The sequence below is a fragment of the Ambystoma mexicanum genome, chromosome 5q, assembly GCF_040938575.1.
Source record: "Ambystoma mexicanum isolate Mex_15411 chromosome 5q, UKY_AmexF1_1, whole genome shotgun sequence".
NCBI classification, from domain to species: domain Eukaryota; kingdom Metazoa; phylum Chordata; class Amphibia; order Caudata; family Ambystomatidae; genus Ambystoma; species Ambystoma mexicanum.
In genome coordinates this window covers 852639906-853793338 of record NC_090933.1, presented here as the reverse complement: position 1 = coordinate 853793338, position 1153433 = coordinate 852639906, and the positions used below count along the sequence as shown (strand labels likewise).

The following is a 1153433-nucleotide window of genomic DNA, read 5'->3' as shown; positions in this document are numbered from 1 at the left end:
AGGAAAACTTTAGATTTAATGACCATCCTCCGCGAAGCCGACGATGACCCCCTTCTATTATCACTAGACACAGAGAAGGCATTTGACCGCGTTGAATGGCCTTTTTTAAGGGCGGTATTGAAGTGGGTGGGGTTGGGCGCAGCGTGGACGCAGGGAGCTGGTGCACTATATCATACAGCCCAAGCCAAGGTTTTCATCAATGACATTTCTTCAGCCCCCCTCGCCATCACACGAGGCACTAGGCAGGGCTGTCCGCTCTCCCCCCTGATTTATGCCCTGGTTGTTGAGCCCTTTTCCTAGGCACTGAGGTCGAGCCCTTTAATTCATGGTATGACACGTGGAAACAAAGAATACAAGTTAGCAATGTTTGCCAATGACATACTGTTATACCTCACCCGTCTGGCAGAATCCATCCCAGCTCTCTTTCATGAATTATTAAAATACGGGGCACTGTCCGGTTTTCGTGCAAACCTACAGAAAACAATAGAAGTCCTATTGAGAATAGATGGTAGCCTCTCCCAATCTTTAGACGCAAGCTGGGGCTTTCAGATACAGTCACAATCGGTGAGATACCTATGGTTAACAATCACTGTATCCCTGGTGGACCTTTTTGATGCAAATTATGTACCCTCATGGAAAGCCATCAGAGACGATATTAGTAGATGGTCCAAATGATCTCCGTCTTGGGCGGCGAGATTCACATCTATTAAGATGAACATCCTGCCTCGATTCCTTTTCCTTTTTCAATCTCTCCCGATTCTTGTGCCGGAATCCTTTCTTGCGGTACTTAAACGTACATTATTGGAATTCTTGGGGGCTGGTAAAAGGCCTAGAGTCCCCTATTCCACTCTCACTCTCGGAGGGGGGGGTATGGCATTTCGAGATCTAAGGGAATATTATAAGGCCTCCCAACTCTGCGTCCTGGCCGACCACCTGTGGGAAAACTCTGAGAAACAACGGGTAGCCATAGAAAACATTCTCTTTTCACCAGTTACATTGGGGGAATGGATGTGGGTTCCCCTGCCAGCCATGACACAAAGAATTCAAGAGCACCTGGTTTTGAAAGTATTGTGGTCATTATGGCGCCCCTCTTGATCCATGCAAGGTATCATTACTGGGCCTTCCCCGCTAAGCTGTGTTTGGTCCCCCCCATTTAGAACATTATTTGTGATGTCCACCGCTTTCAGAAGTGGTACGAGGCCGGGCTCGTGAGAGCGGGGTAAATGTGGAGGGAGGGGTTATACATCACCTTAGAGCACCTTCGGGACGGCTTGCAGGGGATTGATATTTCTCTCATGCAGTATCTTCAGTTGTGAAGTGCCTTAAAGGACCCCCGCTGGGGCGACTTCCTTTGGAAACCCCTCACGCCATTTGAACTAATCCTAAGCGTCCCCCAAACTACAAAAGGCCTCATAGCCCGCATGTACAAGGCCTTGATCACCAGAGGCCAGCTAACCCGCCCGTCGTCGGAGGCGAAATGGGAGGCGGAATTAGAACTGACAGATCAAACTGGGGCTTGGAAGGCTATATGTAGAGCAGTTTGGACAACGTCAATCTCTACAAATTATAAGATGCATAACGCGCGCATACTGGTCAGGTGGCATTACCCTCCGAAAAGGCTGTCCAAAATGTTCACAGGCACCCCTCCACACTGTTGGAGAGGTTGTGGTGAAATCAGCGATTATTGGCACCAGTGGTGGAGCTGCAGCAAAGTGAAAACTTACTGGAAAGAGGTTCTGGGGTGGAGCCAAGCAATAGATGGGATTCGCAGAGTGCTCACACCGGCCCTTATCTTGTTTGGGGTGAAATCCGATGAAGACGATTCCCATGTAACCCTCTCACACATGCCACAAAACCTTATTATTGGCAGCCCGGGTATGCCTAACTATTAAATGGAAATCTGCATCCCTTCCCTCCAAAAGAGTGGCTCACTAAAGCACACGCAATCTACGAGATGAAGAGCCTGACGGCTGCAGTTACGGAATCTCGCAAGAACAGACTCAATCTGGTTACCCTTGAAGGAGTTTTATGCAGCATATTGGGATCCCATAAGACTAACTGTGTGAAATCTTAACTAAGAATTGATCAACAAGCGCATAGTGGAGCCCTGTGTCTTATACATTCCCATGATACAGTGGGAAATTATGCAATGCAAAATGAGCTACATCTTGAACTAAATGCATTTTGTGACTTTGTTTGTTTACTATTTCTTCAGTGTAGAAAATGTTTTATTTTATCCAATGATTGTGGGAAAGGGAGGTGGGTGGGAAGGGGTAGGGGGAAAATAGAAGTTGCTGCGTTCTTTTTTGACTACTACATTTACATTCTTCTGCGTTATACTAATTTCTTACTGACCTTTACTGTGAATTCAACATGTAACATGTCAGACTGGTTTTAAAACCAATAAAGATCATTTAAAAAAAGTATAAAATGTAATAATATCTTATTTTCTTCAGCCGCAGCTAGATAACAGATGCCAGCGGACACCCTTTAGTAACCATGGCAACCCAAGGGCACCTTGCACTATTCATGCTATTCAAACTACAGTGTATGCTGACGGCAAAGATGTGAGTAGCCCCAAACAACGAGAGGTCTTATATGAATAAGAGCCAGCTCATTTGTGATTGAACATTGGAGGCAACAAGGGTCATTAATACCAGCGCCATAGAATTTGTAATTTATCATTTTTCCACTTTGGAACATCTTGAACGTTAATCACTAGAATTGTTGCTTGAGTTCCAAAAAAGAACAATCACAGCATATCATGCTCTGAGGCCTTGATCTACAAGGAACATGTGGTAAATGACCATACAGCCACAGATGAATACTACGGAGAGCACTTTCCGACATGACCACCCAGATGGTAGTACTGGCCCCAACTGCACCACACAAGCGCGGTTTGGCAAACTGGGTGTTAGTTTTTAAAAGTGAGGCTCGGGAATGCAGTATATACTGCGGAGAAGACGCACCTGGTTTCAAGGCCATTTCATAAGGAATACAGTGAATGGAGATGAGAAAGAGTTTGGGGGACACCATAGTCCAGATTTTTTAACTGGCTCTGGTTATATGGTTCCTGCCATTCTTGGAAAAATATACAGTGAATTAAAGAGCAATTAAAAGAAATTCACTGTTGTGAACAACCTTCTCTGTAACTGACAGAGTCCTTTCTTCTTTGATTGTGTACAGGTCCAGAAATCATACTACATCTAAAGGCTGCCCTACTGCTGGATTATAATTATGAAGCTATGCGGGGTAAACATATATGGGGCAAGTACTATAAAAACACCTCAGGAAACAAGGGCTATTGTTCTAACTCTACTCTTTGGTGTCACCTCCCCTCCTGTCTCCTTACAGATATCAGACTCTCATACGTCAAACAAAAATACTTAGGATACTATACCTGGCAATGACAGAATGCATGTATTACTAAACTAACAGTAGCACCGTAGGTCCTGAAGAAAGTGGCATCAATCTTGCTAGCCACTGAAACCGGTCGACCAGCCTCAAAAACAGGATGTCCAAATAATGACGGGTCAATCGGAATAGATATATATACAAATATCATGTACGCCCTTCTGTTTCACATTTATTCTTCTTAATTTTTGTGATTTGATCAAAACATACAGGAAGATTAAAAGTAATTGTGATTCCTGGTTTGAAAACTTTTTATCATTAATATGTTCCCATGTGTTACTTTTTTATTTATTTTTTATAGCTGAGCAATAGGGTCAGTCTCTTTTCTGTCCCCTCATCCTAGATAAGCGGCGCACCACCGGCATCTGGGGCAATAGTACACCTGGAGGGACAGTTTGTTTGGTTGGAGGGTCAGCTAGTGCTAATTTTTTGATGTGGTCTAAATAACTCAAGACCTGTAAAATTGTATACGTGAACATTTGTTGGGAACTTGTACTGGTTGCTTTTTTCCATCCCCAGTCCCTTCGGTCTATACTGTGCCACGTTTTCTAAAAAGAGGTGTTCTTGCTATCCGTGTTGAAATATGGCAGTATTGCCACTGTAAGAACACACACTCATGTTGGCTGAATTATAAATTGTAAATATTGCTGCTCAAATAAGACATGTTCATTCTGACTCCTCATTTGTACCAGCAAATCCACTGTAGGAATGTACATGTTGGCTGTGCCTAGTAATGCAAATACTCTAAAGGGTGATTTCATGCTTTTATGTTCTAATATATGCCAGTATTGCCAATGTAAAACACACTTATATAAATTATTATTTATTGTATTATTATTTTGTATTTGCATATGATTCTAGAAGAATCTTTACAATAAAATTTAATTTTATCACATTTCTTCTAAATTGACATTCATAAATTCAATAAACAAATGTTTATTAACACCAGTGTAAAAAAGATACGAATAGGCAATTTAAGTCTGCAATAGGCAGAGCAAGTACATATTCAATTCTAACTATAGTTATACATTAGTATCTTTAAAGTCTATTAAAAATAGATAATTCGTTTCTATGTTTAAAAATGATAACTTTCATATTTTGGTTATTGCACCTGCCCATTCTATGCATATACAGCAAGCACTATAAAACCAATTAAGATATATTCAATCTAAAACATCTTATAGTTAAGAAAACTGGAGGACTGTTGCATATTTCAATTACCATTATTTTCTCACGGACCACTCCAGTTAGAATACCACTTTGTCTATTAATAATCGCTAAAGATTTGGTGCCACAGCCATTAAAGGCCGATATGGAGGCTTTCCGGGTCTGATTGAGGCAATAAATCCAAAATATATCACTCTTGACGGAATCATAGTTCTGGACATATTAACCCAGAATAGTCATATAAATATTGGCCATAGATCCACAATCCGTAAATACATGTTTGGGGGGTCTCTATAACTCCCGGTATATTACACGTGCAGCACACTCTTATCTAAAGGGATTTTTAGCTGAGCTCCCACAAAGACCAAAAAGGTAGTTGCTTGATTCGCAGTCTCAGGATAAGGTTAGGTACTGCAGGGGAAGAACTTTGGCGAAGGTAGGGTTGTAAGTGCAAGTACCTGTGCACCACTCTTGCCACATGTACGTAGGCCTTTAGTGAAGATAGTTGAGTAATTCCTTGTCCAATCCCACTGGGCCAATTTGTTTCCAAAGAGAGCTCTTATAGTTTCATATTTGGTTCCCTATTCGAATGTGGGATGCCACCCTAGGTTCTCGTACAAATACTTAATTATATAAGGGTATTCATCTCCACCAATTCTCCACTTTTTCCCATGATCTGCTCCCACTTGTGACAGCAGCCTACATCTGGGATTTGAATTGGCCTTAAGATGCAGTTCACCCTGGAGTGTAAGCAGTTGTCCTCACAGAGATACCAGACCCAGTTCTAATCTTATGTATTCTACTAAGGTATTTTTTGCCAACCTCAGGGCTGGCTTCCAAAAGTAGCCCTCTAATCGAGCCATCTTAAATCTGTCATTATTATTGCCTCCAAACCGTACAGGACCATTGGGCAAAAACTTTGCTGGTATAATGTGAGAATACTCTCCAGTGAGTAGCCAGCAGTCAGACGAGCAAACTTCTCTATCATGTTTGCCAATCTATGACCCTTAGCTGTTTTGGCATCTATAATATGTTTATACGACAAACACTGACTCCTGTCGAGGCCCAAATAAGGATACTTACTCACATATTCAATAGTGTCCAAGCTCGTATAAATCTGGGGGAGATGTATCTTCTTTGCAGAGATCAGCATTATCTCAGTTTTTGACATGTTGACGGGTCAATTCGTTTTTTGTAGTGAATTCTACTAAGATGTAAAACATGTTCTTTATTACGCCTAATGTATGGTTAAATATGACCAAATCATCTGCGTAAATCAAACCCGGAATAGGCACTGCACCTATTTTTGGACAACAGCCTGCAGCCTGCGCTAGTGCAGTGGGCAAGTCACTCATGTAGAGATTATAAAACATGGGAGCCAAGACACGACCTTGTTTGACTCCCCAGTTCAGATACAACGTGGTTGAGGTCAGCCCTACATCATTCATTCTAACTCTTCCAGATGTGCCTTCCTGGAGCCTCCTCAAGACGTCCAGCAGCCAACTAGGACAGCCGAAGTCTGCCAGTTTAGACAATAGACTAGTATGGTTTACCCCGTCAAAAGCGGCATCAAAATCTATGAAGATAGCATACAGCACAGGGGGACCTAAAGTGGCTGCTGCTTTAATCAGCCTATCCAAGACTCAAGTTGTGTGTAGTCGAGCAGCCTGGGCAAAAACCTGTTTGTGTAAAATGAAGCAGCTCCCTTTCCTCTGCCTATGTCTGAAGATGCCCCAAAACCAGTGAAGAAAACACTGTGCCTGTTACATCCAGTAGGGACAGTAGCCTGTAATTCAAAGGCAACCGTATCTCCTCTGTCATATATCGGTAGGAGGATTGACTGTCATCAAGGTTCAAGAATGTGCAGCTCTGCACAAACTCTACTAAACAAAACTTGTAGAAATCGGGCCCACCCGTTTGAATTCTGTTTCAGGATTATACTGGCCAAGCCATTTGGGCTGTGTGCTCGAGAACACTTGCGGTTCTTAAGAATAGTCTTGATGGACTCTATGGAAAATTTCAATGGCCAATCGTGAGCACTGTGCACTTCCCTTGATTGAGTTTCATCATTCCCTGCTCTATCGCCCAAGCAGAGTAGCCAGTCTTTTTCCTATAAAGGATTTAAATATTGTCTCATTCTATCCCTTTTTGCACAGGATCTGCAATATAGAACTACTCTTTTTGCTTCGTAGGGCACCAATCATATCTTGTCAGTGGATATTTCTGGCTTAGCCATCCTCGGTTTCTGGCTTTTATTACTTTTACCTGGTATCTTATGTCACTCTGCGAGCTCCCTCCTGGCTGGACTTTTCTTAATTTACTTCTCATTGTCCGTTCCGCATCTAGTATTGCTATATCAAATTTATTTAGAGTGATTTTCAATTATGGCTGGATTTTCTCACTGGTCCCTTCCGGCTGTGGACGCCAAAACTTTCTATATCATTTCCATTAGCGGTGGCCAGCCATCCCCTATCTCGCACTATTGCATTATGGAAAAGTTGGTTTGCCCTAGTTAAGTGTTTTGCAGTCCAACAAATCCGATTACCGTATGATTAGCAAATGACCCGCTACAACACTTATAATCCTGGGTTTTCTTATGGCAAACCAGGGTCAATAACAAGATGGCATGATCACTAAATCTATTTGCCTCGATTTTTTGTTCACTTGTTTTCAGCATTGTTTTGATTTTTGAACACATGTAATAATTTTAGAATTACTCGCCCTATTACATGAACCAAAAGTGCTGGGACTCGAGAAGGCAATAATTCACACCCAGACCAACAGTTGGAATATAATTGGCTCTCAACAGGCCCTTTATTCACACAAATTATAAACACACACATAGCTATCAGAATAAATGCAATTGGTTATATATAAAGACACAAACAAATATAGTTACAAAGGGTCTACATCACTGTTAGTTCAGTTGTAGGATAAAACTTAATCTCAGCCACAACAAAACTACCCAGTCCCAAGGCAGGTAGGCAGAGAGATCACACGTATTAATGGGGTCTGGAGCGGAGCGTCCTCCCTCTCAGCGAGACTTCTCCCGGGGTTTCAATTCTCTGTCTCCTTATCAGGATACCTCTCTTCTTATGGGAGACAAATCCCCACCCCTTTTAGGTTGCAAACTGTCCAAGGGTGAAGGACAGACAGCAAGCATGGGAGGCAAAGAGTGCAAAAATCCAGACAGTAGTGGAAAACCCCAACTTGATCCCCCACGCGCTCTTTCCCAGAACCCCTTGTCAATGCACCTGCACATCTCTGACTCCCTTCTCGGCTCGGCCTTGAGCGAACAATACAACTATCCTTCATAGTGAGCTCCTCTGTTTCATTATATAATATTGCAATCATTGCAGAATTCATGTCTGCCTTCTAACTGAGCTCACCGAAACGTAGACTTTCATTGCGGTTCGGAAGTGAATGTCCAAAATGGCAGCGCTCCGGCGCCATGTTTTAGCTCATTATCACACACACATTACAAGCATGCAGGCGTTGTTGCAGAAGTAGTCGTCTAAGGCAGCTCTGCTCTTGTTCGAACACAAAGTGAACTTTCCTAGCACGTCGCCCTCAGTTCTCCCATTCATCATAGTTAGGTCCCATGTTCTAAAAAATTGGACCCATTGATTCCTCTTAGTATTACCCTCTTTTTGCATAATTTGGCAGGTTTTTGTTACATGGCTGTACGATGGACATTCTTTATATTTCCAACACCTGGCATTTAAATCACCCCCCCAAGTAAAATGATCTGCTCGTCCCCTTGTCCTAATCCTGCAGTCAGTAACTCACCCAGGGATTCCTGTAGGTCTTCCAAGTTGTTAATGTCCAGCGTGATATACATATTCACAGTCACCAGACTAGGTTCCTCCTCTATCTCATGGATGATTAACTCAACTCCCATAAATGAACTACCTATGAGATCAGCAAAACAAAGGGGGGATCTGGGAATCTACCAGCACAAACTCAGCCCAATGACCTGTTCTTCGGTGAATGACCCCTGGGAGAGACTCTACCAAGTCTTTAGCTCACTGTCCCTTTCACAGAGAAGAAATATCCCTGCATATCAGTCTTTGTCCTGCCCTGGGGCAGTCCAGCACCGAAATGCTAGGCAATTCTCCTCTGAACAAGAGTACCACAGCAACCCCATACACATTTTTCAGACGTGTTGGGCATCATCAGTGAGGTGAAGCTGTGTCTCTCTAAGAACAGTGAGCAAGGGGTCCACGTCTGGACCGCCCTGGTAACTTAGGGTGAAACCCTAAGGTAATTTATGCAAAACAAAGGGGGGTCTGGGAATCTCTCTACCAGCACGAACACATCCCAATGACCTGTTCTTGGGTGAATAACCCCTGGGAGAGACTCTACCAAGTCTTTAGCTCACTGTCCCTTTCACAGAGAAGAAATATCCCCACATATCAGTCTTTGTCCTGCCCAGGGGCAGTCCAGCACCGAAATGCTAGGCAATTCTCCTCTGAACAAGAGTACCACAGCAACCCCATACACATTTTTCAGACGTGTTGGGCATCATCAGTGAGGTGCAGCTGGGCCTCTCTAAGAACAGTGAGCAAGGGTCCACGTCTGGATTGCCCTGGTAACTTAGGGTAAGACCCAAAGTTAAGTTAAGCAAAAGAAAGGGGGGTCTGGGAATCTCTCTACCAGCAGTTGACCTTTACTTCCTCGATAATTTGTTGCATAATGCATCTAGTGCATCTTCGTCATTCTCTGCAAAGATAGTCAGAGTCCGTATTATGGTTTACGGAAGGGGCAGGTGGGGCAGAGACTGCCCGGGACATCTCAGTGCCATGCACCCTTTTGACCTGGGACATCTCAGTTTCTCTTACCCCACTCCAAATCCTATCCTCCCGGGGTGCCTCTTGTGTATTTATTGTGGCTTCTGGATATGAATCTAGGATCAAATCTGCGTTTTTGTCCGTGAGGGTTTTTAACTGCAGTTGGTCAGCTGCCATGTCAGAAAAAAGACTATGCAGATCTTCAATTCTGATTAACATTGTGGAGTTTTCTGCAGAATGCTTTCCACATCTGACTCCATACCATACCCTTGTGAGAGGCTCGAGGTACACTCTTCGAAATTGTCAACATCATCAGTTCGTGACCTGTTTACCAAATCAATCAGGTTCGGGCTGTTAGAGTAGTTACAGTAGGATTTTCAACCAGAAACAGGTTGGCCCATTCTGTGTAAAATTGTATATGTGAAAATACGTTGGGAACTTGTACTGGTTGCTTTTACCCATCCCGAGTCCATTCTGTGTATACTGTGCCACTTTCGGAACACACTAATTTTTTCAGTGTCTAAAAGGTTTTTTGTTATCTGTGTCAAAATATGCCAGTATTGCCATTGTAAGAACACACACTTATATTGGCTAAATTAAAAATTGCAAATATTGCTGCTCAAATAGGACATTTTCATTCTGACTCTTCTCATTTGTACCGGCAAACCCCACATTCCCTCTACCTTTATGGGATACTACAACTCCCATAATTCCCCTCCTTTCTTTACCGACCCAACTACTGACACTAGGAAGATTACCACTAGCGCTATGCGATGGGCCTGTCCCACTAATGAGGGTAGGCACGGTCAGGCACAGCCACGATACACACCTGAAACGCTGACAACTATTAGAGTATAAAAGGTGGAGCACAGAATGACGAGAGAGGCGACAGCAGGTATGAGAAGGAGCAGCTGAGCAACGGCTGTTGAACACCGGCCTGCAGAGAACGGAAAGCCGAGACACTGACATATTGCAGGCGAGGGCAAGAGGAAGAAAGGTGAGGGAGTCGTACCTCCAAGAAGCCACAGAGGTGTACAGCGGAAAGCCGAGAATCTTTAGGAATCTTTACTTTGATGTGCCTGAGGGTTACTCGTTTCCCCAAAGCAACAGGAGTGCCCGGGAAGGTCTGAGAAAGAAAGGGGAGAGACAGTGACCTCGGACACGATAGCAGAGAAGAGCGTGTTACAATCTATCACAGCTGGTGAGTTCTTGAATGTAGGGAGAGCCCAGTTTATGAAGACGCGAATGTTAACAATGTTGCAAGCAAGACACTGCGTCTGAGGCAAGTACAGAAAGATATGATTGTTGTGTTGAAAATACAAAGCAACAGAGTGGTCCTGTGGAGAAAGAAATATGCATTATCGAAAGTCTCTGTGAACTGTAATCTACCTCAGAAAAGGGAGTGAACAACTAACTGTGTTAAAAATTGATGTTTCAAGTCGGACATGGAAGCTGACAAGAAAACAAGCCGTGGTCCCAAAAGGGGCTTGTTGATGAATAAAGTGAATGTTTAAAGTATGAAGGAAGTGAGACTTCCAGAAAGTGCCAAGAGGGCATTTGTGAGACCAAGGTGCTAATGGAGCATGTGTGAATATAAGGAACTACAATTACCAAGTTGCATTGTGTCAAAGTCGTCATGCATAGCCCTGAGTAAATCTATGCAGTTTCAAAGGTCTTCAATGTGAAAGAAAACTGACAACCAAGAAGGTTGAGGCAGGGAATCCCACAACAAATTGGAAGGTGTTAGTCCCGAAAGGCCTGGACTTGGGTGAGGGAAACCTGAGGGGCCTAGGGTGAAAGATTCACCGGCAATATCTTTGTATCAGAATTGTGTTATATTAATGATGGTTAAAAGGGAAGTCTGAAAGAACTGTTATGTGAAACAGGCAAGGAAAGCCTGAAGAGAACTTTGATATGTTTTGAACTGATGTTAAGCCAGGCGGTGGAAGCCTAAAAGACTTATGTGAATTCTTTTAACTATGCCTACTACCCACCTTGAAAGAGCTCTTAAAGAACCCCATTGACTTAAACTTGGGGAAGAACGTTGAGAACCAACTCTGTCGTCATTCTGACTTTCTTTTGATGCACTAATTTCTCAACATTTTCCCACACTTTGTTATTGTAAAGCGTGAGGGCAAGTTTAGGTTTCCGACAGACTTTTTCCTTTGTTTGACCGACTGACATGGACTACGTTATTTTACTTTGAAGGTTGAGACCACTCCCATTATAGAATTGGGGCCAGCAAGGAAGTCTCCTACCTCCCCTCAAAACTTAATAAAGGTGTTGAAACTTTTTGTCTGTGTCTAACCTGTGATACCATGCCTGCCTCACAGCTAGATGTGACTATATTTCCACCGTTTCTAATGTTGTCCAATAGCTACCAACCATTTCCCAAAATATGATAGAATTGCTATCACTCATGGCAGTGCCTATTGGGCTCGACCCTTCCTCCTTCACCCATCCATCACGCTGGAATGGAACATTGTTCATGGCTAAATAGAGACAGCCTCTGCATGATGAGGCGGGCTGAACCCCCCCCAATCCATTATGGATGGGCCATTACTTTCCTCATGTAATTTTGCTTTCAGCGCAATGCAATGGAGTTTTGTTGAGAGTGGTTTTGTATGCTTTGAATTTTTACACTTGTTCCAGAGCTGAACATGGGAAGCTGTATATTATTTGCTAGCTCAAAAAACAGTTCCATGTATTAAAATCGCGGCAAAAATGGCTGTGGACACAAAATATTGCGGCAAAAAGGTGGTGGTTTTGCCGCCGCAATCCATGTAAAGGATGCGGGCGACACCCCTCCAAACCCCGGACCTATTAAACCATTTAAAGAGAGCAGGGGCACTCTGCAATCGCCGCTCACCTTAAATGGTGTAATGCGGTACACCTTTATTGGGTCAAACCACAGCATTTTTGCCGCGATTTATTGTACAGGTGACATTTTTGCCACCATTATATCACTGCATACCACAAAAACATTGTATACAGTGTAAAGAACAACCTGGATAAGCATATTCCATCTTTTAAAGTACAGCTAAGGAGCACAGATTTGGCAGAACCCCCTTCAACACTTGTTTTAGATGAAATACCTGAACAAGTGTTGAGACGCCAGTGTAGTCAAAGAAGGTCACTCCTGTACAGTCCAGTATTAAAGTACTCCTCCCTGTGCACTGGGGCTTTGAAGAGTCTGCTTCCTCTACTGCAGAAGTAAGTTTTGCAGAGCAATTTGCTTGTGAATCATCCAAATCACCTATGGGATAAGCAGAATGTCGATTGAAAATGATATAAAAAAATGCATGATGAGCATAAATATCCATTTCTGTTTTTTTGGTTTAGAAAGGTTTTGATTTGATGATGCAAATTGACAAACATTACACAGAGGTGAAGCTACTTTAACAAGTTAAGCAATAAAAAAGGTATGTAATTGTTTGTAATATGTCTTAAATATACCCTCCCTAATGATGTTTTTGGAGAATCTACTATCTGGTAAAATCACAACAACCAAACAATAGGACTAAATGATGTGCCACCATAATACCATCAACATGTTCCTTACACTGTGCCTTCAACAGTACATATCTCATCCTATGCTCATCCTATGCTGTTAGGCCTACGGCCTCTCACTCTCAGCCTCTCTAACCCTCTGCTTCCACTACCCTGCCTCCATCCCAACTGTTATGTCCACAAAGTCATTATTTTGTTTCATGTCGGCAAGACACCACACGTACTAGAATGGCACCTACCAAGCACAGGTTGTGACAGGCTTATGTCACAGTGGTTCACACATACCCTGCCTCTGCCTTCAGGCAGAAGTGCAAGCAAAGAGTTCTGCAATCAACAACTGCTGCCGCCTGTGTCTTGTATCCTCCTTAATACATCCATAACATATCAAGACAAGCCACACCAGTTAATGGACTAACTAACAGGGTCTGTGGTCACCTCAGGGCTGCATTTGCACAGCAACCACCTAGATCACCAGTACACCATGTCCGTCACCAAGCACACTATGACTCCCTCCAGCAACTGCCAACAATCAATATTTGCAACTGTTGTCTTCGATTAGCCAGTACTGGACCATGTGTCTCGGTCAACTGAAGAACCTTTTTCTGCCACACAGGGTTACACTGTCCATTTTATTGCACTTGAATGATAAGGCCATGCATTAGATGTTACCCTCACTCCCATATATCTGTGGTGACAATGATGTGACAATGGCAGCCCTCATCACGCAATTCCATCACCATGTAAATCCAGACTTTAAAGGTTCAACCTCTCTCAGGCTCGTCAGAAGCTCCACCAGGCACCTTGCTGCTGAGAAAATATTTCCACCAGTCAGTACAACCTCAGGCTACCAAACAGTGCTTCACCTATTTGTGTAGTTGTACAAACTCATGAACTTCACTGTATCCATTTGAATAATGCGACAAGAACAAAAGCTTTGTTTTGTATACAAAAAGGAATGGGTGACAGGGTATTGCAAATCCACTTCCAGAGAGCTCTCTCTCCTCAAAACTGGATGTGTGTGTCTTATAAACACACAACTCGTCACTCATGATGTACTAGAAATACTAGAAAAAGGTTTCATCCCCGACCCTCATTGGCTGCCACCTATCTACACAATAATTATTAAATATAGCCCTTTTTACAATTGGCCACATTGTCTTCTTTTCCATCTTCACTGCACATGGGTAACAATCTCATCCATCTTGAAATGCTACAAAGCAATTGGTTAGACTCAACTGGCACAACCCTATCTTTATTCCCAACCACGTGATGTGCCCCTGGTCGTCAACATGAACTCAGCAGATAACTTTGAGGATAGCCTGGTCCTTGCGAACAAAGCAACTCTTTTCTCATGCCAGACACGCAGGCACCATCATCATACTTTTCCACTGTATAGGCATCACCCTTGGCTCTCCTTGTTAAAAATCAGATTGTGTTGTTCTCTGATACCCCCTGTAGTGGTTCCTCCTCCCAGGAGGTGGGCCTGGTATCCCACTAATCAATCTAATTCATGAAGGATTTAAGGATCATATTCCTTCAGGTCTGGTAGCTCAAATAGAATGACCATCATTCTGGGGGCTCTAGTGTCCTAAATCTTAGTTTATGTTTTTGCAACCTGGGAACTCTGCCATGGCTCCCATGAGCATGGCTTTCATACTGGTCCACAGTCCTTCGACTTTTTGGCTGCATGCATTACTGTTCCAATGTTCAAAGAACTAACTATATAGATTTGTCTGTGGGTGAAAGTGCATGCTCCTTGGCACGCGTGGGTTTTGGAATGTGATAATCAAACAAGAGATGAGGCCTCGTTATTCTGTGTCTCCAACACGGCCTGTGAGGATTCAGGCCTACTCTTAAATGCGACATAAGTTCATGTCATGACTATGGCACACATGCAATATAGTCTATATAACATTACTGCAAAGCAAATGATTTGTTCCCCTGTACATAACTTCCCACTCCAAGCAATGACGTCCACCCATAAAGATTCCTCCTATCCCCTGCACCACCCTTTACCCATTCTCCATGTTTTAATATATTTATCACAATCTAAATCGTTTTGGGGGGTGCTAATCTGAAGGTGCATTATATCATTACCCCCTTTAGTTAATCCCCCATTACCATCCGCTTCATCCTTAGGAACCCATGCCCTACACACGACGCAAACTACTCCCATCCTGTGCAGACTTCTCTGGGGTGCACGTGAGGTATATGCAATCCCCATCACCTGCTAAATCCACCCAGTGCTCAGTGTAGTTTTCTGCATCTGGTGGGGTGTTGTTAATGTTCCTGGGGGGTAAATAGGTCATTCAACCCTAACCATGCGTGGTTTATTTGGGTCCTCAATTTAAGCCGGTCTGTCTTTTGTACCCGGGAGAGCCTTTCGTGCCACAATAGTAACCATCACTGGTAATAGTCTTGGCACAACATCAAAGCATCATCGGTCACGTGCAGAACAACATCAACAGGAACACCAGAACCAGTATTTTCACTAGTGTCCCAAGCCAGGTTGGTGCCCATGAAAACCTTGTATTGAACCAATTTTCCACCTGGACACCTGCTTCACTTTCCATGCCAGTCTTTAACTTGTGTAGGGCCACTATAATGTGTGTCAGGGATTTGTTCTCTGCATCATTTGGGGGTCGGCACATACAGCAAGAAAACCCTATCTACTTGCACGCCCCCCTTTCCATTGCCATCAAAAGATCCAGGCTGTCCTTGTTTTTGCGCTTCATCAAAATCGCCCTCAGCTCACTCTAAATAGCGTTTAGGCCTTGTTCAGTGTCATTCACCAACTGAATCACTTCCCACCAAACAATCTGCAACCATTTTGTGTTTTGCTGCAGCCTGGATCCTTGGTGTTATGATAGATGCAAAGAACACCTTGGTGTACAGCTGATATTTATCTGGAATTGCTTTGAGCAATTTGGACGAATCTTCCGACAGATAATTTGATCTCTTCTAACTTAACTTTACCACTTGCTTCTTCTCCCTTGTTTCTGGGGGTGGGATGGAGGCCGGGATAGAGTGTGGCTCGCCATGCCTGTAGGCTATTGTCAAGTGTGCTCCGGGCACCACCAGGATAATAGAATGCAATGTTGTTAACACACACGTGCCTCGCAAAGAAGACGGAAGATGCCGATTTGCTTGTTGGTTGCATACCCAGTACAGGTCCATCACTGCTGTTGTTCCTTTTGCAAGATCTGGAATGAACATTGCCTTATTGCGCTTAGTGTTAGTGCCTACGGGAACAGTCCCATGCCCTCAAAAGCAAAACTGATATTCATCCGCTTGTTAAAATTTTATTGGGGTTTCACGTGCCTCGATCCACATTAGTTTTGACATATATGCAGTACATGTCGTGAAATAGTTCTTATACGTTTCATTTAACTTCTTCACCAAACCCTGGCAACCCCCCGCTGCACAGCTCACCACTGCCTTCTCCCATCTGTTAGACATGAAAAACACTCCATCCAGTTTTAACATGGGCCGTAGCTTACATTTGGGGACACTGTAGTCTTTGGCACACTTCTCTCCATCTCGGTCCATTAGTACAACTGCTACCTTGTGCCCATGGAACAGTCTGTGAAACCGCCACAGCTCTAAATGCACAAAACACTGGGCCTCCAAGGGCAATATTTCTTGGGGTACTAAAATTGTGGGTGCCCCAGACACAGGGGGATAAGGGAGCAGACAAACTCCTGTTGTACCTGTTTCTCTACCGAGTTCATATAGCTATGCCACATGTTACTAAATTCTGGGTGGTGCACATCAGACATTTATAAAACACTAAACCTTTATATTGGTTATACTCATTTTCTTCATCTAAACACCTATTAACTTGCATCCTTACGTTCCAAATAACAGTATCCTGTATTCTCAGTTCTTTAGAGTTCACTACCGTGGTTACATATTCGTCACTTGGTGTGGTGACATCAAAAAATGTGTACAAAACTTGATCATTTTTACATCCCCTTGTACTATACCCCCACAACACCTTTATATGACCTAACCATATAACTTCACTAGACAAATATAAAAAGAAACCAAGAAAATATCCACACAAGAGAGGGATAAATACTATCCTACAAAACTTTAACCCGCATAACATTTGTCCCATTAAAACATTCTCAAAGTTACATCAGAAAACATCATCGAAAAGGTCACAAAACCAAGCTATCAATAAAACATTCAACCAATGAAATGTGTCTTTACCTAAAGAAAAATCCCCTCATTAAAACACTCAGATAAAATGTTTGTGGTTAGTGGCAATGTTTGCAGTGCTTTTGTAACATCAGACAAATGCACCCAGTACTGTAATTTCTTAAATTTGACCGCAAGCGGAGTAGCATACACCACGATATAGGGTCCATTGTTTCGAGGCTCGCTCCACCTGAGGACAACATTTTTCGCATATATTCTATCCCCAGGCAACAATTGCTATGGCGGTGAACTCGCAGATTCTGGTGCCGTGCTATTGTCACCTTCTTCCGTTCGACGTGGAGGAATCCGTTGAGAAAGGTATTTAATACACTTTGTTAACTGAGTCAAATACAAATGGAACTCATCCCCTAAAATTGACACTGCTCTATGAGCATCAGAGGCACAGTGCACCAGAGACAGCGGCGTGTGCATACATCTCATCACAATTTCTGTGGGGACAGGTGATGGTCTTCATAGGTCTTTGTCCTTAAACTGAACAGGCCCAGGGGAAGTCAGTGCACCCAGTCCTTCTTCAAGATGACACAGAGCTTAGACAACTTTGTTTTCAATAAACCATTCATCCTTTCCACAACGCTGTTGGCCTGGAGGTGATAAATGGAGCATTTAATTCCCAAAAGAGCTGCTATCTCCTTAAACAGTTCGTTAAAGAAGTGGGTGCCATTATCACTTTTAAGAATTTTGCACACTCCCCATTGGGGAACACTACTCTTGCCAAAACCTTGTTAGCCGATATGGCATCAGGATTTGCACATGGACCAGACCACCCTCAATCCAATAGGAGAAAGGACACGCTACAACTATAAAGTAACAGAAGGAATTGCATCTCTCATTAATATCTGCAAAGTCAATGCAGAGTTCACAGAATGGGCCAGTTGGACGTGGCAGTGTGCTCCTCAATGTTTTTAACATTTAACCAGTACTGTACATCTGGAAAACTACACAATTTGATGTGAACTTTGACAACAATTCCTGAATATTGGGCACATACCGAACTTCTTGTATGTCAGCAGCAATATGCTGTTGGGACAGATGGGTGGGGTAGTGGAGTTGATCGGAAGCCACTAAGGCCAAATCTCAGGGCATTACCAACTTTCCAGTACTGGTCTGTCTGTCTCCACAAAAAATCAGTTGGGGACTCTTCACATCCCCTTAATTGCCACAACAACTTCTGATTTGTGGCACCTGACCTTGTATCTCAATTATTTCAGTGACAGGAAGTGCAGTATATGGAACCTGCAACTGCATTTTTGCAACCGCTGGGTGCTCAGGAGTATCTGGTACTGGCAAATAAGTGGCTTGTTTGGCTGCCAAATCTGCTTCTTCGTTCTCAAGGGAGACAAAGTCTGCGCCACTTGTGTGGGTGCAACACCTAATCACTGCGGCAAGAGTGGGTTGCACCAGGGCATGAATCAACTGATGCAACAGGGATGTATGCTGTACTGGGGACCCATCTGATCTAGGAAATCCTCCTCTTATCCATTGCGACCACCCTGAATGAACAGTTGTAACATAGGCCGAGTCAGAATAAATTGTAAGTCGGCACCCCTGTGCTGCCTCAAGTACTTTAATAAGGGCAATCATTTCTGATGCCTGCGCTGAATAGTGACCAGGTAACCTCTGCTGCACAAAAACCTCATGCTCCCCGTCAACTAGCCACACTACTGCTGCCCCAGTATGTCACTGACCTATCTCCTGGTCAAAAATCGAGGACCGGTCAACGAAAAACATCTCCCTGTCATCTAAGGCATAGCCATGTGCCTTAGGAATGTCATCCTCAGGACCCTCACATGTAACACAATTTTGCACATCGTCATCCTCAGTAATGGGTTCAGTCAAAAAGGTTGCTGGGTTCACTGTCTTACAATGGACAATGTGAATAGATAGGCCTGAAAGGATCACTTTATATGCAGAAGCACTTTGTGTAGTTAATGTGAACTTGGACATCTCTAGTATTGCAAATACAGCGTGTTCGACGTGCAACATCTGGAACAGCCTTCCTTCCTCCCCTCCTTCCTCCAGAAGCTCACTGTCTCTAGAGCCCTGGTTCTCTCGAAGCTGGACTACTGTAACAGCCTCTATCTAAATCTGCCCGCCTCTACTCTTCGCCCTTTGCAACTCATCCAGAACAGGACTGCGAGACTTGTCCTTGGCCTCAAGCCCACACTATCTCTCCAGGACTGAAATCACTACACTGGCTCCCAGTGACTGCGAGGATCAAGTTCAAAACCCTCTGCATTGTCCACAAGGCCGTCTGGGGCCTTGGGCCAAAATACCTTCAACTCTCTCTTCCTAAATATCTTCCTTCTCGAGCTCTTCGCTCATCCGCCTCCAAATCCCTCAGGGTCAGCCGCCTCTCCAAACAACGAGTTGGGGGCAGATCTCTCTCCACTGCAGGGGCATCCCTCTGGAACAGCCTTCCTGCCTCCCTGAAACTTGAGGAGAACCATCTCCGGTTCCGGAAGCACCTCAAAACCTTCCTCTTTGCCTCCGCTTTCTCTCCCCCTCTCTCCTGCTAATACTACTGAAACTGCACTGAATCTGCAACTGGGCCACTCGCCGTTCTCGGTCCTTGGCCCAGCCACTCTCCCCTGCACTGCCTCCCTGGCAACCCCTGCACTACGGGACTGTGTCTGTATACCTACAGCTCCCCTTCCCAGCATTTGTCTGCACTTACCTTGCACTTGCCACCAGATGGCCCTTGTTATTTATCCTGTATGCTGTATGCCAACAACCCTGTACTGCACTTTCCCCTCTCCCTTTTCCCCATGCACTTTACCCTTCCCCTCTACCCTTGCACTTGCACGATCTGAATGACACCTGGCCTAGTAGGATCGTTGTCTGTCTCCCCTTGATCCCCCCCTGCCTCGTTGCACCTTGAAACACTTGTGTATAGGCACGTTACAAATGCCATATCATATCATATCATATAATGAATACCCCATAACAATAGTAGCAGACTTCTCAATGGCAAAAACTGCAGCAGCCAGAGCTTGTTTGCAAGGAAACTGTCCTTGCATGACAGAATCCAACATGCCACTGTAATACGCTAGGGGTTTTTGACTCATAGTACTGTCTTGCATCAAAACTGGGGTCATCAGACCAAGAAAAGATAGAACTCTTTAGTATTGTCAGGAGTTGTCAATACAGCATACATGAGCAGTAGAAATGACATTTTATAGCTCATGAAAACTAATAACCATCTCATCAGTCCAAATAATAGTATTTTTCATCAATTGTGCTTCTTTAAGGGCCCTGGCAACGATTGAGTATAGGACGTGTAATCGAAGATCCATGTCCTGCAGTAATTACACAGACTGAAAAATGTCTGCATATCCTTAACCGTCACTGGCTGGGGGTGGCGCATACTGCTGCTGAGCTTTTTGGAGTCACTCTCTTACAGTTTATTGAAATCAATTGCCCAAAATACAGCACCTCCTGCTGGCAGTACAGCAATTTTGCTCTGCCCACTTTATATCCTTTGTCAGACAATAAGTGTAACAAGGCAATTAAATCCTTCATGCACTGTTGTTCAGTGGTGCTACACATCGACAAATCATCAACATATTGGATAATAATGCTGGGGACATCAATGCTCCTTAAATGTTCATGTAATCTCTCTTAAAGATACTTGGGGACTCACATTACCCTTGAGGCACCATAGTATTTTGGAATCGGCTCCCAGCAAATATGAACACTGTGAGATATTGTGAATCTGGATGTAAGAGTACTGAGAAAAATGCGTTCTTCAAATCCAGCACAGTAAATAGGTGTTGCCTCAACAGGTATATTACATAAAATGGTGGCGGGTTTACAACCACTGGAAACTCTGCCTGTAAAACATCATTAAGGGTACATAAATCCTGAATCATTCTCCAACTAGCCCCCTTCTATTCTTGCACTGGGTAAAGGGCTGGTTTACACGTTGAATTAGATGGTATTATGATACCCTGATAGAAAAGAGCCATTATGATGTCATAGGGGGCGTCCCCTATCAATAACATGGAACATGCCATATGTCGACTGCTATCAACACAATCCTATCAACGGAGAGTAGAACCTCTTATATATCAAATACGATGATCGTTCCTGCAACTACTTCCTGAGGTTGGGCAGGCCTGAACAAGAATTCAGAAGGTACTCAACAGTATTTATTAGCCATCTAGGGCACTGCACTGAGTAATATTGTGATACCGTAGAAAAACAAATCAGGGCCACTGGTATTCCTCTTACTGCAGACTCAATGCCCAGTGCAAGTAAAGTCAACATCACCCTCACAGCAGACATACCGGGTGTTGAGCATATCACACCCCTTTCAGTGAACGAGATGGTCTTGTTGAGCTTACTCAGAATGTCCCATCCCAACAAGTTGATTAGGGTCGCAATGGAGTACAACAAGGGAGCCCACACCCCTCTGCCCTCGACCTTAATAGGTCACTTCTTTGTAAAAGGAACTGATTGACTTGCCCCAGAGAAACCCTGCACATCCATGGCCTTGGCTGAAAAAGGGAATCCTTCCTCACAAATACATGATTTGGCATCCACCATGAAAATGAATGGTTTATTTCCCATCTCCACGCCCACCAAGGGTTCCTCTTCTGGGTCAGCAGTGACCGATAGGACTGGGCATGCTAAGGCTCTCTGTGGGCTGTCCTAATCTGGATACGTGTTTGTCCCTGGTAAAACAAATGGGTTCCCTCCAACCACTGTGGCCCCCTGATGTGTCACTGTGCCATTTGGCGCAGCGTTACCGTTTGGTATTTGAGGGGGCTCATGTTGTCCTTAATGCACTACATATGGCGGCATGTTGCTGGAACCTGGAGCTGGCAACTGTGGGAAAGATGGTGGGGAAGCGGGCACGGCGACGGGCAATGGTGCACTATAAGAGACTGCTGGGAGTAACGGTCCATACAACTGGGGGTATGGGGCCTGACCTCCATGGGGATGAGGATGTATCTTTTGCTGTGGAAATGCAAACCACTGCCTACTTCTAAATTCTCTTGAAAAATTATGCATTCATCCACACGTACAACACTGACCCGCTCCTCCTCCCCAAGGTCCCATTCCTCCGAACCCTCCTCATTCCGCTTGGGGTCCTGAAAACCCCCCTTCTACCCTGCAGAAATCTCCTTGATACTGGGGCTGATACCCACCTGCACAATCGTTTTCACCTCCCCACAGAGGTGCTGCTCGCACATCTGCCTGAACCGCCCTAACTTCTGCCAATCTTTGCATCTGCACAGTCGCCAAAGCTCCCCCAATGTTTCCTTTGAATTAGTTTAGCTTCTTCCGCTTGCGCTCGCTGCGTGACTTCTTTCTCCTTTTCTTTCAACCGTTTACAATGATGTTTCATAGACTAAACGTCAGCCCAACCTTTTGCCTTGATCTTCACTATTTATTTTATTTCTTTATTGTTTGCTTGCTAGGCACTTATACACAAAGTAAATATTGTTTCAAAGCGCCCACAGGGCAACAGGGAGGGGACAAGGGGATGTGAAACGATTTAAATACATATGAAATATTAAATACAGTGGGCACGGGGTGGACCTACTGTACCACGTGAGTGTTTAGAATGTGCAAGTGCAGACGGGAGGGTGAATGGGAGAGGTGCTGTGTTGTTCATGGGTGAGCAACAAGTGAAGTGCAATGCAATGTAAAGTAAGTGTGAGCCGCCAGGGTGGAGGGTGAGCCGAGGCAAGCGCAGAGGATAAACAGAAGCAAGGGGTGATTTGGTGTGGGAGATCAGGGTGCAGAGGATGCATAAGAGCCCTGAAAACCAAACAAATAACTGAGTTTATGAGAGGAGAGTGGGGGTGGGGGGTGAAGAGGACAGTCTTCAGGAGATTCCGGAATTCAAGAAAGTCCTGCTCAAGACAAGAGGGAGGGGGAGGCTGTTCCAAAGAAAGGAGCCGGCTGAGGAAAGCAATCAACCTCCTGCCCTCTGTTTAGTTAAATGCTTTACACACAAAGAGTTGGTGCCAGAGGAGCGCAGGGCTCAAGAGGGGGATTTAGTAAGACACTTGTCACGCACCTTCTGTACCTCCTTTTGAAGACCTCTTAACTACAAAATAGAAAATTGGATAAGCTCGATCCCAGGAATATCCAGTTTCTGCCCTCCACATCTCTTGTTTATGTAATTTATACTGGGCAGGATCCTCATCATATCACAATGCTCTTTGCATGATCGATTGGAGATCAGACGTATCCGGATATGTGTGCCGTAGTGCTGCCCACACTTGGGGCCTAATGTCATTAAAACGTGCTCCTTCATGACTATCATCACCCAAATTCACACCCGGGTATCCAGCTTTGGCCTATATTTTGTCAGCCTAATCTCCAAATATTGACACAAACAAGCTTTTCAAATCCCCTTCAGTCAAAGTGGTACCAGCTGTTTGCTTCTCAAAAGCGTATATCCACTTACCCCCGGTGAAAGACTGGAGTGCCTTTATGAGATTGTTTTTATCCATATGGGCCCAAGGTTTATACTGCGTTCTCCCTAGTCCCTTGTGTAATAATGGAAACTGTGCTCCTATCGTGTTCCCCGCTTTCTTTTTCCCCCCATTGCTGACCTCTTAGCCACTGCCATGCGCCTGTATCTATTTCGTAATCTAGGTCCCCACAAACTTTCTACTAGTTGGGAAATCACAGGTGGCTTCTCCTCCTCCTCGTCTACACAGTATCCCACTCTTCTTCACCCCTAATATAAGGTCATATTCATCATCCGACCATACCATAGTCCATACTTTCCCCTTGCCTTCTCCTTTCCTCTCCCCCCTTCTTTTTGTTCACATCCTTAATGGCTGTACTCTCTATCCAAAACAAAATATCCCCTGCTCTCCATTCATCTATTCCTACTGATGCACGCTGTCCCTCTCTCCTTTCTAGTTTTAATCATGCCAGTTCATCTTCCACCTTCTTTAATGCTTCTACCAGCTCCTTCTACGGTTTTCTATCCATTCCTTCTGATGCTTTACCCCTCACAGCGTCTGACACTGTGGGATTAGAGAGGTTGTGGTACTGGGCTGCTGTGGGTGGTGGGGGAGCTGTGGCAGGCAAAGGAGCATACATGCGGTCTGTATATCCTGATGCAGCACGTGTAAGATAACACCCTACCATGGGACATTGAACTCCCTCGGTGGGAGGCACAGTAGCACTTGAGGTGCAAATCACTCATACTCTTCAGGGTGTAGAGACGGAGCCATGTATCTCTACCAGAAGTTCCACCCCTATTCTGCCTATATGTTGGCAACCGGAAATTGCGACATGTGCAATACCAGTAAGAATACCAGTACTGTGCAAAGCCCTTGAAACAAGGTATCCATTGAGTGAGAAAGCCCTATATGCATCTACAAAGAAACGAACTTCTGAAGCAAGTTCCAGAAGAAGTGTGAAAATGAATGAAAAAAGAACTGGTGATGTCACAAAGTTGAGATGACGCACACAGAAGAGATCTAAATGAAGTAAGAACATAGACCTTATAGAACCTGATGGCAAAGTAATGAAGAATGTAACATTTCGCCTCTGAAATTAAGATTGCATGTGCAGAGAATCACTGAATGAAATGCAAAACCATTTTACAATTGTACAGACGCAGAACCGCAAATAGACAAAGTAATCATAAAGCTGGCTACGTAGTGAATAGATTGCGGCGATGCGCCAATGTATATACAATAGGAATATATAAAATCTGGATGTTTCACAAACACACTTTAGTAAACTTGAACCCCGTGAATGGAATAGTTGGAGATGTGGCGAGGCAAAATAATAGCTAACGGCGAAGGAAGATTTGAGAAAGGTTCGCCTGGCCCAGAGTCAAGAGTCAGGGCCGCCGAGAGCCTTGCCATGTACTCGAGAAGATACAAAAACCTAAAAAGTGAGCTCAGCTCCTGTTTGAGGTGTAATGAAAACCGTTGAGGGTGCCAAGATTTCTTCATTTCATGGTATTAAAATACAACTAAGAGCTCGAAAACGTGGTATCCAGTCACATGATCAAATGAGAATAAAGTTTGGGTCGAGCTATGCCGAGACCAGAAGATAAGACCATGCTTCACTCCCTTTTATTCCCAGGTGCAGTGAACCTCTGCAAGACCGAGTTCAAAGGTATTAATTGAATGGCAGACCGCAGGAGTGATGATGGATGTTGGGCTAACTGGGTGGGGAGGCATGACCAGGCCAAACCCCCCAGCACCTGGAGTCAAGTTGTTTTCTGCTAGCGTGTGGAATCTTCCAAAAGAGCTCAAGCTTGGCAACCAATTATAGAGGGCCACGTAGCAAAGAGCCCTATACTTTGATAAGCCACTAGTAGGTCATATATTTTCATGACACAGAAGCTGGCTTTCACTTAGGATGGGCCTAGTTGCCCACCTGACCTTAGAGATCCAATCACATCCCTGTATCCCACAGAAAGTATATGTAGATGTTCTCCGTTGACCAACCACAACCCCTTGTAGGTTTTCTTATTTTGCCACATATCCTGACGTCACTCATGACGAATATTTAGTATAAAGGCAATGTTTTTTCTGAATTATGTTGCGATAATTCTGTGCGACGTCCTTTGAACTCCCTGTTTTAATGACTTATTAAAACAGCTCTAACTTTTGCCAACTTCTTGAGTCGGTCTGATTCAGGGGTGGACTGGCAACCAAAAGAGGCCCTGGAAATAATGTTCAAAGTGGCCCCATATTACACATTTTCAGAAATCTCAACCCTTTTCCTATAGGAACATTTGGAAATACTACACAAAAGAGGCCCAAGGCTCAGAGGCCAACTGGGAAATCTCCAGAGTTCACTATAGGTCATTCCACCCGTGCTATTATGTCAGTGTTCTGAGACATATGGGTGTGTAGTGCTATATAAGAAATAGATGTTATTATCATCTTGGAAATAATGAAACAGGGGAGATGGAGTTATTGTATGTTACGATGCTTATACTGTCCAGATTAATCACTCGAGTAGTTTCAAAGTGCCAAATCCTTGTATGAGGTGTATTGCAACTCTGCTGGGAAGAGCCACACTAGTTGTTAAGTAAAATTGAGGGAATGTGGGACAGGAGTTTGCAGACGCAAAGCTATTTCCAGAAGCCTTTGCGATCTGTGCCGATCTTCAAATGAAGTGAAATGTTCCTCATTTATACATTGACCCATCAGGCTAAGCCCCTGCAAGGACTTAAGTGGGCCGGGGCTGTCTAAGGCTCAGCCTTGACATTGGCCAAAAACAAAGCTTGAGTCCGGGTCAACAAACGAGCTCTCTCTGTGCTGAAATTGAATGAAAAGATATGAGATAATACTGGTCTTTGCTGGTAGGTGTCACGATCACCCATGCTTAAAATCACAACATCAGTTTCAAACATTTCGAGTTAAAGTATTTGTTTTGTAGTACTCCACATTGTTAGATTTTTGCCATTTACTATAGGGAAGTCTTTTCAATAGAGTGAGTAGATAAAATAATTGAATTCAAAAGCAGGATGGGCGTCCTTCAGAAAACTACGGTATTGGGATCTTTATTGATGGGTCCTGCGATCTGCACTTATGGACAGTTCAGTAGTGCCACCTGCACCACCCTATTCTCTCATTAAGCTCCTCCACTCCCATCTTCCAGACCGCGCCCCACAAGGCTGCTCATACGGCAGAGGTTTGCGGCGTTCATGGCCACTCCACATTATATTACTTTACAGAGAAGGGGAACGTACACAAAGCTGGAACATGCCGCCCTATTTCAGTGACACACATGCATGCCACACCTCTTTGCAACATGTCATCTTTAAAGATCAGGGTTGGGATGGGACATAAAATTGTCTCGGGCACCAATGAAAAAGACGCCCACAGTTGCAAATGGTTATTCATTCCTTTTGTGACAGACTGTTTGAATAGCACCCGGGGGGGGGGGGCATTTTCTGATAACATGTGATGCAAATTGTGCATTTTTAAAGAAAATGTATTCAGCAACACTGGTAAAAACTATTAGCTGCATAGTGAAGTAACTCAAACTGGCCCACTTTGACCAAAAAAACTCCCACACCAACATTTTGAGTTTTTGGTTCGGTCATAGGTCAGTCTGAGACTGATAAAGGTTTGATCCCGAGACCGGCCTAAATGCGTGTGTAAAACTACACACATGCCTATACATGTGTACAGACATGTGTAGAAGCATATCTTAATGCAGGTACAGAACCATGCAAACAGAAACATGCATAGAAGCACATGAAGGCATTACACATGAAGATGTATGGAGCTGTACAATGGCACATTCCTAAATACATGTTCTAAAACATATGTATTCATACCCGAAACCATGCATGCACAAAAAACTATATCGGGGTGCATAGAAACATGTAGCAAGCATGCATCTATACAGGTGAAATCATATATGGGTAGAATCATGCACAAACACATTAATAGGAACAGGTAACATACAACACATCATCCATCACTGGATAGCTTGATGCTGCCTGACGCTAATCTGCTCCAAGAATGAAGTAATCTCCACATCCCTCCGTCTTTAATGCTAATGCCACTCTCCCATTTCCCGTCTTCCCGACCTACTCACTGCAACCTTGGCCCTTTAACACCCTGCGATTCACCCAAGATAAGGAAATGCCCCCCGCCCCACACCTCATTCACGATGTGGCCAAGGCCCCGGTCCCTGCCCTGGTGCTCAGCAGACTGGGCTACCGCTCAAGCCTGCACTGTGGTCTATCTGTCTCCTCATTCTCTTCCCTAAATGAATATCTCTCACCACAAGCGGCCTTCCCCGCTCACCACAATCTCTCTGCCCATCTTCGCCTGTGTCCCCTCCCGCGTCTGCTCTTTACCTCAGCAGATTGCGTCCCCAAGACATTAAAGCCAGCCCATCAGGGTAATTGTTTAAAATCAGAAATAATTTCCCACTGTCATCCAATGAAGGGTTTTTCCGACCCCTGCACTACCACTCACTAAATGACCACTGACAACCCCTCCGGAAAATGTCATGCGTGTGTTCAAAATGTAAACAAGCAAACTCTGTGCTTCTTCGGGCATTAGGACCTTGCGGTGCACCTCGTGGATGCCTGCTCCTTGGCAACTGGCCTAGGTCTAGGTCTCTTTTTACAACACCCTTCTTCAACTGGTGCTATGCACTTGCCGACATCCCCTCGCTATAGGAAAGGAACTACACTTCTAGACTGGAGAGACTTCGAGGTGTGTCATTTCTCTTATGAATAACTTCCCCAGTGTGTATTTAAAAAAACATACATTAAATATATGGATCCACACATGAATGTATGCATAGAAATATGCCTACATCGAGGAAAGGGGACACATTGGATGTATTCAGTCATGTTCAGAAATATGTGTTTGTTTATACATGTATGCTTAGTTATCAACGAGGAAATGCATACATACAAAACCTGCTCTTTCGTTTTTGAATGTCACACACATTGTCCAAACCCGAGATTGCTTGTCTACTGCCTCTATAGCGCTTTGCACACAGACATCTGTATGAATGAATGCTTAGTGGCTGGTGGAGGTCTCCTACGTAAGCCACAAGACCCTGTATCCCCCCACATACACGGCTACTGACCTCTTTGTAGTCAAATGACCAAGTGAAATGCTACCAGCGCCCTGTGCACGATTCTTGGGTGCCCCACCCCCTCATGCCCGTAGTGCCTGAGTCAGAGCCAGGCCCGGGAGGGGCAAGTACAGGTTGTAATTAAAGCAGGAAGAGGTGGAGGGAGGGGCGGCCGCGTCACTCCTTATCTTTCGGCCCAGGGAAGGGAAGGGAACGCTGTGGCTATTCCATCAGCCAGCGCGGTATGTCTAAATAAACATCATTAGGCTGCCTGCATGAAGTGACTTACTGCGGAGGTTCACTTCTTTCTACACATCATTCTTCTGTGGCGAGAAGGTGGGGGAGTTAAAGCCGCTTTGCTTTGAACCCCGTTGTTATGTCCTGCCATGCCAACCAGCGCTGGGGGCACCCAGCAGACACACTGGTTGTGTTCACGCAGAAGGATTGCAGGCAGGGACTGGATCGTGCAATGCGTGTGAACCTTGTTCCTCTAAGTTTGTATCCTTCCGCTCCTGCCAAAGAGGCCCTATGCCCAGAGGCCCACCGGGGGATGTCCCGGTGTCCCGGTGGGGCAGTCCAGCCCTGGTCTGATTATTGATGTTTGATTAAGATTTGCATCCCCATCCATCTCAGATACTGTTGACCCTCTCTCCGAGTTCAAGTGGTTCGATGGACCCATCTTCCAAATCTCCCATCATTTTCAAGGGTTTAAATACCTCCTTTCTATTTTTCAATTTCTTCTCTTTATTTTGCTGATAGAAATGTATACATGTGACTTAATATTTCTCTGTTATTTGTCCCCTGTTCCGGCCATGGCTTAAACATCCCACCTTTTGTCTCTACGAGCCATTCCTTATGATACTTGAGAATGTTGTCTTGATACAAAGGAAGGGCCTTGCACATATATTCCAACAGGGTTACCGGCTCCATCGTAGTCGCCCCTGTACCACTATTTTACAAGATTACAAACGCCCTCCCCAATACCCCTTTTATGCCACACTGCCTTTCACATTTCCCTCACACACAAATTCACACACGTACTCTCACTACCTTCCTAGTCCACAACACAATAGGCCCTCCCTCTGCAAATTACCAAATCACCAACAAAAAAGAATCACAATAAAATCTACTTTTCATTCCAACACCCCCTTTACATTGGGTGAGGAGATCCCAGGCCAACAGGGGCCTCATCCCAACTACCTCTCCTTCTCACACCCCTCCTTATACTGGTCAGGGAGATCCTAGGCCCACTATATACATATGGCCTCTATCCATATTCTTTTTCCTTTGTTACACAGCGCTGTCTTCTTCCCTAGTACCATAAGAAAGGGTCTCATTGCACCACGATCCTCTGTATAACCAACTGCGTAATATACATTTATAACATCATGTACATTTCTAACTTCTCATTTCAATCCTCTCACATCGCACATCCACATACAACTCTTCAACCCACACTCGAGTACTCACTCTCCCTTACTACACCTGACTTGCTTTTCTCTGAAGAAGGTGCACTTACGCCTGCATGCTCACCGGAAATCCTCCATCACGGGGTTCCGTTAATGACCTGCACAATCCAGGGACAGCACCATGCTCCATAGAACAGACAGGAATTCTGGTAACACGGCTCCTGTAAACCTCTCAAAAGGTGCGCACAAAGTGGACTGGCCACTGCAGGTGGGCACAACCCCTTTGGATGTGCCGCCAGTAATCCTCCGTCTTCGCCAGGGAACCTGGGATCATGTCAAGGCCACCAACAATGCAAGGCAACACTCCAACAACCAGACCAAGAAAAAACAACCTGTTCGGGAAAAAGGCTAGGTGCACCAATTTTCAAGAAGAACAAGAGCTTTATTTTGTATAGCAAAACGAATAGGCGACAGGGTATTGCAAATCCACTGCCACAGAGCTCTATTGCCTCAAAACAGCATATATATATATGTATATACACACACACACACAACTCGACACTCATGACGTACTCGATATGCAGGTTTCATCCCCCAACCTCATTAGCTGCGGCCCAATTACACGCTAATGATCTAATTATTACAAATAGCCATTTCCCCAATAGGCCACATTGTCTTCTCCTCCATCTTCACCACATGTGGGTAACAACCTCTTCCTTCTTGAAACGCTACAAAGCAGATAGTTAGACTCAACTGGTACCACCCTTTCTATACTCCCAACCACGTGATGTGCACCTTGTCATTAACATGAACTCGACAGGTAACTTCGAGGTCAGCCCGGACCTTGCAATCAAAGCAACTCCTTTTTCATCCCATACACACAGGAGCCCCCATCAATTTCCCGAATGTATGGTCATCACCCTTGGCTCTCCTAGATACAAATCACAGATCGTGTTGTTCTGTGCTCCCCCCCCGTAGTGGTTCCCCTCCCAAGAGTTGGGCCTGGTTTCCCACTAATCAATCCAATGCATGAAGGATTTAAGACTCATATTCCTGCACGCCTGGTTGTTCAAATAGAATGACCATCATTCTGGGGGCACTAGTGTTCTAAATTTTAATTCATGTTTTGGCAACCCGGGACCTCTGCCCTGGCTCCCATGAGTATGACCTTAATACTGGGCCACAGCCCTTCACCTATTTGGCTGTGCGCTTTCCTGCCCAATTGTTCAAAGACATAACCGAATAGGTTTGTATGTGGGTGTACGTGCGTGTTCCTTGCCATGCCTGGGAATTGGAATGTGATAATCAAACAAGAGATGAGTCCTCATCGGTCTGTGCCTCCAACATGGCCTACAAGGATTCAGGCCTACTCTTAAATGCAACTTAAGTTCATGTTATAACTATCATGCCCATGCAATGTATTCTATATAACACTATCGCAAAGCAAACAATGTGTTCCCCTCTATATAACTTCCCACTACCGCCAATTGCTTCCAGCCATAAAACTTCCCCATCCTCCCTGAACTACCCTTTGCGCATTCTCCATGTTTTAATATATTTTTTACAATCAAAATCGTTTGGGAGGGGTGGTAATCTGAACGTGCACCCCACCAATATCTAATATTCATTCTGAATGTTGGTTGAATTTGCCCACTAGCTAAGAATCAAGCAGGAGACCAAGGAATTGATTAAATAAAGAGTGAAAGCATATTCTAAATTGTGACCCGTTCCTGGACTAATTATTCAAATTATAAACCTGCAATATTGCTGCACCTTCAAATGAGTAAGTTCAGATTTAATCATTTTACTTTTGCTACTGTGGCAGGGAAATGGACTGGAGTAGTTTGTACCGACTGTTGCTGTCCATTCTGCCGAGACATGATCACATTTCTTTATTTTTGGGGGATTTCCCTAGATATCCTACTAAAATAGAAAATGATCTTACCATCGCTGAAAACTAGAAACTTTTATCAATGGTGCCCAGCTGGATTGCATCTTCTATTAACCACAGATCTGATCGCTTTCTGGGCATGGTGTTCTTTAGTTAGTAAAGCTTGGGCTATAAGAAAACAGTATTGATCTTTAAACCTTAGGGTTACAAGAATTACAGTTTGTTATACTGGCCTTCACCGTTCCTGTTGAATATATGTTATAATGTCCTGTGGGAGAGATGTGGCACTCTCTCACTGGTACATTTCCGGGTTATTCAAGCTAGGTATTGTATGGCTCTCAAATTTCAAATTTCATATATAGATTAGCCAATGGGGGAATGCCTTCGCCATTCCCCTGGGTTTGCAGCTCTGACAGAATGTCTCACAGTGCGGCGCACCGTAATCACGTTAGGTCCGTGCTGACATCCATGCATCCAGCACCACATGACTCTCAGTGTTGTGCTCCCACTCAAAATAGGAGCTCTGTGCTCAAAGCCATGCAGCCATGGCTGTCAGCGTGGCTCTCCACCTTGCCTGGGCCGCACCTGACGGACACAGCCTGGGCATAAATAATGACCTTCTTTGGGAGGGGGCGGAGGCCATCCTCTGAGCACAGCTCTCATCCTGCCAACAGCACCTCACAGACGCGGCCTGGACATGTAAAATCAACTGTTCCATTCCCCCACTACTTACCTTGTTAGGGTAGCGGGGCGGGTGACTGCCTCTCTGTTGCCAGAAACAGCACTTTATAATCACTAACTCCAATTGTATTTATTGATTTGCACTTGGATTTTGGTACTGACTGTAAGGGCCTGATTTATAAAAACTGTTTTCAATTGGACTTTCCCCATGTTAAAACATTTTTGAAAATCTGCCCTTTTGTGTTTTTTTATGGGGGATTTTATTGCAACCTACTACGTATACCTTTAGAAGTTTATGTACATTGTTTGTTATAAACTGAAATGTCATTAATCTCATTCTAATGATTGGCTCTTTCTGTGCAATCCACATTAGGCACTTCTTAATTTTCTGCTTTATGGTACTTCAATTTAAATATCTTTCATACATATTTATGCAAATGTTTTGCCATGTACTATTGCTTTTTTGGGACACTTAAAAAATAAAGCTTCTTTTATTTGATTTAATTTCATTTGACTGTGGAGAATCAATTCATCCCCACTTTTGGTGTCTGACAACTTTGGCTCCCTGGCCCAGCGTAGCTCCACCCGTCCAGGACGTCAACGATGCATAGGCTCACGTCTGTATAGGGGTTCCCTTTCCTTCATAGGAGTTTCCTCTGTTATACATGTCAGAGGGAAACACACAACCGAACAGAACAGTGTCCTCCATCTCTGGCTATGGTGTTCAGGCTGTGTTCAGCATTGCCTGAAGCTGAGAGGATGGAGTAGAAAGGAATAAGTGCAGTCATGCGATTTGCGCTCAGTCTACTATTACAAATAGAACATATGTTTAAAGTTATAGTCAGACAAAAGTAGTTTGTTCAACATAAATAGAATTCATTCCTTTTTATTGTGAATTCATACAGAAGCAAAATAACTCTCAAATTAGAAAAAGGAAGAGGTGAAAACTATTTAACATATAATTCTCCAATATGTCATATTTAAATATCACTCCAATGTGCATCATGTGTCAATTTTTAGCTCATCTTTCTCTAGAATGCCCAAAAAAGTACAACAATTGAAAAACGGGATAAACTGAAATAGGTTTAACACATCACTCTCCAATATGTCATATTTAACACATCATGTGTCATATTAAACACCAATATGCCTCATATATCATTTTTAACGCATCTTTCTCTAGTATGCCAACATAAGCCTAAAGGGGCGCGTGCATATGTTTCACCCGTTCCAGGCTTTCTCAAGAAAAATGTGACCCTTATTCTCAGGGTTAGAACAGAATGTTACTATCAAGGAGTTCCTTGTATTCATGTACATTCAACGTGTTTCACTTCTGTAATGAAACCCATTGAACAGTTTTTCTGGATTCTCAAAATGAGCCTAATAATACAATGTTTTGTACTTCATCTTTATGCTGATCCGATGGTTTGATGGAAGGTAATCAAAAAGGAAACAAATAGAAGACATTGCTTAGAATTCGGTATGTGATAAATGAACATTAGATCATAATCGTTTTGAATACCAGTGATATTATATCTTACCAAAGAGATTAGTCACTCAATTCTTTTTTAAAAAAAAAAAAAATTTTGAACTTGTAAAGCGCAAACTAATGCCCAAAAGGCGTCTATTCATAATGCGTTTGATTCTACTTCTGTTATTATTCTTTCCTTTCTTTCTTTTATAACTGATCCATTCCAGTCTCTGAGAAAAATAAGAAGTATATAATCTTGTACCTCTAGTTTGGAAATAATCATACAATCCAAGTGTGTACCTGTATATGGATGTCCTGGATTTCAACTGGAGCATAATTATCCACTAAAAAAGTAAAAAGAACCCTTAAAGGTAGTTTCTTAACTTCGTATCCATTCTTGTATCAATTATTTCATATATGCCATTACCCAACTGTTCTTGTATCACAAGGTATATTTCATAATTTCAATCTCTTTAGTACTTACTAACCTTTATATTTACTTTATTTCCAGCTGGCAGTGTTCTGCGTGTTCTTGCAAACGCCGCCATCTTGGACAACAGTTAAATGCATTATGCACGATGATGTCACGCGCACCCGCATGATATCATCGTTGATTGCCTCGAGCGTCATATAGCCGGGCATTGGATTGCCATGGATCAAAAAGAATTGATGTAAATGCCCAGCCATCACAGAGAGTACATGGACCTGGTCTATATTAACATATCAGATATTGTTCTCCTTCTAAGTAGTGTTTAAATAGTACACCTTAAATATTAATATACATTTCGTGATTCATATTAACTATCTTCATTGAGTGGGTATTTTTTATAATGAGTCCTGTTTCAATTAATCATTATAAGATCAGTCCAGTGCTTATATTGGGTAATGTATTAATCTGTGTGATATTTTTCAAGTTGACAGTGATTCCATTTGGTTGATATGAAAGGGTTGTTTCATAGCGTTAATGTTATGAGGATTTTAAAGAATTCCTCCTTTTTATGTAAAGTTGATCAATCTTGGCTAATGAACCTATTTTTCGGAATATTCTGAAAGTATTCGATGAGAAATGTGCTATTAGAAATATGGAACTGTTCAAAGTGATCAAATGGCTACGTTGCAAAGATGTTTTTAGTATTTGAAAGAAATCACAAATTGGATGATTATTGTGAATATTTGAACAATAATGTATTTGTCTGCTATTTACGTTCGAAAAAAGTAAGGAATGTAGGGCAGCATTGCTCTGAGGATGAGCAGACAGGGAGGCACGCCTCTGGGTAAGAGCAAGGAGGTAGGGGACTGTAGGGTTATAGTTAAAGCTCCTATGTGCACGATGGGCCTCGAGAAAGTGCAGGGGAGACCGTTCATGGTGGAGCATGGTACCCAGTGAGACTCTGGGGGTAGCCAGGCAACCAGTCAGTGCAGTGGACAGGAGGGTCAGCAGAGAAGAGAGAAAAAAGAGGGAAAAAGGACTGTCTTGAGCTGCTTTTGGAATTACATGTAGTCTGGCTCAAGTTTGAAAGGGGCAGGAGGCCATTCCAGAAGGAGGCACCTGCAGATGAGAGAGATTTACGCACACTCTCTGCCTGGAGAAGCGACTTACCATCAGAGAGTTGGAGGTGGCTGAGCAAAGGGCTCAAGAAGGAAGGTGTTATGGAAGAGACAGTTAGATGTAGTGTGGGCTCCAGCCCCAAAAAGCTTTGTCAACGAAAAAGAGCGTCTTGAAATTGATCCTTGCTGCTACCAGGAGCCAGTGGATGTATTTTAGGGCTGGAGAGATACAGTCCCTGGGCTTGAGACCAAGGACAAGTCTTGCAGTCCTGATCTGGATTAGTTGCAGAGAGTAGAGGAAGGCAGATTGAGAAAGAGGCTGTTGCAGTAGTACAGCCTGGAGAGAACCAGGGCTCTGGAGACCGTGAGCTTCTGGGGGAAATAGAGAAAAGGAAGAATACCTCTGGGGAGTTGCAGCTACTAGTGGGCCTCTTGGCAAGGTCTGTGATGTGAGGGGAGAAGGAGAGAGTGGAGTTGAAGACACCAAGGTTTTTTGGCTCACTAGACGGCAAAGAAAGAGGGTCTAAGGAGGGCTGCCAGAGTGAAAGAAGGAAAGCAGGAGCATGGGTCACAATGAGAAAGATCTGTTTTACTGGCATAAAGGCAGAAATTGTTGGAGGTGCACCAATCCGGAATAGCGTATAGACAGTCAGGGATGAGCGAGAGAGGAGAGGAGGCCAAGGGGGGCCTGAAAGAGAGCTGAGTGTCATCCGCATAACACTGGAAGTTAGAGGAGAAGGTAGAGATCAGGTGGGCCAAGTAGACATTGAAGAGCCAGGGTGAGAGGTTAGAGCCCCATGCAACACCACATGTGGAGAGAGAGGTGGCGGAGAGAAAGGACCCAAATTGGACCTGGTAGGGTCAGTCCAGGAGGAAGGAGGTCAACCACCCCAGGGCCTGGTCCATGATGCCCAGGTTCTCACGGAGTCGATTCATCAGGATGGCATGATTGACCGTGTCAAAAGCCGAGGTAAGGTCAAGAAGGATGAGGACAGAAGGAAGGGTTGAATCAACATTAGTGAGCACATCTTCACTGTGTTCAGGAGAGCAGTTTCCGTGCCTCTGGCTGCTCTGAAGCCAGACTAATGGTCATGGAGACAACCAACAGATTCAGTGTGGGGAGGAAGCTTGGAGAGGGCCAGCTTTTCTGGGAATTTGACCAGAAAAGGAGCGATACAGATTGGGTCATAGTTTGCTGGACAGGTAGGATCTGCACAAGGCTTTTTAGGGAGGGGGTGCACAAGGGAGTGATGAGAGGGGGAAAGTTCCAGGGGCAAAAGAGTGATTGCAGAAATCAGCCAAGGCTGGAGTAGGATGTCAATGTGGTCCTTGATGGTTCTGGAGGAGCAGGGGAGCACCTGTTTGGACGACACTCATCGATCGGACTTGTCTAGAAACAGTGTATGGTGTAGTCGGAGAGAAAGAGGAGAAAGGAGGAGGAGAGGGAAAGGAGGAGGAGAGGGAAAGGCAGCCAGCGAGGGGCTGGGAGAGTTAGAGATGGAGTAAGAGGAGTGAGAGACAGGAAGTCCAGAATTTTAGTGGTGAAGTGAGAAGCCAGTGCCGTACAGAAGGCCTGGGAGGGAGCTGGGGAGGTGGAAACTGCAGAAGGCATATTTTAAAAAGCTCAGCTGCTTTGTTAGAGGCTTCAGCGATGCAGGCTTGGATGTGGGACTCTTCCTGGACAGGACATAGAGCCTGTATTGCCTTTGGAATAGGCAGCAGGCCAATTTGTCAGAGGACAAGCCTGATGCCCTCCACTTCCTCCGAGCCACACTGCACTTGCATTTCAGGACGGTGAGGTCAGAGTCATACCATGTGATGCACTTGGAGGTAGGATTCAGGTGGATTCTCATGACAAGGGCAAGGACGTTCAGAGTGTTGGAGATAGAAAGATGCAGGTTAGAGAGGGCTCTGTCAGAGTGTCAGCCGCAGGCATAGGCGGAGCAGAGAAAGTAGAAGCAAAGGCATCCACTGACACGCTCTTCATGGGCCAAATGACCATGAAGGTAGGTGGCAATGCTTGGGTGTACCTCGCGTGGGGAACAGAGATTTCAGGTGAGAGGAGAGCAGAAGTGGTCAGTCCAGGAGAGAGGAGTGGTGAGAGGATTCGAGACGGGATGTCTGAGGAGATGAGAACATCCAAGGCGTGCCCGGCAGAGTTTGTCGGACCAGGCGGTAGAATGGAAAGAGTATTGCAGAGGTTGAGGAAGAGCCCAGAGGAGGGATTAGAAGCATTCAGGTGGATCTTGAGGTCTCAGAGGAGGAGAAGCTGAGAGGTAGAGGCAAGGAGAGAAGGAGAGGTCAGCCCACTCTGAGAGGACTAGGATACCTGTCCAGGTGGCATGTACATGGTGGCCACAGTTAGAGAGAGGCCAGGAAAGAAAGAGCCTGCAGACCAGCCATTCAAAGGAGAAGTAGGCCTGCGTAGGAATGACAGAAGCAGGGACCCACTCCGGAAAGATCAGAGCAATTCCACCTCCAGGATGGTTGGCTCTGGGTTCGGAGAGGATCTTGTAGCCATTAGGGAGGAGAGTATTAAAATTAATCAACCATGTCTCGGCGAGAGCTAGGACATCCAGGTTAAGTTCTTCAAGAAGGTGGCAGATGTCAGAGGAGTGTTTGACAGCAGAGCGAGAATTAAAAGTAACGATTTGGAGAAGGTTGCTACATTTGAAAGATTTCCGTGGTGTAGCCAGAGTGGAGAAGGGTGCCAGAGAGGCAGCAGAAAAAGGAGGTGGTGGAGGAGCCATAGAGGTGCTAGTAGGAGTACCAGGAGAAGTAAGTACTTTAATAAGATGGGAGAGACGCCTATCAAAAAGGAGGAGATTGGGCTGAGGGCTCTGGACCAAGACAGTGCCATTCAGATAGACATTGAAAGAATGATGGTCTTGGTAGAGTGGAAGGAAGGCAAGAGGGCTTCCCACCGAGTGCCACCATTAATGGGAGAGGAGAATAAAGGAGAGAGAGCAGAGACTATATGAGGGGTCCACAGCTCAGAAGAAGGAACGACAAAGAAGAGAGTATGCCTGGAAGAAGCAATGATTTAGGTATCAGCAATAGGGATGCCTGGGTTGGAGACTAGGCTATCCCTCTTGAACCTCCCCCTTCCAGACTTAGTAAGAGGGATAGGCTAGGAGACAGAGTAGCAGTTAGAGAAGAAGGGAGAGATTGAGAGCACCATAGAGGGTGCAAAGGGTGTGGAGAGGGAGGGCAGAGGAAGCAAATACAACAGACGAGCACCACAGGAAGCATGAGAGAAGTGGGGTCACAGAAGGAGGAACACAGGGGGCAGTAAGGCAATGCACTACAGGGGAATGGAGGCGCAGTAGAGGGGGAGTGGAGGGTGCAGGGGGACAACGCACTGCAAGACCCAGATTTGACTTTCCTAAAAAGAGGGAACAGGGCCTAGTTTCAACACAGACAGCTATGCAATACAATTTGACTGTACTAGAGAGATGCGAGTGATGACCAAGCAATACAGGTCACTAATGCTTATGAGTGGTGCAATAAGATCAATACATTTATTAGAGGGGTGGGTCATTTTAGTGGGGTATAGTGATTGATGCCCCCCTGACTGCACCACACCTACCTTGTCAGTCGAAGCAGGTTGACGGCTGCAAGTTTCTTGCTTCCCCGGCTGACATTGCCAGAAACCATCAGGAGATGCTTCTGTGGGAGCTGTCCTTTTCCTCAGGGTGCTTCGCAGCAAGGAGCTGTGACAGGAAGCGGGGCTGCCCTAAGCACCCAGGATAAATAAGACTAGGGAGCCAATGGTGGAAGTGGCTCAGTGAAAATAAACAACTAGGTCTTGGTTCAGACACAAAACAGACAACCAATGAGGTAACCAAGGCGGGACAAAGAGAGGGGGAAACAGCCAAGGAAGAAACACTATGGTGAGGAAAACAAGCGCACAGCACGAGGACAATACAGATTGCAAGACTCTAAACAAACAAGCATTATTCTTTAAAGTGTAGGCAGCCAAGCTGCTACCAGGCCTCACATCCGAGCCAACGGTGGAAGTGGCTCTGTGAAACGAACACTGGACTAGGTCCTTGTTTACACACAAAACAGACAACCAATGAGAGAACAGAGAAGGGACAAAGGGAGAGGGGAAACGGCCAGGGAAGAAACACCACGGGTGAGGAAAACAAGTGCCCAGCACAAGGACAATAAGGATTGCAACATGCAGAAAGTTGAGTAAGGAACTCATGGTGGCAAAAGTAAAGAGACAAGTGATCACAGTTCAAGGGTGTTTATTAAACTGTCTTGTCAAATAGTATGGGATAATGTTCTCAAGAAAAGAAAGACGTGTTCACCAAATGATAAGTCGGGATGATATGGCTGGGTCTCCCTTCCTCACATTTTTAGCATGGGACAAGGCAGGACCTTTGAGCACAGCACCCGCCTGGGCCTCACAAGCACAAGGTTACAGTTCCTTTCAACGATGCCAGGACCTTCCTGGGCCAAGTCTCTTTCCTGCAAAAGTCTCTTGCCCTAGAAGGCTTGCTGTACCCAAAACAATAAACAATCAAAAGTTCATTTGGCAATCTTTTCACATACTGCTATTTGGACCTTGGATCCCCCTCAGCTGGGTTCTGCTCCTTCGTGCAACTTTAGCCTCCCACAAAAGGGTTCACTATGGCCTTTCACTCAAAAATGTATCACTTAAAAGTTTCATGATGGTAGAACGATGGAAGAGATGGTCCTCCCAAGTCTTATTTTAAATGACGATATTGTCAATAAAAGCTCCACAGAAATCGGAATAGGGTTGCAGGTTCTTATCTATGAGGCGTTGGAAAGTGGCTGGTGTGCCGTGTAAGCCAAAACGGAGGACTTTGAACTGAAACAGTCCTAGTGGCATTGAAAAATGCAGTCTTTTCCTTATCTGGCCCATATACAGGTACTTGCCAATACCCCTTGTTTAAGTCTAGGGTGGATAGAAAGGTGGCTGCTCCGAGTTTGTCAATTAGGTCATCTATGCATGGCATAGGATAGGCATCGAAGTCTGAAATGGCATTAACCTGACGGAAATCTATGCAGAATCTCCAGGAATGGTCAGGTTTAGTGACCAACACGATACGAAAGGACCATTGACTTGAAGAAGGCTTGATAATATTGGCTTTCAACATTTTGTGGACTTCCTCAATCACTATCTGTTTATGGGTTTCTGGGAGTCTATACGGTTTTAAATGAACCACTTTTCCCTTGGGTGTTCTAATATAGTCTTATGTGCCTTTTACGCTTCCTGATTTTTCTGAGAATACATCGGGAAATTAGGTGACTACATCTTTTAGATCTTGCTGTTGGATAGATAGCTCTAGAAGAATCAACTCAAAGTTATCTATCTCTTCATGAAATAGGCAGGCTAGTACTTTGGCTTGGGTGGCTGACTGGTTCTCTTTCTACTCTTTCATGAGATTTACGTGATACAAATGGACCTTCTGTTTTCTGTCCGGTTGGCTACTTCATAAGTACTGGTTCCCGTTCATTCTAATATCTCATAAGGTCTGTTTTCTGAGGTGGGTAAGAGGACAAGTACTTTCTGTCATATGGAGGATGATCTTAAATTCACCTTCTTGTCGTAAGTGGATTTTTGTTGGCTCTGGGCCTTTTCCATAGGATTACAGACTAGATCTCAAACTAATTTCAAGTGTTCTCGCATTCCGGTGGCAGTTTGCGAGATAGGAATGGGCGCCTCCTCTCGTTCTTCCCAGGTTTCCCTGAGCATGATAGCCAGGACATCTCTAGCATCTCTACCATAGTGCAAACCTGTGGAGGCTTGAGGGGTTTTCCTTACTGCAGACAGTGCCCACGGGATCATTCAGTCCCAGTCTTTCCCGTCCTCATCTACACATTTTCATAGAATCAACTTCAGAGTTTAATTGAATCTTTCTACCAAGCCAGCAGTTTGGGAATGGTACACAGAAGTTCGAAAGGTTGTAATATGAATTAACTCTTTGACTTCTGTCAGGAGCCTACTCATAAAATTGAAACCCTGGTTGGTTAGTATTTCCTTGGGAAAGCTGACCTTGGAGAAATACGGTAGGAGGTGTTTAAGGATTTACTGTGTGGTATTTCACATTGGGAATGCTTCAGGATATCGGGTTGCATAGTTCACAATCACAAGGACATATCTGTTGCCTAGCTTCAATGTTTCTAGAGGTCCAATTATGTCCATCGCAATTCTTGAAAAAGGGACTTCTATGATTGGCAACAGTTTCAGAAGAGCAGGTAATACTACGTGTGTGCTGGTCTTTTGACCTATTTCGCACGTCTGTATAAAGGTCTTTATATCGGCATGAATACCTGGCCAGTAAAACTTTGCACTAATATGTGCCTGGGTTTTAGACTGTCCTAAATGCCCCCCGTGAGATGGGAATGCGCAATCTCCAGCACAACCTTTCGGTGGCTCTTGGGTATTACCAACTATGTTTATACTAAGCCTTCCATCGATGTTTCTCTTCTATAAATAACACTTGTTTTAAGAAGAAAAGGGGGCTTCTTTTGTCTAAACCTTCACTTGAAACTTTCCCAACTTGCAGGCCTAATCAGCTTGTGACCCAACATATTATTTTTTTTCGTACAAACTACTTCTAAGAACTTTAGCAAATATTTTACCATTTACTTCAAAAACTGCTCTTTCATATCCAAGACACTAGTCCATTGACTTTGTCCTAGGCCTATTGAACTGAATCGAGTCCTCTAGTGAACTAAAACTATTTTCACTGCCTAAGAAAGTATTTGTGATCTATTCTGCTAACTTGTGCCTTTTTGCTCCCATTGAAAGTAACTGAAATGCCATTTTGCTCCTATTTCAGGGGAGCCTAATTTGTTCTGAAACTCATTGGTTTGTTATTGAAGTGTGTGAGTATAATATTAAGTTGCCTCCTTCTAGTGAATGTTTTCTAAATGATTGAGTAATAAATTAATTTAGTGTTTTACCAAGAAACCTTGAGTGTAAGTGGCTACTTGAACCACTGCGATTGTAAGACCTCTGTGTAACCTCTTGTACTGCTCACATTCCCTCTTGAGATAAGACTGGTTGCTCAGCTCACTACCACAAAACTGTGTAGTACAGACTTATACCAAAGGTTGGTTTTTCTTACACCTCTAGTGCTAATTGTATGTGGTGGTCCCAGAGGGTACTGCATGCAATTCTGCCTATCACTGGTGGCAAGCAGTGAGGATAAAGTATAGTTGTTACATTAAGAGTGCTGCTCTTACTTTTGTTCAAATAACCTTCACAAGGCTAAGCACCACTAGAAAAGCAATTGTTTTATAAAGCCAAATATGGATAACTTCAAACAGGAAACCCTGATCATTCTAACAGTAGATCAACTGAAAGATATGTGTAAAGTCAGGTATCTCTCTGTTAAAGGCAAGAAAAATTAATTGATTGAGAAATTGTTGAATCATCAAAGACTGGGAGTTAGAGCTATACTCCACCCCCTCAGCAAATGTGGATAGTATTGATGAGGTCGATAATGATTCAGAGCGTAACTCTAATGTTATTGATGAGCTAGAAGAGTCAGAGGAGTCTCAGGATGTGAGCCCTACTGCACCTCTACCTGCTTTAGGCCCTCAAGCTATAGCCGCAGGGACCCTAACAGGACCAGTACTGAGTCCAGAATGTATCTCTCTTGAAAAAAATGAGACTTGAGTTAGAGTTCCAAGTGCTCCAAATGCAAACTGAAAGTAAACATCAAGAAATCAAATTCAGAGAAATGGAAATTGTAAAGAATGTAATGTGCCTCGCGGCGGTCGCGTGCGCTCTCGAGCTTGTATCGAATGAGAGTCGCGTGACCGCAGCGAGGAACGGCAGTTAGAGGAGATGAAAGGCGGCCTGAAGAAAGAGGGGCGACTGGCGAGCTCCGTGTTAGAATAAACAACTAAACGTTTATTCAGTGTGGCCTCCCTTCTTCAAGTGGCGACGAGGGGGCACACGGAGCTTGCCGAGGAGCCTAGCGACGTTCCTTTGAAGCGGAACGTGCTATTTATAGCTGGAAACAGGAGGAAGCCGGTGGAGAGGTGGGGGCCTGAAGAGCAGCTGTCTCCGCAGTGCCTCGGAGCGTGGCGCTGCAGGGGGACGTTCTCCCCACTCTCACGTGAACGGCCACACAAGGAAAGGCTGTTTGTCCTGGTGGGTGCTGCCCAATCCCCCTCTCATTGGACACGAAGGTGAGGAGCAGGGAGAGGGGGGTTTGGGGGCACAGCCAGGGAGGAGGTGCAAGGAAGGAAAATTCTGAGTAGATGAAAAACACCATAAGAGGGGTGTGTTCAGAACAGGACATTAAAGATACAGCAGAGGTGAAACCCAGTGGCTGGTAGTGTGCACAGGAAGACTTCCTCCCAGAGGACAGTAAAGTAACGGCATAGTCTTAATTATATGGTGTGTCGAAGTAAGACTGTAATATTGTGAACAGATACTATTCATATATAAGAATCGCCTAAAGGCTCTGTATAATCCTAAAGCAAATGGACTTGTTGAAAGAGTTAACAGGTACATAAAGGGGGGCCTGCAGATGGCCATGAATTCGAGGCAACCATGGAGGGAAGTATTAAGGATGCTGACATGGAATTATGTCACTACGCCTCATTCGGTGACGGGAGTATCCCCATTTGTTTCAATGAAGGGAAGGGAGCCTGGGACAAGGCTTTGTCCAGGATGGCTAGGAATGGCTAAAGTGGTTAATGTGGACCGAAATCAGATTATGAAACTTATTGCATTGAGTCAAGAAAGAAATAAGGAACTGTTTGATGACAGGATGAGAGTGAAGGAACGTGATTGGAAGGTGGGAGAAAAGGTGTATGTCAAAAATCCTAGACTAGTAAACAAGTGTGTGGAAAGTAGATTTCTGGGTCCTAAGAAAATATGTGCAGTAAAAAGTAATGTGGTAGTTCTGGAAGGTGGGGAAGTTTGGTCGAAAGGAAGATTGGCGAAGGCGGGTGATGAGAAAAGGAGTGAAGATGAGGAGGAGTTGAGGAAGGTGGAGAAGAATAACATTAAATTTAATGAAAAGGTGAGAGGAGAGGTGAAGGATGAGAACAGGGAAAAGACAGGTGGGAAGGTCAGAGAAGATGATAGTCAAAGGTCAAAAGTCGAAGAGGATTCTTTACATAGAGCCAGGTCTAAGCCGGTGTGGATGAGGGATTATGAGACTTGACATTATAGTGTTCAGGTCGTGTTTAAAGTATTTACAATGTAAATGTACACGGAGGATACTAGGTCAAGTGCAAGTTGTACAAGTCTGTCGATTTTCTGTTATATTCTGGTCAAACAAATTTTCTGATTAATTTTAACTATAGTTGTTAAGTTTTACATTACAGTTATAAGTATTACATGATGTATATTTGCTCTGTTTGAGGGGGAAGATGTGTAAAGTATGTAATGTGCCTCGCGGCGGTCGCGCGCGCTCTCGAGCTTGTATGGAATGAGAGTCGCGTGACCGCAGCGAGGAACGGCAGTTAGAGGAGATGAAAGGCGGCCTGAAGAAAGAGGGGCGACTGGCGAGCTCCGTGTTAGAATAAACAACTAAACGTTTATTCAGTGTGGCCTCCCTTCTTCAGAAATGCATCATGCTCTTGAAATGAAGAAATTGTCTTTTGAAAATGGCTCTATCCCAGAGTCTTCTAGGTCTTCCAGTCCTAAGAGGCCTTGCATGCCTGAAGAAGCTGTGAGTATGTACGAGGTGAGTCTTGACATTTCGGATTGGTTGGCTGCTTTTGAATATAACTATGGGAGTCAGGGTTTTACTGGGAATCAGCTGATTCCTTGGCTTTTGTCTAGGCTCCCACAGGTTGCAACCGATGATGTAAAGGATGCGGGGGAAATAGACAGGATGGAGCATGAAAATGTGAAGCTAGCTTTGATAGCTAGATTTGGGAAAACTCCTTCCCAGTACCTTAAGAGGTTTAGGACCCTCAAAAAGCATGATGGTACCCTTTGGGCGACCTGGGTGTGTGAATGTTTGAAGAACTTAGATGGTTAGGATAAAGGGTTACAGAGTTAACACTTTTGAAGGAATTAGAAATCTATTTTTGTTAGAATCAATTTCTGATGTCTGCTCTCCTGAGCTGAGACAACACTTGACCGACTAAGGAAACTGATCCAAAAAAGTTATCAAAGGCTGCTGACTTGTGGGGTGCCAACAGGGCTACTCACAAGGATTCTGGGGCAACTCAGAAAAAGGATGATGGGAAGCAGCAAAAGAAAGATGGCAAGGATAATTCTAAAACCTCAAATCCAAAGGAGGGCCCCAAACATAAAAAGGGTAGGCCACAAGGGAAACCGAATCAGGCTAGTGAAACCTCTGGTGCCAAACCAGAGGGAGGTCAGCAGAAACCCCCATTTGTCAAAACATTTGGAAAATGTTATGCTTGTGGGTCTACTTACCATGTGAAAGGGGATCCCAAATGTAAGGGTAAACCTTCAGGGGTCCACATTGTCTCCTTAGCCTTTTCCCCAGAGGGAGGAGTACAAATGGCAAGTGGAAACTTTCAATTACTGGCTGAAGACCCCATTGGAGTCTCTGCCAGTGTTTCTATAGTGTCCATGGGTCTATGGGGACAGCAGAATTCGAAGGTCTATAGTTTCATTCCAGATAACACAAAAGATTATAAGGACAGTGTACTTGTGAATGGTCAGGAGACCTCTGCCATTAGAGACACTGGGGCTAGCATTACAGTGGTGGATGAATCTTTTTTCAAACCTGAGGATGTTGCTAAGGCACCCAAAGGCCTCACTAAGCTTGCTGGAGGCCCTGTCCAAATGCTCCCTAGACTACCAGCTTTCATCCAGTGCAACAGCATGACTGTCAATATACCTGTTCGTGTACAAAGTGAGGTGCCTGGGAGAGTCGTGTTGGGGAATGACTTAAAAGCTCTTGGAGTTTTATCAAGCACCCTCAGGCCTCCCAGTAAAAGGAAACAGGAACAGACAAGGAAGGCCATAGAAAGTACCTTAACTGACTCTCTAGTGGATGTTACAGAGGATTAACACCCAGTCCACAGGAATCGCTCACTGGTGTTTCAAAGAAGAATGAGACAAAGGGGAAACCCAAACTCTCAAGGAAAAAGTCAGAAAGCATTCCTGTGCTACCAACAAGGAAATCCGAGAAAGGACTGTCCAAAGTCACACCTGCGACTGCTCCACCAGCTGAGGCTGAGTGTGAGGAACAACCAGGAAAGGTTGAATCAGCTGCTGGAAGAAGACCTTACCCCTGTTGGAGATCTGGATCCTAAAGACCATCCTGAGCTACAGTTTTTACTGGCAGAAGGTGGCTGGTCTAGGGCAGACTTCAGCAAAGTTCAAAGGGAGTGACCTACTCTTGAAGGTCTTCGCCAACAGGCAGCTTCCCAGCTGGACTAGCGAGAGCCAGGGAAGCATAGTTGTACTGGGAAGATGGCCTCTTCTACAGTGAACCGACTGTGTCTATCCAGGGGACTACAGAAGACTTGTAGTGCCTCTAGAGACAAGACACCAGTTCCTACAGTTAGCCCACACACAAGATTCCTTTGGCTGGTCACTTGAGCTTCAGGAAAACCAAGGAGAGGCTTTCTCTATATTTCTACTGCCTAAATTGGGGTCTGATGTAGATAAATTATGTAGGAGCTGTCACACTTGTCAGATCTCTGGCACGAGTGGAGCCAAGAATGTGACACCTTTAGTGCCTCTCCCAGTGGTGGGAGTCCCTTTTGAGAGGGTAGGAACGACATTATTGGTTCCTTAGTCCCTCCAACCTCTTCAGGAAATCGATTTATATTCGTTGTAGTAGTCCATGCTACTAGGAATTCTGAAGCTATACCTATGAGAACTGTTACAGCTCAGGCTGTTGCTAAGGCCCTACTTGGTATTTTTACCAGGGTAGGTTTTCCTAAGGAAGTCATCTCTGACAAGGGATCCAATTTTATGTCCCACTCTTGCATGTCATGAAGAAAAACTGTGAAGTGACTTACAAGTTCTCAATTGCCTACCCTCCCCAGACGAATAGGTTGGTAGAGATGTTTAACCGTGCTATGAAGAGCATGATAAGAGCTTTAGAGGAACCCCTTAGAAGAAAGTAGGTCCTTCTACTGCCAGGCCTTCTATTTGCTTATAGAGAAGTCCTTCAGGAGGGAGATGGATTTAGTCCCTTTGAGCTTCTCTATGGTCATCCAGGTAGAGGTCCATTGGCCCCAATTAAGGAGGGGTTGGCGAGTGCTCCTTCTCCCAAGCCAGTGAGAGTCACTGACTATGTGTTAGGTCTCTAGAGGAGAATGAGACACATGGTGACAGAAGCATCTGATAACTTAAAAGCAGGTCAGGCTCTGATGAAGCATTGGCATGACCAGAATGCCAACATGGTTGAGTTTACTGAAGACCAGCACGTTTTAGTTATGGTACCTACAAGGCAGAGGGCCTTACAGGACCCTTCAAGGTTGTGGAAAAAGATGGAAAGGTCAACTATCTGGTGTATTTAGGCACTCCTAAGGAGGGCCCCAGGGTCTTTCACACCAACCGTCTAAAAGCCATTGTCTCAAGACCAGAAGTGGGAGCTTTGCTTCTAGCTTCAGCTCAAGAGGAGGAAGAGAGTGAACATCTACCTGATCTCCTCAGGGGACAACCTTTAGATGAGAAAATAGAAGGAGTTAACCTCTCTTCTAATCTGACACTGGAACAAAAGGAGGATTTCACGTTTCTGTTAAATCAGTTTGCCTCCCTGTTTTCACTATCACCAGGCTTGACCCCTTGGGGCCAGCATGATATTCTCACTGGTGACTGTTTACCTGTTAAAAAGCAGAATTTCTGAATGGGATGGAGGACTTCTGCATGGCATACGTGGATGACATTTCAGTGTTCAGCCCTACTTGGAAAGAACATGTTGACTACTTAGGATATGTTTTGTAGGCTCTTGAGCAGGCCCATCTGACCATAAAGGCAAGTAAATGTCAAATTGGTCAGAGCAAAGTGGTCTACCTTGGACATGAGGTAGGAGGAAGTAAAATAAGGCCAATGCCTAGCAAAGTACAAGCTGTACAAGAATGGGCCACCCTCTACTACTCAAACCCAAGTGAGAGCCTTCTTAGGTCTCACTGGTTATTATAGGAACTTCATAGAGAACTATGGGTCCATAGCTTCTCCCTTGAATGTAGTTTCTGCACGAAAATTTCCTAAAAAGGTCAGGTGGAATGAGTAGTGCAAAAAGGCATTTGAAGGAATTAAGAAAGCCCTTTGTCAAGCTCCAGTCTTAAAGGATAGTTCCGGGACTTTTTTTTTATTGTCCCTACGGGTCGGCCATGTGTTTGTAAGCATAAATCGGTAGATCGTAGGAAACTTTCCTATGGACCTTACCCGACTTTTCGCCCATTATCGCACTCGAAATCAGCCTCCATTTTGTGATAATCCTATCATTCCGCCGCATCGACCTGGCTCACCTGCCTTTGCGGCACTAAATCAAATCCCCCGCCCCTGAGCCTGACATCAGCAGACGCGTACCGCCCATTTCAAGCACGTCTCGTGTCAACAATCGCTGCGCCTCAGCTATTGACGTGTTGCCATGGAAATGGCAGGACGCCTCTTTCCCCAATAAGTATAAACAGACCGTTTCACAACACACAGCAGCAGATTTTCGATTCCATTCCTCTCTCTGTGTTACTTTGAGTATTCTGTGACTCGTTTCAGTGCTCTGGTCAGCTACCTTCGCCGCTTGTAGCCCGTGTGAACACCTGTACCATCTCTGTAAATTATTTTACTATCTTTACCGCACAATGGCCACAATAATGCCGTATATGTACGAGCCCGAGTACACCGAGGAAGAACTACTGGAAAGTCAAGCACGCGAAAACGATGGGGATTCGGACGGCAGTTGGGAGGACCAGTCAACGGATGAAGAGCCTGGACCATGTCGCATGGACGGCGTCTCCACCTGGTGCACGTGCAATCGGTGCGAGCTAATGCCAACTGAGGAGGAGAACTGCTGCTGCCGTGAAAATTCCGGGTGCTTGGCCTACATTTCGGAAAGCGAGCAAAGTCTGCAGGAAGGCGAGCAAAGTCCGCAATGCATCACCGAGCTGCCAGATAATAATAAATAAGGATCTGATGGTGAGACTAATTTCATTTTTTATGTTTTTAGGTACATCATTCACTACTGTCTGTGTCACGAGTACCAGACACCGGCGGACGGCTTCTACAGCCGCCAGTTGCTTCTCCGCGTGAACAACGTTACCACCCTGACCATTTTATGGGACGATCGCCAAGTACAAGTATGCCCTTACGCGGTACTAACGGTTAGATGCAACATACCTACCGTTGTGGTGGCCTAGTGCCTCGTTGTTGGAACAGCCATGCGATTATCAGTGCGACAGAAGAGCTTATTTTTATCGTAAACCAACACCCTGTGTACTGCACACGAACATCGCTTCCCTCAAGACGAACTAATTTGGATCGAGAGCAAAGAAAAATGCAAATCGCTGAATATTCTCTAAACATTTGATGTCCAATAAACGTACTTTGCCAAATGTACAATCTTGCCGTTTGCTTTTAAACCACGGTTTCACATTCCGAATTGTGGTGCTGTATTGTGAGATGCTCTAAGACCCTGTGTACAGCAAAGGACCATCGCGTTCCTCAATACGAACTTTTTGGAACATGAGCAAATAAAAATGCAAATCGCTGAATATTCTCTAAACATTTGATGTCAAATAAATGTACTTTACCACATTTACAATCTTGCGGTTTGATTTCAAAGTACAGTTTCATATTCCGAATTGTGGTGCGCTGTATTGTGAGCTGATCTGTGTTGATTTCCGGGGTCTGTGTGGAGTCGCGTAGAAGACGCCTGGGCGCGTTTGCCTACGCAGCTCAGTCACGTCACGGATAGAGGCGGGGAATATGAATGTTTTGATAAAGTCTGTTTCAGGGGCGGGGGATTTGATTTAGTGCCGCAAAGGCAGGTGAGCCAGGTCGATGCGGCGGAATGATAGGATTATCACAAAATGGAGGCTGATTTCGAGTGCGATAATGGGCGAAAAGTCGGGTAAGGTCCATAGGAAAGTTTCCTACGATCTACCGATTTATGCTTACAAACACATGGCCGACCCGTAGGGACAATAAAAAAAAAGTCCCGGAACTATCCTTTAAGAGCTCCTGATTACACCCAAACCTTATTGTGCAAACAGATGCTTCCAATACAGGTATAGGTGCAGTTCTGAGTCAGCTGGATGAGAATTGTAGAGAGCACCCCATCTGCTTCATCAGCAGAAAGCTGAAGGAACCAGAAACAAGGTGGGCAACCATTGAAAGAGAATGTTTTGCTATCGTGTGGTCACTGAAGAACTTTAGGCCATAATTGTATGGATCTACTTTTGTGATTCAGACTGACCACCCAATCCTTGAGATGGTTAATGCAGATGAAGGGGGAAAATCCTAAATTGTTAAGATGTTCAATCAGCCTACAGGGGTTTGATTTTACCATTGAACACAGGTCAGGGTGTAATCACCAAAATGCTGATGGTCTCTCCAGAATTTTTGACCAACTGGAGTAAGGAGATTCATCCAGGGGTGGCTTAAATTCTCCTGTCCCTTAGTCTGGGGGAGACGAGTGTTAGGGAGATTTCTCAAAAATGTGTTAATTCCCTTCACCTTAGAGACCCCCAGCAACTTTTCTGGATTTTGAGGACTTGACTTTTTTACCTGGAAAGAGTGCAAGCCTTTTTTCCCACTCATGTATTTTGATGTATGTTTTACTCTTGTGTTCTTTGATTATGGAGTTTTAATATAACTCCATAGGCATCTTTTCATGTGTGTTACACAGCACCCTCACTACAGTGACACAGGGATTTCGTTTTTAGACTTCCCATAGGTTTAAATACCTTCTCTGGGATAAACTACTGTTTCCGTGCGAATGTAAAGTTAAATTGACTTTACTAGTCTTTTTACATTCCTAGACTCAGCACACACTATCTTCCTATAGAGTGCTGGAGGGGTTACCTAGTATCCCCTGTGTCTAGAAACTCATGTAGCAGTCAAATGCTACCCTTTTCTATCGAAATGGCTGGTGGCAGTGGCTTTACAACAAACTACCATGATTTTTCCCAACCGAGAACACCGGTAGCTTAAAATCATGTGAGCCATGTTTTTCAAGATAGCGCCTTAAGCCCCTTTATTTAAACAGGTAACGGTCTTCTTTTTTCACCATTTCTTTTTGGAAAGGTCCTTCTAGTGTTTGTCTCTGCGTGCCAAACCATGTTTGGTCCCTTTGTTTCTCTGCCTTTGGCGGGCTTCAGGACTGAAGAAAGCCTCTGGCGTCCGAGTATCTTGGGTGGCCAGGAAGAGAGGGCAGTGCCCGAATCTCCCTGAGCTTAGTCTCCTAGGAGGCCCAAATGCACTCTGGCGTGATTGGCCGGCAAGGACAGCCACCCTGCTGTGTGAGTGGCAGCTAGGCTGGAATGAATGGGAGAAAATTGTTTAAAAGGCGAGTCTCTTGGACTGGAAAGCAGAGTAGACCACTGGAACGAAAGAACCGAAGACAAGCTGGAAGAGGACGGCTGCTGCAACTCCTGGACCATTGGTTTGCCCGGTGAAGTCCTGCTGCTGGTCCGAATTGCCAAGATCATCTCGACAGAGAAACCCCTTCAAGGAAGACTTCTTCCTTTGAGTTGGTGGGACCAATCAACTCGTAAGCCACCTGGATACCATTCTCGAAGCTGGTTAGGATTAACCAGGGGAAAGGACACCAGCTTGTGTGTTTGAATTACAGCTACTCGAACTGAAGTGACTCCATTTTGTCTGCGTTTTCTGACGATTCTGTGCAGTGCAGGAGTCCCCCGATGTCCTCCCTCTTGTCCCCACGACTGATGCTCAGGAACAGTGAGATCTGCAGGAACTGCCAGGAACCAACATCTTCAGCTGCATCTTTTTGCTTCATACTAAGGTACTGTGCCAGCCCGATTGAGAGAACGCATCTCTTGCGTTGAAAGTTCGTGAAACTTTCCCAACTTGCAGGCCTAATCAGCTTGTCACCCAACATATGATTCTTTTTTATACAAACTACTTCTGAGAACTTTTCCAAAGACTTTACCGTTTACTTCAGCAACTGATCTTTCCTATCCAAGACACTAGTCCATTGACTTTGGCCTAGCCCTATTGAACTGAATCGAGTCCTCTAGTGAACTAAAACTATTTGCACTGCCTAAGAAAGTATTTGTGATCTATTCTGTTAACTTATGGCTTTTTACTCACATTGAAAGTAACTGAAATGCCATTTTTCTGGTATTTCAGGGAGCCTAATTTCTTCCGAAACTAATTGGTGTGTTATTGAAGTGTGTGAGTATAATATTAAGTTGCCCCCTTCTAGTAAATGTTTTCTAAATGATTGTGTAATAAATTAATTAATAAGTGTTTTACCAAGAAATCTTGAGTGTAAGTGTCTACTTGAACCACTGCGATTGTAAGACCTCTGTGTAATCTCTTGTACTGCTCACATTCCCTTTTGAGATAAGCCTGGGTGCTCAGCTCGCTACCACAAAACTGTGTAGTACAGACTTCTACCAAAGGTTGGTTTTGCTTACACCTGTAGTCCTAATTGTATGTGGTGGTCCCAGAGGGTACTGCATGCAATTCTGCCTAACAAGGGCTTCAGTCAGTGTCCTTCAAATGAGCACCCCTGCCATGCCTGACCCCTCTGCTTCTGCAACCTTGGGCCCAGCACTGGTTTTATGATCTGTTGTCTCTGACTCACTGGCTGTGCTGAACTGTTGGAGTTTCTTGTCTCGGGACTCGAGGACGGCACCATGGAAGCAAGCGCTTCTCCCCGATTTGGCTATCAGCGCAGGAGGGCCCCATGTGCCATTGACACCTGTAACACAACACACCAGCTGAACTTCCCAGTTTTATGATTTCCCTTTCTGAGGCTTTGTGGGTCTGAGCTGAAAAGGGCAAGGGCAATTCCCTATTCTTTGTCCCTCCAGGTCTCTCCATCTTTCTCCTCCGTTTGAACTGCCGGTCCGGAATAGCTGCTTCCTTGTGCGTTCGGCCTTGCTCAAAGTGTGCTTTCGTGCTCCGCCTATTATCCCTTTGGGGAAAGGAAAGGCCCGTCAGGTGTGCGTAGTTATTGTCAATTGCCTGACTCTGACTGACCCTTGTGTTGGGACATTTGAGGTAAATGGCTCAGGTGTTATTCCACTGTCTGTCACGGTGTAGGAAAGTGTTGGAAAGGGTGGGCGGGGGGGTAGAACATCTGAATATCCTACAGGGCAAGATGGGGAAAAGGTGTTATAGGGAATGGGGTACTGCTTCACACCCATCTGTGTCCCACTTACACTCCCTGAGGACCCCTCATCCAGGTGATCCTTGTGCACTGGTCCACCCCTAGCAACTGGATCCAATAGCGATGGCCGTGTCCTGGCCACCAGGATGACAGATCCCTGGGGACTAGCAGGCGAGACACCTTCAGGTTTCTCACGTACCCTTCCTCCATGCGATGTAGCCGCATTTGTTTCATAGGTGAACCAAGAAAGGAAGTCCATATTTCCCTGATATTTGCCTTTTCGGTGTTCCACAGTGAAACAATGGGGTTGTAGGTCTAGAAACCATTGCATGACCCGAGGGTTGGAATCTTTGTGTTGGCTAATCCATCCAGATCTATTGACTCCCAAGATATGACAAATTGATACATGGCCTGCTGGGTCAGGATTATCACGAGACACACAAATGAAAATCATATAGTTTGAAAACATCTTTAGTAAACACTGGTATGGTATCTACTACAATTGGACCCAGATCAACACTCCTATATCACAGAACACCCAATATTTGTATATACGAAAGCTCTTACGTTTAAAACTAAATTTAGTCCAAGCATTACGGACACAAAGAAAAGAATGTAACAAACTGACATTAACAGTGGTTCTCCCCTGAAGGGATTTTACAAATGTTCGTGATGTAGCATGTGTAAACATGCACTAAATGACATAAGAAGGTATCTGACTAAAATCAGCAAGGTAATTGACATTCAGGAATTCATGAATTGCAGAACATCTTTTGTGGTTTATATTATTGTATGTATGTGCAACAAACTGTACCTGAGAAGTACTATTTGAAAACTCAGGATGAGAGCGAGGGAACACCTAAACAGCCTAATCAACTCAGATTGGAGAACACTCTTAATGAACATTGGCATAACAAACAAACGGGAATGGAGCGTGAATCTGACATTCTTTGGAATTAAGCACATTGAAATGAACTCAAGATTGGGAGAGAGAGAAATCATTCTCCACCAGGAAGAAGCTAAAACAATTTGCAAATTAAGAACTATTTCTGAAGGACTGAATTGTGACCATGATATCTATTTTTTCCTCTGAGTCATTTACATATATATAAAGACAATAAGTGGGTAGGCAAAGGCCCGATGTGTGTGCTCTACACGTCTCAGAGCTTGCAATTGGGGAGTTGAGCTGCGCTGCTGTGGTCAACCGACTGTGTATGCCTACTAATGCATAGTAAAGATAAACATGTAAGTGGGTGATGACCCGGAAATCACGCTCCTCCTGAATATATGTTGCTAGCACTCAATTTAGACAAATCTTTATGGAGAGTAATCAAAAGTCCATATATTAATGACGTTTATTAACACCCTGTATCAGCCGACACGTGTTTCGACATAGGCGTTGTAATGAAGGCTGCTAATATCAAAACAATGATGATTAAAGTCCAGATTGATATATTCATATTGTAATAAAAATTAAGAATATACGATTTGTACAGAAATGCAGCGTGACATATTGCGAGTAATTAAACATGAAAAAAAGATGGGATTCACATACCAAATGTGTAGAAATCAGTGTGATTTGTTGCAGGAAAATGGCAAGAGAGAACAGAAGGACAATACGTCATGCAGTGTTCATGTGCGGACAGCACCTCAAAGTGACAACAGTATACACCACCCTAGTAGTATATGCACATTAACAGGCCGATTCATGGAATAATTAGCGCGGCGCAAGTGGCCAAAAAACGTGCGAATCGCAGTGGAATAGCGAAAATCGCAGTGCAAGTGCGAAAATCGCACGAAAAGCAGCGCACATCGATTCATGGAAGGACGTGCGCGAGAAAACCATCGGATGTGCGATAAAAAAGTTCCCGGCGCACGTTGGCGCACAGGCCATCTAACTGTGTGCGCCAGGTCACAGCGAAAATCGCATAGGCCACAGCGAAAATCGCACATAGCGCGGCGCACGCAACAAAAGTAGGCGGAACACGGGGCGTAACACTCGGAATGGGGAACAACTTGCCAAAATGTGGGCGTCACGGGGGAAGTACAGGGTATAAGTGCGCGGAACGCCCACACGCTCGCCTACAACACGCATTCATGGAATAGAATAGGGCAAAAAAGCGCACGCTCAAACCAGCGCACAGGCACAAACACGACCGCCACAAGAAAGCAGGCGGTAGCGTCTCTGCGCCTGTAAGAAATGTGCGCCAAAAGGTGCGCCAACAAATAGCACCTATAGACAGCCATGATGAATGTCCTATACTGTGGCCCTCCAGGACAAATGACGTGCAAAGGGGTACCCACAAACACGGACACCCGCTGACAAAAAATATGTGTGCGTGTATACCGGGGTGCGCGGGAAGTCTCACACGCGAATTGGCAGGGCATGTGAATTCCAGGGGTTTGCGGGAAGTTCCACACGCGATTTGTCAGGGTACGTGGATTGCAGGGGTGCACGGGAAGTTCCACACGTGATTTGTCAGGGTACGTGGATTGCAGGGGTGCGCGGGAAGTTCCACACGCGATTTGTCAGGGTACGTGGATTTCAGGGGTGCGCGGGAAGTTCCACACGCGATTTGGCCGTGTACGTGGATTTCAGGGGTGCGCAGGAAGTTCCACACGCGATTTGTCAGGGTACGTGGATTTCAGGGGTGCGCGGGAAGTTCCACACGTGATTTGGCCGTGTACGTGGATTTCAGGGGTGCGCGGGAAGTTCCACACGCGATTTCGCCGGGTACGTGGATTTCAGGGGTGCGCGGGAAGTTCCACACGCGATTTGTCAGTGTACGTGGATTTCAGGGGTGCGCGGGAAGTTCCACACGCGATTTGCCCGTGTACGTGGATTTCAGGGTTGTGCGGGAAGTTCCACACGCGATTTGGCCAGGTACGTGGATTTCAGGGGTGCGCGGGAAGTTCCACACACGATTTGTCAGGGTACATGGATTTCAGGGGTGCGGCAGGAAGTTCCACACGCGATTTGGCCGGGTACGTGGATTTCAGGGGTGCGCGGGAAGTTCCAGACGCGATTTGGCCGGGTACGTGGATTTCAGGGGTGCGCAGGAAGTACCACACGCGATTTGTCAGGGTACGTGGATTTCAGGGGTGCGCGGGAAGTTCCACACGCAATTTGGCTGGGCACGTGTATGACAGGGGTACGCGGGAAATTCTACATGCGATTTGGCTGTGTGCTCCCAGGTATTCCCTGTACACCCTCCACGGCCCCTGCAGGCAGCACACACCACAGGGGACTACCCTGCACACCTGCTCATGTCACCCAGCACCCCCACCCCCCAGAATCCAGGGGCACCCTCCACCAGGCCCCCACCCATGTCTCCCACCACCCCCACCCCCCAGCCACCAGGGGCAGCCTCCACCAGGCCCCCACTCATGTCTACCACCACCCCCACCCCCCAGCAGTGCAGGGGCACCCTCCACCAGGCCCCCACCCATGTCCACTATCACCCCCACCCCCCAGCAGTGCAGGGGCACCCTCCACCAGGCCCCCACTCATGTCTCCCACCACCCCCACCCCCCAACATCCAGGGGCACCCTCCACCAGGCCCCCACTCATGTCTCCCACCACCCCCACCCCCCAGCCACCAGGGGCAGCCTCCACCAGGCCCCCACTCATGTCTCCCACCACCCCCACCCCCCAGCCACCAGGGGCACCCTCCACCAGGCCCCCACCCATGTCTCCCACCACCCCCACCCCCCAGCCACCAGGGGCAGCCTCCACCAGGCCCCCACTCATGTCTCCCACCACCCCCACCCCCCAGCAGTGCAGGGGCACCCTCCACCAGGCCCCCACCCATGTCTCCCACCACCCCCACCCCCCAGCCACCAGGGGCAGCCTCCACCAGGCCCCTACCCCATGTCTCCCACCACCCCCACCCCCCAGCCACCAGGGGCACCCTCCACCAGGCCCCCACTCATGTCTCCCACCACCCCCACCCCCCAGCAGTGAAGGGGCACCCTCCACCAGGCCCCCACCCATGTCTCCCACCACCCCCACCCCCCAGCCACCAGGGGCAGCCTCCACCAGGGCCCCACCCATGTCTCCCACCACCCCCACCCCCCAGCAGTGCAGGGGCACCCTCCACCAGGCCCCCACCCATGTCCCCTATCACCCCCACCCCCCAGCCACCAGGGGCACCCTCCACCAGGCCCCCACTCATGTCTTCCACCACCCCCACCCCCCAGCCACCAGGGGCAGCCTACACCAGGCCCCCACTCATGTCTCCCACCACCCCCACCCCCCAGCCACCAGGGGCACCCTCCACCAGGCCCCCACCCATGTCTCCCACTACCCCCACCCCCCCAGCCACCAGGGGCACCCTCCACCAGGCCCCCCACTCATGTCTCCCACCACCCCCACCCCCCAGCCACCAGGGGCAGCCTCCACCAGGCCCCCACTCATGTCTCCCACCACCCCCACCCCCCAGCCACCAGGGGCAGCCTCCACCAGGCCCCCACTCATGTCTACCACCACCCCCACCCCCCAGCAGTGCAGGGGCACCCTCCACCAGGCCCCCACCCATGTCTCCCACCACCCCCACCCCCCAGCCATCAGGGGCACCCTCCACCAGGCCCCCACTCATGTCTCCCACCACCCTCACCCCCCAGCCACCAGGGGCAGCCTCCACCAGGCCCCCACTCATGTCTCCCACCACCCCCACCCCGCAGCCACCAGGGGCACCCTCCACCAGGCCCCCACTCATGTCTCCCACCACCCCCACCCCCCAGCCACCAGGGGCAGCCCCAGCCAGGCCCCCACCCATGTCTCCCACCACCCCCACCCCCCAGCAGTGCAGGGGCACCCTCCACCAGGCCCCCACCCATGTCTCCCACCACCCCCACCCCCCAGCCACCAGGGGCAGCCTCCACCAGGCCCCTACCCCATGTCTCCCACCACCCCCAACCCCCAGCCACCAGGGGCACCCTCCACCAGGCCCCCACTCATGTCTCCCACCACCCCTACCCCCCAGCAGTGCAGGGGCACCCTCCACCAGGCCCCCACCCATGTCTCCCACCACCCCCACCCCCCAGCCACCAGGGGCAGCCTCCACCAGGGCCCCACTCATGTCTCCCACCACCCCCACCCCCCAGCAGTGCAGGGGCACCCTCCACCAGGCCCCCACCCATGTCCCCTATCACCCCCACCCCCCAGCCACCAGGGGCACCCTCCACCAGGCCCCCACTCATGTCTCCCATCACCCCCACCCCCCAGCCACCAGGGGCAGCCTACACCAGGCCCCCACTCATGTCTCCCACCACCCCCACCCCCCAGCCACCAGGGGCACCCTCCACCAGGCCCCCACCCATGTCTCCCACTACCCCCACCCCCCCAGCCACCAGGGGCACCCTCCACCAGGCCCCCACTCATGTCTCCCACCACCCCCACCCCCCAGCCACCAGGGGCAGCCTCCACCAGGCCCCCACTCATGTCTCCCACCACCCCCACCCCCCAGCCACCAGGGGCAGCCTCCAACAGGCCCCCACTCATGCCTACCACCACCCTCACCCCCCAGCAGTGCAGGGGCACCCTCCACCAGGCCCCCACCCATGTCTCCCACCACCCCCACCCCCCAGCCACCAGGGGCACCCTCCACCAGGCCCCCACTCATGTCTCCCACCACCCCCACCCCCCAGCCACCAGGGGCAGCCCCAGCCAGGCCCCCACCCATGTCTCCCACCACCCCCACCCCCCAGCATCCAGGGGCACCCTCCACCAGGCCCCCACCCATGTCTCCCACCACCCCCACCCCCCAGCAGTGCAGGGGCACCCTCCACCAGGCCCCCACTCATGTCTCCCACCACCCCCACCCCCCCACCCACCAGGGGCAGCCTCCACCAGGCCCCCACCCATGTCTCCCAACACCCCCACCCCCTAGCCACCAGGGGCAGCCTCCACCAGGCCCCCACTCATGTCTACTGCCACCCCCACCCCCCAGCAGTGCAGGGGCACCCTCCACCAGGCCCCCACCCATGTCTCCCACCACCCCCACCCCCCAGCCATCAGGGGCACCCTCCACCAGGCCCCCACTCATGTCTCCCACCACCCCCACCCCCCAGCCACCAGGGGCAGCCTCCACCAGGCCCCCACTCATGTCTCCCACCACCCCCACCCCCCAGCCACCAGGGGCACCCTCCACCAGGCCCCCACTCATGTCTCCCACCACCCCCACCCCCCAGCCACCAGGGGCAGCCCCAGCCAGGCCCCAACCCATGTCTCCCACCACCCCCACCCCCCAGCAGTGCAGGGGCACCCTCCACCAGGCCCCCACTCATGTCTCCCACCACCCCCACCCCCCAGCCACCAGGGGCAGCCTCCACCAGGCCCCCACCCATGTCTCCCACCACCCCCACCCCCAGCCACCAGGGGCACCCTCCACCAGGCCCCCACCCATGTCCCCCTGCACCCAGGTCCTCACAATCACCAACCATGTGCGTAATGGTCAGCCTCCACAGCCAAAAGGCCCTACCAAGTAACCCATTCACCCACATGGAAATGGAAATTACATGTTAGACCCCCAACGTACATAAAGCAAATGAACCCATGTCTGTCACACACAATGGTTGCAAATGAATTGGAAAACACCCAACATGACATGCATGAAACCAATGAGATGATACCACACAGTGAAGTATGAAAACAAAATTGTATTAAAAAAATATGAATGCAAATGAAATGAAACAAACTACAATGCCAATGAAAAAAAGAAAAGGTGCATGTCCGTCCAAAAAAATTAAAAACACCAAATCCCAAAAAAATGTACTTCAAAGTCACATTAAAAATAAAATCAATCCGACAGAAAAAAATAAAATCCAAACACCATTGCTCCATGGAGAAGAAATAAAAAATTAAAAAATAAAACAATCCAATGAAGAACTATGTACAAAATATCCAAGGGTCCATGAGCCCAACTGAACAAAGGAAACCTACAAAAAACCCTAACAAAAATGCAACTATATACAAAAAGTGGAGCTGTGTCCGTCGACTCCAAATCATAAGAATAAACAAATGAAACCTAAAACTAAAGAACTATATACAAAGGCGGCGGGCAAGTCCAGCGGCTCACTCCGTAGTGTTCTGGGCCAGGGCATCATCAAACTCCTCGTCTATGTCCCGGAGGCGGTCCTGTTCCATGGCCCCGAGGGTCCGCAGGGACGACGCCATCTGCTCCTCCAACCCCCTGCGGATTGCCTCGAGGCACTCACCCCGCCTCAGGGCCCTCCGCATTGAGTTCTCCGCCCTGACCATCGTGAGACGCTCCTCTTCCGCCCGCCGCCGCTCCGCACCTATCTGCTGGCCCAACCGCAGCCACACGGAAGACACTTCCTGTCCTGGGTCCTCCTGCCCTCCGGCCGATGCCTGCCCCTCCGATGTTGATGGCCCCGAGCCATGATGCCTCCCACGTTGACTCTGCTGCTGCCTCCGACGCAACTGCCTCTGCCAGCACGACGGCATCCAGGCTGTTTGGAATCCACCGACGCCGTCGTGCACGTGCCCTGTCTGATGATGCGGCCACATCCTCCATCTGCTGGGGTACAGTTGCTGCGGTGTCCACCCCTGCTTGACCTCCGACTCCCGACTGTGGCAGGGATGGGATCCCCACCGAGCTGGCTGCATAGGTCAGGGCAGGTCCACAGGGGGCCCTGGTGGCATCTGGGCTGGAAGACGGCAAGGAGAACGACCGGCGTATAGCCTCCACAGAGGAGGAGAGGGCCGCCAGATTGGCCGACACATGCAGGAAACCCCCGAACATGTAAGATCCCAATTGGGCCACGTCGGCACGGTGCTCTTCGTGATGATGTGCGTGCTCCTCCCGGGAAGCACACACGTCATCACGAATTGCACCCGCGCGCATCGCAACCCCAATCAAGACCTTCTCCATACGGACACGGGTCCCCTCGTCCGCAGGTGGAGGGGAGTCAGGTGACATGGACATCCCCTCTACCTGCAGATGGGCCTGGGACGGGGCATCCCTGCTGGTGCATGGTGGTGCACTCACAGGGTCAGGGACAGCGACATGCACAGGCCCCTCCATGGTGACCTGTGCTGCCTCCTGCCCCTGGCCCTGGACTGCACCACTTGCACCAGCAGGGATGCCCCCACCAGGCCCCATGTGTGCCCCTGTGGCGGCCTCCTCCTCCTCTGTGGAAACCACCAACCTGGATGGCTCCTCACCGTCTTCCACCGTAGCAGGCCCCTGTGGGGGCTCACCCACCCCTTCCGCTGCAGCCGTGGGGGCATCCCCGCCGCCTTGCTCCACAGCGCCGTCTCCGCCCTCTTCTTCACTAGCCGCTGCGTAGAGGGAGACAAAGAACACAAGCATCAGGGTACTGTACAATGGTCCCCTAGACAGGAAGCAATAGCAGATGAGTACCAATGTCAAAGTACACTTCCATCATGTCCCTCCACAACACATGGGTCAGTCCAGGCAAAACACACACAGTAACAGGCATGGTGCATGCCATGGACATTTCCATACATGTCCAATGGACTCTTGAAACATACAATGATATGGAACTCACATGCATCATGGGTCATGCCTGTCACATGCACACACTTTACCTCAGTCACATCCATCTGGCCCCATACACCCCAAACACAGCGGATACAAGGGTAACTAGGCTGCATCAGTGAATCTGTGCATTGTCACACACACGTGTCATGCATCCATGGCATGCACAAGTCACAGACATGCAGGTCAGGCACACAGACATGGCTACTATATACGTACCTGTCATCAGCACCCATCCCTCACCCCCACCCATGTCCAGGAACAGAGACTGGCATGCTCTCATGTTTAAAATCTGCATAGGGCTCCCCATGTGGCATTTAAACACATGCAACAACCATGTGGTTCACACATCACTGGTCGCACATGCATTACCATAATGTCCCTGCACACATACATGCATACATGGCCTATGTCACACATACAGGCAAGTATCAGAGAACCAGCACACCGCAACATGCCCTGTCTCACACAGCAATGCTTGGACACTTACCGCTCAACTCCAGACGGGTCTCCCTCTCAAGGATCTGGGCGTGGAGCGCTGGGCGTACGCGTTCCAGGACCCTCATCTGGATGGAACTCATGCGGCCCTGGCCCCCCCCACGAGGCGCCGGTCCTTCACGAGGGTCCTGGACCTCAAGTCCTCCCAGCGCTTCTTGATCTTCTGGACGTCACGGGTTGCCACCCCCTCCGCGTTGATGGCAACCACACAGTCGGCCCAGATCCTCTCCCGTCCTTCCTTGCTGGCGCGGGACGATCCAAAGAGGGCATCATACTGCCCCAGGACATGCTCCACCAGGACACCAACTTCGGTGGCAGTGAAGCTGGTGCCCCTCTGCCCCTCTGGCCTGGGGTTGCCACTGGTGCCAGATGTGGAAGTGCCCGACATGGCAACCCCAGAGGCAGGTGTGGGTGGGCAACTGGGTCCTGGGGCTGGGCTGTGGAGCGATGTAATCCCAGTCGGGAGTCTTCAGTTCCAGCAGGGGTGGACACAGCAACTGGACCCCTGCAGATGGCTGATGTGCAGGCACCAAATGGCAGGGCACGGTGGCAGCAAGCAGGCAGCAGCAGATGGCACGTGGGAGGCTGCTCGGGGCACTGGGGGGGCAGTAATTCGGCCTTCTGGGCAGGAGCGTGGTCTTCCGTGTGTTTTCGCGTGGCCAGCTTGATACGGAGTGATTTGGCACGTGAAAATCCTGCACGTCAGCGTGAAATTCAAGGAAAGGCCCTTAGCGCGTAAGCGCGTCAGCACGCATACGCGATTCTATTGGACCAAAGGCCCTCAGCGCGTAAGCGCGTCTGTGACGTGACCCGCACGGGTGTTTCCCACACAGCACGTGATGACGGAGCACACGTGGAAAGACTGCACGTCAGAGTGTCATCGCGTGTAATTAGACAGCACGTCAGAGTGTCATCGCGTGTAATTGGACAGCACGTCAGAGTGTCATCGCGTGTAATTGGACAAAAGTGCGCGTACACGCGATTGGCCTATGTACGTGTATTTCAGGGGTGCGCGGGCACTTACACACGCAAGTACGTCAGCGCACCTGTATCGCGGGGTGCGCGGGAATTTCCACACGCTATTGGACTGGGTACTGGATTTCAGGGGTGCGCGGGTCACACGCTCGCCTACAACACGCGCAACGCATAAATTTGTGCGCTAACAAAATAACAAGCTCAGACCAAGGATGAACATACCGTTCCTAGCAGCAGTGGCCGTGGGCTACCAAAGGAGGAGGAGGAGGATAGTCAGGGCCAGAATATTCACACCCAGAACCAGCCTTTTCGGGATGCCTGATGACCAGGTGTATGGGAGGTACAGGTTTCCACCACACATAATACTGGACCTGGTGAGTGAGTGGGAGGATGACCTCACATCACCCACCCTGTGCTCCCAAGCACTCAGCCCCCTGGAGAAGGTCCTCAATGTACTGCACTTCTTAGCCACTGGATCATTTCAGCGGACAAGTGCCATAGTGGGTGGGGTATCACAGGCCACCCAGTCACGCTGCCTACACCAGGTCTTGAACATCATCACTGCACGCCCATCAGTCCGCAGGCACATATACCTGCCCAGAACACCTGCAGAAAGGCATGCTGCCGCCCTGGATTTTTACGGTGTGGCACGATTCCCCAAAGTGCTAGGTGCCATCGACTGCACCCATGTGGCTCTACGTCCCCCAGGGCATCAGAGCACATCTATACGAACCGCAAGCACTGGCATTCCATCAACGTGCAGGTAGTATGTAATGCCAAGGGAATCATCACCTCAGTATATGCCAACTATCCCGGGTCCACCCACGACAGCTTCATTTACCGAATGTCCACCCTAAGCCGGGACCTAGAAGCTGGGCGGCATGGCGATACATGGCTGCTTGGTGAGTATGAATGCCACTGCACATGCATGCATGTCAGATACTGAGCAAGGTCACAACCCCACCAATGATACCCATCACCACCTCCACAGGGGACAGTGCTTACCCTCTCAGCCCCCACATGATGACGCCAATTCGGAACCCCACCACGCCACCCGAGGTAAGATATAACACAGCCCACATTACAACCCGGGGCATAGTGGAGCGCACATTCGGAGTGCTAAAGTCACGCTTTCACTCCCTTGACCGTTCTGGCGGGCAGCTGTTATACGCTCCCCCAGTAGTGTGCAGGATCATAGTGGCAGCATGTGTCCTGCACAACGTTGCAACATGCCGGGGCCTGGCCGTGGACATGGTGGTGGCCCCACATCCCCAACCACATGCACAGCTGCTGCGCATGGGAGGGGAAAGGGCACGGGGGGAGGCAGCCCGTACACAGCTAGTGGCTAATTACTTCACATAGAAATCACACCCTGTGAAGTGCACACTGCCCTGGCACATTCCATCTGACAATCAATGATGACTCAACCTGACACTGATCCTGAATGTCTGGAGAATCAACCGTGAAAACCATATCAGCCTGAGATTGTTCACCTGGAAGTGTTACAATGTGTGCATCCCTACCCACAGAGACACCACCAATGCAGTTTTGTGAAGAAACACATTCAAGCAGCTAAAATGAATACCCACTTGCAGAATGCAACAAGAGGACAGTGCCATGTCAGCCAACACATCCCCAGCACCGCCACACGACACACCGTGCCATGTCATGCTATTTGCAGGCTAACAAAGTAATCCCCACAACATGTCACAATGTACAGTGTCCCTAATTGAAACTTGCAACACCTGAAATGCTCACAGTAATGCAGGACCAACAACAAACTTGAGCAGGTACTACCATTAACATGACATCACAAATGTAATAAATTAGTAGTCTCACCACCTGGAAATGCCTGCACTCCCACCACTTCCAACTGTACAGTGTTGGCGCCATGTAGAGTTGTAGGTGCACTGCTGCCAACATGGACCCCATCTCCAAACTAGAGGGCCTTGTGTAGACATGAGGAAGGGACCTGCAAATTGGGAGATAGACACAGATGATGAGTTACACATCAATGCAACATGCAGTGTACAACACAACAGCAATATGCACTAGGAATATATACACAGTATTGACTAGACTACCCACACATGTAGTGGGAGTCCAATGTCACCATGTACGTCAATGTCACTTGGGCACACCCTTGGCAAGCCCATGGAAACGGGAAGCAGGAGGGGTGTGTGTGACTCAAACCCAAGCATCTGAACCAAATACATGACAAGCATGCATGTGCCCAGCCACAATGCAGCGTATGCCCACAGGAACCACGGAAGGCAACAAATTGTCCCAAAAAAATTGGGAAAAATTAAAATAAAAATAAAAAAAAAAAAAAAAGAAAAAAAAAATGGCCATTGATGGGCCCGGGGGGGTTGGAAACAGGCATTAACACCATGGCACACAATGAGGGCTGAGAAGCAAGAGAACCAGTACTTGATTGACCCATGTCCCACATGACTAAAACCCTCCCATGCATGCACCCTCACTGCATATGAAGGGCAGGCAAATGGCACACACTGATGACACCAAGATGGAAGATGAACACATTTTCTGCATGCTGCCTGGCAGTGGCATCACACATTGGCCTGTGATTGCCAGGTGAAACACACATGCCGTCACACAGATGACATGTACCATTGCTATTGAGTGAAGATGGAGAGGAGGGCAGCACCTATTCATTCAGTCCAGTTCCCGCATGTAATAGCTTTTCTAATTCAAACAGGTCAGATTTTTCACCTGGAGCTGCCAGTCTAAAATGGTCCAATTGCACAGGGACATGTGTGAACAAATGATATCCAGGTAACAAAGTCACTCCACTTTACCATAGCCATGTCAGACATGTGACTAGAGGACTGAGAAATGCCTAGTAAAAGTGGTGGAATGCAAACAATCTGCCTGAATGAACAGAGAAAAATAAGCAACAATGTTGTGGCAAGGTGACACTTCAAGGGCAACTGGCGTGCTGTTGGGCTAGATGTCTACTGTTGGCAGAAGGGATACTGCTATGGCCAAATGCAGCTGCGCAGGATGTATTGCATGAAGCACATGGCTGACCCATACGACTCAGGCGCACACACTCTCACCTGGCACACAAACAGAAGCCCTCACACACACACCATGCACATGGATGACACACACATGCATGTGCACTCACCGGGCAATGCCTCGTAATCAGGCAGATCTCCCACGCCTTGGATCTGTTCCTCCGTGACGTAGTTCCCAGCGACTGACTCATGTGGAGTGAGTTCCATGTCTACTACTGGAGACCCACCTCCAGTCACTAGAGTTGCGGCATGACTTGAGGCCAGCTTATTCTTTGCCCTGCGCTTTAGGTCATTCCAGCGCTTATAGCAATCATTGGCTGTGCGCCTCACGATTCCAAGGGCACTTACGATGTCCGCAATGGTCTGCCAGTGTGCCTGGCGTTGTGCAGGTGTGGTCTTGGATCCTGCAACAATGACCATCTCGTTATCATGTCCGGACACATACTCGACAAGTGCATTCAGTTTGTCATCCGTGAAGCTGGGCTTCCTCGACGGGCCGGACTGTGTAGCCGTGTCTGGGGCATCAGCCTGTGCCGGACGAGCACTCTTCCTCTTCTGCTTGGAAGGTGGTGGTGATCCTGAGTGTCCTGCGCCGCTCTGGACACTAGGGGCAGGAGCCCTGGTGGACTCTGTATCAGGAGTGTGGGATTGCACACTCAGCATGGGAGTTGGTGCAGGCATTGGCTCAAGTGTAATGGTGTCAGGGGGAATGTCAGCAGGATGGACTAGGACCGACACTGTCCTGGCTGGGTGTGTGAGAGCTGGGGTGGATGGAGCCGCAGCTGCCCCTGCAGCCTCTCCGCCCTGCCTACTTGGGGCAGCAGATGACCTTGCTGCCCCAGATGCACGTGGCATGATGACATCAACGTGCACCAGCGCACGTGTCATAGGCCTGCTGACCTGGAAGTCAGCCATGGAGTCAGCCAGGTCTGGTGCCACAATGGGCTGGTCCAACAAGGGCTGAGCATGGATGGTGTCATCCACATCAGCCTCAACGGGAGGGGGGGGATTATGGGTGCCCTTGACTGGTCCTCCACACATGGGGGGACAGGCTCACCCTGCAAGTAACGACCACGTCCCCTACCGGATCCACCACGGCCACCATTTGTGGCTCTTCCACCTTTGCCACCCTTACGGAATCCTCGCCTCCCAGCCATGGCACTGATGTTAATGTGCGTATGGGAGTGGCTGTAAACTATTGTCCTGGGCAATTGGGGGTCAAAGGGGTTGGGTACCAGATGGTAATTGTACCCTAGTGCTCTAGCAAGGCTGAATGTAACCCCTGGGGAAAGATGACGGGTCACGCTACGCACAGGAGGCCCAAAAAAGGGAGATGACGTGCACGCAACCCCTCCTAGACCACGTGTGCAGAAAGAAAAACCTGCACTACGCTGTGGCACCCAGTAACACAAGAATGAACGTATGCGTGTCACACACAGCCTAGAATGACCTCTGAAGGGGTAGGCTACACAAGGGGCAAGTGCAGATGTTAGATACGTGCGTGACTCACCGTCTGCCAGGTAAAAGAGCGTGAAAAAGGAGCGCGTTTGGTTGGCAACACCCCCGCCAAAAGAAGATTTGTATGCTGTCTGAGGAGACAGGACAACAGTAGAAGGGAACACTGTTTGAGGGAACAGGCCCAGGTAAACCAGTAAAAGAGAAAAAAGAGAAAAGCTGTCAGAGGTAACAGGGAGTACGAACTTGAAACGCCGTGAAGTAAATCGCGTGTGAAACGACAAGAAGTACAGAATTCACCCACTCGCTCTCCACGAAAAGCACGTACAAGGAAATGGTGTTCTACACGTACCTTTTATGCAGGCCCACACGTCCAGCGTCACTTACGCGGCGTGTACGCGCTAGGGCCATTTCCACCAATTGCACGCTTTGTCACTTCTGCGTGTAGGGCCATTTCCACCAATTACACGCTTTGTCACTTCTACGTGTAGGGCCATTTTCACCAATTACACGCTTTGTCACTGCCGCGTGTACACGCTAGGCCCATTCCCACCAATTACATGCTTTGACACTCGGACGTGTCTTTCATTTTTTTCACATGCAACATTTTCCAACGTATGCCCAATTCAACGTGCACGTGACTTCATAGACGCGCATACGCTGGTGACGCGTTTACGCGCTAAGGGCCTTTCCTCGAATTACACGCAGACGTGTTGGATTTTCACGTGCCAAATCACTCCGTATCAAGCTGGCCACGCGTTCACACACGGAAGACCACGCTCCTGCCCAGAAGGCCAAATTACTGCCCCCCAGAGCCCTGAGCACGCTCCCACCTGCCATCTGCTGCTGCCTGACTGCCTGCTGTCCACGTGCCCTGCCATTTGCTGCCTGCATATCAGCCAGGGGTGCTGTTGCTGTGACCACCCCTGCTGGAACCGAAGACTCCCGACTGATTTTCCATTGCCCCACAGCCCAGCCCCAGGACCCAGTTGCCCACCCACTCCTGCCTCTGGGGTTGCCATGTCGGGCACTGCAACATCTGGCACCAGTGGAAACCCCCGGCCAAGGAGGCAGAGGGGCACCAGCTTCACTGCCACCGAAGTTGGTGTCCTGGTGGAGCATGTCCTGGGGCAGTATGATGCCCTCTTCGGAAGGTTGCGCGCCGACAAGGAAGGACGGACTCGGATCTGGATGGACATCGTGACTGCCATCAACGCGGAGGAGGTGGCAATCCGCGACTACGAACGTGTCAGGAAGCGCTGGGAGGACTTCAGGTCCAGGACCCTCAACAAGGCCCGGCGCCTCCTGAAGGCAGCGGATGCTAAGGGGCGCCAGGGCCACTTGTCGGAAGATCATATGAGGGTCCTGGAACGCATATCCCCAGCGCTCCACATCCAGGTCCTTGAGAAGCAGACCCGTCTGGAGTCGAGCGGTAAGTGTACATGCATACTGATTGTAAGCTGTGCGTGTGGTGGTGTGCCAGGAGTGTGCAGGTTGAACATGTATTTTTATGTGGCCAAGTAGGGGGGGGTGTACAGGGCCGTGAGGGTGACACATGCGAGGGGTCTCATGTGTGACACATGGATGGTGCTTGTGTGTGTGGGCTTGCATGGCACAGGATGTGGAGGAATGATTGTCAGGTGTGACATGGATGTCGATCAAAACACTGCGACAGTTGGCAGAGGTGTACACATGCATGCAAGTTTGGTGTTGTGTGTGCATGTGTAGTGTACTCCCTATGTTGCATGTGATGTGTGGATGACCTTTGGCTGCTCATGCTGTTGTATGTGAATGGATGGTGCTGGCCGTTGCATTATGGCTGTGGTATGGCTCATGTGTGCAAGTTGAAATGACATGTGTGTTGGGGATTGTGATGCCATGTCTGAGGTTTACCAATGCCACTCATGTATAACTGTCATGTGTGTATGAGTCCATTTTACAGTGCCCTGATGCCTGTGTTTTCTTTCTCCCTGTCTGCAGCGTCAACTGATGAAGAGGGCGGAGAAGGTGCTGTGGAGCACAGCGGCAGGGGTCGCACCACCAGCCGGAGATGCAAGGCCCGGATCCCCTCCCAGGTTGTGATCTCGTCGGGGAGTGAGGAGTCCGGTGCCGCGTCCCAAGCTGCAGCTGCCGAGGGGAGGTCCAAGAGGCGGAGGTTGGAGTTGGACTCCTCGGCAGCAGAAGGGGCAGCTGGGACCCCACAGGGCCCAATGGGGGAAGATGGCACGGAGTCATCCAGGTTGGTGGGGGGTTTGGTGGAGGAGGAGGCCGTGCAAGCGACAGTGGCGGGGTCTGGAGGTGTGAATTCCACTGGTGCTAGTGGTGCAGTGCAGGATCAGGGACAGGAGGCAGCACAGGCCGCCGCGGAGGTGCCTGTGTGCAATCCTGTCCCTGCTCCTGTCACTGCATCATCTTGCACCAGCGGGGATGCCTACCTCCAGACCCATACTCAGGGAGAGGATTGGCTTACGACACCTGGCCTTCCATTCCCTGCGGATGTGGCTAACCTGCACCAGGTTGTGCCTGTCCAGGGTGGGGTGGCGTTGCGTCAACGGGCCATGCAAGCTGACCTGCAGTCTTTTCATGATGAGTCTGCACGTCTTCTCGCATGGCTCGTTGACCGCGTTGACCCACTGGGACAGCTCACAAGGGCTGGATTCCTCCGTTTCCTGGACCTTGTTCCGACCCCCTTCTCCACAGAACCCCCTATGCCCCAGTCGTCCTCCATGCCATCTTCCCACCCATGTGTCACCTGGGTGCCCTGTGGAGCTGCCTCCGACCGTGCGGCCAGGCTGGTGGACAACAGATCCCTGCCACAGTCGGGAGTCGGACGTCCAGCAGGGGTGGCCACGTCAACGGCTGCACCCCAGCTGGAGGAGGATGTGCAGGCACCATCGGACAGGGCATATGGACAGCAGCAGCTGCAGCAGCATTAGGCTGTAGGTGGGAGCCACGATAGCTCGGGGCCTTCAACATCGGAGGGGCAGGCATCGGCCGGAGGGCAGGAGGACCCTGGATGGGAAGTGTCTTCCGTGTGGCAGCGGTTGGGCCACGCCATAGATGCGGAGCGGCGGCAGGCAGAAGAGGCGCGGCTCACGATGGTCAGGGCGGAGAACTCCATGCGGAGGGCCCTGAGGCGGGCCGAGTGCCTCGAGGCAATCCGCAGGGAGTTGGAGGTGAACATGTCGGCGTCCCTGCGGACCCTCGGGGCCATGGAACAGGACCACCTCCGGGACATAGACTAGGATTTCGATGATGCCCTGGCCCGGAACACCACTAAGTGAGCCGCTGGACTGGCCCACCGCCATTGTATATAGTTATTTAGTGATAGGTTTCCTTTGCAGTTTATTTTTCTTTGGAGTCGACGGACACTGCTCCACCTTTTGTATATAGTTCCATTTTAGATAGGTTTTTTGGTAGGTTTCATTTCTTCTCTTGGGATGATGGACCCTGAATACTTTGTACATAGTTGGACTTTGGATTTGGATATTTTTTTAACTATGAATATCTTTTGCCATGGAGCAATGGTTTTCTATTTCTTTTTTACCTTCATTTACTTTTCATGGACTTGAACTTTGGAAGATATTTTTTCGTATTGTCATTTATTGATTTCATTTTGAAAAGAGACAGCCTGCTTAATTTTTTTATTATTTTACTTGTGTATTTTGGTTGATTTTGATAGCCATTGCTGTTTTTAATACATTATTTTTATTTTTTCATTCTTCAATGTGTGGTTTCATCTCATTGTTTTCATGCATGTCATGATATGGGTTTTCAGGTTCCCTTGCAACCATTGTGTGTGTGTGAGACACATGTGTTGATTTACATTGTTTCCATTGGAGTAGTATCATGGGCACATGTAATACTTGGTTGTGTCTTTGGGCTGTGGTGGCTGGCCATGAGGCACATGCTTGAGGATTGTCAGGGCCTGTGGGCAGGGGGAAATGAGTGGGGGCCTGGTGGAGGGTGCCCCTGGTGGCGGGGGGGTGGGGGTGATAGGGGACATGAGTGGGGGCCTGGTGGAGGCTGCCCCTGCACTGCTGAGGGGTGGGGGTGGTGGGAGACATGAGTGGGGGCCTGGTGGAGGCTGCCCCTGCACTGCTGGGGGGTGGGGGTGGTGGGAGACATGGGTGGGGGCCTGGTGGAGGGTGCCCCTGGTGGCTGGGGGGTGGGGGTGGTGGGAGACATGGGTGGGGGCCTGGTGGAGGGTGCCCCTGGTGGCTGGGGGGTGGGGGTGGTGGTAGACATGAGTGGGGGCCTGGTGGAGGCTGCCCCTGCACTGCTGGGGGGTGGGGGTGGTGGGAGACATGAGTGGGGGCCTGGTGGAGGCTGCCCCTGCACTGCTAGGGGGTGGGAGTGGTGGGAGACATGGGTGGGGGCCTGGTGGAGGGTGCCCCTGGTGGCTGGGGGGTGGGGGTGGTGGTAGACATGAGTGGGGGCCTGGTGGAGGCTGCCCCTGGTGGCTGGGGGGTGGGGGTGGTGGGAGACATGGGTGGGGGCCTGGTGGAGGGTGCCCCTGGTGGCTGGGGGGTGGGGGTGGTGGTAGACATGAGTGGGGGCCTGGTGGAGGGTGCCCCTGGTGGCGGGGGGGTGGGGGTGATAGTGGACATGAGTGGGGGCCTGGTGGAGGCTGCCCCTGCACTGCTGGGGGGTGGGGGTGGTGGGAGACATGAGTGGGGGCCTGGTGGAGGCTGCCCCTGCACTGCTGGGGGGTGGGGGTGGTGGGAGACATGGGTGGGGGCCTGGTGGAGGGTGCCCCTGGTGGCTGGGGGGTGGGGGTGGTGGTAGACATGAGTGGGGGCCTGGTGGAGGCTGCCTCTGGTGGCTGGGGGGTGGGGGTGGTGGGAGACATGAGTGGGGGCCTGGTGGAGGCTGCCCCTGCACTGCTGGGGGGTGGGGGTGGTGGGAGACATGAGTGGGGGCCTGGTGGAGGCTGCCCCTGCACTGCTGGGGGGTGGGGGTGGTGGGAGACATGGGTGGGGGCCTGGTGGAGGGTGCCCCTGCACTGCTGGGGTGTGGGGGTGGTGGTAGACATGAGTGGGGGCCTGGTGGAGGCTGCCCCTGGATGCTGGGGGGTGGGGGGAGACATGAGTGGGGGCCTAGTGGAGGGTGCACCTGCACTGCTGGGGGGTGGGGGTGGTGGGAGACATGGGTGGGGGCCTGGTGGAGGCTGCCCCTGCACTTCTGGGGGGTGGGGTGGTGGGAGACATGAGTGGGGGCCTGGTGGAGGCTGCCCCTGCACTGCTGGGGGGTGGGGGTGGTGGGAGACATGGGTGGGGGCCTGGTGGAGGGTGCCCCTGCACTGCTGGGGGGTGGGGGTGGTGGTAGACATGAGTGGGGGCCTGGTGGAGGCTGCCCCTGGTGGCTGGGGGGTGGGGGTGGTGGGAGACATGAGTGGGGGCCTGGTGGGGGCTGCCCCTGCACTGCTGGGGGGTGGGGGTGGTGGAAGACATGAGTGGGGGCCTGGTGGAGGGTGCCCCTGGTGGCTGGGGCGTGGGGGTGGTTGGAGACATGAGTTGGGGCCTGGTGGAGGGTGCCCCTGGTGGCTGGGGGGTGGGGGTGGTGGGAGACATGAGTGGGGGCCTGGTGGAGGGTGCCCCTGGTGGCGGGGGGTGGGGGTGATAGGGGACATGAGTGGGGGCCTGGTGGAGGCTGCCCCTGCACTGCTGGGGGGTGGGGGTGGTGGGAGACATGGGTGGGGGCCTGGTGGAGGGTGCCCCTGGTGGCGGGGGGGTGGGGGTGGTGGGAGACATGGGTGGGGGCCTGGTGGAGGGTGCCCCTGGTGGCTGGGGGGTGGGGGTGGTGGGAGACATGGGTGGGGGCCTGGTGGAGGGTGCCCCTGGTGGCTGGGGGTGGTGGTGGTGGTAGACATGAGTGGGGGCCTGGTGGAGGCTGCCCCTGGTGGCGGGGGGTGGGGGTGATAGGGGACATGAGTGGGGGCCTGGTGGAGACTGCCCCTGCACTGCTGGGGGGTGGGGGTGGTGGGAGACATGGGTGGGGGCCTGGTGGAGGGTGCCCCTGGTGGCTGGGGGGTGGGGGTGGTGGGAGACATGGGTGGGGGCCTGGTGGAGGCTGCCCCTGCACTGCTGGAGGGTGGGGGTGGTGGGAGACATGGGTGGGGGACTGGTGGAGGGTGCCCCTTGTGGCTGGGGGGTGGGGGTGGTGGGAGACATGGGTGGGGGCCTGGTGGAGGGTGCCGCTGGTGGCTGGGGGTGGTGGGAGACATGAGTGGGGGCCTGGTGGAGGGTGCCCCTGGTGGCTGGGGGGTGGGGTGGTGGTAGACATGAGTGGGGGCCTGGTGGAGGCTGCCCCTGCACTTCTGGGGGGTGGGGGTGGTGGGAGACATGAGTGGGGGCCTGGTGGAGGGTGCCCCTGCACTGCTGGGGGGTGGGGTGGTGGTAGACATGTGTGGGGGCCTGGTGGAGGCTGCCCCTGGATGCTGGGGGGTGGGGGTGGTGGGAGACATGAGTGGGGGCCTGGTGGAGGGTGCCCCTGCACTGCTGGGGGGTTAGGGTGGTGGGAGACATGAGTGGGGGCCTGGTGGAGGGTGCCCCTGGTGGCTGGGGGGTGGGGGTGGTGGGAGACATGAGTGGGGGCCTGGTGGAGGGTGCCCCTGGTGGCGGGGGGGTGGGGGTGATAGGGGACATGAGTGGGGGCCTGGTGGAGGCTGCCCCTGCACTGCTGGGGGGTGGGGGTGGTGGGAGACATGGGTGGGGGCCTGGTGGAGGGTGCCCCTGGTGGCGGGGGGGTGGGGGTGGTTGGAGACATGGGTGGGGGCCTGGTGGAGAGTGCCCCTGGTTGCTGGGGGGTGGGGGCGGTGGGAGACATGAGTGGGGGCCTGGTGGAGGCTGCCCCTGCACTGCTGGGGGGTGGGTGTGGTGGGAGACATGGGTGGGGGCCTGGTGGAGGGTGCCCCTGGGGGGTGGGGGTGGTGGGAGACATGGGTGGGGGCCTGGTGGAGGGTACCCCTGGTGGCTGGGGGGTGGGGTGGTGGGAGACATGAGTGGGGGCCTGGTGGAGGGTGCCCCTGGTGGCTGGGGGGTGGGGGTGGTGGTAGACATGAGTGGGGGCCTGGTGGAGGCTGCCCCTGGTGGCAGGGGGGTGGGGGTGATAATGGACATGAGTGGGGGCCTGGTGTAGGCTGCCCCTGCACTGCTGGGGGGTGGGGGTGGTGGGAGAAATGGGTGGGGGCCTGGTGGAGGGTGCCCCTGGTGGCGGGGGGGTGGGGGTGGTGGGAGACATGGGTGGCGGCCTGGTGGGGGGTGCCCCTGGTGGCTGGGGGGTGGGGTGGTGGGAGACATGAGTGGGGGCCTGGTGGAGGGTGCCCCTGGTGGCTGGGGTGGTGGGAGACATGAGTGGGGGCCTGGTGGAGGGTGCCCCTGGTGGCTGGGGGGTGGGGGGGGTGGTAGACATGAGTGGGGGCCTGGTGGAGGCTGCCCCTGGTGGCAGGGGGGTGGGGGTGATAGGGGACATGAGTGGGGGCCTGGTGGAGGCTGTCCCTGCACTGCTGGGGGGTGGGGGTGGTGGGAGACATGGGTGGGGGCCTGGTGGAGGGTGCCCCTGGTGGCGGGGGGGTGGGGGTGGTGGGAGACATGGGTGGCGGCCTGGTGGAGGGTGCCCCTGGTGGCTGGGGGTTGGGTGGTGGGAGACATGAGTGGGGGCCTGGTGGAGGCTGCCCCTGCACTGCTGGGGGGTGGGGGTGGTGGGAGACATGGGTGGGGGCCTGGTGGAGGGTGCCCCTGGTGGCTGGGGGGTGGTGGGAGACATGGGTGGGGGCCTGGTGGAGGGTGCCCCTGGTGGCTGGGGAGTGGGGGTGGTGGGAGACATGAGTGGGGGCCTGGTGGAGGGTGCCCCTGGTGGCTGGGGGGTGGGGGTGGTGGTAGACATGAGTGGGGGCCTGGTGGAGGGTGCCCCTGCACTGCTGGGGGGTGGGGGTGGTGGGAGACATGGGTGGGGGCATGGTGGAGGGTGCCCCTGGTGGCTGGGGGGTGGGGGTGGTGGGAGACATGAGTGGGGGCCTGGTGGAGGGTGCCCCTGGTGGCTGGGGGGTGGGGGTGGTGGTAGACATGAGTGGGGGCCTGGTGGAGGCTGCCCCTGCACTGCTGGGGGGTGGGGGTGGTGGGAGACGCGAGTGGGGGCCTGGTGGAGGGTGCCCCTGGTGGCTGGGGGGTGGGGGTGGTGGGAGACATGAGTGGGGGCCTGGTGGAGGGTGCCCCTGGATGCTGGGGGGTGGGGGTGGTGGGAGACATGAGTGGGGGCCTGGTGGAGGGTGCCCCTGCACTGCTGGTGGGTGGGGGTGGTGGGAGACATGGGTGGGGGCCTGGTGGAAGCTGCCCCTGCACTGCTGGTGGGTGGGGGTGCAGGGGGACATGAGCAGGTGTGCAGGGTAGTCCCCTGTTTTGTGGGCTGCCTGCAGGGGCCGTGGAGGGTGTACAGGAAACACCTGTGAGGACCCACCCAGCCTAATCGCGTGTGTAACTTCCCACGCACCCCTGTAATACACGTACCAAGCCAAATCGCGTGTGATAATTCCCGCGCACCCCTGTAATACACGTACCTGGCCAAATTGCATGTGAGAATTCCCGCGCACCCCTGTAATACACGTACCCAGCCGAATCGCGTGTAAAACTTCCCGTGTACCCCTGTAATACACGTACCCAGCCAAATCGCGTGTGATAATTCCCGCGTACCCCTGTGATACACGTGCCCTGGCTAATCGCGTGTAACACTTCACGCGTACCCCTGTAATACACGTACCCTGGCCAATCGCGTGTAGAACTTCCCGCGTACCCCTGTAATACACGTACCCTGGCTAATCGCGTGTATAACTTCACACGTACCCCTGATATGCACGTTACCCCCTTTGCGTTCCTTGTTTGGCAGCCCTGTAAACTGGTCCAGGGTTAGCGCAGCCCTTTGCGATGATTTAGCGATTTTGATGGCTTTTCCTTGCGCGAGGGCGTTCTTGGGGGCGTTACTGGCACTGCTGCAGGGTCGCTGCGATACTCTGCGCCACGGCTGGTTTGGGAGCCTAAAATCCATGAATACGCTGTGCGCGGAAATCGGTTTTAGCGCACGTGCCTGGCGCAGACAATCGCACGCGGATACTCTGCGCCAGCCGCTTGAGACACTTTTCTGCGAAATTCTATGAATTACCCTGTTAGTGTTAGTGTTAACATTTTAGAATAGTGGTTGTCTCAGTGCTTAAATTCGAAATAATATAGTTGATAGCATATGTTAATTAAATACTAAAGCGCATGTCTTATAGGGATTCAAAATATTGAGGAGGATGGGTCTCACCTAGTTTCTTCTATATCTATGATAATAGTATCCAGTCATGAATTCCATTCAGGTGTGATTCCTAATGTAACAATGTCCATAACAGAAGTTTAATGCAATAAATTGCCTGCAAAGATAGTAAAGAATGCAAATGGATAATGACTATTGATGTATAAGTATTTATGGCATTCTTGATATCAGATAATCAAGTGCGTATATGCTCACCCTCTGGAGAGGCATTTGGTCCTGGCTCTTGAGTAGCAAATTCAGAGTCCATATGGTGGGTTTCCCAGTTGTAATCTGTATAATATTCTTACCATGTAAGTTAAAAACATCCAATTGAAAGATGAATAATTCGTAGTTACGCCGCTACAGTAAAGTTGATCCATCGAGGGAACACTTACCTAATATCGGGCTAAATCCCTGTTCGGCAAGGTATATGGGTATCAAAGATAGGACCTCTGTTCGTGGCGTTTTAAATACTGTATGTGGCAAAGCTGTGCAGCGCGCGATTGGGCGTAGCTGCGCATGTGTGAAAGTCTGAACACTGCTCTTGTGCGCATGCTCAGATATATTAAAATAGTGTTGTGGATGCGCATATGTGCTTGTAGTATAGAGACTAGTGTTTAATGTTTAGCACAGGCAGATAACTAACGATCTACATATTGGGTAGAGTAAGTCTGGTATATTGGACTCCTGGGCAAATTAATTTATTGGCAAAACAGTATGATTGTGAAACGAAATTCATGTACAGGTTCAGATCAAGGGCCGTTAAGCTACAGTCTGTGATAGATTGCCATATTTAACAATTGATCGTTTGAAAACCAATACAGAATCAGTTTGTGGATTCACTGAGTATGCTGCCCAAACAGAGAACTGCACAGTATATCTACATTGTGCTATAAATTGAAGGATTCATTGATCTTTAATGTCAAATTTCCAATACTGAATAAACCATCAATCATCAACCTCCAAGAAATATAAACCTTACTCCTTGAATCATCGAATATGTGAATTATGAATTACCAAATATACCCTCATCAGTATCTCTGTTTGACACGAGAAGAACAAGTTACTCTCTTACCTGGTAACGTTCTTTCGATGTGATGGTCCGACAACGTATTCCATATCTATGTCAGTAATCACCACAGCTGTGCTGCTTCAGAAATTTTTCGGCATCTGCGTCGATAAGCTGTCCTCGAGAGCGTCCGTCGAGATAACATCACCGGATGTTATAAGTAGGACGCACGACGCCAGTAGCCTCAGTTGTAGTTTTTTTCCCCAGAACGTGTGGCACCAAACCACTGCCAGTATGACCACAGAAAGCCTTGCGGAAACGTAAGCTGCAATCGCATAAGAAATTCTGTAGCGGGGCAGGTAGGGAGGGAGCGATATGGAATACGTCGTCGGACCATCCCATCGAAAGAACGTTACCAGGTAAGAGAGTAACTTGTTCTTCGAGGGGATTGGGTCCTCCGACGTATTTCATATCTATGACAGACTCCCAAAGCAGTACCAACGTATGGAGGAGGGAAACGTATTTAGAATTTAGAATATAGAAATTTAGAATGCCTAATCAAATTGCAGAGTAAAGGACCGCCTTGCCAAAGGCCAGATCCTGCCCATGGATAGAATCTAGGGAGTAGTGTCGTACAAAAGTATGGACCGAAGCCCATGTGGCTGCTTCACAGATGTTACGAATAGGAACACCCCTCTGCAGGGCAATAGAGGCAGCCATTCCCGTAGTAGAATGGGCCCGTAAACCTACCGGAGGGTCCTTACCCGCCAAGCGGTAACATTCAGAAATTGCCAAGATAATCCATCTAGACAAAGTCTGCTTAGTAACAGCTTGTCCCAAATGTCTTCCAGCGTAACCAATAAAGAGCTGATCGTCCACTCTGACCCGGGACATGCGAGAAATGTAGAAACTTAAAGCTCTCCTAGGATCCAACCTATGGAGCCTCTCCTCTTCCTTACCAGGATGTGGAGGAGGATAAAATGCCGGAAGAACAACCTTCTGGCTTAAATGAAATTCCGACACCACATTCGGAAGAAAGGAAGGACGAACTCTAAGGGCAACCCTGTCCTTATGAAACACAGTGAAGGGTGACTTAACTGAAAGTGCCTGCAACTCACTCACTCTGCTAGCGGAAGTGACTGCAACTAAAAACACAGTTTTAAGGGTTAACAGCCTCAAAGGACAAGAATGTAAAGGCTCAAACGGAGCACCCATAAGGAATTTCAGAACAAGGTTCAAATCCCAACACGGCACCTGGAAAGGTGACAGCGGAAACACATTAGTGAATCCTTTGAGAGACTGAGAAATTAAAGGAATTTTGAAATAGGAACACTCCTCAGACGAGCGCTTAAATATAGACAGCGCCGCCAGGTAACCTTTAACAGTACCCACTTGCAGGCTCCTGTGGGCCAACGAAAGCAAAAAAGACAGAACCACAGGAATGTCACATGAAAAAGGATCCACATTTTAACCCTGCACCAGTCGCAGAACTTTCTCCAACGGCAACGGTACAGGGACTTTGTTTCCAGCCATCTGGCCGAAAGCAACACCTCCATCACGTCTTCAGGGAGGTCCCAATCCTTATATCTCAACCTTTCAGAAGCCAAGCGTGAAGGTTGAGGGACCTGACCTCTGGATGGAGAACCTGACCCCCCCACCCGTGAGAGCAGGTTGTCTCGGTAGGGAAGACGACGTGGTGGGCAGATGGACAAGTCGAGAATGTCCGGATACCACGTCCTCCGAGCCCAAGCCAGAGCAATGAGGATCATCCGGGAACCGAACCTGCGTAAACCTCTGCAGCACTTGCGAGATGACGGGGACTGCAGGAAACGCATACAGCAGTGGGAAGGACCACTCCACCATGAACGCGTCTCCTAAGGCTCCTTTTGGGGGAAATTACCGCGAGCAGAATCTTTCGCACTTCTGGTTGACACTGGAGGTGAAGAGCTCTACCTGAGGGGTCCCCCAAAGGGCAAAGATCTCCAGGAGAATCTCCTGAGCCAGCTCCCACTCGTGAGAGATCTCGCTCTGCCTGCTCAGAGCGTCCTCCATCTCGTATTCGTCTCCGGCCAGATGAACTGCCGAGATCGAAACTTCCTGCTGGATGGCCCAGAACCAGATCTGCATCGCCTCCCTGCACAGAGGAAGTGACCCTGCCCCCCCTTTTTGTTGAGGTAGTGCATGGCCACTGTGTTGTCCGTCAGAAACAGGACATTCCTTCCTCGCAAAGTCAGCAGAAAAGCCTTCAGGGCAAGCCTCATGTCCCGCAGCTCCAACAGATTGATATGGAGTCTGGACTCCGACAGAGACCAACGACCACTGACTGTCAACTCGTTGGCATGAGCTCCCCATCCCGTGAGGGATGCGTCCGTCATGATCGTCACCTCCGGCCACGGTAGCCAAAACGGAGCCCCTTTCATCAGATTGCCTTCGACGGCCCACCACAGAAGGTCCTGGGCGACCGGGGGCGGCACCTGAAAGGGGTCTGACATCCTGCCGGAGGACTGCGACTACTGTATCTTGAGGGCCTACTGCAGAGATCTCATCCGCAACCTGGCCTCTGGCACCAGAAGAATGCAGGATGCCATGAGGCCAAGCAACCTCAAGAACTCGAACGCCGGGAGACTCTGGGCGTGCTGAAACTTGTGCACCATCTGCTGAATGTGAAGAGCCCTCACCTGGGGAGGAAAACACTGCCCCAGGGATGTGTCGAGCACTGCTCCGATGTACTAGAGCCGCTGGGTTGGCGCCAAATGGGAGTTCTTTAAGTTGAGGGAGAAGCCCAGCTTTTGAAGGGAGTGGCAGGTGACGGACAGATGATCCAGGACTTGCTCGAGAGAGCACGCCCTGATCAACCAATCGTCCAGGTAGGGGTAGATGTGAATCCCCCCTTTCCTGAGATACGCTGCCACCACCACCATGAGCTTGGTGAAGACCCTCGGGGCGGAGGTCAATCCGAACGGCAGGACCCAAAACTGAAAGTGCGAGTCGCCTACCGCGAACCTCAGGTACTTCTTGTGCTTTGGATGGATCGGCACATGAAAATAAGCGTCCTTGAGGTTGAGAGACACCAACCAGCCCTGAAGTTGAAGGGCCTGGATGACTTGATAAAGAGTAACCATCTTGAACTTGCCCTTCCTGAGGAGCTAGGTCAAACAGCGCAAGTCCATGATGGGTCTCAGTCCCCCGTCTTTCTTTGAAATCAAAAAATAAGGGGAATACCATCCTTGTTTCTCTCTGCTACAGGCACCAGTTCGGTGGTCCTTTCTCCAGCAGGGACTGAATTTCCTGCGCAAGGAGCGGATCCGGACTCTTCAAAGAGATTCCCTGGTGGATTGTCGTGAGGCCTCTGCCGGAAAGGAAGACAGTAGCCGTGGGCTATGATCTCCAGAACCCACACATCTGAAGTAATGGCACGCCACTCTACAAGATGCTGCGTCAGCCTTCCCCCAACCGGCGAACCATGGGACATGACCTCATGACTGAGCTTAAGCAGCTGCTGCAGTGCCCAAGGGCAAAGAGGCAACTGCCCGAGCGGCCTTGGGACCTCAAGTACCCTGTTTTCCACCTCTAGCACTCCTACGGTGGCCCCTTTGACTTGCAGCTCCTCTCGATTTACTAAAGGATGAGTAATATCGAAAGGAACCTCCCCTCCATTGCTGTCCCCTAGGATGAGAAGGCGGAGGTTGGCGAACTGCAGCGCTCAACGACTTCACTGCAGCTTTGGAGGTCTGCAACCTCTCACGGCTCTCGTCAGCCTTGCTGCCAAAATGATGTTCACCATCAAAGGGCATAGTGAGGAGCCGGGCCTGCACATCAGGAGCAAACCCCGACTTCCGCAACCACGCAAACCTGCGTATTACGGTGCTCGCCGCCATGGACCGGCTGACACAATCTGCAATGTCCAAACCCGACTGAACGGCCTCACACATGGCATCCTTGGCATCCTTGCCATCCTGTACAATAGCAAGAAAACCATCCCGTTCCTCCCCTTCGGGAATATGTGCAGCCTCCAAGGAAATACAGTTCCACAGAGTGTGCGTGAAACGAGACAAGGCACACACAGAGTTGGCTGACTGTAAAGCCATGCCCCCTGAAGAAAACACTTTCTTCGCCCAGCCATCAAAACGCTTGTCGTCCCTATCAGGAGGGATGTTAGGGTACAAAGCCTGCTTTGCTGGGGCCGTGGCCGCCTGCACCACCAAACTCTCCAGAGTGGGGTGCGTGGTCAAGTAGCAGGGGTCACTACTGGCTGGATGGTATTTTCGCAGCAAAGACTTGCTCACTGCCGGGAGACTCTCCGGAGCAGTCCAAGCTGCAGCCACCCTTCTTTGCAAAGCCATATGGAATGGCAGTACCGGGTCAGTTGGAGGACCTTGGTCGAGGATGTCCGTCAGGTCATCCTGCAGAAAATCCACAGGTGGCGCAGACCACCCCAATTATTCCGTGACCCCCGACATAAGGCGCCGGTATGAGGACTCAGCATGGGTGCCAGGCTCAGGCCGACAAATCTCCACCTCCGGAGAGATGTCCAGACCACTGGTGTCGTGCAGTGACTGACGCAGATCTTCAATCTGGCTGTGACCAGACAAAATCTCGTCAGGCACCTCCTCAGGCATCAAACCTTCCTCAGATCCCTCATCCCCCTCAGAAATAAAATCCAGAGGTCAGAAAGGGGGCACAGAAAAAGGGACAAAGACATTCTCAACCTTGGCCAGAGCCTTTCTGGGGGGTTTCCCCATGCCACGGGGTACCTCCGACAAACGAGGGCGTCGACGGAATCGGCGTCAAGCAAGGCACCGACAACTTCGACGGTGTCGACACAGGCCTCGAGGGTGGAGCCCCAAGCGTGTCCTTCGACAGCCTGGGCGCCGATGGCATCGGCTACTTCCTCGGAGGCAGAGCCTTGAGAGAGTCCCTCAATGACCTCAGCGCCTCAATGTCTTCCTCGAAATCTTCACAGGCTCACGCGGTTTCAAGGGCGTCGAGGACCGGGACCTGGAACGGGCATGTCTAGAGCGACCATCCTTGTCCGACCGGGACCTCGAAGGCAGTGGTTGCGACGACCGCTCGAGCCCGAAGGCGTACGAGTGGTGTCTCTAGCATGGTCACGGCCGGCGTCCTTCGATGGCACGGACGGACCGGAGCCCTGTGATTGAAAAATCACCATCATCTCCTTTCAGAAGGAATCCCATTCCTCAGGAGTGGAATGCTTGTTCGGACAAGCAACCCGCCAACGGGCGGAGTCCTCGGATGAGGACAGGGAAGGCGACCTGCGACGGCGCTTCCGTGAGTGGCTCGAAGAGGCAGAGGAATGGCGAGACCGACTCCTGGACCGAGACCCCCCGGACTCACGACGACGATGATGCGGAGAGTCGCCCCTCGAATCGTCCATCGAAAGTCCAGTGGATCGTGACTTCTGGGGCTTGCCCACCTTACCCACCGACAGCTTCTTCTTACGCTCCCGCAAGGCCTTCGATGTAAGCGACTTGCAATCGACACAGTCATCCGTATCGTGGTCCTCCCCGGGGCACCAGAGGCAAGCATTGTGCATGTCCGTCAACGACATCTTGGACCCGCACACCCGACACTTCTTAAAACCCAACCGCGGGGTAAAAGAAGCCGAAGACATCATCTTCAATACAAAAACGAACAGGTTTGAAGAGCCGAAAGAACAGAATTCAGTAAAACCAAGGCGCGCCAAGATCTCCGAAGCGAACACGTTCACAGAAAAAACGGAACTGAGGCTACGGGCGTCGTGCGTACTGCTTATAACATCCGGTGACGTCAGCTCGATGGACGCCCTCGAGGACAGTGTATTGACGTCATTGACGCAGGATGCAGACGCGGAAAAATTTCCGAAGCAGCACAGCTGTGGCGATTACTGTCATAGATATGGAATACGTCGCAGGACCCAATCCCCTCGAAGTATACGTACGTTTTGCTCATCATCACACATCAATAACATGAAGTTACATTTACCTCATCAACCCATTAATTCATGATGATCAAACTTGTTTGATCTTGATAATTGAAATTTAGCATTGCATAAATGTACCGCGATAATAGCCATTATCTTAAAGATTGGACTTACATGAAATAACATTCATAAAAACACATGCATCTCATGATCAGTGTTGAGACCTATATGCGTGCAGCGATAGAGACATATAGATTTGGCTTCCATTTGTCTGAGTTTGAGGGTGATGTCTCCCCCTCTTTTGCCCGGCTTGACTTTCTTCAGTCCAATAAAACAAATGCCATCCCTATTATCTATTTGATGTTTAGTTTGCCAATGAATGGCTAGGGGCAGTCTTGGATCCTGACTAGCCAAACTAGTCAAATGCTCACGTACCCTGAATCGCAGCTGTCTAATAGTGGACCCAATATAGATCTTGTCACACACACATTTTAGTGCATAGACTACATACGTACTTCTGCAGTTAATGAAATCTTTTATCTGTATGTTGTGTCCATTAATGTCAGTATGTTGGATGCCACTAATGTCTGCATATTTACACATTGAACAGGTTCCACATTTGTGGAAACCTGTTATAGGAGACAACCATGTTGTGCTAGCTCTTGATGTGATATTCTGAATCTGTAGAAACGAAGGACTGATTCTATCCCGAATAGTCACTGATCTGGTAAATATAAATTTCGGTTTGTCTGCCAAATAAGGTCTGATATCTTTGTCTAGACTAGTAGTAGGATATTCCAATGTCCAAGCAATAACTTATACAGATACTTTGAATCCCTCGAGTATTGAGTGATAACATCCACTGTTCGTTGAGTATTAGCTTTGTGTTTATTGGACTGCAGTGTTGTGGTTCTATCCATTGTGCGATATCTACTAAGGCTTCTCTTAATGCTATCCTGAGAGTAACCTCTTTGATTAAACCTGGTCGATAAGAGTTCACATTCTCGTTTGAAGTCCTCATCCCTGTTACAATTCCTGCAGGCCTTGTTAACTTGTAGAATGAAGAGTAGAGTTAGCCTCGGATGGTTTCCGAAAAGTCTTAGTGTTGATAACACCATCCTCTATGAATATTGTAAGGTCAAGAAAGTCTATGCTAAAACAGCTATGTTGTGCTGTAAATTTGATGCCATATGTGTTGTTGTCAACATGTGTAAGAAAATGGGATAGTTCTTGATTAGATCCTGACCAAATCATAAAGACATAATCTATAAATCTTCTCCACAGTACTATTTGAGATTTGTACTGAGTATTTAGAATGTGGTTCCCTTCCATCTGTGCCATGAAGAAGTTCGCCAGAGACGGGGCATACTTAGCCCCTATCGCTACACCTTTCACCCGAGAAAAGTATTGTTCATTAAATAAAAATACATTATTTTCTAATGTAGATTTTAGAAACATTTTGAGCATTGTTACATGAGTTCTATATGAAGCTGAATCATTCCGATATGTATAATCTAGGCACGCCACTGCTAAATCATGGTCTAATCTTGTATAAAGAGCATAGACATCCAAGGTGACCAGTAGATAATGAGACTGCCATGTGGTTTGTTCAAGTATTTGCAGCACATGTGTTGTGTCCCTAATGTATGAGGGCATCCTTGTTATGTAGTTTTTAAGTGCATTGTCTAAATATTTTGATAAAGCTTCGGTAGCCCAACCAATCCCACTCATAATGGGCCTTACATCTGGTAAATGATCAAAGGACTTGTGAATTTTAGGTAAAAAATAAATGGTGGGTTCCGTAATACTCAAAAACTGTTTTTTGTCATCTGTTAAATATCCTAATGAATGCCATTCATTGATCATGGTTATCATATTCTTAACAATTTCCTTAGTAGGATTTGCCTTTAGAAGTTGGTAACAATTGGGGGTCTCTAAGTGTTGGTAGGCCATCTGAAGGTAGTCATTGGTGTTAAGTATGACTATATTACCCCTTTATCGGCTTCTTTTATGATAATTGTTGATCTTTTGCTAGTTCAGTCAAAGATGCTCTATCTCCTTGAGTTAGATTCGAAAATGTTTTATGAGTCTGGAACTGTTGTCTATCCATGTATCTATGAATATTTGCTTTTACGGTTGATGAAAGGTTTCAATGACATTATCAGTTCCTAAGTTAGGAGTGAATCTAGATTTAGGTTTGAGTTCTTGGAGTTTTAACATTGTTTCCTCAACCGCTAAGTCTTTACTGATGACTGTATGGTCAATTGGAGTTTGCGAACTAAGTGACAGTAGTGTGTATGTGTCTTCAATATGTCGTATAGTATGCATGCTCAAAGGAATCTGAGGTAGTGTAGGTTTATAGGTTTGGACCTGTGTTGCAAAATATTTCTTGAGCTTTAACTTCCGTACGAATTCAAACAGATCTATCTGAAATTGAACAAAGTCTGTGTCGAGGTTGGTGCATAGGAAAGTCCCTTGTTAAGGACAGAGATCTCAGTGGGCGTGAGTGTTCTGTTTGATAAGTTCACAACTAAATTCGGGGCATTCTTCTCCCTTGTTGTTTGCATGCTACGGATCTGGTCAATATTCCTCTTCGTCTGTTTTCTTCTTCTGTATCGCCTTCTCCCCCCCCCCCCTGCTCCTTATGTGGGAGGTGTTGTAGTATTTGATAATGGATCGATCCAAAATCTGACTTGCTTGAAAGATTTTTGGGCACCCTTCTTGTACCTCTGACTGAATTTGCTACTCAAGAGCCAGGACCAAATGCCTCTCCAGAGGGTGAGCATATATGCACTTGATTATCTGATATCAAGAATGCCATAAATACTTATACATCAGTAGTCATTATCCATTTGCATTCTTTACTATCTTTGCAGGCAATTTATTGCATTAAACTTCTGTTATGGACATAATTACATTAGGAATCACACCTGAATGGAATTCACGACTGGATACTATTATCATAGATATAGAAGAAACTAGGTGAGACCCATCTCCCTCAATATTTTTAATCCCTATAAGACATGCGCTTTAGTATTTAATTAACATATGCTATCAACTATATTATTTCTAATTTAAGCACTGAGACAACCACTATTCTAAAATGTTAACACTAACACTAAATGTGCATATACTACTAGGGTGGTGTATACTGGTGTCACTTTGAGGTGCTGTCCGCACATGAACACTGCATGACTAGTCAGTTCATTCACAATCAATTTCAATAACGTATTGTCCTTCTGTTCTCTCTTGCCATTTTCCTGCAACAAATCACACTGATTTCCACAAATTTGGTATGTGAATCCCATCTTTTTTACATGTTTAATTACTCGCAATATGCTTTCATGCTGCATTTCTGTACAAATGGTATATTCTTAATTTTTATTACAATATGAATATATCGATCTGGACTTTAATCATAATTGTTTTGATATTATCAGCCTTGAGAACGACGCCTATGTCAAAACACGTGTCGGCTGATACAGAGTGTTAATAAACATCATTAATATATGGACTTTTGATTACTCTCCATAAAGATTTGTCTAAATTGAGTACTAGCAACATATATTCAGGAGGAGCGCGATTTGCGGGTCATCACCCACTTAAAAATCATTTACATATATTCTTTTCGATCTAGAGCAGTTCAATGCACGGCTACATGATGAACGTGGCAATCAATGATGATATGCGGGTGTGTGTGACGTTATCGCGCCTAACATGTTTAACTGTTTTCTAAGATGGCAGAGTTTGCAAAAGAACATGCGGAAGACCGCCATCTGGAAATAAAGGAAAAATAAAGGTTAGTAAGTACACAAGAGATAGAAATTATGAAATAAGCCTTGTGATGCAAAAACTGAGTTAGGTATTATCATATATGGAATAATTGATACAAGGATGGATACTAAGTCAAGAAACTATCTTTAAAAGTTGTTTTTAATTTTTTAGTGCATAATTATCCTCCAATTTAAATAACCTGAAATAGATGGAAAATTCATCCAAAGGAAATGTAAAGAGAACAGTGGCACACATTACAATTACAGGACATCCATGTATATAGGTACACAATTGGACTGAATGAATTATTTCCAAACTATTTAGTTTTTTCTAATTAGAAGGTACATTATATATTTCTTATTTTTCTCAGAGACTGGAATGGATCAGTTATACATGAAATAAAGGAAAGAATTATAATAGAAGTAGAATTACCTGCACAATAAGTGACAAGGCACTTTGGTAAGATATGATACCAATAGTATTCTGAACAATTATAATACAATGTTCATTTATCACATAAAGACTTCTAAGAAATGTCTTCTATTTTTTCCCCTTTTTGATTCCCTCCCATGAAACCATCAGATCAAGATAAAGATGTAGTCCAAAACACTGTATTATTAGGCTTATTTTGAGAAGCCAAAAAACTGTGCTAAGGGTTTGATTACAGAAGTGAAACACATTGAATGTACATGAATACAAGGAACTCATTGATAGTAACATTCTGTTCTACCCCTGAGAATAAGGGACAACCTTGCCTTGAGATAGGCCAGAAAGTGTGAAACGTATGCGCGTGCCCCATTAGGTTAATGTTGGCATACTAGAGAAAGGGCATGCTAGAGAAAGATGTGTGAAATTTGATATATGAGGCATACTGGTGTTTAATATGACATATGTTGTGTTAAATATGACATATTGGAGAATGATGTGTTAAACAGATAGTTTATCCTAATTTTCTATTTTTGTACTTTTTTGGACATACTAGAGAAAGATGAGCTAAGAATTGACACATGAGGCACACTGGAGTATGATGCATTAAATATGGGATATGATATTTATGTATGACATACTGGAGAATGATATGTTCAATAGTTTTCACACCTCTTCCTTTTTCTAATTTGAGTATGTTTTTGCCTCTATATGAATTCACAATAAAGAGGAATGTATTCTATTTATGTTGTACAAACTACTTTTGTTAGACTATAACTTTAAATATATGTTCTAATTGTAATAGAAGACTGAGTGCAAATCACCTGACTGCATCACAATAAAGAGGAATGTATTCCATTTCAAAACAATCGATTTTATTTGTATATGTTGAACAAACTACTTTTGTCTGACTATAACTTTAAATATATGTTCCAATTGCAATAGAAGACGGAGCGCAGTTCATGTTAGGAGGCTGCAGCTTTAATCTAACTTACTAGATCCAGTTGACTTGATTGACACACCACATCGAGAGGGACTGGCAATGTGTTCATTATTCACCCCCTTTTTTAGACGAGGATGGAAGTAGGACAGCTGGGTGTTGTAGTCAAAGAGTTTAAGGAAATGTCACAATTTGATGAAACCAAAGCGATGTCACAAAGAGGGTGTTGATTTGCTTTTAGTGTCGTGTTCAGGTGAGATCCAGCATTACCCGAAACCAAAGAGATAGAGCAACTGCCACACTTTGGTGGTTTCAAAACAGAAGTATTCAAAACAGAACGAACAACATTCTTTCCAGTTCCCATTTAGGCAATATGTTCGTTGAACAGCGTGAGTTAATACTTGCCTCGACCCCTAGGGAGGGTCTTGCTGAGCTCCCTAGCCTCAAAGGGGGTGGCTCCCCTTTGGGAAGAAGAGACGAATTGTCCAAATTCGTCACAATATCTAAAGCACAGACATTAATATAATGTACTACTAACAGTGCTTGAACATTGTACATCCTGGAATGATGTTGTCCAATACAGAAGTGCCCTGGCCTGGTTTTCATCCCATATAGAAATAGCCACATGGGCAATTGTTCAAAGTTTGCATTTTAAGTTTATGAAAACATAATTCCCAAGAAAAGCTGCTGTATCTGAAAATATTTAATCTAGAGGTAAATGGACAGGGTACACTGTTTCTACAAGGAAAGCGTCCTTACACTGAGCACCATCAATCACATCAAGGTTTTGATGGTCCTACCCTTTGGTTTACGCCCCTCAATGAAAGTAATAGTTGGTCCCTTAAATTCAAACATCTGTTTTACATCTGTGGCAACTTGTGAATTAATTTTGAAAGCTTAGAAAGCATAGTAACACATGTTAAATTAGTTTCCTCCCCAAACGTAAGCTTTTTTTTTTTTTAAGCATGGCATCCTTAGTGTCGTAACAGGCCCTTCTCAATGTTTTGGTGTAATGCACGTTCTGTATATCCTATCCTTGTAATAGTCTCTCTTGTAAGCCTGTAACCCAACTAAAGCTTGCTATTGTTAGGGAGAATTCTCCAGAATGGCTAATTTCCCTTAACTACTGAGTCCCTCTAGGATTTAATTTTTTCACCTGGTAAGGATGTGAGCCTTTTTTCACACTCTTACATGTGTTTTGCTATGTGTGTTTAACATTTTTGTGTTCATAGACTGTGGAGCTTCACCTACTCCATAGGCATCATCTTTAGACTGTGTGTTACACAGCACCTTTAGTGCAGTGACACAGGGTTGTCTTTTTCAGACTTCCCACTTTAAACTCCATTTTCTGGGACTGACTACCGTCTCCCAGAGCATGTAAAGTTGCCATTGACTTTATTAGTCTTTTTAAACTCATAGGCCCTCATTACGACCCTGGCGGAAAGTGACTGACCGGACCGCCACAGCGTAAATAGCGTTTCCGCCATTACACGAAGGAGCAAAGTGCGGCCCATTCCGACCCATCGGGCACGAGCACCACGGCATGGCGGAAGTGCAAAGTCCGCGATGGCGGAAATGACCCCAAAACGGCCCACACCGCCGCCGTACGGCGCCCTAGCTGCAATACCGCCACCCATCACAGCGGACACCGCAGTGTGCGCCTACCGGAAAGTACGGTGACCGGAAATATATGGAAACGGAAGTTAAAACATGGGCCCGGAACGGGAAACATCCCGCCGTACACCTATAAAACCACTAAAACCACACAACCACTAAAATCACTACCCTGAGACACACCCCAACCCGTCATCCACCCTAGCGAAACCAAGAAAAATGGGAAAAGTAGCGAAGAAAGCGTGCGACCGCAAGCGGCAGGTCCACTCCTCCCGTGAGGAACTCACCGTGCTAACAGAGACCCTCCAGGAGAATGCTGCCGTCGTCTTCTGCACGCAAATGACCAGGACGGCACTTGCAAACAAGAAGGCCATATGGGCTCTGGTGGCACAGCGGGTAAGTGCGGTGGGGACCGCACCCCGCACCCCACAGCAATGCCGTAAGCGATGGGACGACCTGCGGATACGCGTCCGCAGCGTACTCTCTGCCAACCGCAACATTGCCACAGCCACCGGGGGAGGTCCTGAATCACCCATCAAGTTGACCCCCTGGGAAGAAATCTGTGCCTCCACCATCGGAATGGAGAGCATAGAGGGAGTCGGAGGGATGGAGAAAGGAGTGCAGACATCCGAAGATTCAGGTAGGTGGCCCAAATAAAACAATGCCAAATCCACAAAGTCCATCCATGTGAAATACCATGCGTCCACATAGTGCAACAGAAACACATGTCCAGGAGAACGTCCACACACATCGGCCTGATAGCGCACGTTAAAACCCACAATAAATACATAAATAATTAAAAACCCCTAAAACACGCACTACACGTGCAGCAGGCACACCCTAACTGCAGGCTGCCAAACAACTGCACCCTCACTCCACACACAAATGAAAGCACCTCCAAGGCCCCGCCCCAAATCACCCTCAGGTACCACCCCAATGCATGTGATACAATGCCATTCCAATTCCCACAGACCCATCAATAACCCTCGCCCTCCTTTACTCCACCACAGGGTCCGAGCCAAACGACGAGCTTCAAGACACCCCTACCAGCACACCTGCAAAGAGGGCCAAGACCAACGGCCAAAGACCCTCCACCTCAGCTGCACGCATCAAGACACGGCAGCAGCACAAATCAGGTGGCAGCACAGAGGAGGGAACATCAACAGGCACCCCAGCAGCCAGCATGCCCACAACACCACCACCACAGGTCCCCCCAACGGATGCCACAGAAGGCACTGCCTCCGGTGGCAGCAGCACCATAGGTGACACCCCATTGATGGCAGCATGCTCCGACACAGAAGACGGGGATGTCGAAGTCAGATCCATCCATGACCTGTCCCAATCCCCCTGTCTGTCCCATCCCGTACAACATGAGGATACCACGCAGGGGCACCCACAAGACGACGACTGGCCATCCCCCACAAGCCCTGTGGCAAGGCAACATGAGGACAACAGCCCCTCTGTGACACCCCCGCAAATGGCCATGGCCCAGCAGAGGCAACAGTCCCTCGACCAGTTAATCGTGCAACAGCAGCAACTGGCCACGCTCCTCAAGGACCATGCCGATGAATGTGGGGGCACTAAGGCAGACATAGAAACATCAACTGAGACACTTAGGGCAGAAATGGAGAGAGGTACAGAGACACTAAGGGCACAAATGGAGAGAAGCACCGAGAGCCTGAGGGGGGAACTGCATGCGACGTCCAAGGACGTATGTGCCGAACTTGCCGCAGTGCGCCGTGTGCTCACTGAGCTCTCGCAAACCCTTAGGGACATGCATGGACGTGAGCAGGCAGAGACATCATCCGTTGCAAGTTCCGTCCAGGGCAGCCCCCAACGTAGATCTGGGAGGAACCTGCGCTCCACAGGCAGGGGTGCCCCTGATACCCGCAGAGGGGGCTTGCAATAGCGACTGCCCACTGACAATGAGCATCTTTGGACACTGGTGTTCGGGGGGGAGGTAGGAGGGTGGAGGGGGTGTGTTGGGCTCACTTGGGTGGCGGGTCGATAGGGTGTACAACATGATATCACATATGCCATAAAAAGTGCACGATCAACCAATGAGATGTGTGGACATTGATCTTTGTGTACTAGGCCATCATAGGCGTACAGTCCATATTGTGCATGTCCCAGACACACACAGTGCCACGAGTCCCGTGTCCATGTATCAGCCACCAGGCGTGAGTGCTAGAAGCATACATCAATGAGGTGCTGACGAATGTCACGGCCCTCCGGTGCCTCGCAGACTCCTTGAGGTGCTGCCACATCCCCACCCTCATCATGACCATCATCAGGTGCTTGCAGTTCTGCGTCAGGGGGCATGGGCACATTTCTACGTACGCACATGTTGTGGAGCATGACACATGCCATCACCATCTTTGCAACCTTCTCATGGCGGTACAGGAGTGCCCCGCCAGACCTGCTGAGGCAGCGGAAACGACCCTTCAGTAGGCCGAATGCCTGTTCAATGACTACACGGGTACGTGAGTGGGCATGGTTGTAGTCCTCCTCATGCTGGTCCCGTGGGTTCCGGACTGGTGTGAGGAGCCATCTCTTCAGTGGATATCCAGCATCACCTGTATGTGGACGAGAAACGTATGATGTGGAATGCCATTGCTACGTACGCACACCCCCCCCCCTTCCTGCCAGGTCATTGCCGAATCACATACCCCACATTATCATGCATGAAATGAGACTCACCGAGTAGCCAGGATCTGTTCCCTGCGTGTCGCTCCATGTAGCGTGGTATTGTAGAGTTCCTCAAGACCATAGAATCATGGGTTGATCCAGGGAATCGGGCACAACAATGTGTAATGATCCTGTTGGAGTCACACACCATTTGTACATTCAGAGAATGAAATTGTTTTCGGTTGCGGTACTGGGCCTCCATGGCATGTGGGACGACCAATTCCACATGGGTGCAGTCGATGGCACCAATGCAACCCGGTATGCCGGCAAGTGCATGGAATCCCACTTTTGTGTTGGTAATTTCCTGCTCCGAGCGTGGTAGGGAGATGTAGTCGTCTGCGTGCTGCAGGAGGGCATCGAGCACTTGCAATAGTGTCCGTGAGAACAGTGGCTGAGAAATGCCATGCAACTGTCCGACTGTGTGCTGGTAGGTGCCTGTGGCCAGGAAGTGGAGTACAGACACCACCTTCAGTAGGGGTGGGATGGCGGTTGGGCTATCTATCATGCTGACAAAGTCAGCCTGTGTCATGTCCACAATGGCGGCTATGGTGTCCCGGTCCAGACGGTAGAGGGTGTGGATCTGCTCATCAGTGAGGTTGAACGGATGTGCTCGGAGGCGTGGGATTGCGGGCTGCCTGCGTGGTGGTAGTGGCTGTGCTGGCGGCCCTTGCTGGCCCTGCCTTGGCCTCCTCCTCCTCCTGCGTCTCCTCCGTGCGGCCGGTTGTAGTTGGTGTTCGTCTTCTTCTTGGAGTTGGAGTACTTGCAGTGCTATCAGGTCCCCCAGGGCCAACATCGCGAGTCCTGCCGGTAGCATTTCGGTGTGGTTGTGGGAGGAGACTGGCTGTGCAATTTATGTGTTTTCAGGCTGAATGGCCTCCACCTGTGGTGATTCATTCCACCTGTGCAAACTGCTCTCCCCTTTGGCCGAGCACGTCCCGCGCACAACGCTGCAATTCGTGGAATGGCATCTTGCTATTGCAATCATGTATTTGTACCCGATGGCCGTGTAACATTGGTTGATATGTTCATTCTGCTGTGGTCCCATTGGTTCACATACTATCTGTGCAGTCGCGAACAGAGTTGTGAAGGGTCAGTGGAACGTAGTACTCGAGTAACGGTGGGCCCTCATTCATCACTGTACCGAGTTGCAACGACGGGCGGGGCGTCCCATTCGTGGGTGAAGGCAGTTGCCATTTTCACACACAGCCGCACTCGATGGATTAATTAGTGTATTCAAGCGGCCACAGATGCCTCTTCGACGTGATGTTGCAAATGAGGAATTCGAAGGGCGGCGCTTTCGGTTTTCAGCTAGCGGCGAGGAGATGCCCACAGGTCTGACTGCAAATATAACGTTCTATTGTTCAATGTCCTTGGGACAGGGGCCATGGCGAGAATGCAATGATTGATATGAATGGTTTGGGATGCGCAATAGCGACGTGGGCGATGAGGCCGGACGTTCCCAAATACATGTTACTTCACTACACTGGAATTACGGGCTGGGGCACTGTGGATTTTGCAGGCTGCATAACGCACAGACTCAATGGATATTTCTAATGTTATGTGAGTAAATATTGAGGCGTTTTAATCCCGGGATGAGGGAATGATGAATGGATGCATGGGCAGGTGATTTGATACAGAGTTTGCCATGTACAGGGCTTCTTGGGATCTATCCGCCTCCCCTACGCTATGTGATGCAGGGCTGCCATAGTGGGACCATCGTCTATCTGGCCTTGTTGAGCCCTCCCTGTCTCGACGCGCCCTCAGACACTTGTGTCCATGCACGTTACCAATCCCATCAGATGGATTCTGTTTTCACAGGCGCATGCACAGGTACACTCGTTTGTGATGGTGTTTACACCTCGATATAGATAGTTATGAGTCGCAAGTGGTTTTTGGGTGGTGATGGACCTTTGGAGTGGGCTAGCATGCATGTGGCTGTGGATTTAGTGTGATCATTGCAGTGAGTTGTTGGAATGTAGTACTGATGGCCATTCTGTTCTTTTTCTTTTCTTTTGGTTGACAGGTATCTCCTCCCCTTTTGCCACTGCCATCTGTATGCCACTCCTGCAGATGGGTTTTACTCCCGACACCTGCTGCTTCGTGTTAATCAGTGGAGCAGCATTACGATCTTATGGGACGATCGCCAATGGGCCACATGCCCTTACGCAGTACTGGTGGCTCGGAGCAACATTTCGGCCTTTCAGCTGGACTAGTGCCTCCCCATTGGGACGGCCCTGCGGTTCTGTGCGCTTCCATGTTGCCTTTTCGTACGTGAATGTGGCTCTGTGTACCATGAGGGAACAGGGCGTCACACAAGTAGTGGCTGGTCATTTCTTGCGGTTGCAGCCCACAATGGTGAAATGTGTTTTGGAGTTCATGGCCTGATGGCTGTATGGGCTTGGTGATTTTGATGTGCATTAAATTTCTATTCTGATTTGGCCCGTGTAGCGTTCTTCTTTGCAAGTGATGTGGCATATGCCTATTTGGGGGGCGATGTATTGTGAGGAGATCTGCACTGGGTTCCAGCTTCGGAGTTTAGTTGCGTGGTACTGTACTGGGCGCGTTTGCCTACGAAGCCCGTGAGGTCAGGGATGGGGGCTGTCAATATGACAGTTTGAATGTTGTCATGCTCAGGGGCGGGGGATTGGGTTTTGTGTAACAGATGCCGGTCAGCCAGGTGGACTGGTGGAATGATGTGATTTTCGGAATATTGCTGGTCACAGGTGCCTGTGTTTGCGTGCGTTTCTTGGTGGGGGACTGTGGTCATGTCCATTGGGATGGCTTCTGTATTCGTGCCATCTGTGCCCTGCAGCTCCCATTGGCCCCTGTTGTGTTTCTTTTGTTCGTTGGCATGCATGGGTGACTTGTACATTTCAATGGTTGCATTGTGACTTCATTGCACCTACGGGGAGTTGTACTTTGTGGGCAGGGAGCGGTGTACGGGCACTCAGTGGGGCCGTTTACGGTTGATTCGCGATGCCGTACTTCTCACCATGGCGGAATGGTGCATTCCGCCATGCTTGATGGCGTTAGGTACATGTCCGCTAGGGTCGGAATTGGCGTACCCTTGCGCCATGGTGGTGTTTACGGTTTGGCATGGCGCGCGCGCGCGTGCTTGGTGCAGTTAGCGTTGGCGTTCACTACGGTGTCGCTAATGGCATCGTACTTTGCGGTGACGGGTCATAGTCGCACCGAGCGCTATTCGATGGCGGTATTGCATTTCCGCCATCGTTTTCCGAATTCCGCCAGGGTCGTAATGAGGGCCATAGACCCAGTACAAACTATCTTACATAGAGTTCTGGAAAGGGTTAATAGTTATCCCTTTTTGTCTGTTTCTCATGGAACATTATTTTGTTCCCCTTTCTTTAAGATTTGGCTGTTGGCAGTGGTATCTACCCTGTTTTTCCTACCGTGGTCTATTTAAATAGCCTTGGTACTGTTTTAGGCTAAATTAGTAGCCTCGAAATTAAATCCGCTGGACCCCATTTACTTTTATTTGGTTCAGGCTGGGTTTATTCACCATTTCTTTTTGTAAAGGTCTTTCTCGTGGTTTACTGTGCACGCCAAACCAGGTTTGGTTCCTTTGTTTGCTGTCCTTTGGCGGGCTTCTGCACAGAAGCCCTCCTTAGGCGCCTGAATGTCTTAGGGGGACAGGATGTGAGGGAGGGGTTTGAGACTCCCTGCACAGGGTCTCCTTGGAGACCCATGTCGCACTCTGTATGATTGGCTGTGGTGACTGTCCCGCCAGGACAGCCACCCTGATGTGTGATTGACAGCCAGGCTGTGTGAATGGGGGAAAACTGCATAAAAAGTAGGTCTCTGGGGCTTGGAAGGCAGAGTCGCCACTGAATCGAGAGAACCGAAGAGAAGCTGAAAGAAGAGGACCACTACCACGACTGAACCTCCCGGTGAAGCCCTGCTGTGGGCCCGAATCTCCAAACTTCGACGACAGAGAAGATCTGCAAGGAATCTTCTTCCCTTGAGCTTGTGGGACCAACCAGTTCGCCAAACACCAAGCAAGGCCTCCCTCCCTCATTTTGGTCAAATTTTCTGTGCACAGCTGCAGTGAACCAGATAGCCAAGAGGACGGACCCTGTTTGGGTTTTAAGGAGCGCACCTTTTATTCGTTGCTTTGCTCTGCTGCTGGTTTCTTTCCTGGGCAGTGCAGGACCCTCCAGTCTTCCTACTTTGTGTCAGTCTGACAGTCGCTTCAGGAATCGTGAGCCTGCAGGACCTGCCAGGAACTTCTGCCTCAGCTACAGCCCTCTTCTTCCTTTAAGGTACTGTTCTAACCCAGTTGTTCGTTCTGTCTGAACGCGGTCAAAGTGTTTGAAATCTTTTGCCAATCCGAGAGCTTGTCCTTCTCTACTCTTTTAAGTAACTTTTCTTCCGACCAACTTCGTTCCGAACTCTTGGCAAAGACATAACCGCAACTACTCTGAACGGTGTGATCCTCTGCAAGGACTCTGAACCATTAACATTGGCCCAAGCCTATTGATTTAAATCCTCATTGTAGCAAGTCTTTTCTAGATTGCCCTGCCTACTTACTTGTTGGTGCTGCTTAATTTTGTATAACGTTGTCTTTCCCTCCCTTTTAAATTGCTGGAGTGCCATTTTGCTCACACTTCATTTTGAACTTAACTCGTCCAGAATTCATTAGGTGTTGTGTAGTATATTGAGAGTGTGATTTTTCTGCTGCTTCACTTAGTGAATTGTTTTACACCTGATGTGTAAATAAATGTATAGTCTTTTACTCAGAAACCTTGCACCAGTGTTTGTTTGAACCATAGTAATTGCTGTCCTTTGTGTAACTATTGATACTGCTCACTTTACTCTTGAGATAAGTCTGGCTGCTCAGCCATCGCTACCACTTTACTGTGTAGTACAGGCTTGTACCAAAGGTGAATTTGTACTGTCACTTGTAGTCTTGTGTGTGGTGTCCCCAAAGGGTACTGCATATGATTCTGCCTAACAGCTATTATTGTAAGTGTGGGTATAAAATGGATTTGTCCTGGCGCTAATTTAATGCAATTAGATGGGAAAGTGGCATTAAAAGAAACACCCATATACCACTGGAGTCAGTATTTTCATATGATGAAGGATTCTACTGTAACTATATGTGTCCCAACTAGTTAATGACTGAATAGTGGCCTTTTCTTGTACGAAAAAATACACTGTGCCATTTGAGATAGTAAGAAATATATTCATACGAATTCGAAGCACCCGTTCATTGTTATTCATAAATCAATTCATTGGCACAATACCATTGTACGAGTACATGCTGCTTATGGTCAACAACACTTTTAAATGGGCAACACGTGTTTCACTGAATATAAACTTCGGATTAGAAATGATAAAGTCGGCCATTCTTGCCATTAGGTTAGATTTCATATTTAGGTTTTGTTAGCAAAGAGAGTGAGTTAGTGTATCGAGATTAATGGCAAAGAGGTGTTGGCTGTTCAAAAGTTTATATTGAGGACTGTGTGCCGATAATGATATTGTTCCAAAATGAAATAATGGGCCTCATCACGACTTGGGCGGTAAATGTGGCGGATTATCCGCCGGACCTAAATAGCGCTAACGCCAAGGCACCCGGCGGATAATCCGCCAGATCACGACTAATCGTGCACGCGCCCCGGCCCAAGGCATTAGCGAGATTAGCACGAACCCTTAAATCCGGCGCACCGTGCGATACCGCCACGTCGCGCTAATAGCACGTGCTCTGAGCCCGCGCTTATAGCGCGCGGGAAACGCGTCACCGCCGGAAAGGGAAATGAAGCGGCGGCCATTTTGGAAATCACAATCCGTCGGATATCTCAGGCACTGGAAGCCATCCACTTGATTCGAAGGCAGCAAATGAGTCTGGAGCGCACCAGGGGCAAGTCTGCCATGGACAGGGTCAGAAAACCCAAGTTTAGCGACCAAGAACTTGAGGTCCTTGTGGATGAGGCACTGACTCACCATCACGAGCTGCTGCAGCAGCGTAAAACAAGCGCACTGCGCAGAGGCCAAATCTGGAAAAGTGTTGCACAAAGGGTCAGTGCAGTTGGCCGCGTGCCCCGGGATGGGGAAGACTGCCGCAAGCGGCTGAATGACCTGCGGGTTCGAGGGAGAGGCATCCTGTCCCAGCACAGAAGTGCAAGCAGGGCCACAGGAGGAGGCCCACCAGAAACTGATGGGCCTCATTGATGTCGGGACCATTGAGGGCATCGGTGGAGCGGAGGCAGGGACTGGCATTGATCCAACGGCAGGTGAGTCCCAACCCCGAATACATGCATCTGAATGAGAGTGAAGACATGTGTCTGAGGCACTGCATATACCCGTAAGTGAGGGCCACATCCCTAGGACGTCAGTGCTGCCTAGACGACCCTGTATGTGCAGTGCATAAATGACAGGGGCAGGGGATAGACTCCCATAGCCATAGGACAGCTACGTAGAGTGGTACTGTGCATCAACACAACCACAAAAGCCTGAGCGCAGTCCACCCCAACCACGCTTTCCCATGAAGTGTCCCTCCATGCACATCCACAACAAGGACCACATGTTGACTGAACAGAATGCAAGTTGAATGCGTCATTGTCACTGTGTTCATTCACAGTTGTTGGCATGACCTGCATCACACAAATGTATGTAGCATTGTACTCAAACCACCCCCTATGTATCCCACAGGCACACGTCGATCCCAAGAGGCCGTTGATGATGACGATGAGGCCACACCGGCAATGTGCCCACGACACCGTGCCTCCACCAGCACCACCCCCCCCCAAGAGGCCGCACCCACAGGAGAGAACACCGGGGAACACCCACCTCACCCCGACTCAGCCCCACCAGACAGCAGCGGCAGCCACATGGCCGCAGGGAGGCTACCGGCAGCTCACCGGAAGCCAACATCCAGAGCCCTGACGCCGAGGGAGAGAGGCCGGAATCGCAGCCCGATGTGGGAGTAACACCTCCACGTGGGCATCATGCCTCCGCAGTACACACCCACAGCAGCAGTGATGGGGAAGGGGCGTCAACACCCCATGGAAGTCCAAGCACAGGCAGACAGCAGGCAGGGAGTCGGCATGTGGCTGTGCGTCGCTGCAGCACACCCCAGCCCGATGTGGACACCCCGTCGTATGGGATCCCAGAGGGCCATCGTTCAGAGCCAGGAAGCCCAGTCCAGTCTGGTGGCATGCCACCATGCAGCCCCCCCCCCCCGACAGCGCCCAATTCACGGTCCACCACCTGACGCGCCAGGAGAGGGCCTTGTCACTGGGGCAGCAGTCATGGGCCGGCAGGACATAATAGAAGCTAAACAGGCCCGGGTGGAAGCAATGGCCAAAGTCCAGAGCCGGCACATTAAGGCCGTGAGCAATTCAATTAGGCATGGTTGCAAGTACATTGCCCGGGACAATGCACGCACACGCCATGTCATGCAACAATGCACTGCTGCCCTGACAGGCTTTGGCCAAAGGGTACGTGAATTCACGGAGGCTGTGTCTGCACTAGCAGAACAACAACGCGAGGCAAATGCCCTCATGCGCCAGCACATGATGGCCAGCGCTTCCGTGCCCTCAACTTCAACCACACCAACAGAGGGTTCACTGGATCCATCTCCAAGGCGCCGGTCCTTGCGCCACCTGAGGGCACACACACCGGAGGGTCCTGGGAGAGGGAAGCCCCGCGCCCATCATAGCGGTGCATGGCATCATTGGTGTGGGCCTGATCAGGCAACAGCACAGTTGGGGGTTGTTCACTAGGGCTAGGGGGGATTGTTGGGTGCTCACTGGGGGGAGGGGGGATTGTTGGATGCTCACTGGGGGGAGGGGTGATTGTTGGGTGTTCACTGGGGGGAGGGGGGATTGTTGGATGCTCACTGGGGGAGGGGTGATTGTTGGGTGCTCACTGGGGGGAGGGGGGATTGTTGGATGCTCACTGGGGGGAGGGGGGATTGTTGGATGCTCACTGGGGGGAGGGGTGATTGTTGGGTGTTCACTGGTGGTAGGGGGGGTTGTTGGATGCTCACTGGGGGGAGGGGTGATTGTTGGGTGCTCACTGGGGGAGGGGGGATTGTTGGATGCTCACTGGGGGAGGGGTGATTGTTGGGTGCTCACTGGGGGGAGGGGGGATTGTTGGATGCTCACTGGGGGGAGTGGTGATTGTTGGGTGTTCACTGGGGGGAGGGGGATTGTTGGATGCTCACTGGGGGGTGGGGTGATTGTTGGGTGTTCACTGGGGGAGGAGGGATTGTTTGAGGGAAAATAAATCATGTTACAAAAATCACAATGCATGGACAGTAGTGATTGTTACAAATGCAATTTAATGTAGAAGTCACCATTTACCTATTACCCATTTCGAAAAGAATCCATCAATCAATCCCTGTCTGGCCAACCTCCCTTCCCTCAGGGCCACCCTTTGTGCATGTGCTACACCTTCTGGCACTTCATCGCCCTCACTACCATCCTCAGGTGGCTGCACATGAGCATCAGGGGGCAGTGGCACATTTCTGCGACAACAGATGTTGTGCAGCATGGCACATGTCAGTAAGATTTCACAACTTCTTCTGGTGCATGCATCATAGCACCTCCCGTGCGGTCGAAGCACCGGGAGCGTGCCTTCAAAAGTCCAAATGCCCTCTCGACGCAGATCCGTGTACGGGCATGGCCAAGGTTGTATGCCCGCTCCGCAGCCGTGTGTGGGTGACGCACAGGGGTAATGAGCCACGTGTACTGGGGATATCCAGATTCATCTGTAGGGGAGAGAAAGCCGGTATGGGGACAAGGTAAGTCCAGTGGGTGTACAGAGCCCTGTCATCAGTGTGATTTTGCAATATTTGTCATTTGGACTATGACATTGTGGAGTGCGCTGTCCTATGGGCATGATTGAATCAATGGGGTACTCTCCACTTGGTACGGCTATGTTTCGATATGTAACAGTACTCATTCACATGTCGCAGGATGAGGGGGCCCTTCCATCTACTTCTGCTTGACAGAAGTGGCTGCCTCATGTGTCATTGCTAATCCATTGGCCTACAGTTGCATTTGCTGCTTTTCACTATTCTGTACTATTCTCCATGCATTCCCATGGCCATTTTGGGGACAGCGTTTGTGGGATGTGCATTGTCATCACTCGGCCTACTTATGTGTGGAGCATTTGTGAATGTGCCAGCTGATGGTTTGGTATTTCATTGCTGTCGGATGGCCAGGCTGGGATATCTGTACTGTGTCAGTGTTGGGAGCCATGGTGCTACTCACACAGGATGCCTTGTTGTGGTGGGGCTTCCATATGTCACTGTGCCACCACATGTCTTACATCCTGCATGGGTGTCTTCTGCTGTGTTGGACATGTCCAAGGTTCATCGTGCAAGCTGCTTGGATGTGTATGCTGCTGTGATGCTGCTGACCATTGGAAATGATGGATTCTGTGACAGGCACCAACAGTTGTGGAATGACATGCTTTGTGGTATACATTTGTACTCACCCAGTAGCCATGTGTTTTGGCCTCGGTGCCTTTCCATGTACGCTGGCAGGGTACTGTTGCGTAGGACCATGGAGTCGTGGGTGGATAACTGGGTAGCGGGCACAGCAGTGGCTGAAGGTGAGGTCAAGGCCACATGTCATCTGCACATTGAGGGAATGGTACTGTCTCCGGTTTCTGTAGGCAGCCTCATGTGCCTGGGGTGGTACAAGTGCCACATGTGTGCCGTCCAGGGCTGCTATTACATTCAGGACTTGGCCAATGGCATAGAATTGACCCTTTAGCTGGTGCACCTGTGCCTGTGTGGCTGGCAATGCAATGTTTTCGTTCACATGATTCAACAGTGCATCAAGCACCTGTGCCAGCATGGCACTGAATGTGGACTGGGCCATTCCATGCATCATGGCAACGGTATGTTGGTAGCTGCCAGTCCTAAGTAAGAGAAGCACAGACACGAGCTTCACTAGGAGAGGTACTGCTGTGCTGATGGCTATGCGGCTACATATGTCACCCTGGATTGTGTCCAGCAACTGGGTGATGGTTGCCCTGTCCAGCCGATATTCTGTCACCAACTGACCATCAGTTAGGGCCCATGGTGTTGGCCTGACCCTGGGGATGGCTGGCCGCCTTGCTGGTGCTGCTCTCCTCCTCCTTCTCCTCATCCCCACTGCCCCCTGCACGCCCAGGGCCCTGGCCTGGTTAACTGGCCTCTGTAGCTCCAGGCGCAGCAGGTAGAAGTCGACATCAAGGCTCCCAGCTCCAAATGACAGCATGGTGTTGGGGAGGGGGTGTTGTGCATGGGTGGGTCCTTTGTAGGCCTCTAGATTGCATTGCTTACACCTGGGCCCACATTGCTGTCTCCTCCCTGCTCCTGCTGGTGTAATGGGGTTGGGGAGGGGGTGTTGTGCATGGGTGGGTCCTTTGTAGGCCTCTAGATTGCATTGCTTACACCTGGGCCCACATTGCTGTCTCCTCCCTGCTCCTGCTGGTGTAATGGGGTTGGGGAGGGGGTGTTGTGCATGGGTGGGTCCTCCCTGCTCCTGCTGGTGTAATGGGGTTAGGGAGGGGGTGTTGTGCATGGGTGGGTCCTTTGTAGGCCTCTAGGTTGCATTGTTTACACCTGGGCCCTCATTGCTGTCTCCTCCCTGCTCCTGCTGGTGTAATGGGGTTGGGGAGGGGGTGTTGTGCATGGGTGGGTCCTTTGTAGGCCTCTAGATTGCATTGTTTACACCTGGGCCCTCATTGCTGTCTCCTCCCTGCTCCTGCTGGTGTAATGGGGTTGGGGAGGGGGTGTTGTGCATGGGTGGGTCCTTTGTAGGCCTCTAGGTTGCATTGTTTACACCTGGGCCCTAATTTCTGTCTCCTCCCTGCTCCTGCTGGTGTAATGGGGTTGGGGAGGGGGTGTTGTGCATGGGTGGGTCCTTTGTAGGCCTCTAGATTGCATTGCTTACACCTGGGCCCTCATTGCTGTCTCCTCCCTGCTCCTGCTGGTGTAATGGGGTTGGGGAGGGGGTGTTGTGCATGGGTGGGTCCTTTGTAGGCCTCTAGATTGCATTGCTTACACCTGGGCCCACATTGCTGTCTCCTCCCTGCTCCTGCTGGTGTAATGGGGTTGGGGAGGGGGTGTTGTGCATGGGTGGGTCCTTTGTAGGCCTCTAGATTGCATTGCTTACACCTGGGCCCTCATTTCTGTCTCCTCCCTGCTCCTGCTGGTGTAATGGTGTTAGGGAGGGGGTGTTGTGCATGGGTGGGTGCTTTGTAGGCCTCTAGATTGCATTGCTTACACCTGGGCCCTCATTTCTGTCTCCTCCCTGCTCCTGCTGGTGTAATGTGTTGGGGAGGGGGTGTTGTGCATGGGTGGGTGCTTTGTAGGCCTCTAGATTGCATTGCTTACACCTGGGCCCTCATTTCTGTCTCCTCCCTGCTCCTGCTGGTGTAATGGGGTTGGGGAGGGGGTGTTGTGCATGGGTGGGTCCTTTGTAGGCCTCTAGATTGCATTGCTTACACCTGGGCCCGCATTGCTGTCTCCTCCCTGCTCCTGCTGGTGTAATGGGGTTGGGGAGGGGGTGTTGTGCATGGGTGGGTGCTTTGTAGGCCTCTGGATTGCATTGCTTACACGTGGGCCCTCATTGCTGTGGCCTGTGTACTGTTACCTCCAGCTTTTTGCTGGAGGTATTTTCGGTGGATTTTCCGCTGCTTTTATGGCGCTCCTGATCGATGATGTTTTAGCGCTAAAGGTTCCTGGCGCTCTTGTGGCCGGCGCTTGTACAGCCGGCTGTCCTTGCACCGGCTGTTATTGCACCGGCGGTATTTGGAGTCGTGATCCGACGGACCCTTAAAATCGGCGCTATGAGCGATACCGCCGATTTTAAGGGTTACCGCCCAGGTCGTGATGAGGCCCAATGTCTTAATATCTTATTTGCTCAAATTGCTTCTAAAAAAGTTTGTTTCTTTGAGCCTTGGTTGGGTCCCCTGCATACTATTGAAACATGTGTAGGGTGTAGTGTGATAGTCGAGCGTTAAACAAGGTGTAATCGCCGTCTGTCTGCACATTTACACTAGTTTTGCAAAGAAGGCAATGTGGCCTGCAAATCACTCTTTGCAAGCGGCGTTTACTAATGGATTCCACCTGCTCATTAGCAGGCGCGAGTGCAAAGGTTTTAATCCTTCATGAAAATCTCATGGATGCAGGCAACCTAGTGCTCCTAGAAGCTGCAGGAGGAAAGCAATGCATGGCTGCAATCTCTGTTGTGTGCCCCTCCTACGCATTAGAAAGGCACGCAACGTGTGAAGAGGCGCAAAATGAAAGCATAAAAGCATTATGCCTTTCTTTCATTTTGCTCCCTCTGTGGAGGTCATTTTTATTTAAAAAAATGCAGATTGCATGCAGGAGATACCCAACATTAGCACCTGTATGCGGCTGCATCGTCTGCATGCAATCGCCTTTACATTTCACTACATTCAGATTTGTGAGAAATAAAACGCTGCTGGCAAATTACACTATTCAGGAGGCTTTCAGAATGGATGCCAATGGAAACTGCCTGCTATTTACCAAGGTTTAAACGTGGCGTGTATTCCTTTGGAATCTTTTCGTTTCATGCCTGCATGAAAATGTCATGACGGATAAGAAAAGCAAGGTGGAGATGCAAATTACGCCTGGGAGGAGCACGGAAATGGGGCTGATATGATATGATAGATTATTTATAACACCCAGAGGTTTCTAAGCACAGAACCGGGATCGATCCTAGGATCGAACCTGTGTTGCTCCATGTCATCTTGCTTCCAAATGCGAGCACTTTGCCCATGAGCTACCCTCCCGAGAAGAGCGTGAAATGGAGGCGTAAACGTATTATACCTCACTGTTACATCTCGATTTAATGACGAAAAGGACTGCCTCTGCCTTTCCAAAGCACTAATTTATCTTCTATATATTTATCACTAAATTCAATTAAGACAGACAGACATGCTATAAAAACACGTGAAATCACAGGAGATACTTTAATTCCCTGTTCCATGCCCGAAAATGTGGCCAAGCCACTATTCAGTGTGAAGCTGCTTGGACGCAATTTGAAATCTGAGACTTTATAGATTATGAAATGATATCGAGATTTCAGCCCTGGCTATGTAAAATAACAAGCAAGGTGGACAGAAGCCCACATATATGGGCACCCGTCTCGAAATAGCCCAATTTAGGAGCTCTAGCTTAGCACATACGAGAAGCCGAGATTGATGTGAATCGTATTATTAATATTTGTTATAAGATGAAAGCTAAGCAACACGGACAATGCCAGTGACGTAGCTGTACAATACAGAATTTTAGTCTCACGTTGCCTTGAGGATAAGAGTTTAAGGGGGTAATTCATGCATTATTTGCGCCGAAAAAAAACGGGATTTGTCCGCCATTCGGCCCACAAATCCCTGTTTAACAAATGGGGATTTGCGGGCAGAATGGCGCACAAATCCGGTCTTTTTCGGCGCAAATAATCAATGAATTACCCCCTAAGTATCTACCATGTCTGCTAGCCACAGTCTCTATTATTAATAATTACACCACCCATCCTTAGTTCAGAGCTTTGTTCTAGCCGTTCTTGCCAACCTGCAACACTGCACCTACCGGTGTGAGCAGGAGCACTGCATCACACACTGAATGTCCCAATGTACACAGCTACAGTATTGATAGTCGCTATTCTATATGGTGTTCACGGACCCAGAGGTTGCCACCAGATAATGATTCTCACTTCCCTAGAGAGTACAAACTGTGATCCGTTGGCTTTGTGAGCTGGCGATGTGTGCGCTTATATACGCTTTGTGAAACCTGCCTCCATAAGGACTGTTATAGGCCTTAAATGCAATGACATCATTGGTTCACTTTATTATGTACATAAGTCTCCAGTGAAATGGAATGCAGAGGATCTTTTTAGGAACACGGGTACTATTGCTAAAAAAGAGGCTTGCTGATCAGTGGGAAATTAAAATCTGTAAGGGAAGTAGAGAGAAAAGGAAGTGCTTGAAGAGTCCAGTACTAATCATGCTAGTTTCTGCATCCCAGGCCAGGTGAAAGGGTGCATCATTTCGACTGGACCGCATCAGGCAGTGGTAGGCCTCCCATAACATGCTTTAGATGTGACTTTTTGATGACTGGCCCAGCATATGGACAGAGAGTTTCCACCTTCCCGCTCCTAAAGGTTTAGTTGTCCATGATATGATATAATATGATAGGATATTTATAAGGCGCTCAATATCCAGAGGTTCTAAGCGCGGACCCGGGGATCGAACCTGAGCAATCCACCAGAGACACCGACACAGAGAGGGATGCAGAACGCATTTGGTGTTATGTAAATTAGATGGGAAGATTAGGCAGAAGACTCTTCCCACTATTCAGGCGTATTTAGTATCATGTATTACTGGTGCCAGACGTAGCTGGTCTATCAGTCCTCCAAAGGTATATTTGTATCGCCCTGAGTTAAGAAATCGTCACATAGATACACTAGATCTACTTTGTAACAATTATTTTGCATATGCATATGATGTATTGGATCTGTGTTCATTTTCATCTAATTGTATGGTCTTTGCATGCGTGTGCATTTCTTTACCTTTGATGTACTTAAGGGATGTGTCGAAGAAAGTTGTATGCTGACATTAGTTCTACTGCCACTGAAGGCTTTCTTATGTGCTTGCAATATTAGGTAGGAAGAAACATTGTGCATGCGGAGGTACAAGGTGCCCAGGATGACAGAAACCCAGTCATACAGGGAAGCTGGCCCAGAACCTTGGTGTAATGGACGCAACACGTTTGAGACAGCCACATCTGGATATCCCTAAAAAGAAAAATGCATTTTCGTGAAACACATAACATTTTTCTTTGAGCATAGAAACAGATGGAAGGATCATGTCATGCAGTACGTGCTCACCTATCATTTCTGGATGCTATGCAGCAGGGATGTCGTCTGGGTGGCACTCGTTCGTTCTTTTCAGTGCTGCCAACACAGCACATCAAGAACAGGTCTTAATACACTACCAATGTAACTCCACTCAATTCATCCGCCTGGAAGTTTGAAAGGTAGTGTCAGTATAGCAATTCCAAATTGCTAATTGTGGAATTAACGGGACCAGATTCACGTGGCACAACCCTCCTTGGCGCTCTACTATAGTCTATGTCTTTGTGTCTTCAGAGTTGCAAGCCAGGGGTGGTTCTTTGGAGGTACGGCGAACCCAGTTAATTGACCACTCAATGCTAGTTTATGAGTTTCCCGCCCTCTGGCCGTCCTCTGTATGCTGTGAGGAGATGACAATATCGGTAAACCCAAACGACCACAGTGTACGCTGGCAACATAGTTTTGCTCACAAATGTAATGGGATACTGGAGATGAGACTCCAGGAGAATTTCACCTGACTATGTAATCCTGATACCTTTGGACATCAAAATTAATGGCTAAGGGCGCCTGTTCGGGTGTCCATCTATGTCCATTTCTTTGACAGGGCAGTCATGTTAAGGAAAAAGGAGGTAAGGCGGTACATCAGGAGTCTAAACAAAAACAGTCATTAATTTCCCACTGACCGTCGAACCCTGAGAACAAAATTAAAAAATTGGCAGCGAGGTCAAACGTGTTTTAGGTTGATTAACAATGCATAAAAAATGCTAGGATGCATGTCGGGAGGTAATATGAATAATTTCTGGCGATTGATCAATTCAAACGGGATTGACCCGTACTTACAGGTTCAACTCTTAGCGAGATCAATCTGGGTCGATCATTTGGAAACATTATGCAGGTCAGAGCACAAAGTGCCTGGAAGTAGATTATACGTCATCCTGGGCAGGTGTGCTCGTCTTGGAGACGGACACTTTGCAAACGCTTCTTCGATTTAGTAAGAGCTCGAATGAGCCTGGCCCTGGCGGTCTATCGACAATGACCCTAAAATCCAACCCGATATTGTGGGCAAAAATGATGTCAGCTTTGTTGGCGAACATGCTTTCTGAAAGACATATCACCCAATCTTGGAAACTTGCAACCATTGTGGTGATTTTTAAAGGAGAGGATAGATTCTCACCTTTAAATTTCAGGCCGATAACACTACTAGACGCTAGCTGCAAGATCTTTTAGAAGCTGGTTTTGCAGGAGCTGCTAAACTGGGACAGACTGGCAGTCAAATTGGACCTATTCCAATCTGGGTTTAAGAAGGGAGTGAGGACAGGCCTAAACAGTTTTCTGGTGAGCCTTTTAGATGTCCAGGTGTGGGATCAAAAGCCCTGTTCTTGGCCTTTCTAGATGTAAGCAAGGCCTTTGATTGTGTAAATGGGGACCTATTGTGGTCAAAACCTTCAAAGCACGGCTGCCAAGTGCTTTAATAGATATCCTTGTGTCACTTCACAGTGATACAAAGAACAGGTCTTTGGTATGTTAAATATCTATTTAGAAAAACTAGACCTTAACTAAATATCATAAAATCAAAGGTGTTGGTTCTAAATGAAACAAAAACTAAATGGAGATCCTTTAAATGGACGATCCACGGCCAGTCCCTGGAAGTGGTGAAGGAGTTTAAATATTTGGGGTTTACAGTGAGGTCAAAAAAGTTCAAAGTGGAAACTTACTGGAAACTCAGATCCTCATTTGTGGTGGCAGCCTCACAGCTGCGACTGTTCGATAACAAGTTCTGTCATTTCCCAACCCTGCCTATATTAAAACCTTATCGGCAAAACATTCTCCAAAACTTGTCTTTGGTGTCAAAAACTTGGGAATTAATATAGACTGGTCATCCTTGGAGGCCCTTCTATGGAGAAGGGTTCTTCACCTTCCCAACTCACTCCCTATGGCAGCTGTAAGGCACAAACTGGAACTGGTACCCCTTGGTGCATTAGTCGATTGGAAAGTGCTGCAAAGATATATCTTGATTCTTGCCCCTCTGCACGCACCAATGTTTACAAAATTGGGACACAAAGTAAATAAATCTAACTGTAAACCGTTAGTGATATGGAAGAATAACTGCGAGGAAATGTTGGGGAGGATCGAATCCTCGGCAGAGGAGTTTGTAAGTAACCCAAATAAAGTGAAACTTAAGTTACATACTCGAATGGTTAAAGAACAGACCAGCACTGATGAATTATTGTTGTTTTAATGAGCATTTTGAACACAATATAAAACGTTTTAATACTCTATCTTCTTACTTGAAAGAGCAACCATCTAGGGATTTTTGAGCAAAGGCACAGAAGCTGAGATTTAATCTTTATTTAACAAGGGAGGTCCTGGGAATGCGAGAGGACCTGGAGCTTAGCTGAAGAGTCTGCCATTTCTGCCAATGGTTCCAGGAATCATTGAGACACGTATGTGTGGAGTGTCCTTTCCCTGATGTGTGGAGATGCATTCCCAATATTGGGATGATTGGGATGATTCCCGCAGAACACTTGTGTATTCGGATTTTAAATTTGAACAAAACAAGTTTATTAATAGGAATTTTTGAATTTTTAGAAAGAATCCTGCATCCTGATTTCTCCCAAATGGGAATAGGAATTGTATCATGTCTATAGTCTCTATACACTATTTTACGTATGCTATATATTATGTGTGTTTTTATCTATGATGTAATGTTTAAGTGATTACATGTTTTTGCATTGACAATTTGTGTGAAAGGTTTTAAATATTAACCAAAATGCATAATAAACAAATACAAATAAAATAATAAAATAAATAGCAATTCCAAGTTGCAGCCAGGAGGTTAAATACAGTGCCTGTTGTGAAGCTTGAACCACCAGTGGCATCCAGAAGTATGTTGAACTCTTCCTTTTATTACTTTCAGGGCATGATCAGGTGTCCTCAGCCCTGAAAGGAGGAATATTGGGAGTTAGTCTAGTTGCTGCATGTTGCTAGAAGTTATAAAGTGTGCATTGTTTTGCTGTCATCATGCCCCCGTGTTGTCTTGGCGTCTTCCTCACCACCTTTTAGTTGTGGCTATTAGGTGGTGCTACCTATAAGCTGAAACTATTGCATTAGAGTACAGCTAGGGATAGCTGACCTACGAGTAGGGATACAAAGCTTGTAGGTGTTGTTTGGTTATCATCCCACCCATTTACTGCCCACGGCCATGCAAATCCTTATGGCCATTCCAACCCACTTCTTGTCCCTCACCATCCAACATACATTCTCTTCGCATCTCTTGAACTAGCGTTATTAAGCCTTACCATCAAACATGCTCAAAGTGCCTGCCAGTTTTTTTTCAAAGCAGTTTTCAGAGAGTTAATGACTACATTAAAGCTGTAAACACATTACTGGTGTAATAAAAATGTCTTCATTAGGTCAGACTTCAGACACTCAATTTATAAGCGTTGTCTGTGTCCTTCACTGAAGGTCTGTTACAAAACAAGCATTGTTAAAGCCAACATTTTTGGCTTGTGTATAAATATTAGGCATTTGCCAGGGACTACTATTATATGCCCAGGGACTTGCACCATTTTGCAGCCGCCATTATCGATGGCCAGTTAATATTCCTATGGCAGTGCTAGCCTTTCCCATGCCTACACAAAAGCCAAATATTTTGCCATTGTGAATGCTTGTTTCTTAGGTTTGCATGCTGCCAGTAGGCAATATGTACAGTTATGCACAAGGATCTGCACCAAGGTCTGAGCAGCGTTCCATAAGGGCACCCTGTTTTTCCCTTTTTTCTTTTTTAATTTTGGCCGTTAGGTGGCACTGAATTTGCTACAAAACGATGGCCATTAAATTAAGAGCTTTAACATAAGAGCTTCAAAAAGGAGCTTTGAATGAGGGTCTGCAATGCTTTTCAATGTAGATGACATATGGGGATCGATTTGTGTTGTTTGGCCATGTGTCCCACCCATTTAACACCCATCTTGAAGTCAAATTTATCTGATTTTCCACCCATTCCTACCCATCTAAACCCAAAACCAACCCCCTTTTCTATTATTTACCTGTATTTGTATTGTGTGCTGAATTTGGCAGCCATTTTTACTTTCAAAATGGCAGCCACCATATGTTAATGTTGATAAAAAATGATTTCACTTGATTGATGCTTTAAAAATATATACTACAGCTTTTAAGTTATGTTACATATTGTAATGTATTTTGCATTAAAAATAACAAGTTATTGTTATAGTTACGTTACTGATTTTTGGGTGGTGCTCCAGTGTCTTGTGATGGCAGTATTATTTGATTGGGTCTCCAGTCTGTGCTTGATTCCTGAGGCAGCCATTTTCTTTCATCATTAGAAGGGAGAGAGGTAGGATCGGAGAAAGAACACGGTGGGTGACCAGCAACTGTACTGGAGCCACTCGAGGTTGTTTGGATAGGGGTCAAGATCGAGGATTTCATGAACTCGGGACAATTCTGAATCCCTTTGAGACTGTAGTTCAGACCCCAGTATTTCCAGTAATTGACAGGGGTGAGATGTCAGAGACACTTCCTTCCGTTTGCATACTGTTTTGACCCACAGCCAGAGAGATTATTCTGTCTGACTAGCACTCATTTTTAAAATTCCAGCATGTAAAACGGGTCAGTCCTTATTATACTGGTATGTTCGTAGACCCTTTTGTGCTTATTAAATGGTAACTCCTAATACTAGTATTCATGAGCAAAAAATCTCCCATATTCTCATAGTGATTTTAGATAAATGCCCTCATTTTTAAATTGGCTCATTGGTGCTTATGCTCAGCCCCTGCACTCACCCATTCCCGACTCCCTCTACCCCCACCTGCCCTACCCCCACTCTCTCTAGCTCCACACGCCCACCCATACTACCCCTACTCCCTCTACCTCCACCTGCTCACACTACTCCACTCTCTCATCTCCCACCTACCGACTCTACCCCAATCTCTCTACCCCAGCCACCCACCCTACACCTACTCACTCTACCCCCACACTGCCTATCACCAGTAAACCATCCGAACCCCATGCTAGCCACTGCCACCCACCTCCCCTGCCCCCACACCTGCACCCCTTATTACATCCTCCTTTGAAACGTTGCACTGACCTCCTTGCACCCTGGTACCTATAAATGCAAAATTTAAAGGCCAGCAGCAAACGCCCAATCTATTGCCTTTGCAAATGTTTGTTGAAGTCTCCTTCGAGTACCTTTGCTTGTTTAAACCATTAATGTGGTGTTCCACTACAGGGTGTTCTGCAAAGGTCCTTCTATGACACCAGGAGCTGGTACTGGATGGCAAAACCTGGCAGGGCCTACAACTCAGAGTACTTGTGGAAGCCTGTATTCTGGCAGGGCACAAAGACATGCCTTTTTCCATGTTGTGGCGCTTCCCACAGAGTTGTGAGCCAATCCGCGTGGAAGGCCGAAGAGAGCCAATAGAGCCCACGCCTCGCACACAGGCACTTTCAATAGATGCGGGAGAGGCTGGCATGCTAACAACGATGCAAGGCACAATTGTCCAATGTACAAAGCACCAAGGGAGGCAATAAGAGGAGGTGAGGTGGTTTGGCAAGACGACAGCCAATGGTTCTCCACGGGGGAAGGCATTTCTCCCCCTTATCTTGTTCTCGTCTTAAGAGACTGGGAGAGAGCCAAAGTAGGAAAGATATTTATCTGGAGTGCAGAAGGCAGCGGTTTCTCTGAGGTAAGAGTTTGGTGGGTCCCAAGGATGCACCTGCATAGCTTCCAGGTCACAGGAGGTTGTTTGGCCTCACTGGAGACTTCTCCTCGTCGCTAATGTGTTGGTGTGAGCTCACAATAAAAGGCAGGATTAAGAGAGGTTTTCTGATCAGCCACCAATCTAAGTGTCCCTCACAGAATGCGTTCTCCCCAGGTAGCTCCCAGGATTAAATCATTTGGTTCCAAACGTTGATATCGTAGATTTACACTCGCTGAAACACAATTAGTATATTGTCTGCCAAGTCATGCGCCACCTTAACAGGGTAGCTCTTGAACCAGGAGCAGTCCCTATCTGCACGGCAAAAAATACCTTTCGACCCACTGTGCCGCCCTCGCCCACATCTCCTCAATCCAGCATTCCCTGGTGTTTCTCCGGTAGCAACAAGCCCACAATGCCCGTGGATGCAGATCCCCCCCACCAAGCTCCATCACCCTGAAAACACTGACAAGCCCAAAATGGTGCTTCAACAAAGTGGACTCAAGTAATCTAAGACGCTATGTGAAACTTAATACATTAGCCCTGTACATTAGAAGGAAGGGGCGATTAGATATGGAGCTGTTTCAATTGAGATAAGTTAGCATCCAGAAACAAATGCAACATAAACAAGAATTGTGATATTTTGAAGACAAGAACGGAAGTGAGGCTAGTCAAGCTGGTTATGCTCCTGTAATTGAACATTTGAAGAACAATGAATATGAAAATTGCCTAGATTTGTATTTGAATAAGAACAAATTAAGTTTAATTTTATGTTTCAAATGATGGTCCCGGGTAGATTTACAAATGCTGTTGCATACTTTGTTAAATGTTAACAGTGCTTAAACCACCCCTGCTTGTCTAAAGAGATTAGACTTGAATTATTGACTTGACTAAGGGACGGTGCGGCATGTCAGCTAAACACTGTTACCAAGGTTTCTCTAGAGTTAATAAGGCGCACTAAATGATTGTTGTGGGTAGTACATGTTGTACAAGGCACGAAAGGAAGGAGTTCTTACTGAATACAAACAGATACTGCCCGTTCTTATTGTGGAATACAACACGGTTTCTCTGGCGACTATTGCATCTTGGGCAGCTGCAGGTGGCTTTTTCGGCCCCTGAAAGAGGACATGAATGAACTAGATAGGGTGAATCTAAATAGATTACTCAACAATTTCCGAATTGGTGTCAACGTCTGCGTCACCTTCCTATAGTTCAATGCTTTTTATCATATTAATGCATAATCATGTCTTTAACTGTTTGGATGGCCTGGTATTGTGATACATCAGTGAATCTGTGGTGCATGTAGAATGCAAGCATCCAGATGTTTTTACTCACCAGCACAATTGGACATTTAGGTAACCATTCATATATGTTTAAATTTTTCTGACCTCAAAGTCTTACTGCATTCTTCTCAACATCGTATATGGACACATATTTCATCGAAAGGGGTGTTGACAAAAAGCATAGAAGCATATCCTGTGTTGCTGTAGTCCCCCAACGGTTCGTTGCATGGCAGGCAGCCATTCCCCAAGATCACAGTATCATGAATTTGTTCAGGAAAGCAGGGGCAGACGTGTGAATACAAGGCATGTTTCACACATTACATATGTTAATGCTATACTGCACCCTCCTTTTCTGAGAAAAACGTCCTTGGCTTTGGTCATATACTTACAGTTGAGAACACCTACCACATTTAGGAAGCCAGCAATCACACAGCATTTGATTTTGACTTTATTACACATAGAGCTCCAGGTCCCAGGGGAATGGGATTCTGTATACTGCTCTGTATGATGGAGCATGGCATCAAGTGCCTGGATCAATTGACTGGGTCATGACATACCTCGAATGACCCAGTTGCGCAGAATGTCAGCACCGTTATCAACTTCAGCAGGGGGGATATGGCTGTACTGATCTCCTGCTTGGGCTAAAGGTCAGCTTGGATTTCCTATGAGATGGAGAGTATGGTTGACATATCAAGCCTATATGTGGATGCTATCTGCTGGTAAGTCAAACACTCAAATAATGGGGTGACTGTCTAGGCTGGTACACCCTTTGAGCCACCGTCTCCCATTGAGGCAGTTGCTCGATAACCTGCTGAGCTGACTAATGTGCTGGATTCTGCCTTTCCACTCTGGTGAGTAGTGTCGGAATATCCCATTGGGCGATCAAGTGCACTGTTGCTCCCTTCATGTTGTCCTGTTGTGATTTATGTGGCTGTTCAGTCCCTTTTACAGTGCCTCCACAATTATTTGCATCACGCCCAAGCAAGTCCTAGGAAGTCCTGCTTGGCCCGTGACTCCGTTCGTGCATCATCAGCTGTTTGCTGTGAAAACTTGCTGCCTTTATCTCATTGGGACTGACTTCATTCTCCACAAGGTGTTTAGAAGTGTGGCAAAGGGCAACACACATTAGCAGTAGTCCAAGTGTCTTATTGCATCCTTTTTGTTATTTTAGGCTCTGTACCCACGTCACACGGGGTGCGCCTATATAAACTGGAACGCGCGCGCGCACCCAAGCAAGTCCCAGGAAGTCCCTCTTGGCCCCTTTGCCGCGGTGACCTGGGAACTTGTTGTATATGCCAATTGCATACTCAGGGCTTCATGTGCCACTGGATAACACCCTATGTAAGTGAACCTCAACATTGAAAAAGTCGATCTATACACCAGTTGCGAAATTTAAGGGGGTGCTCTGTATAGGAACAAAGAGTCTAACTAGTGTTTATTGTGCAATTGAGCACATCTTCTGTGATCCCGCTCGGCTGCTTTGCCGTGGTGTCATGCTAACACAGTCAAATGATACAACCCGCTATTTCATTACTGCTTGTTCTGCTTTGTAGCCTCGCTCTTTTATTCTCTTACTCATTTGAATTCTGGTTGTTGGCTGTAAAAAGGAAAGAAATACAGTACATGCTAATGACCTTGAAGTCGAGCATGCCAAATTCAAGTTAATTATTTCTTCACGAAAAAACCCATGCTCAGAAACACTCCAATACTCCAACAAAAAGGAAGAACTGGAGTGTGCTTTTCTACCCCGGTGGCTCATAAGACCCACCCTTTAAGTAAGCGTCTAGTGAAACCGGTGGGAAACACCGACATTCGCTCCATCTGTATGGATTCACACGGAAGTGCTCAAAAGACAAATGATCCATTGGTGCCGAATATCACATCCCCCAATGTTGTAACACATGAAATTGGGCCAGCACCTATCTCCTTAGTCCCTGTCACTGCAGGCATGGTGTACAAGGTTGTACCTGATGTATCATTAATTGGGAACGCGGTGGAACAACTTGACTCGGAGATGAATGATATTGACAGATCACCTACTGATAGTGTAATACTTTGTAACGTTTTTACAGCCCCAGTACAAAATCATTCTTATCAAAATCACAAAAAATCCTCTGACCAAGCCATACTAGATATTGGGAACAATACTTCTTGTCAGTTTCCAAACACACTGACGCAAAATGTATCTGCTTCCCCTGATTTATTTACGGATAATAGTCACACAAATTCAGAACTAGCGGTAACTTATGCTGCTCCGACTCCTCAGAGTCAGAGAAATAACATAACTGAACCGGAAAAATCTAATGGCACCAGTTCAACAAATAAGTTACTGGAAATTACCCTGAACTCAATGAATTTGGCTATTCACTCCATGGCCAAACTTTTTGAAACGCTTGAGTCTAAGCTTTCCTCTCAAAAGTTGCAACTTGATAAAGTTCTACAATGGCAGAACTCGATCATGCAAACAACTGAGATCAAAAATAATCTTAGTCAAAATGCAGATAAAGTAATAATTAATACTATATCTATTGGAATACAAACATCTCCATATGTAAATCTGATGTCAGCCACAAATGGCGTATCAATAGTCACTCCAGCTTTACAATATTCCTTGCCTCCACATTATCCTAACATCATTCAGGACAAACCACCAATAGGTTCTCAATCAAGTTGTGAGATCCTCCCAGTGTATGCCAATAAAAGCATTCATATACCTACCAAAATTCCTGTTTATACAGTGTTCGAATCAAAACAGCTTCATAAAAATAAAATAGCTGTGCCCACAAAGAAAAAAAAAACATGATCACAACTAAGAACAATTGTACCTCGAAGACTAAACAATTCATCAAAACAATAACAAATTCACAAAAGGGTGCATTACTTGTGAAACCAGTCTAAAATGTGTCTAAATATATGCCAGGGAATCATGCATAAAGAATCAATCCGATAGAAGGTTAAAAGGCTAATGTTAGCATAATAGAACAACTAAATTTGTTGTAGGTGGGATTTAACCCTGGAACTACCGTGATACACTTCAACTAAAAACTAATTCCCGGAAATAAGGAAAGGGAGATTCGCATTACATTCAATAAGGGTAAGAAAACAAATTTACATGCTTTTCTGACAGCCAAAAATTGTTAGGTCCATGCCATCCCATACTTACTACTTTTTCGGATTGCACAAATTTAATTTTAAAAAACTAACATAGTCACTGTAATGGATTTATTTTTAACCATTTGAGGTAACTAAGAGGTGCTGCACCTTTAGGTGTTCATGCAATTTGAGAATGCTAAAAGGATATACTACACAGCCTAAGTCACTATTCTAACTACTAAATGTGTTACAAAATATGCTAAAATGCTATTTCATATGTTATATTTTGTGGTCTGAAACATCTTTGCAACAACTGAATCAATTCTATGCAATTGAATTATATAAAACCACTGATTATCAATGCCAGGAAATTGTATACCATGATCTGATGCAAATGTTCCAAACTAAAACTACAAAACTCAAACCAACTAGAAAGTCGAAAAAACCATGTATTTAACAAAGACATCCAAACAGCTAAAAAAATGTACCGATCAACAAAACGTCAGATCTTGAAAATGCCAATACAAGAGGTGCACTACTAACTAACCTCAAAACAAGACATTAGAACTGGTTAAGAAATCAAAAAGCACTTTTATACCAAAATGATGGCTCTACAATGCTCAGTACCATAGCTAGGGAAAAATACCGTCCAGATTAGGGCAATGATAAACCAGTCAACAACAGGTCATCAGACAGTATTACAATCAAATAATGTACCAGAACAAGTATGGGTTAAGCACTACCTAAAATTGTACTTAGCCCCACAAAATTCTAGTACAAAAACTGCAGCTGTGGTGAAAGACAGCTTCTCTCTCATCTTCGCCAAGGAAGACATTCTACTTCTTAAACAAGGCAAGTAGATCCAGGGCCCCTGGGCCCGACGGTCTGTCAAAACTCATGTTGAAGCAACACCCTGAAATCTGGACCAACATCTTCTGGAATATGTTCCATAACATCAACAAGTCCCAAATCATTCCTCAGTCATGGAAACATTCCATTATTGTTCCAATTTACAAGAAAGGCAATAGGACAGACCGAGCCAGTTAAAGGCCCATCACCCCATTGGATGCAGCAGGCAAAATGTTTAATCACATGGTTCTTAGGGATCTTAACATCTGAGCCACTAACTCACAGAAAAGAGATCCATTTCATACAGGATTTGTGTCTGGCTTAGGAACTTCACCAAACATAATCACTTTAAATATGATAAGATCTCATTGTGCCTCCTGGAATCAACCATTGTACCTGGCGTTTATTGATTTCCGGGTGGCCTTCGATTCTGTCTATTGTGAATTGCTGTATAACAAACTAGCACGGAATCAATGTCCATCTTCACTGCTTTCCATAATCAAACATTTGCACACAGATACAACGTTGCAAGTTAGACTAACAATAGAAGGCTTGCTCTCTGCTTCAATTTCTACAGGGCGAGGCCTCAAACAAGGCTGCGCTTTGGCCTCATTTTTGTTTAATCAGTTCATTCTAGATTTATGTGAATCATTCTCCACTATTATATCTGATGCACCAAGATTGGGGGTACAATCTGTAGCCTGGATGTTATATGCGGACAGACTTCGTCTTATTGTCAAAAACACCGAATGGGTTACAGAACTTACTAAATAAGTTGGCCGTATATTCAGAAACAATCTTATTATCAATTTGGAAAAAACTCAGGTACTCACATGTTGCACAAGCAATAAAATTGTTGGAAAGAAATTCAAATGGCATTTACAGAGCGTTGAGCTTATGAATGTACACGAATATAAATATTTAGGTACGATTACTTACAGTACATTGTCTGAATCTGCTTATATAACATCGCTAAATTGTAAAGTACAAACTTTGAAATACCAAGCATCCATACTAATGACTAAATATGGCAAATTCTCATATCATCATGTCATGACCTTTCATCTGGTGAAAGTAGTCCCCATTCTATGGTATGGTGCTGAAACTAAAACTGTGATGCAGTCAAAGACATGGGATCTATATGAATCGCAATTTTGGAAACCAGTGCTAAAACTACCTAACTGCACTCTGCTTCCTATAATCAGATTTGAGGTTGGGCTGTTTTCACTCTTTATCCAATTGGTCTGGAAAATGTGCAGTTTCTTTCGAAAATGTTTGCTGGGTCTTAAAAATAACACCATTTTAAGTACTGTTGCATATTATTTGGTCACCTCAAATTATTCTTTTCCATATAAGTGGAGAAATTGTGTTCTGGATACCTTATCTGACGCTTCCATAACCTTGGAAACACTATTGAAAAATCCAAATCGTGCTAAATTGAAACTGTACCAATATGATTGGATCTGTGACAGAATAAAATGTTCCACTTATAAAGATTTCAACACTCAATTGGTTGGTTTAAAACATTTCGAATTATGTCAGACTATTTGGTAAAGTTTCCTTCACCATACATAAGACAGCAATATTTGCGATTTAGACTTAATCTATTACAGACAACAGAAATTATGACTAGAAGAGGTTTAATATCGAATGATCTGAATCATTGTCGATTCTGTCATGATAATAAACATCGTGAAACACTGCAGCATCTTATTTTGAGTTGTCCAGCTTTAAACCTGATAAGACACTTATTTTAGCAAACTGTTAAGTTTTTATACCCTGATGAATGATGATGAAATTTGGTTCAGTATATTTTCAAGTAAGAGACTAGGAATGAGAGTTGCGACAGTACATATTTTGGATCACATTTTGTCAGTTGATAATGAGGAACCTAAATAGTATATTGAATCATGCCTTCACATGGAATGCTATGTGATAGAATGTTAGCGAGATGTGGTTTAATGGTTCCGACTTACAATGCAAATTACATTGTGCAGATGTACATTGAGCGCAAATTTCCATGACATGAATATCCTGGAATTCATTTTTAAATGATGTGTACAATTTTATTTAATTTGTAATTGTAAATAATTGAAATTATTATTTAGTTTATTAATTTTAATGATGTATTTGAAAGTTTTATTTAATCAGCCAACCAAATTTTAAAAAAATGATTTGCATCTGTTTTCCAGAAGTCAGCAGTAACTTGCCTACAACAGAGTCCATGTGCCTGGAGTTCTAATTGACAGACATCTCTTCTTCAAGGAGCACATAGCAGAGAAGACACAATCAACTTGGTGCCAACGTTTCCTCCTGTGGAAAATCAAGCCATTCATCTCACCAAACAGCTTCAGATCCGCCATCCAAGCCTTGATCTTCTCCAATGTGAATGGTGGCAATTCCTGGGGTGACCTTCCTGGCACCCCAGAGATGTGTCCTAAGTGCTGCTGCACGACCCATTAAAGAACTCCGCAAATCCAACCACATCACCCTGACACTCAATGAACTGCACTGATGCACCCTCAAACCCTGCTGCACCATCTGATCTGTATCTCTGGAGGCCTATGATCCACCAGAAGCAAGGACATAGGTAGACTTGAATTCTGCCTGTTCAGGAAGGAATGAACCAGAAGACAAATCTTTTCAGTCTACATCCCTAGACTCTAGACCCTCAACCTTCTCAGTACCACTCTCACACCCTCACAGCTGCATTTCAGGAAGGGGCTCAAGACAGTCTCTGAAGGCTTCATGAAGCAAGACACAGACAACAGATTCGAAGTTCAAAGAAACTTGCTTTATTTAACTTAAATGCCAGGATGGATGAAGGCCTAACTTGCGCTAGGCTAAGTGCAGTCTGAGTCAAAGAGTTCAACTTAAAAGTCTGTCCTTGTACAAAACCTATGCTTGCTCTCCCAACTAAAGCTAAACAATGTCTAGGGATGTCAGCAATAAAGGAAATAGTGTTCCAAACAAAGTTCTGAGCTTATTCCAGCTCCAGGTTTACTTTACAGCTCCTCAAAACTCTCAGGGTTCCCTTCCCCAAGTTCAAGACAGAACATTCACAGTTCACACAACAGTTCTCAAAGGATTGGGGTCCTCCCCAACCCTCTTACCAAGGGTGATTTATCAGGTTCACCAATGCACAATTGCTATAACAAAAGTTGTTCCACCTTTTCATTGACTTTCTCCTTCTGGATATTCAGTGTCTTGATTCCTCCTTTCACTTGCTTTTCATGCTTGGCACTCGGCCTAGGCGCAGTTGACAGACCACATGGTCCACCAATCACAGGACACGCAACAGACACCCGTCTTCATCAGCTTTTGCAACAATTGTCCACTGCTTTCCGTCGACAGTGAAAAGTACCAATTGTATTAGAATTGTCCTCTTCCAACACGTTAATGTGGTTAGCTTGATCACCATTCACTTGGTTATGCTGTGGAACTTCTCTGGCCCTTGCCAATACAGGTTTTCATTCAGCTTCTAGTTCCTTAACCATTTGGTTTGTGTCAATACTTGACTCTCTTCCGACACCCTTCTTGGGATTTTACTTACTTTGCCAACACTTGTATATCAATCAACTTGCTCTGTGGTATTCGCCGCTTGGACCATGTTGCTCTCGTTTCATTCAAAACATTCTTATAATGCTCCTGTTCCTCCGGTGCCTTTCCCACTTCCACGGCATGCGCTTATCTCTTGTAGCATTTGGGGAGAGTGCTGCTCGCTCTCTTCTCTGATTCGGGACGACCAGAGTTCTTTGTCGCTCCACAGCTCCTGCTTGTGCCCGACAGTGACTTCCCGACCTTCTCTGAGCCTGCCTCAGTGCCTCTGGTACTTGCCTGACACTGCTTCCCACACTCATGTGTCCCACTCCTGTATCCTCGGCTCGCCAGCTTCCAACTCCAGCTGGCTACACGTTGCAGCCTGCTTTACAACCTCCTCTTGGTGAAAAGCCCACATGTTTATATCTGTTAATAGTTCCTGATTTTACCCTGGCCAGAGGAAAAGGGGTAACAACGCCTGGGATTTTGGGTTAATTGCAGAATGGGAGAGGGGATCATTGCATCTCACCCAAGGATGTCCTCTCCCCAATTCCCAAGGACCCTCCACCCAGGTGATCCTCCCTCACTTCTCCACCACCAGGGTCAGGATCCAAAAGTGATGGCCTTTCCCTGGCCACCTGAGAAGAGGACCCATGGGGAGTAGATGAGAGGACGCCATCAAGTTTCTCACACCTCCTCAAGCAATGGCTACTCCCTAGCATATTTGCACCAGGCCCCACAATCTCCACCTAACCTGCGACTGGGTGATCTGCTCCTGGTTTCCTCCTCTTGTTGCTTGTAGATCTTTTGCTGGCAAAATGCCCACCATATCTCTGTTCCCCACTCTCTCTACCTCCACCCATCCTACCCCACTCTATCCCCACTCTCTCTACTCCTTAACCCCACTTTCTCTAACCCCCACCCACCCAAAGCCCTCTCTCTCTACCCCATCTCTCTCTACCCCTACCTGTCTGCCCTACCCCAATCTCTCTGCCATTACCCCACCTGACCACCTTCCCCCACTCTTCATCCCCACCCACCTAACCTTCCCCACACTCTACTACCCACCTTATCCCCTCTCTACCATGCCCCCGTCCCTGTACCCCCACCAGCCCATCCTACCCCCTCTCTCTGCCTCCACCCACCCTATTCCTCGCCCTACCCCCACTGCACAACCTACTACCTCTCGCTCTACCCCCACCCACCTACCCTACCCCCTCTCTCTACCCTCAAAGACCCTAACACCCTCCCTACCCCGCCCAACCTACCCTCTCTCTCTCTACCCCATCTACCTTTCCTACCCTGTACAACCCCACCCACCCTACCCCTCTATCTCCACCCAACCCTGTTATCTCTACCACATGTACCCCACCCTGTTATCTCTACCACACCCACCCTACCCCTTCTCTTTGTACACCATACACTGTAGCAATGCTCGCTCTACCCACCCTTCCTCTTTCTTGCTCTACCCCACCCAACCCCTTCTCGCTGTACCCCACCCACCCTACTGCTCACCCTTTCTTGCTCATGTTTCCACTTTCTCATCATCAATGGCACCTTCTTCCATGGCTTCTTCTCTTGCTCTATTCCCTTTCTCATTCTCTTGCACACCTGAATCCCTTTTCGCATTCTCCTTTCAATTTTTGAACTCTCGTCTTTGCACCCTGGTGCCGATAAATGCAAACAGCAGCAGTAAACGCCAACACTTCTGGCTTTGCCAATGCTTGTTTTGGATTGTTACAGTCAGAGTAACTGGATGTAGACCAAATAGGCAGAACTGGCTGTTCAACTCATTTCTCTGCACTCACAGCCATCAGAATGAGGTTGTTAAAAAAACATATGTCTCTGCAGTCACAGTCTTCAGAAATAACATAATGCTACTTACCTTATGATATAGTAGAGAGGAAGAGAAGTGAAAAACCGAACGTCTTATTGAGCACAGAGATGATGTCTTTATTGTAAAGTGGTGGAGGAGCCTAGTTTAAAAATAATTTTAAAATATGGGAAGAATCTGTTTTTTATTTTGAACTGCGAGTGTGCTGCCTTTCTCCGGGGTTAGCACTCTCCTCACTCAGAGGTCTGCATTCCCTGTCCTGTTTATCGAGAAGATAGCAAAGATAGCACGGAATCAGTTTGATCATTTCTATTTAGATACTCGGCGACAGAAATGGGTGTGAATACAGAGGAAAACAAAAGCGCACACACAGGATAGCGATATATCAAAAGGGCAATCTGAAATTGATGACATATTGGTACGTGTCTAATGGCACTGTTTATACAAAAGACAAGGCAGACAAGACACTCCTCACCGTCCACTAAAGGGGCTTACTGCAAGTTTACTGTTTCCACGGGCCTCGCGCACCAAGCAATGGGCTGCTTCAATGCTATACTCACCAATACACGCTTCGTTTGACACAGACCTGAGTAACGTGTTCTGTTCACACTGAAAGAAAAGTACCAAGATGTGTGCAGTTATATATATTTACCATCAGCAATCTGAAATAGTTTTCCTGTTGTGTAGAATGTATTTTGTATTGATTTGGATCTATAGAGGACTTTCACCAAAGCGATGTACATAAGATAAATGAACGGTCCAAATGTAGGCATAAATCAAACGATCCATTAAACAACAGCAAGAATAGAGCATCAATAGCTAGAAAGAGTACTTAATTAGGGTACAAACACATGAAGAGAAGGAGATGAGGGCATAAATAAATGCTCCGGAGCTAAAAGAGAAAACGAACGGAAAAGGGATAGTAAGGAGAAATGGGGATTGCGAGTAGAGGAAACCTGAGGGAGAGTAGGAAGAGGCGAGAAAAATGAAACAAAGTGGGTCAAAACCTGTAGACTATAAAGAGGAAATTAAAATGAAAGCAGGAGCCATAGGGGCCAAATGAGATAGGCAGGCGAGAATGTGATAGAAGAGCAGGGAGAAAGGGAAACGAAGACAGAAGGAACGAGAGTAAGATGAGAAGTGGGAAGGTCCAAGAGGAGGCAAGAGAAATAGTCAATTCGAGTGAAGATAAGAGATACAATGTGGAGTTTGGTGCCCTGGGATGATCGGAATTGGAGAGGTCGAAGGATAAAGCAAATGCAAGCAGTGCTTGAGACATGCAAAGAAAAGGAAAGCTCAGACTAAAACACACACCAAGGTTGCGAGCAGACGAAGAAAGGAAAGCTCAGACTAAAACACACACCAAGGTTGCGAGCAGACGAAGAAAAGGAAAGCTCAGACTTAAAACAAACACCAAGGTTGCGAGCAGACGAAGAAAGGAAAGCTCAGACTAAAAACACACACCAAGGTTGCGAGCAGACGAAGAAAGGAAAGCTCAGACTAAAACACACACCAAGGTTGCGAGCAGACGAAGAAAAGGAAAGCTCAGACTTAAAACAAACACCAAGGTTGCGAGCAGATGAAGAAATTAAAGCTCAGACTAAAAACACACACCAAGGTTGCGAGCAGACGAAGAAATTAAAGCTCAGACTAAAACACACACCAAGGTTGCGAGCAGACGAAGAAAGGAAAGCTCAGACTTAAAACAAACACCAAGGTTGCGAGCAGACGAAGAAAGGAAAGCTCAGACTAAAAACACACACCAAGGTTGCGAGCAGACGAAGAAAGGAAAGCTCAGACTAAAACACACACCAAGGTTGCGAGCAGACGAAGAAAAGGAAAGCTCAGACTTAAAACAAACACCAAGGTTGCGAGCAGACGAAGAAAGGAAAGCTCAGACTAAAACACACACCAAGGTTGCGAGCAGACGAAGAAAAGGAAAGCTCAGACTTAAAAGAAACACCAAGGTTGCGAGCAGACGAAGAAAGGAAAGCTCAGACTAAAAACACACACTAAGGTTGCGAGCAGACGAAGAAATTAAAGCTCAGACTAAAAACACACACCAAGGTTGCGAGCAGACGAAGAAAGGAAAGCTCAGACTAAAAACACACACCAAGGTTGCGAGCAGACGAAGAAAGGAAAGCTCAGACTAAAAACACACACCAAGGTTGCGAGCAGACGAAGAAAGGAAAGCTCAGACTAAAACACACACCAAGGTTGCGAGCAGACGAAGAAAGGAAAGCTCAGACTTAAAACAAACACCAAGGTTGCGAGCAGACGAAGAAAGGAAAGCTCAGACTAAAAACACACACCAAGGTTGCGAGCAGACGAAGAAAGGAAAGCTCAGACTAAAACACACACCAAGGTTGCGAGCAGACGAAGAAAAGGAAAGCTCAGACTTAAAACAAACACCAAGGTTGCGAGCAGACGAAGAAAGGAAAGCTCAGACTAAAACACACACCAAGGTTGCGAGCAGACGAAGAAAAGGAAAGCTCAGACTTAAAAGAAACACCAAGGTTGCGAGCAGACGAAGAAAGGAAAGCTCAGACTAAAAACACACACTAAGGTTGCGAGCAGACGAAGAAATTAAAGCTCAGACTAAAAACACACACCAAGGTTGCGAGCAGACGAAGAAAGGAAAGCTCAGACTAAAAACACACACCAAGGTTGCGAGCAGACGAAGAAAATGAGAGTCCAGAGGGAGCAAAGGAGAGCGTGGGTGCTGGGAGAGGGGTGGGTAGAGTGGTTGGACTACAGTCTTTGTGGGGAAAGTGAGAGGGCACCCAATAGTGGATGGCAGAAAGGCAGTCATAGTGGAGTGAAGAGAGTTAGTGAAGGAAGCAAAATAGAGAATGAAGTGAATGTCATTGGCATAAAAGTGACATGATATAATATGTTATTTGTAGTGTGCTTATCGAGCCTATCTTGCTCCTTGTCATCTTGCTTCCAATGCGAGCACGTTGCCCCTGAGCTATCCTCCCGAGACATGAAAAGGTATAGGTTGAGATGAAAGCAGAAAGAGGAATAGAGTAGAGAACAGAGCTCCAAACACCGAGCTTTGAGGGACACGTAAAGAAGGGGACGAGAAGACGGAGGTATCTGGCCTAAGAAACAGAATCATGTCAGTCGGAAAGTGAGGAGGGAGACCATTGGAGGACGGGGCTGGATAGTCTGAGTGAAGTAAATGAGGAAAGAAGGATAGAACGATCGCCCGTGTCAAAGGTTACAGATAGATCAAGGAGACCCACGATAGAGGGAAGTCTAGCATGATGGGCAGAAAGAAGAGTGTTCGACACATCCAGAAGGGCAGCCTCCGTCAAATGGGAGTGACAAAAACCAGACTGGGGGGGAATAAGAAGTGAAAGCAGATTCAAGAAAGAAGAGACTTGAGAATAAACAGATTAACAGACGACTGATAACACAGAAAAAACACAAACCCTATGGGGTGCAAAGGAGAGGCACAGTTTGCATTAGTTGAAGAATGAAAATTCCAATTAGTAAGCATGACAATTAACTTAATGAACAGTACATCTGTATGCAAATTTGTACAAATAATGTTACCTTGAAGCACACACTGATCTGCCTCTGCAGATCAAATTGTAAGTTGTTTTCCCACTACACAACTTAAATACTGACTGAGGGAGTGGATGTAGTAAATAATATTGAGGCATAGAGGGCTCCATCCCTAAGCAAGATTATGCAGCTTACTTTCACTGTACCACAACCCCATAGATTTCAGAGTAACCTGAATCAAGCAGCACTTCTACTCAATCCACTAGACTCCCAACATAACACAGAAGTAACCGGGCAGATACTGCTCTGTTCTTGCCAACACAGTTTCCATCATGATGCGAAAATCCCCTCTATTCCTCAGGGCAGCTACCCGAGTATGTTCCTCGGGACGATATTTCTAGATATTGCTTGGGACCCAAGTCATCACCAAGATCAGTCCCTGACCCCGCCCCGCCCCGCCCCATCCCCAGGAAACTTGGGTCGCGATAGGCTGTCCTTGGGCCAATTGCCTGCAAGGAAGCGGAGCCAGCAGACCCTGCCGGCTGGCCCTAGCAGCGAAGGCCCATAGCAAAGGCTGACACCTGTCTGTGCTTGTCCATGTTTGGAGACGTGCAGGTGGCTATTCTGCACAAGCTGAGTTTTCGTTCACATTCAGACGAGATGTGGATCGCTCCACTTCCAATAGCATGCAGACCCAACCTCAAGATAAGAAGAGTGCTATCACTTCTCACTCCATCCATTGTGTTCTTGGCCAGTCCATTCTACCACCCCCACACCAGCTTCCTACCTCCCATCAATGACTGCATACCCAGCGTGTACTGCGGTGAGCACAGCGATCACTCTCACTTAGGGTGCCCTGCCTGTGCTCCCGCTCTCCATGAGCTCGCTCCACAAAACATCTTTACTCCCACCCCTGAGCCACCCGCAAAGCCCAACACTCAATGCACCTCCATTACCAACCCGCAATGCACGGCAAGCCACATAACACGTCTCAAGTCTATACTTAAGTTACACAACACTACACAACCCATTCCTCTTCCCACCCCATTCCTGCCACCCTAGTTACAGCCATCCTCTGATCAGCACCAGCACCCCTACCAAGGGTCAATGCAAGACTGCAAGGACAAAATGCCCCAATCTCAACTCTCCCTCACACTCCTTTCCTACCTAGCCTCTACGCTTCCTCCAAATTAAGACCTGAATGCCTGCACCTCCACAACCCAAGCAACTTGTACTACAGCCAGCAAGCACCCCCATTCCCTTCCTCCCCCACTGATCACAGGCATTACCTCGCCCACGCAGCACCAACCTACGACATACCACCCAGAGCAACTTGCCAAATCGGTGCATAAACAACCCGCCATACATGGTGTTGAGCACTATTGCTGCAGATAAACCATTCAATCTGCACGCCAACACTCTCCTGCCATTGCCCCACCCAGAACTAAGCCGAGAAGTCTCTCATGGTGCTCTAAGCCCTGTCTTAGCGCCATAAGGAAAGCACAGCCCAGATCCAGAATATCAAACCAGAAATCTGCCCATGTCCTCTCAACGTATGCCACCTTGGGGATAGAATAAAACATTCACCTCGCAGCTCACACTCAGCAACCCTCTCCCACAGCAGGACTCTCCAATATTCACAATCTCATTGAAGAACACCACCTTGACTTCCTGGCAGTAACAGAAACCTGGCTACACAGTGAAGCAGGACTCTCTCTCTCTCTCTAGCCTCATCTCCCAACTATTCCATCCACAAAGCCGACAGAAAAGACGAAACAGGAGGCAGCGTCACCTTCATCACCAAACCTTCACTTGCCTTTATGGAGATATTCTTACCCCCTCAAACAGGCAACAAACTCCTCCTCTCCAAGCTACTGATCAACTCGCAAACTACCATCAACTTCCTCATTGTCTACTGCCAACCCAATCACTCAAACTGCCCAAATCTCGACATTCCCCTCCCCCTATTGCCCCTCATCAAACCAGCCACCAAATTCCTAGTACTAGGAGATTTTAACGTTGGCTACAATGACACTGCAGACTCTAAACCCAAAGACCTAATGAAAACACTCACCGAGCTAAACATCACCCAACTTCTCCACTCTCCTACCCACTCAAAAGGTTGCACTCTAGACTGCAGTCTTTCCTTGACTACCACGGTCTTCATCACCACCATAGTGCCTGTGCCCCGGTCTGGCCACTTAGTCATCAATGTCTGCCTCACCCACACCCAAACACCAGGAAAACCAGATGCCAGACACATGCCCACCCTCTCTCATAACACTGACAAACTCACTGAAGCCTGCCTATCCCCCACACTGGTGCACACCTCTCCAAGAACATGGCCACATGTGATGACCCACAAGCCCAGGCATCCATGATCCGCACAGCACTCTCACAGACATTTGACCAACTTGCCCCGCTCAAACCTAGAAACCCCAAACCAGGCAGAAAAGCCAACACTGGTTCACAGAAAATCTCACCTCCCTATGCCAGCTAATGCAGGCCTAAAAGCACTCCTAGAGAAAAGACCCCACACCACTCAACCTCGAGTCATTCAATGCAGCCAAAACCTTCAGAAACGCCCTTATCTCGGCAAAAGCCAACTCCTTCAAAACAAGGATCACCGAGGCCAGTTCCAGGTCCCGAGAGCTATTCTCCATACTAGAAAAACTGGAACACCCAGCCCACTCCCTCTCTTAACCATATTGACAAAACTTGGTGTTCCACCATTCAAGCAGCACTTGCAAATAAAATTGTCAAACTGCAAAACAAAATCTGTTCCCATCACACAGCCACTCCAGTTCCCCCTAACCTCGCAATCACCTCCTCCCCAGTTCCACTTCACAGCCATCTCCACGGAAGACATCACTACCACCACCACTCTGCTGACCTCATCCCCATCCCTGACCCATGCAGTATCCCTCAAGGCTCTTGCATTCCTCCTGCATTCTACAACACCTACACCAAAATCCTCTTGATCACCTTGATGGCCTGCGGATTCCATACACAAACTTTGCAGATGGCACACAAGTCCTTTTGCCGATCACAGCGAACTACGCCCAGGACATCAAAGTGACCAACCAGACATACAGTGTTATACAGAATTGGATGGCAGCCCACATCCTATGCCTTAATGATGAAAAGACTGAGCTACTGATTGGTGGCTCCCCTCACCGCCTAGGTTCCCTCGACTCTTCCTACTACTTCTTCACAATTGATGGAACCACCATCCAGGTAGCCAAGCACATCAAGACTGTGCGTCTACCTTGATGCAGAACTTAACATGTCCCACCACATATATGGGCTGGCCTCCTCCACAGACTACACGGCCAAGCTCATCTCCTTGAGCAGGAAATGTATCTCACCCTCGAACTGATTCACCCTTGCGCGGGCTATCATTGGTAGCAAGCTCGAGTACTGCAACGTGCTGTTTTTCAGCACTTTTTCAAAGAACTTGGCAGAGCTTCAACTCTTACAAAATAAGGCACTAAGAGCTGCCCTGGGCCTTAAATGCACCAACCACATCACAACAGTAAGAAGGGAAGTTCACTGGCTACCCATAAAAGCACAAATTGACTTTGAAACACTTGTCCTAGCACACCAATGTCTCCACCAGAACACCCCTCCTACTTTCTCCCCCGCCTTGTGAGTAAACCAGTGAGCCGATGCTTCCAGTACTCATCCAGACGCTCAGTACTCACCCCGAGAATCAATCACAAGTGAGCAGGAGGCACCCGCTTTGGGGTTACTCCCCTCACCCTCTGGAACACTCTCCCCATCCACATCAGAAAAGAACATTCACTCTCGACAGTCAAAAAACTGCTTTTTAACAAATATGTTTAACTCAACAGTGCACACCTTAAGATTTTTACTGCCATTTACTGGTCTTGACTGTTTATTCACACAACTCCCGTACAAGTGCCATGATACCTCCAGGTCTGGGCGCTATACAAATGAAAAAAAATAAAAATGTGCACCCCCACTTTGCTTGCAGGCTCTGAGCCTTTGCTTAGCTAGAAACTCAAGCTTACCACTTTACTTCTTGAGTCTTGCCCTTAGTGACAGAAACCCTACTTACTATAGGTCTGTTCCTAATCCCCCAGGCTGCTGAAAAAAGGTCTCCCGCGCTACATTGGAATTCCCCTGTTCTTCTGTTCGGTGGTTGGGTGCTTTGGAGACACTAGCCGGGCTTCTTCTGAACTTTTGGCATGTTCGTTCCTGTCTTTGTGCTGACACATCTGTATGCTACCTGTGACTCGTGTTGCATCAAGGATCTGTCAGTCTGCTATCCACCAACGGCAGTATCCCGGGGAAAGAGGGGTTAACAAAATGAAAACTAACTAAAGGTTTCATCCTCTGACCCAGTCAGTCAGACACTTCACTGAAGAGTCACAAGCACGGGATGACATTTCTCAACAGAAACAGTCACATGGGGGTCATTAGTTAAAAAGCATCTAAACGCAAGGGGAGTGTACACTCCATTTTCTTTACACCGCACTCATACTTTACATGTATCGCCTATAATAGAGTTGGCTGCTGGTGGGTAGCGATTATTTTAGGGAGAGTTTATGTTCTGAAATACATAACCTTGTTATTTCCGTTTGAGGCCTAGAAGGCTCAGTCTCTGAAAATATTTGAACAAAAAAGAGCACATTTGTATATATATATAGGCAATGTTTTAAATACTTTGAAACCACCCAGCTGATGTAGTACTGCTATACACTTGACACCCAATAAAGTGCGTACCGCACTCTTGAGCACGCTCTGCACTTTTCTCTGGGTGGTCTCTCATGAGCTTCTGGCTTGCAATGTTAAGATATGCCGAATAAGAATTGTGCATCTCCATTTCCACATCTGTTCTGAACACATGGCTTCATCCCCGTGGTCTGACCCATTACAGAAGGATGCCATGTGGACCAAGTGTCTGTACAGTTATCGGACACAATTAATTTTGCATGCACCATTCAGACGACTTAATCCAACCTTCCTAAGCATTTAACGTGTGCATGGTTAACACGCAAACCCCGCTCTCTCACCTGGGAACTTGCGCTTTTCCAAGAGATGAAAGAAAGAATCATTAAACATTCAGCCCCCAATCCCCCCCCCTCCGCTCCTCCCTCCCTCCTCCGGCACGCCACATTTTCTTGCACAGCATTCCTTGGGGCCCAGTGGGCGTTCGCATAGGCTCGTTATGGTAGGGTGCCACTACAGGCTACAAAGCCTAGGAATAAAGAGAACATATTAGGACCCTTACATATGCCAAGGTTTGCTTGAAAACACCCGCTGTCGATTACAGTGTTAATGCAAGAAATCACCCCAAAAAGCCAACCTGCTCACGTTGAACAAGGCAAAGAAAGGCAACTTGGCAAATAAATCTAGAGGGTAATTCCAGGTGGTTCAATCATTCTCAGACCTGCTACATGTGGAAGCTCCCACCAGTGGAAAAATTGTGCCACCAGCCATCACCTTTAAGGCGGGCCAACATTAGAGTTTAATTTTAATTGCATATCAGTTCTAGTGAGGTGGGTGATAACCCTGATGTAGTGTCAGCATGGTTTTATGCTGTGTTGGTGGATACTGTAATCACAACCTCAACTCTCTTTAACCAATACGTGCCTAGATGATGGATATGTCAATATTACTGGCCAAAGAACCTTCCATGCTGTCAGGTGCTACAATGAAACATATTGGAAAAGAGGTTCTAATGTATTTTGTGAGGGATTTATTCATATAGCGCTTTTCACCAAAGATCTGTTCATAGAACATTTAAATTAAATAAACACCCAACCAAAGTTGGTATTCATTTATCGACCGTGAAAGGATGTAAGGCTGAGTTGGCCTTGTTGGGATCCGAAAGTGCGGCCAGCAGATCACACAAAAATTGTAGCAGCAAGTGGTCAACCCACTGAGATATCTCATGGGTATGAAGAAGAAAACTTCAAACTGTTGTGCAAATTCAGAGAATAAGGTTACTCCAACACTGGCTGGTTCATGGAAAAGTGCACATTTGTCCGGCAAAGGCCTCTCGCCAGGAACAAGACTGCGCAAGCCTGCGCGCAGAATAAAAAATGCCTGCACTGCGTATTCATGGAAATTTCTGCGCAAAGTAACCGTATTCACAAGTCGCAGCCGGAACGTCCCCAGACAGCCACCCATGCAAAGCAAAAAACAGCCAGAACAGCTACCTTTGCATGCTGCACTGAAAGAACAAAGAAATATCGAGGCTGAGTACCACAAAGGAAATACACCAATCACAGGCTAAAAAGATTCACAGATCTTTTATTACTGTGCAGTTTACAAAGCAAAACAGATCGCTATCTGGCTCCCAACACCTCGCAATGTGTACCAGCCGACAAGGAGAGGTGAGAGAGTGCTGGACATCTAAACATTTGTGCTTTTATACAGTTCATGTAATATTGTCCAGCCTCTCTTCACGTTAATAATTTGTGGTCTAGAGTTTGTGCCTAGTTCACATACAGGTTATACAATATTACAATATTATGCAAAGGATTACATAGGTTTGCATTTCCATGAAGACAATAGCGATGTATGTTCTCGGATCCCGCGGTAAGCCCTATACTAAGTTCCTTTTCAATGCAGTTCAGCCAACGCATATGCTCGAGATTTGTTCTTCATTGTCCCAATGTTTATACAAGGATGAGTCTTGTGAGCGCAGACAACACTTGAAATGACAGGTCATATGAAGCACAAGGTCTCATTGCTTAGTTTAAACAGTTGGCTCTCGGACAGCCTAAACATTAACAGAACTCAAAGGTCGGAAGGCTTGGTTGCAAGTCGAAAACATAGTCCACCATTTTAGAAAGAAGAACACACGAGTAGAAGTCAAAATAGCGGATGAATCTTAAAATGGCGGTGAAGTTAGCCCAAAAATCGGAACTTGGCAATGCAGTTTTCCGTGCAGCGGGAATAGGCTTAGGTGTTGTGCGTTGAGAGTCGTGAAGATATAGGAGACCTCCGTCCCCAAGTGCCGCACAGGGAGAATCACTTATCACTCCCTGTGCAACCCTTGAGGCCACAGGTGGAGAAGATCCGAAGCCGGAACCGAAGTACTAGGAACCCCAAGGCAGCTGTGAAAGAAGGCAATGATTACAATCCAAACAGGCAGGGCACTACAAGTATTCAAACAGTGAACAATCAGAGTCTTACCGGGGACTTGATGAAAAAGGATGTTGAACCTGAAAGGGAGGATGGTTCCAGGACTCACGCAGGCAAGGGACCCACCTTCAGGGGTAGGACCAGGTGTCGTTCGCCGGTCTCCACCTGGAGAGGGTTGTATTGGAGCAAAGGGTCCCAATCAGTCAGATGACAACCACCACTTGGGAGGCGTGGCCCACCATGCAGCGAGGCGGTCTGGGAAATCCAAGACGAGTCCGTTGAGCAGAAGAAGGGTCCGAAACCAGGAAGAGCCGTCTGAATGAATGGAAGAACAAAGAGCAAGATCCAGAGGGAGTCCGTGAATTAGTCCGATGTCAGAAGCCGTGATGAACAGAGGAGCCAGAGTCGCCGCAGCCAAACGTGATCCACAAGAAGTCCAAAAACAAGAGCGAGGTTTCAAGGAAGCCGGGTAAGTAGCACGAGTGAGTCAGCCAGACAGGGTCTCCAAGGAAATCAGCTGTGAAGCGCGGAGTACAGGCACTGAACAGCTTAAATACCGTTTACTTCCTGGTCACGTGACAGTGAATGGAGCCACGTGACCGTGAACCCAGGGCACATGACCGTATAGACGAGTCACGTGACCGGGCCACAACGGTACGAGCGCGTGTGTTACCGCTCGAGCGGCTGCCTAATCTCCATGGCAACTGCCAATGGAGAAACGGCCGTAAGCGCGACTGAAAGGAGTATGGCGATTGTTTGGCCAGAGTGCGAGCCAGACTGGGTTGCCTGCGCGAGTCCCGGGAGACAGGTGAATGAGAGAGAGTGGTCCTGTGGCTGGGTGCCGGGAGATGGCCAGAGGTACGACCCGAAGACATGACAGAGCCCCCCCCAAAGGCCCACGACCCCGTGGGCACGAAGGATGCTCTCGATGAAACTGAGCACCCAGCCGGGGGGCCTGGACATCCGAGGCAGAGACCCAGGAACGCTCCTCCAGACCATAACCCAACCAATCGACCAGGTATTGTAGGCGACCCCTAAGGAAACGGGACCCCAGAATGTTCGAGACCTCGAAAACATCAGGCACCCCCAGGGAAACTGGGGCAGGAGAGGGGCGAAGACGTGTCGAGGAGGGACAGGGCTTGAGGAGGGAGGTGTGGAACACAGGATGAACCCGCCAAGAGGAAGGGAGAACCAGGCGATAGGCCACCGGGTTGATGACCCGGGAAACAACATAAGGACCCACGAAACGGGGCAACAGTTTGCGACAGCCCTTCAAGTGGAGATGTCGGGAGGACAACCAAACCCGGGAACCAACGGGATACAAAGGCGCCATGGTACGCCTAGCGTCCGAGGAGGCCTTCATGGAAGCCTGTGCCTCCTGCAGGTGAACGAGGACCTGGGCATAGAGGGTCGTCATATTCCGAATGCAGGCTGCTGCGGCAGGGTTCTCGGAGGGTGAAATGTCGGGGACAGGGAGGAATCGGGGATGCTGACCATACATGGCATAGAACGGAGAGAAACCAGTGGAAGAGTGTGTAGCGTTGTTATAGGCAAACTCAGCATAACGGATGCTCTGCAACCAGGTCGTTTGCTGCTGCAGCATCAAACAACGTAGATATTGTTCCATGGACTGATTAGTTCTTTCCGTCTGGCCATCGGTTTCTGGGTGGTAAGCGGAGGAGAACCGTGCATCGATACCTAGCAGAGCGGTCAAGGCACGCCAGAAACGGGAAGTGAACTGAGAGCCACGATCGGACACCAGGACAGATGGAAGGCCGTATAGGCAAAAAATGGAATCAAAGAAAAGCTTGGCCAAGACAGGGGCAGAAGGGATACCATGACAAGGGACGAAACGGGCCATCTTGGTGAAAACATCGACCACTACCCACACGGTGTCATACCCCTGGATCCTGGGTAAATCGGTCACGGAGTCCATGCTCAGGGTGTGCCAGGGCTTTGGTGGCATGGGTAAGGGGCGCAAAAGTCCCAACGGACGACCCCTACGATGTTTGCCCTGAGCACAAACTGAGCATGAGTCGACGTAACAGCCCACGTCCCGTCTCATGGAAGGCCACCAACACCAGCGTTTTAAGAGATCCAAGGTGCGGGCCTGGCCCGGGTGACCATTGATCGGGGCGTCATGCGACCACTCCAGGGCTAGGTTTCGGGTGTCAGTGGTAGGGAGAACTAGACGGTCCTGTACATACGGCAGACCGTCGTGAAAGGTGGGATCCCATTCTGACAAATGATCGGGGTGTTTTTTGACCCAAGAGCGAATCTCCTCTAGTAGAGGTAGGGGAGGTGTACAAGTGCAAATAACATGCCCCCGGGGTAAGAGTGTGTCAGGAAACACTGGTAACGAAACCCCCCCAGGGGAGCGAGACATAGCGTCGGCCTTACTATGCTCAGAGCCAGAGCAATGTTTAATCTGAAAGTCAAAAGCGGCGAAGAACAGATGCCATCTGACCTGTCTACTGTTTACGCATTTCAGGGCTGCCAGGTCTTGCAAGTTTCTGTGGTCGGTGTATACCGTGACCTTATGTTTGGCCCCCAACAGGTGATGACGCCAGGTCCGAAAGGCGTCCATTACCGCCAGTAGCTCTTTTTCGGTTACGGTATAGTGGGTTTCTGCAGGGTTGAACTTGCGTGAATGAAAGGCTACAGGATGAAGCCGTCCTGTAGTGGGACAGGCTTGTGACAGGATTGCCCCCAATGCGAAGGAAGAGGCGTCAGCCTCAACCACGTACGGCTGGTCAGGGTCGGGGTGCTGGAGCACAGGGGCAGTTGTGAAGGCGTTCTTCAATGCGTCGAAGGCCTGCTGGTGCATCTCCTTCCACTTGAACGGAACAAGAGGACTGGTAAGGGATGTGAGAGGCGACACAAGAGAAGAGAACCCAGAGATAAAACGCCGATAGAAATTAGCGAAACCCAAGAAGGACTGCAAGGATTTTAGGGTTTTTGGTGTTGGCCATTCGAGGACCGCTCGTACTTTGGTGTGATTCATGGCCAAACCACCAGGTGTAATGTTAAACCCCAAAAACTCCACGTTAGTTACATGGAACAAGCATTTTTCGGGTTTCACAAACAACGAGTGGTGTCGCAGCCGGGACAACACTTCTCGTACATGTTGAACATGTTCTTTCAGTGAGTGAGAAAAAATGAGTATATCATCAAGATACACCACCACAAACATGTCCAAGATGCCCGAGAATATGTCATTCATGAAATGCTGAAAGGTGGCCGGGGCGTTGCATAGACCGAAGGGCATGACTGTATACTCATAAAGGCCATACCGCGTACAGAAGGCTGTCTTCCACTCGTCTCCCTTTCGGATGCGGACGAGGTTATAGCCCCCCCGCAAATCCAACTTAGTATATATAGAGGCATGGATTAGCCGGTCTAGAAGAGGAGAGATGAGTGGTATTGGGTAACGGTTCTTAACAGTGACAGCATTGAGCCGACGATAATACACACAGGGACGAAGGTCGCCCTCTTTCTTGGGCACGAAGAATATGGGGCTAGCTGCAGAAGATTTAGACGGTCGTATGTGACCCAAGCGTAGTGCTTTATCGATGTACTCTTTAAGAGTCAGATCCTCCGACACGGATAAAGAATAGATGCGGCCCGAGGGTACCACCGCCCCGGGAACCAAGTCAATCGGGCAATCATATGGGCGGTGAGGAGGGAGTACTTCGGAGGAGCCCTGATCGAATAGCTTGCTGTAATCCCGATAAACCACAGGAATGTGATTGGTGACTAAACCCACTATGTGTGAGGCAGGGTGAATTTCGTCGCCCAGTATTGATAGTTGGGCAACCGCACCAAGAGCCACTGCTGGGGTGTCTGTCTCCCTGTCCACAGGTAAGCAGAAGTTCTGACAGAGCTCGGATTCTAAATGAATGTGTCCCGTTCCCCAATCGATATTCAGGTTGTGCTCTCGTAACCACGGTATACCTATAATGATGCCAAACTGGGGCATGGATATTAAATCGAAGTGGAGGGTTTCTTTATGGGTCGATTGGATGGTCAGGACGAGGGGAGCTGTCTGTTGCCTAATGGGACCAGAAACAAGCTCAGTCCCGTCGACTGCTTGAACCGGTTCGGGTCGATGTTTGTTGATCAATGGTAGGTTCAGTGTTTGGGCTAGGGTGATGTCGATACAGTTCCCGGAGGCCCCGGAATCAATAGTGATCTGTACGGGATGAATGATACCAGGGGCAGGCTGTATGGTGGCTTCTACTTGGATAGGCCTGATTCGACCAAACGATGGAGTGTGACTCGGGGAAGGGCAAGGAGAACTCGATCCTACCCCCGTATCTAGGATCGAGCCGGACGAAAATCCGGTTTCTTGGATTTGGGTTTCCGAGGACACTCCTTCACTAAATGCCCCCCTAACCCACAGTAAAAACAGGCGTTCTCAGTCCTTCTGCGCTCCCTCTCCCTTGAGGTGATGGGACTCCTAACACCCCCTATTTGCATAGGCTCGCTGGTGGGCTCAGGGTAAGACGATGAGACGGCAGAGCTGGCAGACTGGGAAAACCCGGCCTCAGCCCTGCGTTCAGAGCGCCGTGCGTCCACTTGGAGTGCCAAATCCACCAGAGCCGGGAACTGAACCGGTAGGGACGGTACCACAGCCAGAGCGTCTTTCATAGGGTTGCTTAGCCCTCTGTAGAATACAACCGATTTTTTGCTTTCGGGCCATGAGGTCTCAGCTGCCAGTTGATTGAATCGTGTAATGTACTCGATGAGGGAGCCCTTACCCTGGGACAAATCCAGCAATTCTAGATCATGGGATTGTGCTTTATATCTGGTGTCAAACACTCTGGACATTTCTGATATTAACTGGTCAAAATCGTAGAGGGCAGGATGATCGTTTTCTAACAGCGGGTTTGCCCAAGCAGCAGCCGTGCCGGCTAGGTGAGATAGAGTGAATGCCGCCTTGGTGGTGGGGTCAGGAAAAGCAAGGGGTCGACACAAAAAGTGCAATTTGCACTGGTTAAGGAAAGTCCTAAACTTCCTCGGGTCCCCATGGAACTTTTCTGGGGCAGCCAAAGGAAAGGGAGAGGGTAGGACCACCGGAACGGGAGCCGGGGGAGTCGGGAGTGGGTGTGCAAGGGGTACAGATGCCGGAGTGGCGTCAACCAGCTCCGGGTCTGCGGGTAAGGGATGCTGGGCACTCTGCAATAGGTCGAGACGCTGATGGACTGCTGCATTAGCAGCCACCATGTCGGCCCGTAGTACCGTAAGTGCTTGGATGACAGCGGCCAGGGGGTCTTCAGCGGCACCCTCCATATCTTACACGACTAGGCTTCACAGTCTGCTGTGCGTTGAGAGTCGTGAAGATATAGGAGACCTCCGTCCCCAAGTGCCGCACAGGGAGAATCACTTATCACTCCCTGTGCAACCCTTGAGGCCACAGGTGGAGAAGATCCGAAGCCGGAACCGAAGTACTAGGAACCCCAAGGCAGCTGTGAAAGAAGGCAATGATTACAATCCAAACAGGCAGGGCACTACAAGTATTCAAACAGTGAACAATCAGAGTCTTACCGGGGACTTGATGAAAAAGGACATTGAACCTGAAAGGGAGGATGGTTCCAGGACTCACGCAGGCAAGGGACCCACCTTCAGGGGTAGGACCAGGTGTCGTTCGCCGGTCTCCACCTGGAGAGGGTTGTATTGGAGCAAAGGGTCCCAATCAGTCAGATGACAACCACCACTTGGGAGGCGTGGCCCACCATGCAGCGAGGCGGTCTGGGAAATCCAAGAGGAGTCCGTTGAGCAGAAGAAGGGTCCGAAACCAGGAAGAGCCGTCCGAATGAATGGAAGAACAAAGAGCAAGATCCAGAGGGAGTCCGTGAATTAGTCCGATGTCAGAAGCCGTGATGAACAGAGGAGCCGGAGTCGCCGCAGCCAAACGTGATCCACAAGAAGTCCAAAAACAAGAGCGAGGTTTCAAGGAAGCCGGGTAAGTAGCACGAGTGAGTCAGCCAGACAGGGTCTCCAAGGAAATCAGCTGTGAAGCGCGGAGTACAGGCACTGAACAGCTTAAATACCGTTTACTTCCTGGTCACGTGACAGTGAATGGAGCCACATGACCGTGAACCCGGGGCACATGACCGTATAGACGAGTCACGTGACCGGGCCACAACGGTACGAGCGCGTGTGTTACCGCTCGAGCGGCTGCCTAATCTCCATGGCAACTGCCAATGGAGAAACGGCCGTAAGCGCGACTGAAAGGAGTATGGCGATTGTTTGGCCAGAGCGCGAGCCAGACTGGGTTGCCTGCGCGAGTCCCGGGAGACAGGTGAATGAGAGAGAGTGGTCCTGTGGCTGGGTGCCGGGACATGGCCAGAGGTACGACCCGAAGACATGACATTAGGCCAATATAAATACTAAGGAGGTACTATGTGATTACCGTTTAACACCACGGGTGTGAATGCATGCACCCTTCAAACATTGCATGGGGTCCGTGTAAGTGACCCTGCATCTCGTTGACCCTGCGTGGGGTCCCTCGTAGCTGTTACCGGCACCTCAACAACATGCATACATTGCATCGTAAATCGGGTGAAACTCAGGAAAATGTACGTGCAAACCGCTGTAAACTGTTCCTGCACCACACTACACTGCGTACGCGGGTGGTCGGTCATAATTTCGAAAAAAAGTCAAAAGACAAAAATGTCGAAAAAATAATATCGAAAAAAAAAGTCACATTCTTTTTTTTTATTATATATTTATTTTGGGGTCCGGGAATAAAAAAAAATGGGTAAAACAAAAAAAAAATTAAAAAGGGGGTTAGGGGAGAACCCCCCCATTTCGAATAAACGTAATTAAAAAAATGTGACTTTTTTTGATATTTTTTTCGAAAAAATGACTTTTTACATTTTTGTATATTCGAAAAAATGACCATAAAACGCGTACGCGCACTCATAAGTCTGATCAGGTGCCCGGCTGCTTACACGCACCCCTAGACCCAACATGGAAACCCACCTCCGTGCTGCGATTCCAATGCGCAAGTGTACATACGCCTGCCTTTGGGTGGTGGAGAGATGGAGGGATTTGCATGGGCATTTCCCAGCCGAGAGGTTGCACGCTAAGATCCATGAATACGTATCCTTCCACGCAATAGGGGGCATTCAATGTACTGCCTGCGGCCCATCCCTCTTAACACCCACTTTTTCCCTTATTCCTCCTCATTTTCTGATTTGTGCCCTCTACTCTGCCCTCTACACAGGCCTCTCCCACCCTCTGCATGGTGTCTCACGCAAGGCACTCGACAGCTCGCAGAGATGTGCCGAGCAGGGGCGGAGTCCCCGCAAGTTACGGAAAAAAAAAGCGCAGTTGATTCCATGAATTGACAAATGGGGTTTTGCATGCAAAATGGCATGCAAATACCCACATTTCCAAGCAACCAATTCCATGAATCAGCCTTTCAGTGTTTTGAGTTGCATATCAAAAGGCAGCTCCATTACGAATATGAAACCTATTAAACCCAGAAGCAAAATAACAACATCCAAGCTCGTGCTCGATACAGCATTTGGTCCGATGACGGGATTTTTAACAATAAGCAGATGTCTGCATACAGAAGTATCCACAAAAATATTTATATTTACAAAAACGGATATATGTACATGTTTAGTGTGTCTTGAAATAATATAATGAAATGTGATATCATACAATTATTTCCCATCATAAATGTGGCAAAGCCATACTAATTTAACAGTTAGGAAGAAACAACATTCACAGTGGATTTGGTAAAATGAGGTCAAACCAAATATCAGAGCAGCCTCTCTATCGGATAAAGAGCAGCCTCTCTATTGGATAAAGAAAACGTTGATTAATGCAAAACAGATATCAGGATGAAACACGGGAGGTTGACAGTTGCAAGTGGTTGGTTATTATTGATCATAACTAAAGTTTCAAGTAATTCAGTTTATACCGAAACCACCATATGTTGGAACCATTTATTTATTTATTCGGATTTGTAGCAGCCCTAGGGCATTGTGGCGCTTGTTACATGCATAGCTTAGTTACATATACATGAACATACATAAAGGTTACAGGCAAAGTGATATTATACATATTTACAGAGATGGTTCGAAGATAGTTACATTTTGCTGCGCAGGAGTGAAATCTTGAGTTTCCTACAAAATGCGGGTAGCGAGTTTTCTGCTCTGAGGTCTGTAGGTAGTGCGTTCCAGGATTTGGCAGAAACATATGGGAAACCTAAGCCACCGGCTTTAGCTCTATTGATACGTGGGTTGTGGAGTTGGTTAGTGTATTGTGTCCTGGTGGGATGTGTAGAGGAGGATTTGGAGATAGTCTCAGATAGTTAAGAAGGTGCAGAGAGGTGTGAAGGTGAGGATTTTGAATGTGATACGCTCTTTGACCAGGACCCAATGAGCTGATTATCTGGCCTAGGAGATATGCTCCCTTCTTGGGATGCTTAGGGCGGCACGGAGAATGTCACCCTAACCATGTCCAACACTTCAAGAAATGTATTAGATCCATTTTCTTGGTTAATTCTTTCCAGACATAATACATTAATAATGGTTAAGACGTATTTATTACACCAGAAGCTGCTTGGTAGCTGCAATAAAATAATGTCCTTTCTGGCAGATGCTTTTAAAGGCAGAAGTGGATATTCCACTCATTGTCAGAGGAAATTAGATCCATAACCGTATGATATCTGCAAATGACCAACTTCCTTTCAGACAACTGTTTCTGTAAGAAGAATTCACTTGTTTACGTCACCTTAATGTGACAAGAATAAAGTTATCATAGAGAATTGTCTGCTGGTCATCATACTAACATATTTATCCCTCCAGTAATTACAGACAAAAGTGCCTACCCCACATATATTTTCTTTACCATTAGCACCCTGGGAGGCGCCTGTCATGGAAATTCTACATGACATAGTGCAGTCACATAACATGCTCTAAAGTACATCAAAATCAAAACATGTCTCCCACCCCACTTTGAAATAATCACCCAGCTATGTCTGATCATTAGTTCGTCTCACAAGACTGATTGTAGAACACGCACACTCCGTGAGAGTGGTTTCCGATTGGGCCTCTTATGCACTCCTAAGGCTCAACTTTTCTTGCGCACACACACGATTGGCTGAGGACCTTGGTGCTTGGACAACTTACATTGGCCGCACTTGACATCTTTCCAGCATTGCAAAATTATTCCAAGTTTACATAGGTGTCCTTGGTTTTATGAAGACTGACACTCAACTCCCACAATGAGCTTGCGTTTCCTGAAAAGATAATACAGCCCTAACCTTGCACTCCTGCACTTTTACCCTTTGTCTATGTGCTTCTTGTATCTTGAGCCTGGCCTCTGTACATGTGCTGCCTATTCAAAAATACTCTTGATGCTCCAACAAACCACCTGGGATTTAAGAAACTGCCATTTCCCCACCCTTAATAGACACAAAGGCTAGAATCTGTGACAGCACGTGGCATGGTACGTGTTGGATTCGCCTCACGTCCCGCATGCGCAGTGACGTGAGGCACATGTTGAATAAAGGGCCCGCCCTGCCGGAAGGCAGGCAGTACTGGTCTCAAGCCCATCCAGGCATGTTGTGTCCTTTGTGAGCTCCTGCATCACCTGAGCTGGGACACCAATGCAGGCCCGGTTTGTTCCTCTCTCCCTGGCAGCACCAGCAGGGAGGAACATCACAGTAAGGTAGGTCACTGTTTTACAATCAACCCCAGGAAGCTTACTGGCTAACGCCAGCTGGACGCCTCCTTTATTGATACTGTAGTTGTGCACCACATGCCCATCAGCCCTAGAATGGTACAGAGCTATGTGACCATGGTTTACTGCAAAACCCTTCAATGATTCCTGAATCTTCTCTGACTTAAACTGCACCACGGTATCGAGGATAATTTCTCCAGTGAAAGTACTGCCTAACAAACACTTCATCAATGAGGTTTGTCTCCAATTACTTTGTTATCCCTCTGACTGTGTGAAACCTAATCCATTTGAAATGGTAATCAGTCAACAGAAAGATTAAGTGGGAATTCCAACCCAAGGAACTGAAAGGCTCAGATGAATCAGTGTTTTGCAACGTTCAGAACGAACTGCCACTGAAGACAGTGGCGCCTCTCCATTCACTTACACCTTGTCACTGAAAATAGACTTGAACCCTTCTCGAACTATCCTCTCAACTGCATTATTCATATTTTAACATACCTATCCATTAAAGCCATTTAACAGGCAAATAAATAATTTCTTTGCGCTCCAGACCAAGGGAAATCTGTTTTTCATCCATCACTTGAGGAGACCTATAACCCTGGAAATACAATATTGTCATTTCAAGTTTTTTTTTAAAATAAATTAGCCAAATTGTTTTCATAAAACATCCTGTACACATAATTCTCTAAGGATGTTTGTGCATCAGGAAATTCATTCTCTCTCTCTCTCTCTCTCTCTCTCTCTCTCTCTTCCTCCCCCCCCCCACGCCCCACCCCACTCCCCTTGAGGTTAGGTTTCCCCTTTCAGCCTCTGACCTCTTCTTTTGAGGACCAGAAAGGGTACCAAACCAAGGCCGCCTCCAGTCACCATTTTACTCTCATATTTGAATCCTAAAAGTTTATAACGCACCTATACACAAGTGTTTCAAGGCGCGAAAAGAATACATATGCTTTATGGTTACCTACACTGTAATGTTAGGGTGATTTTTGAAAATCGTTACCGCCAAGACTAGTGTGTATTATGTGCTTCGTGATTCTGGCATATAACCCCTTTAGCACGGACATATTTGGCAAATATACAAATTAATTAGTTGAATGATTGATCTAAAGAATATGAATTTAAGGATGGTTTTGTAAATATGTTATAAATGAATATAAAATCATATTGTAATTAGTATCGTCACACTGGACTTTTGCCAGACACTGAACACCAAATCACACTGTGGTGTGTATTGAATGGACCTATATGTATGTATTTATTTATCATTGAAGATAGGGGTGGTCCATTCATATATAATCCCCTATAGTATCTTGGCATGTTTGAACAGGGCGAGTGCTGAGAAAAGTTACAGCCAAGGTGAGTATGTATTATGTGCTTAGAGTTTCTGGCATATAACCCTTTTAGCACAGACATATTTGCCAAACATAATGTTTGTTTTTATTCTTACTTTCGCAAAATGCCCTTTAATTTTATGCAAAACAGCCAGGAACCCTCATTGGTGCTATTTCTTAACAGCTATATCCTCATTGGGCTGTTTCCAAAGAAGAGAATAGAAGTGTTCCGTACTGTCAAACTTGGAATGTTAGCCTTCCCATAGAGAGAGAGAGATAGAGACACATGCATAAGGAGAGGGAGAGCTAGCTCTTGATCCCGGAAAACAACTTCAGATCCCCGACCCAAGCCTTGGTACTCTCCCACTGGGATGGTGGTAATGCCCTTTTGGAAGGCCTTCTGGTGACTACCCTAGCAATCCTGAGATGTGTCCTGCATGCTGCAGCAAGACTCATTAAAGGACTCTGCAAATTTGATTGCATTACCCCGACGATCATCAAACTGTACTGGCTCCCACAGCAAGCCCTCATCTTCAAATGCTTTTGCATCATCTACAAGGCTGTCACCCTAAAGTCCCCCAAACAACCTCATTGAGAAACTCAGCATCTCCGGATGCCTGACATCCACCAGAAGTAAGGAAATGTGCTGACTTGAACTCTGAAAGTACATGAAGTAAAGAACCAGAAGACAGGCCTTCTCTGTCTACGCTCCAAGGCCTTGTAACCTTCTCCCCATCAACATCAGACTTGCCCCATCACTTCTACTGTTGAGGAAAGAGCTCAGGATCTTCCTCTTCAAGGAATGGCACCTCCCTAACACATTGGTCCACACACCATGCACTCCCCGCCCTATCTAATACTCTGATCAGATCCCCACTGATTTGACCCCCAGGCTAATGTCCTTGACCCACCATACCCCCAGCAGGGGCTGTGGTAGAAATAGTGGTCGAGAAAAGCATAGATCTGTCACTGTGCATCAGAGGGGTGAGTAGGCAACAACCCTCTGCAGTGGGTGGCTACCCTTACTCATCCACACAGGACAGATTTACTAATGTCACATATATTTTATCGATGGTCCACTGCTCGAACCTTCTATTAACCCTTTTCATATTAAAACATGCACCATATACAATGTCAATATAAAAAGTACTTCAAATAGATGCCCAGCACTTCAATATGTGCATTCTAATGGTTCTGACTTGATTCTCAATAATGAACATTCAAGGAATGTTCTTACACTCTCCTGTATGGTGTAATATGTTTTATTGTGATAAATACATAGTAAAGATACATTGCTACTAATATAGTAACTACACAAAACACACTTTATATGCAAAATGTTGTCAATTATTATGCAGCTATCATTGCCACTATGTCTTATTCAAGATCAATCATCACAGAGGCATAAAAGCCACTTCACAATCAACTACCTAACTCATTAGTTCTCACTAGGCAACCTCATGAAATGAACTTCTCTTCCAATACCTCTATATATTAAAGATGGGTAAAACATGCACTCATACTCACTACTATCCTCAGAGGATATAGAGAAGAGAACTGGAGGCTGGATGCCAGATGCCTGGAGAATAGTGGTCTGCACAATCAAAAATTATCAAAAAACATCAAATCCCATTGGAAAAACCACCTATCAAAATCACAATGGTCTCTTAACAAAAAGCAGCCAAAAATTGGTAAAAGGACTTAAAACGATTTAATATCAATTGGTATTGACCATTGTGCATTCAACATCAAATTAAGAATGAAATATGTCAATTGATGGTGGTCTGATCACCACAGATAGTATTTTCTCTCTATGCAGCTCAGTTAAAAATAAACGTTTTCAAAAATAGTAAGTCTGCTCAAAAAGCAAAATGCAGAGTCTTTCTGAGACTCAGAAGCCCAGAAATGTCAAAATCCAGCCATGAAAAAGGAGGACAATTCCCATTCCCTTCTGCATTGGGGGGAGTGGTTACAGTGTGCTACTGGGTGGTCCTTCTAGCCTCATCTACCTCTTCAGCTCTGTCTGCTCTGTGAACAGCCCATCTTCTTTTGAGAGCCCTCCCTGAAGCTAGTTCTTTTACAGTATCACAATGTTGTTTACTTTAAGCTGTCTCCTTGTTCCTAGCTGGTTGCTGAACAACCACTTACTGAAGGCCTTAGCCAGATGCCTTTTTTCGAGTGGTAATGACTGATCATCTAAGCAAGTGGCAGCTCATATCAAGATGTTGGTTTATCTCTAAAGCAAGGTCAATGGCGACTTGCCTAGACCTTTAGCTGACATTCTCCCCGTTTCCATTTTCCTTACCCAGAAGCATTGTCATATTAAAATATTGTTATTGTTTACGGGAACATTCAGTTTAATTTACCAAAACAAATGGGGCAAGCAACACTTCCCAGACTGGTGAAGTACTGTGTAGCAATATATTTACTATAATTTGCCTGTGTGTTCCAAAACATTAGGCAAGTCTGGTGCACAGCGCAGACATTCAAACTGAATGAGGACAATACAATTTGTTAATATTTGCACATCACCTGAATATATTTCAGTGCATTTCACCATGTGTTCACCCTAAAAGCTACACGGGTTGAGAATTTGCTCAACCATCACGCCCTAAACATGGCTAAAACTAAAATTACATATCACCAGTGTCTCCTTCCCTGGTTGCTTGTAGATTCCCATGCTGCCAATTGCCCACCTTTGTCCTCCCCACTCCATTTTTCTCTGCTTCCCTCACTGTGTTCTTCCTCCGATGATTGTAAAGCCCTCAGTTGCTTCCCAAAGCCAGGTCTGCACCCAATACATAACCTAATAATAATTATAATAATAATAATAATAATAATAATAATAAAAAGATAGAGGGAGGGAGTCAGAGAGAGACACAGATGGAGACACACAGTGGAAGAAAGGGAGACACAGAGAGGAAGACAGCGAAAGACAGGGAAATAAAGAGGGGGAGAGCTAGAGAGACAGAGTGATGGAGATACCAAAAGAACGTATCAGACTGCAGTGACAGAGTGAGAGAAAGAGAGAAAGAGAGAAAGAGAAAGAGAGAAAGAGCAAGACCAAAGCTCTCAAGACACCACCAACAGAGGATGAGGTAGAGAAAGAGTGAGAAACAGACTGCACCAACAGAGAGAGACAGTGAGGGTATCAGAGAGCAAACAGAGAATGACCACAGATGGAACACCTGACAACGTGACTCTCAGCCACACAGAGAGCAAGACAGACAGAGAGAACAAGAGGCACACAATGTAAGACAGAGAGACATAAAGAAAGCAAGTAACAGAAAGTTTTGTATACAGCTACCTGAAGAATTCTTCACAAAGGTATTGCAGAACACATTTGAATAGGCAGCTGTCACCAATAGACATTCCAGAGCCCCTAAGATTCCTTGTCCACCCATACTATTCAATAAACATTTGCTAAGTCTTGTCCATTATATTGTGTTTAGCTAAGCTTCAAACCGTTACTCACAGGATGGACATCTCAATTCAATGTTTAAGCATCTGACAGTGACACCCCTACCAAAATGAAATCCCAGATAACTCATTTTTCAAAAATTTCTTTTTAGCCAAGTTACCAGAGAAGGATTTACATTCTCAAATACAATCCTTCATAGTACAGCACCTCATTCTGTAATCCCCTCCGGTTCGAATTCTTCCTATTGTTGGGAAAAGTCATGATGACTATGTCAGTGCTAGATGATAAAAGGTATAGAACTGGATAGGGATGAGATGACTGCAATTGGTCTATTGGAAATGTCTTCATTACTTCACACAGTGTGCCAAAAGGGGTCACAAACATTGGGAGGAGGAACCAATCTACTTCCGTGCACAGAGCACACCATGTTGATGATGTCTGCATGCCGATGAGGGTGAGGGTGTATCTGAAAAGGCTGGTGGTGTAGCACATGATGGTTTGATGTAGTGGCTTGGCAGCGTATCAGTCCAGCAGATGCCTGCAGCTGAGGTGGGATCTTGCCAATGCAGGTGACCCACATTGATTGAAGGCACAATGCCATGGAGGCACAATCACTGAAGTAATAACGGTAGACATAGCCTGAAGCTAGCATGGTGAATACTCGGGGTTGAAATGACAGCCCTTGGAGTGAAGAACACATGAAAAAACCACAGTTACCCTTTCTGTGTTTCTTCATCCTGGTGCTCAGCTGGATTTTGTATCCTTCACTGCTCCAGTTTATTTTCAGCCTGTGTTATTGCCAATGGGCAATGAGTAGCCTTGAGGATGTATCATCTGCAGTATATTACTGTCCATACCACTACCTGACACTCCACACACTTTAGAAGGCTGCATGGGGAGCTATTCTAGGGTGGAGGGATCACTTTGAGACTCTTGAGAGTCCCTCACCCACACCATCAGTTTGGCCATCCACTCCTCCAATCTGTATTTTGATCTGCTTTTTGCTGTCCCACAGAAACTGGTGGTCTTACAGTCCAGATTTTCCATCCGGCTTTTCTTCCCCCACTCTCTTGTTTGTTTTGTTTTACTTCCTAGTACTCAGAGGGCTGGGCTGGACTTTTTAACTCTGCTGTTTCGGTCAAATTGATAGCCCAAACTGTGTTGCTGGATTCTACAGAACCTTCTGGATACAATCTGTTTTGTCACATCATGGCAAAATCTGTTTTTTACTATTCTCTGGCTTTGCATGTTACATTCTTATTCTCTCCATCTTTGTTCAAGCACCAAAAGAGCTCACTGAATAAGAAAAGAGTGCTCTATGAAACAATACACTGCACTACTATCCATTCAGACTGGAGAACATGGGGACTGATGGATCCATCTTAGCGTGGTGGGGTCCTTTCTGACTCAATGTTCTGAATCAGTTATTATGCTGCCATGTACATCCTCTTCAAGGCCCCTGACATGTGGGGCCTCAGATATCTGCACTGTCCTCTCTTCTTGTTGATATTTGTATGCTAGCAATAGGACAGATTATAGGCTCCTTTGGACACGGCTTTTACAACTATGCCAATGACCTGTAGATTATATTGAAATGGCAAGAACGAAAAACAGCCACTCATAACTATGAATAACAGAATGTCAGCTAAGATAAAATCCCACCAGAGGTTCTCATACATGTTGCACAGCCTCTTCTCATGATAAATCCTCAATGGTTTGGAGGTGAAGTGGAGGAATAACATGCAGCTAAGTGTGGGAGATCTTTTTCCAATATCCCTACAAACTTGGCAGTGTGGTAGAACTGTCATTAATTCCATTGCTGACACTTGTTTTTACTAAACTGCCAAATTTATAACAATGCGCTCAGTGCCAATATTCCTGAAAGGGTGAGTGCTGTGCACTAGATATTGCCACAAACAAATGCATGCTGAGTCACAAAAATGTTTGGCCAAAGCAGTGTTTTGTAGAACTGCCTCCTAACAGCCCCTCCTGGACATAATTAGTTTGGAGTTCAATCTAGCTGTTCCTTTACATCTTTCTCTTCACAATACAAAGTTTGTTCATCACTTCAGCCCAGACGCAAGGCATTGTTTCCATTTTATCTTCAGCGGTCCACACTTTCAAAATCCATTGTGAAATCGTCCACCTCCCCTCTTTCTAGGCTTCCTCTGAAATAGCTGGTAACCCAACTGTTAAGAAGGATTTCTGAACTCTGACCTGGAGGGGCAGAGGTTCAGAAGGCCAACCTAGTTTCTTGGAACAGGGTAACCTCTGGACAAGCCAGACCAATCAGGGTAGCTATGGCAGGTGGTAAAGACTAAGTCTCAAGAGTGGTGAGGGTGACTGAAAGACCTCAATGAGCACCCAAAGCAAGGACACTTACAAATTACTCAAGAGAGGTGGTATATTAAAAATATAGACACATTTATTACAAGGCCTTTTTAACATAGACCATAGCAAAGAATCTCAGTAACGCTAGATTAAACCAACACATCACAATCAATACAATATATATACAAGACCTGGGGCGTGGCTAACTTGACGTGCCAGGGGAGAGCTGCTCTGGAGATCCGACGATGATCCTTGCAACATGCATAAAAGATTGAACAGCCTCCACAAAATTGGAAGTATGGGAGCATGAATGTTGGCCCCTGCTGCAGCCACAGGATCTTAGGAATCGGACTACACAATATAGGTGAAATTAACAATGAAGAGTTCGGCGGCTTTGCTACAATGTGTCCAAGATGGCGGACAGCAAAGGAGATGCGGCTGCGGCATTGAAAACAGATGTGCGGACCTGGGCGCACGGCGGATGGACTAGCGTTGTTCCTGGTAGCCGTGAGGACCCTGGAGCCTGAAGTGGGGAGCTTGGTTTGCCGACGGGATGCAGAGCTGAAATGAAGAGCCGGAGGTGCCGGACGGAGACGGATTGAAGAGGACCGGCATCGGGAGGTTGCGCGGCCCCCCTCCTTCCGGACCGGCATCGGGAGGTTGCGCGGCCCCCCTCCTTCCACACGAGACCATTGAGTGAGCTGCCCGAGTGAAACGAGCTGCGAAGACGGGGAGCGGCAAGACGGGAGACGGAGAGAGCGTGAGGGCGGCCCGTGTGTACAGCGGTGGCCGGGCCCGTGAGAGTGTAGGACAGGGGCCCGGGGACTGGACCCTGAGCTTTCCGCCGTGTGGCAGAATTGCTGAATGGGGGCTTACACACTGACATGGACCCAGGAGGCTAACAAGATTGGAAGGGAGAACAGAGAGGCCCAATGAGAATTCCTCCCACGATGGGAGGAGGGGAATAATATAACATTATAAATAACAATTGAAACGAAAATAATCTCAAACACGGGACCAGAAGCACTTTCCACTTAATAATCAGTCGACACCAGACGAAGCGCCCAGTGTCCTACTGAACACTGTGTTGCTGCGGCGCATAAACACAGGGGCTGAGACAAGGTGAATGGTGGAGGCCCCCAGCCCTGCCTGTGACATTGCTCACATTTTAAAGAACGAGGCATAAAGCTGGGCTGGATGGCAGCTGGTAGGTGTGCTGCCTCAGTGACCAGGTATAGGGGGCACATAATATAAAGAGGCGACAAGTCTGATTGCCCCAAGGAGTTTGACATGGAGCCATAGTAAACAGCAGAACCGTCCAAAACGTGGAGGACATAACCCACTTGAAAACGTGGCACAACACACAAGGACCTATGCAGATTACGCCGAGAGGAACAGCCCAGACCTGGAGTGACACACCAGTGCCATGGCGTGTTTGAGGAACAGACTTGCAAATTCGTAGCCGAGGTGTGCCTGGACAAGTGACCAAACGCACAAGATGACGGGGAGAGTGGTCAAGAGTAAAAGCAAGCAGCTCACGATGGATGCGTTTGCCAAGATACAACAGTCGCCAGCGGCTTCAACTCATACTGGCACAAGCGTGCCCACTGAAAGTCCCCCGGGGGCCGAGAATCACCAAATACTAACAGCCATAACGGAGCTAAGAGACTCATGGGGGATTGCAATGGTGGATCTGCGGACCTCCCTAAAGGCGAAGATAGATGCAGTGGGAATAGAAGTCAATTTGCTGCGCCAGGACTTCAGGGCACTAGCTGACAGAACGAGCAGCTTGGAGAGCGCTGTCAAAACCATCACTGACACCCGCACTGCAAATGCAAAAGAGGTCCACATACTGAAACAGCAAGTGGCCAACTTGGAGAACCGTGTGGAGGAGGCCGAAGGGAGAGCGAGACGGAACAATATTTGCGTGGTCGGTTTGCCGGAGGGGAGGAAGGCCAGGACCCTACAGACTATGTAGAAAATATGATCCTACAGGAAATAGGGGCCAATAAACTGTCGCAAGGCTTCACGGTGAAGAGAGCGCACAGAGCCCTTATGAGAAAACCGAGGCCCGGAGCCCCCCCGTGCAATAATCGCAAAAATATTAAACTATAAAGACCGCGAGAAGATTTTGGAATATTTTCGTAAAGGTGGAACAATTGCCATAGCGGCGGCTACCATAACAGCATATCCAGACTACACAATGCTGGTCCAGAGGCAACGATTCAGCTACGTGGCGGTGAAAAGAAGGCTGCGGATGGCCAACATCAAATACATGCTACTGTACCCTGCTAGATTGAAAGTCTTGTATAAAAGTGGAATGTTCTTTTTTGACACCCTGGAGGAAGCGGCTGCATGGATGGATTTGCTGGGCTGCCCGGAACAAGAGGCTGGACGGGCCCAGAAGGAGCACGATAAGTGATTGGAGTGTTGTTCGCATATTGATGTCTGGCATTGCGGGGTACTCCATTGGAGATTTGTTTAAGGCATTGATAAACAGATGAGGATAGGTAGGGTCAACTGGACTAAGAGTACACTGATTTGTTGTTGTGTGGCGGACTGGGATATAGAATATTGAGCGCATGAGCAAAATGCATAGTATGCCATTGTCGATCCGCAACAAACGGAAGCGGCAGGACGCTGGCACCTTACCCCCCAAGAAATAATAGAAGCGGTGGAATAGCCATTAGGGCAACCTCACCCTGCTGAGCTTTGAGTATAGGCTATCGCCAGAAAGAGTTAGATTCGGGGGTGCCTGAGAACCAGGGATGGAGCTGGGCAACAGTTTGGGGGGGTGTAGTTGGGGAAGGGGAGAGAGGTGGGAGGGGGGAGTGATGTTGGGACCGGGAGTTGGGAGGGGGGGGGAATGGGGAGTTTGGGGTGTTTTTGGTTAATGGGAGTTTAAAATGGGAAACAAGCCTATAAAGATTGGATTGGAACTTAGAGTGAGACTGCACCTGTGGGAGGAGGAATGGAACTCGTATAGGCCATGGGAGACCTTCAAATAGTTACATGGAACGTGCAAGGGCTTAACAGTTATTTGAAGAGGAACAAAGTTATGTTGTACCTGCGCAGGCAAAAAATAGATATTGCATTGCTGCAGGAAACCCACCTCAGGCGGGAGAGAATGGACACGATTGCTGGGAAATGAAAGGGAGTGCTGGTGGGCTCATCATACTCTGCTTATGCGAGGGGAGTGCTTATTTGGGTGGCGCCACATGTCCCCTTTCAGCGATTACAGGTGATAGCTGAGACAGACGGGAGGATGGTTATACTGAGGGGACTGGTGGAAAATAGGGAAATAAGTATAGTCAATACGTACGCCCCGAACCAGAACACAGCGGCGTACATTAGAACATTGTGCACTAATCTGAGCGCATGTGTAGGAAGCGCAGTGATCTGGGGAGGGGACTTCAACTGCGTACTGAACCTGAGGGTAGATAGATCGGATGGGAAGATAGATAGACCGGCCCCTGCTGCCAAGGCGTTACAGACATTGCTGAATGACTTCGGTTTGGAGGATGCATGGAGAGTGAGACACCCCCAGGAAAGGCAATACTCACATTATTCTGCCCCACAGCAGTTATCCACGAGGTTGGATTATGTCTTTACTTCACCTGAAATGATAGCATAGATTATACGAATAAAGTACAAAGCTAGAGTCCTTTCGGACCACTCACCCCTGACTCTTGAATGGCAATACTGCCCCCCGAGAGCGAGGATCCCAACATGACACCTACGAGCGGAAGCATTGAGAGACCCCTTCTTTAGGGAGGACTTGAGGGAGGAGATTGTAAATTATTTTGAAATAAATACGGGGAGTGTAGACTCGGCGGGAACACTATGGGAGGCCTTTAAAGTTGTGATGAGAGAAGTAGCCATAGCAAAATCGAAAGGTCTACAAGGTGGGATTTTAGCCGAACTACAGGAGACGGAGGAGAAACTAGAAGAGGCCTTGAGGGGCGAAGATGATACAGCAGAGAAGGCAGAATTGACACTCCGGCTACAGAAAATATGTGCAGAATATTGGGACAGATTGTGTAACCTCAATTATAAAAAATATGTAGAGAGACAGCATGTGGGAGGTGATAAACCAGGGAGACTTCTGGCGTGGTTATATAAGAGCGAGACCCCCAGAGTTACAATCAGGACTATAGAGAGAGAAGATGGTAGCGTAGTAGACACCCAGGAGGAAGTTAATCAAGCATTTGTGGACTATTACAAGGTATTATAAGGGGACGATGGCGAGAGTAGTCGCGCTAAGATGGGAGAAATGCTGGAGGACATAGGGCTGCCCAAGATAAGTGAGGAGGAGAGAGAGGAACTAGATGCCCCGATTACCTTAGAAGAATTAGGGGAGGTGGTGAGGCAGTTGCCTACTAGCAAAGCCCCAGGGACAGACGGACTCCCAAGTGAGTTTTATAAAGTATACATGGAGGAGGTCCTTCCCCCACTGTTAGGAATGTTAAACGAAGCGTTTGAGACGGGAAGCTTACCTGAGTCACTAAGAGAGGCCGTCATAATACCGCTCCCCAAACCTAACAAGCCTGGGCACAGCTGCAGTTCCTATAGACCCTTGTTGATGCTAAATCAAGACTGCAAGATATTGACTGCTGTCTTAGCAAATAGACTGAAGAAGGTTATTGGCAAACTAATACACCCGGATCAAACAGGCTATGAATCAAATAGAAATATTGCCAATAACCATAGACTACTTCAAAGAATTATTGAGTGCGGCAGCGAAAGTGATGATGAAATGGCAATTGTGTCCTTGGACGCAATTAAGGCCTTTGACTCAGTTAAATGGCCATGGCTGCTTGCGGCCCTGGAGCACTATGGGTTAGGGCCTGGATATGTAAGGTGGGCAAAAATATTGTACAGCGAACCATTGGCTAGGGTCAAGACAGGATCTGTGATATCGGGAAAGTGGCAGCTTAGCAGGGGAACCAGGCAAGGATGTCCGTGGTCTCCAATGCTCTACATACTGGCCCTGGACCCTCTAGCAATATATTTGAGACAGCAATATGACATCATAGGCATTGAGGTGAAAGGGGAGTGACATCTGATCTCCCTATACGCGGATGACATGCTACTGTACTTGCGATACCCAGAAGAAAATCTCCAGTACATTCTAGTAGTCATGGAGAGATACGCTGCGTTGTCCAGTATAGCGGTGAACCCCCAGAAATCCAGCATGTTCCCATTATGAGGGTACATAGGGATCCTATCGGAGAGATTGCCTGTATTGCAAGTACCATGGGCGGTCAGCACGTTTCGGTACCTGGGGATAAATATATACCACACTGTGGAAGAGGAGCATAGGTGCAATACATACCAAACAGCACTGTGTAGGGCTGGACGGAGGCCCTTTAGTTAGCAACATCGTGTCATAGTGGGCTCCTTTTTGTCATACTGGACCATCTGTGACCGAAGGAGCGCTCCTGTGCTATGGCACCACTTTCGATGCCACCCATGTAAACAGCCACCGTGCGTTCACAATCCATCAAGTGGCACAGAAGTAGAGAATACTGAAGATTCACCTACACCAAGAAGTCTATTGGCTCCTGACAAGGGGTAAAATAGAAGATACCCTACAACTTTAGCTCCGTGGTCCAGAATAAAATATTTTGACCACAGATTTGGCTTTTCATATGGAAAAGAAAAAGAGGTGAAGATGTGCAGCTTCAAAAAAATTATCATTGTCCTGAAGATGGCCCAATAACAATTTCTTAGACCACCGTAGACAACGGCGGTACTAGTACAAAGGGCCGAAACATATGTCGACTTATAGAAAAACAAAATGTTTTTTCTGATGTCATGTATATTATTAACAACTAATATGCCAAAACAAAATTTAAATTGTCAAACCCTCAAGTCACAGTATGTATGAATAGTCATGAAAGGTATGAGTGATGTATGAAAAAGCCCACACAATTTTTATATAGAACAACATGTGGTTTTTAACCAATTATTAAAATGATTTATATCTTTATAAAGTAACAGTCTGTGGAAGAAACATTTTTTCCTTGCATAAACGTTTTTTTGCAAAAAGTATTCACTATATATTGATGTGATAGTACTTTAGCACCTATACCTGTGTTGTCGAAAGACCTAAGAGTGAGGGGTAGTCAATCTGTCGCGTTTCCTTGTCTCGCAATACAGAAGTAGCCATTAAAAAAATTGAGAAGTGCATGCGATTCTGGGCGAAGCTACCTTTAGCAATGATGGGACGGGGAGCAATGCTAAAGATGGTGGTTCTGCCAAGGCTTCTACACTACTTTGAGAATATACAGTACCTGATTCCTAGGAAATTCTTCACCGAACTGAATAGCATGTGTAGAGATTTTTTGTGGCATGGCATGCGAAATAGAGTGTGGTTATGAAAGCTACAAAACTTCCATGACAAAGGAGGGATAAAAATGCTCAATTATGAGGTGTATTACGTGGCAAGCCAGTTACAATATGTTGCCAAATGGCTCTCTGATGAGGAGACCTCGTAATTTAGGCTGTTTGGGTGCGATTGTGCACCATTTTATCTGAAAGAAATTAAGTGGGTACCCAGGGCGGAAATGATGGGGCGCCCTAAAATGATGCTACTAGGGTGGATAATGTGGCGTAGGGCATGCCAGATGATGGAGAATCCGTCCCCATGCTCTCCGCAGATACCATTGGTTGTATTAACAGGGACAGATGTGCAGCTACGAATGATACTTAGGAACCACTGGGAACCGGTTGGGGTGGCAACAATGGGTGACATTTGGCAGGAGGGCTCTAGTGTTACTTTTGAGGGGCTGCGGGAAGAAACTGGGTTGCATGAGGGCCAGTATATTACATATTATAGAATGGTACAGAGAATTAAAAGAATATGGCCAGAAACTCTGCTAGAGGAGGAATCAGATGCCACCATAGAAATGATATACGACATAGCTGAAGGGGGCCATGAGATCTCCAGAATATATGAAATGCTGATGTTTAAAGTGTGGAAGGAGGTCACGCAGTTCAGACTAGATTGGGAAATGGAAGACGGAGCCTCGATGGAGGACGGGATGTGGGAGCGGGCGCATGGGTATCATAAGAAGGTATCTAGAAATGCGAGACTGAAACAGATTCAACTGTATATAGCATAGGGCATATATGACACCTTGGTGGATATCTAGGTTTGAGAACGCAGGAAGGCAAGCATGCCCCAAGTGTGATGAGGAGAACGCGGGCATGGTGCATGTGTTCTGGTCCTGCCCGGTCATAGAACGCTTCTGGAGGGAAGTGAAAGGGAAACTGGACAAAAAGGGGGTCAAGATTGTAGTGGACACAGTGTGGGCTTGTCTGTTGGGGGGTTCCCAAGATCACAGAAACTCAAGCATGTGAGTAAACTGAAGGATCTGGCTTATGTGCTTGCAAAAAGGAGAATTGCCATGGGATGGAAGACATGCCACATGCCAAATGTTGAGGCGTGGTGGAGAGACTTACAAAAATGGGCGGAAGCGGAAACCATGGTATGGCAAGAAGCGAGCAGCACAGGGGGGGAGAAGGAGACCGAGTCCCTGATGAAATCATTGATAGCCGAGCTGTTTGGGTCAATAGGTGACCCGGCAGAACCTGTAGATGGGGAGACCGTACCACAGGATGCGGGAACAGAATGAGTAATGTAATAGGCTTGTAAAGGGGGGTGGGATAAGGGAAGCAGTGGCTAGCAGTTAAGAAAGTATAATGATACTGTTGAACAATGCACTGCTTGTTTGGTTTGTATTGTTTCGTTGTGTTTATAAATCAATAAAAACATTTAAAAAAAAAAAATATATATATATATATATATATATATATATACACACAAGACCAATGGGGTCTAAGGGGTTAAAAGCACGAAATATGTAGACCACCTAGATGGGGAGGAAAACAGGCAGTGCAAGTAATCTTTAGACCCAGTTCAACATCAAAAATACACCTAACTAAGAGGCAGTCCAAGCCCTACGAAGAGAGGAGCCTTATGCTCAATAGTACATGCACGCGCTTGTGCCAATGGACAAAATAGGGTCTCTTCAAGGGTCTCTAGCAGCTCAGCAAGGTGGATAAGGCAATGAAGAACAAGTTCCCACTATTCAAGGAGGGCCTCCACTTGAGGGAAGAGGCAGTTTGAGAGTGCGGGATGGAGTCGCTATTTCGCAATAGATGTGGAAAGGGAAGGGGCCCTCAAGGGCCACTTTGCGTGTAAAAGTGGGCTCCTGCGCTAGGGGCCACCAGTTGGGGTAAGGACTACTCACCGGTACCCGACGCAGGCAGACCCAAACTTCGCCTGTACAGTCAACTTCGCTGGCAGGTTCAAATGCGACAATCAGGACATCTCGACACCATGTAGTTCCTGAGATGCAGCGAGGATTCCCAAATGGGACAGTGGCGATTTCTCTGCTCCAGGTGGAGGAATTAGCCCAATTCCACTGCAGCAAGCTTCAGGGTCAAGGGGGTCACAAATGCAGCGAACCTGCACAGGTCATTGCCACAGCAGGGCAACACTGTAACTGCTTTTTCTCTGGTGCAGTTCTCACTTCAGATCTGGGAACGCCAAGTGTATGAAATTCGGTTTGATGGTGCTGTGGACACAGAGCTAGCAGTATACCAAGTTTCGGGGGCCTCCTCAAAACAGCGGCAGTAACAGAGCAAATGTCCCGTGTAAGCTGGTCAGCCAACTGGTTGGCTCAGGGACACTTCTGAAGAGGCTTACTTGCAGGGTTTGTTGAAGGTGCCGAGAATAGTTGATCCCACTATTCCAATGGGTCGAAGCGTCTTCGCAGACTTTCTAGGACGATCAGATGCAGAGGGGTCCCACGGGACGACAGCAGGCTCAGGGTGCCAAACCTTCCAGCGGGTCACCAGCGGTTCCTTGACTCGGCTTCTTGTTGCAGGATACTTGGCTCCTTATCCTTTGTTTGTGTGAACTCAGGAGATCGACATGGTAGTGGTGTTTTCAGCCTCCTCTTATCCAAAGTTCCCTTCACGCCAAAACGGAGAGGACCCAATGGGAGACCTGCTCACACTCACTCCATACATGGACCAATCACGGACCACAGTGGTGCCAGGCATTCAGGGCACTCCAGACTCTCTGGCACCCAGGATATGTATTGGGAACAGACATCCCAGACCACATCCTGGAGGTACACACACAAGGAATGCAGAAGCCTGCGAAAGCATTGGGTTTCGCGAGAAAGTGCATGACCAAATAAGGACTGACCCGGGTCGACTCGACCTGGGGAAGGTGAAGGGGCAAGATGGCCAAAGGACAGGACAAAGAACCTCGTGGCATGGCCATATTGGAGCCAGGGCACCTATTCGTGCAAAACACGGTAAGTGCGGTTAACATGGCAAGAAAGGGTTAAAAATATAAGAAAACAATAGCTGCCACCAGTCCTGTCCGTGACACATCTGCACAGTTCATAAAAAGTCCAGCTAGAGTTTCTAGGGCCTTTGGAATGACTAGAGACCCAAGTGTGCTGTAAGGTAAGTTACATTGCACACTTGTTACATGTTGCACAAAAGTTGCAACATGAGGAAAGGACTAAGGGAAACAAAGTCTCCCGGTACTGACTGTCTTAAGGGCATGTCAGTTTCCCCATAAAAAGTGAGCGAAAGCCCAGAGGAGTACAGCCGAGGGTTGTGCTGCTCTGGCAAAGTTTAGTTCAGGGTGTTTAAACAGCAGCAAAAAGTTTGGGGGTTGACACATGGAGGGAAAATTACATACAATTATGTGATCTTTCCTATCACCAACCAAGGACACAAAAACTTCAAAGCCTTCATCTTAATTGCCTGTTTCAGTTCCAATAACTGGTACCCTATGTAAACAGCTGCCTTATTGCCAGTGGTGACGGGTAATTATTTTAATTGGAGCCTTTAAACATTTGCCACGAATAAGCAGGATCAAACAAGCATAATGAGAGAGCCCAAACAAACCAAGGGGGAATTGGAAGGGATCTCATCCCAAGAAATATTTACAATAATGGGTTAAAATCGTGCATTTTACAGCACAGTTTCAGTGAAAAATTGGTCAAAAAGCCACACAGCCTACAATCAGTTTTGTAGAGTAAGACATGAACAAATACTATAGATGTCAAGGCACCAAAAGTGTAAAAGAGCATTTTCTGGAGCATTGTATAATACATTGTTATGATGCCTTTGCCCACAACATGTAACAGTATTCTGTTAATGGTAAAACAAGATCCTACTGACTTTGCTCATACATGTTCATACTGGCTGGACCAATATATGTTAGTATTGCCACATATGAACATACTCATGTTTGCTTTGTTCATATTGTCATTAATGATACTATGAGAAAGCATATCAATGCTGGTTCTGACAATATATGCAAGTATACCCACATAAGAACATAAGAAGCTTGTCCGTGTGCACACCTTTATGCCACTTGCACAGTGTGTGTGTGAAGAGCTGAGATCCGATAATGGGCCACATTTTGTCAATGTGCTATTTGAACAAATAGGGCTTTTATTAAGTATAAAGCACAAATTCTCTTCTGCGTATCACCCACAAGTAAATGAGATATGTGAGAGACTCAATTGCTTCCACAAAAAACAGATCGCCAAAATTCAATTGACTCTGAAAAAGGGATGGCTGTATTGTCTACCTCTGGCCTTATCTGACCTTCGGAATCAGCCAGGGTTAGACCACCACCGCACCCCGCACGAGCTAGTAACAGGGCATCGATTGAGAATGCCCCTTAGACCTCCATCTAGGATTAGGAGTTGACCCAGAGTGTAGCCAAATCTCCAAGTGTTGTGATTCACGATTATTTGACATGTATGACTACCAGTATTTCTTTCATTTCGGATCAAGTCAAGCATTTGGGGGGGAAGGTCTAGGAACATGGAAGAAGATAATTCAGCGACCAACCACCACCTAAGTTATATGTTGGGGACCTGATCCTGATCAAAAACTTCACCCAGAAGTGGTATGAGCCTCGCTTTAATGGCCCATTCTGTTTTGAGGTAGTGTCCTCTTCTGTTGTTAAGGTTCAGGGAAGACGAGCTTGGTTGCATCTGACCGATGTGAAGATTTATAAAGGTGAGACCCTCCCTCCCACCTTTGCTGATCCAGATGTAAGACAAGAAGAAGAATTTCAGTATGTGCAGACCCAATCGATGACTAAAAAGAAGGACGATAAAACAACGAGTTATTAACACATACTTTATTTGGACTGGAATTCAATAGACACTCTATGTAAGCAGATAGTGCAACGACTTGCAGAGAAGTCCAAGGGTTGAAATGAACTTTTAGAAATCTATTGAAGCAGTGAATAATGCACCAGAATTATGCCTAAACATCAGTTATTGATCAGAAATTGGAAGAGGGATCTATATACAGGTTCATTCCATGGAGAATATTTGTTTTAGGTAATAAAAATACATGATACCTGACGACAATGATGCTCATCGGCTTGTGGTTGCTGTCTTTCTTGTCACACTTCAATCTTACCCTGCTCTTGTCAGAAGAGACGTTAATATTCACACTTTTTTATTTACAGGATCCTAAAAACGATCCAGTGATAAGAAAACTCCTCATTGCTATAAATGAACAAATTGTACAGTAACAAATGTGAAAGAAACTCAATGATTGTATTAGAAATGATTAATGAAGAAAACGGTATGATTATACAGAACACGAGTTCAGTAAGCAGTAGGATGGCACAAAAAATGGTTGTCCAGATTTCAATGCATAATATATATTTGCATGATTGTTCCCATCTTTGTATTCCTTATTTTTCACAGTCTCTATTACCTTAATGTTTCTACTGAAGAAAGAGCTCCTATGATTCTCCCCACTATGAATATGAATGATGACAGTTTTCTTGATCTCTATAAGTATATTGGGAGACATAAAAGAGATGCAGAAGAAGATAATGAAGGGATAAATACTTATCTAGATAATTCAGCTCACCTGGGGAATAACATGTGGTACCAACACATGAAAAAGGTGGGGGGGAGAGCATCCGATGAGAGTTGCTATGTCTGCTCTCTGATGCCATGAATACAGTAAGGATTTTCATTTCGAAGGAGGTGTCAGCATATGACCACTCGAGGGCAGTTCCAAGGAGGTTGGGCAACCTTGCAATGGAGATCAAGATGGTCATTTTCATACCAGGATGACAGTATCAAGACCACACGAAGGAGCCTGGATGGAAAGACTAAGGGCTTGTATATCCTGCTGCAGGAAAGGATGACATGATCATTGAAGAAATGAAGAGAATTAATTGTCCTGATGTGACAGAAATCGCAGGATCACCTGGATGTTGGGAACAAACTCAACTGTTGATCTAGGGACGAGTGCATACCAAGAAGGGATGAGAAGAAGGAATGGTGTCCTCTGCAGCTCATCTGCTGAAGAGGGAATACGTACAAGAAATACAGCGAGTGAATGATGAACGCTTAAAGTCATGGGACAAGCACTCCAGTTGCTGACATGGGTAGAAGACTAATCAGGCCCATTAGTTGTAATCTCATTGGTTAATACGACACTATGTTTCTGAAGACATGGAAAGAACCACGTGGGATCTAACAAAGAATCCAAAGCTACAATTGACGTTCCTGGAATGAGAGAAGGGACTGCTGTCCTCATGGATCGATATTGGGCTTGTGATCTAGAGCCTATATGAAGTTGCCCAAGGATTGGGGCTAAGTGTTCCCTGGTGCGCATCCATGTTCCAGCATTAGGGATTCCTCAGAGTGATTTAAACATTGGTGAATTTCTAAAATTGGATGACCATTTAAGAAAAAGCAGATTGCTTTAACTCCTCAGACTGATGAAGAGAAAATGATTTCTCAGGCCATGTCAATAACAGCATATGATACCATGCTATGATAATGACAGCTATATTCATGCCTGGAATCCAAACAGTGGCAAACACCAAATGGTTGCAAATCACCAGATGGGAGCTTCTGCAGACAATCAATACTACCATAAAGGGATGCAACGCCATTAAAGAAGATCTAAGGGCCATACGACTGATGACCCTCCAGAATAGATATGTCCTTGATACGATTACAGCGATGGAAGGAGGAGTTTGTGCCAAATTCAGGCCATCATGTTGTACATTTACTCCTTCTCACATTGGCCAAAATCGGACAGTGACCGAGGCCATACCGATGTTGACAGACCTGCATACCAAGATGGAAGACGAGGCCGATGACATAAAAATGACAGTTGTTTTATCTCTTTGTTCTCATGGATTCCTCTGTGGTTGGCAAATCTATTCAAGGTTCTTGGATTAATACTGGTGCTAGTAATGTTTGGATTCTGTATAGTCAGGATGGTGATTGCCCAATACAAGAAAACTGCAAAGAAGGTGGTAATAAATTAGATCATGATTGATGTAAAAAATGAACCAAACACCAAGGAGCTGACTGATGACATCAGAAAATACATAGAGGCCAGCATTGTAGCACCTGAGGGAACAAAGTTTCTGTATCGAAAGTATCAAAAGAAGTACATGGGACGATGGGTCTATTGTACCCCGAATGGACAATGTAACTACATGAACTGGAGTGTAGATGAACGTGTCAAATCAGCAGTCACCCTGAGGGGGGTGATGAAGATATGGACACACAAGAAATACTTCAAGAGAAAATACCAGGATGTAGAAACAATTAAGGAGGTGGTCAAGGACTCGACTAGATGGGGGAATGTAGAGGAGCAGCTGCATGCCTCTGCAGGAAACCCTGCCCCCCTTTCTCCAATAGGTTGGAGACCTGAGACAGTGTCGAGTTGGACATCAGCAGTTGTGCCAATATTGCATGGTGTGTTTAAAAGAAGATACCCGTTGAGAAAACCCTACCAACTGTATCCCCGAAAAGATGACAACCTAAGGGAGGAACTCCCTGAAGGAATATGAGAAAGAACAGAAAAAAAGAGTTAGCGACGATGCAAAAAGTGTGCACAATGTCCCGAGACCCTGACTGAAGAGAATGTATAGACCGTAAAGAAACTAATGACGAAGTAAAGAATCGAGTGAACTCTCAAATGTAAAAGAAGATTACACATGCACGAAGTGCTGTAGAAAATCAACCGTTCAATATATGTATAGATGCAGAAACGCAAGGTAGACTAAGTCATCATAGAAGCTGGCTATTCATAGTGAATAGAACGCAGTCAAAGCCGCTATTATATAGAAGGTTGACATCGGTATCATGAATTTAGTAAGCTAGGACCCACGCAGCAGGAAGGGAAAGCTGTGTCGCAGCAAGAATAAGTAGAATCCTGGAGCTGCAAGACGAGGCTGTCTGGTCTGAAGTCAAGACTGAAGCAGCCAAGGTCAGCTACCTATTCTGGAAATTAGATAACGTGCGAAGGATGAATCATCCCCTGTTAAGGTGCAAAGAAAGATCACCAACAGTGCTAAGTTTAATTCATTTAAAGCATTTAAAAACCTGCAAAATGGACCAAATTGTGGTCTCCTATCACGTGAGCCAAGGATGAAAATAGAGTTCGAACTGGAGTCCCAGAACATGATAATGAGTGCTCTCACTCCCATGTATTCTAAAGACAAGGATACTTTGCAAGGTCAAGTTCAAATACAATCTTCATGGCAGAAACCATGGGCGATGAGAGATGCTGGGCTAATTGGGTGGGGAGGTAGTGTCATGCCCCATCTCCTTGCACCTGAGTCTGGGCTTACATGCTGCTAAGTGAACCCAATGTTCCCGACCTGGCACAAGCATGCCAACCAATTGTAGTAGTCCATATAACGACGGACCGCATAGTTTGAAAACCAATGAGAAACTTTGTCTAATGTGTCTGAAGATTACATGTTTTAGAGGTAGGCATGTGTTGTCCACCTGACAGTGGGCAGCCAATCTCAATCCTAGTCCCTATAGAAAAGTATACTTGGATGTTCCCCTTCGCCAATCCTGACCCTTGATAGGTTTTTCATTATTGCCACATATTTTTGATATAAAACCTATGATTTGTGTGAAGATCACTGAAAGAAACTGAGCGCACATCCTTTGATGTTTCTTGTAAACTCCCTGTTTTAGATCATTGTTAATAAAACAGTACTTTGCCATCTTCCTAAGCTGATTCAGTTATTTGGACTCAGAATTAATCTGTGTGATCCCATCCATTACATATGCACGTTCCTAAAGGGCTAAGCTCACCTCTGTCTGATTGGGTTATTCATTAGCCAAATTATTTCCACCTGGTCCCCTCCCCTTCAGTGGGCGACAGAGTTTCTCAAACCAATCAAACTTCAGGTATTTTTTCTTTCCTGCTATTTCCCACAAATGCCCCTCCCCCCATTAGACCAGGGTCATGTGGATGCTGCCATATTTGCTTCTGGTGTTCCTCTTCCTTTGCATGTGCTTTGGAGTTTGTACACTCAGTAAGAGGTAGTGTGGGGAAGGGTGTTATTCCCAGGGTCCTACCTGTTGCATCCTCAGTAGCCCAATCCCCACCAAAGATGGTCCAGTCCGAGCTGTCTTCTCCTGTATGTTGGTTATATCCCTACTGGGGATGTGAAGCGGTGGTGAGGCCGCCGTGGAGCACTTCATTGCTCTGTTTCCGAATGGGCTGTGAGTCATCACTGGGGATGCAGTGGCTTACACCAGCCTTGCGTCCCTGCTGAGGACGCAAGGCATCAGTGAGGCCATGGTGGAGCACTTCGATGCTCTATCTCGGCTGGTGCTGTCAGGCACGGGTGTGGAAGTTGCACCCCGCAAGTCGACCTGATCATCACAGTTAAGCACACGTGTGGTTTGGCTGAGGATAGATAGCATGCGAGTAAAACATTGCTTCATTGAACCACGTTTCGATTCTCCCGAATAAATGTAGTCTCTCTCTACTCATACCGGTGCATTGATTAGAAGGCCTGGTTCTCTTAAATTAGTATATTTTCTAATTTTCTCTTGAATTCACTTATAAATGCATTTCAATCTACTTTATTTTACACCTTCATTACATTTAACTGCATTTTTACTTGCACATGGCAAGTAATGTCATCTGCCCCCAGCGGATGTAAATTAACCAGACTGCCAGTCAGACAACCGAGACATGCAAGAGTCCTTCATCGGCAATCCCCATCTATCAACTAATAACAGTCACTATGGAACTCATATATAAATCAATTGCGACAATCCCTAAGCCTGCAGGACTTTAATGTAGCATACAAATGTGCAAGCGTTATAAATTAGTTTGTTTAAAGCGTGCACTAACCTATATGTATGTGTAGGAGCAGATATTTTTCCCTTGGTGTGTCAGGGCACATTATAAATTGTTGATGAGCAGTAACACTCATCCCAATGGCTGTTTAAGAGTGAAAATTGTAGCAAGTAAAATACAAATAGCACTTTCTGTTTTATGTAGATAGTTTACGTTACTAAGCATTTGTTAGAGGAATGTTGAAATCTATGGGAGGATAAAAATTTCTCTTTCTGGGATTTTGATCGGGATAAGGATCGTAGTCAAGACCGGGTGCCAGTGGACATGGCCTTTACTGGAAATAAGCCATCTGAAAAATGTATGCTTGGAAGAAATTGTGTCACTCAGTTTTAGTAAGGAGAGGCTGTTCACAGATGGTGCCTAAAGTGGGTTTCATGTCAGTTTTATCGCTCAATGCAAGCCCTTTGTGAAGCCAACTTAAAGTAAAGATTAAGCTACAGGCAGTAAAAGGTTCTGTCAGAGGTCAAAGCAGGATCAGAGCATTGTGATGGGTTTTCCTGCTTATCCCTTTCTCAGGCAAATGTCTAGAGCCATTTCCTCAGCTTTAACTATTGTTACAAGAGAATTCCATAATTTCAGATCAGATCAGTGGATGCTTGCAATGGGGAAGCAACACAAGTTCCTTTGGAGAATAAGGAAGGATTTGTGAGTACCCAACTGACAATGCAGTTTCTCTCAGTTGCATCGTATGACAGCCAGTATGTGATGCTGCAGGAGGTGACTGACAAATTCATGCTGTCCCCAGAGGGGCTGGAAACATTCTCAGTCCTGGACAATTTCAAACCTGTTTCCAATTTAACTTTCCTCGCTAAGGTACTTGAAAGACATACTACTAAGCAGTTACACATTTTCTTTAAATCCAATAGCCAACTTCCTTGAAATTTAATCTGGATTTTGTTCTCACTGTAATGCAGAGTTTGCAACTAGGCACATGAATAAAATAGCCTTATAGACCGAGGGAGAGGACATTATCACAGGCTAATGGCGTGCAATAATGGCCCCTTCCGAGGTGTATAAGGCTATTAGTACATGCTGCCAGTAGAAATAAAGTTTTTGGAGTTTAATGAGTGAAGTACACAAAATGTGTCAGTAAATTACAGGTTGTTTCATTTTGTAATATATTAATCACTAGGCTGCTACTATAAGGTAAGCTATTTAATTGTAAAACTTGGTTTAACTGGGACAGCATGAGTTAATCATTTTTGACTTGGTGGATGGGTTTGGATGATTCCCCCCAACCCCTGACTGGGAAACATTTGTTTCAAAATGAAAAAGTTATTAAGAAAGCAAGAAAAAGCAGTTTTCGGCCGACTCCCATTCGTTTCCCCACCAAAAAAGTCCACATTTTGTCAAGACGAAACGCAAAAGCCGCTGAGCGGAATTGGACCAAATAACTAACTTGGGCATGAATCATTGACTAAATTTCCAAGGACAGGTTTGGAGACATTCCGTCCAGTAGTCTTTAAAATATTTGATGGGAAGTGAGTACCCCCTTCTCCCAAAAATATAGCAATATCTCCCATGGAGCTTTGCAGCAGAGAGACTTTTCGGAAATTAAAAGTCACAATTTTTTCTCTGATGCAATCGATTACCTGGGTAATAACGGGGGAATACAAAAATTGAAAGGTATCAAAAAAAAGTTATTTGGGGGAGGAAAAAGGAGGAAATTGCATTAGGCTAGAGGTGGGAAAGAGGACATCATGTGAAATTGCTGGTTTGGGAATGGTTTGCAGAGCCAGTTACAGTTCTGGCCTTTTCGCATTATGGGGGTAATACCGGAGGAGTCCTGCAAGATTACCACTGCTACATCAGAAGATACGATCGGGAATGAAGAGTAATAGGGGTAACTGGCAGAGGGTTAGGGAAGGAAAAAGCAACTGAGAGGAGTGGGGGGCCATGGAAGGAGAAGGAGGGCACTTGGTCAGTGCATGTGAGGGCAGGGAAGAGTTTTTGATTTTTCAAACATTTTCGCATTATCGGAGTAATACCGTAGCAATACGAGCAATACCGTGGGCATGGGCGGTTTTTTATCATTCTCAGGGTAATATTGGGGTAATCTTTTTGCATTATCGGCAGAATACCGGGACAATACCACAGGAATTAGAAAAGAGTTTAAAAAAAAGACATTTTACACCAACAGTGATCACATCTACTAGGCACTGGGTATTGGGTCTCTGTGCCACACATGGCCGAAAGCCAGGGCTAGAGAGCCCCAAAGAAATGTATTGGTGCAAAATGTACAGTGGCCATTTCATGGCTACTGGGCCACAAAGAAGCCTTTTGGTGCAACATGTACAGTGGCCACAGCTAAAGCCTGAGGCCACTGGCCAAGGTCGAGGGCCATGTATAGAGGGCCCCCTTAAGAAACCTATCGGTGCATCAAGTGCAGTGGCCACAGCCGAAGGTCATGACTAGTAGGCCCCAAAGAAACCTATTGGTGCAACATACACACTGGCCATATTGAAGGCTATGGCTAGTAGCCCCCAAAGAAACTGATCAGTGCAAAATGCACAGTGGCCACGGCTGAAGGCCTTGTCCACTGGTCATGAATGTAGGCCATGGCTAGCGGGTCCCAAAGAAACCGATCAGTGCAACATGTACAGTAGCCACGGCTGAAACCCGAGCCCAGTAGCCATGGTCAAAAGACATGGCTAGTGGACCCCAGAGAAACTTATTTGTGCAACATGTACAGTGGCCACAGCCAAAGGCCATGGGGGCGACCAGATTTAACTCAACAAAACCCCTGAAATTCAGCAATCGCATTTCAAGCAAGTCCACTACCTGTGGCACAGTGTATGACCACAATGATGATATCACAGAGGACATCACTGATGACATCAATATGAATTCATACATGACATCACTGATGAGATGTAGTGGGCCCCAAAGAAAAGTCTTGGTGCATTATGTACAGTGGCCACGGCTGGAACCCCAGGCAACTATCCATGGCCGAAGGTCATGGCTAGTGGGGCTCAAAGATACCTATTGGTGCAACATGTACAGTGGCCAAGGCTGAAACCCGATGCCACTGGCCATGGCTAAAGGCCACGGCTAGTGGGCCCCAGAGAAACCTAGTGGTGCAACATGTACAGAGGCTATGGCCAAAGGCTGTGGAGACTGCCCATGGTTGAAGGCCGTGGCTAGTAGGCCCCAAAGGAACCTATTGGTGCAACAAGTAGATCGGCAACGTCTGAAGGCAGTGGATACTGACAATGTACATAGTTAAGGTAAGTCGGACTCCCATATGAAAACTGAATAAATGAATTGCTAATCATTTTTGACTTGTTCAACAGATTTGGTCATAATTCTGAAGATAACATGGTACGGCAAGGCCCCTGCAGATTGCAAATTGTGGGAATGATTTGTAAAAAAGAATAAAGTTATTAAGAAAACAAAACAAAAAGGTGCGGCCTAGTCCCCATTAATTGTCCCATTGACAAAATTGTCCCATAGACAAAAAGGTAAATTTTTGCTGAGCCGCACAGCTCAAACCACTGGACGTATTTTGGGCCACGTGCAAAACTACTTGGGCATGAAGTGTTGACTCACATCCTTTTTGTGGTTTGGGGTTATTCCGTCCAGTCGCTTCTTAAATATTAAATGGAGAAGTGGATGCCCCGTCTCCAAAATAGATAGCTATATCTCAGGTAAATTGCCAAGAAAACAGGTGTTAATAAATGAAACAGCCGCCATTGTCTTCGATGTGAGAGATAGCCAAGGCTACAGCCGAGGATGTCAGAAAATGATACACAGAAAAAAGCCATTTGCATGTCAAAAAACATGCAAATGCCATCAAGCTACAAGTTGGGGGAGACAAGAGGACACTAAGTGAAATTTGGCAGTTGGAGGGCTTAGGGACTGAGTTTGCAACACAAAGCTTTTCTGTAACCTCGACTATCGCCACGAATAGCCGACATCTCAAAGCAACCTGCGTCACAGAAATACTGTGTGTTGTGGGGGGAATGGGAGAGGGGAGGTGAGGAAACCAGCTGGAGAGTGGGGGCAGCTCGCACAGATGAGGGTGGCACTTGGTGGGGGCTTGGAGGGCAGGGAAGGGAAGCATTTAATTCCCAACATTTTTCCCCGATATCCGCAGGTATAAGGGCTACCGAATTATAACCTTTGCAGTTTCACTAAACATGGGATAGACCAGAGTCTCTCGAGTGAGCACCAATGTGGTGACGAATTCCTCTGCAGCTGGTCTCCCCTTTACTCTTAACAGTTCTTTGAACCTTTGCTGAACTTGCTACTGTGCGTCTTTCACTCAGCACAGTTCGGTTTTCATTGGTTCTCCCCTCGACTCATTGGCTGTGATGAACCGCTTGGCTGTTTGGAGTATCCGGAGTCACGGTACCACAGAGACCAGTCTCTCTCCCCAACTTGGTTATCAGCGGAGAAGGGTCTCACGTACTGTTGACATCTGCTGCAACACATGCTGGCTATTGTTTGCAGTCTTATGATTCCTTATGCGGAGGGTTCACGGGCCTTGGTCGGAAAGGGTAAAGTTGCGCTCCCTTGTCACCCCCTCGGTGTGCGCAGTCTTTCTCCTCCTCTTGATGTGCTGTGCCGAGTTAGCGCTCACGTCGTGCAGTCTGCCTTGCTCGTAGTGTGCTTTCGTGCTCCACCTTTTATCCCTGTGGGGAAGGGAAAGGGCTGTCGGGTGTGTGTGATTCTGGTCAATTGCCAGACTTTGCTGACCCTTGTTTTGGGACACGTCAGGTTAACGGCTCAGGTGTAAATCTGTTGTCTTCCGTGTTGTGCAAAAGTGTTTCTGTCCGAAAAGGGGGCGGGGGCGTGTTTTCGAATACCCTATGTGGTAGGATGGGGAAAACCACCACAAAGTCTGTGGACATCAAAATTGACCGCAGACTCTGCAGCATTTTCAAACCCCTTTTTCACCTATAAAAACAGCTCCCATTACCTCCATTCCCCTTCCCTACTATTTCTACACCCTCTTTCAGCCATCAAATAACGCCAAATATATTTTCCAAGCTGTACATTCACAGCCCTGTCCGTGAACTACCGCGGTGTCCACAGACAGCTACGACACCTGCCCGACCTTTTCCACCTCCAGAAATTGCCCCATTCAATATTTTTCCTACCCCCCCACTCTTCCCAGCCCCTCTTTCCACCACCAAATAACCCAAAATGTGTTTTCCAGACTTTTTCCCCCAACGCGCTGTCTGCAAATGCCGGCGGCTGTCCGTGGATTCAACATGGCGGGCATTTCAGAAAATCTGACACACCTCATGCTTTTCACCATCCAATTAGTGGGTGCGTCCAATGTCTGCGGACCTCACGCCACCCTGTGGACCAATCGGAGGCCCGTCCGTGGACCAAACAGGGAAGTAACTCCGCGAACCGAACCTAGATAACACTAATTTCTTTTGACCTACTTTTTGGCCTTTTAAACAGAAACTACTGGACGGATTTACACCACATTTACAAAAGCATGCTTTTGGGCTGAAGCCGCCGCTTCTGCCGCAAATTTGGTGAAAATCCATCCAGCGGTTTTGCCTGTTGGAATGTTCAACATTTTTTTTCCATTGCATCTGCGGGAAAAACCCCACATTTTGGGCCCCTCATATAACTTTGCAGCCCCTGCATGAAACCTCACCAAACTTTGCAGGATCAATCAAACAGGGCCATACACTTATTTTGCAAAGTTTTGGGAGGATTCGTCATGGGGCTCAAAGTTATAAGCCACCCAAAAAGTACTCTTCTTATGGGTTGAGCAACTTAACCATAACTACACGGTCGCTTCGGCTGGCCCTGTAATATATATAATTCACTGAACAAACTCGGATGTTACGGTTAAGTTGCACTAACAAAAACCCATGAAATTTAATGAGAAAACATTGTTAAAGAGACGTTATGGTTACAAGTAAAACCAAAAAACCCTTGAAATTTACCAGTTATGGTAAGGTAAGCAACCATAACTCGCGCCAACTCTGTGCACTGCTAAGACTAACACCCAGGACATCAAAGAGAACATCACAAATGTCAGTGATGACATCATCTGGACCACTTCTTTTTGTTCACTCACATATCTAGGCCACGTGGATTTGTTGAATGATAGAGACCATTTTAAAAATCAAACAGTGTTAAATATGTAGACATTAACCTTGTTGTATGTTGTTAAGGCACTTTCCTAAGCATTTGGCCTCAGTTCATGGTGCACATACATGGGAAAATAACCAGCCCTCAAACACACAATTCATGTGTGTACTTGATTATAAAGTCTAATGTCACCATAGTTTTTGGTGGTGTCGTTTCTTTCCTCCTTACTGAAGTTTCCCTGTATGTGCCTCAGATTTGTATACATTGTGGGTCTTCATATGTATTGTTTATAGTAACACAAGTATGCAGCAAGTCTTGAATTATTAGCTGTTGGCTATTTATTCCATGTTCAACATTACTCAAAGATCTCTTAAGGTAACATTCATTATTTTACTATCCCAAATTGCCAGATTAAAAATATTGTACTTCTATAGTGCATGCTGCAACCATTGCCGATGTGTCTGTATAATTATATTACTGTACTAACAACAACGCTCCAATATCATGTTTTGTTCAGATGAGTAAATTCTTTAAGTCACTAAGTAGCTCATGATAGGTCTCCCGATCACCCCTGAGATTTTGTTACTAACATTATAAACACAACCCCTTTCAGAGACCTTTTATCAAAATTAATTTCATATTTGATGTCATCATGATGTCATCAATGACATTTGGGATATCATCTTTGATGGCCTGGGTGTTAGTCTTAGCATTGCACAGAGGTGGTGCGAGTTAGTGTTGCTTAGCTTACTATAACTGGGGAATTTCCAGGGTTTTTCAGTTTTACTTGTAACCATAACGTCTCTTTAACAATGTTTTTCAGTGAATTTCATGGGTTTTTGTTAGTGCAATTTAGCCATAACGTCCCTTTAACAAAGGTTTTTTAGTGAATTTCCTAGGTTTCTATTAGTGCAACTTAACCATAACGTCCCTTTAACACCGTTTTTTCTGTGGATTTCATAGGTTTTTGTGAGTGAAAATGTTTCATGATGTTACATCATTGTATAGAAGTTCTTAATAATTCCTCTTTTAACGTATATATAAGAAGTGTAAACCAAATTTAACAAACATTTTTTTCAACGCATACCGATGTGTGTCGTTATCAGCAGTGCATTCTGGAGATGCAAGTGATGGTTCAATTGTCCTGGACATGAGGCTCGACAATGACCCCAGCCCCACCAAACCAACCCTGGTATCCACTGCACCTACCCTACATCCTAGTTCGGTGTTCACTATACCCTCATAATATGACCAATGGCCATTGCGCGTGACTTGCAGCCGTGGGCAGTTTCCACAATCGATGGGGCATGGGCTTCAGTTCTTCCGCATTCCCCAATAGTCAAATCAGAGTACACATTTGTCCTTGTCAGGCCCACTGCCCAGGCAGCAAAGTTATAGCACTATATTTTGTACTTACTTTTTGACACTTTCAAAAAAGTAAAAAAGGACAGATTTGCAAAAGCATGATTTCAGAACCTTGCATATGCTCCTAGTGCAAGTTTGGTGCAATCCCGTCCAGCATTTCAGGCTGCAGCCGCAAGCAGAAATGTATTACCCATTCAAACCTAGGGCATCGGCCATGCTGTATGCCAAAATAATCAAATCAGAGTACACATTTGTCCTTGCTCAGGGTCAGGCCCATTGCCCAGACACCAAAATCACAATTTTTTGTACTTACATTTTGACCCTTTAGAAAAAATTAAACAGGCCAGTTTTGCAAAACCATGCTTTGAGGCCCCCCTTGCTTATGATCCTCATGAATGTTTGATGCAATCCTGTCCAGCACTTCGGGCTGTAGCCACGAGCAGAATTTGATTTCCCATTCAAACCTATATCGATTTCGAAAAACTTTACCACATAGCAGGTCCCTGGTGGCCATGCCCACTTTAACCTCATTGCCGGTCCCTTGGGGTCATGGCCAGTAGCCAGATTGTCGGGGTCATGGCCTTTGGCCTTTGGCCATGACCCGGACAATCTGGCTACTGCCCATGTCAACAGGCTATACCTCAGTCACCAAAGGTATATCACTATTTTTTGTACCTACATTATGACACTTTTCAAAAAATAAAACATGGTCACATTTGCAAAACAATGCTTTCAGGTCCTTGCCAATGCTCCTTGCACGAGTTTGCTGCAAATCGGTCCATGTACGTACATAAAATAGTCATATAACTTAGCCCGCACTTGACAAAATCCATTCAGACTTTGCACATACATTCAAGTTTCCGTCTTTCTGCAAACCTGTGTGCACACTCGTCAAATGGCAAAAAAGTTAGAAGACATCTAAAAAAGTTTGAGACCCCCACTCTAATGTTGACCCCTCTTGACAACATCCCACCAAACTCTGCAAATCCATTCAATTCTGGCTCTAAAATCGTTTTGCAAACTTGTGTGCAGATTCGTCAAATGGCACCAAATTTATAAGCCTTTCAAATATTTTGGAACCCCCCTCTACTTTTGCTCTCTCTTGGCATAACCGCACTACACATTGCAGAACTATTCAGGGTCAGGTCTAGAACGATATTGCAGACTTTTATGCAGTTTAATTCAGTGGTGCCAAAGTTATAAGCCATCCAAAAACTGCTTTTCATCGACCCTGTATTTCAAAAATAGGCATTTATGCCATCAACATCAGAACATCAGAGGACTGTACCCGAACATCAGGACTGTTCGCTGACTTTGAGGATGAAGAAATACCAGTGTTTTGGCTTATTATGGCAATATCCCATCCTCCTCACCTCTCACCTCCCCAGAGATGGTTTCATTAGTTTGACAAGTGCAATGTTATGTTTTTCAAAATGTTTTTACCGCAATGTTTGCAGACAATGGGCGCTGTCCACGAATCAAACATGGCTAGGCATTTCCCAAAAATATGACGCACTGCATGCTTTTCACCATCCAATCAGTGGGCGTGTCCGATGTCCACGGACATCATGCAGCCCTCTGGACCAATCAGAGGCCCAGAGGGAAGTGAGTCCGCAGACCGAACCCAGATATCACTAATTTGATTTTACCTACTTTCTGGGCATTTAAAAAAAACCTACTGCATGGATTTACACCAAAATTACAAAAGCACGCTTTCGGGACCAAGCCGCGGTCCTGGCGCCAATTTGGTGAAAATCCATCCAGCAGTTTGGGCTTTAGGCATGAGCACAAATGTTTTTCTATTGTGTCTATGCGAGAAAACACACATTTTGGGACCCCCCTCCCCGATAACTGTGCCCCCCTGCACAAAACCTCACCAATCTTTGCAGAATCAATCTGACGGGGCCATATACTTTTATTAACAAAGTTTTGTGGGGATTTGTGCAGGGGGGGGCAAAGTTATAAGCCACCCAAAAGGTGCTACTCCTATTGGTTGAGCAACATAACTATAACAGGGCCGCTACCGTAGGTCCTGTAATATGCCCCAATATGGTTTAAAGATCTTCTATGTTCCCAGTGTTCCCTGAGAGACAATTGCTGAATTGCATTCTGGAATTTGTAGTCTGACAGGCAAGATGGGGGGAATAATGCCACAATTATACACTTTTTGCCTAACATAGGTCTATAAGGATTTATATATTTGAATGACACTATTGTATGTGTACTTTTTTAAAGTTATCTTTATAAATCAGAGTATTGTTGAAATTCAGACAGAGGTGAGGACTGGAAATGATGAGAGGGCAAATAAGTCATGGCTATTTGCCCAGGATGTGGCAAGAGAGTTTGCAATCCTGGACACTGGTGCAGTTATTTTCCCCTGATTGTGGCTGCTTTTCAGGGCACAAGTAAAGGACAGTATAACTTCTTTTTCAGAGGGGGGACGCAACCCATTGGTTTTTTTGAGGTTGGCAAGTAGTGGCTACCAGGATTTTACTCAGGTTTTTATGTTCCCAGCGTGGACGCTTAGCCACAAGACCACAAGCACAAGTCTCGTATTGGGATTTTGTTTTCCACCAGGGAATATTTCACTACATATTGCTGGGTTTAAAAGGTGAGCACCTTTTATACTTTGGCAGCATATTTATTGGAACATTTCCTCTCTAAAGATATTTTTCTGGTGTCCATTACTTTCTTTAAAGTCCAATGCTATTTTGTCTTGCACACTTTCTTTTAAGGGGAAGGTCTATTTCTATTTCTATGTATTTATAGAGTGCCAAAGCCCTGAGGCATCCAGGCGCTACACAAAAAAAACAGAACAGACAAAAACAGCAGATTACATTAGCAAATGGGGAGGGCACTATCTAGGCAAACAGTTTGATCTTCAAGAGCTTCCTGAAGATAAAATGATTTGTCTCCTTCCTTAATGACTCTGGGATCTGAACCAATTGAGGTGCTGAGGTCAATTGAACTACATTTGTATATTTCTATTTAAATTATATGTTCACTTACTGCGAGTATATTCATGGGTGCCGGCTTTTGATTTTCGCTAAGGGGGCAAAGTGCCTGGGCATTTGTTATTCCTACAGCCGGTAATTTTTTTCCCTTTTCTGTGCTGCTTAAATGCAGTTAGTTGGGGTTGTGCCATGTCAACTGGTCACCAGGAGACCCACCATAAAACAAGGGGCTTGTAGCACACTGCTTAACTAAAGTTTGTGATCCTTGACAAATAATTTAATGTCACTGTGCATTGCCTAAAATAATTGTGAGTTCTCAAAGCATGCATACATAACAATACCACTGTCAAAACAGGCCTGTGATTGATGAACTTCATTGAGCAATGGATTAAAAGTGTTTTAAAATATAGAGTATGCACGGCCAAAGGTAGTGGCCAAAGGCCATGGCCAGTGACATGGCCAAAAACTATGGTATAACAAAACCTTGGACATTCAAGGAAGTTTCTTTTAGTAGCAGTGAGGTTAAGGTGAGTGTCCAGGGGTTGTATCCCACCATACAGGACAAGATTAAAGGGAGTAGGAGAGTTAATGGCAAAGGAGGACACACTGAGGCCCACAGCAGGGGCAGAAGCAGGGCACCGCAGCCTAATGGCGAGAAACATAGTCCTGCATAGAGACAGCATTGGCTGTCCAAAGTCAGGGTCTGCAAATTGAAGGACCATTCATAAACCATAAAACAAAACTGTGTCTTTGTGCCGGCGATCTACTCTGGCCGCTGGTGAGTGAAGAGCTGATGGCACCAGTGATGTCATCACTGTAGTCATAGGCTGCGCAACAGGTGGCATGGAGTTAAGGTGGCTTTAGCTGAATTTCAGGGGTTAAGTTCTCACCTTAACATCCCTGCAACTAAAGATTTTTCCTTGAAAAAAAAAAAATATATATATTTATTCACTGAAAAAACTTTGTGAAAGGGACGTTATGGTTAAGTTGCACTAATAAAAACCTAAGAAATTTAGTGAAAAAGCGTTATGGTTAACAAGTAAAACCGAAAAACCAGTTGGTAAGCTAAGCGACCATAACTTGTGCCACCACTGTGCACTGCTAAGACTAACACCTAGGAAATCAAAGATGACATCACAAATGTCATTGATGATATTACTGATATTTCATAGGTTTTTAATAGTGTAACTTAACCATAACGTCCTTTTTACAAAGTTTTTTAACTGAATTTCATAGGTTTTTACCAGTGCACCCTAATTTGCTACAGCTTAATATCATACTAACCCCCAATATAGCAGCATTTTCGGCCAATCTAGGAAGTTTCAAGTGAAAACTGCCATTCCCCACCTTTGAGCAACATTATTAACACTATCAACTTTCTACACATTTTTACACTGTTCTTTCATCCCGATGTTCACGAATGTCTGACATCATCACGGACTTCCCGAGCAGCGTCACGTGAGCGAACGCGCATGCACGGCATACTGGAGTGTTCGCGAATGGGCCCGTGCTTTGTGGACTTCTCGCAATTTCATTTTCACTCGATCTACGAAGTTTCAAGCTGAAAGTTCACCCTTCCACAGCTCCTAGACCCATTCTTACTCATTTTCCATCTGCAATTCAGGAGAGAGCACCTGCTTGGAAGAGTATTAGAACACCTGCTATTTAACTTAAAAAATGGCATCCACCCTGGAGCCACCACCACCAACACTACCACCACCACCACCATCCCCATCTGGAGGGCCTGGACAAGAGAAAAGGCCAATGATCCATAAGAGGATCAAGAGGACCAGGAAGATGAGAGAGAGGAAATGCCTACCCTTCAGCACCCTTAGAGAATCATGGGTGTGGAATTCTTTATGACCATGTGAGGGGTACCAAAGGCTTGTGCTGCCCATGTTGAATGCATTGAGGGTGGAATCATACACAGTCGAGGACAACGCAGGCAGTACTCTTTTGGTACCACATACATGTGCCGCCACACCCGCTCATACCCCCCAGGTGCTCTAAAAAAGGATATCCATTCCTCACAAAGTGGTAGGCTGTCTTCCTCTACCTCATCTTCCTCAACCGCTACTGCCACCACACACGCTACTCCTGTGGGGCAGAAGATTCCACCAGCTACCTTGCAAGCCATAAAAGATGCTGTTGAGTCATACCTTTCCAAGACAACAGTACTCTGTATATACTGCAAGACACCACTCTGCTGGGGGGAGCAGATTCAAAGTACTTTTAGTAATCAAAGAGCATGCAAAACACTGCTCCCTACCTTAGATTTAAAGCACACCCAACATCTTACCCTGTCCACCTACCCCTCTGTATCTGTGGTTGGTGCCCCTTCCCTCATTTTCCTCCCGTACCTTACTTCCTGGCTTCTCCTGGAACAAGTAAATACACAATCAAAAACACCAAGAAAGAAAGGCTCCTTTTGGAGCCACGTTTCACAATTAAAAATAGAACAAAAAAAATGTATCATATATTCCATCTCCTTTACAAATTTCAATAAAGTAGTTAGACTCAATAAGATTCGCCGGCATTTCCATTAACATTTTGTACTCTGCTAATAGAAGTAATGGACAATTGTATACTAGAGAAAAAGAAAAAAAGACAGAAACAATTTTCTGTCACAAATACTTTTTCTCTCGCATACAATAGGAAACACAATCCATTGACCTTCATAACCATCCGTGGTCTCTGCAGTCCCCTTTCCAAGCCAGACATCATTAAAAGACCCGGATGGCACGTGCACACCATTGCACAGGATAGCTCTTCTCTTCTACCCTTTTTACATTTATGTTTCTAACACTCCCTCATTGCCTTCTTTCAGTCACACATTCATCCACAATCACTTTCAAGAACTCTACATGTAACCCTATCAACATATTAAACTTTCATGCACCAACTGCAAATTAACAATGTTCTAGAAATCATTTCCATCTGTATTTCCCTTATTCATACAAACCAATTGTGCACAGTTCTGCTATAAATGCACATATGCATTGTGCAGTGACAGAAGTGCATGATGGAGGGGGGAGTAGGGATTGGCAAGTGCTGATGGGAGCCTGGGAGTCAAGTGCCAAGTAATGCCAAAGTGTCAGGCCACTGGCTAAGTGCTGGGGCAGACGACTCCCAAGGGTGGGGTGCACAGCCACTAGGCGGTAAGCCCGCAAGGACAGTGCTGAAGGGGGCGGGTGTATTGGATGTCAACGAGGTATACAACGTGAAACCTGTGAAGTTCATGAGGGACCAGGCCACCAGTCTCAGTCGCCGTGGTATAAGTTATCAGGGAAGGGACAGAGGGAAAGAGGAAAAGAAGAGGAGAATTTTGAGAAATTCCTGGAATTTAACGAAGTCCAGCTCAAGTCTGAGAGGAGCAGGGAGGCTGTTCCAAAGAGGCACCAGCCGAATAAAGTGATCAGTTTACAACTCTCTGTTTGGAGAAGAGTTTCACAAGCAGAGAATTGGAGTTAGAGGAGTGAGGGCTATAGCAGGGGAGAATTTAGGGAGAGAAAGTTGATAATAGCGTAATCACAGACCCCAAAAATCTTGATGATAAAGAGGGTCTTCAATTTCATCCTTGTGGCTACCAGGAGCCATTGTAGAGATTTTAGGGATCCAGAGATTCGATCCCTGGGCTGGAGGCCAAAGATAAATCTTGCATCCCTATTCTGGATTAGCTAAAGGGGACATGGGGAGCAAAGGGGGAGGTTGATAAAGAGACTGTTGAAGTAGTCCAGCCTAGACAGGACCAGGGCTCTACAGATGTTGAGCTTCTGAGGAAAGGTAAAATGTCTGTAAGAAGGTAAAGCTAAAAGTGGGTCTTCTTGAAAAGGTCCAATTGTAAGGAGTGAATCAAAGCAGTCAAAGATAACCCCAAGGTTTTTGGCCTCACAAGATTGTTAGGCTAGAGGAGTCAAGGAGGGCGGCCAGAGGGTTGGAGGGAAACAGGGCACAGGTGTCCCAATAAGAAATATCTCCATCTTACTGGCATTGAGACAAAGATTGTTGGATGCACACAATCCCTGCATGGCGGTCAGACAATCAGGGATAAAACACAGGGAGCACAGAGTAGTACAGGGAAGTTTCAAGGACAGCTGTGGGTCATTGGCATAACACTGGAAATGAGCAGAGAAAGAGGGGATCAAATGAGCCAGAGGAACAAGACAGATATTGAAGAGCCATGGAAATAGAATATAACCCTGGGGGATGCTGCAGCTTCTACCACCACACAGTCTACTGCTGTGGGGCAGAGGATCCCACAAGCTGCCTCGCATGCCATACAGAATGCTGTTAATCCTTAACCTTCAAAAAGTCACAATATTCTGTTTGTACTGTGACACCACCCTGCATGGGGGAGCAGTTTCAGAGTGCTTTCGAGGTTGCGGTCAAGGAGCACGAGAAACAATGTCACCTACCTTAGATTTAAGGTACGCCCAAAATCTCCCCCTGTCCACCTGCTCTTCCATATCTGTGGTTGGTGCCCCTTCGCTCCCCCACCTTACCTCCTCGCCTCTCCTACAAAAAAAAACTCCCCAAAAAAAAAAATCCAGAAAGACAAAAAAAAGGTTCCTTTAGGACCCACTTTTCGCAGTTAAAAAATAGAACTCAAAATTAAAATCGCATGACCTTTTTCAGTCTGCATATTCTGCGGACAGCACAAAATTCCGTGGGCATCTGGAAAATTCCAGCCATGGGGTGGGGGATTAAAATCAATTATCTTGTTTTTTGTGCAGAAATGGTGGCTCTTAAAATAACCTTTTTTTAATTTTTTGGGGGTTTTATATACTGCACAAATGTTCTACTGGACATAATTATTTTTTCTAACTTTCAGTTAAACGACTTCAAATTTTTTTTCAGTTTTTGTTTTTCATTTACTACAACTACTAAAAAATATAGTTCCCAACATATTTCATGAGTTCACAAAACATTTTTCAGTGCATTTTGGATATTCAAAAGAAAAATATCATTTCCGACATCAGTCAAATGCATTGCATCTCCTCGAAAAAGATTTCCACCATCCAACTTGATATTTGCGTTGTCAAAAAATGCCATTCCTAAACCAAATAAAAAAGCACATACACCTTTATTGACATGCTGTCTAGCTTCTTCCATTTCAGAACAAAACAAGTTTGGATGTTTCCATATTTGGCTTTCATGGATTTCAGAAAAAATAATCTGAGCAGCTGGAAACAATTCCATTAGGCTTTTCAACATGCCAAAATGCAAAGTTCCTGCAGTCACATAGCTCAAACTGCTGGCTCCACAATACGCAAAAATAATATCTGGATGTCTAAAGTGAGCCATACTCTCACAGAATGGTAATGAAGTTGCCCACTTTAATCAACAATCTGCATACCACAAAATGTCCACTTCTTCCAATCCAATAGTAGCAGAAATGCCAAGAAATTCAGTATAAACCTTCATTGAATGGATGAATCCAAGAAACTCCCACCATCCACGCACTCTGCTTCTTCATAGCCATAGCCATCTTTATTACACATAACAACGAAAACACTTGCTATCCTGTAACTCCTGTACACTTCAACTACTCCTCCATAACCAAAAACCTGATTGGCTAGTCCCCCAATGTCCTCTTTCCATGCCAGTCATCCTTAAAAGACCTGGATGACATGTGCAGGTCCGCGGACTACCGCAGGTTCCGCGGACACCGTAGCGTCTGCACATCTTTATTTCACCTATAAAAACAGCTCGATAGCAACTTTATTCCACCGCCCCAACCTTTCCAGGCCCTCATTCAACCACCAAATAACCTGAAATCTGTTTTCCAAATTTTTTTCTCAATGCACTGTCAGCAGCCATGTCCGTGGACTCGACAATACCTGCAAACCTTTTTTTCACCTATAAAAACAGCTCCATATCCTCATTATTCCACCCCCTGCCCCAACCTTGCCAGGCCCTCTTTCGGCCACCAAATAACCGAAAATCTGTTTTCCATACTTTTTCCTCACCGCTTTCTGCAGACACCGGCGTCTGTCCGTGGATCAAATATGATGGCCGTTCCAAAAAATGTTGCTCAGCTCATTCTTTTGAACATCCAATAACCAGGTGCGTATGATGTCCACGGACATCATGTCGGACTTTGATTGGTCCAGAGGCGTCCACGGACCACGAATCAGGAAATGAGTCTGTGGACCGGACCTAGTAATCACACATTTTTTGTACCTAATTCTTTGCCATTTTTTTAAAAAAACTACTGGATGGATTTACACTAAATTTACAAAAGCACGCTTTCAGGACCAAGCGCCGCTCCTGGTGTACATTTGGTGAAAATATGTCTAGCAGTTTGGGCTGTAGGTACAAGGACATTTTATTTTCCTTTGCGTCTATGAGGATTTCCAAAAATGTTGGGACCCCCTCTATAACTTTGCACTCCCTTGATGAAACCAAACATCACAAAATAATTTTGAGGGGTCCATATGCCGCCCAAAAAGTGTTCTATGAGTTGATCAACTTAACCATAACTACAGGGCCGCTACTGTCTCCCTGAAGATTCCAAGAGGCATGAAAGAGCGCTTGGAGGAGAACACCACCTAGACTGTGGAAGGTACATTCAGCTGGGAACCAGAGTGCACTCCCAGAACGCCCCCTCCCCAGTGTGAGAAAATATTTGGGAGCTCCAGATTCCATAGGGTTTCCAGAGGGGCAGCACCGGGGTGACACATGCCCCACTGTGGAGGGCCACACTGCTAGTTTTCCACCTTACCCCCACTGGGGGCTTACACTCTGTAATTTGGGGAGAGTTGGTTCCTGGCTACCTGCATTCACTACAGTGACCGGACTCCCCTTAGGCTGCACTTGGTACTAACCAGCAACACCTGTATTTACTGCCTCCCTGAAGATTGCAAGAGGCATGAAAGCGTGCTTAAAGGAGACAACCACCTGGACTGTGGAAGGTACATTCAGCTGGGAACCAGAGTGCACTCCCAGAACACACCCGCCTCAACCCAGTGTGCGAAAATATTTGGGAGCTCTGGATTCCCGAGGGGTTCCAGAGGGCCAGCACCGGGGTGACTCATGCCCCACTCTGGAGAGCCACACTGCTGGTTTTCCACTGACCCCACCCCCCCACTGTGGGATTACACTGTGTAATTTGAGGGAGAGTTGGTTCCTGTCTACTTGCATTAATTCTCTACAGTGACCAGAATCCCCTGAGGCCACGCCTGGTACTAACCAGCAACATCTGTATAGACTGCCTCCCTGAAGATTGCAAAAGGAATGAAAGCACGCTTGCAGGAGAACACCACCTGGACTGTGGAAGGTACTTTCAGCTGGGAATCGCAGTGCGTCCCCTGACCCTTCGCCCCCCCACCCTCACAGTGTGAGAAAATATTAATATATTTGGGTGCACCGGATTCCAGAGGGGCAACACCGGGGTAACACATGCCCCATTCTGGAGATCCACACTGCTGGTTTTCCACCCTCCCCTCCACTGTGGGCTTAAACTGTGTAATTGGTGGAAGAGTTGGTTCCTGGCTACCTGCATTCACTACAGTGACCAGAATCTCCTGAGGCCACACTTGGTACTAACCAGCAACACCTGTACAGACTGCCTCCCTGAAGATTGCAAGAGCCATGAAAGCACGCTTGGAGGAGAACACCACCTGGACTGTGGAATGCAAAACCAGTTCACAAATGTACAGATGCAGTAACACAAGTAGACAAAGTAATCATAAGGCTGGCTATTTAGTGAATAGATTGCAGGCATTGCCGCCAATGTATATATATTGGAATGTATAGAATCTGGATGTTACACAACACATTTTAGCAACTTTGGACTCTGTGCATGGAGGGGCTGAAAGTGTGGCGCAGCAGAATAATACAGCTGAAGGCGAAGGAAGATTTGAGAAGGCTTGCCTGGCCCAGTGTGAAGAGTCAGGGCTGCCAAGAGCCTGGTTATCTACTCGAGAAGATACAGTGAATGTGAGAAGCGAGTTGGGATCCTGTTTGAGGTGTAACGGAAAACACTAGAAGTGCCAAGGTTTCTTCATTTGATAGTATTAAATACAACGAAGGAGCTCAAAAACGTGGTCTCTAGTCACATGGTCAGATGAAAATAGACTTTGGGGTGAGCTACACTGAGACCAGAAGATAAGGCCATGCCTTCACTCCCCCTTTTATTCTCTGGCACAGTGAGCCTTCGCAAGGCCGAGTTCAAACACATTAATTGAATGGCAGACCACAGGAGTGATGATGAATGTTGGGCTAATTGGGTTGGGAGGCATGACCAGGCCAACCACCCAGCACCTGGGGTACCAGCTTGCATGCTGCTAGCGAGTGGAATACTCCAGAAGGGTACAAGCATGCAAACCAATTGTAGAGGGCAACGTAGTAAGGAGCCCTATAGTTTGAGAAGCCAATAGAACATTGTGTATTAGTCTGACACAAAGATGACTGGTACTTGGGGTGGGCTTAGTTGTCCACCTGACCTTAGAGACCCAGTCACGATCCTCACCCCTACAGAAAGTATACTTAGATGTTCCCTTTAAACCAATCACATGCCCTAATATGTTTTCTTAGTTTGCCACGTAGTATAATGTCACTTATGATGAATATTTAGTATAAAGTTGTGTTTTTCATGTAAATTGTTGAGAGACTTGAGCGAACATCCGTTGATGTCTGTTGTACTCCCTGTTTTAGATATTTGTTCATAAAACAGCTGTGATTTTTGCCAAACTTCCTGAGTCGGTCTGATTAGTGATGTATGAGTAAGGTCTGCATCCCCATCCATCTCAGATACTGTTACCTCGTCTTAAAGGTCCTTAGTGGGTTCAACAGGGAGTCTCCAAAGACTGCAGCTTGTATATAGCCATAAAAACTCAAGGTCAAGTATCGAAATGCCATCAAAGACTTGCCCCAATTTCCAAATGCCTGCTCTCTGCCATGAAACCCTGGAAAGAGTGTGATTATTGATCTGCAATGCTGGCTTTTTCCACAAAGAGGACTCCAAGCTTGGCAGGTATCGCACACTGCAACCCTCACAGCTTTTCTTCCACTCTTTCAAGGCGTGCTTAACCAACTGCGGGGTATGACCAATAGCCAGTGTCTTGCTCATATAAAGAAAACAATCCAGAGGGGTAGGGCTGACAGGAAAGCAACCCTCATAGTTATGTGGTTTGGGAACAAAGGTGCACATTTTAATGTAGCCCATACGCAGAGCTTACTTGGCTGTCACTGCAGCTGTCAAGAGGGCATCTGTGAGCTCTGAACATGCTCCATACCACTGGAGAGCAAGCAGTTCATTTCAGGATACTGATTCAACAGAGCATAGGTGTACATTATACTTTTGGCATGGAGTTTTCAGAAAGGGGGGCCTGATCCGTAGAACACCCTTTCTAAAAATAAAATTAACCACATCATTTTATTATTCATCAACAATGTTAAAAGCCATGGCTTCTACACTCTTGTCAATTACCAGTCATTAATACCATACAGCAACATATGACATTCTAGTCCAGTGAAAGTGGGCCATTTCCTTTCTCTGCAGAACAAAGCGTGGACCAGATCATAGACACGTGGGATCATCATTTTCGCCATGGATCTTTAATGCTTACATGTAGTCCTTGCCATCCACCCTAGGCAACTGTTCAGATTAATTCCAGCTTCAGGATGATGACAACCAAATGATCATCAAAGTTAATTTCAAACCCACTTGCTCCCTTTCCGTCTTCAATGCTTTATTTATGGTCCTTCAATGTATCAGATCATTAACCGTGCTTCAACAAGAATAATATGGAGATAGTTAATATAGTCTCCTGCCACCTATCAGTCGCACCTTTCCAATGGCCATCCACGTTGGGAGTCCCACCTATCCTGTTTGGCAAGCTTAGAGCCTCAGAATAGTATTTGGGACACACTTATTTATCCAATATCACAGCATATTTAAATGGAGTGCTCACTTAAAGCTCCAATTACTGAAACTACATTAAGTTTTAGGAGCAACATTATCCAAGCACTGAGCATTAACAAAATAGGCTATTGCAAGATTCCCTAAACAGGCCTAAAAGAAAATCTCATCAGGCAATTGCAACGTGTTATAAAGAAAGCATCTACAATTATATTTGTCTTAAATCACCCCAGCTCAGTATTAATATTGGGGGTCCCCAAAGGACGAGAGACCTTTACCTGCAGATACTCATCATGGTAAAAAAAATATAAGTTTTGCCAGCCACATGAAACCAGGAAGGAAAATGATATCCATGCAACGAATCCCACCGCCCCCACCCAGCATGGGCCAGTCTACCGCTGGAACTCTAACAAGATTACCATATAATCGTCCGTATGTGCTTAGTGTCATATAGTATCAAAATTGTGTTCGTAGGGCATGGAAAGCAGTGATTTGGCCACTGCAAAAGTCATATTCATAATAATTTCACCTTCTGCCCTATTCGGTGTTCCCTTCCCGCTGGCCCCTCTAAACAAATGTGTAAGCATTTACCACACTGTAAATTAAAACAAAACAAAAATATTAAAAGAAATACAAATCTAAATCTCACTAAAGTGGAGTTGCACCTTTTAGCAGACAGTTCATACATTGCATCTGAGAAATACATTAGTGGAGTCTAAACTGTCAAGTCCAGTTTCTTCCTCCACTTGAATTCCCTTTTTGCAGACTGTGCCCCAATGTTGGTCCTTCCTTTTCAGGGATCGATATTGCGTCTGATACAAAGATTGGCAGCCTACTACTAGTTATGCTCCACGCTCTCTTGTGATAAAGATATATACCATCTGAATTGGCTTCCTAATCATATGCAAACTGCGAATTTAAACTTACACAATAGAGAGATTTCTCTGGAATGTCAGACAAGTATGTAACTTTGCTGAGGGAGACTTTTGTAGACAAATATAAAAAACAAAGAACATGACAAATGAAGATTTGCCTGAAAGAGGAAACCTAAAATACAAAGAGCGAATAACAAGATCCCTGTAGGGTGCATACATGTAAGCACACCCCAAAATTGGCCTTACAAGTGATGCATGTATGTAGATTCATCTTCTTTCTTCACAGTGGTGCAGCCCAGGAGCCCCGTGCCATATGCTGCTCCCCCCGCCCGCCAGAAGCAAAAGAAAATAAGAAGTGTGAATCAAAACACAAGTAGAGAGCGTCAGTAGGGCAGGAGGGTCTGCTCGCCATCACTCGTCTTGGATCTATGTTTCCCCTCAGGTTGATTTCACCGAAACTCGGATCACTCAGCCCACTGCCGGCCCCAGGTCTGGCAGCGGCCTGTGCTAGATTTGTGCGCCACCCACTCCCCACCCTGCCCACCACATGTGCAGAACATCAGGGGGCTCACTTCTGTTGTTGGGCTGATACCAACTCAGCCGAACAATAGAACGGAGCCCCCTGCTGTTCTTGTTAAGTGCGCCTTGTCGCCAGGTCAGTGTCATGTAAATTATGATATATGGCATTTATAACGCGCCGATACACAAGTGTTACAAGAGCGTCTATTGCAGAATCACAACGTAATTCAAAAATAGCCACTGTTTACATAACACTAAGCTGGAGGCAAAGCGCCCTTTATTGCGAGGGCGCCCTTGTGCAGCTGCACCCTCTGAGCGCACCTTGAGCTGGCGCCGACTCAGCCCGGTTTTGGCCTCTCAGTGCCCCCTTCCGTAGCCTCTCCCAATGCAGGGGACACCACTGCCACCCCCTTTCTCTCCCTGCCCCCCACCACAGATGTGGTGTTCTGTGGCGGACACCCCCGCAACAGTCCCATGTGATAATAACAAATCCAAAAATAACTAAAACCTTTTTAACTAACAACGATTTATTTTTGTTTTTCAATTTGCGGGGTCCCCTCCCCAAGCCCCCATTTCCCTTGCGTCATTACCCCACCGCAACCGCCTGGACACCTTTTTAGTTTGCTTTCTCCGCCCCCATATATACCTTTACCCAAAATACCAATATGGTATCATTATTAAAAATTCGTTAAAAAAAAAGTGATTAGTTATTCTGAATTCGTTAATATCACTGTATACACCCGCACCCTGTGGACTGTCGACCTGCCCACCCGTTCGCAAACATGAAAACATTCACACACATGTACACTCACAGGCATAGACATACCCCTCCCTCTCCCCAGACCCCCTTAACATCGCCATCCCCAGCCTCATCAGCGCCACTTCCTGGATGCGTTGCATACACATGCTTCCTTCCCCAACAGGCTGCCGTTCAGGAAAGCAGACTGTTGGGGATTTCTTTTTCGATGAAAGTGAGCAGACCGCTTGTCTTTATGTGCCCCCAAGAAGCACCGGATTGCTCACTATAAGCGACGCAGTTTACGGCACTCACACAGACTGCGGGAGTGCCATGTTGTACCTGCTGTGGCCTGGCATTTCACCGGCTTCCTCCTACTATGGCCTCAGCCTCTCCACTCTCTCTCCACACATGTTCCGGGACACTCCTGGCTTCAGGGCCGGTCTTACAACAGATTACACCCCAGGCGGGAAGCATCGTTGGCCCCCCTCTTCCCCCGACCTGTGATCTCATGCATGTGCCATGGGCTGAGCAGCAGGAGTGGGGACTATGAGTTAACAAAATTGTCAATGCTGGCATCTACTGAATTTCATCAACCTCAGAAAACAGCAATAAGAGGGTCAAACCCGAACAGGCCTGGTTATGTTAGTCTGCTTTTGCTCTTCATTTTAATGACCAGTTTGCTGCTGCGACTCAGGTCAGAGAATCGACAATTTCAGATCTACACTAATGTCTTTCGTATGACCTCAAACGTTTAGCCACTCTTAAAAGGTGATGAACTGGTCTTGAACAGTGTTACTCAAACCTCCAAGAACAAGCACCAGCAACATACCCACCGATAGCTGTACAAGCCCGTCTATCTCAGCATTAAAATACATGCATTTATGCACTATGTATTGCATCAAATATTTCACGGGAAGTTAAATATATTTAGGAGGGACACACGTAAACAATATCACTACTCCATGTGAGTGGTAAAGTCTACTTTAAACATATGCAGAGAGTTAACATGCATGTACAATTTAACATAGCTCCCAATGTTAATGTTGGAGAGGTGGCGTTCTAAAATTATGACATTACAATGTGGACTTTACATTGAAACACACTGCAGTGCATTACCGCGCCAGAGAAATGGCAGTTCGAGTATTGGGGTTTGTTTCGCTCATGCTTGTGAACTCTCAAAATTCTTAAATTTTTCCTTCGTGATCACTCATTTTAGCTCCCGACAGCACCATGAAACTGTAAAATCGCAAAGAAAAATGATGTCTACCATCCAACATAAAAACAAAAACAAACAAATTCTTAAAGGGTGGAATATGACCTTCTCTTGGGACTCGTTAAGTTTACTTTTTGAAAATTACTAGTCGCGTGCTGCTTGAATAGCAGCGGCCCTTGCACATTGTGCAGTGTATAGACACATTTCATTTCAAGGGACTTGGAGTACTGCGGGTAACAGGGGAAGCATCTCCAGTGTACCCCAATCGTAATGCGCTTTGCCCTCCACCCTCACCCCCAAGCCTTGCAACCCTGCACTTTTTCACATTCTCCATTATGGTAAAGAACATTGTCCCGAGCTTGGGAGAGAAATGGACTATGCAGAAGGAACTGCCTCCCCACGGTGTGTTCAGATGCTGGTGTATCAAATGCAGAAATGGGTGGGATCAAGAGCCCCACACTCTGAAACATCTTTTGCGCACTCATTGGTCACAAGACAGAAAGTTGATTCCCCAAAACTTGAACCATTCTTTAGAGACCTGGCTTTGATTAATGTGGCGTTAGCTAGTCATGTCCATTTCCCAGCATTTGTGTTAAAGGAGATCGGAAGCTGCACCGTTCAGGGTATTTTAAAGGCCATGAATTGATGCTACAGCATGTCAACCCCAATGGAACAAAGGAAGTGAAGCATGCATCCAACAAGTCTGGGTATTTGCATTATACGGAAGACGGGCCAACCGTCCACGGAGACGGTTTCTATTCTAGTTGCTGAGTCGCTTTCCCAAGCTAGATGCTGTGCAGACTTCGCTCAGCTTTTGGTCCAGCGCCTGCATCCTTCCTTCACACCATCATTCACAAGGCACGTTTCGTGTAGGTGTTTGTTTATCTTGTTAGACTAGCATGATTGCTATTCCAAACAAAAGAAGCGCAACGACAAAGAAGAGTATAAGACAAGTCTGAGCGAACAGTGAAATGTATGAAACTCTTGCACTAAAATAAAGTCAGCAGTGCATGCCCAGGAAAGAGGGAACGACGAACAATATGCTCGGGAGCGGGAACTTGGGGGGCGTAGTAACCCCCAAACCGGCCCAAGCGTGCTACCGGCCCCCAGGGCCTCACCCTCGAAGTGATTTTGGCCTGGCCAACAGACCAACCAATCCAACCCCGCTGGAACGTGCAACTGTCTAAGATCTGCTAACGGTGACACTATGCCCAGGTCTTCCGAGAACCGGCCTTTTGATCTCCTGAGGAGAGTCCACCACCAGTGCTCGCTTCCTTTTTCATGACTACTTGAGTCTTGACAAAAGTGTCTAGCTTCGTGGCCTCCAGAGGCTGTTCTTGGATGGCCCAGTCATCTCCGCAATACCATTTTAAAATAAATAAAACGCCTATGCAGCAATAGGCCTCACCTGCGAGGACGGGAGCAGGAGGAAAGAAGTGTGCTTGCCTCGGCAGGCTGTAGTTACTGCCGGGTTTCCTGAAACAAGTCCAATCAGCGAGGTCAGAATGCAGCAACTGTTTGTATTTGCTGATTCTGCTGCTGCTTGGCAGCTTGTGATGGAAACAACTTCAGGATTTAGTGACCCACTCGCTCCTCTTTTCTGTAATGGCCGGGGCAGACAACACCAGCCAGCCCCAATCGATCCCCACTTCAGTGTCAGTGCACGCCCATAGCCTGGAGGCGGGCACACCGCACGTGCGCCCATGGGCCTGGCTGGCGCCAGCAGCGCCGGCACCACCCGGGGCTGGGGGAAGGTAATGAAGCAACAAATGTTGCTAATTTATTTGCCAATTGCCCTGCCCTGCCTGAGGGCCGAGGCCAGGCCTGTTTCTTGGCCCGGACGAGGCGGGCAACTGCCCGGGCGCAATAGCCCCGGGGGACGCAATTGCCTTGGTCCCTGCAGCCTCTGAAGGGGATGGAATTTCCTAGTTTGTTGGGCGGCACATTGACGTGGGGAAAGTTCTGCAGGTCAGGTGCTGGCGCTGCCCCTTCCGACTGTAATGTCACGTACTACAAAAGTTCTACGTGACATTACAGAAGTCACAGGCTCCCTCTGACCACTTTTGCGCCACTTGGGGTGGGGGAATAAGCACACCAATAAAAACACTTTAGGTCCCCCTGCAGCTAAAACCAGCCCCTCCCATCCCAATGCAGGCAGGAAACTGCTAATGGTGGCCCATTAGTCACTAAATGGTTTCGCGCTGGCATTGGGATGGGAGGGGAGGTGCAGTGGGCTGTGGGGAGTGTGCGTGCCTTGCAGGGATGCACCGTGCGCCTTGACACGGTACAAACGGAGACCCGTTTGGGCCCATGGTGCGTCCCTGCAAGCCCAGAAAATGGCCAAAATAATAATTTACAGCAGTGCTATTCTTTCATGCCGCTTCTTTTCCAAACTATATATCAATTACACTTTAAACCACTTCCATGGCACTGGTGATGAGTTACATCACTATGCGGACATAGTTTTGACCAGTGTTGCTGAGTAAATATTCTTTAAGCTACGAACCGGTTTATTTATTTATTTATGCAATGTTTATCGGGTACATGGAGACGGATAATTTATTTATTTATGCAATGTGTGTCGGATACCTGTATCAGACACACATTGCATATATAAATAAATAAATAATCAGGTACCCGACAAACATTGCTTGAATAAATAAATAATCCTGGTCCACGTTTCCTTACAACAGTCAAGACTTTACTGTATCAAAGCATAACCCATGATTCCCATTCAAAGAATGTTAAAGTTTTTTTTTATGTTCAGGTGTCTCCTTGCCATTTCCCTTTTGTCTTAGGTTGCCTCCAAACCCCCTTCAGCATCTTGTGTTCTTTGTTGGTTGTATATACTGCATCCTGTGCCATATTCATGGTCTCTTGGTTGGTGTGCCCAGTCCTCATTATCTGCAGCCTAAGTGGGACTGGGGCATAAAATTGTCTTGGGCAACAGTGAAAAGGTGGCCCACCGTTGCAAATGGCAATTCATTCCTTGCGTGACGGACTGTTTGACTTTGGGTAGGAGTTCCTTAACGGTGTAGTTTGGGAATGGCGCGCAGGGTGCAGTGGGAGAGGTGCGCGGGGTGCGGCGGGAGTGGAGCGCGGGGTGCAGTGGGTGTGGCGCATGGGATGAGGTGCGGGGGGGCGCATTCCTACAGTTTCGCCCTGGGCACCAAATGGACTAGAAACTGCAGAGGTCACAGCCTGCAGCAGTGCCAGTGGTAGAATGCACGTGTAACGCGTTTGTTTCCTAACATTATAAAAATGAACAGGCACATTAATTTTTATAATGTTAGGAAACTAACATGTTACACGTGTATTCTAGCACTGTGGACTGCTGGTGCAGTGCCTTCAAGAGGCTGACTGACGTCAGGCAGCCGCCTGGGCTGCCTGACGCAAAGGCCGGCACTGCCTGGCTTGCACTACCCAGGACATGGTATGACCTTCCTGGCTCTCTTCCCATATTCCTCTTCACCTGGGTCTTTCCTGGCATAGGTAGCCCAATGATTGTCTAACACTGCTCTAGTCCACTGCCGATCCGGATGCCCAGGCACCGGGCTGCCCTTGGCATAGTTGGCCATGGCAAATTTCAGCCTTCCTTTCCTCAGTCTGCTTAAGGGGCCCTCCTCAACTAATTGGGGTCTGGATACCCATAAACGACTCAGTTGCTCTTTCTGCTTCTGGTAGGCCACTCCCTGGACCAGGCAGGGCTGCCATATCTCAATCTACCACCAGGAGTCACCATCAGAGCATATGGAGCTCTATGCAGCATCAGCCATGCTGCTAAAAAATGGAAAAACAAGAAAGCATTTCTAACCGAAACATTATAGAAACTGTGCACGTTATGACTGTGTGCAGTGTATTTTCAGCTAGGTCTGGGTTTTGTAAATATGTACTTTTATAGGGATGGTTAGGGAAGGCTTATAGAGTTTACTTTTCTGGATCTGTACTCCCCTGTGCTATTTAGAGTTGTTGCTAGAGAACAAAAAGTGAGCAGAACTGGTGTACTTTAAAGAGCTGACTTGCCCTGTTGCATGCTTGATGATAAAATACTAAATAACAGGATATCAGAACTAACAGTGGTCAGCGTCTTATTGAGTCTGAATTAAGGTGCAAATATTGTATTCACCTTCCTTTCCCCTCACTCTCTGGCCGGCCTCCCTTGGCCCTCCTCCTATCCCCACTTGCGAGGCCAAAAAACCTTGGTGTCACCTTTGATTCCACACTCTCCTTCTCCACCCACATCGCTGATGTATCAAAAAAGTCAAACCTCCAACTGCACCTCCTCAGAGGTATTCTTCCTTTCCTCTCATTCCCCCAGAAGCTCACTGTCTCCCAAGCTCTGGTTCTCTCCAAGTTGGACTATTGCAACAGCCTCTTTCTTAATCTACCTGCCTCTACCCTCCGCCCTTTACAACTTATCCAGAACAGGACTGCAAGACTTGTCCTTGGCCTCAAGCCCTGGGTTCGTATCTCTCCAGCTCTGAAATCTCTCCATTGGCTCCCAGTGGATGCAAGGATTAAATTCAAAACCCTCTGCATTGTCCACAAGGGTTCTGGGGCCTGGGTCAAACATACCTTCAGCTATCCCTCCTCAAATACCTCCCATCTCGAGCACTCCGCTCCTCTACCTCTAACTCCCTTAGGGTCAGTCGTTTCTCTAAGAAACGAGCTGGTGGTAGATCTCTGTCTTCGGCTGGGGCCTCCCTCTGGAACAGCCTCCCTGCCACTCTAAAACTTGAGGAGAACCATCTCCGGTTCCGGAAGCACATCAAAACCTTCCTCTTTGCTTCTGCCTTCTCCTCCCCTCCCCCCTGTTGATTCTACTCTCCCTCGGCACCATGCACTTGGCCACCCTCTGTCCTCTAGGCCCAGGTACCTGCTCATCTTGCCACCCTCACGCACTGCCTCCGGGCCACCCCTTGCACTGGGGTCTGTATCTGTACCCATACAGCCCCCCGTTTTCTTCCTGCACTTTCAGACCTACCCGGCCTGCTGCCATAAACCCAGATCTTGCCACTTGCTGGCTGCACTCCCATTGTTGTTGCCTTTTTATTTATTATTTTATTATTATTTTTGTTTTTTCCTTTCTCGCTCCGCACTCTCCTTTTGTTCCCCCTTCCTTGCACTTCTCCCCCTCCCCCTCTACCCTGCACTTGCACGTTCTCGATGTCACTGGACCTAGTAAGATCGTTGTTTTTGTTCTCTGCGTATGAGCGCGATAGAAATAAAATATCAATATCAATTCACATTGTTCTACTAAAAAAAAAAACTCACCTTACCCTGCCAGCCGCTACCCTGTCTTCCTGCGCCTATCATGCCTCAGCACAACCCCAGGACGACCCGAGAAGACAGAACCACCGAGATCCAGGTGAGGTGAGGGGTGGGCAAGGGGGAGTTGCCTTGTTATCAGTGAAAGATGGTTTACCGTTTACCTTGCCAGCCTGTGCTCGTCTCTACCTCGGTGCGTTCAGACTATCCCCAGCTTGACGGATAGCTTCTTCTTTTTAGAATGTTACAGGAGTGATTTCTATCCATTCTTGATGGTGGCCTCCTCTGCTGTCACACTGCATTTGTTCTATGGAGCTCATTTTGCTCCGTGGCATAACATAAGGCTGTTACGCATTTCATTTACGTTATGCCCCGTTTCCATTCATTTGGCTGGCGGAGAGGAGAGGCGGATGGTAATTTATGATTCCGCCTCCCCCTTCCTCTATGCCAGACAAACACTCAAACATTTGCGCCCCCGTGTGTTTTCATGCTGGTGCAAATGCTGTGGATTCCTATGGAATCCGCCTGCTTTTTATACCAGCCCAAAGCAGGCGGGTCCCACAGGAATCCCTTGTAAAGGATGCCGGCCATGCCTACATGGCTGGAAGGGTTTACACCATTTGCCCATCAGAGTGCAAAACAGTGGTGTGCACGCCACCATTTTACACTCCCCTTTTGCACTCCAGCATGCAAATGGGGAAAATTACACATCAGGGGCCCATAAACAGAAAGTGTAAACGTAGCAGGTCCCCACCATGTAATTGCATGGATCTCGAAAAAGAGTCCCTATGTGTTCTCCCATTTATTTGTGAGACATAAGTAGTATTATTCCAGTCGGACATCCTGGGAGGGACATCATGATAAATTAATGGAAAGCGTTCTATCAAAAGAAGAGGAAGATATCAACGGAGACCATCTTAAGTGCTCCTGAATGTGGCAGAAGTGAGGCACTTGAAGGTGAGGTGAATTGCCCAGGAACACATGATTTTCACAATAATTAGTAGTTTATTTAGAATTACTAAAGTTTTCTTAGAGCTTTGTTTGATTAGTTACAAACTAGTAAATAGTTGGTATGCATTAGTTGGGTAGTGATTACATTAATGCATGAATGCATTATTAGTGCCCCCAAATAGATTTATTCAAGAATGTGCAGTATTTGTTAAAAGTACACAATGACCCATGTTATTAATGCAGCAACACATTTAGTGAGAGGTTTGTCTTTGTACATGGAACATTCGCACCGGGAAGCGCCATGAGCCAATCAGGAGCTGGAACAGGAATGCGAGAATATACCTTCTCCACACACTGTGCCAGCCACCCAAGGCCATTCCCTGGATGACTTCACAGGAAAGAGATAATGTGGCGGTACAGAGTAAACAGAAGACTGTAAGAGGAGCCAATGGCAACAATAGAGCTATTCAGCCAGTATCGACCTTCTTGCGTATTTTAATTGATGAGGAAAGCGCTGAAAGAAAAGGCATTCGTATCTTGACCTTGCATTACATGTCTCTCTCTTGCTAGAAGCTGGGACGTAACAAAGCTTTCGTTTTTAATCCCAGCGGGACATTCTGCCCCATTATATCACAGACCGACGCTGGGAGGTGAAAGGAAGTCGTGCTTTATGTATCACCAGTTGGGGTGCACCTAATAGTAGATTTCTCATTCGGCCGAATGCCAAATTGTTGGCTAGGTATTCTGCTGAAGCACCCATGTTCATAAATAAATCTGCACACATAAAAAAAAACATTTATCATTAAAAACACACATATGTACCCCCTTGCTTTCAATTCTCTTCTTCTTTTCTAGACAATATTTTAGTTTAAAGCATAGTAAGACCCCATTAGCAGAAACAGATATGAAGCGGCATACACCAGGAGAAGCATACAGCAGTAACTGATCTGATGCATGTCTATCACCTTCTCTGTGGGACTCCGGGCTCATGCTTTCCACTGATACTACTCGGGAACCAGTCCTTCAGAGTATGGCAGGTCTGGGCAGGGAGAAAATGCAGCCTAGGGTTAATATTGTAACGCACGATTCTAGTCCACTGAGATCATCAGAAGAACTGGAGACATCCCTACAGACATTCCTGCGTGTGGTGCAGGGGGCACTGCACGTGGGGCACCCTTTTAAGAAAAGGTATCCAGCTAGGTTTCTAGGTCATCCATTATGGAAGGCGGTGATCCCTTGGAGATGGGTATAGGCGATCCATACAACCTGTACTTCAGTTCTAGGAGACATCACACGCCGGACGACAACATAACGTTATTGCAAGTACACAGATGTCAATCACAAAACAGTGCGTGAAAGCTAGAAGACTGTGACAACAAGTCAGAGGAGACACGCAAACCTAAGGAGAAATAAGAAACTTTGATGAATGATGTTCCGAGATACCGGACCTAACCCCCACCATCACACACAGGGAAGAAAACGAGTCGACCAGGGGCGGGACAGCCTCCTACTCGGCTAAACAGGTGGCTGTGGTGATGTTGAGGCCCGTGTGTAATTTAGCGTGGGAGAAAGGACATTTTCGCAGTGAGAAGGCTACTTGGCAAAAGAAATTCAAGATACACGATGTAGAAAATGGAGCAGTTGTTTTGCCAGAATTGGGAATTGCAGCCGCAGACCCACGGCAATATATGAATATACTGATGCCAGATACAAGAAATGCTTTTCCAATATGGCATACCACCAGGGCTGATGAGACCACCCGGCCCTCCTATATTGCCGCCACACATAGGACATTGGAGCACACCCAATATTTCTGCAGTAAAGAACGAAGAGATCATTTCAAAAATGCAGAAAGGGGGAGACAACATGTCAAAGAATTGATCAGAAGCAGTCAATTATGTTGTTTCTTATTTACATGAAAGTTAGCAAACAATCAATAAATGTGCAGCTCCACATCTAAGAAAGTTTGAGGGAAGCGTTATATCCTAATGACGACATTGCGGCAGGCGTGAATACGAGCACACTATTGCAAAGAACAGAATCTAACAATGATGTGCGCTGGCGTTCGAGCAAGTAAGCATCGGTAGCTGTGACGAGGCAGAGTGTTGATATTAAATCATGGGATGAATTCATGAGTGACGCCTATCAGTTGCCTTCTGCATTCATGGCAAGGCCTGCCAACTCATTGGGCGAGATAGGACATATATATTTCGCGTGGATGAAAGATTGTATTGTTCTGGAAAATCACAGAAAGGTGTCAAGGAACATAATCATGACAAGATATCCTGACAGTGTGGCACAGGCAGGCTCCTGGGCATTGCTTATGAAGTAAGTGGATAACTTAGTGAACAGGCAGTACAGGCGCTCCATGTGAGGTGATGTCACGACAATAGCAAAGTAGAGTCCGCGCAAGGGGCAAGCTAAAGGGAAAGAGAGCACTAACAGTATTTTCAAGAGGAATTGGGGTCCCGGGAATAGAGGGGAGGGATGCAGGACAGTCCTAGAATGTTTGGGTAACCGGGAAGACTTTATGAAGAGTTCTTGATGCCATTAAACAGAGATACAGGCGGGGAGAAAAGGGAAGGAAGCAGCCAAATAGCAGAGCCCATCTAACCAGGAAGCGATTACTCCATGCACGGCAGTCGCCACCGCACAAAAACAATGTCAGCCCTATAAATAACAGCAGCAGAAAGTAAAGGGGAAAATGGTGAAGGAGTCCAACTGGTTCAAGACCTGGAAATGGGCAGGCACCCCACAGCAACACAATTGGCCGACAGCAGGTTACCAGTCATTGCAATCATAAAGGTACTGAAAGGGGGGGGGGGACAGCTCTTTGGCAATTGCTACAAAATAATAATAATAATAATCTTTATTGTGTTTTAATCCAAAATTTGAACTTTACACAAGATATAAAATATAACAAATATAGCAACATATATTACATAACCAATTCATTGAATGAGCAGATCTCACAACACTGTCACATGCAATAACACCAAACACCAACAAAAACGCAAATAGAATAAGAATTTCAAAACGACATAATAAAATACTAAAACAGAGTCACACAGCATTAGCATTAATTCGGCAGTAAACCCCTGACATGTGTCCACACTCTAAACAGAGTGAGCTGAGAAGATACGGTATCTGAATTAAGACAGTAGTCCAAAAATGGATCTCCAAGGATAGCCTCATAACAATGTACCAATTTTCCCAGCCTACTCATATATAAATGGTCCAAGTTTAAGGCAAGAAGTTTGTTTGTTTGTTTGTTTGTTTATTTATTTGTAGCACGCGCCAGACCCGGAGGTAACCGGGCACGTGTTCAAGAATACTTTAAGCTTACAGGTTACAGTTACATACAGTTACAGATTCCAAGTAATTACATGGTGCATTGACAGCAAAAGGATGACGATATATAAGGTTATATACACAGGTATTTGTACACAGAGGTGTATACACAGTATACATTGAGAGTTAAAGGAGCATGTCGGTGTACGTTCAGTTGCAGGTTGACAGGTGGGTCAGGCGTGAGTAGTCCTAGTGTCGGTCAGTTATAGGTCATTTTCTCTGAGCCATTTAATACAGTTGAGTCTGAAGTGTGGATAGGATTGGTCAGACCTTAAGGAAGATGGGAGGGAGTTCCACAGCTGGGCCGCTTTGACAGGGAAGCTGTTGCCTCCAGCTGTGCTCAATTTAAATGGGGGTACAACTAGCTGGTTGGTATATGCTTCTCGGGTGGGTCTGTTAGAGGTTCGTCTTTTGATTCTTTCTGTTAGGTATTTGGGGGCTAGGTCATTGATACTTTTGAATGTTAGTGATACTGTATTAAGTTTAATTTTGTCTGCTGTAGAGAGACAGATTATCTTCTGATGTCTGATATATGCTCTCTTCTTGGGATTCCTAGTGCGGCTCTAAGGACGTTGTTCTGCAAGGTTTGGATTTTTTGCAGTGTGTGTTTATCGGACCCTATGTATAGTGCATTGCAATAGTCCAATTTGGATAATACCAGAGCTCTTGATAGGATGAGGCAGCTGGTAGTGGACAAGTATGGTGTAGCTGCTCTGATCAACTTACAGGTGTATGCAGTGCTAGAGGCCATCGCACTCATCTGCTTTGTTAGGTAGAGGCAAGAGTCGAGGTAAAAACCTAATGTTTTTACCTCTTTTGCTACTTTGATGGTGTTGCCATCTATAACAAATGATGAGTAGTCATTGTTCAGTCTTTTGATATTTTATGCGTTCCCCAGTATGATGAGTTCCGTTTTTGTCATTCAGGCATAGACCATGACGGGCCATCCATGCCTGGATGATGAGGTATATCTTGTTCACCAAGGCCAAATCCTGTTCGTAATCCTCCGAAAGTGGGATGAGAATCTAAGTGTCGTCTGCATAGTTTGTGTAGGTGACACCCAGAAGGTCCAGATCATCAAACAGGGGCTTCGTGAAGAGATTATACATGGTCGGAGAGACACAGGATCTCTGGGGAACGCCACATGTGATGGGTAGTGATTCAGATGCTGCAGAGGTAGAGAAAACACTCATGGTTCTGCCACTTAAGAACGACTTGATCCAAGCAATGGCATGTGTGGAGAAGTGGGCCGCAGATTCCAGGTGGGAGCAGAGCACATCATGGTGCACCAGGTCAAATGCCGCTGAGAGATCCAATAGGAGGAGTAGGGCAGTTTTTCCACGATCTCTCAGCTCATCGACTTGGGTTTTCAGATCGATAAGTGAAGTTTCGGAACCATGTTGAGGCCTGAAGCCTGATTGTCTGATACCTAATAGTTGATGCAGCTCTAGGTATTTTTGGATCTGTAGATAAGCCACTCTGTCTAATATTTTTAGCAGGAATGGTACCGTAGTGATTGGTCTGTAGTTGGTTGGGATGGAGGGGTCCAGGGTTTGCTTTTTAAGAAGGGGAGGACCCATGATTGTTTAAGGTTGTCTGGTATTGTGCCTGATGCAAACGAGGCATTGATAAGTTTGGAAATAAATGGGGATAGGTCTCTGGCCGCGTCTTTTATCAGTTGTGCTTGGCATATGTCACCTCGACAGTTGGTTGGTTTGAGCGAAAGTATTATTTTTTCAATCTCTGAAATGGTTACTTTGTTGAAGCTGAATTCATGTTCTGGTTTGGTAGAGGTAGGTGGTTTACCATTTTGATAGGTTGAAAGAGGAATATTTTGTTTCTTATTCTCAATTTTGGTTTGGAGTGTGGTGATTTTGTCGTTTAGAGCTATTTGGATGTTAGAGCACCACGTTTTATTTTTCTCACAGTTGTCAGGAATAGGGATGGGGTTTTCCAGTTCCTTTGGTATAATGAATAGCTCTTTGGTTCCGGATTTAGCCTGTAGTATTCTGTTGTTAAAATTCTCTTTATTTGCTCTCCTTATTTCATTTTTGTAACTCTTGGAGGCATTGCTGAGAGCCGCTTTATTTGTCTCAGATGGAGTTAGTCGCCAGGCGGATTCACATTTACGTTTTTCAATCCTTAGGGATTTGAGGAGAGGGGTGAACCAGGTGTTTAGGTGTGCTCTGGGCTTACTTTTTCTCATTTTCAAAGGGGCGATAGTGTCCAGGGCTTTGGCCATGGTTGAGTTGAATTCGTTCACTAGAGCGGATGGATTTAGCGAATCAGGTAAGGAATTTAGAGTTGGGAGGATAAGTGGTAGCAGTTTTTCCGTAGTTATGTTTTTTTTATTTCTGGTTGGTAAGGGGGGGGCAAATATAGTTTCCTTAGGTTGGTCGGTGTTTTCGTTTATGAGGAAGGTTAGGTGAGGAAGATCTGTCCAGATTTGTGGGCAGACATCAGTAATTGTTACATTACAGTTGTGGTTGGCTACCCAGTCGAGTGTTCAACCTTTTTCGTGGGTAGGTTGTGATATTCTTTGGATAAATCCAAGTTCTGTAATGACATTGGCGATATTGATCACTTGCAAGTCTTTGTGGTCATTAAAGCCTAAGTTCATGTCTCCCAGAAGGATGGCTTGCGATGAGTTTTTTAGATTATTTGAGAGGATCATAGAGATGTCCTCCTCAAAGGTTCCAATGGGGCCAGGTGGCCTGTAGATGAGGTGTATGTTGATAGACTGAGAGGATGATGTTAAGAGTTTAGCAGTTAAGGATTCACAGGATTTAGTATTTGAAGGCGTTTCTATTTTTATGGTGAGACTATTTTTAGCGATGATGGCTAAGCCATCTCCTCGAGAGTTGGTTCTATCTTCTCTGAGAATGTTGTAATTAGGGGGCAGGGCAAGCATCAGAGCAGGTCCTGCTGCTTGGTGCAGCCAGGTTTCTGTTATGGCTAGGAGGTCATAATCACCTATTTGGATGAGATCGGCGATTTCGGTGGCATGTGCTATTAATGACCTGGCATTAATAAGGGCACCCTTCAGGGGTGTGTTTGGTTTAGGTGTTGCGGGAGTGACGCAACTTTTCTTTTTGGTAGGTTTATTGCTTGACGTCCGGTGATTGTTGATGGGACTGTTAATGTGGGAGTCTCTTTTGGTGGGGGAGGTGTTTACTTGGGGGGCATTACGTTGGATGTCTCTTCTATTACTAGGTTTGGTGACTAGTCTGGCTAGAGGTTCATAGATTTGAGTACATGTCTGGAGGTCTACAAAGAATCAGATCCCCCACAGATACTACAGGACCTATCCTTTAATGCCAAGCCCTGGTGGGGGCCCGTAATGGCAAGGACCTGTAATTGGTTGTTACGCAACCTTAACAAAAATTCCCTTACGTCCGGATCTGGACACAGGAGTAGATAAAGTTGTGTCCTCCTGTACCTGTGCACTACATGAGACACTGCCTCGTACTCTTTCAATTTTGCTAAGTGGGAATCATTTTCACACCAATCCCATCGATTTAGCTTAGATACAAATGATTTTTTCAAGTGGGCATAAGGTCGCATTCTCTTTGAGGCGTGGATCCAACCAATCTCCAGAAAAATGGATTAATTCAGATGTTTAAAGTTACCCCCACGCATGACCTTTTCTGAGACGTAATTATTTCCCATTACGGCAAGCAATTTTCACTCAGGTGAGGTACAAGATTTCAACTAAAAAACATCCCGAGCACGCAGGGCCATTCCCCTTAAAGAGGTTAAACCTAATTCAAGCCTCAGATATTGCACAGAACAGGCCGGGCCCAGGCCTAATACTGCCCGCCAATACTGGCCCTCTAAAATGTTGAGCCAATTCAGGTCCTGCATGGCCAGAGCTTCCAGACAGTAAAGCATGGCTGGCACAAAACACTGTTGGCACAACCTAATGCCGGCCATACTGTACCCTGAGTTCCCCTTAGCAAATTTGCAGGCCTGTAGCTTGCCTCTTTTTTGTGCAATTATCCGATCGTAATTGGATGATATGTCAAATTCCAGGCCCAAATAGGAATAAGAATCAGCAAATTCTATCATGCCCAGGCTGGTTTCAATTTCAGATCATCTTGCTCCCTTTCTGGTAATCAACATTGTCTTGGTCTTCCCTAGATTGATGGTAAATCCCAGCAGGGACGCATACTGTGAAAGTACCTCTAGCATGCTCTTGATGCCTGACAGAGTTATATCGAACAGTATCAGGTCATCTGCATACAGCATGCCAGTAATGGGAGAGTACCCTAGCTTAGGTGGGCAGTTAGACTTTAACCCCATGCATCGGAGAAGATATGAGATATAAAGATAATATAACATGGGAGCCGCCACGCATCCCTGCTTAACTCCCATGTTGATACTTATGGATTCCGTCACTGTGCCTTCATTATTGAGTCTAAAGGTACTGAAGGGGTGGGGGGTGGTGGACAGCTCTTTGGCAATTGCTACAAAATAACGAAGTAGACACATTGGAACCTCATAACCAGTTTAGTGGCGGTAATTCCATTATTGCCACTTTTTTGGGCGGTAACAGAATTGCCTCTGCTTTTCCTCCACTGCCGAATTATACATTTGGAGGTAAAGTGGAAGATGTACCTCCACCAAAACTGGAATGTTTAATCCAAGGATGCGAAGTCAATCAGTGTTTTGCTGGTATCCCTACATATTATCCCCACCAAAAATATTGCCATACATATGGTCATCTGTCTCACCATAGGTGATATTTTTTTGGGGGGGGATCATTTGTGGGAGCGGGGGTGTCCCCTGCAGATTTAAAAAGAATGCAGGGGTGTCCCCCGCAGGGTCCATGGCTCAATATCGCCACAAAAATATGGCAATATTTTTGTATCGCAATATATATGTGGGGATATTAACACATGGAACTGTTTTGCTAGACACAGAAAATGCTATTACTATGACTCAGACAGAGTACACAACCACAACGTGTTTATAAACACATCTGTGGGCAAAGAACGACTACAGGGTGCGGGCGTCAAAGTTTCATCGGTTCCAGAAAATGCTTTACATTCAACTGAAAGGTAGGTCAGAATGCAGACAATATGAGCTTGCAGTAAAAGGTAGGAGTGATTTGATGGCCATTGATATGATCAAAGAATAGGACGTGTTTGACATGACTGAGGTGGTGTTGTGGAAGAGAACAGGATATGTCCCACCAAAAGACAAAATAGGTACAACTCGGTGGTGTGCTGTGGTGAACGTTGAAAGTAGTCACAAAGAGACAAAACTAATAGTGAAAGAGTAATTGACCAAAGAGAAATTGGCATTTGAAAGGATAGGCACAGCAGCATCCTTGCACATTGGGAAGAAGCCAGCCAACCACTTTGCCTTATACCACACCAGAGTATTTGGCTGCTTCATTTCTTGTTGAATAAGGGGATTTTGGAACAAGCAACACCCACCGTAGAACTGAATGCAACAGTTTGGCCCACTACAAGATGGAAGTGTCTGAGAGGACAGACAGACAGAGAAAGAACCCTGGTGGAGACAGACAGTGGACCTAAGGTTTTGACAGAAGCCCTAAGGTCCAGAATCTAGACCGCTGAGCTGATAGAGAATATAACTCTAGTACGTGGTGTAGCATACACAGCATTTGCAACGGGTTTCTTTCAGGGCCACCGGTTCAGAATGTGAGAGTTACACCGTCTTTCATTCTGATGTTTCCTGGGTTTCCCCCCATATTTGAGCACATTGACACATTTTGAAAAATAGCACCAGTGAGTATGAGTACAGCATGTGGATGAAATATTTATTTTTATTGGACACATCAGTGAGCATGCTATGAATTTCAGAGAAGTGTTGAAGGCAAGCTGTGTTGCTAATGAACAGCACGGGGAAAGACATAGCCAGGGGCAGCCACGTAATGGGACAGGCTGCAGACTAGTGGAAAATGTCCATTGCCAGACAAAGCAGAAAGTGTCCAAAGTGTGTTATGGTTGCTGTGGTTTCAGGATTATTTACTCCATCACAGGAAGTGTTTCCCACCACTCTGTATGACCTCCTGCGTTGAAAGGCATGGCAGTGGAAACCAGACGACACCCAGGCAGTACATTTAAAAGAGGAGCTGGGTCCGGTACCTGCCATCGATAAGCCCCACAATTACAGGCCCTTTCATTTGTACCCCCAGAGTCAACTGAGCATAGTGTGAGAGTGATATTGTCACAAATCCATAGTAAGAACATGTTGCTGTTACATTAGCATCACAAATGCTGAAAATGACTGAACAGATGTTTTCACGCTGTGCATGTGGTGGGCAATACAGTATTTGGCAAACAGGTGATTGTTCGCCATGAAGCACTTGAGCACAAGAAATATATATACATATATATATATATATGTTGTTACGGAGAATTCTCCAGAATGGCTCACTTCCCTTACCTACCTTGTCCCTCAGCTGCTTTGCTGGATTTCTGGGATTTATTTTTTCACCTGAGAAGAGTGTGAGCCTTTTTTCCCACTCTTACATGTGTTTTTGGCTATGTGTTGTACATTTTTATGTGTTCATGGACTGTGGAGCCTCACCTACTCCATAGGCATCATCTTTTTACTGTGTGTCACACAACACCTTTAGTGCAGTGACACAGGGTTGTCTTTTTCAGACTTTCCACTCTAAACTCCATTTTCTGGGGCTGACTACTGTCCCCCAGAACATGTAAAGTTGCCATTGACTTTATTAGTCTTTTTGAAATTCAGAGACCCAGTACAAACTATCTTACATAGAGTACTGGAAAGGGTTAATAGTTATCCCTTTTTCTCTGTCTCTCATGGAACATTATTTCATTCCTCTTTCTTTAAGATTTGGCTGGTGGCAGTGGTATCTATCATTTTTTCAGGTATGGAAATAGACCTGGTACTGTTTTAGGCTAAGTTAGAAGCCTCGAACTTTAAACCCGCTGGACCCCTTTTATTTTATTTCGGTTCTGGCTGGGTTTATTCACCATTTCCTTTTGTAAAGGTCTTTCTCGTGTTTTTCTCTGCGCGCCAAACCAGGTTTGGTTCCTTTGTTCACCGTCCTTTGGCGGGCTTCTGCACTGAAGCCTCCTTAGGCGCCTGAATGTCTGAGGGGTACAGGATGTGAGGGAGAGGTTTGAGACTCCCTGCACAGGGTCTCCTTGGAGCCCCATGTGGCACTCTGTATGATTGGCTGTGGTGACTGTCCCGCCAGGCTGTGTGAATGGGGGAAAACTGGTCTCTGGGACTTGGAAGGCAGAATCACCACTGGATCGAGAGAACCGAAGAGAAGCTGAAGGTAGAGGACCACTACCACGACTGAACCTCCCGGTGAAGTCCTGCTGCAGGTCCGAATCTCCAAACTTCGACGACAGGGAAGATCTGTAAGGAATCTTCTCCTATTGAGCTGGTGGGACCAGCCAGTTTGCCAAACTCCAAGCCAGGCCTCCCTCCTCTGGTCGAATTTGCTGTGCACAGATATAGTGAACCGGATAGCCAGGAGGGCCGGACCCTGATTGAGTTTTAAGGAGCACACCTTTTATTCGTCGCTTTGCTCGGCTGCTGGTTTCTTCCCTGGGCAGTGCTGGACCCTCCAGTCTTCCTCCTTTGTGTCAGTCGGACTGTCGCTTCAGGAACCGTGAGCCTGCAGGATTTGCCAGGAACGTCTGCCTCAGCTATAGCATTCTTCTGCTCTAAAGGTACTGTGCTAACCCGGTAGTTCATTCCGTCCGACCGCGGGGAAAGTGTTTGAAATCTTTCGCCAATCCGAAGGCTTGTCCTTCTCTATTCTTTAAAGTAACTTTTCTTCCGACCAACTTCGTTTCGAACTCTGCAGACACTCTGGTCCATTGACTTTGGCTCAGGCCTCTTGATTTGATTTCCTCACCATAGTAGCCTTTTCTAGATTGCCCTGCCTATTTACTTGTTGGTGCTGCTTAATTGTGAATAACCTTATCTTTCCCTCCCTTTTAAATTACTGGCGTGCCATTTTGCTCACACTTCATTTTGAGCTCAACTTGTCGAGAATGTATTGGGTGGTGTGTAGTATATTAAGAGTGTGATTTTTCTACTGCTTTACTTTAGTGAATTGTTTTACAAATGATGTGTAAATAAAAGTATATTCTTTTACTTAGAAACCTTGAGTCAGTGTTCGCTTGAACCATAATAAATTGCTGTCCTTTGTGTAATTTCTGATACTGCTCACTTTACTCTTGAGATAAGTCTGGCTGCTCAGCCATCACTACCACTTTACTGTGTAGTACAGGCATGTACCAAAGGTGAATTTGTACTGTTACTTGTAGTCTTAATTGTGTGTGGTGTTCCCAAAGGGTACTGCATAAGATTCGGCCTAACACTGGTGTACAGCAGTGAGGATCAAGTATAGTGATTACACTTAGAGTGCTGCTCTTACCTCGGATCAACTAATCACAAGGCTAAACATCACTAAAAAGCTATTTTAATCATGTCTGATATGAAAAGCTACAGTCAGGAGACCCTCCTTTGTTACACTGGGTATTATCTGAAAAATCTGTGTAGAGATAGGAATCTCTCTGTTAAAGGCAAAACGTCAGAATTAATTGAAAGGTTGTTAGAGAAAAAGTCTGGAGAGTGGGTCTGAAATACCTAACCCTCCAGCAAATGTGGAAAATGATGAGGATATGTCTGGTATTGATGAGTTAGATGAGGCAGATGTGTCTCACAATGTAGGCCTCAGTGCTCCTCTGTCTGCTCAGCAACCTCATTTGTCCACTGAGACCCCACCAGGTCCTATTCTCAGTCCTGAATTCATTGTTCTTGAAAAGACGAGACTTGAATTGGAATTTAAACGTATAAATGCTCAAACTGAACAAAAACATCAAGAACTTAAGCTCAGAGAAATAGAGTTCAATCATGCCTTAGAAATGAAAAAGTTGTCTTTGGAAAATGCTTCCCCCCCAGAGTCTTCTAGGTCTTCCAGTCCTAAGAGACCCCATATGCCTAAAGAAATTGTTGGTAAGTAGGAGGATAAGCTTGATATTTTGGATTGGTTGGCAATGTTTGAATATAGCCACGGGATTGAAGACATTACAGGGAATCAGTTGCTCCCTTGGCTGTTCTCTAGGCTACCCACTGTTGCGCCTGATGTTGTGATGGAGTTGGGGAGGTGGATAGGACGGATTATGAGTGTGTGAAGCTAGCTTTAATTGCTAGATTTGGAAAGACCCATTCCCAGTACCTTAAGAGGTTTACGACCCTCGAAAAGCATGATGGTAACCCTTGGGCTTCCTGGGTATGTGAATGTTTCAAAAACTTAGATGATTGGGTTAAGGGTTACAGAGTAGACACTTATGAAGGTATGAGAATCTTGTTATGTTGGAGTCAATTTATGATGCCTGCTCTCCTGAGCTCAGAGAGCACTTGGCTGATTCTAGGAGATCGATCCTAAGAAGTTAGCTAAGGCTGCTGACTTGTGGGTTGCCAACAGGGCTACTCACAAGGATTCTGGGGCAACTCAGAAGAAGGATGAGGGAAAGCAGCCAAAGAAAGATAACAAGGAGAATTTGAATACCTCCAATCCAAAAGAGGGCCCTAAAAAGCAACATAAGGGTAAACCACAAGGGAAACCGAATCAGGCTAGTGTACCATCTGGACCCAAACCAGATGGAGGTCAGAACAAGCCTCCATTCATCAAAAGATTTGGGAAATGTTATGTTTGTGGGTCAACTGACCATGTGAAAGGGAATCCCAGATGTAAGGGTAAACCTTCAGGGGTCCACACTGTCTCCTAGCCTTCTCCCCAGAAGAAAAGGTACCTATGGCAAATGGAAACTTTCACCTACTGGCTGATGAACCCATGGGAGTCTCAGCTACTGTTTCTTTAGTGTCCCTGGGTTTGTGGGAACAACAGAATTTAGATGTCTATAATTCCATCACAGATAATACTGAAGAGTATTATAAAGATAGTGTTCTTGTGCATTGCCAGGAGACGCCTGCCATCAGAGACACTGGAGCCAGCATAACTGTGGTTGATGAAACATTGTTCAAGGTGGAGGATGTTGCTAAGGCACCCACACACCTAACCAAGTTAGCTGGAGGCCCTGTGCAAATGCTTCCCCAGTTACCAGCTCTCATCCAGTGTAATGATATTACTGTCAAAATACCTGTTAGTGTGCAGAGTGAAGGGCCTGGGAGAGTCCTGTTGGGTAATGACCTGAAAACTCTTGGAGTTGTGTCTAGCACCCCCAGGCCTCCCAGTAAAAGGAAACAAGAGCTCACTAGGCCTGCAAGGGAGAGGACCTTGAGAGGCTCACCAGGGGAAGAGATAGAGGAAACTATCACCCCCAGTCCACATGAGTTGCTCACTGCTATTTCTGGAAAGAAAGAGACAATGGGGAAACCCAAGACCTCCATGAAAAAGACAGATAGCACCCCTGTGCTACAAACAAGGACATCCCCAAGATTGTCCAAAGTCACACCTGTGACTCCTCCACCTGCTGAGGCTGAGTGTTAGGTACAACCCTGTGTGGTTGACCCAGTCTCTGAAGAGTCAGATCTGGAAGAAGACACTGTTTTAGTTGAAGGTTTGGACCCTGTTGACCATTCTGAGCTGCAGTCTTTACTGGCAGAAGGTGGACCCAACAGGGCAGACTTCAGCAGAGGACAAAGAGTGTCCTACTCTCGAAGGTCTTCGACAACAGGCAGCTTCTTAGCTTGATGGGCAAGAAGCTGGGACGCATGGGTTGCACTGGGAAGATGGCCTCTTCTACAGTGAACCGACTGAGTCTATCCCTGGGGACTGTAAAAGACTTGTAGCGCCCCTAGAAAACAGACTCCAGTTCCTACAGTTGGCCCATGAGCTACCTTTGGCTGGTCATTTGAGTTTCAAAAAGACCAAGGAAAGGCTCTCCTTATACTTCTACTGGCCTAAAATGGGTTCAGAAGTTGACAAATTCTGTAGATGTCACACTTGCCAAACCTCTGGCAAGAGTGGAGCCAGGAATGTGGCACCCTTGGTGCCTCTCCCAGAGGTGGGAGTTCCTTTTGAGAGGGTTGGCATCGACATTGTTGGTCCCCTTGACCCTCCCACATCTTCAGGAAACAGGTTTATCCTGGTTGTAGTAGACCATGCTACTAGGTATCCTGAAGCAATACCTATGAGGACTGTTACGGCTAAGGCTGTGGCTAATGCTCTACTTGGTAGGGTTTCCTAAGGAAGTGATATTTGACAGGGGATCCAATTTTATGTCCCACTACATGCAAGCCATGTGGAAAAATTGTGGTGTCACTTACAAGTTCACTACAGCCTAACATCCACAGACAAATGGACTGGTAGAGAGGTTTAATCGTACTATGGAGAGCATGATATGTGCTTTACAGGAACCCCTTGAAAGAAAGTGGGACCTTCTACTGCCATGCCTTCTCTTTGCTTATAGAGAAGTCCCTCAGGAGGGAGTTGGTTACAGTCCCTTTGAACTTCTCTATGGCCAACCAGTCAGAGGTCCATTGGCCCTGATCAAGGAGGGGATGTAGAGTGCTCCTTCCCCCAAGCCAGTCAGAGTGACTGACTATTTGATAGGTCTCCGGAGGAGAATGTCACACAAGATGGCAGAAGCTAGTGATAATTTAAAAGCAGGTCAGGCCCTGGTCAAACATTGGCATGACCAGAAGGCCAGCATGGTTGAGTTTACTCAAAACCAGCTTGTACTAGTTATAGTGCCAACAAGGCAGAGGGCCTTGCAGGACAAATGGTTAGGAACCTTCAAGGTTGTGGGCAAACTTGGAGAGGTGAACTATCTGGTGGACTTAGGCAGACCTAAGGAGGCTCCCAGAGTCTTTCACACCAACCGTTTGAAGGCATATGTCTCGAGACAAGAAGTGGGAGATTTGGTTCTAGCTTCAGCTCAAGAGCAGGAGGAGAGTGAACCTCTACCTGACCTCCTCAGAGGCCATAGATGAAAACATAGAAGGAGTTAATCTCTCTTCTAATCTGACATCTGAACAGGAGGAGTGCAAGTTTCTGTTAAACCAGTTTGCCTCCCCGTTTTCACTTTCACCAGGCTTGACCCCTTGGGGCCAGCATGATATCCTAACTGGTGAATGTTTACCTGTGAAAAGCAGAGGTTACAGAATGTCAGAACATGTGAGATCCCGCATAAAGGAAGAGGTCAACAAGATGCTTGATCTGGGTGTTATAGAGCCATTTACAAGCCCATGGTCTAGTCCAGTTGTTCCAGTACCAAAGGCAGGATCCAAGGAGCTGAGATTCTGTGTGGACTATAAAGCTCTAAAAGCAGTCACTAAGACTGATGCCCATCCTTTACCAAGGACAGATGAACTGGTGGACAAACTTGGTGCAGCCAAGTACCTCAGTACATTTGATCGGACGTCAGGCTATTGGCAAATAGCCCTGACAGACCATGCCAAGGAGAAAACTGCATTTTCAACCCCAGCAGGCCTCTAGCAGTTTAAGGCTATGCCTTTTGGATTAAATAATGCATCTGCAACATTCCAAAGGATGGTCAATCAAGTTCTGAATGGGATGGAGGACTTCTGCATGGCATACCTGGATGACATTGCAGTGTTCAGCCCCACTTGGAAAGAACATGTTGATCACTCTTGAGCAGGCCCATCTGACCATAAAGGCAAGTAAATGTCAAATTGGTGAGAGCAAAGTGGTCTACCTTGGTCATGAGGTAGGAGGAGTTGAAATCAGGCCATTGCCTAGCAAAGTATAAGCTGTACAAAACTGGGCCACCCCTACTACTCAAACCCAAGTGAGAGCCTTCCTGGGAATTTCATTGAGAACTATGGGACCATAGCTTCTCCTTTGAATGTAGTGTCCTCTCCCAAAATCCCCTAAAAAGGTTATATGGAACGAGGAGAGCACTCAAGCCTTTGAAAACCTGAAGAAAGCCCTTTGTCACGCTCCAGTCCTAAGAGCTCCTGATTATCACCAACCCTTCATTGTGCAGACAGATGCATCCAATAAAGGTATAGGTGCAGTCCTTAGTCAACTGGACGAGAAAGGTAGCGAGCACCCATTGGCTTCATCAGTAGGAAACTGAAGGGACCAGAAGCAAGGTGGGCAACCATAGAGCGTGAATGCTTTGCCATTGTGTGGTCTCTGAAGAAGTTTAGACCATACTTGTATGTATCTACTTTTGTGATTCAGACAGACCACCAACCCTTGAGATGGTTAATGCAAATGAAAGGGGAAAACTCAAAACTACTAAGATGGTCAATCTGCCTGCAAGGGTTTGATTTCACCATTGAGCACAGGTCAGGATGTCACCATCAAAATGCTGATGGTCTCTCTAGGATGTTTATAACCTACTAGAGTGAACAAATTCATCCAGGAGTGGATTAAATCCTCGTGTCCCTTAGTCTGGGGGGGGGTGTTAGGGGGAATTCTCCAGAATGGCTAATTTCCCTTACCTACTGAGTCCCTCAGCAGCTTTGCTGGATTTCTGGGATTTATTTTTTCACCTGGTAAGAGTGTGAGCCTTTTTTTCCCACTCTTACATGTGTTTTTGGCTATGTGTTGTACATTTTAATGTGTTCATGGACTGTGGAGCCTCACCTACTGCAGTGACACAGGTGGTCTTTTTCAGACTTCCCCCTCTAAACTCAATTTTCTGGGGCTGACTACTGTCCCCCAGAACATGTAAAGTTGCCATTGACTTTATTAGTCTTTTTAAAATTCACAGACCCAGTACAAACTATTTTACATAGAGTTCTGGAAAGGGTTACTAGTTATCCCTTTTTGTCTGTCTCTCATGTAACATTATTTTGTTCCCCTTTCTTTAAGATTTGGCTGGTGGCAGTGTTATCTATCATTTTTTCCCCTACCGCGGACTATGAAAATAGCCCTGGTACTGTTTTAAGCTAGTAGCCTCTAACTTTAAACCCGCTGGACCCCTTTTATATTATTTCGGTTCCAGCTGGGTTTATTCGCCATTTCTTTTTGTAAAGGTCTTTCTCCTGTTTTACTCTGCAGGCCAAACCAGGTTTGGTTCCTTTGTTCACCGTCCTTTGGCGGGCTTCTGCAAAGAAGTCCTCCTTAGGCGCCTGAATGTCTAAGGGGGACAGGATGTGAGGGAGGGGTTTGAGACTCCCTGCACAGGGTCTCCTTGGAGACCCATGTCGCACTCTGTATGATTGGCTGTGGTGACTGCCCCGCCAGGACAGCCACTGTGCTGCGTGATTGACAGCCAGGCTGTGTTAACGGGGGAAAACTGCATAAAAAGCAGGTCTCTGGGACTTGGAAGGCAGAATCGCCACTGGATTGAGAAAACCGAAGAGAAGCTGAAGGCGGAGGACCACTACCACGACTGAACCTCCCGGTGAACCCTGCTGCGGGACAGAATCTCCAAATTTCGACAGGGAACATCTACAAGGCATCTTCTCCCCTTGAACTGGTGGGACCAACCAGTTCGCCAAACTCCAAGCCAGGCCTCCTCCTTCTGGTCGAATCTGCTGTGCACAGCTACCGTGAACCGGATAGCCAGGAGGACTGGACCCTGCTTGGGTTTTAAGGAGCGCACCTTTTATTCGTCGCTTTGCTCCGCTTCTGGTTTCTTCCCTGGGCAGTGCTGGACCCTCCAGTCTTCCTCCTTCGCGTCAGTCCAACAGTCACTTCAGGAACCGTGAGCCTGCAGGATCTGCCAGGAACATCTGCCTCAGCTACAGCATTCTTCTGCTCTAAAGGTACTGTGCTAACCCGGTTGTTCGTTCCATCCGATCACAGTGAAAGTGTTTGAAATCTTTCGCCAATCCGAGGGCTTGTCCTTCTCTATTCTTTAAAGTAACTTTTCTTCCGATCAATTTCGTTTCGAACTCTTGGCAAAGATTTAACCACGAACTACTCTGAATTGTGTGATCCTCTGCAAAGACTCTGGTCCATTGACTTTGGCTCAGGCCTCTTAATTTGATTTCCTCACCATAGTAGCCTTTTCTAGACTGCCCTGCCTACTTACTTGTTGGTGCTGCTTAATTGTGAATAAGCCTGTCTTTCCCTCCCTTTTAAACTACTGGAGTGCCATTTTGCTCACACTTCATTTTGAGGTTCCCTTGTCCAGAATCTATTGGGTGGTGTGTAGTATTTAAGAGTGTGATTTTTCTACTGCTTTACTTTAGTGAATTGTTTTACAAATGATGTGCAAATAGGTGTATATTCTTTAACTCAGAAACCTTGAGTCAGTGCTGCTGCGGTTTATATAGCCGGGCATTAATATGGAAGGCTGGAGCACATTAGGTGAATCCTGATTATGGACACACCTGTCTGCCATCTTGGGAGTCAGGCAAGCCCTAACAGAAGGGACATCTTGGAAGGGGTTTCAAGATGGTCCAAGTGTCTACTTTCCTGGATGGTGTATATGCCAGCAGTGCACCAGTGTGGTCTAGCTGTCCCTTAAGCCTGGCTTGTTCCTGGTTTGGATCCTCTTATATGCCTTCACCATTGGGAACCCCATGATCATGACACCTAGCTCCTGCTCCCTCACTGCCGTCATACTGGAACAGCAGGAGAAGGGCTATATCTGGGACACCATGTATTGTTCCCTATACCGCATCATGTGAATGAGAGACATTATGCACTCAAACAGCCATACAGAATTCACCCTCACACTGAAAGTGTGGAAGGATGCCACATGCAAGGATGTCAGCACGCACCTATGGACATCATGGAATGTTAAAGAGAAACCTGGCGAAAGCAGAATGATGTCATAAAGGGGATATATAAACCTATGCTGAAATTATATGAAAATGCTTAAGAAGTAACAATTTGACTGAAGCACGAAGAGAAATATGTACCTACGGCTAAAGTAATTATGAATACAAAGAAGATGAAGTAACTGGAGTCAGTGCAATGTTCGATTTTGGGTCGAAGTCGAAGAAGCTGGTGGCTCGAGGTGCTTGGTCAAGACACAGCAGTTCGAAGTCTTTTCACAGCAGGAAGCTTCTTGGTCAAGCTGAGAAAACAGTGTGCTCAGCTGGCAAGGTGCTGCAGCAAACTGGTATGAGGAGGAGCAACAGGGTTCGAAGTTCGAATGAGTGGCAAAGGAAGCACCTGCCGGTTCTATTGGTTTAAATGTGGCAAACAAAGCTCGAATGTAATTTGATCGGTTTGAAGCAATGGAAAACAGAATGTGTAGCTGTTCTGGCTCTCAAGATGCTGTGAGTCCCGATCCAGGGTCTCAGGGACAAGAGGAGTCCTTGTTCTTGTTCTCAAAAAAACTCGGGGAGGCTGGCAAACACCTGCAGGAGTCCTTCACCACCAGTGATGTGCTGAGTACCAGTGTAGCTGGAAGAGAGACAGGTCTTGCTGCAGCCGCAGTTCACCCCTAATGTGCCCTGAAAGTGGGTAGGGAGCAGTGCTTTCCTCTGCCATGGAGCATTCCTCACCTCAATGGTTGAGGGCTTTGGAAAAGTCAACTCTCCAAAAGAGGTCCATATAAGGAATTCTTCTTGCAGTCCTGGAATTAATCAAAGAAGGGATGGGGGACCCTCTATTGTATAGGCAAAAGTCTCACTGGGATTGAAGGAAAGCAAGCCAGTAATTAAAGAATCTGTTATAACGCGCTTAATACCAGAGACCAGTCTCCAAGCGCAGGATCGGGATTAAAAACTGTGTTAACATCCGACGTGATAGAATACCAGCATCTCTTGTCGCAATTTTCTGAACACAAATAAGGGTTAAAACAACGCAGGATGAAACACAAATACAAGTTTGACATCCAGGTGTTGCAACACAAACGAATGATGCGCAGAGAGATACAAGAACTATCACGTGAAAATAAAGGTCTCTATTATATAGGCAGGAAACACGCCTTGCAAAAATATAGAAACTGGAGGAAAACTCATAACGCAAACTTGCTTCAAAACGATTCAGAGGAGATGCTGTTGAAACTTAAGAACAAAAACTCCTCTGAATTTTGGAGCCTCATAAACAATCTGGCCGCACCACAGGATGCGATTCAAGCATCCCCAATAGCTGAAGAAACATGAGTAAAACATTATACAGAAATGTTTACTAACCCAAAAGCGGAAGTTGAGAAAAATCCTGAAAACTTGATGTCGTGGGAGCTGAAGTTCGAAAATCTAACATCTTGAGCTCGATTAAAAACTCCAGTGCCTCGAGAGTCCCAGGCCAAGATGGCCTCACAAACTATACGCTAAAATTAAATCCTGACGCATGGTCGAATTTTTGCATAACCTTGTTCGAAAGAATAATAAGTAAATGTGAAACTCTGAAATCATGGAAAAATGCTATTATTGTACCCATTTTTAAAAAAGGCGACAGATTCAACCCAAGGATCTATCGTCCAATTGCCCTGCTTGAGGTGCTTGGAAAGATCTATGCACGCCAATTGCAACAAATGTTGTTGACGTGGTCAACTGAAAACAACCACATTGACTCTCGGCAAGCAGTCTTTGTAAAAGGCGTTGGATGTGGCCTAAATACACTTTGGCTGAATCGATTAAAAATGGAATCAATCAGAATTAACGCTCTAACTTATGTGGCATAAATCGACTTTTCACATGCCTTTGACAGTGTTGACCGCCAAAACCTATGGGACAAGCTAGAAGCATGGAAGTGTCCACCTAGTCTACTTGCTGCAATAAAAGAACTGCACTCTAATACGACCATTCAAGTTAGACTAGATCAGGGCAGCACCTTGTCTGCACTGATCAAGACCTACAAAGGTGTAAAACAGGGTTGCCCCTTGGTCGCAATCATCTTCAATCTCTTCATTTCGGACATTGGAGACACACTAAATGCGACAGCAGCCTTTCTACCTAAAATCCATGGATCTCACCTAGGCAGGCTTATATATGCAGATGACTTAATACTCTTAGACGTCACGCCCATTGGACTTCAGTGAAGGCTGAACGCCCTTGAAACGTACGTCAACAAAAATGGGCTTGTCATTAATAAGCAAAAATGTGAAGTCCTGATTTTAAGAAACCTGTCAAATCATAAAAGAGGAACCAAACAACATGTCTGGCACCTGGAAAAAACAACTCTCGAAATCACGCCCTACATTAAGTATTTAGGATCTCTAATAAGCTCTAACAAACAATGGTCCATCGGTGGAGGCTACAAAAAGGAAATGTCAACAGCTAGCCTGCCAAGCTGCCATTATAAACAAAAAATACGGCAAATTTTCTACAAAGCCCATGATTGACTTCTATCGACAAAAGCCTTTTTTCGGCATTAATCTATGGTGCAGTAAACATGTCTGGCAGTCCGCATGATTTATGGAATACATTGGAGAACAACTTCTGGACCAGAGCTTTGCATCTTCCTAAGGGCTGTCCTACCAGCAATACAAGATATGAATTGGGCCTGATATCAATGCAAGCTAGGGTGTGTTGGAATGCACTAACCCTTTATAGGAAGGCTTTACTTCCCAAACTTGCACCACAATTCAAAATCTTACAAAAACCAGCCTCCGACCAAACGCACACGGTTCTTTCTAAATGGAGTAATTTATGCATCGAAGTACTGGCTGCTAACAACATAAAAATCACAACTCTGTTAGAAAATCCAGACAAAGCTAAATTAAAGTTATGGAGAACGGACTGGCATTAAAACTTGCGCAGACCGAGCAAGTTCTCGCCTTATGAAGGATGCGCCTCCAGAAGCAAGAGAGTATGACAAACTATAGTCTTATCTGGCTCAATCACCAGATCAAATTCCATACTGTCTTTCCTACAATTCCGACTAAATCTCTACCTGACCAAAGACCGCATAGGAACCTGGAAGCGGAATGAAAACTTTAACTTAACTTGACGCTTCTGTGAATATCCAACAGAAACCCTTAAACATCTGATCTTATTTTGTCCAAAGTTTCGATCGCTAGAGACTGAATTGTTTGGACCGTTCATCGAGGAGCGGCAAACTTACTTCGCAAATGATTGGTGGAAAACCATGTTTGAAGGATCAGAACGAAAAGTCATGTTTGGACTAGTGCTGTTCTTGAAAGACCTAAAATTCTGTTTCCTTAGTTGAGTTACGAGAAAGCACGGAATGATCGCAAACTTATCAAGGGATGGTGTGGGATCTTATGATGTGTTGTAAACAGGAGCAAATATTTTAAAGGTTTTTCGAAACCAAATTAAATAAAAATAAAATAAAATAAAAAATAAAACAAAAACTGTGTTGTTCAGAGTTGTCTTTCTTCCAAGACAAACGCATTGCCCTTGAGCTATTGTCCTGGCTGCTTCTTGTTCCATACCAAAATTGCTTTGTGTTAAAGTAAGTGTAGGGGACAGGAGAGGTGTAGAGAAAAAAAAGATTGTGGAAGCTTTCCCCAACTATGTTGAGCTCCCCCCGACTAGACTAGCCCTGCCCCCTTCTCGAGCCCATAGCACCAGTGGCCCTTTATTAAGCAACACTCTGGCTTTGAGGAAGGGCCTTTTGTTTAGGGTGTGCCATCAGAAGCATGCACCCCACGTTGCTCCTGCTGAGAGCTTCCCGAGATGGAGAGAGGTGTTAAAGGATCAAAGAGGGGCAACTTCCTCTAGCTTTTGTCCTACTAGTTTTAGCAGAGAGAGCCAGTCTAGGGAGAATACACACAAGCTGTCCACTCCATCCTAGTCTCACAGTGTTGCCATGTGCATGATACAGATCAGTTGCAGCTTTTCTGTGAACTACCAGCCACCATATCCCAAACTCAAGTATGGTTTATGATTAAAGATTAAACTGCCACCTGGATGATAGTTCATCATACATATGGGGCTTTCGATCAGAGGTACAGATTTTAAATTCAGCCTTTGTACTGCAGTGACTTGGCTTTCAAAGCAAACAGGCATTTCACCTATGACCTCTGAACCTGCTCTGTGCCACTGAAGGACAGGTGCTGCAGATCAAGATGCTGATGTAGCAGGGCACAGGTTTACAGTGCACTTTTAGCAAGGATTCTGGTGAAAGAGGGTATGATTAGAAGATGACCCTTTCTGAGATGGATTACCCACATCAAATCTAGCGATTCACTACCCTTGCCAAAAGAGACTCCTTTTAGCAACATCAGAAAGATGAAAGTTAGTCCCATAGGAATTCTAACCTTTATCCTGTGGTTATAGATCTCTGAAGCAGGTTCATTATGTCCCCCAGCTGTTTAATTTGGTTCAATGCTTTGGCCTGCAGCCTGAATACAGTTCTCCACTGCAAGCATGTTGCTCCCTGAGCAACTATACTGTGCTTGCAACTTGCAGGAATCCTTGCACCAGATACCTCCCTTTATGATCTTACTGTGATTGTGGCTGGTGGACCTGAAACCTGCAGATTACTTACATAGTTCTTCAGCAAGTTAATTAGACCATTAATGAACACAACATATAGTCCTCCAGCTCAATGGTTGACAGTTGCAAAGTATCTGCTAGAACAGAGGACACACTATTAGGTTGTCTCCCTTCGGCCATGCCCACAAAATCATCAGCATACAGGCTTTGTCACAAGAAAGCAGAGCACGTACAGACAAAAGGGGGACATGGTACTGAAGAGGCAAGGGTAACACTGGTGAACATATTGGGCCAGTGTGACAAGAGAAGGCAGGGCATATGCAGAAGGGATGGGCCTGCAATTGTCAGGTCAAGGCAGGCTGGGAACCAGGGAGAGCTTGCATTTAACAAGAAGGTAGGAAATGACCAGGAAACAGAATGGAGCCCATGTGAATAAAACACATATGTCTTTTCGTAGCTCACAAGCTGAATTTTTGACACTCATCCCATAAATCATACCAACTTGTGCAAAAGTGTAACTATTAGGGCACAGATAAGTCGACCTCACTTTGCTCTAAAAAGGCAGCGCCCCGTGCTCGCCCCTCACCCTCTTTTGTAGTATAAATAGCTGTTGATGGTTAAGGTGGTTCCTTCTTGGCTCCAGGAGAACCACTGTGGGAACAGATCAAGCTTGTGAATATGACACCCCCTAAAGATAAATACTGCTCCTGCCATGGTATCATTAATTAGTTCTGGCACAAAGCTTTCCCAAGAGCCCACAGGGCAGTACCCACTAAGGGGCAACAGAAACTGCAAATTCGAAATTGCAGTGCTACTGATCCACCCTTCCGATCCCCTTGTGCCAACCCCCAGTCTTTGTCGGCACGCTTCTCTACAATCTTTCTGCAGCACCCCATTAGGCCCGAGGTTTGGCGCCCCCAGCTTCATGGGACACTTTGAGGAATCCGCATTCCACCTTTTTAACTTTCATGCTTATCATTTCACAGAGAAAATACAGTCTTCTGAAACTGAAGTTATAGAATGGCTGAAAATCCAAGCGAGGGGTGGTGGGATTCCAGTTTCACCTACGTCTGTGTGCACTGTGTGTGAAGTGGTTGGGGCTTGTGGGAGACACTTGGGAAGACCTCTGAGAGAAACAACCAGGGATTCTGACCTCTGCCCTTAACACGTGGCAAAATCCTGACAAAGACCATCCTATTTGCTGATGGGCTTTGCCCTGAGAGGACAAGCCTAATTGGACACTGTGCATAGCACCTGTGTAATCTAAAGTGAGGTTTCAGATGGCACTCAACCTACGTACTGAGGAAGTTGGGCGAGGTGCCTCGAGGAGCTGTTTACCTGAACCAAATGTTCTTGCATCCCCCGACCCTTAGCACCTGGCATATGGTAAAAAGGTAAGTCTGCAACTGCCTCTATCCCACATCTGCCAATTCCCATATCCTTGTGGCACATAGTGTAAAATGTATCTATTTGAGTGGGACTAGTGGTATGGTCATTGAGAGCATTCCAGGTTTTAAGGCATTGTATAGGAGTTTCTAGGACTTCTATAACATTGTGATGACATGCATTACTTTTTGTATGACCAGTTATGCCATCTCATGTTCTGCTATGTGTGGTTTCAGCTTTGCCTGCCCATCAAGGTCTGCGGTTGCACCCTGAACTAACTCGCTCAAATTCTATATTCCACCAGAAAAGACATATACCAAGTCAGCTACCCACAAATGGAAATTGAACACCCTTCACAACAGACATCAAACATTAGAACACACCACCTCTACAACCCAACTTACATACCCAACCCCAAGTCAATGCATCCTGGCAGCATGGGCACAGGAGTATCTCCTTTGTACACAAATGCCTTGTATGCTCTTGACGTGGAACACCCAGACATTGTTCCGGGGACTTCTGGTCTGCATGTATCAACACAACAGCAAAGCAGGCTTGCATTTTCTCCTCTCTCCTCACCAACCTCGCCCACCCCATTCTCTTTCAGAACCGCCAGGGTGCCTAGAGAATATGCAAATGGCAGCTCAGTGCAGCATAAATCCCAATAACATAACATATACCTGCTATATAACAGTCCATAACAAAAGATATAACATCTCATCAGTGTAAATCTCACCTTATTGGTATCTTCGCGCAGTCGAATGCTTGCAGAATCCCCCAAGTTTATGCTCATCAAGTCTGCATGAAACTTCTTTACATTTAGGAAACAAATTGGCATTCCTACTGATACAATTTTCACCATTTTAGGAAGGTCCTTTAAAAAGAAATATACACAATTTTAAAATGTTTAATTCCTTTAACACATGAGATAGCTCATTTCTTTTATTAAAATAAGCAGGCAATTAGACTGTTGACTTTTATAAAGGATAACAGAGGAAGAAAATAAATGTAGAGCCACAAATAATTGCGGCAACATACATTTGTTTATTTGTTTGTTTCTTTATTTGTATTGCGCACCAGACCTAAGGGTATCAGGGCACAGGGTACAGGAATATTTTTAGTTTATGGTTTCAAGTTGCAAGGTTACACAGTTATAATACAAATACACAGTTATGATACAATAGAAGTTCAGATACAGCAGTAAGTAAACTTAGTCGGAAGGCATTACATGAATAAGATAGGTTCAATATGCTGTATGCCTAGTGGATTCTATTTACATTGCAAAGGAATGGCAGTATTAGGATGGTGACTGAAGTGCATTTATTGGTCGTTTTCTTTGAACCATTTGATGATGGTATGTCTAAAGTTCAAGTACGTTTGGTTTGCCCTCAAAGCAGGGGGCAGGGAGTTCCAAAGCTGTGCGGGTTTGACTGGGAAGCTGCGTCCTGCCGCTTTTTTTTCAGTGTGAACCTTGGTACAATCAGGCAGTTTGTATTAGCAGTCCTGGTAGGCCGGTTGGAGGATTTTCTATTAAATCTCTCTATGAGATAACGAGGTGCAGAGTTATTTAGGCACTTGTGAGTAAGTGAGGCAGTTTTTAGCTGGATGTTGTCGCTGGTGGAGAGCCAATTGTTCTCCCTTCTTACTTCAGAGATGTGCTCTTTCCTGGCTATGCCCAGTGCTGCTATGAGAGCGTTATTTTGAAGAGTCTGGATTTTTCTGACGATATACCTATTGGCTTATAGGTATAGAGCGTTGCAATAGTCCAATTTGGACAGGATTAGAGCTCTGGCCAGAGCAGTACAACAGTGTATGGATATAAATGGTTTGCCGGGTCTGATCAGCTGGCATGGGTAAGCTGAAGCAGAAGCAATGGAGTTAACCTGTTAGGCAGAATCATATGCATTACCCTTTGGGAACACCACACACAATTAAGACTACAAGTGTAAGTATAAATTCACCTTTGGTACAAGCCTGTACTACACAGTAAAGTGGTAGCGATGGCTGAGCAGCCAGACTTATCTCAAGAGTAAAGTGAGCAGTATCACAAGTTACACAAAGGACAGCAATTACTATGGTTCAAACAAACACTGACTCAAGGTTTCTGAGTAAAAGAATATACATTTATTTACACATTCATTTGTAAAACAGTTCACTAAATAAAGCATCAGAGAAATCACACTCTTAATATACTACATGTTAGGGAGAATTCTCATAAATGGCTGATTTCCCTAACCTAATGAGCCCCTCAGCAGCTTTGCTGGATTTCTAGGATACATTTTTTCACCTGGTAAGAGTGAGCGCCTTTTTTTCCGACTCTTACATGTGTTTTGCTATGTGTATTTATACTTTGTGTGTTCTTGGGCACTGGAGCCTCACCTACTCAAGGTGCACCACCTTTTGTGTGTGTTAAACAGCACCTTCAGTGCAGTGACACAGGGTTGTCTTTGAGACTTCCCACTGACTCAATTTCTCTGGGGCTGACTACTGTCCCCCAGAAACAGATAAAGTTGCCATTACCTTTATATAGTCACTTTAAACCACAGACCCAGTACACCCCATCTTACATGGAGTATTGGAAAGGGTTGACTCTTATCCCTTTTTGTCTGTGCCTCTTGGAGCCTTGTTTCGCTCCCTTAACATTAAGACTAACTTTTCTACCGTGATTATATTACCTAAACATGGTACTGTTTTAGGCTATTATATTAGCCTCGAACATAAACCCGCTTGTCCAAATGCATTTTATTTTGTTTCCGGCTGGTTTTATTCGCCATTTCTTTTTGTTAAAGTGTTTCTTGTGTTTTTCTCTGCGCTCCAAACCAGGGATGACTCCTGTGTTCGCTGTTTTTTCGTGGGCTTCTGCATAGAAGCCCTCCTTAAAGCACCTGATAGTCTAGGTAGGCAGGAGGTGAGGGAGGGATCTTCGGACCCCTGCCATGGGTTCCCTTGGTAACCCAAGTCGCACTCTTGACTGATTGGCTAAGGGGACTGGCCTTGTCAGGCCAGCCACCCTGCTGTGTGATTGACAGCCAGGCTGCATGAATGGGGGAAAACTGCATAAAAAGCAGGTCTCTGGGACTGGAAGAGCAGAGTCGCCATAGGAACGAAAGAACCAATGAGGAACTGGAAGAAGAGGACCCCTACCACGACTGAACCGCCTGGTGAAGCCCTGCTGCAGGTCCGAATCACCAGAATCTGACGACAGAGAAGATCCTCCAGGAAACTTCTTCCCTTGAGATGGTGGACCCAACCAGTTCGCCCAAACTACAAGCCATGACCCCTCCTCTGGTCGAATTCGCTGTACAGAGCTACAGTGGGCCTGATAGCCAGGAAGATTGGACCCTGCTTGGGTTTTAAGGAACGCACCTTTTATTCGTTGTTTTGCTCTGCTGCTGGCTTTTCCCTGGGTGGTGCAGGACCCTCCAGTCTTCCTACTTTGTGTCAGTCCGACAGTCACCTCAGGAACCGTGAGCCTGCAGGAACCACCAGGAACGTCCGCCTCAGCTACAGCTCCCTCTCCGTTTTAAGGTACTGTGCAAATCCGGTTGTCCGTTTCGGTCAGCCGCGGTGAAAGTGTTTGAAATCTTTCTCCAATCCGAGGGCTTGTCCTTCTCTTCTCTTTGAACTAACATTTCTACGAACCAACCTCGTCTGGAATCTGTGCCACAAACTTTACCGTGAACTACCCTGAACTGTGTGGTCTTGAGCAAAAGACTTTGACCCATTGACTCTTGCCCTAAGCCTTTTCTATCTGATCGCCTCATTGTAGTTTCTCTTGCTCAATTTCCCTGATAACTTACCTGTTGGTTTTGCCAAATTTCTAATAACATTGTCTTTCCCCCCCTTTTAAATTGCTGGAGTGCCATTTTGCTCCCACTTCATTTTGTGAGCTTAACATATCTGGAATTTAAGGGAAGTGGTGTGATTGTGATTTGTAACTTGCTTAGAACAGTGAAATGTTATACAACTGTTGAGTAAATAAATATATATTCTTTTAATTAGAAACCTTGAGTCAGTGTTTGCCTGAATCATAGTAATTGCTGTCCTTTGTGTAACTATTTGTACTGCTCACTTACTCTTGAGATAAGTCTGGCTGCTCCGCTACTGCTACCACTACCACTATAACTGTGTAGTACAGGCTTGTACCAACGGTGAAATTGTACTGTCACTTGTAGTCTTAATTGTGTGTAGTGTTCCCAAAGGGTACTGCATAAAATTCTGCCTAACACTACACAACCCCCCAATCAATTCTGGACAAATTAGGTTCAAAATGAAGTGCGAGCACAATGGCACTCCAGCAATTAAAAAGGGAGGGAAAGACAAGGTTATTCAAAATTAAGCAGCACCAACAAGTAAGTAGGCAGGGCAATCTCAGGGCAATCTAGAAAAGGCTTGCTACAATGAATATTTAAATCAACAGGCCTGGGCCAATGTTAATGGTTCAGAGTCTTTGCAGAGGATCACACAGTTCAGAGTAGTTTGCAGTTAGGTCTTTGCCAAGAGTTCGAAAGGAAGTTGGTCGAAGGAAAGGTTACTTAAAAAAGTAGAGAAGGACAAGCCCTCGGATTGACAAGATTTCAAACACTTTCACCGCAGTCAAACAGAACGAACAACTGGGTTTGAACTGTATCTTAGAAGAAGAAGAATGCTGTAGCAGAGGCAGAAGTTCCTGGCAGATCCTGCAGGCTCATGGTTCCTGAAGCGACTGTCGGACTGACACAAAGGAGGAAGACTGGAGGGTCCTGCACTGCCCAGGGAAGAAATCAGCAGCAGAGCAAAGGAACAAATAAAAGGTGCTCTCCTTTAAACCCAAACATGGTCCGGGCCTCCTAGCTATCCGGTTCACTGTAGCTGTTCACAGCAAATTCGACCAGGGGAGGGAGGCCTTGCTTGGTGTTTGGTGAACTGGTTGGTCCCACCAGCTCAAGGGAAGAAGATTCTTTGCAGATCTTCTCTGTCGTCGAAGTTTGGAGATTCGGACCCACAGCAGGGCATCACCGGGAGGTTCACTCGTGGTAGTGGTCCTCTTCTTTCAGCTTCTCTTCGGTTCTCTGGATCCAGTGGCGACTCTGCCTTCCAAGTCCCAGAGACCTGCTTTTTATGCAGTTTTCCCCCATTCACAAAGCCTGGCAGTCAATCACACAGCAGGGTGGCTGTCTTGGCAGGACAGTCACCTAGCCAATCAAACAAGAGTGCAACTTGGGTTTCCAAGGGAACCCTGTGCAAGGGTCCTAAAACCCCTGCCTCACACCTTGTCTACCCAGACTCTCAGGCGCCTAAGGAGGGCTTCTGTACAGAAGCCCGCCAAAGGACTGTGAACAAAGGAACCAAACCTGGTTTGGTGCAGAGTAAAACATGAAGAAATGGTGAATAAACCCAGCCGGAACCAAATAATAGTAAATGGGGTCTAGCGGATTAAAGTTCGAGGCTACTAACATAGCCTAAACAAGTACCAAGGCTATTTTCATAGACCGCAGTAGGAAACATATGGTAGATACCACTGCCACCAGCCAAATCTTAAAGAAAGGGGAATGAAATAATGTTCCATGAGAAACAGACAAAAAGGGATAACTATTAACCCTTTCCAGTACTCTATGAAAGATAGATTGTACTGGGTCTGTGAATTTTAAAAAGACTAATAAAGTCAATGGCAACTTTACATGCTATGGGAGACAGTAGTCAGTCCCAGAAAATTGAGTTTAAAGTGGGACGTCTGAAAAAGACAACCCTGTGTCACTGCACTAACGGTGCTGTGTGACGCACAGTAAAAAGATTATGCATATGGAGTAGGTTAAGCTCCACAGTCTATGAACACAAAAATGTTAAACACACAGCAAAACACATGTAAGAGTGGGAAAAAAGGCTCACACTCTTACCAGGAGAAAAAAATCCTAGAAATCTAGCAAAACTGCTGAGGGACTCCGTAGGTAAGGGAAATTAGCCATTCTGGAGAATTTTCCCTAACACAGGTTTGGCAAATGTTAGGGTGGAGTCTATGTAAAATCCTAATGATTTTACCTCTTTGGCGACCTTGATAGTGTTGCCATCAATATTAAAGGAGGTATATTTGTGGCCAAGTTTGTTGATATTGGATGTGGTTCCCAATAGGATGAGTTCAGTTTTGTCATCATTCAGGCATAGACCATGGAATGCCATCCATGCCTGGATGATGAGGTACATTTTATTTACCAAGGCCAAATCCTTATCATAAGCCCCAGTAATTGGTATGAGAATCTGGGTATCATCTGCATAGTTAGTGTAGGTGATACCGAGATAATCCAGATCATCGAAAAGGGGCTTGGTGAATAGGTTATACATTGTGGCTGAAACATATGCACCCTGTGGGACTCCACAGGTGATCGGAATAGGGTCTGCTGCAGCTGATGGTGAGAAGACTCTCATAGTCCTTTGCTCAAGAAGGATTGGATCCAGACTATGGCTTGCTGGGAGAAGTGCGCTGCTGAGTCAAGGTGATCACATAAAACCTTACGATCCACCAGGTCGAACGCTGACGAGAGATCGAGGAGAAGCAGTAAGGCTAATTTCCCTTTATCTCTCAGCTCGTCGACCTGGGCCTTGAGGTCAATCAGTGCAGTCCCAGTGCTATGTTGGGGCCTGAATCCTGATTGTCGGGCTCCTAGTAGTTGGTTATTCTCCAGGTAATCCTGTACTTGGAGGTATGCCACCATATCTAAAATATTTAGTAGGAATTGCACTGTTGTGGGCCTATAGTTGGTGGGCATAGTAGGATCTAAATACTGTTTTTTTAAGGAGTGGGAGTGCCCAGGACTCCTATAGATGACTTGGGATGATGCTGGTAGTGAATGAAGCGTTGATTAACTTCGAGATGAAGGGCACCAAGTCTCTACTGCATCTTTAATGACTTGTGCTGGGCATATATCTCCCTGGCAGTTAGACGGTTTGAGAGAGGATGATTTTTCAACCTCTAAAATTGAGACGTTAGTGGAGCTAAAGCGTTGTGCTGGTTTAGATGGTGGTGAAGAGGTGCTAACCTGTGAGGTCCTGATAGGTATGTTAAGTTTATTATTGGCGATTTTTTCCTGAATAATGGACATTTTGATGGTAAGGGCCTTCTGAATGTCGGAACACCATGTTTTGTCCTTTACACAGTTATCAGGCACAGGCATTGGGGCTTCAAGTTCTTTTAGGATGGTGAAAAGTTCCTTTGTACTAGATTTGGCTTGCAGGATCCGGTTATTGTATGTTTCCTGCTTGGTACGGAGTATTTCATTTTTGTTCGTAGTTGAAATGTTAATGAGGTTCACTTTATTTGCATCCGAAAGTGTCTGCCTTCAGATGCCTTCACAGTTTCTTTTTTCCTTTCTTAGGGTTTTGAGGTGTGGGGTGAACCAAGAGTTCAGATGTGCTCTAGATTTACTTTTTCACATTTTTAGAGGGGCAATCCTGTCTAAGGCATCGGTCATAGTTTTATTGTATTCGTTAACTAGGGTGGTGGGATCAGAGGAATCTGGTAGAGAATTGAGTGCTGGTAGTGTTAGGGGGGTAGGAGTTTGGTTTGGTTTTCATGCTGTGGAAACTAAGCTAACTTTATGAATATCACTGTTATCCACTATTAAACAGCAGTCCAATCCAGGAGAGTTGTATAACCAATACAAATGCTTGGTTGGTTGTGGCTAAGTCATCTGCAAAAACCGTTTACTACATGCTGTATCCGCCTACGATGAAGTCACAGCAGTATAATATGGAAATCATATTGCAATGTAATGATGTCACAGCACTGGAATAAATCAGTTTCTGCAACTCCTGAGTCTAACTAGCCCTGCGGGACGCAGAGAAGGTCTGGCACCTTGCCAGACTGAATCAGCGTGGCTCAGTGACAGGGGGGAAGTCGCAAGACTAGTTTCACAGAGGCGCAGCCCCTATGCTTCAAGTCACCCATGCTGGTCTTGGCATTAACCCTTTAAAAGAATGGCACATGCGACCCTGGGAAACAGACAAGCTCTTGACCCCATACTTTGCGAGAGCCAGACTAGGAGGGAGGAGGTGGGAAATAAGGAGAGGAGACATAATCAAGATCTAGTTTGAGGGCAATGCCTAAATACATGAGCTATTTCTTAAAAAATGTTTGCCTTTATATATTAGGTGTTTTGGGTGTCACTGTGCCTTGCCTTTAGGTATGAAAAGTCATGTTGACATGATATACATAGTCAACATTAAGCAATGGTAAGCACAGAAAAGGATCAAACCAGAAGAGCAGGGGTCCCTGTCTCCCAAACTCGAGAGACATACAACAATGCACACTGAAAGATGAGTCTGGAACAGTAGTTCTAAATAAGCAATTTAATAATGAATACAAAAATGATATTAATCAAATGATCGTAATCTAATCAGGAGTACAAAAAGGACAATGAACATGAATTAATACAGTCATCAGAATATAATTCACACTAACATACCACACTCACATTTCACAACTCCAGACCATTCATAAACTTACCACAACATCAAGCAATACATTTAAAACACAAAATGTGTGTTGCGAAATCCACACATAATTGACATAACACACACTACAAAGTTATAAATATAAACACAAAGTAGCCAATAAGGGAGATGGTTATTGAACTCTTGTTAACATCTTCAGGCTACTTGAAGCACACTAAGCGGTTTCGACGTAAGTATACATTTAAACACGTCTTCATCAGAGGTACAGTAACTCAAATAAATGGCGGCCATATAACTCCAAGAGGCCTAAATAGAAAATCCTTGTGGGGACTGGCAACAGACTGCCGCAAGTATGGAAAAAGAACCTCAAACGTAGCCTACCGGTATAATTGGAAAAATAATGAAGAAAATAATATGTCTCTATATTCATAACAGTAACAAATAAATAATTCATCACACATATACTGGAACTTTAAAAGGAAATATTATAAGAAGAGTGGAACACACACGTGCAATCCTTTAATAACAAGCTTATCTAAATAATACTCCTCCCTTTTTCAACACGAGTATATTAGGAAAAACCACAAAGAGAATTTCGCCCAAACAAGGGCAGACAGACCATATGGGAATAGTTTCTTACCTGTAACTCCATTTCTCCAGCATTGGTATCTTTCATGGATTCACATGCTTAGAATATTCCCCGTCGTCAGGCTGGGAATCCCCGGTACATTATATAGACCCTTTCCCGTAGGAAAACTTTTTCGACGCTATGCGTCCTATCCACCTCGTTTTGTATCATGCGTGCCCGCGCCGTCAGGACGCCATGATATAAATACAGGACCCGCCCCCGCGCTCCCTCAGATTTCGGCCCCCAAAGTAGTGGGGGAACCGGTTTGCATGCTCAGGGGAGGCAGGCGGGCGCATGTGAATCCATGAAAGATACCAATGCTGGAGAAATGGAGTTACAGGTAAGAAACTATTCCCTTCTCCAGCATTGGATCTTTCATGGATTCACATGCTTAGAATAGATTACATAGCATTACCATCCCGAAAAGAGGAGGCGTGCATGCAAACTCACATACTTTCCTCACAATGCCCGTTCCCTATGGTCGTGTACCCATCAGCAATAGTTAACAGAGAGAACGAACAATATTCAATCATAATTGCAACAAGATCTAACCCCTCAACCGGGGAGTACCTTATTGGAATAGGTGTCGAAGCACCGCCTGTCCCATCCGAGTATCTTCAGCATGTTGTTGTGGCAGGCAGTAATGGCGGGTAAAAGTGTGTGTAGCCGCCCAGGTAGCCGCCATGCAGATGTCCCCCAGAGGGACTCCAGACCACCGCGCCGTCGACGATGCCGCCGCTCTAGTTGAATGAGCTCTTGGGCGTCGCAGAAGAGGCTTCCCAGCCTTGGAATGGCAGTACGAAATGGTAGACGATACCCATCTTGACAGTCCTTGCTTTGAAATAGCTTTGCCTTTAGCACCCAAACCATAGGCCACTAACAATTGTCTCGTTTTCCTGAAAGGTTGCGTGCGATGCAGATAAAACTTGAGAGCCCTTTTCACGTCTAATGTGTGTAACGTGCGCTCCGCTCCCGAGCATGGCTCTGGAAAAAACGTAGGTAAGACAATAGAGGAATGTTTATGGAACACTGAAGGAGCTTTCGGTATGAACTGTGGGTTAGTGGCAAGGACCACCTTGTTCTTGAAAAATCTTAAGTATGGTGGGTCTACCATTAGAGCTTGGATTTCCGAAATACGTCGGGCTGAAGTGATGGCCACCAGGAAGGCCAATTTCCACGACAAAAACTTTAGAGACGATGACGACATTGGTTAAAAAGGAGGTTTCATAAGAGACGCTAACACCAGATTGAGGCTCCACACCGGAGGAAATCTCTTCTCGGGAGGGAAACTCCTAAACAGACCCTTAAGGAAGTGCTTAATCAGGCGGTCGCTGAATAATGGCGCGGAATGTCGTTAACGTGTAAACCTGGAGATGGCGGCCAGGTGTACTTTTATCGACGACACTGATAAGCCCTTTTGAGCTAAGAACAGCAAGTATGGAAGGAGCTGTTCCGGCGTAATCGACTGCGGAACCAAACCTGGGTGATCCCCACACCACTGACAGAAACTCCTCCATTTGTACGAGTATGAAGTGTTTGTGGAAGGTGCTCTTGCCGCTTGCAGAATACGACGACACTCCTCCGGAATCGTTAGCTGACCAAATTCGGCGAAGTCAGGAGCCAGGCCGTCAACTTGAGGCTGTCCGGGTCGTGATGCCAAACAGTACCCTCCTGTCGAGACAGAAGGTTGGGGATCTTCCTGAACCTCATTGGCTCCGCCGCCGCCATGTGCAGCAGGTCTGAAAACCACACCTGTCTGGCCCAATACGGGGCCACCAGAATCACCCGACACGGGTACTTGAGGATCCATTGCAACGTCCTCCGGATAAGAGGAAATGGAGGAAATGCGTACAGAAATTTGTTCGTCCATGGGAAGGAGAACGCATCCCCCAGTGAGCCCTGCTGAGGCCATCTGCTTGCATACTGCGGGCATTTCCTGTTGTCCTTCGTCGCGAACAGATCGATGGAAGGATGTCCCCACTTCTTGAATACATGTTGTAGTTGCTGGTCGTTCAGCACCCATTCGTGAACCTCGTTCATTTCCCTGCTGAGGGCATCGGCCTCCACATTTCTCACGCCTGGCAGGTGGAACGCCAAGATTAGCATGTTGTGTTGCAGGGCCCAACGCCAGATTTTCTGTGCCTCCATCGACAGGGACCTGGAACGTGTTCCTCCTTGTTTCCGTAGGTAAAACATTGTAGTCGTGTTGTCCGTCATGACACGCACCACGGAGTCTCTCAATTGAGGAAGAAAAGATTTAAGAGCCCACCGCACTGCTCTCAGTTCTAGCAGGTTGATATGCAGGGAGGACTCTTGTAACGACCACCGGCCTTGTACCTGTAACGTGTCCAGATGAGCTCCCCATCCGCTCAGCGATGCATCCGTCACCACCGTCTTCTGGAACTCCGGTTCCACCAGAGGCATTCCTTTCGTTAGATGAGTAGAAGCTCTCCACCAACAGAGTGCTTGTACCAGTTGTTCGTCGATGACCAGTCTGTCGGACCAGCGACCTTGGCTCTGCGCCCAACGGTCCGCTAGAAATTCCTGGCAAGGCCTCATAAACAGACGGCAGTTGTTTATCAACGGAATGCAGGATGACATGGTCCCTAGCAGGGACATGTATTTGCGCACCGACACCCTGATACCGCATCTCCATTCCGACGCCTTGCTTTGTAGCTTTTGTATCCTTTCGCTGGATGGTCTTACAAGGCTTGTGTGCGTATGAAACTCCGCTCCTAGAAAGACCAAGGTCCTCGAAGGCTCTACGGAGGACTTGCTGAAGTTTATCGCGAAGCCCAGTTCCTGTAAGAGGGACATCGTGGCCCCCAGACTGTTTCGTGTTTGTTCCATGGACAAACCTCTGACCAGCCAGTCGTCTAGATAGGGATAGACATGGTGACCGTCCTTCCTTAAATGGGCCGCTATAGGGGCCAAACACTTGGTGAACGTCCTGGGGGAGGACTTGAGGCCGAACGGGAGGACCATGAACTGAAAATGCTTTCGCCCGACGACGAACCTTAAATAACTCCTGTGTCGTGGACATATTGGGATATGAAAATATGCGTCCTGAAGGTCTAGCGACGACAGATAATCCATGGGTTGCACTGACCTGATAACCTCCTGGAGCTTTAGCATTTTGAATTTTGAGCTCTTTAGCCATTTGTTGAGTACCCTCAGGTCGAGAATGGGCCTCCATTTTCCAATTGGCTTCTTGACCACGAAGATCCGGGAATAAACCTGAAGGAGCGAAAAGAGCGAAAACTTCTACCTGTCTGGAGGGCGCCGAGAGACCTAGCGGTATCCGTGTCTTCTTTCATCCCCTTCAAGGCTTCATCTACCTTGTCTCCAAACAGATGTTCTCCTTCGCATGGCATGTCTAGGACTTTGTACTGGACTTCAGGTCTGAAAGTAGTACATTTGAGCCCCGCTTGTCGACGCAGTACTACGCCATGATTGATTTGTTTGAAACCAGCCTCTGCTAGGTCCACCGCAATATTAATTGCGTGGTTCGAGGCCTCCTCACCATCTCGTACTAGCAACATGGCTGCTTTTCGATGTTCTTCCGGCAAATGTTCTAGGATAGGGGCTATTTTATGCTACATCTCCCTATCGTATCGTGATACAATCGCCAAGGAGTTGGCTGCTCTTACCGTCGTGGCGCCGACTGAGAGCACCTTTTTCCCCAAAGGCGTCCTGCCTCCTGGCCTCGCTTTCTGGTGGGGTTGAACATTTTTGCTGTACTCTGGCCTTCCTAGCCGCTGCCGCCGATACCACAGAGTCTGACAGAGGCTGTGATGTTAGACATTTTGGAGTGGACTCCGGAGCTTTAAACTTTTTCTCAGTACGCCCCTTAATAGCCGGTTCCGAGAACGGATGACGCATCGTCTTGAGGCCTTCTTGCCACACGTGGTCCAGGATTGGGATGGCAAATACCGATTTCCTCCTTTGACCCATGTGATCAAAAAGAAAACAGTCTTTCTTTTGCTCCTCAGGAATTAAGCCGAACTTGGAACACGCTTTTCCCATCATTGCATGGAAGGCTCCCACATCATCCGGAGGAGATGGTTGTGCCTGGCTCCTCGTAGACTCTACCTCTACATCCGAATTCCATGTTGGGTCTCTCAACGGCGACAGGGAAATGTCCGACCCTGAGTCACCTCGTATAGAATCGGACTCCGATAGCTCACCCTCCTCCTGCGCTCGAGGACGATCCTTCACCGCCTGGGAGGCCGACGGGCTTCTGGTCGTCGAACGAGCTGCTTGAGCTTGCTCGTCGACGGAAGGTGCAGAAAATATCAACGATGAAGTGCCAGGTTGAGGGATCTGCGTATCCAGACGCTGCAGGAGCTTCTGAAGTGTATTAAGCACATCCAGAGACAACACCGTCTGGGGGGTCAGCAACGTCGAGGATAGAGGGGCCACACCCCCACTCGCACTCATCGTCGACGTATTGGAAGGCCGTAAGCCCAAGTCCGACGGCTGCATAACCATGCCACATTCTCCGTCCGCCGACGACACCGACAAGGCCGTGTCTGGCTGCAGTAGGACCTCAGGGGGGGCCGGGTCACAGACCTCTGGCTGCCAGGCCATAGATTGAGTCACCGTCGACGAAGGAATCCCCAACGCTGCTGCCTGAATAGTAATAGGCATCGTCAGCGACACCGGGGTCGACGAGCAAGTAGCCGGCACCGAGCCTTTAGACTTCGTAGCTGATTTCGTTGCCGACTTCCCTGCTGAAGAGTCTCGACTCACGGAAGACCTAGGACGGTCCCCTGAGGAGGATTTTGATGCCGCTTGCCTCTCCGTCTTAGAGGATGAGGAGGCCTTTTTGTGTGATGAGGAAGACCCAGCATGCTTCTCCGTAGGCTTGTCCGCAGGGCGTTTTTCGACATGCCGTACCTTCTTCGAGGGAGGTTCCGACTTGCTCCTGGAGGCCATGGAGCCAACTTCTGATGCCGGATAGGCACCCGCTCCGTCGTTAAGCCAGTCGACCAACCTTCTTTTTCGGTCTTTAAGGGTTTTTTGGGAGAAACCCTGGCATATCTCACATGTATCCGCCATGTGGTGCGGGTGGAGACAGTAGATACAATCCATGTGAGCATCACCTTCATAGACTTTTTTGAGTCCACATGTCGCACAAGGACGAAATAAAGCTTTTCCGGACATATTATTTCCAGAATATAACGTCGCCGAAGCGAAATACAACTTAATTATGACTAGCAGTAACCACGAGGATCCCACTACTTTGAAAGACGGTTGAAATCTGAGGGAGCGCGGGGGCGGGTCCTGTATTTATATCATGGCGTCCTGACGGCGCGGGCACGCATGATACAAAACGAGGTGGATAGGACGCATAGCGTCGAAAAAGTTTTCCTACGGGAAAGGGTCTATATAATGTACCGGGGATTCCCAGCCCGACGACGGGGAATATTCTAAGCATGTGAATCCATGAAAGATCCAATGCTGGAGAAGATATACATACAAAGAATTAAATATACATTTCATCAAAGGAAGGCCATTAAGGTCAAATCTATGTTGCATTTTTTAAGAGTAAGTCCTTTAATAATTGTCCCAAATTGTCCTTAATGGCGATTTCCAACCACTTCTGTGTTGATTGGAAAGGAGGGTGGACTCAGAGGGTGAGGAGAGAGGCAGAATATAGTGATCATGGAACAGTAGAAAGAAAAGGAAAGAAGAAGTGGGTTTTCAGACCTCTTCTGAAGTTTGTATAGAGGGGTTGGATTTTGATGTAAGAGGAAGAGTATTCCTTATCACACGGAGATCGTTATTCACCTCCTCTCAGCCAATCTAAATGTTCCGAGTGCAGTCAATAACTACTTATATTGACTGCATTTTAAACATTGCCTTCAAAAGCAAACAGGGAAACAAGACAATTTCTATGTGAGAGCAGCTTTTTCTTGTTGCTCTAGCATCCGATTTAAGAAAACAAAGACCAATGTAAACGATTGGAAAATGCTTTCACTTTCTTCTATACAACCGTTTACTTTTAAATGACTCCTAGTGCATACTCATGATAAACCGCCACCATTGTAAATAAGTTTGCAATTTAAATGCTTAATTTATGACCAACACCTTATTTAAATACCAGAAAATAAAAACATTTAATTGACTAATTTAGCTTGTTTCTTAACTTTACTCACTATTGAAATAACGTTTTCACTTCACCATAAAAACGTCAACACCTGTATTGCTATTACCTTTATTTGCCTTATAGCCTTATAGACGTCAGGAGAAGTCATTATCAGTGTGGAATTGCTATATGGCAAGGGTGCGAAGCCCTGGCTTTTTTTTTTTATTAGTACACAAAATGATGCTGTGATTCCTTTTCCAAAGGGCTTATCTGCTAATCAGATCTTCCTTTGTCGCAACTTCATGCCAAAAGCACAGTGCACTTGTGCCCTGCTGCATCAGTAGTCTGATCCGCAGCACCCGCTATGCTCATGGCACAGGGCAGATTCAAAGGTCACAAGATGCCCACTCGACTGCTGCAGGTGCAGCAAAATCACTGCAGCACAGGGGCAACATTTAAGAGATGCCCCCGTAACCAAATTTTGACGATCATGAGATCACTATGATGATGGCAGAGTAATCATTAAGAATAAGCTATACCTCAGTTCAGGCATAGTGCATGGCGATACTTATGATCATAGCCGACAAATACCAATTGATATTGCACATGTGTCATTCCCTTTGAGTCAGCTCTGCTGTGGAAGGGGTGTGTATTTGGGTCAGACAGGCCGATACTGCCACACAACAGGACCGAAACCTAGAGAACCCAGCCTCACTTTGATTCTCTTTGGGCGGGTCCAGTAACCCCCTCCGACAGAGACAGACACACACAGGCATCTGTCGTGGGCCCAGGTATCAAAGGAGCACTCCCTTTCAGAGGTGTAGCCTCAAACCAGGGTGATGCATATCCAAAGGTCTTTGTTGTCAGTAGGAGGGAAGTCTCTGGGAGTGGGAGAGGCAGGAGTGCACTGTACACTGGAAGAAACCTTCCACCATCTTGTTTCTCACTGTGCATCTTTTCCTTTCCTGCATCCTCCACTTCTTCTGGAGCAAGGCACTTTGGGTGCAAGTGCAATATGGCAAAGTCCACTCCAGCCAGGAGCAGGGATTGGTCGCATAAGGAAGGATAGCTTTAGACCAATAATATGAGGACTTGTGCCCTTAGAAGTAGTCTCACACCCCTTTGGCAGAATTGTCTCAGTTCCTCATGGATTCTTTAAGATCGAAGAGACCTTCTGAACATTCTCACTTGGACTTAACCAAGTCCAAGGTATAATTTGGAAGCACAATCTTAGGTTGGCGAACTCCCTCCCAGAGGTGAAGGAGTCATCAAAGACAGAAGGAAGTTATGTACCCTAACCACTCCCATGGAACATCAGGGGTGACCGGTGCTGTGAACCAGGACCAAACATTCTCCAACGGATCTTCTGTGCCAGAAGAGCAGAGCATTAACTGGAGTATTCTGTCCTTCGCAAAGTTCCCTGTTCTCTCGCACCGAACCGGTCGCTCTGTTTTGTCTGCATCTGAACAATAGGGAACCGCTGGTGCTAGTGTCTGCATTCCTCCAACCAGCCAAATTATTGCACTGCATCTAAACCAGCTCGACACTGCATTGTGTCCCAGTGAAGCACGTCACCTGCTAGGTCCGAAGGATCTGCTCAGCACAGAAACCTAAACCGAATCTCTGGAAGGTCACTCACTGACTCTAACCGGAAGTTACGACCACAGCTCGGGCCAGCTAGCCCGAGAACTGCTGCATCATTGATTGCACCTCGCTGCACCCTCAATCACCACTTGCACGACCGTCCTTCGGCCACTCGAACTACTGGAGCGTCACTCGCCAACCTCTCCCAGCAGCAAAATACTGACTTGGTCTGGCCAACTGTGAAGTATTTGTGGGACTGCCCCAACATGCATCAATGAACCACTGCGTTCGACTTCATAGAGTACCTGCATTCGACTCTACTTGTCGCCTGCTTACTGCAAGGGCCTCCACAATCCCACCGGCCCGACTGAGCCTGACCATCTCGCATCAATGTTTGAACCCGGGTCTGATACATCAGCCCACCATGAACTGAATCCGGGCACTGCGACACTGAACTTCCCCCACATTCCATCTGGATCCTAGCAACTGTTTAGGTCACGATCGCTCCTGCCATCAACCCAATAACCTTTTTATGGTAGTAGCTCACCTACCACCCCTGTAACTACACTCAGAGTGCGACTTTCTCCAGTCTATCGCATCTTCTGTGTCCTTTCCTTTGGGGTGGGTTTTCGTATAGCAATCCCTTTTCGTTCTATAAATGTTAATAAAGGAGTATCCTGAATCATAGTCGCTTTCCCACAATAAACTTATGGCACAAATTAAGTAAACAGGACTGTATTTCCAATATCATCCAAAGACATATTGTTTAGAAAATTGTGGGTTATTAGTGTGGTGTGCGTATTTTGAACATTCAATTCTTACAAAAACACAGAATTTGTTGAAACATTAATTTGTGGAAATATAGGGCTTTTCCCTTTAACAATATAAACTTGCAAAAGAAAAAAGAAAAAATCATAACACTATGCCAACTGGATGGCCATCAGTTTCGCCCCCCTGGATTTGTCAAGGCAATTCTAATGATGTTCCGTGTATCCTTTATAAGTATCCTTAAAACAGGTGGATTCTTGTTGTATTCTTACTCAATATTATTAAGTGTCCACAACGCCTTCTCACTAATGATAAGTTGGGTACCGTGGACAGGCCTCAATTATAATTATGATTGTTCTTTTATAACACGCTTAGTACAGGAAATTGTTTTTTAAGCGCAGGATCGGGATTCAAACCTGTGTTGCTCTGCATTGTCTTGCTTGATTGGAAATGTATTAAGTGAACATTAATAATGTCCAGTGGTGTAGCCCATCTGGCAGTAGAATAATCTGCAGTTAGGCAAAAGCTGCTTATGCTAGTATCTCATCGGTCATTGGTATTCTTATATACTGCAGGTTCAGTTTCCGGGTTACTTGCAGAAATTCGTGCCATAAGTTTAATTATATGGCAAAATAACCATATGAAATAAGTTGATTGTGAATAATTTCACTCTGTCTAAACCAGGGTAAGTTTTTACACACCCTGGTGATATTCAGCCCACAGGTACAATTGCTTTCCTGTCGGGCTTCTGTTCTTTCATTAATTGTTTATTTGCATAATATCCTATTTCATTTCTCTGACGAAATTATAATGTACACATGATGAATGTTATGCTTTATGTTTCATTTTTTGCTATGTCTTTTAAACCTGTGTAAAAAGCATTCTGAAATTCTTTTTAAAAAATATATTTTTTGTATAATAAATTTATTTTCATGTACTCCTAGGATTTTCCTTTGGTTTTGTTGTTCCTGTGACTTTCTTTGAAAGCACACACCTTATAATATGGAGATTTAACCGAAATTATTGACAGAATTTAGGACTGTCATCGGCGTGGGTTCCTTTCTTAGGTTCTTTGTTTTGAATGTTTATACTGCCCCTGCCACGCATGCACACTGGGGCACACCTATTGTTTGTATTTCTAAGTTTATTGTGGGCAAGCGCGTGTATTCAGGGATACTCCTTTATTAACATTTATTGAAAAAGGTTTTAGGTTGTGGGTCCAGATCCCTGCACAGCATTTCCCAAAGCCCAAATAACCATATTAGCGGTGCAGTCTTTATAGCTCTGACAACACTTTTCATTCTATTTGCAGATGGTGTGTTTTGTTAAAAGTGTTTATATTTTTCTAGAACCTTGATTGGACATTCCCTTTATTTTGGACTGTGATACTGTGTTTTTGGTTCACTATTGGGTCAGCTTCATATCCCTCTTAAGAATATCGTACTCCCTCGGTCATTGTTACCACAAAAGGCGAAGGAGGTATATCTCTTGATTGTCCCGGTGTTATCTTTATGATTGTGTTGTGTTTTGGTCTATAGAAGTGTAAGGGCTGACTGGGCCATTTTACCCCTACCTATCCCTGTACTTCTGTGAGGCAGAATCCAATTTGTCAAGTTATTACTTGGGATAATGATCATTCCTCCACTTTTAACTTGGTGGTAGGTCATTATCTAGTGATAATGACTCCTCCCTCGGTCTATAAAGCTATTGGGCCTCATTACGAGTTGGGCGTTAAGTGGCAATATTGGCTGTAACACCGTTACCACCAACTTTACCACTACGCAAAATTAGGACTACCAGGAAATTTGGCGGTAACACTGCATGCAGATTTACCACAGGCGGAATCACCCACAGCAGTAACTCCGACAAGAATTTGCAGAATAAGAGCCAGAGCTAATTTTGTGTGTGGAATTACCTCCAAAAAATGAAAACCCATTACCGCCAAATTATAAGTTGAAAAACTGGAATTAGCTCCAAAAATATGAGGTAAAAATACAATACAATCACAATTGCCACAACCAAAAAGGTGGATGTAAATGTAAACAGGTGCCACAAATCAAGGCCCAGGTGCACCAGATCCACTCAGGTGGAGTATAAAAGGCCCACACCCACCCTTAACACACATCCAAGCAAAATGCAGCCAGAGGCAGACAGATTATGGGCTCCACAACCTGCTACTCTACGTTGAGCTAGAGCAGCATGCCGGATGACAGCAGGGAATGAGACAGGTGTAACCAAGGAGTAGGAGATGCCTGCAGCAGAGGGCACCAAGCCCGCGTGACCGACCATCCCCATGGACTCTGATGGAGAGGCAACTAGTCACCTCACACAGACTGGACCGTCCAACCATTGCAGACCTGCTTACCCTGACACATGCACAACTACAGAGTGCCATTACCAACAGAACAGCAACCCCCCCCCCCAACTCCCTGCTGAAGCTTGTGTCCATCCTACATTTCTGTGGCACAGGTGCCTTCCAGCACACAGTAGGGGCACTGCATGGCATGTCTCAGCCCACATTTTCTAAGGTGCTGGACCAAGTCCTGGATGCCCTAACTATGCACGCACCCCAGCACATCTCCATGCCCATCACACAGGGACTGTTGCATGCAGAAAAGGCAAGGTTCTACCGCATCGCAAATTTGCCCAACACAATAGCGGCATTGGACTGCACCCATGTGGCGTTGGCACCACCCCATGCAAATGAACAGGCATATAGCAACTGCAAACAATATCACTCCATGAACGTCCAGATGGCCTGTGATGCCGACCTCATCATCAATCACTGTTGTGCCCGATATCCTGATGCGACACATGATGCACTTATTCTACGCAACAGCACCATGCCTGCGTACATGGAGAGGCACAGAGGACAGCACACCTGGCTCGTGGGTAAGTAGCACTCAGACCTGACTGGCAAAATCACCCACATGCACATGGGGCACATCAGTAGCAGTGAAGTGAATGAACCACAAGTACCATGATGCAACTACAATAACACCCAGAATAGGCCAGGCACCCGGACTGACCCACATCAGGACACAGACCTGACACATGTGATAAATCATGGTATCCAGCCATGCTAGGCAGCACCACACAATCAAGTCAATTTACAACCCATATAGGCACATCCATGTACCCCACATGGCATAGTGCCACACCATAGCTGACCAGTCCATTGCCAATGTCACAACATTGACAGACTACACATGACTGGCGACTCCCACAATGCATATGACTGCAAGGTAGCCATGTCAACCCTGCCCGAACAACCCCTATGCACACAAGGTGCCCTGTGCTCATCCACCGAGACATGCACATAGGAGTATTCGCTTGTACCACGATCAACACACTGCCATGTTTCACACAGTTCATTCCTGTCTTGCAGGGGATGCTGGATACCCGCAATTGCCATGTCTAATGACCCCGATGTGAAACTCTGGCACACCACAGGAGATGATCTATAATGATGCACAGAGGAGAGCACAATCTTGCATTGAGAGGACATTTGGCCTTCTAAAATCCCGGTTCAGGTGCTTACATCACACAGGTGGTGCACTGATGTACAGCCCCGAAAAAGTAGGGAAGGTCATAGTGGTCTGCGCCATGCTGCACAACATGTGCATAAACAGGAATGTGGTGATGCCCGCAGATGAGGACAATGACCCCTCTAGATCTGATGAGGCTGGAGGAGTGGACTGGGCACCCCAGGCCCTACGTGGGGAGGCAAGGGATGGACATATGGTCCGCCATGAGCGGATACAACATTATTTTTGACTCCAAAGACATGACACCTATACATGCAATGAAACCATCTGTCTGAATTGCATTAAATTGAGACTACCAACATGAAGAAGATTCAAGTGTGTTTAATACTGGCAATAAGGCAACAATATCCCTACTACAACCACCACCCCCCACCTCTCATCCCCTCAAGCAACAACAACCACTATCCCCCACCCCCAACCACCACCCCCACCTCAACCCCAACAACAACCACCGCCCCACCTGAACTACCAACAACTACCACTCGCGCTTATCCCCCTTGACTGCTGGCCTGTCAGCATTTGCGGCACACCGTTGTGAGCACCTGGGTGGGGTGCTCTGCGTTTTGACCCCTCAGTAGGGATAGCAGACTTTGAGCTCCCCTACATGCTCCCCCATAGATGTTCTGGGCTCAGATGAATTGCTCTGGTCATGGTCTCATGTGATGATGTGTGTGTTCATCCAGCTCCCAGAGCCTCTGGCTGGTGAGACACAAGCTTGGATTACAGGTGTCTGTGCTCCTGCATAGGCACAATTGAACGCGCCAACCACTCTGTGGACCCCTGGATGCAGTCATGCATGGACTCGGCATTCCCCACGTGTTCCTGAGCTATGTTGCACATTTCCATCTGGTCCAGACAATCCCATATGGCCTGGAGTGTGTGGGCAGGCACTGACGGTGTGTTAGCATTTCAATATGTTCTTCATGCTGTCCATGACACTGAGCATCCCTGCCCTGATCATCTGGTGAGTCCTCCAGAGGGCACGGCGGACATCATGCTGGGACGGTGGTGTGTGAAGTGGTGAGAGGCTGCGCAGGGCGGAGGACTCCGGGGAGAAATTGCAGGCAGGGGAATGTAGGTAGCTGGATGCAGGGGAGGCACACTCATACTGATCTACATCTGTGCCTGCTTGGGCCTGCTCTGATAGCTGACTTTCATCCTAACCCTGACCCACCTCTGCATCGGCAGTCTGGCCTGCCGTGGCACTGTCCTGGGCTCTTCTTGGTGGCACAGAATGCACACCTGGGGTCTGTGTTTGCCCTGTGGCCTTGTCTGTCCGGATGGCAGGAATGTCTGTCGGTGGCCTGGTGGACTGGTGCCTCTTCTTGGGAGGCACACTCCCACTTCCTGAGCTGCCTTGGCCTGGCTGCTTGCTGCCAGTGGTTGTTGCTGATGTCCTGGATGGTCCAGCCTCAGGGGACATTTCCTGGGTTCCTGTTGGGACAAATTGACATGTGCGTTACTACATTGTTGCAGATGTGCTTTGGAAAACAACATTCACTGTCATTTGTACATTGTCATCACTGTGTTGTGGCTCCTGGGGGGTTGGCATCATCTGCAGGCCACTGTGTACATGGCATAAATTGCATATGGACGGTAAGGTGTGGATTGGTCTGCTAGATTTGGAGGTGCAACAAAGGGATTAATTGGGCCATGGGCTTTCCTGTGCAGTGGTGCATATGGACTCTTGGTGGCAGCTATCTGGTGGTGCATTCAGGTGGGTGGAGTGCATTTGATTGTGTATGGGTCATGTGGGCATGTTGTCGGATGTGTACTCCTCAATGTGCCTATACATGTGGCATGGTGGCAGACGGTCATGTGGCTGTGACACAACTATCAACTGTTGTGCATCCATGGGCAGTGACAAGATCCATGCTTGCATGGTGGCTATGTTGACAATGCATGGGTCTCATGTGAGGGGGTGTGGGTCCGGTGGTCTATGGTTGCTGTCAATGGGGCCTAGGGCCTCACATGGGTGGTGATTGCTTTCTGCCTGGATGGTTGTGCAGTCATTGTTGCCGGTGTGACTGTGGTTCGGCTTGGCTGCCGGCTCCTAGCTCTGTCATGTCCACACCCTCCATCCCGACCATGTGCAGCATGTCACTGACCATCTCCTCCCACGGTGTCAGTAGCAGGGGTTCTACTGTGCCACCTCTAGTGGCAGCGGTTTCCCGGCACTGATTGGCGATGAGGTTCCTGACCCTGGACTTGAGGTCATTCCACCTCTTCTTCATGTCCTCTACGTTATGTTGGACGTACAAAATGTGTCAACTTATATAAGTGTATTGGAAAGAAGTACAACCCAGTAAGTCACTCCTACTAACCTCACCACATTGATGCGTTTTCAACCTTACTGTGTTTAAACAAGTTGAATACATAAGAACTACTGTTAGATCTCGATTCATGTGTTTTTATATTTGGTGTTTTTGTTATACTATGAATACATTCTTGTTTTACCAGATTCTGACTATTACCTGTCGTACAATGACAGAATAATCAATACGTCTATTAAACTGTTGTTCACTACTTGCCTCTGGGTCGAGAGTGGAGTATTCAAAAGAGGAAGGGCCTTGCTTATTTTCAAAGTAGAGGCAAAGATACAGGTTTAGAGGAATCCATTTCTAAGGTCGTGGATGGGTATGCGATCCTCAGATATAGGGATTTGATTATGGATGAAATTATGAGACAGGATGAACATGTTACTGAGGGATGTTGTGTGGTAACAAGATAGGTTTATTCAAGCGGTTAATTTTGTGTCTGATGGATTTCTGTGTATTAAGTATTGTTATTTTGGATAAATCAAATAAAAAGTGATATCGATCATCCCACAAAATAAATATACCTCTTCTGATGCAGACCCTTTCACTGAAACTTCAGCCGTAGCATCACTATACCAGTTTGCAAAGAATTTGTTTGCAAGAGAAAGGATACGTCCAATCCAAATGATCAAATCTTTTTCTGATTAGTGCCAACTATAGCTATTCATTTGGGATTATTTTTGTGAAGGTGAATAATTATTTATTTATTTTTTTAATTTACTTGGTTTAATCAATTACATGATTTTTACAGAAAGAAAAAAAAAGTAGTCGTAAAGAACATATGAGTCAAACAGCGACATCAAAAGAAATCAGGAGAAAACAAAGAGAAAGAAAAAAGAGAGAGAAAATATGTCCGAAGCCCAAATCACTGCTTATCAAGTTCAGGACTGACGTTAAGAATCTGTTTCAGGGTTTGGGCTGTAGCAATTGTCCAGGCCGTCTTTTCACCACTGATTAATCTATCCCACCAAATTGCTTCCTCCTGAGTGTAGGATGCCGTCAGGTGGGGGCGGACATATTTTTCGCTAATTGACTGGGTTCCCGGGCAGTTCAGTAAAAGATGCCAAAGGGTTTCGGGCTCTTCTTCATTTTTACTAAAACGACATCTATTTGAGCTGGATTGGCCTCTGATCACCCTGATTTCGTTTGTATCCAAAAGGTTGAGACGAGCCCTCAGAAAGATGTTTCTTACTGACTTGTTAGGGAATTTTGCTAGGTAGTTCGGAATTGTGTTCAGTTTGGTCTGTTGAGATGGAAGATGGTTGGTGGACTTAAACTGAGCCGCTCCATCAAGAGTTTTTATCCAGTCTAACTCTTCCAGTTTCCTTTTTATTTTTGTTGGGTTCTGTGTAAGCTCCTCTTCTGATTGCGAGATTTCGTTCAGCTTGTTTTTACACGATGTTTCCCAGGATTTCAGTGCTGGACATTTCACACCTTCGATTTCCTCCCTAATTATGTCCAGAATGATAGGTCGATTTGGGAGTCGGGTTTTCCTATAAAGCATCATGCTGTGGATTTCGATGGTCGCTGCCAGCGAGAGGAGGCGTAGTTCTCTTTGAATCAGCAGCATAGATGTACCCTTCGGAAGGCCTAAGACGGTGCGCCAAAAGAGCCCCTCCAACCGAATCCAAAGTTTCTCTGGGATTTGTAGCATGGCCTCCGCCGCATATGACAGTGAGGGCACCACCTTTGCTCGATAGAATCTTAGCATTGGGGCCAATGAGAATCGGCCATATTTTTTCTCTACCGCTCGTGCTTGTGCAGATAAGTTCCGAACCTTGTTCAGGAGAGCTTCCTGTGCTGCTTTGTTGTTTTTTGTACAGTCAAGCATCACACCAAGATATTTGAAACAGTGAACCTTTACCAGTGCTGTTCCGTTTAGGAACCAACTCAAGCGTTCTTTGGTCCTTTTTGACTTTTCCAGTACCAAGATCTTGGTTTTCGCTACATTAATTTGTAGGTCGTTGTCAGAATGTTGAACCTCACCACCCTTCTCCTCACCTGTGGCTTCCTCTTGTTTATCCTTGGAGTGCTTGGAAGGCCTTCGGGGACTCCTGGTGTCTTCCTTTGCGGGCTTGTCTCTGGACTTCCTGTCGTGCAAGTAGGGCCTGGCTCCCTCAGAGGCCACCTCGACAGGGAGTGGGACCTGTCTCAGGGGGCCCCGAGGAGCCAAGGTCCGCAACAGGGAAAAGACTGATGAACAGTAAAAAACCCTGTGTAGTCTTCCGGAGATCGTGACGAATATTATGCTCTCCAATGGTGGATGTGGCTGTTCGTGATCCGGAGTGAACCAGGAAACTGTGGATCAGGTAAGACTGATCGTCCTCCAATATGGATACGGCTTGAGGAAAGGAGGCAGGATCCGATCCGTGGGATAATAGGCAGGACGTAAGGTAAGCAGATAATGAGAGGAGCTTCGTGAGAAAAGAGAAGAGGGGTAACCCCGGAACGGGGAAACATTCCGAACCCAGAAGAAATGGTACGGATAGGAAGAAAGCTGAAAAGTCCCCACTTACCAGATACGGCAAGATCCACGAAATGCACAGGGAGGAACGCGTAGGAACGCGAGAATGGCGGCTAGCCGCTAGTGTGAATGACAAGACGCCGAGCGAAGAAAAGTTAAAGAAAGTGAAACGGACGAGCGCCGTGAAAGGGAAAGGGGTTGAAAGTAAAGCCAGCAAGCGCAAGGGTACGCGGGCGAGGGAGAGAACTGCAGAAGGCACAGGAGGTGGATAAACAGAGTTAGTCGAGCGCTGGTATCACGAAGGAATAACACAGATACAACGCGCCGAGAGGGGGGCGTGGCTTGCTTAAATAATGAAGGCGGCCATGTTGGATGAGGGCTGGCCCGCTAGCAGAAGGTTCTCCGCGGCGTAATCTTCCACTTCTGCCATGCTTCCATGGGTGGATCCTGACAGTATAACCCTTCTCTCTCCGAAAACCCCCTGGTTTTCCCGGATATCTCAAGTGGAATTCTCTCAGTAATCTTGGGGCATGCAGATGGTGCCTGGGTTCCCAGCTTCTTTCTTCAGGGGAGAAACCCCTCCAATGGACGAGATACTGTAGACTGCCCTGGCGATATCGGGAATCCACCAGGTATTCCACATTATACTCCTGTGGTTCTACCGTGGTCGGAATCTTGGTCTTCCGGAGCTTCCGTGAGAAGGGATCCTCCTTATACTCTTTTAGTAGTGAGGTGTGAAAAACTGGGTGAACCCTCTGGAGGTGCTTAGGCAGGTGAATTTCGTAGGCCACTGGGTTTATTTGTCTTAGGATAGGGTAAGGACCCAGATATCGTGGTGCAAACTTGCCGGTGTGTATCCATTTGGGTAAATATCTCGTGGATAACCAGACCCTTTGTCCGGGCTTCCATTCGGGATTGGGTCTTCTACTCCTGTCGGCCCACTTCTTTTGTGAATGTTGGCTGTCCTCTAATGCTTCTCTCGCCAACTTATGTACCTTCTTTAGTTCCGATAACCGGTCATCTATGGCGGGGGATTTAGTGGGTTGTATTCCGGACCAAGGCATCTGCTGAGGATGGTACCCATAAGTGCAATAGATGGACTCATTCTTGTGGAGGTGTGGTAGTTGTTGTTGTAGGCGAATTCAGCCTGTGCGAGATAGGAAGACCAGCTCTCTTGTCTGTTGCTGCAAAAACATCTTAAGTACTGCTCAAGACCGGCATTGAGTCTCTCTGTCTGACCGTTGCTTTGGGGGTGAAAGCCGGACGACAGTGCTCGATGTATTCCCAACTGTTGACACAACGAAGTCCAGAACCTGGAGGTAAATTGGGTACCTCTGTCAGAAACTATAGTTCGAGGCAGTCCATGCAAGCGTACTATATCCCCGAGGAAGACAGAAGCCGTCTTTGGAGCGGACGGAAGTTCCTCCAATGCAGAGGAATCGGCCAGTTTACTATGTGAATCAATGTTTACCTTGATTGCGGTCATTCCCTCTGACTTCGGTAGGTCAACAATGAAATCTGTGGACACGTGTTCCCAAGGCTGGGTGGGTAGGATGGGTTGTTGTAATTTACCTAATGGTTTGCCTGTTTGGTGTTTGTTGGTGGCACAAATCGGACAGGCTGAAACATATCTCTTAACATCCTTGTGGAGTTCTGGCCACCAGAATCTTCGGCTTATGAGGTCCTGTGTCTTCTTGATACCGGGGTGTCCAGCGAGGGGGCATCATGACACCAGGAGAGGATCTGTTCCTGAAGTCCTTTAGACGGGAGAAACAACCCAGTACCATGGTAGTACAAACCATCATTGGCCAGATTGACTGTGGGTGGTACGGTAGATAGCAAACCGTATTGGGTGGTGAGTTCTTGTAAAAAGAGTGAGACACCTGCCATGATCTTAAGGTTGGGAAACAAGAGATTGTGATCTGGATTATGTTTGACTTCTACTCCTTGACATCTGGAGAGAGCATCTGCCATCCTGTTCTCTGATCCTGGTATATAAGAGATGTGAAATTCATATTGAGAGAAGAAGCATGCCCATCTGGCATGTCGGGCGTTGGTACACTCCATCTGTTGTAACACTCTAAGGTTGCGGTGATCCGTTCGTACCTGAAATGGGTGTGCTGCTCCTTGTAACAAGTGTCTCCACTCTTGACATGCCAATTTGATGGCTAGTAGTTCTCTTTCAAGAACGGAGTAATTCCGCTCGCTTTTGGTCAGGGTTTTGGAATAATACGCCACGGGATGTGTGAGACCGTCTTCTGCTTCTTGCAAAAGAATGGCTCCCACTGCTCCCCCTGAGGCATCCGTTTCCATAAGGAATGGCTTAGCTTGATCCGGCTGTACCAATATGGGAGCGGAAGTAAACAGTTCCTTGAGCTGTAAGAAGGCTCTTCTTTGTTCCGGACCAAAGGAGTACTGAACCCCCTTCTTAAGGAGACCTGTGATGGGTAACATCAAGTTAGAGAAGTTGGGGATGAACTGGCGATAGAAGTTAGCCAGCCCGAGGAAAGACTGGACCTCTAACACTTCTTGGCTCCTTCCAGTCCAGAATAGCCTTTATCTTTCCTGGTTCCATCTTGATCCCTTCCTTCGAGAGGACATAACCTAGATAAGAGACTGAGGTCACTTCGAATTGGCATTTCTCTGGTTTTACCAGGAGATGATTTGCTCGGAGTCGATGTAATACTCTTTTGACTTGTTCACAATGGTCCCGTAGCTCTTGAGAATAGATCAATATGTCGTCTAGGTAAACGACCACTGAAACAAACAGCATGGCTGAGAAGATTTTGTCAATGAACCTTTGAAAGACAGCAGGAGCGTTTACCAGGCCGAAGGGCATAACCCTGTATTCGTACAAGCCGAAGGGGGTCCGAAATGCAGTCTTCCACTCTCACCCCTCCTCACCCTGAGGAGATGGTAGGCCCCTCTAAGGTCCAGTTTAGTGAAATAAGAAGCCCCTCTGACGGCTTCTAGGATGTCCCTTATGAGTGGCATGAGGTAGCGATCGCGGACAGTAATCTGATTTAGTGCTCTGTAGTCTATACAAGGACGTAGCTCGGTGGTGTCCTTTTTTGGAATGAAAAACAGAGAAGCCCTCCCTGAAGACCTTGATTCCTGTATAAGACCATTCTGCAGGTTGTCATCCAGATATCTTCTCAAGGCCTGTCTTTCAGAAAGGGACAGAGGAAACATCCTGCCAAATGGAACAGTGGACTCTGGGGTCAGTTCTATGGCGCAATCCTCTGGTCGATGAGGAGGCAGGAGACCTCGGCATATTCTTGGTACTGACGGGGACCCGACGAGACCACCTTGAGGGGGGGGGGTTCCTTTGTCCTTGTCTTCTTTGACTTGATGGGTCGATCTGCAATGTTGTTCACAGTAGGGAGAATCAAAACGCACGCAGTTGGTAGACCAGTTTATCTGCGGATTGTGTCTTCTAAGCCAGGGTATCCCTATAACCAAGGGAAAGTGGGCTGCTCTTATGAGGTCGAATACCAGTAGTTCCTGATGTTCTCCCAGATCCAAACGTACGGGCAACGTTTCAGATAGGATCGGGCCTGAGGACAGGGGGGTACCATCGACTCCTTTAACCGGAATGGGCCTTTCCTTTCGCCTAAAAGGGATCTGTTGCTCTCGAGCCCATCCTTCATCCATAAAATTCCCTGCGGCACCGCAATCCAGCATGGCAAACACTTCTACACATGAGGTTCCAGTCGTCCAAAGTTTGACTCTAAACGCCATCAAGCTGTTATCTTTTTTTAGTTCTGTTGGTCTGGTAAGGTTGCAAGGACTGTGTCTTGTTCCGCCGAGACCTCCCTTGCAAAGGACAGAGGGTGGAAGTTTTCCTTCCTTCTTGGAGGAACTTCAGGGCAGTCTCTGAGGAGGTGTTTTGAAGAGCCGCAATACATGCAGAGACCCGAATCCCTGCGTCTTTTGCGTTCCGCAGGCGTGAGAGGGCCTCGGGCTGCCCCAATCTGCATGGGTTCCTCTTGGGTGGAATGTTCCCTGGTAGGGTGAGGAGTCAGGCTGGATGAGGGATGACTGGGACGAGGTCTTCTCCTTTCCTGGCGACGCTCGTTGAGACGGTATTCTAACTGTAAAGTGAGAGACATGAGATCCTGAAATGACGAAGGTCGAGCAACCCTGGCTAATTCGTCCTTCAATTCATCCTGAAGTCCCCTCCGGAATATCGTCTGTTTCACAGATTCCGGCCAGTCGGTCTTTGCCGCTAGTCTTAGGAAGCGAGATATATAGGTCTGTACATCTGTGTTTCCCTGTTTGACGTCTAGTATTGCTTCAAAAAAGGTGTACAGAACTTCAGGTCGATCGAATCTGCTCTTGAAAAGGTCCACAAATAAGTCATAATTAGCCAGTGCTGGATCGTTTCTTGTCACCAATGGGGTGGCCCAGGCCAAGGCATTCCCTGTGAGATTGGCTATGAGGAACCCCACCTTGGCTCTGGCAGTTTCGAAGGCGTGAGGGCGAAAGGCGAAATATACGTGGCAGGCGTCTAAATACTCCTTTAGTCCGCCCGGGTAGCCATCATATTTTCCAAAGGATAGAGGCATGGGTGGTAGGTCTCCTTGGTCGTCCCTGTGTAGGACCACTTGCTGGCGCAAAGCTGCGTTTTCGGTCTTCAAGGATTGCACTTCTAGGGTTAGTCCCTGTAATGCTGCAACCAGCTCTTGATACTGCTCAAGGGAAGCCATGTGTCTGTCTGGGCGTTGTATTCTGTCAGAATGTTGAACCTCACCACCCTTCTCCTCACCTGTGGCTTCCTCTTGTTTATCCTTGGAGTGCTTGGAAGGCCTTCGGGGACTCCTGGTGTCTTCCTTTGCGGGCTTGTCTCTGGACTTCCTGTCGTGCAAGTAGGGCCTGGCTCCCTCGGAGGCCACCTCGACAGGGAGTGGGACCTGTCTCGGGGGGCCCCGAGGAGCCAAGGTCCCGCAACAGGGAAAAGACTGATGAACAGTAAAAAACCCTGTGTAGTCTTCCGGAGATCGTGATGAATATTATGCTCTCCAATGGTGGATGTGGCTGTTCGTGATCCGGAGTGAACCAGGAAACCGTGGATCAGGTAAGACTGATCGTCTTCCAATATGGATACGGCTTGAGGAAAGGAGGCAGGATCCGATCCGTGGGATAATAGGCAGGACGTAAGGTAAGCAGATAATGAGAGGAGCTTTGTGAGAAAAGAGAAGAGGGGTAAACCCCGGAACGGGGAAACGTTCCGAACCCAGAAGAAATGGTACGGATAGGAAGAAAGCTGAAAAGTCCCCACTTACCAGATACGGCAAGATCCACGAAATGCACAGGGAGGAACGCGTAGGAACGCGAGAATGGCGGCTAGCCGCTAGTGTGAATGACAAGACGCCGAGCGAAGAAAAGTTAAAGAAAGTGAAACGGACGAGCGCCGTGAAAGGGAAAGGGGTTGAAAGTAAAGCCAGCAAGCGCAAGGGTACGCGGGCGAGGGAGAGAACTGCAGAAGGTACAGGAGGTGGATAAACAGAGTTAGTCGAGCGCTGGTATCACGAAGGAATAACACAGATACAACGCGCCGAGAGGGGGGGCGTGGCTTGCTTAAATAATGAAGGCGGCCATGTTGGATGAGGGCTGGCCCGCTAGCAGAAGGTTCTCCGCGGCGTAATCTTCCACTTCTGCCATAGCTTCCATGGGTGGATCCTGACAGTCGTTGAACTGTATAAATTCTGCCAAGTTGTCAAGTTGGCGTTGGAGGCCGATAGGGGTAAGATCCATCAGGAACATATCGTCGGCATACAGCAGACGAGTAGTTTTTCTGGAGCCCATAGTTGGTGGAAAGGAGCGAATTGAAAATTTGGTGGCCTGAAAGTCGCCCATGTAGGCTATAAAAAGAGCGGGCGCTAAAGGGCAGCCCTGCTTCACCCCTCTGCTTGATGGAATTTCCTTTGATAGCAGGCCCTCTTGGTTTAGCCTGACTCTTATCCTGGTGTTCTCATGCAGCGCCCGGATTGGTTGTAAAATTTCTTGTGGGCAGTTCCACTCGCAAAGTTTCCTCCATAGAATTGTTCTATTGACCTGGTCGAACGCTTGTGCCAGGTCAATGAAAGCCAGAAAAACGCGAGGTGCCCCCTCAGTGATTTTATTTTTTAATGCGCTCAGAAACAGAATATTTGCTGAGGTCCCGATGTTTTTAGTGAATCCAGTTTGGAAGGGATCCGCACACTCAGCATTTTGTGTCCAGCGCTGGAATTGCTTTAGGAGGAGGGCCCCAAACACTTTTCCAATTACATCGAGAAGCGCTAAGGGGCGATAGTTCGAAGGGTCCTCTTTGCTGCCTTTCTTGAATATGGGGACCACTATAGAGGTGGTCCAGGACGATGGGATGGATTTTGAGTTCGCGCATCGCTTGAAAATCGCACTAATCAGCTCTGACCACTCCTCCAGGTGGGCCTTTAGATCGATGTTTGTGACTCCATCCGGTACCGGGGCTCTTGAAGATTTAAGCCTACGAATGACCTCTACTATGTCGTCTTTGTTACTTAGATCGATCCATGATGTCTTTGTGAGGTCAGCTTCAGTTTCAGTCAGAGCTGATGGGGACTTAAAAAGATCTTTAAAGAAATTCACCCAGGACTCTTCTCCAATGTTATTTGCCACACTTTTTACCATTGGTGTTGTAGCGGGTCTGAGCAGGGACCAGAATTCACGGGAGTATTGAAGACTCATTTTCTGCAACATCAGTTCGGCGTCCTGCTGATAGAGCGTATGACGATGGTGCGAGACCCAGGATTTGTAATCAGATTGTACTTTGCGCAGCTGGTCGAGGGTTTCTTGCGAGGGATTGTCTTTAGCGTGGCGCTTCAGTTTCCTTAGGGCCCGTCGTTTTTCTACCAGGGTCTTGCAGTATGTGTGGCTTCGAGTACCTGACATTGGTTTTGACCCTGTGGCTTGTGATGTAAATGGGACCAAAAGAGGCTGATAATCGGGGACTATCGCCGCAGCATTAGCTGATCGTGATTCAAGTTTGCTTAGATATTGTGATGTGATGATCGCTAATGACTTTACCGAAAGTTTCAGACGGTTTCTTTGCTGATTACACTCAATTTGGCACAACATGGAAGGTTTTTCGGTGTGAAGAGATTTCCACTTCAAGGATAGCAGATTATGATCACTCGCACTTGTGGCGATTACCTCAAAAGAGACAGCTTGCTCAGCCAGAGGCTTGGTAACAAAGATGTGGTCAATATCCACAGAAGATCCTCCTCTCAACCAGGAAGACAGTTGGTTTGGTCTTGGGAAAAGGTTGCCTGCATTCACGAAGGCTCTAGATGACATTAAGTTTTTCCACTTTTTGCCTCTAGCTTCCCTGTTACGCGCAAATGTTTGCTGGGCGCCTGTCGTTTCCCGTGGGCAGCAGGTAGCATTTAAATCACTGCATATTATTACATTTGCCGCTGACTGGTCCACCAGCATTGTATCAATGGCTTTTTCGACCATGAAGAGAAAGGTTTTATCGTCAATGGTTGGTGGGTTCCAATAAACGTTTATGACACCCAGCAACGATGTCCGATGTCTTTTTTTCGGATCTGTGTGCTGCTTCCATTGGAGTAGTGTTCCAAGCAGATGCGTAGATGACAATACAATTTTCAGGAGGTGTAGACGGCTACCTGAGAGGATCGCGGTTAAAAGTCCGGACGAGGGGCGGCCAAGAGCCCCTTTTTGGGCAGGGGCAAAAGCTATGGTATATCCATCCATAGTGGGTTTATCCATCATCCATGATTCCTGGATGCAAAGGACGTCAAATTGGCCCAGGTTTGTGTCGCCTTCTTTGATCAAATGGAGAAAACCGCTGGTATTCCAGGATCCTAAGGCCAGCTTTTCATTCCGCTTAGGTCTTGCAGTTTCAGCGTCCAGTAGAAGGTGGGCGCATTGCTATTGTTTCCTGCTAATTGTTAAAGCCTTCGGAATCCAGGACCAAAGATGAGCAAGCGGTGCCTGCTTTGTTTTTAAGGGAGAAGATGTGCCGCTCTGGTTCGGAACTTGCAGAATCGTGCGTTCGATGTCTAACGGGCCTTTAGGGAACCGGCCAATACCTAACGGGTCTTTGTAAACTTGGTTATTTCCTGTCTTTCTTGATGTCTCGTCTTGCAAAGATTTAGAAGTGGAAGAGCTCTGGTATTCTCTTTGACTCTGCACTCCCGGGGCGTGTGACCTAGATTCGTCGCTTAGGTTGTCTTTTTGGGGGTGGTCCTTTGTTTTTCGTAAAGAGTGCTCTTGTATGTCATGCTCCTGGTAGACTGGACCTTTGGGCTCTTCTGTGAAAGTAAATTCATAGCACTTGTTTTTGGTTGAATGTAGGGCTCTAGTGTCCAGTTTAAGAAGATCAAACCCCAATTTTAGGAAGTGTTCTTCAGCGTCCGAGATCATGAGTTTTGCTGAAGTAGAAAGAATGTATAGATATGCAGTTGCTTGCTTTCCTTCATGGAACGGTTCAACCAACGCAATGTCTTCAGTTTTCAGACGCCTCAAGGACGGGATGCATTTGAAAAGATTTAATACATAACCGCGGTTTAGAATGATGTATTTCTTATTGTTAGGAAGTTGTTCTAATTTAAAAGTGCGAGTCTTCGTAGATCTGGAGGGCGATTTCCGGTAGCTTGCTTTTTTGTTGCGTTTTTGGCCCTGCAGGTTATCTTTTCCTGGGTGGGGTTCTGCAGGATCTTGAAGTTGAGTTTTTACTTTTCTATTTGAAAGATCTTTGTTTACTTTCCCCCTGCTGATTTTTGCAGATGGCCGTACGGGGGACAGAGACCGCATTTTGACTTTCTCAGAATTATTTTGTTTAGAGACTGGTGACGCGATGTATTCAGTATTTGGTTGGTCCCTAGTTCGTTTTTGGATACATGAGACACTTCTTTCATCTGGGCCCCAGGTGGAATTTATGGTCAATTTCTTGCAGCGATCTTCAAGAGTTAGAAATTTGGGGTCGATTTCTGCAATAGGGTTAATTGGAAGAGCTGTTATTACCGTTTCGGATACTGAATAGACACTTACGTTCATTAGATCCGCGTCGAAGTCCACGGCAGCTTCTTTGTCAATAGGAGCAGAGCAGGGGATAGTGGTCGCGCCAATGGGCTTGATCTTAAGTTTCGCCTCGGTTGTCACGTTGTTTTCCTTAATGGGTATGGTCCCTGCTTGAACTTGTGTCGGGAGCCATATACAGGGCCCCCCCTCACTGTTGGAGGTGGCCGTTGCTTGGAGCGCCGGTTGCGAGCTTGATTTCGAGTTGTTTGATTTCCGCGCAGCTGGGTTAAAGAAATCTTTATTTGAGGCTGGGGGGATCCTGTCTAAGGAAACCGTTTTGGTTTGGTCATTCGAATCAGACTGAATCGTAATCGCCTCTTTGTTTATGGAACCGTTTGTACTCTTGCCCACAGGTATGCTTTTCTTTTTTGTCGGTGTGGCTATTTTTGCCTGATCTGCTCTTTGCTCCAAGTTGATCTCGTTTTTGCTGGTAGTCCAGACCAAAGGAGTCTGGGAGCTAGTTTAAGCAGTTTCAGGTGGGCTGTTAAATGTGGAAGTGTCACCAGTGATGTACGAGGAGTAAGAAGGTTTTCTGACTGGGTCGGTACTTCCTCCAAGTTTTTTTTCTGTTCTGTTGTGCAGGGCATTTATATACCCCTCAAGAAAGATCAGCCTGCTGTTCATTGAAGATGCAATTGATGTATGATCTTTTAGGGTGTCGTTTATGGATTCATATAATTTACAGAACGGAGCAAGAGCAATCGTTACTGTAGACATGATAGACATCAGGTCCGGCTTTTTCTCCGGAGGATCTTTGAGAGTATTTGCCGGTAGTTCACTTAGCCGTTGGCTCCTCCGCAGACTGTTCTGAGTGAGAGGTCCCCTGGGTTGATCTAACGGAATAGGGGGTCTAAAACCTGCAGTCTCGTCGACCTGGACTGGCAAATGAGCCCCTGTAGGGCAGTGCACACTGGGAGCTGGAGCAAGAGATGAATCTTCGGTGTCTGGCTCTGTGCCTGCATTTAAGGCCCGCTCATCGACCCCACACCCATTTGGCAGGTGGACCCCAGTGGGGCAATGATCACTTTGAACTGGGGCAAGAGATAGAACTTCGCTATCTGGTTCTGTGCCTGTATTTACGGCCTGCTCGTCTCCCCCACGCCCATTCTCCAGGTGTATTAGGGGCACGGTCCCAGTTTCCAAGTGAGGGGTAGCAGTGTTCGCGCTAGTTATTTCAGAAGATTGCGGCAAGACAGTTTGATTGACGACGGCGATGGAAGGAGAGGGGGCAAAAGAGAGGACTGTCTTTGGGCCCAGAGTCTTTTCTCCTGCAGTGTTCAATAGTAGAGCTGTGGGGGTCACCGGACCTCTCTTCACTATTGGCCACAGGGTTGGGTTTGATAAAAACTGCTGAAAGTGGTCAGGTGGTCTTTGAGATCCAAAGTGCCACCTGACGACTGGTGAGGGAGAAGTCCAGGGCGTGGTGCCCCCCTCCTGGTCCATTGCTGGAACCTCGGCTGCACGTTGTTGATTCAGCGTTCCTATTTGAGGAGCAGCCTGTTCGAGGACAGCTTTCAGAATTTCTGCATCTGAGAGTTCTTCTGGTGTTGTGTCTTTCCGTTTGCGGAATATGGCGAAGAAGTTTTTTACAGGCGAGCTAGCTGCTGTGATTTTTGTTGCACCCTTTGAGGGAGCCGTTGGAACTTGTCGGTCGATTTGGCGTTTTTAAGCTTAGGGTGTGCAACACTTTTTTTCCAGATTTTTGGCGGAGATGGACACAACGCTTTCTTCGAGCAGGAGCTGTCTTTATTTTTAGCAGACGCTGGTTAGAGGAGCTGTAATTTATTTTTAGTGGTCGAAGATTTGGTGACCCACTTTGAAGGCTCTTTGGGCTGGTTTGGCAAGATGATGTTTCTGTAGGCATAACCGAATCTTCGGTGAAGCTTTGCTGAGCTTCCCAACGCTCATGGAACGCCCCTGCCCCAGATAAGGATGGGCGGGGGTGTAGCTGGATGTAGACTTCAGATCGGTTTGGGGTGGGCAAGGGCGACACGTTTGCCAGGGCAACCTTGGCCCCCTTCCCCCCCCAATGAGACGGACTGCCGTGTAGTTCCCTCGTCTATAGCGATAAGGGCTACAGAAGCGCTGGCGGTGGGGTAAAGGGAGCGGGGCACTTCATCAAACAGCACCCGATCCTCCTCCCCTCCCCACCCCATGCATTTCTCCCTGGAACCGCTCCTTATCTGGATCCTCCGGTAGGGCCTCTCCTCCGAGACGCACTCCCGGTTTCTCGACAGGCTGCAGAGTAGTTTTCTTGGGAAGGCAGGGAGTCGGGGGTGAAAGCCTTTTGTCTGTTTTGGCCCACCTTTTGCCCTCTTCCATTTCTGCTAAGGGCTCTTGAGCCATGTGTCTGTCCATGTCCGTGAGTTTTTTAGAGCTTCTTAACTGCATGCCTTCCTCCGTAGGCGGGCCTGTAAGGGGCCTTCCTCCGACTGTGAGGGGTTCGACTCTCCCCCTCGGGCTTCCATCATCTCGGCCCGGCTCGCAGCACCGCAGACTGCCGCAGACTGCAATTTACACCGCAATTCGCACCGCGGTCCGCTCCGCGGTCAGTAAGGTACTTCAAATGTTCAAGTGGGTCCTCCCACAAACAGAAAGTAGTAGCCAGTGAAGGCAGACTCGAAGAGGACTGCCGCAGACTGCAATTTACACCGCAATTCGCACCGCGGTCCGCTCCGCGGTCAGTAAGGTACTTCAAATGTTCAAGTGGGTCCTCCCACAAACAGAAAGTAGTAGCCAGTGAAGGCCGGTGAAGGCAGACTCGAAGAGGACTGCCGCAGACTGCAATTTACACTGCAATATTATTTAATTCGCAATAATATTAATTAGCGCCCTAAGATTTCCTTAGCTGTTGATATTGTTATATGAACCCAATTTAATTCCTAACTTTGTTTTTGTGATTTACTTGGCTTGACTTGCCAATATTTCTACTGATTGATAATTATAGAAGATTTTCAAAACATTTTACTCACACATATAGTAATGAAACATCTTTTACTTCGATGGAAATTAAGTTTAGTTTTTGTGACTTGAATATTTAAGAGCAATATTCATAAATTCAAAATAATGTGAATTAAAAAAATAAGCATAATTAAAACGTAGATGCTCTGATCTTTTCAATTTTCAAAGGAAAACACTTAACATGGTCAAATTGTGTATCATATCAAGGTCTGAATGAAATGCACCGAAAATTACTGCATACTCTACCCTATTTGATAGTTATTACCTCAAAGGATTTCACTATGGTTGAACTGCCTGATTGTGTATGGGATAACAACTGGGCTTCTGTACTCTTTTAAAACCAGAACGTGGTTGATTTTATTATGCCTTGTGCCTCTAATTTCCTGTCTGCGCATGAGATATCAGTTTGAATAGGGAAAGATCCACAGTGCGCAGGACAATTATAGAAAACAGGAAGCTCATGTAGGAAGAGAAAGTGTAAAGGCATTGGATCCGGATGTGATGGGCGGGAGTTCTGACCCTAGGGTTCCACAGAGAGGGGACTGGGTTTGGGTACCTCAAAACATGTGTAGTGTGGAAAAACAATGGAAAAGGGTCAATTCCTGTTATAGGCATCACTCCCTCTTTAGTTTGAACACTAGAGATCACTCCCATGTTTTTTTTTTTTTATAACCCATTGTCAAGACTTCATGTAGAGGGTGCTAGAGAGAACATTATAGCAGTGCAATTTCAGAAGCGCAAGCAAAATCAGACAAACTGCACTCTACTGATCATCTACAATGCACCAGGGGTAAGAGTATGTTGATTACTATGAACGCACTTGATCAGTTGATAACTAAGTGATGGTGCGTTACCCACTAGGAAGGGTTATGGCAGTTGATGATTTTAATGCTAAATTGTAACAAAGCACAGCAGGAATTGGACACCAAATGGTTGAACTTCATGTCAACAATGGGTATGCAATTCCTGGCACCAGCGACTCAGGAACATGCTAGTAAACCATATACCTGGGCTAACAGGAAGAGATGAAACTGACTTTGTGAGTCTAGATAGAAATCACAGCTCTACTCAATTTATTCTAAGAAACATGCTACAAAGTGACCATAAAATGCTTGTAATTCGTCTTCCAAGTGTAAATGGAACTGAGAGGGTATGGAATCAAGGTGACATCATGGTAAACGATCGAAGAAATCAAATTAGTTGGGGGACAAGAATGTTGCGGCGCTATCAAGTCCTCATGGTTCCAATGGCCGCACCTTCCTGCTGACCATACGCCCCCACTTACCCGGCTGCAGCATGTTGGTAAGAATGGGCACCTCTGGAGGAGAGCAGGCCAAGACAGCCGCCCGAGGTCATTACGACCGCTGTTTCATTGGCAGTTGCCATGGCGCTGCACAACGCTTCGTCGGAGCTGCTGACTCGGCTGGCTTCCACGTCGCGTGATCGGGAAAGGACTATCACACGCGACTCACGCTGAACACGTGACACTGAAACGGCAAGAAAGACTTGTCACGTGATGCTTGCCACCTGATACATCGCTGTGTTTAAAACCAGCGAGGGTACGCTGATACGGCGCTTCACAGATGCTTCATTTCGAGGACTGTCTGGCGTTTCATGGAACTCACCCTTGGCTCTTTTGACTACAGAAAGCTCACAGACGTTTCTTCTTTGGATCACGGACTAACTTGAACTGATATCCTGGATTATCGACCTCTGCCTGCCTACTGGCCTTTGTTCTGGACTTCCCTTGGACTTGGTTCTACTTCCTGGATTTTGACTTTGGATTGCTCCTCGGACTGCTTACGGATCACTCCATACTGAAAACTTGCTCCCGGCACCCCAATCCTTCAGGTGCTTACTGGTACTTACAGTGTTCCATCCAGAGTGCTACAGGACCCTTACGCCTCTTGCTGCCGCTGGATAACTTCTTGTCCCTGCCCTTTTTGACCCTTATTGGGGTTTTGGTTGTCACCCGTCTTCCACCTAGGTAAGCCTGGTTACTTCTTCTCTCTTGATACTAAAGTAAACACTGCATTGTCATTTCCTGATTCTTAATCAGTGGTCAGGGGAGTCTCCGGCTTTCCTGGTTCCTGTTCTTTGACACTCAACACCTGTGGCCTCAAGGATTGCACGGGGAGTTGTTTACTATCTCCTTGTGTGGTACTTTTTGGACGGAGGTTCTTATAATCTTCACGACCATCAATTAAGAACATAAACCCAGTTGGCAAAGCTGAATTGGAGAGTTATTAAAGAGCTGTATTCCAATTAAATCCAATGAAATGTGAATAATTTTGCTAACGCAAAATTTTCATGGGAACAAAGTTGTTTACTGAAGGGAAAGTTGAGAATGCTATTAAGATGTTGAAAGTTTCAAGGGCCCCTGGACCAGATGGCCTGGCCAATGAAGTGTTGAAGGACAACTTTTAACTTTAGGAACCCAATCCTAGCAACATCATTTAGAAAGATTGGGAAGGTAGGTAAAAATCTGTGTTAATCCCAGTCCATAAAATGGGTGATCGGGGCATTACTACCAACTATAGGTTACTAGCAGATGCCCCGGTAAAATAATTTTGCACCCTTCTATTGGATAGATTAAAACTTTGGGAAGAGCAGTCCAGATTATTGTTTTTGCAGCAACAGGGCTTCCGTAAGAGGATGGGTGCTCACCAAAATATCTGGGCTTTGAATTGCCTAATCCGGCCAACATTGGCTGAAAGACAGAAATGTATATATAGCCTATGTTGATTTCCCCAAAGCCTTTGACAATGTCAACAGGGGCAGACTTTGGTCTAAATTAAAAAGTTGGGGGATAGAAGATGATCTCTTGTACTTAATTAAGCTTTTCTTTACAGAGACATCAGTGGCAGTGAGATTAAGATAGGAGGGTTACATAACTGATTTTATTGAGACACAAAACGGCCTAAATCAAGGCTGTGTCCTTGCGCCGCCATTATTTTATCTTTATGTAGCTGACTTGGGGACTCATGACTGTCTTTTCGTGAAAATAGGGAATAGGCAGATCGGCTGGTTAATGAACGCTGATGATAATATACTGCTCAATAGGACACCAATTGGACTACAAGGCACTTTGACAGAATTGTATTCCTACTCTGAAAGTAATGGACTTGAGGTGAATAAAGAAATGACAGAGTATTGATATAGGTTGAAAGAGAATGACCAGAACTTTTGTTGGAAAATGGGCAGCAAACCCATAGAAAAAGTAGGAGCGTGTGTATACATGGGCAGACTTCTTACCCCAACTTGCTCCACTCAACCAATTAGAGATTATGTCATGAACAAAGCTCTTTGTAAGTTTGGGATTATTAGAAAACGTACAGTGCCTAGAGGTAGATCCTCTATAGAGGGTCTAATTCAGGTTTACTGCTCTAGCATTTTCCCTAGCATTATATATGCATTAGAGATGCACAGAGACAAAGAATTAAAATGACTTAAGATTTTAGAAGGATATATTTGGCAACGTGTAGTGGGTCTCCCCCAAGGCACGCCGGTTGAGGCCATATGTATGGAATTTGGCCTAGTATCACTGAAATCAACATTAAATATTAGGATAAGTATGCTGATGCTTAACATGTTTAATGACTCTGGAGGACTGTATTTAAGAACAAGATCACCAATAAAGCCCCATGTTGGGTGTTGCATCTCTTTGAGCCCCCTTCCGGCTTATGACTCTTGTCCCGCTTTGGGACTATCCATTTTTTACCCGGCCTCTTGGTCAATTGCTTTTAACCCTCTTTGGGGTTGTTCTGTTCCCACCCCATTTTGGGGTCATTTGGGTCTCACACCGTCTTGGGGTTAACTAGTTCTAACCCGTCCTTTGAATTGTCTGGCTCTCACCCCACTTTGGGTTTATCTGGTCCTCCACCTGCCTTGGCGTTCTCTGGTTCTCACCCTGCCTCTGGGTCTGTATCGATCTTGCTTCCCAGCTTCCCTGAGAACCTTCTCTTTTTAGGCAGTGCACTGTCTTCCTCCTTTAGTGTTCCTCTTCTTTGTTGGAGCAGATGCTTCCATCCCACTGGTTCCCAGCAGGGTTTTGGTGGCGGTCCACGTTTCACTGAGGTTCAGCAGTTCCAGCAGCCTCCACTGAACCTGCTGCACCAAAATTCTTTCTCCCCTGCTTCACGCTACACCGCGGATCCCAGCACCACGTCAGGTACCGGCTCTTCGCTCCAGGTCACACCTCTGAGAAGCAGCGTCGTCCCATGTGGCTCCATGGAAGGATGGGTTCTCCTTCCTCCATGTAGCGGGAGGTGGGGCAGCTTATGTCCCGGTCAGTTTGAGGACAGTGTCTGAACATGGTCAGAAACCATATCAATCTTTGGTAACACTGACTGTAGAGTACCACAAGGAGCGTCCCTAACCCCACTGCTCTTCAATATTTACCAAACTCCATTAATCAAGCTCACCAAAAGACAAAGCCTTACCTGCTACCACTATGCAACTGACACATAAATCGTCTATAAAATCAAAGACCAACATGAAGAGAACACAACGCTGGAAATCGACGAATGGATGAACACAAACAGCCTCAAACTCAACTCAGGCAAGACAGGAATTATAATTATCTCCAAAAAACCAAGAAAATAACCAGTATATACCATGGCACAGAGAACTAGGAACAGCACCTGCACCAACGAAAATAGTCAAATGGACAACGTGCTTACACTAGAACCACAAGTAAACGCAATAATCAAGAAATGCTTCTTCCTCCTATACACAATAAAAAAGAATCCTACCATTCCTCTCCTTCACCCATAAAACACTGACCATCATCGCACTCATATCCAGAATAGATGATGCCAACAGCCTTTACCTCAGACTGCTGGAACACCTGCTGAAGAAACTGCAATGTATCCAAAATGCAGCGGCAAGACTTCAAACTATCAAGAAGGGACCATATCAACCCAGCGCTAAAGATGTTACACTGGCTACCAATCAAACAGTGAATTACATTCAAAACAATGTGCATTACGCACAGACCAATTCGCAAAGGGGCAGAATTCCTACAAAAGATAATAATCATCTACCTACTGACAAGAACTCTAAGATCAAGCAATGACGCCCACCTGGAACCAAAACCATACACAAGAAATAAACCGGAGGATCATCATTCTCCCACTTGGCAGCCAAAACATGGAAAGAAATACGTAATACAAAGGATCACTTGAGATTCAGAAAATCACTTAAAACCTGGCTCTTCAGCTCACAACCGGATGAGAACGAGTAGAAACACTAAGACACCACTGAAAATTAAACGGGCCGCAATGAACGCGCATGGAAGGTAGAAGCCGGGGAGGGAGGGAGGGAACCCAGGAAATAGCCACTCCCAAACCATCATCCAACTCTAGGTTTCATCAAAGGATAGGCACCCTAGCTGCAGACGAGGGAGCACTAACCAATAAACAGAACCCAGTGAGACTGGGAGCACCTACAAACCAGAGTGAGGGAATCCACCCTAGAAATTCTGATAGGAGATGGCAGGCAACCTCCCTAGCGACCTATGAGTGATCCTAGTACCATACACTACTTGACCCGAGGGGAGGCCTTCACCGCCTTCCTACCATCAGACCACCAAACAAATACAGAGAGACGAGACCACTGGTGTGGTACGCGGCAAGGGACTCGGTGAGTGTTGAATGTCCAAAAGCAAAAAGGTAAGAAAAGAACAAGTTACTTACCTTATCTGGTAGCGTTCTTTCGATGGGATGTTCCTCCGACATATTCCACATCTGTGACAGGTAATTACCACAGCTGTGCTGCTTCGGAAAATTTTCGGATGAGGGCGTCCTGCATCGATGACATCGATCTGTTGTCCCTCGAGGGCCTCCGTCGAGGGTCGACGTCACCGGATGTTATATATAGGACGCACGGTGCCCGTAGCCTCAGTTGTAGTTTTTTCCCAGAACGTGTGGCACCAATCTCCTGCTAGTTATGACTGCAGAAAGCCTTGTGGAAACGTAAGCTGCAATTGCATAAGAAATTCTGCAGAGGGGCAGGCTAGGAGGGATCGATGTGGAATACGTTGGAGGAACATCCCATCTAAAGAACGTTACCAGATAAGGTAAGTAACTTGTTCTTCGAGGGGATTGTGTCCTCCGACGTATTCCACATCTATGACAGACTCCCAAAGCAGTACCAATGTATGGAGGTGGGGAAAAGAATGTATAATTTTAGAATTTTAGAATGCCCAATCAAATGTCTGAATAGAGGACTGCCTTACCAAAGGCCAAATCCTGCCCATGGATGGAGTCCAAGGAATAGTGTTTCACAAAAGTATGGACAGAGGCCCATGTGGCTGCTTTGCAAATATTGCGAATAGGAATGCCCCACTGTAGAGCAGTGGAGGCAGCCACACCCCTAGTAGAGCGAGCCCGTAAGCCTACTGGAGGGTCCTTTCCCGCCAAATGTTAACACTCAGAGATCATCAAAATGATCCATCTGGACAAGGTCTGCTTGGAAACAGTCTGACCCAAGCGCCTTCCAGCATAACCAACAAAGAGCTGATCGTCCACTCTGACCCGGGACATTCTGAGAGATAGAAACTCAAAGCTCTCCTAGGATCCAACCTATGGAGCCTCTCTTCTTCCTTACCAGGATGTGGAGGAGGATAAAACACTGGAAGAATCACCTTCTGGCTCAAATGGAATTCCGACACAACCTTCGGAAGAAAAGAAGGCCGTACCCGCAGGACAACCCTGTACTTATGGAAAACAGTAAAGGATGGCTTGGCGGAAAGTGCCTGCAACTCACTCACTCCGCGTGCGGAAGGAACCGCAACTAAAAATACAGTTTTAAAGGACAACAGTCGCAACGGAGAAGAGTATAAGGGCTCAAACGGAGCTCCCATTAGGAACTTTAAAACCAAATTCAAATACCAGCCCGGCACCTGGAAAGGCGACGGTGGAAATAAATTAGTTAGCCCTTTTAGAAACTGAGAAATCAAAGGAAGCTTAAAATAAGAACATTCCTCAGACGAGCATTTAAAAATGGACAGCGCCACCAGGTAACCCTTAATGGTACCCACTTGCAGGCCACTGTGGGCCAAAGAAAGCAAAAAAGACAAAACCAAACGAATGGAGCATTGGAAAGGATCCACATTCTGTACCCTGCACCAGTCACAGAACTTTCTCCAACGGCAACGGTAAAGGGATTTCGTTGCGGGCCTTCTGGCCGAAAGCAACACCTCCATCACGTCTTCAGGGACGTCCCAATCCTTATAGCTCAACCTTTCAGATACCAAGCATGAAGGCTGAGAGACTTGACCTCTGGATGGAGAGCCCGACCCTACTCCCATGAGAGCAGATCGTCTCGATAGGGAAGACGGCGTGGAGGGAAGATGGACATGTCTAGAAGGTCTGGGTATCACGCTCTCCTGGCCGATGCCTGAGCAATGATGATCATTCGGGAACCAACCCTCCGTAACCTCCGTAACACTTGCGGAATGACGGGGACGGGAGGAAACGCGTACAGCAGTGGGAAGGACCACTCCACTACGAACGCGGCCCCTAAGGCTCCTCTTGGAGGACATTCCTGCGAGCAGAATCTCTCGCACTTCCAGTTGACACTGGTGGCTTAGAGATCCACTTGTGGGGTTCCCCAAGGATCGAAGATCTCCAAAAGAACTTCCTGAGCCAGCTCCCACTCGTGAGAGACTGTGCTCTGCCTGCTCAGAGCATCCGCCGCCACGTTTTCATCTCCGGCCAGATGAACTGCTGAGATCGAAATTTCCTGCTGGATGGCCCAGAACCAGAGCTGCATCACCTCCGTGCACAACAGGAGTGACCCTGCCCCCCCTTTTTTGTTGAGGTAGTGCATGGCCACTGTATTGTCCGTTATAATCAGGACATTCTTCCCCCACACAGACGGCAGAAAAGCCTTCAGGGCTAGCCTGACAGCCCTCAGCTCTAACAAATTGATGTGGAGTCTGGACTCCGACGGAGACCAACGACCGCTGGCCGTCAACTCGTTGGCATGAGCTCCCCAACCCGTAAGGGATGCGTCCGTCACGATCGTCACCTCCGGCCATGGTTGCCAATATGGAGCTCCCTTCATCAGATTGCCTTCGAAGGCCCACCACAGAAGATCCTGTGCGACCGAGGGCGGAATCTGAACAGGATCCGACATCCTGCCAGAGAACTGCAACCACTGCATCTTGAGAGCCACTGCAGAGATCTCATCCGCAGCCTGGCCTCTGGCACCAGGAAAATGCAGGATGCCATGAGGCCGAGCAACCTCAAGAACTCAAACACCGGGAGACTCTGGGCACGTTGAAACTTGTCCACCATCTGCAGAATGTGATGAGCCCTCACCTGGGGAGGCGAACACTGCCCCAGAGATGTGTCGAGCACTGCTCTGATGTATTGGAGCCGCTGGGTAGGTGTCAAATGTGACTTCTTTAAATTGAGGGAGAAGCCCAGCTTGTGAAGGGAGTGGCAGGTGACAGACAGATGGTCCAGGGCTTGCTCGGGAGAGCGCACCCTTATCACCCAATCATCCAGGTAGGGGTAGACGTGAATCCCCCCTTTCCTGAGATATGCTGCCACCACCATCATCAGCTTGGTGAAGATCCTCGGGGCAGAGGTCAATCCAAACGGCAGGACCTGAAACTAAAAATGTGAGTCGCCAACCGCGAACCTCAGGTACTTCCTGTGCTTAGGATGAATCGGCATCTGAAAGTAAGCATCCTTGAGGTCGAGAGACATCAACCAATCCTGAAGTTGAAGGCCCTGGACGACTTGAGAAAGAGTTACCATCTTGAACTTGTCCTTCCTGAGGAGCTTGTTCAACCAACGATAGTCCATGATGGGTCTCAATCCCCGTCTTTTTTCGGAATCAAAAAATGAGGGGAATACTATCCCTTGTTCCTCTCCGCTACAGACACGACTTCAATGGCGCCTTTCTCCAGCAGGGATAGGATTTCCTGCGCAAGGAGCGTATCCGGATGCTTCAAAAAAGAGCTTCCCCGGTGGATTGTCGTAAGACAGTAGCCATGGGCTATGATCTCCAGAACCCACACATCTGAAGTAATGGCACGCCATTCTCCAAGACACTGCGCAAGTCTGCCCCAACCGGCGAACCATGGGACATGGCCTCATGACTCAGCGGATGCGGCTGCGGCAGTACCTGAGGGCAAAGAGGCAACTGCCCGAGCGGCTTTGGCACCTCGAGTACCTTGCTTTCCACCTCTGGTACTCTTACGGTGTCCCCTTTGACTGGCAGCTCCTGTCGATCTACCAAAGGTAGAGTAGTACCGAAAGGAACCTCCCCTCTATTGCTGTCCCCTAGGACGAAAAGGCAGAGGTTATCATACTGCAGCACTCAAAGACTTTGCTGCAGCTTTGGAGCTCTGTAACCTCTCAAGGCTCTTGTCAGCCTTGCTGCCAAACAGATGAACTCCATCAAAGGGCATGTTCAGAAGCCAGGATTGCACATCAGGAGCAAACCCCAACTTCCGCAACCACACAAACCTGCGTATCACGGTGTTCACAGCCATGGACCGGCTGACAAAGTCTGCCGTGTCCAAACCCGACTGGACGGATTTGTACATGGCATCCTTGCTGTCTTGCACGAGGGCTAGAAAACCATCCCGTTCTTCCCCCTCGGGAATATGCTCAGCCGCCAAAGATGCACAGTTCCACAGAGTGTGAGTGAATCTCGACCAAGGCACAAGTGGAGTTGGCCGACTTCAACGCCATACCCCCAGATGAAAATACCTTCTTCGCCCAACCATCAATGCGCTTATTGTCCCTATCAGGAGGGATGGTAGGGTATGCAGCCTGCTTCGAAGGGGCCGTAGCCGCCTGCACCACCAAACTCTCCAGAGTAGGGTGTGTTACTAAGTAGCAAGGGTCACTACTGGCTGGGTGGTATTTTTTCAGAAGCAATTTATTCGCTGGCTGGAGACTCTCCAGAGCCGTCCAAGCCTCCTTTGCAAAGCCATGTGAAACGGCACCACCGGGTCAGTGGGTGGACCATGGTCCAGGATGTCCGTCAGATCATCCTGATCAAAATCAACAGATGGAGCAGACCACCCCAAGTATTCAGTCACCCTTGACATGAGACGCCTATAGGAGGATTCGGCATGCGTCCCAGGCTGAGGCCTGCCAAACTCCACCTCTGAAATATATGCCAAAGGTTGGAACAAATCCAATCTGGGAGGAGGAACAGAATAGGGCTCAAAAAAAGGCCTCACCGACTTACTGAGAGCCTTCCTCAGAGGTTCCACAGCCCTCCAGGGCACCTCCGGCAAATCCTCCACAAACGGTATCGAGGGCGCCGATGGCGCCGACAACTTCTTCGAGGGCGGAGCCCCAAGAGTGTCCCACGGCGGACACGGCGCTGATGGCGTCGATGACTTTTTCATGGGCGGAGCCCCGAGAGCGTCCCTCCACAGACACAGCACTGATGGCGTTGACGACTTCCTTGAAGGCTTCACAGGTTCCGATGGTCCCGATGACGTTGAGGACCGGGACCTGGATCTGGCACAGCTAAAGCGATCTCTTTTGTCCGAGCGGGACCTCGACGGCTCCCGATGATCGCGCCGACCGCCCGAGCCCGAAGGCGTGCGAGTGGTGGACAGAGCCCATTCCCTGCCGGCTCCTTTCGAAGGCGTGGCTGGAACTGTGGCTTGCGATTCGAAAATCACCATCATCTGCTGGCGGAATGCATACCATTCAGCCGGCGACGAAGACTTGGTGGGATAAGTCAACCGTCTGGCGGAGTCCTCCGACGAGGACGGGGAAGGCGACCGGTAACAGCGCTTCCTAGAGTGCCTCGAAGAGGCAGAGGAATGGTGGGAACCACTCTGAGACCCCCTGGATTTTCACTGACGCAGAGAGTCGCCCCTCGAGTCATCGGTCGAAAGCCCAGCGGACTTCGATTTATGGGGCTTAGACACCCTACCTACCTTTAATTTCTTCTTACGTTGCCGCAAGGCCTTAGACGTCAGGGACTGGCAATCATCGCAGTCGTCGGTGGCATGGCTTTCGCCGAGGCACCAGAGGAAGATGTCGTGCAGGTCCATGATAGAGATCTTTGAACCGCAGTCTGACTTCGGGTCATAAAAGAAGACGAAGACATCGCTATCGAAGAGAAGAATCTAGAGCGCTGAGATTCCAAAGCAAACACGTTTGCAGAAAAAACAGAACTGAGGCTACGGGCGCTGTGCATCCTATATATAACATCCGGTGATGTCCACCCTCGACGGAGGCCCTCGAGGGACAACGGATCGACGCAGGACGCCCTCTGCCAAAAATGTTCCGAAGCAGCACAGCTGTGGCAACTACCTGTCATAGATTTGGAATACGTCGGAGGACACAATCCCCTCGAACAAGCCATACTAACCCAACTGCTAAACCTCAACTCTCCTCTCTGCATACTCCCCGCAAACACTAAACAAACACAACCACGTCATTGCACAACAATCCACACCCACTTCACTACAACAACAAAACAAACCACACATAGTCTAGCACAACAGCACATGGGACTACCAATCCATAAAATGCACCCATGCTGAGCAAACGGTACTAACCGAACTGAAGCTGCCAAAAGTACATCATAATCTTCTCACTCTACCCTTGTCCCACTATGCCCCACTAACACACTCCACCCTCTTACCTTTCAAAGCCGACAGAGCACCAGGGGACCACTCTGGTGGTGATAGCGCACATTATACATATCCTTTAACATTAACATATGAATTGGTAACTCAGGACATATTACAATACCCATTTAACCAATGTATTCCGGGATTGCCTGTCCTCTTATTGGGAGGGGTCACCCCCAGTGGGATCACACATGCTCTTTTCACTAGGGGCATTAGCCTTAGTGGGCTCACCGCCCTAGTCCCAAAAGTGGTGTCTCTCTCTCAAGGAGAGGGGTTGAATTTCCTGGATGTGTCACAAATTGTATACTCTGGTCTTTTCAAATTTCAAAGGAAAGCACTTCTAGTCAGTAGTGGGATCCCAATAACCCAGAGCCAGTGTCAGCCCACATCCTGTACGATGGGAAGGATCAGGATGAGGTGATGCTGTCACACCTTAGTGCAGATCGGATTGAAGCTGGTGCTCCCAGAGGGCACCTATGGAAGAATAGCCCTGAATTCGGGGTAAGTCCAGAAATATTTCCTGGGTGTTGGAGCGGGAGTAATTGACCGTGGCTATCATGGCAAAGTCTAGATAATCCTATTGAATCATGAGAACCATCCTGTTACATTAAAACAAGGCCAATCCATTGCTCAGTTGATTTGTGAGTGTATACTTTTACCAGAGATAGATGAGGTTGACAACTTAGACCCCACAAAGCTAGCAGGAGCCAAATTTGGAGAACATACAGACCCACAGGAGAACACCCTGAGGCTTAATGATCTGGAGGATCTGTTGTCAGTGGGATTAGCGGTGGCCCAAAGAACTAATATTTTGTTGGAGCAAACTCTGAAGAAACTTGTGTCAGAGGAAGAGAATCGTAACCTAAGGACTACTCACTTTATTCAAAAGAGCACACTCTTATACAGATTCAGCGTGAATCCAAAAGGGGTGGCGTTAGTATCATCAGCTCATGGTATCTCAACCGTTCTGAAAAGCTGTCCTGTAACTGGGGCACTCTAATATCACTGCTGCAAATTTAGGACTAGAGACGACCCAGAAGACTATCCTCAGACGGATCTATTGGCCATGGGTATACGCTGAGACCAAACAGTTTTGTGCCTTCTGCCCAACATGTCAAAAAACCTCTCTCGACAACGTTCCAAAGACCCCGCTTCAATCTCTTCCTATTCTCAAGGTACCGTTTTCTCACATTGGGATGGATATAATTGGACCATTACAACCATCCAAATCCGGACACTGCTACATCTTGGTAATAGTGGAATATACCACCAGGTGTCCAGAGGCTTTCCCAATGTGGATAATACAACTAAAGCTATGCTGAAAATCACAATCCTATTTTTCACACAAGTTGGCTGCCCATCCAAAATTCGAACTGCTCAAGGGACCAGTTTTATGCCCAAACGAATGACTGAGATTAAAGAAATTATGAAGATAAAAATTCTCAGAACATCCGTGTGGCACCCTCAAATAGATGGTCTCATCCAACAGTTTAAGCAATCTTTAAAACACATTCTTCTGAACTTGGTAGACAAGGATGGATGAAATTAGGATGACTTAAATTCTTGAGCCCAGTTTGCGGTGATGAAGACCACCCAGTTCTCTACAGGGTTCACTGCCCAGACTGCCAAGGAGAGGAGGAGTGAGGTGGCACCACACCTGAGAGATACACCGCAGGCGAGCTGCGAGCTGGCACAGCGTCCTGGAAAGGAGCACAGCGTTCATGGTTTATATTGCTGTGGCGTTGATGTTTCTGTGTTGTATTTCTGTTTGTGAAGTGTTCAAGTTTTTTTATTCTGTTATGTTTGTTGATGGATTTTATTGTCCTAATAAACAATTTTGATTGAGAAGTAGTTCTGATAGTTCTGAGAACTATTGTATGTATTGTTGGCTCTCCACTTGTCCTGGTGATGGGATTGGTTATCCTGGAATCTAGGAGTAGGGTAATTTTCATGGTACTTAGGAGGTGGTGATTGGCTTCTCTCTGTGGGAAAACCCTGACATGGATTTCTCTGAGAACCCAATTCGGGATTCCAAGCATTTCTCTCTTACGGGGGAACATATTTCTAGCCCAGGATAGGACTTGAGCCTCAATACCATGGACTAATTAAAGTCTCTGATTTTGTGCGATCAGTATTTTGCATGTCATGTGGAGGACTAGTCAAATGGCTTTGAAGAGAGGATCTTCTGTGTCAATTACGATCCTTAATAGCAGAGGAATAGGTATCCCGCCACCCCCGTATCTAAGTCTGCCTGAGGAGTACTCTCCACTTCAGCTACCTTAATGCAGGCTGGGGCAGTCATTTGTTAGGGGTTCTTTTGTTTGTTTTTGAGAGTTGTTGGGTTCTGTACTTCATAGATCCTCATAACATGTTGTGGCGAACAAGAAGAAGGAGTTGGACTCAAGGAGGACATTTCAAGAGTGTTCATCAAACTGAAAAGGAAAATGCCTAACTATCCCTACTGCTAAGAGAAATTTCTCTACCTACAAAAACAAAGTTAAGAGTGCTTGTCGATTGTCAAAATAAAAAGTAGCCCTCAGTTCAAAAACCTAATTGCTATCTGGCCCTAGCCCTGTTGAAAAACAACATAAATTAATGTTCAGAGGAGAATTGCCTAGCAATTTGGTCCTGGACTTGCCCATGGCAGGACAAAACAGATATGTTTTGGATATTTCTCCTCTGTGAAAGATCGTGAGTTAATGAATTTGAGTAAGGCTCTCGTAACCGGCAATAATGTCCGGCAGAGGGACTGCCAGGACCCCTCTTGTTTATTTCAGTCTTGATATAAATCCAAAGTCTAATTTCCTTTTAACGTAGGGAAGTTTACTTCTTTACATTTTCCACCAGTTTGGTTGATGCCCTCTTAGCTTTTGCTTTGCTTGTTCGCTTGTTCGCTCCTACTCAGATAATGTACAATGTCACTAGTTTCAATGGGGTTCTCCTGACCCCTCTGATGCTCCAGTTTGGGTGATCTCTTTGGCTGTGGCCAATGTTCAGGACTCAGGTTTCTAGGGCTCCCATAACCCATTGTTGCATCCTGCTCTCTTCCTTCCACTCACCTCACCCTGCTCTGGGCAACCCTGGTACCTCTGTTACAGTCAGGTCTACTCCAGCGGGATAGCGTTTCAGCGTGGTGATTTTCATTCATTCTCATCTCTGGCTTCTCTGGGATGTCAACCCGTGCTCTAACTACTCTGTAAATCTCGGCAGTCTCCTTCCTCTTACTCAGAGCAGATGATTTGTTCCTCCATGTGACCCTGGTATCACTGTCATTCTGTGGACCCCAAACCCACCAAGCTACAGCGTGGTCATGCCACCAGGAGAGACAGTCCTTGCGCCCCCCTCTGGTTCATGACTGGTTTGCCACTCTCTGTGCCAGCCTTTCAGCATCCTTCTCCTTGCTCCCTCTCTTCCTCCATGCTACTGCTGGCCCCGCGGTGCAACGCGGCTCCACCCCTCCAGGACATTCTCACATCAGAAGCTTGCATCTGTGTAGGATTTTTTCTTAGTCATTCAAGATTCCGGTCTCTTCATTTACGCCACTGTATTTGAAAGGGCATGTCGTTACTCTTTGACTGTTGTATTCAAGGGGAATACAGCTTTACCTAAAGCCAAAGAGGTAGAAGGAATGTCATTATTTGTCACGTTCAAAACAGAAGTTCATCAGTATTTTCAATTCCCATACATGCAGACAGTGTAATCTTGATAGGGAGTTCCTTATAGGAATGGGAGCCCTTGTCCCCTAGAGGGCAGTCACTCCAAGTGAGGTCCTGCTTTCCCAGACCCCTAGGGAGGGTATATTCTAGGGCACTCCCCGCCCTAGCCTCAAAGGGTGTGGTTCCCCTGTGAGGAAAAGGGACGAATAGCCCAGATTCATCACATACATTAGCCATCCCAGGAGCGCGGTGAGTGTGTGCGCCTGAAAGCGCCTGTTTGTGTATAATTTTGCCCATTTTGTTTGTGAGCCCGTGCCCAGGAGCAGGCCCTTGCGTCCCTTCGCTTCCCTCCCGCACCCTCTTCCTGATTCGTCAGCCCCCCCGCCTCCCGACCCACCAACCCACCCTCCCTCCCTCCCATTGGTCCATCCACTGTGACCGTTGAGTCTACCGACTCGCGTGGGCTCATCCGGCTCCATTAGTCATCCCAGGAGCGCAGTGAGTGTGTGCGCCTGAAAGCACCTATTTGTGTATAATTTTGCACATTTTGTTTGTGGGCCTTTGCCCAGGAGCAGGCCTTTGTGTCCCTTCCCTCCCCGCACCCTCTTCCTGATTCCTCAGCCCGCCCGCCTCCTGTCCTCCACTCCTCCCACACGCTCTCCCAACCAGTCTTAACTGGCCCTCCCAGGGCAGCCCTCTGCCAGGCAGCCTCCCTCGGCTAAGGATCCTGAGGCAAATGACAGCTGCTGATCGTATCTGCAGGTATCCGCAGGAGAGCAGGAAGCCAGCACCCACCAAAAAAGTAAGTGTAGTAAGGGTAGGGACTGAAGCAATTACTTCACGCCATACTATCCTACCATTCAACCCTACAAGCCCTGCTGTTATAAACTCTTGCATCTAAACTGTACTCCCAACAACTTTGAGTGCACCTGATTTGTTCCATTGAGTTGAATCTCACTTCTAGATAGTCTACACAAACCTCCCAAGTTTAGAAAGTGTGCCTGATAGCAAAACTGTGGTTTAGTTGAATATAGAAAGTGTTGAATATAGAAAGTGTGCCTAATAGCATAACGGTGGTTTAGTTGAATATAGAAAGTGTGCCTAATAGCAAAACTGTGGTCTAGTTGAACATAGAAAGTGTTGAATATAGAAAGTGTGCCTGATAGCAAAACTGTGGTTTAGTTGAATATAGAAAGTGTACCTAATAGCAAAACTGTGGTTTAGTAGAATATAGAACGTGTAGAATATAGAAAGTGTGCCTAGTAGCATAACTGTGGTTTAACTGAATATAGAAAGTGTGCCTAATAGCATAACAGTGGTTTAACTGAATATAGAAAGTGTGCCTAATAGCATAACTGTGGTTTAGTTGAATATAGAAAGTGTTGAATATAACTGTAAATAATATCTTCCTGTGATCATGCTGAACCTAGAAGGTGTCCCTAACTGTGGTATAACTGAACTTTGAAAGTGTGAAATAATCATCCTATGGTATTGTTGAACTTGGAAAATGTGAATAATCTCATCCTATGGTATAGTTGATCTTAGAAGGTGTGAATAATACCATCCTGTAGCACACTTAAACTCAGAAAGTTGTCCCTAACAGTGACATAGGCAAACTTAGAAAGTGTGAATAATCACATCCTGTGGTATAGTTGAACTTAGAATGTGTCCCTAACGGCGGTATAACTGAATTTAGAAAGTGTGAATAATCACATCCTGTGGTATAGCTGAACTTAGAATGTGTCCCTAACTGTGGTATAACTGAACCTGAACTTTAGAAACTGTGACTAATACCATCCTGTGGTATAGTTGAACTTGAAACTGTGAACAAAAGCATCCAACGCCAACCACAGCATAGTGCTATCCTAGCCACGCCATGAGTCTACCCGGCCCACCATGGTCCGTGGAAAGAGCCACACTCGTGCCCGCCTCCCTTCCCCGCCCCACTTCCCTTTCCCCCTCCCCAAACCATCCCGCCCTCCACCACATCCCCTGCCCACTCCCAATCGAACTCCCAAGACAGAAGAACAAACCCATCCCAAACCAGCCAGCGCCCCACCACATTCTCAGCCCACTCACTGTCCACCGCGCCCCCAAGCCATCCCCTATCCAAACACCAAGCCAGAGTAGTCTGATGGCGAGCCGACCATCCTAAGACCCTTGCTCCACCCATCCCCTCCATGCACCAGCCCACCATCACCATGCCTGCACCCCCCCCAACAAACAGCCTGCCCTGCCACCAAGGTACCCCCAGCCACGTCACCACCCCCTCCCGCTTCCCCTCATCAACTCCCCAAAACATCCTCCCCCAACCCCACTCCTTCCCCTCACTAAAAACTGCACGTCTCGCCCTGGCAAGAACAGTAGCCGCATCCCTTTCAACCTCTGACGCCCCCTACCCTCTCTCACACTCCAACTGCAACAAAACCCCTGAAAAGGAAACACACCTGGTCTCCCTCAATCTCTCATTACTCCTCGCCACTCCTGTCTCGAACCACCAACCCAATGAGCCACTCTCTGGTTGACTGCCTAGACGCGATTAACCTCCGTACCCACATAAACAGGACAACTCATTGTAAAGGACACACCCGTGATGCCATCTTCAGCTCCCACAACCAGATACATCTAAACCCCCTACCCCTGTCATCTGGTCCAATCACTTAATTGACCCTTTCAGCATTCGCCCACTCCCGAACCAGAACCTCCAAATCTGCGCAAATGCTGGAAGAAACTAAAAATCCTTCCCGACCTTGCTGACGCGCTCCTCCATTCTCCCCCCCTACCTCCGCACGCAATGTATCAACACCTCACTAATCCCACCAACGCCCACTTGCCACTCATCCACTCGCCATGGCCCGTTTCCAAGATGGTTTACACCAGAACTAAAGACTTAAAAACAAATGTATAAATCCCTCGAACGCAAATGGCGGAAAGATAAAGCCACCCTGAGCAGATCCACCTTAGCCCAGCACCACTGCCACTTCAAAGCCGAAATCCGGAAAGCAAAAAAAAGCCCACTACAACTCTCGAATCCTCAACTGTAGAAACCCCAGCAAAGAACTCCACAAAATCATCTCTGATTTCACCAAGCCATCATGTACCACCGCCCAATCACTCTGCGACTCACTCTCTCGCCACTTCTACACCACTGCTCTCGAAAGAACAAACTCCCTAATCAACAAACTGGCCCTCCTGCACCAACAACACATTCCACCTACCCCACCTGCCAACCCTCTGCCTGCAACTACAACCTACCCAACTTTCGACTCGTTCACACCAATATCAACTGACCAATTTACCAAACTTCTATCAGCCCGGAAACCATCCGGCTCCCCGCTAGACCCCTGGCCAGCCTCAACCCTCAAAGAAATATTTGCATCCACCTGCACAGGAGAATATGCAAGAACCTCATAAACGAGTCCCTCTCCTGGGGAATTTTTCCCCGACGCGTTCAAAACTGCTCACGTGAAACCCCTCCTAAAGCAAATGTGCCTCGACCCCAAAAACTACCGCCCCATCTCAAACACCAGGTTCCAAGCTAAACTTATTGATCGAACCGCTTACTCCCAACTAAACACTTTTGTCGAAGCCAACAATCTCCTAGACCCCGCTCAATCAGGGTTCAGACCCCGACACGGAACCAAAACCACCCTGACATCAATCTGGGATGACCTTAAAAACACTGCAGATTCTGCGGGATGCGCTGCACTAATCCTTCTTGACCTATCCGCCGCCCTTGACACAATCAACCACTCAATCCTCCTCGACCGCCTCCACTCCTTAGGAATCCATGGAAACGCTCTCAAGTCGATATCATCCTTCCTTAACAATTGGAAACAAATAACCCTCCTCTCCTCTTTTGTCTCCACTGCCTGACCAGTCAATACCAGAGTTCCACAAGGATCGTGCACATCAGCCCTCCTGTTCAACCTCTACATGTCCACCCTCCCCCGAATAATCCACTCGCACAATATCCTGTGCTACAACTACGCAGACGACACCCAACTAATCCTAAAACTCTAACTCAAAACCCAACTGCCAGCCCGACCTCACTGCCCGCCTACTTGACATTGATCACTGGAGGACTACAAACCACCTCCTGTTAAAACCCACCAAAACTGAAATCATGGTGTGTGGCAACACCGAAATTCTTCCTCACCCTCTACCCTGGCCATCATCCATGGGCAATCCCCCGACAACCTCTACCTCAGTAAAAAAAACCTTGGATCCACACTCGACTCTGGCCTAACCCTATTGCACCAAGACAACAATGTCTCGAAGTCCTGCCACTACCACCTCAAAATTCTTAGGCGCATTTTTCCATACCTCTCCTTTCCCAACAGACTTGCGGCGGTCCAATCAATTGTAATGTCAAGACTGGACTATGCTAACTCCCTCTACCTCGGAATCCAAGCACACCACATGACTAAACTACAAAGAGCACAAAATGCTGCAGCCAAAGTACTACTAGCACTTGGCCCAAGAGACCACACCGCCCCAGCTCTCAAAACTCTCCACTGGCTCCTGGTTGGATGAAGGGTAACCTTCAAAACCTTATGCATCTTGCACCGAGCAATGCACAAAACCAGACCTCAATACCTTCAAGACAAGCTAAAACCCTACCATCCATCGCACACTCTAAGATCTAGCTCTGCCCGCCTCCTGGTGATACCAAACACCAACTCAGTCAAGTTAGGTGGATCATCATTCTCAGCCTATGCCCCCACACTTCCGACTTACCGAAAACCTCATGCCTTTCCACAAATTACTGAAAACGTGGCTCTTCCCTTAAAATCGACTCTTAGCACAAACAGAACAAACAACCACAACAAACAGAAACCAAGGTTGTTGAATCAAAAATAACAATCCAGCAAAGAGACCGATCGAACAAACAGAAAACCAAATCGGCCACTGTAATTAAAACTGAGAAAGTAGAACGGATGAAGTGGATGAATCGAACGAGGTGGATGAATTGGATGAAATGGATGAAATGGATGAAACGGATGAAGTGGACAAAACGGATGAAGTGGACGGAACAGAGGAAGTGGACGGAACAGAGGAAGTGGACGGAACAGAGGAAGTGGACGGAACAGAGGGAGTGGACGGAACAGAGGAAGTGGATGGAACAGAGGAAGTGGATGGAACAGAGGAAGTGGATGGGACGGAGGAAGTGGATGGGACGGAGGAAGTGGATGGGACGGAGGAAGTGGATGGGACGGAGGAAGTGGATGGAACGGATGAACAGATGAAGTGGATGATTGGATGAAGTGGAGGATGGAATGGATGGAACGAATGAAGCAGATTGAATGATTGAAGCAGACGGAATGGATGAAGCCGATGGAATGGATGAGGTGTATGGAACGGATGAAGTGGATGGAACAGTGCAAGTGAACGGAACGGAGGAAGTGGACGGAACGGAGGAACGGAAGGAGTGGATGGAACGGACAGAGTGGATGGAACGGACAGAGTGGATGGAATGAATGAAGCGGATGGAATGAATGAAGCTGATGGAATGAATGAAGCTGATGGAATGAATGAAGCTGATGGAATGAATGAAGCTGATGGAATGAATGAAGCTGATGGAACGGATGAAGCGGATGGAACGGATGAGATGGATAGGATGGACGGAGTGGATGGAACGAACGGAGTGGATGGAACGAACGGAGTGGATGGAACGAACGGAATGGATGGAACAAATGAAGCGGATTGAATGATTGAAGCAGACGGAAAGGAGGAAGCAGATGGAATGGATGAGGTGGACGGAACGGATGAGGTGGACGGAAGGGATGAGGTGGACGGAAGGGATGAGGTGGACGGAAGGGATGAAGTGATATGATATATGATATATGATATGGCATTTGTAACGCGCCTATACACAAGTGTTTCAATGCGCGGATGGAAGGGATGAAGTACACAGAACAGATGGAGTGGATGGAACGGAGGGAGTGGATGGGAACGGAAGGAGCGGATGGGAACAGAAGGAGCACCTGGGAACGGAAGGAGCAGACGGGAACGGAAGGAGCGGATGGGAACGGAAGGAGCAGACGGGAACGGAAGGAGCAGACGGGAACGGAAGGAGTGGATGGGAACGGAAGGAGTGGATGGGAACGGAAGGAGTGGATGGAACACATGGAACTGAAGAGTGGATGGAACGCATGGAACGGATGGAGTGGATGGAACGGATGGAGTGGATGGAACGGATGGAGTGGATGGAACGGATGGAGTGGATGGAACGGATATGATGAACGAGTAGAAAAAACGAATGAAAAGGATGAATAGTTTACAGAATGGAACAGATGGATTGCATCAAGTGGATGGAACAGATGCAGCAGATGAAAGGGACACAGTAGACTGAACTGAAGGAGTGGATGAAACAAATGGAATGGATGGAATGGATGGAATAAGGAGAGTGGATGGAACAGGCAGAGTGGATGGAACAGGCACAGTGGATGGAACAGGCAGAGTGGATGGAACGGATGGAGTGGACGGAACGGATGGAGTGGATGAACAGATCGAGTGGATGGAACTGATAACCACCATATTACACTACCAAGCTTACTCTCTCCTATACACCAACACGCAACTAGAACACTGCGATACTATAACACATTCGGTATAGCTGTCCTCATACTAACACCTGCCACCTACTCCTCATCATCCTAATTAAACATCAGCTAAGCACACCGCTAGTTTAAGCGTCTCCCCAGGCCTAATGCAGCCACAAATCAGTCTGGGCGTCATCCCTCCAGAATGAACACATATACCTGACCTGCCAACCGCTACACCTACCGCTAAGAAGCAGCTATCATGCAACTACCACACTGGCTGCACACACGCACCTTATGACTCTTTCTCGCTCTACTGACTTGAACTATGGTACCCGAGGGCGTTCAACCTACCAGCGCTTTGAGATCATACCAATGATGCATAAGGCGCTATATAAATGCCAAGTAACATAACATAACATACCCTTCCCGTTAGGTGAGTGGTTCCCTCTTCAATGGTAAGAGGGGAGCAACTTAAGAAGTCCACATTTCCTTGTTGTTTCACTTTGCAACGTTCTACAGAGAAACAAAAAGATTGAAGGTCTAAAAACCATCTCATGACCCGGTCATTATAATCTTTCCAAAGACTCATATAGGTTAGTGGTGGTGGCCAAGGCTTCTTATTCCACTATTGCATATGCCTGTTCTCAAGGGAACAATTTTCAGCTTGCATACAATATGGGGTGTTCCATCTTCTCATATTCTTGGGACAATACTGCTCCCAACCCGACCTCAGAGGCATCGGTCTAAAGGATAAATTCTCTGTTACAGTCTGGCATTTTATCTTAAATAAGTCTATCGGGTGGTATTTTATGCCAGAACTCGGTTTTTAAAATGGCGTCTGTGTTCGTCTCTGTGACTCCTAAACCAAAGGTTGAGCCCTTTGTTCCACTTTTGGCGGGCCTCTACACAGAGGCCCTCCAAAGTGGTGCCATTCTGTCTGGGTACCACAGGGGGTGTGGGAGTGGGTTTAGGCACCCTGGACTGAGTTGCCTTGCCAACTCCAGTCGCACTCTGGTGTGATTGGCCCAAGTGATGAGCCACCCCGCTCACCACTTAGCGTGTTTTGATTGACAGCTAGGCTGAATGAATGGGGGTTTTCTGCATAAAAGCAGGGCTTTTGGGACTGGATCTTCAGAAGTCGCCACAGGACCTAAGAATCCGACGAGGGTAAAGCTGAGCCGACCTGCAACAACGACACCTCCGGTGGAGCCCTGCTGAACCGACTCACCACTTCCCGACGACAGAGAAGATCTCCCCACCGGAGAGTCTCTTCCCCTGACTGGCGGGAACAACCAGTCCCCTTTGCTTTTTCTTTGCTCCAGGACGCAGTGGTCGCATTGCCCGTGCAGAGCACCCCGGCAACCGGATAGCCACTACCCCTGTTCCGCGACCAAAAGGTGGTGCCTTGTGATACAGCACTCCGCGGCTGGTCTCTTCCCTGGTGGTGCAACGATATTCAACTTTCCTTCGACGACGAGATCATCTCTTCTCTTGGCAAAGACCCGACGTGCATCCACCACCAGGAACAACTGCCCCCGCCGGAGCTGTCTCTCCACAAGCAAGGTACTGTGGCTTCCCTTTCTGCCGGAAAGAGTGAGGTGTCTTAATCCTTGCCTCTCCATTGGGTCGCCTCCAAGCTTTCTTAACTTTCTGTTCTGAACTGGTCCAACCTTTCCATAACAATTTGCGATAAAGACTCGAAGCGCATTTCCACTGAGACACTTTTTGGGACATATCGCCTTGCCTCTCTCTGAGTGGGCCTGGCTTCTGAACTTTGTGATCTGCAGTAGACCCTGCCTTACTTGCCTTGCATTTGTTCGTAAAAGTGTTGGTGCCGAGTGATTTCATAACCTGCCTTTTCTCTCCCGTCCTAACGAATACTAGAGTGCCATCTAGGTTAAAGCATTCACCTCTGTCTGCAAATAAGTGGTGCCGTTGAACCTAGACTTGTCGAACTATTGTTAGGGGGATTGATCTTTCTCTTATAGTAATTGTGATTGAAGTTGTTTGCCGTATTAGTGCCAGAGTGTTTTCCATAGATGTGTTATAAATAAATACCTTTATATCTTTACACCGAAGCCTTGTTCCATGTTTGCTTGTTCTACTGTGTGGATTGCCCTATTTTGTATACTCCGCATACTGCCTAACTCGTCTTGAGAGAAGTCTGACTGCTCAGCCACAGCTACCAAGTGAATCTGTGTGGTACAGACTGCTACCAAGTGGGTTTACTGCCAAACACCTGTAGTCCTAAATCTTTTGCAGTGGTCCCAGAGGGAACTGCACAGGTTTCCGCCTAACACTGGTGGCAGCGGTGGGATTTGTATCGAGTATACAGTTTAGAGTGCTTTTCGACACTTTAGGATAACTAACCACAAAGCTTAGCACTAAAAAGCAACTTTCAAAACATGTCTACTATGGAAGTTTACAGTCAAGAATCCTTGTCAGGTGAAAATACTGAGAGTTTATGAGCCCTCTGTAGACAAGAGAACCTTTCTGTAAAAGGCAAGAAAGTAGAACTGATAGCGAGATTGCTGGCGAACCAAAGTCTGGGTACTGGTTCAGAGAAACCAACTTCTCCAGCAAATGTAGATAACAGTAATGGTGTTAATCTAAATCAAAGTGATGATAGTGATGAAGAGGCTGAAGAGGAAGGAGAGGCTAACGAAACTGTCTCCCCTGCTCCTCTACCTGCCTTACCAGCTGTACCTACGGGGCCCATACCAGGTCCCACATGTAACCCTGCTTATTTTGAACTTGAAAAAATGAAGCTCGAATTAGAATACGAACGGTTCTTGGCTCAATCTGAAAGAAACCAAGAGCTCGAGTTCAGACGGATGAATGCCCAGGCTGAGCAGAAGCAAGCTGAGTTAAGGCTCAGAGAAATAGAACTAAATCACGAGTTAGAGATGAAAAAGTTGTCTGTGGAAAATGCTTCTCTCTCCTCTGGTTCCTCTAGAAGCTCCAGTCCCAAAAGACCCCGGATGCCGAAGGAATTAGTGGGTATGTATGAACCGAGATTGGATATGTTGGATTGGTTAAAGCTGTTTGAGTACAATCATGGGCTCCAGGACATCACCGGGAATGATTTACTTCCCTGGTTGTTCTCTAGGGTCCCCCCTGTTGCGACTGATGTGGTAATGGAGTTGGGGGAGGCGGATAAGACGGATTACGAAAGTGTGAAACTAGCTTTGATAGCTAGATTCGGGAAGACCCCTTCCCAGTATCTTAAGAGGTTTAGAACCAATACCAAAAGATGGGAGGGGCTGCCACTCATGTGGCATACAGGTAAACTGGAGACTGCCCAGCATGTCCTTGCACAGTGTAAAGAACATGGCTCACTTTACACAAAGGTATTTGGCCCATATGTCTACGAAGTAAACAGCATCAAGAGCAAGTCCTTCTGGCAATATTGCTTGAATAATGGACATACAGCCATGCACATAGCCCTAGTCAATGTTTGGAGCTAATTCCTCAAGCGGGGAAAAGTTGGGAGAATGATGAAAACAAAGAGTATGTACCTCTACTCTCAATATTCTGGATTAGAAGGCAGTTACCTCATTGATCTGCTTACATATCGAATAAACTGACAATGACCCAGGCTTAGCCAACAATGCATATTGGAAAGTTGAATTAGGCGAATTTGGACCTCGATACATATACGTGTCATACTGATTTACATTCGTGATTTCTGTTGCTCGTCTGTCTGTTTGTATGTTTGTTCAAATTGTAAAAGGTAGATATTAACAAGAACAATTTTAGACATTTTAGGAATTGAATGTGTTATCTGTACCTGTGGATGGCTTTAACATTATGTGCATTCTTACTCATCTATGTAATGTATGGTGTTTTTATATTATGATAAAGCTCTTTGAGCTGTAAACAAGACAATAAAAAAATAACATATTTGGCTCTACCACTGTGGAGGAACAACAAATAAAACCAGAGCACTATGCTTCTGGCTTAGGCTTTGTCCGTCCCTGGTTTTAGTAACATCTCTCAGAGTATTATCCTCAGTTCCAAATAAATTGTTCAATGTCAGTTCAACAAAGAAGACTCTTCAACTCCCCTTGAACTTCATTAGAAAAAAGTTGCAAGTCTTGATGCAATTCAAAAGTCTTATATCCTTTTTACGGAGTGATATTTCCTTATTCCCTTTTCCATCAGTTTGGTTGTTTGCCTCTTGGCTCCTACTTTGCTTGTTTGAACCCTCTAGGTTTGCTTCTACTCGGATAATGTACATTGTCACTTGTTTTAACAGGGTTCTCCTGACCCTTCTGATTCTCTAGTTTTGGTGATCTCTTTGGCCGTGGCCAATGTTCTGGACTTGGGTTTCTACAGCTCCAGTAACCTGTTCTGGCTTCCTCATCTCTTCCTTTCACTCGCCTCCCCCTGCCCTGGGCAACTCTGGTACCTCTGTTACAGTTGGTTCTGCTCCAGTGGGATTGCGTCTCAGCGTGGTGAATTTCATTAGTTCTCCTCTCTGGCTTCTCTGTTATTTCAGAGCGTGTTCACTGGACTCTGCACGTCTTGGCGGTCTCCTTCCTCGTCTTCAGAGCAGAGGATTTGTTCCTCCATGTGACCCTGGTTTTGGCATCATTCTGTGGGCCCCAGACCCACCATGGCTGCAGCATGCTCACGCTAGAAGCAGAGACGGTCCTTCTGTCCCAGGCTCGGTCATGCTGGCTTGCCACTGTCGGTACCAGCCTTCCGGCATCCTTTCTTGCTCCCTCTCTTCATCCTCACTACTGCTGGCTCCACGAGGTCTTCCCCTCCAGGACATTCTCATGTCAGAAGCCAAAGAGTTTGAAGCAATGTCATTATTTGTTTGATTCAAAACAGTAGTAACATCAGTTTTTGCTATTCCCATCTTTCCCAGACTCCTAGAGAGGGTCTTGCTTAGCGGGCTCAACTCCCTAGCCTCAAAGGGGTGGCTTCCCCCTGGGGAGAAGGGACGAATAGCCCAGATTTGTCACACTGTGTAATGATGTACTCCGGACTTATTGAAGAATCAGAAATCACAGACTGAGTCACTATGTATTTTGGTGGGGCATGGAAGAATGTTGTTTAAAAATCTTGTCTTTTGGTAATGACACATTGAAAATTCAGAGTAATTGTGTGCTGGAGCTCTTGAGCAAACTCTATAGGAGATTGATCCTCAGCTCACATTAAATTACAATCTGTTTTGCAGGCTTCTTGCAGATTTTTAAAAATGATTTTGATCTTCCAGCCCAGCAAAGAAACTTAAAAACTCAGAGGAGAACATCCATTTGATGAATTCTATGTTGTTTTGATCATTGTTTAATCCACATAATGCCATCATCTGTTTGTACAATTCTAAATGTTCCCAAACAGAATATTTTGCATTTCTATGATAAACAGTCATAATGATTTGTATAACCTTAATCTATTTGATTGGGTCTTTCACAAACTGATTGTGGTTTTCTTTTTCTGTGTCTTTTTACCCAAGTCCAACTTCCCTCATAATCAGGGGGCACTACTGAAATCCCCCTACTATTTGTATATTTCCCCCCTTGTCACTTTGACAGTAAAGAGGTTTCCCATGTGCATGGTACAGGGGATGCGATCCTCTCTACTTTCTCATTCCCATTAGTCTTCTGGGTTATGGGACTCAAATATTTTCTTAGGGGCTGGATAGTAAGTTACACCCTCATATTGGCACTCAGAAACCGTGTTTACCAATCTACTTGAAGGTTCTGAGGTATCCCTGTAGCCCCTGGCATAGTTAGGGGGTTTTATAATGCCCTTTCTAGGTTGCTAAAAGGCTTCTCTGTTAGATCATATGTTTGTTCCCTGAACTCATGTTCATGCCTTTATTCACGAACACTGTGTGTGCCATCACTTCCTCTCTGGTTCCCTCCTGACACACTAAGTGAGACATCCCCCTCTCACTGGAACCTCTATATATTCCTCTGTATCTGCGTGAACATCAGATCTTCCTGTGTATATAGGTGTGTTTGGGGAGAGGCTATGGTGTGTCTGGCACCACCGATATCCAGACTATGACTAAGTGCTCCAAAACAACCAGCATGACTCTGGAAAATTCTGGCCAATGGTGAAGTAGTCTCAGGAATTGGGAGGATGTCTCTTCTTCCATGAAATGTATCTGCAAGTTTTAGACTGAGTCTGAACTCAATTGAATAGCTTTGATTTCTTGTCTTAACCTAGCATCATGATCTATTACAATCATCACCTGCTGTTTACTTCATTCTGTTTCCTAGATTCATTCAGATTAACATGGCTTGTGTCAAATGTTCTAATTTTGAAAGCCAACTTGCCTTATATTTTGTTGCTCTTTCTGCAAAGAGTCTGTTCCGTTCTGATATATATATATATATATATATGTATATATATATATATATATTTCAGATGCTTTATGTCATGCCACTTACCTGGAGACCGGGATTCTCTGCACCAGTTTTCCCCTCCTCCTCTTGGTGGATCTACCCGCGCTTTCGCGCATGGGGATCCGCCATGGGGAGAGCATCGGGGGTTCGTGCGGTGCTCCTCTGCGCATGCGCGGCAAACCACAGTCATGGTTCCGCGCATGCGCCATGGATTGAGCCCTCGCTACTGCAAGGGATTGCGTTCCAAGAACTTGCGCTTTGGGTCCGCCAGTGCCTGGAAACGAGACGGCTTGCGTCTCAAGCCTCTCGGGTGCTGGCGACCCATAAAAGGGAGCAGTGATCAGGAGCAAGTCGCGTCTCAACGCGGTTTGCTCCGGATCGTGTTGCCCGCTCGCTCGGCTTCCGAGCTGTTCCTGTTTTGTTCCTGTCAGTTGCCCTGGTCCCTGGTTGCTCCTGCCTAGTCTTGCTCTCCCTCTCTTGGGGGTCCTCCGGGGCTCCTGCTTTTCCTGACCTTGCCTTGCTTAAGGGGTTCCCTTTCCAGATCCTGGGCTTCTGTCTGGGTTCCCATTCCTGTCTGGTGGTTCTTTTCCTGTTACCAGGGTGCCCCCATTTCTGGGGCAGTTCCCTTCCTCCTGCCTGAGCCTTACTTCCAGCTCTAGTCCCGGACTCTTTTGGACTATCAGTTGTTGCCTCTGTCTGGCTTGTCCTTCATCAGCTACCAATAGCCTGCAAGATCCTTTTATTCCTGTGGACAGTTTTGAGTCAGCCTCAGTCTTCTCCTCGTCGATCTCCTCTGGTCTGCACTGGATCTTCAGTCGATCTCTGCATCAGCTTCATCACTTCTGGGACTGGCTCTTCTGGATACCACCCTTTGGCAAGATTCATCAGACTAAAGGACTTTTGAACTTCCGCCTCTCCTGTGAGTGCTTGCACTGTCCTGACGTCATGCAATTCAGGAGAGAGCATCCCGTGACGTTGGGAGTCGGTCCATCTTCCACCCAGTACCTATCTTGGGTGGTGGAGAGGCCGGTACCTTGCGTCACACGCTCATCTGGTAACAGTTGTCAGTCTGGCTGCCACGTCAAGATCAGCAACCAAGCAAACAGTTACGCAACACTCTCGTGATACTCACCTTAACACTTTATGTCTCATTTGCACTAATCATTAGCTTGTTGCATGAGCAATTCTGCTGAGCGCCTTTAGATATTATCTGTAAAGTGGTACAACTCATGTAAAGTTTCATTCACTCTAATCTACATCATCTGAAGATAAAAGAGATGTGCCTAAAGTTCACAATCTGCGTTTCTGGTCTCTAGTTGTCAAGGTTAGGTATTGTGAGGGGTCAGAAATGAGAGCGGGACATGTTTTCAAACAAATACATTTATTAAAATAAAAATGGGTTGGGAACTGCCCTATTTTAACGAGGAATTTCTCTACCTTGAAATCAAAATGAAGGATCAGTCTGTGTCAGGAATTCAGTAACTGAAAAGCTGTCCTGGTGTCAAAAATGTCCTATCCTGACTCACACACTAAAACAAAATAACAAAGGGTGCAAGGAAAATGTCTTTGACTTAATGTTAGCAAAAGTGTTCAAAACCAAAAGTATAATAATGACTCCATTGAAAATGTTCTCCAAGGTAAAGACCCCTGGATCCAGATGGTGATTCCATTGCCTTGGATTTTTAAATAGGATGGCAAAAATGGGCCTCATTACGAGGTCGGAGGTAACCTGCTGGTGTGACTGGCTGGTTGCCACTGACCCCGCAACAGTGGATCCGCGGCCTTGCTTCCTGGTGCCACTGGGACATTACAAGTCCCCGCGGAGCAGGAAGTCAGGCGGCAGATGTTGCAAGTCCCCATTCCCATGGAGTCCATTCGGACTCCATGGGAATAGGGATTCGGAAGAAAAGGCACCGTTGCTGATGGTGCTGGTGCTGCCAAGGCAACTGTGCCTGTCGGGGCTGCTGCGCCTGGCAGGGCCAAACCGGGCAGGTAGACTCATAGTGTGGCAGTCCGGAAACAAGGGTTCCAGTAAGCTTACTGGCACCCTTGTTTCCAGACTGCCACACTTGTAATGAGGCCCAATGTCTCTTTAATTAATTGTTCCTTTGTGTCTTCACTGGACTCACAAAGTTCTTGTTAAGCAATACGTTCTGTAACAGTCTTTCTGTAGGATTTCTTTAAGTCTGCATATTGCCTGGTATACTCCCCAGCCAGGAATCCTTATACAATTTCAGCTGCCTGGTGTTCTTGCCTGCTAGGACTTCTTATGCGTTTCGCCGTTCTTTGATTATACCACAATGCATATACTGCGAGGTGCTTCGTACATTTGCCTATGGTAACATTTGCTGAACGTAATCACCCACATTGGTATCTCATGCATCTGTACGCAATTGGGGTTTGTCTTTGTACTTTCCCCATTCAAACATACTTCAGGTATTTTCTGCATCAGCAATTTTCAAACACTTGTTGATGCGCTTGTCGGAACACCCCAGGGTCCCTAGCTGCTTTGGGCAGACTCCCGGTCTGTTCCAGCGTCTCAGACTCTGCTCACACCTCTGCACTGTGGCTCATTCACCCGCTTTCATCTTTGGAGTGTGCAGATGTTCTTCCAGCATCCTGGGCGGCTCAGCTGTAACACTCAGGCTTTCCTTTTTGGTCCGGACTGAAGATTGCTGTCTCCATGAGCGGCCTGACATCTAGGAGCTTCTACGTAGCTCCCAGCATCTCCACGGCCCTTCTTTCTTGTATGCGGATTCTCTCCTTTTCTGGCACCCTTCTCCGTTCCACTCAGCCTGTCTGTGTGCGTCACGTTCATGAGCCTCAGCCTAGGGTTTAACGTCCTTTCCTGCACTGCTCGATTCGCGTTTGCCATTTTTAAATGTCCCACACACTGAAGATTTGGAAACACAACTAGCCTGCATGTTGTTCTTCTGGCTCCTGTCACTTTGCACAAACTCCCTGGGTATGGCTCTCACAACCAGGACTAATATCTGGCAGAGACACTCCCAGGACCCCCTTGTTTTTAGCATATTTAAGTAACTTTGGGTCTCACCCTAAGTTACTAGGGGAATCCAGACGTGGACCCCTCGCTCACTATTCGCTCAGTATTCTTAGAGGCGCACAGGGTTGCTGTTGGTACTTTAGTGAGCTAAAGAATCTGGGTAAGGCTCTCGCAACCAGGACTAATGTCTGGCAGAGAGACTCCCAGGACCCCCCCTTTTTTTGCATATTATAAATTAGACCACATCAAAATCTCTAGAGTAAGTTTATGTGCATCTTTCTTGGCCTCAATGTTTGGATATTTGAAGTGTCTGTGGTTTCCTCCATAGTAACTGTCTGTACTTCCATCAGTGTGAGCTACATAAAGGATGACATGGTAATCAACAGATTTAACAAAGAAGCTATTTTTAAAGGATGCTATGTACGTTTTTTAAAATTCTCCCACTGCACTGAACTATTACAGTATTCCAAAGTAGTCTAAAGTGAAAAATGTATTAACTACAGCACATTGTGTAGGGAAAGCAAATTGTGTAATATACCATTGATGGAAATATTCCCCAAAAACTCAAAACCCTTCATCATGTTACCTTTTCAAAAACTATTTCAATCGATTGAGCGATTGTTTAAAAGACATATGTATACAGAGTAATGTTCTACCTATCAACATACATACAAACTTCATCTTCCACTACTCGCCGGAGCCTACATGTGCTGATAAAAGTGGAACTGCATTCGGAATTAATTTTTGAAAGAGTCTGGGACAACGCTTTTTGGTGTACTTTGATGGTTCGTACATATCGTCAGAGAAGTGCATGCTGCAGATGTGATATCGATTGCCCCTTAAGTCTTCCAATTCATCCTTGGCTCTGCTTTCAATCTCGAACACTGGAAAGCTGCAATTCAAAAGCCACATTCTTATTAAATCAAAATCCTTTGGCAATACATGCAGAAATGTGACAGGAGATTTGACATGGCTGACATTAGGACTTCCAAAAACGATGCATGAAGGCATTGTTGGATTACCAGTAAGTTTGTTGAAAAAATATAAATAAATGTGACAAGTAATAAAGTATCACTGCGAGTAAAGCAACCAACACATACCTTTGTTTATAAATGTTTTTTTAAATAAAAAAAGAGCCCTGTAGCCTAGTCTAATCAACACAGTGATCAAATTAGTCAGAACTCATTGTTCTACCGTAAGCTGAAATGTATTACTAGCTTTTTGATTCCTGCTCTGGGCTGTGATCTACAATTTGCACCACGTGGTACTGCCTCCATTTCAGGCCGGCAAGGGCCTTAGCATGATGGCCAACCTGCACGGCAGCCGAAACAGCTGACTTGGGTATTCCATGCCATGGATGAGGCTCACCCGATTGGCTGGCCTGTGCATTTTTATCTGCAGACCCCAGGGCCCCACTATAAATAATATGCGCGTTTTCCCCTTTGTGATACCTGCTCTGGGCTGCGATATTCAACTTGCACCATGCGGTGCTGCCGCAGTTTAGAGCCGACGAGGGCCTTTGCATCATGGCTGCCCCTCATGGAAGCTGAAACAGCTGACTTGCGCATTCCATACCCTGGATGAGGCTCGCCCGTGTATTTTCATCTGCAGACCCAGGAGCTGGCAGGCAACTGTCGGCCCCCTCAAAGGGCCATCTGAAAGGGCCTTGCCCTCCCCTGTCTTGCCCTGTCCGGGCATGGCCAGGCTGAGGGTGCCACTTCCAGCATCCAAACTCTTGATGGAACAATCACGTTGACTATCGCAATGCCTTGAGACCCGTTGTTGTCAATTCCCCTCAAACCCACGGCTACACATACGCTTGTTTGCCCGACCCTCGTACTGGTTATGACCTGATCTTTATGCTGCACTGCACCTAACTTCCACCTCTCCACCAATGTGCCCTGCAGCTGCCTCCCTGCTAACTGACTACCAAAACTGCTGCCGATGTCCAAGATAGCATTCATAGGACACCCACCCGTGCCACCACAGAATATGTTATGTGCACCATGCCTTTAAGTGCTCACTCTCTGCCTTTTGGTGTGCTGCTGGCCAATTGCTAGCCTTGGACTACTCTACCCTTCCCACTGTAATTCACCACTACATGCATTGTTTTTATTACTGTGCTTCCAGCCATACAACTATTATCTTTCTGCTGCATTTTAGTACCTGCCTGAAAAACGATTTTAGCTGTGCTTTTTAATCAGTGCATCCAACATCTTATGCTGCATTTTGGTGGTGCTTTAATTTAGGTGTGCTTTTACATCTGTGCATCCTCCATGTCTGTGCTGCATTTTAGTGCTTTGTGGTAAAATCTGATTTAGGTGTGCTTTTTCATCTGTGCATCCACCCGTCTCCCTCGGCTGTCAGGTTGCTTGGTACCTTTGCTTGGGCATTGTGCAGCCCCTCCACTGTCCCTGTTCTCCACTTCAATAGCACGTTACAGCTCTCCGATCTACTCAGTTACTCCATCACCTATCCCCCCCCTCTCTCATGAAGTCTAGAAGAAATAAGTTTTAAATAGATACCTACTGCTGACACCTATGTCAGTGCTACCTCCAGACAGCCTATCACTGATAGCCTTTACTCTCTCCCCTATCCAGACCTATGGACCTCCCACCTGATCTCTACCCTCTCTCCTTGTTCCTCTTCAGCCATTAATGATGGCACTAGATGGGAAGTACTCTTGGCACATTTCTCATCCTCTAAGTGCATCATTAATGTCTATCACAATTGCACTGGCATGTGCCATGGTCCTCAACCCAATATTTTTCTATTTGACTGGGGCCTGCCAGCCCTCTTCAACTTCCTATCTTCCCCTGCTACTCTGCCTTCCTTCTCTCTGCAACTCCTTTTCCACCTCTGACGGGTGACACACCTCCCTGTACCCCTCCTCGGAAAACCTTTAAAGGGGGTGACCGGCTAAACTTAGCCTCTTAGAAAACTCAATCTGCTGTCAAACATTCTTCCGACATCAGCCTCCTTCATGAAGACTTTGATCTGGATGTCCTCGCTCTCACTGAGACATGGTTCAATGCCAGCTTGGTCACTGCTTTTGACTCCCTTCTCCAAGCCTCGGCCCAACCGACAGGTGGTGGAGTATTCCTGATCTTCCCCGAGTGGTTCCCTACCTCTCTCATACCCAACCCAGCCCTACTCCTCTTTTGAAAGTCTTGTCTGCATGCTTGGTGTCTCTCTGACTCTCTCTCTCACCCTTGCCACTATCTACAGGCCCCCTGGCCCTGTGTCTGTCTTCATTTCTGAATGGGCTGAATTCACCTCCTCTCTTCTGGCCTCCACTTCTAAACTCCTCCTCCTTGGAGACTACAACATCCACCTTGACTCCACTGTTCCTGCCTCCTCACTCCTCCATGATCTCTGTACCTCTCCCTCCCTCACTATTCTCCCCTCCAGCCCAACCCACTCTGCTGGACACACTCTTGATGCCTTCATCTCCTCCGATTTGTCGTTCTCCAGCCCTTTCGCTACCCCTCTCTCCTGGTCTGACCACTCTCTCCTCTATTCTTATCTGGGACCTCTCAGCCATCTGGCCGAGCCTCCACCAGCACCGCCATCTACCTTCGCGGCCATCCAACCGATGAAACGAGTGTCAGCTGCTGTTTGCCTACACCTTCATCCCTCCTCCTAACCCTTCTCTTGACTCTCCCACTGACTCTGTCCTTGCCACTCTTCATCTTGCTATCACTAACACTCTTGACATTCTTGCCCCCGTCATGAGGATTCACCTGAAACCTGCCTCCAAGCATAACAGCTGATACAACTCTGATCTAGCCGCTCTGAAATGCAAGTGCAGAGTTGCTGAACGGAAGCAGCAGACCTTGGGCTCATCCTCTGGCAAATTGGCCTGTCGCCTACTCCAAAGGCAATACCATCTCTCTATCTGCTCGAAGAAGAGGGCCCATATCCAGGCCCGTATCCCTGGAGCATCAAACAACACTGAACTCTTTAAAATCTCCAAGGAACTAGCATCTGCATTCTCCACCTCGCCTCTTCCTTCACAGGCCCTCTGTACTGCAATGCCACCCATTTCACCTCCAAAACTCAGGATATTCTGACCTCTCTTTCTTCTCCTTCCTCTACTCGCCCACCTTTCCCCCCTGCCTCCCTTGGCCTCTTTTCCACCTGCCTGCCTTCCCACTCCCTCCTCCTCCTCACCTATCACAACAGATGAGCTATCTAGAGTAGTCTGCTCTATGAAGATCTCATCCAAATGGCCATCTCCTTGTTCTTCCAGAACCATTAAGGACAACATCGCCTCCCTTGCTCTGGCTCTTGCTGACTTCTGTAACCATTCCTTGGCATCTGGTTCTTTCCCTTCTTTTCTGAAGCACTCCCTTGTCACCCCCTCCTAAAAAAGCCTTCAGCCGACCCATCGCGTCCTGCCAGCTACCTCCCTATCTCAACTACACCCTTCCTTGGGAAACTCCTGGAGAAGTTGGTCTTCCCCCAACTGACCCGACACACTGTGCTCGTTGGCTGTCTGCACGAGCATCCAGAGGCACAGAAACTGCTCTCCTGAACACCGCAAAGAACTGCTCGAAAATCCTGACTAACTCTCATGCTGTTCTCATTCTCCTTGACCTTGCTTCCGCTTTTGACACCGTCAACTATTCTATCCTCATAAAGCGGCTCCAGGATACACTTGGTATCTCACACCCGGCACTGGATTGGTTATCTCCTTCCTCACTGACCACCCAGGTGCTCCTTGGCTCCTTCACCTCCACCACCACTCTCTCTACATGTGGTGTTCCCCAGGGCTCTATACTCTCGCCTTGGCTTTTCAACTTCTACCTTGCACGTCTTGCTCATCTGATCTCTGCCATGTCTCCTTATTTCCTGTGTTACGCAGATGACACACAACTCTTCTTCAAGCTCCCCTCTTCCTCTTCCCTCCTCTATTATCCCTCACTGCCGGTCTGCTTTTCAGTCTTGGGTGAACCTCCAATGATCTCCGTCTTAATGTCAGTAAGACCAAGATCCTTCCTGTCGGTACACCTGCTCCCCGTTTTTCTCCTTTATTCTGGCCACCCTCTATGGGCTCACCTCCTTTCCTTCCCCTGAGGCCAGAAACCTTGGGGTCATCTTCAACTCCTCCCTCTTCTTCACTCACATCTTGGACCTTGCGAAGAAGGCCCACTTTCAAGTTCACCTCCTTAGAGGCATTCTCCCTCTCTACACCTCCCCCAGAAGCTCAATGTCTATAGAGCTCTGGTTCTCTCGAGGCTGGATTACTGTAACAGCCTCTTCCTCAACCTGCCTCTTTCTTCAATCCGTTCTCTTAAACTAATACAGAATAGGGCTACAAGAATTATCCTTGGCCTCAAACCCAGGGACGGTATCTCCCCAGCTCCAAAATCTCTTTATTGGCTCCCGGTTGCCGCAAGAGTAAAATTCCAGACCCTTTGCATCATCCACAAGGATGTCTGGGGCTTGGGACTATGCTACCTGCAGCTCTCTCTTACTAAATACTCTCCTTGCAGATCCCTTCGAGCTTCTGGCTCCAACTCTCTGCTTATCAAATGTCTCCAAGCAGAGAGCTGGGGGCAGATCTCTTCTCAGCTGGCTCCCTCCTATGGAGCAGTTTTCCTCTCCCTCTCAGTCTTGTACCGGACCACCTCAAGTTCTGCAACAACTCAAGACCTTTCTTTTATGCTCCTCCTTCTCTCTGCCCCTCCCATGGTAACCATCTGCTCTGTCACTGAGATTGGTGGCCTGGTCCCTCAAGAGTCTAATAGGGTCCTGCCCTTCTCCCAATCACTCCAGCACCCCCCCTTGCACTCCCCTCTGGGCCCACACTCGCCTGTCGGGTGGTTTGCCTCTGCCCTGCACTTAACTGATGGGCGGTAGACTTCCCTCTCCATGTGAGACATCTCCGCCCATGCACTTGCCTCTTGCCCCCCAACAGGCACCTCTGGAACTTCCTCCCCTTCTGGACCCTAATCGCACTTACCCCCACCAAACCCCCTTTTCCCCTTTTATCTTTTCACTGCACTTACACGCTCTGACTGTCACAAGGGCCTAGTAGGACAGCTGTTTGTTTCTATTTATTCATTGTCATTTACAATGTTCATTTGCTCCCTTGTTTGCTTCCATTGTGCCTTGTGACACTTTGAAACACTATCTTACTGTATAAGCTCCTTATGAATAACCAATAAAATAAATAAAAACAGACTTGGAGCCACCTAAATAATACATGCATTTAAAACATGGACTACGAAACATTACCTTTGGATACAATACTATGTAATGTTATGTGCTAAATCCAGAAATAAAAATGCATACAATGGTTGATAATGGTGAAGTCTTTGAGATAAATTAAAATGAGAATACAGTGTTTGTTTGTTTGTTTGTTTATTTATTTGTATAGCGCACCTTACCCAGGGGCAACAGGGCGCAGGCAAAAGATAATTCGAGGCTTACAATGTTGCAGAAATATACACTTTGAGGTAGTCATAAAAATAATCAGAATTACAGGAATAAAAAATACACAAATCTTCATATATACAGAGTCAATATCTATGCAGGGGTAAATATACAGATATGTACAGGGCTGTTAGAGGCGGGTAAACCTAAAGGAATATTCAGGATTACAGAGTTAATAAGGAATAAGAGGTATACAAGTCTTCAAACATTAAAAGTCAATATCTATACAGGAGGTAAGTGTACAGAAGTGTGCGGGGCTGTTAGAGGCGAAGGCAGAGATACGAACAAGAGTGTCGCTATCTATACATAGGTGTAGGAAAGTGCAGCTAGATACAAGGGTTATTGGAGTTAAGGTGACTGATGAGGTGTCTTCTAAAGTGCGAGTATGGTTGGTCAGCTCTTAGGTTGTGAGGCAGAGAGTTCCAGAGCGTGGCAGCTTTCACCGGGAAGCTGTTCCCACCAATGGTGGAGAGTTTGAATCTGGGGATTATCAGACGGTTGGAATTGATAGTTCTTGTTAGTCGGATGGAGGACTTTCTCTTTACCTTGTCCATCAGGTAACTGGGGGCGGCATTGTTGAGGGCTTTATGGGTTAGGGAGGCCAACTTTAGTTTGATTTTGTTGTCTGTAGAGAGCCATTTCTGTTGGCGTCTAGTGGTTGAGATATGATCTCTCTTATTAATGCCGAGGGCAGCTCTCAAGGCATTGTTTTGTAGGATTTGGAGCCTGTGGATAATGGCTTTGTTGGCACCGCTATAGAGGGCATTACAATAATCAAGCCTAGATAGTATGAGTGCTCTTGCCAGGATCAGGCAGCTGTCATTGGATAGGAAAGGTCTACCTGCCCTTATTAATTTGCAAGTGTACGCAGTGGTAGATGCTAGTGAGTTAACCTGTTTAGTGAATGACATAGTGGCATCCAGATAAAAGCCAAGGGTTTTTACTTCCCTGGATACTCTGATGAGATTACCATCTATGTTGAAATCAGCATATTCAAGGCCTAGTTTATTGATATTGGCAGGGGTACCTAAGATGATGAGCTCTGTCTTGTCATCGTTCAAGCATAGACCATGAGATGCCATCCATGCCTGAATGATGAGATATACCCTATTCACCAACTCACTGTCCTTACTGTGATCCCCTGAAAGTGGGAGGAGAATCTGAGTGTCATCAGCATAATTAGTGTAGGTGACACCCAGATGGTCCAGATCGTCGAACAGGGGTTTGGTGAAGATGTTATATAGGGTGGGGGAGACGCAGGAGCCCTGCGGGACTCCGCAAGTGATAGGAGAGGGGTCTGCTGCTGCTGAAGGGGAGAAGACTCTCATAGGTCTCTCACTCAGAAAGGATTCAATCCATTTGATAGCTTCTGGGGAGAAATGAGCAGCTGAGTCAAGGTGTCTGCAGAGGACCTTGTGGTCGACGAGGTCGAAAGCCGCGGAGAGGTCAAGTAAGAGGAGGAGTGCTGTCTTGCCCTTATCCCTCAGGTCATCAATTTGGGTTTTCAGATCGATGAGGGCTGTTTCCGTGCCGTGTAGTGGGCGGAAACCTGATTGTCTGGCGCCTAGTAGCTTATGTAGTTCTAGGTATTTTTGAATCTGGACATAGGCAACTTTGTCCAAGATTTTCAGTAGGAAGGGTACAGTTGTGATGGGTCGGTAGTTGGTGGGGATGAGGGGATCGAGCGTCTGTTTTTTGAGGAGGGGGAGTACCCAAGATTGTTTTAAGTTGGAGGGGATACTGCCTGAGGAGAAGGAGGCGTTTATAAGTTTGGAGATAAAGGGTGACAGGTCTCTGGCTGCGTCCTTTATTATGTGTGCAGGGCAGATATCGCCTTTACAGTTTGATGGTTTAAGAGAGAGGATGATTTTCTCAACCTCAAGGGTGGTGGTTTTAGAGAAGGTGAATGAGTTAGTGTGTATACTTGGTGAGACTTTGGGCGGAGAAGTGGGAGGGTTAGAGAGGTTTAGGGAATCTTTTTTTTGATGAATTTTATTTTGTAAGGTGTTTATTTTATTTGCTAGTGCTTGTTGGATGTCTGTGCACCAGGTCTGGTTCTTGGTACAGGTGTCGGGTGTGGCTATGGGTGACTCAAGTTCCTTTAGTATGGAGAAGAGCTCCTTCATACTTGAGTTGGAGTTGGCAATGCGGATGTTATAGGAATTCCGTTTAGCTAAGCAAATTTCAGCTTTGTATTGACGAGAAATCGTGTCCAGGATGGCTTTCTTTTCACTGGAGGGGCATAATTTCCAATCAGCTTCACATTTGCGCTTTTTTAGACGGAGGACTTTGAGTTCGGGTGTGTACCATTTGTTTAAATGGGTTTTAGGCTTACTGGAGCGAAGTTTGAGTGGGGCAATTTTATCCATGGTAGTTAACATGATTTTATTATATTCGTGAACTAGTGTGTTGGGGTCTAGATTGTCTGGCAATGCGTTTAGGGTTGGAAGGATAGCTGGGATGATTTTTTCTATTGAGATATTTTTCTTATTTCTAGTGAGGCAGGGTGGTGCCAGTGACACAGTTGTGGTAGGTGATCTAGAGGTCAATAGGTTAAATGAGACCAGCGAATGGTCGGTCCAAGGAAGTGGTGTGGTGGCGGAGATGACCGCTGAGCAATTGGCATCAGCAACCCAGTCTAGGGTTCTACCCTTCAGATGGGTGGGTAGGTTAACTTTTTGTGAGAGTCCGAGTGATGAGATCGTATTGGCTATGGTAGAGGCATGTATGTCTGCTGGGTCGTTGAACCCTAGATTAAGGTCCCCTAGTAGCAGTAGTTGTGAAGTGGTTTTCGCATTGTTAGAAATTAAGTTATGTAGATCTTCCTCGAAGGTTCCAAGTGGACCTGGTGGTCTGTAGATCAGGTGGATAGTGAGGGATTGGGTATTGTTTATGGGGAGTTTGGCGGTGAGGGATTCACACGATTGCAGGGTTTGGGTCGGGGCTAGTCTGAGAGCTAAACTTACTTTCGATATGATGGCGATGCCACCGCCCCGGTTACCTACCCGGTCCTGCCTAGATATAGTGTAGCCGTCTGGGATGGCTAGCATTAGAGATGGGCCTGCTGCATTGTGGAGCCACGTTTCAGTTAGAGCAATAAAGTCTAATTTGTCTTTGATAATTAGGTCTGCAATATCAAGGGCATGTGCAACCAGTGATCTGGTATTGAGGAGAGCTCCTTTGTAAGAATGTACATCCGTTTTTGCCGAGAAGTTTGTATGAATGATAGGTTTGGACTTGGTTGTGGGGATAGTGGTGCCTTTGGTTGCGCATTTGGAATCAGACAGGAATCTTCGGCTCATGAAGTTTAGAGAGTCTGGCGCGAAGTTTGTTGTTTCTTTGGGTGGTAGTGCAAGGGTGGGAGGCAAAAGTTGTAGGACCTGACTTGCAATGATATCTTAGGTAGGAAGGGTCAGGATAGTACCTAGTTGTGTAGGTGAGACTAGTACCTGGCTGGGGAGGGGGGGCTCCTGAGTCGGTATCCTGGATGGGAATGTCTAGGGATGCGGGCGTGGCCATTGCACAGAAGATGAGTAATATAGTTAGCATTTTCTGCAGTACTGCGCTGGCGTTATGTGAGCAGAGTGGGAGTAGCAAAGTGGGTGTTATCTGAAAAAGGTGGCTTTGTAGACGGAATATGCGCGGGAATAGTGGTAGGTGGTAGGCAGTAAATATGCAAAGGGGCAACACCTAACTTCAAATAGCACAATTTGGCAAAAATGCAGTGGGGTAACACCTAGCTTCAAATAGCACAATTTGGCAAAAATGCAGTGGGGTAACACCTAGCTTCAAATAGCACAATTTGGCAAAAATGCAGTGGGGTAACACCTAACTTCAAATAGCCCAATTTGGCAAAAATGCAGTGGGGTAACACCTAGCTTCAAATAGCACAATTTGGCAAAAATGCAGTGGGGTAACACCTAGCTTCAAATAGCACAATTTGGCAAAAATGCAGTGGGGTAACACCTAACTTCAAATAGCACAATTTGGCAAAAATGCATTAGGGTAACACCTAACTTCAAATAGCACAATTTGGCAAAAATGCAGTGGGGTAACACCTAGCTTCAAATAGCACAATTTGGCAAAAATGCAGTGGGGTAACACCTAGCTTCAAATAGCACAATTTGGCAAAAATGCAGTGGGGTAACACCTAACTTCAAATAGCCCAATTTGGCAAAAATGCAGTGGGGTAACACCTAGCTTCAAATAGCACAATTTGGCAAAAATGCAGTGGGGTAACACCTAGCTTCAAATAGCACAATTTGGCAAAAATGCAGTGGGGTAACACCTAACTTCAAATAGCACAATTTGGCAAAAATGCATTAGGGTAACACCTAACTTCAAATAGCACAATTTGGCAAAAATGCAGTGGGGTAACACCTAGCTTCAAATAGCACAATTTGGCAAAAATGCAGTGGGGTAACACCTAGCTTCAAATAGCACAATTTGGCAAAAATGCAGTGGGGTAACACCTAACTTCAAATAGCACAATTTGGCAAAAATGCATTAGGGTAACACCTAACTTCAAATAGCACAATTTGGCAAAAATACATTGGGGTAACACCTAACTTCAAATAGCACAATTTGGCAAAAATACATTGGGGTAACACCTAACTTCAAATAGCACAATTTGGCAAAAATACATTGGGGTAACACCTAACTTCAAATAGCACAATTTGGCAAAAATGCAGTGGGGTAACACCTTGCAGTCCTGTGGTACACATGGGTTATGCACTTTGGTTACTATTTCCTGGGGTGTCACGGACGCACATAGTGCTGGAGACAGTAGGTAACTGGGAGTAGTGCAGTGTTGTTGGCCGAAAGTTCCCTGGTATAAGATGGGCATAGGGTATGGCAGAGGGTAGAGTCGGGCATAGGCAGGCACAGAAACAGGTGGCAGGTGGTAACGCTGGCTTACCTGGAGCGGTGAGGGCAGAGTTCCTGGCCCCTGGCTCCTATGGCTCCGAACAGGCTCTCAACAGGCCTTTGTATGGCCGCCGGCACATCCGCCTGCCGGCGGATGTAGTGAGCTGGATAAGCGAGGCTTAGCCTCGTTGTGGCGCCGCGATGCGCCCGGCATGCGGGGGTCAGGCAGGAAGTAGGACAGGGCCAGGCAGGCCTTCGTTGCAGCTTACCAGCTGTTACGGGTTCCAGCGATGGGGAAAGGGCTCCTGCCCTCTTCCCTTGGATGGGACGACGAAGTGGGGCCAGACAGGCTCTCAACAGGCCTTTGTATGGCCTTCGTAGGGCCGCCGGCACATCCGCCTGCCGGCGGATGTAGTGAGCTGGATAAGCGAAGCTTAGCCTCGTTGTGGCGCCGCGATGCGCCCGGCATGCGGGGGTCAGGCAGGAAGTAGGACAGGGCCAGGCAGGCCTTCGTTGCAGCTTACCAGCTGTTACGGGTTCCAGCGATGGGGAAAGGGCTCCTGCCCTCTTCCCTTGGATGGGACGACGAAGTGGGGCCAGACAGGCTCTCAACAGGCCTTTGTATGGCCTTCGTAGGGCCGCCGGCACATCCGCCTGCCGGCGGATGTAGTGAGCTGGATAAGCGAAGCTTAGCCTCGTTGTGGCGCCGCGATGCGCCCGGCATGCGGGGGTCAGGCAGGAAGTAGGACAGGGCCAGGCAGGCCTTCGTTGCAGCTTACCAGCTGTTACGGGTTCCAGCGATGGGGAAAGGGCTCCTTAAATACATTAAATATAAAGCAATAGAAAGTTGTTGAGTAGCGATCGATGAAACTACAAAAACAAATAGTTGACCAACCCTTACTTGGCCGAATAGATGAGCCGATTCAGCAAGTCAGGTAACAAGTGGATAGATGACGGTGTCCATTGTAGATTACAGAGATGTTTTCCTGGTAACTATCAAGGTGTTTACAAAGGCTTACAAAAAAGGGTGTGTATGTGAATGTCTGACATGTTCCTTCACACCCACCCAGCATCAATGCCAATGTTTGACATTCTCATTCCCATCCACCCAGGCCCCTCTTGAGCAAACGCTCATGGGTGCGGACTGCCATTGATACCAGAGGGGGGATGGATGTGGATGAGGCGAGCACAATAGACCCGGAAACAATGTTCAAGGGACACATACATATGCACGGACAGGATCGTCAAAGGGGAGTCTGCTGACACCAGGTCTGCGGTGACCATGTAGACATTGGTGCACCGTGCGAAAGATCCCTTTGAGGTGTTAGACACCTTCAGCGTTCCCATCCACCCAACCCCCTTGTTAGAGCACGGCTACATGTGTTAACTGCAATTGATACCAAAGGGGGATGGATGCGGATGAGGCAAGCGCAATATCCCACTAAACTTGCTAAAGCACACAAATCTTTCATGAACCTCTTAGATGGTTGGACGTGTTGTTCACTTACTGAAAAATTCTAACAACTATTCATATTTACTCTTTTTATTTAGTATTTAATTTGGTAATGTTGTAGGCACAAACAAACTTCAAATTGTACTGATGCGGCTGAGGCACTGTCTGTGAAAATCCTTTGTATTGTCCATTGTCACTTGGGAATTTCACATGAATTGCTCGAAAGACACAGGCAGGTAGCACTTGTCGAAAGCGGAATCCCAGTCTTCCATGAATCCACCATGTAAACGCACAATATGCTACAAGCCTGTACCACCTGTGCAAGAGAAACAGAAATAGTGTATTTGATTCAACCCGATAATTGTTTTTATTTTGCTTGCACTACCTTATAAATTCAAAGGCATTGTATGCTTTAAAAAGTATCTTTTCTATCAAAGTACTTGTGATTTGAAGTAGTGATCAATTACAAATGTAAACGCCCATTCAAGCAAGAACAGTGTTGGACATATGGAAAAAAAGTGAAAGAAACATAATTGTTCGGACATTAAATCTAGTGACCAATGCTTTGGTTTGCGATTAGTACAATACATGCATTACACTTACAGAATAAATCGGTCTTCAGTGATCGATCAAAGTTAAAATGATGTGGGAGAACAACATAAGATGTTAGTAGTCTCGGTTGTCAGACATACAACATATATAGAGTAAACTCGTCACTTGGATTACTAGGGTGAACTGTAGCTCGAAGTTTGTGCATAAGGACAATCATCATTCACAAAACACAGATCTTGTAAGGCAGGCTGCTCTGAAGTCATGCAGTTCGGTAAAGCATAGCGGTGGTGTCTCTTCTGAGTTTTCTCAACAAAAGCAGTTCACCACCACAGTTGGCATAACCTCACAACGATGGCAGGTACACCAGGGGGAAACGTCTTCCATGCGACTGGGTTCAGGCTCTTGTAATTGTTCGTCACGACTTTCATCCGACTTTTATCGGATTCCCCATTGTTTCGGCTTCTTTCTCTTTCAATCTTTCGATCTCTTTCAATCATTTCCTCTTCTGAATATTCGGGCTCGTACTGGGAGGGCTCAATTGTTGCCATAGTTCCTGAAATACAAAATCAACAGTGAGAAAATAATTTAATGTTTTGTTTATATACAGTAACGAACTGAGGATTTACCCAAAAATTCAAAGTTAAAGACAAACAATAGAGGAAACAGCCATGTTACAAAAATCCATAGCGCGAAGAAAACAGTAACAGGCACAAACTTTGAAAAAATGTGCCATGTAAAAGTAGAATTGTATTATGGTTTGGTAAAGACATATGCACATAATATAAGAAATAAAAAGCAACTACTGAGTTAATTCATTTTAGGTAGTGTAAGGCTAAAGTCTAAACAGGCTAAAAAGGCTCAAAATGAAATACACTGACACAAAGGAAAAAGAAACTTCAATGCTGTGTGATTGAACAAGGTTTGTTTACACTTGTCGAGGAGACATGTCAATAGATTGCGTACAGAGTACGTTGAAATGAGAGGTCATCTTCAGGGGACGGTCATCTGAATTACTGGCTAGTGCACTTGAACATAGGGCGATGGATCAGCAGGAGATTGCAGCTCCTTACCCGTTGTTGTCACATCTGTAAATGTGAGAAAAACGAAGGTAAGGTGCATAGGACATTCTTTTAAGATTATCGCAATATGCTCAAAAATACATGCCTGATCGATCAGGACAATGCAATTTCTGAGCAAACTTCCCCTTTAAACTGATAAAGAGCCAACACCAGCAGCACCCGGGCTGGAAAAGTGAGTCACATCAAGAGACAATGTGAACAAGAAAAGGGTCAAGCAAGAACCACTTTAACCATCACCAGAAAGAGCCTGAGTTATGCTAATATATGGCACACTGGGCTCATTGAGGGCCAGGACCTGGGTGTGGTCCACATATGCATCAGTCGTATTAATTTGAGGGCCATCATGTCCTCTGCTGAGTATGAGTGGACATCTTCTGAAGGTGGCAGTGGAAGGCTCTCTCTTGCCCAAAAGTGTTGAATAAAAGGTTTTGGACAGTGCTCCTAAATATTCGTTTAATGTGATGACATTCATTAAGATGAATGAAAGTTTCAGAAAGGATGTAGGGTTTATTCTTTTGTAGCATAACAAAAGGGCTAAACTAATGTAGCGAATGTGCCAGGGAAGGCTAGTTGTTTCCTTTGCCAGCCTCCTCCATGCTTGTGCGCAACAACCGTAATTCATGTATGCAGAAACTAGGACTGGGCCTGTGGCTCCAATTGCATGCCTCGTGTCTACACAGGGATCAAACACCCTTCAGGAGCCTGTGGTGGAACCTATAGGGACTTTCATGTCTTTGTCAGTCAACGTTGACCCAGTTGAGAAAGGTATATAAAACAGACTATTTCAGAGAAAAGTCTGAGTAGCAGAGACTTAACCAGATTTAGGATTGACTGACAGCCAATGGTAGAGTACTATTCAAAAACCAATGATTGGTGGTAACTAGTCCTGTGATGGCACGTAAAGGAATTCCAAGCATCTTAGACTGATAGAAAGCTGAAGAAGAATTCTATACCCCATTCTATAAACCTCACTTGATTGAAGAAGGCGGAAGAAGAGAATTTGGTAATACTCGGCGGGGGGGCAAGCAGATTATATAAAAGGTGCCTCAATAACAGAAAATTCTATACTACCTATTGTTAATTCCAGTTGTATGCCAACACATCCGGACAGCCACAGGTTGCCAACCACGGCTCTAGAAAGCCTTGTGACCTGTACTCATGTTGAAGTACATAATTGACATCAACATTTTTATCACAGAGTGCATCACCATCCTCAAGACAGGGTTGGATATTTCTTTTAAACAAAACTGCAAACTGATTGCATGCTGATTTTCAGAATATTGCATGTGGTATTTCAGTAAAGCTACATCCATTACTGGTGTACTGGTACTGTTATAATGAGATGGGTTCCAATAATTACTGCGTATGGTAACAGCAATTGCTGCACACAACTATTCTGGGGGAAAGTATGCCTGACATCTAATGAGAATCTAGTGCTAGGTCACTCATAAGCATAGCTTTGATGAGAAATAGTCCCCGACTTTTCCAATGTTCACTGAACGTGTCTGTTGTAATTTTCTGTAAACAACTTACCATGCCTATTTCTAACCTCTTTGTTTCATAGGATGTTGATAAATTGCATGCTCTATTTACATATTCATTATGTTTAAGAGAAATTGTTGTCTGCGCATCTGCCTGTTTCTGTCTATGGGTGGGAAGGCTTGTCAATGATACACATCTCAAGACCAAGGAACTCAAACCCATCAATATAACATATACCCCCTGTCTCAATGAGGGTGATGACCCCTACAGAAACTCACCTGCAAGGCCTATTATTGAGACTCTAAATTATCAAATTTAGGTCACCCAATCTGTGATCCCTACTTGAATATACAGAAGTAGTAGGGATGATTGCAAATGCTTCTCACGTTGCGTTGGTCGTTAGACAATCACATCGCAAGTGCATACCTAACTACAAAGTATGATCTGTATCAGATTTAGAAAAAGGAATTGCATATTTTGACAGTTAAACAGCTCACTGCTAAGATCTGGGTGTGATCTGCAGTTTTCAGGTCCAGCAAAACCATTTCAACCGTTCATCATAACAAGGTTCATAAAATAATGACTAGTAAATTCACTTGGGTAATGATGTATGTATAGCAACGGTGAAAGCGCTATATAAATGGCAGATTATTATTATTATTTTACCAATTTCTTATTTTATCCCCTGATTGAGTTATATCCTACCCTATAGGTGTCCTATTAAAGAAAAAGATGGAATTGAGTGTGTGAAATGTCAATTCAGACAATTACAATGTGACATCAATCGAGTAAAGAAGAAAGGTCTTACACAAACCGTATTTTCAGCATCTTTGCAGTCCTTCTCTTCTAAGGTTTTCAAATTCACTGTCTTGGCTCTGTGAAACAGGAAAATGGGAATGAACATTTCTTAATATAATTCGATACAAATCAGATTTGTATTTAGTCATTTCTGTATATATGTATTGATGTTTTGTTTGTACTTGGTGCCAGCAATCACCTCAATACTCAACAATATCTGAAAAAATATGTTTGCAACAGTTATTTTGCATCAGCCAACATAAAGGTTTTGCCTATGCATCAAAATGTTCTAGGCCCAGGAAGTAAGTAAGGGAGTCAGCAGGCGAGTTTTACATTGTTTGACATTACTGCACATATGTTTTCTAAAAATCCACGGTTCAGAAGTCAATTTAAAAGCACTGTGTCCCACTCTTTACATCTGAATCCTCGTTTCCAGTGAGAGGTGTGCTGAGAAAGGGGACACGAGGGCAATTGCCCCCAGTCTGGCTAGGCTATTGCTCCATGGGCCAGAGCTGTAAAATGTAAAAATAAATTACTGAGAGACTAAATCCTTCAGAACCCAGCCTACCGCAAAGGAACCGAGTGCTGCAAAGCCGCTTGGCTTATGTGTAGATAGAGAGCGATGCTCTTGTCTTGATGTCATCAATGTTGAAGATGCGTTGAGATGGCCCCCAATGTAGTAAATATGCATTAAAATTATAATCTTTGTCTGTACAGTTATGTGTGCTGTCACATGTTTTTGTCTCAGGATACAAATGATTAAAAGGTTTCCATCTGTAGCTACATCAGTGCTTTAAAAGCCAGATTTATTGAACATTGTACTACTTTAGCCCTTGTCTAACAATGTTGCAGAAAGCATGTTGTTAGTTTTAAAATTGAAGACTGAATAGAAGATATAGCCTCCCCTGCCCTCTAAATTGGAAACTGTGGAACCAGGAAGACAGGGCTTGAATTCCCACCTTCCACACATCATACATTATGTGATTGTGAGCAAATCACTTTTCATCATTGTGCCTTATTTCCGCTACCTATCTGTAGTTAACAATATATTAAAATATAACGCATACCAGATGGGAGGCAAGATGCCAAGTATGGGTCTTTTGTTGTGTGGGTGGGCATCATGACATAGACACAGACCACTGAATAGAATCTTGCAATACAAATCTTTATTAACCAAAAAGAGAGTTGGGAAAAGGCCCAACTTGCCCTATACTAACGTGGGAGTTCCCCATCTAAATAAAACTAATGATAATCTGTGTCAGGAAGTCCAAAATAAATGGCTGTCTGTGTTCAAAACCTATACTTGCCCTTACATCTAATTGCATACAATGTGTAGGGATGTCAGCATTAAATGAGAAGTGTACAACTAAAGGTTCAGAGCTTCGCCCAGCTCTTAGATGGAAAAGGGATTTTGCTTCCCCAAGATTTACTTTCAATGTTCTAAAATAACACAATTCCTAAGGCTACTCAATGTTCCAAAATAACACCATTCCATGTGATATTTGCAAGGTCTTCACGTTTGGTTATCTTCCACCAACTTCGGAGCTTCAGTTCATCTATCTCAGTTCACACTAGTTTTCCATCATTCAATCATCATGGGGCTTTCTTTAGGTGGGTGTATTCAGTCTAGGCGCAGTTGTCGGACCACCCGGTCCACCCATTACACGTCAAGCAAGCAACACATCATGGATCTGTTTCATAGATATATTGCCACAGTTCTAGCTTACTCAATAGTGTTTCAAGCGTTTTTGAAGCTTTATTACTCCTTATGTTGTCACCATTCACTTGTTTAGTAACTTTTGCTGGAAGACCAACATAAGCTTGCCAGTACCCTCTCCTGCTAGGAAAAGTATTCTTTGTTTAAGGTTTCTTAATCAAGCACCTGGCACCTTTTTGCCAGTTTTCTCTTGCATACAATATTGTCACTGTTATAATTCTTTGATCCCATTATACTTGACTCGTGGCAATGCTCTTTCTTCAATTCTTAAAAATGCTGGCTTATTTACACAATTATTCTATGGCTCTTGGCATATTCGCTATGATTTTCATCATATACATTGCCCTTTTCATATTCATTTCTTCACATTCAATTCAGGTATTCAAAATCAAATATCTCTTGGATTATGCTGCCCATCCACCGTATCTAGGGCCCCCCTTTCATTCAGGCAGCCTCAATGGCCTTCTTACAGTCTGCTTTCCACTTTCTGCGGCTGTCTGGTGAACCGCCTTCACTTGCGGTGTGCTCACCCTGGTTCCCTTGGCACACAGAGTCTTCCATGGCTTCCTCGCTACTTGTCAGTCAGCGGTCCTGCACCTGTGAGTGTTTGGGAGACTCTGATGCTCCCGGTACCTTTGCTCCATGCTGCACTGCTTTCCCAGCTCCGTCTCAGACTGCAAACAAGACCCAGCTGCACCGGCTCATGATCTCTATACCTCCCAGCATCTTGGGAAGGTACCTTGTCGCCCCCACGACTTCTGCCATGGAACTCTCTGCGCTTTTCTCTGTGCTTCCTTCCGTGCCTCTCTCCGGATCTCTCCCTGTGCTTCTCAGCTGAGCCGGATTTAAAGTTCCCGGCTCCATGATTACGAGTCAAACAACTAGATCGCTGGTGTTTCTTCGACCAGTCTGTCCTCAGTGTTAATGGTGGCCTCCTCGTCTCAGTAACTAAGTGGTGTTCGTATGAGTTGGAATTCAAAAAGAGAGGACGTATGGCTCTAATGTGTCTCTTCCTCGTCCCAGTACCTGACTGGGATTTACTGTGGAATGATTTCTGCAAATCATAGGGAAAGGACTTAAAATAACCTATAAGAACCTGGGGGATATTGGGTTCATTAGAGAAGGGAAATGGGGTTGGAGGTACCACGTCTCACCTAAGGGTGCCTCATCCCCACTCCCCAAGTCTCCTGCACCCAGGTGATCCTCCCTCACATATCCAGCCCCAGGGTCAGGATCCAAGAACGATGGCCTTTCACTGGCCACCTGGGAGAAGAATATATTGGGGAAAGAAGTGAGAATGCCCTCAGATTCCTCACAGCAGACAAGATGTAGGTATGGGTTTTGTGTTGTGGGCTGGCGAGGCCGAAAGACAGGTATGGGTCTTTCGCCCTGTCAGTTTATGTTTGTCTCTGAGAGAGAAGCCAGACCCTCTGGTTCAACAAAGGCTCGGCTCTACAAATGTATTTTCTAGCTTCCCACTGATTTTCATTGGTCTAAAACTAACGATGGAATGGATGGAAGGAGAAGTAGCCTGCTGCTACATTGCAAACTGGTACATGAGGTAACCTGGGCTCAAATCCCAGCTTTCCCATTTCAAAAATTAGATTATCCTGGTGAAATCATATTACTATGTTATATAGTAATCTCTGCTATATATACTTAAGAAAGTGGGGAGAGGTTAGTATTGAGTTTACTTGTTCAGGGAGTTGTGGCCTCTGCATTGCATGCTTGGGCCACTGCACCAGAGGCGTTGCTAGGGGGGGGGGCTGAGGGAGCTATCGCTGGGGTCTTTTGGTTATAGCCCTGGATAGAAGCTAAGGCGCTTCAACCAAAAGGCTAGCCAGCCCTGAGTCCCAACAGTCCAGACATTAGCATTGCCCCAGATCTTTTCAAGGGCTAGCAACACCGCTGTACTGCACTATCGGCAAGACAATTATACTCGTCCTCCAATCCAAATGTTGCCAGTCCTCCCCGGCTTTCACTCGATTTGCCCCTTGGTTTGATGAACGTAATCTTTGTGCATTTAAGGTTACCGGATGTACATGTAAATCAAAACTCTTCCTAAATTTACCTCATCAAATGGAGCAATGGCAGAGGCTGGGGTAGGCAGAGGAAATCGTGCAGTGCATTTGCTAGGAAGTGCTGCTGCATAACATCTGTGGGGAAGTATCAGGCAGTATCAGACACCCAGAAAGACAAGCTTCACAAATATGCTTGTAACAGGATGCTGGCGAAAAGTGGAGCGCTAACAGACATCGTCAATGTAGTAAGTCAGAATATTGCAATGGTTCGACAATAGTAAGGCCCCCATTTGCTCATGGCTAAATGGAGCGTATAGTTATGATGCTATGTGGTTCGGGGGTTATTATTCAAGCTAAAGCAAAGTCAGTCTGTTCCCCCATAGTACACTATTCCCTGCTATGTCATAGGAGGTATATTATGTTTTTACAGATCCTTAGAAACATCATCAGCTGAAGAAAAAGTCCTGCCCATCTTTCTTAGTATGCCAAAAGTTGTGTGGTTAACTTCGCACAAAAGTTGATGAAATTTGCCACGCTACCAGGCTTTTTTTCCTCAAACATTTGCACCTGAGCAAATCAGGGATGACAATTTTCAGCTTCTCCCTTAAACCCGATATTCAAATCCAAAATCTCGAGCGAATCTGAACATGCCTCATGCCTGGAGCACATCTGAACAGCCCTTAAGCAAGTATTTGTGAATCACATGCATACTTACATCTCAAAGAAGCTCCAGGTAGCTCCAGTTTTATTTTGAGAATTGGGGATAAGGCAGGAAGTGCAAATAGGAAATGCCCACGGACATCTCCTATTTTCCTCAAATGCAGGTTTTTAAGAATCGGCCCATAAAAGCCAACCTTGTGCTGAAACTGAGGATCTCCTCTAACGAAAGAACAATATGGAGCATTAAGGATTCAATCCATGCTTGTGTCTGGAAAACAATCTTGCTCCTTAATCTACTCAAATCCCTGGGTTTATGCGTCAATTAGGCCTTTTAATAAATTGCGAGCTGGCTCTTAAATCCAGAATGTTTAAAGCAGACCGTTAGCATGCCTCAGCTGAATAAATCATCCCTGTACTGCTAGAGCACAGAGACCAAACGCATCGTGTAAAAGCAAAATATGCAACCTGTCCATGATGTTAACAACTGCCTGGACTCCTACCCAATAACTTCCAGGACAGAGACAGGTTAACCGAGTTAGCACTGCTGAGGGTGAATTCAGGCCGATGAATTATGCAAGCAAAATTGAGGATCTCATCCCTTCAGACAACACTATTGACAGCTGCTTGCTCTTCTGGCACGCAGAAATGTACTACTGGCCACCCTGTGTCAATGAGAGGGTGTCCCCTCCGAGATATAACTTTGCTCCATGCAGATCCCCCCCTGTTTATTGGTGAGTTAAACCCTTTTAAAAACATGCTCCCATGATGCACTTTGCACTCAAGTGACAGTATGCAGATTGTGCTGGGTTCTTACCTGGTCAGGCGAACCACAGTGACTGCCACGTTGAAAACGATTCCAAAAAGTAGACCGATGTTTGCAGCAAAGCATATTGTGACCAAGTAAGTACAAATCCATATGACCTTTAGAACAAATATAAGAAATATAAGTGGTTTTATTTCACAAACGGCTTCCTACCCTGCATTCTCAAGGCACTCCTTACCCCTCATGGAATCCATTCCTTGTAAAATGCCCGCCAACAGCCATGGTGTCTGGACCTTCCTTAGCAAATCAATCATACAACACGTGGGCAACAATTCACTACAACATGGGACACTTATGGATATGGCTGCATGTAGAATGTGACTAAATGCTTGTGCAATTATTAACTGGCTTCGATAATGCCACCATGGCTCACCAAGAAACATACCCTCCCAAATCCTCTACATCCCGGTTATATTTTTTCCAACACCCCTTTCTACCTCCCCCTATTTTATTGAGTGTTACTCCAAAGTGGAATGTTTCGTTGTGGCACATTATAAAACACTGAAAAAAGTAACACATTCCATAATTTGAAAGGGCATTCTCATTTTATAATATGCACTGATTTATCACTCAGCAATTGGATACAAGGAAGCAGAAGCATAATACATTAAATATATAGTTCATATGGCCAGTGTGATTATAGAGTGGCATATTATGAACATATTTGCATGATAATAATAAATACGCATTATCTACCAACAGCCATATATCGTAATTTTCAAACAATTTAGAATCCTCAAGTTAAGTCAATAATTTATTATCACTTATTAGTACCTGGCAGGGCGTGGCTTGGTCCTCCCAGCCAATAGGGAGGCTCATAGCAGGGGCATTACCATATGGTAATCCTGCCGCTCCTAGATTACTTGAGGCTACAGGCTGCCAACTCCTACCAGATGCGCCATGTAAGTGCTCCCCAACACTACCGCCCACCTTTCCCACAGATTTCTCTTCCACCTGCTCAATTTACCTCCTCCTTTTCAAATCCTGTGCCGGGAACAGTAATGTTCCTGGCGTGTCCCGCTCCCGAGCTGCGACACGTTGTCCCTTCTCGTCCGATCCAGGGCAGCCATCTTTTTTGTCATCTTCTTTTTTTAAGTTGCGAAATGCACAACTGATAAAAGACACTGAACCTCAATATAAGTCGGCAGTCCGGAAAAAACATGCTGGCATTAACGTATACAGGCACTTTTACTGGAACAGCGAATTGCGTGTGAGGCAGACCACAAGCGCTGGACACCCTGGCACTGGTAAAATCGTATCCACAAATAAAGGTGCTGGTGAATCCGGCTCTGCTAAGTACCCGACGACCTGCTAACCTGTGCCGGTATTAACGGCACAATGTTAATGTTAAAGGATATTTATACCGTGCATGATCACCAGCGGCTCTGGTGTTAGTCCGTTGTCTTTCGCGGTGTGAGAAAGTGTTTGTGTAGGAAAAGGGTGGGGGGAGGTAGAGTTTTTAAATATTCTATGGGCTAGGATGGGGAAAAGGTTTCACAAGGAAGGGGGTACCGTGTCTCACCCGCCGGTGTCTGTCTTCCACTCCCGAAGACCCCCCATCCAGGTGATACTCCTGGACTGGTCAACCCTCAGGCTGGATCCAATAGCAATGGCCGTGTCATGGCAACATGGATGACAGGTCTCAGGGGACTAGTAGGTGAGACACCTCAGGTCTCTCACAGGGCATACATTTGCTTCAAACGTGGTGAAGGGAGACCCCAGCTATAACATCCTGACTTATCCTTTTGAGAAACACTTCTTTCTTTGTTAGTGAACATTATCCCACACTAATTTGTATTTAGGAGGTAAGGACTGGCAATAGGTTTTTCTTAATATAGGCCCTTTTTATTTGACTGGGCTCCACTATGACTGTATTATTATGATATGATGGTTGTAGCTTGCTCCCTTTTTAGATTTAGGATTAGATTCAGCGTTTATCTCACCCATTCTTACAGTTTAATAAACACCCTTGAACTGTGATCACTTGTGTCTGTCTTGCTTTGATACCATGCCTTCCTTACAGCCCTGAGAAGGCCACACAGACACTGGACCCACCTACACACACCGAGACAAGACAGGCATGTGGCCACCATAATGGGACACAACACACCGAGCAGCAGTGAATGGGCAAACCATGCAACCCGAACCGGACAGCCACACCCTGGGCCACAGGTACCACAATGCAAAAGTGCACAACCCACAGAATGCATTGCATGCAAGGGGGTTCGGCATGGTTGCCTAGGTGTGTACGTATGTGTACTGCGGCTCCAAGGGCCATCACAGAGGTGCAGATATGACATGCAACAACACACTCAAGCACCAATGTCACTGGCCACAGTATCAGAAGCACACATCAAACTGATTCACAAGTCAATTAAAATCCTGCAAGACATACTGTGCGTCAGCATGGACTGTCAGGCCCCAAACACCCATTGTGCGTGCAGATGAAAGAGAGTAAGGAACAGGCCCACGTCACACCAACAAGAATCAGACACACAGGGTTCACACCATGTCATTCAGTGCATCACACTGCCATACATGACATGTCGGCCAGATGAACTGCCACAGAGGGACCCCTCAGTAGCAGTGGACATGGCATGTGTACCCGACCAGTATTGTGAGCCCACACCCATGGCTGCTACGATTTTTGGGTGCACAAGATTAGTCATGCCCGTAGCCCCCTCCCCCATGTATAGTACACTCCACATGCACAGGCCTGAATAAGAATAGATGTAGTAGGCTGACATGTCATGTAACTCTGAATATTGTGCAACTGTTGTAATGATGCACCCATCTACAGTACCCAATGACATGCTCCCATGTCTGTTTCCCCCTTGCAGGTGATTCCAGATATCTGCAGCTCCCATGTTTGACTCCTCTGAGGAATTCCCAGATGCCACAAAAGGTGGCATACAATGCCCACATCCAGTCCAGGGTGGCAATTGAGAATACATTTGGCCTGTGGAAGGCACACTTTCAGGTCTACATTGGATGGGGGTATGCATCCGGCGTAACATAACCCTGCCCCCAGATGTGGACATGCCCCCCCTGAAGATGACACACTGCCTGCGGGTGGCACACATGAAGATACTGCACAAGCAGAGGCCAGGTTGGGGCAACTCTCTTGCCAGGAGCTCATTGAGAACAACATCTGATGTTGACAACCACTATCTCTATCCATGCCACCTTCAGTAGTAATTGTACACAATAAAGAAATGCACACAATGACGAATGTCCAATTAATGCTGCAAGTGATAAGTATTTATATAACTGTAAATCATAATGTACATGGATTTAACATCCCATCCATCCCCAATCACTCACCCCAAGAACACCCTCCCCAATCACCCACCCCAGCACAACATAACTACACCATAAATGTGTCCATTCTTCCCTTTCATGCACACTTAGACTTTGGGTCCTGTTCCTGCAACCTTGCAGTGAGGTAGCACAGTGAACAGTGCCTTGGTGTGCTTTCCAAAGAGCCCTCAGTGGGTGTATTTGAGGTGGAGGGCTCCAAATCCCTGCACACGTATGTACTGCAGGGTCAACTGCATGGCCTGCGAAAGTGCCTCTGCTGCTTGCTCTGGCTTGCAGTTAGTTTGCCCTGTGCAGGTGTGGGGCTGTTTTTGTTGCTGTGTGTGAGGGTCCTGCCTCATTACTGTCCATGGAGAGGGTACCTGTTGGGGAATTGAGATAGACTGTTAACAATTGCAACACGTCATTGGTCATGCATTCAACCCATCCCATGATGTGTGTGCGTGTGTGTCCCAGTGTTGTTGGTATCATGTGTCTCACATGGGTGGTATTGCTCAGATGGGTGACCATGCAGGGGTGGGGGCCATGTTTGGTATGTACAATGTGCATTGTTTATGGGTACCACTGCCATTGACAGGGGTGCGCTCCCCGACATGGCATGCATCTGACCACTTGCCATGCCCATTGCTCTACCCTATGCTGGTGGATGCATGCAATGGAGGGGTGGGGTAGGCGTTCATGCAGTTGCACTTACTGACGTCTCCATGGAACCCTGCTCCAGCCGCAGCGCCTCTGATACCCTCGATTCCCTCCATGTGGAGGATGCTGCTGAGTCGCTCCTCCCATGGCATGTGAGTGTAAGGGTGATAGTATGTTTGTTTGAAGCATGTTGTGATTAAGGGAACACTTGAGTTAGTTAGATACCTAAAACAAAGGGGGGTCTGGGAGTCTCTCTACCAGCACGAACACAGCCCAATGACCGGTTCTTGGGTGAATAACCCCTGGGAGAGACTCTACCAAGTCTTTAGCTCACTGTCCCTTTCACGGAGAAGAAATGTCCCTGCATATCAGCCTTTGTCCTGCTCAGGGGCAGTCCAGTGCCGAATATGCTAGGCAATTCTCCTCTGAACAAGAGTACCAACAGTAACGCCATACACGTGTTTCAGCCTTGTTGGGCATCATCAGTGAGGTGAAACTGTGCCTCTCTAAGAACAGTGAGCAAGGGGTCCACGTCTGGATCGGCCTGTTAATTTAGGGTGAGACCCAAAGTTAATTTATTCAAAACAAAGGGGGGGTCTAGTTAGATACCTGTTGGCTTTTCTAAATACATTAGAGGTTAGAAGATATGTTGTCGTATAAGAATTGAGATGGTCACATTTGAAGTGTTTTGGAATGAAGGGTATTTTTAAGTAGTTAGATACCGGTTGGCGTATTCGAACAATTGTGCTATAGTTTAGTGACTAAATTTGGGTTGAAGGAACATAAAGTAGGCATTTGTTAAATTTGCTGGTAACATGTTTTGGAGTAATGGAGGTATCATTACCTTTAAACCAACCACTTCTTTTATGCAAAGTAGTGCCCTGAAGTGGTTGTGGCACCAGTGTGGTAAACTGTACCTATTGTTGTGAAGGTTTTCTTTCCAAGAGATACTTGGCTGTGTGTGAAGCCTGTAAGCGTACAGTTATTTTTGGTACCATCTGCATTGTACCTTAGAAGCAGTAGTATGACATATTGACTATGTGAGTTTATTTGTATGGTGAAACGATTGTCTGAATTGCAAATAGGGCATAATGTGCCACGATTTGCATTCTGAAGAAGCTGGTGAAATGGAATGGATTCAGAATTTGGTATGGATACATATAGAAATCGTTCATTAGGGATGTGGTCTTGAGAAACATGGTTGCAGAGAGTGCATGTATGTTTCCACGTGTCTCAAATCTGGATGATTTTTGGGTTCCAGTACTTGTAGCAGTACATTAGGAATTCTTGTGGCTCTTCCTGTGTGTTTATGGTAAATGTCACCATTCCTCCACAGATGTCGAATTCTTGCCTTATATCTGAGACACTAAGTGTTGTCAGGATTATTTGTGGCATTTCTATGAAGGATGAGCATTTGCCAACACAAATGGTCCGAGCCATTTAAGTAAATGTTGTGAACAATTGGTGGCAATTGAAAAAGAAGAATCACTGTTACATTAGATTAACAATTTACTCCAGTTGTGTTTCTGAATTTAAATAGATCTTTCTGGAGAAGAGACATTTGTGTCTTTCTTTTCTGATGGACGTGCAGTTGACTTTGTACTAGACAGTTTTGTGGTTGTATTGTTTGGTGCAAAAGAAGTTGGTCATTGTTTATTTAGCGGTATTGTTGGGAGATCGGTTATAGATTCCGTTTGCATTACTTGTCTTTTTAAAGGTTTCTTTTTTTGAGGTACAGTGTACATATCTATATGGGAGGTGTATAGTGTCCAAAGCCTGTTGTATTCCAGGATACAAGGAATGTCAGCATTGACTTTGTTTGCATCAAAGGTAACTAGGAATAGACCATTCAGTGTACACAGATGTGAAAGTGCTATGTAACTCATACCTTCTTTAAAGAATGTGCTGCCAATGTCAATCAATGCTTGATCTAGGGTTAGACCTTGTGATTTGTGAATAGTGACAGCATATGCAGGAAATCAAGAAAACTGCTCTCTGCATACGTACATGTCTGAGAAGAAGGAAACATGCTATTGGCCGGCCAATTTATTTTTACTTCTGCAAGTTTGTCGAAGTGGATGTTGACAAACTGAATGTTGTTGTCATGTGGATATGTTTGGAAGCCAACAACTGTACCAATTGCTCCATTGAATAATCCTTCTACGTCAATGTTATGTTTTAGAATTACTCTGCAGTTTAGACACAAAGTCAATATTTTCTGCAATCCAGCTTTGTTGGAGATGCATTTTTCTAAGAAATTTAGTTGTGCTGTTGGTTGTTGACATATTGGAAGTATCATACCATGCACTTCTAGTTTGTCTGTGGACCTGATATGCAGTATGGCTTTCATTTCTTTTTTCAACATTGTCTCGTTGTATTGACTACAGGTTGCAAGGTTTGGCATTAAGGACATGCATTTTAGATTTTGTTGATTTCATTGCTCCATGGATTTTGCATCTTTAGTAAGCAGACCAGTGTTATAATGCTTTTTAAAATGTTAGCATAGGTGAGGTCTCCAGACTGACGCATATTTTGAGTTAGTTCACTGTAGTGAAAATGTTGCCAGAGATTTACATTTCCAATGCTGCCAAGGGTATTGCCGCATTGTTTGCGTCCTAATGTTTTGAAAATAGGTTTCACTGGTGTTAACTGTAGGAGGTCTCCAATAACAATAACATGTTTTCCTCCAAACAGTTCTTTGTAGTTGGTTTTTAGGACTTCTTGCATTCTGAGATGAATTAAAGCTAGCATGAGGTTGGGAACCATGCTTACTTCATCTATAAGGAGCACTTTCATTTGTTTCTGTGTACTGCAGTAGCAGCTTCTGCTGATAATTTGTAGTATTCAAATTTGTTTCGGTGTTCTACGGGGAGGAGCTAAACCTGTGGGGGCGGTCACTACAGTCGAAAGGTTGTTTGCAAAGTTTTGTAGAAATATTTGTAGAAATGTGCTGATTATTTTAATTAAGAATGTTTTTACCAGAACCAGCTTCACCACTTACATACAGGAGCAGAGGTTTATATTTTTTACAGCTACAGGTTTTAGTTTCATGTTGAAAATCATGTTCGATTTCTTGAGTGACTTCTAGATAAACTGTGAGTTCATCATTTAGCTGTGATTCGAGCACTGACAAGTCTTCTTCAGATTGTTTACATTGATGCATGGTATTTTCTACCCGAGTCACAGCTATTTCTGCTTTATTTAGAATTAGTGGTTCTCCAAATGGTTTTTGGCTTCCTGTAAGGGAATGTTGACTGCCCTCAGGAGTGTCTTTGTCCAGTTGAGCTTCAGTTTCTTCCTCTTGTTGCTCACTGTCCAACATTTGTTTGTGATGTTTGAAATTGTCATTTTTTATACTGCTTTCGTTTGCTTTGAATGCAGCTTCAAATGAGTCAGTCACCGAATAATTCTTTTTCTTTTCTCCAAGGTTTAAAAAGTTGGAGTAAGGCCATGTAATACAGTTCTCGATGTTGTGGAGATTGAAATGATAACTTTATATGATTAATTATGCTGTGCTTGGTGAGTTCCACTAGGCTTCCTTCACAAGTTGAGACTCAATATTTGCCAGTTGTCTCATTTGGTGTGACATTGTTTTTGTAGGTGTAGGTTTGGGAAATGTCATACAGTGTTACGCTCACCTGGCTCCCACAGGGGCGTCGGTCGGACCTGGACAGCAGCGGTCTCCACCGACGTGATGCGTAGTGCAGCGATGACTGACTGGATCTGCCCTCCTAATCTTGTCTGCTCAACCCGTAGAAATATTCTACTTATATTCTTGAAAGATGAGCTCTCCATCCTGCGTGGCTTTGCAGGGGCGCGTCGATTCCAGTTACTTCACTGGTTTGAAGGCTCGGGAGAGTTCCGGAGAGTATTGACTCTGAGGTTCCTGGTGAGGACCAGTAAGTATTAAGTTCATAGAGTTCAATATATCTGATGTTCACTCTTGTTCCCCCCTTCCTTTCTTGTCTTGCAGCTGGATCATGAAAATATGCTCTTGTGGCAGCTGGTGGCGCTCAGGTAAGAGTCTGTATTACCTGGCGCTGTCCGGTAAATATTGCACGAGGGAAACGTGTTGTTTTGTCTCTCTTTACAGATGCAGCATGTGAAAATATGGAGAGTCACAAAAGGATGCCTCCGGTGGTAAATCAGGTAAGTCTATGGTGGTAAGAATTATATTTGTTGGTTCCCTCGGCTCACCTTGTGGTTTTCTTTTGTCTCCTAGGTGCCGAAGTTCGGCGAAGAAATGATGGAGGCAGCGCCGACGCAAAGGATGCTGTGAAGACTGCGGAGTATGGCGCGTGCAGAAATGATGTTCTTTACAGGTCCGGAGACAAGATGTATCCAGAATCAGGTGTCGAATAGAAATAAGTTTGTTTTCTAATCTTGTCCCTTTCTTTCCTCTTTGTTTTAGGAGCTCCGGATTCGAGGCGGGCGTGGCAGAAGACTGGATACAGGCTGCAGGCACGGTGAGTGTTACGCTGCTGGATGCAGAATAACATGTAGCGTGTGTTGCTGGTCGGGCGTGGTTTAAATAGCCTCAAAAAGTAGTCCCAGGTAAGAAGTCCCTAGAACCACACCCGAGTAAAAAAAATAGTCCATGTAGAAAAATAGTCCCTTTCAGGCTTCATGTTGTCATTTGCAGCATGGTCTGCCTGAGGTAAGTAATGACTATGAGCCTGGCGCCTTAGGCGCCAGGACCGATTCCTACTATGAGCCTGGAGCCCAAGGCGCCAGGACTGAACCCAGATAGCCCCTAGCCAGAGCTGCTGGGGTTTTACTAAATGTCTAGATGCCTGCTCCCGGGGCTGATGGGCTTGGTCCGGATGCCTGGGGATAGGCATCATGACATACAGACACATGTTTTTCAAAGCAGTACTCCTGTTTGGGTAGTATGTGTCAATTACATTGTTTTTTAAAAAAAATGTCCTGGCTGCTGAGATCATTTGTGGCTATGGTTTCTATCTCTTGTAAGCATTTTAATACTCTTTCAGGATGAAACTGGTCCAAGGCTCAGCCAAACAATGGGCCTCATTACGAGTCTGGCGGTAACCGTACCAGAAAAACCGGCATGCTATCGCCAGACCCGTATTACCATTCCGCCTCCGTGATTCCCAGAATCACGGGCATTACGACCCCGGTGACCCGTGAATTCCGGAGGCAGAATTCTGTAAGTCCCCATTCCCATGGAGTCCGTCTATGATGGAGCCGGTGTTTCCATTTGCGCCTGCAGGCGGGTGGCGTTATTTGTCAGGTCAGACTTGGCGGGAGTGACACCTCCCGCCTGCAGGACTCTGAATCAGCCGGTCCGGAAGGAACGGTGGCAGCATTTTTACTGCCACCGTTCTTTCCGGAACGGCAGGGTCGTAATGAGGCCCAATGTGTTTAGATTTGCCATCTAAGGCTGTACCTGTTAAAATGTCTGCAGCTTGGTAACCCCCTGCATTCTCTCAGAAAGAGCATTTTTATACCGAAGCTCTACAACTTTTGTGATAGTGTTTTGTCAGATATGTCATGTCATCCCAGAGATCGTTTAGCTCTGTTTTCTCAGCTTTGGTGAGATAGGCTGTGACATATCTTGCAACTGCTGTGGAATTGTCTGCAATGCATTGTATGTCTATGTTTGCATTCCACAAGAGGGCAATAGTTGCATTGTAATCATTGTTGTACTTGGATGTTTCGTTCCTTTTAATATTGTGTGTATTTTTAGGGGATTTGCCTAACCGAAGACATCAAGCTATTTACTTGTCTTTTTTTGCAAACTGGTCTAGGGAAGCCAAAGCAACATTTGGTATAGTATTTGCCTTTGTTTTTACATTACATCAGCAGTATTTGCCACAGGTATGTTTTTGGAAGCGTAAGAGTTGTGTATGTAGGTATCTGTGGTTACTGAAGGGATGTTGCAGGTAATATATTTTTCAATACAATGTAAAGCAATGGCGTCACTATCATGGCCAAATTTAGGAGCATCTTTTATCCACAAAAGCATGTGGCTGTGTGGTGCATGGCAATGAAGCAATGGTGAAAGTACCTCCATACACTGACATGGTCAACAGAACAGAGTTTTCCTGGTGTTTCTATATCTATTTTGTCTTTATTTTGGTTTGCCTTAAGAAGTCATGCAAGTCATCCCATACGTACTCTGCAAAACTTAAAGTAACAAACATATGGGTGCACCTAGGTTCCATAGCACACAGCGTGACGTTGGAACCAGTATTCTTTTGTACCACGCATGTCTGCCAAGAGATTTTGTCGCGCCTTGAAACACTTGTGTATAGGCGCGTTATAAATGCCATATCATATCATACTTGACTGTAAAACTTAATCTTTGTGCTTTATTATTTGAAACAGTTGGGTAGCAGACATGTTTAAGAAGTTAGAGCCTGTGTTTAATGTGTGTGCAACTCCATAACAGTCTTAAATGTTGGCTGCAGTAACAGGATCTACATGTTAAAATTGGGCAGTTGCTCGTGAGTCTTGAATTATTTTGGTGGTTTCTCTTACGGTTTCCTCTATGTTTATCTCTTTGTAGTATTCATTGTTTTCTTTTAGCTACTGTAGGGCTTGTCTCACTTTGTTTAAGTCAACTAGTCATTGCCAAATTGTTTTGCCTTTAGTTGGCACACCATTAACTAGTACAATCAAATGTACTCTACAGTTTGTACATTTTCTTTTAAATCTAATGGCAAATATGCTTCTTTGCCACAGATGCCCTTTAGTAACTCGGATGGAGGTAATTAGGCCGATTTCAGCTCAAGGCGTAGTATAGCTTGAAATGCGTGCACGGTTTGCATTATAATGCTCTCGTACAAGTTAAATTGTTGGAGAGCTTTCGGAAGTGGGAAACTTTCTAAGTTATTAGTGATAGCACGTGATGGCATTTGGTTATTGTCAAGCTTTGTGTTGCAGTACGTGCAAACTGTTGAGGGGTTAGTTATTTTGTATTTAGTTTCTGCCGTTACATATAAAGCTAATTGGAACCATTGGGATTCTTCATTGTCTTCTATTTTGTAGGGTATATCTCCTATTTTTGTGCTCTTTTTATAAAACGCTCTGCGACAACAGACACATATTTGGTCTGGTATTGGTCTGGTATTCAGCAGTTGCGTTTCAAAAATTAGCAATTTTTTTTTAATGTCTTTTTTAGGATGTTTGTGTTTATGAGGCTTTCAGTTCCAAAGTATTTAGGTTGGATGTGCTCTATTTCTTGAAACACTTCTTTGGCTGTTGCATGTAGGAGAATGTTATTTCAATTTTGCAGTTCTAGAGAAGGACTTTTTGCATAGTATAGTCAATGCACAAGATTCCGTACAGTAGAATGGTTTATTGCCAACATTTTGTTGTGGTGGCAAGTGCTTTTGCAATCAGTTCCTAAAATGCAGGATAATGCATGTCCTCGCAGACCAGTATGGCTGCGCGCTGGACAGGTGTCCATGGTTTGTACATTTTTCATTCTATTTTTGTCTTTTAGTTTCACAGTGATCGAGGGATTGTGGTAACGATTTAAAGGATTGTTGGCATACATTACACATTGACCTGCATGTCCATTTATACACTGGACGGTTTGATTGGGTGAAAGGAGAATTTGGTTCAAAGTTTGTTGGGGACTTTTTTTCAATAGGGGTTTCTTTTGCCATAATGGTGTCTTCCACCATTTCATAACCTCAAACATTATTGTCTGTGGCAATAGTTTTCTGTTGTTCTTGTTTATAAGCTTCATCATTGAAATATGGTTCTGGGATGCTTGTGTGAATCCATTCACCAACACAGAAGTTTGAAAAGGTCTGTATATTGACACTGCACATGTTTGAAGTTCTTTTTGTAATTTATTGATTAATTTAGTCAGTGGTTTCATTCTCTTTAAAATCAATATAAACAATGTTCTCTTTAGTAGAAAAGCACTGTCATTTAATCTCCTGCAATAGTTGTTAAGGGTAGATCGTGACTTTTCAGCTGCTTATATAAGATTGAGAAGAATTCTACAGTGGAACATTTTCTGTAACATAATTTTTTGGATTGCTTTACCATGACTACGTTAACACTGGTTGATACAGTGTTATGTTTGTTAGTAGGTCTACTTTTCTTTGTACATATTTTTTTACTTTTATTTTTTGCAATAGGGGCCTTGCCTTTTTTATTTGTGGCTGGTTTTGTTTTGTTGAGTGAGATTACTAGCTCTTTTGTTTTAATGTTTCCTATAAATTGTTTTAGAGGTGGATGATTATATGGTGTAGAATTATTCTTATCTGCTCTATTTTTTCTTTCTTTTCTACAGAGTTGCGTTTTAGTAGGCATTTTGTTGTGTCTCTTGGGAAAAGAGAAAGTTTGGGTTGGAAAGTTTTGCAATGTATTTGCATGTATGATGCCTGGGTTTATGGATGTTGTTTGGTAGGCGATGGTCCTATCGCACCCCCCTCACTGCAGCCGGGGTAAATAAACTATGTGCAAGCCGAGGGGGGAGACATCTCCACCCCCACGGTACATACCCACACAATATAACAAAGAATTACATGAATAACATAGCCTATGTCCCTGCAATGAGACACCAATTTGAATCAGACCAAACGCCATCTTTTACTAGGTCCGAGGTAAAGTCACAGCTCTCCCATCCTCAGCATCTCACACAGAGGGACCAAGCCATCACCACCCCAGGCCAGCTCCGCACAAGCCTTGTTCTCACGGAAGTCCAGCTGTTTTAATGTTGCAAATGTTTAGTATCTTCCCCGAATAATGTGCTCTCCGAAGGACGTGAGACGTAGACAGGTCCCAGCACCAGTGCCAATCCATCTCCACTGAACTGTCTGTGCCTTCTCAACCCACACCCCACCAGGCCAGGGACCACCAGCTCTAACACCCCCTACACCTCTTGTGTTGATACACATCTGAACCCCTCGCCTTGACCACTCCAGAACACCCACCCCAGATCTAATCCTGTGCAGCAGTATATTCTCCCCTAAGCAACACATGTCTGTTTGTATCATGGGGCACCAGGGAAAGTAGACGGTAGATCAATCCCCCAAGAGAGGTAGCTGGGAGCGGGATCTGCAGTATCAAAGAAGCCCTAAATGTGGAGGTAGGCATGGCAATATATTATTCCCTTTTTCTCCAAGTACCCCCATCCATGCAATGATCAGGAGTCCCTATTATTCTTGCATTATCAGTTTGTTGTTTAGCTTAGATAGTTAGTAATGTGTCGCCTGTTTGCCCTGACTTTCAAGCCCAGCTGACCCACGTGCACCAAGATTGACTGGGAAGCCACAGCCAATGATGCCCTGGCATCCCCTATGAAGCCGGGCTTAGTATATGTCTCCAGCCAATCAACCCTGTACGACCTGAACCCTATGTATTACATCACTGATGATGCTTAGTACCTTTTTAAGGTGCTGCCCCTGTACTTTTTGGCAGAGCGCTCTCGGGCAGCAGAGTTCTTTGCTGGCATTTTTTATATGATACAAACTTTGTTATCCTCGCAACCTATCTCATGGTCGCATTCCCTGATGGGGTGTATTGCTGTTTGATTGTGAGGTGGTATATTAGGTGTTGTTGGGAAGGTTGTGAGAGTAAGTCTGCAGAGGTGTGATGGTGTTGTGTTAGTGAGTAAGGGAGTGGTATTGTGATGGAATCTGTAGGGACACTGTGCTGTTTTGAGGAACAGAGTGGGTGTTGTAAGGGTGGTGTTTAGTTGGGAATAGTAAGAGTGTGAATGGTGTAATATAATGGCTTAGAGTGAAGGAAATGTTGGTTTGAAAAGAGTAGTCTGGGGTAATATATAGTGGAACTGTGCTGCTGTAATTACATACATATACCTTGTACACTAATGTACTTACTTTGTTGGATGTGAAGGGTATTCTTTTTTCAGTTCTTGTCTTCGGCAATCTGCTTCTTTCCAGTAATTGTAAAAGAAAGTTAGTGGGGAAATGTGGTAATGTTGAAGTACTTTTAGTAAGCAAGGTTGTTATTTATGAAGTAAGAAGGAGTGGTGGGGAAAAACAGTAAATACAATTGGTGGATGGTAAAAATATGTTAGCTTTTACGAGCATTTTCATGAATATTAAGAAATGCATATGTGCATTTATAGAAGCTCTCTAACCTTTTGTAAAAGATATGAAAAGTTGATTGAAAAGATATGTAGTACACTTTTAAATGGCAATTGATGTGTGGAAGTTTAATATGTTAGGAATATATCCAACATGCCAACATGATGCATTCTAATCTGTAGTTGTTTATTTAGTCCTAGGTTTTTTGTTTGCGTTCTGCGACTTGTAGTTCTACTTTTCCCATTATAATAGTTGTGGTAAAAGTTCCAGATTGTAGAGAAAAAATGACGGCATAAGCAGCTGATGATTGGAAAGGGTTATGTTACGAAGTATACATGCAATGTCAATATATTAAACTGGCAAACATCGAGTGCCTATTAAAAATGGTGTACAAATCTGTTGTATCTGCTTTTCCTTTCTTTTATGAAAAAGTGACAGAGTCCTGCTGTAAATGCAGATACGCATTTTTTTACTTTCTTCAAAATGCTTCCCCAAACATATTTGGAAAAACACAGCATTTTACATATTTATTTGATATACATGTAAGTTTTTAATCTTGAAGTTCTAGGACTTGTAGTTTGAGTATTATAATGAGCAAAGTAAAATTGGAAGTGACAGAATGCAAAGGAAAAAATAAAGACTAAATAAGCACCTATAGATTGGAATTGGTGGTGTTGGGATGTATGCATGTGCTGCCAAAATATTGAACTGGCAGACACTGAGTGCCACTTAAAAATGGTCTACCGATCTATTTTATCTGCTTTTTCTTTCTTTTATGAAAAAGTGACACCGTGCTGCTGTACATGCACATACACATTTTCTAACTTTCATCACAATGCTTGTAAAAAGAAACATTTTGAAATGCAGCACATTCTAATTGTTTGCTGCTTCATGGGAACATGTGTTGAATGCTGCAATGCATGGCATTTGCTAGAGTGGGTAAAAAGAGAATATGCTTATTGAGAAGCTGATTACAGGGTAGGTAGCAGGAACACTCATATATATATATATATATATATATATATATTTGTGAAGATTTGAAGACTTTTTTTAATACATATAATCATACCTGTACTATGTATTGTTAGATGCAGATCTTGTGGAATCTGGAAATAGAAATCTTGAACTGTTGCACAGTAGTTTGATGCTGGCAGGGTTAGGAGCCAAGGTTTTGGATGTGCTAGGTGGATGGATGTGTGACTCTTTGAAAGCAGCCAATGAGGGAGTGTTGAAAACATGGAAGTGGAAAGGGTAAAAGGGCTGGCCCTGTGCTACGGGGCCCACAGACCCCACGGTAGACCGCCGGTGGCAGATGCCACATCCGGGTCTTTTGTGGATGCCTGGCTTGGAAAGGGGACTGTGGGGATTAACCAATCAGGTCTGCTGGGTGTGGTGTACAGGAAGGGAGGGTAGTAAGAGGTTTGTTTTCAGGAGTTGGGAGAGCTCTGAAAAATGGCTGTGGCTGTCTGTTAGAGCAGCCAGACTGTGTGGATTTTGGGGGACTCTTCAAATCAGTCACTGAAGGTGTATGCTGAAAATCATGGCATCTTTATAAGTATTGAATAGGCAGAAGTGGAAGTTTTTTGTGGCATGCAGTTTTTGGCTTGAACTGGGCAAGTTTGTTTTCAATCTGTGAGAGTATGGCTCACTTTAAATGTCCAGACATTTTAATTGTGCATTGTGGAGGGGACAGTTTGGGATTTGTGACTCCAGTGTATTTGGAGGTTGCCCTGAAGGATTTCTTTAAAAGCCTAATCGAACCGTTACCTGCTGCCAAGATAATTTTTTCGGAAATAAATCAGAGCCAAATATGAGGATGTCCAAAAAACCTTTGCAGTCCACAAATTCTCAGTCCACAAAAGGAAGAATGAAGGCAGCTAGTCAATAAAGCTGTATCTGCTTTTTTAACATGCTACAGGTCATCTTTTGAAAATGACAATATAAGTTCTCACGGTGTGATTTCTTTTTGTCAAGATGGAGTTCATTTCACAGATGTCGGAAATGCAATTTTCCTTTACTAGGTTAGGAATGCATTGAAAATGTTCCTGTAAGAAAAGTGTAAGGGAAGATTTACAGTACTAATGTACATAAAAACAAAAACAAGAAAAAAAAGGTTATTTTCAGAGCCACCACTAAAGATTAAATAACTTAAATTGTGTTCAATTCCCCCCACCACCACTTTGCATGGCTATGATGTCCGTAGACACCACGGTAATCCGCAGACTGCACCTGCCACATAACGGGTCTTTTAAGGATGTCTGGCATGAAAAGGGGACTGCAGAGGCCACGGACAGTTGTGTCCACGGAGATCGGGGGATCAGCCAATCAGGTTTCCAGGGTGGGGTGTACAGGAAGAGAGAGTAGCAGGAGTTTTGTTAGTAGAAGTTGAGAGGATTGAAAATGGCCATGGCAATGTTGTCCAGCAGGCAGAGTGTTTGGATTTTGGGGGACATTTGGTTTTTATTGGTTGAAGGTCTATGCTGGGCATTGTGGAATAGCCAAAAATCTTGGATTCCCTGAATTGGAAGTGTTTTGGTATGGAGTGCGAGACAAGAAGTGGGTGGACTTGCTCCCATTTTGTGTAAATATGAATATGAAAACATTCAGACATTATTATTGTTCATTGTGAAGGGAACAGTTTGGGGAACGTGACTGGAATTTCATTGCATTTTGCAATGAAGGAGGCATTGGGAAATTTGAAGGAAATGTTCCCTAATTTGAAAATATTTTTTTCACGCATTGCCCAGAGACAGATGTGGATGTGTTCGAGGTCATTTGGTCCACAAATTGAAAAAGCCAGGTGCAACATCGACAAACCTGTGCATACTTTTGTGCGAGATGTTGGCACAACATCGTTTCATAATGAGAACATTAAATTTGATAGTACAAATATTTTTCAGAGAAATGGAGTCCATCTAACTGATGTGGGTAATCAGATTTTGCTGAAAAACATTCAAAATGCTTTGAAACAGTTTTTCTTAAAGTGAGAAGAAATTATTAAATTCAGTAAAATGTTTTATTAGTTTGTAAAACCAAAAATTAAAAAAAATATAGAAACTAAAAACACAATAAAAAAGTTCTTTTATGAGCCACCATTTCTGAATGTGAAACAACTAAGATGATTTAAATTCTTTCACCCTATGCCTGGAATTTTCCAGATATCTGCAGACTACCAGTCTGTCTGCGGACTATGCAGGCTGCACAGGAGCCTGTGACCTTTTTCTCACTTCTATTGTTTAACTGTGAAAGGTGGCTCCTAAAGGAACCTTTTTTGTGTTTTTTCAATTTAGTATATTTTGGGGCTTTTTTTCAGGAGAGGCAAGGTAGGATATGGAAGGGGCACCAACCACAGGGACGAAGGGCCTGGTAGAGAGAAAAAGATGTTGGGTGGGCATTAATCAAGTAGGTAGCAGTGTTTCTCATGCTCCTTGTTAGGGAGAATTCTCCAGAATAGCTAATATCCCTTACCTACTGAGTCCCTCAGCAGCTTTGCTGGATTTCTAGGATTTATTTTTTTCACCTGGTAAGAGTGTGATCCTTTTTTCCCACTCTTACATGTGTTTTGCTGTGTGCGTTTTAACATTCTTGTGTTCATAGACTGTGGAGCCTCACCTACTCCATAGGCATTATCTTTTTACTGTGTGTTACACAGCACCTTCAGTGCAGTGATACAGGATTGTCTTTTAGACTTCCCAACTCAGACTCGATTTTCTGGGACTGACTATACCGTCTCTCAGAACATGTAAAGTTGCCATTGATCTTATTAGTCTCTTTAAAACCACAGACCCAGTGCAAACTATCTTACATAGAGTACTGGAAAGGGTTGATTATTATCCCTTTTTGTCTGTTTCTCTTGAAGCATTGTTTCGCTCTCTTTTCATCAAGACTTGGCTGGTGGCAGTGGTTACTACCCTATTTTTTAAATAACCTTGCTATTGTTTTAGGCTATCTTGGTAGCCTCGAACTTAAACCCGCTGGACCATATACGTTTTTATATGGTTCCGGCTGGGTTTATACGCCATTTCTTTTTGGAAATGTCTTTCTCATGTTTTACTCCGCGCGTCAAACCAGGTTTGGTTCCTTTGTTCACCGTCTTTTCGTGGGCTTCTCTGCAGAAACCCTCCTTAGGCACCTGAAAGTCTGGGTAGGCAGGATGGGAGGGAGGGGTTTTAGGACTCCTGCCATGGGTTCCCTTGGTAACCCAAGTCGCACTCCTGTTTGAATGGCTAGGTGACTGTCCCACCAGGACAGCCACCCTGCGGTGTGATTGACAGCCAGGCTTTGTGAATGGGGGAAAAGTGCATAAAAAGCAGGTCTCTGGGATTGGAAAGGATGATTCGCCACTGGAACAAAAGAACCGACGAGGAGATGACAGAAGAGGACCCCTACAACGACTGAACCGCCCGGTGAAGCCCTGCTGCATGTCCGAATCTTCAGACTCCAACGACAGAGCAGATCTACCAGAAATCTTCTTCCCCTGAGCTGGCGGGACCAACCAGTTTTCCCAAACTGAAAGCCAGGACTCCCTCCTCTGGTCGAATTTGCTGTACAGAGCTACAGTGAACCAGATAGCCAGGAAGGTCGGACCCAGCTTGGGTTTTAAGGAGCGCACCTTTTATTTGTTGCTTTGCTCTGCTGCTGGTTTCTTCCCTGGGCAGTGCAGGACCCTCCAGTCTTCCTACTTCATGTCAGTCCAACAGTCACTTCAGGAACCTTGAGCCTACAGGACCTGCCAGGAACGTCCGCCTCAGCTACAGCTTCTTCTCCATTTAAAGGTACTGTGCAAATGCGGTTGTTTGTTTCGTCCAGCCGCGGTGAAGGTGTGTGAAACCTTTTGCCAATTCGATGGCTTGTCCTTCTCTACTCTTTAAACTAACTTTTCTGCCAACCAACTTTGTCCGAACTCTTGGCAAAGACTTAATTGCGAACTACCCTGAACTGTGTGATCTTGAGCAAAAGACTTTTGTCCTATTGACTTTGGCCCTAAGCCTTTTTGATTTGATTCCATCATTGTAGTTCCTCTTTCTAGATTGCCCTGCTTACTTACCCGTTGGTGCTGCTCAATTTGTATCTAACTTTGTCTTTCCCTCGTTTTTAAATTGTTGGAGTGCCATTTTGCTCACACTTCATTTTTTAGCTTAACTTGTCCAGAATCTATTGGGTGTGGTGTATTAAGAGTGTGATTTTTCAACTGCTTTACTTTAGTGAGGTGTTATACAACTGATGTGTAAATAAATGTATATTCTTTTACTCAGAAACCTTGAGTCAGTGTTTGTTTGAATCATAGTAATTGCTGTCCTTTGTGTAACTATTGATACTGCTCACTTGCTCTTGAGATAAGTCTGGCTGCTCAGCCATCGCTACTACTTTACTGTGTAGTACAGGCTTGTACCAAAGGTGAATTTGTACTGTCACTTGTAGTCTTAATTGTGTGTGATGTTCCCAATGGGTACTGCATATAATTCTGCGTAACATGCCTTGACCAAAGCCTCGAAAGCACTCATAAACTGCTCCCCCTACAGATCAGCGTTTCACAGTACAAACATAGCGCTGTGACCCTCAAAAGGTAAGGGTCAACAGCATTCTGTATGGCCTGTGAAGCTGTCATTGGGATCCTCTGCCCCAAAGTAGTATCCTTTGTGGTAACAGGAGCATATGAAGATGACGGGGTGGAGGAAGTCAACCTACTCTTACCCGAGAAAGGTATCACCTTTCTCAGAGCAGTGGGGTGGGTCAATTTGGTGTGGCCCCTCATGGAAGTAGTCCTGTAGGAATACAAGCCAAGTTTCCCATAACGGAGTACAACTTTGCACTCAGTGGATAGAACCTTGCTTGCGTGAGCCTTTGGGATATTTCCAACAACGTGAAAAATTGCCACACCCAGGACTCACTCTGAGTACTGGTGACATGGACTTTCTCCACCTCATGCTCTTGTTCCTCTTGATCCTCATCTTCTGTATAACCACGCATGTTCCCCTTTCGAGACCCTGCAGATGATGGTGGTGGTGGTGGTGGTGGTGGTGGGGAGGGGGGGGTTTTGGTAAGCAGAGATGGCCCTAATAGATCCTGTTGCAGCAGGTTTTCAAAAATCGGCAGGGCAGGTGTTTCCCAAATGCTCTCTCCTGGACAGCCAGATTGAGAATGAGGCAAACTAATGGGTGGGTCCCTCCAGAAGAACCGTGGCTACAAAAACAATTGTCCACAGCCACGGATACCCCTATCACACTGCATCGGTGGGCCAGCAACCCTACTTATCAAGTACGTTGCCACCCCTTATTGATTCTGTATACATGGACTTTTGACTGGGAGGTTCTCTTCTGGTTAGAAGGATGCTTCCACTCCTTACATAGTGTGCTTTTGTGACGATTTGCCAATGCAAACTATATCCTTGATATATTTCCCATCACCTTCCCTCAAATCACAGAATTTAGGGAAAAATTGTTGGATCAGTGCTACCATCATTTTGAGATGCGGGATTGCAAATTAACACTACTCAGGTGTCTCGATACCGGTGCTAGCTGGATCCAGTTGGCTGTAGCCCAGTTTATTCATCTAGCACAGGTTAACAAGAGAATATTTCTGATGAAGTGAGTGTTGAAATTGCATATTTATTCTTTTAATATTCTGTTTAATGAAATTGGTTATGTTGTGCTGTGTTTCATGTAATTTAATCTATGTTCTGTTTTTCAAAGGCATTGTTTTGCACAGCAGAAAATTGAATCGAATAGTCGTAAGGCAGGGTATGTGGACACTGACTTCAAAAGGTACGGCATCAAACAAAAGAACCTGTTACGTGTTTGCTGCTGGGTTGGATCATATACTCATCCATACAGTAAATAAACCAGAGAATAAGATAGTTCCCCTTTAACATTAGACAACCAACTCAAGATGAACCAATTCTTTTGGGGTTGATGTAGCCACCATGAAAATATTTGATAAAAACTGGGCCTTATTTAATTCAAATGTTGTAACAGGTTCATACACCCTTACTTCCATGATAAAGTATCCTTGAAATGCAATGTCTTCATAAGCATAGGCAAGCTGTTGGTTTCATTTTTAAATCCTTACATGTTTATGTAGCAACGTCACTAACTTTGTTTATGAACCCGTCTTAATAATCAAAAAGACAAAAAGGAAATTGCATGTGTTGTAATAAGTCAAAAAGTGTATTTGGTGTATCAGGCATGATATAGGAGAAACCAACTGCTGCGTTGATATTGCTTAGAAATATTTGTATTGAAAAGTGAACTAATGTATTATAAATACACTCAAGAATACGAGCATAGAAGTTCCTTTAAATTGTTAGGCAATACAAACAGCATTGTAGAAAAAAGGGTATACACATATATTATTGGAGTATGCAATGGCGAATTTAAATGTAAATATTTGGGGAATGCTGGTTAATGTTTCCTTTATGCAGAATGAATTGGACCTTGGGCCCCATTAAAGCCTTTAACAGGAAGGGACTTTGCTTATGTGCTGATACCCAGGGGCAACCTGTGGGAATAGAGCTGTTTTTCCAGGGCACTGACAATATGCTAAAGAAACAATTTTAAAAAAGCAAATCGGACAGCATGGATATCTCCTGCTCTTCCTAGCTTTGTTGAGAGACTCTTTCTGCCTTATTTGCACATAGAGTGTCCAGACGTCCCGGTTTTGCCAAATCTGTTCTTGAAGATAATCTGTTCGAGGAGTATTTCTTTTAAAACATGGTCCCCATTTTGGGGCGAGGGTCAGTGAGTGACGGTTGAGAATGCAAGATTTCCTGCGGACGATTCTGGAATGTCAGCGACCTAGCAGCAGCATAAGCCAGCTGCTCCTGCTCCCTCCCCAGCCTGTGGATACCCAACCATGAAATGAGCACTGGGAATAAGAAGAGGACTGAAGTTCCTGAAAACCCTATTCCAAAAAAATCAAAGCCAGGCGGAGAGATGGAAGAGACACCCAGTAGCAGTGATATTTATACTCTTTTGTTAAAGGTTTCCCTGAACGTCAGGCCTGTACAACCCACTGGGACACCAGGAGTTTCCCCGATAGGCCTCGGCCACATGGGGCCTCTTTTCTAAGGGGGAAGGACACATAGATGAGATGAATGCCTGCGTAGCTGCCAGTTCATTTTTGTGTGCTTTAGTCTGGCCCTGCAAGGCTTCTGAAGAGCAAAGGCCTCATGCGTGCACTCCCTCCACCTCGGCACAGCTCGTGCGCAGAAGACTCCCTCACCAACAGACAGTTAGCCATCAGTCACCTCCTCAGCAGGTCACCATGAACAGCGGCGCCTGCCTGGCTCTACTTGCGCTGTTCACCGCAGCCACAGATCCCTCCCAAGGTAAGAACGGAAGACTACAGGGAAACTTTGTCCAATCCAAGCGGTACCACGGTCTTTAGAACGAATAGCACCGTACGTTGGGATGTTCCCACCCATAGCCCCGTTTGCAGCAGCCCCTAATAAAATCTTAAACACTTGTCGTTGTCAATGTGCAAAGACTGAACCAGGCAGCAGCCAAAGAAAAAACGTTAGCGCAGGCTGTGATTCCAAATTTGAATACTTTCAGTTGCTTATTGTCTGTACGATGTCACGTGCTATATAAATATGTTGCAAGTGTGGAAAAACAGTAACCACTAGAGTGATGCTGGTTGGAGAGTGCCTGTATTTTTCCCTAAAAATAATGTGTAAAGTGTTTGTAACTTGTGCTGCACTTTACTCTGTTTTGCACTGTAGTAACTTTGCAGATAATACGGCTTTACTTTAAATCAGGGAGCAGATAGAAACATGCACAATCATTTTGGCATTACGTTTTTGTAGTGCTACATTCTGTACCCTCCCGATTCCGGCTTCTAGGTGCTGGTACAACCGGTATAATTATCAAATGTAATTGTACAATGATTTTGGAGCCCACAATGCTATGAAACTTGTTAAATAAAGATTTATCAGCCTGACTGGTAAATAATTGACTTTTTTTAAACTGTTTGGGATTGGTTAACTAAACAACTTCTCTGTCTCCAGTGATACATATGCACCAGAGCAATTTCATACATGAATATGTTCCGTCGTGCCCTGTCCTGGACAACCTATTTGAGTTTTGGATTTTGAAGAAGTGCAGTGCAATATTAAATCATCGTTGTGCATTGCCCATACATAATGTCCTCAAGCAGTAGAATGCTGCCCTGGTGCAGAGGTGTCAACAGTAGGAACAATGCCTTAATTACTGATACAAGCTCTGAGATGCATAAGCACAACACAAGGGGATCACTGGAGACCCACCAGCCTCCGCTGAGCTCACCCACTCCTACTGCGCTAATTGCTTTCTAAGATCACCCTAACCGCTCATGAATGGAATATTTTTAATATCTTAATAATTATATAGTAAATGATTGCCTAAATGGAGCCACGTTACTGGACCTACCAAGGGGATTTTTCATAACCTAAAAAATAGACCTAGACATTTCATTTTGTGTGGCAACGTATTTTATTTTCAATTTTCTCATAGAAAAAGGGTTGGGTATGCTGAAACTTGGACAATTATTTCCAGGGCCTTTTTTGGTGGCCAGATGTGGTGTCGTCACTGAACCCATGTCACGTGGGAAGGACCATGGGGCGAGGGGAAGGTGAGGAGCAAGGAGGACGGGAAAGGCGCCAGTTCCTGGCAGAGACTCGATGAATAAAGAAGTGTAGCACCCCAGCTCCTGTCAGTCTCTCATTGTGTGAATGCTGAGTGACTGAGAGCCCAGCGTGAGGCGGTCCACTTGAGGGACAGCACATTGGCGATGAAGTGGATCTAAAACCCCCACCAAGCCTGCCACCTTGGAGGCTCTTGCGCTCGTGGCACGCCGCCTCGCGCCACTGGGGACGCAGGCTGCCTGCCGCGCAAGAAACCCAGGAGGAGGTGGGTTCCGAGCGCGAAGGCTGCCCACCAGCTGGACACCCCTGCGGGAGCCCCAGTCGGGACCGCACGTGCACAACCATCCGTGGGTGGAGCAGCAGCTCCCCACGTAGAGAAATCCGGGCGGTCGAGAGCAAGGAATCTCCCGCCGACGGCAAAGACGCGAGACCGGCCAGGACTGCGCATGCACCAACATCCGCAGGTGGAGCAGCAGCTCCCCGCTCACACTGATCCTGGCAGTCGAGGAGCACAGGCCTCCAGCCAACAGCAAAGAGTGCAAAAATCCACTGTGAAGAGTGGTGGAGGCATGGCCCTCCCGCTCCAACGCTAACAAGAAATAACAGGGTAAGAGAACACGCGCTCACTCTCACCCCACCAAGTCACAATTGAGCCCACACTCGGCCCGCTATGAGGCAGAACCGCAGCGCTAAGGGCACACAGGCCCACCAGCACATGGCACATCGCCCCCACCTGGCACCTGGGCCCTACCTTACACGGGAGAAGGGAGAAACCCTCCTGCAAAAATACAGCCACAAACAACAGGGCCAAAAGAAAGGCGGGAAAAGCCCAACATCAAGGCCCACCTAGCAGACCACCAAGGGACCCTCAGTACAAAACAACGGCTGAAGGGAAGAGATAAGATGACATCCCATGAGCATTTCAGAAGAGGAGTCACTGACAGTTCCAGTGACCCCTGCTAGACCATCACACAGAAGAATGACGGACAGCCTTCTGTTCCAATTACCATCCAATTTCGACCTCACTGACACCAGCACACTTGGGTCACAATGGCAAAGGTGGCTGAGGGACTTTGAGGTGTGCCTAAAAGCAGCTGGACCATTAGAAGATGACTTCTGAAAACAGCTGCTGCAACAACCGTGCAACTTGGAGGAAATACTACGCCTGGCTCCCTCGGACACTGCACTTGCAGCACAAGTGGAGGGCCTCGATGACATAAAAATCACGCATGGGAAACATGAAAGCATTAACAAGCTAAAAGGCGCAGCAAGAAACAACGGCGACCCCTTTTGCTACAGGTGTGGGCACGAATATCCACATGAGGGGCTATGCCCTGCCATGGTCGAAACATGCTCTGTATGCGGTGGAGAAAATCACTACAAAGCCGTATGTCTGATTTTCTGCAGAAAAATGAAAGGTGCATGGAAAAACGGAAAGTTCACACTGGAACAGGAGCAAAGCCAGTCGACCCAACACTGAGCGACACACCAACCCCATGACCTGGCTGGCCACAGACACTATGACGAACAATCCGAAAGAAGGCAAGTCAGAAGAGAATGGAGAGAAAGCAAGACCACACCATCCAAGCCAAGAAGGAGACCCAGGCGATATGTCAGGTGCCTTGTAGAACAATCACCATCTGACAGTGCATCAAGTGAGTCTTTGGAAAAAAATGCCCGCAGACATTAGAAACACCAAGAGGTACCGAGGAAAAAGGGTTACCTGTATGCGCTAGGAAACAACACAGCGAAAGGACACAGCCCCATACTCAGGATACAAATTAACCAAACAGCAGCCGAATTCTTAATAGACACGCGGGCAACCGTGAATGTAATCAGCGAAGAAGTATACAAACGCATACCAAACGCCCCTCGCCTACAACCAGCAAGAGCCCTCATCTTCCCCTATGGCTCAAAGGCACCTCTGGCCTGCAAAATAATTCTTCATGGCGTCATGCCGCTAAAAAGACCACGCGAAAAACATCCCCAAGCACGTTCTAGAAGCCGCCACTGACAGTGGATGCATCCTAAGCTATCAAGCAGCCATAGAAATGGGGCTGATCCACCTACTGTATCGACTCATGGTACACAAATATCTGGACCCTACTGCAAGCATTGAGCAGGTTTTTCCCTCACTGTTCAAAGGCCTAGGCAAACTGAAAAAGAAAAAAAAATTGAGCTACACATCAACACCAACGTTCCACCAGTAGGCCAACACTATAGGCGAATCCCCATCAACATTAAAAAACAAGTCGAAAACAAGCTGACCAAATTATTGGAGGCAGGCAGAGATGGAGCCAGCCGAAGGTCCCACGCCATGGGTCTCCCCCATAGTACCAGTGCCCAAAAGAGACTTGCCCGACATCCGAATATGTGTGGGCATGAGAAGACCAAATGAAGCCATCCTGAGGGAACGCCATCAAGCCCCCGGAATTACCGGCAGGGTACATCTCCTAAATGAAGCGACAGTCTTCTCTAAACTGGACCTAAACAAAGGTTATCACCAGTTAGAACTCAGCAAGAGGTCCCGATACATAACAACCTTTGTCACACACCTCGGGCTGTTTCCATACAAGCGATTAACCTTTGAGGTATCATCAGCGGCAGAAATCGTTCAGGCAGAGATCCATAACGTCATCAAACACGTGCCCAACTGCCTGAACTACAGCAACGACATCCTGGTTTCGGCCAAATGCAAGAACAACATGACAACACCCTGATGAGAGTATGCATGGCCTTGGAGGAAGCCCAACTCACCCTGAACAAGTAGAAGTGTGAATTTCGGAAAAGGACACTTCGGTTCTTTGGACACATTCTCGGAGAAGGGCATGACACCAGACCCAGAGAAGGTTAGCACACTCAGTGAAACTGAGACAACCACCACCACCTCAGACCTCAGATCCTTCTTAGGACTTGCAAGCTACCGCCCGAGATATATCAGCAAACCCTTCAGGGCCCTCACCAAACTCAACACCGAATTTGTCTGGTCACCTCAGTGTCAGGAAGCTTTTCAGATCATCAAGGACTGCATCTCGGATGCCAAGAACATGGCTTATTTCGATCCAAGAAAAACCACGGAACTCATTGTAGACGCTAGTCCGGTAGGCCTTGGAGCTATTCTCACGCAACTGGATGACAAAGAAGGACATGAAAAACACATTGTGTCATATGCCAGCCGAAGTCTCTCCAAGACCCAACAAGCATATTCTCAGGCCGAGAAGGAAGGATTGGCAGTGGTCTGGGCCTGCGAACACTTTCACCTATTTCTCTACGGGAAACAAGTATTTGTAGTCACGGATCACCAAGCATTATTCTTCATATATGGCAACCCACAAGCCAAGATGCCTCCCAGAATAGCAAGGTGGGCACTTCGCCTCCTGGACTACCAGTTCACCATAACACACAAACTGGGAAAAGAGCAAAACCTCACAGATTTTCTCTTACGCCACCCACGAGAGGAATGTGGACCAGAACTGTCCCTAGCAGACCAATACATAAGATATGTCATCCAGAGTAACACGCCCCAGGGTCTCGACATGGATCAGATAACTCGTGAATCCAACACCGACAAAGGAGTACAAATCATACTGAGATGCCTGGAAACGGGGCGATGGAAACAAGCAAAGCAACTCAAGGAGACCGTAAGCGAAGACACGAGACAAGACATCACGTGCTTCCTAGCAGTAAAAGAGGAACTTGCAAAGTCGGAAGGGGGTCTTCTGCTAAAAGGCACCAAACTCGTAATACCACGAAACCTGTGGCGAAAAGTCCTGGAGCTGGCCCATGAAGGACACAGGGGCATAGTGTGATCAAAAAGAATGTTAAGAATAAAAAAACTGTGGTTCCCACAGCTAGATACCCTAGTGGAAGAACTACTCAAGAACCGCCCCACATGTGCAGTCATAAAACCACACACCGCACCTGAACCACTGTGCATGACAGCACTTCCTGAAGGAACATGGGAGGAAATAGCAGTCGACCACTTTGGGCCCATGGAAAGGGGAGAGTACATATTAGTGGAAGCTGATGAGTACTCAAGATACCCTGACTTACAAATAGTACTGTCGACGTCAGCGCATCATACCATACCAGCACTGGATAGGATATTCACCTCATACAGAGTTCCCAAGGTGGTAAAATCCGACAACGGGCCCCCCATTCACCAGGCAGGACTTCAAAACATTTGCTGAGTACATGGGATTCCGCCATAGAAAAATAACACCTTTGTGGCCACAGGCACAGTAGAAACATTTATGAGCAATGTTAAGCACACAACACAAATCGCACGACTCACAGGAGAGCCCGTTGAGAAACTCCTATGCCAGCTCATGCGAGACTACCGAAACACACCACATAGCACCACTGGGAAAACACCTTCAGAGGTAATGTTCGGACGAACAATTAGAACACGGAAGCCGCACGTTGCGGCTGATGAAGACCAGTATGAAAGCGACACTCTGAAATGAGAAGGAAAGACACGCTCATGAAAGGAGGCATGGAAAAGGTAACTGACACCACCGGAAGGGCCAAAGAAAACGACCTGTCACCGGGGGACATAGTGGTAGTCCGGCAACCACAAAATCACAAGAACATGGCTCCATTCAATGAAGAACCTCTCAATCATCGTCAAGAAAAAGGGATCACTCATCACCGCAGAAGGAGACTGAAGATCCACAACGAGAAACTCTTCCCACTTCAGGCGGATGCCCGGAGTCACACCCACTGCTGACATGAGCCCCATTGATATCCACCACAACTGGGACGCCCCATACGACGGGGACAGGGAAGACTCTGAAAATGATATGTCGCAAGAGATTGCCCCAAGCCAATCCGCAAGGATGGATATCCGACCCCAGAGAGCCCGAAAGAAACCTCACCGCCTCATTGAGGAAATTAACTGAAGGCAGGACTCAGTGTTTAGTAACGGGAGGGTGTGGTGTCGTCACTGCACCCATGTCACGTGGGAAGGACCAGGGGGCGAGGGGAAGGGGAGGAGCAAGGAGGACGGGAAAGGCGCCAGTTCCTGGCAGAGACTCAATGAATAAAGAAGTGTAGCACCCCAGCTCCTGTCAGTCTCTCATTGTGTGAATGCTGAGTGACTGAGAGCCCAGCGTGAGGCGGTCCACTTGAGGGACAGCACACCAGTCCACCCCATGTGATTTTAAAACTGTTTTACCACTTGATTATGCCATATATCTGGTGCGTGTAACACCTGCGCTAGTCACCAAATGGTTTGGGGGCATTGGTTCATAACATGCAACAGTGACCTGGCCTATAGGGAACTCTGGAGTTGTAGGCCTCTGCACCCTGGGCCTCTTTTGTGTTGTATTTCCACATTTCCTCATAGGAAAAGGGTTGGGATTTCTGAAGTTGTGCAATATGGGCCACTTTGAAAATTATTTCCTGGGCCTCTTTTGGTTGCCAGTCCACCCCTGCAGAACGTTGAAGAAATGAAAGGATTCCTGAATGAATTGACCTCCAATGTGAACCATTTAGAAATCAGAGTTACTAAAGCTGAATCTGGCAATTTAGCCTACACCTCAGAAGTGGCAGGGAGCTACAGGGCATACAAGGATTTAAGGGTGGAGATTTCAGATCTAAAGAAAAGGAACATATTCCTGGAGGTTGAAAGCAGAAACTTGAATCTACGTTTGCTGGAAATTATGGAGGACCCTGAGCTGGACAAAAACATGGATACACGTGTCCTGGGGGCCTTGACAGAGATGCTGGGAAAGGAAATATTGGATCCTTGTGACTTGGATTACTCTTATAGGGCTAGGAAAATTATTAAGGACAAACAAAGGCAGATCATTTTGACCAAGGTTAATATCAAGGAGATGATCTTGAAAGGTGCAAGGGAGAAAGGAACACGTATTCTCGATGGAAGACCCCTGGCCATCGTCCCAAACTATCCCAAAGAGATAAGCTTTTAAGACTGCCAAGTCCTTATCATTGGAGAAAAATGTCAAGTCCATGCTGCTTAAACCTGCAATTCTAAAGTTGTATCTGGATGGTGAATGGAAATGAACAGAAGACCCTGCAGAGGCTGAACACTGACTTAAAGATGCTGGGAACCCCAGGATTGACAGGAATTAGCTGGGTGTATTAATATTAGGATGCGTTTAATATTTTTGGTTAGGTGAATTCAATCACATGTATATAGCATGCATATCAACACTTATTTGGATGTATTTCTTGTCATTTTTTTAAATTTAAAAATCACCCATGTTTTAAGGTTATGATCATTTGAAAGCTTAACGGCTGTTATAACGACTTAGTAACGTCTTAGCCAGCTCAACATTGAAGTAGAAACGTGTTAAACGATTGCTCTGTTAGGTGCGTTCCTCTAATGAGGAAATGTAGAAGGAATGCTGTAGTGCAACATAATATGGAGCGGTGCATGTTTCCCGGATTATGGTGGTCTGAGGTATGGTGCTGTGGGGCTGGGGCCTGGTCGATGGTGTGCGTTCAAGTGTGGGGCCCAGACTGTTCTGTGGGCTTCAAAAAGAGGATGATGTGTGCCTGTACTGCGCCGGTGGCTGATCGGTGCCTGCTCTGTGCTGTGACCCAATTGGCTTGTGGTGCGGCGCAGGGATTTGTCGGCGCCTGGTGTCGGGCGGGTGTGTGCAGGTCAATGGTTTGGGGGGGGGGGACAAGCTCTGTCCGCGATGCTACTGCCAGTCTAATAGCAGTTGAAATATGTTTGTGCATGGGGCTTTGCTGCAGCTAGCTTGACTTGTTGCCTCTGATGGTTTCGAAGGCTCACTAGAGTATGTCCTAAATCCGATAAAGTTGAAGCTATTAAACATGTCTGAAGTAGATATCTTAGTGTTGTATTATGATGATAATATGTTGCGGAGTTCGTTGAATGTCTGCCTGTACGGCATTCAGGCATGATTCTGCTACATCGATTGTCAAACGCAGTTTCAAAAAGACAGTAGTTTGCTGCAGGAGGTACTGGAATGGAGGATACCAACTTGAGGGGCTGACTTGATTTGCGTTAAAGTCACCATCATGAAGTTCCGATTGTTTTTTTTTATGAGTCTAACTGTGTGATTTGATTGCCGGTGAAAACGACTACTATGAATAATGAGGTCCCGCGAAATGTCAAGATTTGCATTTGTGTAATGACATTAGGTACTTGTACCGGTTTGCAGACAGTTTAATGTAGTGTGCTGTTTCAAAAGTTTGGACAATTTGGGCTGGTTTCTTTTCTGATGTGGTTGGCATGTGCAGAAATGGACGGCCTCTTTGAGCTTGGGGTCTGTGTTTTAACAGTCATGTGGCAAGGCAGTGGGCTCGAGGGCAAGCCTGAGAAATTGGTGGAATTAACCTAATCACCTACAGGCAGCACTTGAACACTGGTGAAGAGGTCTCGCAAATAGCTCCAAATAGCAGCATAATGCATAATTAGAACTAGTTGAGAACGTATATTGCATCCATCCGACTGGCTGGATCCCAATATGAGTTGGTACACTTATTCTGCAAGAATGTTCTGGATTAGCTGTAAGAACAGATCGGGGTATCAAGGCAGTTGATGGCTGGTGGCAGATTCAGTCAATCCCATGGGTATCTTTGTTTCTTTAGCATAGATTGCTATCCTAGTAGTTTTGCCTACAACCTCAGAATGTAAGTTACTTGCAGAAATGGTGCATTGTCGCATACTGTCAGTTCAGACAATATGCGATATTAAATATTAAAATAAATGATCTCACTTTGCGGTAAAGGAATCATTTGACTTTCTGGTCTGCTTATTGTTACACTACCACAGCTGTAATCGACAGCAAAGGTACAGTGTAATGCTCCAGGAATTGGGGATTATGAAAAGTCAGAGCTGATTTGGGCTTAATTGCACCCGGTTGACATGGAAGAAATGCAAGTGGCTCTGTGGTATGAAGCACCTTCAAACTGATCCTTGGCTAGGCTTCTATTTCATAGAATAATGTTATGGGTTGGAGCCTTAGTGGTGCGGGTTGCATGCTGGGGGCAGATTTTGTATCTAGTGGTAGCCGTTATACGCCATACAGTTGGGGAAGTACACGAAGGTGCATCCTAAGAGTGATGTGGGGAAGGATATTTGACACACTCATATGGGCCTGATTCACAGAATGTTTTCCTATGGCATTGCGCCATTATAAAACACAAACAGATTTAGTTCCCAGGTAGAAGACACCATTGCTGTGTCTTCAACCCTGGATCAAGACAGGGTGTATGTAGGAACATATACTACAATATATAATAATTTAGACCATATATCGCTGTATAAGGAATAAGCTTGAAGTACTTTAGGGTTATGGGGATAGGGTAGCGAGAATTGAGAATTCGTTATGGTGTGGCACAATTTACGCGTGGAGTAATTGAAGTTCTTGCCAGGATCGATTTAGTAAATAGGAATGCACCAGTTGCTTAATGTAGTAATTTCAGTAGGACGAACAGCATATAGTGTATTTAGGGAATGGGACTAGAATAGTACATTGACACTAGATATTGTGTTAAATGAAATGGTGTTTGTAGTAGTTGATGTGACAAGGGACTAGAATAGGATGTGTACATTTTGGTTCTAAGGGGTTATATATCTTCTGGGGAACAATAGTATGGAGTTCTATACTCTCGGCACTTAATGGGGTGTTAGGTGTGTTGAACAACAATTTAGGAATACATGCAGGGGGACGGAGTTCTCGCTACAAATACGGAGGGGAGTTACAAGTGGATTGCAACTGACAAAACCAGGCGCATTTATGTTTTGTTGTGTTTAATATTTGTTTGTCTTTTGGTTTGTATGTTTTGAAGTCCCTGCACATTGTGGATTTTGAATAGGTCAAAAATGACGCAGTATTGCAAAAGTAACTTGAAAATAGCTTCCTGGAATGTTAATTGTGCAAATTGTGAAAAAACAAGCGGAAAAGAATGCTGAACAGGTAAAAGGAATTGGGTGCAGATATTGCCCTATTACAAGAAACTCACCTGCTGGATTCGGGAGAGAAACTGAAACAGGGTTGGGTGGGTAGTGTTTTTTGTTCTGCATTTACATCCAGCTCAAGAGGAGTTTGCACTCATATAAGGAAAAACTTGCCAGTCTTGGTGGTAGATTGTAAAAAGGACAATGAAGGCAGAATTTTGGGCCCAGGTCCCCTCCCCCACCAGCTGCACTCCTGCACTGCCTCCCGGGCATCCCCTGCACCAGGGGGCTGTTTCTGTATCCCTACAGTGCCCACCAGCTCTTGACAGTTGATGTCTGCACTTACTCATGCACTTGCCACTAGTTGGCTGCACTTTTACCTATTGATTTTATTTATTCCCCCTCCCCTTTTCCCCCGCACAAGGGGGGAAAGGTTTCCCCCCTTCCCCTGCACTTGCGCAATCTCAATGTAACCTGGCCTAGTAAGATGGTTCTCTTTGTCTTCCCTCTGTTCCCCCTCCCTTGCCTCGTCGTGCCTTGAAACACTTATGTATAGGGGCGTTATAAACACCATATCATATCATAATTGTATGTGTCATATTGAAAGTACAAAATGTTTTGTATTGTATTTGCAATGTTTATGCACCAAACAAAGGGGATGACCAGTTGTATGTCTGTCTCACACAGTTTATACAAAATATGAGGCCAGATAACATTGTGGTGGCAGGAGATTTTAATATTACCCTTGATCCAATGTTAGATAAAAGTGTAAACTTTGTAAATATGGGAAGTATGATGAAACAAAGGGCTATGTTGGATTTTATGAAAGAATGTAATGTGCAGGATGTTTGGAGAATTTAACACCCCACGGCCGGACAATATACCTTCCATTCTGGTTGTCACAAAATGTTCTCTAGAATTGATATGATCCTGACTTCTGGGTTATGCAACCAGAGTTGCAGAAATGGAGGTATAAACACTATTTTGATTTCTGATCATGCCCCAGTATGGCTTGAAATGTCATTAACATTCCCACTTCCAAAGACAAATGCATGGAAAATGAATATCACACTACTTGAGCTTTATGAAATAGTGGACAAGATTGTGAAAGAAGAAAGGTTTTTGTGGAGAGGAATTGGACGAATGAAGTAGGACTAGAATAAGTTGGGGAAGCTTTCAAATGCTACATGAGACACATGTTAATTGGTCTCTCAAGTAAAAAGAAGTGAGCTAGATAACAGGAAGTGAAAAAATTGAGAGAGGAGATTGAAGACATTGAGAGACAGGCTATGAATAAATACTCTGTAGAATTACACTTCACTCTTGAAATCCCCCAAAAGGTAATTACAGAAAAGGCTGATGTGCTATTGTTCAAAACACGAAGCAATATTATGAGGAGAAAAGTGTGATTGTTTGCTTGCACACCGTCTCAAGTTGATGAAAAGTGAAAAATCAATAAATGCAATTCAAAGTTTGTCGGGAGCTATAACATTTCAGCCGGCTCAAATCAACACGGAATTTAAAGAATATTATACAAACTTATACACCTCCAAGGTACAGAAAAACCCTTAAGTCATGTAAGCATTTATAAAGAGCTGCAAACTTTAAAAAATGAAAGTAGATGAAAAATTAAAGTTTAGCAGGATTTGAACATAGAAGAACTTAGGAATGCAGCCTGCAACCTCAACTCAGGAAAGAGTCCGAGACCAGATGGATTACCTGCAGAGTTATATAAAATCATGCCAGATGAAGTATTTACTCTGATGTTAGCCATGTTGCAGTCCTCTCAGCGGAAAGGTGTTCTTCCACCAACTACTCAGCACACCAACAATTCTTTATTTTTAACATAAGGAAAACCTTCAGCGAAATTGAGCAGCTACAGCCCGATAAGTCTGATCAATACAGATAAGAAAGTCCTTGCAAAGACAGTAGCAACAAGATTGAAAAATATTTTGCCAGAGATAATTGGTCACGAGCAAGCTGGCTTTGTTAAAGGTAGACATGCTTCTGAAAACATGTGCAAACTGATCCTAACCTTATGTGAAAGTATAAAGTTAGAAACATAAGTTACGGTTCTGTCGCTGGACACTGAAAAGGCGTTTGACCGCACTGAATGGGATTACCTCAAAGCCACTTTATGCGGTGTCGGCTTGGGAGAAAATATACTTGGATGGGTTAAGCTACTATACTCAAAACCTATGGCAAGTATAAATACAAATGGATTCACATCAGAACGTTTTGAACTGGGCAAATGAACAAGACGGGGATGCCCGCTCTCGCAGCTGTTTTCCCTAGCAATGGAGCTTTTGGCAGTGAAGATTAGAGAAGATCCAATGATTCAAGGGGTTCAATTTGGAGAGGCCATACCGTTGTGGTTGTATGCAGAAGATATGATACTAGTGCTACAAGCAATAGACACTTCAGTTCAGGTGACTATGGATCAAATCAAGAATTTCAATGAGTACTCAGGATATAAGATAAATTGGACGAAATCGGAAGCAATGCCGGCTGCAAAGGCTTGTACGAACAAATGGCTAAATAATTATGGCTTCAAATTGTGTGCAGAGAAAATGCGTTACCTAGGGATATGGCTGACAAAGGAAGTGGATCGTACGATGGAAGTTAATTTGCATTTCGTCACAGAACATATGAAATCCGATCTACGTAGTTGGAATGAACTGAAATTGAGCTTGTGGGGGAGAGGGAACACTATTAAGATGACTTCTGCATCCCGTATTAATTATATTCTGAGTATGATTCCAATGGTGGCAAAAAAGAAGAAAATGTGGAGAAAAGAGAGTTTGATACAGTCATTCTTATGCGAGGGGAAGCAACCAAGGTTGAAGGTGTGGACATTACAGACCTCTACAGAAAATGGTGGATTGGCTGTACCAGATTTTGTAAATTATCACTGAGCCTTTGGGGCAAGACATTCCATTCATTGAGAATCCTACAGATATTTGGAGACCAGCAGAAACTAGCAGGTGTTCGCCGATGGCCCAGAGGGCTATACGGATTTCGGAAGATTCAACGGGTTGCAAATCATATTCGCCTCTGAAATTCTTGTGAGAATGCTGGAAATGTCTGTTGAAGATAAGCAAGAAAGAAGACACCTTCTCAAATAATTCTTCACTGTAAATCGGAAGGAAACACATTGTTTTGGATAAATTGGTTCTTGAGTGGGATTCAATGGCTGGGAGACCTTTTCGAGGGAAACAAATGGGTTTCTTTTAGCAGACTGACTATCGAATAGGGGCTAAAAGATTGCACTTTCATTGAATATCGATGTTTAAAGAGATCTATTTGGCACAGACTCCCAGAAGACGGTAAAGATTGGTTGCAAGAATTCAAGATCAGAGGACATATTGCATCAAAAGTCTATAAGTTATTGGCGCAAAGTAAAGTTGCTAATGAGAACTTATTAGTCAAATGGTCAGAAGTGTTGGATACTGAAATGAGTGTGAGCAGATGGAATAACATCTGTAGGAATGTGAGTTTAACTTCATTAAACCTGGGAGAAAGAAAGACAAATCAAGAGATTGAACAGAGTGTATTGGACACCACATAAACTATATGATAGGGGCCTATTGGATTCTGAGGCATGCTGGAGGTGCAAACAAAGAGTGGGGTCATTTGAGCATATGATATGGGAGTGTGACAATTTGAGGGTTTTCCGGGGGGAGGGGTGGCATCGACAATTAATAAAGTATGATTGATGTGGAATATGACTTGGCAAGTTGTGTTCTGGGATAGGAGGAGTTGATTGCAGACTTTTCTTTTCCGCAAAGATGTTGGTTCGTCAGAGCTTCACTTCAGCAAGGAAAATAATTCTAGCAAACTGGAAGAGTGTTCAATCGCCTTTGGTTTCTACTTGGCTTTTGGATTTACAGCAAATATCTAAGTTAGAAATGGTGATCCTGTTTAGAAATAAAAAAAGGAATCTGTTTGAACACATTTGGGAGAGATTCTTGGAGCTGTAAGGCTTGAATTAATTCTGGGCAGCAAGTTGACTATTGTTTGTAACACAATGTGTGGAAGGTGTTTATATGTTATAAGTTAATGTTATGATTTATAATTGTATTGTTGAAAAGTTTAATTAAAAAAAAGATTTCCTGCTGACAGGAAGCTTCCAGGTCCTCGGTAAGATCACTGAACTCACTAGAGACCCCTCTGGATTTTCTGGGGAGGAGAATCCAGCAGAGGGCAAGGAAGAAATGATAGGAAAGGTATCTCAGATACATGCTCAGAGCCCTTTCGAGGAAGGGCTGTTGCCCCTCAAGGAATGGAACAAATTAGCAGAACCTGATGGTGGCAAGATCTGTTGGGCAGATCTGTGGCAAGATCTGTCGTGCATGTTTGCACTTTAAAGTATATTCTCAGGTCATGTTTTCTGTGGAAGAGGATGCAGGTAGTTGCTTTCACAATTGTATATTGCACATTCTTAAAGTAAATGGTATTGTGTGTGCGGGGGGAACACTATTGTATTTAACTTGTCCTGATTTGTCTTTTTTGGGTGGAAAGATCTCATATTTCAGAACTCAAACACAAAACCCTTACGGTTCAACAGTGGTAGGACATCAGCAGATTGGGGTGTCAGCTCCTTGCCATACATTGAAATCTGATTCTCTTTACAGGTACCGGATTTGGAAGATGAGCTTGACTCGGTATCCCTACAGGGACACAAGAAGAACTGACTCCATGGCATCACAGGCAACATACCCTGCCATAGTCAATGCCGCCTGTTATCTGTGGCACTGCAAACCAGAGGAGAGACATCCAGCACATACATCTCAATTCTGGCGTATGAGAACATACACTTGGGTATAGGGCATCGATATACATGTTATTGTTCAGGCAGGCATCCTTTGACACTAATTTAAACAGTGTGAGAGAAGCACCCTCTCTGTGACAGAGATGCTCTTGCCATGAAGCAGTATTGGTGGCTGGGTATTTGCATTTCCTCACAAGGGGAAACATTTAGAAAATAAAATGAAAAGATATTCAGTCATTGTTCGAATTACATTTGATTCAACATTCTTTTTTAGTAACTATTTTTGCAATATTTTGCCTTTCAAACTGAATCTTGAAGATATGCTGCATGCATTAAAAATATAATCCAGTGATTCTTTTATGTTGATGAATGCCGACGTGTCTATGGTTGCTTGAAAATAGTAGTCCTACCTCTATGTTGTTTTCCTCTCTGGTTTTGGATTTTTAAAATCCGATCCCCCAACCTGGTGAGGGGAGGAGCTGGGTGTACGTTTCTTGTTAACATTATTTTATGATTTGCGAGACGAAGTTAAATCAGCTGTCATAAAGGTCCCAGCTATCAAACAGCTGACACAGACGCATTTAGAAGATTTTAAACTTTTGTACACAACCAAATTCCTCTGACACACGATGCTGTTTTCTATGGTTAACACAATTCATTCAAAATCCCAGGCTCAGCATTGTCCCAAAAATCAGCTAAAACCAATAGGAGTTCAAGGGTCAGAGGGCTATTTGCCCTTTCACCTCAGTGTTCACCCAGACCCCCAAGGAACAACTCTGTGGGAAAAAAGAAGTCCCACTGACATTGACAAGATCACTCACAACTCACAAGACCGACACAACCACAATGTCCTAATCGCTGCACCCAGAAGTGGCCTCCGTTTGGTGAGTGGTGCAATACTTACCTAAACAAATACATGAATAACAAAGTTTAGATGACTGGGCAGAGCATCAACCACATTCCCATCTCGACTTCCCACCCTGCCTTAATCACCCATCAACATTGCATCCTTTATCTTTTGGAGATATTCCCGACTTACAAGAGTTTGCATGCAATAAGCGGATAGTGTTAAATGTACTCACGCAATCTGCTTTATCAGTGTTCCAATATTTCTTTAAGTCGCAAAACTGCATGAGCATCCCTTTGAGTGACACCACAACAACGCTGGCTAGAACACACTGAGAGGGAACACAATATACGAGTTACGACATTCAAGCGCATACCTTAAATGATCATTTCATACTGTCACAGTTTGGGGTGACTAGATGTCACCGTACAGAAAGATGGCTTTTTAGCAGACATGAACAATGTTGTGGTTTGCTTAAAGGGTTGTCCACCCATGTGGGAGCGGAACTTGTTGTTGAAAAACAGCACTTTAAAAAATCAGAGAAACCCCACTCCAGTAAATGCGAGTTATCAGGCATGCTTGAGGTAATCAGTGGTGCAGGATAAAAGTCCAGATAACAAAACTTTGTGCACATCTGCTGGACTCAGCTCTGTTTACTGCCACTCTGCCACCTGGGATGCTCTCACATATTGACTTTCAAACTTTTTTGCCAGCATTTTATCAACGTGAATACCACATTAAAGGTCACAACAGGTGCTGGCTAATAGAGTGTTGCATGTAATGAATGATGGATATCAAAGTGTAATCTTTATAGGGGTCTTGGGAATCCAAATCCTGCAATGCTTTGCTTACATACAGCCATATTAAATTGAATGCTGGAGGAATGCAATTAAGTCGTGTGGATGTGAGCTATGCAGTGTATCATATGTGAATGTCCAGGGATACTGCATGAGTGGTTACTTTAACTTAACAAAAATATGCAAAATAATGTACCCTCAAAGGTACATTAAAAGGATATTGTAAGACACTGAGGAGTGATGTGCCATGTCAGTCATGAGAACGCAGGGTGACAGCCACCCAATACAAAAATGATTTGTAAGGTTATTGATGGAGAATTAATTAATCATTTGGTATGATACCAAAATGACAATAGACATTTTTAAATAGCCAGTAGGTGCCTTAAACACTTTAAGAACATTTTGCAGTGTTTAGAAGGACTGTATGCACCAGGATATTTCGTTGGAGTGTAGGATGGTAATGTCCACGGCTGCTGATGAGCTTTGCATTGTCAGTTAGTGTTTACCTGTACTATATATGGCTACTTCTTGTTTTTTTGTTATCAGGGGACCTGTTTCAAGCGGGGAAGATGTACGTCACAAAACACACATGAGGAAACAGGTTACCCCTCCCTTTTACACCGAGAGGATTTCAAAATAAAATACTTTGCCAGCATGGGAAGAATTTAGGTTTTTATTCATTTACCCCTGTATCGTGGATCTGTGCACATCGCGAACGGAGACGCCACGCAGGAGACTTAGCACCTACCGGCAGCATCAGCACTCGTGTTTGTTCAATTTACGTCGAGATGTTAATCAAATTTGTAAATGAATGTTCCATGTATTGTATTGTTATATGAGTGTTATGAAACGAGAATAAGTTCAAATATATTTTTTATACAAATACTGCTCTATTACAAGTGCTGCTGATTTGTGAAAACCTCAGCCTGGCTAAAGTATAACTTGAAATCCTCTCAGTGTGAAAGGGAGGGGTAACCGGTTTCCTCATGTGTATTTAGTTAGTGTTTACCGACATCACCACTACAGAGCTATAATATATTCAGCCAGTTTTGATTTCACACCTATAGCTTCATCAAGTGATCTTACAGTTGTGATGTCACATTGAGAGGAATATAAAGGTGCTTTGCTCTTTTAATTACTGTCTATTCCACAGGCCATGCAGAGGAGGCACCCTCAGTGGGATCACTGTGCCCTTTGGCCATGCCCTAGCCTCTGTTGCTATGCCCTTGGACAGCCACCCCCCAAATTTGCATGAGAGGTTTGTCTGGTGGTTGGTGTGCTCAGCCGGTTTTCTTGCATAAAAGGTGAGGGTCCTGGAGCTGAACGTCAGAGTCGACCACTGGACTGAAGATCCAAAGAGGAATTCAAAGGTGGACGTCCCAGCAACTTCCAAGTTTAGTGACCGCCGTAGACCCGACTCCTAATTCCGAGCAAGAGGGAAGATCTTTCGAAGATGGCTTCCTCCCATGGACTGGTGGGCCTAACCAGTCTGAAGGCCACCTTAATTTTGCACCATCCCACGAAGAACTGTAACCTTCCCAGGCTGCAAACTCCCAATATCCTGAAACCTGAGCCATTTTGCGATGCAACGTAGCGTGAAGCGTGGATCTGGCTGAAACCTCGTGGGCATCCTTCCGGCCAGCAGGCAAACTTCTTCACTCTTTGAAGTCCCCTCAGCTGAGTCGTGGAGTGAGAACCAAAGAAAACTCTCCCAGACAACATCAGTCACCGAACAAAAGCCAGTGAAGGGCTCCAATGGACCAGTGCTGCAAAGATCCACTGCTGGGCATCCCACCGCTCAAGTGTATCCATCTGTTCCTTCCAGAGTTCCTTCTTCAGCCATCCAGACCCAGAAATCTGAACCGGGGACAATTGGCAACTCACCTTGGGGACCACCCTGCTGCATTAAGTTCTTCATTGAAAAGGTGCTATACCGAGCCTAGGTCAATTCCCCCCTGACGGGTCTGGCCCATTCCCTTCATTTGGGAACTCTCTGGGCAGTCTCTGGTTTCTTTGGGAGTTGGAGTGAAGCTTCTCTGCTCCTGCCATGCCAAGTGTTCACATTCTCGCGGCTCTGTAGCTACAGCATCTCTCTCTCGTCTTTGGCTGCCCATGTCTCTGTTCCTGGTCGGTTTTCTCTGCTCTGGCTTCCCACGTCTCTGCTACGGATCAGGTTCGCTTCACTTAGACCCCTCAGGTACTTGTGGCAGTCTGCATCCCGGTCTTCAGTCTCCGGGTTCCTCGGAGACCAGCATCTCCTTCCCTGCTCCTCGAGGGCTTCTTCGACCCTGGAATGATTCCTTATTCCCTTTTTACCATCAGCTTTTTCTTTTGGCAGCTGTACTGCGTGTGTTGGCTCTGCAGTGGACTTTCACCTCCTTGCTTCATCCTCCTCATCACGGTGCTATTTGGTATCAGGTTTGGGAGAGCTTCTCTCTTCCTCCTAGCAGTCCTTTTAAGTGTCTACTCTACTAAACCATAACAAATAGGTGTGTGGGGGGCCAGAGGGACTTCACTGGTGGTTAAGGAAGGTGGGGACACCAAAGGGGAGGATGAATACTGCTTTTTCCCAGGGCCATTGTCACCAATCCCGTGAGGGTTTTCTTCTCCCTCGAGATCCACCCCCTGAGTACCACCTCCAAAGGGGACTATTGGGTAGCAGCCTCAGCTCCCTGGCCTCATGGAAAGGGGCCTCCCACATGAAAGATGTGACAATATCCTGGGATTCGTCACATTACTTACCTTACTTTTACAACCTTAATGTATATAAAAGAAATCACTATTTTTATTTATTTATATATTTCAACTTTTTCTAACGAACCACATTTCCGCAGGTCTCAGGGTGCATATAACTGCTAGTGTGTCAGTGTTTCCTAAAACTAAGTGTATGCTCCAAGTACTGTGTGCCTCTTAGACTAAGCCTGGCTGCTAATCCATTGCAAAATATAGGAATCACAGACTTCCTCCTACTCCCGCATTTTCATGACTCCAGGTAGTCAGGGTCAAGCAAGTGACCAAGAGTTATCAATTATTTTCTCTCTTACAGACCAAGATGCACATTTTTATGATTATTACAGGGAACCATATTTTATTTTTGTGTATCAAGGTTCCTGTGTTTCCAAAATTCATTTCCTTTTTCAGATAAAAAAACATATAACATGATGCAGATGACAAATTCACATTTGACAGAAAATAGTTTTCACACATTTTTTCTGGGCAAGTATATTTTATGACATCAATGATGTGCCATAGAGTTCTAAGTACTCTAATGTCCATAATTCTAGAAGTTCATGTAGTCAAATGGACGTCTTACGCAGAGTAGCATATATGGGGGTTTGAAGAAAAGCAAATAATCAAATACAGAATTGTTTATCAAATCAAAAACCGGCCCAACTTGTTCTTGTACAAACATCTGTATAAACATCCATTACAAACTAAAAACTCAATAGAGGTGACAGGAAGTGAGCACCTCTCAAAGATAAAAGTGTAGTAGGTGAAAAGTTCGTTCTAAAAAAAATGCAATAATATCAGTCTAGATGTTTGTACAAGAACAAGCTAGGCTGGTTTTTGATTTTATAAACAATTCTGTATGTGACTGTTCTCTTTTCTTCAAACTCCCATATATGCTACTCTGCGTAAGAAGTCCAATTAACAACATGAATTTCTAGAAAAATACCTATCTTTTGGATACTATTTCTAGGTGAATAAAATTAATACTACACTTCTGCTTGGATTTAATAAACTAGGATTGACTATGTCCTAATATTTGCTATATTTATCAATATTTTTATAGATGAGGTTTTCTGATGCTTGAACGGTCAATACCCGAAACACGTTGAGCTACACAATTTTGGTTCCAATTGAACGTTGGATTCTCTTTCATTGTGTTTAATACATTGAATTGCTTACTTGATATTGTGGTCTTGTCATACGCATTGTTTTATAATTCTTTTTGGAGCACCTTTAACTACTTGCTCCAAATAATCTCATAATTGTTGACTGTTCTTCAGTAAATTGGTGTGGAGGGGACACAAGTGTTTTAGTAATTTTATCTTTTTACTTCATGATTAAGACAGTACAAGGATGTGACTAAAGGTGCATTCGAATTTGTCCAGTTGTTCAGGATGTCATTCTCAGGGAGTAGAACGACCTTTCCTAGACTCCTGTCTGTTATGAACCCCCCGGCAGTGCCTGGCGGATCTACACTTGTTGGAGGCATACACGTCACATTTCAAGATCATTGCATACGCTATCAGGATCACCTCTGTCTATTCCAACATGTCTCAATGCTTGGTGGTCATAGCAGAGCGGATACAATCCTGTTTACCATTGAGTCTTCTGCATTCCCCTACCTGCGTCTGACTGGTTAGTGCCAAGGGCCCATCTGTGCTTTTCCCCTATCCTCCTTTCCTGCCTCCTTGTGCTTCTTGCTCTTCTCCATGCAGCTCTTTATGGTTCTTCAGCAACAGCTTCCAACTACACCCCAAGTTTCCTAGGAACCAAAGAAATAGCAGCCTTCCGCCATACCATCTGCTCCCGTGGAGATTTTTATAGTTTCTCTGTGTCCCTCCAGTGTTTTGTCCTTCCTGAATTCAGGATATAAGATGTGTTCTATCAACACTCTAGGCAGTCTGGCTTCCAGGAGGGATCGATCATTCCTCAGGCAAACAGAACAGTGACAACAATCCTCAGTAAGACCTGTCACCGACACTCTCTCAGCTTTACTCTCTGGTAGGATCGGAGGGCACATTTTCAGATTCAACCGAATCTGTAACTCTGTTCTTTACAGCCTTCCATGGTGTCAGGGGCAGAGCAGTCAAATATCAAGTTGGCATGAAAGTTGATTTAGCTGTTAAGAGGGGCTTTGGAGAACTACACCAATCTTGGATGGAAACAGACTATGCTGGCTGTGTTTCACAGTCACTCTTTATGAGCATCCAGTCTCCCCATCAGATGTACATATATCAGCTATGCAAAATCAAGCAGTATTTCCATTGGATCTGGCAACCATTGGTGTCAGAGCTTATAACATGGCTGATATTATTTCCAGCTTGGCTAACTATCATCGCCGCATAAGGGACTGATTCACACATTGCAAGCACAAATGCTAAGATCGAGACCAACATTTTCCAGTCATCTGTGAAGAAAATATGGTTTCATTCATCTTCTCAAAAGAGTAATGACAACTATTGGCCAAGCCTGGTGAAGAGGTAAAAAGTTATTCCTTTCAGAAGCTGCAGGGAAACAAATCAAAGTTCTGATTATTGTGCCTTTGGGGCGCTAGATTTTCATATCACCTCCAGTTCAAACACATATGGGAGATTTACATTTCAGATAATAGCCTTTCATCAGGGAAGGTTATCAGCTAGAATCCGCCAACTTCCTTTCTATCAAAGAGTTGACTGTGACAAAATCCAGGATCAGTGAAGAAGCAATGCAACAAAAGATTCAGACTTTCTTAGAAAAACAATGTAATTTCCTAGGTTCCATGTTCCAGGAAAGGAGTAGGAATTTACTCAATTTTCATGAGTCACAAGGCTTCAGGGATATTTGGTTCTGGATCTCAAAGCGTGGCACCACTTCATCTGTTTGACCCCTTCAAATATAGCGACCTTACAAAGAGCTATCCCTTGGATCTGAACAAATGGCAGTTTATTGGCATTCATTTTTGCAGTCCCTTCCTTTACCTCCAGATCATCATCCTTCCCAGAAGATCCTATGATTTGTGATTGGGATTCACCACTAACAGTACATAGCCCCATAGTTTTGCTTCAGATCAGCTTCTTCAACAAGATTTTGGCCACTGAGATTGGTCTTTGAAATTTTAAATTGTTTATATCTGGATGATTGCCTTGTGGTTACTACTTCCCATGCTCAACTAGAGGCAAGCCTGTGAAGTCATGCGCTCACTTATCTGGTCTTCATTGAACATGTTCCTGCACAGTTCTGGCTCAGCTTTCCCTTTCTTCTGGACCCATCTCATCCAGTTAAGGCTATGGCTTGAGATACAGAGGATCATGTTATGCTCAGTTTTTGTTCTCCCCTGCGTCTGGCTTCATCCCCTATTCATTCCAGCAAGGCACCTACAACTTCTCCAACCCAGAGATCAAGGACTTCAATGGTCCAATTCCTGTGATGGAAGGTGTCAAGAAGTGCTTGTACTGGTAGTGAGGTCACATCCACACAACCATAAGAAGATAATACCATACACTTTTGCTCCTCAGAAGATCATTATAACAGATGTCAGTCCACAAAGTGGGGAGCACCACTGGACTCAGGAAAGTCAAATGTTATTGGACACAAGCACTCTTCTTCATTCTTCCAAGTGGATGGAGGTCAGGGCAATTAAGAACACTCCACAGGAATTTGTTCTCATCGTTCAGAAATAAAAGGTTCTTATCTGGACAAACAACATCATCAAGCAAGTGCGATTCCAGACGTTGAGTTTTATGGCAGGGAGGTTCTTTATGCCTCATTTAAAGTAGGTGGACAATGTCAAAGATATCATCCATTAACCCTTTAGGAAATATGACAAATGTTTGACCTTCAGCATCTAGTCCCAATTGTATCCAGGGACAATGCCCTCCTCAGGGATTAATGCTCTCTGCCCTGCAGATGCAATGGTATGGGGCATAGCGACTTTGGAGAGTCCATGGCTAAAATATCCACTCTATGCTGTTCTTCCTTTTGCCCTGATCTCCAAGTTGTTAGCAGGGGCCCATGCAAAGGGTCATTTAATTATACGCGCTGCCCCGGAGGGGGATTCCTCCTCTTCTCAATCTCTCGTTAGCCATTCTTTATAAATGTAAAGGATCCCTTTGTCTGAGTCTTCCTTTGGGAGGAAGGGCTTCTTCCCAATCCTTCCTCCACTAGTGCTCTATAGATTGAACAGAGATGTCTATAAAATCAGTTCCTCTAGATGAAAGGAGCAGTCTCCTTATAGCACTCCCATAGGTTCTTCACAATGTCATCATACTCTACAAACAGGAAATATTTGATCACAACCTTTGCAGTGTTCTGTTCCTAATCTACTGCCGCTCCTACAGGAATATTTTTTTTTTAGATTTGCTAATTTTCCTGATCCACAGCAACTTGGATGCTGTCAAGGCTTTTATGGGAATATGAATGTCTCTTTGTGCCCTCTTCTTTATTTTCAAATTTTTAAAAGAGTTTCTTGCTAGACCTCCTGCTACGGGAATGATTTCTTTCTGGGGTATTACCACTACCTTGAATAATGTGTTTTTGCTTCCCCTTGAGCCTTTTCGATACACCACGCATTAAACATGTGTCATTCAAGATTCTCTTTACGGTAGCTATAAATCAACAAGCATTAGCAAAGCGAACAGTTTGGGCTTTTGTGTAGGCATGGGAAAGGCAATTGCCATGGACTGCCACAGTGGAATTAACGGGCCATTGATGGGCCATTTATGGCAGCAGGTGCAAGCTAGTGTGAGTACCTGTGCCTCTAATAGCAGTGAATGGCAAATGCCTAATATTTATACAGAAGCCTAAACTGTTAACTGTTCTAATGCTTGTCTTTAACAGGACTTCAGTGAAGGATGCCAATAAGGCCTGGAAATCAAGTGGCTGACGGCGGACATGGTTAAGAAATATTTATTACACCAGTAGTGCTTTTACTACTTAAGTAATTAAATCTCAGAATACTGCTTTGAAAAATAAACACTGGTAGGCAGTCCCAGTGAAAGGTTTGATGGTAAGGCTTGAATAAAGTGAGCTCAAAGAGTTCCCATGAGGTGTTTTGGGTAGTGAGACATATGTACAGGGTGGGAAGGGCTGCTTGGCCTTAGGGAGTCAATTGGTGGGCAAATAACCAAATGACACCTACAAGCTTTGTGTCCCTCCTCATATGCCATGCCTCCCTATCTGCACTCTAATGCAATCGTTTTGGATTTGGGTGGCTCTCCCAGAGCCACCCAATAGCCCAAACTAAAAAAGGGTAATAGGTGAACTACGGTGACTCTTGTGCAAAAAAAAGATTTTTTCTAATTTGGAAGATGGAAGTTTTCATCCTCCATCTCAATTTCTCCATTACAGCAGATGGTTTTTGAGATTTTCAGCATTTTGAGCAGGTGATTCTTTTAGCCCTTTGTCCCTCTCCTTCTCAGGGCGAGTCCTACTTGAAAAGGGCTTTTTTTCGCTTTGTAAATCTTAAAGGTTTTTTGTCATCTTTGAGGTCGGATAGTAGACTTAGATTAGAAAGCTTCCCTGCATTACCCTTAGTTGTTTGCTGAGAGTTACTATGAGGCCACCCTATTCCTTAACTCTGCACCCTCCAGATCAATCAGATCAGTGGATCCAGGGCAAGTCTACCCTTGGTATCTGTAAGCAAATGAACTACTGATTTGATATGTTCTGAATAAATTCCACATATGTTACAGTCTGTGTTTTCTTCTGTTTTCAATGTCCCTCATTTTTTATATCCCTCTAAGAATGAGGACTGGATAAGGTGAAGGCACATAGGGTAATGCCTAAATTACTTCCAGATCATCAAGATTACTCCTAATTCTTCTGCCCCTAATCTCTGTTTTACCCCTAGTTCTTCTCCCCTTGATTCCTTTCTTTACATCCCACCTGCCCTCGCTGAAAATTCAGGGATTTAGGAGGGTGAATGAATCTTGCAAAAACAAGAAGTGAGAAGGGAGTGGGCCTTCTTTATCTTGTAGGACGATGGTGGGGAAAGAGTATTCTCCCATCGGAGTTCTGAGATTTAAAAAAAAAGAATTGGTCATTGTGACATTCTGTCATTTGAGGTGAGATTGGGGTTACAGTGATTACCAGTAAGTAACTTAGCTATCTATGGACATAGGTGGAAACATGTGAGGTGTTGCCTGTACATGTTATGAATAAGTGAGCATCTCACACACCAACCTTCTCAACCCTTTCTAAGGGTAACGCAAAGCAGAGCCATTACTGGGCCTTCTCTGCATTGCAGTATATGGCACACTACTGTAGCTAATCTATTTCTAGCCCTCAAACACTGATGACAATTGTTGTTTTTTGTGTTCCTCGGGTGATAATGCATATTTTCAGAAATAATTCATGCAAGCAAGCAGACATGCAAAGGAGTCCCTCATTTCAATGGTGAAATATATGCAAATCAACTCACCTTGCCAAAGCATTAGTGTAAGCCCCAAGTACTGCATGTTACAAAAATAATTTGGCAAATAGCTGCATCCCTTTTGTAAATAGGAAGAAGTGTGAAAACATTTGTAAACTCCCTGTATGCTACCAATGCATTTTGCATAATGTGGACCAAACTGTTAAAATTTCTCTATTTTGAAGAGAAATATTTTCATATATTTTCATTTTATTAAAGGTAGATTTTAACTGCGCTGTAATAGTCCCTGGTCTTGTTTATTATTTCTTTTTGATCATTTCTGAAGTTGCACGTTGTGCAGGTCAAAAGTAATCATAATTTGGTGATTAACATAGCGCTTCATGACAGATTCCTGCCACTGTCATATTCAGTGTCTCTATTATTAGCCACACGTGGCACTCAATTAATGGACTTGTGGGAGAGGGGGTCCACACAGCACAGTCGTGTTGCTAACGTGAGCACATTTCGCTATCTGCAGTAGTTTGCAGAGCAAGAAAACCCAGCTCCCAACTTATTGACTAGCACAAAGATTATGTTCACAAAATGTTGCATGTTTTTAACTAGACATGGAATCCTGTACTAGCCTTCCTTTATTCACTTCAGAATACTGTAGCAACATCAGCTAGTAAATGCATCACCATTGGCAGCCAGTAGAGCAAGGGCGCGACCACGTAGATCACAAGCAGCATCACAGCACAGGATATGAGGCAGGCCATCTGAAAAAGAAGACAATGCCTAAATTACCAAGTGATAAATAACCCAAGGGTAACAAAAAGTGTACTGTGTAGACACCTACTTAACAGTTTAGTTGAAATTGTGTCCTTAACACCTACTCCCACACTCGCTCCACTCCTCACTTACCTGAGAATGGGCTACCTGCGCCCCCGTTTCCTCGCTGGGTTGTTTGTAAATCATTTGTTGTATTGGATGCGGCCATTCATCTAGTAAACTGCGCAGACGCATAGAATGTTTTTCATTTATTTTTTCCCTCCAATACTGTTGCACATTTAAGGGCAGTTAACCTACTTATTGGTTGCAGCAGATAATATTGCTAGTTTGGTTGACTATTTTTCATTTAGCTGTATATTTTTTCCTCCGACCCTACTGCACATGACTTAATACAGGTAGTGTGACTAAATGACGTCTGCCCCACACGAGTACAAGGATGAGTAGTAGCTAAACGGCCTACTCAGCCCTCAAACTTTTTCCAATACAAGAGTGATCCCAATCAAAGGTAAAACAGTCACAGCTAACCGCCTTCACCTTTTGGGGGTAACATGGTCCGAGGGAAGGCTATACGCTCAGAAGGGGTGTGATTGTGATCCAGTAGCAACCCAAACAGAAAAGTACAACATTCTAAAATAAAACAATGTTTAATCAAGTTTATATATTGCCACCCTATAGTTAAGGTGAGTCGGGCTCCCATAGGAAACATGAAAAAATGAATTGCCAGTAACTTTTCACTCGTGCAACTATTTGGTCGCAATTGTGAAGAGAAGTAGGTATGCCCAGGTCCCTCCAGACTGCAAATTGTGTGAATGATTTGTTTGTGTGAATGATTTGTTATAAAATTTTTAAAAAGTTATTAAGAAATCAAAATAAAAACCAAAGTTGCAGCCTCGTCCCCATTCATTTTCACATTGACAGAAAATGTCCATTTTTGCCAGACTGCACAGCCCAAACCGCTGGACGGATTTGGACCAATTGTGAAACATCCTGGGCACGAAGCATTTACTCATGGCCCTTTTGGGGTTTGGGATTATTCCGTCCAGTAGTTTTCATAATATTTGATGGGAAATTGGGTGCCCCCTTCTCCAAATAGATAGCTATATCTAGGGTAAATTGGCAAGAAACCGGGTGTTTATAAATGACACAGTCGGCATCTTTTAATTTCCTTGAGAGACAGCAGCGGCTATGCATGTGAATACCTGAAAATGCAAAAGTAGAAGAATGGCTTTTGGAGGTAAAAAACAGGGAAATGCGTGCCGGGTAGAGAGGTGGGGGGAGGTAAAGGACACATTTGAAATGTGGGAATTGGTGTGGGGCTAGGGACCGTGTTTGCAACACAAAGCTTCTCTGTAACCTCGGCTATCGCGAATAGCCGACATTTCAGAGCAAACTATCACAGAAAGAGCAAATGCTGTCGAGGGAAATGGCGAGGGCAGGGGAGATGAGGAGGCTATCAGGGGAGTGAGGGCAGCAAGCACACATGAGAGGGGCACTTCGGTAGGGCTCTGGCGGGCAAAGGAACATTTTATTTAATCATTTTTTCTGATATCCGCTTCTATAATGACTACAAATAACCAAGGGTATCGGTAGTTCATTAAAATGGTACCTGCGGCAATAGAAAACATTTTTATAGCTACAGTGACATCGGGAGTGGAAATCAGCCAAGGCCAGTGGCCGGTATTGTATTAAAGTGACAAGGCAGTGATTTAAAAAATACAGTGGGAATGGCCAGAGGCCATGGCAACTGAACAGTGAGTGATTTAAAAAATAAAGTGGGCACAGCAGGAGGCCGTGCCCCCTGCCCATGTCCAAAGGCCAGGGCTAGTAGTCTGGTAGTGTTGCAAAATAAGCAGTGGACACGGTCGAAGGCCATGACCAGGAGTGCGGGAAAAATCTATTGAATAACAAAACCCTTGAATTTCCAAGAAAAAACTTTAGTTAATGATCAGTTAATGTAAGAAATGTATCGCAACAAAACACCTGAAATTCAATGCATTGGGGAACTCGGGACCGGCTTAACGCATTATCGTTGCAAAGCCCAAGAGGGCATCCTTGTTAGAAGAGACGGGATACACAATGCCATATACAATAGCATTGTGGGGGATATAGTAATACAGGGGAGATCAAGGGTAACGTGCAAGTGTTTTAAAATATAGAGTGGGTCATGGCTAGTAGTCTGTTAGTGATATAAAAAATACAGTTGGCAAGGCCAAAGGCCGTGACCACTGGCCAGGGCTGAAGGCCATGTTTAGTGGTCTAGTGGCATTCTAAAATTTACAATGGGCCCGGCCAAAGGTCATGGCAAGTGTTCTAAAATGGACAGCGAGCACAGCCATAAAGTGTGAATATCACGGCATCAGCAGAATGTATAGTAACAATGTTGGAAATGATCACCGAAAACTCCTACTTCAAGCATGGAAAGTCATTCTATCAACAAATAAGTAGAACTGTGATGGGGGCAATGATGGCCCCAGCCTATGCAAATGCCTTTATGCTTAAATTTGAGGAGGACCACATCTGCAACCATCCAGTCTGGCATAAGTACATGAAGCACTGGGGAAGATATATCGACGAAATGTTTCTAATTTGGAAGGATACACTAGAAACTTTAAGTTCATTTTTGGCAATTGTATTGACACACAAATACAATTTGCTTCTGAAATTGGGAACCCAGCTTTACATTATCTGGACATGCAAATTAAAACTTAAGCACCACATTTTGAGACCAATGTATATCATAAACCAACAGATCGCACCAACCTTTTGCACCGGATGAGTTTCCACCCACCATCAACCATCAAAAGCTTACCGTACAGCCAACTGTTACGAGTCAAACATATCATCAACACCACGGACAATTGGGAAACTGAATCAGAGGCAATGTTGGATAAATTCAAAAACAGAGGTTATAAGGACACAGAACTGGCTGAAGCGCGATCCAAAGTTAGCATACACTAACACACTTGTTGGTACCTAAAAAGAAGGAGAGCACGTCCGTAACCAAATACAGCATACAAACAACCAGACTTAAAAAAACTATCCTGAAACACTGGCCGATATTGTCATGTGACATTAAATTTAAGAACCAGTATACTAGGCCTCCGATTTTTACATTCAAAAGGAGCCACAACCTCAAAGATTTATTGGTGAAAACAATCTGAAAGCATGAAGAAAAAACCAAGCAAACATCCGGGAACATTTCCCTGTCTTTCATACAACAATTGCAATAATGTTACCAAAGGAAACATCATTACTCATTCCAAGACAGGCGAGAAAATACTTCTGAAAGATCATGCAACATGTGATACCCAAAATTGTATTGATGCCATCAAATGTCCATGCGGACTCACATATGTAGGGCAAACGAGCCACAAAGTTAAACTGAGGTGGAATGAGCACAAATCTAATATCAGAACTAATAATCAGCACTCTCCAGTAGCCAGACATTTTCAAGAACACAAGCATCAAGTATCACAGATCCGTTTTCAGATACTAGACGTCATCAACAGCAAAGATTTGAATAGGAGCATCTCGAAAAAACTCGAACAGAGAGAAACCTTTTGGATTCATTAACTTGAATCTGTATCCCCGTCTGAGTTAAACGAAGAACTAGACTTACACTGTTTTTATAGCATGCTCTAAGTGCAATCTAAGGTGGACATTTATATTTGTGAAAAATGCCAATTATGATGCTGTATACCAGATGCTGTGTTTATGGTGTATACTAGATGTCTGTTCAAGCAATTTAGGAAGTAGTCACTGTTAAGCTGTTTTCTATCCAACACCATTAAGATTGGCTTCTTGAGTAGATATTTGTAGAAAGTACATAGCAAGTGATCTTTTTACTGTTTTTTTCCGAAAAATGCATTTTACATCAAAGGTATTGTTTTATTATTGTTTTGAAGTTGATTGCTCAAACATTGAATGAGAATGAGAGGACTTGTCATCAATCAGCACATGTGAAGTGAAGTACGTGAAGTGCTAGCCAAACAACCGTGATATAATTTGGTGTTTGATTGATTCTTTTATGGGACTGAAGAAGTAATTGCACATAGATTCTATTGGAACAGGTATGCAAGTTGCCCACAAATTGTTGAAATGCAGATGAGTTGGATTTTTTTGGGGATAATGAATGTATACCGGGAGTCACAATAATATTATGTTTGTTGATATATTTTAGAGCATGTCATGAAGATGGATAGAATGTCCGAAATGCATCGGCTTGAGCCTATGCAACAATAAAGAATAAAAGATATTATTTGCACAAAGAACTTTGGACTAACGTTTTTTTTAACCTTTAATGGTTGAATTAAATATAACTTTGAAAAAAGAAAAAACACATTTAATGTAGCAGTAGTATTCACTACACAGATGGCATCTCTGAAGCTCAGTGGGAGTCCCACTGAGCACATTTTGCATAGCCATAAAGTGCGCACAAATATAGGCCATGTGAACAGGCCATGGCCAAAGGCGATGGCTAGTGGTCTCGGAGTGAATGAAAAAATAAAGTGCACAATGGCCATGACCGAAAGCTATGGCTATCTGGCCAATGTTCTAAAATATACAGTGTCCACAGTCATGGCTAATGGTCTGGTAGTGTTCTAAAATATACAGTTAGGCACTTCCGAAGACCATGAGCAGTGGGACAGAAAAAAAGTATCGTATAACAACGCCTTGGAAATTCAAGGAAAACAACTTTAGTTGCAGGGATGTTAAGGTGAGAACTTAACACAAAAAAACATGAAATTCAGCTAAAGCGCAGCCTATGACCACAATGATGACATCACAGATGACATCCCCGATGCCATCACTGGTGACATCAGCTCTCCACTCACCAGTGGAGAGAGTAGAACCCTGCACACAGATACAGATTTCTTCCTTTTTATGGATGGTCCTTCAATCACAGACCCAGACATAGGCTGTCTCTATGATGGATACTATGCTTCTCGCCATGATGCCGCTGTGGCGTGCTTCTGTCCCTACTTTGGGACTCAGTTTGTCCTCTACTGCCATTTAACTCTCCTACTCCCTTTAATCCTACCCTGGTTGGTGCTATACGACTCCTGTAGGCAGTGGGTCTCGTCTAGCTCTCACTCCTTCATACTTATAATTCAGATATTACCTAACTAATAAAAATGAAAGCTTCACAAATAGTAATATAATGTATGTTTAACAGGGGGCACGAATGTAAGGTGGCTTTATCTGAATATCTGTACCTTGAATTTAAAAGGATTTTTTACAATGTGTTGCTCACTTTAAAGTCCCTGCAACTACAGTTTTTTCCTTGAATTTCAAGGGTTTTCTTATTCCATACATAATTGGCATATATATATATATGCACATATGAATTTTTTCCCCACCGGTTTTATAGCCGTGGTTACAAAGGATGTATGCGCGGCTAAATGCAGCAACGACTGAGGTGGTTTTACTTGCGGCTTCCACAGAAGATAACGGCAGCTATAATGAAATACATATGGATATGATGAAATACATAAGGATATGTTTTAACACACACTGTATTGAAAGGATCAAAAGTCATTTGATCCATATATACAGTATGTGTTTTTATTATATATTTTTAAAACTGAAAAGTTTTTCCCTAAACAAGAACCATTTTGGTAGATAAGATAAGGAAAAAAGAGATAGGAACTGGGAAAACACTAGGATTCATACATATTCATACATATAACAAAAGGCATTTATAGTTAGTACAAAGCACAAGACAAAGGACCAAATTATAGGAAAAAAAAGGTTAAAAAGGAATAGATAAATCAAGGTACTACTTTTATAAGTTCCTGAAGGCTTACAAAGAAGTTCACCCACCGAGAGACATTAAGCAATGACAGAAAACAGGAATGAGGTGCTTGGGAGAGGGATATAACCACGGCTATGCAATATAGCAAACCAGAATGGGTTTTCCATACGGGCAGGTACGCCCAACCACAATGACGTATTCTCGCCTAAATTATTGACCAATCGCCAAAATCAACGAGAAGATTCACCTGCATTTAGCCATAGCCACGTCGAGGAAAGGCCCAATCAATTTGAAAGCTGAATTGATGCAGCTACTCGGCTTCGTGCCTGTTTGTAACAGGTAATCAGATCATGTAACAGTTTTGCTTTTCCACTATATCTTGAAGATGTTAATTATTCTAATGTTATCCAAGTAGACAGTTTAAAGTACAATTAGTACCCGACAAGGGATAATCAGATTGTTACAAACAACCTGATTGGCCCTCACCGGGTCCTTAGCATACAGACAAGGCACCGGTCACCACTACGTCCATTGGTGTTCATTCTGTGAGTGGCTTCCACAGAAAGAGAGAAGGGGCTACATATACTCCCTTCTCCCTTTCCAGGGCGGCTAGTTTCTTTGCTTTTTTTCTTCTATCTTTTTAATGGCCGCAGTGGAAAGGGAGAAGAGACTATATGTAGTCCCTTCTCACGTTCCATGGCAGCCATCTTCTTTGTTTAGTTTTTCTTTACTGTTTTAATGGCCGCTATCGAAAGGGTGAATGCACTTCATATCCCATTCCGTGGCACACATCTTCTTTCAGTTGTAAAAATGCTTGAGTCTATTGCAACCGAATAAAGAGACTATTAGTAGCGCGGGATGAAGTGGATGAAGAATTCCGGCAGATGCATTGCATCAGAAAGAAAAGATCCTGGGAAGGCCTCTCACTTACGCGAGTGGTACTGCTGGAGATAGCACATCTGTAGGCACTTCATGAAAAGCCTCCTCTCTGAACCGCTCTAGCTTTTCTGATGACTCTTCAAATGGAGTGCTCCAGTGCTGCAGTTGTTTCGAGACTCTACACCTCATTACGGAGTTGCTGGTAAAACCCACCATTAGGTGGCAAGTTACCAACAACCCAGTAACACCGTTTCCACCGCCTGACTTCCCAGTGCCCCATGGATATTATGAGAGGCAGCAGGAATGGTAAATCCCATTCCCGTGGAGTGCCATAGGACTATACGGAAATGGAGTCAATGAAGCACTGGCAACATTTCTAACGCTGCCGGTGCTTCCGTGAAAACACTGCTAGTAGGGGCCTAAATTCCTGGCAGATCAGGCCGCCCGGAGTTCCCTGCCCCTACCCGCAAACTCTTAGTGAGACCCTCGAGCTGTTGCTGGCAGCACTTTTAATGGGTGGAGGTTGATTCTGCACAATCACTGCTCAGAGCTCTAGTGACTAGGTAAGACCACATATAAGCCAAAAAAGGCTGCAGTCAACTATGAGACAAACCATCCAGAAAGCATAAGTTGCTACTTTGAGACATAGTTCACAGTATCTATCCCTCATGTAGAATACATTAAAGTGCTCCCAAAGCATGGAAATGATCAGAAATACAGGCGAGCATGGAAGAGAAAAAAGGTGAAGAAAGAAAGCGTGAAGGGCAAATAATGGTCAAACACCTCTGAGTACGCCAAAGAAGGAGAAAGGTGGCAAGATAAAAGCCATGAGGTTGAGGATGAAAGAAAGCACATGCCAGAAAATATCCTCACCCAGCTCGGTCAAGGAAAACGACAGCTTGCAGCAGCAGTCCAGTGAAGAGGATGCAAAAACGCTGTTGAATAAAATCAGAAGGAAAATGGAGACAACTTTGACCCAGACACTCTCATTAATCCCTGGTCATCAGAATAGGAGCCACCAATGAAAGAATTAGCGTACCTGTTGAGAAGGTTAAGAACACCACTAGCGAAAAAAGCCAGAAACAAACTACAGAATGAGTGTCCCAGACCACATCTGCCAAAAGGAATTGCAGAAACCCCTGAAATAGACAAAAGAATGCTCAGCTACATGGGCAAGTATACTAAACACATCAAGAAATGGCTTTATGCTGCTTGGAAATCATACCAAGATAAATTACTGGATGTGTTGGGACCAATTACAAATATACTCCATCTGGCTGATAAAGTAAAAGAGAAAAGAGGGAGCATAGACCCTACGCTTGTAATGAAATGGGCCCCAAAAGCAATATACCTACTGCCTATCTATCAGCCACCTGGTCAAAACACACCCCTACTCTCTGAGTGGGCGGACCTCTACCCCTCCCTCCTGGCCTCAACCACTCAACTCCTACTTCTTGGAGAGCTCAACATCCATCTGGATATTCCCTGCTCCTCCTCTTGACTCTTTAGTGACCTCTGCGTTCGTGCTCTCTTTCTATTCTCCCCTCTGGCCCACCTCACTCTGCAGGGCACACGCTTGATGTTTTGTTCTCCTCTGAACTCTCCCTCTAGATACCCCTGACGACTCCTCTGTCCTGGAGTGACCACTCCCTCCCATCTCTCCCTCTCTACCCCTCAGGCCAAGCCAACTCCAATGCTGCCACCTACCTTCTCGGTCATCCAGCCTATGAAGCGTGTGTCAGTTGAGGCTTTCGATACCACTTTCTCTCCCCGACACAGCCCTTTCTATGCTCTACTCTTCTATCTCTGATACACTAATGTTCTTTCCCCTGTCATGAGGATCCGCTTGAATCCCAATGCCATGTGCAACTCCTGGTACGATTCTGACCTAGCAACCCTTAAATGCAAGAATAGGGCTGCTGAGAGGAAATGGCATGCTTCCTGTGCATCCTCTGACAAACTGACCTCCCGCCTGCTCCAAAGGAAATATCGACTCCTCATCCAAACTAAAAAGAGAGCCAACATCCAAGCCTGCATCTCTGAAGCATCTAACAACTCAGCCAAACTTTTTAAAAGCTGCAAGGAGCTGGCCAACCCTGCTGCAGTCATAACCTCTCCTGTCACCTCCCAGGCCCTCTGCAATGCCCTTTCCTCCCACTTCATCTTTAAAACCCAGGACATCCTGTCCACCCTCTCGTCCTCTCCACCTCTTCCCCCTTCTGTCTCTGAAAACTCTGACCCTCCTTCGTCCACCACCCTCCCTCTTTCTCTTCATTTCCTCTGTTCTCCCCGACGGGTTTCTAGACAAGTCCAATTTATTAAAGTCTCGTCAAAACAGGTTCTTGCCTGTTCGTTTAAAACCATCAAGGACCACATTAACACAAGTGTTCCTGATATGGCTGACTTCTGCAACCACTAATTTGCCTTCAGAGCCTTCCCCTCCCCTCTGAAGCACTCCTTGTGCAGTGCACCCTCTTCTGTAGAAACCTACAGCCGACCCCTCATACCCGGCTAACTATTGCCTGATCTCCATCTCTCCTTTTCTGGGCAAACTTCTTGAAATGCTGGCCATCTCCCAGCGTAATCTCCACTCGGACTCTGTTGGTTATCTCCATGACCGTCAGTCTGGCTTCAGAGCTGCCAGAAGCACAGCAACTGTTCTCCTGAACTTCTGTGAAGACCTGCTCTCCAACCTTGACTCTAACATCACTTAGGTTCTTATCCTACTTGATCTCTCTTCTGCCTTTGACACGGTCAACCATGCCACCCTGCACAATCATCTACATGACAACCTGGGTATCACTGGTCAGGCCCTGGCTTGGCTGACCTCTTTCTTCTCTGATTGACCTTCCCAGGTCCAACTTGGGTCCTTCCTTTCCTGTGTCTCACTTTCTACCTGCAGTGTTCCCCAGGGTTCTATCCTCTCTCCCAGGCTTTTCAACCAATACCTCGCACTTCTTGCCCACAGCATTGTCGCTCTCTGCTCTAACTTTCAATGATATGCGGATGACACTCAGCTCGTTTAGGCTTCCCTCTGCCACATCTTCTCATTCTCTCATCTCTGACCATCTTTCTGCTATCCATGCGTGGTGTGCCGCTAATGAGCTCTGCCTAAATGCCAGTAAGACGGAGATTCTCCTCATCGGCACACCTGCACCCTCCTTTCCTGTCACTTGATGGCCGGCCTCCCTTGGCCCTCCTCCGTTGCCCACCTGTCAAGTTAAGAACCTCAGGGTCATCTTCGACTCCACACTCTGCTTTTCTCCTCACATCTCTGACTTCTCTAAAAAGTCAAACTACTAACTGCACCTCCTGAGAGGTATTCTTCCTTTCCTCTCCTTCCCCCAGAAGCTTACTATCTCTAGAGCTCTAATTCTTTCCAGGCTGGACTACTGCTACAGCCTCTTTCTAAATCTGCCTGTTTCTACTCTCCTCCCCCTGCAACTCATCCAGAACAGGACTGCGAGACTTATCCTTGGCCTCAAGCCCGGGATTGTATCTCTCCAGCCCTGAAATCTCTCCATTGGCTCCCAGTGGCTACAAGGATTACATTCAAGACCCTTTTCTTCGTTATGCACAAGGCTTTCTGGGGCCTGGGTCCAAAATACCTCCAACTCTCCCTCCGTAAATACCTTCCCACTCAAGCTCTTCGCTCCTTCAACTCCCTCAGGGCTAGTCTCTTCTCCAAGCAACGAGTTGCTGATAGATCTCTTTCCTCGGCCAGAGCTGCCCTCTGGAACAGTCTCCCTGCCACTCTGAAACTTGAGGAGAACCATCTCTGGTTCCGGAAGAACCTCAAGACCTTTCTCTTTGATTCTGCCTTCACTCTTCCCCTCCCCTGCTGATCTGTCTGCTTCGGCACCTTTCTCTTTGCTTCTGCCTTCGCTCTTCCTCTCCCCTGCTCATCTGTCTGCTTCAGCAACGCACACCTGGATTACCCTCTGATTTCGGGCCCAGGTCCATGCCCACCCAGCCTCACACCCACACCCACACATGCCTCCTGGCACCCCTTGCACTTGGGTCTGTATCTGTAACCCTACAGTCCCCTTAACAGCACTTAACAGACACCCCTTGTCTGTGCCTTAATTCTGTACTTGCTAGCCTGCTGGCTGCACTACCATTTCATTGTTGTTGTTATCCCTTGCTCAGCCCTTTCTATTTCTCTGCTCTCCCTTGCACTTTCTGCCTTCCCACTCCCCTGCACTTGCGCATTTCTCAATGTCACTGGGCCTAGTAAGACTGTTGTTTTTGTCCTCCCGTGTTCCCCTCCCTTGCCTCATTGCGCTCTGAAACACTTGTGTACGAACGCGATACAAAAATAATATATCATAATACCAACAGTACAATCACAACGGAAAGGACAAGAGCCATCATAGTATAAATTAATCCTATTTTAAGTGAGCTAGCAACAACGAAGGCAGCAGCAGTCAAGGGCAAATTATCTGCCCCAATCGTTCATCAAAGAAAACCCTAACAAAAAAGTGTTCATATTTATTCATTCTTTCAAACTTTGTCTGTCCCCTATTTAAGAACACCAGTTTTGTGAAAAATAAACATTTGTTACTTGTTCTGTTTTGTTTGATTTGATAGAAATTGCTATCTTAAAGATCTTTGACTAAATATCCCGCTGACATATTTAAACATATGAATAAAATGAACACCAGGGATGTGTCTAAATTGCATTGGACATTGTCACTTTCTTGGGGAATTTGCGAACCACTTGCTCAAACCCGACAGGATACCTGCTCAGCACAGAGATGTAAAAGCAATGAAAGAAAATTATAAAGATGTGCATGGGTATGCTAACTATTCACCTTAACTCCATGGAAGAATCAGTGTTCCCAGAAAATCTTCACCGACAGCTGCCAGTATTTCTGTGTAAAGTAGCATTGGAGTAAGGACATTAAACAAGTTATGTGGGTTTCCAATTGTAAGGTATTGCAGATGGAAGCTTCCAATAAACCATTGCAAACTTTTACACCCTCTAATTTGATTAAGCACCTCATCCAGTTCCATTACGACAATATAGAGGAACCCTATACAAAGGCTAGTATACATCAAAATGTACAAACCCATGGCCTATAATCTGTGCACAGGTATCTACTGTAAAAGGATGAAAGAAAGCAGATGGCAGAAAATATCCTCAACCGCTCAGTCGAGGAAAACGACAGCTGACAAGAGCAGTCCAGTGAAGAGGAAGCAAAAAATCTGGCATCTTCCAGTAAAGATAAAGACAAAAGAGCTCTCAAGAACAGAAAGACCGAATTAAATCAGAAGGAAAATTGACCCAGACACTCATTCATCCCTGGTCATCAGAATGGAAGCCGCCAACAAAAATAGCTATTGTTTGTTAACTCAACATCAAGCATAGGCAAGTCTTGTACAATCAATCACACTGCCTTTGTATACATCATTGTGCTCCAATAGAAACGCCAATGCGTTTTTCAAATTTCCAATATCTGTAAGCTGTTGCCAAATGTTCTAATCTTTTTTGGCAACACCATTTACTACAACATACAAAGAATCTGCAATGTCACACTTCACTTCTAGAGTGTTCACATATTCTTCCAAATTGGGAGGTAAATTCACAACTTTCAGGGTAATTCATAGAATTTCGCAGAAAAGTGTCGCAAGCGGCTGGCGCAGAGTGTCCGCGTGCGATTGTCTGCGCCAGGCACGTGCGCTAAAACCGATTTCTGCGCACAGCGTATTCATGGATTTTAGGCTCCCAAACCAGCCGTGGCGCAGAGTATCGCAGCGACCCTGCAGCAGCGCCAGTAACGCCCCCAAGAACGCCCTCGCGCAAGGAAAAGCCATCAAAATCGCTAAATCATCGCAAAGGGCTGCGCTAACCCTGGACCAGTATACAGGGCTGCCAAACAAGGAACGCAAAGCGGGTAACGTGCATATCAGGGGTACGCGTGAAGTTTTACACGCGATTAGCCAGGGTACGTGTATTTCAGGGCTGTGCGGGAAGTTCCACACGCGAATAGCCTGGGCGCGTGTATTTCAGGGGTGCGCGGGAAGTTCCACACGCGAATAGCCTGGGCGCGTGTATTTCAGGGGTGCGCGGGAAGTTCCACACGCGAATAGCCGGGGCGCGTGTATTTCAGGGGTGCGCGGGAAGTTTTACATGCGATTTCAGCAGGGTACGTGTATTCCAGGGGTGCGCGGGAAGTTCCACACGCGAATAGCCTGGGCGCGTGTATTTCAGGGGTGCGCGGGAACTTTTACACGCGATTTCAGCAGGGTACGTGTATTTCAGGGGTGCGCGGGAAGTTCCACACGCGATTAGGCTGGGTGGGTCCTCACAGGTGTTCCCTGTACACCCTCGACGGCCCCTGCAGGCAGCCCACAAAACAGGGGACTACCCTGCACACCTGCTCATGTCCCCCTGCACCCCCACCCCCCAGCAGTGCAGGGGCAGCCTCCACCAGGCCCCCACCCATGTCTCCCACCACCCCCACCCCCCAGCAGTGCAGGGGCACCCTCCACCAGGCCCCCACTCATGTCTCCCACCACCCCCACCCCCCAGCATCCAGGGGCACCCTCCACCAGGCCCCCACTCATGTCTCCCACCACCCCCACCCCCCAGCAGTGCAGGGATACCCTCCACCAGGCCCCCACTCATGTCTCCCACCACCCCCACCCCCCAGCATCCAGGGGCACCCTCCACCAGGCCCCCACTCATGTCTCCCACCACCCCCACCCCCCAGCAGTGCAGGGGTACCCTCCACCAGGCCCCCACTCATGTCTCCCACCACCCCACCCCCCAGCATCCAGGGGCACTCTCCACCAGGCCCCCACCCATGTCTCCCACCACCCCCACCCCCCAGCAGTGCAGGGGCAGCCCCCACCAGGCCCCCACTCATGTCTCCCACCACCCTCACCCCCCCCAGCCACCAGGGTCACCCTCCACCAGGCCCCCACCCATGTCTTCCACCACCCCCACCCCCCAGTCACCAGGGGCACCCTCCACCAGGCCCCCACTCATGTCTCCCACCACCCCCACCCCCCAGCAGTGCAAGGGCAGCCCCCACCAGGCCCCCACTCATGTCTCCCACCACCCTCACCCCCCAGCCATCAGGGTCACCCTCCACCAGGCCCCCACCCATGTCTCCCACCACCCCCACCCCCCAGTCACCAGGGGCACCCTCCACCAGGCCCCCACTCATGTCTCCCAGCGTGCTACGTGTATTTTCGGGGTGCGCGGGAAGTTCCACACGCGAATAGCCTGGGCGCGTGTATTTCAGGGGTGCGCGGGAAGTTTTACACGCGATTTCAGCAGGGTACGTGTATTTTAGGGGTGCGCGGGAAGTTCCACACGCGAATAGCCTGGGCGCGTGTATTTCAGGGGTGCGCGGGAAGTTCCACACGCGAATAGCCTGGGCGCGTGTATTTCAGGGGTGCGCGGGAAGTTTTACACGCGATTTCAGCAGGGTACGTGTATTTCAGGGGTGCGCGGGAAGTTTTACACGCGATTTCAGCAGGGTACGTGTATTTCAGGGGTGCGCGGGAACTTTTACACGCGATTTCAGCAGGGTACGTGTATTTCAGGGGTGCGCGGGAAGTTTTACACGCGATTTCAGCAGGGTACGTGTATTTCAGGGGTGCGCGGGAAGTTCCACACGCGATTAGGCTGGGTGGGTCCTCACAGGTGTTCCCTGTACACCCTCGACGGCCCCTGCAGGCAGCCCACAAAACAGGGGACTACCCTGCACACCTGCTCATGTCCCCCTGCACCCCCACCCCCCAGCAGTGCAGGGGCAGCCTCCACCAGGCCCCCACCCATGTCTCCCACCACCCTCACCCCCCCCAGCCACCAGGGTCACCCTCCACCAGGCCCCCACCTATGTCTCCCACCACCCCCACCCCCCAGTCACCAGGGGCACCCTCCACCAGGCCCCCACTCATGTCTCCCAGCGTGCTACGTGTATTTTAGGGGTGCGCGGGAAGTTCCACACGCGAATAGCCTGGGCGCGTGTATTTCAGGGGTGCGCGGGAAGTTCCACATGCGAATAGCCTGGGCGCGTGTATTTCAGGGGTGCGCGGGAAGTTTTACACGCGATTTCAGCAGGGTACGTGTATTTCAGGGGTGCGCGGGAAGTTTTACACGCGATTTCAGCAGGGTACGTGTATTTTAGGGGTGCACGGGAAGTTCCACACGCGAATAGCCTGGGCGCGTGTATTTCAGGGGTGCGCGGGAAGTTTTACACACGATTTCAGCAGGGTATGTGTATTTCAGGGGTGCGCGGGAAGTTTTACTCGCGATTTCAGCAGGGTACGTGTATTTCAGGGGTGCGCGGGAAGTTCCACACGCGAATAGCCTGGGCGCGTGTATTTCAGGGGTGCGCGGGAAGTTTTACACGCGATTTCAGCAGGGTACGTGTATTTCAGGGGTGCGCGGGAAGTTTTTCACGCGATCGGGCCTGGGGGAGCGGGGTACCACTCACCGTCTGCCTTGCGTGTAGAAGAACGCGTGGCCAACACCCGCTGTGAAGTAATAGCGTGTGAACCCCAACGGATGGAAAACACACGCACCGCACGAAAAGCACGTACAGAACATAAAGGCACGCGGGATCACCAAGCCCTGCCAGGGCAACGCCCGTGCGCAAAACGTCACAGGCGCGCTTACGCTGTAAGGGCCTTTGGTCCAATGAAATCGCGTACGCGTGCTGACGCGCTCACGCGCTAAGGGCCTTTCCTCGATTTTCACGCTGACGTGCAGGATTTTCACGTGCCAAATCACTCCGTATCAAGCTGGCCACGCAAAAACACACGGAAGACCACGCTCCTGCCCAGAAGGCCGAATTACTGCCCCCCAGTGCCCCGAGCAGCCTCCCACGTGCCATCTGCTGCTGCCTGCCTGCCTGCTGCCACCGTGCCCTGCCATTTGGTGCCTGCACATCAGCCATCTGCAGGTGTCCAGTTGCTGTGTCCACCCCTGCTGGAACAGAAGACTCCCGACTCGGATAACATCGCTCCACAGCCCAGCCCCAGGACCCAGTTGCCCACCCACTCCTGCCCCTGGGGTTGCCATGTCGGGCACATCAACATCTGGCACCAGTGGCAACCCCCAGCCAGAGGGGCAGAGGGGCACCAGCTTCACTGCCACCGAAGTCGGCCTGTTTGCCTCTAACACCTTACACTAATGATTTTTTAAACACTTTTGACCGATTCATGGAATAATTAGCGCTGCGCAAGTGGGCAAAAACGTGCGAATCGCAGTGGAATAGCGAAAATCGCAGTGCAAGTGCGAAAATCGCACCAAAAGCAGCGCACATCGATTCATGGAAGGCCATGCGCGAGAAAACCAGCGGATGTGCGATAAAAAAGTGCGCGGCGCACGTTGGCGCACAGGCCATCTAACAGCGTGCGCCAGGTCACAGCGAAAATCGCACAGGCCACAGCGAAATTCACACATAGCGCGGCGCACGCAACAAAAGTAGGCGGAACACGGGCATAACACTCGGAATGGGGAACAACTTGCCAAAACGTGGGCGTCATGGGGGAAGTACAGGGCACAAGTGCGCGGAACGCCCACACGCTCGCCTACAACACGTATTCATGGAATAGAATAGGGCAAAAAAGCGCACGCTCAAACCAGCGCACAGGCACAAACACGACCGCCACAAGAAAGCAGGCAGTAGCGTCTCTGCGGCTGTAAGAAATGCGCGCCAAAAGGTGCGCCAACAAATAGCACCTATATACTGCCATGATGAATGTCCTATACTGTGGCCCTCCAGGACAAATGACGTGCAAAGGGGTACCCACAAACACGGACACCCGCTGACAAAAAAAACGTGTGCGTGTATACCGGGGTGCGCGGGAAGTCTCACACGCGATTTGGCCGGGTACGTGGATTTCAGGGGTGCGCGGGAAGTAACACACGCGATTTCAGCAAGGTATGTGTATTTCAGGGGTGCGCGGGAAGTTCCACACGCGATTTCAGCAAGGTATGTGTATTTCAGGGGTGCGCGGGAAGTTCCACACGCGATTTCAGCAGGGTACGTGTATTTCAGGGGTGCGCTGGAAGTTCCACACACGATTGGCCCAGTGCGAGCAGGGTACGTGTATTTCAGGGGTGCGCGGGAAGTTCCACACGCGATTTCAGCAAGGTATGTGTATTTCAGGGGTGCGCGGGAAGTACCACACGCGATTTCAGCAGGGTACGTGTATTTCAGGGGTGCGCGGGAACTTCCACACACGATTTCAGCAAGGTATGTGTATTTCAGGGGTGCGCGGGAAGTTCCACACGCGATTTCAGCAGGGTACGTGTATTTCAGGGGTGCGCGGGAAGTTCCACACAAGATTGGCCCAGTGCGAGCAGGGTACGTGTATTTCAGGGGTGCGCGGGAACTTCCACACGCGATTTCAGCAAGGTATGTGTATTTCAGGGGTGCACGGGAAGTTCCACACGCGATTTCAGCAGGGTACGTGTATTTCAGGGGTGCGCGGGAAGTTCCACACACGATTGGCCCAGTGCGAGCAGGGTACGTGTATTTCAGGGGTGCGCGGGAACTTCCACACGCGATTTCAGCAAGGTATGTGTATTTAAGGGGTGCGCGGGAAGTACCACACGCGATTTCAGCAGGGTACGTGTATTTCAGGGGTGCGCGGGAAGTTCCACACACGATTGGCCCAGTGCGAGCAGGGTACGTGTATTTCAGGGGTGCGCGGGAACTTCCACACGCGATTTCAGCAAGGTATGTGTATTTCAGGGGTGCGCGGGAAGTTCCACACGCGATTTCAGCAGGGTACGTGTATTTCAGGGGTGCGCGGGAAGTTCCACACACGATTGGCCCAGTGCGAGCAAGGTACGTGTATTTCAGGGGTGCGCGGGAACTTCCACACGCGATTTCAGCAAGGTATGTGTTTTTCAGGGGTGCGCGGGAAGTTCCACACGTGATTTCAGCAGGGTACGTGTATTTCAGGGGTGCGCGGGAACTTCCACACACGATTGGCCCAGTGCGAGCAGGGTACGTGTATTTCAGGGGTGCGCGGAAACTTCCACACGCGATTTCAGCAAGGTATGTGTATTTCAGGGGTGCGCGGGAAGTTCCACACGCGATTTCAGCAGGGTACGTGTATTTCAGGGGTGCTCGGGAAGTTCCACACACGATTGGCCCAGTGCGAGCAGGGTACGTGTATTTCAGGGGTGCGCGGGAAGTTACACACGCGATTTCAGCAGGGTATGTGTATTTCAGGGGTTCTGGGGAGTACCACACGTGAATTGGCCGTGTGGGCCCTCCCAGGTGTACGCTCCACAACCTCCACGGACCCTGCAGCCAGCCCACACGACGGGGGACTACCCTGCACCCATGCTCATGTCCCGCAGGCAGCCCATCCACCATGGGCATGCCCCCCAGCCAACCCACATGTCACCCTGCACTACTGATCAACAATGCATGTCTCCCACCACCCCCACCCCACAGCATCCAGGGTCACCCTCCACCAGGCCCCCACTCATGTCCCCCTGCACCCCCACCCCCCAGCAGTGCAGGGGCAGCCTCCACCAGGCCCCCACTCATGTCCCCCTGCACCCCCACTCCCCAGCATCCAGGGTCACCCTCCACCAGGCCCCCACTCATGTCTCCCACCACCCCCACCCCCCTGCCACCATGGGCATCCTCCACCAGGCCCCCACTAATGTCTCCCACCACCCCCACCCCCCCAGCCACCAGGGGCAGCCTCCACCAGGCCCCCATTCATGTCTCCCACAACCCCCACCCCCCAGCCGCGATGGGCATCCTCCACCAGGCCCCCACTCATGTCCCCCTGCATCCCCACCCCCCAGCATCCAGGGTCACCCTCCACCAGGCCCCCACTCATGTCTCCCACCACCCCCACCCCCCAGCCACCAGGGGCAGCCTCCACCAGGCCCCCACTCATGTCCCCCTGCACCCCCACCCCCCAGCATCCAGGGTCACCCTCCACCAGGCCCCCACTCATGTCTCCCACCACCCCCACCCCCCAGCCACCATGGGCATCCTCCACCAGGCCCCCACTCATGTCTCCCACCACCCCCACCCCCCAGCCACCAGGGGCAGCCTCCACCAGGCCCCCACTCATGTCCCCCTGCACCACCACCCCCCAGCATCCAGGGTCACCGTCCACCAGGCCCCCACTCATGTCCCCCTGCACCCCCACCCCCCAGCAGTGCAGGGGCAGCCTCCACCAGGCCCCCACTCATGTCCCCCTGCACCCCCAGCATCCAGGGTCACCCTCCACCAGGCCCCCACTCATGTCTCCCACCACCCCCACCCCCCTGCCACCATGGGCATCCTCCACCAGGCCCCCACTCATGTCTCCCACCACCCCCACCCCCAGCCACCAGGGGCAGCCTCCACCAGGCCCCCACTCATGTCCCCCTGCACCACCACCCCCCAGCATCCAGGGTCACCCTCCACCAGGCCCCCACTCATGTCCCCCTGCACCACCACCCCCCAGCATCCAGGGTCACCCTCCACCAGGCCCCCACTCATGTCCCCCTGCACCACCACCCCCCAGCATCCAGGGTCATCCTCCACCAGGCCCCCACTCATGTCTCCCACCACCCCCACCCCCTGCCACCATGGGCATCCTCCACCAGGCCCCCACTCATGTCTCCCACCACCCCCACCCCCCAGCCACCAGGGGCAGCCTCCACCAGGCCCCCACTCATGTCCCCCTGCACCACCACCCCCCAGCATCCAGGGTCACCCTCCACCAGGCCCCCACTCATGTCCCCCTGCACCACCACCCCCCAGCATCCAGGGTCACCCTCCACCAGGCCCCCACTCATGTCTCCCACCAACCCCACCCTCCTGCCACCATGGGCATCCTTCACCAGGCCCCCACTCATGTCCCCCTGCACCCCCACCCCCCAGCAGTGCAGGGGCAGCCTCCACCAGGTGCTCACAATCCCCAATCATGTGCGTAATGGACAGCCTCCACAGCCAAAAAGCCCTACCAAGTAACCCATTCACCCACATGGAAATGGAAATCACATGTTACACCCCCAATGTTCATGAAGCTAATGAACCCATGTCCGTCACACACAATGGTTGCAATTGAATGGGAAAACACACAACATGACATGCATGAAACCAATGAGATGATACCACACAGTGAAGTATGCAAACAAAATTGTATTGAAAAAAATAAAGAATGCTAAAGAAAGAAAACAAACTACAATGTGAATGAGAAAAAAAAACATGCATGTCCGTATAAAAAACTACCAAGGGTCCATGAGCCCAACTGAACAAAGGAAACCTACTAAAAAACCTACCTAAAAATCAACTATATACAAAAAGTGGAGCAGTGTCCGTCGACTCCAAATCATAATAAGAAAGAAAGGAAACCTAAAACTAAAGAACTATATACAAAGGTGGCGGGCAAGTCCAGCGGCTCACTCCGTGGTGTCCCAGGCCAGGGCATCATCGAACTCCTGTTCGATGTCCCGGAGGCGGTCCAGTTCCATGGCCCCGAGGGTCCGCAGGGACGACGCTGTGTCCTCCTCCAACCCCCTGCGGATTGCCTCGAGGCACTCGGCCCGCCTCAGGGCCCTCCGCATGGAGTTCTCCGCCCTGACCATTGTGAGCCGCGCCTCTTCCGCCCGCCGCTGCTCCGCACCTATGGCGTGGCCCAACCGCTGCCACACGGAAGACACTCTCTGTCCTGGGTCCCCCTGCCCTCCGGCCAATGCCTGCCCCTCCGATGTCGAAAGCCCCGAGCCTTCATGTCTCCCACCATGTTGCTGCTGCTGCTGCTGCTCTGCCTCTGCCCGTGCACTGCCTCCTGCTGCCTGCACATCCTCCGCCGGCTGGGGTGCACTTGTTGATGTGGCCACCCCTGCTGGACCTCCGACTCCCGACTGTGGCAGGGATGCCTACTCCACCAGCCTGGCCGCACCGTCAGAGGCAGCTCCACAGGGCACCCAGGTGACTGATGGGTGGAAAGATGGCACAGAGGACGACTGGCGCGTAGGGGGTCCAGTTGAGGAGGGGGTCGGAGCAAGCCCCATCAGACGGAGGAATCCGGCCTGGGTGACCTGTCCCAGCAGGCTGACGTGGTCAATGAGCCATTCGAGATGACTTGCAGTCTCTCCATGAAAAGACTGCAGGTCACCTCGCATGGCCCGTTGACGCAACGCCACACCAGCCAGGACAGGCTCAACCCGGACCTGGATGGCCACGTCCGCAGGCAGAGGAAGGCCAGTTGACGTCAGCTCATCCCCTGCCTGAAAACGGGTCTGGACGTAGGCATCCCTGCTGGTGCAAGATGATGCAGGGACAGGATCGGGGACAGGATTGCACACAGGCACCTCCGCGGCCGTCTGTGCTGCCTCCTGTCCCTGGTCCTGCACTGCACCACTAGCACCAGTGGGATCCCCACCTCCAGACCCCGTCTCTGGTGCTTGCGCGGCCCCCTCCTCCACCAAACCCCCCACCAACCTGCATGACTCCGTGCCATCTTCCCCTGTTGGGCCCTGTGGGGTCCCAGCTGCCCCTTCTGCTGCCGAGGAGTCCAACTGCAACCTCCGCCTCTTGGACCTCCTCCCGGCAGCTGCGGCCTGGGACGCGGCACCGGACTCCTCACTCCCCGACGAGATGATAACACGGGAGGGGAGCCGGGCCTTGCGTCTCCGGCTGGCGGTCGGATCCCCGCCGCTGTGCTCCACAGCACCTTCTCTGCCCTCTTCATCAGTTGACGCTGCAGACAGGGAGAAACAAAACACAGGCATCAGGGCACTGTACAATGGACACATACACGCATGACAGTTGCACATGAGTGGCATTGGCAAACCTCAGACATGTCATCACAATCCCCAACACACATGTCATTGCAACTGGCACACATGAGCCATACCAGAGCCATATCGCAACTGCCACCACCATCCCTACACATACAACAGCATCAGCAGCCAAAGGGGAGCCAGACATCACATGCAACACAGGAAGTGCACCACACATGTACACACACCACCACACTTGCATGCATGTCTACACCTCTGCCAAGTGTCGCACTGTTCAGACGGGCATCCATGTCACATCTGCCAATCAGGCTTCCACATACCGCTGTCACATGCATCCATGTTGCATCACTGTTGCACCCTTGACAAATACACACACATGCACCTGTACACAGTGCTCATACATGCAGCCGAAAACAACATACATGCCTGACATCACGGACATGTCTACTTACATACACATTCATCCAAACATGTGTGCACGCACAACTGCATTTGCCATGCAAGCCCACACACACAAGCACCATCCATGTCTCACACATTACAGCCCTCGCATGTGTCAGCCCCACGGCCCTGTACACCCCCACCCATACTCGACCCCATACAAACAGATGTGCAACCGGCACAATGGCGAATGATCACCACACGCACTGCTCACAATCAGGATGCATGTACACTCACCGCTCGACTCCAGACGGGTCTGCTTCTCTAGGACCTGGACGTGGAGCGCTGGGGATATGCGTTCCAGGACCCCCATCTGTTCTTCCGACAAGTGGCCCCGGCGCCCCTTGGCATCCGCTGCCTTCAAGAGGCGCCGGGCCTTGTTCAGGGTCCTGGACCTGAAGTCCTCCCAGCGCTTCCTGACATGTTGTAAGTCCCGGACTGCCACCCCCTCCGCGTTGATGGCAGTCACGATGTCAGTCCAGATCTGAGTCCGTCCTTCCTTGTCGGCGCGGGAACTTCCAAAGAGGGCATCATACTGCCCCAGGACTTGCTCCACCAGGACACCAACTTCGGTGGCACTGAAGCTGGTGCCCCTCTGCCTCTCTGGCCGGGGGTTGTCAGTGGTCACAGATGGTGTATGCCCCGACATGACAACCCCAGAGGCAGGAGTGGGTGGGCAACTGGGTCCTGGGGCTGGGCTGTGGAGCGATGGAATTCCAGTCGGGAGTCTTCGGTTCCAGCAGGGGTGGTCACAGCAACAGCACCCCTGGCTGATGTGCAGGCAGCAAATGGCAGTGCACGTGGGCAGCAGGCAGTCAGGCAGCAGCAGATGGCAGGTGGGAGCGTGCTCGGGGCTCTGGGGGGGAGTAGTTCGGCCTTCTGGGCAGGAGCGTGGTCTTCCGTGTGCTTACGCGTGGCCAGCTTGGTACGGAGTGATTTGGCACGTGAAAATCCTGCATGTCAGCGTGAAAACCGAGGAAAGGCCCTTAGCGCGTAAGCGTGTCAGCACGCATACGCGAATCTATTGGACCAAAGGCCCTCAGCGCGTAAGCGCGTCTGTGACGTGACCCGCACGGGTGTTTCCCACACAGCACGTGATGACAGAGCACACGTGGAAAGACTGCACGTCAGAGTCTCATCGCGTGTAATTGGACAGCACGTCAGAGTCTCATCGCGTGTAATTGGACAAAAGTGCGCGTACACGCGATGGGCCTATGTACGTGTATATCAGGTGTGCGCGGACACTTACACACGCAAGTACGTCAGCGCACCTGTATCCCGGTGTGCGCAGCAATTTCCACACGCTATTGGACTGGGCACTGGATTTCAGGGGTGCGCGGGTCACACGCTCGCCTACAACACGCGCAACGCATTAATTTGCGCGCTAACAAAATAACTAGCTCAGACCCAGGATGAACATACCATTCCTAGCAGCAGTGGGCGTGGCCTACCAAAGGAGGAGGAGGAGGATAGTCAGGGCCAGAATATTCACACCCAGAACCAGCCTTTTCGGGATGCCTGATGACCAAGTGCATGGGAGGTACAGGTTTCCACCACACATCATACTGGACCTGGTGAGTGAGTGGGAGGACGACCTCACATCACCCACCCTGTGCTCCCAAGCACTCAGCCCCCTGGAGAAGGTCCTCAATGTACTGCACTTCTTAGCCACTGGATCATTTCAGCGGACAAGTGCCATTGTGGGTGGTGTATCACAGGCCACCCAGTCACGCTGCCTACACCAGGTCTTGAACATCATCACTGCACGCCCATCAGTCCGCAGGCACATATACCTGCCCAGAACCCCTGCAGAAAGGCATGCTGCCGCCCTGGATTTTTACGCTGTGGCACGATTCCCCAAAGTGCTAGGTGCCAGCGACTGCACCCATGTGGCTCTACGTCCCCCCAGGGCATCTGAGCACATCTATAGGAACCGCAAGCACTGGCATTCCATCAACGTGCAGGTAGTATGTAATGACAAGGGAATCATCACCTCAGTATATGCCAACTATCCTGGGTCAACCCACGACAGCTTAATTTACCGAATGTCCACCCTAAGCCGGGACCTAGAAGCTGGCCGGCATGGCGATACATGGCTACTTGGTGAGTATGAATGCCACTGCACATGCATGCATGTCAGATACTGAGCAAGGTCACAACCCCACCAATGATACCAATCACCACCTCCACAGGGGACAGTGCCTACCCTCTCAGCCCCCACATGACGACGCCAATTCGGAACCCCACCACGCCACCCCAGGTAAGATATAACGCAGCCCACATTACAACCCGGGGCATAGTGGAGCGCACATTCGGAGTGCTGAAGTCACGCTTTCGCTCCCTTGACCGTTCTGGCGGGCAGCTGTTGTACGCTCCCCCAGTAGTGTGCAGGATCATAGTGGCAGCATGTGTCCTGCACAACGTTGCAACACGCCGGGGCCTGGCCGTGGACATGGTGGTGCCCCCCCATCCCCAACCACATGCACAGCCGCTGCGCATGGGAGGTGAAAGGGCACGGGGGGAGGCAGCCCGTACACAGCTAGTGGCTAATTACTTCACATAGAAATCACACCCCTGTGGAGTGCACACTGCCCTGGCACATTCCATCTGACAATCAATGATGACTCAACCTGACACTGATCCTGAATGTCTGGAGAAAGAACCGTGAAAACCATATCAGCCTGAGATTGTTCACCTGGAAGTGTCACAATGTGTGCATCCCTACCCACACTGACACCACCAATGCAGTTTTGTGAAGTTACACATTCAAGCAGCTAAAATGAATACCCACTTGCAAAATGCAACAAGAGGACAGTGCCATGTCAGCCAACCCAACCCCAGCACCGCCACACGACACACCGTGCCATGTCATGCTATTCGCAGGTAAACAAAGTAATCCCCACAACATGATACTAGTGTCACAATGTACAGTGTCCCTATTAGAAACTTGCAACACCTGAAATGCTCACAGTAATGCCGGACCAACAACAAACTTGAGCACGTACTACCATTAACATGACATCACTAATGTTTAATATTAGTAGTCTCACCACCTGGAAATGCCTGCACTCCCACCACTACCAACTGTGCAGTGTTGGCGCCTGTAGAGTTGTAGGTGCACTGCTGCCAACATGGACCACATCTCCAGACTAGAGGTCCTTGTGTAGACATGAGGAAGGGACCTGCAAATTGGGAGGTAGACACAGAAGATGAGTTACACATCAATGCAACATGCAGTGTACAACACAACAGCAATATGCACTAGGAATGTATACACAGTATTGACTACAGACTGCCCACACAGCTCATGGGAGTCCAACGTCACTGTGTAATTCACTGTCACTTGGGCACACCCTTTGCAAGCCCATGGAAACGGGAAGCAGGAGGGGTGTGTGTGACTCAAACCCAAGCATCTGAACCAAATACATTACAAGCCTGCATGTGCCCAGCCACAATGCAGCGTATGCCCACAGGAACCACGGAAGCCAACAAATCGTCCCAAAAAAATTGGGAATAAAAGAAATAAAAATAAAAACAAAAATAAAAAAAAATTAAAATTAAAAATGGCCATTGAAGGGCCCGGGGGGGTTGGGGAGGCCACCCAGGAGGTCCGAGGACAGGATGCACACCAGAACCCACCTGCGTGGATCCTGGGAAAAAAAAACACCTCCATGGGCTCATGCCCCACACGGCTACCCTATTGTGGGAGTATCACTGCTGTCGCTATTATCACCCTGTGCAGCTGCATCGGGAGGTGGTTGCACTATGGGAGGCAGCCCACGCAAGGCCCTAGTCTGCTCCTCCATGGCTGCAAGCATGCGGGTGTGGTAGGTCTGGTTCTGGAGGATTGAGTGTGCGGAGGTCCCCATGCAACAACTCATGGGATGCCCGGACCTCCGCCCTCGTTGCCTGCATCTCAGCTGAGAGCGTACGGGTGAGACGCTCTAGCTGATGTTCTGTCCTTTGGTGTGTAGAAGCCTCAAGCTCAACAAGAGTCGTCCTGAGGTGAAGGAGCTCCTGCCTCAGGGCTTCCCTGTGGCCCTGGGACTCAATGGAGATGGCCTCCTGCAGAGTCGCCAGTGCCGCCCGCCTGTCCCTGTTGGACCCCAACATGTCCTCCCTGTGTGACTGGCAGATGGTGTCGGTTGCCTGCTCTAGTCGCTCCATCAGCCTTTCAGGGGGGACAATGGAAGTGGCCACCCTATCCATGGCCGGAGCCATCATCTCGGATGATGCTGCCTGTTGGGTTGCCATACCGTAAATGGATTGCTCCCATGCAGTATTGCCAGGTGGTGTACGGCCACCACGTCGGCGGGCACCACACCTGTCTGGGGCAAGGCGAACTGCGCCTTGCTGTGCCGGCACTGCCTGAGGCTGCAGGACTGCATTCCCCCTCTGATCTGCTGGCCCAGGAACAGGATCAGATGTCACGGAGTGTGACCCTGCATCCGTAACCACCAAAGGCGTAGCTGCCAACACTGACATCCCCATTGAGGGTTCTGACCCTGGTGCAGGTGGGTGAGACAGAACAGAATCCCTCCCTGGAACACTCACCTGCGACGGCACGTAGGTCTCATCCGAATCAACACCTGAGTACAGCTCGGGGGAGGTGCAGCCAGAGACACCCCTTGAGAGCAGGACCTGCAGCACTTGTGGGTTCTCACCCACCACCACACCACGTCCCTCACTGGTGGTTGGTCGGCCCTCGGGCCCCTTCTGGGTCTGCACCATCTCCACAACCCCAGCAGTATCAGGTGCATCTTCCCCTGCAAAGACATAAAAACAAAGAAATGGAAACAGGCATTAGCACCATAGCACACAATGAGGGCTGAGAAGCAAGAGAACCAGTACTTGTTTGACACATGTCCCACATGACTAAAACCCTCCCATGCATGCACCCTCACTGCGTATGAAGGGCAGGCAAATGGCACACACTGATGACACCAAGATTGAAGATGAACACATTTTCTGCATGCTGCCTGGCAGTGGCATCACACATTGGCCTGTGATTGGCAGGTGAAACACACATGCCATCACACAGATGGCATGTACCATTGCTATTGAGTGAAGATGGAGAGGAGGGCAGCACCTATTCATTCTGTCCAGTTCCCGCATGTAATAGCTTTTCTAATTCAAACAGGTCAGATTCTTCACCTGGAGCTGCCAGTCCGAAATGGTGCAATTGCACAGGGACATGTTTGAACAAATGATATCCAGGTAACAAAGTCACTCCACTTTACCATAGCCATGTCAGACATGTGACTAGAGGACTGCGACATGCCTAGTAAAAGTGGTGGAATGGAAAATATCTGACTAAATGAACAGTGGAAAATTTTGCAACAATGTTGTGGCAAGGTGACACTTCAAGGGCAACTGGCGTGCAGTTGGGCTAGATGTCTACTGTTGGCAGAAGGGATACAGCTATGGCCAAATGCAGCTGCGCAGGATGTATTGCATGAAGCACATGGCTGACCCATACGACTCAGGCGCACACACTCTCACCTGGCACGCAAACAGAAGCCCTCACACACACCATGCACATGGATGACACACACATGCATGTGCACTCACCGGACAATGCCTCGTAATCAGCCAAATCTCCCACGCCTTGGATCTGTTCCTCCGTGACGTAGGTCCCAGCGACTGACTCATGTGGAGTGAGTTCCATGTCTACTACTGGAGACCCACCTCCAGTCACTAGAGTTGCGGCATGACTTGAGGCCAGCTTACTCTTTGCCCTGTGCTTTAGGTCATTCCAGCGCTTATAGCAATCATTGGCGGGGCGTGGCCAGCACGCATGCTGTAAAGACAGGTTCCCGTGGAGCTCCGTCCGAGATCCTGTTGAAAAGACCTATAAATGCTTAAATAGCCCTGCTACACTCGATCTAACTGCATAATCCAGCAGGGGAACCAACCCCCATCACTCGACCAGACTCCTGATCCAAGTCGCAAAGGAGAACTCGAAAAACGCGGAGCCTAAAGTCGAGCCCCAGGGGAAAGCAAGATGGCGCCGCCCGCCGCGAGATGAGACTGACGCGGCAGCCGACTCGAGGCCCCGTGGAGCCCACAGCAACAACCGACAGACTGGACCAGCTGAGCCGCGGCCCATCTCAGCGCCAAAGGCCGAAAGAGCAGAACGCTGCGAGCCGCGGACCCTAAAAGGCGAGAGCGGACACGACTATCCGGGGCTCGCCACGCGGGGAGACCTTCGGCCCCGCAAGCAGCGTACACCTGCGTATTATTGCACACCGTTGGGGGCGCTGGGCCTGCAACCCGAAGTATCACCCGAGCTCCAACCCAGGAGCACGTAGCGGAGGCCGAGAGTGAGCACTGAGCCACCCGGATACACCCCCCGGCGAAAGCGACGGTGTGCAGACCTTCGGATTTGGGCCCACGGTGAGACACTGGGCCGCGCTGCAATCCGCGGAATCCGAAGACCATCAACGGAACGGTACCTGCGGAGCTGGCACGATTCAACGCGACCACATCTGAGGGACACAGAGCGAGAGGGGAGAGACCCCCTAACACACGGTAGGCCACCCAGCCGAGGCAGGACAACACAAGGGGCCCGCACCGCGCACATTGGGGGTGCTAGCCACAGACGGGCCGCGGAGCATCGCTCGAAGACCCCAACAAGTAACACCGAGACCGTGGTATTAACCGAAGGAGATATCCCAGCACCACATAACCTGCGAGTCGAGAGCAGGAACGGGAGGGACCCAGGGAAGGGGATGTCACCCCCCAAGAGCAAACCGAAACTGGTCACAATGGACTCATTTACGACGGCTAGACCCCAGAGACAAACCCAACAGGACCAGGAACCTGCAGGGGAACCCCCACAGAAGGAAGAAGACCTCAAACACGCACAGGTACTCCAGGCAATATCAGCCCTTCGCACATCGGTGGAGGGGAAGATAGAAGAGGTGAAATCGGACATACAGCTCATGCGTCAAGATGCACGGAATCTCACGGAAAGGGTCAAGACGGCGGAAAGCACACTAAAAGACACGGTGGAGGACACCCAAGAACTGCAGTCGAAAGTACTGGAGCTTGAGCAGAGGGCGATGAGGCTGGAGGCACGGTCAGAGGAAGCAGAGGGCCGAGCCCGCCGAAATAATGTTCGCATATTAGGGGTTCCTGAAGACATGGAAGGCCCGGACCCGACCGACTTCGTCGAGACGCTACTACTGCAGGAGATAGGCCCAGGGAAGCTCACCCAAGGGTTCTCAGTGGAAAGAGCCCACAGATCACTCCAAAAGCGCCCACCGCCAGGCTCGCACCCACGACCAATCATAGCTAAAATCCTGAATTTTCGAGACCGTGAAACCATACTACGATACTCAAGAGAAGGAGGAGAAATCAAACGAAACGGCTCAACGATAGTCATTTATCCAGACTACACGCCCACTGTGCAACGAGCAAGGAACTCTTTTATCCCAATAAAGGCGCAATTACGAAAACACAATTTAAAGTATATGCTGCTCTATCCGTCACGCCTCAAGGTCCTCTACAAAGGAAGAGCAACATTCCTGGAGACACCTGCTGCAGCAAGCCTATGGCTGGAACATAACAACCTGGCCGACGGCAAGGAAGATCCAGCGAAATCGGACAAGGGATAACATCACACCCACCAACACAATAAGCAAGGGGAGACCCCCCCGCACAGAGCCAACAAAGCAGTCACTGAGACCCCAGAGACATATCATTAAGCAGATAGCTGAACCGGACGGAAACTCGAAGGACCACACGAACACTGAAAAACGACCCACCCCTACGGAAACTGTGTGGGTAACCCACCTACACACACCCTGATCTGGAAGGCCAGGAACGGCCTCGAAGGCTCGGGACCCCCCGAGCGTTGCAAGTTGGAAGCAACTGCTGGGGACAGTTCAAAGTTACATGGTTTGCTGTTTCCATTCAGAAGAATGGAAGTTACTATTTTTGGTAAGTCTCCGAGATCGATCAGAAGGGGTAGAGGAGCAGGATGGAGGGAAAAGGAAAATCACCTCTTGTCACACACAGGGGAGGGGCCACCTACGCCTGCATTTAGCACGCGAATACCGGGGAAAAGGGAATTGAACGGACACAATGCCCACTCCAAACCACCATGACTACAACAGCAGTTAAAATAATGACTTGGAATGTGCGAGGTTTGGGGACATACATTCGCAGAAACAGAATTAAGACTTACCTGAATAGAAAAGGGGTGAAGATAGCACTACTACAGGAAACTCACTGCACGGCAGACTCACTAACCAAACTTCAAACCCACTGGGGGGGGCAGGGTTTTGGCACTACATACTCCAAATACGCCAGGGGAGTATATACTTGGATACACCCACAGCTCCCTTTCCGCCTGGGAAAATCAGTAGTTGACCCAGAGGGTAGATTTGTTATATTATGGGGACATATAGAGCAGACAGAAATATGCATAATCAACTCTTACTTCCCCAATAGCAATATACCGGCTCACCTGAACTCACTATACCCCAAAATTGTGCAACACAGAGATAGCTTACTCCTGTGGGGAGGCGACCTCAACTGTGTATGCGACCCGACAATTGACAGATCCATCCCCCACCCGAAGGGCCCATCGGCAGCGACAACGCCACTGACTACAATGATAGAGAGACTGGACCTAGCAGATGTGTGGCGTGAAATGCACCCAATGCAGAGAGGCTACTCATACTATTCATCCCCCCACAAAATATACACGAGAATAGATCACATCCTCATAGGTAGAGAACACCTGCCACAGATGGAAGGAACGCAGTATTTGGGAAGAACCATATCTGATCACTCCCCACTAATGGTGACATGGAACCACAGTGGCCCCAGGCCCCCAATCCCCATGTGGAAAATGCCAACAGAAGCACTCAAAGACCCAGGCTTCAGGGAGGAGCTACAAGAATCCATAGATAACTACATAGACAAAAATGTGGGAAGTGTGGAACACAGCAGCACGATATGGGATGCCCTGAAAACAGTAATAAGGGGAGAAATTATTGCTAAGGCCGGGGGAATGAGGAGACAGCTCAGGAAAGAACTAGACCAGCTGGAAAAAGAGATAGAAAGACTAGAGGCAGCCCAGGCAGGCAACCAGAACAGGGAAACGGAACTTCGAAAACTCAGGGGAGAAAATGATTCGGCGTGGAATAGGCTGGAGAAGCTCGACCACGTGACAAAAACAAATAGGGCACACATAGAGGCGGACAGACCGGGAAGGCTGCTGGCCTGGTTATGCAGAAGAGAGCACCCTAGACACTCCACCACGGCATTACAAGACGAGGAAGGGAACACACATCATACACAACAGGGCATAAATGACACCTTCAAACAATACTACACGAAACTCTACTCGCATGCAGAACAGGTCCCTCCAGAACAGATCTCAGACACACTTGAAGAGATAGGACTCCATAGGATACCACCCGAGCAGGCCCAAATGCTAGATGCTGAAATCACACTTGACGACATAACAGAATCTATCCGGTCTCTGGCAACGTGCAAAACACCCGGCACTGACGGCCTGCCCCCAGAATTCTATAAAGCATATGAACCCTCCCTCACACCCCTACTACACGAGGTATTCCAGGAAGCCTATGAAAGGGGAGAGCTGCCCGAAAACATGAGGGAAACATTGGTGGTTCCGGTCCTTAAACCGGACAAACCTGCGGACCTGTGTGATTCTTACCGCCCACTAGCAATGCTAAATTACGACGCGAAAATACTAACATCAATACTGGCAAAGAGGCTATCCAGAATCATAGAGGACATAATACACATCGATCAATGTGGCTTCATACCGGGCAGGAACACATCAATGAACCTGCGTAGACTACAACACATTATGACCCAAACCAATGAGGACAGAAGCCCATATGCACTGATGTCCTTAGACGCCATAAAGGCGTTCGACTCCATCTACTGGGAGTGGCTGGTGGCGGTACTTAGAGAATTTGGATTCGGGCCCAGGTTCATCAGATGGGTACAGATATTGTACACCGGACCAAGGGCTAGAGTGAAATCTGGGAAACACATATCAGAAGCATGGGACATACAGAGAGGGACCAGGCAGGGCTGCCCCCTATCCCCAATGCTATACATACTTGGGCTAGAACCTATAGCGATCTATTTTCGGAAACAGTTTTTCGATACCGGCATAAGACTGGGGGGGGTAGATCACATCATTTCACTCTATGCGGACGATGTCCTCATATATGTTAGAGACCCACACCTCAACGTACCAGTTATGCTGGAGGTCTTGGACAACTACTCCAAGGTGTCCGGGATCCAATTCAGCAAGTCTAAATCCTGTCTGTTCCCCCTGGCGGCCTTGCAACATGTTGAGATAGAGACACTCCCAAAGGTAGGGATAAAATGGCAAACCACCAAATTCAGATATCTAGGGATCCAGATACTGCACACCCCCACGCTGATGCACGAACATAACACGATGATGACGCTACGGGCCCTACGCAAATCCACAATCTTCTGGTCGCGGCTCCCCCTGTCAATGATGGGAAGGGCCTCCATAGTTAAGATGGTTGTCCTACCGCGCTTCCTGTATGGGTTCCAAAATATACAATGCTATATTAAAAAACCCTTCTTCAGACTGCTGGAGACACTGATAAAGGAATTCCTATGGGGAAAGCACAGACATAAAATAGCACTGTCAACATTAACCCTGCCATACACAAGGGGTGGCATTCAGCTCCCTAACTTAGAAAAATACTACCTAGCAGCACAGCTAAGCTTCACGACCAAATGGTTATCAGACGAACCGACTGAGGAAAACTCCCTACTACAGGCCATGAGCCTGCCACACCGCCTGAAAGAATTGGTTTGGATACCACCGAAACTGATGGGAGAAACACCGCACATAGTCAACTTGGGGAGGGAGATCTGGCGCAGGGCGAGGACACTCACCAATACACAGAGGGCCTACTCACCGGAGATCCCACTGCTCGCAGACTTATATACAGTAGCCACAGACCTGAAACAAATCAGATTATGGGAAAGAGAAGGGGTCTACACCTGGGGAGACCTATACGAAGAAGGCACATTCAAGGACTTCGACACGCTGCGAGATAGAGAGGGCATACAATCGGGTCAGTTTCTCTGGTACCAGAGGACCCGTGCCACTGCGCGAAGCAAAGGGGAGACATGGCCCGAAGAACCGGACACAGACCCACTACTAACACTGCTATATAACCTGGGGGAGGGTAGTAGACCAATATCCCAAATATACAGGCAACTGAACGACACACCTAATCCCCGAAGCGCGGACATGAAAAGGAAATGGGAAGTGGATATAGGCAGGGAGATGACAGAGGAGGAGTGGAACCGGGCGCTCACGTTCCCCAAGGAGGTGTCGAGAAATCACAGGTTTAGGCAAATACAGATGAACACGCTATACCGAACCTACCTAACACCGCAGCGGATAGCCAAATTTAACAAACAGGCACAATCGAACTGCACTTGGTGCAACAAGGAGGAAGCAGACCTAATACACATGATGTGGGAATGCACCAAAACAAAGACACTCTGGGGAAAGGTGAAACAAGCATGCGAGAAAGCAGGCATGACCAAGTATAAATGGACGCCAGAGGAGTGCTTACTGGGAACCTACCCTAGACTGGCCAAGATAAAACACTTAACCAGACTTATGGACATAACATGCATTTTAACCAAACGGTCCATAGCCATGTCCTGGAAAAAAACAGCCGGACCACAATACAAAGCATGGCATGGAGAAATGATAAGATGGCTCCCGGCTGAGACCAAGGCCTGGGAAGAAAGTGTGGCCAGATCAACTGAAGAGTCCAGCGGAGCCTTGGAAGCATGGAAGGAACTCATTGGACAAATGCTTCTCCCGTCGGATGACAAGCCCCCCTGAAACAGCGGCTAGCACGGATATGCCTGAGAGATATAAAGGATGGCTAGAGGAGAGCCACCAAGAGACACCACAGACCTCTGGGAAGCTTCCCCCTCACACCCTGTTAACAATATGAATGCTTCCCCACAACACCCCTACCCCTCAGTGAAGTGATGAGCCACACAAGAGGACACCATAAGGAGACGGTTGTTATCGTTAGTTAAAGTTGAAATTAAATCAAATATATCTTGGTTTGCATGAGAATAAGGCACAATATGGAAATATGTAAAAGATTTTATTAAAAATGCCAATAAACAAATTTTTAAATAAATAGCAATCATTGGCTGTGCGCCTCACGATTGCAAGGGCACTTACGATGTCCGCAACGGTCTGCCAGTGTGCCTGGCGTTGTGCAGGTGTGGTCTTGGATCCTGCAACAATGACCATCTCGTTGTCATGTGTGGACACATACTCAACAAGTGCATTCAGTTCGTCATCCGTGAAGCTGGGCTTCCTGGACGGGCCGGACTGTGTAGCCGTGTCTGGGGCATCACCCTGTGCCGGACGAGCACTCTTCCTCTTCCGCTTGGAAGGTGGTGGTGATCCTGAGTGTCCTGCGCCGCTCTGGACACTAGGGGCAGGAGCCCTGGTGGACTCTGTATCAGGAGTGTGGGATTGCACACTCAGCATGGGAGTTGGTGCAGGCATTGGTTCTAGTGTGATGGTGTCAGGGGGAATATCAGCAGCATGGACTAGGACCGACACTGTCCGGGCTGGGTGTGTGAGGGCTGGGGTGGATGGAGCCGCAGCTGCCCCTGCAGCCTCTCCGCCCTGCCTACTTGGTGCAGCAGATGACCTTGCTGCCCCAGATGCACGTGGCATGGTGACATCAACGTGCACCAGCGCACGTGTCATAGGCCTGCTGACCTGGAAGTCAGCCATGGAGTCAGCCAGGTCTGGTGCCACAATGGGCTGGTCCAACAAGGGCTGAGCATGGATGGTGTCAGCCACATCAGCCTCAACGGGAGGGGGGGGATTATGGGTGCCCTTGACTGGTCCTCCACACATGGGGGGACAGGCTCACCCTGCAAGTAACGACCACGTCCCCTACCGGATCCACCACGGCCACCACTTATGGCTCTTCCACCTTTGCCACCCTTACGGAATCCTCGCCTCCCAGCCATGGCACTGATGTTAATGTGCGTATGGGAGTGGCAGTAAAATATTGTCCTGTGCAATTGGGGGTCAAAGGGGTTGGGTACCAGATGTTAATTGTACCCTAGTGCTCTTGCAAGGCTGATTGTAACCCCTGGGGAAAGATGACGGGTCACGCTACGCACAGGAGCCCCAAAAAAGGGAGATGACGTGCACGCAACCCCTCCTAGACCACGTGTGCAGAAAGAAAACCCTGCACCACGCTGTGGCACCCAGTAACACAAGAATGAACGTATGCGTGTCACACGCAGCCTAGAATGACCTCTGAAGGGGTAGGTAGGCTACACACGGGGCAAGCACAGATGTTAGATACGTGCGTGACTCACCGTCTGCCAGGTAAAAGAGCGTGAAAAAGGAGCTCGTTTGGTTGGCAACACCCCCGCCAAAAGAAGATTTGTACACTGTCTGAGGAGACAGGACAACAGTAGAAGGGAACACTGTTTGAGGGAACAGGCCCAGGTAAACCAGTAAAAGAGAAAAAAGAGAAAAATCTGTCAGAGGTAACAGGGAATACGAACTTGAAACGCCGTGAAGTAAATCACGTGTGAACCGACAAGAAGTACAGAATTCACCCACTCGCTCTCCACGAAAAGCACGTACAAGGAAATGGTGTTCTACGCGTACCTTTTATACAGGCCCACACGTCCAGCGTCACTTACGCGGCGTCTACGCGCTAGGGCCATTTCCACCAATTACACGCTTTCTCACTTATGCGTGTAGGGCCATTTCCACCAATTACACGCTTTGTGACTTATGCGTGTACGGCCATTTCCACCAATTACACGCTTTGTCACTTCTGCGTGTACGGCCATTTCCACCAATCACACGCGATGACACTCTGATGTGCAGTCTTTCCACGTGTGCTCTGTCATCACGTGCTGTGTGGGAAACACCCGTGCGGGTCACGTCACAGACGCGCTTACGCGCTGAGGGCCTTTGGTCCAATAGAATAGCGTATGCGTGCTGACGCGCTTACGCGCTAAGGGCCTTTCCTCGGTTTTCACGCTGACGTGCAGGATTTTCACGTGCCAAATCACTCCGTACCAAGCTGGCCACGCGTAAGCACACGGAAGACCACGCTCCTGCCCAGAAGGCCGAACTACTGCCCCCCAGAGCCCCGAGCACGCTCCCACCTGCCATCTGCTGCTGCCTGACTGCCTGCTGCCCACGTGCACTGCCATTTGCTGCCTGCACATCAGCCAGGGGTGCTGTTGCTGTGACCACCCCTGCTGGAACCGAAGACTCCCGACTGGAATTCCATCGCTCCACAGCCCAGCCCCAGGACCCAGTTGCCCACCCACTCCTGCCTCTGGGGTTGTCATGTCGGGGCAAACACCATCTGTGACCACTGACAACCCCCGGCCAGAGAGGCAGAGGGGCACCAGCTTCAGTGCCACCGAAGTTGGTGTCCTGGTGGAGCAAGTCCTGGGGCAGTATGATGCCCTCTTTGGAAGTTCCCGCGCCGACAAGGAAGGACGGACTCGGATCTGAACTGACATTGTGACTGCCATCAACGCGGAGGGGGTGGCAGTCCGGGACTTACAACTTGTCAGGAAGCGCTGGGAGGACTTCAGGTCCAGGACCCTGAACAAGGCCCGGCGCCTCTTGAAGGCAGCGGAGGCCAAGGCAGCGGAGGCCAAGGGGTCGGAAGAACAGATGGGGGTCCTGGAACGCATATCCCCAGCGCTCCACGTCCAGGTCCTAGAGAAGCAGACCCGTCTGGAGTCGAGCGGTGAGTGTACATGCATCCCGATTGTGAGCAGTGCGTGTGGTGATCATTCGCCATTGTGCCGGTTGCACATCTGTTTGTATGGGGTCGAGTATGGGTGGGGGTGTACAGGGCCGTGGGGCTGACACATGCGAGGGCTGTAATGTGTGAGACATGGATGGTGCTTGTGTGTGTGGGCTTGCATGGCAAATGCAGTTGTGCGTGCACACATGTTTGGATGAATGTGTATGTAAGTAGACATGTCCGTGATGTCAGGCATGTATGTTGTTTTCGGCTGCATGTATGAGCACTGTGTACAGGTGCATGTGTGTGTATTTGACAAGGGTGCAACAGTGATGCAACATGGATGCATGTGACAGCGGTATGTGGAAGCCTGATTGGCAGATGTGACATGGATGCCCGTCTGAACAGTGCGACACTTGGCAGAGGTGTAGACATGCATGCAAGTGTGGTGGTGTGTGTACATGTGTGGTGCACTTCCTGTGTTGCATGTGATGTCTGGCTCCCCTTTGGCTGCTGATGCTGTTGTATGTGTAGGGATGGTGGTGGCAGTTGCGATATGGCTGTGGTATGGCTCATGTGTGCCAGTTGCAATGACATGTGTGTTGGGGATTGTGATGACATGTCTGAGGTTTGCCAATGCCACTCATGTGCAACTGTCATGCGTGTATGTGTCCATTGTACAGTGCCCTGATGCCTGTGTTTTGTTTCTCCCTGTCTGCAGCGTCAACTGATGAAGAGGGCGGAGAAGGTGCTGTGGAGCACAGCGGCGGGGATCCGACCGCCAGCCGGAGACGCAAGGCCCGGCTCCCCTCCCGTGTTGTCATCTCATCGGGGAGTGAGGAGTCCGGTGCCGCGTCCCAGGCCGCAGCTGCCGGGGTGAGGTCCAAGAGGCGGAGGTTGCAGTTGGACTCCTCGGCAGCAGAAGGGGCAGCTGGGACCCCACAGGGCCCAACAGGGGAAGATGGCACGGAGTCATCCAGGTTGGTGGGGGGTTTGGTGGAGGAGGGGGCCGCGCAAGCACCAGAGACGGGGTCTGGAGGTGGGGATCCCACTGGTGCTAGTGGTGCAGTGCAGGACCAGGGACAGGAGGCAGCACAGGCGGCCGCGGAGGTGCCTGTGTGCAATCCTGTCCCCGATCCTGTCCCTGCATCATCTTGCACCAGCAGGGATGCCTACGTCCAGACCCGTTTTCAGGCAGGGGATGAGCTGACGTCAACTGGCCTTCCTCTGCCTGCGGACGTGGCCATCCAGGTCCAGGTTGAGCCTGTCCTGGCTGGTGTGGCGTTGCGTCAACGGGCCATGCGAGGTGACCTGCAGTCTTTTCATGGAGAGACTGCACGTCATCTCGAATGGCTCGTTGACCACGTCAGCCTGCTGGGACAGGTCACCCAGGCCGGATTCCGCTGTCTGATGGGGCTTGCTCCGACCCCCTCCTCAACTGGACCCCCTACGCGCCAGTCGTCCTCTGTGCCATCTTCCCACCCATCAGTCACCTGGGTGCCCTGTGGAGCTGCCTCTGACGGTGCGGCCAGGCTGGTGGAGGAGGCATCCCTGCCACAGTCGGGAGTCGGAGGTCCAGCAGGGGTGGCCACATCAACAAGTGCACCCCAGCCGGCGGAGGATGTGCAGGCAGCAGGAGGCAGTGCACGGGCAGAGGCAGAGCAGCAGCAGCAGCAGCAACATGGTGGGAGACATGAAGGCTCGGGGCTTTCGACATCGGAGGGGCAGGCATCAGCCAGAGGGCAGGGGGACCCAGGACAGAGAGTGTCTTCCGTGTGGCAGCGGTTGGGCCACGCCATAGGTGCGGAGCGGCGGCGGGCGGAAGAGGTGCGGCTCACAATGGTCAGGGCGGAGAACTCCATGCGGAGGGCCCTGAGGCGGGCCGAGTGCCTCGAGGCAATCCGCAGGGGGTTGGAGGAGGACACAGCATCGTCCCTGCGGACCCTCGGGGCCATGGAACTGGACCGCCTCCGGGACATCGAACAGGAGTTCGATGATGCCCTGGCCCGGGACACCACGGAGTGAGCCGCTGGACTTGCCCGCCGCCTTTGTATATAGTTCTTTAGTTTTAGGTTTCCTTTCTTTCTTATTATGATTTGGAGTCGACGGACACTGCTCCACTTTTTGTATATAGTTGATTTTTAGGTAGGTTTTTTAGTAGGTTTCCTTTGTTCAGTTGGGCTCATGGACCCTTGTTATTTTTGTACATAGTTCTTTATTGCATGGAGATTTTTTTACATTTGACTTTGGACAAAATTTTTTAGGATTTGGATTTCCAGTTTTGTGTTTTTATACGGACATGCAGCTTATTTTTTCTCATTCACATTGTAGTTTGTTTTCTTTCTTTAGCATTCTTTATTTTTTTCAATACACTTTTGTTTGCATACTTCACTGTGTGGTATCATCTCATTGGTTTCATGCATGTCATGTTGTGTGTTTTCCCATTCAATTGCAACAATTGTGTGTGACGGACATGGGTTCATTAGCTTCATAAACATTGGGGGTGTAACATGTGATTTCTATTTCCATGTGGGTGAATGGGTTACTTGGTAGGGCTTTTTGGCTGTGGAGGCTGACCATTACGCACATGATTGGGGATTGTGAGGACCTGGTGGGGGCTGCCCATGGTGGCAGGGGGGTGGGGGTGGTGGGAGACATGAGTGGGGGCCTGGTGGAGGCTGCCCCTGCACTGCCGGGGGGTGGGGGTGGTGGGAGACATGAGTGGGGGCCTGGTGGAGGCTGCCCCTGCACTGCCGGGGGGTGGGGGTGGTGGGAGACATGAGTGGGGGCCTGGTGGAGGGTGGCCCTGGATGCTGGGGGGTGGGGGTGCAGGGGGACATGAGTGGGGGCCTGGTGGAGGCTGCCCCTGCACTGCTGGGGGGTGGGGTGGTGGGAGACATGAGTGGGGGCCTGGTGGAGGCTGCCCCTGCACTGCCGGGGGTTGGGGGTGGTGGGAGACATGAGTGGGGGCCTGGTGGAGGCTGCCCCTGCACTGCCGGGGGGTGGGGGTGGTGGGAGACATGAGTGGGGGCCTGGTGGAGGGTGACCCTGGATGCTGGGGGGTGGGGGTGCAGGGGGACATGAGTGGGGGCCTGGTGGAGGCTGCCCCTGCACTGCCGGGGGGTGGGGGTGGTGGGAGACATGAGTGGGGGCCTGGTGGAGGCTGCCCCTGCACTGCCGGGGGGTGGGGGTGGTGGGAGACATGAGTGGGGGCCTGGTGGAGGGTGACCCTGCACTGCCGGGGGGTGGGGGTGGTGGGAGACATGAGTGGGGGCCTGGTGGGGGCTGCCCATGGTGGCAGGGGGTGGGGGTGCAGGGGGACATGAGTGGGGCCCTGGTGGAGGCTGCCCCTGCACTGCCGGGGGGTGGGGGTGGTGGGAGACATGAGTGGGGGCCTGGTGGAGGGTGACCCTGGATGCTGGGGGGTGGGGGTGCAGGGGGACATGAGTGGGGGCCTGGTGGAGGGTGACCCTGGATGCTGGGGGGTGGGGGTGCAGGGGGACATGAGTGGGGGCCTGGTGGAGGCTGCCCCTGCACTGCTGGGGGGTGGGGGTGGTGGGAGACATGAGTGGGGGCCTGGTGGAGGGTGACCCTGGATGCTGGGGGGTGGGGGTGCAGGGGGACATGAGTGGGGGCCTGGTGGAGGCTGCCCCTGCACTGCCGGGGGGTGGGGGTGGTGGGAGACATGAGTGGGGGCCTGGTGGAGGGTGACCCTGGATGCTGGGGGGTGGGGGTGCAGGGGGACATGAGTGGGGGCCTGGTGGAGGCTGCCCCTGCACTGCCGGGGGGAGGGGGTGGTGGGAGACATGAGTGGGGGCCTGGTGGGGGCTGCCCATGGTGGCAGGGGGGTGGGGGTGCAGGGGGACATGAGTGGGGGCCTGGTGGAGGGTGACCCTGGATGCTGGGGGGTGGGGGTGCAGGGGGACATGAGTGGGGGCCTAGTGGAGGCTGTCCCTGCACTGCTGGGGGGTGGGGGTGGTGGGAGACATGAGTGGGGGCCTGGTGGAGGCTGCCCCTGCACTGCCGGGGGGTGGGGGTGGTGGGAGACATGAGTTGGGACCTGGTGGAGGGTGACCCTGCACTGCCGGGGGGTGGGGGTGGTGGGAGACATGAGTGGGGGCCTGGTGGAGGGTGACCCTGGATGCTGGGGGGTGGGGGTGCAGGGGGACATGAGTGGGGGCCTGGTGGAGGCTGCCCCTGCACTGCTGGGGAGTGGGGGTGGTGGTTGACATGAGTGGGGGCCTGGTGGAGGGTGACCCTGGATGCTGGGGGGTGGTGGTGCAGGGGGACATGAGTGGGGGCCTGGTGGAGGGTGACCCTGGATGCTGGGGGGTGGTGGTGCAGGGGGACACGAGTGGGGGCCTGGTGGAGGCTGCCCCTGGTGGCTGGGGGGTGGGGGTGGTGGGAGACATGAGTGGGGGCCTGGTGGAGGCTGCCCCTGCACAGCCGGGGGGTGGGGGTGGTGGGAGACATGAGTGGGGGCCTGGTGGAGGGTGACCCTGGATGCTGGGGGGTGGGGGTGCAGGGGGACATGAGTGGGGGCCTGGTGGAGGCTGCCCCTGCACTGCTGGGGGGTGGGGGTGGTGGGAGACATGAGTGGGGTCCTGGTGGAGGCTGCCCCTGCACTGCCGGGGGGTGGGGGTGGTGGGAGACATGAGTGGGGGCCTGGTGGAGGGTGACCCTGCACTGCCGGTGGGTGGGGGTGGTGGGAGACATGAGTGGGGGCCTGGTGGAGGGTGACCCTGGAAGCTGGGGGGTGGGGGTGCAGGGGGACATGAGTGGGGGCCTGGTGGAGGCTGCCCCTGCGGGGATCCGACCGCCAGCCGGAGACGCAAGGCCCGGCTCCCCTCCCGTGTTGTCATCTCGTCGGGGAGTGAGGAGTCCGGTGCCGCGTCCCAGGCCGCAGCTGCCGGGGGGAGGTCCAAGAGGCGGAGGTTGCAGTTGGACTCCTCGGCAGCAGAAGGGGCAGCTGGGACCCCACAGGGCCCAACAGGGGAAGATGGCACGGAGTCATCCAGGTTGGTGGGGGGTTTGGTGGAGGAGGGGGCCGCGCAAGCACCAGAGACGGGGTCTGGAGGTGGGGATCCCACTGGTGCTAGTGGTGCAGTGCAGGACCAGGGACAGGAGGCAGCACAGGCGGCCGCGGAGGTGCCTGTGTGCAATCCTGTCCCCGATCCTGTCCCTGCATCATCTTGCACCAGCAGGGATGCCTACGTCCAGACCCGTTTTCAGGCAGGGGATGAGCTGACGTCAACTGGCCTTCCTCTGCCTGCGGACGTGGCCATCCAGGTCCAGGTTGAGCCTGTCCTGGCTGGTGTGGCGTTGCGTCAACGGGCCATGCGAGGTGACCTGCAGTCTTTTCATGGAGAGACTGCACGTCATCTTGAATGGCTCGTTGACCACGTCAGCCTGCTGGGACAGGTCACCCAGGCCGGATTCCGCTGTCTGATGGGGCTTGCTCCGACCCCCTCCTCAACTGGACCCCCTACGCGCCAGTCGTCCTCTGTGCCATCTTCCCACCCATCAGTCACCTGGGTGCCCTGTGGAGCTGCCTCTGACGGTGCGGCCAGGCTGGTGGAGGAGGCATCCCTGCCACAGTCGGGAGTCGGAGGTCCAGCAGGGGTGGCCACATCAACAAGTGCACCCCAGCCGGCGGAGGATGTGCAGGCAGCAGGAGGCAGTGCACGGGCAGAGGCAGAGCAGCAGCAGCAGCAACATGGTGGGAGACATGAAGGCTCGGGGCTTTCGACATCGGAGGGGCAGGCATCAGCCGGAGGGCAGGGGGACCCAGGACAGAGAGTGTCTTCCGTGTGGCAGCGGTTGGGCCACGCCATAGGTGCGGAGCGGCGGCGGGCGGAAGAGGCGCGGCTCACAATGGTCAGGGCGGAGAACTCCATGCGGAGGGCCCTGAGGCGGGCCGAGTGCCTCGAGGCAATCCGCAGGGGGTTGGAGGAGGACACAGCATCGTCCCTGCGGACCCTCGGGGCCATGGAACTGGACCGCCTCCGGGACATCGAACAGGAGTTCGATGATGCCCTGGCCCGGGACACCACGCAGTGAGCCGCTGGACTTGCCCGCCGCCTTTGTATATAGTTCTTTAGTTTTAGGTTTCCTTTCTTTCTTATTATGATTTGGAGTCGACGGACACTGCTCCACTTTTTGTATATAGTTGATTTTTAGGTAGGTTTTTTAGTAGGTTTCCTTTGTTCAGTTGGGCTCATGGACCCTTGTTATTTTTGTACATAGTTCTTTATTGCATGGAGATTTTTTTACATTTGACTTTGGACAAAATTTTTTAGGATTTGGATTTCCAGTTTTGTGTTTTTATACGGACATGCAGCTTATTTTTTCTCATTCACATTGTAGTTTGTTTTCTTTCTTTAGCATTCTTTATTTTTTTCAATACACTTTTGTTTGCATACTTCACTGTGTGGTATCATCTCATTGGTTTCATGCATGTCATGTTGTGTGTTTTCCCATTCAATTGCAACAATTGTGTGTGACGGACATGGGTTCATTAGCTTCATAAACATTGGGGGTGTAACATGTGATTTCTATTTCCATGTGGGTGAATGGGTTACTTGGTAGGGCTTTTTGGCTGTGGAGGCTGACCATTACGCACATGATTGGGGATTGTGAGGACCTGGTGGGGGCTGCCCATGGTGGCAGGGGGGTGGGGGTGGTGGGAGACATGAGTGGGGGCCTGGTAGAGGCTGCCCCTGCACTGCCGGGGGGTGGGGGTGGTGGGAGACATGAGTGGGGGCCTGGTGGAGGCTGCCCCTGCACTGCCGGGGGGTGGGGGTGGTGGGAGACATGAGTGGGGGCCTGGTGGAGGGTGGCCCTGGATGCTGGGGGGTGGGGGTGCAGGGGGACATGAGTGGGGGCCTGGTGGAGGCTGCCCCTGCACTGCTGGGGGGTGGGGGTGGTGGGAGACATGAGTGGGGGCCTGGTGGAGGCTGCCCCTGCACTGCCGGGGGGTGGGGGTGGTGGGAGACATGAGTGGGGGCCTGGTGGAGGGTGACCCTGGATGCTGGGGGGTGGGGGTGCAGGGGGACATGAGTGGGGGCCTGGTGGAGGCTGCCCCTGCACTGCCGGGGGTGGGGGTGGTGGGAGACATGAGTGGGGGCCTGGTGGAGGCTGCCCCTGCACTGCCGGGGGGTGGGGGTGGTGGGAGACATGAGTGGGGGCCTGGTGGAGGGTGACCCTGCACTGCCAGGGGGTGGGGGTGGTGGGAGACATGAGTGGGGGCCTGGTGGGGGCTGCCCATGGTGGCAGGGGGTGGGGGTGCAGGGGGACATGAGTGGGGCCCTGGTGGAGGCTGCCCCTGCACTGCCGGGGGGTGGGGGTGGTGGGAGACATGAGTGGGGGCCTGGTGGAGGGTGACCCTGGATGCTGGGGGGTGGGGGTGCAGGGGGACATGAGTGGGGGCCTGGTGGAGGGTGACCCTGGATGCTGGGGGGTGGGGGTGCAGGGGGACATGAGTGGGGGCCTGGTGGAGGCTGCCCCTGCACTGCTGGGGGGTGGGGGTGGTGGGAGACATGAGTGGGGGCCTGGTGGAGGGTGACCCTGGATGCTGGGGGGTGGGGGTGCAGGGGGACATGAGTGGGGGCCTGGTGGAGGCTGCCCCTGCACTGTCGGGGGGTGGGGGTGGTGGGAGACATGAGTGGGGGCCTGGTGGAGGGTGACCCTGGATGCTGGGGGGTGGGGGTGCAGGGGGACATGAGTGGGGGCCTGGTGGAGGCTGCCCCTGCACTGCCGGGGGGAGGGAGTGGTGGGAGACATGAGTGGGGGCCTGGTGGGGGCTGCCCATGGTGGCAGGGGGGTGGGGGTGCAGGGGGACATGAGTGGGGGCCTGGTGGAGGGTGACCCTGGATGCTGGGGGGTGGGGGTGCAGGGGGACATGAGTGGGGGCCTAGTGGAGGCTGTCCCTGCACTGCTGGGGGGTGGGGGTGGTGGGAGACATGAGTTGGGACCTGGTGGAGGGTGACCCTGCACTGCCGGGGGGTGGGGGTGGTGGGAGACATGAGTGGGGGCCTGGTGGAGGGTGACCCTGGATGCTGGGGGGTGGGGGTGCAGGGGGACATGAGTGGGGGCCTGGTGGAGGCTGCCCCTGCACTGCTGGGGAGTGGGGGTGGTGGTTGACATGAGTGGGGGCCTGGTGGAGGGTGACCCTGGATGCTGGGGGGTGGTGGTGCAGGGGGACATGAGTGGGGGCCTGGTGGAGGGTGACCCTGGATGCTGGGGGGTGGTGGTGCAGGGGGACACGAGTGGGGGCCTGGTGGAGGCTGCCCCTGGTGGCTGGGGGGTGGGGGTGGTGGGAGACATGAGTGGGGGCCTGGTGGAGGCTGCCCCTGCACAGCCGGGGGGTGGGGGTGGTGGGAGACATGAGTGGGGGCCTGGTGGAGGGTAACCCTGGATGCTGGGGGGTGGGGGTGCAGGGGGACATGAGTGGGGGCCTGGTGGAGGCTGCCCCTGCACTGCTGGGGGGTGGGGGTGGTGGGAGACATGAGTGGGGTCCTGGTGGAGGCTGCCCCTGCACTGCCGGGGGGTGGGGGTGGTGGGAGACATGAGTGGGGGCCTGGTGGAGGGTGACCCTGCACTGCCGGTGGGTGGGGGTGGTGGGAGACATGAGTGGGGGCCTGGTGGAGGGTGACCCTGGAAGCTGGGGGGTGGGGGTGCAGGGGGACATGAGTGGGGGCCTGGTGGAGGCTGCCCCTGCACTGCCGGGGGGTGGGGGTGGTGGGAGACATGAGTGGGGGCCTGGTGGAGGGTGACCCTGGATGCTGGGGGGTGGGGGTGCAGGGGGACATGAGTGGGGGCCTGGTGGAGGCTGCCCCTGCACTGCTGGGGGGTGGGGGTGGTGGGAGACATGCATTGTTGATCAGTAGTGCAAGGTGACATGTGGGTTGGCTGGGGGGCATGCCCATGGTGAATGGGCTGCCTGCGGGACATGGGCAGGGGTGCAGGGTAGTCCCCCGTGGTGTGGGCTGCCTGCAGGGGCCGTGGAGTTTGTGGAGCGTACACCTGGGAGGACCCACACGGCCAATTCACGTGTAGTACTCCCCAGGACCCCTGATATACACATTCCCTGCTGGTATCGCGTGTGCAACTTCCCGCGCACCCCTGAAATACATGTACCCTGCTCGCACTGGGCCAATCGCGTGTGTAACTTCCCGCGCACCCCTGAAATACACGTACCCTGCTCGCACTGGGACAATCGCGTGTGCAACTTCCCGCGCACCCCTGAAATACACGTACCCTGCTCGCACTGGGACTATCGCGTGTGGAAGTTCCCGCGCACCCCTGAAATACACGTACCCTGCTCGCACTGGCCCAATCGCGTGTGTAACTTCCCGCGCACCCCTGAAATACACGTACCCTGCTCGCACTGGCCCAATCGCGTGTGTAACTTCCCGCGCACCCCTGAAATACACATACCTTGCTGAAATCGCGTGTGGAACTTGCCGCGGACCCCTGAAATGCACGTACCCTGCTGAAATCGCGTATGCAACTTCCCGCGCACCCCTGAAATACACGTACCCTGCTCGCACTGGGACAATCGCGTGTGCAACTTCCCGCGCACCCCAGAAATACACGTACCCTGCTCGCACTGGCCCAATCGCGTGTGTAACTTCCCGCGCACCCCTGAAATACACGTACCCTGCTCGCACTGGCCCAATCGCGTGTGTAACTTCCCGCGCACCCCTGAAATACACGTACCCTGCTCGCACTGGGACAATCGCGTGTGGAACTTCCCGCGCACCCCTGAAATACACGTACCCTGCTCGCACTGGGACAATCGCGTGTGCAACTTCCCGCGCACCCCTGAAATACACATACCTTGCTGAAATTGCGGGTGGAACTTGCCGCGCACCCCTGAAATGCACGTACCCTGCTGAAATCGCGTATGCAACTTCCCGCGCACCCCTGAAATACACGTACCCTGCTCGCACTGGGACAATCGCGTGTGCAACTTCCCGCGCACCCCAGAAATACACGTACCCTGCTCGCACTGGGACTATCGCGTGTGGAACTTGCCGCGTACCCCTGAAATACACGTACCCTGCTGCAATCGCGTATGCAACTTCCCGCGCACCCCTGAAATACACGTTCCCCGCTTGGCGTTTGCTGTTTGGCAGCCCGGTGAACTGGTCCAGGGTTTGGATGGCTTTTCCTTGCGCGAGGGCGTTCTTGGAGGCGTTACTGGCGCTGCTGCAGGGTCGCTGCGATTCTCTGCGCCACGGCTGGTTTGGGAGCCTGAAATCCATGAATACGCTGTGCGCAGAAATCGGTTTTAGCGCACGTGCCTGGCGCAGACAATCGCACGCGGACACTCTGCGCCAGCCGCTTGCGACACTTTTCTGCGAAATTCTATGAATTACCCTGTTGGTGTTTTGCACTCATATAGTTTAACTAGAAGGTATCTCATTTTAGAAAGATGTGTAGCCAGCATCCGTATATGATGAAACGGACTGTTACATCCAGTTTTATCAACAGAAGCTCGAGAGTGACCCAGTTTTTTCACAAACTTCAGTCATTTATTCTCTGTAGCATCTTCATCTGTCTTTGAACATTATTATTTTTGTGCAAAACTTGCAAAAATCTCTTTCAGACTTTATAAGAAAACATATCAATATTGCACACAAAATTGCACGTCGATACTTCACTTGTCTTGTTAGGTTTTATTCTAGACTGACCTAAACTTTCAATTTCTGTATTATCAGACCTTAAAATATCTACTTTTTTTTTTAGAAATCACACCGTTTTGCACTTCATAGCTACACCCACTCATCAATAGCAAGAGGCACATACTTTCCTTGAATGTATTTTCCTCATTCAAAAAATCTTTCTCTATGAGAAGTGCGTTTCCATTCTCCACCAATCACGTCACAAAAGTTGCCACGTGTAACTACATGAACACTTTCTATATTTCGATGCAATGGTGTAGTCACCTTAAGTGTATTCAATAAAAAAATGAACAATTCGCTTTTGATATGAAAAGCTTCTTTAATTATTACTTCTACTATTTTCTTTTGCGAAAACCACTTTAGATTTTAGTTTCCCACTTCGCAAAAGATTTGTAAAAACTCGAGAGTGATACATGTACCTATATATTCAGCTAAAGCTACCTTTACTTCACATTCCCTATTGTGCAGCCTATGACCACAATGATGACATCACATATCACATCACTGATAATATCACTAATTACATTCTTGGAATTGCTCCCAGGTGAGTGGAAAGGTCCCGCGATTGACTAGAGGCCGTTGATTATTTTTAAAATGTTCTCCCTTGCTCCGACGTAACTTGTGTCCCTCTCTCTCCCTGACCCGCTTCCGCCTTGCCTGCAACCCTCCTCCCGCCTCCGTGCCTGCCCACCACCCCTGATTCGCTTGTCCTGTGCTCTTGGCTTAGGCCACATCACTGGCACCTCCCCGCCTCACCACTTCTTGGCATTGCTCCCAGGTGAGTGGAATGGCCAAAGCGATTGCCTAGAGCCTGTTGGTTATATTTTAAATGTTCCTCCCTCCCGACCCACCTCTGCCTTGCCTGCAACCCTCCTCCTGCCTCACTGCCCGCCCACCACCCCTGATTGGCTGTGCTCTTGGCTTAGGCCTCATCACCGGCCCTCGCTGCCTTGCCACTTCTTGGAATTGCTCCCAGGAGAGTGGAAAGGCCCCCAGGATTGCCTAGAACCCGTTGGTTATTTTTAAAATGTTCCCCCCTGCCCTCTACTCCCCAACCCGCTTCTGCCTTGCCTGCAACCCTCCTCCTGCCTCCCTGTCTGCCCACCACCCCTCATTGGCTTCTCCCCAGTCATAAATGACCTTCCCAAGGAAGCCCTCTGCCCGTGCGGCCCCTGCGGCTAAGGGCCCAAGACAAAGGGTGGCTCCCACTAAGGCGGCTCCATATTGTGTCTGCAAGTGGCAGCAGGGGAAGCCAGGGGCCAGCCGTCAACCAGCAGCGACTAAGTAAGGTAGGAGTGGCCCAGGATAGGAATAGAGCCTTCACTCTACCCTGAATACCCTGCCACATGGCAAACTCTCAGACTTAAATGTGTTTTTTCTCCAGTATTTAAATTACTTTGCGAAAGTAGTGCCGTTCTTTGGTTCATCTAGCAAACTTTTCTACCATTATCTGAGGACCTATCATCTTGTCCAATCGTCTACTATTGTCTCGTCTCCCTCTGTCTCATCTGCTTGCACCCCCACCCTGTATCCTTCCCTAGTGTTCTATCCACCCCCTACAACTCCTTTCCTCCTCTCTCCTCTCCCTACTTAGTCTATGGTGCTCTTTTTCTCGCCTATCTTTTCTAACTGCTTCTCTATCGACTATCCTGCTCTCCTCACTAAATCTGGTAGGAAGAATTTTAAAAAGGACATCCTGGTCTCCAATCCAGGCCTCCCTATCACTGACACCTATACCAGTACTTCCTCCAGGCAAACCCTCACCAACATCCTCTTTGTCGTTATCTCGCCAGACCTATGGACTTGGCTACCTTGCCCTCTCCTCCTTCCTGATCTGCCCAGCCTCTGGCTTCTTCTACACCTCCACAGGGTGTACCTCTGATTGTACCTCTCCCCGGAAGTGTTTCAATGACGGCAACCTTCTCCATATTTCCACTCTCAACTCTCGCTCAGCTGTCAAACAATCCTCTAACATCTGCCCCCTCCTTGAAAAACTTGACCTCGATGTCCTCGGTCTCACCGAGACATGGTTCACAGCCAGCTCTGTCATGAACTTTGACACTCTCCTCCCCGATGGCTACAAGATCCTCTCTGCGCCCAGGTCCAATCGTTCCGGGGGGAGTGTAGCCCTGATCTTTCCTGAGTGGATTCCTGCCTCCGTCATTCCTACGCAGGCATACTCCTCTTTTGAATGCCTCGTCTGCAGGCTTACTCGCTCTCCTAGCCATTCCCTTACTGTGGCTACCATCTAATGGCCACCTGGTCAAATCTCCTCCTTCCCCTCCGAGTGGGCGAACCTCTCCTCTTCCCTCCTGGTCTCGACCACTGAACTCCTCCTTCTTGGAGACTAACATCCACCTGGATGCTTCATGTCCTTCCTCTGGACTCTTTTGCGACCTCTGCGACTCTCTCTCTATCCTCCCCTCTGACCCAACTCACTCTGCAGGGCACACTCTGGATGTTCTGATCCCTACAGACCTTCCCCTTTCTATACCTCCCACCACTCCTCTCTCCTGGAGTGATCACTTTCTCCTTTCCTCCCAGCTCGCTCTCTCCACCCTGCAGGACAAACCAACTCCAGCACTGCCACCTACCTTCTCGGTTATCCGACCCGTGAAGCGTGTCAGTTGGGGCTTCACTGCCACTTTCTCTCCCCTCCCCCACCCCCTTTGGCTGACTCACACCCTGACACAACCCTTTCTATGCTCCACTCTGCTATATCTGATGTTCTTTCCCGTGTCATGAGGATCCGCTTGAAGCCCAAAGCTAAGTGCAATTCCTGGTATGACTCAGACCTCGTCACCCTTAAATGCAAGTGCAGGGTGGCTGAGAGGAAATGGCGTGCTAATTGTACATCCTCTGACAAACTGACGTGCCGCCTGCTCCAAGGGCAATACCGGTTCTGTCCGCACCAAGAAGAGAGCACTTATTCAAGCCTGCATCTCTGTGGCATCCAACAACTCAGCCAAACTCTTTAAAATCTGCACGGAGCTGGCCAATCCTGCTGCAGTCTCTAACTCGCCTGTCCCCTCCCAGGCCCTCTGCACGGCCCTGGCTTCTCATTTCATCTCTAAAACTCAGGACATCCTGTCCTCTCTCTCTTCCTCTCCTCCTCCAGCCTCTAGTCCTGTCTCTTCTGCTGGCCCTTCTGGGGCAACTTCTTCTCCCTCCTTCTCTGTCTTTCCCCTGTTCTCCCCAGACAAGGTTTCTAGACAAGTCCAATCTATTAACGTCTCGTCAAAACAGGTTCTCCCCTGTTCCTCTAAAACCATCAAGGACCACATTGACAGCCTGGCTCCTGCTTTGGCTATCTTCTGCAATCAATCCATCACTGGGGTCTTCCCTTCCCCCCTGAAGCACTCCCTTGCGCACCCTCTTCTTAAGAAACCTTCCACCGACCCCTCCTGCCCTGCTAACTACCGCTGCATCTCCATCACTCCTTTCCTGGGCAAACTCCTGGAAAAGTTGGCCATCTCCCAGCTTAATCTTCACACTGAATTGGTTGGTTCTCGCCATGACCATCAGTCTGGCTTCAGAGCTGCCAGAAGCACAGAATCTGCTCTCCTGAACATCCGTGAAGACCTGCTCTCCAACCTTGACTCCAACACCCGCTGTGTCTTCATTTTACTTGATCTCTCTTCTGCCTTTGCCACAGTCAACCATGCCATCCTGCTCAACCGTCTCCGGGATAACCTGGGTATCACTGATCAGGCCCTGGCTTGGCTGACCTCTTTCCTCTCAGATCAACCCTGCCAGGTCCATCTTGGGTCCTTCCTCTCCTCTATCTCTACCTGTGGTGTTCCCCAGGGGTCTAACCTCTCTCCCTGGCTGTTCAACCAATACCTGGCACTTCTTGCCCACTGCATTGCCGCTCTCTGCCCCAACTTTCAGTGCTATGCGGACGACACTCAGCTCATTTTCAGGCTCCCTTCCACCATCTCTTCGCCTTCTCTCATCTCTGACTGTCTGTCTGCTATCCAGGAGTGGTGTGCCGCCAACGATCTCTGCCTTAATGCCAGTAAGACAGATTCTCCTCATCGGTTCACCTGCTCCCTCCTTTCCTGTCGCTCTCTAGCCGGCCTCACTTGGCCCTCATCCTTCTCCCACCTGTGAGGCTAAAAACCTTGGGGTCATCTTTGACTCCACTCTCTCCTTCTCCCCCCACATCGTTGACGTCTCTAAGAAGTCACACTACCAGCTGCACCTCCTCAGAGGTAGTCTTCCTTTCCTCTCCGTCCCCAGAATCTCACTGTCTCCAGAGCTCTGGTTCTCTCTAGGCTGGACTACTGCAACAGCCTCTTTATAAATCTGCCTGCTTCTACTCTCCGCCCTCTGCAACTCCTCCAGAACAGGACTGCGAGACTTGTCCTTGGCCTCAAGCCCAGGGATCGTATCTCTCCAGGACTGAAATCTCTGCACTGGCTCCTAGTGGCTGCGAGGATTAAGTTCAAAACCGTCTGCACTGTCCACAAGGCCTTCTCTGGCCTGGGGCCTCATTACCTCAAACTCTCTCTTCCTAAATATCTTCCTTCTCAAGTTCTTCATTCATCCGCCTCCAACTCACTCAGGGTCAGCTTCTCCAAGCAACGAGTTGGTGGTAGATCACTTTCTTCGGCTGGGGCCTCCCTCTGGAACAGCTTCCCTGCCTCCCTGAAAATTTAGGAGAACCATCTCCGGTTCCGGAAGCAAATCAACACCTTCCTCTTTGCTTCTGCTTTCTCTCTTCCTCTCCCCTGCTGAACTCCTGACTGAAACTGCACTGGTCACCTGGCTAACCGCTGATCTCAGGCCCAGGTCCCCTCCCCAGTCAGCTGCACTCCTGCACTGCCTCCTGGGCAAGCCCCTGCACTTGGGGGCTGTTCTGTATCCCTACAGTCCTCCAGCTCTTGACACTTCATGTCTGCACTTACCCCTGCACTTGCCACTAGCTGGCCACACTTTTACCTACTGCTTTATTTATTTTACTGCTGTTCTATGTATTGCACTGTCCGCTCCCCCACCTCCCGCACTTTCCCTTTGCCCCTCCCCTGCACTTGCACTATCTCAATGTCACCTGGCCTAGTAAGATTGTTGTCTATGTCTTCCCTCTGTTCCCCCTCCCTTGCCTCATCGCACTTCGAAACACTTGTGAATAGGCACGTTATAAATGCCATATCATGTCATAACACTAACTAGCATTAAGGATGGCCTTCAGCCATTGTCAGTGTGCATGACCAAAAAGATTTTAACATGGACACTGCCATTCTTCACCCATGTGCACTGTATATTTTAAAACAATAACAGGTCACCAAACATACACTTTGGCCTTTACCAGTGGCTACAGATTTCAGTTGTGCCCACTGTATATTATATACACTAATCAGCCAGTAGCCATTGGCTTTAGCACAATACTGGCCAGTGGCCACAATCTTTGGCTGTGCCCACTTTATATTATATTATTAATGGGCCTTACTAGCCATGGCCTTTCACCATGAGCATAGTGGCCATATAACTATGAAAAGGGGGCCAATAGTGCCATGGTCTACTCTGTGTTGGTAGGGTGTATGCATATAGAGTTTCCTTCTGTTCGCACATGGACATATAGGCCACCCATTCCCGAGATACTGGGGTTCTAGATTTCCCCCATGATTTGGCAATTAGCGACCGGGCAACAACATGCCATGCCTGCGAGCCTTTTCTCAGCCTTCGAGCCCATACCCATCATGGCTAACATCCAGAGCTCTGGGGAGTACTGCCAGGAGGCACGGAGTATAATGAACATAACAGTTTCAATCGCAGACCAGAACGTCCGCACCTGGGGACAGGACCAAGCGAAATGTAGGAAGTCAACCATTACCGGAGTAGATATGGCACAGTTAGATGACCTGACCAGATGTATAGTTTCATGGGAGAGCAGTACACCTGGTGCAGGAATTTAAAGTGAATTAAGTGTAAGCGATTATTCAGGGATAGAGATTTCATTTGTGAGCAGATTTGTTTCCATTGATTGTCTGTTAGAGTTCTACCCAGCGCAGATTCCCATCTGAGATGGGGCGTGTTGTTACGAGGCATCTGCTGTGCCCTAATGCCCATATATAGGAAGGAACCTAGTGATTTAATAAATACTGTGGAGGGAAGATATTGTTATGTCACTGGGGCCCGTGGATATTCTGGCCACATGGTCCTGATCACCTCGTCTAGACTGAGTACATTCCATTCACCTCTTGTTTTCAAAATATCTCGGGTGATAAATGTACTATCGACAACCATGTCCCCCAGAGAATAAATCCCCGACTTTTTGAACTGTGTCTGAAAAATCTTTTAGTAGGTGAGTGGAATACATCTGATTTTATATATCGCAAATGTGGTGGAGTAGGGAAGATCTACCCCAATAATATTTGCCACTTTTTGCCATGCCCTACAAATGATTGCGGTCGTCTGGATTTCGGTCCGATGCCATGCAGGAGGTGCACGCCATAAAAAATCCTTCATATCATTGGAGGGCATAACCACTTTTTCTAGGGAAACATGCACGAGTTACACTGAGGGGGAACCCCCACCAAATGGAGTACTGCAATTGGGCGGACAGGAACTACAAGTACAAATCTTGGTATTCTAACTCCCCATCTCATAGGGCAGTGTCAGAACATCATGTCATCAGTTATGTACAATGTAATTAGTATTGTCACCAGTGATGACATGAGTTATGTGATTTGTAATGTCATAGGTGTTCTCATACAACGTGTAATTAGTGATGTCATCAGTGATGTGATCTCATCATTGAGGTCATAGGCTGCGCAACAGAGGGTGTGAAGTTACGAGGCTTTAACAAAATTTCAGGGGTCCTGTTGCGTTAAGTTCTAGCCTTAATGTCCCTGCAACTAAAGTGTTTTCCTTGAATTTCAAGGGTTTTATTCTTACATAATATTTTCCACACATGGCCACTGGCCGTGCTCACTGTATATTTGAGAACACTACCAGACCACTAACCATGGCCTTCAGCCATGTCCAGTGCGCACGGCCCTGTCCATTTTCGAACTCTAGCAGACCACTAGCCATGGCCTTCGTCAATGACCTGTGGGCATGGCCCCTCAATATTTTAAAACACTTGCAACCCATCACTCAAAGATGTTTATCAATCACAAACTAATTTTGACCTGTTTTGGTAGTGGTATTGTTACATAGAATTTGATAGTCAAATGTTACACATATATATTTATCCTATCAGAGGCGACATTTTGTTCTCGGTTATGTTATGCTGCACTGCATCGTACTTCATGTCTTCCTGGTAAGGTAAACATTTCTCTTGTGTTCCATCCTGGGACAGTCAAGGCCATGTTCATTAGATAACATTTTATTCAGAACATTGCATCTTCATGTTTTTACAGAAAAGCACAGTAATAAATTGGCTCATTTATATCACAAGAGCAGCAATGATGAACACGTGCAGTAAGCAGGCCTTTTCTCCTTTCGAATAAAACCGCAATTTATTTTTACACTAAAAGCAGAATTAACCATTTAGCTACTTGAGGATTGTGATGAATCATGGGATTCTGTCACTTATCCCCCTTTCCATGTGAGCCCGCTGCGCAATACCCTCCCCAAAGGTAGAGGCAAGCAGGACCTCACTGGGAGAGACTCCCCATCGGGGGGACAAGCGCTCCCATTCTGGGAAGGAACTCCCTAAACCCTATGGTTTCAACAATCCTTCAATTTCCCCTTTTGAAGAAAAGGATGAAGAATCAAAGTCTGCTATTTTCAATCAATTGCATTGATAACACCTACAATAGCAAACCCATGTGGTACTGGCATGAAGAAACACAATGGAGGAATACAGACTAGGAGCTCGATACAAAGAAAAGACTTTGACAGTCTGCCTGGGAAGTTCCCTGAACACGTCATCAAAATAGAAGACTGAGACACCAGAGTGTGAAGCCGGAAAGTTTGAATCAGCTGCTCGAGCTGTGCAGAGGAGAGACAGGACATGCAGCATCCAAGCATTGAGAGGCATGTAGCTGTGGAGCAAAATGCCTACCCCGAAGGAACCCAGGAGATGCGGGAAACCGAAGAGGACCGAAGGCATCCAGAGACTGAACCGGGTGGTAGCGTGACCGCTAACAAGAGGGCAGTGGACCAGGAGGTCCGGTCACAACACGGATACCCCTATGGTGAAACCACAAAGGACACCACAGCAGAGCGATTGGGGGCACCATTCATAGCAGTGAGTGAGAAGAGTTAAGCCAACTAGACAAGAGAAAGTCCCCCAACATTTGTGAACCCCATAGACAGTATTACTGAAAGATCCAGGTAACAGGGGAAGCAGACGGCTCGGGAGGAACACCTATAATCATAATTGGAATACTTTTACCTGTCTGAGTGAAGAGAAAATATTAAAAGTACTTGAAGGAAGTCGGAATCCTTACTAGAGCGTCCATACCCGTCCCACTGAAAATAAAGTATTAAGAATATGGGAAGGTATTGAGAATTATTACGGGAATGCTCATACTCATCCCAGTGAAAATAAAGATATAGAGAATCATTACTGGAACGCTCTTGCATGTCCCAATGAAGAGACAATACTGAAAGTAGCTGAAGAAAGTAAAAATGTTATTGGAACGCTCATGCTAATCCCAGTGGGAGTAAAGATATTGAGAATCATTACTGGAACACTCAAACTCGTCCCAGTGAAAATAAAGAGAATCATTGCTGGAACGCTCATACTCATTCCAGTGAAGAGACAATATTGAACGTATATGAAGAAAGTACAAATTATACTTGGAGCGGTCATACTCGTGCCAGTGGAACCGGAATAGGATGAATAACAAAAGAGACTGAGAATCAATACTCAAGCTCTCAAGTTAGTTTTAGTCAAGATAAAAGTTGGAAGATCAGTAAAGAGGAATTTAAAATAAGGAAAGGCCCAATCAAATGAAAGAGAAGCTTGAGACCTTGCGGAACATCATAAGGGAACTATATCATTTGATGAAAAGTATCACCAAAGACTCTTTCTGAAAAACGCCTTTTTAAACTGGAATTGGTGGAAGAACCACAATTCGGAGAAGGGATTCCTTCTACATTTGTGTTATTCTCAATAGTGCTAGGGCCAGAGTTGGTTAGATTTTGGTACAGCAGACAGCATTTTGATTTTGGACTCTCACGAACAATGGACAAGCACCATAGTTACCTTTGTTAGGTAAGGAATCCCTTACAGCTTAGGGAAAGTCTGGTATTTTATTACATTAAATACTGAAAACTCATGTGAGAGGAAAAACCAAAGTCCTTCTGACACACCACAGTAGACTCCAAAATATAAAATAGCAGTGCTTCAGTTTGGAACAGGATACTGTGAGGGTGTGGAAGGAGGAGACTTAAACACAGGACGTGTGCTTTTGGCCAAAGACTTATTTTGTACCAAAAGAAAGAAACCTATCTGACCCTTGCTCTAAGAGGGGACTCCCTGCCTGAAATAAAACTAATGAAATGTTAAAATCTCAGTAACAAAAAAGTCCACTGTCCTGTGTCAAAATCCTACTTCTAACCCTCACACTTACAACAAAAGTCAAATGGATTTGTCCATTAAGGGTCCAGAAGAATAACCCTCTTATTCGGGATGGTATGGTTTGCAAAGTAGGGAGAATCTCTCCCTTCTTCAGGCTTTTCTCAGGCTTCTCTTGACAGTTTTCTGTGGTTGAGGGGATGTCACCATTCCCCTGGCTTTCTCAGGCTTTTCTTGGAAAGTCAATATGGTTGGGGGGGAATATCTCCCTTCCCCAGGCATTTCTCAGGCTTTTCTTGATAGTTCACTGTGTGTGGAGGAATGTCTCCTTTCTCCAGGCCTTTCTCAGAATCCCTTTGAATGTTCATTGTGTTTGGGGGAATATCTCCCTTCCCCTGGCCTTTCTTGGGCTTCTCTTGGTAGTTCACTGGACAGCCCTGGTATACTCTCCTGCCAGGGGCTGTCTTTTCTTTCTAAATTTGGGTCCTAGATCCCTTCTTCTGTTTCTCATATATGGGTTCCGGACTGTCTTGTATTGGTTTATCTGTGGGTCCCAGACCCCTTTTTTCAGGCTTCTTACATTCGGGTCCCAGATCACTTCATATTGGTTTCTTCAATGCGGGTCCCATAACCCTTCGTATTGGCTTGTTAAATGTGGGTCCAAGACCCCTTCATATTGGGGTCACAAGTGTGGGTCTGGGACAGTAGTTTTTAAGTGTTCCATAGGTCACTGGGCAGCCCCTATACCTTCTCTCGGGGCTCCCGATCCCTCGCCTCCTTCTTGGGTCTCTGTTCATCTTCCTGTAGCTGTTGTCAGCTGTTACCTGTTCTCACGCTGGTTTCCGTGGCTCTGCCACTCTCCTGTGGGGTTCGTGCAGCACATACCTGCTCGCCAGCCTCATGCAGCGCTTTCTTGCACCTGGAGCCTCGGTTTTGCTCATTCTCAGCATGTCGCATTTTGACAAAGCAGGTAGGCACTCCGGAACTCTCCCTGTTATGTCCCAGTTAACAGCCATAGTCTCAGATCTCCCTGGTGCAGGCAAAGACTCCGCTCGCAGTGCCCTTGAGGAGGGACTGACCACACTGGTAGTTACTCTTCCATTTTTAAACTACTTCCAACTGGAAAACTAGACTGTTCAATCTTTCTGAGAGTTTGGTTAGGATTCTGTGCATCTTCTTCATCACAGTACTTTGAGATGATAGTTCAGTGGAGTCAACCCTACTCTTCCTCGTCCCAGTTGGACTTTCACTGCTGTAACAGAGATAAATAGAGGACCTAACAGGATCAGGGGAAAGCAAAGACGATGAGGAAAGAAATATGGGTGAATGTTGTGCTGCATTAGTTCCTGATGTCCTCCCACTTTCCCAGAGGGAGAATCCCTCCCCATGAGATCCACCCACTGAGTACCACCCCCAGGGGGACCATCGGTACTGGCCTCAGCTCCCTGGCTTCATGGAAAGGGTGTCCCCCCTCAAGGAGCAGGGGAGTCATCATGAGACTCCTCGCAATACCTAGGAATCATCATTCCACCCTTTGTTTGCATCTCACAAACAATCAATCTGCAATAATCCAATGAATTCTTCCCCAATCAGAGTCATTGGGCCTCATTATAAGTTTGCCGGTCCGGAAACAACAGTACCGGTAAGCTTGCTGGTACCGTTGTTTCCGGACAGGCACCAGCACCCAGACCTCGATGGATGCACCGGCACCATTCATGAATGGTGCCGGTGCATCCGGCCTCCCCATTCCCATTGAGTCCAATGGGACTCAAATGGGAATGGGGAGTGATATTTACCGGCACGGCTGCCGCCGGAATCACAAATTTACCGGCACGGCTACCGCCAGGGTCATAATAAGGTCCATTGAGTTCGAGATGGGCCTGTCCTTTTCGAACATATGAGATATACATGTTACACAAAACATTCTGGCCAGCATTACTACTACAAATAGTGCACAGAAAACCAAAACCCCCTGTATTACCCATTGGCCCCATCCAATGTCAAATATAGAGGTAACCCACCTTAGAATCCAGATCTACTGCCTAGCCCACTGAGATATTATGGAATAATGCTGCTCATTTCTGGATAAGGGACACATCAGTAATTATTTCTCCTGACTTTGAGCAAAACACACCATGTTGCATTGGTGAGTAACATACCCCTCATTTATATGCCAACAGATCATCTAAAGCATACTGTTCTGAAAGGTGTAGGCAGACACTCATTCTCTCCCTTCCTGATATGATAACAGAGCATGTGCTGTTGGATTATCAAATACCTCAAGACCTGCAGAACTGTTGACCAGAGCCTTTTCTAGCTCTATCACTCCCAACCAAGGAAAAGTGCCTTTGTTAATGCTTTGAACCCAGTACACCTTTCTACCAGTGAAATAGTTAACTTTTTCTGGGCGGCTAACAGAGCATGTATTCTGACAGGTGGGTGTAATGTTCCTATTGTGCTTGTACCTGTCATTGGAGGGCAACACCCCGCATTCCTCAACTTAGGGTACCATGCTCCCGACCCCGCATTGATAATAATTGCCCCTGATGGCATGCCTCTCATCGATGACAGCTGCCTAGTCATATTCCGGGCACAAACAGCAGCGGAGTTCATAACAACCCCAGAATCAGTGACCCAACAGGTGCTTCACAGGTGAATATATTTCTGCCTTGTGCACCGAAGTGTGTCTAAGTGTGCTGGGCTGTTTGGCTGTACTCGCTGCTCTCCGACAAGTAGTCGGCAAGGAGAAGATTGCATTTCGTCGCACCACGCTCGAGGAATTACTCTCACTAGTGAACCGGACTTGACTTCAGCCTCTGTGTGATCCCGCCGAAGGCCCCGCCTACGCCCCGTACGATTGGAGCACACCCGCTTCAAAACACACTGGTACGCGCACCGCGCGCGCACCGAAGTGTGTCTAAGTGTGCTGGGCTGTTTGGCTGTACTCGCTGCTCTCCGACAAGTAGTCGGCAAGGAGAAGATTGCATTTCGTCGCACCACGCTCGAGGAATTACTCTCACTAGTGAACCGGAGTTGACTTCAGCCTCTGTCTGATCCCGCCGAAGGCCCCGCCCACGCCCCGTACGATTGGAGCACACCCGCTTCAAAACACACTGGTACGCGCACCGAAGTGTGTCTAAGTGTGCTGGGCTGTTTGGCTGTTCGGCGGGTCGGCAGGGTGACAGGAAAAAGCCTGGAAGGTAATAAATTCTTGAAGGAAATACCTTCGAACTGGATTTGAGGTTCTCTTGAGTACTAAACTCAGTGAACCTTTTATTACAGATTGTACCTTCTGCTCTCGTTTGAATCTACGGTACTTTCTGCTGTAAAACTAACCTTGTGCTTGCATTTCAACCTGATACTATTACATTTATATTACCATATTATTTTTTCAAGTCTACTACTCATAAGCTCACAGTAGCTAACTAGAGGTGGTTAATTCAATAAATACCACTGCAGGCATCTGCCAGGACTTAAATAGCAAAATGGTGGTCAGTCTACGTAGCAGCAAGAGCCTAGCTGAAGGGAATTCTCATATAGGGATGAATGCCACAAATCCGGTATTATTACATGACTCTGACCTAGAATCCAATATAATTGCTCCTCACTTACCGCCATCAGATGCTGGTTTAAATGACAATAACAACATTCCATATAGCTTGCAATCAATGGCAATAGAACCTAATGATGACACTAACAAACATCTTCCTCTTTGCACACCTAATATAATAACTGCCGATGAAGATTCTATTAAAACTTCCACAAAGGCAAAAGCTTCGGCTGTAGTAATTCAAAAATACAAAGAAATAGAGTCACTTGGGAATGCGGCATTTGCAAAGCAAGATGATAAAACCTGTGTGGTACCGAAAATCATTTCTGATGTCTCCTTCCTGGCTCCTGCACTAATTGGTGAATGGGAGAAACGATGCAGAATTTCATTCACTCCGAATTCTCCGGTAGTATTCTTACCATCGGAAGTTGAACGGATTTGCTTGCATAATATTCAGGAGGGCCATTCTATGCACTCCTGCGCTAGTACTGAACCCTACCATCATGAACGAAAGCAGAGACCTTCTTGTAGTTCTCCTATACTCTGCAAAATATCTAATGGTCAAGGGTCTTTCCCAGCACCGACACAAATGATGAACGAAACATTCGATGAAGAAATGTGTTACGAGGTAGGGGCGTGTCCCACTCCAGACAAAAACACTCAATCCAAATCTCAAGGCCCAAACAATGAAGATGATCTAAGCAATTTTCCAGTGATCTCTTCCCTTTTAAATTTATTACATAAAGGCCATGATCTAACGCACATGCATATTAATTCACTAAAAGAAGTGGTGTTGGATTTAACCAACAAAGTATCCAAAATTGAGGGTATGTTGCTTTCCCAATCTGTAGCTCATTCAGAGAAACAAGCACTTGTTGACGCATGCCTATTGAAAGCTCTGTCAGCTAATGTTCAGACGTGTACAAATCAATCTACCCAAACTACTGCATCTACCCACATTGTGATATCAGAACATCGTACCTATGCGAGAGCTGTTGTGGATGGCCCCATGGAGGAAAACTCTCCTATGGAACGCCCTGTGTCATCTATTATACTAGACGAAGTCAAGCAAAACTCATGTAAATTGGAAGAGTTATCTCGTCTACTAACAAGACAGCACCTGGATTTAAAATTTGGGGGGGTGGAGGGGGGGACCTGAGGAGTTCGTTGATGTAACTAGTTCAATGCCTCTGCCACAAGAGATTGCACTCAATAGCCCGTCACCTTTAGTGAATGTAATTAACGAAGCTGAAGCAGAACAAATTAGAAGCGACTTTATTATCGCTGTGAATCTGGACAAATTAAGAGAAGAAGGAGGTGCTGCAAGCAGTGATCGTGAAGACAACGAATCTGAGGGAAACCAGATCTTTATGTCACGTAAAATGAAGCGTGCTCACGTTAGGGCAATAAAAAGAGAAAATAAACTGAAAAAAAAGTTAACTAATGATCAAATATCTGTGGTCACAAAAAAAATGAAACAGGATAACAGTAAAAATTCAAATAAAAATAAGAAAAGAATAAAAATTGCTGATGATGAGGTTGAGACGCTACCATCCAACTCTCTTTCAGGATCTGCAAATGAATCAAAAATTGACCTAACACAACTGAATGAAGAATCAAAGGTGGTCTTAAGTGTGGTTCCATCAGTTGGTTCCCCCCCCACAAACAAAAAAAAAGGGAGCCCTCATGAGGAAACCGACGGATAATATGGAGAAGGGTGACTCTGGACAGTTGTCTCAAGGACGCCTATCGACATTTTATCCTCTTATTGGAAAAAAAACCACAGTGTTAGGACAGATAAAGGATCTAAATCCTGATATTAACCCAGACGCAGTTCCTAAACAAAAAAAGGTATGTGACGCAAAGATAAAAACCAACTCCTCTAGGAATATGAACAACATTCAATCCTCTGAGGACTTTGAAAGTCACACTCCACCTCTAGAAAATCTGGTGGCTTCAATTGATTGTGAGGGGGATTCCATTACTGAGTTAAGGGAAGCTACAGAAGTCAGAGTATCTGTTGAGAGCAAATCTCCTTCCCGAGGTAGTGATGAAAAAGAGGAAACTAAATACGTCTTCAATAGAGATACAAGGTATTATTTGGGATGGTCCAGTGATCAGGCAATCAATGGCAAACAAAGGATAAACAGATCTTTTTTGTTTAACATATTTAAGGATAGTCCTCAATTGAGAACTCTCCACATGGACGACATTGAGTGGCTGAGACTGGCAAACCATAATAATCTGAGAATGATCTGTGCACCACACTCACCAATGATACTCAGGCTATTGTGGGATCATAGAGATGACTTTAACGCCCGTGGGTTGACGCTACACCTGTTTAGGACTATTGAAGAGGCTGAGGAATTCCTAAACGAGGTCTTAAAACCGGAGGCAGAAATGGGGGCCACTCACGCCACCTTATCAGCCGGTTCTGCACAAACTGTTGAATTAATTTCTAAAATATCAGAACTGGTGGGTGCCACTTCTAATATTCCTTGGCTTGCTCCTCTGATGACATCTATTCTTGAATTCTCTAATAAGCAAAGCAAACCATAGGCAAAAAACACTTCAGCATTAAATGCTCAGTGTCTCAAAATATTGTCTTGGAATTGTTGCGGGAAAAGGAATTTAGAAAATTGGGCCTCCAATTTTGTAATTATGGGATCTCCCGCGATAACACTTTTACAGGAAACTATGTGTGTTAATGAATTGAATATGGAGGGATTTTCCAATTACTGCTTACCAGCTATAAGAGGTGCAACAGGTCGGCCGTATGGGGGTATTGCTATACTTATAAATAATGCCATAAACCACAAGTCGAAGGTTATTTTTGCTAAACATGGAATGTTGGCAATTGAGTGTATCCTCATTGGTGTATCGACCTGTGCATTTTTAATTGTATGCCTGTACTACAATCCGACAAATGTCCCGATTGAGGCCGCATTCGATAATATGGATGAACTACTTGAGGAGGCAACGATCAGAAACTCGAATTACATGATTGTTATTGGGGGCGATTTTAATGCGGTTTGTGTACCCCCAATTTCTAAGCCAGCTGATAGGTGTAAGTCCTTATCAAGTACCTCAGTGACTCTGGGAAAGGGTTGGGTCTCCTATTTCAAACAATGGAACATTCAATTGTTGGAATATGAGAGCGGTGATCATAAGGGGACTTGGAAGAGGGGGTCTCAATCCTCCTACATTGACTATTTCTTCGTCTCCTCCAATTGTATGCCCTTGGTAAACAATGTCTCAATCCACACACAGACCCAGAGCGATCACTACCCGATAAGTACAAGTGTAAAATGTGATTTGGCATCCTTGAATAAAGATGTTGCTCTGGGATTGGTGACCCCTGAAAGAGCACAGACCTCTGTAGGATGGCATCCGAAAATGTGCAGAGAGCTATCGTTTCTGGTCCAGAGAGATGTAATTCGTGTGTCTAATACCGCAGATCTATTCATTAATGCACGCAGAAGAGAAGAATGGAATTCGATTATAATCAAAGATCGTATTGAACATCTTGCCCTAAAAGTGACAGCCCTAAACTTATTCGTCGAAAGTGGTTACAATTCTGGAATAGCAATGGCTAAGAGGGAAAAAAATCGCTGTCTGCGTGCTTTGAAGAAGAATCACGAAAAAAACATAGACTATTATGTTGCCAAAAACAAGATTAGGAACCACTACAGGCACAAACTAAAATCCATAAAATTCCAAATGAAGCTTGTCGCGAATCAACAAATGATGAAATATCTCATTACACATGATACCAGGGACATCTGGGCAGTATTAAATAACAAAAAGGGGGTGTCGCTGCATGATATGGCCTCACCAATTGCCTCGTCCACTTGGATTGAATACTTTGAACGCAAATATAGTCTGCCATTGAAATTCTCAACATATAATTCAGGAATTCTTGATTTTGATTGTAAAGAACATTTATTTTTTTCCCTGAATGAAATTGTTGATGCAATTAATCATCTTAACTATTCCAAGGCGGCTGGGCCGGATGGTTTGCCTGCCTGTATTTTAAAAGACGATCCATATTTTTGGGGCGCCATTCTTTATACAAAGTTTGCCTATATTCTTTCGACTAATTCTATCCCTAAATCATGGCTTAATGCCATAATTATTCCCTTGTACAAAAAGGGGAATCCCAAATTGCCTGAGAACTTCAGGCCAATTGCACTGATGGATGCTTCAGAAAAGGTTTTTTCCATACTTCTACTACAGCGTTTACAAAATTTCATAGAAACAAAGAGTATATTCTCAAAGTTCCAAACGGGGTTTCGAAAGTATATGGGGACCTCGTTAAATGCTCTCATTATATCACACATTTATGCACAAACCAAAATTCCAGATTACGGGGCTGTCTATATGGCAGCCTTGGACATAAGTAGTGCTTTCGACTCAGTAATAAGAGAAATATTATGGACTAAACTCATACAACTTGGTTTCCCAAAAAGAATGGTCCAACTAATTGCAATGTTGCATAATCACACAACATATCAAATAAGAATAAATAGAGACGGTGTCCTTACAGTACCTATTATGACCAAGACAGGAGTCAAACAAGGATGTAATATGGCCGCTACATTATTTAACTTATACATCTATGATATGGATATGATTTGGAATGGAAGTGGCATGTATCCCGTGAAACTAGGGGATTTGAAAATATCATGGTTATGTTTTGCAGACGATATTTTATTGTTTGACCGAACTCCAAGTGGATTACAACAAAAATTGGATAGATTCTCTAATTATGCTGCATCTCATAACCTAACACCAAACTGTCTGAAATCACAAATTGTCGTTTTTCGCAATTTTAGAAAAATCAAATCATATAACTGGCAACTAAATGGCAACATCATTGTATGTGAAAACGCAATTCGCTATCTTGGGTATCCCTTAAATGTTCAGTATAAATTTTGGCAATCATATCTAAAGACGAAGGTACGTCCGCTAATATCTATGATGAAGGTATTGTTAAGAACTATCTGTGAGTTTTCGCTGCTACCGTTGATTAATTTCTATATGTTGAAAGTTGAACCAATCCTTCTATATGGTTTGGATATGTGTCTTCTTGACGTGGGCGGCATACTAAATCAAATACAGGGAAATGTATGGAAAAGTGTGTTGGGGTTATCTAAATCAATCCCTAACTCTATTATCAGACATGAACTTGGTTTATCCTCTCTAGCTGCCAGATGGTCTTGGAGAAAACTATCACGATATGCAGATATTATGGCGCCTCATAGTAACTCCCTATATGTGGATCTAAATGGTTTATTTGCTTTGACAAAAATAAAATCTATCAGCATATTTGCTAATGAAATGAATCGCATCTTAGACGATTGCGACTGCACGTTTCAAGATCTAGTTATGCAGCTTCCTAAAGTCAAAAGGAATCTCTACGATCGTGACTGGTCAGCAACCTTGGATTGTAATAATTCATACAAATTGTATTTGGAATATGCTAGATGGCCACGTAAAAGAGTGTTGAGATCTCCTTATCTGGAGTTATGCCCATCAAGTAAGACTCGTCGAGCCTATCTAAGGTTCAAATTGAATCAATATCACACACTTGAGAGAATTCATCATTGGTGTAAATGTACAGGTGTATCCACTAATCAGCTTTGTCGCCTTTGCGATAGTGGGTTTATTGAAACCTTAAAACATCTAGTAGTTGACTGCACCTTCTTTGAACATGAGAGAAAAAACTATCTGGGGATATTTGCCCCAAAGGACACAGATATTTCGAAATCTTCGTTTTGGGATAGCTGTATGTATGGTGGGAGTATGGCACTTATTATTTCATTAGTGCGTTTGCTGAGTAAAATAGAAACTGTATTGGGAAGCTTAAATGACAATTTAAACAACTCTAGCTGAACATCTTTCTCCCAAAATGATGTATAAACAATCTTTCAGGTACGATTTTTTGGTAGTTTAAATTATGATGCTGGTAAACGAAAAGATTGAGCAAAGAAATGGGTGATGAATTCAATCTATAATCTAAGTTTTGTCGATTGTAATGGAGCAAAGTTTGTTTAAAGAAAAGGTTAAGGAACCCAATATTTTTTTTTTTTTTTTAACTCTGGTCGGTTGAAATTTTAATCATCATGTTTACAATTCACAAAGTTCATGTATTACATAATTTCTGTTTGTAGCGGTTTTCTTTTGTAAATCTCTATATATTTTTGGCCTGAAAATGTTTTCTTTTTCAAACGTACACAATAATTGTTTATAAAAGTTTTCTTTTGTAAAACTATATATAAAAATTCTTTTAAATAAAAAAAAAAAAAAAACTATTTCCAGGACAGGAGTTCAGTGTTTGTCCCTCATCTTTTCCTCCCAAAATTATATCCATCTTCTTCAGGCGTACTGAACATTACAATATGGGTACATTCCCACCCGAGTAGAGCTTTCCCTCAAACTAGTTATACAAAGAGGCCACTCCCTCTGGACTTGTTCGGAAAGGGATTGTAGAATGAGCATTTGTAAACCATGATACGGAATCTCAATGGTGTGGAAACTAAGGGCAAGCCTTGTGACATTAGATATGATATTATGTTTTATTCATATCGCGCCTATACACAGTACCATACTCGCTCTCCTCATACGAGCTACTTGTCCCAGTTATATCCATGTCTCTTTTTAAAGGGACATCTCATTTTCTTTGGTGTGGCTGTTTTGTTCCCACATTGACTGAAGCCAAACATAAGGATGACAGACTAGTCTTCATATCCGGTAGTCCCATATATTCAGGAAGGGTATTTGGTCTAGGGAATTTCTCCTCAGAATGGGAGTTCGTTCCCTAAGGGGGAGTCACTCCCATTGAGGTCCCACTTGCACAGATCACCAGGGAGGGTCTTGCAGAACGGGCTCAACTCCTTGCCTAGGCAGAAGGGACGAATACCCTTGATTCGCCATGGACACTATCAGGTGTGCCAACTCGCTCCCAGTCTGAAACTGAAAAGCCCAGCAAGGTATGGAATCTGGATTGTCTTGTCACAGGGTTCTTATATTTAAGATGAAATTTAATAAGGAAAGACATAACTCTAGGTCATAAAATGTGGCTCCTGCTTCCCTTAGCCAATGTATATGTGTATTACTCACATCTGTCAGTGAGGAACAGGCATTCAAATAATATCAAGAATTTAAATCCCCCTCAGTGAACCAGGATATAACTGGCTTTGACATTGTTTTGGCGTGGTTGGGAATAGGAGTACTGAAGGGCAGAACAGACTCTGAAAGTTAACGTAAATCAAAGTAGAGGTAAGGAGTTCTTATGATGTCCTGGTGTGGAGATGGCATAACATGTGGCAGAGGGTGTCTCTTTATGAGGTTCTATGAAATCTCCTTGCTTTTGTCGTCGGGCATAGCAAGGTAGTCGTTTGTCTGTCTCATTCTGCCCACCCCCCTTTGCCTCCTTATCCCTGTCAATAGCTCTTACTCTATCACTAATGTCTCCTGGCCTGTTTGATAGCAGCTTGTTTGTCTCTCCCTCCCCAATCCCTCATTTGTTTTCTCCTCCCTCTCCCCCTCGAGCACGATCAGAAATGTCATCAGGCCTAGTATGATAGTTGCTTGTTTTGTTCTTCTCTTTCTCCCTTTACTCCAAACCCGCCCTACCCCCGCTCTCCTCTTGTTGAATTCCGGCACTAACTCAATTTTAGTCAGACATAGTAATGTAGATGCTTGTCTGTCTCATTCTCCCTGCTCCACCCCGCCTCCCCTCCCATCATTGTCTATTGCACTTGCACTATCTGAAATGTCACCAGGCTGATTATAAAAGTTAATTTTCACATTCTGAATGTATCAAGGACTTGTACAAATGTTACAGTATTCTCCCATGTTCCCTCCCTGCCTTGAAGCGCTTTGAAACACATTGTGTATAGGCGCTATATAAATAAACAAGCAATCAATCAATTTGGAGGAATATCTACTTCCTGGAACATGATGTGTCTGCAAGGCAAAAGGGAGCTTGCAAAAAACCATCCAGGGGTGCATGTGCACTGTATAAATAAAAATAAATAGGAAACAGAGCATTGAGAAAAGGGTTGAGCAAATCACCCAAAGATGGGCACCGAAATAATCAGGTCCACTTGGCATTTGCATCCAGAGTCATCAGGAATCGCCAATCTAGAGTGTGCAAATCCACCTCTTGCAAGAGGCCACAACTTGTAGAGTGTCAACCAGAATACTGGGTTTGTGGTTGAATGACCGAGGTAGGAATGTTTGAGATAGAAAAGACCGGAGATTCTTTTTTCTAAATATCCTTCGGTCTTTTCTCCCCTGTACATTTCTGACTTGACCAAACCCCTGCCCACACCCCTACCTACACCCCTGCCACAACCCCACCCGCTACTTACCTTGCCTCCGACTCGCTGGTCCCTGCAACGCCTGTTCCCTTTCACTTCCGTAATCGGGAACCGGCACCGCAGGATCCTTTCCTTTTTTTTGGGACAGCTGCGGGTGTGTCGCCCGCAACCCCCGCTTACTACACTCGATAGTATAGTGAGCGGGGGTTACGGGAGACTCCCCTGCAACCCCCGCTCACAATATAGTGAGAAAGGGTGCGGTCAACACCCCTGCAACCCTCAGCACCGAATGCGTGATTTGGTTGAACTTTTCGGCCGCTCAGAATTTTCGAACGGCTGAAATTCGGCCAAATCACGCATTTGGACATATATTTTTGGTCGTTTTGGCCTAACCCGAATACTGTACTGTCCAGAATGCACTGGATCTTATTTTGTGGCACTAATAATACTAGTTAAGCAATACATCCATGCCTTTTGAAAATAAATTGGAAAAAAATAGTTTGTAACCTTTGTGGAAGTGGATCTCGAAATGCTGTTGTATGTATGTCATCCAATGAACCACTGGATTTTCATTTTAGGTCAATTCCCATAACAGTTTACTTCAAAAAAAGAAAGGTACAGCACTGGTGGGGAGTTATTAACCCAGCTCCCATGGTTGCTCCCTCTTTCAAGTTGAGTGTTCAAATGTCTATACGGCCAAGCACTGCTTATGAAATAAATTCAAGCATATGTAAGCATAAACAGAGTGTGGTATACTACCCTGTACTGGCTGCTAAACTGCAAGTGGCAGATGCTTGCCAACACCCCACAGCTCCCACCTGTCTTTTCCTACTCTTACTCATTCGCTATCTCCCTGTCCTAGGTTCTTAGCTCTGTCCCTCAAACACTGGACCATGTCTTTCTATTCAACGTTTCATAAAATATTTGCTCCCAAAGGGACGTCTCCAAATCCGCCTCTCTCCTCCTCTCCAAACCCGTGTCTCTTTTCCTGTATCTTCTCATTACAATGCCACAGGTTCAGATCTTTGGTCCACCTAGGCCGGTCCCAGTCAAGCCTTATGCTTGCCTCCTTCCGCTTCTCTCCTTTTCCGATCCATTTGACTACCTCCAATTCCCCAGTGGGCTTGTTATAAGAATTGGGGTGTCTTGTGTTGAAATCTGCAGTACCATGTTGTCATTGGTAGCACAAGGTTTGGTAAAATAACTGCTGCACTACGTGCATCCAGTGTGTATATCACCCAAGTGAGGGCCTTGGGAAGCACTTCTGATCTGTCTGCTCCAACTACCGAGTTCTTGTTTAGGCAGTATTAGAACTTATGATGGGCCTGCAAAGCAAGGATACAGACGTTTCACACAAGCGTTTGCCATCCTTCAGTATTGGAGACTGTATTGAATGTAAAGCTCCAGAAAGAGGCGGACAAGCCAGTGGAGGAGACTGAATGGTCTAAAATAATATGCAAGCTCATTGCATCAATGCTGAATTGCAATGAGCCATTCATACTTTTGCAAAGTCTGAGACCATAGGCCCATAATGATCCTGTCCCAGAGGAACCATCCATGCCGGAAGCTACGAGGTCCAAGGCAACACCCAAGACCTTGGGAGTTTCTGTAATAACTATTATAATTGGTTATTTATAACACGCTTAATACCCAAAGGTTTCTAAGCACGGACCCGGGGATCGATACAATTTATTTCCAAGGAGAGCGCATTGCCCCTGAGCTATCCTCCAAAGACAATATGGCCCTTGGTTGTAAATCAATGAAACCCTCTCTGAGTCTTGATAAGACTGCAGGTTGTTTGGTCTGCAATGTTTCAACTTCCAGAACCAAGTGATGGAATAAATCCAGGCTGACCAGAAGGACTCATTCTTTTACAGAGTGGGAGTAAACTGAATGCAGAACAATACACTTTTTTAAAAAGGTTACTAGGATGGAATTATTTGTTTTCAAGTTTACTAGGCATTTGTTCCAGTTCTTATGACCGCTTTTCGGGTCCGAGAACCGTGTTTCAAAGTTGGGCATGAAGCTCATTTCTAGGTCAAGGCTTAGCAAGTATTAGTAGGACTCACTGACATTTGTGATGTATGATCGAACACCTCCACATCGAGGTTGTTGCATGCACTTGAAAGGTTTTTCTCCTCGTAGCAATGCTAACAAAAATGTTGGTGCTGGAGAACGCTTTAGAATGGATGTGTTGCATGTTGTTGGCTTGTGGGCATTTGGTAAAGACCTTTCGCAATTAACGTGTGTTGTGTCAAGGTGCTCAGACTTCAGAAGTGAGGCGTATTTTACTTCATCTCTCCATTGGACCCACCTACATGATGTTATTATGACACCATTCCCGAGAGGCTTGCACATTGCTTTTTGGGCAGCCCTAACGTGATTCATTTGTGTATTTGTGCTTCTCCTTTTCCCCTGTGAAATAGTAAAATCAAGGAAGAACGTAATGCTTTCCTTTGTGTCTTCAATCCAATTTTGATTGTTCTTCATGTTACAATCAATCATCAAATCAACCCTTTGGCCACACTTTCATGGTTCCCCTTTTGTCTTAATGAAGGGCCTTTTGAGTTTTCTCGAGGGTTAGTTTTAAGCAGTCATGCATTGTTTTGACACTCAAAACTTCAACCTGTTACCCGGGGCTCAAGGGGTTAATGCTCATGAGCCCCCTCCGTTGTAAAGGCGGAGTTTAGAGTGGGCAAGGGAGTTATGGGGCACGTGCGCAGCCAGCGCCAGTTCCTGCTTGGTTGTAGAAGGATAAAGAAGTTCCTCCTATCTCTCCGTGTGTGCGTCCTTCATTGGGCCTAGATCCCTAGGCAACATTTGGCGACGAGGATTTCTCCCGCACACTGGAGTCCTCCTCCTGCAGCAGCCCGCTCGTGGTGGGCAACCCAGCGAACCTCCTCCTCCTGCTCCACCTCCGCTCAACACGGCACTCCGCCGGTTCCGCCTCGCCGGACCTCCTCCACTGAAGCTCCGCGGAAGCGATACCGCCCACGCCTCCGTCCTGTACCCTGCCTGTCGACACCTGGCCGTTGAAGAGGCCCGAATCGGCAAAAGCGGCGGACTCCCTTTGCCGGGCGCCGGGTGCACGTAGGCTCGGCCTAGGCCCGGCTACCTCGCCCCACGCGTCGCCTACGCACGTGCGGGCCTCGTCTCCCAGGCGCCATGAGCACCTCCAACCCTGGGTCCAGCCAGGGCTCTCCTCAACTGCCGCGGGCGGCGAAGTCGATTCAACTACGTCTGCCCCCGCCGTTCACCATGACTCCTCAAGCCACCAAAGGCCCCAGGTGGACCGACTGGATGGATGATTTTCGTCATTTCGTGAGAGGATCCGGCGACGGGGACTCCCCCAACATGAGAGACATTTTCCTCAACCTGGTAGGGGGGGAAATCAAAACGGTTGTCAAGGCCATTCCGGCCGCAGACCAAGATACATTTCCCAAGTTGATTGGTGCGTTGGACAGACTGCTGATTATTGAGGTCAACCGGGACTATGAAAGATATTTATTCAACCAGTGCACCCAACTCCCGCAAGAGACTGTCGACGAATTCATCACACGTCTACGAGTGAAAGGGGCGAACTGCCAATTTGATGCGTTCTCGCTAGAGGAAGCCATTCGACTGAGGGTAATCGAAGGGTGCCTCTCCCCCGCACTCAAGAAACAGCTACTCAAAAAACCGCTCACCATGCCCGAGGTCAGCGAACTTGCCCGCATTCACGAGAGAGTGGATGCGCAGGCCTCAGCCATGGGACACTCCAGCAACCCTAAAGCAGATACGGGGGAACTTGTGGCCGCCATACTGCCCCCCCGTCAAGGCGACAGGGGCCCTCAGCCATACAGGCCGCCGACACCCTCTTCGACGTCCACCCCGTGTCTACAAAGACAGTGCTACCGCTGCGGGATGTCCTTCCCCCATTCGGGGTCCTGCCCAGCCCTGTCCCAGCGATGCACCAACTGCGGGAGAGAAGGACACTTTCACTCCGTCTGCAGGGAGGGCGTACCTTTTCCGATGCGACCCCAGGCGGCCCCCAGAATGTTTTTCCGGCCGCAGCCCCTGCAGTACAGTCAGCCTAGACCATACCAACAGGGTTTCGGGCAGAGGCGCTACGTTCGAGCGATGGATGAATACCAAGCGGCAGGATATGCCCCACCGTACGATCAGGCCGATCAGCCTAGACACTTCACAGATGAATATGACAACCCTCCTGCAGATTACAGGCCTGAGACCCTCTACCAAGAAGACCAGGCGATGGCCTACTACGCACCGCAGGACCAATACGACCACGACGAGTTTGTGAACCTCATACTCGATAACAAAGAGGCCAGGGAGGCCCCGCAAATCCCGCTCAAGATGGGGAACTGCCAATTTCAATTTATGATTGACTCCGGGGCCACAGTGAACATCATGGGTGAACAAGACTATGATCGTATACCATGCCCACCACAGCTCAATCCGTCCCGTTCCAGAATTTTCCAGTGGGGAGCTGCCACCCCGTTACAGACGGTGGGCCAATTCACCCAATGCCTTCTCCTGAATGGGCGGCAAGTGGATGCGACCATTCACGTGATACGGTCTCTCGCCAGGAGTCGATGCCTCCTCAGCTACCACACGGCGTCGCTTCTGGGGCTGATCGAGATCCACGTGAATGTGGGAGACGTAATCACCGCCGCAGCGGCCTACCCCAGCCTGGGGAACGCTGTAGGATCGATAGCTTCTCATCAGACTCAATCGCTCGTCTCACAAGAAGACATTGTGGGTGCGTTCCCCAAGCTATGCGAGGGGCTAGGAAAGCTCCGGGGACCCCCCATCAGGCTCCACATCGACCCCGACGTACGGCCAGTGCCGCAACATCCCAGAAGGGTTGGTTTCCACCTCCAGGAGACTGTTTCGGAGGCACTCCAGCAACTGCTCCGCGACGGCATCATCGAACCGGCGACGGGGCCGACGCCGTGGGTGTCCCACCTCGTGGTAGTACCCAAGGAAGGGGGAAAGATCCGGTTGTGTGTGGACATGAGGGTGGCCAACACGGCGATTCAACGGGAGAGACACCCGGGACCATGTATCGAGGACATGATTGTGCTGCTGAACAGTGCCCAAATGTTCTCCAAACTGGACCTAAATCAGGGATACCATCAGGTGGAGCTCCACCCTGATTCCCGGCCCATAACCACGTTTGCGACCCACGATGGGCTTTTCAGATATCGGCCGCTGAGATTTTCCAGGAGGCAATACGCCAGATCATCCGACCTATAAAAGGGGCGCTTAACTACAGCGACGACATTCTCGTCTTTGGATCGTCCAAGGAAGCCCATGACAGGGCACTACACGACACTTGCGAAGCCCTTCAGAGAGCCGGCCTCACGCTTAACATCTTGAAGTGCCGGTTCAGTAAAACGAAACTCAAATTCTTTGGACACATCTTTTCCAAGGATGGCATGATGCCTGACCCCGAGAAGGTCGAGACGATCTCCAACCTCGGCGAGCCCCGGCAGGTGGCAGACGTCCGCTCGTTCCTCGGCATGGCAGGATACTGTGCGAGGTACATCCCCCACTACGCCTCCATCACAGACCCGCTGAGGAAACTGCTGCAGAAGGAGTCGTCGTTCGAATGGACACCGGCCTGCCAACAGGCCTTTGCGGACATCAAGCAAGCCCTTGCGGAGGCTCACCGTCTAGCATACTTCAACCCGCTGTGGCACACCGAGGTGGTAGTGGATGCCAGCCCTGTAGGCCTCGGTGCCATCCTGGCCCAGACCAGTGGTGCGGATGTTAACCCCAGACACGTGGTTGCATACGCGAGCCGAGCGCTGTCGACGCCTGAACTAGCCTACTCCCAGGCCGAGAAGGAGAGCTTGGCAGCGGTCTGGGCGTGTGAGCACTTCCACAACTTCATAATCGGCAAAAGGTTCACGCTGGTCACCGACCACCAGGCACTTCTATCACTGTTCGGGAACCCGCACACCAAGATGCCACCGAGGATTGAGAGGTGGGGCATCCGCCTCCAGGAATATGATTATGACATTGTACACCGCCCGGGGGGCGACCTCAACCCCGCAGACTACCTCTCCCGACACCACGTAGGGGCCCCGCTTGCACGGAAGGGCGACGTCGCGTATGTGCAGTACGTGGCAGCCCAGGCGCTGCCTCCGGCGCTGTCACTTGAAAGGGTAGCGGCCGCATCGGCAGCAGACCCAACGACAGCCCTGGCGATTAGCCTCACGACGGCCAGCAAGTGGAAAGATCACCACAGAGCCATCCTAGCTCACCCGGGGGTGAACAAACAAGAAATCGAACGGCTAGCCCGTGTACATGGTGAACTTGCGGTGAAGGACAATAATATCCTGCTCAGAGGATGCAGGATCGTCATCCCCGCCACACTCAGGAGCGAGGTGGTCAGCATAGCGCACGAAGGTCACAGAGGAGCCGAGAACACGAAGAAGCAGCTCAGGTGCCACGTGTGGTTCCCCCTCCTGGATGTGGCCGTTGATGAGTGGGTAAGGAACTGCCACGCCTGTCAGTGCACAGCCCCTGCAGAACGTCCGCCCCCACTCCAACATACTCAAATACCTGATCACCCATGGGAACGAGTAGCCATGGACTTCTACGGGCCGACTGAAGCGGGTGACTACATTTTACTCTTCATAGATGAGCACTCAAGGTTCCCGATTGCCAAGGTGGTCAATTCCACGGCGTTCACTCAAGTGGCGGCGACGATAGAAGAGGTCTTCAGTGAGTGGGGGATCCCCAAGTGGGTCAAGTCCGACAACGGACCACCATTCTGTGGACACGAGTTTGGAACACTGGCAGAGCACCTGGGGTTCAGGCACATGAAGATCACACCACGCCACCCCCAGGCAAATGGAATGGCGGAGCGCTTCATGGCGTCGATCAAGAAGACCCTACAGAGGGCACGGCTTGACGCAGTCGATACACACCAAGCGCTATGCCGCCTGTTAAGCGACTACAGGAACACTCCCCATGAGGTCACAAATAAGACGCCTGCCGAGCTCATGTTCCGATATGAGGTGCGAACCCGCATCCCGAGAAGTACGGCGCAGGCAGAGCCGGCCGACCATGATCTACTCCAGAGAGACGCGGCGGCAAAGGAAAATGCAAGGCTCCGTACCGATGCACGGAGAGGAGCGGTGCCGCCGGAGCTCCAGGTAGGAGATGAAGGTCTGGTGCAACAGCCGGTGAATAGAAAGACAGATTCGCGGTTTGCTCCAAGCCCCATGAGGATCGTTGCAGTGAAAGGTACAATGGTGACGGCTGAAGACCAGAATAGGACCGTCACCAGAAACTGTCAGCAGTTCAAGCAATATGCAAGAAGAGAAAACACAGAAGGACCTCAGAGGGCACTCTCACCAGAACCATGGAGGCAGAGGGATGATGAGTGGTTTCCCCCGGAAGGAGATCCCGGGGACATGGGCCAGAGTGGGGCGACTGAAGAGGAGCCAGATCTTGGGACTCGAGGTGAGAGGCCGAGACGACTCATAAAGAAGCCGATGAGACTTGTTGAAGAGTGCTGAGTTATTGTTTGGACACAGAGTGTCAAGTTGATGTTTGGACATATTGTCCGGGGGTAGTGTTACCCGGGGCTCAAGGGGTTAATGCTCATGAGCCCCCTCCGTTGTAAAGGCGGAGTTTAGAGTGGGCAAGGGAGTTATGGGGCACGTGCGCAGCCAGCGCCAGTTCCTGCTTGGTTGTAGAAGGATAAAGAAGTTCCTCCTATCTCTCCGTGTGTGCGTCCTTCATTGGGCCTAGATCCCTAGGCAACACAACCCAGTTCTTAGTTTAAACAGGATCGCCATTAAACTGATGTAGTCATTAATGGAGCCGAATAACATGTTATAGGCCCAATTTTCCACGTGAGTAACTTTCAAAGCAGGTGGTTGGTCTTCGTTGACAATACAAAAGTAGAGGAATTTAAAGTTGGGAAATTTTGCTCGAGCCTATTTTGTATAAATATATCCAAAATATCACAAATAATCAAAAATACACCCAATAACAGAAATCAAACGTTTGCGCACAGCTAACCTTCTATGCACACGAATGTGGCTTTACAATTGGTAGCTAAATCAATATTTTCAAAGACGTGACAGCATGACATTTTTCTTGAAATATTTTTCAGTACAGTATTTGCTGTATTCTTTGCTAACAATTAATTTCGCTGATATGAATTAGAAAGTTGTATTTTTGAAGGAATGTTTGCTGCAAAAATGACTTGCCGTCTCAAATGTCACAATTGTAGAAAGTACGTAAAATATGTGGAGAATTGTGCAATTTTATAAAATGGCTATGCCTAATTTCCCAAAAACTGACTGCAGAATTTAAATCATGCTCATCTATAGAAAAAAGAACACAATGGAATTAGAAAGCGTAGTAATTGAGAAGAGCAGCTCACATAAGCTACTGTTCACACAAGGTGAATTTGCTGAATTTGACATGCTTATACATTGACCCATTCGTCAAACTAGAAATCCCTGTTTTACACGCGAATAATTCCATGAATCTGGGTGGTGCCATCAAGAGTTTGGGGGTATTACCTCTGGTTATACTGCTAAACGTAATTATTGTTACTGTGGGTAGTATGCGTGCAGTAACATGAAGGGTCAACATGATTCTGAGTCATGTGGCTACTTTAGTTATTCCCCATTTTGGTGACCCATTGGACTCTGTGGGGAAATGCTGCATCAGTCCCTACGGTATTAGCGAATGTAGTTATTTTTTTATTCACAATTTTAAAGTGTTCACACAGCCCAGGGGCATCGAGGCGCTGTTACAAGAATATGACTTAGTTGCATATTTATAACGTTCTTAATACCCAGAGGTTTCTAAGGGCGGACCCAGGGATCAAACCTGTGTTGCAACGCGAACACGTTGCCGCTGAGCTATCCACCCGGGACATATATTGCATGCGATAATGCTTTTGTGTTGAGCAAGACAAAATCGGGTGTAAATGAAGATTTTCGGTAATGAAACCCATTTTTGAGTGTTAAAACATGAGTAATACTGCATGTTCGCCACATTTATAATCACCATCTTGATTATCTTCCACAGCTGCTTAATGGATATCATTAGAGTATCTGGAAGGGAATAGATCTGAAATCCAGATATTAACATATACAACTGTTACTCTACAACTTATTCACTAACATGTTTGTGTACCTAAAAAGCTTTTACATGCAGCCTAACAACTCAGGTGTTCTTCATGCAAAATTGTGCAAAAGTGGCCAATTTGTACAGATTTTACAGAGTGAGCATAGGAACATGTGGCAATAGTTAAAAAAAAATCTCTATTCCACAACAATGAAAGAAACAGAATGGTCCTATGAGTCCTGTGCACATTGTGCACATTACACAAATACAAGATCTGACAAAATGACTAGAGTCTGCGACGAATCTTGTCAATTCGACCCTTCTCCCAGAGGGGAGCCACCCCTTGTGAGGCCAGGGAGGTGATCCCCGATCTGCAAGACCATGCCTAGGGGTCTAAGCAAGTGGGACCTCAGTGGGAGTGACACCATCTGGGGGAGAAGGACTCCCAATCCGAGAAGGGCCACCCAAACCAGACTATAATGTCTGCCTATATGGGTATTGAAAAGACTATTATTAACATATCAAGTTATCATTCAAACGAACAATGTGTCAGAAGTAAGTTGGATGACTCATTTTGGTGTAAAATATCGGGAACCAGTGGGAAGACAAAAATATAAAGGAGACAATGGAAATTGGGGTTTAAATTTTGATAAAGAGGATATCCTGAATCTGATTATAAAATCCTCGGAGTCAAGATCTGCGGGTCCAAATGGTCTAACTAACCAAGTTCTTAAAGGAAATGGGATATTGTGGGCTGAAATCCTGTACACTTTGTATAGGAGAGTGATTGAAAATAGAATAATTCCATCTTCCTGGAAGACCGCGATTATAATTCCGATCTTCAAAAAGGGGGATCGTAGAAACCCTATAGGTTATAGACCAATCACGCTGCTTGACGTGGCGAGCAAGTTATTTACCAGTTTGATGCTAAGAGAACTCGAAATATGGGCGGGAAATAACATAATCCCCAAACAACAGACAGGGTTTAGAAGAGGTCATTCAACCTCCTTGAATGGTATAATACTTGCCTCATTAACAAATCAAAAAGATAAAAATAATGCAGTAAGACTTTATGGAGCGTTTATTGATTTGTCGAGTGCTTTCGACATGGTAAATCGAGACAAACTTTGGAGTAAATTGGAACAGAAAGGGGCACCGAAAACTTTAATTAATATACTAGTAAAACTGCATGAAGGAAATACAGCCAGGGTAAGACTAGATATCGCTGGACACCTGTCAGATTATATAAGTACAGATAGGGGGGTAAGACAAGGTTGCATGGTAGCTCCATTTCTTTTTAAGTTTTATCTGGGAGATTTTGGTGCTGCCTTAGAATCTTCATCATTGATAAGTCCAAAGGTGGGGTCATTAGCTGTAAGATGGCTCATGTATGCGGACGACATAGTCCTTTTTGATAGGACTCCTGTCGGTCTGCAAAGATTGTTGAGTGCACTTGACTCGTATATGAAAATAAACAACCTGGTGGTAAATCCTGAAAAATCAAAGGTCGTAATTTTTGAGAGAAAAGGCCTTAAAGAAGTTAAATACCGTTGGTCAATCGGCAGTAACCCGATACCGGTGGTAAAAGAAGTAATGTATCTGGGTGTTACTGTGTATGCGACCCCTACAGTTGGAATGTAGTACGGGGAAATTTTGGCCAAAGGGACACAATTAATAGCCCAGATGAAGAAGATTGCCAGCCTTTATGGTAAATTCTCTATTATGCCTGTTATAAAATTCTATGTTGCCAAAGTGATTCCTGTACTACTGTACGGAATTGAGACAAAACCTCTTTTGTGGTCAATAGACTGGCAAAAAAATAGAAGGTTACATCTGGAAACCGGTATTAGGCTTGCCTAAAGGACTGCATACGGCAACACTCAGATATGAGTTAGGCTTAAAATCTTTAAAGTATGCAGTCGATTGGAAACTTCTTTCCTTGTACAGATCCATTATTGAGCCAATGACCAACACACTATTTGAAAACCTTTTAGAAAATATGAATCTTGATTCCTCACTAACCCTGAGAGAACTTAGAAAGACGGCAGAAAATGTGTTGATTCACTGTGAATCAGATAAATTTACACTAATTTCAAATCCGTTGAAAGTTAAGAAATCCCTATCTTTGAGAGATTGGATCTCTACAGGGGATATGGTGAGATCATCTTCCATACCTGAAGGGTTTTTTAAGTATGGGAAAAAAACAGGGTCTCGTACCAAGGTATTTGATAAAGTTCCCACATTTAAAAGGAAGGCAAACTTTATGAGGGTACGGCTGAACTTGATTAAGACCGGCTCAGTATTAACCAAATGGGGTGTCACTGGAGGAACTCTGAGTCTATGTACGGAATGCTCGGATTTAAGTAAACAAACCTTAGAGTATCTGTTAAGATTTTGTAAAGGCACTTGGAAAATCTGGGTGGAACATTTAGGGAACTCAGTCGGGTCATTGGATCGACTTCCCTCTGATGCTTTTTGGGAAAGAATGATCGCGGGCTATGAAACCAAACTGGCTTTAAACATTTTAAGAGTTGTGCAATTGACAGGTTTTATATCAACAGAATATTGGTAACTGATTATTGAATTACAGAGTAAAATTGTTTTATAGATATTTTTGATTGATGTGAAATGAATTCCTTTTAATCATGTTAAATGTATAAGACTGTGATTAACTGGTTTTAAATGATAAATGAAGGAATATTATTTAAATTGATATAGTTTATAATGTGATGTTTATATGTATATATTCTTTCTTTATATTGAACTTAGAATGTGTAAAAAAAAACAAATGTGGTCATATCACAATAAATAAATTTTAAAAAAAAGTATTGAAAAGACTATTATTACTTCTGTTTTGAGACCATCAAACTGTGATGGTTGTTATATCATCTTGAGTCCAACTAATGCTGGATTCCCTTAAGCTCCACAGAGGAAGAACATCAACAAAACCCTCTTGTTTGTGACCTCCCTTTGGTTTCACTGAATAGTGATATTGCCTCAAACGCTGACTACAACACCCAGAGATTCTTCTTCCACCCTGTTGGCTTCAGGTAATCCTGGGGTTCATCTGAGTGCCATAGTTAAGGATATAGGCCATACACCATTTGTCCGTGATGACGTACTTGAGCACAGGAGGAACTGTGAATCAGGTGCAATCTCCGACACATGGAGATAGACTGATAACCATACAGAAGCAAGCCTCTGTGGAGAAGATGTCCTGGAGGGGGGGAGCCACGCTAGACCGCAGAGACGGCGGTGACATGAGAAGCAAGCCTAACACTAGCCGAATGCTTAAAGGCTGACATTACATCCAACCGAGAAGTGAGGGTCGCAGGCAAAGACGGATAAGCACCCGTTTCCTCTGGTGGCACAGCCACAAAGAGAGAGCCCAAATCCCAGAGCTCCATATCTGACAGACGTTCAATCCTACGAGACGCAGTATCATGGAATCGGACGCTCCAGCAAAGAGACTACCGCTGAGAGGAACAAGTACCATAAGCCAAAGCTGGGAGAGCTTACAAGGTTTCATAAACCTCAGAAACCCAAGAGGGCAACTGACCCGTGTGAATCAGAACAAGAGAACACTTTACATCAAGGCTAGAAGAGTCTACGAGGTTACGGGAACCTGAGAAACCCGAACAGGCAATCGCCCATGTGAATCTAATTGACAGAGACAAGAACTCTTTGCATAGTAGTTGGGAAGAACTGCAAGGTTTCGGGATCTTGAGAAACCCGAATTGGCAAGCGCCCTTGTGCATCTGACCGACAAAGACACAAACTCTTTACATACAAGTTGGGGAAGCAGATAAGGTTACGGGAGTCTGAGAAATCCGAAGGGGCAAGCGTCCTGTGTGAACAAAGTCAAGTTAAATACGAACATTTTGCATGCAAGCTGGGGAAACGGGCGAGGTTACAGGAATCTGAGTAACCTGAATGGGCAAATGCCCTATCTAATTTGATATCCGAGAGGAAACAAGTCTACCAGAGAGCCACAAGATGTCATGGAGTCCAAAAGCCACAGACCTGTTCTCAAGAGACTTGGAGTAAGAGGAAACATATTGAAGAACCTTTCTTTTGAACCATTCTCTAACAGACAGAGGTGAACTGTTGTCAAACTTAATAAACTATTGAAAGCACTCAAGTGTTGGGCCAGGCAAAGGTCTAACCCAGAGACTGTGTCCGGGTTTCCCCCTTTTGGTTGTTTTTCTAAAGTGGTAGGGTCAGTTAACAATTAGGATTCAGGCAGAAGAATTTTTATTTGGACTTTGGCAAACACCCTTTGTTTTAGTTTCGATAGGTGGGTAGCTTCCCTCATAGAGATAGGGAAAGTTAGGAATGTCTTTATTATTTGAATAAAACTATCTGAACACGCAATATTACATCAGACTCCTGGTTAGCCACATGCCCCCACAAGAGTACAAGGAGGAGAAATTCCTAAAGTGCCTACTCATCCCTTACAAAACAGTGATCCTAATCATAAAGATGAAACCGGCACAGTCAATAGAAATACCTCTTTCACCTTTTGTGGAAAGTGGGCAGAAAGCAGGCTACGCTCTTAAGAGGGGTATGAATGTGAGACATGAAGGATGTTTTCAAACCGGCATGGACCATTTCCTTTTCTTTTTATGAATCGGGGATCACCCAATTTAACAGAATTGATTCCTTACATACTCCCACTTCTTTCAGGACAAGAAACACACAGGGTTGCACAAAAGGTATATTTATTAACCAAATAGAAATAATGTAATCAATTTAAAGATAAGTTATACATCCATGAATGGCCAACAAAGAAAAATACTCTAAACACTATTCAACTCAGTTTTCAATGCTGCAGTCATAGAAATAGAGACTTTGTAACACACACATCACCACTTAAATGTTTTGTTTACACTGGGTATGCATGCATCATTGATTAAAAATACATGAGAGGCCAGGATAACATTTTCATTTGTTAAAAGAAACACATTAATTTAAATCTTGCCTGCCTATCCAGTTCTCTCTACTTCCCATTGATTGCAAATAAATACCACCCCTTTACTCAAACATGTCTGAAATTCAGCAGCATTTTTATAAAACTCAATTGCAACAAACTACTGCCCCTTCATGTATGCAAATGTCTTGCAGAAAGCAAAATGTAGGTTCAACATGTCTGTTGGCTAGATTCCCTCCAGTGATGTTTCCATTTAATTATCATGTAAAATTGTACCTTTCTCAACAGGCAACTTAAAAAGGGAAAAATAGGTAGCAAATAATCACGCTCGCCCTTTTATTTTGAGCAACTCAGCATTAATAACAGTATTCTACTTGATGGTATACCTACGAATTACTTCGATTTCATTATTCTTCTAGATATGCACACAGTGAGATGGTCATTTATCTCCCCAGGAATTCTCCCAAGCTAGATGTCTTTGCACAGAGAAAGAGTGAGGGGATCTCATTATAGAAGCGCCATGGAACCTAGTATATAAAATATATATATTTCTGAATATACACTTCTGAAATGTTCCCTAACTTCTCAGATTGCACAGTCAAAAAAAAAAAAAATATATATATATTTATATATATATATTTTTTTTTTTTAAATTTGTTTTGGCTACACAGTAACCTTTACAAAAATAGAAATTTCAAATAAAATTACATAAAATTTCAGCAGATCAAAGTATGATGTACATAGATCATAATTAAAAAAAAACAAAGAGGACATCATTACATGATATATATATATTGCCAATCCTCAGTACTGACAAATAACAGGGACCAAGATTTAATCTAATTCTCTTTTTAGTAGCACTCCCTTCAGGATTATTTCCCCTTTATATTATACCAATATATGAATTTCTTTTGTCTGTCTTACAAACAGGTGAGCACCTTCTTCTGGGCTGGTTCAATTCTCCCCCTCTAGGAACAGGTGGGCATTAGTCAGCAAGATGGGATCAGGTATCCCCCACAGCTGTCTCCCGCTCTAAAGAAGGCCAGGGACTTTAACTCCTACTAGGCCTCACTTATAGGGATCTGCCGATAATCCAAAATGGGTCTAAATGGAGGGCCATCTATTCCTTCTCCTTGTTGTTATCAATTCTTCTTTCCTGCCCCTTCCCCGTTAGTAAGTGAGTGAGTGATTCTGTCAATCTCACAGTGAGTGCATGTTGAATCTTTTATAGACCCAAAATAGCAAATAGCAATTGGTCAATGTATGTGATTGGACAGTATTCCAAAAGTGACATCCCAGAAGACATACCCCTCTGTGGTCACTGTGCATATTACTAAAGGGGTAGTCTGATAGGAGTAACATCTAAACCCATTTCCCTCCCAGTTGATGTGATGTCATGAAAGACAGTTCTTGCATTAACATTGCACCATTCTGAAACAGTAAATTCCACACAAATGACTACTTTACTAACTGGATCACCAGATTTCTCTCTCTAGCACAAATCAACATATTTATATACACATATTGTTTTATTATAAAGCATCAGACTTGTCACTGCGAGGCTAGGATATATGCAATTTGCATAATCAAAAATCACATTAGACAAACCGTTTTTGGTTCATCTAATAGGCATTTTCAAACTGAACATTTGAAAAGAAAAATTAACTTTCTACAGCATTCCCTGTAAAAATGTTGAGTGAAATAGTACATGCAAATGTACCATTTAAATACATTTTGTTTTCCACCTTTGATAGATTACATGCAGTGATTTATTGTTTAGCCCACTACAGAATGTCTGGTATTTTTGCTGTTGATCCAGAGCTGGAAGTATGCGACCCAGTGCTTGCCGGTTGATAAGGTCTTTTGAAGTTTGAAATGCTTGTGTTTTATGACTCTCATTCCTGCCCTTCTTGGACCAGTCCCGGGTCTTGCAGATTCTAGATAAACACTTTGTTTTTCTAGGTATTTTCTTTTTCAGGAGCGCCTGGGAGATTGTAATAGCAGATTGGAGAAAACAGATCCTTTTGTTTAGGTGAACCCCTATTCGTTATTTTAAGCGGTCAATCCCACTACCCAGATGCAGCCCATAAAAACGCCCCTTTACAATTAATTACAAATTCGGCCTTCCCGTGACCGTCACTATCTTTATTGCTGAGTTTCAGACAAATTCTACTTTTTGAGAGGTCAAGGCAGATCAGATCTGTTGTTGTATTGCTGGGGTCTGGTGAAATCAGAGTTCAGTCCATTTGAATTTGATCTCATTCACAATTGCCACTTTTAAATGTACATGCTCCTGTTCCCTTTGATTTTCCCTTGTCACTGCACATGGCAGTTTTTTCATTGTATTGGCTCTCACACTTCTATCAAAGGTCAACATGTTCAACCTTTGAAGGTTTCATAACCATGGCCCTCGATTTCTTTATGGGAAAATAAACATGAGCACTTGCTGTAAAGATTAGCCCACATCCATTTTTGCTGTCACTTTAAGTTGCTATGACTTTTTCTTCCTTGGATTGAAAAGTTCTCCCTTATGACCAAAGTTGCAGGATAATTTCTTGTACTTCAAATGTTTATTTTGGTACTTGTCAATATATTTTGATGCTGTGAGGGGACTTGAAAATATTGCACATGTGCTTTTCAAATGCTGTGTGCGGCTGCAGCTTAAATGCTTGCTTTTCAAATAGCACATTGATCTGCATCTGTTCTTTGAATTAGAGTTGCTTACAGACAGTAGCAACCCAAACAGCAATAGTATAATACCCCAAAATACAGGAATGTCCAATAAAGTTTCTAAACAATATATATCATCGCCACCCTACCCTCCAGGTTTATCACATAAATATTGCCTGCACACATATTATTTGTATCAGAGCCCATCGATACCATGACCATCTCCCAAGCCAATAGAGAAGCCACCAGAAGAGCACAAGCTTATACGTTATTTAATGAAACTCTCACTACGAACAAACCCAGTCACAATACAGCACTGAGCGCAGCAGACAATGATGACATTTCATTGCTAAAGGAACTTGAGAAACTCCAAAAGAAGGAAGTGAGCAAGTGGTGGGAAGAACACTCCCTACAGAATTACATAGATGTAGGGAGGATACCCCAGGGTTTACATATATTTACCATCCCGTCCTTTGAGGAACAAGACCCGGAAATGCTTAATGAATGGAGTGATGCAACCAATAGTTGTTCCAAAACCTTTTTGAAATTACTGGTAAAAAATGCTGGTGCCGATTGTGAGAAAATATTGTAAAAAATAGATGAAACAGAAGTAAAATTTAAATCTGTCTCTGAAAGTGAGGCAGGCAAGAAGCAAAGTAAACGTGGAGAAGAATTTAACAAGTTACGAAGAGAATATCAAATTAAGAAAACAAAGGACATTTTATACGTGACAAGGAAGATTACGAACAAGGACGTGTTTACACCTTTGCACGCAGGTTTGATCAATTGCGCCTAACGGCAATGAGCAAAACCATTGAAGCACCACAAGAAACAGAAAACCCACTTGGTGACACTTCATAAACTTCTGAGTCAGATGTGACTGGCAGCGAAAATGAAGAACCCAATGTCAGTCTGAATTTTTTAGACGGGATGCGGCTGCTGTGACAGGATGGAAGAGCCCAAAAACAAGGAAGAGGAGGAAATTCAGCATGGAGACGAGGAAGAGGAGTCAGAAAACTATGAGGAGGGGTTAGAGGGGCAGGAAAGACCACAACCAACACTCCAGTGAGATCACTGCGCTCTGGCAAATAGATACCCGTATTGATACCAGCACAAGCGCCATGAAGGTCATCAATCTATCGAAGCATGTTCTTACTGACAACCAACTGAAAGTTCTCCACTTGGGTCTCAATTTGTGTCCCAGTGCTCGATATGATTACATGCAAACACGCATTGATTTTGACCAATTCATACGCAAAATGAGGCTCCTCAAATTTTTTGCCACCAACATCTACGTCAAACCAGTTACACAGAAACCACAAAGACAAACGGACATCACTATTGGTGAACTTTACAGTCTTTCCACATTAGTGGGTTTGGAAGAAGGCCTGGATGACACTGCAAATGACCAGATCGATCTTCCTATCCTTAACATAAAGACAGATTGGACTCCCGAAAGCGGTCTCAAACAAAGTCCAGGTTCAACCGCATTGCCACCTGTGGCAGCAGCATTGCAGCCTTTCATACCCTGGTCATAGAAGATGTGAAACATATACGCACTAAAAAGGAGAAGAGCAGATGTGGAAATATGTTGGTGCTTAATAAAATTGCCCTCAAGGAATTGCATGAGCTATTAGACTGCATTATCAAGCTGTCTGATAAGGGTCGCAACATAGTTCTTATGAACGGGGATAACTATGCAAAGGAAGCATACAAACAACTCAACGATAAAAAAATGCTACAAAAGGGTAATGCAGAATCCTATTAAAAACCTGGAGATGAAGTATAAAGCATTTATTGCCGAATGGGAGATAAAGGGCATCTTAGAGGAAGACAGCTGCAGGTTTCTCTTCACCACCAATTCTGTGACACCGACCATATACTTTCTCCCCAAAGTGCACAAAAACATCTCCAAACCACCGGCCAGACCCATTGAGACTCTTTCAGGCTCTCTTCTCGAAAATATGCCCATGTTCATTGTTGAGGTACTTTTCCTTTCGTGTCATCACTTCCCTGCTATGCTAGGGATACCACTGACTTCCTCTCGCATATAGATGATTTACCTTGGGAAGATGACTACATGTTAGCAACCTTGGATAAAATGTCCTTATACACCTCAATAGAGCACAGTTTTGGTAAAAAGGCTTTCAGGTACTACCTCAATATACGGTCCTTGAATTACTTGCTACATACAGAAATTATACTTGACACGATCGATCTTTGTCTGAGTAACAACACATTCCTTTTCAACAACGAATATTAACGCCAGTTACAGGGCACTGCCATGGGCACTACGTTTGCACCGTCCTATGCAAACCTAACTATGGGCTTCTGGGAAAGATTTACTGTGTGGACTGAACAAAATGAGGTAATGACAGAAAAGGTGGTCATTTGGCTCACGTACATAGATGGCTTGTTCATCATTTGGAAGGGCAGTGTACATCAATGGTTGGAATTCGTGAAATTGTTGAATACCAATGAAAACAATCTCAGTTTCACAGAGACACACAGCCGTACCTTCATCACATATCTGGATGTCAATCTGAGAATAGTAGACCACAAACTGACAACGGAACTGCACAGGAAACCTACAGGGACCAATGCTCCCCTACACGCAATGTGCGGGCACCAGAAGAATTTGATTTGGAGTGTGCCCTATGGGGAATTCATTTGTCTCTGAAGAAATTGCTCAACGTTGGAAGTCTTTGATAAAGAGAGCAAATTTATTGCGCAGGGGTTCAGGTTACCTAAGAGAATTTTCGAACGTGCATACATAAAAGCTCGTACTCTTGAACAAATGAGTTTACTGACTATATCCACAAACGTGCAGAAACATACCTCTAATGGTAAAGTTATGTGATTGATATTAACTTTCAGTACAGCAGCATAATCAAACAAACAGATTTTGAAAAGACATTGGAAAATTCAGATGGCTGACAATGACCTATGTATCAGTCTGAATGCGCATCCTGACATTTGTTACAGAAGAAATCATTCTATGAAAGACACACTTGTCAACAGCTACATGCAACCAGACAAGAAGGATGATAGCAGGATGTGGCTTCAGGTTTCCAGGAAGGGGTTCACTAAATGCACCAGATGCAAGATGTGCAAATATGCCAGCAAGTGTGCTTCATTTAACCATCCGGTCCCAGGACATGAGATTGTATCAACAAATGGTATGTCGGAAGCACTAAATACGTATCCAACAACATGTAAAAGCCATTACCAACAACGATATCAGTTACCCCATGGCGATTTTTTTTGTTGAATACTATGGTATACTATGGTGGAAGTTGGATAGCTTTGGCATCCACAGAATAGTGATGGGGCAATGTGGTAGGGATACAGAATGTGCCCTAAGGCAACAGGAAACATGTTGCATTTTGGATTTTGAGAGCAAACAGCCTAAGGGACATAATATGGATAAAGTACTTTACACCTTTTTGTGCCAATGACTCTCCAATGTAATTTTCTTGGCCCTATGTGAATCTTCTACCTGGACATTTTTCCAAGTGGTCCTTTTGTACTTCAATTGCAATCTTCCCTTTGAATTCTCACTTGTTCTCTTTTCCCTACTTTCCTTGTGTTTTTTCTATATACCTTCTCTTTGATTGGATACAGTGAAATTTCCCTTTCATTGAATGGGTGTGTTTATGTTCGTAGTTGTGCTTTTGACATATTCTATTCCTGTTTTAATGTTGTGCCTTTACAGTCATTTGGTGGTGGGTGAATCTTTTCTTCGATATTTCTTTTGTCTTTTCACTTGGAGGTTTCATGATTTGTATTTCAGTTCTGGGCTTCAATGTTTTCCAGACAGCCGACATTTATGATTTTTTCTGTCCACTTTTCTGAAGGAGGAAATGTCATAAACGGCTGGTATAACTCTTGCACAGCTGATTTTCAATGTAGGATCGAGATATGAATCACTGTTAGTTGCACTGTTATCCGTAATCGATTGTTCGACTGCATTAGCACTTTATAGTAAGCACTTTATGTGGATTTGTACTGTAATATGCCCTTCTGTAATCCAGGGTTGAGCCGGATATATTTTCATGATAACCATGTATCTAACATCGGAATGCATTAGCACTTTAAATTTAGCACTTTATGTGAAATTGCACTGTAATGGATCTTTAATGACATATAGTTGGGTCATCAATGTCAACTATTCTTTATGAAACTAAGATGGATATACATTTGCACTGTGTCCTTAACAATTGATGGTTGGAGCACAACAATATGCATCTTTCCTCCATTATGTGAAAAGGTTCACTGTGCACTGTTTTCTAATCTATTAGAAGATGGTTTAGCAATACAGACTTGCATTGCATTTGCAATTTACTGTCCGGGTATCTATCAACAGTTGTCTAATACTCACTATGAGATTAAAGATCGATATGCATTTGCATCTTCCTTTTTTAATAATTGGAGGTAGATGGATCATACTCTGTTTTTAAGTCTCACACCATGAGGCCATGTTTACTATGCACTGCCTCAGCATTTTAACAATTTGCCATATGTTATAGGAGTGTAAAGGTAGATCACATGACACAATTATACTGTGATCAAGTGTGCTTTGCATTTTCATACTATTCAAAGCATGGGATGTCAGCAGTATTGAAGCACGCTGCGTATTGCAACACTACGAGATCATGCTTAACAAGCACTAACATTGTACCCATTGTATTTCTGAATACAGCTAGAAATCCATTCACAGTTACTAAAGATCACATGCTCTTCATCTCTTACATTCACTGCACCTTGGAGCAATTCATGTTCCATTATTGCAACATGTGCCCCACAGTGCTCCCATCATGCACCTATTACGCATGTATGCAACATACATTAAAACATGTGTGGGCTACAGCACTATAGCCCCTGTGAACAGTCGGGCATATGGCACACACTTATTTAAGGTGGCTTACATAAATCATTGGGCAAACACCACATGGACTACATATACCAGCATGGGACGGTAGATATATTGAGACCTTACACCTTTGTACGCTCGTTGACAGTGGAACTCTATGTCCAAAAGTTAATAGGCAGGTAATTGGTCCCTTCTTTGTGTTCTGGTTGTAGCTGTTGCTGACACTGTCTTCCTGTATACTCACTGATTGGATGCCTGGTCAATGTGTGTACAAGCTACAAGTAGTTGCAAAACGTTATGCTGCCTAATTTTCTGCACTTTGTGTTTTGGGAGTTTTTAATGGTGTTTTAATATGTGCATAATTCACGAATAAACTACGAACTTTATCACTGTTTTGGACTCGGATTCCTGGTCTCTACTTTTTTGGTGATGTGGATGAGTGCTCTTCTACTTTTGCTGGTCCACCAGCAGCATTTTTTGCATGAACAAGCAGTTGGCTTACTGCAAAATGCATTGTACTGCATTTTTTTCCCTGTCATGAAATAAACTAATTTTGGTCATCTTTGCAATGGACGAGTGTCTTTTTTGCAGACTTTGCATTTTCAGCGAGTTCTGCTGCTCTGGGAAGTGCAATCCCATTTGTGCTAAAGCACGTTTATCATATATATATATATCCATCCCCGTTCTCCGCACCGTGTACACGGTGCAGTCCTGAGCCGCACTCCTGGAGTTGTGTGCCAATGTATATTTTACATGGGATCTTCTTGCCTGTTCGTGGGTGGAAAATAACATTCCCTTTTACTACAGAGTTGCAATTGATGCAGTGTAAGCAGGGCAATGTGCCAGTACGGTGTGATGTCAATTTTTTGGAGGGTAATCTCGTCTGTACTAGTTCATCCCTGAGGTTCTTACTTCTCTGGAAAGCAAACACAGGTGGTTCGTTGAACAGATCTTGTACTCTCGTGTCATTTTTGAAAATACTCCAATGTTTTCTGATTGTCTTCTTGATTTTGTTGCTTTGGATGGAGAATTTCGACACGTTCACAGGAGATTTCAACTCTCTGACTGGTTTCTTTGACATGGATAGTAAAGTATCCCGATCTAGGCTGTTGACTCTTTGAACTGTCGAGTCCAATTCTTCTTGGTGGTAGCCTCGTTGAAGGAATTTTTCTTTCTTTCATTACTGGCACATTCCCCTGCTTACACTGCATCAATTGCAACTCTGTAGTAAAAGGGAATGTTATTTTCCACCCACGAACAGGCAAGAAGATTTTTCTTAAGACATTTGGCACCTGCGACAGCACCAACATCATTTATGGTATTAAATGCCCCTGAGGAAAATATTATGTGGGCCAATCCACCAGAGCTGCCAAGATACAGTGGAATGAACATCGGTCCTGCATCCGGAATTCCAACCCGAACTCAGCCGTGGCCCGTCATTGGGCCTCAAATAAACACAACCTTTCACAGATTAAGTTTCTGGTGTTGGAGGTCTTAACCAGAAAGAACCCTCATGAAGATCTAGGCTTGCGCCTAAACTGAAGGGAAACATTTTGGATCGATAAACTCTGTAGTCTGGTCCCAAATGGTTTGAATGAAGAGATTAATTACCACTGTTACATATGACTCTTGTTTGAAACATCACGACATCTGTATTCATCCCATTGACATGTAGATGCACTTCAAGCGTGAAGTTTGTTGTTGACTCTGTTCTGTGTTAATTGACCAACATGTTTTCCATATCTTGTAACATCTTGGATCCTGTGTTACCTCAATAACTACCTCACTGCAAGTCCCGGACACTGGTCTGGGACACAAGGTGCCGCCTGTAATGGGCGACACCGCCCGCGACGAGGTTGTATCGTACTTTCAACCATTGCTGATTTTATGTGATTCCATGCACTATCTTCCTTTCTGATGCAAATTAATGTACCAGCTAAAGTTTAAGTATCCCTCAATAGGAGTGCCACAAACGAGCCTCAGGTTAATTTACGTGTTTTTATTCACTTATTGTTTGCTGTCTTTTATGTAACTTGATATGCCAAGTGGTTTTCTTTCTGTTCACAACGAACCCCATTGTGGTCCCTTTAACACTCAGTGATTTCCTTAATTTTGGGCTAGATACATTTCTCACACAGAACATTATACTGGTATGCCCGTAAATTATATACTTCTCTTAACTGTGCAGGCCTACACCTGCCTTACACTCTGCTACGTGACCGTCGGCCGCCCAATGGCGCGTGTCGGTCATGTGCAGTATAAATTAGCCGTAGCCCTGGCAACCGCCTAACACGGCATTCTGAGATTCAGCCCGACAACTGCACGCAGGAGCTTTCTCCCGCTCCGTGTGCTCAGAGGTATGAGACACGATTGCAAGATTTGCAAACCACCATTTGAAATCCCGGTTCGTTACGCTGTCTCACTCACACTGAACCTTTCCCTTCATTAGATTCCATTTGTAAACACGATTGTGTTTAACAATATAGCAATAAGCCGGGGGGGCTAGCTTCCAACACTTAGCACCCAAAAACTGGAACGCTCTCCCCACAGCGCTCAGGAACGAAAACTCTTACCATGTCTTCCGCAGACTACTCAAAACCACGCTGTTTAACTAACTCCACCCCACCGTCCTAACTGTTTTTTCACAACTGTATATAAATAAGCACAACTGTATATAAACATGCATATATGTTCATCAATGTTTCTATATCCATACCATGTTTGCCTGTAACAAGTGAGAATGCTTTCAGCGCCACAATGCCCATGGGCAGATGTGCGCTATACAAATCCAAATAAATAAAATAAAATAAATAGCCGCTGCAACCACGGCTCATCGTTGCGACCCATGCTGCTGTGGGCATTGACAACGAACGTTCTCATCTATGCAACGCTATTAAGGTAACCACAGTTTCTTACACATCTGTCTGATTTTGTTATGTACCATACAATTTACTTATTATTTCTATCTATTTTTTCTCATTTAATCCTTCTGTAAACTCTACTGACGGGTATGTTGACATCGCTATTATTTTCACAAATATATGTAATTGTTATGTTGACATTGGTGCATTATGTTTATGTGCAATTGACTAGACTTGCCCTGAAGAAGGAATTATTTCCGAAATACATTGGCTTTAGTCTGTATTACATATGAGTTGCGGCAACTGCTCCCTCACTAAGAAGATATTAGTGACAGCTTTGTTTTTTCTTCGGATAAATTACTATTTGAAAACCAACAGACTTCCTCTTTATTTTTTATTTTTTATTTTTATTACATTTTTGAACTTTGAAAGAATACCAGCCCGTGTCTGGGCCCCATTGAGAGCAGCTGTGTGACCTGGTATTTTTACTCGGTCTCTAGCTTTTGTTGTATTTTTAAGTCAGGGTGTCTCCAGACTTGTCACAGCCAGCACCTTCTGAACTACAATTTGCATACTTCTACTTCCACATTGATTATAAGATTGGAAAAGACTCCTAATCAATTGGTGCCCACTCTCTTCTCCGTTTGACGTTTGCTCCATCACCTAAAGAAGTTGATTGAAGAAGTGATGCAGATTTTTCCCAATGCTAAGGTGGTTTTCTCAAGCATACCACCAAGAGGGGCATGGGAGCATGCAGTGCAATTTGTCCCCAGCCAGAGCTCGGAAGGTGTTTCAGTAACAGAGGCATGTGTCAATTATGTCCACTGCTGGGATGTTCTCTACCGACTCGGACATCATTAGTGAGTGAAACTCAGCCAGGAAGTTAGGAGGAGAAAAAGCAGAGGCAAAGAGAAGGTTTTTGATACACTTCCGGAACCGGCGATGGTTCTCGTCACGTTTCAGGGATGTAGGGAGGCTGTTGCAGAGGGAGGCCTAGCCGAAGAAAGATCAACCACCAACTGATTGCTTGCTGAAGCGAGTGACCCTGAGGGAGTTGGAGGCGGATAAGGGAAGAGCTCGAGCACAGAGATATTTAGGAATTGAGAATTGCAGGTATTGAGGCCCCAGGGCCCAGAAGGCCTTGTGCATAATGCAGACGTTGTTGACCTTATTCTTCGCAGCTACTGAGAGCAAATGCAGACATTTCAGTCCCAGAGAGATACGATCCCTGGGCTTGAGTCCAAGCCCAAGGCGCACAGTCTTCTTCTGGATGAGTTGCAGAGGGCAGAGAGTACAAGCAGGCAGATTTAGAACAAGGCTGTTGCAATAGTCTAGCTCAGAGCGATCCACAGCCGTAGAGACAGTGAGCTTTTCGGACGTTGCTTTAGGTTGGTAAAATACATTCAGTGCTTGTTTTGGTGGCATATTTTTACGATTTATGTAGGAGATGCGTGAGTGGGGAAACAAATTTGTAGTATTGTCGGAAGAAAGGAAGAAAGTTCCTATTTCGACATTACAATGGGTGATACAGGTAAATGGAAACATTGCAAGCATACACAATTGAAGTGCCACTTGATGATAGTGGATGGGAGATAAAAACAGTAACCTTTTTAGGAACATAATCGTAGCTCACTGGCAGATACCGTGCGCACAGGCATACTGCAGAAACAGTTTTCATACCTCCACTTTGTGGTGGGTGCTCATGTGGATGAATGTTGATGCACAAATCTTGCATTCTTTTACTGAAATTACTACTGGACATGCTTTCTAATGACACGACACTTGGAGGCTCAATGTGCAATGGTACATATGCAGTGTTGTACAGAAGTGATAGTGTTAGATGCGAACGTCTTGGATGCCATTGGTGGATGTGTGTGTGACTATTTAACAGTACCCAATGAGGTAGTGATGGACAAAAAATAGTGGAAAGTGAAGAAGAACAACTCCTGCTTTTCTGGGCGCAGCCCGTGCGGTACTTGGGAAAGCGCACGTGCCACATTCTGCGCTTCTCACCATGCTGGCCAATGGAAATGGGACTGTGGGGATTGTCCAATTAGGTGCTCACTGTGTGCGTCAGAGGAAAGGGCCGCAACATTTTTTTTCATTACTCTGTGTAGTGAGGGTGGCAGGCAGAGATTGAGAGATGCACTGTTTTGATAGTCGTTGATGCCTTTGTGGAAGATCTGTTCCAGTATGCCATCGAAAAAGGCTTTTTTGGCAATTTCGATTTGGAGGGAGTGGATGCTTTGTGGTCCTTTAGCGATGTTTGTAGTTTCAGCGGTCTGCTTGCAGAATGTCGACGAGTGGCCACTTTCGCAACTGTACATGGTGTGGTTGTGCACTATGGAGCGTTGCATTTGGGTCCCATGGCTTGCTCCCATGTGTATCGTCAACTGAAGAAGTTGATGAAAGCAGTGAAGCGCATTTTTCCCACTGCCAAGGAGCTTTTCTCATGTATAACACTGAGAATAGTATAAGACTATTCCAATGATTGTCGTCGCCAGCCAGAGGTTGGGAGGGATCTCATCAACAGAAGCATGTGTGACTTCTTGAGTACTGCTGGGATGTTCTCGTGTGAGAATGACAACATTGGTTCTCGATATATGCACCTTTTCAAAGCAAATGGCATTTCATTGTCGACCAGTGGCAATGATATTTTGTTTTACAATCTACAGGCTGCACGGAAGACCATATAGTAAGAATGTGATCTGACCTACAAAACACATAAATACTTATAAATACTGAAAAAAAAGGTGTTTCTATGGCAGCATCTTTTTAAAAAAACTAAAGAAAAAGGCTCTTTTCAGAGCTGCCACTACTAACAAAGTCCCCTAGCCTGGTTGAAATGTATTCCCCCACTCCCGTGCGCACACAGCACGAAAAGGCAGCAAACATTGCGATAGTTGCAGGGTTTCACGTGTCACATATGCACCTTTTGCAGATGGCGGCCAAAGAAATGGGCCTGTGGAGGCTACGGGATTGGTCAATAAAGTTTCTTGTTGTGGTTTGTACGCACAGACTGTGGTACACAGTGTATTTGTCGACAGAAATGCTGAGTGTGTGGTTATGGATGTGTGCTTCACGAACCACAGTGTACGGTATTTGGGGAGTACTAAATACATTCATTGAAAGTGAATGTAAAACACTGTGCAGTGGCTGATCGTTTTGGATTCTATCATGTGGATCTGTACTGCTATGGAGTACCTACAATGAAGTCACTGATTTTGGTTTGTCTGTGTGAGACTTTGGTGACGCACAATCAAGCCGACATTATTGTTCCTCATTGTGGAGGGAAAATTGCACAACATGTTACACACGTTTCAGTGCTGTTTGCAATGAAGGAGCCACTTGCCTAGGTCATGCGTCTGTTTCGGTCTCCTGCATAATTTTTTTATCGCATTACGCAGACACTGATGTGGCTGCGTTATTTTTCATTTGATACGCAAATGGAGAAAGCACGGTACATTGTGAAGAAGTCTATTTGTGTCTTTTTACAACACGTGCCAATGGCGTACTTCAAAATTGGGAATATGACGTTTCACAGCACAAAGAGTTTTTCCCACCAATAACGTTCATCTTACTATTCCTGCCATTCTGATTTCTGCACGCCCTATCCAAATTGCCTTGCTGCCCTTCTTGGAAGCACAGGAAGATTTTTTGTAGTAAGTGTTGCGCACTTCCCCTCTTCAAAATGCACTGCAACATGTAAAGAAACTTCTTTCCACAGTGAGCCCTCTCTACCCGATTCCACCAGAGTGTTTTCCACAGAGCCACGCCTCCCTTCATTTAGCGCACATTCTGTGGCGCGTATACGGTGCGTGGCACCCTGCATCCGTTCATTGGCAATTCCATTGTTCAACTCTGAAAGGAGCTTTCTTTATTTAACTTTTTCCCTTTTCCAGTTGATTTCGATTTATTTTGGTCTTATAACTCACGCCACAGAAAGAATGGAAGGCACGGGCCGGTAAGGAAGGGGCAGCACCTACAGGGATAACATAGGTGACGTGCAGAGAGAGGGAAATGTTGGGTGGCCCTGACCTAAATAGGTGCCAGTCATTGTCATGCTCCCGGATGAACCCTTCCCAAGCACTTCCAAGTAGCTTCCCTCTGTGGAGTAGTGTTTCGCAGTACATTCACAATACAGTGCCCTTTTCTGGGCAAGGATCTGTAGCGCAGCATATGGTCTGCAAGGATGTTTTAAAGCTCTGACGCCCTACAGGAGTGCCCCTGTTGGCCGCAGAAGATGTGGAAAATGCTTGCCATGAAATTACCCTACTGCATTGTTGGAAGGCCAGTACCCTACCCACTAGTTCCTTGTGCTTCCATTTCAGTTCTCGTCACATGCAGTATGGACACTTCATGGTATACCATTAGCTGTAGGACTAGCATTCACAGAGATTAATACATTCTGAAATACAAGAAAGCTTACAACAACGAGAAACGCAGCTTCATTACATGGAATAGGAAGATAATTATTCAGCGAGACCCATGCGGCTACAGTACTTTTCTAACCACCACTGACATTCTTTGCGCTCTGAAGAATCTGCTGTCTTTTTACTTCTTTTTACATGCACTAGTATGTGCGTGACCAAGCCGCACCAGCTTTGCCATTTTGCAGACTCACTACAAACTGTCACACCTGCAGTTAAAGGTTTTCTCCAACTATATGACCAGCAGGCGAACCCCCGACACTTTCCGTCACAGTGCTCAGTGCAGAGACAGTGTGTCTGTTTCATGGGTCATGGAAAGACAAGCAGCACATAAATCAAATTAATGTGACATTTAACACGCCCACTGTACACTAGAGGTTGCTGTTCTTTGTTTTCCAGTGGGCCTCATACAGCCAGGCGTGCTGCAGCCATAAATTGGTAGCTGGGCACAGCAACTCACGTAGTCGCCAGGACTCTGTGAAATGTGGTAGCCTACCGCATGAATCCACAGGACTGCCGACAGGGGCGGTTTTAACAGCATACAGAGGATGCCCAACTCATGCGCATAGCTGTACAACTGATACACGTGCGCTCCCACAACTGATTAAAAGTGCATTAGAAGATGCAGCCACATGGCCAGTACTGGACTCCTACGGATACCTGCAGTGCGATTGCACATAAGCCGGCCAGGTGCAATCTCCCTAGGAAACCTCCATATTGCTTACCTGCAGTCATCTCGGACAGTACTGTGCCACACAGATTCACCATGCAATGTTAACACAAAAAGAAAAAATCACTCACACGCTCACCAACACTTAACATGTGCACCTTTAATTTCTAAGATACGACAACACTATTAGGAAACGGATGGGGTAGCACAAATGGATACATACACAGGAGAATTTGTGTTTTCCACACGTTCGTCATGAGGGCAGCCAGGAATCAGTGACAAAATGTTGTTAACGGGACGTTATGGTTGAGTTGAGGTACCAAAAACCTATCACCTTTACAGAAACAACCATGCTAAAGCAACATTCCAGTTATAGTGCCCTACTAAAAACCTATGAAATTCACTAACAAAAAACATTGATAAAGGGACGTTATGGTTAAGTTGCGTTACTACAAAACTATACCCTTTACTGAAAAAACTATGCTAAAGGAAGGGTCTGGAACAGTGCCCTACTAAAAACCGATCAAATTCAGTGAAAAAATATTGGTAAAGGGATGTTATGCTTCAGTTGCCCTAAGAACAACCAAGCAACGTCAGAGCAAAAACTTTTGTTACAGGGACGCTACAGTTACTTTGCACTAACAACAACCTATCCATACTATGGTTACAAGTAAAACCGAAACCCCCCAGAAATTCACCAGTTATGGTAAGCTAAGCACCCATAACTCGCGCCACCACTGTGCAATGCTAAGATTAACACCCATGACATCAAAGATGACATCACAAATGTCATTGATGACACTGATGACATCACATGTGCATTTACCTTTCATAAAAAGCCTCCACAAGGGATTGTCAATATAATGTTGGCAGAAAACTTTCAGAGGTCTTCATGAGATACATAATTCATTACACAATGCATTGCTATAAACACCACTGCAGTACAGAGTTTTTTCCAGTATAGGAAACAACTCATGAAGAAACGTAGGCATTGTCTGCAGCATGCACCATAGAGGTGCAATATTCAAATGGTTGCCATGTTGGAGAGTAAAATGATGCATGCATTAGTGTCAGAGTTTTGCATACTGTATTAAGTAGCTAACAACAACTCACTACATATTTGTACTAGTACACACAAAACAAAGAGTCCACAACGTACACAAATGAGCCCATATACAGGGAAAGTAAAGTAGGCAAAAAGCAGCAGTATTACCAGAAAGTGTTCATAACCTATCTGGTTGTCTTCATGCATACAAATGCTTGCTGTGTTTGAGGCCTGCTTCTTCCCTTATTTATATGCATCATATGCTGTGACTGAACCCTTAGGAAAGTAACATAAGAACATATGAGACGGGTAAGGTCTACAAACATAGTACCTTTTGAATGTTTACTTCCCCGACTGTCAGTGAAGAGAACCACCTGCCCTGCATATGTTATTGAACAAAAAAAGAGGGAGCCAGACATGTCATGTCATCAGTGATGTCATCAATGACATTTGTGATGTCATGGGTGTTAGTCTTAGCAGTGCACAGTGGTGGCACGAGTTATGGTTGCTTAGCTTACCATAACTGGTGAATTTCTGGGGGTTTTCGGTTTTACTTGTAACCATAACGTCCCTTTAACAAAGTTTTAATTTTGCTCCCTCTTGACAGAATCCCAGCAAACTTTGCAAAAACATGCATAGCTTGATCTATTATCAGTTTACCAAATGAAGTGTAAATTCGACAAATGGCACCTCATTTATAAGCCTTTACATTATTTTGGGACCCCCTCTAATTTTGCCCCCTCTTCACAAATTCCCATCAAATTTCGGAAAAACATTCATGACAGAATCCCACCAAACGTTGCATACTCACTCGGAATCAGCTGAGAAATATACATGCAAAATGTCATGCAATTCTATTAAGTGGAGCCAAAGTTATAAGCCATTCAATAACTGCATTTCAGCAACCCTGTAATGCTGAGGTGTCCGCAAACTTTTCAGGACTGTTCGCGAACATCCGAACTGTTTGCAGACTTTCGCGGTAAAAAACACCCGTTTTTATGCTTCTTGCAGCCATATCCCATCCCATCCTCATCACCCCTCACCTCCCCAGATATTATTTGATAAATATGGCAAGGGCAAAGTTGTGTTTTTTAATATGTTTTTACCGCTATGTCCGCGGACACCAGCCGATGTCCGCGAATCCAAGATGGCGGGCGTTTCCAAAAATCTGACGCACTTCACACTCTTCACCATCCAATCAGTGAACACGTCGCATGTCCGCGGACATGACGCATGCCGTTTAACCAATCGGTGTCATGTCCGCGGAGCGAACAGGGAAGGGTGTCCGCGGAGCGTACATAGATATCACAAATTTCTGTGGCCTACTTTTTGGTCATTTTAAATAAACTACTGGACGGATTTTCACCAAATTTACAAAAGCACGCTTTCGGGACCAAGCCGCTGCTCCTGCTGCAAATTTGGTGAAAATCCATCCTGCGGTTTGTGCTGTAGGCGTGAGCAAAGTTTTTAGAAACTTAACCATAACTACCGTGGCCGTGTAATATATATCAATGAAACTCCAATATACAATAAAAACGGTACTCGGAAACACTAAAAAAACACACCTGTAATGAAGACAGAGAAAGGCAGAGCATGATGATGTAAGCACTCTGGAGAGTTAGCAGGGAGGAAAAAGCAATACATCAACATAATGTCCAAAGAGGATACGTTTCTTGGAGCAAAGGTGCAAAATGTGCTTAACCAGTCACTAGGGTCCCAACAAAGGGACCAGGAGGGGCAAGAGCTCTCAATGTACCGATTCAAACGCTTAGGCAGCTTGGTGATATTGAACCAGGCTTGGAGATGCGATGCTTGCGGTTCAAATGTTTGAATACGCTAAGTCGCATTGATCTCAGCGTGAGTTGGCATGGAGCCTGGTTCCCTGTGCTCTGTGAGGTTCAAAGTTGGCATGGTATGATGTGGTTCAAGTGGTCAAGGGGGAGCACATTCGAAACAATGAGTACTGCTGATTCAGGTTGGCAAATGATGCAATGGCTCCAGAGGTTCGAGTTTAGCTGTGATGTGAAGTCATGGTGGGTCAATGCTTTGGTCAGTGACAGGTGACAGGCTCTGTTGAGGCAATGCAGCATTGAAATGATGTGTAGATCTGAGCGGAGACTTGAAGTTCGAAGGCAAGTGCTACAGACAACACCAAGGGTCCTGCTGATTTGAAACCCGCAAACACTATTTGACTGTGGTTCGAGCAATGAAAAACAGGTGTTTTTATTGGGAGAACCCTTTCTTATAAAGATAACCAGCCACAGGGAATTGGTTGAAAGCAAACCTGCTTTATGGGGTCCAATCCTTGTTTAGATAAGTTGCCTGTGGCATTTTCTATCACACACTAAGTTCTTTGCTGTGTAGTAAGTGTAGGAGACAGGAAGGAAAAAGAAGCCCACAGAAAAACAAAAGGGAGGAATCCTTCCTTTCTTCCTTGTGTTCTGCTTAGCCTCACTGCTTAAACCCAACCCCTTCTTTTAAGCCTGCACTTCAAAAGGCATCTCTGGTGTGCAACTGCCTAGTGCTAGAGAGGCCTTTTTTTGTTAATTGCCTCTTTGAAGCAGGCACCCAGGATATCTACAGTTGTGATTTACTGATCTTGGCAGGAAGGAGTTACACATTCTCCCAGAGTGTTAACAGAGGCAGACATCCTGTCCTTTGCCCCACTCAATAGAATGCAGACAGTCGTATGCCTGAAACCCACATCGCCTCTCATAGTTGGTCTGAGCTCCCAGGGTTGGCACCGGTATGCTAAAAATCAGATGTAGCGTTAAGAATTATGTGAACTATCTGCCACCATACCAAAACATAGGTTTGGTTTATATTTCTAGATTATCCTGCCACCAGGTGATAGTTTAGCATAATTAGTATGATTTTGGAACAGAGGTGCAGATTTAAAAGCTGAAAATGGGGCAAATGTGACCTCTGAACCTGCCCTTTGCCAAAAGTGTTCAGGGGGACCAGGCAGCTGAGCATAGGTGTACACATTGATTTGGGCATGGAGCTTGATTAAAGCGGGGTCTGTTTAGCAGACCACCCTTCCTGAGATGGATTGCACACATCACTGTATACGTAATTAAAAATAAGCAGGGCTTTCTTACCCTTGTCAGATGGCGACCCTTCACATAGATTAGTGTCAGAGGAAGAATGCATTCTGTAATTAAGAGCAGCATTTCTACATTTCATTTTTTTCCAAGGGCTGAATGGGTCCCCTCACAGACATATTATGCCACAGTTTTGGTCCCAATTTAAATCTCAATCACACTAGACACAGCCTTCTAAAATGCTGATTATAACATCATGACTAGGTGGCTCCTTGTCACTCACTGAGGCGGGACGGAGGGGGGGGTCAATGCACCATCACTTGCATGTGATGGCCCTAGCATCAAACACACTGGCATCCGGAGGAGTGCACACCCTAGCCATTGCTTTAAAAACATAGTCATTTAGGTGGCTGCAGTTTGCAATAACTCAAGTGGACATGGGGTTGAGCTCCTACCTAGTCTGACCAGAAAAGATTGGAGACAAGGGTCCAGACCCGGAGAATGCCTCATCAACTGGGTAAAGCCTTCATCAAGTGGGTGAAACTCTCAATCAACTAGGCATCAGATTTTGATCCTCTCCACCAGTGTTATTTTGTTTTAATTTCTCAGAATCAGGAAACCTTTCTGATATTTGCAATTCCAATACAGATCGACAAACTTAAGCAAGAGATTGCAGAGATGGATAGTTTATAAAGCACTAAACAGAAAAACTTAACAAAAATGTATGATAATCTGAAAAATTATTAGGATGAAGTTAAATTAAGAAAATTCTGCAAATACTTTAGAGATGTTCGGGACTATCGAGATTATCGAGTGAATACTTTTCAAACTAAATATGATAATCAAAAAACGATGTCAAGAGAGAGTACACCAATTACCTTCACCAGTCAGCTTGGATATTGATACAGAGGGGGATACTATTCAGACATCTGGACCCCTTTCCTCTACAACTATACAAGGAGCAACTAGTCCGGGAAAAGGTTTTTTAGAAGGGATTCAGAGGTACAGGGAAGGGAATCAAATAATAGTTACCAGCTGGTTAAGGATGCACTTACTGGAATCATCCATATTTCAGGATTGACCTTGATATTGAAAGTACATAAATAGTTTATTTGAAATCTCAAACGCACTCATAGTTATTATTACTAGAATTCAAGGGGTTATCGCAGAGGTCTGGTTCACCTACGTTTATAATGGTTTACTGGACAGGTGTCCTCTATTCTGAAACATCCAGCGCTCAGAAATATCAGATGTCTCATCTTTGAATAACATGTCTTCATAGACCACACATGTTTCAATCTACTGTTTTACGTGCAGTACTCCCTTCACAGTGTTACCACCATGGATGATGGGTGACAAACTAGAACGTAACAGAAACTTACCATCAATGCACTATACACACACAAAGCATAGCAAAACTGTATAAAATGAAAATGCAAGGTTGTATTTTGCCTTCTCAGATTACAGTACCATTACAGCCCCACTACACACATCAGCACAAACGGTAAATATGGCTGCTTTTTTGCCCCCTCAAATTTTAATTGCTTGGTGCGATGTGTGAGGAACCCGAGGGCGTCCTCACTTCTTTTCCCATTTATCCTCCTCTCAGGTGGTTAGGGAAAGGCCATTACGTTTGGATACTGACCCTGGGGGGTGGATATGCGAGAGAGGATCACCTGGGTGGAGGGAATTTGGGGGGGTGGGAAGAGGACGTCCTTAGGTGAGACATGGTATTACCCAAATTCCTTTTCATAATGAACTCGCAATGCCACAAATCTACATAGGCTATTGTCAGTCCTTTCCCCATTCTTTCCCTAGAGCAACACATCCACATTGTAATAATGCACACACATATAGACCTCAACTGGGTACTGAGAAGAGGAGGAAGACAACAAGAGCAAGTCAGGACTACCGCTTCAGCAGTGAGCAGTCTAGTCCTTGTTGATCCAATCAGGATGGCTGGGCCTTTAAAAGGCAGAATCATTACAGAAATTGAGGCATAAGCAGCAGCTGGGAAAGCAACTCTGGATCAGCTGTGTGGCAGGTGGAGCACTTGAGACCCGTGCAAAGATGCAGAGTTTGTGCAGCAGGAAGAAAAGCTGAGGGACGCTGGAGGCCGGTAGAAAAACGAGAGAGGGAGAACGACGTGACCAAGCAAAACTGTTGTTAGAATCCTGATCTGCAGTTGGAGCATCAGCAGGGGAGCAAGGCTATGGAGAGCCGCTGGGAGAAGAAGCGAGGTACTGCACAGGAAGGCGAGAACCTGTGGCAGCAGAGGACCCCTCAAAGCCATATGCTCTGACTGGTGAGTGTGCAAGGGAGGGGTAACACCGGGCTGGCCTGCGAAAATGCAAACCAGGCAAAGAACACTGTTTTGAATAACAAAAAAAAGACTTTTCATGAGCAAACAAAATGAAAGGCATTACACGTACTTTTGAATACCGAACAAAAACCATTATAAGTACTTTTGAAGATCGAATGAAATGAAAGCCATTACAATTACCTTTGAATACTGAACAGAATGAAAACAAGTTTTGGGCCCTCTTGAATATTGAATGGAGTGAAAGAAAGTCACAAAGTGAAAGCCATTGAATATCGAATCAAATGAAATCCATTATAAGTATGTACTTTTGAATACCAAATAGAGTGAAAGCAAGTTTTGAGCACTTGTGAATATTGAGTGGATTGAAAGAAAGTTGATGAATTTGGCACATACCACGAATTGTATAATCAGAGACATAAGTATTGGCAATGTTAAGAGAATACCAAGAAGGGTATGATATGAGAGACCGAGCATTGGCAACAGCCAAAATGTTCAAGCAACTACATGTTATGAGGCAACTCATATTGGCAAGAGAAGGAGAATACAAGAAAGTGCAACAAATGCATGGTGGACAACCAAACAAAGGTACAGTGTCAGGAGCGTGGGACACATGTAAATAAATCAAACATCACCATTAAATTTACAGTGGCACGTTGTTAATGATAAGGAGCCAAGAAGGGCTATCCATTGCGTGGCCTGTAATGGGTGGACCGTGTGGTCCAACAACTGCGCCTAGACCAAGTGTCCCTCTGTATGGAAAAGCTAAAAGCATCCATAACGAAGGTTGTGTTTTACAACAGTCGCTTATGTGATTTTGAAGATTAGAAATTGAACTGAAAAAATTGAAGTGCCTATGTGAACAAGTGAAAAGCACCAATATGAAAGAGCTGGGCTCTGTCCCAAGGAACTGTGTTGTTTTTTAAAAGCTGGAAGATTTAAACTCTTGTGGAAGGCATCCCCGTTGTCCTGTGAACTGTTTTGAACTTGGGGAAGGGGAAGCTGATTATAGCCCAAAAGCTGGAAGAAGCTTTGAACTTTATTTTGAACCCTGCTCATTTTGAGGCTGTCATTCCTACACATTGTATACAGTTAGCTGTGAGGGGAAAGTATAGGGTTTGGACACAGACAGTGATTTGATTTGGACTTCCTGACACAGACTACCCTTAGTTTTCTTTAAGTAGAGAAACCTCACCTTAGCGTAGGGCAAGTTAGGCCTTACTCCATCTTGCCTTTTAAGTTAATAAAACTTCTGTGACCCAAACCTGAATCTGTTGTCTGCTTCTACTTTGTTAGTGGGATTATATCGCGCACCACTGCCATTTGCCTGGTTCCGGGCACTGGTGGGTGTTACCATAGAAGTCATGTCTGTCCCTTGGATTTTATTTGCATTTTGGGGCTTGTAGTTCTTCCATTTCCCTTTCTAAAATTAGGACTACACATACCAGAATTGCCAAGTACAATATATGCATTGTACATACACTTGTCATTTACACAGCACAAATTGTCATTAGGAACAACCCTCAAACTGAAAAGTGTGACTCATGCATGTCACAGTGTAAATAAGGTATAATGTTACTTTGAACCCCTAAGAAGATAATAGCAGAGTTTGAGCTGGGTCACAGTGTGCACGTCATTTTCCTTAATCAAGAAGTTGATACCAAACAGGCACCTAAATCTACAGCAAAACAGTAAAAGGAATGTTATTTTTCCAGACCCCACAAGTTTTTCTCAGAGAAATTGGGAGAACCGAATGTGCATTGACTTGCATAGAGAGGAATGATATTTTAAGAGGGAAAGCACACAGCTAGGAAAATGAAAACATTTTCATTCGAAAAACATCCAAGAATAGGGATGGTTGGCATGTCTGGGCACCCCCACCTCTTAAAGTACACATTGCAACACCCTACAGAATTCCTGCGTGATACAGTATACAGTAAAACACGTATTTGTCTGCAATGCATAATTCTCCTCTTTTGTCAGTGTGCTTTTGCATTGGTATGGTAGTAAATGGCAGGTCACATAAGTGAAAGCCAGAGAATGACATTCCATTTCAAGATTTCTGTAATGGAGTATCTAGCACCAAAAAGCTCCCTCAGCTTGACACTCATCTCTGGGCCAATGATGTTAAGCAATGCAGGCACAGCAGGTATAGTACAGCAGATGCAGTAGCTGTGAGGGGTCAGATGCGAGAAAGACCAATATATAGAGCTTTCTCACAAGTAGCCATTTTATTTAAACAATAAGGGTGAGACAAAAGCCTATCTTTCCCTAACCTACCATGGGTTTCCCTGCCTATCAAACTAAGGCTAAAGGAAAATGACCTAATATCCAGCGTTCTCTGTCCCTCACGCTCATACATGCAACAGAATCATACAGGGATTATCTGGATGTTCAAGCTTCATAAAATAACATTTAAAATCACACAGAGAAATTATAAACATAAATACTTGTAACCAGGTTTGAATTCCCTTCCCCTGGGTCAATTCACGATGTTTCAAACTAAAGTTCAAAATTAAGACAGTTTTCACTAGCCAAGTTCCGCTTGAAATATAGCACAAAGTTCTGTTTTCAAGTAGGACTTCTCACTCTTCAACTGCTGTTTGACAAATCAACAATACTTTGTTTTCATATATTACGTCAGTATTGAATGTAATTATTCTCTTCTCTGATGACCGATCATCTTTCATTGACTCACATGTTTTTTTCATAAGCAACACAGTTTTGTCATGATGAATCCACAATAGTTCATCAGTACACATCAATGGATATACCACTGTATTTCGACCACAACCTCCTACCACATTGTAGCACTTAAATGTCTTCTTTCTGGTTCCCTCACCTGCCAATTGAGAATTGCACCCAAATTGCCTAATTCATTAGTTTGATATTCAAAACGTTCCTTCTGAGCCATCTGTCTGTTTTGGGGTCCCTTCGGTTCACGTAACCAAGGCCAACTCACTGGTCTTTCTGTGCGTCTCTGCTGGACCCACTTACGGACATTACATATAGAGACATAAGAAAAAAATGCGAAAAGCTGCAAAAAGCCATTGATCACACTGATGCCTCCTGGATCCCATCTAATTTGAAAAAGCGCTAAATAACGAATAACTATAGGAATTGGCTACATAGATACAGAACTTCTCATGACAATGTACACTGGCAAGCCATGGTTTAAATTCTTTTGGCAGGGGTACAAAGGAAACTATGGGCACATTTTAGGGCGGTCGCCAGTAAAGATAACCAAGCTCTGACCTGCTGCATAGACAGTAAAACTTGGGTAAAACACCTTGAGGAACATTTTATTGGAGAATCTGTGATCTGATAACAAATTTCACAATACTACGGGATGATGTAATTGATATTATTAAGAAATTAAAAACATCTCGTGGCCCAGGCCTGGATGGTTTGTGCAACATCTTTATTAAGCAAAATGCTGACATCTGGGCCTATGTTCTACTCATTATATTTCATAATATTTTAGATATTGGCGTGATACCCAAGTCTTGGAATACCTCTATAACCATACCCATATTTACAAGCGGAAACAGAAATCTTCCAGAAAAAGATTGTTTGCTAGCACTTACTGATGTGCCTAGCAAAATGTTCTGCACTCTGGTCCTTTGGGAAATAAATCTGTGGATATCTCTGAATAACATTCTTAATAAAGCACAAACCGGTTTTCGTAAGGGCTATTCCACCACCAACAACATTTTTTTCATAATACTCTGATCGAGCAAGCAAACAGTACTTCCGAGATACCTCTCTACAATATTTTTGTGGACTTCTGGTCTGGATTGGATAGGGTGAATAGAAGTATGCTGTGGGCAAAACTTGAGCATATGGGCATGCCGGCTCATTTACTATACATTTGCATACTAATGGACAAACAAAACACCACTAGAGTAAGGCTAAATAATCTGGGCTTAATGTTCGATTCTATACCAGTTAAGATGGGAATCCAACAGGGCTGAGCCCTGGCACCCATGTTTTTTTACTTATTCGTGGCTGATTTTGGCGTCTTCATTGAAAAAATGAATGACTTCCCCAGGATTGGCTTGAATAAATTGGGATGGATCTGTTACGCAGATGATATTGTCATTTTTGACAATACCTATGTGGGGATCTGTAATAGTGCAAGGGCAGTGTGCTTGTATGCTGATAAAACGGCCTGAAAGTTATCAACAAAACACAATGCGTGGCCATTGGGAGCAGGCGCTGCAAAAAGATTTCTATTCCTTGTAGTATTGGTGATATTAAAAGAGTTAATTCATACAAGTACCTTGGCTATATGTGTCAGAAAAAAACAGGGACCAATGAGAATTTGCAACTAAATAACAGGACTAAGGTCCTTTCTCTCATGGGAGCGGTCCTGTCATTCTCCAAGGAACTGCAGGATATAGCCTTTGCGGGATACGTACTGTATATAGACAGAAATGAGCATCACCCTTTCTTTACGATCATGAGGCCTCTCTTAGTGATTGGACACCATGGGCTGATAAAATTGAAGGAGTGATCTGGAGGAGAATTTTGGGTTTGAGCAATTATACACATATGGAGACTATTAGGGCTGGAGGTGGGATTCATTTCTCTCTCTACTATTATTAATTTAAATAGAGCAAAGCTGTATTTTAAGATTATGTTCTCACCTCCCAATGCATTTCTGTCTATATTACGCACCCCGCTGATTTGTGGAACCTGCGCGGCTATGAATGAGTTCAAGTCTATGAATGAGGGCTTCTTTCAGAGGCTATGTTGGACACCAAATTGGGAACATGGGGAAGGTGCAATGATGAAATCTCTAACTGACTCTGCTGAGAAGCTTGATTGGGCTAATAGCCATGAGAAGGTTGCTAAAGTGAAATCCCTTCACACCTTCTCCAGGATGGCCTTTAACTACAAGGAACCCCAAGAATATTTGAAACTTCTTCCCTCTATGGTAAAAAGTCAGATCTTCCTGAATATCAGGTTAAATAGGCTCCATGTGCTTGAAATTAGAGGTGCTTAGGCAGGAATCCCTGCACATGAAGGAACTTGCAGAATCTGTTTTGACAGGCAGGAAGTGGAATCGGCTAGGCATGTCCTTACTAAATGCCCAGGGATGAGATCTATTTATGAAAGATATTACTATAAATTCGTGGAAGATCTAGAAGATATAGCTTGCGAATGTTTTGGCTACGATGTAAGTCCGGCCATAGCCGTAGTAAGATCATTGCCATAACACAGGTATGGAAATGTGCTGATAAGCTCTTGCGAAAGTTTGAAGATGATGTTAAATTGTTGGATGCACTCTCAAATCTGCTTCCGTATACACCAGATATGTTATATCTGATGACTTGTTTGCTCATTGTTTACCAATCTTCATATGTAGCATTTGGATTCCATTTTATTTCACTTTATTTGGATGTTGTTGCTTAAATATGTGTGTTGTCTAGTTCTTCCTTTTAGATTTGTTAATGCATTTGCTGGTTTTAATGAGATCGATAACATTATTTTCATTTGATGTGCTATTTATGTGTAAAAAAATGTTTTCAAACTGTATACACAATAAAAAATAAAAAAAACATATAGAGACTTGGTGAAGCATGTTGGTGCAAGGGGGTTTACTTTAGGTAAAGCAGTGTCACGAATTTAGCAGCAGTATCCAGTCCTAAAAAGCTATTTCATGTCAAAGGATCTTGCCAATGGGAAGTTTCAGCATTGGAAAGATCGATTCAGTGATCCAATGACTGAAGAATTCCCGCTTTTCTTTTCACAAGTACTGCCAATTTGTGAGCAGACCAATGCATTGCTACAGCGAGAAGAGCTTATGGTTCATCTACTTACAGCACTATGACCCTGATTCACAGAAGCGTTTTATAATGGCGTAATCCCATAGGAAAACGCTCTGTGAATCAGGCCCTATGTGTTCTTTGGTCAACAAGATTTTTTCTCGTTTTGTTTTGATTTCTGTAATTAAAGCAGCCAATTACCCAGTAAGCATTGCATATCAGGACCCAAATAAACTGCAAAATGATCACTTATTCATTGGGGCGTCAACAGGATCTTCTCTGTCATAACTGTTTGAAGGTGGTGATATCACGTAAAAACAAGATGTGGCTTTTTTTGCAGCTTGTCGGAAGTTCTAAGAAGCAGCAGCATCACATGCTTTGCAAACACTGCCGTTTAATGGGGCCCCCCTAAAGCACGCAAGGCTGGTTGATGTGACAAGGAGGGAAATGGTTTCCTACGAGTCTGTTGAATACTTTTTAGACAGACAACCACCTTTTTAAAGAATTCTGACAGATATCTCACTCACAATAAGTTTGTGGAGTATCAGCCTTTGGCTGATGATGAAATTCCCTGGGATTTGTCAAATAAAGACCATGATGACATTTAATACATTAAAGTGGTACTCCTGATTTTAGTTTTGCCTCATTCAAATGCTCAGGAAGAAAGGGTGTTCTCCACGATACGAAAGAACAAAACAATTTAGAAGCAGCTTAGATGGTCCAGAACACTATCGTCCATTATATGAGAAAATTACACACCAATGAAGCCTCACAACCTTGCCGCAGATTGAAGCCAAACAATGATTTGATAGGGCTAGCCATAAAGGCTACTCAAGCATACAACCTAAAGCATAAGAGCAAAGGTAGTTGACTTGCAAGCTGACCAAGGAATAATTTTTCAAATTGAGGCTTTAGTCTCCAGATTGACGTACTGTCTCTGTTCCACTATTTCAAGTTTAAACGTCATGTGAGCACAGTTGGTTTCTTGTGACAGTTGTACATTTATTTTTAAGCAGGAGTGCTTCTGGTGAAAAAAAGTAATAAACCACAGTTAGTTAATATTGGGATTTTTTTGCGCACACCTTCCTGTGATGTCACTTCCTCTAACCCGGACACTACCTCCAGTGGCCAACCCAGGCTCTCGCCCTCCAAGCAGTTGCGAAAGCTATGCCTTACTTACCCGTCAGCGCCGCCATCGCCGTCTGTCCAGCTTCCTGGGTATGCCGTAAGCGCATTTGTTGTTTCCCAACAGGCCACAGTTCAGTGAAAGTGGCTTGTCTGGGAATTATTTTGGCCAAAACTGGGTAGTACCGATATATACTGGAAGTGATCATTAGCCACGAACATTGTTACATTTTAAAATAAGGGAATTTTCAAAGTTAGTAGAATTAAATAATGTTCTTTTTGTTTTTTCTTAAATGCCCTTTTGCATTAGAAAAAACACACAGCACCCACCTCAAGTTAACTGTTCTTATTCCTCTGTTCGTGTTGCTGTCAGAGGGGGTCACCCTAGCACATGAGCACTGGACAATGTGACTGTCAGGCACATAGAAAAAGACAGAGATATCATATATATCATGATATACGAGATGTTTTCATAAATGATATGTATGAATTCATGATCTACATGTCCTATATATCATATCAAATGTATACATACAGCGCCTTGATGCCTCTGGTGATTTGATTGCGGTATACAAGTGAGATGATGATGATATACGAGATATTTCATATGAGGTATAAATATATATAAAATATGCATCATATATTTATGAATGGGCCCTATTATGTGACGTGCACATGACGTACTGTAAGTTTGTCATGGAAGAGAGTAGAGAGAAAAGAGCAACATTTACAGCAACAAGCAACATTACAGCACTCATTCATTCCTGTTTCTCGTGGATACTTTCCTTGAAGATAAAAGTCAGAACGTTCTTGGCCAAACCTTTTCGCCTTCGTATCATGTGATCAAGATATCAGTAGATGGAACCTTGACCGACTACATTTCTGAGCTTTCACCCATTACAGTACTGGGGTTTTGTAAGAGGCATTAATTAGATCCGTATATTCTACGGTGGCAATTACTAATCTTTACTTGATGGCGTGTAAACATTTTGCTATCACTGTTTTGCTCTATGACTGTACGACGCTCAATTGCTCCAGAGCTGCGTTCATGCTGAACATATAAGTAATATGAATACATATTATTATGATGTGTTTGCTGCGCTATGGCACTTGCTGCTATGAGTGACTGCCACCGGACCTTGAATTTGTCTTTCATTTTAGAAATGTACACATTTCCCATCACATACAAGCACAGAGATCTTTTGACTGGAGAGATCACAAGTTACCTGCGTCTTTGCTCCAGAGGCCTTCAGAACATTAGTTCGAGCCATGGCTGCTGCACTTGGGATGCAATGGAAGAAAGAAGGAATCACATTGCTAAGACCATGAGCCAGTAACTCCTGCGAAATTAAATAAGAGCACACGTTTTCCCCTTGTATATAACACCACACTTTGTATGCAAACAGTATATTTGAAAAATGCACATCGATTGCATTGAATTGAATGCAACAACCTGACCACACTGACATGACTTCGCGATCCTACATCAAAATAACACACGTAAATAAATACTCTCCCCAAATAATCATAGCTTTACATGTGCGCATTTAAATGCTCTCTTTACGCCTGTTACATTTTTGTAAATCACACAGTGATGAAGTTTACAACAACAGAAAATAAAGGCATTCGATGTGTGGAACAGGTGTAGAGGGTTGAGCAACGCGTGCCAGTGTCACTCCTGACCCATCGTTGAAACTGTGAAATGCACTCACAGCACCCATATCCGTGCTATCCGTTATTGTCTGGATCATGCAAAGGGCTGGCCAATGCATTGTTTTGCAATGCTGTCCAGCCCCTCCCCGAAATGCGCAGGTCTCCTTTGAGAAAGTGCCATAAGGTGGTCTGCACATTTCTAAAACTAGCGCAAATGACAAAAGAGCAACCAACTTTTTTCTTTTCGTTTTTGTAAATCTGGCCCTTTAAATAGTTCTGTGTCCAAATGCACCATTGATTTATGCAATTATGGAAGCTGTGAATGCCATGTTAATTTCTCTTTCCATTCATTAATGAGTGATATGCAGGGCAATCTTAATCACTTTTGGGGCCCTCAGCATGGACATCTTTGGGGCCCCCCTCCACCAAACCAAAGGAATTAAGGGATCAAGAATACCTGGTCACACTCACAACCTACAGGTTGGTATGCTGCTTTGCAGCATTCAAAATAAGCATGTTTACTCCCTTGAAGTCCCTGTACACTCTTCATTCATGCTCTAATCAGAATGATAAACAAGTAGCGTTTGAAGGTCAACATTAGAAGTCTACAAAGATGTTACTTCTGTTCTAGTATAGATACAGGATACTTTTTATCAATAGCTTCCAGGAAGGTATGCAGCCTGTATTATTAATGCAGGACTGTATTTAAAAAGGTACATATAATCCAGAATAGACACAAAACTCACATTAGCTGCCTCACAGAACGCAAAATGGCTCAAGCATGGCTAGAGGAGACCAATTGGAAGGAAGGAGAAAGCTACACATACCATAGCATGGATAGTGGATGCAGATTAGAAGCTACCAGGAAGGTATCTGTATGCAGACAGACTGATATAAGAAGTGGGATATGGTTTTCAAATTCGTGCTCTAATCGTGCCTCCGCCCCCACCCCAGCACTTGTGTGATCTCAATGTCACCGGCCTAGTAAGATCGTTGTCTCCGTCTTCCCTCTGTTCTACCCCCTTGCCTCGTCGCACCTTGAAACACTTGTGCATAGGCGCATTATAAATGCCTTATCATATCCTATCATATCATATCAAATAGATTTGCCATTAGAGATCAAGGGAACAAGTGCCTGTTGTGTGCAATATATCAATGCTCACTATTCTAGTGGAAGCAACACCATAGTGAAACCATGAATGAGGCTTTTATGAAGATCATACCCTGATATGGAAATCACTCTGAAGGACTGACAATTTTGAAAGGTTTAGGGACTGGCAATTTTGAAAGGTAAGGCAATACAAGATTAAATGAGATGCCAGGGATCCCACATTGGTTAAGGGGTGGATGTGTGCCAACTCTGTGATTTCTGCATTTGAACACTTTCTCTTCTAGTGAATTTAAACAATATCAATTTATAAAATTGACTTGGAAAGTACACAAATCACATTACCAAACATGACCATTTAAAAAACTAATATTATAGCAGCGTGTTATGCAAAATGGGAATGATTCTAGATTAATTCTCTACATCATCAAGGGAAGTATATAAGTACCAGCATACCAATCGATGTTATTTAACACATTTAATCTGGGTTTTTCTTTCGTATTTTAAAGCTTCAAATACTTCCAAAGCAATGGCTTGTGATATTGTCATTTATAAACGTGCATAAAAACCTTTGAGTTTTACAAAAAAAGCTAACCTTTCTTTGTGTCAAAGAGCAGACTTTAAAATATGCTTGCCCGAGGCCTGCAACATCTGGTCTGCTCTCTCGGTCTACCACCCCTTCCAGTCAAATGGCGTACATATGAAGAAAGATCAACTAATGGGCTAAACAATACCACTGCATGCACGAAGGCAAACCTCAGAGAAGACAGTAATGTAAGAGTTATTACATGATTTGGCCAGGATCACTGTGTCATCTGCTGACAAAGCCAGGATAGAAGCATGAACGCTTTTGCTCCACAGTCTTGAATTTGGATACTTATTCACCTCTTGGACTAACAGTTTTTGCATCATTGGAGGTGATTGCCTAGGTTTTACAACACCCGATCTGAACAAACCAATGTCTAGACCATCACCATACAGATGATATGTTAGTTTTTATAGAAACCCCTATCTGGTGCAGGCACATTGCTGATAATAGCACCTGTTTGACTGTAAAGCCAGGTTTATAAACTTCAAACATAGGAAAGGCTCAGCCAGGTTTGCTGGAATGTGCTCTTCTAATCTTGCATATGAACACACATCTCTGCAATGAGTGCTTAACACACTGAGCTAACTGCTAAACGATTGTGGCGATCAATCAATATGCATTTCAACTTTAGCTATTGCACATGATCAACATACTTCCCACAGGAAGGAAAGAATGCTACAGAGATGTGCTGGTAGGAACACACAGTGTATGTTTACCACAGGTAACACAGAAGGCATTAGATGATGAATTGATCAAGGCAGATTGTACTTGTCAAAACAGACAGGCAATGGGTTTAGAACCTCAGCAGCATGCCATAAGATATCATGGAATCTTATGTCTTTAGATCAGGCCACCTTGTGTGGGCCCCCACCAAGGGCAAGTGCCCCTTTTGCCCTCCCATTAAAACGTCTCTAGTGATATGCGTGTACCAAACATTGTGAACTGGGATACTAGCTTCCTAGATATATAATGAGCACCTTTTGCATCACTCTGTATATTATACGTGATTGTACAATTGCACACTTGTTCGATGTGAAACAGATATAATGCCTTTAGTCTCCCCTCAAATTTCGCAAAAGCAGTGCTGGCAAATCATTTGGATATGTTACAGGTGAACCCCCTTTACGTCTACCGAAGAGTGAGATTTGTATGCCTAGGGCTGTGTGGATGGGTTCATGGGTGGATGAAGTTGGGTGGCTGTGTGGACGTCGCAAAGCAATGCAAGCAAATCATTTAGAAATGTTATAGGTGAACGCCTTTTACTTCTACCGAAGAGTGAGATTGTGTATGCCTAGGGCTGTGTGGATGGGTTCATGGGTGGATGAAGTTGGGTGGCTGTGTGGATGTCGCAAAGCAATGCAAGCAAATCATTTAGATATGTTATAGGTGAAAGCCCTTTACTTCTACTGAAGAGTGAGATTGTGTATGCCTAGGGCTGTGTGGATGGGTTTATGGGTGGATGAAGTTGGGTGGCTGTGTGGATGGTTTAGTGGATTTATGGATGGATGCATTTTGGGCCTTGTGTGGGTGGGTTAGTTGATAAATTAATGTTCATGATAAGGGTGGGCAAGCCTTGGCAACATTAACTGAGAACCCATCTGCAAATATCTGTGGGCATCCCGGGAGGATAGCTCAGTGGCAACGTGCGCGCCTTGGAAACAAGACCACACGAAGCAACACTGGTTCGAATCCCAGGTCCTTGCTTAGAAACCTCTGGATATTGAGCACGTTATAAATACGCAACTAAGAGAAACTCGTTCCTGTAACAGCGCCTCGATGCCCGCGGACTGTATGAGCGCTTTAAAAATGCAAATAAAAAATTGCCCACAAGTGGATTTACTTGTGGGCAAAGCAAAGCCGACGCAAGGATTCGGCAAAGGCAGGAGTTCACTTGGGATTAGGGTACTAACATGACGAGTCGGGCAAGATTGTTATGCTCAAGTGGGTGTCAGAAGTTCGCTTGAGAATTTGGATGAGTGCTTCGGCAGAAAGCGAGTTTGAATTCCTCCAGTAAGGAATGATCTACTTCCCATCTCTGTGGTGGGTTGTGCATTTCTGCAGGAAGGTGAGGCAGGGCTGATTTAGGCGCTAAGAGGAGCTGGAGAGTTTTGGGGGGAGATTAGGCAACAATTTGTGTTCTTGGCGGGGGACGAGGATTGTGTGTATTGTGTGTGCACATTGTATGCTGTGTGAAACCTTAGTTATTTTTCAGCGAAACCTTATTTTTATTTAGAGAACCATGTTGTTTTGTGAAACCTGTTTGGACAACAGTTTCTTTTGGAAAACCATATTTCATTTATTTTGTTAAGGACAACTTGTGTTGGAGAGACCTTCTGTTTTTATTTTATTTGAGGAAACGGCCATGCTTTACACCCGAGTACAGCGATCTGGATTTGGAACGGGTTTCCTTCCTCAAACCTGGAAGGGGAGGCTGGGGGGGAGGGGAGACTCACAGTTATATGTAATCTTTGATGTGATGAGTCAGACAGGGTTACTGTTAGATACTTGAGAGTTCCAGAAAAGGAGACGAGTGTGGAAAAGGCCAGGGACCCAGGAGAACTCATGTGGTGAGAAGGAAGGAACCAGAATCTGATCTTTAATGACGTGTGCAGAAACACTGTCGAAAAGAGGAGGCTTTTCTTTTGAAGGCCAAGGATCATGTTGAGTGCCAGTTACACAATTTCACTGATCAGCTGAAGGCTGAAGGTTTTCTGGCAGGGCTGGACTAGAAGCCATTGGACGAACATACAACTATCAGGAGAACGAGAGAGGAGGAGGAACACATGGGGTAGCCTGATTGCCATGCATACAGTAAGGGTTTGTGATTTGATGTTTGCCTTTGCCTTATGCCTACCACCATTGATTTTTAAATTAATAAAGCACAAACCCATAGCCATCAGGGCGCTGGTTACAAGAGTACAATGAATCAAGGCTTCACAAAATATATTGTTCTAGTAAATGAGGGTGAGGAGAGTCTTAGGAATGGGATCCAGCAGATGGAGCATCCTGGGTGAACAGCAAAATCTTAAGGTGTTTCTGAAAAGCCCAATACAATTGTTCAGATCTAGGTTTGTGGGAAAGAGCCATCCAGTTCTTCGTAGCAATGACTGGGAAGCTCAGGCCCCTACTCTTTTGAGTCTGAATCTTGGGGTAACCAGTCTGTTGGTGTAGGCCGACCGTGTGGGCATTAGTGTTTTGGCTTTTAATTGTTTTTGGGACAAATACCTGGTTAGTGTTGGCTAGGCATTTGAGCATGATAGCCAGTGTTCTGAAAATGATCCGTTGATGAATGGGGAGAGCCAGTGCGCTTTTCTTCTGGCCATGGTATATGCTCCCACATGGGGATGTTTAGAGCGGCACTGAGCATTATTTTGGTCGATCTGCAATTTATATTATGGTTTCAAGCAGAGTTTCCTGAAAATAGGGCATTGCAGCAGGCCAGCCTAGACCCTATGAAGGCCTGAGCAATGGTGAGGCAGCCATCCGCCGACAGAAAGGGCCTGCAGGTGTAAATAAGTTTAGTAGTATATGCAGCTGAGGAAGCTGTGGTGTTGACCTGACTGTTAAGTGACAGGGTAGCGTCTAGGTAAACGCCCAGAGTTTTGACAGACCTTGAGACTGGTATTGTGATGCCATCAATGGTGAAGGATTTGTAATTCGGGTCAAGTTTGTTGAGAGTGGTTTGTGAGCCGGTCAGGAGGATATCTGTCTTTTCATCGTTAAGGCATAACAGGTTGGCGGCCATCCAGACTTGTATGGTTTTGTAGAGTGCAGTGCATTGTAGTCATTTGGAGTCAGTTGTGTAGTTGCCTGTGGGGGGCAAGAGAGTATCATGTGCATAATTTGTATATGATATGCCCGGCTCATCTAGGATATTGAATAGGGGTTTGGTGAAGATGTTATAAAGGGTGGCGTGCATTCGAGGAAGTGCTTTGGGCAAGTGCTGTTACGCTGGTCATACTCTGGATAAAACTTTGGAAAGCAACTTGGTTGTTTAAACTGTTATTATTGGATTATATTCAAAAGACACTTTGGCCACGCCCACACTTCCCATAATTCCTCAAATACATGTGCGCATTCGTGCGTGCGCATTCGAGGAAGTGCTCTTACGCTGGTCATACTCTGGATAAAACTTAGGAAAGCAACTTGGTATGGACTGGCTAAATTATATGCAGCAACTCTAATAGTCACTGCTGAGCAATCCTCTCTTCTGTTGGACCTCTCCTTAAACTGAATTGTATTTATTTTGTTTGTTTACAGGTTGTTTAAACTGTTATTGGATTATATTCAAAAGACACTTTGGCCACACCCACAATTCCTCAAACAATTTGCGCGCGCATTCAGGGAGTGCTTCGGGCAAGTGCTGTTATGCTGTTTCGTGGGTAAGCGACGAGTGTAGACCAGATTGCCGATTCTTTCGTTCTAAGCTGCTTGCATTTGCATTTGTTATTAGACACTTTTTAGCAAGACTTATTTGCCGTTCCATAGAGCTGCGGCTTATCCGTGCGGCGAGTCTTAATCGGATAGACTGCAGCGCCACGCTATGGCAACTACAACGGGCCCCTACACACTAAAGACCTTGATGCCGGCCCAGGCTCCACTCTTGTTGCTGCCAAATCCACCAAGGCTCACACCAGTCAGAACGCCAAATACTGTGAACATGGTTATGAGCAGAGCCAGTTCAACGTGCTTTCGCACTCAGTCGTATAGAGCCGACAACCGGAAATACTGAGTGACTGATTATAATGGACACCGTAGTCAGCATACTTCTGACATCAGCTCAGTAATTGTGGTCGATCTTACTCCCCAACTCATAACAGCCGGTGTCCATCCTGCAAATCAGACCATAACAGATTTGTCCTCGCCCCCTGACTAGATAATGGAAGCAGGCTACACTGAGCTCCCGCTTGAGGTTGCATCTGGAGGCGCTGAAGCCACTATAGTGCCTGATACTAGGCCTTCAACTTTAAACGCCCAAGATGAAAGATCCACTCCCACACTATTGCTAATGGGAGAGTCTGCCCCCCACACCTGCAAGGATGCAACACTCACTACACCCAAAGCACAACCTAATTCAGACCCACTAACAAACCAAATTTCACCTGCCTTTCTGTCCTCTCCCCGCAATTCCACTAGTGTTGCAACTGCACTTTCTCAGTACCCAATCCTATTCCCTCCCTCGACTCACAACTCCTCGGCTCTTTCCATTTCTTTTGCCAACCCCACTCCTAGGAGATTCCCTCAATCTGGACACCCGGAATACCCAACTGATAATGCATCTCTGTACTTAGCTCATACTCTTGCTGCTATGAACACCGCCTTAATGTCTATTACAAAGCTATACAAGATCCTAGACAGCAAGTTTAGCTCCCAATCGGTCATGCTGATGCAATTACTACAATGCGGTCAGCCTTTCAGTGGTGCAGAAAATATGTCAAATACTGCTCCCTTACGTCCAGAAAACTCTAACCCTTTACTGGCTGAACGGCAAGCACCGTCCTTGCACTCGATTGGCACAGACCCTATTGATCTTGATGCCTGCATACAGTTACAACTCACTGCTGCTTCTACGGAATCTGCTGCTGTCTCTGTAGAACCTGCACCGACCCTCTGGATGCTCCGATTCAGGCACATTCCAAGCCTGAGACATCTAGCAAACCTGCCTTTAACATATTTGCGGGAACAAAAAGACACTAGCCCCAAAAGTCAAGAACTCTGCAACGAAAACAAAGAACATGAAAAGTGTAAACTGTCTACCAGGTTCGGCGTCGGAGCACTTTATAAAAACTTTATTGCTCCCAAAAAGGGCTGTCCAAGTAGCTTCCGTGTCAGTTTTCATAAAATACGCCTCTATAGCGTTTTCGAAAAAGCATGTGACTAAGGCAAATGCCCACCAATTACTGAGCAGCGGAGACCCTTGACCAACTCTTGCAGGAAGTCGACAATCAAAGTAATTCTTAACACATGACACAAAACAATAAGCCGATTTTGTCACTGACCGAGCCTGTAAATTCAATACAAGTCGTTAACTGGCATCAAAACATGACGCCCACTCTGCAATGTCGCAGAAACTCAGTTCTTCAAGCAGCAATAACAAAGGAGTCAGTAATCTCGCTGCCCATCCATTCTCCACCGATCTTCCGTGCTAACACAATTGAGAAACCTGTCGGTACTCTCAACCAGCCGGAGAGAACAAATTGCCAAATCAGTAAAGTTATACATTCAAACAACTCAAGGCTCCCATCAACAATGGCAAACTCTGAATGTCTCTCAGGAGCAAGCTTCTAAATCACGGCTGTTGACTACTTCAGACACTCCAACCTTTACAAATCAGATCGGCCCTAAACCAGGCCCTATGGTGGTGAAGCACGATGTCAAACCTGGCAATTCCACCCACGATCCCCATTTGATAATAGAATGCAGGGGGAGTCCTCCCCCTACATACGACCTAAACAGGACATGCATACTTAACATTTTTTGTGCCGTTCCGGCTTTGCAGGATCTAACGACGCCAGATATCCGCCGTAGAGACAGATCTTTCGACAGCACGGATCTGCATACCATCTGCCATTGTCTCAAATGCCATGTGGCAGGCCAACTCGGCAATTCAAGAGTTAGGATTCCATGTGAAGCAAGAACACTCATTCCAAAAAACTACCCAACACAATATAGACAGAAATCAGCTCAACACGATTCAACAACCACAATCCAATATAGATCGAAATCAACTTGATAATGCTTATGCACTATTTCCTTCCTTCAAGATCACTTGTCCCCAAAAATGTCAACAAACGTTGCATTGCTTTCAGCCATCTCAGAATGTAACACGTTCAATTGTCTCACCTACCTCCACCAAGTAGCAATCCAGGATTCCAACAAACGCATTACACTGCCCTTGTGGAACACTCAAGGTTATAACAATTTTTGGGGACTCTCTGCCCAAGAACTTAACAAATACAACATTCTCCAGCATGGGGTCTGGCATGGATTCACATGCTCATGAATATTCCCCGTTGTCAGGCTGGGAATCCTCAGTAAAGAAAAAATCAGTATCAGTTTGGTTTCTGATCTGTCTTTCTTAGTAGTAACCAATCACTGATCTCTGGGTCATACTGCCCCCAGCCAATGACTGCCCTCTCCCTAAGCCCCGCCTCTGGCAGCCATCCTCAGATTTTTACCGCACGCTCAAGTGTTGGGAGTCCTCGTGTTTAGCTCTTGAGTTTTTTGCTGCGTTTTTATCCTTTTTTCAGGAGATTTTCTCATTTTTTCGGTTTAATCGAGCCTCAAGCTCCACCGTTTCTACTTCCGACAATGGGTATCCGTTTCGGAATTCTTCTACGCCCCTCAAGGGGGAGGTTTTCGTCGAGTTTACACTTCTTGGAGGATTCCCGAAGATCTGCGGCCTACCTCAACGGACATGGCCCAGGACAAGGGAAACTCGACGCCCGGATCCAAGCTGTTCAGGTGCTGCCCTGGATGTGGATTGCAGATGTTTTCAAGGAGGACGAGCACTCGCAATGTCTCTACTGCCTTCATGAGGACAAGACGCACGTGGAGAAGGACTGTGCGTTCTGCAAGAACCTTTCAGACGGACCAAACAAGAATGTCGTTCCCGCCTCGCCGCCTGGCTGGAGAAGGGCACAGCAGGTGAGAAGGCGAAGAAAAAGTCTGAGCGGGCTTGTAAGTCCTGTGAGGGCGCCCCGGCGATGGGGCCCAACAGAAGGCCAAGAACCGCGAGTCCGCAGGCACCGGGAGCGCCAAAAGGTCAGGCTCTTCGGCTGCCAGGCAGGGCGCTACTTCCCCGGCACGTTCAACCAAGAGCCAGCACTCTGGTTCAGGGAAGAGGAAGTCTGAGAACCCGGGTAAGCCGCTGGAGCGGACCCGGTCGATCTCGAAGGGGGAGCAAGGCGCTGACCCTCCCTCCAAGGCGAAGGCCCGGGACGCACCTAAGGTGGTGAGGGCTTTGATCCAGCCGGCAAAGGCCTCTATCGAAGTGGTCGCTGCAACCCTGGCGAAGCCGGCTGAGACTACGCCAGTGGAAACAGCCTCTGGGCCCAGAGTATCCCTGCCACCGCAGAGGGAATTCTCTTTCCAGCCCATTGTTAAGACCCCCGTGAAGCCCCAGGCAGAAAAAGAGGGGGGGGCGGTGGCCATTGCAGACTCGGAATCAGCCTCTGAGGAGGAGCTGGTGGAAACCGAGAAGGGCCTCAACGAGAGGTCCATAGGCCTCAACGAGAGGTTCGAGAGGGTTCGATCCCAGGGGGCGGTCCCTGCTGACGTGATTGAAGAGAGCGACAATGGTGACGAAGAGGGCCCAGTGGAGCGGCCATCCCATCCGTCGCAGCCATTACCCGAGCCCCAGGATAGCTCGGTGGCCATTTTGTTGGCAATCCAATCCTTACGTACCGAGATAAGGACGAGATTACCACGGACCCCGACGGAGGATCCAGAATCAGGCCCGTCGGGAAGCCCTCCGAACAAGCGGAGGAGAGTCCACCCCGCTCCGCCCTTCATGCCTGCGAGACCTGTGGACCCCTCATCCTCGCCAGACCCTACAGAGGATACGGTGACGGACACAGCGACGGGGACAGACGATGATGGCGGCGATGACACAGCGGACATCCCGTCAGCACAGCCCCCCCCCCACCCTCCTGGGGGCTTCCCCAGCTGACGAAAATGGCTTTTTCCACGCCATGATAACCAGGGCATCCGAGCTCTTCCAGCTATGCCCTGAAGAACAAAAAAAGGAAGGGTTTCTGTACCAACGACGAGAGGCCAAGAGGAAGACGGTCCTCGTGGTGCCTTTGCTCAACGACATCTGGAACGAGGGGCTTGCTGTCCTCAAGAACCCTTCCACGACACCCGCCAAGAGGGAAAGGTACGAGAAGAAGTACCGAGTCCCCGATGCCACCCCCTTGTGCCTCAGGACCCAGCCCATGCCGGACTCTGTCGTCTCGGCAACGGCTAAGAAGAAGGCAGCGGGTGCTGCGGCTTCATCTTCCACTTCCCCTTCGGACAGCGAGGGCAATAAGTGGCCAATGCCTTAGCGATCGTGGCCCGCTACGACAGGAAGCTCTGGTTCAAGATAGCTCCCCTGCTAGACTTCCTACCTGATGACAAGAGGGCGGAGGCCCTAGAAATTCTGCAGGAAGGCGAGGTGGTGTCGGATCACGCCATAACGGTGGCAACGGACATTGCCGATACCGGATTTCACCAACTGGGCAACGGAGTTTGCCTCAGACGACGAGGATGGCTCAAGGCAACAGACTTTCGCCAGGACGTCCAGACCAGAGTGTTGGACATGCTGTTTGACGGCAACAACCTTTTTGTTAGGGCGGTGGACGAGTCTCTACAGGCCATCAAGGCTGACTCAGAGACGGCCCGGGCCCTAGGGGTACTTCAACAGCGACTGACCTTTCGGAGCTCCGGAGGCAGACAGGGTGCCTCCAAAGGTTCCAGCGGTGGCTCCTCCACTTACCGCCAGGCAGCCCGCTCCTCTTCCCAGGAGGCCTACAGAGGTTGCGGCAAGCAAGGGGGATCCCGCCGTCGTCGCCAAGGAGGCCAAGGCGGCAAAGCCGCCTCCAAGCAAGACTGACACGGCCCTGTTGTCGGGCCCCCACCGAAGCACCCCAGTGGGAGGCCGGCTGACGAAGTTTGTCAGCGTGTGGGAGTCCATCTCCACCGACCGTTGGGTGTTGGACACCCTGGCCAACGGGCACTCGCTGGAATTCCAAAAGAAGTGCCCTTGCATTCCTCCCGTGGCCAGGAAGGAGAATCACATCCCTCAACAGCTGTTGGAGGTAAGGGCAATGCTCAAGAAAGGTGCCATCGAGCTCGTCCCCAGAAGGCTCCGGAGCCCCGGAGTGTACTCAAGGTACTCCCTCACCAGGAAAAAGACAGGCGGTTGGCGCCCCATCCTGGACCTGCGTCGCTTAAACAAGTACATCAAGGCACAGAAATTCAGGATGGTCACCCACGTGCTGGGACAGCTGGAGGAAGGCAACTTCCTATCATCGTTGGACCTGGAGGATGCTTACGTCCACATCCCCATTCTAAAAAGGCACAGGAAGTTCCTCAGGTTCGTGGTTCAGAGCCCTACCGTTCGGATTAAAGTCGGCTCCCAGGGTTTTCACCAAGTGCCTGGCACCAGTGGCGGCGCGGCTGGGCCTGCAGGGGATCCCCGTCTACCCCTACCTGGACGACTGGCTAATCTGGGCAAGGACAAGGAAACTCGCCGTCGAGCACACGGCGAGGACCGTCCGTTTGCTCACGGAGCTGGGGTTCGCCATAAACTACCCCAAATCCCACCTGGTTCCATCGCAAATAGCACTGTTTCTGGGAGCTAAGCTCAATACAGTGGGGCAATTGGCCTCCCCTTCAGAGGAGAGGACCAAGACCATCCTGGGCAAGGTCCGGCGCCTGCTAGCCACGGACGTGGCCAGGGTGAGGTCCATTAAGTCCCTCCTCGGGATGATGTCCTCATGCATCTATCTTTTACCCCTTTGCAGACTTCGGATGTGTCTGCTACAGGAGTTCCTTGTTACGCTCACCTGGACCCCACAGGGGTGTCGATCGGACCCGGACAGCTGCGGTCTCCTTCAATGTGATGCGTAGTGCAGAGATGACTGTCTGGACTGGCCCGCCTAGTCTTGTCTGCTGGACCCGAAGAAGTATTTTCCTGCAAGTGGAGACAGGGATTAACCACCTGTGGGTTTTAGTGATGGCCTCCCAACTGTTCTCGCTCTCCCCCACTAATCACCTCCAATATCCCCTTAGTAACCTCACCTTATGTTCGTAAAAGATTAGCTCTCCATCCTGCGTGTCTTGCAGGGGCGCGTAGATACCAGTTACTTCACTGGTCTGAAGGCGTTGGGAGAGTTCCGGTAAGTATTGACTCTGAAGTCCCTGGCGGGATTGGTAAGTATCAAGTTCAAAGAGTTCAATGTGCCCGATGTTCACTCTTGTCCCCTTCCTTCCTTAAGTTGCAACTGAGTTTGTGAGAAGAAGGTTTCATAGCAGCTGCTGGCGTTCAGGTAAGAGTCTGCGTTACCCAACGCTGTCCGGTAACTATTGCATGCGTTAACGTGTTGTTTTTCTCCCTCTTTACAGATGCGGCATATGAAAATGTGGAGAGTTATGGAATAATACCACCGGTGGTAAATCAGGTAACTCTATGGTGGTAAAAGGTTGTATTTGTTGATTCCCTTGGCTCACCTTGTTTTTTCTTGTGTCCCCTAGGTGCCGGATTACGGCGAAGAAATGATGGAGACAGTGCCGGATCGAAAGATGCTGTGAGAACTGGTGAGTATGGCGCTGTGCTGGAGCTGGCGAAGTGACACGTGCAGGACCGATATACTTTCCAGGTCCGGAGATGAAATTGTTCCGGAATTAGGTGAGGAATTTGAAATAAGTTTGTTTTCTAACCTTGTCCTTTTCCTCTTCTTTATTCTAGGAGCTCCGGTATTCGAGGCGGGCGTGGCAGAAGACTGGATGCTGGCTGCAGGCACGCGGGCGTGGCAGAAGACTGGATGCTGGCTGCAAGCACGGTGAGCGTCAGGCTGCCGGAAGCAGAATAACGCGAAGCATGTGTTGCTGTTAGGGTGTGGTTTAAATAGCCTCCAAAGTAGTTCCAGGTAAGAAGTTCCCTAGAGCCACGCCCGAGTAAAAAAATAGTCCCTGTAACAAAATAGACCCATCCAGGCCTCGTGTAGGCTTGGACTCTTTTGCAGCATCGTCTGCATCAGGTAAGTAAAGTATATGAGCCTGGCGCCTATGGCGCCAGGACTGATTTCTATGATGAGCCTGGTGCCTAAGGCACCAGGACTGAACCCAGACAGCCCCTAGCCAGGGCTGCTGAGGTTTAAACAAATGTCTGGATGCCTGCTCCCGGAGCTGAGGGCCTTGGTCCTGATGCCCGGGGGTAGGCATCATGACATTCCTCGACGCCCGCTGGCTTCAGGCAATGGGCTGCTTCGAGGACAGGATCCTTCTCGACGAGGAGTTCCGTCGGGCGATCCTATGGTGGGGCATCCGTGCTCACCTCACAACAGGCACGGACTTTCAAACCCCGGCGTTTCAGGAGACGGTGACGACGGACGCCTCTCTGGAGGGTTCGGGGGCCCACACCGGAGATCTCCACGCAAGAGGCCTCTGGCTCCCGGAGGAGAGGTCCCTCCACATCAACATTCTGGAGCTCTGAGCAGTATTCTGGGCTCTCAAGTCGTTCCTTCCGTCCCTCAAGGACAAGGTGGTGAGGATCTTCACCGATAACACCACCATGATGTTCTACATACGGAAACAAGGGGGCACCAGATCCCCAGCCCTATCCAAGGAGGCCCAGGATCTGTGGCACTGGGCCATCGCCCAGGGGATGTTTCTGGTTCCCTTTCACCTGGCAGGAATAAAAAACACCATCGCCGACTCACTCAGCAGGGAGCTGCGCTCGTGCCACGAGTGGGAACTGCGCCAGGATCTAGTGGATCAACTCTTCCAACGATGGGGCAAACCCCAGATCGACCTGTTTGCGACGGCGACAAACTCCAAGTGCCAGAGGTTCGCAAGCATTTTCCCACAGCCGAGGAGCATGGGCGATGCTTTCTCGTTCCCCTGGGACGGCCTGTTTCTGTACGCGTTCCCTCCGTTGCCATTGCTGCTCCGCCTCATCAACCAGCTCAAGCAGTCCAGGTGCAGGATGATCCTCGTCACACCGGCGTGGCCGAGGCAGATCTGGCTCCCGGACCTTCTGGACTTCTCAACGTCCCCACCAGTCAAGCTGCCGGTGGACGCGGATCTTCTCTCCAGAGAAGGAGGCGCCATTCTCCATCATGACCCACAGGCGCTGAACTTGCAGGCCTGGCTCCTGCAGCACTAGAGTTTGGAGGGTACGATCTACCGGCCGACAGCAGAGAGGTTCTTGCAAAGGCCAGGGCGTCCTCAACTCTCAAGTGTTACAGTCATAAATGGAAGAGGTTCTCTGTCTGGTGCCATGCACAGAAGATTAACCCTCTGCGGATTACGGCCCCTCAAGTACTGCCGTACCTACTGTTGCTGGCCAAAGCTGGACTGGCTCACTCCTCCATCAAAATACATCTGCCTGCCATCTCCCGATATACCAGGACTATGGGACGGGCGTCCTTGTGGTCTCATCGCCTGGTGAAGGAATTTAGGAAGGGACTATTCCGATCATTCCTGCCGGTGAAGGCGCCTGCCCCGGCGTGGGAGCTTAATGCAGTGCTGACCAGGCTCATGGGGGGCCCCATTCGAGCCTATGCATTCGGCGCCTTTGAAGTTCCTGTCATGGAAGACAGCGTTCCTTGTGGCCATCACCTCCGCACGACGAGTGGGAGAGATCCAGGCCCTATCTTGCAAGCCTCCATACTTGACTTTTCATGACACGAGGGTGGTGCTGAGGACGCACCCCTCCTTCATGCCCAAGGTGCCATCGGACTTCCACCCCAACGAGCCCTGGGTGTTGCCAGTTTTCTTCCCGTCGCCTTCGACGCCGGCCGAGAGGACTTTGCACTTGCTGCTTCTCCTCCTCTCTTCATCTCCGAGGCTGCTCTGGCATGCACAGCCCAGGGGGACCTTTTTTGAAGGGCCCACCTCTCTGGCCACGAGGCCGGACATCAGGGGCACAGCTGATCAGTCTGGTCTGGGCCGACCAACACACACAGCCCCGGCTGCTGTTCTGTGACCCAAGCAAAACCTGGCACTCTGCCTGGGCCCTGGATACTGCTGCCGAGTTGTCCCTTGCATCAGCAGCTCAGCCCCCTGGTTCAGTCTATGGGGAGGGGGGGATCCCCACGCACCACCTGGTGCCATTTTCTGGATTTAGGCCGTGGAGGACCACTTGAGGCAGTGGCCCTCCACAGGTTGTCTTTCTTTGTCTCTTTCTCTTCTCTCTCAACTTTCAACTGTCTTTTTTAAATGGCTCTTTTTTAAATCCCCTTTGGATTTGTTTCTCCTCTGCCCATTTTTGGGGTAAGGCGTTCCTTTCTTTTGTTTTCTTTTTCTTCATTTTCTTTATTTTATTTGTTCATCTATTACGCGCCAAAGCCAGAGGGCATCAGGGCGCACATTTACACATAAAACGACAGCAGTCACAAGACATCAGGAGGCGGGTACCAAGTCCTTTTCATATTTTGAAAGAGGGGCGAGTAACAAGTTTGGTTTTTGTTGATCTAAGAGATGGCAAGAATTCATACCACAAAGTGGTTGATCTCGGGTAGCTTGGGGATATCCCATAAAGGCACTTGTGTCGTAGAGTGGCCACTTTGAATTGACACCTAGCTGCGACAGGGAGCCAGTGTAGGCTCCGCTGGCAGGTGGAGATGTGGCACTTTCTCTGGACTTTGACAATGTGGACTAAATCATTCTGGATGGTTTGTAGAATACCTTTTTTATCAGCAGCCACCAAAGGCGCACTACAGTAATCTATTCTATATAGATATCCTCGCTTATCAACATTCATGTACAGGTCTCTGAAGGACCTGTGGCAGCATCTCCACTCTTATATAACTTCTTCAGTCTAGGTTGGACTGCATCCTGGAAAGTGGCCACCTTGTACGAGACGGCAGCTTCCCTGTCACTATAGGGAGCAGCAAAGACTAGGCACTGCTTCTCCCGGTCTACACCCCTCACTGGTATTAGCAAGCTTCTTTCATTTCCCCTAGGCGGTAGATGTGTTTGCACTGCTGGTTGTAGTTGGCTGGGTCAATGGGTGTGTTGTATTGTACTAGAGCTAATACATTGGAACCGTCACCAAAGGAAGATTCGGAAGAGATGGTATACGTGACAACATACTCTCAACAGTCACAAAATCAAGAAAATTATCAGAAGAAATTGGCAAATGTTGAAAATGGATCCTTTGTTAACACACTTGTTTGAGAAAGAACCAACCTTCGCATATAGAAAGAGTAGATCTATAAGAGACTTTGTTGTTCGAGCTGATTATCAAACACCGGTTATCGGCCCTAATGTGTTCAGGGGCACTTTACCCTGCAATAATTGTCAGCATTGCCATAATGTGATTAAGGGAGCAAGCATCAACCATCCTCATACAGGAAAAAAGATCCTCCTTAGACACACTAGTACATGTGATACAAGCAATGTAGTGTATGGAATTAAATGTCCATGTGGACTATTTTATGTGGGGCTGACATCAAGAAAAGCCAAATTGAGGTGGACTGAGCACAAATCTAACATCCGATTATGCTCAGTCCACTCACCAGTGGCACAACACTTTAAAGAATACAAACACTCAGTGGCTCAGATGAAAGTGGTGATTTTGGAGCAAGTCAGATGCTCTAAAAAAGGGGGTGACATACAAAAGTTACTAAGACAAAAAGAGGTGGATTGGATTGTGCGGCTAGACACACTTGAACCAAAGGGTATGAATAATGAGTTTGATTTGACTTGCTTTATCTTTTTTTTTTTAAAAACTTTTATTTTTGGTGGCAGAGGTTTGCAGTAAACACATACATCATGGCAACAGTAGTATGTAGCAAACATAAAAATGAAAAGGGAAAGGCAATTACTGGAGCAGTACAATAATCATAGTACATTAAACACAACAATGTCCATACATCCTTACAGAGGTGAAGAAGATACAAAGGATCATGGAGTGGGGGTAGGTCCTGGGGGGGCAGGGGACAAATCGGATCCGGGTGTACCTGCACTTAGGTTGTTGAGATACGTGTTGAACGCAGTCCATATATTTTGGGGACGGGACCGGGTCGGGAGCATGGTTAGGTATTCCTCCTCACAGTTTCGCGACCAGGCAAGCAATCGTAGCCATTTCTGATAGGCTGGCGGAGAGGAGCTCCTCCAATTCTGGAGTATGCATTTTTTAGCTACCATGCAGCTTATGTTCAGGAATTTAGCCGAACGTCTAGTGTCCAGTGTTCTCCAGATCCCAAACAGGACTGCTAAAGGATCGGGGTCAACCACAGCTTCAGTGATCGTGGTGAGCGTTTCTAAAACACTTTCCCAGAATTCAGACAATTTGTTGCAGGACCAGAACATGTGTAAGTGATCAGCTACTTCCTCCCCACATCGGGGACAGGGGTGTTGTGAGTTGTGGTTGAACCTCGAGGTTCTATACGGAGTATAGTATAGCCTATTTAGAAGCTTATATTGCATTGCGCGGTAGCGGAAATTGAGGGAAACCTTTTTAGTGTGTTGGCACATCTTCCCCCACATCTCGTCGGGTATTTCTAGGCCCAGTTCAGCAACCCACCCATCTCTTGCCCCAAGGGCTCGCACCGGGGTGGAATCCTGCGTAATCTTGTACAATGAGGAGATGACTCCCCGGGCACCGCCCGAGTTAGCAATGTATGCAATAGCAGGATTATCAGGGGGTTCATCCGGGAAGGATGGCCATCTGGAGCGAAATGCGGCCCGGAGACGGTAAAATTGAAGGGTCTCTAGTGCGGATCTGGTATGCCCTTGTTTCCAAGTTTGGGGGTCAATAAACCTGCCCTCGGGGTAGAAGTCTGAGAGCGCCCGGTATCCCAACGCCCCCCAATGTCGGGCCAGAGCAGCGTCATGCGTGGGCTCCAGACCAGGGAAAGACCACACTGGGAGCCACTTATAGTATGGGGAGGATTCTGGCGCTGGGTACAGTAGGCGCGCCCAGGCTTGAAGAGTTGTGGCAACAGGATCAATAGGAGAGTCGGGTGTATAATGTTGATGCAGTATAAGGGACATTATATTAGTGCCATTGGTTGCCATCCTTTCCAATTTAACATGCGGATGCGCCGGGGAGCCCGGGTACCAGTGAGTGGCGTGTTGGGCTTGGGCCGCAGTCCAATAATGTGAGAAGTCCGGAGCCGTGAGTCCCCCTTGTTCGTATGGTAACACCATGTCAGACCACTTCTTGCGGACCGCGCCAGAGTGCCATAGGAACTGTGCACATAGTGTATGTAGTTTGACGAAGTATTCACTCCCAGGCCATACAGGTATGTTGTTGAAGGTATAGAGTAATTTGGGAAGTAGTATCATTTTAATGAGGGACAGCCGCCCGGCCAGGGATAATGGGAGAGTGCGCCACCGCGAGAGTTTAGTATCAACTATTTGTGCCACCGCAAGGTAGTTGTCCGCAAGCAAGGCGGATTTGGTAAGGGATATCCTAGCGCCTAAATATCTGACACCGTGCGGGGACCATCGAAGAGGGAATTCGGTGGCAGGTTGTTGGGTAGACTTAGTGAGAGGGAAGATCTCGGATTTTGAATAGTTGATTGTGAACCCGGAGTGAGTGCCGATGCGCGTGATGTCACGAAGTATGGGGTCAAGGTGATTCGCGGGATCCCTGATGTATAATAGTACATCGTCCGCATATAGAGATATGATCTCGGGGTCGTCCTTCAGTCTAATTCCCTTGCGGGCGTGGTGTGCGCGAACATAGTCCGCCATTGGTTCTATTGCTAAGGCAAACAGGATCGGGGAGAAGGGGCAACCTTGACGAGTGCCCCTGCAAAGTGTAAAGAGGTCAGATGTCAGTGAATTGGCTCTTACGCGCGCCACTGGTGAGGTATATAGAAGTTTAATGTAGCTAATCATTTTTGGCCCAACACCCATTGTCTCCAATACCAACCAGATGTACTTCCAAGAGACCATATCAAAGGCCTTCTGAGCGTCAAGTGTGACCGCCACAGCCTGCGCCTCCTGATCAATCCGGGACATGACATTGAATAACCTTCTAATGTTGTGGGAGGTGGATCTTCCAGGGACAAAGCCTGCCTGGTCCTCATGAACTAAATATGTCATGATTGGCAGAAACCGATTCGCTATGATTTTAGCAAAGATTTTTGTGTCTAGATTCATGAGGGAAAGGGGTCTATAGGATCCGCACTCATCGTCAGGTTTACCAGGCTTAAGTAGGATCGTGATGAGAGCCTCGCGCATGGAGGGCGGGAGGATGGAGTCTCGGAGTGCTTCGTTCCATACCTCAAGCAATTTAGGGGCTAAAATGGCAATGTGCTCCTGGTAAAATTCAGTGGTAAGCCCATCAGGGCCCGGCGCCTTCCCCCTGGGCAGCTCCGAGATGGCCGTGACAATTTCGTCTAACGTTATTGGGGAATCTAGCTGGTCCCTCGTAGAGGGGGCAATTTCTGTGGTGGGGATCTGATCGAGGAGATTGCGCATATGTTGTTCCGTGTGCTCAGCAGGCTGGGTGTAGAGGGATTTATAGAACTCAGTGAATGTATTTAGGATTTGTTGGTCCGACCATAGTGTGTCGCCATGTTCGTTTTTTATAGACGCAATCTGGGTCCGGCCAGACTCTCCTCTCACTAGTGCTGCCAGTGTTTTCCCAGGTCTGTCTCCCTCACCGTATTTCCTGGCAGCCTGTGGGCGGCTAAAGTACTGGACCTCGTTGGTGGCGAGTGCATTGTACGATTTGAGTTCTTCACTGATTTGGGCGAGTATGGCGGGTTCCGCATCAGTGGAGCTCTGAAGCTCCAGTTGCTTTAGTTTGGATTCAGAGCGACCGAGGGCGGCCCTGATTGCCTTCAGCACCCCAGCCTCCCGGGAGATAGACATTCCCCTGATAAACACCTTGAAGGCGTCCCATCTGACCGCAGCGGAAGTGTCCTGAAGGGAATTGTGTTCAAAGAAGGAGTCGACGTCAGCTAATATTTCAGCCTTAAACACAATATCCTTGAGGGCCTCCGATTTAAAGCGCCAGGTGCTAAATGTCGGAGTGGGTATTCCCAACCCTATAGTTAGTGTGATTGGGGAGTGGTCTGAGAGCGTGCGGGGTAGGATCCGAGAGTCCTCAACCCTGCCCACGATCTCGCCTGACACTAGAAACAAGTCTATCCTGGATGAGCTATCATGGACAGATGAATAGAAAGTATACTCTCGCAGCTGGGGATGTAGCACTCTCCAAACATCGCAAATATTAAGTGCCTTGATGTGGCCAAGCAGTCTACGTGCAGCGCTGGACTGGGCACGGGCGGCAGTGCCAGTTCGGTCAAGGGCAGTGTCGAGGATAAGATTTAGGTCCCCCCCCATATAACCTGAACTCCAACATAGCCCAGCAGTATGGTAGCTACATTGTCAAAAAACTCGGGGGAGTCGACATTGGGACAGTAGGTGTTAACCAGTAAGTAGTCCCTATTCACCAACATACAGTGCAATATGACATATCGTCCCCCAGGGTCTACGTAGCTTTTGTGAAGGACAAACTTGATCGTTTTATGTACCATCGTGAGGACACCCCTGGATTGGGTAGAAAAGGAAGTGTAGTATCTCGCGGGGCCCCAGGATGGGGCCATCAGTTTTGTCAAATAGCCTTGAGAGTGCGTTTCTTGTAGGAACAGTATTTTACAGCCATGCCTATTAGCATAGGCCATCACCTTGCGGGACTTAGTGTGGTTGCTTAATCCCCGGACGTTCCAGGACATTATGCTAGTAGACATTTCAGCAGCATATAACTAAACCCATAGTGTATGTTTAATGAACGTCCCAGATCCAGCAGTAGTACAAGCTCCAATCAATACCGTTGAGAGTGAGGACGCGGACATTCAGTACGTGTGACGTGCAACCTCGTGTGCCAATTTTCAATAACACCCCATACCCTCCCACCTCCCTCACTACTAGACCAACAGTAGCAGTGTACCCATCAACCACCCTTAACTGTACCCGGCTAAGCCGACCCCAACATGGCTCAGCCTGTAAAACAGCCCAACTGGGGCTAACCCACAACAGAGGTGTGTTGAAGAGCAGTGCAATCGCAATGGGGTGCGCCATTGCCGTGCGCCAGCACGCATAGAACCAGTGGTTACGTTACAGAGCGAGCAGTGTCTGCGACAATTTAGTGCATTTCCCCGCATTTCTAGGCGGAGATCAGGGACCAAAGTATAAGGTTAGAATATGGTAGTATGAGCACAAATAAACGAAGATATGAGCAAAGTAATCAGTTCAACTTTGTGCCAGCAAGAAAACAGTGTGTGTACCAGGTAAAGAAATCAGCATTTGCATAGATAAAGCCATAAGGCAGGCAGTCAGGGGTGACGTAAGACAGGTGGGAGTTGGGCCCGAGCCCGGGCAGATTCCAACTGCGCACAGAGCCGGGGCGCATAGAGGACGTGGACCACGGAGTAGTAAAGCCCGGCCATTACCGAGCAGTAGGGATACTTAGAGGTGTGGGACAAGCCAGCGTAAACCCAGCAGACAAGGGCACCGTAGTTTTATACGGTATGAGCAGCGGGATCAATGAGGCAAGGCGCCTGGTGCAACCTAGCCGGTCGTCGAATGATTGGCAGTGCAGGGTAAACTGGCGTCATGTCATCATGCAAGCAGGAGCTTCACGATAGGATGGGAGCGGGGTGCTCACTCGGTGTCCATGTGGTCCTCGGCCGGGGCGTGCAGGGGGATATGCGCCTCTATAAACTTCACAGCCTCTGCGGGTACCGTGAAAAAATAAAGTTTATTGTTGAATGTGAACTTCAACCGTGCCGGAAACAATATGGCGTAAGGAATGTTCCTTTCCCTGAGCAATTGTTTGACCCCCAGAAACTGGCAGCGCTCCTGTTGCACACCAGTGGAGAAGTCCGGGAATATCCTGATTAACTGTGAATCCAGCCTGAGTTCACCCTTCTCTCGCGCCAGCCGAAGGATCAGGTCACGGTCTCTGAAGCTCAGAATTTTCGCGATGATAGGCCTCGGGAAGTCCCCGGGTTTGGGGCGTGGAGCGAGTGCTCTATGCGCTCTCTCGATGGTGAAGAAGGGTGATAGGACGGGATTGCCCAGTAGTTCCTTCAGGAGGTCCTCGGTTGCCAGTTCGAGTCGGCCCTTGAGTGCATTCTCGGGGACGCCAATAATGCGTATATTGTTTCTGCGGGACCTAGATTCGAGATCATCGCACTTAGCTTTGGCAGACTTCATGTCCCGGGCCAGTGTAGCCACTGTATCTTGCAATGTGGCAATGCTGTCTTCGGAAGCGCCTATTCTGGTCTCAGCTTCGGTGATTCTCGAGCCATGGTGGTCCAGTTTGGCTTTGAGAGATGCAACATTTGCGTTAATGTCGTCCAATTTCTCATGGAACGACGCAAAATTTCTGGCCATGGACTCCATCATTACAGTTAGCTCCGAGGTTGATGCCTCAGCAGGGACAGCCTTGTCCGTCTGACCATCGGGTGACTGGGCTACCTCAAGTCTCGGAGTCGACTTGGCGAATTTGTCCATTGCGCCAGACTTATTTACATTTCTGGATCTATTAGACATCTTGCGAAAGCAAAGAGAGTGTGCGGCGCAGGGAGACGATGTCAGGAATGGAACACGGATCCTTCAGGTGTGCGGGAGCCACCCACCGGTACCACGGGTAAGTTGCAGAAGGTGATGTAGGCAATCGATGCACGGAGAGTTGTTGCGAGGTCAAGCAGAACGCCACCAGCGCAGCTCCACTAGTATGAGTCGTTAGTAGTGATGGTGAACAGTGGGCAGACAGTGCGATCAGGTCAGGGAGGATAGAAGTGCAGCCAGCGCCAGCCCACTGCTTCAGCCGGCTCGGCGCAGTATGAGTGGGAGCGCACTGGACTTAACTGGTGTCAGAGGCTGTATGGGAGCAGGTATGTATTGCAGGGGGGGCGTCGAGGTCCCTCCGTGTGGTTGCCCCCCCGCCGACTCCTCACCTGATGTGCACCGCACAGGAAATCGCACCAGCGCGGACAGCCCCCAGGTAACGCGGCGCCCCTCCAGGGGCGCGGCACCACTGGATCTCAAAGGGTGCCCGCCGGGGGGGCGAGGAGCGGTCCGGTGCCGAGAAGCAGGAGGGCGGGCCCCGGGGACTCAGAGCGGGCGCCGCCGTAGTAGAGCTCCGGAAGCCTCCGGGAGCGCGAGTTCAGGCGGCCCCCAGCCTCCGACGTGGGCCACAGAGAGGCAGGAGAGCAGTACCGCGGATCAGCCGCAGCAAGATGTGAGCGGCCCGGGATGAGAGTCTCTGTCCGGAAAAGGAGCGGCTCCCGTCAGGCCACTGCGCGACCTCCCGGAAGCGGTCGGCCTCGGCAGAGCCGGCCGGGTTCAGGCCCAGAGCGAGTGAGATGGCCCGAGGCTCGGCTCCAGGGCGCGGATTCCAGCCGAAGTTACGGCCGCAGGTAGCCCAGAGCAGCAGGTATGCAGGGAGACAGGTTTCTCCGCTAAATGTATTGAATTGCCGCAGATGCGAGTGGATGAAGTGCGGTGGCGCACGGAGCTGTTAGACTAGGCAGCCATTTTGCCGGCTGCTCAACAGCGCCCCCTGACTTACTTTATCTGATGTGATTTTTTTTGTTGATTTTTTGTTGATTATTGTGAGTATAACTGCTTTTTTTATTCACTTTTGGAATTGCCCCATTTTGAGGCTTAAAGTATATATAGAACTGTGATAACTGAAATTGGAGTGTTGATCCACCTGTGAGGATATGTTCACGATAAAAATGTTAAATAAATAAGGGAAATGTAGTTAATTGTCTCTGTTTGCATGGCAAGCGCCCGTGGTAACTGAATGAATTTAGGCATTGAATAGATTGGAATACTCTGGTCGCGTTAATATTGGACTACAGTTAGCGCCAAATTTTTGTAGAGCAGGGATGGTTTTGGTTTATATTCATCATATATAGCTGCCCCTTTAGAGAATGGAATTTAGTATAGTTATTGAATAGACATTGGTATAGGGCTCACCTGCACTGGATTTTATATCCACTGGGGGGTTTTCTTTCTCATACACGCAATATGTACATGAGTGTATTATTTTTTGATTTTCCGACAAACAAGAATTCACAACTGTCTGGACAATCCGAAGGGAGCTAATTATGAATAGTCTAAGTTCCGAATTGTGTGACCCGTCACGGATAGGCCGTCACGTGATGACTTTGGTATCACGTGGGGCGACACCAAGGGACAGGCATCATATTCACTCGCAATCACGTGGTCGGGTTGATCACGCGACTGATTTAATATATTTAACTTCACGCATCGCGGGACGGAGGCTGTCATTGCAGCCAATGCGCCGTTCCCGCGTTGCGTTTGATACATATTTGTATTTACAAGCGTTGGTATTGTTGTAGGTCCCGTAAGAGAAGTACGTTGGGTCACGTGATCAGAATCATGATCACGTGACTCATTGATATCCTATTTAAAACCGCACCGCGGGACGGGAGGCTGTGGTTGCAGCCTTTACGCCGTCACCGCGTTGCGTTTGTGATGCCAGTTGAGTTGAGGGCAAGTAAGTTCAGGAAATGGGATTTTGGCTTTTTTTTTATTCTTTTTAGATTTATTTTGTATTTGTATTTTGTATTTGTATTTGTATTTATTTTATTTATATTGCGCAACCTGCCCAAAGGCATCAGGGCGCATGTTTAGAAGGGATTACAAAGTTTTACAGAAAGATCGATTACAAATTGCATAGTAAATAAGCATACATAGAGAGTAGTCACAATAAATACAACAGTGGACGGGGTTGTAGAGCATGCAATGGATGATTACCACATGGTGGTCAGCTCTTCGTCTTGCTCATAGAGCCATTGTTTTGTTCTGTGTTTGAAGGATTGGAGGGAAGGGACGTTCCTGAGGTCATTGGGTAGTGAATTCCAGAGCTTAGCGGCCAGTACCGGGAAGCTTGAGCCTCTGGCAGTCTGTAGTTTAAAGCAGGGAATAATTAGTGTATGTGCTTGCGCAGCTCTTAGTGGTCTGTGGGCTGTGTGTTGTGTAAAGCGCTCTGACAAGTACGCTGGTGCTGCGTTGTTCTGTGCTTTGTAACTTAAGATAAGAGTTTTGAAGGCAATACGCTGTGGGATAGAAAGCCATCGCAAGTTCCGTCTCGTGGAGGAGATGTGGGTGCGCCTAGGAATGTTGAGAGCAGCCCTAATGGCGTTATTCTGGGTTACCTGAAGTTTGTCGATGTTTCTTTGATTAGTTCCGAGGTACAGGGCATTACAGTAATCAATTTTGGATAAAATAAGGGTTCTGGCAAGGATCAGGCAGTTGTCCAGAGTTAGGAAAGGACGGCAGGCAGTGATTAGTTTGCACGTGTAAGCCGATGCTGAGGCTACTGAGTTAGTTTGTCTGGTGAGCGAGAGGGTGGAGTCTAGGTAGATTCCCAGTGTTTTAGTAACGTTGGAGACCTTAATAATGTTGCCATCAATGTTGAAAGCCTCATATTTGCTGCCAAGTTTTGCAAGTTTAGATTGGGAGCCTAAGATGAGTAGCTCAGTCTTCTCGTCGTTGAGGCAGAGACCGTGGTGGGCCATCCACGCCTGGATGACGGTGTAAACTGCATTGAGAGCTTTAACGTCAGTTACGTAGTCACCCGTTATAGGAATGAGTATCTGGGTGTCATCCGCATAATTTGTATAGGTGACACCCAGATGGTCAAGAATATCAAAGAGTGGTTTCGTAAAGATATTATAAAGCGTGGGTGATACGCATGAGCCTTGTGGGACACCGCAAGGAACATGTGCTGGGTCAGCGGCGGCATGAGATGAGAAGACTCTCATGGATCTGTTTGCAAGGAATGAACTGATCCAGGAGGTAGCTGCTTCAGAGAAATGGGCAGCCGTTATAAGGTGCTGGCAAAGGATTTGGTGATCTACCAGATCAAAAGCGGCTGATAAATCTAGGAGGAGTAGGATCGCTTGTTTGCCCTTGTCTTTCAGATCCTCAATTTGTGTTTTTAGGTCTATAAGAGCGGTCTCTGTGCCGTGTCTCGGCCGAAAACCGGATTGCCTAAGTCCTAGTAGGTTGTTCTTGTCAAGATAGCTTTGAATTTGGATGTATGCCGCCCGGTCCAAAATTTTTAGAAGGTATGGTACCGTGGTGATGGGCCTATAGTTGGTAGGAATGTTAGGGTCTAGGTTAGGTTTTTTGATTAGGGGGATTACCCAAGCATCCTTGAGGTTATCTGGTACTATGCCAGATTTAAAGGAGGAGTTGATAAGGGTGGTGATAAAGGGGGCAAGCTCAAGCGCTGCTTCTTGTACGATCGGAGCTGGGCAGGCATCGCCTTGACAATTAGATGGCTTTAACTTCTTGATGATAATTTCCACTTCCTTAATGGTTAGGGGAGAGAAACTGAAAGGTTTGAGGTGGTGATTGTGGGAGGAGAGATTGGCGGGAAGGGAATTACCTACTGAATCAAGGAGATAGTTTTTCTTTGTGTTGATTTTGGTTTGGAGAGTGGTGATTTTGTTGAGTAGAGCTTTTTGAATGTTGGCGCACCATTCGGTGTCCGGGGTGCAAGTGTCAAGGGGAGCAGCTGGGGACTCTAATTCCTTAAGAATTTTAAAGAGTTCCTTGGTATTGGAATGAGCCTGCATGATTCTATTATTGTAAACTTCTTTTTTTGCTGCTAGTATGGCTTCTTTATACGAGAGGGTGATGGTTAGAAGGTTGATTTTATTTGCTGGTGTGGGTGAATTTCTCCAGAGGGTCTCGGCTTTACGCTTGTCTTTCCTAAGTTCACGTAGGTGTGGGGTGAACCAGGAGTTGAGGTGGTTGCGTGGTTTTTCTTTGCGCTGTTTGAGAGGTGCAATGGTGTCCAGTGCTTTTAACATAGCACGATTGTAAGTGTCCACAAGGACGGTAGGGTCCGCACAAGTTGTGGAGACAGAGTTTAGAAGTGGGAGGATGAGTGGGAGTAGTTTCTCAGTTGTAATATCCTTCTTGTTGCGAGTAAGTGTGGGTGGCACAGTACAAGGTTTGTGCACAGGTGGGCAAGAATTGAGGGAGAATGTTATTTTGTGGTGGTCAGACCAAGCACATGGTAGCACAGAGGTTATGTTTAGTGCGCAATTCAAGTCTGAGACCCAGTCTAATGTGCGGCCTTTGATATGGGTGGGTACCTTGACATGCTGGGTTAGGCCAAAGTCGGATAGAACGTTGGCAAGGTCACAAGCTTTAGTGTCGTTTGTGTCCAGATATCCTAAGTTAAGGTCTCCAAGTAGGATAATTTGGGATTTAGGCTTGGTGCTAGAGGCTAGGATGGAAGAGATGTCTTCTATGAATGTGGACGTGGGACCAGGTGGCCGATAGATGAGGTACACAAGGGCGGTATGATTGGGTGAGATTGGGAGTTTAATTGTGAGTAGTTCAGCAGATGGCAGCTGGTGATTGTTAGCAACTCTTAGATTGAGAGAACTCTTAAATATAAATGCTAAACCACCTCCTTTGGATTGACTGTTGTCCCTATCGCATCTAATGATAGAGTAGTTATCTGGTATGGCAAGGGATAGGGCGGGGCCAGACGCTGCATGTAACCAGGTTTCTGTGATAGCCAGAAAGTCCAGGTTTTCAGTCACAATTAAGTCAGCGATGTCTAGCGCATGAGCAGGGACTGAGCGGGCGTTAATGAGCGCCCCTTTGAGATTAGCTGGGGGCTTGGGTATGTTGGCTGGTGGGGCCTCTGCCTCTGATGGGACATCTATGGTCTGGGTAGAATTAATGGGGTTGAACCTAATGACTGTGTTCCGGTGGTAGGACCAATGGTGACATCTGGTTGCAAGTCTTTGATTCCTGACTGTGGTGGGACAAGGTTTGCTCAGTTGGCTTAGGGATAGGACACTAGGTGAGCATAGTGGCGAGGGATCGTTGGTGTTGATGTTGTCTGCGTGATCACCGGTGGTACGGTTAGGTGTAGTGTAACCTAAGGTGGCACTAGCTTTAGTGCTACGGTCCGATGATGCACTGAGTGAGAAAGGGGGTAGGGAGGGTAGGAAGGAAGTGGGGCAGGGAATGGGGTGGTGTCTAGGGCAGGCAAGCTTTGCTAAACCATTATTGAATGGGACAAAGCCATTTCTGCTGCAGGGTGTGCAGTCGGGCATGATACAGAAAGGGAACATGATGAGAGCTAGCCAGGGTGGCATAGTTCAGATGGTGGTTCGGGAAGTAGCTGGCAAGTAGCTATGAGTCACAGTACAATCAATTTGACACAATTTTGACACAGACGTAGCGAATAGCAGATTGAGGTGGGTAAAAAGTTCATTATTATTGTTCTCTCTACAGAGTGATTGCAATATCTGGCCAGACCCTTGGAAGATTAATCAGTAAGTGGCACGGCAGTCAGAATTGACTATAGAGACCCTGGATATTTCCAAGGTCAGTGAAATTAGCTTAAAATTCATTTGTGGGATACTGGCGCTCGCTGTACCATAGAGGCAATATTGGTACAAATCTCTGATTTTTGTTAAATTTACTTTTAGCGTACAGAGAAATTGTTAAAAACAACAAATCAACACCTGAAGAAGGGGTGAAGATAACCCCGAAACGCGTAGTGGACAAACATCATGTGATTGTGATTGTGTGGGGAAACAAAACCCCTTTTGTTAAATTGAAACTTACCTTAGAAATTACAAATTCGGCAAATTTGCTGAACAAAAAAGCTTTTTTCTAACAAATATTGCTTGTGGTTAAGAATTTTCTGCTCTTGTTTGATGAAATATCTTTGTATTTGATGAAATCGTGAAATTCAGATGAGCAAGAATATTGTAGGAATGATGAATACAATTACCTACTAAAAGACATTTACGGAGTATGTGTTTTTTATGTTTTCTGAAAGTTTGATTGAAAAGAGGCTATATTTTCTGAATTGATTGGAACGTTTTAAAGAGATTCTTTCTCAATTAGAGTGACCAGGTATATGCCCCGTAGGTTTAGTGTGGCATAAAGTTGTATTAGTATTGTGTTGTATTATACCTCATACTTGGGGTTTACTTGGCTTCACTTGTCAGGTTTGCTGCTTTAAAAGGCACTGAGAAGTCGACGTCATCTTGAATTTCAGGTGTTGTCCGTTCGAGTCTCTGCAGCATTCCACTTCCTGTGTTCTTGGAGCATGCTGCTGCAGTATTTCAGTTCGATTGCACTTTCTGCCATCGTCTTGCCTTCGTTCTCGTTTCAATGGGTAAGGGGAAATTGGCAATTGTGATCCACAGACTTTACAGGACCGTGTCCTAAGATGGAGAGCTCGTTTTACTCTCTGGGTTTGGGTCAGTGAACCATTTCCAGTTTAAATTAGTCTATTTTGGATATGGAACATATCTGTACATTGTGACAAGGACATCCCTCTTCAGTTGTTACCATGGCATAGACAGGGTTGTTTAAACAGAAAATACACTGCTTTTTTAGCTGAGAACTTTGATAGGCTCTTTCCTTAGCACCCATTTCCCATCAGCACCCCTGTGCACAGTGTCCTAGAAGTGTGCTGTCTTCTATCTGCAACCTCCTCAATTTGGGAGGGCTTAAGCCCCTCAAGCCCCGTTCTGCCCCAGGCCAGGGGCTGGCACCGGCACTACATGTTGGTGAGTACTTTTTATTTTGTTACATGACCGCCCATATCTCAGGATCAAAACTCAATAGATTGCAGTGCTTGTTGTAGGGCCTTGCTATTTGTGTCCTTTGGTTTGGGATAGGATTAACAAACCTGATTGTGTAAACACAACGGTAATATTCACGTTTGGTGTTAATAAAGTATCCTGTCGAGCAGAGCAGCCCCTCAATGTGCCTTTTGTAAGGTAGCGTCATAACCTCTCTTTGAATGTCTAGTTAATGCCAGTTATGCATCACACGAAAATATTTATTGCTCTTTATGATCCAAGTTGCTGATCACCGTAAGGGGACTCAATTTAATCTCCATATGTCACTGGAGGACACTTCCTAGCCAACAATACTGTGGCCAGCTGTTTGGGCTCCTCCCAGCCATTCTGATTTGTCTCAGCACACAGTGGGGAAACCTAAGGGATTCACCCAAGCATGTGGTAATCCCTTGTTACTGGGCCTTTCGCTGCACGTACACACTCAAACTGGCAGCATCTCTGCTGTGTGCATATTGGCAAGGTAGAAACCTATAATGGAGGCCATGCTTGTTGCAACTGTGGTCTCCATTGCCATAGCTCTTCATCCACATCCACTACCAAACTGCATATGCTGCACCATATTTCTGTTGTTGCCGTAAACACTTGGACCATTGACCCAATTGTAGTTATAGGTTGCAAGCTAGTTTCTGGGGGCATCTCTTCATGTAATAGCATGCATGATTTTTTTCTGCACTATTGTGGTGCTCGAGTATGCTTCATATGCAGAATACATGGCTGTCAGAGATTCTAGGCACATCTTTTTTTTTCACAGATTTATACAGCATCTGCCAAATCTGGAACAAGGCTGTAAACATATTTTGGTCTAGTAATATGCATGTTGTCCTCAATAGCGCAGCATTTGATATAAGGTTCTTGGGCAATTAACCATGGGGTCCTTTCTTATCGAAATAAAACAAGTTCTGTCCTATGCTCACACCTCCATACAGCAGCACACTTCTCTCCAGAGGCCATCACATCGATCACCTCATTCCTCAACCGAAGAACTATGAGGGTCTTCTCCCCCACTGCTGCAGCAGACCCCATTCCTATCACTTGTGGTGTCCCACAGGGCTCCTGCGTCTCCCCAACACTGTACAACATATTTACCAAGCCCCTTTTCGATGATTTGGATCATCTCGGTGTCACCTACACTAACTATGCAGATGATACCCAGATCCTCCTTCCGCTTTTGAAAAGGATTTGGCCTTGCTAAATAGGGTGTACATTATCATTCAGGCATGTATGGCCACTCATGGACTATGCCTGAATGATGAGAAAACTGGAGCTCATCATCCTGGGTACTACGCCCAGTTTAAAGAAACTCAGCCCTGCCTACAACTACCTTTATGATAGATGGGAATAATATCAAAGTCGGTCAGGAGGTCAAAACACTGGGTCTCTACTTGGACTCCAACCTTTCCCTCAAAAGACAACTGAGTTCCCTGGCATCCTCAACTGCATACATGTGCAAATTAATCCGCTCAGCCAAACCATTTCTGTCAGACACTAGCTGCCTCACACTCGCTAGAGCCCTTATACTTTCTCACCTTGACTATTGCAAAGCCCTTTACCGGGGAACCTCCAAGGCTACCGCCAACAAGTTACAAACCCTCCAGAATAACGCCCTGAGAGCAGCCCTAGGCATCCCTAGAAGAGAGCACATTTCAGGACTTATCCAACAGAATAACTGGCTTTCCACTAGAGACAAAATCCTCCTAAAAACGGCATCTTTAACCCACAAATATCTCAACAATGCTGCACCAATCTATTTGATTAACAGGTTCCACAGACAAGCTTCCGCAAGTCCCCTTAGAACTTCATACAAAGACTGCCTCGCTGTCCCGAATTTCAAACTTCCACCATAGGAGGTAACAGTTTTCCGGTAAAGCAGCCAAATTGTGGAACTCCTTGCCTCCCAACTTGAGAGCAGATATGCCCTACTTGAAATTCCAATCCATGGTAGTTTCATGGCTAAAAACGAGGGACCACCAAGATAGCTAGGTGCCAAGGCTATCACTTCCTGCTACCCGCACAGTGTAACCTCGTGCGCCCACCTGTACTCGCGTTTATATTGTATATGTTGCTTGTTCTCCTTACTATGCTCTGTATATACTTCCATTGCCTACATGTATATTATATCTGTAACCAAGCTTCACATATTCTTGTAAATGCTGCACCTTGATACCCCTGAGTACATCTGCGCATTATAAATAATAAACAAACAAGTTAATAAGATTTTCTTTTTCTTTGCGCATCAACGTTTTTGTAGACATTGTCATACAAATAAGTTACAATTTTGGAAGTCGTTGCCACAGTGAATAGTTTGATATTAAACATGTTATGAGGTAGAGCACAGTGATGTGGGTAAGGGTGAGGTGGGTAAAGCCTGTCATCAGCTAGGATTTTGCCACATGGAGCAAATGGTGCACCTTGGCATCCAATCATGCACAGGCATCACATGCTCAGACACTCAACAAATGGTCAGAAACTCATTTGAACCAAAAATGCAAACAGGCAGCGATGCAGCAACAGCCAATACAACTATGTTGGGATCATAAGCCAAGTACTCTTGCAATATTCCATGCAGTGCCATCATTTGGCAGAGCAGTGTGGAGGTCAGAAAGACACAGATGCTTATTAGACATTTCTGAATAGGTGTTTAATAAAGAAAAAAGGCATAATACCTATCTCTCACTACTTGTATGGGTTTCCCTACCTAGCAAACGAACTAAGGTGATCGTCCGTGAATGTCAATAATCGGTCCTCTGTCTCAAACTAACCCTAACTGACCCTACCACTGTATTAACAACCAAGGACAGGAGAATGGCTCCTTTCTCCTTGGTTCCTGCTACTTGCATTGTAATTTTCAATAACTGATCTTCATAAAGTTCTTTGCAACTTCCTTGATTAGTTCACACAGTTCTTTCAACACTTAGTTCCTCTTTTGATTCCTCTCAACAAGTGGTGTCCTCTACTCTGTACTGCTATCTCTTCTCTTGCCAGAGTCTATTATTTCTTGGTTATTTTCTTCTTTAATTATATTTCCAAAGGTCATGCTTTCCTTTTCATGGGTAGGTTTATCCAAGCGTTCTGAGATTCTCTTTTGAATTTTCCTTCTCTCGTAGGTTCCTTCCCTCGGATAGTGATGCTTTCCTTGCTTTGCCTGGGACACAGGATTACTCTTATAATGATTATACTCCAATTATTCTACTCTCAATGTCTTTACTGAGACAAGTAAGTTGGGTTTCATAACAATTTTCCTTCTCTCCTCTTATTCTTAGTATTATACTTTCTTTATCTCAACTGTGACGCGTTTGAGTACTCTGATGACTCTTCTTTTACTCGTCTGATTCTCCAGGCTACTTCCTGGTTGTCTTGACTGTAACAAATGTGAATATTCTGATAAGAGTTCTCATTCACTTCACTCCTTCCCACTGGTATATTTTCATTATACCTAACGGGATGAGCATGTTCATATAATGATTTTCATTCACTTCTCTTCTCTCAATTGTATATTCTCATTATTTTGACTGGAATGAGTATTCATGTTCACAATGATTTTCATTCACTTTTCTTCTTCTCAATTGTATATTCTCATTAGATTGACTGGGACGTCTATGAATGTTAATATAATTACTTTCATTCACTTCTCTTCTTCTCAATGGTATATTCTAATTTTATTGACTCAGACGACTATGAATTTCCATATAATGATTTACTGACGCCTACCTGGGTCTCCTGCTTTCCCAGTTGCTGCTTATCTCAGGGATAACATCAGAGGGTTTCCGTTTCGTTCCAGTTTCTTTTCTCTTTCGCTCGTCTGCACTTCTGGTCTCTTGTTCTCTGTCTCTTCCTTCCTGATGGCTTTTCGGTATCTCTGGTACCGGTTTGTGACCTGGTCTCATCTGCGTAGTTGTATCAGAGTGCTTGCTAGGACCTCTGGTCCACCATTTGCTCTCTGTGGTCACGCCACTGCTTACTGCTCTGCTTTGTCTCCAGTAGATCAGATGCTGCACGTCTGCCTCCTCGACTCCAGCTGTACAGCTAGTTTGAAACTGCCGGGCTCTCCGGAGTTTCCAGTCCCCTCCCCTTGCAGAGGTGACATAGCCATGGGCCTTCCCTGGCTTACCTTCTTCTCTCTTGCTCTCTCGTGACCTCTTGAAGCCCTTCATCATCATCTTCGTCTCAGTAAAATAAAGTCTTCCCTTCAAAGAATAGTTACAATTTTGGTTTCAGAATAATACATATCGGTTGCTTCTTCGTATTAGTGCTCGAGGGGCATGGTTGAAGCGGTACATCTAGGAGACTCTTTAGGGAGTTCCTCAAAGTCCTTGTCCCCCTCCAGGGGCAGTCTTTCCAGGTGAGGTCCTGCTTGCCACTACTGCTGGGGAGGGTATTGCGGAGCGCGCTCACCTCCCTAGCCCCACAGGGGGGGGGCTCCTGATTGGAGAGAATCACAGGAATTCCTTCATCACAGCAGATTCCTAATATGGAAGGTCTTGCAGTAGAATGATTTACATACTCTCTTTGCATGTCATGTACCTGCTCAGGCATTCGTATAAAATACACTGATATTACCACTAGATGGCAGATGTCGCCACTATAGGCTGAAATGCAGTGCCCATGTGCCTGCTATGCTATGGCAAGACTGGTGGCGAGCATTATGCTTCAACCTACTTTATTACCACTCTTCAGCAGTTTCAACAATCTTATAACAAACAATTTTCCTCCCATAGTCTCTGTAGTCCTCTCAGCTCAGCTATGACCACATCCTGACCTTGAGCTCCTCCTCTTCTTTTACTGCTCATCAAGCAGATCAGTCACGTTTTGTTACCTCTCTGCATATTGAAAATAGAGTAGTCATGACAGGCTCCTTGGATCATTGCTTATGGAATGTTATGTAGGAAAGATTTATTGTCATCATTACTAGAGCGATCTAAAGATATAGAATATTATATTGCGTGTAACAGCGTAGTGCGCCTGACAGACGCTATCCTGATAGATAGTGTATATAGTTGGCGAGCCGAGCATTTCGAGCGCACATGCATTAAGGGAATACACGCTGCGGCGCTGGCACGAACAAGGTGATCAGCCCGTGGTGGAGTGGACCCCGTGCCGAATACCCGGCACCTCACGGGTCCCCAAATCACTGCAAAGCGGTCAGGCTCTCCTGAGAGAGCGAGGAACAGTTGCCGCGCTCCAGCCCCCACCTTTGTGGAGGCATGGCTGGAGCCTTAGGGCAGCGTCACAGCGCTCCGGTCCCCACCTTCGGGTAGGCGTGGCCAGAGCCATAAGCAAGACCAGAGAGCGCCATAGCGCTCCGGCCCCCACCTTCAGATAGGCACGGCCGGAGCGCACAACGCTCCAGCCCCGCAGAACTGCAGATTCATCGCGGATGAGGAAGCCGGCCCGGCGGTGATCGACTCCCTCGCGAAATATAGCAACGGCACGGGAACTCAAGTACTTGCACACCGCGAAGAGCGGTTCATGCTGAAACCCTCTACAGTAGGTCTCCAGAGACATTATAAGCCTGAGAGAGTCACGTGGCTCACTGCTCTCACAAAGCACGTAGCACGAGCATCATCAAGAAGGCAAGTTTGAACTTTAAGCCACCACAGGCACAAGAATCCATTACAAGTCTGGTGCAGCCACAAGCAAATAAAAAAAAAAATAAGCCTTAACAGAATTGATTGCTTAGTATTAGGAGCATCTAGTTAGCGAAGTGGGCGTGCAAAGACACCTGATTCAGGTATACAGGCACACGGCACACTCCTCATAATGTCAGAATTGGAATGGAGCGAAGAGGAGCAGCCATCAGACCTAGCTGCCAGCTTCAAAGAGGTGCTGGGGATCTCACTAATAGATGCAGTGGCTCAGGGGGTGTGCCCCCTACAAGAAAGGATGGAAAGACTGGAAGCTATGCTGAACCAGCCCAGAGACAGCACCACAAGTACTGAGCGCACGCCCACCGGACCATCTGGAACAGGGTCTAAGGGGAGTATTCAAGCCCGAAACTGGACAGCCTCTGATGACCCCCGTGGGCTTTACGGATGGGGCACAAGAAAAGGCCCCGGAGGTTGCCGACGCCTTCGCAAAGCTTAAAGTAGCATATTTGCAGCGTCTAGCAGTGCCAGGCCTCACGACCCCCTCTCCCGCAGAAGACAAAGAGGGAGAAGAATGCCCAGGCCTGGAAGAGGAGCCAACAGAGCGAGACCTCTCCCCACAAGAGGGTAACGAGTGTAACGCTCACCTGACTCCCACGGAGGCGCTGGCCTGGTTCGCGCTGCTGTGACTTCTTCTAAGGTGATGCGCAGGGTTTGGAAGACGGACTGGACCGGGACCCCAAATCTGGCTTGTCTGGCTCGCAGAAGTATCCTTCTGTAGGCGAAAATAGGGGATTAACTGTCTGCGGGGTAATACAATCAGCCTCCCACTTTCCCCTCTCACCCTCCTCGAAACCCTTCTGTGATTCCTCGTAGCGTCTCACCTTAGGGTCAGGAAGGACGAGCTCTCCATCCTGCTTCTGATGCAGGGGGGCGTTGGTATCCAGTTACTTCACTGGATTTTCGGATTGGTGAGAACCAAACTTGCTTGGCTTCTAGATAAGTTTTTTGATAAGAGGTTCCCCTTGTGTCCATGCATTAATGTACTAATGTTAGTGTCTTTTTCCCCATAGGGGCCAGGGTACGGAATGCCGGGGAACAGGCACCGACCCGAGATGAGAGGTTAAGTCCTTGTAGAAATCAGGTAAGTCTTTAATGAGCGTTTTTTGGTAATGTCTTTTCATTCGCTCATTAACGCTGATGTCTCTTTTTCCCCTTAGGGGCCGGGGTCCGGAAATGCCAGAATGCGGCGCGGACCCGAAATGAAGAGGGAATGAATCAACAGGTAAGTCTTAACACGGAGATTTAGCTTTCCTTATTCCCTTCTCTCTCTCACCTTCTGTTCTGGTCTTTTTCTCCCTAGGCACTGGGGCGTGACTGCGAATCCGGATGATCGCTGCTGAACATGGAGGCGCCCTGTAAAGGTGAGTGGAATGCGGCGCTGCAGCGATCGACGCGATGAGCTTTTAAATAAAAGTCTTCCTTTTCAGGATTGTCGGCGAGATGTCTCCGGGATGCGGATTTAGCAGGTAAGGACTTTTCCTTCTTCTGTTCTCTTCTTCTCTTCCTTTGCAGGTGATCCAGGATGCTGGCAGGCGTGGCAGAAGTCAGGATGCAGGAGCAGACACGGTGAGCGTCCAGCTGCTAGATGCAGAACAACGCGAAGCACGTGTGGCTGTTCAGGTGGGGTTTAAATAGCCTTCGAAGAAGTAACAGGTATGTATCCTTCCTCCAATCAGGTATGTATCCTTCCCTGACCACGCCCGGATGGTAAATTAGTCCCACAGGTAAAGTAGTTCCTTTCAGGCCTCAAGGAGGCCGGGATCCTGCAGCAGGGTCTGCATCAAGTAAGTGCACCCAAGCACTTCCATAATGAGCCTGGCGCCTATGACGCCAGGACTGATGTCTTATGAGCCTGGCGCCATAGGCGCCAGGACACTGTCCAAAGGGCCCCTATATGGGGTTGCTGGGTCCTTCCTTGGGGACTGAATGTCCGCTTTCAGGGACGCAGGGCTTGAACCGGCTCCCTGGGAGCGGGCATCATGACAGCACTCTCCCCCCCCCCCCAAGGCCCCTCCCAGTGGTTGTTCCCTCCGGGGGTTTTGGTTTGTCTGGGAAGAGTCGGTGGAATTTCCTGACTAATCGAGGTGCATGCACATGGTCGCTGGGTTCCCACGACCTCTCCTGAGGTCCGTACCCCTTCCAATCAATTAGGTAGAACAGTTTTGACCTAAATATGTTTGAGTCTAAAATGTTCTTCACTTCGAATTCGGGCTCCCCATCTATTAGAATAGGTTCTGGAGGTTTGAGTAGTCGGGTTCCGGGTACCACTGGTTTCAGAAGTGACACATGAAAAACAGGGTGAATTCGCATACTAGCTGGTAAATCAAGTTTAACAGCCGCTGGGTTAATTATTGCCGTAATAGAATAAGGTCCCAGATATTTTGGGTTAAAAGTTTGAGGCCCTTTGAGTGGTAAATGTCTGGTAGCTAACCACACTTGATCCCCAATCTGATACGGAGGTGCTTCACTCCGATGTAGATCAGCATTCTCCTTGTATTTTCTCTTGGCTTGTTGTAAATGCGTAGTTGCCTCTTTGAAGACTTGGGTAATTGTAGAATGCTGATGTTCTACTGCAGGCATTCCGAGGTTCTGAGGTGAGTCAAGGTTTGAGGTTCGAGGGTGATGCCCAAACAAAGTATAAAAAGGACTGTGGCCAGTTCCAGAGTGTACCGAATTATTATATGCGTATTCGGCTATCCAAAGAATGTCTTTCAAGTTGCTTTCAGATTGCTGTAACATACACCGTAAGTATGGTCAAGGGTCTGATTTGTCCTGTCGGTCTGACCATCGGTCCGAGGGTGGTGACTGGTCAATAATCTTACGTCGATCTGCGCCATTTGACAACATTTGCGCCGGAAGTGGGAAATTAATTGGCTTCCCCGGTCAGAGATTAGTATAGATGGGAATCCATGTAGCCGAACAATATTTTCGAGGAATTCTTTGGCTAGGACAGAAGCTGAAGGTAAACCTTTCAAAGGAATAAAGTGGGCCATTTTGGAAAACAAATCCACAATTACCAGAATATTATTGTACCCCGAACAAGGAGGCAGGTCCGTAATAAAATCCATTGATAGGGTGTGCCAGGGTCCTGGCGGTATGTCTAGAGGTTGAAGGAGACCGGCTGGTCTTTTCTTTTGACTTTTATTTTGGGCGCAAACACCACAGGACATCACAAAAGATTTAACATCTTTTCGCCAAGAGGGCCACCAAAATTGTCGTTTCACCTTTTCCTCTGTCTTGGCAATACCGGGGTGTCCCTCTATTAATGCATCATGATAACCGGAAATAACTAGTTTGTGTAATTCCTTATGTGGCAGGAATAAGCGTCCTTGGAAATATGGTAAACCATTATCTATGGTAAAGTCTGATCCCTTTTGTATCATATCCTGTAAGGTTGTAGGGTCCAGGAGTTGTTTCACTCTGGCTTGAATGTCTTCAAGCGTCTGTAACAAAGTCATGCCTAGAATCCTCTGTTCGGGAATTATTGGTACTGGTTCTGAGTTTGTATCAGATTCTCCCCTTCCAATTCGGGATAAGGTGTCTGCTTTGCCATTCTTGCAGCCAGGTCGATAGGTAATCACGAAATCAAATTCAGCGAAAAACAAAGCCCATCGGAGCTGCCGTGATGACTGAGCCTTGGCGGTTTTCAAATACTGTAAATTCCGGTGATCAGTGATCACTGTGATGGTATGTCGAGCGCCAAGCAGATAATGCCGCCAGGTTTTAAAAGCGGACTTAATGGCTAACAGTTCTTTGTCCGTGATTGCATAATTAACCTCGGGTGCTGAGAATTTTCTGGACCAAAATGATAGGGGATGCAGTTGGTTGGTTTCGGGATCTCTTTGGGACAGGACTGCTCCCGTGGCTAGGCTGGATACGTCAGTCTCGACGACATAAGGGCGATCTGGACGCGGGTGTTTTAATATAGGTGCGGAACTTGGCTTTTAAATCCTGAAAGGCCAGCTCGGCTTTTTCAGACCATTCAAAACGTTTATTTTTCCTCAAGAGTGCAGTAATGGGTTGTAGCACGCATGAAAATTCCGGGATAAACCTGCGATAGAAATTGGCAAAGCCGAGCATGCTTTGAACCACTTTTACAGAGCTAGGTGATGGCCATTTGAGGATGGCATCCACTTTTCTTGAGTCCATTCGGACTCCTTTGGGTGTCAGGATGAAACCTAGAAACTCGACTTCTGTGGTATGGAAAACACATTTCTCCAATTTAGCAGATAGTTTGTGTTGGCGCAGTTTTTCAAGTACTGCCCTGACGTGTTTTCTGTGATCAGATTCCGAAGAGGAGTACACCAGAATGTCATCGATATATACAACAACACAAACATCGATGAGTTCCCGAAGGACATCATTCATGAAGTATTGGAAGGCAGCCGGCGCGTTAGACAACCCGAAAGACATCACCTGGTACTCGAATAATCCGTATTTAGTACGGAAGGCAGTTTCCCATTCGTCACCTTCTTTAACTCATACCAGATGATAAGCCCCCCGGAGATCTAACTTGGTGTATATGCAAGCGTCCTTCACCTGGTCAAGGAGTTCAGGGATCAGAGGCAGAGGATAACGGTTTTTAACCGTTAATCGATACAAGTTCTAAAGTTGCCTTCTTTTTTGGGCACGAAGAACAAAGCCGAGGATGCCGGGGACTTTGACGGGCGAATAAAACCATTAGCTAGGTATTGATCCAAATATTGTCTCAAATGCAGATTTTCAGGTTCGGTAAGGGCAAAAATCATGCTACAAGGGGGTTGTGCACCGGGCACCAGATCGATTTGGCAATCGTACGATCTGTGAGGAGGTAACGTGTTGGCCTGTTCCTTTTGGAAGACGTCCTGAAAGTCTTGGTATTCCGGAGGTAGTTGCATGGAGGCAGAGCTTACAGATGCTAGATTAATCTTCAGGTTTTCTGGGTAGCAGGTGTGTGTGCAATCCGGGAAGGTTATTCTCTTAGCTCGCCAATCAATTCGAGGATTATGTGTCTCTGACCAAGGGATTCCAAGAATAACCTGAAACTGTGGAGCCTTGATTACATCAAACACAACACCCTCCCGATGGCCGTCGGGACCAATAAGAGTCACCTCAGTAGTGGAATGTGTTACCGATCCAGAGGCAATTTCAGTTCCATCGACTGTGGTGATGACATCTTTGCTGGTTTTAGGACGGAGAGGGAGGTTAATCCTAGAGACCAATTCACGATCCACATAGTTTCCAATAGCCCCACTATCGATGTATGCCTTTATTGCATGCAACCGCTTAGGCTGTTCTGGATCTACGAGAACCATTGGCACAATGAAATGCGAGGTCTGAGAGTTAGTTTTCAAGCTCGGCAAGCGGACCCCTACACTTGTCGGGCGGAGTTGTTTCCCGAAACAGACTCTTCATGGTTTTTATCAGCGGCTCCTACTGCCTTTCGGGGGGTTTTGCCGGGCAATCTCATAGAAAGTGTCCTGAATTCCCACAATAAAGACATAATTTTAACTGCCGCCTCCTTTCACGTTCCTTTTGAGTTAAGGGTCCTTTAACCCCTCCAATTTGCATAGGCTCAGAGACATCAACTCCCTTGGGATTAGCATGGGTCTTGACCAACACCCGGGTCTCAAACCTGGACCGATCTGCTTTTCTGTTTTGAAGTCTATGATCCAATTGGACCACTAAGTCTATATACTCTGTGCATTCTTGGGGCGGATTTACAACTTGGGCCAAGACATCTTTAAGTTCTCCGCGTAGGCCTCAATAAAACAACGTGACTCTTTTATCCTCTGGCCATCCCGTTTCCACAATTAGTCTATTAAAGGTTGCAATATAGGATAGGAGGTCCTGATTGCCCTGTCGCAGGGATAGAAGTTCGTCATCCAGAGCCTGCCCCTGAGAGTGTCGAGCAAATAACCTTTCCATGCTTGCTTGAAACCTTTGAAAATCATGGAGAATCGGGTATATGAGTAACCAGTGGAACTGACCAATCGGCAGCGCAGCCGCTGAGATATGACAATACAAAGGCTACCTTGGTCTGATCATTAGGGAAGGCCCCAGATCTGCATAGAAGTGCAAACGACACTGATTCATGAATACGGCGAATCGTTTGGGGTCCCCAGCAAAGCGTTCGGGTGTGGCCAGCGGCATGTTTCCAGGTAGATTAATCTGCACAGGGTTACTGGAAACCACAGGAGCGGGGTTCCCTCCGGAATCGGATAGAGGAGTTTGCCCAGCTTGACTGTGCAAAAGCTGTCTGGCCAGGTCATCAGTTCTTTCCTTTGATATTATTAATTCCCTCCTGAGGGCATTAGTCTCTTGACGAGCGGCATGTACTTCGGCCCGTAATTCCCCCAGTAATTGGGCCAACTGATCAGTCTCAGAACTTTCCATATCGCCTGGGTAGGAATTTGTAGGAAGGCTTTGCGTTCTGTAACGCTCACCTGACTCCCACGGAGGCGCTGGCCTGGTTTGCACTGCTGTGACCTCTTCTAAGGTGATGCGCAGGGTTCAGAAGACGGACTGGACCGGGCCCCCAAATCTGGCTTGTCTGGCTCGCAGAAGTATCCTTCTGTAGGCGAAAATAGGGGATTAACTGTCTGCGGGGTAATGCAATCAGCCTCCCACTTTCCCCTCTCACCCTCCTCGAAACCCTTCTGTGATTCCTCGTAGCGTCTCACCTTAGGGTCAGGAAAGACGAGCTCTCCATCCTGCTTCTGATGCAGGGGCGCGTTGGTATCCAGTTACTTCACTGGATTTTCAGATTGGTGAGAACCAAACTTGCTTGGCTTCTAGGTAAGTTTTTTGATAAGAGGTTCCCCTTGTGTCCATGCATTAATGTACTAATGCTAGTGTATTTTTCCCCATAGGGGCCGGGGTACGGAATGCCGGGGAACAGGCACCGACCCGAGATGAGAGGTGAAATCCTTGTAGAAATCAGGTAAGTCTTTAATGAGCGTTTTTTGGTAATGTCTTTTCATTCGCTCATTAACGCTAATGTCTCTTTTTCCCCTTAGGGGCCGGGGTCCGGAAATGCCAGGATGCGGCGCGGACCCGAAATGAAGAGGGAATGAATCAACAGGTAAGTCTTAACATGGAGATTTAGGTTTCCTTATTCCCTTCTCTCTCTCACCTTTTGTTCTGGTCTTTTTCTCCCTAGGCGCTGGGGCGTGACTGCGAATCCGGATGATCGCTGCTGAACATGGAGGCGCCCTGTAAAGGTGAGTGGAATGCGGCGCTGCAGCGATCGACGCGATGAGCTTTTAAATAAAAGTCTTCCTTTTCAGGATTGTCGGCGAGATGTCTCTGGGTTGCAGTTTTAGCAGGTAAGGACTTTTCCTTCTTCTGTTCTCTTCTTCTCTTCCTTTGCAGGTGATCCAGGATGCTGGCAGGCGTGGCAGAAGTCAGGATGCAGGAGCAGACACGGTGAGCGTCCAGCTGCTAGATGCAGAACAACGCGAAGCACGTGTGGCTGTTCGGGTGGGGTTTAAATAGCCTTGGAAGAAGTTCCAGGTATGTATCCTTCCTCCAATCAGGTATGTATCCTTCCCCGACCACGCCCGCATGGTAAATTAGTCCCACAGGTAAAGTAGTTCCTTTCAGGCCTCAAGGAGGCCGGGATCCTGCAGCATGGTCTGCATCAGGTAAGTGCACCCAAGCACTTCCATAATGAGCCTGGCACCTACGATGCCAGGACTGATGTCTTTTATGAGCCTGGCGCCATAGGCGCCAGGACACTGTCCAAAGGGCCCCTATATGGGGTTGCTGGGTCCTTCCTTGAGGACTGGATGTCCGCTTTTAGGGACACAGGGCTTGAACCGGCTCCCTGGGAGCAGGCATCATGACAGCGAGCTAGTCAACGAAGAACGGGCTAAGCCCAGCAGGGGTAAGAGAACCCGCAAGGAAAAACATCTCGAGGAGGATCAATAGGACATGTTTGACCCGGATAGCATCCGAAACCCAAGGTCCTCAGACTGGCAGCCATCACCCAGAGTAGCACGATACATGATGGTACGGCTGAGAAAAGCCTTAGACAAGGAAGTGCGACAACACCTTTGAGCAGAATGCCCTAGACCAGATCTGCCCAGAAAAGTGGCATAGACACCTGAATTAGACCCTAAAATGCTGATCTTTGTGTCCAAGACCAGCAAAGACCCACACAAGGGTATCAACAGATTGTGGAAAGGTTGCCAGGAGAAGTTACTGGATCTAGCTGGGCCCCTCGCTAAGATCATGGGCCTTGCTGAGAGAGCGAGGGATACGGGGGAGGAAGTTGATCTGGAGGCCCTAGCAGAGTGGGTGCAAAGGGCGGTCTGCCTACTGGGGAACGCCAACTGCGCAATCGCCTTAGAGAGGAGAAGAGGACTCCTGCTCAAGATAGACCCATAGCTGAGCCATCTTGCATCCTATGAAGCCGGAGAGGCGGCTCAAGGGCTACTTTTCGGAGACTCTTTTGGGAAAGAGATGGACTGCTTCGTCGGAACCTACACAACCTTGGAGAAAGCGCAGGCCTCCATCAGAAAAATATTCCCGAACAGAGTTTTTGCAGGGACCGGCCGTTTCAGGGGTCGCACGACCGGTCGGCAGCAAGGAGGGAGAAGGCCCCCAATCACAGACTGCAATACTGGGAGAACAGGCAGCAGGATGTTTTCTTCCTGGCCAGGGGCCGTACGCCCAGAGGACGCAGAGGCAGAGGTTTTCTGTCACAATCTGAGGTCCACGTGGATTAGAATACTTCCGTCCCCAAGCACCAGTCAGGTAGGAGCAAAAAGACTCACTGACCGATTATTGGGGCCACAGGTGGGAGAAACAGGAAACACCGGGTCCTGGATGGCTGAGAAGAAAACACCAGGTTAGCTTAAAGGCTACAAGGTATCCACAACAAGAATCAACAGAAAGATAGTAAAAGCACCTACCCTTGGGATGACAGATGAACGCTTTGCACCTAACTGTTCCCCCCTGAAGGTCTGGTGGGCTGGTTCAGAGGTAAGGAAGGGAACCTCAAAGTAGATGGGTACAAGGGGTCTGGATGTAATACACTGAACAAAGGCTTGAATCCAGACGGAAGATAATTGATTCAAAGGGATAAGGAGAAACAATCCTTGAGAATAGTTCCAAAGGTCTGTACAGTTCAGGTAGGAAGTTCACGGTAATCCAAGTCCAAGGGGCAATTCCAATAACAATCCAAAGAAGCAGTTCAAAAATTCCAGGCAGTACGAGCAGGCAGTCCTAAATTGATCCAAGCACCAAAACCAAGTAAAATCCAAAAGAGTAACAAGGTCCAAAAATCCAAAAAGGTAAAAAACAACGAAGCACAGAGCACAGGAATAGCTACACGCCATATACACAACTGAGAAGCAATGAATGAAAGGGCTAACCCCTTCTTATTGCGTTCTTCCGGGTCTGGTGACCAATTGCAGGCGACTTCCTGGTCATGTGACGGCTCCTTTCTGGTCACGTGACTGCTCCGGGTGACCTATTGCCTGCAACTTCCTGGTCACATGATCGCTTACGGGTCACGTGACCTTCCTCTGTGGGATGCAGCAGCCAGCATGGGACCACAACGCGGAACGGAACCCCCTCCAGGCCTGCAAGCACGAGGGCAAGCCCCAACACAAGCGCAGGAACCGGCGCCAGGGAAGCCCTGGAGTGCGACTTCCTCCCGGAAGCCGAGCGAAAGCGGCAGGAACACCCGCAACCCGCTCTGCCGCCTGCACGCCGTCCAGCCAGGTAAGTGTGGAGAGGGCATGACATTTTGGCTGAGGACAAGGATTTACACCAGGTAAGAGCTATTGCCTACCCTCCAGTGGGACAGAGGACCAGTATGTTCTGGGAAAACCAGTGCACGCTTTCCAGCAATGCCTGGATCTTACAAACCGAAAAAGGTCTGCAGATAGAATTTATACAACTGCCAATGCAAGCGCGCACCCCTCACCAACAGCGCTTAGCAGCCGCAGAACAGCAATGCCTAGACTACGAGATGTCCCAACTAACGCAGAAGAGAGCCATAGAGAGATGTGCAGAGACACCCAGCTTTATAAGCAACATGTTTCTGGTGCACAGAAAGGAAAAAGTCCGTCCTGTGATAAATTTGAAAGAATTGAACGGTTGGATTGTATACCATCACTTCAAAATGGAAGGAATTCACCAACTAAGAGATTGCCTGAGAGAGCGAGACTGGCTAACGAGACTGGATCTGAAAGATCCAGTATCTGACGATTCCAGTACAGAAGCAATACAGACCATTCCTAGCTTTTCGCTGGAACAAACAGCTCTGGCAATTCAGGGCAACGACCTTCGGTCTTGCATCAGCGCCCTGGGCTTTTACCAAGCTGATGAAACCAGTGGCAGCAGCGATAAGAGAGAAGGGAATCAGGCTGATTATATAGGTGGACGACCTACTGCTTCTAGCAAAGGACCGGGAAACGCTAGAATCTCAGACCAATTGGGTACAGGTCCTGCTACAGTCATTAGGATTCCTAGTGAACACAGCAAAGTCAGATCCCAAGCCTGCGCAGAGACTAGACTTTCTGGGGTTCATATTGGACACGAGGAAAGCTATGCTAGAACTGCCGGCGAGGAAGATATGAGATATCAAGAGAGAGATCAAGGCATGCTTAAGGCAGCAAGTGGTCTCACAGAGTGCTCGCAAGGACTGTAGGGCTGCTTGCAGCTTCCATTCAAGCCATATTTCCAGGCCCCTTACACTATCGAGCATTACAGAGATTCAAAATAAAACATTTGCAACAGGGTTTGAAGTATCATCAGCAGATCCCTCTAGATCCAGAGTTCATCACAGAACTGGAATGGTGGTTGCAGAATATGGATGCCTGGAATGGGCCTGCCATCTTCGGGGACCGACCAGATCTGATAATAGAATCGGATGCCAGTCGACTAGGATGGGGAGCGAGATGCCGAGAGTTACAGACAGGAGGCAAATGGAGCGAGGAAGAACTCCATCTGCACATAAACTGCCTCGGGTTGCTAGCAGGCTCCTTCGCAATCAAAGCATTCACGAAGGACAAAGTGAATTCATGCATCCTGTTGAAGATGGACAACATCTCAGCCGTGCGATACATAAATCACCTAGGAGGTACAAGATCCAAAATGATAGCCGAGTTAGCAAAGGATTTTTGGCATGCGTGTCTGCAAACAGGGACATCAGTGAATGCAGAGTACCTGCCCGGGTAACTGAACGTGATATCCGACTGGAACTCCCGCTACCTCACTGACTCCAGCAACTGGAAACTGGATCCAACAGTATTTCGTATGTTAGATTGGAGCTAGGGTCCAATTCACATGGATCTCTTTGCATCTCGCCTCAATGTGCAGACAGCCAATTACTTCAGTTGGAGATTAGACCCAGGTGCTCTAGGGACGGACACCTTCCTACAAGACTGGTCGAGCGACCTTCATTACGCGTTTCCCCCTTCTCGATGTTGAGCAGAGTACTAGCGAAATGTCAGAGGGAGAGGGCAGAGCTGATTTTGATAGCACCATTGTGGAAGTCACAAGTGTGGTTCCCAGCACTGATGGAACTGTCAATAGACCTACCGAGAGTCCTTCCCGACAAAGAAGGCCTGCTCACGGACCCAGCTGGGTTATATCATCCTCTGAGAGTGAGGGGGACACTCCTGCTCATCGCGTGTAGGATATCAGGAGACGCTGGGAACTGCCAGGCATTTCGATGCAAACTGCAGAACTCATCGCAGAATCCTGGGCTCCTTCCACTAGGAGGAGCAACGACACGGCTTGGGCCAAATGGACCAATTGGTGTAAAGGGTGAAGTCTTCATCCCATTTCAGTGCCTGTAGTGGATATACTCAACTTTCTCGCACAGCTCCTGCAAGACGGAAAGGCCTTCCGCACCATAGATGTGTACAGATCAGCGATTTCGGCCGGAAACTTACCGATTGAAGGGGCCCCTGCTGGTGAACACCCGGCAGTAGTAAGGCTCATTAGAGGAGCTAGATTTGCAGTGCCACCAGAGCCTAAGTACAATACCATATGGGACGTTACCACTGTGTTGCGGTTAATAGAGAGCTGGCCATTGAACAGATATTTATCCCTGAAGCAGCTTTCAGGAAAGCTAGTAATGCTGCTTTGTCTCATATCCTGGAAGAGTATCAGATATCAGAGCATTAGAGACTAATAGGAGGATCTTTGGGCCTGGCGGAGTAACTTTCTCCATAGTAAGGAGGACTAAGACAGGGACTTCTGCAGTCCACTACACGTACTTTCCGAATAATATTAAATGGAGTGTAGCAAACTGCATCAAGGAGTATGAGGCTAGGACAGCAGAGAACAGAGCAGTGAGTACCACTCAATTGCTAATAGCGCGTAGGAAACCCTTCCACGCAGTAAAGACAGCAACTTTTGCCAGATGGGTTAGATAAATAATGCAAGCAGCATTGATTGACACGACAAAGTATTGAGCTCACTCCGTAAGAGGAGCAATGGCCTCCAAAGTGTTTATGGCAAGAGCATCAGTAGCAGCAGATTGGGCAAAGGATCGCACATTTAGGGAATTCTATTTTAAGCCATCAGAAAATATAGCGGTCAAAGTATTGGGGAAGCTTTGAACAAGCATAATGCTCGCCTCCAGTCTTGCATATTATAAGGAGCAGAAGAATAGTTGAGTGCGGCTACAGGTTGCCAGGATGAGAACAAGCAGCCGAAGAAGGCATTCGGCAGACAGTTTGGATGGATGAAGATTTTGCACTGCTGGCGAGTCAAGGTTATGGTTTATAAGTGACAGTCACAGCACGTAAAAGAGAGGAGGAGCTCAGGGTCAGGATGTGGTCATAGCTGAGCCGAGAGGACTACAGAGACTATGGGAGTTGTAGTTTGAAGAGAAAAGTCACTTTGTTCATTGCAAATGTTGTTGTTTGTTATAAGTTTGTTGAAACTGCTGAAGAGTGGTAATAAAGGATGTTGAAGTATAATGCTCGCCTCCGAGTCTTTAATAGAATTAATACTCCCTGCACAGAAAGCAGGGGTAATATTTATTCCTGTCACAGACAGCTACGTTCAACTTAAGGGAGACTAAGCCTTCATATGCCCTGTTTTTCAGACTTTTTTCATTTAGTTAAATGATATGTCCAAGCACTCAGACCATATGCTAATTATTGCCATCAAATACACGAGTACTTGCTGCATTTTCCAGGCATCATTATTTAGCCAGGTAATTACGTTGTATGCCAGTTAGAGACATGAAATATGAGGTACTTGCATCCCATGCAAGGTTTTGCCATCCAAAAGCCAGGTAATTAAATCATAAGCAATAGTTTTACCCTCAAACAACCTTGTAAATTCATGTTTATGTCAGCTATTGACATCAAATCCCAGTTACTCACATCCTATGCCAGGTGTTTCTATCAAGTACTCAGATACTCATATGATATACAAGTTATTCTCATCAAATGTCAGGTGCTCATATCATACCGGTTACTGTCATCAAAGCCACATTATATTTCTGGTATTCGCATCAAATGTGATGTACTCACATTTATGAAATAAAAGGTTGTGCTGGTTAGTCACACTCGCCCCAACAAATAATTGCAAGTGCAATTGTTCTGTATTATTTTTTCTGTATTCTTGCTTTATTGCAGTCCACATTTAAGAAAAAACAGCCAACCAACTTTACGACGTTAAGTCTTCTTTCTCAACGCTGTATCGGTACAGTAAAATAAAGCATAATAAATGATAACAGTAAGCAAAATTGCAAATCAGAACAAAGCAAAACAAGGTTGCAAAACATATATGTACCAGAGTTAATTAATTAGGCATGTGAACCTAAGGAGAAAAAGGAGGTGAGGGGAATCCAGTCAGGGGTAGGCAGATAATCCCAAAAGTAAACATTCTTTTACATAATGTTCAAGTGATGTCTCGAAATCGAGACGTGAAGACGATTGTCTTGGATTAAGATCGCAGGTGACTGATTAATTGAATAGGAATTTACCTATATCTAAGGTGGGTCGAGAATGAAGCACCCAAAATACTCATGTGATGTGATAGCGGGACTAATCTTCTCATGGATGGTGAATTTGAATCATTCAGTCATGTGGTTGCCTCAATGTGTGCACGCCAGTGACTGTCAAACATGCAAGTGTATCGAAAAAAGGTTGCCAATTGCTTAGTGCTGCAAGTATGACGTTAGGCATAGGTTTGCCACTCACCATTGGTCAATAAATGGATGTCCCTATGAAGTAAAGCAAAGGATAAATTCCTGATGCGTTCTAACTTTTTTGGAAAAACATGATCTTTCTGGTCAATGGACTAAACAATATTTCAAAAGGCACCTACCCATGTGCCTCGGTGAGTTCTTTTAGTTTTCACGGCAGTCAGAATTGCCCCGACAGGCTCCCTGGTCCTCTATGTAACGGTACCAGACCCAAAAGAAAAAAATCTGCTCTGTGGACACACAACTACCATGTTACATGAGGGTCTCTAAAGCCTAAGTTATGAGCGAAAGTACCTAAACAAGAAAAACATTTATACATACTGTGCCACTCCCTGGGTTTAGGTTTCCTGTGCTGGGGTATTGTAGCTTTATATAGCGGTAAACCTATCAACTCTATGTACTATGCTGGCGAGAAATGTACGTACATTTTTCTTTACTTCTTCCTGTTTAGGGAATGAAATCGAGGCTACAGATGCCTCAAGTACAATGTCTCAAACTAAGTGATGCGAAACTGTTACAGATCAACAGGAGGTCCTTGGCCTAGCAACTTCTATCCCGTTCCAGGAATGTTTCAGGAAGTATGTGGCTTAGAGTTGATCACCCATCTGCTTGTATGACAGAGGGGATTATGGTGCTTGAGGCAGGAGATCACGTCATTGGCTGATCCTGACTTCATTTCTGCAGATATTGCGGTAGGGAAAGTCCCTAGTTTAAAGCCCAATTACACCAGTTCTTTGTCACAAGGCACCTGCTAGCGACTGCTCATTGAGGAAGGAAACGAAGTCTGCATCCAGAGAAAAGGAGGGGATAGTGCCCTGCCGCCTGCAAGGGTGACTGGGCGCGTTCTGTGGGGGAGCGAAGAGCCATTGATTTCCATTTTATAGGACAGTCTCTTGGGTGATGAGAAGTGCTTTCCTGGAAGCATTAAGCAACATGCTTCTGGCAGCAGTCCCACCAAGTGAATTATTAAGATAATTAAAGCATGCACATTTTTAAGCCCATGCTGTCTGTGGGTCTGTGGCAGATGTCACCACGTCATGGCCTGGGTATCCATCTTGCTAAATATCTCCCTAACCTGAACCATGGTCTGTTAAAATGTGTTTCATAGCACTGACCATAAACTGAGTCAGGCTTGCAGAGGTTGGTTAAAGGCCATGCTCCAACCTGTAGTCACCTGAAAAAAGGAGCGTCAGTATCTATTTATCGTTGTGCCTTATTTTCCATTGCCTACTTTTCAAAGTTGCATATAAAACTAAAAAGCATTTTGCAGTGTGCATAATTCATGTGTTGCACTGAGTTTTGAGGTCTTCCCGCTGAGAGAACTAATCCCCCTGATGGGGGCACACATAATCACACCCCGTGATTTCTCTGAAATACCTCAGGTGGTATAACATTCTGTTTTCTCTGCCTCGCTCATGTCCCACCCAAGTGCTGCACCATTTTGTGATCCCATGAGACATCCAGGGAATAATGGGTTTACAGACACATGTCTTCACATGAGAGGAGTATGGAATTCCTGCCAGAACTGGGGAACTGATATGGGCTAGCAGAGAAGAAACATTGTATCCCTGATCTCCCCCTTCGGCCAAATGCCTGCCAAGCCCTGCTGCCATAGGTTATATTGGCCTAAGAGTCAGGCAAGATAGGAATGTTCAGTGCCGGGTGCACCTCTTTACTGATATGGTGCATTTAAGAGAAGGTAGCTGACAGTAAAGTGAGGAGTGGGGAGATGCTTTCGGAGTCGACTTTGTAGGGGACTTATGTCATTTTCTTTCAATGTTCTGGTGTGATATGGAAAGTGGGAGAAATATAGAACCTTCTTTGAAAAGGGAAATGCCTTCGGTCTCTTTTGTCCATGAATAATGGAAAGAAAAGACACTACTCGCCATCCTGCATGGAAAACTAAGAGAAATATTCTATACAATGACCATGTTGGCATGCATTTGTCTGTGAGATACAGTGGAAGCACGCAAACAAAAGTATGGTTGATCTCATCTGGTGCCGAGCACCACCCAAACTAAAAATTGATCTTTGGATCCACCTATATCTTTTACCCTCACTATTACACGAATTGTGATTACTATTGACTGAACCAATCATGGTCACCACAAGTCAGTATTCTTTTTTTTTTGTGTATTTAATCATTTTAGATTTTTACAAATGAAGAAAACCTCCTTTGCTGACTAAAAGAAGGAAGTGTCATTTCCTGTGTACAAGTAGTTTTCACAAACAAGTGTTTGACGAAAGTTCACTTTGCTGAATTTGCAGAGTTTTCTCCAAAGCGATGGTTATTAGTTTGGTAGCCGCTATTAGCCATCTCGTTTTGGCACCCGTGATCAGGCGATTCCACCAGATGTTGTCGACAACGTATGAAGATTTGTACACAGGGCCAAGGAAGGCCTCTCTTTCATGGTCAATGGACGGACACGCCATCAAAAGATGCTTGATAGTTTCTGTGGCTTGCGGGTCTCTGCAAAGTCTACAAGATTTTTCTTTAGAAGCTGCCCAAATTGCTAGGACTTCCTGGGTAGGTAGGAGGTTTAAACGGGCTTTCAGCAGAGTTCTCATGAGGTGCTTATTAGGATATTTCTTGCAGTATTCCATCGGTTGCTTTAGTTTATTGTAGGCTGGTGTCATGATCTCTGCTTCCAAAAGGTCAGGGTTTTCCCAACTCCCTTGGAAGCAGATCCATAACCCAGGTTCTGAGTGCCAACCAGTCCCAAATGGGACCTTTTGGACCCAGTCCTGGCGCCAGTGGCACCAGGGTCATAAATATGCCCAGTCCCAGCGCTGGAAGCGCCGGGCTCATAATGCTTGGGTGGACTTACCTGCAGCTGACCATGCTGCTTACTTGCCTGCCAGTTGAGCCTCTGATCCTCTTCTGTTTGGAACTACTTTTCCTGTTGGGTGGGGCAGGAGCCACTCCCTAGATTCAGAACACTGGAACTCTTCTGGAAAGCAGGAACTCTTTTCTTATCTAGGCGTGGCTGTGGAAGGAGACACCTAAGCACTACAGGAGGCTATTTAAACCACACCCGATGGATGAATCTTGCTTTGCGTTATTCTGCATCCTCTGCAGCAGAACGCTCATCGTGTCTTCTGCATCTGATCCTGGGCCTAAGGAAAAAGGCTTACCATCCTGAATCCAGTCTTCAGCAACACCTATAAAGACAAGAAAGAACAAAGAACAGGTTAGCATTACGGTCTTCAGTGACAGCTCTTCACTTACCTGGTCCATCGGCTGTCACCAACGCCTCGTGGTGCATTCCGGCATCTGAAAGACAAAGGCTTACCTACTCTTCGTGCGCTCCGGAGGTCTTCACACTGCATTCCGGCATCTGAAAGACAAAAGCTTACCAACTCTTTGCACGCTCCGGAGGCCTTCGGCGCTGCATCCCGCATCTGAAAGACAAAACAAGGTGCGTTTAAAGACATTGGGGAACTTTAATACTTACGTGCCATTACTCCTTTCCACATCTAACCCAGTGGGTATTCCGGCACCCTGCAGCCGCTCCAAATTTGTACCTGCAAAATAAAAAGACAGTTAGAGCGCATCGTGAAGCAGGCAACAAGCGCTTACTTACGTGCTTCCAGGCGCTTCTATTCATCACACGGGCTCCATCTTCAACTCACTTCAGCCCGTCATCCGCCATTGCCGGAACCCTGCAAAACAAGAAACATCATTACTAAAGACTTTAAAGACATTAGGATTACTCGAAACTTACCGTTCGTGCAGTAAACGACGGACAGCAGTCCTCTGAAGTCAAGAGGCCTGCTCCCCTTATCCAGTGAAGAAACTGGTTACAGCACCCTGCCCCGAGGCAGATGGAGAGCACGGCGTTCACTTACCTAAGGTGAGAGCGTTAACCTTTGGGGTTCTACAGGAGAAGAGAAAGGGAAGAAGAGAGAGACATTCAACAACCCAGTTCCTTAATCCCATATTTTCTATCTGCAGACATCTTACCCTTCAAGTCAGACATACAGTGCACAGAGGTCCAGCCCAAAGAGCCAGCCGTGTGTTGCACATCACCTTTGAAGATACGGTATACGCCCAGTCAAGACCGGCGCCTCTACGGGAATCAGGTGAGCGTTACAGCTGGTGGCAGATGAGATAATAGCTTGTTCGAGACAGAGTTGTCGTTTGTTTTTATCCAATCAAGCCATTCCATTTTTGTTTTTATTCTCAATGGATTCTGGATTAGTTCCTCTTCTGAACAGGCTATTTCTCTGAGCGTAAGCTTTTGTTTATCAGCCCAGTTGTTTAGGGATTTATTGCTTCCCTTAGATATTTCTTCGGAGATCATCTTGTATATTTCCAGGCTGTCTTGGTTTCGTATTTTCCTATAGAGCTGAATCGTACTCTGCGCGACAACTGCCTCTATGGAGAGCAACCCCAGTTTGCGTTTTATGGGTGCCACAGCTGTCGATTTAGTCAAGCCTAAGGTTGCCCTCCAAATGAAACCTTCTAGTTTTGTCCATAGGGTCATTGGAATTGAGAGATTGGCATCCATGCCATATGTCAATGTTGGAATTATTTTGGACTTGTAAAATTGGATTGCTGGAAGAAGGCTGAATTTGCCGTATTTTCTATCGACAGCGCGTACTTGGGCTGTTAGGTTTTTTGTTTTCGACCACAGGGATTTCTGCATGCTTAGAGATTTTTTCGAACTGTCAATGACTCCCAGATATTTGAATGATGGAACGAAAAAAACCACTTCAATGATTCTTTTTTTTTATTCCCCTGCTTTTGCAGAATTAGTATTTTTGTTTTAGAGTTGTTAATCTCCAGATTATTCTCCTTTGTGTACTTGTGCAGATTGTCCAGCTGGCGTTGAAGGCCCACTTGGGTATGCTCCAAAATAATGAGATCGTCTGCGTATAGGAGTCTGGTAACTGTTGTAGTTCCGATTTTTGGAGGGAACGATCTAATCAGTTCTTGAGAAGTTTGTAAAATCGCCAAGAAAGGAGATAAAAAGAGCTGGAGCCAGAGGACAGCCTTGTTTGACTCCTCGATTAGACGGTATGGGCTTGGAGAGTAGACCAGTATTGTTTAGCCTGACTGATATATGATTGTCCGTATGCAGAGCGATGATTGGGTCGAGAATCTGATTTGGGCAATTCCAGTTCTTCAGCTTGGCCCACAGTTTAGATCTGTCTACTTTATCAAAAGCCTGGGAAAGATCCACGAAGGCGAGAAAGATTCTGGGTGCACCAAGCGAGACCTTTTCTTTTAAGATGTTCAGGATCATTATGTTAGCCGCAGTGCTGGCATTTTTTTGGAAACCTGATTGGAGAGGATCCCTGGCTGGTAATTATCCAGTTCCGGAAGTGGCTCAGGAGAGAGGTAGCAAAGACTTTACCGATAACATCCAGTAGGGCAATAGGGCGGTAGTTGGATGGATCGTCTCTCGTGCCTTTTTTGAAGATCGGGACGATAATGGCTTGATTCCAGGAGCTCGAATTATCCTTCGTTCCTTGCAATGTTTGAATATCAGGCTCAAGGCAGCTGACCAGGCCTGCGGATGTTGTTTCAAGTTGTTATTTGCTAGGCCGTCCGGTCCAGGTGCACGTGAAGGTTTCAATTTCATGATGGTAATCTTTATGTCGTCTGCATCAGATAGATCGACCCAATGAGATTTAGTTGGTGACTTTGCCCTCTTGGTATTCGTCAGAGGAGGATCAAACAATTTAGAGAAGTGGCTGAACCAGCATTCTTCAGAAACTGCGTTTATCATCGGCGAGTTTGCATGAGGTTTCATGTCGTTGATCAATTTCCAAAATTCTCAGGTTTTTTTGGCTATAGTCTTGATCATGTTTTCGGCATCTGCTTGGTAGAGCGCTGATCTGTTATTTCTTAGCCACTGTTTGTATGATCTGAGCTCCTGACGGTAGGATTCCCATATATTAGTGGAGTTCACAGTGGTTGCCTCTTTTTTTAATTTTCTTAGGTGACGACGTCTGATCACTAGGGTCCGATTGTAGGAATGAGTAAAATTTCCTCTCTGATTATCAAGCCCTTTCCGAGGTTTTTTGAATTGCAGGAGCAGGGGGATGTAGCTAGTCCTGAATGTTGTATCATTAGCTTCTGTATCTGTGATGAGAGTATTATATTCGTCTGTCAAGGAGCTGATGTCTTTGGCACTCATATGCAAACGGGAGAGCTGAGTGTTCACCTCGACCGCAATGTTGTAGACTTGGTGGTCATGTCTCTTTGTTCTACATGTAAGGTTTAACAAGTTGTGGTCACTGAATTCCGTTCTGATAACTTCAAAAGAAGCTATGTTCGAGTACATTTTTTCTGCAACAAAGATGTAATCAAGGTTTGCTGTAGAGTGGTTGCGCTCCCATGTAGGGATAGAAGGATGATTGTTGGATTTTGCAGCGTTTCGGAGGTTCTTAGAGTTCATTAACGAAACCCACAGTTTTCCTCTTTCTGATGCTGGCGTATTGTCGGTTGACTTCAGGCAGTTACAGTTCAAATCTCCACAGATGAGAATGTTCGAAGTTTTGGGTTTAATCATTATTTCATCGATGATGTTGGCTGCTTCATCACAGAATTTGCCGGATGAAGTTCTTTGGGGGTTCCAGTAAGTGTTAATGATAGCCCAAACTTCTGAGTCATTTTCATTGCTCGTTCTTATGAGCACTGCCAGGAAAGCGTAAGTGGCTACAATTTTCTTGGTGATGAATATATTCGACCCAGTCCGAATGGCTGTCAATAGGCCAGAAGACGGTCTGCCGAAAGGACCCTTTAGGGCTGGGGAAATCTCGATGGTATAGCCGTCAAGTGCAGGTTTATTCACTAGCCATGTTTCTTGGAGACATAGAATGTCATGGGTTCCTAGATTGTAGCTGCCAATTTTGGTTAGGTGCGTGTGGCCTCTAGTGTTCCATGACGCTATGGATAGGGTAGCATTTCGTGGAGCTTCCTTTTTGGATTCGGGTCGCCATGATGGTGAATTGGCCCCACTCGCTCGCTGCCATCTCTTAAGACCCGGAGTAAAGGCATCTCGCAACCAAGACCATGTATCCTTTGTTGGTTTGGGGTGTAGGTGGGTCGTAGACTGGTCTGTGTTTTGTTTCGGTTGTACACAGTGTACTGGGGATGGAGGTCTTTGTTCGTTTCGGTGCACTGATGATGTATGCGATGACGGGGATGTTCTTCTAAAGTTGTTGCAATTTCTTGAATCGTTTCTATCTTCATGTCTTTTGTTAACATCCCGATAGTATTTCGAATGGGCGGTTCTAGATGAGACTTTCCCCGAAGTTCTAGATTCATGGTAGATGGGTTTTTCCCAGCGGGGCGGTGTTCTTCCCCGTCTTCTCAATCTATACAAGTCTTCAGTCTGTGATTTGTATCTGTAGTTCTTTACTGCAGGGATTTTGTTGCTTTCCGTCTGACTCTTGCTGTTTTTTGTGGTCTGGATCTCCGTCAGGATGAAGCCTTCATGGGCCACTTTTGCGTATGCTTCTTGAGGAATCTCTCGAAGCGCCGAATTTTTGATGTGAAGATATGCCTTTGCTTGGTTGTTTCTGTGGTACGGCTCTATGAGCGTAAAGTCATCAGACTTTAGTGCGTTAAGTATGTAGACCTGTTTGAGGATTTTGAGAACAGTTCTTCTATTCAGGATCATATAATGATCTTCTGACGATTTTTGTTCGATCTTGTATAAGCGCACTGAATCAGAAGTCTTGCCATTGGATCTTGTAGTGGAATCATGCTGATATTTAGATTTAGCCCCTTTTTCTTTGGTAGGCGAAGATTTGCTCGATGCAATTGGTCTGGTGGATTTACATTTTTTGTACAATTGTTCGATACTCAAGTCATCCGCCTGATTTGAGTTAGAGGGTCCCTTGCTCAGGTTGGTGGGTGTAGATTTGTTGGCTCCTTCTATTGGTGTGTGCGATTGAGTTTCAAGTTGGTTTCCAGGGCTATCTCCCGTTTCAGTGTCAAGTTCAATGATTTCCGCTGAGTCCTCGTGTTGTGATAAATCAATCAGCGAACTTTGGCAGATAAATTTGTCGGCAGTTCGTGGTGATTGAATGAACTGGTTGGTAGTAGTAGTACCGTTTTCATAGTCCGTCACTTCATTCGTGGAGGCTGTTCTAATTTCTTTAGGGTTTCCCTTAGGAGAGGACGGTGGGTCTACTGTGGATTCTTTACGCCTTATACTCGAATCTTGTTGAGGGCTTCTTGTTAGCTTTAATAGGGGTTGATTGAGCGTAGGAAATAACGATTTTTTGGAAGTGACTTTTGTGAGTGTCATTTTCAGGGGCTCTGTTGTTTGAGAAGGTGATTTATTTTTTCGGTTAACGAAGAACGGTGCCGTTTTCATGGCTTGTGTTTGACGTATGGTCTGGGTTTCTTTATCATCTGAGGTCCTTTTTTCCAGACTTGCGGATTGTAGCAGTCGTAGCTTTTCTTCCAATACCGATAGCTTCAGGTCCCAGGTTACTCTGTGTTTCTTGTTTGTTTGCTCCGAGGCAGTGATGAAACCTTCTACAAATATCAACTTGGTATGCATCATTGCTGTTACTGTGATGCTGTCCTTTAACGATTCGTTGATGTTATCATAAAACTTCACAAATGGTGCTAGGGATATTGTAATTGCCGACATGATGGTGGCTAAGTCATTTTTTTTTGACGGAGTGTCCTTTGGGTTAGGAGGAACTATTTCGCTTAGTCTCCTGTTCCGTGGTGGCGAACGTGGACGTGGTGTTGAATTCAACAATTGCTCAAGGAGAAGTAGACTTTCATCTGTTTGAGTAGGTTGGTCTTAATTTTTAGGTTTCCCAATTTGTTGATCCAGGGGAAGTTGTGTTGATGGTTGCGTCCCGAATGATTGTCGGTTGTTAGGGACTGGGGGAAACAGTGGTGCATTTTTGTCTACAGGTTTTTCTTTAATAGGGGATTCAGTGATTAGTGGCAGCAGTACGCCAGTTCGATCTTCCCCTTTTGGAGGTGTAAGAGATTTGTTATTCATTGCAGCCTCTGTTGTTCCCAAGCTACTCATGCTCGATAGAGATAAGTGCACGGGATTCAAGGTGGTGGACATGGAATCTGGAGTGCTTTCTTTCAAGATGGGTGGAGTTGCTTCATCTTGGATTTTCGTAGAAAGTCTTCCTTTTTTTAGGGCATCGTTTAAATTAGGTTCACTTTTGTCGGCACTTGATGGATCCATTTGTTTTTTGACGTGAGAAGTTGTTTTTCTTGCTTTGGTGGCGGGTGGGAGATCCTGGATTGCTTCCAGGATTTCCGCATCCGAAAGTTCATTTGCCTCGTCCAACTTTCTTTTGCATTGTTTTTTGAAGAAGTCTTAACGCCGATGATAGCAATGGACACGGGAGGTATTTTTTCCCTATGTCTTTTTTCTTATATTTTCTTTTTATGCTTTGCGATTTTTTTGGTCGAGCGTCTTGTTGTAAATTCTTTGCCAATGTTTGGGGAACAGTAGATTCAGGGACCGATTCTTCCGGTAGTTCTTCAATACGTTCGTAGGATGTATTGGCATTGCAAGTTTTATTTGTTCTAGGAATAGAAGGATTTTTGGCACTTGGATGGTTTCCCGCATTTAATTCCAGGGTGTTTTGTCCGGCTTGCTCACCTGTGGGAGAGTTCTTGTTGGTTCGACTGCTCGCCGATTTTGTCGTTGATTGTTTATTAAACGGGATTTTGGTGTGAACACTGTCGTTTTTTTTTCCTTTGCGGACTTGTTGAAGCAACTTGTTCCTTGGCTGAGTGGATTTGGGCCAGAGTTGTGGCTGGCAACAACAGTGAATTTTCTGGGTAACAGATGGGCTCCTGAATGGGCGCCGCAGAGCCGGTCGCACGCTCTTCTGGTACGGAGTAGGTTACTGCCGCAGGTCTCAGAGCCTTGCTTGGAGCGGCATCTAAGCTGCCAAGAGAACAGAGTTCCTGCATTGTTGCCCGAGACTGCATCTCTACAGTCATGGGGTCTCTTCCTTTGTCCGGGAGGTCACCCGCTGTTTCCTCCTCATCCCGGTTTTCCGCCCAGGCTACTAGCGCAGGGGCAGACGCCGACCATCCTCCGACCGAATCGTCCGCACCTCTCGCCATCGTGAGGGCCTGGCGGGAAGGCTGAGCAGGCTGGGCGTTGATGGAGGAAGAGGAGGAAGAAGATTCCAGCGCGGCGGACTGCGGGAGTGTCGTAGAGGCCGCCCCGTCTTGGGAGTTCAGTCAATCCGGTGGGTCCTCCATGCTCCGACCCCTCCCTACAGGGGAGACGGGAGACCCCAAGGTAAGAACGTCTATGTTTATTGTAGCACATGAGGGATTAGATTGCACTTCCTCCGCTCCTGTAGCGCACGGTAGTGGCTCCTTGGGAGTCGAGCAGGATATGGAAGGTGAACGCTGGACCCCGTCAAAAGGATTTTCAAAGTCAAAACGGGTTGCCGGGGTTGGCAAGGTACCGCTGGATATATCACAGACTGAGGGGGTCAGGGAAATAATCCTTGGAGCCTTCGTTTTTAGTGTAGGTGGTTTCATTGACATAACTTCTACAGATTTAAAGTTACTTCTTAGAAGTCATTGCTCCGCAGCGCGTTCTGTTTGTAGTTCTTGCGGACATGTAGAAATCGTTGAGCTTTCGTGCAAGTGGGCTTCACTAGGTCCACGAGGTTTCATTACGAGGGGTCGTGGGCCACGAGAGCCGTGGACTGCCGGAGACTGCCTCAACCTCACCTCAAGCTCCGCTCACCGCTCCGCGGTATACCCTGGTTTTAAGTAGTTTGGTGGGATCCTCCCACAATAGACAAGGTAGAGAGACTGCCGGAGACTGCCTCAACCTCGCCTCAAGCTCCGCTCCAAGTCAGTATTCCTTTATGGGAAAAATCATAACATATAAATGACATATTTACCATTTTTTTAAAAAAGCACCAATACTCAACCCAAAATTGTTCCCCCATGAGGGGTTTTCGTCAGAAACATATACATTCAGAAAATGTAGATGCACATGCAGGCCCATTTCTACCTTGGGTTTTTGGCCATAATGAGCCCCTCAAGATATGCCATTATGTGGCTGGTTTCTGCTGTCAGAATTCATGTTAACGTGTTTTATTAACCCCGACATATTGAGATGTTTTGTGGGTCTACCTTCATAGAGTTCACCTGTCTCTGGTAATACGGTTTGAAATGTACATAGAATAAACCTATACATTCATAAAATAATCATGAGTTTTACTGTGCTGAGGAGGGTGTACTCATCCTAACGTGCAACACTCCTTAAGATTAGATTTTTAGTAAACAGTACCAGTGGCATAAGAAAATATAAAAAAAAACAAATTCAGTATAACTGAATTAAAAACAAGAGTGTCTTACCTGATTGTTATCAATGGAAGATTTCATGTTTTTATCAGAACTATTTGCAAGGCCTATCGAGGCGGCGTAACCAACAAATGCAATTCCGAAGCCTTCAATGATTAGATCGTTGAGAATGTTCAAAGGTGGAACACGGGGCGATGGTAATCTATTAAGATAACATATTTAGCATCAGATTTTGGAACATTTGAGAGGTCCCACACTTTCCATTCAGTCATTATCATTAATCATTACGTTATTGAACCATTAGAGCCCACACTGGATGGCTTGATTGTGCGATAGGTGACGTCCCTCCCAAGATAGTGGTCCAGAGGCAAAACCGAGAGCCTCTAATGAGGATATAGGTCACCTTGCTAACAATAGAGCCCAATGTTAAGGGCGCTATTGTGATTATAGCTGGTGTAGGGAGAAAAAGGGTAGCCTTCACTGCCCATAACTGCTTGATCTGTGTCCAGTGTGTTAATAACATAAAAGGTAGCTTGGAAGGCAGCCTTTACAGGTAGTTAGAGCCTCCATTCCAACTTTGCTGATTAATTAGAGAGCTAGACGCTGTAACAAGAACAAAGGAGGAGCACGAAATGTGGTGTTACCCAATTTGATTGAATATTATTGCTCGAATGGTACATCTGACCGAATTCGGCCAGTACTATTCGATCGATTTGATTTGATCACATTGGGTAATAAATACCGAACATGGACAGCAGCGGTTGCGGGGGTGTCCGCTCCCCATATTCAGTATTTTTGGCCTTGGGAGGTTGCAGGGGTGTCCCACGCTTCCTGAAGATTGGAGGCGGGAGAAAAATAAAACAGACGATGTGGTGTCGGATCCGACCCACGTTAGAGGGACAGAACTGACACAGCAGGGTCAGCGGACGTGGAAAAGGTAAATGGAGGGGCATGGGGGATGTATTGGGGTAGTGGGAGGTGAGTTTGGCCGTGGTAAAGTTGTATTCACTGCAAAATTGACTACGGTCAATTCCTCCGCAAACAATTCTGCCACAGCCAAACAACCCAGAATGCAGCTCTTTTAGGGAGATTTATCATTGGTATGCTTCATCCCCTTTCCCAATGAGACCCCCAGCACTTCTGCTGGTCTTCTGGACCCTTTTCTTTCAATCCTGAATGAGTGGAGCTTTTTTCCTCTCATTCACTCTTGTCGGCTCTGTCTTTTGGAACTGTATTCTTTGTATTCTACCTGTACTATGGAGTTTTCCAGCTCCATAGTTCTTAAAGGTATCTGTGTTTTTACTACTGCAGAGCACAGCTCCTTATGGTCAGTGTTGCTGGGGACCCTTATGGTCCTCCTTTAAGATTCTTTTTCTGTGTCCTCAAGTAACTACAGTTCTTAAGGATAGAGAGATACTTAGAGATCCCAAAACTCTATAGTCTGAGAGATTGGCAAACACCACCTTCAATGGAGTGCCAAAGGGATATCTAGTATCCCCCTTCTCTCTGTTCCTGTAACCTTTTAGTGACATAGACAATAACCTAGTTGTGGTCGGTGGCAGTGGACGTGTTCTACAAACTATTGTGTATGTTATATGCCGCAGGCTATGTTCATAGCCTCGGTAGTGCATAATAGGGGCATCCAAGTACCAACTCGGGCCTCCCATCGTTTTTCGCCATTACTAGCGTGTTGCTCTTTGTTAGCCCTTCTATCATTCTGGGAGGGGGAGGTCAGTGTGTGTGTTTTGCCTTTGACAGGAACCCGTGGGTATCCCCACCTAGGCTCCAGTGTGTCTGGCAGGCAGAAAGTAGGGGAGGAGTTTTCCACCCCCCTGTCCTTTGTCTGCCAGAATGCCTAAATAGGTCCAACTCCCACAGGGATCTGGCTGTCCTGATTGGCTGGCTTCCATAACTACATAATCCCCGCCTTTCTTCATCACGGTTCTTGAACAAAGTTTCCCATTTCTGTGCTCTCTGACTGCATTCATTTCCTCTTTTCTCTATGCCTTCTATCTTTCACAGATGTTTCAGAATCCTCTCTAGTATCGGGTAAACATGAAGGTATTAGGCTCAAGTGAGCTCTTCTACCCCTCGTCACTTTAAATAATTAGATAATACTGTATTTGGGTCACTTAAAGCTGAAACTCTTTACACCGCTATATTCGTCATGGTTGGAGGCCACTGCAAAGTGATGACTTCCTTTTTAGAACTAGCTTGCCCTTTCCACTTGTCCATTGCTTTGAGTGACATGCAGGTCTACTTTGCTGTGTTATAAATTGCATTCCTAGATTTATGATTCAATTTCACGCAACACGAGTTACACTCTGTTTTCCATTACGAGTTCTGTGTGCAAACACTCACATCTGAAAATATCCTCGAGCACTTTAAACCTGAATCTGGTTAAGAATTTAGATACAAAATGTAATTCTATTGGCTTGGTTGATGAGTTGTAAAATCCAATTCTTAAATATGCCTTTGGCCCTGCCAACAGGAACACTCAAGGCCCCCTGGGTGTCTGGGAATAGACTATCAGGCCATCCTTAAGACCCTTCCTTATTGGATAAAGCTGTGGTGATCTCTGAATCCTGCGATCGATAAAGAAAAGCTCATAGGTTTAATGTAAACTACAAGGGCCGCTTCCTGGACATGGCTTAGCTATTGACACCCGGGGTAGGGAGAGCAACCTCGCGGTCTGAATCCCATGATCCAAGCTTGCGTTCCAAGCAACCGAACTGCTGCTTCCTACGCCATCTTCCCCCCACCCTCCCTTCCCTTCATGTCAAATTTCCCATCCCTCCCAGCCCCAACTACCTTTTAACTTCAGCAGCGGTGGGACTCAGAGCCGCTGTTGCTGCTGCATCTCCCTCCTGGCCACCATGGAAATGGAAGAAGGGCTCTGTATACAGCCACGCCTTCCTAATCAATGGTGGCCATCTTTATTTTGTTTCAATGAATGAGATGCCACGAGGCGTCCCGTTCATGTAAAGAAAATACTTTGCACTTAGCACCACAGGTTTGTGGATTCGAAACCCGGGGTGCCAATAGCCATAATCACATGTTCCATTTCCTGGAGGTCGTTATCACCCATTCCAACCCATGGAACAGGTGAATATGGTTAAATTATAAGTCATCTCTAAAGCTATTGGGCCTGAAGTTATTATAGTGGAATCCAGACACAATTAATAGCCACAGCAACTTTGCAGTGAAAAGCACTTCCTTCGAATGGCCAAGACTGATGTAATTTCTAAATCTTGTGGTAGAACCTGTGTACATCAGTACTTGGAGATTTAAAAACATGTTGGCCCTGATACATACTTAGATGAAACAGAGCCCTTTTTTATGAAATCTCTTTAAACAGGATTTTTTTGGGGCATTGTGCCTCTGGCAGGTTGAGGGACCCTCGGGCAAATGCTGTCACTACCAAACCTGAAGAGAGGATCAACATCTCTTTCCCTTCGATTGTCAATTATATTCTATTTTGTTATGCAAAGAAGGTTTTACAATTTGTCTAGTTTCAAAATCAAACAAATTGAGTTTTTAAACCTTTTTTTCAGACTAACGGAAAAGATTATCCTTTTGAAGACCCAGAGTCATCTAAATCAGATGGTGGCCACTCAGTAGCAAATAAACCCACACAGGAGAATTCTCACTCGTAGAAAAAAGAGACCTTTCACTTTAGAATTCATTGAGTTAAGCAAGAGTATGCACATCTCAGAGGACCACTTTATCTACAAAGGCATATTCATGGCAATATGCTAACCAGGTATGCAGGAAAGCATCAGAAAAAGTAAGGAAGCATTCCATGCACAAACTGTAATCCAAAGAACCAGAATGAGGAAAGAGACAACTAACCTTATAACAAACCTACAAGAACAATTAAATGTTCGAGCAACTAAACTTAACTATGAGCTCAAGAAGTATTGTCAAAAAACACTGAATTCTTTATTAATTCAGAAGCACAGGAAATGCCATGATTTACAAGGAACGGCACAAGGTACTTTTCAGAGACAAGTGAGTTTCATATTAATTTGGAAAACACTGCCCAATAGATCCATTGCTGAAGGCCCAATGGAAGAGCTCACTACCAATCAACTATTTACACTTTCCAGGCATTAACCGCTGCATGTTGAACAGTCTGTACTCTCCAAGAAACTGACATTGTGCCCCAGCCAAAAATAAGACAATTCAACTTTGCAGTCAAAGTGAAGACTACATGCTATGTATATGTCTCAAAGAATATTTCCATGGGATTCCCCTGGATTATGATGGCACAAGAAGATACTTGATCTTGACAGCTCCGTATGGACCGATTTCAAAACTTTACACCCACTTCGACTGACTCAGAAAACTGTGTGATCTGACATACACAACTAACACCAGGTTACAAAATAGAACCTCAACCCCCAAGAGACAAGGGCAGTCAGAACCACCCAAAAAAGCACAGAGATAATAATAAAAACAGCTGACAAATGTAGCAGTGAGAAGATTATGGACACAGAAATCTAAAAGGAAGGAATATATGCAACTCTGTATTACCTGGAACCTAATATCGAATCTGTTCCACACATTATTGAGGAACACTTCCAACATCTGATACCAAACAAGTGAAATCCTAGATTATTCAGAGTGTCCACAAAGATTCATGAGCTCAAAAATCCAGAATGCCCAATCCTCTCTAGAGTCAATACCTTAATTGAATCCATACATTATTTTATTGAATCCTTCAAATCCAAGAGGTGATGAATACAAAAAGTTTCATAAATTACACAACACAGTTCCCTCTGGAAGACTCTAGAGGTAAACCCTGTTCAACCAAATGCACCCATGGCCACATTCAAAGTCACTTTACTCTAGAGAACATTCCACATGAGGATGGGACTGCTGAATGCCAGAGATTCCAGACAAAAAGTGGTACATATTCAAGTGAATCAGATGGTAGTCCTGACGTGAAGGTAGAATCTACACTGAAACAGGATGAGAATATTGTTACTGCTAACCCAGTGACAAGGCGTAGGGAGGAGAGGGGGATTTGTGGATTTGACCACACTGGAAGATTAACACAACAGGAGGTTGGTGAAATTATTACTAGACTGAGACAGAAGTCGGGGGAGCCCTTACTCACCTGGATGGTGCAGATGTTTGATGGGGAGCTGGGGGTTTGCTGGTCAATTCCACAGATTCCCAATGCTTCCTACCTTTATTTTATGGCACTAATATACAAGAAGCATTGTGGGCAGGGCCTCCTCCAGACCTGAACGGCCAAGGAACGCAGGTGTCATTGCTGCAGTAAGCAGCCCAGCGGGGTAACCACACATATTCTATTACCACGGACTGGTCTAGTGATGAGAAAATGTGGTATATATTGAAGGAGGCAGTTCAAAAGATCAGAGAGCATGCTTTAAAAGAGACTATTCATATTAAGAATCCAGCGCATATGGGGGTGGTGCCACTGTCAATATCAACAAGAAACTTAGTTATAAGAACTGCTCCACTGACATATTGATATTGATATTTTGTTTCTATCGCGCTCGTACACAAGTGTTTCAGAGCGCGACAAGGCAAGGGAGGGGAAGAGGGGAGAACAAAACAACAATCTTACTAGGCCCAGTGACATTGAGAACATGCAAGTGCAAGGGAGAGGGGCAGGGGAAAAGTGCATGGAAGGGGGGAGAAGTGGAAAGTGCGGAGCAAAGCAGAAACAGATAAATGATAAATAAATAAATAATAAAGGCAACAACCAGTGGTTGTAAAGCCAACAATTGGCAAGTGCTGGGTTTAAGGCAGCAGACAGGGTAGGTCTGATTAGTGCAGGAAGAAAAAAAGAGGGGGGGCCTGTATGGGTACAGATACAGACTCCAGTGCAATGGGGTGCCTGGTGGCAGTGCAGGAGGGTGGAAGGGTGAGCAGGTACCTGGGCCCGGAGGACAGAGGGTGGCCAGGTGAACGGCCCAAGAGAGAACATATCAGCAGGGGAGAGGGGGAGCGAAGGCAGAAGCAAAGAGGAAGATCTTGAGGTGCTTCCGGAACAGGAGTTGGTACTCCTCAAGTTTTAGAGTAGCAGGGAGGCTGTTCCAGAGCGAGGCCCCAGCCGAAGACAGATCTACCCCCAGTTTGTTTCTTTGAAAAACAACTGACCCTGAGGGAGTCAGAGGTAAAGGAGCAAAGAGCTCGAGAGGGGAGGTATTTGCAGAGGGATAGCTGACGCTATTTTGGATCCAGGCCCCAGAAAGCCTTGTGGACAATGCAGAGGGTTTTTTAATTTAATCCTTGCATCCACTGGGAGCCAATGGAGTAATGTCAGAGCTGGAGAGATACGATCCGAGGGCTTGAGGTCAAGGACAAGTCTCGCAGTCCTGTTCTGGATTAGTTACAGAGGGCGGAGAGTAGAGGCAGGTAGATTTAGAAAGAGGCTGTTACAATAGTCCAACCTAGAGAGAACCAGAGCTTAGGAGACCATGACCTTCTGGGGGAAGGAGAGGAAAGGCAGAGTACCCTCTGAGGAGGTGCAGTAGGAAGTTTGACTTTTTAGAGACTTCAGAGATGTGGCCGGAGAAGGAAAGCATGGAGTAGGAGCAGGGCCAAGGGAGGCCGGCCAGAGAGTGATGGGAAACGATGGTGAAGGTGTGCTGATGAGGAGGATATCCGTCTTGCTGGCATTCAGACAAAGATCATTGGCGGCACACCAATCTTGAATGGAAGTTAGGCAATCAGAAATGAGAGAGGGAGAGGAGGTGGCCGAGGGCAGCCTGAAAATGAGTTGAGCGTTGTCAGCATAGCACTGGAAATTTGAGCAGAAAATGGCAATGCAGTGGGCGAGAGTTGCCAGGTATTGGTTGAAAAACCAGAGCGAGAGATTAGACCCCTGGGGAACACCACAGGTAGAGAGGAAGATAGATGATAGGAAGGAACCAAGTTGGACCTGGGAGGGTCAATCAGAGAGGAAAGAGGTCAGCCAGGCCAGAGCCTGATCAGTGATACTCAGGTTATCACGGAGACAGTTGAGCAGGATGGTATGGTTTACTGTGTCAAAGGCAGAAGAGAGATCCAGGAGGATGAGGACAGAGGGAATGTTGAGTCAAGGTTGGAGAGCATATCTTCACGGATGTTCAGGAGAGCAGTTTCCGTTCACCCAGACATACAAGAGTTTCATCATGACCCTGTTAGTGGGCATGACTGGGAAACCCACTATTGAAGTGATGGATGCTATTCTGCAATTGTCAGATCTGGGTGAATGGGCCAAAGTTGAGGACAAACCCAGAGATAGAGAGAGGGGCGCAGTGAGAGAAGAACAGATGGCAGGAGACAAGATAGCAGAGGCGCCAGAGTGTCAAGAAAGGACATGTTTTTGGCATTGTTGAAAGATGGTGTGACACAGGAGGAGATTGATGATATTGCTGTACAAAAAGAGAAGGCTTGCTGTGAAGGAGTGCTATAAACAAGTTGGTGACCAAGCAGAAAGGGAACACTACACCCAAATCACCTCCTAAGGAGCAGCTGGAGGAAGGGTCCATGGGGATCCCTTCCCAGTACCAGCCAACATATGCCGATTTAAGAAAAACAATAAGAGCAATGTTAGAGGACGAGTCTGGATACACTCATTCTAAATTTGAATAGAAGAATGGCCAAACCCTAGAAAGTTCAGCTTGTATAAAGATTGACAGACAACCTCATGTTGGTGTTGATATTTTGGAAGCCTGGAAACAGACAAGAGGTCCGAGCTTTGATAGATACCAGGGTGGAGGCATCATTGATTCATGGAAATCCTTCAACATTTAAAGGTCGACATTTTACCATTACAGGGCTGGGGTGGGGGGTAATGAAATACCAGCAGTACAGACAGAATTGGAAAAGAAAATAGGCAATTTGAAAAAGCAGAAATATCAAGTGTTGAGTGTCCAGATACCAGAGTATATAATTGGTTTTGACATTCTGGAAGGGTTAACTTTAGGACTGCGATGTAAAACCTATCAGTTTGTAGTGAATGCATTAACTTGTAGACCAGTTATTGTCGGCAAAATGAAAATCCCTCCGGTTCACATGGCTTTGGCCATGAAGCGTTTGTGTCGAAGCAATACCACATTCCCGGGGGTCATAAGGACATTTCAGACACCATTAAAGAATATGTAGAGGCAGGAGTGTTACGTCCAGCCACTACAGCCTGGAACAATCCTGTCTGGCCTATGAAAAAGGGGATGGGAGCTGGAGAATGACTGTGGATTATAGAGAATTAAATACATACACTCCACCCTTAGTGCCTACAATTCCAGAAATTTTACCTTGATTGAGAACATACAAACATTTGAGGGGACATGATAGACGGTTTTAGATTTGTCTAATGCTTTCTTCTGTGTGCAATTGCCAACGAGTGCCAGGAGCAGTTCTAATTTTCTTGGGGTGGGGTGTCAGTAGACCTTCACGAGATTTCCTATGGGGTACTTGCATAGCCCAACTCGATGTCAACGGCTGGTGGCAGGACACAGACAAGATACCATGCAAGCCTGATATACAGATTTCACATTATATTGACCATATTTTGATTCGGGGCAAGGATGAGTGAAGTGTGCAAAATCAGTTGGAAGTGATCATTGAGGGACTGAAAAAGGATGGCTGGGAGATTAACAAAATTCAAGGGCCAGCTGAGACTGTAGTCTTTTCAGGAATATTTCAGTGGCATTATAGGCATCGAGAAATGGTGGCAAAAGCATGACACAAGATACTTGAGTTTTCCACTCCAGAGAACAAGAAACAAGCTAAAACAGTTTATAGGGCTGTTTGGATTTTGGAGACTGCATGCACCACATCTGTGGCAAATCTTGGTACCACTTTACAAAGTGACGTGAAAGAAATATGAATTTGAGTGGGGTGAGGAGCAGCAGAGAGCGTTTAATTTGGCAAAACAGACTGCAGTGTGTGCTCGATTTATGGCCTTTGAAGTCAGGAGAAGTGGAGTTAAATGTATCTGTACAATAGCATTATGCCAAATAGAGTTTATGGTGAAAAACAAGACAAAAAGAGGGTTCCTTGGGGATTTTGGAGTCATAAATTACTAGAGGCTGGTGAGACATACACTCCATTTCAGAAGAAATTGCTAGCGTTTTATTGGGCTTTTATTGATACTGAACAACTGACAGTGGGTCATGATGTACTAATTGGGCCTGAAATAGTAATTATGCAGTGGGTGTTTAGCCCTCCTACACCCAAGAAGCCAGTATAATCAAGTGGAAATGGTATATCCAAGAGAGCAAAATCAGGAAAAGGTGGAGTTGCGAAACTACATGAGCATGTGGCTAATATTCTTACCGTAGACTACATTTATTTATTTATTTATTTATTTATTCGCATTTGTTAAGCGCACAGAATCAGCCCTGAGGCATCGTGGCGCTGGTTACAGAATAGCGCTGGTTACAGGGAAAGCGCGTCTTAGTTACAGCATACAGAGGCATACATGCATACAGTTTGGGCAGTAGCAATAGTTAGCAGTGTGTGCCTGAATGGCAGTAGGTAGAGGAATTTTAGTTAAAGAGAGAGGTTTTGAGTTTTTTTCTAAACGCTGTGAGGGAGCCTTCTGCTCTTAGAGCGTGGGGGAGATTATTCCAAAGTTTTGGTGCTATGTAGGGGAAACCCAGCCCCCCGGCTGTAATCTTGTGGATGCGTGGTACAGTGAGTTGGTTAGTGTAGCAGAGTCTGGTAGGTCTGGATGAGGTCTGTCTGAGAATGGTGTCTGAGAGATATGATGGTGCAGTGTGGTGGATACATTTGTGGGTAGTAGTCAGTACCTTGAAGGTGATGCGTTCTTTGACAGGGAGCCAGTGAACTGATTGCCTTGCCAGTGAGATGTGGTCCCTTTTGGAGATGTTTAATGCTGCTCTTAGAGCGTTATTTTGGGTGACCTGGAGTTTGTTTAGGTTTTTTTCAGAGGTGCCGGCTAGAAGTGCATTGCAATAGTCAAGTTTAGCGCCTATGGTAGCTCTTGCTATTGAAAGGCAGTTTTCTTTGGAAAGGAATGGTTTAATGGCGTTGATGAGTTTAGTGCTTAGTGCAGATGCGGAGACAATGGCACTAACTTGTTTGTCCATGGACAGGGTTGCATCAATGTAGACCCCTAGCGTTTTCACAGAGGATAGGACTGGGATAGTGCAGTTGTCGATGTTGAAATTGGCATAGCAGCTGTCTAGCCTGGCCAGTGTGGATTTTTGGCCGAGGATAAGGATTTCAGTCTTATCCCCGTTAAGACATAGGCCGTTAGTGGCCATCCAGGCTTGAATGGTGGCATATATGAGTTTTAGAGCTAGGGCGTCTTTGTGGTATGAGCCTGATAGAGGGAGGAGCACTTGGGTGTCGTCGGCGTAGTTGGTGTAGGCAATCCCAAGTGCATCAAATTTCTCGAATAGGGGCTTAGTGAATAGATTGTAAAGCGTAGGTGCTGTACAGGAGCCTTGAGGGACACCGCAGTGTATTATGGATGGTGTTGCGCTCGAAATGTTTGAAAAGACTTTCATGGCCCTCCCTTCAAGAAATGAGGTTATCCAGGAGGTGGCTTGGTCAGAGAAATGTGCGGAGTGGGAGAGGTGTGAGGTGAGGGTCTTGTGGTCCACTAGGTCGAATGCCACAGGAAGTGACAGAAATACATGAGTCTGCAGTGAAATGGGGAATACCCTATGGAGATATGACAGTGGAGCAGACAGAACATGCCTGGTTAACCAAGTGCTATGCTCACTACACAGGAAAGCATTGTAAGCTCACCGGCACACAAGTTTCTGGACTGTCAAACTACAAGTCTGCCTGCTGGAGCCACTGAGCCCAACAGGTCTGACCCAGCCGCAAGCAGCGGCCACGGTAGGCAGACTTGTCACGGGAGCATTGGCACCATTGCTAATGGTACCAGTGCTCCCATGTCCCCACTCCCATAGAGCTCTATAGGACTCTATGGGCATGGGGATTAACAAATGTACCGTCGCCTGACTTCCCAGCCGCCTGACTTGTAATAGCCCGGTGGCACCGGGAAGTCAGGCACCACTAAATTATTATGGGTCCTCCGGCTACCCACCGGTAGCACTGGCAGGGTTACCGCTGGACCCGTAATGAGGCCCAAAAACACCAAGATTTCCTCTGTGGACGCATAGGCTCAGGAGGGCGATTTTGAGAGTCTGGTCAAGTGTGCACACCAGAAATGTGGACACATGGGAGAGAAAGCTACTTGCAGGTATGCAAAAGCTTAAGGGATTAGTATCCCTTTAGAAGTAGCGCAAACCATCATTTTGAGATGTCCTGTGTGTCAGCATCAGCAGCATAGACCCATCCCACATATTGTCCAGGGCACTTTACGGATAGGTAAATTGATGGGTCAAATCTGGCAGGTCAATTATATCGGATCTTTACCAATCAGTAAAAGTTGTCAATATGCATGCACCATTGTAGATACCTTTTCAGGATACTTAATGGTGCTGCCATGCAAGAAAGCCACACAATTGAATGCTATTAAATTGCTAGATCAAATCATATTGCATTATGGTGTACCCTTGCAAATTCAGAGTGACAATGGGTCCAATATTAAAGGCCAGTTGATTCAAGAGTTTTGTCAGGAGAAGAATATAGAGTGGCTTTAGCATGTACCTTATCATCCACAAGCAGAGGCTCTGATTGAAAGAATGAATGGTCTGTTGAAAGAACAATTGCGCAAATCAGGTAATGGCAGTCTGGTAGGTTGGCGTGATTGTGTGTTTGAAGCTGTGCAGAGACTGAATAATAGAGCTGAGAATGAGACACCTTTGATGTGCCTGTTGACACCTCCATTACAGATGCATCCTAATTCAGTTGAAGAGATCCCAATTCATTGGGAGGTTATGCCAGGTGCTTTAGCTCCATACCGCGCAACTCCAGAATCTGCAGGAGTAGACTTACATTCTCACCAAATAATTTGATTAGAACCCAGAGGTATAATACACATTGACACTGAGATTGGAGTACAGATTCTAGCAGAATACATGGGATTGATTTCCCCTAGATCTGGATTAGCACTGAAGGGCATCCGCGGGGTGCGACACATGCTGATTACCAAGGAGAAATTAAAGTCATTTTAATGAACAGGGCAGATAACATCCTGCCTAGCCATGTAGGAGACAGGATAGCCCAAGTAATTGTCATACCTGTTAAATTGTCCAAGGTCAAAAAGGGGGAGCCACCTATGGTGTTAACTACTTGTGGGGAGTGTGGTTTTGGCTCATCAGACAGCATGGTACCAGGTGCAAAGGTGTAGGTAGAGAAACCAAGTGGGCCACCCATACCCACAAATGTCATAGCGTCAGGAAGAGTTGGTTCCATGTCATTTCATTGCAGGATGTTTTTTCGCAGGGTCTTTTACCGCGATAAAAAAAAAAACATAGAATTTTTATTTTTTATTTTGGGGGTGGGTTCTCCCCCCAATCCCCCCATTTTCTAAAAAATGTGATGGGTTTTTTCCAGAAATAAATTTGCAGTAACAAACCCAGCGAAAAAACATCCCGTGACGAAAGGACGTCATACCGAAGAGATCAAGTAGTTTTAGCGATCGAACCTGGCAGAGAGAAATGGGTCTATGTGCCCACAGACAAATGATATTTAAGAGAGTGATTTTTTTTAAATGTATTTTATTGGACATTTGTATGGTGCCTGTACACATGTGTTTCCAGGTGCCACAAGACAAGAAGTGGGGGGCGGGAGGGAACATGGGAATCATCAGAAAGACAACAACAAGAGACATTTATGTTGGCCTTGTGCCAATCCTACCGTGCAAGTGCATGCAAAGTGATAAGTACAAGGTGGGTGGTGGAGGGAGAAGTGCAAGAGTGGAGTAACCCGACGTGTGGGGGTGGCCAGTGCTATTCAAGCCAAGGCGGCTAGTGCCAAGGGAAAGAGTGGAGTAGCGGAGGAATAGTGCAGTGGACAGGAGGACTGGGTGATAGTCTGGGAAAGGGAGTCCAAGGGAAAGTGCTGGCAAAGGATGGTGGAAGTGGCTGGGAGGGGGTGAAGGGAGCATGAAAGAGCCTGTTGTAGTAGTCAAGCCTACAGAGAACCAGGGCACTGTAGACATTGAACTTCTGGGGGAAGTTGTGGAAAGGTAGAATGCCCCTTGGGAGATGAAACTGATAGTTGGACTACTTGGCAAGGTGCTTTATGTGTGCAGAGAAGAAGAAAGAGAGGTCAAAGATAATCCCAAGGTTTTCTTTCCTCACAGTTGGGTGAGGGGAGGGGACCCAAGAAGTCTGGCCAGAGAGTGAGGGGGGGGAACTAGGAGCAGGTGTCCCAAGAGAAGGATCTCTGTCTTTGTGGCGTTGAGGCAGAGATCATTGCCTGAATAGTAGTCTGCATAACACTGGAAGTGAGGAGAACAGGTGGAGATCAGGTGGGCCAGAGGGGCCAGGTAGATGTTGAACCATGGTGACAGAATAGAGCACAGGAAGAGAGTGAGAAAACTGATATGCCTTTTCTGGGTTTAGTCTACAGAGTCTGTGCCTGGCTGGTGTAATTGTGATACTAAATGGACTTCATTTAGAAAGGCTAAGCAACACACTGAAGCAAACACAAGATGTCGTATTTGCACAGCCAACCAATGTGAGTCTGATGACATTGAGTAATGATGATCGGAGGTCGCTTGATGCAAACGCGACACCAGCCACAGCAGGCACGAAGAACAGAATTTGCAAAGCATTGAGGATATGCTAAGCACAAGCTCAAGGAACATTAACTCCAGGTGCCAAACAAAATCCTTTTAAAGCGGCAAAGATATCCACTAATGAGTGCCCAAGCGGAGAACATGTGGGCATATCTTGCACAAAAGTTCCTCAATATATCCTATTCCTGTTTGACGGTTGTGCACTATGCAATGGACCTACTAACAACAGGTTTGGTAGCAGTACTAATGCCTGCTTCAATTTTGAGAAACCTGCAAAAAAAAACTCATCTGGACAGAGCTCCATGGAGCAATTATGACTGAATATATAAGGTCACATATAGCCCCAAATGGATTAATTATTAAGATCAAACCACGTATCTTCTTAGACCAGATCCAGTTTAGAAAGGACTGGAGCTACATTGCAAATAAATGCAGCAGGGACTGGCTGATACTTATCAACATGGTAAAGGTAGTCTCAGAAAATACCATGAACGAAATAATACAGAAACAAGACTATCAGCTAAAATTATCATTGGGAAAAAAATGAAAAGTATGGAAGCATTGGATGCCATGATAAATGAATTTACGAATTCAACTTAAATAAAAAAAATACTAAAATAAAAAAAAACATCACAATGTTTACGCATGAAAAGAAATATCCATAACATCACTGACGATTACTATGAAGAAATTGATAAAAATCTAAATAATGGGTAACAGAAAGGATGACAACAACAACAGAAAGGAAGACCAAGACCCACTAACTGGAGCTTTTCCATCGGTAGTTCGGATGAAGATGGAAAAAGAGCAGGGAGAAATGTACATTTTGACGATCAGGAACAAAACAGGCGTGGAAATACTCAGGATTTTCAACAGCCCAGAAACCGTGGCAGACCCAGAGGTTGGTGGCAAGATCAGTCGCCCAGGATTACCGGCAACAGAGGCAGGGGATGGTACAAACAAAACGCCCCAGCAATCTAAACTGGAAAAAAGAAAGAAGAAGAACAGAAGAAGAACCAGAACACTCCTTAGTGGTTAATCTGTCCGAAATACAATTGAATCAAGGTCAGAAAGATGTTACAAACCTACATAATAAATCAACCTTCTACCCTCCCCACCCAAATCTAGAACACAGTCAGTCACGTTTGAAAAGGCGCTGCTCAAGAAATTAGAAGCTATCGAAGCTGAAAACTCTATCCCTTCTATAATTTAAGCAGAATTGAGACAGATGCATTATGAGACCTCCAGAAGAACAACAACATCGTAATTAAATAAGCGGATAAGTGAGGAGCGATAGTTACAATGGACAAAGAACAATACCGGGAAATGGTTGATGAACTAGTCAATGGCAGAACAACATAAAGAAGACTCGGAACAGACCCAACCAACAGCCTAAGGAATCTCATCAACCCGATAATTGAGGAAGCACTGGAAGAGGGACAGATCAGCCAGAAAGAAGCAGATTTTCTTTGCCCGAGCTACCCAAGATGCCCAGCCTTTTACTCATTCCCCAAAATTCATAAGGGCACCACTCAACCACCAGGATGCCAGATAGCTTCAGGAATTGGTTCAATACTAGAACCCCTGTCTCAATTTGTAGACTTTTTCGTTAAGAATGAGGTAACAAAGATGAGGTCATATACAAAGGACTCAACAGCGGTATTGTTACATCTAGAAGACATGACTCTATCCAGTGATAATATCTACATAGAAACAATGTATATAGAGTCATTGTGTTCAAAAATCTCCCAGGTCGAAACCTTGAGAGTAATAGAAAAAGTATTACAAGAAATGACACCACCTCCAGACTGGGCTCTGCTGGCAACCTAGGTATTTGACTGGTATTTGTAAACTGTTGATGATTATTATTGGCAGGGAGTTAGGTTCTGTTGTCGTGTCTCCCTGTAGTGGGTGAGGGGAAAGTCGAGAACCACCCAGTATGCACAGCAGTGAAGTGAGGAAATGACTACCAGAGACTTGCGCCAAATTTATGTATCTTTTCAAATGTTTTTTGTCACACGTATCTAGCTGCCCTTTCTGACGACACGCGTTTCGGCTGGTTTGCCTTCCTCAAATCAGCTCGTCGGACGAGGAGCGATGCACAGAATTGTTCCAGCTAATTAGTCACACTGGGATTGAACCCATGGACAGCAGCTTGGTGAAGTCCGGTCCACAACCAATTCATGGAGGAATGATAATTTGCCCTGATTCGAGGAAGGCAAACCAGCCGAAATACGTGCATAAACATTTGACAAGCTACATAAATTTGGCGCAAGTCTCCGGGAGTCATTTCCTCACTTTGCACTTCATAATGCAATTAGCTGAAACAGCTCTCATGAAAAACTTTTTCTTTGTCGAAGACAGATGTTATGAGCAAAAATCTGGTACCGCTATTGGTGCGACATTCGTACCTACTTTAGCAAATCTCTATGTGGCGGACTTTGAGGAACGTAGCATATACCGCCCGTCCAATCCTTTGTCAAAGAATATCTTGCGTTGGAGACGCTACATAGACAACGTTCTTATGTTCTTTGAGGTAGATGAAAATACCTTGGTGAAATTCACAGAGTGGCTCAATGCTCAAAATCCCTTCCTCAGATTCACATATGAATTTAGTAAGGAATAAGCGACATTCTTAGACCTGAAGATCATAAGAAATGCAACACAGCTAGAAACAACTATATATAAAAAAACAACAGATAGGAATTTGTTATTAGAATTCAATAGCTTGCATCAAAGAACATTATAAGAAAATGTGCACTTTGGGCAGTTTGTTCAGGAGAAATTGCACATCGAAAAAAGAATACAATTATCAGGCCAATAAGCTAACTAAGAAACTAAGAGAGGGGAATTACCCAGAAAGAACTATCAGAAACGCAAGAAAAAGCACGCACAACATACCCAGAGAGATTACACTCATGCAACATGGGGCAAAATCACGAGGACACAATCAGATAACAGCAGTCTTTAGCCACTCACCTGTGGTAAATAAAATCAAGAAAGAAGGTAAAAAAAACTGTGGCCCATCCTAAATGTTGGGCAAAGCACTCTGAATCTTCCTTTGTTTGCAATTAAAATGAGATGAAATATGAGAGATTCATTAGTGCATACTTACAAGGAAGACAAGAAAGAAAATCAGAACCAAGCTAGGCTGGTCCGATAGCACAGCGAGTAGAGCGCTCGCTTTGGCATCTGTGCAGAGCCTGCTGACGCAGGTTCGAAACCCGGCAGGGCCAAACTCAGCCTTTCATCCTTCCGAGGTCGATAAATGAGCACCACACACCGTGGGTAATAATAAGCAGCGCTCAGATGCATGAGGGTTCATAGCGCTATATAAATGCTAAATTATTATTATTATTAGACTATGGGGCTTACCTAAGACAACTAGACCTTCTCCATGTGGGTCGTTCTCTGTATGTCCATTAACAAAACACGCCACAACAATAGATATAGGATGGTCACTACCAAGGGAGCAACAATGCTTCACGAATTGCAACACAACAAATGTATATTTGATTAAGTGCCCATGTGAGAAAAGGTATATCGGGATGACGACCAGAGCTATTAAAAACAGAATCTGTGAACACTGATCATATATCAGGACAAAACGGATGACAGCTCCATTAGTGGAACATTGTGCAAAATCAACATTCAGAAAATGATATATTCTAGGCCATACTGGAAAAAGTATTAACACCAAAAAGAGGAGGTAACATTGGGACAATGCTCCTGAAAAGAGAACAGCTCTGGATATTCCGGTTAAAGAGCCACATAGAGGGACTGAATGAAGAAATGTGTTGACAAGCATTTGCCACGTTGTAGAAAATGGAGTCGCTCTGACAACTGCACACTATGATTACATGTTGGAACACACTGGTACAAAATCTGATCTGGGGCATCTAGTAAAATCCTGATGAAAATCACTGTGTGGTGGCCAACCACCTAACATTTTTAACATTTAAGATACATGGATTGATTTGTAAAACAAGGATTATAACCGACAAGGTAGTGGCCACTGATCAATAGGAATCAAGAAAAATGTGGGCCTGTGAAAATATAACACATGGCGAATAGATGCTGTATAAAACAGGTACAATTATATACTCCAGAATGCACCATCTTCTGGGATAACATATGCGAATACCAACAAAGGGAGTGATTGTGGAGGCTGAAGAAAACGTACTGAAAAGAGCAATAAGGCAACAACATATGTAGAAGTCAAATAAGAACCATAACCCCATAATGCACAGCAACCAAGAGAACAATCTGGTAGAAACAAGCAAGAAAGTTGGTACATATTGACAATAGGGGCATAGTCAGCTGTGTACACCATATTTCAGAGCAGGGATACTGGAACTTGCAGACTAAAGTGAATGGGCAAAACTACAACCTCCATAATGCACGGCTGCCAGAAGACACATGAAAATACTCTGGCATAAACAAGTGAGAAAGCATGCACACACTTTTAAATAGTGGTTTGCCAAATGATACAATTGGTGCGCTATGCATCTGTACAAATTGTTCTGTTAAAAAAGACGCACAAGATAATCTAGGCATAGACACAGAAAGAGGACTAGTAATGCCTCATGAGACAATTGCATAACGTAAAAAGATGTCCACATCACTTCCACATGTACCGCTTCTAACCGAACCCGGAATTAATAGAGAGAGACACTAATGAAGGCGTCCTGAATGTTAATCAAGGTTAGAAGAAATCTCTCTGCACTGAGGGATGGTTTAGAGCAGATGCGGGACGGCCCTGTTGGAAGGAAAAGTCACATACCTCATAATACCATCTATAGGAGGAACGGAGGGGGTGTGGACTATGGGGAAGCCACAAGATAATAACAACATCCAACTGAGAGATGATTACTTGAGAATACAATGCCGAACGCGTGTGTAGTAAAACACATCAAAGCACCAGCACAATAACTACCAGACGGGACAAGCCGATGAAAAAGAGCAGAAGCATTCAGTTATATTATGTGATCTGTGTAAATAACTGGCCTGGCAACTGACTGGATATGTGTTTCTCCAAAACGTTGCAAAAAGTTATGAACCATAGCAACATGAAGATGTTTGCTAACAAATAAATTAATCCCAGAGACAGAGACAGGTGGCCCAATAAGAAGTGGAACCCCTTACAATAGGTAAGCAAGTTTTGCCTTTGCTACTCTGTGTAGAGAAATACACCAGAAATATGAGTAGTGTCCACAACAATATCAGAGAAATGGCTATTTTCTTCTTTCTACTTGTAGGTACATTGCCTAAGGCATGACATAACCCGATCCTGAAACAAAATAGAAGAGGAAAAGAGAAATATCAAGTATAGGTAAGAATGACCGGGTGCTACACAAGGTCATGTTCGATGCCCTGACAAAATGGATCTAAGACCACTAAATTATGGTTCCTGTTTTATATATTCCCTTTTCGGGAACCCAGAAATCAAGACACCTGTAGAAAGAAATAAGAGACGCTCTCCCCAATCAGAAGATGGAGATTGAGACATGAAGAATAATGTATTTTTTTTTTAAATGTATGAAACTTGACCAGTGATGTTAAGTATGAGTCCTGAAGAAAGCGGATAGTTACACATATCCCACTGAAACCGGTTGACAAAAAAAGTTCAGGGTGATGACCTGAGCTCCGAGACAGGCTTAAGAATTGGCAAGCTCGGTCTAATGCTATCATTTTAGGGAACTGATTGACACTGTAATTATAGGAGTGTGAATAGACACACACAAAACAAGACAAACTATACCAATGTCCGTATGAGATTTTTTTATTAAATAAGAAATTGTTGTTCATAATTGATAAGGTAAACTATATGGAAGTAAATAAAAGACGGAACTAACTTCCAGAAGTGTGCACCTAATTTTAGATGTTAGAAAAAGTAGTGAGAGAGGATAGGGTGAGTCTCTTTTATCCCCTAACCTAGACAGGCAGCACACCGGCACCGACTAGGGAGACTGCATCCATTGGAGGTAGAGTTAGTCTCTTTTCAGGGATATTGAGTCAGTCATAGGTGACTTTAGATGTAGAAGTTGTAACTTAACTGAACATTAACAATAAAAAAATGGACTGTGTTTGAGGAGCAGTTGTATCCACACACATGGACCAACGTTGATAATGCTATGATCATCAGTTATAGCTTATAGTCATTTGAACCATGTAAAACTTCCAATAGGATGGCTTTTTCATGTGGACATATAACCTATACTTACATTCCAGCTAACATTTCTAAAGGACCATGTGCTTTAACACGGCTTGCCCTAGTGATGTTTCCTTTACAGCCAGCACTACATAGAATCAAAATATCTGTTTTTGAATCTATAGGGCTATCCCCAGACTACGATTCAAATGGGCATTTGTTGTCAGAATCAGAAGTCCTAGCTCTTACATATTCGTTGGTGAGAATTCGCTGCTGAGGCCTATAAATCTTTGATCGTGTTGGGATGCTTAGTAGTGAAAGGGTTGAATTATACCTCTCAAGCCTTAGAAGAATTGTTGTAGGCCACGCTATGAGAAAAGCAGCCTTGCAGAAAAGAGCTGCGGTTGATTATTTGTTATTAAAACATAATTTAGGTTGTAACGCATTTGGAGAAATGTTTTGCATCAACTTGAGTGATGATTCCCAGTCTGTGCAAGGTGAACCAGGGGTGGGTTTCCAACGTGTATGTGCAAGTTCCAGTTATGGAAAAATGCTTCAAAATAAAACCAGTATTACCGCTGAGGTATGAAACAAATACACCAGCCTCAACCTAAAAAATGAACAAAACACAAAACACAAGATAGACCAAGAACCTTTATCCTAATTAGGTGTTTGAAAACACTTTTACAGATATACAAGTTGTCCGTAAAGTACCTGAAATAAAGAACAGTCTACATAGTTGTATTTTTTTCAAACCATTGATGTCCATATTTAATCAAAACATCTTTTCGCATAAACAGAATGTATGTCATTAAGTGTAATTCATGTATCAATGCATACAAACAATTGTGATAGTAAAAACAAAACACCAAATATTTATATTAGACAAAAATGTGGACAAATCAAAACAACCATGTAAATCAAACAAGAATTATATGCTGAAAGAATACATTGGTTCATAGCATAAATTGCACAACATAGGAATTCTGCATATGTAGTTGAGACTGTACAAAGAGTGAGACTATGGACCACTTTGTCAGCTCGACATATATGTAAATCTAAATGCGGGTCTATGCCAGGATGATCAAGGGTTGTCAGCAATGTTTAAAATATTGCAAGTCCTCATACTGTGTCACAGTGGTGGAACAGAGTAGTAGGCACCTTGTATGGAGATAAGGTAGCCTGTCTGTGAGGTAAAATTGACGTTTCGGCTGATGTCTTATAGCCTGGGACCATAGCCTTCTTCAGGACCCATAACAATTGCTTTGCGGGGACCCTCTGTTCATCTGTGGACTGGTCTGCAGCAGAAAGAAGAGCCCAATGGATGTCAGAATTTTCGGTATCTGCAGCAGTGCTCAAAGGAAGGTAAAGGAGCGATGTCTGGAAGTAGGCTTACTGCTCATGGAACCAAATCTGTGCAAATATGCAGGTGTGCTGCGGTCCTGTCCCGCCTGAATACAGGACCTGTACTATGGAGTAAAGGGAATTCTGAATCGTCCATGAGGCGGAGCGAGATGGACGATTCAGAATTCTCAGTGAGTGAGCAGCGTTACTGAACTGAGAATGGGGCAGGGTATGCGGTGTGGCCACCATCGTAACCTGGTTAGTGGCATGCTGCCGACACTGTGCATTTTCCGGGTTGTGCAAGACCACATCCAAAATTTGAAGGACTTGACAAAGCCAGTAATCTCTTATCACAATGGGATTTGGTGTAATTGGCTGTTTTCAAGGACTCCAGATATTAGAGGAACTTTGCATTATGCTTTTGCTTGTATTTTTATAATGATTATGATTTTAAATGTATGTTGTTGTTGCAGTCAACGTGTTTCTAGTTTAGTCATAATGCTTTGTCGGTTTCAGAAGCTTGCTTTAGTGCCAGTGAGTTATGCAAGTCAAATGTCCAAGAGTGGATTGTAATGCTTTTGATTTATAATGCTTTTTGACTAAAAAATATGAAGTCTGTATGAAATGCATTCTGGGTGCGCTAAGAGCAGCAATTGACATTTTCCTCAACCCTCAGTGAAAGCTGTATTTTAATGTGAGCTCTGAATACTGTTTGCATTCTCTGAATCACTAGGAAAACATGTTTTTCTCGCCGATGCTAGTCTGCAGTGTTTCAAGGACTATTTTGAATAAAAGTATCAGGTAGAGCTTGATAAAGTGCCAGAGCCAAAAGCAAGTTAAGCGGTCTTTCAAGCTCCCATGAGAAAGGGACATGGTTACCTCTTGATGTTTCCATGTGGCTTTACGGCCGAATGCCCATGGAGGCTAGCATGAAGATCAACCACAGCATGAAGATTTCCAAACAGGTAATCACTAGGGCGAGGTGGCACAGAGGAACAATGAAGGGCAATACCAAGAAGGAACCACAGTGGAATAGAGAGGAAGCGTGGTTCGCCATATGCCATAAAAACCAAAGAATGACTGCCTATCAGACACACACAGCCAAACAGTACAAGAGACCGTAAAGCCCCAGAAGCATGAAGGAGATGTAGAGAAGGCCAGGACGGAGCAGAGAGCAATCCGATGCCCGAGTCAAGAGGACAACAGGACTTCTTTGCCCAACAGCGTACAGATGATAACTGGAGGCTGGCAGACAGTGACGCAAAGGCAAGAGGAAGCGTCCATACCCTTGGTCCAAGGGCCAGGCAGGAGATCCTTGAGGTGAAGGCACCAAGACACAGACACCTGCACAGCATACAGAGTAGAACAGGGACCCCAGGAAGAACCGGACGCACATCCCGCGAACAGGCTAGGTAACGGGAGAGGCGCAGGGACCGTAGGCTGCTGGAAGGTACAGGATATAACAAGCAGGACAATACCCCTTGTGTCAGCACTTCGCAAGCGAGACAGCCAAGGGGACATGGGGAGAGACAAGGGTAGAGCCCCAAACCAAGGGAGTGATACGAGTCATCTTCCTCATGGCAGTACTTGGCAGGGAAGTGAATCAAGAGTGCCAAAAGAAAGAAGAAGAGAGACCAGGGTAGGGGACCCAAGCAAAGAGTTATACGAGTCATCTTCCTCGTGGCAGTACTTGACAGGGACGTGAACTAAGTGGGCTCAATTAAATAAGAGGAGACGCCAGAGTCGTGGACGCTCCTAACACACCGAGTTGGCTGTTGTAGGTGTGAAAGCTAATGAAGAGCAGACCAGGGGAAGGGAGTCATTCCCCCTAGTTGTAAGAGATTGTTTTATGATTACCAGGTCATTCCCCTGGTAACGCGGACCAGGAGGAAAGTCCAACAGGCCTGGGCAAAGGAGTTATTCCCCGGGTTTTCTTTTTTTAGACAGACTCAACACCAGGAGAAGGGAGGCATTTACCTGGCTTATGAAGTACATATTGTTTGGAACTTTGTAACATGGGGAAGGGAGTCATTCCCCCAGGCTTTCTGAGACTGAACGCCAGGAGAAAGAAGGCGCTATCCTGGCCCACAGAGGAAGCATTGTGTGGAACTTTGACCATAGCCCAGGAGAAGGGAGACATTCTCCCAGGACCAGAACAATACAACTTTATTGTTTAGTTTCTAGTGTAAAGGACAGAAGAACAAGTTACTTTCTTACCTGGTAACGTTCTTTTGATGGGATGGTCCGACGACGTATTCCATATCTATGACATGTAATCACCACAGCTGTGCTGCTTCGGAAACTTTTTTCGGCGTCTGCGTCCTGCGTCGATGACGTCGATGACGTCGATGCGCCGTCGTCGAGGACCTCCTCCGACGTCCGAAGTCATCCGATGTGATAAGTAGGACGCACGACGCCCGTAGCCTCAGTTGTAGTTTTTTCCCCCAGAACGTGTGACATTAGTCAACTGCCAGTCAGACACAAAGCCTTGCGGAACGTAAGCTGCAATCGCAAAAGAAATTCTGCAGCGGGGAAGGCAGGGCGGGAGCGATATGGAATACGTCGTCGGACCATCCCATCGAAAGAACGTTACCAGGTAAGAAAGTAACTTGTTCTTCGAGGGGATTGGGTCCTCTGACGTATTCCATATCTATGACAGACTCCCAAAGCAGTACCAGAGCAAGGAGGAGGGAAAGAATTTAGAATCAAAATTTAGAATAGCCAATCAAATAGCAGAGCAAAGGACCGCCTTGCCAAAGGCCAGATCCTGTGCTCGGATGGAATCAAGGGAATAGTGACGTACAAATGTATGTACTGAAGCCCAGGTGGCTGCATCACAGATGTTGCGAATAGGAACACCCCTCTGCAGGGCAGTAGATGCAGCCATACCCCTGGTAGAATGGGCCTGCAAGCCAGCCGGTGGGTCCTTACCCGCCAAGCGGTAGCACTCCGAGATGGCCAAAATGATCCAGCGAGACAAAGTCTGTTTCGTCACAGCTTGCCGTAAAAGCTTTCCACCGTAACCAATAAAGAGTTGATCGTCCACTCTGACCCGGGACATGCGTGAAACATAAAAGCTTAAAGCTCTCCTAGGATCAAGCCTATGGAGCCTCTCCTCTTCCATACCAGGATGCGGAGGAGGATAGAATGCCGGAAGAACAACCTTCTGGGCCAAATTAAATTCTGTCACTACCTTCGGAAGAAAAGAAGGACGAACTCTAAGGACAACCCTGTCCTTGTGAAATACAGTGAAGGGTGGCTTAACTGAAAGTGCCTGTAACTCACTCACTCTGCGAGCGGAAGTAACCGCAACTAAAAACACAGTTTTCAGAGTTAACAGCCTCAAAGGGCAAGAATGTAAAGGCTCAAACGGAGCACCCATAAGAAACTTAAGAACAAGGTTTAAATCCCAACCGGGCACCAGGAAAGGTGATGGAGGGGACACATTAGTGAGCCCTTTCAGAAACTGTGAAATTAAAGGGATTTTAAAGTAAGAGCACTCTTCAGATGAGCGCTTAAAGATGGACAGCGTCGCCAGGTAACCTTTAATGGTACCCACTTGCAAGCCCCTGTGGACCAAAGAAAGTAAAAAGGACAGAACCATGGGGATGTCACATGCAAAAGGATCCTCATTCTGAACTCGGCACCAGTCGCAGAACTTACGCCAACGGCAACGGTACAGAGACTTTGTTGCTGGCCTTTGGGCCGAAAGCAACACCTCCAACACGTCTTCAGGGAGGTCCCAATCCATATACCTCAACCTTTCAGAAGCCAAGCGTGAAGGTTGAGGGATCTGACCTCGGATGGAGAACCTGACCCCCCTCCCGTGAGAGCAGATCGTCTCGGTAGGGAAGACGACGCGGAGGGCAGATGGACAAGTCGAGAAGGTCCGGGTACCACGTCCTCCGAGCCCACGCCGGAGAAATGAGGATCATCCGGGAACTGAACTTCCGTAACCTCCGCAGCACTTGCGGGATGACGGGGACTGGAGGAAACGCGTACAGCAGCGGGAACGACCACTCCACCACGAACGCGTCTCCCAAGGCTCCTTTCGGAGGAAATTCCCGCGAGCAAAACCTTTCGCACTTCCGGTTGACACTGGAGGCGAAGAGATCCACTTGAGGAGTCCCCCAAAGGGCGAAGATCTCCAGGAGAATCTCCTGAGCCAACTCCCACTCGTGAGAGATCGTGCTCTGCCTGCTCAGAGCGTCCGCCGTCACATTTTCGTCTCCGGCCAGATGAACTGCCGAGATCGAAACTTCCTGCTGGATGGCCCAGAACTCGAGCTGCATCGCCTCCCTGCACAGAGGAAGTGACCCTGCCCCCCCCTTTTTGTTGAGGTAGTGCATGGCCACTGTGTTGTCCGTCAGGATCAGGACACTCTTTCCTCGCACAGTCGGCAGAAAAGCCTTCAGGGCTAGCCTGACGGCCCTCAGCTCCAACAGATTGATATGGAGTCTGGACTCCGACGGAGACCAACGACCGCTGACTGTCAGCCCGTTGGCATGAGCTCCCCAACCCGTGAGGGATGCATCCGTCACGATCGTCACCTCCGGCCAGGGAAGCCAAAATGGAGCCCCCTTCATCAAGTTGCCTTCGACGGCCCACCACAGAAGGTCCCGGGCGACCAAGGGCGGCACCTGAACCGGGTCCGACATCCTGCCGGAGGACTGCAACCATTGCGTCTTGAGCGCCCACTGCAAAGATCTCATCCGCAGGCGTGCCTCTGGCACCAGAAGAATCCAGGATGCCATGAGGCCGAGCAGCCTCAAGAACTCGAACGCTGGGAGCGTCTGGGCATGCTGAAACTTGTGCACCATCTGCTGAATGTGAAGAGCCCTCACCTGGGGAGGAAAACACTGCCCCAGGGAAGTGTCGAGCACTGCTCCGATGTACTGGAGCCGCTGTGTTGGCGTCAAATGGGACTTCTTTAAATTGAGGGAGAAGCCCAGCCTGTGAAGGGAGTGGCAGGTGACGGACAGATGATCCAGGACTTGCTCGGGAGAGCTCCCCCTGATCAACCAATCGTCCAGGTAGGGGTAGACGTGAATCCCCCCTTGCCTGAGATGCGCTGCCACCACCAGCATGAGCTTGGTGAAAACCCTCGGGGCGGAGGTCAATCCGAACGGCAGGACCCGAAACTGAAAGTGCGAGTCGCCAACCGCGAACCTCAGGTACTTCTTGTGCTTGGGATGGATCGGCACATGGAAGTAAGCATCCTTGAGATCGAGTGAAACCAACCAGTCCTGAAGCTGAAGGGCCTGGAGGACTTGAGAGAGAGTAACCATCTTGAACTTGTCCTTCCTGAGGAGTTTGTTCAAACCGCGCAAGTCCATGATGGGTCTCAATCCCCCGTCTTTCTTCGAAATCAAAAAATAAGGGGAATACCATCCCATGTTCCTCTCCGCTACAGGCACCAGTTCTATGGCGCCTTTCTCCAGCAGGGCTTGAATTTCCTGCGCAAGGAGCGGATCCGGACTCTGCAAAGAGAGGTTTCCCGGTGGATTGTCGCGAGCCCTGTGCCGAAAGGGAAGACAGTAGCCGTGGGTTATGATCTCCAGAACCCACACATCTGAAGTAATGGCTTGCCACTCTACAAGATGCTGCGCCAGCCTTCCCCCAACCGGCGAACCATGGGACATGGCCTCATGACTGAGTGGGAGCGGCCGCGGCGTTACCTGAGGGGAAAGAGGCAACTGCCCGAGCGGCTTGGCACTACGGTACCCTGTCGTCCACCTCTGGTACCCCTGCGTTGGCCTCTTTGACTGCCAGCTCCTATCGCTTTACTGAAGGACGAGTAATAGCGAAAGGATCCACCCCTCCACTGCTGTCCCCTAGGACGAAAAGGCGGAGGTTGGCGAACTGCAGCGCCCAACGACTTCGCTGCAGCTTTCGAGGTCTGCAACCTCTCAAGGCTCTCGTCAGCCTTGCTGCCAAAAAGGTGTTCACCGTCAAAGGGCATGTTGAGGAGCCGAGACTGCACATCAGGAGCAAACCCCGACTTCCGGAACCATGCAAACCTGCGTTTCACGGTGCTCGCCGCCATGGACCTACTGACGCATTCAGCTAAGTCCAAACCCGACTGAACGGACTCACATGGCATCCTTACCATCCTGGACCATAGCAAGGAAACCATCTCGTTCGTCCCCTTCGGGAACATGTTCAGCCGCTAATGCAACACAGTTCCACAAAGTGTGTGTGAAACGAGACAAGGCACAAATGGAGTTGGCCGTCTGAAGCGCCATACCACCAGAAGAAAACACTTTCCTCGCCCAGCCATCAAAACGTTTGTCGTCCCTATCAGGAGGGATGGTAGGGTACGACGCCTGCTTTGCCGGGGCCGTGGCCGCCTGCACCACCAAACTCTCTGGTGTAGAGTGCCTGGTCAAGTAGCAGGGGTCACTACTGGCTGGACGGTATTTTCGCGACAAGGATCTGCCCACCGCCGGGAGACTCTCGGGAGCAGTCCAAGCCGCCGCCACCCTTCTCTGTAAAGCCATATGGAACGGCAGTACCGGATCAGTTGGGGGACCAACATCAAGGATGTCCGTCAGATCATCCTGCACAAACTCCCCTGGGGGAGCAGACCATCCCAAGTACTCAGAAACCCTAGCCATAAGGCGCCGGTACGAGGAATCGGCATGAGAGCCAGACTCAGGCCTACAAAACTCCACCTCCGGAGAGGTGTCCAGTCCACTGGCATCATGCAGTGACTGTCTCAAATCGTCAAACTGACTATGGCCCGAGACAATTTCATCTGGAACCTGACTAGGAACCAGGCCATCAGAATCCTCATCCGCCTCTGAAATATAGTCCAGGTGGCGAAAAGAAGGCACCCGAGAGTGCTTGCTCTTAACCAGAGCCTTCCTAGGGGGTTCTCCCGTGCCACGGGGTACCTCCGACACGAAAGGCGTTGATGGCGTCGAGCGAATCGGCGCCGGCGTCGAGAGAACCGGCGCCGGCGTCGAGAGAACCGGCATCGGTGCCGAGAGAATCGGCGTCGAGGAAATCGGCGTCGATGTCAGATGCAGCGCCTCCAGCAACGGCGGCGTCGACACAGCCCTCGAAGCCGGAGCCCCGAGCGCGTCCCTCGACGACCTGAGCATCGACGACTTCTTCGGAGCCTCGAGAAAGCCTGTCGACGCCCTTGACGCCTCAGACGTCGATGTCTTCCTCGAAGACCTCACAGGTGCACGCGGTCTCGAACGCGTCGAGGACCGGGACCTGGAACGGGTACGACGAGAACGAGTCTCCTTGTCCGAACGGGACCTCTCCCGTGACTCGTGCCGACCACTCTTGCGAGCGGTGTCTCTCGACCTCTCACGACCGACCCCACTCGGGGGCGCGGACGGCATAGTACCCTGCGACTCAAGAATCGCCAGCATTTTCTTCCCGAAGGAAGCCCATTCCTCTGGCGTCACACGGCTGGTGGGGTAAGCGACGTGCCGGGCAGAGTCCTCCGAAGAGGACCTTGAAGACGACCGGAGTCGGCGCTTCCGAGAATGCCTCGAAGAGGCTGAGGAGTGGCGAGACCGACTCCTAGAAGGAGACCCACGAGACTTCCGACAATGACGCAGAGAGTCACCCCTCGAATCATCCGTCGAAAGCCCCGCAGACTTTGACTTCCTGGGCTTGGACACCCGACCTACCGACAACTTCTTCTTACGTTCGCGTAAGGCTTTGGACGTGAGTGACTGGCAGTCGATACAGTCATCCGTGTCGTGGGCCTCCCCGAGGCACCAGAGGCAGGCGTCGTGCGTGTCCGTCACCGACATCTTGGACCCACACTCCCCGCACTTCTTGAAACCCGGACGCGGGGTCGAAGACGAAGTAGAAGACATCTTCACACGAAGGATTTTCACAAAACGAACAGGTTCGAAGAACCGAGAAGAACAGAACTCTAAAGAGTCGAGGCGTGAACCGAGAATCACGAAGCAACACGTTCGTGGAAAAAACAGAACTGAGGCTACAGGCGTCGTGCGTCCTACTTATCACATCGGATGACATCGGACGTCGGAGGAGGTCCTCGACGACGGCGCATCAACGTCATTGACGCAGGACTCAGACGCCGAAAAAAGTTTCCGAAGCAGCACAGCTGTGGTGATTACATGTCATAGATATGGAATACGTCGGAGGACCCAATCCCCTCGAAGTAAGGTTTTCTTGACACAGGACAGTGGACAATTCTACGTTCAACATCGTGACAGTCACATTCGATCTTTGGTTTAGGCAGGCAAACTCCTCTTAGGCATAAGGAAAGATGCTTTATTATTTAATAACTGTCATTAGCCCCAAACATGCCACCTTTGTGTCAGAGTCCTTCTTCTGAACCCTTACACATGGCACTGCTTGGAAACTGCAGTACGCATACTTAAATATGACTTAATGGTTTTTAGGAAAACACAGTGTTGCAAAGTGCCTTTCTTAAGCTTGTTTGAGCATTCAGATTGATACAGGTGATTGTATGGGAAGGAGAGTGCTGCATGGATATTGTATTTATTAGGACTGAAGTTTGCCTGCAACAATGATATTTCAATCATACCTGTTATCCTCTGTGTGGGGTAGAAAAGAAGCAACACACCCTTCTCTCAAATTGTGTGCTTTGAATCCTTCATTTCAATTTGTTTCTAGGAGGATAATGTCATGACCACTGCTTTCAAGGAGTCAGGACATACCCAACAGGCTCATAACATGCCTTATCGGCACCAGCAAGTCCCAATAGGGACCTTTTGGACCTTGTCCTGGCACCGGTGGTGCCAGGCTCATAGTAAGGACCCGTCCCGGCACAGGAAGCGCCGGGCTCATATCAAGTGTAAACGTGCTTGGGTGAACCTACCTGAAGCAGACCATGCTGCTTACTTACCAGCCAGATGATGCTTTACTCTCTTCTAACAGGAACTACTTTTCTTTCTGGGTGGGGCAGGCACCACTCCCTGGATCACTGAGGCTGGAACTCTTCTGGAAGCAGGAACTCTTTTACCTGGGCGCGGCTGCTGTGGAAGAAGACACCTAAGTACTCCTATGGGTTATTTAAACCACACCCGATTGGTACCTCATGCTTCGCGTTATTCTGCATCTGCAGCAGGACGCTCACCGTGTCAGCTCCAGCGAATCTTCAGCTCCGGATCCTGTAGTCACGAAAATTACCTGCTGGGAACCAATCTTCAATCTTCAGCAGCTCCTGCAAAACAAAAGGCACAGGTTAGAGAAAGGCAAAGTTAGCGCTTCAACTCACCCGATCCATCGGCAGCATCCAAGTCGTTTTCTTTTCTGCATTCCGCATCCGGCATCGGGCCTGCTAAGACAAAGAACATTGGTTAGTAACGCTCAGTTACAATACTGCTTACCTGTGTAGCGCTTGCTCCAACTTTGTTCGCGCTGCATTCCGGCACCTGTAAAAACAAAAGGGGACACTAAGGTGCATTCTACGGCCCTAAAGCAGTCTTCCTACTTACGTGCCTTCGAATTCACCATCTTCTTGTTACGCTCTCTGCCACGAATCCGGGAGAGCATCATCTTTGGCATCGACAGCATCCTAAAGGCAAAAGACATATACATAAGGAAAAAGACATTTAAAGAGAGCAATCTAAAGAGAACTTTAATACTTACAAGTCACGCTCGTGCAGCAAACGGCGGCATCGCTCTCACCTACCCTCTGCAATCAAGAGGCGGAACTCACATCCAGTGAAGTAACTGGACCCAGCGCCCCTGCACAAGACGCAGGATGGAGAGCTCAGCATTCACTTACTTAAGGTGAGCACAACAATCATCTGAGTACTACGGGGAGAAAGGGAGAGAGGGGCTAGGAACTTCTCCCATCCTTTCAGCCACTAATACCTTGATTTTCCACTTGCAGACACCTCACTCTGCAGGTCAAGCTTTCGGTGAGGAAGGGGCCAAATCCGGGAGCCAAACGAACCCTACGCCTAACGTTGAAGACGTTTGCAGCGCCCAGCCCAAGACCAGCGCCTCCGAGGGAACCAGGTGAGCGTTACAGATAAGAGGATAACTTGGGTAATTCTTCAATTTGTGGGTGGTTTTTTCCTAATGTTTTGAAAACAGTATGTGCAACAGTGGTGTTATGAATAGTGTATGCCTTCCTGAAGTTTGATCCCCAGCACTGCTAGAATAATGAATCGATTTAAATGTGTATCATCTTTTTCCATTCACACTGTTGCTTCACCCAATGAACCAAACCAGTTTTGAATATGGTTTTTATGCTACTGTAATGGGATGACAGGATGAAAGATACCATGTGATCCAACTCCTGTGATTCTGGAGGAAATAATAAGCCAGGGTGGATCAATGATGACGAAAAGATGTTCCTCATTAACAAACAAACAATCAGTTATTCCAGCATTCTACTGCCTACCCAAAGTCCATAAAAGTTTAACTTCTCCTCCTGGTCGCCCAATAGTCTCGGCGATTGGTTCATTATTAGAACCCTTGTCGGTCTATGTAGACGTTTTCCTTAGGCCTTTTGTGAACAAAATGAAATCATTTGTTCAGGACTCCACGTCGATGATAAAAATTCTAGATGAGTTAAAAATGGAAACACAAGATTTATTGGTCACACTAGATGTAACGTCCCTATATACCAACATACCACAGATTAAATTTGTAGAAGTGATGAATAACTTATTGGAAACACGCGATGACAAATGTCCTCCATCAGCTTTCCTTGCTGAGTGCATTCATCTTGCACTGACTAGGAATTTTTTCATATGCAAGGGAGTGTTCTATCAACAACTGCACGGCACAAGTATGGGGGAAACTTTCGCCCCTGACTTGGCCAATTTGTACATGAACAATTTTGAAATCACACACATTTATGTGACGGAGAATCCATATTATGAGAAAATAAAGGCTTGGCATCGTTACATAGACGACATCTTTATGATTTGGGGAGGCACTAAGGATGAACTGGCGGTTTTCACCATATGGTTGCACACAAGAGAAGCATCTATACAATTCATATGTGATTCAAATGAAGACGAAATTCCTTTTCTAGATCTGTCCATTTGACGAATGGCTGATAATAAGGTGGGCATGAGTCTGTATAAGAAACCTACTCAAAAGAACACCCTACTAGAATTCAACAGTTACCATCCACAATCACTAAGGGAAAACTTACCGTTTGGCCAGCTTCTCCGTATCAGGCGGAATTGCTCTGATAAGGTTGATTTCATAAACCATAGTCAGGTTTTGAAAAAGAACCTAAAAGAGAGAGGATACCCTTCCCACATCATTAGAAGGGCCTATAAAAAGGCTGCGAATATATCAAGGTCAGATTGTCTATCAAAACAAACTATGACTACTCTTGACAAAATCACCTGTGTGTCCTCTTTCACACCGATTAAAAACGATCTAAGGAAAACCATTCTAGCTAATTGGAAAATGATCAACACAGAGGATTTTAGTATTCCTCCTCCTCGTTTTGCATTCAAACGCCTCACCAACATTAGAGACAAACTGGTCCAGACCTACCCAGTGTCCAGATCTAGCCCAAATGCACAATCTACACTGTGGCAATTACCTCCGGTAATAGGACATTTTAAGTGTGGGAAGTGTAATAAATGCCAATTCACAAAGAAAATCAAAACAATTGATTTAAAAAACATAAGTTGGAAACTAGATTCCTTCAGTAATTGTGCCACCAAATGGGTTATATATTGTATTATATTCCCATGCGGACTCATATACATCGGTAAAACAAAACGTCCGGTGCGTACAAGAATTGGAGAACACCGGGGTTGCATTAAAAACAAAACGGTGGATAAGCCATTGGTAGAACATTATAAAAAAATGAAACACACACACAATGACATCTTTTGGTGTGTATTGCAAAAAATGGACTATCACCCACGTGGGGGGGATCGTGACAAGAAACTGCGTAAATTGGAACAGAAAAGGATATATAATTTGGACTTGGTCAAACATGGTCTAAATTTATATATTGAATGGGGTCTCTTTCTGCAAAAATAACACACATAATGTGTGGGTGGACACATAGTGATATGCTTAAAAATAGGACCATCTGTTGCAATAATTATAGTGAGGGAATACAACACTTTCTTGGCAAAATAAATCTACCACTTACTATATTATAGCATAACCTGGTCTATATTGCCCCTTTCAAACATGTCTGAAATGAAAGCAGACTGTTTCAGCCTCAGTTCCATTACTGTCACGTGATTTGCCAAATAACACGTTAAAGCCGTGATGACGACAGAGTGTAATAATACGCTTTTTTCTGATGCCGGTGGAAACCGTTGAGCCGTAAGGAAAATGATGTGGAAGTGAAACGAGATACAACTTGCATTCATAAGGTAACTCGCTATCATACAAAAGCAGATAGTTAAGATCTGAGGTCAGATTAGATACCGATAAGGAATGGCGTCCGCGCACGTTCCTCTCCACTTTTTTGAACATTAGGGTCGGGCGGCAACAAATATCTGCATCCCGTATCAGTGTGGGAGAAACGAGACTGCGGCAACGCAGAGCCCGGCATTTTGAAACACTACTGGTATGTGCGATCACTCGTATTTTTCGCTGTAGTGTTAGATGACACAATATGATGTGTAGTTACCTGATAGTCTGTATAAATATGTATGGGCTAAGATTTCCCTGAGCTTTTCCTTAGGTAAATGATTGTCTCGTTCTGGTTCTATTTTTAAAGGACAAAAGTTTAGACGGCATTTTGGAAGCCGTGTTTTGAAGTGGCAACTGAAACAATTGTCTGTATGAGTTACTATGGCTGCGACTACGCAAAGAAACCGGCATTATGAAGCAGTGCTGGTATGTGTTGCTTAAATTGGAACTTGTCCTTCTGGTATCTGACATTTATTTGTTGTAAAGATCATTACGTGTTGTAGTAAGATCGCCCTGGGTTTTTCCCTTTTTTCTTTAGTCAAACGTTTGAAAGACAGCTGTGTGAATAGCCCAGTAAAGGCGTGTTTGAAATCACAAATAAGCGAGTAAAAATAGGTATGCTTCTCGCTTTCTCCTATATTTAATAAATGATATACTAAGTCATATTAGAAATGAAATTAGTTTGTTTTGATATGACAAGCCAAACAATAAGATTGTGTGGCACCAAGCAGCTAATGTTAATACGTGGCTCTTCTTGTGTGCCCCTGATGTAATCATACCCACCAAAAGAGATAGAGAGATAAAACATAGGTTCTCTGCCATGTATGCATGTACAAAAATAATAATGTGGCTCTTTTTTGCTATTTTAGATTTCTTTGCAGTAATGTATGTTATTCTGTTTTTTTAGATATTTCGAGACATTGCACATTTGATTGTGTAACATCCTGTACTTGTGAATATTGTGTCCTGAAGAAAGCCTTACATACACGACTAAACAATACAAAAAATAAGGAGAAGTCGGTGTGGGATCAAAAAATACTAAGGCTGGAAACATATTATGCACGTCGACACAAAGATAGTGGGGACGTTTTTGAGCAAAATAAGATCAGGCTATTTTGAAGTCACCCATTGTGTTACTAACACCACTAGTGTTGATTTTCAAGTATTTTGTGAACACAACACATGTCTCTTTTATTTGTGTGTTTTTTATGTATAATGAGTTTTGGAAATATGACCAAATGGTCTGTTTTATCAGAAAATATAATACATTGATTAACTATTTGTGCTAAAATTGAGCCTACCATCTCTTTATATTTGTTAAAAGATTGATGGTCTGTGAATACATGTTTTTGGTGTGAGCCCCAGGTGTGTAACCTCCGGTGAGGATATGATAAGGTAGTTTGTTGGTAACCTCTCTTGTTCAGGATGAAACAACAGTCTGGAGGGTTGCCCAGAGTAAGGTTAATAAAAAAAAAAACTTCTATCCATCAATGTTCAGTTTTGCATTTGCGAACCAGAGTGTGATGGATATGACCGAACATGGGTCCAGAGCCTACTGTGCCTAGAGGCCCAAGCTACACCTCACTGATTATTTCAATTGTGGATGCCAGTGGTAGGATTAATTCAAAACATTTCAAAACCTTCCAGCCATCAGCCTTAATTTTGCGTGAAATTTTAAGCACACAATGTATAGCCTACCAACACAATGCTGTGCCTGCTGTCATGTTCCATCAGTTATAAAGTTCAAACCTACTTTGTCTGATGAGGCTTTGGGGTTATCCGAAATCTGTTCATTTATAATTAATCTTTTATAACGTGCTTAACACCGGGGACCAGTCATTAAGCGCGGCACCAGGATTCGAATCTGTGTTGCTCCGTGCTGTCTTGATTCCAAGACAAATGGGTTGCCTCTGATCTATCCTCCCTGATGTTAAGGCTCTTGTTTGGTGTGTGGTCTGTTGTCACAGATATGACAACACGTCCATTCACTCCTGTCTCCATCTAAGGATACCAAAACACTTCTATTACTCTATGTTTAGATAGTTTTCTTCCCAAGTGTCACTCATGGCCTTTGCTTATTATGCTAAGTCTTACATTCATGCGAGGGTTGGATCATCTCTGAATACCATTTCCGCATACAGATATGTTTTGAGTCACATTTCTATTGGGTTGTGAAGAATACATTAGGTTCCTTTCCTCTGGCCAATCTGCTGCTGCACAATGTCTGATCTTTGACAATGTTGCATCATTCCCCATGGGAACCTTCCACTCACTTTGACATAGATTACCTGGGTTTTTCACTCATTAAATCACTGGCCTAGGCCACAACACATTCATCTTCAAAAAATGCCTTCGCTGCACATTTTAGTCTGGACAATCAGGTTGGGCATTATTTCTGCACTGTATATGCTTGATGGTGAAGTTGTATTCCTGTGCATTCGACATTAGCCGTGGAAATACTAGTTCCATCAGAGTTGATCATCCCCATGTATCATCTTGAGTAAGCAGTTGCTTATGAAAACGGTAAGATCTCCTTTTCAGTTACAGATATTGTTATGTTATCTTAATGGGCACTTGAATAGTGCCTTTCACCATTACCATTGGTATGGTCTCAACGTGCTGTAGGTTGAACGCTCTCAGGGACCGGAGTCCAGGTCAGTGGAGATCATCAGAGCAGTAAATAGTGCGTGCATGCAGTCTGTATGTGTTTTTTGTGGTTCATAGCTGCATTCTAATGCTGGAAATAGTGTGCAGGGTATATGAGTCAGGTAGTATGGGTGCAGCTAGGCTAAATCGTCGTGCGGATAGCCACATTCTAGTGAAGGTGGTGGTAGTATGTGAGATTATGTGTGCAGCTAGGCCAAATTTATGTGGGGCATAGCTTAATTCTAAAGGTTGTTGTGGTGTGCAAGAAGGAATATAATGATGTGTGCTCTGTGCGGGATAATGTTTCAGATGAAAAAACCCACTATCTGTTCTACACCTCTCCTCCCCTGAATCCCAGTGGTAACTGATCCATATGGACTTGTGTCAGCCATAATGCACTTTTTGGTCAAACGGATTGAAGCATGGTGCATTAAACATGTTTTCACTATACACAGTCTTCATTTTTATGTCACTGGAATTCTTTCCTTCTTTCAGTAACCTTTGTGTAACCCCCATGTTACACAGGAAGTCACTGAAATAAATATCTGAACAACTGTCGAAAATGCCTCCACAAATACTGTGTCCTATGCTACGGCTTGGTGTTTCTGATTCCAGTGCTACAGATGCGTGATACTAATGTAAAACTGTCCAACGAATGCATAAATCAACAGTGGCCAGTTATGGTCAAATACAGAAATGGTTGTATATGCTGTGTGCCCTTCCACCTTGCAGGGGGCCCTGGAGGTGAGGTTATGAGAGACTGTGCTGCATTGGCTCCAATTGATATAATCCCTGGCCATGCACTAGTTGGAAAATTCCTGCAGGGGGGAAGAAGGTTCTAGGCCAGGGAACCCCCACAGATCAGTGACAGAAGGAAACAGGACTCTGCCTTCCTGAAAGGGGTTAGAAAAGGAGATTACACCTGGGTGCTGTTTTACTGGCTGTTCCTGCTTTGGAGAATGCATTGATGATGTAGGGAGTGACCATTCACAGAGGCCCGGCTCCACCACGTCCCTGCCACAAGACGCAACCAGCCATCATTTTATCAGGTCCCTGCTTCAGCGGCTGTCCAGAGGAGGACAGTGAGAGGGCAATCCTGATGAAGCTAGCCAGTGATCCGCCTGGTAATAGGACCTGCCCTCAGTGCCCTGCTGAGGGTCTGTTGCATGCAAATCTCGGAGCATCGAGCAATGTGAAGGGGCAGATCATACACCTGCATTAGACCACCTCCCCATGGCCATGTGGTGCTCCCCAAGAATCTATAAGCACTGCAGTGCCTGGTAACAGGGCCAGAGAGAACTTTCATTTGGGCCGTGTCTTACATTGCATCACCACAGTCTGCAGCAGTGTGTTTGTTGACTTTTCTGGAGATGTGCAACGCAGGATTTCTGGCCTGGTGCCCAGGGGGGATTGGTTGGGAGGCTGTGTGAGGGATTTGTGCATCGAGGTAAAGAAACTCTCTTTTACGGTTTACCTTCCTGACCAGTCTTGCTTTGCAATTTGTAAAAATTAAATAATAGGAATTTTGCAGAGTGCAGTTCCATTTGTTTTGCCTTTATTGCGTTTTACTGAGACTTGAGGATTCCCCAGAGTTGGCCCAAATTACCTGGGTGGAGGCACTTATCTCACGGCATTCAGTTACTGCTCAGAAATACGTAAGACGGTATACACTTGTGGATACAGTTCCCTCTCTTGTTACACCACGGTACTGCACCATACATTCCAAGTGACTTCCAGAGAAAAACGCACTAGATGTGCATTAGTTCATTTTTTTCAACAACAAAAAAAAAGGTTTGGACACCTTTTCACTAATATCCCAACAGTATAGCCCAACGGTTACATGAATGATTTGATCTTCTCTTTGGTGTGCGCAAGCAGGGCACCTGTGATCACCTGGAGAAGTCCAAGCTTCGGTCTAATTCCTTCTTCTGAAATGATTGTTACGCTCACCTTACTCCCACAGAAGCGCTGGCCTGGTTCGCGCTGCTGTGACCTCTTCTAAGGTGATGCGCAGGGTTCGGAAGACTGACTGGACCGGGCCCCCAAATCTAGCTTGTCTGGCTCACAGAAGTATCCTTCTGTAGGCAAAAATAGGGGATTAACTGTCTGCGGGGTAATGCAATCAGCCTCCCACTTTCCCCTCTCACCCTCCTCGAAACCCTTCTGTGATTCCTTGTAGCGTCTCACCTTAGGGTCGGGAAGGACAAGCTCTCCATCCTGCTTCTGATGCAGGGGCGCGCTGGTATCCAGTTACTTCACTGGATTTTCGGATTGGTGAGAACCAAACTTGCTTGGCTTCCAGGTAAGTTTTTTGATAAGAGGTTCCCCTTGTGTCCATGCATTAATGTACTAATGCTAGTGTCTTTTTTTCCCATAGGGGCCGGGGTACGGAATGCCGGGGAACAGGCACCGACCCGAGATGAGATGTGAAATCCTTGTAGAAATCAGGTAAGTCTTTAATGAGCGTTTTTTTGGTAATGTCTTTTCATACGCTCTTTAACGCTGATGTCTCTTTTTCCCCTTAGGGGCCGGGGTCCAGAAATGCCAGGATGCGGCGCGGACCCGAAATGAAGAGGGAATGAATCAACAGGTAAGTCTTAACATGGAGATTTAGCTTTCCTTATTCCCTTCTCTCTCTCACCTTTTGTTCTGGTCTTTTTCTCCCTCGGCGCTGGGGCGTGACTGCGAATCCGGATGATCGATGCTGAACATGGAGGCGCCCAGTAAAGGTGAGTGGAATGCGGCGCTGCAGCGATCGACGCGATGAGCTTTTAAATAAAAGTCTTCCTTTTCAGGATTGTCAGCAAGATGTCTCCGGGATGCGGATTTAGCAGGTAAGGACTTTTCCTTCTTCTGTTCTCTTCTTCTCTTCCTTTGCAGGTGATCCAGGATGCTGGCAGGCGTGGCAGAAGTCAGGATGCAGGAGCAGACACGGTAAGCGTCCAGCTGCTAGATGCAGAACAACGCGAAGCACGTGTGGCTGTTCGGGTGGGGTTTAAATAGCCTTGGAAGAAGTTCCAAGTATGTATCCTTCCTCCAATCAGGTATGTATCCTTCCCCGACCATGCCCGGATGGTAAATTAGTCCCACAGGTAAAGTAGTTCCTTTCAGGCCTCAAGGAGGCCGGGATCCTGCAGCATGGTCTGCATTAGGTAAGTGCACCCAAGCACATCCATAATGAGCCTGGCACCTATGATGCGCCAGGACACTGTCCAGAGGGCTCCTATATGGGGTTGCTGGGTCCTTCCTTGGGGACTGGCTGTCCGCTTTCGGGGACGCAGGGCTTGAACCAGCTCCCCGGGAGCGGGCATCATGACAATGATCTTTACGAAGTAATCCACTTTGCATGCAAACCTTTTCTCATGCAACTAAATGCCTGTCCTGGGCAGTCTGTACATTATAGTTTCTAGTGCTAAATTGATGGAATATTTGTCCTCCCTGTATATCAAATGATCATCTTGCAACTATGCCACATTTTGTATGTGGTCGATCATCAGCCAATAGAATGATGTAACTGACAATTGAGTAAATGTCATCCATGTATATTTGCATACTCCAAACAGCGTGATTATTGCTGTGATTTCATCAAGTCATTGCACATGTCTATTCTGGTGAAAACAAATGCTTTATTCAACAACAACTCACATTCTGAAAGGGTGGATAAGGATAACTGTCCAGGATAATTCGTCCATTCAAACTCCTCAGCTCCATGTAAAACCTCAACTAGATGGAGTCAAGTTCATTGATGAGAACCATTGGGCTGAGCCAGTTTGTATCTTACCCTTCCTCTTTTGTCCCTTTAAGTTCAATATCTTCTAATACTTTTTTGAGGCTTTGTCTGCTGGTGATCAGGAATGGCCACATGGTGAGTTTTACTGCTACAGAACTTAGTTGCAGGCATATCTTGTGGACATATTAATTAACACATCCTATAGTGAGGGGGATAGCTCAGGGGCAACTTGTTTTTCTTGGAAGCAAGACAACACAGCTTAGAAACCAATCTCTAATATTAAGCATGTTATAAAAGAACAATTATAATTATACCCGGTTGATACAATGTATTCGACTAGTTCACAATTTCCTCACAGGGTTCCGTTTCCAGTCTCAACCCTTGTTTACGTCTGCAAGTATCTAAATACAGCTTCTGTTGTTCATGCTACCACAAAATGGCTGGTCCCTTGTTGTGCCACATATATCTTTCCTAAAGCTGTGTACCCTTAACATTCAATTGTGCATCTTTTGTATGCTAAAGGTACTGTATGCAGATATTGGGTAGGAATGGCATTTTCTGGTACACACACTTCAAAGATTCCATGTCCACAAGGTGTCCGAATGAGATGAAAGAAAATGCATCAATATCCTATTTTCCTAAGGCTAGGTCTCAAAGTCCAAAGCCCTATTCCTGAAATTCCTGAGCCTTCACACTCAGATCAGTGTACAACAAAGTCACTCAAATAGTGCTATAGTGCCACAGCATACCTCTTGATCGTTGGTTGAGTCTGGGTCACCCAGCAAGTGTTGCCCTAGCCTATCTTTGCTATGGCTTGCGTTGAGTCCATGATAGTGGGTGGCCTCTCACATCCCCAGGGGTTCTCCTATTTGCTCTGTTGAGCAATGTCTGTAGTTCCCACCCTCTTGCCCTAAAGCAGGTCTCCAAGCTGGAGCACACACTCTGGGAAACATGGCCAGGAAATCTTCCCCCCCCTACCTTGCTACATTTGAATTAGATTTTCTTAGCAACTACCTGGATCCTTAAAACAAGGCTCATAGATTGTGTTGGAAGCCTCCGAGCTGCTGCCACGAATGCTAAACACTTTGAGTGGCCTCACTCTAAGCTTCTGGTCTCAGGATATTCTTTCACACTCCTCTGAAGAAATAGTGCCCAGTCTGGCTTCAGCCCCTTTCCCATCAAATTTTGACTTGCCTCTGTCAATCTCTGGGCCCATGTCCTCAGCACCCCTCATTTACCACTCTGGACTCTCAGAATAGCCTCTCCAAAATTGTGTCTCATTTGCCTCAGTCTTTTCCATCTTTCTCTTTTTCTCTCTTTCTATTGGACCTTTACAGGCCTGGCCAAAGCAACTTCTTCCTCAGCGGCAGTACTTCTCTTCTCAGTATCTCACCTGTCTAACTCTGGTATGCTCTCCTAACCCCAACCAAGTCAGGATATTTCTGATTACTTTTGTTATGATATTAGCACCCAGGTGGATGTAGCAGCCAATTAAGTTCAAGATCCAAGTGCCCGTTCGAGCAAGCTCACCGCTGCTCGCTCCTGTCTGGCATTTTCCCTCCCTCTCCCGGCATCCCTACTGCTTCCTCCCAATCCTGCATTCACTGGCTCCAACTTATATGACATTGCGTCCCTGCCGCACCGCCCCCCAGAATCCCCTAGGCTGGCATGGACATTTCCATGGTGGCCAGGTTGGGTGAGCATTTATTTGATACAAAGCACTCTCACTGCAACCCATTACTTCAAATAAATGCATTGCTATTAGCATCCCAGTATGTAAACATGGGGTGCAAAGAGCAATAATAACCAGCTCCCGGAGCTGTACCCATTTTTAAAGGATAACAGCATGGGGGCTCTTGTTAAAGGCCCCCACTATACTCAGGCCTATTAACTCAGCCCCCGGACCATGACCACCTGGTACAGCCTGAGGAGTCAGTGATTACTGCTAAAGCAAGCGGTTGATTGAAACAATAAGGTCTCTGATTCACATGTCTGTTCCATCCTGGGTTTCATGTGTTGGATTGACCCTTGGTTCTTTGTCACAACTTTGTGATGATTTACTCCCTCCTTATCTCCAGGTGTGTAGAGTTAGACAATAGTTTTGATTATGCCCCAGCATTCTCCCTGCCTCGTTCGTGGGTAATTGGCTCTCTTGTATGTTAGCATTTATGAATTGTAAACATCCATTGCCTGGATTACCCTTCTTTGCTGAAGTATTTGCTTTCAGCTCCGATTTGCAGGCCATGCCAGCTTGTGGCCAGCTGATGGGCTCTGAGTTCAAAAGCCTGCTCCATACATTTATGCACAAAATGATCACAAAGCGTTTGGCAAGTTTCTCATTTGCTTATCAGATGTCTTTAATGTTCTTGGTCATTTGATGGTTTATCTACTCATCTCCCGCTAGAGTTGCATGGACTGGCTATTAGCCCACATTTAAAAAGTACATGTCTCTCTGGTACAACCTCTGGTCTTGCCTTGGAGGGGATAGAATTTGACCTTCACCCTTATCTAAAGGAGGTCTGATCTCTGTGGGACCACCCCATATACCACCTCGAAGGGTCACATCACAGAGTGGGTGGCCTACTCTGTGCCACAGAGTTCCCCACTCCTTCCCTGCTAACTAAGCACAGGTGACTTCATTGCATTCAGTAAAGTCCACATTTATGCCCAACTCTGTTCCATCTCTATTTTGACTGGTTTATGTCTAGCAAGTATACTAATGGCAGTATCTTACTAAATTCAACAACACTCTAGCTAACATGGTTGGTGGCCTCTTTAAAGGAATATATATCAAAAAGAGGAACAGTATTGCTCATCAACTGCAACTGATTTGGTGTGCAGGAGGCTCACTTGTGATTGTTAGTGTAGTTGCTAACACCATTTGAATTTCTCATTCATGTACTTCAGTATGTGTAAAGTGCACTTCCACGGGGTGGCCATGGACATCTTCAACTGGCAGCGTGCATGTACACACATGCAATACATGAGGGAAAACCAAAATCATTTTCTCAAAAAGAAATAATGTCACCTACTGATTCAGATTAAACAAAATGGATGATTACAAGGTGGAACACAAAGCAAGGGAGGTGCATTATTTTCTGTTAGTGCTACCCACTATTGACACCGATAGGGGTTACAGCAAAGGTTATGTGATGATGGACTCACTGTATTGCCATGCATCTGTTCCCCCCTTTAGGGAAAATAGAGAAACCTTTTTCAAACACCCTTTAGGTCATACTCCTATCCCTGGTCTAAAAAGTAAAAGCTCCAAGAATAACTTTTTCAGTTCTAATTCCCCTTCCTATAGAATTGGTTTTTCATATGGAACCATTGAGAGAGATTTTCCAAGTACTATGAATCAGTTAACATCAATGGACCCAAATTCCCACATCCACCTAAGTACTGTGTTATGCTTGATTTAAGCTTGATTCAAAATGGCGCGGGCGCGCAACGCATTCTGGGAGCGCTCGGAGCCATGTTGGATATTTACTTCACACCGCAGTGAAAGGCTGCACACATTTTGCTGAAGTGTTAGATTCACAGTGCTGAGACAAAGATGCTTTTCCAAACCTGGTATGCGGTCAAGGCCATTTCTGCTAGAAAGCTAACATTGTTATGGCTTGCTACTGTTCTCCGTGGAGTGTGTTTTTAGAGCAGGGAGGCCCTGCGTTCCTTGAGGGGAGCTCTCGATTGACCCAGCTGGCAACCAACGGCTGTTCCTCAACTGCGCAGGTGCAATTTCCAGAATGTTCGAGAATTAACTCCCCATTGTGGAGTGTGTATATATGCGGAAACCCAGAGGGGGTCAGGTGAGACTTCAGCCAGAGAAGGACGCTCCGTCTGGCCTTCCTGTGAGCTGTGGTACTCTCCGCCTGGCTGTTCCCGGGGTCTTCCAGCCACTTCTGGACGAGATGAGGACTTCTATTACGCTCACGCTGATTATTTCTTTTTGACTTCTTTACTTCTTCTGTGACCTATGTCCATATTAGTTTTATGAGTTATTTATATGTACTTGTAATCTTTGAATAAATAGCCTTAAAGAGCTGATTTATCTTCTAAGAGAGCGTGGTTGTGAGTTATTGCGTCTGTCTGTTTATGGTTCAAAGTACTTGCTCTATAATTGCATTGATGATTTATGGTCGGGGGAGAGCAGTACATTTTTGGTGTCACAAACAGGATTGCTCGTGATGAATTGTTCCGAGTGTACAAGAATCTGTTGAAACGTAGATAGGATTTGGTTGTCGTGTAAGTGTAAGTTTTTGAATAGTGAAGTTTTTTTTCTCCTTGTTTAAGTGTTTGAGTGCCTGTGGGAGTGATTGCAGTGTGGAGAAGAAAATATATAGGTTCAACTAGGTTTTGTTTTGTTTGCGATAATGAATAGTTTGTTCAAGAAAAAGAACGTTACCGCTGGCGGTGACCGTTCTGATGTTGTTATCCCAGGTTGGACTAAGAGTCCATATGATAAGTTGGCTCAGGCATGGGCATGTGCTGCCGGTTTAAGTGAGACTTGGGATCAAGGATTGGGAGATGCCGATCCGACTGATGTAATTGCATCCTTGAAACAAGTTCCAGTAGAACGTGGTAAAGAATGTGTGGCATTAGGTAGGCAAGGTTGGGTTCTTTTGCATGCTTATAGAAAAATACATCAGATGAAAGTGGACATGAAAAATGAGGTTTTGCGATTAGAGAGAGAGTTAGCTGCAGAACGGCAGACTGCGTTAATGCAGCAGATTCAAATGAAATTGTTTAAAGATAAGGCCGACACATATCAGGCGGTGGCCGAGAGGGCAGCAGTCAGAGTCGCTCGATATAAGTATAGGAAAAGACGGGGAGGGGTCAACAAAAGAAAGGTGGCAACTGTAATCGCTACCGCTGGTGTGGACTGGGATCTGGACAAATGGGATGGTGATATTTTTGATTCGACTAGTCTAGAAAGTAGTTCCGCAGAGGAGTCTGACCCCAAACCGGAGGTGAAACAGAAAACAGTGGGGGCGAAGCCTGTTAGAAGGCGGCGAGCCGGACCACACCCGCAGAATCCTGGTGGTGGTATGGTGGATTTAAGCACTTTTGAAGATTACACACAACAGGAGGTTGGGGAAATGATTACCCGTTTGAGGCAAAAATCAGGGGAAGCTTTATTGACATGGATGGTGAGATTGCTAGACGGGGGTGCTGCAGGGTTGTTGGTAGATTCTACTGATTCACCACATTTTTTACCCCTGTCAATTGACACCAATGTGCAGGAGGTCTTAAGAGCAGCACCGCCCCCTGACGCAAATGGTCAAGATACGCAGGTGTCTTTGTTGCACCTGATAGCCCAAGCATGTAACCGTAAATACCCTATTACCACAGACTGGCCTAGTGAAGAAACAAAGTGGTATACATTGAGAGAAGCAATTCAAAAAGTCAGAGAGCATGCTATGAAAGAGGCTATTCACATAGATGCTCCTGATCATATGGGAGCCGTGCCACTCTCAGTTTCAACTCGAAACATGGTGATTAGAAATGCGCCACCCGCATACAAAAGTGTCATTATGACGTTGCTCGTAGGCATGACGTGCAAGGCTACTGATGAGGTAGCAGATGCCATTCGGCAACTTGCAGATTTGGGAGAGTGGGATAAGAGCGATAACAAGCCACGGGAGAGAGAGGGGCGTAGTGAGAGAAGAACTGAAGGCAGGCGGCAAGATAGCATAGACTCCCGAGTGTCCCGAAAAGACATGTTTTTGGCTTTGTTAAAAGATGGTGTGCCACATGAAGAAATTGATGGCATTGAAACCAGAGTAATGTATGAATTATACAAAAAACGAGGACTTGCAGCAAAAGAGCGCTATAAACAGGTCAAGAAGCAAGTAGTCACCACGCCACAGGGGGATACCTCACCTTCTGCTCCTCCTGTGGAAGAACAAGACGAAGGGTCTATGGGGAGACCTTCCCCGTACCAGCCGACATACGATGATTTGAGAAAGGTGGTGAGTGCGATGTTAGAGGCGGAGTCGAGTCACACTCATTCGAAGTTTGACTAGGGCTTCGGCCAAGCTCCGGCAGCGTCTGCCTGCATTAAAAGTGGATAGGCGGCCTCATGTTAATGTTAAGATTTTTTGGGGGCCAGGAAACGCACAAGGGGTGCGAGCATTGATAGACACCCAGGCGGAGGCCCCTTCGATTCATGGTAATCCGACATGATTTAAAGGCAAACAGTTTACAATGACAGGTTTAGGGGGAAAGGAGACCTCTGCAATGCAAACGCGAGTGGAGATGAAAATAGGCAATTTAAAGAGGCAGAAATACCAAGTGTTGATTGTTCCGATACCGGAGTATATAATTGGCTTTGACATTTTGGAAGGGCTAACCTTGGGACTTGGCGGTAAAACGTACCAGTTTGGGGTGAGTGCATTGATTTGTATACCCATTACTGTAGGCAAATTGAAGATGCCCCCAGTGCAAGTGCCAGTTGCAACCAAGCGGGTAGCAATGAAACAATACCGCATTCCTGGGGGGCACAAGGAAATATCAGACACTATTATAGAGTAGGTGGAGGCGGGTGTATTACGCCCTATTACCACCTCTGGCCTATTAAAAAGGGAGATGGGTCGTGGAGGATGACGGTAGATTACAGGGAGTTAAATAAACACACTCCTCCCTTAGTGCCCGCAGTCCCAGATGCTATTACTTTGATTGAAAATGTCCAAAAGTTTGAGGGAACTGGGTATGCAGTGATCGATTTAGCTAATGCATTTTTCTCCGTGCCAATTGCTGATGAGTGTCAAGAATAGTTTGCATTTTCGTGGGGTGGACGTCAGTACACTTTCACGAGACTACCCATGGGGTACATGCACAGTCCGACTATCTGTCACCGGCTGGTGGCAGAGCACTTAGACAAGATACCGTGCAAACCTGACATACAAATCTCTCATTACATTGATGATATTTTGATCCAAGGCAAGGATGAGTACAGTGTGCAAAGTCAGCTAGCTGTCCTTATGGAAGGATTAAAAAAGGAAGGGTGGGAGAGTAATCCGAGTAAAATTCAAGGTCCAGCTGAAACAGTAATATTTCTAGGGATTCAGTGGCATCATGGGCATCGAGAAATGGTGCCAAAAGCTCGACAGAAAATACTTGAATTCACCACTCCAACGAGCAAGAAGCAAGCTCAGCAGTTTATAGGACTGTTTGGCATTTGGAGACAGCACATTCCGCATTTAGGGCAGATATTGGCCCCCTCTACAAAGTGACACGACAGAAATATGAGTTTCAGTGGGGGGAAGAGCAGCAGAGAGCCTTCGAAATGGCAAAAGACACTGTGCAGCAGGTGCTTGATTTATGGCCCTTGAAGGAAGGCGAAGTGGAATTAAATGTGTCTCTGTAAGACAATTATGCTAACTGGAGTGTGTGGCAGAAACAAGACAAGAAACTTGTGCCATTAGGGTTTTGGAGTCGTAAATTGCCCGATGCGGGTAACACATATACTCGGTTTGAGAAACAATTGCTGGCATGTTATTGGGCTCTTGTTGATACCGAGCAGATGACGGTGGGTCATGATGTATTTATGCGACCTGAAATACCAATTATGCAGTGGGTACTGAGCTCTCCTAAAACGCATTGTATAGGACATGCTCAAGAAGCCAGCATAATTAAGTGGAAATGGTATATTCAAGACAGAGCCAAATCAGGAAAGGGTGGAGTGGCAAAATTACATGAGCAAGTAGCCAACATACCGCCCTCAGATTACATACCACCGGAGGTGCCTGAAAAACGTGAGTCTCCCGTGAAATGGGGAGTCCTTTACAGTGATTTGACCGTGGAGCAAACGGAGCATGCTTGGTTCACGGATGGTTCAGCTCGATACGTGGGAACTGAGCGGTACTGGAAATCAGTGTCGTACAATCCCACAACAAAAAAGATGTTGACAACAACAGGGAAAGGGAAGAGCAGTCAGTTTACAGAACTTTACGCAGTTTACCAAGCGTTGAAACAAGAGACCCCTGGTCAATGTCATGTGTACACAGATTCATGGTCAGTGGCGAATGGATTGGCAGTGTGGTTGCCGACTTGGAAAAAGAATGGATGGAAGATTCATTCAAAAGAGTTGTGGGGAAAAGAACTGTGGCAAGATATTGCAGAAATGTTGTTACAAAGTGAAGTCACTGTATATCATGTGGACGCGCATTTTGCCACAGATTCATTAGAAAGTTGGTTTAATTCTGTTGCAGACGAACACACCAAGATTGCGACAATGGATGCATAGGCTCGGGAAGACGATATGGAGGGTTTGGCCAAATGGGCCCATCAGAAAAGTGGGCACCTTGGAGAAAAGGCTATCAGGTGGGCACAAGCTTGAGGCATACGTCTTACATTAGAAATAGTGAAAACCGTTATTTTGCAATCTCCCGTGTGCCAACACCAATTGCATAGACCTATACCTCAGATTGTTCGAGGCACATTGTGAAGAGGAAAATTACCAGGTCAAATTTGGCAGATTGATTATATAGGTCCTAAGCCAAATAGCAGAGGTTGTCAGTATGCATGCACTATTGTGGATACCTACTCGGGATATTTGATGGTTTTGCCGTGTAAACGTGCAACCCAATTGAACACCATCAGGTTGTTAGATCAGATCATATTACATTATGGAGTGCCTTTGCAGATTCAAAGTGACAATGGGTCACATTTCAAAGGCAAATTAGTCCAAGAGTTTTGTCAGGAAAAGAGCATTAAGTGGATTTACCATGTTCCCTACCATTCAGCTGCGGCAGGGCTAATTGAACGAATGAATGGATTACTGAAAGAACAGTTGCGCAAATCTGGAGACGGCAGTTTGACAGGCTGGCATGATCGTGTGTTTGATGCAGTGCAAGTGTTAAATAACAGGCCTGTGTACGAACATGAAACTCCTTTGATGCGATTAATGACTCCTACTTTACAGGTTCAACCCAATTCAGTCAGAGAAACACTGTTATATTGGGAAATTACGCCAGGTTCTTTAGCTCCCTATCGAGCAACTCCAGAGTCAGCAGGGATAGACTTGCATTCCAATGAAGAAATCATTAGATCGAAGAGGAATAGTTTTCATTGAAACAGGGATTAGAGTACAGATTCCCCCAGAGCATATGTGATGGATTGCCCCTAGATCTGGCATAGCATTGAAGGGAGTTCAAATGTTGCGAGAGGTAGTTGATGCTGATTACCAAGGCAAGATTAAAGTCATCCTGATGAATAGTGGGGATCAATTGTTATCCATTCATAAGGGTGATCGAGTGGCCCAATTGATAGCCATTCTCATTAAATTGTCCATGATTAAGAAAGGGGAGCCTCCTACAGTGTTAACTAGGGGTGTACCGAATAGTAAATTTACTATCCGGCCGAATACCGAATAGTAAATTTACTATCCGGCCAGAGCCGAATAGTGAGCAGAATAGTCGTTTTGGCTTTTGTGTAGGCATGGGAAAGGCTCTTGCCCTGCACCGCGGTAGTGTTATTAACTGGCTATTGATGGTTGCAGGTGCAAAATGGTGCGAGTAACTAGGCATATAAAAGCTGTTGGATTTGCCAATGCTTGTTTTAACACGACTTCAGTGAAGGACATGCACAGTGTATACAAACACTTGTGTATGGGCGCGTTATAAATGCCATATCATATCATAGTGCTTATAAATTGTCCCAATGAGAACTTTCTTTCACAGGCCCATTGTTCCAAGGTACTTGCAACAAACAAACCTTTCATTAAACCTTTACAAGGGTGACTTGCCATTATTTCCCTTTCAAAGATATTATCTTCTATGAAGAAATATCTTTTCACATCTAGTCATAATTCTGTTAGGACAATGGCAAGTCAACCCCCCTAGTCACTTGTGAAGACACGAGAAGTGTGCCTGCCCCCAGCTCTATAGTTATGTAAAGTGGACTTGATGGTTCCAGTTTTGTGTGCTGGGACCTGGAGCGGGCACGGGATTCCATTAGCTCCTTTTGTAATTGGGTTACATTCTTCTGTGTTTGCATTTGTGTAACTTCAACTTGGCGGAGCATTTTGTAGCCATGGTATCCATTTATAAAACTTTTCAAAGCTGATGTGCATATCTCTGCAAGTGGCCAAACAATTAGGTGGCAGGCAAGGAGATTGCGCATATTCATGCCTTGCAAATAGCCACAGAGATGCAGCATTGTGCACATTTACTTTGCAGCCGTATTAGCAGAGCAAGCCTGCATTCACTGAAGAACGTTCAGTAGGCTAACAATGCAGCCAGCAACACAGTCTTAAGGGGCCACTTCTTTGTACAGCCACACAAAGAGATGCCATTAATCATTGCCTGCCCAGCGCCATTGAGGCGGGGGCCGGCATTAGCTGTTAGTGGGCGCACCTGCAGGGGGGCGATAGTCACTGTGACCCCCTCATCCCCCCCGCACAACAACCTCCTGAGGACTCTGATATCCTCCCAGCCCATTGAAATCCAAAGTGCCCCTCCCCTCCTTTACCATGCCCGTCCCGCCCCACTTAGCAAAGCAATGTGAACTGGTTGCGTGTGACTCCTGTTTAGAGAGAGAGATGTTCGTCAGCCCTCGATCCGATTTCCCAGGCGCAGGAGGTGCTTTGCAGAAATCAATGGGGCCTTGCTCCGAGGCGCTTCCAAGCGAGTTGTGCATAAAATCCATATTTTAAAAGTGACTGGATTGGTGGCAACAGGAGGGACGCGATATAAACACGGTTCATGCTCATAGTCCTAGCAGCTCGGTTTTTCAAGCAATGCAAGTTCTTTTGTGTGCAACTCGACTGCCATCTAGTGGCTCATATGGTTTGTGCAGCAACTGCTGTGTTTAAGCTCTGCATCCAAGGCAAACACGTTGCTTTTATATGGGAGAATGTCTTTTCAGTGCAGGAATTTATGGTGTGTTAACTTCGGCTTCAAGTAAGGCTTCAAGTATACATTCGGCCGAAACCGAATAATTACTTTTTAGCCAAATTTCGGCCGAATACTTACTCGAAGCCGAAGTTCGGTACACCCCTAGTGTTAACTACCCGTGGGGATCGCGGTTTTGGCTCTTCAGACAGTATGGCACCGGGTGCAAAGGTGTGGGTGGAAAAGCCAAGTGGTCCACCAGTGCCAGCAGATGTCATTGCATCAGGCAAAGTTCAAGTGGTTTTAGTAATGGAGCCTGGTAGAAAGAAATGGCAATATGTACCCGCAGACAAATGTTACCTGAGAGAGTGATGTGCAACATTGATATCTCTTTTCTGGGTTTGCTTTGTAGATCCTGGGTCTGGTTTGTGTAACTGTGGCACTAAATGGACTCCATTTGGATGAATTAAACGATCTTCTGTTACCAGCGACAAATGTCACATCTGTGCCAGTGATCAAGGGGATACTGATAGTGATGAATAATGTTGTCCCCAAGCAGCCTTATGCCAGTGCCGAAAAGCCCGCCAGACCGAAGACATGGATCCGTGAAATGCGATAAACACATCAGGAGCAAATGAAAACAACCTTGATGCCAGCCGTGCAGGAGACCTTTGTAGGAAGGAGGAAGCACTCTCCTATGATCACCCAAGAAAATAATATGTGGATATATCTGGCACAGCAAGTACTGAATATATCACACTTTTGTCTTACTGATGTGCCCAATGCTGAAGCTTTATTGACTACGTGTTTAGTAGCGGTGCCGACGCCTGTTCCGGTTTTAAAGCATATCTTCGGCGTCATACATAATGATTCTTTAGTTCAAGACTCAGACATTAGACAATCTTTTTCAGTTTATGAATATTGTCGGTTCTGCCAAGAGACTGACAAGAAATGGAGAAATTTGACACGTGTGATTACGTACAATATAACCCAAGGTGATGTGTGTTACCTTATGACGTGCAAGGCACAAGAAATTGGTAAATGCAGACAAATAGAGATGACCAATCAGTATAATAACACTACATTTGAGAGGAGACTATGTTCACGAATGTCACCCAAATGCACCAGTGTAAATAGCACTATGGCTTGCAATCATACAGTGATAACTGCTAGTCATTTGAATCATATGAAACTTCCAACAGGATGGCTCTTTTCATGTGGTAACATTACATATACTTATATTCCAGCTAACATTTCTGGAGGTCCATGTGCTTTGACTCGATTAATGATGTTTCCTTTACACTCAGCGATAACTCGAGGTAAAAGGTCAACCTTTGAATCTGTAGGGCTATCTCCTGACTGTGATTCACATGTACATTTGCTATCAGAAGCTGAGGTTCTAGCATTAATCCTTTCATTAGTAGGTGTTTGGGGTTTAGCTGCTGAAGGTTACAAATCTTTGATGAAATTAGCGTGTTTAGTAGTTAAAAGTCTTAATCATACTTCGCAGGCTTTAGAGGAATTACTCCTTGATAGTCAAGTTATTAGAAAAGCAACTTTGCAGAACAGAGCTGCTGTTGATTATCTATTGCTGAAACATAATTTAGGATGTAATGCTTTCGAAGGTATGTGTTTCAATTTAAGTGACCACTCACGATCCATTGAAAGTCATATTCGAGGTTTGAGGGATCTCATTTCTCAAGTGTCTCAAGATCGTAACAGAAACTGGTGGGATTGGTTATTTTCATGGATACCTGATATTGGGGGTACACTACGTTACATTTTTGCTTGCATTTTTATTATACTGTCTATTATAATTGCTTGTTGTTGTTGCCTTCAATGTGTTCCCAAATTAGTTTTAATCTTTCGTAGGTTTCAGAGACCAGTTCCAGTGCCACCTGGCTACGGAAGATAAATATCCAAAGGGTGGAATTGTTATGCTTGATTTATGCTCGATTCAAAATGGCGCCGGCGCGCAATGCATTCTGGGAGCGCTCGGAGCCATGTTGGATATTTACTTCACACCGCAGTGAAAGGCTGCACACATTTTGCTGAAGTGTTAGATTCACAGTGCTGAGACAAAGATGCTTTTCCAAACCTGGTATGCGGTCAAGGCCATTTCTGCTGGGAAAGCTAACGTTGTTATGGCTTGCTACTGTTCTCCGTGGAGTGTGTTTTTAGAGCAGGGAGGCCCTGCGTTCCTTGAGGGGAGCTCTCGATTGACCCAGCTGGCAACCGACGGCTGTTCCTCAACTGCGCAGATGCAATTTCCAGAATGTTCGAGAATTAACTCCCCATTGTGGAGTGTGTATATACGCAGAAACCCGGAGGGGGTCAGGTGAGACTTCAGCCAGAGAAGGACGCTCCGTCTGGCCTTCCTGTGAGCTGCCGTACTCTCGGCCTGGCTGTTCCCGGTGTCTTCCAGCCGCTTCTGGACGAGATGAGGACTTCTATTACAATCACAGTGATGTATTTCTTTTTGACTTCTTTACTTCTTCTGTGATCTATGTCCATATTAGTTATATGAGTTATTTCTATGTACTTGTAATCTTTGAATAAATAGCCGTAACGAGCTGATTTATCTTCTAAGAGTGCGTGGTTGTGAGTTATTGCGTCTTTCTCTTTATGGGTCAAAGTACTTGCTCTATAATTGCATTGATGATTTATGGTTGTTTCGTGCACTTTTCGGGGGAGAGCAGTACAGTACTGGGACAAGAAGTATGAATGAAATGATGCGGAGCAGAAGGAGTCTCAAGCTCAATAAGCATTCTAGTTGTTTTCAGAAATCACTGGTGAGCGGGACATTTGAAGATGGAAACCAAAGTATTGGTAGCAGCTGTTCAGGAGAAGACGTTGCATCACGCTCAGTGGTGTGTGGAAGCTGGAGGCACAAACCAGTGTGGTGGAGCCAAAGGGCTCGCCAGCAGAGAAGGAAAGTAACTTTGCCAGAGCAAGAAGCTCCACAGAGATGCCAGGAACCATGGGAAGATTCCTGGCCGTTCTGTAGCTGGAGGAAGCAGGGTTACCCTCCCCGGGACCTGAAGAAAAGCAGGCATGCAAGAGCGGAACGCTAGAGAAGCCTGAGAGACGTTGAAGCAGTACAGAATGGAAAGCAGGCAGCAAAGCTACACAACATAAGCACGAATGGGACAGAAGACACTACACAAAGCCAGTGAATCAGCCCAAGCAAATTGGGTACCCCGGGGCATTTCGACAACCGCGAAACACAGTTTTAACATTGTAAAGCTACAGAGACAGAAAAAATAATAATATTGTTTGCGAGTCAAACTGGCAGAGAACAAACACAACCCCCAACAATATATGAGTGCGTGGAATGCAGATATGGGGAAACTTAAAGTGAACATTGAAACTACAAGACATACCAAACCAAGGAAGATATATGCAATTTGGGTGTAAAGAGACTTATGTATGTATTGAAATAAGATGTCCTGGCAGGTGAGAAGTCCAGGCAGTAAGGTATACCAGGCAGTTTCAAGTGCAAATGAAATCCTGGCAGGCGAGTATACCAGGCAATTGTAAACCTACAGGAAGTCCAAAGAAAGGACAGTGTTTGTTGAACAAAGAAAGAACTTTAAAAAAAGGAATTATGAGGCTAAGAAACAGGATTGGTGTGGGCCAAGCAAAGACACAAAGAACTGTTAGACCAAGAAACAGTACCATACCATTGAAGAATCCAGGGGAAGGGAACCACCCTCTGGAACCAAGGTTTGGTTACCTTGGAGAACGTTTGTTGGAGCTGTTCTATTTTTATTTATGAACACTTTTTGCAAACACAAAGGTAAAGACATTTCCATTCACTTTTGTTATTTGGTTTGTAGTGTGAGGGTCAGGATAGAACGTTTTGGACACAAGGACGGTTTTGATTTTGGACATCCTAACACAGACAGATCCATAGTTTTTGGTTTAAGGTAGGGATATTCCTCTTAGAGCAGGGTCAGAGAGGCATTTTCCCCAACATGTTTATGTTAAGAAAAAGTCTTTCACCAAAAACATGACTTAAACTTTGTGTCCGGCTTTCATGTCTCACCTCTCACAGCTCGTACCACCATGATCCTCTTTGGCAGCTCTTCATGAGAGAGGAAAGGGAGGTTTGTTGATGTAGTAGCTAAACATGTTCATTAAGCTCCTCCCAAAGGTCAACCAGAAATAAGCCATCTATGTTGGTTGCAGGATTTCCATCCCCCTTTTCAAGTTACCAGTGGCCAGTGCAGGTGAGAATATGTCTGTGTTGACCATCAAACATACTGTGCTTCCTTGGAATAGATATTTGCAAAACAATGGGTTATCTATTGAATAAGCTTGGTAGAGATTGTTGATACAGACAGATATTGCAGTAAAACATTTTTATCACTATTACTGAAACAAAATATTGACATGCAGTATTGTTCCTGGCTCAGATGTTACTGACTTTTCTTTATCAACCTCGTTTTGCTCTCGATCTGTAAGAATGGACTTGGTATAAAATGTGTCGAAATGGTCTCAAATTCTTGTGCTAGATGGACATAACATACATTTAATAATGTTTTATTTGATTTATTTGTGCTTATATAGTGCTTTACACCAAAGCGCTAAACAATGATAAAAGACAGCAAGCAAGAGTGAATCAACGGTACTAATCATGGGCAAAGAAATTACACTTTTAGGTAGAGGAAAGAAAGTGGGATTTCAGCTGAAAGCAGAATAAGGGAAATAAATCAAGAGAGCAAATAGATAGAATGAGTTTCGGGGCTATTAGGTAAAGGGAGCAAAAAGTGTGATTGGAAACTGGGAGGAGGAGAGACTGAAAGAAGCAAAAGAGATTGGGAATGGACAGGGTATGATGGATGGTACCAGGAAACAAGGGAGGAAAGATATGGAGGTGCCATGCCATGCCATAGAGGCACTTAAAGGTAATAGAAAGAAAATGGTATTAGAGGGGATGCTCAAAGGATAGGCAGTGAAGAGAATTGAGAGTCAGACATAGATCTACAATGATTGAGGGAGCATATGAGACATGCCGATGAGTGCTAAGTATACCGAAGTGGAGCGAGAGAAGATGTGGGGAGACCAAGAAACAGTGAAGAACAGTAATTGAGATGAGCTAGGATAATACTGGAGACTAGGAGTTTAGTTGCGCTACAAATTAAGAAGGGGCAAGATTTACATATATTTAAAAGATGAATACGCAGGCACGCACAATGGTAAGAATGTGGGAGGAAAAACACGAGGAGGAACCGAAAGGGATACCAAGATTATGAGAGGAGGTAGACAAAGTTAGTTGAAGTGAAGGGAAGAGAATTGAAGGCGGAGGAATAGGAGGAGGAATCACTGGAGAAGAGAAGAATAGAATTTCCATCTTTAATGAGTTAAGATGTTAAAAGAAAGAAGACATTCAAGAATAGATAAAGGAAAGACAAGCAGAGAGTTGTGTATACAGGGACTCTGAAAAAGAAGAAAAGAAGAAGAAAATGTGGGTGTCATCTGCATATAAATGATAGGAGAAGTTAGCAATATTAGCTGAGAGAGGACTGATGTAGAGAGGGAAGACTAAGAGGATGAGAACTGACCCCCAAGGTGAAGAAGAAGAGAAAAGGATGACTGTCCAGCCCTGGAAACAGAAGGTGCAATGAGATAAGTAGGAACAGAACCAATTGTACCAGAAATATAGTGATAGAATCCTAGAGGAAAGAATATGGTGATTGACAGTGTTAAAATCAGTAGAGCGCTCTAGTAATACAAGAAGAGAAGAGTGCTTAGTATACCGGGCGGAAAGAAGAGAAACAGTTTCAGCGAGTAAAGCTGTTTCAGTTGAGTAGAAAGACTGAAAGCCAGATTGCAGAGGAGGGAGTAAAGAGTGGGAGTTTAGAAAAGAAGAGACAAATTATTTCAAGAATTTTGGAAAAGTTAAGAGAAATGTTTATATCGAAACATTCTTCAATGTAGCTAAGAGGTCTGGAAAGTGCAGTTGGTGTGGAAGCCACAGGGACATGCTGTTTTATAAATAATATGATTCTCATCAAACTAATGGTTGCTAATTCTCTAAGTCTGGCAGGTTATCCACAGCTTTACCAATACCTAATGGGGGTCACTACCCAGAGTAAGAGTAAGTGCACATTTTTCTGAGGATCAGCATATATAGGTAAATTATACGGATTTCCAGGAAGGCTCAAGTAATGAGCCTATGTCATGGCCATTGGGCAAGGGCCCAGGCCTTCATCACCCCCAGGGTCTCTGGCGCCAGGCTCTTAGAAAGGTGTGCTTTGCACATCCTGTGCCTAAGGCATGTGCATCAGAGCCGGGCGTGGCCATAAAACATCATTGAGAGGCATGTGCCAGAATCCTTGGGAGGGGCAAGGTGGAGCCACAAGGCGTGGCCAAAGGGAGGGGCCAGAGCCAGCCTATATAAGGCCAGCCCAACCACAGGCCCTCGCTTCACGTTACTCTGCTTTGCAGCGTGACGCTTACCGCTGTTCCTCACATGGATTCCTGTTACTCCATCTCTGAAGACCATCTTACCCGGATCCTGCAGCTCCATCGCTGAAGGCGCACCGACCTGATTCCAGCCGCTCCATCATTGAAGACGCACCAACCTGATACCAGCTGCTCCACCGCTGAAGGCGCACCTTACCCAATTCCAGCCGCTCCATCGCTGAAGGCACATCTTACCCGATTCCAGCCGCTCCATCATTGAAGGCGCACCTTACCTGATACCAGCCGCTCCATCGCTGTGCGCGCATCCTACCTGCATTCCATCGCCATCAGAGTTGGAGCCTTTTCCTCACCTGATCCGGACTTCCAGCGATGAGGGTGCTTTCGCTTCTTCTCATCTTCATCGCGGTCTCTTCATCCGGCGCCGCAGAACTGCCTTCAAGCATCCAGACTCTGCTCCACGCCGTCAGACTGCTCCTACAAGGGGAAAAAGACACACAACAGGTTAGAAATCTTATAATAACGAACTCTTGTCCACACCTTAACTGAGTCTTGACTTCCATTATAATGGCCAGCTTATCTGTTTACTCAGAGTCCGTCATCCTCGAGGGAATCCCCGGATCCACTCCACGCTTCCGATCTACCATCTTCACACCTAAAGGGAAGAGCAGAGACATTACAAGAATTATTATTACTCACCATCGAGTCAAAAGACTTATTGCCAAGACATTATTATAAACGACAATAACCATAACCAAAGACTTACCTTCCAAGTGGATTGGTCGCAGCCGGTCTGGATCACCACTTCGCGGGCCAGTAAAGCAAATAGGCCCACTCTACGCACCCCTGCTGAAGGAAGCAGGATGGAGAGCCCAGCATTACAAAATAGCAGGTGAGCTTGCATGGGAAAACTCTTGCGCACTATGTTTTGGCACGAAAGAGGTGAGGGCATTCGTAACACCTCCACACCATCATCATCATTGCCTCTCATCTCCTCCCAGGGGCAATACCAGCATCCAGAACAATTTACTCAGCAGCAGCTGGGGAAGACGGCCAATACAGGGGAGCCAAGCAGAGGGAGGGCTCCAACCATGCCCCAACGCCCCCGCAGAGACCAGGTGAGCGTAACAGCCTAATAACTCAGCCGGCTCCGTGTATACCTCTGATGCTTCTCTGTCTTTATCTCGCTCCTCTAGATTGCATAGCAGTGAGAGGCCTGGCTATATGATGGGTAATCATGATGCAATGGTGGTGATCACAATTGCTTTAATGTCCTTTTTGGAACTATATGAGGCCTTGAATGATTCCTTAAGAGACCATGTGGTATTACTTTCCATGTTACGTTCTAAAATGTTTTGCATAGAAGGCCTCATTACAGCTATTAAACCAGATTCCCTGAAGAGGTGGACTAACGAGAAGGCGAATATACCAACAAATGGAACAAACCGGCAGGGAACGGTTAAAGGAGTAGCTTCACAACCTGGCCTATATAAGAAAGTCTACTCACTACTCAGAGAAATCAGACCTTAACAGAGCCAAACCAGCTCTGGGGAAGTTGTGGTGGAAACTGAAACTGTAGAAATATTGGAAGAAGTTGTGCAGGTTTATGAAGATAATAATCAAACCCAGCTGGAATTCCGATTTTCCATCAGAAAAGGAAAACAAAGTGGGGTGGTAATGAATTCACAAAATAAAAGGCAAAACATTAAAAGCTGCCTTCTAAAGGTAATGTCACTGGTTCGTCTACATTTTTAAGGATTTTAACGTTACCTAATAAACAAACAACCTCAGTGGGTAACGTTGGGAAAGGCTCTTGAAATTCCAGGGACCAAGGTGTGTAAATGGTGAAAGAAGTGGCAGTAGAGGCTTGGCAGGAGCCAATTCACCCTCAACAACTCAAGAGGAACTAATGAATATATCAACTTACACTATAACTAGTTTGGAAGAGGTTCCTTGGTCAGTAAATCAATTCCCCTTACTGAGCCTGGAGACTGAACTGAGCAAAGAGCCTAAGCAACGATCAGCTATGCGCACAGTGGCTTTGGATGGTGTACAATATGTCCAGGAGATAAGGTCACCAATTATTTTGATGCTGGAACAAAAAGATGCAACAATGAGATGAAACAGGACTTAAAAATAACGGAAATTTGGAAGAGTGGCCCAAGGAGCAACACCAGAATAATGGGAAAGCAGTTTCAAACAATGAAAATGAGGCAGAAAATTACTGCATGTAACAATGGCCTGGTTTTAAACAGACAGAATGTGTTTGATTTATTCCATCATTTACCTAGTTTGCGCTTTATTGCTTCCAGTGACATTAGCTGTGTTGAATTTTTGAATGATTATCAACTAGATTCAGTCTTGTTATATATAGATTCAAGACTGGGGAAGTTAACACTGCTGGAAGTGACCTAGAAATTACTTCCCTTGGGTTTTGAGTTGTTTGTACCTTCTAGACATGCGATTAAATGTAGGAGAGGAGGAAGTACTCCAGTTGAGGAAAAACGGCCGGTACCACGTAATAGTGCAGTTAGTAAAGAACAAAGTATAGATCTACAGGTATCAAACAATCTGCAAGGAGAACATTATCAGAATTGAAACATATACGAATTGTCCTCTGCAAGTGATATGTGCATTAACTAAAGATACTGAGGTGAGGAAAGTAGTGGATTTAGTGAATAAAAGTTCAGCTGCCAATGAGGAGTCATGGTCCTGGTTATCCAAGCTTTGGTGTTGAATCAAAATTAGCTGCCCGATACTCCTAGGGATGGAGCATTAACCATTGGATCGTAAAAAACTAAGGGCTTTGTGCACCTATTAACAAGGGCAATTTTAGTTTTGAGGATTATGATGGGTTGTTGATGGAAGAAACTTGATTATGTAAATAGCCGGCCCTGGATGGTTTTGTAACTTTGCTGAATCCTGCATCAAAAGGCCAGAGAGGAAGGCCAGCAGTGAAAGATGGTCTGGGATGGGAGTTACTACAAATAGGGAATCCAAAACCACATATACTAGTTGCTAAACTGCAGTGGGATATTGATAGATTTCCAGCCCGGAATAATAATCTTATTTGCAATGTTTCTTCGAATCAGAGGGTTATAACTGACAAAGCCTTATTAGAGTATTTGGCAAATTCGTTAGACACTTGCCTTAACGCAGTGTAGTGCTCCACAATAATTTTGGGTGCTGACATAAATGCATTATGCAGGAGTGCTGAGAATGGAAGGATTGATGATTTGGGGGTGGATTATTCACAAGCAAGGATCTGTGGATGGGAGCTGCAAAAGATACATGAACTACGAAATGTACATGTCCTTAATGGGCAGACATTGGGGGACATACCAGTACAGGCAACGTGGTTTAGAGACTCACAAACTGCTGTTTTAGATTAAGTGTTTGTTTCTGGGAACATTGCTCCGTTTGTTTCAAGTTTACAGGTGATGCGCTCTCTCTCAAGTGATCATGCAATTTTGAATGTAAGGTGGACTACACAACGTGTAGAGAGGAACCGGGCATTTATAGGCCAATATAATGCTTTTATCAGAGCAAGTACGGAGGAGGGAATAAAGAAACGTTTTTGTACCAGTGCTTTGCAATTTTATAATGGAAAATCAGGATCATGGAAATGACAGAAAGCACACATGTTTATGATAGGGAAGTGGTACTGAAAAAGAGCGAGATGAAGGTGGATATTAGAAGGTTACAATTTCTCCCAAGAGATGAATTCCATAGCCAAATGAAAAAGAGGAAGCAGGAACATAAGAACTGGCTCTGCTCCCATAAGGCTATTAAAAACAGTACAGAGAGGAAATTCGTATTACAATTGCAAAAAGCAGACAGTGAGATTTGCCGATTCCTGAATGATGAGGGTACCCAGCAATTAGTCTTGCAAATAAATGCGGTATTAGGGCTATGTGGGTTGCCCATTTTGAAGTATTATTTGCCAAGTCAACCAAGAAAGGGTTTGATTTTGAAGAGGAAACTGGGATGTCAATTGGAAACTTGAATATGGTAAAGAGGCTATTATAACCCCGATTAAACATGCAAGTAACTGAAGAGCCCCAAGCTTTGGCGGCTTGACGATTCTGATGTTAAAACAATTCCCAGTGTCATGGGTAGCATTCCTAGAATCATTATAGATAGTGAGGGTCATAGAGGTGCCCCTGCTGGGGGAAACTGTGGTAATTGTACCTATTTTTTCAAAAAGGGTGATAGGACAATGGGCAATTGGTTGAAGGAGGATAGGTCTTTCCCGCTTCGGTTTGACGTGCACCTGTGATTTTGATGTTATGCACCGATGACCCAGTACTTCTGGACCAGACGGTGATCAGTTTGCAGCGACAGCTCAATAGGTTTCAAGCCTATGTGCAAAACATTGAATTGGTAGTGAATGCTGCAAAGTCAACCATTTTGGTGTTACAATCTAGCGGAAGAAGGCAGATAAAGTAAGTGGAGTGTAAGTATGGAACCCTTGAAAAAAGTGCCCTCACTCTCATACTTGGGATCCTGCATGAATTCTAATAGTGTGAATGCTCCAGGTGTTGAACTTTTAAAAATGAGGGAAACGGGTTTGGGTGCTCCAGCGGTACTATTATTTAATCAATATTGCCAATTTATACTTCTACCAGTAGCTGAATTCTATAAAGCAAAAGTGGTCTCAATATTAACATATGGGGCTCTTTCTATTTTCTAGACAAGATGTGGGTTATACATATAGTAACTAGAGGGTGTGTTCTGGAAGAAGAGCCTACCGGTCTCCAACGGGGTGCCTATGCAATTGATCAGACGCAAATTAGTTATTTTATCATTAGATGCAAAGGTACAATGGAAAAGACGGTCACTCTTCCGGAAATGCTTAATAAAAGTCTCCGGGCTCACTGTTTCAAATATTGCATAAAGCATTGTAGAAAGACTATGAAAGACTTTTGGTAAAGCAGAAAGCTGATTGTTTGGAGATACTGGAGGTCTTGGGAGTTTCTGTAGATTTGTTGATCACAAACCCAGAGCTGATAAAAGTGAAACACATCCAATAAAGATCGCCCATGGTGTGAAGCAAGGATGTAATTTAGCAGCCACCCTTTTCAATCTTTATTTATGTGGCATCAATGACATTTGGAATACCCAGATCTCCTATCCAGCAAGGCTTGGATATCTCAAAATACAATGACTAGCCTTTGCGGATGATATTGTAATATTTGATCGTACACCCAAAGGCATGCAGACCAAATTGGATTTATTCACATCTTACTGTCTAACTCATAACCTGAAATGTAATGTGGAAATATCCAATATAGTAGTATTTAGGAATCGCAAGAGGAAGAACATCACACGCAATTGGAGAATTGAGAATTTTCCCCTAAACACAGTTCCTCAAATTCACTATCTTGGTTATACCATAACTGATTCCCAATCGTTGGCAATGTGGAGGGAGGTATTACAAAAAAAAGCTGCTCCCCTCGCCACCCAAATGCGGATGGTATATCTGAAGTTTTGTAAATTTTCATTGCTGCCACTTATGCAATTTTACATCTTAAAAGTAGAGTCTGTTATCCTTTTTGCCTGGCAAACATTAACACCTACCTTGACCAACTACAAGGGTGCATGTGGAAGGGGGCTTTGAGGTTGGCTAAATCCACACCAAATATTGTAATAAGGCAGGAACTTGGTATTACTGCCTTAACTGCACGCCGTAACTGGCGTTTATTGGCTAATTTTGCCAGAATGTTATATCCACCTGCAAATTGTCTTTATGAAGATTTGGGACAACTCATGGTCGCGTCTGAACGATCTTCCATCATGACCTACCATACACAAATGATTCATCTATTGGACGAAATTGCACTTGTACCAGCTGACCTCGAATTTAGACCTAACCATGTAAAACATTGTATTATAGAAAATGACTGGTGTAAAACGTTAACGGGAATCGCGGGTCTTGAGGGCTATAAGGAAGTAGTTCGTTTTTGCTCCTCAAGACGGCCGCACAAACCTTAGGTAATCCAGTTTCCCTGTAATAAGGCTAGGGAAACCTACTTGCGATTTAAAATAAACCAATCTCTTACGTTAGAAAGAATCAGTGGTTGGAAACTGTACTGGAAAGCAGAAGCGCAGTTAGGATGTAGGTTCTGCAGGGATGGTTCGATTCATGAAACCTTGAAACATCTGGTTATATTTTGTACATATTTTGAGGCAGCACGTGCATTAACAATTGCAACTGACTGTATATTAACTGAGGCAACTAGGGAATGGCTTTGGCTAGCTTGCATGTGGGGGACCCGTACGAGCCTTATATTAGATCTGTGTAGACTCCTAGTAACCATAAACAATGAACTTGAGAAGATGTTTCACAAGAAAGACGAGAGGCCTAGCTGCTGAGGTTAATAATAAAATACTGGTATTCTGCTGTTTCTATGAAGCACATTGAGCTACTGCTAGAATATGGTATGTTAATCCTTGGTAATTCGGTTTGCTCTATTTATAAGCCCTCCTAGAAATTGGATTCCTTTGTTATTGGTTGAAATTAGTATGGTAATTTCGAATTTACTTGCAAGTGTGACAATGAAGTTCCACCATTTTGTGTTGTCTACCGCCTGAACCCTTGTAAAAATAGGTAAGTGGGAAGTTGTTGAAATTGCGTTATTATGATGGATAAGAAATGCATCACGTTGACTTATTGTTCTGACTTAAATGTATATAACTTATGCCTAACACGTAAATGGAATAGTACATGTAAGGAAACAAATTGTCACATCGATATTTTAGAGGTGATACATAAAAATGTATTTTTACTGTTTAATAATAAGAGAATATAATAAGAGAATATAATTTTACAAGAGATGCTGAATTGCAGAAGTGAAACTCAAAAAATGGCTTCCTACTGTATGATAACAATTTTTATTAAAGTTGTGAAAGTTTGTTGATCGAACTAATAAAACAACGGTTTGAAATAAAAAAAAAAAAAAAGTGAAACTGTGATTAGATGACTGGATCCAGACCTATGAAGAAGCCAGAGGTTTTAAATTGTTTTATCATTTTATTCAAAAAGAAAAAGCTTTCAGTACTTTACCTTCCTATTTAAGGACATTTCCAAACTCAAATTTTAGAAATAGTTTTTTACGTTTATGGTTCAATTTGTATCGAACGCAGGACATTTGGACAATTTTCATGATGGATCAAGATAATATATGTAGGTTTTGTACGAATATTGAAAAGAAGGAAAAGCTAAACCACATATTTGTATCTTGTACATTATGTTTTGAGTGTTTTTTGTCAAGGTTTGCTGCAAGTACAGTGGAAGAGTGGGGGAAAGTGTTTGTGCTGGGCAGGATACAACTGTGGTGGTCAGTTTGTAAAAAAGTATTTGAAAGATTAAGGGAATAAAATGAAATGTAACAGTTTAGAGTTGGAGATAGGAACTATATATATATATCTTTAAATGAAATACATTATTAAAACAGTTCTATATATTTGGAAACTGTATATTGTGAATTGTTTTAAGGTTTGTAATGATGAATACATGAGACAGAAATGCAAAAGGGTTATAATAAACTAAATACACAAAGATGGCCATAGTGCATGACACATTCACTTTAGTTCAGATTTTAGATTTCATTGCATTCAGTCAACTTGTATTTGCAAGAAGGGGAACAAAGGCAATATTGCCAACATGGTATGGAACATCAAAGGTCGCAATACAGAATATGGATATTTACATTAAACATAACATAAGTCATGGTGGAACCAGCAACATGTGTTCAGGGGAGGCAGGGATTGTGACTAGGCATGCAACAAATCTAGGAAGGGCAAGTAGCAGGTGCAATTACATCCTGGAAGGGAAGCATTTGTATTTATTTTTATTTATTTACTTATGGCATTTAAATAGCACCCAAACCCTTGCGTATCACAGCGTCTGTTACAGAGAAAGCAGAAGCAGGTTACATAGGTTGTCCGATATCACTCATACTTGTTGAAAAGCCAGGTTTTTAAACATTTTACGATTTATGAGATCCATGGGGAGGGTGTTCCAGAGGGCATGTGCAATAACCCTGAAACTAGAGCCTCCAGCCGTTTTGCTCCCAAATCAGGCAGTGACCAGGGTGATACTGGGTTGGATCCAAGTACTTGACCTCAGGGATTCTGGGAGAGTGTATTGTTGAGATAGGGGGTGCTTCTTTATAAATGAACATGTGTGCAAGAGATAATGTTTTGAACTCGATTGGTGCTTTAACTGGTAGCCAGTGTACGTCTCATCTAATGGCAGAGGTATGGTCAGAGCGCTTAAGCACAAGTGTTGCTCGCAGACGTTTATTCTGCAGTAAGTGTCATTTGCTAGGTTAGCAGCCGAGTTGCCCATGAAACGAACATTGCAGTTATCCAATTTTGAGAGGATGAGAGCATGTGCGAGCAGGAGGCTGTTGTTGGGAGCCAGGAGTTGTCTTCTTAGTGATATAAGCAGAGCTGTGTAGACCGTGGCAGATGACAGAGCATTTATGTGTTTTGCTTCTAGGTGTACTCCAAGGGTTTTTACCTGTTTTAGGACAGAGATGGTGGTACCATCTATGCAAAGGGAGACTAAGGATGGATCTAAGTTTTTGAGGTGGTAGTCGGAGCCAACTATGAGAAGCTCTGTTTTTTGTTGTTCAAACACAAATTGTGTGTAGCCATCCAATTGTGTATGGTGCTGTAAGCAGAATTGATGGTGTTGGTATCCTGGGTGAAGTTACCTGTGACACGGAGGAGTATTTGGGTATCATCTGCAAAGTTAGTGTAGATGACGCCCAAAGAGTCAAGGAGGTCGAAGAGAGGTTTAACATAGGTGTTAAATGGCGGTGAGAGGTAAGATCCCTGTGTTATACTCCTAGTGGGGCAGGGATAGGATCAGCAGCAGACTCCCCAATAAAACCTCTGGTGGTTCGATCACTGAGGAAAGAGTGTATCCAATTGTTGGCCGTCCTGAGATTAGTGGAAATGCTGGCTAAGGTGCTGACAGAGGGTACCGTGGTCGACTAGGTCTAAGGCGGCAGACAAATCTAGTAGTAGAAAAATGCTTACTTGGCCTGAGTCCCTAATGGCATCCATTTGTGTTTTTAAGTCCAGGAGGGCTGCTTCTGTACTATGTTTGAGTCAGAAGCCCGATTACCTCCTTCTAAGCAGATGATTGAGCTGTAGGTAGTGCTGTACTTGTGTGTAGGCCACTCGGTCTGGTATTTTGAGGAGAAAGGGGACCATTGTGATGGGACGGTAGTTGGTGGGAATAGCAGGGTTGAGGGATGTTTATTTTAGTAGTAGGGTGATCCATGCTGATTTATTGTTGGATGGGACTTAATTGGTAAGAAGAGACGCGTTGACGAAATGTGTGATAATAGGCGTCAAAGTTTCACTATATGTGCTGGAAAGGAGTCACCTTTCCAGTTTGATGGTTTTAGTTCAAGGATGGTGGCAGGCACTTCCTCTTGTGTGACTTTGTTGAACTTTAACAAGGCAATAGTGGAGAGGTGGGCCATTGAAGGGGGGGGGGGTCGAGTGTGGTGAGGGTGGATGCTTTAGTGGCAAAACTGGCTATCATAGCACTGTTTTTCAATTGCAGGGAAGTGATTTTGTGTGCTAGGGCATCTTGTATGGCAGTGCACCAGGTTTTGTCTGCGAGGGCGGGAGGTGTAGTAGGAATAGGAGTCTCAAGCTCTCTTAGGATAGTAAAGAGTTCTTTGGTGTTGGAGCCAGCGTTGTCGATGTGATCATTACATTAATTAGATTTGGTGGAGATGACAGTGGCCAGGTACTTGTGTAATGCAGTGGCAAGGGCACTGCACTTGCTAGGAGGGGACATCTTTTTGCACAGATGTTCAAGGGCTCTTTTGGTCCTATGCAATGAGATAAGGTCCTCATTGAACCAATTGTTGTTTGGCTGGAGGGGTTTGGGTGTTTTCGCACGGAAAGGGGCATGCATGTCAGTAATGCACAGAAAGTCATGATATTGGTTGGCGATACCATGGGGGTTCAAGTTAGAGCATGGGGGGGCCTGATTCCAGTGTAGCCATTAGGGTGGGCTTTATAGCCTCATGTGATAGTTTACTGGGTGTTCTGACAATGATGGGACTCGGCTTGGGTGGTCGGCCCCGAGGATGGTGTAGTTGGGTGGGATGGCCAAGGAAAGGAGAGGACCCGGGGCATCATGGAGCCAAGATTCCATGGTGGCTAGGAAGTCAAGTTGGTGTTCAAGGATAAGGTAATATATATGTCGATAGTATGGGCTTCAATGATTGTACGTTCAGCAAAGCACCTTTGAGGCAGTTAGGTTGTTCAGGCAAAGGTTGTTGAGGGGCTTGTTGCAGTTCTGAGGTGGTGGGTGGTGAGGAGGGTTTACTGTTGCATTTCTGAGGTGGTTTGGTGAGGAGGGTTTATTGTGAGGGGGCTCTGTTGTACCCAGACAATAGATTGTTGATTGGGGAATGTGGCTGATGGGCTGTTCTGGCTATAAGTCTGGAAAGTGGTGAGTCACCCAAACATAGCTGGGTTTCTCCTAGGTGTTTGGTAGGATGGTGTGCTGGGTGAGGGAGGGTGTTGATTTTTAATGGGGGTAGGAATGGTGTAGGACAGGAAGTGAAGATGTACATGTGGAAAGAGGGATGATGGTGTAATTGATAGTGGGAGCGTTCTGAATTAGCACATTGTAGGGGGGAGCCAGGATATTGCGGTGAGCGGGGTCTAGCGCAGCTATCGTCGGTAGAGTGCAGTGGGGTATAGCCTGGGATGGAGAGGCACATCTGTTTTGCTTCTTAGAGCATATGAGTTGGTCAGGCCGGTGGACTTCGTTGAAGGTATCTCTGGGAGAGAGTGGACGTATACATATGATTTCACAGTGATATTCTTGGCAACATCATCCATATTAACATAACATGCAGGCAAGCATTTTTTGGCAGCAGCATCCATGTTGAGATAGCATGCGGGCAGACCTTTGTAAGTAGTGGCATCTAAATTAAACATGCTGGCAAGCATTTTTCAGTAGTAGCACACAAATTATTAGAGCATATGGGCATGGATTTTACAATAGCCTTGACCTTAGGAGCTAGATGTGCAGACAGAAATGTTTTGGCAGCAGCATTAACAGTAAAAGGACATGCCGCATACCCTTTTCTTTACCAACATGTAGGTTGTTTGGGCACACGGGCGAGCGCATTGCAGTGGTGGTGAGCAAGGGGATTAAAAGGGATGGCAAGCATTTTGTGGCAGCAGCATCACTAGTAGCAGAGAACACGGGCAGACAGTTTTTGGTAGCAGAAGCTGTAATCATGGGACATGCACGCACACATTTTTCAGAGACCGCAACAGACTAGATTAGGCATGCACTCAGGTGTTTCACGCTAGCATCCTCCATGTTACGGCTATACGCAGGTAAGGTAACTGTAGTGGTGTGAGTCTTGGGCATAGATGCAGCAAAAATGGTTCCTGTGGCGTCCGAGGCCTCAGGTGAGTTAGGAGGGGCTAGACAGGTTTCCGTAGCCGGATTGTCATGCAGCGCATGCAGTATTAGGTGGTTATGCTGGATGGCAATGGAGGTTATTGTTGTAGTGGTCAGCGATTGGGGAGAAGGGGGATCTCATAGGCCCGATGGTAGTGGCAAAATGAACGAGGTACCCGGAGTGGCAACAAGTGGGAGTATTGGGAGCACAGGGGGTGTAACAGAGGGGTTGTCCACAAGAGCAGAAGCGTGATCTCTGTGGAGCAGCAAGTTTCGTGAAAGTGCTTGCAGTACAAGGCAAATGCTAACCTTTATGTAAGCAGCAACCAGGGGATCCGGAAGTGATGCACAAATAGTGGTAGGCCATGAGGAATTGCAGGATGGCTGGTAAGAGGCTCTCCAGGTCCACCACGTACATTCAGGCCCAGACGGGCAAAGGCATTTTATGTGGGCCTTATATGGTGTTCACCGCCAAAGCCTGCCAGCTTGCTGGTTTGCTGAGCATTTCTTTCGATTCCATCCAATCGGTGTTGCTTGTGCAAGCCATAGAGGTGGCATTAGTAGATAGAAGGTCGCAGGCCACATCATGCTGTTTGGAGGTGGTGGCGGAAGCCATCTTTAAAAGGGAGTTTATGCTCCAATGTTAGCTTGGATATTTGGGCATCAGCCTCCTCCTGCAGTGCAATGTTCAACAGGAGGGGCACAGATGCCTTACTCTTCATTTCTTCAGTGAACGGGGCCCAGACAGGTAAAGGCCATTTACGTGGGCCTTGTATTGGGGTCATAATTAAGGTTAATTGCAATGTTAATGGGATAACTCAGGGAGGGGTGTGACAAATGCAATTGAGATCAGCAGCAAACTCCAGGGGGTGCATCAAGAATTTTAGAACTGGGAGACGGCCAAAAAGAACAGACCGGAGATTGCCAGGGTATTGACAGGGAATTTACTGATCCAGAGAGTTAGCCACAAAAGGAACACTGTGAAAGCACAGGCTGTACATAAGAACAATCTAACTCACGTATACAGCATATTACACAGTCAGGAAACATGTTTTGCATTGGATTAGCTCTCCTTTAAGGAATGTGTATTTTACTGTGGTGTTGGAATTCTTTACATCTGTTTAAGCAGTCTGTGGCGGCTTATTTTTGCAAAATAAATTTGCAGCCTTGTGCCCCAGTGCAGAAATAACCCTGCACATCATCATATAGTAGTAAACCAGCATACCTCCCTTAGGCCACACACTGCATCCTTTAAGCCAGGCTGAACACATGTTTGGTCAGAGCCCCTTTTGCAGCCCCTCCTCGATATCTCATCCCATTTAAAGTACAATGGTAATTAAGAGAGTCATGGAAATAATATCTGGGAACAGAAAAGCATCTGGGCAAGCATTGGTCTGGGGCGGTTAGGACTACAGAAATAGAAGGGCACTGGTGGAAACCGTTAGACTGCCACTGTCTACATATTCCTGTATAGCCCTGCTCAGGCCTTGCTCCTTGTTCCTTTGACTGAGCCATCCCACCCCTTCGGGTGGGGGGGGGGGTTAAGAGTGTGTGCTGAGTCAGTACCGTTTAACTATCTGTAGCTATGGTTATTCTGTACATGATGATTGGCAAGGTCACCACTCAGAGCTTCTGGTAAAGAAGAAACCAAACCCCCAATGAATGCAAGGATGCCCACACACCTGTCCATCTGGAAGGGGAATATACATTAAGGCAACCCACAGTGAAACAGTGAGCAGGAGATGGGTACCTGACCACAAGGTGGTATCCCAGAGTACCTAGGGATAAATAAACAGATGATATGGGGCATTATGTGTCATATTCTGAGCCCAACTGTAGGGAATAAGCATATAAACCCAGAAACAGGCATCACCTGTGAATTATAAATTCAGTTTAGTACCTGTAACAGAAGAAGAAAAGACACAACACAAGGAATTCTTTCAGTACTTCCAGAGGAAGGATCTCCCTATATATGTTTGAGTAGATAAGGACTACCGAAGCTAAACTCTTCTTCCCAATAGCAACCCTATCGAATGAGAACCAGAGGCTAAGTGGCCAATATTTGTTAACATCAAATTGGCTGCATGTTCACCTCATCCACCTACCATAATTAGAGCTCCAGGTGAGCATATGAGGATGCAAAATGGAAATAATACAGCTCATCGATGTTCCAATGATTCCTTAAGCAAAAATAGAGCCTGCAGTCATTAGTCATTGCATTTTCCTGGGATATTTCTCTCTATTAAGGTCACTAATGAGTACCTACATTCATTTTACCTTTCTGCTGGATCACTTGCCAATCATAAGCACTGTGACCGACCCCATAGATCTGACACAGTCTGCAAAGTCTGGGCCCGTCTGCAAAGACTGCTGGGCCACCTCTTTGCCATTGTCTACCAACCTCTTCAAGCCCTCCCGCATCTACCCTTCTGAGATATACAGAGTAGCTTCCTCAATGGCCGTCCACAAACTAAAAGAATATTTTGCAAAACCGCAAGAGGCATTGACTGCCTTCGAGGCCATACTGCCTGACAAGAACATTTTCTTTGCCAAGGCATCAACTTTTTTACCCTCCCTATCAGTTGGGTCTCCCTTTGCTGGGCTGTAATTTTTGGACAGGTCAGAATTGACCAGTGGTGTGATACAGGGGCGCTGCCACAAGGTGGCGATAGGGTCGGTGATAGCTGTGTTGAAGGGTATAACCCTCTCAGTAGCAGGGCCCTCATCCAGAATGTCAGTTAAGTCATCCTGAGACTGGCCTGGCTGGAGCACTCCACCCCAGGGTATCCACAACCCTATCAATCAAAGCCCTGTACTTGGCATTACCAGGTCTGCGTGGTCGATGAAATGGTTGGCTTCTCCTGCCCCTAAATACATACGGTCAAAGCCGCCCTGGTCGTTGTCGTCAGCGGCAACAAAAATGTCATCCATGGAGCCGATAAAGTCGTCACGAAAGAAAGCGCAATGGCGGCCCCTCTTGCTTGGTGCTGAGCCAGATCGCTCCAATGACACCAATGACGTCGTGATAGTTTTTGGTTTGGGGCCGAAGTCACCGGGCACTGCTGGAGCTACCAGGGACTGCTGCATTGAGGGCTTGCCCGTACACGCAGCCACCTTTTTAAATATGTCTAGTATCTGGGTTTTATATTCCTCCCATTCAGCCCTGTACGGTCGACTTGCTGCATTCACTTGCGCCGGTATTGGTGGTGTCATTTCTTCTTGTGGGAGAAGGAAGAGGACTAGTGGCTTCGGGACTGAGATTTTTTTTTTTCTCTAATGCCTCTCTTCCTTTTCTAGAGTAGGCCCCCGGTTTCGGCCTCCGATTACCGAACGGTCGACCGTGCCAGGGATTTAGAGGGTGGTTGGCCTATCACAAGCTGTGCCGCCTGTTCCCGGAGGGACTTTGGGTTAATTTTGCCACAAAACGTACAGCCCTCTGTATCATGACCAGTGCCGAGGCACCACACGCAGATGGATCAGGCAACAGACATTTTAGAGCTGCAGTCTCTGCAGCGTTTAAATCTGGAGACTCAGGTCACGGACATGGTCGAACCTGCATCAAGCAAAAAACTGACAAAAGTGGAAATCAAGTTATCGAGCAGTTTTCCTATAGAAAAAAAACAAACAGATGTATGGGGCGTAGTGACGCAGTATATGTACAATGACCAATGTCACATGCAGAGCCGACGACCGAGGCATTGAGTTAAGGCGGATCAACAGCCGAGGCGAGGTGCACTACGCCCCCTGTCGAAACTTTTTCAGAGCCATTGACGCTGTAATGGATGTCTCTCTGGCAAAGAATTTGCGGGAGAAAGTCAATCCATTGAGTAGTTGTATGTATCAATGCCTGGTAATAGCATTGATGTTGGTAAGTGAGCTGCTTTGTTGCAGAACTTCACAGTACCCACTGATCAGCGGGTGATTTAGGTACGCCATCTCCCCCTCCATAGTCTATATTTCCTTTCCTGCAATTAAAATATCTAAATAAGGCGTATATACAATAACATTAGGGTGTGGGTGTCATCTATCTTGTTAATTTACTCGGGGCTGATTGAGTCGATGGCTAATGTAGGTGGGTATATTGTTTGGCGGTTTTATATGGCCTGGCGCTAGGATGTATTTTGGGGTGTACAGGTTTATCTGCCGGAATTGGGGATTTGGCATTTATTTATACTCTAGGTCTGTTGGGATGAATCTAGTTTTGGGGGGTTGGTTTGTGCAGGCGTTTTATAAGTTTCAAATTTTCCCGTCACATGTAATGTGGGTGGGTGCTGCTGTGGTGCTTTTGGTTCTGTGTTTTGGACTAGGATGTCATGTTTTTTTTTTAGTTATTATTAGTTGAATTGCCATTTTTGGGGGATTCTGGTTATTTTGGAGAGGGTCCAGGAAGTTGGACTATCTAGAATGTATTTAGGAATGTTACTTAGTTCGCTGTTCTTGTTGTTTAGCATCCGTTTTAGTGGGGGTGGGTTAGGGGTCACGTACAAAGATCAGGATCTGCTGTATGTTTTTTTTTTTTATTGGGTGGAGGTAGAACTTTTGGATTGGAAAATGGGGGATCACCTGCGAGTCATCTCGTGGAATGTTAATGGACGAAATAATGTACAGAAAAAAAGGAAAGTGGTGTCTTATTTAAATGACTTGAAAGGGGATATATACTTTCTTCAGGAGACACCTGTACAAGGATGACTTGGAGGGTTTGAGAAAGGGTTGGGTGGGGAGAGTATATGGTTCGTCTTTTACATCCAGGTCCAGGGGTTTGGTTATTTTGATAAGAAAGCATGCTCCAATTAAGGTTGTCAGAGAAATGTGTGACAGAGAAGGGAGAGTGGTCACCATTTTAACATTGAAGGCAAAGAAGTTACTTTTTGCAATATTTATGCACCAACCTTGGATCATGGTACCTTTTTCAGGGGGGTGGCTCAAACGATCCAGGATCTGAAGTCCAGTAGCATTATCTTGGGGGGAGACTTCAACACAGTTATTGACTCATCAGTGTTTAGGAGTAATGATAGACACTGCAGAAGGTTGGATATGCAGTCTCGGGCGTGGAAGAATTTGATGGAGGAGCATAATCTGAAAGATTGTTGGAGAATGGGAAATCCTTTGGGGAGGGAATATAGTTTATATTCTGGTGCCCATGCCACTTACTCGAGAATTGACATGCTGTTGATGGCAGGTGAAATGTTGCAAAATTATAAGTCAAGTAGTATAGGTAATATTGTGTTAACTGACCACGCTCATGTAGTGGTGGATTTGAAATGGAATTTCAATGTGTGTAGACAAAATACATGGAGATTGAATAGCATCTTATTGGACAATGTGGATGAGATGGTCAAGCTTTCTTCCAAAATAGACTATTTTGTGGAGGAAAATTGTACTGGAGAGGTTGAATCTGGTATGGTTTGGGGGGCGTTCAAATGCACTGTGCTTGGCATGTTTATAAATATGGCAAGTGGTCTAAAAAAAAGTGGGACAATACTCAAAAAGAACTGGAGTCTAAAATGAAAGATTTGTCATGTGCATTGATGGTGGATCCTACAAAGTTGGATTTGCTTCCTGATGTAAATAGATTGAAGAGTGAGTTGAAATTGTTATTATCGACTCGTGTAGAGAAAAGGTATTTTCAGCAGAAGTGCACTTATTTTGAGCAAGGTGAGAAATGTGATCGCTGGCTAGCTTATAGACTGAGGATAAGAGAGTCGCAGCGCTCAATCACATCAATAAAAGACTCCGGCGGTCAGAACACATACTCACCGGAAAGGATAAATGAAGTGTTCAGGGAGTTTTATGAGAATTTGTACAGGAATGAACTCAATATTGATGCTGCTAATCGAGACTTTCTGGGGAACATTCAAGTCCCAGAACTTAACGAGGAAGAATCTACAATGTTGGAGGAACCTATAACGTTAGAAGAGGTAAACATTGCAATTGCAAAACTCAATGTTGGTAGGTCTCTGGGGCCTGATGGACTGCCAGTAGAGTTTTATAGGTGGTTGCCTAATTCTGCATTGGTGCCGTTAACAGATATGTATAAGACCTCTTTGGATAAGGGATTGCTTCCTGACACGACTAGGCATGCAATGATATCAGTCTTTCTAAAGAAAAACAAGTATGAAAATTTGGCGTCCAGTTACAGGCCGATTAGTTTAACCAATGTAGACAATAAAACCCTGGACAAGATTCTGGCGTTAAGACTAGAAGTTCTTCTTCCAAAGCTGATAGATCAGAACCAGTCTGGCTTTGTTAAGGGTAGAACAACGTCCAGCAACATGAGGAAATTGCTATGCACCATCTCTAAGGCTTCTGAATTGTCGGATGACTCGGCGGTCCTCTCATTGGATGCCGAAAATGCGTTCGATAGAGTCAGCTGGCAATTTATGTTTCAGGTACTGGGAAGGATGGGTTTTGGGAATCAATTTTGTTCCTGGATTAGACTGCTATATACCAAGCCAACGGCAGATGTCAAAACTAATGGTCTGAGATCAAGACCTTTTGACCTGGAACAGGGCACAACAAGGTTGCCCGCTGTCTCCTTTGTTATTTGTACTTAGTACTGAACCTTTGGCCATATCACTTAGAACTGAGGATGGCCTGCATGGTATTAACTGCTGGGGAATGCTACAAAAAGTGTGGTCATACGCTGATGACTTGTTATTGGTTCTCAAAAAACTAGGCGAATCAGTGCCAGTGCTCATGAATATTTTGGATGTCTTTCATCAGTGCTCTGGATACAAGATTTATTGGGCAAAATCAGAAGTGTTGCCCTTGGTACCATTATGTGACAAACAGTTAATTACAAGCTTGGGCTTTAAATGGTGTGCCGAGAAACTGTTGTATTTGGGGGTTTGGATTCTGCCTAATGTTGTTGATTTTGTGAGAGTGAATATGGAAATGGTGTGCACTACTTTTAAATCGGATTTGGAGAGATGGGATCTGCTACACCTTTCCCTTTGGGGGAAGGTGAATGCTTTGAAAATGGTTTCGACTCCTAGAGTGAAATTTGTGTTGAGTATTATCCCGTTAGATATTGGAAGTAAATTTTGGAGTGAATTGAATAGACTCATGCAAGATTTCTTGTGGGATCATAAACCTCTGCGTCTGAAGATTATTAAGTTGCAGTTGCCCTTATCTAAGGGTGGACTGGGACTCCCAAACTTCAAAGCATATCACCTGTCTTTTATGTCACGTACTTTGTTTACCTTTCTCTCATCACAACATGATGTTTGGGTTTGTGCGGAATCTAGCCATGTAGGCCCGTTGTCTCCAAGGGCTCTGCTGACGAGTAAACAATGCAAAACGAAATTGGAAAATCCGTTGACTAAGTTTGCGGAATTCGTGGTTTCAATGCACTGAAAGATCAGAATGGTTCAGTTTGGCTGAATCCGAGTGTTACACATGAAGGGAGAGTGTTGTTCTGGCATGATTGGTTTTTGGCCGGGGTGCAGTGGATAGGGGATCTTTTCAATGGTGCGGATTGGATGACGGCCAGGGAAATACAGGTAAAGTTCGATATTCCGAGTATTTGTCTGGCGGATTATCGGAAAATCAAGAGGGCGGTGGGTGCGGTGAATATGGAAGTAGGGATCAATATGGATATGCTTGGCTGGAAGCCTGGGGTGAGTGGCTGTGGCTTGGTCAGCTATGTGTATAGACCGATTGTGTCCAAGTATAGGACTAATGATGGTCTAAGACTGGATTGGAACAGGAGGATTGGTGAGAATATTACGGAGGACCATTGGTCACGGATCTGTGAGAATGTGAAGTTGTGCTCTTTGAATCTGGGTGAAAGATCACGTCAAATCAAGATTCTACATAGAACATACTGGACGCCTGAGAGAATGATGAAGAGGGGGATGAGTGACAACTCTGAATGCTGGGCATGTGTACATGAAATTGGCACCATGGAACATATGTTGTGGGAATGTTCAAGGGTGAGGGGTATGTGGTTCGAATTTGAACGGATTTGTGAGAAGGTTCTTGATGAGAGAATACATTTGGATTTTAAGACTGTTGTGCTGGGTAGTGACGAAGAACTGGATGACTTGAGTACTTCCCAGAGAAAATGGGTTTTCCGGGGAGCGTTGGTGGGGAAAAAGCTGATTTTGAGAAACTGGAAAACGTCTGCTCCTGTTACAATTGAGATGTGGGTGGCAGAAATGCATGTTCTGGCGGAAATAGAGAGAGTGTTGTATCATAGGGAGAAGGAAAGTGCTTTATTCAACGAGATTGAGTACATTTCTTTTATTGTTCTGAACCTGATCTTTTGGATATGTTGTGACTCTATGGGGGGGGGGAATTATCATTCACTGTACATAGTTTGTTTTTCTTTGATGTAGTTGATGCATGTTGTTTTGCAATTGTCAATGTACCTTGTTATGGTTTAAATTATAAATAAATAAATAAATAAAAAAGGTCCCAGGAACCGCATTATTTGCTCTCTAGCCTGGATTTCCTAGACTTCGATGGGAAAGTTCCTCTGCTAGTTCTCACGTGGTGGAGAATAGTTCCCGTATGAGCCTTGGATGAACCCAAAGCTTGATTGTTTACATAATGATACCCGCAGCTGCCAATCATGCAGCGCACATCCTTTATTGATGCAAACAACAAGAAAGTTGGCCCAGCAGCATACATTTTCTGTAAACCCAGAGTGGGCCTACAGCATTTTCAGCATAGTCATTAAGTGCATGATGGCAGTGAGGCATAAACATCAAGAGATCCCAAGGTGCGATCATTGCTGCTCCGAATTTTTCCAGGCTGGTGTCTCTCCCATGTTGAGCCATTATGCTGCCAAAGGGCTTCTGTAGTTTTAGACGTCGAACCGCAGTGGTGATCCATAATTGCATCTTCAAAAACACATAAGCGCATACTCAATGTATTTTGTATTGGGTGTGCTCTCGTGAAAGAAAAAAAAAAAAGATCAGTGGTTGGCTTACTTGTGTTCCTATTGCCGCTCCAATGGAAGCCAAACACTAGAGCGGAAGATTAAATAAAATACATTTGAACAATGTGTACTGAGTGTGCGCTTGTGTGTTTACCAATATGAAATCGAGAACCCCAGGAAATGATGAGACTTACATATCTGTTACCTGAAGGCAAATCGTCAAGTCCAGGGCATTGGAGTCTAATGCCTCCTCGCTACTTCCTGCAACTATTCTCCAGGATCAGGGTATGCCATCCATGGCACCCCACATTACAGAGGCCCATAAATGGGATTCAACAGTAAGTCAGCAGGCCAAACAGCCTAAAGGGTCAAGAGGGTCCTTTAGGAGGGACACTGACTGGTTAAAGTAGTAAAACACTCTCCCACCGCCCTTTGCAAATCACCAGCCTTAATGGTGCCATGAAGATACCCCAAATGGGGGATTTGTCGGATAACAAAGCACACATAATTGTGACAGTGAAGGAAAACGCATATAAGGCTCAATGTTTCCAGTTCCCTCGACTCATCATGTATGGGACACCATGAGGACCCCAAGGCAAGAGACACATGGAACCACAGCAAGGCTGGTGGCAAAAGTCTCATTCCCTGCCCTCTCCTCATCCCCACACAGCTCTGCTCATAGGCCTTCTTTATCTTATTAACTTATAATGGCTGCACTAACTAGTTTCCTCCATATTTTGGAGCAGGCAGCTCTGGTGCTATAAGACAAAAAAGCGGGCAGCCCTCCCTCCAACAGAGGACATCTTAGAAGTCGAGTAGTAGAGATGAGTGATGTGTGGCAGGAAACTTGTTGTGCAATGACCCAGCATCAGGCAGTGGGAGACAGTCGACAGTAGAACGGCCAATAGAATTGTGGCAGTGATGGTCCTTCTGTTTGCATTATCCTCTAGGCGCCTTGATCAACAGTATACCAGAACAGCAGAAGGCCAGGCTAGGAAGTAGGGAGAGGCTCAAGTCCCATGGATCCTGCGGCCATGTCCATACGCACAGCCAACAGAGTGAATCACATAGGGACTGCTGGAGTTGCTTCTGCAAGTGCAACCATGTGCTCTGCTGGTATTCCTAGGCTTCCTTAGTTGATGCCCTTGTAGCAAGCAACCACAAAGCATACCTGTTGCCCGTGGTTACTTGCTGCGTGGTGTTCTGCACAATTAATGGATCATACCAGAATGCAGAAGCAGTTATGTTCAGAATAAAATGCCCCCAATACCCATGCATGCTACTGTATTAATGCATACAAAACCAGTCCATTAATAAAAATAAGGAAGTGCACGAGGTGCAAGAAAAAACAGCTTTATTCACTTTATACAAAAACAAAGTGTTAGCCGGGAGTCAAGCAAGATACAAAAAAACCCTCAACAAGCCCACATTGGGCTGAGGATTATAGGGCACAAAACCAAAGTATTTGCATAGTTACAAAAAATAATGTGACGTGGTCTACCATATTAATTGGCTATACGAATCAAAACACCTAAAGATCCTTGTGCATGGGGGTTTACCATTGGCTAACCAATTATGTACAACACCAAAAAGGTACAACCCCTCAACATAGCCATCATTGCAATAACTTCATTATTGCATGATCTGGTTGGTTGGCACTCTTCATATTGACAGTGATATGAATACTTTCCTGCCATTTGATGGCACCTTTTTGGGTGGCTTCGAATGTTGCAACCATTGTAGACAGTCCAATTATAATTTGATTTACTGTGGCTTTGAATAGAGAGAACAACAAGATACTCCCATCACATCTCTCATGCCGGGGCCCCATTTGTGCCAGACAGCTCCCTGTAGGGGAGGACTGGTCCAAGAAGACCCCCCTCGCCTGCACTTTCTCCCCAGGTGAGGGCTATGGCTCTTTTGGGCGTCCCCTCATGCCACCCGGGCCCAGGTGGTGGAGGGTTCACCCACTGAAGACATTGCCCGCACGTATTAATTGCCCACATGTATTAAAATTTAGCTAGGCCTAGAAACCATTTTGTCTGGTAAAGATGGTGTGAGCTCAGCGCACTGTAGTGCGGCCCCCACCCTTGGAGGGTTTCAGTCATCCTTGTTGCCGCAGCACCCTGGCAGATCCGCTGCGAGCACGTTCCCACGAACAAGACGGACATGAGCTAGTGTAATACACCAACATTGTAACAGTTCACCTCCCGCAGTGTATCATCGCTCCCAGCATGACCCGGCCAGCAGGCCTAGGCAATGAAAAGAACAGTAAAATAGTCATTAGATGACAGACAATCTTTATATATTAATGTTGAGACTACTCGCAAAGGATGCTTTCTTCCACAAAATCCCTTATATTACAAAAGCCTGTAAAATGTATAATTACAAGAAATCATGCTTCCATGATATAAGCAATGGTGAGCCCACACCATTGCAGTTGGGTGCTAATAATAAAGGAACGCACCAGGAATCTATTTGTTACGTGTATTACTGGGAAACTTACACCCCATGGGCTCGCGCCATAACTGAACTAATGCTGCTAGAGGATACAAGAAAGACAAATGTAACCATACCGAGGACCCATGTGAAGGATGCACGAGAAGGCGCATGTCATGTGTGCATATCCAGGTCCCATATGTGCCACCACCGTCACGAATAGTGGCGGGGTGCTTTCTATGTTCTCCACCAATCCTAATTCTACCTCACTTATTGCAAATATATATATGCATATAACTAAATACTGTACTTATTGAAACATAATGTATGAATAAGGTGCTCAGACTGGGTATAATCGAGACACATCCAGCAAAGTTTAAATGCATGTTTTGTATTGTTTTGAATAAGTATTATAGAGTGTTCAAATGTTTGTGATGTCTTTACCTAAATCGGCAACACACGAGGGAAATACCTTTGTGAAATACGTGCAAGGCCATTCCCCCTCCCACCCTGCGAAGGCTGCAAAGGCATGAGAGCAGAGACCGCGCCGCGCTGCTTTACCTCCCCCAACCAGACTGGAGCCGCTTCAAAGACTTGTAACCCCCTCTGTAGCACCCAAGGCCGCCACCCGCCACCTGCATTATTTACAGCACAGCAGTAAACCTCTGCCTGAACACACGCGCCCCCTCGTAAACCTCACAACCCACCGGACCATCTCAGACTTATGGCCCTGTGCAATCAGGACACCCGACGTTTTGACAACACACAGCGGAACATCCATAACAACTTCTAACAAGGCAGAAAGACCTGTACCGCCCGTCCCAGGCCCTGAAGCTTAGCCCCTCGACCTATGGCCCCGGTCAACAGGACACTGGTAACCATGTCCTGACGTATTACCTCCAGACCCCTCACAAGGTGCATTCCTCCTGTGTTGCATTAACCTGTAGCATAACCTATGGGAAGATTTACTAAAGAAGATAATATTGATGATTGAATGACTGCGGTGTGCATGGCCTAGGGCAAATAAGTCAGGAAAAGACATTCATCTCTGACACTGGCCGCGATGGCACGACAACACCGCCCGGATGAACTCCGCCACCCTGCCAGGCCCAGCCCAACCCACGAGGCTGACCAGTGACGTCTTCCAGCCAAAGCCAACCACATCACAGCAGCACCTATAGTTAGTCGTCGCCACCCAATCCCCTTGAACTTGTGCCCCCTATAGTGTGTAGGTTCTTATGACGTTTTTTGTAAATATATACGCCTGTCTTTGCTATTGTCAGACAGAGCGCTCTCGGAGTTTGCAGAGTTCTTTGCATGCCCTATTCTGATTGATAAACTCCCATTTACGCTCACCCGCACTCTGTCTTGGCCTTATTCCCATTTTGGGAGAGTCCTTCATTGTCTCTCATTGCGGAGAGGATCGTGCTTGTTGGGGACGCTTGCTTTCAGTGGTGACCCCGATAGCGTGATTTTATTTCTTCCTAACTCATTATAACCGTCCCTTTTGGCACGAGAATCTCCGGTCGAAAAGGGATACGCACGGTGAGCCGGCTCCGGGAGGCTGCCCGCCAACGGCGACCGGTACACTAAGAAGTGCGCACTCAATAGAGAGAGGGTACGGGATCCCGGTTGAAAAATCCCCTTTGAGTACCGCTCGCCGGAGCCGGGGCTGACTGTTGAGCTGACGGCGACACTGCCTGGACGGACCCAGTTTCGGAGACTATCGGTTCAAGACGGGCACGTGAGTACTGAGTGTGAGCGATTGTAAAGGGAGCGGGGAGAGAAGTGTAGGACAGGGAACGAAAAGGGGGTACGAAGATATACTAAAGATCATTCTAAAATTTCCTTTCTTTTTCTTTGCATATGGCCATTAGGATTACGAGGTGAATAAGAGATAAAAGTGACGGGAACCTAGCTCCGAAAGGGGGTGGAAGGCGGCGCCGCATAGTGCTATATTGACTAGTACTGGGAATATATGACGAAGTGAAATACAAGATAAAAGTGTTCAGCAAAAGGGGGCACTGAGAATATATTAGTGATCGCTATTACTTCTTTCTTTTTTTTCTTCTTTAGGGGTAGGGGGAGAATAAAAAGCGAGATTAGCACGAACTTGGGAAGAAAGTAAGAGAAAAAGGGTCCTACTAGAAGGGGGAGAGCAGGTTAAAACATATAAATATATGCATATGCGCATCCATTTATCTAAGTAAGACAGACAGGGACAGCCGGCTAGGGAGGAAAGGGAGGGCAGCTTGAATGGTGCATTGAGTGTTACCAAGAGGTGTGTGCACCTCGTATGTATCAGGGGACGATTTGAGGTTGTGAATGTGCATACCGGTTATAAATGTATAATAGTTAAATGGTCATGGTAAGTGGGATGTGCATGTTTTGACTTCCGGATTGATATTGTCAAAATAAATGATGGGTTGCCCTTGTATGTGCCCCCCCAAGAGAACAGAGTAGACGCTGTGTATAGCTAGTTTTGTATCGTGCAATCAGGGGAAGGGGGGAGAGCCCAAATGAGCCCAACATTGAATGTGAAGTAGCATAAAAAAAATATATATATATATATATTGATACTGCATTTACCTTGTAGTTGCAGACACACAGAAAAACACAAGCACTAGGAGGGCGCGGAGATGGGGGCTGAAACACCCTTATCACATATTTGTAAGAGTCTTCCAGGGTACGCGGAGCGGATTAAAAAATATCACGACCAATGGGTAACTGAGTTGAAGGGAGAGGGGTTACCCCAGATATGGCCAGAGGGAGGGTCATTTGATAAAAGCGTTCTGGATATGGTGGTCACATGCATTTTCTTGAAGTACAAGGGAAAGCAGTTGCAAAATAGAAGGGAAATATTAGATCTTTGGAGGTTATTTGAAGAGATACCACCGCCTAAAGCACCAGCATTAAATCCTGATCTCCCATCCACTACAGACAATCCACTGATGATACAGAAAGATATCAAAGAATTGTCAAGTGTAGCGCCACCAGTAGAGGTAATAAGTTTGTACCCGATATTAAAAAAGCCTGTACCCGCAGAAGGATACAGTGATCCGACGTATGTGCCTCCCCCGACAACCACTACACCCCACCGGCCCACTGCACCCCCACCATATGAAAGTACAAGGGAGCGAGGCCAGGCGAGTACACAAAGGGTGGACATAGAGAAACTCACAGATGATTTACAGTCAAGACTCTCAATAGCAAAAGATGAGCTCTCGAGGATAAAAGACATGTGCGGACAAACAGCACTTAATGCGACTAGATCAGGGCGCACGTCTAGAGCGCCAGGCGAGAACAGAAAACCTGAAGAGGGGTGGAAGAAAGGTGAGATACTGTTCAGAATTGAAGAAGAACCAACACGAATAATTGAAATAGAGACACGCGAGGGAGATACTGACAATGATGAAAGGCCTATGGGAGATAGAGAGGAATTACTATGCGACATAAGGGACGAGTTAGAATAGAGTGACAGGTTGAGCATGGCTATGGGAGGGGGAAGCGAAGGGGGGGATGGCACATGTTCAGTGAGAACACTGGATGATGAGTGGACGAGACGACTAAGGAACAGAGTGGGGAAAATGGCATCACTGGAAACATCAGCATCCAAATCGGGTTCGGATGCCATAACGAAAGGAAAGCTACAGCTCCCGTTGATACACAGAGGAGGAGGGAGGCCTAACTATATCCCATGGGCACAGATGGATAAAGCCAATTTATTAAAGCTATTGCCCCCATTATCAGGAGGGGCAAGTAAGTGGATATACGCCTTTGAAAAACATACTGCTGGGGTACCCCTAGCTATAGGAGATATGAAAAGTCTGCTCGTATCGGCGGTGGGCGATCAGGCTGAAAGAGTATGGGTTAAAGCCGGTTTCCCGGGAGTAACGTTAGATTGTGACCGCCATGATGGGGCCTCCTTTAACACAGTGCGGGCTAGGGTGTGGGACGCCTTACGCGAAACATTCCCAGATACACCGGACTTACAGTCAGTGATGCAATGTACAATGAATGACGGGGAGGAGGCTATGGATTACATTTTTCGGGTCCAAGAGATGTGGAGAGCGGAGACGGGCACGCCTTGGCATCAATCGACATCTTTATTTTACTTCATTATAAAAAGAGGGCTCCCAAAGGAAGTGCAGAAAGCGCTCGACAAGATAGCAGGTATTGAAGCAAAGGGATGGCCAGAAATTCAGAGCATAATAGTACACCATTGTAAACGAATAAAGGAAAGGGAGAAGGAGGTGGCTCAGAAAAGATTGGCAGACGAAGCGAAGTTAGTACAGACAAAATTGGTGAAGGTCGCAGCAGCAGTAGCTGCGCTCCCACACAGCAGGGAGGGAGACGATGAGGAGGAGGGGCTGATAGCAATACAAGGAAGGATGGCAGCTAATTGGGCGGGAGCAGGACAGCGGCAGTGGAATGAGCAAGAGCAAGGTGGAGGTCCGCAGTGGCAAGAGTGGACCCCTCGAGGGGGACAAGGTGGGTACAGGGGCCGAAGAGGAGGCGGAACGGGGTACGGGGGAACGGGAGGAAATGGATGGCAGGGCCCTAGAGGTGCACAAGGAAGTTGCTGGAACTGCGGGCGATGGGGGCACTATTCTAGAGAGTGCAGAAGCAGACCCAATAACGGGTTCCAAGAGGTAGAACAATATGGCCATCCCCACCCGGGAAGCCCATATGGCCTCCCAATGGGACAACAACAACTAAGAAACCCAGGCCAAGGTAATGCCGGCCAGCAACAGGGACCCCAGTATAGAACACAGAACCACCCACAAAACAACAACAGTATGCAATATACGCCAGGTAACCCTTTCGCGACAACAGCAAACGGGGCCCCCGCACCAGCACCTTACAACGGCATGTCAGTGGTCTCAGGCAACGTATTTAATGAGGGGGGGGCGATGAGACACCCCGCATAGGACAGCCCACAGAGAACACTTGCGTGTCCAGTTCTATCTACCACCTACAGTGCAGCAGAGGAACCATTGGTAGGGGCGCAGATAGGAGACAAGCAGTTTATATTCATGGTTGATTCGGGAGCGGAGAAATCATGTGCCAGAGAGGGCCGGTTCCCGTTATCTAACAGGAAGTTAGAGACGCAGGGGTTCTCTGGGGCTGTAATTGAAGTTCCTTACACAGAAGCTTTGGATGTAACGGTGGGGGGCAAGACTGTGAGGGCACCCTTACTGTATTACGAACAGTCCCCAATAAATTTGTTGGGGAGGGATCTTATGAGTAAACTTAACATGACCATATCATTCACTGAAAGAGGAATAGTGTGTTCTACACCCGGGATATGCCCCTTGCGTGCGATGTTGGTAGTGCAAGCCTACACAACCACACAGGAAATACGAGGGCTGCCACAAAATGAGGAAATGTTTATTGAAGGGCTAAAGACTTTGGCCCTCGTAATTCCAGAGCTAAGAAGCATGGATTGGAGGATTCCAGCAGAGTTCCTCTTCCGCCCCATAGTGTGTCCAAACGCAGCACCAGGATCAGTGGTATCGTTGGATTTGCACGCCGTGCAGGTATCAACGAAAAGGATCGCTGTGATTGGAATGGACAGGGAAGGATGTGAGTGGCGCACAGTGCTGTGTACAAACGCCAACCTCGCCCTACGCGAGGTAACAGATGAGGATCTCTTTTCAGACACAGAAGGGGATGGTGAAATAGTAATGGAAATAGCGATGCCCTATGACATTTTGATCCAAGCCAGGGAGATCCCCGTCCAATTGATGGCAGTGGTAGGAACACCACCGTCATTTTTTGATGACATGAGGCTCGTACCAAACAATTTATGGACAACAGGCCCCCATGATGTAGGGCTGTTGCACGGAGTACAACCTGTGATAATAAAACTAAAGCAAGGAGCAATCTTACCCCGAGTCAAACAATATCCATTGTCCCGTGAAGCTGAAGAAGGGATAAAAGAAACAATAAATGCACTACTAGCACAAGGGATAATAGTGCCTTCAAACTCCCCATGTAACACATGTATTTATCCAATCAAAAAAGCGAAAGGGGGATCTTGGAGGATGATACAGGACTTACGCCCCCTCAATGACGTAATTCAGAAAGAGTTCCCTCTAGTCCCGAACCCTGCATCAATACTATGCAGCATCCCAAAAGCGGCATCACATTTCACAGTGGTGGACTTGAAAAATGCATTTTTCTCAATACCCCTGGCTGAAGAGAGTAGGTACCTTACAGCCTTCACACTGGGGGGTAAGAGATATGAACACTGCAGACTACCACAGGGATACTGTGAGAGCCCGAGCATATTCAACCGCATATTGCATGAAGATTTGGGAAACCTATCAGTTGAGAGTACGATTATTCAGTACGTAGATGATTTATTAGTGTGTGCACAAGACGAAGCAACATGTAGAAAAGATTCAACAACGCTCCTGACTTTACTAGCCAACAAAGGATACAAGGTAGACAAGGAGAAGCTACAGTACTGCCTGACTGAGGTCCTATACCTGGGACAGCTCATATCAAAAGATGGAAAAAGAATAATTCCCGACAGGGTAGAGGCAATAAGATCAGTAGGAGAACCCACAACAGTGAAAGATATGCAGAAATTCTTGGGGATGTGCAACTATTGCCGAGCATGGATACTAGACTATGCAGCATACACGAGACCCCTCCTGCAAGCACTGAAGGAAGCACAACAGGAGAATGAAAAAATAAAATGGTCAGAAGAAATGAGCATGTCATTTCAATCATTGAAAGAGCTAATTTCAAGCGCTCCAGTACTAGCAAACCCTGATTATGGACGCGAATTTTACCTATTCTCACACTGCAAGGGAACACTCATGACAGCAGTACTGACACAAAAAACATCCTTAGGACACAAGCCATTGGCTTACTATAGTGGTACTTTAGATGCCGTGATGCAGGGTCATTTTGCGTGCGAACAATCACTCGCTGCGGCCGCATTCGCGATTGAGAAAAGTGCCACAATAGTAATGGGTTGCCCTGTGACATTGTTTGTGGAACATTCATTATTTGCAATACTTGAGAGATCAAAGAGCACACTGACCACACAGCGGGCGACAGCCTACGAGATTATATTGTCCAGCGCCAACATCCATATAGTGAGGTGCAAGACAGTGAACCCCGCCACATTCATTATAGAAGCGTGCACATTAGAGGATATGCAGAACCACGATTGCGCAACCTACACAGGAGAAGGAGGGGAGGACACAGTGGTGTGTGAGAACGCTCTAAGCGAGGGGGAAGTGTACTTTGTGGATGGGTCGGCATCAATTGATGTGGACACGGGAGAAAAACACGTTGGCATGGCAGTAGTAAGGTTAGAAGAAGGTGAGTATGAAACACTAGTACAGTACCGCCTCCCATCACATTACTCTGCACAGGCAGCAGAACTGATCGCGCTCATAGAAGCACTACATGCAGCAAAGGGTTGTGCAGTGACAATATACACAGACTCAGCTTACATGACGACGACCGTACATGGAGGTCTAGCAAGATGGGGGCGTAGGGGATTTAGGAGGGCAGATGGAACACCAGTACAGCATGCAGAATTGTTAAAAGAGTTAATTGAGGCCCTACAAAACCCTACTGCAGTAGCAATAGTGAAGTGCCAAGCCCATACATCCAACACAGACGTTGTGTCTTTGGGGAACGCGGCAGCGGATGCTGCCGCCAAGGAGGCTTCCTATTTTCAGAAATATGACACAGGTGAGTACGTGCTGAAGAACAAGAGAACCGAAGAGCCCCCAGAAGGGTTCAACATGATGTCCATATCACAAATACTAGAATTGCAGGAAGGAGCTAGTGCAGAGGAGAAATTGACATGGACAAAACGGGGGTGCAGCCAGTCGGGAACAGACCTACTATGGCGGCAAAATAACTCAGGGAAAGTGGTAATGCCTCTACAGTTACTAGAAGTTGCATTTCAACAACTACACTTCCCTGCACACAATACCAAACAGCACATCGCAGCGGAAATACAAGAAGAATGGTTCGTGCCCTGTCTCCAGGAGCATGTGTCTCGATTAGCAATGGAATGTACAACATGCCAAATATACAATTCAGGAATGACACTACGCACACTCAGGGGAACAATTCCTAAACCCATTGGCCCATTCAGAGAACTGCATATAGATTACGCTGACATGGGGGAAAGGTGCAATGGCGCACGGTACATGATCGTGGTTGTGTGCCCATTTTCAAGGTGGGTGGAAGCAGGACCATGTGCGCGACCTGATGCCAAAAGCGCCGCCAAGTTCCTAGTAAGGGAAGTGTTCCCGCGCTGGGGAATTTGTGACGTGATTCGCTCAGACAACGGCACTCATTTTGTGAATGAGCTTTTCAAGGAAGTTACTACATTATTGGGAATAAAACATAAATTGTGTTCGATTTATCATCCTCAAAGTAATGGCGTAGTGGAAAAGATGAACGGACTGTTAAAGGGCAGGTTATCAAAACTATGTTTTACATTAAAGAAAAATTGGATTTACTGTCTACCCCTGGCGCTATTTGAATTGAGAAATCAGCCAAGCAAAGACCACCATTTGTCCCCGCACGAGATCGTGACCGGGAGACGAATGAATACAGCACACTCTCCACTGCGCGAACACTCAGATGCTCACAGAAGCGCCGCAATATTAGGAGATGAGTTTACAGAATATTTGAGGAAATTGACAAGGGCAGCGCGCGCCATATCAAAACAACTCTCCCCACCCTTCACTAGAGAAGAGGGAAACGTAACAGGATCTGTCACGGAGCCAGAGCAACAGCTACAGCTGATGCCAGGCGACTCAATTTATGTTAGAAGCTTTGTGCGTCGGTGGAATGCACCACGATTCCATGGCCCATACGAGGTAATATTTTGCACGCCCACGGCAGTGAAGGTGAAGGGCTTGAGGTACTGGGTGCATTTGACCGACGTACGGAAGGCATACAGCAATGTACAAGAGGAGATAGATGAGGAGGCACAGACAACAGCAAACGATGAAACTGAGTAAAATGTCTAAATATGAACCTGTGTGTGTGTGTCAGCACTGGACTAGAGTGGGAGAATAACTGATAAAGATATTTAAAAAAAAAAAAAAAGACAATGTGCGTTTTATTTTTATCTTGTTGAATGGTATGTAATTAATGAAATAACAAAATTATAGCCTGTATACACCCTTGTCTGTGAATACCCCTCCCCGCATCCCCACCCGCTTCCATTCCCTGTCAAATATATATTGGCACCGATGGTGCCAGCAAAACGTTTACATGCATGCACTTAATGCACTTTTATATCTCAAACAGGAGCTTCCATGGCATCTAACGGGCAGCCTGCAATGGATAGAATTAGTAGAATGAGAGAATTAGTATATGAGAGATGTAGATATTCGTATGAGTGTGGATTATCAGTATGCATTACATTGTTTTTTATGATAATGTTTGGCCTGGTTACATATTGGTTTATAGCGTTCATCTCTATCGAGATGTACGAGGGGGGAGGGAGTAACAACACTACTGGACGAATTAACAGTACCACCGGGCCCAATGCAACTGCAGGTGTCAATACCAGGGAAGGTGATTTTTTGATAGGGGACGGAACTAAACTTGTATGGGGGTATCATACCACACCATCCAGTGTTGTCACCTCACAAAGAAAAAAGCCACAAGGTGGAATGCAGACTGGGCCTCATTACAAGTACTCCGGTCCGGAATTAACACTGCCGGTAAAACCATACCGGCACCGTTTGCATGTCCGCGCAATCATGACCCGCGGCCCCGGTAATAGCACCACCCTAAACCGCCACCGCGGAAATAGGGTTCCCCTTAATTCCGCCTGCACGGAAACCCCTCCGTTACCGGCAACACGAAACACCGTGAGCATCACAACTAGCGCGGACACGGAAATACCGGGAAAAAAATGGCGGAAATACCGTGATCACGGTGGCGGAACCGCCGCCACCGCGAACATGGCGTTATACACTGCCGGCTGAACTGAATCAGGGCACAGGTGCACCAAATCAGCCCAGCTGGACCTAGCAGGCCACTGGGAGCCTACAAAAGGGCCACACCCAGCCCAACACAACACAGAACCATGCAGGCAGCAGGGCTAGTAGCACTGGGACTGGGCCTACTCAACCAACAGGCAGTACTGCACATGGTGGCAGCAATGGCGCAGAGGAGGAGGCGTAGGCGGAGGAGGCGCAGGCGGCAACCAGCCAACCCTGCAGCTATGGCAAACCCCATTGCCCAGCCAGCCCGACCCCGCCGCCAGCCACCAATACCACGCATCAGGGCCTCACCCTGGAACCTCACCCCAGGACAGATCCACACCCTATACCGGCTGGACCGTGCAACAATCCTGCACATCACCGCCATGATTGAGGACAACATCAGCAGCCTAATTGACACCCCCACTGCCATCCCCCCCCTCTTGAAGGTTGTCTCAGTTCTGCATTTCCTTGGCACTGGCACCTATCAACACACGGTTGGTGAGCTGCACGGCATATCACAACCGTGTTTCTCAAAAGTCCTGGTACAGGTACTGGATGCCATGTTGCGCCATGTGTCGGAACACATAGCCCTACCCCGCACCCTCCCCGGGGTCATTGCCACCAAGTTGGCCTTCCATGCCATAGCAGGCATGCCAAATTGCATAGGCGCAGTTGACTGCACCCACGTCGAGCTGACAGTACCACATGCAATTGAGGCGGTGTTCCGCAATAGGAAACAGTATCACTCCTTGAATGTCCAGATGGTTTGTGATGCCATGCAACTGATTACACACTGCTGCGCACGTTTCCCAGGCTCATCACATGACTCAATGGTACTGCGGAATTCCACGTTGCCACGGTACATGGAACGCTATGCCGGACAAAGCACGTGGCTATTGGGTGAGTACAGCTGACGATGCTACAACCCTGTCGGAGTGGTGTGTGTGTGTCCAGGCAATGAGCATTGTGAGTGTGCCGCTGTGACCGCACATGCATCACCCCCCTTCCATCTACCAAATACACAGCGGATGCCAAACATCATGAAGAAAGACATGACAGGGCACCACAATGTGCCCGTGCACACACTGCCACAGCCAATCCCGTCACTGTCCCATGAACCCTGTGCCACTGCAGACACCCACCCTCAATTGAAACACTGCCCCAAAAAGCACGAGAGGCGTGTAAATGATACGACGAGTATTTACTACTTCCGTACAGTGAAGTCACTCTGCCATGTGTGGACAGCACTGCACCATGACATGCACACAATCAAATGTCACCCGCAGGGCACAGCAAACATGCAAGTTAATGTGTAGGCCCATATGCAGTCAGCGACATTCCTCGTGATGGCCAAAACATACCTCCAGACACTGCATGGTTCATATGCATGAATGAATGATGATACAAGAATGCACAGCAGCAGATGAGGACATGATGCCACAAACACTGACATGTTCCCCCATCTACATCCCATGTAGGTGATGCGGGATATGCACTCACGCCATGGTTGATGACACCTGTACGGAGACCAAGGAACAGGCATGAAGAGGCATACAATAGGGCACATATCCGCACACGTGGAATGATTGAGAGGACATTTGGACTGCTGAAGGCCCGTTTCCGCTGTCTGAGCAGATCTGGCGGATCACTGCTGTACAGCCCAGTGAAGACGGGCAAAATCACGCTGGTATGTGCCATGCTGCACAATATATGCCTGCGCAGGAACATCCCAATGCCACCAGACGCAGATGAGGAAGATGGGGATGGGGATGGGGATGGGGATGGGGATGGAGATGGGGATGGAGATGGGGATGGAGATGGGGATGGGGATGGGATGGCACCGCCTCCCCCTGGGGGTGCACATGATGGCCAGAGAGCACGGGATGCCCTGATTCGCATTTACTTTTGAGTCACAGCACATTCACAGTAATGCACAAACATGGTGACGACAATGAATTAATAGTTGCACTGCAAAATAAATGATCAATGTCCACACATGTATGTCTTGATTTGAAATGGTGATGTATTGATGTAATAACAACAGGGAAGAAGGTGCATTGGTTAGGGAAGCTGTACACCCGGGGCCACCCACCACCCAAACGTGCCCACCCCCACCCAGAGCCCATTGTCCAAACCCCCAAAACTACCTACCCCACCACCCAAACGTGACCACCCCTCTCACACCCTTGTAGTCCACATGTGTCCTGCACTGCCCCACACACATGCCATCACTTCCGTGTGCGCTTCTGTGCAACCTTGCCCAAGGGACCCGTTAGCCTACTCGAGCGCCTCCTTTGACTGGCAGTAGTGGAGCTGGATGGGGTGGTAGTGTTTGATTGGCCAGAATCAGGGATTGAGGGCATCCGTGCCAGATTTGCCTGTTGGCCAACCAACATGGCCTCCACAAGCCTGGAGGTGTGGTCATTGCCCTCCCGCACATGGCGTGCAAGGGTCACTATGGTGCTCGCAAAGCGTCCAATGGACCTCGACAGGCGACGCACTGAGGCGCTGTAGCTCTCCCTCTGCAGCCTGGATTCCTCTAGCTGCCTCTCCACCAGCTGGGTGAGGGTAGCCTGCTGGTCCTCCATCCGCTGCATGCGGGCATTCAGTTCGGCCATGGATGGGCTGGGCGACCTCATGGGACTCCCCAGTGAAGTGGGGCTGAACCCCAGCTCATGGAAGGAGCCCAGGTCTTCCAATGTGGGCATCTCCCCCTGTGGCCCTGTTTCCGAGTGCTCTTGCGGGGCACTGTTATCACTGCAGGCCGCCCCCTCTGCAGTGCTGCTGCCTTCGGTGTTTTGTTGGGTGGCCATGATAGGTTCCTGTGGCACCTGTCTGGACTCAGCCAGTGTGGAGATGGTGGGGATGTTGGTGGTGGTGGTGGTGTGATGCACATCTGTGGTGGCTGGTAATGTGGCCAGAGGTGCAGAACTGCCGGCAGCATCCTCCTGTGTGGTGGCGGTGGCTAGTGTACTTGCCGATGCTGATTGGCTGGCCTGTTGTGCAGTATCACTGTCACTTGAAACGGCTGTGGGGACACAAAGGGCATGCAATTAGTGTTGTTGTGGTGGCAGATGGGTGCATCACATGCGTCATTAAGATTGTACATTGAATAGTGTTAGTCACATGCATCTGATTGCTGGTGTCTGCATTCAGTGATATTGGTTGCCATACGGATCATAATGGGTCCTTTGGCCCACACATGCACTGCCTGGGGGGGGGGGTTGTTAATGGGTCCTAGGCCCACACATGCACTGCCTGGGGGGGGGGTTGTTAATGGGTCCTTTGGCCCACACATGCACTGCCTGGGGGGGGGGGTTGTTAATGGGTCCTAGGCCCACACATGCACTGCCTGGGGGGGGGGGTTGTTAATGGGTCCTTTGGCCCACACATGCACTGCCTGGGGGGGGGTTGTTAATGGGTCCTTTGGCCCACACATGCACTGCCTGGGGGGGGGGGGTTGTTAATGGGTCCTTTGGCCCAGTACTCACAACTGCATATTTACATGTGGCATTCATGTTTGGGCACTTACCGGCATCTGCAGGTGGGCTCACTCCTGCCTCAGCCTGCCCAATCCCATGGATTCCCTCTAGGTGGAGGACGCTGCTGCAACGCTCCTCCCATGCTTGCAGCCTCAGTGGGGAAGGGGGTCCTCCGCCTGTCCCACTGCTGCGTTGGCGGTGCGTGGAAATGAGGTTGCGTACCCTCAGCCTCAGGTCGTCCCAACGCTTGTGGCAGTCCTTCACGCTCCTCACTGCCACGCCCACAGCGGTGCACTTGCGTGCAGCTTCGGCCCACACCTCCTTCCTCCGCTGCTGTGTGGCACGCCGTTGGTCGGCGCTGAACAGCATCTCAGCATTGTCCACAATGTGCTCCACCAAGACGGTTAGCTCCGCCTCGCTGAAGCGCTGTTTGCGCTGCCTCTGAGCAGGAATCCTGGCAGACATGCTGGTGGTCCCTTTTGGCTTCTCAGAGTCAGGATTGTGCTTGTGCTGGCTCTGGATGGCAATGGATTGTGCTTTTATATGATGGCCGCCTCTCTGTTTCCTGTTTTGGCGATCATGGTATTTCCGGTTCCGTGTCCGTGGCGGCGGAGGCGGAAACGGGTTTTGCGCCACTTGTGGCTTCGTTATTTCCATTTCCGTGGGGTATTCCGTGACGGCGGTAACAACGTTTCCGAGTCCGTGTGGTGCGCGCGACCGACAGCGTGTAATCGTGCGGTTTTTCCGCACCCTTGCGGACACGGAAACGTTTTTACCGCCATCACGGATTTTGCACGGTCCCGGACTGGCAGGTTGTAATGAGGCCCAGTGTCTCCACCTGGGGTATCTAATTACAATGCCCACAGTCTCAATGACCGAAACCCGTCTGCCATATCATGGTTGTATAACACCCCCACCAGCCAGCCTGCCCCCATCCTAAAAAACAATCTGCCAGATAACGTCAGGAAAGAAGACGAAAAGCTACTAGCAATGCACGAAATATTATATGATGAATGGATCAAGGGGGGCGGGAATGAGAAAGGGGGGTCTAGTTTGTCCACTGCCCAGGGAGTTGGGAAGTACATGAGGAACAAGAACAACAGACGGAAGAGGGAAGCAGAGAGGAGGAAATATGATGAGTACTATGGGCTAGGTCTAGATAAGATGGAAGACCCACGACACCCCCATCAAACAAATAAGTGGTATGCAGATATGAGTGCCACAGCTAAACAGACAACAAACGAGAGCTGTTATGTCTGTTCTCTCATCCCTCACGCATCAGGTACACCCAAAGTATTGTTACCCAAAGAGTTGCCTATTGTGGATGCCCAATGTCTCCTTCATCTCACGTTGTGCAGGATTAAGAACACCTTCCAGGCACACAAAGTGACTTTTCAAATGCTGCAGAACGAGAAAACGTGTTACCCAAAAACGGCAGGGGTGGTATGTTTGAAAGAACCATTTTTTGTAATAGAAGCGACACTTTTTTCTGACAACAAGCGGAAGGATGAAGAAGTACTGTGCAAAGCGGAAGCACTAAGAGGTGTGGCACCGGATAAATTGCAGTGGATAGAGGAAACATGTACACCAGTATGGAGAGAACACATTTCAAAACTAACTTGGGTAACTGCCATTGAAAAGCCGTTCAAACTGCAGAGCGAAATGGACTATGGACTGTGTTTTAAAGGAGAAGGGAGAACCCCCATGGGAACAAACAAGAACTGCAACAAGACCCTCACCATTCCAGATCTGAGGAAAGGAACAGCGGCCCTGATGGACACGTACTGGGTGTGCGGCAGCCAGGCATACCTACACCTCCCCCAGTCATGGAGTGGCAGCTGCTCAATGGCCACTCTGCACTCAGCCCTAATGGTGATACCAGAAAGCCACATCGATGGGAGCAAAAGGACACAGGAACGCATGCAGAGTGTGGCTCAACCAACTGCAGAGTCACAAATATATGTCCTGTCTTCTGGAAGCAAGGGAGAAGTGCTGACCCGTAACAGACGAGCATCAAATTACATATCAAAGGCATCATCAGAACTATTGGCTCAGATCCCAGACAAATATCGATTATTCAGCTCAGCAGAAACGTTTTTTGCCTCGCTCGTCTCAAGTGTCCAAGCAAGGGCAAACGCAAAATGGCTCCAGATAACACGCTGGGAATTGATTCAGCTGGCAAACGACACTGAAGAAGGATTCAATATAATAAAAGTGGAACTAAGAGCTTTACGACTAATGACCATGCAAAACAGGTATGTCCTGGACCTGTTGACGGCGATGGACGGCGGTGTTTGCCGAAAAATAGGAAGTGCCTGCTGCACTTTCGTACCGTCTGAAGACGCAGAGAATGGCTCCCTGTCCCATGTGATCGAAGCAGTCCACAACCTAGGAGAAAAAATGAAAATGGAAGGTGGAGCAGAAGAGAGTACATGGTTCGACAACATCTTCTCCTGGGTTCCCTCATGGCTTGGAACAACTGTGAAATTTTTAATACCAGCTGTTGTGTTCCTCCTTTTACTTTTTTGCCTGTGCCAGGTGGGTCTTCGAGTTTGTGCTAACGCAGTACCAAATGGTGCAATGATGATGGTGACAATGGGCAACTCACACAGTACAATAAAAACGATGCAAGAAGCACAAGTACAAACAGGGATAGATAACTCACCCAGGTACCAACTGGTGCCTATATACCACGATAAAGATATTGTAGATAAGTTGTGGCACACCACCATCAAAGAGCCCCGTATATTAGAATGGTATGAGGAAGTTTGGGTAGATTTGGAAGGAGATGGTGGATGCATATATCTAATGTGTACCCCAGATGAATACGCCCGGAGAGGTGAGAGCTAAAGGGGGGTGTGCAGAGCATGGATGCCCATCAAAGGAACTCCTGCATGGGATGAGGCGGTGATGGACGAGGCAGAATGTAGGAGGATAGAAGATTTAAAGAATTCGTTACTTTAGTAATGAAAGGGGGGAAATGTAGGGGAGGACTGGTCCAAGAAGACCCCCCTCGCCTGCGCTTTCTCCCCAGGTGAGGGCTATGGCTCTTTTGGGCGTCCCCTCATGCCACCCGGGCCCAGGTGGTGGAGGGTTCACCCACTGAAGACATTGCCCGCACGTATTAATTGCCCACATGTATTAAAATTTAGCTAGGCCTAGAAACCATTTTGTCTGGTAAAGATGGTGTGAGCTCAGCGCACTGTAGTGCGGCCCCCACCCTTGGAGGGTTTCAGTCATCCTTGTTGCCGCAGCACCCTGGCAGATCCGCTGCGAGCACGTTCCCACGAACAAGACGGACATGAGCTAGTGTAATACACCAACATTGTAACAGTTCACCTCCCGCAGTGTATCATCGCTCCCAGCATGACCCGGCCAGCAGGCCTAGGCAATGAAAAGAACAGTAAAATAGTCATTAGATGACAGACAATCTTTATATATTAATGTTGAGACTACTCGCAAAGGATGCTTTCTTCCACAAAATCCCTTATATTACAAAAGCCTGTAAAATGTATAATTACAAGAAATCATGCTTCCATGATATAAGCAATGGTGAGCCCACACCATTGCAGTTGGGTGCTAATAATAAAGGAACGCACCAGGAATCTATTTGTTACGTGTATTACTGGGAAACTTACACCCCATGGGCTCGCGCCATAACTGAACTAATGCTGCTTGAGGATACAAGAAAGACGAATGTAACCATACCGAGGACCCATGTGAAGGATGCACGAGAAGGCGCATGTCATGTGTGCATATCCAAGTCCCATATGTGCCACCACCGTCACGAATAGTGGCGGGGTGCTTTCTATGTTCTCCACCAATCCTAATTCTACCTCACTTATTGCAAATATATATATGCATATAACTAAATACTGTACTTATTGAAACATAATGTATGAATAAGGTGCTCAGACTGGGTATAATCGAGACACATCCAGCAAAGTTTAAATGCATGTTTTGTATTGTTTTGAATAAGTATTATAGAGTGTTCAAATGTTTGTGATGTCTTTACCTAAATCGGCAACACACGAGGGAAATACCTTTGTGAAATACGTGCAAGGCCATTCCCCCTCCCACCCTGCGAAGGCTGCCAAGGGATGAGAGCAGAGACCGCGCCGCGCTGCTTTACCTCCCCCAACCAGACTGGAGCCGCTTCAAAGACTTGTAACCCCCTCTGTAGCACCCAAGGCCGCCACCCGCCACCTGCATTATTTACAGCACAGCAGTAAACCTCTGCCTGAACACACGCGCCCCCTCGTAAACCTCACAACCCACCGGACCATCTCAGACTTATGGCCCTGTGCAATCAGGACACCCGACGTTTTGACAACACACAGCGGAACATCCATAACAACTTCTAACAAGGCAGAAAGACCTGTACCGCCCGTCCCAGGCCCTGAAGCTTAGCCCCTCGACCTATGGCCCCGGTCAACAGGACACTGGTAACCATGTCCTGACGTATTACCTCCAGACCGCTCACAAGGTGCATTCCTCCTGTGTTGCATTAACCTGTAGCATAACCTATGGGAAGATTTACTAAAGAAGATAATATTGATGATTGAATGACTGCGGTGTGCATGGCCTAGGGCAAATAAGTCCGGAAAAGACATTCATCTCTGACACTGGCCGCGATGGCACGACAACACCGCCCGGATGAACTCCGCCACCCTGCCAGGCCCAGCCCAACCCACGAGGCTGACCAGTGACGTCTTCCAGCCAAAGCCAACCACATCACAGCAGCACCTATAGTTAGTCGTCGCCACCCAATCCCCTTGAACTTGTGCCCCCTATAGTGTGTAGGTTCTTATGACGTTTTTTGTAAATATATACGCCTGTCTTTGCTATTGTCAGACAGAGCGCTCTCGGAGTTTGCAGAGTTCTTTGCATGCCCTATTCTGATTGATAAACTCCCATTTACGCTCACCCGCACTCTGTCTTGGCCTTATTCCCATTTTGGGAGAGTCCTTCATTGTCTCTCATTGCGGGGAGGATCGTGCTTGTTGGGGACGCTTGCTTTCATCCCCTAACCTTGAATATTCTATTTAGCAACTGTTGTCTCAATACTCGCTGACGACACAGGTCCATACTCTTAATGGGGTCATGGGATGAATAGCAGTCTTTATAAGGCTCTGTCTGCCGGGGATGATTTCTTCTATTTTATGGCATTTAATACCAGGTGTAGTGGCACTAATTTGCTATAGAGGGTACTGGGTATGTAGCTTAATCTAATGTGTTTGATCTCCAGGTTTATGGTGTCCTAAGAAGACATTTTGCCAAAGCTTCTGCGCGTTTATTCAAACATGTACTTGCGCGATCTGAATTACACCTGGCATAGTAAGATCGTTGCCTGTCTCCCCTCTGTTCCCCCTCCCTTGCCTTGTCGCGCCTTGAAACACTTGTGTATAGGCACGTTATAAATGCCATATCATATCAGATCAATTATAGTTTGGACCAGAAATAATTGCTACATATCTACTCGTGTCATGGGATAAGAGATGTACCAAACGTCACACTCTAAATGAGGCACAGACACGGAGCCTTCCTTTAACACGTCCTTTATTCTATCACATACTATTCTTACTGACGAACCCCACGTCCCATCCCGTCCCTCCCCTTCCGGCCGCCCCGTGTTCCTTGTCACGTGACTAGGGAGTCATACGACGACATCACACCCCCCCCGATACTAAACATTAAGTTCATGATCAGGGCATCTCTTCAATAAGACGCGGTGGTCGTCTTCGGGTTCTCTGAGGTCTCCAGTTATTTCCTTCGCTCGATTCCTGAGGTAGCCAACGGGGCTCATCAGTGTCGGAATCTTCTTGGTCTCCTTCATAGGGTGTATCCTGTACCAGAGTGTCCCTTGGCATGTGATGTTCGACTAGGGGTATGATCCCTGGCATTTTCTTGAAGTGAGAGCTGTTTCTTGTTACCATGTGCGTTGTTCCTTCAGCCGTGATGAGTGAGCCTTTCTTCTGTGTGATGGTGAGGGGTTCTTCATTGAACGATGCCATGTTTTTGCGATGTTGTGGCTGTCTCGCAACGACCATGTCTCCAGGTTCCAAACTATTCTCCTCAGCCCTCCTTTTCTTATCCGCTGTGGCTTTCATGTTCCTTTTCTGGGACGCGTCTTGCTCTCTCATTTCAGCGTCACCTTTGTACCGTTCTTCCTCTAGTTCTATGTGGGGTAGTCTAGTTCGCACATTTCTACCAAACATTACTTCTGACGGTGATTTGCCGGTGGTACTGTGTGGGGTATTGCGGTAGTCTCTCATTAGTTTACACAGTAATTTTTCCAGTGGTTCTCCAGTCAGGCGTGCTATCTGCGTGGTGCGTTTAATACTTCCCATGAATCGTTCAACTGTGCCGTTTGCTTGAGGCCACAACGGTGTAACTTTTCTGTGGTGGAAACCCATGTATTCTGCGAAGGTTTTGAAATCTTGTCCGGTGAATGGGGGTCCATTATCTGATTTCACTATTTTTGGAATTCCGTATATGGCAAACATTTTGTCCAATGCAGGGATGGTGTGATATGCTGCCGTTGACGGTACAATTTGTACATCTGGGAATCTTGAATATTCATCGATGGCCACAAAGACATATTCACCCCCTTCCAGAGGACCATAGTGATCGATCGCAATTTCTTCCCAGGTTCCATTTGGCAATTCAGTCATTCTGAGCGGTTCTGGTCTGGTCTGAGGGTTGAGAACCACACACTTGGGACAGTTTCTGAGAAGTTCTTCCACTTGTGTGTCCATTTGGGGGAACCATACCCTTTGTCGCAGCATCCTTTTTGTGGACATCATTCCCCGGTGTCCTTCATGTGCAAGTTCAAGAACCCTCTTTCTTAATGACCGAGGAATCACTAGTTTTGTCCCTTTTAGTAAAAGGCCTTCCGTTTCCGCAAGTTCTTCCTTTACTGTGAGCAGACAGGTGATGTCTTGCTTGGTTTCTTCTTCTGCACCTTCTTTGAGTTGCTTTGCCTGTTTCCAGTGCCCTGTCTCAAGACATCTCATAATGATCTGCATTGCAGGGTCCGAGTTAGTTTCTCTGGCTATCTGTTCCATGTCAAAGCCTTGTGGTGTGCTTTCTTGGACTACATACATGATGTATTGATCTGCAATGGATGGATCGGCGTTGCAATTTTGACTGGGATGACGCGAAAGGAAATCTGCTGGATTTTGTTCTTTTCCTGGTCGATGAATAATGTTCAATTGATAGTCTTGTAGCCTTAAAGCCCATCGGGCTATTCGGGGAGGCATCTTTCCATAAATGAATAATAGTGCCTGGTGGTTGGAAACTATAGTGAAAGGTTTCCCATACAGGAAAAGATGAAAGTGCTCGCATGCCCACACGACCGCCAAACCTTCCCTCTCCGCTTGTGAATATGCTTGTTCAGTTTTTGAGAGGCTGCGACTGGCGTATGATACAATGTGTATGGATTGGCCATCTTTGTGATCAAGTTGAGTCAGAATGGCTCCTAGGCCGACTGGACTAGCATCCACTATCAATTCTGTGTGCTTCTGTGGGTCAAAGTATGCCATATTTTTGGCATCAGCGATGCGATCTTTAATGATTTGGAACGCTTGTTGGCATTCATCCGTCCATCGGAAATCGGCGTTAAGTTTGGTGAGGGCTCTCAAAGGTGCACTGACAGAAGCAAAATCTTTGATGTATCTCGTGCAATAACTTGCTAGACCTAGAAACGATCGCAGATCGGTGACGGAGGTTGGTGGTGTTGTGCTTGTGAGTGCGCTGACCTTTTCAGGATCCGGTGTCATTCCATTTTTGGAGAAGATGTGGCCGAAAAATCGCAGGGTTGGTTTCCTAAATTCACATTTCTCTTTGTTCAGGGTGAGGTGTGCTTCCTCCAGTGCCATGCACACACGCATAAGGGTGTCATCGTGCTGTTCTTGATTTTGTCCAAATACTAAGATGTCATCACTATAGTTCAAGCAATTTGGTACGTGTTTTATTATGTTATGAATTTCCGACTGAAATATTTCTGCCGCTGAAGAAACTCCAAAACTGAGCCGCTTGTATCTGTAGAGGCCCAGGTGAGTGGCAAAAGTGGTGATGTACCTTGACCTTTTGTGAAGTTCTAATTGATGGTACCCCTTATTGAGGTCCAGTTTTGAAAACACTGTGGCTCCATTGAGCAAATGCACCATGTCCGTTATCCTAGGAGATTGATGGCGTTCTCTCAAGATTGCTTCATTAGGTCTTCGCATGTCCACGCAAATGCGAATGTCAGTGGAGTCTTTTTTTGGGACTGGTACAATGGGTGATACCCAGGGAGTGGGACCTTCAGCAGGTTCAATTATGTCCGCTTCTAAGAGTTTCATTAATTCGGTTTCCACTTGTTTTTGTATATTAATCGGAATACCGCGGTAGTGTTGCGCTACTGGAGGAATGTTGTTGTCTATGTGTAGTTCAATTTGTCTGTCCTTTAACTTTCCGAGTCCTCTGAACAGTGCAGGGAAAATCTTGTCAATGTTGGCAGTGGGGTCAAGGTGCTTGTGCATCATGAGTCTATATAGAATGTGAATTAGACCCATATCGACTGCAGATTTGTAGCTAATAATGCATCCACTGTCAGTGGCAGCTTCAAGAACATGCATGGGTATTTCCTTCACGTGATCTTTGTATCGACATGATGCCGTGAAGAAGCCTTTACACGGTAGCGGCGTCTTGGAGCCATATGGAAAAATGAGTGCTCTAGCTGGTTGCAAGCATGGTGCATTTGGCATGTTATTGTACACTTCCTCACTCACCACATTCACTGTGGCTCCTGTGTCCACCAGAAATTCGGCAGCCACTTGGTTGACATTGATGATGAGAGTAGGGCTATTTTCTTTTGCCGTGGGATTTCCAAGTGCATATAGGTATCCTTTGGCCCGTGGTTCTCCTTTATGTGGAATATGTGATTCCTTCTTGGGTTTGTCCTCTGAGGAGGTGCTAGAGATGCTGTCAGAATGCGATTGTTCTACCAGACACCTGACATATCTTCGGGGACGTCTTCTCCGTCCGCAGGATGAGGATTTGTTGTCACGCCATTCATGTGTGGTCTTTGATTGTCTTCTATCCAACGGATCTTCTAGTTGTCGGCGGCGTGTTGCGTCATTCTGGTAGTGTGACTCACGATTGGGACTCATACGCCTCAAATCTCTTTCTGGTGTGGGGCGTCTATTTCTTCCACTTCCTCGTATTTTGCTGCGATAAATGAAACACACAGCCTTGTAATGATTTTCTCCCCCGCAGGCAGAACAAATTTGGCCCATGGCAGGGCAGGTGCCTTCATGAGGATATTCATGTCCGCAGCGGTAACAAAATGGATCTGTGTTTCCTTTGGTAGTGCTCTCAAGTTTGTGTAGATTTTCATGCTTTCCATGAATGATGGTGATGCCATCGAGACCTTCCACCTGTGCTGTTAGAGCCGCCTCAGATCGAGCCAGGCGTAGAATTTCTTCCAAATTTCGAGCCTTTTGTAGAAGTCGTTTCCTGAACTCACTGCTTTCACACCCTACAATTATCTGTGAGCGAAGGGCTTCCTCATTTGAGTAGTTGTTAAAATCGCAGTGTTTCATCTTTATTCTTAATCTCATCACAAATGCATCCATTGTTTCACCTTTTAGTTGTTTAGTGGTGTGAAAAATGTGACGTTCATAGTCCACATTTGTGTGTGGCGTGAAGTAATTGGTTAGGGTTGTCTTCAATTTGGTGTAGGTGTCTATGTCATCTTCAGGAATTTCATCTAAAATGTCTCTCACGTTTGATCCTATGGCATGGGTGAGCAAACTGTGTTTCCTTTCATCCTCCAAAGGCCCTACCGCCTTGAGACACACTTCAAAATCCCTCACCCACTTTTTCCACCTTGGTCCCAGTGTGCTGGTGTCGCTCAGGTCAAAATTGGGGGGTAGCTGAGTTATTAGGCCGTCCGTCATACTTGTGCGTGTTGATTTAGCAGGGGTAACCTGTACAGTTAGTGATTCCTCAGATGAATCATCAAGCATGACAGGTGATATACAACTGTGCACTGATTTGGTGTGGAAACTTGGATGATAATAGCTACGTGTTTCCCATCAAGCTTGACTTGAGAATGATAGAAAGTCCGTGTGTGTCACTTATGTGGTTTGCGTACCTTGTATGTTGTGGGGAGCCGACGCGCTCCACCCACTGGTGCCACTTCCTCTGGCGGGAAAATGCTGTGAGGAGCCGACGCGCTCCACTCACGCACTCCTGCGTGAGGAGCCGATGCGCTCCACCCACGAGCAAATCCCTTTTGCTGTAGTGAGCTGTCGCGGGGAGCCGATGTGCTCCACCCGCGAATCTCCTGCCCGGCGTCGGCGGGAAAATGCTGTGAGGAGCAGACGCACTCCACTCACACGCGAATGCGCCTCTGGGAATCTGCGACGCGGTCGCAGGGAGCCGATGCGCTCCACCTACGACAAGGACGTGTGGAGTTGCAGGGAGCCGACGCTCTCACCTGCGGGTCTTCCTGTCACCGTTGGCGGGTATTCGCAACACCCCGCTCGGGCTCTAGATGGAGGTTCAGCTGGCGGGGAGTATACTCACTCCTACCCGCCGTGCTCTGCCGTCGCGTCCGAAACGTCGGAAAGCGAACCTGCAGCGTGGATTTCCCTCGTCGCCAGTGTCGAGATGTACCAAACGTCACACTCCAAATGAGGCACAGACACGGAGCCTTCCTTTAACACGTCCTTTATTCTATCACATACTATTCTTACTGACGAACCCCACGTCCCATCCCGTCCCTCCCCTTCCGGCCGCCCCGTGTTCCTTGTCACGTGACTAGGGAGTCATACGACGACATCACACTTAGCCCCTCGACCTATGGCCCCGGTCAACAGGACACTGGTAACCATGTCCTGACGTATTACCTCCAGACCCCTCACAAGGTGCATTCCTCCTGTGTTGCATTAACCTGTAGCATAACCTATGGGAAGATTTACTAAAGAAGATAATATTGATGATTGAATGACTGCGGTGTGCATGGCCTAGGGCAAATAAGTCAGGAAAAGACATTCATCTCTGACACTGGCCGCGATGGCACGACAACACCGCCCGGATGAACTCCGCCACCCTGCCAGGCCCAGCCCAACCCACGAGGCTGACCAGTGACGTCTTCCAGCCAAAGCCAACCACATCACAGCAGCACCTATAGTTAGTCGTCGCCACCCAATCCCCTTGAACTTGTGCCCCCTATAGTGTGTAGGTTCTTATGACGTTTTTTGTAAATATATAAGCCTGTCTTTGCTATTGTCAGACAGAGCGCTCTCGGAGTTTGCAGAGTTCTTTGCATGCCCTATTCTGATTGATAAACTCCCATTTACGCTCACCCGCACTCTGTCTTGGCCTTATTCCCATTTTGGGAGAGTCCTTCATTGTCTCTCATTGCGGGGAGGATCGTGCTTGTTGGGGACGCTTGCTTTCATCCCCTAACCTTGAATATTCTATTTAGCAACTGTTGTCTCAATACTCGCTGACGACACAGGTCCATACTCTTAATTGGGTCATGGGATGAATAGCAGTCTTTATAAGGCTCTGTCTGCCGGGGATGATTTCTTCTATTTTATGGCATTTAATACCAGGTGTAGTGGCACTAATTTGCCATAGAGGGTACTGGGTATGTAGCTTAATCTAATGTGTTTGATCTCCAGGTTTATGGTGTCCTAAGAAGACATTTTCCAAAGCTTCTGCGCGTTTATTCAAACATGTACTTGCGCGATCTGAATTACACCTGGCATAGTAAGATCGTTGCCTGTCTCCCCTCTGTTCCCCCTCCCTTGCCTTGTCGCGCCTTGAAACACTTGTGTATAGGCACGTTATAAATGCCATATCATATCAGATCAATTATAGTTTGGACCAGAAATAATTGCTACATATCTACTCGTGTCATGGGATAAACGTCTCTTCGCTACTCTGCCGAGCACTATCTTGTACTACCCTTCCACTGTAACCTTGGCTGTCTCATACTTTCAGGTGAGAAAGGGCTTTTCATAAAGTTAAACAAATCCAAGTACTGCGGAACAGCAGTTCTAAAAGAACAAGTTGTGCAGTTTCTAATGGGGTCTTTGCTTCTAAATGGCAGAACCTCTGCTCACTGCTACATTTATGACTGTTTTCCATGTGTATGCATCTCTTAGTAATCTACTCAGTGTATTCAGCATGTTATATTTCTCAGTGATCTTCTCAGTGTACGCTGCAACCTTACTCCCTCAATGTGACACAACTACCTATAGTGTTGAAAACGAATTCTATTCTACTTGTGTTTATATTTTAACACAAGCATGCCCTATTCTACTTGTGTTAGTGTGTTGATTATATTCATGCTTCTTAAGAACAATCTGGCCGCGTACAAGGCCGAAAAACATTAATTTAAATGGGCTCCCTTACCTTATATTTGTGTACACACCTTGGAGGTGTGGGGGTAGGTACATTTGCCCTATTTGCACTATCACACTACCATTGCCCCATTTGGGGAAATACTACATTATTGCTAAAGTAGTACTTTAATATGCATGTTCCGTCACACAATACTACTCTTGTTGGTTAATTGTTGTTCAAGGGGTCAACCAAAAGGTATCTTTCTTCACGCAACCTTGGTCCAGCCCTCTCCCAAAGGTCTTTTCCTTATTGTGAGTTGATCTAAATTGGTGATATAGATTTACTTCTCAAGCTGTGTTTCCTTAAACAGCAATAACTGGTCTCTCTATAGCAAACCCTATGCTGCCTATCTGGCAAACCGCTATCTTTATTGAATACCTCTGACAGCATTTTTTTTAGCATTTATTAAGAAGGGGTGGGGTCAGGGCATATTAAACATTGATTTTTGTTGGCTAGTGGGAGAGGAGTGGGCACGTTGGCGGGGATATGACGCGGCCTGCCCCATAAAAGAACACCACAAAAAATGTGGCAAAAAGGCTACTGTGATCGCCGATCAGGGTTCCACTCAGTGCAATACATTCAATGCAGCGTTTCAATACAGAAAGTGCCTCCTCTACCACCCTGCCTTTACCTTTGTCCGTTTCTCTCCAGTTGCCTCACTGAAAAGCAGACCATCCGTTAAATCCCTCTGTTAATGTTCCCCAGTCTACTGAGGGGTGTCTGCTGCTTGGGGCTATGCTGTCTCAATTAAAAACTCTTGCAAATTGGGAGGCGCTGTTGAGCAGCGAAAAGAAATGGCGGTCTATAGCTTCAGCCCCGACATTATCCTGTTTTCATAACTATCCGGTTGTGTGCCGTAAATCTTGATGTGCAATGGTAGAATAAACGCCGGAAGGTCCAAGGATATTTGTGCCCGAGAATCGCTGTGATCCGAGGTGAAAAGAAGCTACACCGATAGCAAACTCAGCGGTACAGGGAAGAGGCGAACCCTGATTTGGGCTCCACGGGCGGACCTGCTCACGGGACACCAGCTCTCGGCGCGCTCCGTTCCGAAAACCCCTGTGTGTCTGATAAAATCAACCCTGACATTTAATGCTGCGGGGTGAACGGCGAGAACCCTCAGCGAGGCGCGTTTATGAAGTCTGGATCACCCAGCTGACACTGTATGTATTCTGCAATGGCAGATCGGCCGCTTAGTGCAAAAGCCGTGCTTGTTGTGGCACGGACACGAGCTATGGATAAAACCGTTCATATGGAAGCAGATACAGGGGAGCTCTCACAAAACAAATGGCCTGCCAATAAGCCCTGATCCCATCACTGGCGGGTCCTACGATACCCTAGAGTGTCAGAGGAGCACGGAGTGCCGGCGCGAGAGCCCGTAAGTCAGTAAGACGCTCACAGAGACTGCCTGTCCCACGGGTGAACGATATGGGAGACGTTTAAAGTGTGGGTAAGGGGTACAATGATCTGCACAACTGGTATATTAAAGAAAACAAGACAAGACCTGGGGGACATTGAAAGGGACATATGACACCTAGAAAACCAATAAGGCAACACCAAAGATAGGACGCTCTTCGGTGTAATCAAAGAAAACATGACAAACTTCTGCGACCTGGCGGACCAACAAGTAAGGTATATGGCCAAACCCTCCCATTCCTCTAGGTATGGGGAGGGAGATGGACCAGGGAAACTGTTAGCTGGAGTGGTCAGGGGCCAGGAAGGGTACAAACCATCACGGGTGTTGTAGGGAAAGTTGGCCAGTTGGTAACGACCGCCGAGGCAATAAACAAAGAATTCAGGGAATGTTATAAGGCATTGTATGTCAATACGGATACTAGTACATATGAAGAAACAGAACAATATTTAACCGAGAGCTCCCCTACGGGCCTCTCGTCAGATGTGAGGGAAGAAATTGACAGGCCGATTGAGCTAACGGACATAGAAAAATCCATAGATACATTGGCCTCTGGTATATCCCCAAGCCTAGATGGACTTGGCATCGAAGTATATAAAGCATATAAGGGAATCTTTGCTCCCAAAGAGAGTATAGAAAGAAACATTAGAGAATGGGCTGCTCTCACCATCATTGTCAGAAGCGGTCATCACTGTGCTACATAAACCTGGACATCCACCAAGTGAGATGGATTCCTACCGCTCCTTATCCCTAATATGCCAAGATATTTGCAAAAACACTAGCAAATAGGCTTCTCCCGAATATGCAACAACTGGTACATACAGACCAGGTGTCATAAATCACCAATGTATCAATTGAAAAGGATACAGTAACCAAAAAAAGGATACAATTGGTAGGGCTCTTCCGGATCCTATTTTCACACGACTTAATTGTAGGTAGGTCAAATTAGACCTTCCAAATGATACAACTCTCTGACTGAAGGAAACAGGCAGAGAGATGGATCACTGGAAAGGGCGTGGGAATTGTGTAGGAAGTATGCCTAGGATAGATAAAGTATCATAAGAAACTGTCCCAAACTCGAATTACTAAGATAACACAGTATTAGCATTAATTCAGACACTGACCTTATGGCAAAACTGAAGTAATCCACGAAAGTCTCTTGAAGAAAACCAGGAGTTGAACAAACGACAAAGGAAGGGAAGATTAGTAAGGGAGACTTATCCCGAACGGCACGAGGCTCTCGCTAGATACCGGGTTGGTGCATCACAGGATAGCGTCCAAAGTACTGTGCACAATCACCTTCCAATAGTTCATGAAATACTTCCTTTCCCACGAAGAACAAAAATTTGAATTTCACCTGTTAACTGTCACAGGTACCAAAGGTTCAAAGTAGTTCAGAAAACCACGTGCAGGATTGCACGCGATAGCATACACGCAGCCAGGCCAGCCGCGCTTGGAGACAGCATTTCCGCGTGGAGATTTAGCACGCAAACTGGATACACGCAGCCCAGGACAGCCGCGCTTGAAAACAGCGTATGCGTGTAGAGATTTAGCACGCAAACAGGATACACGCAGCTCAGGACAGCCGTGCTTGCAGACAGCGTCCACGTGGAGATTTGGCACGCGAACAGGATACATGCAGCTCAGGACAGCCGCGCTTGCAGACAGCGTCCGCGTGGAGATTTGGCACGCGAACAGGATACACGCAGCTCAGGACAGCCATGCTTGCAGACAGCGTCCACGTGGAGATTTGGCATTCGAACAGGATACACGCAGCTCAGGACAGCTGCGCTTGCAGACAGCGTCCGCGTGGAGATTTGGCACGCGAACAGGATACACGCAGCTCAGGGCAGCCGCGCTTGCAGACAGCGTCCACGTGGAGATTTGGCACGCGAACAGGATACACGCAGCTCAGGACAGCCGCGCTTGCAGACAGCATCTGCGTGGAGATTTGGCACGAAAACAGGATACACGCAGCTCAGGAATTAGCGTGTGTAGGAAAACACGCTTCAAAAGGCCAAAGAAATTGCTGAAGGGAATGCGAGGACGCAGGTCCGGAGTTCAGCAACAAAACGCCAACAAAGAGTTAATCAGAAGCAGCGATCGGCGTTTCCACACTGCTTATGTACCTACTGCTGTGATACACGTGATGGAACTAAATCATGTGAATTTAACGACGTGAAAAATGCAGACGTCGTTTACCGGGCAATGCATCGAACAACCTCCATTTCGAATAGAATGGTCTGGCGGTTCTATGGGCGTAACTCATTTTGTATGGAGAGGTCGTTCCTGGTCCAGAGGTATGTCCAGCAGGCATGACACCAGGATTTATTCCACACTATCAATGGGATTGAACCTTAGACGACTATTTGGAATCATTTCACAGGTCAGCCCAGAGGCCAGTGCGGCGTCACTGGACGCTGAGAAAGCCTTTCATTCAGTATCATGGACATTCTTATTTGAGGTACTTAAACAGTGCAGGATGGGTGATGTATTCGACTTCTAATACAAACCCAACCACTAGAGTCTGCACGAATGGGACATTCTCACAACCATTTGAACTGGCCCGCGGTACTAGATAGGGCTGCCCTTTTTCGCCCTTATTATTTGCACTTACAATAGAACCCATCGACTGGAGAATGCACGAACGGCACTCGCAAAGAGGGATAGATATAGGAGGGAGCCCCTCAGATAATATCCCTATATGCAGACGGTACTTACGTAACCCTGAAGAAACCTCAAACCAGTCATGGCAGAAGTAGCCAAATTCACAAAGCATTCGGGATATAAGATAAATAATGCAAAGTCTGAGCTATTTCCATTGACCAAGAACACAACTGCACACACTGATCTGTTAGGATTCAGATGGGCCCTGATTAGAATCAAATACCTTGGGGTGATGGTATCTGGTAAACAGCAGACACTGTACGAAAACAACCACAAAGCTTACCTCAATGTGTTAATGACTAAACTGGCAGCATGGGCCAAATTCCTGATGTCCTTATAAAGTAAACTATCTCTACTGAAAATGGTAGTGGTACCCAAATTGCTTTATTATTTCACCACAATCCCGATATGGCCAGGTCGTGGATTTTTCACTAGACTCAGATCCATGGCGATACCATTTGTTTGGGGCAATGGGGTATCTAGGATTAGCTGGGAGGGACTGTCAGAACCGTATGACTGGCCGCTCCAGACGGAGTTGTACTACATGGTGGCGCATGCACAATATGCAGGATATTGGTATTTACAATCCCCAGCCCTAGCCCACCTAGAACTGGAACAATATGAAGCAGCCCCTCCGATCTAAAGGCCGTAATTCTTGAGGAGAAGTATATAGATTCGTGCCATTTCGACCCAGTGCGCACAGTGGTTAATGCACGGAGGCGGATACATGCAAGACTGAATATAAATACACCATACAACAGCAGAATACCACTAGGGAATTTCCCTGGGCTACCACAAACATATGATTCTGATATACAGAAAGCCTGGAACCCCGAGGGAATTATGAGGTTGGGGGACCTGTTTCCGGGAGGGACCTTTGTAACTCATGGGGAATTCAGGGAGAAATTGGGGGATAACCCTGTCAAACAGCTGCAGTATTTCAATATAAAGGCGGCAGTGCGCCACAAATGGCCATCCCTTCCACAAGAACCCGAGCCCTGTACACCAATATAAATGATAATAAAAGAAGAGATGCCCAGAATGCTGGTTTCCAAATTATATAAGTCAATTCAGACAGGCCAACAGCAGCAAAATAAAGCTAAACTTAAATGGGAAAGGGATCTAGAAATAACCACTGACGAAATTGAAAATGGCAAAAATATTGTTTGCTAACGAGAGAGGTATCCCTGAACACTCGACTGAGACTTATACAGTTTAAAAATATTGAACCAACTACATTATACTCCAGCGAGGGTAGGACGATTCCATCCTGGTACAACGAATGAATGTATGACATGTGGGTATGAGGGGGAAGACTCAATGCATATGTACTGGAATTGTCCGAAGATTATACAATTTTGGCGCGTGATATCAAGGGCATTACATGATGTGATCGGTGTTCCCCACCGAGCCCCCCTGCTCACACAATTGAAATATCTGCTGGGAGACATAGGTAAAATGTTCATCAAAATACGAAGGCTTTTTAATATGGGCTGTTACTGACAACAAAAATGCATAATGTTGAAATGGAAGTCCAGTAGGGCACCAACGTCCCAGGAGTGGTTAAGAGAAATTACAGTTTTGAGTGAACTGGAGGAGGGATACACTTGGACGATCAATATGTCAATAGACCAAAAGACATTTGGAGCCCATTTAAGGCATACCATACCAGACAAGAACAGGATAAAATCTGAGTTATAATATACATTGGAGAATGGCGATTTGTAAAAACTGTACATTTGAAATGGTAATCCGCTGTAATTATGTGGCCCGTGAGTTAGCTGTACCTGCTCACCTGCAACCTAAATAAAGAGTTTAAAAAACAAAAACTCTTGCAAATTTGGCAACGTTCTGCAAAGCAGGGCCACATGAAAGTGGGCATACCTCGGGTTTGTCAAATCGATTCGCCAGAGATTTCTTGAACTGGAGAATTTATGAAAGTCCTAAAACTATGGTTGTATGTCTTCGAGTTATTAACACTCAATTGTGCACCATGCCTTTTAAAAATAAAATCATCAAACAGCCGAATAACAACATTCTTGAGCGAACATCTTGGAAAAAATGTATATCAAATATCCAAAAAAAGAAATCACCAGATTAGTGGCTAAGTGGATAGTCTATAAAGTGGTTTATACTGATTAAAACATATTTTGCACCTTTTTACCTTTGCAGCACTAACCTTTTAATACAAATCAACAATAGGTTTCATGCATTCTGCCATGTTTCAAGTTGCCATAAGAGATGATGAAAAGCAAGTAAATGTACATTACCCTTTTGGAATATGTCCCACAACTTGGAGACCATATGTATTCTCCATATCGGCAAAGTAGCAAGCAAGCGATAAGACGGCAATCTATGTAATGAAGGGTAACATCAACATTCTTAATATTCAGGCACATATACATCTATTGTTTATACAACTAAACTGTGCTTTTTACTTTAAAAATAGCAGCTTGCACAATTGCTCATTTACATATTGAATGTGGTTGTCAAGCAGAGTTGTTCTGCAGGAACACAACTGTAAAAAGTAAACCGCCAGATCTTCAAAGAATGCAGCATGTATGAATTCCTATACTACTATTCATAGGCGGTTCCATGTCGCTTTGCCGACAGGAATTCCTTTGAAGTACTTTACTTTGTCGGAATTCCGCCGACAAAACTCATACAATTTTGAATTTTTATTTGGGGGTTTATTTGGGGGTTCTCCCTACACTAGCCCCCTGCCCCTTCCCCCAAACCTCTCCCCACCAATTTTACCCCTTTATCCTCCATATATATTTAGATAAGCTTTGTCTGCGAATTATTTCGAAGTAAAGTACTTCTAAAGAATTAATGTCGGCAAAAGGACGGCATACGTTACAGACAACTTGGCCTGTCTTTAAATGAAAAAGACAGGCAACAAATAAAAAAATAAAAAAAACTTTTGCTATTTATTTATTGGATATTTGTAAGCCGCCTATGCAACAAATGGTGTTTCAAAGCACCAAAAGGCAAAAGGGGGGAGGGACAAGGGAGAAAGATAACAATGGATCGTGCAATTGGAGTGCCGATCTGCATGAATGTGAAGTCTTAGGGTGGGAAAGGAAGTGCAGGGCAAGAGGAAAAAGAGTGCAATGAAAGAGGGTGTAAGAGGGGGGAGAGGGCAACAAGGGCTGGGTGAGTGCTAAGGGGAGGCCTGGTGGCCAAGTGCCAGAGATTGCATGGGGTGAGGCTCCACATGCTAAGTGCGAGGAAGGGGGTGGACTGGGCGTGGGGTCGGGGGGGGAACTGGTGCACTGTAGAACTCAGCTTGAAACCAGGCAGCCAGTCACTACGAGATGGGGGCGTTAGGCGTTATCAGGGAAGGAGGGGGAGAGGGGAAGAAGAAGAGTAAAGGAGGGTCTTGAGGAGCTTCCAAACTTAAGAAGATCCGGCTCAAGCCTGAGAGGAGCAGGGAGACAATTCCAGAGGGAGGCTCCTACAGAGGAGAGAGATCTACCCCCCACTCTCTGGTCTTCTAGCTCCAACTCTTTGCAGATTAGACGCTTCTCTAAGCAAAGGGCTCTAGAAGGGAGGTATTTAGGGAGAGAGAGTTGGGTGTAGCGAGGTCCCAGGCCCCAGAAAGCATTATGAATGATGAAAAGGGTCTTGAACTTGATCCAAGAAGCAACCAGGAGCCAGTGGAGGGATTCTAGGGCTATAGAGATGCAGTCCTTGGTCGTCAGGCCAAGGATATGTTTTGCAGTCCTAGTCTGGATTAGTTGGAGAAGCCAAGGGAGGATAAATGAAGATTGAGGAAGAGACTGTTGCAGTAGTCCAACCTAGAGTGGACCAGAGCTCCGGAGAGATTGGGTTTCTGGAGGAAGGTGAGGAAAGGGAGAATGCCTTCCAGGAGGTGCAGCTGATGGTGGGCCGTCTTGGCAAGGTCTGCGATGTGAGGAGAGAAGGAGAGAGAATAGTCAAAGGTGACACATTTCTTTGCCTCACAAGAGGGTGAGGGGAAGAGACCCGTAGAGGATGGCCAGAGCATAGGAGGGAAGGGGGAGAGCTGGGGTCCCAATGAGAAGGGTCTCATTCTTACTGGCATTAAGGCAGAAAGCAATGGCAGCACACTGTGCCTGAATAGCAGTGATACATCCAGGGATCAGGGATGAGAGAGGAGGAAGAGGAGGCCATGGAGGGAAGCTTAAACAAGAGATGTGTGTCGTCTGCATAGCACTGGAAGTAAGGAGAGAAGGAGGAGACCAGGTGGGCCAGAAGGGCAAAGTAGATGTTGAAGAGCCACGGCAAGAGGATAGAGCATTTAGGGATGCGGCAGGTGGAGAGTGTGATTGGGGAGAAAAAAGGGCCCAGTTGAACCTGAGATGGTCCGTCAGAGAGGAAACCAGTCAAGTGCCAGACCTGTGATGCCAAGGGTGTCATAGAGCCGATTAGTCAGGGTGGCATGATTGACCTTGTCAAAGGCAGATGAAAGATCCAGAAGGATAAGAACGGATGGAGAGTTGGAATCGAGATTAGAAAGCAAGCCTTCATGGGTGTTCAGGAGAGCAGTTTCCTACAACCTACAGATTCAGTGTGTTGGATCAGTTGGGAGATAACCAGTTTCTCAGGGAGTTTGACCAGGAAGGGGGCAATGGAGATGGAGCAGTAGTTAACCGGGCAGGAGGGGGTGACAGAGGCTTTTGAGGAGAAGATGCACAAGGGAGTGCTTGAGGGATAGCGAGAAGGAGCCAGTGACAAAGGATTGATTACAGAAATTGGCCAAGCGTGGCGCAAGGGACGCAATGTTGTCCTTAATAGTTCTGGAGGAGAAGAAGAGCACCTGTTTGGAGGAGACTTTCAAAAAAGGACTTGTCTAGAGACCTCATCCAGTGCTAAGGGCGACAAAGAGGGGAGTAGGAGGGGAGAGGGGCCCAAGGGAGGCCTGAGAGCTGGCGGGAGAGGCGTAGAGGAGAGCAAGAAGATGATGTCCTGAAATCTGGTTAAGAAGTGAGAGGCCAGTGAAGCACAGAAGGTCGAAGCCCCCTGTTTCCCTTTGTCTATAAGCCTATTCTGACATACTCCACACCTGTTTTAACCCCTTACCCCACCCCCACCCCACATGTATATATACTTATTTATTTATTTTTAAATGAGGATTTTTTCAGTAAAAATGATTTGTTAAAAATGTTTTTGTAATAATACCTATTCAGTAATATCACTGGATACTGCTTGGATATGGGCCCTCTTCGAGAGAGGATGCAGAGTCTGTATTGCCTTTGGAGCAGGCATCAGGCCAGTCTGTCAGAGGATGCTCCTGAAGCCCGCCACTTCCTCTCATCAACTCTGCACTTGCGTTTCAGGGAGGCTAGGTCAGAGTCATACCAGGTTTTATGCTTGGAGGCAGGTAAATGCAGATCCTCATGACAGGAGCAAGGATGTCCTGGGTGTTGGTGATAGAGTGGTGAAGATTAGTAAGGGCACAATCAGCGTGGGAGTCTGTGGCAGGAGTGGGAGTGGCAAAAGCAGCAACTGACACCCGCTTCATTGGTCGAATGACAGAGGCTTAGCCATGGGACCTAAGAGATCAAGGTCAGAGGACAAGAGAGCATGATCAGACCAGGACAGAGGTATAGTGAGAGGGCTGGAGATGGGGATGTCTGATGAGATGAGAGCATCCAAGGTGTGTCCAGCTGAGGGCATCGGACCAGAGGGAAGTATGGTGAGGCAAGGAAGTCACAGAGGCTGCGGAAGAGTCCAGTGGCCGAATCAGGAGAATCAAGGTGAATATTGAAGTGTCAGAAAGGAGAAGCTTGGAGGTGGAGGCAAGAAGAGAAGAGGTGAGGTCAGACCGATCCGAGAGGAAGAGGTAGACCGGGCCAGGGGTCCAGCAGATGGTGGCGAGAGTCAACGAGAGGGTTGGAGAGACAACAAACCTGCAGACGAGGCATTCGAAGGAAGAGTAGGTCTGAGTGGGAATGATGGCCGCAAGGAGCCATTCAGGGAAGATCAAGGCCACTCTGCCTCCAGACCTGTTAGGCCTGGGTTTAGAGCGGGCTATGAATGCATATGCTTGAAAAAGTGCTGCTAACCGGTTTGAGGACACCTGTCCCCCCAAAATAATTGGTTCATGAGAATTGGTGACTAGGATTACCTGGTGATAGGGTTTTGCAGGGATCTCAGTTTGTTACCCCATGTGAAAAAAGCAGAAATGGGGCAGACCCAACATGATAATGTATAAAGATTTTATGTAAACCGTTTGGGAGTTACAAGGATGTTTTGTTGAACACAGCATTTGAATGGGTCTTTATTGTATGCTGGCACACTGTGGTATAGACGTGAGGGTCATTTTGAGATGACCAAGTGAAGGTGAGCTCCTGTGTTCTACTTTGCTTTCTTTTTACAACTTTAAATGCATCGATTTTCCTCCCAACAGTCCGGCAGACTTGAGGGTGCCAAGTTGAGCGTGTTCTAGCAGGAGTGGTGACTTGACTTCAGGGGGATGGGACCCTGTGTACAAGGAGATAAGAGCTAGCACATTAGAGAGAAGGAGGATGCAAACTCTGTTTGGAATAGGGAGAAGGTAGAGTTCCCGTGAGAGTAAGTAGGGGCTTCCTAAGTGATCCTGAGGGGATTAAATAACTTATCAAATGTAATATCTTTATGGTGCAGGGGAGTGGATTTACTTCTAAAATGCACAAACAGACTTACTGTCCTAATTAATGAGGCTTGGAAGGGCTGTGTGGGCTATACATTTTTTATGATCACTAAAGTTAAGCCACTCAATCCTAACCTAATTTGTTTTGTGGCAGAGATACAGGATATTGTTAAGAAATATAAATGTGTCCCTTTGTTGTGCAATATTTGTGATTCCCCAGGAGGCAAATTGTACAAATAAAATATTGTCTGACTTACATCATATATTAGCAGCAAGATCTGCACTATGTGCCAAAGATCTAGTTATCCTTGTGGGTGATTGCAATGCTCAGTGCATAGCTGGTGGTGAATAGAAGGCTAATGATGAATTTTAAACAGCGTGAAACAGAACAAAGGGAATGTACACAGCGAATAATGGACTTCCTTTTTTAATGGAATGTAACATAATGCACATGTTGAACGGGAGAGTAAGTAGTGATATACCCAGTAACTTTACTTGGTTAGCCGGTAAATATTGCTCAACAATAAATTATTAATAAGTGGAAATACTCACTACCTGTTCCTGTTTTTAAGGAAGGGGTCCACCTTGAACCTGACAATTATAGACTTCTTGTCTTGTTAGACTTTCCCAGCTAGATCTATGTCACACTCATACTGAACGAAATGCAAGCATGTGTCAAGGAAAGTTTGCAGCTCAGCCCATTAGCTTGGCTAATATTGCATTAGCAAGCATAATAATATGCATTATTATATGCATACAAAATAATATGCATTAGCATGCATAATATTTTGATATTAAACTAAAAAGGAGGGCCTTATAAAAAAAGGTACCCACTGTTGCACTTAATCTATAATGATTTTACAGTGTCCTTTTATGGCGTGTGTAAGGAACTCATAGTGGCAGCAGTAAAGACAGGCATGAGTAATCACAGTTAAAGAGTGTTTATTGAACAATAAATGCAGGGTAAAAAAACCTATTGCCAATTCCTTACAACTAAATTACAGAAAGAGTGTGGGATAGGGTATCTATAAAGAAAGAAGTGTTCTCAAATCATAAGTCAGGATGTGATTGCTAGGGGTCTTCCTTCCCCACGGTTTTAGCATGGGACAAGGTGGGACTTGGAGCACAGCACACGCTCAAGCCTTTCCAGCACAAGCTGACAGTTCAGAGGTGGCTTGCTTCCTTTTACTTCTTCGCTTCCGCTTTCATCTTTAGATCGTGGATCATTTTTATTTTCGACTCTTTCTCAAGGCACCCCTTGCTTGACTATGCATGACCCCCTTTGTTTATCTATTCCCTGGGATGTGGGTCGATAGATGGGTCTATGATCTCTTCGATCTTCCCATCGATGGGCTGACTGGAAGTATTTAGCCGCATCTGCGTGTTTCTTTGCGCAGTCTCAATGGCCATAGCTAGGGTAGGTCGATTTAATTGAAGTACAGATTTTTGCAAAAAAGGGGGGAAGGAATTTGTAAATTATTCTAAGGTAATCATCTCGGTCAGTTCTTCTAGAATTTTATTATTAGTCCATAGCATTAGCGTGTTTTTGATCCATTCTCTTTAGGAGCTTCTCCCGGGTTCATCCTAAGGGATCGTAATTTCTGCCCATAAAAATAGCAGCTTTGCCATACTCTTTTCAACAAGCCTTCCTTGAATGTTAGGAAGGAGGCTCCGTGTGCAAGGTTGAGTAGTTGATAAGATGTTTCGAGTTCCCCTTTTATCAAGGGTCCCAATTAGCATTTCTTAAGGTTTTCTCCCCACCCAATTTGTTCGGCCAGGCGTTCGAAGTTTAGGAACAAACTTCCCAAATCCTCGCCTTCGAGTTAGGGTTGAAGTATGCCTTGTGGTAGTGACAACCTTGCTTGCAATTCAGTTAGTCTAGTTAGATTTTCTGGGAGTCTGTTTTTGGCTTGTATCTGATGGGCTGCCAACTGGGTGATGATATTGGTTACATCGGCCATTTTGTTTGGGAGTTTTTGCCCCCCCCCCCATGTGGTTTCTGAATCAGAATAAAAAATAACTCTCAACCCCTTTCAAAATCTTCAGAGTCGTCTGATTCTGAGTCTGTCAAAGGAGTGGACTGGGACAGAATATGTTTTAATCCTGATGGCCACGCTACCGGTGGAGACTATATACTATGAAAAAAAGGCTCAGTGGGAGGAGGATTTAGAGCACTAGGCCTGATGAAAGAAAAGACTGGTCAGATTTTTAGAATTATTTGGTCCCATGGCTGTATGTTATAATGAGAGAATGGGAAGGTATCTAGTAAGACTGGAGTCTTAAAGAACAGATCCAGTCATAAAAATCGGATGTTAGCAAACAGGAATAGGTCAAAAGGGGAAGCTACGTGTCTTTCTATCGTCTTCATGTGCTTAGGTAATTTTAGGGTAGGCCTGTGTGCATCATTAATAGGAATTCTGTTGTTGAGTAACTAATAAACAAGGCTGCCACCAAATATGGAGAGGTTTTTGTGAAGTGATGTGTTGAAAATGTAAACCTTGTAATTATACGTTTTTAGGGGATTGTGTTATAATGTCTGTGTCCAATGAACTGTATCAGTTTTAGATTTCTCTGTACAGGGCAACCAATCATGTTTGGGGGGATACCTTTGAAATGGTATCTGGGGGAGTGTATTAACTGTTGCAAACTGTGTGTAATATGTGTTCTTTGTATAGTTCAGGGAGACCAGGGTTAGTTTGACTGTTAGATTTCTTCTAAACCCCGTCCCGGCCATCTGTACAATAAACTTACTTTATGGACAAAAGTCACACTTAATAATTCTAGCGGTTGACCTAATTTTGGTAAAGGGGTGAAGCTAAAGGTCCATGCCTACACTATTTTATTTTGAAAATTGTCTGATGATGTATTTAATTGAAATATACGATTTTTTGTTGTAATTGTGTTTTTCTGATGTAGTTGTGTAAAATTGAAATTATTTATATTTAGTAGTAGAAAGTTTAGTAGAACGTTTATTTGCAGAATACACAAAGTACCCATAAAAACAACAGCAACTGATAATTACACATGCCATCTTAAAAAAATTAAACATTGCACCCTCGTAAAACAATGCAATATTTTAAAATACAAAAACCTTAAATTGAAACCATTTTCATAAAAAGTTTCCTCAAAGTTAGTGCATTCTTCAAAAAAATGATAATAAACCCCAACCCACAAAGATTAAGTCCACCCATAATAGGTAGCACAGTGCACATTCATACTGAAGGAATCAGGGGCCTGCAAGAGTGGTTTAAGCTGGACAAAATAGACATGTAATTGTGATTGTCGCCACATAACCCTTTAAAGTCATCCCCCTTACCTCACATTTTAATAAGAACCTTTAAAAAAAGAGACCAATTGAAAATACCAATTTTTAAAAATGTATTCATGTATATCTTTTTTTGAAGACTATAGAATGAAAGGTTGTTCAAATTATAACATGAATACTTTTATGTACATGTTCAAATTCTTCCCCATAAATTGAGGATGTAAAAGTAGGCTTACATGTTTTTAATATGAATCTATATATATATTTAACTTTTATTTTGTTTTATTGATGTTAGTAGTTTTAAATGTTTTAATTAGTAAAAGCTATTTTTGTGTTTACATGTGTTGTACAGCCTGAAATTCAATTAAAATTATATGTGTTGCATGAATTCTTAATATTAATGTATTTTTTTTTATTTGTTTCATGAATTTGTTGCCTTTTTTGTGACCGGATATATAATTGTTTTTTAAAAATATAATTTTATTTTAGTTTTAAAATATACAAATATTGTATTGTAATACAATTATTGTTAATATACTCATTGTATTCTAATGCTATTTAATAGCAACAGCCCACATTTATAAATACACGCTAACATACAAATTTAAATTTCAAATTAATAATTTTGATATGTATATTATTTTGTCAAAGAACTTGTTTTAATGAATATTTACTTTTTAAAAGCATGTCTTGATTGATGATACTTTCATTCGAGTAGCTGCATTTGTTTCTCCTACTGCAAATATTGTTCCACATTTGAAGCAGCCTAAAAAGGTATAAGCATATTCTGTAACAATACTTCATAAATTTGGAAGAAGAATCAGCAACTGGATATGTTTTAGAAACTTTAGAGGTACATGTTAATTTCCTTTTTCTACAGTAGTATGTCAGGTTCCTGTTGCTCTGGAGACGCTGGCTGTGTTTCAAATGAGTTGGCTTAATGTTTTCTCCCCACCCAAGTTGTTCGGACAGGCGTTCGAAGTTTAGGAACAATCTTCCCAAATCCTCGCCTTCGAGTTAGGGTTGAAGTACGCCTTGTGGTAGTGACAATCTTGCTTGCAATTCAGTTAGTCTAGTTAGATTTTCAGGGGGGGTCTGTTTTTGGCCTGTATCTGAGCAGCCCGACCTGATAAAAAAAGACCAGCAGGACTGGTTTAATACATTAGCAGAAATGAGAGAATACCGACTCTACAAAAGTCTCTCATCTTTAGATCAACCTCAAGGAAGCATCCCTATAGATCTGAAGAAATGTCCCAATGTATTCCGACAGTTCTTACGATACAGGCTTAATCTACTCCTAATGGGGGATATTTAACATATAAGATCTTTGGGTGACAAAACACCGAGAGGATTCTTTGTGGGAGAATGAATTAGGGACTCAGAATAGAGAACATAACTTGCTTAACTGCCCTGCTCTAAAAAAAAAAAAAGCTATAACTACATGGCTGGGCAGATTTGTTCATAACTATGCATCACTGGATCCTGTGCAATTCTTCGATAGAATATCGAGTGGTGACAAAACCCTTGTTACAATCGCTGCTATTAAAGTGTTGAAAGCAGCTGAGTTGATTAAGTTGCGGTAGTAAGCTTTGAACCCTATGTGTTTTAGGATTCATTATATATTTTGTATAGAATCTTTTTTCTGTTTAGGTTTTAACCTGTTTTATATGTAAATTGTTGCTGCTTTTGTTTTTATTCTGTATGCATTCTTTATATATGAACATGTATATGTATTTCTGTTTTCTTATTGTGTAAGGTTGGGCATGTATGACCAAAATCACAAATGGAGAATAAAAAAATAAGAGTTTGATTCTCATTCTTTATGACCCTCCTTCTGGTCTTTTTACTACCATCATTCAAAAATCTATTGCGAGTCTCTTGCTAAATATGGATTGATATGTTCCCTGGCAGCAATCTAATTGTGGCAGGCGATTTAAATGCCCACTGGTACCTCTCTCCCGTGGATATCGCGGAGGAACTAAGCAGTTAGACTGCACTGTCTTGGTCTGGTGTAAAAGGGATTTCTGCAGGGCATAAGTGGGTGAAATGTTTGACTGTGTTTGATTTGAGCTGCTTGAACATGAAGGATCCTGGTGGAAAGGCTGTAAAACATAATTGGACTAATGGCAATGGTCTTTTCTAATCTTGATTATGTTTTTATTAGCTCTCCTTTGATGCACATGACTAGTCCTTCAGATATACATACATGTTACAGATCTTAGTGATCACGCCTTCCTTGAATGGAAGGCACATTTCTTGTTTTTGTTTTGACATCACTGTGAATCACCAGGGTAATCATATTATCTGGTCTGATTACAAAGTCAAGCAACTAAACCGGATGCTCATGCACAATCATTATGCCCCTGATTTTCTGCTATTGCAGAATGGCTGGGACATACGATGGCTAATTGTTTGGACTTGATTCTTTCGGACCAAGTCTTACACAATAATACAAATGTATCCTTGGGATAGTTCAATGTTATCATAGTTATCATACATAAAAGGAAAAAGGCTCACCGTATGGCGATTGGAGCCATCAAAATATATCGATCCCCGTCTCGAGTTGAAAGGGATAATCAGTTAGTTTCCCTCTCCAAGTGGCACAAGAACTGGCTGAATAACCATAAGCATAACTTGATTAATGCAAATTGCAAATTTCTCTTCGGCTTCCTTAAGGGGAATCATAGTAAAACGTTCAGGTATAGCTAAAGAAAATTCCTGGTAGGGAATACTTTACAGGAACTGTAACAGTTTGGGTTAGTTATATTACAGAACTTTATTTTGAACATAACTTGGTTGGCGCTGTGATCTTCCCTTATAGACAGGCTGCCCCTTCTCTGGAAGGTTTTGAAGAGGTAGACATATTTGAGGTCATTAAGAGAATAAAGGCCCCCCAGGCCTCAGGTCCTGATGGCGTGCTGAATATTGTAATAAAATAAAACTCGAAATTCTGGGCCGGTCTTTTTGCACAGCTTATTTTCCTGTATTGTTCAGGTAATAGTCCTGCCTAGTTGGAGTGAATCTATTTTATTTCTGTTTTTTAAAAAGGGGCAAAAGAACATATCCCTTTAATTACAGACTCCTCGCAATGTTGGATTATAGTTGTAAAATGTTTTCCTCCTTAATTTTACATACATTAAATAAATGGGCCGAAGAGAATAATTTATTTTAAAAGTATCAGACTGGTTTCAGGCAAGCCCATAGTACTTCTCATAACATTTGGCTTCTTCATTATTTTATGGTGTGTAAGAAGATTCAATTCAACACTACAGCTAAGTCAATGCCTAGTCTGGGATACTGAATGGAAACCCTTATCGATATATCTTTATGTCCAGTTCATGAATTCTGGATGACTACCCCTATATAACACCCCTCTCTTAGAATCCCCCTGACCCCACTGAGCCAAGAAGTAGTTCTGTTTTGCAAGTTTAAAAGGTTTATTTGAGAAATAAGACAAAATATAGATACCACGCTTTTATAATAAATTAATAATCGATATCGCCCTTATAAATATAATGTTAATCAACAATGGGTAATCTGACACTAGCACACTTCTTTATAATCAATGAGGAGTTCGTATAGGATGGATCAAGTAGCAAAAATACTTTTATGATTTCAAGGGAAAAGCAATGAGGAATAAAAGGCAGTACAGAAATACTTGAGATGATTTTAGCAAAAGATAATGTAATCACTTTTTCTCTGGCAATTCACCCCCCTCCCCTATGCAATGTAAGACATGGAAGTAGATGGAAAGAGGAGCACACAGTTCTCAGGAATGCAATCAAATACAATACGAAATTCAGTTCCCCCCCAGCAAGAGAAAACCGGTAGGAGTTTGAGACACAGGCCCAAAATGCTTTTTAAATGTGATGGCAATGGGTGGGAAAATGTTGAAAATGCTTTTCATTCCCTTTAGGAGGTTCAGGGTGAGTGAGAGATACTTGGGATGAGTTCAGGCTCACTTTAGCAATGATTCAGAGATGGTGATTAAGAGGCAAACAAATTTTTAGCAAGGAAAGAAATGACTGCTGATGGTTACACGTGGCTGGATTTTTAACCAAATCGCAAATCGCGGTAAAATTCGCGAGTGCGTGAATCGTGATTGCGGAACAAGTATAAGGAGTAGGAAGTCGGTTAGATTCTAAGCTTTCAGAGGCAAGTTAAACCAAGTTCGTAGCCCAAACGGTTCCAGAGATATTAACGCTTTTGTAAAGGTCGTTTTTCGGATTTAAAGTAAACTCAAAATGACAGGTGACAGCTTTGCAGCTGCAGAATTGACAAATGACAGTGGTGCAGCTTTACAAATGACAGGTGACAGTTAGGAGGCAGTTCTACTTAGGTTAAATAGATTGAATTATATTACTTTAAACTAAGAGATTTGGTTTTGCCCCGTCCTAGCTGTACTCACAATATATTTGGAAGGACTGGGTCTTGTCACGGATCTGATCAATCAGGCTAGCGGCACTTCACAGCGATCTGGTCTCTGGGTCTGCGGTTCTGCACGGTCTGGTCTGGTCGGGTCTGGCTCTGGTCTGGTCTGGTCTGTCCGGATACAGCAGTCTCTGCACGGCTCCTGGATCTCTGCACTGGTCCTGGCAAAAGTTCTTGGCAAGGGATTCAAGCAGCTCACCCAGCTGTGAGTAGCTTGCAGTGACATGCTGCAGAGAACTCAGCTTGTGGTTTTAGGCCTCTGATTTAGGTTCTAAAGTATAAGTTCTAGGTTCTGGAGTATGTAGCTGGAGTCAGTCTGGAACTGGTATCTTCTGGATGTTGTGTGGTCCGGCAAAACGCTCCGCAGCAACTGGATTTGAATGTCTCTACCTGTCCCAGCAGTCTCTTTTTATGTGTTTTGAAAGTGGGTGTGTGTGCAGCATCACTAAGCCAGCCCCTCTCTCAATTTATCATTGGTTAATCTTTCCTCTCTTCCTTGATTGGGGGAAGGATATGTGAGTCATAGTGAGGCTGTAGGTTTTATGGTCAGAGGAACCTCCCCTTGTCAGTTTGCCCACAAATATATATTGGATTCAAATACATCCTTCCCAGATATACAATTTGTTGAAATTACATGTGCACATTATATATTCCTTATGGTCCATGCTTGTCCGCCTCTGATCTTCCTGGGGGCTTGCATTCAAAAATGACAACATTTTGCGCTTTTTAACTGGTTTTGCAATATCGGACATTTACCCAAATTTACACACATGTGCGCAAGGAGTATGGACATGAATTAATGAAGTGTCAGATTTTTAACATGCAGACATTTGGAGTGAGACCCTATTTTCCGCTAGCACCCCCCCAGAATACACCACAGGGTCCTAACGCATCTCAAAATGTTCACAGAAAAATCACAAAAATAATGATATTACTTATATAATTCTGACAAGTCCGCACTATGAGTTATCTATCTTTTTAAAATTATGCTCTGGCCCAGATTGGTGTGGTTTAGGTTCCAAAGCACATGGGGGAAGCTTCTGCCTGTCCCCGCCTCCAGCTCGGGTGGCTCCCAGAGGCACTTCTCCTCCCACTTCTCCCAAGAGGAAGCCATTTTTACGACGCCCCCAATATAACATTTGCCTGAGTCCAGGACAGGCCTTTGTTCACCTCCCTGTAGTCCCCAGCTGCTCCACCCCTAATCTAATCAGAGAGGTGACAACTCCTTTTGGCAAGGGGAAGAGTGGCTGAGCAGGTTTTAACTCCTGTGGGGGTAGATGTCAGGCAGAATTCAGTTTCATTAAGCCAGGTTTCAGCTAAAATGTCACTTTTTGTTCCCCAGTTTAAGTCAATACAATTTTTACATATGCAGCTAGAATGCTGATTCTAAGTTCAAAACTATGACATCTTAACAGTTACAAACTATGTGACACTCAAAAGTAGGTCACTCAGTTAATTTAAACATTTCGATTTTGGTGATTTTAATCTAGTTTCAGTTAGGCTGCTGACATGCATAGCTCAGCCAGTTTTGTTATGAACATTGTTTTGGGCTCTTCATCTTCCCAGATTTTGTATGCACACATACTTCATTCTGCCAGATGTCCGCTGGTGTTCAGTGAGATTTTTGGATGTGCTGCAATGTTTGAAAATAGGCATTTTGAGCTGGCATTCAGAGAAACCAAAGGTAATTTTAAAGCCTTTTTTTTTTTTTTTAACAGGCGCTGCTGTTTTACCTTTGGCACCCATTCCACTCATGGCACCCTGGCCCATCATGCTCGCACTGGTGGGTGGCAAGTTAGGCAACCATTTTGATGTACGCGCAAACTGCGTGGTTCTCCTGGATTCTGGCGCACATGTGGGCTTTTTTGCCATCTTGGATTTTCTAAGCCCACAGCACCAAATGTTGTAGCATGATAGCTCAAACATGGGTCAGGACACCCAACAGGTGGATGCTTTGCTCCGCCCTGACAGAAAACGGTTTCTTTGTTTTGTTGATTATACAAGCGCCTTTGATTGTGTTTTGCGTCCTATATTATGGAGTAAGCGTGAACGCTGGGGAATATAGATCCTTACTTGCTTCATTTTTATAAAGCTCATGTATTCTGACACCACTGTTGTCGTCCGTGTCTGTCAGGATGCAACTATTACATGCTCTATTCCCACTAAAACCGAGGTTTGAAACAGGGGTGCGTACTCACCCCCCTGTTTATTCTCTATGTAACAGACATGGATGCAGCAATTAGGTCTAGCCGTAATTTCCCCCCTCATATTAGGAAGGAAGCTATCCCATGGCTGGCTTAGACCGATGACCTTGTCCAAGCAGCAGCCCTTCGTAAATTAGCGCATGCACACGCCCAGGGAATCGTCCCAGCAGAGGCGTCGACAGGGTAGGGTCTGAACAGAACATCCAACATCTGAAAATGCCCACTCAGCAGCTCTGCGTGTGCATTTACCGATCTTAAAGTCACTGTGGAGGGCCCAACTACATTAGCTTCAGGCCCCAATTGTTAGGCAATCCTAACTACGCCTCTGTGTCCCAGTAAGGTAAACAGGGTTTGGAGGGTAGAGAGAGGGTCCGGGAGAAGGTGGGGGACTAGCGGGACATTTAGGACAGAGGGTTGAGCTCATGTGCCCCACACAGCAGAAAGCTAGGACCTGCGAGGAAGTGAGAGAAGAGCCTACTGTAGTGTCACGTGACCCGCAACATGAAGTGCTATGTCATGATGAGGAGGAACGAATAAAGAGGCCTGCTTCGCACTCTTGCCGGCAGACCGAAGTGGGCCTGTGAACCATTAGCAGTGTGTGTGTCCCTCATTACGCGCTGCGCTGCACCACGCGCCCAGGCCACACAGCCCAATCACATTGGCGACGAGTATTGTAAACCCACGCATTCGTCTGCCGATTGAGTAGTCTGTCGCATCTGAGCCTCCGGTCAACACAGCGTGCTGTGCCTCAGCCTACGTCAGAGCCTCATTGTGCTCCGGCACACCAGTAAGGGATCCTACCCTACATACGGCCTCATACTGACTATTACTGGCTCCGGACAACATTTCTGGAATGGCCAGGGTGTTATCTTATCTCTGGATTCACAATCAGTGAGGGGGAAAGCCCAGTCACCCTGGGACCAGTGCGGCTCTCACAGGAGAGTGCTTGTGTGCTGTCACTCCATTTTTCTGCCAAATCACACTACCCAAGGAGGCGTCATACTGAAGAAAGATGCCTGCACACCCACCCCACCGGTGCAGGACAATCTACATTCCTCACAGGGGCAGCAGCTCCCTAGGAGCGCCTGCGCACCCCGCTGTGGCCCTTCATATCATCCAGGGAACAGGAGCAGCGACTCCTCTCGGAGTGCCTGTGCACCCCAAAAACAGCACCTGTGCTGACACCTCACACCTGGAGTCATGTCAGCTGAAGACACTGCAGCAGCCCCCGCATCACCACGCCTGTATGGGGGGTTCCTTCCAACAATGTGGCTCACTTACTCCCCTATGTGAATTCGACATCGATGAGGCCCAGACATCACTGGGACCTCGATGGGAACTATGGCGAGAGCGCCTAGACATGTATTTCAACGCCACAGGTGAAAAAGACAACCTAACTAAGAAGTGCACTCTGATATATTCAGCTGGACCCGCAGCCCACAAGCTCTTCAAGATCCTGTGCCCCCAGCAGATGACCCAACCACGGTGTTGAAGGACCCACCCCATGGGCCTCCACCACTGTCATGGCCCACAAGCCCAAACAACCGGACAAAGTCAGTATCTGCGTGGACATGTGGTTGCCCAACAAGGCAATCAGAAGGAAACGACACAGAGCCACAGTGTTCTCCAAGCTTGACTTCCGGTCTGGTTACCACCAGCCCCTACTCCACCAAGACAGTAGGTACATCACAACCTTCACCACTCACGTTGGCCTCTACAGGTACAAATGGCTGAACTTTGACATCTCATCTGCCGCAGAGGTGTTTCAGAATGCCTTATGCGGCGCTCTAGCAGTACTACCAGGTACCCTGAATGTAAGTGATGACATTCTAATGCATGCCAGTTCTGAAAGCGAGCACCTGGAAAGGCTAGAGAAAGTCCTGACAAGGATCCAGTCCCTGGGCCTAATCCTCCACCGTGAGAAATGCACATTTTTGAGAAACAAGATTGAATTTTTCAGTTTAAAAGAGGTAGGAATTTCCACTGACCCAGCAAAAGTCAGACATTCAAGAGGCCAAACCACCTGAAACCGTGTCTGAGGTGAGAAGTTTCCTGGGCATGGTCGCTTATTGTGGCAGATTCATAGAGAACCTAGCGACCGTGTCCGAACCCCTGAGGAACCTCACCAAGCAATTGACAGCCTGGAGATGGTCAGCTCTAGAACAGACGGCATTCGACAATATCAAGAAAGCGTTATCAGACAAATGCATACTGTCATTCTTAGACCCCCAGAAAAGCATGGAAATCATTGTGGTTGCAAGCCCGTTCGGACATGGAGTCATCCGCACCCAGGTCAACAATGACGGCACACTGTGCACCGTGGCACATGCGAGTCGAGCACTCTCACCTACGGAGCAAAGATACTCATAGATATTGCGAGCGGCTCTGGCAGTACTGTGGTGATGCCGCCATTTCCGCACATATATTTACGAGAAACTGGTGAAGGTGGTCACTGATCACAAACCCCTTCCTCACATCACGACGTGTGGGCCACAAAACCCTCCTCCACACATAGAAAAGTGGCTGCTGGCACTCCAGGATTAAGAAGACGAACTGAAATAGAGACCTGGACAAAGCAACACCACAGACTACTTGTCTCGACACCCCAAACTGTCAAACACGATTCCCCCTGAGGAGGTTGCGGCAGCTGAAGAGTACGTACGACTCGTCATAGAGAGGTCCGTCCCCAACTCAATGGACATTGAGATAATCAAAGCAGCATCTGCAAATGAAGGATGTTTCCAAATACTGTGCGACGCCATGGAGTCAGGACAATGGAAGTCTGTTCTGGAGGACCTGAGCTCCAAGACGCGAAAAGCCAAACACACATTGGAGCAACTGTGGAAAGCACAATGAGAACTTACTTTCACAGACAACAGACTCCTACTGAGAGGGCCCCACATAGTTATCCCTACGGAAATGATAGACCGAGTGATAACTCTTGCCCACCACGGCCATCAAGGCGCAGCAAAAACAAAGAGCCGCCTCAGGCTCAAGGTCTGGATTCCAGCATTGGAGTCAAAGCTAGAACAGTTTGTCAGGGCCTGCAAGTGGTACCAAGCCACCGCCCCCACATCAGAGAACCAGCTATCCAGAGCATGCCCAGAAGTGAAGAGCCATGGGAAACCATTCACATGGATTTCAGATCAACGCAAAGAGACTCACAGGATCTCTTCCAAAGATGTCAGCGCACATTTCTACCCAAACTGGAGGGGAGATATCCAGGAACAATAAATAGAGAAGTGCGAGCCCGAAGGGAAATAACAATCCAAAAGGAAAACAGCAGGCGAGGGCTAAGCAAATATGACATAGCCGTTCGAGACACAGTCTTGGTAAGAACTCGCCATCCGGAAGGAAAACTATCCCTACACATGAGCCCTCACCCTTAAAGGTAGTGGGAGTGCAAGGCTTGCAAGTAACAGCCTCCGACGACCGCAGGCTAGTTACACGAAATGCCAGTTTCTTCAGGAGGCTATCAGGCCCACCTCGGCTGCAGACTGACTGGTATGGACAAAATAGGGACACCACAGTCCACCATCCTGATGCGGGTGACATGGATGAGGACATATCAGGAGACCCCTATCCAACCAAACAAACACCCAGGGAATCCAGACGTCACCCCGGACCAGCCCCTGCCAGCGAGACAGAATGGTGCTAACCCGCCAGAGAATCGAGAGGGCCTCCGGCGCGACCAAAAGACTATGACCTAAGAAGGGGACACTCAGGGGACAGAGACCCCAACTGGAGAGTGCCAAGAGTCTCTCAACCTGCGGGGGTTTATGTGAATTTCTGTTTATTTAAACCCAGTTTTGCACTTTTGTTGTTTATAACTTGTTCTCAGGGCCCAAGGCCTGTTCTAAAAATTGGGAGGAGTGTAGTGTCACATGAACTACGACATGACGTGCTAGGTCATAACATGGAGGAGCGGATAAAAAGGCCCCTTTCGTGCCCTTGCCGGCAGACCGAAGCCGGGCCTGTGAATCATCAGCAGTGTGTGTGTGTACCTCATTACGCGCTGCGCCATGCGACAGAGCCACAAAGGCCCATAACACCTACGAGGGGCTGGGGGGTCCCCCATCACAGGGGAAGGGGTTGAGGGTGCTGGCCATGACCATGATAAATAGTCACACCATGAAAAGTATCTGCGGGAAAGTTGTATTCAACAAGCCCGGCCTGTGACCATCTGTAATGGCGAAAAAATGTCATGGAGTCGCTCACTCCATCACATGCAATGAGATTCGGACCATTACCAATGTCATATAGGGTCGGGAGGATAGCTCAGGGGCAACACGCTCGCTATCGAAGCAAGACGCAGAGCAACACAGGTTCGATCTCAGGGTCTGCACGCATTATACATAACCAATTTATATATATAGCCTTTCTATTTTGGGGGATGACATCAGTGCATCTGGCCCTGCAAGAAAAGAGGGAGGGAGTTGTTAGTGGGATACAGAGAAACGCAGATGCCACAGTTGATGCTTGCAGGATGGAAGTACCAGAATGTGGGTATGATTCTAGGTGGGCAGTGGCAGAGACACTTGGGTGTAATTTTCATCCAGAAGGGGGAATCGAAGATTGATCAGTTGGAATCAGCACTGCAGGGACCTGGTTGGCCATTGGATTGGGGAGGAGCCAGAGAATGTAATTGAGTAGAGTAGTGAGCAGTTACATTGCTCCATCAATGCGGTATGTTTGCAAACAGTTTACGGCTACGTGGGAGGGCTCATGAACAAGTAGTGTTAAAAGATTAATATATGAGAGAGCGAGCGTGCAGTGGTTTGGCGAGACGTTTGCATTAAGATTATTGATCCTGTGTAATTTGAGTATTTGGTTGGTGCGTCTGATGAAGGGTTCTTGCCTTTCTCTGTGCATTTAACGGGCACAGGCAGATAAACCAAAATGGCACTGATCTCCAAAGTCCCTTGATCTTTTCACAAGTTTTTTTTAATGTCTTCCACAGTGTTAGTCACAGAATTTCATGTCTATGCTCCACAAATGCTGCTTACATAACTCCAGTGGAAGGCAATACATTAATATGTTAATGCTGTATGCAGAGGACTCAGACGTCTTAAAGAATGTGTAAAAAACAGCACTTGCCAGAGTCCCCCAGGTTTAGCGGCTCCCTAGGTTCCCACTATAGTTTTCATGACTTCAGCACCTTGCATTGGCGAAAATTTGGCACAGTGATCTTTATGGGGAAGCAGTCTGTTCTTTTAAAATCTAATTTTGTTTTACTTTGTGCAGTTTCAAATTAATATTCTGTGTGAAGTGTTTTTTCACACACCCCCTACCTTTTTGCGGTTAGTCAAAGAGGGGGAAGAAGCCTTTCCTGAAATAGGTGACTCAAGTTTTACTGTGTTTGTGCAGAAAATTGTATTTGCACAAATATAGCAAAACTTTAAAGCTGCTATCTTCAAGAAAAGCTTTGTTACGGGGCACTGTCCCTTTAAATGAAGCCAGAGACCACGTGGCCATGACGTGGGAGCAGGGTGGAGGAAAGGAAAGGGTAGTACATGTTATGTATTGAATAAAGAAAGGCATTACATATTCCTCCGGTGACGCATCTGTTCTTTCGCTAGGCCATCCGCCCTAACAACTGGCAACGAGGCTGTCTACCGTGACCCAGAGTCCTCCTCTGACTCAGCAGGTGATCCTGCTGTGCCGTCCCGCTGCTCCGGCTTCCTCCTCTAGCGTACCCAACATGAGGTGCCTCCTGCGCAGCAGCGTTCCAGCCGTGCCTCCAAACACCCGATCCCGGGTTCTGCAAAAAAAAATAAAGACACACAACGGGCATTTCGCACCCTTCCCTCACCTCTGCCTAACAAAAATCAAATGGACACATCAGTCTCCTCCCCACGGATGTGTGCCAACATTATATGTTCTTTCACATCTATGGGGAAAGGGGCTGGTGCGCACACTTGCTTTTTGATAAGCAGAGACGTGAGGAAAGCCTTTTCTGAAACTAGCAGTGCATATTAGCTCATTGTGTATGTGTGAAAGGAGTGTGTATGTAATGTAGGTGTGAATTAGTGTAGGATGTATAGGGGCTGGGTGTGCATGTAAATGAGCAAGTGTATGGTAAATGGGATGTTTGAATGAGTGAGTGAATGTTTAATTGTGTGTGCGCCTATGTGGAATGCTGGGCTGCTACTATTTGATACTTGGGGCTCATGCTAGACAACCCATGGGGTAGAAAAGAGGGGGTGGAGCCTCCAACATTGCCACTCCCAATTTCTAAAGTGGCCCCTCCCATCCCCAGTTAGCCCCTCACCCTAAACGTAGGTTTCGTTGCAGCCCTGCAGGTTCTGCTGCAGTGAACTTCAGTGAGGCACAACCTCAACAACCGCCACACTGCATGAAACAGATAAGTGCATCCCCAACAAGGACACAAGTGCATGTGTCAGTAGGGCTGGCCTTAGCGGCAGCAGCGTCCTGGACTGGTTAATGAAGAATTGGCGTGGCCCCCCTCCCCGCTTGCAGGGGGGAGCGGGGGAAGGAGCACCACATTTTTTTTCTGACGCCGTCACCTGGGCAGGGAGTTAATCACTGGAATAGGATGCTCATGATAATGCATGAGTGCCCTATTTCAATGAAAGACGCCTTGCTTCCGCATCGGAGCGGGAAGGTAATCATCTGATTAGGGTGCTGATGCAACAACGCATCGGCACCCTATTGTTATTAAATCCGCCCCTGTAAAGACTGGAGGGGGCTTTCTGTACTCCTGCCCTCCATATGGCAGAGTAGAAGCACAGAGCACCCCAGCCAAAATTCTCTATAGGGTAGCTATGGACGAGCAATCAAGGCTTAAGCTCTCAGGAGGTGATACAGGCTGGTTCTGAAGTGCAGTGTAGTCCCCAAGCCCCCACAAAGGAATGTCCACGCACTATGTTAGTGATAACACAGTTCTTTATATAAATTAGGTTCAGAATATATACATACACAATAACACACTTTGTGCTCGGGCAATACCAATATGGTAAATATATAAAATATCTATGTGGTAGCACAGTTAACTCTTGACTCCTTTAAAATGCACCAAGTGTTGACAGTTGTAAATGACATACAAGTCTAATAGCAATGTGAAACAACACCAGACATGGGAGGAAAACAAGTTGGGTTAAACAATAGGCAGAATACTGGGTCCCTACGACTAGACACAGTTCTGTGTGAGGATCCCCCCACCTGGGCAACCTGTAAATAAAGTGCATCAAAAAGCCCAGTCCATGTATTGTTTAAAATAGTCTTGGTTCCTTCTAAAAGGTTCTACTACCCCAATGTACCTGGTTTAGCAGAGTTCTTCGATTCGTCAAGGGATCCTTCTTGAGTGAACTCCCTTTAAAGGCAGGAGTCATGGATCGTTGAGATTCCTCGAGGAAAAAGTGAACCATGCTGTTGAGGCTGCAGCTTCAGCCTTGCGGTGCTAGTCGACGGTTGATCGTGAACATCCTACGAAGCTGAGGCATGCGGTACACCTCGATAACGAGAGTTTGTTGCCACAAAGAGTACTGAATGAAGAACGTAGGCCCAGCAAGGGCGTCGGCTCGTCAGCGATCGGGACTTGACCATGGCTTGCTTTCGGATCTTCGTCGGCATCTTTGTGGACTTCATGTGGCGGGAAGCCCACCGGGGATTCTTTTTAGTTTGTCAGCGACCTTGACTTTCTCTGGCGGGACAAAGCAGTCGACGGGGATGAGCGAGCAAGTCCTTGATTTCAAAGTGGCATGCACATTCCTGATATGGCTGACGCTGAGGTTGCCCACGCTATTTTCTCTGCGTTTTCCGTGCAGTATTCAATTTGAGCTGATCATGCGACTGCTTTGCCAGATCCCACTCCCCTCTCCCAGAAGCCTCATTACTCTGGGCGTGCGCGCATTCCGGAAGTGCATTTCTGCAAGTGCTGATACGGCTGAGGCTGCCCACACTATTTTCTCTGCATTTTCCGTGCAGGATTCAATTGGAGCTGATCACGGTATAAACCTACATGGGGATTTTGATGGATGACTTGTCCTTGTCAATCTTTGCATATGGACTATTATATGGACTATTGAGTTACGCTTTCTAACTCCTGTTAAATCATTTCCAGCTGATTGGGCTGGAGGGTGTGGAGGTAGTGGCGCTAGAATTGCTATTTGAACTCTGATTTTCAAAGCTTTCACTGCATTTTTGTTTTCTTATCAGTCTGTGAGCAAGTGAGCGTATTGTGTGTTGGTTGTCTCAGATGCCTTTTGTATAGGTCAATATTATACACCCTGATGACAGCCATGCTATCTTCCGAAAAAATAGCACGTGCCATTGCCCAAGCAAATATAACACAGAAGTGTTCAACACACACTCTTAAACTTGTGTGCAGCGTGAATACGTCTATGCGTGCAAAGGCAATGTCGCTTACGACAGATAAGGAAATTCTATCTGGGCCCCTCTGTTTTTCCCTCCTTAACAGATGTGTCAATAACAGCAATACATCCTTTTAATCCATCCTCACATGAACACCAATGTAATGAGAATAGTAGTACAGGGAGGCCACCAGGGGGCGCACAGGCAATGGCTGCCTGATCGCATCGCTCCCGCCGGATCCGGTCTGCCAGAGGGAATTGAGCCCCCCCCTGAGACCCCCCCGGGGCCCCACCCGCATTTTCTGGCCGATTGACCCCCCCGGGCACCCCCGCAGCGAAAGAACGGAGTCTGCGGACCCCGGGAAGCCCGAGATCGAGACCCGCGGGAGCCGCGGGAAAGCAAGATACGCGGCCCGCCCCGCCGCAGAACCAGCAAGGCAGTGCAGCTTTCCGGCGTTTCCCCCAGACGACACGCAGCAGAGGCGGGCGGAGCGCAAGCCAGAGACCAGCGCCGGAAGCGGGGAGCGGAGACGGGACGACGTGGTCCCAGAGCAAACCCCCGTCGGGGTTCGCCGGAGCCCCTCCTGCGCCTTCGGGCCCGGCCACTGCAGAGGACGGGCCCCTCCTCCCCCGCCGAAGCTGAAGATCCACGGGCGGCGGGAGCGGGCCCCCATGGGGAGGCAGTGGATTCGTGCCGGGGATCGGAGGTGAGGGGGCACGCTCGAGCGCCGGCCCCCCCTCCTGCCACCAGCAGCTACCCGGGTGAGTGGCCCCCGCCGAGGGACGGTGGGGCGAGTGCCCGCCTGGAAGGATCCCCCCCCCACTGTGGGGATCAATCCTAAGTGCAAGGGGGACAGGGGGACAGGAGCAGCAACCCCCCCCGCCGAGGGTCCCAGGGGGGAAGGAAGAGGGAAAAAAAAAAAAGAGAAAGGACGGGCCCCGGCCGGCCACAGTGACCCCGAGATAGGGTGTGAGGCCCCCGCCGGACGACGGTGGGGCGTGTGCCCGCCCTCAGTGAGGTGAAGCTTGCTCCCCTTCCCACGGAAGCGCCTGCGGCCCGTGCCGGGGAGGCCTCCCCTCCCCCCCCCGAGGGGGGCGCAAAAGGCGGACCCCCCGCCCTCGGGACATACACCGGATGAGCTGGAGAGAGACTTTGCAGGGGTTCCGCTTTCAAGAAGCCAAGAGGGGCAACAACGGTTCGGGCCCCAAAAGAACCATGGCCCAGTCGGAGGATGCGGCTCCCCCCCGTCAGCTATGGAGAGGGGCTTCGCCTCGATCCTACAAGAAATCAGGGACATGCGCTCTGACATAGCCCAAAAACTCGAGAAAATGGACCAGAGGGTGGAAAAGGTCGAAGACAGATTACTCCAGGTTGAGACCAACCAATCCTCATCAGTGACCCAAGACATACAATTTAAGGTGAGGCTGGAGGCCCTGGAAAAGAGAGAAGAGGAGAGAGCCCGACAGATGGACGATTTTGAGAATAGGGAGAGAAGGAATAACCTCAGATTCTTCGGGGTGCCGGAGTTGGAAGGAGAGACAGAGAGGGACGTCATCAGAGCAGTGCGGGACATCATCACCCTCCTATTCGCCGATGAGATGACCACAGAACCTATATTCGACAGGGTGCATAGGGCGGGGGGCAGACCGGGGGGCCCCCGGTCGATACTGGTCAGGTTCCACTACTACTCGGAGAAAATTAAGGTGCTGGAGGAAGCCAGGAAGGCCAGAAATATCACCTACAACAATGCTCAGGTCTCAATATTCCAAGACCTTTCCGCCTACACGCTAGCCAAGCGGAGAATGTGTCGCCCGCTCACGCAGTTACTCAAGGAGAAGGGAGTGCGATACAGATGGGGCTACCCCTTCTCCCTGACTTTCGAATACATGGGCCAAAGAACTACCCTGGTTACTGAAGAGGACATCCGGGGTGCCCTGCTGGAATATGCAACGGACACGAATGACCGGAGGGGCCCGTCGGGGCCGGAGAGGGCAGGACCTAGTGGACCCGGCCCGTCGGGGGAAAGGAGGAGGCGAACCGGCGCACGAAAGTTCAGGAAAATGAATACGCCATCACCAGCTAAAGACGGGGAGAGGAGAGACCCGGATGACTAGGAAAGGGATCGCTGCACACAGGTTGGGACAGCTCAGTCAGGAGCAAGTGGGTGTACCGATTCCTACGCCCCGACGAACAGCAAGTATACGGGATGTATTGAAGGGGTGGGGCCCTGGGGGGCCCGGGGGGCTCAGGAGGAACAGCTTCCAAAACGATCGGCCCGGCCAGGGGAGCGGGCTGGTGGTTCGGCCAAAAGCCAGATATGGCGGGACAACTTGGCTGGACGCCGGGGAGGGGGGAGGGGGTCAACGCGGGAGTTTGGGGGTTTCAGTTTGGGGGGGGTCCGGGGGGCAGTTGGGGAATAGTTACAGGCCCTCCGGAAGGGGTGGGGAGGGGGGGGGTGCATAGGATCCAACCATGGGAGTATCCAAACAAAGGTGGTGTAGGTGAGCCGACACGGAGAACGGAACCGCTAGATGACGGCTGAGGGTCTGCCAGCCCTGGGGGTGGGCACTCTCAATGTACGGGGCCTGAACACCCCCACGAAAAGGTCCCTGGTCACTAGAGAATTCAGAAGGGCCGGCCTTGATATCCTCTTCCTGCAAGAGACTCACTGGGCAAGAGGAAAGGAACCCACGATGAGGGGGGGAGGTATAGGAGAGGTGTTCTGCGCGTCCCACAGGTCCAAGAAAAGGGGGGTGGCCATCCTTCTGGGGAGAAACGTGGGCTTTGTAAAAGAGGAAATAGTGAAAGACCCGGAAGGCCGATACCTGCTGGTGCGAGGATCCCTACAGGGCTCACCGCTCACCCTGGCGGGGATTTACGGTCCCAATGAGGGCCAGGCCCAGTTTTGGGAGCGAGTGGCGGAGAAACTCAAGCTCTTTGTCCGGGGGGGGTTGGTAGTGGGAGGTGACTTCAACATGGTAATCGACCCCGACTTAGACAGAAGGCGTGTTGGCCCTCAGCTCCCCAGGCCCACGGACGTCCACATGGCCCGGTCCTTCCGGAAGGTTAACGCAGAGTTGGGCTTGGTGGACACACTCCCCTCCCCCGGAACGGGTACTCCTTCCTACACATATTATTCGTCCACCCACTCGTCCTTTTCTAGAATTGACTACATCCTGGTGGACGAGTCCCTGCACTCGTATGTCTCAGGCCACAAAGTTGACCCCGTCCCCTGGTCGGACCACGACCTGGTTCGAACCACCATAGCAAGGGGCGGGCTAAACGACCGCAGAGGGAGATGGAGATGTAATGATTCCCTGCTGAAAGATGAGGTCCGTGCCCAAGAGGTGCTAGAGGCTATTACGGAATTCTTTGAATTTAATGACAATGGCGAGGTGGGCCCACACACCCTATGGGACGCCTTCAAGGCCACAATAAGGGGCTTTCTCATCAAAATGAGCGCTCAGGCCAAAAGAGTGAGGGAAGCCCAGGAGAAAGCCCTGAGGGGGAAAATTGCCCAACTGCAACCGGTGGGGCCCCGAACGGCCCCCTTGGACCACGGTCGGCTCGAATCACTAGCCGACTATCGGCTCCAGCTGCGAGACCTCCTCTTACACAAAACGGAGCGAAGCCTCCAACTGGTCAAGCAGAAGTATTACGAAAAGGGGGACAAAGCGGATAGAATCCTAGCCTGGAAACTGAGGGAGGTCCAGAGGGAAAGAATGGTAAAGGCAGTGAGGAGTGAGGAGGGGACCATGGGCCATGACACTCCCCACATAGGAGAGGCCTTCCGGAGATATTTTGAAAAACTCTATACCTCGGAATGTGACGGGCGGGACGAGGAGATAGAGGGGTTTCTCAACTCGGTTCGGATACCGGCCCTGTCCGGGGAGATGGCCGAGGGACTGGAGGGGCTGGTGACAGAGGAGGAGGTGGGCAATGCTATTAGCGGGATGAAGGCGGGGACCTCCCCCGGGGAAGATGGCTTCACAGTGTCCTTCTATAAACGGTACCGCTCTACTCTGGCCCCACACTTAGCAAAGGTTTTCAATGCAGTATTAGAGGGGGGGACCCTCCCGGACTCCATGATGGAGGCCATAATTGTCGTCCTTCCCAAGGAAGGTAAGGACCCCACTGATTGTTCCTCATATCGCCCTATATCTCTACTAAACATTGATGTCAAGGTCCTTGCCAAAATCATTGGGAAACGGATGGAGAAGATCCTGCCGACACTGATCCATGGAGACCAGGTGGGGTTTGTAAGGGGTAGGCAGGGCTCAGACAACATCCGTAAAACCATAAACTTGATCCACCACGCCCAGAACTCCGATCTTGACGCGAGCCTCCTCTCTCTGGACTCGGAGAAAGCGTTCGACCGGGTCGAATGGCGATATATGGAGCTACTCCTGCAGAGAATGGGATTCGGTGCACACATCAGGGGTTGGGTGATGGCTCTTTACAGAGCTCCGAAGGCCAGGGTACAAGTGAACGGCAGGCTGTCGAGCCCCTTCTTCCTCTCACGGGGCACGAGACAGGGGTGTCCACTGTCCCCCCTGTTGTATATCCTAACGATGGAACCCTTGGCCATAGCGGTGAGGTCGCTCCCGGAGATCAGAGGGATAATGAGAGGGGAGGTGGAATTTAAGCTTTCCCTGTTCGCCGATGACATCCTGGCGTACCTGGTGGACCCCGGGGCCTCCCTCCCCCCCCTCCTGTCCCTGGTGAATACATTTGGGCACTTCTCGGGGCTGAAAATTAACGCTTCCAAATCGGTCCTTCTCCCCATGCGGGTAAACGACCCAGCTCTGGACCCCGTGGGAACCTTTCACGGCATCACAGTGGGCAGGGTTTCTATTCGCTACCTGGGAGTCCTCCTCACCAGAGACCTATCCCAACTATCCCCCGCTAACTATGACCCGGCCCTGGCTAGCATTACCAGGGACCTCAGGAGGTGGAGCTCCATGATCTTGTCCTGGTACGGCCGCATGACGGCAGTAAAGATGAACGTGCTGCCGCGCCTGTTGTATCTCTTTACCTCTCTCCCATCCAACATTCCCGACCACCTCATGAGGACACTACAGAATGCGGTCCGAGAGTTTATCTGGCAGGGTAGGACCCCGAGGACTGCGAGGGCGGTCTTGACCCTGCCGAGGGAGGAGGGAGGGTTCGGCTTGCCTGACTTCCAGCTCTATTTCCGAGCCGCCCAGTTGCGAGTCCTCCTGGAGCACATGAGGGAGGGGATGGGCACCTACTGGTCTTACCTGGAGGACATGGACGCTCACCCCCTCAAGGTACGCGATCTTCTCTGGGCTCCACACAAGTTTATCCCGAACAGATTGAAATCCCATCCCACCTTGGGTGTCCTTTGGGCAGTCTGGAGGGAAGGCCCCCAGACGGCGCACCTAACGACGTGGCCATCCCCAATGTCCTCTCTCTGGGGACACCCGTTCAGATTAGGTAACAGGGGTTTTTCCAAGGCACAGGCATGGTCTGACGCGGGTCTGGAGTGGGTGGGACAGCTGTTCCGGGAGGGGGAATTCCTGCCCTATGAGGACCTAAGGGACGCCATTGGGCGGGGGTCTCTTTCCGTGTTTGAGTATCTACGCTTGAAGGGAATCCTCGGCGACCAATCATGGGGAGAGAACTTGAGGAGGCAGTTGACCCCCTTTGAGAAGTTCCTTGATATGGCGACCTCTAGAAAGGGAGCCGTCTCCGGAATGTATAGAATCCTCAATACTGTGAAATTGGTAGAACGGAGGGGCTTTCGCTCATATTGGAACGATCTCGCAGGGGAGGTGATTTCGGAAGACGCTTGGGCAAGGATCTTCAAAATTGCTTTTCACGGTAATTTGTACACGGCAGATATGGAACATAACTTTAAGATTCTGCAGGGATGGCACAGGGACCCTGTGAAACTATCTAAAATGTTTACGGCGGTGTCCCCCGACTGCCCGAGGGGCTGCGGCCAGAGGGGCTCACGAGGCCACATGTGGTGGCACTGTCCGAAAGTGCAGGCATACTGGGCAGAGGTGAGGGGCTGGATGGCTGAGGTCACGGAGGAACTGCTTCCCCAGGCCCCCCTGACGGTGCTGTTGGGCCTCCCGCCAGAGACCTCGGACCTCTACAGGTACCCCAGAATGTGGGAAACGATGCTACGGGCGGGGAGAGTGGCATTGGCACAGAAATGGAAGAGCCCGGAGACCCCATCCAAGGCTGACTGGCTAAAGAAATTGAAAAACTTGTTTCTAATGGACAAACTAACGGCCATGGTGAACAACGATTCTGGGTCATTCCTTGAAAATTGGCAGGGGGTAAGGGAGGCCTGGGGATGGGATGTGCACTGAGGCCAGGGGGGGGGCCGAGCGGGGCTCGGGGGGACTAAGCCGAAAGACTGGACCATAAAGTACCAGGGACCCCATGGGCGGAATGGGCGCCCACGGCCCGGGGACATTCGGTCGGCCGTCGGCCGTCAGAGAACACCGACGCTCACACTCACTACCAAAGTAATGGACGCAAAAGAAAAGTCCAAATCTCCCTATGTCATGGATCAAGTTGGTAAAACGAGGGGTGGGGGGAGGGGGGGTTCGAAGAGGGGGGCGGTTGGGTGGGTGGGGGGGGAGTTTGCTGGGCAAGTGCACCGTGAACGACTGATGATTACAAATATTGCCTGCTTGTTATACTCTTTAAAATGCCAATAAAACCAAAGTTTAAAAAAAAAAGAATAGTAGTACAATAGGGCCCATTAATGTATGCACCCCGTCTGACTCTTTGATGGCAGGGAAGCTTGACACTGAATACGCCTCTACTAATGAGGCGAGAGTACCGATAGAAAAACGAAACACATTGGGCCTCATCACGAGTCTGGCGGTAACCCTTAAATGCGCTGTTAGCGCTATTACCACCGCATTTAAGGGTCTGCTAGATCATGGCTTTGGCTCTGAGCTGGGGGGAAATCTGTGGCAAAATTGCCGATTTTTGGTGGGATTACCGCCGGCGGGAAATCCACCGGCGGTAATAGCGCAAATTTTCCCCATTGGGCCCAATGGGGAATGAGGAATTCCCAAATGGGCCCAATGGGGAATGGGCAATAACCCTTCTGCCAAACCCGTGATCCGGCGATAATAGCGGTAGGGCTATTAGCGCCGGCACTAATAGCGCCGGCATTACCGCCCAACTCGTGATGAGGCCCATTGAATGTTGCAGCGTGTATTCATAACAGAGCTGATGATGTTCAAGGAACTTTGCACTCCCTGCTAATGCTGTGCGGATGCCTAATGAAATCTTTGATTAACCTAGGTGTCCTACTTCCGCGGTGGCAATATCTATCATGTCATCGCTGCTGCAGAAGACAGGTGACGTAATACCATCCATAAACCCCTCACAACTATCACAATCACCAGTGATGTTCTCTAACTCTGTGCATGAGTGTTCTGCATCCTCTCTTTCTTATGCACAACCTACACAAGGAGGCCTATGATATCCGGGCGGCAAATGCGTGATGCCTCTATATATGCTGTGCTACCATTTGCTGAAGCCATGTTCTCGCTGGCTAAACTGTACGAAAGTCTGGATAACAGACTTAGCGAGCAAAATGTCATGCTAAATCAATTCTTGGAGGCCCAAGTCTCCTTGAACACTCCCACTGAAGTGACCACTATGACTACTAACCACATAGTGATAACCGCCAATGATCATACTATGGACAGAACAGATGTGACATCAGTGCCTACTTTTGTGCATATACTTGACAACAAAGTGACTAGTGATAAATTGATTAACTTGATTGAATTTGACTCTAAAGTAATTACTCCTGATTAACCAGTGGGACTGGGGGGCTCCAGATCTGAAGGTCACGGTGTAGCCTCAAATCCCGAGAACATGACAGGTAATATACGGAGGCTGAATCCAACTCCCAATTTACTGGAGATGTAGATGACAAACCAGTTTTTACTATATTTTCCAAGTCCAATTCCAACAAAGCGACACAAAAAAAAAGCTAACTGGTAAGAAGAACAAAAAGAGCAAGAATATACCCACTACTGCATCGCAATCTAAGGCAAACTCTCACTTCTTTATACACTCGCTGACCTTGCCACCTAAAACTATTAAATTGTCTGGTTTGGCAGTTACAAAAAAATATGCTAACATAGCAAAAAATTAAAGCATAGCCCTAGACAATAAACGAACACCTAATAAACATACCGGTGGTTCTTCCCTATGCTGCACTGAATAACTTGGTTGAAGAGGCTCAAAAAGCTGCAGTGATAAACACTACCCCGGCTATCCCTCCCATACAAGGAGTGTCTGTAGTGGGTGTGCCTGTTCAATCTTTATGTTGTTTGGGGGATGTAAATGTTAAATTCCTGACCCTGGAATACAGACGCAACGAAATACAAATTTAGGGGCCCTGTATATGTTAAACAGCTTCCAAATCATAACTTGCGACATACATCAGAGATGGACGCTCCAACTAACCCCTCAAATCAGGTTTATAAAAAAACGAAACTTGCTAATTGTGACTCAACAACCCATCAACGCATCACAGCTTGAACCTGCAATGTAGGGGTGGTGACTTTCCAATGTACGATCTGAATAGGTCTTCAGTGTTGAATATTATCAAAGACTTCCCCAAGTTACAAGATATCACAGATTGAATTCATTCATCATTTGGACACAATGGTAGTTAGATTATGGATGGCATCTGGAGTTGTTAGAAATACTATTTGGCATGCTTGTGAGGAGCTTTATAATATGGGATTCCTATTGCTTCATCAGTCGAATCCAGTGCCTCCAAGTCTTCCTAATAAGAATCAGGTCTCACTGCCAGTGCAGAATAAACAATGGTTTACAATGCCCCTTTCGGTTTCCTGTTCTCATACCAATCCTTTTACATGTGGGTGGTTTCAGCTTCTAACCATACTTCCAATAATCATTCACATTAACAACCCATCTTGGAGAAGTTTGCCACTTTCAAACTAGCTTCATGGAATACTCGTGGTCAAACATCTGGCCTCGACCTCTGCAAACTTACTAGACAACTATGATATAGTCATGCTTCAGGAGGTATGGCTAACTTCGTCTCCAATTTGGGATAATCATGTGATAATCATGATTACTCTCCTTCCAGCCTCTACACCTGTACGAGGCAGACCTATGGCTGGTCTTTTGGTTGCAACAAAAACCTCTTCTGGTTTTACAGTGTACCCATGGGCATCTCCTAGCTCATATATACAATTAGCTAGAATTAAATCCAACTCCTTCTCTATCCCCTGTGTTAATGTATATTGGAACCACGCCGCAATCAGTGATGATCGGGTTATGGAAGACTTTGAATTTGTTCTCGATCTCATTGTTATCGACTCCTCAACTGATTATACGATTGTCACGGGTGATTTAAACATTATTTGTCTCTTGCATCAGGGCATGAAATTGACAGATGTAGCGCATCATTGGCTGAGTCTTATGCAGAATCGCAACCTTATGATGGCGAACAGTGCTAGTGCGGATTGCACTCCACCGGCTTATACATGTCAAAGAGGGTGTCAAACTGCCGTAATAGACTATATATACATAGCAGAACTTATTTGCCAGAATGGAGGACTTTAAGGTTGTCCTGCAAACTGTTAGTGATCATCATATTCTGGAGCTGACATGGTCTTTTCCGATGTCAGTGCAGATAGCTACTACAAATTATTATGGTCCGCAAATGGCTATTTCCAGCACAGGCAACCATTTTAGATGGACGTCGGACAATTTTAATGCCCTGATGTTAAGAATTTTGGAGCCTTCAAATGAACAAGTTACTCTCTTACCTGGTAACGTTCTTTCGATGGGATGGTCCGACGACGTATTCCATATCTATGACAGTAATCACCACATTTGTGCTGCTTCGGAAAATATTCGGGGTCTGCGTCGAGGACGTCGATGCGCCGTCCTCGAGGACCTCCTCCGACGGCCGACGTCACCCGATGTGATAAGTAGGACGCACGACACCCGTAGCCTCAGTTGTAGTTTTTTCCCCAGAACGTGTGCCACCAGTCTTCTGCCAGTCTGACACACAAAGGCTTGCGGAACCGTAAACTGCAATCTGTTACGCTCGCCTGGCTCCCACAGGGGCATCGGTCGGACCCGGACTGCTGCAGCCTCCACCCACGTGATGCGTAGTGCAGCGATGACTGACTGGTTCTGCCCTCCAATTCTTGTTTGCTTGACTCGTAGAAATATTCTCCTACAAGTGGAGAGATGGATTTAGCCACTTGTGGATTCAAGTGATAGCACCCCCACTTTCCTCCCCTCTAATCACCACTGAAGTGCCCTCTCAGCAATCTCACCTTATATTCTTGAAGAACGAGCCCTCCATCCTGCTAAGTACGCAGGGGCGCGTTGATGACCAGCTACTTCACTGGGCTGAAGATATTGGAAGAGTTGTAGACGAATCCTGACTCAAAAAGGTCCTGGCGAAGAGCCGTAAGTATATAGTTCGTAAGAGTTCAAAATGTCTGGAATTCACTCCTGTCCAATTCCTCTTTTATCTTGCAGCTTTGACCCAATAAGAAGATTGGCAACTGAAAGCGCTCCGGTAAAAGTCTGTGTTACCCAACACTGTCCGGTAAATAATGCCCATGGTTAAACTTGCTGCTTTCTCCTTTTCTCACAGGTGCGGCATAAGAAGAGGTGGCGTGCTGATGAATAATACCTCCGGCGGTAAAATCAGGTAAGCATATGGCGGCTAAAGAGATTGTCTCTGTCTGTTCTCTCTACTCACCTTGTTGTTTCTTGTCCCCCTTTAGGTGCCGGAATTCGGCGATGTAAAGATGGAGACAGCACCGGATCGAAGAGATGCTGCGTGGAACGGTGAGTATGGCGCGGCGCTGCTGTTGGCGATGCGGCGCGTTTAAAACAAAGTCTTTCCTCAGGTTTGAAGATGCGATGAATCCGGTATCAGGTACGAAATCAGGTAATATTCTTGTTCTAACCTTTGCTTCTTTCTAGGTGCTCCAGGTTCGAGGCGGGCGTGGCAGAAGGCTGGATGCGGCTGCTGGCATGGTGAACGTTACGCTGCTGGATGCAGAATAACGCGAAGCATGTGCTGCTCTTCGGGCGTGGTTTAAATAGCCTCCAAAGTAGTCCCAGGTAGGTATTCCTCCCCGACCACACCGAGTAACAAAATAGTCCCTGAGGTAAAGTAGTCCCTTCCAGGCCTCACATGGGCTTGGATCTTCTTGCAGCATGGTCTGCATCAGGTAAGTGCGCACTTATGAACCTGGCGCCTATGGCGCCAGGACTAATGTCCCATATGAGCCTGGCGCGATTGGCTCCAGGACTGAACCCAGACAGCCCCTAGCAGGGGTTCCTGGGTTTTCTCAAGGCAACATGCCGTCTGCTCCCGGGGCTGATGGATGTGGTGTGGATGCCCGGAGGTATGCATAATGACACAATCGCATAAGTAATTCTGTAGCGGAGAAGGTAGGGAGGGAGCGATATGGAATACGTCGTCGGACCATCCCATTGAAAGAACGTTACCAGGTAAGGGAGTAACTTGTTCTTCGAGGGGATTGGGTCCTCCAACGTATTCCATATCTATGACAGACTCCCAAAGCAGTACCAATGCAAGGAGGTGGGAAAAGAATTTAGAAAACAGAAATTTAGCATTCCCAATCAAAATGCGGAGTAAAGGACCGCCTTGCCAAAGGCCAGATCCTGCCCCCAGATGGAATCGAGGGAATAGTGACTTACAAAAGTATGTACCGAAGCCCAGGTGGCTGCATCACAGATGTTACGAATAGGAACACCCCTCTGCAGGGCAGTAGAGGCAGCCATACCCCTGGTAGAATGGGCCGTAATCCTACCGGAGGGTCCTTACCGGCCAAGCGGTAACATTCAGAAATTGCCAAGATAATCCATCTAGACAAAGTCTGCTTAGTAACAGCTTGTCCCAAACGCCTTCCAGTATAACCAATAAAGAGCTGATCGTCCACTCTGACCCGGGACATGCGTGAAATGTAGAAACTTAAAGCTCTCCTAGGATCCAACCTATGGAGCCTCTCTTATTCCTTACCAGGAGTTGGAGGAGGATAAAATGCCGGAAGAATAACCTTCTAGCTTAAATGAAATTCCGACACCACCTTCGGAAGAAAGGAAGGACGAACTCTAAGGACAACCCTGTCCTTATGAAACACAATGAAGGGTGGCTTAAAAGAAAGTGCCTGCAACTCACTCACTCTGCGAGCAGAAGTGACCACAACTAAAAATACAGTTTTAAGGGTTAACAGGCTCAAAGGACAAGAATGTAAAGGCTTAAACAGAGCACCCATAAGGAATTTTAGAACAAGGTTCAAATCCCAACCAGGCACCTGGAAAGGTGACGGCGGAAACACGTTAGTGAGCCCTTTAAGAAACTGAGAAATTAAAGGAATTTTGAAATAAGAACACTCCTCAGACGAGCGTTTAAAGATGGACAACGCCACCAGGTAACCTTTAACGGTACCGACTTGCAAGCCCTTGTGGGCTAACGAAAGCAAAAAAGACAGGACCACAGGAATGTCACATAAAAAAGGATCCACATTCTTAACCCTGCACCAGTCGCAGAACTTTCTCCAACGGCAACGGTACAGGGACTTTGTTGGCAGCCGTCTGGCCGAAAGCAACACCTCCATCACGTCTTCAGGGAGGTCCCAATCCTTGTACCTCAACCTTTCAGAAGCCAAGCGTGAAGGTTGAGGGATCTGACCTCTGGATGGAGAACCTGACCCTCCTCCCGTGAGAGCAGATCGTCTCAGTAGGGAAGACGACGTGGAGGGCAGATGAACAAGTCAAGTAAGGTTCGGGTACCATGTCCTCAGGCCCATGCCGGAGCAATGAGGATCATCCGGGAACCAAACCTCTGTAACCTCCGCAGCACTTGCGGGATGACGGGGACTGGAGCAAATGCATACAGCAGTGGGAAGGACCACTCCACCCCGAACGTGTCTCCTAAGGCTCCTCTTGGAGGAAATCCCTGCGAGCAGAACATTTCGCACTTCCGGTTGACACTGGAGGCGAAGAGATCCACTTGAGGGGTTCCCCCAAAGGGCGAAGATCTCCAGGAGAATCTCCAGAGCCAGCTCCCACTCATGAGAGATCACGCTCTGCCTGCTCAGAGCGTCCGCCGTCTCGTTTTCGACTCGGGCCAGATGAACTGCCGAGATCGAGATTTCCTGCTGGATGGCCCAGAACCAGAGCTGCATCGCCTCCCTGCACAGAGGAAGTGACCCTGCCCCCCTTTTTGTTGAGGTAGTGCCTGGCCCCTGTGTTGTCCATCAGAATCAGGACAGTCTTCCCTCGCACAGTCGGCAGAAAAGCCTTCAGGGCAAGCCTGACCGCCCTCAGCTCCAACAGATTGATATGGAGTCTGGACTCCGACGGAGACCAACGACCACTGACTGTCAACTCGTTGGCATGAGCTCCCCATCCAGTGAGGGATGCGTCTGTCACGATCGTCACCTCCGGCCAGGGTAGCCAAAACGGAGCCCCCTTCATCAGATTGCCTTCGACGGCCCACCATAGAAGGTCCTGGGTGACCATGGGCGGCACCTGAACGGGGTCCGACATCCTGCCGGAGGACTGTGACCACTACATCTTGAGGGCCCATTGCAGAGATCTCATCTGCAACCAGGCCTTTGGCACCAGAAGAATGCAGGATGCCATGAGGCCGAGCAACCTCAAGAACTCGAACGCAGGGAGACTCTGGGCATGTTTAAACTTGTGCACCATCTGCTGAATGTGATGAGCCCTCACCTAGGGAGGAAAACACTCCCCCAGGGATGTGTCGAGCACTGTTCCGATGTACTGGAGCCACTGGGTTGGCGTCAAATGGGACTTCTTAAGTTGAGGGAGAAGGGCAGCTTGTGAAGGGAGTGGCAGGTGACGGACAGATGACCCAGGACTTGCTCGGGAGAGCACGCCCTGATCAACCAATCGTCCAGGTAGGGGTAGATGTGAATCCCCCCTTTCCTGAGATATGCTGCCACCACCACCATGTGCTTGGTGAAGACCCTCGGGGCGGAGGTCAATCCGAATGGCAGGACCCGAAACTGAAAGTGTGAGTCCCCAACTGCGAACCACAGGTACTTCGTGAGCTTGGGATGGATCGGCACATGAAAGTAAGCATCCTTGAGGTCGAGAGACACCAACCAGTCCTGAAGGTGAAGGGCCTGGAGGACTTGAGAAAGAGTAACCATCTTGAACTTGTCCTTCCTGAGGAGCTTGTTCAAACCACGCAAGTCCATGATGGGTCTCAATCCCCCGTCTTTCTTTGAAATCCAAAAATAAGGGGAATACCATCCTTGTTCCTCTCCGCTACAGGCACCAGTTCTATGGTCTTTTCTCCAGCAGGGACTGAATTTCCTGCGCAAGGAGCGGATCCGGACTCTTCAAAGAGAGATTCCCTGGTGGATTGTCATGAGGCCTCTGCCGGAAAGGAAGACAGTAGCCGTGGGCTATGATCTCCAGAACCCACTCATCTGAAGTAATGGCACGCCACGCTACAAGATGCTGCGCCAGCCTTCCCCCAACCGGCGAACCATGGGACATGGCCTCATGACTGAGCTGAAGCGGCTGCGGCAGTGCATGAGGGCAAAGAGGCAACTGCCCGAGCGGCCTTGGCACCTCGAGTACCTTGTTTTCCACCTCTGGCACTCCTACGGTGGCCCCTTTGACTTGCAGCTCCCCTATATTTACTAAAGGAGGAGTAATATCGAAAGGAACGTCCCCTCCATTGCTGCCCCCTAGGACGAAAAGGTGGAGGTTGGTGAACTGCAGCGCTCAACGACTTTGCTGCAGCTTTGGAGGTCTGCAACCTCTCAAGGCTCTCATCAGCCTTGCTGCCAAAAAGATGTTCACCATCAAAGGGCATGTTGAGGAGCCGGGCCTGCACATCTGGAGCAAACCGCAACTTCCGCAACCACGCAAATCTGCGTATTATGGTGCTCGGCGCCATGGACCGACTGACACAATCTGCCATGTCCAGACCAGACTGAACGGACTCACACATGGCATCCTTGCCATCCTGTACAATAGCAAAAAAACCATCCTGTTCCTCCCCTTCGGGAATATGTTCAGCCGCTAACGAAATACAGTTCCACAGTGTGCGTGAAATGAGACAAGGCACACACGGAGTTGGCTGCCTGTAGAGCCATACCCCCTGAAGAAAACACTTTCTTCGCCCAGCCATCAAAACGCTTGTCAGGAGGGATATGACGCCTGCTTTGCTGGGGCCGTAGCCACCTGCACCACCAAACTCTCCGGAGTGGGGTGCGTGGTCAAGTAGCAGGGGTCGCTACTGGCTGGGTGGTATTTTCGCGGCAAAAACTTGCTCACTGCCGGGAGACTCTCCGGAGCAGTCCAAGCTGCAGCCACCCTTCGTTTGCAAGGCCATATGGAATGGCAGCACCGGTCACTTGGTCGAGGATATCCGTCAGGTCATCCTGCAGAAAATCCACTGGTGGCGCAGACCACCCCAAGTATTCCGTGACCATCGACATAAGGCGCCGGGACGAAGACTCGGCATGGGTGCCAGGCTCAGGCCTACAGAACTCCACCTCCGGAGAGGTGTCCAGACCACTGGCGTCGTGCAGCGACTGACGCAGGTCTTCAATCTGGCTATGACCAGACAAAATCTCGTCAGGCACCTCCTCAGGCACCATACCTTCCTCAGACCCCTCATCCCCCCTCAGAAATATAATCCAGAGGTTGGAAGGAGGGCACAGAAAAAGGGACAGACATTTTTAGCCTTGGCCAGAGCCTTTCTGGGGGGTTCCACCGTGCCATGGGGTACCTCTGACAAAAGCAGCCTCGAAAGGCGTTGAGGGCGTCGGAGGAATCGGCGTCGAGCGTGGCGCGACAACTTTGACGGCATCGACACAGGCCTCGACGGCGGAGCCCCGAGCGTGTCCTACGATAGCCTGGGCGCCAATGGCGTCGATGGCTTCCTCGGAGGCGGAGCCTCGAGAGAGTCTCTCTGCGACCTTGGCGCCGGAGGTGTCGATGTCTTTCTCGAAGACTTCACAGGCTCTTGCGGTCTTGAGGGCGCGAGGACCTGGAATTGGCATATCTAGAGCGACCATCGTTGTTCGACCGGGACCTCGAAGGCGCCCGCTGGTCGTGACAACCGCTCGAGCCCGAAGGTGTACGAGTGGCGTCTCTAGCACGGTCACGGCCGGTGTCTTTCGGACGGACCGGAGCCCTGCAACTGAAAAAATCGCCATAATCTCCTTTCGGAAGGAATTCCATTCCTCAGGAGTGGAATGCTTGTTGGGACAAGCAACCCGCTGATGGGCGGAGTTCTCAGACGAGGACGGGGAAGGCGACCGGTGCCAGCGCTTCCGTGAGTGCCTCGAAGAGGCAGAAAAATGGCGGGACCAACTCCTGGACCGAGACCCCCCGGACTTATGCTGACGATGCAGAGAGTCGCCCCTCGAATCGTCAGTCGAAAGGCCGGCGGATTTCACCTTCCAGGGCTTGGCCACCTTACCTACAGAAAGCTTCTTCTTACGCTCCCGCAAGGCCTTCGGACTGGCAGTCCACACAGTCATCCGTGTCGTGGTCCTCTCCGAGGCACCAGAGGCAAGCGTTGTGCGTGTCCGTCAGCGACATCTTGGACCCGCAGTCCCGACACTTCTTAAAACCCGGCCACGGGGTAGAAGAAGATGACGACATGATGAAATATACTTCACAAACAAACAGGTTCGAAGAACCGAAAGAGCAGAACTCAGAAGAGTCGAGGCGCACCGAGATCTCCGAAGCGAACACGTTCGCGAAAAAAACGGAACTGAGGATACGGGCATCTGGTGTCCTACTTATAACATCCGGTGACGTCTGCTCGACGGAGGCCCTCAAGGACAGTGTATCGACGTCATGGACGCAGGACGCAGACGCCGAAAGATTTTCCGAAGCAACACAGCTGTGGTGATTACTGTCATAGATATGGAATACGTCGGAGGACCCAATCCCCTCGAAATATGTGTATAGTTATTATAGATACTCTATGGGCAGTATACTGTATTTGTAATATGGTGTAGTAATATGATTGAAGTGTATGTGGCATATATGATCATAGTACAATAGTGCTCCTTGATCTCTCCTCTGCTTTTGACACAGTCAGCCATTCTAGCCTCATTAAACGGTTACATGATACCTTTGGCATTATGGACCGGGCACTGGACTAACCTCACTAACTGCCCTTCACACCTACAGCTGGACCATTTCTACTGCACCACCTCACTCTCGACCTGCAGCATACTCCAGGATTCTATCCTATAATTGTGGCTGTTCAATATCTATATCGTCCCTCTGGTTCACCCGAGTTCCTCCTACTCTTCTAATTTCCAGTTTTTTGCCAATGACACACAGGTGCCTTGAAACGTTCCTCTACTCATTTCTTCTCTTTGTTTTTTATCCCTTGATTGTTTGACCGCCATCCAGGAATGGTGCGCGGCTAATAATCTGTCTCAATGCCAGTAAAATGGAGATCCTTCTTATTGTGACCCCTTTGCCCCGTTTTCCTCCTACCCTCTGCACACGTTCTTTGGACCTTCTAGTCCACCATCCTGTGAGGCCAAAACCTTGGGGTCATCTTTATGTGCTCTCTCGCACTCACATTTTGGAGCTTGTAAAGAAGGCCCATTTTCAGCATTACCTCCTTAAAGCCATTCTACTGTTTCTCACCTTCCCCTAGAAGCTCAACGTTTCTAGAGCCCTGGTCCTCTGTAGGCCGGACTACTGCAACAGCCTCCTCCTCAACCTCCCCCTTTGTTGTTTACACCACCTTCGGCTAATCCAGAATATGGCTGCAAGACTTATCTTGTCCTGCAGTCCAGGATTCATATTGCTGCATCCCTAAAATGTGCATATTGGCTCCTGGTGGCTGCAAGGATGAAAATAAAGATCCTCTGTATTATTGACAAGGCTTTCTGGGGCCTGGGACTATGCTATTTATCAGTGGGGATTGGACAAAAGTAATCCTCCTGTAAAGGGTACAATCCCTGTTGCTGTAACAAGTTACCCTTGCCTTATTACATCCTACCCACAGTGACTCATCCTGCAGGAAATGGAGGGGACAGGAAGAGAGAGTCCCAACAGAAAAGCAATTCGGTAGAACCGTTTTCAGATCCACCTTTCCGCCTCTGGCTATTAAAACTCTGCCCCTTTGCAGCCCGGTTCTCAGGAGATCTCATGGTTAGAGGTCCTGTGTCTGAGGCGAGGGCAGGGAAGGGGTGACACTTCATCCCTGGGAATAACAAAAAAAAAACATCCTGGCTATTGTCTCACAAGGAGCAGAGGAGTCAGCCAGGTTAGCCATGAATACGCATTGCCCTCCCTTAGCTGGCTTGGGCTCAAAGAGCTAAAACTTGTACGATCTCAAATTGGTGTGTTTTTAGTAATTATGTACTCTTCTCAGTCACGGTATCATATCCAGATCTAGCTTATTCTTAGATACTACTGTGCTACAAGACGGGTAACAATTATGATATTTTAAATCAGAGGTGCAAGAGTTACCACCTTTGGCTGCAGTGAGGTTGGGTCACATTGGGTGTCAGGGATGCACATGTGATCTTTAAACCTGCCCTCTGCCATTGAAAAGCAGATACTTGTTATTGTTATTGTTAGGTGACTGGTGCAGAAAGGTCACATGTATCCACTATGCTAAATTGCCAGAATCTTTTTATTTATTAATACAAATCAAAAAATTCAGGGCTTTCATACCCTCTCAGTTGGAAATGCGTCACACCAATAATGGCTTTAGGTTTAGTTTACTTTATTTATAGAGCGCACCTAACCCGAAGGTATCTGGGCGCTTTTGCTTATGCAATCCACAGTAGTTACATACATATAAATACAGTTGGCAGTTGACATGTGTTACAGATCAAGGAAACATGCCAGACAGAAGCAGTGCTTACATTGTGCACTATAGTTTCAAACCAAGAGAATAAACGACATGTGCCTAGTGTTACAGATCCAAGCGGTTATCCAAGCAGAGCATGTGATATTTGCAGAGGAAATGTGTTAGCCTTAATTTTGCTGGGCAAAGGCCCTGGTTTTTACCTTTTTTCTTAAAGTCCAGAGTGATGTTTCGGCTCTTAGTGTTGTCAGCAGGGAGTTCCATAGCTTGGCTGCTAGAACTGGGAAACTGGTCCCGCCTGCCTTTTGTAGTTTGTATTTGGGAAGGCCTGGTAGATTGGTTTCTGGTGAATTTATCAACCACGTATTTTGGGGCAGAATTGGAGAGGCATTTATGGCCGATCACTAAAGTTCTGAATGTGATTCTGTCTTGCAGTGGGAGTCAATTGGTATTACGTCTTACTGATGAGATGTGGTTGGCTCGCGGGATGTTTAGAGCAGTTCTAAGCGCGTTGTTTTGAAGCACTTGCAATTTATTCAAGTTTTGTTTATTAGTGCCTAGGTATAAGGCATTACAGTAGTCCATCTTTCATAATATTAGTGCTCTAGCCAATGTGATGCAGCTATTCGTGGACAAAAAAGGGCTTGCAAGCATTGATCAGCTTAGAAGTGTAAGCTGTTGCTGAAGCCATCGCATTGACTTGTCTAGTGGGGAAGAGGGTAGAACCCAAGTATATACCTAGAGTTTTAACATCATTGGCGAATTTTATGTTATTCCCATCGGTATTGAAAAAATTATATTGGATGTCTAACTTATTTAGTCATGAACGTGAACCAATGAGAAGTAACTTGGTCTTGTTGTCGTTCACGCAGAGGCCATGGGTGGCCATACATGCCCGAATTCTTAGGTAAATTTAATTCAAGAGTTTGGTATCCTTGTCATGGGCCTGTTAGAGTGATGAGGATTTGCTTGTCATCCGTACAGTTAGTGAAGGTGACACCCAAATGGTCAAACAAAAGCCTGGTAAAGATATTGTATAAGGTAGGGGAGACACAGGAACCCTGTGGGACTCCGCAGGAGATTGGGGCAGGTTCAGCCAAAGCCGTTTGTGTGAAAACCCTCATAGTCCTGTTTGCTAGGAAGGACTGTATCCAAGTGGTGGAGTTCTAGGAGAAGGAGGCTGCTGAAGTTAAGTGTCTAGTGAGGATATTATGGTCGACTAAATCAAAAGCTGCTGATAAATCGAGCTGGAGGAGGAGGGCCAGATTTCCTTTATATTTTAATTAATCCATTTTGATTTTTAAGTCAAGGAGGGCCGTTTCTGTACCGTGTTTTAGCCTAAACCTTGATTGACGCAGGCCTAGAAGGTTATTGGCTTCAAGGTGATTTTGGATTTGAAGCTACGCTGCTCTGTCCAGGATTTTCAGTAGGAAAGGTACTGTAGTTATGGGCATGTAGTTGGTCTGAGTGCTTGGGCCAAGGCATCTTTGAGATTGTTTGGGACTGTACATGTTTCAAATGAGGTGTTAATCAGGGAAGTGATGAAAGGAGCGAACTCGTTTGGCCCTTCTTTTATGACAGTTGCTGGGCAGATGTCCCCTTGGCATCTTAAAGGTTTTAGGCTGGCTATGATTCCTTCTACTTACTTTGTAGTGATGGGGTGAATTTGAATGGGCGGCAAGGTTTGGATGATAGGTCATGAGGCTCGCTGAATTTTGTGCTTGATGTCAAACTGAGTTTTCTTGCATCTATTTTAACTTACAGTAAGGCTTGTTGAATGTTGGAACACCAGGAGGCATCTTTAGTGCAAGATTCTCTGGGTGGAGCTGGAGACTTTAGCTCCCCGAGGATGGTGAATAGATCTTTGGAGCCCGGCTTTTTTGTATTCTGTCGTTGAAGGTGTCACTTCTAGTTTTTAGGATCGCTGCTTTATATTTGTTAGATGCAGTTGTGAACTTTTCTTTTTTCAGGTCAGTAGGTGTTTTTTTCCAATTAGCTTCAGAGATTCTTTTGGAACTACGTAGGGCTTTCAAGTCAGAAGTACACCACTTGTTTAGGAGTGCTAGTGGCTTGGCTTTTCTCATTTTTAACAGAGCAATTTTATCTAAGGCCTGGAGTAAGGTGTGGTATACAACTCCACAAGATGGGACGGGTTCTTGTCCATGTACTTAGGAAGATAAGTGATAGGCTGAAGTAGGGGCAGTAAGTTCTCCACAGTGACATTGTGATTATTTCTGGTCAGGGCAGGAGAAGCTTGTATGACACTGGAGTTTGGGCGCTGGCTATCCAGGATGGTAAAGGAGAGAACATGGTGGTCGGACCAAGCGCAGGGAGAATTGGAATGGATCTTAGTTTTGCAGTTTAAGTCTGCTAGCCAGTCCAAGGTTCTTCCTTTGCTATGTGTTGGGGCGATGATACGGTGTGAGAAGCCTAACTCAGAGTGTGTTCGCTAAGGCCGTTGAGTTAACATCGTTCCTGTTGTGGAGGCCTAAGTTTAGATCTCCCAGCAACATGATTTGTGAACCAGTTCTCAAGGGGCAGGTGGAAATCTGCTCTGTGCTGTCTCAAGCGATCAAGGGGCAGGTGGAAATCTGCTCTGTGCTGTCTCAAGTGATCAAGGGGCAGGGGGAAATCTGCTCTGTGCTGTCTCAAGCGATCAAGGGGCAGGTGGAAATCTGCTCTGTGCTGTCTCAAGCGATCAAGGGGCAGGGGGAAATCTGCTCTGTGCTGTCTCAAGCGATCAAGGGGCAGGTGGAAATCTGCTCTGTGCTGTCTCAAGCGATCAAGGGGCAGGGGGAAATCTGCTCTGTGCTGTTTCAAGCGATCAAGGGGCAGGTGGAAATCTGCTCTGTGCTGTCTCAAGCGATCAAGGGGCAGGGGGAAATCTGATATGTGCTGTCTCAAGCCGCAGGCATTGTGAGGTGACAACATAATTGTGAGGAAAGTAATTACAGTTACATTAGCGATGCCATTTTCACCAGCCGCCCTTAGCGGGAGCCGCTAAGGGACCAGGGAGCTAAAGGTCAGGCCTGCAATTTGCAGGCCCGTTATTAGCTCCTTCCCCATTCCCGTTGAGCCCTATGGGGGCTCGAATGGGAATGGGGAATGGTTTTCAGAATGGGGACTTACCGGGTCCTCCAAGGTTGGAATGACCCAGTAAGTCCCCATTCTGACTACCCGGACCCGAGTTTGGAGGCAGCCATGGCGCTAATAGCACCATGGCTACCGCCAAACTCGGAATGACCCCCAGTGTCATCGCCTTTAACATCTGGCCTCCTGCTAATCTAATTTAAGAGACATTCCAGTTGCTGATACAAATAATACATTTTGAATATTTTTGGATTATAAAATGTGTATACTACTTGTTATATGTTGCAGAAAAATAGTTTAAGCAGTTTAATCAAAACACATCCAACAACGTTTTGTGCTTTAAGGTGAATGATTACAACCAGATAGATTATTGCTCTTATGTGTAACTCCAACAGTGCTCAAAATAAGAATACTCCCATAAACACATGCTTATCAATTAATGGCTGTAAAGTTTTATAGAACGGTATTTCACAAGATAGGCTAGCAAAGGCTTTAATTAAGTGACAGCTGGCTCAAGCAGCAGGCATTGTGATATCACAATACAGCTGTAATAACCTATTATAGAACTTATGTGATAGCATGTTCTTACTACAGGGCAGCAACTAGTCACAAGTATTGCAGACTGCATTGTGTAATAAAATAAAACTGGATTTGGTACAGCCATAGCACGCTGCTCTGTTTATATGCACAGCACCTTGACGTTCATAGCTCGAGTGGCCACTTCACTTGATTAGATTACATGTTCCCGTTCAAGGTTTAGTATTTGAGTGAGATAAACTTGCCAGTAAGGCAGGCACTTTACAAGTGTCACTATTCTAATTAAATGTCTCAATCACAGACTACACCACACTGTCTAAGAGCTTATGTCCTTGTTTTGACAACCTGTGTAATAGAGAAATAGATCTATAAAGGCTAAACCAATTCTAACCACTAAATGTGCTTCTTTACTCTCCTGTTCATAGAATAGTGCCTGGGAAGCGTATTGGTAATTACTTATACCAAGCTGCATGACAGAGGATGAACAGACTAGATTATATATTGGAAACATGTTCAGACCCCTCACTATTAACTATACAGAAAGCAGAACCACTCTACACCCTCTCCCATGCACTATGTGGCTATCATAATATAATAGACAGATTCTGGGGAATTGGTTATTATTGTATTGTTTTTTAGGCACATGGAGAAAAAATCATTTCAATCATAAAACCTTTAAATGTCACCTTAACTTTGCCGACATTTGTGAACGTCTACAAAGTGTGTGTACGTGTGATTTTCGTAGTAAACTTGTGCCCTCTCAAATGAAGATATGCATTACCATCCTTCCACTGAGACGCCTCTAAAATTCTATGTTTCTACAGAGAAGGGCATCATTATCTCCCGACTGGACCCAATGGCATTGATTTATTTATTAATTTGCATTTTTAAAGCGCTCACACAGCCCGGGGGCATCGAGGTGCTGTTAGAGGTATATGTCTTAGTTGCGTATTTATAACGCGATTAATACCCAGAGGTTTGGAAGCGCAGACCCGGGTTTGTGTTGCTTCGTGACGCCTCGTTTCCAAGGCGAGCATGTTGCCGCTTAGCTATCCTCCCGGGACAGGATTATGTGGCAATCATTCTGTTATTACAGATGAAGCATGTGGCTGACCGAATATCTCATGGTTCAATGATACAAACATTTTAAGGTAAGATTGAGTGTACATGCACCGAGCCCAGCGTGCTTTATGTGCATAGTGATTCAAGCAAACAACCCTTTCAAATGTAAAGATCTGCGGTCATTCTTATTTAACCATAATCCTATTTTCAACCTTCCATTGCTCATAGAGGTCTCTCAACCTATAAAAAATCTGTATTGGAATTCAAGGCACTTATCACTTCTGCTAAGGCTACCCACTTAGAATTATGAATGCACAGTCAAAGTTGGAGAGTTGTTTAAAATTCTAGCCGAATTCCAAGATCGTCCAGCTCCTAATACTGACCTTGTTAAGAACTGAGAGTGGCGTCAAGAAGTACATAATGGCTTCCTATCCAAAATCACGGCCCATAAGGAAAACATTAAAAACACTCTTAATCAGACAGACCCTATGTTTTCTGCACACACTCACACCATGCCTATTAATAACATTAATAACATTCCTGCATTTTCCTTCTGTCATTATTCAGAGAGACAAGTACTTAAGTTTGTACAGGATCTTAAATCAACATCATGTTTTGGTGACGACAATCCACCTAGCATTTTCAAAGACTCTCTAGACCTTCTGGTGCCCTGGCTTACCAAACTAATTAATTTGTCTTTTGATGAAGGCACAGTTCCATGCAGATTTCAAAATAGACGGATTACCCCACAATTGAAAAAAGACAAGTTAGACCCATCTAATACAAATAATTTCCGCCCAATCACCAATGCACCTTTTATTCTGAAGGTTATTGATCAACTTGCCTACATCCAACTTCAGGCCTATGTAGAGGAACTTAGCATTCTAGGCACACGCCAATCAGGCGATAATCAGTAGGCCATTCTCTTGGATTTACGAACTGCAGTTTTTCTCTCTTGTAATTCTGCATCGTATGTGTGTTTATGTCTATGTATGGGTTTGGTTAAATTGCTAGGTTGCTCTTTGAAAATGTGTAGTGCTGCCACGTAGCGACCATTTTTCTGCATAGCCTTTTGGCACAGAACATGTGGGGTGGCCAGCTCCCGGCTGTGTAGGGCTTCTAGGCACTGGGGGGAGGAAAGGGGTCCCAGAGAAATCGATTCCTTCCTCCCATGAGGATTAACTCGCCGTGGTATTCATTTGTTGGAACTAGATTACTAACAGATTCCCAGTTCCAGATAAGTTTAAGGAGCTCATGATTGCAGTGCTTTTGTGATTTAATTTCAAAATGTTCAGCAATTGCAAATAAATCTCCATCAACATAGATATAATCAATTATGGCTTCCTGATGGAGCCTTTGCCAGGTGCTATTATGTGGAAGCGAGTTCCAGAGTTTGATGGCTTGAACCTGGATCTCATGGAGGGCCATCAATACTAGTATAAGGACCTTCAACGTAATTCTAGCCAGGACCAGTAGCCAGTGTAGATTCCGAATAGGATATAGTTGTTCTATACAATAACACTGCAATCCACCTGTCAGTCATATTTTGAATTGCATGAATATGGTTTGATGCATACTAAGGTGCACCTAATAGTAATGTATTTCTGTAGTCAATCCTGGATCTGATGCCTACTCGGGCTATGACTGCGTCATCCATGATTAATGGCATGATTTTCTTGAGAGACAATTATTTTGTTAACATGTTGTTTCATGGACAGAAGAGAGTCGAAATGGACTCAAAGGCTTCTTATGGATGATTGTACTTCTATATTGACTTTTTCTAGAAATATTTCTTCTAGAGTGTTCTGTGATGTTGCGCATAGCGAAGTACTCAAGCACTCTTTTTTGTATGAAGGCTGAGCCAGTTGATGCCCAGTCAGTGTTAAATATTACTGAAAATGTGATCTATATATTCTAGGCTCTTTTGGAGTCTGTCTGTAGGCAGATAAATGATCAGCTGTCTATCATCAGCACAGTTCTGAAAGCTGATGTTTTGAGATAATAACAGTCATGGAGTGATTTTAAGTACACATTGAATAGCAATGGAGACAGACGAGCAACAAATGACAGTGGAGTGCCCCTTGTGGCACTCCACAGTTAATGCTGTGTTCTTCAGGTTTATATGCATCAGGTTTAACTGCAGCAGTACGTTATTTTAGAAATGAACAGAACCATTTGTAGGCATTGCTTGAGGTATTTGCAACCTTTTCTAACCTAGTAATGAGAATGGTGTTGTCCATGTTATCAAAAGTTGCCGAGATGACTAATGACATATGCAGTGCTGTTGAACCTTGGTCCATTATATTGAGGAGCCGATCTTTTACATCAATGAGAGCAGTCTCTGCGCTCCTCCAAGGATGAAATCCTGATCGGAAGTCCCTGAGCAGTTGATTTTGTTCCAAGTACTCGTGTAGTTGTTTAGTGGCAACTTTGTCTAAGAAGAATGGACAGTTTGAGATGGGACGATAGATTCCAGTATCAAATGGATCTACAGTTGCCTTCTTAAGATCTGCAGGAATATAACCTTCAGCAAAAGACCTGTTGATAAAGTGCAGTTGGTAAAGTTCATGGAGGCAGGTGCTAAGGTTGTAGCAATATACAAGGGGGAAGAACTCTCAGCTGTTCCCATCGCAGTGGGGACACATTCCGAATGTATTCACAGAACCGGCGTGGAACTGTACTCCGTTTGGGCAAGGGAATTCTTTCCGGGCAGGACAACATAGCAACGCGACTCAGTGGTGCGACTTTTATACTCCACTGACTGACTTAACCAGAGGTCTGATTCCCTGTGTATACAAAATGAGTACATTAGAACTACAGACCTGTACCGATGAATAATAATAATATCTGGACCAAGCTGTTCAGGTAATTGGGCCAATTGATTTTGGAATGATAGGGGCACTGGAAGAATAGTTGAATCCAGGATCCCTTCAAGATGTCTTCCCTTCACTCACATACCAGCATACACAAGCTTGAAATGCAAGATGTTGGTTGTACCACAGTCAATGTGCTCTTAGAATGTAAATGTCAAGGTCTAAGTGATGAATTGTTATTTTTCCTCCTGAAGAAAGTTCTAATACGCAAGAACCTGAACTGAAACATGTTGAGGCATTTTACTAGTGATTAAATAGGCTAGTTTCTATAATTGAGATCCAAGTATAGATTATAAGTCCATCTCTATATGCAAATTGAATTAGAGGGGTGGGTTTAACCGAAGTCAGATTGACATCAGTGATGAATGATTGCTACTTATACGCCTAATTTTGTTGTTGTCACAAGCACTTTGCACATTATCGATTACCTTTTATTAATTGGATTAACTTTTTTTATAGTGTTTTATTGTATATTTACAAAATAAAATGTATGTGTTTTGCTAAAACTGTTCTCTGGATATTTGCTGTTGGTGTATCTCCCTACCATTGCTGCTCTGTATAGTTTTGCTAAGGTTGCAGCACATTGTTTAATCATGGCAGACGGGCAAGTATTCCCCCAGACATGTGGTAGGATTCATTGATAGAATTATATTAGTTACGTGTTCATTGGTAACAGGGACAAATTTGAATTCCGGGAAAGCATTATATTCTATCTCATTATACATGATGGTGTGATTCTGTGTTGGACTCGGATTTGCTAATGTATTGGCCATTAGACTTTTGGTGTTTGTTATTTTAGTTTGCAATACTAACACCAATGAGTTGCACCACTTGGGAGACACAGGAGTAGGCGTATTCCATGACTTTCGTGCAGCAAGTTGATGGAAGATTTGAAAATGTTTTTTGGAGACAGATTCTGCCATTTTAAATTGGTTTTCAAAAAGCATTTGCTTGGCTTCGGCGATAGCTTGTTTATAATTCAAATTTTACTTTTACAATACAAAGTTAATACTCAGAGCCATCTTTCCTCCAGTTTCTTTCAAGCAATCCGATATTGGTTTTAATATCTCTTAAGTGGGCATTATACAATTTATTCTGTTGAGCAACTAACTTGATAGTGTTCGTTTATTGAGGTGACTTGTCATTAATTATAATATTAATTTTGGAGTGGTAGTCCTTAAATATTTCTTCTATGGGTGGGGAGAAGACTACCAGTGTGACATCAACCAAAGCATCTTGCTTGTATAACATGAACGCCCTCTATTTAGGGTTTAGTGCCTTCCACATTAATCCCCTTCACAACTTCAAAATTGCTGTAGCTCATCTGCTGGTGGGCTTTGGTAGATAAACACATTTGTTGCATTCATCAATATCTTCACTGGCTCCCCATATGTCACCATATTCTTCTTAAAGCACTGTGTATAACACATCATGTATTTGGTATAGGCATGATGTCCAGTTCTTTGAGCCACGGTGCATTGGTACACCCCATTCTACCTTCATTACTTCACTTCTCTTAGATTGCATCTGGTTCCACATTTTAAGTGGAGAAGATGTTCGTGGATCTGCCTTTTTTCAGTGCTGGCTCCCCAACTTTGGAACTCGTGTACCTTAATAATGTGACTGTTGATCACTTTGCCTTCAGGAGGAAACTCAAAGCTTGGCCCTATCCAGCATTGTGAGAAACCTGAGGGTGTTCGCCCGAGTAGAGCTCAGGAATCGCTTATTCAGGTGGCAAGGACACAACGATCGCTGTTGGATCCAGTTCCTTGGGGTGGACCAGTGGGGGAGGATCACCTGGGTAGAAGAACTCCGGGGTTATGTCGGTGAAGTGCCTGTTAGATTATCAGGAATACCAACACCAATAAAGGATACCAGAGTATTCAAAGGATACACGAAGTCTATTCAAAGGATACACGTAGAGTCTTCCGAAGATGACTCGGAGTACAGCCTAGTCCGTTGAATTCAGACCTTCCAAATGATGTCACTCTTCGACTATTTAAGTGACAGTCAAAAGAGAGGAATCAGTGGAAAGGGCGCGTTATTGAAAAGGAACCACCAGCATGCTGAAGGAAACACAAAAAGGAGTTTTAGGAACTGATCCGAATTGATTGGAATCAATATAAAGCTGAATGAAATACACCAACCTGCTGAATAGGAAATTCACTCAGGAAACTCCACACAAAAATAAACATGAACCAACGAAAAGGGAAGGGAAGTTAGTAAGGAAACTAACCCGAACGGAATGAGGGCCACACTAGATCCGGGATGGTGCACACAGGATAGCGTCCATAAAGTCCAGTGCACTGAATCCTGTAGCCTTGGACTGAAAGAGTGGAGGTGAAGAACAGAGTTTATCCTGCAGAAGTATGTGGATCAAAGAGTTCAGAATAAGGCAGAGACTGGTAGAGCCCTTTAGATGAAATGGGAAATTGATTGGGTAGTAGACAAGGTGTAGAATAATTGCAGAAGGTCCCTGCTCTCACCTTAACCCGCTGAATACAACTCTCCTCTTTGGATACAGGTGGTCAGGAGCAGGTGCAAGTAGATGGGTGGCTGTGACTCCAACACTCCGCTGAGGAAAAGCGGAACAGGGGCGGCTGCAGGCAAGAGAACGGCGCCGCCGGGTATCACAGCAATGCAGCGACGTAGGAGGCAGCTCTGAAAGCCAGGGAGAATGGCTTTCCCACTTGTGAATGGGTGGTCCAAGGTAATGCGGTAGGGATAGAGCTGCTCGGAGTCTGAACAGCTGACAGAAGGCTCCGCAAGGAATTGCGGTAAGAGGTATTAATGAACAGCAAGCTCCGGAATGTAGCGGTAATAAACACCGATCAGAAGCGCCGAAACCCGGAAGCTTCTGTTTTAAATACATGTCAGCTGATGTTTGCGTGTAGCGTGTAATGACGTTACATCAGCTGACACTCGCATATGCCGTAGATCAGATCCATGATCGGCACTACGCGCATGCAGATTGGACATTCTATGCAATAGGAATGAAGGAAATGCATACTCCCTTAAAGCGTTAGAGAAACGCTTGAAAATGTTAAAGGAATCGTTTGCCAGGAAGTTTCCCCTAGAGACGCCAGCATGTAAAAAACGGCCTGGCTGTCTTCTGGGCTGTGCGAGTAGGCATAGGAGAGAGACCAGGTTTGGCAGGTATGACAGTGCCCCAGGTGAGACGCTGTACTATGCCGAAGTAGAGGAAGAGGCAGATTACATCCCTGAGGCCTTTATAGGCTAGAATACCTCTGTCGTGCTTCCGCCCATAAAATCTCTCCTGTTTAGATCTAACAACCTTTACAAATCTGGAAAATCCCCTAAAAGATCAAATCCGGTTTCACTCAAAACCCACAACTCTCAGAAACCCCATTTTCTTGTTGCATACCCAGATACACCCCGTCATTCGTTTGCTCATTCCTCTGATTATTATTTCCCGCACTCCCAACTTAATCAGATCAAACACTACCATTCTGACAATTGCCCTTGTTTAGTTTCCGATAAGAATACTGGTCCTTACCATTCGTTACACAACTCCTACAAACCTGATCTTTCGGAATCACTTACCCATTTTCTTTCTTGTGACACCTTTTCCCCACCCTACCCCGTAGGACACACGAAACCTCCAACACCCTCTTTTCCCAATATGAATACTTTTTGTTACTGTGATGATGAAACTGTTTACCTGACATGTCCAAACCCGAGGGCCAGGCAATTGATCATAATCACACACACCTGATGACCCTTCTGTAGTGATGTTGTTATAATTTAGAATGTTCGGTGGCTGGTCGGGTCTTCTGCCTCGCGTCTGCCTCGCGTCTGTGTTTACATTTATGACGGCTGCAAACGCGAGGCAGAGGAGAGACGGTTGGCCGGTGGTGTCGGTTCAGCTCTCTAAGCGGGCCTGTTAAATAAACTAAAACTTACACTTACCCCGTTCCCATGCCTCGTTCTTACACCTTCCTTTTCCCCAAAGGGATAAAAGGTGGAGTAGGAGAGTGCAGTACGAGCAAGGCGGGAGAGGCGAACACGGCATACAGCACATCGCGACGACTACCAAGCGGCAGTTCAGAAGAAGGAGGAAGGAGGCAGGAAGTGTGTTAAGAGGGCACAAATCAGAAGGAGACACTTGAAGTATATAGGTTGGATTTATTAAGAGAACAGCATACGACACCCAGCCAGGGAAGCAGCCACCAAACCTCCAAAGTAGAATGTCCACAACTCTCAACCAATACATTCCACCACTGAACATTGTGATGTATGCACATAACAAGAGTAACCAGGATAACAATACTAGCAACCTATGATATAATGTGATGAAGAACTAGAAGTAATGTTCAGTCATTGATACATACAAGAACCCCTCTAACATCTCCCTTCCTTAACCTGCAAAAGCAGACCTCTAACACTTCACCTCCTTAGCATTGCAAGCAGACTTCACACAATTTCCTTCTTTCTGAGTACAGCCGATCTCTGTTTGTTCCAAACGCCACCACCCAAATCTTTCACAACTTGTTTGGGTTCTGAAAATGCAGAGGATCCCTTCTGCACCTCAGTGACTAGTTTCACTTTAATCCATTCCCCTTCCTTCACACTGAAATCCCTGCAACAATTCCTTTGGCCATAGCGTGTTTTAGCCTTGACACCACAAAGCGAGAGGGTGGCGAGGACGAACTTAACCTTGCCCTTTTCATCCCAGATCTGCAGAGCCGTCAATGATGAGAGCCTAAAACTGCGAACAATAGCACAAGAGTCCTGCAGCAGATGTGAACGGTACACAGGGCAAGCCTATGCTGATAAAGCAGAGAAGAGGAGACCAGCCTTGACTCCAGAGAAGCCGAAAGCCAATCGGTTAATCACAGCCAGTGAGTCGAGGGGAGAATCGATAAGCACTCGGCTGTGTTGAGTGAGAATAGAAAAGTGGCAAGTTTTTAAACTAAGACCAATGAACTTTGAAAGGAACTGTTAAAAGTGTGAGGGGCAGACCAGCTGCAGCGGGAAAGCTCGAGAGACTCTGGTCGAGCCCCATATTAAGAAACTACAGAAACCAGAAGGCCATAGGAAGGCCGCCAAAGGAGTGCAAAGTGGTCATATGTGAGGGTCTAGTAAAAGCCCTGTACATTTGAAAGACTTTAATTGGTGTGAATTGGCATGAAAACAAGGGCAATTAATGCCAAAACCTTTGAACTCTATAAAAGTGAGCATTAAAAGTAAGGAGGGGTCAGCCCAGAAGAGGGGGACCGAGGGGTGAGCCACTATCACCCTGCTCGAGAGCCATACTAAACCCGGTGAAGGTGGGCTAAGAATTGAGAGGGGTGGGAGCCCGGCAGAGGGGGATCCAAGGGTGAAAAGTTATCACCCTCAAAGCAGAAGGTAAAGAGACGGCAATAGTGAACCCGAAGGAAGGATGCCAGAGATGAAGCTATCATCCAAGCACTAGCAGTTAAGTGAGGTCAGAGCCCGGCAGAGGGAGATCCAGGGGTATTATCATTAACCGAGTACTGATAATCAAGAGAGGTCCGAGCCCAGCAGAGGGAGATGCGAGGGCGAAGCTTTCATCAGAACCTTATGTGGAAAACAATACATGAAGGGTCAGCCCAGAAGAGGGGGACTCAGGGGTGAAGCCAGCACCCTATTTTGACTTTGGAATACAATTGAGAAGGGTCAGCCCAGAAGAGGGGGACTCGGGGTGAAGTCCTCCCCTATCAGAATTGTGAAAAACAATACGTGAAGGGTCCACCCAGAAGAGGGGCACCCAGGGGTGAAACCATCACCCAAATTGAACTTTGCAAACAAACTTTCCTTTATTAAAGGACTTTTTGTTTTGTTGTTTAAACCCATCAGGCCCGAAGGCAAGAGACTTTAAGAGGAAACAAGACTTGGCCATCTACGGTCCTGAGAACAACCACTGGAACTGTCGTCTCATGCTAGAGAAGCCAGAGAGAGTACTGTGCTGCACCAGCTCCCATCCTACCCCATGCTAAAATATGGGGAAGGGAGACCCAAACCACTGCATCCTGATTTATTATTTAAGAACACTTCTTTCTTTTCTTGAGAACTATCCCACAACCTTTCTGTAATAGTTGTAAGGTTTGGCAATAGGTTTCTTAGTATAGGCGCTTTCATTTTGACACAACGCCACTAGGACTTCCTTATTTTTCATTTGATGGTTAACACCTGTCCCCGTCTTAGATATAGGTTTAGATTAGGCGTTTTTCCAACCCACTCACAATTTTCCATTGTTCAATAAACACCCATCAACTGTGATCATTTGTGTCTGTCTTACTTGTGTCACCATGAGTTTCTCGCAGCATAAACAGTCTTCAGTAGTGTCTGAGGCACCAAGAATCTATAGGGTGGTATGTGCATCTTATAAAAACATCTACACATAAACATAAGCAAATGATTTGACCTTGAGGAGACTGAAATTTTGCCATGAACTATACGAGTGACTGTCCGTAAGGTGGTAATGCCATGTACATCTTGGGCCTCAGCAGTGTGAAGAGAAAATGTTGGTAATTGCATTAGATCCACTTTTTTGGCAGTAACAGAATTACCAATGCTTTTCCCACACTGCTAAATTATTAATGGAGATAAATTCTCCACTTTACCTCCAAAAACCTAAATGGAGTTCAGTGGACTCCAAAAATGGGGATAAAATAACACTTGTAATCCCATGGTAAACCCACGGAACCAAGTGGCGGTAACAGTAAATGAGTTTGTCAGTAATTCTGTGGAATTACTGCCAAACTCGTAATGAGGATGATAAATCTTAAAATGTTCTGAAATTTCATCAGAACGTGGAGTTCTTCTTTTCATTGGTTATCTGGCTCTATGGGTGGAAAACAGATTGCTCTTCTAACTAGAGACAGCATTTCCCAATCATGCGATCCTCCTATTGAGCAGTGATGCAGTCTGCATTAGTAACATCTCATCTCCACAAAGCAGCTGTGTGAGTTTGTGATCTGTTCACTGGTGTGATCTGGATTTCTCCCAGGAAGTATTCCATATCTATGAAGTCCCCTCTGCAGAGCTCCCGTTTTGGTCTATGTATTTGGAGCTTTATCAGGACCCTCTATCTTGCAATGACATTTAGGTTGTTTCCAATAGATGGTCATTTCACTAGACATCACCAGATTATCAATAGTCTGGATCATTATGCCATGTTTTAATGGTTTATTATTTGCACAACGCATGTCTCTGGTTTTCCAATTAATCTGGTGCTCCACAAACCCATTTTGCACATAATCAGTGATAATCACCAGTTCTTTGAGTTGGTGGTTTATGGCAGTGAGGACAGCTCGATAAATGGCCATCAGCTCTGCCACCTGACTAATTTGTGGACCAGTTTGTAAACAGTGTTCAGTAAGATCATTTATCCACACATTCCCAATGCCAGCAACCAATTCTACATACCCTGTGGGTATCCCCTGGCAAGTGTTTTCTTCATATGCCTTGTGCAGGGATGCCAGGTATGCCTCCATATTATCAGTGGCTATTAGACTTCCATCCTGAAGACAGTGTTCTTCAGCACAGTCATCTACATCTGCCAATCATTAAACTATTCTTATTTTGGCCATACCTGACCTCCACAGGAAAGCCCTACATTGTCAGAATCCAAGATGTAATTCTTGAATTAGAGGCAATCCCAGCCGTATTCGATCACTTTGTAGATTTTGTAATAGTTATTGGGAGGGCTGGAGAAACGGGCGGTTGTTTTAAAACATCCACACAGTTGCCAGGAGTGCTTTTTCACAATACTTTTTTGGGGTATAACACCACCATCAAGCAGGTGTCTGAGAAACCAGTGTCTAAGGAAAACACCTTATTCTTGATTGGGGTGGGAGGCCTCAAAAAAGGAACTTGTGACAGGCTTCTTTTTAGGTCTTCAATAAGTGTAGCAAAGGTCTAGTGATCTCTGCACAATCCTCAATGAATATACATCTATAGTCAGTCCAAGGAGGCATCGCAACTGATGCAGGGATCTGGTGTTCTTTAATTTGAGTAGCGTTTAGTGTATCAACCTTGTTTTTCTGGTGATTGAGACCCTCAGCTGTGATTTCATGTCCCAGATTTCATGTCCCAGAAAGTTCACTCTGGTTTTACACCATTGCGTTTTCTGAAAAAACTATTTCGCATCAGTCTTTTGCAACTTGTATATTGTTGCCCCCGAAGGTAAAGGCAAGCTTATACTAATCTTCCCTATTCACAAGGACTGTCCAAGACCCGTTTTTTCAGGTCACGGGCTTAGTACACCATTGATCCTTGAACCTGTGCAGTCCTTGGCAACATATGAAAGAGGCCTACTTATTTATTTATTTGAATTTATAAACTGCACAAAGTGGCCCTGGGGCATCGTGGCACTGTTACAAGAATGCTTCCTTAGTTACACATTGAAGAGACAAAGACAATGTCACCTGCCTGTGGTTCCTGGTTACATTGAACCCGTTGCCAGACAGTTGAGCTACACAGTTAGGAACAAAATACAATATCCCCTGCCTTGGGTTCCTAGGTTACATTAACCGTGTTTGCAACCTTGGACTATATATTTGTCTCCACAGCCCTATTGGCCAAACTTGACTCGTTTAAAGTGCTGAGGTCTGAAGAAAGTGACCACAATCTTGTGACCATGAACTGGTCTGCCAGCTGCATTCAAAAGCCTACATGGAATGCTACTATTGAACCAAACGGCAACAAACGAGGCTTAGGCTATCATCATCAAACATTATTGAATTGGCAAAAAATACAAGTGGCAGTCTGAAGTTAACATTGACAAAGGAAAAGAACCCATAGTGGATTACCAACCTTTTCTTTTGAAACATCGCTTGCCAACTAAATCAATCCAAATAAAACTCTAAGGCCTGTTGAGAGCCTGTTACCCCCTCACTCCACTCTTCCTCATCGTGGGGCGAGGGCAGGAGCCCCCCCAGCACCCCCAGCCCAGCAGAGGAACCACGCGACAGCGGGGAACAGGACAGGGCCTGCCTGACCCTGTCCCCACACGGCGCCTGACTCGCCCATGCCGGGCGCAGCGCGGGCTGAAACCGAGGCTGAGCCTCATTTTCATCAGCGGTAACCGCCGGCAGGCGGATCACGCCGGCGGCCAGCTCCAAGGCCACTCTAAGGCCTGTTGAGAGCCTGTTACCCCCTCACTCCACTCTTCCTCATCGTGGGGCGAGGGCAGGAGCCCCCCCAGCACCCCCAGCCCAGCAGAGGAACCACGCGACAGCGGGGAACAGGACAGGGCCTGCCTGACCCTGTCCCCACACGGCGCCTGACTCGCCCATGCCGGGCGCAGCGCGGGCTGAAACCGAGGCTGAGCCTCATTTTCATCAGCGGTAACCGCCGGCAGGCGGATCACGCCGGCGGCCAGCTCCAAGGCCACTCTAAGGCCTGTTGAGAGCCTGTTACCCCCTCACTCCACTCTTCCTCATCGTGGGGCGAAGGCAGGAGCCCCCCCAGCACCCCCAGCCCAGCAGAGGAACCACGCGACAGCGGGGAACAGGACAGGGCCTGCCTGACCCTGTCCCCACACGGCGCCTGACTCGCCCATGCCGGGCGCAGCGCGGGCTGAAACCGAGGCTGAGCCTCATTTTCATCAGCGGTAACCGCCGGCAGGCGGATCACGCCGGCGGCCAGCTCCAAGGCCACTCTAAGGCCTGTTGAGAGCCTGTTTGGAGCATCAGGAGCCAGGGGCCGCGGACCTATATTCTTTTGTGAGTAGTGGGAATACCCTCAGTCTATACTATTGTGCTTTCTGGTATGCCCTCTGCTACTCCGCACCCATAAACAGTTGAACTCGGTTTCTTTAACTGTTTGCTACATATGCTCATGCTTCCAACGCCGCCGCCTCTATGCATTACTGCTGCCACCTCTTTAATAGTACAGGCTTCCTTAGCCCTTAGTGCTCCATGCCTCATGACTGCCATTTGGCCGTGCCCTATGGTCGTTAACGTACCACCGCAACTGTGTTGTGCCCTATGGTCGCCTAGACCCCACTTGCATTGTGTTGTGCCCTATGGTCGCCCAGACCCCACTTGCATTGTGTTGTGCCCTATGGTCGCCTAGACCCCACTTGCATTGTGTTGTGCCCTATGGTCGCCCAGACCCCACTTGCATTGTGATGTGCCCCTTGGTCGCCTAGACCCCACCTGCATTGTGTTGTGCCCCATGGTCGCCTAGACCCCACTTGCATTGTGTTGTGCCCTATGGTCGCTTAGACCATACTTGCATTGTGTTGTGCCCTATGGTCGCTTAGACCTTACTTGCATTGTGTTGTGCCCTATGGTCGCCCTGACCCCACTTGCATTGTGTTGTGCCCTATGGTCGCCCTGACCCCACTTGCATTGTGTTGTGCCCTATGGTCGCCCTGACCCCACTTGCATTGTGTTGTGCCCCTTGGTCGCCTAGACCCCACCTGCATTGTGTTGTGCCCCATGGTCGCCTAGACCCCACCTGCATTGTGTTGTGCCCTATGGTCGCCCTGACCCCACCTGCACTGTGTTGTGCCCTATGGTCGCCTAGACCCCACTTGCATTGTGCTGTGCCCTATGGTCGCCCTGACCTCATTCGCATTGTGTTGTGCCCTACCTATAACGCCTATGCCCCCTTCACGCCACTCCCCTGTATATTACCTTAGCCCCAGCATGCTACTCTGCCTGACTGCGATCATGTTCCCTTTCTGTGTCATGCAAAGTAACATACCCTGCACTGGCAACAGTTACCTAGCCTATAATAATGTTTTAGTCAGACCCGCCTGCCCAAGACACCACCCGATCACCTGCCCTACACCATTCCTGCCCACCACACCAGCCTTCCCCCCGGATACCAAGTCCGCCCTTCCCACCCATAGACATGCACACGTTCCGCATGTCGCAGCTAACACACACCTAGCTGTCTATAAGCAGAACCCCATCAACACGAGAGCATCTTGCCCTACCATTGACTACAACACCTCTACATTAGCTAACCCAACCAACTCCCGTAACACTACCCTCATCCCCTCCGATCGGAATTCTAGACTTGGCGCCAGAACCCACCACAGACCTAGCAAAGGCCCTACCAAATCACTCAATAAGATCAACCCTCACACTGCAACACCCATCAACACTATCCATCCCAGTCTTAAAGGAGCTCTCCTAAATGTCAGATCATTAATCGCCCATGCCTCAGAAGTCGCTGACATTATTCTAACAAACAACCTGGACTTCCTTGCGGTAACCGAAACATGGCTGCACGATGCTGCAGGTCCATCTCTTACCCTAGCCATACCTGATAACTACACCATCCTTAGAGCAGATAGACCGAACGCTCGAGGTGGCGGCGTAGCTTTCATCTTTAAGTCCACGCTTGACATCAGACTATCCTCTGCTCCCCCACTCAAATCCTGTGAACACATTACAGTCAAATTTCAAACTTCCCCTAAAAGTACTATTACGCTGCACTTAATTTACCGACCCCCGGGCCCTCCTGGCTCATTTGAGGAAGACATCACTTCACTAGTTGCTGAAAGTTCCAAACCATCAGCACAATTGATTATACTCGGAGACTTTAACCTTGGGTTTAACGACCCCCTAGACACCCCAGCCACTGCCCTGGCCATGGCATTAGAGGAGCATGGCCTCCAACAACTTTGCTCCAAACCTACCCACTCGAAAGGCAGAATCCTTGACTGGATAACTACCCTTAACTGCAACATTACTACGAAAGATCCCACACAACTTATCTGGACTGACCACCACCTCCTCCAGTTTGACATTCTTACCAGCAACTCAGCACATAAAAGGCCTATCATGGCACCTGCCTGCCCTACTAGGAAAAAGAGCAATATCACAGCGGAAGCCCTAATACCTCTGGTGATCCCTACTTTAAACGCACTACCCGCCACAACGGACTTGAACCAACTGGTCAACGCCTACAATGAGTCCATGGCCAAAGCCATTGACATCATTGCCCCACTGAAACTGCGCAAAGGAATACCCAAAGCGCACCTGAACACATGGTTCACCCCTGAGCTCAAAACCCTGCGTCAACAAAAAAACAAACTTGAAGCACTCTGGAAATTAGTGCCTTCTATAAATAACAGAACCAATCTCACCAACATCTCCACCCTCTACAAAAATGAGATTATACGGGCCAAGAAAGAATCTCTCAACACTAGGATCTCCCAGGCAAGCTCCAGTACTAAGGAGCTCTTTAACATACTAAAGGAATTAGAAAACCCCATTACCCCCACTGACTCTTGCACTAAGGATAAACCCTGGTGCACAGGGATCCAGAATGCCCTAGCTAACAAAATCTCAGGGCTCCAAACTAAAATCAACAACAAACGTCAACAACTCACCCTCGATCCCACCTCCTTCCCCACGCCCCCTCCACCTACTGCCACTAATTCAGGCTTCACCTTCAAAAAGGTATCCATATTGGAGGTTCAGAAAATTATAGCATCCCTTAAACCATCGAATTGCAAGGGGGACAGCTGCCCCGCACAGATCATAAAAGATGCAGCTAGGGATCTCTCCCCATTTATCACCAAATTAATAAACCTGTCCTTCGCCAACAACATGGTCCCCAGCAATCTGAAACAGTCCTGGGTCCTACCGCTACTAAAAAAAACTACTCTCAACCCTGACATCCCCACGAATTACAGACCCATTACCACCGTCCCATTCCTACTAAAAATCTTGGATAGAGTGGCTTATTTACAAATCCAGGACTACCTTGAGGCCAATCACCTGCTAGGAACTCGCCAATCTGGCTTTCGACCTCAACACGGGACAGAAACGGCCCTTGTTGATCTCAAATGCCAGATAGACGAACTCAAAGACAAAAACAAGGCTGCCATCCTTCTACTCCTTGACCTCTCCGCTGCCTTTGACCTGGTCGACCATAAAATCCTGTGCAACCATTTATCTCTGGCAGCACACTTCTCCCACTCTGCAGTCACATGGATCCAATCTTTCCTGGACAACAGAACCATGCGGGTCTTCTCCCCCCTAGCAGCGGCTGACCCCATCCCCATCACCTGCGGTGTCCCACAAGGATCCTGTGTCTCACCTACCCTTTACAATATTTTCACTAAGCCCTTATTCGACAAGCTGGACAATCTGGGTGTCACCTATACTAACTACGCAGATGACACCCAGATACTCCTCACCTTATCAGGCAACTACAACAAGGACGCTAAATGGATCAATGAAGTCTTTTCCATCATTCAGGCATGGATGGCCACACATGGCCTTTGCCTGAATGATGACAAGACTGAATTGCTTCTTGTCGGCTCACCGAACACTATCAGTAAACTCTGTCCCGGCTACACTAGCTTCACTATTGACGGTAATACCATACCCATTGCCAAGAGCGTAAAAACCCTTGGTTTCTACCTAGACACGAACATCAACCTAGCTAAACAAATCAACATGACCGCCTCAGCCACTGCCTACACCGGTAAACTTATCAGGGCCTGCAGACCACTGATCTCCCCTAGCAACTGTCTCATCCTAGCCAGAGCACTCATTCAATCTAAACTGGATTACTGTAATAGCCTCTATGTAGGTGCCAACAAAACAGTAATCAATAAATTGCAAGTTTTACAAAATAACGCACTCCGTGCCGCCCTCAATATTCCTAGAAGGGAACACATCTCCGCCACCAGAACTGCCTGCAAATGGTTGTCCATCCAACAGAAAATTGATTTGAAAACCATATGCCTTACTTACAAAGCCCTCAATCATCTTGCCCCACCCTACCTCTCGAACAAATTTACACTAAGACAGAACACTAGAACCACCAGATCGTCCAACTCATTACAACTAACAGTTCCCAAATACTCCCTCAAAAGAGCTGGAGGATCCAGCTTCCCAACCTTGGCATCACAACTCTGGAATTCCATCCCACTGGATATTAAATCCACACCTACTTTCCAACCCTTCAGAACCAAGGTCATTTCCTGGTTAACCAACAAATAACTGTCCTACCACATATGTATGCACTCCGAATGTCCAATTTTATGTATACTGTTTGAATACTATTATCCATGCCCTATCAATACTGTACTATTGTCTTTTACCTGTAACCTGATGTTCAAAGCGCATATATACCCCCGGGTCAAGAGCGCTATATAAATAAATAAACAAATAAACAAACAAACAAACAAACAAACAAAAGGCCCCACGTCTACAATATAACCCTCGTTGAACGCCGTCGTAAACTAAGGCAGCTTAAAAGACTTACTCTTAAACGAAACACGGCAGAAGCAAGGTCTCAATTTTTGACTGAACGTAAGAACTACAGCACTTGGCTCAGATCTCACAAGATCATCTTATATCAACAAGATGCCGAAAGAATGCTCCAGGTCGTCGCCCAAAAAAAACCAAAGGAATATTGGTTGTTAGTCAGGCCCTTGGGACTCCAATTCAATGAGATACTAACGAACTCTGTAAGCAAAGAGAAATGGGTACTCCACTTTAAGAACCTCTTCACCCAAACTGCAGATGACGCAACATGGATCAAAGAGCCCATTTCGGTTCCCTGTAACCCGGTCCTCAGTCTCCACTGTAACTATCTTGTGCCCTGTTCTCTGTATACTTTATTCTTGTATGTAACTACTCAGAGCCTGGACTAATGTATGCTCTGACTGGTGTATTAAGGTGTTTGTGTAACGATATGTAACTCTGCTGTGCACATGATTATGCGCCCAGCTACCTGAGGGTTCGGACGCGCTTTATAAATAAACAAACTAAACTAAGGAGGATATCCTCAAAGATCCAGAAGTTAAAAGTCTCCATAGCACCGAGCCCGGACAGCCTTACCAACTTTGACCTAAAGCAGTACCCGGGAGAATGGGCGCCCTTGATCAGTCAAATATTTTCACGTTGCAATGAATACAAAACCATTCCTTCATCGTGGACTACGGCGGTGGTGGTGCCCATTTTTTAAAAAAGGGCCCTAGAGAGGACCTGTCCAATTATCGGCCGATAGCGCTTCTGGACATCATCGGCAAGATTTTTGCTTCGCTATTGCTCGAAAAATTCCAACATTGGGCTAAATCCTTGTCTTTTGCAGATCCACTCCAAACCGGCTTTCTGAAAAATGCTAACACATCTGCTAACATCATGATTCTTAACATTCTAAAAAGTAAAGTTCGTGCTGGTGCACCTCAAGTGTACCTTGCTTTCGTGGACTTAACTCAAGCATTTGACCGGGCCGATCGAAACAAACTGTGGGCAAATTTAGCGGCCTGGAATTGCCCTTCTTCCATCTTGGCACCTATCAGAGCTCTCCACTCAGGAACCTGTATGCGAGTCCGCCTAAGTCAAAACGGCTTGCTTTCTGCAGAGATTCCATCATTTAGAGGGGTCAAACAGGGTTGCCCTTTGGCTCCCGCACTTTTTATCGCCTTTCTTGGGGATTATAAAGACTCGGCAGCTCAAGTTTGGGCCTTTCCGCCAAAAATTGGTTCCTCGTAGGTCCCATACCTACTGTATGCAGACAATATGATCCTGATCGATTAAACACTGATCGGGGTCTAGCAAAACCTTGACCATCTGGCGTCCTACTTATCTCTCAACAACTTGGAGATCAACAAGAACAAAACTAAAATCTTGACTATGGAAAAAGCGCTGTCAAAAAAAAGCAAGATCACTATGGTTCCTGGAAGGATCAAAGTTGGATTCAGTCTACCATTTTAAATACTTGGGTGTTACTTTTGACTGTTCCAAATCCGAGGCTCAAATGCAGCGAGTGCTTTGGTTGAAGATTTTCAACCTAGCTGCACAAACAAGAACACTCAACAAAAAGTATGGAAGGTTTTTTTTGTTGCCTGCCATCCAATTTTATAAAACCAAAGTCATTGCTTCAATGGTATACGGCATGGACACCACAATGCCAGAGACTATCTGGCCAAAATTGGAGAGCTTCTTTTGGCGCTCAGTCTTGCAAATCCCCAAGTTGATACCTATTGCAGTGATTAGACGTGAACTTGGCCCGCTTTCCCTATTGGTGGCGATAAACAACAGTAGAATCCACCTATTTAGAAAACTCCTGCTTCTGGACAGTCGACTATTTACGCTAAGATCAAAGAGGAAACCGCCAAAGGGGCAGTGCTCAACTTTCTGGCTGGTGAGAAAGGAATACAGCCCTGTTAGATTCAATAGCTTGCACATAAGAAGAGCTGATGGCCAACCCGTTGAGGAAGGATAAAAACCAAGATGGAGGATCTAGACTGGATCAAAACCCTAGACCAGGCGTCAAACAGATTATTGTCTCATCTACCTCGAATAGTGCGTAAAAGAAAAGAGGTAGCGGAATATATTTAAAAAAAATCCTAATAAGACCTGGAGAGGAACATTCCTCAGAGCACGATTCAACCTCTTACCCACTGGGGAAATTTTGAAAATCCGATCCCAAGTGGCAATGAATGTATGCAGACTGTCAGGACATCGACCAGCTGGAAACCATTCACCATTTAATGATGAAATGCCCCGCAACGCAAACCCTCAGAAAGACCTACCTCTCACCATTGATTTTGGATAGTGACCTCTGGGAGGACCACCTTTGGTGGACTTGTCTTTTGTCTGGCGACAATACTAAATGGACCATTGCAGCAGCAAAAATCCTAAAACTGGCGGTGGATAAAATTGCAAATCTTTGATCTGCAATGTAAATTAGACACAAACTTTCTCTTGCGATTTTCTAGATCTTTCAGACTGTCTACCATCCTACGTTTTAGACATATGGACAAGAAATTTACTGTGTTTGCTGACGGATGAGAAGTAGATTCAGTTAAGAGACAGGGGGCTAGCGAGACGTACAGTGAGGGTGCAGGCAGTAGGATCCAGTTGAGAAACAGGGGCTAGCGAGGGCAAGAATCCACTCGTGGGTGCAGGGTGAGTCGACGGAGAGAGACTAGGGTCCGCTAGTTGAATAGTTCAGTTTTGAGCAATTTGCGGAATGCTAGGTAGGAGATTTGTTTTGCAGTGCCTTGGGGAGGGCATTGCAGTGCTAGGGGCCAGGAACGTGAAGCAGGACCCTTTTAGGTCTGGATGAGGTAGCTCTTGTAATTTCTGAGAGATAGGGGGGAGCTGAGAGTGTGAGGCACTTGTGCGTTAAGGACAGAGTCTTGAAGAGTATCCTTTCTTTGATTGTGACCAATGTGCCTTTTGTCCGGCGCTGGTGATGTGCTCTCTTTTAGGAATGCTGAGGGCAGCCCTGAGCGCATTATTTTGAACGACTTGGAGTTGTTTTATATTTTTAGAGGCGGTAACAGCAAATACCTCAACATGTGGACCAGTGTATTCAACTCCATCAGGTCAGCACAAATTCTCCAGTGTCCATTTGCTTTTAGGATCCCCAGTACCGGGTTATTAAAAGGTATTGTGGATGGGAAGAATTATCCCACAGGATTCATATTTCTAATAATATCTGTTAGTGATTCCATTGATGCGAGAGGAAACAGATTTTGTTTTACAAACAAGGTAGCCATTTCAGGGTGTGTAGGTACTATTGTTGAATGAATAGTTGTATGTCCGCAATCATACAAGTCAACTGAGAAGATAGGAAAATATTCTGGAAAACCAGGAATTCCTGTCTCAGTTGTTCCCGTTGTTCATCTGTCTCACAGGCATTGGACAGACTGATCTGTTCTTCGACCATCTGCCAGAAACCCAGCAATACCTCCGTTTTTGATATTTCTTTTTAATATCCTCCAGTTGGGTGGAGGGATCAGTTTTGATGGTGGTTACCTGGACCAGAGGATCCATAGATACAAGATTGTTATTATTCACGCTAAATACTTCATCATCTTCCAAAATGTCACAGGAACCATCTTCTACCCTGTAATGACATGAATACATCAAGGAATATCCCATTAGTCGGGTATCTTTTCTGGTCGGTTACTGTCAGTCTTGTTGTAGAAATCTTCTATTATAAGAGCCAGATTTTAATTTTCAAAATCAGTAGAATAGTATTGGGAGTCGACCGCCATCGAAATAGAGGTGTCTGCACTCAAAGTAACACTTTAAAGATTGTGGTTATCCACCAATATTTGAATGGTGTTGTCATTGAATTAGACTTGTGGTGTTGGATGTAGAGACAATCCTTGTTGTAGGGTAAAGTAGGATTCAAATAAAAAATGCTTCATGATTAATGAGAGTTTATCCTCTCTTTATTCTGATTGGTAACGCACATTTCCACACCTGTCCTGGGAAAGTAACCTCTTCTTTTGTTTGGACTTCAACAGCATAAGACAACAGCTGAGTTGATCGGAATTCTTGTTCAGCATTGTCGAAGCTTATTCGGTTACCCCCAGTCTTGAACAAATGTTGATCATTAATAAAATCCAAATTAAATATAAAGCAATGTAGAATGTCTCTACCCAGATAAAATTCTGAAGTAACATCACTATACATCGAACAATTAAGGCCAATACTTTTATCGCCAGTTGAAGTTTTTAACATGCACCTACTAGGTAGTACATGTTGTACATTTTGGGTTTCCAGACCAACTAACCATTTATTTATCAAATTAAAGGAGAGAAAGCTTTGGTCTTTTTGAAGTCGCAGACACAGGGCGTTGCTTATGACGCAGTTTCCATGGATCTATGATATTTCCCTGCAGGCCGATTTACTCGAAACATGGTTTGCCAATTCTTATTTCGGCGCTGCTGGGAAAACAATTTCCCTTGTGATATTCTTCCCTATCCTCCTCCTATGCAGGAGACCCCCCCCCCCTCAAACCTCATTATCTCCCCTGATCTCCTACCCCCACGCCTTATCCTGTGTTTTGCGGGCGACACCCCTGGCCCACTGTCCATCTCCCTCCCCGATCACTCTTGCACATACGTATATACATACACTCACACATACACACAATTAACCCCAGCCCCCCTACTTACCTTGCTCGCCCATCTTCCTCCACTTCCGCGTATGCATGGAAATTGCATACAACGCTTATCAAAAAAGAAGCAAGCAAATCTGATGCCCTGAATTACGCAGCTGCGGTGGAACGGCGAGTTCACTGCAAACAAATCAGCTAGTATCATTTTCATTCTTTAGAATCAGGCGAGCACAAGTTATTTCCCTCCATTTATCTGAATGGGGTAGACGGTTTGTTCCCTTTTTCTGAATTTCAGTGAAATTGTGAATATATTTTTATGGACTCATCTGGAGAATCTTGGATTTCGTTACGTTGCTCCTGAGGTTAGAACTTCAAGGTATACCCTTCCAACGTGGAAGACCACTTGTTGGGGAGGGAGATTCATTTTTAGGAGCCGCGTCCCCTCAGCACTCTGTTCTCCTACTAAGATACAGGTGCTCTCTGGAACCTGATAGTTATACAAAATTGAATTCAATTAGGTTGTGGTATCATTCAATCAGGTGGCAGGTGCCATTCAGGTTGACATAACTGGCATTCTCTTACAGCTTCATGGGCCAGTTTGTTTGGGTCCACAGAATCTTTTTCACGCAACCAATCGGAGGGGACAGCCTCTGAAGGAAATAATTGCACAGTAAACAGGGTGAGCTCACTGGAGCCACGATGGTCAGCATATTGTTCCAACTGTCACCCAATTTTGATATCCACATCCACGATCCCCTTGACAGAAATATCATTCCCCTCAAAATGTTGGCATACTCCTAAATAAGGTTTCAGCCTATTTTAGGATAGGACTCTCCCTCCCTTTCTAGATTGAGTTGGTCAAAAGTTTCTTTTGAAATCAAGGTTGTGACCCTGTGTCTACCAGAGCTGATACATCACACTGATTTTATATCTGAAAAGGAGCATAGAATCTACCTTCTTAAGACTCAATTCCACAATACAAGTGTGAGTTGTGACAGCCCAGCATACATTTTCTTGATGTCATTTATTTCTTGACCTTAGGTCCCCACCATGTATGTATGTCCCTCTTTGAGATCGAGTTTATGTACGTTGGCTTGGAAACCTGTTGGAATAAACACGCACTGGAAAATTAAATATGTAGTTGTATCCCCCCTTCCACTGACTTTTTGCTGCCATCTCTATTCAGAAGGCAATCTTCAGAATTCCTAAGTGGGGAGATTACCCTTTACTGTTTCTGGACATCCTTCATAGTTTCTCCTATCTGATTGGCTTTCATATCTAGGGGTCTCTTTGCACTTCTCTGCCTCTGTTTCTATACTATAAGATTCAAGCGCTTCTATTTTGAGCCACTTTTCATTAGGAGGTGTGTCACCATCTCCAAAAGAGAAGACTTTTTTTATTTTCTCGCTTCTCTCTCAATTGTGACCATTTCCTTTACTCAGAATTTCATATTTGTTTCTGTTCTTTTGGTTGCCACTACTAGTTCATACCATTTCCTTATTTAATTCAAGAGTCTCTTTATGAGTCGAAAAGGAAGATTCCTCAAAGATTTGCCTTATATTTTCCTCCATATTCCCCCCTTTCCTCTTCCACTAGCACACCGTTATCCAGATTGTTTTCCTCTTGTCATTGTGTCACTTCGGTATGTTGGGGAATGGTGGCGGTCTAAGGGTTCTGTTGGTGCCCCAACATCTGTCCAGTGTTCTTGGTCAATTGCTTGACCTGTCACTCAAGTTGGAAGTTCTTTTCTCCTTCCCCCACAACTGTAGCTCATACCTTTGTTGCTCCCTGGAAGGTACTAAGAGGAGGTAGTAAGAGGAGCACTTCTGACCCCACCCACCTCCAGATCCACAGGAGGAGCACTCATCACTTCTGCCACTTTCGCAGTGATAGGTATTGTTTTTACTTTCTGTAGGCTTTTGTACCTCATAAATCCTTGTAGCTTGAGAAATCACCCATTTGAGCCTTCAAAAATCATCCAAGTCCCTCACTAATTGGATTACCATTAATTTTGGAACAGGGTATGACAATCTAGTAATGTACTCCCTACTGTTGGTGTTCACCAACTGAGTAGTCTGGGAAAATGCAGGCTTCTTGGGCAAAATCTCTTGGAGATTGGTCCTTACCACACACCATACATTATGCAGCTTTACGGGCCTCTTGGGGATTTCTGTATAGCAAGGGTTTTAAAATGGCCACCTTATAAGTAGAGCATTTTTGGTCATTTTGTTCTCCAGCCCTGCAACAGAGCTGAAAAAGGAGGCAAGAATGTCAATGTTTCATCCTCAATGTTATTGAAATCATTCATTATTACAAATGAGGACATCATTTGTCCAAGTCAGTCTAAATCATCCCGGGCAGATTATTTAGTGTTTTTGTATTAAGTGGTCATAAAACTGATGGCTTTACTTTTACTTATGGTGGGTTTGATGAAACTCTTTTGGACTCTACCCTTCATGCATCTTTGAACCGGATTTTGCTTTTTCCCCGAGTGAGAGGCCCTCCCTACTATGCTGCCTTCTAGATGCAAGGGACCAGGATCCTCCCTTTGTGCTGGTCTCTGTGACTTCTTAGGGTTATTTTCCCAGGATCCCTTTTTAGCGGTGTAGTGGATAATAGTGGGTTTCTTCCTCCGAGGGTTGACAATAAAACACTGTGCCTTCTCCTTGATGGCCTTGAACATTCCTTCCAGTTTCCCTGTTGGGAAGATTGTTTTAAAATGACATTCCTAGGCCGAAGATTTTGTCTATCTCAGCCAAGTGGCCTAGATTATAGGTCTCTCGATCCTTTTTGATATTTTTCCTCAGGTCCAGGGGTATTTTAATTTCCACTCCTGTCCCCGCCTGACATGCTGCATTGGGAACCCCTCAACCCCCTACTCGATGGTATGGGTGAGAAGTAATATATTTGATTAAGAATGCTCTCCTTCATGATCAGAATATTTGGGAAAGCTGATGTTAGACACCGCACAGATCAGTTCTCTGGAGGTGTCAGGCATATTTTGTCCCTCATGGAGGTTTTAATTAGGTGGAATGATGCCTTTTGACAAAAGGGAACAACACCCCTGTCCAAAGCCCTGGTTTCTAGTAGTGTCTGCTCTGTGGTAGTAAGGTAATGTTATAGTCCCTTACTTCCTGGCTTTTTCATTTGTTTTATCTCAGTAATCATGTTCTCCTTACAGTGGACTAATTGTCTTTCGAATCACGCATACTGGGCCTCATTAGCTTCAAGCATTTTGGGATGTTAACAAGTCCTTTTTAGCTTGCAGTTCCTGTTGTAAAATGTCATTCTTACTCTGGCAGGTTTAAATTACACCAGACTTCAAGATGTTTATCTTGCCATTGCAGAATTTATTTTTCAAAGAACTCTTTGTTGAACTGCCTCTTCCAGATAAGTCTCTATTTGATCCAATTGAGCTTGTATGAGCACATTTTCATTTTTCACTATGGCTAGTTCTTCGGAAGAAAGTAGGCTCAAATCCTCATTTGGTGTATCCGATTTACTTTTTGAATCTGTTGCTGTTTCACATGAACTAGAGCATCACGTTCTTGTGTGAGCTGATCTATGTCATTTTATGACACTAAAATTCAGTTTTAGATTCAACTTCTTTCAGAATGATTTCGTTTTTTTCTTGTTTTAATTCCACAATGTTTGTTTCAATGGCATCATGCCATTATTACATGTAGGTTGGTCATGTTTTGTCTGAGGTTTCTTTTGGGCCTCGCTACACTGAATAGAAGTATCCCGCAGACCCAAAAAAAGGTGTCTCCCGATTCTGCAGCTCATCACGATATGTCTTGATTTCAGCTTGCATTTGATCAATGACATTTTGTTGTTGCAACTCCAAAGCCTGACTTTCTTTCAGTGTTTCTTGCAACCTCAAAAGTTCTTCTAGCTTATCATTACAGAATTGCTTGGTGCTCAGCGGCTTTTCAGAGTTTACATGTGCAGCTTGTTGGCTCTTTAAGCGGAACATCCCCATCTGCTAATCTGCCCACCACCAATTGAAGGTTGAAATACAGGTCTGCAGAGAAGCACATCGGTCTAAAATGTTCTTCTTTTAATGTTGTAGTCGTATATAGCCCTTGCAGGGACTGATTTGAAGGGTCTTTTTATCACAAATATCTGAACCCGCAAATGCAAGTCTTTCCTTAATTTCTGTCGTTCAATATCTGTGACAATGCAATCCCCATTCAAATCTAATTTTTAAAGAGCATGGGTTTTAACCACAGGCAATTCTATGTCACACATCTCTCAGTTTAAAACACAACAATCCACCTCAAAAATTCTCGCTAAACCGAAATCATTTCTAATTTTCTCACTCCTATTTTACCACTGTCACTCGGTCACTTCAAAAATCCAAAACGTAGTCTTTGTCTACACAACTTTATACTTCTGTGCATACCTTTCAATCTCCTTGTGAAACTGAGGTATCAACACCATGTAATCCAAACACAACACAAAGCTTCCACACAATTGTAAATTCTACAGCGCCACGGGGTGACTGTGCCCCACTTTGGAAAATCATAAAGATGGTTCTCTCCCCTCCGCCAAATTTGGGAAGGACTTGTGCTGTTGGAGGGGTGTCGGTTGCTGGTCACCTGAACAGAAAAAAAACTTTTCACTACAGCTACCACAATCCTTAGAGTCCAATTAGTTACACCTGCTATAGAAAACACAGCCTCCCTGAGGATTTTGAGATAAGAAAGCGCTTGGAGGAGAACAACTACAGACCACAGAACTGCAGCTGATGGGATTTAACCCTGTGAACACTGAGTACTTGTTTTGCAGCAGAAGGGATCTAACCCTGTGAATACTTGCTGATGGGATTTAACCCTGTGAACACTGTTTTGCTGCAGAAGGGATCTAACCCTGTGAATAGTTGTCCATTTTGGGATGTGACCCAGCTATTTACTTAATTTTTGCAACAGGTTTAACTGACCGGGACCGGGAGTGCGCGCCTCACCCTTCTTTATTTTTGTAAATTCTACACAACTTGAGTTAAAACGGTTTCTGCTGCAATGACACTAGCAATCCCAAAAATCATACCCGACGAGCCCCCAATTTGTAAGATTTTTTTCATCGGGGGACATCAAGTTCAGGGAACTTGCCACTCCAAATCAGGCGTGCACATTTTGTATTTATTTATAAAGCTTCTTTTTATGGACCTGGGACACACAAGTTTAACGGTGCCAAATCCCTACACCACCTTCCCCTTTCAGCACAAGAAACACGCAGGTCTGCACAGAAGATTTATTTATTCAAAACAACAGCAATAATCATTAACTTGATACATCTACTTTTATTTTTTGTTTAAAGTGAGGACCTAGCTTGAGAGCAGTATTTTCCATGAAATTATGACATCCACAATTATGACAATGTTGAATCAACAGTAAACTGGTCAATTCAATTGTCAAAGCTGCATTTAACTTGGATGTAGACTTGGAAGCACATACATTGCAAATGTACAGTTGGAAAAACGGACTCCCTAGTTATGTTACTTCCCTTGGACTGCCCTCTTCATTAATATGCACAAAGGGGACGGGTTTAGTGTTATGTCACTTTTGGAACACCGTCTAATTACAGACTGACCAATTAAAATAGAGATATGATGCACACCTCTAAAGGGAGTGGTCTTTAACCTATAAACATCAAAACCCCAGATATCAGGGGGCTGAGGCACTGGAAGAAGGAGAAAAAGATTACTCGACAACAGAAAGGAGAATATAATAGCTTGGTTTACTTTGGCCTCCTTTGGATTGATGGCAGACCACTGTGAGAGGCTTATATGTAGTTCAACCCCAGGCCTTCCTCTGTGGTAAAGGAATCAGACAGTCCCAATACAGAAGGAGAAACCAGGCTATGGAGGGACGCTGACCCATCTTGCTGACTGATGCCTACCTCTAACGAGAGGGGGAAATTGAACTAGTCCTTGAAGGTATCCACCTATCTGTGAGACAGTCAAAGAAAATACTTTCCGATGTAAGTATAATGCTAAGGGGAAATATAACTCTGTGTAGGAATACTTTAAAGGTGAATAGGCTAGATCCTAGCAATTTCCTGGCATTTCCTAACACCATAGTGGTACACCCCCTTTTGGCGTGACCGTTTTGCCGCGGGCTGGTTTGGCGCGGGCAGTTGACTGCAGCGGCCAGTTCGGCGCGCCCATTTTGGCGTGGGAGCCTTTCTGGCACCGCCGATTTGGCGCGAGGGACGTTTGGGCGTGGCTGATGTTGCAGCCACGTCTAAATTCCCTCACGCCAAATTCCAAAGAATAATTATTTTCAAATGCAGCACGTTGGCAGGAAATGTTATGTTGCATTTGAAAAGAATTGTGGCTTTGGGTTGATGTAAACAGCAACGCCAAAAGAGGGTGTACCGCTCATTCTGCTTATATTTCTGTCTTATATTTTTTTTTTTATCAGGCTGTTGCATCATGATGGTTAAATACTTAATTTTGCTGCCCCAGGCACAAGGGCACTTTGGTCTTGTGGTTAAGTTCCAAGCTTCACAATCTTGCAGGCCATGGTTCGTGGCTGAGCTAAAGCTTTTTATTCTATTGTAGTTTCAAAATATCCCATTATTTTAATTTTACATAGAAAATAAAGAAAGGTTTAGCTCAGCCACGAACCATGGCCTGCAAGATTGTGAAGCTTGGAACTTAACCACAAGACCAAAGTGCCCTTGTGCCTGGGGCAGCAAAATTACATATTTAACCATCATGATGCAACAGTCTGATAAAAAAAAAGAAAAGAAAATGGGTGCACTGAAAAAAATAAATAGGAGAAAATGGGCACACCGGACTGGCCACCGTGCCAAAGCAGTCGAAGCTCTCGCCAGCTACCACTTCTCTGCTCCACCTCTCCTCCCCCCCTCCCAGCTACCACCTCTCTCCTCCCACCCCCTGCAAGATGACACCTCTCTCCTCCACCCCCTGCTGCTACCACCTCTCTCCTCCACCCCCTGCAAGATGCCACCGCTCTTCTCCACCCCCTACCCACTACCACCTCTCTCCTCCCATCACCTGCCCACTACCACCTCTAACCCCCTCCCAGCTACCACGTCTCTGCTCCACCCCCTGCCAGCTACCACCTCTCCTCCCTCCCCTTCCAGCTACCAATTCTCTGCTCTACCCCCTGCCAGCTACCACCTCTCCTCCCTTCCCAGCTACCACTTCTCTCCTCCACCCCCTGCCAGCTACCATCCCTCTCCTCCCATCATCTGCCCACTACCACCTCTAACCCCTGCCAGCTACCACCTCCCTCCTCCACCCGACTCTCTCTCTCTCTCCTAGCCACTCCCTTACCGTGGCTACTATCGGCCACCTGGTCAAATTTCCTCCTTCCTCTCCGAGTGGGCGGACCTCTCCTCCTCACTCCTGTCCTCAACCACTCAACTCCTCTTTCTTGGTGACTTCAACATCCACCTGGATACCTCCTGTCCCCCCTCTGGACTCTTTCGAGACCTCTGCAACTCGCTCTCACTCTCTATTCTCCCGTCTGGGCTGACTCATTCTGCAGGGCACACTCTTGATGCCCTGATCTCCTCTGACCTTCCCCTCTCTGTCCCTCTCTCCACTCCTCTCTCCTGGAGTGATCACTTTCTCCTCTCCTCCCACCTCACCCTCCCTACCCCGAAAGGCAAAGCCACCCCCATCACTGCCACCTTCCTTCTCAGTCATCCAACCCATGAAGCGCATGTCAGTTGAGGCTTTCGCTGCCACCTTCTCGCCCCCTCCTCCCCCTTCGGTTGATTCCCACCTTGACACAGCCCTCTCCACTCTCCACTCTGCTATATCTGATACTCTTGATATCCTTGCCCCTGTCATGAGTATCCGCCTGAAGCCCAAAGCCAAATGTAACTCCTGGTATGACTCGGATCTTGTCACCCTCAAACGCAAGTGCAGGGTGGCAGAGAGGAAATGGCGTGCTTCATGTTCATCCTCTGACAAACTGGCCTGTCGCCTGCTCCAAAGGCAATACCGGATCTCCGTTCTCACCAAGAAGAGAGCCCTTATCCAAGCCTGCATCTCTGCGGCATCTAACAATTCGCCTGAACTCTTCAAAATCTGCAAGGAGCTGGCCAACCCTGCTGCAGTCTCTACCTCTCCTGTCCCCTCCCAGGCCCTCTGCACGGCACTGGCCTCTCACTTCATTTCAAAAACTCAGGACATCCTGTCCTCATTCTCCTCCTATCACCTCCCCCCCTCTATTCTCTGCCCTTCCTCTGGCCCTTCTGCAGCCACCCCTCCTCTCTCCTTCTCTGCCTTTCCCCTTTTTTCTGCTGACGAGGTTTCAAGACAAGTCCGATCTATGACAGTCTCGTCAAAACAGGTCCACCCCTGTTCCTCCAAGACTATCAAGGACCACATAGACTCCCTGGCTCCTGCCCTTGCTGACTTCTGCAATCACCCATTTGCCTCTGGAGTCTTCCCATCCCCTCTCAAGCACTCCCTTGTGCACCCCCTTCTTAAGAAACCCTCTTCCGACCCTTCCTACCCGGCTAACTATCGCCCAATCTCTATCACCCCCTTCCTGGGAAAGCTCCTGGAGAAACTGGCCATCTCCCAACTCAATCTCCATGCTGAATCTGTTGGTAGTCTTCATGACCATCAGTCTGGCTTCAGAGCTGCCAGAAGCACGGAAACTGCTCTCCTGAACATCCGTGAGGACCTGCTCTCGAACCTTGACTCTAACATTCCATGTGTTCTCATTTTGCTTGATCTCTCTTCTGCCTTTGATACTGTCAACCATACCATCCTGCTCAACCGTCTCTGTGATAACCTGGGTATCACTGGTCAGGCTCTGGCGTGGCTGACCTCTTTCCTCTCCAATCGACCCTCCCAGGTCCAACTGGGGTCTTTCCTCTCTGACATCTTTTTCTCTACCTGTGGTGTCCCCCAGGGATATAACCTCTCTCCCTGGCTGTTCAACCAGTATCTGGCACTTCTTGCCCACCGCATCGCTGCTCTCTGCCCCAACTTTCAGTGCTATGCGGATGATACCCAGCTCATTTCAGGCTACCCTCGACCTCCTCTTCTCCTTCCCCCATCTCTGACTGTCTTTCTGCTATCCAGGAATGGTGTGCCGCCAACTACCTCTGCCTTAATGCCAGTAAGACTGAGATTCTACTCATCGGCACACCCACTCCCTCCTTCCCTGCAGCTCTGGCCGGCCTCTCTTGGCCCTCTTCCGCTCCTACCTGCAAGGCAAAAAACCTTGTGGTCATCTTCGACTCCACACTCTCCTTCTCTCCTCACATATCCGACATCTCTAAGAAGTCACACTACCAGCTACACCACCTCAGAGGTATCCTTCCTTTCCTCTCCTTCCCCCAGAAGCTCACTGTCTCTAGATCCCTGGTTCTCTCGCAGCTGGACTACTGTAACAGCCTCTATCTAAATCTGCCTGCCTCTACTCTCCGCCCTTTGCAACTCATCCAGAAGAGGACTGCAAGACTTGTCCTTGGCCTCAAGCCCAGGGACCGTATCTCTCCAGGACTGAAATCACTGCACTGGCTCCCAGTGACTGCGAGAATCAAGTTCAAAACCCTCTGCATTGTCCACAAGGCCGTCTGGGGCCTTGGGCCAAAAGACCTTCAACTCTCTCTTCCTAAATATCTTCCTTCTCGAGCTCTTCGGTCATCCGCCTCCAACTCCCTCAGGGTCAGCCGCTTCTCCAAACAACGAGTTGGGGGCAGATCTCTCTCCGCTGCAGGGGCCTCCCTCTGGAACAGCCTTCCTGCCTTCCTGAAACTTGAGGAGAACCAGCTCTGGTTCCGGAAGCACCTCAAAACCTTCCTCTTTGCCTCCGCTTTCTCTCCCCCTCTCACCTGCTAATACTACTGAAACTGCACTGAATCTGCAACTGGGCCACTCACCGTTCTCGGTCCTTGGCCCAGCCACTCTCCCCTGTACTGCCTCCATGGCAACCCCTGCACTACGGGACTGTGTCTGTATCCCCCTACAGCCCCCCTTCCCAGCACTTGTCTGCACTTACTTTGCACTTGCCACCCGCTGGCCCTTGTTATTTATCCCGTTTGCTGTATGCTATTAACCCTGTACTGCACTTTCCCCTCTCCCTTTCCCCCTTGCACATTTCCCTGTCCCTCTACCCTTTGCACTTGCGTGATCTGAATGACACCTGGCCTAGTAGGATCGCTGTCTGTCTCCCCTTGTTCCCCCCCGCCTCGTCGCGCCTTGAAACACTTGTGTATAGGCGTGTTACAAATGCCACCTCTCTCCTCCCACCACCTGCACACTACCACCTCTAACCCCCTGCCCACTACCACCTCTCTCCTCCCTCCCACCACCTGCCCACTACCACCTCTTTCCCCATCCCATGGCTTACACCCTCCAGGCACTCGCATTCTTATATTATGAGTGTCGTATTTGTAAATTCGATGGAGATATTGGCCTTGTGTTAAGTTCTCTACCCCCAAAGTCTTGCAGGCCATGGGATATTTTGCAAATACAATAAAATAAAAAGCTTTAGCTCAGCCATGAACCATGGCCTGCAAGATTGTGAGGCTTGGAACTTAACCACAAGACCAAAGTGCTCTTGTGCCTGGAGCAGAAAAATTACATATTTTGCGCTTCTTCTGATTGGTCAATCAATTCTTCTGTATATGTTGATAAGTTGATTAGTTCTTCTATTTCTGCCTCTTCGCCATTGCGATCAGGTGTTTGCACTTTTGTTTAGTATATTATTTTCTGAATTTTTTCGCTGTGATTTTTTTTGTTAACCTGCTTTATGTTGTTCTCATTTAGTTTGGGATTCTTTGGAGGGTTTGTCAGATTTCTTAGAAAGGCGCGGGAGCCTCTGTTTTTTTTCCTTGGGGTTATTCCTTTTTTGGCAGACTTTATTCGAAGTTGTCTTGTTTCCTTTGAATAAGATCTCATAGGTTTCTGTGTTTTTTAATTTTAGTCTTGCTTTCCCGTCTTCTTTTGGCTCGGGGGCTTCTTCAGTCTCGCTCGCGATTAGGCAATTAGTTTTTGTTGCTAGATTGCGCTCATCACTTAGATCGATCAAGTTTGTTTCATTGCCAGTTGTCATATTTTTTCTGTTTAGTCTTCCAGAGATTTTTGTAGATTCATTCTTGTCTGCCATTTTCTGCTGTTGGGCAGCTTCTGTTGGTCTTTTGTTGTTTGTTATGGGTGTCTACCATAGTTTTTCTTTATTGATTGTTGTCATCATGGTGATTAGTGCATGCGTCAGATCCGTTTTCTCAGCTCTATCGCTGCGTGCGATGTCTGATAATCTTGTCTGCCATGTATGGCTAATTTGGGCTTCCCTTTCTAGCCTTTCTAGTATTATGTTAATGCATTGTTCTAGGTAGCTTTGTTTTGAGTGAATTGGTGCAGTAAGAGTCGTTTGGTCTTTTATTGATTCTGTTAGGCATTCTTGTAGCTTCATATATGGCAGCAGTGATTGTGTTGTGGTTGTTACTAGCATGTTCTGCAGATCTAGCATTGACGTTAGTATAGACGCTATCTCATGTTCTTCCAGGTTGTTGCAGCTGAATTTGTTGGTCGATGATTGTTGGTGTATGAGTGGATTTTCTATGGAAACTGTTTGTCGTTCATTTGCTTCTTTTGAGGTTCTCCCGTTGTATTCGTTTTTTTGTTCATTTGTTGTTTGTCCCATTCTTATTCTTGGATTTCCGGACGGAGTACTTGTTTCGTTTTTTGTTGTCGGAGGGGATGTGCTCCCAAATATCTCTCTCCTTTTTTCATGGTTCCTCATAAGGTTTTCGATTTCAGTTATATCGAGTGACAGTCTAGCAACTTTGTGGTTTCTTTTGGGCTTTTGAAGCCTTTTCTCGCTGAGTTAGGCTCTTCTTCTCCATTTCTTCACTGTCGTCTTGTGTAGCTGGATGATTTGGCTCTTTTTCTCTTTCTTTTTTCCCTACATCGTTCTTCTTTTGCGCGTTTTCCTCTATAGCAGGCTTCAGTTGCTTTTGGGGATCTTCTATCAAGACGTCCAATTTAACTGGGTTTAGATCATCAATGATTCCTGTGATTTCAAGTTGTTTTGGGGTACTTTGGATTTGTAGTTCATGCACTATTTCAGCGGGTGTGCAATTGGGCTCGATTGTCTGTTGGATAGAAGCTTTTATTTCGGTATCCTCTTTTTCCTGTTTTGTCCGTATTTTTGGCAGAGTTTGCGTCTATTGTTTTCTTTTCATCTCCTTTTTCTATCCTTGTCCACTCCTCTTTATCGGTATTGTCTCTGTAGAATTAATTACATTTTTTCCCATTTGATTTCTTGGGCGCGTGTTGTTCGTCTGGGATTTCCATTGTCTTCTTTCTCAATGTCATACGTTGGGGCATTGTCTCTGTGTTCTTGTTCCTCTTTGTTGTGCGTGTCATAGGGTTTTTGCAGGGTTGCTGAGTGATTGAGGAATTAGCTTGCCGCTCTTTTATTCATTATAGTCAGGTCGGTGGGGCTGGGTTGTACCTCTTGCTTAGGGTTTTTCTGAGCTTTGGGTTTGTTTTGCAGTGTCTTTGTTCAAGCCGTTTACCTCCATCAGCTGTCAGGTTCCTTTGTTAGGGGGGTTTGCTTGTGTTTTGCGAGAGCTCAGAGTCTCTTAAGGACTCGAGTGCCATTGGATGTATTTTCGTTTTTGGCAAAGGCCAGTGGGCCGCAGTCCCCACCTTCTGCTTTTTTTTTGTTTTTATTTTATTTTTTTTTGGTTTCCTTCGCTTGGATCAGGTGCTTTTCTGCACAGTCTTTTGTTCCCAGGTCTTCGGTATCCGTTCCGTTTCTGCTTTCAGTGTGATCTTCTGCGCTTTCAATTCCTTGCGCCAAAGCCGCCAACCAGCTAAACAGCAGTGCACCAACCCTCTGTTCTCCGAGCTTACACTGCAAGGGCGGCGTGGGTGTGGCTATATGCTCCGCTGTTGGTCACGTGAGTTTGCATGAGGCAGGGTCTATAAATGAAGATTCGTACCGCTAAAAGCTATAGGTGTCCTTTTCACCAAATAGCCCTGGGCAGCGTTTGTTCGTCGGGCTGCAGGCACTGAGAGTAGATGCTGCTAGCAGACTGTTGGTACTTCGTTTCTCCTCGCGCTTTGCAAAAAATTTAAGTAACTCTTAAGGGACGCCGCCACAGCTAAACAGCAGTGCACCTGCCCTTCTGTCCTCAGGGCTTACCAAACAATTACTGAGCCAGGTCACACAGAAATATGCATGAAGTTAGACAGTAGACACCAAAGACCCACAGTATCAGAGTCCCATACCTAACTAACATATCCACACCCACATTCCCTAGCCACTATACCAATGGAGCAAATGCCAGGAAAATTGCAAACACTGAACATTGCTGCACACACTTTGTACAAAGTGAAGCCCCAAACTCAGACCGTGTTTAGCAAATGAACGACACAGATACAAGCACATCGCATGTAAAGACATATGCAACTATCGGTCAATAAACAGAACTGGAATCATATGCAAGCTCTGTTGCAGCAGTGCAAGAAAATCCAATACTAAGTCGAGAAAACAATGCAAACAGAAAATGCATTGAAATAAGCCGAGATACATGGAGGAACTTGCCCTCATCCGTGCACCTCACCCATGTAAAAGACAATGCATCTCAATACCCTCGCCTCATTCACATCACAGAGAAACACCTGCAAAGATTAGCCACCCCACCTAAGAAAACCCATAAAAACCAATAGCAATACCACACCAATGTCCCCAACTACTGCACATAGATCAAAACCCTGCTACATATTAAAACGCCAAGTCAGCATCAGTCGCTCCAACAGGTGGTATTGGTGTTTCAGGCACCCAGCTACTGAACATCAAATGCATCAGAAAAAGGACACACAAGTGCAGAAAGTTTCACAAGAACAGTACACTAGTACACTACACCACAAATGAATACAGAGCAACTGGCTCAAAAAGGGCCTTGTATTACACTTCCTGCACACGATAGACGATACCACCACAGAATCCCACATGCAGGGTCAGCAGCGATGAAACTGCTCACTTTGCGATGCTTTAATGCATCACACTCACTGCAATGAGTCACAGGAGTCACCATGGGCATAATACAATACTCCATCTATAAAGCAGCATGGTAGGCACATAGACAGTTAGGCCAAATGTGCCATATATTATCTCTGTCCTGCCAAGGAGGCCTCCTACGAGACTGCCAAGTTCCCCACAGTCATCGGTCCCCATTAATGGCACACACCTGGCCATCATAAAACTTGGCACTGGGGCATTTGCCTAATAAGACAGGAAAACTAGACCTGCCTCAACATTGATCTGGTGTGCAACACACACCTATGATTCATCACCTTCTTAAACGCATCAGGATCAGAGAATGGCTTCTTGAAGGAGAGCCAGGTGTCAAGACAACCTTTTCCTGGCAACTACCACCCCTTCATACCTCAACAGCCTCCTACACCCACAGGTGCCTACTTCGAGACATACAAGAGACATACAAGACATGCGTCATCATGTAACACCACCTTTCTCTTCTACGCACGTGACAGGAGAAACCCTCTGAACACATGGCTAATGGCATTAGTCAACAAACCCATAACAAGAGAGATTGGGGCTCATTATAACTTACCTGGCCTGGAAAAAATGGCAGTAATTCTGGCACCTGCCGGTGAATCAGGCCCCTACCGGCAAATAAATGCCAGATTCCGGCAATCCCATCCATGAAGTCCTATGGGACTCAGTGAAATGAGAACTCACCACCCTTTCTGCCATTGTAATATCAGGCGGCGCAAACGGTAGGCACAGTTTGTCAGTATCCCTCCGGAATTACCGGCGTGATGCTGGCAAACTCGTAATGAGCCCCATTAAGTGTTACAAAAGGGCCCACACAGAGAAGATGTGCCATCCAGAGAGCCACCATTGGCATCCTGAAATGATGCCTCATGTGTGATCCCCAAGGCATAAGCCGATGCCAAATCACTCCGGTGAAGACTGCAGAACTTCTGCAAATATGCCTCATGCTACACAACCTGGCAAAAAATTCCCACCTACTAATATTCGACCAGCGCAGACGACCAATGACGGAAATGCCACTGGACCAACTGCGCAGAGCCATGAACTGACACCGACCACAACAACAGCGTTTGAGAACTATAGCTAAAAGCCAGATTGGTCACATTTTGCAAAAACGTTATTTGTGTTGCTCTGAATGTTTGTAGGTGCAGTAGCTGAAAGAATGTGCAAGATAGGAGCCATTCCTTAAAGTCGAACATAGCACAATGTTTGGTACCCGAGGTGTACCGGTTACAAATGCTGCTTGGTTTATAAGTGAATATAAAGGCTTGACCCTATATTAGTCACTATCCATGACTGAATGTTCATTTCTTAAACGGTTCAGATTGCAAAATGCTGCCATATGCTGCTAAGAAGGGCAGTCCAACCCAAGCTACGAAGTTGCATCCTTTCTGCATGACACCACAAGGAATATGTTGTGCCTTAGGTAGCTAGGCACAGAAAGCTTGGGACCCATTTCTGGGCATACGTGTCGAAATTAGGGAATTTAGGCAAAACTGGTAAGTGGTGGATGGAAGATTTTGAATACGCTGTAACAACTGGCATTGCTCTGGCCAGCCTTATTTCTCAGTCTGAAATGCCATTATAAGGGGAAAGGCACATGCAAAGTACGCTTGGTCCCAACTCAAAATAGCATTCCAGCCTGAATCACGAAGTGACATGTCTTCTACAAGACCACAAGCAACTTCAGACAACTCGTTGGGTGCCATTGGTGAGGTGTTGCTTGGAACTCTAGGCACAGCAAGTGATGTAGCCCCATCTGAGCATACAACTCCCATGGTAGATGCAAGAAACGTGAATTGCCCATTATGACTCCCTGTAAAATGTGCAAAATGATTGACTTTTCTTGGGCTTAGAGACCCAAGATGCACATAACTGATGATGCATCCCAGTGATGTCAAAGCATGTCTGCGGGGATTGCCTGCGCTCTTCTGCAGAAACAATGTGCCATCGTTTTTCCTGCTGCCTGGAATGCACCTTTTTGGCCAGGAACCAAGCCTTATTTGCATATGGTCTTTCTCCTTCTGTAAAGGCGTGTCAGGCTGACAAACTATGGGTTAATCAGGAGGTTTGAAAACGAGTGTGAATGGAGTTTATCCACCATCACATTTATATTCCAAAAGTGACCTTTTGTATTCTAAGTGGATGGGCATATATACTTTGGCTATACATGTATCTGTAGCCCATAATTGTATACATATTGTGAAGGTGAAAGGACTTGGAAGCACTCTTGCATAGGACAGCATAACTACTAATAATAATAATGTATTTAATGTGTTACAGTTTAGTTGATAAACGTTGCACATAACAACCAATAATTAAACAAGAAATTATTCTGAAATCAAATAATATAACATGACATAGGATGATAACAATACAATAAAATAGCAATAAATATAGATGTCAATTTTTAGGAAAATTAGGGATTAAAAATAACAATCATACCGAAAACCTATAACATGTCCAAAGTATGCCACCTTAGCTAACAAGGAGTAGAGGTTTACATAAATTAAAACACTTTTCAGAGTATCAGGACATTATAGTACATTTGTCGCCACAGACTTCAATGTTCCTTGGTATAGGCAGAGTCTAAGGTTGTAATATGGACAAAGTATTCAGATCTTGATGCCCAGTATTTCCTCTATCCTAAACCAGATGTTATATAGGGCAGTCAAGACTCGAATACGCTCCGAGTTTATACAGTGGTGCCAAAATAATGAATCAGAGATTGCTGCCAAATCATGGTTAAACTTTCCAATATGGTGATGAATTACGTCTATCATACTTCCACATTGTGTCAATACATGTTGAGCTGTCTCCAGCGCATGGACTACTTTACACAATCGGCAGGTACGTTGTTCCACCAGGGTCCACTCTCTTCTGCCCGTGACCAATAAGGTTGGGAGCTGGTCCATTCTTTTTTTTTTTTTTAAACTCTGTTTATTGAATTTTTAACAACAACATAACAGAGAAACGTACATGAATAAGACATGAATCAGCAGTGTACACGTTGAAGGCAGTTATCCATAGCAACAGGGCCCGTAGGGCCGAGGACCGCAAGACATCAATAGGACAAGGCAGGCAAACAATGCTAGCAGCGTTTCCCCCACCGCGGGTCTCAATGAGCGTCTAACCATTTACCCCATATTTTTTTCGAATTTGCGGGGACAGCCCCTTGCATTATAGATCCGGCGCTCTAAGGTTGTGCACCTGTCCAACTCATTACTCCAACGGTTCAGGCTCAATGGTTCGGCAGATCCCCAATTGGCTGCAATAAGTCTCTTGCCTGCCCCCAGTGCAATTGCCAAGAACATTTTTTCATATTTGGCAGGTCTACTTCACCCCCAATGCCCAAGAGTATCATCTTGGGGTCCCTAGGTATTGGTGTCGCCAGAGCGGCTGAGATTGTGTTGACACAGGCCTGTATCGCCCGACAGTCCCATATCATATGGTAGAAGGTGGCGGGTTCAGTTTTGCAGCAGACACATGTCCCGTCTTCTATTCCCCCCCATCTGGCCATTGCAGTGCGTGAGTGGTATGAACGATGGAGAATCCTCAGCTGTATTAGTCTGAGCTTGGATTCCATTCCAATTTCTCTGGGGGACATTAACGCCTCCACCCAATCTTCAGGTTCCAGGGGGCCCAGATCCCTTTCCCACTTTGCCCTTAGCCGCGTGGATCCAGTCATTCACCACCCCTATCTGTGTGGCCAGGTAATAGGTGCGTATGCAGGGTAAACCGATGCCTCCCTCCCACACCGATCTTTGGAGCGTAACAAGGGCTATCCTGGATTGTTTCCCGCCCCATAGCAGTGTGCGGAGGTTCTTGTCAATGAGTGCGAATGTTTCTCGGGGGAGGGGGGAATGGGGCGTTTGAGGACATACAATAGTCTGGGGAGGGTCATCATTTTGAATAATGCGGCCCGGCCCATTAGCGATAGGGGAAGAGATTGCCAATGGGGGGTGTCTCTGTTGAACCGCTCGATGACCGGTTGTATATTAAGCCGGGGGAACCCATCAAGCGTCGGGTCAAGCCGTATACCCAGGTATTTGAGTTCCCTGATAGAGACGTGATATGGGCAGGTCTCCGGGATCGCCGATTCGCCACCATGGATCGGTAAGAAGATGGTTTTGGCCTCATTAACCTTCAGGCCTGCAAAGTACTGATATTCCCTGAGTATGCGGGATACCACCGGGCATGAGATATTCGGGTTACTGAGGTATAAGAGCAGGTCGTCCGCATAGAGCGAAAGACGGTCTTCTCCTCCTCCCGGCCAGGCGAAACCAGTCCAGTTGGTGTTAGCTCTGAGCTCAATCGCTAGCGGCTCGATGGCAAGGAGGAAGAGGAGTGGGGACAGCAGGCATCCCTGTCTCGTGCCCCGACCCAGGAGGAAAGGTTTGGAGCACCTGCCGTTCACCCTCACCGTGGCTTCCGGGGATGCATATAAAAGTTTTACCCAGGATATAAATGCCTGCCCCAGATTCATCCTAGCCATGATTTCCCACAAAGCATCCCACCCCACAGAGTCAAAAGCTTTTTCGAAGTCCACCGCCAGGAGGGCGAGTGGGGCTGGTATTTCCTTTGCCCTGGACAGTGCCAATTGGACTCTGCGTAGGTTCATCCGAGTTGATTTATTGGGCATAAAACCACATTGGTCCGGGTGGACGAGGGTCTCGATCACTTGCAGCAGTCTGTTAGCGAGTTTTTTGGCAAGGACCTTCGCTTCACCATTGATCAAGGATATCGGACGATAAGAGGCGCATTCCTCCGGGGGTTTCCCAGGCTTATGTATGACAACTATGCATGCCTTCTTGAGGTCTGGGGGAAGGGCTCCCAGTTCCTTGCTGCGTAGAAACATGCGGTGCATGTGGACAGGTAGCATGCCTTCGAGGCACTTCCACGTTTCAGTTGGGAACCCATTAGGGCCCGCAGTTTTCCCGGGTTGGAGTTGCGCCAGTGCATCTTATACCTCGGTGTCAGTGATGTCCGCATTCAGGAGATCCGATTGGTGCTGCGGGAGTATCGGAACCTCGATGCGGTCGAGGTATTGAGAGGGTTCAACTGATGGATTCCCAATAGGTGGGGTATAGAGATTTTTATAATAGGTGGCGAATGCCTCTACGATATCCGAGTCTTCTGTCAACAATGTCCCGTCCGGCGATCTGATTGCCCTTACGTGTCCCCTGCTTTGCTCGCGTCTCTCCAACCAGGCCAGAGTCTTGTTAGCTTTGTCGCCCCCTTCGTATATTTGGCTCCGGGCTAATTGGTGGGCAGTTCGAGCGTTGTCTAGGGATAGGTTACTGAGGGCGTCTTGCGCCGTGAGCATCGCTTCCTTTGCTTCTTGGGTGTTTTGTATAAGGATTTGTCGCTCACATTCCAGGACGCGTGTTTCTGCTTCCCTGATCTTCTTGGCGTTGTTGGTAGGCGGAAACCGTGGAAATAGCCTCCCCTCGTAGGACTGTTTTGTATGCCTCCCAGACAGAGATCGGGCAATCCACCGAGCCCTCATTAATTTCGAAGTATTCCGTTGTCCTCTTTTCCAGCTCCTCCGCAATTTCAGGAAGACGGAGATGGTATGTATTTAGGCACCGATTACGATCCGGGCGACAGGAGGATTTCTTCAGAGTTAAAAGAAGCGGGGAGTGGTCCGAAATTCCTCTCGTGAGGAATGCAGCGTTGAGAAGCCTGTGGGTCATGTTGCGGGGGACGAAGGTGTAGTCGATCCTGGAGAATGATTTGTGGACACCTGAGTAGAAGGAGAACCCTGCCTCTTCTCCATGAAATGTGTGCCACGCGTCCACCATTCCTGAGGCCTCGGCAAACATGGCGAGCGGTGTGGAGGTGGGACCTGTTCCAGCTCGCCTATAGGTTCTGTCGAATGTGATGTCCATTACTTCGTTAAAGTCCCCTCCGAGCACCCACACATCAGCCTCCTCCTCCAGGAGCAAGCTCTGAAGCTCGGTGAGCAGTTCTTTCGTCAGCGTGGGAGGGGGCATAGATTGCTACCAGGCCCCATTTCTCACCCCAGATGTCCGCTAGCATCAATACATAGCGACCCCGGGGGTCCGCCCTGATCTTCCTAACCTGGAGAGGGACTCTCTTGTGGACGAGAATCATTGTGCCCCTGGCTCCTTTCGTGAATCCGGCATGGTAGACATTCGAGTAGTTGGACCTTTTGAAAAAGTTGGTGTTTGTGCCTATCAAGTGCGTTTCGTTTAAGAGGGCAATGTCCGGGGAGTGTCGGTTTAGGTACTGGAGCACCAGTCTCCGCTTTATGCTAGAGCCGAGGCCATTGACGTTCCAGGACAGTATTGTCAGCTTGTTGGAGTTCATCCTGTCTGCGTGAGTCTATTTGGCGTGGTAGCAGGGAGGATTAGTGGCTGTTGCATTTTTCCCCTTGGGGACGTGTGTTGTTTTCCTCTCGGGGGGGACATCCGGGGGCCGCTTCGCACTGGAGCGCCTGAAGGCTGGTAGACACTTGTGTCTCTGGTCCTGGCCCAGAACAGTATTTGTTTGCCTTGTCTGTTCTCGTTGGTTTCCATCTTTCCAAACATTGAACTTATAACTTGGTGAACTTAAACTGCGTCGGGATGACCCGACCTAGGGTGGTAGCCCTTGTGGAGACTGCGGTACCTGAATGGTGGCGGCCGCAATGATGCAGTTTCCGTGTTGTTACGTAGCCAGTTCGGTTCTGTGGTGCCCAGACCTCATCCGTTCTCAGTGGTGTTTTGGGTGGGATGCTATGGCGATGCGGTTTCCGGGTCTGTCCGGGTGAAGGGTGGCGAGCGCTGCCCGGGCCCGGGTTTGCGCGCAGGCGGTCCGGAGGGCGAGCGTCGGGCCATGGGCCCATTGAGCATCTGTGTTTCAAGCCAGTCCCATGCTTCTTTGGGATTGTGGAATAAATGGGTCGTGCCCTCGTGGTGGACCTTGAGTATCACCGGGAAGAAGAGAGCAAACTTAATTGACAAGGAGTGAAGTTTCTTCTTGACAGAGTCGTATGACTGGCGGGCCTTCTGGACCTCTTTGGTATAGTCTGGGAAAAACCCCACTCTATAGCCGTTGTATGTGATTGGGCCGGAGGCCCGTGCCATCTGCAGGATAGCGTCTCGGTCCTGGTAGTTGAGGAGGCGTGCTATTATTGTTCTAGGAGGGGCTCCTGGGGTGGGTCTCCCAGTGGGTACCCTATGTGCTCTCTCGATAGAGAAGAATTTCGACAATTTCTTGGGGGCAAAGACATGAGGTAGCCAGTCCTCTAGGAAAAGTTCAACACTAGGGCCTTCCTCTTTTTCCGGGATCCCGAGAATCCTGAGGTTGTTGCGGCGTGCTCTGCCCTCACTGTCTACGGCCCGGTATTCAAGTTGGTTAACTTTCTGGGCGATTATGGCTAGTTGTTGTTCCAGCTGGCAGACGTTATCTTCTGTATCGGACACCCTTTGTTCCGCTTCTCCGACCCTGGACGACAGGTTGCGGAGATCTTGGCGAAGGAGAGATACTTCCGTGGAGACACCTCCTATTTTAAGTTCCAGCGAGGTTCTCGAGGCCCCAATTGCCTTCATTAAGTCGTTCAGGGAGAGTTGGGGGTCCCGAGTTCCTTCCATGTTGCCTGCTTCCGCCGGGTTTTGTGTCTACTGGCGGACGGGGGCCTCCACTGTGTAAAGGTCCATTTTACTCTGCAGGGTTTGTCGCTTGACCTTGTCTTTGCCCATGGCCGAGCCGGTGTTTTATGTGAGGATTTAGGCCCGGGTGGGTCGTGCGGATGCCCCGCGGGGATCGTCTAGGGCACCAAGTCGGGGTGGGCTTGTCAGTCTTATCTTTTCCCACTCTGTCTCGAAACAATGGTAGGGGCATACACGTGAGGACCGTGCCCACCGTCTCGAATGTGTACTGTTCCTGAGTGGATTGAAGCGCAGAGGGGCGCTGTCTCCGGCGCCAGTCACGCACACCCCACCGCGTGCACTTCTGTAGGAGTATTATCCTCCCAGGGGCCTGGTTGTAGAGTGACGGCCCGGTCTCCCAGCGGTAATGGTGCCCGAGGCCCTTGATCTGCGGCGGGGGGGGTTGCCCCAATGCTCGTCTTCACCGGGAGTAGTTCCCCTTTGTGGGGTGTGTGTCCAGAAGCTTTTGGCCAGTGGGGCTATGGGTCCTGCAACAGAGGCCTTCGTGCCCCCAACAATCGCGTCCCAAGGTTGCCGCTTTGTGGCCAGTCCTTCGGGCTTATGAAGCCCTTTCGCAGTGTGGGGGTGAGGTTATGCGCCCAGTCACCCGTACAGGGTGCTCCTAGAGGTGGGGGCGGAGAGCGCCTTCAATCCCCTTCCCTCATCTTCGTTGTTGTCGTTGGAGGGGGGGTGTACCCCTTCCTTTGTGCGGGACGCCGTTCCTCGGTTCGTCGAGGGGGGGGAGGTTCCACGTACCTTGTCGGTATTGTTAGGGGGAGCGCGAGACCGTGTTGCCCGTGTCTGCGTCGCGGCTCAACCCTGGTGGTGGGGGGGGAGGGGCAGAGAGATTTCAGCACCGTGTCCCGTGTCCCGTCCTCTTCCTCCCCTATGCCGTCCGGTCCGGCCCGGCAGCGTGGGCAGGCGTCTGGCTGTCTTGCGTGGCTCGGAGAGAGAGGTACTCCGGGCTGCAGTCTGTAGGTTCGGGGCCGTCTTCTGCCTTCTATGAAGTCCCCGCACCTCGATGGCTCAGGGGGGGAGGGGCGGAGCGGCCACTCTGCAGCCGCGCGGAAATGGCGGCAAGTCTCACACCAGCGACTCCGGGGCCGCGTTCTTCGCCTTTCCGTCACCGATTTCGCCCCGGGCCGCAGCTATTGTTGCCTGGGGACGTCCGCCACCGGGGTGCTGGGTCTTGGGGTCGGGTGGTTCCGATGTACGGAATAATTACAGGATATATTCCGCGGCCGCCGGGAGCACGAGGCGATTGGCTCTTCCAGCTGGTCCATTCTTAATAGGAGTATAAAGCATTGCAGTCTTTTGGAGGGGCACAGATTGAGGTAGTCTTGAGGTTTCATAAATGGATAAAGCCTAAATTGGGCAAATTTATAGCGTTTCAATGAACTGCGATGGGCAAAGTTCTCCAGCCAGTCCCACATTTCAATACGCTTGTCAAGAGCCTTCTGGAGCTGCTTAGAGTAACCCCCTTCTCGCCAAGACCATCCTATATCAGCAAGCTATTTTACCATTTTAACAGCGGGTGAGAGGGGATTTTGCTTCTTGCCTATTTCCTGGTTAATTGGTGTCAACAGAGGATTCGTTGTACCGCTACGCATTTTCAGGAATAGCCCAGACCTCTTTTTCATGACAATAGCTTTCAATGAAGGTATTCCCAATTCCAAACGTATAATGAGCATTGGGATACCTGGTGCTAGGCCCAATACCCGCCGCCAAAATTTCCTCTCTATGACCTGAAGCCAGCTGTGATCTAGATCAAATAGCGCCTCTAGCCCATAGGTCATCATGGGGGTGAATACTTGCAGATAAAGTTGGCGTGTGCCCCATAGCGTGAAGCCTCCTTGTTTCTTTGTGAAGCTAGCAATGAACGCTGTAACCTGCACTGCGCGCGTGCTCTGGAAGTGCTTGCATGCCACTTATTCCCTGCTAGGCTCAAAATCAATACCCAAATAGCGATATTGCGGTGCATAGGGGATTATGATATTGCACACCATAAGGTTAATGCGTGATACTCTTTTGTTGGTAAATTGCAGGACCTTAGTTTTATCAAGGTTAATGGTGAGCCCATTACATTTAGCATAATCCCACAATGCCGTAGCCGATCTACGCAGACCACTGATCATATGATCAAAAATGACCAAGTCGTCTGCGTATGCCATGACAGAGCAAACCGCCTCCCCAATTTTAGGGGGCAATTGGAAGCGGCAGTTATAGCCACTGGTATGTCATGGACGTAAAGATTGTATATCAGAGGGGCAGTCACACAGCCCTGTTTCACCCCCCTGTTCTGCTGCACTTTATCAGTCAGATGTCCCTCTTGGTCTAATTTCAACCTGACTGAGGTGTTATGGTGCAACAGTCTAAGGTAATACAGAATTCCAGCTGGGCAGCCTAGGGCGGTAAGTTTAGACCAAAGACGTTCTCTAGGGACCATATCGAAGGCTGCTTTGAAATCGATGTATAAAGCATATAGCGGCGGTTCACCCTTTCTACGGGCCCTTGATCTCAGCAAATTCATGACCATAAGATTATGACTCGTCGAATAGCCTTTCCTAAATCCACATTGGAATTTGGACAACATATCAGCCTCGTCAACCCATGACTAGAGCTCCTTGAGCAGTAGGGAGGCAAACAGTTTACCTATTGTATCCAACAAGGAGGGTAGCCGATAATTATTAGGATCTAACTGGTTACCCTTTTTGAATACAGGTATCAATACGACCGTCTGCCATGAGCTTGGTATTGACCCCTGCGCCATTATCTTTTCAAACAGTATAGCCAACAAACTCGCCCAAAACTCGGGCTGATTCTTAATGACTATGTTGGCTAGACCTTTAGGTCCCGTTGCTCTGGAGGATTTAAGAGTCTTTATCTTGTTAATTATAGCCATTTATGATATATCAAAGGGCATAATGGGTGCCAAGGCTATCTGATGGCAAGTCTTTTCTCGCTGTAATATAGCATTACGGCCTACTAGGAAATTTACCCAATCCTCAGCTTTAATAGGGTTAACCAATTGGCCCTTAACTGTCTCCCTGGCTTCCCCAAGGAGTGACCAGATGCTATGCGTATTTTTGGAGCAGATGGTCTGGACTAATTTCTGATAAGCCAAGGTTTTTTCAGCAAATGTTACATTTTTGATATATGCTCTATATTTGTTTTTAATTTTCCTTGCAATCACACCTAATTCTTCAGAAGGGCCCAGCTTTTTCTTGCTTATCCGCAGTTCCCTTCTCAGGTCCCTCTTGGCATCCCTAATCTTCTTGTTAAACGGGGGGAGCCCTCCCTCCGGTCTGGTCATCCTCATGGTTGGAACTGAGGCATGTGTACAAAAAAAGACCTTTATCCAGTGTTCTAATGATTGAATGGACATGTAGTTGAAATCGGGTAAGTTGGGCCATTTGTCAATCTCAAGTACTAATGTGGCCTGGTTTATGTTCTTAGCCGAACACCTTATATTTGTACCTGCTTTGTTTACATGTACTGTGCCCATATTGCTCTTATCCGGTACTCTTTTCTGGATGTTTAAAACACATCGGAGTGCAGAATGATCACTCCATTTGTTTGATGATACAATCATATCGTCAACATCAAGCAACATTTTAGGGCACATAAATATGTAATCGAGTATATTACAATGCGACCCATTAGACCAAGTATGTTTCCCGGGGTGGTCACTGATAGTATAACCATTCAACATTTCTAGGTCCCATTCGTCAAACAATTGGCGCCAACTTGGCCCCTCAATGACAGTTTTAGTGTGGATCAATAGACGTTTCTCTCTTAATTTAGGATTTTGTGGGTGCTTCCCTCCCTCAGCAGGCATGCGACAGTTAAAGACGCCCACAACAATTACCGCTCTATTTCCAGGTAGGACCGACCAAGAGGCTAATAACTCATGAAGGGCTTCTTGAAGAGGTTCACTTATCAAGGCGTGTGGAGGATTATATAGATTTATTAGTAAAAATGTCCCCCTGTTATCCTTAGGACCATACTCAACCTCAACTGGCAGCATATTGTTATCTTGATTGTATGGTATCCGCCTCAAGGTCAAAGAGCTAGCCACTCCTATCAGAAGCCCTCCAAATGGTCTACCTTTCACACCCCTTTTAGCAAAGGATTGATAGTTCATATAACCATCAAGTAGAAGGATGTACATTGCCCATGTCTCTTGTAGGCATATTAGACTATGTTTCGCAACAAAGTTTACGGATCCCTCCGGAGCCAACGGATGTGCGAATTCTCTACAATTCCAAGACAATAATGACAAATTTCAATGTTTTGGTAACACCTCATGGAGAGATTCCGGCAGCCATTTTAGGACCAGCTGGACATCTGTGACTTCTACTTTCTTTCCCTTAGGAATCAAGGGGCACACCACCAAATTGACCAACCCACCCATTTCCTCATGTTCGGCGCTGGGGTCAGCTTCATCCAAGTCTGCATCAATCTCAACATCCACAGCCCACAGCTCATCACGATATTTCCTGAGCATCTGTGCGGTGGATAAGAACTTACAGTGTAGGGCGGAAACACAGGGATTAAGGCTTTTTAGTGGCTCCACAAACTGAAAGTCCTCGGACTTCAGGACACCTAGTTTCGGGACTGAGTGTAGAAGGATTAAGCACTCAGATCATGGTAGCCATTCACCATTTTTATACAGGTTCTTGATCAAACAGATGCTGTTTGCTGTTAGATCACCCCCGGCCTCGACTAATCTAGTAGGAAGATTCCTGGAAGCGGCAAGGGCTGGCTGAGGTTGAGGTAATATATCAGGGCTCCTGGGCTGTATTTCCTCCACCTCTTGGGCATCGTTCTCAAGTCGTTCCCATTCGTCTGCCTGTTCCTCTAATTCGTCCATGGTAGGTATTCTTCCTCCTCTGCACTCAAGTCCACCCTTACTGATTGTTCCAGCTCTACTAACTACTAATTGTGCTTGTAGGAACTGCAAAGGAGGTTATATTATATCCTGGACATGAATTTAAAACTGGGGTCATTGTTCTTGGCACATGATGTAAGGTGGACATTTGGTCTTGTGTCTGTAAATTAAACACTTTAGACAGACCTTCTAATAGGACATGTCTAGAACTGGTCTCTGTGGCAGGTGATCAGCCCCCCCGCCCACACTGCAGGTTTCCCTTTCTGTCTTGTTCAAGTACATTTTTCTTGTGGTCTTCAAATTGAGTCCTGCATTTCTGTGGGGGCACAGGGAGACTGACGTATGGTCTGGGTGGGCGAGTGGTGGCAAATGTAATCTTGCCGGACAATATCTCATCAAAAGCTGACCAGGTCTTCGACTTTCAAAATATATCTTCTCAGACATTTCCTAACAAAAGCAAGTGTGAAAGTGGAAGGGACACAGTAGATGCACGAGCCTCGAAGATGGCCAAAGCACACTTTTTAGGGAGTCCAAATTCCGCTCTGAGCTCACTCTCTGTCTGTCGCCAAACTCTTCCCATTTCCAATGGGGAGCATCTACTCCGCCTACGTCTAGTACTGGGAGCCTGTTCAAAACAAAGCACAACAGAAGAAGGGAAAGCAAGAGTTATTCAAAGAACGCAGGTTGAGGAAAATAAAACCCCTTGGCAAATCTTATAATGCTGTGAACATGTCATTTGTTATCTCACAAAAACGAGTGTTTGCACCACTTTTCTAGGATGCAGGTGTCTTCACTTGGGTCAAAGGCACGTTTACAAAGTGAAATATTCAGAGATTCACAGAAGCAGATGGAAGCCACTATTGGCTCAACACCAATGACACATCCATTGACGGATCTTCAGGCTCTCCCCTGAAAATTCCAACTAAATGCACATTAACATGTGGGCAACTCCTTAGATAATGATCTTAGTTACTTCCAATTCTAACATTAATCCTTGTTTTTCTACAGTATCATAATATTTACATGTGTCGTGCAGAGCCATCAGATCCTAAAATCTGAACACGCTAGCTGCACTAAAGCTCGCGTAATGCAGGGCAAAAACCGTCCAACGTTTAGAAACAAGGAACAGCAAGAAGTGGTGGTTTTTGTATGCACCATTTTGTCTGAAGGTATAGTTTATTAAAATGTTGTAATCTAGTTTGTACAAGGAGGCACAATAATTTGTAATCTTAAGGTTCTCATTTTTTTTTTTTTTTTATAAGCGACATGTGGTGTGCTCAGTGAAATAAATGGTTAAGAGTTGATGTATGCTTACCAAAATCAGATCGACTGGAATAATTATTTTAATCCGACGCCGGAACTTTTCATTAACCTTTTTAACAATGAGAAGCAGGACAATGCTTAGCGCAGAAAGAAGTGCGGCTTCCAGTTGAACGGAGTGGATGTTGTTGAATACATAGCCATAGATCTACAACAATAAATAAAGAACACAAGTAAAACTGACCAGCAAGGTGTACATTTGTACATAAATACACAAAAAACTGCTCACAATAAACCATTAGGAGATTTACTAAACTTTAGTTAAATAATCTCCGGGAACATATGGCCATATGGTTCAAGTTAATGCTTGCTTTTCACTCGGGGATTGCAACCAATATTCAGACCCTATGAAATAGAAATCCACACTTGCAAAAGGAAAGTGGAAAAAGTCTGATCACCTCATAACCTTCAGATGTTTAAATAGAAAAGTAGGTTAGTTTAACCTAGGAAGATACCATGAACGAATTCCGCCTGAAATATCAACTTCTTACCCCAAAAGATGTCAATGAGCTACATTTAATTGGAATCTAATACAACTTAAAATCCAAGAAAGATTCCTATAAAGGCCAGGGATAGAATTCAAAACAGTTACACATCCTAGATCTACGAGTTTAGGATAGCCAGCAGGGATCTGATCTTGCAGGCAGCCACCTAAATGGAGGCCACACGTCCTATAACAGTCTGATCAAAATCTCCAAGTAAACATTGCATAGAAGCATTGCTTTTGTGTAACCTCCATTCCTCAACACAGAGCTATACACTGATTTCTCTCTAGACTATAGCTGGGACAGTAAAGTAAAGAGTGCTCCAGATTTTCCACCTCCCCTGGGCAGCCTTTACACTGGTGGCCCTCACATGTGTTCCATGTTTGCATGTTTCTAGCCAATGGAACCCTATCACAACTAGCTTGTGCAATTAAATCTCTCTTGTGGCCTTGACAAAGCTCTGAGATAAGGTTGTTGAGAAGGGTCAATTGTAGACACATCTTTCCAAAATAACTGGTTCAGTTTCTCACGGGCGATCTTGACATTTATTTTTGTCTACTCAATCTGTCTATTTTTTTTTAATTCTGTGGTACGCGGAGCGCATGACACTGATTTTGGACAATATAAACACATTTAAACACAGTTCTTTCTTCACCTCCTTTAATAAAGTTGCTGATTGGGACAGTAACAAATATTTCCCCTCCAGGCCTTTTTCACCAGATTGTCCTTTCCAGAAAATATATTTTTCACTTGTACTCTGTTGGGACAATCTCTTACTCTTTTGTATTTGAAGAAGGCCCCAATGTCAACTCCCAGAGCTGCACTTTGAGAAATACAAGTATGTTCCAAAATGCTCTTTCTCGAAGTTCTTTTCTCAGTCTGAACCCCAAATCTCAGTTCTACAGTACTGCTATATTAAGATGAAAATACTGTTCTCCCTTGGGGCAATACAATATTTTCAGCGTGAGCAAGTGCTTGGAGAAGTGCACAGCAGTTGGTAGTTGGATGCTGATTCTGCGTGGAATTCGGTGCTGGGTGATATTGTTTCTGGCTGGCGAGATTGACTAAACTGCCTGGAGAGCATAAACAGCACTTGCAGCACGTGAGTGCGCGCAAGTGCTTGGAAAAGTGCGCAGTAGTTGGCAGTTAGCAGTGTAACATGCAGCAAAGGTGGTCTTTTTTTGTACCTTTGCACAGCACCAACAATTGATTGAAAGTAATACAGCAAGTTTAACTGGTGAGAGCGTTTAGTCTTGTGCAAGAGTGTATTATGTAATATCCATTGGAACCTTGAATTGCTATTGCTGAAATATATACAAATACATACATTTGGAGACTTTAAGAGATTAAATACTGAGGTTTTTGAGGAGATAGGATGGTCTCTTGATCCACTGCTGTGAAGAACATTGTGATACATTACCCGAGTAAAGGTTGTGGAGGCTAGAGAACTTGCATTGGTTTCTATCATAACAGTTTGACTGCCCAATATAATGATGGGTTCAGATGCAAATCCCATTTAGCAATAGCCCAGGGATTGCATGCTTTACAAATGGAGGTGAAAACTCAATACTACTAGATATGGTTAACAAATAACAGGCTAAGATTACAGACAATGGTTCCTCCGGAGGAACAGCTTCTGGTTTTGGGGGAGCTGATCCTTTTGTACAATCCATATCTCATAGCACTTATTCGATGCATTCTGAACCAGTACATCACCTTTAGCTTGACTGGAAACGTTTTCAGGAGATCACCAGAAATGTATGGATGCCCTAGGTCAGGCTACACCATTCGTTTTGAAAGAGTGCCCTTGTTTGCAAAATTATGATTCCTGCTGTACATAATTTACATTCATTGTTTGAAAGGTGACAAGTAAAAGCTGTTGCAACAGATGGAAACGTTGTAGGTCAAGCAAGGAAATGGAGATATGCTTCCGTGTATAACACAGCTCCAACAGCTGGTGTCAGACGACCAGTGGAGTGATGAAGTCATTGCAGCCAGCTTTTATAATGTTCTAAAGGAAGAGATACAAAAATACCACACAATTCCCCACCCTGAAACATGCACTATTAAAGCAGCTTTACAAACTGAACAGCATCTAAAAAAAAATAAAAGTGAAGAAATGGGAGACTACCAGTAGTGAGTATCTCATTCACAGATCGAAATGCAGCACCAGCACTAGGCATAAAGTAACCCATGCAGATTGGGGCCTTACAAAAATCAGACAACGGAGACCAGGAAGGCCAAGGTAACACCTTTGAATGTATTGTGGTTTAAAGGGATACTAGGTCCAGAAGGGTCCCCAGCTTTAGGGAAACAGTGCTCGGCCATAGGCGGTGGAGGTGTGTTGGGCAAACAGGTATAACATTCCGTTTATCAGCATGCCAATTTTGTTATTCATGTTACAGGATTCAGAAACCACTAGACTATTTATGGATACATAGTTTTTTGTAGAACATAATATTCAGAAGAAGCAAAGACCCAGGCAGAGACTATTATATTAGTTCAGACATGGCAGTGCTTTAACATCTAGGGGTGTAACTTCATAGACCACAGTTATTTCCTTGGTTCGTAGGTGGGATATTTTGAAAAGATACAATTGACATCATGGATACCCCAAATATTCCTCTCATACTGAGTACACAAAAACGCCCCAATGGATTGGTTTAAAGAAATCATACTGATCTTATATTTTAAGCAACATTTAAGACCAACAGAGCAAGCTAATAGGAGTCAACGAATAGTCTCTACTACTGTTCAGCCAAAGAGGTGAGTGGAGCTGGTACTGCCTACACATAATGCCAGTATTCAGATGTGTTCTGCAGCAGAAGTGTTGCCTCATCATTGCAGTTATGACAGCGCCATTGATTTGATGCGGGATAAACCCTTGTCTCATGGATATGTTTATTCATTACCTGTTCAGGAAGATGAGGAACTGCAATGAAATTTACGGGAGAATCTCCAAAAGCGCTGGGGGGTGGCGGGAGGGGGTCATATGTCATTCCCTTCTACTGCAAATTATTTTCTGGCCAATTCAAACAGTACACACAGGATTTGTTTTAAATTGAATGCTGTCCTGATAGACAATTGACATCCTTTGTCTCTCATTTCTGTTTTGTTTGACTATCTTTGTCAAGTTTTTACAAAGCTCAATCTAAGAAGGGAGCACATAACGTGGTGTGAATTTGTGCCTGTGACGAATGGAAGACAGCATTCATTATTTGGCCCTCATGAGTAGGAGGAGCTGCTCTTTGGGTTGTATAACAACCCTACAGCACTTTATCAGCTGATTAATGACATTTTCAGAGATCTTCCCAATTCCTGTGTATTGGTATATTTAGATGATATTCCCATGCTCTACATGGGAATATTAGCAGCATGTTGGATGATGCTGGAACATCTGCATCATCAGTGTTTGTATGTTAAGCTGGAAAAATGGGCCTTTGATCAGTCTCTGGTTTTAATACTGGGTTTCATTTTATCAGCTCTATTGGGCTAGATGGATCAGATTAAGATCAAGGCATTGTTGCAGTGGAAGATACCTACCGCCGTTAAAGACCTACAGAACTGTGTGTCAGGGATCAGCCATTTGTAAATGCAATGTATTAATGGTTTGCTATAGTTACGTTACCTCCGATGAATTTACCAAGAAAAAAAGATGGCCTTCTTTTGGATCGATGGTCCGCATAAGGTATTCCAGTTGTTAAAAGAAAAATTTAGCTTGGCTCCCATCCGCCCACTTCTGGATGAAATTCTTCCTTATGTAGAAGATACAGATGCATCTGGAGCAGCTATTGGGGAGATTTTCTCACAGAAGGGGTTATAGGTGAAAGGGTCGAATCAAAAGGACCGCAATACAATTGGTTCGAGTCAAATGGACCTAAAACAAAAAAAATCGAATGTACGTTTATTTTTATTTTTTATTTTTTGAGGGGGTCACTCCCAAACCCCAGTTTTTTGGCCAAAAACAACAAATTTAATCTATACCAAGCAACAACAAAAAATACATTTAAAAAAAAAGCATTCTATTTTTTTTTTATTTAGGTCCTTTTGACTCGAACCAATTGTATTTTGGTCCTTTTCATTCGACCCTTTTACCTGACACCCACAGAAGGATATGGAAATTGATGCAACTGGATGAAAATGTCCCAAGACATTTTCTAAGACAGAGCAAAATTATAATATCAATGTAAGAGAGTCGTTACAAATGTGATAAGTGTTTATTTAGTGTAGAGAGACATATGATGGTGGTCTGGGTGAGCCTTACAAACCTGAGATTTCATCCGTCAGTTACATTTACAAGTGATTGTCTTGCATGATGGATGTTTTTCTATTTCCAGTTCCATTTTCAAGTGATGCTTTACCTGATGTCTCCTCATGGTGAAGTGGATGACCTTTCTAGGCATAGGAAAGCCACAGTTGTAGTTTCTCAGGATTCAGAGTGTTTGGTGTTGCCTGAATCCGTCACCATTTTCTCCCTTTGCTCCCGTTACTGCCACTCAGGTGCCTGATTGGGGCTTATTCCCTATTGTACTTTCCTTTCTGGCCTCATGAGACTGTGCTGTGGTGATTTGGGAGCACTAAATCCTTATTTCCCATTTCACTTCCCTTCCGGATCCATTCCAGGTTTTTGACAGCTAGTAGTCTGCTTTAATCAAGAGCATGCGTTATAATGGATGGACCCTTCAATGATGACACTGCAGCCTCGGTAGGTTATATAACTTCTTTACTTAGTTGCTAGTTACACATAAGTAGGCACAGGAACATTTGGGGACACAAGTAGGATCAATACAAAAGGACACATCACATGGCTATCACATGCTTGCCGCTTTCTCTCACAAACCAGTAGGAAGAATCAACAGGTTTCAGTTCTCTTGTGTAATTCTAGAAACTTTCATCAGGAGATGTGTCACAATTCAGTTATTATTACAATAAAACATAGAACAACAACATTAGTTTAAGATTATTTCGAGACTTGTTAACATGGGGAAATCACTTATTCGTTTTTGAGGATGTGGCTGTTAATAGAAGAGAAACAAATACAATATAAAGAATGAGCTATCATTGCTCAGTTTCTTCTATAGCTTTTAATTAGCTCAAAACTAGACGAAGAATAACAAATTACCTGGTTTGGTTAGTGGAGAGGGTCTTTTCTAGATAATGCCCTGATTTGAGCAGGAGCTTGCATTTATGGTCAAGAGAACCCCAATGGGATACTGTTTTGACCTGTAATATAAGTTTACTATATTACTAGCCTCCTGCTAACTGAAACCAGCCCCTATAACTGACAATACACAACTGGAGGGACATAAATCAAACATTCACACAGCAATCCATTCCAACCTCAGGGAGAATGACTCGCACCACAACAGAACCTACACCGTCCTCACAGCAATGGGACTAACTGCACTACTCAAATGCCCTCACAATTGTGGGACAAACTACTCAACCTATGACCCCTGCACTTTGCTATAAAGTAGGAGAGGCACCCAATAACACCATTACTCTCATGAAATGAGCTCCGAGCCCCACAAGCCAAACTCAACTTCTCACTTCCAGTCTTCAACAATCCTCACCAAATCCCAGGCACACAACGCACCAATAAAATCAAGTGCTCTTCTCCAAGGCAATAAACAATCTTAGACAGGCTCACCTTAAACAGAACTCAGATATTTATCACCTAAAAAGTGGTACCACTGAACAAAAGAGAAACTTCCACTGCAGAATCATCCATGACAAAAAGATAGCATCTCTGTCATGACAACCATCACGAAACACCAGACAAAAATAACATGTCCAAATGGCAGGCACCAAGCCAAACTAAAGCCATCGGGCAAATACCCCACTGCCCAAAACCAAAACATCAGACACCCTGCAGAACCAACTGGGTATGCAACGCTAACAAAATAACTATGGGGCCCAACACCCCGACTCTAACCAACTACGTGTGTACAACACCCCATCTCCTCCCTCGTGGGTGTCCAACACTCCAACACCCAAGACAGCACATAGCTAGGTCTTGTCTCCAAACAGCTGACACTACACTATCACATACACATTCTCACTGGCTGCATCAAACTCAACTGGTGGTTCGCCATACCACCAGCCAAGTTTACAAAACACACACCCTCACGGCACGTAGTAAGTCAAACAAATGCAGAAGCACAGTAAATGAAGAACCCTGTCCTTAACATGTCCATGCCCTAGTCTTAAATCCTGTTGAGGCAAAAGTTATTACTCATGTGTTGCTCAGATAACCTAGCCCTAACTCAAAGTTCTTAAAATATTGCTCACTTAAACGGAGGCCACAACATGCATAAATCTGCAGCACATGCATCCGAGATCCCTCCCCACACTCAGCCAGATACAAACATGAACAGTTCTTAATTTACTATACTGGTCTCACATCACAGATTCAAACTTTAGACTTCTTTGTGCTGGATAGAAATCTCCCTAAGAAATGACAAATTCTGGGTCCAATTCCTGTAAGGTCATCAAGACGTTACCACCTGGGCCCTCCAACACAGCCCCAAACAAGATACAAAGCTCCTATGGCTGTTTATCCTCCACCACAGCAGACACCTGGTGATAATTGGCAACGTCACAGTAAAGTGCACAGTACCTAAACTCTTTTATTGCAGGACCTATTCCTCTTTTCTTCTCCGGCTCACCCCCACCAGTTCCCAGCTCACTTACACACTGATTCGTTGCCTTTAACAATTGCTCCTTGACCGAACATTGACATCACCCGGCCAACATGCTGATTCCCCAATGTGGCACCATGTCCCAGTGCCTGACAGGCCGCCTTGGGTGGGAACGCTCCCACGGGACTCAGTGCCTCATCATAAGAGAAGAAGTAACCCAAAAGCATCTCCACACTGTGCCCACACTCCATTCTGGCCACCTCAGTCACTGCCGAACTTCCGCACCATTGACGTTCCAACATATCATTACTTCTCAGTAGCTCCCGACAGAGCGGAGCTCCGCTTCCAACAGACCTAGAGACCTGTACCCAGCACCAGGCACCGGCCCACCACTGCTACAGGACTCTTCCAGCATTGCAATGATAGGACCAAACAATACGTGCTGCCAGCTTCCTAACAACCCTGCACACTCGGTCAGTACCTTGTTGGGTCACTAAGACCCTTCCCAGTTGCCAGATTACTTGAAAATGCCAAAACCACGCCACTGTGTGGACACTCCTGAAACTCCACGCCAGGACTTTCGGCTTCCAGCTGCCTCCCACAGCACAACGCAATAAATGGAAATGTGGGAAACCTCACAGGCTCTGCTCACCCTCATTGCAGCACTGGCTGCCCTCCAGTAGCACTTGCCCTGCTGCCTCTCGTAACTCATCTCCTCCTGCCACTTGCAAGACTGGGATTCAAGGCTTTCTCTGGCCCAATTTCTGCTCACTGGCTTCCTAGACCAACCTGCCGCTATGCAGAGTGCTGCAGCGCAAGATGATGTCTCTTTCTTCTTCCGACAGCTCTTCTTATCCTCTCATCCAGCTCTGGTCCCCAGGGTTCTCAGCCAGCTCGTCACCAATGTTAAAATGTATAGATATTTCAATGAGGACACTACAGCCTCAGGTAGCTTATGTAACTTCTTTACTTACAATCTGGGTCATGAAATTATTTGCGTGAAAAACGCAAATTTGCAGGCCTTTCTGCCCGAAAATCCCCATACTTCAAACAGGGATTTTCGGGCAAAAAGGCGCGCAAATCTGCGTTTTTCACGCAAATAATTCCATGAATCAGGCTGTAAGTTGCTAGTGAAGGCACACCCCTAAACGCTCACACCATGAAAAATACAACCACCTAGGGAAAAAGGCCCAGGAAACTCTTGCAGGGATAAGTTTTATTTCGACAAAAATAGGTGCGCCATCAAAGAACTCTGCTGCCATGGAACATTTCTGCTAAAAAAGGGCACAAGCAGAAGCTTAAAAGGGGACACAGCGGCATAGATTACATCATTTGTGAACAGTGGAAACCTGTGTGGTTGCCTGGTGCGACCCTATAAATGGTTGCCTACTCCATAAGAGATTCCAGGTCATTGGTCCCAGCCCAGTCGGTCCGTCTTCCATCACGTGGGGTCTGCTGGGCTCAGTATGGTTTCCAGGGAACCAAAGCCGAAGAAGCAATTACCTACATTTGCAGACAGTGCTACACTATCATTATAAAGTGCACCTAGCATGCTCAAAGACTGGCACGGGGCGGGGGGGAGTCTGGCGGTCACACTAACCCACACATCCTTCACTCATCCCGATCCCATCTCTCTGCTTCCAAGGCTTCCACCCTCACTTTTGAACTATAATTTATCCCTCCCTGTACCTCAAATTACAAATCATGTCATCATGAAATAAAGGTGGGAGTATCATGCTCTTAGATCTCATATGGTGGATTGGTTTTTGGTCGGTGGTCTGGGGTCAACTGATATCTTGGAATTCAGATGTCTTGAGACTACGGAAGTTGTAGGGGCTATAACTTGTGGTTGGCTGGGTGGGAGTCGGAGGCCTGCTTTGGCCTGTGTGTGATAGCACGTACACCAAGGCGCCCAGTGCTGTCTCGTGGCCTTTCAGGGCACATTCTTTCTAGAACGCTCATATTGGCAACAACTTTAGTATAAAGAAAGATTTCTGTCAAAGTTAGCAACTTGAGCCTCTCCCGTCAGCGCTTGGGCCTATTCAGATTTCCCCTTCAGGCTGCGGCCTGTGTCTAACACACTAAACACTGCATGGCCATGCAGGCCCTATGCTTCGACTACGCCTACTTAATATCTTCAAAATGGCATCTGCTTACATACGTGGACTAGGTCTAAATAACAAAAAAAATGTCATGGGCGCCCCTTTATGAGAACGAACACGGCAGAAATGGCCTGTTCTATGGGATGGTACCCACTCTAGAGTCCGCAGCCACATTTTAGCTCACTGTACCTGTCACAGATGGGAAATATCCATTTTCATATCAGTCTTTGTCCCACCCACATGGGCAGTCCAGCACCGAAATGCTACGACAATTCCCTTCTGAACAAGAGTACCAACAGCAACCCCATACACGTGTTTCAACCTTGTTGGGCATCATCAGTGAGGTGGAGCTGTGCCTCTCTCAGCACAATGAGCAAGAGGGCCACGCCTGGATGACCCTAGGACATTTAGGGTGACTAAACCTAAGTCCCTTGAAAAAAATAAAGTGTGTCATGGGTGCTAAAATGTGGCTGCGGACTCTCGAGAGGGGATCCTTCCCAAAGAACAGGTCATTGGGCTGTGTTCGTTCTCGCAGAGGGGCGCCTATGGACAATGTTTTGATTATGTCTAAATGTCTAAATTGCGTACAATAGTATGATTGCGTGGGGACCTTTTGAACGCCCCCCTGGTCTATTATAGTTGTTCCAATGGGGCTCGCCTCACTCTAAAGCGACTAGGGGAGTGGGATGGGTTTGCTTCCTTCCCAACACTAGTTACACGTAGGCAGGCACAAGTACATTTGGGGACACCAGCAGGATCAAGGCATAAGGAGACATCCACTAGCACCCTCTCTCTCAGGAAGACTTTCTTCAACTGACACCCCTGGAAACCAATGCACACAACAATCTCTTCGGCGCACAGTATCCAGGCATTCATAACATTCCAAGCTCACATAGCAACAGGAGGGAAAGCAAACCAAGTTACAACAGTATGCTTCCCAGAATGCCTGGACCACTTCCTCATCTCCATCCTTGCAGGACAAGGTTGGGTGGAGAATAAGCAGCACCTGAGGTGTGTGCTCATTAGCCAGCTTTAAAAACCTCAATTTGCTTCAGGCTAGCTCTGTTCATGAACGCAGTGTTCCTGTTTGCGACCAGTCCCTTGTTTCTGGTTCTTTGTTTAATGTCTAGTTCCTAACTTCTTATTTCGTGATCACTGGATTTAGAATTTAGTGCGCTTATTAATATTTTTCTGCTTCCTAGATTCCCTTTTTTTCTTCCTCTGTTTTGCCATCAGTACTTTCCAGTGCTTTCCTTTTCCTGTGCAGCCCAGTTTGTCTGTATTCTTTATTTCTTTGACTTTGCCCTATTCTGCACGGTAACCTTGATCCTTTAGATAGCCATCAATTATAGATTTACACTTTTGTCCCATTTTCCTTCCCTGGGTGAGGAGAGGGGAGGTTTTGCACTTGTAATTTTGTTTTCCTTGCTCCTGTTCCTTTACTTTCTCTTGGAGCCTGTTCCTGGTGTTCTCCTTTACTTCTCTTTTTGGTCCATATTGATGGTTAGGTGTAGTGTGCTGTTGTATCCAGCTCCTGTCAGAATGCCCGTTTCACTCACAATTCTGTAAAAAAATTCCTACTGTCAGGAGTTTTATGTATTCAGTTATCCTCCCTTTGCTGTTTTAGCCTTTCTGTGTGCCTGTTTGATCAACAGGGTTTGTGGGCTTCGCTGACACTTCAGGTGGTATTTCTCGTTGTTGAGTATTGTCTTTAAGCTACATTATACAATACCATCAAGGGTGTTAGCTCAGGGATCCTGTTGTTGCTTGTCCTGTATGTGGGCTTAGCACTGCCAGTCCCATTAACAGCAATTGTGGGCGAGGCTCCAACTGCTTACCCCAAATCCTTTTTCATGCATTTATATTCTTATCACATTCTACTTGCACATCCTGGGTTTTAGTGTACATGTGTCTTGGTTCCTGAGTGCATGTTGTTTGATACAAAGCTATTCACTGTGTGATCTGTGCAAATTTCCCGTTCCATATCCACTGCCTTTGTACTCATGACAGCAACAGGGGTGGTTCAGGATTTTGGTGTGAAATAATCTGTTTTTGTAGCAGTTAAAGAAACACAGGAATCTGTGGTCCTGGTGGTATAGGTAGCAGAGTATGCTGTGTATCATTCTATTATCTTTTGCTGTTATGATCTGATAAGTCATTTATAACACGCCTGTACACAAGTGTTTCCTTGGCAGTTGGGAGGGTAGGACATTTATTCCTACAACAGGGCTACAAGATAAGATGTTGGAATGGTGTCATGACACTTCTTTGGTTGGGCATGCAGGGAAATAAGGAATTGGTGCAACATTATTTTTGGTAGACAGGTTGGAGGAAGATGAAGGAACAAATGTACCATTTGTGGTCAAGCTGAGCCACATGGGGGAAAAGTCTTTTTGGCGGGTGTTACCCCCCCCCCCTTGTATATTGTAAGAGGATTCAATTCAGCACTACAGCTAAGTTAACGCCTAGTCTAGAATACTGAATGAAAACCCTTATTGATATATCTTTATGTCCAGTTCATGCGTTCTGGATGACTACCCCTATATAACACCCCTCTCTTGGAATCCCCCTGACCCCACTGAGCCAAGAAGTAGTTCTGTTTTGCAAGTTTAAAAGGTTTATTTGATAATTTAAAATATATATATATCACACTTTATAATAAATTAATAATTGAATAGCACACTTAATCTGATATGATAAAGATCAACAACGGAGAATCTGGCACTAGCACACTTCTTATAATCACTAATGAGTTGACATGAAATGGATAAGGTAGCACACAGGTGAATAGGAACAAAAGAAGAAGGTGGTACAGAATGCTTTATAGAGTTCAAATAGATGCAAGGTTGAATGAATGAAATGCAGTATAGAAATACTCAATATGATTTCAACAAAACAATGTAATCGCTTTTCTCTGGCAATCCCCTCCCCCCCTTGATGCAAGGCAAGGAAATGGAAGGAAAACACACAGTTCTCAGCAATGCAATCAAATGTGATTCAGTTCACCCCAGCAAGCTTAGACTACAGAAGTTTGAAAACCACAGGCCCAAATTGCTTTGATATGTGCTGGCAATGAATTAAAAAAATATGCTAAAATGCTTTTAATTCCCTTTCAGAGGTTCAGGGTGAATGGTATCTAGTTAATATTAGCTCAGGCTCACTCTAGCAATGATGCAGGGATAGTTAGCAGGTTAAACGAATTTCTGGCAAATGGAAGGCAAGCAGCAGCCGATATTACATGAGGAGAAATTTGCAAATCGCGGTAAAATTCGCGGATGCGCCGAGCGCTATTACAGAGGAACCACAAGGACTATCTCTATCGTTTTGGCGTCCTAGGAAAGCCTAGGATCTCATCTTCCAAATAAAAGTTACTGCAAGTCTCTAGCACAAACGGTTGCGGAGATATGAGCGATTAAATAAAGGTCGTTTTTCAGATTTGAAATTTTAAAGTTCAAAAAGACACGTGCAGCTTGCAACTAGAAAATGACAAGTGACAGCTTTGCAAATGAATGACAGGTGACAGATTTGGATCTATCAGGCAGTTCTACTTAGGTTAATAGATTGAATTATATTATTTTAACTAGGAGATTGGTTCTACACAGTTCTGCTGGGTACTCACACTATATTCTTGAATTAAATGGGCCTCGTCACGGATCTGGTCAGGGTTTTAAACTATACTCTGGTCTGGTCTGGCCTCTGCACTTCACAGTGATCTGGGTCAGCTCTCTCTGCTGGTCTGGGTCTCTCTGGGTACAGCACTGCTTTCTCTCTGGTCTGGTCTCTTAGTTCTGGATAGATTGACGTCTCTAGTTTGGCTTTCTGGAGGTTGATGGAGGTAAGTATGGATTTTTCCGGCAGAGCTTCCAGCTGCAGATAAAATTGAAGGTCCCTATCTGTCCTGTCTGTCTGCTTTTATGTGTTTAGAATGTGGGTGTGTTCTAGCATCACTGACCCTACCTCTCTCTCAGCTTCTAATTGGTCAAACTTCCATTTATCATTTGATTGGGGAATGAACTGTGAGTCAGAGGGATGTCATTTTATGGCTTGCAGATAGGACACTCCTCTGTCAGATTGCACACATTCTATATTTGATAATAAAAGACATATTTCACAGTTACACAGTTGCTTGAAATTACATATACATGGTGTGGCTGAATTTAGCCATGTCTCTGTCCAAATCTGCTGTTTCTAAGAGCTTGCATTCAGAAATGGCACATAATTGACTTTTTAACTGATTTTTCAATTTCTGACATTGACCCAACTTTACATACATGTGCGCAGGGAGTATGGACATTAACTGATGAAGTTTCAGATTTTTAACATGCATACCTTTAGAGTTATATCCACTTTTCCGCTGACACCCCCCTGAACATACCACCGGTTCTAAAAACCTCTTAAACTGTGGGCAGAAAAATCACAAGAATTATGGTATCATTTATAAAATTTCCGCTCTATGAGTTATTCATCTTTTTAAAGTTATGTTCTGGCTCCAAAGGGGTGTGGTTTACCCTCAGCACAAGGTTGAATTTCTGGTTTTTCCAGTTCTGCCAAGCCAGCTTGCTCTCACAGGCAGTGCTCCTCCCCTTTCCTCAGGAGGAAGCCACTTTTTACGACCATTTACGACTCCTGCCAATAAAACCTTTGCCTGAGCCAGGACAGGGCTTTGTTCACTTTCCTGCAGAGCACAGGTAATTCAATTATCAGATAGATGGCATATCCTTAGTGTGAGCAGCAAAAGGGCAGCTAGGCCTGGGAACACAGCTGTGACTCATGTTTCACTCCTGATGGGGGTAGTTGCCAGGCAGAATTCAGTTCCTTAAGCCAGGTTTCAGATAAAATGTCACTTTTTGTTCCCCAGTTCCTGCATTCAAATAAAACTAAACATTTTTACATATGCAGCTAGAATGCTGATTCTAAGTGCAAAACTATGACATTTCAACAGTTACAAAGGCATGTGACACCAAACATAGGTCACTCATTTAATCTAAACATTTTCGATTTTAGTGTCTTTAAATCCAGTGCAACTTAAACTGCTGACTCCATAGCAGTTTTGTTATGAGCACTGTTTTGGGCTCTTCATTTCCCAGATTTTGTAAGCACACAAAACCTCATTCTGCCAAATGTCTGCTGGTGTTCAGTGAATATTTTGCACATGTTGCAATGTTTAAAATAGACACTTTGGCTTGCCTTCAGAGGAACACAGGGTGGTTTTAAAACGCCGGCTTTTGGATAGTGGTGAGTACTGGTACTGCACCCATTTTTGGGATTGAAGAATGAATTCCCCACAATTCTAGGTTGCATTTGGCAATCAGCATTGCCATTCCCAATGGTTTCAGACTACTGTGCGGGTAGTCCAATGGTGGTTTTAGGCAGTGTCCTTCTGTGCCCATAACATCGGCAAAAATGGGTGGCAGCCTATTCTTCCTGCATTTCCCTGTGCATTTTCTGGGAAGCTCTGGCCATCATGATGTTTTCATGTCAGTACTGCACAGTTTTGAGGTAGGGCTCGGATGCATGGGTAAATACATCCCACAAGCCCCCCTCTTGCGATGGCCATTCGGTTTCACTGATGGGACTCGCAAGATCTGGGATGTTTCCTCATCTTCTTCCAATAGATGGCACAGTTCAGCATCTTTTCCTCCATCCGGTCGGATCGATCGGTTCTCCTCGCCGGTCCTGATGGGAATATTGGGCGGTACCCCGAGCCCGTTGCGTCTCAGCTCCCGGTCTCCGGATCGTCCTCCTTGGCCCGTCTCAAGGTTTTCTTTCTCCTAGGACGACAAAGGAAGAGCGGCAATACCTATTCATAGACGTTTTTCCACCACCGTTGAGATAGTGGGGCAGCATATGCATTTCATCATCACGAAACATTACATTCTTATTTTGGAAAAAAAAAACAGTATAACTAAGAGACAGTTTCATGCAAATCACAATATTTTAGAGACTAGATGTGGTATGTTTTATGATTGGAACTGAATTAGTCTGATATAGTACCCGCTAGGATTCCAGAGGATTCCTCCAGTTGTTGCAGAGTGTGCCTGGGATGGCAACATTTCAACTGGTTTATGTGGACCCACTTGTCTTCCCCCTCTGCCGAACCGCCTTTGGGGATGCGGATCTTGTAGGCCACAGGGGAGATCTTATCGACGATCTCAAAGGGTCCCTTCCATGTAGGCAAAAATTTGCGCTGCTTGGCCTGGTTCCTTTGGAAGTTGTATAGATAGACCCGGTCTCCCACCTGATATTCCTTCCTGGAAGTTTTCAGGTCATAGTGGGTCTTCATGCTATCAGCTGATCTTTCTAGATTCCGCTGAGCATAAGCAAAAGCATGTTGAAGGTGTTTCCTTAAATTCTCCACATACTCATGAGTAGTGGAGGCATTTATCAGTGTCTGCTCTTGGGTCCTGTAGAGCAAATGCTGCGGAAGCACCATCTTGCGCCCAGTCATCAACTCAAATGGTGACATTTTGGTTGCAGATGAAGGGGTAGATCTGATGGCCATTAGGACCAGAGGTAATCGGATATCCCAACTTGGCCCAGAATCTGCCACAAACTTCTTTAATATGCTCACAATTGTCCGGTTATATCTCTCTACTGCCCCAGAAGAAGCTGGTCTATAAGCAATATGCAGCTTTCTCTTGACCCCCAGTATCTCCCACATCTTTGTCATTACTTCACTGGTGAAGTGGCTACCTCTGTCTGACTCAATCCTTTGAGGTAGACCAAAACGGGAAAAGATGTGGTTAATCATCAAGGCAGCTGCAGTTTCTGCCTTGCAATTTGGGGCTGGGAGACATTCCACCCACTTGGTAAACAAGCATGTCACGGTCAACATGTACTTATTCCCCCTAGCCGAGCGAATCACAGGGCCTACAAAGTCGATTTGTAAATCTGACCATGGCAGTGTCATTCCCCTCTTTTGGAGAGGCGCGCGGTGCGTGAGGGATGATGGCTGAAATTGTGCACACACAAGACACCCCTTCAAGTATTGGTCGAGGTCCTGCCCCATGTGTGGCCAGTATGCAACCTCTCTTAAGATTTCCAATGTTGTGTGAAACCCCCTATGACCGGCAGTGGCCGCATCATGGGCGTGACTTAACATCAGGCTTCGGAATGAGGTAGGAACCACCCACTGATCGTGGCCAGCTTTGGATTTCCTTACCAGCAAACCGTCTTGGATTCGGAACATTTTTGGACATTTCATCAACACTCTTAGGTCCTCTTTCCCAATGTAATCAGTATCCATCAGGGGAAAGTTCTCAGGGTACCAATAATTGGATCCCCCTTCTGAGCAGTAATCAAATCAGCATCAGGGGTCTCCTTACTCCATTGTGCAATTGAAAGGTTGTTGTGAGCATTTGTCTGGGACCTAGTGATAGCAGTGACCTGGATTTCCCCCAACAGGGACTCAATTAGATCCCCTTGGATGGCCCCGGTTTTGGCCAGCTGATCAGCTAAGTCATTTCCAGTTTTGTCTGGTCCCTCTACTTTGGAATGACCCTTGATCTTTTTCCAATAGATGGTCATCCCATTCGATGTGACCAGATCATCAATGTTTTGGATCAACTTCCCATGTTTCAAGGGTTTGTTGTTAGCACATAACATGCCTCTGGTTTTCCAATTAACCAGGTGCTCCACGAACCCGTTCCGTACATAATCCGAATCTGTGATTATGACCAGTTCATGGAGTTGATGCTGGACAGCAGTGAGGATGGCATGATGCACAGCCATCAATTCTGCCACCTGACTACTTCGGGGACCAATTTTGTATCCAGCGGAGGGTTCTGGGGACTCATTCACCCATGCATTCCCTACGCCGGCCACCAGTTCTTTCTCCCCGTTGTTGTCAACATGGTAAGAGCATCCATCCACATACACAGTGGGCATTCCCTCACACTTGTCTTCTTCAAAGACTTTGTGTGGGGAATTAAGGTATGCCTCCATGTTGTCCTTGATTTTCAGACTTTCGCCCTCGAGACAGTTTTCTCTGGCACAATCATGCAAGTCAGCCAGACCTTGCGCGAGGGGACTCTTCTTGTTTTGTCCATATCTGACCTCCACAGGAAAGCCTTGCATTGACAGAATCCAGGAAGTAATTCGGGAATTACTCACATTTCCGGCCCGGATTCTGTCACTTTCGAGATATTGCAGAGGCTGGTGTGGAGTCTCCACTATGATGTGTTCCCCCTGGATAAACGGGCGGTAATTCTTCAATGCCCACACCGTTGCCAGGAGTGCCTTCTCACAATCGTTGAATTTTTCCTCCACAGAGGATAAAGTTTTGCTCGCATAGGAGATTACTTTATTGACCTTGTCATGCTTTTGGTATAATACTGCCGTCAAGCACGTATCAGAGAACCCCGTCTCCAGGAAGAACTCCTTGTTTCTGACAGGGTAAGCTAGGCAAGGCGCTTGTGAGAGGCTTCTTTTGAGTTGTTTTACCGCCTCGGCTTGTTCTGGACCCCATTCCCACTTGACCCCCCCTTCAGGAGATGAATCAGGGGTCTGATGATCTCTGCGTAGCCCTCAATGAACTTTCTGCTGTAATTAGTCAGTCCAAGGAGGCTCCTTAGTTCCCGCAGAGTTGTGGGGTCTTTCAGTTTCTGAAGTGCTTCCACTTTCTTTTCCTGGGGACAGAGACCCTGAGGAGTAATCTCATGCCCCAAGAAATTAACACGGGTTCTACACCACTGTGCTTTCTGAAAGGAAAGTTTTGCTCCGGCGGCCCTCAACTGTGTCAGAACATAACGGATCTCCGCTATGTGTTCCTCCACAGATGAACTTTTGATGAGGACATCATCTACATAAGCCAGGTTACCCCTTGCACCCAAGTCAGGCATGGCCTTGTGTAGAAAAATGTTGAATTCATTGCCGGAGTTGAGGTATCCGAAGGGAGTCCGGGTCCAGGTGTACTGCTGGCCCCCAAAGGTAAAAGCCAGCTTGTATTGGTCCTCCCTACTGACAGGCACAGTCCAGTATCCATTGGTCAGGTCTATTGCAGTGAATACCTGTGACCCCTGGATCTGGGCCAGCCCTTGGTCAATGTAGGGCAGAGGCCATCGGGAAGTATGGACCCGTTTGTTGAGCTCCCTGAGGTCGGCACAGAGTCTCCACTGGCCGTTTGGCTTCAATATTCCCAGCACCGGATTATTGAAGGTGCTGTGGACTGGACGGATTATTCCCCGGGACTCAAGGTTCTTAATTATTTCAGTAAGGGACTCCATTGATGCGAGAGGCAAGCGATATTGCTTCACAAACACTGGAGTCATGCCAGGGTCCGTGGGGATTGTTGTTGTGTGGATGTCAGTGCGACCACAGTCATATGAGTCTACCGCAAAGAGATCTTGGAAATCCAAGAAAACTTGTTTCAACTTTTGCTTTTGTTCCAGAGTCACACAGGCATCAGCTAGGTTGACTCTCTCTTCCACCATCTGCCTGAAGCCTGGAAAGACTTCTGGTTTGGCTATCTCAGCGGCCTCCTCCAGCTGGGTGGAGAAGTCCCTGGTCAGAGTGCTGATTTGGACCGGAGGCTTCAGGTGGGAAAGGCAGCCCTCATGTACCTGGAAAATCACCTCATCCCTCCTGAAGTCACACGTCACATCTTCCTTACCATAGGGGCAGGAAGTGTACACCAGGAAGTTCCCCCCCATGCCGGGTGAAAATCCTGTCTGGTGTTGTATTGTCCTCACTGTCACTGTCAACACAGTCCTTGGGGATTGGTCCTAACAGTTCATTTACAAGATCAATGGAGAAATGTCGGTCATCAACCGCCATTCCAATAATGGTGCCTGCGGCTAGAGTAATACTCTTTAAGTCGCTGTTATCCACCTCTATTAGAATGGTGTCATGTTCTATGTTGACTAATGGAGTTGGGTTTACCCCCAACCCTTGCTGTTGGAAAGAAGCATTTAGATGTATGTAAGCATCAGGGTTTTTCAACTCTTGTCCCCTTTTAACTTTCACTTCCAGGGAGAATTGTCGGGTCCTTTCTGGGATGGTGACTTCCTCTTTAACCTGAATTTCAACTGCATAAGGTAGCAATTGAGCTGACCTAAATGCTTTTTCTGGATCATCAAAGCCCCTGGGATTATCCGCTAATCGGGACCAAGCTTTGAAGTTTATTAGGTCCAAACTAATGGCAAAGCGATTGAGAATGTCACTGCCTAAGTAAAAGGCGGCAGTGACGTCTCGCACGACCCAACAATTATGGACTATGCTCTTGTTGCCAATGGAGATTTTGAGCATACACCTGCTTGGCAGGAGATGTTTTGAATTGGGTGCTTCCAGGTCCATTTCCCATTTGTCTATCAGTTTGAAGGTGGGAATGGCTGGATCTTTTGGAAGTTGGCGAAACATGGCTTCGCTGATGAAGCTCTTACCGTTGTTCACACACACTCGAGCGAGAACAGAGTCCTTCCCATCATTTAACTGAACAGGGATGAACAACTGCTCTCCAATTTGCTGAATATCAGCCAGGCTTTGAGCTGATTTCACATCTTTCTGGACTATAGGAGTGGGAGTTTCAGATTGTGGATTGGTATAGAATTTCAGAGTGTTTCCTTCCAGCGTGGAATACCACTTTAGACTGGAAGGAAGGTTGATTTTCAGAAACAGAGAGGACCCCCCATCACCAGTCTGTTGTCCTACTGCTATTACTGTCACATCTGGAATTTGGCTATTCTGGAAGTGAAATTCTACTTGGTCAGATTTTTGTTCAACCATGTGGCATGTGCCGTTTAAACTAACATGGTTGACACTCTGTTTTAATTTTATTGGTCGGCTAGTCTGTGTCCAGAGGACCTTGTTTACACAATCTATTAGGGGTGACAACCTTCTCAGGAGGTCATTCCCTAGTAAACAAGGGGTGCCCTCTGGGGTCACAATTATGACCGGGTGTTTCAACTTATGTCGCCCAATTTTAATGTCGAAGTCTGCAGTCCCCTCAACGGGAATTCCCTTCCCGTCAAAGTTCTGTAGTTGTCCCGGAAGAGAGGTGAGAGGAATTTGGTAATTCTCTCCCCTTCCTGCATTCAGTTCGTCAAAGGCCCTTCTGGACAGAAGGGTAGCTTGAGATCCAGTGTCCACTAGTGCCGAGATTGTACCCTGCCCCTGTACTTGTACCGGGGCATAATATCTTCCCTCCTTCTCCTCAAGGGGGCACAGATAATGTACATTTTTGGACAACTGGTGGGCTAATTTTCTGGTTTTGGACATCGCGAGAGAAGAATTTTGGGCAGAATTCTGTGGAGAGCCTTGGGAATCTGAAAGAAAAAATTGGCAACTGGAGATCAGAGCCATTGTGGGTTCCCCTGGCTCCGGTTCCGGGCCGCCCCCCCCTTTTTGGAGGCAGTCACCAGGATGGGTTTGAACCAGGGGATTTTCTTGCTGTTGGTTCTGGGATGAGATAGTGGGCGGCGGTAGCTCAGTCTCCACATCTCCCCAGTCTGGATTTGCATCCCTAGGGACCCATTTTTCTTTGGGGGGAGTTCCCCCCTCTCTGAAGGAGAAGATCCTTTTCCCAGGATCCTCTGAGGATCCCTCTCCCTCACACTGGAAGATCTGTACCTCCTCCTCAAACTGAGTCTGTTTGGGTCTTTTGTTTCTCCTACCCCCCCTCTGCTCCTTAGGAGGCAGACTTTCAGGGGCAAGAGATTTTGTTTCCGGTTCCTGGGTTTCCAGGGGCTGTTTACAAGTGAGGAAGGAAGCTTCCTCCAAGGCTTTACACCCCCCTTCCCCTTGTGCCTCCTCCCTGGGAACCGGTGAGTTATCGGGGTGCTGCCCCCGTCATTGTTCTGGAGCACCAGGTCCAGAGTTGGGTGCGTTCTGCGCCGGCACGCCCATCTGAGGGTTCTGCTGAGCCCTCAGTATGTGACCCAGATCCCGCGCCATGTTTTGAACCTGGCGCTCTAACTGGGAAACCCGCTCAGGCTGATACGGGGCCCTGTTTTCTCCCCTGGGCTGATCCCGGGAAGGGTAGCTGTCCCTCCTCTGGTAATACCCCGGGTTGGGAAGATTTGGTTACCCCTCCACCCTTGGCCTCCCCTCTCCCGGATTCAGTGGTCTGGGCTCAGGGAATTGGGGAAAGAAGGATGGATGGTTTTGGGGCTGAAAGTCGGGAGGATATCTGGGGAAAAAGTTCTGCCCAGGGTTTGGTAAATTTCTGCCCTCCTGTGGGAAGTTTGGAGGGAAGTTCCCTGGGTTAGGTGCTTGGCTGGATCCCCCCCCTTGGGCTGGAGGAGTCCACACATAACCCAGGATGGGTCGATTTTCCTTGTAACGGGGACTTACATAATCAGGAGAGCGAGGGACCCCATTTGTGGGGCTGCCTCCCTGGCTCCCTGTCTGTGACTGGCCCGAGGACCTTCTGGGCCTAGCATTATTAGGTGCAGGTAGGTTTTTAGGCCCCCCCATCTCCAAATCCAAAACGGGGGTAACCTTTACCTCTGCCACCTTGGCAGCAGCAGGGGTGCTGTTGGCTTTGGGGTTTTTCTGGGCATTACTTTTGCTATCTACCGGTTTCTGCACCTCATAGATCCGGGTAGCCTGTTCAATGACCCAGTCTAAAGATCTTTTCTCGTGAAAATCCCTCACGAGCTGGGTCATGATGTATTTGGGCAAGGCATGGAAAAACGTATTTATGAACTCTCTACTATCTGTGCGCACCCTTCTTGTGGTCTGTGCAAAAGCACGTTTTAACTCCTGCACAAATTCTTGTGGGGCCTGATCCTCCCCACATTGCAAATTGTAGGCTGCCTTGCGAGCCTCTTGAGGATTTCTGTGAACAGAAAAATGTTTCAGGATGGCCGCCTTATATGTGGACCATCTTAAATGATTTTGATCCTCCAGCCCCGCAAAGAAACTGGAGTATTCCGGGGAGAATGTCCACTTTACATATTGAATACAGCTTTGGCTGTCCTTCAAATGGAAAGTCTCCATCATTTGTTCAAACAACTCTAAGTGCTCCCAAACAGAATACTTAGCGTTCTTATGGTAAGGCGTGATGACGCTCCTGATCGCCTTAATCTGCTTTAAGGGGTCCTTAAGCAAGGCCCTTTTTGCCTTATTGGCCTTTTTGGTTCGGGTAACCCTTGTCCATTCATCCTCGGACTCAGAGGCACTGCTCCCAGAGGTTCCCGTCTGATCTTCCAGGTTTTCCCGGATTCTGCGAGCCTGGGAATGGCTGGCAGAATGTGGGGACCTGGTCTCCTGTGTCCTGCGCAGTTCAGAGGAGTCTTCAGATTCCTCCTTGCTGCCAGGATTTGATGGGTACCCCCTCCACTGACCTAACTGGGCAGAGGTTTTCAGGATGCCCTTAATGGGCCTACTCTCCTGGGGTTCCCCACTGAACTGTACTGTACTTGGGTGCCCATACCCGGATGCCCACCCCTCCATTCCTGAGTGGTACTGGCCTATGAGCCCCATACTTTTAGCTGGATAGTAATCTGCCATCCCTGTGGCCCTGTGCTCATGTGCACCAGGGGACATGGGGGTGGCAGAGTCCAGGGACTGAGAGGTATGAGGGCCTCTGGTTCTAGGGCTCCTGAGGTTATGCTCCGGAGTTTCCATTTCCCAGCAAACCTCATCTCTATCCGCCCCTGCTCCCTGTTGCAATGCAAGAGCCTGCATTTGTGCTTTCAGTTCCTCTGTTAAGGCCTTACTCGACTATCAGTTTCTCCTGCATCGCTACCTGTTGCTGGAGCCTCTCATTGTGCTGGCAGAGAGCCTCATTTTCCCTCTGTGCTTCCTGGTTGGTCCTGGAGAACTGGGCCAGTCTTTGCTGCAGGAGGGTTACCTCCTGAGCTGTGTCCCTATTGGCCTGCTCCTTTCTTGCTAGAGCATCCTCCACCCTCCTGGTGTGCTCTAACAAGTTCTGGTGTTCTTTTTGGAGGTCACCCAGTCCCTGGTGGGCCAGGTGATTTTCTTCCATTTTCCTTTTTAAATGGCAGACTTCCTGGCATAAGGCGTCTCTTTCCTGACTAAGAGCCTGCATTTGTGCCGCCAGGTCGCCCCTCTGCCTTTGAAAGGCACCAGCATTCTGGCGCTCCTGATCAAACTCTGCCTGGGTATCCAGGTCTTTCAGAATTAGTTTGTTGCTCTCTGCCTTCACTCTATCTAGATGACTTTGCAGGGTGGCTACCTGCTCCGTGCATATCCTGTTAAAGTCTAATTGTTGCTCCAGCTTTTTCTGGCTCTGCAGTAAGGAGTCCAAACTGTCTTGGTGCTCCTTCTGCAGGGCCAGAAATCTAGTATCCTGTTCTACCTTTTCCTGTTGCAGCACATCCATATCCTTCTTTATTTTAATGATGTGCTGCCTACTATCATCTTCTGACTCCTGGCTCCTCTGCAGCCTCTGCTCAGAAGAGACCAGGTCAGATTGGGCCTTCTCTAACACCATCTGTTGCCTATTTGCCAGATTTTGGCTTTCAGCACATCTATCCTGCATGTCTCCCATATATAGGTACAGGTATGCTGCTATCCTGGCAATCTTATTGTGTTCCTCTTTGGCTTTAGGAGCCATATATAGCTCACTCAGGGCCACATGTAAGGGACCCTGATCTCTATATATATCTGACCCTGTTTCAGTGACCTGTTGTGTGATGGCCTGCAACCACGCATCCTGGCCCTGTTCGGTCCATTCACCTCTCACAAATAGCTTATGCAAGAGGTGCTCTCTGGCTATTTTCATGTCTACTAAGGTCGTCATTCTAGAGATTGGTCTCTGTCCTGACTTACAGAAGTTAGTATTTTATTTTTGCAGAACAGAACTTTTCTTGGAGTGTCCCTTTTGAGGAATGCTTTACAGCGTAATGCAGCGTGGTGATCCGACTGGATGTATGTATCCCGTCAGTTAGCACACTGTATTAAGCTGCACAAGTGGTATTCTAACCCAAACGTCCGGCTCGAGCCCCCAATTTGTAAGAGGATTCAATTCAGCACTACAGCTAAGTTAACGCCTAGTCTAGAATACTGAATGAAAACCCTTATTGATATATCTTTATGTCCAGTTCATGCGTTCTGGATGACTACCCCTATATAACACCCCTCTCTTGGAATCCCCCTGACCCCACTGAGCCAAGAAGTAGTTCTGTTTTGCAAGTTGAAAAGGTTTATTTGATAATTTAAAATATATATATATATCACACTTTATAATAAATTAATAATTGAATAGCACACTTAATCTGATATGATAAAGATCAACAACGGAGAATCTGGCACTAGCACACTTCTTATAATCACTAATGAGTTGACATGAAATGGATAAGGTAGCACACAGGTGAATAGGAACAAAAGAAGAATGTGGTACAGAATGCTTTATAGAGTTCAAATAGATGCAAGGTTGAATGAATGAAATGCAGTATAGAAATACTCAATATGATTTCAACAAAACAATGTAATCACTTTTCTCTGGCAATCCCCTCCCCCCCTTGATGCAAGGCAAGGAAATGGAAGGAAAACACACAGTTCTCAGAAATGCAATCAAATGTGATTCAGTTCACCCCAGCAAGCTTAGACTACAGAAGTTTGAAAACACAGGCCCAAATTGCTTTGATATGTGCTGGCAATGAATTAAAAAAATATGCTAAAATGCTTTTAATTCCCTTTCAGAGGTTCAGGGTGAATGGTATCTAGTTAATATTAGCTCAGGCTCACTCTAGCAATGATGCAGGGATAGTTAGCAGGTTAAACGAATTTCTGGCAAATGGAAGGCAAGCAGCAGCCGATTTTACATGAGGAGAAATTTGCAAATCGCGGTAAAATTCGCGGATGCGCCGAGCGCTATTACAGAGGAACCACAAGGACTATCTCTATCGTTTTGGGGTCCTAGGAAAGCCTAGGATCTCATCTTCCAAATGAAAGTTACTGCAAGTCTCTAGCACAAACGGTTGCGGAGATATGAGCGATTAAATAAAGGTCATTTTTCAGATTTGAAATTTTAAAGTTCAAAAAGACACGTGCAGCTTGCAACTAGAAAATGACAAGTGACAGCTTTGCAAATGAATGACAGGTGACAGATTTGGATCTATCAGGCAGTTCTACTTAGGTTAATAGATTGAATTATATTATTTTAACTAGGAGATTGGTTCTACACAGTTCTGCTGGGTACTCACACTATATTCTTGAATTAAATGGGCCTCGTCACGGATCTGGTCAGGGTTTTAAACTGGACTCTGGTCTGGTCTGGTCTGGCCTCTGCACTTCACAGTGATCTGGGTCAGCTCTCTCTGCTGGTCTGGGTCTCTCTGGGTACAGCACTGCTTTCTCTCTGGTCTGGTCTCTTAGTTCTGGATAGATTGACGTCTCTAGTTTGGCTTTCTGGAGGTTGATGGAGGTAAGTATGGATTTTTCCGGCAGAGCTTCCAGCTGCAGATAAAATTGAAGGTCCCTATCTGTCCTGTCTGTCTGCTTTTATGTGTTTAGAATGTGGGTGTGTTCTAGCATCACTGACCCTACCTCTCTCTCAGCTTCTAATTGGTCAAGCTTCCATTTATCATTTGATTGGGGAATGAACTGTGAGTCAGAGGGATGTCATTTTATGGCTTGCAGATAGGACACTCCTCTGTCAGATTGCACACATTCTATATTTGATAATAAAAGACATATTTCACAGTTACACAGTTGCTTGAAATTACATATACATGGTGTGGCTGAATTTAGCCATGTCTCTGTCCAAATCTGCTGTTTCTAAGAGCTTGCATTCAGAAATGGCACATAATTGACTTTTTAACTGATTTTTCAATTTCTGACATTGACCCAACTTTACATACATGTGCGCAGGGAGCATGGACATTAACTGATGAAGTTTCAGATTTTTAACATGCATACCTTTAGAGTTATATCCACTTTTCCGCTGACACCCCCCTGAACATACCACCGGTTCTAAAAACCTCTTAAACTGTGGGCAGAAAAATCACAAGAATTGTGGTATCATTTATAAAATTTTCACATGTCCGCTCTATGAGTTATTCATCTTTTTAAAGTTATGTTCTGGCTCCAAAGGGGTGTGGTTTACCCTCAGCACAAGGTTGAATTTCTGGTTTTTCCAGTTCTGCCAAGCCAGCTTGCTCTCACAGGCAGTGCTCCTCCCCTTTCCTCAGGAGGAAGCCACTTTTTACGACCATTTACGACTCCTGCCAATAAAACCTTTGCCTGAGCCAGGACAGGGCTTTGTTCACTTTCCTGCAGAGCACAGGTAAATCAATTATCAGATAGATGGCATATCCTTAGTGTGAGCAGCAAAAGGGCAGCTAGGCCTGGGAACACAGCTGTGACTCAAGTTTCACTCCTGATGGGGGTAGTTGCCAGGCAGAATTCAGTTCCTTAAGCCAGGTTTCAGATAAAATGTCACTTTTTGTTCCCCAGTTCCTGCATTCAAATAAAACTAAACATTTTTACATATGCAGCTAGAATGCTGATTCTAAGTGCAAAACTATGACATTTCAACAGTTACAAAGGCATGTGACACCAAACATAGGTCACTCATTTAATCTAAACATTTTCGATTTTAGTGTCTTTAAATCCAGTGCAACTTAAACTGCTGACTCCATAGCAGTTTTGTTATAAGCACTGTTTTGGGCTCTTCATTTCCCAGATTTTGTAAGCACACAAAACCTCATTCTGCCAAATGTCTGCTGGTGTTCAGTGAATATTTTGCACATGTTGCAATGTTTAAAATAGACACTTTGGCTTGCCTTCAGAGGAACACAGGGTGGTTTTAAAACGCCGGCTTTTGGATAGTGGTGAGTACTGGTACTGCACCCATTTTTGGGATTGAAGAATGAATTCCCCACAATTCTAGGTTGCATTTGGCAATCAGCATTGCCATTCCCAATGGTTTCAGACTACTGTGCGGGTAGTCCAATGGTGGTTTTAGGCAGTGTCCTTCTGTGCCCATAACATCGGCAAAAATGGGTGGCAGCCTATTCTTCCTGCATTTCCCTGTGCATTTTCTGGGAAGCTCTGGCCATCATGATGTTTTCATGTCAGTACTGCACAGTTTTGAGGTAGGGCTCGGATGCATGGGTAAATACATCCCACAAGCCCCCCTCTTGCGATGGCCATTCGGTTTCACTGATGGGACTCGCAAGATCTGGGATGTTTCCTCATCTTCTTCCAATAGATGGCACAGTTCAGCATCTTTTCCTCCATCCGGTCGGATCGATCGGTTCTCCTCGCCGGTCCTGATGGGAATATTGGGCGGTACCCCGAGCCCGTTGCGTCTCAGCTCCCGGTCTCCGGATCGTCCTCCTTGGCCCGTCTCAAGGTTTTCTTTCTCCTAGGACGACAAAGGAAGAGCGGCAATACCTATTCATAGACGTTTTTCCACCACCGTTTAGATAGTGGGGCAGCATATGCATTTCATCATCACGAAACATTACATTCTTATTTTGGAAAAAAAAAACAGTATAACTAAGAGACAGTTTCATGCAAATCACAATATTTTAGAGACTAGATGTGGTATGTTTTATGATTGGAACTGAATTAGTCTGATATAGTACCCGCTAGGATTCCAGAGGATTCCTCCAGTTGTTGCAGAGTGTGCCTGGGATGGCAACATTTCAACTGGTTTATGTGGACCCACTTGTCTTCCCCCTCTGCCGAACCGCCTTTGGGGATGCGGATCTTGTAGGCCACAGGGGAGATCTTATCGACGATCTCAAAGGGTCCCTTCCATGTAGGCAAAAATTTGCGCTGCTTGGCCTGGTTCCTTTGGAAGTTGTATAGATAGACCCGGTCTCCCACCGGATATTCCTTCCTGGAAGTTTTCAGGTCATAGTGGGTCTTCATGCTATCAGCTGATCTTTCTAGATTCCGCTGAGCATAAGCAAAAGCATGTTGAAGGTGTTTCCTTAAATTCTCCACATACTCATGAGTAGTGGAGGCATTTATCAGTGTCTGCTCTTGGGTCCTGTAGAGCAAATGCTGCGGAAGCACCATCTTGCGCCCAGTCATCAACTCAAATGGTGACATTTTGGTTGCAGATGAAGGGGTAGATCTGATGGCCATTAGGACCAGAGGTAATCGGATATCCCAACTTGGCCCAGAATCTGCCACAAACTTCTTTAATATGCTCACAATTGTCCGGTTATATCTCTCTACTGCCCCAGAAGAAGCTGGTCTATAAGCAATATGCAGCTTTCTCTTGACCCCCAGTATCTCCCACATCTTTGTCATTACTTCACTGGTGAAGTGGCTACCTCTGTCTGACTCAATCCTTTGAGGTAGACCAAAACGGGAAAAGATGTGGTTAATCATCAAGGCAGCTGCAGTTTCTGCCTTGCAATTTGGGGCTGGGAGACATTCCACCCACTTGGTAAACAAGCATGTCACGGTCAACATGTACTTATTCCCCCTAGCCGAGCGAATCACAGGGCCTACAAAGTCGATTTGTAAATCTGACCATGGCAGTGTCATTCCCCTCTTTTGGAGAGGCGCGCGGTGCGTGAGGGATGATGGCTGAAATTGTGCACACACAAGACACCCCTTCAAGTATTGGTCGAGGTCCTGCCCCATGTGTGGCCAGTATGCAACCTCTCTTAAGATTTCCAATGTTGTGTGAAACCCCCTATGACCGGCAGTGGCCGCATCATGGGCGTGACTTAACATCAGGCTTCGGAATGAGGTAGGAACCACCCACTGATCGTGGCCAGCTTTGGATTTCCTTACCAGCAAACCGTCTTGGATTCGGAACATTTTTGGACATTTCATCAACACTCTTAGGTCCTCTTTCCCAATGTAATCGGTATCCGTCAGGGGAAAGTTCTCAGGGTCCTCAAGGTGCTGGTAAAATTTACCAATAATTGGATCCCCCTTCTGAGCAGTAATCAAATCAGCATCAGGGGTCTCCTTACTCCATTGTGCAATTGAAAGGTTGTTGTGAGCATTTGTCTGGGACCTAGTGATAGCAGTGACCTGGATTTCCCCCAACAGGGACTCAATCTCAATTAGATCCCCTTGGATGGCCCCGGTTTTGGCCAGCTGATCAGCTAAGTCATTTCCAGTTTTGTCTGGTCCCTCTACTTTGGAATGACCCTTGATCTTTTTCCAATAGATGGTCATCCCATTCGATGTGACCAGATCATCAATGTTTTGGATCAACTTCCCATGTTTCAAGGGTTTGTTGTTAGCACATAACATGCCTCTGGTTTTCCAATTAACCAGGTGCTCCACGAACCCGTTCCGTACATAATCCGAATCTGTGATTATGACCAGTTCGTGGAGTTGATGCTGGACAGCAGTGAGGATGGCATGATGCACAGCCATCAATTCTGCCACCTGACTACTTCGGGGACCAATTTTGTATCCAGCGGAGGGTTCTGGGGACTCATTCACCCATGCATTCCCTATGCCGGCCACCAGTTCTTTCTCCCCGTTGTTGTCAACATGGTAAGAGCATCCATCCACATACACAGTCGGCATTCCCTCACACTTGTCTTCTTCAAAGACTTTGTGTGGGGAATTAAGGTATGCCTCCATGTTGTCCTTGATTTTCAGACTTTCGTCCTCGAGACAGTTTTCTCTGGCACAATCATGCAAGTCAGCCAGACCTTGCGCGAGGGGACTCTTCTTGTTTTGGCCATATCTGACCTCCACAGGAAAGCCTTGCATTGACAGAATCCAGGAAGTAATTCGGGAATTACTCACATTTCCGGCCCGGATTCTGTCACTTTGGAGATATTGCAGAGGCTGGTGTGGAGTCTCCACTATGATGTGTTCCCCCTGGATAAACGGGCAGTAATTCTTCAATGCCCACACCGTTGCCAGGAGTGCCTTCTCACAATCGTTGAATTTTTCCTCCACAGAGGATAAAGTTTTGCTCGCATAGGAGATTACTTTATTGACCTTGTCATGCTTTTGGTATAATACTGCCGTCAAGCACGTATCAGAGAACCCCGTCTCCAGGAAGAACTCCTTGTTTCTGACAGGGTAAGCTAGGCAAGGCGCTTGTGAGAGGCTTCTTTTGAGTTGTTTTACCGCCTCGGCTTGTTCTGGACCCCATTCCCACTTGATCCCCCCCTTCAGGAGATGAATCAGGGGTCTGGTGATCTCTGCGTAGCCCTCAATGAACTTTCTGCTGTAATTAGTCAGTCCAAGGTGGCTCCTTAGTTCCCGCAGAGTTGTGGGGTCTTTCAGTTTCTGAAGTGCTTCCACTTTCTTTTCCTGGGGACAGAGACCCTGAGGAGTAATCTCATGCCCCAAGAAATTAACACGGGTTCTACACCACTGTGCTTTCTGAAAGGAAAGTTTTGCTCCGGCGGCCCTCAACTGTGTCAGAACATAACGGATCTCCGCTATGTGTTCCTCCACAGATGAACTTTTGATGAGGACATCATCTACATAAGCCAGGTTACCCCTTGCACCCAAGTCAGGCATGGCCTTGTGTAGAAAAATGTTGAATTCATTGCCGGAGTTGAGGTATCCGAAGGGAGTCCGGGTCCAGGTGTACTGCTGGCCCCCAAAGGTAAAAGCCAGCTTGTATTGGTCCTCCCTACTGACAGGCACAGTCCAGTATCCATTGGTCAGGTCTATTGCAGTGAATACCTGTGACCCCTGGATCTGGGCCAGCCCTTGGTCAATGTAGGGCAGAGGCCATCGGGAAGTATGGACCCGTTTGTTGAGCTCCCTGAGGTCGGCACAGAGTCTCCACTGGCCGTTTGGCTTCAATATTCCCAGCACCGGATTATTGAAGGTGCTGTGGACTGGACGGATTATTCCCCGGGACTCAAGGTTCTTAATTATTTCAGTAAGGGACTCCATTGATGCGAGAGGCAAGCGATATTGCTTCACAAACACTGGAGTCATGCCAGGGTCCGTGGGGATTGTTGTTGTGTGGATGTCAGTGCGACCACAGTCATATGAGTCTACCGCAAAGAGATCTTGGAAATCCAAGAAAACTTGTTTCAACTTTTGCTTTTGTTCCAGAGTCACACAGGCATCAGCTAGGTTGACTCTCTCTTCCACCATCTGCCTGAAGCCTGGAAAGACTTCTGGTTTGGCTATCTCAGCGGCCTCCTCCAGCTGGGTGGAGAAGTCCCTGGTCAGAGTGCTGATTTGGACCGGAGGCTTCAGGTGGGAAAGGCAGCCCTCATGTACCTGGAAAATCACCTCATCCCTCCTGAAGTCACACGTCACATCTTCCTTACCATAGGGGCAGGAAGTGTACACCAGGAAGTTCCCCCCATGCCGGGTGAAAATCCTGTCTGGTGTTGTATTGTCCTCACTGTCACTGTCAACACAGTCCTTGGGGATTGGTCCTAACAGTTCATTTACAAGATCAATGGAGAAATGTCGGTCATCAACCGCCATTCCAATAATGGTGCCTGCGGCTAGAGTAATACTCTTTAAGTCGCTGTTATCCACCTCTATTGGAATGGTGTCATGTTCTATGTTGACTAATGGAGTTGGGTTTACCCCCAACCCTTGCTGTTGGAAAGAAGCATTTAGATGTATGTAAGCATCAGGGTTTTTCAACTCTTGTCCCCTTTTAACTTTCACTTCCAGGGAGAATTGTCGGGTCCTTTCTGGGATGGTGACTTCCTCTTTAACCTGAATTTCAACTGCATAAGGTAGCAATTGAGCTGACCTAAATGCTTTTTCTGGATCATCAAAGCCCCTGGGATTATCCGCTAATCGGGACCAAGCTTTGAAGTTTATTAGGTCCAAACTAATGGCAAAGCGATTGAGAATGTCACTGCCTAAGTAAAAGGCGGCAGTGACGTCTCGCACGACCCAACAATTATGGACTATGCTCTTGTTGCCAATGGAGATTTTGAGCATACACCTGCTTGGCAGGAGATGTTTTGAATTGGGTGCTTCCAGGTCCATTTCCCATTTGTCTATCAGTTTGAAGGTGGGAATGGCTGGATCTTTTGGAAGTTGGCGAAACATGGCTTCGCTGATGAAGCTCTTACCGTTGTTCACACACACTCGAGCGAGAACAGAGTCCTTCCCATCATTTAACTGAACAGGGATGAACAACTGCTCTCCAATTTGCTGAATATCAGCCAGGCTTTGAGCTGATTTCACATCTTTCTGGACTATAGGAGTGGGAGTTTCAGATTGTGGATTGGTATAGAATTTCAGAGTGTTTCCTTCCAGCGTGGAATACCACTTTAGACTGGAAGGAAGGTTGATTTTCAGAAACAGAGAGGACCCCCCATCACCAGTCTGTTGTCCTACTGCTATTACTGTCACATCTGGAATTTGGCTATTCTGGAAGTGAAATTCTACTTGGTCAGATTTTTGTTCAACCATGTGGCATGTGCCGTTTAAACTAACATGGTTGACACTCTGTTTTAATTTTATTGGTCGGCTAGTCTGGGTCCAGAGGACCTTGTTTACATAATCTATTAGGGGTGACAACCTTCTCAGGAGGTCATTCCCTAGTAAACAAGCGGGTGCGCTCAGGGGTCATAACTATGACCGGGTGTTTCAACTTATGTCGCCCAATTTTAATGTCCAAGTCTGCAGTCCCCTCAACGGGAATTTCCTTCCCGTCAAAGTTCTGTAGTTGTCCCGGAAGAGAGGTGAGAGGAATTTGGTAATTCTCTCCCCTTCCTGCATTCAGTTCGTCAAAGGCCCTTCTGGACAGAAGGGTAGCTTGAGATCCAGTGTCCACCAGTGCCGAGATTGTACCCTGCCCCTGTACTTGTACCGGGGCATAATATCTTCCCTCCTTCTCCTCAAGGGGGCACAGATAATGTACATTTTTGGACAACTGGTGGGCTAATTTTCTGGTTTTGGACAACGCGAGAGAAGAATTTTGGGCAGAATTCTGTGGAGAGCCTTGGGAATCTGAAAGAAAAATTTGGCAACTGGAGATCAGAGCCATTGTGGGTTCCCCTGGCTCCGGTTCCGGGCCGCCCCCCCTTTTTGGAGGCAGTCACCAGGATGGGTTTGAACCAGGGGATTTTCTTGCTGTTGGTTCTGGGATGAGATAGTGGGCGGCGGTAGCTCAGTCTCCACATCTCCCCAGTCTGGATTTGCATCCCTAAGGACCCATTTTTCTTTGGGGGGAGTTCCCCCCTCTCTGAAGGAGAAGATCCTTTTCCCAGGATCCTCTGAGGATCCCTCTCCCTCACACTGGAAGATCTGTACCTCCTCCTCAAACTGAGTCTGTTTGGGTCTTTTGTTTCTCCTACCCCCCCTCTGCTCCTTAGGAGGCAGACTTTCAGGGGCAAGAGATTTTGTTTCCGGTTCCTGGGTTTCCAGGGGCTGTTTACAAGTGAGGAAGGAAGCTTCCTCCAAGGCTTTACACCCCCCTTCCCCTTGTGCCTCCTCCCTGGGAACCGGTGAGTTATCGGGGTGCTGCCCCCGTCATTGTTCTGGAGCACCAGGTCCAGAGTTGGGTGCGTTCTGCGCCGGCACGCCCATCTGAGGGTTCTGCTGAGCCCTCAGTATGTGACCCAGATCCCGCGCCATGTTTTGAACCTGGCGCTCTAACTGGGAAACCCGCTCAGGCTGATACGGGGCCCTGTTTTCTCCCCTGGGCTGATCCCGGGAAGGGTAGCTGTCCCTCCTCTGGTAATACCCCGGGTTGGGAAGATTTGGGTACCCCTCCACCCTTGGCCTCCCCTCTCCCGGATTCAGTGGTCTGGGCTCAGGGAATTGGGGAAAGAAGGATGGATGGTTTTGGGGCTGAAAGTCGGGAGGATATCTGGGGAAAAAGTTCTGCCCAGGGTTTGGTAAATTTCTGCCCTCCTGTGGGAAGTTTGGAGGGAAGTTCCCTGGGTTAGGTGCTTGGCTGGATCCCCCCCCTTGGGCTGGAGGAGTCCACACATAACCCAGGAAGTGGTTGATTTCCCTTGTAACGGGGACTTACATAATCAGGAGAGCGAGGGACCCCATTTGTGGGGCTGCCTCCCTGGCTCCCTGTCTGTGACTGGCCCGAGGACCTTCTGGGCCTAGCATTATTAGGTGCAGGTAGGTTTTTAGGCCCCCCCATCTCCAAATCCAAAACGGGGGTAACCTTTACCTCTGCCACCTTGGCAGCAGCAGGGGTGCTGTTGGCTTTGGGGTTTTTCTGGGCATTACTTTTGCTATCTACCGGTTTCTGCACCTCATAGATCCGGGTAGCCTGTTCAATGACCCAGTCTAAAGATCTTTTCTCGTGAAAATCCCTCACGAGCTGGGTCATGATGTATTTGGGCAAGGCATGGAAAAACGTATTTATGAACTCTCTACTATCTGTGCGCACCCTTCTTGTGGTCTGTGCAAAAGCACGCTTTAACTCCTGCACAAATTCTTGTGGGGCCTGATCCTCCCCACATTGCAAATTGTAGGCTGCCTTGCGAGCCTCTTGAGGATTTCTGTGAACAGAAAAATGTTTCAGGATGGCCGCCTTATATGTGGACCATCTTAAATGATTTTGATCCTCCAGCCCCGCAAAGAAACTGGAGTATTCCGGGGAGAATGTCCACTTTACATATTGAATACAGCTTTGGCTGTCCTTCAAATGGAAAGTCTCCATCATTTGTTCAAACAACTCTAAGTGCTCCCAAACAGAATACTTAGCGTTCTTATGGTAAGGCGTGATGACGCTCCTGATCGCCTTAATCTGCTTTAAGGGGTCCTTAAGCAAGGCCCTTTTTGCCTTATTGGCCTTTTTGGTTCGGGTAACCCTTGTCCATTCATCCTCGGACTCAGAGGCACTGCTCCCAGAGGTTCCCGTCTGATCTTCCAGGTTTTCCCGGATTCTGCGAGCCTGGGAATGGCTGGCAGAATGTGGGGACCTGGTCTCCTGTGTCCTGCGCAGTTCAGAGGAGTCTTCAGATTCCTCCTTGCTGCCAGGATTTGATGGGTACCCCTCCACTGACCTAACTGGGCAGAGGTTTTCAGGATGCCCTTAATGGGCCTACTCTCCTGGGGTTCCCCACTGAACTGTACTGTACTTGGGTGCCCATACCCGGATGCCCACCCCTCCATTCCTGAGTGGTACTGGCCTATGAGCCCCATACTTTTAGCTGGATAGTAATCTGCCATCCCTGTGGCCCTGTGCTCATGTGCACCAGGGGACATGGGGGTGGCAGAGTCCAGGGACTGAGAGGTATGAGGGCCTCTGGTTCTAGGGCTCCTGAGGTTATGCTCCGGAGTTTCCATTTCCCAGCGAACCTCATCTCTATCCGCCCCTGCTCCCTGTTGCAATGCAAGAGCCTGCATTTGTGCTTTCAGTTCCTCTGTTAAGGCCTTACTCGACTCTATCAGTTTCTCCTGCATCGCTACCTGTTGCTGGAGCCTCTCATTGTGCTGGCAGAGAGCCTCATTTTCCCTCTGTGCTTCCTGGTTGGTCCTGGAGAACTGGGCCAGTCTTTGCTGCAGGAGGGTTACCTCCTGAGCTGTGTCCCTATTGGCCTGCTCCTTTCTTGCTAGAGCATCCTCCACCCTCCTGGTGTGCTCTAACAAGTTCTGGTGTTCTTTTTGGAGGTCACCCAGTCCCTGGTGGGCCAGGTGATTTTCTTCCATTTTCCTTTTTAAATGGCAGACTTCCTGGCATAAGGCGTCTCTTTCCTGACTAAGAGCCTGCATTTGTGCCGCCAGGTCGCCCCTCTGCCTTTGAAAGGCACCAGCATTCTGGCGCTCCTGATCAAACTCTGCCTGGGTATCCAGGTGTTTCAGAATTAGTTTGTTGCTCTCTGCCTTAACTCTATCTAGATGACTTTGCAGGGTGGCTACCTGCTCCGTGCATATCCTGTTAAAGTCTAATTGTTGCTCCAGCTTTTTCTGGCTCTGCAGTAAGGAGTCCAAACTGTCTTGGTGCTCCTTCTGCAGGGCCAGAAATCTAGTATCCTGTTCTACCTTTTCCTGTTGCAGCACATCCATATCCTTCTTCATTTTAATGATGTGCTGCCTACTATCATCTTCTGACTCCTGGCTCCTCTGCAGCCTCTGCTCAGAAGAGACCAGGTCAGATTGGGCCTTCTCTAACACCATCTGTTGCCTATTTGCCAGATTTTGGCTTTCAGCACATCTATCCTGCATGTCTCCCATATATAGGTACAGGTATGCTGCTATCCTGGCAATCTTATTGTGTTCCTCTTTGGCTTTAGGAGCCATATATAGCTCACTCAGGGCCACATGTAAGGGACCCTGATCTCTATATATATCTGACCCTGTTTCAGTGACCTGTTGTGTGATGGCCTGCAACCACGCATCCTGGCCCTGTTCGGTCCATTCACCTCTCACAAATAGCTTATGCAAGAGGTGCTCTCTGGCTATTTTCATGTCTACTAAGGTCGTCATTCTAGAGATTGGTCTCTGTCCTGACTTACAGAAGTTAGTATTTTATTTTTGCAGAACAGAACTTTTCTTGGAGTGTCCCTTTTGAGGAATGCTTTACAGCGTAATGCAGCGTGGTGATCCGACTGGATGTATGTATCCCGTCAGTTAGCACACTGTATTAAGCTGCACAAGTGGTATTCTAACCCAAACGACCGGCTCGAGCCCCCAATTTGTAAGAGGATTCAATTCAGCACTACAGCTAAGTTAACGCCTAGTCTAGAATACTGAATGAAAACCCTTATTGATATATCTTTATGTCCAGTTCATGCGTTCTGGATGACTACCCCTATATAACACCCCTCTCTTGGAATCCCCCTGACCCCACTGAGCCAAGAAGTAGTTCTGTTTTGCAAGTTTAAAAGGTTTATTTGATAATTTAAAATATATATATATCACACTTTATAATAAATTAATAATTGAATAGCACACTTAATCTGATATGATAAAGATCAACAACGGAGAATCTGGCACTAGCACACTTCTTATAATCACTAATGAGTTGACATGAAATGGATAAGGTAGCACACAGGTGAATAGGAACAAAAGAAGAAGGTGGTACAGAATGCTTTATAGAGTTCAAATAGATGCAAGGTTGAATGAATGAAATGCAGTATAGAAATACTCAATATGATTTCAACAAAACAATGTAATCACTTTTCTCTGGCAATCCCCTCCCCACCTTGATGCAAGGCAAGGAAATGGAAGGAAAACACACAGTTCTCAGAAATGCAATCAAATGTGATTCAGTTCACCCCAGCAAGCTTAGACTACAGAAGTTTGAAAACACAGGCCCAAATTGCTTTGATATGTGCTGGCAATGAATTAAAAAAATATGCTAAAATGCTTTTAATTCCCTTTCAGAGGTTCAGGGTGAATGGTATCTAGTTAATATTAGCTCAGGCTCACTCTAGCAATGATGCAGGGATAGTTAGCAGGTTAAACGAATTTCTGGCAAATGGAAGGCAAGCAGCAGCCGATTTTACATGAGGAGAAATTTGCAAATCGCGGTAAAATTCGCGGATGCGCCGAGTGCTATTACAGAGGAACCACAAGGACTATCTCTATCGTTTTGGGGTCCTAGGAAAGCCTAGGATCTCATCTTCCAAATGAAAGTTACTGCAAGTCTCTAGCACAAACGGTTGCGGAGATATGAGCGATTAAATAAAGGTCGTTTTTCAGATTTGAAATTTTAAAGTTCAAAAAGACACGTGCAGCTTGCAACTAGAAAATGACAAGTGACAGCTTTGCAAATGAATGACAGGTGACAGATTTGGATCTATCAGGCAGTTCTACTTAGGTTAATAGATTGAATTATATTATTTTAACTAGGAGATTGGTTCTACACAGTTCTGCTGGGTACTCACACTATATTCTTGAATTAAATGGGCCTCGTCACGGATCTGGTCAGGGTTTTAAACTGGACTCTGGTCTGGTCTGGCCTCTGCACTTCACAGTGATCTGGGTCAGCTCTCTCTGCTGGTCTGGGTCTCTCTGGGTACAGCACTGCTTTCTCTCTGGTCTGGTCTCTTAGTTCTGGATAGATTGACGTCTCTAGTTTGGCTTTCTGGAGGTTGATGGAGGTAAGTATGGATTTTTCCGGCAGAGCTTCCAGCTGCAGATACAATTGAAGGTCCCTATCTGTCCTGTCTGTCTGCTTTTATGTGTTTAGAATGTGGGTGTGTTCTAGCATCACTGACCCTACCTCTCTCTCAGCTTCTAATTGGTCAAACTTCCATTTATCATTTGATTGGGGAATGAACTGTGAGTCAGAGGGATGTCATTTTATGGCTTGCAGATAGGACACTCCTCTGTCAGATTGCACACATTCTATATTTGATAATAAAAGACATATTTCACAGTTACACAGTTGCTTGAAATTACATATAAATGGTGTGGCTGAATTTAGCCATGTCTCTGTCCAAATCTGCTGTTTCTAAGAGCTTGCATTCAGAAATGGCACATAATTGACTTTTTAACTGATTTTTCAATTTCTGACATTGACCCAACTTTACATACATGTGCGCAGGGAGTATGGACATTAACTGATGAAGTTTCAGATTTTTAACATGCATACCTTTAGAGTTATATCCACTTTTCCGCTGACACCCCCCTGAACATACCACCGGTTCTAAAAACCTCTTAAACTGTGGGCAGAAAAATCACAAGAATTGTGGTATCATTTATAAAATGTTCACATGTCCGCTCTATGAGTTATTCATCTTTTTAAAGTTATGTTCTGGCTCCAAAGGGGTGTGGTTTACCCTCAGCACAAGGTTGAATTTCTGGTTTTTCCAGTTCTGCCAAGCCAGCTTGCTCTCACAGGCAGTGCTCCTCCCCTTTCCTCAGGAGGAAGCCACTTTTTACGACCATTTACGACTCCTGCCAATAAAACCTTTGCCTGAGCCAGGACAGGGCTTTGTTCACTTTCCTGCAGAGCACAGGTAATTCAATTATCAGATAGATGGCATATCCTTAGTGTGAGCAGCAAAAGGGCAGCTAGGCCTGGGAACACAGCTGTGACTCAAGTTTCACTCCTGATGGGGGTAGTTGCCAGGCAGAATTCAGTTCCTTAAGCCAGGTTTCAGATAAAATGTCACTTTTTGTTCCCCAGTTCCTGCATTCAAATAAAACTAAACATTTTTACATATGCAGCTAGAATGCTGATTCTAAGTGCAAAACTATGACATTTCAACAGTTACAAAGGCATGTGACACCAAACATAGGTCACTCATTTAATCTAAACATTTTCGATTTTAGTGTCTTTAAATCCAGTGCAACTTAAACTGCTGACTCCATAGCAGTTTTGTTATAAGCACTGTTTTGGGCTCTTCATTTCCCAGATTTTGTAAGCACACAAAACCTCATTCTGCCAAATGTCTGCTGGTGTTCAGTGAATATTTTGCACATGTTGCAATGTTTAAAATAGACACTTTGGCTTGCCTTCAGAGGAACACAGGGTGGTTTTAAAACGCCGGCTTTTGGATAGTGGTGAGTACTGGTACTGCACCCATTTTTGGGATTGAAGAATGAATTCCCCACAATTCTAGGTTGCATTTGGCAATCAGCATTGCCATTCCCAATGGTTTCAGACTACTGTGCGGGTAGTCCAATGGTGGTTTTAGGCAGTGTCCTTCTGTGCCCATAACATCGGCAAAAATGGGTGGCAGCCTATTCTTCCTGCATTTCCCTGTGCATTTTCTGGGAAGCTCTGGCCATCATGATGTTTTCATGTCAGTACTGCACAGTTTTGAGGTAGGGCTCGGATGCATGGGTAAATACATCCCACAATATCCATCCATTCCTTTGTGCAATATTTTGACAGATTTTATTCTGGAGCTACCGTCCACAGCAAAACCCATAGGTGGCTCACTTTGTCCTGCGTTGGCATATGCCAACAGCCATTGAATTAGCAGACCACTTTGTCAAGGAACTGTTTTGTCTGCAATGAATGCCTTCTGTGATTGTTTCCAGCCATGTTTAACAATTTATTTCAAATTTGGCACTGTCCTGTGAAAGCAGCAGGTGTTCAGTTCATGAATCACTAACATTGCACCCAAGTCAGGTGGTAAAACCTAGCATGTCAATATCACATTTAAGCCTATTGTTTTGCATCAGAGAAACATTCCTGGGCCAGACGGCAGGCAATAGATGAATTCATGTATAGCAATCTGCAGCATTAAGCAATTCAAATGGCTTGTTTGTTGGTTGTTTTTTCTGCCCATTTTAGGATGCTCCATATGGCTTGGACACCCCCAAGGTAAGCAACACAGTAGGGTCATGTCCAAGTAAAACTCCAACTGCCCAACGGACACCTATCCAACACCTGAGATTCGCAAAAGCAACTTATAAAGTGAATGCAGATTCACGTCGCACAGACCCTACTTACAAAGTGGAGGATAACGTTAGGTTGGCCACTAAGAATATCCACATACCTAGGTTTCACACTAAATTCCAGCTGTGTCGTGTGAATGTGTCTGGAATTGTAGTAATAATCAATCCAGTGGAAGGATAACTAAAATGGTATTCTTAGTGGAAATGTCATCTTGTGTCCCATATTTCCCTGCTTCCCTCTGCAACTTCCAGGATGGGGGCACTCTCTCCACTTTGCTTTAAGATGATTCCCAGGAATATTAATTACAGGCTGTTGTGATGTTTAGGAAAGTTTCAAAATATGTTGGATTGGGAAAGTTATGGGCTGGCTGATCGCTCATGGAAATCAGCTTCTTTTGTTCCTGCCCCAAAAACCATAGACGGAAGGTCTCTTACAGTGGGGTCATGATTTTGGTGTGCCACCCCTTTTAGAGAACGAGTCCCTCCCAGGGCTCTTGCTAATGTCACATGTTTGTGACCATGTGATTTACTTAATAAAAGGGACGAGCCATTTCGGGCTCGTCAGTCGATGCCAACTGACTCACTGCTGCAGCGCGATGCTGGAGCTGCATAGCAGGCAGTGGGCCTGCTGCTGCGAGTCCCTCTACCCGGACAGTGCCCCTACTGGGAAACGCTGTCCCGATATTCCCCCTGCCCCCACTGTCCTGGCATACCTCCTGCCGGGCATCTCTGCAGGCATATGCCGGTGCCCGTGGTGGGCAACTCCAGCTGCATTGGCCGTGATGGCCTGGGTGACCCAAGGCCATGGAAAAGCCTGTATGAATATGGGGGCGGACAGGGTACTCACTGTCCTTGCGTGTCAGCTGGGTGCCCCCAGCCCAAGGTGATCCTGAACCCCGGTGCCCTGTTGGTCCAGGATCTAACAATGATGTATAGATGGACAAGCGTTGACCATTCTCCATTCAAAGAAGGTGCTCTGTTTAGGATGCTGGTGCGAGTGTGTAATCTGAGGGAAATTTTAAGACAGTGGAAGGACTCCGACTTGTAGCCAGGCAACATAGCGTTCGTATGAGCTTGTCCAGCTTTCAATATTTCCTAGCACTCCTTTGTGCCCACCATAAACACTCCTGAGTTTTCTCTCATTAGGTCTGCATTGTTTCTTGCACCGGGAATGACATTTATAGTGCACAATGAATAACACTCTTTGGAACTGAGCGATTAGTAGCTGCCATTCTCCATGGGTTCCCTGCTCTGTGTTCTACTACACACTGTACTCAAGGATTGAAAGGCATCATTGAAAATCTGATAAGATAGCTCATTGGGATGGGCACTCCCTACTGTGATCCGTTTGTGATCTGCATATCGCAGATGCGAATCCCAAAGGTCAACTCAGCCTTTCATCCTTCCGAGGTCAATAAATGAGTACCAACTTCGGTTGGTTGATATTGTATGTAAATATGTTCTCTGTAAAGTGCTTTGGTGAAAGCACTATGTATATAGCACATCATTACTATTTTTATTAAAAGACATTCCCCACAGAAGACCCTCCAACTCCAGAAGAGTTTCAAATAGTGTTTCAGGAAAGGAGGAAGGCTTGTTGGTCTGAGGTAAGAGACAATGATTGTGCTTGCAGAGACATTGGGCCTCATTACGAGTTAGCCAGTCCGGAAACAACGGTGACGGTAAACCCGCTACTATTGTTGTTTCTGGACCGGCTAACTCCGAGTTCTGGAGGCAGGTGGTGTTACTCCCGCGAGGACTGACCTGGCGGGACTAACGCCATCCATCTGCAGACGGAAATGGAAACACTGGCATCGGTAATTGCGGTGCAGGTGTTTCCACTGTCCCCATTCCCATGGAGTCCTATGGGAATGGGGATTAACGGGATGCCGCCTCCGGAATTACCGGGTCACCGGGGTTGCAATGCCTCTGTGATTCCGGCAATCACGGAGGCATAATTCACTATGAGTCTGGCAGCAGCCTGCTGGTTTTTCCAGCACAGCTACCGCCGGACTCGTAATGAGGACCATTGTGTATTTTTTGTCCCTTATATTCATTCTTTGTTTTGGCTAGGTTTTTCGATCCTGCTTCCGGTCTCCTTTCTTTTTCTCCTCAGGTCTGCTGACGCGAAGAGCGGTGTGATTTGATACTCAAGTAGTGGGTTTTGGTGGATGGGGGGATTACATCGGTTTCTGTCTTCTAGTAATGCTGTCCACGAGTGATTCAACCCTCTGGCTTGCTCTTTAGCCTGATAAATACAAGTGTGACTAACACTGGCTTCACCTTCTCATTTACCTAGAAAATATGCTGGTTCTCAGTGTGTTGGCTGTACCCAAACAATGCAAGTGTTTAAACCTACTTCAAACTGAACGTAGGGTTCCCAGTGCTTTGACCTAGTCTTCCACCTATTAAATACATGTGTAGTTCTCAGTGATCCGGCATTCTGGGGTTTCAGTTCTTTGTCATTCTCCACTGACTAGCAGAATGCATGTGAGCGTGTCAGTGCTTTTGCCTTCTCCTCTGCATACACATTCCAAGTGATCCTTACACTGGTCCTTCCTTCTCAATCTCCTACTAAACGCACATTGGGTTCTTAGCATTTTGGCCTTCTCATCCACCTCTAAAATGTCCATGGGTTCTTAGTGTTTTCCTTTTTCCTGACCCTACTAAATGGATGCAGGGGTCACAGTACTTCGGGAATGTGGTCCTGCCTACGAAATGCACATGGGCTTCTCAATGCTTTGACAGTCTTTTCCACCTAAAATAGGTACATCAGTTCTTGGTTTTTGGTGTTCTCCACCACCTACTTTGTCATTGTCCTCCACCTATAAACTGTACATTCAGTTCTCAATGCTTCGGCCCTCCCATTTGCCTACTAAAATCATATGGGCTTCTCGTACATTGGCCTTTTTTCCGCCTACAAACTATAAGTAAGCCTAACAATGCTTTGTGTTTCCCCACTGTCTAATACATGCATGTGAGGTTATCAGTGCTTTTACCTCATCTTCCTTCTACTAAACATAGGGAGGGTTCTCAGTGTTTTGACAACATGTGTAACCAACACTGCTTGGGCCTTCTACTCTACCTACAAAATACACGTGGGTTCTCACTGCCATCTCCTGCACCTACAAAATGCACACGTGATCCTCGCTACGTTGGTGTTAACCTCATGTGCATTTTGTTGGCATGGGACATCAGTCCATTGGCCTTCTTCCATGCATATTAAATGTCTAACTTGTGGAGGTGTGGCTATCTGCTGGAGATCTGCTATTTTGCCGTAAAGAGTCATTTGACCGCAGAAAACGCAGAGCGGACAAGTTGAGGATCGAGTGGTCTCGCCCTGAAACAAGCAATTATGTATGAAGATCCGTCAATGGCAAAGAAAAAGGGAGTAGTAAGCGCTACTTGTAAAACTGCACGCACAAGAAAAGAAACTGCGGAACACACTACTGGAGCTGTGATGCCTGGTCCTCCTGGGGCACTGGAGAAGTGTGCATGTCCATCAAATTGTGCAACCATGGCATATAAGCAAATCAAGCAATTGCCATAGAGCTACGCGGGAGGAAAGAGTAACAACCTTGAACGTGCTGGCATTACCTCGAATCTGAACCAAGCCTGAACCTGTTAGGGACAACCCAGTGCTAAGCAAAATGGAAGTCAAAAACGTACCAAGATGGCCAGGGCTCCGAATAATAAAAATAAAGGGGAAACAACCCTTAATTTGGAAGGGCTGTTCCAAGTACATCTGCCTAAATCTGAGGTGTGAGCCTGGCCCCTGCAGCGCCCTTTTTGCCAGCTAAGCCTAAAATAGCTGCACTACAAATCCGGAGTATATTTGCGCAGGACAAGTGGGATTATGTGAATCTCCGGTGGGTTTTAGGGCTATTCCATTCTGTAATACCCCTCCGATTTATACACACTAATGAAATGCGACTCTGTAGGCAGGGGTGAAACTTCAACTTCCAATGTCTTTTTTTATACAGAGGGAACACGGTCATATGTTCTGGAACATCGTCAAGCTTTGCTTAAAATTGGCCTACGACTGTATGGCAGTTGAGGTCTATGCACATGAATGTGTGCACAGCTCTGGTAATACTGAGGCAACCAACAGTCACCCTACCAAAGGATGGGGTATAACATCTCAACTCGGAAATCGTAGTGATGAGGGGGCAATGCGCCTGGCTGGCCAATCTGATGGACCACCATGGCAGGCCTAGTCCCTAATCCCGAAACGTTGTGTTCCTCATTTTACTCATATGGAACACTCTGGGAATCTCCCACCTCTAGGAACATGGAGGATTACTGATTTATATTGATACATTTTCTAGAATTACCCTACAAGAGACCTGGCTTACCTCCCCCCGAGTGATAGATGGCTGGAACGCCCTTTCCTCCTTGGCATCTCAGGGCTAGCGGGGTTGCCCAAAAGGGGGCCTGGCACTGGGTGACAAGAAGGTTATAGGAATTGAGCTGGTTTTACCTGAATACAAGGATGTATTAGTTGGCAGAATTTCCTTCACTGAATCCTCTTCATGTTTTCCTAACAAGGTTTTGCATGTGACCCTCTGCAGAATACCTGTCATATGGGAGGGATATTGCTAATCACTCAGCGAACCCAGCAAAGTTAAGGGATGCTTCGATTCAGTGGCTGGGTTACGCTGACGATCTCGTCATCTTGGACTCTACCCCCTGGGGTCTGCAGGTGACCCTGGACAGACTGGCACTTTATGCTGAAGACAATGGTCTTGTAATCAACACAAATGATCTTCTTTGGCACGAGGGTCAGGAGAATAAAAGGGGCGTCTTGGTCCTTGGAGGGAGCAACTGTGGAGGTGGTTTCCGATTTTAAATGTCTTTTATTTAGACATTGAGTTTGAGGGGACACGCCACCGGAATATATCAGACTGAAAACTGCTATTGCAACTGGTTTAATAGGCTCGCTTGCTAGCAAGGGAGGTGGATATTCCCTAAAGATTATCCTGTAACTGTACCAGGCCTAGATTGTGTCAACCATCCTTTATGGGGCAGAGATGTGGGCACTATCTCACGTGCAGGGTATTGTAACATTAACTACGTTCGACTCCCCCAACGTGTGTCCATTGAAATGCCCTATCTGGAGTTCAACCTAACATCTAGAAATGTAATGCAGCAAATGCGCTACATGTCACTCTTTGGGAAAATGTGTAATGCACCAAACGACTCCTTGCTGGGTCTCTTGCACTAGGTCACTGAAACCAGAGCTAGGCTCATGCGAAATAGTATTATATTGAAAATTAAGGCTGCTGGGAACATTTGGCTGGAGAGTGCATTCGGCCAGGCCTTCAGTTGGCCACTTGGTAAATTTAAGAAGTACATAAAGTCACTTTTGTGCACAGATGCACACAATCAAGTAACACTCAGGCATCAGGTTTCCTTGAATATTTTAACATACAAACTGGGACATCGAGAACTTCACTGGGAACATATGTGGTCTTGGACTACATTAAAATCAAGTTCAACAGAGTAAAGACACACACAAGATAATTAGGGCCTGGCAAAATATCCCCTGGAATCAATGGCAATGGCGATTATGCGGAGAGGATTGTATGGAGACTGCAAAACACCTCTTATTGGGTTGTGAAGTGCTTAATTCCCTACGGCTAATTGCGCTCAGAAAGGCGAGCATACAGGCGTTGCTCTCACCTGACGAGGCATGGCAGCTTTTTATGGCAGGCAACTCGGAGGGCTGTATTTATCACTTTTCAATGCTCTTGAGGAAAATTGTGATTATGTTTCATGATGGGGAGGTGGGATTAATTATTTTAAAAGTTGTTTTGTACAACTGTATAGAATAAAAAAATAAAATGTGTGTAGGGTTCTAAGTACCTTGACCGTTTCATCCAACTACTAAATGCACATGGGTTTGTCCCTTTTTTTGCCTTCTCTTCTGCCAGCAAAATTCAGGTGGGTTGATATTGATATTTTATTTCTATCGCGCTCGTACACAAGTGTTTCAGAGCACGACAAGGCAAGGCAGGGGAACAGGGGAGAACAAAACAGCGATCTTACTAGGCCCAGTGAAATTGAGAACGCGCAAGTGCATGGGAGAGGGGGAGGGGAAAAGAGCATGAAAGGGGGGATAAGTGGAAAGTGCGAAGCAGAGGAGAAACAGATAAATAATAATAAATAAATAAATAAATAATAAAAGCAACAAACAGTGGTAGTGCAACCAGCAATTTGCAAGTGCTAGGTTTAAACCAGCAGACATGGTAGGACTGATAAGTGCAGGAAGAAGAAGGGGGGGTCTGTATGGGTACAGATACAGACCCCAGTGCAAGGGGTGGCCCGGAGGAGGTGCAGGAGGGTGGCACGGTGAGCAAGTACCTTGGCCCGGAGGACAGAGGGTGGCCTGGTGCATGGTGCCAAGAGAGAACAGAGAGGGGGAGAGAAGGAAGAAGAAAAGAGGAATGTCTTGAGGTCAAGTAACTCACTTTATAATGGTCAAGTAACTCACTTTAACTTCTCTTCTGTTTATAAAATGCATGCAAGATTCTTAGTGTGTTGGTGTTCTCCTCTGCCCACAAAATGCACATGAAATGATCACTGCTTTGACCTTCTCCTTTGCTTATGAAATGTTCCTGTGGTTCTCACTGCTCTGGCCTTCTCACCTGCCTACAAAATTCATGTGTTTTCAGCGATGTGGCCTTCTCCCCTGCCTACTAGGTGAACGTGGGGTTCGCTGTGCTTTGGCCTTCTCCTCTGCCTACAAAATGCACATGGATTTTTCAGTGCTTTGGCGTCCTCCATCCAGTACTGTACTAGCCCACCGGGACACCAGGACTTTCCCTGGTAGACCACGGGCAGCATAGGGCTTCTTTTCTTGCTCGGGGTCCCATTCTTGGGGGAAGGATACCGAATTGTGATTGAACGAATGAACATCCAGGTCAACCTGGGTGGTTCGCTATCACACTGGCTAGGGCTGGTGCATTTATTTTCTTCTGCCAGGCTTGAATAGCGCCTGTGCAGTTGTGAGCGGCACCACCCGGGGAACGAACGACATCTGCCCCACATCCCTAGACTGTCTGCTGACTGTGCTCGCATCAAATGATGTGCACATTGCACAGGTTCAGAGCGCAGCCTGTGCAACCTTTCTGCTGCTGCTGAGTGATCAGACAAGGCGAGCAGCATGCTCGGGCTGGAGCTGCTATTTTATTTCAGGTCGGGTTCGTTGCTATGTTTAAGTATTTAGCAATTGCATATGTTTACATACAGAGTCTCCGGTCACAGTTGACAGAATGGTCAAGTAACCAACATTGGGCCCCATGTGAGAATGCACAAATTAAAATTCACGTAAATCCAAGTAATCTGTTATTCATTCATCCAAAAAACAACTGTAGTAATTATCAGGCAGCCTTGCTCCGGGTTTGTTATACAATTCACTAAAATCCAATAATGTAATAGTTCACTAAGCTCGACCCAGAAAGCAGCCATCTTGGTTCCCATGGAGGCAGGGTGGGAGTCAGGCCAAACTCCCCGATGAGACCCCATCTTGAGCAGCCCGCTGGTTAGTGGAGAAAAGAGCATTATATGGAAGCGTTCAGATTTCTCAACACACGTCCTGAAATGAACGCGAGCGCACAGTGTTGTGGTTTGTGCGTCACGGTGTGTAAGGTGCCAATTTCAGGAGAGAGTGTCATCCTCTCCATGGGGTCGTGCTTAGCGACACATCTTTTGGTACTGCTTCTCCCAGTGTGTCTCCTCTCTCTCTCCCTCCAATCATGTGTATTCTTGTCCAGTTCTCCTTCAGTCTCCCCACTCCTGTTGTAGTCTGACGATTCCCTTTGCATATCTAGTGTCAGGCTCATGTTTATTAACCCCTTAAGTGCGGAGGATGAGAGATAGCTCATCCTCTGCACTACTGTTTTGCTTTATCGTGGTCATCTGTAGAGATCTCGTACTTGCGTAACCCTGACCTTTGCAAAAGTAGTTATTGGACTCAGATAGGCAAAGAATTACATATAACACATTAGTTTATATTTATAATAAAGATGGCGCGTTGCAGCCCCTTTATTCAATTATGACATATGGAAAGAATAAACATATAATCAGTTATATATAACTAGAGAAAAAAGGCTTCACCGTTATGATCGCCACAGACGACACCTTCATACGGACACTACGACACTGCTTAGTCCCACAGCAGGTAGGCAAAGAGATCAATTGTTCGAACGGGATCTGGAGCTGAGCGTCCTCCCTCTCAGTGAGACTGCATCACCCGGGGTCCAAGTTCTAACTCTGTATTCCAAGAGGAAAACCCATATCTCTTAAGGGGGCTGCTTTCGATCCCCCACCTCTCATGGGTTACCATGCTGCCCTTGTCCGAAGAGCAGACAATAAGCATGAGGCATAAACAGAGTGGAATATTCCGGTTAGAAATGGAAAAACCCCATCTTCCCTCGTTGCTGTTGTTCCCACTGCCCCTTATCACTGCACCTGCAGAGTGCTCCAACTCCCTTTCTAGGTTATCCTTCGACGGACAATACAATGGAACCCTGAGGAAGATTGACACCCACGAGAACAGGGACGAAAACCAATCTGTATGGCAAATGTCTTTAAAATGTTGGGAGCAATACTAGTGTTAGTGCTGTGATTCTAGATAATAAGAAAAATCATTGGACAATGCAAGAAAACAGCAAAGAACGCTATTGGGATGAAGATAATGATCGATGTGAATACTGTGTCCGACGAGTACACACATACCGAAAACTCCATCCGTGAGCACCTGAAAGGAAGTACTATGGCACTGCCAGGAACAAAGTTTCAGTATCCTAAGGACCATAAGAACTATGTGGGACAATGGGTGTTGTGTTCATCGACTGGGGAATGTTGCTACATGACCTGGAATGTAGATGAACACAAAGAATGCAGGTGACCTGGGGTGGGGGGAGGGGAGGTAACAAAGATATGGATCTTGAAGAAACTACACTGTAATGAAAAAGTGAAAAAAATAGAAGGTGGTGGTCGAGGACTGTACATGTCATTTATAGACCCACCCTCTCACCTCCATCATGCTGTAAGAACAGCAAGAAAACACTGTGCATGACATCTGGTATTTTCCCAAAACCACATTGAAGGTATGAGGGACATTATGCACTGAGACAACCGCAACGAATGCACCCCCGAACTGAGGCAGTAGACATGCGTTTGCAGACACCAGTGGACATAGAAGAATTATAAGTGAAGTTCGACAGGTGTGAAGGAGGGGACGCCACTAAGAAGAGAAAATACAAGGGCGCACTGAAACTGATGTATGAACATTTAAAGAATGAAGAAGCAAAGTAAACATATGCGAAGATGGAGAAAACCATATACACTTAGATGATAAGTGACAAGGGATGTGGTAGATGTATATACACAGAAACGCAAGGTAGATAAAAGTATGTAGAAACTTACTAAAGTAGGAAATATAGCACGAGTAAACCAGCCATGTTGAAAAAATGAACCTCAGCATTGTAAGCAAGAAGCCTTGAGGAGAAAGACCAAGGCTGCAGAGCCGACAGGTGCTGGAATACAGATTTGTGCAGAACAAAGGATATTTGCTCAGCTCAGGATCAAGGATGCCGCAGCAAGAAGCAACTGCATGGCATGAATGGAGTCGAGCTGAATAAGCTACATAGGCAGGACATATTTCCCTAAGATTAAGTAAAGGAGTGAATAATTGTGAGTGCCAAGTATTGAACAATCAAAGATGCAGAAAGCATATGCAAGACGGAACAACCAAGTCTCCAGAGGCCGAGGAGAGTAATAGCACCCAATATAATTGAATCAAATAGCACTAAATAGAAGTACAGAATGGTGCGAGAAACAAAAGTGTCTCACCCACTAGTCCCTGGGGATCTGTCATCCAGGTGGCCAGGACACGGCTATTGATTTGGATCCAGTTCTTGGGGGTGAATCAGTGCGGAAGGATCACCTGGGTGAGAGGTCTTCGGGGAACGGGACACCCGATGGTGAAACATGGTATCCTCTCCCTTGTAACACCTTTACCCCATTCTACCAGGTAGGATATTTAGAAACTCTAACCTCCCAACCCCTTTACAACATGAAAACGTTCACAGACAGCCCGCTATGATTGAAAACAGACTAACATCCGAACAGTATACCCGACATGTCTCAATACAATGGTCAGGCGAGGTCAGGTAATTACTAATCATCACACACCTAACTTCCATTACACTTTCCCACATGGATAAAAGGCGGCGAACGAGAGCACACACTGAGCGACGCAAAGCACACAAGGAAACAGCCATTTCGAGACGGCAGCTGAGCAAGAGAGGAAAGACGGCAAAACCGAAGGGGATCGCAAGGAGGGAAATAGCCGTGACCTTTTCAACACAGAACCGTTACTTTCCCGAGACCGCAAGAATAGAAAGTGTATGACCAGGAAACCAGGCTGAAGAAACCTGCATTGTGTGTCTGATATAGCCAGGGTACTCCGCGTCAATCAATGTTGTGAGAATCACCAGCCGCCGTGGTACCGCCTTGGATCCAAGAACAAAGCAGTTTCAGTGAAATCAACACAGCGGGTGAGTTGGGGAGACTGATACAAGACTGGTCTGTGTTGAAGCCAAGGTTGCAGGGAGCAACAACATATGGCGAGCGCTGGAATAAACATTGTTAAAACGTATGTGATAAGAGACACAAGTGAAGTTGAACTGCTGATGAGTGATTGAACTCTAAAGCCAGCTACAATACCTTTGACAGAGTGGTTCGGCACCGCAAGGGTGCTCAATCTAAGGTCTCTGTAAGGTATCCAGCTGAGAAGTGACAAAAGTAGATACACTTGGTCCGAGCCCGGCTGAGGGAGACCAATTGAAAAAGAACAAATAAATGTGAATTGAAGTGGTCCTGCGACAAGTCAAACAAAATCCTGCACACAGTCGAAAGTCTTCAATTTTGATTCAGTAGAGAAAGTTTGGAAAAGTACATGAATTTGGTCCGAGCCCAGCAGTGGGAGACCAATTGAAGGTTTTTGTATTAAAGTGGGTCTGAGCCCGGCGGATGGGGAGCCGGGTTGAATAGTAAATCACCCGAGAAGTTGCATAAGTGAAAATCCTTAGAAGAAAGGAACTTTCTTGTCGTGTTACATCAGCCCTTGAAATAAGAGACTTTGATGGCAGAGACTTTGGCACAGAAGGCCCTGATGTGGAAGTTTTGAACTGCATCCTCGTGTTAGAGAAACCAGAAAGTTTGCTAAGCTCGAGTGTGCCAGCTTGTCCTGTGCTGAAAACGTGGGGATGGGAAGCCAACAGCTTGAATATCCTGACATATCATTTTTTAAGCACTTTTCTTTTGCATAGGAATGTTTCTAAATACTATTTCTATTTAGAAGTAAGGATTGGCAATATGTTTATTAGTATATGCCCTTTTCTTTTGACATACTTGACTAGGACAGCGTTATTATTTGATGGTCGTAGCTTGCTCCCATCTTTAGATTTAGGATTAAATAGGCGTTTTTTAAACCCAATTGAAGTTCAACTCCCTTGAACTGTGATCACTTGTGTCTGTCTTACTGTTTGATACCATGCCTTCCTTACAATGGACAAATCATGGTCTTCTCACACGTGGTGTAAGACCATAAGACAAGGCCTATTTATAAAACACCCGACAAAGATAGCAATTTACCTTCACTCCCTTTAAAGTTCAGGAGAAGATAACAGTCAGACAAGGACAACTACAGAGAAGAAGCCTTGGCTTAGGGCCTAACCGATGAGAGATGGTAGGCTAATTAGCTAAGAAGGGCAGTTGCCTGACGTTCTCCGCACCTGGGTTTTGTTGCTTACATGCTAATGAACTAAATGTTGAAGGTTGGTGAGAGAGTGTCAACCAATCAGAAGGGCCTATGTGATGATGGACTATACATTGTTGCACAAGCCTATCCACTGCTGTTATTCTATTATCAGTATTTTATGCAGTTAGAGGCTGTTCAAGGCGTCCCTACCAGATCACGTGCAGCCAATGATGAAACTAACACCTATGCAGGCTATAGCTCTATATGTTCCCTTAATTAATCCCTCAGCCCAATAGGTTTTTATTATTTGCCACACAGGATGATGTCATAGCTGATGTATATCAAGGTAGAACGCCTTTTGTGTAATGGAAATGTGGAGAGTGTATGAGCTACAATCCGTTTGTTGGGCAGGTTTCCCTACTTTATTGAACTGATAACAGAAGTATTTGCCATATTGTTTGAGGCTGTCCGGTTATTTAGGCCTGAGATCATTTATTTGGTAATCCCATTCGACTACTGCACAAATGAGTCTTCAGCATTGACTATTTCACCATTATGCGTGGGTTAGAAGTTAGGGGCTGAATTTGGGTCACAGTTTCTTCCTGAACAGCCAAAACCAGAGGCGTTGATAGGGGTGGGGGCTGTGCGGGTTACAGCCACATGTCTTTTGGTTATAGCCCCGGATGGAAGCCCAGGAAAGACAACCAAAAGGCTGGCTGGGCCCGAGTCCCGACAGTCTTAACAGTAGTGTAGCCCCGGACCTATTCCAGACCTAGCAACATCCCTGGTCAAAACCTCTTCATTGGTGATCCTAGGCTTCAAGAATACCTTCCCCAGAGATGGTAGAGCAGCCATGAAACTACAAGGTAGTATATTTTCAGCATCAAAGCACTACCACCGAAAGGTATGTGAAGAGTGACCATGGATAACTGTTGACATGCAATTCTGGAGGGTTTCTACATATGACAGCATTTCTCCAAGTTAGAAGTTATCAACACATGTGGTCGATGGTTACCATCTTGTTTGTTTATTATTTATATTGCGCACCACACCCTGAGGTATCTGGGCGTATTACAAGAATATGCATGTTCACAGTTACAGAATAGGTAATACATACAGTAAATATAGAAAATGGGCAAAATACAAGGGTTACATACAGATATGCAGTTTACACATGAACCAAGATTGCATACAGAGGCGTGTGGTAAGAGCACAATAACACACTTAAGCAAGAGGTAAGGTATATACATACCACAGCAAAGTGCTACAGTAAAATGGCTGCAAGGGGTAAGTATATACAAGTGGATGCAGGGAGGAGGTAATGTCTAGGCTGGTGTATTTTTGGTGATCAACCAGAGTTTGGTGTCTTTTCTGAATTTGTAGAAGGATTCTTCAGTGCGTAGTGTCTGGGGGAGGGGCCAACACTGGGAAGCTGCTACCTCCCGCGCTTTTTGCTTTGTATCTAGGAACCCTGAGGACACCAGAGTTTGCCAATTTTGTACAAAATAGTCCTTGACCAGTCCCCACAGCATGTGATTAATAAGAATATAATCAATATGACTAGAGCCTTGCCTGGTGCGGAAGGTGACTTTGGCTGGACGATCACCTCCAACCCTCCCATTACAAGCTCTAAGCCTCATTGAAGACCATAAACGTGTAATTTCCATGGCACACCTTTATGCAGTTTTTTTAGGGTGACTTGCGAACAGGTTTGGGAAAGCCCATGTCAAGCAATTGAAGATAAGGATCACCCAAAATAACCAGCGATGCTGGAGGGGAGGAATTTCTCCAGTTATCCACGCGGTCCTTAATTAAATTAACGGTCTAAGTCCCAATTCCATCTTTGGGCTTATTGTAAATATTGAAGAGGCTGAGCCACCACCATAGGATTGTTATTTGTACAAAAGGACAGTATACCCAGTCTCATTGTTATGCCCAATCTTCCAATCCAGGGTGAGCAGGCACACCAACCCGCAGATCCTTCAAATCCCCTTATATGGTGCTTATATGGTGCTCACTAGTGATTTTATTTATCTTATTTAGTGTTTGGCTTATTACAAACCTTTCGCTATACATACACAAATCCAATTACATCAAAATATACAAATATATCAAATTCATAAACTTAGTCTTCAATACAGTTAATCCAATAAAAGTCAGTAATAGATGCTTTAGTGTTTCACACTCAGTGGAGATATCTTACAAAACCTACGTACACAATCCTTGTTTTTCACTAATGAACGAGCAGAAAGTACTTCTAACATCAGATATAAATTAAAACGCACACTTGGTAATTGGTTCCGATAAAACTAATTAAGAAACCTTTTCAAATAAACAGGTAAAACATTCAGAGCTTTTGACTCATGCTTAAAATGATAAAACAGTTGATGTGGCTTGCAGTCCTCCTGAATAATGATCCAGTCTCTTTTCCACAATTTAGATTTCACGGCAATACGGTTTGAGGCCAGAAGGTCAGGGGTAGCGACTAATAAAGTTAAGATCTCTTTACACTCCGGTTTCCATTATACCAAAACTTTATCTTGGTCAGCGCTTAGAGCCGTCTTCAAAAATTGAAACATAGATCTGGTTTCACCTAACAGACATTACTGGAAAAAGGAGAGAGTTTTCTAGCAAAGTATGGCATTCAAAATAGTAAGCCTAGCTCATAACAAATTATTTGAATTGGCACGCCCTTTGGCAAAATCAGAACTTTTTTCCAAAACAAGCCTTCCAGCACTGCCCATACTTTATGTGGCAAACATATGAAAGATTCGGCCCCGTCGGTTAGAACTGGGACAGCTTTCATTTTGTAGAATTGAAAACTAACAATTACAACACCCTTGTGCTGCCGAGCCTGTAGCTTTTATTATCATAATGTTTCAATTTGCAGTATCTGACAGTCTAGCATGTATACAGAAGGCCAGGTAAGTAAAAGTCTACCATCTCCGATGGCTCCAAATGGAAATGCCATTTAAATGTCAGCCTGTGCTTTTTCAACGCACACCTCACCATATTTTGAGACATTAACCATTAAGTCATTCTTCATAACATATTTCTGAAACATATCAAGTTGCCGCTGAAGGCAGATATCAGTCTGGTCCAGTAAGACCAGATCATTGGCATACAGCATCCATCTAAACAGCCACTTGTTAGGGTATCTCCCAGGTCTGATATAAAAAGATTCAATAGCGCCAATGGCTAATGTGCAACCCTATTTAAGCCCCTCTGGGTGTATATTACTTTGATAACTTCCCTTCTAAGTTCAGCCTTAGTAGAAGTGACATGGAACTGTACAATGCAATATTGACCTCAACTAAACCCACTGGGCAACCCCATTTTAACAGCTTGGTCCACAAAAGGTTGCGGTCGTTGCTATCAAATGCCATAGCAAAACCTATGAAGGCGAGGTAGATGGTAGTCACTCTAGTGTCACATCTCGTTTTTGACAGCAGTCGTTGTGGGGCAGATGGAGGAGAATTCATTCATTGTTTCAGTCTCCTTCCAACAAGGCGTCTGATATTCCACACAATGTTCTAGTGTTTCCTGTGACTTCATGCAGTGCCATCAGCGTACCTTATACGGCATTGGATGATTACTCAGGAACTGTACAAATGTTAATTGTATTGTATTGTCATTTCAAGCAATACATGAAATACCTCTGTCACTCTGCCTACTAACCCACAAAGATGCAGACCATAATGTACCCAACAATGTACATCTTCAGCGCTACGGCGCAGTTTGTAAATATGTCTTGTTTTTTGTTGGTATAAATTAAAGTATTGTTTAAATATACCTGTATCGAAAGGTGTTTTCTCTAAAGCTAGCAGCTGTTCTAGCTCTGCTGCAAAATTGTGACCCTATGTCACGCCCTTGGTTAGGGTAGCTTCGACTCATTTTTGCTCTTACTGTACTTCCTACCCTCTTGAGTCAAGCCCCCTTCAAAAAAAGAGGGTTCCGCCCTTGTTTTTTCTCCCCTTACCCCCCAAATGTCATGGGAGCCTGGCACATCGGCACATTGCTACTTTCCAGCAGGACGCTTTCTGACTTTGACTCCTCAATCTTAAAGCATTACTCTGCTAACATTTAACTGCTCACCTTGTTTCCCTCTTTAATTATCTGTTCCCAGACTTCTTTCTTAGAGCTAGTGTTTGCCTGCTATCTCCTCTGATCGCTTGTTCTCACCAGACCTCCAGTGTGTCCTGATCCATGCTGCAACACATCTCCTCCGGTAATCGTTAATATCCTTTTCGCGCAGTACAGATCATAGTCCTACAAGCATCTTACTATTCCTTGTAACATCCTTCTCTGTGGCCTCTGCAGAGTGCAACCTTCCCATAGCGGATCATTGCAATCCACTACGTTGGTTTACAGAAATACTGCACCTTCCTGATACAGCTCCAGAACAAACCTGAGCAATTACAAACCACAGGACAAGACCTCAAACTACCAGGGATTTATTCCCCACTGGCGTTTCCGTGGGATTTTGTTTGCCCTGATATTATAACAAACAGGGTGATAAGAGTGACAGGGTGATTTTTTGCTGCCTTATTTCATCTGCTGCAACTGGAAAGGTCAGTGCATTGTAATATTATTGTGAAAAGATTAAAGCATAACACTTAGATCTTGCTCTTTTTTAAAAAAAAAAAAGACGTTTCGAATGAAGACATTTAAAGTTGTTCCAACATCTCTTTTAAAACCAGATTGGTATATGTCACTTCTACTACTCTCTTTGATCCAAGCCATTATTTGAACTAAGACTAGAGGGGCTAACATTTTCCCTGCAATGTCCAGGAGTGCGATCAGGTTGTAATTTTTGGGATTTGCCTGATCGCCTTTCTTGAAAATTGGAATAATAAGTGCGGATTTCAATGAAGGGGGTGAGGTCTCCTTATTTATCAAGAGTTGAGCAAATAGTATATATAAAAAATTCAGTCCCATTTTCTGTACATTTCTTAAACAAAGTTTGAAAGGCCATCTGGGCCTGGCACTCTGGAGTTGCTCTCTTTCTTAATAAGACCCATGATATCCTCTTTGTCATTGGGAATATCCCACTCCCCACAATGTATCACCAGAAAAGTTTCAGGCTCACAAGTACTTACAGCTGAATTCTTTTTAAAATTGTTTACCCACCTTTCCTCTGAGACAGGATTTGACTGGAATGCTAATTGAGGCATATCGAGGAACTTAATAAGATTCCATATGTCTAAGCTATGTTTTTATACACGGCTACCAGCATTTTCTTGGAATCTTGCTGGGCCAAGGTAGCCTTATATAAACACAACCCATTTTTTTATTTTTGTTTCTGTTTTTTTAACTTTAATAATAAATTCCTCTCATACTCCTGAGCTTTGAACAAAGCTGCCTTTTCTGAAGTTCATCTTTAGCATCAAAAACATGTGTGTGCTTATATTGGGGTTTAAGACGGCATAGCCTTGTTTCATAAAAATGACACAAAATTGGAATGTAATCTACTCTTGAACACACACTACCCACCAGGTCTGTAAAATCTTCTATCAACTCAGGCCTGTATAACAGGTGGTTTCTACACTGGGATACTTCGAATTTTGGAACAAAGCCTGCAGTTACCCTGGCCTTCCGGATTGTCCACCAAATCTTTAAAGGAGAGTTCCGGGACTTTTTTTTTATTGTCCCTACGGTTCAGCCATGTGTTTTTAAGCATAACTCGGTAGATCGTAGAAAACTTTCCTATGGACCTTACCCGACTTTTCGTCCATTAACGCACTCGAAATCAGCCGCCATTTTATGATAATCCTATCACTTGCCGCATCGCCCTGGCTCACCTGCTTTTGCGGCACTAAATCAAATCCCCCGCCCCTGAAACAGACTTTATCAAAACATTCATATTCCCCGCCTCTATCCGTGACGTGACTGTGCTGCGTAGGCAAACGCGCACAGGCGTCTTCTACGCGACTCCACACAGAACCCGGAAACCAACACAGATCAGCTCACAACACAGCGCGCCACAATTCGCAATATGAAACTGTACTTTTAAATCAAACCGCAAGATTGTAAATTTGGTAAAGTACATTTATTTGACATCAAATGTTTAGAGAATATTCAGCGATTTTCTTTTTTATTTGCTCTCGATCCAAAATAGTTCGTTTCGAGGCACGCGATGTTCCTTTGCTGTACACAGGGTCTTAGATCATCTCACAATACAGCGCCACAATTCGGAATATCAAACTGTGGTTTAAAAGCAAACTGCAAGATTGTACATTTGGCAAAGTACATTTATTGGACATCAAATGTTTATAGAATATTCAGCGATTTTCATTTTTATTTGCTCTCGATCCAAAATAGTTCGTCTTGAGGCAAGCGATGTTCGTGTGCAGTAAACAGGGTGTTGGTTTACGATAAAATAAGCTCTTCGGTCGCACTGATAATCGCATGGCTGTTCCAACAACGAGGCACTAGGCCACCACAACGGTCTGTATGTTGCATCTAGCCGTTAGTACCGCATAAGGGCATACTTGTACTTGGCGATCGTCCCATAAAATGGTCAGGGTGGTAACGTTGTTCACGCGGAGAAGCAACTGGCGGTTAAAGAAGCCGTCCGCCAGTGTCTGGTACTCGTGACACATGCAGTAATGCATGATGTACCTGTTTGAAAAACATAAACAATGAAATTAGTCTCACCATCAGATCTTTATTAAAATTATTCATTTTATATATTCGGTCGGGAAATTATTTCATAGCTAGGACAGTGCAACTGGGTTTTAAACGTCAAGGGGGGGCTGTAGGATACTGAGACAGTCCCCCAGTGCAGGGGTTGACAGGGAGTGCAGGTGGAGAGTGGAAGGGCCCAGGACCGAGATCGCAGACAGTGGACCAGTTGTAGCAGGGGAGAGGGAGAGGGAAAGCAGAAGCAAAGGTTTTGAGGTGCTTCCGTAAAAGTAGACGGTTCTCCCCAAGATAGTGCGCGGTACAAAACAACATGCCACATAGAACGAACAAGTACAACTTAACCCGTCTTTAAAGCTACTGTATAGTAATTAAATTGCGGTATAAACTCATCTAAAGAGTTACTTACATTATATTTGCATTTTCCATTGCGTCTGTGCGTAGGGCAGCCCCGAAATACCACTCCTTCTATGCCGACGTTATTTCTTCTAATGAACGAACATGAAATGGCTTTCGTTTCTGAAATTATATTCATTATCGTTTCTTACGTGGTCCAGGCCTGTCAAGGTCAAAATACAATAGAACCTTATTCTGAGTCGTGGGCCATTCTGGCACCCGAGAAAAAATCAAAGCAGCTGACCTTCACTTTGAACGAGCACACATTCCAAGTTAGCTACATTCAGTGTAAGGCATTCTCACAGGACTTGAAATTTACACTCCATCTTTGCATTTTGTCTGCGTGCTTTGCAGCCACACAGAACCATAAATACGGAGAGATTCTATATTTATTGAAAAATGATTTATATTACTGTTTGGTTTAATTTAATGCGCAAATGAACAAGGTTGGCTAGATACACATATTCAATGGGCCTGCGACATGAGGAGACTTGAGAGAACAGACAATCAAATTACAATCATTTAAACCGTGATGTGTATTTCTCAATGAGTTCTTCTTTAGGTGGACATGGAACAGATGCAATGTTGGGTGGCAATGCAGTTGTCCCCTGCACAGGTTCGTTCACAACTCCATTTATGTGCCTATCTAGGACGTCAACAATAAGTTTCTCAATAAACTCATATTGCATATCCTCAAACACTGGTTTGATCACCCATTGTTTACTTCTTTTAGTGAAGGCCTTATTGTAGCGAAGCGTCCCTAAAGTTCCGGTCGTCCTACTTTGTTGACGGCCAACATTATGGTTATGTGCCAAGACCGCTAAAAGAGTCCGATTTATCATGCCCTCCATGCCAAAATGCAATCGTTTTGGCCTGTACTTGAGGCACATATTGTGGAACACCTCCAAATCTCCTGTGTGGCAGAATTCCGTGAGTCCCCTCAAAGCTTTTGTTATAGTTTTATCAAATACAATCTTTTCAATGGCTTTGTGAGTGGGTGATGAAGGAATCAACCACTTCTTCTTCCGTGCCTCCTCTGTGGACAAATGGCCATGTTCACAATTGTGGAAATGTTGGTTCGTGTTCCATCGGTGAACGTTTGTACAGTGTGGCATTACTGACCGCCATTTTTCCAGTAGAATTTCCAACGACCCTCCACATGTTTTTGAGCTCCACCAAAGATGGTTGCTGATTGACTTGGACCACTGTGAAATACCTTGCAATTCTTTTTTTTTACCTGCAGCCGACAATTTTTTATTGATTGATTTTGCAAGATGCCAAACGTCAAATTGGTGATTTATATTTTTGTACTGTTCTCTCATTGTCTTGGCAATTGAAACGTGTCTGTCCGTGGCTATCAGGTCGATCACCATTCCCCACGATTGTAGTTCTTGCAATGATGCTACAAAGCCAACTTTCTCCATGGCCACTGAGGATGTACTTTGTGACACCTGCACGACCACCGAACTCACAATTTTCTTACTTTCCATGTCCTGAAAGTGGTAGGTGCAGTACTTGGCTGAAAATCCTGGGCTGTCGCACTGTCCATCACCGGCTAGCCTGAACCGTTTGCCCGCGAATGTACTATCAATAGACATTTTTTCCATTCTCCAAGCTTCGCTAATGGCTGGAAATAGATAATCGGTTTGGTATTTGTAGAACTGAGTTTTCGCAATGAAATGGATTCCCACAAACTGAAAGAAAGACTCTAATTTTTTAAAACTTGAACCACTAAAAAGTGCAGCCGCTGCACAAAGTAGATTGCCTGCTGGCAGTTGTCCCAGCATAGGTTGTGCAGACCATGTGAAAGGATGATATTTTGTACAGGTGGCATGTATTTTAAGGTTAGTGCCTCGAATTGCACGAGTCACATTAATCAATGGCTCCCCACATACTTCCCCACCTACCAAATGCCCACATTTAATCCGAATAATAATATCAATCAAACAACTATCGAATACAATGAATTTGGCCTCTTTCCTTATACTGTCACTCTGCATCCCAGCTGGTTCGGCCTGTAACGTTGAGGACATGTCACTCGCATGAAAGGTAGAATCTCTGATATCGTCTTCCGCTATGTTCAGTGATATTGATGGTGTTTCATTGTCGTCTACTTCATTCTCTTCCATTGCAACATCTGTTCCTTCTCCGGCGATGGGTGAATAAAACAATTTCTTCAACTTTCTCGCCGTCTTAGTTTTTGCGGGTGTGGATTCTGTGAATTGATCTCCGACTGCATCCGAACTACCAGGAGGACATTCACTATCAATGGCTGGTGGTGGTATAGCTCCGTTGTCAATCACTTCATATTCTTCCCATTGGCACGATGCTTCTCCAGTCTCAAGTCCCTGCCAAAAGGTTTGACAAGCAACATCTCTCGTTCGCTTCACTGTCTGTGTAGATCTAGTTCGTACACCCACTCGCAACTAGAGGACAGATTGGAAAAGGGGTGTTCAGTTTAAACACAACTTACAGTATTGAACTATTAACAGTGAAAAACAACATAATATAGTGACCAGGACACTAACCTTCTTTTGCTTTCTTTTCTTTGAAACTTTCTTGCCTCGAACTTCAACATCAGGACGCTGTTGCTCCGACTCGTGTGTGCATGTCTCCACTTCCTCTTGCGCTGCAACGACTATGTTTTCCTGATAAGCACATCCATCACGCACTGACGCTCCATGGACTCCCTGAAACATAGAACTTTCATTAGTATGTATAATAATATCGAAAACACAAAATGTACTTGGGGACCAATACCCACGTACATCTCAATAGCAAAACACGAATGAACGCTTTGTGTAGAACATTCAAACGACAATTATTCATGCATTGTTGATCTAGTTAGATGGAACTGTCAAGATCCATACCTTGGGCTCCTCATAGACTTCCATTGATGATATTATTGAAGATGATGCTTCAGTGACTCCCTGAAACACAGTAATTGCATTAGTATGGTTTTCTATTTTGATAAAAAGAACAGAAACTTTGTGCAGGCGTGAACGGCTCATCTAAATAGACCTGCACAAATGATCAGTTGTCTAAAATAAATAATGGATATCTAAATATGATTCGATTTGCTTGATCGTTGGAAGTGTCACCACCCAGAAATCTGCATCAACTACTAGGGGTGATGTTCTTGTAGAAGAAGCTCCGTCATCTCCCTGAAACATAGTACTTGCGTTAATAAAGAAGGAAGTATAGCGGATGTAATCACGTCATATGATTTCGCTTCATCGAACTGTCAGTATCCATACCTCGAAATGCATAAGAACATCAAGGGACGATGTAACTGCGGTGCACACTTCTGCAAGCTGTTGCGCCGACCCGTAACTGCACGCTCCCCCTTCTTCTTGGACTAATGCTCCATCGACTCCCTGAAACATAGGACTTTCATTAGTAATGAACACAATATTGAAAAAAGAAGACACATAGGAGGGCGACGACAGAAGGACATATCAATGGCTAAAAACGAAAGAAACATTGTGTGTAACAATCACGCTACAAGAATGCAAGATCTGATGATCTCCATCGATGGAACTGTCCTGAAACGTACCTCGAGCATCTGAGTGACATCAACGGTAGTCGTCAATACGTTGGACTCCTCAGCATCTCCCTGAAAGACAGTACTTGCATTATTTTGGATAACAATAATTATAACTGAAAACAAAGACTAGAGGACGAGTACAAGGGTGTACCATTAGGTAAAATAATTACACGATAAATTAAAACTATTGATTTACATGCCTAAAACAAGTCAGTGGCAGAATAGCCAAGTAAGATTACCCGATAGGCGCTTGAAGTGGCTGATGACTGCAATAACGACACGGATGGAGAATCTTCCGCCTTCATATTGAGTGGATACATAAATGGGGAAATTATTGTTAGCTAATGCTACACACTACCGCAAGGCCGAGAGATAAATACGTAAACTTGACTCACCAGTGGAGGGATGTGGACGAATAGAGTGGGAATAGCGGTTGAGAGCAATTTTCGCCTCGCTCGCGGTGTGTTCTTCTTTATTAGCAATGATGTGGAGTACATGTCAGAGGTAAAGTGCCTGCTGCAGATGCGGTATCGATCACCCCTCTTGTCCGCAAAGACTTCTAGGACTCTACTTTCAAGCTCAGAGGGTGGATATCCGCAATATCGGACCCATTCTCTTATCTGATCTATTGTCTTAGGGAAAACATGCATTATAGTACCTTCAGATTTATTATGGGTCTTCGAAGGACAACCGCCAATGGAACAGGCAGGCATTGTGGAAAGTTCTGAAAAGTAAAGATCAACAATTCTCTATGAATACCAATGTGTTAAAAAATTAAATACATAAAAGGTTCAATGCAAGGTATGTTTTGGTTCTTGGAACTATACACGTTATTCACATGCGGATAAGTATTTGAATAACTTTAAAAAAATAGAAAAATAATTTGACTAAACTCAGAACATGTGACTAGTTCCTTGCATGTACTGTCTTGAACGAAAAGAAATTGGACGCAAAATGAGTATGGTACATGGCCTTACCTTGACGAGCAAACAGTTAGATGCAGGGATCAGAGTAGTTTCTTGTCGTAGAACAGGGAGCAGTTCACAGGTGCAAACTGACGAGTTTCCTCGAAGTGGTCACGGAAGTTCACAGAGACGAAGAGCAGATAACCAGCACCTTCACGGGTTGACTAGCAAAGTGCAAAGAAGTTCTCATTATAAATATGAAGTGGGTTATAAAGAATTCGAAACAGGGGTGTGTTTGTGAATGAATGACGTGTATATGTCGTGGCATTATGCGGTTTGCAGGGGGCCGTCCAGCGTGAGGGGGGATGCTTGGCAGGAGACACGGGGTCTGGCGGTAGACATGGGAACAACAACCCATGCTCTATAGACCACTTTGAAGTGTACATGGTCTTTGGCACCTCTTGGCCTTTATCGCTCCCTGACAGCTCCACTTGCCAGCGCAAGTACCCCGGTGCTAACTGCCTTTGATAGGGCGGGGGGTGGATTGGGGCGGTGGTCGTGCAGACAAGACACAGGAAGACTCGTGAATGGAGACACACTTATGTGGATTGCAGGGGGCCGTCCAGCGTGAGGGGAGATGCTTGGCAGGAGACACGGGGTCTGGCGGTAGACATGGGAACAACAACCCATGCTCTATAGACCACTTTGAAGTGTACATGGTCTTTGGCACCTCTTGGCCTTTATCGCTCCCTGACAGCTCCACTTGCCAGCGCAAGTACCCCGGTGCGAACTGCCTTTGATAGGGCGGGGGGTGGATTGTGGCGGTGGTCGTGCAGACAAGACTCGTTTGCCGTAGGGCCTCACCAAGGAGAGGCCATCTAACTGCATGTAAGAGGCAGGCTGCAGGATCTAGTACATGGAAGGCAGGGGGGTGAGTTTATAAATACCTCAGCCTCCCAGGAGAATATATGGGTGCAGTTCACCCTGGAGAACCTGAACAAAGTGGTGTGGTAAGAATTTTTGGGGGAGGAGGCAAGGCCGGGAGGCTTGATGCCAACCCGCAAAATAACATATGTATGTCTGCTGCATATGGGTTCAACGGTTATGTGGATTGAAGGTGGGCGGCCAGCGTGAGGGAGGATGCTGGCCGGAGACATGTGGTGTGACAAGACAAGGCACAGGAAGACTATTCAATGGAGACACACTAGATTCATTTAAAAAATCAAAACAACCATTGTTAAAATATATGTTGGGTTTTATTTTAGATCTTAATTTCAATTGAACATAAATAATAAACATTACACATTGTAAAGTTGCGGTTGCAGCACATCCCGGGAAAAGCCGCGGTATTGTCCACTGTCGCTGGGGAAATGTTGTCTAATGGCAAGTACCGCACAGGCAGGTATTACTCTCCGAACGCGGTGTCCGAGCCTCCCGTGAAGCCACCAAGTGAAGCAACGATAGGCCACCAGCCTGTACCACCTGTGAAAATGAAAGATGCAAACTGTATTAAAATGACAACTTTCTTATCACTGTCGATTCAGGTACAAAAATGTCATTCTGCTTTGAAAAAAATTCTATCTAGAAAATGCACAACATGGAACCAATTTACATGCATTCGAATGATATGTAGATGTAGTTTTATATGTGGGAGACGACCATGAAATAGTAGTGGCATCACTGACATCACAACCAGAGTATACTTACTCGTTACTCGGATTACGCGGACGAACAGTGCCGCAAAGTTCGTGCATAAGCACCATCATCATCCTCAACACTGTCCGTGAGAGGCAGGCTTCCCTGAACTCTGGCAGCTCGGTGATGCATTGCGGACTTGGCTCGCCTTCCGAAATGTAGGCCAAGCACCCGGAATTTTCACGGCAGCAGCAGTTCTCCTCCTCAGTTGGCATTAGCTCGCACCGATTGCACGTGCACCAGGTGGAGACGCCGTCCATGCGACATGGTCCAGGCTCTTCATCCGTTGACTGGTCCTCCCAACTGCCGTCCGAATCCCCATCGTTTTCGCGTGCTTGCCTTTCCAGTAGTTCTTCCTCGGTGTACTCGGGCTCGTACATATACGGCATTATTGTAGCCATTGTGTGGTAAAGAAAGTAAAATAATTTATAGCGGTGGTACTGGTATCTGTTCACACGGGCTACAATCAACGAAGGTAGCTGACCAGAGCACAGAAACGAGTCACAGAATACTCAAAGTAACACAGCGAGAGTAATGGAATCGAAAATCTGCTGCTGTGTGTTGTGAAACGGTGTGTTTATACTTATTGAGGAAAGAGGCGTCCTGCCGTTTCCATGGCGACACTTCATTAGCTGAGGCGCAGCGATTGTTGACACGAAACGTGCTTTGGTGTTGGGAAATGGGCGGTACGCGTCTGCTGATGTCAGGCTCAGGGGCGGGGGATTTGATTTAGTGCCGCAAAAGCAGGTGAGCCAGGGCGATGCGGCAAGTGATAGGATTATCATAAAATGGCGGCTGATTTCGAGTGCGTTAATGGACGAAAAGTCGGGTAAGGTCCATAGGAAAGTTTTCTACGATCTACCGAGTTATGCTTAAAAACACATGGCCGAACCGTAGGGACAAAATCACTCTGGGAGGACGGGACAACCTGCAAGCTAGACGTACAAGTGAAGATGTTCACAGAGGCAAACCTAGTCAGTGTGGCAGTTTGTGAACCTCTGGACAAAGTGGTTTTAGCAAGTATGTCTCCCTTAACCTGATTGTTCAACATGAAAAGACCCCAGAATTCCATAAACATTAGCCGCTTAAGACCTCTTTTAGCATCAGGAGTAGCAATCTGTAAAATTTCTCAGAACTTTGCTACACTTATTAAAACAAAGTAAGTTTAGATCTCTGCAAATTAGAACCGCGGAACAAGCCGGATCAGACAAACAATCAAGTAGTTCTGCCACTTTATCCAGAAATTCATCATCGGGCAATGCTGCTGCGTTCCAATATAAATTAAAATGGTACAAACGTACCCAAATTAGGGAAGCAAACCTAGTCCCACAATATCTTTACCGCTTATACATAAGGGCTGGGATTTTTCCACTCGCCTAGCTCTATTTCCAGGGTGTTATTTACAGCTTCCAACAACCCCAACACTGGTCTCCCTCTAGTCCTCTGCAAAGCAAGGTTCAATATAATTGAAAAGCCATCTAGTAATGGGGTGTCACATAGCCACATTTCCTGCAATGGGAGAATGTCAAAATCGTCACAACAGAAATCACCTGCTTGGCATAGATTGGAGAAGCCACAGGTGTTCCAGGACCAGACAACATTGCCCTCTGAATATTCACTAGGATTGAGTTCATATTTTTTTTACTACAAGTGCCTCTGCTAGCCAAGACCAAAACATTTCTTGACCATTTTCTACTCCCTTTGGCGTGTTCACCACCACCATTCTCGGCTTTGCATTGAGCCTATCACATGTCACTTGCAACAGTGGCTATTTCATAACTGACTATCACTATTGAGTCTCTCTCATTGACCTTCTTTAATTCACATCTCTAATTAATCCCACCCTTTAAACAATGCTTATCGGGTGGGTGAATCCCAACATCCTCCCTTTTTTCGTTCAAGAGCTGTCTGCTTAGCCAGAATTCTATCTACTTCCGTGAGATCAACTCCAAAAAGAAGCAGCAATGATGCTGCGTCCGATAGGGTCTGCCTCACTGAGCATGATTCTATAAAGAGGAACACCCGATATAATTGCATGTCATGTATAAATTCCATCCAGTTCATGTCACTAGATTCAATTGCTCTCCAACTAGGTAAAGAAATGGAATACATTTGAAATGTTAAATCAATTTAAAATTAAATCGTTATGAGCAATTGTGAGTCTTTCAAGGAGTAAACATTTACACAGATGTCGTTTCTTCATAAAAATGTGCTCTTCAGTATGTGGGTATAATGCCCACTTACCTGCAGGGTATAATGCCCACTTACCTGCAAGACCATATCTTAGAGAAAGCCAGCCGCAGGCCATTAAGTTCATGCAACCAGAGCCTGTTGGTGCTTCCGCGATGCAAACTTAAGAAGGTTGAGAACGGGGCCTTCTTTATCGTCACACCCAAACTCTGGAACTCTTTACCGAAGTCCCTCAGACAACATGCCTCCCTCACGGTTTTCAAGAAAGCCCTTAAAACTTGGCTTTTCTACTGACCACTGACTTGATACCCTTCAAAGGCTCTCTCTATCCCGCTGCAACGTTTGTCCTTTTTTGTAAGGCAGCTCTTAGAGGCAAGCAGGTGTCTTTTCTGTTCCAATGTTATAAAAAAAATCCTGGGGAATTAACTTGCTCAGTAGAAACTGACGGTACATTTATTGTTAATAACTTCTGGTTTCACTCCCGTGCCACTAATGAGGGTACTTGCACCTGGTTTGCATTGTCCATGATAGTTTAAATCGACAAATCTAAATTTCTTCTGGGATTATCTGAGGATCCTCTGGAATTTCAGCTTCTACAGCCTTTGTCAACATGCGCCCCTCCTTAAATAAGGTAATGGCTAGTGATTTAGCTTTCCCCTTGCCATTTACTTGCCCTACCGATGTTGTCGGTACTTTCAGGTTACGCAAACATTTTTTCGAACCACTATTTCTACTCTTTGTGGTGAACTAATAGTTTTTCATTTTCCTGGTCTGAGATGCGTTCTTCCCACCTAGTTTCTTTTTTCACTTTTGACAAAAATAGAATTCCAAAGGGGGCTGTCCTTCCTCTTCAGGAGGATCAGCAGGGACAATTGCATTCTCACAATCAACCATCATACACAAGTTCTCATGCTGGGTGCTCAATTTCAAACCAGGAACCTGCTTTGGGCTACATGGCAAGTCCACTTGCGGCCTCATGGATGCCACTAACTCAAGGGCGTTATTGGGCAATGAGGATTCCGAGTTAATATCTCTTAACACCTGGGAAGAATTAGGACTATTATGATGAATCCTACGGACTCCTAATTAAACCCATGCCTATAAGCTATTCCCAGGTGGCCAGGGAAAGTGGGACACTTCCTAATCCTGACCTTGGGGGTGGTGTTCTGTGGGAGGATCGCCTGGGAGGAGAAAAGGCCCAGGGGAGTGCGAGGATTGCAGGGGATGACACACAGTATGTGTCTACCTCTAGGGAAGATGTCTCCTAATGCAAAAGTATGTAATGGCTTGTTGTAACAATCATCCTTTCGTTCCACAAGACATTCATATAAATAGAAGTGAAAACAATCATAAACTTCTAATCCTTGGAAGAAATAAACAGCCATTCAAAATCCTAGAGATTTGTAAAGCTAATACCTCCAGAACACCCAAAGGTATAGTGAAAGGAAATCTGTGAACGACGATGGCCAAAAAGAACTGCCTTCCTCTTTTCAATCACACCTGGTAAGTAATCCTTAAAATATTTCTTTTAAGAGTATTGTAAAGAACAGACTTGGGCTTAAAAGTAAAAATCAAACTCATAAAACTGACTTTGTTATTAGAGTATTGGGACGAGGATATTGGCTTGAAATGTAGAATGTTGCAGGAGCTGTCAGATCATTAGGGAGACAGAGGCTTATAAGGCCCCCTCAGGTGCAGGCCATAGAAAAGGAGAAGCAGAGTAGCAGAGAAAGCCAGCAGCAAGAGCAGCCCAGACAGAAGCTGAAAGAGAGAGAAGACGCCGGGACCACTGTGCAGCAGAAAGCGGCTGCCAGTCCTGCAGGGGTCAGTGTCTCTGAAATCCTGAAGTGCAGAGGCTGTGCCACGGGAATCCAAGGTAAGGGAAGCATTAATTCCCAGAAGGCCATCTTAGGTGGCTGGCGTACACCCAAGGCTGTCTTTAGTGGCTAGAGTGCACCACAGGGCCTCAGGAGCGACAGGGGCTTCAGTTGCAGGTGGTATGTGCGAAGGCAGACTGCCAGAAGCAGTTTGCCGGGTCGCAGGGAGCTACAGAAGTCATGTGAGCGTTGAGGGGACAGGAGACACACCTGTTACCCAGTGAATTCACATGCTGGTAGTGACCCCGGGCCGCTCCGTACCCGCTCCCAAGCTCAAAGCAGGCATTCAGCAGGAGAGCAGCGTTCGCTTATGAGTGAAAGTAACTCTGAAGTTACTTTTCAATGCCGAACAATTGAAAAGCAGTGAACGCTGCACTAGCGTGTGAATGAAAGTGGTCCTTAAAGCAATTCTGACTACAGAACCATTAAGCAGCAGCAAAAGTCTTGCATAATAAAACGTAATTACTGTAACTTTAAACGTGTGAGTCCATGGAAAAAACCCAGCAACCCGATGCAGTGATATTGTTGAGAATACCTGCAAGTCTTGCCCAAGCCAAAAATTACTAAAATCAATGCAAACACAATACATCCAATATTGCCAACCGCTGGAGAGGGCTAATGAAAGGTCCATAAGTGGTGATACTTGTTGCCCATATGTTTTACAGCATACAGTAAATGCTGGTGTAAACTCACATTGCCAAAGTCAAGAGAGAGGCAGACTAAGATCCTAAGCGTGCCAGTGTTTGGTTACCTATGCAGTGAGAAAACAAGAGACACAAAAAGGCTGCCTTCTGGGAAGATATATTCAGAAGGAGAGGAGCATTATTTGCAGAAAAGTATTAAAGAGCTTCAATGTGAAACATGTTTCCCAGTGGTTAAAACTTTTGAAGATGCAAATTCTTGAATACTATGAAGCTGTTGTGAACCTCTGGTCAACTGACCATAACCATAAGGGCAGTTGTTTTGAAAGGCTGTCCGGGCAGGGGAGTATACCTGGATGGTAAACCTTTGGAAGTAGCAGGCCTGGCATGGGAGTAAACCAGGTGGAAGTTGAAGAAATGTTGCAGAGTGGTTGTGACAGAGACAATGGGCCTCATTACCAGTATGGAGGTAGCCATGCCGCTCTTAGCAGCATGGCTACCCCCGTACCGGGTCCAGGTTCCTGGAATGGGGAGATAACAGGCCATTCTGACCTTCTAGGGCCCGGTATTTCCCCATTCCCACTGAGCCCCCATAGGGCTCAATGGGAATGGGAGGATGCTAACAACGGGCCCGTTAATGACGGGCCCGTTGTTCGCATCCTGGTCTGCTAGCGGGTCCCGCTAAGGACGCCTGGTTTTACCAATGTCCTTAGCGACACCTGCGAGCAGACCTCGTAAAGAGGCGGTAGAGGGTTAACGGGGCCGGCAGCTCTCCCGGCGCCGTTAATCCTCTACCGCCTTCCCCTTAATGAGGCCCAATGTATGTGCTTGTGCTACTGAAGAAAAGAGCGGTCTAAAGTTGCCAAGAAGTTGTGTTGCTTTTAGTTGTGGAAAAATCATCCTGACCAAAACAACTGATTGTTGCTATTGATGAACTGTGACGTTGTCCTATATCTAAAGAGGATACATTGCATAAGGAAGAGGAAGAGTCTTCTATTTTCTTTGTTAAATCATCAGAATATTGGAACTTTCTTTTGACCAATTGAACTGGCAAAGAACTGTATCGGAACTTTGTTTCAAACCAGGATGTCCTTATTTTCTTTAGTTGAACTGTGAAGCAGAATTCTACTTAAAAATCTGGGGAAGGGGAATGCACTCAGGTTCCAAGAAGAGACTGTTGTTACAATACTAACTTATTCACTATTGTTTTGAACTGCCATGCATTTCTTTATTTGTTGTACGTATACATGTGAGGGACAGATATGCTTTGTTAGAGTGTTTGCTTTCGTTTATTTTAGGCAGGGACATCCTTGTCAGGGTAGGGATAGAGAGGTGTTTACCCAACCTTTTAAGTTAATAAAATGGCATTGGTTGAGAAAACCGTGTAAAGTTTTGCACCTCACATATCCGACCCTTCACACTATTTTGAGGTTGTATGGAGTTGTTAATTGGTTTGAGAGCCGTTATAAAACTTTGTATAAAAATCATTTTTGAATATAGCATGGCCTACAGTGTGGAGTGCTCTTTAATGTTGTCATTTATTGATTCATACATTTTAGTCATGGCTGTTATCACACTGGGATTTCCATAGTGTTCAGAGCCCTAGTGAAAATTAGGGCTAGCTGAGGACGGCAAGGATGATGGAGTTGAGTTAAATGAAAGGGAAGAATCGCTTGCCACCTTCTGCACTGGTGATGCTGCTGTGAGTGGAGATAAAATGCGAATGCTGGTGGCAATGCAATACAAAGTGGGGCAATGACGGTGACACAGCAGACTGTGACCTTATTTGTGACTTTACTTACTGGGGCTGTGATGCTGGCGCCAGAGTAAAAATCAGCTGTTATAAGTTTTAACAATGCTTTGCTCAGAAATGAATACGGCCGATGGAATGGGAACCCTGCAGCTACCACTGGAGTAGACAATAGAGGCAGATAAATCAAGTGTGGATTAACAGCCATATCGGCTAATAAACAAGCATCTGAGATCTCACCACCCTCCTTAGGTGGGATATCAAACAAATTCTGAACCCACCACCAGAGCCAATCTGCTAAATTAAGTAGTCATTTTATTTGCTATTATTTTAACTCTCCTATTTACATCACTGGCCTGCCGATCTTCATCAGGTAGATTTCCAGCTCTTGCTGTAATTTAAAGACTTCAGACCGAGCCTAGTTTACAGAAGGATGTTCCGATATTCAAAACCTATGAGCAACCTGGGGCTCTTGCATTACACTAGCAGACCGAGTCAATAGAGTTTTGCGATTTGCTGCGCAGGGCATACACAGAAGTCTTCCAACTGCACTCTCACACCTGTATCACCACCTGACTGCAGCGTGACTGCACTTTTTCTTGCGCTCTGCGGTGTAAGGCCCAATTTAAAGGTAGACTCCTCCTCTAGTCCAGGTAAGTGCCAACAACAGTGAGTTCAATCACAAGCCTCCTTCCCTCAGCTACTGCTCGAGACAACTGCAGAGTGACTGCACTTATCCTTGCACTACTGATTTTGGACCTATCTCCTATAATAATTTCCTCCAGCTAATGCAATTTACAGGCAGCTAATATTATCTAGCCCAGGCTTGCCCAACTCTAGGGCCAGAATCCTGACAGGTTTTCAGGATATCCCTCAATATTCATGAGAAGAAATGTGCATATGTTTAGAATCATTGTATGTAAATTTATCTCATGAATATTAATGAAGTGGAACCTGAAAATCTGACATGTTTCCGCCACTCGAGGCTTGGAGTTGGACAGCCCTGACAAATCTGAAGAATAGCATTTTAAAGATGTACAAAGGCGTATAGCAACCGTCTTACCAGACATCTTACTCAATGTAGAATGATGGCCTATGTCAGAAGCTCCTGTATCTACAATAGCTGGATTCTTCGAGACATCAAACTGCTGTTCATCCAGGCCACACACGGCGCCCCCTCAAGCTGCCCACTTTGAAAAGGAATTGGCGTAAGGTGGATCTCCCCACACTATCTGCCTCTCTTCTCTCCCACTGCGCCCCCCAGAATGCTTGTACACTGCAGACTCTGAGTGCGTCCTTTCTAGCCGTAGCTGACCAGATAGTGCCAGCCAAGCTCGGTAAGGAAAGAGCCCATGTGTCCGAACCCTGGTTTACGGATGAGCTCAGAGCATTAAAAGTTAGCTGTCGTCAGGCTGAACGTAAGTGGAGGGGCAGTTATACAAACGATATTAGAGCAGTTTTTCGCTGCGCTCCAACAACTTACCAAAAAGCAATTTTAGCCGCAAAAAAATCTATTTTGGTGTTAAGATTGAGGATGCGGTCAATAAGCCTAAGGCGCGTTTTGAGTTAGTGCAGTCTCTCTCCACACCGACCAAGTCAGGTCCTTTGATCGAGCCCTCACAAGCTCTATGTGAATCTCTCTCCTCCTTTTTCCATTCCAAAATTGTAGCTATATGCGAGGACATCAAAGTTAACTCGGATGTCTTTGCTAATAAGCAATTTTTCCCAGATCTTCCTACTTCTAATGTGCCATGGGCATCTTTTCCTGAGGTCTCTGAGCAGGATATTCTGAAAGCTATCCATTGCCTCAAGTCAGCCTCTCCTGCAGACGCCATCCCCTTAAATGTGCTTAAAGCTATCTCCACTGAGATCATTACTGAGATTACAACGGCTATTAATGCATCTTTTCAACAGGGGCTGATACAGAGGTCCCTGAAACATGCTCAGGTGCTCCCACTCTTCAAGAAGCCCTCTTTGGACCCTGCTGTCCTGGCTAACTTTTGACCCATCTCCCTTCTTCCATCTCTGATGAAACCTCTTGACGCGTTGGTCTCTCCCCTCTTGTCATCTTTCATGGAATCCGAGGGTTACTTTGATACATTTCAGTCAGGATTCCGCCCCGGGAGAGGCACCAAATCAGTTCTCTACTCCGTATTCAATGACCTTACCCGCCTAGTCGATCAGGGCGGTGTGGGAGCCTTGCTCTTACTTGACCTCTCAGCCGCGTTCGACAAGGTTGATCATTCTACGCTGATATCCCGTCTGTCGGGCGCTGCTTTGGGGGGCCAGGTGTTGAGCTGGTTCGCAGATTTCTTGAATGGCCGGTCTCAATCCGTTTTCCTGCCTCCTTTTTGTTCAGAATCTATTACACTGTTTTGTGGAATCACGCAAGGGTCTGCCTTATCTCCTATTCTTTTTAATATCTACATCGTCCTCTTCTTTTTCTCATTCTATCTCACAGTTTTCGGTTCTACTCATACGCAGATGACGCGCAGATCCTGGTACGTCTGGATCTCACTCGTCCTGACACCGCGGCATAGCTCAGGAACTGCCTTGAAGACTTGGGTGCCTGTATGGCAACCAACTCTCTCAAACTCAATGGCAGTAAAACAGAGGTCCTGGTGGTCGGGACACACAGCACCCTCAGCTACTGGACCCCAGACTTCTGGCCCACGTCCCTTGGTCCGTTCCCTTTACCTTCTCCCATGGTGAGAAATCTGGGGGTTAAGTTTTCTTCTTCACTGACGATGACTGAGCAGGTGGGTGCAGTTTGCAAAGCCGGCCGCTTGAAACTGCAGACTCTGAGAAAGATTATTCCCTTTATCCCTGGTCATCTTCATGCCGCGGTGGTAGGAGCGCTGGTTCTTAGTACAGTAGATTATTCTAACTCACTGTACTACGGCCGACCACACTAACTTAATCATATCCAAATGCTACAAAATGCAGCAGCTCAAGCAATATTGCACCTTTCGGCACGCTCTCATATGGCCCCGCTCCTGAAACAACTGCACTGGCTCCCTATCGAACAACGGATCCTATTTAAATCCATGTGCCTGGTTCACCGTGCCTTTTATAAGGTGGGAGCGGAGTATCTGCAGGAGAAATTAATTCACTATGTTCCTGCTCGCTCCTTGCGCTCACAGACTGCGCTACTACTTCTGGTTCCTCGCTTTAAACGTGCCCGAACTGGTGGTCGGGCCTTTTGGGTGGCAGCAGCTAAAGCATGGAACCAACTTCCTTTGGCTCTTCGTGCTACTACCAACCACCTGGCTTTCAATACATATGTCTCACTCTTGTTACCCTCCAGCGCCAAGATGCCTTTGGGCGTATGCTGCACTTTATAAGTCTATATAACATAACATCCGGAGCTCCAAACTGCATCTTACTCAAAAGGGCTTCTTGAAGTCAGTTGACGTCTCATTGTGCTTGCCATCATCAGGCTCTGGGAGGCTAAGACCTCCTATTAAAGAGTTGGAATGGCTTTTGGTAGTGAGGACCTCAAATCTATTAGAAACAGGTATGTTGCACTGGTGTATACATTTTTTTAAAAAAATGAACTTTTGGAAAGTCGAACCTTTGGGTTTGGTAAAATCACTTAGATTCTGTTGGACTTGTATGTACTATCCAATAAAAAATAAGTGAGCTTCTACATCCAAATGTGTATAGCAGCATGTTAAATCACCCACAGCATTGAGCTAATTGTATAGCGAACTTCTGCTGGACTATGATAATTCTTGCGACTGTGAGAAACACAGGGGTAGCCTCACTCCTAAACCCCCATAATTCTCTTCTCAGGTGGCCAGGAAAAGGCCATTGCTCTTGGATCCCAACCCTCGGGGTGGAGAAGTGAGGGAGGATCACCTTGGTGGAGAGTCCTTGGAGATTGGGAGCTGGGTAAAACCAGCCCCCTTATGACTGTCTTTTTTAATATAATGGTTTAGGTGACACATGGTATCCCCCTTTTCCCATTAACGATCAACATAACCTTTCCCCAACCTTTATGGGTTATTTTAAGTCAGCTCCCCTTATATTCCCACATTTGAAACTTGACAGTACTGAGATGAGGAAGAGTAATGAATACCACACTCTCACCACTCTACTACTTGGATGAAGAAGAGTCGAATAAGAGCAATGAAGACTACACTCTTTCACCACGCTGGTACTGGGATGAGGAAGATGCCTGCTAAGAGCTGTGAAGGTCAGTCGTGTCCTTTTTATTGTGGTCAGGCAGGGATAATGGAACATTCACACCTGCAGCCTATCAAGGGGCTGCGGGTGTATAAAAGGAAACCTGCCCAGTAGGGAAGGGAAGGGGTCGACGGGAGAAGCAGCAAGGAGGCAAATGCAAGCAGCAGGGAACCTCATCTGAGGAGGACCCTGAGACGCTGGGTGCTGCAGAGAAAGGCGGTCTGCGGAAGCATGGCATAGGAGCTGGGGCTCCATTAAACAGACTGAGCGTGGTGAAGGGAGCCATGTGGGAAGGCTGTCCCTTTCCTTATGTCCGAGGTGCTCATTCCCCAGTGTTGAGAGGCCAACACAGGAGTGCCTGAGGGGCAGGAGCTGGAGGAACTATTAAAGCAACCAGTGTGTTTGACAAATGTGAAACCGCAGTTTGCAAGTGTTTTAACTCTATTAAGGAATACTTTGTATCGGAGTGGTTGCGTGCGGTGTGCCACAGAAGAGCGCAATTTTGAAAGTCTCAGGTGTTAACCATTGTTGATTGCTAAACTGCCAGGAATACATTGTATCGGAGAGTCGCAACATAATAACAACATAATCCCAGGTTCCCCGTTGGCTACACCTATACACAAATCTAAACATCCTCTGTAGTTCATTACCCCATTGTCGTCCATATCTAAATACAACCCCTCAAAAGATTACCAAATTGTGTAGTCAGCCGAAAACACTGTGATGTGATTGGTCCATTACATTGAGGTAAATTGTTGCAATAATGTCCTCTCCTTATTGGTCAAGGCAGCTTTGGACAACTTGTGATATGCATATCCCCGAGAGGACCCGATCAGGGAGATAATGAGAACAATGAGGTCAACCCCAGCTAGTAATACAATGGCTTCCTCGTGAGACCAGACAATTTGTAACTCCTGAATAGCTTCTTTGACCTTGCAGGTGTAGTCTTTTGGCATCGCCTCTTGCGACTCCCGTCTGAGAACATGTTGCATCCCTGACCTGGCTTTTACGCTATCTTTCTTGGGAACCAGGTGCTTTACAAAAATTGACGTCAAGACACTGCTCTTGGGGATGCATTTCTCATATTTATTTGCTTTATGTAATCAAACTCTTTGAACAAGATGAGGCCATGTTCCATCTCATTCGCAATCTCCAGCATCTCCCATCTCGTAATGTACAGCCATTTTGAATTGGCTGCAGTTTTGATGCCTGAAATGAGAAGGGAGGTCGGGAATGTTTCCGTCTTGTCTTACTGAACAGACAGGATTGGTCCAGAAATACCTCCAGCTTATCAATAGAGTCTTGTGAGAAGTCATTTGAACGTCTATAGCAAGGGGAGATCATTTATTCACAGGCATGCTGGTGGTGAGGGGGCACAATTCTAACTAGGGGTGGCTGTGGCACATTTATGATGGTGAGGTGAGCAACAGGCATGATAAAACCAGTGGAATGTAATGTCCACAGGGAGCAACCCCCTTTCCAAAACAGTGGGAGGTGGAGATATTCAAAGCTACGACAGATCCAAAAAGGATCTGTTTATTAGGGCAAACAGGGACGCTGCCATTGGAAGAAACCTGAGGGTATTATCCCGAGAAGGCCTCAGGAATGCCTAATTCAGGTGGCCAGGAAAAGGCTGATGGTATCAGACCCCAACTCTGGGGGCAGACGAGGGAGAGAGCATCACCTGGATGGGGGAGTCCGGAGTTATGCTCAGGGAAATAACCCAGATGAGACGCAGTATTATACCAAAGAGGAAGATGAGAAGGACAGAGTCCATACGTTTTTGTAGGTTCTACCATCTATGCCTCCCTTCCTCTCACTGCAGCTCTCTTGCCCACATCCAACAAACCCTCCATATATAAATCTCCTCCTCCTAGGATCCCGAACCCTTGTACATTCAAAAACCACCCTAATACTCCCAGCCATTCTCCTTGTCATCCCTCTAATTGTTTTATCCCACACTCACAATCTGCTAAAACAAAACACTACCATTCCCACAATCCCCCTATTAATCTTATGATAATAATTCTGGTAATTCCTGGTTGCTTCACAAACCCTACCAGACTTACCCTTCTATAATCACCTATCCCCCTAGGACGAAAGCTATTATTCCATATAACACATCTTCCCCATCCTACCACATAGGATATTCAAAACCACTAACCCCCCCCTTTTCTGACACAAACACCTTCACACACCACTAACAACAGACTAACACCCTAGCCGTTCAACTGACATGTCCCAATGCAAGGGTCAGGCCACTGACCAGAACCAAACGCACCTGACAGCCCTTTCCTCTCCCCACAGGGATAAAAGGTGGAACACAAGAGCGTGAGAAGAGCAAAGCAGACCGCACGACATGAGAGCTAACTCAGCATGGCAGTTCAAGAGGAGGAGAAAGATGGTGCTGACTGAGGGGGTGACAAGTGGAAAAGTGACCTTGCCCTTTCCAACCAAGGCCTGTGAGTGAATCCTCCACAGAAGGAATAAGACCATAAACAATAGCAAAAGTGTGTTGCAGCAGATGTCTACGGTACATGAGACCCTCCTCCACTGATAACCAGAGCCAGGGAGGAGAAGAAAGCCAAGCGGTTCATCACAGCCGGTGAGTCGAGTGGAGAGTCGAAAAGAAACCGCACTGTGTTGAACTAAAAATAACCAACGGCTAATTTGAGCTTTCAAAAGCTTAAAGATACTATTGATGAAAGAGGCGGAAAACCAGCAACAGAGAAGTCTGGCACCACGTGGGTGTTCATGTGAAACTCTGGGCGATTACCCGACAGTAGAAACTACTGTAACCAGAAGCCCTTGGGAAGAGGCGAAAAGAGGTCAAAGTGGCCATACAGGGGTCTTGTAAAATCCTCTATACCGTTGAAAGTCTTTGACCGACAGATGAATGCAAAGCTAAGCGAAATGAATCCCTCTTAGTGAATTGTGCGCTTGAACAGTGTGTTGCAAAAGTTGGCAAGAGTGAACCCGGTGGAGGGATGATAACAAAAAGGGGCGACGTCTAAAGGCCCGAAATACAGTGAACTGTCGGTAGAAGTTGGTGAGCGTGAACCCGGCAGAGGGAAGCCAACAACCAGAACAGTGTGTTGATCGAAGTGAAACCGACCAAGGGATGTCCACAGTGAACTATCTGTAAAAGTTGGTGAGAGTGAACCGGCAGAGGGAAGCTGACAAAAAGGGGTGAAGCCTGAAGAACTGTTTAAAAAGACATTAAGATTAGTGAATGCAAGAAGTATTTCAAAACCAGCGGAAGTGAACTGTCCCTCTTGTCATCTGGGTCCGAGCTTGGCAGTGGGAGATCCAGGGGTGGGAAGTTATCACCCAAAGTATATGTAGAACAGAAGTTTGTTTGTGTTTGTTAGATACATCAGGCCATGAAGGCAAGAGACTTGTTGAAAAGAGACTTAACCATCGAAGAACCCGATAGATGTACGGAACTGTCGGCTCGTGCTGGGAAAGCTTGAGCATGTGCTGCACTCCAAGATTCCACCTTGTCTGTGCTGAAAACGTGGGGAAGGGGGACCCCTGGCAATCACTTCCTGACTTATTATTTGGAACACTTATTTCTTAATAGAAACACTATCCCACACTCTCTGTAATTAGTTGTAAGTAATTGTAAATAGTATTTTTTTAGTATAGGCCCTTTTTATTTTGACAACACCACAAGGACTGCCTTATTTTTGATTTGATGGTCGAAGTTTGCTCCCTCAACTTAGATTTAGTTTAGATTAGGCATTTTTCCACCCTGCATTTACAGTTTTATAAACACCACTTGTGTCTGTCTTTACTGTTGCCACCATGAGTTCCTTACAGTATCTATGCTTTAGGAGGCCATTCATCCAACTTTATCCACTCCATACATCAAAACAAGTCTTGTTTACATGTGCCACTACTTCCTCCAAGAGCCCCAGTAGTTCTCCTGCTATGCATCTTACAAACCCCTCCTCCCATCTGTTAGAGAACACAGCACCTTCCCATTTTGGTTGCGGTCTGATTTGACACTGCACCTGCTCCTTATTTTCAGAGCACTCACTGGTGTCTGCTTCTAGCATGGTGACTTGAACCTTGTGTCCTTGGAACAACCCTGGTACTCTACATAGGCTAGGTGCACTAAACATTGTGCTATTAGAGGTGGCAATTATTTAAGAATAAACATTCTGGGAGTGCCAGTTGCGTGTGGAATCAAGGAACATATATAGCAGGAATCGTTTGACGTCACCCTTCCTAACTGCCTCATATGATTGTGCCAAAGGTTATCTGTTGTGTCTGGGTGATGCACATCTGCCAAAATGTCAAAGAGAACGCTTGATGTTCAGTGTCGCTTCTGCTTCTCTGTACAAACACACTCACTCTCATTTGCGGACACATGTGCTACTTCAGTGTCATTATTATATTATACCCCTGCTTTATATGCACCCGCCATATAACTCTTGTCAAAAGGAGAGAGGGAGAGGAATTCCCTAAAATATCAGCTGTTCTGCGGGCATCAGAGGCTGGGCATGCAGGTGTAAGTGGTGTGTGCAGCCTCGTCCCAGTCACTATTTCATGAGGGGTCAAGTGATGCTCTTTGCCTGCCTGATTTCTGATGCTAAACAGGGCGAGGTGGAGGCAGTGGAGCCTGTTCTTACCCAAATAGTGACACATTTTTTTAGCAGCATTGTTTCAATAAACCATTAAGATGCTCTACAATCCGGGTGGCTTGCAAGTGTTAAACTCAACACAGTTTGTGTTTTATTCCTAATAGGGAGGTCATTTCTTTGAACAGCTCGTTAAAAAGGTTTCCCCAACTGTGTGATTCACATGACATCACATATTCCCCAGCCAGAAGTACCTTTCGCACCAATAATTTAGTTGCTGATTTGGCATCAGGGTGGGTACAGGTTCCTACTTTAAGCCAATGAGACAATGGGCATACTACAAAAATCAAATAATGATAGTTACTGCACCGGTTTACCATGCCGACATAAATCAATGTGAAGCTCTCGAAAGGCCTCTGAGGGGCGGGTCAACAATCCTTTTAATATTCTGAGGACGTGGCCTGTAATGCAGGTCGTGCAATTAGCTAAAAAGTGGTCCACATGCTCCTGAAGAATGGGGCAAACCAGTCCTTCTGAATGTCTGCAGCAATATATTGCTTAGCTTTATGTGTAGTATAGTGCAATTGTTTGAAGGCAACTGTAAGCAGTTCTTGAGGCATTGTTACTTGTAACATTTTGCCTCCAAATTAGGTCAGTAGAGAAAAAGGGACCATCCTCTTTTGACCCACAAATCCTTCTCTTGTTGTGGAGCTCGTCCCTGCAGTTCAATTATTTGTGTTAAGGGTGTTGTATTGTATGGTGCTGGTAGCTGCGCCTGCTGAAATGCTACCTCAGGGTATGCTGTGATATCTGGTACTTTTAGGTATGCTGCTTCTTTTGCTGCTTTGTCTGCTGCGTCATTACCTTAAACATTTGGGTCTGTATTATGTGTGTGGGCCGTGCATTTTACCACTGCAAATTACTGAGGGAACATTTAATGCATCAATTAATTTACCCAACACTGCTGACTGCTGCACGGGTGTTCCATCTGATTTTTTAAAACTTCTCCTGTGCTATCCTGACAATCCTGAATGCGCACTGAAAGTAACATATGCCAAGTCAGAATAAATGGTAACTAAAGTACCTTTTGACATTTCTAATGCTTCTACAAGTGCTATGAGGTCTGCTGCTTGTGCAAATAATGTGTGGGCCATCTTTTTTATCATAACCTTGTACTCCCCATCTACACGACTCACCACTGCTGCTCCCGTCTTTTGATCAATCTTTGATTAACCATCAACAAAAAGTATCTTTCCCTCCTCAAGTGTCTCCTCCCTGACCTTTGTTATGTCATCTTCAGGACCTTCATATGCTACGCAATCGCGCACTTCGTCACCTTGCTGTATGGGATCTGCAATGAATGTAGTTGGGTTCACTGTGCGACACATGACAATAGGAATGGAAGAGTTGGACAAAATGAGATTGTAGCAAGATTCTATCTGTGTGGTGGGGGTGGATTTGGATTTCATTAGAAAACCAAAAACAAAATGTTCTACATATCACGTTACTGGGCATTGCATTGTGATTGTAGAAAATGTTTATAATGCAAAAGCTGCTGCTGCCAGAACTTGCTCGCACAGCATATTATCCTGCATTACTGGATCTAAAAGTCCACTGTAGCAAGCCAGCGGTTTGTGTCCCTTGGATGTCTGCTGTGTGAGAACAGCCGGCATTACTTGGCCATTAGAATGTGAGAACAGGAAAAATTCCTTTGCATAATCTGGTGTTGCTAACACTAGGGCATTGCTAATCACATTTTTGAGTTCCTAAAACATGTGATCATATCTCCTGTCTAGGTGATTGTTCCCTTAACCTTCTGTGCTTCTATGAGCCCTTGCAACAAGGGGTTGATGTAACTGGAGTAATCAAAAATCCATAACCTGCAATAATTAAATAGCCCTAGAAACTGTTGCATTTCTTTGACAGTTGTTGGCTGTGGTGTCTTTTGTACTTCTACTGCTCTCTCTGGTGTTACTCTCCTTCCTTTTCTGGCAATAGTGCAATGTTTCTTTGTCTACATTGTACCCCTTCTCTGCAAATAATGTGAAAAGTAACACTGAATCTTTCCTGAATTGTTCTTCTTTAGGGCTGCAGACCAAAAGGTCATTGCAACATTGAATTATTGTGCTTGGTGCTTGTATGTTACCCAAATCCATTGTATTTATTTGCTCTATTAAATCAAACAGCTCGACGTCTTGGCAGGGTCTTAACACCAGGCCCTGTTCTCATAAGATTCGTCCTTCACAGCTGCAGCACTAATCTAATCGTCAAAAACCAACATTCTGTTACCAGCTCCTGTGTGCTGCTCGGCCTGGCACAATTAACTTCCATCTGCGCGTCTCCCTTCTTCCCTAACCTGGCTGCCTGATCATTTATCGGGGGGAAAAATGCATACATTCTTGTTAAATGGACCGAGCAAAAGCTCCAACAGGCGGCCTAATTCTCCAACTAGCAGAAGCTGGCCTAATTCAACATAGCAGAACTCTGGATACTGCGGCACACAGCCCTCGTGTTACTAAAACATTGCAATTACCCTATCTCAATGCTTGGACACTTCAACTACCTTTTTACCAGATACCAAAAGCGGTGCTAGGTATTGAATACAACAGTATATCCTTGATACAACCAAATCACAAAATAAGTCACTACTACCAGCTACAAAACTATAAAAACGTCCTGACTATAACCTCTAAATATAATAAGCAATGTCATTACATTGTTGCTCCTTGTTTCATCGTGCATGTGATGCTCCCTAACGTGTGCTGAAACTAACTACAAATAACACGTGTGCATAAATGCCAAACCAAACAAAATACCGACACTAAATGAAAAGCTCTCTTTGCCAACACAATTTGAGCAGCCTAAACATTTTTCCACAGTTGGGGCATTGCACTTGCATCCAATCACCTACCCCCCTATTTTCTATTCCATTAGTCTCATCAATTTGCAGTACATCAAAGTTTCCCGTATGACACTGTTCGATACACAGGACCTTACAACCACCACATTATTGGCACGGCTATCAAGTGAATAGAGAAGGCTCTCAATTTAATGAAAAAGCTCATTGTCCACTGTTATCCGCATATTTAATAGCCATAGAGCGTTTGGCTTTCTTAGGAGTTGAAAGGTACGTGGTGGCCTACCTATTTGACATTATAAGACCCTACCTGCTATTTGCAGCAACTGTAAGACAATAGCATGTATGAGAGGAAGCAAACATCAAATATAATTTCAAACAAATTGTGCATTTTATTATAATTCACAGCATGCGAGAAACAATAAATAGGACAAAGATAGTGGTATCTTGTAGCCTAAACTGGCAAAAATATAAATGCATATAGATTCTCTGCAAATGCAAGGCAAGCACACAACAAGTTGCAATACATAGAAAGTGTTAGAAAGAGACGCCTGCCCCCAATGCGCCAGTCACTACTGACAGTTAATGAGAGGCTGGAGACAGAGACCCAAGCACAGTGACTCATGGAACTTTCATTAGCTTAATTGCATCACCCAGTCCGAACCATCCCTCAGTGGACATGCAGCTCACAACAGCACTGGCAGCGTATCGTAGCCAGCACAGCAACAAACGTCATTCCTGAAAAACCACCTTCAAGCCACGAGACACAAAACTCTAAACATTATTGGTAAACTCACGTAGAACATTCCCAACGGTCCGGATATAAATGGCATTTTTAATCCCAGCAGATACTTGACTTCCGCGTTTAAACCATGCGTTGCTGCACCAGTTGTCATTGAGCTAATCACTGGTTGTGACATTATGAATGTAACGTTTCCTAGCTGGAGTACAAACATTGCAACCTAGAATAAAAAAAAAACAACACAACACAAATATTGTGATACGCATTTGCTACACCCTGTAAATAAGCATCCTCAAATAATCCTAATCAGTGAACTAAAACAGGAGGACCATAATCAAATAAATTAAATGTCTCTGAAATATTAACAAATGTCACACTATTGAAATGTAAGACAGTAGCACTGTACTGCATCTAACATCACCGATGTATTAAAATCGTGAAAGAAGCATCCATCTTCATTAAAGTGATGCACCCACATTTTTGGGAAATAAATCTCCCTTGTTGACTAAACGAAGCAAAATAAAGTTTAAACAAAAATCTTGTTTTAATTGGGTTACAGATCATTTAAAAAAGGTACAGAAAATATTAAACTGATGGAAAGTGTGACAGGGTTAGCGCTCTGAACATGTCCAGCGGTATGGGGACTTCTCACAACCTTGTTCAGAAGGCCTAGCAGGGCGTTTTCCAGAGCCAGTCCTGCCCTAGAGATGGAGTGAGGGAGTTGGGAGTGACCCAGTCTCTGATCAGCCAACATGTGCCTAGCTACAAGTACCACTCATCACTACTTAATATCTGCCATCTCCTGTCCTGGCCAATGTGCTCTGTTTTATTTCTCTTCTAGGACTCCAGCATCCAGAAGTCCCTGCTGCAGAGAAGGGAAAGCACATTCCACCAGCGAGAAGGCAGTGCAGTGGTACATGCTGCAGATGGGGGAACACTGAAGACCGCGTGAATAAGGTCTTTACTGTTTTTGTAAAGGGCCACCATTACAAAACTCTGGTGGACCGGTGTTTGAGAAGGGGCGGGGCTTAATAGGTGCTTTAAAGCCTGGCACCTGTATGACACGACCCCGGGGAACGAACAGGACAGAGATTGGCTGGTGTAACTAGGTAGTTGCCAGGACCATTTTGGGGGGCGGGGGGATAAATAGGGATGCCGGAAACACTGCAGTGCGAGTTGTTCGGGTGAAGTCAAGGGAGGAGAAGACAGACCAAGAGATCAGACAGAGGAAAAATAGTGCAGCACAGTTTGGAGGAAGATTACTAGAGTGCAAGTTGAGGTATTGGTGAAAGAAAGAGGGTCTTGGGTGTGATGCACATGTATGGTAAGGTGAGTGAGGGAGACTAAGTGGGAGTGTAGAGGAGGGAGTAAGGTAGAGTGAGAAAGGTGAACGAGGGAGTGTAATGATGGTGACTAATATTTATTCTGTATTTATTAATAAAAATCACAGGGAAAGCAAGGCATCTTTGGTAGAGGCTTACAGAATTTACCATTAATAATAGAGCGGAGGACATGGGTCTTTACAACGGGGTGAGAGGATGAGACTTGAAGACCAGATGTTGTAGGGGGAGGTGGAAACAAACCAGGGACGAGGACAGGACAGAAGGACATAAGAGCAGGATGGTGGAGAAAGTGCTGAATTAAGGATGGAGTGGTGACAGAAAAGTGCTGCAGGGTTGTCCATGAAGGATAGGGAGAGAAGAAAACAAGGTGATGCAGTAGCGTAGCATGCTAGGAAACAGGTTCTTCAGAAAGAAGGGGACCTTTGAGGTTGGATTTAAATAGTGGTAGATTTGGAGTAGTATGAAGAAGGCGAGGAAGATCATTCCAGAGTAGGGGAGAGAGGAGGGCAGAAACAAGAGGGAGCACAGGGGGCTAGAGTGGTGGCTAGGAGGTGAGCTGAGAATGATCTTAAGAGGGTAGGAGTGTAGAGAGTGAGAGGATCAGATAGGTAGAATCCATGGGCGGTTTTGAAGATGACAAGAGGTTTATACTTAGACAGCCAATCAGGCACAAGAGGTAGAGTGGTAAAGCGAGCAAGTTTGAAAAGTGTGTGGACCACATATTTGAGGACTTTGTCCAGCTGTGACAAAGCACAGTTGGGAAGGCCATAGAGGAGAAGCCGTAAGCGGAGATCAGGCTGCTGAGAGCGGAAGTATAGAGAGTGGAGAGAAGTGGACCAAGGACAGACCCTTGATGAACTCCAACAGTAAGGGGGTGGGGGGGTGAGTAGAGAGGTAAGGCTGTTCCAGGACAGCTGAAAGTGTCTTGGGGCAAGGCATAAAGCAAACCAAGCAACGGTCTTATCTCTGATGTCAATGAGAGATAATGTAGAGCGGAGGTCTGAATGATTGACAGTATTGAAGGCAGCAGAGAGGTAGAAAAATATGATATTGCTGACATTGAAGAGAGCTTTCTCAGTAGAATGAAGACGTCAGAAGACAGATTGACGAGGGTCCTGGAGATTGTGAGTTTCAAGGAAGTGAGTTGATTGAATACTACTCGCTCTAGGATTTAGGAATAGTGTGGCAGAAGAGAGACAGGGCGAAGGTTGGCAAGACAGTTAAGATCTAGACGGTTTGAAGTCCAAAGCCAAGTGCAATTCCTGGTATGACTCTGACCTAACTACACTTAAACGTAAATGTAGGGCGGCTGAGAGGAAATGGAGGGCATCTTGTTCATCCTCTGACAAGCTGGCCAGTGGCCTGCTCCAAAGGCAATACCGACTCTCTGTCCTCACCAAGAAGAGACTCCACATTCAAGCCCGTGTCACTGTAGCATCTAACAACTCAGCCAAACTCAATCTTCAAGAAGCTGGCCAACCCTGCTGCAGTCTCTACCCCTCCGCTTGCCTCCCAGGCTCTTTCCAATGCCCTTGCCTCTCACTTTATCTCAAAAACCCATGACATCCTGTCCACCCTATCCTCCCCTCTCCCTCCTCTCCCCTCTCGGCTTTCCCCTCTCTGTCTGTGCTTGCTGACCCTTCTTCAGCCACACCCCACCCTCTTTCTCATCCTTTCCTCTTTTCTCCCCTGATGAGGTTGCTAGACAAGCCTGATTTAGGAAAGCCTCATCAAAACAGGTTCATCCCTATTCTTCTACAACATCAAGGACCACATTGATACCCTTGCTCCAGCCCTTGATGATTTTTGCAACTTCTCCTTTGACTCAGGATCCTTCCCCTCCCCTCTGAAGCACTCCTTTGTGCATCCTCTTCACAAGAAACACACAGCTCATCCTTCTTGTCCGGCTAACTATTGCCCACTTTCCATTTCTCCCTTTTTGGGTAACGTTTTGGAAAAGCTGGCCATCTCTCAGCTTAACCTTCATTCCGATTTGGTTGGCTCTCTCCGTGACCACCAGTCTGGATTCAGAGCTGCCAGAAGCACAGAAACTACTCTCCTGATCATCTGTGAAGAGCTGTTCTCCAACCATGACTCTAACATTCCCTCTGTCCTCATCATACTCGATCTCTCGTCTGCCTTCGACACAGTCAACCATACCACCCTGCTCAACAGTCTCTGACAACCTGGGTATCACCGATCAGGTTCTGGCCTGGCTGACCTCTTTCCTCTCTGATCGACCCTCCCAGGTCCAACTTTGGTCCTTCCTATCATGTATCTCCCTCTCTACCTGTGGTGTTCCCCAGGGGTCTAACCTCTTACCGTAGCTGTTCAATCAATACCTGGTCACTCTAGCCCACTGCATTGCCATGTTCTGCTCAAATATCCAGTGCTACGCTGACAACACAACTCATTTTCAGCCTGCCCTCGGCCACCTCCTCTCCTCTCATCTCCGATTGCCTAAATGCCATTCAAGATTGGTGTGCCGCCAATGATCTTTGTCTAAATGCCAACAAGACTGAGCTCCTCCTCATCGGTACACCTTCATCATCCTTTCCCCTCACTCTCTGGCCGGCCTCCCTTGGCCCTCCTCTTACCCCTACCTGCGAGGCTAAGAACCTCTGGGTCATCTTTGACTCCACACTTTCCTTCACCGCCTGTCATGATCTCTGCTTCCAAAAGGTCAGGGTTTTCCCAACTCCCTTGGAAGCAGATCCATAACCCAGGTTCCGAGTGCCAACCAGTCCCAATTGGGACCTTTTGGACCCAGTCCTGGCGCCAGTGGCACCAGGCTCATAAATATGCCCAGTCCCAGCGCTGGAAGCGCCGGGCTCATAATGCTTGGGTGGACTTACCTGCAGCAGACCATGCTGCTTACTTGCCTGCCAGTTGAGCCTCTGATCCTCTTCTGTTTGGAACTACTTCTCCTGTTGGGTGGGGCAGGAGCCACTCCCTAGGTTCAGAACACTGGAACTCTTCTGGAAAGCAGGAACTCTTTTCTTACCTAGGCGTGGCTGTGGAAGGAGACACTTAAGCACTACAGGAGGCTATTTAAACCACACCCGATAGATGAATCTTGCTTTGCGTTATTCTGCATCCTCTGCAGCAGAACGCTCATCGTGTCTTCTGCATCTGATCCTGGGCCTAAGGAAAAAGGCTTACCATCCTGAATCCAGGCTTCAGCAACACCTATAAAGACAAGAAAGAACAGGTTAGCATTACGGTCTTCAGTGACAGCGCTTCACTTACCTGGTCCATCGGCTGTCACCAACGCCTCGCGCTGCATTCCGGCATCTGAAAGACAAAGGCTTACCTACTCTTCGTGCGCTCCGGAGGTCTTCGCACTGCATTCCGGCATCTGAAAGACAAAGGCTTACCTACTCTTCGTGCGCTCCGGAGGTCTTCGCACTGCATTCCGGCATCTGAAAGACAAAACAAGGTGCGTTTAAAGACATTGGGGAACTTTAATACTCACGTGCCATTACTCCTTTCCACATCTAACCCAGTGGGTATTCCGGCACCCTGCAGCCGCTCCGAACTTGTACCTGCAAAATAAAAAGACAGTTAGAGCGCATCGTGAAGCAGGCAACAAGCGCTTACTTACGTGCTTCCAGGCGCTTCTATTCATCACACGGGCTCCATCTTCAACTCACTTCAGCCCGTCATCCGCCATCGCCGGAACCCTGCAAAACAAGAGACATCATTACTAAAGACTTTTAAAGACATTAGAATTACTCGAAACTTACCGTTCGTGCAGTAAACGACGGACAGCAGTCCTCTGAAGTCAAGAGGCCTGCTCCCCTTATCCAGTGAAGAAACTGGTTACAGCACCCTGCCCCGAGGCAGATGGAGAGCTCGGCGTTCACTTACCTAAGGTGAGAGCGTTAACCTTTGGGGTTCTACAGGAGAAGAGAAAGGGAAGAAGAGAGAGACATTCAATAACCCAGTTCATTAATCCCATATTTTCTATCTGCAGACATCTTACCCTTCGAGTCAGACATACAGTGCACAGAGGTCCAGCCCAAAGAGCCAGCCGTGTGTTACACATCACCTTTGAAGATACGGTATACGCCCAGTCAAGACCGGCGCATCTACGGGAATCAGGTGAGCGTTACACCGCCCACATCTCTGATGTCTCTAAAAAGTCAAACTTCTACTGCACCTCCTCAGAGGTACTCTGCCTTTCCTCTCCTTCCCCCAGAAGCTCACCGTCTCCCAAGCTCTGGTTCTCTCAAGGTTGGACTATTGTAACAGACTCTTTCTAAATCTACCTCTCTCTACTCTCCGCCCTTTACAACTAATCCAGAACAGGACTGCAAGACTTGTCCTTGGCCTCAAGCCCTGTGGTCGTATCTCTCCAGCTCTGAAATCTCTTCATTTGCTCCCGGTGGATGCAAGGATTACATTTAAAAACCTCTTCATTGTCCACAAGGCTTTCTGGGGGCTGGGTCCAAAATACCTTCAATTATCCCTCTGTAAATAGCTCCCCTCTGGAGCTCTTCGCTCCTCTACCTCTCACTCCCTCAGGGTCAGTCATTTGTTCAAAGAAATGAGCTGGGGGTAGATCTCTGTCTTTGGCTGGGGCCTCCCTTTGGAACAGCCCCTCTGCCACTCTGAAACTTGAGGAGCACCATCTCCGGTTATTGAAGCACCTCAAGACCTTCCTCTTTGCTTCTGCCTTTGCCCCCTTTCTGATCTGTTTCTCTCTCGGCACTGTGCACCTGACGACCCTCTGTCCTCCTGACCCAAGTACCTGCTCACCTTGCCACCCTCCTGCACTGCCTCTGGGCCTCCCCTTGCACTGGGGTCTGTATCTGTACCCATACAGTCCCCCACCCCTTTTCTTTTCTTCTGCACTTATCAGAAATAACCTGTCCGCTAAACCCAGCTCTTGCCATTTGCTGGTTGCACTACCACTGTTTATTGCCTTTATTATTTATTTATTTTATTTATTTTTTATCTGTTTTTCCTCTGCTCCGCACTTTCCACTTCTCCCCCCTTCCATGCACTTTTACCCGTTTCCCTTTCCCATGCACTTGTTCGTTCTCAATGTCACTGGGCCTAGTAAGATCATTGTTTTGTTCTCCCCTGTTCCACACTCTTGCCTTGTCATGCTCTGAAACACTTGTGTACGAGTGGGATATAAATAAAATATCAATTCAATTCAACCAGGTTTCTTAAGGTGAAGGATGACAGTAGCTGTCTTATAGGATGAGGGATTGTGTCATTGTCAAGAAAGGAGTTGAAAAGGGAACTAAGATGTGGAGCAACACTAGGAGCTGTGTGCTTCACAATATGCGGTTACAGTCGGTAAGCGGGGGCACAGGAAGCGTTAGATTTGAGGAGTAGGGCAATAATCTCATCAGGGTCATTGGTAGCAAAGGAAGACATAGTAGCGGGAGAAGAGGTTAGGAGTGGTGGAGAAAAGTGAGCATGAGGAGGGGATAGAAGATAATTAGTGGGGTATTGTGATTTATAGGTATTGTAGGCACAAAGTGGACAATATCATTTGCAGAAAGAGTAGAGGAGATGGAGGTGGGTTTAGGAGGTGAGTGAATTGAGTTGAGAGATTTTTGGAGGCAATTAGGTTGGGAGGATCGCAACAAAATGAGCGAGAGATAGAAGTCACGTTTGGCAGAGTCAAGCAGTTTTTAAGAGCAGTGAGATCGAGTTTGAGATCAGAGGAGTGCCTTGACCATTGCCAGGTGCAAAGCTTTTTCCTCAGTGTAGTTTTCAGGGTGCGGATGAGTTGTGTAATCAGGGTTGTGGAGGAGAGGATTTAGGAGTTAATGTAGTAAGAGAAATAACTAATCACATCACAACCCCCAAAATGATAACATTTTAGCGATGTTGGAACGTCCCCTCCCTCCAAAATATCTTACAAAGAAGAACAGAATTATTGGGCCTGTGAAAATAATATACTCAATATGAATCAAACTGGATTTTGTAAAGATACCGGCACCTACTCGAATCTGTTAGCGCTGGTATCTACCATTGAATACCCTTGGCTGGTTTTGAGACAAACTGTATAAGTGGCGTTTATAGATTTTAGCGCTGCCTTCAATACATTTCAGCGTGAGGTACTATGGCACAAGGTATATAACTTGGGCATACCCAGCTAAGAATATTAATGCTACTACATAGTAACACCAAAGTAAAAGTAAGGATATCTGCATCTGGTGAAGTTACTGATACCATACACACACATGAAGGCCTAAAGCAAGAGTGTCTACTTGCCCCTACTTTGTTTAACTTATACCTTGCTGGTCTTCCTCATATGCTTACTTCTCCACCCAGGCGTGGTCTGAATCAGCATCAGTTTCTCCGTTACGCGGCTGACCTCGTGTTGTTTTATTGCACTGCCAAAGGCCTCCAACTTCGACCTGATAAACTTACTATATTTGCCAAAAACAATGGACTAATCATTAACACCAACAAAACTAAAATGTTAAAGTTCAATTCCAACAGCAATCTGAAAGGCCAAAGGTGGCAGCTGGAGGCTAATCGGCTTGAAATTGTCACTGCATATGACTATCTGGGCATCACTATAAACATTAAATTGACCTGCGCACCCCAGAACGACAAAGTTGAGATGAGAATTTAAGAACTAGGTCCCACCCTATGGTTTGTCGAGAACAGGGTAGGTATTCCTTACATTCCATCTTACAAGTATACAAAGGAAAAACATGGCCACAGTTACAATATTGGTCAGTGTTTTTGGGTGTTAATCACATGGACAAATTGAAAACATTAGAAGGGGTGTGCCTTAAATCAATCTCCAAATGTCCCAGTTGAACATATCTTAGCTGAAATTGGGCTCCACAGCATTTTTGGTTTACTAAAACAGCGATGTGTGCTACTATACTATACTGAAAATTGATAAGTGGTGACAAAACACTTTATCACACATAATTCTAAGAGCTAGTGAAATCTCTGTGAATTGGGTGGCATGTGCCTTAAGTTGCTGATGGATGAAGGTTGCTGTGGTTTTCACTTCTCTCCATTGATCTCTCCTGCACCACATCCCAGCAAAACATCAGCAAGGGTCTAGCCGCTTGTTCACTCCCCGAGCGCACTTTCCATCTGCGTGCTCAGTGGTGAGTATTGTACTGCTTGCACTTGCGACCCCCATTTCTTTGGTCTGATTTTGATTTAAATTGTTTAATTTTTGGTGCTTTGCGTGCCATCTCCGCACTTCCCGGCTCCCCTCTCCGCTAGCTTCCTGGTCTGCCCCTGCCTCCCACCTCCCATACCACCTACCGCTCATGATTGACAAAGACAAAAGAATTCAAGTTTCAAAGAATGTTTTATTTCAATATCAGGATGGTGTGCCTAACTTGCCCCATAACTAAGGAAGGGATTTATCCTGCCTAAAGAAAACTAAGGGAAGTCTGTGTCCATAAGTCCAAATCAAAAGTCTGTGTCCTAAACCTATGTTTTCCCTCACATCTAGAAATAACGTAGTGTGGGATTCTTCTTAACCAACAAAATAGGGTTCAAAAGTAAAGTCCAGGCTGTTCTTAGATCAAAGTTCTTCTTGGGTTCCCGGGCCAAGTTCAATACAGCTCCAATAGCAGATTGTCTCAACAATGTCCCGCCAGATCTTGAGGTTCCCTTCCCCAAGGTCAATACTGTAAAGTTCACACAAAAAGGAGGTCTTGAGGTTCCCTTCCCAAGAAGGTGATGCTTTATTATTCCAACTCTCAGGGTCCACTTGAGCCAATTTCTGGCTTGCTTTACCAATTGTTTACCAGTTTTTTGTGGCTCATTTCCAATGTCCTTTCATTGTCATCATTCAGGGCTCTCTGGTCTAGGCCCAGTTGTCAGACCACATGGTCCACCCTTTACACTTCACGCAACCAGCAATCCCTGGCTTCTCCTTGACTTGATTTGTCATATTTGTGATCTTCAAAGTCGGGAACTCCCTGGTCTAGGTGCAGTTGTCAGACCACGCAGGCCAGCCATCACAGGTCGTGCAACTATGAGTTCCCTTAGCATTGCTTTGCCCCGTTTCAGGCTCTTCTGCCGCAGGCTTCCGACTTCTCACACTTGTATTCTCTTTGGTTAATGTAACACCCTTCTGTTAATGTAACACGCCTGCATCAGTCTTTTGTTTTACCATAGACTTAGGGTTCTCTCTCACACAGTTTGTTAGAATCCTTAAGTACTGGTTCAATTTTCCATATGCTTTCATTTTGCCCACAGTGCTGCTTTCATTACAGTCTGACACTCAATATGTCTGTTTAACTCAAAATGTTTGTTCAGTATTCAATATGCTGTTAGGTTAGGTTTAGGTTTATTTTTGTTATGCGCCGGAATACCCGAGGGTAACAGGGCGCAGCAGATACAAGAATTTGCGAAGCTTAGTTACAGACAGTAAAATATATACATGGCATATACGCAGTAATAATGTAGGAGAGCACACAGTATATACATATATACAGTTAACAATTGCATAATCGGATGAAAGGAGGGAGAGGCGTCCTGGTTCAGTATGTTTAGATGGCGGCTGTCTTCAGCCAAGACATCAACTTGGAGCGGAAGTTTTGGTAGGGTAAGTCCATTCTAAGAGTGGGTGGTAGGGAGTTCCACAGTTTCGCCGCTTTCACTGGAAAACTGTTGCCTCCTATGGTAGAGCGTTTGTAGTTAGGGAAGGAGAGGCAGTCTCTATATGCTAACCTTGTCGGTCTCGAGGATGTCACTCTGTGAAATCTGTCTGTCAAGTAGATGGGGGCCGCGTTATTAAGGGACTTGTGGGTGAGTGTGGCAGTTTTAAGGGAGATTTTGTCTTTAATGGGGGTCCAATTGTTCTGCTGGCTGTATACTGTTATGTGGTCTCTTCTGGAGATGCCCAAAGCTGCTCTAAGTGCATTATTCTGGAGGGTTTGAAGCTTGCTAGTAATGGCTTTGGAGGATCCAAGATAAAGTGCGTTACAGTAGTCTAAGCGGGATAGTATGAGGGCTCTGGCCAAGGTTAGGCAGCTGGTGACGGATAGGAAGGGTTTGGCTGTGCGGATCAATTTGCACATGTAAGCCGTGGAGGAGGCTAGTGAGTTCACTTGTCTATTAAAGGAGAAGTTGGAATCCAAGTAGAAGCCCAGTGTTTTGACTTCATGTCCCACTCTGATGATGTGATCTTATTCAAATAGTACTTTCCATTCAGTTTGGTGTTCAATATACTCAATTAGCAGTTTCAATTCAGTTCATTATTCAATATAGTTCACATTCACTTGAACCGTTACTTTCCTGCGGTCCCTTGGGAGCGATCCGTTCTTCCCGTGTCCTCTAATATTCACCGGCTCTTCATGTCGCCCGAAGCTGCAGCTCCTGTTGCTCCTGCTCACCTTCTCCGTAGCGGGTATGCAGACCACAACGTTCGTTGGGCACGTCCTGACATCCTTTCTCAGCTTCTTGCTTCACAATAGATGCAGACTGCGTCTCCCTTTCCAGCTCCAGCTGCCTTTGGGTCTCCCTCTCCCTCTCCATCTTCCTCTTGGCAGCCCCAGCTGCCTGCCTTCTAGTTTCGAAGGCTCCCGGACCTTCACCCACCAGCTTTAAGTCCTCCAGGATCGATGCCGGCATACAGACTACTGGGTCTCTTCCCAAAAAAGCAGTTCTCCCTCTCCTGCTTCGGTTTCCTCCCCTCTTACGCTTAAGCCCTATTACGGGCCCCAGGTGTGAGTCGTTGGCTTGTCTTGACTGATCATAATGAACCCTATTAATGGGACATGCCTGACCTTCAGTACTGGATGCCATCATACCCATCTTCTTCGTCTCAGTACTAGAGTGGTGTTTGAAATAGGAAGTGTGCATTACTCCTAGTTGCTTCTTCCTCTTCTCAGTACTTGGTGGGTACTTACAGGGAAGAATAGAGCAGGAATGGAAGTAGCCCATGAAACCTGAGGGAAGGGAGGGTAGGTCAGTGTTAGGGAAGGGGGGGGGGGGGATACCATGTCTCATCTTTAGATGTTCTCTTCTTCTTCTGAGAATTTTGTGGGAGTAGAGGGGGACTGCTGAATTGGGATCTACAATGGGAAGTGTATATCCCTCGTGATGATTTCCCATTCTTTTCCACCCCCAGAATGTTTTCTGGGATAGGGTGTAGATAATGCTCCCATCAAAACCATCAACCATCACCTGGAAAGACACAGGTGGTCCAACGCCTCTGCCTACAACAAAGCCACACTGGGTAGACAGACGAGAGCCTCCAGATTCAAAATTAGAAGAGCCAAACATGCCTTCTACACCAACTGCATCGCCAATGCAAACAACCCATGCAAATAACTCCACAAGGTTATCTCCGAGTTCAAGACCCCCCCACCCTGCTCCTCCTCTCCTTCCCCAGTCTCCCAGGTATTCTGGGACACCCTTTCTGACCACTACTTCAACATAGCCATTGAAAAGAACATCGCCATCCACGCTAAACTATCACCCCCTTGTTACGCTCACCTGGATTCCACAGGGGCGCCGAACAAAGCTGGACTGCAATGGCCTCCACCAGCGTGACTCGTAGTGAAGTGATGAGCGACTGTACCTGGCCACTTAGTTTCGCCTATCTGGCACGTAGGAAGATTTTCCTAGAGTAGTAAAAATGGCAAGTTAGCTTACCGATAGGAGGAGGTTTTACTTCTGCTTCTACTTCCGTGACCACCTAGTGGTCTCTTTACTGTGTCTCACCTTATGGTTAGGAATGATGGGCTCTCCATCCTGAGTCTGTATGCAGGGGTGCGTTGAGACTTGGGTGTCCAGATAACTTCACTGATCCCGTAATTTTATGGCAGAGTTCCAGACAACAACGACTCAGAGGTAAGTCTTATGCCAATCCTAAATAGGATGCATTGCTTTAGAGTTCTGGTTGTCTTACTGTCCACTCCTATACCATTTCTTTATAGTTTTTCCCTTGCAGAATTGCCGAAGACAGATATCGCTTCTCTGAGAGAAACGAAGTTAAATTCCAAGGTAAGTTTCAGTATTTGCACGAAGCGAAGAAAAAATGTCTTAGCATGCGATAATGTTCATTTGCGCGATTAATCAGTTGCCTCTCTTTATTCTGCAGGTGCGGCAATTCCCCGGAGCAAGATCGTGATGGTGATTAGCAAAACCGCAAGTGAATACTGCTTCGGGTAAGTATCTTGCAGCGCGAGGTCGAATGTCTTTTGCGAAGCGCAGCTCACCTGTTGTCCTTTTCTTATTTTGCAGTACGGCTGCTCAGGGCGGCGATCACGTTAGAGTGTCTCACTGGATCGCGTGGACGAACGGAGCATCAGTGAGTATCACGTGGCGCTATGCTGATTGTTCTTAAAATGCTTTCTTGTATAGCGCGGGTAACTGGTGTTTCTTTCCCTGCAGGTGCGGAGACTCCCAGATGATTGTTCTAATCTGTTCCCTCCTCTTCCCTTGCAGGTTCGGATCATGAAGAACAGGACGGGCATGGCTGAAGACTGGACTGGAGCTGCAGGCACGGTGAGCGTTACGCTGCAGGAGTGCAGAATAACGCGAAGCGTGTTCTGTTCTCCAGGCGTGGTTTAAATAGCCTCCCAGAAGTAGTTCCCAGGTAAAGTAGTCCCAGTACCACACCCAATGAAATAGTCCCTTAAATCAAGTAGTTCCTTCAAACAGCCTCAAGGTGGGTTGTACATGGTTTCACCACTTGATAACTTGACTTGCCTGAAAAGGCAATATGAGCCTGGCACCAACAGCGCTATGACTGAGTCCAGGTAGCCGTTAGGCAACCACTTGGGGCCTTACAGGTCCCCATGGGTGCTAGTACTCTGGGCAGACTGGTCTGCTCCTGATGTCTGGGGGCAGGCATTGTGACACCCTTTCTGCCCCATCACCGACCGCCCCCCTCTCGTAGACCCCTACATGCACCCTCTTCAGTTCCTTCTATGCCATCTCCCATCCTGAGATCTCAAGGCTTCTCTCCAACAGCCACCCCTCAGCTTCCGCGGGAGACCCCTGCCCACCGGCCCTCCTCAAAAACATTGTCTCCTCCACCTGTGCAGGCACCCTCACCAGATATATAAATCAACCAACCGCTCACCAACAGCTGGAATCTTCCCACCAGCATACAAAACCTCTCACGTCAAACCACTACTAAAAAAGCACTCTCGACCCCCTCCTCCCCTCCAATTACCGCCCCATCTCCAACAATTGGTTCATAGCCAAATTACTAGATGCACGGCATACTCCCAACTCAGTCTCTGTGCCGAATCCCACAGCCTTCTTGACTCCATCCAGTCTGGCTTCAGACCCCTCTCCACTAGCCGCCCCTCAGGTTCCCTGGGAGAGCCCTGCCCACAGCCCTCTTCAAAAACATCCTCTCCCCCACCTGTGCAGGCACCCCGCCAGTTCTATAATCAACCACTAACTAGCAGCTGGAAACGTCTAATTTGAAAGCACTACTAAAAAGGCCCCATCTTGACCTCCTCCCTCACCTTCAATTAATGCCCCTTCTTCAACAATCGCTTCATAGCCAAATCATGAGCTTGCACAGCATACTCGGAGCTCAGTCTATTGCCGAATCCCACAGCCTTCTTGACTCTGGCCAGTCTGGCTTCAGACCCCTCCACAGAACTGAATCATCCCTGGTCTCCATCTGGGATGACCTGAAAAGAACAGCAGACTCTTAGGGCTGCACTGCTCTCATCCTCCTCGACTTCTCAGCACCCTTCGACACAATCAACCACTATATTATTATGAAGGGACTCTTTGACCTAGGCATAAGGGACTCTGCCCTCAGATGGATCTCCTCATTTTTGATGCCTCCCAAAACCTCTTTCTCCTCTGCCCCCTGGCCCAGTCACCCACGGAGTCCCTCAGGGACCCTCCCTCTCCCCCTCCTCTTCAACCTCTACCTTTCACCCCTCCCCTTGCTCATCCATTTACACAATCTCACCTGTTACAACTATGCTGATGACACTCAGATCATTCTCAAGATTCCCAACTCCCCCTCCTCACCCCTCCCAGACATGGTATCCTTCCTCTCAGACACTGACCTCAGGTTGACGAACAACCACCTGCTCTTCGACCATGGAAAATACGAAATCCTAATCTACGTCAAAACAGCTCTACTTCCCCAACCTATCCCTTGGCCACATTCCTTAGGACCTGCACCGACTGCATCCACCTCTGTCAAAAACCTAGGATGCACTTTTAGCTCAAACCGGACCCTCTCCCGCCACATCAATGCAGTCTCTAGATCCACCTCTGCTTCTTCAAGCGGATCTTTCCTTACCTCTCCTACCCCTATAAAATCTCTGCAATCATGGCCATTATCCTCTTGTGTCTAGACTACTCTAACTCCCTCTACCTAGGTGTGCTCACATTTCAACTCAGAAAGCTCCAACGGATTCAAAACTTTGGAGCAAGACGCCTCCTCGCACTCTCCCCAAAGAACACATCTCCCCCCGCACTCAGGACACTTCACTGGCTGCCCATGAGCCGACGGGCCTCTTTCAAAGCCATGTGCATTACCCACTGTGCCATTCACAAGAAAGGCACATAATTCCTGCAAAACAAGCTCACATGCTACCGCCCAACCAGAATCCTCCCTGTGGTCCCCCTTTCAAGTTCCCCAGATGAGGAGGCGCCTTTTTCTCCGCCGTCGCACCCACTTTCTGGAACTCTCTCCCCCTAGCCTGTTGCCTCATAGAGGATCACCTGGTATCCAGGAAAGCTTTCACAAACTGTCTGTTCCCCCTGACCTCCTGAACCCCCCTGCTTTTTACCCCCACATGCACTCTTTACACCTTACACGAAAGCTTCATCCAGCAGCCCACCTGCACACTCCCTGATCCTGTCCTTCTGTCAGCTACTAGCCTTTTCTCTCCTTTTCATCCGCCTTACTCTGCCACCTCCAACACTGATGAAGGCACTACAATAAATTGCACTTGGAAAGAATCCTGACAGTGGGCTGGGTATTGAACTCATATGGGCTTGTTGGATGGGCAATGCATCACACTTAAAATCCACCTTGGAAAGTCACTCTGATCATCCGGGAGGAGGAAAATCAGGCACTTCGGATCCCTTGCTAGTGGTTAGCACTGCATGTAACTCCAAAGCACAGGAGGGTGGGCCATGCCACCAAATGTAATCATACATTGTGGACCCTGTTTCACCATCGAAGAAACTAAGGATGGCATTTTTCTCACTCTATTATCCTCAGAGTTTGAGTATAATGCATTCATCTAGCACTTAGAGCATCTGTGAAACGTAGCACTGATCCATATAAATAGATGGAACCGGGGAGGACGACATTGTTGTCTGTTTAGCTAACCCATTTCTCCTCTCGCACACCGCACCCTGCAACTTAGTGGAGGGCACAGGCTCACTCCACACACCATGCACTCACATATAACACAAACACTATTACACAACACCTCTGCCATAAGAAGGTAGCTACTTTTAACAACAAAAATTCCAACTGTAACTTCCCAAATATCTCCTTAAACACAACCCTCCCCCTTTAGTTCATAGTATACTTCAGCTGTGCCCATACATACTCCATTCAGATATGGGTTACTAGCAGGATCTTGGCCACCCTCACATACCTTTGATGGCTGAAATACACACACACACACACACACACACACACACAAAGCAGCTCCCAATTCTCCCAAAGTTTTGGACTCTGGTCCCTCAGAGGGCGTTCAACCAACAGCACGTTAGGACAATAATTATGGTGAAAGGCACTATGGAAGTGACAAAAATGAATGAATGAATATCAATGATGTGTTGTGAGAAACTTGAGAGTATCCTCACACCTACTCCCCTTGGATCCACTTCTCACTCAGGTGCCCAGGATAAGGGCCATCGCTTTTGGATCCTGACTCTCGGGGTGGAGAAGAAAGGGAGGATTAACCGGGTGGAGGGTCCTTGGGGACTGGGAAGAGGGTATCTACAGGTGAGACATGGTTTTCCCCTTTCCCTTATGAAGACCAGGCCAACCCTCCCCCGGCCTTTATGGGCTATTGTAACATCTCCCCACATCTTCCAACATTCAACCCACTATGGTACTGGGACGAGGAAGAGGCAACTAAGAGTGGTGAACACTAGCAAGTAATTTCACCTCTCTAGTACTGAGACAAGCAGGAGGCCTGTAGAGTATTGCAAAGGTCAGGCATGCCCCTTTATCTATGGCCAGGCAATTGGACTAAATTACCACCACATCTGGTCACTAAGTAAGCCCAACGAATATAAAAATGCAGGCTGTTCATCAAGAAGGGTGATGCACAGCAGGCTGGAGTGTGGAGCTGGAAGCTGATGAACTGGAGATACAGGAGTGGGAGTCACGAGTGTGAGAAGCCATGTCAGGCAAGGACCAGAAACGCTGGGGCCAAGGCAGGACTAGAGGAGGTCGGGAAGTCCTATGCACCCTTCGTGCAAGCAGGAGATGTGAGGCACTGAGGCACTCCGTTCGTCACAAACCTGAGGGAGAGTGAGCAGCACTCTCCCTGACCTCCGCGAGAGAGGAGCAGAGACCGTGGAAGCGGAAAAGGCACGAGGCCGAACGGAGCTGCTGCCTTAAACCAGTGAGTGCAGATGGGAAACACTCATACCGGGACGCTCCGAAAACGTGCAATAAGCCTTTCTTGAATGCCGGACGTTTTGGGAACCATCATAAGCACTATGGAATACTGAAGCGAGTGCTTATAATGATAAACTGCATTGAAAAGGTTTTCAAGAGTGAAACAGATAATATCGAACAAACTGAAAGCATTATTGAATAGGTACAGAATTAAAGCAACATGGAAATATGAATGAATAAGCATTTCTGAATCTCAAACGGAGACAAAGCAAATAATTAGCATGTTTTTGGTGGAATACCAGCAACTTGGTGCAGGTGGCAAATACCACAGAATAATGAGCATGTTTTTAGTGGAATAAAAGCAATGTGGTGCAGATGGCAAATAACACAGAGTGAACTGAATGAAATACAAGTGTTGGCAAAGCATGCAAATCCCCAAGAAGGGTGTGAGAAGAGAAACAAGTATTGACACAATTATTTTGAGTTTGGTGAATAATATTAGTCTGTGCGATCTACCCCCTTTCCAGTTTTCAGTGTTTCATTCAATTTCTGACTAATCCATGCTGTGTGGAGGTCAGTGGCTGCATGGCTACACAGAAACCGACATCCACCCATCGGTCTGTTACGTTAAGTAAAGGGATTGTTTTTCTATGTAGGCATATTTGTATAATTCAATTCTGCAATAATTTTCAAATGCACAGTGTTTAGTGAATAAGATACAACAGGTTTTTATTCAATTGCTTAAAAGTGTCTTTACATAAGTACATTTTTATCGAACTTGTGCCAACATAACTCCGCTACGAGGCACGTGCATGTGTTTAGCCCTTTCTTGGGCTCTTTCAAGGCACTAGTGTAATTCATAAAGACATTCCTTTTCTTTGCATAATACAAATAAAGTTTTTTCCATCACCAGTTCATAAACAATGTTCTTTGTTCTTTAGCTTTTGTAGTTCCTGAATGAATGAGTTTCTGTGGTTCTTAGGTTCAGGTGAGTGGTTTCCACTGTTCCAGGGTCCTGTTATAGTTGAAGATACTGCAACGTTCTGGGTTTTGATTGTGTACATGCTCCGAGCTGCCGCCTGCTTCTCGTGGCCGGTTCCCAAGCTAACTACCAGGTGGCCGGACTTCCCAAGACAATGAATAACAGGCTCCCACGTACTTAAAAAGATTGCATCTCCTCTCCACAATAGTGCCAAGTTGCAGCTTCCCACTGCCTTCCCTCAACCTTCAACCTTGCTCAACCAGTTTTCCCAATCACACAGAGTTTATCTCCCCCAACCCCCGGCTTCTGGGCCTGTGTTTGGGAGAATTCACCAGAATGGCTAATTTCCCTTACCTACTGAGTCCCTCAGCAGTTTTGCTGGATTTCTAGGATTTATTTTTTTCACCTGGTAAGAGTGAGCCTTTTTTCACACTCTAGCATGTGTTTTGCTGTGTATGTTTAACATTTGTGTGTTCATAGACTGTGGAGCCTCACCTACTCCGCAGGCATCATCTTTTTACTTCAGTGCAGTGACACAGGGTTGTCTTTTAGACTTCCCAACTCAGACTTCATTTTCTGGGACTGACTACTGTCTCCTAAAATGTATAAAGTTGCCATTAATTTTATTAGTCTCTGTAAAACCACAGACCCAGTAGACCTTATCTGGCAGAGTACTGGAAAGGGTTAATACTTATCCCTTTTTGTCTGTTTCTCTTGGAGCGTTGTTTCGCTACCTTTTCATCAAGACTTGGCTGGTGGCAGTGATAACTACCCTATTGTTCCTACCGCGGTATAATCTTGGTATTGTTTTAGGCTATCTTGGTAGCCTCGAACTTCAACCCGCTAGACCATATATGTTTTATTTCGGTTCCAGCTGGGTTTATTCGCCATTTCTTTTTGAAAATGTTTTTCTTGTGTTTTACTCTGCGCACCAAATCAGGTTTGCTTCCTTTGTTCACCGTCTTTTTGCGGACTTCTACGCAGAAGCCCTCCTTAGATGCTTGTATGTCTGGGGGGGGACAGGATGTGAGGGAGGGGTTTAAGACTCCCTGCATAGGGTCTCCTTGGAGACCCATGTCGCACTCTGGACTGATTGGCTGTGGTGACTGTCCCGGCGGGACAGCCACCCTGCTGTGCGATTGACAGCCAGGCTGTGTGAATGGGGGAAAACTGCATAAAAAGCAGGTCTCTGGGTCTGGAAAGGCAGAGTCACCACTGGAACAAAAGAACTGATGAGGAGCTGACAGAGAGGACCCCTATCATGACTGAACCGCCCGGTGAAGCCCTGCTGCAGGTCCGAATCCTCGAACTCCAATCACAGAGAAGATCCTCCAGGAATCTTCGTCCCCTGAGCTGGTGGGACCAAACTGAAGCCAGGACTCCCTCCTCTGGTCGAATTCGCTGTACAGGGCTACAGTGGGCCGCATAGCCAGGAAGGTCGGACCCTGCTTGGGTTTTAAGGAGCGCACCTTTTATTTGTTGCTTTGCTCTGCCGCTTGTTTCTTCCCTGGGCTGTGCAGGACCCTCCAGTCTTCCTACTTCATGTCAGTCCGACAGTCGCTTCAGGAACCGTGAGCCTGCAGGAACTGCCAGGAACGTGCGCCTCAGCTACAGCTTCTTCTCCATTTAAAGGTACTGTGCAAATCTGGTTGTTCGTTTCGTTCAGCCGCGGTAAAAGTGTGTGAAATCTTTCTCCAATCCGAGGGCTTGTCCTTCTCTACTCTTTAAACTAACTTTTCTGCCAACCAACTTCGTCCGGAACTCTTAGCAAAGACTTAACCGCAAACTACCCTGAGCTGTGTGATCCTGAGCAAAAGACTTTTGTCCTATTGACTTTGGCCCTAAGCCTTTTTGATTTGATTCCATCACTGTAGTTCCTCTTTCTAGATTGCCCTGCTTACCGACCTGTTGGTGCTGTTCAATTTCTGCCTAACTTTGCCTTTCCCTCCATTTTAAATTTCTGGAGTGCCATTTTGCTCCCACTTCATTTGTGAGCTTAATTTGTATGGAACCTATTGGGAGTGGTGTGGTGTATTAAGAGTGTAATTTATGAACTGCTTTACTTTAGTGAGATGTTATACAACTGATGTGTAAATAAATGTGTATTCTTTTACTCAGAATCCTTGAGTCAGTGTTTGTTTGAATCATAGTAATTGCTGTCCTTTGTGTAACTAGTGATACTGCTCACTTGCTCTTGAGATAAGTCTGGCTGCTTAGCCATCACTACCACTTTTACTGTGTAGTACAGGCGTGTACCAAAGGTGATTTTGTACTGTCTCTTGTAGTCTTAATTGTGTGTGGTGTTCCCAACGGGTACTGCATATAATTCTGCCTAACAGCCTGCACAATTCCTAGCTGTGAGAGGACTTGCGTCATACAGATCTGTTTTGTTGACCATGTCCCCCATGTGCCCCATGTGCCCCAAACACATGCCCATAAAGACCCCATGTATGCAGGTCTGTGCATGTATTTTCAAGACTACTGCGTCTTCTCGGTCGTTTCTCCATTACAAATCTATCTCGCGTGCGCATTTGAAGCTCCTCTCTGCCTAACTTTAGGAGCTACATGGCACACCACATACCTTCAACTGCATTTATATTGCATCTGATTTAACATTATTTTGCTGCGCACGCGTGTGAATCTAAAACTTTATCAATTTAAACACAAAGTAGCACTAAAAGTAACACTTATCCCTTCCTTATTAACTACATTAGATACATGCTAAATCGCAACATTGCATAAAACAGCCATACCCCCAGTCACCAATAGGACGCGTGCAACACAAAACACTCTCTCACTGGGACCTTTATTAACCACCCCAACATTCTCCCCTTTAGTTGATAAATTAACTAATGAACCAATTTCTTGTTCTCTTAAACCATCTTCTCGGGGAAATAAAACCCTACAAGCATCTCTCACATCATTCTCACTATGGGCATACTCCTCTGCTGAACAAATCAAACTCATTCCCTCACAATCACCCCAATGTGGTGGAGGACACAAGACAGCTTCAGTCCGAGTACCTGTGATGCTGGAAATGCATTGGAGGGACAGGGCCTCCATGTCCTTAGCCTTTACTCCCTTATGTGTTTTCTGTACTGTTTTCTGCACATGAGTCCAGATGGGACTCCTGGCAGTGCATCTCTTCCTCTTTTTGGTTGTGGTGAACAGAGACCCTTGGGCTACCCTTATGGCACCCATGGGTGGGGGTACAACTCTGTACCCCTAGTGGATGTTTTAGGGCACCTGTGCGTGGCCCACAGAGCAGGGTATGGGCTCGTGGCAGCTCCATGCTGAATTTGACAGGTGCTCTGAGTATCGTCCATTTTGGGATACCCAGGCCCTGCCATATGAATCATCGGATTCCTGTTCAGAGACAAGATGGCCCCTAGGGCCTCTTGGTTTCGATTACCCGTTACCTTGTTTTCCCAAAGTCCTGGGAAGCTCTGGCTCTGTCCCTTCCCATGACTGGCTGTTGGGTGTAAGAACCATATATGGTATTATGGGAAGTCCAGGCCAGACTGGCTGGAGCCTTCCCAGTGACTGTATGTTGTGGGTACGCCCTTGAGGTGGGACCTGTGTGAATAGAGTGTGTGACCAATATGCATTCTATGTTATGGGTGTCTGGTTTCTGTGTGTGTGACACAATGAATGAGACAGTCCTGCCTGAAACTGACATGAATGCAGTGTGGTGTGCTGAAAGGCTGGATGATTGCCCCAATCCACATTTCTTGTTATGGGTGTCTGGGTGGAAGTAAACAGCCTGAATTCCTGTGAGCCTGATTGGCTGCCTGCATGAATGCCCTTCCGTCTGATTGGCTGTCTGAGCTTGGCTCAGCAGAGTGAATGAGGGACAGATGTGTATATCCGCTGACCTCTCACTTCCCAATTTGTTCAGAAGCTGAAGTTGAAACTTGAAGCTGCTTATCCTTGAAGCCCAGCTGGAAGAAGAAGACTTGCTGCGGCTTTCCTTCGACAAAATCTAAAAGCTGTCGAGTCTGTTGAGGACTGATCCGAGAAAGGACCTGGCTAGGAAACCTCTTCCCGAGTCACAAGGGAACATTGTGCAAAAGCCAATCTTCATCAACTTACCATGGAAGCCAGTCCCGAAAGGCTGTCAACCGGAGATTGGGTCCACCGAGAATCTTGAAATAAAGCACCCAGGCATCGAGGCCATCAAAGTCCATTGCCGTCGACCAGGGTTCGGAGGAATTCCTATAACCACTGGAAGCCAGTTGAGTCTTGTTGCCCAGAAAGGGGGGGGGAACAGTTTGACGCTTTGCTGCTGGACGACTGGAGCCGCAACGCTCCACCTTTGCCTAAGAACATTGAACGAAGGGCTCCCTTGCCATCACCAGCGACCGCTTTGTCCCGCCAGAGAAAGTAGAGGTCGTTGACGACTGAGGATGTCCGCTGGTGGGTTTCCCGCAACCCAAAGTCCACAAAGACGCAGACAAGTGAAGATCCGAAATCCAGCCAGTGGTCTAGTCCCGATCGCCAAATCTATCATGCCGCCTGCTGCAGGGTCCATGTTCAGCACAGAGTCTTCTTTGCGACACCAAACCCTTTGCATCGAGGTGGACCGCACGCCTCATCTTCACGGGACTTCCATGACTGATCAGTAAAGAGCACAAAGAGCACCGCTACAGTCTCGATGCAAGGGTTCACATTTCTTAGAGGAATCTCGACGCCCTATGGCTCCTGCTTTAAAGTGAGTCCACTGTCGAAACTCTTCTATCTCAGGTACTTTGGGGTGGTTGAACATTTTAACCAGGACTATTTGAACATAAATGGACTGGGCTTGCTAATATTTTTTATTACAGGTAGCCCAGGTGGGGGGGGGGATCCTCAATCAGAATTGTGTCTTAGAAGCAAGAGAAGTATTCTGCCATTGTTTAACTTAACTTGCCTTCCTTCCTATGATTTATGTTGATACACCTTACTGCATGATTTGTATGCTACTTTATAACTATCAGCAGTTGATGCATTTTAAAGGAATCTGAAGTTAAGTGTGGTACCACATAGACATTGTATATATTTGCCATATTAGAATTGCCAGAGTACAAAGTGTTTTATTAATTGATGTATATATCTTGAACCTTACTTTTGTATAAAGAACTGTGTTACCATATGACAGTGTGTGAACATTCCTTTTTGGGGGTGTGGGGACTACACTGTACTTAAGAACCATCCTGCATCACCTCCTGAGAGCTTAAGCATTGGTTGCGCGTCCATTGCTACCACAATAGAGAACCTTGGCTCGGGTGCTCTGTGCTTCTACACTGCCATATGGCGGCAGGAGTACAGATACCCCCCTCCAATCTTTCCAGTACCTATGCGATATGAAAGGGTAGTGGTTCTAGCCTTGGACAGGGTCACAGTCATCACGGCAGCTGTTTTCGGTACATGGGCAGAACAGCATTGTAAGAGCAGTTGACAGGAACAAAGTATAATAAGAAAAAAGACAAACATTGGCATAAAGATCTTGACATCTAAGCTCATCCAAGATGGTACCCAAGAATAATAAATAAATAAAGAGTCCAACCAAGGATCATTTGTAATTCCTGCTTCATTCTCCATAACTACCCTAAACTTGTGCAACGCGACAATTGGCTGTATTAAGGGTCTATTCTCTGAATCATTGGGAGGTACAAATGTACAACACAAACTCACAAATGTTTGCCACACTCCCCGCTCCATAGCCATTAGGAGGTCGAGGATGTGCCTATTTTGCAGGGCTACGAGCCTCAAGACACGCAGCTCTTCTTTGATTGCACTAAAAGCTGACTCAAATGAATTCACAAACAATAAGAGTTCATAACGGGGGACCCAGAGCCACTTCGCATTTGCGATAGCTTGAACACCACGGGCCAAGAGAGAATAAAAGACCATTTCAGTCCAGCTGCAGAGTCAATACTGCTCAGGAATGGTCATCTAAGCTCAACGGTTCCTCTTCTACATAATCAAGGAAAGTCACTGGTCTGTCCATATACAATGACACAGGGCACGCAAGGGGGGGCACAGATGTGGCTTTCGGCATCGGTTGGGCAAGTATCAAATGTTCCTCAGGGACAGGACAGGCGCATGAAGTGTAGTGAGACTGCACACAGCTCACCAGGCTAGAGGTAATTGTCAGTAAGAGAACTGTCCACAAGAACAAAACACATCAAGAAGCGCAGATGTACTTCAAGCCAGATCAGCGATGCAAAGCATGTGGCTGCAGTTGCCATTTGTGCCAACTAGCACAGTGCCATCGCCATTAAAACACAGAGAAAATGTGTTATTAACTGGGTCTTAACAGGTTTCTCTGGCCCCCTGAACCATATCAAATATTTCAGTGTCCATTTACTGGCTGCTCTGAGGTGTTCTCTGCTTTGATTTTGCAGGTATCACTAGCAGATTTCAGCCGGTATTACCGTCAAATCCAAAGTGATACCATTGTGTCGGTATTACCGGCGCAGGTTTCCGCAAAAAGACCGGATGGGCTGGAAAACTGTGCCAGTAATACCGACACAATGGTATCACTGGAATATTACGAGATTGGATTTTCTGCAAATACCAGCAAAACCAAAACCAAAACACATTTCCCACAACAACCAAGCTGCCAGTCATTGATGGAAACATGGATGATACTGACATGTCCTTCAGGCTGTCTATACGAGGAACAGTTCTAGCAAGGATGGTGGGCCAGATCCCTGGCCCGCATGTGCTACAGGGTCAAGTGCATGCTGTGGTTGATGGGCTCAGCTGTGGCAGAGGCCACCTCATTGCCCACACACATCCTTTGAGCAAGGGAGAATAGGGTGGCATGGCATTTCCAAGGGGCCTGGCAGTCCTGCGGCTTGACGCCTGCATGCACTCCTGCATCAAGCGCATCTCGTCGAGCTGCTGGCCTGCTATGCCCGAGAGTACTGACTGCCTGTCCTTAATGGCATGCAAGTGTGCGCCAAGTGAATGTATGCTGGGCAGTGGCCGTTGTGGAGGGCTGTGTGGTGGGCCAGGGCTTTAACAGGCAGAGGGGTAGAATGTGTCGTCGTCCTCATCATTGGTGTTGTCCTGCCAACATGGGCTGTTGTACTTACCACCTTCGCCTTGGGTCCCAGCTACTGCCTCTGCCATCCCAACCCCCTCAATACCCTCCATGTGCAGGATATGATATGATATGTTATTTATAAAGGGCTTAATACCCATTGGGCCTGATCAAATATTGGGTGGTATACCGCCCAATGTTAATTGCGTTAACGCCATCTGGTCCGGCGCTAATAGCGCAGCATTACGGAAAATCCCCATTCCCCATTGTGTCCATTGGACCCAATGGGGCATTTTCAGCACAATGACCGCGCGCTAATACTGCCAGCGGTAATCACGCCGAAAGCAGGGCGCTAAATGGGATTTTCACCTCCAGCAAAAAGCTGGAGGTAACACAGCCCATTTAGCGACCAACTATTGATCAGGCCAGCCCTTAAATTCAGCAGTATTAGCGTTACCGCTGCATTTAAGGGCCACCGTCCAACTCGTGATCAGGCCCTCTGATAGTTATCACCTGGTGGTCTTTAGCCTTTTTAGATGCTAGCCTCGGTAGGCGCAGTACACAGTGATCTGAAAGCGCTCATACAAATAAATAATGCGCACGTGAACATTCGGCGCGTGTTGTAAAGTAGCATTGCTGTCATTAACATTTCCAATCCAATCTGGCTCTTTCGTGCAAAAATATTGTAAAAAATATTATTTTAAAACACTCTAACAAAGTACTGCAATAAAATACTACGGGCAAAGACCGCCAAAGATGTTTGTGGTTGTTGACATTTGTTGTTCATCATTAATAAAATAACGGATACGATTAGAATAGGACGCTGAAACGTAGATCCTTAACAGTGTGCACGTGAGCAAATGATGTCCTTTGCCAACTACGGTAAGCACCTACTTGTATTACTCCACCCAAAAAAGAAACGGCGGCAGCCACTCCTATTCTTTGCAGCTCGAATTCAGACAATCCCAGGACACTGGAGCCAGGGTGAGGAGTTGAGCTGGCGTTGCTTGGGGGAACAAGACGTTCAACTGCGCCAGCTGATATCAAAGACGTGAGAGCAAACGTCCCTGAAACAAGGAGACAGGATAAGACAGCAGGCCACTCTGATCACGATTTCTTGGAATGTTTTTGTCAATATGAAACTGTTATTTCGCAGCACAATCGAGGTTACTGTTAGGGCCCGCAGCCACATCACAAAATAAAGACAGGCACTGCTTTACAGAATCGCAAAACCATCATTAACCTCTCCTGCACTTTCATGATTCACGATTTGGATGAGGAGAATTAAACTACAAACGATCGAAGCACTAAGATGTGAACGCTGGTCAGGGTAATGAATATATCAATGAACAATCTACTAGCATGAGCGCAGCTCCATAAATACTATCTGCCCAATCTGAAAATTCGCTATTTTTGTGCCTGCAAAATCATGCTGAGTGACTAAAAAATACATATATTAAAGAAAATAATGATAAAGGTAGATTGCTTAGTTTGGTAATTGTTCCGTTTTGGGGGCTTTTCTTTCTTTGAAGAGATTTCATAAAACGCTTTATTTTCTTGCCTAATAGTATTTTCCTTTCCAGAAAGGTGTTTTTGCTAGGAGCTGCTTCCCTCCGAATCACTGTTGTGTACCGGAATCAAGGACTGGTACCTTAAAGAGAGAAGGAGGAAGGCACGTGTGGGGGACAGGAAGAAGGGTGGAACGAGGTTTGGAGGAACTATTTATCTCGACATCCCCCAGTCCATTTCAAGTCCTAACATCCCCCAGTCAATTTCCCCCCCCCACCCGCCGCCCCAGAACGGGTCGTAATAACTAGCGACTTGGAGGAAGAAACGATCCCGCTGACACACTGCTTACAACACGGTAGGTGGTCACGGCCTGCCACCGCCTAGTTCATGCCATCGACACCCTCCCAGCAACCCAGCGGAAGAACAAGGGACTCGTGTAGCCCCGGGGAGGCACCCGGTGGAAGTAACACCACTGCACTGTAGCCACCCATTCCGGCGAGCAGAGCCAACTGCTGCATGAAGGGTTAAGGCTCCACCACCGCTCGAAACAAGCAGCTGCTCCCCCACAGAGTGTGTGCCAACCGCACAAGCCACTCCGCCGTAGAGAGAGGCCAGCAGCGACATCCATGACACTCTCCCACCAAAGAGCCAAGGGAGAGCGAGAATGGAGCGGCACCACAGCAATGCCATCTACCCCAGACACCGTTTTCTCACCTCCTCCACTTCTACAAGGCAGGGACCTCAGTTGCCATATGTGCACACCGCCACAGCCTGGGAGTGCACACAGCACACCAGACACCCGCTACATGGCCTAGAAGTGGTCCCTCCACCTCATCTGAGACACTGCCCAAGGGCATTCCTCCAGAGCCACTCCAGCAAGCAGAGGCAATGCCCAAGGTCACACATCCTGGGCCAGTCCATCAGTGACGCTGCCAAAGAGCATTCCTCCATGCCATTCTATCGAACACGCTGCCAAAGAGCATCCCTCCTGAGTCAGCCAAGAACATGACATCTCACTCCGTCTCCCGAAAGCAGTTCAGAACCTGCCAGAGCCTCACTATGTACTCCACAGCCACAGCACAACCAACGATTATCCCTTTGTTGCGCCAAGAACCTCACTGAAACACTGGAAATATCACCAGACGACAGCCTGACATCACTGCAGCTCAACCCATGTGCCTCACAGAAACAGGGTCTACAACATGGAGGAGGAACAAGCAGCCCAGACCATCCAGAGCATCTTTCCTCAGACGACCTCAACCATTTCTATTACAACCCCAACAAGTTGGGGGGCCAGATGGGAAGAGTGGCTAGAAGAATTCTTCGACTTCATCAAAACAGTGGAGGATGACAAGTCACCAGCACTACTGGACATTCTCACCAATCTGGCAGGGAAAGAAGTAAAGGCCATACTCAAACCGATCCCGGCACAAGAAAGGACATCATATGACATGACCATCGCAGACCTCAACAGAAAATTGATAGTGCCACCAAACAGATTATGAAAGCTACACTTTCAGTGTCATCAACTGCCCCACTACAAAGTAGATGAATTTGTCATCACGTATGGGAAATTAACAAACTCCTTGGATGAAAAGTAATCCGCCTGAGAATAGAAGGCTGTACCTTATCGGCTTTCCGAAAACATCATTTAAAGAAACCACTACCCCAGCAAGAAATAACATACCTGGCATGCATATACAAAAGAGTGGACATCCAGTTGGCCGTCATTGAGGGACCAAAGAAGGGAGAAACTGTTGCCGCCATCCACATCATACAACAACCAACACAGCCTCCATGCAATGCAAACCTTTCTACATACCAAATTACACGGGACACTAGACTAATTGCACCAAACCCTATTACCATAACATGGTATTCTATGACAAGACTGGAGGCGAGCATTATGCTTCAACTTCTTTATTTACTACCCTTCAGCAGTTTCAACAAACTATATCAATCAACAAGAAATGTCCATATGTCCATATGGCTTTCACTTTAAAACTACAAATCCCCAAAGTCTCTGTAGTCCTTCTCCCTCCAGCTCAGCTATGACCACATCCTGTTCCTGAGCTCCTCCTCTTCTTTTACTGCTCTTCAAGCAGATAGGTGACTTTCTCTTTACCTCCCAGATTATGGTGTTTTGATAGCATTTGCGTAGGATTTAAATATGTTGGAGATTAGAATGCCTTTGCAGCAAGTTTATACAACGTTTCAAGTGCTTATTGATAGTGTTTGCGGCGTGTGAAGCGTATTAGACATAGGAAGAGAGTGCTTACAGGACTCCAGTCCGGGGAAGGAGCGGCGTCCACCGCATTGGCGAGCCGAGTTGTCGCGGACGAATTAGCCGGCTCATCAACCAGCGGGAGCTCCAGCGGCCGCCAGAGCCCTGTGCTGTATTCCCGGCACGTCAGGGGTGCGCACCTGGCTGCGGAGCTCCCACGGCCCCCCCGCACCCCCCCCAGCGGATGAGCGGACCCGCTGCAACGAGCCCCTCCTTTGTGGAGGCGGGGCTGGGCGCCGATCACAGCGTGCCCTCGCTGAGGGCTGTTATGGAAGAATCCGGCCCCCACCCTCGTGGGGGCGGAGCTTACGGGTGCCTGCGCCGCGTCGCATTCATGACGTGACGCGGCCCGAGGCAGAGGAGTGAGAGAGCTCGTACGGAGCTGCATTGTATTTAAATTGCCTATTTCCCCTCGCGCGCTCGAAAGCACTCACTGAGCGAGGGTTAGCACAGCCTCAGAGGGAAGAGGCAGCAAGCGAGAGCATCTCGCAACATATAAAAAATAAATTAAAAAAAAAAAAAAGAAGAAAAGAACAGCAGCGTGCCAGCTGGCACCCACGCACAAGGCTACTGCCTCCAAAATACACCAGAGAATCACAAGCCACCACAGGCACAATATATTAAGAGTCTGGTGCAGCCACAAGAAAGCATACAAAAAAGAAATACAAAAAAAAGAATTTGTAAGAGAAGCATCTACTAGGAAGTGGGCAGCAAGATACACCTATATTCAGGTAACAAGGCACGCAGCACCCCTATCATGTCGGAATTCGAATGGAGTGAGGAGGAGCAGTCCCTAGACTTGGCTTCAAGTTTCAAGGAGGTGCTAGGGAATTCCCTAGTAGATGCTGTGGCTCAAGGGGTGAGGCCCCTACAAGAAAGGCTAGAGACTCTAGAAGCAATGCTTCACCAGCCTAAAGAAAGCACCAAGAAGACTCGCAGCTTGCCCATTGAACCTTTTGGAGCAGGGTCTAAGGGTAGTATTCAGGCCCGCAAGAGAAATGCCTCTGCAGACCCCCAGGGCCCTTCAGGTGGGGCGGATGATAAGGCCCCAGAGGTCGCTGCCGCCTTTGCGAAGCTTAAGAAAGCATATTTGCAGCGTCAGGCCGAGCCGGACCTCATGACCCCCTCTCCTGGGGAAGAAGATGAAGGAGATGATGACCCAGGCTCGGAAGAAGAGCCAGAGGAAGGGGACTTGACCCCTCAAGAGCCGGAGAAGCCAGTCGAGGAAGAATGGGCGAAGCCCAGCGGGGGTAAGAAAGCCTGCAAAGAAAAGCACCTCGAAGAGGAGCAGGATGATATGTTCGACCCGGACACCATTAGGAATCCGAGGTCTTCCGACTGACGGGCCTCACCAAGAGTGGCTCAATATATGGCAGCAAGGCTGAGGGAAGTGTTGGATAAGGAGGTGCGACAGCGTTTCCGAGTAGAATGCCCCCGACCAGACTTGCTGGGGAAGGTAGCGGAAGCCCCCGAATTGGACCCGAAGATGCTCACCTTTGTCTCAAAGTCCAATAAGGACCCCCGTAAAGGGATAGATAGGTCATGGAAGAGTTGCCCGGAGAAGGTCCTGGACTTAGCCGGTCCTCTCACGAAGATCATGGACTTGGCAGAAAGGGCGAGAGACACAGGCAAAGAGGTGGACCCAGAGGCCCTAGCTGGATGGGCGCAAAGGGCGGTTTGCCTCCTAGGGTACGCGAATTGCGCTATAGCCTCTGAGATACCAAGGGGGTTGCTTCTGAGGATAAACTCGAAGCTCAGTGACCTAGCTTCCTATGACCTCTCGTTTGGCGAGACTTTCGGGAAGGAAATGGGCCGCTTTGTAGGCACATACACTTCCCTGGAGAAAGTGCAAGCATCCATACGAAAGATCTTCCCTCAGAGAGTTTTTGCCGGGACCGGTCGTTACAGGGGTCGCTCGGCCGGTTGCCAATAAGGAGGTAGAAGACCCCCGAATCACAGAGCCCAGTACTGGGAGAACAGGCAACAAGACACGTTCTTCCCAGCCAGAGGTCGCAATTCCAGAGGGCGACTAGGAAGAGGTTTCGGACAAGTCCAGGGGTTCACACCAGGTAAGAGTAATAACCTACCCTCCAGTGGGAGGGAGGACAAGTATGTTCTGGGGAATCTGGTGCCTGCTTTCTAGCGATGCCTGGATTTTGCAAACCGTCAGAGGTCTGCAGCTAGCGTTCATTCAGGGGGCAGTGCAGACAAGAGTACCCCAGCGCCCGCGCATACGAAAGCAGAGCAGGCGGCCCTCTACACAGAATTAGAGCATTTAGTGAGGAAAAGAGCCATAGAAAGATGCCCCGTGGCCCCGAGTTTCCTCAGCAACATGTTTCTCGTTCACAGGAAGGAGAAAGTTTGCCCTGTAATAAATTTAAAGGAATTGAACGGATGGATAGTTTACCATCATTTCAAGATGGAAGGAATCCATCAGCTCAGAGACTCCCTGAGAGAGGGAGACTGGCTAACCAGGTTAGATCTAAAGGATGCCTACCTACCGGTACAGAAGCATTTCAGGAGATTCCTGGCTTTTTGCTGGAAAGGACAGTTCTGGCAATTCAGAACAATGCCATTCGGGCTTGTGTCAGCGCCTTGGGCGTTCACAAAATTGATGAAACCAGTAGCCGCAGCCATCCGAGAGAAAGGGATTCGGCTGATTATGTATTTGGATGATCTGTTGCTTCTGGCAGAAGATTGTGGGGCACTGGAGTATCAGACGGAGTGGACCTGTTGCAGTCGCTGGGGTTTCTAGTAAACACGGAGAAGTCAGATACAAAGCCGGCGCAGAGGCTGGATTTCCTCGGCTTCGTCCTGGATACAAGGAAAGCCACCCTGGAGCTTCCAGCGAGAAAGATACGAGATATCAAAATAGAGATCAGAGCATGCTTGGGGAAGAAAGTGATTTCTCTGAGAGTTCTGGCGAGAATTGTGGGCCTCCTAGCAGCCTCCATATAAGCCATTTTTCCGGGTCCCTTACACTATCGAGCCTTGAAAAGATTGAAGATCAGACACCTACAACAAGGGTCGAGATATCATCAATCGATAACGCTAGATCAGGAGTCTATCAAAGAGCTGGAATGGTGGTTGCAGAATATGGATGCCTGGAATGGGCGTGCCATATTCGGGGACCGGCCGGACCTCGTGATAGAGTCAGACGCCATTCATCTAGGATGGGGAGCTCGAAGCGGAGAATTGCAAACCAGAGGGAAATGGAGCGCAGAGGAGTTCAGCCTGCACATAAACTGCCTAGAGCTTCTAGCAGGCTCCTTCGCGATAAAGACATTCACGAGAGACAGGGTGAAGTCTTGCGTCCTGCTAAAAATGGACAACATTTCGGCAGTACGTTACATAAATCACTTAGGAGGGACGAAGTCCAGGATGCTAGCCGAGCTAGTGAAGGACTTCTGGCATTACTGCCTGAAGACAGGGACGTCAGTGACAGCGGAATACTTACCCGGGGCACTGAACGTAATAGCAGATTGGAACTCCTGATACCTCACAGACTCCAGCGATTGGAGGCTGGATCCAGCAGCATTTCAGATCTTGGATCAGAAGTGGGGTCCACTACACACGGATCTGTTTGCGTCTCACCTCAATGCTCAGATACCCAGCTACTTCAGCTGGAAGCTAGACCCAGACGCAAAAGGTACGGACGCATTCCTGCAGGATTGGGCAGGCGGCACGCATTACGCATTCCCTCTATTCATGATGCTCAACAGAGTGCTGGCGAAGTGTCGGAGGGAGAGAGCGGAGCTGGTGCTGATAGCACCATTGTGGAAAGCTCAGGTTTGGTTCCCGACGCTAATAGAACGCTTGATAGGTCTGCCTGAAAGTGAGAGGACACTCCCATTCATTGCGTGCAGGATATCAGGAGACAATGGGAACTGCCGGGCATTTCGATGCAGGCAGCAGAACTCATTGCCAAATCCTGGGCTCAATCGACTAGGAGGAGCTCCGACGCGGCTTGGGCCAGGTGAACGAATTGGTATAGAGGGAGAGGTTTTCATCCCATTTCTGCACCTGTAGTAGCCATACTAAATTTTCTAGCGCAACTGCTGCAGGATGGGAAAGCATTCCACACTATAGAAGTGTACAGATCGTCTCTCAAGCAGTTATCGGGCAAATTAGCAATACTGCTATGTCTCATATCCTGTAAGAGTATCGGATGTTAAAGCATTAGAGATTAATAGAAGGACATTTGGACCAGAAGGAGTGACCTTCATGGTATTACAGAGGACTAAATCGAGCACATGCACAGTGCACTATTGTAACGCTCACCTGACTCCCACGGGGGCGCTGGCCTGGTTCGCACTGCTGTGACCTCGTCTAAGGTGATGCGCAGGGTTCGGAAGACGGACTGGACCGGCCCCCAGATCTGGCTTGTCTGACTCGCAGAAGTATCCTTCTGTAGGTGAGAATAGGGGGTTAACTGTCTGCGGGGTAATGCAATCGGCCTCCCACTTACCCCTCTCACCCTCCTCAAAACCCTTCTGTGCTTCCCCGTAGCGTCTCACCTTAGGATCTGGAAGGACGAGCTCTCCATCCTGCTTCTGATGCAGGGGCGCGTTGGTATCCAGTTACGTCACTGGATTTTCGGATGGGTGAGAACCAAACTTGCTTGGCTTCCAGGTAAGTTTTTCTATAAGTGGTTCCCCTTGTGTCCATGCATTAATGTTCTAATGCTAATATCTTTTTCCCCATAGGGGCCGGGGTACGGAATGCCGGGGAACAGGCACCGACCCGAGGTGAGCGGTGAAATCCTTGTGGAAATCAGGTAAGTCTTTAATGAGTGTTTTGGTAATGTCTTTTCATTCACTCATTAACGCTGATGTCTTTTTCCCCTTAGGGGCCGGGGTCCGAAAATGCCTGGATGCAGCGCGGACCCGAAATGAAAAGGGAATGACCCAACAGGTAAGTCTTGACATGGAGTTTTAGCTTCCCTTTTCCCTTCTTTCTTTCACCTTTGTTCTTGTCTTTTTCTCCCTAGGCACGGGGGCGCGACTGCGAATCCGGATGGTCGCTGCTGAACATGGAGGCGCTCTGCAAAGGTGAGTAGAATGCGGCGCTGCGGCGATCGATGCGATGTGCTTTTAAAAATAAATGTCTTCCTTTTCAGGATTGTCGGCGAAATGTCTCTGGGATGCAGATTTAGCAGGTGAGGCCTTTTCCTTCTTCTGTTCTCTTGTTCCCTTCCTTTGCAGGTGATTCAGGATGCTGGCAGGTGTGGCAGAAGTCAAGATGCAGGAGCAGACACGGTGAGCGTCCAGCTGCTAGATGCAGAACAACCCGAAGCACGTGTGGCTGATCGGGTGTGGTTTAAATAGTCTTGGAAGAAGTTCCTAGAATGTGTCCTTCCTCCAATCAGGTATGTATCCTTCCCCGACCACGCCCGGGTGGTAAATGAGTCCCACAGGTAAAGTAGTTCCTTTCAGGCCTCAAGGAGGCCGGGGTTCTGCAGCATGGTCTGCATCAGGTAAGTGCACCCAAACACTTTCATAATGAGCCTGGCGCCAGGACTGATGTTTTCTATGAGCCTGGCGCCATAGGCGCCAGGACGCTGTCCAAAGGGCCCCCCATCAGGGGTTGCTGGGACCTTCCCCGGGGACTTGATGTCCGCTTTCGGGGATGCAGGGCCTGAGGCGGCTCCCCGGGAGCAGGCATCATGACAGCTATCCCCATTTTCCAAATAATACCAAATGGTGCGTAGCTAGTTGCATCAAAGAATACGAGGCCAGGACGGCAGAGAATAGGGCAATGAGTACAAATCAGTTGCTAATAGCGCGCAGGAAACCCTTTCAAGTGGTAAAGACAGCTACCATAGCGAGATGGGTCAGAGAAGTAATGCTTAGTTTAGTTTGTTTATTTATAAAGCGCGTCCGAACCCTCAGGTAGCTGGGCGCATTATCATGTGCACAGCAGAGTTACATATCGTTACACGAGCACAATAATACAACAATCAGAGCACATACATCAGTCCATGCTCTGAGTAGTTACATACAGATAGTAGAATAAATAGAAAACAAGGTACAAGATGGTTACAGTGGAGAGTGATGACCGGGTCACAGGGTGGTCCTGAATAGGATATAGGCAGTGAAAACATTACTACATGGTGGAGAACGACGGCTGGCCGAGCGTGTAGGTGAGAGACTAAATATTTAAGCTAATAGCCATGATTTCACCATGGCTCTGAATGGCCAAAATGCGGCTTCCGATCTAATTACAAGAGGGAGAGCATTCCAGCATTGTGCTGCGAGAACTGGGAAACTGGAACCTCCTGCTGTTTTTAGGTTGTAGTTGGGGATCTTTAGTTGGTGCAGGTAAGGGGTTCGGATGGGTCTATTGGAGCAGTGTCTAGAAAATGTGTCTGAGAGGTAGCGAGGGGCAGTGCGTGACAGGCACTTGTGGGTGATGACCTACGTTCTTAGCTTCATTCTGTCACGCATCGGGAGCCAATGCACTTCTTTGCTAACCGTGGATAAGTGAGCCTTGCGCGGGAGGTTGAGGGCACATCTTAATGCATTATTTTGAAGGATCTGGAGCCTGTTCAAGTTGTTAGTAGTGGTGCCTAGGTAGAGTGAGTTGCAGTAGTCTAATTTAGACAATATCAACGCTCTAGATAAGGTGAGGCAGCTTGAGGGGGAGAGAAAAGGCCTGCAGTCATGGATCAATTTATTGGTGTAGGTGGTGGCTGAGACGGTGGAGTTTATTTGTTTTTTTAGTGACCAGGTGGAGTCGAGGTACACACCTAGTGTTTTGACCTCTTTGGAAACTTTTATGATGTTGCCATCAATGGTAAAGGATTGGTACCTTTGGTCCAGTTTGTTGAGGCGAGCCTGGGAACCTACGATAAGCAGTTCTGTCTTATCGTCGTTGAGACAGACTGTGTGTGGCCATCCAGGCTTGGATTTCTAAGTAGATTTCATTTAGCTTTGCAACATCATCTTCATAGCTGCCAGTGAGAGTGATGAGGACCCGAGTGTCATCCGTGTAATTAGTGTAGCTGACACCCAGATCGTCAAGACGGTCAAAGAGGAGATTCGTGAAGATGTTGTAAAGTGTGGGTGAAATACAGGAGCCTTGGGGCACTCCACATGTAATTGGGATAGGGTCCGCAGCCGCGGAGGGGGCGAAGACCCTAGTCGACCTGTCAGACAGAAATGACTGGATCCACTTAGTGGCATTCTGCGAGAATGCAGCAGCCGAGGAGAGGTGTTGAGTGAGGATCTGGTGGTCAACCAGATCAAAGGCAGCGGACAGATCCAACAAGAGCAAAATGGCCAGTTTGCCCTTGTCTTTGGCATCATCCATTTGGATTTTTAGGTCCAAGAGGGCAGTTTCAGTCCCATGCCTTGGTCTAAAGCCGGATTGGCTCAGCCCTAGGAGGATATTGTCTTCCAAATGTTGTTGTATTTTGAGGTAGGCTACCCTGTCCAAGATTTTGAGGAGAAATGGGACTGTGGTGATGGGTCTGTAATTAGTGGGGATGTTGGGGTCTAGGTTAGGTTTTTTTGAGCAGGGGGAGGACCCACGCTTCCTTGAGGTTATTGGGGACCACTGAGTTTTTGAAGGAAGAATTGATCAAAGAGGTGATGAGAGGGGCTAACTCATTCAATCCGTCTTTGATGACGGGGGCGGGACAAATGTCACCTTTGCAGTTGGATGGTTTGAGACTGGCGATTATCTTGATTACTTCCTCTTCTGTAACTGGTGAGAAGTGGAAGGAGGGGCAATTAGGGGTGGTGTGGTCTATTTTGCTGTTGGGGTTCTGTTTGGAGGCAACGTTGGCTTTTTTTGCTTGCATCTTAGTTCGGAGGATGGCAATTTTGTTAGCGAGGGCAAGCTGGATATTATTACAACAGGCCTTGTCTTTAGTGCAGTCCACTGTAGGAGGCAGTGGTGATTCGAGTTCCCTTAGTATAGAGAATAGTTCTTTAGTGCCAGATTTGGCGTTTTGTATTCTCATGCTATAGATCTCATTTTAGCGTTTAGGAGGGCAGATTTTTAGGTGGAGGCTGCTGAAGCGAATTTATCTTTAGTGGAAAGAGAGGGGGCTTTTCTCCAACTAGTTTCTGCGGTTCTTTTGATATTGCAGATAGCCTTTAATTCTGCTTAGAACCATTTGTTGGAGTGGGCAATGGGTTTGGCTTTTCGTTGTTTAAGAGGAGCTATCTGGTTGAGAGCTAGCTCTAGAGTATTGTTGTATAAGTCTACGATGGCTGATGGGTTGTCATTCTGCGTAGGTAGATTAGCTTTACTGATAGGCACGAGAAGAGGTCTAAGGTTCTCTATAGTGATGTTGCGGTTATTTCGGTTATTTCTGGAAGTTATTTGAGGTATCCTAGATGGGTAGTGTGGTTAAGGATATGGATCTGGGTAGAGAGTAGGTAATAAGGCGATGGTCAGTCCAAGCACAAGGAGTGATGTCAGTCAGTGAGAGGTTGCAGTTGGCATCTGCAAGCCAGTCCAGGGATTTTCCTTTTGTGTGTGTAGGTTTATTAATGTGTTGGGTGAGGCCTAGATGAATAATGGTGTCATTAAGGGAGGTGGCATGATTGTCATTGGGGTCATAATTCCAAGTTGAAATCACCCAGAATGATGATTTGTGATTTGGGTTTCATGTTGGTAGTGAGTAAGAGAGATATATCCTCTTCAAAGGTGGAGGGAGGTCCAGGAGGTCTGTATATAATGTGGAGAAGGATGGTTTGGGTGTTAGATAATGGGAGTTTGACGGATAGGAGTTTGGCTGAAGGTAGGGTTGTGCTAGTTGCTTCTCTGATGTTTAGGGTGGATTTCGCAATAATTGCTATTCCTCCTCCTATTCCATTATTTCTGTCAGCTCGGATGATGTTGTAGTTATCCGGGGTGGCTAGAGCTATTGTGGGACTGGCTGCTGGGTGGAGCCATGTCTCTGTGATAGCGATAAAGTCTAGGTGGTTGGTGGAGATAATGTCAGCGACATCAGTAGCGTGGGCTACCAGTGAGCGTGTGTTGATAAGAGCACCCTTGATGGAGGAGGGTGGAAGGTTGACTTTCGTGTGTGGTTGCGAGTGAGGTATTATAGGATTGTGACTCGGTGGAGGGTCAGTGTGTGCGGTGGGCTGCGTGATGTTCTTAGCCTGGTTAGTGAGCATTCTGGTGAGTTTTACATCAAGATTAGTGCGATGGCTGAGTCTTGCGTTTCTAATCATGGTCGGTGGGGCTGCGTTCAGGACGGTGGTAGATGGTACAACAAGGCGAGAACCTAGTCTTGTGTTTCAAAGGGGTGTAGGACAAGGTGTGAAGGGTGAAGATGGGCGGGCGAATCTGTTTATCCAGTCCGCTGGAGATAGTAAGTCTGGGTAAAGTGGTGGGGTTGTGTAGGCGCAGGTCTGAGGTGAGATATTATGGAGCAGTGGGAGGAGTGTAGCCATAGTTAGAGTGGCGCCTCTAAGTGTGGACCTCATGGGTGACTTGGCTCTGGTGATGGAAGCAGTGAGGTTCATAAATTAGCATGGATGTTTAGTACACTCAGTTAACGTATGTATTGAGAGTAAACATGGGCATCTACTCAAGTTGCAGCTCAAGTGTGGACACTAGATGTGCATTTCGATAACAATAAGCATGGGCCTCAGCTCAAGTTGCAGTGTGCAGCGGGCAGTGTGGACACTAGATAGGCATTTCAATAGCAATAAGCATGGACAGCAACAAGGCAGTGAGAGATCGCAGCGAACAGTATGCAGTATGGAAGAAGTACACAATTACGGTCACGGTAAGGTGAGCGCTTAAGGATGTTATGCAGCAGGGGACTATTAGTGCCGTTAATAAGTGCTGCGTAGAGCTAGCAGGAACCTGCTAGGTATGCGACGGGCCAAGGCAGACAGGCAAGATGGGCATGGATTCTCATCGCTCACTCATCAGATTCGGTAAATCAGCAAGAATACAGGCATATTTATTACGTAGAATAAGTGATATATATAATAGTATCAGAAACTTATATAGCAGTGACATAATTAGCAGTAGCATATCAGGATTAGATAAGTATAAATGCCTGGCAGTGACTACATGTACTTAGGCCTATAGTGACCAAAGCAGACACAATGGGTGCACATGCATAACAAAGACTACACATTCATGCAATCCGACATAGAGTAACCTGAACAGTCGGATGCTAGCGGCAGGTATTGATTTGAAGCAGTATGGTGCGCATTCAGTGAGAGGGGTCATGGCGTCCAAAGCATATAGGACAGGGGTTCCTTTGCAAGATATTATGGCAGCAGCAGACTGGGCAAATGATCGTACCTTCAGGGAATTAGAGTATTGCGAGTGCAGTGTTGGGACAGCTTTGAACAAGCATAATGCTTGCCTCCAGTCTTGTCAAAGAATAAAGATTACCCCTGCTAACTGCGCAGGGAGTATTAATTCTATTAAAGACTAGGAGGCGAGCATTAGTTCCCACCCGCGACTGTTTGATAATCATATGATATGTAATTGTGTAAGGAAATGATGACAAATTAGATTCCACCCTGATATTATGTTTATGTTTTTCCTAGGGGAAGAGCAGAAGAACAATTGAGGGAATGGACTAGAAAGGAAGGCATGAGTTCAGCCAGTGTGAAGTGGCTATTGTTGGAGTTCAAGAAGTCCTTGCTCGGTTGGCAGGACAGGAAAGTTTGGTTACAGGACATTCAGAGCATGTAAAAGAGAGGAGGAGCTCAGGAACAGGATGTGGTCATAGCTGAGCTGGAGGAAGGACTACAGAGACTTTGGGGATTTGTAGTTTTAAAGTGAAAGTCATATGGACATATGGACATTTCTTGTTGTTGATTGATATAGTTTGTTGAAACTGCTGAAGGGTAGTAAATAAAGAAGTTGAAGCATAATGCTTGCCTCCTAGTCGTTAATAGAATTAATACTCCCTGCACAGTTAGCAGGGCTAATCTTTATTATAAATGAATACTAATTGAAACTGCCAAATTCAGTGTTTGCATGTATTCTTTACTGGTCTCGCCAGCAAGTGTTTTGACCTCTTCAAGGAGGTCTTCCTCAGGATGTGTATCTTATATTGCTGAAAGCGGGTCAAATCCTCACTCTGTCCAACTGGTGTATCTACACTGAAATACTTTTCTCATAGACACATTCCAACATTGAGCTGCACAACCCACTAAGGTTGATGACAAATACATCCCCTGCAGCATTTCAACAGTATGGAAGAATCTGCCCATGGCACAGAAGTGGAGGACAGACACCAGCTTTACCAGGTGGGGGATGGCAGTATTGATGGCGATGGCACTCTGAAGATCAGCCTCTATCAGTGTCAGCAGGAGTTTGATACTGTGCCGGTCCAAGCGATAGAGTTTGACTAATAAATTGTCCGTCTGTGTTCAAGGGGATGGGCAGACACATAGTATGAGTGGCCTCCGCAGCACACGTCTCCTGCGCCTTTGTGGTGCCCGTTTCCTTCTCTGCTGAGGCCTTGCATGGTGCTATAGCTCAATTAATAGTAGTAGATTGGAGGGAGTGCTCCTGCCGATCCTGATTTGATCCAAAATATAACTATGCTAACTGCTACCCAAACTGTCTGAAACTGTAGGCATGGATGCATGAACATACACTGCCCAACTCGAGCCTTTTCGTTGCGAGCGGGAGACACAGAACTCTGTGTATAATTAGCTTGCAGAAAAACACTGCAGCTAGAAGGAGAAGGAACCAAGATGGCGGCCCGAATAGAACAAAGTACTGGGATGCAGCATTAAGCTCTCGGACGCGGACATCGGATTGCGATTGTGCCAGGAGAGGAACGTAGCAATCGGGAGGTTCGACTCTCTAAAAAAAGGTGCAGTTCCCCCACCGTCGCACTACAATACGCGCCAAGAAAGAACAGGTGCGAGGCTAGCCAGGGAGACGGGCGCTGCGACGCACACACACAGAGACAAAGGGCTGAGATCAGGGTGGCGAGCAGACTACGAGAAGTGGATCGAAGCACCTCGATGGAAGTCGGATGGAACACTAAGAAGCTGAATGCAGCGGATTGAGGCCCGCGCATACCATGTACCGCTGATAGCGCATGAGCGCACCCAGACTACGTAGCCCATACACACTAATGTACGGACACCCACCGCCCCGCTGGAGCTTCTATATTTATTAAGCGCTAGGATCTGCGCTGGAGACGTGTGACACTGCCCAGTAAGGAGTCTCAAGAAGGGGACAGACACATGAAAAAGAAGCGGGACACGGAGCTGAGGACCCTGACATGGGTGGACTCACTCCACAGACCCCAGACTGGAGAGCGGAGCTCAGGACTGCCCGGTCTCCAGCAAGACAGCCCCTGGCCAGCAGACAGAGTCACAGAAAGGACGTGCCCGGGACAAGCGAGGGGCCGGACTGCAGGCTCAGACTGCAGGGACATGCGGTGGCACACAGGTGGACACTGGCCATGGTGCCTGCAGACTGAGTAAAGGCACAACATAGTGCAACGCCACTGGCAAGGGGCAATGGGAGGCTGAATAGGACAGAACGGCCCACGGAGGCAACGTGCTGCTGGCTAGTGCTGTGCATCAGACCAGGCTATGTAGCGAAAGGCTCAGAGGCGCGCTGAACCCTTTGAAGCCTCTTTTTTGCAGTGGTAAGCAATACCAGCCACTGATAGCGCAAGACAGAGCTAATGCTGCGCAGGCTACAAACAACCACACAGCCAACTGGGTCTCCTACACAAATACAGGGAAAATAAACACCCGTGCAGGAACCCAGGAGAAACACAGTAGCCATTATTTATGAACTAGAGGCAGCCAAAGGCGACTGAGCAGCTGCTGTAAAATCACAGCAACATACGGGCCAGGGAGTGTCCCATAGACAAAGGGCCACAGCTGAACCAACTGCACAGAGGCCACCACTGGTGCAGCCCCCACATTGAACGCAGAAGGGCCCCGAGCTGCCAGATAGGAACTGAGGAATTGCAACCACCCGATGCCAAGACACTTAGTAGCAACAAGAATATACGAGCAAGTGATACTGGAACCCACATGCAGACCCAAGCACCGACCTCCCATTACATTTAATTGTTAGGAAGCTGAATCAGTCATCCCAAACCAGAACACTTAGTCACACGGAAATGGCATCCAAGCTACCCAAGACGAAAGGGAAGCAACCCACAATGGAGGAATACACAAAGACACCACAGTTAGCGGAAGGGGCAAGGAACAGAGAAAGAAACCCACCAACGGACACAGCCCCGACACGTAATGATCAGCAGATCCTAGATGTGATTGCTGATCTGAAAGTATCATGGAAACCAAACTACAGGCAGCTATGGACGAACTCAAGACAACGCTTGAACTTAAAGTGGGTGTGGTTCAAGAGGATGTGAATGTACTTAGACAGGATGTACGGAAAATAGATCACGCAGACAACCTGGAGAAGGAAATGGCCACAAACACAGCAGCAGGCGCATCATACACCTCGGAAATCCACACACTGAAGCAACAAGTAAGCAACCTGGAGAATAGAGCAGAAGAAGCTGAAGGGCGCGCCCGGAGGAATAATATACGCATAGTGGGGCTTCTGGAGGGGGAAGAAGGACACAACCCAACGGACTACATCAAGACCATATTGCTGCAAGAAATAGGAGGAGGAGCGCTCACCCTGGGGTTTGCGGTTGAGAGAGCACATAGGGCCCTGGCAAGGAAACTCCCCCAGGATCCCCCCAAGGCCTATAATTGCCGAAATACTGAATTACCGAGACAGAGAAAAGATCCTGGAACACTTCCGAAAAGGGGGCACAATACAAAGAGCTTCCGCGTCTATCACGGCTTAGCCGGACTATACCCTGCTGGTGTTGGAGGGTGTGCAGTGATTTAGGTTAAGGTATGAGCCTATGCCCACGCGCCACGGCGCAAGCCACGGAAGACAAAGGAGGATAGCGGCGGGTCTGGTTATGGGTGAATGATGCCAGACCTTAAAATAGCTACCTGGAATGTCAGGGGACTAAATAGTTACCTGAAGACAAACAAGGTTCTGATGTACCTAAAAAGGCAGAAAGTAGACATTGCTCTACTACAAGAAACCCACCTAACCAGGGAAAAGCTAGAGGTGATAAGGAAGAAATAGAAGGGTACCACAGTAGGAGCGACATATTCGGCATATGCCAGGGGGGTAATCACCTGGGTAGCACCGCACATCCCCTTTCAGTTATTACAATCAGCGATAGAGTTGGATGGGAGGATGGGAGCAGTGCGGTGCTTGATTGAAAATAGGGAAGTGTGTATCATCAATACATATGCCCCGAACCAAGACACTGACCTACTTTAAGGCATTATATAGTAAAATAAGGCCATTCCTAGGGGGTGTGGTCATATGGGGAGGTGACTTCAACTGCACATTAGATCCTAGGATGGATAGGTCAGACAGGAAACGAGATAAACCCACCCCTGCAGCCAAAACCTTGAAAACCCTGCTGAGAGACATCAAGCTAGAAGACACATGGAGGCTACAACACCCATACGAAAGACACTACTCGCATTATTCAGCCCCACACAATCTGTACACACGGCTGGACTACCTGTTTGCTTCCCCAGTGATAATTGAAGAAATAGTGCGGACAGAATACAGGGCGAGGGTCCTTTCAGACCACTCAGCGTTAATCTTAATTTGCCAATACCAATCCCCCAGAGCTAGAATTCCTACGTGGCGGTTGCGAGCCGAAGTACTGAAAGACACAGTGTTTCGAGAAGACCTAAGGGAAGAAATAGTAGAATATTTTGAGAATAATATTGGGAGTGTAAAATCAGCCAGCACCCTATGGTAGGCATTTAAAGTGGTGGCACGGGGAGCAGCAATAGCAACATCTAGAGGACTGCAGGGAGGCATAGTGCAAGGGCTGCGGGAAGCAGAGGCCGAAATTGAAGCGGTCATGCAGAGAGGGGACAACAACTTAGAAGGGGCTGACACCATTAAAAGACAACAACAGGTATGTGAGGAGCACTGGGTGAGGCTATGGAACTTAAATTATAGGAAATACTTGGAGAGACAGCATGCTGGCGGGGACAAACCGGGGAGGTTGCTGGCATGGTTATATAAAAGCGAGACGCCGAGACTGGCGATTAGAGCAATACACGGGGCGAATGGACAGATGCTAGACACCCAGGAGGGAGTCAATGAGGGGTTCCTTGAGTTCTACAAATAACTGTACGGAGATACAGAGGGGGTCGATTGGGAAGAGATAGTGGAAACACTAGGAGACATTGGCCTGCCCAAATTGAGCACGGAGGAGAGAGAGAATTTAGACGCTCCCATCACAATGGAAGAACTAGAAGCAGCGATTGATGCACTACCCACCTGCAAAGCCCCAGGGGCAGATGGACTCCCTAGCGAGTTCTACAAAACATAAGACAGAGGTGCTTCCCTCGTTGCTGACTATGCTCAACGAAGCCCTTGAAACAGGAATATTGCCCCAATCCCTACGTGAGGCGATAATCGTCCCGATCCTCAAACATAATAAGCCAAACATGGCCCGCGGATCGTACAGACCGCTGTCCATGCTGAACCAAGATAGCAAGATTCTCACAGCTGTGCTAGCGGGTAGATTGAGACAGGTCATAAGTAAACATATTCATCCCGATCAAACTAGATATGTCCCGCGCAGAAGCATATCGGATAACCTTAGGAGACTTCACCAAGTCATGGAACAGACAGAAGAAATAGAGCAAGAAATGGGAATTGTTTCCCTAGACACAATGAAAACCTTCAACTCAGTTAAATGGCCGTGGCTGATAGCAGCTCTACAGGAGTATGGAATAGGGCCGAATTTGTACAGCTCACCATTAGCTAGAGTTAAAACAGGAGCGGTCATCTGAAAGATGGCAACTTAGCAGAGGTACCAGCCCCTGGTCCCCGATGCTACATATTTTGGCACTAGAACCTCTGGCTATATACCTAAGACAACAGTACGGAGAGGTGGGGATCTTCACCAAGGGAGGGCCGCATTTAATATTATATGCAGACGACATGTTGCTCTATTTTAGATACCCAGAGGAAAACTTGCAATATATCCTAGAAGTGATGGAGCGATTCACGTCGCTCTCGGGCATTGCAGTCAATCCTAAGAAGTCATGCATATTCCCCCTAGGCAGATATAAAGGGATTTCACGAAAACACCTACCCAATTTACAAATACCCTGGGAGACCAAAAGGTTTAGATACCTGGAAATAGACATCTACCATGCTGTTGAAGATGAACAGAAATATAACACTGAAAAGGCAGTGGTAAACATCGAAAATAGCAGGAGATTCTGGGCTAAGCTCCCTTTAGCGATGGTAGGGAGGATGGCTTTTCAGAAAATGGTGATCTTACCTAGGCTGCTGCACTTTTTTGGAAACATACCATATCTGATACCTAGGCGTTTTTTTGGTAAACTCCTGAACATATGTAGAGGCTCTCTCTGGCACAACACTAGGAAAGAATAGCCCTGTGGAAACTGCAAAATACATATGATAAAGGTGGCATGAAACTTCCCAATTTTGAGGTCTACCAATGGGCTAGCGAGCTACAATATGTGGCCAGGTGGCTAGCAAAAGACTCAACAGCGGAGTCTAGACTGTTGAGGTAAGACTGTGCTCCTTTCTTTCTGAAAGAATGGATATGGCTGCCCAAAACGGAACTACAGGGATGCCCGAAAATGCTAGAATTGGGATGGCAAATGTGGCGGAAGGTGTGCCAGGCCATGGGAAACCTGACCCAGTGCTCCTCTCAGGTAACGCTAGTAGCGCTAACCAAGAGGGATGCGCAACTGAGGCAGATGATACGCAAATACTGGGAACCTGTGGGCATTGCTACCCTAGGAGATATATGGCAAGACGGGAATATACTGGAATTTGACGCTCTGGTGGAAGACACAGGCCTACATCTGGGGCAATATATTACATATACCAGACTGGTGCAACGGGGGAAAGAGACATGGTCTGAGATAGTGCTGGCAGACCAGCCAGACACTGTCATTGATGCAATATATGATATTGCAGAGGGAGAGCATGAGGTTTCCCGGATACGAGATTGGGAAGAGGAAGTGGGAGAAAATATGAATGATTGGCAGTGGGAACGGGCTCAAAGGTATCATAAAAAGTGGCGAGAAACGCAAGGCTGCAACAAATCCAGTTATATGTAACGCACCGAGCGTAGGTGACTCCCAAAGGATAGCCCGATTTAAGAACGCAGGAATACAAACATGCCCCAAGTGTGGAGAAGTAAATGCCGGGATGACACATGTTCTGGGCCTGCCCAAAAATCGGGGATTTCTGGAAAGAAGCAGCCCACTGCTTGGCAGAGAAAGGCATTACACCAAGAGTGGAGTCGGTATGGGCATGCATGATGGGGGGTGTAGGATTCCCGCAAGCTAAAGCATGTGAGTAAGCTCAAAGACCTGGCTTACATACTGGCTAAGTGCAGAATTGCTATGGGCTGGAAAGCATGCCACAGACCAAAGTTAGAGGTTTGGTGGGATGACCTTAAGAAGTGGGCTGATATCGAAACGGCAGTATGGACCGAGGCAGCCAACAGGGGGGGAGAGACAGATGCATTGACAGCTTGGCGACACTTAGTGGCCACACTATCCGGGTCTACCCAAGAAATCCAAGCAGAGACGACAACTCCCGAGACACGGAAGATGGTACACCCCTAGAGGATGTGCCAGAAGGCGAAATGGAATAGGATCATGTTGTTGAATGGGGTGTTTTACTTTTCTTTTTAATTCTCCTTTAGCGATTAATATTAAATAAGACACAAGCTGTGTAAATGTATAACATATACCGCTAAGTGTGTTTATGTGATTAACTGTTTGTTGTAAAAACCAATACATATGGTTTACAAAAAAAAGAAAAAAGAATAGTAGCAAGTTATGGATCCCATAGTTCACATCTGGCTGTGGCTGCATGTTGCTTGGATGTGTGTTAGGAGGAGTACATAAGGACCACACCTGATCCAGAGTGGGATTGGGTGTACCTGTGACTTGATTTCCGTCACCTATATCCATTTAACTCCACCTTTTATGTGGAGGTAACTGCACTGTGTTTTTGGCTGAATTACCACCAGTTTTCTGCAGTATTCCAGCTGTATTTAGACTTGTTTCTTCCGGTAATGCTGCCGCTAATTCCGCCAGTTCTTGGCGGCAATTCTGCAAGTGCTAAATGCACAAATTTTAACATCCACTGACAGCATGGATCAATAAAGCTTCATATGCCATTGGCCTAGTGGCCAATGCAGATGCAGTGTCTACAGCTAGTACTTTGAAGGATGTCCCTGTGAATAAACATATGTCATTGGTCCTGCCATCCACCAGAGATGTTTCTCCTGACATCATTTGAACACCCTCCCCAAACCAAAAGGCACAGCTCTAGTTTTAGCAAACATCTTACAATGGGTGGTCCTCTGGGAACACGAGAAGGGGCCTACTTCCACAGACAATGTACAACACAAAGGAATTTAGCTTCATAATGGAGATGTGGTTTCTACAGCTAGTACTTTGAAGGCTGTCCCTGTGAATAAGCATATATCATTGGGCCTGCAAGCCGCCAAAGACATTTCTCCTCACATCATTTTGATACGACCCTCAGAACTTATGTTTTACTGGATGGAGAACCCAGAGAATCTATCGCTCGCTAATGAACGGATAGTGATGATGGTATTGGGAGACCGGGCAGGGCCAGCATGCCGGTTTACTTTACCTACTGTCAAAAGCAACGTAACTATACAAGGCCTATTGCAAGTATATACAGAATACTGCTTGCCTCAAGCGCTTTTGTCTCGTGTGACCCACCATGCAATCAGCTCACTCATTCGCCATAAACATTACACAATACCCCTTTCCCCTGGACAAATGTTTGTGGTATATGGTTCTGGGCTACAGTCTATCGAGCATTGAGATTTCCAATCACTTATTTTAAAGTCTAATTTAGACCTTGGATTGAGATTCAGCATAACAAATGGAAAAAACCAATCGCTTTTTGAGCAAACGATTGTATTTGAAAATGATGAGGATATTGATTATACAAAAAAAAAAGAAACACAATTTAATTATATGAATTGGACATATTTCCTGGACACTGTGTTAAGACTATAAAACAAGGTTGTTTCTAGATGTTCTGTTATTTGTGTGCGATGACCATAATATGCCTCTGATCGATGTATTTCACTATTTAAATTTTCATTCATATCATACAGATCTAGTAATGCATCTACTCCTTTGATTAATTCCACATAACATTTAATACTATTCAACTGGATACCCCGGCCCCTTTGATGAGTAGCAATTACTCTGGAGATGGATGGGGATGCAGACTTTATTCATACATCAATAATAGAGACGACACAGGAAGTTGCCAAAGGGAAGATTGTTTTAATATCAAGCAACTAAAACAGGGAGCATAACGAATATCAACAAACTTGCTCTATCCTTTTACTCAAACATTCTTAGTAAAAACTAAGATCTTATAAGCAATACTCGTCATCAATGACTTTAACCTACGTGCGAACTAACGTCATCCTACGTGGCAAACTACAAAACCTACGTGCATGGGTGATTGGCTCTGAGTGAACATCTAAGTATATGATCCATACTACACTAAAAAAGTGTTGCTATTAATAATAAATAAATAAAACAAACAAACTATGTGATTGGTTACTTAACATCCGGTGAGGCAACCAAGCCCTCCCCTAAAAATGACCACTATGCACATCACTAAATACACAACGTCCCGTTGGTTTACACAACTATAGGACCCCTTAATTACACAGTCCTCTACAATTGCTTGGCACTCTATCCTCCGTCAGTACTTTTTCTCCTACGTCTAGCAGCATGCCGGCTGGCCATCCAGGTACTGGTGAGGTCGCTTTAACATTAGCTTCCCACCAATTAGCACATCAATCTATCATCACCTCAGTGGTCTACTGTCAATTAGGCCTTTGAAGCCTGGCCTTGGGAGTGTTCTTAGCTCTGAGAAATTTAAGGAGTGAGAAGCACGGCCTGCCTCTGTGCGTAGGTGTGACCATTTAGTTCGTCCAACTTCATGATTCCTTGTGACTGGGGACCATGGAATCAAGCCTTTTCGTGCATTTAATACTATTTTTTAATAAACCTCTGACGTCTTCCTTGTTATGTTCATGCCTTCTGAACAGGAGTTTTGTTCTTTCACACAATTTTGTATCCAATGTCAGTTCACTCCAGTTTGATAAGACCTTGGCTTCTTGGCTCATCCTGCCTCGTCGGCTGAGATTCACTTTGTAATTCAATTTGCTTTTTAACTGTGACACACAAGAAATGAGGCCTCATTTCTACTGTGCAGCACTGCTATAATGCATAGTGGAAATATCCATCCTTCACTTGTCCATATGCGCTTGCCACAATCCATTCACTACAAAGCTAGCCTCAAGATTACTTCATCTGCTTGCGTTTCTTTTGCATCTGTACACATGTAAAATGACTTGATATGTTCATCTGTTTCTGTGGCATAAGCTTCTTCACCTTGATCTCAAGATGTCACATATCCTTGATGCCTTATAGACTATCTATATTCTCTGGCCTCTGCATCTCTTCTAGGTACGTCATCTCAGCTCTGTGTGACGTGTACTGGCGATGGTTAGTAATGTTACCATTCGTCCTTGACATTTATTGGCTCTTTTTCTTCAGGGATTTCATTCAAATGGTCATCATATTTTCTTGTATGCAGGTATGGTTTTCTCAATGGGCACCTTACCTCCCAGATTCTCTTAGGTATTGGTACTTTCACTGGTACTTCATAGAGTACATACTCTGTCCTTTGTTGATTCAACTGTTCTGTGTATGTCACATACTCTGGTTTCCAGAATACAGGTAAAAGGGGCAGGATGGTTGAGACAGGGGTACTTGGCTCCTTCTCTAAACTCCCCCCTCTGGGCGATTTATCGACCACTCTCTCATCATCCTTCACATCCAGGCATTTAGGTCTGAAGAAAAGCTTCTTTGGGGCCCATATCTTTATGACTCCCTTCAAGCATCCAGCGGATTTAACATGCTCATTTTTGTTCCATGTCATGAGACTATATTGTCCACTGGGACGGCAGTAGATCCATCTTCCTACATACTTCTTGTGATTATTTGGATACAGGAACTTCGTCCCTTCAGGTGCGTGGATACTGGCCTTCACAAAGTCTCTGATTTCCTCATCTGTCAGGTCTCTGACTTTCGATCCTGAATCAACATCGATCATGATTTTCTTCCCTATGGCTTTCTTTGCTGTCTTCTTACATTGTGAGATTATTATCTAGATCACACAAAATCCAAGCAACACCAATACGTTCAGGGATCCAAGAAACTTGAACATGAATGCCATCCATTGTGGAACCCAAGAGAAGAGTGTTCCAAACCAGCTGTCATCAGCAATATCTTCCACTTTGTCTATCATCTGACCATGGAGCTTTATCAGCATGTCTATGGCTTCTGTCAAGGTACCATTCTCGTCATCATGAGAAGGTATAAATGTGCAACATGATTCTCCGATGCACAAACACCTCCATCCATTGCTGTAATCATGTCCAGGACGCATCTGTTCTGAAGAGCTCTCATCGCTTCTCTGATAGCATTGAATCCCTTTATAGCTGTGTTAATTGTCTGCAACAATTCCCATCTGGTGATTTTGAGCCATTTTGTTTTTGCTCCAACCTGGATTCTCGGCATGAAGATCAACGTGACCACTGATGAGGTCTGGCTGAACAGCCTGTGTTCGTAAGGAATAGAGTCAAAAGCTTCTATTAATTTGGCTAAGAAATGGTTCTCCCTCTTCCTCCTCTTTATTCGCTCCACAGATCTCTTCTTCCACAAGTGAGTATATGCTTTTGGAAAACTGTTGAGGCTTAGATCACTCTTTGGAATTACCAATGCTGAAACATGGACATTTACTAATGTGCATATCCCTCCCCAATCCTTGGGTAACTTCCTGTATGTCTTGGATCCACAAGCCCAATAATGATCCATGATCACTGCTGTCCCAATTTTCATTACTGGTGCTTCTAATATTCTCCCACAGTTCTGGTTCTCTCCAACTTTTCTTGTGACATTGTTTCTGAAGCACAGCATTGCACTCTCCAAGGGCACTATCTGCAAGGATCCTCCTCTGTCTTCGACCCATGTCAGTAGCTTAGCAAGTTTCGACCATACAGGCTTACACAACATCTGTGCATTCTCAATAGTTGGTAGTGACCCATTATCACCCGGTCTCTGCAGATCACTACACCTTCTTCCCAGCTATCTGGTGATAACACAGTTCCCGAAATCTGCTTCTGGCCTCTATTCTTCCATCGACAAATCTTCTGCAGTTTTTCCTGGAACTTCCAGTTTTTTTATTTACTTCTCATCGGATACCAGCTCCTTTTACCCCAGATTTTTTGTATCTGATCACATGATTCTTAGTATGGGCCCAAACTGACCTCTCGTACTATAGAATGCTAGATGTAATATGCAGTGTGCAGTCAGAACATCTATTTCAATGGCTATAAAGATCTTAGATTTCTCCATACTGTATGTCAGGAGTGCACATACAACACATTCCTCCTTTGAAGTTACTCTTCCTACTTCTTTCATATGTTGATACCATATGTTATTTCCCAAGTGAGCTGTGCTGGCCAGGTAATCATTTAGTTCAATAGCATCTTCAATAGCATCTTCTTGAGTGCTTCTTTTAGCTCTCATTCTTCTCATGTGACCTTCCATAATCCTGTCATGAAGTGTACCAGCATAGCTCCCTCTGACTGGATTGATTACAGGAACATCCATCAGTGCTGCCTGAGTAAGAGAAAGTTCAGCAAGTTTCATCCTCTCAACATACCATTTAGGTGTGAAAATGTCTCGCAAAATCTCCATGTGTGTCTGTTTTCTAGGGATCATCTTTGGGTCATTTATCACAGGAACAGGTGTGCTTGCATGCATTACTTGTCTAGGCTCACCTTCTAACACCCTCTTGTCCTGCCTGTCTTGCCAAACCTGTTTCTTGTGTCCAAACAAAAGACACTATTTATTATCTTTCTTTGGGACAGGAATAACTACGTAGGGGTCTTGGCTACCTAGTAGTAGCCACAATTACACCTTCCTTCTGCTCAGGATGATTCACAGGAGTCCTAGCTCCATGGACATCAAGGTAGTACAATGTCCGTACTGTCAGTGAAAGCATTATGATTATGAACACAATGCAAGCGTAAATAACACAAAGGTATGTCAATTTACAGCATCTACTTCATGGACAACGTGGACGTCTCCCCCCATCTGGCATTATTATGTTACTGTTGATACTACCCATTTCTATTGCCTAAGGAAGGAAAAATTAATCTTTAATACATCAGCATTATGTACTGCTTCTGGAAGCTGCTGTCTTGACTCAGCAATTTCGTCCTCGATCTGCTGTCTGCTTTCTGGATGATGAGAACAAACTCTCGATATCACGCTGGAACCAGTCTTTACCCAGATGAAATGTGAATGCCTCTCCAGGAAGAAGGAAACAATTCTCAGTATGTCTAGACAAGTTCAATGACATACACTAGTTCCCAGTCTATTCCTCGAATCTGCCTTCGAACAGACGCCATGATGAACTTCTTTCAGCATGAAACAGGAGTCTTTCTTTATCAGCAACCTCTCGATCTGTCCCTCGAAGGAATCCAATCTCGGATTTCTCACAGAGTAGGCGTTCACTTGCAGTATGACGCCTTTTAAGATTTAATTTTGCACTGCACTGTTTCTTGGAACGTGTGCACATCAGTGTGTCTTCCAACAAGATGTGGGTACTCTTCCATCAGACGATAGAAAACCCTACTAAAAAGTCTGAGCATCATCAGCGGATGGGGCATTTTTCCTTTCCCCACTATACTCTGGCAGCTGCAAAACTTGCTCGATGATTGGTGCAAGTAGTCTCCTTACAATGTGACAATTTTTAGGATCTTGCAGGAAAACACGAATATTAGAAGTTCCCGCCAAAATAGCCAGATAAGAGCGCAGAACAAAGAAGAACTTCAAATACGATCCTTGAAACATTGTCATTGGATATCTCCATGGGCAAATACGAACAGAAACTCGGTGAGGAATGAATCAGGGTACTGCACCCTCTTCTGATTGTCGAAGATGAACTCAGAATTTGGCATATTTCTCTTCTTATCAAGGCTTAAAGCATGCCTCAGTCCAATGTCTAATGTCTAACAAGCTCCTGTTGCTTTAAGAACAAAAGATTTTTCTTTCACCCTGAAATGACAGTACAGAGTGTTCGCATCGGCTTTCCTTAACCTTTTCACAGATGGTTAAAAGAGTGTCCCGAACCAAGCCACAGTCCAATAAAATCTTTTCTTTTTACTCGACAGCCTCTGCATCCTCCCTCCTCATCTTAGACCTTGTTTGCATTTGCTGAGGTTCTTCCCCGATGCTTGCTTCTGTTGGGGGTGTGAGCAGAGGGGTTTCTCCAGTGTAAAGTTTGACGTCGCCTAAGAAAGTCCAAGCACGTCTGCCTTGCACTCTAACTGGAGACGGCGTGACGTCTTCCACAATGAAAGGGCCGTTGAAGCAGGGTTAGTCCCACTTCTTGCTTGTGTGGTTACGGATCAAGACTGCATCTCCAGGGAATAGTTGGGGTACACAAAGTTTTTGAACACTAATTGTTGAAGCATCTCCTGTGTTCTGTACAGCCCCACATCCTTTTTGCCATAGCAGACCTGAAATGACAGATACTTGAAGTCATACACATAAGATACTGACATAGCTCCATTCCTAACAGTTCTGCGGTAGGCTGAGCATCACTTCGAACTCTGGATGGAGGCGTGAGGGGTGTACTCATCTGTCTCCCTGTCACTATCTCATGGGGGGGTGACATGGTGGTCCAAACTTGGTTGGTTCCTCAATGCATATAATGCCAGTGGGAGGCAATGCAACCACTCTTTCTTCAAGGTAAGCTTAAACTTGGCTATTCTTTCTTTAAGCAAGCCATTAAGCTGTTCACAGATTCCATTTCATTGTGGATGATAAGCCGAAGAAAACTTGAGCTTTATACCATGCAACAAGCTGATCTGCTCAAATATTCGATTCACAAAATATGGGCCATTGTCTGGCCTTATTACTTCACATTCTCCCTATCTGGGAAACACTTCCCGCACTAAGAATTTGGCTGCACAGGTAAAGTCTGGGTGTGTACAAGGACCAGCCTCAATCCATCTTGAGAGAGGGCAAACTACAACAATCATTTATCCTTATCCGTTACATATTTGCAGCATGTCAACATAGTCGATATGGAAATGCTGAAAGGGGCCAGTGGGTATCGGAATAACTCCCCCAACTGTGTGCAGTGTATGCACAGTCGTATATTTTTGACACACGATGCAGTTCACTACATAGGACGCAGCATGCTCTAAAATTTCGTACGAACCAATCCTCTGCAATAGTTGTAGTGAGGTTCTCTCTAGTTGTGTGCACAGGGTGGTGTAGCTGTTCTAGCGCCACCTTAATAACGCTACAGGCATCACCAGTTTACCAGTGCTGTCCCTTCGCCACTATGCTTCAGAGGTGTTTAAAGAACACCCTCTTCGCGCCCATAAATCCTTTTCATCTTGAGGTGCTTCCGTCTGAATTTCCATAAGCTGCGTTATGGACAAATCACTATATTTTTCAGACACATTCATCATCACAACCATTTTCTCATTTACATCAGGTGTTTCAAAGGTCATTACATTTTCTGAACATGCAGTGAGGTTCACTTCATTGTCTGCTGCTTGGTTTCCGCGTGTGATAAAGTCTGCCCTTTTATTATGTGCTGCACATTTAATGACCACTGGGAGTTTCAGTGCCTTAATATGCCTGTCCAATAAGGTGGTGTGCTGCGCTGGCGTGCCTTCTGCTCAGAGGTAGCCCCTCCTTTTCCAATGTGATAAACCCTGCGTGCACCGATGATGCCCCATAGGCAGAGTCGCTGTACACTGTTACTTTCTTGTCTGCATGATTCTCAAGCGCAACTATCAGCACCACTAGCTTTGCAGCCTGTGCTAAATAGTGAGATGGGAGTCGTGCACTTATCAATGTCTGAAAGTCCCCATTGGCTATGTTCTATACCAAAGCGGCACCCGCATATCTCTGCCCATCATTTTGATCGATCCTTCAAGAACAGTCAATAAAAACAATTTCTCCACTCTCAAGGCATTTTCTTCTACTCTGGGGATTTCATCAGAGAACTCTTCATAGTTTGAACAATCATGCACATGCTCATCCTCTACCAGTGGTTCAACTACAAACATGGCAGGATTCACTATTCTGCAAACTATTTTGATCGCCAGATTTGATATGACTACCTCGTAGGCAGAAGCCCTTTTTGAAGTCAACATGCCTTTTGGTTTCTCCAGAATGGCAAATAGTGTGTGCTCAAAAAATAATGTCATAGAGCATCCCATCACTTCGCTTGTAGGTTTCGCTATAGCGAAAGCGGCGGCTGCCAGCGATTGTTCCCACGTAAAGTTACCTCTCATTACTGGGTCTAAAATCCCACTGTAATATGCAAGGGGCTTGTACCCCAATGTGGTTCTCTGTGTAAGGGCTGCTTTCATAACAGTGCCATCTGTATGCAAGAATCAAAAGAATTCCTAAGCATAATTAGGAATCCCTAAAACTGGAGCTGTGCAAATTGCTTTTTTTCAATTCATCAAACCTTTCTTCCATTTCCTCAGTCCACACTTTCTTTCCTGTGTCGCCTGTGCTTTCTTCAAAGCCTTTAATAAAGGCCTTATATATGAACTATAGTCAAAGACCCATGCTCTGACATAATTAAACAATCCCAGAATCCCTGCATGCGTTTCATCATGTGTGGCTTTGCAGTTTTTAGAATAGCCTCAGCTCTCTCAGGAGTAACCTTCTTTCCTTCATGTGAAATGAATTGGCCAATGTACAACACTTCCTGTTGAACATACCGTAACTTCTCTTTGTCAACCTTATTTCCTTTGTCAGCAAATGTAATCATCAGCTAAACAGAATCGCATCTGCACTCTTCATCTGAAGTGCTGCATACTAGAATGTCATCTACGTATTGCAACACAACACTTTCTAAAGCAATATTTCTCAAGTCCATCTGCAGGACTCTATTGAAAATCGATGGAGACTCACAATACCCTTGAGGTAATCTCGCACTTTTCAACTTAGTCTGTCTGAAGGTGAATGACGTCAGATCCTGCGAGTATTGGTGCACTGGGATTGAGAAAAACGCATTTTGCAAATCAATCACAGTAAAATATTGTGACCCAACCGGTATATTACATAAGATTGTAGCCGGATTAGGAACTAGAAGGGACTCGGCCTCTACAATCTGGTTTATCGGGCATAAATCTTGAATTAATCTCCAAGATCCCCCCTTAGATTTTTTTGATGGGGTACACTGCAGTATTACACAGAGACTCTGACATCACTAAGATACCCTGATCCATCATGGTGGAAATAATCTTAAAAATACCTTTATCTGCCTCTTGAGACATGGGATACTGTGTGCTTGAGGTAAAATTGCTCCTGGTCTTAATTTAATCTTCACTTCTCCAACCCCCTTCAACAGGCCTACATCATAGGGACCTGTAGTCCATAATGAGGTTGGCACTTTTGCCATGTCTTCATCAAAATACTCAGGACGGTTGTGTGTCAACATCATTTTCTGAGGCACCTTGCGTTTGATTGCTCTCACCCAGTAAGTAATACTCATGTCAAATATCACTTCATCATCAGATGGATGATCTCCAAATAGATTGTCATCAGTGATGTCAGTTAATCTGTAACCTTCCGCGATGGCAAATACTGCACACCATCGTCTGCCCTTGTCATCATTCCCCATCAAGCAAAGCCATTTCACCTCGCACTATGGCTGCTTGCAGCTCCAAGGGAAAAACGTGTCCCTCTTTTTCACGCAAAGGTATCTTTGGCCTAAACAGAAATGAATCAGGTATTCTCATTGTTCTGCCTACTAGGCCAGGCAGCCAAGTCAATAAAATGTGTAAAAATGATAATGAAAAACCTCTGGTTCTGAAGGCGTTGCTCTCATGGCTATCTGTCCTGAAAATGCCATAATAAATTCACTCACATTTAAATAATGCATTCCTGGAGTTGAACACATTATGCCTTCATCGGTAAACAAGATTGTCATATTCAACTTTGTCATTAAATCTTGACCCAATATATTTATGGGTGTCTGCCTCGAATCTAGCGAAGGCACCTTCATGTCACATTCTCCTATTGAGACTGGTAATTCATCAGTCAATGGAACTCTACCTGTAGCTCCTGAATAAACCTCGAGTATTCATGGCATTGCCATACATTGAAAACTTTTCCTCTTGTATACATGAGCGCGTTGCACCAGCGTCTACTAAAAATGAAAAGCGTTTGCCTCCTATATTGACATCTACCCTCTGTTCCTCGGGAGGATTCGGCGTCACAGATAGTATTTAACATATCAAGTCTCCCAGTGAACTGTCCTATTGTGGGTACAGCCTCATTCAGTTATCTGTAAAAGGATTCCCTCCATCGACCGTGACACCCCCTACTCTAGGAGTCATTAACTGTCCTGTACTTGTGCTCTGCTGAATCTTCATGGGCGACAGCCCTTGTGGTAGAGCCACTGCTACCTGCTGCATTTGCAAGCCTTGCTGTACTCTTGGCGCTTGCTGCTGCATTGTTTGATTCAGAGCAATCACATCGCCACTCTGCTTGCGAATACGCAGGCAGGTTTGAAGTCACCCCTCTTAAAAACTGGCTGTTTTGTACAAACCCTTGACTTTGACACATATGAGCAAAATGCCCAGTCACCCCGGATGTCCAACATGTAGGTGGCCTCCTAATCTGCCCATCCTCCATGTTTTGACCATCATTCTGCATATTTTGAAATCCACCTTGATTTTTCTGAAAGCTTCCCTGATTTTTCTGCCAATTCCATAGATTATTTGAAAAGAACTCTTCCTCGAAATGCTCCCCTTCCTCGTGGCGTAAGCCCATAGTTGCTCTGATCAAACTGCCTTTGGTTATTCACCTGTGGCATATTCGCAATCTGCTGTGAATTCTATCCATCTACACTAGTCAACATTGCCCCTTCAATGGCATATTTAGACAATTTCTTCTGCACTAACTTCGCCTCTTCGCTTTTCCGAGCATCATCTTTTTTGCCATTCTTTTCCTGCAAGAGTCTGCAATAATGCGTGGAGGTTTGGCCTCTATACCCACTAACTTCTTGAGATGCTTCAGAACAAGGTCTGGCAGCCCTTTGCACAATATATGATAGAACACAGGTATAGATTTTCCCCAAGATGTGCGTGTCTCCAAGGACCACTGTTCCTGACAATTCTGAATGTAAACAAGTGGATCATGTCCGTCCTGCATCTTTTTTGTCATCATAGCTCCCATATCGGACGTGTCTGGATACAATATTCTAAGTGCTTTCCAGACTGCCGCTCTACAGTTATTGAACGGTGCCCGTCGTGAGCAGTGTTGACTGTAATAACACCAGCATATCCTGCCCTTGTCCACACGTCATCAGCTCTCTCATCAAGTATGGCGATCAGGAGACCCTTAATGTCCCCTATAGCTAACGTGTTTCCTCCCATAATTTCTTCTAACTCATGTATCCATTTCCCAGTGCCAGAAGTTAAACTCGGGAGTTTACCCCTTAAATTATCCTTACCCATCTGGGGCCATGGTATATACTGCGGCCCGGCCCCTCCTTTCCCTAATAAGGGAAACTGTGAAGCCCCACACTCATTCTCATCTCTCATCATTTGTCTTTCCACAGCAGGGACAATATTCCCACATCGCCTTCTTCCTGGTAGCCATCTTATTTATGTATTTATTTATTTATTTGCATTTGTATCGCGCACTTGCCGCCCATGGACATCAAGGCGCTGTTACAAGAATATGTAAGAAGTTTGACATACAGGTTGAGGCGCCTTTAGACTTCTAGGATAATTGCAACATAGCATGACAGGTAGATACATGCAGAATGATGAAGAACAATATGTTGGTTCAACCTAAGAAGGGTGGTACCAGTTTACAACTAGTTAGTTGAACAGTTTAGTTTTGATGGTTTTCCGGAGAACTTGGTGGGATTCGATCCGTCTCAGGTGAGGAGCCGCCTGCACTATCTGCTCACATAAGGCGGCGACTCCCCCCTCTCTCCATGGAGTTGCCCTTTGGGTCGGTCTGACTGCGTCAATGGTTCCGACGACCTAGTTACAGGTGCATTTAAATCTGACCATCTGACTTCTTTCTCCATTGAAGAACATCCCTCAGGACCACATACATTCCCTTTCTCTTCCCCATGGAAAGTGTCTCTGTCTTCGTCTGACATTTATTGTGCCAAACACGTGCAACTTCTCTCTTCCTCATCTCTATTCAGATTCAGTCTATCTAGAGACAACTCCTTTCGACCCGTACTATATGAGGCTCCCTCTGGGTCATACAGCTGAGTGCTCTGAAGTCGATCATTTTTTCCTTTCCCTTTTGATTCTTTCTGAGCTTTCATGTCATAATATACTATATGAATCACTTCCCCAATGCTCCTAGAGTCAAACTCTCCTTCTAGATTTACTCTTGAGGGACCTGGTAATGACTCGTATTCTGGGAAGAACTTCTCTATGTCTTCCAATGCTAATGGTGGTTCAGGATCCCTAATCTCCTTTTCCAGGCAAACAAGATTGTGTGTTCTCTGCCTTCTTTTACATTCCATATCATCAAATTCTCTTTGTTTCCTTGCTTCCTCTTTTTTCTTCATATCCCAGCTCTGGTTTGTTCTGCGTATCTCCTCATCCTTTTGTCTTTGTATTGTTCCTCCTCTTCTATTCTTTTCCGTTCTAGCCTTTCCTGCTCATCAATCGCTGTGTCTGTTATCACGTTTTCTTTTCTCTTCTACTCTCTCTCTATCGTTTTCTTGACTGCTCCTCTTGATATAATTGCTCTCTTCTTTGCCTATCCTTCCTTTTCGCTCCTTTGTCTTTCAATCGTTCCTCCCTGTCTTTATCTTTTTTATCTTGCTCATCTTGATCTTCCCTATGTCTTACATTCTCAATGCCTTTACCATCGAGTTTGAGCAAAATCTGGCCACCCATCCATTTGTTCTGAAAGAGCGCTATCTCATCAGCTTGGTCTCCTTCTCCCTTCCATCTCTCATTTCTCTTCCTATACCGAGAGATGTGCTTGCTCAATCGCTTCTCTCTTTATCGCGTCTCTCCATGTCCCTTGGGAGTTTAGAGATCACATCTCTCACCATACTTTTCTCTGGACTCTCATCATGTATAGGTGACTCAAATGCCGGGATACTATATCCTGCTGCTGCCTTAAGCTCCCTCAAAGGGTATAACCCATCGTCTTTCTTGCTCTCGTCTTCTAAAACAACTAGGGCGGGGGGAGCAGAGGACTCCTCACCCCCTCTTTGCATACATTAAGTATCCAATCTGCAGGAGGTGGTTCAGCTCACTTCCCCTGGTACATTTTCCAGAGCTCTAGGCGCTTGTCTAGCTTTTTCCCCTGTGATAGATGCATGCAAATATGTTGTCATGTGCTACAGGACTGTCTTCGATAGTGACCCTCCTTGCAGCCACAGCATACACATTTGATCTGCAGTTCCTTTAACCCCTTCCGCACTATACTGTCTAAGCTTAGGTGCATGCTTTGGCAACTGATTGCAGAGATGCACAAGTGGAGTAATACACTCCATTTCTCGACTCGTCTATTCTTAACCTGTTTAACACTCACTCATTTTAAATAACAGATTTAAAAAGGTACGGATCAGGAAAATACAATATGAGCGAGCACCAATTGTCGCAAGCTCAAATCCTGTTAATCACAATTTTTACTTTAATCTTGCTAAAAACAACTATGAAGTTACATTTTTTAAAACAATCAATTCTTTTTTCCATTTATGACGTCATCATTTTTCAAAAACCACATAAAACAAAACAGACAAACTCAACTGGTCTCATAAATCTTCTCCGATCTTCTCTTTAAGACTCATCTTGCCCTCTAAAATACTTCATACAAAGTATAAATGAACCTCTTTAGATTCGCCTTTAATCAAATCCGTTTTCTATGTGTCCAGCTACGGGACGCTAGGTTAAAATTTCTTCTGTTACTTTTGTAAAAAACACAGCCCAGGGTGTATTCTCTTATCGTGGCCGCTCTCACAATTTACTTATTGCTTGGCCACACTCAATTCAATATCTCATTCACCATATATATTACACTCTTACTCACGTCATATTTTATCCCGCCACCCTCTGTTACTCACTTTGTTTCTTCACTCCTCACCCATGCTTTTACCAACTCACTCAGTTTTTTACTCACCACTATCATTTTCGTCTTCCGACCCTCGGGATCGTCCACCTTTTTTACCGCCTCTTCAACCTTCCAATCGATCCGCTTCTTGTAGACGTGGGAGGGGACCGTCACACCTAACTTGTACGATTTTTCAAATTACACTAACCATCATCTACGGGGAGCTTCATGTCCTTTCAGTCGAATGGCAAAGGTCGTCCGATATCACCAGACTCTAAAGTTTACTCATGCTGATGGCTCTGAACCATCCTCTGCTACCAAGTGAACTGGCTACCCCAACCCCTTTGATGAGTAGCAGTTACCATGGAGAAGGATGGGGATGCAGACTTTATTCATACATCAATAATAGAGATCACTCAGGAAGTTGGAAAAAGGAAGACTGTTTTAATATGAAGTATCTAAAACAGGGAGCATAATGAACATCAACGAACTCGCTTGATCCTTTTACTCAAACATTCTTAGTAAAAACGGAGATCTTATAAGCAATACTCATCATCAATGACGTTAACTTACATGCATACCAACGTCATTTTACGTGGCAAATTACAAAAACCTATGTGCATGGGTGATTGGCTCTGAGTGAACATCTAAGTATATGATCCATACTAGTCTAAAAAAAAGTTTGACTATGTGACTGGTTACTTAACATCGGGTGGGGCAACTAAGCCCTCCCCTAAAAATGACCACTATGAACATCACTAACTACGCAACGTCCCATTGGTTTGCACAACTATAGGACCCCTAATTACACAGTCACTCTAACCTCAGTCAGTACTTTTCCACCTACGTCTAGCAGCATGCAGGCTGGCCATCCAGGTGCTGGTGAGGTTGCTTTAACATTAGCTTCCCACCAATTAGCATATCAACCTATCATCAGCTCAGTGGTTTACTGTCAATAAGGCCTTTGAAGCTCGGCCTTGGGAGTGTTCTTAGCTCTGAGAAATTTAGGGACTGAGAAGCACGGTCTGGCTTCATGCGTAGGTGTGACCATTTTGTTCATCCAACTTCACGCTTCCATGTGACTGGGGACCATGGAATCGAGCCTTTTCTTACATTTAATGCTATTTTTTAATAAACCTCTGACGTCTTCCTTGGTATGTTTATGCCTTCTGAACAGGAGTTTTGTTCTTTCACACGATTTTCTATCCAACGTCAGTTCACTCCAGTTTGATAAGACTGTGGCTTCTTGGTTCGTCCAGCCTCGTCTGCTGAGATTCACTTTGTAATTCAACTTGCTTTTTAACTGCGACAGACGAGAAATGAGGCCTCCTTGCACATATATATACACACTTGCTGCAATCTATTCACTACAAAGCTAGCCTCAACATTACTTTGTCTGCTTGCGTTTCTTTTGCATCTGTACACGTGTAAAAATACTTGATATCTTCATCTGTTTCTGTGGCATAAGCTTCTTCACCTTGATCCCAAAATGTCACTTATCCTTGATACTTCCTTGATGCCTTGTAGAATATCTATATTCTCTGGCCTCTGCATCTCTTCTAGGTATGTCATCTCAGCTCTGTGTGACGTGTACTGGCGATGGCTAGTGACGTTACCATTCGTCCTTGCCGTTTATTGGCTCTGCTTCTTCAGGGATTTCAATCCGATGGTCATCATATTTTCTTGTAGGCGGGTATGGTTTTCTCAATAGGTACCTTGCCTCCCAGATTCTCTTAGATACTGGTACTTAGTACTTCATGGAATCCATACTCTGCCCTTTGTTGATTCAACTGTTCTGTGTATGTCACGTACTCTGGTTTCCAGCAAACAGGTAAAAGGGCCAGAATGGTTGAGATAGGGGTACTTGGCTCCTCCTGTAGACTATTGAAAATTATTTTGTTGTGTGAAGCAGCTAAACAGAATAAATGTGGGTATGCATTGAATTAGTGTCTTCTGCGTTTTACGTGCAGAAGAACAAGGTACTTACCCCTGGTTACGTTCTTTCAATTGGATGTTCCTCCCACAAGCTCCTTATCTTTTGATGTGATCTTTTCCAGCTTCCGCTGCTTCTTCAGCAGAGGGCGCTGTGCATCGATTATGTCGACTCGATGTCCCTCAATGGCCTCCGTCCCCAGGTCGACATCATCACCAGTATATGTAGCATGTTCAGCACCAGTTAGCTTCAGTTCTGTTTTTTCCCAGGTTTTCCTTTGCGGAATCACCCGCTTAGCATCATACCGTATCAGACTCTAAAAGAGCATAAAGTGAAATGCCTGGCAAATCTACAGCGGGGTAGGTAACTAGGAACGATGAGGAATACATGGGAGGAACATCTAGTGAAAAGAACATTACTAGGGGTAAGTAAGTTATTCTTCGAATGGATTGTGTCCTCCCACGTATTCTTCATCTTTTGATAGACTCCCAAAGCAGTGTTGGTTTTGGAGGCGGGATTACGAATGTTCAGAGTTAAAATTAGTCATGGACCGAATGGAGGACTGCCTTCCCAAATCCGCCTTACTCAGGTAAGGATGAGTCTAGACAGTAATGTTTAACAAAAGAATGGATGGTAGACCAAGTTTCTGCCGCACACATGTTCCTTATTTGCACATCTCTTTCTAGGGCATAAGATGTTGCCATGCCACTCGTATGAGCCCTTAGGCCTTCTGGAGGGTCTTTTCCAGCTAACCTATAGCATTCTCCAATGCTCAGAATAATCCATCTGGACAGAGTTAGTTTCAGTACTGCTAATCCTAATTTCTGACCTGTGTATCCAATAAAGAGCAAATCATCTTGACGAATCTTCGCCATTCGTCAAATTTAGAAATTTAGAGCTCTTCTTGGGTCAAGTCTGTGTAGACTCTCCTCTTCATTTCCAGGATAAGAGGGCATATAAAAAGTTTGTAAAACAATCTTTTGACAATCATGGAATTCAGAGACTATTTTAAGTAGAAAGAAAGGTTTTACCTTGTCTCTATAAAAAGCAGTAAATGGAGGTCAGTAAGATATCGCCTGCTGGCTGATGTAGGAGCTAATAGTGAAATGGTCGTAAATGTCTGAGGTTTTAATTGACACAAATGAAGAAGAGGCTCAAAAGGAGCACGAGACATTTTAGAACAAAATTCAAAATCCCAACAGGGATTTGAAAAGCTGTTGGGGGAAACACATTGGTGAGCCGCTTGAGAAATTGTATGATTAAAGGAATTTTAAAGTACAACACTTCCTCAAAAGAGCGCTTACAAATTGAAAGTGTTGCCAAATAACCTTCAATGGTTCCAATCTGGAGCCCCAGATTTGCTAAATGTAGCAAGGAAGACGACGTCATAGGTGTATTACATTGACATTTTTTTAAAGATCCTCAATGGACAGCAAAGTGACTCAGTGTGAGGCTATGCAATTTATATCAATGCTTGAGTATGCACCTCCTGACAATCCAGCACAGGATCGAGAGGGATCCAGCATAAAAGCTGAATGAATTTGACATAATGCAAAAACTAGCTCACTTGAGCAATACTAGATATAAATCAAAGTACTGAACACTTTACAACCCCGTCTAAGACGTTGTTCAATACTTCTAGATATTTTTTCTAGATCTTTTTCATTTCTTCATTTTTTTCATTCCTCTAACGGAGGCACGAAAGGCACAAATCACGCATTGTGTAACGCATTCTAGTTCTTTATCCGAGCAGCTGGTAAGAGAGTTCTACTCTGTTACCAGTGTAGATCCTAACGGGTCTCTAAACAGGAAGGTAAGAGAGCAGACTCGATCGCAAGTAAAGGAATACACAGTGGACGCCAGAAGCTCGAGCAGACCGCTTCTTGCTGTAAAGGTAAGAAATCGTTTTACATTAACGCTCGCACGGACGCGATCGGGATGCCATCGACACAAACAACAGTGCGAGGAAATATAGTTTTCCACGTTGTCGGTAAACTGTAAGAGTGCTTAACTTGTCTGTGCACGCGTGTGATGTGTTATTCCAGCCACATTACATTGGTGCACAAGTGTCGGCCATATTGATTACTCATACGGCTAAGCGTGTTGTAATCATAGGGGTGAGACACTAACAACACGATTGTGTTAAAAGATCTAAGTGAGTTGACATGAAAAGCCTTTATTAAAACAAAGATGGGTCAAACTTGTTCTCTTTTGTTTTTATGAACCAGCTACCTTAAAGAAGCTCTACAAACGTGGCATCCCAGAAGAATAAAACAGAAGCTTAATCCCGCCAAACGTTGGACTGGCAGTAAGGCCATACCAAGGCAGGGGCCACAGTAAACAACTGGGCATGATCACGGTAAGAACTTGGGGCTGTGAGAAACTACATGCACTATTTTAACTTGCGCGAAGGATGCGCACTGGTTGTTACTGTATCAAAAAAAACAAAGTTAAAAGAGAATGAAAACTCGACTATCGAGTGATAATTAACTCCCCGGTTGCAACTTATTATTTTGGTACAACACGGTACAAACAAGCTTTCTATTGGTAAAGTTACCCATTGATTTCGGTTCACAGTAGAATAATCCGGGTTTATATACAGAAAGGGCCTAGTGCTTAATCTGAGTTTTCTACACGCTTAACTAGTAGAGTGTTGCCCTGTACTTAGAATACGAGAGGTTTGATGTAAAATATAACTAACATCATATTAGTTTGTTGTGAAAAACAATTGATATGTCCGTACTGAACACTAAGTTTGTGTTTTTCCATTTCCCCCCAGGAAACTTTCAGTCTATTAATAAGAAGCGCCCTCGACTCCACTTGCCAAAAATAAAGTTTGCAGTGCGGTAAGCCTCACCTTGAGAACTTAAAACTCAGGTAGAGACGGTTGCTCAGTTAATATTCTGAGAACAGCACAACTCAACTGACTTTGCACGTTGTTGTTTTTTCCCCTCCTTTCCTTCAGGCTACTGTTAAATTATAACAGGAAGGAACCCCATGAGGTCTCCAACTCAGGTCTAACCAAAAAATGTTTTTAGAGAATCTACACTAAACAAGTCTCGCTAATGATACACTATTGGAGTATTGAAGCAATCCCCTGAAGAATTTCCCCTTACGAGTTTTAGATATTTAGGGAATGAAACATGTTGGGACAATGATATCGTGTGATTGGTGACACGAGAATAACAGAGCACCTTGAGCTTGTAGCTATTGAAAGATACTTAGAAATCCTATTAACTAAAAAAGGATTAAATACTAGATAGCCGAATAATACACCTGGATAGCTCTGCTAGTAGTATAAATTGCTTTTTTTCTGATTTGTACAGTGGTTTCTTAATGTGTTTTTATGACATCAATGTGTATTGTTTTTTTCTTTGCGATTCTGAAATTATGTGTTTTTGCAATTTGTATTTAAAACCAGTGTAAAAATTTAGAGCTCAAACTAATTAGAATCACATTCCGTCCCTATAGCTTGGATTCATGATTACAGATTTGACCCAAATTAGTTTGAGCTCTATTGATCTTGAGTAATAAATGGGTTCTGATGTATATAGGTGACAGGATGCCATTTTTGAATTTTTGATTTTTTAAAATAATTTGGTTTATTGCAAATCATGTCCTTATTTACCACAGAATACATGATTCCAAACATTATATGTAATTTTCTTTTTTTAGACTTAAATTGTTGAATATGCTGCCCCTGATGAAGAGTGTACCTAACTCGAAACGCATTGGGCCAACTAAGAAGCAAGTAAAAAGAAAAAATGTGTCTTCTAACACATGTATCATTCAATTCTTTATGGAAATTACCTATATATAGGTTTTGAATTGGTAATAAATGCTATAAATCTTTACTTAATTATCTTTATCTACATTAGGCTAAGTTGGCTTTTCAGAAAGTGTGCAGGGGACATAGTTATCCACATTGGATTTCTTTTGTTCTATTTATTTTCAAATTTGTTTATTGACATTCGTTATCTTACAGTAAAACTTCTCGGCCTGCATTCAATAGCAGGTATAGTAATACTTGCTTAATAAACAGTAACATTTTTTTATAAAGTAACGTAACAACATTTGACTGTCTCCTTGTTTCAACTTCTTAGTTCACAAGTCTTGGCAAACATTATGGTGGGATATCGGGAGCAGGGGGCGAGGGGGGCTCCAAGTTTCAGGGGCTGGGCGTGATCTGTGTCTGTCTCTGCCATGGGTGTTGTGTTCCTGCGACGCGGTGTTGTCAGGTCCTGTTTCATTCATGGAGGTTTATCATCCGGGGAGGAAAGCATGCTAATGGTTATTTCCTTCCATGCCTCCAAGGTAGAGCTTGATTCGTCAGTTGACCTGTTGACGCTGTCCTCCCATGCTCTTGTTTCCGCGTTAATCCACCTGTCTAGTTCATTACGCCATGCCTTATAATTCGGGCCTGCAGGTTTTTTCCAGGCCATGGCAATTTGTCTTTTGGCCAGTATACAGGTCAAGTCCTTGAGTTTCACCCAGTGCTTGAGTTTGGCTTGCCTAGGGTGTGTACCCAGAAGGCACTCCTCGGGGAACCACTTGTAGTTGGGGGAATCTGCTTTTTCAAAGATCTGTTTTATTTTCATCCATAGGGATTGTGATTTGTTGCACTCCCAGAACATGTGAAGTAGATCTGCCCCGTCTGTGTTGCACCATGGGCAGCGGGCTTCCTTTTGCTTGCTAATTTTCGCCAGCTTGCAGGGGGTTAGATATGTCCGGTGTAGCATGCTCAGTTGTATGAATCGAAATCTATGGTTCCTGGACACAGCTTTGGGGTATGCTAGTCCTCTGTTCCATTCACCTTCTGAGAGTTCCCGTCTCAGATCTGTTTCCCATCTCTTTTTCATTGTCTCACTTTTTGGGTTGGGTATGTCGCTGAGGTGGCCGTATACCTGAGAGGCCGCTCTCTGTCCCTCTCCCAGGTTATATAACAGCGTTATAAGAGGGGCTGACTCTGGTTCCTCTGGCCAAACGTCCCATTTTTCCTTAGCCGTTTCCCATATCCTGCGGTACCAGAGGAATTGGCCAGCTTGTATGTCCTCCTCTTTTTGTAGTGATTCAAACTCCCTGAAGGAGCCTTCGTCATACAGGTCCCCCCAAGTATAGACACCTTTTCTCTCCCAGTGTCTAAGGTGGAGTAGGTCCGTACTTGATTTGCACATGTCTTGGATTAATGGGATTTCGGGAGAGTACGGGTGTTTCAGATGGGTTATCTCCTTCGCCCTTCGCCATATTTGCCTCCCCAGGGTAGCGATGGAGGGTGTGTCACTCAGTAGGTGTTGTGGGGCCCATATGAGTTCTCTCAGGTATATAGGGGAGATCATGGATTGTAATAGGGGTGTCTCGGACGTGGTGTCGTCGGCTAACCATTTGGACACAAAGCTGAGTTGAGCAGCTAAATAATATTTTTCAAGGTTCGGGAGCTGGATACCGCCTTGCGCGTGTGTTAACACTAGGGTAGAGTGTGCTATTTTTTGTCTGGCCTGCCCCCAAAGGAAGCCACGAATGATTGAATCAAGCAGACGAAAGAACTTAGGTTTGATGTAGTATTGTACGTTCTGGAATTTGTATAGGAACCGGGGGAGGACAATCATTTTAACTACTGAGGCCCTGCCCATCACTGATAGGGGAAGTTTTGCCCAGAAGCTCATCGATTTGCGTAGTGCGGGTATCGCCGCCACAGTGTTGTGCTCATGCATAAGCTCCTGGGTGTGCATTATTTGGATTCCGAGGTAGCTGAATGTCGTGGTTTGCCATTGTATACCTAGTGCGGGGAGCTCCTCCCTGTCTCTGCTTCTCAGTCCTGCCAGTGGGAACAGGCAGGACTTAGCTCTGCTAAAACGTATGCCTGAGACCTTGGAGAAGTTGTCGAGGACCTCCAACATGGTTGGAATGTTAAGGTGCGGATCCCTGACGTACAATAGAACATCGTCCGCATAGAGCGAAATGATGTGGTCCGTCCCGCCAAGTCTTATCCCTGCATCAAAGAACTGTTTCCTGAAATAGATTGCGATGGGTTCCAACCCGAGGATATAAAGCATGGGAGACAGCGGGCATCCCTGTCTTGTGCCCCTACATATGTCCCATATTGCTGATACGTGTCTCCCAGTTTTCACCCGAGCCCTTGGTCCGGTGTACAGTATTTGATCCATCGAACAAATCCCGGACCAAATCCGAACTCCTGTAGGACTGCTAGTAACCACTCCCAATATATACAGTCGAACGCCTTGATGGCATCTAGCGCCAGCAAGGCATAGGGCTCGGGATTCGCGTCTGTTTGTTCGACTATGTGTTGTAGTCTGAGTAAATTCATGGTTGTGTTGCGTCACGGTATAAATCCGCATTGGTCTGTGTGGATAATGTCGCCTATAAGTCTGGAAAGTCGTTTGGCAAGAATTGTGGTCAGTAATTTGACGTCATAATTAAGCATGGCTAGGGGTCGATATGATTCACAGTGTTCTGCCGGTTTGTTTGGCTTGAGGACTGGGATCACAAGGGTTTCCCTCATGCTGTCGGGTAGGATACCTCGCTCGTATGTTTCCAGGAAGACTTTGTGTAGCAGTGGGACCAGAGAGGAGTCGTATGACTTATAAAATTCTGAGGGCAACCCGTCAGTGCCCGGGGCCTTGCATGTAGCCTGTGACTTAATTGCCTCAGATATGTCTTCCGCAGTGATTTCAGCATCTAGGGCTTCGGCTTGTGTAGGGGAGAGCCTAGGTAGTCCTATTTCGTCTAGGGTGTCCATTATCTGGTCTAGGGGGATTTCAGCTTTGTGTGAGTACAGGTGAGCATAATCATTTTTAAAGGTGTCATTTATGTTATGTTGGGCTTGATGTACGTTGCCGTCCTTGTCCTGTAAAGAGGTAATTGTGTGCCTGGGGTGTTCTTTCCTGCAGAGCCAAGCCAACAGCCTACCAGGCCTGTCAGCTTCCGTGTGTGCTCGGTTCGTTCTGGTGGTATAATCAAACTTGGCCAGTCTATCCCAGGCCTTTGTGCATTCAACTCTAAGGGCTTTGAGCTTGTCTTCCCGTTGTTGTGGGCTTAAGGGACTGTTATCGAGCCTCTCTATCTCCCTTTCTCTTTGTGTTAGTTCCTCTTTCAACTTCTTTCTCACCCCTCCGGCCTTTGTTATAATTTCACCCCGTATTACTACTTTTAGGGCCTCCCATATGGTGCTCGCGTGTTCTGCACTCCCTGTATTTAGCTCTATGTAGTTGTCTATTGAGTCCTGGAGTTCTTCTTTAAAGGCTTGGTCCCTCAGGGCTTCCACCGGCATTCACCACATGGGAATGGGTGGTCGTGGGCCAGCATGGTTCCACTCTATCACCAATGGAGAGTGGTCAGAGATCGTCCTACCCACGTACCGTGCCTCCTCCATCTGGGGTAGGTGTTCCCTTCCTACGAAGACGTAATCTAGTCTCGTGTGAAGGCCATGGGGGGACGAGTAGTAAGAATAGGTACGTATCTGTGGATGTAGCTCCCTCCATATGTCCGCCAGGTCTAGTCTATCCGTTACTGCGTTTAGTGAGGTCGTGGCCGCTGATGGGGTCCTAGGCAGGGGTAGGGATCTGTCTAGGTCTGGGTTGTGGGTGCAGTTAAAGTCCCCTCCCCAAATAAAAAGGCCATCTCTGTGTGGTGACTCTAGCGTACATTGAATCGAGGTGAGCTGGGACATTACTGTTGGGGAGGTAAGAGTTCACTATGCAAACTTCTTGCTGTTCTATGCTTCCGAGCAGTATCACGAACCTGCCCTCTGGGTCTTTTAGTGCTTTCTTTAATTGGAATGGAAGTTGGGGATGGATCCAGGTATAGACCCCTCTAGCATACTTGGAGTAAGCAGTTCCGTACCCCTGCCCACCCCAGTGTTCCTGGAGTTTGGCGGTGGATTCTGCAGTGTAGTGTGTTTCCTGTAAGAGTGCTATCATTATCCCCTTTCTGTGTAGATGGGACTTAATTCTGTTCCTTCGAAGGTAGGTGCCGAGGCCCCTTACGTTCCATGTCATAATTTTTATTCTCATCGCCATGTCATGGGGGGTATTGTAGTGGTCGCGGTTTTCCAGGCGGGCTCCCGTGGTCGGGGCGTTTCTGGTAGGGGGTTTTGTCTATGCGCCCGGGATCCTGGGGCATGTTCCCTCCTCCCGATTCCCTCCCTGCAGTTGGCATTGTGTAGTATGGAGACTTGTCAACTTCTTCAACTATCATTCTAATGAATGAGCTAACTAAACCATTTAACTGTGAACTGCCCCCAGCGGTTGCGTAGAACTTGCAGCGCTCGGGGGCTCCCGAGCCTTCTGGGCCTCTCCAGGCCTTCCGGTGCGGGCTGCGTGTAAGCATTTGGCTCACACATCTCTTTTGGGGGGCGCCCAATGGCGTGGTCGTGTGTGGTTTCTCGTGCTTCTGCCCGATAATGCTATCGTTGTGCTGCAATCTAGATTGGCTGAGTTGTACCTCTGTGTAGAGTTGATGGCCGATGTCGTTCGTGGCTTCCTGCTTTATCCGTTGTTAGTCCTTGACGGGTCCTCTCCGTCGTCCGCCAAGTTATTGTGCTCGAGCCACATGTTTGCTGCGGCTGGGGTCTGCAAGAAGAGTGCTTTCCCTTTGTAGAGGACTTTGAGGCGAGCAGGGTAGAGCAGCTTCTTTTGTTCTATGACCTTAAAGCATCACAAGGGGATTGAACTCCATGTCAGGAGATCCTTGTGATGGAGCCTACCAAGACTCGAGCTTTGGCAGATAAGTGGACTGGACCCTTCAGGATCATCTCCAAGATGGGCGAAGTCAATTATCTGGTTGACATGGGAGTCTCTGGGGTAGCCCCTCAGGTATTCCACGTCAACAGGCTCAAGCCTTTCCGTAGGCGAGCAGAGGTCTCATACCTCTTGCTAGCTTCAGAGCAAGAAGAAGATGAGAGTGAGTCTTTCCCGATTTGCTGCATAGCAACCATCAGGATGGCTCAGTGGAGGGAGCGCATCTCTCTCCAGATCTGACAGCAGAGGGCCTGCAGGGCTTTTCCCTGGCAATATGCCCCTCTGTTCTCACTAACAGAAGGCCTCAACCCATGGTGCAGGCATGAAATTGACACCGGCGACAGCGTGCCTGTCAAAAGCAGATGCTACAGGATGTCAGACAATGAAGAACCACATCCAGGCTGAGGTTGGCAAGTTGGGTATGGGTGTTATTGAACCCTCAACCAGTCTCTGGTCCAGTCCAGTGGTCCTTTTCCCCAAGGCAAGTTCCCAGGCAGGTACCAAGGATTGGCAGTTCTGTGTGGACTTCAGAGGGGTCAATGCTGTCACCAAAACTGACTCACCCATTGCCCAGGGCTGATGAGCTTGTGGACACCATAGGTGCTGCCAAATTTGTGAACACCTTTGACCTTACCTCAGGCTATTGGCAAATAGCCCTGACGGATCATGCCAAGTAAAAGACTGCATTCTCAACACTTGAGGGGCTCTACCAGTTTAGAGTCATGCTTTTTGGGTTCAAGAATGCACCTGCCACCTTCCAAATATTAGTCAACCATGCACTCAGTGAGCTGGAGGCCTTTTGTGCGGCCTACTTAGATGACATTGCTGTACACAGTTCCACCTGGGAAGAGCATTTGACTCATTTGGATCAGGTGTTGCAGGCCTTGAAAAGGGCTAACCTCACTATCAAGGCCACCAAGTGCCAGATAGCTTAGGATAAAGTCCCTTACCTTGGTCATGAGGTAGGAGGGGGCTCAAATCCAACCTCTCTCCAGTAAAGTACAGGATGTACATGACTGGGAGACTCACACTATGCATACCCAGGTGAGAGCCTTTTTGGGCGTCACTAGGTATTATCGCAACTTCATGGCAGACTATGGAACCATAGCTGGACCTCTGACAGCTCTGACTGCGCCTAAACCACCAAGCAAGGTTAACTGGACAGAAGACTGTCAGAAGGCTTTTGCTTGCTTGAAGGAAAGTCTGTGTAGGGCACTTTTGTTGTGTGCGCCCGATTACAGCAAACTCTTTATCGTTCAGACTGATGCCTGCGACACCGGAATTGGAGCCGTCTTGTCCCAGTTAGATGACAAAGGGAGAAAACATCCTATCATATTCATCAGTAGGCAACTCAAGGGTAGAGAACTTAGGTGGGCTACTGTTGAAAAGGTATGTTTTAGTATAGTTGGAGCCTTAGGCCCTACCTTACGGGGTCTACCTTCAAGGTCCAAACAGACCATAAGCCCTTAAAATGGCTTATGCAGATGAAGGGTGAAAACCCGAAACTGCTCAGGTGGTCCATTAGCCTGTAAGGGCTAGACTTCGCCATTGAGCATAAGTCAGGGAAGATTCATGATAATGCGGATGGCCTTTCCAGAAGGTATGTTAACCGTCTGGATGAGGGTGTCAATCTCGTGTGAGATAAGACCACCCCAACCTCAGTCTGGGGGGGGCAGAGGTGACTGAAGCTGGAAATGTATTGGAGGGACAGGGTCTCCATGTCCTTGTCCTGTAGTCCTTTTATCATGTGTGGTCTGTTATTTTCTGCAAAGGAGTCCATGTGGGACTCCTGGCAGTGCAGCTCTTCCTCTTTTTGGTTTGGTATACAGACCCTTGGGATATCCTTATGGCACCCATGGGTGGGGGTACAACCCATTACCCCTAATGTATGTTTTTGGGCACCTGTGTGTGGTCCACAGAGCCTGGTATGGGCTGGTGGCATATCCATGCTGAATCTGACAAGGTACTCTGAGTATCCTCCATTTTGGGATACCTAGGCCCTGCCATTAGAATCAGTTGATTCCAGATAGGAGACAAGATGGCCCCTGTGGTCTCTTGCATTCTATTGCCCATTACCTTGTTTTCCCAAAGTCCTGGGAAGCCCGGACTCTGTCCCTTGCCCTGACTGGCTGTTGGGTGGAAGTTCCATATGGTATTGTGGAGAAGTCCAGGCCAGACTGGCTAGAGCCTTCCCAATGGCTGTATGTTGTGGGTACACCGTTGGGGTGTGACCTGGATGAATGGAGTGTGTGACCAATATACATTTCCTGTTATGGTGTCTAGTTTCTGGTATGTGACACAAAGACTGAGAAAGCCCTGCCCAAAACTGGTATGAATGCAGTGTGGAGTGCTGAATGGCTGGGTGCTTGTCCCAATACACATTCCTTGTTGTGAGTTTCTGGAGGGAGGAGAATGGCCTGAATGCACTGTGAGCATTATTGGCTGCCTGCCTGCATGAATGCCCTTCTGAATGATTGGTTGCCTGAGTGTGACCCAGCAGAAGGATAAGAGACCAAACAGTATATCTGGGGACTCCTCACTGATGGAAATTGTGCAGAAGCTGAAGTCGAAACTTGATGCTTGATCTCGAATGCGGAGCCGGAAGAAGAAGGTTAACTGCCGTTTTCCTTAGACGCGATCTGAAAGTTGCCGTGCCGCTGCTCCATTGCCTAAGAACACTTTGAAACAAGGACTCCCTCGCTCATCACCGTCCACCGCTTTGTCCTGCAGGAGAAAGTCAAGGTCACCGACGAACCTAGGAGAATCCATTGGTGGGTTTGCCACCATATGAAGACCACAAAGACCACAAAGACGCCAACGACCCGACGTCCTTGCTGGGCCACAGTTCTTTGGTGACTCTTTGCAGCAACGAACTATCGCTGTTGAGGTGCACCACACGCCTCATCTTCTCAGGACGTCCACGACCTATCGTCGACGAGCACCGCCAGGAACAAAGCTGCTGCCTCGATGCCTTTGTTCACCTTTTCTTCGATGTCAAACTCTGCTTAACCAGGTACATTGGGATAGTAGAACATTTGTAGAAGGAAATAAGACTCTGCTAAAGCAATATATGGACTGGACTTGTTTATTATCTTATTTCTGGGTGGCCCGGGTGGGGATCCTCACACAGAACTGTGTCTAGGTAACGGGGCCAGTATTCTGCCAATTGTTTAACCAACTTGTTTTCCTCCTCAAGTCTATTGTTGGTTCACATTATTAACTTATTTGTATGTCATTTGAAACGGTCTACAGTTGATGCATTTTAATGGAATCTAAGAAATAATTGTGGTACCACATAGAGACTGTGCTCAGGCAATTCTAAAATGATAACTATACACAAAGTGTGTTATTGTATGTCTACACAATCAAAGCCTTATTTATATAAAGAACTGTGTTATCACTAACTTAGTGTGTGGCCATTCCTTTGTGGGTGCTTGGGGACCAAACTGTACTTAAGGACCAGCCCACATCACCTCCTGAGAGCTTAAGCCTTGGTTGCTCATCCACAGCTACCAAATAGAGAACCTTGGCTGAGTGCTCTGTGCTTCTATTCTGCCATATAGGGAGCAGGAGTACAGATACCCCCCTCCAGTCTTTACAGACTGCTCCAATGAACTGGAGTCATTGTGATGGGATCATGTGAGACTTCTTGTAATTGAGGGAGAAGCCCAGTCTGTGGACACAGTGGTAGTTGATGCTGAGATGTTCATGGGCTTGTTCAGGAGAATTTGCCCCGATTAGCCAATCGTCCAGGTAGGGGTAGACGTGAAACCCCCCTCTCCTAAGACTCGCTGCCACAACCGCTATTAACTTGGTGAAAACCCTGGGGGCGGAGGTCAGCCCAAATGGCAGAACTCAAGACGGATAAGGAGAACTGCCAACCTCAGGTGCTTTCTGTGCTTGCAATGGATAGGCACATGAAAGCAAGCATCCTGAAGGTCCAATGACACCATCCAATCCTGCAGCTAGAGGATCTGAAGGATCTGAGAAAGGGCAACCATCTTGAACTTGTCCTTCCTGAGGAACATGTGCCAGTATCTCAAATCCAAGATGGGTCTCAATCCCCCCCGTCCTTCTGGAGTGGTTCTCCGGTGGACGATTGTGAGGTCTTTTTATGAATGGGAGACAGTAACCCTGAGCTACAATTTCTAATGCCTTAGCATCTGAAGTAATGTCTCAGCATTCTTGCAGATGCAGAGACAGTCTGCCTCCTACTGGGGCCTTGGAGAGTAATACCTCAGAGAGGTTTTGAGGCGGCTGGAACAGTGGCTGATCGTAAAGCAACCACTGTTTGGGCAGACTTGGTAGCTCTCCCTCATCCACCACGAGGGAATCTTCTTTGGCCTCTATAACTAGCCTGTCCTCTCGTTCTACCAACTGAGGGATAGAAGCGAAAGGACTTAACCCTCCAAGAAAATCCCCTTGGGTAAGATTGTTGTGGCTGTCTGATTGCAGCGCTAAGTGATTTTGGCGCTGCCTTAGAGGTCTGCAACTTCTCCAGGCTTTCATCAGCCTTGCTGCCAAACAGTTGAGGCATATTGAGTAGTCTTGACTGCATGTCTGGTGCAAATCCAGACCTTCTCAACCACGCTAATCTGCTTAGTACGGTACTTGTCACCATGGATCTAATGATGCTGTCAGAAGTATCCAGTCCTGACTGTAGAGACTTGCACATAGCCTCTTTTCCGTCACTTATGATGGACAGGAAGCAGTCTCTTTCTTCCTCCTCGGAAATATTGTCAGCCATCATTGCTATACAATACCACAGGGTGAATGTGAATTTTGCCACAGTGCAAGTGGCGTTGCCAGATTTCAACGCCATGCTTGCCGCAGAAAACAAACTTTTACCCAAGCATCCACTCCCTTATCGTTCCTCTTAGGAGGGATAGTGGGATATGCTGCCTGTTTGGATGAGGATGTCGCCTCCTGAACCACCAGGCTTTCTGACATGGGGTGCTTTGCCAAATATTCAGGGTCACTGCTAGATGGCCTATGCTTTTTGGTAAGGTTCTTGTTCACCACAGCAATTGTCTCGTGTGCCTCCCAATTTGTCTTAACCCTTTTCTGAAGGGCAATGTGAAAGGGAAGGATTGGATCCTTTTGTGGACCCTGGTTCAAGATATCTGTTAAATCGTCCTGCTCAAATGTGGGAGCAAACCTGCTCCAACCTTGAAAGTCAACCACCATGGTCATGAGTTGCCATAGGAGGCTTCTGCATGGTCTGAACGGTCTGGTTTTGCAAGTTCCAATTCAGGTGATGTATCCACACCACTGGCTGTCTGGGTATTGTGGGATATTTTAAACCCACTAGTCCATGCCCTGCAACATTACTGTGCACTGCTTGCATCACAAACCTCAGAATGGCTGCTAAAAGCATCGTGCGTGCTAAATTCACCCAGAAGTGTGCAGGAACACCTGAAAAATAAGCCACCAATCCACTTTTGCCTACGTCAGTGGTAACACAGGAGACTACTGCCAAAACCCACCATTGGGCTACCCACAGAGGAAAATGAAACTATTTGAAAAAGCAGTCCTGCATTGAAAGAGAAACACAGAACTGTTTAAAAATCAGTTTTTCCTTGGCTGTGGAAAGTGCAAAAATCATGGTTCCCAAACACCACAAGAGATTCAACCTCCTTGTGGGGTGTTAAACATCACTGTATATAAAGAATTCACCTAAGCACAATGTCAGCAGAAACATATTTTTATCAGAAGAAAATCCACATTTAAAGATGCTTGCTTTGAAGAATATGTCAAAAATGTGCACAGTACCGCTACTCGCCTGTGTTAGAAGCTGGCAATTACTTAACCTGTCACTTCTACATTAAGATCCAAGCATGGAAAAGAACTCCTATCAAAAGCAATAGAGGTGGATACAATTCAAAACTAGATTTGAAAAAGGCTGGAATTAAGAGATTTGTGGATATATTTGTAAAAATGTAATTTGTATTTTAGGACAAGACTATGTTAAACATTGTGTAAAAGTTAAAGCCAGCTACACTGAGCTTCAAAAACATTCCACACCTTCTCCCACACAAAGGAATATTTTCCCCTGTGCTCTGCTAAGGATCTGACAGGCAGGTGTGAAAGGAAAAGGGAGGAGCACTTTGGCCTGTTGCTCTGAGTGGAGACACATGACTCCCTTGAACTGAAAGGAAATGCTAATTCGGGTGTAGGCTGAAACCAGATGCCAAAGGCAGAGAGCCCTGGTAATGCTCTCTAGCCCAGCCAAGACCTTGGAGGTGGAGACAAGCAGTTTTGTGGATTCAGAAAGCATAGGAAATACCTTTTTGAAAAATACTTATAGAAAATTGTGCCGAACTGGTAAAAATATGGAATTTAGAGGTTATTAAAATGAAAGCGTGGCTCACAAGTAGAAACTACTCTGGAATTTGTGTGATATTCAGAGACAGAACTATCAAAATGTGGACTTTGTAGCAGTTGTGATAATGTTAAAAATATGAAACTTCACAAGAATATGCCCAGATGGTATGTGCATGTATGTAAAAAAATTGGTTTAGAACTGACACTGAGTAACCGACCAAAAGCGCGAAAACCTCATTTGTGAACCGAAGCTCTCCAGAAGATGGGACTTTGACAGACATGTGCCTTAATTAATCTGTAATGTAATTATGTAATATTAGCAAGTTTGGGATATTGTGAATATGTTTTTTATGAAAAATAGATTTTCTGGTTAGACACAAAGGGGAGTTTTTCTCCCTGGACCATAAACATGACACACTGTTTCCTTCTCAAATCAGGAGAGAGGGAATACTTAGACCAATCAGTTTCCTAGAGGGTGGGCTAAGTATAATCAGCCTCCCCACCCCCTTGGGAAATACATAAATAGGGACTGTTGAGGGCACAGACAGACCCACATTCATCCATCAACTGATCGACTGGCGAAGCGCTCTGCAGGAAGAACCCATATCCAGACTCCAGAACCCATATCCAGACTCCAGAACCCTGAAGCAAAAGGCCCAATCCAAAAAGCTGAACCCTTTTCAGCTGGCCTTTAAAATCTTGCAACCTGATTTTAACCCCTAAACTTCCAAGGGGCATAATTAATCCAACAATCTGGCTGTGCTTTTTTGGCTGCTTCTTGCCAAGAGCCCTTGCTAGAACCCAGAGATCCAAACCAGTAGAGCAGAGCTGTACCCAGAACCAACCCGTCAGATCCAGTCCAAAGAAGCCGTGCAGAGACCAGAGTGCCTTGCTGAGATCAGAACCAAGTGCCTGAGACCTGTCCGGTGGTGAGCAAGATCCAGTCCAAAGAAGCCGTGCAGAGACCAGAGTGCCTTGCTGAGAGCAGTACCAAGCGCCTGAGACCTGTCCGGTGGCGAGCGAATTCCAGTCCAAACCCTTGACCAGATCCTGACGGGCCTATTCCATTCCAAAACCATAGTTGTGAGTATTTAGCATAGAACTGCCCATAGCCATCTCTTAGTTTTAAGTAATCCTATCCAACCCATTCCGACATATCCAGAACTGCATTGTAGAATCTCTTGTCTATTCTGAATCCTTCTCTCGTCCACATAATCCTGTGATAATTGTAGTGATAATCATCTTTGCGCTAAAATATATTTGCTGGAGAAAGGCAAGCGTCTCGGCAGATAGAAACCATCCGGGGGCGCCTCTGCATCGGTGGCTGTGCTGTCATGTAGTTTGTGGCTCCATAGACTCCCTAGTGTTAAGAAATCTTTATTCCTAATCTTCCAAAGCGCATCTTTCATTTTGAAATCTTGACTCTTGAGAAAAATCGACCTTTACTACAACCTCTGTAACTTCTGAACCGTACATGCTAGGAATGAAATTTAAATGTAATTTTGAAGCTACCACACTCCAATTCCTTATAGCTTTTCCGTAATCGCATTTCTCGCGTGCTGAAAAGTTTGCCGCGATTTGCATTTGGCTCAATTTCACTCCATATAAAAATAGCTATTTCTTGCTTTCAACTTCTGAATTTCATTTTCCATCTGCTAATCATTCTACAATCATTGGCAGTGTCTACCTGAACCAATCCAAAGCAACTCTCACTAGTTCTGAATCAATTTAGCGAATTAAAGTCATTTTAGCATTTTTCCCATCACTTCATATTACATTCGAAAGCATTTGACCTGTTTAAAATCATTCCTGTTCTCTAAGCTTGCTGGGGGAATTGGGATTGAACTTGCAATCGTTGATTGTTATTCCTGAAACCTGTGTGCCCTCATTCCATCTCTTCATACTGCATATAAGGGGGGATTGAGTAGTAACAGGGGGAAAGAGTGATTACATTGTCTTTGATTGAATTCATATACAGTTTATTCTGTGCTGCATTAATTTCATCTCATTGCATTCATTGAACCCACATAAAGTTATTCTCTGCTACCTTATTCTTCTCACCCATACGCCTATTGATTAAAGAGATTGATTGTTGTGATATCACCCATTGCTGATCATTGTTCATATTCATAATAGTGTGATATTTAGATATTGTTCATATTCATAAAAGTGTGATATATGTATTGGTTAATTCATCAATAAATCTTTTAGCTTGCAAAACAAACCTACTTCTTGGTTCAGTGAGATCGGGGGGATACAAAGAGAGGGGCGTTATATAAGGGTACATCATCCAGAAATAAAAGAACTTTGACATAAAAATATATAAATAAGGGTTCCAGCTGGGCATCTCGCTAGGCATTGACTTAGGTGGAGTGCTGGGTTGAAACCACTTACAGTATCAATCCCTTCAACCTGGACTCTTCTGACACCAGGGCCTCTGGCACATTAGGGGTACTGAACTCCTGGCCAAAGGGTGGAGGGACCACATCAGAAGGTTCATTCTCTTCATAAATTGAAGATAAAGATTTCTTGGGACAGGTTTGTAGGTTTTCTCCACCTGCTTTGCTAAAAGCGCTGGCGCCTTCAAGCCTGTCATCGACTGTTCTTTATATCAATGGCATCAATATCTTCGACACTGGAGACATTGACGAACTCAACGCCACATCAATGAAGCCTTTTTTTCAGCCAATGCCCATGAAGGGCTAGACCCTTGACTCAAAGGAGTGTTTGAAGAAACGTTGTTGGGTTGAGGCCTCAACGGCTCACAATGGTTGATGACTTACATCCCGGGCGCCAGGGCACGCAGGATTTAGCCTTTGCCTTCACCTTGTCACCTTTATGCAGCGTGGCCGCAGCATGGCTTCTTTCCTTGTCCTTAGAGAGGGGCGGGGCCTCCTGCTCAAATATTTTCAACATTTCTCTCCGAAACTCATCCCATTGGGCAGGAGTAGAGGAGTTGATCAGACATGCAAGTCTCTCAGGAGAGGAATCACTAGAGGACGATGGAGACGGATGACGCCTTTGTTTTACTTCTTAGTCGAAGAATGGTTAGACCCACTCTTGAAGCAAGATCGTTTTTTGATGATTTTCCGAGAGGAGAGTCTCCTCTCGACTCGTCAGAAGATCAGGTTTTAGATTTGGATGAAGCGGATTTCAAGGGGGTCCTACCAGCCGCTAGTTTCCCTTTGCTCTCTTTTAGAGCCTTACTGGTCATCGCCTGACAGGAGTCGCAGTTAGCCATTCCATGCTGTGTGCCCAGACACCAAAGACACACTGAATGAGATAAGTGATCAACATTTTGGCACTGCAATTGCGGCATTTCTTAAAACCAGTCTTCGGTGTCGATGGAGCGGACCATGAAGACATTTTTCTCAAGTGTCGTAGTTTTTATTAAAAAACAAGTGTGTCTTCATTCTCTCGAAGCAAAAGTCGGAAAAACAGAACTGAAGCTATGTACGGATGATGACATCGACCTCGAGATGGAGGCCCTCAAAGGGACATCGAGTTGAGGGAATCAACGCATGGCGGCCTCTGCTGTATTTTTTTCACTGAAGCTGGAAAAGATAATATCAGAAAGAGGAGTATGTGGGAGGACACATTCCATTCGAAATATGATTTTGTAAATGCGTGGCCTGTACATTTAACTCTTATGCATTGAAGTCATGACAGGGGTGTTGCATAGTATATGCGGCAGCTGATGTCACATACAGGGGTGTGTGCTATGATTTATTTCCGCCAGTGCACTTGACTCTGGGATTCCCAGATATTCATTTTTTCAAATGTAAGTGATGCACCACGAAAAAATGTTTTATTTAATACATCACTATATGGTGCTTTTGTGATTTGTCAGATTAAACACATGAGTTAGCCCTTACTTTAATAAATCATTGAAAAAAATTCCCTCGGCCAAAGAAGCACTTAATAATGTGCACCAAAGAGGTACAATTACTGAGGGTTTTATCAAATAAGCAGGCTCCAGGTCACCATTATAACTTTTACGTTTCATTGAATGTATTAAACTTAGCCACTGCTGGTGCGATTAACATCCATTAGAGTTGAATTTTTAAGTTTGCCTAAAACATCAATGCCTAACTGTGATGAATTGACTTCTGATCTGCAGGAGTACAAGAATTAGTAGAGGCTAAAATGCCCACTCAACCCTCACACTTGAAGGTAAAACAGACACAGTCTAGAGATATACCTCCTTCACTTTATGTGGTAGTGTGGGTCGAGGGAAGGCTATACTCTTAAGAGGGGTGTGAATGTGGTTCAGTAGCAACCCAAACAGCGAAGTATAACAGTCCAAAATAAAAGAAATGCCCAATCAAGACTCTATAAAAATACATACACTTTAATTAAACGCACCATGTACAATAATAACCAGAAAAACACTACACGAAACCCAACCGTGAGGAAAGAACTCAGGATAAGCAAAGATAGTAGATGCAGCACTGAATCAGGGGTGAAAGGCAAGCAAAGGGAAGCATGTTCTTGAAAAAAGGATATGTAGTTGTGATAAAAAAAATGGTTCAATGTGACCTAATCAGCCTCTAGGGCCCATAAATAAATAGACCATGGGGGCAGTTAGCAGTTAAAAGTACTTTATTTGCCGTTCTTGGTGGTTCAGCAGCACCGAACCAGACTTCTTGGTTCTGTCTGACGATGGAAGAGAGCAAAAAGCAACACCGGAGGGTTCTGCTGGTTCAAAGGTGTTGAACAGTTCTTGAAACATGCTCGAAGCAGTTCAACAATGTAGAACACTAGGATCCAGGCTTTCCTGGCTCTTAGAGTGCTGTGAGTCCCAACCCAGGGGCTCAGGGACAAGAGTAGTCCTTTTCTTGTGCTCCCAAAACAGGGGAGCACAATATTTATTTTGATCCTTGTATTGAGGTTAATTGTGATGATTTAATAGTTTTATTTGTATCAACTGATTCACTGTTTTAACTGTGTATGGTTGTCTTAGTGCAACCAGGAACACACAAATTAAAATATAAAAACAGGGGAGGCTGGCACACAACTGCAGGGGACCTCCAATACGGTGAGTTGTAGTGTACCACTGTGGCTGTCGGAGATGCAGCTCGTGTTCCAGCAGTAGATCACCCCCAAATGGTCCCTGGGGATGGTTAGGGGACAGAGTTGGCCTCTGCATTGGAGCACCCACATTCACTTCTCAAATGGAGGGCTTTAGAAAGGGCTGCTCTCTCAGCAGGGCCCAGTGAAATCTTCTCAAGTGATGATCCAAAGATGCTTTAAGACGATTCCCAAGGTAATTCAAAGAAGTGGTGGGGGACCCCTTCTTTTAAAGGTAAAAGGTGACTGGACTGAACCCAGTCTACTTTAAGGGTCCAGTCCCTTCTCTTGAAATGAGTGGACTTTGCCCTTCTGACATCACACCCAAAGTGCTTTGTGCTAAAGGAAGGGTAGGGGACAGGAAAAGACAGAGGCAGCGAGAAGAAAAATGGGAGAATTCTACCCAAACTGTGCAGATCTCTCCCTAGCTGTACTAACACCACCCCCTTTCCTTCTCAATAAAAACAAAAGGTCTTTAGAAATGCATCCCCACACCCATTCACAGTGTCCTGTGGAGTGGCTGCCACAGAGGGAAGGGCGTTACCTGCCCTTACAAAGGAACAAAGAGATTCATCCCACCAGGCTACCTTCCTGCAGGTATGGCAGGGTCCAGCCTCTCCTGGTAAATACACATAACCCTTCCACGGCTGAACTGTGCCCACAAGGATGACACATGTGTAATAACAATTTAATGGGGCTGGAATAACTTAGAGATACTGGCCACCATAGCCTAACTCCAGTATGGCTTATATTTACAGTTTTATGTGCCACCAGGACAGGATCTTCCAGAGTTATGCCGTTTTTGGAGCAGGGTGCATATTTTAAAAGCAGCCCCTGAGCTGCAGAGACTTAGGTGTCACTGCAGCTGTCAATAGGTCACCTACGATCTCTGAACCTGATGTGTGTTACTGGTAGAGCAGATGCTGCGAATCAGGATACTGACTCAGCAGGGCATAAGTACACACTATGCATCATTTAATTATTTAATAAATAAAAAAGGGCAGCGCTTTCACCCCTTGCCAGTCCATCAAACTGATTACTTTATTGCACAGAAAATAGATTTACTTCATTCCTGTGTCGCTGATTTGCCATGTCCTCCTGCATTTTACATCTATTTTTCTCACTTGTTCTTCATGGTCTCTTCCTCTTAGTGGTTTCTTCCTTTTTCGAAAAAAACTTAAAAGCATGTAGGTATTTGTAAAAGGTAATGTATTTTAGACTGTGCATATGCTCAAATAACATGGGTTACTGGCACCAACCTCGGCATCTGAGAAAGCCCACAAGGCAATACAGCTAGTACACATTATTTTGTAATTGTAATTATTTATACAGCGCTTATACAACGGTGGAGGGGCTCAAAGCATTTCAAGGCAAGGAGGGAACAAAGGAATACAGTAATCATTCTTAGTTTTCGAATGATCTAAACAGAAAAACTAGCATATTAGGCCTGACAGTATTTCTCCTAGTGCAAGTGCATGAAGTGTTACATTTTCGACCCAGCTAGGGAGGGGATGGGGACAGAAAAATGTGGGGGAGGGGGAGAAACAGGACAGAAACTTTTAGTCCTGGTACATTTAGGTAATACATGCGTACAGACGGAGGTGCGCGGAAGAAGGGGTGGGGGGGGGGAATGCGTCCAGTCCAACAAGGCCCTGGGTTAAGTGCTACAGTTGATTTTAATATTGAATATGCAAGTAAATCGGAGGAACTATATTCGCTACATAGAAAAGCATTAGTGTTTTAATTTCATTAATGGGTGTGTTGCATCATAGGTATAACTAAACTAATAAAAAAACAAAACAACTTGACCCTGTCATTCCTAGTTACCGGTTGCTGAGTCTTTGCGAATGCCTTACCTGGTACAACATGTCGACCCATTCCAAATACAGCATAAATGAAGGAAGGGAAGAGCGAGCCATACAATCCAAATACTGGGTGAACTGAGGACATAATGGCAAATGCCAACCCTGCAAACAAAATTAGTCATAATTACTTCACAGCACATTGTTTGATAATTATATATTTATTTTTATTTTGATGAAATGTATTCAACCTTTCACAGCAAAAATCAAAATAAAATATAATCCCAAATAAAATCCATTTCATGGGAAGACAACTTGATCAGTCCATTCATGTTAACATTTTAAGAATATTCACAATTTCTCTCCACATCATAGTAAAATAAAAAGGATGGAAGCATGATTGTTTCCAATCAAATTCCCTCAATAAGATGTTTTCTAATAGAGTTCCCATCAATCCCGCTGAGCGCATTGCGCCCGTCCTTAAGACAGACAGACATTTTCTAGGTCCCCTCCCCACCAAAGACGGCATTCCCTACTGTCACCATGTACCTGATGCCAAGCACCCTTTAGTTCTGGCTGTATTAAATTTTCGGTTTAGATAATCCCAAACTAGGTTATTGTCCACAAATTGTTGGATGTATGTTAGAGGTCCCCGTCTAGTCAATATATAAGCCACAAATTCTGTAGCAGAATGTTGTGTACTGAGATTTACCACACATTGTTCATATCCATAGGCAACTAAAATGGCTTTCATAGTCTTTTTAATATAAAGGGAAGGACTTTCCCGTGCAAATTCCCCAGGGACAGTAACAGCCATTTATTAGCCATACTGCAAAGTTGACCCACAGTGCTAAACCCCATCAAAGAAACTCGAGAAAGAGACAGGCATCAGATATCAATGACAGGAGGGGGCCAGCCGAAGCATTGCACTGTTTCCACAAAGTGGTCAGACAGATCAAAAGGACTTTCCATTGAATAGGCATCACATTACATTCCAATAGAATCATCTCTATCACTGTACATTGAGGCACGCACAATAAACATCTTAACAAGTATCTCGAGTCTAGCCAGCTCATCTAAACTAGATAGACACCAAACTTCATTTAGACTGATAGAGCTGAATCAGCGATCGCGTCAAGAACCCCCCCTTCAAGGCAAAGGACCCCCAAGGTCACATTAGCCGTTAGTCTAACTTGCTCAAAGTGAGTTGTGCTGCCTAACCTAGAGTTCAAATGTATGCCCAAGTATTTATAATAAGGAACCACCTACAGCTTGTCCCCGTCAATTGCCCAAGATCAGATTTATTTTCCTTCTCTCTGTTTCAAATACCATTATTTTTGTTTTTGAGATGTTTATCACAAGGGAATTTTCATCGGCATAAGACTTCAATTTAGTCAATGAGGATTGTTGACCACCCGGAGTTAGATCTAAGATTCCGAGGTCATCTGCATATCCCAGCCATTGGATCGGTACCAATCCTAATTTTTGGGGAATAGCAGTCTGGGTTCCCAAGGACCCACCCAAATCTGGCAGGTATACATTAAATAATATGGAGGGCTAGCGTACAGCCTTGTTTTAGGCCTTTATTTGTAGATGTCCAAGCAGTGGTCCCACCCTGCTGATCCAATCTGATCTTTACTCTGGCCAGTATAATAGAATAATAATTTTTAACAGCCTGTGAGGAATGTTATTTTTAGTCAGCTTCCGCCACATTCTAATGCGGTCCACCGTATCAAACGTGGCACTAAAATCAATGAATGCTGCATAGACAGGGAGCTTCCCAATTCCCGCTTGTTGGATTATGGTGGTAAGTGCTAGGATGTTAATGCTGGTATTTGAGTTCTTCCGGAAGCCAGTTTGGTTAAGAGGACTAATGGTAAATCTTTCAAGCCCAGTCCTCAATTTCTTTCAAGGGGACCTGGGCAACATTTTTAGCAGGCACATCCAGCATTGCAAGCAGGCAGTAGTTGTTAGGGTCGCCCTGCCTGCCCTTCTTTAAGATCGGCACGATTTTACTGTCGCACCAGGATTTTGGAATCATCTGTAGCGTCTCGATACAACAAAGGAGGTGATGTAGAGCATGCAACGCAAAACTGGGGTCCAACTCCAGAATAGTGCTGCACAGCCCATCAGGGCCAGGTGCCCTGGAGGACTTAATCGCTCCTATAATACGCAGAATATCATTCGGTCCCATGCTGTATGTCCAAATAGCCTTGGTTGCCCCCCAACCCTCATCAGCCAAAGGCATGACGCCAAGGACATGCTGAATATGCTGGACCCAGCCCTGCTCTGGGATACCATTCAGAGTTCCTGTTTTCTATTCCTTGCCATTTACAATCCTCCGGAAAAGTTTTACATGGCTTGAGAGAGAGGACTGTACTAGCTCTGGCCATTGGAGACATTCCTTCACGTACCTATGGATCTTCAGTCATTTATGATACTTAGGTTTTGCAGCCCTTACCCCTTCACTGTGCGCAACTGATGACACTTCTGACTTAGCTACGGCTCGCAATTCTTCGATCAACCTCCTCTTTCTATCCTGTATTGCTCTATCATACAAGTGACAATTAAGATTCCTATGGCCAGAGCTCACCCTCCCCAAAGGCTGGATATTTGAGAGAGAACACCCCTGGATAACGCCCATATCCTTCTCAAAATGGGGTATCACCCACATGGCATTCCCATCCGCAGCATGTTTAAAAGGCACCAAAAGTGTTTCACGCGACCGGGATGGCCATGGCCAAATTCTGGTCATTCCAAGAGATGCGATTCAAACCCTTGTGATGACCCATGGACATCAGACCTTGCCACCTTGCCAATAGGTCCAGATGGGCCACTATTGGGAAGAGGTTGCTCGTCAGGCACAGATACACACACAGCTCCACCACAATAGCGGGCAAATTGGTGACAAACACATAGTCCAAAATGCTCCTCCCTCCATTACCCACCTGGGTATAATTTGGCGGGTTGTATGACGGGCGAGTTCCATTGATCACTGTAAAACCATGCATAGATAATGAAGAAGCCCAATCTCCACCCCCTACAGCGAGTTCTCGATTTAGGTCTGCAGATTGCAATCAAGTCTCTGTTAGGGAGTTCACACTCCAGTGAAATATCAGAGTTGTATTGTAGCATTGAACTCCCCACAGAGAATAATTGGACCCTTAAACTTCAAATCACTCAGGATTCCCTCCAGGTCTTTAACTAGAGTGGATACACTTCCCTCATACAGCGGGACATAAATGACAATAATGAGCATTTCCTGTGGGCAATCCACAGTATATTTTGCATGAGTAGTCATTTTTCCCATTAAGATGTTTTGAGAAGTGGAGCCAACCTCGACCAGCCCCATTAAATTCTTTACCCGTAGGGCAAGGACCCCCTTTGGGCGACCTCTTGGACCCTTTTTCACCTCTCACGATATGAAGTTCCATCCATCCACCAATAAGGAGGCAGTCAGCCAAGTCTCCTGAAGCATGACGACACTCAACCCATCAATGTACTCAAATAGACCACCCTGAGAGAACAAATGAGCGTGCACCCTGGAATTCCAGTTCAAACTCAGGAATGGCAGGTTAGATCCATGGTTAGGGATGCAATGCCCCCCTCATTTCCACCAACCACATCCAATGGGGCTCATCGCCCTGAGGCCCCTGCTCGTGTTCCCAGAGGACTCGCTTATCATTTGGTCCAAGCGCAGGGTGGGCTGGGGGAGTTCCACAAGCTCAGCAGCCTTTTCATCCCTCGTACACAAATTTGAGCCTTTCCTGGACATCGACAAAGTCCTGATATTTATGACCACAGAAATTGATTAGTTCTATCACAGAGCATTCATACCCCTTTTTTATAAATTGCCTCTTGTTGCTCCAGAATGTAAAACAACATATCTTCAGAGTAAAAGTGAATGTGAGAAGTTACATAAGATAAGCTCTCGCACATGTCCACAATCCTAATGTCACTACTGATGATGTGTCACAAAAAGGGACAATTGCGTGTAGTAACTCCAAAAAACGAGAGCGGTTTAAGTGAAAGTTATACCGCTCAGAGAATAAGATTTGCATCCGCAGACCCTTAGCAGTGTAAGCAGTGGACCTGGACGTTTTGTCTCTACCTCTGGCAGAAATATTGAGCCCTTTACCGCCCTCGTTTGTCCAAACAGAAACAATATGTGGCCCATTTGTTATTAGGCTTCGGAATCGGTGTCATTTTAGATGACATAGGAGCCTCGGAATTAGAAAGTGGCACTGCATCACTTGCCATGTTACCAAGTTGAGTAGAAGGCAGCACAAATGTTCCTTGATTTGTACCCTGTGGGCCAACACTCACTTACCTTTTTGTTTCCCAAAGGGAAATTATTTAGGGCCTCAGAAGTATTGTTGTAATTATTCGGCATGTTATGGCCTTCTACATAGTTTTCTCCAATGATCTCCACCTCCACCGCAAGTGCCACCACAGAATTGGATTTTGGCTTAGGTCTGCAGGTGTTTGGATCCTGGGCTCCCTCCTCTAAGCAATACCTGCAGCAGGGGCTACAAATAGGACCTTGATTCAGCTTGTTTTCAGAAGACCTTATGTTATTCCTTTTTTCTCCGGCAGATCTAAGTACATAGCGGCCTGTTTTACTGTCCTCTTTTTCTTCCTCTGGTGCCAATTATTGGGATCACATGCTGTTGCTGCCTCAGCTTCAATTCGCAGCTGGATGCTTCATAGTCATTAGAGGCACAGGTTCTACAGACTCGAGAATAGTATGGAGTCTTTTATTAATTGCGTCCATATTTCTCGCAAGTGGATAAGAAGCCTTCAAAAGCTTATTAATTAGATGAGCTGTACCATCAACCTTGTCAAGAAATGCCAATTTAGTAGCCTAAGCATACTTTTCTTTTAGCAGATGTGTTAGCAAAGACTCCAGAATAGAAAACATAGCCGCCGAAGAGTTGCTATCCGAGATCTTGTGCGTGGTAGCTCTGCTCTTCAGCTGTTTCACTGGCCACAGCAGAAACGTTAGACCTGAACAACTCCAGAATGGAGCGTGTAGAAGAATATGTAAGCGAGTGACCTATACTATCCTCCTGGGCAGGCCTGTTATCAATTGGCAAATCTGTATTTGGTGGAGCCGATACGTCCACTGAGATACACTCCATTTGATCCAAGTGCCCCGAAATTGCATCAGTGGCCAGCTAAGAGCCGTAGAGCTGGCTGTTACCTCTGTATTTTGTAGTGTGTACGGTGTAATGAGTGCCTGGACCACTGTTTCAATGGTCTTTGTTCCTAAACAGGGCACAGAAGCCAGCAGGTTATTTGTTAGATCAGAGCAAAGGTCTATTAGCACTTTTTTATTCACGCTCACTTGTGCCGCGTAGTAGTCCGTCATTTTCATCACAGATTTGTTTGCCTGCAGCATATCGGCCAAATTTACCATCCAGCCTCGTGCAGGACCCTGGTAATCGTTTGGGTGCTTCGTGAGTGGTGGTTTCCGTAGGTGTTGTGGGCAAACCATCCATGATCTGGGTGGTCGGGGTCAATGTAAGGTTGTCCTCCGTATAGCAGGCACCCTTCCACACCAACATTCGGTTTTGTACCTGCATGGAAGTCTGTGCCTGGTTTGACCATAATTTCCTCCTTCCCAGCGTTTGGCCGTGACTGCAGTTCTAGCAGTAGGAGCGCAGCACTTGGGCATACTCTATGTTGCAGACTCACAAGCACAGTGCAACGGCTGCCATCTCGTGTATTTTAATGTTGCTGAGTGATAGCACTTCAAAATATTAGGTTCATGAGCAGCTCCCACAGCGACACTTACCACACAGTCGCAGCTTTCAATAGCAAGTCCAAAGCTTGCCCTAGGGCACGTTTGATGTGCAGAGTTTGAGCTCCCCTCTCCACGGGCCCGACGTCCAGACACCAAGACACTGTGCCTCACTCCACTTCGCGGGGGCAGAGGTTTACATTGGGCCTCTGTAGAATAATGATGCACATGGGACTTTAAAGTTTCTTGATAGACTCCTTTATTGTGCCTCCAACATCAGCTTCTTTATTACATATAACACACTTCGCTCCAAACTATGGGTCAATAGGCCCTTATTGAATTGAAGTATTTGTAACACGCATCGGACAAATTAAATCGTAATTGGGCGGAGATGTATCAATTGCCGTTAGTCTGTGACACGGTCCACTTGGTCATGTGAGATTACTTAGCACCAGCTGAGATACACAAAAGAATTCTAACAAAACAGATGGGTCTTCACAGCCCTGTGGAAAGCTGAGAGGTTTTAATCTCACTGATTTTTCTGGCCAGATTGTTCCATGCTCTTGGACCGTAGACTACAAATCTATGGTCCCCTTTATTCACACGCCTAGTACCTGGTAGGTAAAGCAGATTTTGGTATGCAGAGCGCAGTTGTTGGGTGGGAACATACCTCATGATTTGGGCTAAGTATTTTGGTCCCATCTTGTTGACGCACTTTTAACCCAGACAAAGGATTTTAAACTCTATTCTTTCCTTTACTGCTAACCAATGTAAGGCTCTTCTCAAAATGGAGGTTGGAGCAAATTCTTTTGCCCTATGCTCCAGTCTAACTGCTGCATTTCGAGCCACCTGCAGTCTTCGCAGCTGATAGACTGGGATGCCCGATAGCAATGCATTACCATAATCTAGCCTCGAGTTGACCAGAGTAACGATAACTGCCGCTCTGTCCTCATTCACAATGAATGGTAGAGTGTGTTTCAATATGCGTAGTGAGTGCTATGCTGCCTGCACCTTCGCACGGACCTCCACTTCCCATGTTGTCCTCCCAGACACAATAGGCAAGGGGGATGTAATTTCTCCCTCTGTAGATGGTATTTTCAGGCAAATACAGTCACTTCTGTTTTGCTGGCATTCAGCAATAACTGATTTGCACACATACAGACCTGTATTTCTTGTAGGCATCGTTCCACTATCTCGTATGTCTCCTCTTGATTCTGTATCCTCAGGAACACCTGAGTGTCATCCGCATACGAGTGAATCTGTATGCCGTGCTTTCTCAGAATATCCATAAGTAGTTTTACATATAGATTAAAAAGCAGTGGGGAAAGGGAGGATCCCTGGGAACTCTGCAACTTTGTAGTACTGAGTCCAACAGGAAATCTCCAAGTCGAACTCTTTGTCCCCTACTACAAAGAAAGGATCTGAAACATTGAAGGGCTATTATCCCCACCCATCCTACTTCTGTCAGACTCAACAGAGTCTCGTGGTCCACCATATCAAAAGCGGCGGACAAGTCCAGCATGACCAACAAGGACTTGCCCCCCTGATCTGCTGTTTCTAACAAATCATCCCAGACAGTCAACAACGCCATCTCCGTCCCAAAACCTGGGTGAAAACCGGATGTAATGGGTCCAGCAGATTCTCCTGATCCACATGGTCCTGCAGTTGAGCAGTCCCATTTTTTTCCAGGATCTTAGATAGCTATGGCAATCCTGCCACTTGCCTATAATTCTGGAAATTCTTGGGGTCTAAATTGGGGTTTTTTCAGCAGGGGTGTAACCACCGATTTTTTTCAAGATTGTCGGTACTACCCCTGATGTAAGAGATTTATTAACACATTTTGTAATAAATGGGGTAATGTCTGGGGCTTGCTGCAGATCAAGGGATGAAGTCCTTATGATGAGTCGCTATCAGTCTTTAAGAGGAGCACCGGGAGCTGAACCTGCTCCGTGCCCTCTGCTCCGGCTTCTCCCGCTTCGCGATCGCCGGAGCTTTCACTTCCGCTTTCCCGCGCGAGATCTCGCGAGACTTCGGGTCCCGCGATATCTCTACACATCTCCCCTTGATAATGCCAAACAGTTTATTGCATAACATAGTCATTGTATCTCACCGATCTTCTGTATTCCCTTCTCGGCCGGTCTTCCCTCTCGCTGCTGGTGTCCCGTATTCAATCAGTTTCCTGGACGACCTCTGGTGCGTCTTCTTCGACTTCTTCTTCCGCTAACTCTTTCCTTCCTGCTTCCGGCTCTTGTTCTCTCACAGTCTCTCTGTCGGGTCCTTCATAGGTTTTGGGTCCCTCTTGGGGCTTTTCTCCTTTGCACTTCTTTTCGAACATGGCTACTCACTCCATGTTCTATGTGCGGCCATCCTCGGTGTGGACATGGTTGATTCCTCTATGAATCACTCATGCATTTACTGAACTTTGAACCAGTCATTTGGTCCTTGGTTGGTAGACGTACTTTTATCCAATCTCCTTTTTCATCACACCCTTGAGTTGTCCTTCTGTCGCTCCACCTTTTCATGCATGCTTTGCTGTTCTCTATTCTCCATACCACTTCCGACATGTCTACTTCATCGTCCTCTCTTACTCTGGCCAACCATGTTGGCACTAGAGTGGACGCTGCTCTCCTCCCTCTCAACCTGCGGAATGGGGAGATTTGGGTGATGCCATTTGGTGTTAGCCTGTGAGCTGCAATGACCTCCTTGGCCGTCTTGAGGGGATCCATCCCTGAGGCAGTCGCTAATTGTATGTCTCCTTTAATGAAGGTGGTGGCTTTGTTTTTGCCTTCAGGCAATCTTGACATGCAGTCTACCCGCAAATTCTTCCATCCCGATATACGATGGATCTCAAAGGTATATTCCTGCAGCTTGGCTGCTATGCGTGCCAACCTGGGTGTTGACACTTTTGTACCTCCCGGACTGAGCATGTGAATGAGGGGCTTGTGGTCAGTGACCAATTTAAATTTTGTGCCCCATAGGTACGTCCTGAAGTGTTCCACAGCCCATGCACAGGCCAACATCTCTTTCTCGACTGTGGAGTAATTTTGTTTAGCTGTGGATAGGGCTTTGGAGGCAAATGCCACTACGTGTTCTGTGTCCCCTTTCTTTTGGGTGAGAACGGCTCCTAATCCATGCGCGCTGGCATTCATGGTGATGACTGTGCACCAGTCTTGATTGAACGGTTGTAGGCACAATGCTTCCACTATATGTCGTTTGATGCTTTCTACCGCTTTCTTCTGGGCTTCTTGCCATGTGAATTCAGTCCCTTTTTTAAGTAGATCCCGCAGCGGCGTTGAAGTCTCTGAAAACTTGGGGATGAATTTAGCATAATATTCGGCTAGACCTAGGAATGACCTCACTTCATCCTTATTTGTTGGCTAGGGAGCTTTGATTATTGCTCGCAGCAGGTTCTGTTTGGGGCTTATGCCTTGTGACGATATTTTGTACCCCAAATATTCGACTTCATGTGCTTTCAATACACATTTGTCATATTTTAGCTTCACTCCAGCTTCTTGCAGTTTGGTGAGAACCTTCTTCAAAGTGACATCATGTGTTTGCTCGTCTGCAGCGTACACCAGGACATCATCCTCAGATGGAGGAGGAAATCCAAGCAGAGATTGTATCTCTGCTTTATTTCACTCCTACGCCTCAGGATGGCAGAAAAAATTAACTGCAATGTTAAAGGCACGCATAAAAGAATCCTCTCCCCCTACCGCTTCTCCTCTGGAATTTGTCTTGCAAAAGAATTGTCAAACACTATGGCCCCCATTACGAGTTTGCCGGTATCCCGCTGGTAGTATCAGCGGAATACCGCCAAACTGCACTTACCGTCTGCACCGCCCGATACCCTGGTGTTACCGAGATATTATGAGCAGCGGAGAGCCAGTAAATTCCCATTCCCATGCAGTCCCATAGGACTCCATGGGATGAGATTGCCGGAATCACCAGACGCAGTAGCACTGGTGCCAGTGATTGCGGCAGTTAGTAGTCAGTAGGGGACTGAAATACCGGCAGGTCAGGCCCGCCAGTAGATCAGTGCGCCTCCTGACAAACTTGTACTTCCCTGGTCCGGAATAAAAGCTGGCATTTTCTCTGGCATTTTTTCCAAAATGTATTCCAGACCAAGGAAGTTGTAATGATCCCCTTAGTCTCAATCACCTGCCCTTATCTCTCTTTCGCTCTCTCCCTCCCTCTCTTTCTCCCTCCTGGAATCTTCCCCAACTACTTCTAATATGCAATCATCCTGCCCATTTTTAACAGACCTCAGATGATCCAAACATCCCAGCAAACTGTCACCCAGGAGTTCTTCTCCTTCCGCATTTTTCAAAGATCCTTGAGAGGGTGGTCTCAGATCACTTTTAACATGAGGATAAAGCCATTGGTCATCTACATCTGCTTGAATCTGTGTTCCTTAGTAAACACTCCACCAAGACTGCATTCAAGTCTACAACTTTCTCCATGATGGCTACAACTCCAAACTCTATTCTTATCGATTTGGACCGTTCTGCCCCATTCAGCAATGTTCCTTTCATGACACTTCTTTCTCCTCCTCACTCTCTGGGACCTAGGATTTAGCAAATCTGCTCTTGCCTAGTTTGCCTCCTACCTGGAGGGTCAATCTTTTGGAACTTGCAAACCTCTGACCCTACCCCTCTCCCTAAGATCAGTGCTTGGACCTTTGCTCGTCCTCCTCAATACCTCTGCTCTAGGAAGACTTAGCTCTTCCATTGGCTTTCACGATCACGGATTTACCGATGACCCTCAAATATTATGACCTTACCCCACCAGCCATCTCGAATCTGTCTCACTACAATTCATCGCTGGCTGTCTCTGTGCTGCCTCATGCTTAACCCTTCAAAAATAGAAGTTCTCCTTCAACTGGCTCCCAATGCCATCCCACCCCTTCCATCTCCTATATCATTCCCACCTGACTTGCATGCTCCCTCACTGCAGGCCTGCAGTCTTGGTGTACTCTTTGATAGCGACCAATGAAGGCAACAATTCATCACTACGAATTACTCTGCTGCTTCTATTAACCTCCTCAACATTCAGAGAATGTGTCTCTTACTTGCCACTTTACAGAACTCCATCCTTGTGCACTGCAACCTTGAGTCTAAGGCCTACTCCTTGGCCTTCCTCTTTACTCCTCCCTCCCTCTAGACAAAGTCTTCATTTTTGCTACCTGCATGCTCTGCAACCTTCCCAGATCTGCCCCCTCTTCTACCTACCGACCGACTGACAACCTGCTAATTGGTGCTCCATACACAACTTCTCCCTTTTCCAAGTTCCTTCTCCTAGTCACCAAAGCCATCAATGGTCTTGCTGCTCAGTATCTGTGATTATACCCAGTTTACACACCATCCCATTCCCTGTGATCCTCCTCTGCACACAACCTCGCTGTCCCACACCCTCCTTGTACCTCCTCTCACTTTCGTTCTTTCTACCTACTCGCCTCGCTCCACTGGAACCCACTGCCCATCACAATCAAAGCCAGCTCACTTGTGGATCTCTTCAAAGCTCGGCTTAAACCTCACTTACTTGCTAAAGAGGGAGTTCTCCCCCACCCTAACTACCTGACCAAATGCAATTTGTGCAAGCCTGATGAAAAAGGGGATCAAGCATTCTTGAATAGAACGGATAGGCATCCCCCCGCCCCCAGTCCTTGCCAAATTCAGTGGGTGGATGGCGATGATCAACATGTATCTGGCAGAGAAGGGCACTAAAGTAATGGGTTTAACAGATTAAGGGAGTTTAAAGGGGAATTTAGATCCTAACTACTCTGAGCAGATGTTGGACGCAGAGAAAAACAGTTATATATGTGGATATTATTACATAGTTTGATGTCAATCTATTAGAAATTATTGTTATCAATAACAACAGTTCTGGCCACACCTTACTACTCATGCTGGTTTTGCACTGTGCTGCTCCTTCTGGTAAGCTTCCTCGCCTTGGTGGGTTATTCGCCTTCTATGCTGACTGCTGCCTTTGCCGCTTGTCTCCTGCTCACTCTTCTGCACTTCTCCATTGACCCACCACCTCTGAACTATATCAAACGTACTGTATTTGCATTGCTGTTCGTGTCATATGTTGTTACCTTCCTGCCAAAATTGCACAGATATATTGTTAGGTACTGTTGATTTTCTGGGTGTCACCATTCTGCGACTAATCCATACTCCTGTTTGCTCCATTCCGTTTCGGGCTACTCATTCAGCAAAGTTCCCAAGTGTTTGGTAGCGGGAACTGATCTAGCAAACCAATCTACAATTGCATTCTTATTGTGTGCCCTTAAATCTACACAGAGGTGGGCGCTACCATTAGGCCCTCTAACTACGACCACAGGGGAGCACCATTCAGCCGCCTCTACTGATTCAATGATATGATCTTAACTAACCTCTCCATTTCTTTGGATACCTCCTCCTTCAAGGCAAGTGGCACACACCTCTCTTGAGTCTGATTTTATGACACCTTCCTTATAAACAGCCAAATATCTCTCTAAATACATCAGATATGTTGCCTTCAGGGGGTGAAGTAATGGTGGTGACACAGCCAGGAATCCTGGGGTTGATTGTCAGACTCGTATCACTCTGCTGGTATCACCCCAATATACATCCTCCTTGGTCAGATACATAAACCTTGGCTTTGGGGAGTTTACTTTTATACTCAAGGGCTGCTAAAAAGCACCCCACAATGGAGATTTTTGAGACACCCGTAAATTCTAGCCTTGATATGAGCCTTAAGCTGATATTTGAACATGTATTTTGCCAAGTTTCCCCATTTATGATGGAATAGTCGGAAACCTCAATCTATCAGCATTTTCACTGCTACACCATCAATCAGAATTATGGAGTGGGGCTTTTTATCTAATCTTTTGGATGGGCCTAACTCACATATGGACCAACTCACACCACAAGCTTCACCATCAGACCCAGTTTCTTCAACACAGGCGCCAAGATACTCAAAACACGCCACAATAATCTAAACAACAAATTGCAGTAAAGAACAGCAACACTAAAACATCACATCATGTAGCAGAACGCACACACTTAAATGTGTTTAAACATTGCAAATATAGCTAAAGTCCCTTGTCATGTATAATGACACTAGAAGCAAACAGTCCTTGCTGAAAGTCCTCAAATGGTTAAAGATGAAAACAACAGTAAATCACACAGACCTTATTCTACCACGCAAGAGACACTCTTTTACACTCAGAGCTAAAGGTCCTTGACATTGAAATCAGAAAACATCCTCAAATTGTTAATGCTGAAGACAATAACAACTAATTCTATATATGCACTTCACACATCTGGAAAATCGTCATTTTAATATTTTAAATAAGGCATTTAATTTGTGCTGCTTGCGTGCCTATTCCTAGTCCCTTGAGCATCCTGGGATAAGAAAACGAAGTCTGCAGCACCTTAATACGGCATGCAAAAAACACAAGGTTTTTGCCGTTCCAAGATGGCCGCCGCCTCATTTCTGACCAAATCTGACTCCCTCTGAAGCCCAGCTGGCTCCTGATTGGCCTCCCCTGGCCTGATAGCCTATCGTGGGGCACCGGCAGGCGTAAGCCGGGCCCCGACGAAGGCAACCCAAAAAGGCTCCACCTGACTGAGCCTTGCCGAGCTTGGGCGATCTCACTTGGTTCATGTTCTGCCTACTCGCATCATCAAGGTGAGCTCTTCATGATCTCCCCACTGCCTAACCTCCTATCCTTAAATTGCCTATACTATAAAATATGCATAACTATTTCATACGTCCCACTACCAACCCTGCATCATCATAGTCTGAGTACAGCCCCGTCCGAGCCAATCTCATCCCACCTACCGGCACCTGCAGCCGCACCTCAGGCTCCCAGCCTATGCTAGACGCCCGGCCAGTCGCTGCACTATAACGAGGGACGTGCATCGAACAAAGACATTACCATCTAACAAGCCTCAGCCGGTCGGCCACCCGCCATTAAACACTATTGCTGCTCTCACTTATGCTCCCAGCAGCGCTGTGGCAAGGACATTGCTAGTGTCCCCGATTCTCGTTCTATTTTATCCCCAACTGGTGCGCTGTAACTTCACCCGGAATGTCGCACCTCACTACTGCCCTACTCAGTCTTGCTAATATACTATGTTGATGCCCTAATTTGCACTGTTGAACCTGCTAGTGCCCCTATACTGAATGTACATTATACTATGGCCCTACTCTGATTTGCCAATATACTATGTTGATGCTCTAATCTGCACTGCTGAACCTGCTAGTGCCCCTATACTGAACATGCATTATACTATAGCCCTACTCTGATTTGCTAATATACTATGTTGATGCCCTAATCTGCACTGTTGAACTTGCTAGTGTCCCTATACTGAATGTGCATTATACCATGGCCCTACTCTGATTTGCTAATATACTATGTTAATGCCATAAACTGTACTGCTGAACCTGCTAGTGTCCCGATACTGAATGCGCATTATAATAGGGCCCTACTCTGACTTGCTGATGTTGATGCCCTAATTTGCACTGCACTATGTCAGTGTCCATATTGAACGGTGCCCCACAACCTTACCTGAATATCCTACGCACTAGCTCCCATACTAACCTAGTGCCCTCTCTCAAAATGGTGCTTCATGTTGATGCCATTATATTAAGTATTGCATGAGGCTCAAGCGCTGCTGCTACTAATTAAGAGCTGCTCTTTGCCGCTAATAACAATACCTTTATTAGCTCCCCATTAGCCTTAGGCACCTGCTCACTAGAAATGTATACCACCACCAAATACTAGTATGCTCCTTACAGCCACTAGCCAGACTGTCTACATCGCATTGTTCATACAGAGCCTTATGCTCTACCTCATGAAACTCCATATACCAACCTTTGGGAATCTATCCACCATAGCGCCTTCCAATTTGGCTAATAATACCACTACCAAACAATTCCTAGACATGAATGATTCTAAAACCCTAACACCAAGCAATCCCTGCTCTACCAATGCTAGGAATACTTGCCTTAGAGCTAGGCTAACCAAAATATTTGAGCCTCCTATTAGCTCACTTCATACCACTATAGGAAAAAGGACCCTAAAACCCTGCCTAGCCCAGCGTTTGCAAGTACGAACCTAGCGCACAACTACCTCCCCAGATCAAAAAACCGCATAGCCCAGAACTGCAAACCTAAAACCCTACAAGCTCCCCAACCGACAACCACAACTGCTACGAGCCCTCCTATTAAAAGGAGCTTTAATAAACTCCAGATCCTTAGTAGCACACACCACGGAAATTGCCGACCTGATCCAGAGTGACGACCTAGACTTCCTCGCCATCACTGAGACATGGCTACACACTGCAGCAGGTACTATGCTTATGCGAACAGTCCCTGATGGCTCCACTAGTTTGAGACAAGACAGACTAGGATCCAGAGGTGGAGGTATCGCTATTATCTGCAAATGCAGCCTCTCCATGAGATTAGCTACCCCGATCGACATCCAATCATGTGCACTATTATCAGTTAAAGTACCACTGACCAATGCCCAAACCCTTAATATCCACCCGATATATCGCCCCCCAGGCCTATCGGGGACATTTGAGGAGGATATCAACACTATTCTATCTAGTAATCTTAAAAGTTCAACGCAAGTTCTTCTACTTGGAGACTTTAATATGGGCTTTAATGACCCGTCTGACCAACCTGCCTTAGCAACATCCAATCAGAACTGGGATTCACCAAAAGAAGCAAAACATCCACCCACAACAAAGGTAGAATACTCGACTGGGTGGCAGATTATAACAGTCATGCCAACATCCTCTCCATCTCACCACTAGCCTGGACTGACCATTACTTACTGTCATTCATGTTCTCGACCAACAGACCCCCACCTCCACCCGCCCCCAGGGCTCCATCCACACTAACTAGAAACAAAAGGAGTATCACAGTAGATGGGCTTATCCCGGCCATACTCCCCACCCTTAACTTGCTGCCAGACAGTACGGACCCTGAGAGCCTTGTCAAGTAGTATAACAAAATTATGACCTCCTCCCTGGACCAAATCGCCCCCCTCAAACTTAGACCAAGCAAGCTGAAAATCCATTTGAATAAATGGTTTACACCTTTCTTAAAAAAGAAAAGAAACTGTGAGGCTGCTTGGAAAAAACTACCGTCAGAAGCGAATAAACTCAAACTTACAAACTGTCATCCCTACACAAAAAAGAAATATGCCTAGCTAAATGAATATCTTTTGACACTCGCATATCCCAAGCCAAATTCAATATGAAGGAACTATTTACCATTCTTAAAGAAATAGAAACCCCCATAGCAATACCAGACATGTACCAAAGATAAGAAATGGTGCTCCGACATCCAACATGCTCTAGCCAATAAAATATCCACCTTACAAAATAAAATATCCAATAAAAAAGCTTCTTTAAATAACCCACCCCCACCTAAAATAATTGGGAATACCAATGATGACCAACCTACCCGATTCAATTTCTCCAAAGTATCTATTCTTGAAGTGGAAAGAATTATTCTGTCCCTCAAACCCTCCAACTGTCAGGGTGATCCCTCCCTGCACAGCTCATCAAGGATGCGGCCCGAGACCTATCACCTTTCATAACTAAGCTCATCAACGCATCCTTCTCCACTGGTATCATTCCTACCAACCTTAAACAATCTTGGGTACTCCCACTCCTAAAAAAAAAACAACTCTAGATCCATCCACACCTACTAACTATAGGCCAATTACAAGATTTCTGGACAAGGTGGCCCATATGCAAAAACAAAAGTATCTGGAATTACACCACTTATTAGGAGCCAGACAATCAGGCTTCCGTCCTCAACATGGAACGAAGACAGCCCTCATCGATCTCAAGACCCAAGTCAATGAGCTTAGGGACAATGGTAAATCAGCTCTGCTCCTCCTTCTAGAACTCTCAGCAGCGTTCGACCATACTATCCTATGCAACCACCTCGACACAGCAGCACACTTCTCCAAAGACGCTGTTACATGGATCAGATCCTTCCTAAGTGGTAGAACAATGAGGGACTTCTCGCCTCTAGCAGCAGCTGACCCTATACCCATCACCTGCAGTGTGCCGCCCACTTTGTACAACATTTTTACCAAGCCTCTTTTCGATGATCTGGATGATCTCGGTATCACCTACACTAACTATGCAGATGATACACAGATCCTCCTCCCACTTTCAGGGGATTACGACAAGGATTTGGCCATGGTGAAAATAGTGTGCATCATCATCCAGGCATGGATGGCCACGCATGGCCTATGCCTGAATGATGATAAAACAGAACTCATCATCCTGCGCACCCCTTCTAACCTAAATAAAAAACTAGGATCTGACTATTCCTCATTCATAATTGACAGCAATAGCATTAAGGTAGAACACGAGGTAAAAACACTAGGTTTTTATCTCAACTCTCTCCTTTGCCAAACAGGTCAATTCACTAGCGTCTTCTACGGCTTATACGTGTAAACTTATCCGAACCGGTAAAGCATTTCTCTCTAACAGTAGCTGCACCATCCTGGCCAGAGCCCAAACCCTACAAAACAATGCCCTTAGAGCAGCATTAGGCATTTCCAGAAGAGATCACATCTCCGAGAGCAGTCGTCAGAATGACTGGCTCCGAACTAACGACAAAATCCTTCTAAAAACCCTGTCGCTCACCCACAAATCTCTCAACAAAGCTGCCCCAATCTACCTGGCCGAGAGATTCCTCAAACAGACCCATCCGAGACCACCCAGATCAGCAAACAGAGATCGCCTGTCCATCCCCAGATTGAAACTGTCCACAATTGGTGGCAACAGCTTCTCTGTGAAAGTGGCTAAATTATGGAACTCCTTGCCTCCTACACTGAGGATAGACAAATCTTACCAAAATTTCAGAACGAACATCATCCTGTGGCTGAAATCCAATGACCATTAAATGTACGATATTGAATCCTGTATCGAAACCAGCATGGAATTTCTGCTAACGGTAAACAATCGTCATTTTATGCCTGTATGTAATACATCCCTCCCCGCGTCTCTCGACTGGCTACCCCTATGGTGGTAACCACAACTCTCCTACACATTGCCTGTAATATTTGTATATATCTATGCCCACCCTGCATGATCTGTAAACAACTGTAAGCATTTGTATATACTGTTTCTGTAAGTTGTGTGTAACACTTGTATATACTCATTTTGTAATTAATGCTTTGTAAGTAGGTATCCTATACCATACTCCTTGTAACTAAGCTTCGCATATCCTTGTAAATGCTGCGCTCTGATACCCCTGGGTATGATGTGCATTATAAATAATAAACAAACAAACACAAAAAACAAAAAAAACCCTCTGCTCTTTGAATGTAAAATGGAGCTAAAAGACCATGCAATGCTTAAAACAGAAAGACAGTGACAGCCAGATGTACATATGTATTTGACATAACCAATCTCACTCCAGATTTAACTGAATTGCAAGCAAAGTATTATATAACAGTGCACGCCTCAATAAGCTATTCACTACAGCAATGCGCCCACTCCATCATCCACAGCCAAACTGAGAGACAGATGAGCGGGACTGCCAAGAGGAAATCGCTTCCGCAATATTTACTCAAAAACGTTCAATGTGTCGATCCACAACACTAACAGAAATAACGCTGGAAGATTTGACTAGAAGCACAAACAGAAGCAAACAGTACCATAGGGCTGCAGCACAACCTCCGACACGCGTGATTAAGGAGCATTCTCGTCGGGAGAAGCCTTCATGAACATGCAATGACCGGCGTCAGCAGGCTCTCGCCAACATCCTACAATCAAACAGCATTCCCATGGCGAACGCTAGAAGACATACCAGCCTTCACCAACACCTCAGAACTACCAATGACATCATCATTAAGAGCCCAGATAGAGAACCAAGCTGACCTCTGGAGCGCCCTCCGTCACAGTGGATGCGAGAGTGACTGGAGAGGTCCATGACTCCAGGTAAGGTGAACTTATCCACCCAATCAGCTGCACCCAATCAGCTGTCCTGGCTGAAGTCATACAATCCCATAGGAATTCTTCTCAGGCTTGAGCAAAGTGACACTGCCTGAAACCGCTCTGTCGACAGGAGCTCTTTGAAATAAAACAGGCATTTGTCCAACAGTTAAAGAGGCAAAGTCCATCTAGAGAATATCCCCAGTAGTCCTCTGGCATACCAAAAAGTGTAGTCTCCATAGATGACCACAATGGTAAGGCTCACTTTTTCCTGCCCTGGGTAACCTTTCTCTTCCGAGGGCAACAGTTCTCTGCCATGGGCACTTTCCAAGGCTTGGCTCACAGCCCTGGGTAGTCAGGCAGGCACCTCTTCTCTCATTTTAGCTCATGGTCCATTCACTGGGAGTGCACACTCCCTCATTTGCCCTGGGTGGTGTGATCACATCTTGGGGGCAATGGGATGATTCCATTTCTCCTTCACTCATTAATGCTGCACCCCTCGCAACAGGGATGCTGAGCCAGGATGAGAGCAGAGGCGCCTGCCCCATGGCATGGATCTGGTGTGGATGAGGATCTTGTAGATTGCAAGGAGGCCATTAACATACCCCCACCCACCTTAGGATTCATGAAATGCTTCAGGTGTGGAAGGCTCTCAAACTTATCAAACTCTTCTAAATGTCCTCGTCACCAGGCACAGTGTAATAGGTGTGGTAGGAAAGGACATTTCACAAATAGCTGTCAGAATATGTCTCACAGAGTTGTGAAAGAAATGTATGAAGACGCGGATTATGAACGTGTTGAAGAAGTAGGGTCGGATGGTGAATTGTGGTGTGAGTTGGCCAGTATGTGAGGTAGGCCCATCCAAAAGATTACATTTAAAGCCCCACTCCATACTTCTGGTGTAGCAGTGAAAATGCTGGTAGATTTAGGTTCCCACTATACCATTGCAAATAGGGAAACTTGGCAAAATAAAATGTCAAATATACGCTTAAAACCCTCTCATATCAAGGCTAGCACGTACGGTGGCTCAAAAAATCTTCATGGCAGGGTGCTTTGTAGCAACCTTCGAGTGTAAAAATAAACTCACCAAAGCTACGATTTATGTATCTGACAAGGGGAATGTCTATTGGGATGTGTGAGAAACCAGACGGTGTCTCCCTGGCTAGTCCCCAGGGATTTGTCATCCAGGTGGCCAGGACACGGCCATCTCTATTGGATCCAGGCAAAGTCAGGCAATTGACCAGAATCACACACACCCGACGGCCCTTTCCCTTCCCCACAGGGATGAAAGGTAGACCACAAGAGCACAGGATGAGCATGGCAGACTGAACGACATGAGAGCCAACTCAAAAGACGGCACAGACAGAGAGGATGACAAGGAGAGAAGCGACCTTGCCCTTTCCAACCAAGGGCCGTGAAACCTCTGCAGAAAGTAGAAGACAGACCAATAGCCAGCGTGTGATGCAGCAGATGTCTACGGTACGCGAGACCCTCCTCGGCTGATAATCAAGCTGGGGATGGACAATGGTATCAGTAGTATCAACCTTGACTCCAAGGATAAAGAAAGGCAACAAGAAACGAACTGTGTTGAACGAAAAGTAGCCAATGGCTAATTTGAATTTTGAAAGGCTTAATGATACATTGATAAAAGAAGGGGAAAACCAGCAACAGAGGAGTACAGCACCACATTGGTGTTCAAGCAGGAAACTCTGGGCGATTACCCGAAGGTAGAAACTACTGTAACCAGAATCCCTTGGGAAGAGGTGAAGAACGGTCAAAGTGGTCATACAGGGGTCTTGTAAACTCCTCTGTACCGTTGAAAGTCTTTGACCGGCAGATGATCAAGAAATCAAGGGAAGTTAATCCAGCTTAGTGAACATTAATACATGAACTGTATGGGACATGAATCCCACCTGATGAATTGAGCACTTGAACAGAGCCTAGTGAGAAGTTGGCAAGAGTGAACCCGGTGGAGGGATGCTAACGAGAGGAGCAAAGTCTAAAGTCCCAAGAAACAATGCGTTGACAAAAGTGAATCCGGCAGAGGGATGTCCACGAGAATTGTTTGAAAAGACATTAAGACTGCTGAAAGTTACAAGGTGAACTGTCCTTGTGCAAAGCCATAGTGAACACAGAAGAGGGAGGCTGAGAACCGAGACAAATATTCGAAAGGGGTCTGTGCCCAGCAGAGGGGGACCCAGGTGTGACAAATCCTCACCTCGAGTGCAATCCGAAAGGAATCTTTGAAAAAGACATTAAGATTTGTGAAAGCAAGAAGTGTTGCAAGACAAGGGGAATGGAAGTGTCCTCCTTGTCATTTGGGATTGAAGCCTGGCCGAGGGAGATCCAGGGGTCAAAAGTTACCAGCCAAAGTTTGATTTTTTTTTAAAAAAAGGAACCATCTCGTTACTTAGTTAAAAATGTTCTGACGGGTCAGCGCCCAGAAGAGAACCCAGGGGTGAAGCCATCACCTAAAGAGTTTGTAGAGCAGAACTTTTATGTTCGTTTGTTGAGAGCATCAGGCCTCGAAGGTGAGAGACTTTTATTGAAAAGGGACTTAACCATTGAAGAACCCGGTAGCTGATACAGAACTGTTAGTTTGTACTGGGAAGATTTGAGGGTGTGCTGTGCTCCAAAGTCCCACCTTGTCCCGTGCCAAAAATGTGGGCAAGGGAGACCTCAAAGCAATCACATCCTGACTTATTATTTGAAAATGATTTCCATTGTTTTGATACCCTATCCCAAACTCTTTCTGTGATTAGTTGTAAGGATTTGGCAATAGGTTTTTCTTAGTATAGGCCCTTTTATTTTGACACAACGCCACTAGGACTGCCTTATTTTTCATTTGATGTTTGATGCTTGCTGCCATTTTAGATTTAGGTTTAGTATGGGCGTTCTTCCACCCTGCATTTATTGATCATTAAACACCCTTGAACTGTGATCACTTGCGTCTGTCTTTAATGTTGCCACCATGAGTTCCTTGCAGGTGGTACCAACATAGTGATATGGGTGTGACAATGAACCCCAAGATTCCTTGTGTCACTACCATTACCTCATCCCCTGAAAGCAACATGTTTGATGTATTTAGAGAGAAACTTGGCTGTTTAAAAGGAAGGTGTCATAAAATAAGACTCAGAGGTCCAGTGCCAGTAACTGCAAAACTGAGGTGCGTTCCACTTGCCTTGAGGGAGGAGGTATCCAAAGACATCAAGAGGTTAGTTACAGAGGATATCATTGAATCTGCAGAGGAAGCTAAATGGTACTCCCCAGTGGTCATAATTAGAAAGCCTAATGGTAGCACCGGTCTCTGTTTAGACTTAAGAGCACTCAATAAGAATGTAACTGTAGATCGGTTCTCACTCCCAAACATTGGGGAACTGGTCAGTCTTACAGCGGGGGATAAGGCTAAGGTTTTCTCCACCATCAAACTGGCCTATGCATATCACCAAATTAGGCTTGATCCTGAATCCAGAGACTTGACCCCCTTCATTACTCATGACGGCACATTTAGATTTAAAAGAATGCCATTTGGACTCATATCCGCAGCAGCATTTTTTCAGAGAGTCATGAAGGAGGTGGTTGGTTATATTGATGGTGTATTCGATTATCAAGATGACATCCCGGTTATGGGTTTTTCAATGTCAAAACTTAAAAATGTGTTTGATAGACTGAACAGAGCTGGGCTGACACTACAGAAATCTAAATGCGGCTTCAGAGTCTCTCAAATAGACAACTTGGGCCATGGGCGTAATTATAGCAAGGGACGGGGGGACAAGTCCCCCCAAACATTTGTGGCATGCCTTTTTGTCCCCCCCCCAGCTTTTAATGGGAGGGCCGGGGGCTGCATTGTGGCTGCCGCATTGATTGATCAGAAAATTGGACAGCGTGAGCCTGCCTGAGGTGCCATGCCAGGCTCGCGCTGTCTCATTACATAATGCAGACATGTGCTCAGCTGCTGTTTGTTTGCTGGAGGGCAGGGCTGCGGGCTGACCCTAGTGAGGGGGTCACATTTCGACAATTACATTTGGTGTATTTAGCATTGCACGAGTGGGGATGAGGTGAGCCACTAAATGCAGTGCGTGTAATATTCTCATTCACACCCCCAAACGGCCCACCCCTGCCCCAATGTACTTTTTTGGTAACATTAGTGGCAGATAGCATTTTTACACATAAAACTGCAGGATCATTGCAGATGCAGGAAACCCATCTATTAAAGCGCTGTCCAGGCGCTCTGGAGCAACATATATGGAAACCTCCAGATTTGCATATGGATTGCACCAACAGAAATTATTTCACAGAAAAGGACATCGCAAGGAGCATCATCAGTCTTTGATATGTGGAGGCACCATGGTAGTGACTTTAGAATAAGTTGGCATAAGTAAGCCAAGTGGCAAATAAGTTTGTGGTGCAATATACCTAAAATGCACTATTGTTATGTATGGAGAAACTCTACAGTCATCATGCTTTTTTTATTATAATAGCATGATGTTTTAACATAAGCTTTGAAGTGAATCGGAATCACGTACAGAGCTTCAGATAAGACACAGTGGGATTAAATGTATTGCCCAGGATCACACACTTTGGTTAAATGGTGAAACTGGGATGTGGACAATTTAAGCAACTGTGCACATCTTCCCAGGTTTAGTTGATATGGTTATTTATTAAGGTATTGCTTTGCATTTCATGTGCTTAAATAATTATTTATAGCAGTGCCTTGGAAGCAAAGCACATTACATAATAAACTAGCCTTTCATAGTAGACTAACTGTACACTATATACATTGTCAGAGAAATATGTTGAGGAATGAGAGTATGGCTTTAGTTTTATTCTGCCCATCCTGCACGCAAAGTCACAAAAGTATCATGCATATTAACGTGAGCCTAACAAATCCCCCTTGGGTTTTAAAGCCATAGTTATTATTTCATAAAAGATGCAACATTATGCACCCTTCTCACTTCTGATCACTCCCTCCCATTCACATATCAAATGAGATAAAACTCCCTGCTAATAGTCGCCGCCTCCCTCCCATCAGTGCCCAATGGCTCAGAGTGTAATGCTCTCTTGACACAGAGAAACCTGAGGACCCTCTGCTTCCTGGACCTCCTTGGGGCATTGTCCTGGCACCGGGACACCTCTACCATTCGGACAAGGTAAGGTGTCCTGCTGCCAGGACAATAAGCGCGCTGAGCAGGAATTGCTCGGCACACATCGTCCTGCCATTGGGACACCTTTCCCGTTGGGCGCCCTCTTTGAGGTGCCGAACGCGAGTACCGTCCCACTGACAAATGTCCCAGTATGGCCTCCTGCTCGGTACACTACTGCTTGGGGTCATTTGAACACAGGAAAACATACCTTAATGTTAATGAGTCAGAATGTTGTAAGTAATTAATGAAATTGGAATAAGCAGCCTAATGTGCCGTTTTAAAATCTTGCAGGCATTCATCTTGTATTACGTTGATATGCTTGTTTGAGTCAGTGCCCTGGTGGCAATAATCAAACACAAGCTATCTTCAGCAAGCTGGAAGGCCCTCTTTAGGTAGAGGGGGCGGGGGCTTTTTTTATTACTGTTGACAATGCAGTGAATTCCAAAGACCAACTGTGGTGTTATACGTTTCAGAAGACTGGCGTGCCTTTAGAATTGAATTATAAAGATATGCCACCAGTCTTATGAAAGTTATAACAGAGCATTGGTAATGGACTCTTGTGGTGTAGTAGTTTAGTTTTATCCCTCAGAGCCACTGTTCGCCATTCCTCCACCCTGCCTCTTTCTTTCCGTTGTCATGTCCCTCCCAACATTTTCAGCAAAGTTACTCCACTGACTTGGGCCACTGCTTATCCAGTGAAGGGATGGCTCCCAGGCAGGTTCTGGTCAAAGTCATTATACCAATTTTACCACCAAAAGATAAACATGAAGTGATGTCATTTTAAGGGGTGGTTGAATACTATTCAAAGTTTATTAAAATAAATGTCAGATAAATGCATAAACATTAGGGCTTTATGCAAGACGGGTGGCGAATTTGAATGGACCAGTCATTGTGACGGGAATTTGGTGAGTTCAAGCAGGCAATTTCTAATGCTCCAATACTCTATACCTTTGATACCTCCAAAGAAACTATTCTCATGACAGATGCCAGTGGCACTGGATTGGGTGCACTGCTCATACAAAGAGACAAAGATGGAGACAATATTGTCACCTCTGCTTCTAGATCCCTTAAAATGCTAAATGCAGATATTCAGTCATTGAGAAGGAAGCAGTGTCTGTTATGTGGGCTATTAAACAATTTAAAACATTCTTGTGGGACAGAACATTTTCAATTCTATCGGACCATAAAACACCAGTCTCAGTTTCCACATCAAAAGATTTAGATGAGTTGCATTTAACTTGTTGGCATTATTATTAGGACGAGATCTGTGCTGTAGGCTTGCCCAGCTATACTTGGCAACTATTGTGTTGTCCGTGAAAAGGAAACCTTTTAGATAGATTTTAAATTGCTGATTACTGTTATATATTTTTAGCAAATTGTTATTAGTAATTTGTATGCTGTGTAATTGTGTAATATATGTAAATTGTGATTTTAGCAACTCCAAAGTGTGACTTGCACCTTGCAGCACTGAGCAGTTTGTGCAGTGTTGCTTTCATATTCCCAACTACAAACTACATTTCCCAGCAGGATTGTAGTTCTGGGAAATTACTTGTTTCTTAATCAGGCGCGTCAGCGCCGCACATCAGGGTCCAGCAAGTCTGCGCCACGCCCTGGCGGTGCTGCCCGATGCCTGTGGGACCCCCATACTTAACAACTAAGACTTGTCTCATACCTTATCATACTCCCACTAGATAGTGGGGCAACAATTTTATCACGCCACATAGGTAACTGGCTTCATTTCTTAGCTGACTAATCCCCTGGAAGATTGATTGAAATGGCTTCATCACACTGCTGCCCAAGGATGGTAATAAAAATGTATACCCCTAAGGGTTTCTCGCCTATTAGACCAATTAAAGTAACCCTTGTAAATACTAGGTCACTAGATAAACATGCAGTGGACGCAGGGGAAAATATTGTTAACCATCAAATAGACATTATGTGTCTAACGGAAACCTGGCTGCAAGATTCAAGCAGCCCCAACATTTCTCTAGCCACACCCCAAGGATATACCTTTTATGGTACTAACAGAGAAATGGGAAAAGGAGGCGGAGTTGCCATTTTCGTCCGAGTGGACCTGCACTTCTTTAGACCCCTATCAGCTGTAATGTAGTGACATTATGCTGATTAAAGTTAATAATGCTAAATATGACTCCAAGAAACTTTTAGATCCTTAGAGAACTTGAAAAGCCAAAAGTAGTCATGTGCCAGTCCCCCTATCGACTTTGACTGCATTGACATACAGAAGGCCTTTGCAGATAAAATATCTAAGGCACATATTAAAATCTCTCAAAGCAAAGAACAGTTGACTGCGGACACTTCTGCGGAGGACGAGATTCAATGGGCCTCAACCGAGCAACCTAGATTCTCATTTAGATCTACATGTGTCTAAGTAGTAATTAAGATCTTGAAATCCATGAAACCTACTTGTGTGGGAGAAACTATTCCAAGCAAAATCATTATGGAGCATTGTGAATTATTTGTCACTTTCCTTACACACCTGGCTAATGCCTCTTTTAGAACAAGCAGAGTACCCTGTGCCCTTAAAAAGATGGCAGTGACTCCACTAACAAAATAAATCAGGCATAGACCCTAAAGATTACACTAACTTAAGACCTATTTCAAACGCCACTTTTCTCTTGACACTTATTGATAAGCTTGCCACAGCCCAATTCCAATAACGGTATCCGGTCCTATTTTCGAATACATATTTTCTAAACACCATTATGTCGAAAACATTTTGCCGAAATTTCTTTTTCGAATATATTTTTTTTTATTTTATGTTTTTTTTGTTTTTTAGGTAAGTAAAAAAAGTGTTAAAAAAACAGGGGTTTGGAGGGTACCCCCCATTTTAAACAAAATTAAAAAAAATAAAAAAACATTTTTTAGGCAAAATTGCGTCGCCATAACGGCATTCGAAAATATGCCATTCGCATTCGAAAATATCACTATAAACCTCCAATAACATTTGGAAAACACACAGGCTTTGCATTGTAGACAATCCAGGTTCAGAGCCTATCATGGTACTGAAAGCGCTCTCCTGGATTTACAGACAGAGATGCTGCTTCTGATGGACAAGGGCAAAGCGGGCTGCTGATATTAGATCTTTCAGCAGCCTTTAAACCCTGACAATGCTAAAAATGACACTCAGAAATGGATGAATAAATTAATGGATGTGTGTAAAAACCTTGAAGCGAATACAATTCTTCACTAAAGCATCCCTAAGAATTGATAACCAAGAGCCTACAGTTCGAAAATGAGTTGCAGCAAATGAGACATTGGAAACTTTGCAATTCCCGCTTGAAATTACCTAAACGTTTTTTTTGTTGGGGTGTAGCTATAGATCATAGGTTCGATATGGAAGTGAAATTAGGTCTCTAGCTGGTAAAAGGAGCTTGTTATGCAAGATGGAGTGATGTGCGTTTTGAGTAAAATGGAGCAGTGAAAAAGGAAAGGAAATCAGTTTTGACAAAAACAGTTTTAGTCTACACTAGAGCATTCAGGCTAGACCACCAAAGAGGGACACAGTAAGCTCCAGGGTTGATTCGCGAATTCAACTCTAGCACCCCAGCGCCCAACCTGGCAGAACCAGTCCGATCACTCGAAATAGGAATAGTTTAGGATTTAACAAGACAAAATTACAAAGAGATGGTGCGAGCACTAGAAATCAAAGGTAGGGTGGCAAGAATGATTGTGACAGTTTGAACAGGGTATCAGGATAAGGATAGGGTGGCTGAGAGAGTGGGATGAGGACAAAGACAAGATAGGCTATGGGTGGGGTGGCAATTCATACTCACAATCCACTTTTTAGTTTTGGGATTCTGGACAGTCAGCTTTCTGCTCACCACACGGATCTGGTCTAACAAAGGACAGCCAGGCAAAATCAGCAGGACAGGATCAGCTTGGCAGGGACTGGTTACCGGATAGCACTTCTGGACTGGCAATTCTGGTCACTGGATAATATAGGTCATCAGGGTAGCAGAATGGCAGTGGCATGCAGGGAATGGCGGTAAGCAAAGCTGGATCAGGATGCCAAAAGTACCACAGTTTCCCCCTTGTTAATGGGAAATTTAGTGGTTTTCAGAATTTGAGGCCTTGGGTTTTGCAGTGGGCCCTGGAGTAGGATCAGCAATGCTTGGCCTGGTAGTTGGGATCTGAAGTCTGGATAGATGGAACAGGAACACAGCGCAGGAAATCAGGAAGAGCGTGTGTCTAGAGTCTTGTCAGGGATCCTTATTTATAGTGCAAAATGACAATCAAAGTATAGGCTGGGCAGGGTTAACCAAGCACGCCCCTAAACTACTTGGATTGGGCAGGAATGCTAATCTCCACCTTGCTCTCAACTGCTTGGATTTCCAAGGGAATGATGTCAGGTTTATGAGGTGAGTTTTACAATGTCCAACAACTTCCACATTTACTTTAATTAAAATCTGATTTTGCCAAAAACATACATTTATACACTTGCAATCTCTTGGCACATTATGCACACAGATTACATATTATGTGCAGCACAAATCAGTCCAATCCTCCAATCACCCTTCTGATACATTTTGGTAATTTTAAACATAAAAGATTTGGCCTAAAATTCCACAATTGTACACACAGATGTGAATTAACCCCAGGGATGTATGTACAAAATGTTCTGTTTGCAACATTAATACTTTCCTTGGGATCTGTCATATTTTGTAACTTCTGTTCCCCATGCGGCAATGAGTTCTACCAAGTTTTAAAAGTCAACCCATGAAAATTAGATTTGAAACTGCGAACTGTCTACATTTATTAGTAATTCCTGCTGCAGAAATAAAAGTCTTTAAAGTTTCTTTATAAAATAGTCTTTGGAATCAAAATGCAGTCCATTGTCACTAGATATTTTTTTTTCCTTCCTCCCACTGCACCCAACTGTATTTCCTTCAAGGCAAAGTGGGGGTTTGTCATTTTAATTGAAGGTTTTATTGCCCCTTCACACTTCACAGGTTAGTGTCCCAGGACTTCTCTTGTCCCAGCCTGGAGCACAGACGAAGGTCTGACGAGCGTGTAAACTTTCTTTGTCCTGGCCCATTCAAGGTTTTTCAAGCTGGCAATTATCACTTACGTGTCCTGGACTTATGATGTATCTCCCTTCCTTGGGGAAGTTTCACGGCTGGCAACTGGAATGACTGGTTTTCTGAGAGCTTGCAAATCCAGCCCATGTGTTTTAAACTCTTTAATTTCTTATTTTGGGTCCGGAATTAAAACAAACCTGTGAAAGAAGATAGCCTATGTGTGTATTATCACCACTAACATAATCCCTTTATATTGCCAGTAAGCAGGCTTTCATCCAACAGTTTTCAAACAGGCCATTTTTTTCTTCAGTCAGCAAAGCCCATTTTTCCACATGTGTTAAGACTGCTAGCATTTCTTTCTTTAAATTCGGTTTCGCAGCTCCCTCAGATGCCCACACTGTCTTTGCAGCTGTAGTCATTTCATTGAAGGCAGGAGTTTTATCTAAAGTATAGATACATTTACACTGACCTGGCCCAGAGAGTTAAAGTCTCTTTGAACTGCTGAGCCTGGATACATTTGGAAAGAAATAAACGCGTGTTCCCGTGCAAGTGCAAGTGAAGTTGCTCATTGATTTCTCTCAGAGTTGGTTTGACTGTGCCCGTCACTCAGGAATTCTGCCTGGTTTTGGTGAAGCACAGTGAAATATCCTGGGCATGACAGGGCCTTTTTTAATCACAGTGGTTTTAGAATGAACAGATGGAATTAGCATCAAAGCAGCATTTTTAAAGGGTGAACAGTTTTCATTTTTAAAGGGATTTTTGGCTTTTTGCAGCAATGGCAGCCTTTCCTTTTGACTTGATTCCATGTATAGTTTTCAGAACGCACTGGCATACTTTTTCAGTGTATCCCCCTTGTTCCGTTTTGCCTTAAGTGTGCTAGGCCGGATGGTGCAGCCATCTCTTTTGTTGCTGCCAAAACGCTGTTTTGAGGTCATGGTGCGCACAGGCGTCAGCGCAGCCAGGTTGCCGTTTCTTGCGCAAATGCAGCTTAGTGATGTGGGGCAATGCCGTTGAGTGGGTCAATATATCCCACATCCCACTAGCTTTGCGCTAATAAAGGTAGTCTAGGTATTCTTCAAGTTCTGCAAAATGACACAGTCCATCTTATAAGAGATGTGAATAGAGCATAGTAGAAGACTTCATTGGCTTGCAGTAAAGGCCAGGATCCAGTTTAAGGCCCCAAATATTGTACACAGGTGCGGTTATGGACAAGCACCTAGATATTTGAAAAATTGCATGAAAGTGCATACTGCTAATGGAGCCACTAGAGACTTAGTGAGGAAGTACGAATGATTGTGTCACATAGCAGGCGTGTCAGAGGAGCTGGAAGATTCTACCCTGTGCAGGCTTTCACAGCATGAAATAAACTACCGAAGGATATACGTACAGAAACAAATATGTTACATTTTAGAAAACATCTGAATACTCTCCTTTTTGAGTAATATGTTCAGTTATTTGACTCTAGCTTCCGTTTCCGTTTCCTCTTTTCTTCTCCGCTCTGATGCCTGTGGGCTCCGGCGGGATACAAACTGACAAATAAAAGAAATGGTGTGTCCAGACATATTGTTAATTGGGTGACGGCTGTACAAGGGCATGTGTTCAACCTTGAATATGTTTCTGGGAAAAATAATGTCATAGCAGACTTTCTATCTAGAAATTCCATCTACAATGAGGAAGACATAGATGAAGACAAGGATGAACCAATTCAAGATGTATTTTGGTATGTGGGTATTCCATCACACAGGACGAGTGGGATGCAGCTCTGAGGGAGGTCCACAAACTCAATAAAGTTAAGGAGTTGGTACTTACCAATTGGTCAGGGTGGATACCCGACTTGGGTCTTGGCCCCTTCCACTGAGTAAGAAATTATGTAGGCATTGAAGACTATCACTTAGTGAGAGCTGGCTACATTGTTCCAACAGTAGGAATAAGAAAGAAACTCCTAGAATTGGCTCGCACTGAACATCTGGGCATATCTAAAACTAAAAGGTAGGCTACAGGCTGACTATTGGTGGCCAAGTCTAGAATCAGAAGTGTTCAAGGAATGTGTGTTGTGTGCATCTTCTGACAAGGTGCTTAAAACACATGTGCAACCTCTCAAAATTCCCCACATTTCCCTGGGAATATGTAGCTCTAGATATTTTGGGGGCATTTTGGTCCACAGACGGCACAAAAAAAGGGTTAAGATTAGGGGACTTGTATTCTAAAAGGCTGGAAGTGAAATGTGTTTGTGAAGCAGATTCCAGGGCTGTGGTACATTTCATGGATAGTATCTTCCAGAGAGAAGGTATTCCACTTAAACTTCTAACAGATAACGGAGTCCAATTTACATCTGTTCCATTCATCCATGAATGGAATTGTGTTCAAACAAGCTTTATTCTGCATTGTTAACCATACAAGCAGTTGTACAGTTGAAACAGTTAATTAAAAAGGGGATTATAAAATTCATATAAAACCATACAAAACATAAAATATTTCTGCAATTTAATTTAAAACCATTCAGATTTGGCAATATTAAGGAAAGAGAAAAAGCTCCTTATTACATAGTTTCAAGTCTGCAACGCGAATTTTGCTCTTCTTAGCCAAGCTTGGTGTATAAACCTTGCAATAAAGTAAATAGCATTCATGTTGGTTGTACTTTTTCAGAATGTTACAGCTTTTTCAGTATATCTTTCACCCATTAGCCCAAACAGAGGCACAATGTAAAGTTTCCTGAGATAGAAAGTGCTTTATAGTTTCTTCAGGATCACCACAGATTTTACAATGGGTGTCTGGTGTACAGGTCCACCTGGCTGTATAAAGTGCAACTTTTAGTGTATCGGTATGTAGTTGGAAGTACATGGCTCGAGCAAACCCGGCATTATCCAATCTAAATTGGGTTCAAAGCCCACATTTCCTTTCACCAATAGGTATGGTACCCCAGTTTTTAATGCGGCACATGCCCTGTACATTTTCCTATCCAAATCATCGTTCCACTTCATTTTGACCACCATCTTCGAGCTTGTTGTCAGTTCTGCAGCCTCAGTCCAGAGAGTTGGTAAATTGAGGGCTTCAAAACTTTTACAAATGCTCAACCACGGGGCGGACCTGATGCAGAAACATTTTGCAGACTCATAATTGCTTCCCTATATTTAGCAAGCTCCACAGTCTGACCCAGTATTTTAGGGGTCTACTTGCTGCAATATCACACAAGGGCTTTATGTCATATTCCAGTCTCAGGCTAGCTATTGGGGCCCCCTTCCGTTGCATGAGTAGTGACCTTAAAAAGTGGTTATCCTCCGCACTAATTTGTGCACTAACTCAGTGGCCCCATAATTCTGCCCCATAAAGGGTTGCCACCCAGCCCTGAGCTCTATATAGATTAAGAGCAGGGCAGATGGCACCCTTCCCATGCGGGTTAAAAAGTGGTGGATTCCACTGCTGTGCCTCTCTAAGATGGTCACCGCCTTCTGAACCTAACCATTAGGTAACCACCTGCTCCAGGATACATTCTTCTATTGCGATCTTCAAATTGATTTTCTTACTGTTTTTATGGCCAAACACCATCACCTTGGTTTGTTTAAGTATGTTCCATCGAAAGATCTTCACACATTTCGAGGAAAACTTTCAGATTATGTCTTAAATCCATGGGGGGGCTAACAGTACTGCGTCATCTGCACAGAACAGTGCTGGGAATATGCATGTACCAAGGTTCGGAAATATAGGCCACAAGCTAACCATTCTTCAATTATTATGTTTATGTACGGACAAAATAAGAGGGGGGCTAGTACACATCCCTCCCTCACCCCCCCTCTCTGCTGCAAAGGTGTCCGTTGTTTCTCCTCTCAGTCCTCACCTCACAGAGGCACCATTATTCGAATAAAGGGATATGATACAGGACAATAATGGGTCTGGTACTCTGTTATTTCGCAGAAAAGACCACAATTACATCTTGACACACTTTGTCAAAGCAGTCTGTAAGTCTACAAAAACAGCATAGATTCTGTGATGTTGCAAGGACACATACTTTGCCAGGAATGCACATAACCGAAGGCACTGATCTATTGTTTCAATACCAGGCTGAAAACCTGCCTGTAGATGGTTGATACGGTTGCCTTTGCTGGCCCAGCACTGTAGACGAGTCAACAGTGCCCGTACATCTACCTTCCCAAGTGCATCTAACAGCGAGATTCATCTATAACTCCCAGGCTTCTTGTTGTCTCCCTTCTTATACAATGGTATAATAATTGCCTCACTCCATGATTGGGGCACATCACCTGTACTTGCAATTTAATTAAATACTCAAGTTAACAAAAGGGGCCCAGATTGAGGGTTTGTCTTTTAACAATTCAATAGGGATTCCATCAGGCCCCGGGACTGTCCCATTCCTTAGCCCAAAAATGGCCTCTTCCACCTCAACCAATGTGAATTTCAATGTGTTCTCATAATGGTTGGTGCCACTCTGCTGCCACGGTGAGACACAAGGCTTGTCCCCTCCTTTCTTGTACAGGTTTGCAAAATGTTTAAACCATTTGGTTGGACCAATCTGCCTACAGACCGGTCCAACCGAGGTCACTTCATGCCTCCTTCCACTCTAATCCCCGTTTGAGTTCGTCCCACCCTAATCTAACCTTAAACAGAAGCTTAGAGGGTGGTGGTCACTATATGGTTGTCTTATTACTTCCATCCTGGTAACCACATCCCATATATCACAATGAGCAAAATATTGTCAATTTGTGAGCTGCCCTGCAAACCTTCACAAGTGACTGATGCAGGCTTGTCCGGAGGAATCCTCCCATTACATGAGCACAGGCCCACTTAATATTAACCGAGCAGCTTCATTAGCACCCGGGTGCAGCCTAAACAGTGTAACATAATTTTGGGATCCCTAGTGCTACATCCTGGTTATCCCAGGGACCATTTAACGTATCTATTGGCTCAAACTGCACAGTGAGGTCCCCCATTGCCATAATTAAAGGGGGGATTTTTTTGGTTTGACTATCCCTGATCATGTGACACATGATCTTAAGACTTTCCATAGGTACGCTTCCTGCTGGTCTGTTATAAATCAGTGTGACCTTCCCCTTTGGGTTAATTGCTTCCAAACACAGTTCATTTGAGCCTGTTGGCAACACTTTAAGTGACAGATCCAATGTTGGACTAACCAACATGGCTTGTCCTCCCTTGGGTCTGCCTCTGGGACCTTTTGTTGCACATGAGCAATATGAGCTAAACCCTTGTAGCTCAATATTCCCTGTTTCCCAAGTTTCCTGGAGGCATACTAGATCGAATTGGTAAATAGACCGAACCCACTCTGCGTCCATCAATAGTTTATGCACCCCAGCAACATTCCAAGAAAGGACCTTAATCCCTTTGGATATGCCTATTTCAGGGAAGATTCAACAGGACGCTTATGCAAGGTGTGCGCATGTCAATTAATTCTGGGCAGAGTTGGGAGGAAGGCATTGAAACCCTGGTGTTAGCTCAGAGGCTGGCACCACATTCAAACACTGGTTTAATTCCGTTTGAAATTCTAAGGAGAAGGAAAGCTGCCACATGAGTGTGTCATGATCTCTGCTTCCAAAAGGTCAGGACTTACCCAACTCCCTTGGAAGCAGACCCATAACCCAGGTTCCGAGTGCCAATCAGTCCCAATTGGGACCTTTTGGACCCTGTCCTGGCGCCAGTGGCACCAGGCTCATAAATATGCCCAGTCCCAGCGCTGGAAGCGCCGGGCTCATAATGCTTGGGTGGACTTACCTGCAGCAGACCATGCTGCTTACTTACCTGCCAGTTGAGCCTCTGATCCTCTTCTGTTTGGGACTACTTTTCCTGTTGGGTGGGGCAGGAGCCACTCCCTAGGTTCAGAACACTGGAACTCTTCTGGAAAGCAGGAACTCTTTTCTTACCTAGGCGTGGCTGTGGAAGGAGACACCTAAGCACGAGAGGAGGCTATTTAAACCACACCCGATGGATGAATCTTGCTTTGCGTTATTCTGCATCCTCTGCAGCAGAACGCTCATCGTGTCTTCTGCATCTGATCCTGGGCCTAAGGGAAAAAGGCTTACCATCCTGAATCCAGTCTTCAGCAACACCTATAAAGACAAGTAAGAACAGGTTAGCACTACGGTCTTCAGCGACAGCGCATCTCTTACCTGGTCCATTGGCTGTCACCAACGCCTCGCGCTGCATTCTGGCATCTGAAAGACAAAGGCTTACCTACTCTTCGCGTGCTCCGGAGGTCTTCGCACTGCATTCCGGTATCTGAAAGACAAAAGCTTACCAACTCTTCGGACGCTCCGGAGGCCTTCGGCGCTGCATCCCGCATCTGAAAGACAAAAGGAGGTGCGTTTAAAGACATTGGGTAACTTTAATACTCACGTGCCATTACTCCTTCCCACGCCGAACCCAGTGGGTATTCCGGCACCCTTCAGCAGCTCCGAACTTGTACCTGCAAGATAAAAGGACAGTTAGTGCGCTTCGTGAAGCAGGCAACAAGCGCTTACTTACGTGCTTCCAGGCGCTTCTATTCCTCACACAGGTTCCATCCTCAACTCACTTCGGCCCGTCATCCGCCATCGCCGGAACCCTGCAAAACAAGAGACATCATTACAAAAGACTTTTAAAGACATTTGAAATGCTCGGAACTTACCGTTCGTGCAGTAAACGACGGACAGCAGTCCTCTGAAGTCAAGAGGCCTGCACCCTTATCCAGTGAAGAAACTGGTTACGGCACCCTGCCCCGAGGCAGATGGAGAGCACGGCGTTCACTTAACTAAGGTGAGAGCGTTAACCTTTGGGGTTCTACAGGAGAAGAGAAAGGGAAGAAGAGAGAGACACCCAATAACCCAGTTCATTAATCCCATATTTTCTATCTGCAGACATCTTACTCTTCGAGTCAGACATACAGTGCACAGAGGTCCAGCCCAAAGAGCCAACCGTGTGTTACACATCACCTTTGAAGATACGGTATTCGCCCAGTCAAGACCGGCGCCTCTGCGGGAATCAGGTGAGCGTTACAGAGTGTGCCCCCATGGTTGGGGCGGATGCATTTTGTAGAATGGGAAGAGGCATCACTAAAAGAAAGGATAAAGAAAAAAAATTAAGAAACAAAGGAATATACGGTAATGGGCACAATGCCAGACTCACTAGAGTAGAAACTGTCGATCAGGTTTGGGTATGCAGACCGTGTTGCGTACTCAAAGATGAGAGCACATTTATGGGACCATTAAGAGTTGATAAAGTATAAGATAATGCAGTGATATCAAATAACGGCCACATATGGAATAAAGGCAGCACATCCACAAGGCATGTAGTGGTTAAGCAGTGAATTTTGTTTATTCATGTTATAGGGAGGGAGGTGTGTTATATATGTGTATATTTATACATAGTTTTATATAAATAAAAATCCTAAACAACATCACTTTGGGAATCCTAGAAATGTTATGGACTCAAGCCCCATAAAACCTCAAGTACAGAGACGAGGATGAGGAAGAAGGAGTAAGTGCAGATTGAAAGAAACACAAAGTTGAACGTGTGGACTAGTTGTTTTGATGAAGCACGGGTGCACGGGACATTTAAAAATGGTGTCTGCAGTCAAGAAGGAGGCAGAGCCAGGGAAGGAAGCAGTACGGGAAAGGACCGTGCTGGAGAAGGTAGGCTTTTACAAACAGTCGCTCACCACTACAAGTGTTACATATCAGCACGGGGTGAGGCCACGAGAGATGCAGCAGGCATGTGGGATGACCGCTGGAGTACCAGCAGCAGCAGCAGCAGAGCTACCGGAGACACGGCCGCGCTGAGAAGCAGCAGTCTTGCCGGCTGGTGAGTGCAGAGTTGGCGGGAACCCTGGAGGAAGGTCTGCAGTGCGAGGGAGGCCGTCCCAGAGAGGAAGCTCATTGCATCAATGTGCCAAGGTTCGAGAATGCTGCACAACACCGGTGAGTCTGCCCAGAGCCATTGGGGATGCCAGGGCATTCTGACAGGCATGTACGCAACTAAGAATATTTGAATATCAACCAAGTAAAGTAAAAAGATGGAACTTGAACAAGTCACCATGTATGAGATGTCAATGTGGCGAAAGTTGGAAAAAGTAGCATCTCAAGCCAACGAAGTGGAAGCACAGTGAAGTAATACAACTGTGCTATACTAAAGGACAGTGAAACAGAGAAGAAGTCCTGGTGAATGGAGCACATCAGGCAGTGAACATTTGGGGGAAGATACCTGGCAGAGAAGTATACCAGGCAATCCACTCAAAGTATATGTAAGTAGAAGACATTGTGGCAAGATACCTGGCAGGGGAGTATACCAGGCAATCCACTCAAAGTATATGTAAGTAGAAGACATTGTGGCAAGATACCTGGCAGGGGAGTATACCAGGGGATCTAATAAAATGATGAAAGCAAATCCTGGCAATCAAAACATCAGGCACTTGGAAGTTAAATAATAAATTTAAAATTGTGGGAAGATACTTGGCAGGAGAGTATACCAGGGGATCTGAAGAACCTACTAAAGGATTTCTGGCAGTGGAGTATACCAGGAGGTCCACTAAAGTCACAAAAAGAAACTTACTTACTTTGCAAAACACATGGTAAAAAAGTATACCAGAAACTCTAGGAAAGCAAGCATTTGAAGTTGTGAAGTTGAACAAAGACCTTTTCAAGTTGAGACCAAAATACCTGGCAGAAGGTTAAATGGACAAGCACATCACGTGATCACCAACATACCAAAGAGGTTAAAGAGAATCTTATATGTAACATCTCATTTTAATAAGATCCTTTTTATGAACTCAGTGCAGAGAAAACATAGGAAGAGCTAAATGATATAGGACATATTGTTTGCATGGGAACCTTCTGAGCCTGGTATAAAGAACCAAAGGAATTGCTATTTGAAAGAGACACTTTGATCATCCTTAAACTGTTGTTTGAAAGAGACACTTTTGCCATTCTACCCAAACTATGTGTCATGTGGAACTCGGAACTAGGCGAGCTAGATGTGGTTATATTGTTGGAATGGGCAATGTAACTTAGAAGGTTCACTGGGAATTAGGAAAAGTAAGTACTACATCCTTTGAATCGGAGTGTATTTGAATCAGAGCGTATTTAAAGTATTGTTTGGCATGATTAAGGAAAGTGCTGTGACTCGTGTTGCAATTAAAAAAGGACAAAAGAGACTACATTTTAAAGTAAAACAAGCAGAATGGTGGTAAATAATTCAGTGATGTCACACGTGCAACGCGCATTTAGCAAAGCGAGAACCATACCGCGAAGCGGATGCATTATACGGTAGTGAGATGGTTATTAGGGGTCAGGTGGTTCTATCAAAACAAAGACAAATCAATCTATTTTTTGATCTGAAAAGTATAATTAATGTTATACAGGATATTGGAGAGCAATGGCATGGTATGCGTAATGTTATCAAACCAGAAGCACAACAAATGCATAATTGAAATGAAAGAATCAATATTTTGGAGCAATCGTGGTGGAAAATGGCAGAATGGCATGTTTATAAATGGAAAACGGTACGTGACGTGACGCGTGTGACGCTGTCATGATCACAGCGAAAGGTTCCAGGGATGCCCCAAAAAAGAACTGGACATCAGCTTATCATTGTTGGTTAGTGGGACAGCAACACAGTGAGTGGGTGGACTTAGATGAACACTTCCTGACTACCTAGCATGGATGCCCTAGTTGTTCTCCAGTCAGTGTTGTGCGGTCTAGCTGTTGTCACTCCATTAGTATTTAAGCCCCTCCCAGCGTGCGCTCCCTGCTTCGCGTCTCAGTTTTGCTGACGCTTACCGATGCCCTTGATTCCTGTCAGGCTCGTACCTTCATTGTTCTTAGTAGCAACAATTTTATGACCATAGTTTGTAGCCACTTTCCGCTCACATTAGTTTAAATAATTTTGTGACGGAAACCTTCTGTAATTCCCTCCGTTACTCCCGTCAAGTCACAGCAGACATCTTTGGTGTTTTTTACGAGCGTATTGCTCTAGCGAGCCTCCGCCTAAACTCGCCTTTGCAAATTTACCTGAAGCGAGTTTGTTACGTGCCTCTTGTTCCAGTTAGGCGGTAGTCTCCGAGCCTCTCGCCCTTCATCCACAGCCCCGCTTGAACTCGCCTCTGCAACCCTATTCCAAAGCGAGTGCAACACGCGCCTTGGTTCCTGTCAGGCGCCAGTGTCCTAGCGCCTCGCTCTTCCTCCGCAGCCCCGCTTGAACTCGCCTGCAAACCCATTCCTCCTGAGGCGACACCACTGCAAGTATCTCAGCCCTTTCATGTCATGACATGTAATTCATTGTTTTTCAGTTGTGTATGGGTGCAGCGTTTCTAAAAGTTGTGGAGAGTTGAAAACTTTACTTAGTGAATTACGCCAGCACTAGTTTGAAGGAGGGTCATTCTTGTGTTCCAATTGTTTGCTTGCATGTGCTATTGGTGGCTTGAAGTATTAGGCTGTAGCATGCGTTGTGGTATCATTGTTGGCTGGGGTTTACTCAGTTCCAGTTAGGCACAACATTTCATTCATGGTTCTTCCACAGCATTCTTACATTTTCCTTTATTCTTTAAGCACAATAGAGTAAGCACAATAGCTACCTCATAAGTTTCCACTTTCATCACATGTTCAAAGTTCATATAATAATCACCTTCAGTGCCAGGCGCTCATTACCAGCAGCATCCTTCTTCAGAACACTGAGCCCCTGCACAGATGCAGGATGGAGAGCTCATTCAAAAAGCATACTAGGTAAGACTTCTAAGGGAAACATTGCCATAAGATCAAATACATTCCCTGTGCACATTTGGGTAGCTTCCACTTTACTTAAGGGAATTTTCTGTGTGTTCACAGGTTTACCTGGTAATCAAGGAATTGTAGAAAGTGAACAGCGCTAACTAGGAAGAGGTTTGGAATAGCTTCCTGGGTGTCCCCGCGGAGTCGAGGTAATCGTTACAGACGTGCCACATCATGTTTAGCATGAATAGACATTCTAAAATGGCGGCCATAGCTTGACTATAGCATGGAACAATGCACCATTATAAGAGGGCTCTATGAAGGAAATTCCATAGATCACGTAAATTCCTATAACCAGGAGATAATTCATATATTAAGGATATGATCATTGTGAATGGCAATGAAAATTTGAATATTGACATTTTAATTTTACTTGCAGATAGTTTTAATTTATCCTTTATCCAAAATTCATTACAAGGGAATCTTGCCACAGAATTTATCAAGCAGCATATATGCAAATGGGAGTTATAAGAAATCCTAGGCATTCAGGTATGTCAGACAACAAAGAGCATCATCTTAATCGAAAAGTGTATGAATGTAGAGGTTAATAGCCTGTTAATCTGTCTAAAGAGTATGTGAAATGAAGTCAGCTGTGCATTGCAAACTGGATTAGCTAAGGAGAATAGTTATCAAGGTATGTGAGATAATGAGAAGTATCCCCCTTGAGTAATTTATAATATGAAAGGTACTGTATTAACCTAAAAGAATGTTAATTGGTCCACAGGTCACAGTGAAAGTACTGTAAATGGTATGAGTGATTAGGCATATCAATTTCTGAGCAAGACTGAAGTGTTTTGGTGAATATGATTCTAATTGAGGAGATGGTCACTTTGATAATGGATAGTAGGTGTTGGTATACAGTGCTTAAGTTAATTGGCGCAAGTAAGGTTAACAATTGGCTGATAGGAGTTTTAATGTAAATAGAATAGAGCAAAGTGAAGACTCGTTTAAGTTGATGAGAGTGGTATTTAATGCTTCAGCATGAACACTGGTTGAGATGTAAAAACCCAATTTGAAAAAGATAACACCAACTTATAACAGCAGTTGACAATTATGAATCACCACTAATCACATGTAAGGTATACATATTGGGTTATTTGGATGGTGGGGGGCATGGGTGGCACCATCGCACTCAGGTAGAGCTATGGTGTAGGACAGTGTCAAATGTACTATGTTATAATATTGACTTTTGGGTATATTTTTTGTTTCCGCCTTCCCTTTCTGTCTCTCCTCTTTATGTTTGGATTGTCTTTGATTCATAAATTGTTATTTGAATTTGGTACGAACTATGTCAAATTATGGTATTGGATGATGTATGTATTAACTATTGGGTGTGATGATTTCATCATGCATTGGTTAATGATGAAACCATTTGGAATGTGCTTTCCAATTAACATTTTGTCCATGTTAAAAAATGTTTTTCTTTCGCTTATTATTTAGCAAAACATGGATGTTGTATATTCACATTTGTTCATATCGTTTTTTGATGCAATTCGAAACAATGTGATACACAGCCCTAACAAAGACCCTTTAATGGTCGAAACACGTGTTGGCTGAGGATCAATAATAAATATTCATGAACTTGAATGATAACATTTGTTAGGTTAATCAGTTGTGTATTGTACCATTGAATTGCAGCTGGATGACCTCCAAGGACACATTTGGAAGAACTTGGACAATAGCCAATTTACTAATCACCCTGCTCCTGCTCCACTCCAACATACCTCCCTAGTACCATACACGCCCTATGGGCTAGCCAAACTACACACAAACACACACCCAACATAACTAACATTCACATACAACAAACAATCCCAGGCACTGGACTTTACCCCTATGAATACAACAAGCCGATAAAAATAATCAAACTAGCAGCCAAACTACACATGAAACACACAAACACACACCCAACATAACATACCCCTGGATCCAACAAACAACCCAGAGACTGGACCTTACCCTTATGGATACAACAAGCCAGTGGGCACAAACTACCAGCCAAACCACACATGAAACACAAACACTCCCCCGCCCCCGACACAACAAACATTTGCATACCACAAACAACCCAGGCATTGGGCATTAACCTAATGGATGCAACAAGCCAATGCATGCAATTAACCCATCTGTAAGCCAACACACAGACGCCAGTTTCTCCTTGTTCTGGCCCCATCCTATCATTCTACCTGCACTAGCCCACCCTGCCCTCTTTCTTGCAGAACCATGTGAGGGCCTGGAGACCACCCCAAATAGTAACGGTGCACAGTATAGACAACATAACATGACATTAATGTATATGATGCTATCTGCAAGCGCCACTTCGTAGTGTCCATTTACTAATTTGAATGAGCCACCGCCCGGGAGTCAAGTATAAGGTATATTGGATATGCATTTGCATCCTCAGTGGCATACCAAATGTTGCCAGACATGTTTTAAGGACTTGCTATGAATGTGGTGATGAATAATTATTTGCTGCTTCAGTTTGTCAAGTTGAATACCTCAGACAAGCATGATCCACCAATGATACTTTGGGGGGCGGGTGGTGGTCTCACCACTTGCCAGTGCAAATATCTTGTCCTGTCACCACAAGGTGTTATTTTGCCACCCCTAGGGATAAAACAAGCAATGTCTCGAAGAGGATTCCTATCATCAGAATCTCAGCAGTTGCCAAGAAGCTCTACCCCCTCCTTCCCTTGGTAGAACATTTTTTGGGAAAATATTTTAGCCTCGTGCAGCCAAATAATTAAATGCTCTCCGCCCGTGGTCAGTCCAGGCAGCATGCTAATGGTGGTGTTTTTGATGCTGGTAAGGTTGGAAGCCATTTCTCCTCATGCATGTTCATGTTGCTAATGGAAGGAAATATAGCAGAGTGCATTTTCACAGAAGAGGTGTTCACAGCATATCAGGGGTGCTTTGGGAGTAGTCTGATCTTTTCGTTTGCCATTCTTGTATTGAGAGTTTTAACAGAGGAAGGCTAGGAACTACGAACCAACATAATAGGAAGCATATTGATCTTCTATAATATGATTGTGTGCTGGAAGACTATTCTAGAGATAGCAGGAACAACTCCGGAGCTGCCACGTACTCTGGTCCTAACAATCCCCAAAAGGTAAAAAAATGTAATGTACAGAAAGAATAGACCACAAAATACACAAGAAATCTACCACTATTACCATGCATTACCCAAAATAATTCTAGCACTATGCATGTCATTGCCACACGTGTGTGCAATGGACACAAAGAAAGGAGAATAAAAGAAAACATGTGCACCCCACATTCAATAGGTATAGCGGACAACACTTAGTTATGCTATACTGCTAAATGGGTATTTAATTTGTAAAGAATGTGCATCTGACTAGTGTCCTTTTGTTGCACCACCAGACACACAATACACCTTAAGAGCACCATAGGAACCTCGTATGGTGCTGGCGGAGTCCCGTTGACAAAAGAGTCACTGCAGTATGTACCAAACTTTAGAGTATCCTTCACGCATAATAAACAATGGCAGTTATTGTGGAACATGCACAGTTTAGTGGACATATTAGCAATCGGCATAATTCCCAACAGCACTGTTACAGGCTTTCGCCCTTGTTGAAATAAAGGAGGCACACACAGCGGGATTGTATGGAACTTTCTTTATTGAACTACGAAGTGGAAGTAACTCCCTCCTTCCTCCCTCTTCAAAACCCCCTCCTTTTCCCTACATCACATCCTGCTGTGACGTCCATTATAACGACTGTCTTAAAGTGACAGTGCCTGTAACACCACCCCGGACGAATGTCCTTGCAAGGGATTTAACTGGAACTTCTTTGTTCAACTGTGATTTAACATTCTTCTACCAGTCTTGGAGGTCTCTTGATGACCCTTTGGGGTCGTCCTCGTGACTCTTGACTTGACACCATCAGTCTGGTCGTGCGGATCCGACTGACGTTGAATCGGTGGTTCGAGGGGAACCCACTCTTCATCTTGCCAGTCATAGTGTTCAGGGTCTGGGTCAGCCGGTGGCAGTATCTCTTCCTCTCCCCGCAGAACATTTGAACATCAAGCTATTTCTGGTCACCTCCTTGGATTCACTTGCGGCTGTTATCATTGTCCCTTTTGCAGCGATTACTTGGAGAGGCTCTGGAGTAAACCTGGAGTCAATTTTGTTGTTCATGTTCTGTTGAACCCAAACTTAATCTCGTATCTGAAACTCTTTCATCTGAGCTCTCCTCCTCATCTGTCTGGATTCTGGTTTTCTCTTTTCGTTCGCCGTCCCTTCTGATGACCTCTTGATCTGATTCAGGCCGTGCTGTTGGATGGTTGACAGGTCTGGTTCTAACTTGGTATTTCATCAGGAGTTCAGCTGGGGTTTTGTTGGTTACCTCATGTGGGGTGTTTCGATAGTCTCTCAACATTCTGCACAATACTTGGTGGGGGTCTGACCCCTCAACTCTTACTCATTGCATTGTCTTTTTAATTGAGGCCATGAACCTTTCTGCCATCCCGTTGGCTTGAGGCCAGCGTGGCGTGATCTTTTAATGTACAAACTCCATGTGCTTTGCAAATATTCCGAACTCGTGTCCGCTGAATGGTGGACCATTGTCCGACTTTATTGTGTTCGGGATTCCCCATTCGCTGATGACTTCGTCGAACGCCATGGACTTCACCTTCTATATGATGGGGAACCCTGAATGTTCGTCAATGAATAATAGTAGGTAATCGCCTGTTTCGAGTGGGCCATAAAAATCGACTGCAACTCGTTCCCATGGGTGGTCTGGGATTGTGGTCATTTGGAGCAGCACTGGGTGTTCAGCTTTTGCGGTGCATTGGCAGGCTGTGCAGTTCTTCACCCACCTGTCGACCATATCATCCATGAAGGGGAACCAGACGTGGCACCCGAGTTGTCTTTTGGGTTGTCCGCGCCCCTATGTCCTTCATGGGCTGTCTTGATGTCAGATCTGAGTGTCGCTGGTATCACTAGCCGGCATCCCCTCAATAAGATCATCTTGTCCTGGACGGCTAGTTCGTGTGTATCTTGGCGAGCCTTTCGAGCTCGTCTCTGCATACACCAGGGTGTCTCTGAACTGCTCGGCGAAAGTCTTTCCATTTATAGTTTTCTGTCATACTTATCGCTAACACCATGGAGGGATCCGTGCGGAGGCACCTGCAATGGTTTCGATGGAAATGGCTGGGGGTAGTGAGTTGGCTGTTACATAGCTTATATATTCGGCATTACCGAAGCAACATCTCGTAGTAGCTGATTTAGTTCATTTAATACCGCCTCTTGAAGGTGGAATCCAACTCTTCGTGGGTGTTGTGGGACTGGGCAGACCGCTGGATCAATGTGTAACTTGACTGGTGGACCTTTCATTTTGCCTAGGCCTTGGCAGAGATGGGGAAACGCTTTCAGGATATCATCTTTTGAGACGATCGGGCTCATGGGTGGCACATGACCTATGTTGTATATATGTCTTCGGGTTTCACCTCTAGGCGCAGTTGAGTGGATCGTATCACCCTCCTGTACGTTTATGTCAATGAGGCCTAGACAGGAAGCCGTCTTGTAGCTCAACATGCATCGCCTTTTTGTTGGGCTCCTTATTACATGTATTATGGCGGTAGTTGACTTGTCTCCATGGATAAGTTGTCTTTGAATGAACCAGCACAGTGCAGGGGGACGTCGGCACCCCATTGGAATATCCTGGAGGGCGTCTGCGTTAGTGGTGGTTTGTCTTGAAGTTGTTGAAATTCTTTCTCCCCCATAACGTTTACTGTGGCTCCCGAGTCAATGAGGAAGCAGAATAGTTTGCCACAAATGTCTATCGGTATTTACGGTGCTTCCCGTGCCTCCTCCTCGTCCATGATGAGGTTCACAAATTCGTCTTGTGAATACAAATCAAACTGGTCGCTCTCACAGTTCTGGGAGTTTAGAGGCATGGCTTGGTAGCCTGAGCGAGGTGGACCACCATATTCATCACGGATTTGTGGATTTAGTTCTTGTGGCTCATACTCTTGGCATTCGTCCTCTGGGTACAGTTCTTCTACTACTCTCACGTATCTCCTTGGTCCTTGTTGATAAGGTTGTATCTGGTATGATTTGTATTGTGGTGACGAGGTTGGTCGTAGCATGGGAAAAGGTTTGCCCTCTCTGCACACAGACTGTAAGTGGCCTTCCCTGCCACAATTTCCACATTTTTGGGTTAGTGCAGGGCATGATCCAGCATGTGGGAAGGCCATCGCACACCTATGGCATTGCCTTTGCGTTTGTGGGGTCGGTGTGTAGTTCGAGATGCCAGGCCTTTCATCCGCTCTGGTGTTGTCCGACATGCTGCTATTACTTCATGCTTTTCTTGTTTTAGAGAGGTTGTGCTGGTCATCTGCGTGGCTTGCTTGTCAACTCTTTCAAGGATTCTGGCCATTTCACTTACTTCTTCTATGGTGAGTGGTTTCTTGAAGAGTTGCTTTTTTAGGGTAGGTGAGAGGCACCCTTCTATTACTCGTAGACGAATGGCCTCTTCTAGAGAAAATGCGTGGAATTTGCAATGTGCTCCCTTGATTTGAAGTCTGGTGATGAATTCATCCACTGTTTCGTTGTTGCGCTGCGTGCATTGATTAAATATATACCTTTCATAGTCCCTGTTGGGTTCTATGACCAACCTTTTGTTGAGGGCAGTTATTAAGGTGGTGTGCTCCGTTGACAGGATATTTTTGATTGATGTTTTTATCTCGGTGCCAATCGTGTTGATAAACATTCTGCGCAAGCGTGGAGAGGTCTCTTCTCCTGCAGCTGCTATAAAATTGTTAAGGTCCTCAAGCCACTCGACCCACCGTGGGTCTTTGTCTGCCTACGGGGTCATGGAGAAAGGCAGGGGCATGCGCCATGCCGTCGCTGTCGACCGCGTAGCGGGTGGAGTGGGCTGCGTGGCCTGCCTGGCCTGATGAGGGGACGTGCTCATGGTTTGTGAGGCAAATGCAGTTCTGGGGGTATATTTGGGCCCTTTGTGTCTTTGTGTGGTGTCCTACTGAAACCTGATCAGGTGCGCTTGATGTTATGGTGCACTTAACACGTTGGGTGCATAGATTTGGGTATGCACACTGATGTGGGCCTCCCTTCACTCTTGATGCTGCGATACCCAAATGAGGGGGCCCTTGGGAGGTGAGGGGGCACCGTCTTGGGGTATATGGAACTGGTTCTGGTGCAGGGCGAGGGGTTGTTCCTTGCAGGTGACACGTGTGGCTGGTATCCTTCTGTTGTAGGCATGTGGTCTGCCTGCTGAACACCTTCCCCGGTGTGTGTGAGGGCTGTCCACGTGAATCAGGCTGCCACCTGAGGGTTTCCACTATTGGCCGCAGTGTTGGGCTAGCTGACCGTGCAGGGGACCCAGCGGGATCACTGGCCCAAGGAGGAGGAACCACTGGAGACATGGGCGCTCGGCGGCATCTACAGCCCACAAGCAGGACTTGCTGGAGGTACGGGACACACGTAGTGGGATTGCTGGTGTGGGGGGGGAGCGTGACTCTTGGTCCCAGCGCTCGGCGAACCAGTTGGAACACGTGGCAGGATTGATTGCCTGAGGACGCACGGCCCGTTGCTCGGCACCGGTGGGATCAGTGGAGCAGGCGGATAGACGCACAGCAGGATTGATAGCGCATGCAACTGGAGGACGCTGGTGTGCCTTAACGCCTCGTCGCCAGTTGTTACAGGCTTTCGCCCTTGTTGAAATAAGGGAGGCACACACAGCGGGATCGTATGGAACTTTCTTTATTGAACTATGAAGTGGAAATAACTCCCTCCTTCCTCCCTCCCTCTTCAAAACCCCCTCCTTTTCCCTACATCACATCCTGCTGCGACGTCCATTATAACGACTGTCTTAAACAACAGTGCCTGTAACAAGGACAGACTAAAATATCCGAATTTCAGTGCATTTCGGATGTTGAAAGCTTTAAGCTTTGATCAAGGAAACGTCTGAAACTAGCATTTAGAAAGGAAAGTGTCTTAGTGCCACTTTATCCCTTCCCTAATCATAGAATCCAGCGTTCTCATCACAGTTGGCTGAGACAGCTAAGCACCTTGACATACCTTAAATAGGATTTCCTATAGAAGTTTGTCAAATTAAAAGATTTCATGACAACATAGAATAATGTGCACGTTATAACTGATGTGTATACCGAGTCAATTCTGAAGTACTTGTGAACATACCATAAGTGAACTTGCAACATGTCACATCTGAAATGGGATAACGAATGCATTGAATTTATTTTAAACACATTTTGGCAAAATGGCCTACACAGTATACAAAAATCAATATTCATAACATTTCAGTTAATAAAAATACACAGAATAAAATAATCCAGACGAAAATAATGAAAAATACCAGATAATCAGTCAAAAAGGGCAATGAGATGGGGCAGTGTTTCTGAATTGTACTAAACTCTGTGACACTGTGGGGGAAGACAGGCATGGGTGGGGTTCTTGACAACTGTTCTGTACCTTTTTCAAATATGTGAGCTAAAAAAACAAGTCAATGAGTCATTGTTATTTGGGAGAACATCTTTGAGGTCCTGAAGGTGTTAGGATCTAAAAACCTTTCCCTCTGTTCATTATTCCTCTGTAGATATTCCAGTAAATTGGTTTGTCCACGGGATGTGGACTCGTTTGAGATTTCAAGTTTTAATTTTTTTTTTTTATCTCTAAGTCGGGGGCATGGCCTACAGCCCGAGCACAAAGCATGGCTCCTTGAAGGCTCCCGGCACCAGCCCAGTGACAAACTCATATGCAGCGTATTTTGAGGCTGGAAGCGCCTAATTTTCAGGCCATAAGTGCGTGAGGACCCGTGCATCGATGGAAGTGATCGGGGAGCATTTGGTCTTGCAACAGCAAAGATAGCCACACGGACCTCCATCATTGGGTCGCTGGTTAGAAATGGTGGTGCAGACTTGCAGCGACAGTAAACTTGAGCATGGGTGGAGCAGGATAGGATACCTACTGGCCCGCGACCGTGCTCTCTGGGGACTGGGAGCTGAAGCAGCGGCTCACCCTGGTGGCAGAGCTCTACCCGCCCTCCTCTGCATCTACGAGAAAGAACGCCGGCTCACCCCAACCACTCCCCCCCCCACCCTGGGGGAACCAGACCGGCGACTCGTCCTGGCAGCAAAGCCTGGTGCACCTCCTCCGCATTGGCAGGGAATGGGGTACCAGGACTGGGTGAGAGAGGGCGTTGATGTGAGTGACAACGCCATCCATCTGCTACCAATGTGAGGATATACTCGCCTTCAGGACCTCTACGGCAGAAAACCATCAGGGAGTGGTCCGTGTAATAGGAGAAATGCGGCAGGTAGCAATATCAGCTCCAACCACGGACAAAACCCCGGGAATGGAAGCTCTATGGCCATCCATCATGACAGAGAGGAGCTCTAGGAGGAGCTGGGAGTTTCTCAGGATGAGACCTGGCATATATGGCAGACCCTCAGTCTGAGTGTGGGTGCCATGCCTCACAATATGAATTTGAGTCATGGACTAATGGACTCCTGAGAATATACGAAATGGGGGAGACAACCACAGTGTACACTATTTTTGACAAGGAGGTCAGGTTGCCATAACACAACGAAGAATCGAAGTTCCCATCTTTGCCTACCGCTCAACAAGCATTACTTGCGCCCCATGTCCCCTTGTGGGGGTGTCCAGAGGTACGCAAACAGCTCGTCTGCCCCAATCAAATATTGAAAACATCTGTGGAGAAGGATCCGTCCAGAATTATAAGCCACAAGTTGCAGCATTCACGTGACAGAGACAACCCCCTGCGGACTAAATAACCCATAGCCCCCCAAACACACAACCCTGCAGCCGAGAGCGCACCAGCATCATCCTGAAGGGGAGGCAGGGGTTGCACCAGCGCAACGACTTTAAGAGGGCAAGGGGTAGATCCAAGAACGCAACATGGCAAAATCCAATAAAGCTGCCAAACAGGTTGACATCTCCACCGTACTGGCCGCAGCAGCAGCAGAAAAAGCCCAAAGAGGCGACTGTGTCGAGGCCATGATCCACGCAGTGGGCCCGGAACCAATGGGGGACTCACAATTGCAATCGGTGAGTAAGTCCGACTTGCAGGAGCTGCTAGCAGCCATGACCAGAAAATATCAGAAGGGCACGGAATCCCTAATGCAAAAGTTCACCGGACTGGACAAAAGAGTAGGGGAGGCTGAAAGCAGAATAGCGGATATGTAAACAACCTTGATCCACGCAGCGGGCCCGCAACCGATGGAGCTGCTTTGTGCTACAGGAAATGGAGAGAACAGGAAGGAAAGATAGAGGTAGTGAGAAACAAGATGGCGGAAACTTCCTCCAGCTGTAAAGAGCTACCTCCGTTTGCACTAACTATACCCCTTTCCTTCTCAGTAGAATCAAAGGCCCTCGCATATCCATCAGACTTATGTGAGGCAAAACATTCTGTGAATTGGTGTGTCCTTTGATTCCTGCTAACAGGCTAGCTTCCTATGGAGTCTCATTGGAGAGGGAGTTGCCTACCCTCACAAAAGGAACAATGAGAGGCAATCCCCCCATGGAGGCAGTCCTGCCAGCAGCCTCAGGAACAGTCTGGGAAGAATACACACCTTCACATCCGAGCTGGGCTCACAGGGCTGACGTGTGTGATATCAGATTGCTGTGGCTGCAATAATTATGAGAAATGCCATTCACCATATCATGACCCAGGTATGGCTTATATTTAAAGATGTATCTGGGGGGGGGGGCGCTGTTGAGCAGCCTGCAAGATGGCTGCCTAGTGCAAGAGCTCCGTGCCTAGCCGCCTTTTATCCGTTGACATCTGCGGTTCTGCTTTGGATCCTGTGTCCCTGCTATGATCCCTGCACTGCGGCCAACGAGCTCTATCCGCACATCGAGTTTTGGGAGAAATCGGACCCTCGGAACTGGAGATCTCTGTCCCGCCATGTCTCGCCGCCATTGGGCCTTCGCTGGGCCCTGTTCTCATTGTGGCCTGACCGGGTGCCTCCCGTTGGAATCGCTGCTGGCTGCTCTGCCCCTGGCACCCTGGGGCACACACTACACTTGTGGGCCGACTCGCCTCTGCCCCTGCCCCACCAGACAATCCTTTCCGCTGGGGGCCTAGGCCACTGACGACTGAGGCGCTTCGGCGGCCCGTCTGCGGCCGCGGGGGGCCTGGGCTGGGCTGCCTGGCGCGAGCTGGCAGGGATGGCTGTCACGCCCTCACAGGATCTCTTCAATAAATGACTCACTGGCTGGACTGACCAAGCTTTCATCGTGCCTGTGGCAGCCCGTTACGCCGCCGGAGCCCGCTCCCTTCATCCTGCTACCTCCCCCTCTGGTTCCGGCCATGTCGAGTCGCTTCAAAGGATCTGCTAAAGGGGGTGCAATGGACAAATTCACTAAGACGGTCCCTCCACCGGAGGTGGGCCACACGTCGCCTCCGCAGGAAGAACTTGACAACGACCCTAATCGGGGGTGGCTGCGCCAGACCTCACTGCCATGATGGAATCAATGGCTAAAAACTTTGCCTCCTTTCATGAGAAGCTTGACGATATCAATGCGAATGTCGCCTCGCTCAAGACCCGTGTAGACCAGGCTGCATCTAGAATCAATGAGGCTGAAAACCGGATCTCCACTAATGAAGATGCGATACACGTACTTCAGGACACTGTGGCCACCTTATCGCACGACATGAATAGTGTTAAAGCAAAATGAGATGACTTGGAGTCCCGCTCCCGCAGAAACCACCTTTGCATCATTGGGGTTCCTGAAACTGCCCTGAAGGGGCGCATGGAAGATACAGTCGAACAACTAATCAAGGACTTGCTGGGGGATCCGGACCTCTCCCCTTATTTCACGGTGGAGCGGGCTCACCGGGCCCTTGCCCCGCGACCCAGACCTGGCGACAGCCCCAGGCCCATTATAGCCAAGATTCTTAATTATCGTGACAGGGACCTCATCCTTCGCCTGTCACGGGAGAAAGGGGAGCTGCGACTGGAGTCTCACACCATCAGAATCTTCCCAGACTTTTCGGTGGCGGTGCAGCAGGAGAGACGTCAATTCCTTGGCGTCAAGAAAATGCTCAGGGAACGCAATGTGCCATATGCCATCTTATTCCCGGCCCGTCTTAAACTCACTCAGAAGGGCAAACTATACTTTTTCACCGTCCCTGATGAGGCGGTGAAATTAATTGAGATGCAAATACCGCTTCAGGGCTCTGGAGACGGCTGTGTGGATGCTAATCAATTGTGAATGGAACGGACTGTGGACATTTATTGAACTTGTTTACTTAATCTGCACTGTGGTACTGGTAAGGCTGCTCCGTTTATTGTAACGTTCTGCGCCTGCGATGACCCACGCCCCTGCAGTCCTTATGAGCTGCAGCGTTAATGTGCACATCCTTATTGGCGTGTCTGCGACGCACTACACAGAGCTAGTCTCGCATGGTTCTGTTGTCCTACCTCAATTTCTGTCTTCCTGTTGTTCAAATGCAGGTCTTCAATTTCTCAGCGATATACCCCGCTCCGCACATATAGGAGGTAGGGATGTACGATATTTGGCTGTCGAAACTGTTTTGGTTTATTTCGGAACCGCAGGGGCTCGTGCGCAGTCCCCGATTACCCGCTCCGCGGGCGGGGCCTGTGTCATGTGTCCGCCACCATTGTTCGTTTTGCAACTGAGTCATTTGGCTCCAAGCGAGCTAGTGCACGGCAACGGTGCACCCCATTGCGATTGCACTGTTTTTTTTTCAAATCTTTGGTATGTGTTGGCCCCAGTTGGGCCTCGGGGCAGATTGGGCCAGGTTGGGGACGGCCCAACTGCGCGCTGTTAAGGATGGGTGATGTTCACACTGCTGATCTATGGTTAGTGGTGAGGGTGGGAAAGGGGTTGTTTTACAAAAAGGCACACAAGGTTTCGCGGCGCGCATGTTGAAGGGCCACATGCCGACTTGCTGTTCCAACTTGGGGAGCTCATACCATCATGGGAGCTGGTATGTTCACCGATTTGTGGGTACTGTATCTGTAGATACCTACCTCTGAAATGGCTACTGTCATAATGTCCTGGAATATTCGGGGGTTGAGCAACCACACTAAGGCCCGTAAGATCGCTGCATATGCCAACAGACACAATTGCAAGATATTGCTTCTACAAGAGACACACTCCGATGGACTCATTCCGAGGGCTGTTGCCCCATCATGGGGTTCTGCCAGGTTCTTTACCTCTTACTTCACACAATCTAGGGGCGTTCTCACAATGATCCACAAATCAATCAAGTTTGTGCTGCATAAAAGCTATGTCGATCCTGAGGGTCGTTATGTTATATTACACTGCACACTGGTCAATAAAGAGTACTTGCTGGTTAACACTTACTGTCCCAACGTAGATTCCCCGGAATTCGTTGACATTGTAACTACCATACTGCTGGGCTTCGTGGGGGTGCAGATCATATGGGGGGTGGGGGGGATCTGAACCTTATACTGGACACTGCCCTGGACAGAACTGCCACGGCACCCAGAGTTCTATCTGGTTCGGCGCGCAGGCTGCATGGCCACATGCAGTCGCTCAACATTTGTGACGCCTGGAGAACACTTCACCCCCAGCAGCGGGATTACACCTATTACTCTTCTGTACACGATAGTTCGTCCAGGATAGATCTGTTTTTGGTCTCTAGAGAGGTCATGGGTAGGGTGGAAAATACATGCATTTTGCCCCGCACATTCTCAGATCACGCTCCAATCACATTGTCCTTAGGACTGGGAATTCCCATCCCAACACTCTGCACCTGGCACTTTAAGTCCGAAGCTCTAAAAGACATTGGGCCTCATTACAACTCAGGCGTTAAGGGTTAACGCCGTCGTTAACCCTTAACGCCTGATTCCGATTTTAACGGCTGCTTTTAGCAGCCGTTAAAATCTATGGCGCTAACCCGCCATGATGCTAATTACGCCACCGTAATTTACGGTGGCGTAATTAGCGCCTTCCCCACTCCCATTATGCCCTATGGGGCAAAAATGGGAATGGGGTAGGGAGTTTACACCATGGTGGTAAAGTTGGCGTAATTACCGCCTGGGTCATAATGACCCCCATTGTGTTTAAATCTGAGATACTAGCTGACATTGAGTCCTTCTTTGAGCTTAACTCTCTTCAGGACATATCCGCCACGGTCAGATGGGAGGCCTTTAAGGCTTACATTAGGGGTATCTCTATCTCCCGGGAGGCGGGGTTGTTGAAAGCTATTAGACCCGCTCTTGGGCATCTGAGGCCAAACTGAAACGGTTGGAGCAATGTTGCTCCTCCGGGACTGACCCCACCACTCTGGCCCAAATCTCTGACGAGCTCCAGGTGTTTAACACTCTAGCTACCAGCGAAGTTCATTATTTCAGCTGCCCCCAGGCCGCTAGGAAATATGGGGAGGGGGACAGGCCTGGTAAGACGCTTGCGACACTTGTGAGGGGGAAATTGGGCCGTACGCAGATCACTTCCATCAAAGATCGGAATGGTGACGCTCAATGGGCGGACCATCGAATACTGGATATATTTACCGAGTTCTATAGATCCCTTTACTCCCAGCCCGTAGAGCATACTGAACATCATATGCGAGAACTCCTCGACCAGATTCCCACCACGGAAATTTCCCCACAGACCCGGGACCAGTTGGATGCCCCGTTTACGCTAGACGAGTTAGTATTGGCTATCTCAGACTTACCCATAGGCAAGGCGCCAGGACCCGACGGCCTCACTGCGGACTTCTACCGAGAGCACGTAGCTATTCTGGCCCCCGGCTGTTGGAGGTCTGGAATGAGGCACTCCGAGCCACTATCCTTCCCCACTTCCATGCGGGAAGCGGCCATCACGGTACTGCTCAAACCAGGTAAACCTGAGGACGAGTGTGGGTCCTATAGACCTCTCTCCCTCATGAACCTAGACACAAAGGTCTTTGCTAAGACCATTGCTAACCGCTTTCTGCCCATTATGACGCACTTGGTACAAGAGGACCAAGCAGGCTTTGTCTCCGGCAGGTCCACCTCCCATAACATCAGGAGATTATTCAATGTCATGTCCCGTATAGATCAAGACGTCCAGGACGTAGCGGTTACGCTGGACGCTCAGAAGGCCTTCGATATGGTCTCTTGGAAATACATGTGGCTGGTCCTCGAAACAATGGGCATTGGCCCTAACATGATAGGGTTCATTAAACTATTATACACTTCCCCCCGTTGCGCGGGTATGAGTCAACTCACTAACATCCGAGATGTTCACGCTATTCAGAGGCACCAGACAGGGTTGTCCCTTCTCCCCGATCCTTTTCGCTTTGGTGATAGAACCGATGGAGGACTTTATCTGTGCACGTCACTCGCGTAAAGGAGTACGACTGGTTGACAATCCTGAAATAATATCTCTATATGCTGACGATGTCCTACTATACGTCAGAGATCCCACAACCCATCTAGATCCCATACTGAGAGACATCACCCGGGTTGGCACCCACTCCGGATTTACGATTAACTATTCCAAATCAGAGATTTTCCCGCTCACTAAAGCTACCCTGCAGCCCACCACCGAGTATCCCCTGCACTGGGCCCCTGAGGGTGTTATATACCTTGGGGTGCAGATGTCCCTCACTAAGCCCACTTTGCTTGCCGATAATTACTCAGCTGTAGCACGAACAGTTGAGACCAAAATTTCACGATGGCGCACTCTTCCGTTGTCCTTCGCTGGCCGTCTATCCCTTATTAAAATGATCTTGCTCCCCAAGCTCTTATACACCTTTTGCAGCATTCCTATATGGCCTGGGAGGGCTTACTTCACTAAATTGCATACGCTTTGTGCACAATTTCTCTGGCACTCCGGTGCGGCGTGCAAGAAGTGGACTGACATGGCACTTTCATACAAACGGGGTGGTATTGCTGCTCCGGAACTAGAGCTGTACTGGATCGCGGCCCAGGCCCAGCATGCTACTCATTGGTACCCGGGTTCCCCAGTGCGCCCACAAGTCAAACTGGAATGGCTTGCCTCCGCTGGTATTAACTTCATGTCCTTGATACTACATCGACGCTACACATCCGATTCCCCCGTCGACCCCATTGCTGCGACTCTGTATGCCTGGCCACATCTGCTACACCCGACAAGTGGGCCCTCCCCATATTACAAATGGCTTCCTGTGTGGGCCTTTCCTGGCCTGGAGCCCACGCTTCATACCGCTTTGGCCCGACACTGGGGTGCACTGGGGTATCGGGCGCTGTCCGACTTCTATCCTGAAGGCAAATTCATAGGTCCCCAAACTTGGAGACCGGGGCACACCAGATCCCCCCTACAGACTCTTCAATACTACAGGCTTCGCGCCGCGTTCCGCACCATGTGGCCCTCCTTTCCGGATGAGCCCCCAGATAACCCGGCGATAGACTACATCGCCAACTCGGGCGGTGCACGGGGCATCGTCTCTTCACTGTATCAAATACTACAAGACATCTTCCCCACTCCGGCTCTTGGGGCGCGCGACGGATGGTCGGCTGAACTGGGTCTAGAAATACCTGATGAATTTTGGGAGGACATGTGCTGCCACACACAAACAGTTTCCCTCAATTTCCGTTTTCGTGCCATGCAATATAAGCTTCTCAACAGGCTTTACTACACACCACGCAGAACATCGGGGTTTGCTCGCTCTGAGGTGCACCTCTGCCCGCGTTGCAGGGCAGTGGATGCTGATCACTTACATATGTTCTGGACCTGTAACAAACTGTCCGATTTCTGGGACAGTGTCCTTCATACACTAAGTGCAGTAACAAACTGTAATTGATCCCGATCCTTTAACAGTTCTGTTTGGGGTCTGGAGGTCTGACGAAACTAAGCGCTTGAAAAAGATTTTGAATGTAAGTTGCATGATTGCCAAAAAATGTATACTTCAGAACTGGAAGCGCTCCTCCGCACCGGCCTCTCAGAAATGGCTGGGTATGCTCACATGGTCACGGAACTGTGAGGAGGAATACCTGACAATGCCGCCTGCCCAATCTCGCCCCAGGAACATCTGGAGCAAATTTAATACGTATCTCAGCAACCGAAGTGAGAACACGCCCGGATCTGGCTCGTCTCCGGTCTCCATCCATGCTCCGTGATCTCTGCTGTGTACTTCTGTATCTGTCGATGCTCTATAACCACTGTTGGAACTATATTCTGTAACCACTACAATGTTTTATGCTATGCTTGATTTAATTGTTTGTTGCCTTGAAGTATGTGCCTTGTGAACCTCTGCCGACAAAAATAAAAAAAAATTTAAAAAAAGATGTATCTGCTGCCAGAACAATACCCTCATAATTAAATTAAATTAAATTAAATTATTAAATTCATCCCCTGTGCTGCAGAGACTTGACTATCACTGCAGCTGTCAAATGTGCACTTGTGACCTCTGCATCTGCTCTGTGCCACTGGTAGAGCAGGTGCTGCAGATCAGGATACTTATGCAGTTGGGCATAGGAGCATATGAAAGGGGAAAATCTGATAAGCAGATTTCCCTTTTAGAGATGAAATTACCCAAATAATTGTATTAATTTATAAACATTTAAAAAAGTCACAGCTTCTACACCCTTACCAGATGGCAAATCCACACAACCCCACTGCTACATTCATTTGGCGATGACGAGCCGGGCCTTTGGATGTGGTTTGGGATCGCCGGGTGGTCCTTGCAGCCCGTTTCTTTCTTAAACCACCTTTAAACGTTTCTATTGGAAAGCTTCTTGCTAGATTATATAATGAGTTGGATGCTGTTGGGTCACACTAGCAAAACAGCATGGCACGTCTGGGGCACAGACTTTTCAGAGCTTTCTCCATCAGTACTCCAGCCCAATGGTATGCACAGAGACATACATTTCTAAGCTTCTGTCGGGAAGTCTGCACTTCATAGGATGGTTGAGCGCATTCCACAAAATCATTATCCTGTAAAAAAAAATAAGTCACTCTTCTTGACTGGATTTGCTTCACTAGGCTGAGTGCTATTTGTTGCTATTTGCCCTTAAACGTTTGTGTGAGTGGATTCAACTGCAATGTTTCCGCTCCATGACTGCTTGCGATCATAAGTATGGTTCCATTTGAATGACGGCTGAATAATGTTGCTTTAGTTTCCCTCATTCAAGAAAAGAACAAATCTAAAAACAGGCAAGCTTGAGGGTCAGTCGGGCAACTGCTTAATAGATCGATGAAACGTATAATCTCTTAAGGTTGGATGACGCCTACCTATATCACAAATATTATAATATCACAGCCTTCCATAGTGATTCAGTAATTCGATGTCAGGTTCATTCTCTATTAAAAAGACCTTTTTGGGGCTCTATATCATGGCCTCCTTTAGCCCAATTGACACAAAACTTCAGAAGAAAAATTCAGACCCATTTTTTAGTTTATGTAATGTAAGGTTTTGTCCTGGATTATAGGAATGGGGGATGTAGCAAGGGGTGTGAGCAACTGTATTTCCAATTCAAAGTCACATAGTAAATGTTTGCTTAACTGTAGCTCAGAAACCCTCTGGACAGATCAGCTGAAATGTGGGTTGTAGTTTGTAGGCACAGACAGAGGCACTGTGAGGAAGTGGTTGCATAGGCAAAGCGACTAGCCTACTCCACACACCATGATGTCATATTATGGTTTAGAGATTTATAAACACACACGTGTGCCACTTGCTGTCTGGGATCTGAAATGGGAAAGTGGGGTGCGGGGGTGGTGAGGGGAGCAGATGTTAAGGCAAGGAGTTGGGCTTAGCTGTTGTCTGTGTGGAACCAAGAGCAACTGGTGTGGGTGCAGGTGTGTTTTCTAGGCAGGTATTGATTTGCCTGAGGCATTCTGTTTCCACATGTGAGCCTCCAGTGTTGGACTTGTCTGGGTGCTTTGGTAGGTTGGTATGGTTTGCAAGTTTATTCTTTAAAAAAAAAAACATGTTTCAACACATTAAAGAAACAAAGAAAAAAACAGTACAGTGCAACAATTAACAAGGGGAATGGCCATAGAGAAAACAGACTGATGTATAATGGACAGATTTGCACAGTATGGCTGCGTCTTCTGTTACCGTTCTAGAGTCCATAACACAATAGTGCAAAACGATTCTGTTTTGTAGTCAAGACATCACAAAATGCATGCAACCAGTTCATTATTTAAAAAGAAAACATTGTTAAAACATCAACTACAAACATAACGACGCAGTTACCTGCTGATTTATTTACCGTGAGGGAGTTTTGATCTGTACGCTGCTTTTGACTATCGACCAACCCACGGACCTATTTACACTTGCTCGACTACTCACTAGGGTAAACCACGATAACCGTGCCCATGATTGATTGACTATGTATATGTGCGCAAATTATGTTTACTGCTGCCTATGCTCATTCCTGCCTTTTGGACCGGTTTGTGTGCTTATCGTTTGTTATGTTTTATGTATTCACTACACTACTGCATATGACACTTGCCAGTCAGCATCCTATACGAGTAACTAACAAATGCAATACTCAAGTCTGACGGAGCCAGTCTGTATAACAAACCTTTTACATGCACTGCCTAGCAAACCAGCCGATCTAGCAATACCGTATTACCTAGCAAATTAGCCTACCTAGCCTTGCTGTTTGTGACTTTACACTGCATAGTGTGTACTGGCCTACCCTGCCCATATTGAACCGCATAGTGTGTATTGGCCTACCTTTTCTACATTGAATTGCATAGTGTGTACTGGCCTACCTTGCCTATATTGAATTGCATACTGTGTACTGGCCTACCTTGCCCATATTGAACTGCATAGTGTGTACTGGCCTACATTGCCCACATTGAATTGCATACTGTGTACTGGCCTACCTTGCCCATATTGAACTGCATAGTGTGTACTGGCCTGCCTTGCATACATTGCATTGCATAGTGTGTACTGGCCTCCCTTGCCTACATCAAATTGCATATTGTGTACTGGCCTCCCTTGCCTACATCAAATTGCATAGTGTGTACTGGCCTCCCTTGCTCATATTGAACTGCATAGTGTGTACTAGCCCACCTTGCCCATATTGAATTGCATAGTATGTACGGGCCTACCTTGCCTGTCCTGAGCTACATACTAGAAACTATGAATTCCATAACCTAGCAATGATGATCTAGACATCACTGTGAACCCCTCCAGACATAGATAATCTTCCCGAGGATAGAATGACATCCACCCTCATCTATCTGACCACTCTCTGGTCCACAATGATAGCAGTAAACCTCCTACGTAATGCATGCCTACTGCAACTTCTAACTCTGATGAGTGCCAACTGACCATTACCCTAGACACCAACCATCAGTCTACACAATCACCTATCACCCACCACTCTCTAACAAATATCCTGTGTGACACCTTGAGTAGAAATGCCAAATTATGCTCAAGATTACCCAAAATCTATGAACCTCCAGCCAGATTAGTCACCACACCCAGTAATTGAAGAAACTTCCAATTTAATGCCACCAAATTAAACAACCCCCACGCCCCCTCCACCAAAAATGATCCCCACCTTTTCAGCTCCACTAACAAACACTGGAAATCAAGCAATAGGCCAACCAAAAAGAGAAATTGTGTCACCCCAGTGACACCCAAACCAAACATCCCTTTGAAGGGTGCCCTTATTAATGCCAGGTCATTATAGCACATGCCACTGAAATTGCCGATCTTATCCAACTAGGCGACTATGACCTCCTAGACATAACGGAAACTTGGCTTCACCAAGCAGCAGGACCCACTCTAATGCTTGCTTTGCCCCCTAACTACAACATTCTCAGAGAAGATAGAGCCAATTCTCGAGGAGGCGGCTTAGCCATCATCGCTAAAAACAATCTTTCCATAAAAATAGAAGCATGTTCAAACACTAAATCCTGGGAATCCTTAACCGCTAAACTCTTTAAATCATCCTCTCAAACCATCAATATACACCTCATCTATAGGCCACCAGGTCCCATTGGAACGTTTGAGGAGGACATCTCCATGATCCTCTCAAACAACCTAAAAAACTCATCCCTTCTAGGAGACCTGAACTTAGGTTTCAACGACATTAAAGATTTGCAAGCGACTAATATTGCCAATGTCATTACAGAACTAGGATTTACTCAAAGAATTTCACAACCTACCCATGAAAAAGGCTGAACACTCGACTGGGTAGCCAACCACAACTGTGATGGTCACTTCCAAGTAGTGGTTCTGCTTCATTTCTTACTATGACTAATGGCATTACGAAAGCTTTCAATTTCCTTTTTTCCCCTTTTTTCTTTCTTCTTTCTTTTTTCCTTTTCTTTCCGTTACCACCACCTGATGCATTTACATCATAACTAACATAGTGTTTTGCTACACATTGAAACCAAGAGCGAAACGTTATAGTAGATCGTAATAAGTTATAAGCTTACTGTGAGTCTTTAATATCAGGACACAAATACTGATCCCTTGCGACCTTTCCTTACTACTTTTGAGCACTTTGAGATCCATCCGACCCCCCCGTCCTACAGTCGCATTTTTTCAAGCACCCCTTTTCCGTGCGTCAATGGTAGATTCCACTTTCACCAACAAGCTCGCTCTGCTGTAAGCCATGGGATTTGCCACATAGTAGCATAACAACGACTCTCTTTTTTCATTTTTTTATAATATTTAGTGCAGTCAGCCAAAAGGGAGGTCCATGCATCTCTGACGGTTTGAGGTTCTCATTGTTATAGGACTTCATTTTTACAGGAGAATATTGCACTTAACGAGAGAGAGTTTATTTTCATTTATTTTTTGCAATTGGTTTGCGGTAATGTTGATGGAAATTACTATTCCTTCAATATATATTATATGTTTCACTGGTATTCTAAAGAAGTCGGTTTCATTACAAAATGGCCGCCACCTTTATTCACTATTCTCCTCCTGTTCTCACGTAACCATAGCAACTTGAAACAACTTAGCTGCTTGCAAAGTAACGCGCGTCCTCGCGGTCTCACTCAGTCTTGTGATCGTTCCGAAGAGGAAAGGTATGAATGAGCATTCGTGTCAAGTTCTTTTGTTTAGCCCGAATATTCTATAGGCTAACAGCTGTCATACACATATATTTACAGAGCGTTCTGATGAGTACTAGTTTTATGCACGTACACAAGACATCGCGCAGGGAGATTCTCCAGTCAGCTCTTTTCATGCACCGTTTCAATAAAAGGGAAACCAGGTCTGTTTTTATTGCAATAAGCTTGTAACGATCATGGAAACGTTCTTTTTTAGAGTAATGATTAATTTCCGTTCATATTGCTTTTTTCTTCTTTCTTTTTTCCAATGGTGATTCACAACTTGTAATTGCTGCGTTTTTCTGCAATTTATCTGTATGTATATATCTCTTACCTTATACACAATGCATGATTATCTATGGCTGTTTTCTCTGGTCTGTGACATACACTTATGTAATGGACAAAAAATGGTGTAAATAATGCTGGAATCCATGTGACATACTAATATTATGCGCGAAATTGATATATACAATGCGGGTCAATACTGTTTGATCTCAATGTTGTTTTACAATGGTGATGTCATTATGCTGTATTTGTGTTATGTTGACCCTTACTAGGCCTTGATGAAGGAAGTAGTATTCCGAAATGCATTGGCCACCCCTATAGGCACCTGCATGAACAGAGTTTTATTTACCTCACTATATTTTGAATTAAAGCTAACTACATGAAAAAGAATTGTAGTGCATATAATTCTTAAACTTTTGGGACTCAAATCCATTACTAACTAAAGGAATCCACTATTTAGTGGGCATAGGAGTGCAGCCCACACCGCTGGCTTCACAGCCAAGGTCTTCGAACATACTAACCATCACTGATGTCATCCCACAAATCTGGACAGATCACGCGCTAAAAACCTTCCTCATGAATGAAAATATTGCCAGAACCTAAGGAAAATATATTGGCTCCCCCCTTACCAACCAGAAATAAAAGAAATATAACCACGGATAAACTACTACCACTTATCCTCACAACTCTAAATTCCCTACCTGAATCACTGGATCCCATGGCCCTAGTGAATGAATTTAACGCAACCATGGCCCCAGCCTTGGACACTATCGACACCCTGAAAATGAGAAAAAGTAAGCCCAAAGCACCCTTAAACACTTGGTTCACCCCTCACCTCAAATCCCTAAGGATGAAAAACGCAAATGTGAATCCGCCAGGCGACTAACTCCATCTGAGACTAAGAAAGCAGCGTTCATCAACCAAGACTTACAAAAATGAGATAAGGAGTGCTAAAAAAGAACTTTAACAGAATTCTGCAGGCTAAATCTGGAACCAAAGACCTTTTCATCATTCTAAAGGAACTGGAAAACCCCATCCCTGCCCAGGACAACTGACAAAAATAAAACATGGTGCTCCAACATCCAAAAAGCGCTAAACAATAAAATAGCCACACTCCAAACCAAAATTGAGATAAAGAAACAAAATATTCCTCCTTCAATCAATCAAAAAGGTAAACTACCTACCACTACCAAACCAGAACAAAAATTCAACTTTACCAAAGTAACTATATCAGAGATTTAAAAGATAATACTCTCGCTCAAACCATCCAACTGTCGAGGGGTCCTATGCCCAGCCCAACTAATAAAAGATGCGGCCAGAGACCTATCCCCATTCATCGCTAAACATCAATGCCTCCTTTACATCTGGCACGATACCAGACAAACTCAAACAATCCAGGGTCATCCCCCTCCTTAAAAAACAAACCTTGGACCCGTCCGTCCCGACTAACTATAGGCCAATTACTATAGTACCATTTCTGTTACAAATACTAGACAGAGTGGCTTAATTACAGATCCAAAAATACCTGGAGTTGCATCAACTATTAGGCACCAGACAATCACGTTTCAGGCCCCAGCATGGTACCGAAACCGCACTTATTGATCTCAAAACCCAGGTCGATGAGCTGAGAGACCTTGGAAAATCAGCCCTACTCCTCCTACTGTATCTCTCAGCGGCATTTGACCTGGTAGATCATGAGGTACTTTGCACCCACCTGGAATCAGCAGCCCACTTCTCCACACATGCCATTGCATGGTTCAAGTCGTTCTTAAGTGGCAGAACAATGAGGGTCTTCTCTACCTCTGCAGCGGCTGACCTAGTACCCATAACATGTTGCGTTGCCCAGGGATCTTGTGTCTCCCCAACAATGTATAACATTTTCGCGAAGCCCCTGTTTGATGATCTGGACCTTCTGGGTGTCACCTACACTAATTATGGAGACGACACTCAGATTCTCATCCCACTTTTGAGGGATTATGAACAGGATTTGGCCTTGGTGAATAAGATCTACCTCATCATCCAGGCATGGATGGCCCGTCACGGTCTATGTCTGAATGATGACAAAACGGAACTCTACACTGGGGAGCACACAAAACATCAAAAAACTGGACGATGACTATTCATCATTTGTTATAGATGGCAACACTATTAAGGTAGCAAAAGAAGTAAAAACATTAGGTTTCTACCTCGACTCTTGCCTCTCCCTAACAAAGCAGGTGAGTGTGATGGCCTCTAGCACCGCATACACCTCTAAGCTGATTAGAGCAGCAAAACCTTACCTGTCCACTACCAGTTGCCTCACCCTATCAAGAGCTCTGGTATTATCCAAATTGGACTATTGCAATGCATTATACATAGGGTCTAATAAAAACACGCTGCAAAAAATCCAAACTTTGTAGAACAACGCCCTTAGAGCCGCCTTAGGAATCCCAAGACGAGAGCATATTTCAGATGTCAGAAGACAATCGAAATGGCTCTCCACAGTGGACAAAATTTAACTGAAAACAGCATCACTAACATTCAAAAGTATTAATGACTTAGCCCCCAAATACCTAACAGAAAGGTTCATTAGAAGAACTTCCAACAGACCCACTAGAGAAGCATATACCAACCAGCTAATTGTAGCCCCATTTAAACTGAGCGCTGACTTTCCAGTCAAAAGCAGCCCAATTGTGTAACTCCCTCCCATCAGCTCTAAGGTCTGACCAATCCTATCCACACTTCAGACTTAACTATATCAAATGGCTCAAAGAAAATTACTTATAACTATCTGACCTCAAGACCTCCTACGTCTCACTCCACCTTGCTTTTTGACCATCAATGTATACTGTGTATACTCTTCTGTGCTCAAATACTTGTGTATATAACTCTGTATATAATTCATATACAAACTTGTAGGTTAATTACTACCTTGTTAGCAATGCATCTTGTATCTACTTGAAATGTGTAACTGTAACTGTAAGCTTAAAGTATTCTTGTACACACGCCCGGATACCTTCTGGTCTAGTGCATGCTATAAATAAATAAACAATTAAGTGCATTGTGCATATTCGTCAAGATAGTCCTTAACTTAGTCTATCTCACTGACATTCCCCAGCGCTTTCTTAATGTATAGCGCCCCAGGTACCAAACTCTACCCTCATAATACCATTTAATAATCTGAAAAGTAAAAAAATGGTTCTCATAACAAGAGTACTTTGCATTTCAAATTTGTCTTATACAAGTCACAAATACTTCTCATTTAAAGTGTGGTGTGTATTAGTCCAGCAAGTAACTCCTCACCCTGATCAATCACACTTTCAAGAGCTACAAATATTTTCTCTAGGAGTCTTACTAATGCAAGTAAAAGAGATGTGTTGGTACTCGTCATTAGTCTCATCCACAAGTCCTTTGCTACAATTGGCAAGTCTAAAAGAGACAGTCTCCGGACACTTTAACACAATGTGGTATAACGTTTCCTGACTATCGGACTTACAAAGGCGACACTTAGGAAGCTCACATGGTATTCCGAGTCTTGGTCCAATAGCCTCCAATGTGGGTAAACAGTTCAAACGAAATCTGAAACACCAGTCTCTGTGCCTCTGTGACAGAAACGTACATAGGTGCAGTCTCCTTTCTGTTGTGGGAACATACAAGATTCCTCTGTTTCTGTATAGTTTCAAACTCTCCAGATATTCCATATTAGTTATTGTGTCCCACCGTTTGATCTTGTTTTTAATGGTCAGTTCAGAATCAGTGTCCACATGCTCCAGCAAACTCATAAAACGTACACAAACATGTTGACTATAAAGATGTACAGTTTTGAAGTGTTTAGACCAAGAAATAGCGTATTCTCTAGCAATTTGTGTTGGTGTGGTTAGTCAGCATGTGGTGAGTGAGGATGGTTGAGATTGATGTTGCGAGTGTGATTTTTAGGGACAACTAGGTGTGAAACATAAGAATATATAGATGTTGGTGTTGTAGAGTGGAGCATGCCACACTTACTAGTGGCACAGTTCCTGCATCAAGAGAGGAGGCACCTTCCAAGAGAGGTATTGTTTGGCCTATCGTTCATTGCTGAGCCACACCACACTGTTGCCTGGCAGAGCAGAGAAAGAAATTGGGAGCGAGAGCAAGACTGTTGAATCCCATCAGTGAGATGAGCAAGGTGATGCAGTACTGGATAGGTGCTTTGATGTGATGGAGGACAGAGATGTGTTGTTGGATTGCTGGTGTCCTAGTCTGGGGGATACCCCACCATGCACCTTCTCCCTTGCCATACCTCGACGTGTCTTTGGATATGCCACACTACATCCTTCCTCCTCCCACCAATTTTGTGAAATGTACACCCTTCCTTTCATCCCTTTTAAGAAGCATACCTTTGACCACAGTCACGTGTGCACTTTTCCTTGGTTTCCACAAGGCCAATTAGTAGCCTATAATGACTACCAGAATTCCATGGTTGATGCATTTTAGAATTGTATTTTCCATCATCACCTTGTATTGTATAATGAAGAAAAACATCATGTCAATTTGCCCTTATAGCGACTTGATGTAATTTTATTTATTGAGAAAGAATTGTGTTTCAAATAGGAGGTACATTGTAATACACAATAAACGGGGTAGCCTGTCAAGTGGGTGTCAAAGACCAATGAGCCATTCAATGAGCAGTTTACCAGTTAGTGAAGGCGATTCAAAGGACAAACTGGGGACAGGACATGTATTACAAAAACAAGTGTAGGAACGCTTGCACGGATGGTCAGTGCTGGAGATATTTTGAAGGGTTGATGTATTGTGGAGTTGTGTGAGCACCTTCAAGGTGCAAGAAGTGGGCCCTCAAAGGGACAAGTGAAGACAAGATACAGAGTCCACAAGCAATCAATGGTTGTTACAGGTACCAACATACATTTGCTGGATGCCGTTGGCCAGAATCTGTCAAGCACACCAAAACAATAGGATGCGTCTTATTGATTGATCTTTGTGGCAGCTCATCCAACCCCACAGAGATACTGTACATTAACTGAACATTAGAAGCAACATATGTTGCCAATAGGTTTCTTTGGAGCCCACTTTCCATACATCCCCCGAGCCCCAACTCTCCTAAAATGCTTATTTCCTACTTGCGTTTTTACCGCGGTAATCTCGCGCAATTTCCCCGGTATTCCCCCGATAACCCGAAAATGTTCAAATTGTAAGTAGCTCCCCAGACCACCCCCAACTCTTTAATCTCACATGGTATCCTCTTTCCCCTTCTGCAAATGAGCAGGTATTTGTGTGTGTGGGGGTGGGGGCTCCTGAGGTTACTTAGAAAAGTTGGCAAATTTGTTGTGTTTTAGGTTTTATATTGCCACAATAACGTCCCTGCAGCACTTTAAGACATCATGATATGATTAATGTTTAATCCTAGCAGAGAGCCATAACTATATGTGACGGTATAATGAGGATCTGATACATTTCTGAGAAAATAAATGTTTAAATGCAGATGAGAATAGATCATTCTTTCATAAGAGCGATCAGGACCTCGGGCAACATCAAGAAGAAAAAGCAAGGAAGAAGCGCACGATCCTGTGAGGCGTGTGCGATTATCAAGCTGGGTCAGGGCGTGCCTTCACTTATGAATGACTAGATCGCAGCTTCTTGAATACGACAACCCTGCAACGTGCAATAGTGCCGATTATACACCTGAAGTGAAGCGTGAGACAGACACTCTGAACATATGTTGCCTATAAACATCCTCAAAAAGATCAAAGGTCTGGGCTGAGACAAATGATAAACAAATCTGACATGCCCTAATGGAGCAAAAAGAAAACCAGGAGGGTTGAGAGAAAGAAAGGCATCAGGGTACAGATTAAGAGGTGGAACGAGACCAGGTACATTATGAAATAAGGGCACCGCCTGCTTATCACGGGGCTCAACAAATGGATCTGTGTGGTGATAATCTTGGTGAAATTAAGTCTCCACAACTGGTTTTCAATTTATCATCAAGGTTTCCAATTGATACTGAAATATCAGAGCTCAGTTTGTGTCTTTTGTTTTCGCCCTCCCAAAAATGCGATTAAGTGCAAACTATTACATTTGGTCCATTATATGAGAAAGTATAACTGAGAAAAGTATTTCTTGGACAGTGATGTGTGTGCCGCCAATGGAATGCCATATATTTGTGATTGGAGTATAAGGGTATGTGATAACATAGCCTTCATGGGATGGGTGGAAACTGAAGGCTGTGTAATATCACTAGTTTTTTTATGTTGACAGTATAATGGAAATTGATTCCGGTGTGACGGTTCAATAGTAAGAAGAATTAGAAATGTAGCCCTCCTTTGGGTAACTTTACCTACATAAATTCACTTCAGAGAAGCGTTGAAATGGAAGATTTGTCGAAGAGATCTAGAAAGGTGTAACCTAACCTCACCCTCAGGCAACAACATGCAATCAAGACTTGACATGAAGATTCAGCAATTGAAATCAAACAGATTGATGCAGAGGTTGCATTGAAAGTGGCAGAATATCAAGGTCAGGAAGAGTGTTCATGGAACACGGGGGAGATAATGTGCAGCCGAAGGTCAATGCTAGGTTTAATCGCGCAGACAGATCTAAGACTGTTATTATGGGGCTATGCACTCATTACTCAATAAGAAAGATTTTGTTGAGAATCTGTACTTTAAGTTTGCATCAATGTATATATTTCAGAGAAAAATCTTTGTTAAAGGGACATTATGGTTAAATTCTAATAAAATCGTTTGAAGTTCAGAGAAAAACGTTGTTAAAGGGACGTTATGGTTGCAGCACAAAATGGAATAACCAAAGAAAATCACCAGCAATGGTAAGCTGTACAATCATAACTTGTGCTCCCACAATGCACTCCTCAGACAAACACCTACATATCGTCAGCTACTAAGCCAAGATGGGACCTTCACTTCAGTGCTAATCTATAGATAATGTTAAGGGGGCGGGCAAATCTGAAATATTTGATATGTACCATGCACCAGGAATACATTTACCAGCGAGAATATTGCTTCATTTGTATGTATTAAGCACTTCTGACAAAACACTACACAGTTTAATTAAAAATGTACAATAATAACCGTGAGCAATGATGACAATAAATTCAAACATTAAGAAGGAGGGTATAGAGATCAATTATTGGAAAGGGATGAAATAAGGTCATTTTTAAGACGGGTTTGGAAAATGTACCGGGAAGCGGTTCAATGGATAGAGAAGGGAAGAGCGTTCCAGTGCTTGGGAACGAGCAGTGAGACAGGGAGGCTTTGGGACAGAGAGAAATAGCTTGTTTTGGAGAGAAGAGAGCAAATAGTAGAGTAGTGAGATATTGAGTGTAGAGTGCAACGAGACCTTGGGTGCATTTGAAAAAGAGTGTGAAAAATGATACGTGCATCGAAAGGAAAACAAATCTATAGATATTAAAGAGGGTGTAATGGAGGTACAGGATAAGTGAAAAGAAAAGACAACGGATGAGTGATAAACAGAGTAGAGGGGAGTGAGATGGGAAGCTGGAAGTCCACGGAGAAGGGCAGAACAATATTCAAGAGAGGATAACAGGGGGAATAAGGAGCTTGATAGCATAAAAAGATTCAAAAAGACCTTGTGCAGCGGATGCTGAATAAATAAAACTGGCAAGATTGGGCAGTGTTTGACATATGGACAGAAAAAATAAAGTAACACTTAAGTTGCAGGCGGAGGTAGAGAATTGAAGGAATGAAGGGCGGACAGAGAGAAGGAGGAGAGATGGGGTGATATTGGGAAAGAAGAGAACTCTGTCTTAGACAGATTGAGGTGAAGATGTGAGGAGACATCCAGAGCTGTATAACAGAAAGAAAATTCGAGAAAGTTGAAGGAAGTGAGTTAGTGAATGAGGAGAAGGAAAGAAAGATTTGCATGTTGTTGGCACTGAAATGATAGGAGAGGTTATAGGATATTAGAGGAGAGAGGGACAGCATAGAGAGGACAAAAGGAGAGGGTCAAGTACAAAGCCTTGAGGAATGCCATAGAGACATGGACAGGAAGAAGAGGTGCAGCCTGACCAAGTGACAGAATAGGAGCTCTTACAAAGATACGAATGAAACCAATGAATAACAGAGCGGTCTCAGTAGAATCGGAAGAGCGAAAGCCAGACTGAAGAGGAGGAAGAAGATAAAGGAGGTTTAGGTAGGATGAAACCTGGGAATAGACTGTGTACTCAAGAAGTTCACAAGGAAATGCCGGAAGGGAAATGGGGCAAACATTAGTGGGGAGAGAGAGGGTGGGAAGAGGGTTTTTCCCAATATTTAAAATTATGGCTTCTTTGAAAGAGGAAGGAAAACGGGAGTCAGAGAGAGAAGTATTGATGAGACAGGTGAGATAAATGAGATGAGGACAGACTAGAGGTCTAAGGGAGGGAGGAAGTTGTCCAAGGGGAGAGGCAGTTGAATGGGCATGAGTAAGGGTGGTAGCAGTATCGAGATCGGGGAGAAGGATGAGAGCAGTAGGGGAGGAGCAAGGGTTGAAAAAAGAAGAGTAATTAGATGGAATGTGAAAGTGAAACAGTTGGCAAAATTAGAAGAAAGAGGAAATACAAGAGAATGATCTGCAGGACAGATGGCTCTGCATTGCCGGATAAGGGTTTCTTTATGTGTGGGAGGTGAAAACAACTAAACTGACCACCCCCCACAATAGCCACCTTCCCAATTTCAAAACATTCATGCAGTCTTCACCTACTCCCCAAATTACAAGCAGCAAGCAAACTTGAAACAATCCCTGGGACTCTTCCCACCAGCCACATCAACATTAGCTATACTATAGTGTAGGCAGGCACCCACTTTGCTCTGAATCTTTTTTTATTTTTTTAAATCGCAATAATCCTTTGTAGTAATATTTCTATCATGTCTGGCTTTAGTATTCCCAATGCACACCACCTTACAACAGGAAGGGTTGCTGGCTGACAATGTGCTCACCCTACCAGAAGGTTGATGCTGTAGAGCATGGGTTCAAACCTCACTAAGGAGCTTAAAAGCAATCAAGCCGTAAAGCGCTATGCAAATCATTTACATAAAAGGATCAGACAAAAATAAATGGAAAAGAAAAATCAGAGTGACGGGGCTAGCCAACTCCACTACAACGACGTCAAAGGAATACAAAACTCCCCCGCTCCTAGCACTTCCATCGCCTCGGGCTAATTTATTTAACTCGAACTTTCATCTTAAAACATATACCCCTCCTCTGGGTGTGTATGTTTATGAATACATGCAAACATTAAACATTCGAGTGCCAGTCCTGTTTATTACTTTTTGGGACTTCGTTTTTCTTTTCCATTTGGAATGTAGGAAAACTACGAGTCACAGATTCCCAAGCAAAAACAGGACTGGGTGGTGTTATGGTCAGGGTTGCGCAATGCGCAGGATGTTGCAGCAATAATAATGCAGACACAGAGCGGTTCTCATTAACGTCTTCTTTATTCGTACTCCCCACATGAACTGGAACTTTTTCCCTTTCCCCGCGCCTTCCCGCGTCACTTCCCTTTCCTTTGCTCCCGCCCCCCACTGTCCTGGAATCATTAACATGACATCTCCCCCCTTTTTAAACTGTTACCAGATTCTTCGCAATAGGCCACGGTCTGGTGGGCCTCTAGTCCATTTCCTCAATCCATCGTCGAGGTCTGTTCCGGGCCCTCTGAGGGCGGGCCTGACTCTGTCCGGGTGACAGTCCGGTCTCCGCACCTTCCGTCCCCAATTCCTGCTCCGGTTAATCCGAGTCCCACTGATCTCCTTGATAAGGATCGTCCGACTCATAGTGGATGGGGGCCTGTACTCGCCCACTCAGACGCCTCGCTCCCTGCTGTGGAAGTTCTTTGAAGTGGGACGAGTTCCTTGTGATGGATCCTTCTATCCCTTGAGCAGTGACCATTGATCCCTTCTTTTGGGTGACAAGAAGGGGCTCTTCACGAAATGCTGACGTGTGTGTGTTTTAGCGGTTGTTTGACATCCACGACGTCTCCCACCTCTATTTGAGATGCCTGTGCCCGCCTGCGGGTATCGGCATGCTCCTTCATTCGGGACTTGGCTGCCTCATCTCGTTCCCATACCTCGGGGTCCAGAGCGGGAGGTGGGTTGATCACTTCAGCCTGGGGAAGGCGTGTCTGTGTGTTTCGTCCAAACATGAGTTCACCCGGCGTCTTCCCAGTGGTGCTGTGCGGTGTCCCTCTGTAGTCCCTCATAAGTTGGTTCAAAACTTGTTCGTACGGCTGCCCCGTCAGCCGGGCGATCTGTAGAGCTCTCTTCAGGTTTTCCATGAATCACTCGATCATCCCGTTGGCTTGGGGCCAGAGGGGAGTGATTGTCCTGTGGTGGAATCCAAGGTAGTCTGCAAACTGAGCGAATTGATGGCCACAAAATGGGGGTCCATTGTCCGTCTTAAGTACCTTGGGTACTCCATATGCTGAGAACATGTGGTCCAGAGCGGGTATGACGTGATGGGCTGCCTAGATGATATGAGGCGAACATCAGGATATTGTGAGTATTCGTCTATCACGGCTAGGACATATTTTCCCCCCTTCTATGGGCCCAAAGAGGTCGGCCGCGACTGCCTACCATATTCTCTGCGGGAGCTCTGACATGACCAGGTGTTCAGGGTGGCGATTCGGTGTTAAAAGGCAGCATGTGGGGCATGCTTTCAACGCTGCCTCAATCAACTTGTCCATGTGAGGGAACCATACCTTTTGACGGAGCATGCGTTTGGTGGATACCATGCCCCTATGAGTTTCGTGGGCTAGTTCGATGACCTTTGCTCTCATTGCTTACAGAATCACCAGCTTGCAGTCTTTTAGGAGCAGGTGGTCTTCTGAAACTGCGAGCTCGTGCTTCACTTGAAGCAGTCGTTCCACGTCTTCTTGCATCTTCCCACCTGCAGCTTTCCCCCCTTCTTTTGCCCTACGCCACAAACCAGATTCCAGTCCACAGATGATGCGACAGGCAAGGTCACCCTCTGTTTCTCTGGCGAGTGTCTCCATGTTGACACCTTCTGGTGTGGTCTGGTGTATAAGATACCTTAAGTATATATCGGCCACCGATGGTTCAGGTGTGCTTTCCTCCCGTGGTCTCCTGGAAAGGAAGTCGGTCGGGTTTTCGCCCTTACCCGGCCTATGGATGATGTCAAACGCATAGTCCTGTAGTCTTAGGCCCCATCGGGCGATTTGTTGGGGCATCTTGGCTTGGGGATTGCCATATAAGAAGAGCAGGGCTTGATGGTCTGTGACGACCTGAAACGGTTTGCCGTATAGAAACAGGTGAAAGTGTTTGCATGCCCAACCAACAGCGAGCCCCTCCTCTGCTTGGGAGTATGCCTGTTCGGTGGTGGACAGGCTACGGCTTGCATAAGCGACTATGTGTTTCAGAGACCGGTCTTTTGGATAGAGTTGTGCTAGAATGGCTCCCAGACCCACCGGCTGGCATCAACGGTCAGCTCAGTCTTCCTGCTTGGGTCATAATATGACATATTTTCCGCTTTCGCAACTCTCTCTCTTATCAGTTCAAAGGCCTTTTGACAGTCGCTGGTCCACTCAAACTTCACATCCTGATGCGTTAAGTGTCTTAATGGCTCGCTGATGGACGCAAAGTCCCTGATGTACCGGCTGCAGTAGCTGGCTAAGCCTAAGAACGATCGAAGTTCTAACACGTTGCTGGGGGCGGAGGTGTCATTGAGTACCGCAACCTTTTCCGGGTCACGAGTCATATGGGATTCCGAGAATACGTGTCCGAAGAACTTAGTGTGTTTTTGCGGAATTCGCATTTGTCCCTGTTCAGGGTGAGATTTTGCATCGTGTAGGGCCTTGCATACCTTCATCAGGGTCTCATTGTGTTTGTTCACGTCTGTGCCGAATATTAGTATATGATCCGAGTAGTTGAGACAGTTTGGGATGTGCTTAATGTTGTTATGGACCTCGGCCTGGAAAGTTTCTGCCACCGAGGACACCCAAAACTCAGTCTTTTATACCTGAAAAGGCCGAAGTGGGTGACGGATGTCGTCATATTCCTGCTTTCGGGGTGTAATACTAGCTGTTGGTACCCCTTTTGCAAATCGAGTTTGGAGAAGACTTTCGCCCCGTTCAATAGGCGAATCATGTCCGTGATGCGGGCGCGGGGTGTCTCTCCCTTCGGATGGCTTGGCTCGGGTGTCGCATGTCCACGCACAGTCTTATGGCGTCCGATCCCTTTTTGGGGACTGGGACGATGGGGAACACCCATGCGGTGGGTCCGGTGGCCCTTTCAATAATGTCCTGTTCCAGTAGCTTTTGGAGCTCATCTTCAACTTTCCTTTGGATATTTACGGGAATCCTGCGATAGGGTTGAGCTACTGGGGGTACCGCCTCGTCCACATGGAGCTTGACTTGCCTGTTCTTGAGCTTGCCAATTCCCTTGAATATTCTGGGGTACAAGTCATTTATCATTTCTACTGGGTCTATGTACTTGTGGACCATGATGTTATATAGGATATGTATTAAGCCCAAGCCGGCGGCCGCCTTGAAACTTAGAACACAGCCGCTGTCGGTTTCTGTGGCCAGCATGTGTATTGGTACTCTCATTTCATGGCCTTTGTACTGGCAGAGTCCATCGAATTGACCCAGGCACTTCAGGGGTGTCTTGGCCCCGTATGCATATATGTCAACGGTTGCTGGGCTTATCTTAGGCTTCTGTGGGAGATCCGTGCAGACTTTCTCGCTCACAACATTGACCGTGGCTCCGGTGTCAATGAGGAACTCGGTTGGCCTCTCTTGCAGTTTAATGATGAGTGTCAAGCTGTGCGCTGTTGCGGTTGGGTTCCCCAGAGCGTGCACGTAGGCCTTCTTCTGGTCGCTCCACGATGAGCTGGGGTCAGAGTCTGTGGGGGACAGTTTCACCAGGTATCGGACATGGTGCCTTGATCTGCGCTCGGGTCTTGCACGCATCACAAACCTTCTTTCTCTCCTCTTCTGCCGATCTTCACCAGAGTCTCCGTCTCTCGGCTCACCTGTAGGTTGTGTCGAGGTGGTCGCTGTGCTTGGGGCTGGGTTGTTTGACGATGCTCCGTAACGGCCTCTCGACCGGGCTGGGTTGTCTTTGGGTCGGTCTCTCCCACGGTCTCGGAACAGCCTACATACCGCTTTGAAGTGGCCTTCTTCGCCACACGAAGTGCAGCGTTGTCCGACCGCGGGGCATGTCCCGTCATGTGGGTATTTGAACCCGCATTTATAGCAGAAGAGCTCTTCGGTCTTCCTCTCTGGTTGTTGTCCGTTTAGGGTTTCCCCTGTCGTGGTGTTGCCAAAACGCTCGACTTGGGAGTCAATGGCTCTCTCGACTCTTGCCAGCGCTAGGATTTCCTCCAGTGTGCATGATTTTTGCAGCAGCTTGCTGCGGAATGCTTGAGACTCACATCCTGAGATGATTTGCGACCTCAGGGCTTCAGTGTTTGAGTAGTTTGCGAAGTCGCAGTGTTTTAGCTTGGTGCGTAGTCGCATCACATATGCGTCCATGGTTTCCCCTTTGGCCTGCTTGGTGCTATGAAATAGGTGCCTTTTATAGTCTACATTGGTATGCGGCGCAAAATACGCTGCTATTGTGTCTTTGAGGTCCTGGATTGAGTCTATCGAGTCCTGGGGCATTTCATCAATGATGTCTTGGGTGGCGGATCCTACGGCCAATTTTAGGAGGCACACTTGCCTGGCGTCTGCGACGGGCCCTGTGGCTCCCATGTATAGATCAAAGTCTCTGATCCACTTGGTCCCTCTGGGACCCATGTTGCTGGTGTCCGTCACATCGAATGCTCCTGGCATCTAAGCTCCCAGTGTGTCTGGTAGTTGGTACAGGACATGATCAGGTGCTGGTGCTACTGGCGCTGGGGGTCCATTCCCTTGAGCCTGTGCTCCCTGTCCGTCATCTTGGCCCAACATTATGTTTAGTGGGGTAGTCGTTTATTGAGTAGCGTGCCCTGCCAGCTCACTCTCCTTGATGGCCGCCGCTGGGGCACGAGCACCATTCACTGGATAGGCCGATGGCTGTGGTTCCTTAATATTCTCTCCCCCTTCTCAGGGATTGGCTTTGTCACTCGCCAAATCTGGATGGCCGCCACCTGTGGCACGAGCACCATCAATTAGTTCAGAATCCCCTCCTGGGATTTCACAGCACTCACGTGCTGTAGGCCTCAGTCCTAGGCCTTGCTGTGGCCTACGGTCTTGTCCTTGCAGGTGTAGCCTGCGCCTCCCACACCCAGTGCGAGTCTGGGACCATATGGGGTGCTCCCCTGCGTGGGACGTACTTGCCGTATGTATGTGGGGGGGTGGCGTGAGGGAGGAACCCTCGCTCCCATGAGTGGGCACGTTGTCGGGTCCCTACCGTTTCTGCTGCCACCAGCGTTCCACGGCCCCTCCTCCCGGCGAACACCGCTGCAGCCCAGGTCGCGTCTTGAGATGCGCGCTGGTGGGGGTGGGCTCGCATCCTCGAGTGCTCCGCTCTCCTCGGTCCTGCTGGCATTGGATGCAGGCACGCTCCTACGAGAGCTGCACTGCCTGGGTTGCCGCCATCCTCGTCGCCATTGTTATGGTCAGGGTTGCGCGATGCGCAGGATGTCGCAGCAATAATAATGCTGACACAGAGCGGTTCTCATTAACGCCTTCTTTATTCGTACTCCCCACATGAACTGGAACTTTCTCCCTTTCCCCCCGCCCCCTCCCGCGTCACTTCCCTTTCCTCTGCTCCCGCCCCTCGTTGTCCTGGAAACATCAACATGACAGGTGGCCTTTTACCCATAGCCATCGGAGAGCTGTACAGGTTTACTTTTTTAAATAAATAACAAAGGGTTGTGCAATAAAAATTAAACAAAAAAACACTACCCAAAGCCTACATTCTCCACGCCCCCCTCCAGCCCCCAATTTCCCAATCAGGCCATAGTTACATTGCCAAGAGATAGTCAAATAAAAAAACATGCCTGCCCCCTGACAAACACAGCCTGCATGCCCTAAAGCGAAATGCTTAAGCTAAAGCAGGCCGACTAACTAACCGCCCGTCCACCATAGCCACATTCCCAATTACCAAACATGCACCCACTTCCAAAATTACACGCACCAAGCAAACTTGAAACAAGCCGTCGGAGTCCTGCCCCTCGCCACATCAACATAAATTGTGCCGTAAAGTGTAGCCAGGCACCCACTTTGCTCTTAATACTCGTTGCCATACAAATAAACTATATATAAACAAAAAGAAATATTAATCAACGTTAAGTTTGCACTAAGTATTCCCAAGGCACACATCCTTAGAACAGAAGGAAAAGCTCAGTGACAACGTGCCCGCCTCGCTTCCAGGCTAATCCTGTGCAATTACGGGTTCACACCCCATCCAGGAACTTAAAAGCAATCAAACCAAAAAGTCCTATACACATTATTTTAACATAGAAGTGCTGCCAAAAATAAATATGAAATAAAAATCAGAGCAAAGAAAGTTTCCAATTCCACTACATCATTGCATTCAATTGAAGGATTGTAATGCTCATTTAAATCTCCACATACTATTACAACCAATGGCATAGACCATGGCACAGAATAGGATCGGTCTTCCCAGAAAATCTGTTCCATCACTTCAACGGGTTCCAGGTCAAGTTTCCCGTCATTGCTCTAGAATAGATGTCGAATCAGGGAATGTTTAAAGTAGATAGGAAGGATGCTCATCAAACACAGGCAATTTGTTGATACCTCCTCAATTCTGCACTTCAATGCCAGCGAGACACATATGGCCAGCCTCCACTTGGGCGAAACACCAAACCCCTTCAAAACAGCAGTGGTAAAACTTGTATAGACCCTTTTTTCTATATGTTTGCATGCCCACGTTTCTTGCAGGCAAATTATATCTCCCCAATTCTAGGTTTATTTATGTTCACATTTATATAGCGCACCAAACCCTTGGGCATCAATGCGCTAAAATGTGTGTTCTGTACAAAAAGATCAATTGAAATTACACAGAGCACACTTGATATCACATGTGACAACACATCTTAGATCATCAATCACATAATTGGTACAGCAGATCACACATACAAGTGAGAGATGTAATGCTTAAATAAAAATCACAAGTGCATTCTATGAAAAATGGAAGTAGAAAGAGTCAAGTGAAGTGCATTGTAGTTCAAACTAGCATCCCTTTTCTACCATCATATTCCCACAGTCAAACAGCAATCTGAGTATTTCTAAACCGAAGATACTTGCGTCCATTTATATGAGGATTATGCAACCTCTGGCTCACCTGATGTTTGCTACTACAAATGCCATGATCCCTACCCAAGGGCAAACGGAAGTTGTAGTCAAAAACTTTTGGAGAGTCAAAGGTTGCAGACCTATGACTTATATGATTGAAACGCCTCTGGCCATAAAGGTTTACCTTCAGCATGAAAGCCCTGCATACTCTTTTTAAAGTTGTACATTCAGCTCTATAGTCGTGTCGAAGGGTAGTCTGTATGGATGCAGTTACATCTTTAAAAAATCCACAACATAGTCATTCAAGGCCCAGTGATGAGCTAAACAGAAGATGTGCATAGTGTAACAATGACTTTGCAGCAGTCATATCACAATAAACTAACTGACTGTTCAACCAACAAGCAGACAGGCTTCTTCCATGCTTGAGTGACAAAAGGTTATTAGTACAAGGTACAGAAAGTATTATTCTACCTAAATGTGGGATCTTTCTAGCGTAGATGAAATTATAGGTTACATGTGTAAGGCATACTTTCATTTTATGCAGGGAAAAGGCTTTTCCTCTTTCAATTAAGTATTCATGACCTACTGACAGGCTATATTTCACCCCTGTTAGCATACACCAAATGTACAGCTGTAGAATATTGATCATACTCCTTGAAATAAATCACGTGAATTTTACACGAACATGTGATATCATGTATGATGCCAGAAGTGCTGCTATGGTGATGTCGTCAATGATGGCATGTATGATGTTATGAGCGTGCTGTAGTTTCAAGTGATGTCATTAATGATGACATAAATGATGTCATATACGAGTTCATCAGTGTTGTCATATGCAATTTATTCAGTGTGCTCAATAGCTCTGCCATTGGGGGTTCAGTGTCGGCAGACATAGCTTCTAATAATTACAGACTTTCTGGGATCTTGTTATGTTAATCTAGCACCTTAATGTCACTTGAGTTTAAGTGTTTCAATGTATTTCAAAGATGTTGTGTTAAACGGATTCAACGTAACTGTCTCTTGACCAGTTCTTCCACTCATTTTCAAGAGTGTGATGCTCTACTCCCACGAATATAGTTTTTTAATTACATTTTATTAGTAATGTCCTAGGTGCCATTGATGTTCCCTTAAACTAACCAACCGGGTGTTTAGAGTTTTCTAGATTTACCTTAACTGAAATATCGAATTTCTGGGGGTTTCTGGCATCTAGGTCCAAAGTCCATAGGCATAACTGCAGAGAGTTTGTCCTGAAGCAGCAGCATAGAGAGCTCAGAGAGAGAGCTCCTGCTACGTTAAACCTCTAATCAAGGTTTGTCACCGAGCAAATAATATCACACTCAGCACAATAATATACAGAGCCAGGCACGTTGCAGTGCAATTCTTTATTCAACTTCTGACTGCCGAATCGGTGGTAACCCCGCTCCCACCACGTGATTGGCCAACATCCGATCTAAACTGTGAAATGGCACAAGTTAACGCTTGTCCCTCTAAACATAAACATAGGACATTACATCTTCCCCTTGCTTAACGGAAAATGTGCATTCTAACCCATTTCCTCAATCCATCTTGAGGGTTTGCACATTTCTTTTCTCAACAGACTTTGCATCGGAGGAGCACCCTTTTCCTTGCCACTGTCACAGTTGTCAGAGTCCACATCACCGTCCATGAACTCGTGTCTGAAGAGTCCTCGGAGCTGGTTGAATGTTCACTCCACAGGGACAGATCGCCTTCGACCGGCCTGAAGAATGAGGAGTTTCTTGTAATGGTGCCGGTGGGGCTTGCTGCCGTTACCATGGATCCCTTGATGTGGATCACAGTCATGGGTTCGGGGTTGAATAACAGTGTCTCTTTGACCCTTGGGTCTGGCATACCAGAACTTGGTCTCCCACGTGAAGGTCATTGGCCTTTGCTCTCTGTCTGCTGTCTGCATAGGTTTTCATTTTGTCCTTACTTCATCGTTTGCTCTGGCATCAATGTTTACCATCACTGCCTTGCTGGAGTTGTGTGGGAGGGTTGCTCTTACAATGCAACCAAATATCAATTTGGAGGGGCACACACCAGTGGAGCTGTGCGGGGTGTTGCAGTAGTCTCTGAGGAGTGTGCAGATGGATTGCATAAACGATCCTCTTGTGATTGAACAAATTTGTAGGGTGCGCTTCAGGTTGGCCATGAATCTCTCCCCCGTGCCGTGAGCTTGAGGCCAATGAGGAGAGACTTTGCAGTGTTGGAATCCCAGAAGTTCTGCGAACATTGCAAAATCATGTTTGCTGATCAGGGGTCCATTATCTGATTTTACAACAGTGGGAATTCCATAATCTGCATTTCTTGTCCAGGGCTGGGATGACCGAATGTGCTGCTGCGGAATGTATTAAGTGCATTTCTGGGAACCTGGACATTTCATCTATGATGACCAAAACATTTTTCCATTGGAGAGAGGTCCAAACAGGGTGGCAGCGACTTTGACCCAGGCCTGCATATGCATTGCTGTCATTTTGAGTTGTTAAGGGAAGGTGTGTGGGGAAACCGCTTTGCAGGCAATGCATTTCCCCAGCGTCTTTTCAAACTTGGTGTGCATGTGGGAAACCACACCTTTGTTCTGAGCCATCTCTTGGTGGATACAATTCCACAGTGTCCTGCATGTGCCATTGCAATCGCTCAATCTTGTAGGTTCTCCGGGATAACCATCCGGTTCACTTTCAGCTATAACCCTTCAGGGAATACTGGCAGCATGTATTTTAGCAGGTGGAAAGTCCGGAGTGGTTTCCCTTCCGTCTCAGACTGGGATGTTCCTCTTTGGTTCCCTTGATGTCACCTTCCCAAATTACACAGTCTTTTATGGTTGTCAGGAGACTGTCTTGGCGCATGCCTTTGAGTATTTGTGGTATGGTGAGAGGCTTGGGCAGCGCATTGCTCACAATGTAGTTGAGGTATTGGTTGGCTTTGATGGATTGACTCTCCTCTCTGGCCGGCAGTGGGTATCTAGACAGAAAACCAGCAGGGTTGCTGTCCTTTCCTGGTCGATGGATTATGGTGAATTAGTATTCTTGCAGTGGGAGTCCCCATTGCGCAATGCGATGCTATGGGAGGCCGTTCAAGTCAAAATTACACCTTTGTGAATGTGACATATTGAAGTGAATACAACATGCAGTGAAATGAGTAAGGCATACACTGAGATGACTATAATACGTATCGAAATGAGTATAACATGTATTGAAATGAGTATGACATGTATTGAAATGAGTATGACATGTATTGAAACTCAATGAATAAGACATGCATTGAAATGAATAGGACACACATTGAAATGAATATGACACCTATTGAAGTGAATATGACACACAAAGTGAATATGACATGCAATGGAATGAATATGGCACCCATTGAAATGAATATGACACACGTTGAAATAAATATGACAGCCATTGAAATGAATATTTATTTTTATTTATTTATTTAAATTTGTATAGCGCGCAAGCAGCCCAGGGGCATTGAGGCGCTGTTACTGATAGCATGCCTGTAACTAAGCTCATGCAAGTAAGAGGCATATTACAGATAGGAACAAGCAAGGTTATCATTACAGCTTATGCGGTTGGTCAATACAACTTAGGCAGTGGGTCCTATGGTTGGTATTATGCTGCTGTGAGGGACTTTATGAGAAGAGGGTGGTTTTCAATGCTTTGCGGAAGGCTAGGAGTGAGGGCTCACTGCGGATGGTGGGAGGTAGGGCATTCCAGTGAGTGGGTGCGAGATAGGGGAAGCTGGATCCACCTGCTCTGGATCTTTTTACTAGTGGCACAGAGAGCATGTTGGTGTAGGGTGATCTTGTCGGTCTTGTAGAGGCGACGGAGTGGATACTTTGTGAGAGGTAGTCGGGGGCAGTGAGATGGATGCATTTGTGTGTCAGTGTGAGCGCTTTGAAAATTATTCTCTCCTTTATTGGGAGCCAGTGGGCTAGTTTTCTGGCTTCCGAGATGTGGTCCCTTTTGGCAATACCTTGGGCTGCTCGGAGAGCACTATTCTGGATGACTTGTAGCCTCTCCAAATTTCTTTTTGAGGTTCCTAGGAAGAGTATGTTGCAGTAGTCTAGCCTGGAGCCGGTGATGGCTCTGGCTATGTTTGTGCAGTTCTCTTTGGAGAGGAAAGGCCTGACTGCGTTGATCAGTTTAGCATGATATGCGGCTGAGGAGGCAATGGCGTTGACTTGTCTGTCCATGGAAAGGTTAGAGTCTAGATAGACTCCAAGAGTTTTGACTGAGTCTGAAACAGGTATTTTGATGGTGTCGATGGTGAAGTGACTGAATTGGGAGTCAAGTTTTTTTAGCGTTTCGGGGGAACCTACCAGTAGGAGTTCTGTCTTGTCAGAGTTGAGGCATAGTCCATTGTCTGCCATCCAGGCTTGGATGGTGTTGTAGAGGTTGTTAAGGGTCATGGAGTCAGTGTCGTAGTTGCCTGTGAGGGTAAGGAGGATCTGGGTATCGTCCGCGTAGTTAGTGTAGGATATACCCATAGCGTCGAGGATGAGGAAGAGGGGTCGTGTGAAGATGTTGTAGAGTGTGGGGGAGAGGCATGAGCCTTGGGGCACGCCAAAGAGTATTTTATTTTCAAATTTCTTTATTGGCATTTATATAAGAGACAGTTGCATCGTAACATTGTGCGATCACATTGGTATAAGTCAGGATTAATCAAGATAGGCCAAATAGAAATTAACAATTAAACAGAAACAACAAAACGTAAACAACATTAACAAGTCTCCGTATGGTCAGTGGCGTAAGCAACGTAGGAAGATCAGGCAACAAATAAGTTCAAGTTATGGACTGCGCAAATGTTCTGTGTCAGATAGCATGTTTCGATAGTGGCAAGTTACTCAAGGGGGTTTATCGTCATTGGGGGGGTTAAGTAAGGCCCAGGTGAGAGTTTTCCAGGCAGAAAGTGCCAAGCTCGTGTCTTCGGGGGATGTGGTGACCCCATCCTCCCAAGCAGAGGTTTCTGCCCCTATCCAGCGCTCCAGTTCGTTACGCCATACCTGGTATCGTGGGCCTCCAGGTCGCTTCCAGGCCATAGCAATGGTCCTTTTGACCAGAATGCATACTAGGTCCATGAGCTTAACTGAGTGTTTGAACTTGGCCAGTCTGGGATACGTTCCGAGAAGGCACTCCTTTGGGGTCCACTCATATCTGGTCATGCCTGCCTCGCTACAGAGGAGTTCCACCTTCGCCCAGAGTTGCCGGACCTGGACACATCCCCAGAACATGTGTAAAAGATTTGCTTCATCTCTGCCGCACCAAGGGCAGTTATGTTGGGGTAGCCCATATATTTTGGCTATTCTAAGTGGTGTCAGGTACGAGCGATATAACATATTAAGCTGAATCAATTTAAATCTAGAGTTTCTAGATACCACGTTGGGAAACGCTAGTGCTCTACCCCATTCTGCTTCAGACAATTCATGCCCCAAGTCTCCTTCCCATTTGAGTTTGAGATCCTGACTGCGGGGATTGGGCCTATCGATTAGGTGGCTGTATATACGGGACACAGGCCTCCATCCATCTCCCAAACTATATAGGAGTGTTATGAAGGGGTCAGTTTCAGGTTCTTCTGGCCACGCGTCCCATTTGGTCCGAGCAAATTTACGGATCTTTAAGTACCAAAGGAATTGGCCAGCCGGGACGCCATCTACTGACTGCAAGGAGGAGAAATCCCGGAAGGAGCCCTCGTTATATAGATCCCCCCAAGTGTACACTCCCAGCCTTTCCCAGTATCTAATGGAAGCAAGGTCTACAGAGTTCTGACACAGGTCGGCCAGGAGCGGTGTGTCCGGAGTATATCTATGTTTCAAGTGGAGAAGAATTTTAACCCTTTGCCATATCTGACGACCCAGGGTAGCTAAATATGGGATCCCATCCACAAGACATTGAGGGGCCCAGATGAGTTCGTTTAGCCGGATCGGAGCAATTGAGCGTTGTAAAAGCGCTGTTTCGGGGGTGTCATCATCAGCTAGCCATTTAGCCACGAAGCTTAGTTGGGCAGCCAGGTAGTATCGCTCCAGATCAGGGAGCCGAATGCCTCCCTGCTCATAGGGTAGGGTCAGCGTGGATAATGCAAATTTGTGCCTACTAATTCCCCACAGGAAGTCTTTAAGTATCTTCCCCAAAAGGCGAAAGAAGGGTGTCCTAATATAATAAAAAATGTTTTGGAAACCATAAAGAAATCTGGGGAGAACAATCATCTTGATGATGGAAGCCCTGCCCATCATGGATAGGGGGAGGCGAGCCCAAAACTTAATCGACCTGCGCAAGGGAGGCAGCGCCGCTGCCGTGTTGTTGACGTGCATAAGTTCAGGCGTGTGATAAATATTAATGCCCAGATAGCGGAACGTGATGGGGCGCCAACTTATACCCAGCAAGGGGAGGTCATCGACGTGTGTGTTTTGGAGGGCGCCTAACGGAAACAGACAAGACTTATGTCTGCTGAAGTGTATGCCTGATACCTTGGCAAAGTTGCCGAGGACCTCCAGCATGGTCGGGACATTCAACTGCGGGTCCCTCACATAAAGGAGGACATCATCTGCATACAGGGAAATTATGTGGTCCACCCCGTCTAGCCTTATACCAGCATCGAAGAACTGTTTCCTAAAAAAGATGGCGATGGGTTCGAGCCCAAGTATATATAACATAGGGGAGAGCGGGCAGCCCTGCCTCGTGCCCCTTTGTATGTCCCATGCCGTGGAGATGAGCCGGCCAGATTTTACTCGTGCTCGTGGTTTAGTGTAGAGAACTGTGATCCATCTAACGAATCGTTCTCCAAAGCCGAACTCCCGGAGCACCGCAATTAGCCATTCCCAGAAAATAGAATCGAACGCCTTGATGGCGTCCAAAGAGAGCAAGGCATAAGATTCCCCCACATGAGTGGAATGTGATAATACATGTTGTAGCCTACGAAGGTTGGCAGTGGTGTTGCGGCCCGGCACAAAGCCGCTCTGGTCGGGGTGCACCACTCCTCCGATCACCCTGGACAGCCGCTTAGCCAGAATGGTTGTAAGAATTTTGACATCATAATTGAGCATCGCGAGAGGGCGATAGGAGTCACAGTCATCTGCAGGTTTACCTGGCTTGAGGAGCGGAACCACCAAAGTCTCACGCATGCTCCCAGGCAGGATACCCGTCTCGTAGGCCTCTAGGAACACCTCGTGCAGCAGCGGAGTCAATTCCGGCTCGTAGGTTTTGTAAAATTCGGCAGGTAGCCCATCACTGCCCGGGGCCTTACAAGTGGCCAGAGACTTGATGGCATCGGTTATGTCATCTATGGTGATATCAGCATCCAAAGCCTCCTTATGTGACGGCGGGAGTAGGGGCAGGCCAATTTCATCCAAGGTGTTTGAAATTTCCTCAGGGGGCACCACGTCATTATGGGAGTATAGTTGGGCATAAAACTGCCCGAAAGTGTCGTTAATCCCATGTTGGGTCCGATGTAATGTGCCATCAGCATCTCTTAAGGCTGTAGTCGGATGTTTAGGGTGTTCTTTCCTACACAGCCAGGCGAGCAGTCTACCAGGTTTATCAGCGTGGGCGTGTGCTTTATTGGTTCTGGTGATATAATCAAATTTGGCCAGTCTGTCCCAGGCTTCCTTGCAGGTGGCCCTTGTACTGGCAAGCCTGTCTTCCTGCGGTTGGGGGTCCAGGGTGTTGGATTCTAGCTGTTCTATTTCAGTCTCTAGTAATTCAAGTTCAGATCTTAGGCGTTTTCTCATTCCTCCAGCCTTTGCTATGACCTCTCCCCTTACAACCACTTTGAGAGCATCCCAGACTGTGCTTAGGTGGTCAACGCTGTCTTTATTCTCACGAATGTAGTCCTCTAGGGATTCCCTGAGATCTTCCCTGAACTCCGAATCTTTAAGTGCCTCGGTGGGCATCCTCCATGTAGGTATAGGAGGTCTGGGGCCCGTAATGTTCCATTCAATTACCAGGGGGGAGTGATCAGAGATGGTACGGCCCAAATAATTGGAAGAAGCAATCTGGGGAAAGCTTTCTCTGCCAGTAAAGAGGTAGTCAATTCTGGTGTGAAGATTATGTGGCGAGGAGTAGAAGGAATAGCCTCGATCCCCTGGGTGTTGCTCCCGCCAGATGTCTACCAGGTCTAGGCGGTTCAGCATGACATTCATGGCGGTGGTAGCGGTCGACGGGCCCCCCAAGGGAGGAGCAGATCTGTCAAGCACTGAGTCACTGACGCAATTAAAATCGCCTCCCCAGATAAAGAATGTGTCTCTATACAGTGTAATCTTTGTGTACAACATAGCAAGGTGCGCGGGGATATTGTTGTTGGGGAGGTATGAATTGACAATGCATACCTCAGTTTGTTCGATGTGGCCCCAGAGTATCACGTACCTTCCTTCCGGGTCCTGTTCGGCTTTTTTGAGCTGGAAGGGGATGTGAGGGCTGATCCAAGTGAACACCCCTCTTGCGAATTTAGAATAGGCGGACCCGAACCCCTGTCCACCCCAGTATGATTGGAGCGTCGCGGTGGATTCCTTGGTTAAGTGGGTTTCTTGTAATAGGGCCAGCCCTATCTTCTTCCTGTGTAGAAAGGATTTAACTCTGTTGCGGCGTAAGTAGGTACCCAAACCTCTCACATTCCAAGTGGCGATCTTAAGGCGTGTAGACATGATGGTGGCAGAGGAGTTGGAGCACTGAACTCATGGTGGTCTCAACCGTCTTCAAGCCAGCTTCGTGTGCTGAACAAATGCCCCCTGGGTCGGCCGTCAGCAATGCGCATTGTAATCTTCCTGTTGCCCATGATTGTTGTGTTGATATATTAAACGGAGACTTATGAACAAATTTAACTTCCACTCGAACAGGTGGATCGAATATGAAAGATAACTGTGTGTTGCCCCCAGCAGTCGTTCTGGGAGGACAACGCTCGGGGGCTTCCGCTACCCATAGGCCGATCCGGGCCGTGAGGTGCGGATGTGGTGTTGGCCATAGGCCAGCCATGCTTGGGGTGGGGTGGGTTGTGACAATGTCCATGGGTAGTCCTTATAGCTCCCGTCCTTGAAAGAACCAATTGATCATTACAGCAAAGAGATCTGTTCGTGATCAGCCGTTGGGCGTCAGGGCGTGATCCTCTCCCTCAGCCAAATTATTGTGCTCCATCCACATAGTGGCTGCTGCCGGAGTCTCCATGAAGACAGCTTTGCCTTTGTATAGTATCTTAAGGCGCGAGGGGTACAGGAGCATGTATTTGAGATCCAGCTTCCGCAGTTGGGCTTTGACAGGTATAAATGAGTTCCTGGCACGCTGCACTTGTGGGGTATAATCTGGGTAGATAACGATCTTGGAGTCATTGCGTCTGATCTCGCCTCCGTCCCTCGAGAATTTGAGGATCGTCTCTCTATCGCGAAAGTTTAAAATCTTGGCTATCATCGGGCGTGGGTGTGATCCCGGTGGGGGTCGTTTTTGTAGGGAGCGGTGGGCTCTCTCGACGGAGAATCCCTGTGTAAGCTTGCCAGCTCCCACCTCTTGTATTAATAGGGATTCAATGAATTCCGTGGGGTCGGTACCTTCCATCCCTTCCGGAACGCCAAGGACTCGGATGTTACTGCGGCGGGCCCTTCCCTCTGCTTCCTCAGACCTCGCCTCGAGATGAGCCACTTGTTTCTCAAGTGCGATAACTTTGTGCTTTAAGTCCTTGGCAGTGTCTGTGGTGTCCTGCAGTTTTATTTCCACCGTGTTTATTCTTTCCGCTAGGTTGCGGGCATCTTGGCGGATGAGCTGCATGTCTACCTTAAGTTCATCTATCCTGGTCTCCATGCACGTTTGGAGTGTAGCAATGGCCTGCAGCACTTGGGCGTTGCTGGGGTCGTCAACTGTTGCAGGGGGTTCCGTCTGTGTGGGGATCTCATATTGGCTGGACTGTTTAGGTTTAGCCCCTGAGAACGAGTCCATGATTGTTGCACCCCTGTTTTTGTTTCGTGAGGTAGACATTAGTCCCTCTTAATGTTGTGGAGGCAGATACGAGCCCTTAGACGGTGAGTAACAAGGCGAGCGTTATGCAGTGATGCACAGTGTTAGTCCGTGATGGCACCGGAGAACACAGGGGGGGTGCAATTAAGTATACGCTCCTGCGCAGGGTATTCTCCCGGTTGGGCAATGGAGTGCTCTGCCGCTGTCCTGTAACCCTGCTAGGCCCTGCTGTCTGCGGCACGGGCGAGTTCCTGCTCCCCGGTGTTGGGTTAGGGTCTGCAAGTCTTCCGGTTCATCTGAGCGTGGACCGTTCCCTCTTCAACCGCGCGGTTGCCTGTTCAGGGAGGGAGGAGGGCCCCGTGCAGTACGCTGTAACAACAGCGGCAAGGGTTCGTTTACTCTGCTGCCTCTCTGGCCCACGGAGCCCCACCGCACTCGCGGCTGGCATTTCACCGACGGGTCTCCCTCGAAATGGCAGCGGTCCGCTTACCCCCTGTGTCTCCTCTGCAGCGGTCCCAGGGCCTCGGATGTAGTTCCGTTCGCTCCCCTGGGTAATGCGGAGGCTCTCCTGTGCGCTCAGGGGCTTCTGGGGGGGAGGGAGATCTAAGGGCGGCCGGTCCTGCGCCTGGTTTCCACTGGGGTCTTTCCGCTCTACTCACAGGGACTCCTTCGACGCGACCTTCTCCCTGCTGCCTCGCTGCCGGCTTAAACTGCTCTTCCGTCAGGCCTCGGCGCCGTCCGCCATCTTGTTTCTCCCGGGGGTATCAGTTCGGATGCTGCGTTTTCAGGGACGCCGGCTCCGTTTCTCTTCGTTCCTGCGCCGGGCAGGGCCAGAATCGCTTCCCCCACCGGAGTATGGGCTTGGAATTTGTTCAGGTCAAAATTTTCGATCGAATTAAGGATCTAGGCCAGGATCGAGACGGGAGCTCCTCACAGACACGTCTTTACACCATCGGCGCTGGCCACGCCCCCTCACGCCAAAGAGTATGGTAGTGGGTGAGGCAGAGGCTAGGTCGGAGAATACTTGCATGGTTCTGTCTTGTAGGAAGGATGTGATCCATGCTGTGGCGTCAGGGGAGAACTTGGCAGTGGAGGAGAGATGATGGCAAAGGACGTCATGATCTACGAGATCAAACGCTGCGAAGAGCTGGTTTGCCCATGTCTCTGGCATCGTCCATTTGGTTTTTCAGGTCAAGTAGGGCGGTTTCAGTCCCATGTCTAGGGCGGAAGCCAGATTGGCGGAGTCCCAGGAGTTTGTTTTCTTCGATGAAGTGCTGAACCTGCAGATAGGCTGCTTTGTCGAGTATTTTGAGGAGGAAAGAGACAGTGGTGATGGGTCTATAGTTGTTGGGGGAGGTGGGATCGAGAGTTGGTTTTTTTAAGAGGGGGCGGACCCATGCTTCCTTGAGGGAGGTGGGGACTTTCCCTGTTGCGAAGCTGGCATTAACAAATGCTGTCAGGAAGGGAGCAAGCGCTTCAGTGCAGTCCTTGATGAGAGTGGCCGGGCAGGCATCACCTTTACAGTTGGATGCTTTGATGTTCTTCATTATGTTAATGATGTCCTTTTCCTGTATGGATTTGAAGGAGAAGGGTTGGGGAGGGTCTTGGGCTGGTGGTGGGACAGGGATATGAGTATTGGGCAGGGCTTGTTTGGTAGCTAGTATTTTGCTTTGGAGGCGGCTCAGTTTTGTTAGCATTGCCGTTTGAATTTCGTCGCACCAGGCTTTGTCTTTGGTGAAGTTCTGGGGGGTGGGAGTAGGAGTCTCTAGCTCCCTAAAAATTGCAAAGATTTCTTTTGTGCTGGATTGGGCTTCCGAAATTCTGGATTCAAAAGATTTGGATTTTGCCCGGGTGATAGCTTTTTTGTACTCCGTAGAGCAGGCTTTAAAGATCAGCTTGTCTTTGTCAGTGTGGGACGTTTGCCACTGAGTAAGTGCTGCCTTTTTCTCGTTTCGGAGTGCGAGCAAGTCTGGGGTGAACCAGGAGTTAGAGTGGGTGGTGGGTTTGTATTTACGGGGTTTTAGTGGGGCAATGGAGTTGATAGCTGCTTTAATGGCAGCATCGTAGGTTGATGCAAGAGTTTCTGGGTCTGTGGAAAAAGGTGGTCTGAAGGCTGGGCCTTGGAGGAAGGGCAGTAGTCTTTCCTTAGAGAGCTGGCGGGAGCTTCTTGTGAGGCAAGGTGGTAGGGGTAGGGGTGGCGGGGTAGAGGAGCTGGTGGTGAGGATGCTAAATGTGAAGATATGGTGGTCAGACCATGGGGTAGGAGTGTTTCCAGTGATGATGAGTGGGCAGTTGTGCTGAGCAATCCAGTCGAGTGTTTTGCGTTGGGCTAAAGATGGTGTTCTTATAGCCTAGTGTTGTTAGGGCTGAGTCAAAGGATTTGGCTGCTGGGTCCTTTTTATCCTGGAGGCCTAGGTTGACGTCCCCAAGGAGAATGGCTTTCGAATGTTTTTTGAGGTTGTCAGATAGGAGATGGATGAGGGCGGCTTGGAAGTCTTCTATTGGGCCAGGAGGGCGATAGACAATATGAGCGGTAATGGTACAGTTGGGGGAGAGGATAATTTTGACTTGGAGGTAGTCGTTGTTGCTGTGTAGGGATTTTTCTACCTTTCTAATACTATAGCAGTCCTTAGCGATGATTGCGACACCTCCACCTTTAGAGGGGCGATCTTGTCTGGTGATGGAGTAGCCAGAAGGGAGTGCCAGGGAGAGCGCAGGGCCAGAGGCATCGTGTAGCCAGGTTTCTGATATCATGAGCAGGTCAAGGTCATGGGTGGTTATGAGGTCGTGAATGTCTAGAGCGTGGGCGCTGATGGATCTAGCATTGATCATGGCGCATTTGGGTTGGGGTTCTGTGACGACTAGGGAGGGGTCTGTGGGAAGAGAGGGTGAGGTGATGGGCATGGTCGGTGTGGGGCTGGGGGCTCCAGTGGCGTTGTGGTGGGGGGCAGTAGAGGAATTGCATATCATTTATTTAGCACTGGGGGGCGCAGTTTCAGTGGTGGTGGGCACAGGTGAGATCACATTTGGCACAAGAGCATTCACAATGGGGTAGAAGGATTGCATATCACACATTTTGCACTGGGGGGCGCAGTTTCAGTGGTGGTGGGCACAGGTGAGATCACATTTGGCACAAGAGCATTCACAATGGGGGTAGAAGAATTGCATATCACACATTTTGCACTGGGGGCGCAGTTTCAGTGGTGGTGGGCACAGGTGAGATCACATTTGGCACAATAGCATTCACAATGGGGGTAGAAGAATTGCATATCACACATTTTGCACTGGGGGCGCAGTTTCAGTGGTGGTGGGCACAGGTGAGATCACATTTGGCACAATAGCATTCACAATGGGGGTAGAAGAATTGCATATCACACATTTTGCACTGGGGGCGCAGTTTCAGTGGTGGTGGGCACAGGTGAGATCACATTTGGCACAATAGCATTCACAATGGGGGTAGAATTGCATATCACACATTTTGCACTGGGGGGAGCAGTTTCAGTGGTGGTGGGCACGGATGGGGAGAAATTGCGGGTAGAGGTGGTACAATTAGGGGTGGGGTGGAGTGTATCATTTGCTACTGTATAGGGGGTAATTGAGAAGGCGTTAGGCTTTGTGGTTAACCGCCTGAGTATGGCCATGTAAGTGGGTGGGGTGGGTTGCGAGATACGGGAGCATAGCCGCGCATTGCGGATGTTAGTGGGAAGGGGATTGGAGCTGATGGTGGGCTCTATAGTGCGAGCACGTAGTCTGGAGCTCCTGGTGGCTAAGTCTTGGTGTAGGAGGAGGCAGTGGGCAAGCTCCTTACCTCTGTGATGTTGCATAGTATCGTGGCAAATGGCAGACGAGCATATGACACGCATTGAAATAAATATGACACATGTTGAAATAAATATGACACCCATTGAAATGAATATGACACCCATTGAAATGAATATGGCACACGTTGAAATAAATATGACTCACGTTGAAATAAATATAACACCCATTGAAATAAATATGACACCCATTGAAATGAATATGACACGCATTGAAATAAATATGACACGTTGAAATTAATAGAACACCCATTGAAATTAATATAAAACACTTTGAAGTGAATAGGACACGCATTGGAATGAATATGACACCCACTGAAATGAATATGACACACGTTGAAATAAATATGACACATGTTGAAATAAATATGGTACCCATTGAAATGAATATGACACACATTGAAATAAATATGACACCCATTGAAATGAATATGACACATGTTGAAGTGAATAGGACATGCAATGGAATGAATATGACACCCATTGAAATAAAAATGACTCACTTTGAAATAAATATGACACACGTTGAAATAAACATAACACCCATTGAAATGAATATGAAACAGGTTGAAGTGAATATAACATTCATTGGAATGATTATGACACCCATTGAAATGAATATGAAACACATTGAAGTGAATATAACATGTATTGGCATGAATAAGATACACATTGAAATGAATAGGACATGCAATGGAATGAATATGACACCCATTGAAATGAATATGACACACGTTGAAGTGAATATAACATGCATTTGAATGAATATACCATGCATTGGAATGAATATACCATGCATTGGAATGAATAAGACATGTGTTAAAATGAATAGGACATGCATTGAAATAAATATGACACCCATTGAAATGAATATGACACACGTTGAAGTGAATAGGACATGTAATGGAATGAACATAACACCCATTGCAATGAATATGACACACATTGAAGTGAATATAACATGTATTGGCATGAATAAGACACACATTGAAATTAATAGGACATGCATTGAGATAATGATGACATCTATTGAAATGAATATGGCATACGTTGAAGTGAATATAACATGCATTTGAATGAATATACCATGCATTGGAATGAATAAAACATGCGTTAAAATGAATAGGACATACATTGAAATAAATATGAAACCCATTGAAATGAATATTGCACACATTGACGTGAATGTAATATGTATTAAAAATTAATTTAACATCCATTTGAATGAATAAGTCATTACCTCCATGTCCCCATTCCTCTTCCCAGTACTTACCTTTGAGTACGTTCCGTGCTCACTGGAACGCTTTTCTTTTCAAGCTGCCCTCCTCCAATTGGAAGGAGTCATCAGGTGTTCTAGGGCTTTGGTGGTCTTCAATCTAGTGGAATGATGTTATGGTTCGGAAAGACAACACCTTGGCTCTTGCTTCAATCAACCATCAGGGGGCTACGGGGTCCCGCTCCCTGGAGGATCTGGCTTTGTCAATTTGGACCTGGGGCACGGCACACCTGGTCTCCTTGAGAGCGGTCCATATCCGGGGGGTGGACAATGTGACTGTGGACCGGCTCAGCAGGGTGTTTCCGGTCCCAGCAGAGAGGTCTCTTTGTCCCAAGGTTTTTCAGGATGTGTGTCGGTGGTTCGGCATCCCTGGATGGACCTCTTTGCCTCCCCCTGCAACTCTCAACTTTCCTGGTTTTGCTTGAGGACTCTGCCCCCAAGGGTTTGTGGGGTTTGGACTCTTCCCTTGACTTGGCCCCTCAGAGCTTCTTTATGCCTTTCCTCCAAATCCCCTGATTCTGCAGGTCATCAGCATAATCAGATCATCTCCACGTGTGTTTATCCTGGTGGTTCCTTACTGGCTTCAGAGGGGGTGGTTCCCGGGCCTTCTGGAGATGCAGTTAGCTTCTCCTTGGGTGTTGCTCAGGTGGCCGCCTCCATTGCGGGTGGTCAATGTCCCCATTCTCCTCTCTCATACGTTGTGGGTTCTGGAAACGGAGAGGAGGGATCTCCTGGCATTAGGCCTTTCAGCTGCAGTGGCTGGGATGGATCAGAGGGCACGTCAGTCCTCTACACTTAAGTTCTGACCGTCATTGGGCTAATTTTCTGGACTGGTGTCACCTGAAGTGTGTCCTGGCACTGGAGTGTGGTATCCCAGACATTTTGCAATTTCTTCATGAAGGGGGCGGAGAAGGGGTTGGTGGTCTCTACTTTCTGTTCTCAGTGGTCTGCCATGCGGGCTTTCCAGGTTTCCTGGTCCTCTCCGGTAGGGGGCAAGGCTCTGGTCTCAACGCTCTTGTAAGGGGTAGCAGGTACTCATCCTTTGTGCCCAGTTGGGGTTCCCCGTGGGACCTTCCTTTGGTCATGTCCATATTGCAGAAGCCTCCATTTTAGCCCCAGGAGGAGGTGAGGATGAAATAGTTGTTGCTGAAGACTACCTTCCTGATTGCCATTACTTTGGCTCAGCATTTGAGGGAAATCAGGGCCCTCTTGCGTAGGCCACTGTTTCTAGTGGTCGAGGAGGAGGCTTTGGTGCTGGGATGTGACCCCTCGTTTGTGCCCAAGGTTGCCTCTTGGTTCCATCGGTCTCAGGAAGTGGTTATCTCGGCTTTCTTTCTTGCTCCGTCCTCTCCTAGGGGGAGGCTTGGCATTGTCTGGATGCCAAGCAGGTGGTCTTACATTATCTGTCCCAGAGAGAGTCCTTTTGTCTCACTGATCAGGGGGCAGGGGACTGTGGTTGCCAGGCTTCCATTCCAACGATTAGCCGGTGGACTAATCTTTGATTCTATGAGTCTGTGGGCCTCTGTACTGCAGCTTGGGTCCAGGGTGGGTCCACAAGAGGGGTGACCATCTCCTGGGCAGGCCTGCGGGGGCTACCTTTGTTGGATATTTGCCGAGCTGCCACATGAGCTGCACCTAATACATTCATTCTGCATTACCAACTCAACATGGAGGGGCTCCAGTCTACGTCCTTTGGTGTGGGTGTCTGGAGGCTGTGTCTGGTTGAGGTGGTGATAGGAGTCATGGTCAGCATGCCTTTGGCTTTTTGCTGTATCTTGAATAAATTGGTGTTGGGTGGGTTTCGCATTACCGTTGGTGTCTGTGTCTTTTGTGGTGGGCATGGGCGTCCTTCCTGTTTCTGCTTTGGTACAACTCAAAGGTAAGTACCTGGACCAGAAAGAGGGACGTGGAGATAATACTCAGATTACTTACTGGTAATCTTGAATATTTCCCCTCCTCCTCCTCCTCCTCTGTCACACCCATGCAGGACCTTTGCTCTGCCCTGGCTGCACACTTCACTGAAAAAACGCAAGACATCCTTTTCTCTCTCACTTCCACACCACATCATACACCAACACTTCTGGAGCCTCCCTTTGCCACTCTACCACTTCTCCTCTCTTCTCTCAATCCCATTACACCTGATGAGGTTGCCAGACAAGTCCGATCTATGAAGGCCTCATCCAAACAGGTGGACCCCTGCCCCTCCAAAACCATTAAGTAAAACATTGACTCTCTTTCTCCAGCCTTGGCTGATCACTGCAATCTCTCTTTTGCCATTAGAGTTTTCCCATCTTCTCTTAAGCACTCCATTGTGCACCGTCTGCTTAAGAAACCCTCTGCCGACCCCTCCATTCCAGCAAACTACCGCCCTATCTCTATCACCCCCTTCCTGGACAAACTCTTATCCAGCTTCTCTATCTCTCAGCTCACCCTCAACACTGAATCTGCTGGTTGCCTCCACGACCATCAATCTGGCTAGAGAGCATCCAGAGGAACGGAAAACGCTCTTCTGAATACCTGTGAAGACCTGCTTTTAAATCTCGACACTAACACCCCTCTGTCCTCATTCCTCTTGACCTCTTCTCTGCCTTTGACATGGTAAACCACAACATCCTGATTGCACGTCTCCGTGACACCCTGGGAATCACAGGTCAGGCTCTGGCGTGGGTAACCTCATTCTTTTCCGGCCATCCATCCCAGGTGTAACTTGGGTCTTTTCTTTCTACTCTCACTTTTTCAACCTGTGTTGTTTCCCAGGGTTCTAACTTAGCCCCCTGGTTCTTCAAGGTCTACATGGCTGCGCTGGCATGTGCGATTGTCACTTTCATCTCTAACTTCCAGTGTTACGCTGATGACATGCAACTCTCCTTCAGGCTACCCTGAGCAATCTCTTATACCTTTCTTATATCTGACGGTCTGTCCGCAATTCAGCCATGGTGTGCAACACACTACCTCTGCCTCAGTGCCAGTAAGACTGAGAACTTTCACATCAGGACTCCTGCTCCCACATTCCCACTCTCTTTCTGGTCAGCCTCCATTGGTCCTGCACCTGCACCCACCTGTGAGGCAAAACACCTTGGGGTCATCTTTGACTGCACTCTATCCTTCATTCACATTTCGCACATCTCTAAAAAGTCCAACTACTAGCTGCACCTCCTCAGTGATACTTTTCTCACCTTCCCCCAGCGACTCACTGTCTCCATAGCCCTGGTTCTCTCAAGGCTGTACTACTGCAATAGCCTCTTTCTCAACCTCCCTGCCTCTGCTCTACACCCTCTGCAACTCATCCAGAACATAAATGCAAGACTTATCCTTGGCCTCAAGCCCACGGACCGCATCTCTCTGGCGCTGAAGTTCCTCCACAAGCTCCCTGTGTCTGCAAGGACCAAGTTCAAGACCCTCTGCATTGTCCACAAGGCTTTCTGGGGCATGGGACCTACCTATCTGCAATGATGCCTACCTAAATACTGTCCTTCCTGAGCTCTCTGCTCATCTACCTCCAACCTTCTGCGAGTGAGCCGGTTCTCCAAGCAGAGATTTGGAGGGAGATCTTTATCCTCAGCAGCGGCCTCCCTATGGAATAGCCTCCCTGCTGCCCTCCGTCTTGAGCCTGATCTCCTTAAGTTCCAGAAACTCCTTAAGACATTCCTTTTCTCCTCTTCCTTCTCTCTCCCTCTACCCTGCTAACCCCTCTCTCCGCTCTATCCCTCACCCCCTCCTTTTCCAACACAGCCTGCTGACAGGCCACTGGGTGTGCCTCAGAGTCTCACAGGTCCCTGGAACCCTCAACAGTCCTCTCGCACTTTCCTCTGGGCCTTACACTTGCCTCATCGTTACTGCACTTGGTCAATGACCCAAGAGAGTGCCATCTCTCAGCACTTACCTCAGCTTCTTACTGACTGGGTGCACTTGGACTTCCCCTGCCCCCAGCACTTGTCCTCCCCCACCCACCTCCCCTCTCATGTACTGGCTTGCACTTGCATGATCTGAACGTACCATGCCTTGAAGATTCATCTATCTATCTTCCCTTGTCCCCTCCTTCCATGGTGGCGCCTCAATGCACTTGGAAAAACTGCAGAATCGTCATCAGACCTATTTGCTGTCATCTACACTGTTCATTGTATTATATGCACTTACTCTGCCTGTGCAGATTTGTATCGTTCAGAAATTCAAGGCCTCTGAATGACTGTTGCTTTTTCCCCTTGTCCCCTCCCTCCTTGAGTGCTTTCAACCAAATGCTTTGTGTATAGGTGCTTTACAAATAAATATTACCATACTATGCCATACCATACTAGTCTTACTCTTCCTCGCCCCAGTACAGACATCCCTTCCCTCCTGCCCGTTGAATGAAGGTTCCCATGCCCAGGCTTTGGTTTATGTCGTGGGCTGGTTAGTTGGGAGGTTATACCTCCTGGGAGGGAAGGGGCGGCCAGTGGAGGGCTTGAAAAGAGAAGAGTTCCACTGAGCACGGAACATACTCAAAGGTAAGTACTGGGATGAGGAGGAGTAAGACTAGGATTAATGAAGATTACCTGTTATTAATCCGAGCATGCATTGAAATGAATAGGACATGCATTGCAATAAATATGACACCCACTGAAATTAATGTAGCATTGATAGATGTGAGAAATTGATGAAACATGCATTTAAATGAATATAACATGCAGTGAAATGGATAAGGTGTACTGAAATGTGAGTATAACACATGCTGAAAAGCACATGACATAGTCAGCCAATCATATGCGCCTTCCTTCCCCAAAGAAAAGAGGCCTGATGTCGCAAGGCCTACCAAGGAAAGTCCTGGTGCGCCAATCCAGCCCTTCCTCTGCTCTTGGCTTCCTAGATGTAACTGCAGGCGAAGGAGGGCTCATATGATTGGCTATGTCATGTGCTTTTCAACATGTGTTATACTCACAATTCAGTACACCTTATCCATTTCACTGTATGTTATATTCATTTCAATCTGTGTCATAACAATTTCAACCCAGGCTATATTCATTTCAATGATTGTCATATTCATTTCAATGCATGTCATATCCAGTTAAATGCATTCTCGGATTACTAACTGGTAATCTTCATTACTCCTAGTCTTACTCCTCCTCATTCCAGTACTTACCTTTGGGTATGTTCCGTGCTCAGTGGAACTCTTCTCTTTTCAAGCCCTCCACTGGCCGTCCCTCCCCTCCCAGGAGGTATAACCTCCCAACTAACCAGTCCACGACAGTAATCCAAAGCCTGGGCATGGGAACCTTCATTCAACGGTCGAGAGGGAAGGGAAGTCCATACTGGGGGGATGAAGAGTAAGACTAGTATGGTATGGTATAGTATAGTATGGTAATGTTCATTTGTAAAGCGCCTATACACAAAGCATGTGTTTCAAAGCACTCAAGGAGGAAGGGGACAAGGGGAAAAAGCAACAGTCCTTCAGAGGCATTGAATTTCTGAACGATACAAATCTGCACAGGCAGAGTAACTGCATATAATACAATTAACAGTGTGGATGACAGCAAATAGGTCTGACAACGATTCTGCAGTTTTTCCAAGTGCATTGAGGCGCCACAATGCAAGGAGGGGACAAGGGAAGATAGACGAATTTTCAAGGCATGGTACGTTCAGATCATGCAAGTGCAAGACAGTACAGGAGAGGGGAGGTGGGTGGGGGAGGACAAGTGCCGGGGGCAGGGGGAGTCCAAGTGCACCCAGTCAGTAAGAAGCTGAGGTAAGTGCTGAGAGATGGCACTCTCATGGGTCATTGACCAAGTGCAGTAACGATGAGGCAAGTGTAAGGCCCAGAGGCAAGTGCGAGAGGACTGGCGAGGATGCCCAGGACCTGTGAGACTGAGATACACCTGGCGGCCAGTCAGCAAACTATGCGGAAAAGGAGGGAGAGAGGGATAGAGCAGAGAAAGAGGTTAGCAGGGTAGAGGGATACAGAAGGAAGAGGAGAAGAGGAATGTCTTAAGGAGTTTCTGGAACTTAAGGAGATCAGGCTCAAGACGGAGGGCAGCAGGGAGGCTATTCCATAGGGAGGCCCCTGCTGAGGATAAAGATCTCCCTCCAAATCTCTGCTTGGAGAACCGGCTCACTCGCAGAAGGTTGGAGGTAGATGAGCAGAGGGCTCAGGAAGGACAGTATTTAGGTAGGCATCATTGCAGATAGGTAGGTCCCATGCCCCAGAAAGCCTTGTGGACAATGCAGAGGGTCTTGAACTTGGTCCTTGCAGACACAGGGAGCCAGTGGAGGAATTTCAGCGCCAGAGAGATGCGGCCTGTGGGCTTGAGGCCAAGTATAAGTCTTGCGTTTATGTTCTGGATGAGTTGCAGCGGGTGTAGAGCAGAGGCAGAGAGGTTGAGAAAGAGGTTATTGCAGTAGTACAGCCTTGAGAGAACCAGGGCTATGGAGACAGTGAGTCGCTGGGGAAGGTGAGAAAAGGAAAAGTATCACTGAGGAGGTGCAGCTGGTAGTTGGACCTTTTAGAGATGTCCGAAATGTGAGTGAATAAGGAGAGAGTGCAGTCGAAGATGACCCTAAGGTTTTTTGCCTCACAGCTGGGTGCAGGTGCAGGGCCAATGGAGGCTGACCAGAAAGAGAGTGGGAACGTGGGAGCAGGAGCCCTGATGTGAAAGTTCTCAGTCTTACTGGCACTGAGGCAGAGGTAGTTTGCAGCACACCATGGCTGAATTGCAGACAGACAGTCAGATATAAGAAAGGTATAAGAGGTTGCTCAGGGTAGCCTGAAGGAGAGTTGCATGTCATCAGCGTAACACTGGAAGTTAGAGATGAAAGTGACAATCACACATGCCAGTGCAGCCATGTAGACCTTGAAGAACCAGGGGCTAAGTTAGAACCCTGGGAAACACCACAGGTTGAAAAAGTGAGAGTAGAAAGAAAAGACTCAAGTTACACCTGGGAAGGACGGCCGGAAAAGAATGAGGTTACCCACGCCAGAGCCTGACCTGTGATTCCCAGGGTGTCACGGAGACGTGCAATCAGGATGTTGTGGTTTACCATGTCAAAGGCAGAGAAGAGGTCAAGAGGAATGAGGACAGAGGGGTGTTAGTGTCGAGATTTAAGAGCAGGTCTTCAGAAGAGCGTTTTCCGTTCCTCTGGATGCTCTCTATCCAGACTGATGGTCGTGGAAGCAACCAGCAGATTCAGTGTTGAGGGTGAGCTGAGAGATAGCCAGCTTCTCTAAGAGTTTGTCCAGGAAGGGGGTGATAGAGATAGGGCGGTAGTTTGCTGGAATGGAGGGGTCGGCAGAGGGTTTCTTAAGCAGAGGGTGCACAATGGAGTGCTTAAGAGAAGATGGGAAAACTCTAGTGGCAAAGATAGATTGACTCTCTTTCTCCAGCCTTGGCTGATCACTGCAATGTTGTACTTAATGGTTTTGTAGGGGCAGGGGTCCACCTGTTTGGATGAGGCCTTCATAGATCGGACTTGTCTGGCGACCTCATCAGGTGTAATGGGATTGAGAGAAGAGAGGAGAAGTGGTAGAGTGGCAAAGGGAGGCTCCAGAAGTGTTGGTGTATGATGTGGTGTGGAAGTAAGAGAGAAAAGGATGTCTTGCGTTTTTTCAGTGAAGTGTGCAGCCAGGGCTGAGCAAAGGTCCTGCATGGGTGTGACAGAGGAGGAGGAGGAGGAGGGGGAATATTGAAGATTACCAGTAAGTAATCTGAGTATTACCTCCACGTCCCTCTTTCTCATCCAGGTACTTACCTTTGAGTTGTACCAAAGCAGAAACAGGAAGGACGCCCATGCCCACCACAAAAGACACACACACCAACGGTAATGCGAAACCCACCCAACACCAATTCATTCAAGATACAGCAAAAAGCCAAAGGCATGCTGACCATGACTCCTATCACCACCTCAACCAGACACAGCCTCCAGACACCCACACCAAAGGACGTAGACTGGAGCCCCTCCATGTTGAGTTGGTAATGCAGAATGAATGTATTAGGTGTAGCTCATGTGGCAGCTTGGCAAATATCCAACAAAGGTAGCCCCCACAGGCCTGCCCAGGAGACGGTCACCCCTCTTGTGGACCGACCCTGGACCCAAGCTGCAGTACAGAGGCCCACAGACTCATAGAATCAAAGATTAGTCCACCGGCTAATCGTTGGAATGAAGCCTGGCAACCACAGTCCCCTGCCCCCTGATCAGTGAGACAAAAGGACTCTCTCTGGGACAGATAATGTAAGACCGCCTGCTTGGCATCCAGACAATGCCAAGCCTCCCCCCTAGGAGAGGACGGAGCAAGAAAGAAAGCTGAGATAACCACTTCCTAAGACCGATGGAACCAAGAGGCAACCTTGGGCACAAACGAGGGGTCACAGCCCAGCACCAAAGCCTCCTCCTCGACCACTAGAAACAGTGGCCTACGCAAGAGGGCCCCGATTTCCCCCAAATGCTGAGCCAAAGTAATGGCAATCAGGAAGGTAGTCTTCAGCAACAACTATTTCATCTCCACCTCCGCCTGGGGCTAAAATGGAGGCTTCTGCAATATGGACATGACCAAAGGAAGGTCCCACAAGGAACCCCAACTGGGCCCAAAGAATGAGTACCTGCTACCCCTTTCAAGAGCATTGAGACCAGAGCCTCGCCCCCTACCGGAGAGGACCAGGAAACCTGGAAAGTCCGCATGGCAGACCACTGAGAACAGAAAGCAGAGACCACCAACCCCTTCTCCGCCCCTTCATGAAGAAATTGCAAAAGGTCTGGGATGCCACACTCCAGTGCCAGGACACACTTCAGGTGACACCAAGCCAGAAAATTAGCCCAATGACGGTCAGAACTTAAGTGTAGAGGACTGAGGCGCCCGCTGAATCATCGCAGACACTGCAGCTGAAAGGCCTAATGCCAGGAGATCCCTCCTCTCCGTTTCCAGAACCCACAACGGATGAGAGAGGAGAAGGGGACATTGACCACCCGCAATGGAGACGGCCACCTGAGCAACACCCAAGGAGAAGCTAACTGCATCACCCCCTCTGAGGCCAGTAAGGGACCACCAGGATAAACACACGTGGAGATGATCTGATTGTGCTGATGACCTGCAGAATCAGGGGATTTGGAGGAAAGGCATAAAGAAGCTCTGAGGGGCCAAGTCAAGGGAAGAGCATTCACCCCCCCACAAAGCCCTGGGGGGCAGAATCCTCAAGCAAAACCAGGAAAGTTGAGAGTTGCAGGGGGAGGCAAAGAGGTCCATCCAGGGATGCCGAACCACGATACACATCCTGAAAAACCTTGGGACAAAGAGACATCTCCGCTGAGACCGGAAACACCCTGCTGAGCCGGTCCACAGTCACATTGTCCACCCCCCGGATATGGACCGCTCTCAAGGAGACCAGGTGTGCCGTGCCCCAGATCTAAATGGACAAAGCCAGATCCTCCAGGGAGCGGGACCCCGTAGCCCCCTGATGGTTGATGGAAGCAAGAGCCAAGGTGTTGTCTTTCCGAACCATAACATCATTCCACTAGATCGAAGACCTGAAGACCACCAAAGCCCTAGAACACCTGATAACTCCTTCCAATTGGAGGAGGGTAGCTTGAAAAGAAAAGCGTTCCAGTGAGCACGGAACGTACTCAAAGGTAAGTACTGGGAAGAGGAATGGGGACATGGAGGTAATTACTTATTCATTCAAATTGATGTTAAATTAATTTTAATACATATTACATTCACTTCAATGTGTGCAATATTCATTTCAATGGGTTTCATATTCATTCCATTGCATGTCCTATTCACTTCAACATGCGTCATATTCATTTCAATGGGTGTCATATTTATTTCAATGCATGTCCTTTTCATTTTAACGCATGTTTTATTCATTCCAATGCATGGTATAATCATTCAAATGCATGTTATATTCACTTCAACGTGTGTCATATTCATTCCATTGCATGTTCTATTCACTTCAATGTGTGTCATATTCCTTTCAATGGGTGTCATATTTATTCCAATGAATGTTATATTCACTTCAACCTTTTTCATATTCATTTCAATGGGTGTCATATTCATTCCAATGAATGTTATATTCACTTCAACCTGTTTCATATTCATTTCAATGGGTGTCATATTCATTCCATTGCATGTTCTATTCACTTCAACGTGTGTCATATTCATTTCAATGGGTGTCATATTCATTCCATTGCATGTTCTATTCACTTCAACATGCGTCATATTCATTTCAATGGGTGTCATATTTATTTCAATGCATGTCCTATTCATTTCAATGTGTATCTTATTCATGCCAATATATGTTAAATTCACTTCAATGTGTTTCATATTCATTTCAATGGGTGCCATATTCATTCAAATGCATGTTATATTCACTTCAACGTGTGTCATATTCATTTCAATGGGTGTCATATTCATTCCATTGCATGTTCTATTCACTTCAAATTGTGTCATATTCATTTCAATAGATGTCATAATTATCAATGCATGTCCTATTCATTTCAATGTGTCTTATTCGTGCCAATACATATTATATTCACTTCAATGTGTATCATATTCCTTTCAATGGGTGTCATATTTATTCCAATGAATGTTATATTCACTTCAACCGGTTTCATATTCATTTCAATGGGTGTTATGTTCATTCCATTACATGTCCTATTCACTTCAACGTGTGTCATATTCATTTCAATGGGTGTCATAATCATTTCAATGGGTATCATATTTATTTCAACAAATGTTATATTCACTTCAACCTTTTTCATATTCATTTCAATGGGTGTTATGTTTATTTCAACGTGTGTCATATTTATTTCAACGTGTCATATTTATTTCAATGGGCGTCATATTCATTCCATTGCATGTCCTATTCACTTCAACGTGTGTCATATTCATTTCAGTGGGTGTCATATTCATTCCAATGCGTGTCCTATTCACTTCAATGTGTTTTATATTCATTTCAATGGGTGTTATGTTTATTTCAACGTGTGTCATATTCATTTCAACGTGTCATATTTATTTCAATGCGTGTCATATTCATTTCAATGTGTCATACTTATTTCAATGCGTGTCATATTCATTTCAATGGGTGTCATTCATTTCAATGCGTGTCATATTCATTTCAATGCGTGTCATATTCATTTCAATGCGTGTCATATTCATTTCAATGGGTGCCGTATTCATTCCATTGCATGTCATATTCACTTCAACGTGTGTCATATTCACTTCAAAAGGTGTCCTATTCATTTCAATGCATGTCTTATTCATTGAATTTCAGTGTATGTCATACTCATTTTGATACGTATTACAGTCATCTCAGTGTATGCCTTACTCATTTCACTGCATGTTGTATTCACTTCAATATGTCACATTCACAAAGGTGTAATTTTGACTTGAACGGCCTCCCATACGATGCAGCATTTTGGCTGTAGGTTTGCCATAGATGGTTGCGAGAGCTTGGTGGTAGGTGATGATGGTAAATGGCCACCCATAAAGGAACAGGTGGTAGTGCTCACACGGCCACACTACCGCAAGGCTTTCTTTTTCTGGTTGGGAGTATGCACACTTGGCCGACGATAGGCTATGGCTTGCATAGGCCACTATGCGAGGTGCGGATGAGGGCAGGCGCGAGGCCGACGGGGCTCCCATCAACTGTTAGCTCAGTTTCTAGTTCAGGATCATAATATGCCATGCAGTTTTTGATTTCTTGAAACGCATCTTCACAGTCAGTGGACCACACAAAGTCTTGTCCTTTTCCGTTAAAGGATAGTTCCGGGACTTTTTTTTTTATTGTCCCTACGGTTCGGCCATGTGTTTTTAAGCATAACTCGGTAGATCGTAGAAAACTTTCCTATGGACCTTACCCGACTTTTCGTCCATTAACGCACTCGAAATCAGCCGCCATTTTCTGATAATCCTATCATTTCCCCCCATCGCCCTGGCTCACCTGCTTTTGCGGCACTAAATCAAATCCCCCGCCCCTGAGCCTGACATCAGCAGACGCGTACCGCCCATTTCCCAACGCCAAAGCACGTTTCGTGTCAACAATCGCTGCGCCTCAGCTAATGAAGTGTCGCCATGGAAATGGCAGGACGCCTCTTTCCTCAATAAGTATAAACACACAGTTTCACAACACACAGCAGCAGATTTTCGATTCCATTCCTCTGTCTGTGTTACTTTGAGTATTCTGTGACTCGTTTCTGTGCTCTGGTCAGCTACCTTCGCCGCTTCTAGGCCTTGTGAACACCTGTACCATCTCTGTAAATTATTTTACTTTCTTTACCACACAATGGCTACAATAATGCCGTATATGTACGAGCCCGAGTACACCGAGGAGGAACTACTGGAAAGGCAAGCACGCGAAAACGATGGGGATTCGGACGGCAGTTGGGAGGACCAGTCAAAGGATGAAGAGCCTGGACCATGTCGCATGGACGGCGTCTCCACCTGGTGCACGTGCAATCGGTGCGAGCTAATGCCAACTGAGGAGGAGAACTGCTGCTGCCGTGAAAATTCCGGGTGCTTGGCCTACATTTCGGAAGGCGAGCCAAGTCCGCAATGCATCACTGAGCTGCCAGAGTTCAGGGAAGCCTGCCTCTCACGGACCGTGTTGAGGATGATGATGGTGCTTATGCACGAACTTCGCGGCACTGTTCGTCCGCGTAATCCGAGTAACGAGTAAGTATACTCTGGTTTTGATGTCAGTGATGCCACTACTATGTCATGGTCGTCTCCCACATATAAAATGACATCTACATATCATTCGAATGCATGTAAATTGGTTCCATATTGTGCATTTTCTAGATAGAATTTTTTTCAAAGCAGAATGACATTTTTTACCTGAATCGACAGTGATAAGAAAGTTTTGTCATTTTAATACAGTTTGCATCTTTCGTTTTCACAGGTGGTACAGGCTGGTGGCCTATCGTTGCTTCACTTGGTGGCTTCACGGGAGGCTCGGACACAGCATTCGGAGAGTAATACCTGCCTGTGCGGTACTTGCCATTAGACAACATTTCCCCAGCGACAGTGGACAATACCGCGGATTTTCCCTGGATGTGCTGCAACCGGAACTTTACAATGTGTAATGTTTATTATTTATGTTCAATTGAAATTAAGATCTAAAATAAAACCCAACATATATTTTAACAATGGTTGTTTTGATTTTTTAAATGAATCTAGTGTGTCTCCATTGAATAGTCTTCCTGTGCCTTGTCTTGTCACACCACATGTCTCCGGCCAGCATCCTCCCTCACGCTGGCCGCCCACTTTCAATCCACATAACCGTTGAACCCATATGCAGCAGACATACATATGTTATTTTGCGGGTTGGCATTAAGCCTCCCGGCCTTGCCTCCTCCCCCAAAAATACTTACCACACCACTTTGTTCAAGCGTTGGCAATAAAAGGAAGGCCGTTGGATTTTATTGATACAAAACATGGTTATAGGTAAATAATCAATATGGTTGATCATAATAAATCATCCTTTTGGGCACCGGGTACAGAGATGACCCCCTCTGGCCCGTGCCGCCTTGCCACCACAGGCCAGCCTGCTGCTGACTAACTGCCTAGGCATCCAGGGTCTCCAGGGTGAACTGCACCCATATATTCTCCTGGGAGGGTGAGGTATTTATAAACTCACCCCCCTGCCTTCCATGTACTAAATCCTGCAGCCTGCCTCTTACATGCAGTTAGATGGCCTCTCCTTGGTGAAGCCCTGCGGCAAACGAGTCTTGTCTGCACGACCACCGCCGTATCAAAGGCAGTTCGCACCGGGGTACTTTTGCTGCCAAGTGGAGCTGTCAGGGAGCGATAAAGGCCAAGAGGTGCCAAAGACCATGTACACTTCAAAGTGGTCTATAGAGCATGGGTTGTTGTTCCCATGTCTACCTCCAGACCCCGTGTCTCCTGCCAAGCATCCCCCCTCACGCTGGACGGCCCCCTGCAATCCACATAAGTGTGTCTCCATTCACGAGTCTTCCTGTGTCTTGTCTGCACGACCACCGCCCCAATCCACCCCCCCCCGCCCTATCAAAGGCAGTTCACAGCGGGGTACTTGTGCTGCCAAGTGGAGCTGTCAGGGAGCGATAAAGGCCAAGAGGTGCCAAAGACCATGTACACTTCAAAGTGGTCTATAGAGCATGGGTTGTTATTCCCATGTCTACCTCCAGACCCCGTGTCTCCTGCCAAGCATCCCCCCTTCACGCTGGACGGCCCCCTGCAAACCGCATAATGCCACGACATATACACGTCATTCATTCACAAACACACCCCTGTTTCGAATTCTTTATAACCCACTTCATATTTCTAATGAGAACTTCTTTGCGCTTTGCAAGTCAACCCGTGAAGGTGCTGGTTATCTGCTCTTCGTCTCTGTGAACTTCCGTGACCACTTCGAGGAAACTCGTCAGTTTGCAACCTGTGAACTGCTCCCTGTTCTACGACAAGAAACTACTCTGATCCCTGCATTTAACTGTTTGTTCGTCAAGGTAAGGCCATATACCGTAATCATTTTGCGTCCAAATTCTTTTCGTTCAAGACAGTACATGCAAGGAACTAGTCACATGTTCTGAGTTTACATTGGTATTCATAGAGAATTGTTGATCTTTACTTTTCAGAACTTTCCACAATGCCTGCCTGTTCCATTGGCGGTTGCCCTTCGAAGACCCATAATAAATCTGAAGGTACTATAATGCATGTTTTCCCTAAGACAATAGATCAGATAAGAGAATGGGTCCGATATTGCGGATATCCACCGTCTGAGCTTGAAAGTAGAGTCCTAGAAGTCTTTGCGGACAAGAGGGGTGATCGATACCGCATCTGCAGCAGGCACTTTACCTCTGACATGTACTCCACATCATTGCTAATAAAGAAGAACACACCGCGAGCGAGGCGAAAATTGCTCTCAACCGCTATTCCCACTCTATTCGTTCACATCCCTCCACTGGTGAGTCAAGTTTACGTATTTATCTCTCGGCCTTGCGGTAGTGTGTAGCATTAGCTAACAATAATTTCCCCATTTATGTATCCACTCAATATGAAGGCGGAAGATTCTCCATCCGTGTCGTTATTGCAGTCATCAGCCACTTCAAGCGCCTATCGGGTAATCTTACTTGGCTATTCTGCCACTGACTTGTTTTAGGCATGTAAATCAATAGTTTTAATTTATCGTGTAATTATTTTACCTAATGGTACACCCTTGTACTCGTCCTCTAGTCTTTGTTTTCAGTTATAATTATTGTTATCCAAAATAATGCAAGTACTGTCTTTCAGGGAGATGCTGAGGAGTCCAACGTATTGACGACTACCGTTGATGTCACTCAGATGCTCGAGGTACGTTTCCGGACAGTTCCATCGATGGAGATCATCAGATCTTGCATTCTTGTAGCGTGATTGTTACACACAATGTTTCTTTCGTTTTTAGCCATTGATATGTCCTTCTGTCGTCACCCTCCTATGTGTCTTCTTTTTTCAATATTGTGTTCATTACTAATGAAAGTCCTATGTTTCAGGGAGTCGATGGAGCATTAGTCCAAGAAGAAGGGGGAGCATGCAGTTACGGGTCGGCGCAACAGCTTGCAGAAGTGTGCACCGCAGTTACATCGTCCCTTGATGTTCTTATGCATTTCGAGGTATGGATACTGACAGTTCGATCAAGCGAAATCATATGACGTGATTACATCCGCTATACTTCCTTCTTTATTAACGCAAGTACTATGTTTCAGGGAGATGACGGAGCTTCTTCTACAAGAACATCACCCCTAGTAGTTGATGCAGATCTCTGGGTGGTGACACTTCCAACGATCGAGCAAATCGAATCATATTTACATATCCATTATTTATTTTAGACAACTGATCATTTGTGCAGGTCTATTTAGATGAGCCGTTGACGCCTGCACAAAGTTTCTGTTCTTTTTAACAAAATAGAAAACCATACTAATGCAATTACTGTGTTTCAGGGAGTTACTGAAGCATCATCTTCAATAATATCATCAATGGAAGTCTATGAGGAGCCCGAGGTATGGATCTTGACAGTTCCATCTAACTAGATCAACAATGCGTGAATATTGTCGTTTGAATGTTCTACACAAAGCGTTCATTCGTGTTTTGCTATTGAGATGTACGTGTGTATTGGTCCCCAAGTACATTTTGTGTTTTCGATATTATTATACATACTAATGAAAGTTCTATGTTTCAGGGAGTCGATGGAGCGTCAGTGCGTGATGGATGTGCTTATCATGAAAATATAGTCGTTGCAGCGCAAGAGGAAGTGGAGACATGCACACACGAGTCGGAGCAACAGCGTCCTGATGTTGAAATTCGAGGCAAGAAAGTTTCAAAGAAAAGAAAGCAAAAGAAGGTTAGTGTCCTGGTCACTATATTATGTTGTTTTTCACTGTTAATAGTTCAATACTGTAAGTTGTGTTTAAACTGAACATCCCTTTTCCAATCTGTCCTCTTGTTGCGAGTGGGTGTACGAACTAGATCTACACAGACAGTGAAGCGAACGAGAGATGTTGCTTGTCAAACCTTTTGGCAGGGACTTGAGACTGGAGATGCATCGTGCCAATGGGAAGAATATGAAGTGATTGACAACGGAGCTATACCACCACCAGCCATTGATAGTGAATGTCCTCCTGGTAGTTCGGATGCAGTCGGAGATCAATTCACAGAATCCACACCCGCAAAAACTAAGACCGCGAGAAAGTTGAAGAAATTGTTTTATTCACCCATCGCCGGAGAAGGAACAGATGTTGCAATGGAAGAGAATGAAGTGGACGACAATGAAACACCATCAATATCACTGAACATAGCGGAAGACGATATCAGAGATTCTACCTTTCATGTGAGTGACATGTCCTCAACGTTACAGGCCGAACCAGATGGGATGCAGAGTGACAGTATAAGGAAAGAGGCCAAATTCATTGTATTCAATAGTTGTTTGATTGATATTATTATTCGGATGAAATGTGGGCATTCGGTTGGTGGGGAAGTATGTGGGGAGCCATTGATTAATGTGACTCGTGCAATTCGAGGCACTAACCTTAAAATACATGCCACCTGTACAAAATATCATCCTTTCTCATGGTCTGCACAACCCATGCTGGGGCAACTGCCAGCAGGCAATCTACTTTGTGCAGCGGCTGCACTTTTTAGTGGTTCAAGTTTTAAAAAGTTAGAGTATTTCTTTCAGTTTGTGGGAATCCATTTCATTGCGAAAACTCAGTTCTACAAATACCAAACCGATTATCTATTTCCAGCCATTAGCGAAGGTTGGAGAATGGAAAAAATGTCTATTGATAGTACATTCGCGGGCAAACGGTTCAGGCTAGCCGGTGATGGACAGTGCGACAGCCCAGGATTTTCAGCCAAGTACTGCACCTACCACTTTCAGGACATGGAAAGTAAGAAAATTGTGAGTTCGGTGGTCGTGCAGGTGTCACAAAGTACATCCTCAGTGGCCATGGAGAAAGTTGGCTTTGTAGCATCATTGCAAGAACTACAATCGCGGGGAATGGTGATCGACCTGATAGCCACGGACAGACACGTTTCAATTGCCAAGACAATGAGAGAAGAGTACAAAAATATAAATCACCAATTTGACGTTTGGCATCTTGCAAAAACAATCAATAAAAAAATGTCGGCTGCAGGTAAAAAAAAAAGATATGCAAGGTATTTCACAGTGGTCCAAGTCAATCAGCAACCATCTTTGGTGGAGCTCAAAAACATGTGGAGGGTCGTTGGAAATTCTACTGGAAAAATGGCGGTCAGTAATGCTACACTGTACCAACGTTCACCGTTGGAACACAAACCAACATTTCCACAATTGTGAACATGGCCATTTGTCCACAGAGGAGGCACGGAAGAAGAAGTGGTTGATTCCTTCATCACCCACTCACAAAGCCATTGAAAAGATTGTATTTGATAAAACTATAACAAGAGATTTGAGGGGACTCACGGAATTCTGCCACACAGGAGATTTGGAGGTGTTCCACAATATGTGCCTAAAGTACAGGCCAAAACGATTGCATTTTGGCATGGAGGGCATGATAAATCGGACTCTTCTAGCGGTCTTGGCACATAACCATAATGTTGGCCGTCAACAAAGTAGGACGACCGGAACTTTAGGGACGCTTCGCTACAATAAGGCCTTCACTAAAAGAAGTAAACAATGGATTATCAAACCAGTGTTTGAGGATATGCAATATGACTTTATTGAGAGACTTATTGTTGATGTCCTAGATAGGCACATACATGGAGTTGTGAACGAACCTGTGCAGGGGACAACTGCATTGCCACCCAACATTGCCTCTGTTCCATGTCCACCTAAAGAAGAGCTCATTGAGAAATACACATCACGGTTTAAATGATTGTAATTTGATTGTCTGTTCTCTCGAGTCTCCTCATGTCGCAGGCCCATTGAATATGTGTATCTATGTAATGTGTAAATAAAAGTGATTTCTCAGTGTACATGCAATGTGTCTATCCAACCTTGTTCATTTGCGCATTAAATTAAACCAAACAGTAATATAAATCATTTTTCAAAAAATATAGAATGTCTCCGTATTTATGGTTCTCTGGGGCTGCAAAGCACGCAGACAAAATGCAAAGATGGAGTGTAAATTTCAAGTCCTGTGAGATGCCCTTACACTGAATGTAGCTAACTAGGAATGTGTGCCCGTTCAAAGTGAAGGTCAGCTGCTTTGATTTTTTGCTCGGGTGCCGGAATGGCCCACGACTCAGTATAAGGTTCCATTGTTATTTGACCTTGACAGGCCGGGACCATCCCGAAAGACTTCTTTTTGGGGGTGTGGTGCAATAACGTAAGAAACGATAATGAATAAAATTTCAGAAACGAAAGCCATTTAATGTTCGTTCATTGGAAGAAATAACGTCGGCATAGAAGGAGTGGTATTTCGGGGCTGCCCTACGCACAGACACAATGGAAAATCCAAATATAATGTAAGTAACTCTTTAGATGAGTTTATACCGCAATTTAATTACTATACAGTAGCTTTAAAGACGGGTTAAGTTGTACTTGTTCGTTCTATGTGGCATATTGTTTTGTACCGCGCACTATCTTGAGGAGAACCATCTCCTTTTACGGAAGCACCTCAAAACCTTCCTCTTTGCTTCTGCTTTCTCTCTCCCTCTCCTCTGCTACAACTGGTCCACTGTCTGCGACCTCGGTCCTGGGCCCTTCCACTCTCCACCTGCACTGCCTCCCTGTCAACCCCTGCACTGGGGGACTGTCTCAGTATCCTACAGCCCCCCCTTGACGTATAATACCCAGTTGCACTGTCCTAGCTATGAAATAATTTCCCGACCTAATATATAAAATGAATAATTTTAATAAAGATCTGATGGTGAGACTAATTTCATTTTTTATGTTTTTCAAACAGGTACATCATTCATTATTGTATGTGTCACGAGTACCAGACACCGGCGGATGGCTTTTTTAACCGCCAGTTGCTTCTCCGCGTGAACAACGTTACCACCCTGACCATTTTATGGGACGATCGCCAAGTACAAGTATGCCCTTACGCGGTACTAACGGCTAGATGCAACATACAGACCGTTGTGGTGGCCTAGTGCCTCGTTGTTGGAACAGCCATGCGATTATCAGTGCGACCGAAGAGCTTATTTTATCATAAACCAACACCCTGTGTACTGCACACGAACATCGCTTGCCTCAAGACGAACTATTTTGGATCGAGAGCAAATAAAAATGCAAATCGCTGAATATTCTCAAAACATTTGATGTCAAATAAATGTACTTTACCAAATTTACAATCTTGCGGTTTAATTTAAAAGTACAGTTTCATATTCCCAATTGTGGCGCGCTGTGTTGTGTGAGCTCATCTGTGTTGATTTCCGGGTTCTGTGTGGAGTCGCGTAGAATACGCCTGGGCGCATTTGCCTACGCAGCTCAGTCACGTCACGGATAGAGGCGGGGAATATGAATGTTTTGATAAAGTCTGTTTCAGGGGCGGGGGATTTGATTTAGTGCCGCAAAAGCAGGTGAGCCAGGGCGATGGGGGGAAATGATAGGATTATCAGAAAATGGCGGCTGATTTCGAGTGCGTTAATAGACGAAAAGTCGGGTAAGGTCCATAGGAAAGTTTTCTACGATCTACCGAGTTATGCTTAAAAACAAATGACCGAACCGTAGGGACAATAAAAAAAAAGTCCCGGAACTATCCTTTAAGTAGACAGAGGGGAGTGCTTACAGAGGCAAAGTCCTGTATGTACCTGGTACAATAGCTAGCCATTCCCAGAAATTATCGGACGGCTGATGTTGACGTTGGTATGGGCGCTTCAACCAGAGCTTGCACTTTGTTTGGGTCAGGTTGCAAACTGTCATGCAAAAAGATGTGCCCAAAGAAAGTGAGCGTCGTTTTACATAGCTTGCAGTTGTCTGCATTTAGGGTTAGATTAGCTTCTTCGAGCACTATGCCCACTCGACGCAGTGCCTCTTGAGTTGCACCGAAGATATAAGATGCTGTCGCTGTAGTTGAGGCATTGTAGAAAGTGTTTGATTGATGAATCTCGTTTGGAAAAAAATCACAGCAGCGGATGGTACCCCAAAGCTTAGGCGCTTGTAGCCAAACAGCCCTAGATGAGTGGAGAAAGTTTTATGTAGCGAGAGTCTGGGTGCAATTCAAGTAATTTGGAGAAAACATTTGCACTGTGTAGCAAATGCGTCATATCAGTCATTCCTGGGGACATGAGTCTTTCTCTTTCAATTGCAATATTCGGTGCACTCATGTCCACACAGATGCAGATGCTTTTGTTGTCTTCCTTTTTGGGAATGGGAACTATGGCGATACACAGGACGTGGGTCCCGTTGCATGTTCTATGATGTCCTGATTAAAAAGCAATGGATGTTTAGTGGTATTCCTCGGTCGAGTTGAGCTACCGGTTTGATGCTTGTGTTGATGTGCAATTTGATTTGTTTCCCTTTGAGTTTGCCCAGTCCTTTAAATAGTGTCAGGAACATTTTTACCATCATGTCTTTTGGACTTGTTGTGTATGCTGACATGATTTGGTACATCACCTGCACCAGTCCTATCAGTATGGCAGATGTGAAGCGGAGGATTCTACCTCCTGGTACTTAACCTTTTACCACGTATATCGTGGCCTTCGTCACCTTGTCCTTGTATGTGCAGGTAGCCTTGAACATTCCTTTGCACTCCAATGGTGTATTTGTGCCATATGGAAATATGTCAATGCTGGCAGGTTTCAGTGGTTTCTTGTTTTCGAGAGACTGGTAAATATCTTTGTTAATAACACTGACTGTGGCTCCTGTGTCGATCAGAAATTCTCAACGGTTTCTGTTTATCTGTAGCAGCAGTGTCTGGCTGTATTGAGTTGCTGTGTCGTTTCCTATGGCATGTACGTAGCCTCTTTTGCAGACGCCGCTTGATGAGGAGGAGTCAGAGTCATTGTGACGCCTCAGTGAGGCATCTATATATCTTATCTTCTGCCGCAATGATCCCCATCTGACTCTTCTGGGAGCGTGTGCGATGGGTGTCCTCCCTTTTTGCTTTGTGTCGTCTGTCCCTGTGTGATGACTCCCTCTTTCTGCTGTTTGATCAGTGTCTGCTGGAGCAGGAGCTATCGAACAGCAGATTTCCCACCTTCTGCTTTCCTGTTTATGAACTGGTTTTTGGATATTTTTTATATTCTTGCACGCTGCGTGGGCATCGTTTTCACCACGGCATTTGTCACTTATGTCCAACGGCCAGGCACAGGCCTATGTGGGGAAAGTTATATCCACAGCGATATCATTTTATTTTATCTTTATTTCTTTCGTAAGATCGTACTTGACACAGGGATTCTGGGGAGGCTGTCAGCGTTATTTTGATATTGCCCAGGAATTCTTTCTGCCTGGATAATGCCATGTCCGCTCTTACGAGTTGTAAAATCTCCTCTAGTGTGCTTTTCTTCTGCAATAATTTCTTTCAAAAATCGACCAATTCACAGCCGGCGATTGTTTAGGATTTTAAAGCTTCATCCGTAGAGTAGTGATCAAAGTCGCAGTATTTTACTCTTTCGCGTAACCTCATGGTGTAATGATCTAATGTTTCTCCCTTATCTTGCGTGGATGTGTGGAATATGTGGTGCTTGTAGTCTACGTTCCTTAAAGGTGCAAAATATTTATTTTATTTGTAGCATTTGTTAAATGCCCAAACACTGAGGTATCACAGTGATAGTTACATGGAAGAGCTTGCCTGGTTACATAGGAAGTTACAGTGCAGTAGGATTTGTGGCGAGGTTGGAGACAGTAACAGCTTATCAGTACAGGCATAGTAGATCAGTCAAACTTGACAGTGCAGGCATCACAGAATAGTAAAAATACAAAGGCAGAACAGATTTAAGGCGACAACGCTGGTGTGGGATCTCAGGGTGGCCAAGTGAGGAAATTGTTAGTTAGAATTCATTGAAGAGCCAGGTTTTGGTACGAGTCTTGATGTGCTGATGGGAGGGCTTGTTTCTTATGTGAGGAGGAAGGGAGTTCCAGATTTTGGGAGCAGCTACTGGGAAGCTGGCACCCCCTGCCCTGATGCTCTTGTACCTTAGGACAAGTAGGTGAGTGCTAGCACCCAATCGGAGGGATCTGGTTGTGATTATTTGGGAGAGGAAGTGGTTCAGGTACACAGGGGCATCCCTGGTGATACATTTGTGGGTGATACTCAGATTCGAATAGGATTCTGGCTTGGATAGGTAGCCAGTGTGCTTCCCTTCTAATGTGCGATATATTATCACTTCTTTTCGATTAGCTGCCCGTAGGACTTTGCTTTGTAACAGTTGCAATTTAGCCAGGTTGGTGCTAGTAGTTCCTAGTAGCAGAATGTTATAGTAGTCCAGTTTTGATAGAATTAGGGCTCGGGCTAAGGTGAGGCATTTTTTTTATGGGGTAAGAAATTGGCAGCTGAGCACTATGAATAGTTGTTCAATGAATCAATGATACCTTGAAAATGTGTCAGTTGACTTTCTGGCATTTCAAATATGATGTCTCTTACGATTGGGCCAAGTGAATGCCTCAGTATGCCTCTGAGGTGGTGTTCCCCCTTTAGCGCCATTGCATCAATGTAAATATTAAGTTCCTTAAGCCACCTGTTCCACCAGGGTGCCAGACTGCTGGTGTCAGAAATGTCGAATGGCTGTAATGCCTGTAGTTGCAAAGACTCCTAACTCCCCCCCCCCATCTTCTCTGGCCATTGGGTTGCATGTAGAGGAATTAGAAGATGGGCTAGAGGAGCTACTGACTGCTTCATTCTCTGACATGATGGTGGTGCACCGCGTGGTGTGGTGCTGGGGGGGGTGCTGGTTGTATGCTCTCACCTTCTGTTTGTAGGTCAAGAATGGCTTTCTGTAGGAAGGAATCGTGTACATGCTGTCGGGGTGCTCCAGCCCACAGCACTCAGTGGTTAGGGCTGCTTGGTGATGTTGGGCCTTCCAGGCCACATGCCTTCTTTTAGGTGCGGGCGTCCCTCTGGTGCTGCAACACCGGTCACTATCTCCAGAGCCCTGTTTCACTCTTGGCTGGACTACTGCAACAGCTTCTTTCTTAATCTGCCTTCCTCTACTCTCCGCCCTCTGCAATGAATCCAGAACAGGACTGCAAGACTTATCCTTGGCCTCAAGCCCAGAGACCGTATCTCTCCAGCCCTGAAATCTCTTCATCGGCTCCCGGTGGCTGCAAGGATCAAGTTCAAGACCCTCTGCATCGACCATAAGGCTTCCTGGGGCCATTGCCTGCACTATATCCAAATCACATCCAAAATACCTTCCTTCGTGAGCCCTTTGCTCAGCTACCTCCAACTTTCTCAGGGTAAGCCACTTCTCCAGGCACAGCTTGGTCGGTGGATAGATCGATATTATTCCTCCTCCTCCTCCTCCTCCTCCTCCTCCTCCTCCTCCTCCCATCCTCATAGCTCTCAACCATTTGTGTTGCAAAGGCAGGTGAAATCACCCGATTTTGTTTTTGGCGGGTGAGACGCCCATTGGAATTAATGGGCGTGCAGGGGGCTTGGCGGGCGAGTCAGCCCTTTACAAGGCGGGTGACACCCGCCAAAAACGTGTGAGTTGAGAGCTATGCATCCTACCAGGTAGTATTCGTGGGAACTTTACCCACTTTCCCTTCTCCAACACTTCCTGGGAGAAAACAGACTCGCACATGAGCAGTGTACCTGACATGTCCCGCTACTATGGTCAGGCAAAGTCAGGCAATTTCTGACACTCACACCAGACTTCCATTAAACTTCCACCAAACGGATAAAAGGCAAAGCACAAGAGCACACTCTGATCAAGTCAAAGCACAAGGAGGAAAATCAGTTTCGAGTGGGCAGCTGAACGAAGGGAGAAAGACGGGAAACCAAGAAGGGTTTTGCAAGGAGGGAAAAACTGAAACCGTTACTTTCCATAAACCTTCGTGGCAGAAAGCAGAAGGCCAGAAAACATGATTGAAGACTCCTGCATTGTATCTGAGATACCGGAGGCCCTCCTGCAAAACAAACCAAGATGGCAGCCACCGGGGTATTGTCCTTGGCTCCAAGAACAAAGAAGCATTAGAGAGATCAACACAGCTGGTGAGTTGGGGAGACAGATTCAAGACCGTTCTGTGCTGAAGTCAAGGTTGCAAGCGGCAACATTGTACATCGAGCGCTGGAACAAATATTGTTAAATGCGTGTGATGAAAGGCGTGAGAAAAGCTAAACTACTGATGAATGTCTGATCTTGAGAAAGAAAGATATGATACATTTAACAGAATGTTTGGGCACTGTGAGTGGGCTCAATCGAAGGTCTCTGTAAGGTATCCCGCCAAGAGAAACGAAAGCCAAACGAGTGATATGATATGATACATCACATATACACAATGTGTCTCAAAGCACTTCAAGGCAAGGCAGGGAACAAGGGAAAATACAATGACATTCTTACATGCCATGAACAGTAAGGATGTGAAATTAACTATTGTACTCGGCCTGACGACATTCCAGATGGTGCAAGAGCTAAGACATAGATAAGGAAGGGAGGGGGAGAGTGGGAAGGCGATGGAAACAGACAGGCGACTACCATACTAGGCCCCACAACATTTCTGGTAGAGCCGGAGAAAACAAAAGGTGAGGGAGAGGAGTGCAGAAAGGGAGGGGAGGAACAAAACAAGCGACTATCGTGCTAGGCCTGACAACATTTCTGATAGTGCTGGAGGGAGTCAGGGGGGACAAGTAATGGTAGGAGGGGGGGGGGACAGAAGAGGTTGCTATCATACTAGGTCCAGGGACAATTCTGATAGAGTAAGTGCATACAAGAAAGTAAGGGGAGGAGATAGGAAAAGGGAGAGGAGGAGAGAACAGGGAGTAAGCGAGTGGCAAAGCAAGAGGGGAGAGTGAATACAATTGCAGAAGTCAGTAGTAACACATAATGTTGCAAGCCTGGATACAAGATGAAGATGGGAACAGCACGATTCAGTGCAAACATGAGAAAGGGTGACGCACTGTGAATCACTGAAGTCCATGAAAATCAAATTCAGCATCAAGACGGTGATGGTGAAACCAGAATGTATCAGGACAGACTCCTTGTATGAAGTGAATTGAAGTGGTCCTGTAACGGTTTAAGCAAAAACCATTGCACATCCGAAAGTCTTCGATTACGATATCAAGAGGATCCGAGCCCGAATGAGGGAGATTCATGGTCCGAGCCTGAACGAGGTAGACCAAGAGTAAACATTGTGGTAAAAAGGGGTCCAAAGCTGAAGGAGGGAGACCCATGAAGCAGGAACTTGTGCATGTGAAGATCCTAATGGAAATGGAACTTTGATATTTGTTACAACAGGGCCTCTGCAGTAAGAGACTGTTTTTGGAAAAGAGACTTTGCAGAAGGCCCGGATGTCTATCCTTTGAACTGTGTCCTCGTGGCAGAGGAGCCAGAGTGTGGGCGAAGCTCGAACGTGCTGCCTTGCCCAGTGCCAAAAACGTGGGGAAGGGAACCAACAGCTCAACCGTCCCGACATGTCATTTCTTGAACACTTTTCTTTGTTGCATACATTATTTGTATTTAGAAGTAAGGATTGGCAATTGGTTTATTAGTAAAGGCCCTTTTATCTTGACCAAGACTCTAATATGACTAGCCAGAGTGTGGGCGAAGCTCGAACGTGCTGCCTTGCACTGTGCTGAAAACATGGGGAAGGGAACCAACTGCTCAGCCGTCCCAACATATTATTTCTTGAACACTTTGTTGCATACATTATTGTCCCACACCCTTTAGTATTTAGAAGTAACGATTGGCAATAGGTGTATTAGTATAGGCCCTTTTAGTTTGACAGAGACTCTACTAGGGATACATTATTTGATGGTGGGAGCTTGCTCCTATCCTTAGGTTTATGTTAGATAGGTGTTGAACCAACCCACTGAAGTTCAATAAACCCTCTTGAACTGAGATCACTTGTGTCGGTCTTCACTGTTTGATAAAATGCCTTCCTTACAACTGCCTCCAGGCCTACGGGTTGTAACTGTACCCTATACAGCCACCTGCCTCCTTGCACATACCCAGAGCCGCACTGCCCCAGTTGCACTCACTCAGAGCATTGCTGCCCTGATTGCACTTCCCCTTGCGCGTCCTCCCTCTACTGTCCCCCTGCACTTTTTCACATTTGCACTTGCACGATCTGAATGACACAAGGCCTAGTAAGATCTCTGCCTTGTCCGCCCTCAGTTCCCCCCCCCCTTGCCATGTCACTCCTAGAAACACTTGTGTGCAGGCGCATTGTAAATGACACATCATATCAAAGGCTTTGCCCACTGTGGGCGGCCTTGACAGCTCACTTCACTCAGTTTCGTTCGACAGACTGTTTGAACTGTGCGTTCCCAGCTGCGTTGTGGGTCTAAATAAATTGCATTACTTCCTGCGGAGTATACCCTAATTTTTGGATTACTTTGGTGTTCCAGTCATTACTTGCCTTGGAGGACACCTGACACACATTTATTCCCCAAATGCAAAACAGCTGATAACAGGGAATCTCACACATACTCTAATCGATAGAACAAACCCCTCACTCCCCCCTCCCACTTCCCCCACCAACACCCCCTCCCTCCTTGCCTAAACCATCCATGTGATCCCTGTCCCGCCCAGACACCCTCCTCTCTTCCAAATGTCCCGCGAGTCCTTCCAGAATTCTTTAACGTTTAGCATTGCTAAACCAAGATATACTCGCAGTTGATTGGACATTTGCCAGTTGATTTTTTTTTATAACATTAACCCATTTAAATTTGTGTGTATATGTACTTTTGACACTTGTCTTCCAATGTATTTCCACATTGATCTAATTGTGGAGTTAGTTTTCAGACGTTTAAATAATTTCTTAGCATTAAATATCAGGAGGATTCTGTTTACTATTGCCATACACATCCATGAACAGCCCACCGTCATCACAGACTAGTTGGGCGATGGAGTAGCAGCGTTGCCGATACATGTGCACTCTGTCAGCGGGTAATGGGGGTGTTACGCTCACCTGGTCTCCACAGGGGGGCCGAACGGAGCTGGACGATCCAGTGATGAGTGGTGTCTTGTGCTCCCCTCTGACTTCGTCACGAAAGCAGGCTTGCCTAGAATGTTAAATCACATGTTACCCAACCATATGGATGAGGGCAACTCCCGCCTTCTGTGGCGTCCTCTTGCACCCCCACTGCTATATCTCACCTTTGTGTTATGAATAGCAGGCTCTCCGTCCTGCGACTGTTTGCAGGGGTGCATAGTAGTTCAAGGATCTAGTTACTTCACTGATCCTACCAAGTTCCAGACAACTGTGACTCAATGGTAAGTCTTATTCCAATGGTATGGATTGCTTAAGAGTTCAAGTTGTTAAAGTTCACTCCTGTGCCCCCTTCCTTACAGGTTTCCTTTGTGCTTAAGATGGAGCGAGGTCCTGCGATAGCTGGCTTCCCAGGTAAGATTTGCGCCTGCGCTATGCGAAAGTCTTTCCACACGGTATAGCTCTCTGCACAACTAAACTGCTGCTCTTTATATTCTGCAGGGGCGGAACCTCCTGGACAGAGGTTGAGTGATGAAGTATTGCAAATCCGTGAGGATTTCTGCCTTCCGGTGAGAGCGGCGTTGCGCAAAATTATAAGTCTAAATGAGGCCTTCCCCACTGCACCGCTAACCTGATGTCTTTTTTTGTGTTCTAAAGATGCGGCAGCTCCTGGAGCGGCAATCGTGTGATGGTGCTCCGTTGGATCGCTGGTAAGTATTAGCGTTGCGCTGAACTGCGATGAAGATTGCGTGGGCTGCGCGGCTTATCTGGTGTCCTTTCCTTTTCAGCTCAGAAGAAGCGGCGACTCCAAAAAATGGCCGCGAAGGAGAGTCAGGTAAGTATCTTGTTCTGTTCTCTATTCTCACTCTTTCCTTGCAGGCAGCTCGAGACAACTGGACAGTCGTGGCTGATGGCTGGCCTGGAGCTGCAGACACAGTGAGCGTTACGCTGCTGGAGTGCAGAATAACGCGAAGCGTGTTCTGTACCAAGGGTGTGGCTTATGTAGTCTTCTGAAAGTAGTCCCCAGGTAAAGTAGTCCCAGCAACCACACCTAAGCAAATAGTCCCAACGCAAGTAATCCCTTCAACCTGCTTCAGATTGGTTTACACGTGCTTCATTGGGTTTGAAACGTGCCATGTTGGTGATGGCAGGATGAGCCTGGTGCCAGGACAGAGTCCATGAAGCCCCTACGAGATCCTTTGGGGTCTTTAAGGCCCCCATGGAACCCAACGCCTTGGGCCGTTTGGTCTGTACCTGATGTTTGGGGTATCGAACGTGACAGCACTCGCCCCCCCTCCCAAGGTGGTTTGTCCCACTGGTCCGGGTTTGGTCGGGTAGTTCCGATGGAAGAGGTTCACTAGGCGTGGTGCATGAACAAATGTCACTTGGCTCCCATGACCTTTGAGGACCATGGGATCCAGTCAACTAGATAGAAAAGTTTTGATTTGACCCACTTCGAGTCTATAACGTCTTTGACCTCGAATTCTGGTTCCCCATCTACCAAAATGGGTCTTGGCGGTTTCGTTATCCGAGTTCCTGGTTGTACTGGCTTCCGCAGGGAAACGTGGAATACGGGATGGATGCGTGTTTGGAGATAGCTCCAGTTTTACTGCCACAGGGTTGATGATGGCCTTGATGGTGTATGGTCCCAAATACCTGGGATTAAATGTGTGGGTTCCTTTTAGTGGCATATTTCTTGAGGCTAACCAAACCTCATCTCCAATCTGGTATTTCGGAGCTTTGCTCCTATGTTGATCTGCAAATTTCTTGTGTCTCTCTTTAGCTTGTTTCAAATGTTCTGTTGCTCTTTTGAAGGCTTGGGTAATGGTTGTGTGCAGACTGCTTATGGCAGGCATTTTCAAATGTTGTGGTGGGTCAAGTTCTGAGGTTCGTGGATGCATCCCATATATTGTATAGAATGGAGTTTGCCCCGTGCTAGAATGCAAAGAGTTATTGTAGGCATACTCGGTTATCCATTTAATGTCCTTCCAATTGCTTTCAGTTTGATGCAACATGCATCTTGGGTATTGTTCCAGAGTCTGGTTTGACCATCCGTTTGGGGATGGCGACTGGTCGAAGGTCTTACGTCAATCTGGGCCAACTGACAACATTTTCTCCAAAACTGTGAGATAAACTGACTGCCCCGACCTGAGACTAAGACGGAGGGGAATCCATGTATCCAGATCATTTGTTCTAAGAATTCTTTCGCCAAAATTGAAGCGGAGGGCAAACCTTTTAACGGAATGAAATGGGCCATTTTAGAAAACAGGTCCACCACCACCAATATGGTGTTGAAGCCATTACAGGGAGGTAGATCTGTGATGAAGTCAAGAGGCAACGTATTCCAGGGTGTAGGTGGAACATCTAGAGGCTGCAGTAGAGCAGGTGGTTTCTTTTTCTGGGCCTTGTTCTGAGCACAAATGCCACAAGAAAGCACAAATTGTTTGATATCCTTACGTCATGTCGGCCACCAAAAATGTCTCTTGATCTTGGCTTCGGTTTTTGCAATTCCAGGGTGGCCTTCCACCAATGACTCATGATAATTTGAGATGACCTGTTTTTGAAGTTCCTTACTAGGTAAGTAGAGACGTCCTTGGAAGTAAGGTAAATGATTAACAACTGAATGATGTTTGCTTTTGGTCGACCAGTCTTGTAAGACCTTGGAATCGAGGAGATGTGAAATTTCCTTGTGGATGTCATCCAGGGGCAGTGTGGTAGTGATTCCAAGGATTCTCCCCCCTGGAATGATGGGTACCGGATCTGGATTTGAATATGCTTCTTCCATCCCTATGCGGGACAGCGCATCAGCCTTGCCGTTTCGGCAACCATGTCGGTAAGTAATCACAAATTCGTATTCTGCAAAAAATAATGCCCATCGGAGCTGACGAGAAGACTGAGCCTTGGCCGACTTTAGGTATTGTAAATTTCGGTGATCTGTAATCACAGTGATGGTGTATCTGGCCCCTAGGAGATAATGCCGCCAAGCTTTGTATGCTGCCTTGATGGCCAGAAGCTCTTTGTCGGTTACAGCATAGTTCAGTTCTGATGCTGTGAATTTTCGTGACCAAAAGGCCACTGGGTGAAGTTGACCTGTCTCCGGGTCCTTCTGAGAAAGAACCGCTCCCATCGCCAAACTGGAAGCATCAGTTTCTACTACGTACGGGAGATCTGGGCCGAGGATGTTTTAGGACTGGAGCTGAGGTGAATTTTCTTTTTAAGTCTTGGAAGGCCTTTTCCGCTTCATCCGACCACTGAAAGCGTTTGTTCTTTCGTAATAAGGATGTGATGGGATGCACCAATTGCGAAAAAAGCCTGGGATGAATCTGCGATAGTAGTTTGCAAATCCAAGCATGCTCTGAACTCCTTTGATTGAAGCTGGAGAGGGCCATTTGAGGATAGCGTCCACCTTCCTAGAATCCATACGAACACCACATGGAGTTAGAACAAAACCAAGAAACTCGACCTCTGTAACGTGGAAGAAACATTTTTCCAATTTAGCATACAGCTTATGTTGCCAGAGTTTTTCAAGTACGGCGCGGACGTGTTTCACATGATCCTGCTTGGAAGCTGAGTACACCAGGATATCGTCAATATATACGACGACACAAACATCGATTAGCTCTCGAAGGACATCATTCATAAAATATTGAAATGCTGCTGGGGCGTTACAAAGCCCAAAGGGCATCACTTGATATTCGAAGAGCCCATACTTAGTGCGGAAGGCGGTCTTCCATTCGTCCCCCTTTTTAACTCGTACGAGATGGTATGCCCCTCTGAGAGCCAAATGAGTGTAAATTTGAGCTTCTTTTACTTGGTCCAGCAGTTCCGGGATTAGAGGCAGGGGGTACTAGTTTTTTATTGTCACCTGGTTTAATGCGCAGTAGTCGATACAAGTCCTTAGATCTCCTTCCTTCTTGGGGATGAAGAATAAGGGCGAGGCCACCAGAGATTTAGATGGACGAATGAAGCCATTAGCCAGGTACGGGTCCAAATATTGTTTTAGGTGAAGATTTTCAGGTTCCATGAGGGTGTAGATTCTACTGCATGGGATCGGAGCTCTGGGTATTAGGTCAATCAGGCAATCATACGGTCTATGGGGTGGTAAGGTGTTGGCTTGGTCCTTCTGAAAAACATCCTGAAAGTCCAGGTATTCCTGGGGTAGCTGACTTGCCGGACTTGTGCCTGTTGCAATTGCCTTGGAATCTTCTGGATAGCAGGTGTGAGCACAGTTTGCGAAGGTCAACCTCTTCTCCCGCCAGTCTATACAAGGATTATGCGTCTCTAACCATGGCATACCAAGAATCACTTGAAATTGGGGGGCCTTGATTAAGTCAAACACAATGGTTTCTCGATGTCCGTCTTGGCACATCAGCGTCATCTCCTTCGTCGAGTGCGTTACAGGACCAGAAGAGATCTCTGTTCCGTCGACGGTGGTGACCAAATCAGTCGTTGCCTTTGGGCAAAGAGATACTCATCCTTGAAGCCAATTCTTGATCCATATAGTTACCTATAGCTCTGCTGTCGATGTAAGCTCTGACCGCGTGCATATGAGACGGGTGCCAGTGACTGATGAGGATGATTGGCAAGGCTAGATGTGAGGTCTGGGTACTCTTCTTCTCGCTCGACAAGCGGACCTCTACGCTTGCCGGGCAGAGTAGTTTTCCCACTCCGGTTCGGTGCTGACCTTATCGGCCATCCCGACTGCCTTCTTGGGTGGTTTCACTGGACAGTCTCGGAGGAAATGGCCAGCCATGCCACAAAATAGGCACAATTGTTGTTGTCTTCTCTTATCCCTTTCGGACTTAGATAGTGGTCCTGGTACACCTCCAATTTGCATGGGATCAGATGTGTATGTAGTCCTGGCGGTGTTATCTTTCGGACGCACAAACACTCGATTCTCAAATCTAGCTCGGTCAGCTTTCCGGTTCTGCAGTCTATGATCTAGTTGTACCACTAAGTCAATGTATTCCGCACAATCTTGAGGTGGGTTGACCACTTGAGCCAAGACATCCTTCAGTTCGCCTCTCAACCCACGATGAAATAACGCAATCCTTTTTTCTTCCGGCCAACTGGTTTCCACCACTAGTCTATTAAAGGTCGCAATATAAGTTAACAGGTCCTGGTTCCCTTACCGAAGAGACAGCAGTTTGTTATCCAAAGCTTGGCCTTTGGAGTGCCGGGCAAACAACTTCTTCATATTCTGCTGAAACCCCTGAAAGTCTCGAAGAAGGGGGTCGTCTTGATTCACTAGTGGTATGGACCAATCCGCTGCACTCCCACTGAGGTATGAAAGAACAAAGGCCACCTTTGCTTGATCGTTCGGAAAGGCCCCTGGCCTGAAGTGTAAGGCGCACTGGTTCATAAAAACCGCAAACCGCTTAGGATCTCCCGCAAAGCGTTCTGGTGGAGCCAAAGGTATGGCTCCCGGAAGGACCACTTGCACTGGATTACTGGACTGGATTGGGACTGAGGCCCCCATTGTTGGCAACAGCGTGTAGCCAGCCTGAGTTTGGAGTAATTGCCGGGCTAAATCATCGGTGCGCTTTTTGCCACAGTCAGTTCTCTTCGTAAAGCGTTAGTCTCTTGTCGAGCCGAATGCACCTCTGCTCCCAGTTCTCCCAAAAGCTGGGCTAATTGGTCGGTCTCCGAGGTTTCCATGGTGCCCAGGTAGAGGTATGTGTGAGGCTTCGTATTCGGTTACGCTCACCTCGTCTCCACAGGGGCGCCGAATGGAGCTGGACGATCCGGTGATGAGTGGTGTCTTGTGGTCCCCTCCGACTTCGTCACGAAAGCAGGCTTGCCTAGAATGTTAAATCACATGTTACCCAACCATATGGACAAGGGCAACTTCTGCCTCCCGTGGCGTCCTCTAGCATCCCCCACTGCTATATCTCACCTTTGTGTTATGAATAGCGGACTCTCCGTCCTGCGACTGTTTGCAGTGGTGAGTAGTAGTTCAAGGATCTAGTTACTTCACTGATCCTACCAAGTTCCAGACAACTGTGACTCAATGGTAAGTCTTATTCCAATGGTATGGATTGCTTAAGAGTTCAAGTTGTTAAAGTTCACTCCTGTGCCCCCCTTCCTTACAGGTTTCCTCTTCGTGCTTAAGATGGAGCGAGGTCCTGTGATAGCTGGCTTCCCATGTAAGATTTGCGCCAGCGCTATGCAAAAGTCTTTCCACACGGTATAGTTCTCTGCACAACTAACCTGCTGCTCTTTATATTCTGCAGGGGCGGAACCTCCTGGACAGAGGCTGAGTGATGAAGTATTGCAAGTCCGTGAGGATTGCTGCCTTCAGGTGAGAGCGGTGTTGCGCAGAATTATAACTCTAAATGAGGCCTTCCCCACTGCACCGCTAACCTGATGTCTTTATTTGTGTTCTACAGATGCGGAAGCTCCGGAGCGGTGATCAAATGAGGGAGCGTCAATCGTGTGATGGTTCTCCGTTGGATTGCTGGTAAGTATTAGCGTTGCGCTGAACTGCAATGAAGATTGCGTGGGCTGTGCGGCTAATCTGGTGTCCTTTCCTTTTCAGCTCAGAAGAAGCGGCGACTCCAAAAAACGGCCGCGAAGGAGAGTCAGGTAAGTATCTTGTTCTGTTCTCTATTCTCACTCTTTCCTTGCAGGTAGCTCGAGACAACAAGACAGGCGTGGCTGATGGCTGGCCTGGAGCTGCAGACACAGTGAGCGTTACGCTGCAGGAGTGCAGAATAACGCAAAGCATGTTCTGTACAAAGGGTGTGGCTTATATAGTCTTCTGAAAGTAGTCCCCAGGTAAAGTAGTCCCAGCAACCACACCTAAGCAAATAGTCCCAAGGCAAGTAATCCCTTCAACCTGCTTCAGATTGGTTTACACGTGCTTCATTGGGTTTAAAACGTGCCATGTTGGTGATGGTCCAGGAAGCCCCTGCAAGATCCTTTAGGTCTTTAAGGCCCCCATGGAACCCAGCGCCTTGGGCCGTTTGGTCTGTACCTGATGTTTGGGGGTATGGACCGTGGCAGGGGGTGGCATAGTGCCTTGTAAATGTGCAAACCACCTCCCTTTGTTCGTCCTGGCTCTAAGGCATGTCGACATGGCGTCAGCGTCACAATATAATACATGTCACAACCTGGTGCAGGGCGTGTGACTGCGTTGCCTGAGAGATGCTTGCAGTGATGCCACTGGTTCTCTGGAAGGAGACAGTGGCAAAAAAGTGCAGGGCATCCAGGAGCTTCACATATGCCCTGATGGCATGTGACCCTGCGGTGGTGGTGAGCAAATCACCCTCCCACTCCTGCAACATGTCCATGAGGACATGCAGAAGGAAGGGATACTTTCCGTAGACCTACGTGTTGGACATGCCAAAGAGGGTGACCCAGGTGCAGAAGCCCCACTCCTTCCATCTCCTCCTCTTTGGCTGGGGTGTGGCAGTGGCTGTGACAGCAGCATCTTGCCACTTCTGTGCATAGAATGCTATTGCTCAAATCACAGGGATATATTTCCTGGGATGGGGACATGGAGTGGCACTGTGTTCCTTTAGATCAGGACGTGTGGTTTCATGCTGTGCATCGTCGCTGCGTTCCTTGGTTTGTTCTCGTTTGTGTAGGATGTTCTGCAGGTGTGTGTGGGGGCGGGGGGTTCAGGTGTCTCTTGTTTTCAGGCATTGGGCATGTGTTTTACATGGGCGTGTTCCTTTTTTTCGGGATTGCAGTATTGGTTGCAAGTATTAGCGACAATTGTGGGTGGTGGTGTGCATTTTCTGGTAATTGCTTGGCAGAGATATTGTTTTGTATGTGTTCTTGGGGTTCTTTGCGCCATTTCATAACTTCCGCCCTTGACAGAAATTATTGAAATATGCTCTTTCTTGACTTCTGCCTTTCTGTGTTTTAGTCGCAAACCCTTTTCGTAAATAGGTGCAAATTAGATCCATGTACGTTGTGACTCATTATGGGCCCAAGTTGGCTATTCTCTTCCTTATTACATTTTGGCCATATGTCTTTATTTCCGAACAATTTCCAGCTTGACTCAGCTTGATCCAAGTCGAGTCAATAGCTCACTATAGATTGTTGTTCAACAAAGCTTTAACTTCATTCAGACATATTGTCTTAGCTTAATCTTTTTAGAACCATAGTAAACTATGAATTCGTACTGTGTCGCGTGGGCTCGACCTTGTAAGAGAAATTGAAAGCAGAAAAAAACCCTATACGAAGAATGTTCTGAAACAAAGACGTATGACAGAAAAAAGCAGATTGCTGTCTGCGCACTGGTTTAATGAGACTCGTCACGGTTTGGCGATGCTGTAAAACAATCTTGGGAATTCATTTTTTACCACCATTTTCTTTGGCAGTAATGGAATTGAATCGGACATTTCCACTCACAGGCTATAAGTATAGAGGCTCGAACGGTTCAAGATGAATCAAAACACGTTTGTATTGTTTGAACTGGAATTCTCATAGAGCATTTTAAGGCTCTACCATTCCTGGTTCTTTTGCACCTTTACTTCAAAAAGGGTTGTAAGAAGGTTACCTTGCATGAAAAACTGAAAAGGTAACCTTACAAAATAAAATGAAGTTAAGCCTGCAGTTGGAGATACAGATATTCCAAAACCTTCAATATTTTAAACTGGTGCCATTTCCAATTACATTTTCCCCAGTGTGCCTGTGTGCCAGTGGTAGCTGTGTTAGCCACCGCTTCAGAGATGTGGGAAAACATAGTCCCCCACTACGACCCCCTCCATCGAGTGAGATCAAAATATAATAGTAAATAAATAAATAATATACTGTTCATGGAAATGAAGGGGTTTATGAAATGTGAAGGCTGGTCCGGAAGGGATTTCCTTTACAAAAGAAAGATTGGAAAGCGAAATATGTTGCTATCTCATCATGATGTCACCCTTGTACTCCTATTGTTTATTTGTTTCTTAAATTCCTGCAGACATTATTGTCTGGACTCTATTGGCGAATATCACAAGGCTTAGTAGGACCGTTATTGTTATCTTTTGCCCCTGCCCCTCTCCCCTGTTTTTCTTGTGGTGCATTGAACCACCATTTGTTGTATATGCGTCTTACAAATCGCAAATAAATACATATTTGCACCAGAGATAGCTCATTGTTATCATCTAAACTGTATGTGCGCCCATATTGCTGACAACGAACATTTGGCCTGCTTCAAGTGACTGGGGTGAGTAAGGCAACCGCTTTCGTGCCATCTGTAGCAGGAGGTGTCATGGGGTGGGGGCCTTACCCACCTCACCTGAAGAGCTGAAATGTGTATACCCCACCATGATTCATCCGGAAGAGCTCTACCATCTGAAGCCCTATGGACATGGACATAAAGGGGATGTGGGGGACAAATGCTTTCATTGATCTAGGGAAGGCAGCAATAATGTACTGAAAGGCACAGTTAATGCTTTTCATGTAGTGGGGTCAAACGTCTGAATGATATTATATGATATGGCATTTGTAACGTGTCTATACACAAGTGTTTCAAGGCGCGACGAGGCAGGGAGGGGGGGGATCAAGGGGAGACAGACAAACGATCCTACTAGGCCAGGTGTCATTCAGATCGCGCAAGTGCATGGGTAGAGGGGACGGGAAAAGTGCAAGGGGGAAAGGGAGAGGGGAAAGTGCAGTACAAAGTGATTAGTAAAAAACAAGATAAATAATAAGGGCCATCTGGTGGCAAGTGCAGTATAAGTGCAGACAAGTGCTGGGAAGGGGGGCTGCAGGGATACAGAGACGGTCCCGCAGTGCAGGGGTTGCCAGGGAGGCAGTGCAGGGGAGAGTGGCTGGGCCAAGGACCGAGATTGGTGAGTGGCCCAGTTGCTGATTCAGTACAGTTTCAGTGATTTAGCAGGGGAGAGGGGGAGAGAAAGCAGAAGCAAAGAGGAAGGTTTTGAGGTGCTTCCGGAACCGGAGATGGTTCTCTTCAAGTTTCTGGGAGGCAGGAAGGCTGTTCCAGAGGGAGGCCCCTGCTGCGGAGAGAGATCTCCCCCCAACTCGTTGCTTGGAGAAGCGGCTGACCCTGAGGGAGTTTGAGGCGGATGAGCGAAGAGCTCGAGAAGGAAGATATTTAGGAAGAGAGTTTTGAAGGTATTTTGGCCCAAGGCCCCAGAAGGCCTTGTGGACAATGCAGAGGGTTTTGAACTTAATCCTCGCAGCCACAGGGAGCCAGTGTAGCGATTTCAGTCCTGGAGAGATACGGTCCCTGGGCTTGAGGCCAAGGACAAGTCTCGCAGTCCTGTTCTGGATGAGTTGCAGCGGGCGGAGAGTAGAGGCAGGCAGATTTAGATAAAGGCTGTTACAGTAGTCCAGCTTTGAGAGAACCAGGGCTCTGGAGACAGTGAGCTTCTGGGGGAAGGAGAGGAAAGGAAGGATACCTCTGAGGAGGTGCAGCTGGTAGTGTGACTTCTTAGAAACGTCAGAAGTGTGAGGAGAGAAGGAGAGTGTGGAGTCGAAGATGACCCCGATGTTTTTTGCCTTGCAGGTAGGAGCAGGAAGAGGGCCAAGTGAGGCCTCTTAGAAACGTCAGAAATGTGAGGAGAATAGTATTAAAGGAGCACCCCTGGAGAGCAGGCTAGGTTAGTAATGGGGTAATGCTAGGATAGTTTTCGTTTGTCTCGGAAGACTAACTGCAATCCAACTTTTTGCTCATCTCATATCTCATTGCCTGAAATGTTGACGTTTACAGATTTGCGCTGCTGCTCAAACCTGTCACACAATGCGATACCCATCGGACTGCTGCGCTGTTTCCTCTCCAAGACCCTCAATGGGCACACCAAGAAAAGGTAAGGAATCCTTGTTAAAAACTCCATTGGCCACTCAGGAGGGCTGAGAGTTTTACTAATATGGGTGAGCAAAAGTCAATATGTTTAGTGAATATGCCAAGACAGGTTGGAAATTCTGGAAGAAGTATGCAGTCTTGATAATTGGTTTGGTCTGTTGTATTGCTATGGTTTTGGCACTTGCTCACTTTTTTACCCTTGCAATGTTACACGGGCAAATGAGCGCTGGCCACCTGAAAAGCAATTACGGACAGATCATGATGAACAGGCAGTCTAAGCAGGTGGAAGCCCCTCTTAATGCTCGCCTGCGCATTATATGGCCACAAACTTCAACAGTACGACTTGTGACTTTTTAAACTCCTCGCATTTCCTGGCATGATTTAATAAACACAACCAGTTTTACGTAGATGAGATTTTTTAATTTGGATCAACTGGGAGCACTCAGACTAACAGTGGGCGGTATTTGCGACTTGGCGAGAAGAAGCTACACCAAGACGCAATGATTGTAAAGTAAGGGGACACAGGGAAGTTAATGACAGGATGCAAGGACAGGTGAAATCCTTAAGATAAAGGGGAGCGTCCGCCAAATAGTGGAGTGAAAGAAACTGAGTAGGAGAACTTCCATCTATTGATTGCTTTGCTTTCCTCCAATAAACTGCTGGACCATGTTCCCATGGCTAGACTAAGAAATCCTACCATCTGCCAGTGCCGACTCCATAGCTTTACTCCTCATCGAACACAAGGGCTTCCAATATTCCCCTTGCTAAAGTTCAAACCAAGACACTGTAATGAGGGTCTTCCTCTCCCAGAACTGTCTTTTTCTCTCAATGTAACAAAACAGGGATTGCCGCACAGTGGCCTTTGCACAAGGTCCCAGGATTGACCTGCAATTAATCCTTCCATCTTCAATGTACGATTTGTTCCTTTGCCTCCCTATGAATACAAGAGCACTGACTATACTATTCACAAATCACCACAAGGTGTTACTTTTTAAGTACAGTTCAGAACAGAACAAACCATCCCTCGACACCATTTTATTGTGATGCCTGTCAAACTATGCTTTGAAGCAATACCAAAATGGCCCCTTGTGCTCTAAAAATCAGTTGTGTAATCTGAGAATTACTACTTTAAACTATTACTACAATGGATTGTTTATATAATTGTGAGTTTTGTATGAGTAAAGATTGAGTTACATTGTAGTTTCAGTTAACCTATAGCATGCTACATGTCACCCTTTTATTATGCAGTTCCTTCACTAACTAAAACATCAAATGTCATTTCTAATTTGTTTGAATGATTTAAAGGATCGTTGCTACTTTAAGCCACATTTATATATTGCTATTCCCTTTTTAATAAGCCACTTGAAGTGCTGTCTATTTTGGAGGAAATGTTTTGCATCCTTTTCTTTAGTTATTTTGTTCTCCTGCCTCATGTATACAAATAAGCATGCCAATGAAGATGTGTCAACCTGTTTTAATTCCCATATTGTTGTGTTTCCTCTCTAATGTTTAGAGATCAGAGAACTCAAATTCACTGTGAAACTCCAGTGACTTAAAGAGCCATGCTCATGCCCTGAGGAATTGCATATTGCCACGGAACATAGGTTGTGGAGCACCAAATTGCAATCGTCCAAAAACAATCTGTAAACAAAATTATCTTATACTATAATGCAGTGATTCATTCACTATAATGCATCATTACATTAGATTTCAGAAATCAAAGTTAAAACGCACAAAGTGTAATGTTCTCATAAAACAGAATGTAGCGATTCATTCACCATGCACGCGAACGCTTATAGACACAAGGAAAATTCTCACTGCCTAGAAACATCACTGTAAAGACTGGTAGGGGGTGTCTGTACTTCCGCTCTCTATATGGTAGAGGAGAGGCACAGAGGACCCCAGCCAAGATTCTCTATTATTGGTAACGTAGTCGAGCAATCAAGGCCTAGCTTCTCGGGAGGTGATGCAGGCTGGTTCTTAAGTACAGTGTAGTCCCCGAACCCCCACAAAGGAATGTCCACACACTGTATTATTGAAAACACAGTCTTCATATAATATTCAAAGGTATGTACACGATCACAATAACGCACTTTGTACTCGGAAGTCAATAATGATAAATATATACAATTCTAAAGTGGTACCACTAATGTTATCGAATCTCATTAAAGTGCATCAACTGTACAGTTAAAATGTCCCACAGATTAATAACGATGAAACCAGCAATAGAGATAGGCAGGAACATAAGATGGTTGAAACAATAGGCAGAATGCTGACCCCTACCCCTAGGCACAGTTCTGTGTGGAGATCCCCCCCCCCCAACCTGGGCAACCTGTAAAATAAGGATAGATCGCACAAGCCCAGTCCATATGTTCAATAGTCTCACTTCTTCTTCCTATTAAGGTTTTACCCCTCCAATGTACCTGGTGGAGTAGAGTTCTCTGACGATGCGTCGACTGATCCTTCTCGAGTGCCTCCCTTTCAAGCGGGAGCCACGGATCGTCGAGAGGTGTCGGGAACTTGGCGTTCGGTGTCAGGGAATCGACGGCCCTTCTTGAGTGCCCTCCCTTTAAGGCAGGAGTCGCGGGTCGTCGAACGTCCGACGGTGAACAGGGTGAACTACGGCAGGGAAGTGGCAGCTTCGTTCCTAGCGGTGCTGGTCGACGACAGAGCGTTGGCGTCCTGCAAGGGAGTGGCATGCGGGGCACCTCGGTGATGATAGTTCTGGACCGCAAAGAGATGATGAAGAACTGTGGCCCAGCAAGGGCGTCGAGTCGTCGGCGTCTCGGTGGTCCTCAGGTGGCAGGAAACCCACCAGTGGATGCTCCTCGGCGCGTCGACCGTCGGGCCTTCTCCAACGGGAGACAAGCGGGTGACGATGCAGACGAGAGCGTTCGATGATCAATGGAAGTTCTTAGGCAAACGGGAGCACGGCGGCTCCGGTCGGCGATGGCGGTCGTCGACAGTGGCGGACAACAGTCCGAGTGCTTCTCCTTGGAGTTCCGCAGCAGTCCCCGTACCGGGTCAGCAGCCTGTCGAAGGTCTGTCTACCAGGGAGCATTGGCAAAGGTCAGCTGTGCACGATGGCACCTTGTAGCTCGGGAAGAGGGCGCCTTACCAGGTCCTCTCTGGGTCAGTCCTTGAAAACACAGCAGCTTTTAGTTTGTGAAGGAGAGCCACGGCACTTCTCCTCGTCCAGCAGGGTTTCAAGGTCAAGCGTCAGTTACTCCAGTTACTCGTCGTAGTGGACTTCAGCTTCCGAACACGATTCCTAGCAGTGAGAGGTCCCCAGATATACTGTTGATCTCCCATTCATTCCGCTGGGTCACACTCAAGCATCCAATAACGACTACGGGCATTCATGCAGGCAGCCAGCCAATCAGGCACACGAGGTATTCAGGCCATTCACTTCTCTCCAGACACTCACAACAAGTTATGTGTATTGGGACAAGTACCGAGCCATTCAACACTCCGGGCTGCATTCATACCTGTTTCGGGCAGGGTTGTCTCAGTCATTGTGTCAACCACCAGATACTAGACACCCACAACACAGAACGCATATTCGTCACACACTCTATTCATCCAGGTCCCACCCACAGGAGGTACCTACAACATACATCACCGGGAAGGCTCCAGCTAGTCTGGCCGGGCCTTCACAACAACACCATATATGGCATTTCCACCCAACAGTCAGTCAGGGGAAGGGACAGAGTCAGGGCTTCCCAGGACTTTGGGAAAACAAGGTAATGGGTAATAGAAAGCAAGAGGCCACAGGGGCCATCTTGTTTTCCATCAGGAATCAACTGATCGCAATGGCAGGGCTGGGGTATCCCAAAATGGAGGATACTCCGTGCACCTGTCAAGTTCAGCATGGAGCTGCCACCAGCCCACACCCTGCTCTGCAGGCCACCCATAGGTGCCCAAAAACATACACTAGGGGCACAGGGTTGTAGCCCCACCCATGGGTGCCATAAGGGTATCCCCACGGGTTTGTTCACCAAACCAAAAGAGAGCTGCACCTCCAAGAGTCCCACATGAACTCCTGCGCGGAAAACACGACAAAACACACGATAAAGAGCAGTAAAGGACAAGGATACGGAGGCCCTGTCCCTCCGATGCATTTCCAGCATCACAAGCACACATTACATAAATAAGTAACATTAACTTTGTCAGGCATGTCCTACCATTCCAAGATGATACCTGTGTAAATGCTTCTTTTGTTAAGATACAAAGGCCCAAACACAGCAGCTGATTGGTATGGATTGAAAAACTCTTGTTTTATATTCTTTAAACCCCACCAGCAGTGGCAAGTTCTAAACATATATTTTTTTTTAAAGGGCAAAAGTAGCAAGCAGAATAAACAACAATGGCAAACAAATTATATAGGACAAGTATGAACAAACATGGGACTAAGCAGCATGAAAATAAAAGTGAATAAAATCAGTATCAACAAATCTCTCCCCATCTCACTTGTTCATATAAAATGACTACCTGTGGCAGTTTTCAACATGAGGCACTTGTTCTGCATTACACAGCAGTTGATTGACACCAGGGCCCCTCTATTTAGCTTCAAGAGCTCTTGCAGACAGCTGCAGATTTTACTAGCTACACTCAAAATAGAATATGAGGAAAACTCCATCAATTTCTCAGGTTTCTCTTCATCGCTGTCATCTTTCCCTATCATTTCGTTAATGCTGATAGATGGGCACATTTTGCACGTTCTTAGATTTGACCACTTCCCCCCTTTTGTTTCATTTAAGTGCATATCGCTAACATTGTAAGCCTTCACCACTAATACATATTTATAACAATCCATATGCATCAAATATACAACTCAATTTTAAAATATGAATTACATCAAGACATCCAATAAAAATATACATTGTTAATATAATCCATTAACAAGCAATATATCAAACATATATTGCTTCTCAGCTTCCAATATGCCCAAAATATACATTTAACTGATCAGCATTTAAAATAAATTATTACAAAAATAATGAGCGTAAACATTTAATTTCTTAGAAACCAATTCACAGATGTGGTACCGAGGAGCAAGTACTATCTCTTGCAAATACTAATTAACCAAATGGCCAGGGCTGAAAATTGAGACAATAAACAGGTCTAAATGCCACCCTGTTTGTGAGTGTGGAGGTGTTGTTGGTGGACTGTTTGGATGTATCCATAAATGAAAAAGAAATAAGAGCATTATGGCGATTATGCGAGGTGGTGGGTATGTTGGGAGAGAATGCTCAGGTTCCGTCAAGTTCTGTACCAGGGCATTTCAGGGCTTTCTAACAAACAGTAAGAGAATGTTTCAAGAAACACCTTCACTCCGTTTTTCCCCCAAAGATAACCGCTGCAATAGTCTAATGATCAAGAGGTGCATGGACCGTTTTCATAAAATGCCATTATACAATGCTTTGACCGAATAGCAAGTCTTGTTCTTCTACATTATTAGCACAAATCAATCATATTAGATTTACAGGAAGGTGTTTTAGCTACATATGAGAGGAGATGAACAAACCTTCTCAACGTAGTATGCATGTTTGAAAAAGACTTTAGAGTTGTGTTTACAACCCGAAAACAAGGGTGTGTGTGCGTGAGTGAGTGAGTAGAAACATGGGGTAAAGACGGACATGGTATGCTATGTTATTTATAACGCGCTTATTACCTAGAGGTTTCTAAGCGCGGAGTATGGAGTGGGTGGGGAAAAGGAGCACCGATGGGTGCACAGGAGCCTAAAGCAGGTGCGGGTGGGGAAATAAGCACGATTCGTGCAAATAAGCAGCAGTACAAAAGAACATTGGTTTTCAAAGGTTCCCTGGAGAGCCCTGGAAGCCCAAGTTGCACTTTGTGTAGCTAAAATAGCACCTGGATGAGGGGCAGCATACACCATGACTGAAAGGAGTGCAGGGTTCATTAAACCGACAATGCAACCCCGCCTATGGGCCCTGGCACAGTCACAGGGTGGAACTGAGTGTACTAAGAGGATCGTCAGAGATAGGCACAAGGTGCCCGGACATTTACACAGAAAGCACTGAGCTGCACAGGGGGCCTCAATCTGGGAAAAGGCAGATTAAGTAGTGCAAAGGGCCAGATTGTCAAGCATTGCCATCTAGTGAGGGTGTGGAAGCCCTTGATTTGTTAACATTTTTTATAACAAAATGATGTGTGCTATCACAATCAGAAAAGGTGGCCTGCTGAATAGACCCCTTCCAGAAAGCGCAATACCAGAAGCATAGTGTGAGCATGTGCCCTACTGCATCGATTGCCTGACCTGCAGCATATGCTCTTCAGTGGCATAGATAAGGTTCAAAGGTCACAGGTACTCTATATGAGAGGTGCTATGAGAGCAAATTCACTGCAGACAGAGCACCTCTGACCAAAAACCATACTAATTGTGCAGAACTATTAATCTGGTGGCAGGGTAATATCTAAAAAGCCATACCTGGTGTTAGGCAGAAACCTGTGCAGTTCCCTTAGGGACCACTGCAAAAGGCTTAAGACTACAGGTGTTGGCAGTAAACCCAATTGGTAGCGGTCTGTACCACCCAGATTTACCTGGTAGCTGTGGCTGAGCAGCCAGACTTCTCTCAAGAAGAGTTAGACAGTATATAGAGTATACAAGATAGGTACCAAGATACAGTAGCACAAGCAAACACGGACCAGAGCTTTGGTATCAAAGTATATAATTATTTATTTAAAGACACACTTAGAAACACTCCAGCACTTTTATTGTAAGCAAGTTCAAAACACAGTCACTATTAATATATATACATCCCTTATTTCTTATTAGACAAGTCTTAGTTAACACCACTTATTTCCAGACAGAGGTGAGCGCTTAACTAAAGATGGCACTCCACAAAAAAGGGAGGGAAAAGGCAGAAATTAGAAAAGCACACAACACAATACTTAAGAAGCACCCAGCAAGGCAGGAAAGTCAAAGTCTACTTGTGAGCAAAAAGTTCAGAGGCCAGGCTCCCTCTTAGAGAGAGTAGAACACCAATGCCCCCAAGATCACACAGTTTAAGAGGCTTGAAAAGTCTTGCAGAGAAGACGGGCAAACTGGTTATCCCCACCAGTCAAAGGAAGAAGACTCTTCAGGATGAAGATCTCCTCTGTCGTTGGAAGAAGTGGTGATTCGGTTCAGCAGGGCTCCACCGGTGGTGTCGTCGTTGCAGGTCGGCTCAGCTTCTCCCTCTTCGGATTCTTTGGTCCTGTGGCGATGTCTGAAGTAGAGAATTGAAAATGAGAGTGCACAGCCTTTTTTTTTTAAAACAAGAAGGTTATGAAAGTTTAAATTAAATAACAAAAAAAGTAGATTGATACAAGCCTCATTCAAGAGGAATTCAAATTGTTTCAGGTGCAAACGGGCTGGCGCCACAAGACCACTTGGGACACAATAAATGCACAAAAACCAAAACAGCTTATTACTAAGCAGTAAGCCCAGATGCACCCCTAAGGAACCGTAGTTCAATTCTTTAGGTCCTGCCAAATAGGCAGAAATAAGTTCAATGTAGTCTTATTCGTGCATTCATACAGAATATATATACACCATATTTAAAATTTAGAAGTCTATACTGAAGTCCTAGCTGTCACTCAAACATGCTAAGTGGTGAGCCGGGCGGCTCACCACTGAGCCAATCACACAAGAGTGCGGCTTGAGTTGCCAAGGCAACTCAGTCCAGGATGCCTAAACCCCCCCCTCCCACACATCCTGTAGACCCAGACAGAGTGGCACCACTTTTGGAGGCTTCTGTGTAGAAGCCCACAAAAAAGTGGAACAAAGGGCTCAACTTGGGTTGGAGTTATAGAGGCGAACACAAACGCCATTTTAAAACCAAATCCTGGCGAAAAGACCCAACCGGGGAATAAATATTAAATAAATAACCTGGCGGTATCTTTAACATTGCACCAAAAAGTGGTGCGTTTAAAATGAATGGGAAAATCCCATAGTAAATATTCTTAAGGAATATTTCACGTGGTAACCACTGCCACCAGCCAGAAACTCGACGAGGGGGGACTGCACAGTGCCCCCTCGAAAAACAGACCCTACCCCTACCAGTACTTCCACAATATGATGGTTTGTACTGGTTCTGTTCCCAATTTAAGACTAGTAAAGTCAATGGTGACTTTACATGCCCTGGGAGACAGTAGTCAGTCCCAGGGTATGGAGTCTATGTTTGGGAGTCACTATGACACCCCTGTGTTACTGCACTGAGGGTGCTGTGTAACACACTTACCAAAAACCACATGAAACCCTATGGTGTAAAAGAGCCCATAGCCCATAAAACACATTACAAAGTCAAAGGATATCTCAAATCATGTCTAAGAGTGGGAGAAAAAGAGTCTCACTCTTAGCAGGAGAAAAAAATAAACCCCAAAAATCCAGCAAAGCTGCTGGGGGACTCGCTAGGTTTGGGAAATTAGCCTTAACAGAGAATTCTCCCTAACACTTGGGTTTTGGTATGGTGACTGATAGTTCACACAATTACTAAAGTCACATGAGATTTGTTTCATACACGTCAACCCTGTTAGCTCAAGCCAGCCCTGGAAAGGTTATGTGGATTGTAGCCAGACTGCAGGTCTCTGCTCAGCCAGCAGGACTCCTTTGATCCCTTGCGAGGCTGGCTGACTCTCCAACCCAGGAAACTCCCAGCAGGACGACGATTGGCAACAATGCTTCAAAGAGGCACACCCACAACAAAAGGGCCAGACTCACACCAGGGTGTTGCATATTTTGGTGAGATCGATTAAGGAGGCTGAAAAGGTGTTCTCATGTTGGCTGTAGACTTATTTAAATAAAAAAAAGAACTTGTCTCTTCTCATTCTTAGAGGGGTTTCCCCCTACGTCCACGCAGAATAATCTGCGCTCTTGTTGGTTTGTCAAAAACCAATATACCATCCTCTGCCTACTCTATATCTACCACTAAGAAATAAACCAAAAAGGATTCAATGAATTTTCAAAGCCACTGGGAGAGGGGCTCCCTTCTCCTGGTGAAACAATTCAGTCTTAGGCTGGCTTAACAGCAGTCTCTACCAAAATGGTCAGATTGACCAAATACACTTGACTCCCTTCTCCTGGTCTATATGGAATAGTTTTGAAGACTGTGCCTTTATAGTCCTTACTACTTGTTTTCAGAAGTCTCTTTATTTCCTCCCAAGGATTTGCGAACAAACACTTCTTATTGCTGGCACTTTGTATGGGCTTTTTATATCTTGAATATTGGGGAGATTACTCCCCGACAGTTCCTTGTCCTTTTGGTATCTTTGTATTGCATTCAATCAGTGCACACCAATTTATAGGTAAATAATTACAAATACTTAAAATAATGCTTCAAAAAGATACATGGGTGCAAGGGAGACTATGCTAATCAGTTTTGCAAAAGTGTGTCTCTGTACACTGTGTGAACCAAGGGGCTAGTGGAATTGGGAAATTGGCTCCGGACTGTGTAAGTAAGTGTGGTCTAAGTGCTTGGTTGTATAATTTGGAAACTGGACCTCGTCTATGTTTTGTACCCACAGAAGTCTGCTCCTGAAAAGGGGCCTATTACCCCAAAACGCGTAGAGCATGAGGGATTTTTTAAAGAATAGGGTATTATTTAAAGAGGATTGGATGATTACTTTTGAAATACATAAACATGTTTTGGTTTGATTCATGTATATAAGCAAACCTTTGGTATCTTTCACATGTGTTGGTTTTCCCACTGTGACGAGGTAGTTCACTCCTGAGGCACTTTTGAGCTTTATGGTTTTTTCGTGTCACCACTGTGATGAAGGAGATCACTCCCAAGGAATACTTGACTCTTGGTTCTCTGGCTATCTCTACTGTGATGAGGCAGATCATTCCCGAGGAAAACTTGACCCCACCTGGCTTTCCCGCAACTCCTGTTAACTGTGTCGTCACTGGGGAGCACTACAGGTTCTTCCCGGAGTCTCAGGTCACTGTTGGTTCTGCACAGGTATAGCGCATATTCTTGCTTTTAGTCTTTGGTCTGTGCAGTTAAACAGAGCCGTTGCCGTGGTGGTCTCAGCGTATTTTATGGTCCACATGGTCCACCTCGGAGAGGCCATGCTACTGCTTGATTCTTCCTGCTTCTGCAATGAGTTAGGTTTACTCCAGCTTGCAAGGTTCCTTTCTGCTTCTCCTTCCCGAGAATGAGTGTCTCCTGATGCTTCTGGCAGCGCAGGCAGGCATTTCCCAGGCCCTGCAGGACAGATGCCAGCTTCCCCCGCTACTCTTCCTGCTTTGAAACACACGTAGTCCTTCCTCTATCTTTACTTTATATGTCTGGGCCTGCCCCAGTGTAGCATCAACGTTTGTCCTCAATGCCTCAGTAGTTATAGTCATGCCTCCTCGTGGCCACCTCATTACAGTTTTTTGGTAATCGCTTCTACTGTTGTTCTGTACGTTTCTTTGGTTCTTCCTCATCTTGGTCCTATCTGGTCTTACAGATGAGATAGTAGAGACTTCACAATAAAACACAGTAGTAGTTTCAGATTGGGAGGGAGAAGGAGTTAACAGCAACACGGCTTCTACAAACAAGGGTTTAGAGAGGTCTTTCACAGGACAGGAGTCCTTATCCCCATGAGGGGAGTTTCTCCCTATGAGGTCCTCCAGCTTTTTACCACCCATAAGGGGACTATTGGATAGGAGCCTCACCTCCCTAGTCTAATAAGGCAGGGCGCCCCTCTGGGGAAAAGTGAGAACCCATGAATCGTCACAATATCCAAGGTTGTTTGAAGCTACAGGCTTAAGAGGAGGGCAGTGTCGGACAGAACAGAATGAATGGTTCATCCTTCTTGGTTTTCTCTGGGCTTCCCTTTCTTTCCTGTCTCCCACACTTTCATCAGAACAAAGCACTTTGCATATGATGCAAGAAGGCACAAATCACGAGAGGGCGCTAGAGGGCCAACCAAGATGGCCGCTTTCGAGTGAGCTCCCACGCGGCCCGTGATTAATCCTGCCCAATCCTCCTGATTCCAGACCATCTGTGCCCTGACAGACGAATACTTCTGCTCGCCAGACACAACTCTGGTGCATCCTGAAAATTAGAGCCAAAACGGAAAAATACGACCCATAACGCCACCCCTCAAATCAGCGCCTGGGAAAAAGCCAGCAGGCCCACTACAAGCCGGGACGTGGGGTAACAGCCTGAGCCCGAGTGGAGTGTAGACGAGCAGAGGCTACCCGCTTCCTTCACATACTCCAGAGACTGAGTCACAAGGGCCGCGGGCGGCGGCTGGAGAGGCGCCCCCCCCCCACGTCAGCAACTTCACCGCAATACTCGCGGCAGGACCCGAAGCAGAGGGTGTGCGACCGCGGCCTGGGTGGTGCTCCCTGGGCAGACCGAGCCGCTGCCTACTCGCCTGCACGAAAGGAGTGCTGGGCAGGGTGTGGGCCCGCGCTGCCCTCGCGGCTCCCTCTCCTCCTTCGTGCTCGGGCCTTCAGCACAGAGCGAGAGATCCAGAGCGAGAACAACGGCACAGAAGCCGCGAGCAGCAGCCCCTCCTCCCTCACCACCTCTGTGAGAACGACCCTCGCGGGACCAGCTGAACAAACAGAGGACCTGCGGCAGGCATCAAGCTACGAACACCACATTCAGGTATGGAGCGTGCGGGGGGGAAGCGCTGAGTTAATTATTTAAGAACCCCCCCTGCACACTGAAGTTACCTCTACTCTTAAGCAGCTAACCTCGCTGAGCCAACGCGGCCCCCTCCAGTCCTCGCAACGTGACCTAAAGTACAGCACACCAAAACCTCCTATCCCCAAAAGAGCAACAAGGGGAAATAACTGCCACACCCTCGCAACACCTGGAGGAAGAAACTGCAAATAAAATCTCACCGGGTAGGCAACAAAGCCCCCCATTCACCCAATACTGGACCACCTGAGACCTTTCTTTATTCTCTTTTTTAAAAAAAAAAAGAAATCAGCACCTGGGAATTGAACTAAGCACGGCGCCCCTGCTCTACAGACCCATCAAATCACTCTGCTACTATTAACCCCCGCCGCAAAACGCATGCCATAATTCATTGAAAGGGGACAACCTACGCTTTGAAACCACACACAAGTGTCAAGACCAATACGAAGCAACCCCTAACAGGACAGGTTGAATGGGGAAGACGGATAAGTCACACAAAAAACGGAACTTTGAAACTGGAACAGTCCCTAAAACCCCTAGAATACAAGAGGAGCCCGAGACCCTGGGTATCAGCGGATTCCAAATGGAGGAAGGAACCTCCTCCACAGACATCAAAGGGCTCCTACTACACTTGAAGGCGGGCATAGGGAGTCCAAACACCAAAATGGATGGCCTTGCATTGAAAGTAGACCTCCTCCAACACCGAACGGACACACATAATGAGCGCCTCAATGATGTCGAACAATGTGTGTCTAATTTAGGCGATGGGGCAGCAACCTTGGGAGGAAGAGTCACCCAGCTTGAATCCCAAATGAAAGCGACCACCGCCAGATGCGAAGATTTAGAAGGTCGCTCCTGTAGGAATAATATCAGGATCATCGGGGTGAGAGAACACCAATCCAGTGGAAAGATGGAAGACTGTGTCGAAACACTATGCACCACCCTATTCAGCCGTGAGGCCGTCTCCAACCTGTTCATCGTAGAGAAAGCGCATAGGATCCCCTCGTCCAAACCTATCCCAGGAGGTCCTGCAAGGCCTATAATTGCCAAATTGCTAAACTATAAAGATTGTGACACCATCCTCCGATTGGCCAGGGAGAAAGGAGAGATCCACCATGATGGAGACCGAATCCACTTTTATCCAGACTTCTCCCCATCAGTCCAATCCCAAAGAAGATCATTCACCTCCACCAGGCAGAGACTCAAAGACAACCAAATCACGTACTCAATGCTGTTCCCGGCACGCCTCAGAATCCAACACGAGGGGAAGGTCCTTTTTTTCCAGACACCAGAAGAAGCAAATGACTTCCTAGATCGAGCAGGGTGTTCTGGGCCAAATGCCAACCAGTCATGGGCACAAAGAGAAAGAAATAACAGAAATCCACCATAACCAAACACAAAGTCAGAGGCACCAATAATGAGATAACAGAAAACCACCATCTGCACTGGAGAAACGACACAGGAGTTAAACACTCCAAGGCCGTGCAACTCGGGAAGCCCGTAGGGACCCTTGCAAAGCAAAGTTAATACAGTTTGTTACCAACAAGAAAAAAGAACGGCGAGGGCGGACCTGCACCGTTGCAGAATGCCTCCTGACCAATGGAGCGGACAAGCATAACACAGCTGATGTCTCCATGTTGTTTACAAGGGAGGGATCAATGTGGGCCAGTTGGGAGTTGCCCTCACGAGGGAGGGAAAACAGTTCTGAGAAATCGCCACTTGCAGCCCGCCTGTCCTCGACCACGGCTCGACATCGGGGCCCATCCCCGCCACCCAGAAAACCAACAGCGCCCCACAAACCAAGAGGAACCCACAGCTCTTTTCAACTCACCGTACAACCACACTCCATCAACTACCACCCACCCAACAGTACTGTTTAAAATAGCTACCTGGAACATCCGAGGAGGCAACCAGCCGGCAAAGACCAGAAAGATCCTACAATGTCTTAGGAGACACAAGATCGACATAGTCATGATGCAGGATACCCATCTCCTCCCCGACTCGGAACGCCAATGGGCCAAATCATGGGGCTGCCACAGGTACTTCTCGTCATACTCTTCATACGCGAGAGGGGTAGCCATCCTGATCGACAGGAAAACAGGCTTCAGCCTAATTGAATCCAAGAAGGAATCAGACGGAAGGACGGTATTGATGAGAGGGACCCTGGCAGGAACCAAGTTAACCCTAGTGAACTCCTATGCCCCCAACGTAGACAGCGCAAATAACTTCAATTGGGTCATGTCACACCTGGGAATGAACAACCCTGGCACAATCATATGGGGAGCGGACTTCAACACAACACTAAACCCTCAAATGGACAAGACACATGCCACAACAGCCCGTCCCTCCAAAGCTAGCTTACAAATTAAAGAAATCTGCCAGGCATTCAACCTGATCAACGCTTGGAGACAAGCCAACCATGGCGCGAGGGGCTTCACGTTCCATTCCGCTGTTCACAACACCAACTCGTGCATCGATTACCTGATGGTATCAGCACTAAGTCCTTTCCAATGGGGATCCAGCCACTTCCTCCCCAGAACTCTCTCCGACCACTCAATGGTAACTCTGGAATGCACCCTACCCAACACCAAGCCAGCCAATCTTCACTGGAGATTTAAACCAGGGGCACTATCAGACACAGTGCTATCAGACACAGTGTTCGCAATGGAACTCCAGCAAGAAATCACAACTTTCCTAGAGGCAAACCAAAACTCTGTCGATTCCACGGGCACACTGTCGGAGACGTTGAAATGCTACCTGTGAGGCATATGTTTGGCGGAAGAGAACGGCATGTTGAGGCCGATTAGGCGAAAAACGACTAAAGGAGCTGGAACACAAACACCACAACCAACGAACCGCAACATCAAGGTGATCTAAAAGCAGAGTTACAAAAATTCAATGAAACAGCCACACGTGAACTAAAGTTCCTAAGCCGTAAGCATCAAATCCAACAATATGGTGAGGGCCAAAATACTGGGGCCCTACTAGCACGCCTGATAGCGCTTGATAGAGTGCCCAATCGAATAGAACGCATCTGAGATTCAGAAGGAACCCTTGTGTACACTCAGGAAAACATTGTGAAAGACTTCCACACATTCTATCAGACTCTATATAGCGCAAAGCACAACCCACACCCCAAGGTACTACAGAACTACTTAGACACAGAACTCTATTGGGTGACCAGTGAACTTAGAGAACAACTAAACGCACCCTTAGCGACAGAAGAGATTTCCTCAGCCATAAAAGACCTTCCAAATACCAAAGCCCCAGACCCAGATGGTTTTACAGGCGAATTCTACAAAGCCTATGCAACCACTATAGCCCTGCTCCTTCTACAGGTATATGAGGAAGCCTTAGATCACGGCACACTCCCACCAACAATGCGCGAAGCCAAGGTCATCCTATTGCACAAAACAGGTAAACTCCCAGACGACTGCGCCTACTATAGGCCAATTTCCCCAATTAATCTGGACAATAAAATACTGGCCAAAATTCGGACAAAACGACTACTTCCCCCCAGCCTCGCAATGATTTTCCCCCTAACACAACAACATCCTGAGGCAAAAACAGAAAGTGGCAATGAATACACGCTTCAAACAAATTCAATTCAACTTTATACACCAAACCTACTTCACCCCGGCCAAAAAGCACAGACAGCACCAAGATTCCTCAGCACAATGTGAGCGATGCACCGCTCAGTCGGCTGACTTTTTTCACCTAGCCTGGTGCTGCCCTGTGGTCTCGCAATTCTGGTCTCAAGTGCTACAAACAGTGAAAGCGATAATAAGCGAGGAGCTGACACCGTTCCCCCTGGCTGCCCTCCTCAGCCTAACCAAATACCTACACCCTGCAATAAGGAAACTGACTGCCCTTCTCCTAGTGTTGGCGCGTAGAAGAATAGCCATGACATGGGGCCGAGGCCCAACCCCTTCCATTGAGGCGTGGAAAAAAGATATCCTATACTGCCAAGATATAGACACTGAATACCTGCCGTCACTCCCACTACATGCACGCCCACCAGACATATGGGGACCCTATGTCACGTACTGACTTACAGCAACAACAGACTCGGACTCAGGAGAACAAACCGAATGAAAGACCGGGCAAAACAGAAACCATCCCACAACGCCGTAATTTGTGAACTATCCCAAAAGGGGAGCCACCGACATTGCATAAGAGCACTTAACAGTGTCACGAGGGTGGGAGGGAGGGGAATTGATGCACCCAACTGGTGCATGATTGTTTGTTGTTATGCATAAATCCAAAAAATAAAGTTTAAAAAAAAAAAAAAAAGTACAAAACACTTGTTAACTTGACAGAGATTGGACCCCTACAATCAGGCTTACTTTCATCCAATCCTCAGCAGACCTTTGCGTTTATAATGAAGGAATTTCCCAGTTCTTTTATTAATCTTGGACTTTTAAGAACAGAAGAATTTGTTTGGACACTGTTTGGAGACCCATCCTTTCCAAAGCCTGTTGCCAGAGGGAAAGACAGATGTTCCAAGGCAGAGGCAAGCTGTGCGCCCTACCCATCCCCAGGGAACATAGGGATAACCTGCCACTCCTTTTCTGTTCTTTTCAGAGACAGAACAGGAAACAGAGAATAATCATGTAAGAACTAGCTTTGAGCACCACACACCACCAGCAGAAAGCCCACAATCCAACCAGCAGCCCCTCTGTCTGCCAAAACACATTGCTGACAGAGAACAAGCGGACAAGGAACACCACTACCGTGACTGTGCATCGCAGCCTGCAAAGCTGCACAACACTGCAGCAAGGTGGCAGTGAATATCCACATCCACCCACCCTAGACCACCAGGAATATGTAAAAAGGACTAAAGCTAGCACAACACTAGAAATTACCTATGGGATGGGTGCATAAGGGGGCAACAGGAGGTGTGGGGGATGAGGAAAACCAAGAGGCCAGCAGCAGGTAGGAAAGAGCTGCAGAGCATGGAGGTGATTTCTAAAGCAGGTGGGGTATTGGCTACAGCAGTTGAGTGTGAGTGTTATTGTGGGAAGTGTGGATAGAAGAGTTAGTGTAAGGAGGGACTGAAGTGTATGGTACTGAGATAAAGGAGGGTGTCTGAGTAGTTGTGGCATGGAGGAGTGAGCAGTGGCATGGAGGAGTGAAAAGGGGCTTGGAAAAGGGAACAGTGGCTTGGAAAAGGGAACAGTCGCGTGGAAGAGGAAGCAGTGGCATAGTTTCTAACATCAAAAAGTGGAAGTGAGTGGGAGATGTCTAAGGGATAGGAGGAAGTAGTGGGAAGAAAGGGGGGAGTTGAAGAGAAGACAGGAGAGGGAGACGAAAGAGTGTGCATGAAGAATATTGAATGAAGATCCGTTTCTGGAAGGCACCATTGCCATATCCCTTTAGACCACCAACTGGTTAGAGTAGGTAAAGTTAGGAAGTCCATGAAGGAGTTTAGTGAGATAAGGCCATTGGCCTTTTAAGTCAGCATCTCAGTTAAATTAACGATTAGCATTTGGAGAAAAAAACACATTGCTATTAAGTAATTTGGGCCTAAGGACGCCCGAGTTGGGTATGGGGGGAGAGTGGGACAGCCAGAGAACCCCTGTGTATTTCAATAAAAACCCTTGAACCCTCTCCGAGACTTGGAGTGACTTTGCACTATCTCCAGCACTAATCGGTCTGCGGCCAATGATGGCATTACATAGGATTGTTGCTGTCTTTACGGGGGGGGGGGGGAGTCAGAATCCTTTCAAGGGTGAAAACATGCAGAGTGAGTTTTCCTTCAACCCTCCACTCCTCAAGGAAGTAAAGGAATAGGCAATAGATCCATGATCCATCTCTGCCCTATCATTCCTAGGTGCTTATTCTGCCAATGCACAATGTATCTTTCAGGAAGCGAGAACATGGCAACTGCGTGTGGTGCGTGTGGTGGTCCCATGGTGGAGGGCAAACATTGTGCACGGTATCGGCTCAGAACGCCCCCACAATTCTCCAATTTCGCGAATCTCTCAAAATGCGGCTTTTTCAACAACACCTGACCATGGACTAATCTCAATGGATGCACAGAATGCAACTCACAGTGCTGCAGTACTGTTAAAAAATGGCCGCTCAAACGCTGGCGATGCAATCCTTGTACAGCCCTCCCCTGTTCTCGAGCTAGATTTGCACGCTAAACAATACAAAACAAATAAAATAATACATAATTTACTTAGGCCTGATGGAACACTATTTGTGAATGGTATCGCCCTTTTAAACAAAAAAGGTTGCGGTTTCACAACTGTTCTACTTTATGCCTTTATCATGATTATTTTTTCTCCAACAGCTGTGGGTTTATCTTCCAACGTAACCTTCTACCCTCATGGTCTCCTGTTGGCTACCTCTAAAAACAAATCAGTTCTTAGTGTGTGCTTATCAAGTCATCAACAAAACGAATCATGAGGTTTTTTCTTCCCACCACTCAGGTACCTCACTTCCTACTCCCCTTCCCTAATTCACCTTGCCTCTTTATCAATCTTACCTCATTCTCTTTACCATTCCCAGAAGCCCTTTATGGCAACATAACAATCACGGTTGCACCTTTCAGACCCATGTCAACCGTCTGTCCCATGCCTGAACGGTCTGCACTATGCTAGCATTATTTGTACTTTGCTTGCATAGTCTTTACATGTTTGCACAGTTCCTTGAGGGCAGGGCATGCTGCCAAGTGGATGTCTGCTAAGCCAGCATTTCATTTTTCATTATGGGGGCCAGATCAGCCCCCATATATTATGACTGAACAGCCCATTCAATGCTTGCGCAATAAAAACCATGGATGAACACTAACCTCCCTAATATCCGGTTGCCTTAAAAGAATAGCTTCTGCTGATGTAGCACATCATCTCTACAGTCTCCAACAAAATGTAACCACTAGATTTAACTACAGAAAATAATACGTTGATTTTATGGCTCATTGAATTGATACACACTCAAGTTTAATACACAATGACATAGGGTTTGTAAGCTCAAGTTCACACACAACTACAAAATAGAACATCACATATAAGCATCACACTGGTAAATTACATACAAATATATTGAGAGAATATATTGAGAGCATGTTTACCAATGTTCCCCCTCTCACTAGCTAGAAAGCCTTGCTACATATATGGCATACCTAGAAAAGATGTAGAAACTCTAATATCAGTTATGACAAATACATCAAGAATCCAACAAAATGTCTCAGCCATTAATGACATGCCTTGCGTTATTTATATGAAGAATAATCACAATACACTTTCCTAAATCTCTCTGAAATTAAATTGAAATATGCGAGCACAACGCTAGCCCAATAAACGTGGAGTACTGAAATCAAGGAGATCCACAGTTTAGCCAGAATCCTAGTTTCTGAAAAATATACATGTAGCCACTTCTCCACATAAAGACTGTAATTAATAGCTGCGAGCATAGCATTGTGACATCGTACCTGTAATGAGCAACGCCGGTGTATATGATCCTAGGCAGCAGTGACGCTGGTTACATTGAAAGTGAGGAACTTCGCCAAATGTATGTCACGTATTGTGTTACTGTATATAAACTGTATATACCACTATGTACTAGTTTTAGGCATGGTTACCCTGTCACGCATCTCATTTGACTTTTGTGTCAGTAATCATATGTGTACACGATGTCACGAATATATGAAATTGTTGTCCACAGGTACTATGAACAAATGGATATGGATATTTTTCTTATACTGGTGAATAAGGACGTGTTCTTTGAACATGAACGTCATTTAGGGGTCGCAGTGACCCCTGACGTCTCCCTGCTAGCCTCCCCAAAAAAATAAAAAAAAAAAATAAAAAATAAAAGTTAAAAACGTGTTTTTTTTCTTTTTAGATTGAGGCTCATTGGCTGTGGCCAGCAGCATGTGGCACTTTGTTTCTGGAGTGGCTGGTTTTCTGATAGCTATAGCCCTTAAGATAGCTCACTGGGTTGAGCGCTGGCTACTGCAATGTTGTGTGTGATCTGCAGGTTCGACTTCCAGCAAGGTCAACTCAGCCTTTCATCCTGCTGAGGTTGAGAGTACCAACATAGGTTGGGTGATATTGTATGTATATTTGTTCTATATAAAGCGCTTAAGCGTAAGTGATATATAATAACACATCATTATCGTTTGGCCTTGGACTTCTGCTAGCATTCACAGTAATTTGGTAATATAGGCCTATACACCCTGATATTAATGATATGGTGATCCATTCTTGTAAGAAATGTATATCACTTTACAGTGATATTGTAACCATGTTGCTCGTAGTGTACTTAGAAACAATGCTATGTGATGCCACTTCCTGTTTTGTCGAGGGGTTGAAAGGTTGTGGCCCATTGCTTCCCATGATGTCACTTCAGGGTGGTGTCAAATGACATCACTTTCTGTGGTGGCAGAGGTTAAGGGCCGTCTGATGTCACTTCTGCTACCCCTGGCATTTTGGTGAAATGACGTCCCGGTCTTTGAAAAATAGGTCCAATTGAAAGAGTCCTTGATTTAGTTGAACTTCCCACACCGTCAGTATTCTATAGAATTCTCCCTAGTTTGTTTTTATTTTCTTTTTTATTGCATTTAGCCACTTTATAAGCTTTTTACAAAAATAATTAAAATATGCAGTTTAAAACTCATTTGCGATTACAATAATACTTTGATTTAGTGTTTCACAATTCCTTATTAGATAGGGAAAAAAAAAAAAAAAAATCTTCGGTTCAAAGACACATGCATAACGATCAAACTGCCAGAGGCAGCTATAGCATTCCAACAGATTTAAGACCTCCCCCACCATGGTTTATTTATTATTGTACCCCGAGGCAGCCCTTTCCCAAAAAAAAAAATAGGGGTAGCGAGCCAGTCTTTACTACTGACAAATTGAGAAAGATCAAGCTCTCGATTCATTCAAGGCTAGGCAGTCAATCACAATATGTCTTAAAGTTTCTGTCTGCCCGGCACCACACTCCGAGCAAAGACCACCCTCTGTGCCAGAGTTGTCTATAGCAGCCCTCACATCGCCAGTTAGTAAAACATTCAAGCGGAACCTAATATGGCTAGATCTTACCCTCATGCTCGGAAAATTGATTAGATATCCCAGTAGCGTGCCTCTAGATTTATCAAGAAGCGAGAGTGGCTTAGCCAACTTCAGGTTTCTGACCTTATTGATTGCTTTAATCCAATCTTCATTTTATAGAGCTTTTTTCAGGCCCTCTAGGTTCCCCACCAAATCCTCAGGACTTTTTCCCAACTCGCTTAAACAGTTCAGGCAGTTTCTTTCAGTCTCGTCAATTCTGAGGACTTTCCCTTCCCAAGATTGTCAGCCACATCTTCATATAGGGAACCCCTCTTTGGAGCCATGATACAATAGAAGTATCCTTTGCTCCAATAGAGCCGCCAGAGAAGACAAGCCCAGCTTGTATCTTATTCTGGAAACCGGGATAAACTTGGGTAGATTTAGCACCCTCTTCCAGATTCGCCCCTTGAATCAATCGCAGTTAATCTCTCATGCCTGAAGTTCTAATCTAGCCCGTAAAGCAATTTGGGAATCGCCCTCCCCCTGTAATAATGAATTAAGGGGACCAAAGAGAATTTGCAGTACTTTGTTTGCAGTTTTTGTCATCTGGCAAATCAAATGATCAATCACTGCTTCCAGGCGAACTGTTACTTTTGAGAGTGAAGGGCTAGCATAAAGAATCAGACCCAGATATTTAATCTCTGTCTTTATGGGAATAACAAGGCCATTTTGTCCTCCATTTGAACTCGGGGATGTTCTTCCCCGGTTTTGAGAAGCAGACAACGTTCGTCTTCAAGGGGTTGACTATTAGGTCATTGATCACTGCATAGCTTTCAAACCCCTTAATGAGATGTTGAAGACCCATTAGCGAGTAGTCAACTAGGACTACGTCATCCGCGTACGCTAGCCAGCTCAGACGATGGATCCTGAATTTAGGGGCAGCCAAAGCACAAGGGGCCTTACCCAGTTCATAAATGTAGAGGTTGAATAGGCAGGGGGCTAAGATGCAACCCTTCCTAACACCTCTACTCGTCATGATCAGACTCGAGAGGTTGCCATGAGCATCCAAGCTCACCTGCATCTTTGTATCCTCATGAAGATGTTGAATAATAGCCAAAAAGTCCTGGTAGGATACCACAAGCATCCAATTTCGCCCACAACCTATTTCTGTCAAATGTGTCAAAGGCCAGGGACAGTTTGATCCGAATTCCATATAGGACCGGCCCACCCCTTGCCGAAGATTTACCAATCAACATGTGCATTATAACCCCATTAAGCGACAGACCTCTTCTGAACCTGGTCTGATGTTTCTGGAGAATTCCACAGCCCTGGGCCCAGACCTCCAGCTCGACCAAAATCATTGAAGCAAAGATCTTACTGTCAGAGCCAAGGAGAGTGATCGGGCGGTAGTCAACTGCCATGGCCCATCGCCCCCCCTTCAAGATGGGAATAACTGCTGCTATGGGGAGTTTCCTCGTATTCTATGATGTTCTTGAATAGGTTATACAGTACTACTGACCGTGCTGGGGCATTAGATTTCAAAATGGAGTTTCAGTGGCCATTCGGCACAGGGGCTCTTGAAAACGAGGGTCTCACTATCAGATCTTCAATGCGTTCCCTTGTGATGGTCAAACTCCACCGAACCGTATTTGGACAGGGGCCACTTTCCTCGGACGTAGAGCCATACAGCTTCTTGAAATGAGAACGCCAGGCTTCTTCTGTTACGGCATGAAACTGGAGCCCCAACTGTGTTTTTTTGCCATACTTAACAATATCAAGTTCTTAGAGTTGTTTTTAGACAGAGCATTTGACAGACTCCCTGTCCCTTTGTAATCTCAAGGCCCTTCGGCCTTTAGACCAATTTTTAGAACCGTTCAGCAGGGATTTGCGTTTGAGAGCTATAGCCTGCAGATCTCCTTGGCAGTAATTAAGCGCTCAAATTGCTCTTCCAAGCTCTTTCTTTTCCGGTGGCTTGCTTCGTCAAAGTCATGTTGATGAGGAGCACCACCCTTTGTGGTCACCGAGTGTCAGCTGACAGTCCCCAAATAAGGGCAGTGTAATTAAATGGGTGACAAGCCCAAGTTAGATTGACTGTGTTCGTTTGACCAACGAGGGGATTGAGTTTTAAATTTAAAGATTCTCCCACTCTTTATTTTACCGCCCTAGTACCACCCTGATTCACTTCCAGAGGTATCTTATTCATGTCACGGGCCATTCTAGTTCCCAAATTGAGACTGGCTGTCAGAATGTTATGGTCAGTCACTTCTATTCGTCTAATTGATTTTAAAATCAACACAGCAATCCAATAGGTTCTAGACAAAAACAGGTCATTAATCACAGACCTATTACGACCGTTACACCATGTTGATCTCAATGCATTCTCTCTCCCAATGCACCCGTTCACTATCAAGTTCCATTCAGACAGGAAATCCAACCACGTTTCACCATTCAACTAAGACTTCGCATTGACGTTGCCGTTAGTCTTTACTTTAAGACAGTGATAATTCAAATCCCCACCCAATATTATTTCGGTTGGCAGCCCTTCATTCATTACAAAAGAAAGGCGAGAAGCGAGATCTGCAAAGAAATCAGTCAGTGTTGAAAGTGCGGGGTTCCAATAGACGTTGATCACAATTAAGCAGAACAGCTGACTGCTTACCCTATAATAATAACAACAACAACAACAACAACAGGCACGAGAGGCACAAATACCTTGATTTTTCACTTGTATTTCGGCTATGTTAATGGTTTTGAATTCCTAATGGCATCAACAAACCAGTGGACGTGCGTCCCCCCTTCTGATGTGTTGATTTCTGCTCTATTACAGTAAAGCCATCTAGATTGATATAATTCAATATCCAGGTTTCTTGAAACAAGACCAAATCAAAGCCTCTAAATATATATTGAAGTGTGGTAATATTCTTAAAAACTACTGGAACCCCGTGTATTCCATCTCAACATCCTAATCTGGTCTTTAACTAAAGCCACTCCTCAGTCAGTCCGAATCAATGAAATAGTGAAGCCATGATAGAAGGGACGGTGGCAAGGATGTTCTCCTTTTTGAGCCCTGGGTGGCCTCTCTCCCCACCTCAACCTCTGCCTGGTCCACCTTTGGGGTTTCTCCGTGAACCTTAAAGTTTAATGGTAAGGAGTTTCAAATCACCAGACCCTGCTTCTCCAAATAAATAGTCTGCCACAGCCCATAATGTTTCAACCCCCAAGCGGGATTTCAAACCCAGCTCCACTTGGTCAGTTCTCGATTCATATGGGAATCATACATATTCAAGAACGTACATGGATAGCAGGCAGAGCGAGGGAATTTTTTTAGTGATAAAAAAAAAAACGAGCTCCTGATCAGGGCTCTGCCCCTGGTGTTTAGTTCTTTTAATCGCCAGCCAAATTTTAGGGATCCCAAAAGGAACAGATATACCTTTGTTGACTGCAGCAGTTGACACCACACCCACACTAGTTGCTGCTGCTGGTAAAATAGCAGGAGCATTTGCCAGACCCGCACTGATATGGGTTGTCGCAGCCACAGAGTCTAATATTACTTGAGCTGGAATCCTGATAGGTGTGGGGCTCGGGACTAAGAATCCTGCAGTTGTGTTCCTGGTTCCTGCCCCTACAGAAAATCGGAGCCAACTTGAGTATCTTTTTCAGAATCTCATGGATGGGAACTACCGCGACCGTAGCCATAGCTGGTGAGTCCTCTGTTTGAGATGTCGATTCCACACAGCGTACTTCAGACTGATTTTCAAATAGGTTAGAGCCATGCTTAAGCTCTGGTCCGTTCATCAGATTTGACTTTTCATTTCTTCTTTGAGCCTTCGGAGAGGTTACTTGAGGGGGAAGATGTTTCTGTAGCCATATCCATGGCATTGAAAAACTGCTGTTTCCCTGCTCTTCTAGATTTTCTTTCAGTTTTTGGTTCCTAGTTTTCTTCTGGCCAGGTTGAGGGCCCGCTTTAACCCCAGCCACTTTCCATTTAGATTTATTCTGTTGGATTTCATCCAATATGGATTCCTCAATGTGCAGCACAGGTAGGTCGGAGGGATGATTTTCATTAGATACACTCTGGGGCTCAGGGCCTTAATACTACAGCTACTGTTTCAGGTTGGATCTGAGCAAGCCTAATAAAATCCTCCATTGTGGAGGTAGAAAGCGGAGAATCGTCCAACGCATCTGTATGGGTAGCCGGCCTGGGGGCTGCATCTGTATTTTTCAAGCTGGTTAAAAGATCAAACGTTCTGTCCAGTTTCTCATTTAAGTTCAATGTTTGAAGGTTAAGAGACTGTACCTGAAGGGCTGCGAAAGTGGAGCGGAAGACTGCGAAACAGCCTCACTCTTAATTAAGGCAAGATTCTCAGCAAATACTGTGTTCACTGCAGTAGTAAGCCCAACCACAGAGGATTCACATCCCCCCACTTCCTTCCTAAATTCCATGAAAGTGCCAGCTTGCACATGGACATCTCCTTTTAGCATCTCAAGAACTTTGACCATAGATGTTGGCACAAAATTCTGAGCCACTAATACTGACTGGGGAGGTGAAGCAGGGACCGAATGAACAGAGGCCTCTGCCATGATTTCGGAAGGAGGGGCCGTCCTGTGAGCCATTGAAGTATTCGAACTGCAGGATCCTACCCAGTCAAATCATTTGATGAGAAAAGAGGGCTCAATTGCGAAACTGCACTGATATCCAGAGAGATAATTCCCAAGACCCTACTGTCCTCCTGATGCACATGGAGGGAATCTAAAGGCTTCCTTGCTGTCGTGGTGATTGATACAAGGCCCTCAAGGATTTCCTTATCTAAGCAGTTTAGTCGCCCCCTATCGGGGGATGCATCTTCAACCATCATCCGTTTTTACCAATAGGCAAACAGTCATTGTTCTTTCTTTTGATGGAAGAGGAGGACAAGGACGACAAAATGTCACCTAAAGAATTTCCAAAATGCTGTTCACCCCTTTGCTCAAACAAAAACAGGCTGTGTTGGTTCACCATAGGGGGGGGCAATGGGTGGCTGTTGGCAAGGTCCTGGAGTAAGAGGCAAAACATTTTCTGGTGTAATTTGGCCAGAATTTTCATGGTCCACCTCTATGGATGGTCTGTTATCCCTATACCCCTCACTTCTCAGGTTATACATGGGGCACTAAGTACACCCCCCCCCCCCAAACGTATGGTAAAACCTTCCTGAGTTTGGTTCCAGGTTTCGTGTATTATACCAAGGTGTATTGCTTATTCACCTAAAGAGGATTTCACAAATTAGTCCAGCTCCCAAACTGGAATTGGATAATTCAGCTTAAAGTCCAGAACCAAGGAGCCTTAACTGAAGAGATAGAATTGGAATAAAGATCGCCTACGCAGCTCCCACAGTTCAAAGAAAGTGTAAAAAACAACAGTTCCCCAAAAGACTCGAAACATTGCCGACGTGCACCATGTTGAGCTTTGCTAAGGGAGAAGAAGCAGATTACTGGGCGGAATTACAAGGCTGCATGGGCTCAAAGGTAGCAAGTACCAATAGTCACCCCAGCACTTTCAATTATGGCAGAAGAATATTGCCTTTACCTAGCCCAGCATGCACTACTGCAACGTTAGATGATGTGGAGTCAGCAGGAATTGGTGAGATAGGGAATCAGAAGGAAGCAAAGCACTTAGTGCAGATAAGAAGTCTCTGCCACCATGGCAGAAAATGGCAGAACACTTCTGCCACACTTCGCTATGCTTCGCATAGCTGGGGGCTTATATGCCCTTCCTCCTCATCCCCCTTAAAGGTGCAGTACAAGCACTAGCCGGCAAGGAAACACAGCCGGCGAGGGAAAACAAAGTAGCAGTTTTCGATTTGCAGGTTCTCTCCAACGTTCCGACGCTCTGCGGCAGGATGCAAATGATGAGGGACAAGGCAGAACACTTCTAGTTTGTTATTTAACCCATCCATTATCTCCTGTAGGAGTTTATCCCACCCTGGCCAGAATCTCAGACTCCTACAAGGCTTGTAGAACTTCAACCCAGGGATAACTGTGTGAGCATGCAGGGAGAACTACCCTACCGATAATAAGGATTATCGGGATTCCCCATGGTAGATCACCCTGTGGCTAAGGTTTTATACAGCCCTTCCACATTGCCAAACAGGTCTGTTCTGTGTGTGTTGAAACCCTTGTTCCTACTACCCTGTATTCAATTCAGAATAAAGATGGCTGTACCCCCCCCCAATCATCATCATTGGCATGCACATGTTCCATTTTCTCTCCTCATAGAAATGGCTTGGGGATCTCAGTAAGAATTTCCTGACTTGCCAAGAATGTTTTATTGTATTTAGCTCGATTCCAATCCTGTAAGTGGTCATCAGGTGTGTTATCATCTGGAACTGCACTTGCATATATTGCGACTACAGTGTGTATTGAACTCCCTAGCGAATCAGATCATGCAGAGTAGATCCGCTAGATACACCAAGCTCTGTGCGTCAAGCAGAGGCTGCAGAAGTCCTTTCATTGCCAAACTCCTTAACATCTCAGAGACGGAGGCCCATGCCAGCCTCTAATCTCTGTAAAGGGGAATACTCTGCCCATATCTTGAATGTGGTACATTTGAGATTCAGATGTCTCACAGTAACCTTTGTTTTGACTGCTTCTCAGGGCAGTATTCGTCCAAAAGCATGGTATAGACAACCATGCAGTGATCCAGTTCTTGACAACCAGACAACCTCTTAATCGTAGGGCTTCCTGGATGTCAGAGTAGAGAGGGACAGTCCTTGCTCACAAATTTCCTGAATTCCACCAGTTTAGCAAAAATGGTCTTGCCTCAGCGCCGTTACATGTAGACCCGTGACCCAGTTTACATTGCATTCTCAGAAGTAATGCAAGTTTCAATTACTATCACAGACATTTTTGATACATTGGTGGTCATTCTTATGTTCCCAAAATGCACTTGGTTTTAATGCAAAGCAGCCAGCATCCTATATTCAGGGCACCCACGTTATTCAACACCTAGCTCTGCTCTGCAGGCCCACCCACACCATTGACAATCTCTCCCTGCCACCCCACCATGCCTGCTATGCCCTCTGCCGTGCATGTGAAGAAGCAGGTGGGGAGGGAGTTCCCCCAGTAAATTATGTCCATTTCCAGCACTGGGTGTCAGAAACATTTCCTCTGAATTCCGGGCGTTTGGGTTCATTATGAAAGCAGGTCTGACAAACAGCTGCATGACGATGGTGATGAGGGACAGATCTTGGAGGTGGGGGGTAGTGCAGACTCGTATTGGGAGGAAAAAGCAAAGGAAGCAGTGCACTGAAAGGAGGGGGCATGCTGAAAACAGGCCTGCTCATGAGTTGTGAAAGGAGGAGTCCGATTGTGGCAGGGGAAAAAAGCTGTTAACACCTCATTGGATGAGGTCAAGGTGAAGTTGACAGCCAGGTGTTTGAGAGGAGGGTCAAAAATGACTTTCATTCCCACTGCTACACAGTAGCGCAATTCCTATAGGATAGACTGCCATCTTGAGAGGCACAGGAACAGAATTTGGGTCGTCCACATACATTATCGGGCATGCCAGTTGCCAGGATGGCTTCTAGGCAATACTAAACACAATCCTAAAAGAAGCAAACTTCATGCATCACCTGGCACTCCCCCCAGATCAGAATAGGTGATATTTACCAAAATGTCACATTATGATTATCCAACGTTTTCTGTAAATAAGACCCGCCCGAAAATCATGCCTTCATAATGAAAGGGTGGTATGCACATTTGTTGGATGGCAAAACAAATCAAAAGCCTTCTGCAGCACAAAAAATGCATATGGTACATGAGGGACAAACATTTTTACATATAAAATTTCTGTGCATTTGGTTTAAATTAAACCTCACACAACACGTTTCAAAACAGCATCATATAATACAAACAAATATAAACAAATATAAACACTGTAAAAGTTAAACATTCATCATGAAGGGTAGCATTTAAAAGTTCCCCTCAATACAGTTTATCATGAATACATCTCAAAGTAGCCAAGGATAAGGATAGAGGATTCCCACACAATATCAAATTCCAAAAGTGTGACTGTGTATAAATATGCATACTGTAACGCTCACCTGAATCCCTCGGAGGCGCAGGTCCGGGGTTGGAGATTTCAGTGTCTTCTAGGGTCATGCGCAGGCCTCTGGTAACACCCTGGATAGACCCTCTCCTCACCGTAATTTTGACCTGGAGGGTGAGGTGTCTGCAAGTAGGAGAACAAGGGGTTAATGAATGTCTGGTTGGCCAATCTGACCTTCCCCTTTTCTGGACTCCCCACGTTACTCGTAGGCTGAATGTGCTCACCTTATATAGGTGAAAGCGGAGCTCTCCATCCTGCGTCTGTGCAGGGGTGTTGATGCCAGTTGCTTCACTGGTTAATTGCCCCGCCTCTTGATTGCAGAGGATGAAGTCAGGGAGCAAGGCCGTCGTTAGCTGCACGAACGGTGATTGCTTGAATATGGAGTTTTATTTATATGACCCCTTAAATGTCTCTCGCCATTGCAGGTCCGGTATGTAGATAAGGTAAGCGAGAAGAATGCCGGAGTTCGTGAAGGCACGTAAGTAAAAGAATGTTATTCGAAGTTAAATGCACTTCTTAATGTCTCTTTTCCCTTTCGAAGTTAAATGCACTTCTTAATGTCTCTTTTCCCTTTTTTCAGGTAGCCGTAGCTGTCGGCGTGGAGATGGACGCCGAGGTACGTGCCGGAGAATGGGCAAGCCGATGACAGCTAGAAGGCACGTGAGTAGTGATGGCGTACAGTGCCCCTAATGATGTCCTTCTTGTTTTAGCAGGTGCGGACAAACAGCGCCTGACGAAGATCGAGGCGTACGTGGCACAGGTAAGCAGAATAATCACGGAGGTTCACTAACCAATGTCCTTTGTTTCCGCAGGATTGCTGGAGTATGAAGAGTGTGGCACGCGGCCTCGGGAAGCTCCGATGGACGAGGTAAGTGCTGCGCTGGTTTTGTATTGTCCTAACCTGGTGTCCTTGTTCTCTTTCAGACGCTGCTGAAGACTGAAGACTGATCTGCCGGGAGGTAAGACTGAAGATTTCTTGTTCACAGATGCAGAAGCTGAAGATTCTCTGGAGCTGACACGGTGAGCGTCCTGCTGCTAGTGCAGAATAACGCGAAGCACGTTGCACTGATTGGGTGTGGTTTAAATAGGCCATTGGAGTGCTTAGGTGTCTCCTTCCACAGCCTCGCCCAGACAAGAAAGAAGTTCCAGCTTCCAGCACAGTTCCAGTATCCAGTCCCAGGGAGTGGTGCTGGCCACACCCAGAAGGTAAAGTAGTTCCAGCCAGGAATGGATGAGGATATCATCCTACAGGTAAGTGAGCAGCATGGTGTGCAGCAGGTAGGTCCACCCAAGCACCATTCCTCTCAATATGAGCCCGGCGCTTCCTGTGCCGGGACTGGGTTCCCTTATGAGCCTGGCGCCACTGGCGCCAGGACAAGGTCCAAAAGGCCCCTGTGGGGACCGGCTGGTGCCTGGAATGGAAGTTGTGACCCTGCTTCCAAGGATGTTGGGCTGGGTCTGACTCCTTGGAGGCAGCGGTCATGACACATACCCAGATCAAAACCCTTAAATCCCTTAAAATATCTATACTGCAAGGTTTTAGGACATTCAGTCAAAAGATATTCCAATGTCTCAATCCCCCCCACCTCCTCCTCACATAGTCTACACTTTCTATCTTTTCTTGGTTTGTAAGACCTAGATCCCACAATTTCCCTTGTCGGGAGAATATTGTAATCCAAGTCTAAGAAAGTTGGACATTCCTCAATGTATGGCTCAGTAGAATCAAGACATTTCTCCTGAAGTGCCCAATATCTGAAAAGAGCATACTTATTAATGGCACCCCTTGTTACACACCAAGCATGTTCCCACAGAGTTTATGTTTTACTTTTAGAGGTTCAGAAATAAGGGACCCACTTTTACGATGTATTTTAAAAGGAGAACTTCAGATTAATTTACCAAATTAGTGAAATGGATACAACTTTTCTATTTCAAAGCCTGATTCAAGATAGTAAATTATTTTTTGGGGAGTCAAGGACTTTCCTATAAAATGAGAGAGGTCTCCATTTCATCAAACAATCCAGCAAGAAGAGGCCCAATTCATATCTCAGTATTGCTACTGGGACACAGTCTGAAAGGGCAAGCACTCTTCACCAAATCAACTCCTCAGTTTCTACCATTCCTACTCTTGTTGATAAACAATAGCTCTGTGTCATAAAGCAAAGCAGGTACAACTTTTGCCTTCTAGTACTTAATTATAGGCAAGTGGGAGAAGCGGCCATACCTATTGTTTATCTTTTTCATATGGGCAATAAATGCCTACATTAAGTTTGCCAGTTTCTTTTAAGTTGTCCACTGTGGACAATTGTAAACTGTATACCCCACGTAGATGTATTGATCAATGATCTCCATCTTCTACCCCTGTAACTTCCATTTAAACGTGACCTTATCCCTCTTTATTGAGGAGACCATACTGTTAGATTTCTGGGCATTCATTTTAGAGATCAGAATTTCCAAAATGCTATCAGGAGCGTTCCAGTGCTTCAGCTTTCTCCAGAGTATGACTCGACTTACTTTGTCAAAAGCTGAAGAACCGTCAATATAAGCAATGTAAAGATTCCCTTTCTCAGCTTTCCTAATTTGAAGTAGGATTGACAAAGGAAAGCCATTTAGTTGGGTGCCCAAGCCCTTGTGAAAGAAATATTGGTGTACATCCCATCTTTCTGAAAGCTCAGCCCATATATTGAGATCCCTCAAGAGGACAGATAAGATCTTACTTATGCCGTCCAGTAGGCCTATGGGGCGATAGTTCTTTTGTTGTGCCCTGCCCCCCCCTTCTTAAATATGGGGATCAGATAAAACATCTTGCAGGACTCGGGTATTGTTTTTATTTAAAAAACATTTCTGAAACCAGGACACTAGCATGGAAGCCCACAACTCCGTATCCCCCCTCGGCACATAATTCAAAAACCCACCTGGGCCGGAAGCACTGGAGGGGTTAACCTTTATTATCCAGGTATTTAGTACCATCTGCATCCAAAAGTGCAACTCTTGGTATGACTTCGATCTGATGGCACTTAAATGCAAGGGCAGGGCAGCTGAGCGGAAATGGAGCTCTTTGGGAGGACCCTCTGACAATCTGGCCTGCCGCCTCCTCCAAAGGCGATATCATCTCTGCACCGGTTCCAAGAAAAGTGTCTTCATTTAAGTCCACATCTCTGCGGCATCAAGCAACAGACAAACTTTTCAAAGTCTGTCAGGAACTGGCCAACTCTGCAGCAGCCTCTTCTTCTGTCACACCCAACCAGGACCTTTGCTCGGCCCTGGCTGCACACTTCAAAAAAAGAAACGCATCCCTTCCTTTCTCTCTGCCATACCACAGCATACAGCAACACTGGTGCCTCCCTTGTCCCCCCCCCGCCCTTCACTTCCCCTCTCTTCACTCTCACCCGTAACACCCGATGAGGTCACCAGACAAGTCCAGTCCATGAAGGCTTCTTCCAATCAGTGGTCCCCTGCCCCTCAAAAACCATTAAGGACAACATGGACTCCCTCGCCCCAGCCTTGGCTGATCTCTGCAATATCTCCTTTTCCACTGGAGTTTTCCCTAACTGCTCTGAAGCACTCCCTGTGCACCCTATGCTCAAGAAATCCTCTGTTGACCCCTCCATTCAGGCAAACTACCGCACTATCTCCATCACTCCTTTCCTGGGAAAACTCCTGAAGAAGTTACCTATCTTTCAGCTGACCCTCCACACTGAATCTATTGGTTGCTTCCACAACCCTCAGTCTGGCTTTAGAGCATCGAGAGGCACGGAAACTGCTCTTCTGAACACATGTGAAAATCTGCACTCAAACCTTGACTCAAACACTCCCTCTGTCTTCGTTCTCCTTGACCTCTCCTCTGCCTTTGACATGGTTAACCACAACATCCTGATTGCACATCTCCGTGACACCTTGGGAATCTCATGTCAGGCTTTGGCCTGGTTAATCCCCTTTCTCTCCGACCACCCATCCCAGGTTGAAGTCGGATCATTTCTCTCAACTATCGTTCTGTCAACCTGTGGCGTTCCCCAGGGATCTAACCTATCCCCGTGGTTTTTCAACATCTGCATGGCTGCCTTTGCACGCGCAATTGCCACTTTCACCTTTCAGAGTTACTTACACGGATGAAACGCAACCATCTTTCAGGCTACCCTCAGCCGTCTCCTCATCCTCGCTCCTATCCAACTGACTGTCCGCTATTCAGTCATGGTGTGCTGTAAACAACCTCTGCCTCAATGTCAGTCAGACTGAGATAGTTCTCATTGGGACCCCTGCTCCCACTTTCCCACTTTCACTCTGGCCGGCCTCCATTGGCCTTGCGCCCACACCCACCTGTGGGGCTAAAAACCTCGGGGTTATCTTGGACTCCACTCTCGCCTTCTCCTCTCACATTTCGGACATCTCTAAAAAGTCGAACTATCAGCTACACCTCCTCAGAGGTACTCTACCTTTTCTCACTTTCCCCAGTGGCTCACCCTCCTCTCCAGAGCCCTAGTTCTTTCTAGGCTGGACTACTGCAACATCCTCTTCCTCAACCTCCTTGCTGCTTCTCTGGGCCCTCTGCAACTCATCCAGAAAAGATCCACAAGACTTATCCTTGGCCTCAATCCCAGGGACCGCATCTCTCCAGCACTGAAATTCTTCCACTGACTCCCCGTGGCTGCAAGGATCAAGCTCAAGACCCTCTGCATTGTCCACAAGGCCTTCAGGGGCCTGGGAAATACCTATCTGCAACAATGCCTACCTAAATACTGTCCCTCCCAAGCCCTCTGCTCATCTACCTCCAACCTACTGCAAGTAAGCCGGTTCTCCAAGCGGGTGGGAAGGGGTGATCTTTATCCTCAGCAGGGGCCTCCCCCTGGAACAGCCTCCCTGCCACCCTCCATCTTGAGCCTCATCTTCTTAAGTTCCGGAAACTCCTCAAGACTTTCTCTTCTCACTCCCTCTACCCAGCTAACCTATCTCATATTTCCGTCTCTCCTTCCTCTTTTCCATACACCCTGCCGACTGGCCGCCTAGTGCACCTCAGTGTCTCATTGGTCCCTGGTACCCCCGCCCTGCACTTGAGCAATGACCCAAAAGAGGGGCACTCCCTGCACTTGCCCCAGTCTCGACTGACTGGTGCACTTGGACTCACCCCCAAGACTTATCCCCTACCCACTCCACCTCTCCCTCCCCTGTAACCATCTGTGCACTTTCACGATCCGAATACACCTGCCTGAAGATAGTCCGTCTGTTCACTCCTTAAATGCACTTGGAAAACTGCAGAATCTTCCCAAGACCCATTTGTTGTTGCCTCAACTGTTAATTGTACTGTATGCACTTACTCTGCCTGTGCAGACTATTATCGTTTCAGAATTTCAAGGACTCTGAACGACTTTTTTTCTGCATGCCCCGACCCTCCTTGAGCGCTTTGAAACACTTGCCTGTGTGTAGGCGCTATGGAAATAAACATTACCATACCATACCATACCATCAGGAGATCCCACAATTTACCTTTTGAGATTACTGGGTTCTGTACACCTTCACTTAATGAATCATATAGGTCAGTTAAATACTCCCCAAGTATGTTCAGGTATAGGATTTAGTTGTTTACTTTCCCGATACGTCTGATCCTCATTCATGAGCAACCAGAAATCTTTGGAGTCGTTTGTTTTATAACCCTTTTAACATTCTCCATCAGATTGGTAGAGCTTTGCTTTATACCTCGTACTCCAGTTTTTATAGGTTTGCTTTAGGGCATTTGCTCTTTGCCAATTCCCTAGATCAGGACTTATTACTTAAGGGCTTGTAGTTGACCTCTCAGCTACTTTATTTTCTGCTCAACTAATCAAATGTTTGCTTTTTCCGATTTCTACACGTGAAGCCTTGGGTTTGTTGTTTTTCAGCGCATTTGGCTATTTTGTTTTTAAAGAAGGTGGAAAAAGATGGAGCAGAAAATAGCTCCAGTTTTATTACAAGACCAGTCTTTTACAAAATCTTGCCAGGTGGGAGTTAAACCTTTCAGCCATCTTGGTCATCCAAATGAAAGAAATGTCCTGCTTTGTTCACCACAACCTCGATGGTCAGGCCCATGCCTTTGAGAGCCATTTTCCCCTCGAAAATGCCTCCCAAAAGCAGATGATCACTTTGGCCAACTGCCCGAATAGTAAACCCTTGGCAGCTATCCAACAGTGACTGGGAAACTAACATAAAATCACAGTAAATGGGAATCAAACATCAAATCAATCATAGACGTTGAGTTGCCTTTTTTCCATGTATAATCAACTGTAGGGTGTACTGCTGACGGGGCTATAGGAGTAGGCTACACGTGTAGAGTGAACACTACATAAACAATGCTGCAGGAATTACCTCCAATTATATTTTAATTATGTACGACAACTTATAAACTAAGTGGGAGTTGACACTGAAATAGACTGAGACAAGGAGGAGAGTAAGAGATGGTTTTACCCTGGAGAATGTCTGCATTTATAGCATTACGACAGAAATATGTTGGACAAGAGATTGACATTTGAACATATTTCATGTTTCTATGAATGTTCTTAAACATGGTTTGTTTTCTAGATTGATTATAATTGTTAATAGTTTTATCGCCAATATTTATAAATACACATCAGTGAATAGGTGGCAGTTGTTTTCCTTTTGTCTTCGCTTCATTGTTTTTCCCAGCACTTTAATTGTTTCACATGAGTGTATTAAACTTGCAGGCACTGTTTCTGTGCAGATGTTTGAGATTTGTTATATGAAGTTGTAGATTAAAAAAAAGAAAAAAAATGAAAAACGAAATTATAATACAAATAAGTTCAATAAAGTGCTTTGCATCTTAAGTATATTATTAATCAGGCATATCTTCATTTGCAAATTCCAAGTTCAGACATTGCAACTCCCACACATTCATGAGTTCCATCCAAGACCAGAATGATTAGGAACATTAACTTGTCCTTTGGTGCAATAAGAATAGGGGCTCAAAAAGTTCAACAATCAATATTCAAAGTGACCCACAATTAGCACTTCAACAGAGTTAACACTACCAAACCATTCCTTTAGCAGCTCAGCGATAGAATCAACCAAGTCTTTTTTTCATAAGGCCGTGGGTTCTGGAATATGTTGATTACAAGCAGACCCCCTTCACCCCACAAAGAAAGTTTCTGAATTTAGGGTCATAACCACTGTCAGGATTCCCAGGTGAGAGGCAGCCCATGTTTAACAATCCACCCATTGTCCTTCTTAATGGTGGTTAGAGCCATAGAGCCTACCCCGCCTCAGCCCTTGCCTGGCTAATTGTATGAATGGCAAATAGTAATCCATAAGGTGCGTCCTTTAATCGTACCCCCTGCAGGATCATAATGCGACATTTCTTCAAATCATTTTGCTCCTTCCCAGTCCTGAAAAGAGGACTGTGTCCTTGTGTATTCCACAAGGCAATATGAATGTTATAATCCTATGGACCAAATCGAATACCCTCTGCAGTTTTATCAGGCCCTAGAATCACTGGTACTGTGATGAAACCTACAGAGTCCTCACAAAACTCCTACCTAAAGTCTCCCCCCAGGTGGTCAGGGAAAAGGCTGATGCATCCTGATCCTAATCCTGGGGATGGTGTTGGCTGGGATAATCACCTGGAAGGAGAAGGGCCCCAGGGAAATAAAAACTTTATGGGATGAGACGCAGTATTTGTCTTCCTCAAAGAAGGGAATATCCTTAACACCGGAATATGCGATGGCTTATGTGAGGAATCTGAGGACGTCCTCACTTCTTCCCCCAATATATCCTCCCCCCCAGAGGGCCAGGGAAAGACCATTGTTATCGGATCCTGACCCTGGGGGTGGATATGCGAGGGAGGACTACCTGTGTGGAGGAGATTTGGGGTTTGGAGACGAGGCACCCTTGGGTGAGACACAGTATCCTCCATTTGCCTTTCACAAGGAGTCCACCATTCGCAAGACCTTTATAGGCTGTTGTCAACCCCTTCCCTATTTTTCCTGAGAATCTTTCCCCAATAGACACCACTCTGGTACTGGGACGAGAAAAAGATATGCCGAGTACCAGGATCATTATGCAATGAATGAACATTGCCTACACCTGAAGCCAACAGGACAGTATAAATGGCCCGCTCAGGTGAGGCCAGGGGAATCATCAGTGGAACGCTTGCTGGAGAAGCTGGAGATGAAGCCAGAGAGACGCATGCCTGAAGAGCCTAAGAGCTGCAGAGTCGTTGCAGTGGAAGCCGATTGTGGTGAGAGCATTCAAGAGGTCTCTTTTAGCAGTGCTGGTCTGCATACCTCCTGGAGTCAGAGAGACTCACTCTCTGTACAGCAGCGGCGGCGGCGGAGACCCTGGAGGAGAGGCACCCCGAGCCCGGGAGACGTGACAGCCACAGCGAGCCTGCTGTCACAGAGAAGAGCATCTGGAGACAGCATAGCCGGTGAGTCAGCGAAGCAGGAGTGACTCCGGGACGCTGAGGTGTAGACCAGTGGTTGCTGGAGGTCGGACCGCTAGCAAGTGATTGAGAGACTGTTCGGGTGATAGGAATGCTGGTTGAGTTTAAATACTTTTTATAATCATGATGTGCAAGACAAGCTTGGTATCAAGAGAGACACAGACTCCAAGATGTTAGTTTAAAAACCTTCATTTATAAAGGTTCCTGGGTTGGTGTAATGCCTAACTGGCCGTAACGCTAAAGGCATGGTTCCCTTAACTGATGTTCCTAAGGGCCGTCGATGTCTGATAGTCCAAATTAAAAGCTGCTGTTGCTAAACCTATGCTTGCCCTCACCCTTTACAAAAATGTAATAGAATGTCTTTAAAAAGGAAAATAGTGGTTCAACAGAAAATAGGAAACCAGGGTTGGGTGGTCTTCTTACCAGGTGTAGTTGGTCAATGTCACAAAAATGTGTTAAATCAAAAAGGGCTGTTCATAAGACCTTCTCCACAGAGCCCTTGCAATATTCTCAAATACTTTCTGTGTCTTTGGTTCCTTGGGATTCCCTTCCCCAAGCTTCAACTCGTCCAAGTTCCAAACACCATAAAAGAAAATATAACACATCCTTTTGAAACTTTTCAGGGTTCCCTTCCCCAAGCAACAATCCTTTCAACACTACAAAACAATGTCTCCAACTTTGCTAGGCCTCTCAGGGTTCTCTTCCCTAAGCTTAAGCCCCTTTCAGTTTTCCACACAAATTCAGTCTTGTCAGAATGTACTATGTTTTGCCTTCAATATCATGAAACAATAGGTATTCCACTTTGTTAGGCTTCTCAGGTGTCTCTTCCCAGGTTTAGGCCCCTTTCTGGCTTCAAACACAAGTTCAGCTAGTCAGAATATACCTTTTCCTTTTATATCCCCCCCCCCATTACCCAGCCAGTGTATTTACCATGTGTGCCCTCCCCCCTTAGCCCCACCAGTATGCTTGACATGTGCTCCCCCCCCATTACCCCACTGGTATGCTTGACATGTGCTCCCCCGTTACCCCGCCAGTGTATTTGCCCTCCCCTGTAACCCCATCAGTATGCTTGAAATGTGCTCCCCCTGTTACCCTGGCAGTGTATTTGCTATGTGTTCCCCCCGTTAAACCGCCAGTGTATTTGCTATGTGTGCCCTCCCTCCGTAACCCCACCAGTGTGCTTGATATGTGTTCCCCCCATTACCCCACCAGAACGTTTTGATATTTGTGCCCTCTACCCCCGTTACCTCTTCCCCCTGGTCGCATGTGTGTAGTTTCCCTACCCTCCCACTACAATTGCAAGTAGCTTCTGCCTCCAATTTAGGCAGGCACCATGTATCTACTCCCCTACTTTGACTTTGTAATTGCATGTAGCTGCCGCCCTGCAACATGGGGCAGGCACCATGGATTTGCTTACCTGTTTTGACAGTGCATTTGTATGTAGCTGCCGCCCTGCAAAATGGGCAGGCACCATGTATCTGCTCATCTACTTTGACACTGCATCTGCACACAGTTGCCGACGGTTTTCACCCGACATGTACCATAATGTAGCCCCCCTTAACAAGAGGCGAGCGTTCCTTAGTATGCATCTCTTGCACTTCCAGGTACCTTGTTTGCTTGCTTTGCGACTTTGTATTTTTATGCACTTTATGTAACAATGTCTTTAAGTGAAATCACCTTGGCACCTCTGGGTTTTGGGCGCTATACAAGAACAATAAATAAATATACAGTTCTTTCACACATGCCTTGCTACTGGGGTACAATCAGAGACCCCAAAACTGCCTGGTTCTTTGCTCCTCCTAGGCATGACCACCCAGATCTGTAACCCCTCTCTTTATTCCTTTTTAAACCTTTCACCTTCAGGTGCTACTTGCACCCCTTGTTCTCCTTTGCTTCTTCCTCGTGCACACTTGCACGTTCCCTTTTCTGTTCCCTTGTTTTCCACTGTGCACTCTTGCATCTTCCTTTACTGTCTTATTTTCTTTTCCCTTAACGTGCACACTTCCACCTGTCCGTTTCTTTCTTGTGCTTTCTGCACATTTGACACACTGACACTGTTCTCTCTTTACCGTGCATGCTTAGGACTTTAAAAAATTATTATTTCACTTTTCCGTCTTTTCACTCTTCAAATGCCTCTCCTTGACTTCACTTTACTTCTGCGCTGCTAGCGCAACTTACGTCTTTCCATTTCTGACAGTTCCTTACACTTTCTTTCTTTCGTACAATTGTTCTCACTTTCCGCTCTGTGCCGCGTTAAAACTGTCTTTCTCTCTCTCCGCTTCAGTCAAATATAAGCTCCCGAATTTGTCTCTCCCTCTCACTCACCGGTGTGGGATATATTGACCCAATCAGCTGTGCTTTACCCCATCACTTTGCTGCATTGGTGCAAGGAACAGCAAAATGGCTGTGCTGGCTTGTGTGCGAGCCAGGATCTCAAAATTGCGTTTTTACAACCATCAAAAAAATGGCTGCAACACCCTGCCACACACATTTCAGTCGGGGTGGAACAGAGTACACACTGCAGGAATGTGCCAGTGTGCTCTGCAACATTTAACATGGAATTAAGTAAATAGGTAACATTACCATGCTGAAAACCCCAACATTCCTTTTCAGAATTAAACCTTTTTTTTCACCCTTTAAAAATTCTGTTTTGAGGCTAAATCCATCCATTTACTATGAAACTCCTGTAATTGAAAAGGTCCTGCCATGCCCAGGAGAAGTCATTGTGCATTAGCAAAATTAGGCATAGTTCCTGAATGACTGGCCCAGTCATTTTAGCTTGGAAAGAAATCAACATGGATCTTTATTTTACTTGCACGGGAAACCTTGCGTATTTCTCCACAATGTATCAAAGACCAGCTGTCTTCAAAAGAACTTCAACTATCTGAGCCAGATCACTTTCATGTATCAGTGTTCAGACAAAACTCATGCTTCCAGGAAAAGGACTTTGGCTGCAAGGCAGTATTGCAAAGGCAGATGGGGCTACCAAACCGGATTTAATGAAAGAAATGCTAGCAGTTTTCAACACGTGTAAAATGGGCTTTTGCAAAAACTGAAGGAGGAAAATGGCCATTTAAAAAGTAACCTGTTAAAAGGAAAGCCTGCCATTACCCAGCAATGTTGAAGAGGTTTGTGGCTGGTGATAAATACACAAATAGGCTATTTTTATTCAAGAGTCAGAATGAGAAAATAAAGATGAAAAAAACATAGGCTGAGTTTGATGCTACCAAGAAAAACCAGTTGTTCAAGTGCCTGCCCTGTAACTTCCCCTAGGAAGGGAGGCACACCATAAACTTTCAGGACAAAGAAAATTCACAAGCTCGTCAGACATGCATCTGTGCTTCAGGCTGGGAGAATGCTGTTCCCAGGGAAGGAAGCCAGGAGGTGTGAAGAGACCATATAACTTCTTTCAGGCTGAGGAAACCCCCCATCCTGATTGAAAGGAGATGGCAGTTGGTGTCAGCAGGAAAGAAAAAAAAATATGATAAACAGTGACTCCCATTTGTTCTAAAGACTATTTTGTAAAGAACTTTAAAAAGACTTACATCTCAGTTGCCAAAATTGGTAAAAATGTGGAATTTTTACACTGTAAAAGGGAAAGTGGGGGCTGCATTTTGAAACTTGGTGTATTGTCACACTCTGAACAGAAACAGTGATATATGATGAATTACAAGAAACGTATCAATATTGCAGACCTACATTTCTGTTCAAACATTCCTCATGACGATCCCCACCCATGTATAAAGTTGCAGAATTTTGAGTAATATAAATCCCCTTGAAAAGCGTGAAAAACTGTCAGGCGAAACCAAGCCTCACGGACTGGGGGTTTGGATTGAAAAAAAATATGTAACCTGTGTTTCTGATTTACTGAAAGGTTGTAATTGTGTAAATATGTATTTGTGGCAAAATTAGATTTGAGTTCCAGTAACTCTTGGAGGTTTCTGGACACTGTAAAAATCACCCCATGAACATGACATCATTTTTCTGAGATCCAACCGGCGAAGAGCTAGGCGGAAACTTCTACTCTTGCCCAATCTTATTGTTGCAGGCGTTGTAGTAAAGCCTGCCCCTGTCAAACTGTGATGATGTCACCTGGCATCATAAATAAGAGCCCCTGACAACACACAAGACACACTGATTCCTGACTGATTCCCGATTTCCTGCCCGGCGTCCTGTCCTGTTCCTGTCTTCATTTTACCTTATTCATCTAGACTCCAGATCCCAACCACAAGGCCAAACCTTGCTGATCTTGCATCAGCTAGGCCTCAAATTCTAAAAATCCCAATAACCAAGGGAAACTGTGGCGTTTTGGGAAGCATCCTGAATTAACCCGGCTTGCTGCTCACTAAATGCATGCCTGCTGCAAACCTGCCGCCGAGCTGATTCTTAGTATCCAGTGACCAGAGGTGCCAGTCCAGTGCCCTCCGGTGACAGAACTGCCCAGCTGTCTTGCCAGGTGCTGTGTCGTGGAGTGACCAGAACCCTTGATGGTCCAATATCCTAAACTAAAGAAGACTAAGTATCATCCCTACCCCATAGAGATCCACAGCCTACATATCCTGCTTCGACTATCCCATCTCCAAGTCATCCTATACTTATCCAACTTGTAATATTGTAAAAATCATTCTTGCCACCCTGTCACTGATTTATTGTGCTAGCGCCACCATTTCAGTAATTCTGTCTTGTGTAAATCCTAAACTATCAATCCTATTTTGAGTGATCGGACTGGTTCCGCCAGGGCAGGCACTGGGGAACTAGGGTTGATTCCGCAGATCAGTCCTGGAACTTATTGTGTTTCAATCTAGTAGTTTAGCCTGAATGCTCTCACGTAGAATAAAACTGTTCCTTGTCAAAACTGATTTCTTTGCCTTTTCGCGCCTTCATTTTCTCAAAAATGCACCTCACTAGATCTTGTATAACTCACTCAATTTTCCAGATAGAGACCTAATTTCACGTACAGCTTGCACCTAAGATGTATAGCTACACCCCAACTAAATATTTCACCCGTTTATATCAAAAACATTCTGGTTAATTTCAGACGGGAATTGACATTTTTGAAAAGTTTTACACGTGTGATGTTGATTATAAATTATTTTAAACCGTCCATTCAATTTCGAATTGTATGCTTTTGCTCAATCTATTGCTTATGATTGCTAGTATCTTTACAGTGTTGCTCCAGTAAAGAATTGTACTTATTTAAGGATTTTTGCACACATTCATTGTTTTATTCAGCCATTTCCGAATGTCATTTTAACATTACAAGGGTTTCAAATCAGTTTTTCACTCTCATTTGAGGAGAGAAGGTTGGATTGGAATTTTGTTTCCTATTTCTTATTCCGGATTACCTGCTGCTTCTATATATCCATTCAGAAGTGATTATTTGTGGGTTCAGGGAATTTTGCAGGGGGAAATCCTAACTTAAGTGCTATCTTTCCAAAAACCCCAAAGTGTTTCTATTCCCTGGTGTTTTCTATCTGTGTTGCTAAAGGGTTGAATTAAGTGTATTGCCTACCTTCCTATTTGTTATTGTCACCACACTGGTGATTACTGCCCCATATATTAAAAAGTGTGTGATTTTCTTGAATTTCTAAATAAATAAATATTACCTTTACCTACCAGCCTGGTTCATTGTTATCCGGGGTATTTGAAAAGAGGGTGTGATATGAGTGGTATATCTCTCAAATATTGAACATATTTATAACAAAATAAGCATTTTAGTTGTGCGCTGCATACTAGGCTAAGATCAGGGTGTATCGCCTGATTGAAATCCTTAACAAATTTGGGGGCTCGAGTCCGGGAATTGAGTTTTGTTACCACCCATGACAGTCTAACAGCAGACTAACCTGCAGAGTAGTAATACTTTGTGTGGTTGGAATACTGTGCTACACTGTACACGCGCCTCCAAAAATAAATACTCCAAAACAAGGCCTGACTGTAAAAGTAAAATTAAATCAACCCCGAAATAATTAATAAAGAAAGAACATCTCCAAAATGGATGTTCCAGTAGAAATCAGTATGGCTAGGGAGCACCTCCTGCACAAGCATTTTGTCAGAGGTGAGTGGCCAGAACAGGATGAACATGTCTGGCTACAGGAAATCACACATCAGGTCACTGCCATGAACATGGATAGATGGCGGAACAATGGCCTATTACACCAAGCTCTTAGTGAATTATACATGGCCCCAAAAGTTATAGAGGAGGAAAGCAAAATTGCCAGAATTGCAGCCTACCTATACCTCTACATAGAAGTGATACAGGAAAAGCATGCTGAAAACACAGTTCTGGCACAGAATCAAATTGAATTATTAGAGAAAATCCAGAATGATCCAGACTCAGCAGAACAAAGGCTACAGAAGAGCCAAGAATTGGAGGTAGAATCTAGGGATCATGTCACAAAATTAAAAGAAGATTTGGCTCTCCTACCGCACAAGAATACAGATTAAGACACCCAAGTACAGGCATTGAAAGAGGAGTGTAAGGAAAGGGTTGACTCTCTGCAAGAGAGTCAACACAAGCTGGCGCAACAATCACATTTTAATAGAGCCTGCGCAGAGCAGATGGTTATCCTACAAGAACAGATAAACAAACTGAAAGATGAAAATAAACTAATTATGAGAGACCTCCAATCTCAAGAGGAATTTGACCAGGAACGCCAGAAATCCAATATTATCAAAAAGCAAAGAGATGACCTGGCGGAGCAAACGAGCACCCTAAATCAAGAGAAAGACGCCCTAGGCCAGGAAATAGTCGAGTTAAAAACCGAGTTACAGGAAAGTAAGTTGGCCCTCCAGGAGCTAAATGAAATAAGAAAGCATGGGAAGCTACTGGAGCACGCCAGATGGGTAGAAGGTGCTCTGAAAGAGAACACCCAAGCCAAAGATACACAAACCCAGGAGATGAATATCTTGCAACAGAAAATGTTTCAGTATTCCCAAAACATGCAGGGAGCGCAGAGAGACAATGCAGCCCTCTGTAAAAAAAATGATGGGCTCCACCAACAAACGGCAGGGCAATAGCGGATCATTGAGACCTGTAAGGCCTTGATAGAGGAACAAAAGGCTCATATTTTTGCTCATCACCAAGAAATAGGGCCTGAAAAAGAAAAGCTAGCAAGGTTGGAGAAAGAGGGTGCTAGACTAAATCCTAACTGGAGAGACCCTGAACAGGTAGAGAGGACAGGGTAACCCCTGATCATAGCATAAGGACCTCTGTACTCAGGGACTCCAACCCCTTGAATGCCATGAACACTGCCAACTTCACGTCTACTGGCTCACATGAGCCAGGAGCCATGGGGCTGGCAGAATTCAATCGGTTTGGTAAGATGGGACTGACCGATCAGCGCCCCCCAGAAATTGATGGACGGGCGTCCCTTTACAGATACCCAAATGTTAGGGCTGATATCTCTGACAAGTAAGACTCCTATGAGGGAAGGGTTGGGGAATTAGATCCACTAAAATACTGCCTTCCAAGGGACCAGTTGGTTACATTTGATGGGGAACTAAAGGAAATAAGGCCCAAAAAAAGAGCATCCTGAAGACCTCTACCCAGTTAGGGCAGTGGGGGGACACTCTGCCAACCCTGGGAGCAGGGGAGAGTCAGAAGACTCTTCTGAGCACCACAGGAGTAGGGAAACTAGGCCCCAACATTCTGCGAGCCCTTCTCAAGCTCTCAGAATCCGGGAGTGCCTAGAGGATCAAGAATGGACCTCCAGTAGCAGCGCCTCTGAGTCTGAGGGCGAGTGGACTCGGGTGATTAAAACAAAGAAGGCTCATTTAAGAGAGCTATAAAAAAAGATCCCATTAGGCAAATTAAGGCCAATAGGAGTGTTATAACTCCATATCATAAGAATGCAAAGTGTTCTGTTTGGGAACACTTAGAACTGTATGAGCAAACGATGGACACTTTTCATATGAAGGACAGCCAGAATCGCATATAGTATGTGAAATGGACATTCTCCCCTGAATACTCCAGCTTCTTTGCGGGACTGGAGGACCAGAACCACTCAAGATGGTCCACCTACAGGGCGGCCATCCTGAAAGATTTCTCTGCTCACAGAAACCCCCAAGAGGCCCGCAAGGCAGCCTACAATCTGCAGTGCAGGGAAGACCAGGCCACCCCAAGAATTTGTCCAGGAGCTCAAATGCACCTTTGCCCAGACCACCAGGAGGGTGCGCACAGATAGTCGGGAGTTCATCACCACCTTCTTTCATGCATTCATGCACTCCCAAAATATACCCAGTTGGTGAGGGACTTTCATGAGAAAAGATTTCTGGGCTGGGTCATAGAACAGGCGACCCGCATTTATGAGGTACAAAAACCGGCAGATAACAAAAATCCAAACAAAAACCCCAAACCAGCCAACACCCCTGCTGCTGCTAAGGTGGCAGAGGTGAAGGTTGCCCCCATTTTAGATCTGGAGATGGGGGAGGGCCTAAAAATATACCTGTACCAAATCAACCCAATCAAAGACCCAGAAGGCCCTCGGGCCAATCCCAGACAGGTGGTAGCCAGGGAGGCAATTCTACAAATGGGGCCCCTAAATCCCCGGATTACATCAGCCCCCGATACAAGGGTAACAGACCAATCCTGGGGTATGTTTGGACTCCCCCAGCCCAAGCGGGAGGTCCAACCAGGTAGGTACCGCCCCAGGAAACTTCCCTCCTAACTTTACCCAGGAGGGAAGTAATCCTCCAAATGCCGGGTTGAGTTTCTTTTCCCCGCTACCCACAAAACCCCAACCTGAAGGACAACCCTCCTTTCATTACCCGCTTTCAGGAGCCCAGACAGCCCAATCCGGGAGAAGGGAAGCGAAGGGTGGAGGGTTACCAAAATTCTCAATACCCAGGGTACTATGTGAGAAGGGATGGTTACCCCTCCTGTGATTCACCTAGGGGCAACCAGAGACCCCAGTACCAGCCAGAACGGGAGTCACAACTGGAGCGCCAGGTCCAGAACGTATCCCAGGATCTGGGTCGCATATTGAGGGCTCAACAGAACCCTCAGATGAACATGGCAGCTCAGAACCCCCACCAACCAAGGGTCTGGTACTCCGGAACAGCCCGACAACTCACCGGTTCCAGAGGAGGAGACAAAGGGGGGAAAGGGAGGTGTGAAGCCCTAGAGGAAGCTTCCTTACCCACCCATAAAAAGCCCCTGGACACCCAGGAACCGGAACAAAAATCTCCTGCCCCCAAAAACCTGCCACCCAAGGAATGAGGGCGTGTAGGAGAAATAAAGAACCCAAAAAGACCCATTTTGTGGAGGAGGTTAGTGTCCTCCAATTTGAAGGAGAGGAATCCTCAGAGGATTCTGGGGAAAAGATCTCCTTCAGGGACGGGGAGGGGGGACTCCTCCCAAAGAAATATAGGTCCCAAGAGATCAAAATGAAGACTGGGTGGTTGCGGGGACTGAGTCAGAATCGCCCATCATTGAACCCCAGAATGAGCATCAAGGAAACCAAACTATCCAAACCAAGTCTGGTGACTGCCTCCAAAAAGGGGCTGGGGGCAGTCCAGAATCAGTAAATGTGGAGCCCGAGAATCCGCGAATCCCGGAGTGCGAAATTCTCCTTTCAGATTCCCAAACTACCCCACTCCATTCTGGGGACCGCCTCCTAGAAGGGGTGGGGGCCAGCCCAGAACCTGCACAAGAGGTACCCCAAACCTCACCAACCACTTCTTTTGACTGCCTCCGAAAAGAGGGGGGGGAGCCCAGAAACAGAAAAGGGGGAGCCCGAAACTCCCCAAATAGCGATGGATCCAAAACGTATGTCAGATTCCTCAAATCCAACACTGAATCATGACCAAACTATCCCTGTGCCGGAGTCAGAAATAAGGAAATTGACTGCACAGCTTGCCCAGAATGCCCATTACCTTTGCCCGTTGGAGGAGAATGAAGGTAGTTTCTATACATCCGTCCAAGAGCAGGGGCAATGTGCAGTTCCAGCACTGGTGGACACTGAATCCCAAGCCACTCTTCTGTCAAGAAGGACCTTTGAGCAGCTAAATTCAGGAAGGGGGTGGGGGGGGAGAGATACCATATCCCTCTCACCCCTCTTCCTGGACAACACCAGAACTTTAACGGGAAGGAAATTCCTGTCGAGGGGTCTGCAGAGCTGGAAATGAAAATAGGTCTACATAAGGTGAAACAACCGGTCAAAGTCGTGGCTCCAGAGGGAACCCCCTGTCTATTAGGGAATGACATCCTCCGTCGGTTGTCCCCCCTAACAGACTGTGACTCACAGGCCAATCAAATTAAAACAGAGTGTCAACCATGGTAGTCTAAATGGCACATGCCACATGGTTGAACAAAAACCAGATCAAATTACGTTTCATCTTCAGAATAATGAAATACCTGACGTTACAATAATTGCTGTGGGACAACTGGGGATGGGAACTCCTCTCCATTTCTGAAAATCAACCTTCCTTCCAGTCTCAAGTGGCATTCCACACTGGAAGGAAATACTTTGAAATTGCATACCAATCCACAATCTGAAAATCCCAATTCTATAGCCAACATTGATGACAAACCAGCACCAAGCGTGGCTGGCATTCAGAAGAAGGGCAAACAGCTCTTTTTCCCCCGATTCAGTTAAATGACTGGAAGGAGTCTGTCCTCGTCTGAGTTGACTTGAATAGTGAAGAAAGCTTCATCAGCGAAGTATTAGTCAAGAAACTCCCAAAAGACCAGACCAGACCCGGCCTGCCGTTGAGTCAGTTTGTCCATGGGTATGGGGCCTGGAAATCCCCCGTTCCAAACATCTTATGCTTAGCAGTTGTATGATAAAAATTTGTAGAGGTGACAAAAGCATAGAACACAATTGTTGGGTTGTGCGAGGTGTTCCTTCCGCCTTTTATATGGGCAGTCACATCCTCAACCGACTCGAGATTAATTTGGATACCAGTTATTGCCAAGCCCGGTCCCAACTGGAGAGTAAATCCCAGGGCCCTGGTAGTCCTAAAGAAAGCCTTCCGCTCAGCACCCGTGCTACGGTAGGAAATTGAAGTTCAGAAATGGAGCAGAGGTCACCATCCCAGGCCTCGCCTACAGAATCCGCATCCCCAAAGGTGACTCAACAGAAGAGAAATGGGTCCACATCAATCAGCTAAAGAGTTGCCACCCCAGGCACACTATGCAACAAATAGAGGAACCCACAGAAAACTCAGAGGGATGCATCAGAAACAGAGGACTAGTTTAATTGTAACTGAATGCCTGTGTATCCCACTGCTGTCAACCCAATTGGTGGGCAGTTAGTGGGAAAATTGTAATAACCGGTTTGTGCTCCACTTCTAGATTTGTATTGATTGCACTGTCATTATCAAGGAGGACCTCCTCGGGGACCAAGAAGGAAAAACCCCAAGGAAATCCAGGGGTGTCGCTCCACACTGGGGATGTAACGGTATAACGGTATACCGTTAAAGATACCGTGAACCACTTAATTGAACAATAATAACAGTCACATTGTTTATACCGGTATACCGTTTAAACCGTTAACTGTGCTTTTCAATCTGATTTGGAAAGGCTGTAGTAAGCAATTGCTGCGCATTCTTGGTCTTGCACTATTGGATGTGCCATCTGCTAAGTAGTTTCAGTTGGAGCAGTTTTTAATGCTATTCTATAAACCACATGTGTCTGACCAGACACAAAATCAGTATGTTAGCAATAGGAAGAATAAATACAGTGCCAAGAAGGAAAAAGGGTTTACTTTGGGTTGGTGGCTTTGGGGTTTATATATTTATAATGGATAATGTTTGCTAAACATATGACAATGGGGGATTTCCCTGGTTCCATCATTGAATTTACATATAATAAGTCACACTGCGAAATTCACTTCTCTGTGGTTATTCCCTGCTGCCATACCAAAGGGTAAGATGTCCGTGATTACTGAACACTTTTTGGCCCGCAAGTAAACCAAAGGCTGTAACGTAAAGAGAGCGTGCGTGTGTATGCACACAAGCATATACTACCATCAGCACCCATTGATCTGTGGCATGCAAGTTATGAAGATGGCAACATGTTCATCTTCACCAGTAGCCAGTGGGGAGCTAAAAGCCTAAATGACCACTTAAGAAAAGCTATCCAGTTTGCTTTACCAGTCGCAGCAGCCCCCCCCCTCCTCCTCCTCTCCACACGTGTGTTTGTGTTTAGTGGAAGCAAGAGGTGGCATTTCAGTGCAAAGTATGTTGAAAATCCCACTTCTGGCCCTGGGTGCCTGGTTTTGTTTGTGATGATAAATCTGACAATGTATGACCTTTTGGAAAATATTTGCTAAAATTGGTTAACCCCACCTGCTATACCGCGATAACCATGATATACGTCATTTGACAAGAAGGTTATCGTACCGCCATAAAACTAATACCGTGACACCCCTACTCCACACCAGAAAAGAAAGACCCGAGAGAAGGCTGTGGGTATCGTTCCACATTCCAACCAGAGGCAGCAAGGGTGTGTGTTGCATCGTTCGCTGATGGAAGAAGGACTAACACCGAGTGAACCTGCTTTTCCAATAAAGAAATCCCACTTGCCCGACTCCCCCTCGACTGGACGTCCAGAAGATGTCATGGGGGGATATGTGGGATATATTGACCCACTCAGCTGTGCTTTACCCCATCACTTTCCCATCATTGGTGCAAGAAACAGCAAAATGGCTGCGTAGGTTCTTGTGCACGCCAGGATCTCAAAATTGTGTTTTTCCAACAACCATCAATAAATGGCTGCAACACCCTGCTACACACATTTCAGGCGGGCAGGAATGTGCCAGTGTGCTCTGCAACATTTAACATGGAATTAAGTAACTAGGCAGCATTGCCTTGCTGAAAACCCCAAAATTCTTTTTCACCCTTTAAAAAATGCTGTTTTGAGGCTAAATCCGTCAATTTAATATGAAACTGCTGTAATTGAAAAGGTCCTGCCATGCCCAGGAGAAGACATTGTGCATTAGCAAAACTAGGCCTGGTTCCTGAATGACAGGCCCAGTCATTTTAGCTTGGAAAGAAATCAACAGGGATCTTTATTTTATTTCTCCACAATGTATCAAACACCAGCTGTCTTCAAAAGAACTTCAACTATCTGAGCCTGATCCGTTTCATGTATCAGTGTTCAGACAAAACTCATGCTTCCAGGAAAAGGACTTTGGCTGCAAGGCAGTATTGCAAAGGCAGATGGGGCTGCCAAACCGAATTTAATGAAAGAAATGCTAGCAGTTTTCAACACGTGTAAAATGGGCTTTTGCAATAACTGAAGGAGGAAAATGCCCATTTAAAAAGTAAACTGTTAAATGAAAGCCTGCCATTACCCAGCAATGTTGAAGAGTTTTGTGGCAGGTGGTAAATACACACATAGGCTATTTTTATTCCACAGGTTTTAATTCAAGACTCAGAATGAGAAAATAAAGATTAAAACACACAGGCTGAGTTTTCAGCTACCAAGAAAAACCAGTTATTCAAGTGCCTGCCCTGTAACTTCTCCTAGGAAGGAAGGCACACCATAAACCTTCAGGACAAGGAAAATTCACAAGCTTGTGAGACATTGGTCTGTGCTTCAGGCTGGGACAAATATTTTCCCAGGGAAGGAAGCCAGGAAGTGTGACGAGACCATATAACTTCTATCAGGCTGAGAAAACCCCCCATCCTGCTTGGAGATGCCAGTTGGTATCAGCAGGAAAGAAAAAAAAATGACAAACAGTGACTCCCATTTTTTCTAAGGACTATTTTATAAAGAACTTTAAAAAGACATATCTCAGTTGCCAAAATTGGTAATAATGTGGAATTTTTACAGTTTAAACGGGAAAGTGGGGGCTGTATTTTGAAACCTGGTGTATTGTCACACTCTGGACAGAAATGGTGCTATATGTTGAATTACAAGAAATGTATCAATATTGCAGACCTACATTTTTGTACATACATTCCTCATGTCGATCCCCACCCATGTATAAAGTTGCAGAATTTTGAAAAGCATGAAAAACTGTCATAGGGGCGGAAACAAGTCTCATGGACTGGGGTTTGGATTGAAATGTGAGGAAAAAAAAAATATGTAACCTGTGTATCTAATTTACTGAAAGGTTGTAATTCTGTAAATATGCGTTTGTGGCAAAATTAGATTTTAGTTCCAGTAACTCTGGGAGGTTTCTGGACACTGTAAAAATCACCCCATAAACATAATCATTTTTCTGAGATCCAACCGGCGAACAGCTAGGCAGAGACTTCTACTCTTGCCCAATCCTATTCTTATAGGCATGTGTAGTAAAGCCTGCCCCTGTCATATACTGTGATATCATCACCTGGCATTATAAATAAGAGCCCCTGACGACACACTGATTCCTGACCGATTTCCTGCCCGGCGTCCTGTCCTGTTCCTGTCTTCATCTTTCCTGATTCCAGATCTCAACCAGAAGGCCAAAACCTTGCTGATCTTGCTTCAGCTAGGCCTCAAATTCTAAAAATCCCAATAACCAAGGGAAGCTGTGGTGTTTTGGGAAGCATCCTGAATTAACCCGGCTTGCTGCTCACTAAATGCATGCCTGCTGCAAACCTGCCATCGAGCTGATTCTTAGTATCCAGTGACGAGAGGTGCCAGTCCAGTGCACTCCGGTGACTGAACTGCCCAGCTGTCTTGCCAGGCGCTGTGTCGTGGAGTGACCAGAACCCTTGACTGTCCAATATCCTAAACTAAAGTGGACTGCAAGTATCATCCCTACCCCATAGAGATCCATAGTCTACATATTCTGCTTTGTCTTTATACCATCTCTAAGTCATCCTATACTTATCCTGATAACTTGTAATATTGTAAATATCATTCTTGCCACCCCGTCATTGATTTATTGTGATAGCGCCAACATTTCAGTAATTCTGTCTTGTGTAAATCCTAAATATCAATTCTATTTTGAGTGATCGGACTGTTTCCGCCACGGCGGGCACTCCCCAGTCCGCGGAATCAATCCTGGAACTTACTGTGTCTCAATCTGGTAGTCTAGCCTGAATGCTCTCACGTAGAGTACAACTGTTCCTTGTTAAAACTGATTTCATTGCCTTTTCACACCTTACTTTTCTCGAAAACGCACCTCACCAGATCTTGCATAACTCCCTCAATTCTCCAGATAGAGACCTAATTTCACTTCCAGATTGTACCTAAGATCTATAGCTACACCCCAACCAAATATTGCACCCGTTTCTATCAAAAACTATCAGGTTTATTTCAGGCGGGAATTGACATTTTTTAAAATGTTTACACGTGTGATATTGATTATAACATTATTTGAAACCTTCCATTCAATTTCGAATTGTATGCTTTTGCTCAATCTATTGCTTAGGATTGCTAGTATCTTTACAGTGTTGCTCCAGTAAAGAATTGTACTTAAGGATTTTTGCACACATTCATTGTTTTGTTCAGCCATTTCCGAGTGTCATTTTAACATTGAAAGGGTTTCAGATCGGTTTTTCACTCTCATTTGAGGAGGGAAGGTTGGGTTCGAATTTTGTTTCCTATTTCTTATTATCAATTACCTGCTGCTTCTATATATCCATTCAGAAGTGATTATTTGTGGGTTGAGGGAATTTTGCAGGAGAAATCCTAACTTGAGTGCTATCTTTCCGAAAATCCAAAAGTGTTTCTATTCCCTGGTGTTTTCTATCTGTGTTTCTAAAGGCTTGAATTAAGTGCATTGCCTACCTTCCCATTTGTTATTGTCACCACACTGGTGATTGCTTCCCCATATACTAAAAAGTGTACGATTTTCTTGAATGTCTAAATAAATATCACCTTTACCTACCAGCCTGGTTCCTGGTCCATTGTGACCCGGGTTATTTGAAAAGGTTATGTGATATGAGTGGTATATCTCTTAAATATTGAACCTATATAACAAAATAAGCATTTTGGTTGTGCACTGCATACTAGGCTGGGACCAGGGTGTATCGCCTGATATGAAATCCTTAACACCGGGCAGCATCTCATTGACAAGCGGTCCCTCTGGACAAACAGGGGGGGGGGGTGATCAGGGTCTTACCACCCGCCCCTCAGGCACCCTTGGGGTCGGCACTGGCCCCAAGGGAACAAGCAGTTTGCTGGTCCTCGCCTGCGGAATGCAGCCAGTGCTTCACTAGCTCTGTGGAGGCACAGCTCCCTCACCACACTGCAGCCCATACACACAGAGCCAGCGTCTCCGCACACAGTCTTCATCCTTCCTGCAGCTCCTGCTTCTGGGCCTCTCTGGAACAGACTGCATCACCGGCTTGCTCAAGTTTCTGTGACTGACCACAGCTTTTATAGCTGAAGACACAGTCAGGTGGAGTCAGGTGTGAATGGTTACCTACCCATGCCTGGCTCTCCCTGACACTATTAGTGGGACAGTGGTTTTCTCTAAAGTCGGTTGCCCTTACTTTTCCCATGTTATTCCTATGGGTAATCCTCGTTGATCTTAGTGGCCTCCTCCTTGTCTCCGTTTTTTTTTAATGGGAAGAGGGAGCTGAGGTGAGAGTGTAAACACCCCACAAAGGCTGAGAGTGAGTAGGGTAAGGTGCTTTTAGGATTGGGAAAATACCATGCATCGCCCTCGAACGTTCTCCGCCCCATCCCCTGTGACCCTCCACTCAGGTGACCCTCCCTTGTTTGCCCACCACCAGGGTCGGGAACCAAAAGCAAAGGCCCTTCCCATGCCAACTGAATAGGGGATGCTGGGGGAGTAGGTGGAAGAACACTGTCAGGCTTCTCACAGGTGTTTGTATAAGTCGTATCCCAGAGACAGTAACACCACCCTTTCGGAAAACAGGAAATCAAGTACAAATTTAGAGCGAATATGGAGCCAAACAATGTCAGTCCTTTTAGAATCCCAGAACTCAACTTGGACCTGGTCCTTGGAACAGATGTTTCTTAAGCTTGGAATAATATGAAACCGATCCAGTGCCTTGCACCAGTTAAAAACAACGTCGAAAATATATTCTAAACTCAAAACACTGTGCACCCCTACATGAATATAACTGGGCTGGGCATTGCTATCTTTCTGCACCCAATTCGCAAAATAAACAACATTCCTAGACCTCCCTTGGGATTGAACAAGCTGTACTGCATGTCTCTCAACAACTCTATGCACAATAAGAGGTTTTGATAGGATGGAATCCATGTCCAGGCCTTCATCCAAAAGAACTGATGTATCGTGTGGCCCATGTGGGGAATGAGCGAGGGGCCTGCATGATGTGAGTCTCCTCATCAGGAATAGAAAGGTCTTCTAATATCCAGCCTTTGGAGAAAGGCAGTATAGTTTTGAGGTTATATTTATTTTTACATTCATTTCAGCGCACAAAACCCCCAGGCATCTAGGAGCTAGTTACAGGAGGTGCATGGTACATATGGATAGGTTACATGATGCATTGGAGAGCCTCGCCTCATGGTACAGGGGGCTACTTCAGGATAAGCATGAGAACAAGCATGACAAGATGGGTAAGAGTGCACATTGTGGGAAGTCGCGCCTCATGGAACGGGGGGCTACTTCAGCTCTGCATGATAACAAGCATGGCAAAGGTGGGTAAAATGAGTGCCTCAACTACTGTGTACGTCTAAACTCAAGTTACTTGCAGGCATGGGCGAGCAGTGTAAGTCAATGAATAAGTGATATGGATGCACAGTGAAGTACATATTACAAGTAGTGCAGACATTATGTGAGGTAGGGTTAGTTAGAACAATGCATCAGGTCGTGTATAAATCAGCGGTGTCCAGTCAAACTTTCAAATACATGTAGTTAGGGATAGCAGTGAATAAAGAAGAGTAGTGTAGTCCCATCTAGATACGAAAGTCCATGTGTTGTCCAAGAAGCAATGTTTCACAGCAGCAGTCTATTTAAGTAGCACGTTGATGAGAGCAGCAGAAAGAGCAGTTAGTGGTGGGAGGAATGGGTCGGATCAGAGGTGCAGTGCGATCAGCCTTCGGTAGAGCCAAGTTAAGATCAGCTTTCTTAGCAAGGCACAGAGATGTGATGGAACAGAAGCAGATAGTAGCACAAAGGGCCCTGCATTCGGTAGCGGTTGCGGAGAGAGAACATCACAGTAATTGGGGACTTATGAGTGGAACGCACGTTGGAGCTCTTATATTTAGATGTCCAATGATAGAATGCATAGTTCGATGCAATGCCACGCAGCAGGCCTCACAACAGGTCAGCAGAGCAGGCATCGCACATATGATTCGGATCTCCTACAGAGCCCGGACAGGCAAAGACAGGCACAGAAGTGAGCCTTTGCGTAGAGCCTTGGTGTAAGGGCGGCTCCACCTTCCAGCTCCGGGACTGGGAGTCCTTCCTTACTGCAGGGAGCCAATTGAATGGCTCGGTGGTGGTAGGTGGCTTCAGGACTGTGAGGCCCAAGTCAACTCCTGTTGGTTTCACGTCGGCCAGGATGGAATCCCCTCCGGAATGAGCTGATGAATGCAGGCATGCTGGAAATGCACTTGGATTATAGCACCTCAGTTTCCTTTAGAGGGAAAAATTAACTCCTCTTTTTCTTATTTGTCGCATTGGAAGGCGCCCGGGTTTCTTGGTGAATTATCAGCAGGATATGGGGACATCAATTAATTTCTCAAGTTTCTCAAACATTTTCTCGATCCTCTATTTCTTAACTGGAATATTCTTGATGTTTTATTTTTTCCCTTTACCATCTGAGATCAAATTTAAGGTTGATGCACCCACCTGCTGATGAGAAACAATGTTTGCTTCCCCATAAGTGACAGTGTCTCACTTTTTCACAGTGTTCGGTTGAGTAGAATCCAGCGATTCATTATCATGGTGTAAGGAAATCCATGCAGCATCTACTAGCAAGCAAGAGAATTGTGAAAGCTTCTGTGATAAATCGTTGGAATTCATCCCTTTTGTGAGTCTAAGGTGAGCCCACTCTGCAACACTCTTCACAGGGAGAGACACCCAACTCATACCTCTTTGAAAATACATTATGAAGATTGGTATGTGTTACTGTCATCGGGAAACTGAATATTTATTTAAATGAAGAAGCCATGTAATTCGGACAAAGACGAGGATATGGAGGGAAGGTGAGAATCCACCTGACATGCGCTGGGGAAGTCCCACTACTATATAATAGGTGGGAGGGGAGGAGAAGAAAACCTGCAAATTACAAACGGGTTGCAAATCCGATTGGGAGTGGTGAGGGGTAAGGGGGGAGAGAAGAGATCGAGAGGACCTGGGGTCCTCTAAACAACGCTGATACCACTACACAATGAAGGCCGCGGAATTTAATGTTATTGAAGATGCCGCAAGGCCATCGAGGACAAGACAAGGAGAGAGAACTGACCCTGAGCAAATGAAATCCCTGGGGACTTATCCCTACAAACATCAGGTAATAGGGAAAAACGGGAGAACCAGGAGGGAGAACAATCATTACAGGACCAATAATACTCTTCCCAGTGAAGTTCAAGAGACTGTAAGACTAAATCCCAGAGGAGTCAACAATGAGATTCGTTATGTGACCAATTCCTACTAGTCCAAGTGTAGTGTGGTGGGTCAGAAGAAGAACACACTAAATCTTCCATTTGTATGGTGTTCTTTATTAAAGAAAAGAAACTCCCAAATGTCCCTAATCTATGGGTTTTCCCTAACCAAAACTAACTGGGGTGCTCGTCAGTTGTCAGCAAGTCCAACATGCAGATCTGTTCACTGCCCAAAACTTATCTAACCAGACCCTCCCACTACAAAAACCAACCAAGGCACAGGAGAAGGACTCCCTTCTCCTATGGGATCATTTCTCAAAGTTAGTTTAATATAGTAATCATAAGTACTTCTTATTGACTACTTTGTGTGTCCTTTATACTGTGGTTCTCATCCCCTCCATTTTATTTTTCACTCCTGTGATCTTGTTTGATTTTATTCCTCTTTCCCCTTGGGACAATTTCACTTTTCCCTTATCAATCAAACTTGTGTTTTCCTTTTCATTTTATGTCCAGTCTTCTTCTTGGCTAGGATTAATGAGACTATTCAAATAACTTACCTTTGTTATATTAGAATCAGGCTTCTGTTCTTGTCAGTGACAAGTAGGAATGTTCCAATTATAACTCTTGCTTTTCAGAAGCGCTGTACCCACTCGAGTCTTTCTGGGACCAATACGAGGGCTCCAGTTATGATTTGCAATGTTCTCCAATATTTGGTTAATACTGGAATGAGTATGAGTGTTCCAGTAATGATCATCAGTCTTCACTGCTACTCTGTCTTTACTGGGAGGAGTATACATGTTTGAGTAATGATTCTCGCTCTTCTCCCCTATTCAGTCTTTACTGGGACGAGTATGAGAACTCTGGTACCGAATCCTACCCGTATGAATGTTTGAGTGATACTTTTCACTCTTTTCTAAACATTGGCATTTACTGGAACGAGTATGAGAACTCCAGTGTTGGTTCTTACTCTTCTCCCCTTCTCAGTCCTTACTGGGATTAGTATGCATGTTCTAGTAAGGATCATACTTTTCTCCACTGCTTCGGCTTTACTGGGAGTAGGGAAACTCCAGTACGGATTCTTACTCTACTCCCCTATGCGGCCGGTACTGTGATGAGTATGCATACTCTAGTAAGGATTCTTACTCTTCTTCAGTTCCTTCAATACTCGTTTCTCACTGGGATGAGTAGGATTGTTCCCTTTGTTATTATTGGTGTCCCTAACTGGTCTCCTGCTCTCCCAGTTACCTTTTTGCCTAAGGGATTGTATCAACAGGACTGTAGCTAGGATGGGACATTATTCTGGGATTGGCAAGTTGGTTTCTCGGTTCTCTGTTTCTTCTTCTCTATGCATGCTCTGTGGTGCCCTCTAACGAGTGGTCTCAGCATAGTTCATGGACTCCCAAGTCCAACGACTCTCAGTTGCACTACCACTTCTTACTCTGTTGCTATTCGGACCTTCCAGTCCTTCAACTTCTCTAGCTTTGGGTTGCCACAGGTGGGGACTCACACACCAGCTCCCTTCCAAGCTCACAAGCCATTCGTCCCTCTCTGCCTCGGCTTCACTCAGCCGGCTGATTTGAAACACCTGGGCTTCTCGCTCTCTCAAGTTTACTCGTCTCAGATTTATGACGCGGCCGTGAGAGTTCCCCTGCGTAGCGTAATAGTCTTTCTTGCTTGTTCTACTTGAGGTCTGCATTACACCAGGTTTTTATTTTCATCTCAGTGCCCCAGTAGTATTGTTTTTCAGGTTTACTCACAGGTTTTAAGTGACAATAACAAATGTCTGCTTTTACTCTATATTTTCTTCTAGCAAGTTTACCAATGGATTATAGGTAAGAGGGTTAGGGAGTTTCTCCTTGGAACGGGAATCCTTGCCCCCAGGAGCAGGGGGGGCGGGAGAGGGATCTCTCCCCGTGTGATCCCATTTGTCTCTACCCCTAGGGAGGTAGTTGTGTAGCGGGCTCACCTCCCTAGCCTCACAGGGAAAGGCTCCCTGCTGGGGCGAAGTGACTGATCCCAAGATTTGTCACAGTAGATAAGGAGAAAGAATGCTGAAACCTAAAGAAGTAAAAGTGAATCATTATTGGAATACACTTTTGAAAGAGAGAAGAAGCAAAACCATGTTAGAGTATTGAATGAGTTGCATGAACTGATCAAAAGAGTCAGAGGCGAATGACTGATGAGCACCATAGCTAGTTTTGTTAGGTTGGGACACCTTATAGCATAGGGAGAGCTAACCATTTTAAAACTTTGATCAATAAAGAAGATAGTGAAATAAATGTTCAGAATCTGCATCCTTCCTCTGACCCGCCATATATGTTGTCAGGTTGGGATAAGTACCAAATGATAAAAGGTGGGGACTCATGCAATTCACCAAGCTAAACCCCTACTGTGGCTACAACAGAATTAATCAGCTTTGACCTACAAAGTACTACTGAGATAGTAATCCTATCTGCTGAAATTTGCCTAATCCCCACTGGTCTAACTCTAACCTTCCAAAAGGAACATACATACGACTAGCCTTAAAGGCCAGCCTAGTTTGGTGACATGGATTAGATGTAATGGTGGGGATTATCAACATTGATTTTAGGGGTGATGTTAAAGTCCTCCTACATAAACACAGGAATAATCCATATACTGTGAAGGAAGGGGAAAAGATAGTACAAGGGATACTGGAAAGAACATGGTTCCCAATACCCCAAGAGGTAATAAACCCAAGATGAAACTGAGACTCACAGGGCTTTGACGAAGCAGCTCTTCCCAAGAAGGAGAACCCCACTCTCCCCTGCAAGAGGTGGAACATGTTGATCTCCTTCCTGATCTATTGTTCACCCAAAGGAATGACCCGATCCTTACAGAAGCCTTTGCCAAAATAGTTATGAAGAAGGTTGAAACCAGGCTGGTACCTTCTTTTTAAAGAAAGGGTTATCATATAGAGGTGACTTGACCTCAGAGTCACACGTGCCCAGTTAGTGGCCCCGAGAAGCCATAGAAAAGAGGTGTTAGAACTAGATGTGACCATTCTCGGGAATTTGTCCCTTCCCCAAGGGGGTGCCCCACCTGTGCGGATAGGGAAGTGAGCCCGCTCCGCAACACCCCATCTAGGGGTCAAGGAAATGTGGGACCTCACTTGGGGAGACTTTCCCTTTGGGGACAAGGACTCCCATTCCTTTAAGGAACTCCCTAAGACACCTTCTAACAGTATCTCTTCAAGCACATTCAGTATAAAAAGGTTTCAAGAAACCCCCAAAGCGCAGGGGTCCCTTCAGTAACGCAGACACCACTCTGCTAAACTTAAAGCAGAATCCACCGACAAGCGAGACAGCAGAGAGCTCGCTCGTGCAGTGAGGTGAAAGGAAAGTGACATCACAAGAAGCCATTCCCACATACCAGAGAGAATGACCCACCCAAATACCAAGCCCAGTATCCCTGAGTATGGCACTAACAGGGAAAACAGTAGATCTGGTAGGGGGGGAAAAACATCATTATTGGAACGTTCATACTCGTCACAGTCGAGATAAAGCAGTGATGTTGAATGAAGTGAAAGAGAATCACTATTTGAACACTCATAATCGTCACAGTTGAAAAAACGCATTGACCTCGAATGTAGTGATTGAGAATCATTCCTGGAGTCAAGAGGAAAATCTTGATACCATACAAAAAAGAGCGAACAAATCCCAAGACCAGAATGTTCACTTTGAAATTAAACCAGCCCAAGAAGTTCTAAGTAAAGAACAGAGATATCCTAACAGAGGCAAACTTGAAGAGAAGCTAGAAATAGAGAAAAGGAGTCAAAGTCTAAGAGAAACTAGAGACTGAACTGTGGGTTAAAGATCAGAAACCTGAAACGTGTGAACCCTAACTATTGGATAAATTTACCTTGGGAAGATAGGAGGATAAATACAAGTAAGACAAATCAAGAAAAGAGCAAGAGAGAAATAGAGAATAGCTACATGAGAGAGAGGAAGCTGAATGTGAACAACCCTGTAACAGAATTATTTTAATTGATAAAAGCAGTTACCAAGAACTAATCATCATTTATTGAACTGGACTTTGTGAAAATCCCAGTATTCAGAAGAAGGGAGACATCATCCTGGCTTTGGTCATAATAGTGGTAGGGTTAGGATAGGTTAGTTTGGACGTTGGCCAGATTCTATTTTGGACTCTCACTGATGACTGACAAGCACCTTAGTTTTGCTAGGTAGGGAAACCCCAAAGCATAGGGAAAGATGAGCATTTTTTCTTTACTTTTGTAAGGGTGCATAAATACAAGTCTGACACAGTGTTGATAAGGTGGTTGGCAAAGACTTTTATTATAAAAATAAAGAAAGGAAACCCTCTATTTAGCCCGATTACTAAGAAGGGTGTCCCTGCCTCAAACCAAACACGAAGGGTTGTCAGGATGTCCGTCGAAGGTATAGTGTCCACCGTTCTGTGTCCAAACCTATTTCAGTCCCTTACACTATACGAACTAAGGAAAACTGGACATCTTCTTCATCCAGAAAGAGGCTTCTCTTGTTCTGGACACGTCTCCTTCATAAAGTTCAGTTTGTGGCATGAAACACAATGAATGAGTCTTTAAATGTAGTTCCTAAGTATTGAAGTGGCGGGAAGGGGATATCGGGGTGGGTGGGGGGGATGGGCATTCTGCCCTAGTTCTCGTCTTCAACTCCAAGACTGTAGTGCCAAGTCTGGTGCACTATCCTGCCATACTTAACTATTTCCATCTTTACTCTTGTATAGGTTGTTGGCCCGCATGCTTTGCCTTTGTGCACTTCACCCAACTTCATATGGGTCCCAGAACCCTGACCTCTGCTTTTGTTGGCTCTCTATCAGCTTTTCATATGGGTCCCAGGCCCTGGTGTGTATTTGTTTCAAGTAATGTCTAACTGAACTGGCCTGGTATACTCTCGTGCTAGGTACTATTCCATGTAGGGCATTTTATACAGTTAATTTCAGTTTCTTCATATGAGTCCAATAACCTGGTGAACCGCTTCCTCCGTCTCGTTCGCTACACTTGTTTCCCTCAATCTCCAACTGAACAGACCTGGTGTATTCTCCTGCGTGGTATTGTTCCACATAGGCTGTTTTATACAGTTCATTTCAGTTTTTTCATATGGGTCCCAGATCCTGGTGTGTCGCATCCTCTCATTCGCTACAATTGTTTATCTCAATCTCCCACTGAACAGGTCGGATATACTCTCCTGCCAGGTTATTTTCCACATAGGATATTTTATACAGTTTGGTTCAGCTTTTCTGTGCCTTTGTATTTCTTTTAGGTCTCCAGCCCATTTATTTTGGCTTTGCCTCTGTAGTTCACTTGGGTCCCAGACCCCTTCATATTGACATTCTGGGACACTTGGTTTATGCTCCTGCCAAGTGTATACTGGTTTTATGTATATCTGTGTCTTTCTATTCTTTGTGGGTTCCTTAACCCGTATGCTATCAACTTCACTTTGCATCAGGTCCCAGACCCTCTGTAGGCAATCCCCTTGCACAGTCCCCAGCCCCTTTCATGGACCCAGGCAGCACCTGTTGCTTCTTTCCAGGATCCTGCTGCATGGCAGCAGTCTCTGGCTCTTCCGACTCTCTGGGCAACCTCTCGGACCTCCTCTGTCTGCTCCCGCTGTTGCCCATGTCCCGGCTTCTGAAAGTCAGGTTGCGCTGCTTCATTCCAGGAGGCATTCCAAGTATTCTGTGCACTTGGATTCTCTTAGACTTCTATTGGTCTGCCTGTTCTTGGAAGTACCCTTAAAGACATTGGCTGCGCCCGCCATCATTCTGGTCCACAGCTTCTTCCTCTGTCTCTCATTCTGCAGCATTCAAACTTTGCTCTTGGTTCCTCAGGGTAGGCTTGCCCAATTAACAGTCCCGACTATATTTTGTACCTTCAAAGCCAATAGGCAGTATCCAGCAACTAGACTGCAGGTGTTGCTTTTGCTTGGTATTCTCCAGCGCTCCTCCTCCTCACACTACTGAGCTGATGACCACCATAGAGTTGAGTGGCACTCTTCCTCATTTCAGTAATGTCCTGATACTTAGTTTCCTTAACTCTGCATAGAAATATAGATGTGTGGGGAACTATACCATGTGGAGTGGGGTGATAAATGGAGGGTAATAGGACATTCTCCGAAGGTGATTGTCACTGGTCCCATGGAGGGGTTCCCTTCCCATGAGATCCACCCGCTCAGTACCACCCCCAAGGGGACTATCAGGTAGCGGCCTCACCTCCCAGGCCTCATGAGAAGGTGCTTCCCCAATGGAGGAAGTGGCCATACTCTGGATTTCATCACATTTTAATAAAATTATCAGTGAGATGGAAGGCCTGCGTCCTCCTTATGACCTGCCTCATAGCCCCCTCCCATTTGACTGCAGCCCATCAAGGAGCTGGAAAATCTCAAAGTCAGATAACAGCAACATTCTATTTGCCCAGGGTATGACATGTGAAATATGTCAAAACAGCCGATACCCCAGGGCGCACAGCTCCCCTCCAACCCCTGCCCATTATTTACATTTCCTATTTTCAAGGATAGCCATGGACATTGTGGGACCACTACAAACAACCAAATTGGGAAATTGTTTTATCCTAGTAATAGTGGACTATGCCGCAGTTGCAGAAACACCATGCAACAAATAATAAAGTATTTACTACCTTTCCTCTCATGAGTAGGTTTTCCAAAAGAGATATTCATAGATCAATGTACCACCTTCATGTCCCGCTTAATGCACAAGGTGAAGGAAACGCTCAATATTTAAACACTGAGAACTGCAGTGTATCCTCCTGAAACCAATGGTTAGTTGAATTTCAACCAGACACTAAAGTGGATACTACGTAAATTGGTGGAGGCGGATGGAAAAAAACTGGGATGTGATGATCACCTGGGCCTTATTTGCTACCAGGAAAACCCCCTCAAGCCTCTCTGGGATATTTCCCTATAATGGAGGGAGCCCTGAGATGTCTTAGATATGTTGAGGGAGACCTGGGAGCAAAGGGAAAAGGCCATCCTACCAATTTCTCAAACTGCCCAGAAACAACGGTCTCATATGGCAACAGTGATAGAATTTGTACGGAAACATTTGGGGCAGGCCCAAAAACATCAACGGGCGAATTATGAAAATGCCATTCCACATACATTCTCGGTAGGACAATCATTCCTTGTTCTCTTACTCACCTGTGAGAGCAAGATGGTATCCAAATAGTTTGGACCCTATACAATATTGAAATGGAAGGGCCCCTTGAACTATCCAATATCTCAAGCAGACAGGAAACAGACCATGTCCATCTACTCAAGGAGTGGAGGGTAGATCAGATGGAAGACACGGTTACCATGGCGACTCTTCTTACATACCCGAGAGAGAAAATTGAACTGTCCCCTTCCCAACAGGCAGGCATCAGGGATTTACTGACTCACTCCTCCGAGGTATTCTCAGACCAGCCTGGTAGGGTTTCTAACTTTTTCCATTGTATCAAAACACTGCCCGGAAAAACGTTGAAATCTTATTGAATCCCCAAAGCCAGGAAGAAAATAATTGAAAAGGAAGGTGAAGAAATGCTTAAAGCAGAGATTATTGGACCATCGGAATGTCTCTGGTCCTCTCCCATTGTGTTGCAAGATCAATCACAGAGGTTTTGCATGGATTTCAGAAAGCTTAACTCTATATCTGTATTTGAGAATTACTCGATGCCACGGATCGCTATCTAATTGAAAAAAATGGGCTTGGCTAATTATATATCAACCATAGATTTAACAAAAGGCTGTTGGCAGGTCCCACTGAACACACAAGACTGAGAGAAAACAGTGTTTCCAACACCTCAAGGCCCGTTTCAATTTAAGGTTTTACCTTTTGGTCTTCATGGCAAACCTTATGGACAAAATACTGAGACCATATGCAGCATTTTGTGGGGCGTACTTGGATGACAGATGATGTATACCGTCTATATGAGATTACCCAAGCTTTGAGGAGATATGGTTTAACTTCCAACCCCCAAAAATGGCACCTTGCACAGCCAGCAGTTAAATACCTCGGCTTCTTCAAAGGTAACGGCCCAATACAACCTCAAAACAAACAACAACAAAAAATCAAATCTGTCCAACAAACACCACCACCACCAAAGAACAAGAGGAAACTTCATGGTTTTTTAGGGCTAACTGGTTACTACTGAAGGTTTATACCAAACTACTCCAGTATAGCCGCTAATCTTACAAATGAGGAACGCTCAACCTCAGAAACTCCTACAGAGTAAAGAAGATCAAGCGAGTTTTGATGGGTTAAAGACTATCGTTTGTAACCAACCTATCTTGAAGATGCTAGACTACAACTGAGCCTTCACTCTACAGAAAGGCGCTTTCAAAACAGAATTGGGTGCCATACTCTCCCAGGAACACAATGGCATAGAACACCCAGACTTATATACTAGTAGGAAACCTTTTCCTAAGGAACAAACCTATGTGACTGTTGAATTGGAGGCTTTGGCCATCAAGTGGGCCATCACACATTTAAGATACTATTTAACTGGCAGAAAATTTAGACATGGATGATTCTAAGGAAAGACACCAAAGCCAGAATAATGAGGTGGTTTGAGAATTTGCAGTTCAACATCGTAAGGGGCAAGAACAAGGGAATGTAGACTTCGTAAGTCAGTTCCCAATGAATGGAGAAGGGGAAGCCATAGAAATAAAGGGAAAGGTATGTAAAGAATCACAGGAATGTGCCTCTTCTCTCAAAGGGAAAGTCCCACTCCGAGGCTAGGGAGGTGCACATGCTCTGCAACACCCTCCGTAGGGGTGAAGGCAAGCGGGACCTCAGTAGGAGAGGCTCCCCCTTTGGGGATAAGGACTCCCGTTCATGTGAGCAACTCCCTAAACACATCCCAAGAATACCTCTTTGAAAACACGTTATGAACATTGGTATGAAGAAAAGAGCAGTATGTGTTACTGTCATCAAGAAACTGTAAATAGGTCTTTAAATGAAGAAGCCCATGTAACTGGGATGAAGAAGAGGATATGGAAAGAAGGGGACACACCACCAGACGCCAGTGAGAGAGACGTGCACTGGAGAAGTTCCATTGCTAGGTCATCGGCTCCTTCGAATCCTAGGCCGCGTGCGCTCCCTCGCAACTCTAGGCCATATACGCCCTCTCTCTACTGGGCCATGCATACCCCTCCTTCTCCTAACTGCTGCACTCCCCGCATTCCCTGCGGGACCTCTCCATCTTCCCCCCCCCTTTCTTAGCTCCCAACCCTGATCTTTTGTGTACTGTTCTCAACATTTTGTTCTCCACGGTTGTTGGCTTACATTGCATTGCCTGCATCCCTGTTGTGTTCATTCTTTACTTCTAGGTGCCTTGGTGTTTGTTCTGTTCTTGTCGTTTTTGTTTCTCAATGGTTGTTTGCTTACATTGCACTGCCTGCATCTCTGCTGGGTTCATTCTTTACTTCTAGGTACCTTTGGCGATTGACTTTTGTCTATGTATTGCATCCGATTATCAGTCCGTTGTTATGTCCTCTGTGTGCCCCTCCTCCTTCCATGTCCTTCCGTGTCCTCCTACCCTAGTGTTTCCCCCCTGCCTGCTTCCCAGCGCTACCCCTTCCCCTCCCTTCCTTTCCCCCACTCTTTCTCTCTGCACCCTCTATGGTGCTCTCTGACACACCAATCTTCTCCAACTGCTTTTCTATGTACTATCCTATCCTCACCAAGTCTGGCAGGAAGAAGTTCAAAAGGGGCATCCTAGTCTCCAACCCAGGCCACCCTATTGCATATACCTACACCAGTGCTTCTTCCAGACAGACCCTTACCGAAATCCTCTTGGTCGTTCCTCTCCAGGCCTATGGACCCCCCCGTATGGTCTCTGTTCTCTCTCCTTTTTCCTCTTCACCCATTAATGGTGGCACCCGGTGGGAGGCCCTCCTGGCCCCCTTCCACTCCTCCAAGACCATCATTAATGTCTACCTAAACTGCACTGTCTTGGTGCCCTCAGGCCAACCAACTCCTTTTTGATAGATGCTAACCGCCCCTTATCAACTTCCTTTCATCTCCTGTTGCCCCTTCGTTCCCCTCTCTGGCTCCTCTGCTGCCTCCATCCTCTGCCACCTCTACGGCTGCCTCTGCTGCTTCTCCAGCCACCCTGTTGCCTCTCTTCTCTGCCACCCCTCTCGCACCCACCTCCTCCTCCCTGGCTACCCTGCCTGCAACACTTCCGCAGGGCATACCTCTGACCTGTACCGCTCCACAGAAATCCTTCAAAGGGGGCAACCTGCTCCACATTGCTACTCTCAATCAGCTGTTAAACACTCATCTGACATCTGCCGTTTCCTGGAAGGACTCGATCTGGATGTACTCGGTCTGACCGTAACTTAGTTCGCAGCCAGCTTTCTCACGAGCTTTGACACTCTCCTTCCTGATGGCTACAAGATCCTTTCCAAACCCAGTACAAACCATCCCAGTGGGGGTGTAGCCTTGATCTTCCCTGAGTGGATCCCTGCTTCTATCATTCCTATGCAGGAACACTCCTCTTTTTAATGCCTGGTCTGCAGGCTCTCCATCTCCCCTGGCCTTTCGTTGTGGCCACTATCTACAGGTCGCCTCCTTTCTCTCTTAGTGGGCGGACCTCTCCTCCTCGCCTCTACCCGTCAACTTCTCCTCCTCAGAGACCTTAGCATCCACCTGGATGCTACCTGCCCTTCTTCAGAACTCTTTTGCAACCTTTGCAACCTCTGCGATCTCTCTCTGTCTCGCTCTCTCTCCCCATCCCCTCCTTAGGCCTTAGGCCAAGCCAACTCAAGCACTGCCACCTACCTTCTCGGTCATCCGACCCATGAAGCATGCGCCAGTTGCGACCTTCACCGCTACTTTCTCTCCTCCTTCTGCACCTTTGGCTGACTCACATCCGGACACACCCCTGTCTAACCTTCATCTTTCTATCTCTAACACTCTTGATGTACTTGCCCCTGTCATGAGGATCCACTTAAAGTCCTAATACAAGTTCAACTCTTGGTACGACTCCGACCTGGTCACCCTCAAAAGAAAGGGCAGGGCGGCCGAGAGGAAGCGGAGGGCATCAGGTGCACCCTCTGACAAACTGGCCTGCCGCCTTCTCCAAAGGCAATACAGACTTGCTGTCCTCACCAAGAAGAGAGTCCACATCTAAGCCTGCATCTCTGCGACATCTAACAACTTAGCCAAACTCTTCAAAAATCTGTAAGGAGCTGGCCAATCCTGCTGCAGTCTATACCTCTCCTGTTCCCTCCAAGGCCCTCTGTACGGCCTTGGCTTCTCATTAGATCACTAAAACTCGGGACATACTGTCCACTCTCTCTTCCTCCTCCTCCTCCTCCTCCTCCTCCTCCTCCTCCTCCTCCACTCCTGGCCCACCTGTGGCCATGTCTCCTCCTCCCTTCTCTTCCTTTCCCTTGTTCACCCCAGACGATGTTTCTGGACAAGTCTGATCAATGAAAGTCTCGTCAAAACAGGTTCTCCCCAGTTTATCCAGAACCATCAAGGACCACATGGACAGCCTTTCTCCAGCTCTGGACGATTTCTGCAATCACTCCTTTGCCACTGGAACCTTCCCCTCCCCCCTTAAGCACACCACCTCCAAAAGAAGCCCTCTGCCGATCCTTTCTCTCCGGCAAACTATTGCATGTCCTTTCGTGGGCAAACTATTGGAAAATCTGGCCAGCTCCCAGCTTAATCTGCACACTGAATCGGTTGGTTGTCTCCACGGCCACCAGTCTGGCTTCAGAGCTGCCAGAAGCACAGAAACTGCTCTCCTGAACACCTGTGAAGACCTGCTCCCTAACCTTGATTCTAACCTTCCTACTGTCCTCCTTTTCATCAAACTTTCTTCTGCTTTTGATACAGTCAACCATGCCATCCTGCTCAGTCGCCTCCGTGATACCCTGGGTATCATTGATCAGGCCCTGGCCTGGCTCACCTCCTTTATCACTGAACAACCCTCTCAGGTCCAACTGGGGTCTTTCCTCTCTATCTCTCTCTCTCTACTCCGCAGGGGTATATCTTTTCTCCTTGTCTGTTCAACCAACACCTGTCACCTCTTGTCCACCGTTTTGCTGCTTTCTGCTCCAACTTTCAGTGTTATGTAGATGACACCCAGCTCTCCTTCAGGCTCCCCTCGGCCGCCTCTTCTCCTTCTCTCGTTCTAGATTGTCTGGCCGCAATTCAGGAATGGTGTGCCACCAATGAGCTCTGCCTTAATGCCAGTAAGACTGAGATCCTCCTCATCAGAACACCAGCTCCATCCTTTCCTCTCTCTCTCTCTCTGTAACCATTCACTATGGGCCCTCTTCCTGCCCCTACCTTTGAGGCTAGGAACCTTGGGGTCATCTTCGACTCCACCCTCTCCTTCTCTACTCACATCTCAAACTATCAGCTGCACCTCTTCAAAGGTATTCTTGCTTTCCTCACTTTCCTCCGGAAGCTCAGTCTCCAGTGCTCTGGTCCTCACTAGGCTGGACTACTGCAACAGCCTATTCCTGCCGGTACTATGTCCTCTACAACTTATCCAGAACAGTACTGCAAGACTTGTCCTTGGCCTCAAGCCAAAGGATTGTATCTTTTCCAGCTCTGAAATCTTTTCATTGGCTCCCAGTGGAGGCAAGTATCAAGTTCAATACCCTCTATCGTCCAAAAGGCTTTCTGGGGCCTGGGACGACACTACCTGCAACTCTCTGCACAGCTCCACCTCACTGATGATGCCCAACAAGGAGTTGTGTATGGGGTTGCTGTTGGTACTTTTGTTCAGAAGAGAATTGCCATAACATTTCGGTGCTGGACTGCCCATGTGGGCAGGACAAAGACTGATATGCAAATGTCAATTCCTCCTTTGTGAAAAGTACAGCGAGTTAAAAGCGATGGCGGCGGACTCTCACAGTGGGTAAAAACCATAGAACAGGTATGCCATGTTCTTTTTGAGAGAGGGGCCCCTGCTACCTTTTTTTGGACTTTAATGTAGGCTTGGGTCAACAAGGCCAGAGGCCAGACCTGCATACCAGTCATGGGAAGAGAAATGTGCCGTTTGATGGTAATAATCATATGTGTGTCATTATTTTGCCATAGATCTACATTGAGGAACATATATTGTCCATTTTCTTGAGATACGTACGTCGCAGAAAAATAACCCAAATATCATTAAAAAGCTTATGAATAGCTCGATTTGCTGAGACTACTCCCCTAAAAACTCGACCATGGGAACTAAAGTTACAACCTGAAATGTGACATAGCTGCCCAGAGAATGTCACGAAGCAGACATTTTGGAATATATTAGGTTATGGAAGTAAAGAATGTGTAAAATGATGTGATACTTCTATCATTTTCGCCGAATTCACAAAAAACTGGCATTCGAACCTGCAACATCGTGCCGAGACGAGAGATGTTTCATTAGGTCTGGTATGGGCAGGCCGAATATATACATATTATATAAATTACAAAATTTCATCAAATTGTAGTTTTAAAGGCAAAATTGAAATGTGTAGAAAAGTTAATTTCAAGTGGGAGGACTTGCCCCCCCCCCCCCGAATTTGAGCATTTGAGCTTGGTAAACTGGAGAGGCCAATGAGAGAAAAGAGGTTTGGCCTTGAATAAGGGCATGGAAAATAGTTTTCCAAACAAAACGAATGACCAATAGCTGGCATGTCATCATTTAGACATGTTTGTGGGAGTGGTGAAACATTCATAAGGAGATGCAAAATGGAAACTGGGGAGAATGCCTGAAATTACCTTGGTTGGAACTGCTGATAAGATTGCTGGATGAAACCAGGAGAGGGGACAGAGGCTGGGATCTATGAACCAGGAGAAGTAAAATAGAGGGTGTGAGCCTGGAGAATATCCATGACTGATGTTCGATTCGGATTATCCCCGTCGTGTACCTGAGAGATGACCCGAGCCTTGATGTCTTTGTTCCTGAGTGCAAACCCAGAGATATTTATGTAAGTTAACTTATCAAACCTTACCAAGTCTTGTGGGGATCTGTGCAATTACATTTTTCCTTTATGGATTGGGTGGGCCAGTTGAAATAAATCCTTAGCATTTATATTAAACAATTTAATTAATTCCCACATAAACAAATTACTCAGGGCGATTTTGCTGGAATTCAAAATAAACATTGCGTCCACTGTGGATAAAAATATAGTCTGTAAAGTAATTGGGTACGCCTATTTATTTTTTCCAACCCCAAAATTCACTAAAGGGAGATGTGCATTAAAAATGAAATACCCTACTGCTCCCCATTCCCCTGAACCCTGCCTTAAAGCATAGGGGTTCCAAATGATCAACTGAATACCTGTGTTTGAGTGCTGGGACAAAATAGTGTCTTCCCAAAATTAAACAGAGTGGATTGGGTCACTGATTTAAAAACACACCTTCTACTGAAAGTAAGAAAGTGGCTCCTGAGAGATGGGAGATTGTGCATTGCATTGTGGCAAAGAAGGAAGAAAGGTTTCCAAATATAAAAAGTATTTGTTTTGATATGATACAGCATTTATAACGCCCCTGTGTTTCTAGGCGCCATCAGACAAGGGAGGAAAGACATAGGGAGGACAAGACAAATGATCTTACTAGGCCTCGTGTCATTCGGGTCGTGCAAGTGCGACAATAGAAGTGCAAGGGCAAGGAGAAGGGGGGTGCAAGGAAGAAGAAAGGGGGGGTGCAATTATGGCAGCATGGCTCTGAGTAAGTTCAGCCAGGGCAGCGCGGCTCTAGGTAAGTGCAAGGGGTCAGGGGGCATGTAGGGGTTACAGATACAGCCCCTAAGTGCGTAGTAAGCCAGGAGGCAGTGCAAAGGAAGACTGGTCATGGAAGGAGCCTGATACCCATTGAGACTCTGAGGGAACCAAGCAACCTGTCGGTACAGCAGACACGCAAGTTAGCAAGGGAGCGAGAGAGAGAGAAGACAGTAGAAAAGGAAGGTCTTAAGATGCTTCCAGAACTTCAAGTGGTCCGGCTCAAGTCTGAGAGGGGCAGTGGGGCCGTTCCAGAGGGAGGCACCTGCAGAGAGCAGAGATCTGCCCCCCACTCTCTGCCTGGAGAAGCGTCTGACCCTAAGAGAGGTGGAGGTAGCTGAGCAAAGGGCTCTAAAAGGAAGGTATTTCTGAAGAGAGTGGGATGTAGTGCAGGTCCCGACCCCAGAAAGCCTTATGGACGATGCAGAGGGTCTTGAACTTGCTCCTTGTAGCCACTCTGAGCCAGCAGGGAGATTTCAGGGCTGGAGAGATACGGTCCCTGGGCTCGAGGCCAAGGATAAGTCTTGCAGTCCTGCTCTGGATTAGTTGCAGGGGGCGAAGAGTAGAGGTAGGCAGATTGAGAAAGAGGATGATGCAATAGTCCAGCCTGGATAGAACCAGGGCCTTGGAGACAGTGAGCTTCTAGGAGGAGGTGAGACATCCCGGTAATGAGTGAGTGTATGATGATTGGTGTGCGTGTGAATGAGTGAGTGCATGCAGCGGATGAAGGTTGTGTGACTCTGTGTGCATGTATGTGCATTTGTACTGGGCCATGGAGCCGAGGGAGAAAGTGTGTGTGTGTGTGTGTGTGTGTGTTGCGCAGGGGGGCCCAGAGGGCAGGCATGGCATTTTCTTTTGCTGGGCATCTATGATAAAGCAACCATAAGTGTTATTATGTAGCTAGAAAGCCATTTTAATGTAGCAAGTCTTGCCATTTCTTACTGTGGCATGTATTGGGCATCTTTGATAAACCAATCATGATAAGTGTTTTTGTGGCCAGACTGACATTTTGATGCAGCCAGTTGGACATGTTTTCATTCTGTGGCATGGCATTTTTAACGGTAAAGCCAACTGAAGTATGTTCTTACGTGGGAATACTGCCATATTTTGGCAGGACAAGCATGGACATCTAGTATCATCATTACTGGCATTAAACACAAAGGAAACATGAATATGTGCTTACATTGGAATATTGGCATATATTGGTGCAGCCAGCATGGAAATGTATGTGTGTGTATGTGTGCAGCCAGCTTGAAATTTTCTTTTTCATGGCATATAGTGTGGGAAAACGCATCATGAAAATGTGTTTGCAAAATGCTCCTCTGCACTGTTGGTGACTTTTATCTATTACATTTGTTCATGTGTTACCCTAGAAAACCAATTGCTAATGGCAAAGCTTAGGACGATGCTAACCTCACAGACTGCGCTCAATCATACATATGCCACATCTATGTGGTATTGGTTTGATAGAGTTTGGGATTTTAGAGAATAAGGAAGCAAGTATGAGAGACACCTAGTAAGTGTTTAAAGAGTAAGGTTTTTGTATTTCAAATTCAACAAAAAGACAAAAAGGTATTACTTGCATTACATTTCAATTTTAACCAAAGAAAGAGTTTCAATAAGTCATGCATAAGAGGAACTTGGTCACACTTTACATATGTGCTAGATATGCATTCAAAAAAGAAGAAACTTGTTTTCGCCAAAACGTGTTTCAACCTATCTAGGTCGTCATCAGGGCGTAAAATGAATAATGGTTGATACAATTAACATATTCAATCAACAATCTTTGTTGGCACAGAGAGTCTGGGGAGGCAACAAACCCTTGCAACTTTCAGGTTCACACCAAACTTTCTTGTCCCTTTAGGCAATTGATTTCCAGTCAACTACTAATTCTTGATTACCAATGTGATTCACATCTTGACGCCAAAAGAAAACATATGTTCTATAGACGTTAGGCATAACTGCACCAAAGGTAACTTAACACTATATCTTTTTTCTGAGATTTGCTCACGATAGGCATGGCCTTTTCGATTCTTCCTTCTAGTCACGGCAACTATTATGTATGGTGTTTTGACCAATACAAACTAAATATTTCCCTTGTTCTCTATCAATATGTGGAAAGTAAATATTAGCACATTGGGAAATGCCAAATGTTAATGCTTTGTTATATATATAAGCTGCACAGTTGAATATTAAGAATTATACTAATTGCAAAATATATAGTTAATTTTGAAAATGTTAACTTATATGGTCGAGTTCATTTGCCCAGTCATTAATACTTAATTACTTTTTTCTTTTCTCCTTTTTGTGTTTCTTCATTACGTGGTCTTACCCGGTGTTTTCTCCACCCCTCCCCGCCTGCGTTTGTTGCCTCCCCAGACTCTCTCTGCCAACAAAGATTGTTGATTGAATATGTTAATTGTATCAACCATTATTAATTTTACGCCCTGATGATGACCTAGATAAGTTGAAACACGTGTTGGCGAAAACAAGTTTCTTCTTTTTTGAATGCATATCTAGCACATATGTAAAGTGTGACCAAGTTCCTCTTATGCATGACTTATTGAAACTCTTTCTTTGGTTAAAATTGAAATGTAATGCAAGTAATACCTTTGTCTTTTTGTTGAATTTGAAATACAAAAACCTTACTCTTTAAACACTTACTAGGTGTCTCTCATACGTACTTCCTTATTCTCTAAAATCCCAAACTCTATCAAACCAATACCACATAGATGTGGCATATGTATGATTGAGCGCATTCTGTGAGGTTAGCATCGTCCTAAGCTTTACTTCTATACAGGTGATAGTGGAAAATCACCAGTCTAACCACACGGCTGCAGCTGGTTCTATCACTTTAAAATAAAAGGTAGTTTCTGTTACTTCAGTGGTGCGCACCCACAAACCCTTCCTTTGGGGCCACGTTGTCTACAAAAATTATCAATTGCTAATGGCATTTTACGTAATTTTTCAAAAAAAAAGTGTGCTGTAAAATTCACCATTTCCTTGATCGGTTCGGGATCCCTTGTTGTGCTTCATCACACTGGCATATGTGTGGATAATATTTAAGCCCCTCCAATAAAAAAAAAGAAATCACTCGCCGCCACTGGGATGTACAGCCAGAAACTGAAAACTGTAAACAATTCTATGGGGGCAAAGTGAGATTCCTGAAACCATTGCTAAAGAACCAAGGGTTTAGTTTACTCCTTTCCCCCAGTACTCTGCCCTTGTATGTGATATTTCATCTGTTAAACAGACTGTCCTTAACTATCATTTGAAACTAAGGTATGAGTGATAATCTCTTCTGTTAGAATGACTGGTGCTGACTGGCTATTATATATGAACTGAAGTGATGTCTCTTCTACTAAATGCCACCTCTAACTACATATTAGTTGAAGCAGTGATGGGATGAGGTCTGCTTGAGTTAACAGAATGCAGTCTCTTGCATAGTGCAATGGTATTTTTGCAACTGTTGAACACAAGTTAACTTTTTATGATGTAAATTAACTTGATGCTAACCTTTATTGCATTAGACCTAATCTGAACATGCTTAATGTAACGTTTACTTGACCAACATACCAGTTTGGCTGTTTGACGCTTATTTGAATGTGCCACCACTCTGCCCCACCATGTTGCATTTGTGTTCCCAGCTTGCTCGCCGCTCTGATGCAGTGGGGAGGATTGTAGGGAAAAGGGTTGACTTAGCAATGAATAGGAAGCAAGCGTGGCCATTTCCTGAGCGAGCTTGGGCATGGGCTGATCACATGGGACATCGTCCTATAAACCCACTGCCCTGCTTCGCATCACTTGCCCCATGCCGCTGTGTCTCGGGGATTCCCAGCAACAAGACTTACCAATGTTGACAATGGTGTACCATCTTAGATTGGGACAAGATCAAAGAGGTTGAGTAGAAGAGCAGTGTAGGTCTTCCCACTTCACCTCCGAACACCTCTATTGCGCCAGAAAAATACAAATGGGGTTTGACAGCTCCAAGATGCAAGACAGGCAGTGGCTGGCAGGGAAGTGGGGACACCGATGGACTTGGCGATGAATATAAAGTAATCTTGGTCACTTCATTGGTGGGGTGGCACGCAACCCATTTATGAGGACCTTCAATTCACCAATCCAATTCTTCATGTGGCTTGTCTTTCGTGTTGTGTCCCTGGGATTCTGGTGCATTAGTTGGGTCAACAGTCCACCCACATAGAGGGGACAAGCTCAATAAAAGATCCTGTACAGGCAAACATGTAATCCAATCTTTTTCTTTTTGTTTATTGTGATTTGGTTTTAAAAATTTAACTTTTCAAATAATATAAAAGCAACATCAATCTATACATCGCAATACATATTAACAATAGAGAGTTAAAAATAAAAGTCCATAAATATAATGTTAAGATATCAGTTATTCCTAGAACTCATACTTACTAAGATGTTCATTACCCTGCAGAATTGCAGAGTTATTTGGAGATGCCAAGAATATAAATCAGCATCAAAATACTAACTTCCTTACATTTGATCCAATAAACAAAACTAGGATCCATGCCTTACTTTCTGCAGGGATGTGAACAAGAAGTTCGGGCTAGACTGCCCCTTTTAGGCTGCTACCAAGCCTGATTTGCATATGGTCTTTCCCCTTTTGTAATGGTGTGGCAGGTGAAGAACAATGGTTTGGAGGGTTGCCCAGAGCAATGCCAAAAGGTCAAGATTAATTCTACACCTTCCAGCCATCACATCTTTTGTTTTACTTTCTGCAGAAAGGTGTGTTGTTAGAGAAATCTTTCCTAAGTGCAATTTTCCCTCCATATAATGGACCCCCCCCAAACGTTTTGCTTTTGTTTGGCTGACCTAACCTGACTTTTTCCAGTGGAGCCCAGCCTTCAGCTGAGCTGTTGTTCATTTGTAGTGGGGAAACGGACACATGCTTCAGACTGTCAGTCCCGGGAAACTATGTTTCCCTTAGTCTTTCACTTTGTTGCCATTTCTTGGTAACTTTTTAATCTGTGCGCCAAGCACCTTACTGTACCGTGCACAAGGGTCTTTTCATGGTATGGCCCTGGACACCCTCTAAGGATTTTTGGTGGCGAGACAAGTATGCCTAGGAAGAATTGGTGACAACAGTTTACTTTACTGGCATTTTTACCTCTTTTTATTGTACCATACTGCATTTATCGTGTTTGGTCCCAGAAGGTGGACTGTGCTAAAACTGGCAGTGCCACAAAGTCTTTTGTTCTGTCCTTTGGCCATCTTGTCCGTAGCCTTCATCCTGGTCGAGCTGCACTGGACTTCCTTTTGTGGCATGCAGCCTCCCACGAAAACCATACATTTCGCAGGCTCCTGCATGTCACGCGTGCTAGTGCCCAGGAAGAGGAGTGGGACTGTCTGGTCTCAATCCACACTACTGGTGCTAGGATGTCTGGTTTGCCTGAATGACTGAGACCACCGTGGGCCATGATTGGCCCACGCCTGGCGTGCTTGCAAGAGAGCAGGTTTTTCATTGGTTAACCCAGATTGGAGCACAAACCGAACCTTGAATAAGAGAAAGGACTCTGCATCCATTCCAAGTCGATCAACTGATGTTCACTCCGAACTACAGAAGGAGCCAAGTATCCAGAAACACAGAAGCAGACCCGTGGAACCACAGGAGACGCACTGGAAGGTTTGGCACCCTGAGCCTGCTGTCCCGTCGGACCCCTGCTTTTGTCACCCATCCTGAAGGTCTGCAAGGGCGCTTCGACCCTTTAGAATAGTGGGAACAAATACTTTCGGCACCTCTCGATTACCCGCCAAAAGAGCCTTCTCGGAGTGTTCCTGGGCCGTCCAGTGAACAGACCAGCTCTACCCCAGGGTATTGCCGCTGTCCCAAGTTATGACTTGGGCAAATCGCTAGCTTTTGTCCTGGGCCCACTCCCACCAGATTTTGTAGTCCTAGCTCCTCTGGGTTGCGATCTTGGCGAGTGCACCACACCACAAATCTTTGGGACCGTTACGTCACTACGCTGTCGTGACAGTCGCTGTAGGTGCTTTGCCTATCTGCCCTCCTGTGCCTGGAAGCCTGCTGAACCAGAATGTTCTTCCTCTCCTCTTCATGAGCTGGGAAAAGGCTACTGTCCCATCATGAACGATCGTCCTGTCCCGCAGCCACTGAAAGCCGCAGCGCAGAGAAACTGCAGGGCTCGAACCTACAGGCAACCTCGACTAAACTGACAAAGTTTGGTCCGACCTGTGCCAAGGGGCAGTGAGTACTTTCTTCACTTACTGGTGGTCCCTGGCACACCCGATATCCTTCACACACGAGAATCCCTTAAAAGATTCTCACTTTGGCTGGGCTAGCCGGCGCTCCGTAGCTATCCCGAACATCGAAGGTCACTCTGCCTGCAAGGGTATATCCTCCTCGAGTAAGGGAACTTTATTCTTCATCACCTCAAGCCCCTTCCTGAACTACTACAGCCCCCTGAAGAGGTAACATTTTCACTCTAGATCGCGACTGCACGTTGTAAATGCACAGCTGTACTTTGAGTGAAGGCTCGCCACTTCGTAGGGTTGGACTATTTAGGTTAGGAATTGGATTCTGAAGATCGCCTAATGCAGTAGTTGTGTTAACCTCGCCCCTTCTGTTACAGGTTGTGGATGTGTTTTCCCCCCCATCTTGCATTAGGCTAAAGCAATTGTATGTATGTAATCTAGTGATACGCTTGTGTGGTAATTGTTTCTTATTGCTGTGGTCATTCACGTTGAACTATAAGGCCCATAATAAATGTATATGTATTTTTGATATACACCTGTCTAAGAGTAATCTGTGGCTCGTTACTGTTTGTGCTCATTGTGGGCTTCCAATCACTCTCACTCCTCCTGAGTCTTGACCGCCACCAAGCTACCTTGATTGGTTTGGCAGGTCATAAGGTTCCCCTGTTCCACTAAACCAGGGGAGGATCCTAAACTTCTGGCCACCAGGTCAGAATTTAGAAATCCATCTTGACACATGTGGCAGAGCATGAAGAGCTGTGCTAGGAACTCTATCAATATAGCAGTAATACATTATCACTTTCAAATTAGGCATGCCCATAGGTTATCTCGGGAGGCTCAGAAAGAATACAGAAGTTTTCAATGATTCACTTTTGATAGCACCATGACCGGATATGTTAAGGTTATGTTGATTGGCCTTTGTATGATGGAAAACGAGGCTAGTGGGGTGCGTGTTGTGGTAGGGAGAGGGGGAGTGGGAGAAGTAGCTGGAGGGATGAGGGAAAGCAAAACCAAAAAGCATCTAAAATGGTCTTTTTTTTAATGTGCTGTATTCCGTCTGTCTACGAGTTGGCAATTTGTTTAAGAAACGCTCACATACTAGCCCGCACGTATCTGAAAAGCTTGCGTGAGAAAGAAGATCTGTAGGTCTTACCAATCCCAGAGACCAAGGAGAAATATCATTTTTTATTTTATTTGTATACTCTAAGGGTTTCCAGGCTTTACAAAGGGCAGTAGCCCCGAGAGGCAGCACACAACGTTCGACACCTGGACAAACATGTATTGGCAATCCCAATAGTTTTGGCGTTTACTGCCGTTTGCATTTATAGGCGCAAGGAAGAGAGTGAACGTTTGAAAGGGGATGCATCCAGGGGTGCATGTGTGCAATTGATTGAGAAGGGGTATAGAGCAAAGGAGAACGCCATTGACAGAGGGTGCCATCAACGATAAGCAAGAGGAAAGATGAAGGATGAGAGGGGAGAGGGGATATGATGGGTGGGTGAGGAATAGAGGAGGAAGGTTGGTGGGGTGAAGAGAGGTGATGGTATTGAGTAGATAAAGATGGGGTAGGATGGATGGCAGTAGAGAGAGGGGTAGGGTGTGTTAGTCGGGTAAAGAGGCTGAGGGTAGAGGTAGAGAGTTGGTAGGCTGCGTGGATATAAAGCAATCTAGGTTTATTATGGCCCTGCTGATTCCACACTGTTGACAATGGAATTCCAATGGGCCAATGAGTAACATAAACCTGCTATCTGTGGAAAACCGACACAAAATCATGTGCATTTTGTCTCCTGATGTTTACATTTAAAACCAAATAACTCACACACAATGTGCCGCTTTGCCAAAATTTGTAAACGCAAGCCACCTACAATCCAGGCAGAACATTGAAGCCACCGTATTCTCTCACGTTAAGAAAACATTTAACATCAATGAAAATATAATCACTTTTTTTTTTAATGTGGGTAGCTTTACAGCGCATGCATTCATTCTAAGAAGCAACGAAAGTTGCAAATGTACCTGTAAGCGCCTCTTAACAATCGGCAGCAGCTGTAGAGGGGTGCACCCTTAGGGGTGAGGGGGAGGGGGGGGAGGGGTAAGAGAGCTGCAGTTGCCTGACATGTACAGATCAATGTGGCAAAATAGGGCAGAGAACTGAGTTTCTATCACTCCTCGCTGTTTTTGTCTGTAATTTACAGATGTGATTTACAGCTGGATTCCAGTGAGCAAATCCGTTTTGTACTTCCCTGAACCTGTTGCATGACAGAAATCTTTTGACTAACGGGACTGGGGCTTCACACAAAACATTTTTTAAGGCCTCTTCATAAGTTTGACATTATTAGTTGTGCTGATAATGCCAAACTGAATTTGGGCTGAATTACTACATGCCGTAATAGTGCCTGGTATGTTACCGCTATTATAAACAGAGGCTAGACCTCCACTTAAGTTTGTGCCTCCGTCCCCAATTCGCCCTCTGTGCACAGGTCGCCTTTAGTGAGACAAACTATGTGCTTGCGCCACCAAACACGATCCCGCTCTAAAAGTAACAGACAAACAAAATGGCTGTTGAAAGATCACTCTGCTGCTCGCGTTCGGCGCACTCATTAAATCAGGAATGGCAGAAGCACATGAGTAAAAAAACAGGCCAAGCAAATAGAAAGAAACAAGGCCCAGCTGGCGCTTCGGCAAGTTGCCATGCCATCACCTTACATACACTGCACCCGAAGTCCCCTTGCTACTTTCTTTTATACAGTACCACACCAATGTTTTAGTGATGCGTTGGCTTACACCAGCGAGCGCCAAAACCAAACACGAGAGAAGCAAAGTAACACAGTTTATACTGCATTGGCAATCTGGTACCGACTGCCCGGCAGGCCGGCAACACAGACGTAGGACCACAGTATGAATGAAAATACCAAGACCGAACATCGTGGCCAAACTCCAAAATAGCATTTCATTGATAACAAGCCTGAGAAAAAGGAAAATAATAATAAGTGATACTGTAAACAACCTGCAATCATGGACAGTAGAGGCACTTGTGACCCGTGCTACAATGAGTTTCCATACATCTAATCTAAAGATTACCAGAGTCCGCTACAGCAGAAAGCGTTAGAAACAGCTGTCGTTATGCATTTTCATGTTTTCCAGTATTTTCTATTTGTTTGCTATCCATGCATTTTCTGTTTGAATCAACGTTGATTTCTTGTTTAAAAGATTGTTGCTTAAAAGATTGTTGTTTAAACGTTTTCATAGCCTTCTTTATTATATACTAGCTGTCGGTCACGCAGATTTTGTGATTTGGTACAATAAGACATGTTTTTTTGTATGAGATCACTCTGGAACAGGGCACATAAAACTGCCCATGCGAGAAGCAGTCTTCCCTAAGGTAAATCCCTGCTACCTTTAAAGTCTGCCCTGAGATTTGTTTATGGTCCTGGTGAAACAAAGATATAAGAGGTATGAATACAGACTCCCCCTGGCCAGAACCAGTTAGCACCGTAGCCTCAATCGCATTTCTGTGAAGAGTTTTCACTCACAATCTGGCGCCATTACAGAGTTTAGGTGGGTCTAGGTACCGCAATAAGATCACAGGTGCTCCCACTTTGAGAAGAAGTTTGTGATCGGAAGACCAGGAGGATTTAAAGTGTTCAAGAACTCAACAGAGTTGTGGACTGTGTCATCACTTGAACCACTGAGTTTACAGATGTGTACTCCATTTGGACTCCTCCAATAATAATTATGTATCTTATGGATTACGGCAGCCATGTTGGCCTTTGGAATTAAAATGGCATGCTCACATAACAATTCGGTAGATTTCTCCATTAGATTATGTCCGGGTAAATTTCATTTTTTGCTAGGGAATTGGCGACTGTGCCTAGGTCGGCAGGGATGATAATTTTGCTCTCAAATACGGGATACTCTCTGTTACCAATTTTAAGAAGCAGTTCGAAAACATAGGCCCTCATAAGAATGGCGGTCCAGAAATAAGGGTGCTGTTAGCAACGTACAAGCACACCTTCCAGACCACCATACTACAACAATGCCTGTAGGAGCCACGTATCCCCCGCCAGGCTTGATCTGCCGGGTTTTCAGGCCCATACCGGCATGGTTGTCACTGAAGCACCGGCATCATTAGCAACAGTGTCGGTGCTTCAGTGACCCATTTCCATGGAGTTCTATTGGACTCCATGGAAATGGGGATTTACCATTAGCGCTGCGGCTTGTGATATCCCATGGCACAGTGTTGCCGGTAATCCGCTGCCTACTGGCAGGCTTTAATAGCAACCCCATATTGAGCCCCCTACATTATAATGAAGATTTAAAATGTGAATTTTTACTTTTCAAAATCTCTTCGGTTTGTGAGATATGGGTATCCTTAAAAAATAATTCACCCCCCTTTTTCCACCTCCTTTAACTAGATTTTCGGAAAATGGTAAAACAGGTGTCTTTTTTTGAAGAAGAAGAAACTAAATACCAATTTTCACATCTAACATTTTAGAGATATAGGTATCCTCATAAATAAATTCACCCCCGCCCCTTTTCATCCCATTAGGGATGGATTTCACAAAAGTCTTCTTTAATGGGTGCCTACGTCATGAAAACAATGGGCCTCATTACAAGTTTGCCGGTCCGGTAACTACGGTACTGGTAAGCTTGCCGGTCCCGTAGTTACCGGACCGGCAAACTACGAGTTCTGCCCGCGGGTGCCTTTTCGCCCGCCAGACCTGGCGGGTTGACCGGCACCCGCGAGCAGACCATGTCAGATGCACCGGCACCATTCTGAATGGTGCCGGTGCCTCCCCATTCTCATTGAGCCCTCTGGGAATGGGGAGCATTTTTTACCGGTGCCCGGGAATGGGCAAATACCAGGTCCAGCGGGCTGGAATGACCCGGTATAATTCACAAGTTCGGCAGCAGCCTGTCAGTTTTACCGGCAAGGCTACTGACGAACTTGTAATGAGGCCCAATGTACCTTCCAAATTTCACTTTCCTAGGTTAAACGGTTTGAGCTAGGCGCTGATGAGTCAATCAATCAGGACTTGTATAGATGTTCAGCTATTTCTAGCTTTCGCTTTTTTATATGGGGTGGTTCCTAATTGAAACGGGGCGGTATAGGTTACATTCTGCAAGTGGTGTATCCCTAATGGGGTACATTCTGAACACTTTTTTTGTGCGTGATGAGATGCATTAGCATGGCTCATCACATGTGCCAAAAGCAGATGTGCCCTCTTCAAATGCACTTTCTCATTCGCTTTGGGTATTTGCACAAATCAGGACCCTTTTCTGAAAATGTTAAGTTATATCTCAAAATTTAGAAAAGGGATAGGCTTTAGAATGCATTAAATGGTAGAGTTGTGCCTGTTTAGAATAGGTGCAGAAGTTTGCGCAATTCCTGACCGGGTTTTACATGACACTTTCAAGTATTTTCTTTTAGGTGTGTTAGGTAAGATTTTGTAAAGTCCAATTAGTGTGACACTTCACAGTACTTATCTCTTGGTATTAGGCAGACCCAACTCTTAATACAGGCCTGTATAGACATGTTGTTAGAGTGACTGAGCACCAGGCTTATATTAGGAGGGGTAACGTGCACTGTAGAGTAGCACAATGAAAACAGTAAACACAAGGTACCAAGTAAACACTTAGAGTTATATTAAATTATTTATATATACAGACAAGGTAGATTAAGCATCCTTTAAAAACAAAGCCGCAACTAATAGTAACATTCAATAGAAGATTAAATTCATTCAAACAAGAACCAATAATTCAGCACACCCGAGTGACATCAATCAAGGCCAGTATTAGCAATTATTGTTTGTTCATCATTACAAAATTGGGTTGAGGAGGGAAATGGTTAGAATTAAAGTAGAACACACTTTCAACTGGTTCAATAGTTAGTTTCTCCCAGAGGGATGTAGGCAATCTTTCATCCCAGCAATAATAGGGTCAACAATTAAAGTCTGTAAGGGAACAAGCACTGCCAAAGCCAATGGGATTCAGAAGATGAGCCTTTAGGAAACCAGGACAGCCAAAGTCAATGGGACAGTTCTGGTGCAGACTTTCCTAGAAAAATGTTATCAAACAGTCCAGTCAGGAGAGTCAGGAGTACTTTGAAAAATCACAGGAGCTCAAGGGGAGCCCACTTCATGGAGCACAAGCTGGAAGGCCGGCACAGGTGAGTTGAGGTCAACTACAAATGGGTTACAATAGTACTTCCCAAGCAAGGGGCCCTACAAATGGCAAATGGTGGCGCTACCTTAGAATTGAAGACGAGATTCCAGCCGATTGCTTTCCTGATGCAGTGATGCAGACCCTTGTTCCTGGTCTTTGGTCGTGGTGACGAAAGGGAGGACGTCGGGCATCCTTCTGCGGCAGCACTCTGGAGAGGGATTCGGCAGCAATGGATTCCACATGATTCAGCAGCTCATTGTGTTTTTGGCGCCTTTTCCATAGCGCCAAAGAGGAATGAACAGCTCTGGTTGGAGTTTCCTCACTCCCTCGTTCCTAGACTCTGTTGGGTGTCCTGACCCATTTATGGACTATTATGCTGCAACATTTGGTGCTGTGGTCTTAGGAAATCAAAGAGGGCGGAAAAGCCCACATTTGCGCCAGAATCTTGGAGAACCGTGCAGTTTTGCGCACAGCAAAATGGTCCCCTGATCTGCCACCCACCAGTGCAAAGAAAGATGGTTCTGTTCAAAACCTGTTTTTATTAATGTCAAAAATTGCTAAGATCATGGGCCCGGAACCACCAAACAAAAATCCAATTATGGTTGAGTGTTTTACTTTACTCTACTACAGATCCACATCAATGCCATGTCAAGCAAGGATCATACACTATCAAGTAAAATCCTTTCCTTTTGAAATGTATTAATTCAAGACAGCTGTCAAAAATAGGTGCAGTACCGGCATTGAACACTGACTGGTGCTGGTGCTCTATAAATCTTGACAAGAGAGCTGTCTTGCAGAACTGTGCAGTGAACAGAAGGGGGTCTTATGTAATTAAAAGTTCAAAAGACATGCCTTTCCTGAGAACTCTTAACACCCCAGAGACCCACACCAGGAGACACGATATCACATGGCCCTGTTAATTGAGAGGGAGGGGTTTCTCCTCCAGCCTGCAGGACCCAACACAATAGTCTCTTTCAATTGAATTGGATATGCTGATTTGGCTGTGGACTATAAACAGAGCTCTGCCTGGAAGAAGAGACATGTGATCCCTGACTCACCCAGTTCCTCGGGGTGGGCCAGACACTTTTTGTGAATTGAAGGCAAATATATGTTTTATAAAAACACTGATAACTAATTGTAATCAGATGACAGGAATGTACAATTTGGAGATCCTTAAAATGGAATATGTCCCTACAATTTGAGTCTAAACTCAATTCCGTACGATGTTCTGGGACCGAACCCCGCAATGTATTCATGTTGCAGACACTGGGTTTAAGCTAGAGACATGGAAATCTACTGGAATATGTGTAGAGAGACAGGGTACCTCTGTGTAAATTTGGGTAAAAGTCCAATAGTGGGAAACCAACCAAAAAGGGCAAAATGTTGTCATTTCTTAATCCAAGCTCTTAGAAACATCAGAGTTGGAACAGAGACTACCTTATGTGATATATGATGTGTATATGTAATGTCAACCACTTGTGTATCTGGGAAATGTGTTTAGTTATGAAAATGATTTTCTAAGGTAAAAGCAAAGGGGAGTGTTCTTTCTGTATGCCATAAAGATGACTCACTCTGACTCACTGCACCCTTCTCAAATCAGGTCAAAGAGAAATCCTTGACCTATCAAATCGTGAGTGGGTTGGGCACAGAAAGTTAGCATCCACAATCATTTTCAAAAGACATAAAAAGAGCCACTGGAATCCAGACAGGGACATTCACTTACCACTTTCTTGCGGGACGCTTTGCCGGGAGACTCCAGACTTCAAATCCATCAATCTCCAGAGACCAGAACTTTGAATCCAGACTCCAGAACTTGTAGCAGAGAGTCCTGAATCCACAAGCTGAATCCTTTTTCAGCAGGCCTCAAAATCATTTGCAAATTATTCAAACAGCCGGGCTGAGCTGTTGGATTCTGGCCTAGAACCCTGTGCCAGAAACACCCAGAAAGCAGAGCTGTATTCAGAACCGCAGACCGGACCCAGACCAGATCGCTGTGAGCAGATCCAGACCAGACCAGAACCAGAGATCCAGAAACAGTGTCAGAAACCTCCTAAGTGATAAAATAAGTGTGCTAGTATAACATTATCCATTGTTGATCGACATTATACTCATAAGTGTGATATCAAATATTAATTATAAAGTGTGATATATATCTATTGTTTAATTTTTCAAATAAACCTTTTCAATTTGCAAAACAAAACTACTTCTTGGCTCAGTGGGGTCAGGGGGATTCTAAGAGAGGGGCATTCTATAAGGGTTTATCATCCAGAGAGTCATAAAAATATATAAATAAGGGCATCCCAGACAAAGGCATTGACTTAGTGGGATTGCTGAATTGAAGTCATTTAACAACTCTGGTGAGGGGACTCTGGACAAAGATGTCCAGCTTCTGGGAGGTCCTTGAAGGTGCCCACAAAGTTTTGGCTGGATTTGATCTCGGGAAGAGGATGCACTCGAGAATGGTCAGGGCTCCCGGGCATTGGGGTTCTGCAGCCTAGGAAAGTCGCAGCAAGTCGGAGGATGAGCTAAAATGAAGCAGGTCTTGAGGCTAGTTGGTCCCATCAGTCCATGGGAGGAAGTCATCCTGCATGGATCTTCCCTGCCGATACAAAAATAGGGTCAGCACAGCTGCAAGGCTTCCCCGGTGCGTCTGCGGTTCTAGAAGGTGCTGCTGGCATCTCTGCTCATCCTCTTTGTCGGATATAGTGCTCCAGTGGTCGACTCTCCTGTAGTCCCAAAAGCCTTTCCTTTTATGGAAAATCCCATTCATTCACAGCCCTACAGCTGTTAATCACACGGGGGTCGTCCTCTAGGACAGCCACCTGCCCAGTTGGAACTGGTTTCGGCTAGGCATGCCTACAAACGAAGGTCAGTGAAATTTCTTGCACCTCCCTCACTTCCTGCCTTCCCAGACACACTGGAGCCTGGGCGGGCTTCAGGGCTGAAGCCCGCCAAAGGCAAAACATACAAAGGAAACAAACCTGATTTAAACAACAGAGTAAAAGCCCAGAAGGAAAAAGAAACAGCAAAAAAAAAAATAATAATAATAATAAAAAACAGACCGGGACCTTTTGGGAAAAATGGACATCCATGGGTGCTATACTGCAGCTGAGAAATCAGCTTGCAAGTACCCTGCACAAAAGGTAGTTTAAAGTAACCACTGCCACCAGCCATTCAAGTTAGTGTAACAAAAGGTTACATGAGAAGTGGGATAAGGAGTTACTATGTAACCCCCCAGCACTCCACATAGGGTGGTGTGTGCTGGGCCCACAAAAGAAAGGTAAAATAAAAGTTATCTCACTGTTCTTGGGAACAGGAATTCACCAAAGAAAATGCATTTAAACAGTAAGACAAGTCCAAGGGACTTCTCAGTAGCACTGCACAGAGGGTGATGTGTGTCACTATGCAAAAAGCGGATGCCTATGGAGTTTAACAGACTCCATTATACAGTTAAAATTCCACGACAGAGCAAAACATATGAGTGAGTGGCAAAAAGTACCACTCACTCAGGGGGTTAAAAATCAAAAAGATCCCAGATTCTAGCAAAAGAGCTGAGGGCCTCTAAGGTTAAAGGGAATTAGCACAGAAACGGAAAATTCCCCCTAACAAGGTGCAACAGCTGTCCCACTTGCTTTTCAATGCCTCAAACGGGGATAGTAATGCGCCCCCCCCCACCCACTTTTACTTTACATTGCACAAAGACAGGACACTGGGTGCTGGGCGCCTATTATCCATTAATGTCAGGAGAGTGCTCCCACCGCTCAGGAATGCAAGGGGGCTGGCCAGCACATCATTTGAGCTGCTGCACGGCCCCCATGAAACACGCAGGTCACCTTTGCGAGTTTGATGGCCTGCTCGTTTCATGAAGTGCTGCGAGTTTGTGCTTTTTTTTTTTACTTGCTCTCCTTTTAATAATTGGCCATATTAAAACAAGTATTTGTCCTATAGACCTTGACATTAAAACAAGTTATAAAAATGAGTGTCGTTTGCTTTACATTAGGTGCATAATTTCTGCTCCTCAGCTTGAGTAATGCACCAACAGAACATGCCATGGCTTAACAATAGGTGGTGAGGGTACACTACCTTGTGCCACCTGGTGTACAGCCAGCATCAGCCCAGACACTGTGTCTGCCGCGAGATTCTCCTTCACACTGTAGCGCGGTGCCCACTCCAGGATCGGAAGCCTTCTTCTCCACCAGTGCTTCAGGTCTGTGGTGCGGATAGCAGAAAGCCTCTGCCACGCATAACCCGCACCGTTGCCTCTCTTGGCCCCTGGCATCACCCTGCCTGGATCGTGCAATCGGCCCGCACTGCTTCGGTGTGCGTCTGAGTCAGCGGCCGGTGTTTCTGCATCTCCCACAGGTTACAGAAATGGGCAGGGGCGGCGCTACGAAGATCATCACTGGCTGGTGGAGGGCGGGCTACCGCGCTGTATTTGCATATTTTCATGTTTCCGCTGTTTGTATGGCTGTAGCCATCTGTGGGTGGGCGGGGTAACCAAGTGAGCGTGGCTCCCTCGTGCTGTCGTGGAGATGCAGGATATCATACAACACCGGCTTCCTCGCACCAGCAGAGCGGGACCATTGTGCTGAGAAGACGCGTGGTGTAGCATTACATGTTTCTCGCTATTTACAAGGAAAGCGGATTAAGCAGCTTGTCCACGCCCAGTTTAGCCGCCGCTCTGCTCCATCTGTTAATTGCATAGAAGCCGTGCAGGTGCACTGGTCACGTGATGATTGCCAGCGAGGAATAGGATTGTAAGCACTTGAGCACCTGAGTAGCCGTGTCAGGCACAGGCAACCTCGACCTATGACCCGCTGCGTTGGCATTCACTCAAATGCGTTGGCTGAGATCGTCACATGTGGCAGTTTGTATTGGGGCACACCTGTTAAAGAGCAGCGAGGAGGAATAGACTTAACGAATGAAATGACCACCCTTTGCCATTGTTATAGTCTTAATGCTCTGTCATCATCTGTGGCCCTTTTTTGGGAGTAGAGTAAACGGCTAGGAGCTAGACACTTTTTATGCGGGTGTAGACCATCCAGCCTTATTTTTTTGTATCCTTTGCAGTTTAATCACTGTAGTCGTGTTTCTCACATTATTAATGCAGGACTACATGGCCCAGAATGCAATGACTAGGGCTGGATGGGTTACACCCGCCAGACATGGGTTTTATTGTCAGCCAGTGCAGGTGCAAGGGGGGGCCCGGGGGAACGCGTAGCGTTTCCCCCCCGGGGGAGATTTTTGGCGCTGCACACGGCCAGCGAGTGGCCGTGGGAGGCAGAGTGCCTCCCGGGGTATTTAAGGGGCTCAGGGAAGGTTCGGGAGCCAGGCGACGGTTAGGACTTGAAGATTGTCCTGGTCGCCTGCTCCCGAGCCTTCCCTGTGTAGCTGGGCCTAGGAGTGTTGAGGGGTAGAGCAGGTGAGGTGGGTGATTTTGAGGGTAGTGGTGGTATAGTGGGCGGTCAGATAGCTTTCTTAGTTATAAAAAAAAATTAATAATAATAATTATTTAATAATATAATTTATAATAATATTAAGCAGATTAGCAGTTATATACAGTTGGGGAAGGGTTATTGGGGGTGCCGTAAATAAGACACCCCCGCTACGTACCGTAGCTCCGGGTCCGCGTCGTAGTAGACGGGTTTCATCGGTCCGAGGGCGCGGGGTGCCGTGGGCGTGCGGGGGGAAGTTTGTGTAAGAGCATCCGTGCTCCGTTGCTCGCTGGCGGGGGGCGGGGTGTTGGGTAGCATCGGGCTGCCACGAATTGGCATCCGCTCAGGAGCGGGTGTGAGACGGATCATTTTTGTTGATAAGGGGTCCCGTGTTGTGCCTGCAGGGAGAGGGGATCGGTGAGTGCGGTGTCCGTCGAAGGACAGAGGGGGCAGAGCGCTCCTATTTAAAGGGGCCTAGTCCATTTTTGTGGGCCCGAGGTGCGGTGGCGCTCACTAGCCGCCAGGGGGCAGTGTGACAGGGAAGGAAATAATACTGGATTCTGGTGAGGTTGATTTTGGTGGGGTTTTTTCTCTACGGGTGGCACTTAGTTGCCTGGGCAGGGGACTACAAGGGATAGGGCAGTATTTTGAGGGTATTTAGTGGGGCAAAATAAAAAATAAAAAAATTTTAAAAAAAATTTAAAAGCTTAGTTCTAAGTTAGCAGTTTCAATTTTGTAGATTTCCACGGGTAGTTTCGGCTCGGGGGCTTAGTTTTGCTAGGTCATTTTTAAGGGGGTATATATATATATTTGTGGTGCACAAACAAGTTATTAGTAGTGCACGATGGTAGGCCAGGGAGCCAACAGGAAGGGGTTGGTTGATGCCAAGGCTCTTAAGGAGGCTTTGGAAATAATTAGTAGGGCATCTAGGGCCCAATTGGAAGGGGCAGTTGGGGATGTAAGAGGATTCAATTCAACACTACAGCTAAGTCAATGCCTAGTCTGGGATACTGAATGGAAACCCTTATTGATATATCTTTATGTCCAGTTCATGCGTTCTGGATGACTACCCCTATATAACACCCCTCTCTTTGAATAACCCTGACCCCACTGAGCCAAGAAGTAGTTCTGTTTTGCAAGTTAAAAGGTTTATTTGATAATTTAAACAATAGATATATATCACACTTTATAATAAATTAATAATTGGATATCACACTTAATCTGATCAGTAATCAATAATGGATAGCCTGGCACTAGCACACTTGTGAATAGGAACAGAAGAATAAGGTGGTAGAGAATACTATATATAAGTTCAGATGGATGTAATGTTGAATGAAAAATGCAATACAGAAAATACTCAATATGATTTCAACAAAACAATGTAATCACTTTTCTCTGGCAATTCACCCCCCCTTTTATGCAATGCAAGGAAATGGAAGAAAGCCCACAGTTCTCAGAAATGCAATCAAATGTAATTCAGTTCACCCCAGCAAGCTTAGAGTACAGATCGGAGTTTTAAACACAGGCCCAAAATGCTTTTACAGCTTGCAACTAGAAAATGACAGGTGACAGCTTTACAAATGACAGGTGACAGTTAGGAGGCAGTTCTACTTAGATTAAAATAGCTTGGATTAGATTATTTTAACTAAGAGATTGGTTCTGCACAGTCTTGCTAGGTACTCACACTATATTCTTGAATTAGAATGGGCCTCGCCACGGATCTGGTCAGGTTTTAGACTGGACTCTGGTCTGGTCTCTGCACTTCACAGTGATCTGGGTCAACTCTCTCTCTCTCTCTGGATTCTGGAGTTTGATGGATTTGAAGTCTGGATCTTTCTGCACAGCTTTCTCTAGAGATTGATGGAGGTAAAGTATGGATTTTCCCGGCAGAGCGTCCCGCAGCAAATGGATTTGAATGTCCCTATCTGTCCTGACTGTCTGCTTTTATGTGTTTTGAAAATGGGTGTGTGTGCAGCATCACTAGGCTCTACCCCTCTCCACTTGTAATTGGCCACTTCATCCTCTTCCCCTTGATTGGGGGAATGAAATGAAGTGTCATCATGATGAGGTCTGTTTATGGTGCAGAGAACCCACCCCTGTCAAATTACACACAATCTATATTTGCTCAAAAAGACATATTTGCACAGGTACACATTTGTTTAAAATTACATGCACCCATCATGCATTTACTGATGGTAGCCCCTGTTCAACTCTGCTCTTCCTGAGAGCTTGCATTGAGAAATGGCAACATATTTCACTTTTTAACTGGTTTCGCAATATCGGACATTACCCCAAATTTATACACATGTGCGCAAGGAGTATGGACATTACTTGATGAAGTGTCAGATTTTTAACATGCATACATTTTAAGTAATACCCTCTTAACTGCTAGCTTGCCCCCAGATCCTGCCACCGGTTCTAAAAACCTCTTAAAATGTGGGCAGAAAAATCACAAGAATTATGGTATCATTTAAATAATTATGACAAGTCCGTACTATGAGTTATTCATCTTTTTCTAAAACCATATTCTGGCTACAGGGGTGTGGTTTCCCCCCAGTACAAGGTTGAATTTCTAGTTTTTCCAGTTCTGCCAAGCCAGCTTGCTCTCACAGGCAGTGCTCCTCCCCTTTACTTCCAGGAGGAATCCACTTTTTACGGCCCCCATAATAAAACATTTGCCTGAGTCAGGACAGGGCTTTGTTCAATTTCCTGCAGAGCCCAGGTAATTCAATCAGGGAAGTGTCATATCCCTTTTGGTGGGAGCAGCAAAAAGGCAGCGAGGCCTGGGAACACAGCTGTTGTGCAAGTCTCATCTCCTGTCGGGGGTAGCTGGTGGGCAGAATTCAGTTCCTTAAGCCAGGCCCCAGCTAATGTCACTTTTTGTTACCCAGTTTAAGTCAAGACAATTTTTTACATATGCAGCTAGGATGCTGATTCTAAGTTTAAAACTATGACATTTAAACAATTGCAACCTATATGACACTCAAAAGTAGGTCACTGATTTCTTTTAAACATTTAGGTTTTTAGTGTCTTTCAGTCCAAATTTACTTAAACTGATGAAATCCACAGCTCAGCCAGTCTTGTTATAAACCTTCAAGTCACTTCAGAATATAACTTTAGATTGGATCCACCTCTCAGTAAGTCTTTCTTTGGCATGCTTTGGGTTCATCTATTCAGTTTTACACATATAAAGAAATCTGGTGCTGTTTTAAAACGCCGGCTTTCTGCTAGTGGTGAGTACTGGTACTGCACCCATTTTTGGGATTTAAGAAAAGGAGTTCCCCACAATTCTAGGTTGCTTTTGGCAATCAGCATTGCCATTCCCAATGGTTTCAGACTACTGTGTGGGTAGTCCAATGGTGGTTTTAGGCAGTGCCCTTCTGTGCCCATAACATCGGCAAAATGGGTGGCAGCCTATTCTTCATGCACTTCCCTGGGCATTTTCTGGGAAGCTCTGGCCATCATGATGTTTTCCATGTCAGTACTGCACAGTTTTTTTTAGGTAGGGCTTGGATGCATGGGTAAAAACATCCCACAAGCCCCCCTCTTGCGATGGCCATTCTGTTTCACTGATGGGACTCGCAAGACCTGGGATGTTTCCTCATCTTCTTCCAATAGATGGCACAGTTCAGCATCTTTTCCTCCATCCGGTCCTGATCGATCGGTTCTCCTCGCCGGTCCTGATGGGAATATTGGGCGGTACCCTGGGCCCCCCGCGTCTCTGCTCCCGGTCTCCGGATCGTCCTCCTTGGCCCGTCCCCCGGTTTTCTTTCTCCTAGGACGACAAAGGAAGAGCGGCAATACCTATTCATGGACATTTCTCCCCCACCATTGATATAGTGGGGTGGCATATAAGTTTATAGTCAAAACATATGAACATGCACATTTCTTTTTGTATTCAAAAACAAAAACACCCACATTGAGAAACTCAGAATTTGATAGGCGATATGTAGGATATTTTAAGTTAGAACTGAATTAATTTGAGACAGTACCCTCTAGGATTCCAGAGGATTCCTCCAGTTGTTGCAGGGTGTGCCTGGGATGGCAACACTTCAACTGGTTAATGTGGACCCACTTGTCTTCCCCCTCTGCCAAACCGCCTTTGGGGATGCGGATCTTGTAGGCCACAGGGGAGATTTTGTCTATAATCTCAAAGGGTCCCTTCCATGTAGGCAAAAATGTTCGCTGTTTGGCCTGGTTCCTTTGGAAATTGTATAGATAGACCCGGTCCCCCACCTGATATTCCTTCCTGGAAGTCTTCAGGTCATAGTGGGTCTTCATGCTATCAGCTGATCTTTCTAGATTCCGCTGAGCATAGGCAAAAGCATGTTGAAGGTGTTTCCTTAAATTCTCCACATACTCATGAGTTGTGGAGGCATTTATCAGTGTCTGCTCTTGGGTCCTGTAGAGCAAATGCTGAGGAAGCACCATCTTGTGTCCAGTCATCAACTCAAATGGTGACATTTTGGTTGCAGATGAAGGGGTAGATCTGATGGCCATTAGGACCAGAGGTAATCGGATATCCCAACTTGGCCCAGAATCTGCCACAAACTTCTTTAATATGCTCACAACGGTTCGGTTATATCTCTCTACTGCCCCAGAAGAAGCTGGCCGGTAAGCAATATGCAACTTCCTTTTGACCCCCAGTATCTCCCGCTCACTGGTGAAGTGGCTACCCCTGTCTGACTCAATCCTTTGAGGAAAAGATGTGGTTAATCATCAGGGCAGCTGCAGTTTCTGCCTTGCAATTTGGGGCTGGGAGACATTCCACCCACTTGGTAAACAAGCATGTCACAGTCAACATGTACTTATTCCCCCTAGCAGAGCGAATCACGGGGCCTACAAAGTCGATTTGCAAATCTGACCATGGCAGTGTCATCCCCCTCTTTTGGAGAGGCGCACGGTGCGTGAGGGATGATGGCTGAAATTGTGCACACACAAGACACCCCTTCAAGTATTGGTCGAGGTCCTGCCCCATGTGTGGCCAGTATGCAACCTCTCTTAAGATTTCCAATGTTGTGTGAAACCCCCTATGACCGGCGGTGGCCGCATCATGGGCGTGACTTAACATCAGGCTTCGGAATGAGGTAGGAACCACCCACTGATCGTGGCCAGCTTTGGATTTCCTTACCAGCAAACCGTCTTGGATTCGGAACATTTTTGGACATTTCATCAACACTCTTAGGTCCTCTTTCCCAATATAATCGGTATCCGTCAGGGGAAAGTTCTCAGGGTCCTCAAGGTGCTGGTAAAATTTACCAATTATTGGATCCCCCTTCTGAGCGGTAATCAAATCAGCATCAGGGGTCTCCTTACTCCATTGTGCAATTGAAAGGTCGTTGTGAGCATTTGTCTGGGACCTAGTGATAGCAGTGACCTGGATTTCCCCCAACAGGGACTCAATCTCAATTAGATCCCCTTGGATGGCCCCGGTTTTGGCCAGCTGATCAGCTAAGTCATTTCCAGTTTTGTCTGGTCCCTCTACTTTGGAATGACCCTTGATCTTTTCCCAATAGATGGTCATCTCATTCGAGGTGACCAGATCATCAATGTTTTGGATCAACTTCCCATGTTTCAAGGGTTTGTTATTAGCACATAACATGCCTCTGGTTTTCCAATTAACCAGGTGCTCCAGGAACCCGTTCCGTACATAATCCGAATCTGTGATTATGACCAGTTCGTGGAGTTGATGCTGGACAGCAGTGAGGATGGCCTGATGCACAGCCATCAATTCTGCCACCTGACTACTTCGGGGACCAATTTTGTATCCAGCGGAGGGTTCTGGGGACTCATTCACCCATGCATTCCCTACGCCGGCCACCAGTTCTTTCTCCCCGTCGTTTTCAACATGGTAAGAGCATCCATCCACATAGACAGTGGGCATTCCCTCACACTTGTCCTCTTCAAAGACTTTGTGTGGGGAATTAAGGTATGCCTCCGTGTTGTCCTTGATTTTTAGACTTTCGTCCTCGAGACAGTTTTCTCTGGCACAATCATGCAAGTCCGCCAGACCTTGCGCGAGGGGACTCTTCTTGTTTTGGCCATATCTAACCTCCACATGAAAGCCTTGCATTGACAGAATCCAGGAAGTAATTCGGGAATTACTCACATTTCCGGCCCGGATTCTATCACTTTGGAGATATTGCAGAGGCTGGTGTGGAGTCTCCACTATGATGTGTTCCCCCTGGATAAACGGGCGGTAATTCTTCAATGCCCACACCGTTGCCAGGAGTGCCTTCTCACAATCGTTGAATTTTTCCTCCACAGAGGATAAAGTTTTGCTCGCATAGGAGATTACTTTATTGACCTTGTCATGCTTTTGGTATAATACTGCCGTCAAGCACGTATTAGAGAACCCCGTCTCCAGGAAGAACTCCTTGTTTCTGACAGGGTAAGCTAGGCAGGGCGCTTGTGAGAGGCTTCTTTTGAGTTGTCTTACTGCCTCGGATTGTTCTGGACCCCATTCCCACTTGACCCCCCCTTCAGGAGATGAATCAGGGGTCTGGTGATCTCTGCGTAGCCCTCAATGAACTTTCTGCTGTAATTAGTCAGTCCAAGGAGGCTCCTTAGTTCCCGCAGAATTGTGGGGTCTTTCAGTTTCTGAAGTGCTTCCACTTTCTTTTCCTGGGGACAGAGACCCTGAGGAGTAATCTCATGCCCCAAGAAATTAACACAGGTTCTACACCACTGTGCTTTCTGAAAGGAAAGTTTTGCTCCGGCGGCCCTCAACTGGGTCAGAACATAACGGATCTCCGCTATGTGTTCCTTCACAGATGAACATTTGATGAGGACATCATCTACATAAGCCAGGTTACCCCTCGCACCCAGGTCGGGCATGGCCTTATGTAGGAAAATATTGAACTCATTACCGGAGTTAAGGTATCCGAAGGGAGTCCGGGTCCATGTATACTGCTGGCCCCCAAAGGTAAAAGCCAGTTTGTATTGGTCCTCCCTACTGACCGGCACGGTCCAGTATCCATTGGTCAGGTCTATTGCAGTGAATACCTGTGACCCCTGAATCTGGGCCAGCCCTTGGTCAATGTAGGGAAGAGGCCATCGGGAAGTATGGACCCGTTTGTTGAGCTCCCTGAGGTCGGCACAGAGTCTCCACTGGCCGTTTGGTTTCAATATTCCCAGCACCGGATTATTGAAGGTGCTGTGGATGGGACGGATTATTCCCCTGGACTCAAGGTTCTTAATTATTTCAGTAAGGGACTCCATTGATGTGAGAGGCAAGCGATATTGCTTCACAAACACAGGAGTCATGCCAGGGTCTGTGGGGATTGTTGTTGTGTGGATGTCAGTGCGACCACAGTCATATGAGTCTACCGCAAAGAGATCTTGGAAATCCAAGAAAACTTGTTTCAACTTTTGCTTTTGTTCCAGAGTCACACAGGCACCAGCTAGGTTGACTCTCTCTTCCACCATCTGCCTGAAGCCTGGAAAGACTTCTGGTTTGGCTATCTCCGCGGCCTCGTCCAGCTGGGTGGAGAAGTCCCTGGTCAGAGTGCTGATTTGGACCGGAGGCTTCAGGTGGGAAAGGCAGCCCTCATGGACCTGGAAAATCACCTCATCCCTCCTGAAGTTACAAGTCACATCTTCCTTACCATAAGGGCAAGAAGTGTACACCAGGAAGTTCCCCCCATGCCGGGTAAAAATCCTGTCTGGTGCCGTATTGTCATCACTGTCACTGTCAAAGCAGTCCTTGGGGATTGGCCCTAACAGTTCATTACCTAAATCAATGGAAAAATGTCGGTCATCAACCGCCATTCCAATAATGGTGCCTGCGGCTAGAGTAATACTCTTCAAGTCGCTGTTATCCACCTCTATTAGAATGGTGTCATGTTCTATGTTGACTAATGGAGTTGAGTTTACCCCCAACCCTTGCTGGTGGAGAGAAGCGTTTAGATGTATGTAAGCATCAGGGTTTTGCAAATATTGTCGTCTTTTAACTTTCACTTCCAGGGAGAATTGTCGGGTCCTTTCTGGGATGGTGACTTCCTCTTTGATCTGAATTTCAACTGCATAAGGTAGCAATTGAGCTGACCTAAATGCTTTTTTCTGGATCATCAAATCCCATGGGATTATCCGCTAATCGGGACCAAGCTTTGAAGTTTATTAGGTCCAAACTAATGGCAAAGCGATTGAGAATGTCACTGCCTAAGTAAAAGGCGGTATGGACGTCTCGCACGACCCAACAATTGTGGACTATGCTCTTGTTGCCAATGGAGATTTTGAGCATACACCTGCTTGGCAGGAGATGTTTGGAATTAGATGCTTCCAGGTCCATTCCCCATTTGTCTATCAGTTTGAAGGTGGGAATGGCTGGATCTTTTGGGAGTTGGCGAAACATGGCTTCGCTGATGAAGCTCTTACCATTGTTCACGCACACTCGAGCGAGAACAGAGTCCTTCCCATCATTTAATTGGACAGGGATGAACAACTGCTCTCCAATTTGCTGAATATCAGCCAGGCTCTGAGCTGATTTCACATCTTTCTGGACTATAGGAGTGGGAGTTTCTGATTGTGGATTAGTATAGAATTTCAGAGTATTTCCTTCCAGCGTGGAGTACCACTTTAGACTGGAAGGAAGGTTGATTTTCAGAAATAGAGAGGACCCTCCATCACCAGTCTGTTGTCCTACTGCTATTACTGTCACGTCTGGAATTTGGCTATTCTGGAAGTGAAATTCTACTTGGTCAGGTTTTTGTTCAACCATGTGGCAGGTGCCGTTTAAACTAACATGGTTGACACTCTGTTTTAATTTTATTGGTCGGCTAGTCTGGGTCCAGAGGACCTTCTTTACGCAATCTATTAGGGGTGACAACCTTCTCAGAAGGTCATTCCCTAGTAAACAAGGGGTGCCCTCTGGAGTCACTACTATGACTGGTTGTTTCAACTTGTGTCGCCCAATTTTAATGTCCAAATCTGCCGTCCCCTCGACGGGAATTTCCTTCCCGTCAAAGTTCTGGAGTTGTCCAGGAAGTGAGGTGAGAGGAATTTGGTAATTCTCTCCCCTTCCTGCATTCAGTTCGTCAAAGGCCCTTCTGGACAGAAGGGTAGCTTGAGATCCAGTGTCCACCAGTGCCAAAATTGTACCCTGCCCCTGTACTTGTACCGGGGCATAGTATCTTCCCTCCTTCTCCTCAAGGGGGCACAGATAATGCACATTTTTGGATAACTGGTGGGCTAACTTTCTGGTTTTGGACATCGCTAGCGAAGAGATTTGGGCAGAATTCTGTGGAGAGCCTTGGGAATCTGAAAGAAAAAGTTGGCAACCGGAGATCAGAGCCATTGTGGGTTCCCCTGGCTCCGGTTCTGGGCCGCCCCCCCCTTTTTGGAGGCAGTCACCAGGATGGGTTTGAACCAGGGGATTTTCTTGCTGTTGGTTCTGGGATGAGATGGTGGGCAGCAGTAGCTCATTCTCCCCATCTCCCCAGTCTGGATTTGCATCCCTAGGGACCCATTTTTCTTTGGGAGGAGTTCCCCCCTCTCTGAAGGAGAAGATCCTTTTCCCAGGATCCTCTGAGGATCCCTCTCCCTCAAATTGGAAGATCTGTACCTCCTCCTCAAACTGTGTCTGTTTGGGTCTTTTGTTTCTCCTACCCCCCCTCTGTTCCTTAGGAGGCAGACTTTCAGGGGCAAGAGATTTTGTTTCCGGTTCCTGGTTTTCCAGGGGCTGTTTACAAGTTGGGAAGGAAGCTTCCTCCAAGGGTTTACACCCCCCTTCCCTTTGTGCCTCCTCCATGGGGACCGGTGAGTTATCGGGGTGCTGCCCCCGTCATTGTTCTGGAGCACCAGGTCCAGAGTTGGGTGCGTTCTGCGCCGGCATGCCGATCTGAGGGTTCTGCTGAGCCCTCAGTATGTGACCCAGATGTTTTGTTTTGAACCTGGCGCTCTAACTGGGAAACCCGCTCAGGCTGATACGGGGCCCTGTTTTCTCCCCTGGGCTGATCCCGGGAAGGGTAGCTATCCCTTCTATGGTAGTACCCCTGGTTGGGAAGATTTGGATACCCCTCCACCCTTGGCCTCCCCTCTCCCGGATTCGGTTGTCTGGGCTCAGGGAATTGGGGAAAGAAGGATGGATGATTTTGGGGCTGGAAATTGGGTGGATACCTGGGGAAGAAGTTCTGCCCAGGATTTGGAGAATTTCTCCCCTCCGGTGAGAAGTTAGGAGGGAAGTTCCCTGGGTTAGGTGCTTGGCTGGATCCCCCCCCCCTTGGGCTGGAGGAGTCCACACATAACCCAGGATGGGTCGATTTCCCTTGTAACAGGGACTTACATAATCAGGAGAGCGAGGGACCCCATTTGTGGGGCTGCCTCCTTGGCTCCCTGTCTGTGACTGGCCCGAGGACCTTCTGGGCCTAGCATTATTAGGTGCAGGTAGGTTTTTAGGCCCCCCTATCTCCAAATCCAAAACGGGGGTGACCTTTACCTCTGCCACCTTGGCAGCAGCAAGGGTGCTGTTGGTTTTGGGATTTTTCTGGGTATTGCTTTTATTTTCTATGGGCTTCTGCACCTCATAGATCCGGGTAGCCTGTTCAATGACCCAGTCTAAAGATCTTTTCTCGTGAAAATCCCTCACGAGCTGGGTCATTATGTATTTGGGCAAGGCATGGAAAAACGTATTAATAAATTCTCTGCTATCCGTGCGCACCCTTCTTGTGGTCTGTGCAAAAGCACGCTTCAGTTCTTCCACAAACTCTTGTGGGGCCTGATCCTCCCCACACTGCAAATTGTAGGCTGCCTTGCGAGCCTCTTGAGGATTTCTATGAGTAGAAAAATGTTTCAAGATGGCCGCCTTATAGGTGGACCATCTTAAATGATTTTGGTCCTCGAGCCCCGCAAAGAAACTGGAGTATTCCGGGGAGAAGGTCCACTTCACATATTGAATACAGCTTTGGCTGTCCTTCAAATGGAAAGTCTCCATCATTTGCTCAAACAACTCTAAGTGCTCCCAAACAGAATACTTGGCGTTCTTATGATAAGGCGTGATGACGCTCCTGATTGCCTTAATCTGCTTTAAGGGGTCCTTAAGCAAGGCCCTTTTTGTCTTATTGGCGCTTTTGGTCCGGGTAACCCTGGTCCATTCATCTTCTGACTCAGAGGCACTGCTCCCAGAGGTTCCCGTCTGTTCTTCCAGGTTTTCCCGGATTCTGCGAGCCTGGGAATGGCTGGCAGAATGTGGGGACCTGGTCTCCTGTGTCCTGTACCGCTCAGAGGAGTCTCCAGATCCCTCCTTGCTGCCAGGATTTGATGGGCACCCCCCCACTGACCTAACTGGGCAGAGGTTTTCAGGATGCCCTTAATGGGCCTACTCTCCTGGGGTTCCCCATCAAATTGCACAGTGCTTGGGTGCCCATACCTGGATGCCCGCCCCTCCATTCCTGGGTGGTACTGGCCTATGAGCCCCATGCTTCTGGCTGGATAGTAATCTGCCATCCCTGTGGCCCTGTGCTCATATGTGCCAGGGGACATGGGGGTGGCAGAGTCCAGGGACTGAGAGAACTAAAGGCCTCTGGTACTAGGGCTCCTGGGGTTATGCTCAGGAGTTTCTCTTTCCCAGCAAACCTCATCTCTATCCGCCCCTGCTCCCTGTTGCAATGCAAGAGCCTGCGCCTTCAGTTCCTCAGTTAAGGCCTTACTAGACTCTATCAGTCTCTCCTGCATCGCTACCTGTTGTTGGAGCCTATCATTGTGCTGGCAGAGAGCCTCATTCTCTCTCGGCGTTTCCTGATTGGTCCTGGAGCACTGGGCCAGTCTTTGCTGCAGGAGGGTTACCTCCTGAGCTGTGTCCCTATTGGCCTGCTCCTTTCTTGCCAGAGCATCCTCCACCTTCCTGGTGTGCTCTAACAAGTTCTGGTGTTCTTTTTGGAGGTCACCCAGTCCCTGGAGGGCCAGGTGATTTTCTTCCATTTTCCTTTTTAAGTAGCAGACTTCCTGGCCTAAGGTATCCCTTTCCTGACTAAGAGCCTGCATCTGTGCCGCCAGATCGTCCCTTTGCCTTTGGAAGGCACCAGCTTTCTGGCGCTCCTGATCAAACTCTGCCTGGGTATCCAGGTCTTTCAGAATCACTTTATTGCTCTCTGCCTTCTCCCTATCTAGGTGGCTTTGCAGGGTGACTACCTGCTCAGCACATGCCCTATTGAAGTCTAACTGTTGCTCCAGCTTTTTCTGGCTCTGCAGTAGGGAGTCCAAACCTTCTTGGTACTCCTTCTGCAAGGCCAGAAATCTGGTATCCTGGTCAGCCTTTTCCTGTTGCAGGATGTCCATATCCCTCTTTATTTTAATGATGTGTTGTCTACTCTCATTTTCTGACTCCTGGCTCCCCTGCAGCCTCTGCTCAGAAGAGACCAGGTAGATTGGACCTTCTCTAACGCCATCTGTCGCTTATTCGCCAGATCTTGGCTTTCAGTACATTTATCCTGCATGTCTCCCATATATAGGTACAGGTATGCATCTATCCTAACCATCTTGTCTTGTTCATCCTTAGCTTTAGGAGCCATGTATAGTTCACTCAGGGCCACATGTAGGGGACCCTGATCTCCCCATATATCTGACCCTGTTTCAGTGACCTGTTGCGTGATGGCCTGCAACCAGACCATGCGGTCCTGGTGAGTCCACTCACCTCTCACAAATAACTTATGTAAGAAGTGCTCTCTGGCTATTTTCATGTCTACTAAGGTCGTCATTCTAGAGATTGGTCTCTGTCCTGACTTACAGAAATTAGTATTTTATTTTTGCAAAACAGACCTTTTCCTTAGAGCGTTCCTTTGAGGAGTGCTTTACAGCGTAACATAGCGTGTGATCCGACCGGATATGTGTATCTGGTCAGCTGGCACGCTGTATTAATCTGCACAAGTGATAAATCTAATCCAAACATCCGGCACGAGCCCCCAATTTGTAAGAGGATTCAATTCAACACTACAGCTAAGTCAATGCCTAGTCTGGGATACTGAATGGAAACCCTTATTGATATATCTTTATGTCCAGTTCATGCGTTCTGGATGACTACCCCTATATAACACCCCTCTCTTTGAATAACCCTGACCCCACTGAGCCAAGAAGTAGTTCTGTTTTGCAAGTTAAAAGGTTTATTTGATAATTTAAACAATAGATATATATCACACTTTATAATAAATTAATAATTGGTTATCACACTTAATCTGATCAGTAATCAATAATGGATAGCCTGGCACTAGCACACTTGTGAATAGGAACAGAAGAATAAGGTGGTAGAGAATACTTTATATAAGTTCAGATGGATGTAATGTTGAATGAAAAATGCAATACAGAAAATACTCAATATGATTTCAACAAAACAATGTAATCACTTTTCTCTGGCAATTCACCCCCCCTTTTATGCAATGCAAGGAAATGGAAGGAAAGCCCACAGTTCTCGGAAATGCAATCAAATGTAATTCAGTTCACCCCAGCAAGCTTAGACTACAGATCAGAGTTTTAAACACAGGCCCAAAATGCTTTTACATGTGCTGGCAATGAAGTGAAAAATATGCTAAAATGCTTTTAATTCCCCCTAGAGGTTCAGGGTGAGTGGTATCTAGTTAATATTAGTCCAGGCTCACTCTAGCAATGATACAGGGATGGTTCTTAAGAGGCAAACAAATTTTTAGCAAGGAAAGCAAAGAATCTTCTGTTTTCACACGTGGAGAAATTTGCAAATTGCGGTAAAATTCGCGAGTGCGTTTATCGCGATTACAGAGGAACTACAAGGACTAGCACTATCGGTTTGGGGTCCTAGGACAGCCTAGGATCTCAGCTTCCCGATGAAAGTTACTGCAAGTTCCTAGCACAAACGGTTACGGAGATATGAGCGATTAAATAAAGGTAGTTTTTCGGATTTGGAATGTTAAAATTCAAAAAGACAAGTGACAGCTTGCAACTAGAAAATGACAGGTGACAGCTTTACAAATGACAGGTGACAGTTAGGAGGCAGTTCTACTTAGATTAAAATAGCTTGGATTAGATTATTTTAACTAAGAGATTGGTTCTGCACAGTCTTGCTAGGTACTCACACTATATTCTTGAATTAGAATGGGCCTCGCCATGGATCTGGTCAGGTTTTAGACTGGACTCTGGTCTGGTCTCTGCACTTCACAGTGATCTGGGTCAGCTCTCTCTCTCTCTGGATTCTGGAGATTGATGGATTTGAAGTCTGGATCTTTCTGCACAGCTTTCTCTAGAGATTGATGGAGGTAAAGTATGGATTTTCCCGGCAGAGCGTCCCGCAGCAAATGGATTTGAATGTCCCTATCTGTCCTGACTGTCTGCTTTTATGTGTTTTGAAAATGGGTGTGTGTGCAGCATCACTAGGCTCTACCCCTCTCCACTTGTCATTGGCCACTTCATCCTCTTCCCCTTGATTGGGGGAATGAAATGAAGTGTCATCATGATGAGGTCTGTTTATGGTGCAGAGAACCCACCCCTGTCAAATTACACACAATCTATATTTGCTCAAAAAGACATATTTGCACAGGTAAACATTTGTTTAAAATTACATGCACCCATCATGCATTTACTGATGGTAGCCCCTGTTCAACTCTGCTCTTCCTGAGAGCTTGCATTGAGAAATGGCAACATATTTCACTTTTTAACTGGTTTCGCAATATCGGACATTACCCCAAATTTATACACATGTGCGCAAGGAGTATGGACATTACTTGATGAAGTGTCAGATTTTTAACATGCATACATTTTAAGTAATACCCTCTTAACTGCTAGCTTGCCCCCAGATCATGCCACCGGTTCTAAAAACCTCTTAAAATGTGAGCAGAAAAATCACAAGAATTATGGTATCATTTAAATAATTATGACAAGTCCGTACTATGAGTTATTCATCTTTTTCTAAAACCATATTCTGGCTACAGGGGTGTGGTTTCCCCCCAGCACAAGGTTGAATTTCTGGTTTTTCCAGTTCTGCCAAGCCGGCTTGCTCTCACAGGCAGTGCTCCTCCCCTTTACTTCCAGGAGGAAGCCACTTTTTACGGCCCCCATAATAAAACATTTGCCTGAGTCAGGACAGGGCTTTGTTCAATTTCCTGCAGAGCCCAGGTAATTCAATCAGGGAAGTGTCATATCCCTTTTGGTGGGAGCAGCAAAAAGGCAGCTAGGCCTGGGAACACAGCTGTTGTGCAAGTCTCATCTCCTGTCGGGGGTAGCTGGTGGGCAGAATTCAGTTCCTTAAGCCAGGCCCCAGCTAATGTCACTTTTTGTTACCCAGTTTAAGTCAAGACAATTTTTTACATATGCAGCTAGTATGCTGATTCTAAGTTTAAAACTATGACATTTAAACAATTGCAACCTATGTGACACTCAAAAGTAGGTCACTCATTTCTTTTAAACATTTAGGTTTTTAGTGTCTTTCAGTCCAAATTTACTTAAACTGCTGAAATCCACAGCTCAGCCAGTCTTGTTATAAACCTTCAAGTCACTTCAGAATATAACTTTAGATTGGATCCACCTCTCAGTAAGTCTTTCTTTGGCATGCTTTGGGTTCATCTATTCAGTTTTACACATATAAAAAAAATCTGGTGCTGTTTTAAAACGCCGGCTTTCTGATAGTGGTGAGTACTGGTACTGCACCCATTTTTGGGATTTAAGAAAATGAGTTCCCCACAATTCTAGGTTGCTTTTGGCAATCAGCATTGCCATTCCCAATGGTTTCAGACTACTGTGTGGGTAGTCCAATGGTGGTTTTAGGCAGTGCCCTTCTGTGCCCATAACATCGGCAAAATGGGTGGCAGCCTATTCTTCATGCACTTCCCTGGGCATTTTCTGGGAAGCTCTGGCCATCATGATGTTTTCCATGTCAGTACTGCACAGTTTTTTTTAGGTAGGGCTTGGATGCATGGGTAAAAACATCCCACAGGGAGGTCACTGGGGGAGAGGGCACAGGGGAGGGGGAGATAAGTGGAGGGAGGCCGCAGCGGAGAGCAGCGGCAGATGGGGCTCTCACGGCAGTGGTGGCTTGCACCCCCGCGGCAGGGAGAGGGGAGGTATGGGAATCCAGGGGAAGGAGGCTGAGAAGGGAGATAGACAGGAGAGCGTCGGAGGGAGAGATGATTTCAGGTGGGGAGCCTCTGAGGGAGGGAGTGAGTAATAGCCCTAGGGAAGAGGGGAGTACGCAGATGGAGAGGGCTCTTGGGGACCCGAGCGAGGGGGTGCTGAGGGGGGTGGCAGGGCAGAGGGGAAGAGGGGGAAAATATTTGCAAAAGAGTGCAGGAGGGAGAAGGAGGGAGAGGTCCCCATCAATTGAGGAAAGTAGAGTGGGGCGCGGAATGGCCCCCAGGGGTATGAGGATGGAGGGTGGAGGGCGCTGCGCAGCCCCCACTGGTCAGAGTGAGGTTGAGGGTTTTAGTACGGCCCCACCTCGATCAGCACAAGGAGAGCCTAGAGGGTGCAGCACGGCCCCTAGCAATGAGGAATACAGGGTGGAGGACGGAACGCCTCGCCCGAGAGAAGAGGACCAGGCAGGGGTCCCCCTGGCCCCGCCGAGAAGACGTCAAAGGAGTGACGGGGTGTACGCCCCGGGCTCGCAAGAAGAAGATCGCCTCAACTTGAGCAGGAGCTCGCATCAGCAGTGGTACATAAGGGATGATGAAGTTGGATTGGAGGAATATGTGGGGCAGTGGGAGGCAGAGGGTCATAGATCGGCAAGGGAAAGGGGGGAAGAGAAAAGAAGTTTGATGTGGGATATGGAAAGGCAGGGGGATAGGGGGGTAAGGGGTCGGGGAAATTATTGGTTGGGTGAGTCTGTTGACATGTTTTGTCCCCGCAGTAGGAGCCCTCTAAGAAAGGAGATGAGGAGCATCGGGGTGGACGCCAGACCACAGACGGCGGGCGTGGAAAGAGGTGAGCAGGAACGGGAATGGTCCTCTGCATGGCAGAGAGGGGTCACGAGAAGGGTGACGGGGAATGAAGGGACGAGTTTGCATGGGGTAAGAAAAGAAGCTGGTGTGCAGGCCATTGGAGCTTTGGGGGTTGAAAAGAGCATGTGCTCAGTGGAGGTCCAAACGGACAAGGCAATGGAGCCATTGGTGCTTGAAGTGCAAGCTGGTAATAAAAACGAGAATGAAGTGAAAGGAAAGGAGAAAAAATTGCCGTACATGGGGATAACAAAACCATTGGGGGCACACTTGATGGCAACGACAAGGGAGAAGATTCAGGCAGGGGAGTTTGTAGATGTGTTCAAATTGCTGCATAGGGAATGAGAGCAAAAGAAGGGTCTAAAGAGGAAGAAAGGGAACTGGCGTCGCGCCCGAGGGTCCCGGTGACTATTGAGAATTGGACGTCGGCATTTATCATTTATGCCAGCGTTTATTGTGAAAAATTTCCAGAGCGTTGCGTGGCTCTGCTTAAATATATGGATGTTATCAGGAAGGCTTTCACAAGTTTTGGGGGTTTTGCATGGGTAAGGTATGATGAGGAATTCAGAGCGAGATTGGCGGAGGACAGTCAGGTGGTCTGGGGGGAGATAGATATGGATCTTTGGTTGCAATGGATGGCTCCAACGAGGCCTGCCCCGACGCTGCACACGGCGAGCGGGCTGCCCGTACCTTTCCGGCCCTTTCTTGGTCGCCCCGCCCACGAAGGGGCTGGGGGAGGAGGTAGGGGGCAGTCATCAGCAGCGTGCTGGGGGTATAATAAGGATGGCTGCGCACAGACCCTGTGTAGGTTCAGGCACGAGTGTAGCAAGTGTGGTGGAAAACACCCTCTCACGCAATGTTTACAGCAAGGGGATAGGGGGAGGGGGACAGGTAGAGGGGTTGTGGGGAAAAGCTTTTACTCCAATTAAAGTAGGGGTGCTCGAAAAATGGTTACAATTTTATCCAGACAGAGAAGGGGCGAAGATCTTGAGTGAGGGTTTCTGTCAGGGGTTCAGATTAGGGTACCAGGGTCCAAGAGTGCGCAGGAGGGCTGAAAATTTGAAGTCAGCAAGAGAAAATGTTGACGTGGTGAGACATAAATTGACCAAAGAAATAGAGGCAGGAAGGATAGTGGGCCCATTTGATGACTTGCCGGGGGATTTAGTAATATCCCCATTGGGGGTGGTGCCGAAGAAAGCTCCGGGGGAGTTCAGACTGATACATCATTTGTCATGGCCGGAGGGTATGTCAGTTAATGATTTTATTGCTCCGGAAGAGTGCGGAGTTGTGTATGCCAGTGTTGACCAGGCGGTGGAACTGATAAGGAAGGAAGGGCGAGGGGCCTTCATGGCCAAGTGTGATATCAAGGCGGCTTTCAGGCTATTGCCGGTGCACCCGGAGGATTTTTGGTTGTTGGGTTTGCAGTTTGAGGAAGGTATATACATAGACAAAGCCTTGCCAATGGGGTGCGCAATTTCCTGTGCTTTGTTTGAGCGGTTCTGCTCTTTCTTACAGTGGGTCTTCTCATTC

At 46.3% G+C, this 1153433-nt stretch overlaps 1 protein-coding gene across 1 annotated transcript; it reads right to left on the bottom strand.

Moving 5' to 3' along the window:
* Positions 1–245742: 245742 nt before the first annotated feature.
* On the bottom strand, positions 245743–1133934 carry SLC26A7 (solute carrier family 26 member 7). The gene is made up of 13 exons (XM_069622129.1): positions 1133666–1133934; positions 914506–914616; positions 855416–855588; positions 829693–829857; positions 745512–745664; positions 649771–649853; positions 537662–537809; positions 476045–476158; positions 363210–363287; positions 352892–352987; positions 314521–314627; positions 309319–309385; positions 245743–246063 (listed from the first exon to the last, which is right to left on the bottom strand). Exons 1-13 carry the CDS (start codon positions 1133859–1133861, stop codon positions 245743–245745), a joined length of 1812 nt encoding a protein of 603 aa, XP_069478230.1. The 5' UTR covers positions 1133862–1133934.
* Between the last annotated feature and the right edge of the window lie 19499 nt (positions 1133935–1153433).

Coding starts and splice junctions, on each gene's coding strand:
- SLC26A7 (XM_069622129.1), bottom strand. CDS start 1,133,861: ATGCCAGGGGCCAAGAGAGGCAACGGTGCGGGTTATGCGTGGCAGAGG. Junction 476,159..537,661: donor CTTCCATTGATAACAATCAG/GTAAGACACTCT, acceptor TTAATTTCGCAG/GAGTTACTGGCTCATGGTCT. Junction 363,288..476,044: donor CCTCTGGAGCAAAGACGCAG/GTAACTTGTGAT, acceptor CTTCTTTTTCAG/ATGGCCTGCCTCATATCCTG.